Source organism: Eleutherodactylus coqui, chromosome 3 (assembly GCF_035609145.1).
Source record: "Eleutherodactylus coqui strain aEleCoq1 chromosome 3, aEleCoq1.hap1, whole genome shotgun sequence".
NCBI lineage: Eukaryota > Metazoa > Chordata > Amphibia > Anura > Eleutherodactylidae > Eleutherodactylus > Eleutherodactylus coqui.
The window spans coordinates 86691010-87712460 of NC_089839.1; the positions used below are offsets into that span (position 1 = coordinate 86691010).

Consider the following 1021451-nt stretch of genomic DNA (forward strand, 5'->3'; position numbering starts at 1 on the left):
AGCAACGGAGCAGGTAAGTGAATAACTTCTGTATGGCTCATATTTAATGCACGATGTATATTACAAAGTGCATTAATATGTCCATACAGAAGTACTTAACCCCACTTGCTTTCGCGAGACAACCCCTTTAAGGCCTACACTGCCCTTTGGCCACTTGACTGCTTCTGCGCTGTGAATTCCACTAGCTCAGTCCTACGCACGTACGTCTCACTACAGGCGTGCGCAAAATTGTTTCCTGGCTCTGCTGTGCCCATTACATCACCGCCGTCATAGCGCCAGAAGCCCACCTGCATTTAATCTGACGTTAGCTTTGCTGTCCAGGGCACTGCAATGGGATATATTTATGTACCGCCGGTGGCTTCCTGGGACCCACCCATGCTGTCGGTCCACACGGAGTTGTAACTGCATGTGTCTACTTATAAAGAACCCCAGTCTGACTGGGGCATGCAGTGTGGGCCGAAGCCCACCTGCATTAAACCTCACGTTACCTCAGCTGTGCTGGGCACTGCAATGGGATTTATTTATGTACCGCCGGTGGGTTCCAGGGAGCCACCCATGCTTTGGGTCCACAGGGACTTCACATTAGGGATTTGTACCTGCCAGTGTCTATGTATTAAAAACCCCGGTCAGACTGGGGCATGCAGTGTGGGCCGAAGACCACCTGCATTTAATCAGACGTTACCTCAGCTGTGATGGGCAATGCAATGGGATATATTTATGTACCGCCGGTGGCTTCCTGGGACCCACCCATGCTGTCGGTCCACACGGAGTTGTAACTGCATGTGTCTACTTATAAAGAACCCCAGTCTGACTGGGGCATGCAGTGTGGGCCGAAGCCCACCTGCATTTAATCTGACGTTAGCTCTGCTGTCCAGGGCACTGCAATGGGATACATTTATGTACAGCCAGTGGGTTCCAGGGAGCCACCCATGCTGTGGGTGCACACGGAATTCCCATTGCGGAGTTGTACCTGCCTGTGCCTATTTATAAAAAACCCCGGTCTGACTGGGGCATGCAGACCCCTTGACAGAATGAATAGTGTGTGGCACATGGGTTCCCTATTGCTATGCCCACGTGTGCAGCTCCTGATGGAAGTGGCACAGGATTGGATTTCTCATTGCTTCTGTACAGCATTGTGGGCTATCGCCCTGCACCTTTTGAAGAGGGTCGCTGCCTGGCCCTGCCAACCCTCTGCAGTGTGTGCCTCCGGGTCCTCCTCATGGCAGACGCACTTATAAATAGACATGAGGGTGGTGTGGCTATGAGGCCAGCGTGTGGCATGAGGGCAGCTGAAGGCTGCGCAGGGACACTTTGGTGTGCGCTGTGGACACTGGGTCGTGCGGGGGGAGGGGGGGTTGGGCAGCATGTTACCCAGGAGAAGTGGCAGCGGAGTGTCATGCAGGCAGTGACTGTGCTTTGTTGGAGGTAGTGTGGTGCTTAGCTAAGGTATGCCTTGCTAATGAGGGTTTTTCAGGAGTAAAAATTGTTGGGGGGGCACTCTTGCCGCTATTGTGGCTTAATAGTGGGACCTGGGAACCTGAAATGCAGCCCAACATGTAGCCCCTCGCCTGCCCTATCCGTTTTTGTGTCGTTTCCATCACTTTCTTGGGTTTTGCAGATTTTCACAAATGAAAACCTTAGCGAGCATCGGCGTTATGCAAAAATGCTCGGGTCGTCCATTGACTTCAATGGGGTTCGTTACTCGAAACGAACCCTCGAGCATCGCGAAAAGTTCGTCTCGAGTAACGAGCACCCGAGCATTTTGGTGCTCGCTCATCTCTAGTGCTAACATGTTTATAGGTCGCAATATAAACTAATATAATCTCATTGCCAAAATTTATTTTGTGCTGTAAAAGGATTATATTTTAAGTCATAATTACCTGCACCTGTAGCCTCGAAAAATCACAGACACATCTATTTTTGTTCATGGACACTGAAAAAAGTTATCTATTTTTACGGACTGTCCAGGAATTTCTGAACGATTTGCCACCCTTCCTATGGGGGAAGCACCTATCTTGAATTCTGTCTTTTACCACCACCAACCTTTCTGTATATGGTGGTTGGGGGTGGTCAGGATGATGGTTAAGAGCTGAGCAGACTTTGCTACACTGTTTGTGTAACTCCCATAGAAGTCAACAGGACAGAGTTTTTATCTAAGGAGTGATGGCTGCTTATTGCATAGTGCTAAAACAGGAGGGATGAGAGAAAATGCACAAAGCACCAGTGTAGTAGCTGTTACTAGAAGCAGGCATTACCTGACAACAGGCAGTGGATTGCAAGTTAGAAGAAAGGGAGACCCTTAGTTGCCAGCCCTTTGGATCTAGTTTTCAAAAAGAAAACATCATTTTTGGTAATTAAAGTGAATTGCAATTTTACTGTTTATCACATTGACTATCATATGGCACAAGTTAGTTGAAACAACGGTGACAATTTAAAAATATTCTATTGATTTATCTACAGGTCTCCAGGGTTATAAACTACAAATAAACCATGTGCAGGGGCATAGCTATAGGGGGTGCAAAGATAGCAGTTGCTACCAGGCCCTAAAGCCTTACAGGGGCCAAAGGCCCCTCCATCACATAAGAAGATACCAGTATTATAAATAACACATGGTAGGGTGGTCCTGTTGCAGATTTTGCATTGGGGCCAAACAGCTTTGAGTTATGCCTCCTACCCTGAGTAGTCTGATTCTGCATTACACTGCTTTATATCTCACACCTTACTTCTCACAAATATACATTCGTTAGGATGGTAAGTAGTATGGGGCAATAGATGGGTCAGATCAGACTACACAAGGTTTATTTGTAGTCTGTAACCCTGGAGACAGATCGATCTTTATAGGAGCTATATACATAAGCCTATAGGATATTTTTAATAAAGAGTATTTGCAAAGTTGCTTAATTTTTTATTATAGATGCATTGAAATAAGAAAAGAAATTGGTTGTAAAAGTGTACATATACTTGGTTATTCTTAGATTATATCATATTCTTGCACTAACATTGACATGGAAATTTCTTCCCCACAGGATAAGTGACTGCTAAAAAGGGGAAAGAGTCCAAACTTTGGCTCTTCACCTGTTGAGAAAATGTGAACCTGCCTAAGGGCTCCTGCACATGGACTGATTTGATTTGCGGAATCCAAGGCCTGCGGCTGCCCCTGGATTCCACAGCAAATATTGCCTATAGCCTCCTTTGGAGAACTGCTGCTTCCTGCACACGAATAGAAATTCTTGCTTGCGGCAGAAAAATCGCGGCATGCTCCATTCTGTGCAGTTTTCCGCCTGGCCAGCTTCCATTGAAGTCAATGGAAGCCATCCATCCCACAGCCATTCTGCAATCATCATTGCGGAAAGGTCATGGGATCCACGTCATTGCCTGGTAACGGCATGGCATACTCTGTACTGCACATGCACGACGCCCAATGCTTCCGCAGTACAGATAAAGAAGATTCCGGACAGGTAAGCGGGGTCACCGTCTGGGCACAGGGTCGGGTCCCACTACGGGATCCCGCATGCCGGATCCGACCCTGCCGTGTGCAGTAGGTCTAACCCCCATTCACCTGTTAAATGAGAGGAACAGCCTCTGGCTCTTCACTTATTGGGAGGATGAGAGTCCCCTGTTTCCCATTCTCCAATGCAAGGCAGCCTAAAGCAATTACTTGTTTCACTTGTTTTAATGGAAAGTTAACACTGTACACATCTCTTTACATTGCAGTCTACAGAGTTAGGGAAATTGCTAAGGCAAACAGCACTTGGCTCTTTTTAAAATCCCCAAAGTCCTGAATGAGGGAGCAGCATGCAAGGTGGGTCACTTCTCCAATGACGCTGTTGCATCAGGCATCGTGTTTCCAGTAGGTGGGGATACCAGAAGTGGGACCCCAACCTAACAGGCACTTTTGGGCATGTCCTGTGAATACATCATAAATGCTTGACATGAGAAAACGCCTTTAATTGATAATCCCAGAGCCACAGTATGTTTCATGTGATCCATCATTTGATATTCAGTATTGCCTTTGTTGCAGAATATCTATACTAACTGCGGATTTGATGTAGAATTGCTGGCAGAATTCCACAGCACAATCCAGACGTTAGGAGTGCAGATTTTGGGGCTAAATATTCTGCAGAATGCATATTCCGCAACACTGTTGGGGAATATTCTGTCTTTTGTGAAAGGTCCCAAAGGGAATGTGAATTCTTTACCTTACAGACTCTATAAAGAGGTATGTCTTTTCCTACAAGAAATCCACAGGTTTATTCCTCTGGACTAGTCTCCGTTAGCAGCAGTTGACGTTTGGATGCACAAGATACACCAATATTAAAAAAATAATTCACGTTTTTCCATGTTATTCTACACTCAATACCCCATAAGGACAAAGTGATAACAGAATGTTAGAAATCTTTGTAATTTTTTTTTTTTATGAAAAACTAACAATTTGCATTGACATAACTATTCACACCCTTTGGTATGACACTTGAAATTTAGCCCTGGGGGCCTCATATTTCTCTTGATCATCTCTGAGGTGTTTCTATACCTTGATTGGAGTCCACCTTTGGTAAATTCAGTTGATTGGACATAATCCTTGAATAGAAGAAGTTTGGAACAATCAGGACTCTTCCTAGAGCTGTCTGACCCACCAAACTAAGTAATCAAGGGAGAAGGGCCTAGCTAAGAGAACTGAACAAGAACCCAATGGTCACCCTGGCTGAGATCCAAAGATTCTGTGTGCAGATAGGAGAAACTTCCAGAAGGTCAATCATCAGTGCAGCAATCTACCAATCTGGGCTTTGTGGCAGAGTGGTCGGAAAGAAGCCTCTCTCCAGTAAAACACACATGAAAGCCCACTTGGATTTTACCAAAAAGCATCTAAAGGACTCTTAGACTTTGAGAAACCAGTTTCTCTGGTCAATGAAATCAGTCACTATTCATCACCTGCCCAATACCATCCCTACAGTGATGCCTGGTGGTGGCAGCATCCTACTGTGGGGGTGTTTTTACTGGGACAGGAAGACTGGTGATGGTTGATGGAAACTGAAAGGAGTAAAGTACAGAGATAATCTTAATGAAAACCTGATCCAGAGCACAAAGGACCTCAGACCGGGCAGAAGGTTCACCTTCCAACACGACAATGATCCAAAGTACGTAGCCAAGACAACACAAGGGCAAGTCTGTGAATGTCCTTGGGTGGCCCAGCCAGAGCCTTGACTTGAACCTAATCGAACATCTTTGGAGAGATTTGAAAATGGCTCTCAATAGACAGCCCACATCCAACCTTAGAAACAAAAAAGAAAAAAGTCAGCACTTCCCAAATATAAATCTATAGGTGAACATTAAACAGTGGCCACAATTAACTGTACAAGCAGAAACACAAGGCAACAGCACTAGAGATGAGCGAACGTGCTCGGCCACGCCCCTTTTTCGCCTGAATACCGCGATTTCCGAGTACTTCCGTACTCGGGCGAAAAAATTCGGGGGGCGCCGTGGCAGCACGGGGGGTAGCAGTGGGGAGTGGGGGGGGATAGGGAGAGAGAGAGGGCTCCCCCCTGTTCCCCGCTGCTACCTCCCGCACCGCCACGCCTCTCCCCGCCCCCCGGCGCCCCCCCGAATCTTTTCACCCGAGTACTGAAGTACTCGAAAATGGCGGTACTCGGGTGCGTAAGTACTCGAAACGAGTACGTTCGCTCATCTCTAAACAGCACTCAAAATATATTTTTTAACTATAATGCATATACTACTGCCCATCTACCTCCTGCCCTTTAACTGGACCATATAAATTGGTATCCTACTTTCCTTGCTTTTATTTGTAGGCTCAGGCCCAAGAGAAATGTATGCTAAAAGGTAGGAACCCATCTTTCCCAGGTTATAATTAAAAACACCTGGTATTAGTGTTAGGACCCATCCAAAAGCATGGTTATGTGGAGGTTGGTGGATGGGCCAATATACTTTGGATGTATCACACAGATCACAGCAGCACCACGTAAACAATAGTACACTCCAATTGGAGTACTCGCCTTGCAAGCCCCAATCCGGACCTGGACACCGATCCACTTATCTGAAGCAAAATCATCCACCAGGAGAGGCAGCAAGTAGACGGGATCTTCATCCAGGAAACACGAGGAATCGGGTTAAAACAACCTCCCAAGTTTTATTGAATAAAAAACTGGCATTTCCAACAGCGATGTTTCGGCCAAGATTTCTATGGCCTTTGTCAAGCTGACAAAGGGCCATAGAATTGTCAAGGGCCAATATACTTTGATCAAACTATATACTAAAAACCTTTCATTTTTAATGTGGCTAGTATATGCATTATAGTTATGTGTTTTTCTGATTAAAAAATTTATTTTGAGTGCTTTTGTCATGTGTTTCGGGCTCCATCCAACCTGAGAGCCTGAGAAGATCTGCAGTGGAGAATGGCATAAAATCCCCAAATCCAGGTGTGCAAACCTTGTGGCATCATACGCTGGAAGGACTGGAGGTTGTAATCACTGCCAAAGTTGCTTCAACTAAGCACTGAGTGCAAGGTGTGAATACTTATGTCATTGCAAGAAGTTAGTTTTTAATTTTTTTCTTAATTTACAACAATTTCTAACATTCTCTTTTCATGTTGTCATTATGGGGTACTGAGTGATACAGAATGATGGGGAAAAACTTAAAGGGGTTGTCCCGCGCCGAAACGGGTTTTTTTTTTTTTCAACCCCCCCCGTTCGGCGCGAGACAACCCCGATGCAGGGACGTAAAAAAAAAAAACCGCTCAGCGCTTACCTTAATCCCCGCGCTCCGGTGACTTCTATACTTACCGGTGAAGATGGCCGCCGGGATCCTCTTCCTCCGTGGACCGCAGCCTCCTGATTGGCTGGAATCGGCACGTGACGGGGCGGAGCTACACGGAGCCCCATTGAAGAAAGCAGAAGACCCGGACTGCGCAAGCGCGTCTAATTTGGCCATTCGACCATTTTAGACGGCGAAAATTAGGCGGGCTCCATGGAGACGAGGACGCCAGCAGCGGAGCAGGTAAGTGAAAAACTTTTTATAACTTCTGTATGGCTCATAATTAATGCACAATGTACATTAGAAAGTGCATTAATATGGCCATACAGAAGTGTATAGACCCACTTGCTGCCGCGGGACAACCCCTTTAATATTTTTTACGTTCACACAAGGCCACAACATAACAAAATCTAAAAAAGTGAAAGGGTCTGAATACTTTCCGAATACAGTGTGTAACACCTGGGGTGGCATTGGCAGAGGCTGGACTTTGGCTTATTCTGCCCTTTGGGGGGTTTGGAGTTAGCGTGTATGCACAGCACTGTAGACCAAAGAGGTAGACAATGGTTGCAGGCAGGTTGGCCCGAAACCAAGGAGAGGTAATGAACAGAAGCAGGATGCCGGAAAGGGAAAATAGTCTCAGGAGACAGGTAGACAGGATGCCAAGCTGAGATAGGATAAGGCATGATACTGTGTGAGTAACTTAGCATTTCTATACTGCTTGTCCCATAACAGCTAGTAAAAAATAGGCTTTTGTTGTAAAGTGATCCTGCCCCCAACCCCCTTCCAATCCTGGATTTATCCCTTTTTTGCATTTTAGCCAATGAACACTTGACCTTTACTTTGGCAGTCAATATCCTTTAGTAAGTAAATATTCCAGACCTATTGCTGAGAATACTTTCAAGAATTTCAGTCTTGTGATGTTTTAAAGATGTTTTTTCCTAATTCTTGTGGAGGTTGCTCAGGCTGATAAATACTGAAGAAATCTCCAAACAAGGAGACTGCACAAACAGGAAAAACAATTCTCCTTTTTTGCATATAAGTAAACAGTGATTCTTTGTTAGAGACTCCACATGCAGTGCTATGGCAACACCCAATGCATGAGGAATTATACTGACAGAGCTGAAACAAAGGAAACATGCACATGCCAGAAAATTACTTAATTATGCCTACATTTACATAGTATTTTAATCACTGCATACTCACAATAATGGTATAACTAACATTTAATCTAAATATGCAATGCTTGTCAGCAGAGGACCCTATATACAATAGAGAAAAAACGTCCAAATTGGCCATTTTCGGCAGGAACAGCTGGCAGTCTGATGTCTTTGCAGACTTCCTGACTCTTCCCTGACAGATGATTTCAGGCAAAAGGAGGATTGGCATGTTGAATCTTAAAGGAGTTGTCCAGTTTGTATCCCCACCAGTCGTCAGCCCTGTGTGCGTGTGCAGTGAGACGATTTCTGCAAGTAGCAGTAAACTCTTTTCCCACTGCAGTAGCCTGGCTTGATATTGCAGGCTAAGATCCAATTCACTTCAATGGGAACTTGAACTGCAACTCTCACCTATTGTGAATGGTGGATCCTGTGTTATCTATAAATGGATGTTACCTCCTATGGGAGCCAATGGTAACTGCCGGATAAGGGAGAAGGGAGGTGGGAGGGAGTATAGCACCCCTTTCCCTCCTTTTCTGCATGTCAGCTGTTTGCAATGGGAGGGGGCGGGACAGGAGCTAGTTGCTAAGCTCCCACCCCATCCCATTGCTGGCAGCCGACAAGGGCCGGAGAGGGGGTGGGAGCGTAGCACACTAGCTCCAAACCCATACCCTTCCCTTGCAGAGAGCTGGCAGAAAGGGGGAGGCAGTTTAGCAGAGTCCAAGGTCATTGGGTCCAAGCCCCCTGCTCAACACAGGATTCACTAAATAATCCCCATGAACATTAGATAGCTGTACTGGGCTATCTTTGGCAGTCAAATAGAGTTTGAACATAGTGGTAATGTTCATGCTCCGGTACCACAATAGTCAAATGAGGGACACGGGGTCTCTGTTCTCATGACTGGTGGAAGTCCCAGCAATTGGATCCCCACCAATCAGACACTTGTCATCATGCTTTTCTCCTTAGGGAGAGCACCTAAAGGTGAGGGAAGATACTTCTAAGGTCATTCATGCTCCTCTGGGTAATATGCAACTAAGGGAGATGGACCAATACCTCTGCAGCGCCACCTTTTGGAAGGCAGCATTCCTGCATGTCAATGTTAGGCTCTTTATACAAACTTTGTAACAATGACTGGGAATTAAAAGCTAGTCATTCCCAGTCATTGTTACAAGGCTTGTATAAAGAGTCTAACATTGACTTGCAGGAATGTTACCTTTCAATAGGTGGCACTGCAGAGGTATCGTTCCATCTTCCTTATTTCTCTTGGATAAGTGATAGATTGTAGTCTTGGGAATACCCTTTTAAACCTTTCCTGCCCCACGACATAAATGTAAATCCTGTCTGAGAAGGGGTTTCCACAAATGGACGTAATTTATGTCCTATGGAAAACATCGGCTCAAAAGCTGGAGCCGGCTATGAGTGACAGTGGGAATACCAAACCCCACTGTTAACCCCTTGCATACTGCAATAAATATTGACTGCAACCTGTAAAGGGTTCACAGAAGGAGCCCTTGCTATGTAATAACAGAGGGTTGATGGTTTGTTTTAGCAACCGGACGATCGTTTTTCATTAGAGATAATGCATTGCAGTACAGACGTACTGCAATGTATTATCATAGCTAACATAGGTCCACAGCTTCAAGTCGCCTACAGGGACCTACAAATGTAAAGAAAAAAAAATTAAATAGTAAAACAAACACAAAAAATATTAATAGAGAAAAATGTTTTTGTGCACTTCCCTCTTCATTTAATAAAAATAAAAAAATAAAAAACTCACTTGGTATTGTCGCATTTGTAACGACTTGTACAATAAATTGAACACACTTTTAATCCTGCATGGAAAACACTATAAAAATGGAGCTTAAATGCTTTTTTGTTCATTCAACCTCACAAAAAATATAATAAAAGTGATCAGAAAAGCCATATGCACCCCTAAATGCTACCAATAAAATCTACAGCTTGTCACATAAAAAAGATGCCCTCAGAGAGGTCCATTGAAGGAAAAATAAAGAAGTTATGGGACTTCTAATGCTGCAACACCAAAAAAGGGGTTTTATTGTGGAAAAGTGGAAAATCCTAAAAAGCAATATATAATTTTGGTATTGTCGTAATCGTACCAACACGCGGAAAAAATGTATTATGTCATTTATGCTGCCTTGTAAAAAAAAGCCCAAAATACAGTAGTAGAATTGATGTTTTTTCCCCTGCCCTTGAAACTAAATCCATAAAAGTTATGCAATACAGTATGTGTACCCAAAAAACGGAACCAATAAAAACTGTACCTTGTCACGCAAAAAACAAGCCCTCCTATTGCCATTTTGAAGAAAAAAAAATGTAAAAAGTTATGGTTTTTGAAAAGTGGAGGGGAAATTCTCCCCCAAATTGTTGCATCCTTACGGCCAAAATAGGCCGTATCATAAACATTATGATGCATACTCTTCACTGTTACAACCCATAGCTTTTCAGACATTATAAGTCTGACTGAACCAGTATGAGAAATATAGCAGACATGAGGAATCTCTCCTTTCTAAATGGAGAGCCCCAGAAAATAGTATCTTCATATCCACATTATAATTTATTGTATCTCTATCGTGAAGAAAAGCCTGCTCCACCTTCTACTTGTCATGCATGTGCTGGAAGTTACAGCAGAACAAAGTTTAAAAATACCAAACTCATCACGTAAATTATAACCTTTGAGGCAACACTGTGCCATTATAGCTTTTTATAGACTTACTATGATTCAATTATAAGCTTATACTTGGGATCATGAATGTGTGTTTAACATAATAAAAAGTGGTCACATTGCAAAGCATACCAAAAGCAAAAATGAAAGTTGGTAATCATTTTCACTAACACGTGTGGTCACATTTCTCACACATCTCTTACAACTCCAATTCCAAAAAGTTGGCACACTGTGTGAAATGTAAATAAATGGGCCACGAACCGTGGGTTGCCAGAGGAGCCTCCACTCTCCAGCTGCATTCTTAGCCACTGCAGTAAGTATTGATCACAGCATTTAAGCTGTTGAACGGTTTGCAACTGGAGCTAGCTCTAACCAAAACCATTGCCTTGTCCCTTGTGCACACACATTTCTCCAGTTTCTCTGAATCTTTTGATGGTGTTATGTACTGTAGACGGTGAGATATTCAAAGTCTTTCAAAATAATCTTCTTCAATGTAAAATTACAAATTGTTCCAATGATGTTTAGATGCTGTTTTTCATGGACTGGTGAACCTCTGACCATCTTTACTTCTAAGAGACTCTGCCTCTCTAACATGCTCTTTTTCTACACAGTCATGTGACTTAGCAGAAAATTGACTCCCAGCTGTTTTTCATTAGTACCACTTGCTTTTCAGCTTTTTGTTAACACCCTGTCCCAACTTTTGTGAGATCTTGTAACGACCAGTGATAGTGGACCCACTGTGCCAACTAACTGGTTCAGCTTTGAGCTAAACCTGAAGATTTTATCCTGGCGGGTCCCCAGTATTCATCCTTTAACCCCTGTACAGGGATCTGGCCTCCACTGCGGGGAACCATCCAGGCCGCTACCTCTTGGAGTAGTCCCGATGTACTTGGCAGCTGACCCATGGGGGTTGACAACACTGAACCAATGTTGAGGCCGACGGCGTTCAAACAATCAGGGCAGGCAGATTTCAGGCAAATCCAAATAACAAATGCATGGGTTGGCGCATGGGAATCAATCACAGGATACCTTCCCTGGGAGCAAGACATAATTGAACACCAAAGCTCAGGCAAGCCGGAGCATCTTTGGCCCAGTTAAATAGGAGTGCAATGGCTCAGTAGTTTGCAGCTGGGTTAGGAGCACTGGGGAGGATTAACTCCCACAGTGCTGAAGGAAAGTGCAAGTAAGGCCACATAATACACGAAGAACAAGGCGACACCTAACAGATGTGTTGCCGCCAACAATTTCTAAATGAGTTAATTTTTTAGAAGGAAAAACGTCTCACTTTCACGTTTTTATTTGTGTTCTGTAATACTGTACATAAAAAAATATGGTTAAAGGGGTTGTCTCGTGGCAAACATCAACATTTTACATTACCCCATTCCCCCTGTCACCCCCCTGGCATAAAATAGCAATTTAAAGCGGTTTTTAAACCGCTTGCTACTCACCGATCCGATGAAATATGGAGTTATAAAAATCTTCTCCCTAAGATGGCCGCCGGTCCTTTCCCAGGGATGCACTGCGGTTTTCTCCCATGGTGCACTGCGGGGTCTTCTCCCATGGTGCACCATGGGTTCTGTGCGTTCCATTGCCGATTCCAGCCTCCTGATTGGCTGGAATCGGCACACGTGACGGGGCAGAGCTACGATGACGACGCGGTGACCAGCTCTCCGGCACGAGCGGCCCCATTCACCAGCCAGAAGCACGGACTGCGCAAGCGCGTCTAAAAACGCCAGAAGACATCAGAATTAGACGGATCCATGACGACGGGGACGCTAGCAACGGAGCAGGTAAGTGAATAACTTCTGTATGGCTCATATTTAATGCACGATGTACATTACAAAGTGCATTAATATGGCCATACAGAAGTGTATAACCCCACTTGCTGCCGCGAGACAACCCCTTTAAGATGAGATTTCCAAATCATTGCATTCTTTTTTCTTAGGCTGGATTCATACACAGTGCTTTTTAGCAGTTTTCCGCTATTTTTCATTTGCAATTTTTTTTGCAAAAAGATGCTACTTTAAAGTCTACAATAAATTATAAAAAGCAATACATATAAAGGGATTTTATTTTAGGCATTTTTTGTGGCATTTTAACCCCTTAAGAACTAGCCACTTTTTGGTTTTTCATTCTCACTTTTTCACAATAACTTTCAATGACTCTGAGCTTTATTTTTCTATCACCAGAGCTGTTTAAGGGCTCATTTTTTTGCATGAAAAGTTGTATTTTCTAATGGGGTAATTTGATCTTCCATATGATATATTGAAAAATTTTTAAAAATGTTAAACGTGGAGTAAAATGGAAAAAAACCTCATTTGTGCCATAGTCTTTAAGGGCTGTTCTTTCGCTTATGCAATTCGTAATGTTAATTGTATTCTGCCAGTCAGTGCAATTACAGCAATACCAAATGTATATGATTTTTATTATGCTTTATGACTCTTAGAAACTATAACGTTTAAAAAAAATGATCCCAATAACTTTTTCATTTTTACGTCAATAAAGCTTTGTGAGGGCTTACTCTTTGAGCACTTCAAGCTGTAGTTTTTATTAGTAGCATTATGGGGTGCATATAACTTTTAGATTAGTTTTCAGAAAATTATTTTGAGTGGCATGATGACAAATAAACCCTGCAGTTCTATCATTGCATATCGTTTTTACAGATTTCCTAGTGTATGCCAAATAAGTCAATGTTTTGGACTTTTATGGATGGGGTGGATGGGGATTTTTTTTCAATGTAAAACATTTTAAAATTTTTTTAATTAAAATTATTTCATTTAATGGGCTTCCATCTACAGTAGTCTTGTAAACGTTCACTAGGCCCCAGGCTGCCCTGGCAATCCACCAGCACCCTGTGATCACATTGGGCCGCCACCCATGGGGGCGCCAGAAGAGACTCCACTTTCCGGCTGTTTAGCCACTGTAGTAAGTATTGATTGCATCATTTAAGCTGTTAAACGCTTGTGACTGAAGCTAGCTTCAACCAAAACCATTGCCGGCAGATGTCACCTGTCGAAAATGGCTATTAGCCGCCGAGTATTAAGCATGCTTGGCTCATGAGCCCACTTCATACCTTCCCTTCTGAGCCGTGACAAATATATCCATCATGGGTTGCTAAGGGTGTTAATGATACTCTGCCAGCTCGTATAAACCCCATAAACTAAGTTTATCAACTCACAGGAGCAGATGCACTGTCTCACATACTTAGCTTACTCAACATTCACCTGCTGCTGTAGTGTCCCAGAGTTAGTGGGGCCCCTCCATGTTATATGTCTGTCTCATGCCATTGTCTTATCAGTGTCTTATGTGTAGTTTGCATCAGTTATGTATACTGCAGCACTGCAGGATTGAATGGGTTAATGTCTGAGTTATGTCTGGAAAATGTATCATTTGTAAGTCATGTGACTATGCGGAAGAAGAGAGAAGAAAAAGAGAGAGAGAATAGAGGAGTACTTTTGACAAGTTAGCAAATGAGAGAAGTTCTCTAGGTCCATGTGAAGAGAGCATGGAGGAAGCCGAGCAATTCACTTCTGCTTGGTCTGGCCCAGTGTACCCAGTATATGCCGGTGCTACCACTAAGCACTGAGAAAGAGAAAAACCACTGCATGGTGAGACAAGGGCACAAGTAACGTGAGTGTGGACCGGTAGAGAGTGAGAGTTGCCAGGAGTGGAATCACACAGATAACTTGGACTGTGGATTTATCAGAATATTCCGAGAAATCCTCCCTGTCAAACCACTTTATCTTGTTGTATCTGTGCTAGCACTGTTGATGTACTTTTAACATTGCCAAGCTACAGTAAACAGACATTACCGTCTGTTTGCGGCTTTGTTCAAAAAGTTTCCCCTGTGTGTGGACTACTTTATTCCATTGTCAAGTTTTACCACAGGGGCCGGAACAGTGGCGTCACGTGTGACAAATGGACAACAGGTAATCTCTGGTAACTTTTCCCTGTGATCTTCCCCAACAGTAACTTGGTCAGGTCCCGAGCTACCCCTAGTGGAGGAGATTGCCGCGCACTATGAAAAGGTCTTCATCTACCACGCTATCTCCTCTGCTGTGGGCCTGTTCCTCGGATGCTGCACTCACTGCTACATGCATCCCGTAAACTATATGTAAGCACACGCATGTAATGAGAGAACTGTCCCGTTCTTTTATGCATGCACCCGCGTAGTCTGCGGAATCCATGCAGCGTCTGTGTGATGCTTTGCAAGCAGACAGCGGGAGATCAATGAGAAAGGTAGGTATGTGAGTCACATGCCTGGATTCAGCGCTTCTGCTCATACAATATGGGCTAATAACATTAGTTAATGGGGCTCCTAGGAGCTCTTTAAGGGCGGCTTCAGATGACCGTATTTTTGCATGGCGAGGACTTGCCCTATCTTTCTTCCACATAGTTTTTATATGTGCGGGAAAGATAGGGCAGGAGCTATCTTTCTGCTTTTTCTTCAAACTGGCGCACAATAGCGTGAAGTTTGAATAGTCCAGAAAACTCAGTTCATGCGCTAATATGCTCCATAGCGGCGGGCATATTATTGCAATAATATGCCCGCCTCTATGGAGCATATTAGCGCATGTGCTCATCTGTATTTGCCCTCGGAACTGAGCTCCATATAGACTACTGTTAACCTATGAGGGGTAAGTGTGTAACAATGTCATATTTATTGCAATCTGAAGTTGTGAACACATAAACCAGCACGTACACATGCAATGTCATGCTCACCCCACACAGAGTAGCAATAGCGGAAATCTGCTACAATCACACGCAACAATTTTTGCTTTACAGACCAAATCTTATAAAGATAATGATAGCAAAATATGTTTTATCTGTGGTTTTCCATAGAACTGTTGGAGTTATATTAACCCAACTAGTTAGCCATAAAAGAAACACTTAGCTGACAAATTCAGCTCTGCTACATCTGTATCTGAAAATTCTTGCACAGTGAAAATTTTGCATCATATTTTGAAAACATGAATAATTCTTCATCATCTAAAGGCAGTGCAAGTAAAATAAATAGACATCCGCTAGTCTTCATCCTTCTGATTCACATCTCCAAGTGCAAGTCTGAGAAAAGAGAACGATGACCAGCCTGAACACAAGCATTGCACAGCTGCTTGTAATGGAAATGAGCTTCAGGCTAGTGACACAGGCGCCTTCTACAACGTGATGCTCTATGTTAACCCAAAGTACCAGATGCCCAGCCGCCAGTTCTTTGCCCAAAAGGCTGTCCTTGCCCTGCACGACCATGTGAGAGATAACATGTCGCTTATGCTGCAGAACATTGATACGTGGTCCAGCAAGCATGGCCAAGGGCGCTACAGATCCTTAACAATATACTGGGTCAATGTCCTGCAAGTGGGGAATGAAGCCGAAAAGGGTGATCTATGATTCATAGTAAAACTTGTGAGACGTTCACCTGTGTCTGTCATCTCCTAACCCCCTTTTCCTTCTCTTCCTTCACCTCTTCATACCACCTTTCAACACTCTCCACATTGGCACAGAGGTCTGTATGTGACAAAACCTGTTCCATACAGCGCTGCATGCCGTAAACGCCAACATGCTATCCTAAAACTCATATGTCTAGGGGAGCGCAGCCAAATGGCTAAACAGATGTTGATGGCGCTGCAGGTCAAGGCTGACCCCGCCTGGCCCATGTGATGAACCTGGAAGTCTAGTGCTTCCTAAAGAATTACTCAGGTTTATATCCACTGCTGGAAAAAGCCAAAGCTAAAGGCTCAGAGGCCAGGATGCAAAAGTTCAGCATGAGCTCCCCATCTTTCCTCTGCATCGTTGGGTCTCTTAAGAATGTCATCGATACAACACTAGCATTGACTAGAATCTTATAAGATTAGGCAGAGGCTAAATGTAATGCACTCCAGGATCTATAACATGCCCCCCAGCCACCAATGTACCATTTATAATACTGGTGCTCTCTTATATGATAGATAGGCTGTTTGGCCCCCTAAGGCTTCAGGGCCTGGTAGTGACTGCTACCTATGCACTCCCTATAGCTACGCCCCTACCTCTGGCAGAGGTGCAGTGACAGTTCGGTCTACTATCCAATCGCCTCATCTGTGATATGCCTACACGGAAGAATTCCATCTTGCAAATGTTGCAAGTACTAAGTCAACACCAGAGAGCTATCAGGGAGAATCGTATGGTGGATGTCATTAGCAGTTGCTGTATGGAGGTCAGTCACTTGACGCCTGTGGAGTAGCTGCAAATCAAACATGTTTGTGCCGTTTTAGCTTGCTTTAAGAAAGCAACCAAAATAATCAGTCGTGATGACGCACTCATTACTATGACCCTCCCTGTTTTCTGCCAACTGGAAGAGACACTACAGGGCCTTAGGGACAATGATGTGTTTTTGTCACAGGAAGAGGAGAAGAAGGGGATAACAATTTTCCAAGTGTCTGGTCAGTCCGTCAAAACTCAATACCACAGGGATGGTGGCTTTAGGCAAGAAAGAGGGCATTTCCTGGAACTCATTTCTACATCCATGGGAGTATAGAGGAGGAAGAGAAGAAGGAGGAAGAAGAGGTGGAGATTAATATAGTTCCAGAGGCATAGGTGGGGGCTACGCAATGTTCCTTCCATCCACTGCTAACCCCAGCTATTCTACGTGGATGCGGGACCAGCTGGAGGACACTCGTAGGTCGAAAAAAATAGGACACCACCCTTAGGCACTTTGAGGCATATGAGTATTTTTATGCTGCAATCCTTGCAGAAGGGCTGTTGCATAGCCCACATCAAAACATCAGATCATTACTGAGTGGGAACCCTCCTCAATCCCCACAAGGCCAAAATGACAAATCTCATTCCATCAGTGGAGAGGAACCTCAAAATGCAGCACTACCAGGACAGACTGTAAGCAGCTTGAGCACAACATTCCCCCATAGCAGCAGTGATGGGTCATGGAGGATGAATAGAAAACAGCTAAAACAGGACTACTACTAGTGGCAGAGGAAGTCTAACAGAGGCATAGCACAGTTTTTTTTAGCCTGTTGCACCCTAACAGTCACAGGCAGCACTTGTCCACGATGGACCAAGCGTATGTCAGCTCCCACGTGGATGTACTCAGGCATGGCGTTGGTCCCTTTGACTTCTGGATGGTTAAGCTAGATGAGTGGCCGGAGCTTGCACAACACACTTTATAGGTTCTTGCCTGTCCCGCTGCCAGTGTGCAATCAGAAAGGGTGCTCAGCACAGCTGGGGATGTGATAACTGACAGACGCGTTCGTCTGTCCATAGACAATGTGGATCGCGTGACGTTTATAAAAATGAACCAGGTATGGATTTCACTTGACTTCTGCACCCCCATGGCAGATTCCACTAATTAGTTAGCACGCTGGCAATTTTTAATCATATATGACTGAGAATAGATTTATATCTAAGACCACACTGTACCCTCAAGATGGTATACTGATGGTGGAATTACTACTGCTGTCCTTCTACTGCTTCTGCCATGTTTCCCTGCTCCTACTTCCCCCAAAAATGAAAAAATATGTTACTATGGAAATATGGAGATACAGCTAACATCTTTCATGAGAAGCACACTCTGCCTTCAAGGTGCTGTTGCTGGTGGTGGCGGTGAAACTGCTGCTACTATCCTTCTCCCATCTCTTCCAAAATGAACATTTTCTAAAGCACAAGGTACAGCAGTAGCTCTACAGATTTTCCTTGGAAGGTTCTGTTCATTGGGTAGAATCTGTCCTCTGCAAAATTTATGAGATTGCTTTTAAAACAAGCACCACACCTGCTACCTCCCTTGGGGTAATTTTTGGTAACTCCACTGCTTTTCCTTAGAGGGGGAGGAGGAGTAGAAGGCCCTTGCTTGGTTGTTCTGTTCAACTGGTAGAATTTGTCGTAGGGAAATTTATGATACTGCTTTTAGGCAGCTTCCACACAGGCGACAATAATATAGCCGCGAGAAAATCGCAGCGATATCACATCTGTGTTCTGTACAATATTGCTGCATTTTCTCATGGCACTATTACAATTTTGTGGGGATTTTTGGGCGGTGGAAATGGTGGGGCTTAAAAATATAAGCCTTACCCTAACAATAAGCCCTAGCTGCAGTAAAAAAATTAAATAAAATAATACATCACCTAAGAAGCACTGTCATCTCCGGAGCAGGTCTCCTCTTCACCTCTGACACTCGTCTTTAGTCTTCTGCCAGCACTTCTTGAATTGGAGGATCAAAATTCCTGCCTCCAGGAAGGGCTGGCTGTAATTGATTCTTGAGAGCCGTGGCTCAGCCAATCAGAGCCGGCGCTCAATGCACCAATCACAGCCACTCATTCATTCATTGGAGGTGAAGGGGAGACCCGCTCTGGAGATGACAGCGCCTTTTAGGTCATGTATTATTATTATTTTTTTTTTTTACTGCAGCTAGGGGCTTAGTTTAGGAATTTTACAGTAGGAATTCCTACTGTAAAGGTTGCACTGCACTGCACGAAAACTGCATTTTAGGGAAACATGGGCTACAAAAAAATTGCAAGACACAGCTGCAGTCTTGCAATGTCGCAGGCTTCAAAACATCGCTCGTGTGGAAGAACCCATAGAAAAGCATGGGCTCTACATACATTGAATTGTAGCACAAAATTGTGTGATAAAGTCGCCAGTGTGGAAGCAGCCTTGAAACAAGCAGCACACTTGCTTTCTCCCTTGGTGTAATTTTTGGTAGTTCTACAGCCATTCCTTGCCGTAGGCCCATGCTTGAGCGTTCTGTTCGCCTGGTGGAATTTGTGTATGACATTACTTTTAAAATAAGCAGCCCACCTGCTGTCTTGCGTGGGATAATTTTTAGTAGCTCTACAGCTGTTCTTTGGAGAAGGTCCGCGCTTGAGTGTTGTGTTCATCTTGTAGAATTCGTCCTTTGACATTGCTTAAAACAAGGAGCACACGGGCTGTCTTGCATAGCATAATTCGTGACCTAGGATACCCTATGTTGGTCTTCTTTTGTTCTCAGTAAAACGCCTGTTCTATGATTGAGTCTTACACCACCATACACTATTTTTACTAATTGTTAACAGCACAGTATTTCCCAGATGTATGACTGTATTCCCATGCAATTTGGGGGGCTTTGGCTGAATTGGGGACCTTCTGCAGGGCAAATTAGTGAACCTGATTTTTACTCCCATTGACTTTACTTGGAGTCAGAATCGACTGTCCTGACTCACAATGATTTTGGTGAAATTGGTCAGATTGCGACACAAACAGATTATTGTTAATGATTAATGAGGGATTTCTTGTTCAGTACCGTGTTGGTCAAAATCGCTCTTTTACAAGTGCTGCAGCAGTCACATGGGTTGTTTACCCATCAATGACCACGGAAAACCCCTTTAACCTAAATGTTACAGCAATCTACCCTGGATACGCCTGCCCGGGTTGCCCTGGATCTTACCCGCAACCCCTTTCTCTGCCTACTTGCCTCCACTCCTGGCTAACACCAGGCAGGCAACTGGGCGGTGGTCCCCACGCTATCTAGGGACCGAGAAGGAGCGTTGGCATACCTAGATGAAATGGGTAGACTACCGACAGGACAGGCAGATGAAAAAAAACAAGACAAAACAATACAAATAGTACCGAGGCATATGGTAACGAAATAGCAGACAAGCTGACAGAGGCAGGAGACCTACAGATGCAGACTAGCTAGCAACCTGAGGGAAACTAATAACTGGCAGTGATTGCAGTCACTGCCAGACTTTTAAACAGAAGCCTCGGGAGGAGCCGGCTCTGCATGGTAACACTAAATTGTGGAAGAAAACAGGTATACTCAAAAAAACAAAGGGAAAACATACAAAATTTGTGTACATGTTACTGGATTTAAAGCTAGGATCCAGTAAGAACCACACATAGATCTTAATAGAGCATTTTGCTGGGTTTTTTGCGTATGCAAAATATGGGCACAAAGAAGAATGGTGAGAATGAACCCATTGAAAACAAGGGGTTCTATTCTCTGCACAATGCACGCGCAAAACAGTGCACAAATATGGTCATTTGAAGCCACCCTAACTCAGCAAAGACAGAACTCAGAACTATTAAGATCAATGGGCAATGCAGATAAGCAATTTTTTTGCAACATCCACTGCCCACACTGCTCAGACAGCACACAGATGACACAGGTCCCTATGATGCTCCAAATTAAAGTCAGTAACCCCCGCTAGAGCCAATAGAAGGCCCGACGGGGATGTCACATATCATATCCTGTAAACCTGCCCAGGGCTCCTACATTAGAAGCCCACGTGACAGGTTTATGGGACATCAACAAGCCTTCTGCCTTCTGAGCGCAGCGTTTTTGTATAATGAACAAGTTTTTTTGTGCGCATATTGGCGTATTTTACTGTACTTTTTTTGCACGCAAGACATGTGCAAAAAAATATGTACCAATTGTAATGGCTAATTAATCTAATGAGTTCCAAATGTGTTCTTTTTCTTTTGAAATTACGCAGTGTTTCACGCATCTCCATTCTCCAAGTGTATTTTGTGAGCTTTTGCGCATCCCTATTAACTTCTATGGGGACTTTGGTGTGCAAGTGCACAGGAAAAAAGGACACGCTGCATTGTTTTGCACAACCAAAATGCACAGGACAAATACTCGCATGTGAATGAATCCATTGAAATCAATGGGTTCTATTCTCTGCGTATTGCGTGTGCAAATATGCCCTTGTGATGCTGGACATGTTTTATTCCTAGAACAATGACAAGCGGTGTGTAATATCAGGGTGTTAAACTGAAATATTTATCTGCAAATTGAAATTTCATGATTTTGTGCTTCTTCACGTTTAGGGTCCATTTACACAGCTGTAGGAGTTTTACGTGCGCCCCTTTGCGCAGTAAAAACACCTGAACAGCAAAGGGCTCGGCGCATATACGCTGATGCCGCGGTGCTGTGGGGCCTAAGGAGACATTCCCCCTTCCGTCCCCCACGCTGGCTCACCTCCTCTCTCCTCCCCTCCGGCCGTTTGCAATGGGAAGGGGTGGGAGGAGGGCGGAGCTAAGCTTCCACCCTTTCCCAGCAGCCAGCAATGGGACGGGGCAGAGCAGGCGGAGCTTAGCTCCGCCCCTCCAATTGCAAACAGTGGCAAGGGGTGGAGAGGAGAAGAGAAGGGGAAGGGATTTTAGCAGTCACGCTACTTAACTCCCTCACTTCTCCGGCAGCTAGCATAGGCTCCCACAGCGTGAAAGCTCCAGGTCGGGCGCTGTTACAACCCGGATATACGCCCCTGTGCACTGATGCATTGTAAGCCAATACATCCGAGGGGCAGCGTATATCAGCCTGGCGTGAAAACCTGACCAATATACGCCCGTGGGAATAAGCCCTTAACATGTTAACATATTGACCCTTTATGTAGCTCCTGACCGTCAGTCAAAGCTGAATGTGGCTCCCAAAATACAGGGTTGGAGGACTCCGAGTTACCGCTCATGCACCTTAACTTCGGCAGTTCCATTTGGAACCTCCTTTGCTAATTTCCACTATAAAACAGAGCAAAAAAGTATTGCATGCTGCGCTATTTTGTCCTGTGAAATGCCAGTTGGAAACCAAGCAGACTCCATCATAGTCAGTGGGATCCATTAAGTGTTGTTCGGTTCCGTCATTAGGTGGATCTGTTCGGCCAGGGGGTGCTGTTCTTCTAGTTCCCAAACGGCGGAGGAGGACAGAAACTTGTATTGCTGATGTTAACAAGACCTAATTCTGTCCATCATAACAGAAAATAGTAACCACAAAGAACAAGCTTTAGGCCGGCTTCACACGGGTTTATTATGCACGTAATATGCAATGAGTAAAACCAATTCATTTCAATGGGTTTTTTCACATGTGCATATTTTGCACGTGCTTTTCGTTTGTGTGAAAAAATATCCAGCATGTTCTATTTTCGTGCATAATATGCAGGAAAATAGCCTATAAAAAAACGTATTAAACTTAATTATCTAGTGAAATTAATGGGAGCACACTTGTGTTTTTTCTTGAGCAGGCAAATACACAGTGCATGTGTGTGCAAAAAAAGTGCATAAACACGCAATGCCAAGCATGCAAAAAAATGCCCAAAGACGCAATGCCAACTGCGCAAAACGCTGCACAAATGCGCATGTAAATGTGCTAGCACCTGTGTAAATGAGCCCTTATAACAATCATGACAAATGCATTTTTAGGGCCTATTTACATGAGCGTATATCGGCCAGGCGTTAAAACGTCCAGCTGATATACGCTACTGCGTGATGCACGTGGCGGCGTATACGCCGTCGGGCAGTGGGAGACCTAAGCTGTCTTCCCCTTCCCTCCCCCTTGCTGTGGAGGAGGCAGGATGGGGCGGGAGCTAGTGTGCTGGGTTCCCGCCCCTCGCTGATGTTTGCAATAAGAGGGATGGGACAGGGCGGGGCTTAGATCCACCCCCATACCACCCCTCCCATTGCAAACAGCAGCAAGGGACAGAGAGGAGAAGAGAAGGGGGACGGAGTTTAGCAGTCACGCTGCTAAACTCCCTCCCACCTCCCTTCTCCTGCAGCTGTCATTGGCTGCCATAGGAGTCAATGCAGCTGAGGCCGCCAATGTAAGGACGCTTTTACGCTGCAGAGATTTGTCCCTGTGCACTGATGCATTGTAAACCAATGCATCAGAAGGGCAGCGTATATCGGTCATGGCGTGAAAACACGGCCGATATACGCCCATGTGAAGAAGCCCTTGAGCTGCTTCACATGGGCATATGTGCAAAACTGTATGCGGTAGCGCAACGCATTTGTGTTGTGATCGAATCTGTTTTTGTGCATGTTGCTGTATTACTTGTGCTGGCTGGGCCACTTCACTGTAGCGCGGTACACAGCCACGCTGCAAGTTAAATGGCTATTTAGTCTAATTAGTTCCCAATGTGTTCTTTTCCCCACGGAATTGCGCAGCTTATTGCACAATTGCGCGGATGTCAGGTGAGCATTTGCAAACCCCTATGAAACCATTGAAATAAATGGGTTTTAGGGCGCCTTCAGACGACCATATATCGGCGGGGGGAGGAGGCTGGAAGGGCCGGGAGCAGTGCTCTGAGCTCCCGCCCCCTCTCCATTCCCCTGCACTATTTTCAATAAGGAGAGGCAGGATAGGGCGGAGCTAATTCTGAAATGTAGCCCCGCCCCACCCCTCCTCCTCTCATTGCAAATAGTGCAGAGGGGCGGAGAGGGGGTGGAGAGGAGGCAGAGAGGGTGCGGGAGCTCAGAGCACTGCTCCCGGCTCTTCCAGCCTCCTTCCCCCGCAGAGCAGGACGTCGTATATCGGCCGGCGTGAATACACGGCGATATATGGTCGTCTGAATGTGCCCTTACTCTGCGTATTGCATGCGCAAACACACTCGTGTGAGTCTGCCTTTAGGCTGGATTCACACAAGTATAAGTGCATTTATGTGTGCATTTGCGCTGTTTATGCGCAGTTCGCGTTATATTTTTAGGGCTCTTTCACACGGGCGTATTTTTCATCAGTATCTTGTGAGCCAAAACCCAACATGGAACATACAGAGATAAAGTATAATTGAAAGATTTGCATTTTTTCCATATTTTGCACCCACTCCTGGTTTTGGCCCCCAAAATACTGATGAAAAATACGCCCGTGTAAATAAGGCCGTATGCTCATGTGTGTGTGCTTGGACAAACGAACATGTTTTCGGTAACAATGGGTGTGCAAATCATACCTGCAAAATGTGACAAAACGAGGCCATTGATTAAAAAACAAAACAGGCCTTGTATTATCTTTCTGGGTTTTTTTTTCCGTGCCCAATAGTGATACAAAATAAAGACTTTTGACTGGTTTGTCCGCAAATCTGCTCCACAGCAGTGAGCGAATTGTGCATGCGCTTGTCTGTCGAAGCCCTTTTACTGTATTTTTTGCCGACACATGCCCTACGTATTTGCACTTGCAAAAAACATGCAAGCGTGCTCCCATCGATTTCAATGGGCAATTAAGTTTCATATTGGCTAATTGGTGTGTAATATGCCCCAAAATAGGTCAGGCTGCAGTTTTTTACTAGTTTGAAACCCGCTACATAGATGCATACATGTGAACAAACCCATAGAAATGAATGGGCTTTATTCATAGCGTATTATGTGCCTAAAAATATATGTATAAGCGTAATACACTGCGTAGGTACGCAAATGTGTAGAAGTGAATCAGTATACAGAATAATTCAACCATCCTCTTTACTTTGCAAATAATAACTGTTTATCATCTCTTCTGATTTATAAACAATATGCAAAATTAGCTTTTTTTAGTCCAAAATCTGTTTCCCTGGCATTGCAGCACTGAGTGGGTTGTATGAGCCATCTATGATCACAAACCTCTAGAAGCATGAAGTTAAAGAGCAGTCAATTAGCAGAAGGTCTGCCCTCTCCTCTGGTGACTCCTCCTCCTCCCTTCACCCTGCCAAGCAGTGCCTACAGCAGGCACCCCACCCATACCAGCAGCCCATTACCTGCCCCCTCACATCAGACACCAACAGAACCTCACAAAACTGCTGTCTGCAACTGCAACCTGATACAAAGAAGCCTTCCACCTCCCTGCACATCCTCCAACTGCAGTGTGCCTTTTTTGCTTCCCCTCCCTTTGACAGTAGGCACACGTCCTGACAGGAGTCATCTGGAAGGCGGCTTGGGAGGTGACTGCAGAAGAGCTGTCACAGGTGGAGAGATGCTGCTGCTGTGTCTGGTGCTCGTGTAGAGAAGGGAGGTGTCTGCAAGGAGCAGCTGCCCCTTCCTCCAGCTCCTCCACACTAGCGGAGAATCACTGCTTCCTCTGCTGCACTTGGATACATTGTATGACCCACATATCCTCATTGGAAGGAGATCCTAGCTGCGCTGAGGGGCAGACAGACCCCCATGTGCTGAGCAAGAACCAGCAGGAGGGCGAAGCCATCCCCAGACATCGCCCAGAGCTATGTAAGTAGAGAATGGCATCTATGCTGGGAATATATGCGGCTCCCTCCCTGCAGACAAGAAGCGCAGCTTGGTCAGGACTGCATGGATACTGATAGAAGCCACATCTGCTCTTACCCTGCCTATTGATTTGGGCACCATAAATCTCATTGTAATGTGATGGTTCTCTGCTGTGATTTACTTGTGAATATCTTCATTACTGATCATGATGTCTGTCTGTCTGTATCTCTCATATCTATCTATCTATCTATCTATCTATCTATCTATCTATCTATCTATCTATCTATCTATCTATCTATCTATCTATCTATCTATCTATCTATCTATCTATCTATCCACCCATCCATCCTACATATGTAGATTATTACTTAGTGCTTTAGGATATAATATAAGCTGAAGACTAAGAGAACTGGGCTCTTATGGTTGCATTTATATGGAAAATGCAAAAAGAAACCATTGAGGACTTGAATATATATATATATATATATATATATATATATATATATATATATATATATATATATATATATATATATATATATATATCACTGTCCTCTCTTTACAGCAGTTTAGCTATTACTGATGTAAGCAATTGGTGATTTTGACCTGCCAAGCAGTATACTAAACAGTCAGGCTTGTCCCCAATTTTTTGCTCAGTACCAAAATGAGGGGATATCTGAAGTATTTTAATGTTGCCATTTAATACTAATAGCCATAGTGAAACATATTTGGCACTGACTACTCCTGAATGACATTTCATTATGAGGCACACTGAGCATACTGCTCCTGGATTGTCAGTAAAGAAGCATGTATCAATTTATTGGAATCGTTACAATTATAGCATGTTTTTTTGGACTGCTTCATTTAAGAAAGAATACTATATATATATATATATATATATATATATATATATATATATATATATATATATATGTGTGTGTGTTTAATAGCAGCTATAATACAGTATATTGCAATAGTCGCCCTCTTTGGTTAAAGAATTTATTTTCCACCAGATGACTTTTGTGTTTTTAGCTACTTTGCTAGCATGGTTTGGCACACAGAGCTGAGATGACACTGGCATTCATGTATTGCAGATGTTGTAACGACTGTAATTAAAGTGTCTATGCAGAATGAGAAAAAAGGCAAGGGATCAAATTTTAGCAAGGCTTATCTACATGCTGCATTGAGCACATGTCTGACAGGCTCTAACCGTCCAGATCTGGTGATATAGTAGTTCTGTTTTTCTTAGCAAGCTACAGCATTTTGAGCATTCAAGTGAAAACAACAAGCGATAAAATACAGCAGAGTAAAATAATCCAGTTGTGAATAATGCTGATCTTTGCCATAATTATGCTGCAGTGGAAAAGCAAAGGATGTAGTCTGCTGACTACATAACTGGCAATGTATGACATACTGCAATGCGTTGTGCCTTGCACAGCTCAGAATACAACTATGTCGTCTACATCTAATCTATGCCACACTGCATTTTATAAGAAGCTGTCATTGTCTGTAGACTCTGTCATTGGCATACGCAGCACAACTTCAATTACCTAATATATATATTTTAGGATTTGCTATATAAATATTGACTATGAAAGTGCGTGTTATGTAAATCTTATTCTTGTTTTACTATGTGTTTAGCCTCTTATTAGTTTGTTATGTGTTAAGCTTCTTCTTAGTTGTGATAATGCTAGTAATGTCATCAAATGTTACGAATACATTAGTAAGGGTTGTGTAAATTAGATACATCCCTAACTATTGTATTGACATTTTATGGCATTACTAGCAATATCATAACTAACTGAACACATAATAGTAAAGCAAGAACTAATATAATTTAAAGGTTGTTTTCTCAAGTAAAGCTTGTGTTGTGAAATTCATAAAAAGTTGTGAATTGCTAAATATATGATCAATGAACAAAGAGGAGATAATTATCTGATCTCTAGGTGATGGCACATTAATAATCCTCGCTTTCAATCATATTATTCAGCTAGGTCAGTGGGACATAAATGACATCAGACAATTCTAGGACCCATGTGCTCTCTGCTTGTGAAATTTACTAGGTCACTTTATTGGAGAATGATCAGTAAGCATCATGTTTTGGATCTATACTCCAACTTCCAACTGGATAGATATTAAAGGAAAATTAATGAAAGAGAATTTGCACTTAAAATATTTTTATATAGAGATGCTAGCAGCATGGTGTTAGACGCCATCTTGTAGACTTTTATATAAGTAGAGTGGACTGTTGAACCAGTGGGTAGTTGTCATGTTCATTTTGTCCAATGCAGCACAAAACACTCGAGATGGGGAGGTGGCGTTAAGATTTCATGGGGAATTAATAGCCAGATGATGGAAACCAGGCACTACAAAGAAAAGTGTCATGGGAGGGAATCAAGATCTTTCTCAAAATTGTCCCTAACTGACAATGCATGAAAGTAGGGATACAGCCCTGAAAAGAGCAACCCCACGTTGAGAACATAAGTGGATTCCCTGAAGTCCCTAGATGTTGGTAGGATGGGGAGTAACAGAAGAGAAGAAAGACCAGATGAGGCCCAAACGGAAGTGGAGAATATGGAGGAGGGGGCTCACACAGTAAGGGGTTGAAACAGGGCAGGACAAATAATGCAGAAGAAGTAGCAAAAATTTGTCAAGATAAAGACTAACATATTGACACTGAAAAATTAGGGGCAAAATTAGAAACGATCCAAGCAAGGCAAAAGGTAAGAGCAGGCTTTTCCCAACTGCGACCTAGCCCAAGGTACAGGAAGTATTACCAGCATCCGTTGCACAGAGGCAACAGATTAAATACCCCACAGGACTCATTCATAGGCTGACTGAGACAATTGAATGCACAGCCTGCCTATCAGCAACATAACAGAAGGTAGATGTGACCCCAACGGTGCCCAGTGAAAAATGACAATACGAATTTACCGGGAGCTGCGTCACTTGGTCCAGCACTAACATCGTAACAAAACCCAAAAGAGGACAACGTGGACAGTGCTGTAAAAGTAGCATTTTGTGGTGTCCACAGGTTGCATTGTAAGGCCTCATACACATGGCCATGTTGCAATTCTGTACATTCCTGGTTGTACAGGGCCATAATGCAACACCTATAGGCTGATGCGGGGCTATACTCTGTTTGTGTATGCCTGCTTTTTGTATGTACAATGGCATACAGAAGAGTAGCCACTTCTCTGTAGGGACATCTTATGCCCCTATACAGGCTGTGTGCACAACTGTCCTGGATGACTATAGCACATGTCAATGTAGTAGTATGTAAAATGCATATATTCATAGTACATTCCATGGTACCATGATTGTCACTGCACTTCAGGATGGAATGGTTCTTTGACCAACATATATTATTACCCTTTATTGTTAAAGTTCTCCATGCTTTCAGTAACTGATATAATAAAAATTCTCTTTGCTGTGCTTCAGTATGTCAAGACTCAATAAACGCTTTAGTAACCCTCTATTCACAAGCACCGGTCATATACATAGCAATGAAATGTAACACCCTAGTAATCTCGGACTTTAGTTGCTCATATACAACCAACAACTGTTGGATGACCGATTGTTCGTCTGACAGCGGTTTCACTCTGCTGCTTCATACATATAAATATTTGACTCAGCCGAACGTTCATGTGTTTAAGGAGGTAAGCCGCAGCTAGACAGATCTTGCGCTGGCTGATTTCCTGCGGAACGAAACGATTGGACATTGAAATTCAGTAACCCCGATTCGCCTTTCCCCAATATCATCTGTTGAAGAAAGTTGAGCCACCCTCACACACATCACAGAATCATCTGGCCTTGCAGATATTGGCGGGTTTGGACAACTAAAGTCTAAAATATATGGGGACTCTAAACTGAAATGCAGAAACAACTCTCACCTCCATATTGTTATTTCATAGTGACAGTTGGCAGTCTGTCTTTTATCATTAGGGTGGTGACTTCATGGTGACTACTATAAACATGTTAATGTGATTGCACATGCCATTGTTGTGGTAAGAGGGAGGGGTAGGTGTGTTGCTTGTTTGCTGCTGGAAAGTAGAAGGGTGGAAAGTAGAAGATATGTTGTGTATTTTAATAAATGTTCATTAGCATGGTAATCCTCATTGTCTGCCTATTTGCAGTTCGTGATATGTGACCTAAGGAATGTTTCAACAATGTAAAGTCACGTGCACATTATGTCTTTCTCTTGCATCATTTCTTTCAAGAGATGAAGTCCAGGCATTGAAAAATGATGCCATATTTAATCCTACCAATTGATTTAGTTATAGGGGTTTTCCAGGATCACATTACTGATGGCCTATCCAACGATCAGCTATTTGAAGGTGCAGTGGCACCCTTCATACAAGAGTTGGACCCACCGATCTGAAATTGACGGCCTATCCTGAGGTTAGGCCATCTACAGTGGATATAAAAAGTCTACACACCCCCTATTAAAATGCCAGGCTTTTGTCATGTTAAAAACTCCAACAAAGATGAATCATTTCAGATTCATTTCACCTTCAATGTGACCCGTAATCTGTACAATTCCGTGGGAAAACAGACTGAAATCTTTTAGGGTGAAAAGATTTAAAAAGAAACCTAAAATAATGTGGTTGCATAAATATACACACTCTTCTTGGGTAGATGTCTATCAGCATGGCACATCTTCACTTGGCTATCTTTGCCTGCTCTTCCTTGCAAAAATGCTCCAAATCTGTCAGACTGCGTGGGCATCTCATGTGTAGCGCCCTCTTCAGGACAACCTACAGATTTCCAATGGGATTTAGGTCTGAGCTCTGGCTAGGCCATTCCAAAACTGTGATCTGCTTCTGGTGAAACCCTTCTCTTGGTGATCTGCTTTGGGTCGTTGTCGTGCTGAAAGGTAAAATTCCTCTTCATTTTCAGCTTTTTAGCCGAAGCCTGAAGGTTTTGTGCCAAAATGGACTGATATTTGGAAGTGTTCATAATTCCCTCCACCTTGACTGAAGCCCCAGTTCCAACAGCAGAAAAACAGTCCCAAAGCATAATGCTGCCTCTACCATCTTCCCTGCGGGTCTGGTGGTCTTCTGGTGATGCACAGTGTTGGCTTTGCACCACAGAATACCTTTTGGAATTATGGCCAAAAAGTTCCCCTTTGATCCTATCAGAGCATAACACGTTCACTTGATGTAGATTTTGGCAAAACATAGCTGGGCTTGGATATTTTTATTTGTCAGAAAAGACTTCCGTCTTGCTCCCCTCCCCCACAGCCCAGACATATGAAGAATACGGGAGATGGTTGTCACATCCAGTACTTGCCAGATGTTCCTGCAGCTCCTTTAATGTTGCTTTCAGCAGTCCAATGGACCAATTATCTTCCTGCCTTTTTATCAATTTTTGAGGAATGTCCAATTCTTGGTAATTTCACTGTTCTGCAAAATTGAATCCACTTCTTGATGAACATCTTCACTTTATGACATTGTATATATAATACCTTGGAAATTTTTCTTCTCCTGACTGACACCTTTCTACAATCTGATCCCTTTGATGTGCTGTAAGCTCTTTAGGAACCAATTGAGAAAATGTCAGGAAATTCTCCCAGAAGAGCTGAACGTTATATGGGGTAAATCAGAATCCCTGTAAATAACAGCAGCGGAGTACTGACTACTATTTATCATGACTTTAAATGTGATTGGCTAATTCTGAACACAACCACATCTCCAAATATAAGAGGGTGTTCACACTTATGTAACCACATTATTTTAGTTTTGTTATTTTTCTTTTTTCACTCTAAGTGATTTCAGTTTGTTTTCCAATGGAATTGTACAGATTACGGGTCACATTGAAGGTGGAAATAAATTTGAAACATTTCATCTTTGCGGGATTTTTTAACATGACGAAAGCCTGGCATTTTAACAGGGGTGTAGACTTTTTATATCCACTGTATATAGTAAACCTGGAAAACTCCTGAAAACAAGGTGACTAGGAGTACAAAAACAGCTAAGCACGACAGGACTCCCATTTATGACATATTCTGTGGACATGGCGTAAAAGTTACAGATGAAACACAGCTCCCATTGAATTTAATCAGACCCCAGTCTGCAATTACAAATGCCGGCCACTGCATATGGGTCGGAGAAGCAGCTTCTGCTCTGACCCCTGTGTATCCTGACACTGACAGCAGGCACACGATCTGCTGGAGTCCCGAGCAGTGAACCCCAGCCAATTAACTATTGAGGACCTTATTCACACAACTCTATATGTATGCAGATATTTTGCCTCATCAGAAAATCACGCAACAATCGTGACGATCTGAAGCATTGGAAGTATTTATTCAGATGAATGATTTTTGGGTGCATAAAAAAATAACACATACACAACTGTTTTCAGTCGCTGATTTTATACGTCATGTCAAAAGATAGGCCTTGCCCTATCTTTTGCCAAGATATGAAGGAAGCTCCCATAGACTTCAATGGAAAAAAAGGAAGGGAGCTACTCGGCATACAACGCTGTGAAAAGAAACACACAACTGGCCCGATTCAAGCATTATTGGTAATTCCGAGTAATTAATAATGATCAATGGTTTTTCGCGCTCTGCATATTGTTTGGCTGATACGCAGCAGTGGCCCCTGAGAATGGCAAAAAATATACAACTAAAGTTTGGCATTCGATCGCGGCAATTTTTCATTTATGCTATTTTATGAACGTAAGAACTCATATGGTCGCGTGAAAGAGCCCTTAAGAATAGGTCATTAATAGCATTTTGCATTGAAACGCTCTTTTAATATACTCCATATACAATCATTATGTTCACAGGCAAGTGTCATTTAATAATAAGCCTATGTACTGCAGCATGTGCTTTATCTGTTGGGCCACCATGTACTGGCTGCTATAAAGGCCTTAGTTTGTTGTTGGATTCCATAAAGAGAATCCTTAATTAATTCAATTCCGTCTTGTAATGGGGTAACTTTGATAACGGGTTGAAGACTTGCGCTTTAAACAACAGGTAGCCGTGACATGAGCGAGTTTCAGCTAAGAACAAAATTGTAGACAGTTACAATTCTGCAGTTCAGCGCTATTGTGCGCACGGTCTATGGAATGGGGTGACATTGTTTTTGAGTAAACACGGAGCTTTGTGAACATAACACGGGATTTCCTGATGGATGTTGTTTAGTTTAAACAACATCCTGGAGGAATGCTGTGAATGGGAAGTGAAGCTGAAGTCTCCGAGCACGCTGCTGACAATGGACTCATATCCTTCCTGATATTACATGTATCACACAAGACCAGATCTTACTATGTGCTTCCAGAAATTGTACTATGGCGGCTGGTATTTCATTGACAAATGAGCTTCCTATAAAGTCTAAGGCTAAGGCCTCCTTCCACGAGGATATGAGCGGAAAAAAAAAGTATAGTTCGTTCTGCAGAAATGCTACACTCAAGCGCGTGCAAATACGCATATGCTCACGTGAAGGGAGTTTTTGCAAGACATGGCAAGGCATATTCATATGCGTGTGGAAAACAAAGATGCCCCGATTGAAATGGCTAATTAGTCTTAAAGAGTTCCAGATGTTCCAGATTGACTTCTATGGGGAAAATAGAGCATACTGCTTTGTTTTCTGCGCGGTCGAAATGCACAGGAATAATACGCGCATGTAAACGACCCATTAAAATCAATGGTTTCCATTTTCAGCGTATTTTGCGCATAAATTTTGCATGCAAAAATATGTCTGTGTGAATCTAGACTTAGGGGAAAAACGTCCGTACCGCAGGCGTCCGTGTTTGACGGAAAAAGAATGTATGGGTGGCAATGGAGCTGGTAATGCGGATTTTCGTCCGTATGAGGTGCGGGCATTATGCGGGAAATATGCGCAGATCGTCAGCCGTGTGACTGAGCCCCAAAGCCTTCACAGGACCGTATGCGGATTTGTGTGTGCACGAGAGTAGCATTTCTGTGGAATGAACAATACGTTTTTACATACGCATCAACTTATTTTACTGTACTTTTTGCACCCCGCCAGACATGTTCATTTGCACTCGGCAAACAAAAGACACAACAATTGAAATGGCTAATTAATCTTAATAGTTTATCAGAAATTATATTTTTTCCGAAATGCATGTGCAAAAAATGGAAATGTGAATGAGCCCAATTAAATCAATGGGTTCTATTTCCTGCATATTGCATGCAAATATGCCCATGTGAAGCTGGCATTAGACGGTCTCTTCTCACTGATTTTTTTGCGCATGGAAAATATGTGCGCACAGTCCATAGAGAATAGACCCGCTTTGACCTCTCTATTTTGAATGCGCATTTAAATCGTGCAAGTGAAAAAAAAAAGCAGTATGGTCTATTTTTGTGCACATTTGCACACCCATAGAAGTCTATGAGAGATACGCAAGTGTCTATGTGAACTGCTACTGCAAGCGCAAAAAGAACAGTAATATGTGCCATATTTCTATTACAGTAGAAGGGGTTGTTTATGACTTGAAAAGAGGTTTAGTTTCCCAAATTTTTTGAAATCTGCCCATGATACTGGGTTTGTAAAATTGAATTATCTGTTCCTTTGCTGCTCCTGTTCTGACAGTGCCTAATTCCCGTCTGTTCTCTATTTCCTGTCTCAGCAATGATGACATCCTGATAGTAGTACATATGACCACTGTAACTAATCACCAGCTGAAGTGAACCAATGATTGGCTGTAGTGGTCATATGTCCCTTGTGTCAGTGATGTCATCACTGCAGTAGGAAACAGCAGTGGGGATTGGGCATCATTGGAACAGGAGCTCCTGGGGATTCGATGAGTTATGACTTTTTTTAACGTTTTCCCACCACCTTAGCAGGGTTCAAAAAATCTTTTGGGGCTGAACAACCACTTTAACATTGATAGCTTGTCCTTTGTTCGACCTCTGTAATCCTTGCTGATTGGCACAGTGAAGGGACCATGGTACTTCTGCGAGCCTTTCCTCTACTAGATTGTTAACACAGGCACGTCCTTCAACAGTGAACGTGTCTAAAACCGCAGCTTATCCAATTCAATTCTGCTCAAGCTAATGGAATAAGCTACAGTACCAAGTAGAAAGTAGTTTGTATGGACGAGCCTAAATAAACAATGAGTTGGATATGATGGTCAGATTCCCACTGATCAAATATTGATGCCTTATCCAATGCATTACCATAACCCATTAAGGACCAAGCACTTCACTTGTAGATTTACGCCGCTTGGTCCTGGGATTTAATCCCGGCTGATAGTAAAAATACAGTGCAGGATTAAAGCTTCTGGTCCCGCAATGTAGCAGGAACAGGTCGGGGTCCTTGACTGTCAGTGACAGCCGAGGACCCGGAGGAGAAGACAGAAGCGTTTTTTAACCACTTCTGCCTTCTCTCTTGCACGCTACAAAGCTCGCAAAGAGTGCTATGTAGTGAATAGAGAAAGTGGAAGTGTCACTTCTGCTATTCGACCCGGTGATCATGTGATTGCTAAGTGCCCTCTGCCACAGCAGAGCTGCAGGGTCTTAGCAGACCCAGAACAGCTCTGTTAGTCACTACTGTCACTGCAGTGGAATGTTTACCCCTGTAACTGGGGCTTCTATGGATGCTTGTTTCATGTGGGTTCATGTACATTGTTAAAACTGAGTTTGCCTGCTTTACAAAATGCAGATATCAATTTACTGTTGTTATATGAATATGTCAACAGCAGGCAAGTTGCTTCTTATAGTGACCAGTGTCCTGTCTAAGGCTGGGTTCACACAGGGCAGATTTGCCGCGGTTTTGCAGCGGCTTTTCCGTTGTGGTTTTGCCGCAGAAGAACTGCTTCTGCGGCAAAACCGCTTCAAAGGTTAATTTGGGCTTGCGGATTTTGCTGCGGATTTTCGTGCGGAAAAATCCGCAAGCGTTTTTTTCCACAGCGCTTTTTTACTTTTTGTCGCGTATTTGGTGCGGTTTTGGCTGCGTCCATAGAGGTCTATGGACAAAAAATGAAGACCAAAGAATGAACATGCTGCATCTTTTAAAACCGCGACGCAGTTGCATTTCCGCACTGCGACTGTGCGGAAAAAATCCGTCCTGTGAGAACAGCTTTTTGGCAAATCTCATTTGTGCTGCATTGCACTGCAAACGCAGCGGTTTTGCAGCAGTGCGGATTAGCCAGCCATGTGGACGAGATTTCTCAGAAACCTTGTCCACACGGGACGGCCAATCCGCTGTGGTAAATCCGTCTGAAACCGCGGCTACGGCCGCCGCGGTTTCAAAAGATGCAGCATGTCTATTTGCTTTTTTTTTTGTTTATTTTCGTCGCGGCCGCGCTCTCCTCTATGGGAGCGCCGGCGCAACCGAAAAGCAAGCGACCTGGCCGCTTAAACCGCGGCAGTTCTCCCGACGGAAATCTCGTGGTTTTTGCTGCGGCCAAACCGTGAGATTTCTGACGGGAATCCGCCCTGTGTGAACCCAGCCTAAGGCCTCCCTCACACAGCGTTTGCAGAAACACAGTGTTTTTCAACACTGCGTTTATTGCTGTTTCAGCCCGATTTCAGCAACTAAGGATGCTGAAAAAATCAATACTCACCTAGCTGATGCTGTCTGGTCCCTGCCGCTGCCCCCCAGAGCTCCCGATACTTGTCAAGCCGACAGAGGACCTTTTGCTAGTGTCGGGTATTGAAATCCCCCGCCTCCAGTGAGAGATTGCTCTGATTGGCTGAGCGCCGCTGAGTGTCAGCTGGCTCCACCAATCACAGCCAGCGCTGGATGCACCAATCACAGCTATGCATCCAGCGTAGGCTGTGATTGGCAGAGCTAGCTGACACTAGCCTTACTAGAAAGCAGGGGGGACAGTAAATTACTGTTTAGCTTTGGCTTATAGACTTGTAAATCCAACAATAGATGTATGAGGAAGATCTTGTGTATCTGCTGGTGAACCTACTTTTCAGTCCCTCCCTATTCTGTACATACAGGAGCACATTTATTTCTGGGGCCATGCCAGAATTCTGGAATAAATTGCGCCTCCTTTTTGGTGCAAATCATTTTAGACAAATTTACTGCTGATTCGTGCCAAAAAGAACAGATGTTCCGCCTCTCACTCTACTTTAGAAAAGTGTCTAGAAAAGTGTGCGTGGCTCGCTGCTGAAATGTGTTGCAATTTCACTATAGTAGCTGGGTGGTATACAAAGTGACTTGCGATCTCTCGTCATATTATATATGTGACAAATTTAGCGACATCATGTGATATTTGATAAAATTGTTGCACTTTAAAGGGGTTGTCCCGCGGCAGCAAGTGGGTCTATACACTTCTGTATGGCCATAATAATGCACTTTGTAATGTACATTGTGCATTAATTATGAGCCATACAGAAGTTATAAAAAGTTTTATACTTACCTGCTCCGTTGCTGGCGTCCTCGTCTCTATGGTGCCGACTAATTTTCGGCCTCCGATGGCCAAATTAGCCGCGCTTGCGCAGTCCGGGTCTTCTGCTTTCTTCTATGGAGCCTCTCGTGCAGAATGCCGGCTCCGTGTAGCTCCGCCCCGTCACGTGCCGATTCCAGCCAATCAGGAGGCTAGAATCGGCAATGGACCGCACAGAAGAGCTGCGGTCCACGGAGGAAGAGGATCCCGGCGCCATCTTCACCGGTAAGTATAGAAGTCACCGGAGCGCGGGGATTAAGGTAAGCGCTCCGGTAAGCTTTCTTTAGGTCCCTGCATCGGGGTTGTCTCGCGCCGAACGGGGGGGGGGGGGTGAAAAAAAAAAAAAACCGTTTCGGCGCGGGACAACCCCTTTAAGCCCTTAAAGGAGATGTCTCGAGGAAGCAGTTAATTTTTTTTTTTGCCCAGTCCCCCCCATTAAACATACATTACAAAGCCCCCCTGTAAATGACATTTCTAGCTGGTTCGTACTTACCGTTCCAGCGTTTCAGCAACTTATAAAAGTTTCCTCAAGATGGCCGCCGGCTCTTTCCCCGTCGCTCGCTGCAGCCCGACGTGCGCGCTCCCGAGACGCCGCCAGCTGTGTCTCCATGGCAACCGGACGCATCGCAGCCGCCGACCAGACGCCCCGCAGCCGCCGACCAGACAGCAGGTAACCGGCGCTAGCCCCCGGCTCCCCAGCGCTAGACCCTCAGCCCAGGTGAAGGCCCCGGAGCCCAGCGCTAGGTTCCGGAGCCCAGCGCTAGTTCCCCCGGCCTAGCGGCAGCCCCCCCCGGCGCAGCCCGGCGCAGCCCGGCGCAGCGGCAGCCCCCCCCGGCCTAGCGACAGCCCCCCATCACAGCGGCAGCCCCCCCCGGCCTAGCGACAGCCCCCCCGGCCTAGCGACAGCCCCCCCGGCGCAGCGGCAGCCCCCCCCGGCCTAGCGACAGCCCCCCCGGCCTAGCGACAGCCCCCCCGGCGCAGCGGCAGCCCCCCCCGGCCTAGCGACAGCCCCCCCGGCCTAGCGACAGCCCCCCCGGCGCAGCGGCAGCCCCCCCCGGCCTAGCGACAGCCCCCCCATCACAGCGGCAGCCCCCCCGGCGCAGCGGCAGCCCCCCCCGGCGCAGCGACAGCCCCCCCGGCGCAGCGACAGCCCCCCCCGGCGCAGCCCGGCGCAGCGACAGCCCCCCCCGGCGCAGCCCGGCGCAGCGGCAGCCCCCCCCCGACCCATCACTTACCTGGGAGGCTTCTCGGGGCTGCTGGGCTGGGCTGGGCTTCTCCGCTGGGCAGCTCCAGTTTCTGCACCTTCCTCTAACAGAGGATGGTGCAGAATGGCCGCTTCAGCGCGCTCCCGAGCAGTGACAGCTCGTCTGCGCATGCGCAGAAGAGCTGTAGCGGGGAGCACACTGAAGCAGCTCGTGCTGAATGGAGAAGACCGGACTGCGCAAGCGCGTCTAAAAAAGCAAGCTGCCGGCGAATTTAGACGGAACCATGGAGACGAGGACGCTAGCAACGGAGCAGGTAAGTGGAATAACTTCTGTATGGCTCATATTTAATGCACGATGTATATTACAAAGTGCATTAATATGGCCATACGGAAGTGTATAACCCCACTTGGTTTCGCGAGACCACCCCTTTAAGGACCAGGGTGTTTTGATCCAAAAGGACCAGACACTTTTTAGGAATTTTACCCATGTGGTGATTTTACTGCCCTATTTTTTTTTTCAGTTACCAAAAAATTTTTTCCTGCATTTTTTTTCTGTGACATATAGAAATATTGATTTATAGTTTTTTTCCATAAATTTTTGTTCCGTTTTGTAGTTTTATTAGAAATAAAAAGCTGAAAAATGTTGTTTTTTATTTATAGCTGTTTAGTTTTAAAATTAGTATAAATACCCTAAAAAATGGATTTTATTTCGAATGTTTTGATATATAATTTGTATAGTCTCGCATGTGGCGACGGTTTTGGTCGTTTTCTTTATGATATATTTTTTTATTTTATTCGTTTTTTTTAATTTTATCTATTTTTATAACTATTTTTTTAACATCTACAATGCCATATAAGACTTCTAAGGGTCATTGACGTGGTCTTTTTAAAAAAAAAATTCACATTTTTCCACTGTGGGGGCTCAGTCACACGGGCGCATCGGCGCCCGTGTTACTGCAGGTAGCAGACGGCCGTACCTGAAGCGCTGGAGGAAAGAACATGTGACCGGCTTCATTGCCGGTCATGTGTTCTTTCATCAGCGCTGCAGAGAGACGTCCGTCTTCAGGTATGGCCGTCTTCTAACGGTCAGTCACACAGGTGCATCGGCGCTGGTTTACGGGTGCCGATGCGCCCGTGTGACTGAGCCCTAAGGGCTTTCACCCACTAGGGGTTTTTTTAACGCTGCGCTATTGCTGCTTTTTTTTTTACTGCAAATGTCAATGGGACTTTCTAATGTTAAAATTGCATCACACAAAAATCGCAAGTTTGCACTTCTTCGACTTTTGTGTGAGGTGATTTTAACATTAGAAAGTCCCATTGACATTTGCAGTAAAAAAAAAATGCAGCGCTAGCGCATCTATAAAAAACGCTAATCGGTAAAAGCCCTAACTGGGGTATCCATGGGAGCAGCATCCATGGGAGCCCCAGTTACAGGAAAAAAACATTCCCCAGTAGTGACAGTAGTCACTGGCAGATCTGATCTGGGTCTGCTGGGACCCTGCAGCTCTGTTGTGGCAGAGAACATCCAGCGGACACGCAATCTCCTGGTTGAATAGCAGAAGTGGCACTTACGCTTTCTCTATTCACTACATAACATTCATTGAACGTTATGTAGTCTGCAAGAGAGAAGGCAGAAGCAGTTAAAAACCACTTGTGCCTTCTCCTCTGGGTCCTCAGCTGTGCTGGCAGCCAAGTACACGACCTGCTCCTGCTACATTACAGGAGCTTTAATCCCCTGTCATATTAAAGCCCAGGACCAAGCGCTGTAGATTTACAGTGCTTGGTCCTTTTTAGGTTAAACTAAAGGAAACAGAGCTGCGAGAAAAGTGACATCCACACTACATTGGTGTTTTTTCTCATGGGATGGAATATTCCGCAACCTCGTTGCATGAATGCGATCCAGGAATTCTGCACGTCTAACTGCGGATTTTGATCTGGAATTGCTATCAGAATTCTGCCATTTTCTATTCCGATAAAAATCCGGATTTAAGTGCTGAATATTCCGCAGGACGGCATATTCCGAAATGCTGCTGCGGAAAATTCCATTCTGTGTGAAAGTACCCTTAAGGATAAATTTCTCCAGGTTTGAACAATGTTGTAAGGTAAAAACTTGTTCTACCTATTGATGTCATTATTGTATGGAAATCTGCCAACCTGGGCCTTAAACTTTGAGTTTTACTTATATAGGGGCAACACCTGGTATTTGTTAATGTTACAAAGCCCATGAGTGAAGGGTCTCGGTAAATCATTCCATGTAAAGCTACTATATAAGGGAATTTCACTGGCCATGCTTCAGCTATAACACGGTATAACATATCTTGGCTGTGTTCTATTGGACATGTTACATTTTGTGTTTGGAACCTTGCTTGCTTATCATAAATCACATCTGAGTTTCATTATTCCTTTTTGGAGTGGGGAAATAATGGACTTAATAGTTAATATTCATCTTATAGAACATTATTAATATTCCAGAAGTCCTTTCTATTTTTCTGACAGGATACATCAATTATAAGTCTACATTTTTTTATTCTCTTGATTTGCTACATTTGGATGGCTGAAGCGGAGGTATGTGTGATTGGCGTTGAATAAACTATAGCACTTCATTGGCTAATCATACCTTCAATGGATTTGACATGGCTGCATTTGGTTTATGCACCAGCTAACATTCATTTAGAATTTGATCATAGTTTATGGCGTAGAACGTTTTTATAAAGTGGTCTACCACTGTGTACAAAAGGATTTATTACCCTAAAAATAAATGTAGTTTTCCTACAACACTTCTAAAAATTGGAAAAATAAATTCTACTTGAGGCAGGGTGGAACATTTAGACTCTGTGTCTAAAAATATGAATAAGTGCTCAGCCATACACATGTGAGAGAGGAAAAGTAGGATTTTGCAGTTCATCTATATTGAAGGAACAGTCATGAGTATCAAAACAGGGGTGCAACTGTAAGATTTGCAGGTGCATTCTGAGATGTCCAAAGTCCCTTTGTTCCATAAAAGTACTAAAAATGATAACATAACAGTCCTCCCTTTAAGAACATTCTCTTTAAGAACAAGTACCTGCAATAGTAGGTGATCCTCCTCATGTGATAATCGTCAATATAACGTACAGCGTGGCCAGGAGTAGTAACACCAAATTCGTTTTGTAGCTGTATGCAGCACGGTTTAGGTATGGGTATGGGTACAGGTACAGATGAAGGGGGAAGGGGGGGGTCTCAAGCTGAACTTTTGCACCTCGGCCCAGAGGCATAACGTGAAGCTTCTGGGCCCTAATGCAAAACCTTTTTTTATCCCCGAGAAGAACTGTCTGACTGATACATAAAACTTAGCATTTATTAAATAATTATATAAAATATATGGACGAATACAAACACGAAGTATTTAAAATCATAATTGCATAACCCTAGGGAAATGGGAATGGGCGTGTTTTGTTGAGAACTTAAAAGTCTCAACTATCTCCTTAGAGACAAAGTATGTCCAGAGTCGTGGGTATAAACACTTTCCCACTTGATAAAGTGGGTACCAATGCAATTGCTGCAGACAGATTGCTGCCTCTGTCTATGTAGCTGCTCATGCTACAAGTTGTGCCCTTAACCTATGGGCTGCTGCACTTAAACTAGCCCACAATATCCACCACTATACTAAGTGGAGTATTGGGCTTACGATATCAGATTGACTTGAAAAGTTACATCTACTTTAGAAGTTAGGTCAGAAATTACTTAAGGCTTGTAGGATATTCATTAAAGTCTCAGCCTTGCACTACCTCTATCAATCCTGATGAAACAACAGGCACACTCACCTGTTGCGGAAACGCGTTGATTGATTAGATTAATCATTAGAAGGATAGATTTATTGATACACTGGGTGCAGTGATATGAATGTGTGCACTTGACGCAGCAGGATCAGTCTGTATAGTGTTACACTAGTGCAGATATTTAGGGTTGGCGGAGTAAAAACTATACACAATGTGGATATATCACATATAGGAACACCGATTGAGACCTATATCTGTGAAAACCCCAGAGGAGTTGTGAATTATATCTTTTCCACTCCTTGAAATCTCATACCATCCAGTTGTGATGGACTATAAGGGTTAAATGATGATTCAAATCCACTTATCATCTTTTTGAGTATTCGTCATCCAATAAGACCACATCATTATTCATCAATTGTGGACTTTGGAGGTGACGTAAACTCTAGCTTCACCCTCTAACAGTGAAATCCGGCATATCTCCTTTTATTAAAGGGATAATGGAGAAGGCATAATTGGAGATTTATAGCCTCCAATAAGATTGAACAATTTAATCTCCTATACATTTGAAATATATGTCTGGAGTAAAACGTGGAACGATCGTATTGGTACCCACTTTATCAAGTGGGAAAGTGTTTATACCCACGACTCTGGACATACTTTGTCTCTAAGGAGATAGTTGAGACTTTTAAGTTCTCAACAAAACACGCCCATTCCCATTTCCCTAGGGTTATGCAATTATGATTTTAAATACTTCGTGTTTGTATTCGTCCATATATTTTATATAATTACTAGCGTACCCGTCGCGCGTTGCTGCGAAGACAGACATACATACATACATTCGTTTTTATATATCTAGATGACGGCAGCAGCGACCACTGAGATTTTGTAGGCCGCTGCTTCCCCCTTGCAGGCTGAATAAAATAGCCGTTGTGTGGAACATCCAATTTATCCGGCTGCTGTGGCTTCTTGGGAAGATAGCCTAGTACATGTTTGCCCACTTCCAACTCCAATGGAGACTGACTGTAAATGGCTGGCGTGCTCTAGTATTTATGGTTCCAAGCTGTACGTGTCATTGCATACAGTCTGTCTATCTATCTATCTATCTATCTATCTATCTATCTATCTATCTATCTATCTGGGTTATTGCATACAGTCTATCTATCTATCTATCTATCTATCTATCTATCTATGACATCAGGAAATGAGAGAATTAGATTCCGTACGTAAAATTTGAACGCTAATTCTTTGGCGCTTTGAATTGAATAATCGAGTTGGGACCCATTAACTTTTCCTATTTATGACATAATCAATGCTCGAGCCAAATTTCAAGTTTCTATGACATTGGGAAATGAGAGAATTAAATTCCGTACATAAAATTTGGACGCTAATTCTTTTGCGCTTAGAATTGAATAATCGAGTTGGGATGAGACATAAGGCCTTGCCCATAAACATTCCCCAACCTCCAAGAACTGAACCTACCTACCTGAATGAGATTTTGTAGGCCGCTGCTTCCCCCTTGCGGGCTGAATAAAATAGCCGTTGGGTGGAACATACAATTTATCCGGCTGCTGTGGCTTCTTAGGAAGATATCCTAGTACTTGTTTACCCACTTCCAACTCCAATGGTAATTGGCTGGCGTGCTCTAGTGGTTCCAAGCTGTACGTGTCATAATAGAGCCTTAATGACATCACAATGCAGCTTATGAGAACATGTTGGGGCATGTTCGCGCGTTGCTGCGAAGACAGACATACATACATACTACGTTTTTATATATCTAGATGACGGCAGCAGCGACCACTGAGGTTTACCGCTGGGGTATGTCACTCTTATTACTAATGGGGGGAGTGTCACTATTATTACTGCTGTGGGATGTCACTATTATCGCTGGGGTGAAGGTGTCACTATTACCGCTGGGGTATGTGTACATGTGGCAGAAATGGGCAGGGCTCTTTCAGAATAGACCGGGTGCAGATTTTGACTGCTTTTTAGATGCGGAAATGCTGCAGAATTTTCCACAGAAATCTCCGCTGAGCACATTCTGCAGTATTTCCGCGTCCAAAAAGCAGTCAGAATCTGCACCCGGTCTATTCTGAAACAGCCTTGTCCTTTTTAGAACGACGGGGGTAAAATCATACGTTGTGATAAGCCCCGCCCCCTGACGTGTTGGCACTTTGCGATACATAAGTGGGTTTTGGGTTGTAGTTTGGGCACTCGGTCCCTAAAAGGTTCGCCATCACTGGCCTAGTACATGTTTGCCCACTTCCAACTTCAATGGAGACTGACTGTAAATGGCTGGCGTGCTCTAGTATTTATGGTTTCAAGCTGTACGTGTCATTGCATACAGTCTATCTATCTATCTATCTATCTATCTATCTATCTATCTATCTATCTATCTATCTATCTATCTATCTATCTATCTATCTATCTATCTATCTGGGTTATTGCATACAGTCTATCTATCTATCTATCTATCTATCTATCTATCTATCTATCTATCTATCTATCTATCTATCTATCTATCTATCTATCTATCTATGACATCAGGAAATGAGAGAATTAGATTTTGTAGGCCGCTGCTTCCCCCTTGCGGGCTGAATAAAATAGCCGTTGGGTGGAACATACAATTTATCCGGCTGCTGTGGCTTCTTAGGAAGATATCCTAGTACTTGTTTACCCACTTCCAACTCCAATGGTAATTGGCTGGCGTGCTCTAGTGGTTCCAAGCTGTACGTGTCATAATAGAGCCTTAATGACATCACAATGCAGCTTTATAGAACATGTTGGGGCATGTTCAAGGGCGTCCGATGTTGATGACATCAGTGATGACATCACAATAGCAGGTGGCTTACTTATTCGATCTACGTGGGGGGGGGGCGTAACTTTCGACGACGCTCGCGCGCCATTTATCGTAGGATATTTGTACTATGCCTATAATCTTCCCAGGAGTGTACTCAACAACTTCCCAAAGTTTCATGGCGATCGGATGAATGGTGTAGTAGCGCATAAAGGACAAACACGCACGCAGACACGCACGCACGCACGCAGACAGACATACATTCAATTTTATATATATAGATTTAATAAACGCTAAGTTTTATGTATCAGTCAGACAGTTCTTCTCGGGGATAAAAAGCAAGCATCCTATTCACTCACTACTAGTGTAGAGCAAAAACCTTCGTTTAGAACAGGGGTCCCCAACCGCCGGGCCGCGGCCCGGAGCCGGGCCGTTGGGTGCTTAGCGCCGGTCCGCGGCACCGCCGGGAACTTTTACTCTAAACACAAGGCCCGCGGGCCGAATCCGGCCCGCTGCCTTGTGCTATGTGGCCCGCGGCGTGCCGACGCCGCTGACCACCGAAGCGATTACCAGCGAGGGCGCCGCAGCTCCCCGCTGGTAATCGCGCTGATCCCGGCGCACACTGACGTCTGTGCAGCCAGGATACTCTTCCCCGAGTCCCCTGCTCATTAGTTCCGCAGGAGAGGACTCGGGGAGGAAGCGTTCCGGGCTGACGTTAGGGCAAGCAGACAGAGAGCGACAGCAGGGAGGAGGTAAGTCTATGGGTTGGGGGGCTACTTATTACAGGGGAAGGGGCTGCCAATTACTGGGAGGGCTGGTTATTACTGGGGGCTACTTATTACAGGGGAAGGGGCTGGTTATTACAGGGGAAGGGGCTGCCTATTACTGGGGGGGCTGGTTATTACTGGGGGCTACTTATTACAGGGGAAGGGGCTGCCTATTACTGGGGGGGGGGGGGGGCTGGTTATTACAGGGGAAGGGGCTGCCTATTACTGGGGGGGCTGGTTATTACTGGGGGCTACTTATTACAGGGGAAGGGGCTGCCTATTACTGGGGGGCTGGTTATTACTGGGGGGTGGGGGCTACTTATTACAGGGGAAGGGGCTGCCTATTACTGGGGGGGCTACTTACTACTGGGGGACCTGCTTATTACAGGGGGGACCTGCTTATTACTGGGGGGTTGCTTACTGGGGAGGGGGGAGGGGGTGTGCTTATTACTGGGGGGAGGGCTACTTATTACAGGGGAAGGGGCTGCTTATTACTGGGGGGGGGGTGGTTATTACTGGGGGGGAGGGGCTACTTATTACAGGGGAAGGGGCTGCCTATTACTGGGGGGCTGCCTATTACGGGGGGGCTGCCTATTACTGGGGGGGGGGACCTGCTTATTACTGGAGGGGTTGCTTACTGGGGGGGCTGCTTATTACTGGGGGGGGGGTGGTTATTACTGGGGGGGAGGGGCTACTTATTACAGGGGAAGGGGCTGCCTATTACTGGGGGGCTGCCTATTACGGGGGGGCTGCCTATTACGGGGGGGCTGCCTATTACTGGGGGGGGGGGGACCTGCTTATTACTGGAGGGGTTGCTTACTGGGGGGGCTGCTTATTACTGGGGGGGGGCTACTTATTACAGGGGAAGGGGCTGCCTATTACTGGGGGGGGGGGGGCCTGCTTATTACTGGGGGGAACCTGCTTATTACTGGGGGGGGGGGGTGTTCTTATTACAGGGGAATGGGGTTGCTTATTACTGTGGGGGCTGGTTATTACTGGGGGGGGACCTGCGTATTACTGGGGGGGGATTGCTTACTGGGGGGGGCTGCTTATTACTGGGGTGGGGACTACTTATTACAGGGGAAGGGGCTGCCTATTACTGGGGAGGCTGCCTATTACTTGGGGGGGGGCGCTGCCTATTACTTGGGGGGGGCGCTGCCTATTACTGGGGGTGGGGCGCTGCCTATTACTGGGGGGGGACCTGCTTATTACTGGGAGGGGACCTGCTTATTACTGGGGGGGGGACCTGCTTATTACAGGGGGAGGGGCTGCTAATTACTGAGAGGTGGGGGCTGTCTATTACTGAGGGATGGGGGCTGTCTATTACTGGGGGGGGGGGGAGATAAATTATATGCTGCCCTATGTGTGTTCTGGGGGGGGGGGATTATACACTACCCTATGTGTGTACTGCCAGGACATTCTAATGTCATAACTAAATAAGAATGCACTAAACTCCAACCCCCTTCATAACCCCGCCCCCTATAACCAAAGCCCCGCCCATGTCCCGCCCAACCCTGCCGGGCCTTGTAAAAATGGTCTTGCTTGAAGCCGGTCCCTGGTGCCAAAAAGGTTGGGGACCACTGGTTTAGAACACTTCTGGATCTGAGCTAGACATAAAGCATATAGACCCTTGAAGTGTCCCTCGGGTTTTGAAGCAAAATTCTATTTCAAGATAGGAAGGGGTAAGTATATTACTCACAGTTGTTCTTTTCTGCCCCACTCCGATCCACTAGTTTTGGACCCTGTTTTCGGTCGTCCAAGATAGCTGCAGCAATTTTCTAACTACCTAAATGCACACTGTGCACTGCTCTCTGATTGGCCAGTGCTGATCATCTGAGCAGCTCTGGACAATCAGGGAGCAGGTATAGTGCATAAGTAGCCTAACACTACTGAGGAATCGTGGGGCTTAGGAAGACTAAAGATTGTTCCAGCCATATAGTATGGCCAAAAACAGAATCGGTGGATCGGAGGGACAACAGAGAAGGACAACTGCAGGTAATATACACCTTCAGTCCCAGGACATAATTTTGTCCCATAACTGGAGGGTTACTGAAAACAAAGATCTGGTACCGTGTTAGCCAGTAGAGCAAAATGTGATTGTTCTCAGTAGGATTACTGGAGGGTTACTTTAATTCCTTTACTAATGAATTACTAAAATATCATTGTGAAATTATGTAAATTATTTTTTAATACTCTTTATTCATTAATATTTCATTATATTCCTTGCGCCTAGTGGGAATCACAATCTAATCTCCCTATCACTTATTTAGGCAGATACATTATAGACAATTTTATGAGATGTCATTGAATCCATTTGCATATTTTTGGCCCATATGTTATTTTGTAACACAGCAAACCATTAATATATAACAATAGCTGTACCTCAATTCAGGTAAATCAAATATCTTCTTGACTGCTCTAAATTGTTAGTTTTAAAGGGACATTGTCCCTGTCCCATTCATATCTATAGGAGGTGTACACGCAGAAAAAGTTAAGCTGCTGGCATGTGCCAACTTCACAGAGATACAGCACTGGAACGGGGGAGTATGAAACGCGGCTCCCTTTGGGGCTCAACGGTGATGACAGTGTCCCTTTAAACAACAAAACCTTCCTTAAAAAATACATACAGAAAGAGTTAGGCTGCTTTGACATCTGTGTTACGGTTTTCCCATTAATTTCAATTGGGTTTCCAAAAAATGGAAAGCAAACGAAAAGGCTTCAATTTATAATTAAAAAAAAATATTAAAGGGGTTTTCCCACGACTCCCATTCTCTTCTTCCTGGTTGCTGCTGACCAGGACATGTGACTGCTGTAGCCAATAGCAGTGATTGGCTGCAGTAGTCACATGCCATGATCAGCATCAACAGTAAGGACAGAGTATTTGTGAAGCAATAGGGCTTATCAACCACATATACAGTAACTTTAAAATATCTGATTGGACTATTTAACACTTGACAGATAGGGACAAATCAATTACTGTACTAATATTCACAAAGCTACATCATAAAAATTGTTAAAGATACTTATTAAAAAAGGTTTTAAAGACATTGAAATCTGCTATGTCCGTTTCCAAACTACTGTCTTGTTTTATTCCACAGCTCTAGTAATTTCTGTGTAATAAAGGTGTCTGTTTTTGATGGCTCGAATACTTCCACTGGGAACTCCTCGACAAACAGGAAACTGACTCTATATAAATATCTTCATATCATGCAAGATTTAAAGCCTTGAGTGGAGTACGTGATGGGATGCAGCATATGAGTGCTTAGCTAGTGGAAATGGACCCTGTAGAGTACAACTGGCTGCTGACCTGCTGATAAAGTACATATGCTCAAAGTATTATGCTATGAGATACAAGTACAATTCACAGCTTGAGAGGCTATAAGCAGTCAAGTAATATTCTATTTTACAAGTGAACATGACAAAACTTCAAACAGATGCAAGTCATCTAGTCCTCTCTTATAATAATAGAGTTCTATTAAATTAATAAAATGTGTTGGCCATGTCATAGGGTGGAAGCTAAGGGTGATAGATCAGACTCATGACTCTTGGCAGCAAATTCTTTAACTTTCATAATGTTACAATGTGCTTAGTTTTTAGATGATGGAAACAAACCCTTTTGCTTAAGGACAAGTAATTAAAATGTTTGAGATTTATTGAGGAAGGCACACATCCAGTTACCATCTTGATGAAAACAAAGAGAATGGGACTGAAACGTCACTAAGCAAAGATGATTACTGCTGGCCGTAGATGTATAGATTCATACTTTATCAATGAGCATTCAGGTATTTCTTGGTGATGCTCATCATCAGAGAGAGGGGCAATTCATCTATATTGCTACATTGTTTTCCCTTTTTTCTTTCGTTTCCCTGATGAAGTGTCTTATGCAAAGAAGAGGGGAAAATTTGTTGGGATACATTTAAGGTTTACCACCTAGGGTGTGATAGTTGTACGTAGTCGACAACCATCTGTTGAGCAGGGATGCCCTTATCAGGGCAAGTGCACCGCAGCTGGGTAGGTTCAAAGTCAGGGGTATCATAGGGAAAGTTTGTTTCTATAGCCGCTGGACCTACTGCTTACTGAATATTGTTGGAGTCACTTTACCTGTGAAACCCTTTGAATTAAGAGTAAAATCCTTGAGGGGCTGTTAACATCATAGAATTGTAGATTTGGAAGGCACCTCCAGGGTCATCCCTACTAAATGCAGGACTGACTAAATCATTCAAAACAGAATGACTTCTATTGAAGGAGAACTCACCTCCTCCTGTGGTAACCTGTTCCACTCATTGATCACCCTCACTGTCTAATATCTAATCTGTGTCTCTTTAATACACTGTATCTTAATAAAGTATTTATTTTTATGGGGTCTATTTATGCATTTTAGCCCTATTTATAAATATTAGCCCTTGAGCAAAAAAATGGGGAGGCAGATTGCAGGGAGAAGCACATGACTGCCGGATCAAACACATACGGCATAGCTGCCGTTTACCCAAACGGTAAGATTTATCTAATTACAACTGTTTGCAAAGTTGTCTTATCCAACAGCAGATTAGTGAACTTTCACTTTTAAACAGACTGATAAAAGAATTTGATTACTATGACATAACTCTTCTCTTTTCTGCGATGGTCTGCAGCTCTGGTTCACTTTCATTTCCATGTATCTGGAATATTTCAGTGTGTTTATCACCGCCTTCCTACTCTACACAGATATAGTGAAAATAACATCTGTGTTAAATGCAGATATCAAATGTTTACTTGTTTTCTTTTCATAGGTTCTGTTCACTTCATGTTAAAGGGATCCTGTCAAGTACTTAATGTTGTGTTCAGTAAGGGCAGCACATTATAGTGACAGACATGCTGATTCTAGCAGTGTGTTACCTATAGGGTCATGTGCAGGGATTTTGGAGAATTTACAGCTTGTTTCTGTATGTTTCTGCAACTCCCAGTAAGAGCTGAGTCCAGTTTATTTATGAGGACTTAGTAACCCCGCCTGCCCTTTATGATTGGTACTTTTCTAAATATGCAGTGTAATAGCTAGAAGACCGTCAATCAGGGTGGATTGGGGGGTTACTAGGTACTTATGAATAATCCAGACTCAACTCTTCCTGACAGCTGAAGAAATTTCTCAATCCCAGAAAAGTTGGAACGCTGTGTAAAATGTAAATAAGTGTAAAGGAAAAAAATGCAATCATTTGTAGATCTCATCTAACCATATTTTATTCACAATAGAACACATATCAGAAGGTGAAAGCAAAACATTTTTCCATTTCATTTTTTTTTAATTAACTCATTTAGAAGTTGATGGCTGCAACACACCTCACAAAAGGTGAGCCATGTCTACTATCGTGTAGTCTCCCCTCTTTTTTTTTTACAAGAGTCTGTAAATGTCTGGGAAGTGAGGAGACCAATTACCGGAGTTTTAGAAGAGGAATGTTGTTCCATTCTTCTCTGATGTCTAGCTGCTCAACAGTCCTGGGTCTTCTTTACTGGATTATTTTTTTCATAATGCGCCAAATGTTTTCTATTGGTGAAAGCTCGCGAAAGCTCCTGATGTATATAAAGAAGACCTGTGATGGATGACATACAGCGGCATCAATCGCCCATTAGCCTCCATGTTAAAAATGTATACCGTGAGGTATACATTTATTTACTGGATATCATTATATGGAGTAATATAGTGTGCTGCATTATTCAATACTTTTTTTTTTGCAATATACCAATGTATATTGATCCAGCTGAGGCCAAAAGGATAACAAGGCCCTATGGATATTCGTAGCATGTATGCCAGGAGTTTTCTCCCAGCACACACGCTAGGTGGACATTACAAAATTTGTGATATGAACATAACTTAAAGGGATTGTCCTACGTATAGCAGGTTTTTTTTTTTACAGGAAACAGCTCCATACATTATGCTGTCGCCTAAGTTGGTACTGTTGGTCCTATTTAAGTGAATAGGACTCGGACTGCATTACCAATATACACAGCTGCCTGCTTCCTGCAACAAAACAGCTAGAAGTAGGACAACCGCTTTAAGAAGAACTACAAGTAGCCACTTGAAACTCTTGATCAAAGGCGTTCTTCCGCAGTCTCTATTAATACTATATTAAAGGGGTTGTCTCGCGGCAGCAAGTGGGGTTATACACTTCTGTATGGCCATATTAATGCACTTTGTAATGTACATCGTGCATTAAATATGAGCCATACAGAAGTTATTCACTTACCTGCTCCGTTGCTAGCGTTCCCGTCTCCATGGCTCCGTCTAATTTTGCTGTCTTCTTGCTTTTTTAGACGCGCTTGCGCTGTGCGGTCTTCTCCCCTTCTGCTCGGTCCGGCACGAGCGGCGTTCTGGCTCCGCCCACTTCTACGCGTCATCGCGTATCTCCGCCCCGTCACGTGTGCCGATTCCAGCCGATCAGGAGGCTGGAATCGGCAATGGACCGCACAGAGCCCACGGTGCACCATGGGAAAGGACCCGCGGTGCATCGTGGGTGAAGATCCCGGCGGCCATCTTGGTGAAGGAAGAAGAAGGAAGACGTCGCAGAGCGGGGATTCGGGTATGTAATATGTTTGTTTTTTTTAACACATCCCTTGGGGTTGTCCTGCGCCGAACGGGGGGCCTATGGAAAAAAAAAAAACCCGTTTCGGCGCGAGACAACCCCTTTAATGGAGAACTCACGCAGCGTAAATCTGCGGAAAATAGAACATGCCGCAATTTATTTCCCGATGCGGAAATCCGTGGTAAAATTCCGCGTGTTGGCATTGACAGGCAGAAAAGCTATTAGGTTCAATAGAACCTAATAACTGCGGAATTCCGCCGCAGGAACCGCGGTACAAATCTGTTCGTGGGCATTTGGCCTAAATGTGATAAATGCGTCTTTTTCATACTATTGTTTATGTAGAAAATGCTTTGGCTTTCGTACCCAGCTGTAAAATGTAAGTTTTGGTCTGGTGTTATTGTTTAGTTGTGTGTTCCACAGCTTTGTCCTGCCAAGTTTACAAAGAATTATGGGGGAGTTATGCCACGGATTATATTGGTTATCGAAACTAAGCTGTAAATTATACTTCCTTTGCTCAGCCTTGCAAGTGGTGCTCTTTTTCTTATGGAAACATAAATGCCGTATGTTATTTCTAATCTTGTTATAAACTCCTAAGTCTTTAAGGAGGATTGAATCGTTACTGTTCTCTTTCAGATACTTCATGCCACATTTATCTGTACTGTTGTGTCTACTGTCTGAATGGTTACATTTTCTTATGGTGGAAATATAGCAGACAGCAAGGATCAGTACAGTAGTTGTTAGTCAAGTGGAGTTGACCTTTATTAAGGTGAACTTCAGAATTTATAGCTGTAGTCCTCAGACTACAGACATCAAGAGTCCCGTGACTATTACGTCTTCAGATTGTTTGCTCACGTTTCTTTCATTATAATGGCGTCTTTTTCATACTGCAAACTGGGTGGCAACTACTGTGATCAGGCAGAACATATGTGGTTTTTAATATTGGAAGAACATCTCTCTACAACCACATCATTTTGTCAAAAAACTAAACTTGGGTGAAGATCTGGAAGCAATTATATATATAATTTTAGACATTCGAAACACAGTTGAAAATTGATTGTGCCTACAGAAATAACGTGAGTTGTCCTTTTATAAACTGTTTCTTGGTTGCCTTAGCCTTCTGAGGGCGGTTGGCTCATCAAACATTGCTGGCATGTTACGAGAATATGCCACCAATGTCTCATCGGCGGGGCTTCAACAACCGTGACCTCCACTGAACAATAGAACTAAGTGTCCGTTAAAAACTGAGCAGAATCGGTTAGAAACTAAGTGGCACAGAGATTTCCTAGTACCACTCTCATTTTGTTCTAGTGTTCATCAAGGTCACCGCCATATAAGCTGCGATACGCGTGGAGTCTCAATTCCACATGACCCTACAGGGACAGGACTTCCTGGTATATGTTTAGTTTTTCTTCCCTTATGTATTAGTTTGCAGTGTTATGTTATGTATACAATACAGGCATTGCGATGTTATTGAGGGATTACACATTTTGTCTGTCCTTGCTTCTGTACTGTATGCGGGAGACCTTTAGACTTTATTAGAGGTCAGTGGTTTGTTTGTATACTTTTTATGTGGTTTTAAATCTTTTTTAACAAGTGTTTGTGTAAGCATGTGATATTTCAAGCTGTTTTTGGAGTAAAGCTATTTGCGGATTATACAGAGGTGCAGTTCTGTGTGTTCTCTACATAAGTTTCAATTTGGTGTTTTGATATTTGCTGACTTCCACTCCGTGGCTCTATTTATGGTGCCCACCAATTTATTGAGCAATCAGTGGATGTAACTATAAGCAGTGCTGTGGTTACATATGCACCTGGAGCCTGGGGTGGCCCAGAAAATCCCTTTGACTCATACGGGGATCAAGACTATAAAACACGTGATAGTTAGGTTTTAATTTGAGGCCCAAGAGTATGAAATTACACCACTGGGTAAGTCAATGGATAACTTGCTGATCATACATTGGTGCCATATTGTATGAATAAGGAAGATGGAACAATACTTCTGCAGCAGCACCTATTGGATGGCATCATTCCTTTAAATCAATGTACGTCTCTTTAACAAGTCTGTAAAACAATGATTAGGAATAGGAATCCACGCCAGAAAACCATACATAGACAGTTGTTTGGGGGTGTTTTCCACTCATCAGTGTGCAGTAGGTTTTTGGCTTGGCTGGGGAGAAGTCTGTGACATAGGTCTAGAGAGGTTTCGTCTTTCCTTAAGGAGAGCACCCAAAAAATATGTCTCCCCAAAGAGTACACCCAGAAGGGGTGGGAGAAGACACCTGAGAGATGAGTGAGGAGACTTATAAGGCCATGCATGCTTTTCTGGATAATTTATGTAAATAAGGAAGATGGAACAATACCTCTGCAGCGCCACCTATTGGATGGCAGCATTCCTTCAAATCAATGTACAACTCTTTAAGAAGTCTGTAAAACAATGATTGGGAATAGGAAACTAAACCAGAAAACCATGCACAGACAACTGTTTTGGGGTGTTTGCCCTCTCGTCAGTGTGCAGTAGTTTTCTGGCATATGATAGTAATGTTTCACCAATGTATGTGATGAGACAAGGCTTTAATGGGAGTTATTACATACCCATTGTCAAACAGATTTTCCACGAACCCTGAATAACTTATAAAGCTTCATATTATAGATTTGTTAAAGTGGGTGACAACCCCAATTTGCACTAAAATGCCAATGTTAGTAGTTGTAGCCAAACATCTGCTACTCATGTAGGAGGCCGGTTAAATAGAAGATTAAAATAGTTATGCAGGAGGATTAAATCATTACATCCGGATATTGAGCTCTAAACTGCACTCTTACATTAGACTCTCATAAATTCATACAATTTGGAAGAGGAAAAACGATGACTCAGAGAACGTGTCATGGTCAGTGGAGCACTGGTCATCATGAAACACATCCTTGACTTTAAGAGGAAGTCATTCTATTGCTAATTTTGTGATGTAATGACTGTACACGAGTGTTATGTGCACTGGTCACTTTTATACAGAACTATTTGTCATTTCCTGGCTTCTCAGCAAAATGTATAGTGAGGCGTTGACCGAGGGAAAGTCACTAATTGCTTGATCATTAAACCCTTGAGGAAGTTTGACAACTTTTGTAGATACAATCATATCCTGAAAGAATTGCTTCCGTTACTTTTTATAGCAAATACCTGTAAGAACTTCCAGTCTTCATAACCAGAGTTAGTAACATGCACATTTTGTTTCCAGGAGTAGTACCATATCCTAAGGACAAAGCATTTGTGGGAGACTAATCCGTGGGACCCTAAAAATAGCCTACCAATTAATTTTCCTGGATAACTCATTTAAAGCAGAACTTTGGTTTTGAGACAAAATTCTGTTCTAGTACAGAAGGGGGGGTATATGATCAGCGTTTATTTACCTTCCCTGCCATCATCCGATCTATCTGTTCCAGGCCCCATTTTCGGCCATCCAAAATAGCCACATAGTTTTCTAACTATCTAATGCACACTGTGCATTGCTCTTGGGTTTTCCAGTGTTGATCACGTGAACAGCTCTGACTAATCAGAGAGCAGGTATAGTGCGTTGGTAGTCTAACACCACCTGTTAGTCCGTAATAATAATGGTTGCATAATGGGGCGAAACAAAACCATTGATTTCAATGATTTCGTTTTCATTAGCTCTATTCTCACCTGTTAATAGTATGGGTGAGAAAAGATAGTATTTGCCCTCTCTTTTCCGCATGCAGTATTAACTGCATGCGGGAAAGATAGGGCAGGATCTATCTTCCTGCAGTTTTTTTTTTTAAACTTGTGCGCACTAGTGCAGAGTTTGAAAAGTCTGAGAAGAAAAAAAAGATGTTCATGTGCAACATATGTTGCACATACGACTATGTGTTTTTACTCGAGCTCACACAATTATATGGTCACGGTATACTGTGCATGCAGGTTTTGCGTGTGTAATACACTGTACTAATTTCCCATAGGTTCGTAATGTTGCCGCTCACACGAATTGCGGGAACTACACATACAAAAAAAATCACAGCATGTTCTATCTTGGCACATATTATCCACACATACACTCCAAGATAGTGAATGGTGATTGGCGGTACGACGCAAGTACGCATGTCATTGCATACTTGCTGCGTGCTCATGCATGTTTCTTGCCAGTTGAACCCAGCCTCACACATGAGCGTTGCATTTTTGCAGAATGAACGATACTCTTTTTTGATGTTTGTCAGTGTATTTTACAAGACTTTTTCTGATCCGGAAAAAAAACCCACACCAATTAAAATAGCTAATTAGTCTAATGCGTTACAGATGTGTTTGTTTTCCTGCATCACGCATCTTCTAACATATTTTGCGTTGACTTCTACGGGGACTTTTGGTGCGCAAATGCGCAGGAAAATACAGAATGCTGCAGGTTTTTTTTTGTGCAGCCAAAATATGCATGAAAAATAAGCGCATATGAACTAACCCAGTGAAATCAACGGGTTTTATTCTCTGCATGTTGCATGTGTAAATTTTGTTTGTGCAAATACACCCGTGTGACAACAGCCTTACTTATAATCCTTTCCAATCCACTGTCTGATGTCTAAAGACATTATGATTTAAGGCCGTACAGCTCCGATGTTGAAAGACCCCCGTCTGGGTTCTCTTACTATATATTGTCTGAGCCTATCCAACGTGTCACCTCATGCAGTACTGGCTTTAGCCAGCATACAGCGCTGTTGTATAAAAGGAGAAAAAGAGTAAGCCCCCTAGGAAAACCAGGTTACAAATTGGATTGGAAAGGGTTAAAGCCCTTTGGTTTTAGTGAGCCTGAGAGCCAATTATAAATAATACCGTAATCTTGGGAAACGCCTTTATATTGGCCAACACATGAGATTATTGTCATCAGGTCTGGAGTGATGGAACAACCTCATGTCTCTGTAGAGACATTTGACCCTAAAAATTGGACATAAAGAATTTTTACTCCCTTTATTTTAAGAAAATAATCTGCAATATGGATATATTAACAAGGGAATCGGCGCAGATAGCTGTAATCAGGGTGCCCTAATAGAGCATTCAGTCTTTAATGTTAATATGAATTAGAAGTGTGGAAACTAGAATATGACTCACTTCCTTGTAGTATAGAAAAGAAAGCAGCAACTGAAGTTCTGTTTGTCCACATGCCAGAAATTACAGTCATTGTTATTCCGCAGACATTGGGAACTTGTGCCAAGTCAAGTTATTAAAACATTTTTATTATTTGAATCACTGGCCGTACATCTGCAGCATCATAATTAACCATATAAAGGGTAGTTTGCTGCATTTTTGGAACTAACACACCAATTAATAGGGTACATTGCATGTCAAAAACTATATTTAATTAGAAGTTTGCTGGAAGTTCTGATAATTCCAGACATTTATAACTTAAGGGGAGATTTCTGAAGTTGGCAAATACTTAAAGTTTTATTTGTGTGTTGGCAAAAGAGATCGCTGCAGTATATGTACCATATAAAAATATTGCAGACATAAACAGCCATCAATCAACCTTAACATTAAAACCAGTGACAGGTGAAGTAAGTAACACTTATTTTTTAATGGACTGTTAGGCAGTGATTAAACAGTCAGTTCTTGATATGGATGTGTTGGAACTGGAAAAAGGGTTACATGTAAGGATCTGTGCAACTTTTGATTAGGGCTCTTTCACTCGGGCGTGAAGATTTTCGGCTGGCTGGGTCACAGCCAAAGTGCGGGCAACAATCGCGCAAACGACAGGCAGCCGTGACCAAGTCATGGCTGCAACTCCCGTTTAAACGCCCATTCAGATGGCTATGCTGTGGCGCATATACACCACAGCCTCAGAATACTGTCGGTAGGGGGGAGTTTAGCTTATGGCAAGGGGAGGGGTTGGGAGCTTAGCAGAACTAGTCCCTACCCCTCTCTGCTCCAGCCTATGGGAGCTGCCTGCTAGGAGGAGGGGTGGGACTTTAGCACACTAGCTCTTGCCCCCTCCCATTGCAGATAGCCGGTAAAAGGGGGGATAGGGTGTTTAGCAGTCATGCTGCTAAACTCTCTCCCATCTCCCCTCTCTGGCAGCTATCATAGGCTCCCATAGGAGTCTATGGCAGTGACTGTATTCCAGCTGGCCGGCCAAGTGCTTTTACGCAGCGGAAAAATACTCATCTGAACTGAGGCATTGGAAACCAATGCCTCAGATGGGTAGTGTATATTGGCTGACCGTGAAAACGGGGCCGATATAAGCTCATGTGAATGAAACCTAAGAGCCAGGTTATGATGTCTAGTTATCCACAAGATAGATAATAAATCTGTCATTGCCGCACCTCTAACGGATTTATTTAACCAGTCCCTTCTAAGAAGCGATGACTAGAGAATGTTTTTTTTAACGTGTTTTAGTCTCAAAGGCTTTTATTCAAGTAGCAAGATCTGGTATATATTACTATTATGCAACAATTATTGCATAATCGCAGTCATAAATGCTGACACTGCTACATTTTTATTATGAGACCTATTTTGTAATATCCAACCATTTTATCAAAAGCAATGAAATAGGTAACTTTTACCCTAAAATTTGAACTTAAAGAAACGAAACAGAACAAAGCTAATTTTGCTTCTAATTAGTTATGTATTTCCAATGGTCTTGTGTAAAGATATTACAGTTAAAGGTGTTGTCCCTTGCCGAAACGGGTTTTTTTTTTTCAATAGCCCCCCCGTTTGGCGCGAGACAAACCCGATGCAGGGGTTTAAAAAAAAAAACGGATAGTACTTACCCGAATCCCCGCGCTCCGGTGACTTCTTACTTACCTTGCGAAGATGGCCGCCGGGATCTTCACCCACGGTGGACCGCAGGTCTTCTCCCATGGTGCACCGTGGGCTCTGTGCGTTCCATTGCCGATTCCAGCCTCCTGATTGGCTGGAATCGGCACACGTGACGGGGCGGAGCTACGAGGAGCAGCTCTCCGGCACGAGCGGCCCCATTCAGAAGGGAGAAGACCGGACTGCGCAAGCGCGTCTAATCGGGAGATTAGACGCTGAAATTAGACAGCACCATGGAGACGAGGACGCTAGCAACGGAGCAGGTAAGTGAATAACTTCTGTATGGCTCATAATTAATGCACAATGTACATTACAAAGTGCATTAATATGGCCATACAGAAGTGTATAGACCCACTTGCTTTCGCGGGACAACCCCTTTAAATAGATAGACAACAAGATAGTTCTAAGTAGAAAGAAGATTATGTCGAAGTCCTCGAACATCCATCAAATCAATCCAGGGCCCCCACACGGCACCGTACCCCTCCAATGTATCTGACCTAATAGCGTGGATTTTTTAACATGTTTTTTTACACTATTTTTACTTCTTTTTATGTCTCTGTAGGGGACTTCAACCATAAAAGCTACGATAGCTATGATAATGCATTGCAGTACTAACTTACATTATTTTACCCATTATTAAAGAACTGATAGATTATGCTTTTAACATAATGTACGTTCTTCTACTTTTTAATGAATATCTATTAAATAATTAATAGATTTTTATATGTATTTTTATATTCTTTACCTTATCTTGTTAAGTTTATTTCTATTTTAGCAAACTCTAGTTTTTATTATTAGGAAGGGCGCCCATGTTTCTGCAGTCAGCAGACGGCCGTACCTGAAGACGGACGTCTCTCTGCAGCGCCGGGAGGAAGAACATGTGACCGGCTCCATTGCCGGTCATATGTTCTTTTATCAGCGCTGGTGAGAGACTTCCGTCTTCAGGTACGGCCGTCTTCTAACTGTCAGGCCTTAGTCAGACGGGCGTTTTTTCGCGCGCTTTGCGCATGCGATTCGCACATGCGATTCGCACATATATAGAACCAATGGTTCGCTATGGTATCGGTCACATGTCCGCTTTTTATGCGGATATGCGATAAATTATAGGACACGACGATTCGCAGATCGCGCCTATCTGCGTTCGGCGTTTTATGTGCGCACCAAAATCATTTTTTTCGCCGGCCAGTCTAAGTTTCATGCGCATTTTGATGCGCACGGCGATTTTTCTCCGGTCAGACGGGCGTTTTGCTGCCATGATTAACGCGGCTAGGTGCAGATTTTTCCCGCGATTTTTCGCCTCCGGTCACGCGATTTGCACATGCGACATGCAATGCGCAAATCGCGCGAAAAAACGTCCGTCTGACTAAGGCCTCAGTCACACGGGCGCATCGGCGCCAGTGTACGGGTGCCGATGCGCCCGTGTGACTGAGCCCGAGGCATAACCTGCACACACACGATGAATTTCACTTTACAATACAAATATAATGGATTGGTTTTTTAGGTATATCAGCCATTCATCATTTATTTAACCATATACGTGTTTTTATGCAGATATACAATGTATGGCCATCATGCATTATTTGTTATTTACTATTTATTTAATTAATTTGTTATATATCTATTTATTTGTTTGTCTTAATATTCTAATTTTTCTCTTCACATCTATTCTTTACGTGCATTTCTATTTGATATTAATTACGCAGTCACCATGCCATAATCTGTAATCCCTCCCATTTGTCTATCCTTTCTCTCAATTTGACACTGTACCACCCATTTCACGCATAGTGTATTCCCAGATAAGTACTGAGGAAGGTGAGCCACAGCGCTGAAATGCCTTTATGTATGCTGGTCTGAAATAAAAAACGAGGAATCAAGCTAAACAGAAAGTTTTGTGCTTCTCTGAAAAAAGTTGCGCCTACTTATATATCTTCCTTTAAAGGTGTGATGGTTTTCAGTCTGCTGCACTTTTTTATGCCTCATTTAAACGAGCGTGAAAATCACACCAAAGTTACCCGTTCAAAAAAAATTGCGGCTAATTGCGTGGAAAGTAGCGGGAATGGACGATTTCCCGTAATCAAGTCCCGAGCTTAATTGGTGATGAAATTGCTCATTCACACAATCGGGAGCTGCGTTTGCAGGAAAAATGTGCTGCTGTTCGGAATTCCCTTGGTCAGTAGAAACCCTCCAAATGACTTCCAATGTCTAAACTACAGACACCAGACTTCTTTTCCGAGTGCTGAACGCAGCTAAACTCCATTTTTCACGCAGCAGGGAATTTCAGTTGCATGATTTCAGTCACGCATGACTTTTATTTTTAGGTGCGATTTTTTTTTTCTTTTAAAGCCCTTAAAATTCTTTTGTCTGAACATTCCCATATGAATCCATTGGTTCTAATACTCGTGATTTTTTTTCTGCATGTAACTTAGCTGCGTGAACACACTCATGTGAAAGAGGCCTTAATTAGAAAAAAAAACAAAAAGTTTACACGATCAAAATTACACAAAAAATGAAGGAAAACTCTAATGAGGACATTTGTTCATAGACTTTAGCCCCAGGTAGTGCCCCACCTCTTCTTTTTCTCACATTTTCAAAACTTTTCTTCTTTCCTTGTCTGCTGAACACTTGAATCTGTACTTTCTGTATCTTCCAATAGACAAACAAGCTGTGAAATACCCTCTATTTACCATCAATTCACACTAAATATCCATTCATCTTGTCATTTGTAATCCTAGTTAATCACCACTGCCCAGAGATATTCCCTCATGTTATCTTGATCTGTGCAGATAGTCAGCAGTTGTTACAGAACCCTCTTTATATACTGCAGTAAACAGCTGCTTCAGAGACATTCTTCAATCATGTCATTATCTATGCAGGAAGGCAGCAGTTGTCACTGTATATTTATAGGGAATTGATTCACTGAGATCTTTGTATCCCTGTGGTGGAAGGAAGAAAAGTAGAATAATACTGATGTGTAATAAACAATGACTTGACTGTATAGTTTGACCTAAACTTTTGGTCATAAAGTATTACAACCGCGAACCTCCCCAGGCTAAACTCAACAGATACATCTTCTCTGACCTCTCCGGTTACCCAATCGGAGATTCAGAAATTAATATCATCCTGCCCGCCGAATAAAAGCCCTGGCCCGGATGGATTTACCATTCACTATTATAAGACCTTCCAAACCATCCTAATACCTAAACTTACAGACCTTTTCAACGACTTGTTGAAGGGATCTCCCCTCCCTAAACAGTCCCTTGAGGCCCACATTACCCTGATCCCTAAAGAGAACAAAGACCTGGAATCGTGCGGTAGCTACCGCCCGATATCCTTGATCAATCTGGACATGAAGCTCTGGGCAAAGCTCCTCGCCGAAAGGATGGGCGGCTTTATGGCCAGCCTGATCGATGGGGAGCAGGCAGGCTTTATGAGGGGAAGGGAGGGGAGGGACAACTGCCTCAGACTCCTACACGCAGCACGGTACGCACAGTCACATAAAATACCCTTGGCACTAGTAGGCACGGACGCCGAAAAGGCCTTTGATAGGGTTGACTGGAGATACATGGAAGGGGTACTGCGCCATTTTAATTTTCCGGGAGAATTTATCGCTGCGATATTTTCCCTCTATACCCAACCGTATGCACGTCTCAGGATAAATGAGGTACTCTCCCCTCCCTTCGACATCAAGAACGGCACGCGTCAAGGTTGCCCCCTGTCGCCGTCCCTCTTCATACTGGCCCTTGAACCCTTCCTACGGAGAATCAGGCAGGACCCGGCGATAACTGGCTTAAAGGTCGGGAATAAACGTCTTGATACGGCAGCATATGCCGATGATATAGTGTTCCTGGTCACAAACCCAGAAGAGGGCTTGACAAGGCTCGCGGAACAATTAGAGGAGTTTGGTCACATATCTAATTTTAAGGTCAATTTCTCGAAATCGGTAATTCTGAACGTCTCCATTCCCTCGGCCCGTTATGACACCTTGAGAGCAAATTCCCCCTTTTCATGGTCCAATACCTCAATTGACTATTTGGGTGTGAAGCTCACTAAAAAAGCAGAGGACCTTTACAGAGCTAACTTCGCTCCCCTGTTAGTTCAGGTGAAGAATCTGCTAGGATCTTATGACGTTCCACTGACCTCATGGTTTGGCAGGAAGAATATAATAAAATCGTACATCTTGCCATTAATATTATATAAGATACGTATGTTACCTATCTTCCTACCGAGATCCTTTTTTAAGTGCCTTAATTCTGCCTTCTCGGGATTTGTGTGGAGGGGGAGGAGACCACGGCTGGCCGGCAGTTTACTGATGAGGAGAGGCGCGGAAGGAGGGATCGGTCTCCCTAACCTTCATGATTTTTATCAGGCGTCTCAACTGGGATACTGGGTAACTCTGGCCCACCCTCATAAAGATGATCTACCCCAGATCCTTGCCGGGGGCTGTGCGGACGAACCCCTGATGGGGGATCTCTGGTTGCCAGCGAGGTCACGCATCGGTAGTCGCAGCTTTAACCCCCTCCTGAGGGGCCCATGTGCAATGTGGGACAAACTGAGACACTCGCTGGCGCCGGACCCATCTCCCAGCCTGCCACTCCGATTGATCGGCAGACTAATGAGATACCCGTCAGACTCTTGCTCCGAGTCGATATGGAGGAGATCAGGTTCATTGACAATCGCCAATCTATATTCCCTAGCTCACCTCTCCCCTGAATCTAGGGTTCAATCATTGGGTTTCACCGAAAACCTCTCCTTCTTACACAGAGCTCAGATCAAAAATACCATAGAAGAGTTCCTCAAGCTACACCAGACACTCAGACCGACTTTGCTTTTTGAACAAACGTTGGCTGGAAACGGGGTCGGACTGAAAAAGATCGCCTTTCTCCGCAGGGCCTTCATCACCCCGCCGGTTGAATATAAGCCGGCCTTCCTTTCCTCATGGGAGAGGGAGTTGAACATTACTCTCACATCTGAGGAGTCTAATTTGATTCTTAAAACCTCCTTTGGCCTATCGCCTTGTATTCTAGCTCAAGAATCTCATTACAAATTGCTAGCCAGGTGGTATAGGACGCCTCAGTGGCTATTCGACCACCATCTGACCCCGCAGAACCTATGCTGGAGATGCGGGGGGGACGTTGGCTCCTACCTCCACATTTGGTGGACATGCCCGATCCTGGCGCCCTTCTGGAGGGGGGTGGAGGAGACCCTGCGGAGACTTTCCCCCACATTCATTCTTACCCCGGACATTATCTTTTTGTGGAGACCCTCTGGCTCTTTTCACCCACTAAAGAATAAACTCCTAGCGGCACTAATAGACTCAGCCAAGGCCCTAATTCCCCCCTTATGGCAACAAAACACACCGCCTACACTGAGACAGTGGAAGGAGAGGGTGGACCTCCTCTACAATCTGGAGGAAATGCACAGCTGGACCAGAAACACATATGACAAATTCTTACAGATATGGTTCCCATGGAGGGCCATTAGCGACTCTGACATATGGACCTGGTGAGCGGAGGCCCCTCCCCCCCCCCCCCCACCATCCTGGCACCCGGCCGGTAAGTGACTTCTACATATGCTACTTCCTTTGGTTTTTCTGTTCCTCGTCTATCTCTCTGTTTGGCGCCTTCGTTGCCTGACAACGATTAACTATGCGACTTTTTGTGACACTCACAAACTCCCCCCCCCTCTCCCCCCCCCCCCCCCCACCACTGCTTCCCTCACCCACTTTCCTCAATTGTTCCCACCTATCCCTTACCCCCCCCCCTTTTGTACTTGCTCTTTGGCATATCTTGCCGTTGCAATGAGCTATGGATTAAGACCTAGGTCTTCTTGAGGTGTAGATATTAGCACAATCTTGAGATATTGTGTGCACTCTCAGCGAAATAACTAGGTTCTCTCAGCACTATTGTTAGCGATCTTGGCTATATTCTATATTTTAACAAGTTGTTGATACAGACTCAGAGGCTAATGATTGTTAGACATTTTTCTCGATGTAATCATATGGCTTCTACTGTATGTTTATGTTCATTTATTGTTAAAAACCTGAATAAAATTTGATTTATAAATAAAGTATTACAACCATTACTATTTTATTACATAAGTTTAAGGGTGCCTGCACACGAGCAGAATTTCAAGCGCATGATTTTGGGCACATAATCCGCCCCAGACCGCAGCCAATATACTCCTATGAGGATCCGCAGTTGTCCCCAGACGGACGGATGTGTTTCGCGTTTTTTCACGCGAGTGAAAAAATCTGCGACCTGTTCTAATTTTGGTCGGATCATGCGCGTGAAGCCTCCAATACAAGTGAATGGGTGCGTTTTTTCACGCAGTACATCCGGAGTGCAGCTGCGGATGGAGTCACTGGTTGCTATGACTACAGGAAGTAGGCATGGTAGGAGGCGTCCCAGCACACAGCACAGAGCTTCACAGGCACATTTCAACTGCAGATCTGTCCTTTCAGTCCCCTCATCTACCAGAGAGCAGCCAGCAGACACCAGCCAGGGTGCACCCAGTACCTCCTTTTTTTCCTGGGGGGCTCTTCCTCCTCCGTTACCGCAGTACGTCCGACAAAAGTTACATGGATCAACCATGCCCACAAAGACATCTGCTCACCGGGTGAAAGCATGTTGCCAGAATAATTTAACAGTGCTCACACAAGCAAGAGGGACAGAACGGAGTCTGGGTGTTGGTTTTTAAGCTGTTTTCCAGGGAATGGGCAGTTCTCTAGGGGTTGGGTTTACAATAAGGGTGTCTTCCGGATTTTTCTGCGCGTTTTTTTCCGCAACACATCCGCGTATATCCGCGCGTGATTTTTCACGCATCCGCACCTATCCGCAAGCACATTTAGGTACCATACGCGCGTGAAAATCCGCGAGTGGAATCCGGAACGCTCGTGTGCAGGCGGCCTATCGCTGATTAACTTAAGGGCTTAGTCACACGGGCGCCGATGCGCCATGTGACTGAGCCCTTACTGCAGGAAACAGACGGCCGCACTTCAGGACGGACGACTCCCCGCAGCGCAGAAGAAAGAACACATGACCGGCAATGAAGCCAGTCACATGTTCTTTCTTCCAGCGCTGCAGAGAGACGTCCGTCCTGAAGTGCAGCCGTCTTCTTCCTGCAGTAATACGGGCGCCGTTGCGCCTGTGTGACTAAGCCCTAATACTGTATTGATCTGATAATGCATAAATGGTTTAGTGCTCCTCTTCACTATCTATATACATGGACATACCATGATTTCGCAGGACTTAAGTTTGGAATTTGTTAAATCAAGACTTTACCACTTTGTGAAACTGTCATCATGGAACCTCAGCAGATGATTGATGAAAAAGTGCATATTGTACGATGTAGGCTTGTGTGTTTGATTGAGCGGCGTAGCTTCATGCCACTTATTTGGATGCAGACGATGTGAGGCATGAAGTTTGTTGTAGAAGCTATTGGGAGTGAGTGCTCTGTCACATGGCCATGTTTGCACAGGTATTTGCGCACACAAAATCTGCGTGTGCTAAACATAGAGAATAGATCCCATTGATTTCAATGGGTTCGTTCCTATAAGCGTGTATTACACGCACACGAAAAAACACTCTATTTTACTGTGTTTTTAAAGTGCCATAGAAAACTATGAAAGGTGTACAAATACGCAAGGGTAAGGATGAGACAATGCGCCTAACACGGGGTAAATAAGACATCTGGACCTTATTAAGGCTTTAATTAGCCCAGAAGTCCACAGAAAGGTATGTCTAGCCATTAAATTTCATTTTAAGGGTGTGTCACTCGCGCATGTGAACTGGCCTTGCATGTGCAAGAATTACAGTAATATGTATAGATAGACACGCAGCACACAGATTATGCATGCACAAATACCCGGTACAGGAGCGAGTGTTTTTCCGCATATGCTCATGTGACTCTGTCCTGAGTGTGAGACATAGCGGGTAGTTACATAATGCCACACACAAACTCATAAGGGCAGGGTTGTTTTTATAACAAACCGCACCATATCAAGCTAATATGTGTTTATAGGGTTTTTCAAAATGAAGGAGCAGATTTAATTACAAACCAAGGTACACAATCCTCACATCACTGAAAAAGGAAGGTTCAAAAATGTTTATGATATACCAGTAAGTTCCATTTTCTGCCACACCGCAGCGCTCTTTCTTGTTGCTTCCATTTTTTTTAAAATGGCGACTCCCAAGGAGAAAACCCTTTGTGTGCTTGAGTTTGCCAAATGTAAATCCATTGTGCGAGTGAATTCTGGAGTTGATTCCAAAAACAGCCGCATAGTCACAAGCACATTTACGAGTGTTTGTCGTGCAACACATGGTGCCCATGTTGAAAGCATATCACTCCACACACCTCAGGAACCATAAAACTGTAAACGAGACCCCAAACGCTGCAATGAGGCAGAGAATGGAACTTACTGGTATATCATAAAAAACCTTGAACCTTCCTCTTTTCAGTAATATGTGGATTGTGTACCCAACTTTTGTTGGTATTTTGTAACTTAATCCCCAAATTAGCTTTTTCTCTTTGAATAACCCTGTATATTAGATGGAGCTATATAGCAGCTCAATTACCCTTTAGTGCTAAGAACTTTTTTAACCCCAGTATAGTGGTTCAGTGCTTAGCACTGTTGCCTTGCAATGCTGTGGTCTTGGGTTCAAATCATACGTTAAACAGATGCCTATGAGTGAAATATGCTACCATAAGGCATATGTACAGCCTCCATTTAGCATATACATCGGAGCTTTTTCCAGCATATAAATTAAACGGACACCAAAAATGCAATGTGAATTTAACATAAAGATTCACTAGCAAAAACCTGTTTTTCCATCTCTGCACACCTCACCTGATAGTCTGTAACACACTGGACATCTCCTGTTGTATATTGCAGTCACTTCCATGTGGTGCAGCCATCAGACACCATCTTGATGTTTAGATTTCTCCCTGCTTTCTCTTTCTGTATGCCGTGCTATATCAATACCATGATGCATCAACACATCATCACATGACCAGCTAGAGCTAGTACCATCTCTGCCTGCTGGGAGGACAGTGTAATGATCATTACTTTCCGTATTCACCTGTATAAGCTAAAGACCATAGGTATAGATAAGGAGGATGAACTACCATCTCCTTCATTATAACTGTGTGACAGGAGCTGTGCTAGGAGTTTCTATGTCACCCTCTAAAGAGCTAGTGTGTTAGGGTCTATCACACAGGTATTATACTGACTAAAAACTGACGAATTTGAAAGAAACATAAATCCAAGTAAAGGCCCATTTACACTAGCTGATGATGGCTAAAAAAATCGCTAAACGGCGATCGTTTTAGTGATAATCGGTGCGTGTAAATGTGCACCCATCGTCCGCTTTTCGGGCACTGCTGGCTGATCTTTAAATTCAGTCCAACCTAAAAATCATCCATTTCTTTTATCAGTAGTTCTCCATGAGAGAAGTGCTGATAGCATTGTTTCCCCATGGAGAACAAAGGATCTGAGCACAGATAATAGACTCAGACTATTAACTGCATTCAGTGAAGTCTTCATTTGCATACCTAATTGGTATTTAAGTAGCTGAGTAGCTACTTAAATACCAATGATTGCATACCAATTATTTATGCAAAATGATCGCTCAAAACTGTCACTCAAACTGTAGTTTGAGCGATCTTTGAGCGATCATCTGCCCGTGTAAACCAGCCTTAAATGTCAGCTAGTCAGACTTGAGATCACAAGACCCACCTTAGGAATAGTGACTCCAGGAGTTTCAGATGAAAAGGAATAACTAAACAAAGCAATACTAGCCAACTAATATGTACTGGGGGTGTGTTATGTAAGGAATGAAAAAAACAGTTTAGAAACACATAAAGACAGACATTGTTGTGGGCAATGTCTTCTTAAATCTGAAAAATCAGTAGGTCCTACATTAGGCTCCCAGAATCCACTTTTTTTGATGATTTAGCACTTGCAGGACTGCAATAAATCTTCAGCATCATTTCATAGTCTCTTTCCTCCCATTTTTCAGAGCTGTTTTCAAACCAGCAAAATAATTACTTTGGAGAGCAACATAGCAAAAATTTTCAGCCATCAGCATTTCTCTTAATCTTTTTATTTCTGCAAGAACAAATCATTATGTAATAGCTTTAGGTCCCATAAATACATTAACAGCGCCTAGAATTCAGTTATGAGGCTATAGGGTAAAACTAAAGTGAATTTCTAAAGTTGTTTAGTACTCCAACAAAACATTTATAGAATGTAGACATACATTGTTGCTAGATTATCATTGTAATAGAACATTAAAATTTCACATACTCCTGTGGATGGAGCCTGTACAGAAGTGCGTAGAGGCAGCATGACTCCGTAATGAGCTGTACTGTTCTTATGCACTGCTGTAAAGAGTATGGTGGCCTCTCAATGTATGAAGACATTCACCTCTAGTAGCGATGCTCCACACAAAACAGGGCCAATTACTGTATGTGCACAAGACCTTAATCAGAAAGATACTCCTTCTCCCACCTTAATATTTATATTAAATCATGCCTAAAATTTCAGACAAATTTTCAGAATAACCTGATATGGCTATGTACATTATTTCTGATCATAATCTGACATATGTCCTGCAATTTCAAGCAGTTTAAGAATTTGCAGGCTGCAAACTAATTTTTAGTTTTCCCGAGTTAGTGGATGGTGACTAGTTGCTGTGAATCCTCGCATATTGCACACAGAGAGAAGCAGATATCCCACTCTTCTATCACTGTTTTTTATTGCAGAGAAGCAGCATGAAAAACATTATAGAGGAGTACCGAGCAGTGTAGATGTAAAATAATGTAATTCTATCTAGTAGACGTGACGCATTAAAACAATAACCATTACTGCAGCGACATCACTGTGTCTTTCTGCTTCTCTAATACATTGTCTGGTCCCTTCTACCCCCTCCCCTCTCAAAAGACTCCTATTAGCTGCACGTATCTGAACTGTCTTTGAGTTTTCAGTCCAGTTTGTCAACCATGGATGGATTTTAGTACTTTTTCAGAGTGAGTGAATTGTTCTGGAGGATAAGTGAAGAGAGAAGCATATTTCTCTGATAAGATACATTACAAAATTTCTTATATCTGCCTGCAATGTGGTTGGTGGGAATGGAGCTTACAATTCTTCTATTAGGCGGCAGCTGGACATTGGCACTTTAATTGATAATTTGCCATTAAAAGCATTTTAAGCTTGTTGAACCACTGCGACAGAGGTGATTCCACTTTTTAATCTTCTCTTTATGCAATATTTCATAAATGAAAAGAAAACATCTGTGTTGTTAAATGTCATCGAAAGAAGAAAGCACTAGAATTGTCCTATTTGAAGACTAAGTTATGTTTCTGCCTTTATATAGTAAAGTGTTAGATCAAGCTGGCAGTGAGGAGCTCATTGACATGTTAGATTTAGTGCTTGTTACTTTATAAGCTCTCTAAGGCCGCTTTTACTTCAGTGCTGGAACTTCAATTCGGAGGTTCGGTTGCAAATCCGGCACAAAATGCCAGAAGAAAATATCCTGCATGCATGGCTTTTTTGTTTAGTAAAATGCCAGCCAACTCAACGGAAACTCAACTAATCTGATTATAGTCCATTCGGTGCTGTTTGGTTCTGTCATAAAATGAATCCATTCGGCTGGGGGATCCTCTTTCCTGTTCCCGTAATGGAGCAGGAAAATTAAGCTCTGATGCAGATGTGAAAGCAGGCTAATTCAGGGTTGGTTTTTGACTGGTGACCTTTGGAGACTATTATATAAAGTTGTCACCGCCAGTATCTGTACACCATTCAAGTAGATTTCAGATTAATCTTTAATTGGGATCTTTATTGATGTAAAGGAGGCAGGAATAATCAACCTTGCTGCTCTCTGAGACCTAGTGCAATGAAGTCTCAATTATACGTTTTCTTATTGTTCATAGAGCAGAGCTGGTCAGGGTGCACATGTAGTCTGCGATGTCATTGTATGTGGCACCCAGCCACCTCTAGCATCCCCATATTTCGGGCTCTTCTCTGGTCAGTACTCCATAGAGGAAGAGTTGGTTGTCCATGAAAGTAGCTATCTCCATCACTTTTTATGGGGGACGTAAAATGCTTGGCTGTTTCCATAACTTTCATTAGCTATAATGAAGATAGCCATGCTTATGCATGGGCTCCTTGACTCCTTTGCTATGGTATGTCAAATGGGGGAGCAGGAGACCCAATTCTCTGAATTGGAACCTCTACTTATCAGATATTAACCCTTTCCAATCCACTGTCTGACGTCTAAAGACATTATGATTTAAGGCTGTACAGCTCCGATGTTGCACGACGCCCGTCGGGATTCTCTTACTGTGTATAGCCAGCCTCTCTGCTGTTGGAGGTTATCCAACATGTCACCTCATGCAGTACTGGCTTTAGCCAGCAGATAGCGCCATTGTATAACAGCAGAAAAAGAGTAAGCCTCCTAGGAAAACCAGGATACAAATTGGATTGGATAGGGTTAATGGCATATACTGTCAGTATGTCTCATATGGGAATACCCCTTTAGGTTTTATTGCAGTGCTTGAGAGTGGTACAATCTGACAATCTGGTCACCAAACTAAAAAGGTTTGTGCATCCCTGGTATAGAGGTACCTATGATATAATATGGATACATGTGACAGTTGCAACTAGTTTTTTTTCCACTTTGGGCAAAGATTTAGTTTGCTGCCGTAGTCTTGTATCTAAATAGACTGATCACTTAAAGTGTCTTGTTGATGAGTCCCTGGCACACAGCACCTGGAGCACATGCTCCATCAACTCAACCCCTTGCAATTTCACTGCAATATGGCTCTATTTAGTACCACTATGCATCTCACTATGCCAAAATGTTCTCTACTGATTTTTATAAGGAACAGCCTCCATTTGTCTTCATCTGTAAATCATGCGAGGAACCTGGAGATTCACCAGGGGTTTAGGATGATCAAAATGTCAATCCTGGATATACTCCTGAGCATAAGGGCTCTTTCAGCCGAGCGTAGTTTTCAGCGTCGCTGCACGCGCATGTCCTATCTTTGTTAGGGGCGCGCAGTTTTGCACTCCTAACAATCATCCATGTGAACGCTTCTATAAAAACCTACGGGTTCCTTATAGAAGCATGTTCCATGTGCTGCTAGCAGCGCAGAAACTACGTTAGTCTGCATAAGCCCTAAAGCTGCATTCAAATATGCCATTTTGTTGCAGTTTTTAATTGTGCTTCTTCCGCTATTAAAAACCACATTGAAAACCGCATGTACTGTTAAAAGTGTAAGTTTTTTTATGCGGCTTTTAATAGAGGAAGAACTGCAATTAAAAAACACAACAAAAATGGCATATGTGAAGACACCTTACAGCCCCATTTACACGCGTCCACAAGTCATGCTTATTTGTATGCGGCAAATAAATACGTACCAATTGAAATGGCTAATTAGTCTAATGAGTTCCAGATGTGTTCTTTTTTTCTGCGCAATTATCCAGTGTTTCATGCATCTCCTAGCATATTTTGCACACATTTGCACATCCCCATTGACTTCCATGGAGACTTTTGGTGTGCGAATACACAGGAAAATAGAGCATGCTGTGTTTTTTGCACAACCAAAATGCACAGGAGGATACACACATTGGAATGAACCCCTTAAAATCAATGGGTTCTATTTTTTCCATATGTCGCACACAAATTTTGCGTGCACAAATACACCCATGTGAAGGGGGCCTAAGGTGTACTATTGCAGGTCTGTCTTACAAACTACTCTGTAAAAGATAAAGGTTTGCAAGTTTAGGCCGCCTGCAGACGAGCGGGTCGGATCCGGCAGCGAGAAATCTCGCCGCGCGATCCGACCCCAGAGCCTGCAGGGACGAGCGCGTACTCACCCGCGCCTGGCGGCCCCGGCTCTTTGATGTGCCGGCTGCCGCGCAGCCGGCGCATGCGCAGACCGGAGCCGGCGGCCAGGTGAGTGCGTGCCCCGCAGAAAATTAGAACATGCCGCGGTTTGTTTGCCGCGCGAGATTTCGCGCGGCCAAACCGCGGCCGTCTGCATAGGAGTGCGTATTGTAATGCACTCCTATGCAGACTTTCAGCGGCGGAAATCCCACGGGAAATCCCGCGGCGGGATTTCCGCTCGTCTGCAGGCAGCCTTAGGGGGATCTCTGCACAGTCTGGGACTTAAAATATCTTGTGGTTTGGGTTTCAGATGTTGGGGCTATGCAGTATGTTTGGAACTCAGAATATTTTTGCAAGTTTTTCAATAAACACCTGTGGATGATATAAGATGCATGCAGCATTCAATTGACATATATTGTTTTGTGAAATTGTTTATAATGTGTTCATTTTTAAAGTGTCCAACTACAAAGAGAGTGAAATAGGGAACTGGGTATTTATGGTTCGTAAAAACGAAATCCTCAAAAACAGATACTAAAAAAATGGCCTTGGGGAGAAGGGAAAATTGTTAACTAAAATAGTAGTTAAACCATGAAAAGGCTAACATGACCTTGCTGTGCCATTTTCTTTCATGTGGCTTAGTGAAGGAAATCCACTTTAGAAACTAAAGTTGCAGAGTGGAACCATCAGACCTTTCTCTAATTGATGTGTTGAAAGAAAATGAATGACCTGTGCAAAATGTGTTATTGATGCATTGTTTTCTCTGTTTTGTAGGCTCCTTTAATTCGGGGAAAGAAACACTCCTCACACTCATATTGTTGGCAGTTGTATCCAGAAGACCTCAAGCTTGTCCAAAAGATTTATCAGAATTTCAACTTGAGAATGTTGCTAAGATTATCTACTAAAGCAGTAGAGCCAAGAATGTGACTTTTCCACAGAAACATAAACTCTAAGTTGGTTCACTTTATTCTGCATTGTTACCTTAGACCTTATCAAGATGCCTGCTAAGACACCTATTTATCTAAAGGCTGGAAATAGCAAGAAAGGTAAAAAATTTAAACTAAGGGATGTATTGTCTTCAGACTTGATCAGCCCACCACTAGGTGATTTTCGGCACACTATACACATTGGCAAAGATGGACAACATGATGTCTTTGGTGATATCTCTTTTCTTCAAGGGAACTATGAACTTTTGCCCGGAAATCAAGGAAGACCAAGAAACGGTCATTTGAATGGACACAATGAATTTTTGAGAGCAAACAGCACTTGTGAGGCAATGTTTTCTGACACTTCGTCACCTGTTCTTAAAAATGCAATCTCTTTACCAACAATTGGCGGTTCACAAGCATTGGTCTTGCCCTTGTTATCCGCTGTGACTTTTAACTCTAAAAGGGACTCTTATAGCCCTTCTAAGTCACCCAGACTTAGCTGTGAGCCTGTGTTAGAGGAAAAGTTGATGGAAAAGTGTGAGCCTTATGAAAGTGAGCATCAATTTGACCGTCGGAGCTCATGGAAGGTCAGTGGCTCTGCATCATGCTCCACAAATGGAAGGTCAAGCCATTCATCTAGTATCTCTGAACAGTATAGCGATTGGCAAGGGCTTGACTTGTTTGAAGACAGACATAGTCCTTGTGAAATTGAGAACACTGATTTAAAACAAGAGGAATCTCTTTCTGACTTGGCAGGATCTCTCCTCACCCTGCAGCTGGACTTGGGCCCTTCTCTTTTAGATGAGGTGCTACATGTAATGGACAAGAATAAGCCATGACGCAGTCAACTTGCTGCATTCATCAGACACATGGTACATATACAATATCCATCAAACAGCAAGGCTTCAATTTTGGTCTACAATTTTTGGATATATTTTCATGGGGCATGCTTTTCATGATTAGTAGCAATACTGGAGTGAAAGATTCTGTTTCCGTTCTTAATATGAAACTGATGTAAATATGAAGGTCAACCTTTCCATTTTAATGTATTGATTGAACGTTTTCGGACATAATATGAATTATATATGTGGATTATGGCTGTAAAGTTTCATATCCACCGGCCTGGGATATTTCTGTAGGGCTTCAATTATCAGTGAATGATAGCATTTTCCTATTCTAGTTTTTAGCGTGAGAGCTCTAAATGTCATCCATCCCTAAATACTTTGGACTATACTATTGAAAGGACATTTATGGGTTTTAACAACATATTCCCTAGGTTTGTACAACCACATTTTTACAAACATGCTACACGGCTTGGAAAAGCTGAATATCTGCATACAGATGCAGATGCTTCATTTGACTTAATTTGTATTTTTCTATTCATGTCAATGAATGTTGCATTTTCTTATATCTTTTAAATGCCAATTCAGCTTCAGCAATAAGTGTCATTAACTTTCCATTTGCATAACGGTTTTATGATGCAAAGCTTTAAGCTACATGAACTTTTGCAATGACCATAAGTTATTTCTGTTTAAATATCCTTTTATGTGCCTTTGTATTTTTACTTCAAAGTTTGTATTTTTTAGATATCGCATCACCATTTGTATTGCTTGCAGATTTTTCATTGCAAGGTTTCTTGTATATTTTTTGTGCGTGTTCAATGAAATGTGCATCCTTTTTTTATTATCTTAGTCCTACAAATCATTAGGGCTTCAATGTTACATTTGTAAATGAAGCATTAGTTTAACACATTGACAAAGTACCTACGATAAATAGTTAACAGCTTGGTTGGAAGTCAGTATTTATAGATTTTAGCTCGTAAAAGGGAAACTTAACGCTAATTTATAGTTGGACAAGAAAGGAATACATTATTTTGTATTGAATACGTTTCACTCTTTGGTTTGGTAGCACATCTGCAAACAATTGCAATCTAACATTTTTTTTTTACTCTTTATGCATCTAACTTAATTAGGTGTCTTATGAGGTCCATTTCTATTAATGTTCAGTTTCCCTTTATGAATACAGCCAATATTATGTACAATAGCTCATCTGCAATACCGTTAACAGTGTTTGTTGGATTTACCCTGCCACTTTATGAACACAAATAAAAAGCACTTGTAATTATGTTTGCATTAAAGTTTTAAATACATTTCTTATGTTTTAGGAAATGTTAAATATTTAAAGTAAATAAATTTACTTTACATAAAAGCAAAACAAATGTGCTAATTTTATAAGGTAGTATTTTATAGACCTGCAACCAAATTTAATGCAGCTAAAGACATAGGGGCTTGTTTACTTAGGCCAGGTTCACCTCCTTTCCGAGTTACAGCACAAGATACTGCAGCGTTTTTTCTTCTGGTAAAATGCCAGGTATCTGAGCAGAAACTGAGCGGACCCCATCATAGTCAATGGTATCTGTTCGGCGCTGTTCGTTTCCCTTATAAGACGTATCTTTTGAAATGCGGGATTCCCCTTCCCTGAAACAGAGCAAGAGAACTGAACCCCAACGCAGATGTGAAAGCAGCCTTCGGCCTCATGTTCACAGGGACAGATCCGCAGCGGGTCACCCGCACGCGTGATCCGTGCCCCTTAGGCCTCATGTCCACGGGGAAAATCAGGCCCGCTACGGATTCGACATGGAGAATCTGCAGCGGGTCCCTCCTGCCCCGCGAACATGGGCGCTGAAAATAGGAATTTAAAAGAATTTACCCATCCGGAGCGGGCGGGGAAGGTCTTCTCTTCCTCACGGCCGGATCTTCTTTTTCGGCCGGCGGATGAACTCGTCACGCTGGCGGCACGTCGCCGACGGGCCGCGCACATGCGCCGGGCACATCCGCTGAGCCGAAGCAAGAAAGATCCGGCCGTGAGGAAGAGAAGACCTTCCCGGTCCGCTCCGGATGGGTAAATTCTTTTAAATTCCTATTTTAGGTCTCCCGCGGATCCGGACGGCTTCCATAGGCTTCAATAGAAGCCCGCGGGAGCCGTCCCCGCGGGAGACCCGCACGAAAATGGAGCATGGTCCAGATTTTTTCATGCTCCATTTTTTTTAAAATCACTTTTATTGACCATCCGCGGGTATTTATCTACCCGCGGGTGGTCAATGCATCCCTATGGGGTGCGGATCCGCGCGCGGGAGAAGAGTTAAAATCCGCTGCGGATTTTAATTCTTCTTTTGCCCGTTGACATGAGCCCTTAGGGATGCATTGGACACACGCAGGTAATTAAATATCTGCGGATGTCATTTTCCCTTGAGGCGCGGATTGCGTGTGTGGGAAAACACCCACAGCATGCTCCATTTTACTGCGGGTCTCCCGCGGGGACGGCTCCTGCAGGCATCTATTGAAGCCTATGGAAGCCGTCCGGATCCGCGGGACACCCGCAGCTGAATTCCTGCTCTCCGGCACGGAAACGCAGGAGAGCAGGAGTTTAAAAAAAAAAAAAGATTGTACGACGCATGCGTGCGGCCGGCGTGCCGAGCACATCCGCCGGGCCAAAGAAAGAAGATCCAGCCGCGACGGAGGGCAGATCCGCAGTGTCCGGACAGGTAAGTAATGCATATTTTTAGGCCTCATGTCCGCGGGAAAGGAGAGGCCAGCTGCGGCATTCTGCATGAAGAATCCGCGGCGGGCCTGGTTTTCCCTGTGGACATGAGGCCTTAGGCCAGCGTTTCACACGACGATCGAAGTAAGCCCTGCGCCCAGCTAAAAGTGACAAAATTAAGAGGGCTAATCATACAGCATTTGTCTCATCCAGTGGTACTCCTGTTCAGGTCACATTCTACAGTTATCGTATTACCACTTTCAAAAAGTCCCAACTTTTTTATTTTTCAGGTGACCTATAAATGAGGGCTTGATTTTTGCAGGACAAGTTTTAATTTTCAGTGGAACTGTTTAATGTACCATATAATTTATTAGAAGACTTTTAGATATCTCCAATTGGGGCGAAGTGGGAAAAAAAGTACAACTGTACCATTATGGGGAAGTGAGAGTATTTATAGGGCATTCATAGTGTAGTAAAAATGACATGTTTTCTAAATTCTGTGGGTCAGTACAAGTACAGCAATACCAAATTTATATAGAAGAAAGAACTTAGAATTGCTTTCTATCACCATCTTTTGACCCCCAGACCTTTTCAATAAACCGTCACAGTGCTGAGTGAGGGCTTGTTTTTTCTGGGGTGACCTGTAGTTTGCATTGCTACCATTTTGGGGAACATAGAACTTCTTGATTGCTATTTTTCAGTTTTTCTTAGAGTTGGAGTCACCAACAAAGCACAATTCTGCCATTATATTTTTTGTGCAGCGCATTCTACTGTACTTTTTGCACATACATAGGGCAAGGGGGGTTTTGCCTAATGAGTCGCAGGTGTGCTCTTTTCTCCAGCGGAATCATGCAGCATATTCCGTATCTCTGCATGTGTTGGGGCACTTCACATAGACTTCTATGGGGATCCGCAATGCGCAAATGTGCACAAAAATTGAGCAGGTTCTATTTTTTGTGCGCACAGAATTGGGAAATGTGCACGAATCCATTGACATCAATGGGTTCTTTTCCCTATGTATTGCATCTGCAAATACAGCCTGTGTTTGGGAAGACGTCACACTTTTCTCTAGTGCCCACCACCTTGTAGTCCCAGTAGGGTACAATTTTATGGTTTGCTGACACCATGGAGCTCATGGGCTCTAATCATTTGCCTCTATGAGGTCCAGATATTTTTTGATAAACATATCTATCCAATTATATATCACATATTTAATTTACAGCTTGCTTTGGTTGTGCTGTATCTGCAATATACTGTATCAAGTTAGCTAAATGCTTGACCTTTAGTTCCGACTGTGAAGTTTGTGCCATTTGCAGTCTTTTCATGTCTAAGATAACTATGTGCCGTTCCCCATGGCATAACATTCATCTGAACTGTCGGGACTAGATCCTAGCCAGCTTCCTTCAATTATGTGGAACAGGTGTGAACAAAGAGGCCATCAGGAGAAACGCAGCATAATTGACCCTTGTCAATTGACCTATCATTTTCTTTCATGTAATGCTATATCGTGCTCAGAAGGTGTAGACATCATTTTATGAGCCAACACTAATCGCATAGTTTGTAAAATAGTTAAAATATTTCCTACTCATTGCTGACTTTCCGGTTAGGACCCCCAAGCATTGGTGAGTCCTTCAGACTATTGGAGAGAACAAAAGGCACATGATACGCTCCATCCTTGAGAAGCTAAAGTCACCGGGGCAAAGAAGTCTGAAAATTAATAGAAAGCCTTTCACAGAAAATACGACTTCTAAAAACAATTTTTATTGATATAGAAATAAAATGTTGGCTATAAAACTGACAACACATAAACATACAAGGGTGTAACTTGCAATACCCAATAATGTAACTGGTAGAAGACAATATCAATGTCTGGCTACAGGTTTAGCTTAAGACAGGACAAATTCTACACCAGTCATTGGGTTTATTACTGTTATTACTCATCAGAGGACCAGATTGTACTTGCTCCACATCCTGGACTGTCTTAACACTAATAGGGCCAAAGCAGCAAGAGGCAGAACAAACTGTTAGAGGCGCAACCCATATACTGATACTAGCTGATATACCCGGCTTCGCCCGAGTTAATTTGGTACTGGTGTTTATCTGGTGTTCACACGGAAAATCTTATGAAGTCGTGGTTACTTTAGAGATACTGAGGAAAAACATATGTTCACCATTTTGCATAGTTCTCTGCGTTACCCAGGAAACACCACGTGAAGGTAACCATGCGACGTATCCTTCATATAAAATGACATCAGGAAGTGAGAGAATTAGATTACGTACATAAAATTTGGACACTAATTCTTTTGCGCATAGAATTGAATAATGGAGTTGGGACCCATTAGCTTTCCCTATTTATGACATAATCAATGCTGGTGCCAAATTTTCCGTTTCTATGACACCGGAAAGTGAGAAAATTACATTCCGCACGTAAAATTTGGACGCTAATTCTTTTGCGCATAGAATTGAATAATGGAGTTGGGACCCATTAGCTTTTCCTATTTATGACATAATCAATGCTCGTGCCAAATTTCCCGTTTCTATGACACCGGAAAGTGAGAAAATTAGATTCCGTACGTAAAACTTGGACGCTAATTCTTTTGCGCATATAATTAAAATAATCGAGTTGGAACCCATTAGCTTTTACTATTTATGACATAATCAATGCTCGTGCCTATGACACCGGAAAGTGAAAAATTACATTCCGTATGTAAAATTTGGACGCTAATTCTTTTGCGCATAGAATTGAATAATGGAGTTGGGACCCATTAGCTTTTCCTATTTCTGACATAATCAATGCTCGTGCCAAATTTCCCGTTTGTATGACACCGGAAAGTGAAAAAATTAGATTCCGTACGTAAAATTTGGACGCTAATTCTTTTGCGCATAGAATTGAATAATGGAGTTGGGACCCATTAGCTTTTCCTATTTCTGACATAATCAATGCTCGTGCCAAATTTCCTGTTTCTATGACACCGGAAAGTGAAAAAATTACATTCCGCACGTAAAATTTCGACGCCAATTCTTTTGCGCTAGAATTATATAATGGAATTGGGACCTATTAACTTTTCCTATTTATGACATAATCAATGCTCGTGCCAAATTTCCAATTTCTATGACACCGGAAAGTGAGAAAATTAGATTCCGCACGTAAAATTTTGACGCTAATTCTTTTGCGCATAGAATTGAATAATGGAGTTGGGACCCATTAGCGTTTCCTATTTATGACATAATCAATGCTCGTGCCAATTTTCCAATTTCTATGACACCGGAAAGTGAGAAAATTACATTCCGCACGTAAAATTTCGACGACAATTCTTTTGTGCTAGAATTGAATAATCGAGTTGGGACCCATTCGCTTTTCCTATTTATGACATAATCAATGCTCATGCCAAATTTCCCGTTTCTATGACACCGGCAAGTGAGAAAATTACATTCCGCACGTAAAATTTGGACGCTAATTCTTTTGCGCATAGAATTGAATAATCGAGTTGGGACCCATTAGCTTTTCCTATTTATGACATAATCAATGCTCGTGCCAAATTTCCCGTTTCTATGACACCGGAATGTGAGAAAATTAAATTCCGTACGTAAAATTTCGACGCCAATTCTTTTGCGCTAGAATTGAATAATGGAGTTGGGACCTATTAACTTTTCCTATTTATGACATAATCAATGCTCGTGCCAAATTTCATGTTTCTATGGCCGCCTGCAGACGAGCGGGTCGGATCCAGCAGCGAGAATTCTCGCCGCGCGATCTGACCCGAGCGCCTGCAGGGACGAGCGCGTACTCACCCGCGCCTGGCGGCCCCGGCTCTTTCATGTGCCGGCTGCCGCGCAGCCGGCGCATGCGCAGACCGGAGTCGGCGGCCGGGTGAGTGTGTGCCCCGCAGAAAATTAGGACATGGCACGGTTTGTTTGTCGCACGAGATTTCGCGCGGCCAAACCGCGGCCGTCTGCATAGGAGTGCGTATTTTAATGCACTCCTATGCAAACTTTCAGCGGCGGAAATCCCGCGGGAAATCCCGCGGCGGGATTTCCGCTCGTGTGCAGGCGGCCTATGACACCAGAAAGTGAGAAAATTAGATTCCGTACGTAAAATTTGGACGCTAATTCTTTTACGCATAGAATTGAATAATCGAGTTGGGACCCATTCGCTTTTACTATTTATGACATAATCAATGCTCGTGCCAAATTTCCCGTTTCTATGACACCGGAAAGTGAGAAAATTACATTCCGCACGTAAAATTTGGACGCTAATTCTTTTGCGCATAGAATTGAATAATCGAGTTGGGACCCATTAGCTTTTCCTTTTTATGACATAATCAATGCTCCAGCCAAATTTCACGTTTCTATGACATTGGGAAGTGAGTGATTTAGATTATGTACGTTAAATTTCGACGCCAATTCTTTTGCGCTAGAATTGAATAATCGAGTTGGGACCCAATTTCTTTTCCTATTTTGGAGATAATCTATGCTTGCGCCAAATTTCATGTTTCTACGACAACGGGAAGTTGGAGAACTTTTGGCGAGTCAGTGAGTCAGTCAGTCAGTCAGTCAGTCAGTGAGGGCTTTCAGCTTTAAATATATAGATACAGGATGGGATGTAAGGTCAGATCAGCCAGTCTCCCAGGGTATACACCCTCAAAGAGTTTGACGCCTAAAGGAGCGCAGCGGATCCAACAACAGCATCCACACCCAGAAAGCCGATATTCCCTAAAGGGTGCGCATCTACAGGATTACAGGGTGTGCAAAAAATGGGACAGAAAGGTCACTAAGCTCACTAAGAAACGTGCAGAGTCAGATGTCTAAAACTCACTATTTGTAGGAAAAAGTGCATTTATAGCAATAGAGCTCAGTTGTGGATTTAGAGCTCAATCAGAAGTATGATTATTGACAAAAACTTCAGGTTGGCTACAAAGATCGACTGAAAATTCAGAGTTTTATAATGCATATGATAACAGATGGATTCTGTTCAATTTGATTGGGTTCAAAGCTTGACTGAAAAGTCAGAGCTTTTTAATTCAAGTAGGCAGGCTGCAATACCAGATGCCGAAGGTTAAGAGAGATGCTGTTTCTGAAAAAAACAAAATATACATGTTTTACTAATCCCTTTAAACATTCACAAACTATTGTTACAGAACACATTTATGGGAATGCTGATCCTCTGAAATCAGGAAATACCACAGGACAGCAGTATGTCTTCAGTTTAATACATTTCTGAAATGTTTGGCAGATGAAAAATAATTAGAGATGAGCGAGCACCAAAATGCTCGGGTGCTCGTTACTCGAGACAAATTTTTCACGATGCTCGAGGGTTTGTTTCGAGTAACGAACCCCATTGAAGTCAATGGGCGACTCGAGCATTTTTGTATATCGCCGATGCTCGCTAAGGTTTTCATTTGTGAAAATCGGGGCAATTCAAGAAAGTGATGGGAACGACACAGAAACGGATAGGGCAGGCGAGGGGCTACATGTTGGGCTGCATCTCAAGTTCCCAGGTCCCACTATTAAGCCACAATAGCGGCAAGAGTGGGCCCCCCCTCCCAACAATTTTTACTTCTGAAAAGCCCTCATTAGCAATGCATACCTTAGCTAAGCACCACACTACCTCCAACAAAGCACAATCACTGCCTGCATGACACTCCGCTGCCACTTCTCCTGGGTTACATGCTGCCAATTCCCCCCCCACGACCCAGTGTCCACAGCGCACACCAAACTGTCCCTGCCCAGCCTTCAGCTGCCCTCATGCCACGCCACCCTCATGTCCATGTATAAGGGCGTCTGCCACAGGAAAAGCAGGCACACACTGCAGAGGGTTGGCACGGCTAGGCAGCGACCCTCTTTAAAAGAGGCGGGACGATAGCCCACAATGCTGTACAGAAGCAATGAGAAATCCAATCCTGTGCCACCTCCATCTGGAGCTGCACACGTGGGCATAGCAATGGGGAACCTATGTGCCACACACTATTCATTCTGTCAAGGTGTCTGCACGCCCCAGTCAGACCGCGGTTTTTTATAAATAGTTACAGGCAGGTATAACTCCGCAATGGGAATTCCGTGTGCACCCACAGCATGGGTGGCTCCCTGGAACCCACCCGCTGTACATAAATGTATCCCATTGCAGTGCCCATCACAGCTCAGGTAGTAATGTCGTGCTTAATGCAGGTTGGCTTCAGCCCACACTGCATGCCTCAGTCAGACTGGGGTTCTTTAGAAGTGGAAACAGATGCATTTACAACTCCCTGTGGACCGACAGCATGGGTGGGTGCCAGGAAGCCACCGGCGGTACATAAAAATATCCCATTGCAGTGCCCATCACAGCTGAGGTAGTAATGTCATGTTTAATGCAGGTGGGCTTTGGCCCACACTGCATGCCCCAGTCAGATTGGGGTTCTTTAGAAGTGGAAACAGATGCATTTACAACTCCCTGTGGACCGACAGCATGGGTGGCTCCCTGGAACCCCCTGGCGGTACATAAAAATATCCCATTGCATTGCCCAACACAGCTGAGGTAGTAATGTCGTGCTTAATGCAGGTGGGCTTCGGCCCACACTGCATGCCCCAGTCAGACTGGGGTTCTTTAGAAGTGGAAACAGATGCATTTACAACTCCCTGTGGACCGACAGCATGGGTGGGTGCCAGGAAGCCACCGGCGGTACATAAAAATATCCCATTGCAGTGCCCATCACAGCTGAGGTAGTAATGTCATGTTTAATGCAGGTGGGCTTTGGCCCACACTGCATGCCCTAGTCAGACTGGGGTTCTTTAGAAGTGGAAACAGATGCATTTACAACTCCCTGTGGACCGACAGCATGGGTGGCTCCCTGGAACCCCCTGGCAGTACATAAAAATATCCCATTGCATTGCCCAACACAGCTGAGGTAGTAATGTCGTGCTTAATGCAGGTGGGCTTCGGCCCACACTGCATGCCCCAGTCAGACTGGGGTTCTTTAGAAGTGGAAACAGATGCATTTACAACTCCCTGTGGACCGACAGCATGGGTGGGTGCCAGGAAGCCACCGGCGGTACATAAAAATATCCCATTGCATTGCCCAACACAGCGGATGTTACGTCAGCTGTAATGCAGGTGGACTAAAAATTCATTTGATTACACTGTAGGCGAGGGCCCACAAAAATTGCTGTATCAACAGTACTAATGTACATCAGAAAAATTGGCCATGGCCAACCAAGAGGGCAGGTGAAACCCATTAATCGCTTTGGTTAATGTGGCTTAAGTGGTAACTAGGCCAGGAGGCAGCCCAGTTAAAATAAAAATTGTTGGAGGTGTAAGTTTCAACGCTTTAATGAGCATTGAAACGTATAAAAATTGTTTAGAAAAATTATATGACTGAGCCTTGTGGGCCTAAGAAAAATTTTCCGTTCGGCGTGATTATGTGAGGTTTCAGGAGGAGGAGCAGGAGGAGGAGGAGGAATATTATACACAGATTGATGAAGCGAAAAGGTCCCCGTTTTTGATGGGGATACAGAACGATGCTTCCATCCGTGGGTGCAGCCTACGTATTGCTTAGGTATCGCTGCTGTCCGCTGGTGGAGAAGAGAAGTCTGGGGAAATCCAGGCTTTGTTCATCTTGATGAGTGTTAGCCTGTCGGCACTGTCGGTTGACAGGCGGGTACGCTTATCTGTGATGATTCCCCCAGCCGCACTAAACACCCTCTCTGACAAGACGCTAGCCACAGGACAAGCAAGCACCTCCAGGGCATACAGCGCGAGTTCAGGCCACGTGTCCAGCTTCGACACCCAGTAGTTGTAGGGGGCAGAGGCGTCACGGAGGACGGTCGTGCGATCGGCTACGTACTCCCTCACCATCCTTTTACAGTGCTCCCACCGACTCAGCCGTGACTGGGGAGCGGTGACACAGTCTTGCTGGGGAGCCATAAAGCTGTCAAGGGCCTTAAAGAGTGTTGGCCTGCCTGTGCTGTACATCCTGCTTGATCTCCGCGCCTCCCCTGCTACCTGGCCCTCGGAACTGCGCCTTCGGCCACTACCGCTGTCGTATGGGAATTTTACCATCAGTTTGTCCGCCAGGGTCCTGTGGTATAGCAACACTCTCGAACCCCTTTCCTCTTCAGGTATGAGAGTGGAAAGGTTCTCCTTATACCGTGGGTCGAGCAGTGTGTACACCCAGTAATCCGTAGTGGCCAGAATGCGTGTAACACGAGGGTCACGAGAAAGGCATCCTAACATGAAGTCAGCCATGTGTGCCAGGGTACCTGTACGGAACACATGGCTGTCCTCACTAGGAAGATCACTTTCAGGATCCTCCTCCTCCTCAGGCCATACACGCTGAAAGGATGACAGGCCAGCAGCATGTCTACCCTCAGCAGTGGGCCAAGCTGCTTCTCCCCCCTCCTCCTCATCTTCCTCCTCCTCCTCCTCCTCCTCCTCCTCCTCACCGCGCTGAGATATAGACAGGAGGGTGCTCTGACTATCCAGTGACATACTGTCTTCCCCCGGCTCTGTTTCCGAGTGCAAAGCGTCTGCCTTTATGCTTTGCAGGGAACTTCTCAAGAGGCATAGCAGAGGAATGGTGACGCTAATGATTGCAGCATCGCCGCTCACCACCTGGGTAGACTCCTCAAAGTTTCCAAGGACCTGGCAGATGTCTGCCAACCAGGCCCACTCTTCTGAAAATAATTAAGGAGGCTGACTCCCACTGCGCCGTCCATGTTGGAGTTGGTATTCCACTATAGCTCTACGCTGCTCATAGAGCCTGGCCAACATGTGGTGCATAGAGTTCCACCGTGTGGGCACGTCGCACAGCAGTCGGTGCACTGGCAGATTAAACCGATGTTGCAGGGTGCGCAGGGTGGCAGCGTCCGTGTGGGACTTGCGGAAATGTGCGCAGAGCCGGCGCACCTTTCCGAGCAGGTCTGACAAGCGAGGGTAGCTTTTCAGAAAGCGCTGAACCACCAAATTAAAGACGTGGGCCAGGCATGGCACGTGCGTGAGGCTGCCGAGCTGCAGAGCCGCCACCAGGTTACGGCCGTTGTCACACACGACCATGCCCGGTTGGAGGCTCAGCGGCGCAAGCCAGCGGTCGGTCTGCTCTGTCAGACCCTGCAGCAGTTCGTGGGCCGTGTGCCTCTTATCTCCTAAGCTGAGTAGTTTCAGCACGGCCTGCTGACGCTTGCCCACCGCCGTGCTGCCACGCCGCGCGACACCGACTGCTGGCGACGTGCTGCTGCTGACACATCTTGATTGCGAGACAGAGGTTGCGGAGGAGGAGGAGGGTGGCTTAGTGGAGGAAGCATACACCGCCGCAGATACCACCACCGAGCTGTGGCCCGCAATTCTGGGGGTGGGTAGGACGTGAGCGGTCCCAGGCTCTGACTCTGTCCCAGCCTCCACTAAATTCACCCAATGTGCCGTCAGGGAGATATAGTGGCCCTGCCCGCCTGTGCTTGTCCACGTGTCCGTTGTTAAGTGGACCTTGGCAGTAACCGCGTTGGTGAGGGCGCGTACAATGTTGCGGGAGACGTGGTCGTGCAGGGCTGGGACGGCACATCGGGAAAAGTAGTGGCGACTGGGAACTGAGTAGCGCGGGGCCGCCGCCGCCATCATACTTTTGAAGGACTCCGTTTCCACAACCCTATACGGCAGCATCTCCAGGCTGATAAATTTTGCTATGTGCACGTTTAACGCTTGAGCGTGCGGGTGCGTGGCGGCGTACTTGCGCTTGCGCTCAAACACTTGCGCTAGCGACGGCTGGACTGTGCGCTGAGAGACATTGGTGGATGGGGCCGAGGACAGCGGAGGTGAGGGTGTGGGTGCAGGCCAGGAGACGGTAGTGCCTGTGTCCTCAGAGCGGGGTTGGATCTCAGTGGCAGGTTGGGGCACAGGGGGAGAGGCAGCGGTGAAAACCGGAGGCGGTGAACGGCCTTCGTCCCACCTTGTGGGGTGCTTGGCCATCATATGTCTGCGCATGCTGGTGGTGGTGAGGCTGCTGGTGGTGGCTCCCCGGCTGATCTTGGCGCGACAAAGGTTGCACACCACTGTTCGTCGGTCGTCTGCACTCTCAGTGAAAAACTGCCAGATCTTTGAGCACCTCGGCCTCTGCAGGGTGGCATGGCGCGAGGGGTCGCTTTGGGAAACGGTGGATTATTCGGTCTGGCCCTGCCTCTACCCCTGGCCACCGCACTGCCTCTTCCAACTTGCCCTGCTGTTGCCCTTGCCTCCCCCTCTGAAGACCTGTCCTCAGTAGGCGTAGCACACCAGGTGGGGTCAGTCACCTCATCGTCCTGCTGCTCTTCCTCAGAATCCTCGGTGCGCTCCTCCCTCGGACTTAATGCCCTTACTACTACCTCACTGATAGACAACTGTGTCTCATCGTCATCGGCCTCCTCACCCACTGAAAGGTCTTGAGACAGTTGCCGGAAGTCCCCAGCCTCATCCCCCGAACCCTGGGAACTTTGCAATGGTTGGGCATCAGTCACGATAAACTCCTCTGGTGGGAGAGGAACCACTGCTGCCCAATCTGAGCAGGGGCCCGAGAACAGTTCCTGGGAGTCTGCCCGCTCCTCAGAATGTCTCATTTTCATGGAGTGAGGAGGCTGGGAGGAAGGAGGAGCAGCAGCCAGAGGATTCTGAGTTGCAGCAGTGGACGGCGCAGAACTCTGGGTGGACGATAGGTTGCTGGAAGCACTTTCTGCCATCCACGACAGGACCTGCTCACACTGCTCATTTTCTAATAAGGGTCTACCGCGTGGACCCATTAAATGTGCTATGAATGTGGGGACGCCAGAAACGTGCCTCTCTCCTAATCCCGCAGCAGTCGGCTGCGATACACCTGGATCAGGAGCTCGCCCTGTGCCCACACCCGGACTAGGGCCTCCGCGTCCTCGGCCGCGCCCACGTCCTCTAGGCCTACCCCTACCCCTCAGCATGCTGTATTACCAAGAATGCAGAAACACAACACTGTAATTAAATGTGCCGCTTATTGGCCTGTGGTTGTAGGCTGAGTTCGCTTACGGAACGCCAGGAAATAATTTTGCGCAAGCCTGCTGTAACACTTAGCTGGCTGCGTATTTATTTTGAGAACTACAACCCGCAGCAGACACAGACCCAGAACAGTGAGCAGAGTGACAGGCAGGCCAAATATTTTTTTCAAAAGGACCACTGCGTATATTCAATCTATATATGTCTTCTGGCCCTGCCTACACAATTCTGTCCCTAATGTGTGTGTCACGGAACTGCAGTGTTGCACTGTTATTAAGTGCAACAGAGCGGTGATTTCAGAGCCAGGAAATAATTTTGCGCAAGCCTGCTGTAACACTTAGCTGGCTGCGTATTTATTTTGAGAACTACAACCCGCAGCAGACACAGACCCAGAACACTGAGCAGAGTGACAGGCAGGCCAAATATTTTTTTTTCAAATATTTTTTTCAACAGGACCACTGCGTGTATTCAATCTATATATGTCTTCTGGCCCTGCCTACACAATTCTATCCCTGTAGTATTACTGCAGGGCGCAATGCTCTGCACGGCCGATATACCAAAAAAAAAAAAATGTGCAACACTGCTAAAAGCAGCCTCCACACTACTGCACACTGTTAGATGTGGCCCTAAGAAGGACCGTTGGGGTTCTTGAAGCCTACACTAACTCCTAACGCTCTCCCTACAGCAGCTCCAACACTATAGCACTGTCCCTCAACTATCTCACAACGCATCTGAGGCGAGCCGCGGGAGGGGCCGATTTTTATATTCGGGTGACACCTGATCTCGCCAGCCACTCACTGCAGGGGGGTGGTATAGGGCTGGAACATCACAGGAGGAAGTTGTAATGCCTTCCCTGTCTTTCAATTGGCCAGAAAAGCGCGCTAACGTCTCAGAGATGAAAGTGAAAGTAACTCGAACATCGCGTGGTACTCGTTACGAGTAACGAGCATCTCGAACACGCTAATACTCGAACGAGTATCAAGCTCGGACGAGTACGTTCGCTCATCTCTAAAAATAATGTATTATGCTTTGATGCATTTTATTAAGAAAAGAAAATTAGTTTTATCAAACTCTGAATTGCAAGCCTGACACAGTGGATATACCATGTTTAAAGTATACTTAACTTTTCAGATAACTTTTCGGAGTAAGCTGCCATGTGTACATAAGGAATAACACTATTTCTGGCCATTACATGATTTGTATTCTGTATTTTTCCGACTCTGCAGGTTGTACATAGTTTTTCTTAGTAATTTCAGGATTAGCGGGAGGAGTATGTTACTGTGCTGTATACTGCAGATTCTGGTATTTACATGTATATGACATAAAGACATAACATCATCATGGAGGATAATATAGCAGTACTGAGGAGTGGAGATGTAATTTAAGTAGCCACAACACAATAAACAATCAGTATTAGTTGTAGGCAGTGTCAGTTTCTCCTTTCCTTTTGCAATCTATTGACGTCAATGAGCAAGATAAGTCATCCTCCTCCTCCACTTCCTATCCATCCTCTTGTCTCCAATGACACACTTGATGAAAAATAATAGAAAAAATAATAGTAGACAGTGGACAGCATGTTAGGAGAAAGGGAGATCCCTTGTGGCCAGCACAAGTTGTTTGAAAAGTTAATGACCATTTAAGCATTACATTTTAATACTGTGTTTTTAATTGCTGTGAGTTATATTGCACCATCATATTCAGGAGCACTTTGCAATTGAGAAGCACTAAATGTCTTACTAATAAAACTCAATAAACATCAGGAAACAACAAAATACAAGTGTTAAGATCCGCAGTCGCCATCTTGATTCACATTGGTCATAGTGGGTGCTCTCCCCATGTCCACGACAAATGCCCAGGTCTGGATTTCTTTTGCCCATCTCTGTTGAAGGGTGCACACACATGCCTGCAGTCTTGAAGGGCCAGCACACACTTTCCTATTCTGTTCCCTGACAGTCATGAAGCACCTTGAATTATATCAGGCACATTCCCCCTAAGGAAGGTGGCTCAGCTTTTGGCTTTCTTTTCCAGCTGAAGGTGCTATTTGTTTTTTCTGATCCTGGCTATACCTGACTTCTTTGCATTCTCTACTCTTGACCTCACTTGCTTTTTTGACCATTTTTCTGTCTGCTGCCTGCCCCGACTCCTGACCTATTTGTACCATGATGCTTCCACACACTCAGGTACTATACCCTGATCTTTGGTAGTGTCACTTGCTGAATAACTGAGACCACTGAGGCCTTAGTCACACGGGCGTTTTTTCACGCGATTTGCGGATCGCATGACGGATGCACATCCCCAAATCGCGTGACCGGTGCGCGCAAGTCGCCCGCAAATCGCCCGAAAATCTGCTCCTAGCCGCGTTTCATTAGAAACGGGCCGGAGCTGTCCAGCGCATTGCATTCAATGGAGACGGCAATAGAGCCGGCTCCATTTAAAGCAATGCGCTGCGGGCGAGCCCGGGATGAATTGTCGGGAAGGGCTTAAATATATAAGCCCTTCCCTGCAATTCATCCTAAAATGTGTAAAAATAAAAAATATATATATACTCACCTTCTCCCGGCAGCCGGAGCTCCGCGCGGCCGTCCTGCAGTGGGTGTGAAGGGGGTGTGAGTCAGACCTGCCCCCTGATTGGCTCAGCGCTGAGAGGCAGCAGTCACTCACCCATTCATGAATTCATGAATGGGTGTGTGAGTGAAACCTGCCTCTGATTGGTCAGGGCTGTGACCAATCAGAGGCAGATCATTCAGCAGGCGGGGATTTTAAAGCCCCGCCGGCTGAATAGTGCCAAGAAGCAGTTCAGGAGAACTGACAGCGGCCGCGGCTGGACTCCAGCTGCAGCGGAAAGGTGAGTATACAATTTTTTTTTATTTTAACACATTTTAGGATGAATTGCAGGGAAGGGCTTATATATTTAAGCCCTTCCCGACAATTCACCCCGCGCACGCCGGCAGCCCATTGCTTTCAATGGAGCGGCTGTATTGCCGGCTCCATTGAATTCAATGGGCAAACATCGTTCTTCTCTGTCACAGCTGTTACAGCTGTGGCAGAGAAGAATGATTTGTCTTCTATATGTTCTCAATGGGGTCGGCGCTGCTGCCGCCGGCCCCATTGAGCGCATATAGAGAAGAGAACAGGAATCGCAGATCGCAGATAGGTGCGATCTGCGATTTCTGTTCTATAATTTATCGGACGAGCGCATAAAAAGCGCTCATGTGTCCGATACCATTGCAAAGCAATGGTTTTATAAAATCGCTGGACGCATGCGCATGCGCAAATCGCGGCTAAAAACGCTCGTCTGACTAAGGTCTTACAGTGTAACAAACCTGGAAACCTGTAGCGAAGCCCAGATCTAGAGTAGTGGGCTGAAAGGGTGAAGACCGGGGTTCCTCAGGTGTCACCTCTGGATTTGGCCCAAAGTCAAACCAGTGAGTTTGTATCAGGTGATTCTAATAAAAAAAGAGAGAGAACAAGAGGACACCATGAGAGCTGACAATCCAAATGACTTTGGAGTAAGACATTGGATCAGATTTACTACTGAAAATGACATGTCATGCAAGTAGGAAAACAAAATCCCTGCAGATAAATTGTCCATTCTATGATGGAATCAAATGTCACAGCATGGACCCTATTGACTACAATGGGAACTGTCCAGTTTCTGTCATAACCTCCTGCAATATCACATATGTAATAGCTCAGTCTCTGACGTAGAGCCTTAGGGCAGCTTCACATAAGTGCTTTTGCATACATTATTTATTACAATGGGTTCGGAAACATTTCCATATTTTGCGTGCTCTATTTTTTGTGCACATTTGCTCACCAATGGTCCCCACAGAAGTCTATGGAGGGGTGCACGAACGCATGCGCAATATGCAAAGGGATGTGTGAAACACTGCAATTCTGCTGGGAAAAGAACATCTGGAACTCATTAGACTAAATAGCCATTTAAATGGGGGCACACTTGTGTCCCATGTGCAAATGAACATGCCTTGTGGGCAGAAAAAGTGCAGTAAAATACGCCGATATGCACGCAACAAAACCGCATTGCACTAAGGCACATGAAATTGTGCATATGCTCGTGTGAAGCTGCCCTTACACTGGAGTTGTCCTAAAAACTTATCTCTTCTGTTCTTTCCCACAGGAATGCAAGCCATTCAGTGAATGGAGGCGAACCATGTGGAGATTTTTTTGGGCTGCCCTCCTTAATTCACTGTGAACAGACAGTGATTTAAGGATGAACGACTGCCTGATTACACTGAACTCGCCCACTTGTCACTTCTTTTCCTAAGCTGCAATGAAGCAATTAGCAACTACTTAGCGACTTCTTGTAGAACCCATTGATGTCACACGAATGTATATGCAAATGTGCATGCCTCAGCGCAACGCATGTGCGCTAAATACATTGTAGCTTTGCATGCATATTGGGACATTTTAATATGCCTCTTGCACACACAGGGCAGGGGTTTTACGCACGGGGCACTACTATGCCCTGAATTAAATGGCTATTCAGCTTATTGAGGTACAGATGTGTTCTTTTCCCTGCTGTTTTGCGCAGTATTTGTGCTTCCCCTTGCGGATTCCATGCACATTTTGCGCATCCTCCTATAGACTTCTATGGGGCCATTTGCTGCTCAAATATGCACAAAATAGAGCATGTTTTATTTTTTTGCACACACAAAAAAATAAGAAATGCATGCGCAAAGAGAAATAACCCATTGACATCAATTGATTCTTTTCTCTTCGTACTGTGCATGCAAATTGTGCGTGCGCAGATTTGCTTGCATGAAGCCGGCCTTGCTCGATTTTTGAAACAAGTGCAAATGGTTATCTGTACAATATGAATTACTATCAAAGGATTATGTTAATGTGCATAAAAATATTAGTCTCCCAAAGGACTGTTGGTGAACAACTTGTAGCACTCCAGCTGTTACAAAACTACATCTCCCAGCATGCACTGCCAACCTGCTGCTGTCAGGGCATTCCAGGGGTGTAGTTCAACAACAGCTAAAGATCTAGCTGACGGTATGCTTGGATTTGAAGATTGGGTTGTAGACTGCTGGTTTAGAGCCTCTTCAGACAACCATATATGCAAATAATCTCGATTCAGCGCAATGTATCTGCACAGTGAGTGAAGTTGATTTGTGCGCATATTGGTGCATAGTACTGTTCATTTTGTGCATGCAGGGCCTGTTATTAGGCACCCGCAAACCACTCCTGCCCTGATTTAGAAAGGCTATTTAGCCTAATGAGGTCCAGATGTGTTCTTTTTTTCATGGAATTGCGCACTTCCTATAGACATATATGGGGTTCTTTGCTACGCAATATGAAGAAAGATAGAGTAGGTCCTATATTTTGCACACACACAAAATGCAAAACATGTTCATGGGGTCAAAAGATGGCGACAAAAAGCAAAAATGTTATCTTTTTTTAAGTTGTACTACATTAAAAAAACTGTAGGAATTTTGTATTGCCGTAATCATTGTAATCCATAGAATAAAGACAACATGTCATTTTTACTACATCTTCAATATCATAAAAGCAAACGCCATCCAAAAATTGTGCAGTTGCATTTTTTTTCCATGTCTCCCCAATGTTTAAGGACTCATGTCCACGGGGAAAATCAGGCCTGCCGCGGATTCTTCATGCAGAATCGCATAGCGGGTCTCTCCTTTCCCACGGACATGAGGCTAAAAAGAAGAATTACTTACCTGTCCGGACGCTACGAATCTGCCCTCCGTCGCAGGCGGATCTTCTTTCTTCGGCCCGGCGGATGTGCTCGGCACACCAGCAGCGTGCCGTGCACATGCCCCATGCACTCTTTTTTTTTTTGAACTCCTGTTCTCCCGCGCCGGAGAGCGGGAATTCAGCTGCGGGTGTGCCACGGATAGGGACGGCTTCCATAGGCTTCAATAGAAGCCTGTGGGAGACCTGCACTAAAATGGAGCATGCTGCGGGTTTTTCCCGCACACACAATCCGCGCCTCAAGGGAAAATGACATCCGCAGGTATTTAAGGCGGGTGTCCAATGCATCCCTATGGGGCCCGGATCATGCATGTGGGTGACCCGCTGCGGATTTGTCCCCGTGGACATGAGGTCTAAGAGTATTCCAGTACATTATAAGGTATCTTAAAGGGTAGCACTGAAAAATATAGCTTGTCCCATAAAAAAACAAGCCTTCATGTAGCTATTTAACTGGAAAAATAGAAAAGTTGTCTTTTTTTGAAAAAGGGCTGCAGCAGGAAGGGGTTAAAGGGGTATTCCCATCTCAGTGTTTCATAATTGAGATGGGAAACTGGATGGTTCCTGACCACCTTGCTGGGTGCTTCCGAAACAGGTGTTAGTTTTCACTGTTTCCACAACTCCCATTGAAATAAATGGGAGTTATAGAAACATTGTAGCACAGCACGTGGACTGTTTCTGTAACGCCAATTCACTTCAGTGAAATTTACAGAAACAAAGCAAGGCTGCCAACTGTTTCCGGCGAGGCGGTCCGGAAACACTCAAAGTTGCCCATCTCGGCTATGAAATACCCCCTTAATTAGGGGCAGAGGTGAGACAAGGACGGGCAGCTCACCAGGGATTTGGAATCTCTTGGGCACTTGCTTCAGGCTGCAGTAAGGCCCAATGTCCACAGGGGGATTTTATTAATCAAATCTGTGCGTGGCCCCCGCACGGGAGATCTGTGCGTCTTGCTGCCCATAGGGATGCATTAGCATCCGTAGGGCAGCTAAAAGCATGTGGATGGGATTTCTTCCCGGCGTGTGGGTCACACGCATGGAAAGAAATTGCAGCATGCTCTATTTTCCTGCCGCATGGACAGCTCCCATGGTTTCCATTGAAGCCTATGGAAGCCGTCCGTATCCGCGGCACACCCGCAGCTGAATTTCTGCTCTGCCGCGGAACCGCAGGAAAACAGGAATTCAAAAAAGGAAAAAATGTGCACGGCGCATGCACGCGGCACGCTGCCGACGTGCTGAGCACAGCCGCCGGGCCGAAGAAAGAAGATCCGGCTGCGACGTAGGGGAGATCCGCAGTGTCTGGACAGGTAAGTATTAAGGATTTTCTGGCCTCATGTCTGCGAGAAAGGAAGGAACTGCGGCGGGATTCTGCATGGAGAATCTGCGCGTGCCCGAATTTTCTCGTGGACATTAAAGGGGTTGTCCCGAGGCAGCAAGTGGGTCTATACACTTCTGTATGGCCATAATAATGCACTTTGTAATATACATTGTGCATTAATTATGAGCCATACAGAAGTTATAAAAAGTTTTTTACTTACCTGCTCCGTTGCTAGCGTCCTCGTCTCCATGGTGCCGACTAATTTTTGGCCTCCGATGGCCAAATTAGCCGCGCTTGCGCAGTCCGGGTCTTCAGCAGTCTTCTATGGAGCCGCTCGTGCCAGAGAGCGGCTCCGTGTAGCTCCGCCCCGTCACGTGCCGATTCCAGCCAATCAGGAGGCTGGAATCGGCAGTGGACCGCACAGAAGAGCTGCGGTCCACGAAGACAGAGGATCCCGGCGGCCATCTTCAGCGGTAAGTATTGAAGTCACCGGAGCGCGGGGATTAAGGTAAGCGCTCCGGTAAACTTTCTTTACTTCCCTGCATCGGGGTTGTCTCGCGCCGAACGGGGGGGGGGTTGAAAAAAAAAAAAAACCGTTTCGGCGCGGGACAACCCCTTTAAGCCTAAGTGTTTCTCCTTTTGACACGGAGAGCACCAAAATGCAAAATCAAAATCACCCAAAGGGCAAGAAACACTCCGATTGAAGATCCTCATTAAAATCCAACTTTTATTGAACTAAATTAAAATACTAAGAGGCGTAGGAATTAAAAATACAACCCCCTGCGTAGGAAACCTGGGAGCGCTGAGCCACCTATGATATATATCATTCAATGATGCTGCAATATGCTGAATACTGGGATATATAGAGCTCTGCTAAATAGCTGGTAGCTACATAAGATATCAAACAGGTCAATGGCTCTGCCTAAGGGCTCCTGCACACTTGCGCTTTTCTTGCGCCTTTTTTTTCACACAATATCGCTGCGTTTTTTTTCACGCGATTGTCAATGGGACTTTCTAAGATTAAAAACGCATCGCACAAAAATAGCAAAGCACCAACTTGCAAGGCGTTTTTAACATTAGAAAGTCCCATTGACAATTGCGTGAAAAAAATGCAGCGATATTGCATGAAAAAAAGGCGCAAGAAAAACGCAAGTGTGCAGGAGCCCTAGGGGTGAATGCACACAGGCGGATTTAAATTGCGGAATCTAGAGCCGGCATCCGTCTCCGGATTCCGCAGCAAATACCGCCCATAGCATGCAATGCACAAATGATTCTTCATGCACAGGAGCGGAAACCAACTGCAATTTCCGCTCACGGATGAAAAATTGCAGCATACTCCATTTTCCTGTGATTCTGCATGCATGGCTTCTATTGAAGTCAATGGAAGCCACAAGGAGAGACATGTGACACTAATGCATATATTTTTTTCCAAATGTCAGCACACACCCACCAACATATACCTATGCCTAAAAATGATGTTAATATGTACCAACGGCACTGTAGGTGATATAGACCCTAACGCAGCAATTTCTGAGGGTATTCTGTAGTATACTGCATCTTCCAATCTTATCTGTTATGCATGCAGAACAATTCAATGTAGCTTAAAGGGGTCATCCAGGCAGCGTCCCCGAGATACACCAAGATCGGCGCAGAAGCACTTTTCCAACCCCTGTGCAGTGGCTGGAGCTTGTAATTGCGAGAGCAGCTCTCATTGAAAGCAATTGCAGAGCTGCGCCTGCAATTGCAAGTGGAACTCCCATTGATTGCATACGCTGCTGCAGCCAACAACAGACTTCAGCACTTGAAAAATAAGGCCTTTGATTGGCTGCAGCAGCCTGTGATGCACCATAAATGCGCTAACTGCAGCCTATCAACGCATCATAGGGGAAAACAGAATCATGAAATTAGAGCTGCAGGGGGTGGCAGAAGAGGCAAATATAGGATGATTTATTATTTTCAGGCATTGAGAGCAGGAATTCAGTGTGGCACAGAGTGCTAAAGCAGCATAAATGCAGTCCTAAACTCTCACTTTCAACTTGAATGTTGCAAGTTCAATCCACACATGGATCAGGTAGCCAGCTCAAGGTTGACTCATCCTTCTGAGGTTGGTAAAATGAGTACCCAGGTTGGTGGTGGGTAATAAATAAATTACTTGAAAGTGCTGCGGAATAATATAACCAAATACCCCTTTAATTGGTGTCAACTTCACCTTTAACTTTCCAACTTCATTCATTTCTCTCACACATTAACCATATTTTTGTTAACACTAATCATACTTTGCACCTAATATGTCTTCCTCCAGTATTTTTACAGTATGATGATCAACCCACGACTCAGTAACTATGACCTGAGATGAAAGCATTATAATTGGTTACAGCCATTAGAAGAACTCGAAAGGGTGCTATTAGATGAGCTGCGCTTGCAATTACGAGTGCCGGCCACTACACAGGGGTCAGAGCAGCGCTTCCGCTCCGATTCCAGTGTATCCCGAGCCGACACTGTCCGGATAACCCTTTTAAGTCTGTGGGAAAATTCTGATGTTTCCCACAGGCACCTGGATGAGTTCCCATAATTAGGACAATGTAATCTATAATTTTGAATGTTTTCTACTCCAAGCATACATTTCATTACTAGTTCATAGGCAATGCGTCTATTTATATTAAGCTACTTCTAAGACATACCAGTATGTACTGTGACCTCCTGTCACCAGGCTTTTGGGCAATTTTGGTGTTAATTATTGTTAATAGGCCCCATGTACACCCTGAGGGACTTTTTGTGTACTTTATGCTGTGGGTACAGGCACAGAGAGTCACTTTAATTATCTGAAGGGGATATATACAACCAAAGACCATACATAGTATTGTTAGCTGAGTAAAATAAAAATATTAGATGGCAATTCAAGTTATAAAAGATTTATTACCTGCCACCATAATTATCTTAATTCAAGTCAGACTGGAGAGCAGGAAAAGGAGATCCATCTTCAGCGCTATCTTGAGTTCCACTTTAGTTTACAGTAAAGTAAATTCCAGGCCTTGACCGTTCCCGGGGACCGGACATACTTAAATTGTCTGTGGCTCATTTATTTTCCCCGCGAATGGTCATGCTGGGGAGTATAGGAACGGTGGCGTCACACGTGACAAATTCCTTTACACCTATTACCCTGTTTATTGGGCATCCCCATGCTGGGGGTGTCTTGAAGAGGCCCAGTGCTGCCCTGGCCTTGGCTAGATGTGCCCCTCCGGGAGGGAGCCTGGTGAGTGCTGCCGTGACAAGCCAACACTTTACCCTACCAGCTCCATAGCGTATGCCATGTGCCTGGGGTAACCCTAAAGGATGCTGCAGTAGCAAAATGTATTCCATTGGGTCTGTTTCTCCCCCTTGTTCCTCTGTTTTCATTTGCCCCCATATTAATAACCATTATGCAGATGGGTTAAAAAAAGTGTATGCATTGCTTAAAGGTTCCATACACATTAGACAAAAGTCATTGGAACCCACCGATTCAACAGTTTTTTCAAACTCAAGTCCAATAGCTCTATGTACTAAGAAGTGAAAGTGGTCCCCCCTGTTACAGCAGAGCTGCAGGGTCTTAGCAGCACTGTTAGTAACTGCTGTCACTACAGGGGGATGTTTTTCCCTGGAACTGGGGCTCTTATGGGTGCCCAAGCTACAGTGGAAAAATGTGTAATAAAAAAAGGCCATGTGAATGACCCCCAGAGGTCTTATATGACATCATGGGGGCCATAGATAGTAAAAAAAATTGTTACAAAAAGAAGTAAGAAAAATTTACAGAATAAAATAAAAAATTATACATAAAAAAGAAAATGACCTAAAGCTGACGCAAACCAAAACCGTCACCAGGGGCGCTGTAATCCAAAACCATACATATTATATCAAAACATCTGAAAAAATAGCCATATATGGCACAGAAAGAAAAACACAGCAAAAATAATTTTGGCTGCTGAACGAAAAAAAAAGGGAGTAAAATCACCGCAAGGGTCTGGTCAAGTACAAAACAGCCTGGTACTTGAGAGGTTAAACAAATGCCCATGACTGATGCCATACAGTATCATCCATCACACATAGGCACCCAGGATTTAGTTTAAAAAAAGTTTACGACATGGTACACATATTTTTGATGGATGCCTCTGTGTGGAATAACGTATTCTGCTGCATTATTACATGCAGTAAGAGAAACTGTATCTCCAACCAATACCATCTGACAGAGGCCAAAAGAACTTTCTGTTAGCTGCCATGAATATAATGGGAGCCCATGGCTGCATTTAACATATGCACCGGGAACAAGGAAAACACAGCGTAAAAGATGCCTTTGCTTTAGAGATGAGCGAGCACCAAAATGCTCGAGTGCTCGTTACTCGAGTCGAACTTCCCGCGATGCTCGAGGGTTCGTTTCGAGTAACGAACCCCATTAAAATCAATGGGCGACTCGAGCATTTTTGTATATTGCCAATGCTCGCTAAGGTTTTCATTTGTGAAAATCTGGGAAATTCACGAAAGTGATGGGAACGACACAGAAACGGATAGGGCAGGCGAGGGGCTACATGTTGGGCTGCATCTCAAGTTCCCAGGTCCCACTATTAAGCCACAATAGCGGCAAGAGTGCCCCCCCCCCCGCACTGTCAGCATAAAGATCGTTCTCCTCTGCCACAGCTGTAACAGCTGTGGCAGAGAAGAACGATGTTAGCCCATTGAATTCAATGGAGTCGGCAATACAGCCGGCTCCATTGAAAGCAATGGGCTGCCGGCGAGCGCGGGATGAATTTTCGGGAAGGGCTTAAAAATATAAGCCTTTACCTGAAAATCATCCTAAAATGTGTAAAAATAAAAAAAAATGTATACTCACCTTTCCGCTGAAGCCGGAGTTCAGCCGCGTCTGGCCGGCAGTTTTCCTGAACTGCTCTGAGTAGTATTCAGCAGCCGGGGATTTAAAATCCCCGCCTGCTGAATGAGCTGCCTCTGATTGGTCACAGCCTCACCAATCAGAGGCAGCTCTCACTCACACCCATTTATGAATTCATGAATGGGTGAGTGAGTGCTGCCTCTGATTGACAGCTGAATGCAGCCCCTAATTGGTGCCTGCGCTGAGCCAATCAGAGGTAGCACTCACCCATTCATGAATTCATGAATGGGTGTGAGTGAGAGCTGCCTCTGATTGGCTGAGCACCTCAGCCAATCACATTCAGCTCTTTCAGCAGGCAGGGATTTTAAATCCCCGGCTGGTGATAGATCAGCAGTTCACCACAGTGCAGGGGACAGCAGGAGAAGACGCGGCTGTGCCCCGACAGCTGAAGGGAGGTGAGTATCTATTTTTTTGTTTTTTAAATCACTTTTAATTTATTTCCAGGGAATGGCTTATATGTAAAGCCCTTCGCTGAAAAAGAATTCAGGTGTGCCAGCAGACCATTGTCTTCAATGGAGCCGCCGGCAGCAGCAGCGGCTCCATTGAAGAGAATGCCTGCATTTTTATTCTTTTTTACACTAAAATCTTTCTTTTTCAGGGAAGGGCTTATATGTAAAGTCCTTCCCTGAAAAGGAATGCAGGGAGCCAGCAGGCCATTGTCTTCAATGGAGCCGCCGGCAGCAGCCGCGGCTCCATTGAAAACAATGCGTGCATTCCCTATGGTGCACGCATGTCCTATCTTTGCAGGCACGCACCTGCAAAGTACGGACATGTGCACACACCATAGGGAATGCAGTGTTGTAAATACAAGCGTGTTTTTGTGCGTGCGTATGCACGCACCAAAGACGCTCGTCTGAACGCACCCTTAGGATGATTTTCAGGTAAGGGCTTATATTTTTAAGCCCTTCCCGAAAATTCATCCTGAGATCGCCGGCAGCCCATTGCTTTCAATGGAGCCGGCTGTATTGCCGACTCCATTGAATTCAATGGTCAATGCTCGTTTAATCGAGACGACTACCGCGTGGTGTTCGTCTCGAGTAACGAGCATCTCGAGCACCCTAGTACTCGAACGAGCATCAAGCTCGGACGAGTATGCTCGCTCATCTCTACTTTGCTTCCATTAGTCTGTGAATTCCCATTATACATGACAGCTGTTCTTCAAGGTCTCATTGATAATCTTCCTATAATTCCGACATATTCCCTATATGCCTGTAGTACAGTTGTTATATGCAGTGATCCAATCATATAAAGCATAAGATTTACAAAAAGCCCCCACAACCTCACCCATAAATCACTCATATATTCCCTAGCTGTTTCTTTTCAAACCCTTTTAATCATTTTAATTTAAAGGGAGTGTCCAAGTTACAGATGCAGCAAATGTTACCTTGACGCTTAACGCTTTATGATAACTACAACGTACCACAATGTTGTAAATTGAGTTATCACAACGCATCAGTCATGTTAATGATTGCTACATCTGTACTTTTTTTTCTAGATTGCTCCTGCCCATATATGGGATTTCACAGACTGCTGCAGCCAATCACAAGCCTCGGCATTTGAACGCTAAATCTGTGATTGGCTGCAGCAGCCTGTGATGCAGCATCACAGAGGAAAACAGAGTCATGATGCTGGAGTTGCGAGGGATGAAGGAGAGGGAAATGTAGGATGATTCGTTATTTTTAGGCATGGAGAGCAGGAATTTAAAAAAATATATGCATAACAGACAACCCCTTCAATTGTAATCGGCTTCACCTTTAACTTTCCAACTTCATTCATTTCTCTCTCACACATTAATCAAATTTGTGTTAACACCAATCATACTTTGCACCTAATATATCTTCCTCCAGTATTTTCACAGTACGATGATCAACCCCCGACTCAGTAACTACCACCTGAGATGAAAGCATAATTTCTTAATTATGATGTGTTGCAGCCATTAGAAGAACTCGAGGGGGGCGATTATATGAGCGCTAGTGGTCATTGCTAACACTTGCGATGTACCATTAATTGCCACACTGCAGCTAGCCTTCAAACTTCAGTCTAGTAATTATCGGTAAATGGTGTGAGAGCACTCATCTTAGAGGGAAAACTTTGCTCTAAACATTTCTTTGCCATATACTTTTCGTTAAAAGAGTAATCCGGGCTTTTAAAAGTCATGGGCTTTCCTTTAGATAGAATAGCACTATCCGATTGGTGGAGGTCCAACACCTGGCACCCCGCCGATCAGCTGTTTGAGGGGGTCGCAGTGCTCCCATGGGAGAGCCGCAACCTCTTCAATGCTTGCATCAGGTTGCAGGATGGTCCTTACGTATAACGCTTTACTTTTCATAGCAGCTTTGTTCCATTGAAGTGCAACACTGCAATATTCAGAACAGTTACTACAAAATGTACCGTTATACGACCAAAATATATAATTTTCTATCATTTGATATGGTGTCATCTAAACCTTCAGGGCCTCATTTTTCTCTCCTCTCTCTTCTTCTTCCTTTTCGTCTTAAATTATGTAGGCGCATTTCCCCTCCAACCACATAATTACATGACTGCTTTTATAGATTTGCTTCAGGGTTCATTGCTTCAGTACTCATTACATAACAGTAGCCTAAAGACGTATTTCACTCTTATACTCCACAGCCTTTCTCACCATGGCTTGCTATTCCTTCTTGCCTTCTCACTTGTTCTTAAACACGCCTATCTGTGCGTCCTGCGGACTAATTCCGGCCCATATGAAAGCACCCTAATAATAATACATTTGGTTAGGTAAATGGAGAGTGCAAACACAGCCCCCCAACAGACAGCCCCTGCTTCAGTCTCTGACTTCTGTGGTCTAATACAAAATGCACAGCCTCATAAACTTGGTTTCTTCTCCCTTCTTTCTCTTTATCTGTCTATGACTGTGCTGCAATAGAATGGCGGCTCGTGTTACGCATATGCAAGTCATGATGCACTTTTACAGCGCAGGAGGAAAAGGGTTAAAGTTTTATACATTCTGATTTTTCCTATCAAGGCTTTTGTGTTGATTTACCCCACAGCATTAAAGCGACCCTTCAGGCATGGAGAAACAAAGGTGACCGAACCTCTTCTTTGACGTAAACTTTTCATAGTATACATCGGTAGTCTAAGGTCAAGAAGGGAATTGTTTCTCCTTAAAGAAAGCATCTAGAAGTTGTGAGAAGACTCAAAGGGCCATCCATACTCCTCTGGGAAATATGCAAATGAGAAGATACCACCTATTGGAAGGCATATTCTTACAAGTCAGTGTCAGACTTTTTAAACACGTCTTATAACAATAACTTGGAATTGTGAGCCAAAGCCAGAATAACAATGCACAGGCCGCTCTTGCATGTTGTTCTGTCCGGCCAATGCTGCTCATATGGGCAGGACTCGCTAATCAAAGAAGGTGTAGTGTCTTAGGGTGCGTTCACACGAGCGCATAAACGGCGCGTTTTTGCGCCCAATTGTATAAACGTGACCATCTGAGGCATTGGTTTCCAATTTATTCGTTCGCAGGGGCGATTTTACGGCGCGTAAAAACGGCAACCCGAAAAAAAAAAGAACATATGCGACCGAAATACGCGCCAACGCATATTCGATGGCCGAAAAGATAGTTTGCAAAGTAGGAACAAACGATAATACGCTTTCTAGCTCTGGTCATGATCGTCGAAAAACGTTCTTTCCGGCGATTAAACGCTGCGCACGTGCGAATGTAAAAATACGCCTACGCTCGTGTGTCCGCGCCCTTAGACTAATGATGCATACTAATACACAGTGTGCGTCAGGTAGTCAGGAAAGCTAGTGTGGCCATTGTTATTCTCCACACCCGGACGGTTGCTTTAATACTTCAATTCGGTGATTTTTCTTTTCTTTTTTTTATCCAGAAACAGGGATGGACTATTCAATTTTTGAAGCCGTTTTTCTTTTCTGATAGTAAAGACTTATTTTATCTTAATCTTAATTTTCTATAATCTTAATTTTTTAATTAACTTTTGGTTTACATTTCAGGGGCTTTGGAACCAATTAGCAGTTTTCTGTAAAGTTATGGTTTCAACATGCAGTAGTACATTGTCATGTAATTAACAGTACTTTACAATAAATAATTATTTTTAACATCCAATTGCCGTGTCACAACCAATTAATATTGTATTCCCAAAGGTCACTCTGTTAATCAGCTTGACTACAAGTTCCATTCATCACAATTCAAATAGGAAGAATAACGCACCCATTAAACGGCAGCTAACTGGTAGTTTCCAGATATCTGTAGTTAGATAAAAAACCAACAGTTGACAAAAGACAAAATTGAAAAATATTGTCAAGCACTCTTTAAAAGGAAGCTGGAATAGATTTGTTAACTAAACAGTCGATCTTGTTGAAGTTCACTTAAATAGTCATTGATTTTTCAAACAACTTGTGCTTATGTGATAACTAGAGATGAGCGAACACCAAAATGTTCGGGTGTTCGTTATTCGGAACGAACTTCCCGCGATGTTCGAGGGTTCGTTTCGAATAACGAACCCCATTGAAGTCAATGGGCGACCAGAACATTTTTGTATTTCGCCGATGCTCGCTAAGGTTTTCATGTGTGAAAATCTGGGCAATTCAAGAAAGTGATGGGAACGACACAGCAACGGATAGGGCAGGCGAGGGGCTACATGTTGGGCTGCATCTCAAGTTCACAGGTCCCACTATTAAGCCACAATACCGGCAAGAGTGGGCCCCCCCCCCCTCCCAACAACTTTTACTTCTGAAAAGCCATCATTAGCATGGCATACCTTTGCTAAGCACCACACTACCTCCAACAAAGCACAATCACCGCCTGCATGACACTCCACTGCCACTTCTACTGGGTTACATGCTGCCCAACCGCCCCCCCTCCCCCCCACAGCGCACACCAAAGTGTCCCTGCGCAGCCTTCAGCTGCCCTCATGCCACACCACCCTCATGTCTATTTAGAAGTGCGTCTGCCATGACGAGGGACCGCAGGCACACACTGCACAGGGTTGGCACGGCTAGGCAGCGACCCTCTTTAAAAGGGACGGGGCGATAGCCCACAATGCTGTACAGAAGCAATGAGAAATAGAATCCTGTGCCACCGCCATCAGGAGCTGCACACGTGGGCATAGCAATGGGGAACCTATGTGCCACACACTATTCATTCTGTCAAGGTGTCTGCATGCCCCAGTTAGACCGGGCTTTTTAATTCATAGACACAGGCAGGTACAATTCCCTATTGTGAAGTCCCTGTCGACCGACAGCATGGGTGGCTCCCTGGAACCCACCGGCGGTACACAAAAATATCCCATTGCATTGCCCAACACAGCTGAGGTAGTAATGTCGTGCGTAATACAGGTGGGCTTCGGCCCACACTGCATGCCCCAGTCTGACTGGGGTTCTTTAGAAGTGGACACATGTAGGTTAAACTCCCTGTGGACCCACTGCCTGGGTGGGTGCCAGGAAGCCACCGGCGGTACATAGAAATATCCCATTGCATTGCCCAACACAGCTGAGGTAACGTCAGCTGGAATGCAGGTGGGCTAAAAATTAATTTGATTACACTGTAGGCGAGGGCCCACAAAAATTGCTGAATCAACAGTACTAATGTACATCCCAAAAATTGGCCATGGCCAGCCAAGAGGGCAGGTGAAACCCATTAATCGCTTTGGTTAATGTGGCTTAAGTGGTAACTAGGCCTGGAGGCAGCCCAGTTTAACGAAAAATTGGTTCAAGTTACAGTTCCAACGCTTTTAAGCGCATTGAAACTTATAAAAATTGTTCAGAAAAATTATTTGAGTGAGCCTTGTGGCCCTAAGAAAAATTGCCCGTTCAGCGTGATTACGTGAGGTTTCAGGAGGAGGAGCAGGAGGAGGAGGAGGAATATTAGACACAGATTGATGAAGCAGAAATGTCCCCGTTTTGGATGGTGAGAGAGAACGTAGCTTCCATCTGCGGGTGCAGCCTACGTATTGCTTACGCATCGCTGCTGTCCGCTGGTGGAGAACAGAAGTCTGGGGAAATCCAGCCTTTGTTCATCTTGATGAGTGTTAGCCTGTCGGCACTGTCGGTTGACAAGCGGCTACGCTTATCTGTGATGATTCCCCCAGCCGCACTAAACACCCTCTCCGACAAGACGCTAGCCGCAGGACAAGCAAGCACCTCCAGGGCATACAGCGCTAGTTCAGGCCACGTGTCCAGCTTCGACACCCAGTAGTTGTAGGGGGCAGAGGCGTCACCGAGGATGGTCGTGCGATCGGCTACGTACTCCCTCACCATCCTTTTACAGTGCTCCCGCCGACTCAGCCTTGACTGGGGAGCGGTGACACAGTCTTGGTGGGGAGCCATAAAGCTGTCCAGGCCCTTAAAGACTGTTGCACTGCCTGGGATGTACATGCTGCTCGATCTCCGCACCTCCCCTGCTACCTTGCCATCGGTACTGCGCCTTCTGCCACTAGCGCTGTCGGCTGGGAATTTTACCATCAGCTTGTCCGCAAGGGTCCTGTGGTATAGCAACACTCTCGAACCCCTTTCCTCTTCGGGAATGAGAGTGGGCAGGTTCTCCTTATAGCGTGGGTCGAGCAGTGTGTACACCCAGTAATCCGTTGTGGCCAGAATGCGTGCAACGCGAGGGTCACGAGAAAGGCATCCTAACATGAAGTCAGCCATGTGTGCCAGGGTACCAGTACGCAACACATGGCTGTCTTCACTAGGAAGATCACTTTCAGGATCCTCCTCCTCCTCCTCCTCCTCAGGCCATACACGCTGAAAGGATGACAGGCAATCAGCCGGTGTACCGTCAGCAGCGGGCCAAGCTGTCTCTTCCCCCTCCTCCTCATCCTCCTCATGCTCCTCCTCCTCCTCCTCTACGCTCTGAGAAATAGACAGGAGGGTGCCCTGACTATCCAGCGGCATACTGTCTTCCCCCGCCCCCGTTTCCGAGCGCAAAGCAGCTGCCTTTATGGTTTGCAGGGAATTTCTCAAGATGCATAGAAGAGGAATGGTGATGCTAATGATTGTAGCATCGCCGCTCACCACCTGGGTAGACTCCTCAAAATTACCAAGGACATGGCAGATGTCTGCCAACCAGGCCCACTCTTCTGAAAGGAATTGAGGAGGCTGACTCCCACTGCGCCGCCCATGTTGGAGTTGGTATTCGACTATAGCTCTACGTTGTTCATAGAGCCTGGCCAACATGTGGAGCGTAGAGTTCCACCGTGTGGGCACGTCGCACAGCAGTCGGTGCACTGGCAGCTTAAAGTGATGTTGCAGGGTGCGCAGGGTGGCAGCGTCCGTGTGGGACTTGCGGAAATGTGCGCAGAGCCGGCGCGCCTTTACGAGCAGGTCTGACAAGCGTGGGTAGCTTTTCAGAAAGCGCTAAACCACCAAATTAAAGACGTGGGCCAGGCATGGCACGTGCGTGAGGCTGCCGAGCTGCAGAGCCGCCACCAGGTTACGGCCGTTGTCACACACGACCATGCCCGGTTGGAGGCTCAGCGGCGCAAGCCAGCGGTCGGTCTGCTGTGTCAGACCCTGCAGCAGTTCGTGGGCCGTGTGCCTCTTATCGCCTAAGCTGAGTAGTTTCAGCACGGCCTGCTGACGCTTGCCCACCGCTGTGCTGCCACACCGCGCGACACCGACTGCTGGCGACATGCTGCTGCTAACACATCTTGATTGCGAGACAGAGGAGGGGGAGGAGGAGGAGGGTGCTTTAGTGGAGGAAACATACACCTCCGCAGATACCACCACCGAGCTGGGGCCCGCAATTCTGGGGGTGGGTAGGACGTGAGCTGTCCCAGGCTCTGACTCTGTCCCAGCCTCCACTAAATTCACCCAATGTGCCGTCAGGGAGATGTAGTGGCCCTGCCCGCCTGTGCTTGTCCACGTGTCCGTTGTTAAGTGGACCGTGGCAGTAACCGCGTTGGTGAGGGCGCGTACAATGTTGCGGGAGACGTGGTCGTGCAGGGCTGGGACGGCACATCGGGAAAAGTAGTGGCGACTGGGAACTGAGTAGCGCGGGGCCGCCGCCTCCATGATACTTTTGAAGGACTCCGTTTCCACAACCCTATACGGCAGCATCTCAAGGCTGATGAATTTTGCTATGCGGACGGTTAACGTTTGAGCGTGCGGGTGCGTGGCGGCGTACTTGCGCTTGCGCTCCAACAGTTGCGCAAGCGACGGCTGGACGGTGCGCTGAACTACACTGCTGGATGGGGCCGAGGACAGTGGAGATGAGGGTGTGGGTGCAGGCCAAGAGGCGGTAGTGCCTGTGTCCTGAGAGGGGGGTTGCATCTCAGTGGCAGGTTGGGGCACAGGGGGAGAGGCAGGGGTGCAAACCGGAGGCGCTGAACGGCCTTCGTCCCACCTTGTGGGGTGCTTGGCCATCATATGTCTGCGCATGGTGGTGGTGGTGAGGCTGTTGGTGTTGGCTCCCCGGCTGAGCTTTGCGCGACAAAGGTTGCACACCACTGTTCGTCGGTCGTCAGGCGTCTCTGTGAAAAACTGCCAGACCTTAGAGCACCTCGGCCTCTGCAGGGTGGCATGGCGCGAGGGGGCGCTTTGGGAAACAGTTGGTGGATTATTCGGTCTGGCCCTGCCTCTACCCCTGGCCACCGCACTGCCTCTTGCAACCTGCCCTGCTGATGCCCTTGACTCCCCCTCTGAAGACCTGTCCTCCTGAATAAGCGTTGCACACCAGGTGGGGTCAGTCACCTCATCGTCCTGCTGCTCTTCCTCCGAATCCTCTGTGCGCTGCTCCCTCGGACTTACTGCCCTTACTACTACCTCACTGCAAGACAACTGTGTCTGATCGTCATCGTCCTCCTCACCCACAGAAAGTTGTTGAGACAGTTGGCGGAAGTCCCCAGCCTCTTCCCCCGGACCCCGGGAACTTTCGAATGGTTGGGCATCAGTGACGATAAACTCCTCTGGTGGGAGAGGAACCGCTGCTGCCCAATCTAAGCAGGGGCCCGAGAACAGTTCCTGGGAGTGTTCCCGCTCCTGAGCAGGTGTCATTGTAGTGGAGTGAGGAGGCTGGGAGGAAGGAGGAGCAGCAGACAGAGGATTCGGATTTGCAGCAGTGGACGGCGCAGAACTGCGTGTTGACGATAGGTTGCTCGAAGCACTTTCTGCCATCCAGGACAGGACCTGCTCACACTGCTCATTTTCTAATAACCGTCTCCCGCGTGGACCCATTAATTGGGCGATGAATGTGGGGACGCCAGAAACGTGCCTCTCTCCTAATCGCGCAGCAGTCGGCTGCGACACACCTGGATCAGGAGCTCGGCCTGTGCCCACACCCTGACTTGGCCCTCCGCGTCCTCGGCCGCGACCACGTCCTCTAGGCCTAACCCTACCCCTCAGCATGCTGTATTACCAGTGATTTGATTTCACAGGCAGGAAATAAATTGGCGCAAGACTGCAGCCAAATATAATTTTTTCCGTTTTTTGAAAACGAAAGGCCCCACTGCCTCTAGTGAATGAATAATCAAAGTTTAATAACTGTGCTGTGTCCCTGCTAATGTGTCACAGAACGTGAGGGTAGCAGAGTTATTAACTCTGGCAGAGCAGGTATTTTTTTTCCCAATTAAGGAAAGCAAATGGCGAAGCCAGGAGTAAAACGTAGCTGGGTGCGTCTGATTTTTAAACGTTGCACACGCAGCCGACACGTGTCCACCGCCCTTAGGACGGACAGAGGCAGGACAAATAGAATTATTTTCAGTTTTTTTTCCACCAAAAGGCAGCACTGCGTATATTCAATGAACATGAGAAGTTTAATAACTGTGCTGTGTCCCTGCTAATGTGTCACAGAACGTGAGGGTAGCAGAGTTATTAACTCTGGCAGAGCAGGTATTTTTTTTCCCAATTAAGGAAAGCAAATGGCGAAGCCAGGAGTAAAACGTAGCTGGGTGCGTCTGATTTTTAAACGTTGCACACGCAGCCGACACGTGTCCACCGCCCTTAGGACGGACAGAGGCAGGACAAATAGAATTATTTTCAGGTTTTTTTCCACCAAAAGGCAGCACTGCGTATATTCAATGAACATGAGAAGTTTAATAACTGTGCTGTGTCCCTGCTAATGTGTCACAGAACGTGAGGGTAGCAGAGTTATTAACTCTGGCAGAGCAGGTATTTTTTTTCCCAATTAAGGAAAGCAAATGGCGAAGCCAGGAGTAAAACGTAGCTGGGTGCGTATGATTTTTAAACGTTGCACACGCAGCCGACACATGTCCACCGCCCTTAGGACGGACAGAGGCAGGACAAATAGAATTATTTTCAGTTTTTTTCCACCAAAAGGCAGCACTGCGTATATTCAATGAATAATAACTGTGTTGTGGCCCTGCCTACACAATTCTTTCCCTGCAGTATCAATGGAGGGTGCAATGCTCTGCAGAGGCGATTTTGAGAAGAAAAAAAAAATGCAGCACAGCTAACAGCAGCCAGCACAGTACTGCACACGGTTAAATATGGCCCTAGAAAGGACCGTTGAGGTTCTTGAAGGCTACACTCACTCCTAACACTCTCCCTGCCTATGCAGCACTTCTGTCCCTAATGCCGGGTGCAACGCTCTGCAGAGGCGATTTTGAGAAAAAAAATAATTGCCACTGCTAACAGCAGCCAACACACAGCTATCAGTGGCCCTAATAAGGACCTTTGGGGGGTCTTGAAGCCTACACTAACTACCAATTCTTTCCCTACAGCAGCTCCGGTACAAACAGCACTGTCCCTCATCTAACTCACACGGCATCTGAGGCGAGCCGCGGGAGGGGCCGACTTTTATATTCGGCGGACACCTGATCACCCCAGCCACTCACAGCAGGGGGGTGGTATAGGGCTGGAACAACACAGGGGGAAGTTGTAATGCCTTCCCTGTCTTTCAATTGGCCAGAAAAGCGCGCTAACGTCTCAGGGAAGGAAGTGAAAGTAACCCGAACACCGCATGGTGTTCGTTACGAATAACGAACATCCCGAACACCCTAATATTCGCACGAATATCAAGCTCGGACGAACACGTTCGCTCATCTCTAGTGATAACCAATGTGATAACCAGCAAAGGTGCAAATCACTTTATTTACCTAAATGATATTTGGTGCTGAGAAATTGCTCTAAAGTACCAGCCACTAAGGGTCTCACTTCCTTTTAATTACTGTCCACTGCCTGTTGTCAAGTGATGACTATTATTAATATCTGAGACAACAAGGCAGAGAACAGGAAGCGGAGGAGGGTGATGACTAGAGATGAGCGAACACCAAAATGTTCGGGTGTTCGTTATTCGTAACGAACTTCCCGTGATGCTCGAGGGTTCGTTTCGAACAACGAACCCCATTGAAGTCAATGGGCGACCAGAACATTTTTGTATTTCGCCGATGCTCGCTAAGGTTTTCATGTGTGAAAATCTGGGCAATTCAGGAAAGTGATGGGAATGACACAGTGACGGATAGGGCAGGCGAGGGGCTACATGTTGGGCTGCATCTCAAGTTCCCAGGTCCCACTATTAAGCCACAATACCGGCAAGAGTGGGCCCCCCCCCTCCCAACAACTTTTACTTCTGAAAAGCCCTCATTAGCATGGCATACCTTTGCTAAGCACCACACTACCTCCAACAAAGCACAATCACTGCCTGCATGACACTCCACTGACACTTCTCCTGGGTTACATGCTGCCCAACCGCCCCCCCTCCCCCCCACAGCGCACACCAAAGTGTCCCTGCGCAGCCTTCAGCTGCCCTCATGCCACACCACGCTCATGTCTATTTAGAATTGCGTCTGCCATGACGAGGGACCGCAGGCACACACTGCAGAGGTTGGCACGGCTAGGCAGCGACCCTCTTTAAAAGGGGCGGGGCGATAGCCCACAATGCTGTACAGAAGCAATGAGAAATAGAATCCTGTGCCACCGCCATCAGGAGCTGCACACGTGGGCATAGCAATGGGGAACCTATGTGCCACACACTATTCATTCTGTCAAGGTGTCTGCATGCCCCAGTCAGACCGGGCTTTTTAATTCATAGACACAGGCAGGTACAACTCCCTATTGTGAAGTCTCTGTCGACCCACAGCATGGGTGGCTCCCTGGAACCCACCGGCGGTACACAGAAATATCCCATTGCATTGCCCAACACAGCTGAGGTAGTAATGTCGTGCTTAATGCAGGTGGGCTTCGGCCCACACTGCATGCCCCAGTCTGACTGGGGTTCTTTATAAGTGTACAGATGTAGTAAAAACTCCGTGTGCACCTACAGCATGGGTGGGTGCCAGGAAGCCACCGGCGGTACATAGAAATATCCCATTGCATTGCCCAACACAGCTGAGGTAGTAATGTTGTGCTTAACCCTTTCCAATCCAATTTGTATATGGTTTTCCTAGGGGGCTTACTCTTTTTCTGCCGTTATACAACGGCGCTATATGCTGGCTAAAGCCAGTACTGCATGAGCTGACACGTAGGATAGGCTCCGACAGCAGAGAGGCTGGCAATATACAGTAAGAGAACCCCGACGGACGTCTACCAACAACGGAGCTGTACAGCCTTAAACCCTAATGTCTTCACAGGTCACACAGTGGACTGGAAAGGGTTAATGCAGGTGGGTTTCGGCCCACACTGCATGCCCCAGTCAGACTGGGGTTCTTTACAAGTGGACACATGTAGGTTTAACTCCCTGTGGACCCACTGCCTGGGTGGGTGCCAGGAAGCCACCGGCGGTACATAGAAATATCCCATTGCATTGCCCAACACAGCTGAGGTAGTAATGTCGTGCGTAATACAGGTGGGCTTCGGCCCACACTGCATGCCCCAGTCAGACGGGTTCTTTAGAAGTGTACAGATGTATTAAAAACTCAGTGTGCACCTACAGCATGGGTGGCTCCCTGGAACCCACCGGCGGTACACAAAAATATCCCATTGCATTGCCCAACACAGCTGAGGTAGTAATGTCGTGCGTAATACAGGTGGGCTTCGGCCCACACTGCATGCCCCAGTCAGACTGGGGTTCTTTACAAGTGGACACATGTAGGTTTAACTCCCTGTGGACCCACTGCCTGGGTGGGTGCCAGGAAGCCACCGGCGGTACATAGAAATATCCCATTGCATTGCCCAACACAGCTGAGGTAACGTCAGCTGTAATGCAGGTGGGCTAAAAATTAATTTGATTACACTGTAGGCGAGGGCCCACAAAAATTGCTGTATCAACAGTACTAATGTACATCCCAAAAATTGGCCATGGCCAGCCAAGAGGGCAGGTGAAACCCATTAATCGCTTTGGTTAATGTGGCTTAAGTGGTAACTAGGCCTGGAGGCAGCCCAGTGTAACGAAAAATTGGTTCAAGTTAAAGTTCCAATGCTTTTAAGCGCATTGAAACTTATAAAAATTGTTCTGAAAAATTATTTGAGCGAGCCTTGTGGCCCTAAGAAAAATTGCCCGTTCAGCGTGATTACGTGAGGTTTCAGGAGGAGGAGCAGGAGGAGGAGGAGGAGGAATATTAGACACAGATTGATGAAGCAGAAATGTCCCCGTTTTGGATGGTGAGAGAGAACGTAGCTTCCATCCGCGGGTGCAGCCTACGTATTGCTTACGTATCGCTGCTGTCCGCTGGTGGAGAACAGAAGTCTGGGGAAATCCAGCCTTTGTTCATCTTGATGAGTGTTAGCCTGTCGGCACTGTCGGTTGACAAGCGGCTACGCTTATCTGTGATGATTCCCCCAGCCGCACTAAACACCCTCTCCGACAACACGCTAGCCGCAGGACAAGCAAGCACCTCAAGGGCATACAGGGCTAGTTCAGGCCACGTGTCCAGCTTCGACACCCAGTAGTTGTAGGGGGCAGAGGCGTCACCAAGGATGGTCGTGCGATCCGCTACGTACTCCCTCACCATCCTTTTGCAGTGCTCCCGCCGACTCAGCCGTGACTGGGGAGCGGTGACACAGTCTTGGTGGGGAGCCATAAAGCTGGCCAGGCCCTTAAAGACTGTTGCACTGCCTGGGATGTACATGCTGCTCGATCTACGCACATCCCCTGCAACATGGCCCTCGGAACTGCGCCTTCTGCCACTAGCGCTGTCGGCTGGGAATTTTACCATCAGCTTGTCCGCAAGGGTCCTGTGGTATAGCAACACTCTCGAACCCCTTTCCTCTTCGGGAATCAGAGTGGGCAGGTTCTCCTTATACCGTGGATCGAGCAGTGTGTACACCCAGTAATCCGTAGTAGCCAGAATGCGTGCAACGCGAGGGTCACGAGAAAGGCATCCTAACATGAAGTCAGCCATGTGTGCCAGGGTACCTGTACGCAACACATGGCTGTCTTCACTAGGAAGATCACTTTCAGGATCCTCCTCCTCCTCCTCCTCCTCCTCCTCCTCCTCAGGCCATACACGCTGAAAGGATGACAGGCAATCAGCCGGTGTACCGTCAGCAGCGGCCCAAGCTGTCTCTTCCCCCTCCTCCTCATCCTCCTCATGCTCCTCCTCCTCCTCCTGTACGCGCTGAGAAATAGACAGGAGGGTGCCCTGACTATCCAGCGGCATACTGTCTTCCCCCGCCCCCGTTTCCGAGCGCAAAGCAGCTGCCTTTATGGTTTGCAGGGAATTTCTCAAGATGCATAGCAGAGGAATGGTGACGCTAATGATTGTAGCATCGCCGCTCACCACCTGGGTAGACTCCTCAAAATTACCAAGGACATGGCAGATGTCTGCCAACCAGGCCCACTCTTCTGAAAGGAATTGAGGAGGCTGACTCCCACTGCGCCGCCCATGTTGGAGTTGGTATTCGACTATAGCTCTACGCTGTTCATAGAGCCTGGCCAACATGTGGAGCGTAGAGTTCCACCGTGTGGGCACGTCGCACAGCAGTCGGTGCACTGGCAGCTTAAAGTGATGTTGCAGGGTGCGCAGGGTGGCAGCGTCCGTGTGGGACTTGCGGAAATGTGCGCAGAGCCGGCGCGCCTTTACGAGCAGGTCTGACAAGCGTGGGTAGCTTTTCAGAAAGCGCTGAACCACCAAATTAAAGACGTGGGCCAGGCATGGCACGTGCGTGAGGCTGCCGAGCTGCAGAGCCGCCACCAGGTTACGGCCGTTGTCACACACGACCATGCCCGGTTGGAGGCTCAGCGGCGCAAGCCAGCGGTCGGTCTGCTGTGTCAGACCCTGCAGCAGTTCGTGGGCCGTGTGCCTCTTATCGCCTAAGCTGAGTAGTTTCAGCACGGCCTGCTGACGCTTGCCCACCGCTGTGCTGCCACACCGCGCGACACCGACTGCTGGCGACATGCTGCTGCTAACACATCTTGATTGTGAGACAGAGGAGGAGGAGGAGGAGGAGGGTGCTTTAGTGGAGGAAGCATACACCTCCGCAGATACCAGCACCGAGCTGGGGCCCGCAATTCTGGGGGTGGGTAGGACGTGAGCGGTCCCAGGCTCTGACTCTGTCCCAGCCTCCACTAAATTCACCCAATGTGCCGTCAGGGAGATGTAGTGGCCCTGCCCGCCTGTGCTTGTCCACGTGTCCGTAGTTAAGTGGACCGTGGCAGTAACCGCGTTGGTGAGGGCGCGCACAATGTTGCGGGAGACGTGGTCGTGCAGGGCTGGGACGGCACATCGGGAAAAGTAGTGGCGACTGGGAACTGAGTAGCGCGGGGCCGCCGCCTCCATGATACTTTTGAAGGACTCCGTTTCCACAACCCTATACGGCAGCATCTCAAGGCTGATGAATTTTGCGATGCGGACGGTTAACGTTTGAGCGTGCGGGTGCGTGGCGGCGTACTTGCGCTTGCGCTCGAACACTTGCGCAAGCGACGGCTGAACGGTGCGCTGAACTACACTGCTGGATGGGGCCGAGGACAGCGGAGATGAGGGTGTGGGTGCAGGCCATGAGGCGGTAGTGCCTGTGTCCTGAGAGGGGGGTTGCATCTCAGTGGCAGGTTGGGGCACAGGGGGAGAGGCAGGGGTGCAAACCGGAGGCGCTGAACGGCCTTTGTCCCACCTTGCGGGGTGCTTGGCCATCATATGTCTGCGCATGGTGGTGGTGGTGAGGCTGTTGGTGTTGGCTCCCCGGCTGAGCTTTGCACGACAAAGGTTGCACACCACTGTTCGTCGGTCGTCAGGCGTCTCTGTGAAAAACTGCCAGACCTTAGAGCACCTCGGCCTCCGCAGGGTGGCATGGCGCGAGGGGGCGCTTTGGGAAACACTTGGTGGATTATTCGGTCTGGCCCTGCCTCTACCCCTGGCCCTGGACACCGCACTGCCTCTTGCAACCTGCCCTGCTGATGCCCTTGACTCCCCCTCTGAAGACCTGTCCTCCTGAGTAAGCGTTGCACACCAGGTGGGGTCAGTCACCTCATCGTCCTGCTGCTCTTCCTCCGAATCCTCTGTGCGCTGCTCCCTGGGACTTACTGCCCTTACTACTACCTCACTGCAAGACAACTGTGTCTGATCGTCATCGTCCTCCTGACCCACAGAAAGTTGTTGAGACAGTTGGCGGAAGTCCCCAGCCTCTTCCCCCGGACCCCGGGAACTTTCGAATGGTTGGGCATCAGTGACGATAAACTCCTCTGGTGGGAGAGGAACCGCTGCTGCCCAATCTAAGCAGGGGCCCGAGAACAGTTCCTGGGAGTGCTCCCGCTCCTGAGCAGGTGTTATTGTAGTGGAGTGAGGAGGCTGGGAGGAAGGAGGAGCAGCAGACAGAGGATTCGGATTGGCAGCAGTGGACGGCGCAGAACTGCGGGTAGACGATAGGTTGCTCGAAGCACTTTCTGCCATCCAGGACAGGACCTGCTCACACTGCTCATTTTCTAATAACCGTCTCCCGCGTGGACCCATTAATTGGGCGATGAATGTGGGGACGCCAGAAACGTGCCTCTCTCCTAATCGCGCAGTAGTCGGCTGCGACACACCTGGATCAGGAGCTTGGCCTGTGCCCACACCCTGACTTGGCCCTCCGCGTCCTCGGCCGCGTCCACGTCCTCTAGGCCTACCCCTACCCCTCAGCATGCTGTATTACCAGTGATTTGATTTCACAGGCAGGAAATAAATTGGCGCAAGACTGCAGGCCAAATATAATTTTTGCCCTTTTTGGAAAACGAAAGGCCCCACTGCCTCTAGTGAATGAATTATCTAAGTTTAATAACTGTGCTGTGTCCCTGCTTATGTGTCACAGAACGTGAGGGTAGCAGAGTTATTATAACTCTGGCAGAGCAGGTATTTTTTTCCCAATTAAGGAAAGCAAATGGCGAAGCCAGCAGTAAAGCGTAGCTGGGTGCGTATGATTTAGCAATGTTTTTCACGCAGCTCACACGTCTCCACAGGCGTAAGGACGGACAGAGGCTGGACAAATAGATTTGTTTTCAGTTTTTTCCCACCAACAGGCAGCACTGCGTATATTCAATGAACATGAGAAGTTTAATAACTGTGCTGTGTCCCTGCTTATGTGTCACAGAACGTGAGGGTAGCAGAGTTATTATAACTCTGGCAGAGCAGGTATTTTTTTCCCAATTAAGGAAAGCAAATGGCGAAGCCAGCAGTAAAGCGTAGCTGGGTGCGTATGATTTAGCAATGTTTTTCACGCAGCTCACACGTCTCCACAGGCGTAAGGACGGACAGAGGCTGGACAAATAGATTTGTTTTCAGTTTTTTCCCACCAACAGGCAGCACTGCGTATATTCAATGAACATGAGAAGTTTAATAACTGTGCTGTGTCCCTGCTTATGTGTCACAGAACGTGAGGGTAGCAGAGTTATTATAACTCTGGCAGAGCAGGTATTTTTTTCCCAATTAAGGAAAGCAAATGGCGAAGCCAGCAGTAAAGCGTAGCTGGGTGCGTATGATTTAGCAATGTTTTTCACGCAGCTCACACGTCTCCACAGGCGTAAGGACGGACAGAGGCTGGACAAATAGATTTGTTTTCAGTTTTTTCCCACCAACAGGCAGCACTGCGTATATTCAATGAACATGAGAAGTTTAATAACTGTGCTGTGTCCCTGCTTATGTGTCACAGAACGTGAGGGTAGCAGAGTTATTATAACTCTGACAGAGCAGGTATTTTTTTCCCAATTAAGGAAAGCAAATGGCGAAGCCAGCAGTAAAGCGTAGCTGGGTGCGTATGATTTAGCAATGTTTTTCACGCAGCTCACACGTGTCCACAGGCGTTAGGACGGACAGAGGCTGGACAAATAGATTTGTTTTCAGTTTTTTCCCACCAACAGGCAGCACTGCGTATATTCAATGAACATGAGAAGTTTAATAACTGTGCTGTGTCCCTGCTTATGTGTCACAGAACGTGAGGGTAGCAGAGTTATTATAACTCTGGCAGAGCAGGTATTTTTTTCCCAATTAAGGAAAGCAAATGGCGAAGCCAGCAGTAAAGCGTAGCTGGGTGCGTATGATTTAGCAATGTTTTTCACGCAGCTCACACGTGTCCACAGGCGTTAGGACGGACAGAGGCTGGACAAATAGATTTGTTTTCAGTTTTTTCCCACCAACAGGCAGCACTGCGTATATTCTATGAATAATAACTGTGTTGTGGCCCTACCTATACAATTCTTTCCCTGCAGTATCAATGGAGGGTGGAATGCTCTGCAGAGGCGATTTTGAGAAGCCCAAAAAAAATGCAGCACAGCTAACAGCAGCCTGGACAGTACTGCACACGGATAAATATGGCCCTAGAAAGGACCGTTGAGGTTCTTGAAGGCTACACTCACTCCTAACACTCTCCCTGCCTATGCAGCACTTCTGTCCCTAATGCCAGGTGCAACGGTCTGCAGAGGCGATTTTGAGGAAAAAAAAAATCCCACTGCTAACAGCAGCCAACACACAGCTATCAGTGGCCCTAATAAGGACCTTTGGGGGGTCTTGAAGCCTACACTAACTACCAATTCTTTCCCTACAGCAGCTCCGGTATAAACAGCACTGTCCCTCATCTAACTTACACCGCATCTGAGGCGAGCCGCGGGAGGGGCCGACTTTTATATTAGGCGAACACCTGATCTCGCCAGCCACTCACAGCAGGGGGGTGGTATAGGGCTTAAACGTTGCAGGGGGAAGTTGTAATGCCTTCCCTGTCTTTCAATTGGCCAGAAAAGCGCGCTAACGTCTCAGGGAAGGAAGTGAAAGTAACCAGAACACCGCATGGTGTTCGTTACGAATAACGAACATCCCGAACACCCTAATATTCGCACGAATATCAAGCTCGGACGAACGCGTTCGCTCATCTCTAGTGATGACACATCCTGTTCATAGAAGCCTATGGAAAAAAGAGCGGGAAAGGAGGAGATGGAAAGACACAACCACAGATATGCCTGCAAATAACCAGGGAGTGATTTACAACTACCCAAATGCTCAGTAATGTTGTACAGTGTCATTTATGATAATGTCATTTCTCTTTGGCTGTGTTCACACATGGTGTTTTTGTTGCAGTTTTGAATTGCTATTCTTTTGCTATTAAAACTTCATTTAAAAAAACAGTTCTTTTAAGCAGTTTTTAATTGTGAAGGAATCGCAATTAATAACTGCAACAAAAACACCATGTGTGAACGCAACCTTTGTGTGCTACAGTCAGGGAGCAGAATTTGATGTTTTTTCTGTGCACAGTGTACAGTATAGTACAAAGCAGAATAGCAGGCTCTTCCCACCAGTTCTGAGAGAACTGAAAATTACAGATAGAGCCTGCCTAGGGAAAACCTAGCTATAAATACAGGATACAAGTTATATAATAATATATAATCATATAAAGATATAGGGAGGCATTTATCACTAGCGCAACATGCGGAGCAGAGGTGTGCTTGCGCATCACCAAATAAATCTGTCTTGTCGCGCTCCCCAGAGAACTTTATACATTTTTGGGATAAAGTATAGCCTATGTCCTTCCTCAAGATGCAAACTACCTCTATGTCAAATTTCATCAAAATTGCTTCAGCAGTTTAGCTGTGAAAAAGTAACAGACAGAGTTACTTTCGCATTTATATAAGTATGGATATATACATATATAGTATTATTATATATTTATAATAAACATATGCATAATATACATATGTATATTATATATGTATATTACAGTATGCAGGGGAGAGCTTGGACATGGGAGTTCTCCTTCGTATACTGTAATGTACAAATACAGAAGAGAACTCCGATGTCCGAGCTCTCCTCTGTACTGTGTTAGAAGTATGTGTTGAACCTCACCCCATATGGGAGCTGCGCAGGGAAATATCAATGTTTGACACTGGATTGGAGAGGGTTAAACTTGAGAAGGGAAGGAAAGCCTCCTGTACACCGGCATCAAAAATTTGCTTGATGATAAATTCCCTGTAGTGCTATTCCTCATGCATGACATGGCAGCTTATACTGAAAAGCCATCTGAAAAGTCAAGAAAGTTTTAACATTACAAGCACTAATGATATACAAATGTGCTCATAACACAATATAGTCTATGTATAGTAGCAAGTATGAAGTCACCAAACAGCAGTAGTATAGGTATCTGACTGCAGTATTATATCCTGACATCATGGAAAAGTTTCTGCAAGCACCTCAGCTCTAACGATCTGTTCCCAGTATTTACATTTATGGAGCAAACTGTGTATACACTGAGAGATTACACTGTTGGAGTTTCTGTATACCCCAATGTCTCCAGATATACATGCTGCCAGTCTGTCCTCGTGTTTTAAGTTATAAAGTACAATGACACTTTTTTCAGCCTTGTAAAGTAATCGAGGGTGGTAGAACTTTTACTTTGATATAAAAAGTAGTGCACATTCTATTTTATATTTCCCTCTGCATTATAAGCGCACTAGAGACATTTTTCTTAACATGTTTGATTTAGGCTGGTTTCACATCTGTGTTGGGGGTTCCTTTTTCTGCTGCATTCAGGATGCAGTAAGGGGGAAATCCCCTGGCCCAACGGGTCCGTCTTATGATGGAACCGAAAAGTGCCGAATGGGCCCCATTGACTACAGGAAGAAAAAGGGCTGCATGCATATATAAAAAAACACCTCCCTGCTGTATGCTGCTCCCTTGCCTCCAGCTCCGGTCCTCCGCACCCCAGTCTTCTATTTACATCAGCTGTAATGGTCTCGTGGGTTGTTTACCCATGTGGCCGCTGCAGCCAATTAAAGTCCAACAGGAATGTCACTGATAAAGTCCTGTAAACCTGCAAGGACCTTCTAATGTAGCCCACGTGTCGTGTTTAGGAGACATCAACGGGCCTTCTGCTAGGGCATAGTTTCAAAAAACCTTTACTGTCTCACATGGTTCTCCTCCTGCTTCCACATAGCCCCAAATACTCTTCACTTCCCGTTTTTTTTTTTTAAAGGTAGCTCCCATAGTAACACACATTAAAAATGCATCAACTCGCATGCAAATTCTGATGTGATGCACTTTTTGGATGTCCCGTAGAAAAAAAAGAGTGAGGATTTGCAGAAAATTGCTCTAAATTAGGACATGCAACAATTTTTCAATCTTAGCCCATCAGGCCAAGAGAAGAATTGCTCATGCGGATTGATACATTGAAAGTAGAGATGAGCGAACATACTCGTCCGAGCTTGATGCTCGCTCGAGTATTAGGGTGCTCGAGATGCGCGTTACTAGAGACGAGCACCACGAGTTACTCGAGCCAATTCCATTTCCTTCCCTGCATGTTTAGCGCCATTTTCTGGCCAATAGACATGCAGGGAAGGTATTACAACTTCCTCCTGTGACTTGCCAGCCCTATCCCACCCCCCTGCAGTGAGTGGCTGGTGAGATCAAGTGGCTACTGAGTACTTAAAGCGGTCTCGCCCGCGGCTCGCCCCCCCACACGCTGCCAGAGATTAGGGAAGGTGCTGTTGCTCATTCAGGCATAGTGTTAGCGTCTTGAAGAACCCCAACAGTCCTTCTTGGGGCCACATTTGATCGTGTGCATTACTGTTGTGGCTGCTGGGAGAAGTTTTGCACCATTTTTTTTTTCCATCTCGGGCTGTGCAGGCTATAGCGTTCTCAATCTGCAGTCAATTATACAGAGTATAGGGGCAGTACTGGTGAGACAGGGACAGTGGTAGTGTAGAATCCTGTCTACAAGAACCCCAAAGGTCCTTATTAGGCCACATCCGACCATGTGCATTACTGTTGTGGCTGCTGGGAGCAGTTTTGCAACAAAATTTTTTTTTTTCATCTCGGGCTCTGCAGGCTATTACAGCTATAGCGTTCTCAGTCTGCAGTCAATTATACAGAGTATAGGGGCAGTACTTGTGAGGCAGGGACAGTGGTAGTGTAGAATCCTGTCTACAAGAACCCCCCAAAAAGCTCCTTCTTAGGGCTTCCTGTGACTGTGTGCATTTTACTGCCTGGCTTCTGGGAGTTGTAGTGCCCCACTATTACCCAGCTAGGCCTTTCTGCAGCCTTTCGTATAATTTTTTTCTGACTGCAGTTTGCGTTACATAACCGCTGTCAGCCTCCAACTGGACGCCAATAATTCCATAACTTTTTACACCACTCTGTGTGTGCCGTCAACTTCACGCACAGCGCCTGATAGAGGAAAAGTCATATACACGCTATATAGCCTGTATTGTTTTTCAAAAAAATTTAAATAAAAATTCCTTCGTTGGGCTACCTGTAACCGTGTGCATTTTACTACCTGGCTGCTGGGAGTTTTAATGAATCACTATTGCATGGCTAGGCCTGTTTACAGCCTTCCTTATTCTTTGTTTCTGCCTGGAGTTACAGTTACATAACCGCTGTCAGCGTGAAAGTGTACGCCAATAATTTCATAATTATTCACACCGCTCTGTGTCTGCCGTCAGCTTCACGCACAGTGTACGGCGACAGCCACTAATAGAGGGAAAGTCATATACACACTATATAGCCTGTATTCTTCTTCAAAAACATTTTTTAAAAACTCCTTTGTTGGGCTGCCTGTGACCGTGTGCATTTTACTGCTTGGCTGCTGGGAGTTGTAGTGAATCACTACTGCACGGCTAGGCCTGTTTGCAGCCTTCCTTATTCTTTGTTTCTGCCTGGAGTTAGTGTTACATAACTGCTGTCAGCGTGAAAGTGTACACCAATAATTCCATAATTATTCAAACCGCTCTGTGTCTGCCGTCAACTTCACGCACAGTGTACGGCGACAGCCACTGATAGAGGGAAAGTCATGTACATGCTATATAGCCTGTATACTTCTTCAAAAACATTTTTTTAAAAACTCCTTCATTGGGCTACCTGTGACCGTGTGCATTTTACTGCTTGCTGCTGGGAGTTGTCGGGAATCACTAGTGGTTCCTCTCTCACCTGAGGAGTTTGTCGTGACCGATGCCCAACCTTTGGAAAGTTCCCGGGGTCCGGGTGATGAGGCTGGGGACTTTCGGCAACTGTCTCAAAAGGAGAGGATGAGGATGATGATGAGACACAGTTGTCTATCAGTGAGGTAGTAGTAAGGGCAGTAAGTCCAAGGGAGGAGCGCACAGAGGATTCGGAGGAAGAACCGCTGGACGATGAGGTGACTGATCCTACCTGGTTCGCTAAGCCAACTGAGGACAGGCCTTCAGAGGGGGAGGCAAGTGCAGCAGCAGGACAGGTTGGAGGAGGCAGTGGGGTGGCCAGGGGTAGAGGCAGGGCCAGAGTGAAGACTCCCCCAACTGTTTCCCAAAGCACCCCCTCGCGGCAAGCCACCCTGCAGAGGCCTAGGTCTTCAAAGATGTGGATGTTTTTCAGTGAGAGCGCAGACGACCAACGAACAGTGGTGTGCAACCTTTGTCGCGCCAAGATCAACCGGGGAGCCGCCAGTACCAGCCTCACCACCACCAGCATGCGCAGACATATGATGGACAAGCACCCCACAAGGTGGGACGAAGGCCTTCACCGCCTCCGGGTCGCACCACTGCCTCTCCCCCTGTGCCCCAACCTGCCACTGAGATCCAACCCCCCTCTCAGGACACAGGCACGAGCGCCTCCCGGCCTGCACCCACACCCTCACCTCCGCTGTCCTCGGCCCCATCCAGCAATGTCTCTTAGCGCAGCATCCAGCTGTCGCTAGCGCAAGCGTTGGAGCACAAACGCAAATATGCCGCCATGCAGCTGCACGCTCAAACTTTAAACGTGCACATTGCAAAATTGATCAGCCTGATCATGCTGCCGTACAGGCTTGTGGAAACGGAGGCTTTCAAAAACATGATGGCGGCGGAGGTCCAACGCTACTCGGTCCCCAGTCACCACTATTTTTCATGGTGTGCCGTCCCAGCCCTACACCAGCACGTCTCCCGCAACATCAATCGTGCCCTCACCAATGCGGTTACTGGGAAGGTCGACCTAACCACGGACACATTGAAAAGTTCTGGTGGGCAGGGCCACTATATCTCCCTGACGGCACATTGGGTGAATTTGGTGGAGGCTGGGACCGAGTCAGAGCCTTGGACCACACACGTCCTACCCACACCCAGAATTGCGGGTCCTTCCTCGGTTCTGGTATCTGTGGTGGTCTATGCCACCTACTCTAAACCCTCCCCCTCCTCCTCCTCCTACGCAACCTCTACCTCTCAATTAGGAAATGTGAGCAACACGTCGCCAGCAGTCGGTGTGGCGCGGCGGCACAGCGGTGGGCAAGCGTCAGCAGACCGTGCTGAAACTACTCAGCCTAGGTGACAAGAGGCACACGGCCCCCGAGCTGTTGCAGGGTCTAACTGAGCAGACCAACCTCTGGCTTTCACCGCTGAGCCTCCAACCGGGCATGGTCGTGTGTGACAACGGTCGTAACCTGGTATCAATTCTCAACAGCATTGCGGGCTATCGCCCCCATCCCCTTCTAAGAGGGTCGTTGCCTGGACCTGCCAACCCTCTGCAGTGTGTGCCTCCGGTTCCTCCTCATAGCAGACGCACTTATAAATAGACATGAGGGTGGTGTGGCTATGAGGCCAGCGTGTGGCATGAGGGCAGCTGAAGGCTGCACAGGGACACTTTTGTGTGCGCTGCAGACGCAGGGTCGTGCGGGGCGGTTGGGCAGCATGTAACCCAGGAGAAGAGGCAGCAGTATGTCCCGCAGGCAGTGCTTGTGCTTAGTTGGAGGTAGTGTGTGCTTAGCTAAGGTGTGCCTTGCTAATGAGGGTTTGTCCGAAGTAAATAGCACTCTTGCCGCTATTGTGGCTTAATAGTGAGACCTGGGAACCTGAGATCCAGCCCTGCATGTTGCCCCTCGCCTGCCCTATCCGTTTCTGTGTCATTTCCATCAATTTCGTAGGTTTTGCAAATTTTCACAAATGAAAACCTTAGCGAGCATTGGTCATATACAAAAATGCTCGAGTTGCCCATTGACTTCAATGGGGTTCGTTACTCGAAACGAACTCTTGAGCATCGTGGAAAGCTCAACTCGAGCATTTTGGTGCTCGCTCATCTCTAATTGAAAGTAATGGGTTTTTTTTTCATGCACGATATCTGACTGTCGCAATCAGACAGAACTCGTGCCACCCCGAATACACCCTAAACAAGGTCAGAAATCTGATCATTCAGTTGTGGCTTTTTGCAGAAGGGTGTGTATTTCTCTTATGTAGTTCATCTATTGTCTGTGTTTGAGGACAAGCTATGGAGATTACAAAACCACTCAACTGATGAGGGCTGCATTCCTCTCGAATCTAACCACAGGTCTGGTACCAGCACAACATTCCAAACATTTCATACAGATGATTGAATACCAAATCCCCTAGGTAACAGAAGGCTTTTCCCCCTTTCACAATATCCAAATTCCTTGCAAAAACTGTGGTATATAACATTGTCTCAATGTGATTGTTCTCAGCAAGAGAAACCAAGTAATCTTGTAGATGTGATACCTTTTAATGGCTAACAAAAAGACATGATGTTATAGCAGCTTTCAAACCTATTTAGGGTGCTTCTTCCGGCCTAAGCGATAAATGGAAATTGTATGGCTTAAGCCTGAAGAAGAATCCTAAGTAAGTTTGAAAGCTGCTGTAACATCATGTATTTTTGTTAGCCATTAAAAGGTATCACATCTACAAGATTACTTGGTTTCACTTGCTGAGCTCAATCACATTTTGCTTTACTGGCTAACACCGTACCAAACATTTTTCTTTTTACATGGTCTCAAATCACATACAATTATGTAATACAACTCAGATGACTAAGTGGACAACTGCAATTTCCATTTATTGCAAAACAGACTATATACTGTGTGTGTGTATATATATCCAAGATTTAAAGAAGCTTTATTGGTGGACTAATTAGATATCAGCATTGCCAAAGCAATTAGAGAATAGTGATTGGTGGATTGGCCCATCAGCATTCAAATACCATAATTCTCTTTAAGGCCTCATTTACACGACTATATGCGTTTTTATGTTCACGTGTATGCGCCGTAAAATCACACAAATGAAGAATTTCTGTTGTCAAGTACCGATCTTAATTAACGTATTTACGGCCATTTACATGGGCAGCTGCTTATCGGCAAAAGAATATGCCGGAAATACATCGCTGGGGAGAAATCCTGGGAATGACTACTAATGCTTAAATAGGGCCAGCTGTCTTTTTCTCCCACTGTTGTATGCAGGAAAACTCCCTCGTCTCCCTTTTTTTCAGCTTCCATTGAAGTCTATAGGAACTTCCAGCGTATTTCGGCAAAAGATAGGACAAGACCTAGCTGTTGGCGTAGCATATAAAATCGGAAAATGGTTGCCAATGTCCTATTTTTCCAATAAAATTTTTTACAAGCCCAAAAATCGTTCATTTGAATTAATACATTGGAATCCAATGCTTCACATTGTTGCGATTCTTGGCCAACTTTTTAAGAGGGCTAATTAGTGGCGTATATACGGTCATGTGAATAAGGCCTAAATCCACCAACTGGGCACGTATCTAAACGGAATGGCCAGTGACTAGAAGATCCATCTTCTTCCAATGTCTGCTGCACTGGTCTACCCATCTCAACACATCTTCACGGAGCTCCCATGCTTGTCACCATAATGTATTCATAACCATGCATCAGATTCTTTTTAGTACCTACCCTTTCTGCACCTACTATGGCGCTACATGCTCCCACCAACCCGACAACAGGTCTGCAGCAAAAAACAAGCACACGCAAAATATCTCTTATGCCAGATACATCCTGTGACTCTCTAAGAGCTCTTTCAGATCAGCGTATGAGCAAATACGCTTGCCTCAGTACAATGTATTTCCACAGTGAACTAAGTTGATTTGCTCGCGTATCAACATATTGCACTGTACTTTTTCCGTATACAGGGCCTGTTCATATGCATGCATTACACCCCCTGACTTGATTTAGAAGTCCATTTAGCTTAGTGAGATGTATAGTTTTCTCAGTGGGTTTGCAGAGCGTATTACCCATCCCGTTGTGTATTGTATGTGCATTTGCACACCTCCCATAGACTTTTATGGGGCTCTTTAATGTGCAAATACACAGGAAAATAGAGAAGTTCTTATGTTTTTGGGCATAAGTGAAATGCACAAAAAAAAATTGGTAATGTGAATGAACCCCTCAACAGCAAGGGATTCTGTTCACTGCGTTTTGTACAGACTAATTCTGCCAGCAATGTGCGGCGCAAATACGGTCGTCTGAAGGAGCCCTAATAAACCTCTAGATATCCTCCATCCAAAAACTTACACATCTCTTCAATTCTTTGTTCTCTATTTTAGGCTGGAATATGGATGGGGCTGTGGACCGGAAGACCCTCAGACGGCCGGATTAGTATTAATATCTATTACTCGAGGATGTGCAAAGACTTTGAAATGCAATAATAGGATTGAACACCAAAGGATATTTATATTTTGAGATATGCACCTGCTTGTCATTGTATGTCTATGTTAATCCCTGTTGGAAAATAATACGCTGCAGTACACAGAGTATGAATCTGGTCCACAGGATTGGGGAAGGAGTGATTGCAGGCAGTGCCGGGCTCCTTGTTGTTGGGTTAGTGGGAGCCTATAGTAACATAGTAAGTGCATAAAGATTGAGGTACTGAGTAAATCAAGGTGACAAAGAAGGGAGCTTCTTGATGATGTAATGCGATGTGCAGGCATGCACGGGAGATAGATTGGAAACGACGTAAGAATGTGAATCTTCTAGTAACTAGCCTCCATTTGGATATACGTCCGGTTGTGGATTTCTGGAGAATTATGGAATTTGAATGCTAAGAGGCTTGTGTACAGCAGTTTTTAAATTATATTTAATGTATAAATCAGTGATTGGTGCATGACTAGAACTATTCGGGAGCAGATTGCGTATATATAGATGAAGTTAGGGATATTTTGTTATGCTTGATAAAAGCTCTTATGAAATGTTGCACTTCTTGTATACGTGTTCATGGAACAATAAAGGTATCAGAAGGAGATGCTGACATCCTAGTAATTCTTTTATGTGGAGTGCACGAAGGGGTCTCTCTCTCTCCCATTGATTGTGTATATACATGGACAGCTTTGACTTGGCATCTAAAAAGTTAAATGCCTCGATCAGAGCAAACTGTGATTGCGGTTGCTACCAGTAGCTGTCAGACATTGCTAATAGCCACCAGATATGGCTCTTAAATCCACTCCATTCACGACCAGCCGATGTACATTTCCTGAGGGTAGTCATGAAAGGGTTAATTTGCCAACAGAGTTGTAACAAAGCACTTGAGCCCTGATGCAAAATCTGTAACATTGCAATACAATTTTCTAAAAATTATTGAGAATTGGGATGGCTGATTTTGACTCCCATTGAAATCAATGACAGTAAATATTAGCTTCAAGTGTGAGTTTTCTATGAATGTGGCTCAGCTGCTACCACTATTGCTTTTTACTCATGGGGTCCTAGGTTTATATCCCAACAAGAATACCATTTGCATGGACTTTGAAAAACTTCAACTTCTTTCACTTGATCAGTAGAGTTCATCTGTGCATCTGACTGGAAGTGAAGTCAGACACCAGAAGCGAGCCGGGAGCAGGGCAGAAGGGGACATGGGAGCGGCACAGGAGCTGTTGCCAGGAGACCGAGGGAGCTGCTGGAGGATTGCCCTCTGAAGGATCTGTCCAATAGGCAGAAGCAGCAAAGCGGGTCTCGGAGCGGCAGAAGGCCAGAGAGTGTGGCCGCAGGCAGAGAGTTCCCGATGCTGAGTCTTAGGGTAACGTCATCGGCTGCTGAAGAGGACTCTGCTGCTGCTGCAAAGGGCTGATAAGTATATTCTGTGTGTGTGTCTGTGTGTGAGCACCCGTGTGTGAGTGCCCATGTGTGAGCGTCCGGGTGCGAGTGCGGTGTAAGTGAAGCAGAATTGGGTGACTGAGTGAGAGAAAACAGTAAGTGTGTGAGTATTTTTTTTTTAAATTGTGTGAGTGGTTGCGAATGGGTGGAGGTGTGTTTCGAGTCTGATCTAGTCTATCTTCACTACTTCCAGAAGTAAACTGTAGATCCCCATTAGGATGAGCTTCATGCCTGACAATGCCGTCCAGTGTGCTACTTGTGCAATGTATGCGATCCTTGGTCAGCCGATCGAGGGTGCATACTGTTGCGCAAGATGCATGCTTGTGGCACATTTGGAATCCCAAATCGTCGATCTAAATGAGCAACACTGAGAGCCATTGACAATATGTCCATAAATCGATCCGCAGCAGCATATACGAGTGCCAAACAGATGTAGAAAAAAACTCCTTTATTCCTCCATAGATATACAGTGGGGGAAAAAGTATTTAGTCAGATACCAATTGTACAAGTTCTCCCACTTAAAAAGATGAGAGAGGCCTGTAATTGACATCATAGATAGACCTCAACTATGAGAAACAACATAAGAAAAACACATCTAGAAAACCACATTCTCTGATCTTTAACAAATTTATTTGCAAATTATGGTGGAAAATAAGTATTTGGTCACCTACAAACAAGCAAGATTTCTGGGTCTCACAGACCTGTAACTTCTTCTTTAAGAGGCTCCTCTGTCCTCCACTCATTACCTGTAGTAATGGAACCTGTTTGAACTTGTTAGCAGTATAAAAGACACCTGTCCACAACTTCAAGCAGTCACACTCCAAACTCCACGATGGTGAAGACCAAAGAGCTGTCGAAGGACACCAGAAACAAAATTGTAGCCCTGCACCAGACTGGGAAGGCTGAATCTGCAATAGGCAAGCAGCTTGGTGTGAAGAAATCAACTGTGGGAGCAATAATTAAAAAATGGAAGAGATACAAGACCACTGATAATCTCCCTTGATCTGGGGCTCCACGCAAGATGTCACCCTGTGGGGTCAAAATGACCACAGGAACGGTGAGCAAAAATCCCCGAACAACACGGGGGAACCTAGTGAATGACATGCAGAGAGCTGGGAACAACGTAACAAAGGCTACCATCAGTAACACACTACGCCGCCAGGAACTCAGATCCTGCAGTACCAGACGTGTCCCCCTGCTTAAGCCAGTACATGTCCAGGGAGGACTGAAGTTTGCTAGAGAGCATTTGGATGATCCAGAAAAGTATTGGGAGAATGTTATATGGTCAGATAAAGCCAAAGTAGAACTGATTGGCAGAAACACAACTCATCGTATTTGGAGGAGAAAGAATGCTGAGTTGCATCCAAAGAACACCATACCTACTGTGAAGCATGGGGGTAGCAACATCATGCTTTGGGCCTGTTACTCTCCAAGGGACCAGAACGACTGATCCGTATACATGAAAGAATGAATGGGGCCATGTATTGTGAGATTTTAAGTGCAAACCTCCTTCCATCAGCAAGGGCACTGAAGATGAAATGTGGCTGGGTCTTTCAGCATGACAATGATCCCAAGCACACCACCAGGGCAACGAAGGAGTGGCTTCGTAAGAAGCATTTCAAGGTCCTGGAGTGACCTAGCCAGTCTCCAGATCTCAACCATATAGAAAACCTTTGGAGGGAGTTGAAAGTCCGTGTTGCCCAGCGACAGCCCCAAAACATCAGTGCTCTTGAGGAGATCTGCATGGAGGAATGGGCCAACATACCAGTAACAGTGTGTGCCAACCTTGTGAGGACTTACAGAAAGCGTTTCACCTCTGTCATTGCCAATAAAGGATATGTAAGAAAGTATTGAGATGAACTTTTGTTATTGACCAAATACCTATTTTCCACCATAATTTGAAAATAAATTCATTAAAAATCAGACAATGTGATTTCCTGGATGTGTTTTCTCATGTTGTCTCTCATAGTTGAGGTCTATCTATGATGTCAATTACAGGCCTCTCTCATCTTTTTAAGTGGGAGAGCTTGTACAAGTGGTATCTGACTAAATACTTTTTTTCCCCACTGTATATAGCAGCGACGTTTCGATCACACCATGTGATCTTTCTCAAGCCATTGAAAACATGGAAAGGAGTTTGCTGCTCACTGAGCAGGCACTCACTGGGGTAGAGACGGGGGTGGATGGTAGTACGGAAGAGCAGGGGGAGCAGGAAACTAGCTGGGTGACAGTTAGAAGGGGTAAAGGGAAGAGAATCAGGGAAGCTAGTCCTGAACTGGTGCAACCCAACAAGTTTGCAAATTTGGCAGATGAGGGGAATGCCATTACAGAGCTAGCACCATTGCAGCACGACATGCCCTCTGAACACCAGGGAGATGACTGCTCCAGTGATAAGGAGACAGGGAGCGCAGGGCAGGCTAGACAGGTCCTAGTGGTGGGGGACTCAATTATAAGGGGGATAGATGGGGCAATCTACCACAAAGACCTGGATCATCGAGTGGTGCGTTGTCTTCCTGGTCTTCGAGTTCGACACATTGCAGATCTGGTTGACAGATTACTGGGGGGGGGTGGCTGGTGAGGATCCAGCAGTCATGGTGCACATTAGCACCAATGAACAAATTAGAGGTTGATGGAGGGCCCTCAAAAACGATTTCAGGGATCTAGGATCCAAGCCTATGGTGAGAACCTCCAAGGTGGTTTTCTCGGAAATACTACCTGCACAACATGCCACACTAGAAAGCCAGCAGTATTTTAGGTAGGTAAACAAGTGGCTCCAGAGTTGGTGTAAGAAGGAGGCGTTCGGGTTCTTAGAGAACTGGGCTGACTTTGCTGTCGGCTACAGGCTCTACAGTAGGGATGGGCTGCATCTTAATGGGGAGGGTGCAGATGTGCTTGGGGAGAAGATGGCTAGTAGGCTGTGGGAGTGTTTAAACTAGGGACTGGGGGAGGGCAAAAAGAGAAACAGAGGAGTAGACAGTGTAGATAGTGACCTGGGACTAAGTAATGGGAATGGGGGTCGAGTGGGGTTAGTACAGTTAGAACTGACAGAATAGCTAATAGTACCATTAGCAGCAAAATGAATATAAAGAACAACAACAACTGTATAAATTATATGGCAACGAATGCAAGAAGTCTGATTGGTAAAGTGGGTGAGCTTGAAGGGAGAATGACTGATGAAAATTATGAGATAGTGGGTATAACGGAAATATGGCTGGATGATAAGTGCGATTGGGCGGAGAATTTACAGGGGTACAATCTCTTCAGACGAGACCATGGGGAACAGAAAGGCGGAGGGGTGTGTCCGTACGTTAAATCCTACCTACGAGAAGATATGGGTGCAGGAGATAAAAGTGTGAAATCTCTGTGGGTAGAAATACAGGGAGAAAAAAACCACAATCCTGACAAGGGTTTTCTATAGGCCACCAAAAGCAACAGAAGAAACGGAAATCTTATTATTAAGGCAAATAGAAGTGGTGTCAAACCGCAATGAAGTAATTATAATGGGGGACTTTAATTACCCAGATATAATATGAGAAGACGAAACCTGCAAATCTCACAAGGGTGATAAGTTCTTGAAAACAATTAAAGACAACTACCTTTCCCAACTTATGCAGGAGCCAATTAGAGGGAGGTCTAGTCTGTACTTTTTATAAACTAACAAACCAGACCGAATAATGGGGCTGTCGGTTGAGAGACACTTGGGAAATAGGGACCACAATATAATTAATTTCCAGCTGTCATTCAATAGGAAACCTTATCAGGGAGTGACAAAAAAACAAAAACTTTAGTAAAGCAAAATTTGATCAGTTCAGAACTACTATCGATAACATTAATTGGGACAACATCCTCATAAATAACAGTACAGCCGACAAATGGGAGAAGTTTAAAAACATCCCAATTACCTAAATTGAGCAGTTCATACCCTTTAAAAATAAAAGAACTACAAGTAGAAGGAAACCAATGTGGCTCGACAAGACAGTATGAGGAGCAATAAACGAAAAAAAACTAAGCGTTTAAACTACCAAAACAAGAGGGCAGCGTAGAAGTGCTAAAATCATACAGGGAAAAAAAACAAAACATGTAAAGAAAAGATCAAAATTGCTAAGGAGGAGGCAGAAAGATTGATTGCCAAAGAGAGCAAAAATAAGCTAAAACTATTCTTCAGTTATATAAACAGTAAAAGGATTTGCACTGAAAGCAGTGGCCCTCTAACAAATAATGCAGGAGAAACTATAGAAGACGATAGGCGGAAGGCAAATCTATTAAATAGTATTGTTACCATGCACCGATGCTGGTCTTCCCAGGGCGGCGGTGTGCGGGGTCCTGCGGTCGGAGTGCATCCCCCCGGCTTGTTTTCCAGCTGCCAGGGGCACGGGTGCCTGGCCGACGTGGTGCTGGTGGTGCGCGGCACCATGTGCGCACGCATCTGTGAGTGCAGCTGCCGTGCATGAGCTCCCTTTTATGATGTTCTGTTGGGAGTTGGCTGTCTCCCTCTCTCCGTCCCTGGGTGGAGGCTTTTGTTAAATGGTCAGGCAGAGACTGGCAATCACTGCCAGTTATTGATTTCCCTCAGTGTGCTAGCTAGTCTGCCTCGGTTAGTCTCCTGCTTCTGTCATCTTGTCTGCTTTACTTTGCTATTATCCACCAGATTTTTCCATCTGCCTCTGTTCTGCTTAGTATTGCTTGTGTTGGTTATTTACATCTGCCTTTTCTGTCAGTATTCTACCTTTTCCATCCAGGTACGCCAGTGTCCCTTTTTCGGTTCCTAGTGAGAGTAGGGATCGCCGCCCAGTTGCCCGCCTAGGGTTAGCCAGAATTGGAGGCAAGTAGGCTGGGACAGGGGTTGTGGGTGAGATCTAGGGCACCCGGGCTGGTGTATCAAGGGTAGTATACCGTAACAAGTATCTTTTCAAGTGTATTCACGAATGAGAATGAAATATCACACGAGATGCAAGGGAATAAAATGAACCCCCCGCTAAATATTGCATGCCTAACACAGGAGGAAGTGCAAAATCGGTTAAAGAGGATTAAAATCGATAAATCGCTGGGCCCAGATGGAATACACCCAATGGTTCTAAGGGAACTAATTGACATGATAGCTAGACCGCTTTTTAAAAATATTTATGGACACTATAGAGACCGGAGTTGTACCACTGGATTGGTGCATTGCCAATGTGCTTCCAATATACAAAAAGGGGGCCAAAAGAGAGCCTGGTAACTGCAGGCCGGTAAGTCTTACTTCAATAAGTGGAAAAATATTTGAGGGGTTTATGAGAGATGCCATCCTAGAACACCTCAAGGAAAACAACGGAATAACTAATCATCAGCATGGGTTCACGAGGGCTCGATCATGTCAGACCAATTTGATCAGCTTCTACAATGAAGTAAGTTCTAGACTGGACCTGGGAGAGTCTATTGATCTCGTATATATCTGTATTTCTTTAAAGCATTTAACACCGTGCCGCATAATAGATAGAAAACAGAGGGTGGTAATAAATGATTCGTACTCTGATTGGGCAACCGTTGCTAGTGGGGTGCCACAGGGCTCAGTATTAGGCCGTATTCTGTTCAATATATTTATCAATGACCAGATAGAGGGACTGCACAGTAAAATATCAATATTTGCAGATGATACAAAATTATATAAGACAAATAATACGATAGAGGAAAATGTGCGGCTACAAAAAGACCTAGATAAACTGGGGACTTGGGTAGAAAAATGACAAATGAAGTTCAATATTGATAAATTTAAAGGGGTTGTCCCGCGGCAGCAAGTGGGTCTATACACTTCTGTATGGCCATAATAATGCACTTTGTAATGTACATTGTGCATTAATTATGAGCCATACAGAAGTTATAAAAAGTTTTTCACTTACCTGCTCCGTTGCTAGCGTCCTCGTCTCCATGGTTGCCATCTTATTTTCGCCGTCTAATGGCCAAATTAGACGCGCTTGCGCAGTCCGGGTCTTCTTCTCTTCTCAATGGGGCTCCGTGTAGCTCCGTGTAGCTCCGCCCCGTCACGTGCCGATTCCAGCCAATCAGGAGGCTGGAATCGGCAATGGACCGCACAGAAGAGCTGCGGTCCACGGAGGAAGAAGATCCCGGCGGCCATCTTCAACCGGTAAGTATAGAAGTCACCGGAGCGCGGGGATTCAGGTAAGCGCTGTGCTGTTTTTTTTTTTAAGTCTCTGCATCGGGGTTGTCTCGCGCCGAACGGGGGGGGGGGGGTTGAAAAAAAAAAACCCGTTTCGGCGCGGGACAACCCCTTTAAGGCTATGCACATGGGCAGGAGAAAAGGATGTCACCAATGCACACTAAATGGGGTACTGTAGGGAAAAGTGATATGGAAAAAGACCTGGGAGACTAGTGGACTGTAGATTTAACTGGAGCAATCAATGCCAGTCAGCTGCTGCAAAAGAAAATAAAGTCTTGGGGGGCATTAAAATTAAAATAGGGGCGAGAGACGACAACATTATTCTATTACTACATAAGGCACTTGTCAGCCCCCACATAGAATACTGTGTACAGTTCTGGACACCAGTGTGCAGGAAAGATGTTGCAGTGCTTGAGGGGGTTCAAAAAGGGCGACTAAATTAATAAACGGAGTGAGAGCACTAGAATACCCAGAGAGGCTATCAAAGTTGGGATTTTTTAACCTTGAAAAAAGACGGTTAAGGAGCAATTAAATAACTATGTATAAATACATCAGGGGACAATACAAGGATCTCTCCCATGATCTGTTTATACCCAGGACTGTGTCAGTAACAAGAGAGCATCCTCTACTAAAAGAAAGCAGGTTTCATCACTAGCACAGAAGGGGGTTCTTTACTGTAAGAGTGGTGAGACTGTGGAATTCTCTGCCTGAGGACGTGGTGATGGCAAAATCCATAGAGGAATTTAAGAGGCAACTAGATGTCTTTCTAGAACGCTATGATATTACAGGATATATACATTAGGTGACCAGTGGGGTTGATGATCTTAAATGTTGACCCAGGGATTACTCTGGCTGCCATTCTGGAGCCAGGAAGGATTCTTTCCCCTCCAAATGAGCTAAATGGCTGGACCAACAAGGAGGGGGGGTGAAACAGGCTGAACTAAATGAACATTAGTCTTTATTCAGCCTAACATACTATGTTACTATGTAGAGATGAGCGAGCACCAAAATGCTCGGGTGCTCGTTACTCGGGCCGAAAATTTCGCGATGCTCGAGGGTTCGTTTCGAATAACGAACCCCATTGAAGTCAATGGGCGACCCGAGCATTTTTGTATATCGCCGATGCTCGCTAAGGTTTCCGTTTGTGAAAATCTGGGCAATTCAAGAAAGTGATGGGAACAACACAGCAACGGATAGGGCAGGCGAGGGGCTACATGTTGGGCTGCATCTCAAGTTCCCAGGTCCCACTATTAAGCCACAATAGCGGCAAGAGTGGGCCCCCCCCTCCACACAATTTTTACTTCTAAAAAGCCTTCATTAGCAATGCATACCTTAGCTAAGCACCACACTACCTCCAACAAAGCACAATTACTGCCTGCATGACACTCCGCTGCCACTTCTCCTGGGTTACATGCTGCCCAACCCCCCCCCCCCCCACGACCCAGTGTCCACAGCACACACCAAAGTGTCCCTGCGCAGCCTTCAGCTGCCCTCATGCCACACCACCCTCATGTCTATTTATAAGTGCGTCTGCCATGAGGAGGAACCGCAGGCACACACTGCAGAGGGTTGGCACGGCTAGGCAGCGACCCTCTTTAAAAGGGGCGGTGCGATAGCCCACAATGCTGTACAGAAGCAATGAGAAATCCAATCCTGTGCCACCTCCATCAGGAGCTGCACATAGCAATGGGGAACCTATGTGCCACACACTATTCATTCTGTCAAGGTGTCTTCATGCCCCAGTCAGACCGCGTTTTTTTATAAATAGTCACAGGCAGGTACAACTCCGCAATGGGAATTCCATGTGCACCCACAGCATGGTTGGCTCCCTGGAACCCACCGGTGGTACATAAATATATCCCATTGCATTGCCCATCACAGCTGAGGTAATGTCATGTTTAATGCAGGTGGGCTTCAGCCCACACTGCATGCCCCAGTCAGACTGGGGTTCTTTAGAAGTGGACACATGCAGTTACAACTCTGTGTGGACCGACAGCATGGGTGGGTGCCAGGAAGCCACCGGCGGTATATAAATATATCCCATTGCATTGCCCTGCACAGCTGAGGTAACATCAGATAAAATATAGGTGGGCTTCGGCCCACACTGCATGCCCCAGTCAGACTGGGGTTCTTTAGAAGTGGACACATGCAGGTACAACTCCGTGTGGACCAACAGCATGGGTGGGTGCCAGGAAGCCACCGGCGGTACATAAATATATCCCATTGCATTGCCCTGCACAGCTGAGGTAACGTCAGATAAAATACAGGTGGGCTTCGGCCCACACTGCATGCCCCAGTCAGACTGGGGTTCTTTAGAAGTGGACACATGCAGTTACAACACCGTGTGGACCGACAGCATGGGTGGGTGCCAGGAAGCCACCGGCGATACATAAATATAACCCATTGCATTGCCCTGCACAGCTGAGGTAACGTCAGATAAAATACAGGTGGGCTTCGGCCCACACTGCATGCCCCAGTCAGACTGGGGTTCTTTAGAAGTGGACACATGCAGTTACAACTCCGTGTGGACCGACAGCATGGGTGGGAGCCAGGAAGCCACCGGCGGTACATAAATATATCCCATTGCATTGCCCTGCATAGCTGAGGTAACGTCAGATAAAATACAGGTGGGCTTCGGCCCACACTGCATGCCCCAGTCAGACCGGGGTTTTTAATACATAGACACAGGCAGGTACAACTCCCTAATGTGAGGTCCGTGTGGACCGACAGCATGGGTGGCTCCCTGGAACCCACTGGCCGTACAAAAATATATCACATTGCAGTGCCCTGGACAGCAGAGCTAACGTCTGATTAAACACAGGTGGGCTTCGGCCCAAACTGCATGCCCCAGTCAGGCTCGAGATTTTTATAAGTATACACAGGCACGTACATCTCCCTAATGGGAAGTCCATGTGGACCGACTGCATGGGTGGGTCCCAGGAAGCCACTGGCGGTACATAAATATATCCCATTGCTGTGCCCAGCACAGCTGATGTAACGTCAGCTTTAATGCAGGTGGGCAAAAAATTAATTGGATTACACTGTAGGCGAGGGCCCAAAAAAATTGGTGTACCAACAGTACTAATGTACCTCAGAAAAATTGCCCATGCCCAACCAAGAGGGCAGGTGAAACCCATTAATCGCTTTGGTTAATGTGGCTTAATTTGTAACTAGGCCTGGAGGTGCAGCCTACGTATTGTTTAGGTATCGCTGCTGTCCGCTGGTGGAGAAGAGAAGTCTGGGGAAATCCAGGCTTTGTTCATCTTGATGAGTGTAAGCCTGTCGGCACTGTCGGTTGACAGGCGGGTATGCTTATCCGTGATGATTCCCCCAGCCGCACTAAACACCCTCTCTGACAAGACGCTAGCCGCAGGACAAGCAAGCACCTCCAGGGCATACAGCGCGAGTTCAGGCCACGTGTCCAGCTTCGACACCCAGTAGTTGTAGGGGGCAGAGGCATCACGGAGGACGGTCGTGCGATCGACTACGTACTCCCTCACCATCCTTTTACAGTGCTCCCGCCGACTCAGCCTTGACTGGGGAGCGGTGACACACTCTTGCTGGGGAGCCAGAAAGCTGTCAAAGGCCTTAGAGAGTGTTCCCCTGCCTGTGCTGTACATGCTGCCTGATCTCCGCGCCTCCCCTGCTACCTGGCCCTCGGAACTGCGCCTTCGGCCACTAGCGCTGTCGGATGGGAATTTTACCATCAGTTTGTCCGCCAGGGTCCTGTGGTATAGCATCACTCTCGAACCCCTTTCCTCTTCGGGTATGAGAGTGGAAAGGTTCTCCTTATACCGTGGGTCGAGCAGAGTGTACACCCAGTAATCCGTAGTGGCCAGAATGCGTGTAACGCGAGGGTCACGAGAAAGGCATCCTAACATGAAGTCAGCCATGTGTGCCAGGGTACCTGTACGCAACACATGGCTGTCCTCACTAGGAAGATCACTTTCAGGATCCTCCTCCTCCTCCTCCTCCTCAGGCCATACACGCAGAAAGGATGACAGGCAAGCAGCATGGGTACCCTCAGCAGTGGGCCAAGCTGTCTCTTCCCCCTCCTCCTCATCCTCCTAATGCTCCTCCTCCTCAACGCGCTGAGATATAGACAGGAGGGTGCTCTGACTATCCAGCGACATACTGTCTTCTCCCGCCTCGGTTTCCGAGCGCAAAGCGTCTGCCTTTATGCTTTGCAGGGAACTTCTCAAGAGGCATAGCAGAGGAATGGTGACGCTAATGATTGCAACATCGCCGCTCACCATCTGGGTAGACTCCTCAAAGTTTCCAAGGACCTGGCAGATGTCTGCCAACCAGACCCACTCTTCTGTAAAGAATTGAGGAGGCTGACTCCCACTGCGCCGCCCATGTTGGAGTTGGTATTCCACTATTGCTCTACGCTGCTCATAGAGCCTGGCCAACATGTGCAGCGTAGAATTCCCCCGTGTGGGCACGTCGCACAGCAGTCGGTGCACTGGCAGATTAAACCGATGTTGCAGGGTTCGCAGGGTGGCAGCGTCCGTGTGGGACTTGTGGAAATGTGCGCAGAGCCGGCGCACCTTTCCGAGCAGGTCTGACAAGCGTGGGTAGCTTTTCAGAAAGCGCTGAACCACCAAATTAAAGACGTGGGCCAGGCATGCCACGTGCGTGAGGCTGCCGAGCTGCAGAGCCGCCACCAGGTTACGGCCGTTGTCACACACGACCATGCCCAGTTGGAGGCTCAGCGGCGCAAGCCAGCGGTCGGTCTGCTCTGTCAGACCCTGCAGCAGTTTGTGGGACGTGTGCCTCTTCTCTCCTAAGCTGAGTAGTTTCAGCACGGCCTGCTGACGCTTGCCCACCGCTGTGCTGCGAGACACCGACTGCTGGCGACGTGCTGCTGACACATCTTGATTGCGAGACAGAGGTTGCGTAGGAGGAGGAGGAGGAGGAGGGTGGTTTAGTGGAGGAAGCATACACTGCCGCAGATACCACCACCGAGCTGGGGCCCGTATTTCTGGGGGTGGGTAGGACGTGAGCGGTCCCAGGCTCTGACTCGGTCCCAGCCTCCACTAAATTCACCCAATGTGCTGTCAGGGAGATATAGTGGCCCTGCCCGCCTGTGCTTGTCCACTAGTACGTTGTTAAGTGGACCTTGGTAGTAACTGCATTGGTGAGGGCGCGTACAATGTTGCAGGAGACATGGTCGTGCAGGGCTGGGACGGCACATCGGGAAAAGTAGTGGCGACTGGGAACTGAGTAGCGCGGGGCCGCCGCCGCCATCATACCTTTGAAAGCCTCCGTTTCCACAAGCCTATACGGCAGCATCTCCAGGCTGATAAATTTGGCTATGTGCAAGTTTAACGCTTGAGCGTGCGGGTGCGTGGCAGCGTACTTGCGCTTGCGCTCCAACACTTGTGCTAGCAACGGCTGGACGGTGCGCTGAGAGACATTGGTGGATGGGGCCGAGGACAGCGAAGGTGAGGGTGTGGGTGCAGGCCAGGAGACGGTAGTGCCTGTGTCCTGAGAGGGGGGTTGGATCACAGTGGCAGGTTGGGGCACAGGGGGAGAGGCAGTGGTGCAAACCGGAGGCGGTGAACGGCCTTCGTCCCACCTTGTGGGGTGCTTGGCCATCATATGTCTGCGCATGCTGGTGGTGGTGAGGCTGGTGGTGGTGGCTCCCCGGCTGATCTTGGCGTGACAAATGTTGCACACCACTGTTCGTCGGTCGTCTGCACTCTTAGTGAAAAACTGCCAGACCTTTGAGCACCTCGGCCTCTGCAGGGTGGCATGGCGCGAGGGGGCGCTTTGGGAAACAGTTGGTGGATTATTCGGTCTGGCCCTGCCTATACCCCTGGCCACCGCACTGCCTCTTCCAACCTGCCCTGCTGCTGCACTTGCCTCCCCCTCTGAAGACCTGTCCTCAGTAGGCGTAGCAAACCAGGTGGGGTCAGTCACCTCATCGTCCTGCTGCTTTTCCTCTGAATCCTCTGTGCGCTCCTCCCTCGGACTTACTCCAATTACTACTACCTGAGTGATAGACAACTGTGTCTCATCGTCATCGTCCTCCTCACCCACTGAAAGCTCTTGAGACAGTTGCCGGAAGTCCCCAGCCTCATCCCCCGGACCCCGGGAACTTTCCAAAGGTTGGGCATCGGTCACGACAAACTCCTCCAGTGGGAGAGGATTCGGAACCATTGCTGCCCATTCTGGGCAGGGGCCCGAGAACAGTTCCTGGGAGTCTGCCTGCTCCTCAGAATGTGTCATTGTAATGGAGTGAGAAGGCTGGGAGGAAGGAGGAGCAGCAGCCAGAGGATTCAGAGTTGCAGCAGTGGACGGCGCAGAACTCTGGGTGGTCGATAGATTGCTGGATGCACTTTCTGCCATCCACGACAGGACCTGCTCACGCTGCTCATTTTCTAATAAAGGTCTACCGCGTGGACCCATTAATTGTGAGATGAATGTGGGGACGCCAGAAACGTGCCTCTCTCCTAATCCCGCAGCAGTCGGCTGCGATACACCTGGATCAGGAGCTCGGCCTGTGCCCACACCCTGACTTGGGCCTCCGCGTCCTCGCCCGCGTCCACGTCCACGTCCTCTAGGCCTACCCCTAGCCCTCAGCATGGTGTATTACCAGTAGTGCAGAAACAGAACGCTGTAATTAAATGTGCCGCTTATTGGCCTGTGGTTGGAGGCTGACTTCGCTTATGGAATGCACAGCAGAGCCAGGAAAGAATTTTGCGCAAGCCTGCTGTAACACTTAGCTGGCTGCGTATTAATTAGGACTACTACCCCCAGCACAGACGCAGTACACTGAGGACGGTCACAGGCAGCCCAAATAGAAAGTTTTTTCCCAAATTTTTTTGGAAAAGCCCACTGCCTGTATAGACAGTATATCTCTTTCACTGTCCCTGCCTCACCACTACTGGCCCTGGATTATGTAAAATTACTGCAGACTGTTTCCCTCTGGACAGGATGACAGCGGTGATGTAACGGCCAACGCAGAGCCAGGAAAGAATTTTGCGCAAGCCTGCTGTAACACTTAGCTGGCTGCGTATTAATTAGGACTACTACCCCCAGCAGAGACACAGTTCACTCAGGACGGTCACAGGCAGCCCAAATAGAATGTTTTTTCCCAAATTTTTTTGGAAAAGCCCACTGCCTGTATAGACAGTATACGTCTTTCACCTTTTTCACTGTCCCTGCCTCAGCACTACTGGCCCTATACTATGTAAAATTACTGCAGACTGTTTCCCTCTGGACAGGATGACAGCGGTGATGTAACGGCCAACGCAGAGCCAGGAAAGAATTTTGCGCAAGCCTGCTGAAACACTTAGCTGGCTGCGTATTAATTAGGACTACTACCCCCAGCAGAGATGCAGTACACTCAGGACGGTCACAGGCAGCCCAAATAGAATGTTTTTTCCCAAATTTTTTTGGAAAAGCCCACTGCCTATATAGACAGTATATGTCTTTCACCTTTTTTACTGTCCCTGCCTCAGCACTACTGGCCCTATTCTATGTAAAATTACTGCAGACTGAAGACGCAATGCTCTGCACGGCCTATATACAAAAAAAAAAAAAAAATGTGCAACACTGCAAAAAGCAGCCTCAACAGCACTGCACACGGTCAGATGTGGCCCTAAGAAGGACCGTTGGGGTTCTTGAAGCCTAAAATAACTCCTAACACTCTCCCTATAGCAACTCCATTAAGACAGCACTTTCCCTGAACTATGTCAGAATGCATCTGTGGCGAGCCGCGGGATGGGCCGATTTATATACTCGGGTGACACCTGATCTCGCCAGCCACTCACTGCAGGGGGGTGGTATAGGGCTTGAACGTCGCAGGGGGAAGTTGTAATGCCTTCCCTGTCTTTCTATTGGCCAGAAAAGCGCGCTAACGTCTCAGAGATGAAAGTGACTCGAACATCGCGTGGTGCTCGCCTCTAGTAACGAGCATCTCAAACACGCTAATACTCGAACGAGTATCAAGCTTGGACGAGTATGTTCGCTCATCCCTATTACTATGTAGATGTTGCCCTTGGTTGTATTTGAACCTTCAACTCCAGCACTTCAAAGCAGCAGTGATAACAACTGTGCCACCACACTTGTTCCATCTTGCTCTGGACAAGAAGGATACCAACATAAATAAACAGAAAGAACTCATCCAGAAGTTGCCCTTGGTCATATTTGAACCTCCAACACTAGCACTGCAAAGCATCAATGCTTACAACTTAGCCACCACACTTGTCTGTTCTGCTCTGTACAAGAACAACAATAAACACAAAGAGCACATTAAAAAAATCACCCCGATGTTGCCCTTCGTCAAATTTGAACCTACAACTCCAGCACTGCAAGACAGCAGTGTTAATAACTGAGTCACCACCTCTTTGCTTTTTGTGCCAGAGGAGGAGAAGAGGAAGATGAAACACATAGAGAGCATAAAAACACAATCGAAATGTTGCAATTGGACAGTTTTGAACCAAGAACTCCAGCAAGGCCATAATACAAATAACTGAGATACCTTGCCTCCCCCTCCCCCTCACAAGAAGAAGAACAACAACAAAGAGAGGGAGTCAGTCGGAGGAGGAGGAGTAGAAGTAGAAAAGGAAGAAGAAGAGAAAGGAGAAGATCTTCTACTTTTCCTTACCCTTCTTTTGATTTTCCTTCCCCTACTCTGGAAAAGAAAAAGCAAGAGGAGGAAGAACGAAGAAGCTTTGTGACTCAGCGGCTAGCAGTGTTAAATCTCATTTGTCACTTTTCTGCCATGGGCCCCATGCATATGACAGGGTCACATCCGGAATGCAGGATCACGTAGCGGGGTCCAACCCTGTGCCAAGCCGATGACCCCGCTTACCTGTTCGGATTCGTCTTTATCTGTACTACGGAAGCGGTGGCCGTCACGCTCATGCGCATGCGCAGCACAGAATATGCCCCTACAACTTAAAAAGAGCCACTAAATATTATTTCACCACTTAAGAACATGGCTTTTTTTGGCCTTAAGGAAACAATGATTTTTTTGAGGATTTTTATCTCTACTTTTCAAAAGCTATAACTTTTTAACCTTTTTTTTTTACTGTCAACATGGCTATATGGGGGCTTGTTTATTGCGTGACAAGCTATCATTTTTAGTTACCATTTTTGGATACATATTATGTATTTTAAAACCCCAACATGGCTATATGGGGGCTTGTTTATTGCGTGACAAGCTATCATTTTTAGTTACCATTTTTGGATACATATTATGTATTTTAAAACTTCTAAAAAAATAGTTTGAAGGGTAGGGGGAGAAAACAAATCAATTTTGCCAGTGTTTATTTTTTTTTCTACAGCATTAATCAATATAAATAAAATATATTTAATATAAAATAAATAAGACAAAGGCCGCCTGCAGACGAGCGGGTCGGATCCGGTGGCGAGAATTCTCGCCGCGGGACCCGACCCGAGCGCCTGCAGCGATGAGCGCGTACTCACCAGCACCTGGCGGCCCTGGCTCTTTCATGTGCCGGCTGCCGGGCAGCCGGCGCATGCGCAGACCGGAGCCGCCGGCTGCGTGAGTGACGTTTCTGTGCGAGGCTCTGCGAGCCCCGCACAAAAATAGGACATGCCGCGGTTTGTTTGCCGCGCGAGATTTCGCGCGGCCAAACCGCGGCTGTCTGCATAGGATTGCGTTTGTTAACGCAATCCTATGCAGGCTTTGAGCGGCGGAAATCCCGCGGGAAATCCCGCCGCGGGATTTCCGCTCGTCTGCAGGCGGCCAAAATCTATTTTTTTCTGCGGGTTAGCATGATTATGATCATACCATATCTTTCTTTTGGGTTTGGGCTGGACGGAGCTCTGTGAAGGCTTGTTTTGTTGCCGGTTGAGCTGTAGTTTTTATTGGTAGCATTTTTGGGTACATATGGATTTTTTGATCACTCTTATTGTGTTTTTTTGGCAGTCAAAATGAACAAAATAAGCATTTTGCCTCCATTTGTAGGCATTTTTTTTTTTTTTTTGCTGTGCAGGATTAATAGTGTGTTCAATTTATTGTACAAGTCTTTGCAGATACGATGATACCAAATATGTAGTATTTTTAAATATTTTTAATTTTTTTATACAAACGGGAAGGTGCACAAAAAAAAAAATATTTTGCTTACTTTTTATCTTTTACATTATTTTTATTTTGACATTTTTTATGGGGGGTCTTAAATCATAAAAGCTATGATCGCTTTTATATCGCTTACAATAGCGATCATAGGCCATGGCATTCCAGCACCCCAGTGTATGGTGTTCCGTTGCCTTAGCAAGCCATCATCCCTCTATGTGTATTAGCCCTTTATATATCACGATGTACATTGATCGCGGCATGTAGGGGGTTAACAGTGAAGATCGCTGTTCTCATTGATTCCCGCTGTTGTAGCAGGAGGCCGGCTGTCAGTCACAGCTGACTTCTTATCCCACACCACCCACAGGATGTAAACTTATGTCCTGTAGGGTAAGGCGTTAAATAGAAACTTCCCAGTGATGCACATGGTCTTCGAGAAAATGTATTAATGCAATTTATGAAAACATTTAAAAATATAATTTTGCCAACATAAAGTCAAAGCAATCAGCAGTTGTGCTGCGGACATTTTCCGCTCAGTGTGATTTCTTTCAGACTACATAGTGTCTGCCCTGTGCTGCACACAAAGAAGTAGTATTACTGCTCACCGAAGTGAATTTGGAAAGCAGAATCTTTATACATTTTCATTAATCTTTCCATGTTTCAACTTTTTTCACCTGAAATACTCTTCCGTTCTACAAGCTGTAAGAGAATAACAATCAGTTCATTGTTTTCAAAGCAATACATTTAACTTCGAAGACAAGAGCCATGATGTACCCTGCAGTGCTGGAACTGAATCATACATTTCAAGACTTACCAGCAATGCTCAAGGGGCCACTAGACAAATAATTTAAATTTAAGATGGAATCATTCTGTTCTTGGTCTTACATTTATATTCGTATTTGGCTCAAACTCTTCTTTAAAATGCGACTGATAAATAACAACATACTAAAGAACGTTACATAGCGCATTACCCGATTCCTCTCGCATTCCTGAAGGTTAACCCAAGTAAAGATGAAATGCAGAGAAATAAGAAACTATAGACTTTATCATATAATCTTAACCTCAATACCATTTTATTGTGGGCCAAAATTAATATTACAGCAGTTCACTTCCAAGCTCCTAAGAAATATCAGCACTGATAAGTATGGATTTCAAAAGAATGTGATTTGTTTATAGCTGGAAAGCATTCGCTGAAGACCATAATAATTTCCCTACTTTAGTTGTTTAATTAGACTTTCCAAAGTTTACAAATGACTTAAAAGAGGAATTTTGTGCTTGCAGTTATCAGTAATTAGTGACCATAACATGTAATGATCCAGGGATTTTTCTGATTGTCAGATTGGAGTCAGGAAGGAATTTGTTTCCCTCAGGGTGCATTCACACGAATGTATATCGGCTCGGTTTTCACGCCGAGCCGATATACGTTGTCCTTGGGTGCAGAGGGGGGAGGATGGAAGAGCCAGGGCCAGGAACTGAGGCTCCCGCCCCCTCTCTGCCTCCTCTCCGCCCCTCTGCACTATTTGCAATAGGGAGAGGCGGGACGGGGGCGGGGCCAATTCCGGGACTTTAGCCCCGCCCCCGTCCCGCCTCCTCTTATTGCAAATAGTGCAGAGGGGCGGAGAGGAGGCAGAGAGGGGGCGGGAGCCTCAGTTCCTGGCCCTGGCTCTTCCATCCTCCCCCCTCTGCACCCGAGGACAACGTATATCGGCTCGGCGTGAAAACCGAGCCGATATACGTTCGTGTGAATGCACCCTCAAATGGGGAAAATTGGCTTCTACCTCGTTTTTTTTTGCCTTTCTCTGGATCTACATTAGGGAGTATTACCTGTGTTTCCTTGAAAATAAGTCGTATACTGAAAATAAGCCCTAGCTTGATTTTTCAGAATTTTCAGGGAGGCTTGAAATATAAGCCCTTTCCCAAAAATAAGGAATACGTTACCTATCAGGCCAGGCAGGTCCCTCCTGCTGCTTTGCACAGCTCCGGTGCAGTTCATGCAGTCCTCAGACGCTCATACAACATCACTTCCTGGTTACGAGATTCATAAATTCTGCCTCCAGGAAGCAATGGCTGTGATTGGTTCTTTGACCACTGCTCAGAAACCCAATGCGGCGCTCAATGAACCAATTACAGCCATCATATTGGTTCATTGGGTGCTGCATTGATTGGCTGAGCAGCAGTCCAAGAACCAATCAACAGCCATCATGTTGTGGAGGAAGGATTTATGAGTGAGGAAAAGCCACCGCCGACCCTTCGCCTGTTCATGTGCCAGCAGTGTAGGAAGGGCTGCGGCTCAGCCAATTCATAAATTTCACCTCCACAACGCAATGGCTGTTGATTGGTTCTTCGACCGCTGCTTAGCCAATCAATGCAGCGCTCAATGAAACAATGTGATGGCTATAATTGGTTCATTGAATGCTGCACTGATTGGCTGAGCAGCGGTTGAAGAATTAATCACAGCCATCTCTTACTGTAGGCGGGATTTATGAATCCCGTAACCAGGAAGTAATGTTGTATGAGTGTCTGAAGACTGCGGGAACTGCACCTAGCTCTGGTTAGGGAGGGATCTAGCCGAGCCTCTTAGGTAGGTACAATAAGACCTCCCTGAAAATAAGACCTACTGCCTCTTTGGGGGCAAAAATTAGTGTAAAACAAAGTCTTATTTGCAGGGGAAACATGGTAGGCAGAACTGGATGGACATATGTCTTTTTTTGGACTTACATACTATGTTCCTAGCTCAGGGTAGCCGAGCTGTCACTTCCCTGCTATTTTAGGGCGGCCTCAACAGTTGATGTACAGTTTGACAATGGCTGCAGTGGAGAAAGCCACAGACAGAGGCTTATATTACTTATTTGTATTACTGTATATGCCTTTTTTTCTGCACTGGTTCATCATGTTACAGAGTAGATAAAGTAACACCAATCAGTCATAATTGATGTCTTGTATGACTAGAGTTGTTTGCTTTCCTGTTTCTTCTCCATCCAGCCCAGACCTTCATGTAAACTTCTTCTAACTCCCCTCTATTGTATTCACTGTACAAACGTCTTTGGTGCATTACATTTTCAGTAGTGTGTCTGCTCCGCTGCTTCCAAAATATAGAGCCCTATACAAGATTGCACCATAAGAGCTTCATATAAAACTGTACGATGTTTAGCGAGTCATAAATATCCCATATACAGTTCTGCAATTAGTTTGTGCCAAATAATTATTGCTCGATTAAAAATGTGCCATATCACCACGGCCCATTAGCTGCATGACTGCTGCAAGTGGAGCTTCAATGCAGCACAGTTGAACATGTGTGCTGCCACTTCATTCATGCTTTAGGACACATGTGTCAAACACAAGGCCCGCGGGCCGAATCCGGCCCGCTGCCTTGTGTTATGTGGCCCGCGGCGTGCCGAGTATTGATTACCAGCTGGGGTGCCGCAGCTCCCCGCTGGTAATCACACTGACAGCGCTGATCCCTTCTCCCCTGAGTCCCCTGCTCTTCAGTTCCGCAGGAGAGGACTCAGGGAGGAAGCGTGCCGTGCTGCTCACTGATGTCAGTGCACACCCGGACGCATATGAACTTTTTCCACAAGACTTCTGCACTTGTCAGCAATTCCAGCAATCTGATTGGGGAATCAGCCAACCCAGAGAACCAAACAACCAATCAGGTTGCTGGAATTGCTCAATAGTGCAGAAGTCTTGTGGGAAAAGTTCATATGCCACCCGGGCTCAGCAGGATCTGAGGAGGAACGGTGCTGACAGCAAGGAGGAGGTAAGCATATGGCTGGGGAAGGGGGAAGTTAATATTGCTGCTGGGGGGTGGGGGGTTAATATTGTTGTTGCTGGGAGAAGGTTAATAATGCTGATTGCTGCCGGGGCTGAGGGAGTTAATATTGCTGGTGTGTTGGGGGGGGGGGGTTAAATTGTTGCTGGCAGGGGGTTAATATTGCTGCGGGGGTCGGGTGGAGTGGTAATATTGCTGGTGGGGGTTAATATTGCTGCTGGGAGGGAGGGGGTTAATATTGTTGCTGGCAGGGGGTTAATATTGCTGCCGGGTTGGGAAGGGGAGGGGGGGGGTGTTAATATTGCTGCTGGGTGGGTGGGGGTTAATACTGTTGCTGGGAGGGGGTTAATATTGGTGCAGGGGGGAGGGGTTAATATTGCTGGTGGGGGTTAATGTTGCTGTGTGGGGGGGTTAATACTGTTGCTGGGAGTGGGTAATATTGCTGCTGGGAGGGGGTAATATTACTGTAGGGGTCGCTATTACTACTGGGGCCACTGTGGGGATCGCTATTACTAACTGGTCTACTGTGGGGGTCAATATTTTTACTAGAGCAACTATGAGAGTCACTATTATTACTGCGACCACTATAGGGGTCACTATTTTTACTGAGGCCACTATCAGAGTCACTATTACTACTGCGACCACTATGGGGGTCACTATTAGGGCTCGTTCACACGGGCGTAATTGCATTTCGGTCGCACAAATACGCTACGTATTTGCGCAATCGAAAAATCGCTTATGCCTGCGTACTTCGGCACGCAGAAAAGAACGCAGATGGGCGCCTGAGATGGTGCGCAAATATGCATTGAATACATAGGCTTCCTGCGCATTCACCACGTATTTGCACGGCCCATTCACTTCAATGGCCTATCGGGGTGCGTAGTTTGAAACAATATAGGTCATGCTGTGTGAGAATATACATCATGTGAATGAAATCATTGACATCAATGGCTTCTATTCACTGCATATTATGTACGCAAATACGCTTGTGTGAACGAGCCCTTACTGTACTGTCTTACAATCGGCCCTTTGAAGTTCACCAAAAACCTGATGTGGCCCCCGGTGAAAATGAGTTTGACACCCCTGCTTTAGGACAATGGTGAGAACAGCAAGGTCCGGTGCTTGGGTTTCTCAGTCACTCCAATAGAGTTTGAATGACAGAGTGCCTGCCCACCAGCTGTTCCATTCAAATTCATCTAGCAGCTGGTGGTGGTCTCAAGTGGATAGGTGATTGATATGTGTGGCCTAAAAAACCCTTTTAAGCATGCAGGACTAGTTTATGGCTGTGAGATACAATGGCTCAAATTTATATAATAGCATATTTTGTGGCAATTTATTAAAGGATGAATGTTTTTTAATAAATCATCATCTGGAATTGTCTGACTGCTTGAAATTCTTTTTTATACCTGCTATGAGCAGCTGGATATTTGTGGCACTAATTTGCAGCTTTTTAACCTTTGCCATGGATAAACAAGTCTAAGGCCGGGCTGACATGAGAATAAGGGCATGGGGGTGCCCAATAAACATTAGTATAGGTGCGGAGTTTGTCACGGGTGATGCCACCGTTCCATAACCCACCGGCATGAACATCAGCGGGGAAATAATCGAGCCACAGACCGTGATAGAGTACCTCAGGTCCCCGTGAATGGTCAGGGCCTGGAACAACTTTACTTGAATGCACACTTCACAATACAAGGCAAAATAGGCAGTGTTCCAAGTGCAGGTATTATTGTAGATATATACAGACAGACTTGAAGATTAGTACCTCCACACAGTGATCCCAGACTTGAGGACGCCAGTATGTGTGACAATTGAAGATGCGCACCTCCACCCAGCAGTTCCAGACTTCAGGACGCTTGAGTGTGGACATTTGAAAGAAGAAAAGTACTTCTGCACTGGGCCTTGTGTAGGAAAAACTTAGGACTGGCTCACGCTCTCTCTCTGGGGGCTCACTTACTGATCATGCTGATCTTTGCATTCAGGAAATCTCTCCTCATCTTCCATCCTCAACACATGAGGGCTGAAGGTGCCCCCATGTGTCTCTGTGCTTTTCTCTCTCAGATGGAAGCTGATGGAAGACACAACAACCTTCCCCACTCTCAAGCACTCATATTTATAGCCTCACTCATACCACGTGACAGGATAGATTGTTACATTTACAGACAGTCAGCTTACACTTTGCAAACATTAACCTCTCATTTGCTGCAGTTGTGCAATACACATAACAGAATGACAAGACAATTTTGCACAGTGCATCAAGACAAGACATGACATGTACTTTATTATTTGAATACTTGTTATAGAGATGACTGGGCTGTTTTTTGTGGCCAACAATTTACACCGATTTGGGGACATACATATTTGGCGGATGCAATCTGTCAAATGCACCTTGTTTGAGGCATGCTCATCCCCCAGCACCCCGGACAAGTATTTTGAAGGCTTGGACCACTGGCATGTAATCCGCCGTAAAAGACCAACCCGTTCATTTCAAGCCACTCCTCAACTACTCACACAACACCCAGCCTACAGCCAGCACAGATATTTGGGTTTTGTAGTGGGTACTCTGTTCCATATTCTGAATAGTACTACAGCCCATATTGCAGGCATGAAATGCGACCTGCACAACAGCAGAGGCCACAAACATGACCGCCATCCACAGAGCCTGAATAACAACTAGTCATCAGTGGACTGGCCACTCGATATCCTACTATTAAGCAATTTAGGGGAGAATCAGCACCCTATTGCTAAATGGATTTGTAAATTTTTGTGCCATATATAAACATTTCAGTCAAATTGACAGTGATTTATGTTTTTATGATGTTATTGTTCTTCTTACTTTTTCTAAAGTAAAATTATTTTTGCAAGCAAAAGTTTCTTATTTCTAAGAAGTGCCATTTTTATGACTTCATTCAACACATGACAGTCATTCAAAGGCCTACAGTGTAAACTATTACTCATGTTTGAATAATACTTTATTCTTTAAAAACAGCAGGCATCAGGCTTACAGATTAATCTATAAGCCTGTTGCCTGCTGTTATTAAAGAATAAAGTATTTTGCACAAGTTAGGGCCGACACTTGGTTTCACTGCTTGCTCAGAAATACTGGACGGACTGCCCGCATGTCTAGAACTCCGTGTGTTTTTACGCTGGTGAATCTGGTTTCTCCGTTGAAGAGGAAAAAAGATCCCCGCGCTCCGGAGTCTCCCATAAAGCAGTCGTATCTCCATATCACATAAATTTTAAAAGTATTTAATGCAACACGCTTCAGCAATCTTCATTTGCCTTTCTCAAGCATACAACACACAATATACAGGTTACATCTACATATACATAACTCAACAGGAACTTCCAGTGGAATAGTTGCAAGTTGAGCATTTTCAGCATTCCAAACCATGCCATTGGCCCAGAAAAAGTTGTGCAGAACCACACAAGCACGAATTACTGCACAAATCTTCTCAGGAGACATCCCAAGTGCCCTCTAAAAAACTCTCCACTTGCTGATAAGAATTCCAAAAGCACAATCAAAGAATTGCCAGTAATTAGAAATATGCCTCCTGGTGTCCATGTCCCTGCCAGTAAAGGGATGCAGGACATGAATAGTCAAGTCAAAGCCCCCATACACCATTCTGGAAGCAGAGCTTCCATGGGCCCAATATCAACAATTATAAACTAATAGTTTCTATCAGCGAGATCCAACAGTGCTTGTGAGAAATACAGTTTATAATAGTAATATTGGGACCCTGAGTGCATCGGCTTCTACACACAAATTTGTATGCAGATCAACACCCCAAGGCAGTTAGGAAACTGTGGGGCAGCCTTAAATCCCTTGACGATGTTCAACCATTCTTCAGAGGACAGATACATTACCGATGTCTTCAGCCACTGCCAAATAACATTGCAGGTCTTCCCGATAATTCCTGTAATTGTTGAAATTAGTTAGTTAGTTAGTTATCTTGCTTCGACGACGAGGGTCCGTAGCGCCGATCTAGAATGACCAAGATTGAGAGCATTGTTCCATTCAATGTAGATGTCGGAGGAGGTACCTTTGCTTATCTGTTGCACCCATAAGCGCCGCAGACGACCAGGAGGCCTCCGCCATCTGGCAGGGGGTCATCTCTCGATTTTCCTAGCAATTACTGTGGTTAGAGCACTGTGAGTCAGGACAGCTTCTGACAAGCATACAACATGACCAAAAAGTGCGAGTCCTCTCCTTGGTATTGTTTCTGTGATTGACTCAAGGCCCATGCAAGCCTGTATATCGCTGTTTCTGATGAAGTTGAACCAACGGACAAGGAGCATCTGGCGTCGGCATTGCATGTGAAAGGACTCCAGACGCTCAGTGGTTTGTGACAGCAAGGTCCAAGTCTCCGAGCCGTACAATAATATTGACATTACACAGGTCTGGTAGAATCGAATCTTGGTCCTGATTGTTATGCAGGGACCTCATTGCCGAGGCTGCCAGAGCTATTCTCCACAGGATGTCTGGTAGTGCCGTCCCATCTGTGCGCTGAATGCTTCTGAGGTACACAAACTCACTGACAGTGTTGACTCTCTGGCTGTTTATGTCTAGGTCCGAAAGGAATTGTGCTGGTTCCTAAATTGTGCAGCTTGGTTTATTGCCAGAAGATGTGGCGCCCAAGACAGGACGCCTCAGAATCAAACTGTTCCAATGAGTGTCTCAGATTATTAGATGCGACGTCCAGGAGTGCAACATCGTCAGCGTAGTCCCGGTCGGTGAAGTGGTACTCCAGGATAGTGACCTCATTACATTGGACAATACGCTGTAGGAGAGTGCGGGAGCCAAGACACAACCTTGTCGAGCACCAGGCGAGGTCTCAAAACTAGCAGGGCTTAAACCGTTGATAGGGACTTTGGCAGATGTGCTCTGATGCATGTATTTTAGTAGGTTTAGAAGGGATGTGTGGATGCCAATGTCACGCAAGGCCTTTTAGAGGACTTCTCTGTCGATCAAGTTGAATGCCGCCTTGAGATTGACATACGTGACAAGGAGTGGTCTGTTAAATTTTCTGTGTATCTCTGAGAGAAGCCTAAGAGCAAGTATGGCATCCATGGTGGAGCGGCCTGCCGTGAAGCCTGACTGCTGAAGTCTCCGCTTGGAGGTCAGGAGTAGTTGTATGCTTGAGAGTAGAAAGTACATGAAGACCTTGCGAGTAATCAAAGGAAGGGTTATCGGTCTGTAGCTAGAGCATGCAGTTTTTGGGCCCTTCCCCTTGTACAGGGTGAGGATGATGCTCTCCTTCTATTTGATGGGGACTTTCCCATAGGACCATGCCGGCTACTGTGACATTATATCTAGCCAGTTCGTTGATGAATACCACCTGGAAGCCAGTCCCGTTCAGGGTAAGGACATTCCATGTGGCGAAACAGGTGACTGGATGCAGGTGAGTTCTCGGGACCCAGTGATCCACCTTCATTCAGAAAGGGACGTCCCGAATTGGGCTTTTGGCTCTTTTCTTCATGTGTGCACTGTAAGGTGCTGGTTGGCAATGGGAACTTGGGTTGCCAGGGGCTCTAACCCTGGTGCTTGAAGTGCTAGCCATTGTTGTTTGATCGAGAGTCCCTAAATACTTAGTCGCCTTGGGATGGGGGGCAACGGGAAGCGCAGTAATTAGGTAATGATATGCTCATGAGGAAATTAAAATGAAGAGATGAAAAAAAAATTCCTGTGGCGAGGAACCTAAAAACCAAAACAAAAAAAAAAAGTATGCCTACACAATTATCTCTACCTCAGCAATATTAGAAAAAACACATCATTGTTGAGAAAAAGAATAAAGGAAAGATTACAGCAATTATAAAACACAGTAATATTATTAAAAACACAAAAAAATTACTTACCGCAGGGTAACCAGAATCCTTTCCTCTGCAGAAATAGACCGCCACATGTTCATGTCAGTATAGGAGAGACCAAATCAAACATCCTCAAGAACCAATCAGATAAGGCGACCATTAGGTGATAAAATACGGTGAACTTGTCCAGATGTCGGCGCACGTCACCATAAAGTCTATAAAATTGTCCCTTTCGTCCGTGATGCAACAGCATTGGGGGAACCCAAAAACGCCTCTTCTCCCTTTTTGGTTAATAATCCTGGTTCCACATGGCTCTCCAAAACGATGAGACAGTAGACATGCCGACAACACTGCCTTTTCGTTAGAAGACATGACAAAGAAATCTCTCACAACAATACAAAATGCACCACAAATACCACAAAACAGAGTCTGGACAATCATGTGACCTTTTTAGGGGTGAACTCTGTGGGTTGCAACACTTCTGTCATAATTTTAGGTCTGTTGTTTTTTTTATTAGCATAAATACACACATTAAAAAATGCATTTGCAGCAAAAACACTGCAGAAAACTTTAGACACAGTCCGTAAATATGCTGCATATTTACACAACTTAATATACATACGCCTATGTGAGAGAGCCCTGGAGCCGGACTCACACGAGCCTATGCATATTTGTGGACGCATTTACAGCATGCGCAAATATGTCCATGTGAATCTGTCCTCAATGTGTAATTTTTCAGAAAACTGCATAAAGTTAGTGTCTTGCTAAATAGATTCATCACGTAGGCTGGATTCACATTTGCGCTGCGTTTTTGCTATCGGGAGTAGCATACCTATATGCGCAGCTGCGTTTTTTAATGTACTTTTTGCACATGAAAAAAAATAGCTAACGATGCTCTCTGCCATTGAAATGGCCAATTAGTTTCATGACTTCAAAATGTTTTCTTTCCCTGCACAAATGCGCAGGAAAATAGGACATGCTGTGTATTTTTTTGCGCAACAGATTTGCACACACAACTTACACTATTGTGAACAAATCCATTGAATATACGGTCGTGTGAATCTGGCCTTAGACCTCATGTCCACGGGGAAATTATATCTATCAAATCTGCGTGGTTCTCCCACGTCTAAAATCTGCATACCCGCATCCCAGAGGAAAGCATTGACCATCTGCGGTTAATTAAATAGCTGCGGATGGTATTTTAAGTGATTTGCGGATTTCATGCATGGGAAAAAAAACCGCAACATACTCCATTTTAACGTGGATCACACGTGGGTGGGCTCAATTGTCCTCTATCTCAACGGATCTCCTGTATGTAAAAAAAAAGACAATTTAAAGTGCATCTGCTGCATAAATCTGTAGCAGAAATCCGTGCGGGTCATATTTTTCCTGTGGACATGAGGCCTTAATCTAGGGTTAAAATACTCTGAATTACATTAACAGATATTGCCATGACATAGCATTATACAAAAGAGTAAAGACGAAGACTGGTAAAGACAAGCTAATAGATCTGGAAGACCGTTTACTTCCAAACAATTCCAGACAGTTAGATGTGTTTATAGTACTTGGCAGGTGATACATTTGTTACTGTACACTGTGAAAATACATTGTTAATAAACGTTCTCGATTTTGGGTCATCCAGATGAAGAAAAAACAGCACATAACCAACGTTTCAGAATTTTAACTAATGGCTGTCTGCACCGTAAATTATTCCCATTTCCCAAAAAGGACATTGTTTGCAAAACTTAACAATTAGCCATGGGGAACTGGAATTTCACTTACAAATCATTCTTTGACAGGATATTTCTCTAGCCAGTGGAGGTAAAGAATTTTCTTATTAGACATTTCCAAAAAAGGATGTTTGAGAAGTATAAGCAACGGGGATGTTGAATAACTGTTAGTATTAGCTAAATGTTTTAGTAGATTTGGCTGCACTGTTCGTACACCTGGGATACAATACATAGAAGAGTAACAATAATACTCAACACATGTACAATGATGCTCAAGCATGTGGTGTGCATGGATGTTACATAGTTACATAACTGAAAAGGTTAAAGAAGACACAGGCCCATTAAATACAACTTAGATATATCAGGAAAAGACAGGTTAAAAAATACTCTGTGCTCCAAGTGTCTAAGCAGGTGATCGCTGGAATATATATATATACACTACCGTTCAAAAGTTTGGGGTCACATTGAAATGTCCTTATTTTTGAAGGAAAAGCACTGTACTTTTCAATGAAGATAACTTTAAACTAGTCCTAACTTTAAACAAATGCACTCTATACATTGCTAATGTGGTAAATGACTATTCTAGCTGCAAATGTCTGTTTTTTTGTGCAATATCTACAAAGGTGTATAGAGGCCCATTTCCAGCAACTATCACTCCAGTGTTCTAATGGTACAATGTGTTTGCTCATTGGCTCAGAAGGCTAATTGATGATTAGAAAACCCTTGTGCAATCATGTTCACACATCTGAAAACAGTCTAGCTCGTTACAGAAGCTACAAAACTGACCTTCCTGTGAGCAGATTGAGTTTCTGGAGCATCACATTTGTGGGGTCAATAAAACGCTCAAAATGGCCAGAAAAAGAGAACTTTTATCTGAAACTCGACAGTCTATTCTTGTTCTTAGAAATGAAGGCTATTCCATGCGAGAAATTGCTAAGAAATTGAAGATTTCCTACAACGGTGTGTACTACTCCCTTCAGAGGACAGCACAAACAGGCTCTAACCAGAGTAGAAAAAGAAGTGGGAGGCCGCGTTGCACAACTAAGCAAGAAGATAAGCACATTAGAGTCTCTAGTTTGAGAAACAGACGCCTCACAGGTACCCAACTGGCATCTTCATTAAATAGTACCCGCAAAACACCAGTGTCAACATCTACAGTGAAGAGGCGGCTGCGGGATTTTGGGCTTCAGGGCAGAGTGGCAAAGAAAAAGCCATATCTGAGACTGGCCAATAAAAGAAAAAGATTAGGATGGGCAAAAGAACACAGACATTGGACAGAGGAAGACTGGAAAAAAGTGTTGTGGACGGATGAATCCAAGTTTGAGGTGTTTGGATCACAAAGAAGAACGTTTGTGAGACGCAGAACAAATGCAAAGATGCTGGAAGAATGCCTGACGCCATCTGTTAAGCATGGTGGAGGTAATGTGATGGTCTGGGGTTGCTTTGGTGCTGGTAAGGTGGGAGATTTGTACAGGGTAAAAGGGATTCTGAATAAGGAAGGCTATCACTCCATTTTGCAACGCCATGCCATACCCAGTGGACAGCGCTTGATTGGAACCAATTTCATCCTACAACAGGACAATGACCCTAAACACACCTCCAAATTGTGCAAGAACTATTTACAGCAGAAGCAGGCAGCTGGTATTCTATCGGTAATGTGGTGGCCAGCGCAGTCACCAGATCTGAACCCCATTGAGCTGTTGTGGGAGCAGCTTGACCATATGGTACGCCAGAAGTGCCCATCCAACCAATCCAACTTGTGGGAGATGCTTCTAGAAGCGTGGGGTGCAATTTCTCAAGCTTACCTCAACAAATTAACAGCTAGAATGTCAAAGGTGTGCAATGCTGTAATTGCTGCAAAAGGAGGATTCTTTGACGAAAGCAAAGTTTGATGTAAAAACAATGTTATTTCAAATACAAATCATTATTTCTAACCTTGTCAATGTCTTGACTCTATTTTCTATTCATTTCACAACGCATGGTGGTGAATAAGTGTGACTTTTCATGGAAAACACAAAATTGTTTGGGTGACCCCAAACTTTTGAACGGTAGTGTATATATATATATATATATATATATATATATATATATACATATATATTCCTCAAAAATCTGGGTTGGCCTTTACGTTTTCACACATTATCCAGGTTTCATTGGAGAGTAGATAGTCCTTTGATGTTTATTCCATAAATACAATTTGTACTATATGGAGAATACAACGCGTTTTGGGGGCTTACTGCCAAATTTTGGTTCCCTTCTCAAGCATATGACATAGCCATTTTTCCTGATTTGCACCTAAGGTACTGCTATACATTGGACTTCTCTCAGACACTCTCCTGGTCCATGTGGACCACTACAGGGGCGTAGTGGCGGAGCAGGCAAGTGCTATATTATATGGACGGCGATCCAGGACTAGCCGTGTAGTGGCCTGTCTGTGACGGGCTCTCCACAACAGGTGAGTCCAAACCTTTTATAATTCTATTGTTTTAATACATTCACATTCTTGGGGTGCTGTTCTAAACTCATTTATGTAACCTACAGATGTGTCCACCTTTAAATTAGCTTGAATTTCCTCAAGTTATAACATTTATTATGATACAGATTCAATGCAGTCTTAGGCCATCCAGTAAAAAATGCATACAATAAATATATAGGGCTTTTTTTTAACATAGAAGCCTATGTGTGATGCATGGCCGAATGATAGTATCTATCAAATCCGTGGAGTAAAAAACTTATATGTCAAACATATACTTTTTGTAAAACAGGTGTGTGACAGATGTTTGACAGATGGCATCTGTAAAACATACACATTTTTTACATGTTTGTTTAACCCTTTCCAATCCACTGTCTGACGTCTGAAGACATTCTGATTGAAGGCTGTACAGCTCCGATGTCGAAAGACGTCTGGCAGGGTATTCTTACTGTATATTACTGGCCGCTCTGTTGTCGGGGGCCTCTCCAGCATGTCCCATACCACAGTACTGGCTTTACCCAGCAGATGGTGCCATTGTATAATTGCAGAAAGAGAAAGCCCCCTAGGAAACCCTGAATTCAAAATTGGATTGCAAAGGGTTAACATCTTGCACCATGCATCTCAAGATATGTTGGGTTTAGAGACATGTTAAAGAAAGGCACAACCATATAATCCTACCATGCTGATCCTGAAGAAGACAAAAAACCCCAAGAGGAGAATGCTATTACTTTCAAGAACAACATTCTCTGCATCTCTTGAACTTGTTTAATGAACCAACCATCATAATATCTAGTGGCAGAGAGTTCCATAGTCTCATTGCTTTTACAGCAAAGAATCCTTATCTATAATGCTGGTGAAACTTTCTATCCTCTAGACAACGGGTGCACAACTCTAGTCCTCAAGAGCCTCAGTTAGCCATGTTTTCAGGATATCCTATAGTAAGAACACCTGTGGCAACGTCTGAGGCACTGAAAATAATTACATCACCTGTGCAACACTGAGGAAATCCTGAAAATATAACCTGTTGGGGTGCCTTGAGGACTGGAATTGAGCACCCTTGCCCTAGACGCAGAGAATGCCTCCTTGTCATGGTTACAGATGTAGATATAAAAAGAACATTAGAAAGATCTCTGCACTTTTCTAGTAAATAAGGCTAGTTTGATTGAAGTATCCTTAAATGAAAGAAAATGTTAAAATAGAAGCACGTTATAGTTAATTAACAAGGATTACTACTGGATTATTGAGAAAAGGAGATCCCTGAATATTTCTTACCTTGGAGACTGTGTTCTAGGTCTGTCAACTACTAAAAATTGTCTTATTTCATAATGTAGTCTTGAAAAGACTAAATTATATAGGCGAGGGGGGCGGGCTGTAAGGGCCCTCAGGATTCTAGGGCGCTCTGGCAGGAGGAGTCATGGGGGACCTACTGGCAAGGGAGCCAGTTGCTGGAACTAGATTCATTACAGAGGAAGCATCTCCTTGATTGGACATATCATTGTTTTACTTTTTTCCTCTACTTCAGGCTTAGGATCCTCTTGCCTCCAGTGAAACGCCTAATCTCAGGGCTATAGGTAAGCAGACACAACAAATTACATTACAATGTACAACCCGCATTCACTGATAGGGCTAGAAATCCGCGGCAGATTGAAGTCATGCTGCAGGTATTTAAATCCATAGCATGTTTTTTTGTGGAAAATTGCAGGATTTTCACAATGGATTTTATTCCTTGCAATGTAAAGAGTGAAATTTAGGGTCAAAATCTGCAACAAAGTCATATGTGGATTTTATTTCAGATTTTCTTGTAAAAAATGTCAGTGATGTGCACATACCTTAAGCCTTTCTAGTTAGTGAGTGAAGAAGTTAGAAATTGGGCAATCTGAAATTTTGCCCAACTAGCTATTACCCTCTAGCAGTGTCCAGGGAAATAGCATATACATTGGCCAAATGAAGTGTACTCCAGCTCACCTGTAAGAGAGATGTGCGGATGAGTTTAATGTAAGCAACATGGAGAACTAGAGAAGAAAGTCCAGCATTCATAATATTACAGCTTTATTGAGTTCTAAAAGTTGTGCCTCATCTTGTCTTTCCTGACAGAAATGTACTGATTTGAAATAGAGCTATAATTTTTTCGACGCTGGACTTATTTCTCTATTTCTCCATACATCAACAAAATAACTGATAAAGGTAACATCTACTGAAGAAAAAATTTGCATAAGGCATTTACCCACATGAGTAATAGGCAGAGGGTCACAAAACAAGGTTTAAGCCAACAGAGGAGGATATGAGTACACAAGGCGCAAAGTCATCAGTAAGCAATACTGTTTTGAAGGTTCTTCATTGTTGTAAGGGTTTGGGGAGGATTGGGCAATTTGATTCACAACATGTTAGCCCTCTAACAAGACCAGGCCTTGTGCAGCTGTGTAGGTTTATTCTATTTTAAAGGGGGTGTCTCATGACAGGTTTTACCTGCTATGCAGACACCTGAGTCCAAAGCGAATGGTAGCAGGTGGTGGTGCATGCAATCTACTGCTCTATTCATTTCATTGAGGCTGCTGGACATAGCCAACTCAGCTGTTTGTGTGACTAGCCACTGCTATTCACTTTCAGATGAGCCTTACTGTTGGGGTGCCTGCATGACAGGTAAAACCTGTTGTGAGACAACCCCTTTAAGCTCTGTGGCTCTGCTGTACAGTTTAGGCTTGTGTTATGTTCATTCAAGGTGAAAGCACAGCACTCCTCATAGACATCACCAATAGATCAGGCTAAGAAGTCACACAATGGACCAATAAAGACATATATTATATCATAAAAACATGAGGAACACAAAATAGGCAGTTAACGGTAACAGAAATATGGGGATGGGAATGCTAAGCCTAAGCAACTTTGGTGTGGCAGACCCTGCCTAGAAGCAGTAAGTGACCCCACGTTTGGAACCTAGGGGGTCTAGTCTGTCACTAGATGGAAGGTAGGGAGATGGAAAGAGCAATGTATATAATATAGTATTTGGCAGAAAAGAAGCCCTACACAGAATAAATAGCCACAGGTATTAGCTGACAGCAGTCCATTACCTCACCAAAGACCTCAGACAGGACAATAACTGGTGCCCATGTAAAGGCAGGACCAGAATATATGCACTCACAATCGACACCCTATGCACCTCCCTAAAAAATAGGAATGTAACATGTCCTTTATGGAGATACACATAGGGTATTGAATACTGTATTGCTACCCTTTTGTTGAACTAATTGTCTTGGTCCCCTGATGATCTCTCTCGGTGATTGGAAAGATGCAAAAATCTATAATGCTTGGACAGATCAGTGGCAAAAGAAGACCTGGCCACCAAAGGACATGATGGCTGATACTGTCAGAGCTGATACTGGCATGGATATCACACAACTGAAAGAAGCAGTGCAAAACCGAAAAACATGAAGGGAGCTCTCCTTTAGGGTTACCGAGGGTCGTGAGCGACTAAACGGCTAACAATAACAACAACAAATGCCTTAGACATTTTTTTGCATTGTTTAATCATTAATCTTGACATTATAGAGTTTGACAGGTTAATAATAGTGGACAGCCATCATTGAGAGGGACTGTCCTCTACAGTCAAGCTGGTACACTACCAAGGTCTTTGAAGGGACATTATTACTGGAACCTCTTACAGCAAATGACGTGACTGGAACACTATATATAAGACTTGAAATATATGCAAACTGTAAGCAATACCCATTGGGTTTTGTCTTCTATTTTTGTCTGCTTTTGTACTCTCCTCTGTGAAAATATTGACTTATATTTTATGCATTAGTGTCGTGTGCATAATACTTGTGCATTGTGCATAGCAAGAAGTACATGTGCAAAAAACAGGCATTGTAGTGCTGGACATGCAGCTTGGTTATAATTAACCTATACAATGTTTTACGGAGAGAGAAGTATCACACACTCTGTAGACTTCGAATTGTTGATTTTGTGGGGGATGCCACACCATATAGCCTTTGGCATAGGAACAATAAAACAGAAAGCCTCCGTAACATCACTTGAGTGTCTCTCATTGTAATCTTCTCCGATGCATCAAATAATTATTAGTCATACCGGATTGATATCCCTTGGGTATCACCTAAATTGAGTGATTTCTTTAACATTAGTAACCTTCCCTATTTATGTTTTTCAACCATCATTGCATTTGTAATTGGTTAGTTGAGTTTTTAAATTATATTTAATAAACTGTTCTTTTATGGTGGTATTTTTTTCTGCAGTGATTGCCATCCTGTCAAAGACAGCTGACACCTAAATTGTATAGAGCGGGATCAATTCCTGACCTTGCTCCATACAAACCCCAAAGCTCCATAATGTAACTGTATATCATGGAGCAAGTGGGGTTAAACACAGAAAACCCATCTCACAAAGTGTACAGGAGAGGAAGCAACTCTGTGGAGGAAACCTCTAGGGATCTATTGCTGAAGGATTGATAACTGAATGTCCAAATCAGGAACCTTCTCCTTTAATGAAAATCAATTTAATTTTTAAAGCTCTCTTTTCGCTTTTTTTACATAGTGCTGATTGCTTTGCCCCTATGCAACATAGAGGTACAAATCCCTCATTAAATATTCGCTGTAACTTGCTGAATAATACTGAGAAGTTTCCTTTCTCTGCTTCCTTCTGTTTATGGTTCTGAGAAATAATGATCTCCTTTAGGAAGTAATACATTACACCAATGTTAGACCCTTCTATTGTGGACGCCAGCTTGCAGTGCTGTTCTATATTACAATAGTTTTTTTTTTATCACCACCTCATCAGAAAGATGATGTCAAGAACTATATGTGACTTCACTTTCTGGCAATAAAGAGAACGTAAATAATGGATTTTAAATGCTTTCTCCAAATAGTTACTGTTCCGAGAATGCCATGGGGATGCAGTTCTTACACCATTATGGTTCACTAAATCTTAGACAGTAACAAGCTAGGCTTGCATCCTATGATTCATTTAGCTGTCCTTCACCTGGTAAGTGATACATACAAATCATAGTGTACTGACTTAAATACGTGGATTTCTAGCTCAGTGGTAAATTCTTGCCCTATTGCTGGGGCGGTGATCCTACTTCCTTCCAACTTGCAAAGTAACTCTACTGCTAAAGTAGTATGTAGAGACTACTATCGCTCGTCTTGATTGGTCAAACGTTAAAATCATCCAATTTTAGCAAAAGCCGAATTGGGTTAGTCCGAACTAATTTTTGGCGAAAATTGCTGGAAAATCAAATTTGCCATAATGCCTGCTGCAGAGGTCAGCATGCAACCAATCAGCAGCCATGGCGCCTTGTTGATGTCATTAAATGCGTCCTCCATCTTCCATATGGGTAGTAGTTTCATTAGATGCCTGCATCGCATGATAGCCATATATAACATAGACACAGTGGAACCAGCGGCCATTATGCAGTTGAGCACAGGACAGAGAAGCTGCATCACATTTATATGCCTATATAACACAAAGTTTGGTGTAAGGGACAGATATTTTACAGAGGATATATTGCTGTTCATGTGAAAGCTTGTATACCAGCAGAGAACTGAAATGGGGTTCAATTGAAAGGTCCTGCATCACGTTCATATGTCCATATGAAACGTGGTCTTTACATTGGGAAAGGATATATATTGGCTATTGCCAACGCATATAGCAGCCAAGCATACCAACAATCTACGCTTTGGCATGGGAAATATATATTGCAGTTATCTGTTTGTGGCCTCAGACGTCATTCAAAATTACCAGTACGGCCACTATGAATTATCTGCAGACCTTACACAGCTAGCAGTGGGGGTTGATGAATTAACCCCTTAACGACCGCCCCATCGGGAAACTACGTCCTGCTGTTGCAGGACGTGTATGGAGGGAGGTAGCGGCGCTATCTCCCTCCATACAGCGCGGGCATCAGCTGTTTGTTACAGCTGACACCCGCGGGCAATAGCTGCGCTCGGCCGTTCGGCCGATCGCGGCTATTAACCTTTTAAATGCCGCTGTCAATTCTGACAGCGGCATTTAAATCCCCCGAACGCTGTTCGTGGGTCCCGCACGGCCCCCCCGCGGTGAGATCGGGGGATCCGTGCAGGTGTCATGGCAGCCGGGGGCTTAATGAATGGCGCCAGGGCTGCCTTAGCAGACTGCCTATCAAGCCATCCACACAGGGTGGCTTGAAAGACTGCCTGTAAAAAAGCAGTATGACGTAATGCTATAGCATTACGTCATACTGCAGAAGCGATCAAAGCATCGCATGTTAAAGCCCCCCAGGGGGACTTCAAAGTAAAGTAAAAAAAATAATCAATAAAGTTTTTTTAATTGTTAAAAAAAAAAAAAAAAAGTTATAAAAGTTTAAATCACCCCCCTTTTGCCATATCCATTATTAAAAAATCAAAATCATAAAATAAAAATATGTATTTGATATCGCCGCGTCCGTAAAAGTCCGATCTATCAAAGTAGTGCATTATTTTTCCCACACGGTGCACGTCGTCTGAAAAAAAAAATAAAGAACGCCAGAAATACACTTTTTTAGTTACCCTGTCTCCCAGAAAAAACGAAATAAAAAGTGATCAAAAAGTCGTATGTATTCCAAATTGATACTATCGGAAACTTCAGGACATCCCGCAAAAAATGAGCCCTTGCTCAACTACATCGACAAAAAAATAAAAAAGGTATTGCGCGCACAAAATGACTGCAGAAAATAATTGAAAAAAATTAAATATCTTAAAAAAAAAATAAAAGTACTACAGCAAAAAAAATACTATACAAGTTTGGTATCGTAGTAATCGTACTGACCCATAGAATAAAAATATCAGGTCATTTTTGTTGCAATTTGTGTGCTGTAGAAACAGGACGCACCGAAAGATGGTAGAATGTCGGTTTTTTTTCCATTTCTCTCCGCTAAGAATTTTTAAAAAGTTTTTCAGTAAATTATATGGTACAATAAATAGTGCCATTGAAAAATAAAACTCGTCCCGCAAAAAACAAGCCCTCATACAGCGACGTCGATGGATAAATTAAGGAGCTACGATTTTTTAAAAGGGAGTAGGAAAAAACAAAAATGGAAAAAAGCAAAAAAGCTCCGTCACTAAGGGGTTAAATTATGCTGCGCCAAACAGGGACAGTGCACATAAATACAAGCTATACTCTGTGGCCTTCTATTCTCACGTATTGTGCCTCCCAGGGATTGTGGCAATACGAGTATATACAAATGTACACACATGAAAAGACACCGACATAGTGCAAATTAGTCTCGCTATGTCGGTGCCTTTTTATGTGTGTACATTTGTATATACTAGTATATATGCCCCATCCAGATCTGTTTCGTTATGCCTGAGGAAGAATCTTGAGAGGACCGAAAGCTTGCAATAACATCATGTATTTTTGTTAGCCATTAAAAGGTATGATATCTACAAGATTACTTGGTTTCTCTTACTGAGAACAATCACCAACTGTTGTAAAACACTCACTGTCTGCTAATGGGTTTACATAGAATTGATTAACATGACCCTTCGGGCCTGGACGAACAAAGATGGCCGCACCACTTCTCTCACTACCTAATCAACACTGTGCATTAGTATGCATTGGTAGTCTAAGTCACTACATGCTGCTGTTATTGGCCAGTGCTGCTCACATGCCAAGCTGCATGTAGCGTCTTTCATTAATGATGCATAAGGGCTTAGTCAGACGGGCGTTTTTTCGCGCGATTTGCGCATGCGCATGCGTCCGGCGATTTTATAAAACCATTGCTTTGCAATGGTATCAGACACATGAGCACTTTTTATGCGCTCGTCCGATAAATTATAGAACAGAAATCGCAGATCGCACCTATGTGCGATCTGCGATTCCTGTTCTCTTCTCTATATGCGCTCAATGGGGCCGGCGGCAGCAGCGACGACCCCATTGAGAACATATAGTAGACAAATCATTCTCCTCTGCCACAGCTGTAACAGCAGGCAATACAACCGACTCCATTGAAAGCAATGGGCTGCCGGAGAGCGCGGGATGAATTGTCGGGAAGGGCTTAAATATATAAGCCCTTCCCTGCAATTCATCCAGAAATGTGTAAAAATAAAAAAAATATATATACTCACCTTGTCCCGGCAGACGGAGTTCAGCGCGGCCGGCCGGCAGTGGGTGTGAGTGGGTGTGAGTGAGAGCTGCCCCTGATTGGTCCCTGCGCTGAGCCAATCAGAGGCAGCTCTCACTCACACCCATTCATGTTTTTTTGCGCAGTGAGAGCTGCCTCTGATTGGTCAGGCTGTGACCAATCAAAGGCAGCTCATTCTCTGAGCAGTTCAGGAGAACTGCCAGCCGGCCGCGCTGATCTCCGTCTACCGGGACCAGGTGAGTATATATATTTTTTATTTTTACACATTTTTGGATGAATTGCAGGGAAGGGCTTATATATTTAAGCCCTTCCCGACAATTCATCGTGAGATCGCCCGCAGCGCATTGCTTTCAATGGAGCTGGCTGTATTGCCGCTCCATTGAATTCAATGCGCTGGACAGCTCCGGCCCGTTTCTATTGAAACGCGGCTTGGAGCAGTTTTTTCGGGCAATTTTTCAGCCCCGGTCACGGGATTTGCGGATGCGCATCCGTCATGCGATCCGCAAATCACGGCAAAAAACGCCTGTGCGACTAAGGCCTAATAGTGCATTTTGCATCAGCTAGCCAGGGAAGCAGTGTAGCCATCTTTGTTTGTCCAGGACGCAAGGGTCACTTTAAACTTTTTCATGACTTCCTTGCTTATTTAGCTTCATCAGTTCTGATAATGATTCCTATTATAGGCAAATATTAAGGAATTGTTATTTATACAGCTCCCTAATATACATTGTTAGTGAAGGTTAATTAAAGTTAACCTAAATGGTGTACAATGAAAGTTATATTGTACATGCCTATGTATAAATGCAGAAAATAATTAGGTTTAGTTGGTTCATCTAATTTTTCTTCATAAACTGCTCAGATTTCCAGCCTACAATACAAGACTGCCAGTTCTTTGGAGATTACTGTCCTAATTAATTATCAAGACTTTAAATGCAATTTTTTTGTAGTGTGGGACTGCCTCTTAGTGATCTCGTTTTAGCATTTTACTGCATGACAAAATGGGCTAATAAATGAGATACAAGTGAACCATTAAGAGAACTCAAAATTAAATGTTTCATAGCCTTGTTTTTTTTCTTCACAATACTTAAGAGCTTCAGCCGGACTTAATTTCGTCCCGTTTTGCAGCCGCGAAGAACAATGGTTTCGTTTTTGCTAGCGGGATTCTTGCATGTTAATACTATGCATGAGAAAAGATAGGGATTGTCCTCGTTTTTCTACATGTGAGGAAGATAGGGCAGTGTCATGTCCATGTAGCACACAAGCACCACACTCAGCACGGAAGCAGTTGAATACTACTATGCACTGTAGAATTGTGCGCACCTTGCCATGCTGAACAGTAACACCCCTCCAGGGAGAAAGAAGTCTGACCCTAACCTAGCAGGGGGTGAAGGGTCCCAGCCTAGAAGCGGAGTAATTGCCTCGATAGATGCGTTTTGAGTGCACATTTACGCACCTCCCATAGACTTCTCTGGAGACCTTTGATGTGCAAATGCACACAAAAGTAAAGCATACTGCATTTTTTTTCTGTGCGTGCAAATTGCGTGTGCAAAAAGGAAAGTGAGAATGAACCCATTGCTAATAAGTCCATCTGAAGGGGCCCTCAATGTAAGTACTCTTTAACATGGCTATGGACTATGATGGTGTTTCTCCAGTTCCATCTCTTTAGAAACGAGCTTCCCACCTTGGGGGTGGCTAGGGTGCCCAGGTAGGGCTGTCAGAGCTGAGCTACCACCTGTGAGTGGCTGAACAGAGAGGTGTGGAGCTCAGAATCCAAGATGGCACCCGTTCCTTGTGCTGGCGCTGCCCCCACTGGCAAGTGCTGCGTCCTCTGGGGTGAGTGAAGAGTCGGTCCTTCTGCGTCCAGACCTGGTCGCGGGCCACATAAAATTATATGGTAGGTCAAATTCGGCCCACAGGCCTTGAGTCTGACACATGTGCTCTAAACTCTAAAAAAAATTGCTGTAGTTTAACAAAATGACAATACTTACGAGACTGAGAAATATGCTGAATAGAGATGAGCGAGCACCAAAATGCTCGGTGCTCGTTACTCGGGACGAATTTATCGCGATGCTCGAGGGTTCGTTTTGAGAAACGAACCCCATTGAAGTCAATGGGCGACCCGAGCATTTTTGTATTTCGCCGATGCTCGCTAAGGTTTTCATGTGTGAAGATCTAGGCAATTCAAGAAAGTGATGGGAACGACACAGAAACGGATAGGGCAGGCGAGGGGCTACATGTTGGGCTGCATCTCAAGTTCACAGGTCCCACTATTAAGCCACAATAGCGGCAAGAGTGGGGCCCCCCCCCTCCCAACAACTTTTACTTCTGAAAAGCCCTCATTAGCATGGCATACCTTAGCTAAGCACCACACTAGCTACAACAAAGCACAATCACTGCCTGCATGACACTCCGCTGCCACTTCTCCTGGGTTACATGCTGCCCAACCCCCCTCCCCCCTGCACGACACAGTGTCCACAGCGCACACCAAACTGTCCCTGCGCAGCCTTCAGCTGCCCTCATGCCACACCACCCTCATGTCTATTTATAAGTGCGTCTGCCATGAGGAGGAACTGCAGGCACACACTGCAGAGGGTTGGCACGGCTAGGCAGCGACCCTCTTTAAAAGTGGCGGGGCGATAGCCCACAATGCTGTACAGAAGCAATGAGAAATCCAATCCTGTGCCACCTCCATCAGGAGCTGCACACGTGGGCATAGCAATGGGGAACCTATGTGCCACACACTATTCATTCTGTCAAGGTGTCTGTATGCCCCAGTCAGACTGGTAATATGTACCTTAACAGTAACCGCGTTGGTGATAATGTGGTGGTGACTGCGGACCTAGTAGCACGGTTGTATTTTGTTGGTTTTCGGAATGTGGCCAGGATTAAGTGGGCCGTGGCGGGGGGATGGTGGGGGGGCTCTCTTGTTGTGTTGGTAAAGGTGAAATTCTTGGACTGCCACCAGACGAACCAATGCAAAGGCATTTGCCAAGAATGTTTTCATTGTTGGAGGAGGAGGGGGATGTTTTTGAGGCACTACGTGTCCTCTCCACGTGTCCGTGGTTATATGCACCTTAACAGTAACCGCGTTGGTGGTAATGTGGTGGTGACTGCGGACCTAGTAGCACGGTTGTATTTTGTTGGTTTTCGGAATGTGGCCAGGATTAAGTGGGCCGTGGTGGGGGGATGGTGGGGGGGCTCTCTTGTTGTGTCGGTAAAGGTGAAATTCTTGGACTGCCACCAGATGAACCAATGCAAAGGCATTTGCCAAGAATGTTTTCATTGTTGGAGGAGGAGGGGGATGTTTTGGAGGCACTACGTGTCCTCTCCACGTGTCCGTGGTTATATGCACCTTAACAGTAACCGCGTTGGTGGGAAATGGCCTCGCCGCCATCATGTCTTTGGGAAGCCTCTGTTTCCACACCCCAGAGACATACCATTAGCAGCGGTATAGGCAGAGCCCAGAATTCGTAACATTTCAGCCGTAGCATTAGGACAGGCCCCACTAACATATCACTAGCAGCATTATAGGGGGAGCACAGTATTAGTTCCATTTCAGTAATAGTAGCACTCAAGACAGGCCCCAGTAACAATTCCGAAGCAGCAGTATAGGAGGAGCATAGTCTAAGTTCCATTTAAGTATTAGTAGCAGCCTACACAGGCCCCAGGAACAATTCCGAAGCAGCAGTATAGTGGGAGTGCAGTCTTAGTTCCATTTCAGTAGCTGCAGTATAGCCAAGGCCCAAGTTACATTTATGTAGCTAAAGTGTAGGCCAACCCCACACACCTTTCTGTACCATGAGTGCAGGCGAAGAACATAGAAATTGCTATGATTACACTGTAGGTGAGGGCCCCAAAAAATTGGTGTACCAACAGTACTAATGTACCTCAGTAAAAATTGGCCATGCCCAACCAAGATGGCAGGTGAAACCCATTAATCGCTTTGGTTAATGTGGCTTAAGTGGTAACTAGGCCTGGAGGCAGCCCAGTTTAACGAAAAATTGGTTCAAGTTAAAGTTCCAACGCTTTTAAGAACATTGAAACGTATAAACATTTTTTAGAAAAATTATATGAGTGAGCCTTGTGGCCCTAAGAAAAATTGCCCATTCAGCGTGATTACGTGAGGTTTCAGGAGGAGGAGCAGGAGGAGGAGGAGGAATATTATACACAGATTGATGAAGCAGAAATGTCCCCGTTTTGGATGGTGAGAGAGAACTATGCTTCCATCCGCGGGTGCAGCCTACGTATTGCTTAGGTATCGCTGCTGTCCGCTGGTGGAGAAGAGAAGTCTGGGGAAATCCAGGCTTTGTTCATCTTGATGAGTGTTAGCCTGTCGGCACTGTCGGTTGACAGGCGGGTACGCTTATCTGTGATGATTCCCCCAGCCGCACTAAACACCCTCTCCGACAAGACGCTAGCCGCAGGACAAGCAAGCACCTCCAGGGCATACAGCGCTAGTTCAGGCCACATGTCCAGCTTCGACACCCAGTAGTTGTAGGTGGCAGAGGCGTCACAGAGGACGGTCGTGCGATCGGCTACGTACTCCCTCACCATCCTTTTACAGTGCTCCCGCCGACTCAGCCTTGACTGGGGAGCGGTGACACAGTCTTGCTGGGGAGCCATAAAGCTGTCCAGGCCCTTAAAGACTGTTGCACTGCCTGGGCTGTACATGCTGCTCGATCTCCGCACCTCCCCTGCTACCTGGCCCTCGGAACTGCGCCTTCTGCCACTAGCGCTGTCGGATGGGAATTTTACCATCAGCTTGTCCGCCAGGGTCCTGTGGTATAGCAACACTCTCGAACCCCTTTCCTCTTCGGGAATGAGAGTGGGAAGGTTCTCCTATAGCGTGGGTCGAGCAGTGTGTACACCCAATAATCCGTAGTGGCCAGAATGCGTGTAACGCGAGGGTCATGAGAAAGGCATCCTAACATGAAGTCAGCCATGTGTGCCAGGGTACCTGTACGCAACACATGGCTGTCCGCACTAGGAAGATCACTTTCAGGATCCTCCTCCTCCTCCTCCTCCTCAGGCCATACACGCTGAAATGATGACAGGCAAGCAGCATGGGTACCGTCAGCAGTGGGCCAAGCTGTCTCTTCCCCCTCCTCCTCATCCTCCTCATGCTCCTCCTCCTCCTCCTGAACGCGCTGAGATATAGACAGGAGGGTGCTCTGACTATCCAGCGACATACTGTCTTCCCCCGGCTCTGTTTCCGAGCGCAAAGCGGCTGCCTTTATGGTTTGCAGGGAACTTCTCAAGATGCATAGCAGAGGAATGGTGACGCTAATGATTGCAGCATCGCCGCTCACCACCTGGGTAGACTGCTCAAAGTTTCGAAGGACCTGGCAGATGTCTGCCAACCAGGCCCACTCTTCTGAAAAGAATTGCGGAGGCTGACTCCCACTGCGCCGCCCATGTTGGAGTTGGTATTCCACTATAGCTCTACGCTGCTCATAGAGCCTAGCCAACATGTGGAGCGTAGAGTTCCACCGTGTGGGCACGTCGCACAGCAGTCGGTGCACTGGCAGATTAAACCGATGTTGCAGGGTGCGCAGGGTGGCAGCGTCCGTGTGGGACTTGCGGAAATGTGCGCAGAGCCGGCGCACCTTTCCGAGCAGGTCTGACAAGCGTGGGTAGCTTTTCAGAAAGCGCTGAACCACACAATTAAAGATGTGGGCCAGGCATGGCACGTGCGTGAGGCTGCCGAGCTGCAGAGCCGCCACCAGGTTACGGCCGTTGTCACACACGACCATGCCCGGTTGGAGGCTCAGCGGCGCAAGCCAATGGTCGGTCTGCTCTGTCAGACCCTGCAGCAGTTCGTGCGCCGTGTGCCTCCTATCTCCTAAGCTGAGTAGTTTCAGCACGGCCTGCTGACGCTTGCCCACCGCTGTGCTGCCACGCCGCGCGACACCGACTGCTGGCGACGTCCTGCTGCTGCTGACACATCTAGATTGCGAGACAGAGGTTGAGGAGGAGGAGGAGGAGGAGGGTGCTTTAGTGGAGGAAGCATACACCGCCGAACATACCACCACCGAGCTGGGGCCCGCAATTCTGGGGGTGGGTAGGACGTGAGCGGTCCCAGGCTCTGACTCTGTCCCAGCCTCCACTAAATTCACCCAATGTGCCGTCAGGGAGATGTAGTGGCCCTGCCCGCCTGTGCTTGTCCACGTGTCCGTAGTTAAGTGGACCTTGCCACTAACCGCATTGGTGAGGGCGCGTACAATGTTGCGGGAGACGTGGTCGTGCAGGGCTGGGACGGCACATCGGGAAAGTAGTGGCGACTGGGAACTGAGTAGCGCGGGGCCGCCGCAGCCATCATAGCTTTGAAAGCCTCCGTTTCCACAACCCTATACGGCAGCATCTGAAGGCTGATAAATTTGGCTATGTGGACGGTTAACGATTGAGCGTGCGGGTGCGTGGCGGCGTACTTGCGCTTGCGCTCCAACACTTGCGCTAGCGACGGCTGGACTGTGCGGTGCGAGACATTGCTGGATGGGGCCGAGGACAGCGGAGGTGAGGGTGTGGGTGCAGGCCAGGAGACGGTAGTGCCTGTGTCCTGAGAGGGGGGTTGGATCACAGGGGGAGAGGCAGCGGTGCAAACCGGAGGCGGTGAACGGCCTTCGTCCCACCTTGTGGGGTGCTTGGCCATCATATGTCTGCGCATGCTGGTGGTGGTGAGGCTGTTGGTGGTGGCTCCCCGGCTGATCTTGGCGCGACAAAGGTTGCACACCACTGTTCGTCGGTCGTCAGGCATCTCTGTGAAAAACTGCCAGACCTTAGAGCACCTCGGCCTCTGCAGGGTGGCATGGCGCGAGGGTGCGCTTTGGGAAACAGTTGGTGGATTATTCGGTCTGGCCCTGCCTCCACCCCTGGCCACCGCACTGCCTCTTGCAACCTGCCCTGCTGATGCCCTTGCCTGCCCCTCTGAAGACCTGTCCTGAGTAGGCGTTGCACACCAGGTGGGGTCAGTCACCTCATCGTCCTGCTGCTCTTCCTCCGAATCCTCTGTGCGCTCCTCCCTCGGACTTACTGCCCTTACTACTACCTCACTGCAAGACAACTGTGTCTCATCGTCATCATCCTCCTCACCCACTGAAAGGTCTTGAGACAGTTGCCGGAAGTCCCCAGCCTCATCCCCCGGACCCCGGGAACTTTCCAATGGTTGTGCATCAGTGACGATAAACTCCTCTGGTGGGAGAGGAACCACTGCTGCCCAATCTGAGCAGGGGCCCGAGAACAGTTCCTGGGAGTCTTCCCGCTCCTGAGCATGTGTCATAGTAGTGGAGTGAGGAGGCTGGGAGGAAGGAGGAGCAGCAGACAGAGGATTCGGATTTGCAGCACTGGACGGCGCAGAACTCTGGGTGGATGATAGCTTGCTCGAAGCACTTTCTGCCATCCACGACAGGACCTGCTCACACTGCTCATTTTCTAATAAAGGTCTCCCGCGTGGACCCATTAATTGGGCGATGAATGTGGGGACGCCAGAAACGTGCCTCTCTCCTAATCGCGCAGCAGTCGGCTGCAACACACCAGGATCAAGAGCTCGGCCTGTGCCCACACCCTCACTTGGGCCTACGCGTCCTCGGCCGCGTCCACGTCCTCTAGGCCTACCCCTACCCCTCAGCATGCTGTATTACCAGTGATTTCCAAGCCAGGAAAGAAATTGGCGCAAGCCTGCAGCCAAAATAGAATTTTTTCCCTTGTTTTTCAAAGGACAAGCCACACTGCGTGTATTCAATGAATACTACTAAGTTTAATAACTGTGTTGTGGCCCTGCAAATGTGTCACAGAACTGCAGTGATGCAAAGTTATTCGCTACAGCAGATCAGGGATTTCCCATGCAGGAAAAAAATTGGCGCAAGCCTGCAGTAAAACGTAGCTGGCTGCGTCTGATTTTTTTTAACGTTCTGCACGCAGCACACACGTACCCAGAGCCCTGAGGACTGTCAGAGGCAGGCGAAATAGAATTTTTTCCCTTGTTTTTCAAAGGAAAAGCCACACTGCGTGTATTCAATGAATACTACTAAGTTTAATAACTGTGTTGTGGCCCTGCAAATGTGTCACAGAACTGCAGTGATGCAAAGTTATTCGCTACAGCAGATCAGGGATTTCCCATGCAGGAAAATAATTGGCGCAAGCCTGCAGTAAAACGTAGCTGGCTGCGTCTGATTTTTTTTAACGTTCTGCACGCAGCACACACGTACCCAGAGCCCTGAGGACTGTCAGAGGCAGGCGAAATAGAATTTTTTCCCTTGTTTTTCAAAGGAAAAGCCACACTGCGTGTATTCAATGAATACTACTAAGTTTAATAACTGTGTTGTGGCCCTGCAAATGTGTCACAGAACTGCAGTGATGCAAAGTTATTCGCTACAGCAGATCAGGGATTTCCCATGCAGGAAAAAAATTGGCGCAAGCCTGCAGTAAAACGTAGCTGGCTGCGTCTGATTTTTTTTAACGTTCTGCACGCAGCACACACGTACCCAGAGCCCTGAGGACTGTCAGAGGCAGGCGAAATAGAATTTTTTCCCTTGTTTTTCAAAGGACAAGCCACACTGCGTGTATTCAATGAATACTACTAAGTTTAATAACTGTGTTGTGGCCCTGCAAATGTGTCACAGAACTGCAGTGATGCAAAGTTATTCGCTACAGCAGATCAGGGATTTCCCATGCAGGAAAAAAATTGGCGCAAGCCTGCAGTAAAACGTAGCTGGCTGCGTCTGATTTTTTTTAACGTTCTGCACGCAGCACACACGTACCCAGAGCCCTGAGGACTGTCAGAGGCAGGCGAAATAGAATTTTTTCCCTTGTTTTTCAAAGGAAAAGCCACACTGCGTGTATTCAATGAATACTACTAAGTTTAATAACTGTGTTGTGGCCCTGCAAATGTGTCACAGAACTGCAGTGATGCAAAGTTATTCGCTACAGCAGATCAGGGATTTCCCATGCAGGAAAAAAATTGGCGCAAGCCTGCAGTAAAACGTAGCTGGCTGCGTCTGATTTTTTTTAACGTTCTGCACGCAGCACACACGTACCCAGAGCCCTGAGGACTGTCAGAGGCAGGCGAAATAGAATTTTTTCCCTTGTTTTTCAAAGGAAAAGCCACACTGCGTGTATTCAATGAATACTACTAAGTTTAATAACTGTGTTGTGGCCCTGCAAATGTGTCACAGAACTGCAGTGATGCAAAGTTATTCGCTACAGCAGATCAGGGATTTCCCATGCAGGAAAAAAATTGGCGCAAGCCTGCAGTAAAACGTAGCTGGCTGCGTCTGATTTTTTTTAACATTCTGCACGCAGCACACACGTACCCAGAGCCCTGAGGATTGTCAGAGGCAGGCGAAATAGAATTTTTTCCCTTGTTTTTCAAAGGAAAAGCCACACTGCGTCTATTCAATGAATAATGTATGTCTTCTGGCCCTGCCTACACAATTCTATCCCTGTAGTATTAATGCCGGGTGCAATGGTCTGCACAGCCGGTTTTGAGAAAAAATAAATAAATATGCAACACTGCTAACAGCAGCCTGGAAAGTACTGCACACGGATAGATGTGGCCCTAGAAAGGACCGTTGGGGTTCTTGAAGCCTACACTCACTGCTAACACTCTCCCTGCCTAACCACCACTTCTGTCCCTATTGCAGGGCGCAATGCTCTGCAGATCCAATTTTGAAAAAAAAATAAAAAATACAGTGCTAACACAGTACTGAGAAGGACCGTTGGGGTTCTTGAAGCCTACACTAACTCCTAACGCTCTCCCTACAGCAGCTCCAGCACGATACCACTTTCCCTCAGCTAACTCACAAGGCATCTGAGCCGAGCCGCGGGAGGGGCCGATTTTTATACTCGGGTGACATCAGATCTCCCCAGCCACTCACAGCAGGGGGGTGGTATAGGGCTTGAACGTCACAGAGGGAAGTTGTAATGCCTTCCCTGTCTTTCAATTGGCCAGAAAAGCGCGCTAACGTCTCAGAGAGGAAACTGAAAGTAACCGGAACACCGCGTGGTACTCGTTACGAGTAACGAGCATCCCGAACACCCTAATATTCGCACGAATATCAAGCTTGGACGAGTACATTCGCTCATCTCTAATGCTGAAGCATTGTGACAGCATCCTATTTTAGAAGTCCTGAAAAAATAAATATCTTTAAAATTTACATCAATATTATTTTTTTTTAGCTATATATAAAGAATTTTATCCCAGTCAATTTGTTTTATAGCTCCTTAATTAGCATCTGACTTGACAGATTTTATAATTTTGCCTTATCATTTAAAAAAATTCTCGTTACTAAAAATCATAATCTGATGATTATCATAAATTTGAGTGTGCAGACGGAGAACTATCAGGAATTTTGTTAATCCAACCCTTAAAAAAATGGGTATGACTTTGTGGAAATATTTAACGTTGTTTAGATGATCCGAAATGTTTCAATAATTGCATTCGTTAAATCCGGCAAAGTGATTGGCCTAACAAATTATCATTGACTTTACCTCCTACAGAGATCAATTTAATCTTGGAGTATTTCAACAGCGAAAAACCCTATAAATAAGAGGATCACTGATGCCCTTCATTTCCTTTAAAGGTCTGTAGACTCAGTGGTCTTAATCTGGAAGAGATTGAGTTAAACTGTTAGAAGAAATCAACAGACTGTGAATGTAGCCCTTAAGGGTAAATTCCTCATTAAATTGACATATTACTTCTTTTTTCCAGCCAGAAGGGGACATTAGGTTCAACTCCTTTGTACTAACAAAAGGTAATCACTGCCCGAGGAAAGATATTACAATCACCACATTTTCTAAAGTCAAAAAATATCCTGTAAAATATTTTTTAAAAGGAAATTCCTTAACCCTGGTGCCAGTTAATTACTTAAGGATATAAATTTACTCCCTTAACAATGTTCAAGTTCATCTACAATTGAGGTACACAGATTCTTTATGACCACATACAGGAAAAATTGACACAAAGAACATATTCTTACTTAGCACAGTTACAGGTTAAAAAATACATTAAAGGATTATTCCCGTCAGACAAAGTGGTGGCCTGCCATGAATTTATGATTGGTGGGGTCCAAGTGGGGGGAGCCCTGCTGATCCAGAATACAAGGGTCACAGTTCTGGTTTAGAGTTCTAAAAGGAAGAAGGGCAGGCAGCACCAGGGAATCAGTAGATCACTCAAGTAGAAGTTGAAGAAAATCCCATATTTTATTGTCAAATGTCAGACATGTTCACAAGCGACGTTTTGACCATCCTACTATTGTCTTTATCAAGCTTATACAAACAGATAAAAACACCCTTTAAATAGTATCAGAACACCCATTACATCACATTAAATAACACTCACATGTCTATCCATGGAGAGCTGAGAGGAGGTGCTTTCCCTGCACATGCGCAAATACAATTACTAAATGCTTTTACACCAGGATGGGAGCCATTTTACCGAAGCCTCTCCATGGATACACATGTGAGTGTTATTTAATGTGATGTAATGAGTGTTCTGATAGTATTTAAAGGGTGTTTTTATCTGTTTGTATAAGCTTGATAAAGACCATAGTAAGATGGTCAAAACGTCACTTGTGAACATGTCTGACATTTGACAATATAATATTCTACTTGAGTGATCTACTGATTCCCTGTTGCTCCCTGCCCTTCTTCTTTTTGGACTGTACTATTGGGATCCTTGTGGTGTAGGGATCCTGGACGAGGTGCACACAAGTTAAGTACTCCCACACTTGAACAGTGTTTGCCATTTTGTGCTGCTGAATGTATTTGTTTTGTGGACTGGTTTAGAGTTCTGTCCACTTGCATATTTTTCTCTGTATGATTGTGCTCCTGAACACTCTCTGCCAAGGGGACTTGGATGGAACTTCCTGGCATGGCCAGTGGCCAAGAACAGTTTATCATCCTGGGTCCCTCCTGTCCCGCGGACATGATGCTAAAAAAATCTGAATAAACTCCCCTGCAGCGGTCCGTGCGTGTCTTCCTCCATCGCGGCCGGATCTTCTTTCTTCGGCCCGGCGGATGTGCTCAGCACGTCGGCTGCGTGCGGCGTGCATGCGCCAGGCACATCCGCCGGACCGAAGAAAGACATTTCTGGCCGCGAAGGAAGACCTGCATCGCCCGGAGCAGGTGAGTTTAATTAAGGCACGGGTCTCCCGCGGATCCGGACGGCTTCAAAAGGCTTCAATAGAAGCCTGCGGGAGCCGTCCCCGTGGGAGACCCGCGTCTGAATGGAGCATGTCCGGATTTTTTCCTGCACACGGGACACTCGCCTGCAGGGAAAAATGACATCCGCAGGTATTTAACTACCTGTGGGTGTCTAATACATCCCTATGGGGCGCGGATCCCCGTGCAGGAAAAACGCTGTGGATTTTAAATCCGAATTTGCCAGTGGACATGAGGCCTAAATGTTTATCAACACTGATCATAACTATGCCCAGTCTTACTTATGTTATTTGTTTTACTTATTTTCCTTAATTTTGCTACCCAAAGTATTTTATTGTATTTCACAAATATATACCTATGTTTACAAAAATATATACACATGTAAATCATATGTAACTTGTTACTTTAAAAATTTTTCATTAAAAAAAGTTAAAAAAAAAACAATATTATAAATGGCACATGGAAAATTAAGGGGCCATGTTGCAGATTTTGCTTTGGGGCGCCCTACAGTTAGCCTCTGCTTAATCTTTGACGATCCTAGCAATGCCTCCGTGCCTCCGCATGCTAGTATTGTGTCAATGGGCTTCTTAAGACACCCAACGATACAGAGGAAAGTTGTGGAAGGGTCCCCATGCTGAACTTTTGCTCACGAGCCTTTAGCTATGCCTCTGACCCGAATATATCATAAAAGAAAAATACAAATATGTGCAAATTATAATCGCATTATCACTCCCTGTATTGTTTATTGGTCAAATACTCCTGCAGAGATGGCTGATGGATACTACCATGGTATCTTCTGAAATCATCTGCGGAAGTGCATCTGATTTCAATTCAAAATCCACAACAATGGTGTAAAAAATTGATTTCGGGGTCCCACATGGAAATTCTGCAGAAAATGCGCCCCGTGTCGATGCAACTAAAAGGGGTTCTCTAGGTAGTGCCCACGAGGATACATCAGGCTTGGAGCGGAAACACTGCTCCGATCCCTGTGTAGTGGCCGGCACTCATAACTGCAGGCACAGTTCTCATGGAAATCAATGGGAGTTGTGCTTGTAATTGCAGGCTGAGGTCCTATTGCTTTCAATTACGAGCGGTGGACGCTACACAGGGGTTACACTGGTGCATCCCAGCAGGCGCTGCCTGGTATACCCATTTAATGCTGGATTTTTTTGACAATGAGTGTGTCAGTCTGGGAGCTGCGGTACCCCTGATGGGTTTTTTACTAGAAAAGTGTATTTCATACGCCATGAACATTCAGTGGAAAACATCTGTGCAGAATATGCAGTATGCTCCATAATTTGCACAGAAAAGTTGCGGACTGGACTCATTGAATGATAATGAGGTTAAGCTATGTATAGATCCGCAGACACATCTGCGACAGAAATCTAAGTATCCACCTTGGATTTCTGTTATGGTTTCTTTGTAAAATACACAGCAGAATTAGCCATAAGCAAGTCTGGAATGTGTAAACAGAGCCTTACAGTTTTATCTTGCTACAAAATCCATTTTCAGTCACGCTTCAAGTTTTGGCTCCGACTTTCTATATCAGAGCTGTATATTAGAATATCATGATGTTATTTCATATGTGCATCGTATAAAAGCTGTGCAATGCGCTTATCTTACCATTTTTACTTTCGCTCCAAGTTCTCTATGAAATACTCATTCTTTTTCAAATCTGAATAAATTAGTTATTTTTATGTTCTTTTAACCTTTGGGATCTCAGAGGTATAAAGACCTGAACAGGGACAGGATTAGACACAGATGGCGGTGTGTTTGCAATGGCTCCACTTGCCAGCACTTATTAGCAGCTGCTGTGAGAATTAACGAATAAGGTATCTGAAAGGTGAAACAAAGGTTAAAAAGCACAAAGGGGACGTATATAGTAGTGAATATACAAACACAAGTGAACATTAAGAGAACATACGTAACCTATGGCCTGTTAAGAAAACTTCATTTTGCACCATAGAGGCAATGATATAATGAGTCAGTAGTTGTGTTGAGTGTACTGAAACAGTCGAACCCTGTTTGGGGTCAAACTTTGCTAGAAGTTCAGTTTGGCGCAAAACTACTAAAATTATTTCTTCTTCCTCTCCTTCTTAATAAATGTATGCACTAGATTAAGAGAGTCCAATACTTACGGTACTTCATTCAGAGACCCCTAGATACAGGACTTTTAGAGAATGATGTGAGGAATATGACCTGCCCACGTCCCATTTCCTACCATTCGCCCAAGTACGATTTTTTTTATGGGAAAGGCTAATTGATATATCCAAAGAATTGGTACTTTACCCTATTGATATTTTGGTTAAAAATCTCTCATGTAAACAGTCTATTTCACACCTGTATACCAGACTTAGAGAGGGGTGGATGCAGGAAAGCAGTTCTGGGCTATTCAAAAAATGGGCACGAGATCTTCAAGATCCAGATATACCTGAGGGAATACTCAAAAGTTGGAACTCGTTGAGACAAGCGGTATCAAATGAACGTTGGTGAGAAACATACTTTAAGCTAATTCATGGGGCAATATATTGTTTTGACAAACCTCAGAACCCCGATGGTCAATCTAAGCTATAGGCTTGTTCCATACGCTCCCAACCCAATTCTTATTTCCTACATGGCATCTGGCATTGTCCTAAGATTAAAAACTACTGGGTGGAAACCCAAAAATTGATACAAGATGTGGGAGATCAGAACCTACAGTTGACTCTGCAAACTTTTGTACTTCACCAATTGCCAGATCAGGTGGGAAAAGCCAAAATGACCCACATTATCCTATTGATTAGCAAGAGATGTCTTTTGAACAATTGGTTGCTAGCCAAACCCCCGGGTTAAATGATATTATTTAACAGTTAAAACGTCTTTTAAAAATGAAGAGAAAAGAGATTGAGAAATGTGTGGAGACCCAAGGCCTGACATTTTTCAAAAAAGAAGGGAATTTATGGAAAAATTTCTTGATCCTAAAGAAATCAAGGAGTGTATGATTCAGTTTATTAACACAACATGGTATTATACACAAAATGACACGAACCAGCTGGGAATCCTAAAAATTACATGACAAATCATGAAGAAGAGGTGATCGCTGGAAGGTTGCACTGCGGGTTAGTTCAGTTCAGTTTAGTTAGACAGTTATTATCTATGCAAAATATTTCTGTTTTTATAGCAAGATACAACATTTTTGGATGTTATGGTGAGGGGGAGGGGAAGAGGGGTTAAGAGAACAAATAAAAAAATGGAAGATGTGTTTGGCTTTGTTACACAGGAATTACTAAGGTGGATAACCAATGTTGCTTGATAAAGGCGGAAACGCCTCTGTAATAGAAATGTGTGTTATGTGGTCATAATTCTATGTAACATTTCAGTATATCTTCCTTGAAATGCCAATAAAAAGAGTTTTTAAAAAAATGTATGCGCTAGATAAAAAGGTTATTATGAAGAGGAAGAAACCTGCATATACATAGGGAGAACTCCAACCAGATGATGTGCTTAGTCAGATTTGAACCTAGGACCCCAAAATTGCAAGGCAACAGTGCTAACCACTGAGTCATCATGATTCTTCTTCTGGAAAAGGAGGAAAGGAAAGAAGGAGACGTATAAGGGTCGACACTCACTGGCGATATTTTCTTTCTTGCGCTGCGAAAGCACAAGAAAGACGCGTGTGAGCGGCGGAGAGGTGAGTAATTTTTTTACCACTTATTGATGATTTTCAGGGAAGGGCTTATATTTCAAGCCCTTTCCCGAAAATCATGCTGCAGGGTTTGCCACAAACCACTGCTTTCAATGGGACCGGCGGCAGCGCCGATCCAATTAAAAGAAATGGGATAGCATGCTGCACTTCTGCAAAAGTCCATGGTATACTCCATATCTTTTCAATGGGGCTAGCGCTGCTGCCACTGGAGCCATTGAAAAGATTGGCGATATTCCGGTCTTATTTCGGCGTCTTTCTTGCGCTGCGAGGAGAGAGTTTTCACGTGCTCTCACAGCACAAGAAAGAAAATATCGCCAGTGGGTGTCAGCCCTGATTGTAACATTGATATAAGTAAGTGATTAAAATATCAAAGCAAAAGGAGAATTTATTGTGCAAAACTGACCCCTTGAAGGGAGGCTCTAGTACCCTGTTGTACCACCTGTAGCTTGGATACAAGATGTGATACAGGCAGGCATTGAGGCTCCAGTACCCTGTTGTAACGCCTTTAGCTTAGAAACAAGATGTGATATGGGTGGACATGGAGGCTCTAGTACCCTGTTGTACCACCTCTAGCTTGCATACAGGATGTGATACAGATGGGCATGGAGGATCTAGTGCCCTGCTCTACCACCTCTAGCTTAGATACAAGATGTGATACAGGCAGGCATGGAGGCTCTAGTGCCCTTTTGTACTGCCTCTAGCTTGTATGCAAGGAGCCACATAGAGGGTACCAATAGTACGATACTCACAGGTTTAAAAATGCTTAATCTTTATTAAATGCCCACATGCCCATAAGCTTCACAACGTTTCGGCTGTCACTCGCAGCCTTTGTCCAGTGACTGGACAAAAGCTGCAAGGGACAGCCAAAACATTGTGGTGATGGGAAAATAAACTACAAATCCTATTGCATCCTGACATGCTGCCAATCTATTTTTCTATTATTGGACTTTCTTTGGAGTCAAAGGTTTGAGGCTCTTTAACTGGCGATTGCATACAGTGGCCTGACCCAAGGTGGGATGGAACATTTATGCTGTTGATGCAATCTATATGTTTTACTCTTGTATTACAGATTGCTTGCTCACTGTCCGTGCAGGCAATCTGTGGTACAACACAGGCATTGTAAGGCATGTATTTTTGTTTTATCATTCACACTCAGGGATACGAATTGCATATTCCGTGAGTAGAAGAAAAATCACAGCATGCTCTATTTTACCGCGGAATCCGCATTGATGGCTTCCATTGATGTCAATGAAGACTTGCGACCCGCAGCCCAAACGCAATTAATATTACGGATGGGCTGTAGGTGCCCACGCCGTCGCTTTACAAAAAAAAAAAATTTAACTAGTACTGCGCATGACCTCCTGAGAGCCTCCACGGTCATGCACAATACAATTACTTGCCAAAGCAGGGTCATCGGCCGGGTCCACAGCTAAAATGGTTTCACACCTGCACCCAGGGTTCTGCTTTCCTGAACCGTTCGGGGAGCAGGAAAGGGAAATGCCTGCGGCCCAACCGCTCTGTCTCTGTATGGAACTGAACAGTGCCAAACGAACCTCATTGACTATAATGGGGTCCATTTGGTTTCCACTCAGCTGCCCGGCTTTTGGACTAAGTATTTTGAGCCTGATCTGCGATGGAACCTTCAATTGGAGGTTCCAACACAGATGTGAAACCAGCCTTAGGGCTTAGTCAGACGGGCGTTTTTTGCCGCGATTTGCGGATCGCATGACGGATGCGCATCCGCAAATCGCGTGACCGGTGCGCGCAAGTCGCCCGCAAATCGCCCGAAAATCTGCTCCTAGCCGCGTTTCATTAGAAACGGGCCGGAGCTGTCCAGCGCATTGCATTCAATGGAGACGGCAATACAGCCGTCTCCATTGAAAGCAATGCGCTGCGGGCGAGCCCGGGATGAATTGTCGGTAAGGGCTTAAATATATAAGCCCTTACCTGCAATCCATCCTAAAATGTGTTAAAATAAAAAAAATTGCATTCTCACCTTCTGCCTGCAGCTCCGGGCAGCCGTCCTGCAGTGGGTGTGAAGGGGGTGTGAGTCAGACCTGCCCCCTGATTGGCTCAGCGCTGAGAGGCAGCAGTCACTCACCCATTCATGAATTCATGAATGGGTGTGTGAGTGAAACCGGCCTCTGATTGGTCAGGCTGTGACCAATCAGAGCAGATCATTCAGCAGGCGGGGATTTTAAAGCCCCGCCGGCTGAATAGTGCCGAGAAGCAGTTCAGGAGAACTGACAGCGGCCGCGGCTGGACTCCGGCTGCAGCGGAAAGGTGAGTATACAATTTTTTTTTATTTTAACACATTTTAGCATGAATTGCAGGGAAGGGTTTATATATTTAACCCCTTCCCGACAATTAACCCCGCGCACGCCGGCAGCCCATTGCTTTCAATGGAGCGGCTGTATTGCCGCTCCATTGAATTCAATGGGCAAACATCGTTCTTCTCTGCCACAGCTGTTACAGCTGTGGCAGAGAAGAATGATTTGTCTTCTATATGTTCTCAATGGGGTCGGCGCTGCTGCCGCCGGCCCCATTGAGCGCATATACAGAAGCGAACAGGAATCGCAGATCGCAGATAGGTGCGATCTGCGATTTTTTGTTCTATAATTTTTCGGACGAGCGCATAAAAAGCGCTCATGTGTCCGATACCATTGCGAAGCAATGGTTTTAAAAAATCGCCGGACGCATGCGCATGCGCAAATCGCGGCAAAAAACGCCCGTCTGACTAAGGCCTTACACAGTCAGCAGTCCTAATCAATTTGAAAATTATGTAATACCAAAGTTTTTGAACAGTCCTAAAAGTATTCTGGATAAAACTATAAAAATAAGGTATGAAGGAAATGAAACTGAATATACATAGGTACATTTTATGTAAATGCGATTTACACTGTGCTGGAAATGTTTTGCCTTGTGGTTTTTATTAAAATGTATAACATTCCTGGATGCTCTGAAAATATTGTTGGCTCCAAGATGAAAATCCATTCTGTCTCATAAAAATGTGTGTACTTGTTGATAAGGTAAACAGATCATTACCAAGTCAATAATCTGCAACCACTTATACAAAGCAAATTCCGCTCCTCCTTGCAATTAAAATGCGTTTGCGTGTAAAATATATTCGGCCCAATAAACCATTGTAGATCCTTAAAAGAATCCAAATACATCCTGAGGAATGTGCTGAACACCACATAATGCTATGTGAAAGCAATAAAGACAATACATCCCATGTTCCATATGTCTACAGTTGGAGGTTACTAGACAGCACAGTGGAAAACTGAAACTATACTTGTAATCACTTGTATTAGCAGCCTTATTTATTTAAGGCGGCAGGAAAATGCCAGGAATTCCACATTTTTGTAGTGCAACAGAGATGCCAGATTGTGTCTTGTATCATTTTTTTGCTTGTTTCAGTAGGATGATTGAGGAGAAGACATCTTGTAATGACAATGCCTGGATCAAATTCTTCATGACCTCTGTGTGTTTTTTTTTTCAGACCTTCGTTAACATTTGGAAAAATTAGTGGAATTTTTTTGGGATTTATTGCTTTATTGTGGTTTAGGGTCTGTATGTTAAAATAAATCAGTGTGAAATATAAAACAGATATGCAGTAACTGGAAGAAATACTTCTGGTGTATGCTGTGATAAATCTTAAAGGGGTTGTCCCGCGAAACAAAGTGGGGTTATACACTTCTGTATGGCCATATTAATGCACTTTGTAATGTACATTGTGCATTAATTATGAGCCATACAGAAGTTATTCACTTACCTGTTCCGTTGCTAGCGTCCTCGTCTCCATGGTGCCGTCTAATCTGCGCCCGATTAGACGCGCTTGCGCAGTCCGGTCTTCTCCCTTCTGAATGGGGCCGCTCGTGCCAGAGAGCGGCTCCTCGTAGCTCCGCCCCGTCACGTGTGCCGATTCCAGCCAATCAGGAGGCTGGAATCGGCAATGGACCGCACAGAAGACCTGCGGTCCACCGAGGGTGAAGATCCCGGCGGCCATCTTCACAAGGTAAGTAAGAAGTCACCGGAGCGCGGGGATTCGGGTAAGTACTACCCGTTTTTTTTTTTTTTTATCCCTGCATCGGGTTTGTCTCGCGCCGAACGGGGGGGCTATTGAAAAAAAAAAAAAAACGTTTCGGCGCGAGACAACCCCTTTAAGTTCTGAAAAATATTACCAAGAAACAAAATGTGTAGATAAACGTTTTTGACATAGAATACGTCTATAGTCTCGGAACCATACTCGGGCTGGTGAGCGTTACAAAAACATGAAGTTTTAAAATTAAAATAATTTCTAGACAACATGGATGACATCAGTGTTAAATATTTTATTATAAGAAGGAAGTACCAATGTACCTAGCAAAAAGAGTCTGAACTTGGTATGAGATTATCGGGTGATGATGGCGATAGCACTGCCATCTTGTGGTACTAAAATCACTCTTGACTGTGGCATGCTATCATGTCATGTGAAGTGTTGTTTGATTTGTCTCAGTGAATTCTACAAGTTTACGGGGAAAAAAAGCAAATAGTGAACAGTTGAGACAATGATGGTGCAAGGAAGTGCAAAAAAGTAATCTCTGTCGCAAAATGTCACAATATATGGCCAATAAATGGCTTCAAAATGATCAAAAACGCATTCCAAAGAATAGAGTGGTTCATGAGAATTACAAAAAGTCTAAAATCACTAATGCCAATGTTAAAAGGCTTATCAGGAGTGTCTCAAAGTTAGGGCAGCCAAGTGTCATGAGATGAGTTATGCGCTACTAAAGCCCCAGCCAAGCACATCTAGCGTCCCGGTGATGTGGCTGGAGCTGGAAAATGATTTGGAACTCATGGATGTGGATTCTAATCACCCTAGTGATGATGAAGAGGCTCAGGCGCAATTATCACAAACATATAAGAAAAGCGGCAGGATTTGGTGATCGTTGACTACACATTTTAATACAATGTTCTACTATAATGAATTTGGACATCCTTGCCACATTTGTCACTGACTGGGGTTTGAGAAGGATATGAAGCAGGCCACGGGCAAAGTGATTTCACAGGTCCGCCAATAGTTTCCTAAATGCAAGTCCATCAAATGTTTCCAATTGTACAGTTATTGTCCAAGTAATTTGTTCATGAAAACACATTTTAATCTAGATTATCTGTCTATCGAATCTCCCATGGCTCTAGGTGGTACAAATATAAGTTTAACCTTTACCCGTAATATTGATGTTGATCTCCTACTATACGTAAGTTACTTCTCATATAACAGACGCATTGGATATCTACTTTGTTTGGAAAATGTGGAAATTTGTTTAGAATTAAGAAATGAAATTTCAAAAATAAAATTTGAAACCTCTACTGACTAGATAGTTTATTTCGACAATACCTATCACACGGTTTGTATTCTACACCCCTAAAGACTTGCAGCTGTGACCCGGACACGGACCCGTTATTACATCCACACGGCACAGGAGCACCATGCCTCTGCATGGAAATAGAGAGGCGTCCTAATAAAGCCGCAACAACACTCATAGTGTATGCTAGGAAAGATTACACCACTCCAGGCAAAAAAAAAAGAGAAACCTGTCCCTTACTAATTAGGTCAACGGGGAAACCCTGCCTAAAAGCGGTAGCCCCACTGTCTTCTCGTAGGACATGACTATCTCTGACTATGTACCTAGAGAGATGCACAAAACACCGGAAAGGCCACTGTTCACACCTATACACACAACAGGACTGTTCACACCTCATGTCCTAAAACTTGCACAGACACACAGAACACATTCCAGTTCACACCGATAACACAGAACAGAAACCCCACTCAGTACTGTTATGCATACAGATATCAAACAATAGCTAGCATAAGTGTCCTCACACCAAGGGGAAAGAGTCAGACACTGAACTGACATAAAGGGAACAGTGTCAGGCATCACCCACCAGAACACACACAAGACATCAGACGTCTGGAGGCCGCACCTGTCAAAGGGAAGGGCTGAGGGGGTCTGCATAAGATTCAGACAGGGAATACAGGTGTCCCGACCGTCCTCAGGGAAGGTGAGAGAAACACTTCAGACTAACATGCAGAACACCGAGCTCAGAATGGGAAAAGACAGAATGAATAAAATGACCAGCATCCTCTAGCCAGAGGAGCTGGTATTTATGTGCAGCAGACCAGTGGGGACTGGCTGGCTGGAGAACTCCACACCCAGCCAGATCAATTATTGCACACCTGTGAAGCTGTGCTGCTGGAAACCCATATATAACAACAGATCCCAGGGGCACAACCTGAAACCCATATTTTTTGTTTGTCTTGCATCATGTCAACAGATCTAGAATAAAGAAAACATTAATGGTTGTTACCTGATAAAATATTGTGGACCGTATAGTGCTCCGATACCGGTTCCACATAGGTTGGCTAAGTATTAATGTATCTCATTGTAGAACATGCAAGAAAATACAGTATTCAGTTGATGCGGGAAGAATACACAATAGTTTATTCCAACAATTCGCTGTTGACACTTTCTTTAATTATAGTTGTTCTCTTCATGCTTCTTCTCTATCCATTCTAGACCTCCATGAAGGCATGATTAACATCTGCAGAATTTGCTGCCTATTCATCTTTGGGCCTTCAACTTCCTACACACAACAGGACAACAAAATCACTAATGGTTTCTCCTGTACATCCTCAGCTGTGGTGTACATGATACGGTGTACAAGGTGTGCTGAAGGAATATATATTGGAGAAACAAAGCAGAAACTACGGTCACGGATGAATTTGCACAGACATACAATAATAAAGAATCTGGATACACCTGTCAGAAACCATTTTTCTGGATCGGACCACAGTTTAATGAATCTAAAAGTCTTAATCAAATGTCATTTTAAAAAAAAGAAACATTTTGGGAATTCAAACTGATAAAAACTTTCCAGGCAATTTTAACACATGGGTTTATATAACTCATTATATGGAACCTTCAATTCAAATTCTATCTGTTCAATCATGTCCAACTCTTGGAAATTCTGTAGGCCAGTCCTCTCCATGCTTCTCTATTCTCTACAGCTGCTTTCAATTTCCCTTGTCCTTCTTAAAGGTGTCCAGCCAACGTGTCTTTTGTCTTCCCTGTTTCCTTTTACCACTGACGAATCCAAGTAGCATCTCTTTTTCCAGAGAATTTGCCCGCATCATATGTCCAAAGTAAGTAAGTCAGTCTGTCTCGTAAACTTGACTTTCAGGGACACCACTGGGTTGATATGGTCCAGTTTTGTTGGTGACCCTAGCTGTCCAGAGGATTTGTAGAAGTTTTCTCCAATATTACAGCTGAAAAGCGTCAATTTTCTTGTCTGCTATCCTCAATGTCCATGTCTCACAGCCATATGTTGCAGTTGGGAAGATGATAGCTGTGTACAACCTTTGTTTGATGGTAACTGAGACATCCTTGCACTTCTATATTGGGTCCATGCTTACCATGACCACACGCCCCAGTGCTATTCAATGCTTTATCTCACCTGTCGAGCTGCCACTATGATCAATGAGGGACCAAGGAATACAAAACTATGAACTACTTTGATTTCCCGGTTGTTGACCTTTATGTGGACTTCCTTGTTGGCAGCGGTCATGATCTTTGTCTTCTTGATATTCCGGTGAAGTCCCATCTTCTCACTTTCTTCTTTTAGCTTCAGGATCAGCATCTTCAGATGCATTGCTGTCTCTGCTACCAGGGTCATATCATCTGCGTATCTTCACACCCATCAAAGCAGCCTGATCTGTGACTTCCTAACCATCACATGTTCCCATTTTATCCTTGTCAACAAAGGTATCGCCTCTATAATACTTTTGTCTATTCTGTACAAGAGTATTTAACATTACATAGGTCCCCCACTTATGAAACACACCCCATCTCTATACTATGATGTACCACAATTTCCAGGCACATGAAGAGGACACAACTGTAAGGTGTTTATATATTTCCAATCCCTCAATCTTGCATTTGTTGCATGATTGAGCATGAATCATAATCACACCAGGAGTAACAAAATGGAGCGTGGACACGCAGAGTTGTGGATCAGAGTTAGGAGGACTGGACTGGAGCATGTTAATGTGGATGTGGAATAACCACTGGTAACAGAAAAGCAGAACCTCAAAAATACCAAGAGAATCAGAGTAAAGTACTATATATCCGTTTCTTGAAAAGATGTCTATACCTATTCTGGTAGTTGTGGGTTATCTGTCACCACTTTTTAAATTAATTTCACAAATATTTTACCAATGCATATACGTAAAAATAAAACACTATTTATTTCTTAAACTCTTTTTATTTCTCCAAACATAAATATTTATAATATTATTCAGGTGGTATAAACGCGACAATAGCCTGCAAGATAGTGTTGAATGGTATATACTAAAAAAGTGGTGATAGATAACCCACAAGTATGCGCTGCGGAATAAGTTGGCGCTATACAAATAAAGATTTATTATTATTATTATTACTACAAGTACCCCTATTCTTAATTGCTTGATAAGATGTTTCAATAGTGAACTGCTCTCATCATCAGGTCATAAAAGTAGTGTCACGTTGGGCTCCTTCGACCTGTAGTTCTGGGAGCACACTTCCACAGCTGTGGGATAATTGAGCTGGCTTGGTATGTATTGCTCCAGACAGCCAATCACCACCAGTCTTCTGCACTTAAATACCAGTCCCACTTACTAAAGAGTGCTGGTCGTTTATCCATGATCTCATTCCCTCTCAGAACTATGGTGCTTGGAGTCATGCATGTCCTGCTTTAGTGTAAGTTGTATGCATGGGGTTCTGAGTTGGATTCCCTTGTCTGTTTGTTGGTGTGAACAGTGACATGTTTAGTGTCTATTTGTAGCTGTTCAGACATTAGGTATGAACTGTCTTGTTCAGTGTCTGTGTTGTTTTTTCCTTGTCTTGTTTTCCTGCCTGTTACCAAGTCAGGCCCCTAGATTCCAGCATGGGGCCGTCCCTATTGGGAAGATTGTCCCACTTGTAGGCAGGACTCCCTTTTGGGTTTTAATTGTTTTGTTAGAGTATGGACTCACACGACAACGAGGACTTTTGATGTGGGCTTGTGAGCTTGAGTATTCTGGCCAAAACACAACCTATACCTTGCATGTACTAACTTACTAGATATTTCCATCTGTTTGGGTGTTGTGGTACATGGGTAAGTATTTTGGTGTCTGTTGCCTGTAGTTGTTGGTTGTATGCACATTCTGGTTTATGCTTGATGTTGGCATCCGTTAGTGTGAACACAACCATATGTTCATCCTGGGTGTGGTGCACCTTACACTCAGGGCATGCATAACAATTATCATGACAATCACTTATTTTATACAAAAGGGCACAATCAAAAAAAGGCATGATGGCCTGCTGCATGACATCCTCAAAATTAAAAAAAATCACATATCATATGTCAATGAAAAGGAATAAGAATACAGTTATATAAATAAGCCAGTAATATACCCTATATCAAAAGTTCCCTCAGAATGAAGTGTGGTCAGATGCAGCTGTCGGTCATAGCCAAGAGGATCAGCCTGGAAAGGGGTCAGATAGAGCTGTGACACCAAGCCAGGAGTAGGAACCAGGAGACCACAGTCCAGGAGGAGCCCAGGAGTCAGAAACAGGAACACAGTAACCAGCGAGTGAAACAAACGCACAATTCAGGAACAGGCTGGATCAAAACCAGGGATATGTCAACCAGGGAATGAGATGAAGGCAGAGTCCAGGAGCAGTCTGGGTTGGAACCAGAAGAACAGTGAAACATTACAGCCCAGGATACAAAAGGAAAGAAAAAAACAAAGACCAGGAGCAAGAAACCAGAAACAAGGTGGTTTGAGGCAGAGGCACAGGAACAGGGGTTTGGAAAAGACCACAACAGTGACTATGCTGTGCAATGTTGACACTCAGGTAATAAGTCAACATCTGGCTGAGTTACATAGCAAACCTTAAATGAGCTCATCAAAAGCAGCTCATAAGCAATCATCATATAGCATGTAGCAACAGGGCCAAGAACCAGGAAGAAAAAAACACTGCTTTGCTGCAGAAGGAAGGGGCAAAAGAGACAGAATAACATAGGATCCAGGGGTGATATTTAGTATATGCAAAGGTGGTTGCTGACTCAGCTCGGGCACTAGGGTCCCGTTCAGCCTCTGCACCCTCTATAACTATACGCCTCAGAATCCAATATATTTTTGATTACTCTACATCTTGTCCAGCTCTTATTTTCACCTTGGGATATGTGGCAGCTTGTACATTTTTGTGTCTGTTTCCTTTTTATGTTTGTGTTTCTGAAACTGAAGAAGTAGTCATCATAATCATTCAGGAAGCACTTCCGTATTTTGTTTGATCTTTTTACAGGCGGTGATTATCTAGGGTGTGGCTGGGAATTACTGTAAATGAAATGTGTTTAAATGATTCACCGAGAAAAGATGTTCTCATGGTTTTTGTATAAAAGAGTATATTCAAAGTGCCCACGTTAAGCATTGCCAGGTTCCCAGGGGATCTGCCAATCATGCGCATTGCGATTACTGCTGGGAATACAGTCACACTGCTTGGCAATCTATGAATATACCTTTCATTGCAGGTATTCATTTTATTCTTTTGTGGTAAGACCTTATGGTGCTTTTTGCAAATGTCTTATTGATAGAATACACAATAATTTTGCTTAGCCATCATATCAGATTTCTTCCATACTGTATTTTAAAATCAAGTCACACTTCTGATCAAAACTGGATTTGCAGTGGATGTCAATCTATATTTGCAAAACTATGGAAAGTTATGAACACAAGAGAGGACTAAATGTGATTGCAAACGGATTTGGATATGTTGGGCCAGAAAAGTGACAAATGAGGTTTATCACTGATAAAGGAAACATTATGCACATGGTTAGAGGAAATACATGTCACCATTACACACTAAGGGCTTAGTCAGACGAGCATTTTTTTTTGCGCACCTATGTGTGCAAAGAATAAAGCGCGCCCCGCATTAGCAAAATGCGCGTGACCATAGCTCCGTGCCCATTGCTTTCAAAGGGGCCAGCGCTGCTGCCGCTGGCTCCATTGAAAGCAATGGAATGCAGGCAACCCCCGCAGTGATTATCGGGGAAGGGCTTTAGATATAAGCCCTTCCCTGAAAATCATTCCTAGGTGTAGAAAATAAAAAAGATTACTCACCTAGCAGCTCTGTCGGGGCTCAGGCAATGAATTCAATGAATGGCTGAGCACTGCCTGTGATTGGCTGAGTGCTCAGTTAATCAGACCAGCACTTTCAAAGGTCATACACGAATATTTACAAGAGAAAAAACCCCTGGTGCTCCAGTTATTTGGTATATAGAAGGAAGGAAGACGAAATGTAACTTACTTCGTAGGGGTGTCAATGCCTGTGACACCCCTAAAATCCAGGTTTGCGTATAGGATTATGGATGGAGTACGTGCTCATGAAGTTCCAGAATAAAGAAGTTTTTTTTAAAGACATGCAACGCGTTTCGGCTACTACAAATAGCCTTTATCAAGCATACAAAGAATTACAGCAATAGGTCATATTTATATATAAAAGGAAATGCCTTAAGATGTATAATCGGCTTGTCAGAAGGACCTGTGTGTGTAGGACGGACCCTTTTGGGTCACGTGTTCAGTGTCACATGTTCCGTCAGGGGAGGGAGGAAAGGGGGGGGGGGGTTGGGGAGGAAAAAGTAATTTAGATGGAAGTACTGCATTAAATATATTGGCAATGATCAAGCAAATAGTATAAGTAAACAGAATGTTGTTCGGGTGTTCCAAGAATAAAAAAGTTAAAGAGATCCTGTGTAATTACATAGAGATACGGGGACATAGTGACAAGGTCACATGACCGGTCACATGGGGTATCAGATGGGAGAGGGGGATGAGTGAAGCATGATGACGTGGAGCGTCATGACGTGGCATAAACAGTATGGTTAGTCACGTGAGTGCTAAGGAGAATGAGGGGCCGCTGAGGTTATAGCGTCATGACGTAGCGGCGTCGCAACGTAATGACGTAGTGTCATGACGTTGTATAGCGGATCACGTGAGTGCTAAGTAGAAGGAACAGACACTGGAAATGTAGCGTCATGACGTAGGGACGTAATGATGTTCTGATCTATGAAAGCATGCTTCAATAGAATAGATGAGTTGGGAATGTGACGTTATAACGTAAAAACGTGGAAGCGTGTTGACGTTATGTTGTTGAAAGTTTGTGACTAGCGTCACATGGCTGGTCACATGAGTCTCGTTATATGCAAATAACGTGTATGGCTGATCTGTGAAGGATATTTGATGAAGTCACTGGAAGGTGACTGGATAATACAGATGATGGTAATAAATTCATATGTAAGTATGGTGACTACTGGATTCATAAGGGGACGAATATGTAGAATGAACAATAAAAAGCAATAAAGTTATTATTTGCAATAAAGTGCATGGAAATGAATATAGTTAAGTTCATATGAAAACTAGCATCTCGAAAAATCAATATATGTAAATATAAATAAAAATAAAAATATATATAGAAATAGTAATTTCTAGGTTCATAAAGAAATGAACATGCACCTAGGGGGCAATAGAGATGCAGAAAAATTGCAATGGAAACGAAGTGCATATAGATATGGATAGAAATATATATATGTATATATAAATAAATATAGCTGAATTCATAAAAGGACAAACGTGCAAGAGAAACAAGAGTTAAAAAATTACAATGAAGATAAAATATACATTGCTATAGATAAAATGCATGTGAGTCAATATTACTAAGTTCATATGTGCAGGTATGGCATGAGCACGTACTCCATCCATAATCCTATACGCAAACCTGGATTTTAGGGGTGTCACAGGCATTGACACCCCTACGAAGTAAGTTACATTTCGTCTTCCTTCTATATACCAAATAACTGGAGCGCCAGGGGTTTTTTCTTTTGTAAATATTCGTGTATCCCGCTTTCTCTGGTATACATTATACCTAGAGCCACCCCGTGATGCTCTCCCTCCTTGGGATGTCTGCCTGACCAGTTCTTTGGACCCTGCATTTTACACCATCTGCTTTCCTGGATAATTTGGACGAAACTGTTACCCCACATCCAGGGTACGGTCACGTTTTGGGGTAAGTCGTTTCACTTATTCCGTTTCAAAATTAAGCGCTTTTCTTTCTCCACCTCACATTGGAGCGCCACTAATCTCATGCTTTACTTTACTTTCAAAAGGCAGGGATTTTTAAATCCCTGTATCTTAAAAGTACTTTACATCAGTGCCGGGATTGCAGAGAGAACACGTGCCTGAGCCCCAACAGCGCTGCTAGGTGAGTAATGTTTTTTTTCTTTTTACTACATCTAGGGATATATTTAAAGCCCTTCCCCGAAAATCACTGCGGGGGTTGCCTGCATCCCATTGCTTTCAATGGGGCTGGCGGCAGCAGCAGGAGAACATCGCGTTCCTTTGCCACAGCTCTTCCCTTCGTCCCCGCGGGAAGTCCCTTCGTCACTGAACACTGTGACAGTGCTGTCACAGTGTTCAGTGATGAGTGGACTTCCTGCAGGGATTTTTTATGCGCAGCATGGATGTCCTATCTTTTGCAGGTGCGAGTATTTTTCACCTGTAAATGACATGTGAATACATCATAGGAAACCAATGGTTCTATCAGACACGCTTTTTTGTGCTCATAGGCATGCGCAAAAAACGCTCGTCTGACTTCGCCCTAAATGGAAAACCACAGGGAAACACTTACATAGAAAAGGACTTGGGGATTTTAGTTAACTGTAAGCTTAACTGGAGCAACCAGTGTCGGGCAGCTGCCAAGGCAAATAGGATCATGGGGTGCATCAAAAGAGGTCTGGGGGCACATGACGAGAATATTGTTCCTCCTCTTCACAAGTCACTGGTCAGGCCACACATGGAATATTGTGTACAGTTTTGGGCTCCGGTACTCAGGAAGGATATATCAGAGCTTGAGTGGGTTCAAAGGCGGGCAACTAAAGTAATAAATGGAATGGGCGAACTGCAATACCCAGAGAGGTTATCAGAATTAGGGTTTTTTAGTTTAGAAAAAAGACCGCTGAAGGCCACCTAATAACTATGTATAAATATATCATGGGAGAATACAGAGATCTCTCCCATCATCTATTTAGACCCAAGACTGTGACTGTTAGGGCTCAGTCAGACAGGCGTTTTCATGTGCGTATGTTACCTGCATTTACGATCTGCATCTATATAAAACCAATGCTTTTCAATGGCAGCGGTCACATGCCCGATATTTACCTGCTCACAAAAATGTGCAGTGCTAAATATAGGGCAGCGGATTTTAAAACGCAGGTAACTGCAGCATCCGTCTTTTTTGTATGTGAAACCCCTGGATGCTGTCGCATCCAGGCGTTTCACCTTGTGCTCAATGGGGCCAGCAGCAGCAAAGCCGACCCCATTGAGAACATACAGTGAAGATCGCGAACCTCTGGCACAACTGTGACAGGTATGGCAGAGGAGTGCGATGTTCTCCCATTTAATTCAATGGAGCTGGTGCTACAGACGGCTTCATTGAAAGCAATGGGCTGCCGGCAAGCCCTGCAGTGATTTTCAGGGAAGGGCTTTAAATATAAGCCCTTCCCTGAAAAATCATCCCTAAGATGTGTAAAAGAAATCAAAAAATATATATACTCACCTCTTTGCAGCTGCTGGGGCTCAGGCGTGTCTAGCTGGGTCTTCTCCTAAACTGCTATGAAGAGCTTTCAGCAGGCGGGGATTTAAAATCCCCACTTGCTGAAAGGGCTGCCTCTGATTGACTGAGCAATCAGAGGCAGCACTCAGCTATTGAATGACAGCTGAGAGCATTTGTGCTCCAAGAGTCCCCATAGAAGTCAATGGTGGGTGCGCAAATGTGCTATACGCAAGGAACTGTGTGATACACTGGAAAAAGAACACATCTGAAACTTATTACACTAAATTAGCCATTTAAGCCAGTGTGTCTTTGTTTACTGTGTGCAACTGAACATGCCCTGTGGGCAGGAAAAATACAGTAAAATACGTGATACAAGTGCAAAACCCCTCATCCAGCACTCAAATAAATTGCACTGAAGCATGCACAAATGTGCATATGCCCGTGTAAAGCCATCTTAAACTGAGTATCTGTGTTGCCAAACAGAGTGATCTCAGTGACCCTATATAGTACCAATCACAAATGTCAAATGCAGAACCAGCCACAATGCCCATGTATAGTAATAGCCAGTGATCAAAATGGTGGTATCTAAAGTTCCTCAATGCCACCTAAAAAATGCAATAAAATATACATTGTCACATGGTGTCAATTAGGGTCCCCCAAAGTTCCACTCAAAGTGCTTCTAAAACAGACCCATAACCCATCCAAAACAGTGACATCACCACTAGCTCGTTCGCTCTTGTACAGCCTATTCAGACAGGCAGATTCTACGTTGACTCAACAACGAGAATCATTCACTATAGTTCAGTCTTTCGCATAATGAACGGGAACCACTGAATGATTGCTGTTTAACCAAATTGAGAAGTGAACGAATCAATGCTGATCTACATGTCTGCATAAAATGAACGATGCGCAAGAAGCCAATGATTCTCATTCGCCGTTCAGTCGTTGGCTTCCGTTTAGATCATTCACTTTCACTCATTTGAATGACTTTTTTTGAACGAATCCATCTAAAAGCACCCTTTGTACTAAATGGCTAAGAGTAATGAGCTCTGCCGACAGTACTAAGCCAGCTGGTTTCCAGGTAGTAAGAAAATCTAAGTAAAAACGGAGAATAAAAGGTAATGAAGACGACATGGCCAACATTAATCAAAGGCTTACCGACTATATTTCTCGGTGCTGTATGTACTTGGGCACTTTAAGGGATTGTAAAGTAGTGGGGAAATGAAGCATAGGAATTATGTAGTCATGAAAATCACTCCATTGCAGCTATAAATGAGTAATTACATCGGTAATGCCGTTGCACGGAGTTGGTGTGAATGGTATAAAATAAAGCTCTCATAATTCCAATGATACAGAATTCACCCAAGAGCTGTAAAGCTGCTGCCAGGAAATGTATGTATTTTAAATGTATTTCCTTTTTATACTGCTAACGTTAAACCCTAAAATGTGTTAGTAAGTATAATAAGTTGGAATAAGGAAATAGGATTCAGATAACTTAACCCCTTAATGACCGGCCCTATTTTTTGATTTAAGGACCAAACGACTGCCATCGTTGCATTGCAAGAGACATAACTTGTTGACATAACTGGATGAGGGCTTGTTTTTTTTGGGGAAAAAATTCCATATTTTAATGGCACAACTCTAGGGTACATGTATTGTATTGTTACATTTTTTTCTTTTTTGGGGTGGAGGGAGATGGAAAAACCTCTCAGAAATTCTGCCATTGTTTTGGGGTTTTGTTTTTGTAGCGTTCACCACTTAGTAAAAATAGCAGAACTTTCTTATCTCATCAGCACGATTACTGGGATACTGGTTTACATAGATTTTTATATTTTATACAGCTTTTGCTTTAAAAACACATTTTAAAAGAAAAACATTTAAATCTGTATTGCCCCATTGTAAGATTGATAGCATCATTATTTTTCTGGTAGCAGAGCTTTGTGAGGTTTTGGTTTTTTGCAGGACGTGCTATAGTTTTTATTGGTACTGGTTTGAGGTACATGTGACTTTTGGGTTGCATTTTATGACGTTTTTGGGGGAGGCAAACAAAATAAAATAAGAATTCTGTAGTTAGTTTTTAAATTTATGTTTTAAGGCATTCACTCTGTGAGATAAAAAAACTAAATATTTTCATTGTCTGGGTGATTATGAACACGGTAATACCTATATGTGTTGCTTTTTTAAATTCTTTTTGGTATTTTATATATTTAAAAAGGGCTTTTGTGGGACAAAATGCATATTTTTTGAAACTGTATTTTTTTCTTTAAATTAAACTTCATTAAACTTTTTTGATGCTATTTTTTAGTCCCTCAATGGGACTTGAAGATGCAATAGTTTCATCACTGGGATAGTACACTGCATTATTTATGTATTGCATTCTACTAAGCCTATGACAGCAGCCTTTCAGACTTTGCCAAAGGCAGGATCTAATAGGCTGAGTTACATGGCAGACATGGAGGCCTTTGTCAGGCTTCCGGCTTCCATGGAAATCCATTGGTATGTTTCAATCACACTGCGGGATGACAAAAGGATCCTCCTCCTTCTATCATCTGCTTACGTGCTGCAGTTGCTATTGATTGTTGCAGGAAAGGGGTTAAGCTACCAGGATCTGAGGTTTCTCCAAATCTAGCTGTTAGAGTAGGTTCCTGGCTGTCAATGGTCAGCTAAGACACTGCCTTAAAAAGATGTATGCAGGTTAAAAACCCATTAGTTATGTAGGTCAGTAAAAAGTTGTATCATAATTATTGGCCTAGGGATGGTCATCGTATGGTTAATAGTCATGGTTAATAGTCGTATGAAAATTGCAATAATTTATGAGGTACTTCTAAAGAAAACAATATTTTATCCAGGAAAATTAAGAAGGAAGTAGGTAACATGGGCAAAAACCTGGCAACAGAAAGCTTCAATTCTTTTCTATGATTATACAGCATATGATGAATCCATCACACTTCATGTTCATAGAGAACCTGGGTATACTTCCACTAAACATTCCAAACCACCTGATGTCTATTTCTCTACAAATACCTACAAGAAATGTCCGACTCTCTGGAGTATTACAGCATACAGTGATTATTTAGGAGTTTGTGACTATAAAAAGAAATAAGTGATTTAACAGAAACTTACTTTTGTGAGAGTTCCTGATTTAAAAGGTGTTGTGTCAGCGTGGTGTAGCTGTATGAATGTATTCATTTTTCTCTGGCATTATAATGTTCGATTTGCGCCATTAAAATATGTATGCATTACATCATCAAGAGGAGAAGGTAAGAACGGAACAGTCTTTATTATTAGACATTAGTTTTATATATCTGGGTGGATGAATCAACAACGGCTTCCCTAATAGGCCCTCTTCACACTGTTTGCAGGGAACATTAGAGGTGTATATGAGGTATATATATTTTTTCCACCCTGCTTACAAAATATCATAATCTTTTTGTTTTTTTCAATGAACAGTGCAGGCAAGCAACAAACCGAGGTCAGGATAGGGGAACTCAGTAAAGCTGGGTGAACAGGCACAAAATCGACAGTCAATCAGAAACTTGTATCACCTTAATAGAAGCAACAGAACTTATTGCTCAGGCACCCTCCAGTGAGGGGGGAGGGTGCTTTAACTCTTTGACACTATTGGACGTAAGTTTACTTCCTGGCAGGGTGGTACTTAATGCAACAGAATGTAAACTTACGTTCTGTGGATGGCGCAAGAGCAGAAGTAAGCCTGTGTCATCCGCAGCTGGCCTCTCGCTGCAACAGTGGGGATCAATGAGAGCACTGATCCTGTGATAGACATGATGATTAGTCAGTGTAAAATGTCTATCGATTTGTACTAAACTAGACGTATTATGTGTGTTTTGTGACTTCAGCCTAATGTGGAACTCTGCTGCATAAAGAAAGAGTTAAATCACAGTGTTATATGTTATTGCTTATATTCAATACTGAGTGTTTCCCCAGTCCTTTACCATCCCCCACACAGAAACTTCTCCATACTAACTTCTGCAACAAAGAGATGCATGCGGTCAAAAACTGAAAGTAATAGAACAAAGGACAAATGAGAAACACAGTGGACTTCGGAGAGGGGTGGGGGATTCTATATGATCCGACAAATGAGAATCCTATATGTTACTGATGTAATCTGTTGCACGCCCATTAAAGGGCAGGTGTTATGTCTTGCAATAAAAGGGGCTGTCTGGGTGTTTCTCTCCAGAGCCATTTTGGATATGAGACTGATAGCTTGTGTCTGATCTGGTCGATGATGTGTGCACACTATACAATTTGGAAGCTACAAAATACCCCGAAACCTGCTGGAGAAAACCATAATCCAGATCAATCCCAGCTCTTAACCCCTTATATACCGCAATCAATGTATATCGTGGAATGTAAATGATTCACAGAGGGAGCACACTGCAATGCATTATCGTAGTGATAAGAGATTTTATGGGTTCCCCTACAGCGATATAAAAATTGTAAAGAAGAAAAAAATAAAAATAGTGTAAAAAAACGCAAAACAATGCAAAAAAAACTTTTTTGTGCACTATACCGTTTGTATAAAAAACTTTTTTTTTTCAAAACCCACATATTTGGTATAATCATATTCGTAACAACCTGTAGAATAAATTGAACTGTCAGGGTAAAATTCTTGCGTACAGCACCAATCAGGCCCACCCCACTTGCCCCGCTGCCGGCGGTAAAGAAGAAAATACCACACGGAGGTCTGGTATAGTTCCTCACACGGGGACATGACTGCGCTGCGCGCTTTATTACAGATTACATGAGATCTTATACCCTTTGGTCTCATCACTAGAAATGAGTAATAGTCTCATTGGCTCAAATCCACTGCATAACCATATATGGGAAGTCCGGATTTCCGGCCTGAGACAGTGAAAGTTATGTACGTAGTTGAACAGTCGTTATCTTGCTACGGCGCCTCTGGAAAAACAGCCAAGTACACGCGGCCTTGTCCGATTCTTCTTTGCTGTGTTTAAAATACATTTTGTCTTCGCCTGGCAAGGCCTTTGGAATATCTGGTGTAAGGCGAAGTATTAAGTTTTTCATAGAGTTAGTACATATGAGAATAAAGTTAGTATACATATAAAAAGAAAGGCACATAACTATATCTATATAAATGTATATATTCCAGTGTTTTCTTTTCTACCTACAAGGATATATATGTATCCTTCTCAGAACATACTGTTTATCCTGCACAGAAAAAAAACATTTAACCTATTAAAAACCAGGCACAGGAAATTTACGGCGCCTGGTCCTGGGCTTAAAGCACCACCGATAGTAAAATTACGGTGTCGCTTTAAGCCTCTGCTTCTGCAATCACTCAGAGACAGGAACGGTTATCAGCTGTTAGCAACAGCTGATAACCCGGAGAAGAAAGCAGGAGGAGTTTTTAACCCTTTCTGCTTTCTGCTTCCCTGAGTACACAGTGCTCAATGAGCGCTGTGTACTGAAAGTGAAAGTACATTGTAACTTTCACTCCGGGAGGCATATATTTATATTCCACAACACTTCTGCTCGATTCAACCCTAACAACCAATCACTGTGAATCAACCAACCCAAACAACCAATCACTGTGAATCAGCCAAACCAAACAATCAATCACTGTGAATCAGCCAACCCAAACAACCAATCAGGTTGTGAATCGAGCAGAAGTGTTGTGGAATACAGATATATGTCTCCGGGAGCTCGGGGAGTCATGTGACCGCTGGGGTTCCCTGCTACAGCAGAGCTGGAGGGTCATACTACACCCTGGCCAGCTCTGCCAGTGACTTATGTCACTACAGAGGTTGCTTTCCCCTGTAACTGGGGCTCCTATTGATGCCCCGGCTACAGCGGGAAAGTGTCAAATAAAAAAAAAAAAGAATGTCTCCCAGAGGTCTTATATGACATCATGGGGGACATAGATGATAAAAAACACGATGACATACATCAGTAAAACAAAATAACAGAATAAAACAGCAGTACATACATAAGAAAGAAAATAACACAATGCCAACAAAAACTGTCGCCATATGCGCCCTGTAAACCGAAACTATATATGCTATATATCAAAGCATCCAAAACAAATAGAGGAACCCATTCCCATACTTTATTTTAGCATAAATATACTAAATTTAAAAAAGTAACTATAAAAAATTTTTAAAAAATCATTTTTTTAGCATTTTACCCCCAATAAAACTAAAAAACGGGAAAAAGTCAGTGAAAAAGATATTTTAAAAATCGCCCCATATGTCACGGGAAAAAAATGCAGTAAAATTAATTTTGGTAGCTAAAGGAAAGAAAATAGGGCAGTAAAACCACCACATGGGTAAAATCCCAAAAAAGTGTCTGGTCCTTAAGGTACAAAACAGCTTGGTCTTTAAGGGGTTAAAAAACCATAAAAATGGAGACAAAATGCATATTTGTTTGCTTTGCCTCGTCATGCAAAAAACAAGTCCTCACACAGCTCCGTCCATGAAAAAATAAAAAAGTTATAGGACTTTGATCACAACGATGTAAATAAAACAATATTTTTAAAAAAGGGTTTTATAGTGCAAAAGGGGAAAAGCCTAAAAAAAAAACATAAAAACTTTGGTATTGTTGTAATTGTACCAGCCTGCAGAAAAAAAATGTATCATGTAATTTATGCTGCATGATCAACGCTATGGAAAAAAAAACAATGGCAGAATTGATGTGTTTTCTCTCTCTGCCCTCCAAAAAAAAAAATAACAAAAGTTTAAAATACACTACAGCTTGCAACGCAAAAAACAAGCCTGCATATAACCATGTTAACAATAAAATAAAAAACATATACGGCTTTTGAAAAGTGGAGATGAAAATCCCCCCAAAATTGTTGAGTCCTTATAGCCAAAATAGCGCATGTCCTTAATGGGTTAAATAAACTGGGAACCATTGGGATTGGTTGGGGATGGAAAAGCTAAGTGAGCATGCACCCTACGAGCAGTAAGAACAGCCAGGAGCAGAGTGGGAAAAACTACCAGCAGTAGATAGCAACATAACTTTTAGAGGCTGTCACTGTTGCCAAAGGTTGTGCAACCAAGAACCAGGGAAGTACCAGGGCAGGTGCCCCTAATCCTGTCTGGGTTGTATCTTATGTCTGTTCTCTATTTGTCTTCAGAAATAATTGTATACATGGTGACAGGGAAACTTTCTTGTTGAATCTATTTGTACATCATATTTAAATATTCTAATGAATCAAAGACCTTACATGGCCACTTATTTCTGAAGATATTGTCTTTGGCTGCATTTCCACGAAGGCATTTAATGTGTGAGTTTTTTTGCATTTTGAAATTGAACCCATTTCTTTCAATAGGTCTATTTATATGGCCGCATGCACATTGCATGGGTTGGATTTCGCATGCGAAATCCAGCTCTGGCAGCAGTGGCATCCATGCGTACCAGCCTTTCTGTTTCTTTATCTGTACTTCGAATGGTCTGCACGGCTCACCGTCGGACATGCGCAGAACAGATTTTTTTTTTCAAACTCCTGCTTTTCCCGTGGAATCCACAGCTGTCCACAATGTCAATTGCAGACAGGCCACGGTTCAGATATGCCCTTCAAGCTTCTTTCATTCTATTAACTTTGTTAATTGGGTGAAATCTCTTCAATTACATCATAGAGGCATCTAGTGGTCAACAAGCTCTACACAAGCGGAAAAAAGGTCACTACACCCAAGTAGCCTCTGAGAGCCTTTTTACGGGACAAGGGTGGAACCACTTTTAGAGCCTCAGGTGACAAGACCGTTCATCTAATTACCCCACAACTCTCATCATTTTTATATCTGCCTGAGATGTTACTGCATGCCAAGTTTTGCAGCAAAACAACAACTCATTCTAGGTGCTTGTTTTTGGGTTTTTTTTACAAATAGTGTAGATCATGGGAGAGATCTCTGTATCGATCCCAATATATTTATACGTATTTTTCTGAACTAAATAATCCCAATTTTAAAAAATATATTTTTATTTCTTTTCATATAAAGAAAGCAAAACAGTCACATATCTATTGTCAGCTTCACGTATATATAAACAAATGTCAGCCACACTCACAAGTTATCCAACCTTGGATGGAGTGGAGTAGATGCCCGCTTAATTGGGATGAGATCCAGATCCTATAGTAATCCACAGGTTTCAATAGAAGAGCAGTATCAGTGGTGTATACAGATATAGGAATTCACCATATATTTCTTCATAATAACAGCATTATTTATTCTTCCATGGTCATAAACAGCAACAGCCGTTTCGATCCGTCACATGGATATTTATCAAGCTGATATGAAGAAATATATGGTGAATGCCTATATCTATCTATATACACCACTGATGCTGCTTTTCTATTGAAACATATCTATTGTCAGACATAGGTGAAGTACAAATCCAAAGATACAGATATCACAATCCTCAAAGTTCAAGGATTGAAGCATAACATTTACACAACAAAAGGATCCCTCTCTCACAAGTGTAAAACATGTTGAACTTTATGTATTCCTTTCTTCTGCCAGTACTTAAAAAACTGTTCTCATATCCCCACTAAAATTCTGGGTACCCCAAAGAAAAAGATACTTAGAAATATTTCACAATGGCCCTCCAAGCTGAAATGGTGTCATATAGGATTAAACTGTATTTAACCTGTGGGAGAAGTCTGTTAAGAATGGTATGAAGTAATGCTGCCAAAGGCCAGGCCAGGGGGACGCCAAATTTGACTCCAGATTCCAGTTGGAGTAAAAATTAGAGCCCTGTACCAATCTATCCCATAGAGTAAAGACTCGAAGGATTATATCGCTGCAGGTCAGGGAAATTCAATCTATCCTTATTCACCGGTAGCTTTTGCTTTTTAAGAGAAATTCTTGGTTGTTTATTGGACCAAATAAATGTTGGAAAGGCAGCTAGCAGCTTAATTATATCCTGATGTAGCAGCGAGAGAATTGTTTGCTACGGATAAAGTAGTTTAGGAAAACTCATCATTTTAATTAGATGACATTTACTGACAAATGAGAGTGGCAATCCACTCCATTGTCTAAGCTCAGAACAGATTTTATATACAAGGGGAGGGTAGTTGGGGTGATACAAGGATTCGGGAGTATTACCTATCCGAATACTCAGGTATTTTATCTACTGTTTAGCTACAGTAACCATCGATAATAAAGCTGTGCTCACATTCCCAGAAGACCTTGGAGACAGATTGAGCAGCTAACATTTAGTCAAATTTACACTGAATCCAGACTGAGATCCAAAAGCAGTAAGAAGTAGGAAAAAAACAACTTAAAGTTTCTTACTGGATTAGCCAGGAAAAGAAGGACATTGTCCGTGAATGGAGCTATGTTGACGTAGGTTTTTCTTACCCGTATTCTCTCTCTGGTCTCATCTCTCTCCCTAAAGCTGTAAGCAGAGTTTCCAAACAAAAGATTGAATGACAAAGGCGACAGGGGCATCCATGTCGGGTACCTTTAGTTCGCAAAAGTGACGAGGATAAGAAACCCGGTGTTTACACTCTAGCGGAGAGAGATCTGCCTAGAGCTTGAATAAACACATGGAAAGCACCATTAATTTTCAATGCATCCAGAACCATGCCCAATTAATTCCATGTTATCAAAAACTTTTTCAGCATCTATAGATATGATTGCCGTGGATTGATGTGCATGGGAACAAATTTTCACATCGTCCAGAACTATCAAAACCTCTCAAAGATTGACTACCGCAGGTCAACTTTAAACAAAACCCGTTTGATTACAGGTAAGTATCCGAGGCAGAATTGTTGTCAGTCTGTCAACTAAAATTTTAGATAACAGCTTGAGGTGGAGGTTAATTAAGGTAATTGGTTGATAGGTAGATGGTAAAGTTAAGTCCGTATCTGGTTTTGGCAAAACTTTTATATATGCAACACTCAACACGTTGGGTATTTGGTTATCTTGCAAATACTTATTTTACAGAGTAAGAAGATAAAGGGATATATAGTCATTTGAGATTTTATAATACTCCCCCAAAAATCGATCTGGCTCCAGAGCCTTGTGTGCTTTCAGGTTAGAAATGGCCATGTTTAATTCCTATAAGCTAATCGGTGCATCAAGAAGAGCTCTCTCCTGGTCTGTTAATATTGGAAAGGGTATATGGTCTAGGAGAAGGGATGAGCTGAAGCTACTGGATTTGGAGAGGAGTACAAATATTTATATTAACCTTTCAAAATATTATTTATTTTGTGGGTGTATCATGAATTTGCCTCACACTAAATTTGGCAACAGGCAACTTGCCTTGTTGCCAAAATGAAACAATCTTGCATCATCATAGTATGTTTTCCAATTTCTTTCCTAACAATCTTACCATAACTCATATGTGTCTTTTGTAGTCTCCCACTGCTGTTTAGTTTGTGATTATGGTTATACCTTGAATATAGAGTAAGCATCTCTTAATTTCTGACTGAATTCCTGTAATTTCTGTTTCACCTCCTTTTTTACTTTCAACATATTAGATATCAAATTGCCTGTCATTACCACTTTGAAAGTGTCCCAAAATAATTGTGGATCACCATGGTGCCTCCTATTCATGGTTTTGAACTCCAAACACAAGCCTCTTAATTGTAGCTGAAATGTCTCATCCACGTATAGGTACATAGGGAGTCTCCATAACATATCCGAACCTCTTGGCTGGTGATCTTGGAGGCCGAGCACAATAGGTGCATGGTCGAGATGATCAAATTCTCTACTGCTGTTATTTTAATCCTTGGTAGAGATGAGTGGGCGTGGGTCAGCGGTGAGTTGCGGGAGTGAGCAGGGGGGAGCGGAGGGAAGGGAGGGAGAGATCTCCCCTCCGTTCTCCCCGCCCCCCGCCGGCACCCGAATCTTTTCTTTATTTCCTGCCTGGGAAATCAAATCACTGGTAATACAGCATGCTGAGGGGTAGGGGTAAGCCTAGAGGACGTGGACGTGGCCGAGGACGCGTAGGCCCAAGTGAGGGTGTGGGCACAGGCCGAGCTCCTGATCCAGGTGTGTCGCAGCCGACTGCTGCGCGATTAGGAGAGAGGCACGTTTCTGGCGTCCCCACATTCATCGCCCAATTAATGGGTCCACGCGGGAGACCTTTATTAGAAAATGAGCAGTGTGAGCAGGTCCTGTCCTGGATGGCAGAAAGTGCTTCGAGCAACCTATCGTCCAGCCACAGTTCTGCGCCGTCCACTGCTGCAAATCCGAATCCTCTGTCTGCTGCTCCTCCTTCCTCCCAGCCTCCTCACTCCACTACAATGACACATGCTCAGGAGCGGGAATACTCACAGGAACTGTTCTCGGGCCCCTGCTTAGATTGGGCAGGAGTGGTTCCTCTCCCACCAGAGGAGTTTATCGTCACTGATGCCCAACCATTCGAAAGTTCCCGGGGTCCGGGGGAAGAGGCTGGGGACTTCCGCCAACTGTCTCAAGAACTTTCTGTGGGTGAGGAGGACGATGATGATGAGACATAGTTGTCTTGCAGTGAGGTAGTAGTAAGGGCAGTATGTCCAAGGGAGCAGCGCACAGAGGATTCGGAGGAAGAGCAGCAGGACGATGAGGTGACTGACCCCACCTGGTGTGCAACGCCTACTCAGGACAGGTCTTCAGAGGGGGAGGCAAGGGCATCAGCAGGGCAGGTTGCAAGAGGCAGTGCGGTGGCCAGGGGTAGAGGCAGGGCCAGACCGAATAATCCACCAAGTGTTTCCCAAAGCACACCCTCGCGCCATGCCACCCTGCAGAGGCCGAGGTGCTCTAAGGTCTGGCAGTTTTTCACAGAGACGCCTGACGACCGACGAACAGTGGTGTGCAACCTTTGTCGCGCCAAGATCAGCCGGGGAGCCACCACCAACAGCCTCACCACCACCAGCATGCGCAGACATATGATGGCCAAGCACCCCACAAGGTGGGACGAAGGCCGTTCACCGCCTCCGGTTTGCACCGCTGCCTCTCCCCCTGTGCCCCAACCTGCCACTGAGATCCAACCTCCCTCTAAGGACACAGGCACAACCGTCTCATGGCCTGCACCCACACCCTCACCTCCGCTGTCCTCGGCCCCATCCAGCAATGTCTCGCACCGCACAGTCCAGCCGTCGCTAGCGCAAGTGTTGGAGCGCAAGCTCAAGTACACCACCACGCACCCGCACGCTCAATCGTTAACCGTCCACATAGCCAAATTTATCAGCCTTGAGATGCTGCCGTATAGGGTTGTGGAAACGGAGTCCTTCAAAGCTATGATGGCGGCGGCGGCCCCGCGCTACTCAGTTCCCAGTCGCCACTACTTTTCCCGATGTGCCGTCCCAGCCCTGCACGACCACGTCTCCCGCAACATTGTACGCACCCTCACCAATGCGGTTAGTGGCAAGGTCCACTTAACTACGGACACGTGGACAAGCACAGGCGGGCAGGGCCACTACATCTCCCTGACGGCACATTGGGTGAATTTAGTGGAGGCTGGGACAGAGTCAGAGCCTGGGACCGCTCACGTCCTACCCACCCCCAGAATTGCGGGCCACAGCTCGGTGGTGGTATCTGCGGCGGTGTATGCTTCTTCCACTAAAGCACCCTCCTCCTCCTCCTCCTCCTCAACCTCTGTCTCGCAATCAAGATGTGTCAGCAGCAGCAGGACGTCGCCAGCAGTCGGTGTCGCGCGGCGTGGCAGCACAGCGGTGGGCAAGCGTCAGCAGGCCGTGCTGAAACTACTCAGCTTAGGAGATAGGAGGCACACGGCCCACGAATTGCTGCAGGGTCTGACAGAGCAGACGGACCGTTGGCTTGCGCCGCTGAGCCTCCAACCGGGCATGGTCGTGTGTGACAACGGCCGTAACCTGGTGGCGGCTCTGCAGCTCGGCAGCCTCACGCACGTGCCATGCCTGGCCCACGTCTTTAATTTGGTGGTTCAGCGCTTTCTGAAAAGCTACCCATGCTTGTCAGACCTGCTCGTAAAGGTGCGCCGGCTCTGCGCACATTTCCGCAAGTCCCACACGGACGCTGCCACCCTGCGCACCCTGCAACATCGCTTTAATCTGCCAGTGCACCGACTGCTGTGCGACGTGCCCACACGGTGGAACTCTACGCTCCACATGTTGGCTAGGCTCTATGAGCAGCGTAGAGCTATAGTGGAATACCAACTCCAACATGGGCGGCGCAGTGGGAGTCAGCCTCCTCAATTCTTTTCAGAAGAGTGGCCCTGGTTGGCAGACATCTGCCAGGTTCTTCGAAACTTTGATCAGTCTACCCAGGTGGTGAGCGGCGATGCTGCAATCATTAGCGTCACCATTCCTCTGCTATGCATCTTGAGAACTTCCCTGCAAACCATAAAGGCAGCCGCTTTGCGCTCGGAAACAGAGCCGGGGGAAGACAGTATGTCGCTGGATAGTCAGAGCACCCTCCTGTCTATATCTCAGCGCGTTCAGGAGGAGGAGGAGGAGGAGGAGGAGGAGGGGGAATAGACAGCTTGGCCCACTGCTGACGGTACCCATGCTGCTTGCCTGTCATCATTTCAGCGTGTATGGCCTGAGGAGGAGGAGGAGGAGGATCCTGAAAGTGATCTTCCTAGTGCGGACAGCCATGTGTTGCGTACAGGTACCCTGGCACACATGGCTGACTTTATGTTAGGATGCCTTTCTCGTGACCCTCGCATTCAACGCATTCTGGCCACTACGGATTACTGGGTGTACACACTGCTCGACCCACGCTATAAGGAGAACCTTCCCAGTCTCATTCCCGAAGAGGAAAGGGGTTCGAGAGTGTTGCTATACCACAGGACCCTGGCGGACAAGCTGATGGTAAAATTCCCATCCGACAGCGCTAGTGGCAGAAGGCGCAGTTCCGAGGGCCAGGTAGCAGGGGAGGTGCGTAGATCGAGCAGCATGTACAGCCCAGACAGTGCAACAGTCTTTAAGGGCCTGGCCAGCTTTATGGCTCCCCAGCAAGACTGTGTCACCGCTCCCCAGTCAAGGCTGAGTCGGCGGGAGCACTGTAAAAGGATGGTGAGGGAGTACGTAGCCGATCGCACGACCATCCTCGGTGACGCCTCTGCCCCCTACAACTACTGGGTGTCGAAGCTGGACACGTGGCCTGAACTAGCGCTGTATGCCCTGGAGGTGCTTGCTTGTCCTGCGGCTAGCGTCTTGTCGGAGAGGGTGTTTAGTGCGGCTGGGGGAATCAGCACAGATAAGCGTACCCGCCCGTCAACCGACAGTGCCGACAGGCTAACACTCATCAAGATGAACAAAGCCTGGATTTCCCCAGACTTCTCTTCTCCACCAGCGGACAGCAGCGATACGTAAGCAATACGTATTATGCACCCGCGGATGGAAGCTACGTTCTCTCTCACCATCCAAAACGGGGACATTTCTGCTTCATCAATCTGTGTCTAATATTCCTCCTCCTCCTGCTCCTCCTCCTGAAACCTCAGGTAATCACGCTGAACGGGCAATTTTTCTTAGGGCCACAAGGCTCACTCATCTAATTTTTCGAAACAATTTTTATATGTTTCAATGCTCTTAAAAGCGTTGAAACTTTAACTTGAACCAATTTTTCGTTAAACTGGGCTGCCTCCAGGCCTACTTACCACTTAAGCCACATTAACCAAAGCGATTAATGGGTTTCACCTGCCATCTTGGTTGGGCATGGCCAATTTTTACTGAGGTACATTAGTACTGTTGGTACACCAATTTTTTGGGGCCCTCACCTACAGTGTAATCATAGCAATTTGTATGTTCTTCACCTGCACTCATGGTACAGAAGTGTGTGTGGGGTTGGCCTACACTTTAGCTACATAAATGTAACTTGGGCCTTGGCTATACTGCAGCTACTGAAATGGAACTAAGACTGCGCTCCCACTATACTGCTGCTTCGGAATTGTTACTGGGGCCTGTCTTGAGTGCTACTATTGCTGACATGGAACGAAGACTGCGCTCCCGCTATAATGCTGCTAGTGATATGTTAGTGGGGCCTGTCTTGAGTGCTACTATTGCTGACATGGAACGAAGACTGCGCTCCCGCTATAATGCTGCTAGTGATATGTTAGTGGGGCCTGTCTTGAGTGCTACTATTGCTGACATGGAACGAAGACTGCGCTCCCGCTATAATGCTGCTAGTGATATGTTAGTGGGGCCTGTCTTGAGTGCTACTATTGCTGACATGGAACGAAGACTGCGCTCCCGCTATAATGCTGCTAGTGATATGTTAGTGGGGCCTGTCTTGAGTGCTACTATTGCTGACATGGAACGAAGACTGCGCTCCCGCTATAATGCTGCTAGTGATATGTTAGTGGGGCCTGTCTAGAGTGCTACTATTGCTGACATGGAATGAAGACTGCGCTCCCGCTATAATGCTGCTAGTGATATGTTAGTGGGGCCTGTCCTAATGCTACGGCTGAAATGTTACGAATTCTGGGCTCTGCCTATACCGCTGCTAATGGTATGTCTCTGGGGTGTGGAAATAGAGGCTTCCCAAAGACATGATGGCGGCGAGGCCATTTCCCACCAACGCGGTTACTGTAAAGGTGCATATAACCACGGACACGTGTAGAGGACACGTAGTGCCTCAAAAACATCCCCCTCCTCCTCCAACAGGGAAAACAAACATTCTTGGCAAATGCCTTTGCATTGGTTCGTCTGGTGGCAGTCCAAGAATTTCACCTTTACCGACACTACAAGAGAGACCCCCCACCATCCCCCCGCCACGGCCCACTTAATCCTGGCCACATTCCGAAAACCAAGAAAATAAAACCGCGCTACTAGGTCCGCAGTCACCATCACATTACCACCAACGCGGTTACTGTTAAGGTACATATTACCAGTCTGACTGGGGCATGCAGAGACACCTTGACAGAATGAATAGTGTGTGACACATAGGTTCCCCATTGCTATGCCCACGTGTGCAGCTCCTGATGGCGGTGGCACAGGATTCTATTTCTCATTGCTTCTGTACAGCATTGTGGGCTATCGCCCCGCCACTTTTAAAGAGGGTCGCTGCCTAGCCGTGCCAACCTCTGCAGTGTGTGCCTGCGGTTCCTCCTCATGGCAGACGCACTTCTAAATAGACATGAGGGTGGTGAGGCATTAGGGCAGCTGAAGGCTGCGCAGGGACACTTTGGTGTGCGCTGTGGGGGGGAGGGGGGGCGGTTGGGCAGCATGTAACCCAGGAGAAGTGGCAGTGGAGTGTCATGCAGGCAGTGATTGTGCTTTGTTGGAGGTAGTGTGGTGCTTAGCTAAGGTATGCCATGCTAATGAGGGCTTTTCAGAAGTAAAAGTTTTTGGGAGGGGGGGGGGGCCCACTCTTGCCGCTATTGTGGCTTAATAGTGGGACCTGTGAACTTGAGATGCAGCCCAACATGTAGCCCCTCGCCTGCCCTATCCGTTGCTGTGTCGTTCCCATCACTTTCTTGAATTGCCCAGATTTTCACACAAGGAAACCTTAGCGAGCATCGGCGAAATACAAAAATGCTCGGGTCGCCCATTGACTTCAATGGGGTTCGTTACTCGAAACGAACCCTCGAGCATCGCGAAAAGTTCGTCCCGAGTAACGAGCACCCGAGCATTTTAGTGCTCACTCATCTCTAATCACCACACATCACAAAGCCCATTTGGGCAATAATCGCCCCATGTAAAGGTACCTTCAGTCTGACATATGAAATGAATATCTTTAACATTTACTGCCAAGTAAACCTAAATAATTCAAGTTTTTCCCCATCATTTGTGGAAGAAAAATCGCAGCTGCTCTATTTTGCCATAGCTCAGTCAATTCATAAATCCCACTCTATTAAGCAATGACTGTGACTAGTTCTTCAAGGGCCATGGATCAGCCCATCAATGCAGCACTCGAAGAACCAATCACAGCCATGGCTTCGTAGAGGCGAGATTTATGAATCCCATTACCAGGAAGTGATCCTGTGTGGGTGGCCTAGAACTGCAGGAACCATGCTGGGGGTCTGGAGAGCAGTGGGGAGGACCTGGACTGAGCCTGCTGGGTAAGTAAAATAAGACATCCCCTGAAAATAAGCCCTAGCACATTTTTTTTTGGGGGGGGGGGTACTAATATAAGACACTCACTTATTTTTGGGGAAACACGGTGGCCACACAAGGTTTGTGTTACGCCACGACAAATTGATATAAAATTTTATCCATATCGTTAAAGAAATGTTGTGATAGTTCAATAGGGAAAGTGAAAAATAGATATAGTAATTTTGGCAACAAAAGCATTTTAAAAGAAGCTATTAATCCCACCCACGAAATCTCGAATTTAGGCAATCTGTGGGATTCTTCAAGCAATATTTTTAGAATAGGTTTGAATTTATATTGATAGAGCTTTTTGTGTAAAGCAGATCTAGTTATACCCAAGATTTTATACCTCTGTGTTGCCAATCAAAGGAGGTGCTTGTTTTGTAGATAATGTACTAATGACATTAGAGATATTCATAGGCAAGATTTGGAATTTCCTTCATTGAGCAGGGGGTTAGACCTGATGACCCTAGAGATCCCTTCCAATTCTACAATTAAATAAAAGAGATTTCTATGTGTTTATCATGTAATAAGAGTTTTGTTCAAACTCATTTATTACCTCCAGAGTGTTTTCTAGAAACGATACGGGGTCTATTTGTGTCAAAGTAATATAATCTGCATATAGCGATATTAAATGAGATTCCTTTGATTTCTATATTCCTTTGATTAAGGTGCTTTTAGAAGGAAACATTTTTCAAATGAGTGAAAGTGAACAATAATTGTTTGGTCTAAACACAAGCCAACAACTGAACGAACGAAATCATTCACTTTTCGTTCATTTATTTTGTGGGGGCATAAAAATCATCATTGGCTCATTCACTTCTCGTTCAGTATAAACAGCAATCGTTCAGTCTCTCAGTCTGCGCGAGAGCGAATAAGCTAGTTATGATATCACTGGTTCATTCGCTCATTCAAATGAGATTCAGCTCATCTAAAATAACTATTAAGGCTCCTTCACATGGGCGTATATGTGCAAACTGCAGACAATACAACCCAATCAATGGGTTCACTCCCATTACTTGTTTTTGCGTTCGTATTTTCGTCGGGTGAAAAAATACGCCACATGCTCTATTTTTGTTCCCATTTGCACACCAAAGGGCCCCATAGGTGTCTATGTAAGTGTACTTACACATGAGCAGGCATGAAAAATGCAGTAATTGCGCAGCCACCTGTCAGGACGCTATAAGGTTTGCAGCAAATTGTTGGGAAGGCACGTCAGCAATTTTGGAGATTGGTTAGGATCATTTCATTTTGGAAGCATGCTCAGCTGAGTTGAGATGGAGATGCTCATCAATCTACTTCAACAGAGGCCGGCACTCTGGGACACCAGAGGATGAACCCAGAACCGCCAAAGCCTCCTTCCAGGAACATTGTTCGCCATCTCACATGACTGCCCAAATCTGCGCGACAGCAACCAGGGCAAAAGAACATCCTCATCATCAAAAGACATGTCTCCAACCTGAGCTACTCTCTCATAAACCCAGAAAATACAAGAAGCACCGCAGGATAGCGGCACACCACACATGTTGACTATTTATAGGTGATTACAGTGGGCTTGGTCAGTGATGACAGCATGATGTATTATTATGTGCAGCTGTTTTGAACGAAAAAAAACAGAAAAATATGCACCATTACTCGAGCCAAAAAGTTTAATTCACTGCGCAAACAGGTTGCGTGGGAGCGAGCGCATTTGCACTTACGCTCATCTGCAAGAGCTTGTTTCCCAAAGGCCTTCACCAATGGTTCAAGGCCAATATAAAGATCAACTGGGACAGTGGGCAATTTTGCCTGCTTCTAATTGCAATATTGAATTCATCTAATAGGCCCCATTCATAAATACTCACGCCGACGGGTCTGAATATAGTACAGATATAGCTTTGAGGAAGTAGCCACCAAATCCCATTTTAACTAATGCAGTAAAAGCATTTGGCCAATTTATCCGGTCAAATGCCTTTTCAGCGTCCAGAGGAAGGAAAATAGCAGGGGCTTTTGTAGATTCTACATAATGAGCGAGATTTAACAGTCTTCTAGTGTTAAGGCCTATTTAGACCCAACAATTCTTGTTCAAAAATCAATCAAAGCCGCCTTTTGAGCGAGAATCATTGGACGCAACTGCACAGACATCGTTCATTTTTAGTTAACGAGTCGTTCAACGTTGTCTTTCAGCAAGCTGAAGCAAAAACTATGAGCCTTATCAGTGGCACACGCTGAGTTCTCGGCAAGATACCTCTGATACTATTGTTTCAGCTTGTATCCCGCTCGGAGAACACAGCAGGAGTATAAAGAAGACAGCGCTCCAGCTGTGTTCTGGATACCCGGTTCCGAGAAGGCAACAGCTGTATGCAGAAAATAGCGCTCCTGCTTGTTTTCTGCATACAGCGTGAGCCTTCATTTACACACTTATGCAAAGTGAATGCTCAAAACTGTCACTCAGACTGCTGTTTGAGCGAATTTTGAGCGATCATCTTGCCGTGTAAATGCACACAACGATTATCGCTGAAAAGATGTCTTTTGAGCGAGAATCATTGTATCTAAATGGGCCATTATCCGGGATGGACTGTAAACGGTCTTTAGTAGGTAGGGAGATATTTAAATTCCATTGTCGCGAAGGATAATCCTGTCAATGTTTTAACCATGAAAGTAGTGTTGCTGTAGATCATCAGAAAACATAAAGGAAGCCCCACTTTTATGTGATTTTATTGTCGGCATTTTGCTTTGTAGTGACAGGAAGCAGCTGTTGTCTCTGAGCCAGAGTCGCTGCAGATAACGCCAGGCTCATGCGGGCAGATTCTAATTGCAGAATCCGCAGCAAAACGCAGATATTGTAAAGCATGTAAAATCGCTTTTTTGCTCACACTCATGGGTATGATTTGCCTATTCTACGAGCAGAGGAAGAAGCGCTAAGTAACGGCATTGGAAATACAAATATTGAAAGAAAAAACCTGTAGTACTGCGCATGACGGATTGCAAGTAACCATGGTCATCCGCAATTGAAGAAAAGGTACGCAGGGTCGCCGGTCAGGCACTCAGCCAGAATCCGCTGCGGGCCTCCTGCATGCGGAATCTTGTCCGCCAATGTGAGCCTGGCCTATGTCTGTTAAAAGAGACAACACTTGGTATGGCGTCAGTAGTGGGCCAAGTTTCCTGACCACTTCCAGAAGCTGCTCTTTAACATGGAAAAAGAGGATTTGCGCCGAAATATCCAAGGCACATGGTCGGCCAAGTGTTTAGGATAGGGAAGTCTGTGTGCCATATTTATAATTAAGTCATGTAATAGACTCTCCGGCAGCAGAGTTTTCATCAGATTTTGTAAATATTTCATCAGCTCAGCAGCAGACACAATAATGCTAAGTTCAGGGATCCCCTGGAACGTAACATTATTGTGATGAGACCTGTCCTCTAAGTCCTCATCTTGTTTTAAGTTGATCAAGTTCTGATTTCAAGGTATTATGTGCATGTATAAGGTTGTTGTGTGACAATGTAAATTCTTCGATTTTAGTCTCTACATGAGTAATTTGGCTCTTTGCCTCAGATATAGCTGAGTTAGGGGTTGGATGAGTTGGGCAAAGTTGGACTGTAGATAAATTTGTAGTTTTTTCAGCATAGAGGTGTCAATGATAAGAATTGTTAACAGGAATGTTATTAATCTTCTGGGGAGTCTTTACAGGAACTCCCAGCTGTACCATTTTGGGCTGGCGCCAGGGACTGAGAAAGGTAGACGTTAATGAACTTCTCTGGTTCGCCCGATGAGCGCTTCCCCCTCTGCGGCATCCTGAACACTTAAGCAGGAGGTGAGACCCGTTTGGCTGCGGTTTTACCGCTTTGGAGTCACATTAGAACCCTGGTGAATCTGGAGCTCTGCAGTCAGGCAGCTATTCACTTATGAACTTTTTTAGGTCTCAAAAGTCATTCCTTCTTCAAGTGTTCCTCCTTTGGGGGATTGTCTCTTTTTCTGAGCTACATCTTTCTGCTCCTTTTTGCTTTGGAAATGTTCCTCTTTTTTCCCAAGAATATATTTCCCTCTTCGACCATCCAAAAAGTTGGGATGTATGCAAAAACTGTACCATGTTTTGTTAAATGGAGCTCTAGGTTTTCTGTTACAGAGCTCAAATCCTCTGTTTCCTTTCACACAGCCACCACAAAAGAGGCTCACCATATAAAGAATGAATAAGCTCCCATTGAACCAAAAAAGAAATCTATATTCTGTTACTGTAACTCCTTATAATGGCAGCTGCAGACAGACAGAACTTTATAACTATGTTAAGTAGTGGAAGACACCCCTGAGGCATGATTATCATGTTCTACTGTTGCTGTTAATGTGCCTCCTGCTCACTTTTTATTTGTTACAGGAAAGAACTTTATTTGGACTGTTTATTCCCTATGCTTCATTTAGCTGTATTCTCCAATGTTATTGTGCTGTTTATTGTTTTCTATTTATTTCACTGTGTTATAGTATTATATATTGGTATTTGTGGTGTGTTAGTCTGATGGTGTTCCACTGGGAAAACCGGCCAAGTTTCAAGTGGCAACCTTCAAAACTCTCTGCTAGAGAGGGGCCCATAACGTATACAAGGAATGTAGCATGCAGTTTATATAAAAGAGTAGTATTTGGTGCACTGATTGCAGTTATGGTCTAAGCTCTCTTGTTGCTGATAGTTTAGATGGTGCCGGTGACTTGGTGAAGCTCGGAGGCCTAACAGATAATGAGAGTGCATGGAATTAGGTTCTGGAGAACAGCAGGTGTGAGCATGACTTTCTATGTCATGACAGTCTCTACAGTAAAGAGGAGTCTCCATGTACAGTGGGTTGAGGACGAAGTTTCCTCATAATGAAAGTGAATCTAATAGATATATTTGTGCCCTTGCCAGACAATCGTTAATTATGAGTATTTGCTGTTCGGCAAACAGGGTAAAGTACAACCATCACCACAGTATTAAGTTGCTTAAGTAAGGATAGGGTCAGAATATATACACTTATGTAATGGCTGATTGGCCAACCAAGGGAAACGACAACCAGACAACCAATCTGACGACACACCACAAGAGCAGTAGAAGCAGAGAAAAGAAAAGCTCACTGAGGAATTTCCAACATATGACATCCAAGTAAGCTTTTTGCAGTGACAGGAAGCCCTTAAGGTTCTTTTAGATGGAACAATTCATTTAAAGAATAACCCAAACAAGCAAAACTGAATGATAATTATCGTTCAGTCTAGACACAAGCCAACAACTGAACGAGTAACGAGATTGGTTCATTTTTCACTTGTTCACTTTATGCAGGCTTAAAACTATTGTTGGCTCATTTGCTTATCGTTCAGTTGAAACAGCGCTCATTCAGTCCCTCTCATTCACTTATACAGGGACTGAACTTTTCTGAACAGTTCTCATTTGAACTAACCAATGTTGTATCTACCTGTATAAACCGGCTGCATGAGAATGAATGAGTTAGTGGTGACATAACTTGCTTGTTCGAGTGAGAATCGTCTAACAAGCGGACCAATCACATGTGCACCTAAGACACACCTAAAGATGCAGCTCACTCTACTGCTGCAGATTTCTGCTCCATAACCCGCAGATTTGGAGCAGAACTTTTTTGCATCTTGCAGTAATATTTAACATATGTGAAAAGTCCCCAAGGGATTATTGACAGATGAACACTAAACTTTCTGTAGTGAAATGATTGTGGTCGGCAAACTGCAACTTTGTGATTGTGTGATGAGGTTGTAGAATTTCCAGTGTTAGGCTTCTTTCCTACGAGCGTATATTGGCCGCCATTTTCACAGCCGGCCGATATGCGCTACCATCTGTGGCATACAAGCTCGTGAAAGGGTGCAGAAATCTAACATTTTTGCGCCCGTTCAGACTGCATGGGCCTCGGCGCATATATATGCCGAGGCTGCGATGCCGTAGCCCCTCCCTCCCCACCCCCACTCGTCGGCTCACCTCCTCTCTTTCCTTCCCTCCGGCTGATTGCAATGGGAGGGGGCAGGATGGGGGGTGGAGCTAGGCGCCACCCCGTACCACCTCCTCCCAATGCTGGCTGTGAACAAGGGGTGGGGAGGAGGCGGAGCAAGCAGCCGGAGGGGAGGAGAGAAGAGAGAGGGAGTTTAGCAGTCACACTGCTTAACTCCCTCCCACCTCCCTTCTCCGGCCACTGTCATTGGCTCCCATAGGAGCCCATGCAGCGGACGACGTATTCCGGCCCAAAAGATAGTTCCAGGACTATCTTTTGGACCCGACGTAAAAGCGCCTGGCACTATATTGGCCTGCCTGGGTGTTTTTACGTCATGGGAATACGGCCATGTGATCTGATGCACTGGAATCCATTGCATCCGTGAAAATGGCGGGCCAATATATGCTTGTGGGAAAGAAGCCTTAATCCTCAAATGGATGATGTCAGCTCTGGCGTAGTTGTGGCATAGAAGACAACAGCTCAAAATTTCCAGAATAGTGCTGTTCAGGCAAATTAAACTTTGAAAGCAAATAAAAGCATATGGGTATGCTCACATACTGGGGAATTCTCTGCAGAAGAAAATACACAGCGACTCTGCAGCGGATTTTGGGGGACCCATCACATTGAACATAGTATAATCTGCAGGCACCATGGTACTGAGGAGCCATCTTTTGAGCGAGAATCATTGGATGTAACTGCATGGACATTGTTCATTTTAATTTAACGAGTCGTTTAACGTTGTCTTTCAGCAAGCTGAAAGAGAACGATGAGCCTTATCAGTGCCGCACGCTGAGTTCTCGGCAGGATACCTCTGACACTATTGTTTCAGCTTGTATCCCGCTCGGAGAACACAGCAGGAGTATGAAGAAGACAGCGCTCCAGCTGTGTTCTGCATACCCCATTCAGAGCACTCAGCTGTATACCAGCTGAGTGCTCCAAGAAGGCAGCAGCTGTATGCAGAAAATAGCGTGAGCCTTCATTGACACGCTGCTTAACGCCCTCCCACCTCCCTTCTCCGGCCGCTGTCATTGGCTCCCCTAGGAGCCCATGCAGCGGACGACGTATTGTGGCCCAAAAGATAGTTCCAGGACTATCTTTTGGACCCGACGTAAAAGCGCCTCGCACTATATTGGCCTGCCTGGGTGCTTTTACGTCATGGGAATACGGCCATGTGATCTGATGCACTGGAATCCATTGCATTCGTGAAAATGGCGGGCCAATATATGCTTGTGGGAAAGAAGCCTTAATCCTCAAATGGATGATGTCAGCTCTGGCGTAGTTGTGGCATAGAAGACAACAGCTCAAAATTTCCAGAATAGTGCTGTTCAGGCAAATTAAACTTTGAAAGCAAATAAAAGCATATGGGTATGCTCACATACTGGGGAATTCTCTGCAGAAGAAAATACACAGCGACTCTGCAGCGGATTTTGGGGGACCCATCACATTGAACATAGTATAATCTGCAGGCACCATGGTACTGAGGAGCCATCTTTTGAGCGAGAATCATTGGATGTAACTGCATGGACATTGTTCATTTTAATTTAACGAGTCGTTTAACGTTGTCTTTCAGCAAGCTGAAAGAGAACGATGAGCCTTATCAGTGCCGCACGCTGAGTTCTCGGCAGGATACCTCTGACACTATTGTTTCAGCTTGTATCCCGCTTGGAGAACACAGCAGGAGTATGAAGAAGACAGCGCTCCAGCTGTGTTCTGCATACCCCATTCAGAGCACTCAGCTGTATACCAGCTGAGTGCTCCAAGAAGGCAGCAGCTGTATGCAGAAAATAGCGTGAGCCTTCATTGACACGCTGATTAACGCCCTCCCACCTCACTTCTCCGGCCGCTGTCATTGGCTCCCATAGGAGACCATGCAGCGGACGACGTATTGTGGCCCAAAAGATAGTTCCAGGACTATCTTTTGGACCCGACGTAAAAGCGCCTGGCACTATATTGGCCTGCCTGGGTGCTTTTACGTCATCGACATACGGCCATGTGATCTGATGCACTGGAATCCATTGCATCTGTGAAAATGGCGGGCCGATATACGCTTGTGGGAAAGAAGCCTTAATCCTCAAATGGATGATATCAGTTCTGGCATAGTTGTGGCATAGAAGACAACAGCTCACAATTTCCAGAATAGTGCTGTTCAGGCGAATTAAACTTTGAAAGCAAATAAAAGCATATGGGTATGCTCACATACTGGGGAATTCTCTGCAGAAGAAAATACACAGCGACTCTGCAGCGGATTTTGGGGGACCCATCACATTGAACATAGTATAATCTGCAGGCACCATGGTACTGAGGAGAACTTGTGGAGCAGAATGATACACTATGTTGACAAAAGTGTTGGGACACACATAAATGTTGGGGGAGGCTGGTTGGAAGGCGCAAAGATGAGAAGGTCAGTTTTAGAGAGGTTAAGTTTGAGAAAAAGGGAGGACATAGTATTTGAGACAGCGGACAGACAGTCGGTGATATTTTGGAGGAATGGTTCAGAGATCTCACGGGAAGAGGTGTATAGTTGGGGATCATCAGCGTAGAAATGGTATTGGAGGCTGAATTTGAGGATGGTTTGTCCAATTGGGGCTGTGTAGATAGAGAAGAGAAGGGGGACCAAGGACCTAGCTCTGGGGTACCCCGACTGCGAGAGGAAGTGGAGAGGAGATAGAACCAGCAATGGAAACGCTGAAAGAGCGGTCAGAGGGGTAGCTGGAGAACCAGGAGAGAGCAGTGTCCTTTAGGCCAATAGAGCAGAGCATAGTGAGAAGGCGGTCATGGTGGACAATGTCAAATGCAGAAGAAAGGTCAAGGAGGATTAGTAGGAAGTAGTCACCTCTCGACTTTGCCGTCATCAGCTCATTTAATACTTTTGTGAGGGCGGTTTCGGTCGAGTGTAGAGAGCGAAAACCAGACTGGAGGGGTCGAGGAGAGAGTTGTCAGAGGGAAAGCGTGTGAGGTGGGAGTAGACCAGGCATTCTAGTAATTTGGAGATGAAAGGAAGGTTTGAGACGGGTCGGTAGTTGGCGGCATTGGGGGGATCAGAGAGGATATGATGGCGTGTTTAAATGAGGGGGGGAAGATGCCAGAGGTTAGAGAGAGGTTGCAGATGGTGGTGAGATGAGTGATGAGAGCTGGGAAAAGGGACCGGAGGAGTTAAGAGGGGAGAGGATCGCTAGCGCTAGGTGGTAGGGCGAGCAGTGAAAAGCAGCCTGGAGACTTCTTTCTCTGTCATTGGTTCTAACATAGAAAGTGAGTGGGTGTTGGATGCAGTGCTGAGAAGTTCGGGATCAGGACTAGCCATGCAGTTATTAGAGATTTCTTTTCGGATGTTGCCAATTTTTTTCTTTGAAATAGGCGGCTAATTCTCCAGAACTGAGATCCATCACAAGGGCTTGTTCTTTGGGGCTGAGGAGGGAGTGGAAGGTGTTGAAGAACTGTTTGCCATTGTGGGATAGTGAGGAGACAAGTCAGGTAAAATAAACCTTGTAACAATGACTGGGAATTATGAGACATTCTAATTAGAGATGAGCGAGCACACCCGGATAAGGCAATTACTCGAGCAAGCATCGCTCTTCTCAAGTAACTGCATTCTCGTCCAAGCAGGCTCGGGGGGTGGGGGAGTGAGAGAGATATAATGGATTTTGATTATTAGACGTACAGATAAACAATGGGTCTTTTCTCGGGTAATATGGACATTGATCATGATTCTTATCATGGCAAATAATTTAGCTGAGATCTCACAATATATTGTGAAATGAAATCCTTATGTTTAGAATATAACTTGCATTCATAGACTATTATTTTTCAATATTTATGACTAGCATGATAGTTATTTGATGAAACAGCAAATTTCAGATGGATATTGTCACATTTATTTTGACAAACTCCTTTGTGAAGACCAGTCTTTTATCTTGTACTCTTGGAACCAAAGCCTCATGACACTGAGCACAAGCCACTGGAATGTGGTGTTGATACAGCCTGACAGCTCTTATATAGCCAGAACGACTGAGTGAGATTGTCAGCCAGCATGTTAGAGAAACTGTGATATATAGTGTACAAGTTATTGAATGAAAAAGAATGACTTCAATATCACAGTTCCATGTAACATGCAAAATCCAACTCAAAGAATGGCCAGGATATGGCTATACTCATGCATACTAAAGCTGCGGTAATTTTCCACTGTACAGCTGGATCACATTTAAAGCATACTTCACATTTACTCCTGTCTTGTTCATGTCGGCAGCTGTTCTGGATCAGTATCCTATCTGGCTCAAATTGCTCAAGCATTATAATTCATGTCAAGCACTGATTGCTGAAAATTAAACTTAAGATAAATGAAGCCAAATTAACACTTCAGATCAAGTTGCTTACACTACAAGAGAGGCTTAGACCATGAAACCTGTGAAATGCGGAGACTAACACTTTAAGTGGGCCATAATCAGGTCTGAAGTAATATATCCATGTGAGGTCTAGGATATAGTGCGTTGCAACGTAGTATTTCCATAATTGCTTAGATCAATGCTTTGCAGATTCTCATTTAACAGAAGAAAACTTTTTAGGTTTTTTTTTGCCTGTTTCATATATGTTTATACTGTGGCAAAGTCAAATCTGTCAAAGTAAGACTGCACCCTCATCCACTAACGGCTTGCTGGCCGTATCGGAGGATTGGGACCAGGGAGATTTCATAGCGACACCCTCACCCTTTGTGGTGCTCACATTGGTGCATGCTCATTTTGGTACTGGACACCAAGCGGGACAATTCTCTGCTAGTATGTGTATAGACTAGTCAACTGGGAGGTGTGCATCCCAGCTTGCCAATCATCTTCAGTTTGCACACATTTATTCCAGCTCCTCCTCTCAGAGGATGCAAGTTATATTTTTACTCTGTAGTTTTTTATGGTTAAGTCAATGGCTTATGGGTCAGTCCCGTGTCCCAGTTCAGACAAAGGTGCTCTTACACAGAATGATTATCGTTTGAATTCCCGTAATCCAGCAAGAATCTTAACAATTATCGTTCAGTGTAAATTTCTGCACCTACTAAAATACAAATGAGAGGTCATTCACTTCTCATTTATTTTTCAGTTTCTGCATGTAGAAAACTGAATGACGTATCGTTCCGTATAAATAGGCAGTTGCACACTTACGAATGACTGCCTGCTTACTGTGAATAGAGGTGGGTGGGCCAGAACAATCCCTGGCCACTCCACCTCCATTGAGTCTGGGATGCTCATTCCTGTGTAAAAGCACAGGAACGTTTATCACTGAAAAAACCTGTTGGGCATCTGTTGCCTGACAGATCATCCCTTGTAAAGGCACCCTTAGTCTTTCTGGAGACAAAAACAGAGAGGAACAGAGGCCATTATCTGAAGACCTGATACCTCACGAGAGGTGTGCCGTCTTCCAGGTGCACAAATCAAAGATGTGTCTGATAGGCTGTCAAGAATCTTCAGTCCTACAGAACACCACCCATTCCTACTAATACATGTAGGAACAAATGACACTGCAAAAAAGGACATTGCAACTATCTGCAGAGACTTCAGAAAGAAGGTGAAGAAACTAGGAGCACAGGTAGTCTTCTCATCCATCCTCCGAGTGGATGGCCATGGAATAAGAAGATGGAACTGGATTCTAGAGGTGAACATCTGGCTAGCTCGATGGTGCCGTCAGCAAAGATTTGGATTTCTAGGCCATGGAGTGAATTACCTATATGATGGACTGCTTGTTAGAAATGGGTTATACCTTGCAAAAACAGGCAAGTATATATTTGGCAGTCGCCTTGCTACACTCATCAGGAGAGCTTTAAATGAGAACAATATGGAAAGGGAAGTGAAAGGCCAGGAAAAAATATACAGATAAGGAATACATTTGAGAACCTTACTATTAGAAGTGGAAAGGAAGAACAAAGACAACAAATTCAGAAGGCAAGTAGAGGAGAAAGAGACACTGATCACAAACTAAAATGTTTTCACACAAATGCACAGAGCATGGGAAACAAACAAGGAGAATTGGAGCTCCTAACGCATGAAGAGAAATATGATGTCATAGGCATCACAGAAACTTAGTGGGATGATACACAAGATTGGAATACAAGGCTTGAAGAATACAACTTATTTATAAGAAACAGACCTAAAAAAAGAAGAGGAGGTGTAACTTAGGAAAACATATATCTTCACAGAGATTCAAGATTCAGAGAATGGGAGTTCTGTAGAAACTGAGTAGGAATTCAAGAAGAAAACAACAAAAGCAACACCATTATAGGCATTTACTGTAGGCTGCCTGGACAAGCAGAAGATATGGATGAACTCTTTAATACATAGATGGCCAAGCTCTCAAAAAAGCATGACATAGTGATCATGGGAGATTTTAACTATCCAGACATTTGTTGGGAATCTCTCACAGGCAAATGTCATGGGTCCAACAAATTCTTATCCGCTCTTGCTCACAACTTTATCTTCCAAAAGATAGAAGAGAAAACAAGGGGATCTGCAATCTTGGACCTAATTCTAACCAACAGCGAGGAAATGGTTGATGAACTAAGGGTGGCTGGGACTTTAGTAAACATTTCACAAAGTATCTCTTACAATACTTATTGAAAAAATGACTAAATATTGGATTGACAAGGCAACTGTTAAGTTGATTCACCAGTGGCTGAGTAATTGTACTCAAACAGGGGTCATAAATGGCTCCACATCCAAGTGGAAGAATGTTGTTCAACATTTTTATAAATGATCTAGAAGAGGGAATTGAGGGGAAACTGATCAAATCTGCTGACCATACAAAGCTAGGAGGGATAGCTAACACAAGAGAAGAAAGAGGATTCAAAAAGATCTAGAAAAGCTTGAACAGTGGGTGGTGACCAACAGAATGGTATTTAACCCCTTCCCCCTATATGAGGTACATTTATGTCATGCAGGTGCAGGGTACATATGAAGAGAGATCGCGACAGCTATTTATTACAGCATTTAAATCCCCCCAACGATGTGTGGGGGTCCCGTATGCCCCCCCTTCCCCCGCATGAGATTGCAGGGGTCATGGCAGCCAGGGTCCTTCTGAAAGGCCCCAGGGGTGCCTTACCAGACTGCCTATCAAGCCGCCCCATGGGGTGGCTTGATAGACTGCCTGTCAAATTGCAGTATTATGTAATGCTATAACATTACATTATACTGCAGGAGCAATCAAAGCATCGCTAGTTGTGGTTCCCCAGGGGAACTAAAAAAAAAGTAAAAATAAGATCAATAAAGTTTTATTAATTTTAAAAAAGGGATAAATGTTTAAATCACCCCCCTTTTGCCATATCTATAATAAAAAAAATCTAAATCATGAAACAAAAATACATATTTAGCATCACCGTGTCCGTAAAAGTCTGATCTATCAAAGTAGTCCAAAAAAAAAAGAAAAGAAAAACGTCAGAAATGCACTTTTTCAGTCACCCTCTTTCCCAGAAAACATGCAAGAAAAAGCGATCAAAAAGTTATATGTATACTGAAATGGTACCAATCTAAACTACAGGAGATCTTGCAAAAAATGAGCCCTTGCATAACTACGTCAACAGAAAAATAAAAAAGTTATTGTGCACAGAAGATGGCGGCAGAAAATAATAAAAAAAATTAAATGTCTTTGAAAAAAAATAAAAGTAGTACAGCAAAAAAAAGCTAAACAAGTTTGGTCTCGTAGTAATCGTACTGACCCTTAGAATAAAGTTATCATGTTATTTTTGTTGCAGTTTGTGCGCCGAAGAAACAAGACACACTGAACGATGGCGGAATGTGGTTTTTTTTAAATTTTACTCCATTTTTAACGTTTTTCAGTACATTAAATGGTACATTAAATAGCACCATTAAAAATACAACTTGTCCTGCAAATAAAACAAGCCCCTAGACAGCAACATCAATGGATAAATAAAGGAGTTACCATTTTTTAAAAGGGGAGAGGATAAAAAGAAAATGGAGGGAAAAAAGGGCCGCATCATTGAGGCGTTAAAAAGGAGAAATGCAAGATCCTACATCTGGGCAAGAAAAATTAAAAAAGCACATACAGAATGGGAGGAATTGAGCTAAGCAGCAGCATGTGTGAAAAAGACTTGGGTATACTAATAGATCACAGACTAAATATGAGTCAACAGTGTGATGCAGAAGCAAAAAGGCAAACAAAATTCTGGGATGTATTAAGAGAGTCATAGAGTCTATATTATGTGAGGTAATTATCCCCCTCTACTCTTCCTTAGGCTGTCTGCAAACGGCCGGGTCGGATCCTGCTGCGAGAATTCTCACAGCGGGATGCGGACCCGTGCCCCTGCAGGGCCTATGTCTCACCTGCTCCCGGCATCCTCTGTCTGTGCTTTGCGCTGGCTGCCGGCCAGCCGTCACATGCGCAGAGTGGAGCTGGCCCGTCACTACTGACATTTCTGTGCGGGCTTCTGCAAGATCCGCACGGAAATAGAACATCCTGTGATTTATTTTCCACACGTGTTTTCACGCAGACAAATCGCGGCTGTGTGCATAGGATTGCATTTTGCAATGCAATCCTATGCAGGAGGGCACAGGCGGAAATTCTGCAGGAAATCCCGCTGCAGAATTTCTGTCCGTGTGCAGGGGCCTTAGTCAGATCTCATTTGGAATACTGTGTCCAGTTCTGGACCCCCTGATTCAAAAATGACATAGAAAAATTAGAGCAAGTTCAGAGAAGAGCTACCAGGATGGTGAGCGGTCTGCAAATCATGTCCTATGAGGAATGGTTAAAGTGTCTGGGAATGTTTAGCTTGCAAAAAAGAAGGCTGAGAGGAGACTCAATAGCGGTCTACAAATATCTGAAGGGCTGTCACAGTGCAGAATGATTACTTCTATTCTCATTTGCACAAGGAAAGACTAGAAGCAATGGGATGAAACTGAAATGGAGGAGACACAGATTAGATATTGGAAAAAACTTTCTAACAGTGAGGGTGATGAAGGAGTGGAACAGGTTACCATAGTAGGTGGTGAGTTCTGCTTCAATGGAAGTCTTCAAACAGAGGCTGAATAGACATCTGTCTGGGATTATTTAGTGAATCCTGCATTGAGCAGGGTGTTGGACCCAATGACCCCGGAGGTCCCTTCCAACTCTACCATTCTATGGGATTTACCTTATGTAGGGTGTTCTTACATCTTATCTTCTGTACATTGTGACTCATATACTTGTGTAACATGGAACTGCATTCAAAACACTGAGGTACTCACGGTAAAAAGCGCATGTGTGAGAGTAGACTTATTCCTCCTGAATCTCAGCTGAGTGTTCATTTGTTTTACATAAGTATAATGTAGAATGTCAAAACCAAACAGCTTTAGTAGCGGGTTATCTCAAGGGCAACCGAAACGATAGGCCTTGAAATTCAATATACCCCATCCTTCTTTCCCACAACATCATCTATTCGCGGAAAATGAGAAGGCTCCCATACACATTCAACTGTTGACCAGTTCCATCAAAACTGGCAGGTTGGGATGACTGTTGTCTAATAGTAGCATTCTACTCTGGGGGCACCCCCTTTTTAGTGAATTAAAAAGAGATTGTCCTACAATTAAATATCACATTTCTCTGCTTGACCATACCCGACAAATTCTTCAATTGAAATATTAAAGTGTAGCTATTAGAGATGAGCGAACGTACTCGTCCGAGCTTGATACTCGTTCGAGTATTAGCGTGTTCGAGATGCTCGTTACTAGAGGCGAGTACCACGCGATGTTCGAGTTACTTTCACTTTCATCTCTGAGACGTTAGCGCGCTTTTCTGGCCAATAGAAAGAAAGGGAAGGCATTACAACTTCCCCCTGCGACGTTCAAGCCCTATACCACCCCCCTGCAGTGAGTGGCTGGCGAGATCAGGTGTCACCCGAGTATATAAATCGGTCCCTCCCGCGGCTCGCCACAGATGCATTCTGACCGAGATCAGGGAAAGTGCTGCTGGTGCCGGAGCTGCTGTAGGGAGAGCGTTAGGAGTTATTTTAGGCTTCAAGAACCCCAACGGTCCTTCTTAGGGCCACATCTGACCATGTGCAGTACTGTTGAGGCTGCTTTTAGCAGTGTTGCACAATTTTTTTTTTTTTTGTATATCGGCCGTGCAGAGCATTGCGTCCGCAGTCTGCAGTCATTGTACAGAGTATAGGGCCAGTACTGGTGAGGCAGGGAAAGAGATATTCAGGCTATATAGGCAATGGGCTTTTTCCAAAAAATTGATCGCCGTCATCCCGCCAGAGGGAAACAGTATACATAATATTATACGCTGCCTACAGTATCTATCTGCTGGGGGTAGTAGTCGTAATTAATACCAGCTAAGCGTTACAGCAGGCTTGCGCAAAATTGTTTCCTGGATCTACTGTCTCTGTTACATGATCGCCGTCATCCCGCCAGAGGGAAAGAGTATACATAATATTATACGCTGCCTACAGTATCTATCTGCTGGGGGTAGTAGTCGTAATTAATACGCAGCTAAGCGTTACAGCAGGCTTGCACAAAATTGTTTCCTGAATCTGCTGTCTCTGTTACATGATCGCCGTCATCCTGCCAGAGGGAAAGAGTATACATAATATTATACGCTGCCTACAGTATCTATCTGCTGAGGGTAGTAGTCGTAATTAATACGCAGCTAAGCGTTACAGCAGGCTTGCGCAAAATTGTTTCCTGGATCTGCTGTCTCTGTTACATGATCGCCGTCATCCCGCCAGAGGGAAAGAGTATACATAATATTATACGCTGCCTACAGTATCTATCTGCTGGGGGTAGTAGTCGTAATTAATACGCATCTAAGCGTTACAGCAGGCTTGCGCAAAATTGTTTCCTGGATCTCCTGTCTCTGTTACATGATCACCGTCATCCCGCCACAGGGAAACAGTATACATAATATTATACGCTGCCTACAGTATCTATCTGCTGGGGGTAGTAGTCGTAATTAATACGCAGCTAAGCGTTACAGCAGGCTTGCGCAAAATTGTTTCCTGGATCTGCTGTCTCTGTTACATGATCGCCGTCATCCCGCCAGAGGGAAACAGTATACATAATATTATACGCTGCCTACAGTATCTATCTGCTGGGGGTAGTAGTCGTAATTAATACGCAGCTAAGCATTACAGCAGGCTTGCGCAAAATTGTTTCCTGGATCTGCTGTCTCTGTTACATGATCGCCGTCATCCCGCCAGAGGGAAACAGTATACATAATATTATACGCTGCCTACAGTATCTATCTGCTGGGGGTAGTAGTCGTAATTAATACGCAGCTAAGCATTACAGCAGGCTTGCGCAAAACTGTTTCCTGGATCTGCTGTCTCTGTTACATGATCGCCGTCATCCCGCCAGAGGGAAAGAGTATACATAATATTATACGCTGCCTACAGTATCTATCTGCTGGGGGTAGTAGTCGTAATTAATACGCATCTAAGCGTTACAGCAGGCTTGCGCAAAATTGTTTCCTGGATCTCCTGTCTCTGTTACATGATCACCGTCATCCCGCCACAGGGAAACAGTATACATAATATTATACGCTGCCTACAGTATCTATCTGCTGGGGGTAGTAGTCGTAATTAATACGCAGCTAAGCGTTACAGCAGGCTTGCGCAAAATTGTTTCCTGGATCTGCTGTCTCTGTTACATGATCGCCGTCATCCCGCCAGAGGGAAACAGTATACATAATATTATACGCTGCCTACAGTATCTATCTGCTGGGGGTAGTAGTCGTAATTAATACGCAGCTAAGCATTACAGCAGGCTTGCGCAAAATTGTTTCCTGGATCTGCTGTCTCTGTTACATGATCGCCGTCATCCCGCCAGAGGGAAACAGTATACATAATATTATACGCTGCCTACACTATCTGTCTGCTGTATCAGCTCAGCATTTTAAAAAAAATAGAAGCAAAATACTTCAGGCCTACTATTGGCCTTTGGCCACTTGACTGCTTCTGCGCTGTGAATTCCACTAGCTCAGTCATACGCACCTACGTCTCACTACAGGCGTGCGCAAAATTGTTTCCTGGCTCTGCTGTGCGTTCCGTAAGGGAAGTCAGCCTCCAACCACAGGCCAATAAGCGGCACATTTAATTACAGCGTTCTGTTTCTGCACTACTGGTAATACAGCATGCTGAGGGGTAGGGGTAGGCCTAGAGGACGTGGACGCGGGCGAGGACGCGGAGGCGCAAGTCAGGGTGTGGGCACAGCCCGAGCTCCTGATCCAGGTGTATCGCAGTCGACTGCTGCGGGATTAGGAGAGAGGCACGTTTCTGGCGTCCCCACATACATCTCACAATTAATGGGTCCACGCGGTAGACCTTTATTAGAAAATGAGCAGTGTGAGCAGGTCCTGTCGTGGATGGCAGAAAGTGCATCCAGCAATCTATCGACCACCCAGAGTTCTGCGCCGTCCACTGCTGCAACTCTGAATCCTCTGGCTGCTGCTCCTCCTTCCTCCCAGCCTCCTCACTCCATTACAATGACACATTCTGAGGAGCAGGCAGACTCCCAGGAACTGTTCTCGGGCCCCTGCCCAGAATGGCCAGCAATGGTTCCTCTCCCACCGGAGGAGTTTGTCGTGACCGATGCCCAACCTTTGGAAAGTTCCCGGGGTCCGGGGGGATGAGGCTGGGGACTTCCGGCAACTGTCTCAAGAGCTTTCAGTGGGTGAGGAGGACGATGACGATGAGACACAGTTGTCTATCACTCAGGTAGTAGTAATTGGAGTAAGTCCGAGGGAGGAGCGCACAGAGGATTCGGAGGAAGAGCAGCAGGACGATGAGGTGACTGACCCCACCTGGTTTGCTACGCCTACTGAGGACAGGTCTTCAGAGGGGGAGGCAAGTGCAGCAGCAGGGCAGGTTGGAAGAGGCAGTGCGGTGGCCAGGGGTAGAGGCAGGGCCAGACCGAATAATCCACCAACTGTTTCCCAAAGCGCCCCCTCGCGCCATGCCACCCTGCAGAGGCCGAGGTGCTCAAAGGTCTGGCAGTTTTTCACTGAGAGTGCAGACGACCGATGAACAGTGGTGTGCAACCTTTGTCGCGCCAAGATCAGCCGGGGAGCCACCACCGCCAGCCTCACTACCACCAGCATGCGCAGACATATGATGGCCAAGCACCCCACAAGGCGGGACGAAGGCCGTTCACCGCCTCCGGTTTGCACTGCTGCCTCTCCCCCTGTGCCCCAACCTGCCACTGAGATCCAACCCCCCTCTCAGGACACAGGCACTACCGTCTCCTGGCCTGCACCCACACCCTCACCTCCGCTGTGCTCGGCCCCATCCACCAATGTCTCTCAGCACACCGTCCAGCCGTCGCTAGCGCAAGTGTTGGAGCGCAAGTGCAAGTACGCCGCCACGCACCCACACGCTCAAGCGTTAAACGTGCACATAGCCAAATTTATCAGCCTGGAGATGCTGCCGTATAGGGTTGTGGAAACGGAGGCTTTCAAAGGTATGATGGCGGCGGCGGCGGCCCCGCGCTACTCAGTTTCCAGTCGCCACTACTTTTCCCGATGTGCCGTCCCAGCCCTGCACGACCACGTCTCCCGCAACATTGTACGCGCCCTCACCAACGCGGTTACTGCCAAGGTCCACTTAACAACGGACACGTGGACAAGCACAGGCGGGCAGGGCCACTATATCTCCCTGACGGCACATTGGGTGAATTTAGTGGAGGCTGGGACAGAGTCAGAGCCTGGGTCCGCTCACGTCCTACCCACCCCCAGAATTGCGGGCCCCAGCTCGGTGGTGGTATCTGCGGCGGTGTATGCTTCCTCCACTAAACCACCCTCCTCCTCCTACGTAATCTCTGTCTCGCAATCAAGATGTGTCAGCAGCAGCACGTCGCCAGCAGTCGGTGTCGCGCGGCGTGGCAGCACAGCGGTGGGCAAGCGTCAGCAGGCCATGCTGAAACTACTCAGCTTAGGAGAGAAGAGGCACACGGCCCACGAACTGCTGCAGGGTCTGACAGAGCAGACCGACCGCTGGCTTGCGCCGCTGAGCCTCCAACGGCCGTAACCTGGTGGCGGCTCTGCAGCTCGGCAGCCTCACGCACGTGCCATGCCTGGCCCACGTCTTTAATTTGGTGGTTCAGCGCTTTCTGAAAAGCTACCCACGCTTGTCAGACCTGCTCGGAAAGGTGCGCCGGCTCTGCGCACATTTCCGCAAGTCCCACACGGATGCTGCCACCCTGCGCACCCTGCAACATCGGTTTAATCTGCCAGTGCACCGACTGCTGTGCGACGTGCCCACACGGTGGAACTCTACGCTCCACATGTTGGCCAGGCTCTATGAGCAGCGTACAGCTATAGTGGAATACCAACTCCAACATGGGCGGCGCAGTGGGAGTCAGCCTCCTCAATTCTTTACAGAAGAGTGGGCCCGGTTGGCAGACATCTGCCAGGTCCTTGGAAACTTTGAGGAGTCTACCCAGATGGTGAGTGGCGATGCTGCAATCATTAGCGTCACCATTCCTCTGCTATGCCTCTTGAGAAGTTCCCTGCAAAGCATAAAGGCAGACGCTTTGCGCTCGGAAACAGAGGCGGGGGAAGACAGTATGTCGCTGGATAGTCAGAGCACCCTCCTGTCTATATCTCAGCGCGTTGAGGAGGAGGAGCATGAGGAGGATGAGGAGGAGGGGGAAGAGACAGCTTGGCCCAATGCTGAGGGTACCCATGCTGCTTGCCTGTCATCCTTTCAGCGTGTATGGCCTGAGGAGGAGGATCCTGAAAGTGATCTTCCAAGTGCGGACAGCCATGTGTTGCGTACAGGTACCCTGGCACACATGGCTGACTTCATGTTAGGATGCCTTTCTCATGACCCTCGCGTTACACGCATTCTGGCCACTACGGATTACTGGGTGTACACACTGCTCGACCCACGGTATAAGGAGAACCTTTCCACTCTCATACCTGAAGAGGAAAGGGGTTCGAGAGTGATGCTATACCACAGGACCCTGGCGGACAAACTGATGGTAAAATTCCCATCCGACAGCGCTAGTGGCCGAAGGCGCAGTTCCGAGGGCCAGGTAGCAGGGGAGGCGCAGAGATCAGGCAGCATGTACAGCACAGGCAGGGGAACACTCTCTAAGGCCTTTGACAGCTTTCTGGCTTCCCAGCAAGACTGTGTCACCGCTCCCCGGTCAAGGCTGAGTCGGCGGGAGCACTGTAAAAGGATGGTGAGGGAGTACGTAGCCGATCGCACGACCGTCCTCCGTGATGCCTCTGCCCCCTACAACTACTGGGTGTCGAAGCTGGACACGTGGCCTGAACTCGCGCTGTATGCCCTGGAGGTGCTTGCTTGTCCTGCGGCTAGCGTCTTGTCAGAGAGGGTGTTTCGTGCGGCTGGGGGAATCATCACAGATAAGCGTACCCGCCTGTCAACCGACAGTGCCGACAGGCTGACACTCATCAAGATGAACAAAGCCTGGATTTCCCCAGACTTCTCTTCTCCACCAGTGGACAGCAGCGATACCTAAACAATACGTAGGCTGCACCCGCGGATGGAGGCATTGTTCTCTATCACCATCAAAAATGTGGACCTTTTAGCTTCATCAATCTGTGTATAATATTCATCCTCCTCCTCCTGCTCCTCCTCCTGAAACATGACGTAATCACGCCGAACGGGCAATTTTTCTTAGGCCCACAAGGCTCAGTCATATAATTTTTGTAAACAATTTTTATACGTTTCAATGCTCATTAAAGCGTTGAAACTTGCACCTGAACCAATTTTTATTTTAACTGGGCTGCCTCCAGGCCTAGTTACAAATTAAGCCACATTAACCAAAGCGATTAATGGGTTTCACCTGCCCTCTTGGTTGGGCATGGGCAATTTTTCTGACGTACATTAGTACTGTTGGTACACCAATTTTTTGGGGCCCTCGCATACAGTGTAATCCAATTAATTTTTTGCCCACCTGCATTAAAGGGGTTGTCCCGAGGCAGCAAGTGGGTCTATACACTTCTGTATGGCCATAATAATGCACTTTGTAATATACATTGTGCATTAATTATGAGCCATACAGAAGTTATAAAAAGTTTTTTACTTACCTGCTCCGTTGCTAGCGTCCTCGTCTCCATGGTGCCGACTAATTTTTGGCCTCCGATGGCCAAATTAGCCGCGCTTGCGCAGTCCGGGTCTTCAGCAGTCTTCTATGGAGCCGCTCGTGCCAGAGAGCGGCTCCGTGTAGCTCCGCCCCGTCACGTGCCGATTCCAGCCAATCAGGAGGCTGGAATCGGCAGTGGACCGCACAGAAGAGCTGCGGTCCACGAAGACAGAGGATCCCGGCGGCCATCTTCAGCGGTAAGTATTGAAGTCACCGGAGCGCGGGGATTAAGGTAAGCGCTCCGGTAAACTTTCTTTACTTCCCTGCATCGGGGTTGTCTCGCGCCGAACGGGGGGGGGGTTGAAAAAAAAAAAACCCGTTTCGGCGCGGGACAACCCCTTTAAAGCTGACGTTACATCAGCTGTGCTGGGCACTGCAATGGGATATATTTATGTACCGCCGGTGGGTTCCAGGGAGCCACCCATGCTGTGGGTCCACAGGGAGTTGTAACTGCATGTGTCTACTTCTAAAGAACCCCAGTCTGACTGGGGCATGCAGTGTGGGCCGAAGCCCACCTGCATTTAACATGACATTACCTCAGCTGTGATGGGCAATGCAATGGGATATATTTATGTACCGCCGGTGGGTTCCAGAGAGCCACCCATGCTGTCGGTCCACACGGAGTTGTAACTGCATGTGTCCACTTCTAAAGAACCCCAGTCTGACTGGGGCATGCAGTGTGGGCTGAAGCCCACCTGCATTTAACATGACATTACCTCAGCTGTGATGGGCAATGCAATGGGATATATTTATGTACTGCCAGTGGGTTCCAGGGAGCCACCTATGCTGTGGGTGCACATGGAATTCCCATTGCGGAGTTGTACCTGCCTGTGACTATTTATAAAAAAACGCGGTCTGACTGGGGCATGAAGACACCTTGACAGAATGAATAGTGTGTGGCACATAGGTTCCCCATTGCTATGCCCACGTGTGCAGCTCCTGATGGTGGTGGCACAGGATTATATTTCTCATTGCTTCTGTACAGCATTGTGGGCTATCGCCCCGCCCCTTTTAAAGAGGGTCGCTGCCTAGCCGTGCCAACCCTCTGCAGTGTGTGCCTGCGGTTCCTCCTCATGGCAGATGCACTTATAAGTAGACATGAGGGTGGTGTGGCATGAGGGCAGCTGAAGGCTGCGCAGGGACACTTTGGTGTGCGCTGTGGACACTGCGTCGTGCGGGGGGGGGGGGGGGGGGTTGGCAGCATGTAACCCAGGAGAAGTGGCAGCGGAGTGTCATGCAGGCAGTGATTGTGCTTTGTTGGAGGTAGTGTGGTGCTTTGCTAAGGTATGCATTGCTAATGAGGGCTTTTCAGAAGTAAAAGTTGTTGGGAGGGGGGGGGCCCACTCTTGCCGCTATTGTGGCTTAATAGTGGGACCTGGTAACTTGAGATGCAGCCCAACATGTAGCCCCTCGCCTGCCCTATCCGTTGCTGTGTCGTTCCCATCACTTTCTTGAATTGCCCAGATTTTCACAAATGGAAACCGAAACCTTAGCGAGCATCGGCGATATACAAAAATGCTCGAGTCGCCCATTGACTTCAATGGGGTTCGTTATTCGAAACGAACCCTCGAGCATTGCGATAATTTCGTCCTGAGTAACGAGCACCCGAGCATTTTGGTGCTCGCTCATCTCTAGTAGCTATGTAACCAGAGGCACCATAACAGGTCTGTAACAGCAATATAACTGTAATAGACTTCCCTTCAGTGTACTGGGCTTCACAATAGAGCACCAAGATGGCCACTGCAAACTAAACTGAGCATGTTCCCTGGGAGCTTTTTATTGAATGCCGCGAGCTAACTAAGGATGCGGCACATGACTGGGAACAGGTACAGCAGGGGTTAAGTAGAGCGAGCAAAAGGGGGGTGGAGTTTAGACAGGAAGAGAAAGGGTGGGGGGGAGCGGAAGGAGCTCAGTCGTGAGACAGGAAGAGACGGGAGAAGACTGGAGAAGAGACAGCAGCAGAAAGAAGATTGCAAAGGGCGAAAAGCGTTTCCAGAAGAGAGGAGAAGAAGTGCGGAAAAGGGAAGGAGTATCCAGCAGAAGAGGAGAAGCGGCGAAGAAATACCTGCAAGCGGCGTGGAAGAGGAGAAGGCAACCGCGTCCGGCGATCCAGAAGTCCCAAGATCGGATGATGGAGGAGCTGCGAGCCCAGATTCGGGAGGCGATCCAGACGGACGGCGCGGAATGGCTGGAGGAGATCCTCGCAAGCTGCAGATCGGGGTCGGAGTCCGGAAGGCCAGTCGGGCCGGCAGCAGCGTTACCGGCGGCTGCCGAGGGAGCGGAACAGATGGGGGATGCCGGGCGAGGCCGCCCGAAGAGAAGACGGAACCCCCCTGCGAGGCTCAGTCCGAGCCCCGCCGCCAAGAGGGTCGGCCGCAGGAGCGGCCGCAGCGGAGAGATGTTGCAGGGCGCGGGACGCGCCACGAGGGCGGAGGCGCGAAATTCGAATCGCGCGGCGGTTGGAGCGACCGCGGAGGAGCAGCGGGAACAGCCGGGCGGCAGTCCGCAAAACAGCAGAGGGGCACCGGCAGCATCAAGCAGGGGCTCCGGGTCCAGGAGCCAGCGCGCAGTCGGGCGCACGGCAGCAGGAGACACCGGCAGCATGGAGCAGCAAGGGAGGCACGTGCCACGTGCAGACGCATGGCGGGAAGGCAGGCAAGATGGCGGCAGAGCAAGGCAGCAGCGCCAGGTACCGGGGAGGAGGGGGGGAGGAGCGTCCTCAGAGGGCCAGGTGGCCAGGCACTTAAATCCATTACTCGGGAAGTATAACCCTGGGGGGGGGAGGGATAGGGGATACAGCCCGGCCACCAGCTCTACCGGCAGTGCAGCCACCAGGGCAGGGAGCGCTCAAGGAGTTAGGGAAAGTGGGGAGATTATAGGAGAAGCGGGGATCCCATTTGTTTCCCTTGTCCCGGAGGGCCCATCGGCCGGGTCTTATGCGAGTCACCCTATACATGAGCAACGACATAGCCGGTATGTAAATTACATCCCGCCCGCTGGCACCGGGTACATAGTCAGCACCCAGACCCGTGAGCATAGCGGTCGCGCGGCTCACAGATATCACCTTCCACAGCAGCAAGCGATAGCGCCCCCTAGCTCACAGAGACTTTGTTATGTCAACCCACGTTTCGTGGTGGCAACATCGTCAGGTGGGGGGGATTCCTCACAGGGCTACGCCAGTCGCGCAAGCGGCAACAGGCAAGGTTGGGGTGCCAAGCGTAGGCAACGCGAGAGAGCTAGGAGGGCAAGGTATCAGCAAAGGCGTGAGAATGAGCTTGCGAGAGTAGGAGCGCAAGCAAGCGAGAGCATAAGGAGGCCGAGCGGAGAGTCTCTGGGCGACGGATCCAGGAGTCCAGGTGTGCGGCACCACCAGGATACTTACCGCCATGCGGAACCTCCGCCAACACCTTCAACAAACAGGCACAACATACGCCACAGGAGGCGGGATACACCCCCGGGACGGCCAGAGCGGGGCCACCTTATGATAGCGGGAGGATATGCGACAAACGACGCTCCGCATGTGAGTTCGCGGCAGCCATCGAGCAGCAGAGGCAGGAGCCCTGGGAGAAGGACGGCAGGGACCTCGCCCTTGGCGATGCCGGAGGACGGTCGTGCCGGTGAGTCAGAATGTTTAAATGCTTGGAAAAATGTAATGGATCCCGCCAAGGTGGCGGAGAAAAACGATTTGGTTTTAGTATTAAAATCGGTTTTGAGTAAAATGGATAAAAAAGAGGTTTTATCGGTGTCCTGTGGATCCCCGGGGGGCGCGGGCCCACCCGTGGGGCAGGAGGGTGGCTTAACAGCCGGAGGTGAAGTGGACCCGATGGAAGGGTTGAGATACGCAGACTCGTTGTTCTGCGGGGTTGCCCCCTTGGGGGTCGGTGTGTCGGATGATCTTCTCGATAAGATCCGGAAAGGTGTTTATGTGGACATTTGGTCTCTGTTGTCTCCGGACCATGTGACGGTGGATAAAGAGAGGGTGTCGGATCGTGTGGATAAAAAATCGAAGGTCGCTAAGACTTTCTGTAATTGGGTTCAAGCGTTTACGGTTTTGGCGTACGTTACATGCCAACAGTACCCTAAGAAAGGTCCCGAGATGTTGGTCTATCTTAACACCATTTTCAGTGCATATAAGTTGCACGGAGGCACCGCGTGGTGGCGCTACGACGAGGACTTTCGTCGGCGCGTGTCGGGTACGGCCGTGAGTTGGGCGACAAAAGCGACCGATGTATGGTTGCAACTCATTTTAGCCCAACGCCCGCAAAAACCTACCTTTCAAGGGGGGGCCGCGGGGGGCGGGCAACAGCCCCCTGCGGCCTCTCCGCGGCAAAACGGGTCATGCTGGCTCTATAATGAGGGCCACTGTCGGTTTTTCGCGACGTGCAAGTTTAGGCACGAATGTTCGGTCTGCGGAGGACAACACTCCGCGGTGCGCTGCTTCAAAAAACAGAGACTGCCAGTCACCGGGGGCGGTGCCAGTGGAGCACCGAACCCCGGTGAAAAGCAAGTACCTCTTCCAGTGGCTCGACAGATACCACAGGAGGGAGGAAGCAAGAATCCTTAGGCAAGGTTTTACCGACGGTTTTTTAATCCCCTTTTCATTTCAACCTTCTTCCACCTTGTGCGCAAATTTAAAGTCGGCCCTGGATAATATAGTATTGGTAAGAGAAAAGGTCAACAAAGAGGTGTCGGCGGGCCGCATGGCGGGCCCCTTCGACGAACCACCGTTCGCGAACTTGCGGGTCTCACCGTTGGGGCTAGTCCCTAAGAAAGAGGCGGGCAAGTTCCGATTGATCCATCATCTATCCTTCCCAAAAGGGGAGTCGGTAAATGATGGCATTACAAAGGAACAAGCATCGGTGGTTTATGCGTCATTTGATCAGGCGGTCGCTTTGGTCAGAGCAGCGGGTAAGCGGGCACAGTTAGCGAAAGCCGACATTGAGTCGGCTTTTCGGCTACTTCCAATTCACCCTGAGTGTTTCCACTTGTTGGGTTGCAAGGTAGATAATCAGTTCTTTTATGATATGTGTCTGCCGATGGGCTGCTCGATTTCGTGCTATTACTTCGAGCTTTTCAGTTCATTCCTGGAATGGATGCTCAGGTTCGAAACGGGCATCACATCGGTGACGCACTACCTTGACGATTTTCTGTTTGTCGGTACGGAGGCATCGGGCACCTGCGAGTTTTTGTTACGCACATTTCGGTCATTGATGCAGGAGGCGGGGGTCCCGTTGTCTGAGGAAAAGACCATGGGCCCGGTGACAAGGTTAACGTTCCTAGGAATCGAGATCGACACCGAGGAAATGGTTTTTAGATTACCGATCGAAAAAATTGCCCGCCTCCGGCAGACGGTTAACGATGTCGTACGGTGTAAAAAAGTTACGCTGCGCCAAATACAGGTCCTTTTGGGTTTATTGAACTTTGCGTGCAAAGTGATACCCATGGGTCGCGTTTTTTCACGGAGGCTGTCGCTAGCGACGGTGGGTGTAAAGGAGCCGCATCATTTTATTAGAGTCACGCCCGGGATTCGAGGGGATTTACACACATGGAAAATCTTCTTGGAAGCGTTCAATGGGCACGTGGTGTGCCCTAAGGAAGAGTGGTCGGGTACAGGTCTTAGCCTGTCCGCGGACGCTGCAGGGTCTACCGGATTTGGGGTTATTTTCCGGAACCACTGGTGCAGGGAACCATGGCCAGTATCCTGGATAACTAAGCGGTGGAATCAAAACATTACTTTATTGGAGTTTTTCCCGTTGGTGGTGGCTGTGGAACTATGGGGTGAGGAGTTACAAGATCACAAAGTGTGTTTTTGGTCTGATAATGCTGCGGTGGTGCACATTATTAATCGGCAGTCTTCATCTTCCCCACCGGTGTTGGCACTCGTGAGACATGTGGTCTTGAGATGTTTACAGCGTAATATATATTTACGGTCAAAGCATGTGCCGGGATATAAAAATGTGGCAGCTGACGCGCTCTCTCGTTCGCAGATGGAGCGGTTCAGAGAGCGGCACCCTCAGGCGGATGCGTTGGGAGTACGCTGCCCGCTTTTCTTGTGGGATCTGGCAGAACAGAGCTGCTGAAGCTTGTCGAGTCATCCGTGACAGTGGGAACCTGGAAAAACTATAATGCGGTGTGGAAAAAATGGTTGTGTTGTACGGATGGCAGGGTAGCTGGGGGCGAGAGGGCCCGGTCAGCTACCCTGGATATGTTAGCGTCCCTACGGGCGGGACGGGCGTCGGTGGATGCGGCGAAAAAGCATCTTGCGGGCGTCGCCTTTTTGCTAAAGTTGCACGGGTTCAGAGACGTGACAAAAGAGTTCGTTTTTCGCCAGATAGTGCGCGGGTGGAAGAAAGAAAAGGCCGGCTCGGATGCCCGCCGCCCGATTACTTACCGGTTGTTGTGCAAGTTATTGGACACTTTGGAGGTCACGTGCTCCAACGGGTACGAGGTTTTACTGTTTAGGACGGCGTTCTTGCTGGCATTTTTTGCGGCGCTCAGGATCGGCGAGTTAGTCCCGAAGAGCAAGTTTATGCCGGGAGGTCTTATGTTTGACGATGTGGTAACGGTAGACGACGGGATACGGGTCAGGATTAAAAAATCAAAAACCGACGTTTTCGGTAGAGGTGAGTGGGTGCCGATCTCGCGGCTAGGCGCCGTTTGGTGCCCAGTAGATACGGTAGCCAGTTACATGGCAACAAGGCCGGCGGGGGAGCAGTTTTTGGTTCACGCATCCGGCCTCCCCCTCACCAGGTTTCAGGTAACGGCGGGGTTAAAATCGGCTTTGAGGTCTGTGGGCCTCGATCCGAAGGAATTCGGAACCCACTCCTTCAGAATCGGTGCGGCCACGTCGGCAGATGCGGGTGGAATGAACGAAGACGGGGTAAAACGGCTTGGGAGATGGAAGTCCCAGGCATATAAGTCTTATGTGCGACCCGATCTGGCGGTGCGAGATTTAAGTTAGGGTCAAAAGGCCCCTCGTTTTTCTTTAAATGTGAGGCAGTGTCCTTCAAGTTGGTTGCCCTTGTTTTGTTTTTTCTTGTTTTTTATTTGCAGCAGCAGAACCGTGGAAGGTACACATAGTCGGGCATTCCTATATTCACTGGGCACAAAGGAGGGCAGCAGTACGCCCGTTGGGATCGGAGCTAGGCCTACCCGGAACATCCGTAACCTGGCACGGAGTCCGGGGGCTAAGATGGCCCGACATGCGGAAGCTTGTGGTGGACATAGCCAGAAGTACCCCCCGGAAAGTGGTGTTGGTGGTTCACGCCGGGGGGAATGATCTCGGGAAAGCAAAGACACGAGACCTGCTGGTCATCATGAAACAGGACTTACTGCGTTTTCGGGAATGTTTTAATGGATGCATCATCGTGTGGTCTGACATTGTCGCGAGGAGGCTCTGGAATGGAGCAAGGAGCCTGGAAGCGGTGGACAGAGCCAGGAGGCTGATCAACATGCGGATGTCGCAGTTTGTTCACTCTATCGGAGGGGTGGCGGTGCGCCATTGGGAGCTGGAAGAGAAGGAAAAGGGGGCATTGAGGAGGGACGGTGTTCACCTCAATGAGGTAGGGTTGGATACGTTCCTATCCGGCTTGCAGGATGGGGTCGAGAAAGCTTTAGCTCGGGTTGGTGGGGTGGGGACGGAATGAGCCGTAGTAACGCGGCACATCCCGTGTGGCCCGGATTTTTTGTCCATGCTGTGAGGAAGTAGAGGAGGGTTTGCAAGCCGAAGGAACGGGGCTTACAAACGTCCTCAGTGGACTGTTTATGGACTTTAAAGTTTTAGCATACGGACAGCATGGACGGTTTTTTCTATAAAGTTTTTCAATAAAGTTTTTTGATATTCGTTAATAAATAAAAGCTGTGGCCTACCCCACAATTGGCAGAAACAAGAAGTTGTAAGTATTGGTTATTTAGTAGATAAGTGAGCGGGTAAAGGATTGTGAGTGTTCCCAGTCTTGAATGCCGCGAGCTAACTAAGGATGCGGCACATGACTGGGAACAGGTACAGCAGGGGTTAAGTAGAGCGAGCAAAAGGGGGGTGGAGTTTAGACAGGAAGAGAAAGGGTGGGGGGGGAGCGGAAGGAGCTCAGTCGTGAGACAGGAAGAGACGGGAGAAGACTGGAGAAGAGACACCCGCCCACCCGCCCTGGAGGGATAGGGGAGAGGTGGGATGGTTATGAAGGACTATCGTTGGAAGTTGTCACAGCTGTTTTTGGCCCGGATTTTTTGTCCATGCTGTGAGGAAGTAGAGGAGGGTTTGCAAGCCGAAGGAACGGGGCTTACAAACGTCCTCAGTGGACTGTTTATGGACTTTAAAGTTTTAGCATACGGACAGCATGGACGGTTTTTTCTATAAAGTTTTTCAATAAAGTTTTTTGATATTCGTTAATAAATAAAAGCTGTGGCCTACCCCACAATTGGCAGAAACAAGAAGTTGTAAGTATTGGTTATTTAGTAGATAAGTGAGCGGGTAAAGGATTGTGAGTGTTCCCAGTCTTAGGATGATGTCAGCATTATAAAAGAACAGTTTTTGCTGCCCCACAGGAGAAGCACACTGACTGTTACAGGGAACAGTAAGCGCTGTGGGAGTACCATCAGTTAAAGATGCAACAATCTGCAGAGAAGCTGCTGCTGTCTGAAAGAAAAGGGCAGCAGGAGCTGGAACTCCTGATTGAGAGAGATTGTCTGGGAAGAAGCGGGCACTGAACTGAGGAACTGCAACCTGTCTGCTGCCTGGAAACTAGAGGGAGAGATTAGGATTACACTGCCAAATCATGGATACAGAAAGAGGAGGACATCAAGGAGCTCACTGGCAAAAAAATCGTAAGTGAGGTCAGTCTCAATAAAAACATCTAGGTGTGCACATCATTAGGGATGATGCGTTAGAAGATCTCCTATAGTTAGAAACCTGAATCCAGGTTATGGAATGGGATATTTAAAGAGAAGCTGAAGTTGGACATGGGAACTATTTTTTCTAAAGGTCTGCGTTGGGGTGGGTAGCACTGAACTGAGTTGTACATTGTATTCAGCTATATAGCCTTGTTAACTATCAAGTGTACTTGACGTTTCTCATCAAGTTCTGCTGGTAATACATATTGTGCATAAAGTATTATAGTTCCTTTTTGTAAATAGAGTATGAAAAATCCTAGGATTTAGTTAACCGTAGCTAGTGATAGGTGAATCTATGGCAACGGTTTAAATGCTTATTTGATGTTATAATATTAAACATTTTAATTCATTTGTTCATATAATAAGTATTGTGCATTGTTGTAACTCCATCTGCTGCATTGTATGCAGAAACTGCATCGCAATACCATCACCTGCGACATTTCACCAATGTCTAGGCGTAAGAGGATTTTTAATTACAATTCCAATCTTAAAACTGCTATGTTTTGCATCAACAGACACATTTTAAGCAAAGGGCAACTTCTTTTTGTACTGAATGCTTCCACGCTAAATTAAGGGTCCGTTTAGATTTGCTGATTTGTCGTTTGAAAACGTTAACAATATCAGACTTCAATCATTCACTCTCGAGCAGCCTGTTTATACAGGCAGATACATTGATGGCTCGTTCAACCAAGAAATCGTTCAGTCATTCACACTTATAAGGGCTTAAACAGACGGGTGCATGTGCTAATAACAAAGCATATTAGCCCATGAACCAGTGGGGTTTTTTTTTTGACTATTCAAACTCTGGGGTACTTCGTGCAAGTTTGAAAAAAATTGTGGGAATGTAGGTCCTGCCCTATCTTTCTCATATGTAGAAAAACTACATGCGAGAAAGATAGGGCAAGTCCTATCTTTGCTCGTATGTAGTAGTAATATGTGAGAATTTCGCTAGTAAAAACGAGCCATTGAAGTCAATGGTTTCTTTTCGTTCCATTTTGTGATTTTAATGGCCTTAAAATGGGACAAAATCACAGTCATCTGAAGCTGGGCGAGTGCGATATTGGGCCGTGAAACTTGGGCTGATATCACAGTCGCCAACATGCAATTTCACTGCGGATGAAAGGTGTTTTTGTATCAAAACCGTCTCACATCACTTTGTGGAAGTAAGGGTCGTAGAGTTTTTCCCATTGTTTTTAATGGGACACCTCTTGTCGGACTTGTGTGCATCCAACACGTGGTGCGATACTGCCAGCAGCCCCATTGAAATTAATGGGAGATGCAATGTGAGGGCATGCCCAAAGATAGGACTTGCCGCAATTTTTGTTTCCTGCATCGCATTGCAAGGTGCGATGCAGGAAAACAGCGCTCATGTGTATGACCCCATTCAAAAAAATGGGTTTCATATTCATACAAGATTTGTGCATCTCGCAACATCCAAATCTTGCACAATATTCTTGATTGTGTGAATGAAAATGAATGATCTGTATTTAAACCAAACGATTAGCGGATGAGTCAATGATGATTTTGATGCCTACATGAGGGCGACTTCAGTTGAGTGCATGCACAAATACACAAGTTTCAGAATGTTTGCGCAGTAAATGAGGTTGATTTGCACATTTATTGGCACATTAACTGTGCTTTTTTGCGCACGCAGGGCCTGTTATTACGCACGCACAACACATCATTGCCCTGATTTAAAAGGCTATTTAGCCTAATGAGGTCCAGAATTATTCTTTTTTTTTCAAGGAATTGCGAAGCGTTTTGCACATCTCATTGCGTTATACGTGTGAAAGAAATGCGCATGCAAAAAAAGAAATGAGATAATAAAGGGGTTCTATTCTCTGCATATTGCGTGCAAAAACACACGCAAATACAGCCATCTGAAGAAGCCCTAAAATGAATGATGAATGCAAATAATGGGCTACGTTTACATTGAACGTCATTCATTTTTGCTCATTTAAACGATCATCTGAACATTAATCATTCTGTATAAAAGGGCTTTTAGGGCCGCCTTCACATGCGTCCAATTGCATGGGATCCTACTGCGCGCTGTTGAGGGGCGAAAACCCCCAAACAGCTGTCTGTTTATGGATTTTGGCTTGGTTTCCAATTCCAAATTATTGTTACAAAGACCTGTATAAACGGTCAGACATTGATTTGCAGGAATGCTGACATCCAATAGGTGGTGCTGCAGAAGTATTGTTCCATCTTCCTTATTTGCATAGATTTCCCAGAGGAGCATGCATGGCCTTATAAGTCTCCTCACCTTAAGAAGAGATGATACCCCTCCCAACCAATGATTGATAAAGAAGAACGCCCATTCATTCTTTTGTTCTTTGGTTCCTAACATGAAGCTACCTAGTTCTGCTGAGATGTAGTGTATTCTAGCGCTATACGTGTACGTTAATTCACCATCTGCTGTTGTGGTTTATGAACGTTCTGGAACGACACATTATTTCTGCACACAATTTATACGTATTCAGGAAAGGCACTTAAATTTATGGCAATATTTATGCAACACTGCGGTAAAGAACGGGCTGTTTCACTGCTCGCTGGTAAATCACTCAGTATTTTCACAGCTCATTTTTACAACATGGAAGCTATTTACGGACGTGTGAAGATGATTTTTTTTTTCTTCCTGTTACAAGACAAAAATATTTAAGAGAAAGAAAAATGTAGAACTTCGCCTTCTAAAAGCTGTTTTTCTTTTCCCTAGCAGGTTGAGAATATAATGAGGCGATTTCTACATGGACTTTTTTGTCTCATTGGGATTTATTCATAAAATGTTTCATAATATTCGCAGAGTACTGTATATATAGAAGACCGCCTCCTCGTTGCTTTAATTTTGTGTTTTTGGAAACATTTTGAAATATATTTTGTGTGTCTTACGCAGTACGGCTCCTTGCACACGAGCGTATTCGTATTTGCGCATGTCTAAGTGTAGTGTATTTATGGAATGAACTATGGTTTTTTTGCATGCACATTGGCGTATTTTACTATACTTCTCGCCCCGGCAAGGCGCTCAGCAAACAAAGATGCACTAATTGAAATGGCTAATTAGTTCCAGGTGTGCTTTTTTCCCGCACAATTACGCAGTGTTTCATACACCTCCTTGCATATTGCCACATATTTGCGCACCCCCACTGACCTCTACGGGGACCCTTGATGAGCAAGTGCTCAAGAAAATAGAGCATGTTCTATTTTTTTTTTTTTGCCCGACTGAAATCCGCACGCCTAATACAGAAATGGAAAGAAACCCAATGATATCAATCGGTTCTATTCTCTGCGTAAAAAATATTCGCACAAATACGGCCATGTGAAACCAGCCTTGGAGCGGCTGCAGATGGACATATTTGCGCACATTTTTGAGCGCACTGAAATTGCATATCCAAAACACAGAGAATAGAACCGATTGATTTCAATGCAAAGTTTCCGCGTAAAGACAATTCTTCAAATTCATCTTTATCCATTTTATTTTAGTTTGGGTGGAAAGTGTGAAAATGCCAACAATGGGAAGACAGGCAGAAAGTAATTCCTTCAGGTTAGTAATGTGAGCGACTCATTTCCCACTGGTGTTTAGTATGCGGTAGACCATGTGATTAGCCATCTATGGCATATCTGCAGCTTATCCTCTGATACTATGGAGAATGTCTGCAGAACTGAATGCATTCCCTCTACTGTTAGGTGTTTGTCTGAACGGATAAAAGCCCATGACTGCCATCTTCTGGTTTTCTGATTCCCTACCACGCTGTGCACGATGCGCTGTATCTAACTGGATCTCAGCGCCATTTTACCGTTTACAAAGGGGTTTGCAGGATTTGTTTTGTTAATGACCTAAAGTGTACAGCAGGCCAGAATGATCCCGCCAACTCCCAAATAAGTGCGGCGGACATACCCAGCAGTACTATTTTACAGTTTCACACAGTTATAAGCGTATTTACGTTTGCATTCTCACTCCATATATATGCGCGATAGGCATTGTGTTTTTGTGTGCATGTCTCCGTAATTTACTGTTATTTTTGCACGCAAATGCCCTGCATATTTGTGCCCACACAAAAAACACGCAATCATACGCCCATTACGTTTAATGAGCAATTACGTTTAATATGTGCGATTTTTGTGCACAATATGCACGAAAATAGAACATGCGGCATAGTTTTTCTTTTTTTGCACTAATAAAATGCGTGCGCAAAATATGCTCATGTGAATGAATCCTTTGAAATCAGTGGGTTCTATTCACTGCAGATTGTGTGCACAAATTTTGCATATGTAATATGCAGCACAATTTCACTTCTATGAATATGCCCTTAGGCCTCTTTCACACGACCGTATGCGTTTTACGCTCAGCCGTACGTGGTGAAAAATCGTAGAGAAAGAAGAATAGCCACGATCAAGTCCCGATCTCAATTAGTGTATTATCGGACATATTGCTCTCCACAATGGCACGAGGTTTAAACGGTAAAGAAAAAAAGGCTTTGGACGGGTTCATGCGCAAATAAACTCCACAGCGGCGAGTGTATTTGTGCATGCGCCCACCAGAAGAAGCCCTAACAGATGCAGTTCTGGGCATATTTGCGTGGTCAATACCCAGTGAATAAAACTACACAATATTTGTTTATGCATGTGCATTTCTGTTGGGGGAAAAAAAAACGTGACATGCTCTAGTTTTGGTTCCCTTAGGAGTCTATGGAGGTGCACAAATGTGCATGAACATGCGTGAAAAATGGTATAATTGCGCAGCCACCTGTCAGGGTGTCATATAGTCTGCAGCTAATTGCACGGAAGGCATGGCAGATATTTTAGAGATTGTTTAGGATCATCTAATCTTGAAAGCATGTTGAGACGGAGATGCTCATGAATTTTAAGTTGAGCAGAGGCTGGCGCTCTTGGACGCCAGAGAAAGAACCCAGAACCACTGACTGCTCCTTCTAGGAACAACCTCCGCCATCTCACACAACTGCCTCGTCATCAGAAGACATCTCCAACCTCAGCTATTCTCTCAGAGACCCAGAAAGTGCCAGAAGCCCCGCAGGATAGCGTCTTGCCACACATGCTGAATATTTATGTGCGATTACAGGAGGCGGGGTCAATGGTGACAGCATGACCTATCGCTAGCGTGTTTTTATGTGCGAGTAAATGAGCCGCTATTGTGAACAGAAAAAAAATGCTATTACACATGCACAAAAGACTCTTTGCGTGCACAAAAAAATGCAAAATATATGCTGCGCAAATGTGCATACGCTCATATAAAGCTGGCCAAAGATAAGGTTATGTCACATGAGTGTATGCGCAAATATGCCCGGCGCAGTGCATCGTATTTGTGCATGAACGAGATTTGAAGAGGACTATAATCAGGGTATTGCACACGTCTGTGAATTTTATTGTAATTTTTGCTCACGCAGGGCCAGTTCACACAGATACATAATACAGCCTTTCCGTGGAATTTAATGAGGTCCAGCTGTCTTGTTTTTCTGATTTTTGCGCAGTGTCACACCCTTCTGCTTGCATATTTGTGAGAAAGATAGGGCAAGTCCTATCTTTACTTGCGCATTGTATTAAGGAGCTTTAATCCCAATAGTTAAAGCAAAACCATAGAAACAATGGTTTTCTTTTGTCCAGTTTTGCAGGTGTGATTTTCATGGTCGCAAAATGGGACAAAAACACGCCCATGCGTTTAAACCAAGGCTGTATTGATACAAGTGTTTATTTTTTGCTCTCAAAATAATTTCTTTGCAGTAAGCGGCAGTACAAGAGTATCATCTTGGTTCTTTCTTACATATGTGTAGTCTCCAAGCGCCCTCTAGTGGCATTGTGTGAAAGTGTTTGTAAAGAACAGATTGGATATCTGAAGTTTGAACACTTTACCTCGAAAAAAGGTAACTTTTAGTAATTGACACAAAACTATTTGTAGCCATGTTAAAAAGTGAATCTATTTAAAATTCACTTGCAGTCGTATATATATATATATTTACTGCATCTTAGTTTTCAAGGTTTCTTGGGAAACATTTAAGCTTCGTTCATACAAATTTTTCTTTTACTGTTTTTTTTCTTATAAAACAGACATGATTTTCAAATACCTCTATTGCATTTTTGGTGGGTTTTCAAGTTATATAGAGAAAACCGACAAGAAAACAAAATACTGAAATTATGCGCGTTTGTTAGGGCGCGTTTGTCTGCCTTGCGCAAATGAACCTGCCCTGCGTGTGCAAAATGTACAGTAAGATACATGAATGCGGTAAAGCTTACAACCACTTGTATACTGTTTTGCAGCAGTCCCTCCTCTGCAGTTGTGTAGTGTCTTGGGGATGCACCTCAAGAAAAAACTTTAACGCACTGTAGCTTTAGCAAGGTAGACTCTGAATGAGGCATGTGTGAATGTAACAACTTGCTGTCAGGACTGGCGGCTCTCCGTGCCCGGACCACCGGTCCTAGTTTCCGAGCTGTGGGGTTGAGGCGCAGGAGAGCCCCGGTTTTAGTGACATCCCCTGGAGGCCGTAATGCAGGGCACCGGCTCCAGGCACGTGCTCCCGTGAGCAGGGGGCGTGTGCCTAGTCAGCCAGGTCCTGGGAACATGGCGGGTTATCGCCCCGCGCCTCGTTCCTGTTACCATGACACCCTGGCATGCCTGCTTTGTATTCGGTGTTTGTCTGGATCTCTGATCTGCACTCGCTGCTCTATGTCTGGATCCTTGCTCTGGACTCTCTGGTAGATGTCTGGGCCTCTGCCTGTCATTTTCAGGCACTGGGGGCTGTTCTCCCACCGCCCTGTGATTGGCTCCTGTTGTTATCAGCCTTCCCGCCCCAATCAGCTGCTGGGGTGGGAGTTCTGACAGCATTAAAACGTTCCGTGTTCCGTTCCCCAGTGCCAGTGTATGTTTGGTCTTCCTGCTGCACCCACGTAGCCTGTATTTGATGCTCTGTTTTTTGACTACTGCTTGAACCTGACATCTCTTTCGCCTGACCCCTTGTACTGCGTTCTCTCCAGTTGCCGACCTGGATTGCCTGACCTGTTTTGTGTCTGTTTGTTTCCTTGTTGTCCTTTAGTCTGACTCCTGCCCCACATCCTTAGTGAGTGTAGGGACCCTTGCCCAGTTGTTGCCCTGGGGTATAGCTCAGGTGGGCAAGTAGGTAGGGACAGGGGTTGCGGGCAATTTCTCAGGGACTTCCCGTATCCGGACCCCAGTACTTGACACTTGTGGAAACATTATCAGGCTTGGCTCTCACAATTTTTATGCAGTTTTAAGGCATTTCAATTGTTTTAGCTTCCTGTCTGGGCTAAAAAAAGTATACAAATAATGTGGCACATAATTAACTTCAGTCTAGAGTTATTGATGCAGCAAGGAGATTATTATAAGCTTGCAAAATTCTCAATCCTGGGAGTTCTGTAGTTCTGGAGACTACAGTACAAGAATGAGCTCAAGATCAATCCAATATAATTTATACAAGGTCTCTGAGTGTTATGATCAGTTCTATATGTAAACTGTAAAACTGGGCTCAGTGCTGACCATACGGAAGACTGGAGGAAGAAATGCTGTTAATGATATTTAACTAGCTGCCTCTGAGTTATTGCGTGAGAACTCTGGGCACAGCAAATGAAGAATAAGAGCAACTGGATTTGTTCCAAGGATTTGCTTTTGAGAATGAGAATGCTCTTTGTTTCAGATTAATTTCTTACTTTCTTGTAAACCTTCTTTCCACTCTGAAAATGGTCAAACTAGAACTCCTCTAAGTTAATTTTACCAAACTAGCTTATTGTTCAATTCATTCTTTACATACTTTATTTCACTATTATTTTGCATTTGTGCCATTTTCATACAGACCCCAAATATCTATCTATCTATCTATCTATCTATCTATCTATCTATCTATCTATCTATCTATCTATCTATCTATCTATCTATCTATCTATCTATCTATCTATCTTATATCATATACATGATACAGGTATGTGGGGGTTAGCTGTATATTACAACTTCCTAATGCACTTGGAGCTCACCTGGTGTATAAGCTGGATTGCTTTGACTGGCAGGGTTCCTTTAAGGGCTTATTCCAATGTGCATATATCCGTTGGGTTTTCACGCCCGGCTGATATACGCTGTCTCTCTCTGCAGGGGGGAGGAGGCGGGAAAGGCCAGGAGCTAGTGCACCGAGTTCCCCCTCTCCGCCCCTTGCCACTGTTTGCAACTGGAGGGGCGGGATGGGGGCAGAGCTATGTTCTGCCCTGTCCTGTTCCCTCCCATTGCAAATAGTGGCGAGGGGCGCAGAGGGGGCGGGAGCTCAGTGCACTAGCTTCCGGCCTGTCCCGCCTCCTCCCCCTGCAGAGAGAGACAGCGTATATCAGCCGGGCGTGAAAACCCGGCCGATATATTCACATCGGAATAAGCCCTACAGGTCTATCTCAAAATAAAAATGTGATTGGTGAGGGTCTTAGCCCCATCAGTCCTGATAATAGGGATCCCATGTCCCACTCATCTGCTCACTAAGGGTTTACTTCACCCCTTGCGGTTTGAGTGGAGCTGTGGCAGAGCATGCGTGTTGCTGCTACATTTATTTCATTGGGGCTGATGGAAACAGCCAAGAACAAACGCTTGGCTGTCTTACTCCCATTAAAGGTGACTACAGAAATACTGCACATGCCTCCCTAGGGCCCTTTTACACAGAACAATTCTGGTTTCACTAGATCGTGGGAATCTAAATGATAATCGTTCTGTGTAAATGAACAGCAAATTATAATTGTTTCAGATTCTGCTAAAATAAAAAAAGACTATTGCCTTGTGTAAATAAGCTGCCCTTCATCTATGAATGGCCGCCTGTTTACTGTGAATGGAGGCAAGTGGCCAGATCTCTGGACCACTCAGCCTGCATTCTCTGAGCAATTCTCACTCATATGAAAGCATAGAAATGATCATTGCTTTCATTTGACTGTGACTTGGCCCATCCAGATCTATTGGCAAGTGCCAGTTTCAACTGGATTTGTGCCCCCAGGAGTCAATTAAAAGTTAAGGTGGTGCAAAACCACTGGTTACTTACTCTTGGTCAAGAGCACAGAGATGTTATAATTTCAGATCGAGCAACACAATAACATAACTGCAGCCCACCGCCAGCAGACATCAGGAAGAGGACCAGCTGCTCATCATAGGAAAAGGATTCCAAGAGTTTTAGCTTTTTTTTTTTCATTTTATTTATTGTATAGGGGCACAACATTACAAACGTATTGGGCTGCATAGGGGATATTATTGCTGTAAGGGGCATAAAGATAGCTCTATTACTGTGTGTGGCACAAAACAGTGGTACTATAATTATTTGGCATGCCAAGGCATTATTCCCATCTGAGGCACTATTGATGGTTAGTTTTTATGTAGGTTGGGAAAAGTTGGGTATGTGCTAGAAAAGTCAGGAGCCAAAGATGTCTGTGTATTAAATTCTGCAGAGACAAGATGGGGCTTGAAGAAGTTGTCATGGTGGTCTTGACTGGATGGAAAAGAAAAGAGAAAGTCAAAGACTCTAATCAGAGATGACATCAAGAGGGGAACTGCTTAGATGGAAGCGTATATTGGACAGCCGTGAAAACGCCGGCCGATATACGCTCGTGTAAATAAGCTCTTACTCTGCACCACTTAGATATCCCTACAACACACCTGCCAGCAATATGCGACTACTCTAAGGACCACAACCTGGGAAGCCAACCATGAAAATCTGCACCTTCTTACAAGGCTTCTAGGGTAAAGAGTGGAGAGATTCTTCAGATTCTCCGGCTCAATTTTGCCAGATTCATATCAACAATTGTCAGAAATCAACTTCTCCAGGAAGAACCGTAACATATATTGTTGTTAAGTCTTTGTGATTTTTTCTTAGAACACTGCTGATCCACAAGTGGTAAATGCAGTGAATTTGAAGTGCTGATATCAGAAGTGAGTAGAGATGAGCGAGTATACTTGCTAAGGGCAATTGCTCGATCGAGCATTGCCCTTAGCGAGTACCTGCCCGCTCGGGAGCAAAGATTCGGCTGCCGGCGGCGGGGAGCTGCGGGAGAGAGCGGGGAGGAATGGAGAGGAAATCTCCCTCTCCCTCTCCCTGCTGACTGCTGCAACTCACCTGTCATCTGTGCCGGCAGCCGAACCTTTTCTCCCGAGCGGGGAGATACTCGCTAAGGACAATGCTCGATCGAGCAATTGTCCTTAGCGAGTATGCTCGCTCATCTCTAGAAGTGAGTAGTTTGCGTAGTGCTTTAATTAGATACTACACGGGCTGTTATACTGGAGTCCAACAGTTTGCTGGCAGCTTTCTCTCTAGCTTTTGAAGATACTCACTGCATAAGATATTAACTTTCTGGATAGATCATATGAAGCTAATTGTAACACCAGTGCCACTGCTAAAAAAAACTGCAGCAAAAAAACTTGCTAATAAATTCAATTTTGTTCACAAAGTTAAGTGGGTATCCAGGCAGCGCCCGCTGGGATACACTGGGATACACTGTGTAGCGGCCAACACTTGTAATTGCAGGTGCACCACTCAATGAGACCCAGCCTGCAATAATAAGCTGCTGTCATGGACTATGCAGAAAAGTGTGGAATTCCCTATGCTTAAACATGGTGACAACTGGGGAATGCTATACAACCAGTCACTATGCTGGGCAGAGCTTGTACATGTATGAGCAAATCAGAGTTCATGCTGAGTGATGAGGAGTGAAGTAGAAAACATGGGGTATGGCATTCACGTTGAGGAATTGTGTTTTCACCATCAGGTGTCATGACTGCAGAGCTGATGTATGTTGTCATTACAGAGAAGTGCACAAGGAAGAGTGAATAGGTAGAGCAGAGTTGGAAGCAGTTTCGTGCAAGCTGAGCAAGAGTCTCTGGAGCCTCCTGTTTGAAGTGGTGTGCCGGACAGTTGACCATTGATGCTGAGAAAGCTTTAGTCATTTACCACCACATTGCGATAGAGTGCGTAAACTACCGACCTTAAGGACTGTAAGGGCTCCTGTCCACAGACGATAGTGCATTGCATTATTTATAGCGATAATCCGGCTGCGAGTAACGCAGTGCATGAAAGCTCAGCCCCCTGTCCACGAGCGGAGAATCATAGCGAACTCAAATTGCGGCATGCTGGATAGGCTCACCGCAGAGAACTGTCAGTACTCTCTGCTGCTCCCCGGCGGCGGAATATTGCTAGCGATATTCCACCTCACCTGTGGACAGGCAGCCTAAGTCTAAAATACACTGAGTGTCATGCTGAGAGCTCATGGAGCCAAGGAGGCCTGATAGCTATCTAGAAAATATGTATTTTAAGGAGACCTGATGGCTATACAGAGACTGTATATATTTTAAAGCGGCTTGTAATGTAACTAAGTAAGTTGTATTCTTGAGAAGTGAAACAAATTGCAACAGATTTGTGTTATGTTAAAGTCTGTAATACAATTGCTAGAGAGTTCTGGACTGCGTTGCAACATTCTAAATCATTTGCTGAGGTAATCATAGAATGGTAGAGGAAGGGACCTTCAGGGTCATCGGGTCCAACTCCCTGCTCAATGCAGGATCACTAAATCATCCCAGACAGATATTCGTCCAGTATCTGTTTGAACACTTCCATTGAAGGAGTAGCTCTTCTCTGAACTTGCTCCTGTTTGTCGAAGTCTTTTTAAAATTGGGGTGCCCAGAACTGGACACAGTATTCCAGATCAAGTTTAACTAAGGAAGAGTAGAGGGGAAACAATGACCTCACATGATCTAGACTCTATGCTTCTCTTAATATACCCTAGAATTGTGTTTGCCTTTTTGGCTGCTGCATCAGGGCTTAGTAACACGAGCGTATCGGCGCCCGTGTTACTGCACGAAAAAGACGGCTGCACTTCAGAACGGATGTCTCTCCGCAACGCTGGAAGAAAGAACACATGACCGGCAATGGAGCTGGTCACATGTTCGTTCTTCCGGCGCTGCGGAGATTCGTTCGCATCTGCAGTGTGGCCGTCTTGTAGTACAGGAACACGGGCGCCGATGTGCCTGTGTGACTAAGCCCTCACGTTGTTGACTCATGTTCAGTCTATGATCTATTAGTATACCCAAGTCTTTTTCACATGTGTTGCTGCTTAGCTCAATTCCTCCTATTCTGTGTGTGCTGTATTCATTTTTGTTGCCCAGATGTAGGACTTTGTATTTCTCCTTGTTAAATACCATTCTGGTAGTCGCCTCCCGCTGTTTAAGCTTCTCTAAAGTCCGTTAAAGTGACTGAACGGTTATTCAGCTACCAAGTAAAGTTTATTATTGCCTTTCAGGTCCCATGCTCCATGTTATTCCACCTGTATGTGGGAGTACTCCATATGCAAATGTATTATTTTAAAGGCAATATACGACTGGAGCTGCCACAACACTACTGGATTGTTACCTGCAAGCATATCCATATTATACAAAGATGGTAAAAGGGCATCCTATAATTTGAAGTCTAGAAAACATCATGTTCATTTCATGTACCAAATGCTTTTTGTCGACAATGATCCTCTCTAAGCAGTTAATCTCAATAAAGTTTGATGCTTGTGTCTCGCCACCATGTTTGCATGCAAACAGTGGAGCACAAATAAGATAATGAGCTCTTTGCGTGCTAGAATAGTTTTAGCAAGTAGAACTGATCAGAGAATACTTGTCACATGTCCAACAAAATATGATTTAAGAGAACTGTCACCTCCTGTTAGGCAGGTTAGTCGAAAACCGAGCCAAGTTCCCTTTTTAAGAATTTTAATTAGCAATAAGTAGAACAAAGTCCATAAGCTTCTCAAAGTTTACATGTGCTACTGTTTGGGATTTACTCTTTAGCCCAGTTAGTTCAGGCTCCCCTCCAAAGCGAGGATTAGCCGTCCAATGCAATGTTATCTACAAACCTTGCAGTCATACCCATAATCCTATCAACAAACTCCTTGGGAATATTAAGAACACATTTATGCTGAATATGGGAACTGCTCCAAATTATATTTAACTACTGTAAAAATGTATCGATCTATGATGACTTTTATTCTAGTGATTTATACATAATATGGCATAGACTAAGATTTGTTTAACAGTGTGTTCCTACATATTAATGGTCACTATAACTTGTAATATTGTGCCGTCACTCTTTCCCACCACTTTGCACACCATGGGTCATCCACTCTCTTACACAGCTTATAGTTGTGGTGGTACCACATAAAGTGGCCTATAACTGCTCATTACTATTTTTCAATGCTCTCTTTCTGCTCCCCTGAAGAGATGAATTCTGGGAAGGAAAGTTAATCAGAAAAAAAGTGAATAGAATAATAGGAAAAGGTGGAGCAACCCAAGCATAAAAAAGGAGATGTGAGGACTATGGGAGTTCTTTGGTAACAAACATGTGCTTCAGCACTCAAACAAATGCATAATGATTTTTTGTGCTTACCGCAAAAAATTGCAAGGTTCTTTGAGCACAATTTGATCAAATCTGTGTATGCCCATCTGCTTCGTCAAGGCGAACCTTAATGAATGGGTACTAGAGATGAGCGAGCACCAAAATGCTCGAGTGCTCGTTACTCGAGTCGAACTTTCAGTGATGCTTGAGAGTTTGTTTCGAGTAACGAACCCCATTGAAGTCAATGGGCGACTCGAGCATTTTTGTATATGACTGGTGCTCCGCTAAGGTTTTCATTTGTGAAAATCTTAGCAAATCACCAAAGTCATGTAAAAAACACAGAAATGGATAGGGCAGGCGAGGAGCAACATGCAGGGCTGCATTTCGGGCTTCGAGGTCTCACTATTAAGCCACAATAGTGGCAAGAGTGAGACCCCTCCCCCCCGCACTGTCAGCATAATGATCGTTCTCCTCTGCCACAGCTGTAACAGCTGTGGCAGAGCAGAACAATGTTAGCCTATTGAATTCAATGGAGCCGGCAATACAGCCGGCTCCATTGAAAGCAATGGGCTGCCGGCGAGCGCGGGATGAATTTTCGGGAAGGGCTTAAAAATATAAGCCCTTACCTGAAAATCATCCTAAAATGTGTAAAAAGTAAAAAAAATATATATACTCACCTTGTCCTGGCAGAACGATGTTAGCCCATTGAATTCAATGGAGCCGGCAATACAGCCGGCTCCATTGAAAGCAATGGGCTGCCGGCGATTGCACAATGAATTTTCGGGAAGGGCTTAAATATATAAGCCCTTCCCTGCAATTCATCCAGAAATGTGTAAAAATAAAAAAATATATATACTCACCTGGTCCCGGCAGACGGAGTTCAGCTGTGGCCAGCTGGCAGTTCTCCTGAACTGTTCTCTGTAGTATTCAGCAGCCGGGGATTTAAAATCCCCGCCTGCTGAATGAGCTGCCTCTGATTGGTCACAGCCTGACCAATCAGAGGCAGCTCTCACTCACACCCATTCATGAATTCATGAATGGGTGAGTGAGTGCTGCCACTGATTGGCTCAGCTCAGCTGTCATTCAGTACAAAAAATCATTATGCATTTGTTTGCAGATATTAAGTGTGGAATTTCTTGCAGGCATGGCTTATTATGCACCTACGCACTTAATTTTTTTGTTGGATGTGCAGACTTTTGCTTTCTATATGGGGGGTCTTTGAACCTTTGGTCGAAGGATCCGCCACAGATAAGGCTCAAAAGCTGGACAGCTGAATGTAAAGTGAATATGGGGTCTGTTTGGCGGTGTTCGGTTCTGTCCTGAGACAAAGCCATTCAGGCATGGGGATTCCCCTTTGCTGCTCGCCGAATGGAGCAGGAAAGTGGAACCCCAGGCACAGGTGTGAAACCACCCTATGTCCTTTATGGAAATGTGTGGATTGAAGCCTTTCATTTGCAAAAGATATGGGGGTCCTTTTTTCATTTTTACATATGATAGGTGTGGCTGGTCCCGAGTACCGTCACACCATCCTGGGTGGATATATGGATGACAGATGCCAGAAAGGTTTTTTAAAAAATTGGGTATAAGGTGTGACCTGGATATGTATAAATGATTGCACAAAAAGGATATTGCCAAACTTCTCTGTTTATTTATCAAACCAGCTTATATACATGTTTTGAGGTCAGATGACCTCTTCTTCAGTATTTGCTGGGAAATTACACTTTGTTTTAGCGATAAATTGATGTCCTGTCACTTAACAATCCACTCCAGCGGCCATGATCCCGTGTCTCACTGCCCGTATGAACGTACACACACCAGTTGGAGAAAAGAGTGATGGGGCGACGTCTATACAATCAACGAGGCATCAGGCCTTTGCCCCTGAGGTGGATTGTAATGCCACAGGACATCAATTTATCGCTTAAACCAAGCGTAAGTCCCCAGTAAATGCTGAGGAAGAGGTCGTCTGACCTTAAAACGCATATATAAGCTAGTTTTATAATTAACGGAGATGTTCGGCAATATGCACTTTGTGCAATCATACACATATGTATTATATATCCAGGATGTGCCTTACACCCAATTTTTTTAAACCTTTCTGACATTTATAATAAGAAAAAAAGTGGCTTGGGAGGAGAGCTAATCAACAGTAGTAGTAGTCACAAAGGACAATAAGAGGTAAAACTCTGTAGTCTGGAGTTTTCACGAAGTATTCCTCAATTAGGTTGCAGCAGCTGCTGACACAGTCCCTCAATTCAATTAAATTTGCTAATTATAAAAGGGAAAGGGGCTCCCACTATTTTTTTTTTGCTGATGCCGCTAAATTGGCCCTGCAGTTTTGTAGGATTGAAATAAATGAAATTAATTTAAACAGGGTTGAAATACTGAAAATGTATCTACCGTATATACCGGCGTATACGGCGACGGGACGTATAAGACGACCCCCCAACTTTCACCTTATACGCCGGTATTACAATGGAGAAAAAAAAAATCAGTACTCACCTCCCCCGGTGTTCTGTCGCGCTCCGGCAGGATGTCGCTCGCTACTCGTCCCCGCCGCAGCATTGCTTTCTGAATGCGGGGCTTGAAATCCCCACCTCCAGAAAGCTAATACACACGCCGTCAGCCAGTTACATCCATTCAATGACATCATTGAATGGCTGTGATTGGCTAAAACACACGTGGCTTCAGCCAATCACACTATTCAATGACATCATTGAATGGGTGTGATTGCTAACACACGTGCGCCTTCAGCCAATCACAGCCATTCAATGATGTCATTGAATAGTGTGATTGGCTGAAGCCACGTGTGTTTTAGCCAATCACAGCCATTCAATGATGTCATTGAATGGCTGTAACTGGCTGACGGCGTGTGTATTAGCTTTCTGGAAGCGGGGATTTCAAGCCCCGCATTCAGAAAGCAATGCTGCGCCGGGGACGAGGAGCGAGCGACATCCTGCCGGAGCGCGACAGAACGCCGGGGGAGGTGAGTAATGATTTTTGTTTTTTACACTTTTTTTTTTTTGTATTACCGGCGCATAAGACGACCCCCGACTTCAGAGCAGATTTTTCGGGGTTCAAAAGTCGTCTTATACGCCAGTATATACGGTATTCCATATTTTGAGGTCCTGGAATTTGGTTTAAAGGATAAATAATTTGTTGGTTGACACAGCCAAATAATTTATTATCATAGTTCACTCATTTATTATTTTTGTCCTTTTAGGTCAATGGAGACTACAAATAAATGATGCCTCCTATTTTGATTCAAGTTTACATCCATAATTCTTACCTGCAATATGGGTAGGGGATTATTCACATGGACGTATATCAGCAGGGTTTTCACGCCCGGCCGATATACGCTGTCTGCTGATGCATTGGCTTACAATGCATCAGTGCACAAGGGTGTATTCTGTTGCGTGAAAGCGCCCGACTGGGCGCTTCCACGCTGGCATCGGCAGATTCTTATGGGAGCCTATGCTAGCTGCTGGAGAAGGGAGGTGGGAGGGAGTTTAGCAGCGTGACTGCTAAACTCCCCCCTCCTCTTCTTCTATCCACCTCTTGCAGCTGTTTGCAATGGGAGTGGGTGGGACGGGGGTGGAGCCAAACTACGCCTCCTCCTATTGCTGGCTGTGGACAGGGGGCGGGAGCTTAGCTCCACCCCACCTCACCCCCTCCCATTGCAAACGGCCAGAGGAGAGAGGAGGTGAGCTGGAAAGGAAGGGATGAATGTCTTCCCAGGCCCCATGGCATTGCGGCCTTGGCCCTTTGACATTCAGGCATTTTACGGGACCGGCAGGTGCACATAGAACACCTATGGCTATGTAGGTAGGCCCTAAGGTTGTGATGCAGGATGATCAAAACCAGCGATATTGGTATGATTTTCTTCTTTTTTTTAACAGCATTCGCGATATGAAATACACAGCATAATAAGTTTATAGTACCGATTGTTATGAATGTGTGAATACCAAATTTGTGTGGGTTTTTTATTTGCATTTTTCCAATAATAGTGTTTTATTGGGAAAACGGCACTTTCTGGGTTTATTTTTCTAGCAATCTGAATAATTCTAATTACTTGTGGTTCTTTTAATTTGCTAATATAAGGTTATTTCTTATTCTAAAATTACGTTTTTTTAAAGCCTTTATGAGAGTTAAGATGACAATGCGGTAATATTCAAGTGACTGCGGCTTTTAGTGTGAGATGCGGCTACTTTGTTTTTCTTCACCTGCATTACCCTTTCTGTTCCTACCTCCATCACTTACCGAACCGTCTATATGTTCTCCTTCTATCTATATCATACAGCCCATGTGGCTTTCTTTGTAAGTTTTAGTTTTGTCTGAACCATTCTCTAACTTCTACAGCCAGCAATATTAGTGAAATACATTACAAATGTAATGCAGTAGCGCCACCTGCTGGTAGAGTTTGATTTCAATTTGATAAACTGATTTTGTTAAAATGTATTTCTAGCTAATTATATTACATTATATTATATTACAAGCTTGCGATTTGCATAGAAAAAATTGTTGATCATAACTGTGACCATCTGAAGCATTAGATTCCAATGCATTTATTCAGATGGGTGATGTTTAGCCACGCGAAAACGGGACGGACGAAAAAAATACCACATCCGTGTCCGAATTTGGCAGCTGATTTTACACACAGGCGAAATAGATAGGTCTTGCCCTATCTTTTGACCGAAACATGCTGGCGGCTCCATAGACTCCTATGGGAGTCTATGGGAGCCGTCAGAAAAGGGAGGGGGAGGGAGTTTAGCAGGCTTAAAAAGCATACAATCAAAGGTGCTTTTCAATACAGCTGTCTTAAAAAACACCCCGGTTAACTGTATGAGTGGATTATAAAATAGAGAATACTTTGTGGGAAATACTAACAGTCTTTACTTGGCAGGTGAATTATCTTACAGTTAGTTTAACTGGAATCAGCGATATATTCATTTTAACTTGGTAGTTTCAATACACTATGTTCTGTTTAGACCTGACGATTTCTCGTTTGAATGAGCGAATGATGTCAGAGTTCGCTCATTCACTCGTTCACTCGTGCAGCCTGTTTATACAGACAGATACATCGCTGGCTCGTTCAAATGAGAAATTGTTCACATTGACTGTATAAGTGAATGAGTACGACTGACAATCAGTATTTAAACCGAACAGTTAGCAAAGGAGTTAATGATGATTTTAATGCCTGAATGATAATTGTTCACGTTTGTCGTCCTGTATAAACTTTTCTATACAAAGATTTGTATCTGAATCACTCTCTTAGGCTGCTTTCACACAAGTGTTTATGTTCAGTTTTTTGTGAGCCAAAACCGGCAGTGGGTCCAAAATACGGAAGAGATGCAAATCTTTCCATAATACTTTCTCTCCACTCCTGGCTTTGGCTCACAAAAAACTGAACATAAAAACTGTCGTGTGAAAGTGCCCTAAACTAGACATTAGCGTGTTACATCAGGTCCGTAAACAAACTAGAGAACCTGGCCCATACAGGGATCAAACTCGTGACCTTGGTGCTAATAATACCCAGGTCGCGGGTTTGATCCCTGTACAGGCCAGGCTCTCAAGCATTTGAAGGGCCATCAAGCTATCTTAAAGGCCTCGTTCACACAGGTGTCAAAGTCGCGCGATTTTGTTGCGTTGCTACAATGCACCAAGTCGCATGAATGTGAAGCCCATGCTTTCCTTTGCGTTACTTCACACATGCAATATTTTGTAGCATGAAACAACCCGACACAAAAAACTCGCGGGTCCGGCAATATGCCTGCGACTCCTGAGGTCCCGGCACTGCTTCTCTTCATCATCTTCTGGCCGCAGATTGGAAAATCTCTGCCTCCTGGAAGCGCTAGGTGTGATTGGCTGATGCTTAACCAATCACAGCCATTCATCGAGTGCCAGGGACCCGGGGAGAATCTGCAGCAGAGCCACAGACAGCGCTTCTAGGTGATGTATACTTTAAAAAAAAAATGTTTTCCTTAGCTACGGCTTATTTTCGGGGTATGGTTTATATTTCAAGCCCCCCCCCCCCAAAAAAAAATCCTCACATGTGGTGCTGCAAAGTCGCGCAACCTTATAGCACCACATGTAACTTTGTAGCATTACAAAGTCATTGTTTCACCACGAGAAACCGCAGTGATATCGCACAGACCAGCAATGCGATATCACTGCGATTTTCTCAGGGCGATGCCGTGACGACTGTGTGAACGAGACCTAACGAGGGATTAATCTGATTGTCAGACTTTCAGTCCGGAAGGAGTTTTTTCCCTTAATGGCAAAGTCAGACAAGCGTTGTTTTGCGCACACCTATGTGCGCAAAAAAAAAGCATGTCTGATAAAACCACTGGTTTTCTATGCGGTGTTTACATGTCTGTTTTTTACAGGCGCAAAATCTTTGCACCTGCAAAAGATAGGACATGCGTACACCAGCAAGGTCCGTGCTGCGCGTATTAAATCCCTGCAGGGAGTCCACTCATCACTGAACACTGTGACAGCACATTCAATGAATAGCTGAGCCCTGCCTCTAATTGGCTGAGCGCTTTAACCAATTACAGGCAGTACTCAGCTGTCATTCAATTAATGGCTGTGCGCTGCTTGTGATTGGCACAGAGGTGCGCAAAAAAAAAAAATGCTCGTCTGACTGAGCCATAAATGAGGAAATTTGGCTCCTACCTCATTGGGTTTTTTTGCCTTCCCCTAGATCAACACTGAGGGGTATAATAGGCTGAATATGTCATTTTTCAGCCTTAAATACTATGTTACTATGTAACTTCTAGCATGTATATCACTTTATGGACTGTGCTGAATTAACCCTTTCGACTCCCTTTACATTCCATAAGTGAAACTTTTCTTTTCATTACAGTCAATGGCAAACGTATGCAACTCTTTAGGCAAACTGTTTCATAGGTCTGGCTATACATTCACATAAACAGCAAATGCAGGCAACTTATCCAGCTAAGAGTACTTGTGAAGCTCACCAATGGACATTTCACTAGGTCAGTTCCTGCATTGATGCCAGCAAGAGGTCAAATTAAAGAAACGTCACAAAAAATAGAATAACTGCAATTTTTCTAAACAAATAATTTGTATTTAATAAATTCCACAAAGGAATACAGAGGGTTAAACTCATACACTTAAAATACACATAAAAGAATGATCACATTAAAATTACTTAACGTAACACCCACCTCCAAATTCCATAGAATTCATCTCAAAATGTTAAAAAATTCCAGTGTTGCTTAACACAGTAATGGGCTTGGTCCTTGTGGGTATAAACTTCTGAATCATAGCTTATTTCCTTTATTATCAACTAGGAAAAAGTGTCGAAGTGCTTCGTGTTCTCTGTGAATCAATTTTATGTTCTTCATGTTACCAAGGTCAATATTGTCAAGTTCCCAGTTATTCAGCTTCAATGAAGATAAACATGGTAGCAATTGCACTATGGAGCACAGAGCCTGCACAACATCGCCAATTGGAGAGAATGTTTCCTCTGTGCTAAGATCAAAGTGCTTCAAGTTTTTGAGGTTTTGAAGGGCTTGAATTAGACATAGCCAGCCATCACTACCTATACCATTATATGAAAGATTCAGAAACGAAAGCTCTGCAAAATAGCTTGTAAAATGGGCAGCTGTAAAGAAAAGCAGCAAGTTCAAAATGATGTTTCCAAGATTTTATCTACGATTGAGATATATATATGTATAACATTTTATAGTACAACAAAACTTTACCAGAGTGTATCATTCTGTTATATAGTTGATATTATGCTTAAGGTCAGATTCACATGAGTGTATGCGTATTGTCGCTGCTTTTTGCGCATTGAGCACAAAAAACAGCTTTTCTTACTGAACTTTTTGCGTACTCAAAAAATATGCAATGATGCTGTCAGCTATTAAAATAGCCAATTAGTGTAATGAGTTCAATAAGAAATGTGCACTAAAAAAGGGTGTGCTACATAGCTTTTTGTGCTACCGAATTGTGCACGCCAATTACGCACAGGTGAACAAACCCATTGAAATCAATGGGTTCTATTTTCTGCATATTGTGTGCACAAATTTTTTTTGTGTGCAAATACACTTGTTTGAATCTGGCCTAAAGGGCTTGTGCCAAGAAGACAACCGCTGTTCATATACCCTATTACCTCTCCCTTCTATGACTTAGAGTAAAAAGATGTGCTATAAGAGCAGCTCCTATTCTGGCGGTCCATGTACCATCCTTGTATAACAGGATGGACATTCATGTGATTGGCCATCCTGTAGTACTACATTTCCCCTGTAGCAGCTGCTCCAGATGAATTAGGTGGCTAGCCGTGGATTCCCATGACAAAATCAGCTGTTTTACAAGAGTGATACCCATGGAGATCAGCTGTTTGCATTTTGACACAACTCTTTTAGGTTTTTCATGCACACAGGTCTACTGTGTGGTACCCTATTACAGATAGATAAAATGCTTCTGTGAAAGAAACAGCTCAACAGATTTCACATTTGGCTCATACAGTTCAGATAATTGTTTCTTAAAACAATTATACTTTGTAGGAGTGCAGTACACAGAATGGCCCGCAAAGGGTGGTAGATGGACATTCAAGCTGCAGAAACGAGGTAATACCTGTGAGTGTGGCACGAAGCAACATAAAAGTGTCATTTCCTGCCACACAGAGGGGGAAGTTGACAATGCAGAAGAGCTGAAAGGGCTGCAAGCCTGAGATCCAGTGTGGCCTCGAGTCTGAGAGGGAGGATGACCCTAAACTCATACCTTGGTGGCGTACAAAGGAACTTTGTGATATACTGTAGACATTTTTGCTGTATTGTGGAAATTAAAGGCTGGCAAATTAAGATATTTTCTAAAGATATGGTCTCGAGGTGATGTTCTTGAGGTATTGCCAACCATCTTGTAGAGAAAGACTAGTTCAGCCTGTTTCAAATCACTTGTTGATCCAGAACAAGGCAAAAAAAAACAAGAGGCAGAAGCCAATTAGCCCATTTGGGGGAAAAATTCCTTCCCAACTCCATAATGGCAGTCAGAATAATCCCTAGATCACCCTTTGATAGTTACTATCTGAATGTATGACCCAGATAAACAACCCTACTGGTCACCTAATGTCTATATCCTGTAATATTATAGCGCTCTAGAAAGAAGTTTAGTCCCCTCTTAAACTCCGCAATGGATTTTGCCATCACCACGTCCTCAGGCAGAGAGTTCCACAGTCTCACGGCTCTTACGGTAAAGAACCCTCTTCTATGTTGGTGATGAAACCTGCTATCTTCTAGACGTAGAGGATGCCCTCTTGTTACCGTCGCAGTCCTGGGTATTGTCATAAAGATTAGAGATGAGCGAGCACACTCGTCCGAGCTTGATGCTCGAGATGCTTGTTACTCGAGACGAGCACCACACGGTACTCGAGTCAATTCCATTTCCTTCCCCGCTTGTTTAGCACCATTTTCTAGCCAATAGACATGCAGGGAAGGCATTACTACTTTCTCCTGTGACGTGCCAGCCCTATCCCACCCCCCTGCAGTGAGTGGCTGGTGAGATCAAGTGACCGCTGAGTACTAAAAGCGGTCCCGCCCGCGGCTTGCCTCAGGCACATGCTGGCAGAGATTAGGGAAAGTGCTGCTGCTGATACAGGGAAAGTGTTAGTGTAGGATCCTGTCTTCAAGAACCCCGACGGTCCTTCTCAGGGCTACATCTGACCGTGTGCATTACTGTTGTGGCTGGCTGGGAGCAGTAGTGCACAATTTATTTTTTTTTCATCTCGGGCTGTGCAGGCCATTACAACTATAGGTTTCTCAGTCTGCAGTGTATTATACAGAGTATAGGGAAAGTGCTGCTGAGAAAGGGAAAGTGTTAGTGTAGGATCCTGTCTTCAAGAAGCCCAACTGTCCTTCTTAGGGCTACATCTGACCTTGTGCATTTTACTTGGGGCCTGCTGGGAGTAGTAGTACTAGTAGTGCTTCCATTTTTGTATAACGCAGCTAGGCCTGTTTGCAACCTTTCAGTAATACTTTTTTCTGGCTGCAGTGTCGCACAATACCGCTCTTATTGTGAAAGTGCACTCCAATTATTCCTAGCCTGCTGCGAACTACCTCATTTATACCGTTCTCTGTCTGCAGTGAATTAGACGCAGACTGTTGGGGCACAGCCACTTCTATAGGGAAAGAAATATACACTAAACAGTTCGTATCCTCCGTGCAAAACCCCAAAGCTCCTTCTTAGGGCTACATCTGACCATGTGTATTTTACTTGGGGCCTGCTGGGAGTTTTAGTGCTTCAATCTTTTAGTATAACGCAGCTAGGCCTGTTTGCAGCCTTTCAGTGATACTTTTTTTCTGGCTGCAGTGCCATACTATACCGCTCTCACTGTGAAAGTGCACTCCAATTATTCCTAGGCTAGCCTGCTGCGAACTACCTCATTTATACCGTTCTCTGTCGGCAGTGAATTAGACGCAGTGTTTGGGGCAACAGCCACTTCTAAAGGGAAAGTTATATACACTATACAGTCTGTATCCTCCGTGCAAAAACCCCAAAGCTCCTTCTTAGGGCTACATCTGACCGTGTGCATTTTACTTGGGGCCTGCTGCGAGTAGTAGTAGTGCTTCCATTTTGTATAATGCAGCTAGGCCTGTTTGCAGCCTTTCAGTTAGACATTTTTCAGTCTGCAGTGCCGTACTATACCGCTCTCACCAGGAAAGTGCACTCAAATAATTCTAGCCTGCTCCGAACTACCTCATTTATACGGTTCTCGGTCTGCAGTGAATTAGACAGCGGTCTCACCGCTAAACAGTACTGTAATATTACCGGGGCCACTGCAAAGTATTTCAGCTCAGCCACTGTGCAGAGCGTCTCACAATACCATTTCCGTTGGTGGGGTTGAGATAGCCACAGTTACCAGCACTATCCACTGGCTTTAGAGTCTTCTCCCACTCCACACAGCCTCTATTATCTACAAGTCTCTGCGAGCAGTAAATTACCCCTAGGTATCAGCGCAAGACAGCGGGTTACTTTTTTCAAGTCACAGCATAGAGCCTCCGCTATCTACAAGTCTCTTTGTACGGTGAATTAAGGCCCAGTTGTCAGTGCTGTACAGTGGGGTAATTTATTTGGGCTCTGCTCTATTCTTAATCCGCCATGATGAAGAGTAGGGGTAAGGGTCGAGGACGTGGACACGGACGTCCAAGTGAAGGTGTGGGCACAGGCCGAGTTCCTGGTCCATGTGAATCACAGCCAGCTGCTGTGGGATTAGGAGAGAGGCAAGTTTCTGGGGTCCCCAGCTTCATATCACAATTTATGGGTCCACGTGGTAGACCTTTATTACAAACAGAGCAGTGTGAGCAGGTCCTTTCGTGGATGGCAGAAAATGCATCCAGCAATGTATCGGCCACCCAGTCTTCTACACAGTCCACTACTCCCAGCTTAGGGACTGCAACTCTGAATCCTCTGCTGCTACTCCTCCTTCCTCCCAGCCTCCTCACTCCATGAAAATGACATATTCTGATGAGCAGGCAGACTCCCAGGAACTGTTCTCGGGTCCCTGTCATGAGTGGGAAAAACTGGTTCCTCTCTCACCTGACGAGTTTGTCGTGACCTATGCCCAACCTTTGGAAAGTTCCCGGAGTCCGGTGATGAGGCTGGGGACTTCCGGCAACTGTCTCAAGAGCTTTCAGTGGGTGAGCAGGATGATGATACTGAGACACAGTTGTCTGTCAGTGAGGTAGTAGTAAGGGCAGTAAGTCCGAGGGAGGAGCACAAAGAGGATTCGGAGGAAGAGCAGCTGGATGATGGGGTAACTGACCCCACCTGGTTTGCTAAGCCTACTGAGGACAGGGCTTCAGAGGGGGGAGGCAAGTGCAGCAGCAGGACAGGTTGGAAGAGGCAGTAGAATGGCCAGGGGTAGAGGCAGGGCCAGAGCGAAAAATCCCCCAACTGTTTCCCAAAGCACCTTCTCGCGGCAAGCCTCCGTGCAGAGGGCTAGGTGTCAAAGGTGTGGATGTTTTTCAGTGAGAGCGCGGACGACCAACGAACAGTGGTGTGCAACCTGTGTTGCACCAAGATCAGCCGGGGAGCCACCACTACCAGCCTCACCACCACCAGCATGCGCAGGCATACGATGGCCAAGCACCCCACAAGGTGGGGCGAAGGCCGTTCACCGCCTCCGGGACACACCACTGCCTCTTCCCCTGTGCCCCAACCTGCCACACAGATCCAATCCCCCTCTCAGGACACAGGCACGAGCGCCTCCCGGCCTGCACCCACACCCTCACCTCCACTGTCCTCTACTCCATCCAGCAATGTCTTTCAGCGCAGCGTTTAGCTGTCGCTAACACAAGCGATGGAGCGAAAGCGCAAATACGCCGCCACGCACCCGCACGCACAAGCTTTAAACATGCACATTGCCAAATTAATCAGCCTGGAGATGCTGCCGTACAGGCTTGTGGAAACAGAGGCTTTCAAAAACATGATGGCGGCGGGGGTCCCCCGCTACTCGGTTCCCAGTCGCCACTATTTTCCCGGTGTGCCGTCCCAGCCCTACACCAGCACGTCTCCCGCAACATTATACGCGCCTTCACCAACGCGGTAACTTGGAAGGTCCACTTAACCACGGACACGTGGACAAGTACTGGTGGGCAGGGCCACTATATCTTTCTGATGGCACATTGGGTGAATTTGGTGGAGGCTGGGACCGAGTCAGAGCCTGGGACCGCTCACGTCCTACCAACATCCAGAATACTGGGTCCTACCTTGGTGCTGGTATCTGCGGCGGTCTATGCCACCTCCTCTAAACCCAACCCCCCTCCTCCTCCTCCTACGCAACCTCTACCTCGCAATTAAGAAGTGTGAGCAGCACATCGCAGCAGTCGGTATCACGCGGCGCGGCAGCACAGCGGTGGGCAAGCGTCAGCAGGCCGTGTTGAAACTAATCAGCTTAGGTGACAAGAGGCACACGGCCCCCGAACTGTTGCAGGGTCTGGCAGAGCAGAGCGACCTCTGACTTTCGCCGCTGAGCCTCCAACCGGGCATGGTAGTGTGTGACAACGGCCACAACCTGGTGGCGGCTCTGCAGCTCGGCAGCCTCACATACGTGCCATGCCTGGCCCACATCTTCAATTTGGGGGTTCAGCGGTTTCTGAAAAACTACCCATACTAGTCTGACCTGCTCGGCAAGGTGCACCGCGTCTGTGCACATTTCCGCAAGTCCACCACAGACACTGCCACCCTGAGGACCCTGCAACATCGGTTTAATCTGCTAGAGCACTGACTGCTGTGCGACGTGCCCACACGGGGGAATTCTACGCTGCACATGTTGGCCAGGCTCTATGAGCAGCGTAGAGCAATAGTGGAATACCAACTCCAACATGGGCGGCGTAGTGGGAGTCAGCCTCCCCAATTCTTTACCGAGGAGTGGGCCTGGATGGCAGACATCTGCCAGGTCCTTGGAAACTTTGAGGAGTCTACCCAGATGGTGATCGGCGATGCTGCAATCATTAGCGTTACCATCCCGCTGCTATGCCTGCTGAGAAGTTTGCTGCAAAGCATAAAGGCTGACGCTTTGCAGTTGGAACAGGAGACGGGGGATGACAGTATGTCGCTTGATAGCCAGACTACCCTCATGTCTATATCTCAGCGCGTTTTGGAGGAGCAGGAGGAGGAGGAGGGGGAAGAGACAGCTGGGCACACTGCAGAGGGTATCCATGCTGCTTGCCTCTCATCTGTGCAGCGTGTATGAGCTGTGGAGGAGGAGGAGGAGGAGGATCCTGAAAGTCATCTTCCTAGTGAGGACAGCCATGTCTTGCATACTGGTACCCTGGCACACATGGCTGACTTCATGTTAGGCTGCCTTTCTCGTGACCCTCGCGTTAGACGCATTCTGGCCAACACGGATTACTGGGTGTACACCCTTCTCGACCCACGGTATAAGGAGCACCTTTGCACTCTCATTCCCGAAGAGGAAAGAGGTATGAGAGTGATGCAATACCACAGGGCCCTGGTGGAAAAAGTGATGCTAAACTTCCCATCTGACAGCGCTAGTGGCAGAAGGTGCAGTTTCAAGGGCCACGTAGCAGGGGAGGCGCGGAGATCAGGCAGCATGTCCAGCGCAGGCAGGGGAACACTCTCCAAGGCCTTTGACAGCTTTATGGCTCCCCAGCAAGACTATGTCACCACTCCCCAGTCAAGGCTGAGTTGGAGGGAGCACTGTAAAAAGATGGTGAGGGAGTACATAGCCAATCGTACCACCCTCCTCCGTGATGCCTCTGCTCCATACATCTATTGGGTTTCAAAGCTGGACACGTGCCACGAACTTGCACTGTACGCCCTGCAGGTACTGGCTTGCCCTGCCGCTAGAATCTTGTCAGAGAGGGTGTTTAGTGCAGCTGGGGGAATCATCACGGATAAGTGTACCCGCCTGTCAACTCCCAGTGCCGACATGCTTACACTCATAAAGAGGAACAAAGCCTGGATTTCCCCAGACTTCTCTTCTCCTCCGGCGGAGAGCAGCGGAACCTGAAGATTCTTTTCGCTGCAACCGGAGAAAAAAGCATTCTCTATCACCGGAAAAAAGGGGGAATTAGCTTTATCAATCTCTCTGATATTAGTCCTCCACCTCCTATTCCTCCTCCTGAAACATCATGTCATCACGCTGAACTGCCAATTTTTCTGCGGCCCAAAAGGCTCTGCTTAACATTTTTTTTCAATTTTTCAAAGTTTCAAAAGTATTGATACTTTAACAGAAACCAATTTTTTCCACTGGGCTGCCTCCAGGCTCTATTACAAATTAAGCAACAGCGAGCTGTATCTTTAAAAAACATTTATGGGTTTCACCTGCCCTCTCGGTTGAGCAATTTTTCAGGGGTACACTTGTACTCTTGGTACACTAATTTTTCTGGCTCTCGCCTTAACTGTTATCTAACTAATTTTTCCGGCCTTCGCCTACACTCATGGTACACCAATGTTTCAGGGGTTCGCCTATACTCTTGCTACAGAAATTTTACTGGGGTCTGACTATACTTCTGCTACAGAAATGTTACAGGGGTCTGCCTATACTGTTACTACAGAAATGTTACTGGGGTCTGTCTATACTTTTACTACAGAAATGTTACTGGGGTCTGCCTATACTTATACTTTTACTACAGAAATGTTACAGGGGTCTGCCTATACTTTTACTACAGAAATGTTACTGGGGTCTGCCTATACTTCTGCTACAGAAATGTTACTGGGGTCCACCTATACTTCTGCTACAGAAATGTTACTGGGGTTCGCCTATACCTTTGCTACTGAAATGTTACTGGTGTTTGTTTGCCTATACTTCTGCTACAGAAATGTTACAGGGGTCTGTCTATACTGTTACTACAGAAATGTTACTGGGGTCTGCCTATACTTCTGCTACAGATATGTTACTGGGGTCTGCCTATAATTTTACTACAGAAATGTTACTGGGATCTGTCTATACGTTTACTACAGAAATGTTACAGGGGTCTGCCTATACCTTTGCTACAGAAATGTTACTGGGGTCTGCCTATACTTCTGCTACAGAAATGTTACAGGGGTCTGCCTATACTTTTACTACAGAAATGTTACAGGGGTCTGCCTATACTTTTACTACAGAAATGTTACGGGGGTCTGCCTATACTTCTGCTACAGAAATGTAACTGGGGTCTGCCTATACTTTTACTACAGAAATGTTACTAGGGTCTGTCAATACTGTTACTAGAGAAATGTTACTGGGGTCTGCCTATACTTTTGCTACAGAAATGTTACTGAGGTCTGCCTATACTTTTACTACAGAAATGTTACTGGGGTCGGTCTATACATTTACTACAGAAATGTTACTGGGGTCTGCCTATACCTTTGGTACAGAAATGTTACTGGGGTCTGCCTATACTTCTGCTACAGAAATGTTACAGAGGTCTGCCTATACTTTTACTACAAATGTTGATGAAGTAGTGGAAACAGCAGATCAAGGTGTAAAGCAATGAAGTTTCTTTATTTCTTTCCTCCCAGACAGAAAAACACGTTTCAACTACAAGAGTCTTTGTCAAGTATGGACAACAAGTGAACAACATACAAATATATAGTGTGTCTAGTATCACATTAAACCAATCACAGTAGATCACATGATAAAATTCACCTGCATTCATTGATGTCATTATGGCACACACATGCGCGCGCGTGTGCCATAATGACATCAATGAATGCAGGTGAATTTTATCATGTGATCTACTGTGATTGGTTTAATGTGATACTAGACACACTATATATTTGTATGTTGTTCACTTGTTGTCCATACTTGGCAAAGACTCTTGTAGTTGAAACGTTGTGTTTTTCTGTCTGGGAGGAAAGAAATAAAGAAACTTCATTGCTTTGCACCTTGATCTGCTGTTTCCACTACTTCATCAACATTTGTACTAAAGAGCGGCTTGGCTTGGATCCCAAACCCAGTGGGCGTGCAGGATACCTGTTCAAACCATATGGTACTCATATTGTGCTGCTGACAACTTTTTTGCCTTTGGATATACTTTTACTACAGAAATGTAACTGGGGTCTGCCTATACTTTTACTACAGAAATGTTACTAGGGTCTGTCTATACTGTTACTACAGAAATGTTACTGGGGTCTGCCTATACTTTTGCTACAGAAATGTTACAGGGGTCTGTCTATACTTTTACTAAAGAAATGTTACTGGGGTCTATTTATACCTTTGCTACTGGAATGTTACAGGGGTCTGTCTATACTATGGGTGCACTAAGTTTTCCCATCGCGGTGTTTTACCTATCTGGCACAAATACACTGACTCACTAGGGCAGAAATGTGGGCCGAGGCCAAGGTCGTTGGCGGGGTGAAACTGTCCCATGGTTGGGCACTCTGATTTCTTCCTGTGTAATACCATCTTTGTGCACTGACAGCATAGGCGAGCCCAAAGAACTCAAGACTTTCCCTTGCAGTGTTGAGCTATCTGTGTCGGGACACATGGATTTCCCATTGCTATGTCATTCAGGGCACACAAGGGGGAGGCTGGGACCGGGCCTAACCCTGTGCCCGCTCACGTACTTCCCACACAGACTATAGCAGGTCCTGGTCATTGTTTCTTGGCCTTGTAATGCCACCTCCTCCTCCAGCTTGGGGTCATGGGATCAGCACTGGGCAACATGTATTTTCTCTTGTGTTACCACAGTTATCCGCGGCACTGGTTTGGGCCAAACAAGAGGAGTGTTACTACATTAATGAGACGTTCACAGCTGTACTAGCATCAGAGTCCGCTTTATGCCCACCATAGCTGAGGGTGTGTGCAGAGGCCGATGTCCTGAGGGAAATGCAACTGCGCCAGGTTGGGCCCGTGGAACTTGTTCCTGGTTAATCCAGTCTTTGTAGCGGTGAAAGCAACTGCAACTAATTAAATGAGACATTCAATGCTGTACTAGCATCAGAGTCTGCTTTATGCCCAAGATTGCTGAGGGTGTGTGCAGAGGCCGAGGTCCTCGGCGGAGTGAAAGTCTGTCATGTTTGGGCGCTGTAATTGCTTCATGTTTAATACTTCCCTTGGGTTCCTTTGGCTCGCCTATGCTGTGAGTGCGCAAAGACTTCACATAGCGGTGTTTTACCTGTCTGACACTAATACACTGACTGACTAGGGCAGAAAAGTAGGCCAAGGCCCTTCGCAGGGTGAATCTCTGCCATGTTTGGGCACTCTGATTTCCTCATGTGTAATACCATGCTTGAGTTTCTTGGGCTAGCCTATGCTGTGAGTGCACAATGACTTCCCATTGCGTTGCTTTACCTGTCTGGCACAAATACACTGACTGATTAGGGTAGAAATGTGGGCCGAGGTCCTTGGCGGGGTAAAACTCTACCATGTTTGGGTGCGCTAATTTCTTCTTGCGTAATACCATCTTTGTGCACTGACAGCATAGGCAAGACCAAGAAACTCAAAGACTTTCCATTGCGGTGTTGAGCTATCTAACACCTACACAGAATGAATTGTGTGTGGACACATGGATTTCCCATTGCTATGTAACTCGCGGCACCTTGGGTCACAGAAGATGGAGGCTAGGACCGAGCCTGACCCTGGGCCCGCTCACGTGCTTCCCACACAGAGTATTGCTGCATTGTGGAGATGTGTAGAAGTGCTGGCACCTGAGTCCGCTTTATGCCCACGTTTGCGGCTCCTGACAATTTTGCAACGGAGGTGCCATGGGATTGGAATGATGATCATACGTCAATTTATCATCGATTCTCAACAGCATTGTGGGCTATCGCCACCCCTTTCAAAGAGGGTCACTGCCTGGCCCTGCCAACCCTCTGCAGTGTGTGCCTCCGGTTCCTCCTCATCGCAGACACACTTAGAAATAGACATGAGGGTGGTGTAGCTATGAAGCGAGCGTGTGGCATAAGGGCAGCTGAAGGCTGCGCAGGGAAACTTTTGTGTGTGCTGTGGACGCAGGGTCATGCGGGGGGTTGGGCGGCATGTAACCCAGAAGAAGAGGCAGCGGTGTCACCCGCAGGCATTGATTGTCCTTGGTTGCAGGTAGTGTGGTGCTTAGCTAAAGTGTGCCTTGCTAATAAGGGTTTGTCCAAAGTAAAAATTGTTAGGGGGGGTGACCCTAGACTCTTGCCCCCATTGTGGCTTAATAGTGGGACCTGGGACCCTCAGATGCAGCCATGCATGCTGCCCCTGCCCTTCCCTATCCATTTCTGTGGTGTTTCCATGACTTTCGGATGTTTTTTGGTGTTTTGATGCAAAGCATCGGTCCCATACAAAAATGGTCGAGTCGCCCATTGACTTCAATGGGGTTCGTTACTCGAAACGAGCTCTCGAGCATTGTGAAAAGTTTGACTCGAGCAACGAGCACCCGAGCATTTTGGTGCTCGCTCATCTCTAATAAAGATGTGTACTTGGTCTGCAACTTTACTTAGGTAGATGTTATGTGTCAAATTAACATCTGCACAAATGTCAGGACCTAAAGTCCTGACATTTGTGCAAAAAAAAGACAAATATGTATCAAGTTCAGCCTGTTTCCAACCCCCCCACCCCAAATGTATATCTTGAGGAAGGCAAACAAAACCCCAATGAGGTAGAAGGCAATTTACACCATTTTGGGAGAAAAAAATTCCTTCCCAACTCTAAAGTGGCAGTTAGAATAATCCCTGGATCAACACTCTGCAGAGAAAAGTTCCTCCCAGACTACAAGTCTGCCAGTGAGAAGATGCCTGGATCAACAACCCTTCTGACTATTTAATGTCTATATCCTGTAATGTCATAGTGCTCTAAAAAGGCGTCTAGTCCACTCTTAAACCCCTCTATAAATTTTAGTATCACCACGTCCACAGTCTCACTGCTCTTACAGTAAAGAACCCCCTTCTGTGTTGGTGATGAAACTTTCTTTTATTGTTACTGTCGCAGCCCTGGGAATAAACAGATTATGGGAGAGATCCTTATATTGTCCCCTAATGTATTTATACAAACTGTAGGAGTGCAGTGTACAGAATGGCCAGCAGAGGGTGTTAGACAGCCATTCCTATACCTGATAGAAAGAGAACACCTGTGGGTGTGACAGGAAATAGATAAAAATAGATAAAAAGATCAGTTCCTACCACACTCAGGTGGAAGGAAGCTGGCTACTATGTAGAGAGACTGTAGAAGCAGCCATCAGCACTGGGAGCCTCGGGTCCGGCACAGACCAGTTTGGGCCCGTCACATATCTGATAGAGGAGGACACCCTCTAGATGTCACAGGCGGGGTTAGTGACGGAGACCCTGAGGGTTATGAACCCTGGACATTGTGTCCTGTATACATTTGCTTTGCTATGACATTAAATAAATGTTGGCAGGCACCAGATTTAAATAAATTCCTGTCTCGGGAGCCTGTATGAACATGGCGTCCGTTCCTGCCGAATGGCGAAAACAGCGATCCTGCAGGTAAGTAACCCTGGCTTGCCAAAATAGTTATTTGTTTGCCCCTTAACCGTCTTTTTTTAGGGTGATTAATCCAAATTTTGATAGCTTCTCTAGATATTCTAGTCTTCCCATTCTGTTTATTAATTCAGCTGCCCTTCTTTGAACCCCCTCAAGCACTGCAATGTCTTTCCTAAGTACAAGTGTCCAGAGCTGTACACAGTATTCCATGTGAGGCCTGACAAGTGCCTTATATAGTGGAAGAATAATATCCTCACCCCTATACCTCTTTTAATACACCCCAATACTTGATTTGCTTTTGCATCAGCTGACTGGCATTGATTGCTCCAGTTAAGTCTACAGTCAACTAGTACCCCCAGGTCTCTTTCCATATCACTTTTCCCTTGTAGTACCCCATTTAATGTATGTTGGTGGCATCCATTTCTCCTGCCCATGTGCATAACCTTACATTTATCAACGTTGAACTTCATTTGCCATTTTTCTACCCAAGCCCCACGTTTATCTAGGTCAGTTTGTAGCCACACATTGTCCTCCATTGTATTTATTTTCTTGTATAATTTCGTATCATCTGCAAATATCGATATTTTATTGTGCAGTCCCTCTATCAGGTCATTGATAAATATATTGAACAGAATGGGGCCTAATACTGAGCCCTATGGCATCCCACTAGCAATGGTGGGCCAATCAGAGTATGAACCATTAATTACCACCCTCTGCTTTCTACAGATACGGTATCTCTTCTGTGGGATTGGACCAGATGAACTAGCCTTTGCTTCCCACATGCATCAATGAGCCTGTTGCTGATTCATTGTTTGTCCTTCCACAGACTACTTTTGGTACTAACCACTGCATTCTGGGAGCTCTCAAGACCTGCTAGTTTGGAGATTGTCTCACCCAGTCATCTAGCCATTGTAATTTGGCCCTTGTCAAGGTTCCTCCAATCCTTACACTTGCATATTTTTCCTGTTTCTAACACATCACCTTCAAGAACATGTGTTCACTTGGTGCCCAAAAAGTTTCAACCTTTGACAGGTGTTATTGTAACAAAGTAATCAATGTTATTCACTTCATCTGTCAGTGGATACGCTTTATGTAATATGTTATGGTATGGTCCAGCATGTGGCCAAAACCCTTGAACATTATTGAATTAGCATTTGGTAAGTACATTGAATAGTCATAATAGTTATAAGTCAACATATTTTAACTCTTTCCAATCCACTGTCTGACGTCTGAAGACATTATGATTTAAGGCTATACAGCTCCGATGTTGGAAGACATCCGTCAGGGTTCTCTTAGTGTATACTGCCAGCCTCTCTGTTGTCGGAGCCTATACAATGTGTCACCTCATGCAGTACTGGCTTTAGCTAGCACATAGCGCCGTTGTATAACGGTAGAAAAAGAGTAAGCCCCCTAGGAAAACCAGGATACAAATTGGATTGGAAAGGGTTAACTTTTTATCAATTGAGGGCTGCTTGATAAATAATAAAATGTTATCATTACTACCAAAATTCACTTTAGAGAAACGGGGAAATATAACATTGCTGATATACTCACCTAACTTAACCGCATCATCATCTGTCATGTTCCACCTTTTGAAAGAAAGTTTTGACAGTTTTGGAAGTCTTTTAAGGTGATACATCAGTGTATCTAGGCCACACTTTACATTTGTGCCTCCGGGTAATAACGAGTTGTTAGTGATGGCAGATGAGTCAAGGTTTGACCTGGAAGATGATTTTTAAAGTTTAGCATATTTGTTTGTTATTATTTCTAACAGCAACACACCTGAGTACTTACCAAAAACTTCCATTGATAGCTTTCCATCATCTTTCAAAAAGTTATCAGACAAGTCAAGTACTTCAAGGTTTGGGAACATTTTTAGAATGCTTACTGTATAAATAACAATAGGGAGAAAGTGAAATAATAATATTTATTGAATACATTGCACGTAGTCCTTCAATCATTACATGCACCAATTGACAGGAAGACTGGTAATGAACAAACAACACAGTGTCATTAAACTGTTTTCCCTATATTTGGATCTATATGTGATACATTTCCATAATAGCAAGAGCATAGCTATTTAGGGTGTAGAGGTAGCAGTCAATCCTGGGCCCTGGTGCCTGAGAGTGCCAAAAACCATCTCCCCATAGAAGTCAATGAGGATGTAATGCGCATGGAGATGCATAAACACTATGTAATTACATTGGAAAAAGAACACATCTGGAACTCATTAGACTAATTAGCCATTTGCATCAGTGCATATTATTTTGCCACACGCAAAGGAATATGCATGACAAAAGTACAGTAAAATATGCCGCTGCGTGCGCAAAAAACATCATTCAATCCACAAATACACAGCTCTCAGGCCGGTTTTACTATACTTTTTCCATGGGTAAGGCATGTTTGTTTGTGCGTGAATCAAAAATATGCATCGATCAACTTGACTAATTAGTCTAATGAGTTCCAGATGTGTTCTTTGTACTTCACAATCACACAGTCTTTTACGCATCTCCTAGCATATTGTACGCAAATTTGCGCCCCCCCCCCCCCCCCCTCCATTGCCTTCTGTGGGGACTTTTGGTGCGCAAACAAGCAGGAAAGAAAACACAATACCTATTTTTTTGCCAAAATGAGCAGGAAAATACGCACAGGTAAACAAGCCTATTGAAACCAAATGTTGCACTCGTGAATCATGCTCAATTTTGATTAAAAAATGCCACTAACCCAAAAAATGCACCAAAAGTAAGGGAAAAATATTTAAAAAATGCCACAGTGTTGATAGTACACTTTGTTTTTTAGTATTGGTTTCAAATGGGTTTTCCAGGGCTTTACTATTTGTGGCCTCTCCTCAGTATAGGTCATCATTGGTCGATTAACAGGCATCCGCCACTCAGTGTCCCCACAAATCTGTTGTTTGCCAGGCCACTATCAGTGTGGACAGAGCCAGACAGCTCTGTTAACATTGCAGCTGCCCGTGTTGGTACTGCAGCCATAGCTCCCATTGAATTTAATGGGAGCTGTGCCTGCAATACCAACCTGGGCTGATGAAATGTCGACAAAGTAAGGTAGTTTCACATGTGGCATTTTTTTTTAAACTTTGCAATTTTAATGGCATTTCTCATGGAGTTTTTAACATCACTTCAGGTGAAGTAGCGATTGGTCGCGCCAAAGTATTGGCAAGTGTTTCCTATTGTTTTCAACGAGCAACCTCACATCACAATCGTGTGCATATCACACACTGTGCGATGTGTTTTCCTATCCCATTGAAAACAATGACCGATGCATTCCAAAGAACATGAAAAATTGCTCATGTACATGACTCCATTCAAAAGAACGAGGTTCATATTTGTGCATCTCGCAACACACAAATTTTGCGTGATTTTCTCAGCCGTGTGAAAGTAGGCTAAGGAAGACAGGCTCAGGTCAAAAACACATGCCCCAGATCAGCAGTGGATGAGACCCATCTGAAGATACCCTCAGGGCCTGTTGACACTTCTTTTTAGACTACACTGCTGAGTTCTGGCACAAGTTTCCATCTAGATCCCCGAAAACAACAGAGTCCAGTGGAAATCTGGATAGAACCACAGACTTCTATTACTGATAGTTGCTCAAACAGACCAATAACTTGGTCAACCAGATTATTCTTTTCAACTCATAATGCTAATAATGAATGAAAAGCTACTGGAATTGAGAACTATTGGTCTATTGCTCTCCATTTCAGCAGACCTATTGGTCTCTGCCTGAACAACGGACACCTATGGTTCTGCCCAGGTTTCTGTCTGGATGCCTTTTTGGCAATCCAGGTGAAAACGTGATGAAACCCAACAGCATAGACAGAATGAATTGTTAACAAGCCTTTTTAGATAGACTAAAGTATATGTTATCTATTCAAAACCTGTCAGAATCCTAGACACGTGTTAGAAGGGATATAAAGAATCATTTGCAGTACTTACAAAGAATAATCAGTGTTTTTGAAGTCAAACAGCAGTTAATAAGATGAAGTTCTTTTATTTTTTCACTGTGGGAAATTGATTTTACTACATGTTCCATGGAACTTCTAATGTTTTGTAAAACGGACAACTTCAAGACTTATAATGTCTTTAAATGTGAAATACCATTTGCGGCAAATAAGCTTAGAAAAAGATATTAACCTCTTAGTGACCAGCCCATTGCCTTTTTACGTCCTGCCCAAGTGGGCTTTATTCCCTAAGGACATGAAAAAGTGTGTCCTGCAGGTAATAAAGCCACGTAGGCACTAAACATGACAGCTCCATGCTGTCAGTGCCCGCAGGTAGCCGACAGCATGGAGCTGTCATCCTGGGTTGCGGGACCCTCCCCCCCAGTAACGCGATCGCCGGTATCTGCATGTGCAGAAGAGCGGATCGGCGCGGGAGATTTAAAATTTCCTGTCACCAGAGTGATTTGTCCCTGCTGACATGGGTGGCTGTGATACACCGATCACAGCCATCCATGTCATATGTTTTGTAAATATGGCACACGGTTAGTCAGGCATATCTCTCTCCTGTGACTGAGAGAGATTTGTGACAGGAGAAAGATAGCTAAGAAAAATCGTGTGACATAAAGAGAGTCAAAAAAAGAAAAAAAAAACTGTTATTACCCGTCATCACCCCGCCATCATCGTCCCTCATACCCTAATTACGCCATTATATCCCTATGCGCTATTTTGGGGGCTATTATTTTTTTGTCTACCTCCACTAAAAATTTTTTAAATAAAATGGAGCGTAGGCGCCACAGCGCTGAGCAAGCATTCGCGCTGCTCTTCACTTCAAGCTCTGGTAGTGATGCTGCGTGGAGTTTCGCAAGTTTATTTTCGCCCCGCATCCCAGAATTTACAGCAACTCCGGGCGTCAATCTGGACGTCGCAAATTTTACCCCGTTTAATTTTTTTAATTTATTCATTACTGACGGTGTCCTGGAGTTAATTGTCCAGCAAACTAATAACTATGCTGGACAATACATTACCGCGCACCCCACGTCGGTTTATTCAGCAATGTGGACCGCCATTGATGTCCCCGAGTTGAAAAAATGTTTGGGACTTGTTTTGCTAATGGGACTTGTAAAAAAGTCATCAATACGGTCCTATTGGTCCATGAGCACCGTTCATGCGACGCCGTATTTGTATCAATAATGCCCAGACGCAGATATGAAAATATTATGCGTTTTTTTCATTTCGCCAATAATGCCCAAATCCCCCCCCAGAAATGACCCGGCATATGATAGACTGTGCAAATTAAGTCCCCTTATATCTACTAAAAGATGCCTTTAAAAACATTTATACCCCAAAAAAATTTGGCCGTTGCCGAGTCACTCATGAGTTTTAAAGGACGTTTATCATTTTGCCAATTCATTCCCTCGAAATGCGCTAGTATGACATAAAGCTATATAAAATCTGTGAGAGCGTGACAGCTTATACGTGCGATTTTTTTTATTTATGAGGGCAGGGATTGACAATTAAATCCCCCCAATTGTCCTGAAAATATTGGCATTAACGGAAAAATTGTGTGGGAGCTCGTGGGCCCATTTTTAAATAAAGCATTACACGCCGCAGATACAGGGGCCTGCGGAACTGTCCGCGAAAATAGGGTAGGGTTCCCACAACCCCTGGTTTTCAGGCACGTAGACAAAGGAGCGTCTTACGCACTGGCCTATGACCCCTTGCTTGCTGTAAAATGGCGTGACAAAAGGACGTTTTTATGCTGTCCACTGGGCACGCAGACACCTCCGTTGCAGTAAGGGAGAGGGGGGCTGCCGGGGAGAAAACTAAACCGGTCTGCGTTACAGACTATAATAAATTTATGGGGGATGTCGATTTGTCCGACCAGCCTCTACAGCCATATCTCGTCAAGCGCAAAACGAGAGCCTGGTATAAGAAGGTAGCGATCTACCTAATACAGATCACAACGTATAACGCGCACGTCATTTTTAAATCATCGGAGGGCACGCTGAGCTTCCTCCAGTTTCAGGAGGAGCTTGTAGAGCACATTTTATTTGAGACCGCTGCACCTCAGGATGCATTGCAATCCGAAGAGGTGCGAAGGCTCACAGCGCCATTTTCTGCATCCCATCCCTGAGACTGCGGGCAAAAAATACCCCCAAAAAGTGTTGCATCTGCACCAAACATGGGAGAAGAAGGGATACACGATTTTATTGCCCCATGTGTCCATCCCACCCAGGCCTTTGTAATTACCCCTGCTTTGAAACATACCATACCGTTTTACATTATTAATTTTATTTCATATATAAGAAACGCCAAAAGGGGGTGTGGGTTCTTTTTAGCGAGTCAATTTTATCTTTATTAGTGCATCTCACCAGTTTTTTCTGCTTGAAACAAAGAGAATGGTCCTAAAAGTCACAAATTTGGTGAAAAAAATGAAATTGCATTTATATTTCACTCGCATTATAATTATAAAAAAAATTTAAATGTGGCGTCAGAATGCGCAGTACACCCCTAGATAAATTAGCTAAGGGGTCTTGATTTAAAAATGGGGTCACTTGTGAGGGGCATTTTATTATTTTGGTAGTTTATTGTCTCCACTAGTGTGCAATGGGGCCTGGAATTTATTCAGTTGCGCCCTGAAATCAAACGGGTGCTCCCTCCATTATAGGCCTAGCCATGCGTCCTCTAAGAAGATTGGGGCTACAATAGGTATGTTTCTGAACAGAGTAAAAACAGGGGTACCCATTTTGGGGTGCAAGTCTTTATTCATATATGTGCTGTACAAAAAAACCTGCTTTTAAAATCACAGAATTACCAAAAAAATTAAAATCGTAATTTTTTCCTTCTGCTTGGCTTAGATTCATTCAAAAACTGTAAAGTCAAAAAAGTCATAATACCCCTAGATAAATTCGGTAAGGGATCTAGTTTTTAAAATGGGGTCACTTGTGGGGACTCTCCATCGTTTTGGTCACTCAAGGGCTCTACAAGTGTGCAATAGGGCCTAAATCTCCTTCAAGCAAAATATTTAGCTTGAAGGCATTTTAGGTCCATTGCCCACTAGTAGAGCCCTTGATCGGCCAAAACAATAAGAACACCCACAAATCACCCCATTCTGAAAACTAGATTCCTTAATGAATTCCTGTAGTGGTGTACTGCATATTTTGACCTGACAGTTTTTGAATTAATTTAATCAAAACAGAAGGAAAAAATTGTGATTTACATTTTTTTGCAAGTTGTGTCATTTTAATAACAGGTTTTTTTTGTACAGCACACACATGGATGAAGACTTGCACCACAAAATGGATACTCCTGTTTGTCCTGTGTTCAGAAACATACCCATTGTGGCACTTATATAATGTCTCTATGCACAACGGGGCCCAAACCGAAAGGAGCAGCCAGTGGGTTTCAGAACAGAAATTTTCCTTGAAGGTGATTTAAGCCCCATTGCACCCTTGTAGAACCCTCAAGTGGCCAAAACGATAAAGAACCCTCACAAATGACCCCATTTAAAAAACTATACGCTTTAATAAATTCATGTAGGGGTGTTCTATGTATTTTTACCTCACAGTTTTTAAATAAATCTAAGCAAAGCAGTAGGAAAAATTACGATTTTCATTTTTTGGCAATTTTGTCATTTTAAAAAGTTTTTTTTGTACAGCAAACGTAGGAATGAAGACTTTCACCCCAAAATGGACCCTGCTGTTTGTCCTGTGTTCAGAAACATACCCATTACGGGCCTAATCCACTAAAAGAACACATGGCTAGGCCTGTAATGGAGGGAACATCAGTTGGATTTCAGGGCACAACTGAATAAATTCCAGGCCCTATTGCTCACTTGTGCAGAAAAGAAATTGACTCCCTAAAAACAATCCCACCCCCTGCCCTCCTTTTTGGCATTCCCTAAATCTTAGATAAAAGTAATAATGTAAACTGTATCGTTTGTCCAAAGACGGGGAAATTACAGAGGCTGGTTGGGATGGGCATGTGGGGCAATTAAACCAGGTATCTCGCCTCCACCCCTGCTTTTTGGGGGGTATTTCATGTTCTCAGCAGCAGGGATGGGGTATAAAAATTGATGCTCTGTGAGGCTTTGTTATCTTGCTGAGGTGCGGCTGTTTCACACAGAAAGCGCTCAAAAAGCTGATCCTGGAACTGCATGAAGGCAAGCGTTCCCATAGCTTCTTGTAAATTACGTATTACAGGCAGCGATCTGAATAACACCCGGGCTCTGAGGGTCAGATGTGGAATCCACTCGTGGAGGCCGGCAGCCGATACCAGCTGTGAGCCCGGTCGTGGCACTGCGCACAGCCGCGTAATGTACTGCGCATAACTGCGTACTCACTCACACGGTCATGCACAGTCTACAGTTTTTGTTTGTATTTCCTGCGCTGTCGCTTAGTGATGACACGGGTACCTGCAGCCCGTACACAATGTAATTACGTATCAGTTGTGGGTATATCTGATTGTGCACAATTACCCAAGGCAGCCAGAATCCTGTCAACAGTTCCTGAACAGGGGCCTTATTTGCATACTGCAGAAGTGAAGGATTCTGGCTGGTTGTGCACAAGTTCTCATTTTGCCTCTTTTCCGGGTGGTCTCCCTAGGCTAAGAGAGCACTGCAGCGGTGGTGGCAGGAGCTGAGGAACCCCTTGCCCATTATGCTCTGGTTTCTCTTCAGAACGTATAAATCTTTCGCCTTTTACTAAAGATTTCCGTGGAGAGGAGCAACACTGAGTTTTGTAGCAATTTTTGCATGCTCCAGTTTTGCTGGGGCTTCCTTATTCTGGTGAAAAAAGAGAGAGTGCTGTTTCCGAATGTGTTAACTGATCCTGAATGGGGGTCCTCATTTGCATGTTGCAGAAGCAAAGCATCCTGGGAAAGATGTGATCCTGGCTGATTGTGCACAATTACCCAAGGCAGCCAGAATCCTGTCAACAGTTCCTGAACAGGGGCCTTATTTGCATACTGCAGAAGTGAAGGATTCTGGCTGGTTGTGCACAATTTCTCATTTTGCCTCTTTTCCGGGTGGTCTCCCTAGGCTAAGAGAGCACTGCAGCGGTGGTGGCAGGAGCTGAGGAACCCCTTGCCCATTATGCTCTGGTTTCTCTTCAGAACGTATAAATCTTTTGCCTTTTACTAAAGATTTCCGTGGAGAGGAGCAACACTGAGTTTTGTAGCAATTTTTGCATGCTCCAGTTTTGCTGGGGCTTCCTTATTCTGGTGAAAAAAGAGAGAGTGCTGTTTCCGAATGTGTTAACTGATCCTGAATGGGGGTCCTCATTTGCATGTTGCAGAAGCAAAGCATCCTGGGAAAGATGTGATCATGGCTGATTGTGCACAATTACCCAAGCCAGCCAGAATCCTGTCAGCAGTTCCTGAACAGGGGCCTTATTTGCATACTGCAGAAGTGAAGGATTCTGGCTGGTTGTGCACAATTTCTCATTTTGCCTCTTTTCCGGGTGGTCTCCCTAGGCTAAGAGAGCACTGCAGCGGTGGTGGCAGGAGCTGAGGAACCCCTTGCCCATTATGCTCTGGTTTCTCTTCAGAACGTATAAATCTTTCGCCTTTTACTAAAGATTTCCGTGGAGAGGAGCAACACTGAGTTTTGTAGCAATTTTTGCATGCTCCAGTTTTGCTGGGGCTTCCTTATTCTGGTGAAAAAAGAGAGAGTGCTGTTTCCGAATGTGTTAACTGATCCTGAATGGGGGTCCTCATTTGCATGTTGCAGAAGCAAAGCATCCTGGGAAAGATGTGATCCTGGCTGATTGTGCACAATTACCCAAGGCAGCCAGAATCCTGTCAACAGTTCCTGAACAGGGGCCTTATTTGCATACTGCAGAAGTGAAGGATTCTGGCTGGTTGTGCACAATTTCTCATTTTGCCTCTTTTCCGGGTGGTCTCCCTAGGCTAAGAGAGCACTGCAGCGGTGGTGGCAGGAGCTGAGGAACCCCTTGCCCATTATGCTCTGGTTTCTCTTCAGAATGTATAAATCTTTCGCCTTTTACTAAAGATTTCCGTGGAGAGGAGCAACACTGAGTTTTGTAGCAATTTTTGCATGCTCCAGTTTTGCTGGGGCTTCCTTATTCTGGTGAAAAAAGAGAGAGTGCTGTTTCCGAATGTGTTAACTGATCCTGAATGGGGGTCCTCATTTGCATGTTGCAGAAGCAAAGCATCCTGGGAAAGATGTGATCCTGGCTGATTGTGCACAATTACCCAAGGCAGCCAGAATCCTGTCAACAGTTCCTGAACAGGGGCCTTATTTGCATACTGCAGAAGTGAAGGATTCTGGCTGGTTGTGCACAATTTCTCATTTTGCCTCTTTTCCGGGTGGTCTCCCTAGGCTAAGAGAGCACTGCAGCGGTGGTGGCAGGAGCTGAGGAACCCCTTGCCCATTATGCTCTGGTTTCTCTTCAGAACGTATAAATCTTTCGCCTTTTACTAAAGATTTCCGTGGAGAGGAGCAACACTGAGTTTTGTAGCAATTTTTGCATGCTCCAGTTTTGCTGGGGCTTCCTTATTCTGGTGAAAAAAGAGAGCGTGCTGTTTCTGAATGTGTTAACTGATCCTGAATGGGGGTCCTCATTTGCATGTAGCAGAAGCAAAGCATCCTGGGAAAGATGTGATCCTGGCTGATTGTGCACAATTACCCAAGGCAGCCAGAATCCTGTCAACAGTTCCTGAACAGGGGCCTTATTTGCATACTGCAGAAGTGAAGGATTCTGGCTGGTTGTGCACAATTTCTCATTTTGCCTCTTTTCCGGGTGGTCTCCCTAGGCTAAGAGAGCACTGCAGCGGTGGTGGCAGGAGCTGAGGAACCCCTTGCCCATTATGCTCTGGTTTCTCTTCAGAACGTATAAATCTTTCGCCTTTTACTAAAGATTTCCGTGGAGAGGAGCAACACTGAGTTTTGTAGCAATTTTTGCATGCTCCAGTTTTGCTGGGGCTTCCTTATTCTGGTGAAAAAAGAGAGAGTGCTGTTTCCGAATGTGTTAACTGATCCTGAATGGGGGTCCTCATTTGCATGTTGCAGAAGCAAAGCATCCTGGGAAAGATGTGATCCTGGCTGATTGTGCACAATTACCCAAGGCAGCCAGAATCCTGTCAACAGTTCCTGAACAGGGGCCTTATTTGCATACTGCAGAAGTGAAGGATTCTGGCTGGTTGTGCACAATTTCTCATTTTGCCTCTTTTCCGGGTGGTCTCCCTAGGCTAAGAGAGCACTGCAGCGGTGGTGGCAGGAGCTGAGGAACCCCTTGCCCATTATGCTCTGGTTTCTCTTCAGAATGTATAAATCTTTCGCCTTTTACTAAAGATTTCCGTGGAGAGGAGCAACACTGAGTTTTGTAGCAATTTTTGCATGCTCCAGTTTTGCTGGGGCTTCCTTATTCTGGTGAAAAAAGAGAGAGTGCTGTTTCCGAATGTGTTAACTGATCCTGAATGGGGGTCCTCATTTGCATGTTGCAGAAGCAAAGCATCCTGGGAAAGATGTGATCCTGGCTGATTGTGCACAATTACCCAAGGCAGCCAGAATCCTGTCAACAGTTCCTGAACAGGGGCCTTATTTGCATACTGCAGAAGTGAAGGATTCTGGCTGGTTGTGCACAATTTCTCATTTTGCCTCTTTTCCGGGTGGTCTCCCTAGGCTAAGAGAGCACTGCAGCGGTGGTGGCAGGAGCTGAGGAACCCCTTGCCCATTATGCTCTGGTTTCTCTTCAGAACGTATAAATCTTTCGCCTTTTACTAAAGATTTCCGTGGAGAGGAGCAACACTGAGTTTTGTAGCAATTTTTGCATGCTCCAGTTTTGCTGGGGCTTCCTTATTCTGGTGAAAAAAGAGAGCGTGCTGTTTCTGAATGTGTTAACTGATCCTGAATGGGGGTCCTCATTTGCATGTAGCAGAAGCAAAGCATCCTGGGAAAGATGTGATCCTGGCTGATTGTGCACAATTACCCAAGGCAGCCAGAATCCTGTCAACAGTTCCTGAACAGGGGCCTTATTTGCATACTGCAGAAGTGAAGGATTCTGGCTGGTTGTGCACAATTTCTCATTTTGCCTCTTTTCCGGGTGGTCTCCCTAGGCTAAGAGAGCACTGCAGCGGTGGTGGCAGGAACCCCTTGCCCATTATGCTCTGGTTTGTCTTCAGAACGTATAAATCTTTCGCCTTTTACTAAAGATTTCCGTGGAGAGGAGCAACACTGAGTTTTGTAGCAATTTTTGCATGCTCCAGTTTTGCTGGGGCTTCCTTATTCTGGTGAAAAAAGAGAGAGTGCTGTTTCCGAATGTGTTAACTGATCCTGAATGGGGGTCCTCATTTGCATGTTGCAGAAGCAAAGCATCCTGGGAAAGATGTGATCCTGGCTGATTGTGCACAATTACCCAAGGCAGCCAGAATCCTGTCAACAGTTCCTGAACAGGGACCTTATTTGCATACTGCAGAAGTGAAGGATTCTGGCTGGTTGTGCACAATTTCTCATTTTGCCTCTTTTCCGGGTGGTCTCCCCAGGCTAAGAGAGCACTGCAGCGGTGGTGGCAGGAGCTGAGGAACCCCTTGCCCATTATGCTCTGGTTTCTCTTCAGAACGTATAAATCTTTCGCCTTTTACTAAAGATTTCCGTGGAGAGGAGCAACACTGAGTTTTGTAGCAATTTTTGCATGCTCCAGTTTTGCTGGGGCTTCCTTATTCTGGTGAAAAAGAGAGAGTGCTGTTTCCGAATGTGTTAACTGATCCTGAATGGGGGTCCTCATTTGCATGTTGCAGAAGCAAAGCATCCTGGGAAAGATGTGATCCTGGCTGATTGTGCACAATTACCCAAGGCAGCCAGAATCCTGTCAACAGTTCCTGAACAGGGGCCTTATTTGCATACTGCAGAAGTGAAGGATTCTGGCTGGTTGTGCACAATTTCTCATTTTGCCTCTTTTCCGGGTGGTCTCCCTAGGCTAAGAGAGCACTGCAGCGGTGGTGGCAGGAGCTGAGGAACCCCTTGCCCATTATGCTCTGGTTTCTCTCCAGAACGTATAAATCTTTCGCCTTTTACTAAAGATTTCCGTGGAGAGGAGCAACACTGAGTTTTGTAGCAATTTTTGCATGCTCCAGTTTTGCTGGGGCTTCCTTATTCTGGTGAAAAAAGAGAGAGAGTGCTGTTTCCGAATGTGTTAACTGATCCTGAATGGGGGTCCTCATTTGCATGTTGCAGAAGCAAAGCATCCTGGGAAAGATGTGATCCTGGCTGATTGTGCACAATTACCCAAGGCAGCCAGAATCCTGTCAACAGTTCCTGAACAGGGGCCTTATTTGCATACTGCAGAAGTGAAGGATTCTGGCTGGTTGTGCACAATTTCTCATTTTGCCTCTTTTCCGGGTGGTCTCCCTAGGCTAAGAGAGCACTGCAGCGGTGGTGGCAGGAGCTGAGGAACCCCTTGCCCATTATGCTCTGGTTTCTCTTCAGAACGTATAAATCTTTCGCCTTTTACTAAAGATTTCCGTGGAGAGGAGCAACACTGAGTTTTGTAGCAATTTTTGCATGCTCCAGTTTTGCTGGGGCTTCCTTATTCTGGTGAAAAAAGAGAGAGTGCTGTTTCCGAATGTGTTAACTGATCCTGAATGGGGGTCCTCATTTGCATGTTGCAGAAGCAAAGCATCCTGGGAAAGATGTGATCCTGGCTGATTGTGCACAATTACCCAAGGCAGCCAGAATCCTGTCAACAGTTCCTGAACAGGGGCCTTATTTGCATACTGCAGAAGTGAAGGATTCTGGCTGGTTGTGCACAATTTCTCATTTTGCCTCTTTTCCGGGTGGTCTCCCTAGGCTAAGAGAGCACTGCAGCGGTGGTGGCAGGAGCTGAGGAACCCCTTGCCCATTATGCTCTGGTTTCTCTTCAGAACGTATAAATCTTTCGCCTTTTACTAAAGATTTCCGTGGAGAGGAGCAACACTGAGTTTTGTAGCAATTTTTGCATGCTCCAGTTTTGCTGGGGCTTCCTTATTCTGGTGAAAAAAGAGAGAGTGCTGTTTCCGAATGTGTTAACTGATCCTGAATGGGGGTCCTCATTTGCATGTTGCAGAAGCAAAGCATCCTGGGAAAGATGTGATCCTGGCTGATTGTGCACAATTACCCAAGGCAGCCAGAATCCTGTCAACAGTTCCTGAACAGGGGCCTTATTTGCATACTGCAGAAGTGAAGGATTCTGGCTGGTTGTGCACAATTTCTCATTTTGCCTCTTTTCCGGGTGGTCTCCCTAGGCTAAGAGAGCACTGCAGCGGTGGTGGCAGGAGCTGAGGAACCCCTTGCCCATTATGCTCTGGTTTCTCTTCAGAACGTATAAATCTTTCGCCTTTTACTAAAGATTTCCATGGAGAGGAGCAACACTGAGTTTTGTAGCAATTTTTGCATGCTCCAGTTTTGCTGGGGCTTCCTTATTCTGGTGAAAAAAGAGAGAGTGCTGTTTCCGAATGTGTTAACTGATCCTGAATGGGGGTCCTCATTTGCATGTTGCAGAAGCAAAGCATCCTGGGAAAGATGTGATCCTGGCTGATTGTGCACAATTACCCAAGGCAGCCAGAATCCTGTCAACAGTTCCTGAACAGGGGCCTTATTTGCATACTGCAGAAGTGAAGGATTCTGGCTGGTTGTGCACAATTTCTCATTTTGCCTCTTTTCTGGGTGGTCTCCCTAGGCTAAGAGAGCACTGCAGCGGTGGTGGCAGGAGCTGAGGAACCCCTTGCCCATTTTCTCTGGTTTCTCTTCAGAACGTATAAATCTTTCGCCTTTTACTAAAGATTTCCGTGGAGAGGAGCAACACTGAGTTTTGTAGCAATTTTTGCATGCTCCAGTTTTGCTGGGGCTTCCTTATTCTGGTGAAAAAAGAGAGCGTGCTGTTTCCGAATGTGTTAACTGATCCTGAATGGGGGTCCTCATTTGCATGTTGCAGAAGCAAAGCATCCTGGGAAAGATGTGATCCTGGCTGATTGTGCACAATTACCCAAGGCAGCCAGAATCCTGTCAACAGTTCCTGAACAGGGGCCTTATTTGCATAGTGCAGAAGTGAAGGATTCTGGCTGGTTGTGCACAATTTCTCATTTTGCCTCTTTTCCGGGTGGTCTCCCTAGGCTAAGAGAGCACTGCAGCGGTGGTGGCAGGAGCTGAGGAACCCCTTGCCCATTATGCTCTGGTTTCTCTTCAGAACGTATAAATCTTTCGCCTTTTACTAAAGATTTCCGTGGAGAGGAGCAACACTGAGTTTTGTAGCAATTTTTGCATGCTCCAGTTTTGCTGGGGCTTCCTTATTCTGGTGAAAAAAGAGAGAGTGCTGTTTCCGAATGTGTTAACTGATCCTGAATGGGGGTCCTCATTTGCATGTTGCAGAAGCAAAGCATCCTGGGAAAGATGTGATCCTGGCTGATTGTGCACAATTACCCAAGGCAGCCAGAATCCTGTCAACAGTTCCTGAACAGGGGCCTTATTTGCATACTGCAGAAGTGAAGGATTCTGGCTGGTTGTGCACAATTTCTCATTTTGCCTCTTTTCCGGGTGGTCTCCCTAGGCTAAGAGAGCACTGCAGCGGTGGTGGCAGGAACCCCTTGCCCATTATGCTCTGGTTTCTCTTCAGAACGTATAAATCTTTCGCCTTTTACTAAAGATTTCCGTGGAGAGGAGCAACACTGAGTTTTGTAGCAATTTTTGCATGCTCCAGTTTTGCTGGGGCTTCCTTATTCTGGTGAAAAAAGAGAGAGTGCTGTTTCCGAATGTGTTAACTGATCCTGAATGGGGGTCCTCATTTGCATGTTGCAGAAGCAAAGCATCCTGGGAAAGATGTGATCCTGGCTGATTGTGCACAATTACCCAAGGCAGCCAGAATCCTGTCAACAGTTCCTGAACAGGGGCCTTATTTGCATACTGCAGAAGTGAAGGATTCTGGCTGGTTGTGCACAATTTCTCATTTTGCCTCTTTTCCGGGTGGTCTCCCTAGGCTAAGAGAGCACTGCAGCGGTGGTGGCAGGAGCTGAGGAACCCCTTGCCCATTATGCTCTGGTTTCTCTTCAGAACGTATAAATCTTTCGCCTTTTACTAAAGATTTCCGTGGAGAGGAGCAACACTGAGTTTTGTAGCAATTTTTGCATGCTCCAGTTTTGCTGGGGCTTCCTTATTCTGGTGAAAAAAGAGAGCGTGCTGTTTCCGAATGTGTTAACTGATCCTGAATGGGGGTCCTCATTTGCATGTAGCAGAAGCAAAGCATCCTGGGAAAGATGTGATCCTGGCTGATTGTGCACAATTACCCAAGGCAGCCAGAATCCTGTCAACAGTTCCTGAACAGGGGCCTTATTTGCATACTGCAGAAGTGAAGGATTCTGGCTGGTTGTGCACAATTTCTCATTTTGCCTCTTTTCCGGGTGGTCTCCCTAGGCTAAGAGAGCACTGCAGCGGTGGTGGCAGGAGCTGAGGAACCCCTTGCCCATTATGCTCTGGTTTGTCTTCAGAACGTATAAATCTTTCGCCTTTTACTAAAGATTTCCGTGGAGAGGAGCAACACTGAGTTTTGTAGCAATATTTGCATGCTCCAGTTTTGCTGGGGCTTCCTTATTCTGGTGAAAAAAGAGAGAGTGCTGTTTCCGAATGTGTTAACTGATCCTGAATGGGGGTCCTCATTTGCATGTTGCAGAAGCAAAGCATCCTGGGAAAGATGTGATCCTGGCTGATTGTGCACAATTACCCAAGGCAGCCAGAATCCTGTCAACAGTTCCTGAACAGGGGCCTTATTTGCATACTGCAGAAGTGAAGGATTCTGGCTGGTTGTGCACAATTTCTCATTTTGCCTCTTTTCCGGGTGGTCTCCCTAGGCTAAGAGAGCACTGCAGCGGTGGTGGCAGGAGCTGAGGAACCCCTTGCCCATTATGCTCTGGTTTCTCTTCAGAACGTATAAATCTTTCGCCTTTTACTAAAGATTTCCGTGGAGAGGAGCAACACTGAGTTTTGTAGCAATTTTTGAATCCTCCAGTTTTGCTGGGGCTTCCTTATTCTGGTGAAAAAAGAGAGTGCTGTTTCCGAATGTGTTAACTGATCCTGAATGGGGGTCCTCATTTGCATGTTGCAGAAGCAAAGCTTCCTGGGAAAGATGTGATCCTGGCTGATTGTGCACAATTACCCAAGGCAGCCAGAATCCTGTCAACAGTTCCTGAACAGGGGCCTTATTTGCATACTGCAGAAGTGAAGGATTCTGGCTGGTTGTGCACAATTTCTCATTTTGCCTCTTTTCCGGGTGGTCTCCCTAGGCTAAGAGAGCACTGCAGCGGTGGTGGCAGGAGCTGAGGAACCCCTTGCCCATTTTCTCTGGTTTCTCTTCAGAACGTATAAATTTTTCGCCTTTTACTAAAGATTTCCGTGGAGAGGAGCAACACTGAGTTTTGTAGCAATTTTTGCATGCTCCAGTTTTGCTGGGGCTTCCTTATTCTGGTGAAAAAAGAGAGCGTGCTGTTTCCGAATGTGTTAACTGATCCTGAATGGGGGTCCTCATTTGCATGTTGCAGAAGCAAAGCATCCTGGGAAAGATGTGATCCTGGCTGATTGTGCACAATTACCCAAGGCAGCCAGAATCCTGTCAACAGTTCCTGAACAGGGGCCTTATTTGCATACTGCAGAAGTGAAGGATTCTGGCTGGTTGTGCACAATTTCTCATTTTGCCTCTTTTCCGGGTGGTCTCCCTAGGCTAAGAGAGCACTGCAGCGGTGGTGGCAGGAGCTGAGGAACCCCTTGCCCATTATGCTCTGGTTTCTCTTCAGAACGTATGAATCTTTCGCCTTTTACTAAAGATTTCCGTGGAGAGGAGCAACACTGAGTTTTGTAGCAATTTTTGCATGCTCCAGTTTTGCTGGGGCTTCCTTATTCTGGTGAAAAAAGAGAGAGTGCTGTTTCCGAATGTGTTAACTGATCCTGAATGGGGGTCCTCATTTGCATGTTGCAGAAGCAAAGCATCCTGGGAAAGATGTGATCCTGGCTGATTGTGCACAATTACCCAAGGCAGCCAGAATCCTGTCAACAGTTCCTGAACAGGGGCCTTATTTGCATACTGCAGAAGTGAAGGATTCTGGCTGGTTGTGCACAATTTCTCATTTTGCCTCTTTTCCGGGTGGTCTCCCTAGGCTAAGAGAGCACTGCAGCGGTGGTGGCAGGAGCTGAGGAACCCCTTGCCCATTATGCTCTGGTTTCTCTTCAGAACGTATAAATCTTTCGCCTTTTACTAAAGATTTCCGTGGAGAGGAGCAACACTGAGTTTTGTAGCAATTTTTGCATGCTCCAGTTTTGCTGGGGCTTCCTTATTCTGGTGAAAAAAGAGAGAGTGCTGTTTCCGAATGTGTTAACTGATCCTGAATGGGGGTCCTCATTTGCATGTTGCAGAAGCAAAGCATCCTGGGAAAGATGTGATCCTGGCTGATTGTGCACAATTACCCAAGGCAGCCAGAATCCTGTCAACAGTTCCTGAACAGGGGCCTTATTTGCATACTGCAGAAGTGAAGGATTCTGGCTGGTTGTGCACAATTTCTCATTTTGCCTCTTTTCCGGGTGGTCTCCCTAGGCTAAGAGAGCACTGCAGCGGTGGTGGCAGGAGCTGAGGAACCCCTTGCCCATTATGCTCTGGTTTCTCTTCAGAACGTATAAATCTTTCGCCTTTTACTAAAGATTTCCGTGGAGAGGAGCAACACTGAGTTTTGTAGCAATTTTTGCATGCTCCAGTTTTGCTGGGGCTTCCTTATTCTGGTGAAAAAAGAGAGAGTGCTGTTTCCGAATGTGTTAACTGATCCTGAATGGGGGTCCTCATTTGCATGTTGCAGAAGCAAAGCATCCTGGGAAAGATGTGATCCTGGCTGATTGTGCACAATTACCCAAGGCAGCCAGAATCCTGTCAACAGTTCCTGAACAGGGGCCTTATTTGCATACTGCAGAAGTGAAGGATTCTGGCTGGTTGTGCACAATTTCTCATTTTGCCTCTTTTCCGGGTGGTCTCCCTAGGCTAAGAGAGCACTGCAGCGGTGGTGGCAGGAGCTGAGGAACCCCTTGCCCATTATGCTCTGGTTTCTCTTCAGAACGTATAAATCTTTCGCCTTTTACTAAAGATTTCCGTGGAGAGGAGCAACACTGAGTTTTGTAGCAATTTTTGCATGCTCCAGTTTTGCTGGGGCTTCCTTATTCTGGTGAAAAAAGAGAGCGTGCTGTTTCCGAATGTGTTAACTGATCCTGAATGGGGGTCCTCATTTGCATGTTGCAGAAGCAAAGCATCCTGGGAAAGATGTGATCCTGGCTGATTGTGCACAATTACCCAAGGCAGCCAGAATCCTGTCAACAGTTCCTGAACAGGGGCCTTATTTGCATACTGCAGAAGTGAAGGATTCTGGCTGGTTGTGCACAATTTCTCATTTTGCCTCTTTTCCGGGTGGTCTCCCTAGGCTAAGAGAGCACTGCAGCGGTGGTGGCAGGAGCTGAGGAACCCCTTGCCCATTATGCTCTGGTTTCTCTTCAGAACGTATAAATCTTTCGCCTTTTACTAAAGATTTCCGTGGAGAGGAGCAACACTGAGTTTTGTAGCAATTTTTGCATGCTCCAGTTTTGCTGGGGCTTCCTTATTCTGGTGAAAAAAGAGAGAGTGCTGTTTCCGAATGTGTTAACTGATCCTGAATGGGGGTCCTCATTTGCATGTTGCAGAAGCAAAGCATCCTGGGAAAGATGTGATCCTGGCTGATTGTGCACAATTACCCAAGGCAGCCAGAATCCTGTCAACAGTTCCTGAACAGGGGCCTTATTTGCATACTGCAGAAGTGAAGGATTCTGGCTGGTTGTGCACAATTTCTCATTTTGCCTCTTTTCCGGGTGGTCTCCCTAGGCTAAGAGAGCACTGCAGCGGTGGTGGCAGGAGCTGAGGAACCCCTTGCCCATTATGCTCTGGTTTCTCTTCAGAACGTATACATCTTTCGCCTTTTACTAAAGATTTCCGTGGAGAGGAGCAACACTGAGTTTTGTAGCAATTTTTGCATGCTCCAGTTTTGCTGGGGCTTCCTTATTCTGGTGAAAAAAGAGAGAGTGCTGTTTCCGAATGTGTTAACTGATCCTGAATGGGGGTCCTCATTTGCATGTTGCAGAAGCAAAGCATCCTGGGAAAGATGTGATCCTGGCTGATTGTGCACAATTACCCAAGGCAGCCAGAATCCTGTCAACAGTTCCTGAACAGGGGCCTTATTTGCATACTGCAGAAGTGAAGGATTCTGGCTGGTTGTGCACAATTTCTCATTTTGCCTCTTTTCCGGGTGGTCTCCCCAGGCTAAGAGAGCACTGCAGCTGTGGTGGCAGGAGCTGAGGAACCCCTTGCCCATTATGCTCTGGTTTCTCTTCAGAACGTATAAATCTTTCGCCTTTTACTAAAGATTTCCGTGGAGAGGAGCAACACTGAGTTTTGTAGCAATTTTTGCATGCTCCAGTTTTGCTGGGGCTTCCTTATTCTGGTGAAAAAGAGAGAGTGCTGTTTCCGAATGTGTTAACTGATCCTGAATGGGGGTCCTCATTTGCATGTTGCAGAAGCAAAGCATCCTGGGAAAGATGTGATCCTGGCTGATTGTGCACAATTACCCAAGGCAGCCAGAATCCTGTCAACAGTTCCTGAACAGGGGCCTTATTTGCATACTGCAGAAGTGAAGGATTCTGGCTGGTTGTGCACAATTTCTCATTTTGCCTCTTTTCCGGGTGGTCTCCCTAGGCTAAGAGAGCACTGCAGCGGTGGTGGCAGGAGCTGAGGAACCCCTTGCCCATTATGCTCTGGTTTCTGTTCAGAACGTATAAATCTTTCGCCTTTTACTAAAGATTTCCGTGGAGAGGAGCAACACTGAGTTTTGTAGCAATTTTTGCATGCTCCAGTTTTGCTGGGGCTTCCTTATTCTGGTGAAAAAAGAGAGAGTGCTGTTTCCGAATGTGTTAACTGATCCTGAATGGGGGTCCTCATTTGCATGTTGCAGAAGCAAAGCATCCTGGGAAAGATGTGATCCTGGCTGATTGTGCACAATTACCCAAGGCAGCCAGAATCCTGTCAACAGTTCCTGAACAGGGGCCTTATTTGCATACTGCAGAAGTGAAGGATTCTGGCTGGTTGTGCACAATTTCTCATTTTGCCTCTTTTCCGGGTGGTCTCCCTAGGCTAAGAGAGCACTGCAGCGGTGGTGGCAGGAGCTGAGGAACCCCTTGCCCATTATGCTCTGGTTTCTCTTCAGAACGTATAAATCTTTCGCCTTTTACTAAAGATTTCCGTGGAGAGGAGCAACACTGAGTTTTGTAGCAATTTTTGCATGCTCCAGTTTTGCTGGGACTTCCTTATTCTGGTGAAAAAAGAGAGAGTGCTGTTTCCGAATGTGTTAACTGATCCTGAATGGGGGTCCTCATTTGCATGTTGCAGAAGCAAAGCATCCTGGGAAAGATGTGATCCTGGCTGATTGTGCACAATTACCCAAGGCAGCCAGAATCCTGTCAACAGTTCCTGAACAGGGGCCTTATTTGCATACTGCAGAAGTGAAGGATTCTGGCTGGTTGTGCACAATTTCTCATTTTGCCTCTTTTCCGGGTGGTCTCCCTAGGCTAAGAGAGCACTGCAGCGGTGGTGGCAGGAGCTGAGGAACCCCTTGCCCATTATGCTCTGGTTTGTCTTCAGAACGTATAAATCTTTCGCCTTTTACTAAAGATTTCCGTGGAGAGGAGCAACACTGAGTTTTGTAGCAATTTTTGCATGCTCCAGTTTTGCTGGGGCTTCCTTATTCTGGTGAAAAAAGAGAGAGTGCTGTTTCCGAATGTGTTAACTGATCCTGAATGGGGGTCCTCATTTGCATGTTGCAGAAGCAAAGCATCCTGGGAAAGATGTGATCCTGGCTGATTGTGCACAATTACCCAAGGCAGCCAGAATCCTGTCAACAGTTCCTGAACAGGGGCCTTATTTGCATACTGCAGAAGTGAAGGATTCTGGCTGGTTGTGCACAATTTCTCATTTTGCCTCTTTTCCGGGTGGTCTCCCTAGGCTAAGAGAGCACTGCAGCGGTGGTGGCAGGAGCTGAGGAACCCCTTGCCCATTATGCTCTGGTTTCTCTTCAGAACGTATAAATCTTTCGCCTTTTACTAAAGATTTCCGTGGAGAGGAGCAACACTGAGTTTTGTAGCAATTTTTGCATGCTCCAGTTTTGCTGGGGCTTCCTTATTCTGGTGAAAAAAGAGAGAGTGCTGTTTCCGAATGTGTTAACTGATCCTGAATGGGGGTCCTCATTTGCATGTTGCAGAAGCAAAGCATCCTGGGAAAGATGTGATCCTGGCTGATTGTGCACAATTACCCAAGGCAGCCAGAATCCTGTCAACAGTTCCTGAACAGGGGCCTTATTTGCATACTGCAGAAGTGAAGGATTCTGGCTGGTTGTGCACAATTTCTCATTTTGCCTCTTTTCCGGGTGGTCTCCCTAGGCTAAGAGAGCACTGCAGCGGTGGTGGCAGGAGCTGAGGAACCCCTTGCCCATTATGCTCTGGTTTCTCTTCAGAACGTATAAATCTTTCGCCTTTTACTAAAGATTTCCGTGGAGAGGAGCAACACTGAGTTTTGTAGCAATTTTTGCATGCTCCAGTTTTGCTGGGGCTTCCTTATTCTGGTGAAAAAAGAGAGCGTGCTGTTTCCGAATGTGTTAACTGATCCTGAATGGGGGTCCTCATTTGCATGTTGCAGAAGCAAAGCATCCTGGGAAAGATGTGATCCTGGCTGATTGTGCACAATTACCCAAGGCAGCCAGAATCCTGTCAACAGTTCCTGAACAGGGGCCTTATTTGCATACTGCAGAAGTGAAGGATTCTGGCTGGTTGTGCACAATTTCTCATTTTGCCTCTTTTCCGGGTGGTCTCCCCAGGCTAAGAGAGCACTGCAGCGGTGGTGGCAGGAGCTGAGGAACCCCTTGCCCATTATGCTCTGGTTTCTCTTCAGAACGTATAAATCTTTCGCCTTTTACTAAAGATTTCCGTGGAGAGGAGCAGCACTGAGTTTTGTAGCAATTTTTGCATGCTCCAGTTTTGCTGGGGCTTCCTTATTCTGGTGAAAAAAGAGAGCGTGCTGTTTCCGAATGTGTTAACTGATCCTGAATGGGGGTCCTCATTTGCATGTTGCAGAAGCAAAGCATCCTGGGAAAGATGTGATCCTGGCTGATTGTGCACAATTACCCAAGGCAGCCAGAATCCTGTCAACAGTTCCTGAACAGGGGCCTTATTTGCATACTGCAGAAGTGAAGGATTCTGGCTGGTTGTGCACAATTTCTCATTTTGCCTCTTTTCCGGGTGGTCTCCCCAGGCTAAGAGAGCACTGCAGCGGTGGTGGCAGGAGCTGAGGAACCCCTTGCCCATTATGCTCTGGTTTCTCTTCAGAACGTATAAATCTTTCGCCTTTTACTAAAGATTTCCGTGGAGAGGAGCAACACTGAGTTTTGTAGCAATTTTTGCATGCTCCAGTTTTGCTGGGGCTTCCTTATTCTGGTGAAAAAAGAGAGAGTGCTGTTTCCGAATGTGTTAACTGATCCTGAATGGGGGTCCTCATTTGCATGTTGCAGAAGCAAAGCATCCTGGGAAAGATGTGATCCTGGCTGATTGTGCACAATTACCCAAGGCAGCCAGAATCCTGTCAACAGTTCCTGAACAGGGGCCTTATTTGCATACTGCAGAAGTGAAGGATTCTGGCTGGTTGTGCACAATTTCTCATTTTGCCTCTTTTCCGGGTGGTCTCCCTAGGCTAAGAGAGCACTGCAGCGGTGGTGGCAGGAGCTGAGGAACCCCTTGCCCATTATGCTCTGGTTTCTCTTCAGAACGTATAAATCTTTCGCCTTTTACTAAAGATTTCCGTGGAGAGGAGCAACACTGAGTTTTGTAGCAATTTTTGCATGCTCTAGTTTTGCTGGGGCTTCCTTATTCTGGTGAAAAAAGAGAGCGTGCTGTTTCCGAATGTGTTAACTGTTCCTGAATGGGGGTCCTCATTTGCATGTTGCAGAAGCAAAGCATCCTGGGAAAGATGTGATCCTGGCTGATTGTGCACAATTACCCAAGGCAGCCAGAATCCTGTCAACAGTTCCTGAACAGGGGCCTTATTTGCATACTGCAGAAGTGAAGGATTCTGGCTGGTTGTGCACAATTTCTCATTTTGCCTCTTTTCCGGGTGGTCTCCCTAGGCTAAGAGAGCACTGCAGCGGTGGTGGCAGGAGCTGAGGAACCCCTTGCCCATTATGCTCTGGTTTCTCTTCAGAACGTATAAATCTTTCACCTTTTACTAAAGATTTCCGTGGAGAGGAGCAACACTGAGTTTTGTAGCAATTTTTGCATGCTCCAGTTTTGCTGGGGCTTCCTTATTCTGGTGAAAAAAGAGAGAGTGCTGTTTCCGAATGTGTTAACTGATCCTGAATGGGGGTCCTCATTTGCATGTTGCAGAAGCAAAGCATCCTGGGAAAGATGTGATCCTGGCTGATTGTGCACAATTACCCAAGGCAGCCAGAATCCTGTCAACAGTTCCTGAACAGGGGCCTTATTTGCATACTGCAGAAGTGAAGGATTCTGGCTGGTTGTGCACAATTTCTCATTTTGCCTCTTTTCCGGGTGGTCTCCCTAGGCTAAGAGAGCACTGCAGCGGTGGTGGCAGGAGCTGAGGAACCCCTTGCCCATTATGCTCTGGTTTCTCTTCAGAACGTATAAATCTTTCGCCTTTTACTAAAGATTTCCGTGGAGAGGAGCAACACTGAGTTTTGTAGCAATTTTTGCATGCTCCAGTTTTGCTGGGGCTTCCTTATTCTGGTGAAAAAAGAGAGAGTGCTGTTTCCGAATGTGTTAACTGATCCTGAATGGGGGTCCTCATTTGCATGTTGCAGAAGCAAAGCATCCTGGGAAAGATGTGATCCTGGCTGATTGTGCACAATTACCCAAGGCAGCCAGAATCCTGTCAACAGTTCCTGAACAGGGGCCTTATTTGCATACTGCAGAAGTGAAGGATTCTGGCTGGTTGTGCACAATTTCTCATTTTGCCTCTTTTCCGGGTGGTCTCCCCAGGCTAAGAGAGCACTGCAGCTGTGGTGGCAGGAGCTGAGGAACCCCTTGCCCATTATGCTCTGGTTTCTCTTCAGAACGTATAAATCTTTCGCCTTTTACTAAAGATTTCCGTGGAGAGGAGCAACACTGAGTTTTGTAGCAATTTTTGCATGCTCCAGTTTTGCTGGGGCTTCCTTATTCTGGTGAAAAAGAGAGAGTGCTGTTTCCGAATGTGTTAACTGATCCTGAATGGGGGTCCTCATTTGCATGTTGCAGAAGCAAAGCATCCTGGGAAAGATGTGATCCTGGCTGATTGTGCACAATTACCCAAGGCAGCCAGAATCCTGTCAACAGTTCCTGAACAGGGGCCTTATTTGCATACTGCAGAAGTGAAGGATTCTGGCTGGTTGTGCACAATTTCTCATTTTGCCTCTTTTCCGGGTGGTCTCCCTAGGCTAAGAGAGCACTGCAGCGGTGGTGGCAGGAGCTGAGGAACCCCTTGCCCATTATGCTCTGGTTTCTGTTCAGAACGTATAAATCTTTCGCCTTTTACTAAAGATTTCCGTGGAGAGGAGCAACACTGAGTTTTGTAGCAATTTTTGCATGCTCCAGTTTTGCTGGGGCTTCCTTATTCTGGTGAAAAAAGAGAGAGTGCTGTTTCCGAATGTGTTAACTGATCCTGAATGGGGGTCCTCATTTGCATGTTGCAGAAGCAAAGCATCCTGGGAAAGATGTGATCCTGGCTGATTGTGCACAATTACCCAAGGCAGCCAGAATCCTGTCAACAGTTCCTGAACAGGGGCCTTATTTGCATACTGCAGAAGTGAAGGATTCTGGCTGGTTGTGCACAATTTCTCATTTTGCCTCTTTTCCGGGTGGTCTCCCTAGGCTAAGAGAGCACTGCAGCGGTGGTGGCAGGAGCTGAGGAACCCCTTGCCCATTATGCTCTGGTTTCTCTTCAGAACGTATAAATCTTTCGCCTTTTACTAAAGATTTCCGTGGAGAGGAGCAACACTGAGTTTTGTAGCAATTTTTGCATGCTCCAGTTTTGCTGGGACTTCCTTATTCTGGTGAAAAAAGAGAGAGTGCTGTTTCCGAATGTGTTAACTGATCCTGAATGGGGGTCCTCATTTGCATGTTGCAGAAGCAAAGCATCCTGGGAAAGATGTGATCCTGGCTGATTGTGCACAATTACCCAAGGCAGCCAGAATCCTGTCAACAGTTCCTGAACAGGGGCCTTATTTGCATACTGCAGAAGTGAAGGATTCTGGCTGGTTGTGCACAATTTCTCATTTTGCCTCTTTTCCGGGTGGTCTCCCTAGGCTAAGAGAGCACTGCAGCGGTGGTGGCAGGAGCTGAGGAACCCCTTGCCCATTATGCTCTGGTTTGTCTTCAGAACGTATAAATCTTTCGCCTTTTACTAAAGATTTCCGTGGAGAGGAGCAACACTGAGTTTTGTAGCAATTTTTGCATGCTCCAGTTTTGCTGGGGCTTCCTTATTCTGGTGAAAAAAGAGAGAGTGCTGTTTCCGAATGTGTTAACTGATCCTGAATGGGGGTCCTCATTTGCATGTTGCAGAAGCAAAGCATCCTGGGAAAGATGTGATCCTGGCTGATTGTGCACAATTACCCAAGGCAGCCAGAATCCTGTCAACAGTTCCTGAACAGGGGCCTTATTTGCATACTGCAGAAGTGAAGGATTCTGGCTGGTTGTGCACAATTTCTCATTTTGCCTCTTTTCCGGGTGGTCTCCCTAGGCTAAGAGAGCACTGCAGCGGTGGTGGCAGGAGCTGAGGAACCCCTTGCCCATTATGCTCTGGTTTCTCTTCAGAACGTATAAATCTTTCGCCTTTTACTAAAGATTTCCGTGGAGAGGAGCAACACTGAGTTTTGTAGCAATTTTTGCATGCTCCAGTTTTGCTGGGGCTTCCTTATTCTGGTGAAAAAAGAGAGAGTGCTGTTTCCGAATGTGTTAACTGATCCTGAATGGGGGTCCTCATTTGCATGTTGCAGAAGCAAAGCATCCTGGGAAAGATGTGATCCTGGCTGATTGTGCACAATTACCCAAGGCAGCCAGAATCCTGTCAACAGTTCCTGAACAGGGGCCTTATTTGCATACTGCAGAAGTGAAGGATTCTGGCTGGTTGTGCACAATTTCTCATTTTGCCTCTTTTCCGGGTGGTCTCCCTAGGCTAAGAGAGCACTGCAGCGGTGGTGGCAGGAGCTGAGGAACCCCTTGCCCATTATGCTCTGGTTTCTCTTCAGAACGTATAAATCTTTCGCCTTTTACTAAAGATTTCCGTGGAGAGGAGCAACACTGAGTTTTGTAGCAATTTTTGCATGCTCCAGTTTTGCTGGGGCTTCCTTATTCTGGTGAAAAAAGAGAGCGTGCTGTTTCCGAATGTGTTAACTGATCCTGAATGGGGGTCCTCATTTGCATGTTGCAGAAGCAAAGCATCCTGGGAAAGATGTGATCCTGGCTGATTGTGCACAATTACCCAAGGCAGCCAGAATCCTGTCAACAGTTCCTGAACAGGGGCCTTATTTGCATACTGCAGAAGTGAAGGATTCTGGCTGGTTGTGCACAATTTCTCATTTTGCCTCTTTTCCGGGTGGTCTCCCCAGGCTAAGAGAGCACTGCAGCGGTGGTGGCAGGAGCTGAGGAACCCCTTGCCCATTATGCTCTGGTTTCTCTTCAGAACGTATAAATCTTTCGCCTTTTACTAAAGATTTCCGTGGAGAGGAGCAGCACTGAGTTTTGTAGCAATTTTTGCATGCTCCAGTTTTGCTGGGGCTTCCTTATTCTGGTGAAAAAAGAGAGCGTGCTGTTTCCGAATGTGTTAACTGATCCTGAATGGGGGTCCTCATTTGCATGTTGCAGAAGCAAAGCATCCTGGGAAAGATGTGATCCTGGCTGATTGTGCACAATTACCCAAGGCAGCCAGAATCCTGTCAACAGTTCCTGAACAGGGGCCTTATTTGCATACTGCAGAAGTGAAGGATTCTGGCTGGTTGTGCACAATTTCTCATTTTGCCTCTTTTCCGGGTGGTCTCCCCAGGCTAAGAGAGCACTGCAGCGGTGGTGGCAGGAGCTGAGGAACCCCTTGCCCATTATGCTCTGGTTTCTCTTCAGAACGTATAAATCTTTCGCCTTTTACTAAAGATTTCCGTGGAGAGGAGCAACACTGAGTTTTGTAGCAATTTTTGCATGCTCCAGTTTTGCTGGGGCTTCCTTATTCTGGTGAAAAAAGAGAGAGTGCTGTTTCCGAATGTGTTAACTGATCCTGAATGGGGGTCCTCATTTGCATGTTGCAGAAGCAAAGCATCCTGGGAAAGATGTGATCCTGGCTGATTGTGCACAATTACCCAAGGCAGCCAGAATCCTGTCAACAGTTCCTGAACAGGGGCCTTATTTGCATACTGCAGAAGTGAAGGATTCTGGCTGGTTGTGCACAATTTCTCATTTTGCCTCTTTTCCGGGTGGTCTCCCTAGGCTAAGAGAGCACTGCAGCGGTGGTGGCAGGAGCTGAGGAACCCCTTGCCCATTATGCTCTGGTTTCTCTTCAGAACGTATAAATCTTTCGCCTTTTACTAAAGATTTCCGTGGAGAGGAGTAACACTGAGTTTTGTAGCAATTTTTGCATGCTCTAGTTTTGCTGGGGCTTCCTTATTCTGGTGAAAAAAGAGAGCGTGCTGTTTCCGAATGTGTTAACTGTTCCTGAATGGGGGTCCTCATTTGCATGTTGCAGAAGCAAAGCATCCTGGGAAAGATGTGATCCTGGCTGATTGTGCACAATTACCCAAGGCAGCCAGAATCCTGTCAACAGTTCCTGAACAGGGGCCTTATTTGCATACTGCAGAAGTGAAGGATTCTGGCTGGTTGTGCACAATTTCTCATTTTGCCTCTTTTCCGGGTGGTCTCCCTAGGCTAAGAGAGCACTGCAGCGGTGGTGGCAGGAGCTGAGGAACCCCTTGCCCATTATGCTCTGGTTTCTCTTCAGAACGTATAAATCTTTCACCTTTTACTAAAGATTTCCGTGGAGAGGAGCAACACTGAGTTTTGTAGCAATTTTTGCATGCTCCAGTTTTGCTGGGGCTTCCTTATTCTGGTGAAAAAAGAGAGAGTGCTGTTTCCGAATGTGTTAACTGATCCTGAATGGGGGTCCTCATTTGCATGTTGCAGAAGCAAAGCATCCTGGGAAAGATGTGATCCTGGCTGATTGTGCACAATTACCCAAGGCAGCCAGAATCCTGTCAACAGTTCCTGAACAGGGGCCTTATTTGCATACTGCAGAAGTGAAGGATTCTGGCTGGTTGTGCACAATTTCTCATTTTGCCTCTTTTCCGGGTGGTCTCCCTAGGCTAAGAGAGCACTGCAGCGGTGGTGGCAGGAGCTGAGGAACCCCTTGCCCATTATGCTCTGGTTTCTCTTCAGAACGTATAAATCTTTCGCCTTTTACTAAAGATTTCCGTGGAGAGGAGCAACACTGAGTTTTGTAGCTATTTTTGCATGCTCCAGTTTTGCTGGGGCTTCCTTATTCTGGTGAAAAAAGAGAGCGTGCTGTTTCCGAATGTGTTAACTGATCCTGAACGGGGGTCCTCATTTGCATGTTGCAGAAGCAAAGCATCCTGGGAAAGATGTGATCCTGGCTGATTGTGCACAATTACCCAAGGCAGCCAGAATCCTGTCAACAGTTCCTGAACAGGGGCCTTATTTGCATACTGCAGAAGTGAAGGATTCTGGCTGGTTGTGCACAAGTTCTCATTTTGCCTCTTTTCCGGGTGGTCTCCCTAGGCTAAGAGAGCACTGCAGCGGTGGTGGCAGGAGCTGAGGAACCCCTTGCCCATTATGCTCTGGTTTCTCTTCAGAACGTATAAATCTTTCGCCTTTTACTAAAGATTTCCGTGGAGAGGAGCAACACTGAGTTTTGTAGCAATTTTTGCATGCTCCAGTTTTGCTGGGGCTTCCTTATTCTGGTGAAAAAAGAGAGCGTGCTGTTTCCGAATGTGTTAACTGATCCTGAATGGGGGTCCTCATTTGCATGTTGCAGAAGCAAAGCATCCTGGGAAAGATGTGATCCTGGCTGATTGTGCACAATTACCCAAGGCAGCCAGAATCCTGTCAACAGTTCCTGAACAGGGGCCTTATTTGCATACTGCAGAAGTGAAGGATTCTGGCTGGTTGTGCACAATTTCTCATTTTGCCTCTTTTCCGGGTGGTCTCCCCAGGCTAAGAGAGCACTGCAGCGGTGGTGGCAGGAGCTGAGGAACCCCTTGCCCATTATACTCTGGTTTGTCTTCAGAACGTATAAATCTTTCGCCTTTTACTAAAGATTTCCGTGGAGAGGAGCAACACTGAGTTTTGTAGCAATTTTTGCATGCTCCAGTTTTGCTGGGGCTTCCTTATTCTGGTGAAAAAAGAGAGCGTGCTGTTTCCGAATGTGTTAACTGATCCTGAATGGGGGTCCTCATTTGCATGTTGCAGAAGCAAAGCATCCTGGGAAAGATGTGATCCTGGCTGATTGTGCACAATTACCCAAGGCAGCCAGAATCCTGTCAACAGTTCCTGAACAGGGGCCTTATTTGCATACTGCAGAAGTGAAGGATTCTGGCTGGTTGTGCACAATTTCTCATTTTGCCTCTTTTCCGGGTGGTCTCCCTAGGCTAAGAGAGCACTGCAGCGGTGGTGGCAGGAGCTGAGGAACCCCTTGCCCATTATGCTCTGGTTTCTCTTCAGAACGTATAAATCTTTCGCCTTTTACTAAAGATTTCCGTGGAGAGGAGCAACACTGAGTTTTGTAGCTATTTTTGCATGCTCCAGTTTTGCTGGGGCTTCCTTATTCTGGTGAAAAAAGAGAGAGTGCTGTTTCCGAATGTGTTAACTGATCCTGAATGGGGGTCCTCATTTGCATGTTGCAGAAGCAAAGCATCCTGGGAAAGATGTGATCCTGGCTGATTGTGCACAATTACCCAAGGCAGCCAGAATCCTGTCAACAGTTCCTGAACAGGGGCCTTATTTGCATACTGCAGAAGTGAAGGATTCTGGCTGGTTGTGCACAATTTCTCATTTTGCCTCTTTTCCGGGTGGTCTCCCTAGGCTAAGAGAGCACTGCAGCGGTGGTGGCAGGAGCTGAGGAACCCCTTGCCCATTATGCTCTGGTTTCTCTTCAGAACGTATAAATCTTTCGCCTTTTACTAAAGATTTCCGTGGAGAGGAGCAACACTGAGTTTTGTAGCTATTTTTGCATGCTCCAGTTTTGCTGGGGCTTCCTTATTCTGGTGAAAAAAGAGAGCGTGCTGTTTCCGAATGTGTTAACTGATCCTGAACGGGGGTCCTCATTTGCATGTTGCAGAAGCAAAGCATCCTGGGAAAGATGTGATCCTGGCTGATTGTGCACAATTACCCAAGGCAGCCAGAATCCTGTCAACAGTTCCTGAACAGGGGCCTTATTTGCATACTGCAGAAGTGAAGGATTCTGGCTGGTTGTGCACAATTTCTCATTTTGCCTCTTTTCCGGGTGGTCTCCCTAGGCTAAGAGAGCACTGCAGCGGTGGTGGCAGGAGCTGAGGAACCCCTTGCCCATTTTCTCTGGTTTCTCTTCAGAACGTATAAATCTTTCGCCTTTTACTAAAGATTTCCGTGGAGAGGAGCAACACTGAGTTTTGTAGCAATTTTTGCATGCCCTAGTTTTGCTGGGGCTTCCTTATTCTGGTGAAAAAAGAGAGCGTGCTGTTTCCGAATGTGTTAACTGATCCTGAATGGGGGTCCTCATTTGCATGTTGCAGAAGCAAAGCATCCTGGGAAAGATGTGATCCTGGCTGATTGTGCACAATTACCCAAGGCAGCCAGAATCCTGTCAACAGTTCCTGAACAGGGGCCTTATTTGCATACTGCAGAAGTGAAGGATTCTGGCTGGTTGTGCACAATTTCTCATTTTGCCTCTTTTCCGGGTGGTCTCCCTAGGCTAAGAGAGCACTGCAGTGGTGGTGGCAGGAGCTGAGGAACCCCTTGCCCATTATGCTCTGGTTTCTCTTCAGAACGTATAAATCTTTCGCCTTTTACTAAAGATTTCCGTGGAGAGGAGCAACACTGAGTTTTGTAGCAATTTTTGCATGCTCCAGTTTTGCTGGGGCTTCCTTATTCTGGTGAAAAAAGAGAGCGTGCTGTTTCCGAATGTGTTAACTGATCCTGAATGGGGGTCCTCATTTGCATGTTGCAGAAGCAAAGCATCCTGGGAAAGATGTGATCCTGGCTGATTGTGCACAATTACCCAAGGCAGCCAGAATCCTGTCAACAGTTCCTGAACAGGGGCCTTATTTGCATACTGCAGAAGTGAAGGATTCTGGCTGGTTGTGCACAATTTCTCATTTTGCCTCTTTTCCGGGTGGTCTCCCTAGGCTAAGAGAGCACTGCAGCGGTGGTGGCAGGAGCTGAGGAACCCCTTGCCCATTATGCTCTGGTTTCTCTTCAGAACGTATAAATCTTTCGCCTTTTACTAAAGATTTCCGTGGAGAGGAGCAACACTGAGTTTTGTAGCAATTTTTGCATGCTCCAGTTTTGCTGGGGCTTCCTTATTCTGGTGAAAAAAGAGAGCGTGCTGTTTCCGAATGTGTTAACTGTTCCTGAATGGGGGTCCTCATTTGCATGTTGCAGAAGCAAAGCATCCTGGGAAAGATGTGATCCTGGCTGATTGTGCACAATTACCCAAGGCAGCCAGAATCCTGTCAACAGTTCCTGAACAGGGGCCTTATTTGCATACTGCAGAAGTGAAGGATTCTGGCTGGTTGTGCACAATTTCTCATTTTGCCTCTTTTCCGGGTGGTCTCCCTAGGCTAAGAGAGCACTGCAGCGGTGGTGGCAGGAGCTGAGGAACCCCTTGCCCATTATGCTCTGGTTTCTCTTCAGAACGTATAAATCTTTCACCTTTTACTAAAGATTTCCGTGGAGAGGAGCAACACTGAGTTTTGTAGCAATTTTTGCATGCTCCAGTTTTGCTGGGGCTTCCTTATTCTGGTGAAAAAAGAGAGAGTGCTGTTTCCGAATGTGTTAACTGATCCTGAATGGGGGTCCTCATTTGCATGTTGCAGAAGCAAAGCATCCTGGGAAAGATGTGATCCTGGCTGATTGTGCACAATTACCCAAGGCAGCCAGAATCCTGTCAACAGTTCCTGAACAGGGGCCTTATTTGCATACTGCAGAAGTGAAGGATTCTGGCTGGTTGTGCACAATTTCTCATTTTGCCTCTTTTCCGGGTGGTCTCCCTAGGCTAAGAGAGCACTGCAGCGGTGGTGGCAGGAGCTGAGGAACCCCTTGCCCATTATGCTCTGGTTTCTCTTCAGAACGTATAAATCTTTCGCCTTTTACTAAAGATTTCCGTGGAGAGGAGCAACACTGAGTTTTGTAGCTATTTTTGCATGCTCCAGTTTTGCTGGGGCTTCCTTATTCTGGTGAAAAAAGAGAGAGTGCTGTTTCCGAATGTGTTAACTGATCCTGAACGGGGGTCCTCATTTGCATGTTGCAGAAGCAAAGCATCCTGGGAAAGATGTGATCCTGGCTGATTGTGCACAATTACCCAAGGCAGCCAGAATCCTGTCAACAGTTCCTGAACAGGGGCCTTATTTGCATACTGCAGAAGTGAAGGATTCTGGCTGGTTGTGCACAAGTTCTCATTTTGCCTCTTTTCCGGGTGGTCTCCCTAGGCTAAGAGAGCACTGCAGCGGTGGTGGCAGGAGCTGAGGAACCCCTTGCCCATTATGCTCTGGTTTCTCTTCAGAACGTATAAATCTTTCGCCTTTTACTAAAGATTTCCGTGGAGAGGAGCAACACTGAGTTTTGTAGCAATTTTTGCATGCTCCAGTTTTGCTGGGGCTTCCTTATTCTGGTGAAAAAAGAGAGCGTGCTGTTTCCGAATGTGTTAACTGATCCTGAATGGGGGTCCTCATTTGCATGTTGCAGAAGCAAAGCATCCTGGGAAAGATGTGATCCTGGCTGATTGTGCACAATTACCCAAGGCAGCCAGAATCCTGTCAACAGTTCCTGAACAGGGGCCTTATTTGCATACTGCAGAAGTGAAGGATTCTGGCTGGTTGTGCACAATTTCTCATTTTGCCTCTTTTCCGGGTGGTCTCCCCAGGCTAAGAGAGCACTGCAGCGGTGGTGGCAGGAGCTGAGGAACCCCTTGCCCATTATACTCTGGTTTGTCTTCAGAACGTATAAATCTTTCGCCTTTTACTAAAGATTTCCGTGGAGAGGAGCAACACTGAGTTTTGTAGCAATTTTTGCATGCTCCAGTTTTGCTGGGGCTTCCTTATTCTGGTGAAAAAAGAGAGCGTGCTGTTTCCGAATGTGTTAACTGATCCTGAATGGGGGTCCTCATTTGCATGTTGCAGAAGCAAAGCATCCTGGGAAAGATGTGATCCTGGCTGATTGTGCACAATTACCCAAGGCAGCCAGAATCCTGTCAACAGTTCCTGAACAGGGGCCTTATTTGCATACTGCAGAAGTGAAGGATTCTGGCTGGTTGTGCACAATTTCTCATTTTGCCTCTTTTCCGGGTGGTCTCCCTAGGCTAAGAGAGCACTGCAGCGGTGGTGGCAGGAGCTGAGGAACCCCTTGCCCATTATGCTCTGGTTTCTCTTCAGAACGTATAAATCTTTCGCCTTTTACTAAAGATTTCCGTGGAGAGGAGCAACACTGAGTTTTGTAGCTATTTTTGCATGCTCCAGTTTTGCTGGGGCTTCCTTATTCTGGTGAAAAAAGAGAGAGTGCTGTTTCCGAATGTGTTAACTGATCCTGAATGGGGGTCCTCATTTGCATGTTGCAGAAGCAAAGCATCCTGGGAAAGATGTGATCCTGGCTGATTGTGCACAATTACCCAAGGCAGCCAGAATCCTGTCAACAGTTCCTGAACAGGGGCCTTATTTGCATACTGCAGAAGTGAAGGATTCTGGCTGGTTGTGCACAATTTCTCATTTTGCCTCTTTTCCGGGTGGTCTCCCTAGGCTAAGAGAGCACTGCAGCGGTGGTGGCAGGAGCTGAGGAACCCCTTGCCCATTATGCTCTGGTTTCTCTTCAGAACGTATAAATCTTTCGCCTTTTACTAAAGATTTCCGTGGAGAGGAGCAACACTGAGTTTTGTAGCTATTTTTGCATGCTCCAGTTTTGCTGGGGCTTCCTTATTCTGGTGAAAAAAGAGAGCGTGCTGTTTCCGAATGTGTTAACTGATCCTGAACGGGGGTCCTCATTTGCATGTTGCAGAAGCAAAGCATCCTGGGAAAGATGTGATCCTGGCTGATTGTGCACAATTACCCAAGGCAGCCAGAATCCTGTCAACAGTTCCTGAACAGGGGCCTTATTTGCATACTGCAGAAGTGAAGGATTCTGGCTGGTTGTGCACAATTTCTCATTTTGCCTCTTTTCCGGGTGGTCTCCCTAGGCTAAGAGAGCACTGCAGCGGTGGTGGCAGGAGCTGAGGAACCCCTTGCCCATTTTCTCTGGTTTCTCTTCAGAACGTATAAATCTTTCGCCTTTTACTAAAGATTTCCGTGGAGAGGAGCAACACTGAGTTTTGTAGCAATTTTTGCATGCTCTAGTTTTGCTGGGGCTTCCTTATTCTGGTGAAAAAAGAGAGCGTGCTGTTTCCGAATGTGTTAACTGATCCTGAATGGGGGTCCTCATTTGCATGTTGCAGAAGCAAAGCATCCTGGGAAAGATGTGATCCTGGCTGATTGTGCACAATTACCCAAGGCAGCCAGAATCCTGTCAACAGTTCCTGAACAGGGGCCTTATTTGCATACTGCAGAAGTGAAGGATTCTGGCTGGTTGTGCACAATTTCTCATTTTGCCTCTTTTCCGGGTGGTCTCCCTAGGCTAAGAGAGCACTGCAGTGGTGGTGGCAGGAGCTGAGGAACCCCTTGCCCATTATGCTCTGGTTTCTCTTCAGAACGTATAAATCTTTCGCCTTTTACTAAAGATTTCCGTGGAGAGGAGCAACACTGAGTTTTGTAGCAATTTTTGCATGCTCCAGTTTTGCTGGGGCTTCCTTATTCTGGTGAAAAAAGAGAGCGTGCTGTTTCCGAATGTGTTAACTGATCCTGAATGGGGGTCCTCATTTGCATGTTGCAGAAGCAAAGCATCCTGGGAAAGATGTGATCCTGGCTGATTGTGCACAATTACCCAAGGCAGCCAGAATCCTGTCAACAGTTCCTGAACAGGGGCCTTATTTGCATACTGCAGAAGTGAAGGATTCTGGCTGGTTGTGCACAATTTCTCATTTTGCCTCTTTTCCGGGTGGTCTCCCTAGGCTAAGAGAGCACTGCAGCGGTGGTGGCAGGAGCTGAGGAACCCCTTGCCCATTATGCTCTGGTTTCTCTTCAGAACGTATAAATCTTTCGCCTTTTACTAAAGATTTCCGTGGAGAGGAGCAACACTGAGTTTTGTAGCAATTTTTGCATGCTCCAGTTTTGCTGGGGCTTCCTTATTCTGGTGAAAAAAGAGAGAGTGCTGTTTCCGAATGTGTTAACTGATCCTGAATGGGGGTCCTCATTTGCATGTTGCAGAAGCAAAGCATCCTGGAAAGATGTGATCCTGGCTGATTGTGCACAATTACCCAAGGCAGCCAGAATCCTGTCAACAGTTCCTGAACAGGGGCCTTATTTGCATACTGCAGAAGTGAAGGATTCTGGCTGGTTGTGCACAATTTCTCATTTTGCCTCTTTTCCGGGTGGTCTCCCTAGGCTAAGAGAGCACTGCAGCGGTGGTGGCAGGAGCTGAGGAACCCCTTGCCCATTATGCTCTGGTTTCTCTTCAGAACGTATAAATCTTTCGCCTTTTACTAAAGATTTCCGTGGAGAGGAGCAACACTGAGTTTTGTAGCAATTTTTGCATGCTCCAGTTTTGCTGGGGCTTCCTTATTCTGGTGAAAAAAGAGAGAGTGCTGTTTCCGAATGTGTTAACTGATCCTGAATGGGGGTCCTCATTTGCATGTTGCAGAAGCAAAGCATCCTGGGAAAGATGTGATCCTGGCTGATTGTGCACAATTACCCAAGGCAGCCAGAATCCTGTCAACAGTTCCTGAACAGGGGCCTTATTTGCATACTGCAGAAGTGAAGGATTCTGGCTGGTTGTGCACAATTTCTCATTTTGCCTCTTTTCCGGGTGGTCTCCCTAGGCTAAGAGAGCACTGCAGCGGTGGTGGCAGGAGCTGAGGAACCCCTTGCCCATTATGCTCTGGTTTCTCTTCAGAACGTATAAATCTTTCGCCTTTTACTAAAGATTTCCGTGGAGAGGAGCAACACTGAGTTTTGTAGCAATTTTTGCATGCTCCAGTTTTGCTGGGGCTTCCTTATTCTGGTGAAAAAAGAGAGAGTGCTGTTTCCGAATGTGTTAACTGATCCTGAATGGGGGTCCTCATTTGCATGTTGCAGAAGCAAAGCATCCTGGGAAAGATGTGATCCTGGCTGATTGTGCACAATTACCCAAGGCAGCCAGAATCCTGTCAACAGTTCCTGAACAGGGGCCTTATTTGCATACTGCAGAAGTGAAGGATTCTGGCTGGTTGTGCACAATTTCTCATTTTGCCTCTTTTCCGGGTGGTCTCCCTAGGCTAAGAGAGCACTGCAGCGGTGGTGGCAGGAGCTGAGGAACCCCTTGCCCATTATGCTCTGGTTTCTCTTCAGAACGTATAAATCTTTCGCCTTTTACTAAAGATTTCCGTGGAGAGGAGCAACACTGAGTTTTGTAGCTATTTTTGCATGCTCCAGTTTTGCTGGGGCTTCCTTATTCTGGTGAAAAAAGAGAGCGTGCTGTTTCCGAATGTGTTAACTGATCCTGAACGGGGGTCCTCATTTGCATGTTGCAGAAGCAAAGCATCCTGGGAAAGATGTGATCCTGGCTGATTGTGCACAATTACCCAAGGCAGCCAGAATCCTGTCAACAGTTCCTGAACAGGGGCCTTATTTGCATACTGCAGAAGTGAAGGATTCTGGCTGGTTGTGCACAATTTCTCATTTTGCCTCTTTTCCGGGTGGTCTCCCTAGGCTAAGAGAGCACTGCAGCGGTGGTGGCAGGAGCTGAGGAACCCCTTGCCCATTTTCTCTGGTTTCTCTTCAGAACGTATAAATCTTTCGCCTTTTACTAAAGATTTCCGTGGAGAGGAGCAACACTGAGTTTTGTAGCAATTTTTGCATGCTCTAGTTTTGCTGGGGCTTCCTTATTCTGGTGAAAAAAGAGAGCGTGCTGTTTCCGAATGTGTTAACTGATCCTGAATGGGGGTCCTCATTTGCATGTTGCAGAAGCAAAGCATCCTGGGAAAGATGTGATCCTGGCTGATTGTGCACAATTACCCAAGGCAGCCAGAATCCTGTCAACAGTTCCTGAACAGGGGCCTTATTTGCATACTGCAGAAGTGAAGGATTCTGGCTGGTTGTGCACAATTTCTCATTTTGCCTCTTTTCCGGGTGGTCTCCCTAGGCTAAGAGAGCACTGCAGTGGTGGTGGCAGGAGCTGAGGAACCCCTTGCCCATTATGCTCTGGTTTCTCTTCAGAACGTATAAATCTTTCGCCTTTTACTAAAGATTTCCGTGGAGAGGAGCAACACTGAGTTTTGTAGCAATTTTTGCATGCTCCAGTTTTGCTGGGGCTTCCTTATTCTGGTGAAAAAAGAGAGCGTGCTGTTTCCGAATGTGTTAACTGATCCTGAATGGGGGTCCTCATTTGCATGTTGCAGAAGCAAAGCATCCTGGGAAAGATGTGATCCTGGCTGATTGTGCACAATTACCCAAGGCAGCCAGAATCCTGTCAACAGTTCCTGAACAGGGGCCTTATTTGCATACTGCAGAAGTGAAGGATTCTGGCTGGTTGTGCACAATTTCTCATTTTGCCTCTTTTCCGGGTGGTCTCCCTAGGCTAAGAGAGCACTGCAGCGGTGGTGGCAGGAGCTGAGGAACCCCTTGCCCATTATGCTCTGGTTTCTCTTCAGAACGTATAAATCTTTCGCCTTTTACTAAAGATTTCCGTGGAGAGGAGCAACACTGAGTTTTGTAGCAATTTTTGCATGCTCCAGTTTTGCTGGGGCTTCCTTATTCTGGTGAAAAAAGAGAGAGTGCTGTTTCCGAATGTGTTAACTGATCCTGAATGGGGGTCCTCATTTGCATGTTGCAGAAGCAAAGCATCCTGGGAAAGATGTGATCCTGGCTGATTGTGCACAATTACCCAAGGCAGCCAGAATCCTGTCAACAGTTCCTGAACAGGGGCCTTATTTGCATACTGCAGAAGTGAAGGATTCTGGCTGGTTGTGCACAATTTCTCATTTTGCCTCTTTTCCGGGTGGTCTCCCTAGGCTAAGAGAGCACTGCAGCGGTGGTGGCAGGAGCTGAGGAACCCCTTGCCCATTATGCTCTGGTTTCTCTTCAGAACGTATAAATCTTTCGCCTTTTACTAAAGATTTCCGTGGAGAGGAGCAACACTGAGTTTTGTAGCAATTTTTGCATGCTCCAGTTTTGCTGGGGCTTCCTTATTCTGGTGAAAAAAGAGAGAGTGCTGTTTCCGAATGTGTTAACTGATCCTGAATGGGGGTCCTCATTTGCATGTTGCAGAAGCAAAGCATCCTGGGAAAGATGTGATCCTGGCTGATTGTGCACAATTACCCAAGGCAGCCAGAATCCTGTCAACAGTTCCTGAACAGGGGCCTTATTTGCATACTGCAGAAGTGAAGGATTCTGGCTGGTTGTGCACAATTTCTCATTTTGCCTCTTTTCCGGGTGGTCTCCCTAGGCTAAGAGAGCACTGCAGCGGTGGTGGCAGGAGCTGAGGAACCCCTTGCCCATTATGCTCTGGTTTCTCTTCAGAACGTATAAATCTTTCGCCTTTTACTAAAGATTTCCGTGGAGAGGAGCAACACTGAGTTTTGTAGCAATTTTTGCATGCTCCAGTTTTGCTGGGGCTTCCTTATTCTGGTGAAAAAAGAGAGAGTGCTGTTTCCGAATGTGTTAACTGATCCTGAATGGGGGTCCTCATTTGCATGTTGCAGAAGCAAAGCATCCTGGGAAAGATGTGATCCTGGCTGATTGTGCACAATTACCCAAGGCAGCCAGAATCCTGTCAACAGTTCCTGAACAGGGGCCTTATTTGCATACTGCAGAAGTGAAGGATTCTGGCTGGTTGTGCACAATTTCTCATTTTGCCTCTTTTCCGGGTGGTCTCCCTAGGCTAAGAGAGCACTGCAGCGGTGGTGGCAGGAGCTGAGGAACCCCTTGCCCATTGTGCTCTGGTTTCTCTTCAGAACGTATAAATCTTTCGCCTTTTACTAAAGATTTCCGTGGAGAGGAGCAACACTGAGTTTTGTAGCAATTTTTGCATGCTCCAGTTTTGCTGGGGCTTCCTTATTCTGGTGAAAAAAGAGAGCGTGCTGTTTCCGAATGTGTTAACTGTTCCTGAATGGGGGTCCTCATTTGCATGTTGCAGAAGCAAAGCATCCTGGGAAAGATGTGATCCTGGCTGATTGTGCACAATTACCCAAGGCAGCCAGAATCCTGTCAACAGTTCCTGAACAGGGGCCTTATTTGCATACTGCAGAAGTGAAGGATTCTGGCTGGTTGTGCACAATTTCTCATTTTGCCTCTTTTCCGGGTGGTCTCCCTAGGCTAAGAGAGCACTGCAGCGGTGGTGGCAGGAGCTGAGGAACCCCTTGCCCATTATGCTCTGGTTTCTCTTCAGAACGTATAAATCTTTCACCTTTTACTAAAGATTTCCGTGGAGAGGAGCAACACTGAGTTTTGTAGCAATTTTTGCATGCTCCAGTTTTGCTGGGGCTTCCTTATTCTGGTGAAAAAAGAGAGAGTGCTGTTTCCGAATGTGTTAACTGATCCTGAATGGGGGTCCTCATTTGCATGTTGCAGAAGCAAAGCATCCTGGGAAAGATGTGATCCTGGCTGATTGTGCACAATTACCCAAGGCAGCCAGAATCCTGTCAACAGTTCCTGAACAGGGGCCTTATTTGCATACTGCAGAAGTGAAGGATTCTGGCTGGTTGTGCACAATTTCTCATTTTGCCTCTTTTCCGGGTGGTCTCCCTAGGCTAAGAGAGCACTGCAGCGGTGGTGGCAGGAGCTGAGGAACCCCTTGCCCATTATGCTCTGGTTTCTCTTCAGAACGTATAAATCTTTCGCCTTTTACTAAAGATTTCCGTGGAGAGGAGCAACACTGAGTTTTGTAGCTATTTTTGCATGCTCCAGTTTTGCTGGGGCTTCCTTATTCTGGTGAAAAAAGAGAGCGTGCTGTTTCCGAATGTGTTAACTGATCCTGAACGGGGGTCCTCATTTGCATGTTGCAGAAGCAAAGCATCCTGGGAAAGATGTGATCCTGGCTGATTGTGCACAATTACCCAAGGCAGCCAGAATCCTGTCAACAGTTCCTGAACAGGGGCCTTATTTGCATACTGCAGAAGTGAAGGATTCTGGCTGGTTGTGCACAAGTTCTCATTTTGCCTCTTTTCCGGGTGGTCTCCCTAGGCTAAGAGAGCACTGCAGCGGTGGTGGCAGGAGCTGAGGAACCCCTTGCCCATTATGCTCTGGTTTCTCTTCAGAACGTATAAATCTTTCGCCTTTTACTAAAGATTTCCGTGGAGAGGAGCAACACTGAGTTTTGTAGCAATTTTTGCATGCTCCAGTTTTGCTGGGGCTTCCTTATTCTGGTGAAAAAAGAGAGCGTGCTGTTTCCGAATGTGTTAACTGATCCTGAATGGGGGTCCTCATTTGCATGTTGCAGAAGCAAAGCATCCTGGGAAAGATGTGATCCTGGCTGATTGTGCACAATTACCCAAGGCAGCCAGAATCCTGTCAACAGTTCCTGAACAGGGGCCTTATTTGCATACTGCAGAAGTGAAGGATTCTGGCTGGTTGTGCACAATTTCTCATTTTGCCTCTTTTCCGGGTGGTCTCCCCAGGCTAAGAGAGCACTGCAGCGGTGGTGGCAGGAGCTGAGGAACCCCTTGCCCATTATACTCTGGTTTGTCTTCAGAACGTATAAATCTTTCGCCTTTTACTAAAGATTTCCGTGGAGAGGAGCAACACTGAGTTTTGTAGCAATTTTTGCATGCTCCAGTTTTGCTGGGGCTTCCTTATTCTGGTGAAAAAAGAGAGCGTGCTGTTTCCGAATGTGTTAACTGATCCTGAATGGGGGTCCTCATTTGCATGTTGCAGAAGCAAAGCATCCTGGGAAAGATGTGATCCTGGCTGATTGTGCACAATTACCCAAGGCAGCCAGAATCCTGTCAACAGTTCCTGAACAGGGGCCTTATTTGCATACTGCAGAAGTGAAGGATTCTGGCTGGTTGTGCACAATTTCTCATTTTGCCTCTTTTCCGGGTGGTCTCCCTAGGCTAAGAGAGCACTGCAGCGGTGGTGGCAGGAGCTGAGGAACCCCTTGCCCATTATGCTCTGGTTTCTCTTCAGAACGTATAAATCTTTCGCCTTTTACTAAAGATTTCCGTGGAGAGGAGCAACACTGAGTTTTGTAGCTATTTTTGCATGCTCCAGTTTTGCTGGGGCTTCCTTATTCTGGTGAAAAAAGAGAGAGTGCTGTTTCCGAATGTGTTAACTGATCCTGAATGGGGGTCCTCATTTGCATGTTGCAGAAGCAAAGCATCCTGGGAAAGATGTGATCCTGGCTGATTGTGCACAATTACCCAAGGCAGCCAGAATCCTGTCAACAGTTCCTGAACAGGGGCCTTATTTGCATACTGCAGAAGTGAAGGATTCTGGCTGGTTGTGCACAATTTCTCATTTTGCCTCTTTTCCGGGTGGTCTCCCTAGGCTAAGAGAGCACTGCAGCGGTGGTGGCAGGAGCTGAGGAACCCCTTGCCCATTATGCTCTGGTTTCTCTTCAGAACGTATAAATCTTTCGCCTTTTACTAAAGATTTCCGTGGAGAGGAGCAACACTGAGTTTTGTAGCTATTTTTGCATGCTCCAGTTTTGCTGGGGCTTCCTTATTCTGGTGAAAAAAGAGAGCGTGCTGTTTCCGAATGTGTTAACTGATCCTGAACGGGGGTCCTCATTTGCATGTTGCAGAAGCAAAGCATCCTGGGAAAGATGTGATCCTGGCTGATTGTGCACAATTACCCAAGGCAGCCAGAATCCTGTCAACAGTTCCTGAACAGGGGCCTTATTTGCATACTGCAGAAGTGAAGGATTCTGGCTGGTTGTGCACAATTTCTCATTTTGCCTCTTTTCCGGGTGGTCTCCCTAGGCTAAGAGAGCACTGCAGCGGTGGTGGCAGGAGCTGAGGAACCCCTTGCCCATTTTCTCTGGTTTCTCTTCAGAACGTATAAATCTTTCGCCTTTTACTAAAGATTTCCGTGGAGAGGAGCAACACTGAGTTTTGTAGCAATTTTTGCATGCCCTAGTTTTGCTGGGGCTTCCTTATTCTGGTGAAAAAAGAGAGCGTGCTGTTTCCGAATGTGTTAACTGATCCTGAATGGGGGTCCTCATTTGCATGTTGCAGAAGCAAAGCATCCTGGGAAAGATGTGATCCTGGCTGATTGTGCACAATTACCCAAGGCAGCCAGAATCCTGTCAACAGTTCCTGAACAGGGGCCTTATTTGCATACTGCAGAAGTGAAGGATTCTGGCTGGTTGTGCACAATTTCTCATTTTGCCTCTTTTCCGGGTGGTCTCCCTAGGCTAAGAGAGCACTGCAGTGGTGGTGGCAGGAGCTGAGGAACCCCTTGCCCATTATGCTCTGGTTTCTCTTCAGAACGTATAAATCTTTCGCCTTTTACTAAAGATTTCCGTGGAGAGGAGCAACACTGAGTTTTGTAGCAATTTTTGCATGCTCCAGTTTTGCTGGGGCTTCCTTATTCTGGTGAAAAAAGAGAGCGTGCTGTTTCCGAATGTGTTAACTGATCCTGAATGGGGGTCCTCATTTGCATGTTGCAGAAGCAAAGCATCCTGGGAAAGATGTGATCCTGGCTGATTGTGCACAATTACCCAAGGCAGCCAGAATCCTGTCAACAGTTCCTGAACAGGGGCCTTATTTGCATACTGCAGAAGTGAAGGATTCTGGCTGGTTGTGCACAATTTCTCATTTTGCCTCTTTTCCGGGTGGTCTCCCTAGGCTAAGAGAGCACTGCAGCGGTGGTGGCAGGAGCTGAGGAACCCCTTGCCCATTATGCTCTGGTTTCTCTTCAGAACGTATAAATCTTTCGCCTTTTACTAAAGATTTCCGTGGAGAGGAGCAACACTGAGTTTTGTAGCAATTTTTGCATGCTCCAGTTTTGCTGGGGCTTCCTTATTCTGGTGAAAAAAGAGAGCGTGCTGTTTCCGAATGTGTTAACTGTTCCTGAATGGGGGTCCTCATTTGCATGTTGCAGAAGCAAAGCATCCTGGGAAAGATGTGATCCTGGCTGATTGTGCACAATTACCCAAGGCAGCCAGAATCCTGTCAACAGTTCCTGAACAGGGGCCTTATTTGCATACTGCAGAAGTGAAGGATTCTGGCTGGTTGTGCACAATTTCTCATTTTGCCTCTTTTCCGGGTGGTCTCCCTAGGCTAAGAGAGCACTGCAGCGGTGGTGGCAGGAGCTGAGGAACCCCTTGCCCATTATGCTCTGGTTTCTCTTCAGAACGTATAAATCTTTCACCTTTTACTAAAGATTTCCGTGGAGAGGAGCAACACTGAGTTTTGTAGCAATTTTTGCATGCTCCAGTTTTGCTGGGGCTTCCTTATTCTGGTGAAAAAAGAGAGAGTGCTGTTTCCGAATGTGTTAACTGATCCTGAATGGGGGTCCTCATTTGCATGTTGCAGAAGCAAAGCATCCTGGGAAAGATGTGATCCTGGCTGATTGTGCACAATTACCCAAGGCAGCCAGAATCCTGTCAACAGTTCCTGAACAGGGGCCTTATTTGCATACTGCAGAAGTGAAGGATTCTGGCTGGTTGTGCACAATTTCTCATTTTGCCTCTTTTCCGGGTGGTCTCCCTAGGCTAAGAGAGCACTGCAGCGGTGGTGGCAGGAGCTGAGGAACCCCTTGCCCATTATGCTCTGGTTTCTCTTCAGAACGTATAAATCTTTCGCCTTTTACTAAAGATTTCCGTGGAGAGGAGCAACACTGAGTTTTGTAGCTATTTTTGCATGCTCCAGTTTTGCTGGGGCTTCCTTATTCTGGTGAAAAAAGAGAGAGTGCTGTTTCCGAATGTGTTAACTGATCCTGAACGGGGGTCCTCATTTGCATGTTGCAGAAGCAAAGCATCCTGGGAAAGATGTGATCCTGGCTGATTGTGCACAATTACCCAAGGCAGCCAGAATCCTGTCAACAGTTCCTGAACAGGGGCCTTATTTGCATACTGCAGAAGTGAAGGATTCTGGCTGGTTGTGCACAAGTTCTCATTTTGCCTCTTTTCCGGGTGGTCTCCCTAGGCTAAGAGAGCACTGCAGCGGTGGTGGCAGGAGCTGAGGAACCCCTTGCCCATTATGCTCTGGTTTCTCTTCAGAACGTATAAATCTTTCGCCTTTTACTAAAGATTTCCGTGGAGAGGAGCAACACTGAGTTTTGTAGCAATTTTTGCATGCTCCAGTTTTGCTGGGGCTTCCTTATTCTGGTGAAAAAAGAGAGCGTGCTGTTTCCGAATGTGTTAACTGATCCTGAATGGGGGTCCTCATTTGCATGTTGCAGAAGCAAAGCATCCTGGGAAAGATGTGATCCTGGCTGATTGTGCACAATTACCCAAGGCAGCCAGAATCCTGTCAACAGTTCCTGAACAGGGGCCTTATTTGCATACTGCAGAAGTGAAGGATTCTGGCTGGTTGTGCACAATTTCTCATTTTGCCTCTTTTCCGGGTGGTCTCCCCAGGCTAAGAGAGCACTGCAGCGGTGGTGGCAGGAGCTGAGGAACCCCTTGCCCATTATACTCTGGTTTGTCTTCAGAACGTATAAATCTTTCGCCTTTTACTAAAGATTTCCGTGGAGAGGAGCAACACTGAGTTTTGTAGCAATTTTTGCATGCTCCAGTTTTGCTGGGGCTTCCTTATTCTGGTGAAAAAAGAGAGCGTGCTGTTTCCGAATGTGTTAACTGATCCTGAATGGGGGTCCTCATTTGCATGTTGCAGAAGCAAAGCATCCTGGGAAAGATGTGATCCTGGCTGATTGTGCACAATTACCCAAGGCAGCCAGAATCCTGTCAACAGTTCCTGAACAGGGGCCTTATTTGCATACTGCAGAAGTGAAGGATTCTGGCTGGTTGTGCACAATTTCTCATTTTGCCTCTTTTCCGGGTGGTCTCCCTAGGCTAAGAGAGCACTGCAGCGGTGGTGGCAGGAGCTGAGGAACCCCTTGCCCATTATGCTCTGGTTTCTCTTCAGAACGTATAAATCTTTCGCCTTTTACTAAAGATTTCCGTGGAGAGGAGCAACACTGAGTTTTGTAGCTATTTTTGCATGCTCCAGTTTTGCTGGGGCTTCCTTATTCTGGTGAAAAAAGAGAGAGTGCTGTTTCCGAATGTGTTAACTGATCCTGAATGGGGGTCCTCATTTGCATGTTGCAGAAGCAAAGCATCCTGGGAAAGATGTGATCCTGGCTGATTGTGCACAATTACCCAAGGCAGCCAGAATCCTGTCAACAGTTCCTGAACAGGGGCCTTATTTGCATACTGCAGAAGTGAAGGATTCTGGCTGGTTGTGCACAATTTCTCATTTTGCCTCTTTTCCGGGTGGTCTCCCTAGGCTAAGAGAGCACTGCAGCGGTGGTGGCAGGAGCTGAGGAACCCCTTGCCCATTATGCTCTGGTTTCTCTTCAGAACGTATAAATCTTTCGCCTTTTACTAAAGATTTCCGTGGAGAGGAGCAACACTGAGTTTTGTAGCTATTTTTGCATGCTCCAGTTTTGCTGGGGCTTCCTTATTCTGGTGAAAAAAGAGAGCGTGCTGTTTCCGAATGTGTTAACTGATCCTGAACGGGGGTCCTCATTTGCATGTTGCAGAAGCAAAGCATCCTGGGAAAGATGTGATCCTGGCTGATTGTGCACAATTACCCAAGGCAGCCAGAATCCTGTCAACAGTTCCTGAACAGGGGCCTTATTTGCATACTGCAGAAGTGAAGGATTCTGGCTGGTTGTGCACAATTTCTCATTTTGCCTCTTTTCCGGGTGGTCTCCCTAGGCTAAGAGAGCACTGCAGCGGTGGTGGCAGGAGCTGAGGAACCCCTTGCCCATTTTCTCTGGTTTCTCTTCAGAACGTATAAATCTTTCGCCTTTTACTAAAGATTTCCGTGGAGAGGAGCAACACTGAGTTTTGTAGCAATTTTTGCATGCTCTAGTTTTGCTGGGGCTTCCTTATTCTGGTGAAAAAAGAGAGCGTGCTGTTTCCGAATGTGTTAACTGATCCTGAATGGGGGTCCTCATTTGCATGTTGCAGAAGCAAAGCATCCTGGGAAAGATGTGATCCTGGCTGATTGTGCACAATTACCCAAGGCAGCCAGAATCCTGTCAACAGTTCCTGAACAGGGGCCTTATTTGCATACTGCAGAAGTGAAGGATTCTGGCTGGTTGTGCACAATTTCTCATTTTGCCTCTTTTCCGGGTGGTCTCCCTAGGCTAAGAGAGCACTGCAGTGGTGGTGGCAGGAGCTGAGGAACCCCTTGCCCATTATGCTCTGGTTTCTCTTCAGAACGTATAAATCTTTCGCCTTTTACTAAAGATTTCCGTGGAGAGGAGCAACACTGAGTTTTGTAGCAATTTTTGCATGCTCCAGTTTTGCTGGGGCTTCCTTATTCTGGTGAAAAAAGAGAGCGTGCTGTTTCCGAATGTGTTAACTGATCCTGAATGGGGGTCCTCATTTGCATGTTGCAGAAGCAAAGCATCCTGGGAAAGATGTGATCCTGGCTGATTGTGCACAATTACCCAAGGCAGCCAGAATCCTGTCAACAGTTCCTGAACAGGGGCCTTATTTGCATACTGCAGAAGTGAAGGATTCTGGCTGGTTGTGCACAATTTCTCATTTTGCCTCTTTTCCGGGTGGTCTCCCTAGGCTAAGAGAGCACTGCAGCGGTGGTGGCAGGAGCTGAGGAACCCCTTGCCCATTATGCTCTGGTTTCTCTTCAGAACGTATAAATCTTTCGCCTTTTACTAAAGATTTCCGTGGAGAGGAGCAACACTGAGTTTTGTAGCAATTTTTGCATGCTCCAGTTTTGCTGGGGCTTCCTTATTCTGGTGAAAAAAGAGAGAGTGCTGTTTCCGAATGTGTTAACTGATCCTGAATGGGGGTCCTCATTTGCATGTTGCAGAAGCAAAGCATCCTGGAAAGATGTGATCCTGGCTGATTGTGCACAATTACCCAAGGCAGCCAGAATCCTGTCAACAGTTCCTGAACAGGGGCCTTATTTGCATACTGCAGAAGTGAAGGATTCTGGCTGGTTGTGCACAATTTCTCATTTTGCCTCTTTTCCGGGTGGTCTCCCTAGGCTAAGAGAGCACTGCAGCGGTGGTGGCAGGAGCTGAGGAACCCCTTGCCCATTATGCTCTGGTTTCTCTTCAGAACGTATAAATCTTTCGCCTTTTACTAAAGATTTCCGTGGAGAGGAGCAACACTGAGTTTTGTAGCAATTTTTGCATGCTCCAGTTTTGCTGGGGCTTCCTTATTCTGGTGAAAAAAGAGAGAGTGCTGTTTCCGAATGTGTTAACTGATCCTGAATGGGGGTCCTCATTTGCATGTTGCAGAAGCAAAGCATCCTGGGAAAGATGTGATCCTGGCTGATTGTGCACAATTACCCAAGGCAGCCAGAATCCTGTCAACAGTTCCTGAACAGGGGCCTTATTTGCATACTGCAGAAGTGAAGGATTCTGGCTGGTTGTGCACAATTTCTCATTTTGCCTCTTTTCCGGGTGGTCTCCCTAGGCTAAGAGAGCACTGCAGCGGTGGTGGCAGGAGCTGAGGAACCCCTTGCCCATTATGCTCTGGTTTCTCTTCAGAACGTATAAATCTTTCGCCTTTTACTAAAGATTTCCGTGGAGAGGAGCAACACTGAGTTTTGTAGCTATTTTTGCATGCTCCAGTTTTGCTGGGGCTTCCTTATTCTGGTGAAAAAAGAGAGCGTGCTGTTTCCGAATGTGTTAACTGATCCTGAACGGGGGTCCTCATTTGCATGTTGCAGAAGCAAAGCATCCTGGGAAAGATGTGATCCTGGCTGATTGTGCACAATTACCCAAGGCAGCCAGAATCCTGTCAACAGTTCCTGAACAGGGGCCTTATTTGCATACTGCAGAAGTGAAGGATTCTGGCTGGTTGTGCACAATTTCTCATTTTGCCTCTTTTCCGGGTGGTCTCCCTAGGCTAAGAGAGCACTGCAGCGGTGGTGGCAGGAGCTGAGGAACCCCTTGCCCATTTTCTCTGGTTTCTCTTCAGAACGTATAAATCTTTCGCCTTTTACTAAAGATTTCCGTGGAGAGGAGCAACACTGAGTTTTGTAGCAATTTTTGCATGCTCTAGTTTTGCTGGGGCTTCCTTATTCTGGTGAAAAAAGAGAGCGTGCTGTTTCCGAATGTGTTAACTGATCCTGAATGGGGGTCCTCATTTGCATGTTGCAGAAGCAAAGCATCCTGGGAAAGATGTGATCCTGGCTGATTGTGCACAATTACCCAAGGCAGCCAGAATCCTGTCAACAGTTCCTGAACAGGGGCCTTATTTGCATACTGCAGAAGTGAAGGATTCTGGCTGGTTGTGCACAATTTCTCATTTTGCCTCTTTTCCGGGTGGTCTCCCTAGGCTAAGAGAGCACTGCAGTGGTGGTGGCAGGAGCTGAGGAACCCCTTGCCCATTATGCTCTGGTTTCTCTTCAGAACGTATAAATCTTTCGCCTTTTACTAAAGATTTCCGTGGAGAGGAGCAACACTGAGTTTTGTAGCAATTTTTGCATGCTCCAGTTTTGCTGGGGCTTCCTTATTCTGGTGAAAAAAGAGAGCGTGCTGTTTCCGAATGTGTTAACTGATCCTGAATGGGGGTCCTCATTTGCATGTTGCAGAAGCAAAGCATCCTGGGAAAGATGTGATCCTGGCTGATTGTGCACAATTACCCAAGGCAGCCAGAATCCTGTCAACAGTTCCTGAACAGGGGCCTTATTTGCATACTGCAGAAGTGAAGGATTCTGGCTGGTTGTGCACAATTTCTCATTTTGCCTCTTTTCCGGGTGGTCTCCCTAGGCTAAGAGAGCACTGCAGCGGTGGTGGCAGGAGCTGAGGAACCCCTTGCCCATTATGCTCTGGTTTCTCTTCAGAACGTATAAATCTTTCGCCTTTTACTAAAGATTTCCGTGGAGAGGAGCAACACTGAGTTTTGTAGCAATTTTTGCATGCTCCAGTTTTGCTGGGGCTTCCTTATTCTGGTGAAAAAAGAGAGAGTGCTGTTTCCGAATGTGTTAACTGATCCTGAATGGGGGTCCTCATTTGCATGTTGCAGAAGCAAAGCATCCTGGGAAAGATGTGATCCTGGCTGATTGTGCACAATTACCCAAGGCAGCCAGAATCCTGTCAACAGTTCCTGAACAGGGGCCTTATTTGCATACTGCAGAAGTGAAGGATTCTGGCTGGTTGTGCACAATTTCTCATTTTGCCTCTTTTCCGGGTGGTCTCCCTAGGCTAAGAGAGCACTGCAGCGGTGGTGGCAGGAGCTGAGGAACCCCTTGCCCATTATGCTCTGGTTTCTCTTCAGAACGTATAAATCTTTCGCCTTTTACTAAAGATTTCCGTGGAGAGGAGCAACACTGAGTTTTGTAGCAATTTTTGCATGCTCCAGTTTTGCTGGGGCTTCCTTATTCTGGTGAAAAAAGAGAGAGTGCTGTTTCCGAATGTGTTAACTGATCCTGAATGGGGGTCCTCATTTGCATGTTGCAGAAGCAAAGCATCCTGGGAAAGATGTGATCCTGGCTGATTGTGCACAATTACCCAAGGCAGCCAGAATCCTGTCAACAGTTCCTGAACAGGGGCCTTATTTGCATACTGCAGAAGTGAAGGATTCTGGCTGGTTGTGCACAATTTCTCATTTTGCCTCTTTTCCGGGTGGTCTCCCTAGGCTAAGAGAGCACTGCAGCGGTGGTGGCAGGAGCTGAGGAACCCCTTGCCCATTATGCTCTGGTTTCTCTTCAGAACGTATAAATCTTTCGCCTTTTACTAAAGATTTCCGTGGAGAGGAGCAACACTGAGTTTTGTAGCAATTTTTGCATGCTCCAGTTTTGCTGGGGCTTCCTTATTCTGGTGAAAAAAGAGAGAGTGCTGTTTCCGAATGTGTTAACTGATCCTGAATGGGGGTCCTCATTTGCATGTTGCAGAAGCAAAGCATCCTGGGAAAGATGTGATCCTGGCTGATTGTGCACAATTACCCAAGGCAGCCAGAATCCTGTCAACAGTTCCTGAACAGGGGCCTTATTTGCATACTGCAGAAGTGAAGGATTCTGGCTGGTTGTGCACAATTTCTCATTTTGCCTCTTTTCCGGGTGGTCTCCCTAGGCTAAGAGAGCACTGCAGCGGTGGTGGCAGGAGCTGAGGAACCCCTTGCCCATTGTGCTCTGGTTTCTCTTCAGAACGTATAAATCTTTCGCCTTTTACTAAAGATTTCCGTGGAGAGGAGCAACACTGAGTTTTGTAGCAATTTTTGAATGCTCCAGTTTTGCTGGGGCTTCCTTATTCTGGTGAAAAAAGAGAGCGTGCTGTTTCCGAATGTGTTAACTGATCCTGAATGGGGGTCCTCATTTGCATGTTGCAGAAGCAAAGCATCCTGGGAAAGATGTGATCCTGGCTGATTGTGCACAATTACCCAAGGCAGCCAGAATCCTGTCAACAGTTCCTGAACAGGGGCCTTATTTGCATACTGCAGAAGTGAAGGATTCTGGCTGGTTGTGCACAATTTCTCATTTTGCCTCTTTTCCGGGTGGTCTCCCTAGGCTAAGAGAGCACTGCAGTGGTGGTGGCAGGAGCTGAGGAACCCCTTGCCCATTATGCTCTGGTTTCTCTTCAGAACGTATAAATCTTTCGCCTTTTACTAAAGATTTCCGTGGAGAGGAGCAACACTGAGTTTTGTAGCAATTTTTGCATGCTCCAGTTTTGCTGGGGCTTCCTTATTCTGGTGAAAAAAGAGAGCGTGCTGTTTCCGAATGTGTTAACTGATCCTGAATGGGGGTCCTCATTTGCATGTTGCAGAAGCAAAGCATCCTGGGAAAGATGTGATCCTGGCTGATTGTGCACAATTACCCAAGGCAGCCAGAATCCTGTCAACAGTTCCTGAACAGGGGCCTTATTTGCATACTGCAGAAGTGAAGGATTCTGGCTGGTTGTGCACAATTTCTCATTTTGCCTCTTTTCCGGGTGGTCTCCCTAGGCTAAGAGAGCACTGCAGTGGTGGTGGCAGGAGCTGAGGAACCCCTTGCCCATTATGCTCTGGTTTCTCTTCAGAACGTATAAATCTTTCGCCTTTTACTAAAGATTTCCGTGGAGAGGAGCAACACTGAGTTTTGTAGCAATTTTTGCATGCTCCAGTTTTGCTGGGGCTTCCTTATTCTGGTGAAAAAAGAGAGCGTGCTGTTTCCGAATGTGTTAACTGATCCTGAATGGGGGTCCTCATTTGCATGTTGCAGAAGCAAAGCATCCTGGGAAAGATGTGATCCTGGCTGATTGTGCACAATTACCCAAGGCAGCCAGAATCCTGTCAACAGTTCCTGAACAGGGGCCTTATTTGCATACTGCAGAAGTGAAGGATTCTGGCTGGTTGTGCACAATTTCTCATTTTGCCTCTTTTCCGGGTGGTCTCCCTAGGCTAAGAGAGCACTGCAGCGGTGGTGGCAGGAGCTGAGGAACCCCTTGCCCATTATGCTCTGGTTTCTCTTCAGAACGTATAAATCTTTCGCCTTTTACTAAAGATTTCCGTGGAGAGGAGCAACACTGAGTTTTGTAGCAATTTTTGCATGCTCCAGTTTTGCTGGGGCTTCCTTATTCTGGTGAAAAAAGAGAGAGTGCTGTTTCCGAATGTGTTAACTGATCCTGAATGGGGGTCCTCATTTGCATGTTGCAGAAGCAAAGCATCCTGGGAAAGATGTGATCCTGGCTGATTGTGCACAATTACCCAAGGCAGCCAGAATCCTGTCAACAGTTCCTGAACAGGGGCCTTATTTGCATACTGCAGAAGTGAAGGATTCTGGCTGGTTGTGCACAATTTCTCATTTTGCCTCTTTTCCGGGTGGTCTCCCTAGGCTAAGAGAGCACTGCAGCGGTGGTGGCAGGAGCTGAGGAACCCCTTGCCCATTATGCTCTGGTTTCTCTTCAGAACGTATAAATCTTTCGCCTTTTACTAAAGATTTCCGTGGAGAGGAGCAACACTGAGTTTTGTAGCAATTTTTGCATGCTCCAGTTTTGCTGGGGCTTCCTTATTCTGGTGAAAAAAGAGAGAGTGCTGTTTCCGAATGTGTTAACTGATCCTGAATGGGGGTCCTCATTTGCATGTTGCAGAAGCAAAGCATCCTGGGAAAGATGTGATCCTGGCTGATTGTGCACAATTACCCAAGGCAGCCAGAATCCTGTCAACAGTTCCTGAACAGGGGCCTTATTTGCATACTGCAGAAGTGAAGGATTCTGGCTGGTTGTGCACAATTTCTCATTTTGCCTCTTTTCCGGGTGGTCTCCCTAGGCTAAGAGAGCACTGCAGCGGTGGTGGCAGGAGCTGAGGAACCCCTTGCCCATTATGCTCTGGTTTCTCTTCAGAACGTATAAATCTTTCGCCTTTTACTAAAGATTTCCGTGGAGAGGAGCAACACTGAGTTTTGTAGCAATTTTTGCATGCTCCAGTTTTGCTGGGGCTTCCTTATTCTGGTGAAAAAAGAGAGAGTGCTGTTTCCGAATGTGTTAACTGATCCTGAATGGGGGTCCTCATTTGCATGTTGCAGAAGCAAAGCATCCTGGGAAAGATGTGATCCTGGCTGATTGTGCACAATTACCCAAGGCAGCCAGAATCCTGTCAACAGTTCCTGAACAGGGGCCTTATTTGCATACTGCAGAAGTGAAGGATTCTGGCTGGTTGTGCACAATTTCTCATTTTGCCTCTTTTCCGGGTGGTCTCCCTAGGCTAAGAGAGCACTGCAGCGGTGGTGGCAGGAGCTGAGGAACCCCTTGCCCATTGTGCTCTGGTTTCTCTTCAGAACGTATAAATCTTTCGCCTTTTACTAAAGATTTCCGTGGAGAGGAGCAACACTGAGTTTTGTAGCAATTTTTGAATGCTCCAGTTTTGCTGGGGCTTCCTTATTCTGGTGAAAAAAGAGAGTGCTGTTTCCGAATGTGTTAACTGATCCTGAATGGGGGTCCTCATTTGCATGTTGCAGAAGCAAAGCTTCCTGGGAAAGATGTGATCCTGGCTGATTGTGCACAATTACCCAAGGCAGCCAGAATCCTGTCAACAGTTCCTGAACAGGGGCCTTATTTGCATACTGCAGAAGTGAAGGATTCTGGCTGGTTGTGCACAAGTTCTCATTTTGCCTCTTTTCCGGGTGGTCTCCCTAGGCTAAGAGAGCACTGCAGCGGTGGTGGCAGGAGCTGAGGAACCCCTTGCCCATTATGCTCTGGTTTCTCTTCAGAACGTATAAATCTTTCGCCTTTTACTAAAGATTTCCGTGGAGAGGAGCAACACTGAGTTTTGTAGCAATTTTTGCATGCTCCAGTTTTGCTGGGGCTTCCTTATTCTGGTGAAAAAAGAGAGCGTGCTGTTTCCGAATGTGTTAACTGATCCTGAATGGGGGTCCTCATTTGCATGTTGCAGAAGCAAAGCATCCTGGGAAAGATGTGATCCTGGCTGATTGTGCACAATTACCCAAGGCAGCCAGAATCCTGTCAACAGTTCCTGAACAGGGGCCTTATTTGCATACTGCAGAAGTGAAGGATTCTGGCTGGTTGTGCACAATTTCTCATTTTGCCTCTTTTCCGGGTGGTCTCCCCAGGCTAAGAGAGCACTGCAGCGGTGGTGGCAGGAGCTGAGGAACCCCTTGCCCATTATACTCTGGTTTGTCTTCAGAACGTATAAATCTTTCGCCTTTTACTAAAGATTTCCGTGGAGAGGAGCAACACTGAGTTTTGTAGCAATTTTTGCATGCTCCAGTTTTGCTGGGGCTTCCTTATTCTGGTGAAAAAAGAGAGCGTGCTGTTTCCGAATGTGTTAACTGATCCTGAATGGGGGTCCTCATTTGCATGTTGCAGAAGCAAAGCATCCTGGGAAAGATGTGATCCTGGCTGATTGTGCACAATTACCCAAGGCAGCCAGAATCCTGTCAACAGTTCCTGAACAGGGGCCTTATTTGCATACTGCAGAAGTGAAGGATTCTGGCTGGTTGTGCACAATTTCTCATTTTGCCTCTTTTCCGGGTGGTCTCCCTAGGCTAAGAGAGCACTGCAGCGGTGGTGGCAGGAGCTGAGGAACCCCTTGCCCATTATGCTCTGGTTTCTCTTCAGAACGTATAAATCTTTCGCCTTTTACTAAAGATTTCCGTGGAGAGGAGCAACACTGAGTTTTGTAGCAATTTTTGCATGCTCCAGTTTTGCTGGGGCTTCCTTATTCTGGTGAAAAAAGAGAGAGTGCTGTTTCCGAATGTGTTAACTGATCCTGAATGGGGGTCCTCATTTGCATGTTGCAGAAGCAAAGCATCCTGGGAAAGATGTGATCCTGGCTGATTGTGCACAATTACCCAAGGCAGCCAGAATCCTGTCAACAGTTCCTGAACAGGGGCCTTATTTGCATACTGCAGAAGTGAAGGATTCTGGCTGGTTGTGCACAATTTCTCATTTTGCCTCTTTTCCGGGTGGTCTCCCTAGGCTAAGAGAGCACTGCAGCGGTGGTGGCAGGAGCTGAGGAACCCCTTGCCCATTATGCTCTGGTTTCTCTTCAGAACGTATAAATCTTTCACCTTTTACTAAAGATTTCCGTGGAGAGGAGCAACACTGAGTTTTGTAGCAATTTTTGCATGCTCCAGTTTTGCTGGGGCTTCCTTATTCTGGTGAAAAAAGAGAGAGTGCTGTTTCCGAATGTGTTAACTGATCCTGAATGGGGGTCCTCATTTGCATGTTGCAGAAGCAAAGCATCCTGGGAAAGATGTGATCCTGGCTGATTGTGCACAATTACCCAAGGCAGCCAGAATCCTGTCAACAGTTCCTGAACAGGGGCCTTATTTGCATACTGCAGAAGTGAAGGATTCTGGCTGGTTGTGCACAATTTCTCATTTTGCCTCTTTTCCGGGTGGTCTCCCTAGGCTAAGAGAGCACTGCAGCGGTGGTGGCAGGAGCTGAGGAACCCCTTGCCCATTATGCTCTGGTTTCTCTTCAGAACGTATAAATCTTTCGCCTTTTACTAAAGATTTCCGTGGAGAGGAGCAACACTGAGTTTTGTAGCTATTTTTGCATGCTCCAGTTTTGCTGGGGCTTCCTTATTCTGGTGAAAAAAGAGAGTGCTGTTTCCGAATGTGTTAACTGATCCTGAATGGGGGTCCTCATTTGCATGTTGCAGAAGCAAAGCATCCTGGGAAAGATGTGATCCTGGCTGATTGTGCACAATTACCCAAGGCAGCCAGAATCCTGTCAACAGTTCCTGAACAGGGGCCTTATTTGCATACTGCAGAAGTGAAGGATTCTGGCTGGTTGTGCACAATTTCTCATTTGGCCTCTTTTCCGGGTGGTCTCCCTAGGCTAAGAGAGCACTGCAGCGGTGGTGGCAGGAGCTGAGGAACCCCTTGCCCATTATGCTCTGGTTTCTCTTCAGAACGTATAAATCTTTCGCCTTTTACTACAGATTTCCGTGGAGAGGAGCAACACTGAGTTTTGTAGCAATTTTTGCATGCTCCAGTTTTGCTGGGGCTTCCTTATTCTGGTGAAAAAAGAGAGAGTGCTGTTTCCGAATGTGTTAACTGATCCTGAATGGGGGTCCTCATTTGCATGTTGCAGAAGCAAAGCATCCTGGGAAAGATGTGATCCTGGCTGATTGTGCACAATTACCCAAGGCAGCCAGAATCCTGTCAACAGTTCCTGAACAGGGGCCTTATTTGCATACTGCAGAAGTGAAGGATTCTGGCTGGTTGTGCACAATTTCTCATTTTGCCTCTTTTCCGGGTGGTCTCCCTAGGCTAAGAGAGCACTGCAGCGGTGGTGGCAGGAGCTGAGGAACCCCTTGCCCATTATGCTCTGGTTTCTCTTCAGAACGTATAAATCTTTCGCCTTTTACTAAAGATTTCCGTGGAGAGGAGCAACACTGAGTTTTGTAGCAATTTTTGCATGCTCCAGTTTTGCTGGGGCTTCCTTATTCTGGTGAAAAAAGAGAGAGTGCTGTTTCCGAATGTGTTAACTGATCCTGAATGGGGGTCCTCATTTGCATGTTGCAGAAGCAAAGCATCCTGGGAAAGATGTGATCCTGGCTGATTGTGCACAATTACCCAAGGCAGCCAGAATCCTGTCAACAGTTCCTGAACAGGGGCCTTATTTGCATACTGCAGAAGTGAAGGATTCTGGCTGGTTGTGCACAATTTCTCATTTTGCCTCTTTTCCGGGTGGTCTCCCTAGGCTAAGAGAGCACTGCAGCGGTGGTGGCAGGAGCTGAGGAACCCCTTGCCCATTATGCTCTGGTTTCTCTTCAGAACGTATAAATCTTTCGCCTTTTACTAAAGATTTCCGTGGAGAGGAGCAACACTGAGTTTTGTAGCAATTTTTGAATGCTCCAGTTTTGCTGGGGCTTCCTTATTCTGGTGAAAAAAGAGAGTGCTGTTTCCGAATGTGTTAACTGATCCTGAATGGGGGTCCTCATTTGCATGTTGCAGAAGCAAAGCTTCCTGGGAAAGATGTGATCCTGGCTGATTGTGCACAATTACCCAAGGCAGCCAGAATCCTGTCAACAGTTCCTGAACAGGGGCCTTATTTGCATACTGCAGAAGTGAAGGATTCTGGCTGGTTGTGCACAATTTCTCATTTTGCCTCTTTTCCGGGTGGTCTCCCTAGGCTAAGAGAGCACTGCAGCGGTGGTGGCAGGAGCTGAGGAACCCCTTGCCCATTATGCTCTGGTTTGTCTTCAGAACGTATAAATCTTTCGCCTTTTACTAAAGATTTCCGTGGAGAGGAGCAACACTGAGTTTTGTAGCAATTTTTGCATGCTCCAGTTTTGCTGGGGCTTCCTTATTCTGGTGAAAAAAGAGAGAGTGCTGTTTCCGAATGTGTTAACTGATCCTGAATGGGGGTCCTCATTTGCATGTTGCAGAAGCAAAGCATCCTGGCTGATTGTGCACAATTACCCAAGGCAGCCAGAATCCTGTCAACAGTTCCTGAACAGGGGCCTTATTTGCATACTGCAGAAGTGAAGGATTCTGGCTGGTTGTGCACAATTTCTCATTTTGCCTCTTTTCCGGGTGGTCTCCCTAGGCTAAGAGAGCACTGCAGCGGTGGTGGCAGGAGCTGAGGAACCCCTTGCCCATTATGCTCTGGTTTCTCTTCAGAACGTATAAATCTTTCGCCTTTTACTAAAGATTTCCGTGGAGAGGAGCAACACTGAGTTTTGTAGCAATTTTTGCATGCTCCAGTTTTGCTGGGGCTTCCTTATTCTGGTGAAAAAAGAGAGAGTGCTGTTTCCGAATGTGTTAACTGATCCTGAATGGGGGTCCTCATTTGCATGTTGCAGAAGCAAAGCATCCTGGGAAAGATGTGATCCTGGCTGATTGTGCACAATTACCCAAGGCAGCCAGAATCCTGTCAACAGTTCCTGAACAGGGGCCTTATTTGCATACTGCAGAAGTGAAGGATTCTGGCTGGTTGTGCACAATTTCTCATTTTGCCTCTTTTCCGGGTGGTCTCCCTAGGCTAAGAGAGCACTGCAGCGGTGGTGGCAGGAGCTGAGGAACCCCTTGCCCATTATGCTCTGGTTTCTCTTCAGAACGTATAAATCTTTTGCCTTTTACTAAAGATTTCCGTGGAGAGGAGCAACACTGAGTTTTGTAGCAATTTTTGCATGCTCCAGTTTTGCTGGGGCTTCCTTATTCTGGTGAAAAAAGAGAGAGTGCTGTTTCCGAATGTGTTAACTGATCCTGAATGGGGGTCCTCATTTGCATGTTGCAGAAGCAAAGCATCCTGGGAAAGATGTGATCATGGCTGATTGTGCACAATTACCCAAGCCAGCCAGAATCCTGTCAGCAGTTCCTGAACAGGGGCCTTATTTGCATACTGCAGAAGTGAAGGATTCTGGCTGGTTGTGCACAATTTCTCATTTTGCCTCTTTTCCGGGTGGTCTCCCTAGGCTAAGAGAGCACTGCAGCGGTGGTGGCAGGAGCTGAGGAACCCCTTGCCCATTATGCTCTGGTTTCTCTTCAGAACGTATAAATCTTTCGCCTTTTACTAAAGATTTCCGTGGAGAGGAGCAACACTGAGTTTTGTAGCAATTTTTGCATGCTCCAGTTTTGCTGGGGCTTCCTTATTCTGGTGAAAAAAGAGAGAGTGCTGTTTCCGAATGTGTTAACTGATCCTGAATGGGGGTCCTCATTTGCATGTTGCAGAAGCAAAGCATCCTGGGAAAGATGTGATCCTGGCTGATTGTGCACAATTACCCAAGGCAGCCAGAATCCTGTCAACAGTTCCTGAACAGGGGCCTTATTTGCATACTGCAGAAGTGAAGGATTCTGGCTGGTTGTGCACAATTTCTCATTTTGCCTCTTTTCCGGGTGGTCTCCCTAGGCTAAGAGAGCACTGCAGCGGTGGTGGCAGGAGCTGAGGAACCCCTTGCCCATTATGCTCTGGTTTCTCTTCAGAATGTATAAATCTTTCGCCTTTTACTAAAGATTTCCGTGGAGAGGAGCAACACTGAGTTTTGTAGCAATTTTTGCATGCTCCAGTTTTGCTGGGGCTTCCTTATTCTGGTGAAAAAAGAGAGAGTGCTGTTTCCGAATGTGTTAACTGATCCTGAATGGGGGTCCTCATTTGCATGTTGCAGAAGCAAAGCATCCTGGGAAAGATGTGATCCTGGCTGATTGTGCACAATTACCCAAGGCAGCCAGAATCCTGTCAACAGTTCCTGAACAGGGGCCTTATTTGCATACTGCAGAAGTGAAGGATTCTGGCTGGTTGTGCACAATTTCTCATTTTGCCTCTTTTCCGGGTGGTCTCCCTAGGCTAAGAGAGCACTGCAGCGGTGGTGGCAGGAGCTGAGGAACCCCTTGCCCATTATGCTCTGGTTTCTCTTCAGAACGTATAAATCTTTCGCCTTTTACTAAAGATTTCCGTGGAGAGGAGCAACACTGAGTTTTGTAGCAATTTTTGCATGCTCCAGTTTTGCTGGGGCTTCCTTATTCTGGTGAAAAAAGAGAGCGTGCTGTTTCTGAATGTGTTAACTGATCCTGAATGGGGGTCCTCATTTGCATGTAGCAGAAGCAAAGCATCCTGGGAAAGATGTGATCCTGGCTGATTGTGCACAATTACCCAAGGCAGCCAGAATCCTGTCAACAGTTCCTGAACAGGGGCCTTATTTGCATACTGCAGAAGTGAAGGATTCTGGCTGGTTGTGCACAATTTCTCATTTTGCCTCTTTTCCGGGTGGTCTCCCTAGGCTAAGAGAGCACTGCAGCGGTGGTGGCAGGAGCTGAGGAACCCCTTGCCCATTATGCTCTGGTTTCTCTTCAGAACGTATAAATCTTTCGCCTTTTACTAAAGATTTCCGTGGAGAGGAGCAACACTGAGTTTTGTAGCAATTTTTGCATGCTCCAGTTTTGCTGGGGCTTCCTTATTCTGGTGAAAAAAGAGAGCGTGCTGTTTCCGAATGTGTTAACTGATCCTGAATGGGGGTCCTCATTTGCATGTAGCAGAAGCAAAGCATCCTGGGAAAGATGTGATCCTGGCTGATTGTGCACAATTACCCAAGGCAGCCAGAATCCTGTCAACAGTTCCTGAACAGGGGCCTTATTTGCATACTGCAGAAGTGAAGGATTCTGGCTGGTTGTGCACAATTTCTCATTTTGCCTCTTTTCCGGGTGGTCTCCCTAGGCTAAGAGAGCACTGCAGCGGTGGTGGCAGGAACCCCTTGCCCATTATGCTCTGGTTTGTCTTCAGAACGTATAAATCTTTCGCCTTTTACTAAAGATTTCCGTGGAGAGGAGCAACACTGAGTTTTGTAGCAATTTTTGCATGCTCCAGTTTTGCTGGGGCTTCCTTATTCTGGTGAAAAAAGAGAGAGTGCTGTTTCCGAATGTGTTAACTGATCCTGAATGGGGGTCCTCATTTGCATGTTGCAGAAGCAAAGCATCCTGGGAAAGATGTGATCCTGGCTGATTGTGCACAATTACCCAAGGCAGCCAGAATCCTGTCAACAGTTCCTGAACAGGGGCCTTATTTGCATACTGCAGAAGTGAAGGATTCTGGCTGGTTGTGCACAATTTCTCATTTTGCCTCTTTTCCGGGTGGTCTCCCTAGGCTAAGAGAGCACTGCAGCGGTGGTGGCAGGAGCTGAGGAACCCCTTGCCCATTTTCTCTGGTTTCTCTTCAGAACGTATAAATCTTTCGCCTTTTACTAAAGATTTCCGTGGAGAGGAGCAACACTGAGTTTTGTAGCAATTTTTGCATGCTCTAGTTTTGCTGGGGCTTCCTTATTCTGGTGAAAAAAGAGAGCGTGCTGTTTCCGAATGTGTTAACTGATCCTGAATGGGGGTCCTCATTTGCATGTTGCAGAAGCAAAGCATCCTGGGAAAGATGTGATCCTGGCTGATTGTGCACAATTACCCAAGGCAGCCAGAATCCTGTCAACAGTTCCTGAACAGGGGCCTTATTTGCATACTGCAGAAGTGAAGGATTCTGGCTGGTTGTGCACAATTTCTCATTTTGCCTCTTTTCCGGGTGGTCTCCCTAGGCTAAGAGAGCACTGCAGTGGTGGTGGCAGGAGCTGAGGAACCCCTTGCCCATTATGCTCTGGTTTCTCTTCAGAACGTATAAATCTTTCGCCTTTTACTAAAGATTTCCGTGGAGAGGAGCAACACTGAGTTTTGTAGCAATTTTTGCATGCTCCAGTTTTGCTGGGGCTTCCTTATTCTGGTGAAAAAAGAGAGCGTGCTGTTTCCGAATGTGTTAACTGATCCTGAATGGGGGTCCTCATTTGCATGTTGCAGAAGCAAAGCATCCTGGGAAAGATGTGATCCTGGCTGATTGTGCACAATTACCCAAGGCAGCCAGAATCCTGTCAACAGTTCCTGAACAGGGGCCTTATTTGCATACTGCAGAAGTGAAGGATTCTGGCTGGTTGTGCACAATTTCTCATTTTGCCTCTTTTCCGGGTGGTCTCCCTAGGCTAAGAGAGCACTGCAGCGGTGGTGGCAGGAGCTGAGGAACCCCTTGCCCATTATGCTCTGGTTTCTCTTCAGAACGTATAAATCTTTCGCCTTTTACTAAAGATTTCCGTGGAGAGGAGCAACACTGAGTTTTGTAGCAATTTTTGCATGCTCCAGTTTTGCTGGGGCTTCCTTATTCTGGTGAAAAAAGAGAGAGTGCTGTTTCCGAATGTGTTAACTGATCCTGAATGGGGGTCCTCATTTGCATGTTGCAGAAGCAAAGCATCCTGGAAAGATGTGATCCTGGCTGATTGTGCACAATTACCCAAGGCAGCCAGAATCCTGTCAACAGTTCCTGAACAGGGGCCTTATTTGCATACTGCAGAAGTGAAGGATTCTGGCTGGTTGTGCACAATTTCTCATTTTGCCTCTTTTCCGGGTGGTCTCCCTAGGCTAAGAGAGCACTGCAGCGGTGGTGGCAGGAGCTGAGGAACCCCTTGCCCATTATGCTCTGGTTTCTCTTCAGAACGTATAAATCTTTCGCCTTTTACTAAAGATTTCCGTGGAGAGGAGCAACACTGAGTTTTGTAGCAATTTTTGCATGCTCCAGTTTTGCTGGGGCTTCCTTATTCTGGTGAAAAAAGAGAGAGTGCTGTTTCCGAATGTGTTAACTGATCCTGAATGGGGGTCCTCATTTGCATGTTGCAGAAGCAAAGCATCCTGGGAAAGATGTGATCCTGGCTGATTGTGCACAATTACCCAAGGCAGCCAGAATCCTGTCAACAGTTCCTGAACAGGGGCCTTATTTGCATACTGCAGAAGTGAAGGATTCTGGCTGGTTGTGCACAATTTCTCATTTTGCCTCTTTTCCGGGTGGTCTCCCTAGGCTAAGAGAGCACTGCAGCGGTGGTGGCAGGAGCTGAGGAACCCCTTGCCCATTATGCTCTGGTTTCTCTTCAGAACGTATAAATCTTTCGCCTTTTACTAAAGATTTCCGTGGAGAGGAGCAACACTGAGTTTTGTAGCAATTTTTGCATGCTCCAGTTTTGCTGGGGCTTCCTTATTCTGGTGAAAAAAGAGAGAGTGCTGTTTCCGAATGTGTTAACTGATCCTGAATGGGGGTCCTCATTTGCATGTTGCAGAAGCAAAGCATCCTGGGAAAGATGTGATCCTGGCTGATTGTGCACAATTACCCAAGGCAGCCAGAATCCTGTCAACAGTTCCTGAACAGGGGCCTTATTTGCATACTGCAGAAGTGAAGGATTCTGGCTGGTTGTGCACAATTTCTCATTTTGCCTCTTTTCCGGGTGGTCTCCCTAGGCTAAGAGAGCACTGCAGCGGTGGTGGCAGGAGCTGAGGAACCCCTTGCCCATTATGCTCTGGTTTCTCTTCAGAACGTATAAATCTTTCGCCTTTTACTAAAGATTTCCGTGGAGAGGAGCAACACTGAGTTTTGTAGCTATTTTTGCATGCTCCAGTTTTGCTGGGGCTTCCTTATTCTGGTGAAAAAAGAGAGCGTGCTGTTTCCGAATGTGTTAACTGATCCTGAACGGGGGTCCTCATTTGCATGTTGCAGAAGCAAAGCATCCTGGGAAAGATGTGATCCTGGCTGATTGTGCACAATTACCCAAGGCAGCCAGAATCCTGTCAACAGTTCCTGAACAGGGGCCTTATTTGCATACTGCAGAAGTGAAGGATTCTGGCTGGTTGTGCACAATTTCTCATTTTGCCTCTTTTCCGGGTGGTCTCCCTAGGCTAAGAGAGCACTGCAGCGGTGGTGGCAGGAGCTGAGGAACCCCTTGCCCATTTTCTCTGGTTTCTCTTCAGAACGTATAAATCTTTCGCCTTTTACTAAAGATTTCCGTGGAGAGGAGCAACACTGAGTTTTGTAGCAATTTTTGCATGCTCTAGTTTTGCTGGGGCTTCCTTATTCTGGTGAAAAAAGAGAGCGTGCTGTTTCCGAATGTGTTAACTGATCCTGAATGGGGGTCCTCATTTGCATGTTGCAGAAGCAAAGCATCCTGGGAAAGATGTGATCCTGGCTGATTGTGCACAATTACCCAAGGCAGCCAGAATCCTGTCAACAGTTCCTGAACAGGGGCCTTATTTGCATACTGCAGAAGTGAAGGATTCTGGCTGGTTGTGCACAATTTCTCATTTTGCCTCTTTTCCGGGTGGTCTCCCTAGGCTAAGAGAGCACTGCAGTGGTGGTGGCAGGAGCTGAGGAACCCCTTGCCCATTATGCTCTGGTTTCTCTTCAGAACGTATAAATCTTTCGCCTTTTACTAAAGATTTCCGTGGAGAGGAGCAACACTGAGTTTTGTAGCAATTTTTGCATGCTCCAGTTTTGCTGGGGCTTCCTTATTCTGGTGAAAAAAGAGAGCGTGCTGTTTCCGAATGTGTTAACTGATCCTGAATGGGGGTCCTCATTTGCATGTTGCAGAAGCAAAGCATCCTGGGAAAGATGTGATCCTGGCTGATTGTGCACAATTACCCAAGGCAGCCAGAATCCTGTCAACAGTTCCTGAACAGGGGCCTTATTTGCATACTGCAGAAGTGAAGGATTCTGGCTGGTTGTGCACAATTTCTCATTTTGCCTCTTTTCCGGGTGGTCTCCCTAGGCTAAGAGAGCACTGCAGCGGTGGTGGCAGGAGCTGAGGAACCCCTTGCCCATTATGCTCTGGTTTCTCTTCAGAACGTATAAATCTTTCGCCTTTTACTAAAGATTTCCGTGGAGAGGAGCAACACTGAGTTTTGTAGCAATTTTTGCATGCTCCAGTTTTGCTGGGGCTTCCTTATTCTGGTGAAAAAAGAGAGAGTGCTGTTTCCGAATGTGTTAACTGATCCTGAATGGGGGTCCTCATTTGCATGTTGCAGAAGCAAAGCATCCTGGGAAAGATGTGATCCTGGCTGATTGTGCACAATTACCCAAGGCAGCCAGAATCCTGTCAACAGTTCCTGAACAGGGGCCTTATTTGCATACTGCAGAAGTGAAGGATTCTGGCTGGTTGTGCACAATTTCTCATTTTGCCTCTTTTCCGGGTGGTCTCCCTAGGCTAAGAGAGCACTGCAGCGGTGGTGGCAGGAGCTGAGGAACCCCTTGCCCATTATGCTCTGGTTTCTCTTCAGAACGTATAAATCTTTCGCCTTTTACTAAAGATTTCCGTGGAGAGGAGCAACACTGAGTTTTGTAGCAATTTTTGCATGCTCCAGTTTTGCTGGGGCTTCCTTATTCTGGTGAAAAAAGAGAGAGTGCTGTTTCCGAATGTGTTAACTGATCCTGAATGGGGGTCCTCATTTGCATGTTGCAGAAGCAAAGCATCCTGGGAAAGATGTGATCCTGGCTGATTGTGCACAATTACCCAAGGCAGCCAGAATCCTGTCAACAGTTCCTGAACAGGGGCCTTATTTGCATACTGCAGAAGTGAAGGATTCTGGCTGGTTGTGCACAATTTCTCATTTTGCCTCTTTTCCGGGTGGTCTCCCTAGGCTAAGAGAGCACTGCAGCGGTGGTGGCAGGAGCTGAGGAACCCCTTGCCCATTATGCTCTGGTTTCTCTTCAGAACGTATAAATCTTTCGCCTTTTACTAAAGATTTCCGTGGAGAGGAGCAACACTGAGTTTTGTAGCAATTTTTGCATGCTCCAGTTTTGCTGGGGCTTCCTTATTCTGGTGAAAAAAGAGAGAGTGCTGTTTCCGAATGTGTTAACTGATCCTGAATGGGGGTCCTCATTTGCATGTTGCAGAAGCAAAGCATCCTGGGAAAGATGTGATCCTGGCTGATTGTGCACAATTACCCAAGGCAGCCAGAATCCTGTCAACAGTTCCTGAACAGGGGCCTTATTTGCATACTGCAGAAGTGAAGGATTCTGGCTGGTTGTGCACAATTTCTCATTTTGCCTCTTTTCCGGGTGGTCTCCCTAGGCTAAGAGAGCACTGCAGCGGTGGTGGCAGGAGCTGAGGAACCCCTTGCCCATTGTGCTCTGGTTTCTCTTCAGAACGTATAAATCTTTCGCCTTTTACTAAAGATTTCCGTGGAGAGGAGCAACACTGAGTTTTGTAGCAATTTTTGAATGCTCCAGTTTTGCTGGGGCTTCCTTATTCTGGTGAAAAAAGAGAGTGCTGTTTCCGAATGTGTTAACTGATCCTGAATGGGGGTCCTCATTTGCATGTTGCAGAAGCAAAGCTTCCTGGGAAAGATGTGATCCTGGCTGATTGTGCACAATTACCCAAGGCAGCCAGAATCCTGTCAACAGTTCCTGAACAGGGGCCTTATTTGCATACTGCAGAAGTGAAGGATTCTGGCTGGTTGTGCACAAGTTCTCATTTTGCCTCTTTTCCGGGTGGTCTCCCTAGGCTAAGAGAGCACTGCAGCGGTGGTGGCAGGAGCTGAGGAACCCCTTGCCCATTATGCTCTGGTTTCTCTTCAGAACGTATAAATCTTTCGCCTTTTACTAAAGATTTCCGTGGAGAGGAGCAACACTGAGTTTTGTAGCAATTTTTGCATGCTCCAGTTTTGCTGGGGCTTCCTTATTCTGGTGAAAAAAGAGAGCGTGCTGTTTCCGAATGTGTTAACTGATCCTGAATGGGGGTCCTCATTTGCATGTTGCAGAAGCAAAGCATCCTGGGAAAGATGTGATCCTGGCTGATTGTGCACAATTACCCAAGGCAGCCAGAATCCTGTCAACAGTTCCTGAACAGGGGCCTTATTTGCATACTGCAGAAGTGAAGGATTCTGGCTGGTTGTGCACAATTTCTCATTTTGCCTCTTTTCCGGGTGGTCTCCCCAGGCTAAGAGAGCACTGCAGCGGTGGTGGCAGGAGCTGAGGAACCCCTTGCCCATTATACTCTGGTTTGTCTTCAGAACGTATAAATCTTTCGCCTTTTACTAAAGATTTCCGTGGAGAGGAGCAACACTGAGTTTTGTAGCAATTTTTGCATGCTCCAGTTTTGCTGGGGCTTCCTTATTCTGGTGAAAAAAGAGAGCGTGCTGTTTCCGAATGTGTTAACTGATCCTGAATGGGGGTCCTCATTTGCATGTTGCAGAAGCAAAGCATCCTGGGAAAGATGTGATCCTGGCTGATTGTGCACAATTACCCAAGGCAGCCAGAATCCTGTCAACAGTTCCTGAACAGGGGCCTTATTTGCATACTGCAGAAGTGAAGGATTCTGGCTGGTTGTGCACAATTTCTCATTTTGCCTCTTTTCCGGGTGGTCTCCCTAGGCTAAGAGAGCACTGCAGCGGTGGTGGCAGGAGCTGAGGAACCCCTTGCCCATTATGCTCTGGTTTCTCTTCAGAACGTATAAATCTTTCGCCTTTTACTAAAGATTTCCGTGGAGAGGAGCAACACTGAGTTTTGTAGCAATTTTTGCATGCTCCAGTTTTGCTGGGGCTTCCTTATTCTGGTGAAAAAAGAGAGAGTGCTGTTTCCGAATGTGTTAACTGATCCTGAATGGGGGTCCTCATTTGCATGTTGCAGAAGCAAAGCATCCTGGGAAAGATGTGATCCTGGCTGATTGTGCACAATTACCCAAGGCAGCCAGAATCCTGTCAACAGTTCCTGAACAGGGGCCTTATTTGCATACTGCAGAAGTGAAGGATTCTGGCTGGTTGTGCACAATTTCTCATTTTGCCTCTTTTCCGGGTGGTCTCCCTAGGCTAAGAGAGCACTGCAGCGGTGGTGGCAGGAGCTGAGGAACCCCTTGCCCATTATGCTCTGGTTTCTCTTCAGAACGTATAAATCTTTCACCTTTTACTAAAGATTTCCGTGGAGAGGAGCAACACTGAGTTTTGTAGCAATTTTTGCATGCTCCAGTTTTGCTGGGGCTTCCTTATTCTGGTGAAAAAAGAGAGAGTGCTGTTTCCGAATGTGTTAACTGATCCTGAATGGGGGTCCTCATTTGCATGTTGCAGAAGCAAAGCATCCTGGGAAAGATGTGATCCTGGCTGATTGTGCACAATTACCCAAGGCAGCCAGAATCCTGTCAACAGTTCCTGAACAGGGGCCTTATTTGCATACTGCAGAAGTGAAGGATTCTGGCTGGTTGTGCACAATTTCTCATTTTGCCTCTTTTCCGGGTGGTCTCCCTAGGCTAAGAGAGCACTGCAGCGGTGGTGGCAGGAGCTGAGGAACCCCTTGCCCATTATGCTCTGGTTTCTCTTCAGAACGTATAAATCTTTCGCCTTTTACTAAAGATTTCCGTGGAGAGGAGCAACACTGAGTTTTGTAGCTATTTTTGCATGCTCCAGTTTTGCTGGGGCTTCCTTATTCTGGTGAAAAAAGAGAGTGCTGTTTCCGAATGTGTTAACTGATCCTGAATGGGGGTCCTCATTTGCATGTTGCAGAAGCAAAGCATCCTGGGAAAGATGTGATCCTGGCTGATTGTGCACAATTACCCAAGGCAGCCAGAATCCTGTCAACAGTTCCTGAACAGGGGCCTTATTTGCATACTGCAGAAGTGAAGGATTCTGGCTGGTTGTGCACAATTTCTCATTTGGCCTCTTTTCCGGGTGGTCTCCCTAGGCTAAGAGAGCACTGCAGCGGTGGTGGCAGGAGCTGAGGAACCCCTTGCCCATTATGCTCTGGTTTCTCTTCAGAACGTATAAATCTTTCGCCTTTTACTACAGATTTCCGTGGAGAGGAGCAACACTGAGTTTTGTAGCAATTTTTGCATGCTCCAGTTTTGCTGGGGCTTCCTTATTCTGGTGAAAAAAGAGAGAGTGCTGTTTCCGAATGTGTTAACTGATCCTGAATGGGGGTCCTCATTTGCATGTTGCAGAAGCAAAGCATCCTGGGAAAGATGTGATCCTGGCTGATTGTGCACAATTACCCAAGGCAGCCAGAATCCTGTCAACAGTTCCTGAACAGGGGCCTTATTTGCATACTGCAGAAGTGAAGGATTCTGGCTGGTTGTGCACAATTTCTCATTTTGCCTCTTTTCCGGGTGGTCTCCCTAGGCTAAGAGAGCACTGCAGCGGTGGTGGCAGGAGCTGAGGAACCCCTTGCCCATTATGCTCTGGTTTCTCTTCAGAACGTATAAATCTTTCGCCTTTTACTAAAGATTTCCGTGGAGAGGAGCAACACTGAGTTTTGTAGCAATTTTTGCATGCTCCAGTTTTGCTGGGGCTTCCTTATTCTGGTGAAAAAAGAGAGAGTGCTGTTTCCGAATGTGTTAACTGATCCTGAATGGGGGTCCTCATTTGCATGTTGCAGAAGCAAAGCATCCTGGGAAAGATGTGATCCTGGCTGATTGTGCACAATTACCCAAGGCAGCCAGAATCCTGTCAACAGTTCCTGAACAGGGGCCTTATTTGCATACTGCAGAAGTGAAGGATTCTGGCTGGTTGTGCACAATTTCTCATTTTGCCTCTTTTCCGGGTGGTCTCCCTAGGCTAAGAGAGCACTGCAGCGGTGGTGGCAGGAGCTGAGGAACCCCTTGCCCATTATGCTCTGGTTTCTCTTCAGAACGTATAAATCTTTTGCCTTTTACTAAAGATTTCCGTGGAGAGGAGCAACACTGAGTTTTGTAGCAATTTTTGCATGCTCCAGTTTTGCTGGGGCTTCCTTATTCTGGTGAAAAAAGAGAGAGTGCTGTTTCCGAATGTGTTAACTGATCCTGAATGGGGGTCCTCATTTGCATGTTGCAGAAGCAAAGCATCCTGGGAAAGATGTGATCATGGCTGATTGTGCACAATTACCCAAGCCAGCCAGAATCCTGTCAGCAGTTCCTGAACAGGGGCCTTATTTGCATACTGCAGAAGTGAAGGATTCTGGCTGGTTGTGCACAATTTCTCATTTTGCCTCTTTTCCGGGTGGTCTCCCTAGGCTAAGAGAGCACTGCAGCGGTGGTGGCAGGAGCTGAGGAACCCCTTGCCCATTATGCTCTGGTTTCTCTTCAGAACGTATAAATCTTTCGCCTTTTACTAAAGATTTCCGTGGAGAGGAGCAACACTGAGTTTTGTAGCAATTTTTGCATGCTCCAGTTTTGCTGGGGCTTCCTTATTCTGGTGAAAAAAGAGAGAGTGCTGTTTCCGAATGTGTTAACTGATCCTGAATGGGGGTCCTCATTTGCATGTTGCAGAAGCAAAGCATCCTGGGAAAGATGTGATCCTGGCTGATTGTGCACAATTACCCAAGGCAGCCAGAATCCTGTCAACAGTTCCTGAACAGGGGCCTTATTTGCATACTGCAGAAGTGAAGGATTCTGGCTGGTTGTGCACAATTTCTCATTTTGCCTCTTTTCCGGGTGGTCTCCCTAGGCTAAGAGAGCACTGCAGCGGTGGTGGCAGGAGCTGAGGAACCCCTTGCCCATTATGCTCTGGTTTCTCTTCAGAATGTATAAATCTTTCGCCTTTTACTAAAGATTTCCGTGGAGAGGAGCAACACTGAGTTTTGTAGCAATTTTTGCATGCTCCAGTTTTGCTGGGGCTTCCTTATTCTGGTGAAAAAAGAGAGAGTGCTGTTTCCGAATGTGTTAACTGATCCTGAATGGGGGTCCTCATTTGCATGTTGCAGAAGCAAAGCATCCTGGGAAAGATGTGATCCTGGCTGATTGTGCACAATTACCCAAGGCAGCCAGAATCCTGTCAACAGTTCCTGAACAGGGGCCTTATTTGCATACTGCAGAAGTGAAGGATTCTGGCTGGTTGTGCACAATTTCTCATTTTGCCTCTTTTCCGGGTGGTCTCCCTAGGCTAAGAGAGCACTGCAGCGGTGGTGGCAGGAGCTGAGGAACCCCTTGCCCATTATGCTCTGGTTTCTCTTCAGAACGTATAAATCTTTCGCCTTTTACTAAAGATTTCCGTGGAGAGGAGCAACACTGAGTTTTGTAGCAATTTTTGCATGCTCCAGTTTTGCTGGGGCTTCCTTATTCTGGTGAAAAAAGAGAGCGTGCTGTTTCTGAATGTGTTAACTGATCCTGAATGGGGGTCCTCATTTGCATGTAGCAGAAGCAAAGCATCCTGGGAAAGATGTGATCCTGGCTGATTGTGCACAATTACCCAAGGCAGCCAGAATCCTGTCAACAGTTCCTGAACAGGGGCCTTATTTGCATACTGCAGAAGTGAAGGATTCTGGCTGGTTGTGCACAATTTCTCATTTTGCCTCTTTTCCGGGTGGTCTCCCTAGGCTAAGAGAGCACTGCAGCGGTGGTGGCAGGAGCTGAGGAACCCCTTGCCCATTATGCTCTGGTTTCTCTTCAGAACGTATAAATCTTTCGCCTTTTACTAAAGATTTCCGTGGAGAGGAGCAACACTGAGTTTTGTAGCAATTTTTGCATGCTCCAGTTTTGCTGGGGCTTCCTTATTCTGGTGAAAAAAGAGAGCGTGCTGTTTCCGAATGTGTTAACTGATCCTGAATGGGGGTCCTCATTTGCATGTAGCAGAAGCAAAGCATCCTGGGAAAGATGTGATCCTGGCTGATTGTGCACAATTACCCAAGGCAGCCAGAATCCTGTCAACAGTTCCTGAACAGGGGCCTTATTTGCATACTGCAGAAGTGAAGGATTCTGGCTGGTTGTGCACAATTTCTCATTTTGCCTCTTTTCCGGGTGGTCTCCCTAGGCTAAGAGAGCACTGCAGCGGTGGTGGCAGGAACCCCTTGCCCATTATGCTCTGGTTTGTCTTCAGAACGTATAAATCTTTCGCCTTTTACTAAAGATTTCCGTGGAGAGGAGCAACACTGAGTTTTGTAGCAATTTTTGCATGCTCCAGTTTTGCTGGGGCTTCCTTATTCTGGTGAAAAAAGAGAGAGTGCTGTTTCCGAATGTGTTAACTGATCCTGAATGGGGGTCCTCATTTGCATGTTGCAGAAGCAAAGCATCCTGGGAAAGATGTGATCCTGGCTGATTGTGCACAATTACCCAAGGCAGCCAGAATCCTGTCAACAGTTCCTGAACAGGGGCCTTATTTGCATACTGCAGAAGTGAAGGATTCTGGCTGGTTGTGCACAATTTCTCATTTTGCCTCTTTTCCGGGTGGTCTCCCTAGGCTAAGAGAGCACTGCAGCGGTGGTGGCAGGAGCTGAGGAACCCCTTGCCCATTTTCTCTGGTTTCTCTTCAGAACGTATAAATCTTTCGCCTTTTACTAAAGATTTCCGTGGAGAGGAGCAACACTGAGTTTTGTAGCAATTTTTGCATGCTCTAGTTTTGCTGGGGCTTCCTTATTCTGGTGAAAAAAGAGAGCGTGCTGTTTCCGAATGTGTTAACTGATCCTGAATGGGGGTCCTCATTTGCATGTTGCAGAAGCAAAGCATCCTGGGAAAGATGTGATCCTGGCTGATTGTGCACAATTACCCAAGGCAGCCAGAATCCTGTCAACAGTTCCTGAACAGGGGCCTTATTTGCATACTGCAGAAGTGAAGGATTCTGGCTGGTTGTGCACAATTTCTCATTTTGCCTCTTTTCCGGGTGGTCTCCCTAGGCTAAGAGAGCACTGCAGTGGTGGTGGCAGGAGCTGAGGAACCCCTTGCCCATTATGCTCTGGTTTCTCTTCAGAACGTATAAATCTTTCGCCTTTTACTAAAGATTTCCGTGGAGAGGAGCAACACTGAGTTTTGTAGCAATTTTTGCATGCTCCAGTTTTGCTGGGGCTTCCTTATTCTGGTGAAAAAAGAGAGCGTGCTGTTTCCGAATGTGTTAACTGATCCTGAATGGGGGTCCTCATTTGCATGTTGCAGAAGCAAAGCATCCTGGGAAAGATGTGATCCTGGCTGATTGTGCACAATTACCCAAGGCAGCCAGAATCCTGTCAACAGTTCCTGAACAGGGGCCTTATTTGCATACTGCAGAAGTGAAGGATTCTGGCTGGTTGTGCACAATTTCTCATTTTGCCTCTTTTCCGGGTGGTCTCCCTAGGCTAAGAGAGCACTGCAGCGGTGGTGGCAGGAGCTGAGGAACCCCTTGCCCATTATGCTCTGGTTTCTCTTCAGAACGTATAAATCTTTCGCCTTTTACTAAAGATTTCCGTGGAGAGGAGCAACACTGAGTTTTGTAGCAATTTTTGCATGCTCCAGTTTTGCTGGGGCTTCCTTATTCTGGTGAAAAAAGAGAGAGTGCTGTTTCCGAATGTGTTAACTGATCCTGAATGGGGGTCCTCATTTGCATGTTGCAGAAGCAAAGCATCCTGGAAAGATGTGATCCTGGCTGATTGTGCACAATTACCCAAGGCAGCCAGAATCCTGTCAACAGTTCCTGAACAGGGGCCTTATTTGCATACTGCAGAAGTGAAGGATTCTGGCTGGTTGTGCACAATTTCTCATTTTGCCTCTTTTCCGGGTGGTCTCCCTAGGCTAAGAGAGCACTGCAGCGGTGGTGGCAGGAGCTGAGGAACCCCTTGCCCATTATGCTCTGGTTTCTCTTCAGAACGTATAAATCTTTCGCCTTTTACTAAAGATTTCCGTGGAGAGGAGCAACACTGAGTTTTGTAGCAATTTTTGCATGCTCCAGTTTTGCTGGGGCTTCCTTATTCTGGTGAAAAAAGAGAGAGTGCTGTTTCCGAATGTGTTAACTGATCCTGAATGGGGGTCCTCATTTGCATGTTGCAGAAGCAAAGCATCCTGGGAAAGATGTGATCCTGGCTGATTGTGCACAATTACCCAAGGCAGCCAGAATCCTGTCAACAGTTCCTGAACAGGGGCCTTATTTGCATACTGCAGAAGTGAAGGATTCTGGCTGGTTGTGCACAATTTCTCATTTTGCCTCTTTTCCGGGTGGTCTCCCTAGGCTAAGAGAGCACTGCAGCGGTGGTGGCAGGAGCTGAGGAACCCCTTGCCCATTATGCTCTGGTTTCTCTTCAGAACGTATAAATCTTTCGCCTTTTACTAAAGATTTCCGTGGAGAGGAGCAACACTGAGTTTTGTAGCAATTTTTGCATGCTCCAGTTTTGCTGGGGCTTCCTTATTCTGGTGAAAAAAGAGAGAGTGCTGTTTCCGAATGTGTTAACTGATCCTGAATGGGGGTCCTCATTTGCATGTTGCAGAAGCAAAGCATCCTGGGAAAGATGTGATCCTGGCTGATTGTGCACAATTACCCAAGGCAGCCAGAATCCTGTCAACAGTTCCTGAACAGGGGCCTTATTTGCATACTGCAGAAGTGAAGGATTCTGGCTGGTTGTGCACAATTTCTCATTTTGCCTCTTTTCCGGGTGGTCTCCCTAGGCTAAGAGAGCACTGCAGCGGTGGTGGCAGGAGCTGAGGAACCCCTTGCCCATTATGCTCTGGTTTCTCTTCAGAACGTATAAATCTTTCGCCTTTTACTAAAGATTTCCGTGGAGAGGAGCAACACTGAGTTTTGTAGCTATTTTTGCATGCTCCAGTTTTGCTGGGGCTTCCTTATTCTGGTGAAAAAAGAGAGCGTGCTGTTTCCGAATGTGTTAACTGATCCTGAACGGGGGTCCTCATTTGCATGTTGCAGAAGCAAAGCATCCTGGGAAAGATGTGATCCTGGCTGATTGTGCACAATTACCCAAGGCAGCCAGAATCCTGTCAACAGTTCCTGAACAGGGGCCTTATTTGCATACTGCAGAAGTGAAGGATTCTGGCTGGTTGTGCACAATTTCTCATTTTGCCTCTTTTCCGGGTGGTCTCCCTAGGCTAAGAGAGCACTGCAGCGGTGGTGGCAGGAGCTGAGGAACCCCTTGCCCATTTTCTCTGGTTTCTCTTCAGAACGTATAAATCTTTCGCCTTTTACTAAAGATTTCCGTGGAGAGGAGCAACACTGAGTTTTGTAGCAATTTTTGCATGCTCTAGTTTTGCTGGGGCTTCCTTATTCTGGTGAAAAAAGAGAGCGTGCTGTTTCCGAATGTGTTAACTGATCCTGAATGGGGGTCCTCATTTGCATGTTGCAGAAGCAAAGCATCCTGGGAAAGATGTGATCCTGGCTGATTGTGCACAATTACCCAAGGCAGCCAGAATCCTGTCAACAGTTCCTGAACAGGGGCCTTATTTGCATACTGCAGAAGTGAAGGATTCTGGCTGGTTGTGCACAATTTCTCATTTTGCCTCTTTTCCGGGTGGTCTCCCTAGGCTAAGAGAGCACTGCAGTGGTGGTGGCAGGAGCTGAGGAACCCCTTGCCCATTATGCTCTGGTTTCTCTTCAGAACGTATAAATCTTTCGCCTTTTACTAAAGATTTCCGTGGAGAGGAGCAACACTGAGTTTTGTAGCAATTTTTGCATGCTCCAGTTTTGCTGGGGCTTCCTTATTCTGGTGAAAAAAGAGAGCGTGCTGTTTCCGAATGTGTTAACTGATCCTGAATGGGGGTCCTCATTTGCATGTTGCAGAAGCAAAGCATCCTGGGAAAGATGTGATCCTGGCTGATTGTGCACAATTACCCAAGGCAGCCAGAATCCTGTCAACAGTTCCTGAACAGGGGCCTTATTTGCATACTGCAGAAGTGAAGGATTCTGGCTGGTTGTGCACAATTTCTCATTTTGCCTCTTTTCCGGGTGGTCTCCCTAGGCTAAGAGAGCACTGCAGCGGTGGTGGCAGGAGCTGAGGAACCCCTTGCCCATTATGCTCTGGTTTCTCTTCAGAACGTATAAATCTTTCGCCTTTTACTAAAGATTTCCGTGGAGAGGAGCAACACTGAGTTTTGTAGCAATTTTTGCATGCTCCAGTTTTGCTGGGGCTTCCTTATTCTGGTGAAAAAAGAGAGAGTGCTGTTTCCGAATGTGTTAACTGATCCTGAATGGGGGTCCTCATTTGCATGTTGCAGAAGCAAAGCATCCTGGGAAAGATGTGATCCTGGCTGATTGTGCACAATTACCCAAGGCAGCCAGAATCCTGTCAACAGTTCCTGAACAGGGGCCTTATTTGCATACTGCAGAAGTGAAGGATTCTGGCTGGTTGTGCACAATTTCTCATTTTGCCTCTTTTCCGGGTGGTCTCCCTAGGCTAAGAGAGCACTGCAGCGGTGGTGGCAGGAGCTGAGGAACCCCTTGCCCATTATGCTCTGGTTTCTCTTCAGAACGTATAAATCTTTCGCCTTTTACTAAAGATTTCCGTGGAGAGGAGCAACACTGAGTTTTGTAGCAATTTTTGCATGCTCCAGTTTTGCTGGGGCTTCCTTATTCTGGTGAAAAAAGAGAGAGTGCTGTTTCCGAATGTGTTAACTGATCCTGAATGGGGGTCCTCATTTGCATGTTGCAGAAGCAAAGCATCCTGGGAAAGATGTGATCCTGGCTGATTGTGCACAATTACCCAAGGCAGCCAGAATCCTGTCAACAGTTCCTGAACAGGGGCCTTATTTGCATACTGCAGAAGTGAAGGATTCTGGCTGGTTGTGCACAATTTCTCATTTTGCCTCTTTTCCGGGTGGTCTCCCTAGGCTAAGAGAGCACTGCAGCGGTGGTGGCAGGAGCTGAGGAACCCCTTGCCCATTATGCTCTGGTTTCTCTTCAGAACGTATAAATCTTTCGCCTTTTACTAAAGATTTCCGTGGAGAGGAGCAACACTGAGTTTTGTAGCAATTTTTGCATGCTCCAGTTTTGCTGGGGCTTCCTTATTCTGGTGAAAAAAGAGAGAGTGCTGTTTCCGAATGTGTTAACTGATCCTGAATGGGGGTCCTCATTTGCATGTTGCAGAAGCAAAGCATCCTGGGAAAGATGTGATCCTGGCTGATTGTGCACAATTACCCAAGGCAGCCAGAATCCTGTCAACAGTTCCTGAACAGGGGCCTTATTTGCATACTGCAGAAGTGAAGGATTCTGGCTGGTTGTGCACAATTTCTCATTTTGCCTCTTTTCCGGGTGGTCTCCCTAGGCTAAGAGAGCACTGCAGCGGTGGTGGCAGGAGCTGAGGAACCCCTTGCCCATTGTGCTCTGGTTTCTCTTCAGAACGTATAAATCTTTCGCCTTTTACTAAAGATTTCCGTGGAGAGGAGCAACACTGAGTTTTGTAGCAATTTTTGAATGCTCCAGTTTTGCTGGGGCTTCCTTATTCTGGTGAAAAAAGAGAGCGTGCTGTTTCCGAATGTGTTAACTGATCCTGAATGGGGGTCCTCATTTGCATGTTGCAGAAGCAAAGCATCCTGGGAAAGAAGTGATCCTGGCTGATTGTGCACAATTACCCAAGGCAGCCAGAATCCTGTCAACAGTTCCTGAACAGGGGCCTTATTTACATACTGCAGAAGTGAAGGATTCTGGCTGGTTGTGCACAATTTCTCATTTTGCCTCTTTTCCAGGTGGTCTCCCTAGGCTAAGAGAGCACTGCAGCGGTGGTGGCAGGAGCTGAGGAACCCCTTGCCCATTGTGCTCTGGTTTCTCTTCAGAACGTATAAATCTTTCGCCTTTTACTAAAGATTTCCGTGGAGAGGAGCAACACTGAGTTTTGTAGCAATTTTTGAATGCTCCAGTTTTGCTGGGGCTTCCTTATTCTGGTGAAAAAAGAGAGCGTGCTGTTTCCGAATGTGTTAACTGATCCTGAACGGGGGTCCTCATTTGCATGTTGCAGAAGCAAAGCATCCTGGGAAAGATGTGATCCTGGCTGATTGTGCACAATTACCCAAGGCAGCCAGAATCCTGTCAACAGTTCCTGAACAGGGGCCTTATTTGCATACTGCAGAAGTGAAGGATTCTGGCTGGTTGTGCACAATTTCTCATTTTGCCTCTTTTCCGGGTGGTCTCCCTAGGCTAAGAGAGCACTGCAGCGGTGGTGGCAGGAGCTGAGGAACCCCTTGCCCATTTTCTCTGGTTTCTCTTCAGAACGTATAAATCTTTCGCCTTTTACTAAAGATTTCCGTGGAGAGGAGCAACACTGAGTTTTGTAGCAATTTTTGCATGCTCTAGTTTTGCTGGGGCTTCCTTATTCTGGTGAAAAAAGAGAGCGTGCTGTTTCCGAATGTGTTAACTGATCCTGAATGGGGGTCCTCATTTGCATGTTGCAGAAGCAAAGCATCCTGGGAAAGATGTGATCCTGGCTGATTGTGCACAATTACCCAAGGCAGCCAGAATCCTGTCAACAGTTCCTGAACAGGGGCCTTATTTGCATACTGCAGAAGTGAAGGATTCTGGCTGGTTGTGCACAATTTCTCATTTTGCCTCTTTTCCGGGTGGTCTCCCTAGGCTAAGAGAGCACTGCAGTGGTGGTGGCAGGAGCTGAGGAACCCCTTGCCCATTATGCTCTGGTTTCTCTTCAGAACGTATAAATCTTTCGCCTTTTACTAAAGATTTCCGTGGAGAGGAGCAACACTGAGTTTTGTAGCAATTTTTGCATGCTCCAGTTTTGCTGGGGCTTCCTTATTCTGGTGAAAAAAGAGAGCGTGCTGTTTCCGAATGTGTTAACTGATCCTGAATGGGGGTCCTCATTTGCATGTTGCAGAAGCAAAGCATCCTGGGAAAGATGTGATCCTGGCTGATTGTGCACAATTACCCAAGGCAGCCAGAATCCTGTCAACAGTTCCTGAACAGGGGCCTTATTTGCATACTGCAGAAGTGAAGGATTCTGGCTGGTTGTGCACAATTTCTCATTTTGCCTCTTTTCCGGGTGGTCTCCCTAGGCTAAGAGAGCACTGCAGCGGTGGTGGCAGGAGCTGAGGAACCCCTTGCCCATTATGCTCTGGTTTCTCTTCAGAACGTATAAATCTTTCGCCTTTTACTAAAGATTTCCGTGGAGAGGAGCAACACTGAGTTTTGTAGCAATTTTTGCATGCTCCAGTTTTGCTGGGGCTTCCTTATTCTGGTGAAAAAAGAGAGAGTGCTGTTTCCGAATGTGTTAACTGATCCTGAATGGGGGTCCTCATTTGCATGTTGCAGAAGCAAAGCATCCTGGGAAAGATGTGATCCTGGCTGATTGTGCACAATTACCCAAGGCAGCCAGAATCCTGTCAACAGTTCCTGAACAGGGGCCTTATTTGCATACTGCAGAAGTGAAGGATTCTGGCTGGTTGTGCACAATTTCTCATTTTGCCTCTTTTCCGGGTGGTCTCCCTAGGCTAAGAGAGCACTGCAGCGGTGGTGGCAGGAGCTGAGGAACCCCTTGCCCATTATGCTCTGGTTTCTCTTCAGAACGTATAAATCTTTCGCCTTTTACTAAAGATTTCCGTGGAGAGGAGCAACACTGAGTTTTGTAGCAATTTTTGCATGCTCCAGTTTTGCTGGGGCTTCCTTATTCTGGTGAAAAAAGAGAGAGTGCTGTTTCCGAATGTGTTAACTGATCCTGAATGGGGGTCCTCATTTGCATGTTGCAGAAGCAAAGCATCCTGGGAAAGATGTGATCCTGGCTGATTGTGCACAATTACCCAAGGCAGCCAGAATCCTGTCAACAGTTCCTGAACAGGGGCCTTATTTGCATACTGCAGAAGTGAAGGATTCTGGCTGGTTGTGCACAATTTCTCATTTTGCCTCTTTTCCGGGTGGTCTCCCTAGGCTAAGAGAGCACTGCAGCGGTGGTGGCAGGAGCTGAGGAACCCCTTGCCCATTATGCTCTGGTTTCTCTTCAGAACGTATAAATCTTTCGCCTTTTACTAAAGATTTCCGTGGAGAGGAGCAACACTGAGTTTTGTAGCAATTTTTGCATGCTCCAGTTTTGCTGGGGCTTCCTTATTCTGGTGAAAAAAGAGAGAGTGCTGTTTCCGAATGTGTTAACTGATCCTGAATGGGGGTCCTCATTTGCATGTTGCAGAAGCAAAGCATCCTGGGAAAGATGTGATCCTGGCTGATTGTGCACAATTACCCAAGGCAGCCAGAATCCTGTCAACAGTTCCTGAACAGGGGCCTTATTTGCATACTGCAGAAGTGAAGGATTCTGGCTGGTTGTGCACAATTTCTCATTTTGCCTCTTTTCCGGGTGGTCTCCCTAGGCTAAGAGAGCACTGCAGCGGTGGTGGCAGGAGCTGAGGAACCCCTTGCCCATTGTGCTCTGGTTTCTCTTCAGAACGTATAAATCTTTCGCCTTTTACTAAAGATTTCCGTGGAGAGGAGCAACACTGAGTTTTGTAGCAATTTTTGAATGCTCCAGTTTTGCTGGGGCTTCCTTATTCTGGTGAAAAAAGAGAGTGCTGTTTCCGAATGTGTTAACTGATCCTGAATGGGGGTCCTCATTTGCATGTTGCAGAAGCAAAGCTTCCTGGGAAAGATGTGATCCTGGCTGATTGTGCACAATTACCCAAGGCAGCCAGAATCCTGTCAACAGTTCCTGAACAGGGGCCTTATTTGCATACTGCAGAAGTGAAGGATTCTGGCTGGTTGTGCACAAGTTCTCATTTTGCCTCTTTTCCGGGTGGTCTCCCTAGGCTAAGAGAGCACTGCAGCGGTGGTGGCAGGAGCTGAGGAACCCCTTGCCCATTATGCTCTGGTTTCTCTTCAGAACGTATAAATCTTTCGCCTTTTACTAAAGATTTCCGTGGAGAGGAGCAACACTGAGTTTTGTAGCAATTTTTGCATGCTCCAGTTTTGCTGGGGCTTCCTTATTCTGGTGAAAAAAGAGAGCGTGCTGTTTCCGAATGTGTTAACTGATCCTGAATGGGGGTCCTCATTTGCATGTTGCAGAAGCAAAGCATCCTGGGAAAGATGTGATCCTGGCTGATTGTGCACAATTACCCAAGGCAGCCAGAATCCTGTCAACAGTTCCTGAACAGGGGCCTTATTTGCATACTGCAGAAGTGAAGGATTCTGGCTGGTTGTGCACAATTTCTCATTTTGCCTCTTTTCCGGGTGGTCTCCCCAGGCTAAGAGAGCACTGCAGCGGTGGTGGCAGGAGCTGAGGAACCCCTTGCCCATTATACTCTGGTTTGTCTTCAGAACGTATAAATCTTTCGCCTTTTACTAAAGATTTCCGTGGAGAGGAGCAACACTGAGTTTTGTAGCAATTTTTGCATGCTCCAGTTTTGCTGGGGCTTCCTTATTCTGGTGAAAAAAGAGAGCGTGCTGTTTCCGAATGTGTTAACTGATCCTGAATGGGGGTCCTCATTTGCATGTTGCAGAAGCAAAGCATCCTGGGAAAGATGTGATCCTGGCTGATTGTGCACAATTACCCAAGGCAGCCAGAATCCTGTCAACAGTTCCTGAACAGGGGCCTTATTTGCATACTGCAGAAGTGAAGGATTCTGGCTGGTTGTGCACAATTTCTCATTTTGCCTCTTTTCCGGGTGGTCTCCCTAGGCTAAGAGAGCACTGCAGCGGTGGTGGCAGGAGCTGAGGAACCCCTTGCCCATTATGCTCTGGTTTCTCTTCAGAACGTATAAATCTTTCGCCTTTTACTAAAGATTTCCGTGGAGAGGAGCAACACTGAGTTTTGTAGCAATTTTTGCATGCTCCAGTTTTGCTGGGGCTTCCTTATTCTGGTGAAAAAAGAGAGAGTGCTGTTTCCGAATGTGTTAACTGATCCTGAATGGGGGTCCTCATTTGCATGTTGCAGAAGCAAAGCATCCTGGGAAAGATGTGATCCTGGCTGATTGTGCACAATTACCCAAGGCAGCCAGAATCCTGTCAACAGTTCCTGAACAGGGGCCTTATTTGCATACTGCAGAAGTGAAGGATTCTGGCTGGTTGTGCACAATTTCTCATTTTGCCTCTTTTCCGGGTGGTCTCCCTAGGCTAAGAGAGCACTGCAGCGGTGGTGGCAGGAGCTGAGGAACCCCTTGCCCATTATGCTCTGGTTTCTCTTCAGAACGTATAAATCTTTCACCTTTTACTAAAGATTTCCGTGGAGAGGAGCAACACTGAGTTTTGTAGCAATTTTTGCATGCTCCAGTTTTGCTGGGGCTTCCTTATTCTGGTGAAAAAAGAGAGAGTGCTGTTTCCGAATGTGTTAACTGATCCTGAATGGGGGTCCTCATTTGCATGTTGCAGAAGCAAAGCATCCTGGGAAAGATGTGATCCTGGCTGATTGTGCACAATTACCCAAGGCAGCCAGAATCCTGTCAACAGTTCCTGAACAGGGGCCTTATTTGCATACTGCAGAAGTGAAGGATTCTGGCTGGTTGTGCACAATTTCTCATTTTGCCTCTTTTCCGGGTGGTCTCCCTAGGCTAAGAGAGCACTGCAGCGGTGGTGGCAGGAGCTGAGGAACCCCTTGCCCATTATGCTCTGGTTTCTCTTCAGAACGTATAAATCTTTCGCCTTTTACTAAAGATTTCCGTGGAGAGGAGCAACACTGAGTTTTGTAGCTATTTTTGCATGCTCCAGTTTTGCTGGGGCTTCCTTATTCTGGTGAAAAAAGAGAGTGCTGTTTCCGAATGTGTTAACTGATCCTGAATGGGGGTCCTCATTTGCATGTTGCAGAAGCAAAGCATCCTGGGAAAGATGTGATCCTGGCTGATTGTGCACAATTACCCAAGGCAGCCAGAATCCTGTCAACAGTTCCTGAACAGGGGCCTTATTTGCATACTGCAGAAGTGAAGGATTCTGGCTGGTTGTGCACAATTTCTCATTTGGCCTCTTTTCCGGGTGGTCTCCCTAGGCTAAGAGAGCACTGCAGCGGTGGTGGCAGGAGCTGAGGAACCCCTTGCCCATTATGCTCTGGTTTCTCTTCAGAACGTATAAATCTTTCGCCTTTTACTACAGATTTCCGTGGAGAGGAGCAACACTGAGTTTTGTAGCAATTTTTGCATGCTCCAGTTTTGCTGGGGCTTCCTTATTCTGGTGAAAAAAGAGAGAGTGCTGTTTCCGAATGTGTTAACTGATCCTGAATGGGGGTCCTCATTTGCATGTTGCAGAAGCAAAGCATCCTGGGAAAGATGTGATCCTGGCTGATTGTGCACAATTACCCAAGGCAGCCAGAATCCTGTCAACAGTTCCTGAACAGGGGCCTTATTTGCATACTGCAGAAGTGAAGGATTCTGGCTGGTTGTGCACAATTTCTCATTTTGCCTCTTTTCCGGGTGGTCTCCCTAGGCTAAGAGAGCACTGCAGCGGTGGTGGCAGGAGCTGAGGAACCCCTTGCCCATTATGCTCTGGTTTCTCTTCAGAACGTATAAATCTTTCGCCTTTTACTAAAGATTTCCGTGGAGAGGAGCAACACTGAGTTTTGTAGCAATTTTTGCATGCTCCAGTTTTGCTGGGGCTTCCTTATTCTGGTGAAAAAAGAGAGAGTGCTGTTTCCGAATGTGTTAACTGATCCTGAATGGGGGTCCTCATTTGCATGTTGCAGAAGCAAAGCATCCTGGGAAAGATGTGATCCTGGCTGATTGTGCACAATTACCCAAGGCAGCCAGAATCCTGTCAACAGTTCCTGAACAGGGGCCTTATTTGCATACTGCAGAAGTGAAGGATTCTGGCTGGTTGTGCACAATTTCTCATTTTGCCTCTTTTCCGGGTGGTCTCCCTAGGCTAAGAGAGCACTGCAGCGGTGGTGGCAGGAGCTGAGGAACCCCTTGCCCATTATGCTCTGGTTTCTCTTCAGAACGTATAAATCTTTCGCCTTTTACTAAAGATTTCCGTGGAGAGGAGCAACACTGAGTTTTGTAGCAATTTTTGAATGCTCCAGTTTTGCTGGGGCTTCCTTATTCTGGTGAAAAAAGAGAGTGCTGTTTCCGAATGTGTTAACTGATCCTGAATGGGGGTCCTCATTTGCATGTTGCAGAAGCAAAGCTTCCTGGGAAAGATGTGATCCTGGCTGATTGTGCACAATTACCCAAGGCAGCCAGAATCCTGTCAACAGTTCCTGAACAGGGGCCTTATTTGCATACTGCAGAAGTGAAGGATTCTGGCTGGTTGTGCACAATTTCTCATTTTGCCTCTTTTCCGGGTGGTCTCCCTAGGCTAAGAGAGCACTGCAGCGGTGGTGGCAGGAGCTGAGGAACCCCTTGCCCATTATGCTCTGGTTTGTCTTCAGAACGTATAAATCTTTCGCCTTTTACTAAAGATTTCCGTGGAGAGGAGCAACACTGAGTTTTGTAGCAATTTTTGCATGCTCCAGTTTTGCTGGGGCTTCCTTATTCTGGTGAAAAAAGAGAGAGTGCTGTTTCCGAATGTGTTAACTGATCCTGAATGGGGGTCCTCATTTGCATGTTGCAGAAGCAAAGCATCCTGGCTGATTGTGCACAATTACCCAAGGCAGCCAGAATCCTGTCAACAGTTCCTGAACAGGGGCCTTATTTGCATACTGCAGAAGTGAAGGATTCTGGCTGGTTGTGCACAATTTCTCATTTTGCCTCTTTTCCGGGTGGTCTCCCTAGGCTAAGAGAGCACTGCAGCGGTGGTGGCAGGAGCTGAGGAACCCCTTGCCCATTATGCTCTGGTTTCTCTTCAGAACGTATAAATCTTTCGCCTTTTACTAAAGATTTCCGTGGAGAGGAGCAACACTGAGTTTTGTAGCAATTTTTGCATGCTCCAGTTTTGCTGGGGCTTCCTTATTCTGGTGAAAAAAGAGAGAGTGCTGTTTCCGAATGTGTTAACTGATCCTGAATGGGGGTCCTCATTTGCATGTTGCAGAAGCAAAGCATCCTGGGAAAGATGTGATCCTGGCTGATTGTGCACAATTACCCAAGGCAGCCAGAATCCTGTCAACAGTTCCTGAACAGGGGCCTTATTTGCATACTGCAGAAGTGAAGGATTCTGGCTGGTTGTGCACAATTTCTCATTTTGCCTCTTTTCCGGGTGGTCTCCCTAGGCTAAGAGAGCACTGCAGCGGTGGTGGCAGGAGCTGAGGAACCCCTTGCCCATTATGCTCTGGTTTCTCTTCAGAACGTATAAATCTTTTGCCTTTTACTAAAGATTTCCGTGGAGAGGAGCAACACTGAGTTTTGTAGCAATTTTTGCATGCTCCAGTTTTGCTGGGGCTTCCTTATTCTGGTGAAAAAAGAGAGAGTGCTGTTTCCGAATGTGTTAACTGATCCTGAATGGGGGTCCTCATTTGCATGTTGCAGAAGCAAAGCATCCTGGGAAAGATGTGATCATGGCTGATTGTGCACAATTACCCAAGCCAGCCAGAATCCTGTCAGCAGTTCCTGAACAGGGGCCTTATTTGCATACTGCAGAAGTGAAGGATTCTGGCTGGTTGTGCACAATTTCTCATTTTGCCTCTTTTCCGGGTGGTCTCCCTAGGCTAAGAGAGCACTGCAGCGGTGGTGGCAGGAGCTGAGGAACCCCTTGCCCATTATGCTCTGGTTTCTCTTCAGAACGTATAAATCTTTCGCCTTTTACTAAAGATTTCCGTGGAGAGGAGCAACACTGAGTTTTGTAGCAATTTTTGCATGCTCCAGTTTTGCTGGGGCTTCCTTATTCTGGTGAAAAAAGAGAGAGTGCTGTTTCCGAATGTGTTAACTGATCCTGAATGGGGGTCCTCATTTGCATGTTGCAGAAGCAAAGCATCCTGGGAAAGATGTGATCCTGGCTGATTGTGCACAATTACCCAAGGCAGCCAGAATCCTGTCAACAGTTCCTGAACAGGGGCCTTATTTGCATACTGCAGAAGTGAAGGATTCTGGCTGGTTGTGCACAATTTCTCATTTTGCCTCTTTTCCGGGTGGTCTCCCTAGGCTAAGAGAGCACTGCAGCGGTGGTGGCAGGAGCTGAGGAACCCCTTGCCCATTATGCTCTGGTTTCTCTTCAGAATGTATAAATCTTTCGCCTTTTACTAAAGATTTCCGTGGAGAGGAGCAACACTGAGTTTTGTAGCAATTTTTGCATGCTCCAGTTTTGCTGGGGCTTCCTTATTCTGGTGAAAAAAGAGAGAGTGCTGTTTCCGAATGTGTTAACTGATCCTGAATGGGGGTCCTCATTTGCATGTTGCAGAAGCAAAGCATCCTGGGAAAGATGTGATCCTGGCTGATTGTGCACAATTACCCAAGGCAGCCAGAATCCTGTCAACAGTTCCTGAACAGGGGCCTTATTTGCATACTGCAGAAGTGAAGGATTCTGGCTGGTTGTGCACAATTTCTCATTTTGCCTCTTTTCCGGGTGGTCTCCCTAGGCTAAGAGAGCACTGCAGCGGTGGTGGCAGGAGCTGAGGAACCCCTTGCCCATTATGCTCTGGTTTCTCTTCAGAACGTATAAATCTTTCGCCTTTTACTAAAGATTTCCGTGGAGAGGAGCAACACTGAGTTTTGTAGCAATTTTTGCATGCTCCAGTTTTGCTGGGGCTTCCTTATTCTGGTGAAAAAAGAGAGCGTGCTGTTTCTGAATGTGTTAACTGATCCTGAATGGGGGTCCTCATTTGCATGTAGCAGAAGCAAAGCATCCTGGGAAAGATGTGATCCTGGCTGATTGTGCACAATTACCCAAGGCAGCCAGAATCCTGTCAACAGTTCCTGAACAGGGGCCTTATTTGCATACTGCAGAAGTGAAGGATTCTGGCTGGTTGTGCACAATTTCTCATTTTGCCTCTTTTCCGGGTGGTCTCCCTAGGCTAAGAGAGCACTGCAGCGGTGGTGGCAGGAGCTGAGGAACCCCTTGCCCATTATGCTCTGGTTTCTCTTCAGAACGTATAAATCTTTCGCCTTTTACTAAAGATTTCCGTGGAGAGGAGCAACACTGAGTTTTGTAGCAATTTTTGCATGCTCCAGTTTTGCTGGGGCTTCCTTATTCTGGTGAAAAAAGAGAGCGTGCTGTTTCCGAATGTGTTAACTGATCCTGAATGGGGGTCCTCATTTGCATGTAGCAGAAGCAAAGCATCCTGGGAAAGATGTGATCCTGGCTGATTGTGCACAATTACCCAAGGCAGCCAGAATCCTGTCAACAGTTCCTGAACAGGGGCCTTATTTGCATACTGCAGAAGTGAAGGATTCTGGCTGGTTGTGCACAATTTCTCATTTTGCCTCTTTTCCGGGTGGTCTCCCTAGGCTAAGAGAGCACTGCAGCGGTGGTGGCAGGAACCCCTTGCCCATTATGCTCTGGTTTGTCTTCAGAACGTATAAATCTTTCGCCTTTTACTAAAGATTTCCGTGGAGAGGAGCAACACTGAGTTTTGTAGCAATTTTTGCATGCTCCAGTTTTGCTGGGGCTTCCTTATTCTGGTGAAAAAAGAGAGAGTGCTGTTTCCGAATGTGTTAACTGATCCTGAATGGGGGTCCTCATTTGCATGTTGCAGAAGCAAAGCATCCTGGGAAAGATGTGATCCTGGCTGATTGTGCACAATTACCCAAGGCAGCCAGAATCCTGTCAACAGTTCCTGAACAGGGACCTTATTTGCATACTGCAGAAGTGAAGGATTCTGGCTGGTTGTGCACAATTTCTCATTTTGCCTCTTTTCCGGGTGGTCTCCCCAGGCTAAGAGAGCACTGCAGCGGTGGTGGCAGGAGCTGAGGAACCCCTTGCCCATTATGCTCTGGTTTCTCTTCAGAACGTATAAATCTTTCGCCTTTTACTAAAGATTTCCGTGGAGAGGAGCAACACTGAGTTTTGTAGCAATTTTTGCATGCTCCAGTTTTGCTGGGGCTTCCTTATTCTGGTGAAAAAGAGAGAGTGCTGTTTCCGAATGTGTTAACTGATCCTGAATGGGGGTCCTCATTTGCATGTTGCAGAAGCAAAGCATCCTGGGAAAGATGTGATCCTGGCTGATTGTGCACAATTACCCAAGGCAGCCAGAATCCTGTCAACAGTTCCTGAACAGGGGCCTTATTTGCATACTGCAGAAGTGAAGGATTCTGGCTGGTTGTGCACAATTTCTCATTTTGCCTCTTTTCCGGGTGGTCTCCCTAGGCTAAGAGAGCACTGCAGCGGTGGTGGCAGGAGCTGAGGAACCCCTTGCCCATTATGCTCTGGTTTCTCTCCAGAACGTATAAATCTTTCGCCTTTTACTAAAGATTTCCGTGGAGAGGAGCAACACTGAGTTTTGTAGCAATTTTTGCATGCTCCAGTTTTGCTGGGGCTTCCTTATTCTGGTGAAAAAAGAGAGAGAGTGCTGTTTCCGAATGTGTTAACTGATCCTGAATGGGGGTCCTCATTTGCATGTTGCAGAAGCAAAGCATCCTGGGAAAGATGTGATCCTGGCTGATTGTGCACAATTACCCAAGGCAGCCAGAATCCTGTCAACAGTTCCTGAACAGGGGCCTTATTTGCATACTGCAGAAGTGAAGGATTCTGGCTGGTTGTGCACAATTTCTCATTTTGCCTCTTTTCCGGGTGGTCTCCCTAGGCTAAGAGAGCACTGCAGCGGTGGTGGCAGGAGCTGAGGAACCCCTTGCCCATTATGCTCTGGTTTCTCTTCAGAACGTATAAATCTTTCGCCTTTTACTAAAGATTTCCGTGGAGAGGAGCAACACTGAGTTTTGTAGCAATTTTTGCATGCTCCAGTTTTGCTGGGGCTTCCTTATTCTGGTGAAAAAAGAGAGAGTGCTGTTTCCGAATGTGTTAACTGATCCTGAATGGGGGTCCTCATTTGCATGTTGCAGAAGCAAAGCATCCTGGGAAAGATGTGATCCTGGCTGATTGTGCACAATTACCCAAGGCAGCCAGAATCCTGTCAACAGTTCCTGAACAGGGGCCTTATTTGCATACTGCAGAAGTGAAGGATTCTGGCTGGTTGTGCACAATTTCTCATTTTGCCTCTTTTCCGGGTGGTCTCCCTAGGCTAAGAGAGCACTGCAGCGGTGGTGGCAGGAGCTGAGGAACCCCTTGCCCATTATGCTCTGGTTTCTCTTCAGAACGTATAAATCTTTCGCCTTTTACTAAAGATTTCCGTGGAGAGGAGCAACACTGAGTTTTGTAGCAATTTTTGCATGCTCCAGTTTTGCTGGGGCTTCCTTATTCTGGTGAAAAAAGAGAGAGTGCTGTTTCCGAATGTGTTAACTGATCCTGAATGGGGGTCCTCATTTGCATGTTGCAGAAGCAAAGCATCCTGGGAAAGATGTGATCCTGGCTGATTGTGCACAATTACCCAAGGCAGCCAGAATCCTGTCAACAGTTCCTGAACAGGGGCCTTATTTGCATACTGCAGAAGTGAAGGATTCTGGCTGGTTGTGCACAATTTCTCATTTTGCCTCTTTTCCGGGTGGTCTCCCTAGGCTAAGAGAGCACTGCAGCGGTGGTGGCAGGAGCTGAGGAACCCCTTGCCCATTATGCTCTGGTTTCTCTTCAGAACGTATAAATCTTTCGCCTTTTACTAAAGATTTCCATGGAGAGGAGCAACACTGAGTTTTGTAGCAATTTTTGCATGCTCCAGTTTTGCTGGGGCTTCCTTATTCTGGTGAAAAAAGAGAGAGTGCTGTTTCCGAATGTGTTAACTGATCCTGAATGGGGGTCCTCATTTGCATGTTGCAGAAGCAAAGCATCCTGGGAAAGATGTGATCCTGGCTGATTGTGCACAATTACCCAAGGCAGCCAGAATCCTGTCAACAGTTCCTGAACAGGGGCCTTATTTGCATACTGCAGAAGTGAAGGATTCTGGCTGGTTGTGCACAATTTCTCATTTTGCCTCTTTTCTGGGTGGTCTCCCTAGGCTAAGAGAGCACTGCAGCGGTGGTGGCAGGAGCTGAGGAACCCCTTGCCCATTTTCTCTGGTTTCTCTTCAGAACGTATAAATCTTTCGCCTTTTACTAAAGATTTCCGTGGAGAGGAGCAACACTGAGTTTTGTAGCAATTTTTGCATGCTCCAGTTTTGCTGGGGCTTCCTTATTCTGGTGAAAAAAGAGAGCGTGCTGTTTCCGAATGTGTTAACTGATCCTGAATGGGGGTCCTCATTTGCATGTTGCAGAAGCAAAGCATCCTGGGAAAGATGTGATCCTGGCTGATTGTGCACAATTACCCAAGGCAGCCAGAATCCTGTCAACAGTTCCTGAACAGGGGCCTTATTTGCATAGTGCAGAAGTGAAGGATTCTGGCTGGTTGTGCACAATTTCTCATTTTGCCTCTTTTCCGGGTGGTCTCCCTAGGCTAAGAGAGCACTGCAGCGGTGGTGGCAGGAGCTGAGGAACCCCTTGCCCATTATGCTCTGGTTTGTCTTCAGAATGTATAAATCTTTCGCCTTTTACTAAAGATTTCCGTGGAGAGGAGCAACACTGAGTTTTGTAGCAATTTTTGCATGCTCCAGTTTTGCTGGGGCTTCCTTATTCTGGTGAAAAAAGAGAGAGTGCTGTTTCCGAATGTGTTAACTGATCCTGAATGGGGGTCCTCATTTGCATGTTGCAGAAGCAAAGCATCCTGGGAAAGATGTGATCCTGGCTGATTGTGCACAATTACCCAAGGCAGCCAGAATCCTGTCAACAGTTCCTGAACAGGGGCCTTATTTGCATACTGCAGAAGTGAAGGATTCTGGCTGGTTGTGCACAATTTCTCATTTTGCCTCTTTTCCGGGTGGTCTCCCTAGGCTAAGAGAGCACTGCAGCGGTGGTGGCAGGAACCCCTTGCCCATTATGCTCTGGTTTCTCTTCAGAACGTATAAATCTTTCGCCTTTTACTAAAGATTTCCGTGGAGAGGAGCAACACTGAGTTTTGTAGCAATTTTTGCATGCTCCAGTTTTGCTGGGGCTTCCTTATTCTGGTGAAAAAAGAGAGAGTGCTGTTTCCGAATGTGTTAACTGATCCTGAATGGGGGTCCTCATTTGCATGTTGCAGAAGCAAAGCATCCTGGGAAAGATGTGATCCTGGCTGATTGTGCACAATTACCCAAGGCAGCCAGAATCCTGTCAACAGTTCCTGAACAGGGGCCTTATTTGCATACTGCAGAAGTGAAGGATTCTGGCTGGTTGTGCACAATTTCTCATTTTGCCTCTTTTCCGGGTGGTCTCCCTAGGCTAAGAGAGCACTGCAGCGGTGGTGGCAGGAGCTGAGGAACCCCTTGCCCATTATGCTCTGGTTTCTCTTCAGAACGTATAAATCTTTCGCCTTTTACTAAAGATTTCCGTGGAGAGGAGCAACACTGAGTTTTGTAGCAATTTTTGCATGCTCCAGTTTTGCTGGGGCTTCCTTATTCTGGTGAAAAAAGAGAGCGTGCTGTTTCCGAATGTGTTAACTGATCCTGAATGGGGGTCCTCATTTGCATGTAGCAGAAGCAAAGCATCCTGGGAAAGATGTGATCCTGGCTGATTGTGCACAATTACCCAAGGCAGCCAGAATCCTGTCAACAGTTCCTGAACAGGGGCCTTATTTGCATACTGCAGAAGTGAAGGATTCTGGCTGGTTGTGCACAATTTCTCATTTTGCCTCTTTTCCGGGTGGTCTCCCTAGGCTAAGAGAGCACTGCAGCGGTGGTGGCAGGAGCTGAGGAACCCCTTGCCCATTATGCTCTGGTTTGTCTTCAGAACGTATAAATCTTTCGCCTTTTACTAAAGATTTCCGTGGAGAGGAGCAACACTGAGTTTTGTAGCAATATTTGCATGCTCCAGTTTTGCTGGGGCTTCCTTATTCTGGTGAAAAAAGAGAGAGTGCTGTTTCCGAATGTGTTAACTGATCCTGAATGGGGGTCCTCATTTGCATGTTGCAGAAGCAAAGCATCCTGGGAAAGATGTGATCCTGGCTGATTGTGCACAATTACCCAAGGCAGCCAGAATCCTGTCAACAGTTCCTGAACAGGGGCCTTATTTGCATACTGCAGAAGTGAAGGATTCTGGCTGGTTGTGCACAATTTCTCATTTTGCCTCTTTTCCGGGTGGTCTCCCTAGGCTAAGAGAGCACTGCAGCGGTGGTGGCAGGAGCTGAGGAACCCCTTGCCCATTATGCTCTGGTTTCTCTTCAGAACGTATAAATCTTTCGCCTTTTACTAAAGATTTCCGTGGAGAGGAGCAACACTGAGTTTTGTAGCAATTTTTGAATCCTCCAGTTTTGCTGGGGCTTCCTTATTCTGGTGAAAAAAGAGAGTGCTGTTTCCGAATGTGTTAACTGATCCTGAATGGGGGTCCTCATTTGCATGTTGCAGAAGCAAAGCTTCCTGGGAAAGATGTGATCCTGGCTGATTGTGCACAATTACCCAAGGCAGCCAGAATCCTGTCAACAGTTCCTGAACAGGGGCCTTATTTGCATACTGCAGAAGTGAAGGATTCTGGCTGGTTGTGCACAATTTCTCATTTTGCCTCTTTTCCGGGTGGTCTCCCTAGGCTAAGAGAGCACTGCAGCGGTGGTGGCAGGAGCTGAGGAACCCCTTGCCCATTTTCTCTGGTTTCTCTTCAGAACGTATAAATTTTTCGCCTTTTACTAAAGATTTCCGTGGAGAGGAGCAACACTGAGTTTTGTAGCAATTTTTGCATGCTCCAGTTTTGCTGGGGCTTCCTTATTCTGGTGAAAAAAGAGAGCGTGCTGTTTCCGAATGTGTTAACTGATCCTGAATGGGGGTCCTCATTTGCATGTTGCAGAAGCAAAGCATCCTGGGAAAGATGTGATCCTGGCTGATTGTGCACAATTACCCAAGGCAGCCAGAATCCTGTCAACAGTTCCTGAACAGGGGCCTTATTTGCATACTGCAGAAGTGAAGGATTCTGGCTGGTTGTGCACAATTTCTCATTTTGCCTCTTTTCCGGGTGGTCTCCCTAGGCTAAGAGAGCACTGCAGCGGTGGTGGCAGGAGCTGAGGAACCCCTTGCCCATTATGCTCTGGTTTCTCTTCAGAACGTATGAATCTTTCGCCTTTTACTAAAGATTTCCGTGGAGAGGAGCAACACTGAGTTTTGTAGCAATTTTTGCATGCTCCAGTTTTGCTGGGGCTTCCTTATTCTGGTGAAAAAAGAGAGAGTGCTGTTTCCGAATGTGTTAACTGATCCTGAATGGGGGTCCTCATTTGCATGTTGCAGAAGCAAAGCATCCTGGGAAAGATGTGATCCTGGCTGATTGTGCACAATTACCCAAGGCAGCCAGAATCCTGTCAACAGTTCCTGAACAGGGGCCTTATTTGCATACTGCAGAAGTGAAGGATTCTGGCTGGTTGTGCACAATTTCTCATTTTGCCTCTTTTCCGGGTGGTCTCCCTAGGCTAAGAGAGCACTGCAGCGGTGGTGGCAGGAGCTGAGGAACCCCTTGCCCATTATGCTCTGGTTTCTCTTCAGAACGTATAAATCTTTCGCCTTTTACTAAAGATTTCCGTGGAGAGGAGCAACACTGAGTTTTGTAGCAATTTTTGCATGCTCCAGTTTTGCTGGGGCTTCCTTATTCTGGTGAAAAAAGAGAGAGTGCTGTTTCCGAATGTGTTAACTGATCCTGAATGGGGGTCCTCATTTGCATGTTGCAGAAGCAAAGCATCCTGGGAAAGATGTGATCCTGGCTGATTGTGCACAATTACCCAAGGCAGCCAGAATCCTGTCAACAGTTCCTGAACAGGGGCCTTATTTGCATACTGCAGAAGTGAAGGATTCTGGCTGGTTGTGCACAATTTCTCATTTTGCCTCTTTTCCGGGTGGTCTCCCTAGGCTAAGAGAGCACTGCAGCGGTGGTGGCAGGAGCTGAGGAACCCCTTGCCCATTATGCTCTGGTTTCTCTTCAGAACGTATAAATCTTTCGCCTTTTACTAAAGATTTCCGTGGAGAGGAGCAACACTGAGTTTTGTAGCAATTTTTGCATGCTCCAGTTTTGCTGGGGCTTCCTTATTCTGGTGAAAAAAGAGAGAGTGCTGTTTCCGAATGTGTTAACTGATCCTGAATGGGGGTCCTCATTTGCATGTTGCAGAAGCAAAGCATCCTGGGAAAGATGTGATCCTGGCTGATTGTGCACAATTACCCAAGGCAGCCAGAATCCTGTCAACAGTTCCTGAACAGGGGCCTTATTTGCATACTGCAGAAGTGAAGGATTCTGGCTGGTTGTGCACAATTTCTCATTTTGCCTCTTTTCCGGGTGGTCTCCCTAGGCTAAGAGAGCACTGCAGCGGTGGTGGCAGGAGCTGAGGAACCCCTTGCCCATTATGCTCTGGTTTCTCTTCAGAACGTATAAATCTTTCGCCTTTTACTAAAGATTTCCGTGGAGAGGAGCAACACTGAGTTTTGTAGCAATTTTTGCATGCTCCAGTTTTGCTGGGGCTTCCTTATTCTGGTGAAAAAAGAGAGAGTGCTGTTTCCGAATGTGTTAACTGATCCTGAATGGGGGTCCTCATTTGCATGTTGCAGAAGCAAAGCATCCTGGGAAAGATGTGATCCTGGCTGATTGTGCACAATTACCCAAGGCAGCCAGAATCCTGTCAACAGTTCCTGAACAGGGGCCTTATTTGCATACTGCAGAAGTGAAGGATTCTGGCTGGTTGTGCACAATTTCTCATTTTGCCTCTTTTCCGGGTGGTCTCCCTAGGCTAAGAGAGCACTGCAGCGGTGGTGGCAGGAGCTGAGGAACCCCTTGCCCATTATGCTCTGGTTTCTCTTCAGAACGTATAAATCTTTCGCCTTTTACTAAAGATTTCCGTGGAGAGGAGCAACACTGAGTTTTGTAGCAATTTTTGCATGCTCCAGTTTTGCTGGGGCTTCCTTATTCTGGTGAAAAAAGAGAGAGTGCTGTTTCCGAATGTGTTAACTGATCCTGAATGGGGGTCCTCATTTGCATGTTGCAGAAGCAAAGCATCCTGGGAAAGATGTGATCCTGGCTGATTGTGCACAATTACCCAAGGCAGCCAGAATCCTGTCAACAGTTCCTGAACAGGGGCCTTATTTGCATACTGCAGAAGTGAAGGATTCTGGCTGGTTGTGCACAATTTCTCATTTTGCCTCTTTTCCGGGTGGTCTCCCTAGGCTAAGAGAGCACTGCAGCGGTGGTGGCAGGAGCTGAGGAACCCCTTGCCCATTATGCTCTGGTTTCTCTTCAGAACGTATAAATCTTTCGCCTTTTACTAAAGATTTCCGTGGAGAGGAGCAACACTGAGTTTTGTAGCAATTTTTGCATGCTCCAGTTTTGCTGGGGCTTCCTTATTCTGGTGAAAAAAGAGAGCGTGCTGTTTCCGAATGTGTTAACTGATCCTGAACGGGGGTCCTCATTTGCATGTTGCAGAAGCAAAGCATCCTGGGAAAGATGTGATCCTGGCTGATTGTGCACAATTACCCAAGGCAGCCAGAATCCTGTCAACAGTTCCTGAACAGGGGCCTTATTTGCATACTGCAGAAGTGAAGGATTCTGGCTGGTTGTGCACAATTTCTCATTTTGCCTCTTTTCCGGGTGGTCTCCCTAGGCTAAGAGAGCACTGCAGCGGTGGTGGCAGGAGCTGAGGAACCCCTTGCCCATTATGCTCTGGTTTCTCTTCAGAACGTATAAATCTTTCGCCTTTTACTAAAGATTTCCGTGGAGAGGAGCAACACTGAGTTTTGTAGCAATTTTTGCATGCTCCAGTTTTGCTGGGGCTTCCTTATTCTGGTGAAAAAAGAGAGAGTGCTGTTTCCGAATGTGTTAACTGATCCTGAATGGGGGTCCTCATTTGCATGTTGCAGAAGCAAAGCATCCTGGGAAAGATGTGATCCTGGCTGATTGTGCACAATTACCCAAGGCAGCCAGAATCCTGTCAACAGTTCCTGAACAGGGGCCTTATTTGCATACTGCAGAAGTGAAGGATTCTGGCTGGTTGTGCACAATTTCTCATTTTGCCTCTTTTCCGGGTGGTCTCCCTAGGCTAAGAGAGCACTGCAGCGGTGGTGGCAGGAGCTGAGGAACCCCTTGCCCATTATGCTCTGGTTTCTCTTCAGAACGTATACATCTTTCGCCTTTTACTAAAGATTTCCGTGGAGAGGAGCAACACTGAGTTTTGTAGCAATTTTTGCATGCTCCAGTTTTGCTGGGGCTTCCTTATTCTGGTGAAAAAAGAGAGAGTGCTGTTTCCGAATGTGTTAACTGATCCTGAATGGGGGTCCTCATTTGCATGTTGCAGAAGCAAAGCATCCTGGGAAAGATGTGATCCTGGCTGATTGTGCACAATTACCCAAGGCAGCCAGAATCCTGTCAACAGTTCCTGAACAGGGGCCTTATTTGCATACTGCAGAAGTGAAGGATTCTGGCTGGTTGTGCACAATTTCTCATTTTGCCTCTTTTCCGGGTGGTCTCCCTAGGCTAAGAGAGCACTGCAGCGGTGGTGGCAGGAACCCCTTGCCCATTATGCTCTGGTTTCTCTTCAGAACGTATAAATCTTTCGCCTTTTACTAAAGATTTCCGTGGAGAGGAGCAACACTGAGTTTTGTAGCAATTTTTGCATGCTCCAGTTTTGCTGGGGCTTCCTTATTCTGGTGAAAAAAGAGAGAGTGCTGTTTCCGAATGTGTTAACTGATCCTGAATGGGGGTCCTCATTTGCATGTTGCAGAAGCAAAGCATCCTGGGAAAGATGTGATCCTGGCTGATTGTGCACAATTACCCAAGGCAGCCAGAATCCTGTCAACAGTTCCTGAACAGGGGCCTTATTTGCATACTGCAGAAGTGAAGGATTCTGGCTGGTTGTGCACAATTTCTCATTTTGCCTCTTTTCCGGGTGGTCTCCCTAGGCTAAGAGAGCACTGCAGCGGTGGTGGCAGGAGCTGAGGAACCCCTTGCCCATTATGCTCTGGTTTCTCTTCAGAACGTATAAATCTTTCGCCTTTTACTAAAGATTTCCGTGGAGAGGAGCAACACTGAGTTTTGTAGCAATTTTTGCATGCTCCAGTTTTGCTGGGACTTCCTTATTCTGGTGAAAAAAGAGAGAGTGCTGTTTCCGAATGTGTTAACTGATCCTGAATGGGGGTCCTCATTTGCATGTTGCAGAAGCAAAGCATCCTGGGAAAGATGTGATCCTGGCTGATTGTGCACAATTACCCAAGGCAGCCAGAATCCTGTCAACAGTTCCTGAACAGGGGCCTTATTTGCATACTGCAGAAGTGAAGGATTCTGGCTGGTTGTGCACAATTTCTCATTTTGCCTCTTTTCCGGGTGGTCTCCCTAGGCTAAGAGAGCACTGCAGCGGTGGTGGCAGGAGCTGAGGAACCCCTTGCCCATTATGCTCTGGTTTGTCTTCAGAACGTATAAATCTTTCGCCTTTTACTAAAGATTTCCGTGGAGAGGAGCAACACTGAGTTTTGTAGCAATTTTTGCATGCTCCAGTTTTGCTGGGGCTTCCTTATTCTGGTGAAAAAAGAGAGAGTGCTGTTTCCGAATGTGTTAACTGATCCTGAATGGGGGTCCTCATTTGCATGTTGCAGAAGCAAAGCATCCTGGGAAAGATGTGATCCTGGCTGATTGTGCACAATTACCCAAGGCAGCCAGAATCCTGTCAACAGTTCCTGAACAGGGGCCTTATTTGCATACTGCAGAAGTGAAGGATTCTGGCTGGTTGTGCACAATTTCTCATTTTGCCTCTTTTCCGGGTGGTCTCCCTAGGCTAAGAGAGCACTGCAGCGGTGGTGGCAGGAGCTGAGGAACCCCTTGCCCATTATGCTCTGGTTTCTCTTCAGAACGTATAAATCTTTCGCCTTTTACTAAAGATTTCCGTGGAGAGGAGCAACACTGAGTTTTGTAGCAATTTTTGAATGCTCCAGTTTTGCTGGGGCTTCCTTATTCTGGTGAAAAAAGAGAGTGCTGTTTCCGAATGTGTTAACTGATCCTGAATGGGGGTCCTCATTTGCATGTTGCAGAAGCAAAGCTTCCTGGGAAAGATGTGATCCTGGCTGATTGTGCACAATTACCCAAGGCAGCCAGAATCCTGTCAACAGTTCCTGAACAGGGGCCTTATTTGCATACTGCAGAAGTGAAGGATTCTGGCTGGTTGTGCACAAGTTCTCATTTTGCCTCTTTTCCGGGTGGTCTCCCTAGGCTAAGAGAGCACTGCAGCGGTGGTGGCAGGAGCTGAGGAACCCCTTGCCCATTATGCTCTGGTTTGTCTTCAGAACGTATAAATCTTTCGCCTTTTACTAAAGATTTCCGTGGAGAGGAGCAACACTGAGTTTTGTAGCAATTTTTGCATGCTCCAGTTTTGCTGGGGCTTCCTTATTCTGGTGAAAAAAGAGAGCGTGCTGTTTCCGAATGTGTTAACTGATCCTGAATGGGGGTCCTCATTTGCATGTTGCAGAAGCAAAGCATCCTGGGAAAGATGTGATCCTGGCTGATTGTGCACAATTACCCAAGGCAGCCAGAATCCTGTCAACAGTTCCTGAACAAAGGCCTTATTTGCATACTGCAGAAGTGAAGGATTCTGGCTGGTTGTGCACAATTTCTCATTTTGCCTCTTTTCCGGGTGGTCTCCCCAGGCTAAGAGAGCACTGCAGCGGTGGTGGCAGGAGCTGAGGAACCCCTTGCCCATTATGCTCTGGTTTCTCTTCAGAACGTATAAATCTTTCGCCTTTTACTAAAGATTTCCGTGGAGAGGAGCAACACTGAGTTTTGTAGCAATTTTTGCATGCTCCAGTTTTGCTGGGGCTTCCTTATTCTGGTGAAAAAGAGAGAGTGCTGTTTCCGAATGTGTTAACTGATCCTGAATGGGGGTCCTCATTTGCATGTTGCAGAAGCAAAGCATCCTGGGAAAGATGTGATCCTGGCTGATTGTGCACAATTACCCAAGGCAGCCAGAATCCTGTCAACAGTTCCTGAACAGGGGCCTTATTTGCATACTGCAGAAGTGAAGGATTCTGGCTGGTTGTGCACAATTTCTCATTTTGCCTCTTTTCCGGGTGGTCTCCCTAGGCTAAGAGAGCACTGCAGCGGTGGTGGCAGGAGCTGAGGAACCCCTTGCCCATTATGCTCTGGTTTCTGTTCAGAACGTATAAATCTTTCGCCTTTTACTAAAGATTTCCGTGGAGAGGAGCAACACTGAGTTTTGTAGCAATTTTTGAATGCTCCAGTTTTGCTGGGGCTTCCTTATTCTGGTGAAAAAAGAGAGTGCTGTTTCCGAATGTGTTAACTGATCCTGAATGGGGGTCCTCATTTGCATGTTGCAGAAGCAAAGCTTCCTGGGAAAGATGTGATCCTGGCTGATTGTGCACAATTACCCAAGGCAGCCAGAATCCTGTCAACAGTTCCTGAACAGGGGCCTTATTTGCATACTGCAGAAGTGAAGGATTCTGGCTGGTTGTGCACAAGTTCTCATTTTGCCTCTTTTCCGGGTGGTCTCCCTAGGCTAAGAGAGCACTGCAGCGGTGGTGGCAGGAGCTGAGGAACCCCTTGCCCATTATGCTCTGGTTTCTCTTCAGAACGTATAAATCTTTCGCCTTTTACTAAAGATTTCCGTGGAGAGGAGCAACACTGAGTTTTGTAGCAATTTTTGCATGCTCCAGTTTTGCTGGGGCTTCCTTATTCTGGTGAAAAAAGAGAGCGTGCTGTTTCCGAATGTGTTAACTGATCCTGAATGGGGGTCCTCATTTGCATGTTGCAGAAGCAAAGCATCCTGGGAAAGATGTGATCCTGGCTGATTGTGCACAATTACCCAAGGCAGCCAGAATCCTGTCAACAGTTCCTGAACAGGGGCCTTATTTGCATACTGCAGAAGTGAAGGATTCTGGCTGGTTGTGCACAATTTCTCATTTTGCCTCTTTTCCGGGTGGTCTCCCCAGGCTAAGAGAGCACTGCAGCGGTGGTGGCAGGAGCTGAGGAACCCCTTGCCCATTATGCTCTGGTTTCTCTTCAGAACGTATAAATCTTTCGCCTTTTACTAAAGATTTCCGTGGAGAGGAGCAGCACTGAGTTTTGTAGCAATTTTTGCATGCTCCAGTTTTGCTGGGGCTTCCTTATTCTGGTGAAAAAAGAGAGCGTGCTGTTTCCGAATGTGTTAACTGATCCTGAATGGGGGTCCTCATTTGCATGTTGCAGAAGCAAAGCATCCTGGGAAAGATGTGATCCTGGCTGATTGTGCACAATTACCCAAGGCAGCCAGAATCCTGTCAACAGTTCCTGAACAGGGGCCTTATTTGCATACTGCAGAAGTGAAGGATTCTGGCTGGTTGTGCACAATTTCTCATTTTGCCTCTTTTCCGGGTGGTCTCCCCAGGCTAAGAGAGCACTGCAGCGGTGGTGGCAGGAGCTGAGGAACCCCTTGCCCATTATGCTCTGGTTTCTCTTCAGAACGTATAAATCTTTCGCCTTTTACTAAAGATTTCCGTGGAGAGGAGCAACACTGAGTTTTGTAGCAATTTTTGCATGCTCCAGTTTTGCTGGGGCTTCCTTATTCTGGTGAAAAAAGAGAGAGTGCTGTTTCCGAATGTGTTAACTGATCCTGAATGGGGGTCCTCATTTGCATGTTTCAGAAGCAAAGCATCCTGGGAAAGATGTGATCCTGGCTGATTGTGCACAATTACCCAAGGCAGCCAGAATCCTGTCAACAGTTCCTGAACAGGGGCCTTATTTGCATACTGCAGAAGTGAAGGATTCTGGCTGGTTGTGCACAATTTCTCATTTTGCCTCTTTTCCGGGTGGTCTCCCTAGGCTAAGAGAGCACTGCAGCGGTGGTGGCAGGAGCTGAGGAACCCCTTGCCCATTATGCTCTGGTTTCTCTTCAGAACGTATAAATCTTTCGCCTTTTACTAAAGATTTCCGTGGAGAGGAGCAACACTGAGTTTTGTAGCAATTTTTGCATGCTCCAGTTTTGCTGGGGCTTCCTTATTCTGGTGAAAAAAGAGAGAGTGCTGTTTCCGAATGTGTTAACTGATCCTGAATGGGGGTCCTCATTTGCATGTTGCAGAAGCAAAGCATCCTGGGAAAGATGTGATCCTGGCTGATTGTGCACAATTACCCAAGGCAGCCAGAATCCTGTCAACAGTTCCTGAACAGGGGCCTTATTTGCATACTGCAGAAGTGAAGGATTCTGGCTGGTTGTGCACAATTTCTCATTTTGCCTCTTTTCCGGGTGGTCTCCCTAGGCTAAGAGAGCACTGCAGTGGTGGTGGCAGGAGCTGAGGAACCCCTTGCCCATTATGCTCTGGTTTCTCTTCAGAACGTATAAATCTTTCGCCTTTTACTAAAGATTTCCGTGGAGAGGAGCAACACTGAGTTTTGTAGCAATTTTTGCATGCTCCAGTTTTGCTGGGGCTTCCTTATTCTGGTGAAAAAAGAGAGAGTGCTGTTTCCGAATGTGTTAACTGATCCTGAATGGGGGTCCTCATTTGCATGTTGCAGAAGCAAAGCATCCTGGGAAAGATGTGATCCTGGCTGATTGTGCACAATTACCCAAGGCAGCCAGAATCCTGTCAACAGTTCCTGAACAGGGGCCTTATTTGCATACTGCAGAAGTGAAGGATTCTGGCTGGTTGTGCACAATTTCTCATTTTGCCTCTTTTCCGGGTGGTCTCCCTAGGCTAAGAGAGCACTGCAGCGGTGGTGGCAGGAGCTGAGGAACCCCTTGCCCATTGTGCTCTGGTTTCTCTTCAGAACGTATAAATCTTTCGCCTTTTACTAAAGATTTCCGTGGAGAGGAGCAACACTGAGTTTTGTAGCAATTTTTGAATGCTCCAGTTTTGCTGGGGCTTCCTTATTCTGGTGAAAAAAGAGAGTGCTGTTTCCGAATGTGTTAACTGATCCTGAATGGGGGTCCTCATTTGCATGTTGCAGAAGCAAAGCTTCCTGGGAAAGATGTGATCCTGGCTGATTGTGCACAATTACCCAAGGCAGCCAGAATCCTGTCAACAGTTCCTGAACAGGGGCCTTATTTGCATACTGCAGAAGTGAAGGATTCTGGCTGGTTGTGCACAAGTTCTCATTTTGCCTCTTTTCCGGGTGGTCTCCCTAGGCTAAGAGAGCACTGCAGCGGTGGTGGCAGGAGCTGAGGAACCCCTTGCCCATTATGCTCTGGTTTCTCTTCAGAACGTATAAATCTTTCGCCTTTTACTAAAGATTTCCGTGGAGAGGAGCAACACTGAGTTTTGTAGCAATTTTTGCATGCTCCAGTTTTGCTGGGGCTTCCTTATTCTGGTGAAAAAAGAGAGCGTGCTGTTTCCGAATGTGTTAACTGATCCTGAATGGGGGTCCTCATTTGCATGTTGCAGAAGCAAAGCATCCTGGGAAAGATGTGATCCTGGCTGATTGTGCACAATTACCCAAGGCAGCCAGAATCCTGTCAACAGTTCCTGAACAGGGGCCTTATTTGCATACTGCAGAAGTGAAGGATTCTGGCTGGTTGTGCACAATTTCTCATTTTGCCTCTTTTCCGGGTGGTCTCCCCAGGCTAAGAGAGCACTGCAGCGGTGGTGGCAGGAGCTGAGGAACCCCTTGCCCATTATACTCTGGTTTGTCTTCAGAACGTATAAATCTTTCGTCTTTTACTAAAGATTTCCGTGGAGAGGAGCAACACTGAGTTTTGTAGCAATTTTTGCATGCTCCAGTTTTGCTGGGGCTTCCTTATTCTGGTGAAAAAAGAGAGCGTGCTGTTTCCGAATGTGTTAACTGATCCTGAATGGGGGTCCTCATTTGCATGTTGCAGAAGCAAAGCATCCTGGGAAAGATGTGATCCTGGCTGATTGTGCACAATTACCCAAGGCAGCCAGAATCCTGTCAACAGTTCCTGAACAGGGGCCTTATTTGCATACTGCAGAAGTGAAGGATTCTGGCTGGTTGTGCACAATTTCTCATTTTGCCTCTTTTCCGGGTGGTCTCCCTAGGCTAAGAGAGCACTGCAGCGGTGGTGGCAGGAGCTGAGGAACCCCTTGCCCATTATGCTCTGGTTTCTCTTCAGAACGTATAAATCTTTCGCCTTTTACTAAAGATTTCCGTGGAGAGGAGCAACACTGAGTTTTGTAGCTATTTTTGCATGCTCCAGTTTTGCTGGGGCTTCCTTATTCTGGTGAAAAAAGAGAGAGTGCTGTTTCCGAATGTGTTAACTGATCCTGAATGGGGGTCCTCATTTGCATGTTGCAGAAGCAAAGCATCCTGGGAAAGATGTGATCCTGGCTGATTGTGCACAATTACCCAAGGCAGCCAGAATCCTGTCAACAGTTCCTGAACAGGGGCCTTATTTGCATACTGCAGAAGTGAAGGATTCTGGCTGGTTGTGCACAATTTCTCATTTTGCCTCTTTTCCGGGTGGTCTCCCTAGGCTAAGAGAGCACTGCAGCGGTGGTGGCAGGAGCTGAGGAACCCCTTGCCCATTATGCTCTGGTTTCTCTTCAGAACGTATAAATCTTTCGCCTTTTACTAAAGATTTCCGTGGAGAGGAGCAACACTGAGTTTTGTAGCTATTTTTGCATGCTCCAGTTTTGCTGGGGCTTCCTTATTCTGGTGAAAAAAGAGAGCGTGCTGTTTCCGAATGTGTTAACTGATCCTGAACGGGGGTCCTCATTTGCATGTTGCAGAAGCAAAGCATCCTGGGAAAGATGTGATCCTGGCTGATTGTGCACAATTACCCAAGGCAGCCAGAATCCTGTCAACAGTTCCTGAACAGGGGCCTTATTTGCATACTGCAGAAGTGAAGGATTCTGGCTGGTTGTGCACAATTTCTCATTTTGCCTCTTTTCCGGGTGGTCTCCCTAGGCTAAGAGAGCACTGCAGCGGTGGTGGCAGGAGCTGAGGAACCCCTTGCCCATTTTCTCTGGTTTCTCTTCAGAACGTATAAATCTTTCGCCTTTTACTAAAGATTTCCGTGGAGAGGAGCAACACTGAGTTTTGTAGCAATTTTTGCATGCTCTAGTTTTGCTGGGGCTTCCTTATTCTGGTGAAAAAAGAGAGCGTGCTGTTTCCGAATGTGTTAACTGATCCTGAATGGGGGTCCTCATTTGCATGTTGCAGAAGCAAAGCATCCTGGGAAAGATGTGATCCTGGCTGATTGTGCACAATTACCCAAGGCAGCCAGAATCCTGTCAACAGTTCCTGAACAGGGGCCTTATTTGCATACTGCAGAAGTGAAGGATTCTGGCTGGTTGTGCACAATTTCTCATTTTGCCTCTTTTCCGGGTGGTCTCCCTAGGCTAAGAGAGCACTGCAGTGGTGGTGGCAGGAGCTGAGGAACCCCTTGCCCATTATGCTCTGGTTTCTCTTCAGAACGTATAAATCTTTCGCCTTTTACTAAAGATTTCCGTGGAGAGGAGCAACACTGAGTTTTGTAGCAATTTTTGCATGCTCCAGTTTTGCTGGGGCTTCCTTATTCTGGTGAAAAAAGAGAGCGTGCTGTTTCCGAATGTGTTAACTGATCCTGAATGGGGGTCCTCATTTGCATGTTGCAGAAGCAAAGCATCCTGGGAAAGATGTGATCCTGGCTGATTGTGCACAATTACCCAAGGCAGCCAGAATCCTGTCAACAGTTCCTGAACAGGGGCCTTATTTGCATACTGCAGAAGTGAAGGATTCTGGCTGGTTGTGCACAATTTCTCATTTTGCCTCTTTTCCGGGTGGTCTCCCTAGGCTAAGAGAGCACTGCAGCGGTGGTGGCAGGAGCTGAGGAACCCCTTGCCCATTATGCTCTGGTTTCTCTTCAGAACGTATAAATCTTTCGCCTTTTACTAAAGATTTCCGTGGAGAGGAGCAACACTGAGTTTTGTAGCAATTTTTGCATGCTCCAGTTTTGCTGGGGCTTCCTTATTCTGGTGAAAAAAGAGAGAGTGCTGTTTCCGAATGTGTTAACTGATCCTGAATGGGGGTCCTCATTTGCATGTTGCAGAAGCAAAGCATCCTGGAAAGATGTGATCCTGGCTGATTGTGCACAATTACCCAAGGCAGCCAGAATCCTGTCAACAGTTCCTGAACAGGGGCCTTATTTGCATACTGCAGAAGTGAAGGATTCTGGCTGGTTGTGCACAATTTCTCATTTTGCCTCTTTTCCGGGTGGTCTCCCTAGGCTAAGAGAGCACTGCAGCGGTGGTGGCAGGAGCTGAGGAACCCCTTGCCCATTATGCTCTGGTTTCTCTTCAGAACGTATAAATCTTTCGCCTTTTACTAAAGATTTCCGTGGAGAGGAGCAACACTGAGTTTTGTAGCAATTTTTGCATGCTCCAGTTTTGCTGGGGCTTCCTTATTCTGGTGAAAAAAGAGAGAGTGCTGTTTCCGAATGTGTTAACTGATCCTGAATGGGGGTCCTCATTTGCATGTTGCAGAAGCAAAGCATCCTGGGAAAGATGTGATCCTGGCTGATTGTGCACAATTACCCAAGGCAGCCAGAATCCTGTCAACAGTTCCTGAACAGGGGCCTTATTTGCATACTGCAGAAGTGAAGGATTCTGGCTGGTTGTGCACAATTTCTCATTTTGCCTCTTTTCCGGGTGGTCTCCCTAGGCTAAGAGAGCACTGCAGCGGTGGTGGCAGGAGCTGAGGAACCCCTTGCCCATTATGCTCTGGTTTCTCTTCAGAACGTATAAATCTTTCGCCTTTTACTAAAGATTTCCGTGGAGAGGAGCAACACTGAGTTTTGTAGCAATTTTTGCATGCTCCAGTTTTGCTGGGGCTTCCTTATTCTGGTGAAAAAAGAGAGAGTGCTGTTTCCGAATGTGTTAACTGATCCTGAATGGGGGTCCTCATTTGCATGTTGCAGAAGCAAAGCATCCTGGGAAAGATGTGATCCTGGCTGATTGTGCACAATTACCCAAGGCAGCCAGAATCCTGTCAACAGTTCCTGAACAGGGGCCTTATTTGCATACTGCAGAAGTGAAGGATTCTGGCTGGTTGTGCACAATTTCTCATTTTGCCTCTTTTCCGGGTGGTCTCCCTAGGCTAAGAGAGCACTGCAGCGGTGGTGGCAGGAGCTGAGGAACCCCTTGCCCATTATGCTCTGGTTTCTCTTCAGAACGTATAAATCTTTCGCCTTTTACTAAAGATTTCCGTGGAGAGGAGCAACACTGAGTTTTGTAGCTATTTTTGCATGCTCCAGTTTTGCTGGGGCTTCCTTATTCTGGTGAAAAAAGAGAGCGTGCTGTTTCCGAATGTGTTAACTGATCCTGAACGGGGGTCCTCATTTGCATGTTGCAGAAGCAAAGCATCCTGGGAAAGATGTGATCCTGGCTGATTGTGCACAATTACCCAAGGCAGCCAGAATCCTGTCAACAGTTCCTGAACAGGGGCCTTATTTGCATACTGCAGAAGTGAAGGATTCTGGCTGGTTGTGCACAATTTCTCATTTTGCCTCTTTTCCGGGTGGTCTCCCTAGGCTAAGAGAGCACTGCAGCGGTGGTGGCAGGAGCTGAGGAACCCCTTGCCCATTTTCTCTGGTTTCTCTTCAGAACGTATAAATCTTTCGCCTTTTACTAAAGATTTCCGTGGAGAGGAGCAACACTGAGTTTTGTAGCAATTTTTGCATGCTCTAGTTTTGCTGGGGCTTCCTTATTCTGGTGAAAAAAGAGAGCGTGCTGTTTCCGAATGTGTTAACTGATCCTGAATGGGGGTCCTCATTTGCATGTTGCAGAAGCAAAGCATCCTGGGAAAGATGTGATCCTGGCTGATTGTGCACAATTACCCAAGGCAGCCAGAATCCTGTCAACAGTTCCTGAACAGGGGCCTTATTTGCATACTGCAGAAGTGAAGGATTCTGGCTGGTTGTGCACAATTTCTCATTTTGCCTCTTTTCCGGGTGGTCTCCCTAGGCTAAGAGAGCACTGCAGTGGTGGTGGCAGGAGCTGAGGAACCCCTTGCCCATTATGCTCTGGTTTCTCTTCAGAACGTATAAATCTTTCGCCTTTTACTAAAGATTTCCGTGGAGAGGAGCAACACTGAGTTTTGTAGCAATTTTTGCATGCTCCAGTTTTGCTGGGGCTTCCTTATTCTGGTGAAAAAAGAGAGCGTGCTGTTTCCGAATGTGTTAACTGATCCTGAATGGGGGTCCTCATTTGCATGTTGCAGAAGCAAAGCATCCTGGGAAAGATGTGATCCTGGCTGATTGTGCACAATTACCCAAGGCAGCCAGAATCCTGTCAACAGTTCCTGAACAGGGGCCTTATTTGCATACTGCAGAAGTGAAGGATTCTGGCTGGTTGTGCACAATTTCTCATTTTGCCTCTTTTCCGGGTGGTCTCCCTAGGCTAAGAGAGCACTGCAGCGGTGGTGGCAGGAGCTGAGGAACCCCTTGCCCATTATGCTCTGGTTTCTCTTCAGAACGTATAAATCTTTCGCCTTTTACTAAAGATTTCCGTGGAGAGGAGCAACACTGAGTTTTGTAGCAATTTTTGCATGCTCCAGTTTTGCTGGGGCTTCCTTATTCTGGTGAAAAAAGAGAGAGTGCTGTTTCCGAATGTGTTAACTGATCCTGAATGGGGGTCCTCATTTGCATGTTGCAGAAGCAAAGCATCCTGGGAAAGATGTGATCCTGGCTGATTGTGCACAATTACCCAAGGCAGCCAGAATCCTGTCAACAGTTCCTGAACAGGGGCCTTATTTGCATACTGCAGAAGTGAAGGATTCTGGCTGGTTGTGCACAATTTCTCATTTTGCCTCTTTTCCGGGTGGTCTCCCTAGGCTAAGAGAGCACTGCAGCGGTGGTGGCAGGAGCTGAGGAACCCCTTGCCCATTATGCTCTGGTTTCTCTTCAGAACGTATAAATCTTTCGCCTTTTACTAAAGATTTCCGTGGAGAGGAGCAACACTGAGTTTTGTAGCAATTTTTGCATGCTCCAGTTTTGCTGGGGCTTCCTTATTCTGGTGAAAAAAGAGAGAGTGCTGTTTCCGAATGTGTTAACTGATCCTGAATGGGGGTCCTCATTTGCATGTTGCAGAAGCAAAGCATCCTGGGAAAGATGTGATCCTGGCTGATTGTGCACAATTACCCAAGGCAGCCAGAATCCTGTCAACAGTTCCTGAACAGGGGCCTTATTTGCATACTGCAGAAGTGAAGGATTCTGGCTGGTTGTGCACAATTTCTCATTTTGCCTCTTTTCCGGGTGGTCTCCCTAGGCTAAGAGAGCACTGCAGCGGTGGTGGCAGGAGCTGAGGAACCCCTTGCCCATTGTGCTCTGGTTTCTCTTCAGAACGTATAAATCTTTCGCCTTTTACTAAAGATTTCCGTGGAGAGGAGCAACACTGAGTTTTGTAGCAATTTTTGAATGCTCCAGTTTTGCTGGGGCTTCCTTATTCTGGTGAAAAAAGAGAGTGCTGTTTCCGAATGTGTTAACTGATCCTGAATGGGGGTCCTCATTTGCATGTTGCAGAAGCAAAGCTTCCTGGGAAAGATGTGATCCTGGCTGATTGTGCACAATTACCCAAGGCAGCCAGAATCCTGTCAACAGTTCCTGAACAGGGGCCTTATTTGCATACTGCAGAAGTGAAGGATTCTGGCTGGTTGTGCACAAGTTCTCATTTTGCCTCTTTTCCGGGTGGTCTCCCTAGGCTAAGAGAGCACTGCAGCGGTGGTGGCAGGAGCTGAGGAACCCCTTGCCCATTATGCTCTGGTTTCTCTTCAGAACGTATAAATCTTTCGCCTTTTACTAAAGATTTCCGTGGAGAGGAGCAACACTGAGTTTTGTAGCAATTTTTGCATGCTCCAGTTTTGCTGGGGCTTCCTTATTCTGGTGAAAAAAGAGAGCGTGCTGTTTCCGAATGTGTTAACTGATCCTGAATGGGGGTCCTCATTTGCATGTTGCAGAAGCAAAGCATCCTGGGAAAGATGTGATCCTGGCTGATTGTGCACAATTACCCAAGGCAGCCAGAATCCTGTCAACAGTTCCTGAACAGGGGCCTTATTTGCATACTGCAGAAGTGAAGGATTCTGGCTGGTTGTGCACAATTTCTCATTTTGCCTCTTTTCCGGGTGGTCTCCCCAGGCTAAGAGAGCACTGCAGCGGTGGTGGCAGGAGCTGAGGAACCCCTTGCCCATTATACTCTGGTTTGTCTTCAGAACGTATAAATCTTTCGCCTTTTACTAAAGATTTCCGTGGAGAGGAGCAACACTGAGTTTTGTAGCAATTTTTGCATGCTCCAGTTTTGCTGGGGCTTCCTTATTCTGGTGAAAAAAGAGAGCGTGCTGTTTCCGAATGTGTTAACTGATCCTGAATGGGGGTCCTCATTTGCATGTTGCAGAAGCAAAGCATCCTGGGAAAGATGTGATCCTGGCTGATTGTGCACAATTACCCAAGGCAGCCAGAATCCTGTCAACAGTTCCTGAACAGGGGCCTTATTTGCATACTGCAGAAGTGAAGGATTCTGGCTGGTTGTGCACAATTTCTCATTTTGCCTCTTTTCCGGGTGGTCTCCCTAGGCTAAGAGAGCACTGCAGCGGTGGTGGCAGGAGCTGAGGAACCCCTTGCCCATTATGCTCTGGTTTCTCTTCAGAACGTATAAATCTTTCGCCTTTTACTAAAGATTTCCGTGGAGAGGAGCAACACTGAGTTTTGTAGCAATTTTTGCATGCTCCAGTTTTGCTGGGGCTTCCTTATTCTGGTGAAAAAAGAGAGAGTGCTGTTTCCGAATGTGTTAACTGATCCTGAATGGGGGTCCTCATTTGCATGTTGCAGAAGCAAAGCATCCTGGGAAAGATGTGATCCTGGCTGATTGTGCACAATTACCCAAGGCAGCCAGAATCCTGTCAACAGTTCCTGAACAGGGGCCTTATTTGCATACTGCAGAAGTGAAGGATTCTGGCTGGTTGTGCACAATTTCTCATTTTGCCTCTTTTCCGGGTGGTCTCCCTAGGCTAAGAGAGCACTGCAGCGGTGGTGGCAGGAGCTGAGGAACCCCTTGCCCATTATGCTCTGGTTTCTCTTCAGAACGTATAAATCTTTCACCTTTTACTAAAGATTTCCGTGGAGAGGAGCAACACTGAGTTTTGTAGCAATTTTTGCATGCTCCAGTTTTGCTGGGGCTTCCTTATTCTGGTGAAAAAAGAGAGAGTGCTGTTTCCGAATGTGTTAACTGATCCTGAATGGGGGTCCTCATTTGCATGTTGCAGAAGCAAAGCATCCTGGGAAAGATGTGATCCTGGCTGATTGTGCACAATTACCCAAGGCAGCCAGAATCCTGTCAACAGTTCCTGAACAGGGGCCTTATTTGCATACTGCAGAAGTGAAGGATTCTGGCTGGTTGTGCACAATTTCTCATTTTGCCTCTTTTCCGGGTGGTCTCCCTAGGCTAAGAGAGCACTGCAGCGGTGGTGGCAGGAGCTGAGGAACCCCTTGCCCATTATGCTCTGGTTTCTCTTCAGAACGTATAAATCTTTCGCCTTTTACTAAAGATTTCCGTGGAGAGGAGCAACACTGAGTTTTGTAGCTATTTTTGCATGCTCCAGTTTTGCTGGGGCTTCCTTATTCTGGTGAAAAAAGAGAGTGCTGTTTCCGAATGTGTTAACTGATCCTGAATGGGGGTCCTCATTTGCATGTTGCAGAAGCAAAGCATCCTGGGAAAGATGTGATCCTGGCTGATTGTGCACAATTACCCAAGGCAGCCAGAATCCTGTCAACAGTTCCTGAACAGGGGCCTTATTTGCATACTGCAGAAGTGAAGGATTCTGGCTGGTTGTGCACAATTTCTCATTTGGCCTCTTTTCCGGGTGGTCTCCCTAGGCTAAGAGAGCACTGCAGCGGTGGTGGCAGGAGCTGAGGAACCCCTTGCCCATTATGCTCTGGTTTCTCTTCAGAACGTATAAATCTTTCGCCTTTTACTACAGATTTCCGTGGAGAGGAGCAACACTGAGTTTTGTAGCAATTTTTGCATGCTCCAGTTTTGCTGGGGCTTCCTTATTCTGGTGAAAAAAGAGAGAGTGCTGTTTCCGAATGTGTTAACTGATCCTGAATGGGGGTCCTCATTTGCATGTTGCAGAAGCAAAGCATCCTGGGAAAGATGTGATCCTGGCTGATTGTGCACAATTACCCAAGGCAGCCAGAATCCTGTCAACAGTTCCTGAACAGGGGCCTTATTTGCATACTGCAGAAGTGAAGGATTCTGGCTGGTTGTGCACAATTTCTCATTTTGCCTCTTTTCCGGGTGGTCTCCCTAGGCTAAGAGAGCACTGCAGCGGTGGTGGCAGGAGCTGAGGAACCCCTTGCCCATTATGCTCTGGTTTCTCTTCAGAACGTATAAATCTTTCGCCTTTTACTAAAGATTTCCGTGGAGAGGAGCAACACTGAGTTTTGTAGCAATTTTTGCATGCTCCAGTTTTGCTGGGGCTTCCTTATTCTGGTGAAAAAAGAGAGAGTGCTGTTTCCGAATGTGTTAACTGATCCTGAATGGGGGTCCTCATTTGCATGTTGCAGAAGCAAAGCATCCTGGGAAAGATGTGATCCTGGCTGATTGTGCACAATTACCCAAGGCAGCCAGAATCCTGTCAACAGTTCCTGAACAGGGGCCTTATTTGCATACTGCAGAAGTGAAGGATTCTGGCTGGTTGTGCACAATTTCTCATTTTGCCTCTTTTCCGGGTGGTCTCCCTAGGCTAAGAGAGCACTGCAGCGGTGGTGGCAGGAGCTGAGGAACCCCTTGCCCATTATGCTCTGGTTTCTCTTCAGAACGTATAAATCTTTCGCCTTTTACTAAAGATTTCCGTGGAGAGGAGCAACACTGAGTTTTGTAGCAATTCTTGCATGCTCCAGTTTTGCTGGGGCTTCCTTATTCTGGTGAAAAAAGAGAGAGTGCTGTTTCCGAATGTGTTAACTGATCCTGAATGGGGGTCCTCATTTGCATGTTGCAGAAGCAAAGCATCCTGGGAAAGATGTGATCCTGGCTGATTGTGCACAATTACCCAAGGCAGCCAGAATCCTGTCAACAGTTCCTGAACAGGGGCCTTATTTGCATACTGCAGAAGTGAAGGATTCTGGCTGGTTGTGCACAATTTCTCATTTGGCCTCTTTTCCGGGTGGTCTCCCTAGGCTAAGAGAGCACTGCAGCGGTGGTGGCAGGAGCTGAGGAACCCCTTGCCCATTATGCTCTGGTTTCTCTTCAGAACGTATAAATCTTTCGCCTTTTACTAAAGATTTCCGTGGAGAGGAGCAACACTGAGTTTTGTAGCAATTTTTGCATGCTCCAGTTTTGCTGGGGCTTCCTTATTCTGGTGAAAAAAGAGAGAGTGCTGTTTCCGAATGTGTTAACTGATCCTGAATGGGGGTCCTCATTTGCATGTTGCAGAAGCAAAGCATCCTGGGAAAGATGTGATCCTGGCTGATTGTGCACAATTACCCAAGGCAGCCAGAATCCTGTCAACAGTTCCTGAACAGGGGCCTTATTTGCATACTGCAGAAGTGAAGGATTCTGGCTGGTTGTGCACAATTTCTCATTTTGCCTCTTTTCCGGGTGGTCTCCCTAGGCTAAGAGAGCACTGCAGCGGTGGTGGCAGGAGCTGAGGAACCCCTTGCCCATTATGCTCTGGTTTCTCTTCAGAACGTATAAATCTTTCGCCTTTTACTAAAGATTTCCGTGGAGAGGAGCAACACTGAGTTTTGTAGCAATTTTTGCATGCTCCAGTTTTGCTGGGGCTTCCTTATTCTGGTGAAAAAAGAGAGAGTGCTGTTTCCGAATGTGTTAACTGATCCTGAATGGGGGTCCTCATTTGCATGTTGCAGAAGCAAAGCATCCTGGGAGAGATGTGATCCTGGCTGATTGTGCACAATTACCCAAGGCAGCCAGAATCCTGTCAACAGTTCCTGAACAGGGGCCTTATTTGCATACTGCAGAAGTGAAGGATTCTGGCTGGTTGTGCACAATTTCTCATTTTGCCTCTTTTCCGGGTGGTCTCCCTAGGCTAAGAGAGCACTGCAGCGGTGGTGGCAGGAGCTGAGGAACCCCTTGCCCATTGTGCTCTGGTTTCTCTTCAGAACGTATAAATCTTTCGCCTTTTACTAAAGATTTCCGTGGAGAGGAGCAACACTGAGTTTTGTAGCAATTTTTGAATGCTCCAGTTTTGCTGGGGCTTCCTTATTCTGGTGAAAAAAGAGAGTGCTGTTTCCGAATGTGTTAACTGATCCTGAATGGGGGTCCTCATTTGCATGTTGCAGAAGCAAAGCTTCCTGGGAAAGATGTGATCCTGGCTGATTGTGCACAATTACCCAAGGCAGCCAGAATCCTGTCAACAGTTCCTGAACAGGGGCCTTATTTGCATACTGCAGAAGTGAAGGATTCTGGCTGGTTGTGCACAATTTCTCATTTTGCCTCTTTTCCGGGTGGTCTCCCTAGGCTAAGAGAGCACTGCAGCGGTGGTGGCAGGAACCCCTTGCCCATTATGCTCTGGTTTCTCTTCAGAACGTATAAATCTTTCGCCTTTTACTAAAGATTTCCGTGGAGAGGAGCAACACTGAGTTTTGTAGCAATTTTTGCATGCTCCAGTTTTGCTGGGGCTTCCTTATTCTGGTGAAAAAAGAGAGAGTGCTGTTTCCGAATGTGTTAACTGATCCTGAATGGGGGTCCTCATTTGCATGTTGCAGAAGCAAAGCATCCTGGGAAAGATGTGATCCTGGCTGATTGTGCACAATTACCCAAGGCAGCCAGAATCCTGTCAACAGTTCCTGAACAGGGGCCTTATTTGCATACTGCAGAAGTGAAGGATTCTGGCTGGTTGTGCACAATTTCTCATTTTGCCTCTTTTCCGGGTGGTCTCCCTAGGCTAAGAGAGCACTGCAGCGGTGGTGGCAGGAGCTGAGGAACCCCTTGCCCATTATGCTCTGGTTTGTCTTCAGAACGTATAAATCTTTCGCCTTTTACTAAAGATTTCCGTGGAGAGGAGCAACACTGAGTTTTGTAGCAATTTTTGCATGCTCCAGTTTTGCTGGGGCTTCCTTATTCTGGTGAAAAAAGAGAGAGTGCTGTTTCCGAATGTGTTAACTGATCCTGAATGGGGGTCCTCATTTGCATGTTGCAGAAGCAAAGCATCCTGGGAAAGATGTGATCCTGGCTGATTGTGCACAATTACCCAAGGCAGCCAGAATCCTGTCAACAGTTCCTGAACAGGGGCCTTATTTGCATACTGCAGAAGTGAAGGATTCTGGCTGGTTGTGCACAATTTCTCATTTTGCCTCTTTTCCGGGTGGTCTCCCTAGGCTAAGAGAGCACTGCAGCGGTGGTGGCAGGAGCTGAGGAACCCCTTGCCCATTATGCTCTGGTTTCTCTTCAGAACGTATAAATCTTTCGCCTTTTACTAAAGATTTCCGTGGAGAGGAGCAACACTGAGTTTTGTAGCAATTTTTGCATGCTCCAGTTTTGCTGGGGCTTCCTTATTCTGGTGAAAAAAGAGAGAGTGCTGTTTCCGAATGTGTTAACTGATCCTGAATGGGGGTCCTCATTTGCATGTTGCAGAAGCAAAGCATCCTGGGAAAGATGTGATCCTGGCTGATTGTGCACAATTACCCAAGGCAGCCAGAATCCTGTCAACAGTTCCTGAACAGGGGCCTTATTTGCATACTGCAGAAGTGAAGGATTCTGGCTGGTTGTGCACAATTTCTCATTTTGCCTCTTTTCCGGGTGGTCTCCCTAGGCTAAGAGAGCACTGCAGCGGTGGTGGCAGGAGCTGAGGAACCCCTTGCCCATTGTGCTCTGGTTTCTCTTCAGAACGTATAAATCTTTCGCCTTTTACTAAAGATTTCCGTGGAGAGGAGCAACACTGAGTTTTGTAGCAATTTTTGAATGCTCCAGTTTTGCTGGGGCTTCCTTATTCTGGTGAAAAAAGAGAGTGCTGTTTCCGAATGTGTTAACTGATCCTGAATGGGGGTCCTCATTTGCATGTTGCAGAAGCAAAGCTTCCTGGGAAAGATGTGATCCTGGCTGATTGTGCACAATTACCCAAGGCAGCCAGAATCCTGTCAACAGTTCCTGAACAGGGGCCTTATTTGCATACTGCAGAAGTGAAGGATTCTGGCTGGTTGTGCACAAGTTCTCATTTTGCCTCTTTTCCGGGTGGTCTCCCTAGGCTAAGAGAGCACTGCAGCGGTGGTGGCAGGAGCTGAGGAACCCCTTGCCCATTATGCTCTGGTTTCTCTTCAGAACGTATAAATCTTTCGCCTTTTACTAAAGATTTCCGTGGAGAGGAGCAACACTGAGTTTTGTAGCAATTTTTGCATGCTCCAGTTTTGCTGGGGCTTCCTTATTCTGGTGAAAAAAGAGAGCGTGCTGTTTCCGAATGTGTTAACTGATCCTGAATGGGGGTCCTCATTTGCATGTTGCAGAAGCAAAGCATCCTGGGAAAGATGTGATCCTGGCTGATTGTGCACAATTACCCAAGGCAGCCAGAATCCTGTCAACAGTTCCTGAACAGGGGCCTTATTTGCATACTGCAGAAGTGAAGGATTCTGGCTGGTTGTGCACAATTTCTCATTTTGCCTCTTTTCCGGGTGGTCTCCCCAGGCTAAGAGAGCACTGCAGCGGTGGTGGCAGGAGCTGAGGAACCCCTTGCCCATTATACTCTGGTTTGTCTTCAGAACGTATAAATCTTTCGCCTTTTACTAAAGATTTCCGTGGAGAGGAGCAACACTGAGTTTTGTAGCAATTTTTGCATGCTCCAGTTTTGCTGGGGCTTCCTTATTCTGGTGAAAAAAGAGAGCGTGCTGTTTCCGAATGTGTTAACTGATCCTGAATGGGGGTCCTCATTTGCATGTTGCAGAAGCAAAGCATCCTGGGAAAGATGTGATCCTGGCTGATTGTGCACAATTACCCAAGGCAGCCAGAATCCTGTCAACAGTTCCTGAACAGGGGCCTTATTTGCATACTGCAGAAGTGAAGGATTCTGGCTGGTTGTGCACAATTTCTCATTTTGCCTCTTTTCCGGGTGGTCTCCCTAGGCTAAGAGAGCACTGCAGCGGTGGTGGCAGGAGCTGAGGAACCCCTTGCCCATTATGCTCTGGTTTCTCTTCAGAACGTATAAATCTTTCGCCTTTTACTAAAGATTTCCGTGGAGAGGAGCAACACTGAGTTTTGTAGCAATTTTTGCATGCTCCAGTTTTGCTGGGGCTTCCTTATTCTGGTGAAAAAAGAGAGAGTGCTGTTTCCGAATGTGTTAACTGATCCTGAATGGGGGTCCTCATTTGCATGTTGCAGAAGCAAAGCATCCTGGGAAAGATGTGATCCTGGCTGATTGTGCACAATTACCCAAGGCAGCCAGAATCCTGTCAACAGTTCCTGAACAGGGGCCTTATTTGCATACTGCAGAAGTGAAGGATTCTGGCTGGTTGTGCACAATTTCTCATTTTGCCTCTTTTCCGGGTGGTCTCCCTAGGCTAAGAGAGCACTGCAGCGGTGGTGGCAGGAGCTGAGGAACCCCTTGCCCATTATGCTCTGGTTTCTCTTCAGAACGTATAAATCTTTCACCTTTTACTAAAGATTTCCGTGGAGAGGAGCAACACTGAGTTTTGTAGCAATTTTTGCATGCTCCAGTTTTGCTGGGGCTTCCTTATTCTGGTGAAAAAAGAGAGAGTGCTGTTTCCGAATGTGTTAACTGATCCTGAATGGGGGTCCTCATTTGCATGTTGCAGAAGCAAAGCATCCTGGGAAAGATGTGATCCTGGCTGATTGTGCACAATTACCCAAGGCAGCCAGAATCCTGTCAACAGTTCCTGAACAGGGGCCTTATTTGCATACTGCAGAAGTGAAGGATTCTGGCTGGTTGTGCACAATTTCTCATTTTGCCTCTTTTCCGGGTGGTCTCCCTAGGCTAAGAGAGCACTGCAGCGGTGGTGGCAGGAGCTGAGGAACCCCTTGCCCATTATGCTCTGGTTTCTCTTCAGAACGTATAAATCTTTCGCCTTTTACTAAAGATTTCCGTGGAGAGGAGCAACACTGAGTTTTGTAGCTATTTTTGCATGCTCCAGTTTTGCTGGGGCTTCCTTATTCTGGTGAAAAAAGAGAGTGCTGTTTCCGAATGTGTTAACTGATCCTGAATGGGGGTCCTCATTTGCATGTTGCAGAAGCAAAGCATCCTGGGAAAGATGTGATCCTGGCTGATTGTGCACAATTACCCAAGGCAGCCAGAATCCTGTCAACAGTTCCTGAACAGGGGCCTTATTTGCATACTGCAGAAGTGAAGGATTCTGGCTGGTTGTGCACAATTTCTCATTTGGCCTCTTTTCCGGGTGGTCTCCCTAGGCTAAGAGAGCACTGCAGCGGTGGTGGCAGGAGCTGAGGAACCCCTTGCCCATTATGCTCTGGTTTCTCTTCAGAACGTATAAATCTTTCGCCTTTTACTACAGATTTCCGTGGAGAGGAGCAACACTGAGTTTTGTAGCAATTTTTGCATGCTCCAGTTTTGCTGGGGCTTCCTTATTCTGGTGAAAAAAGAGAGAGTGCTGTTTCCGAATGTGTTAACTGATCCTGAATGGGGGTCCTCATTTGCATGTTGCAGAAGCAAAGCATCCTGGGAAAGATGTGATCCTGGCTGATTGTGCACAATTACCCAAGGCAGCCAGAATCCTGTCAACAGTTCCTGAACAGGGGCCTTATTTGCATACTGCAGAAGTGAAGGATTCTGGCTGGTTGTGCACAATTTCTCATTTTGCCTCTTTTCCGGGTGGTCTCCCTAGGCTAAGAGAGCACTGCAGCGGTGGTGGCAGGAGCTGAGGAACCCCTTGCCCATTATGCTCTGGTTTCTCTTCAGAACGTATAAATCTTTCGCCTTTTACTAAAGATTTCCGTGGAGAGGAGCAACACTGAGTTTTGTAGCAATTTTTGCATGCTCCAGTTTTGCTGGGGCTTCCTTATTCTGGTGAAAAAAGAGAGAGTGCTGTTTCCGAATGTGTTAACTGATCCTGAATGGGGGTCCTCATTTGCATGTTGCAGAAGCAAAGCATCCTGGGAAAGATGTGATCCTGGCTGATTGTGCACAATTACCCAAGGCAGCCAGAATCCTGTCAACAGTTCCTGAACAGGGGCCTTATTTGCATACTGCAGAAGTGAAGGATTCTGGCTGGTTGTGCACAATTTCTCATTTTGCCTCTTTTCCGGGTGGTCTCCCTAGGCTAAGAGAGCACTGCAGCGGTGGTGGCAGGAGCTGAGGAACCCCTTGCCCATTATGCTCTGGTTTCTCTTCAGAACGTATAAATCTTTCGCCTTTTACTAAAGATTTCCGTGGAGAGGAGCAACACTGAGTTTTGTAGCAATTCTTGCATGCTCCAGTTTTGCTGGGGCTTCCTTATTCTGGTGAAAAAAGAGAGAGTGCTGTTTCCGAATGTGTTAACTGATCCTGAATGGGGGTCCTCATTTGCATGTTGCAGAAGCAAAGCATCCTGGGAAAGATGTGATCCTGGCTGATTGTGCACAATTACCCAAGGCAGCCAGAATCCTGTCAACAGTTCCTGAACAGGGGCCTTATTTGCATACTGCAGAAGTGAAGGATTCTGGCTGGTTGTGCACAATTTCTCATTTGGCCTCTTTTCCGGGTGGTCTCCCTAGGCTAAGAGAGCACTGCAGCGGTGGTGGCAGGAGCTGAGGAACCCCTTGCCCATTATGCTCTGGTTTCTCTTCAGAACGTATAAATCTTTCGCCTTTTACTAAAGATTTCCGTGGAGAGGAGCAACACTGAGTTTTGTAGCAATTTTTGCATGCTCCAGTTTTGCTGGGGCTTCCTTATTCTGGTGAAAAAAGAGAGAGTGCTGTTTCCGAATGTGTTAACTGATCCTGAATGGGGGTCCTCATTTGCATGTTGCAGAAGCAAAGCATCCTGGGAAAGATGTGATCCTGGCTGATTGTGCACAATTACCCAAGGCAGCCAGAATCCTGTCAACAGTTCCTGAACAGGGGCCTTATTTGCATACTGCAGAAGTGAAGGATTCTGGCTGGTTGTGCACAATTTCTCATTTTGCCTCTTTTCCGGGTGGTCTCCCTAGGCTAAGAGAGCACTGCAGCGGTGGTGGCAGGAGCTGAGGAACCCCTTGCCCATTATGCTCTGGTTTCTCTTCAGAACGTATAAATCTTTCGCCTTTTACTAAAGATTTCCGTGGAGAGGAGCAACACTGAGTTTTGTAGCAATTTTTGCATGCTCCAGTTTTGCTGGGGCTTCCTTATTCTGGTGAAAAAAGAGAGAGTGCTGTTTCCGAATGTGTTAACTGATCCTGAATGGGGGTCCTCATTTGCATGTTGCAGAAGCAAAGCATCCTGGGAGAGATGTGATCCTGGCTGATTGTGCACAATTACCCAAGGCAGCCAGAATCCTGTCAACAGTTCCTGAACAGGGGCCTTATTTGCATACTGCAGAAGTGAAGGATTCTGGCTGGTTGTGCACAATTTCTCATTTTGCCTCTTTTCCGGGTGGTCTCCCTAGGCTAAGAGAGCACTGCAGCGGTGGTGGCAGGAGCTGAGGAACCCCTTGCCCATTGTGCTCTGGTTTCTCTTCAGAACGTATAAATCTTTCGCCTTTTACTAAAGATTTCCGTGGAGAGGAGCAACACTGAGTTTTGTAGCAATTTTTGAATGCTCCAGTTTTGCTGGGGCTTCCTTATTCTGGTGAAAAAAGAGAGTGCTGTTTCCGAATGTGTTAACTGATCCTGAATGGGGGTCCTCATTTGCATGTTGCAGAAGCAAAGCTTCCTGGGAAAGATGTGATCCTGGCTGATTGTGCACAATTACCCAAGGCAGCCAGAATCCTGTCAACAGTTCCTGAACAGGGGCCTTATTTGCATACTGCAGAAGTGAAGGATTCTGGCTGGTTGTGCACAAGTTCTCATTTTGCCTCTTTTCCGGGTGGTCTCCCTAGGCTAAGAGAGCACTGCAGCGGTGGTGGCAGGAGCTGAGGAACCCCTTGCCCATTATGCTCTGGTTTCTCTTCAGAACGTATAAATCTTTCGCCTTTTACTAAAGATTTCCGTGGAGAGGAGCAACACTGAGTTTTGTAGCAATTTTTGCATGCTCCAGTTTTGCTGGGGCTTCCTTATTCTGGTGAAAAAAGAGAGCGTGCTGTTTCCGAATGTGTTAACTGATCCTGAATGGGGGTCCTCATTTGCATGTTGCAGAAGCAAAGCATCCTGGGAAAGATGTGATCCTGGCTGATTGTGCACAATTACCCAAGGCAGCCAGAATCCTGTCAACAGTTCCTGAACAGGGGCCTTATTTGCATACTGCAGAAGTGAAGGATTCTGGCTGGTTGTGCACAATTTCTCATTTTGCCTCTTTTCCGGGTGGTCTCCCCAGGCTAAGAGAGCACTGCAGCGGTGGTGGCAGGAGCTGAGGAACCCCTTGCCCATTATACTCTGGTTTGTCTTCAGAACGTATAAATCTTTCGCCTTTTACTAAAGATTTCCGTGGAGAGGAGCAACACTGAGTTTTGTAGCAATTTTTGCATGCTCCAGTTTTGCTGGGGCTTCCTTATTCTGGTGAAAAAAGAGAGCGTGCTGTTTCCGAATGTGTTAACTGATCCTGAATGGGGGTCCTCATTTGCATGTTGCAGAAGCAAAGCATCCTGGGAAAGATGTGATCCTGGCTGATTGTGCACAATTACCCAAGGCAGCCAGAATCCTGTCAACAGTTCCTGAACAGGGGCCTTATTTGCATACTGCAGAAGTGAAGGATTCTGGCTGGTTGTGCACAATTTCTCATTTTGCCTCTTTTCCGGGTGGTCTCCCTAGGCTAAGAGAGCACTGCAGCGGTGGTGGCAGGAGCTGAGGAACCCCTTGCCCATTATGCTCTGGTTTCTCTTCAGAACGTATAAATCTTTCGCCTTTTACTAAAGATTTCCGTGGAGAGGAGCAACACTGAGTTTTGTAGCAATTTTTGCATGCTCCAGTTTTGCTGGGGCTTCCTTATTCTGGTGAAAAAAGAGAGAGTGCTGTTTCCGAATGTGTTAACTGATCCTGAATGGGGGTCCTCATTTGCATGTTGCAGAAGCAAAGCATCCTGGGAAAGATGTGATCCTGGCTGATTGTGCACAATTACCCAAGGCAGCCAGAATCCTGTCAACAGTTCCTGAACAGGGGCCTTATTTGCATACTGCAGAAGTGAAGGATTCTGGCTGGTTGTGCACAATTTCTCATTTTGCCTCTTTTCCGGGTGGTCTCCCTAGGCTAAGAGAGCACTGCAGCGGTGGTGGCAGGAGCTGAGGAACCCCTTGCCCATTATGCTCTGGTTTCTCTTCAGAACGTATAAATCTTTCGCCTTTTACTAAAGATTTCCGTGGAGAGGAGCAACACTGAGTTTTGTAGCAATTTTTGCATGCTCCAGTTTTGCTGGGGCTTCCTTATTCTGGTGAAAAAAGAGAGAGTGCTGTTTCCGAATGTGTTAACTGATCCTGAATGGGGGTCCTCATTTGCATGTTGCAGAAGCAAAGCATCCTGGGAAAGATGTGATCCTGGCTGATTGTGCACAATTACCCAAGGCAGCCAGAATCCTGTCAACAGTTCCTGAACAGGGGCCTTATTTGCATACTGCAGAAGTGAAGGATTCTGGCTGGTTGTGCACAATTTCTCATTTTGCCTCTTTTCCGGGTGGTCTCCCTAGGCTAAGAGAGCACTGCAGCGGTGGTGGCAGGAGCTGAGGAACCCCTTGCCCATTATGCTCTGGTTTCTCTTCAGAACGTATAAATCTTTCGCCTTTTACTAAAGATTTCCGTGGAGAGGAGCAACACTGAGTTTTGTAGCTATTTTTGCATGCTCCAGTTTTGCTGGGGCTTCCTTATTCTGGTGAAAAAAGAGAGTGCTGTTTCCGAATGTGTTAACTGATCCTGAATGGGGGTCCTCATTTGCATGTTGCAGAAGCAAAGCATCCTGGGAAAGATGTGATCCTGGCTGATTGTGCACAATTACCCAAGGCAGCCAGAATCCTGTCAACAGTTCCTGAACAGGGGCCTTATTTGCATACTGCAGAAGTGAAGGATTCTGGCTGGTTGTGCACAATTTCTCATTTGGCCTCTTTTCCGGGTGGTCTCCCTAGGCTAAGAGAGCACTGCAGCGGTGGTGGCAGGAGCTGAGGAACCCCTTGCCCATTATGCTCTGGTTTCTCTTCAGAACGTATAAATCTTTCGCCTTTTACTACAGATTTCCGTGGAGAGGAGCAACACTGAGTTTTGTAGCAATTTTTGCATGCTCCAGTTTTGCTGGGGCTTCCTTATTCTGGTGAAAAAAGAGAGAGTGCTGTTTCCGAATGTGTTAACTGATCCTGAATGGGGGTCCTCATTTGCATGTTGCAGAAGCAAAGCATCCTGGGAAAGATGTGATCCTGGCTGATTGTGCACAATTACCCAAGGCAGCCAGAATCCTGTCAACAGTTCCTGAACAGGGGCCTTATTTGCATACTGCAGAAGTGAAGGATTCTGGCTGGTTGTGCACAATTTCTCATTTTGCCTCTTTTCCGGGTGGTCTCCCTAGGCTAAGAGAGCACTGCAGCGGTGGTGGCAGGAGCTGAGGAACCCCTTGCCCATTATGCTCTGGTTTCTCTTCAGAACGTATAAATCTTTCGCCTTTTACTAAAGATTTCCGTGGAGAGGAGCAACACTGAGTTTTGTAGCAATTTTTGCATGCTCCAGTTTTGCTGGGGCTTCCTTATTCTGGTGAAAAAAGAGAGAGTGCTGTTTCCGAATGTGTTAACTGATCCTGAATGGGGGTCCTCATTTGCATGTTGCAGAAGCAAAGCATCCTGGGAAAGATGTGATCCTGGCTGATTGTGCACAATTACCCAAGGCAGCCAGAATCCTGTCAACAGTTCCTGAACAGGGGCCTTATTTGCATACTGCAGAAGTGAAGGATTCTGGCTGGTTGTGCACAATTTCTCATTTTGCCTCTTTTCCGGGTGGTCTCCCTAGGCTAAGAGAGCACTGCAGCGGTGGTGGCAGGAGCTGAGGAACCCCTTGCCCATTATGCTCTGGTTTCTCTTCAGAACGTATAAATCTTTCGCCTTTTACTAAAGATTTCCGTGGAGAGGAGCAACACTGAGTTTTGTAGCAATTCTTGCATGCTCCAGTTTTGCTGGGGCTTCCTTATTCTGGTGAAAAAAGAGAGAGTGCTGTTTCCGAATGTGTTAACTGATCCTGAATGGGGGTCCTCATTTGCATGTTGCAGAAGCAAAGCATCCTGGGAAAGATGTGATCCTGGCTGATTGTGCACAATTACCCAAGGCAGCCAGAATCCTGTCAACAGTTCCTGAACAGGGGCCTTATTTGCATACTGCAGAAGTGAAGGATTCTGGCTGGTTGTGCACAATTTCTCATTTGGCCTCTTTTCCGGGTGGTCTCCCTAGGCTAAGAGAGCACTGCAGCGGTGGTGGCAGGAGCTGAGGAACCCCTTGCCCATTATGCTCTGGTTTCTCTTCAGAACGTATAAATCTTTCGCCTTTTACTAAAGATTTCCGTGGAGAGGAGCAACACTGAGTTTTGTAGCAATTTTTGCATGCTCCAGTTTTGCTGGGGCTTCCTTATTCTGGTGAAAAAAGAGAGAGTGCTGTTTCCGAATGTGTTAACTGATCCTGAATGGGGGTCCTCATTTGCATGTTGCAGAAGCAAAGCATCCTGGGAAAGATGTGATCCTGGCTGATTGTGCACAATTACCCAAGGCAGCCAGAATCCTGTCAACAGTTCCTGAACAGGGGCCTTATTTGCATACTGCAGAAGTGAAGGATTCTGGCTGGTTGTGCACAATTTCTCATTTTGCCTCTTTTCCGGGTGGTCTCCCTAGGCTAAGAGAGCACTGCAGCGGTGGTGGCAGGAGCTGAGGAACCCCTTGCCCATTATGCTCTGGTTTCTCTTCAGAACGTATAAATCTTTCGCCTTTTACTAAAGATTTCCGTGGAGAGGAGCAACACTGAGTTTTGTAGCAATTTTTGCATGCTCCAGTTTTGCTGGGGCTTCCTTATTCTGGTGAAAAAAGAGAGAGTGCTGTTTCCGAATGTGTTAACTGATCCTGAATGGGGGTCCTCATTTGCATGTTGCAGAAGCAAAGCATCCTGGGAGAGATGTGATCCTGGCTGATTGTGCACAATTACCCAAGGCAGCCAGAATCCTGTCAACAGTTCCTGAACAGGGGCCTTATTTGCATACTGCAGAAGTGAAGGATTCTGGCTGGTTGTGCACAATTTCTCATTTGGCCTCTTTTCCGGGTGGTCTCCCTAGGCTAAGAGAGCACTGCAGCGGTGGTGGCAGGAACCCCTTGCCCATTATGCTCTGGTTTCTCTCCAGAACGTATAAATCTTTCGCCTTTTACTAAAGATTTCCGTGGAGAGGAGCAACACTGAGTTTTGTAGCAATTTTTGCATGCTCCAGTTTTGCTGGGGCTTCCTTATTCTGGTGAAAAAAGAGAGCGTGCTGTTTCCGAATGTGTTTACTGATCCTGAATGGGGGTCCTCATTTGCATGTTGCAGAAGCAAAGCATCCTGGGAAAGATGTGATCCTGGCTGATTGTGCACAATTACCCAAGGCAGCCAGAATCCTGTCAACAGTTCCTGAACAGGGGCCTTATTTGCATACTGCAGAAGTGAAGGATTCTGGCTGGTTGTGCACAATTTCTCATTTTGCCTCTTTTCCGGGTGGTCTCCCTAGGCTAAGAGAGCACTGCAGCGGTGGTGGCAGGAGCTGAGGAACCCCTTGCCCATTATGCTCTGGTTTGTCTTCAGAACGTATAAATCTTTCGCCTTTTACTAAAGATTTCCGTGGAGAGGAGCAACACTGAGTTTTGTAGCAATTTTTGCATGCTCCAGTTTTGCTGGGGCTTCCTTATTCTGGTGAAAAAAGAGAGAGTGCTGTTTCCGAATGTGTTAACTGATCCTGAATGGGGGTCCTCATTTGCATGTTTCAGAAGCAAAGCATCCTGGGAAAGATGTGATCCTGGCTGATTGTGCACAATTACCCAAGGCAGCCAGAATCCTGTCAACAGTTCCTGAACAGGGGCCTTATTTGCATACTGCAGAAGTGAAGGATTCTGGCTGGTTGTGCACAATTTCTCATTTTGCCTCTTTTCCGGGTGGTCTCCCTAGGCTAAGAGAGCACTGCAGCGGTGGTGGCAGGAGCTGAGGAACCCCTTGCCCATTATGCTCTGGTTTCTCTTCAGAACGTATAAATCTTTCGCCTTTTACTAAAGATTTCCGTGGAGAGGAGCAACACTGAGTTTTGTAGCAATTTTTGCATGCTCCAGTTTTGCTGGGGCTTCCTTATTCTGGTGAAAAAAGAGAGAGTGCTGTTTCCGAATGTGTTAACTGATCCTGAATGGGGGTCCTCATTTGCATGTTGCAGAAGCAAAGCATCCTGGGAAAGATGTGATCCTGGCTGATTGTGCACAATTACCCAAGGCAGCCAGAATCCTGTCAACAGTTCCTGAACAGGGGCCTTATTTGCATACTGCAGAAGTGAAGGATTCTGGCTGGTTGTGCACAATTTCTCATTTTGCCTCTTTTCCGGGTGGTCTCCCTAGGCTAAGAGAGCACTGCAGCGGTGGTGGCAGGAGCTGAGGAACCCCTTGCCCATTATGCTCTGGTTTCTCTTCAGAATGTATAAATCTTTCGCCTTTTACTAAAGATTTCCGTGGAGAGGAGCAACACTGAGTTTTGTAGCAATTTTTGCATGCTCCAGTTTTGCTGGGGCTTCCTTATTCTGGTGAAAAAAGAGAGAGTGCTGTTTCCGAATGTGTTAACTGATCCTGAATGGGGGTCCTCATTTGCATGTTGCAGAAGCAAAGCATCCTGGGAAAGATGTGATCCTGGCTGATTGTGCACAATAACCCAAGGCAGCCAGAATCCTGTCAACAGTTCCTGAACAGGGGCCTTATTTGCATACTGCAGAAGTGAAGGATTCTGGCTGGTTGTGCACAATTTCTCATTTTGCCTCTTTTCCGGGTGGTCTCCCTAGGCTAAGAGAGCACTGCAGCGGTGGTGGCAGGAGCTGAGGAACCCCTTGCCCATTATGCTCTGGTTTCTCTTCAGAACGTATAAATCTTTCGCCTTTTACTAAAGATTTCCGTGGAGAGGAGCAACACTGAGTTTTGTAGCAATTTTTGCATGCTCCAGTTTTGCTGGGGCTTCCTTATTCTGGTGAAAAAAGAGAGAGTGCTGTTTCCGAATGTGTTAACTGATCCTGAATGGGGGTCCTCATTTGCATGTTGCAGAAGCAAAGCATCCTGGGAAAGATGTGATCCTGGCTGATTGTGCACAATTACCCAAGGCAGCCAGAATCCTGTCAACAGTTCCTGAACAGGGGCCTTATTTGCATACTGCAGAAGTGAAGGATTCTGGCTGGTTGTGCACAATTTCTCATTTTGCCTCTTTTCCGGGTGGTCTCCCTAGGCTAAGAGAGCACTGCAGCGGTGGTGGCAGGAGCTGAGGAACCCCTTGCCCATTATGCTCTGGTTTCTCTTCAGAATGTATAAATCTTTCGCCTTTTACTAAAGATTTCCGTGGAGAGGAGCAACACTGAGTTTTGTAGCAATTTTTGCATGCTCCAGTTTTGCTGGGGCTTCCTTATTCTGGTGAAAAAAGAGAGAGTGCTGTTTCCGAATGTGTTAACTGATCCTGAATGGGGGTCCTCATTTGCATGTTGCAGAAGCAAAGCATCCTGGGAAAGATGTGATCCTGGCTGATTGTGCACAATAACCCAAGGCAGCCAGAATCCTGTCAACAGTTCCTGAACAGGGGCCTTATTTGCATACTGCAGAAGTGAAGGATTCTGGCTGGTTGTGCACAATTTCTCATTTTGCCTCTTTTCCGGATGGTCTCCCTAGGCTAAGAGAGCACTGCAGCGGTGGTGGCAGGAGCTGAGGAACCCCTTGCCCATTATGCTCTGGTTTCTCTTCAGAACGTATAAATCTTTCGCCTTTTACTAAAGATTTCCGTGGAGAGGAGCAACACTGAGTTTTGTAGCAATTTTTGCATGCTCCAGTTTTGCTGGGGCTTCCTTATTCTGGTGAAAAAAGAGAGAGTGCTGTTTCCGAATGTGTTAACTGATCCTGAATGGGGGTCCTCATTTGCATGTTGCAGAAGCAAAGCATCCTGGGAAAGATGTGATCCTGGCTGATTGTGCACAATTACCCAAGGCAGCCAGAATCCTGTCAACAGTTCCTGAACAGGGGCCTTATTTGCATACTGCAGAAGTGAAGGATTCTGGCTGGTTGTGCACAATTTCTCATTTTGCCTCTTTTCCGGGTGGTCTCCCTAGGCTAAGAGAGCACTGCAGCGGTGGTGGCAGGAGCTGAGGAACCCCTTGCCCATTATGCTCTGGTTTCTCTTCAGAACGTATAAATCTTTCGCCTTTTACTAAAGATTTCCGTGGAGAGGAGCAACACTGAGTTTTGTAGCAATTTTTGCATGCTCCAGTTTTGCTGGGGCTTCCTTATTCTGGTGAAAAAAGAGAGCGTGCTGTTTCCGAATGTGTTAACTGATCCTGAATGGGGGTCCTCATTTGCATGTTGCAGAAGCAAAGCATCCTGGGAAAGATGTGATCCTGGCTGATTGTGCACAATTACCCAAGGCAGCCAGAATCCTGTCAACAGTTCCTGAACAGGGGCCTTATTTGCATACTGCAGAAGTGAAGGATTCTGGCTGGTTGTGCACAATTTCTCATTTTGCCTCTTTTCCGGGTGGTCTCCCCAGGCTAAGAGAGCACTGCAGCGGTGGTGGCAGGAGCTGAGGAACCCCTTGCCCATTATGCTCTGGTTTCTCTTCAGAACGTATAAATCTTTCGCCTTTTACTAAAGATTTCCGTGGAGAGGAGCAACACTGAGTTTTGTAGCAATTTTTGCATGCTCCAGTTTTGCTGGGGCTTCCTTATTCTGGTGAAAAAAGAGAGAGTGCTGTTTCCGAATGTGTTAACTGATCCTGAATGGGGGTCCTCATTTGCATGTTGCAGAAGCAAAGCATCCTGGGAAAGATGTGATCCTGGCTGATTGTGCACAATTACCCAAGGCAGCCAGAATCCTGTCAACAGTTCCTGAACAGGGGCCTTATTTGCATACTGCAGAAGTGAAGGATTCTGGCTGGTTGTGCACAATTTCTCATTTTGCCTCTTTTCCGGGTGGTCTCCCTAGGCTAAGAGAGCACTGCAGCGGTGGTGGCAGGAACCCCTTGCCCATTATGCTCTGGTTTCTCTTCAGAACGTATAAATCTTTCGCCTTTTACTAAAGATTTCCGTGGAGAGGAGCAACACTGAGTTTTGTAGCAATTTTTGCATGCTCCAGTTTTGCTGGGGCTTCCTTATTCTGGTGAAAAAAGAGAGCGTGCTGTTTCTGAATGTGTTAACTGATCCTGAATGGGGGTCCTCATTTGCATGTTGCAGAAGCAAAGCATCCTGGGAAAGATGTGATCCTGGCTGATTGTGCACAATTACCCAAGGCAGCCAGAATCCTGTCAACAGTTCCTGAACAGGGGCCTTATTTGCATACTGCAGAAGTGAAGGATTCTGGCTGGTTGTGCACAATTTCTCATTTTGCCTCTTTTCCGGGTGGTCTCCCTAGGCTAAGAGAGCACTGCAGCGGTGGTGGCAGGAGCTGAGGAACCCCTTGCCCATTATGCTCTGGTTTCTCTTCAGAACGTATAAATCTTTCGCCTTTTACTAAAGATTTCCGTGGAGAGGAGCAACACTGAGTTTTGTAGCAATTTTTGCATGCTCCAGTTTTGCTGGGGCTTCCTTATTCTGGTGAAAAAAGAGAGCGTGCTGTTTCTGAATGTGTTAACTGATCCTGAATGGGGGTCCTCATTTGCATGTTGCAGAAGCAAAGCATCCTGGGAAAGATGTGATCCTGGCTGATTGTGCACAATTACCCAAGGCAGCCAGAATCCTGTCAACAGTTCCTGAACAGGGGCCTTATTTGCATACTGCAGAAGTGAAGGATTCTGGCTGGTTGTGCACAATTTCTCATTTTGCCTCTTTTCCGGGTGGTCTCCCTAGGCTAAGAGAGCACTGCAGCGGTGGTGGCAGGAGCTGAGGAACCCCTTGCCCATTATGCTCTGGTTTCTCTTCAGAACGTATAAATCTTTCGCCTTTTACTAAAGATTTCCGTGGAGAGGAGCAACACTGAGTTTTGTAGCAATTTTTGCATGCTCCAGTTTTGCTGGGGCTTCCTTATTCTGGTGAAAAAAGAGAGAGTGCTGTTTCCGAATGTGTTAACTGATCCTGAATGGGGGTCCTCATTTGCATGTTGCAGAAGCAAAGCATCCTGGCTGATTGTGCACAATTACCCAAGGCAGCCAGAATCCTGTCAACAGTTCCTGAACAGGGGCCTTATTTGCATACTGCAGAAGTGAAGGATTCTGGCTGGTTGTGCACAATTTCTCATTTTGCCTCTTTTCCGGGTGGTCTCCCTAGGCTAAGAGAGCACTGCAGCGGTGGTGGCAGGAGCTGAGGAACCCCTTGCCCATTATGCTCTGGTTTCTCTTCAGAACGTATAAATCTTTCGCCTTTTACTAAAGATTTCCGTGGAGAGGAGCAACACTGAGTTTTGTAGCAATTTTTGCATGCTCCAGTTTTGCTGGGGCTTCCTTATTCTGGTGAAAAAAGAGAGAGTGCTGTTTCCGAATGTGTTAACTGATCCTGAATGGGGGTCCTCATTTGCATGTTGCAGAAGCAAAGCATCCTGGGAAAGATGTGATCCTGGCTGATTGTGCACAATTACCCAAGGCAGCCAGAATCCTGTCAACAGTTCCTGAACAGGGGCCTTATTTGCATACTGCAGAAGTGAAGGATTCTGGCTGGTTGTGCACAATTTCTCATTTTGCCTCTTTTCCGGGTGGTCTCCCTAGGCTAAGAGAGCACTGCAGCGGTGGTGGCAGGAGCTGAGGAACCCCTTGCCCATTATGCTCTGGTTTGTCTTCAGAACGTATAAATCTTTCGCCTTTTACTAAAGATTTCCGTGGAGAGGAGCAACACTGAGTTTTGTAGCAATTTTTGCATGCTCCAGTTTTGCTGGGGCTTCCTTATTCTGGTGAAAAAAGAGAGAGTGCTGTTTCCGAATGTGTTAACTGATCCTGAATGGGGGTCCTCATTTGCATGTTGCAGAAGCAAAGCATCCTGGGAAAGATGTGATCCTGGCTGATTGTGCACAATTACCCAAGGCAGCCAGAATCCTGTCAACAGTTCCTGAACAGGGGCCTTATTTGCATACTGCAGAAGTGAAGGATTCTGGCTGGTTGTGCACAATTTCTCATTTTGCCTCTTTTCCGGGTGGTCTCCCTAGGCTAAGAGAGCACTGCAGCGGTGGTGGCAGGAGCTGAGGAACCCCTTGCCCATTATGCTCTGGTTTCTCTTCAGAACGTATAAATCTTTCGCCTTTTACTAAAGATTTCCGTGGAGAGGAGCAACACTGAGTTTTGTAGCAATTTTTGAATGCTCCAGTTTTGCTGGGGCTTCCTTATTCTGGTGAAAAAAGAGAGTGCTGTTTCCGAATGTGTTAACTGATCCTGAATGGGGGTCCTCATTTGCATGTTGCAGAAGCAAAGCTTCCTGGGAAAGATGTGATCCTGGCTGATTGTGCACAATTACCCAAGGCAGCCAGAATCCTGTCAACAGTTCCTGAACAGGGGCCTTATTTGCATACTGCAGAAGTGAAGGATTCTGGCTGGTTGTGCACAATTTCTCATTTTGCCTCTTTTCCGGGTGGTCTCCCTAGGCTAAGAGAGCACTGCAGCGGTGGTGGCAGGAGCTGAGGAACCCCTTGCCCATTATGCTCTGGTTTGTCTTCAGAACGTATAAATCTTTCGCCTTTTACTAAAGATTTCCGTGGAGAGGAGCAACACTGAGTTTTGTAGCAATTTTTGCATGCTCCAGTTTTGCTGGGGCTTCCTTATTCTGGTGAAAAAAGAGAGAGTGCTGTTTCCGAATGTGTTAACTGATCCTGAATGGGGGTCCTCATTTGCATGTTGCAGAAGCAAAGCATCCTGGCTGATTGTGCACAATTACCCAAGGCAGCCAGAATCCTGTCAACAGTTCCTGAACAGGGGCCTTATTTGCATACTGCAGAAGTGAAGGATTCTGGCTGGTTGTGCACAATTTCTCATTTTGCCTCTTTTCCGGGTGGTCTCCCTAGGCTAAGAGAGCACTGCAGCGGTGGTGGCAGGAGCTGAGGAACCCCTTGCCCATTATGCTCTGGTTTGTCTTCAGAACGTATAAATCTTTCGCCTTTTACTAAAGATTTCCGTGGAGAGGAGCAACACTGAGTTTTGTAGCAATTTTTGCATGCTCCAGTTTTGCTGGGGCTTCCTTATTCTGGTGAAAAAAGAGAGAGTGCTGTTTCCGAATGTGTTAACTGATCCTGAATGGGGGTCCTCATTTGCATGTTGCAGAAGCAAAGCATCCTGGGAAAGATGTGATCCTGGCTGATTGTGCACAATTACCCAAGGCAGCCAGAATCCTGTCAACAGTTCCTGAACAGGGGCCTTATTTGCATACTGCAGAAGTGAAGGATTCTGGCTGGTTGTGCACAATTTCTCATTTTGCCTCTTTTCCGGGTGGTCTCCCTAGGCTAAGAGAGCACTGCAGCGGTGGTGGCAGGAGCTGAGGAACCCCTTGCCCATTATGCTCTGGTTTCTCTTCAGAACGTATAAATCTTTCGCCTTTTACTAAAGATTTCCGTGGAGAGGAGCAACACTGAGTTTTGTAGCAATTTTTGCATGCTCCTGTTTTGCTGGGGCTTCCTTATTCTGGTGAAAAAAGAGAGAGTGCTGTTTCCGAATGTGTTAACTGATCCTGAATGGGGGTCCTCATTTGCATGTTGCAGAAGCAAAGCATCCTGGGAAAGATGTGATCCTGGCTGATTGTGCACAATTACCCAAGGCAGCCAGAATCCTGTCAACAGTTCCTGAACAGGGGCCTTATTTGCATACTGCAGAAGTGAAGGATTCTGGCTGGTTGTGCACAATTTCTCATTTTGCCTCTTTTCCGGGTGGTCTCCCTAGGCTAAGAGAGCACTGCAGCGGTGGTGGCAGGAGCTGAGGAACCCCTTGCCCATTATGCTCTGGTTTCTCTTCAGAACGTATAAATCTTTCGCCTTTTACTAAAGATTTCCGTGGAGAGGAGCAACACTGAATTTTGTAGCAATTTTTGCATGCTCCAGTTTTGCTGGGGCTTCCTTATTCTGGTGAAAAAAGAGAGAGTGCTGTTTCCGAATGTGTTAACTGATCCTGAATGGGGGTCCTCATTTGCATGTTGCAGAAGCAAAGCATCCTGGGAAAGATGTGATCCTGGCTGATTGTGCACAATTACCCAAGGCAGCCAGAATCCTGTCAACAGTTCCTGAACAGGGGCCTTATTTGCATACTGCAGAAGTGAAGGATTCTGGCTGGTTGTGCACAATTTCTCATTTTGCCTCTTTTCCGGGTGGTCTCCCTAGGCTAAGAGAGCACTGCAGCGGTGGTGGCAGGAACCCCTTGCCCATTATGCTCTGGTTTCTCTTCAGAACGTATAAATCTTTCGCCTTTTACTAAAGATTTCCGTGGAGAGGAGCAACACTGAGTTTTGTAGCAATTTTTGCATGCTCCAGTTTTGCTGGGGCTTCCTTATTCTGGTGAAAAAAGAGAGAGTGCTGTTTCCGAATGTGTTAACTGATCCTGAATGGGGGTCCTCATTTGCATGTTGCAGAAGCAAAGCATCCTGGGAAAGATGTGATCCTGGCTGATTGTGCACAATTACCCAAGGCAGCCAGAATCCTGTCAACAGTTCCTGAACAGGGGCCTTATTTGCATACTGCAGAAGTGAAGGATTCTGGCTGGTTGTGCACAATTTCTCATTTTGCCTCTTTTCCGGGTGGTCTCCCTAGGCTAAGAGAGCACTGCAGCGGTGGTGGCAGGAGCTGAGGAACCCCTTGCCCATTATGCTCTGGTTTCTCTTCAGAACGTATAAATCTTTCGCCTTTTACTAAAGATTTCCGTGGAGAGGAGCAACACTGAGTTTTGTAGCAATTTTTGCATGCTCCAGTTTTGCTGGGGCTTCCTTATTCTGGTGAAAAAAGAGAGAGTGCTGTTTCCGAATGTGTTAACTGATCCTGAATGGGGGTCCTCATTTGCATGTTGCAGAAGCAAAGCATCCTGGGAAAGATGTGATCCTGGCTGATTGTGCACAATTACCCAAGGCAGCCAGAATCCTGTCAACAGTTCCTGAACAGGGGCCTTATTTGCATACTGCAGAAGTGAAGGATTCTGGCTGGTTGTGCACAATTTCTCATTTTGCCTCTTTTCCGGGTGGTCTCCCTAGGCTAAGAGAGCACTGCAGCGGTGGTGGCAGGAGCTGAGGAACCCCTTGCCCATTGTGCTCTGGTTTCTCTTCAGAACGTATAAATCTTTCGCCTTTTACTAAAGATTTCCGTGGAGAGGAGCAACACTGAGTTTTGTAGCAATTTTTGAATGCTCCAGTTTTGCTGGGGCTTCCTTATTCTGGTGAAAAAAGAGAGTGCTGTTTCCGAATGTGTTAACTGATCCTGAATGGGGGTCCTCATTTGCATGTTGCAGAAGCAAAGCTTCCTGGGAAAGATGTGATCCTGGCTGATTGTGCACAATTACCCAAGGCAGCCAGAATCCTGTCAACAGTTCCTGAACAGGGGCCTTATTTGCATACTGCAGAAGTGAAGGATTCTGGCTGGTTGTGCACAAGTTCTCATTTTGCCTCTTTTCCGGGTGGTCTCCCTAGGCTAAGAGAGCACTGCAGCGGTGGTGGCAGGAGCTGAGGAACCCCTTGCCCATTATGCTCTGGTTTCTCTTCAGAACGTATAAATCTTTCGCCTTTTACTAAAGATTTCCGTGGAGAGGAGCAACACTGAGTTTTGTAGCAATTTTTGCATGCTCCAGTTTTGCTGGGGCTTCCTTATTCTGGTGAAAAAAGAGAGCGTGCTGTTTCCGAATGTGTTAACTGATCCTGAATGGGGGTCCTCATTTGCATGTTGCAGAAGCAAAGCATCCTGGGAAAGATGTGATCCTGGCTGATTGTGCACAATTACCCAAGGCAGCCAGAATCCTGTCAACAGTTCCTGAACAGGGGCCTTATTTGCATACTGCAGAAGTGAAGGATTCTGGCTGGTTGTGCACAATTTCTCATTTTGCCTCTTTTCCGGGTGGTCTCCCCAGGCTAAGAGAGCACTGCAGCGGTGGTGGCAGGAGCTGAGGAACCCCTTGCCCATTATACTCTGGTTTGTCTTCAGAACGTATAAATCTTTCGCCTTTTACTAAAGATTTCCGTGGAGAGGAGCAACACTGAGTTTTGTAGCAATTTTTGCATGCTCCAGTTTTGCTGGGGCTTCCTTATTCTGGTGAAAAAAGAGAGCGTGCTGTTTCCGAATGTGTTAACTGATCCTGAATGGGGGTCCTCATTTGCATGTTGCAGAAGCAAAGCATCCTGGGAAAGATGTGATCCTGGCTGATTGTGCACAATTACCCAAGGCAGCCAGAATCCTGTCAACAGTTCCTGAACAGGGGCCTTATTTGCATACTGCAGAAGTGAAGGATTCTGGCTGGTTGTGCACAATTTCTCATTTTGCCTCTTTTCCGGGTGGTCTCCCTAGGCTAAGAGAGCACTGCAGCGGTGGTGGCAGGAGCTGAGGAACCCCTTGCCCATTATGCTCTGGTTTCTCTTCAGAACGTATAAATCTTTCGCCTTTTACTAAAGATTTCCGTGGAGAGGAGCAACACTGAGTTTTGTAGCAATTTTTGCATGCTCCAGTTTTGCTGGGGCTTCCTTATTCTGGTGAAAAAAGAGAGAGTGCTGTTTCCGAATGTGTTAACTGATCCTGAATGGGGGTCCTCATTTGCATGTTGCAGAAGCAAAGCATCCTGGGAAAGATGTGATCCTGGCTGATTGTGCACAATTACCCAAGGCAGCCAGAATCCTGTCAACAGTTCCTGAACAGGGGCCTTATTTGCATACTGCAGAAGTGAAGGATTCTGGCTGGTTGTGCACAATTTCTCATTTTGCCTCTTTTCCGGGTGGTCTCCCTAGGCTAAGAGAGCACTGCAGCGGTGGTGGCAGGAGCTGAGGAACCCCTTGCCCATTATGCTCTGGTTTCTCTTCAGAACGTATAAATCTTTCACCTTTTACTAAAGATTTCCGTGGAGAGGAGCAACACTGAGTTTTGTAGCAATTTTTGCATGCTCCAGTTTTGCTGGGGCTTCCTTATTCTGGTGAAAAAAGAGAGAGTGCTGTTTCCGAATGTGTTAACTGATCCTGAATGGGGGTCCTCATTTGCATGTTGCAGAAGCAAAGCATCCTGGGAAAGATGTGATCCTGGCTGATTGTGCACAATTACCCAAGGCAGCCAGAATCCTGTCAACAGTTCCTGAACAGGGGCCTTATTTGCATACTGCAGAAGTGAAGGATTCTGGCTGGTTGTGCACAATTTCTCATTTTGCCTCTTTTCCGGGTGGTCTCCCTAGGCTAAGAGAGCACTGCAGCGGTGGTGGCAGGAGCTGAGGAACCCCTTGCCCATTATGCTCTGGTTTCTCTTCAGAACGTATAAATCTTTCGCCTTTTACTAAAGATTTCCGTGGAGAGGAGCAACACTGAGTTTTGTAGCTATTTTTGCATGCTCCAGTTTTGCTGGGGCTTCCTTATTCTGGTGAAAAAAGAGAGTGCTGTTTCCGAATGTGTTAACTGATCCTGAATGGGGGTCCTCATTTGCATGTTGCAGAAGCAAAGCATCCTGGGAAAGATGTGATCCTGGCTGATTGTGCACAATTACCCAAGGCAGCCAGAATCCTGTCAACAGTTCCTGAACAGGGGCCTTATTTGCATACTGCAGAAGTGAAGGATTCTGGCTGGTTGTGCACAATTTCTCATTTGGCCTCTTTTCCGGGTGGTCTCCCTAGGCTAAGAGAGCACTGCAGCGGTGGTGGCAGGAGCTGAGGAACCCCTTGCCCATTATGCTCTGGTTTCTCTTCAGAACGTATAAATCTTTCGCCTTTTACTACAGATTTCCGTGGAGAGGAGCAACACTGAGTTTTGTAGCAATTTTTGCATGCTCCAGTTTTGCTGGGGCTTCCTTATTCTGGTGAAAAAAGAGAGAGTGCTGTTTCCGAATGTGTTAACTGATCCTGAATGGGGGTCCTCATTTGCATGTTGCAGAAGCAAAGCATCCTGGGAAAGATGTGATCCTGGCTGATTGTGCACAATTACCCAAGGCAGCCAGAATCCTGTCAACAGTTCCTGAACAGGGGCCTTATTTGCATACTGCAGAAGTGAAGGATTCTGGCTGGTTGTGCACAATTTCTCATTTTGCCTCTTTTCCGGGTGGTCTCCCTAGGCTAAGAGAGCACTGCAGCGGTGGTGGCAGGAGCTGAGGAACCCCTTGCCCATTATGCTCTGGTTTCTCTTCAGAACGTATAAATCTTTCGCCTTTTACTAAAGATTTCCGTGGAGAGGAGCAACACTGAGTTTTGTAGCAATTTTTGCATGCTCCAGTTTTGCTGGGGCTTCCTTATTCTGGTGAAAAAAGAGAGAGTGCTGTTTCCGAATGTGTTAACTGATCCTGAATGGGGGTCCTCATTTGCATGTTGCAGAAGCAAAGCATCCTGGGAAAGATGTGATCCTGGCTGATTGTGCACAATTACCCAAGGCAGCCAGAATCCTGTCAACAGTTCCTGAACAGGGGCCTTATTTGCATACTGCAGAAGTGAAGGATTCTGGCTGGTTGTGCACAATTTCTCATTTTGCCTCTTTTCCGGGTGGTCTCCCTAGGCTAAGAGAGCACTGCAGCGGTGGTGGCAGGAGCTGAGGAACCCCTTGCCCATTATGCTCTGGTTTCTCTTCAGAACGTATAAATCTTTCGCCTTTTACTAAAGATTTCCGTGGAGAGGAGCAACACTGAGTTTTGTAGCAATTCTTGCATGCTCCAGTTTTGCTGGGGCTTCCTTATTCTGGTGAAAAAAGAGAGAGTGCTGTTTCCGAATGTGTTAACTGATCCTGAATGGGGGTCCTCATTTGCATGTTGCAGAAGCAAAGCATCCTGGGAAAGATGTGATCCTGGCTGATTGTGCACAATTACCCAAGGCAGCCAGAATCCTGTCAACAGTTCCTGAACAGGGGCCTTATTTGCATACTGCAGAAGTGAAGGATTCTGGCTGGTTGTGCACAATTTCTCATTTGGCCTCTTTTCCGGGTGGTCTCCCTAGGCTAAGAGAGCACTGCAGCGGTGGTGGCAGGAGCTGAGGAACCCCTTGCCCATTATGCTCTGGTTTCTCTTCAGAACGTATAAATCTTTCGCCTTTTACTAAAGATTTCCGTGGAGAGGAGCAACACTGAGTTTTGTAGCAATTTTTGCATGCTCCAGTTTTGCTGGGGCTTCCTTATTCTGGTGAAAAAAGAGAGAGTGCTGTTTCCGAATGTGTTAACTGATCCTGAATGGGGGTCCTCATTTGCATGTTGCAGAAGCAAAGCATCCTGGGAAAGATGTGATCCTGGCTGATTGTGCACAATTACCCAAGGCAGCCAGAATCCTGTCAACAGTTCCTGAACAGGGGCCTTATTTGCATACTGCAGAAGTGAAGGATTCTGGCTGGTTGTGCACAATTTCTCATTTTGCCTCTTTTCCGGGTGGTCTCCCTAGGCTAAGAGAGCACTGCAGCGGTGGTGGCAGGAGCTGAGGAACCCCTTGCCCATTATGCTCTGGTTTCTCTTCAGAACGTATAAATCTTTCGCCTTTTACTAAAGATTTCCGTGGAGAGGAGCAACACTGAGTTTTGTAGCAATTTTTGCATGCTCCAGTTTTGCTGGGGCTTCCTTATTCTGGTGAAAAAAGAGAGAGTGCTGTTTCCGAATGTGTTAACTGATCCTGAATGGGGGTCCTCATTTGCATGTTGCAGAAGCAAAGCATCCTGGGAGAGATGTGATCCTGGCTGATTGTGCACAATTACCCAAGGCAGCCAGAATCCTGTCAACAGTTCCTGAACAGGGGCCTTATTTGCATACTGCAGAAGTGAAGGATTCTGGCTGGTTGTGCACAATTTCTCATTTTGCCTCTTTTCCGGGTGGTCTCCCTAGGCTAAGAGAGCACTGCAGCGGTGGTGGCAGGAGCTGAGGAACCCCTTGCCCATTGTGCTCTGGTTTCTCTTCAGAACGTATAAATCTTTCGCCTTTTACTAAAGATTTCCGTGGAGAGGAGCAACACTGAGTTTTGTAGCAATTTTTGAATGCTCCAGTTTTGCTGGGGCTTCCTTATTCTGGTGAAAAAAGAGAGTGCTGTTTCCGAATGTGTTAACTGATCCTGAATGGGGGTCCTCATTTGCATGTTGCAGAAGCAAAGCTTCCTGGGAAAGATGTGATCCTGGCTGATTGTGCACAATTACCCAAGGCAGCCAGAATCCTGTCAACAGTTCCTGAACAGGGGCCTTATTTGCATACTGCAGAAGTGAAGGATTCTGGCTGGTTGTGCACAAGTTCTCATTTTGCCTCTTTTCCGGGTGGTCTCCCTAGGCTAAGAGAGCACTGCAGCGGTGGTGGCAGGAGCTGAGGAACCCCTTGCCCATTATGCTCTGGTTTCTCTTCAGAACGTATAAATCTTTCGCCTTTTACTAAAGATTTCCGTGGAGAGGAGCAACACTGAGTTTTGTAGCAATTTTTGCATGCTCCAGTTTTGCTGGGGCTTCCTTATTCTGGTGAAAAAAGAGAGCGTGCTGTTTCCGAATGTGTTAACTGATCCTGAATGGGGGTCCTCATTTGCATGTTGCAGAAGCAAAGCATCCTGGGAAAGATGTGATCCTGGCTGATTGTGCACAATTACCCAAGGCAGCCAGAATCCTGTCAACAGTTCCTGAACAGGGGCCTTATTTGCATACTGCAGAAGTGAAGGATTCTGGCTGGTTGTGCACAATTTCTCATTTTGCCTCTTTTCCGGGTGGTCTCCCCAGGCTAAGAGAGCACTGCAGCGGTGGTGGCAGGAGCTGAGGAACCCCTTGCCCATTATACTCTGGTTTGTCTTCAGAACGTATAAATCTTTCGCCTTTTACTAAAGATTTCCGTGGAGAGGAGCAACACTGAGTTTTGTAGCAATTTTTGCATGCTCCAGTTTTGCTGGGGCTTCCTTATTCTGGTGAAAAAAGAGAGCGTGCTGTTTCCGAATGTGTTAACTGATCCTGAATGGGGGTCCTCATTTGCATGTTGCAGAAGCAAAGCATCCTGGGAAAGATGTGATCCTGGCTGATTGTGCACAATTACCCAAGGCAGCCAGAATCCTGTCAACAGTTCCTGAACAGGGGCCTTATTTGCATACTGCAGAAGTGAAGGATTCTGGCTGGTTGTGCACAATTTCTCATTTTGCCTCTTTTCCGGGTGGTCTCCCTAGGCTAAGAGAGCACTGCAGCGGTGGTGGCAGGAGCTGAGGAACCCCTTGCCCATTATGCTCTGGTTTCTCTTCAGAACGTATAAATCTTTCGCCTTTTACTAAAGATTTCCGTGGAGAGGAGCAACACTGAGTTTTGTAGCAATTTTTGCATGCTCCAGTTTTGCTGGGGCTTCCTTATTCTGGTGAAAAAAGAGAGAGTGCTGTTTCCGAATGTGTTAACTGATCCTGAATGGGGGTCCTCATTTGCATGTTGCAGAAGCAAAGCATCCTGGGAAAGATGTGATCCTGGCTGATTGTGCACAATTACCCAAGGCAGCCAGAATCCTGTCAACAGTTCCTGAACAGGGGCCTTATTTGCATACTGCAGAAGTGAAGGATTCTGGCTGGTTGTGCACAATTTCTCATTTTGCCTCTTTTCCGGGTGGTCTCCCTAGGCTAAGAGAGCACTGCAGCGGTGGTGGCAGGAGCTGAGGAACCCCTTGCCCATTATGCTCTGGTTTCTCTTCAGAACGTATAAATCTTTCGCCTTTTACTAAAGATTTCCGTGGAGAGGAGCAACACTGAGTTTTGTAGCAATTTTTGCATGCTCCAGTTTTGCTGGGGCTTCCTTATTCTGGTGAAAAAAGAGAGAGTGCTGTTTCCGAATGTGTTAACTGATCCTGAATGGGGGTCCTCATTTGCATGTTGCAGAAGCAAAGCATCCTGGGAAAGATGTGATCCTGGCTGATTGTGCACAATTACCCAAGGCAGCCAGAATCCTGTCAACAGTTCCTGAACAGGGGCCTTATTTGCATACTGCAGAAGTGAAGGATTCTGGCTGGTTGTGCACAATTTCTCATTTTGCCTCTTTTCCGGGTGGTCTCCCTAGGCTAAGAGAGCACTGCAGCGGTGGTGGCAGGAGCTGAGGAACCCCTTGCCCATTATGCTCTGGTTTCTCTTCAGAACGTATAAATCTTTCGCCTTTTACTAAAGATTTCCGTGGAGAGGAGCAACACTGAGTTTTGTAGCTATTTTTGCATGCTCCAGTTTTGCTGGGGCTTCCTTATTCTGGTGAAAAAAGAGAGTGCTGTTTCCGAATGTGTTAACTGATCCTGAATGGGGGTCCTCATTTGCATGTTGCAGAAGCAAAGCATCCTGGGAAAGATGTGATCCTGGCTGATTGTGCACAATTACCCAAGGCAGCCAGAATCCTGTCAACAGTTCCTGAACAGGGGCCTTATTTGCATACTGCAGAAGTGAAGGATTCTGGCTGGTTGTGCACAATTTCTCATTTGGCCTCTTTTCCGGGTGGTCTCCCTAGGCTAAGAGAGCACTGCAGCGGTGGTGGCAGGAGCTGAGGAACCCCTTGCCCATTATGCTCTGGTTTCTCTTCAGAACGTATAAATCTTTCGCCTTTTACTACAGATTTCCGTGGAGAGGAGCAACACTGAGTTTTGTAGCAATTTTTGCATGCTCCAGTTTTGCTGGGGCTTCCTTATTCTGGTGAAAAAAGAGAGAGTGCTGTTTCCGAATGTGTTAACTGATCCTGAATGGGGGTCCTCATTTGCATGTTGCAGAAGCAAAGCATCCTGGGAAAGATGTGATCCTGGCTGATTGTGCACAATTACCCAAGGCAGCCAGAATCCTGTCAACAGTTCCTGAACAGGGGCCTTATTTGCATACTGCAGAAGTGAAGGATTCTGGCTGGTTGTGCACAATTTCTCATTTTGCCTCTTTTCCGGGTGGTCTCCCTAGGCTAAGAGAGCACTGCAGCGGTGGTGGCAGGAGCTGAGGAACCCCTTGCCCATTATGCTCTGGTTTCTCTTCAGAACGTATAAATCTTTCGCCTTTTACTAAAGATTTCCGTGGAGAGGAGCAACACTGAGTTTTGTAGCAATTTTTGCATGCTCCAGTTTTGCTGGGGCTTCCTTATTCTGGTGAAAAAAGAGAGAGTGCTGTTTCCGAATGTGTTAACTGATCCTGAATGGGGGTCCTCATTTGCATGTTGCAGAAGCAAAGCATCCTGGGAAAGATGTGATCCTGGCTGATTGTGCACAATTACCCAAGGCAGCCAGAATCCTGTCAACAGTTCCTGAACAGGGGCCTTATTTGCATACTGCAGAAGTGAAGGATTCTGGCTGGTTGTGCACAATTTCTCATTTTGCCTCTTTTCCGGGTGGTCTCCCTAGGCTAAGAGAGCACTGCAGCGGTGGTGGCAGGAGCTGAGGAACCCCTTGCCCATTATGCTCTGGTTTCTCTTCAGAACGTATAAATCTTTCGCCTTTTACTAAAGATTTCCGTGGAGAGGAGCAACACTGAGTTTTGTAGCAATTCTTGCATGCTCCAGTTTTGCTGGGGCTTCCTTATTCTGGTGAAAAAAGAGAGAGTGCTGTTTCCGAATGTGTTAACTGATCCTGAATGGGGGTCCTCATTTGCATGTTGCAGAAGCAAAGCATCCTGGGAAAGATGTGATCCTGGCTGATTGTGCACAATTACCCAAGGCAGCCAGAATCCTGTCAACAGTTCCTGAACAGGGGCCTTATTTGCATACTGCAGAAGTGAAGGATTCTGGCTGGTTGTGCACAATTTCTCATTTGGCCTCTTTTCCGGGTGGTCTCCCTAGGCTAAGAGAGCACTGCAGCGGTGGTGGCAGGAGCTGAGGAACCCCTTGCCCATTATGCTCTGGTTTCTCTTCAGAACGTATAAATCTTTCGCCTTTTACTAAAGATTTCCGTGGAGAGGAGCAACACTGAGTTTTGTAGCAATTTTTGCATGCTCCAGTTTTGCTGGGGCTTCCTTATTCTGGTGAAAAAAGAGAGAGTGCTGTTTCCGAATGTGTTAACTGATCCTGAATGGGGGTCCTCATTTGCATGTTGCAGAAGCAAAGCATCCTGGGAAAGATGTGATCCTGGCTGATTGTGCACAATTACCCAAGGCAGCCAGAATCCTGTCAACAGTTCCTGAACAGGGGCCTTATTTGCATACTGCAGAAGTGAAGGATTCTGGCTGGTTGTGCACAATTTCTCATTTTGCCTCTTTTCCGGGTGGTCTCCCTAGGCTAAGAGAGCACTGCAGCGGTGGTGGCAGGAGCTGAGGAACCCCTTGCCCATTATGCTCTGGTTTCTCTTCAGAACGTATAAATCTTTCGCCTTTTACTAAAGATTTCCGTGGAGAGGAGCAACACTGAGTTTTGTAGCAATTTTTGCATGCTCCAGTTTTGCTGGGGCTTCCTTATTCTGGTGAAAAAAGAGAGAGTGCTGTTTCCGAATGTGTTAACTGATCCTGAATGGGGGTCCTCATTTGCATGTTGCAGAAGCAAAGCATCCTGGGAGAGATGTGATCCTGGCTGATTGTGCACAATTACCCAAGGCAGCCAGAATCCTGTCAACAGTTCCTGAACAGGGGCCTTATTTGCATACTGCAGAAGTGAAGGATTCTGGCTGGTTGTGCACAATTTCTCATTTGGCCTCTTTTCCGGGTGGTCTCCCTAGGCTAAGAGAGCACTGCAGCGGTGGTGGCAGGAACCCCTTGCCCATTATGCTCTGGTTTCTCTCCAGAACGTATAAATCTTTCGCCTTTTACTAAAGATTTCCGTGGAGAGGAGCAACACTGAGTTTTGTAGCAATTTTTGCATGCTCCAGTTTTGCTGGGGCTTCCTTATTCTGGTGAAAAAAGAGAGCGTGCTGTTTCCGAATGTGTTTACTGATCCTGAATGGGGGTCCTCATTTGCATGTTGCAGAAGCAAAGCATCCTGGGAAAGATGTGATCCTGGCTGATTGTGCACAATTACCCAAGGCAGCCAGAATCCTGTCAACAGTTCCTGAACAGGGGCCTTATTTGCATACTGCAGAAGTGAAGGATTCTGGCTGGTTGTGCACAATTTCTCATTTTGCCTCTTTTCCGGGTGGTCTCCCTAGGCTAAGAGAGCACTGCAGCGGTGGTGGCAGGAGCTGAGGAACCCCTTGCCCATTATGCTCTGGTTTGTCTTCAGAACGTATAAATCTTTCGCCTTTTACTAAAGATTTCCGTGGAGAGGAGCAACACTGAGTTTTGTAGCAATTTTTGCATGCTCCAGTTTTGCTGGGGCTTCCTTATTCTGGTGAAAAAAGAGAGAGTGCTGTTTCCGAATGTGTTAACTGATCCTGAATGGGGGTCCTCATTTGCATGTTTCAGAAGCAAAGCATCCTGGGAAAGATGTGATCCTGGCTGATTGTGCACAATTACCCAAGGCAGCCAGAATCCTGTCAACAGTTCCTGAACAGGGGCCTTATTTGCATACTGCAGAAGTGAAGGATTCTGGCTGGTTGTGCACAATTTCTCATTTTGCCTCTTTTCCGGGTGGTCTCCCTAGGCTAAGAGAGCACTGCAGCGGTGGTGGCAGGAGCTGAGGAACCCCTTGCCCATTATGCTCTGGTTTCTCTTCAGAACGTATAAATCTTTCGCCTTTTACTAAAGATTTCCGTGGAGAGGAGCAACACTGAGTTTTGTAGCAATTTTTGCATGCTCCAGTTTTGCTGGGGCTTCCTTATTCTGGTGAAAAAAGAGAGAGTGCTGTTTCCGAATGTGTTAACTGATCCTGAATGGGGGTCCTCATTTGCATGTTGCAGAAGCAAAGCATCCTGGGAAAGATGTGATCCTGGCTGATTGTGCACAATTACCCAAGGCAGCCAGAATCCTGTCAACAGTTCCTGAACAGGGGCCTTATTTGCATACTGCAGAAGTGAAGGATTCTGGCTGGTTGTGCACAATTTCTCATTTTGCCTCTTTTCCGGGTGGTCTCCCTAGGCTAAGAGAGCACTGCAGCGGTGGTGGCAGGAGCTGAGGAACCCCTTGCCCATTATGCTCTGGTTTCTCTTCAGAATGTATAAATCTTTCGCCTTTTACTAAAGATTTCCGTGGAGAGGAGCAACACTGAGTTTTGTAGCAATTTTTGCATGCTCCAGTTTTGCTGGGGCTTCCTTATTCTGGTGAAAAAAGAGAGAGTGCTGTTTCCGAATGTGTTAACTGATCCTGAATGGGGGTCCTCATTTGCATGTTGCAGAAGCAAAGCATCCTGGGAAAGATGTGATCCTGGCTGATTGTGCACAATAACCCAAGGCAGCCAGAATCCTGTCAACAGTTCCTGAACAGGGGCCTTATTTGCATACTGCAGAAGTGAAGGATTCTGGCTGGTTGTGCACAATTTCTCATTTTGCCTCTTTTCCGGGTGGTCTCCCTAGGCTAAGAGAGCACTGCAGCGGTGGTGGCAGGAGCTGAGGAACCCCTTGCCCATTATGCTCTGGTTTCTCTTCAGAACGTATAAATCTTTCGCCTTTTACTAAAGATTTCCGTGGAGAGGAGCAACACTGAGTTTTGTAGCAATTTTTGCATGCTCCAGTTTTGCTGGGGCTTCCTTATTCTGGTGAAAAAAGAGAGAGTGCTGTTTCCGAATGTGTTAACTGATCCTGAATGGGGGTCCTCATTTGCATGTTGCAGAAGCAAAGCATCCTGGGAAAGATGTGATCCTGGCTGATTGTGCACAATTACCCAAGGCAGCCAGAATCCTGTCAACAGTTCCTGAACAGGGGCCTTATTTGCATACTGCAGAAGTGAAGGATTCTGGCTGGTTGTGCACAATTTCTCATTTTGCCTCTTTTCCGGGTGGTCTCCCTAGGCTAAGAGAGCACTGCAGCGGTGGTGGCAGGAGCTGAGGAACCCCTTGCCCATTATGCTCTGGTTTCTCTTCAGAATGTATAAATCTTTCGCCTTTTACTAAAGATTTCCGTGGAGAGGAGCAACACTGAGTTTTGTAGCAATTTTTGCATGCTCCAGTTTTGCTGGGGCTTCCTTATTCTGGTGAAAAAAGAGAGAGTGCTGTTTCCGAATGTGTTAACTGATCCTGAATGGGGGTCCTCATTTGCATGTTGCAGAAGCAAAGCATCCTGGGAAAGATGTGATCCTGGCTGATTGTGCACAATAACCCAAGGCAGCCAGAATCCTGTCAACAGTTCCTGAACAGGGGCCTTATTTGCATACTGCAGAAGTGAAGGATTCTGGCTGGTTGTGCACAATTTCTCATTTTGCCTCTTTTCCGGATGGTCTCCCTAGGCTAAGAGAGCACTGCAGCGGTGGTGGCAGGAGCTGAGGAACCCCTTGCCCATTATGCTCTGGTTTCTCTTCAGAACGTATAAATCTTTCGCCTTTTACTAAAGATTTCCGTGGAGAGGAGCAACACTGAGTTTTGTAGCAATTTTTGCATGCTCCAGTTTTGCTGGGGCTTCCTTATTCTGGTGAAAAAAGAGAGAGTGCTGTTTCCGAATGTGTTAACTGATCCTGAATGGGGGTCCTCATTTGCATGTTGCAGAAGCAAAGCATCCTGGGAAAGATGTGATCCTGGCTGATTGTGCACAATTACCCAAGGCAGCCAGAATCCTGTCAACAGTTCCTGAACAGGGGCCTTATTTGCATACTGCAGAAGTGAAGGATTCTGGCTGGTTGTGCACAATTTCTCATTTTGCCTCTTTTCCGGGTGGTCTCCCTAGGCTAAGAGAGCACTGCAGCGGTGGTGGCAGGAGCTGAGGAACCCCTTGCCCATTATGCTCTGGTTTCTCTTCAGAACGTATAAATCTTTCGCCTTTTACTAAAGATTTCCGTGGAGAGGAGCAACACTGAGTTTTGTAGCAATTTTTGCATGCTCCAGTTTTGCTGGGGCTTCCTTATTCTGGTGAAAAAAGAGAGCGTGCTGTTTCCGAATGTGTTAACTGATCCTGAATGGGGGTCCTCATTTGCATGTTGCAGAAGCAAAGCATCCTGGGAAAGATGTGATCCTGGCTGATTGTGCACAATTACCCAAGGCAGCCAGAATCCTGTCAACAGTTCCTGAACAGGGGCCTTATTTGCATACTGCAGAAGTGAAGGATTCTGGCTGGTTGTGCACAATTTCTCATTTTGCCTCTTTTCCGGGTGGTCTCCCCAGGCTAAGAGAGCACTGCAGCGGTGGTGGCAGGAGCTGAGGAACCCCTTGCCCATTATGCTCTGGTTTCTCTTCAGAACGTATAAATCTTTCGCCTTTTACTAAAGATTTCCGTGGAGAGGAGCAACACTGAGTTTTGTAGCAATTTTTGCATGCTCCAGTTTTGCTGGGGCTTCCTTATTCTGGTGAAAAAAGAGAGAGTGCTGTTTCCGAATGTGTTAACTGATCCTGAATGGGGGTCCTCATTTGCATGTTGCAGAAGCAAAGCATCCTGGGAAAGATGTGATCCTGGCTGATTGTGCACAATTACCCAAGGCAGCCAGAATCCTGTCAACAGTTCCTGAACAGGGGCCTTATTTGCATACTGCAGAAGTGAAGGATTCTGGCTGGTTGTGCACAATTTCTCATTTTGCCTCTTTTCCGGGTGGTCTCCCTAGGCTAAGAGAGCACTGCAGCGGTGGTGGCAGGAACCCCTTGCCCATTATGCTCTGGTTTCTCTTCAGAACGTATAAATCTTTCGCCTTTTACTAAAGATTTCCGTGGAGAGGAGCAACACTGAGTTTTGTAGCAATTTTTGCATGCTCCAGTTTTGCTGGGGCTTCCTTATTCTGGTGAAAAAAGAGAGCGTGCTGTTTCTGAATGTGTTAACTGATCCTGAATGGGGGTCCTCATTTGCATGTTGCAGAAGCAAAGCATCCTGGGAAAGATGTGATCCTGGCTGATTGTGCACAATTACCCAAGGCAGCCAGAATCCTGTCAACAGTTCCTGAACAGGGGCCTTATTTGCATACTGCAGAAGTGAAGGATTCTGGCTGGTTGTGCACAATTTCTCATTTTGCCTCTTTTCCGGGTGGTCTCCCTAGGCTAAGAGAGCACTGCAGCGGTGGTGGCAGGAGCTGAGGAACCCCTTGCCCATTATGCTCTGGTTTCTCTTCAGAACGTATAAATCTTTCGCCTTTTACTAAAGATTTCCGTGGAGAGGAGCAACACTGAGTTTTGTAGCAATTTTTGCATGCTCCAGTTTTGCTGGGGCTTCCTTATTCTGGTGAAAAAAGAGAGCGTGCTGTTTCTGAATGTGTTAACTGATCCTGAATGGGGGTCCTCATTTGCATGTTGCAGAAGCAAAGCATCCTGGGAAAGATGTGATCCTGGCTGATTGTGCACAATTACCCAAGGCAGCCAGAATCCTGTCAACAGTTCCTGAACAGGGGCCTTATTTGCATACTGCAGAAGTGAAGGATTCTGGCTGGTTGTGCACAATTTCTCATTTTGCCTCTTTTCCGGGTGGTCTCCCTAGGCTAAGAGAGCACTGCAGCGGTGGTGGCAGGAGCTGAGGAACCCCTTGCCCATTATGCTCTGGTTTCTCTTCAGAACGTATAAATCTTTCGCCTTTTACTAAAGATTTCCGTGGAGAGGAGCAACACTGAGTTTTGTAGCAATTTTTGCATGCTCCAGTTTTGCTGGGGCTTCCTTATTCTGGTGAAAAAAGAGAGAGTGCTGTTTCCGAATGTGTTAACTGATCCTGAATGGGGGTCCTCATTTGCATGTTGCAGAAGCAAAGCATCCTGGCTGATTGTGCACAATTACCCAAGGCAGCCAGAATCCTGTCAACAGTTCCTGAACAGGGGCCTTATTTGCATACTGCAGAAGTGAAGGATTCTGGCTGGTTGTGCACAATTTCTCATTTTGCCTCTTTTCCGGGTGGTCTCCCTAGGCTAAGAGAGCACTGCAGCGGTGGTGGCAGGAGCTGAGGAACCCCTTGCCCATTATGCTCTGGTTTCTCTTCAGAACGTATAAATCTTTCGCCTTTTACTAAAGATTTCCGTGGAGAGGAGCAACACTGAGTTTTGTAGCAATTTTTGCATGCTCCAGTTTTGCTGGGGCTTCCTTATTCTGGTGAAAAAAGAGAGAGTGCTGTTTCCGAATGTGTTAACTGATCCTGAATGGGGGTCCTCATTTGCATGTTGCAGAAGCAAAGCATCCTGGGAAAGATGTGATCCTGGCTGATTGTGCACAATTACCCAAGGCAGCCAGAATCCTGTCAACAGTTCCTGAACAGGGGCCTTATTTGCATACTGCAGAAGTGAAGGATTCTGGCTGGTTGTGCACAATTTCTCATTTTGCCTCTTTTCCGGGTGGTCTCCCTAGGCTAAGAGAGCACTGCAGCGGTGGTGGCAGGAGCTGAGGAACCCCTTGCCCATTATGCTCTGGTTTGTCTTCAGAACGTATAAATCTTTCGCCTTTTACTAAAGATTTCCGTGGAGAGGAGCAACACTGAGTTTTGTAGCAATTTTTGCATGCTCCAGTTTTGCTGGGGCTTCCTTATTCTGGTGAAAAAAGAGAGAGTGCTGTTTCCGAATGTGTTAACTGATCCTGAATGGGGGTCCTCATTTGCATGTTGCAGAAGCAAAGCATCCTGGGAAAGATGTGATCCTGGCTGATTGTGCACAATTACCCAAGGCAGCCAGAATCCTGTCAACAGTTCCTGAACAGGGGCCTTATTTGCATACTGCAGAAGTGAAGGATTCTGGCTGGTTGTGCACAATTTCTCATTTTGCCTCTTTTCCGGGTGGTCTCCCTAGGCTAAGAGAGCACTGCAGCGGTGGTGGCAGGAGCTGAGGAACCCCTTGCCCATTATGCTCTGGTTTCTCTTCAGAACGTATAAATCTTTCGCCTTTTACTAAAGATTTCCGTGGAGAGGAGCAACACTGAGTTTTGTAGCAATTTTTGAATGCTCCAGTTTTGCTGGGGCTTCCTTATTCTGGTGAAAAAAGAGAGTGCTGTTTCCGAATGTGTTAACTGATCCTGAATGGGGGTCCTCATTTGCATGTTGCAGAAGCAAAGCTTCCTGGGAAAGATGTGATCCTGGCTGATTGTGCACAATTACCCAAGGCAGCCAGAATCCTGTCAACAGTTCCTGAACAGGGGCCTTATTTGCATACTGCAGAAGTGAAGGATTCTGGCTGGTTGTGCACAATTTCTCATTTTGCCTCTTTTCCGGGTGGTCTCCCTAGGCTAAGAGAGCACTGCAGCGGTGGTGGCAGGAGCTGAGGAACCCCTTGCCCATTATGCTCTGGTTTGTCTTCAGAACGTATAAATCTTTCGCCTTTTACTAAAGATTTCCGTGGAGAGGAGCAACACTGAGTTTTGTAGCAATTTTTGCATGCTCCAGTTTTGCTGGGGCTTCCTTATTCTGGTGAAAAAAGAGAGAGTGCTGTTTCCGAATGTGTTAACTGATCCTGAATGGGGGTCCTCATTTGCATGTTGCAGAAGCAAAGCATCCTGGCTGATTGTGCACAATTACCCAAGGCAGCCAGAATCCTGTCAACAGTTCCTGAACAGGGGCCTTATTTGCATACTGCAGAAGTGAAGGATTCTGGCTGGTTGTGCACAATTTCTCATTTTGCCTCTTTTCCGGGTGGTCTCCCTAGGCTAAGAGAGCACTGCAGCGGTGGTGGCAGGAGCTGAGGAACCCCTTGCCCATTATGCTCTGGTTTGTCTTCAGAACGTATAAATCTTTCGCCTTTTACTAAAGATTTCCGTGGAGAGGAGCAACACTGAGTTTTGTAGCAATTTTTGCATGCTCCAGTTTTGCTGGGGCTTCCTTATTCTGGTGAAAAAAGAGAGAGTGCTGTTTCCGAATGTGTTAACTGATCCTGAATGGGGGTCCTCATTTGCATGTTGCAGAAGCAAAGCATCCTGGGAAAGATGTGATCCTGGCTGATTGTGCACAATTACCCAAGGCAGCCAGAATCCTGTCAACAGTTCCTGAACAGGGGCCTTATTTGCATACTGCAGAAGTGAAGGATTCTGGCTGGTTGTGCACAATTTCTCATTTTGCCTCTTTTCCGGGTGGTCTCCCTAGGCTAAGAGAGCACTGCAGCGGTGGTGGCAGGAGCTGAGGAACCCCTTGCCCATTATGCTCTGGTTTCTCTTCAGAACGTATAAATCTTTCGCCTTTTACTAAAGATTTCCGTGGAGAGGAGCAACACTGAGTTTTGTAGCAATTTTTGCATGCTCCTGTTTTGCTGGGGCTTCCTTATTCTGGTGAAAAAAGAGAGAGTGCTGTTTCCGAATGTGTTAACTGATCCTGAATGGGGGTCCTCATTTGCATGTTGCAGAAGCAAAGCATCCTGGGAAAGATGTGATCCTGGCTGATTGTGCACAATTACCCAAGGCAGCCAGAATCCTGTCAACAGTTCCTGAACAGGGGCCTTATTTGCATACTGCAGAAGTGAAGGATTCTGGCTGGTTGTGCACAATTTCTCATTTTGCCTCTTTTCCGGGTGGTCTCCCTAGGCTAAGAGAGCACTGCAGCGGTGGTGGCAGGAGCTGAGGAACCCCTTGCCCATTATGCTCTGGTTTCTCTTCAGAACGTATAAATCTTTCGCCTTTTACTAAAGATTTCCGTGGAGAGGAGCAACACTGAATTTTGTAGCAATTTTTGCATGCTCCAGTTTTGCTGGGGCTTCCTTATTCTGGTGAAAAAAGAGAGAGTGCTGTTTCCGAATGTGTTAACTGATCCTGAATGGGGGTCCTCATTTGCATGTTGCAGAAGCAAAGCATCCTGGGAAAGATGTGATCCTGGCTGATTGTGCACAATTACCCAAGGCAGCCAGAATCCTGTCAACAGTTCCTGAACAGGGGCCTTATTTGCATACTGCAGAAGTGAAGGATTCTGGCTGGTTGTGCACAATTTCTCATTTTGCCTCTTTTCCGGGTGGTCTCCCTAGGCTAAGAGAGCACTGCAGCGGTGGTGGCAGGAACCCCTTGCCCATTATGCTCTGGTTTCTCTTCAGAACGTATAAATCTTTCGCCTTTTACTAAAGATTTCCGTGGAGAGGAGCAACACTGAGTTTTGTAGCAATTTTTGCATGCTCCAGTTTTGCTGGGGCTTCCTTATTCTGGTGAAAAAAGAGAGAGTGCTGTTTCCGAATGTGTTAACTGATCCTGAATGGGGGTCCTCATTTGCATGTTGCAGAAGCAAAGCATCCTGGGAAAGATGTGATCCTGGCTGATTGTGCACAATTACCCAAGGCAGCCAGAATCCTGTCAACAGTTCCTGAACAGGGGCCTTATTTGCATACTGCAGAAGTGAAGGATTCTGGCTGGTTGTGCACAATTTCTCATTTTGCCTCTTTTCCGGGTGGTCTCCCTAGGCTAAGAGAGCACTGCAGCGGTGGTGGCAGGAGCTGAGGAACCCCTTGCCCATTATGCTCTGGTTTCTCTTCAGAACGTATAAATCTTTCGCCTTTTACTAAAGATTTCCGTGGAGAGGAGCAACACTGAGTTTTGTAGCAATTTTTGCATGCTCCAGTTTTGCTGGGGCTTCCTTATTCTGGTGAAAAAAGAGAGAGTGCTGTTTCCGAATGTGTTAACTGATCCTGAATGGGGGTCCTCATTTGCATGTTGCAGAAGCAAAGCATCCTGGGAAAGATGTGATCCTGGCTGATTGTGCACAATTACCCAAGGCAGCCAGAATCCTGTCAACAGTTCCTGAACAGGGGCCTTATTTGCATACTGCAGAAGTGAAGGATTCTGGCTGGTTGTGCACAATTTCTCATTTTGCCTCTTTTCCGGGTGGTCTCCCTAGGCTAAGAGAGCACTGCAGCGGTGGTGGCAGGAGCTGAGGAACCCCTTGCCCATTATGCTCTGGTTTCTCTTCAGAACGTATAAATCTTTCGCCTTTTACTAAAGATTTCCGTGGAGAGGAGCAACACTGAGTTTTGTAGCAATTTTTGCATGCTCCAGTTTTGCTGGGGCTTCCTTATTCTGGTGAAAAAAGAGAGCGTGCTGTTTCCGAATGTGTTAACTGATCCTGAATGGGGGTCCTCATTTGCATGTAGCAGAAGCAAAGCATCCTGGGAAAGATGTGATCCTGGCTGATTGTGCACAATTACCCAAGGCAGCCAGAATCCTGTCAACAGTTCCTGAACAGGGGCCTTATTTGCATACTGCAGAAGTGAAGGATTCTGGCTGGTTGTGCACAATTTCTCATTTTGCCTCTTTTCCGGGTGGTCTCCCTAGGCTAAGAGAGCACTGCAGCGGTGGTGGCAGGAGCTGAGGAACCCCTTGCCCATTATGCTCTGGTTTGTCTTCAGAACGTATAAATCTTTCGCCTTTTACTAAAGATTTCCGTGGAGAGGAGCAACACTGAGTTTTGTAGCAATTTTTGCATGCTCCAGTTTTGCTGGGGCTTCCTTATTCTGGTGAAAAAAGAGAGAGTGCTGTTTCCGAATGTGTTAACTGATCCTGAATGGGGGTCCTCATTTGCATGTTGCAGAAGCAAAGCATCCTGGGAAAGATGTGATCCTGGCTGATTGTGCACAATTACCCAAGGCAGCCAGAATCCTGTCAACAGTTCCTGAACAGGGGCCTTATTTGCATACTGCAGAAGTGAAGGATTCTGGCTGGTTGTGCACAATTTCTCATTTTGCCTCTTTTCCGGGTGGTCTCCCTAGGCTAAGAGAGCACTGCAGCGGTGGTGGCAGGAGCTGAGGAACCCCTTGCCCATTATGCTCTGGTTTCTCTTCAGAACGTATGAATCTTTCGCCTTTTACTAAAGATTTCCGTGGAGAGGAGCAACACTGAGTTTTGTAGCAATTTTTGCATGCTCCAGTTTTGCTGGGGCTTCCTTATTCTGGTGAAAAAAGAGAGAGTGCTGTTTCCGAATGTGTTAACTGATCCTGAATGGGGGTCCTCATTTGCATGTTGCAGAAGCAAAGCATCCTGGGAAAGATGTGATCCTGGCTGATTGTGCACAATTACCCAAGGCAGCCAGAATCCTGTCAACAGTTCCTGAACAGGGGCCTTATTTGCATACTGCAGAAGTGAAGGATTCTGGCTGGTTGTGCACAATTTCTCATTTTGCCTCTTTTCCGGGTGGTCTCCCTAGGCTAAGAGAGCACTGCAGCGGTGGTGGCAGGAGCTGAGGAACCCCTTGCCCATTATGCTCTGGTTTCTCTTCAGAACGTATAAATCTTTCGCCTTTTACTAAAGATTTCCGTGGAGAGGAGCAACACTGAGTTTTGTAGCAATTTTTGCATGCTCCAGTTTTGCTGGGGCTTCCTTATTCTGGTGAAAAAAGAGAGAGTGCTGTTTCCGAATGTGTTAACTGATCCTGAATGGGGGTCCTCATTTGCATGTTGCAGAAGCAAAGCATCCTGGGAAAGATGTGATCCTGGCTGATTGTGCACAATTACCCAAGGCAGCCAGAATCCTGTCAACAGTTCCTGAACAGGGGCCTTATTTGCATACTGCAGAAGTGAAGGATTCTGGCTGGTTGTGCACAATTTCTCATTTTGCCTCTTTTCCGGGTGGTCTCCCTAGGCTAAGAGAGCACTGCAGCGGTGGTGGCAGGAGCTGAGGAACCCCTTGCCCATTATGCTCTGGTTTCTCTTCAGAACGTATAAATCTTTCGCCTTTTACTAAAGATTTCCGTGGAGAGGAGCAACACTGAGTTTTGTAGCAATTTTTGCATGCTCCAGTTTTGCTGGGGCTTCCTTATTCTGGTGAAAAAAGAGAGAGTGCTGTTTCCGAATGTGTTAACTGATCCTGAATGGGGGTCCTCATTTGCATGTTGCAGAAGCAAAGCATCCTGGGAAAGATGTGATCCTGGCTGATTGTGCACAATTACCCAAGGCAGCCAGAATCCTGTCAACAGTTCCTGAACAGGGGCCTTATTTGCATACTGCAGAAGTGAAGGATTCTGGCTGGTTGTGCACAATTTCTCATTTTGCCTCTTTTCTGGGTGGTCTCCCTAGGCTAAGAGAGCACTGCAGCGGTGGTGGCAGGAGCTGAGGAACCCCTTGCCCATTTTCTCTGGTTTCTCTTCAGAACGTATAAATCTTTCGCCTTTTACTAAAGATTTCCGTGGAGAGGAGCAACACTGAGTTTTGTAGCAATTTTTGCATGCTCCAGTTTTGCTGGGGCTTCCTTATTCTGGTGAAAAAAGAGAGCGTGCTGTTTCCGAATGTGTTAACTGATCCTGAATGGGGGTCCTCATTTGCATGTTGCAGAAGCAAAGCATCCTGGGAAAGATGTGATCCTGGCTGATTGTGCACAATTACCCAAGGCAGCCAGAATCCTGTCAACAGTTCCTGAACAGGGGCCTTATTTGCATAGTGCAGAAGTGAAGGATTCTGGCTGGTTGTGCACAATTTCTCATTTTGCCTCTTTTCCGGGTGGTCTCCCTAGGCTAAGAGAGCACTGCAGCGGTGGTGGCAGGAGCTGAGGAACCCCTTGCCCATTATGCTCTGGTTTCTCTTCAGAACGTATAAATCTTTCGCCTTTTACTAAAGATTTCCGTGGAGAGGAGCAACACTGAGTTTTGTAGCAATTTTTGCATGCTCCAGTTTTGCTGGGGCTTCCTTATTCTGGTGAAAAAAGAGAGAGTGCTGTTTCCGAATGTGTTAACTGATCCTGAATGGGGGTCCTCATTTGCATGTTGCAGAAGCAAAGCATCCTGGGAAAGATGTGATCCTGGCTGATTGTGCACAATTACCCAAGGCAGCCAGAATCCTGTCAACAGTTCCTGAACAGGGGCCTTATTTGCATACTGCAGAAGTGAAGGATTCTGGCTGGTTGTGCACAATTTCTCATTTTGCCTCTTTTCCGGGTGGTCTCCCTAGGCTAAGAGAGCACTGCAGCGGTGGTGGCAGGAACCCCTTGCCCATTATGCTCTGGTTTCTCTTCAGAACGTATAAATCTTTCGCCTTTTACTAAAGATTTCCGTGGAGAGGAGCAACACTGAGTTTTGTAGCAATTTTTGCATGCTCCAGTTTTGCTGGGGCTTCCTTATTCTGGTGAAAAAAGAGAGAGTGCTGTTTCCGAATGTGTTAACTGATCCTGAATGGGGGTCCTCATTTGCATGTTGCAGAAGCAAAGCATCCTGGGAAAGATGTGATCCTGGCTGATTGTGCACAATTACCCAAGGCAGCCAGAATCCTGTCAACAGTTCCTGAACAGGGGCCTTATTTGCATACTGCAGAAGTGAAGGATTCTGGCTGGTTGTGCACAATTTCTCATTTTGCCTCTTTTCCGGGTGGTCTCCCTAGGCTAAGAGAGCACTGCAGCGGTGGTGGCAGGAGCTGAGGAACCCCTTGCCCATTATGCTCTGGTTTCTCTTCAGAACGTATAAATCTTTCGCCTTTTACTAAAGATTTCCGTGGAGAGGAGCAACACTGAGTTTTGTAGCAATTTTTGCATGCTCCAGTTTTGCTGGGGCTTCCTTATTCTGGTGAAAAAAGAGAGCGTGCTGTTTCCGAATGTGTTAACTGATCCTGAATGGGGGTCCTCATTTGCATGTAGCAGAAGCAAAGCATCCTGGGAAAGATGTGATCCTGGCTGATTGTGCACAATTACCCAAGGCAGCCAGAATCCTGTCAACAGTTCCTGAACAGGGGCCTTATTTGCATACTGCAGAAGTGAAGGATTCTGGCTGGTTGTGCACAATTTCTCATTTTGCCTCTTTTCCGGGTGGTCTCCCTAGGCTAAGAGAGCACTGCAGCGGTGGTGGCAGGAGCTGAGGAACCCCTTGCCCATTATGCTCTGGTTTCTCTTCAGAACGTATAAATCTTTCGCCTTTTACTAAAGATTTCCGTGGAGAGGAGCAACACTGAGTTTTGTAGCAATTTTTGCATGCTCCAGTTTTGCTGGGGCTTCCTTATTCTGGTGAAAAAAGAGAGAGTGCTGTTTCCGAATGTGTTAACTGATCCTGAATGGGGGTCCTCATTTGCATGTTGCAGAAGCAAAGCATCCTGGGAAAGATGTGATCCTGGCTGATTGTGCACAATTACCCAAGGCAGCCAGAATCCTGTCAACAGTTCCTGAACAGGGGCCTTATTTGCATACTGCAGAAGTGAAGGATTCTGGCTGGTTGTGCACAATTTCTCATTTTGCCTCTTTTCCGGGTGGTCTCCCTAGGCTAAGAGAGCACTGCAGCGGTGGTGGCAGGAGCTGAGGAACCCCTTGCCCATTATGCTCTGGTTTCTCTTCAGAACGTATAAATCTTTCGCCTTTTACTAAAGATTTCCTTGGAGAGGAGCAACACTGAGTTTTGTAGCAATTTTTGCATGCTCCAGTTTTGCTGGGGCTTCCTTATTCTGGTGAAAAAAGAGAGAGTGCTGTTTCCGAATGTGTTAACTGATCCTGAATGGGGGTCCTCATTTGCATGTTGCAGAAGCAAAGCATCCTGGGAAAGATGTGATCCTGGCTGATTGTGCACAATTACCCAAGGCAGCCAGAATCCTGTCAACAGTTCCTGAACAGGGGCCTTATTTGCATACTGCAGAAGTGAAGGATTCTGGCTGGTTGTGCACAATTTCTCATTTTGCCTCTTTTCCGGGTGGTCTCCCTAGGCTAAGAGAGCACTGCAGCGGTGGTGGCAGGAACCCCTTGCCCATTATGCTCTGGTTTCTCTTCAGAACGTATAAATCTTTCGCCTTTTACTAAAGATTTCCGTGGAGAGGAGCAACACTGAGTTTTGTAGCAATTTTTGCATGCTCCAGTTTTGCTGGGGCTTCCTTATTCTGGTGAAAAAAGAGAGAGTGCTGTTTCCGAATGTGTTAACTGATCCTGAATGGGGGTCCTCATTTGCATGTTGCAGAAGCAAAGCATCCTGGGAAAGATGTGATCCTGGCTGATTGTGCACAATTACCCAAGGCAGCCAGAATCCTGTCAACAGTTCCTGAACAGGGGCCTTATTTGCATACTGCAGAAGTGAAGGATTCTGGCTGGTTGTGCACAATTTCTCATTTTGCCTCTTTTCCGGGTGGTCTCCCTAGGCTAAGAGAGCACTGCAGCGGTGGTGGCAGGAGCTGAGGAACCCCTTGCCCATTATGCTCTGGTTTGTCTTCAGAACGTATAAATCTTTCGCCTTTTACTAAAGATTTCCGTGGAGAGGAGCAACACTGAGTTTTGTAGCAATTTTTGCATGCTCCAGTTTTGCTGGGGCTTCCTTATTCTGGTGAAAAAAGAGAGAGTGCTGTTTCCGAATGTGTTAACTGATCCTGAATGGGGGTCCTCATTTGCATGTTGCAGAAGCAAAGCATCCTGGGAAAGATGTGATCCTGGCTGATTGTGCACAATTACCCAAGGCAGCCAGAATCCTGTCAACAGTTCCTGAACAGGGGCCTTATTTGCATACTGCAGAAGTGAAGGATTCTGGCTGGTTGTGCACAATTTCTCAGTTTGCCTCTTTTCCGGGTGGTCTCCCTAGGCTAAGAGAGCACTGCAGCGGTGGTGGCAGGAGCTGAGGAACCCCTTGCCCATTATGCTCTGGTTTCTCTTCAGAACGTATAAATCTTTCGCCTTTTACTAAAGATTTCCGTGGAGAGGAGCAACACTGAGTTTTGTAGCAATTTTTGCATGCTCCAGTTTTGCTGGGGCTTCCTTATTCTGGTGAAAAAAGAGAGCGTGCTGTTTCTGAATGTGTTAACTGATCCTGAATGGGGGTCCTCATTTGCATGTTGCAGAAGCAAAGCATCCTGGGAAAGATGTGATCCTGGCTGATTGTGCACAATTACCCAAGGCAGCCAGAATCCTGTCAACAGTTCCTGAACAGGGGCCTTATTTGCATACTGCAGAAGTGAAGGATTCTGGCTGGTTGTGCACAATTTCTCATTTTGCCTCTTTTCCGGGTGGTCTCCCTAGGCTAAGAGAGCACTGCAGCGGTGGTGGCAGGAGCTGAGGAACCCCTTGCCCATTATGCTCTGGTTTGTCTTCAGAACGTATAAATCTTTCGCCTTTTACTAAAGATTTCCGTGGAGAGGAGCAACACTGAGTTTTGTAGCAATTTTTGCATGCTCCAGTTTTGCTGGGGCTTCCTTATTCTGGTGAAAAAAGAGAGAGTGCTGTTTCCGAATGTGTTAACTGATCCTGAATGGGGGTCCTCATTTGCATGTTGCAGAAGCAAAGCATCCTGGGAAAGATGTGATCCTGGCTGATTGTGCACAATTACCCAAGGCAGCCAGAATCCTGTCAACAGTTCCTGAACAGGGGCCTTATTTGCATACTGCAGAAGTGAAGGATTCTGGCTGGTTGTGCACAATTTCTCATTTTGCCTCTTTTCCGGGTGGTCTCCCTAGGCTAAGAGAGCACTGCAGCGGTGGTGGCAGGAGCTGAGGAACCCCTTGCCCATTATGCTCTGGTTTGTCTTCAGAACGTATAAATCTTTCGCCTTTTACTAAAGATTTCCGTGGAGAGGAGCAACACTGAGTTTTGTAGCAATTTTTGCATGCTCCAGTTTTGCTGGGGCTTCCTTATTCTGGTGAAAAAAGAGAGAGTGCTGTTTCCGAATGTGTTAACTGATCCTGAATGGGGGTCCTCATTTGCATGTTGCAGAAGCAAAGCATCCTGGGAAAGATGTGATCCTGGCTGATTGTGCACAATTACCCAAGGCAGCCAGAATCCTGTCAACAGTTCCTGAACAGGGGCCTTATTTGCATACTGCAGAAGTGAAGGATTCTGGCTGGTTGTGCACAATTTCTCATTTTGCCTCTTTTCCGGGTGGTCTCCCTAGGCTAAGAGAGCACTGCAGCGGTGGTGGCAGGAGCTGAGGAACCCCTTGCCCATTATGCTCTGGTTTCTCTTCAGAACGTATAAATCTTTCGCCTTTTACTAAAGATTTCCGTGGAGAGGAGCAACACTGAGTTTTGTAGCAATTTTTGCATGCTCCAGTTTTGCTGGGGCTTCCTTATTCTGGTGAAAAAAGAGAGAGTGCTGTTTCCGAATGTGTTAACTGATCCTGAATGGGGGTCCTCATTTGCATGTTGCAGAAGCAAAGCATCCTGGGAAAGATGTGATCCTGGCTGATTGTGCACAATTACCCAAGGCAGCCAGAATCCTGTCAACAGTTCCTGAACAGGGGCCTTATTTGCATACTGCAGAAGTGAAGGATTCTGGCTGGTTGTGCACAATTTCTCATTTTGCCTCTTTTCCGGGTGGTCTCCCTAGGCTAAGAGAGCACTGCAGCGGTGGTGGCAGGAGCTGAGGAACCCCTTGCCCATTATGCTCTGGTTTCTCTTCAGAACGTATAAATCTTTCGCCTTTTACTAAAGATTTCCGTGGAGAGGAGCAACACTGAGTTTTGTAGCAATTTTTGAATGCTCCAGTTTTGCTGGGGCTTCCTTATTCTGGTGAAAAAAGAGAGCGTGCTGTTTCCGAATGTGTTAACTGATCCTGAATGGGGGTCCTCATTTGCATGTTGCAGAAGCAAAGCATCCTGGGAAAGATGTGATCCTGGCTGATTGTGCACAATTACCCAAGGCAGCCAGAATCCTGTCAACAGTTCCTGAACAGGGGCCTTATTTGCATACTGCAGAAGTGAAGGATTCTGGCTGGTTGTGCACAATTTCTCATTTTGCCTCTTTTCCGGGTGGTCTCCCCAGGCTAAGAGAGCACTGCAGCGGTGGTGGCAGGAGCTGAGGAACCCCTTGCCCATTATGCTCTGGTTTCTCTTCAGAACGTATAAATCTTTCGCCTTTTACTAAAGATTTCCGTGGAGAGGAGCAACACTGAGTTTTGTAGCAATTTTTGCATGCTCCAGTTTTGCTGGGGCTTCCTTATTCTGGTGAAAAAGAGAGAGTGCTGTTTCCGAATGTGTTAACTGATCCTGAATGGGGGTCCTCATTTGCATGTTGCAGAAGCAAAGCTTCCTGGGAAAGATGTGATCCTGGCTGATTGTGCACAATTACCCAAGGCAGCCAGAATCCTGTCAACAGTTCCTGAACAGGGGCCTTATTTGCATACTGCAGAAGTGAAGGATTCTGGCTGGTTGTGCACAAGTTCTCATTTTGCCTCTTTTCCGGGTGGTCTCCCTAGGCTAACAGAGCACTGCAGCGGTGGTGGCAGGAGCTGAGGAACCCCTTGCCCATTATGCTCTGGTTTCTCTTCAGAACGTATAAATCTTTCGCCTTTTACTAAAGATTTCCGTGGAGAGGAGCAGCACTGAGTTTTGTAGCAATTTTTGCATGCTCCAGTTTTGCTGGGGCTTCCTTATTCTGGTGAAAAAAGAGAGCGTGCTGTTTCCGAATGTGTTAACTGATCCTGAATGGGGGTCCTCATTTGCATGTTGCAGAAGCAAAGCATCCTGGGAAAGATGTGATCCTGGCTGATTGTGCACAATTACCCAAGGCAGCCAGAATCCTGTCAACAGTTCCTGAACAGGGGCCTTATTTGCATACTGCAGAAGTGAAGGATTCTGGCTGGTTGTGCACAATTTCTCATTTTGCCTCTTTTCCGGGTGGTCTCCCCAGGCTAAGAGAGCACTGCAGCGGTGGTGGCAGGAGCTGAGGAACCCCTTGCCCATTATGCTCTGGTTTCTCTTCAGAACGTATAAATCTTTCGCCTTTTACTAAAGATTTCCGTGGAGAGGAGCAACACTGAGTTTTGTAGCAATTTTTGCATGCTCCAGTTTTGCTGGGGCTTCCTTATTCTGGTGAAAAAAGAGAGAGTGCTGTTTCCGAATGTGTTAACTGATCCTGAATGGGGGTCCTCATTTGCATGTTGCAGAAGCAAAGCATCCTGGGAAAGATGTGATCCTGGCTGATTGTGCACAATTACCCAAGGCAGCCAGAATCCTGTCAACAGTTCCTGAACAGGGGCCTTATTTGCATACTGCAGAAGTGAAGGATTCTGGCTGGTTGTGCACAATTTCTCATTTTGCCTCTTTTCCGGGTGGTCTCCCTAGGCTAAGAGAGCACTGCAGCGGTGGTGGCAGGAGCTGAGGAACCCCTTGCCCATTATGCTCTGGTTTCTCTTCAGAACGTATAAATCTTTCGCCTTTTACTAAAGATTTCCGTGGAGAGGAGCAACACTGAGTTTTGTAGCAATTTTTGCATGCTCCAGTTTTGCTGGGGCTTCCTTATTCTGGTGAAAAAAGAGAGAGTGCTGTTTCCGAATGTGTTAACTGATCCTGAATGGGGGTCCTCATTTGCATGTTGCAGAAGCAAAGCATCCTGGGAAAGATGTGATCCTGGCTGATTGTGCACAATTACCCAAGGCAGCCAGAATCCTGTCAACAGTTCCTGAACAGGGGCCTTATTTGCATACTGCAGAAGTGAAGGATTCTGGCTGGTTGTGCACAATTTCTCATTTTGCCTCTTTTCCGGGTGGTCTCCCTAGGCTAAGAGAGCACTGCAGCGGTGGTGGCAGGAGCTGAGGAACCCCTTGCCCATTATGCTCTGGTTTGTCTTCAGAACGTATAAATCTTTCGCCTTTTACTAAAGATTTCCGTGGAGAGGAGCAACACTGAGTTTTGTAGCAATTTTTGCATGCTCCAGTTTTGCTGGGGCTTCCTTATTCTGGTGAAAAAAGAGAGAGTGCTGTTTCCGAATGTGTTAACTGATCCTGAATGGGGGTCCTCATTTGCATGTTGCAGAAGCAAAGCATCCTGGGAAAGATGTGATCCTGGCTGATTGTGCACAATTACCCAAGGCAGCCAGAATCCTGTCAACAGTTCCTGAACAGGGGCCTTATTTGCATACTGCAGAAGTGAAGGATTCTGGCTGGTTGTGCACAATTTCTCATTTTGCCTCTTTTCCGGGTGGTCTCCCTAGGCTAAGAGAGCACTGCAGCGGTGGTGGCAGGAGCTGAGGAACCCCTTGCCCATTATGCTCTGGTTTCTCTTCAGAACGTATAAATCTTTCGCCTTTTACTAAAGATTTCCGTGGAGAGGAGCAACACTGAGTTTTGTAGCAATTTTTGCATGCTCCAGTTTTGCTGGGGCTTCCTTATTCTGGTGAAAAAAGAGAGAGTGCTGTTTCCGAATGTGTTAACTGATCCTGAATGGGGGTCCTCATTTGCATGTTGCAGAAGCAAAGCATCCTGGGAAAGATGTGATCCTGGCTGATTGTGCACAATTACCCAAGGCAGCCAGAATCCTGTCAACAGTTCCTGAACAGGGGCCTTATTTGCATACTGCAGAAGTGAAGGATTCTGGCTGGTTGTGCACAATTTCTCATTTTGCCTCTTTTCCGGGTGGTCTCCCTAGGCTAAGAGAGCACTGCAGCGGTGGTGGCAGGAGCTGAGGAACCCCTTGCCCATTATGCTCTGGTTTCTCTTCAGAACGTATAAATCTTTCGCCTTTTACTAAAGATTTCCGTGGAGAGGAGCAACACTGAGTTTTGTAGCAATTTTTGCATGCTCCAGTTTTGCTGGGGCTTCCTTATTCTGGTGAAAAAAGAGAGAGTGCTGTTTCCGAATGTGTTAACTGATCCTGAATGGGGGTCCTCATTTGCATGTTGCAGAAGCAAAGCATCCTGGGAAAGATGTGATCCTGGCTGATTGTGCACAATTACCCAAGGCAGCCAGAATCCTGTCAACAGTTCCTGAACAGGGGCCTTATTTGCATACTGCAGAAGTGAAGGATTCTGGCTGGTTGTGCACAATTTCTCATTTTGCCTCTTTTCCGGGTGGTCTCCCTAGGCTAAGAGAGCACTGCAGCGGTGGTGGCAGGAGCTGAGGAACCCCTTGCCCATTATGCTCTGGTTTGTCTTCAGAACGTATAAATCTTTCGCCTTTTACTAAAGATTTCCGTGGAGAGGAGCAACACTGAGTTTTGTAGCAATTTTTGCATGCTCCAGTTTTGCTGGGGCTTCCTTATTCTGGTGAAAAAAGAGAGAGTGCTGTTTCCGAATGTGTTAACTGATCCTGAATGGGGGTCCTCATTTGCATGTTGCAGAAGCAAAGCATCCTGGGAAAGATGTGATCCTGGCTGATTGTGCACAATTACCCAAGGCAGCCAGAATCCTGTCAACAGTTCCTGAACAGGGGCCTTATTTGCATACTGCAGAAGTGAAGGATTCTGGCTGGTTGTGCACAATTTCTCATTTTGCCTCTTTTCCGGGTGGTCTCCCTAGGCTAAGAGAGCACTGCAGCGGTGGTGGCAGGAGCTGAGGAACCCCTTGCCCATTATGCTCTGGTTTCTCTTCAGAACGTATAAATCTTTCGCCTTTTACTAAAGATTTCCGTGGAGAGGAGCAACACTGAGTTTTGTAGCAATTTTTGCATGCTCCAGTTTTGCTGGGGCTTCCTTATTCTGGTGAAAAAAGAGAGCGTGCTGTTTCTGAATGTGTTAACTGATCCTGAATGGGGGTCCTCATTTGCATGTTGCAGAAGCAAAGCATCCTGGGAAAGATGTGATCCTGGCTGATTGTGCACAATTACCCAAGGCAGCCAGAATCCTGTCAACAGTTCCTGAACAGGGGCCTTATTTGCATACTGCAGAAGTGAAGGATTCTGGCTGGTTGTGCACAATTTCTCATTTTGCCTCTTTTCCGGGTGGTCTCCCTAGGCTAAGAGAGCACTGCAGCGGTGGTGGCAGGAGCTGAGGAACCCCTTGCCCATTATGCTCTGGTTTGTCTTCAGAACGTATAAATCTTTCGCCTTTTACTAAAGATTTCCGTGGAGAGGAGCAACACTGAGTTTTGTAGCAATTTTTGCATGCTCCAGTTTTGCTGGGGCTTCCTTATTCTGGTGAAAAAAGAGAGAGTGCTGTTTCCGAATGTGTTAACTGATCCTGAATGGGGGTCCTCATTTGCATGTTGCAGAAGCAAAGCATCCTGGGAAAGATGTGATCCTGGCTGATTGTGCACAATTACCCAAGGCAGCCAGAATCCTGTCAACAGTTCCTGAACAGGGGCCTTATTTGCATACTGCAGAAGTGAAGGATTCTGGCTGGTTGTGCACAATTTCTCATTTTGCCTCTTTTCCGGGTGGTCTCCCTAGGCTAAGAGAGCACTGCAGCGGTGGTGGCAGGAGCTGAGGAACCCCTTGCCCATTATGCTCTGGTTTCTCTTCAGAACGTATAAATCTTTCGCCTTTTACTAAAGATTTCCGTGGAGAGGAGCAACACTGAGTTTTGTAGCAATTTTTGCATGCTCCAGTTTTGCTGGGGCTTCCTTATTCTGGTGAAAAAAGAGAGAGTGCTGTTTCCGAATGTGTTAACTGATCCTGAATGGGGGTCCTCATTTGCATGTTGCAGAAGCAAAGCATCCTGGGAAAGATGTGATCCTGGCTGATTGTGCACAATTACCCAAGGCAGCCAGAATCCTGTCAACAGTTCCTGAACAGGGGCCTTATTTGCATACTGCAGAAGTGAAGGATTCTGGCTGGTTGCGCACAATTTCTCATTTTGCCTCTTTTCCGGGTGGTCTCCCTAGGCTAAGAGAGCACTGCAGCGGTGGTGGCAGGAGCTGAGGAACCCCTTGCCCATTATGCTCTGGTTTCTCTTCAGAACGTATAAATCTTTCGCCTTTTACTAAAGATTTCCGTGGAGAGGAGCAACACTGAGTTTTGTAGCAATTTTTGAATGCTCCAGTTTTGCTGGGGCTTCCTTATTCTGGTGAAAAAAGAGAGCGTGCTGTTTCCGAATGTGTTAACTGATCCTGAATGGGGGTCCTCATTTGCATGTTGCAGAAGCAAAGCATCCTGGGAAAGATGTGATCCTGGCTGATTGTGCACAATTACCCAAGGCAGCCAGAATCCTGTCAACAGTTCCTGAACAGGGGCCTTATTTGCATACTGCAGAAGTGAAGGATTCTGGCTGGTTGTGCACAATTTCTCATTTTGCCTCTTTTCCGGGTGGTCTCCCCAGGCTAAGAGAGCACTGCAGCGGTGGTGGCAGGAGCTGAGGAACCCCTTGCCCATTATGCTCTGGTTTCTCTTCAGAACGTATAAATCTTTCGCCTTTTACTAAAGATTTCCGTGGAGAGGAGCAACACTGAGTTTTGTAGCAATTTTTGCATGCTCCAGTTTTGCTGGGGCTTCCTTATTCTGGTGAAAAAGAGAGAGTGCTGTTTCCGAATGTGTTAACTGATCCTGAATGGGGGTCCTCATTTGCATGTTGCAGAAGCAAAGCTTCCTGGGAAAGATGTGATCCTGGCTGATTGTGCACAATTACCCAAGGCAGCCAGAATCCTGTCAACAGTTCCTGAACAGGGGCCTTATTTGCATACTGCAGAAGTGAAGGATTCTGGCTGGTTGTGCACAAGTTCTCATTTTGCCTCTTTTCCGGGTGGTCTCCCTAGGCTAACAGAGCACTGCAGCGGTGGTGGCAGGAGCTGAGGAACCCCTTGCCCATTATGCTCTGGTTTCTCTTCAGAACGTATAAATCTTTCGCCTTTTACTAAAGATTTCCGTGGAGAGGAGCAGCACTGAGTTTTGTAGCAATTTTTGCATGCTCCAGTTTTGCTGGGGCTTCCTTATTCTGGTGAAAAAAGAGAGAGTGCTGTTTCCGAATGTGTTAACTGATCCTGAATGGGGGTCCTCATTTGCATGTTGCAGAAGCAAAGCATCCTGGGAAAGATGTGATCCTGGCTGATTGTGCACAATTACCCAAGGCAGCCAGAATCCTGTCAACAGTTCCTGAACAGGGGCCTTATTTGCATACTGCAGAAGTGAAGGATTCTGGCTGGTTGTGCACAATTTCTCATTTTGCCTCTTTTCCGGGTGGTCTCCCTAGGCTAAGAGAGCACTGCAGCGGTGGTGGCAGGAGCTGAGGAACCCCTTGCCCATTATGCTCTGGTTTCTCTTCAGAACGTATAAATCTTTCGCCTTTTACTAAAGATTTCCGTGGAGAGGAGCAACACTGAGTTTTGTAGCAATTTTTGCATGCTCCAGTTTTGCTGGGGCTTCCTTATTCTGGTGAAAAAAGAGAGAGTGCTGTTTCCGAATGTGTTAACTGATCCTGAATGGGGGTCCTCATTTGCATGTTGCAGAAGCAAAGCATCCTGGGAAAGATGTGATCCTGGCTGATTGTGCACAATTACCCAAGGCAGCCAGAATCCTGTCAACAGTTCCTGAACAGGGGCCTTATTTGCATACTGCAGAAGTGAAGGATTCTGGCTGGTTGCGCACAATTTCTCATTTTGCCTCTTTTCCGGGTGGTCTCCCTAGGCTAAGAGAGCACTGCAGCGGTGGTGGCAGGAGCTGAGGAACCCCTTGCCCATTATGCTCTGGTTTCTCTTCAGAACGTATAAATCTTTCGCCTTTTACTAAAGATTTCCGTGGAGAGGAGCAACACTGAGTTTTGTAGCAATTTTTGAATGCTCCAGTTTTGCTGGGGCTTCCTTATTCTGGTGAAAAAAGAGAGCGTGCTGTTTCCGAATGTGTTAACTGATCCTGAATGGGGGTCCTCATTTGCATGTTGCAGAAGCAAAGCATCCTGGGAAAGATGTGATCCTGGCTGATTGTGCACAATTACCCAAGGCAGCCAGAATCCTGTCAACAGTTCCTGAACAGGGGCCTTATTTGCATACTGCAGAAGTGAAGGATTCTGGCTGGTTGTGCACAATTTCTCATTTTGCCTCTTTTCCGGGTGGTCTCCCCAGGCTAAGAGAGCACTGCAGCGGTGGTGGCAGGAGCTGAGGAACCCCTTGCCCATTATGCTCTGGTTTCTCTTCAGAACGTATAAATCTTTCGCCTTTTACTAAAGATTTCCGTGGAGAGGAGCAACACTGAGTTTTGTAGCAATTTTTGCATGCTCCAGTTTTGCTGGGGCTTCCTTATTCTGGTGAAAAAGAGAGAGTGCTGTTTCCGAATGTGTTAACTGATCCTGAATGGGGGTCCTCATTTGCATGTTGCAGAAGCAAAGCTTCCTGGGAAAGATGTGATCCTGGCTGATTGTGCACAATTACCCAAGGCAGCCAGAATCCTGTCAACAGTTCCTGAACAGGGGCCTTATTTGCATACTGCAGAAGTGAAGGATTCTGGCTGGTTGTGCACAAGTTCTCATTTTGCCTCTTTTCCGGGTGGTCTCCCTAGGCTAACAGAGCACTGCAGCGGTGGTGGCAGGAGCTGAGGAACCCCTTGCCCATTATGCTCTGGTTTCTCTTCAGAACGTATAAATCTTTCGCCTTTTACTAAAGATTTCCGTGGAGAGGAGCAGCACTGAGTTTTGTAGCAATTTTTGCATGCTCCAGTTTTGCTGGGGCTTCCTTATTCTGGTGAAAAAAGAGAGCGTGCTGTTTCCGAATGTGTTAACTGATCCTGAATGGGGGTCCTCATTTGCATGTTGCAGAAGCAAAGCATCCTGGGAAAGATGTGATCCTGGCTGATTGTGCACAATTACCCAAGGCAGCCAGAATCCTGTCAACAGTTCCTGAACAGGGGCCTTATTTGCATACTGCAGAAGTGAAGGATTCTGGCTGGTTGTGCACAATTTCTCATTTTGCCTCTTTTCCGGGTGGTCTCCCCAGGCTAAGAGAGCACTGCAGCGGTGGTGGCAGGAGCTGAGGAACCCCTTGCCCATTATGCTCTGGTTTCTCTTCAGAACGTATAAATCTTTCGCCTTTTACTAAAGATTTCCGTGGAGAGGAGCAACACTGAGTTTTGTAGCAATTTTTGCATGCTCCAGTTTTGCTGGGGCTTCCTTATTCTGGTGAAAAAAGAGAGAGTGCTGTTTCCGAATGTGTTAACTGATCCTGAATGGGGGTCCTCATTTGCATGTTGCAGAAGCAAAGCATCCTGGGAAAGATGTGATCCTGGCTGATTGTGCACAATTACCCAAGGCAGCCAGAATCCTGTCAACAGTTCCTGAACAGGGGCCTTATTTGCATACTGCAGAAGTGAAGGATTCTGGCTGGTTGTGCACAATTTCTCATTTTGCCTCTTTTCCGGGTGGTCTCCCTAGGCTAAGAGAGCACTGCAGCGGTGGTGGCAGGAGCTGAGGAACCCCTTGCCCATTATGCTCTGGTTTCTCTTCAGAACGTATAAATCTTTCGCCTTTTACTAAAGATTTCCGTGGAGAGGAGCAACACTGAGTTTTGTAGCAATTTTTGCATGCTCCAGTTTTGCTGGGGCTTCCTTATTCTGGTGAAAAAAGAGAGAGTGCTGTTTCCGAATGTGTTAACTGATCCTGAATGGGGGTCCTCATTTGCATGTTGCAGAAGCAAAGCATCCTGGGAAAGATGTGATCCTGGCTGATTGTGCACAATTACCCAAGGCAGCCAGAATCCTGTCAACAGTTCCTGAACAGGGGCCTTATTTGCATACTGCAGAAGTGAAGGATTCTGGCTGGTTGTGCACAATTTCTCATTTTGCCTCTTTTCCGGGTGGTCTCCCTAGGCTAAGAGAGCACTGCAGCGGTGGTGGCAGGAGCTGAGGAACCCCTTGCCCATTATGCTCTGGTTTCTCTTCAGAACGTATAAATCTTTCGCCTTTTACTAAAGATTTCCGTGGAGAGGAGCAACACTGAGTTTTGTAGCTATTTTTGCATGCTCCAGTTTTGCTGGGGCTTCCTTATTCTGGTGAAAAAAGAGAGCGTGCTGTTTCCGAATGTGTTAACTGATCCTGAACGGGGGTCCTCATTTGCATGTTGCAGAAGCAAAGCATCCTGGGAAAGATGTGATCCTGGCTGATTGTGCACAATTACCCAAGGCAGCCAGAATCCTGTCAACAGTTCCTGAACAGGGGCCTTATTTGCATACTGCAGAAGTGAAGGATTCTGGCTGGTTGTGCACAATTTCTCATTTTGCCTCTTTTCCGGGTGGTCTCCCTAGGCTAAGAGAGCACTGCAGCGGTGGTGGCAGGAGCTGAGGAACCCCTTGCCCATTTTCTCTGGTTTCTCTTCAGAACGTATAAATCTTTCGCCTTTTACTAAAGATTTCCGTGGAGAGGAGCAACACTGAGTTTTGTAGCAATTTTTGCATGCTCTAGTTTTGCTGGGGCTTCCTTATTCTGGTGAAAAAAGAGAGCGTGCTGTTTCCGAATGTGTTAACTGATCCTGAATGGGGGTCCTCATTTGCATGTTGCAGAAGCAAAGCATCCTGGGAAAGATGTGATCCTGGCTGATTGTGCACAATTACCCAAGGCAGCCAGAATCCTGTCAACAGTTCCTGAACAGGGGCCTTATTTGCATACTGCAGAAGTGAAGGATTCTGGCTGGTTGTGCACAATTTCTCATTTTGCCTCTTTTCCGGGTGGTCTCCCTAGGCTAAGAGAGCACTGCAGTGGTGGTGGCAGGAGCTGAGGAACCCCTTGCCCATTATGCTCTGGTTTCTCTTCAGAACGTATAAATCTTTCGCCTTTTACTAAAGATTTCCGTGGAGAGGAGCAACACTGAGTTTTGTAGCAATTTTTGCATGCTCCAGTTTTGCTGGGGCTTCCTTATTCTGGTGAAAAAAGAGAGAGTGCTGTTTCCGAATGTGTTAACTGATCCTGAATGGGGGTCCTCATTTGCATGTTGCAGAAGCAAAGCATCCTGGGAAAGATGTGATCCTGGCTGATTGTGCACAATTACCCAAGGCAGCCAGAATCCTGTCAACAGTTCCTGAACAGGGGCCTTATTTGCATACTGCAGAAGTGAAGGATTCTGGCTGGTTGTGCACAATTTCTCATTTTGCCTCTTTTCCGGGTGGTCTCCCTAGGCTAAGAGAGCACTGCAGCGGTGGTGGCAGGAGCTGAGGAACCCCTTGCCCATTATGCTCTGGTTTCTCTTCAGAACGTATAAATCTTTCGCCTTTTACTAAAGATTTCCGTGGAGAGGAGCAACACTGAGTTTTGTAGCAATTTTTGCATGCTCCAGTTTTGCTGGGGCTTCCTTATTCTGGTGAAAAAAGAGAGAGTGCTGTTTCCGAATGTGTTAACTGATCCTGAATGGGGGTCCTCATTTGCATGTTGCAGAAGCAAAGCATCCTGGGAAAGATGTGATCCTGGCTGATTGTGCACAATTACCCAAGGCAGCCAGAATCCTGTCAACAGTTCCTGAACAGGGGCCTTATTTGCATACTGCAGAAGTGAAGGATTCTGGCTGGTTGTGCACAATTTCTCATTTTGCCTCTTTTCCGGGTGGTCTCCCTAGGCTAAGAGAGCACTGCAGCGGTGGTGGCAGGAGCTGAGGAACCCCTTGCCCATTATGCTCTGGTTTCTCTTCAGAACGTATAAATCTTTCGCCTTTTACTAAAGATTTCCGTGGAGAGGAGCAACACTGAGTTTTGTAGCAATTTTTGAATGCTCCAGTTTTGCTGGGGCTTCCTTATTCTGGTGAAAAAAGAGAGTGCTGTTTCCGAATGTGTTAACTGATCCTGAATGGGGGTCCTCATTTGCATGTTGCAGAAGCAAAGCTTCCTGGGAAAGATGTGATCCTGGCTGATTGTGCACAATTACCCAAGGCAGCCAGAATCCTGTCAACAGTTCCTGAACAGGGGCCTTATTTGCATACTGCAGAAGTGAAGGATTCTGGCTGGTTGTGCACAAGTTCTCATTTTGCCTCTTTTCCGGGTGGTCTCCCTAGGCTAAGAGAGCACTGCAGCGGTGGTGGCAGGAGCTGAGGAACCCCTTGCCCATTATGCTCTGGTTTCTCTTCAGAACGTATAAATCTTTCGCCTTTTACTAAAGATTTCCGTGGAGAGGAGCAACACTGAGTTTTGTAGCAATTTTTGCGTGCTCCAGTTTTGCTGGGGCTTCCTTATTCTGGTGAAAAAAGAGAGCGTGCTGTTTCCGAATGTGTTAACTGATCCTGAATGGGGGTCCTCATTTGCATGTTGCAGAAGCAAAGCATCCTGGGAAAGATGTGATCCTGGCTGATTGTGCACAATTACCCAAGGCAGCCAGAATCCTGTCAACAGTTCCTGAACAGGGGCCTTATTTGCATACTGCAGAAGTGAAGGATTCTGGCTGGTTGTGCACAATTTCTCATTTTGCCTCTTTTCCGGGTGGTCTCCCTAGGCTAAGAGAGCACTGCAGCGGTGGTGGCAGGAACCCCTTGCCCATTATGCTCTGGTTTCTCTTCAGAACGTATAAATCTTTCGCCTTTTACTAAAGATTTCCGTGGAGAGGAGCAACACTGAGTTTTGTAGCAATTTTTGCATGCTCCAGTTTTGCTGGGGCTTCCTTATTCTGGTGAAAAAAGAGAGAGTGCTGTTTCCGAATGTGTTAACTGATCCTGAATGGGGGTCCTCATTTGCATGTTGCAGAAGCAAAGCATCCTGGGAAAGATGTGATCCTGGCTGATTGTGCACAATTACCCAAGGCAGCCAGAATCCTGTCAACAGTTCCTGAACAGGGGCCTTATTTGCATACTGCAGAAGTGAAGGATTCTGGCTGGTTGTGCACAATTTCTCATTTTGCCTCTTTTCCGGGTGGTCTCCCTAGGCTAAGAGAGCACTGCAGCGGTGGTGGCAGGAGCTGAGGAACCCCTTGCCCATTATGCTCTGGTTTGTCTTCAGAACGTATAAATCTTTCGCCTTTTACTAAAGATTTCCGTGGAGAGGAGCAACACTGAGTTTTGTAGCAATTTTTGCATGCTCCAGTTTTGCTGGGGCTTCCTTATTCTGGTGAAAAAAGAGAGAGTGCTGTTTCCGAATGTGTTAACTGATCCTGAATGGGGGTCCTCATTTGCATGTTGCAGAAGCAAAGCATCCTGGGAAAGATGTGATCCTGGCTGATTGTGCACAATTACCCAAGGCAGCCAGAATCCTGTCAACAGTTCCTGAACAGGGGCCTTATTTGCATACTGCAGAAGTGAAGGATTCTGGCTGGTTGTGCACAATTTCTCATTTTGCCTCTTTTCCGGGTGGTCTCCCTAGGCTAAGAGAGCACTGCAGCGGTGGTGGCAGGAGCTGAGGAACCCCTTGCCCATTATGCTCTGGTTTCTCTTCAGAACGTATAAATCTTTCGCCTTTTACTAAAGATTTCCGTGGAGAGGAGCAACACTGAGTTTTGTAGCAATTTTTGCATGCTCCAGTTTTGCTGGGGCTTCCTTATTCTGGTGAAAAAAGAGAGCGTGCTGTTTCTGAATGTGTTAACTGATCCTGAATGGGGGTCCTCATTTGCATGTTGCAGAAGCAAAGCATCCTGGGAAAGATGTGATCCTGGCTGATTGTGCACAATTACCCAAGGCAGCCAGAATCCTGTCAACAGTTCCTGAACAGGGGCCTTATTTGCATACTGCAGAAGTGAAGGATTCTGGCTGGTTGTGCACAATTTCTCATTTTGCCTCTTTTCCGGGTGGTCTCCCTAGGCTAAGAGAGCACTGCAGCGGTGGTGGCAGGAGCTGAGGAACCCCTTGCCCATTATGCTCTGGTTTGTCTTCAGAACGTATAAATCTTTCGCCTTTTACTAAAGATTTCCGTGGAGAGGAGCAACACTGAGTTTTGTAGCAATTTTTGCATGCTCCAGTTTTGCTGGGGCTTCCTTATTCTGGTGAAAAAAGAGAGAGTGCTGTTTCCGAATGTGTTAACTGATCCTGAATGGGGGTCCTCATTTGCATGTTGCAGAAGCAAAGCATCCTGGGAAAGATGTGATCCTGGCTGATTGTGCACAATTACCCAAGGCAGCCAGAATCCTGTCAACAGTTCCTGAACAGGGGCCTTATTTGCATACTGCAGAAGTGAAGGATTCTGGCTGGTTGTGCACAATTTCTCATTTTGCCTCTTTTCCGGGTGGTCTCCCTAGGCTAAGAGAGCACTGCAGCGGTGGTGGCAGGAGCTGAGGAACCCCTTGCCCATTATGCTCTGGTTTGTCTTCAGAACGTATAAATCTTTCGCCTTTTACTAAAGATTTCCGTGGAGAGGAGCAACACTGAGTTTTGTAGCAATTTTTGCATGCTCCAGTTTTGCTGGGGCTTCCTTATTCTGGTGAAAAAAGAGAGAGTGCTGTTTCCGAATGTGTTAACTGATCCTGAATGGGGGTCCTCATTTGCATGTTGCAGAAGCAAAGCATCCTGGGAAAGATGTGATCCTGGCTGATTGTGCACAATTACCCAAGGCAGCCAGAATCCTGTCAACAGTTCCTGAACAGGGGCCTTATTTGCATACTGCAGAAGTGAAGGATTCTGGCTGGTTGTGCACAATTTCTCATTTTGCCTCTTTTCCGGCTAAGAGAGCACTGCAGCGGTGGTGGCAGGAGCTGAGGAACCCCTTGCCCATTATGCTCTGGTTTCTCTTCAGAACGTATAAATCTTTCGCCTTTTACTAAAGATTTCCGTGGAGAGGAGCAACACTGAGTTTTGTAGCAATTTTTGCATGCTCCAGTTTTGCTGGGGCTTCCTTATTCTGGTGAAAAAAGAGAGAGTGCTGTTTCCGAATGTGTTAACTGATCCTGAATGGGGGTCCTCATTTGCATGTTGCAGAAGCAAAGCATCCTGGGAAAGATGTGATCCTGGCTGATTGTGCACAATTACCCAAGGCAGCCAGAATCCTGTCAACAGTTCCTGAACAGGGGCCTTATTTGCATACTGCAGAAGTGAAGGATTCTGGCTGGTTGTGCACAATTTCTCATTTTGCCTCTTTTCCGGGTGGTCTCCCTAGGCTAAGAGAGCACTGCAGCGGTGGTGGCAGGAGCTGAGGAACCCCTTGCCCATTATGCTCTGGTTTCTCTTCAGAACGTATAAATCTTTCGCCTTTTACTAAAGATTTCCGTGGAGAGGAGCAACACTGAGTTTTGTAGCAATTTTTGAATGCTCCAGTTTTGCTGGGGCTTCCTTATTCTGGTGAAAAAAGAGAGCGTGCTGTTTCCGAATGTGTTAACTGATCCTGAATGGGGGTCCTCATTTGCATGTTGCAGAAGCAAAGCATCCTGGGAAAGATGTGATCCTGGCTGATTGTGCACAATTACCCAAGGCAGCCAGAATCCTGTCAACAGTTCCTGAACAGGGGCCTTATTTGCATACTGCAGAAGTGAAGGATTCTGGCTGGTTGTGCACAATTTCTCATTTTGCCTCTTTTCCGGGTGGTCTCCCCAGGCTAAGAGAGCACTGCAGCGGTGGTGGCAGGAGCTGAGGAACCCCTTGCCCATTATGCTCTGGTTTCTCTTCAGAACGTATAAATCTTTCGCCTTTTACTAAAGATTTCCGTGGAGAGGAGCAACACTGAGTTTTGTAGCAATTTTTGCATGCTCCAGTTTTGCTGGGGCTTCCTTATTCTGGTGAAAAAGAGAGAGTGCTGTTTCCGAATGTGTTAACTGATCCTGAATGGGGGTCCTCATTTGCATGTTGCAGAAGCAAAGCTTCCTGGGAAAGATGTGATCCTGGCTGATTGTGCACAATTACCCAAGGCAGCCAGAATCCTGTCAACAGTTCCTGAACAGGGGCCTTATTTGCATACTGCAGAAGTGAAGGATTCTGGCTGGTTGTGCACAAGTTCTCATTTTGCCTCTTTTCCGGGTGGTCTCCCTAGGCTAACAGAGCACTGCAGCGGTGGTGGCAGGAGCTGAGGAACCCCTTGCCCATTATGCTCTGGTTTCTCTTCAGAACGTATAAATCTTTCGCCTTTTACTAAAGATTTCCGTGGAGAGGAGCAGCACTGAGTTTTGTAGCAATTTTTGCATGCTCCAGTTTTGCTGGGGCTTCCTTATTCTGGTGAAAAAAGAGAGCGTGCTGTTTCCGAATGTGTTAACTGATCCTGAATGGGGGTCCTCATTTGCATGTTGCAGAAGCAAAGCATCCTGGGAAAGATGTGATCCTGGCTGATTGTGCACAATTACCCAAGGCAGCCAGAATCCTGTCAACAGTTCCTGAACAGGGGCCTTATTTGCATACTGCAGAAGTGAAGGATTCTGGCTGGTTGTGCACAATTTCTCATTTTGCCTCTTTTCCGGGTGGTCTCCCCAGGCTAAGAGAGCACTGCAGCGGTGGTGGCAGGAGCTGAGGAACCCCTTGCCCATTATGCTCTGGTTTCTCTTCAGAACGTATAAATCTTTCGCCTTTTACTAAAGATTTCCGTGGAGAGGAGCAACACTGAGTTTTGTAGCAATTTTTGCATGCTCCAGTTTTGCTGGGGCTTCCTTATTCTGGTGAAAAAAGAGAGAGTGCTGTTTCCGAATGTGTTAACTGATCCTGAATGGGGGTCCTCATTTGCATGTTGCAGAAGCAAAGCATCCTGGGAAAGATGTGATCCTGGCTGATTGTGCACAATTACCCAAGGCAGCCAGAATCCTGTCAACAGTTCCTGAACAGGGGCCTTATTTGCATACTGCAGAAGTGAAGGATTCTGGCTGGTTGTGCACAATTTCTCATTTTGCCTCTTTTCCGGGTGGTCTCCCTAGGCTAAGAGAGCACTGCAGCGGTGGTGGCAGGAGCTGAGGAACCCCTTGCCCATTATGCTCTGGTTTCTCTTCAGAACGTATAAATCTTTCGCCTTTTACTAAAGATTTCCGTGGAGAGGAGCAACACTGAGTTTTGTAGCAATTTTTGCATGCTCCAGTTTTGCTGGGGCTTCCTTATTCTGGTGAAAAAAGAGAGAGTGCTGTTTCCGAATGTGTTAACTGATCCTGAATGGGGGTCCTCATTTGCATGTTGCAGAAGCAAAGCATCCTGGGAAAGATGTGATCCTGGCTGATTGTGCACAATTACCCAAGGCAGCCAGAATCCTGTCAACAGTTCCTGAACAGGGGCCTTATTTGCATACTGCAGAAGTGAAGGATTCTGGCTGGTTGTGCACAATTTCTCATTTTGCCTCTTTTCCGGGTGGTCTCCCTAGGCTAAGAGAGCACTGCAGCGGTGGTGGCAGGAGCTGAGGAACCCCTTGCCCATTATGCTCTGGTTTCTCTTCAGAACGTATAAATCTTTCGCCTTTTACTAAAGATTTCCGTGGAGAGGAGCAACACTGAGTTTTGTAGCTATTTTTGCATGCTCCAGTTTTGCTGGGGCTTCCTTATTCTGGTGAAAAAAGAGAGCGTGCTGTTTCCGAATGTGTTAACTGATCCTGAACGGGGGTCCTCATTTGCATGTTGCAGAAGCAAAGCATCCTGGGAAAGATGTGATCCTGGCTGATTGTGCACAATTACCCAAGGCAGCCAGAATCCTGTCAACAGTTCCTGAACAGGGGCCTTATTTGCATACTGCAGAAGTGAAGGATTCTGGCTGGTTGTGCACAATTTCTCATTTTGCCTCTTTTCCGGGTGGTCTCCCTAGGCTAAGAGAGCACTGCAGCGGTGGTGGCAGGAGCTGAGGAACCCCTTGCCCATTTTCTCTGGTTTCTCTTCAGAACGTATAAATCTTTCGCCTTTTACTAAAGATTTCCGTGGAGAGGAGCAACACTGAGTTTTGTAGCAATTTTTGCATGCTGTAGTTTTGCTGGGGCTTCCTTATTCTGGTGAAAAAAGAGAGCGTGCTGTTTCCGAATGTGTTAACTGATCCTGAATGGGGGTCCTCATTTGCATGTTGCAGAAGCAAAGCATCCTGGGAAAGATGTGATCCTGGCTGATTGTGCACAATTACCCAAGGCAGCCAGAATCCTGTCAACAGTTCCTGAACAGGGGCCTTATTTGCATACTGCAGAAGTGAAGGATTCTGGCTGGTTGTGCACAATTTCTCATTTTGCCTCTTTTCCGGGTGGTCTCCCTAGGCTAAGAGAGCACTGCAGTGGTGGTGGCAGGAGCTGAGGAACCCCTTGCCCATTATGCTCTGGTTTCTCTTCAGAACGTATAAATCTTTCGCCTTTTACTAAAGATTTCCGTGGAGAGGAGCAACACTGAGTTTTGTAGCAATTTTTGCATGCTCCAGTTTTGCTGGGGCTTCCTTATTCTGGTGAAAAAAGAGAGAGTGCTGTTTCCGAATGTGTTAACTGATCCTGAATGGGGGTCCTCATTTGCATGTTGCAGAAGCAAAGCATCCTGGGAAAGATGTGATCCTGGCTGATTGTGCACAATTACCCAAGGCAGCCAGAATCCTGTCAACAGTTCCTGAACAGGGGCCTTATTTGCATACTGCAGAAGTGAAGGATTCTGGCTGGTTGTGCACAATTTCTCATTTTGCCTCTTTTCCGGGTGGTCTCCCTAGGCTAAGAGAGCACTGCAGCGGTGGTGGCAGGAGCTGAGGAACCCCTTGCCCATTATGCTCTGGTTTCTCTTCAGAACGTATAAATCTTTCGCCTTTTACTAAAGATTTCCGTGGAGAGGAGCAACACTGAGTTTTGTAGCAATTTTTGCATGCTCCAGTTTTGCTGGGGCTTCCTTATTCTGGTGAAAAAAGAGAGAGTGCTGTTTCCGAATGTGTTAACTGATCCTGAATGGGGGTCCTCATTTGCATGTTGCAGAAGCAAAGCATCCTGGGAAAGATGTGATCCTGGCTGATTGTGCACAATTACCCAAGGCAGCCAGAATCCTGTCAACAGTTCCTGAACAGGGGCCTTATTTGCATACTGCAGAAGTGAAGGATTCTGGCTGGTTGTGCACAATTTCTCATTTTGCCTCTTTTCCGGGTGGTCTCCCTAGGCTAAGAGAGCACTGCAGCGGTGGTGGCAGGAGCTGAGGAACCCCTTGCCCATTATGCTCTGGTTTCTCTTCAGAACGTATAAATCTTTCGCCTTTTACTAAAGATTTCCGTGGAGAGGAGCAACACTGAGTTTTGTAGCAATTTTTGAATGCTCCAGTTTTGCTGGGGCTTCCTTATTCTGGTGAAAAAAGAGAGTGCTGTTTCCGAATGTGTTAACTGATCCTGAATGGGGGTCCTCATTTGCATGTTGCAGAAGCAAAGCTTCCTGGGAAAGATGTGATCCTGGCTGATTGTGCACAATTACCCAAGGCAGCCAGAATCCTGTCAACAGTTCCTGAACAGGGGCCTTATTTGCATACTGCAGAAGTGAAGGATTCTGGCTGGTTGTGCACAAGTTCTCATTTTGCCTCTTTTCCGGGTGGTCTCCCTAGGCTAAGAGAGCACTGCAGCGGTGGTGGCAGGAGCTGAGGAACCCCTTGCCCATTATGCTCTGGTTTCTCTTCAGAACGTATAAATCTTTCGCCTTTTACTAAAGATTTCCGTGGAGAGGAGCAACACTGAGTTTTGTAGCAATTTTTGCGTGCTCCAGTTTTGCTGGGGCTTCCTTATTCTGGTGAAAAAAGAGAGCGTGCTGTTTCCGAATGTGTTAACTGATCCTGAATGGGGGTCCTCATTTGCATGTTGCAGAAGCAAAGCATCCTGGGAAAGATGTGATCCTGGCTGATTGTGCACAATTACCCAAGGCAGCCAGAATCCTGTCAACAGTTCCTGAACAGGGGCCTTATTTGCATACTGCAGAAGTGAAGGATTCTGGCTGGTTGTGCACAATTTCTCATTTTGCCTCTTTTCCGGGTGGTCTCCCTAGGCTAAGAGAGCACTGCAGCGGTGGTGGCAGGAGCTGAGGAACCCCTTGCCCATTATGCTCTGGTTTCTCTTCAGAACGTATAAATCTTTCGCCTTTTACTAAAGATTTCCGTGGAGAGGAGCAACACTGAGTTTTGCTGGGGCTTCCTTATTCTGGTGAAAAAAGAGAGCGTGCTGTTTCCGAATGTGTTAACTGATCCTGAACGGGGGTCCTCATTTGCATGTTGCAGAAGCAAAGCATCCTGGGAAAGATGTGATCCTGGCTGATTGTGCACAATTACCCAAGGCAGCCAGAATCCTGTCAACAGTTCCTGAACAGGGGCCTTATTTGCATACTGCAGAAGTGAAGGATTCTGGCTGGTTGTGCACAATTTCTCATTTTGCCTCTTTTCCGGGTGGTCTCCCTAGGCTAAGAGAGCACTGCAGCGGTGGTGGCAGGAGCTGAGGAACCCCTTGCCCATTTTCTCTGGTTTCTCTTCAGAACGTATAAATCTTTCGCCTTTTACTAAAGATTTCCGTGGAGAGGAGCAACACTGAGTTTTGTAGCAATTTTTGCATGCTCTAGTTTTGCTGGGGCTTCCTTATTCTGGTGAAAAAAGAGAGCGTGCTGTTTCCGAATGTGTTAACTGATCCTGAATGGGGGTCCTCATTTGCATGTTGCAGAAGCAAAGCATCCTGGGAAAGATGTGATCCTGGCTGATTGTGCACAATTACCCAAGGCAGCCAGAATCCTGTCAACAGTTCCTGAACAGGGGCCTTATTTGCATACTGCAGAAGTGAAGGATTCTGGCTGGTTGTGCACAATTTCTCATTTTGCCTCTTTTCCGGGTGGTCTCCCTAGGCTAAGAGAGCACTGCAGTGGTGGTGGCAGGAGCTGAGGAACCCCTTGCCCATTATGCTCTGGTTTCTCTTCAGAACGTATAAATCTTTCGCCTTTTACTAAAGATTTCCGTGGAGAGGAGCAACACTGAGTTTTGTAGCAATTTTTGCATGCTCCAGTTTTGCTGGGGCTTCCTTATTCTGGTGAAAAAAGAGAGCGTGCTGTTTCCGAATGTGTTAACTGATCCTGAATGGGGGTCCTCATTTGCATGTTGCAGAAGCAAAGCATCCTGGGAAAGATGTGATCCTGGCTGATTGTGCACAATTACCCAAGGCAGCCAGAATCCTGTCAACAGTTCCTGAACAGGGGCCTTATTTGCATACTGCAGAAGTGAAGGATTCTGGCTGGTTGTGCACAATTTCTCATTTTGCCTCTTTTCCGGGTGGTCTCCCTAGGCTAAGAGAGCACTGCAGCGGTGGTGGCAGGAGCTGAGGAACCCCTTGCCCATTATGCTCTGGTTTCTCTTCAGAACGTATAAATCTTTCGCCTTTTACTAAAGATTTCCGTGGAGAGGAGCAACACTGAGTTTTGTAGCAATTTTTGCATGCTCCAGTTTTGCTGGGGCTTCCTTATTCTGGTGAAAAAAGAGAGAGTGCTGTTTCCGAATGTGTTAACTGATCCTGAATGGGGGTCCTCATTTGCATGTTGCAGAAGCAAAGCATCCTGGGAAAGATGTGATCCTGGCTGATTGTGCACAATTACCCAAGGCAGCCAGAATCCTGTCAACAGTTCCTGAACAGGGGCCTTATTTGCATACTGCAGAAGTGAAGGATTCTGGCTGGTTGTGCACAATTTCTCATTTTGCCTCTTTTCCGGGTGGTCTCCCTAGGCTAAGAGAGCACTGCAGCGGTGGTGGCAGGAGCTGAGGAACCCCTTGCCCATTATGCTCTGGTTTCTCTTCAGAACGTATAAATCTTTCGCCTTTTACTAAAGATTTCCGTGGAGAGGAGCAACACTGAGTTTTGTAGCAATTTTTGCATGCTCCAGTTTTGCTGGGGCTTCCTTATTCTGGTGAAAAAAGAGAGAGTGCTGTTTCCGAATGTGTTAACTGATCCTGAATGGGGGTCCTCATTTGCATGTTGCAGAAGCAAAGCATCCTGGGAAAGATGTGATCCTGGCTGATTGTGCACAATTACCCAAGGCAGCCAGAATCCTGTCAACAGTTCCTGAACAGGGGCCTTATTTGCATACTGCAGAAGTGAAGGATTCTGGCTGGTTGTGCACAATTTCTCATTTTGCCTCTTTTCCGGGTGGTCTCCCTAGGCTAAGAGAGCACTGCAGCGGTGGTGGCAGGAGCTGAGGAACCCCTTGCCCATTATGCTCTGGTTTCTCTTCAGAACGTATAAATCTTTCGCCTTTTACTAAAGATTTCCGTGGAGAGGAGCAACACTGAGTTTTGTAGCAATTTTTGAATCCTCCAGTTTTGCTGGGGCTTCCTTATTCTGGTGAAAAAAGAGAGTGCTGTTTCCGAATGTGTTAACTGATCCTGAATGGGGGTCCTCATTTGCATGTTGCAGAAGCAAAGCTTCCTGGGAAAGATGTGATCCTGGCTGATTGTGCACAATTACCCAAGGCAGCCAGAATCCTGTCAACAGTTCCTGAACAGGGGCCTTATTTGCATACTGCAGAAGTGAAGGATTCTGGCTGGTTGTGCACAATTTCTCATTTTGCCTCTTTTCCGGGTGGTCTCCCCAGGCTAAGAGAGCACTGCAGCGGTGGTGGCAGGAGCTGAGGAACCCCTTGCCCATTATACTCTGGTTTGTCTTCAGAACGTATAAATCTTTCGCCTTTTACTAAAGATTTCCGTGGAGAGGAGCAACACTGAGTTTTGTAGCAATTTTTGCATGCTCCAGTTTTGCTGGGGCTTCCTTATTCTGGTGAAAAAAGAGAGCGTGCTGTTTCCGAATGTGTTAACTGATCCTGAATGGGGGTCCTCATTTGCATGTTGCAGAAGCAAAGCATCCTGGGAAAGATGTGATCCTGGCTGATTGTGCACAATTACCCAAGGCAGCCAGAATCCTGTCAACAGTTCCTGAACAGGGGCCTTATTTGCATACTGCAGAAGTGAAGGATTCTGGCTGGTTGTGCACAATTTCTCATTTTGCCTCTTTTCCGGGTGGTCTCCCCAGGCTAAGAGAGCACTGCAGCGGTGGTGGCAGGAGCTGAGGAACCCCTTGCCCATTATGCTCTGGTTTCTCTTCAGAACGTATAAATCTTTCGCCTTTTACTAAAGATTTCCGTGGAGAGGAGCAACACTGAGTTTTGTAGCAATTTTTGCATGCTCCAGTTTTGCTGGGGCTTCCTTATTCTGGTGAAAAAAGAGAGAGTGCTGTTTCCGAATGTGTTAACTGATCCTGAATGGGGGTCCTCATTTGCATGTTGCAGAAGCAAAGCATCCTGGGAAAGATGTGATCCTGGCTGATTGTGCACAATTACCCAAGGCAGCCAGAATCCTGTCAACAGTTCCTGAACAGGGGCCTTATTTGCATACTGCAGAAGTGAAGGATTCTGGCTGGTTGTGCACAATTTCTCATTTGGCCTCTTTTCCGGGTGGTCTCCCTAGGCTAAGAGAGCACTGCAGCGGTGGTGGCAGGAGCTGAGGAACCCCTTGCCCATTATGCTCTGGTTTCTCTTCAGAACGTATAAATCTTTCGCCTTTTACTAAAGATTTCCGTGGAGAGGAGCAACACTGAGTTTTGTAGCAATTTTTGCATGCTCCAGTTTTGCTGGGGCTTCCTTATTCTGGTGAAAAAAGAGAGAGTGCTGTTTCCGAATGTGTTAACTGATCCTGAATGGGGGTCCTCATTTGCATGTTGCAGAAGCAAAGCATCCTGGCTGATTGTGCACAATTACCCAAGGCAGCCAGAATCCTGTCAACAGTTCCTGAACAGGGGCCTTATTTGCATACTGCAGAAGTGAAGGATTCTGGCTGGTTGTGCACAATTTCTCATTTTGCCTCTTTTCCGGGTGGTCTCCCTAGGCTAAGAGAGCACTGCAGCGGTGGTGGCAGGAGCTGAGGAACCCCTTGCCCATTATGCTCTGGTTTCTCTTCAGAACGTATAAATCTTTCGCCTTTTACTAAAGATTTCCGTGGAGAGGAGCAACACTGAGTTTTGTAGCAATTTTTGCATGCTCCAGTTTTGCTGGGGCTTCCTTATTCTGGTGAAAAAAGAGAGAGTGCTGTTTCGGAATGTGTTAACTGATCCTGAATGGGGGTCCTCATTTGCATGTTGCAGAAGCAAAGCATCCTGGGAAAGATGTGATCCTGGCTGATTGTGCACAATTACCCAAGGCAGCCAGAATCCTGTCAACAGTTCCTGAACAGGGGCCTTATTTGCATACTGCAGAAGTGAAGGATTCTGGCTGGTTGTGCACAATTTCTCATTTTGCCTCTTTTCCGGGTGGTCTCCCTAGGCTAAGAGAGCACTGCAGCGGTGGTGGCAGGAGCTGAGGAACCCCTTGCCCATTATGCTCTGGTTTCTCTTCAGAATGTATAAATCTTTCGCCTTTTACTAAAGATTTCCGTGGAGAGGAGCAACACTGAGTTTTGTAGCAATTTTTGCATGCTCCAGTTTTGCTGGGGCTTCCTTATTCTGGTGAAAAAAGAGAGAGTGCTGTTTCCGAATGTGTTAACTGATCCTGAATGGGGGTCCTCATTTGCATGTTGCAGAAGCAAAGCATCCTGGGAAAGATGTGATCCTGGCTGATTGTGCACAATTACCCAAGGCAGCCAGAATCCTGTCAACAGTTCCTGAACAGGGGCCTTATTTGCATACTGCAGAAGTGAAGGATTCTGGCTGGTTGTGCACAATTTCTCATTTTGCCTCTTTTCCGGGTGGTCTCCCTAGGCTAAGAGAGCACTGCAGCGGTGGTGGCAGGAGCTGAGGAACCCCTTGCCCATTATGCTCTGGTTTCTCTTCAGAACGTATAAATCTTTCGCCTTTTACTAAAGATTTCCGTGGAGAGGAGCAACACTGAGTTTTGTAGCAATTTTTGCATGCTCCAGTTTTGCTGGGGCTTCCTTATTCTGGTGAAAAAAGAGAGAGTGCTGTTTCCGAATGTGTTAACTGATCCTGAATGGGGGTCCTCATTTGCATGTTGCAGAAGCAAAGCATCCTGGGAAAGATGTGATCCTGGCTGATTGTGCACAATTACCCAAGGCAGCCAGAATCCTGTCAACAGTTCCTGAACAGGGGCCTTATTTGCATACTGCAGAAGTGAAGGATTCTGGCTGGTTGTGCACAATTTCTCATTTTGCCTCTTTTCCGGGTGGTCTCCCTAGGCTAAGAGAGCACTGCAGCGGTGGTGGCAGGAGCTGAGGAACCCCTTGCCCATTATGCTCTGGTTTCTCTTCAGAACGTATAAATCTTTCGCCTTTTACTAAAGATTTCCGTGGAGAGGAGCAACACTGAGTTTTGTAGCAATTTTTGCATGCTCCAGTTTTGCTGGGGCTTCCTTATTCTGGTGAAAAAAGAGAGAGTGCTGTTTCCGAATGTGTTAACTGATCCTGAATGGGGGTCCTCATTTGCATGTTGCAGAAGCAAAGCATCCTGGGAAAGATGTGATCCTGGCTGATTGTGCACAATTACCCAAGGCAGCCAGAATCCTGTCAACAGTTCCTGAACAGGGGCCTTATTTGCATACTGCAGAAGTGAAGGATTCTGGCTGGTTGTGCACAATTTCTCATTTGGCCTCTTTTCCGGGTGGTCTCCCTAGGCTAAGAGAGCACTGCAGCGGTGGTGGCAGGAGCTGAGGAACCCCTTGCCCATTATGCTCTGGTTTCTCTTCAGAACGTATAAATCTTTCGCCTTTTACTAAAGATTTCCGTGGAGAGGAGCAACACTGAGTTTTGCTGGGGCTTCCTTATTCTGGTGAAAAAAGAGAGAGTGCTGTTTCCGAATGTGTTAACTGATCCTGAATGGGGGTCCTCATTTGCATGTTGCAGAAGCAAAGCATCCTGGGAAAGATGTGATCCTGGCTGATTGTGCACAATTACCCAAGGCAGCCAGAATCCTGTCAACAGTTCCTGAACAGGGGCCTTATTTGCATACTGCAGAAGTGAAGGATTCTGGCTGGTTGTGCACAATTTCTCATTTTGCCTCTTTTCCGGGTGGTCTCCCTAGGCTAAGAGAGCACTGCAGCGGTGGTGGCAGGAGCTGAGGAACCCCTTGCCCATTATGCTCTGGTTTCTCTTCAGAACATATAAATCTTTTTGCCTTTTACTAAAGATTTCTGTGGAGAGGAGCAACACTGAGTTTTGTAGCAATTTTTGCATGCTCCAGTTTTGCTGGGGCTTCCTTATTCTGGTGAAAAAAGAGAGAGTGCTGTTTCCGAATGTGTTAACTGATCCTGAATGGGGGTCCTCATTTGCATGTTGCAGAAGCAAAGCATCCTGGGAAAGATGTGATCCTGGCTGATTGTGCACAATTACCCAAGGCAGCCAGAATCCTGTCAACAGTTCCTGAACAGGGGCCTTATTTGCATACTGCAGAAGTGAAGGATTCTGGCTGGTTGTGCACAATTTCTCATTTTGCCTCTTTTCCGGGTGGTCTCCCTAGGCTAAGAGAGCACTGCAGCGGTGGTGGCAGGAGCTGAGGAACCCCTTGCCCATTATGCTCTGGTTTGTCTTCAGAACGTATAAATCTTTCGCCTTTTACTAAAGATTTCCGTGGAGAGGAGCAACACTGAGTTTTGTAGCAATTTTTGCATGCTCCAGTTTTGCTGGGGCTTCCTTATTCTGGTGAAAAAAGAGAGAGTGCTGTTTCCGAATGTGTTAACTGATCCTGAATGGGGGTCCTCATTTGCATGTTGCAGAAGCAAAGCATCCTGGGAAAGATGTGATCCTGGCTGATTGTGCACAATTACCCAAGGCAGCCAGAATCCTGTCAACAGTTCCTGAACAGGGGCCTTATTTGCATACTGCAGAAGTGAAGGATTCTGGCTGGTTGTGCACAATTTCTCATTTTGCCTCTTTTCCGGGTGGTCTCCCTAGGCTAAGAGAGCACTGCAGCGGTGGTGGCAGGAGCTGAGGAACCCCTTGCCCATTATGCTCTGGTTTCTCTTCAGAACGTATAAATCTTTCGCCTTTTACTAAAGATTTCCGTGGAGAGGAGCAACACTGAGTTTTGTAGCAATTTTTGCATGCTCCAGTTTTGCTGGGGCTTCCTTATTCTGGTGAAAAAAGAGAGAGTGCTGTTTCCGAATGAGTTAACTGATCCTGAATGGGGGTCCTCATTTGCATGTTGCAGAAGCAAAGCATCCTGGGAAAGATGTGATCCTGGCTGATTGTGCACAATTACCCAAGGCAGCCAGAATCCTGTCAACAGTTCCTGAACAGGGGCCTTATTTGCATACTGCAGAAGTGAAGGATTCTGGCTGGTTGTGCACAATTTCTCATTTTGCCTCTTTTCCGGGTGGTCTCCCTAGGCTAAGAGAGCACTGCAGCGGTGGTGGCAGGAGCTGAGGAACCCCTTGCCCATTATGCTCTGGTTTCTCTTCAGAACGTATAAATCTTTCGCCTTTTACTAAAGATTTCCGTGGAGAGGAGCAACACTGAGTTTTGTAGCAATTTTTGCATGCTCCAGTTTTGCTGGGGCTTCCTTATTCTGGTGAAAAAAGAGAGAGTGCTGTTTCCGAATGTGTTAACTGATCCTGAATGGGGGTCCTCATTTGCATGTTGCAGAAGCAAAGCATCCTGGGAAAGATGTGATCCTGGCTGATTGTGCACAATTACCCAAGGCAGCCAGAATCCTGTCAACAGTTCCTGAACAGGGGCCTTATTTGCATACTGCAGAAGTGAAGGATTCTGGCTGGTTGTGCACAATTTCTCATTTGGCCTCTTTTCCGGGTGGTCTCCCTAGGCTAAGAGAGCACTGCAGCGGTGGTGGCAGGAGCTGAGGAACCCCTTGCCCATTATGCTCTGGTTTCTCTTCAGAACGTATAAATCTTTCGCCTTTTACTAAAGATTTCCGTGGAGAGGAGCAACACGTGAGTTTTGTAGCAATTTTTGCATGCTCCAGTTTTGCTGGGGCTTCCTTATTCTGGTGAAAAAAGAGAGAGTGCTGTTTCCGAATGTGTTAACTGATCCTGAATGGGGGTCCTCATTTGCATGTTGCAGAAGCAAAGCATCCTGGGAAAGATGTGATCCTGGCTGATTGTGCACAATTACCCAAGGCAGCCAGAATCCTGTCAACAGTTCCTGAACAGGGGCCTTATTTGCATACTGCAGAAGTGAAGGATTCTGGCTGGTTGTGCACAATTTCTCATTTTGCCTCTTTTCCGGGTGGTCTCCCTAGGCTAAGAGAGCACTGCAGCGGTGGTGGCAGGAGCTGAGGAACCCCTTGCCCATTATGCTCTGGTTTCTCTTCAGAACGTATAAATCTTTCGCCTTTTACTAAAGATTTCCGTGGAGAGGAGCAACACTGAGTTTTGTAGCAATTTTTGCATGCTCCAGTTTTGCTGGGGCTTCCTTATTCTGGTGAAAAAAGAGAGAGTGCTGTTTCCGAATGTGTTAACTGATCCTGAATGGGGGTCCTCATTTGCATGTTGCAGAAGCAAAGCATCCTGGGAAAGATGTGATCCTGGCTGATTGTGCACAATTACCCAAGGCAGCCAGAATCCTGTCAACAGTTCCTGAACAGGGGCCTTATTTGCATACTGCAGAAGTGAAGGATTCTGGCTGGTTGTGCACAATTTCTCATTTGGCCTCTTTTCCGGGTGGTCTCCCTAGGCTAAGAGAGCACTGCAGCGGTGGTGGCAGGAACCCCTTGCCCATTATGCTCTGGTTTCTCTCCAGAACGTATAAATCTTTCGCCTTTTACTAAAGATTTCCGTGGAGAGGAGCAACACTGAGTTTTGTAGCAATTTTTGCATGCTCCAGTTTTGCTGGGGCTTCCTTATTCTGGTGAAAAAAGAGAGCGTGCTGTTTCCGAATGTGTTTACTGATCCTGAATGGGGGTCCTCATTTGCATGTTGCAGAAGCAAAGCATCCTGGGAAAGATGTGATCCTGGCTGATTGTGCACAATTACCCAAGGCAGCCAGAATCCTGTCAACAGTTCCTGAACAGGGGCCTTATTTGCATACTGCAGAAGTGAAGGATTCTGGCTGGTTGTGCACAATTTCTCATTTTGCCTCTTTTCCGGGTGGTCTCCCTAGGCTAAGAGAGCACTGCAGCGGTGGTGGCAGGAGCTGAGGAACCCCTTGCCCATTATGCTCTGGTTTGTCTTCAGAACGTATAAATCTTTCGCCTTTTACTAAAGATTTCCGTGGAGAGGAGCAACACTGAGTTTTGTAGCAATTTTTGCATGCTCCAGTTTTGCTGGGGCTTCCTTATTCTGGTGAAAAAAGAGAGAGTGCTGTTTCCGAATGTGTTAACTGATCCTGAATGGGGGTCCTCATTTGCATGTTGCAGAAGCAAAGCATCCTGGGAAAGATGTGATCCTGGCTGATTGTGCACAATTACCCAAGGCAGCCAGAATCCTGTCAACAGTTCCTGAACAGGGGCCTTATTTGCATACTGCAGAAGTGAAGGATTCTGGCTGGTTGTGCACAATTTCTCATTTTGCCTCTTTTCCGGGTGGTCTCCCTAGGCTAAGAGAGCACTGCAGCGGTGGTGGCAGGAGCTGAGGAACCCCTTGCCCATTATGCTCTGGTTTCTCTTCAGAACGTATAAATCTTTCGCCTTTTATTAAAGATTTCCGTGGAGAGGAGCAACACTGAGTTTTGTAGCAATTTTTGAATGCTCCAGTTTTGCTGGGGCTTCCTTATTCTGGTGAAAAAAGAGAGTGCTGTTTCCGAATGTGTTAACTGATCCTGAATGGGGGTCCTCATTTGCATGTTGCAGAAGCAAAGCTTCCTGGGAAAGATGTGATCCTGGCTGATTGTGCACAATTACCCAAGGCAGCCAGAATCCTGTCAACAGTTCCTGAACAGGGGCCTTATTTGCATACTGCAGAAGTGAAGGATTCTGGCTGGTTGTGCACAAGTTCTCATTTTGCCTCTTTTCCGGGTGGTCTCCCTAGGCTAAGAGAGCACTGCAGCGGTGGTGGCAGGAGCTGAGGAACCCCTTGCCCATTATGCTCTGGTTTCTCTTCAGAATGTATAAATCTTTCGCCTTTTACTAAAGATTTCCGTGGAGAGGAGCAACACTGAGTTTTGTAGCAATTTTTGCATGCTCCAGTTTTGCTGGGGCTTCCTTATTCTGGTGAAAAAAGAGAGCGTGCTGTTTCCGAATGTGTTAACTGATCCTGAATGGGGGTCCTCATTTGCATGTTGCAGAAGCAAAGCATCCTGGGAAAGATGTGATCCTGGCTGATTGTGCACAATTACCCAAGGCAGCCAGAATCCTGTCAACAGTTCCTGAACAGGGGCCTTATTTGCATACTGCAGAAGTGAAGGATTCTGGCTGGTTGTGCACAATTTCTCATTTTGCCTCTTTTCCGGGTGGTCTCCCTAGGCTAAGAGAGCACTGCAGCGGTGGTGGCAGGAGCTGAGGAACCCCTTGCCCATTATGCTCTGGTTTCTCTTCAGAACGTATAAATCTTTCGCCTTTTACTAAAGATTTCCGTGGAGAGGAGCAACACTGAGTTTTGTAGCAATTTTTGCATGCTCCAGTTTTGCTGGGGCTTCCTTATTCTGGTGAAAAAAGAGAGAGTGCTGTTTCCGAATGTGTTAACTGATCCTGAATGGGGGTCCTCATTTGCATGTTGCAGAAGCAAAGCATCCTGGGAAAGATGTGATCCTGGCTGATTGTGCACAATTACCCAAGGCAGCCAGAATCCTGTCAACAGTTCCTGAACAGGGGCCTTATTTGCATACTGCAGAAGTGAAGGATTCTGGCTGGTTGTGCACAATTTCTCATTTTGCCTCTTTTCCGGATGGTCTCCCTAGGCTAAGAGAGCACTGCAGCGGTGGTGGCAGGAGCTGAGGAACCCCTTGCCCATTATGCTCTGGTTTCTCTTCAGAACGTATAAATCTTTCGCCTTTTACTAAAGATTTCCGTGGAGAGGAGCAACACTGAGTTTTGTAGCAATTTTTGCATGCTCCAGTTTTGCTGGGGCTTCCTTATTCTGGTGAAAAAAGAGAGAGTGCTGTTTCCGAATGTGTTAACTGATCCTGAATGGGGGTCCTCATTTGCATGTTGCAGAAGCAAAGCATCCTGGGAAAGATGTGATCCTGGCTGATTGTGCACAATTACCCAAGGCAGCCAGAATCCTGTCAACAGTTCCTGAACAGGGGCCTTATTTGCATACTGCAGAAGTGAAGGATTCTGGCTGGTTGTGCACAATTTCTCATTTTGCCTCTTTTCCGGGTGGTCTCCCTAGGCTAAGAGAGCACTGCAGCGGTGGTGGAGCTGAGGAACCCCTTGCCCATTATGCTCTGGTTTCTCTTCAGAACGTATAAATCTTTCGCCTTTTACTAAAGATTTCCGTGGAGAGGAGCAACACTGAGTTTTGTAGCAATTTTTGCATGCTCCAGTTTTGCTGGGGCTTCCTTATTCTGGTGAAAAAAGAGAGCGTGCTGTTTCCGAATGTGTTAACTGATCCTGAATGGGGGTCCTCATTTGCATGTTGCAGAAGCAAAGCATCCTGGGAAAGATGTGATCCTGGCTGATTGTGCACAATTACCCAAGGCAGCCAGAATCCTGTCAACAGTTCCTGAACAGGGGCCTTATTTGCATACTGCAGAAGTGAAGGATTCTGGCTGGTTGTGCACAATTTCTCATTTTGCCTCTTTTCCGGGTGGTCTCCCCAGGCTAAGAGAGCACTGCAGCGGTGGTGGCAGGAGCTGAGGAACCCCTTGCCCATTATGCTCTGGTTTCTCTTCAGAACGTATAAATCTTTCGCCTTTTACTAAAGATTTCCGTGGAGAGGAGCAACACTGAGTTTTGTAGCAATTTTTGCATGCTCCAGTTTTGCTGGGGCTTCCTTATTCTGGTGAAAAAAGAGAGAGTGCTGTTTCCGAATGTGTTAACTGATCCTGAATGGGGGTCCTCATTTGCATGTTGCAGAAGCAAAGCATCCTGGGAAAGATGTGATCCTGGCTGATTGTGCACAATTACCCAAGGCAGCCAGAATCCTGTCAACAGTTCCTGAACAGGGGCCTTATTTGCATACTGCAGAAGTGAAGGATTCTGGCTGGTTGTGCACAATTTCTCATTTTGCCTCTTTTCCGGGTGGTCTCCCTAGGCTAAGAGAGCACTGCAGCGGTGGTGGCAGGAACCCCTTGCCCATTATGCTCTGGTTTCTCTTCAGAACGTATAAATCTTTCGCCTTTTACTAAAGATTTCCGTGGAGAGGAGCAACACTGAGTTTTGTAGCAATTTTTGCATGCTCCAGTTTTGCTGGGGCTTCCTTATTCTGGTGAAAAAAGAGAGAGTGCTGTTTCCGAATGTGTTAACTGATCCTGAATGGGGGTCCTCATTTGCATGTTGCAGAAGCAAAGCATCCTGGGAAAGATGTGATCCTGGCTGATTGTGCACAATTACCCAAGGCAGCCAGAATCCTGTCAACAGTTCCTGAACAGGGGCCTTATTTGCATACTGCAGAAGTGAAGGATTCTGGCTGGTTGTGCACAATTTCTCATTTTGCCTCTTTTCCGGGTGGTCTCCCTAGGCTAAGAGAGCACTGCAGCGGTGGTGGCAGGAACCCCTTGCCCATTATGCTCTGGTTTCTCTTCAGAACGTATAAATCTTTCGCCTTTTACTAAAGATTTCCGTGGAGAGGAGCAACACTGAGTTTTGTAGCAATTTTTGCATGCTCCAGTTTTGCTGGGGCTTCCTTATTCTGGTGAAAAAAGAGAGCGTGCTGTTTCTGAATGTGTTAACTGATCCTGAATGGGGGTCCTCATTTGCATGTTGCAGAAGCAAAGCATCCTGGGAAAGATGTGATCCTGGCTGATTGTGCACAATTACCCAAGGCAGCCAGAATCCTGTCAACAGTTCCTGAACAGGGGCCTTATTTGCATACTGCAGAAGTGAAGGATTCTGGCTGGTTGTGCACAATTTCTCATTTTGCCTCTTTTCCGGGTGGTCTCCCTAGGCTAAGAGAGCACTGCAGCGGTGGTGGCAGGAGCTGAGGAACCCCTTGCCCATTATGCTCTGGTTTGTCTTCAGAACGTATAAATCTTTCGCCTTTTACTAAAGATTTCCGTGGAGAGGAGCAACACTGAGTTTTGTAGCAATTTTTGCATGCTCCAGTTTTGCTGGGGCTTCCTTATTCTGGTGAAAAAAGAGAGAGTGCTGTTTCCGAATGTGTTAACTGATCCTGAATGGGGGTCCTCATTTGCATGTTGCAGAAGCAAAGCATCCTGGGAAAGATGTGATCCTGGCTGATTGTGCACAATTACCCAAGGCAGCCAGAATCCTGTCAACAGTTCCTGAACAGGGGCCTTATTTGCATACTGCAGAAGTGAAGGATTCTGGCTGGTTGTGCACAATTTCTCATTTTGCCTCTTTTCCGGGTGGTCTCCCTAGGCTAAGAGAGCACTGCAGCGGTGGTGGCAGGAACCCCTTGCCCATTATGCTCTGGTTTCTCTTCAGAACGTATAAATCTTTCGCCTTTTACTAAAGATTTCCGTGGAGAGGAGCAACACTGAGTTTTGTAGCAATTTTTGCATGCTCCAGTTTTGCTGGGGCTTCCTTATTCTGGTGAAAAAAGAGAGCGTGCTGTTTCTGAATGTGTTAACTGATCCTGAATGGGGGTCCTCATTTGCATGTTGCAGAAGCAAAGCATCCTGGGAAAGATGTGATCCTGGCTGATTGTGCACAATTACCCAAGGCAGCCAGAATCCTGTCAACAGTTCCTGAACAGGGGCCTTATTTGCATACTGCAGAAGTGAAGGATTCTGGCTGGTTGTGCACAATTTCTCATTTTGCCTCTTTTCCGGGTGGTCTCCCTAGGCTAAGAGAGCACTGCAGCGGTGGTGGCAGGAGCTGAGGAACCCCTTGCCCATTATGCTCTGGTTTCTCTTCAGAATGTATAAATCTTTCGCCTTTTACTAAAGATTTCCGTGGAGAGGAGCAACACTGAGTTTTGTAGCAATTTTTGAATGCTCCAGTTTTGCTGGGGCTTCCTTATTCTGGTGAAAAAAGAGAGTGCTGTTTCCGAATGTGTTAACTGATCCTGAATGGGGGTCCTCATTTGCATGTTGCAGAAGCAAAGCTTCCTGGGAAAGATGTGATCCTGGCTGATTGTGCACAATTACCCAAGGCAGCCAGAATCCTGTCAACAGTTCCTGAACAGGGGCCTTATTTGCATACTGCAGAAGTGAAGGATTCTGGCTGGTTGTGCACAATTTCTCATTTTGCCTCTTTTCCGGGTGGTCTCCCTAGGCTAAGAGAGCACTGCAGCGGTGGTGGCAGGAGCTGAGGAACCCCTTGCCCATTATGCTCTGGTTTCTCTTCAGAACGTATAAATCTTTCGCCTTTTACTAAAGATTTCCGTGGAGAGGAGCAACACTGAGTTTTGTAGCAATTTTTGCATGCTCCAGTTTTGCTGGGGCTTCCTTATTCTGGTGAAAAAAGAGAGCGTGCTGTTTCCGAATGTGTTAACTGATCCTGAATGGGGGTCCTCATTTGCATGTTGCAGAAGCAAAGCATCCTGGGAAAGAAGTGATCCTGGCTGATTGTGCACAATTACCCAAGGCAGCCAGAATCCTGTCAACAGTTCCTGAACAGGGGCCTTATTTACATACTGCAGAAGTGAAGGATTCTGGCTGGTTGTGCACAATTTCTCATTTTGCCTCTTTTCCAGGTGGTCTCCCCAGGCTAAGAGAGCACTGCAGCGGTGGTGGCAGGAGCTGAGGAACCCCTTGCCCATTATGCTCTGGTTTCTCTTCAGAACGTATAAATCTTTCGCCTTTTACTAAAGATTTCCGTGGAGAGGAGCAACACTGAGTTTTGTAGCAATTTTTGCATGCTCCAGTTTTGCTGGGGCTTCCTTATTCTGGTGAAAAAAGAGAGAGTGCTGTTTCCGAATGTGTTAACTGATCCTGAATGGGGGTCCTCATTTGCATGTTGCAGAAGCAAAGCATCCTGGGAAAGATGTGATCCTGGCTGATTGTGCACAATTACCCAAGGCAGCCAGAATCCTATCAACAGTTCCTGAACAGGGGCCTTATTTGCATACTGCAGAAGTGAAGGATTCTGGCTGGTTGTGCACAATTTCTCATTTTGCCTCTTTTCCGGGTGGTCTCCCTAGGCTAAGAGAGCACTGCAGCGGTGGTGGCAGGAACCCCTTGCCCATTATGCTCTGGTTTCTCTTCAGAACGTATAAATCTTTCGCCTTTTACTAAAGATTTCCGTGGAGAGGAGCAACACTGAGTTTTGTAGCAATTTTTGCATGCTCCAGTTTTGCTGGGGCTTCCTTATTCTGGTGAAAAAAGAGAGCGTGCTGTTTCTGAATGTGTTAACTGATCCTGAATGGGGGTCCTCATTTGCATGTTGCAGAAGCAAAGCATCCTGGGAAAGATGTGATCCTGGCTGATTGTGCACAATTACCCAAGGCAGCCAGAATCCTGTCAACAGTTCCTGAACAGGGGCCTTATTTGCATACTGCAGAAGTGAAGGATTCTGGCTGGTTGTGCACAATTTCTCATTTTGCCTCTTTTCCGGGTGGTCTCCCTAGGCTAAGAGAGCACTGCAGCGGTGGTGGCAGGAGCTGAGGAACCCCTTGCCCATTATGCTCTGGTTTGTCTTCAGAACGTATAAATCTTTCGCCTTTTACTAAAGATTTCCGTGGAGAGGAGCAACACTGAGTTTTGTAGCAATTTTTGCATGCTCCAGTTTTGCTGGGGCTTCCTTATTCTGGTGAAAAAAGAGAGAGTGCTGTTTCCGAATGTGTTAACTGATCCTGAATGGGGGTCCTCATTTGCATGTTGCAGAAGCAAAGCATCCTGGGAAAGATGTGATCCTGGCTGATTGTGCACAATTACCCAAGGCAGCCAGAATCCTGTCAACAGTTCCTGAACAGGGGCCTTATTTGCATACTGCAGAAGTGAAGGATTCTGGCTGGTTGTGCACAATTTCTCATTTTGCCTCTTTTCCGGGTGGTCTCCCTAGGCTAAGAGAGCACTGCAGCGGTGGTGGCAGGAGCTGAGGAACCCCTTGCCCATTATGCTCTGGTTTCTCTTCAGAACGTATAAATCTTTCGCCTTTTACTAAAGATTTCCGTGGAGAGGAGCAACACTGAGTTTTGTAGCAATTTTTGAATGCTCCAGTTTTGCTGGGGCTTCCTTATTCTGGTGAAAAAAGAGAGTGCTGTTTCCGAATGTGTTAACTGATCCTGAATGGGGGTCCTCATTTGCATGTTGCAGAAGCAAAGCTTCCTGGGAAAGATGTGATCCTGGCTGATTGTGCACAATTACCCAAGGCAGCCAGAATCCTGTCAACAGTTCCTGAACAGGGGCCTTATTTGCATACTGCAGAAGTGAAGGATTCTGGCTGGTTGTGCACAAGTTCTCATTTTGCCTCTTTTCCGGGTGGTCTCCCTAGGCTAAGAGAGCACTGCAGCGGTGGTGGCAGGAGCTGAGGAACCCCTTGCCCATTATGCTCTGGTTTCTCTTCAGAACGTATAAATCTTTCGCCTTTTACTAAAGATTTCCGTGGAGAGGAGCAACACTGAGTTTTGTAGCAATTTTTGCATGCTCCAGTTTTGCTGGGGCTTCCTTATTCTGGTGAAAAAAGAGAGCGTGCTGTTTCCGAATGTGTTAACTGATCCTGAATGGGGGTCCTCATTTGCATGTTGCAGAAGCAAAGCATCCTGGGAAAGATGTGATCCTGGCTGATTGTGCACAATTACCCAAGGCAGCCAGAATCCTGTCAACAGTTCCTGAACAGGGGCCTTATTTGCATACTGCAGAAGTGAAGGATTCTGGCTGGTTGTGCACAATTTCTCATTTTGCCTCTTTTCCGGGTGGTCTCCCTAGGCTAAGAGAGCACTGCAGCGGTGGTGGCAGGAGCTGAGGAACCCCTTGCCCATTATGCTCTGGTTTCTCTTCAGAACGTATAAATCTTTCGCCTTTTACTAAAGATTTCCGTGGAGAGGAGCAACACTGAGTTTTGTAGCAATTTTTGCATGCTCCAGTTTTGCTGGGGCTTCCTTATTCTGGTGAAAAAAGAGAGAGTGCTGTTTCCGAATGTGTTAACTGATCCTGAATGGGGGTCCTCATTTGCATGTTGCAGAAGCAAAGCATCCTGGGAAAGATGTGATCCTGGCTGATTGTGCACAATTACCCAAGGCAGCCAGAATCCTGTCAACAGTTCCTGAACAGGGGCCTTATTTGCATACTGCAGAAGTGAAGGATTCTGGCTGGTTGTGCACAATTTCTCATTTTGCCTCTTTTCCGGGTGGTCTCCCTAGGCTAAGAGAGCACTGCAGCGGTGGTGGCAGGAGCTGAGGAACCCCTTGCCCATTATGCTCTGGTTTCTCTTCAGAACGTATAAATCTTTCGCCTTTTACTAAAGATTTCCGTGTAGAGGAGCAACACTGAGTTTTGTAGCAATTTTTGCATGCTCCAGTTTTGCTGGGGCTTCCTTATTCTGGTGAAAAAAGAGAGAGTGCTGTTTCCGAATGTGTTAACTGATCCTGAATGGGGGTCCTCATTTGCATGTTGCAGAAGCAAAGCATCCTGGGAAAGATGTGATCCTGGCTGATTGTGCACAATTACCCAAGGCAGCCAGAATCCTGTCAACAGTTCCTGAACAGGGGCCTTATTTGCATACTGCAGAAGTGAAGGATTCTGGCTGGTTGTGCACAATTTCTCATTTTGCCTCTTTTCCGGATGGTCTCCCTAGGCTAAGAGAGCACTGCAGCGGTGGTGGCAGGAGCTGAGGAACCCCTTGCCCATTATGCTCTGGTTTCTCTTCAGAACGTATAAATCTTTCGCCTTTTACTAAAGATTTCCGTGGAGAGGAGCAACACTGAGTTTTGTAGCAATTTTTGCATGCTCCAGTTTTGCTGGGGCTTCCTTATTCTGGTGAAAAAAGAGAGAGTGCTGTTTCCGAATGTGTTAACTGATCCTGAATGGGGGTCCTCATTTGCATGTTGCAGAAGCAAAGCATCCTGGGAAAGATGTGATCCTGGCTGATTGTGCACAATTACCCAAGGCAGCCAGAATCCTGTCAACAGTTCCTGAACAGGGGCCTTATTTGCATACTGCAGAAGTGAAGGATTCTGGCTGGTTGTGCACAATTTCTCATTTTGCCTCTTTTCCGGGTGGTCTCCCTAGGCTAAGAGAGCACTGCAGCGGTGGTGGAGCTGAGGAACCCCTTGCCCATTATGCTCTGGTTTCTCTTCAGAACGTATAAATCTTTCGCCTTTTACTAAAGATTTCCGTGGAGAGGAGCAACACTGAGTTTTGTAGCAATTTTTGCATGCTCCAGTTTTGCTGGGGCTTCCTTATTCTGGTGAAAAAAGAGAGCGTGCTGTTTCCGAATGTGTTAACTGATCCTGAATGGGGGTCCTCATTTGCATGTTGCAGAAGCAAAGCATCCTGGGAAAGATGTGATCCTGGCTGATTGTGCACAATTACCCAAGGCAGCCAGAATCCTGTCAACAGTTCCTGAACAGGGGCCTTATTTACATACTGCAGAAGTGAAGGATTCTGGCTGGTTGTGCACAATTTCTCATTTTGCCTCTTTTCCAGGTGGTCTCCCCAGGCTAAGAGAGCACTGCAGCGGTGGTGGCAGGAGCTGAGGAACCCCTTGCCCATTATGCTCTGGTTTCTCTTCAGAACGTATAAATCTTTCGCCTTTTACTAAAGATTTCCGTGGAGAGGAGCAACACTGAGTTTTGTAGCAATTTTTGCATGCTCCAGTTTTGCTGGGGCTTCCTTATTCTGGTGAAAAAAGAGAGAGTGCTGTTTCCGAATGTGTTAACTGATCCTGAATGGGGGTCCTCATTTGCATGTTGCAGAAGCAAAGCATCCTGGGAAAGATGTGATCCTGGCTGATTGTGCACAATTACCCAAGGCAGCCAGAATCCTGTCAACAGTTCCTGAACAGGGGCCTTATTTGCATACTGCAGAAGTGAAGGATTCTGGCTGGTTGTGCACAATTTCTCATTTTGCCTCTTTTCCGGGTGGTCTCCCTAGGCTAAGAGAGCACTGCAGCGGTGGTGGCAGGAACCCCTTGCCCATTATGCTCTGGTTTCTCTTCAGAACGTATAAATCTTTCGCCTTTTACTAAAGATTTCCGTGGAGAGGAGCAACACTGAGTTTTGTAGCAATTTTTGCATGCTCCAGTTTTGCTGGGGCTTCCTTATTCTGGTGAAAAAAGAGAGCGTGCTGTTTCTGAATGTGTTAACTGATCCTGAATGGGGGTCCTCATTTGCATGTTGCAGAAGCAAAGCATCCTGGGAAAGATGTGATCCTGGCTGATTGTGCACAATTACCCAAGGCAGCCAGAATCCTGTCAACAGTTCCTGAACAGGGGCCTTATTTGCATACTGCAGAAGTGAAGGATTCTGGCTGGTTGTGCACAATTTCTCATTTTGCCTCTTTTCCGGGTGGTCTCCCTAGGCTAAGAGAGCACTGCAGCGGTGGTGGCAGGAGCTGAGGAACCCCTTGCCCATTATGCTCTGGTTTGTCTTCAGAACGTATAAATCTTTCGCCTTTTACTAAAGATTTCCGTGGAGAGGAGCAACACTGAGTTTTGTAGCAATTTTTGCATGCTCCAGTTTTGCTGGGGCTTCCTTATTCTGGTGAAAAAAGAGAGAGTGCTGTTTCCGAATGTGTTAACTGATCCTGAATGGGGGTCCTCATTTGCATGTTGCAGAAGCAAAGCATCCTGGGAAAGATGTGATCCTGGCTGATTGTGCACAATTACCCAAGGCAGCCAGAATCCTGTCAACAGTTCCTGAACAGGGGCCTTATTTGCATACTGCAGAAGTGAAGGATTCTGGCTGGTTGTGCACAATTTCTCATTTTGCCTCTTTTCCGGGTGGTCTCCCTAGGCTAAGAGAGCACTGCAGCGGTGGTGGCAGGAGCTGAGGAACCCCTTGCCCATTATGCTCTGGTTTCTCTTCAGAACGTATAAATCTTTCGCCTTTTACTAAAGATTTCCGTGGAGAGGAGCAACACTGAGTTTTGTAGCAATTTTTGAATGCTCCAGTTTTGCTGGGGCTTCCTTATTCTGGTGAAAAAAGAGAGTGCTGTTTCCGAATGTGTTAACTGATCCTGAATGGGGGTCCTCATTTGCATGTTGCAGAAGCAAAGCTTCCTGGGAAAGATGTGATCCTGGCTGATTGTGCACAATTACCCAAGGCAGCCAGAATCCTGTCAACAGTTCCTGAACAGGGGCCTTATTTGCATACTGCAGAAGTGAAGGATTCTGGCTGGTTGTGCACAAGTTCTCATTTTGCCTCTTTTCCGGGTGGTCTCCCTAGGCTAAGAGAGCACTGCAGCGGTGGTGGCAGGAGCTGAGGAACCCCTTGCCCATTATGCTCTGGTTTCTCTTCAGAACGTATAAATCTTTCGCCTTTTACTAAAGATTTCCGTGTAGAGGAGCAACACTGAGTTTTGTAGCAATTTTTGCATGCTCCAGTTTTGCTGGGGCTTCCTTATTCTGGTGAAAAAAGAGAGCGTGCTGTTTCCGAATGTGTTAACTGATCCTGAATGGGGGTCCTCATTTGCATGTTGCAGAAGCAAAGCATCCTGGGAAAGATGTGATCCTGGCTGATTGTGCACAATTACCCAAGGCAGCCAGAATCCTGTCAACAGTTCCTGAACAGGGGCCTTATTTGCATACTGCAGAAGTGAAGGATTCTGGCTGGTTGTGCACAATTTCTCATTTTGCCTCTTTTCCGGGTGGTCTCCCTAGGCTAAGAGAGCACTGCAGCGGTGGTGGCAGGAGCTGAGGAACCCCTTGCCCATTATGCTCTGGTTTCTCTTCAGAACGTATAAATCTTTCGCCTTTTACTAAAGATTTCCGTGGAGAGGAGCAACACTGAGTTTTGTAGCAATTTTTGCATGCTCCAGTTTTGCTGGGGCTTCCTTATTCTGGTGAAAAAAGAGAGAGTGCTGTTTCCGAATGTGTTAACTGATCCTGAATGGGGGTCCTCATTTGCATGTTGCAGAAGCAAAGCATCCTGGGAAAGATGTGATCCTGGCTGATTGTGCACAATTACCCAAGGCAGCCAGAATCCTGTCAACAGTTCCTGAACAGGGGCCTTATTTGCATACTGCAGAAGTGAAGGATTCTGGCTGGTTGTGCACAATTTCTCATTTTGCCTCTTTTCCGGGTGGTCTCCCTAGGCTAAGAGAGCACTGCAGCGGTGGTGGCAGGAGCTGAGGAACCCCTTGCCCATTATGCTCTGGTTTCTCTTCAGAACGTATAAATCTTTCGCCTTTTACTAAAGATTTCCGTGGAGAGGAGCAACACTGAGTTTTGTAGCAATTTTTGCATGCTCCAGTTTTGCTGGGGCTTCCTTATTCTGGTGAAAAAAGAGAGAGTGCTGTTTCCGAATGTGTTAACTGATCCTGAATGGGGGTCCTCATTTGCATGTTGCAGAAGCAAAGCATCCTGGGAAAGATGTGATCCTGGCTGATTGTGCACAATTACCCAAGGCAGCCAGAATCCTGTCAACAGTTCCTGAACAGGGGCCTTATTTGCATACTGCAGAAGTGAAGGATTCTGGCTGGTTGTGCACAATTTCTCATTTTGCCTCTTTTCCGGGTGGTCTCCCTAGGCTAAGAGAGCACTGCAGCGGTGGTGGCAGGAGCTGAGGAACCCCTTGCCCATTATGCTCTGGTTTCTCTTCAGAACGTATAAATCTTTCGCCTTTTATTAAAGATTTCCGTGGAGAGGAGCAACACTGAGTTTTGTAGCAATTTTTGAATGCTCCAGTTTTGCTGGGGCTTCCTTATTCTGGTGAAAAAAGAGAGTGCTGTTTCCGAATGTGTTAACTGATCCTGAATGGGGGTCCTCATTTGCATGTTGCAGAAGCAAAGCTTCCTGGGAAAGATGTGATCCTGGCTGATTGTGCACAATTACCCAAGGCAGCCAGAATCCTGTCAACAGTTCCTGAACAGGGGCCTTATTTGCATACTGCAGAAGTGAAGGATTCTGGCTGGTTGTGCACAAGTTCTCATTTTGCCTCTTTTCCGGGTGGTCTCCCTAGGCTAAGAGAGCACTGCAGCGGTGGTGGCAGGAGCTGAGGAACCCCTTGCCCATTATGCTCTGGTTTCTCTTCAGAATGTATAAATCTTTCGCCTTTTACTAAAGATTTCCGTGGAGAGGAGCAACACTGAGTTTTGTAGCAATTTTTGCATGCTCCAGTTTTGCTGGGGCTTCCTTATTCTGGTGAAAAAAGAGAGCGTGCTGTTTCCGAATGTGTTAACTGATCCTGAATGGGGGTCCTCATTTGCATGTTGCAGAAGCAAAGCATCCTGGGAAAGATGTGATCCTGGCTGATTGTGCACAATTACCCAAGGCAGCCAGAATCCTGTCAACAGTTCCTGAACAGGGGCCTTATTTGCATACTGCAGAAGTGAAGGATTCTGGCTGGTTGTGCACAATTTCTCATTTTGCCTCTTTTCCGGGTGGTCTCCCTAGGCTAAGAGAGCACTGCAGCGGTGGTGGCAGGAGCTGAGGAACCCCTTGCCCATTATGCTCTGGTTTCTCTTCAGAACGTATAAATCTTTCGCCTTTTACTAAAGATTTCCGTGGAGAGGAGCAACACTGAGTTTTGTAGCAATTTTTGCATGCTCCAGTTTTGCTGGGGCTTCCTTATTCTGGTGAAAAAAGAGAGAGTGCTGTTTCCGAATGTGTTAACTGATCCTGAATGGGGGTCCTCATTTGCATGTTGCAGAAGCAAAGCATCCTGGGAAAGATGTGATCCTGGCTGATTGTGCACAATTACCCAAGGCAGCCAGAATCCTGTCAACAGTTCCTGAACAGGGGCCTTATTTGCATACTGCAGAAGTGAAGGATTCTGGCTGGTTGTGCACAATTTCTCATTTTGCCTCTTTTCCGGATGGTCTCCCTAGGCTAAGAGAGCACTGCAGCGGTGGTGGCAGGAGCTGAGGAACCCCTTGCCCATTATGCTCTGGTTTCTCTTCAGAACGTATAAATCTTTCGCCTTTTACTAAAGATTTCCGTGGAGAGGAGCAACACTGAGTTTTGTAGCAATTTTTGCATGCTCCAGTTTTGCTGGGGCTTCCTTATTCTGGTGAAAAAAGAGAGAGTGCTGTTTCCGAATGTGTTAACTGATCCTGAATGGGGGTCCTCATTTGCATGTTGCAGAAGCAAAGCATCCTGGGAAAGATGTGATCCTGGCTGATTGTGCACAATTACCCAAGGCAGCCAGAATCCTGTCAACAGTTCCTGAACAGGGGCCTTATTTGCATACTGCAGAAGTGAAGGATTCTGGCTGGTTGTGCACAATTTCTCATTTTGCCTCTTTTCCGGATGGTCTCCCTAGGCTAAGAGAGCACTGCAGCGGTGGTGGCAGGAGCTGAGGAACCCCTTGCCCATTATGCTCTGGTTTCTCTTCAGAACGTATAAATCTTTCGCCTTTTACTAAAGATTTCCGTGGAGAGGAGCAACACTGAGTTTTGTAGCAATTTTTGCATGCTCCAGTTTTGCTGGGGCTTCCTTATTCTGGTGAAAAAAGAGAGAGTGCTGTTTCCGAATGTGTTAACTGATCCTGAATGGGGGTCCTCATTTGCATGTTGCAGAAGCAAAGCATCCTGGGAAAGATGTGATCCTGGCTGATTGTGCACAATTACCCAAGGCAGCCAGAATCCTGTCAACAGTTCCTGAACAGGGGCCTTATTTGCATACTGCAGAAGTGAAGGATTCTGGCTGGTTGTGCACAATTTCTCATTTTGCCTCTTTTCCGGGTGGTCTCCCTAGGCTAAGAGAGCACTGCAGCGGTGGTGGCAGGAACCCCTTGCCCATTATGCTCTGGTTTCTCTTCAGAACGTATAAATCTTTCGCCTTTTACTAAAGATTTCCGTGGAGAGGAGCAACACTGAGTTTTGTAGCAATTTTTGCATGCTCCAGTTTTGCTGGGGCTTCCTTATTCTGGTGAAAAAAGAGAGAGTGCTGTTTCCGAATGTGTTAACTGATCCTGAATGGGGGTCCTCATTTGCATGTTGCAGAAGCAAAGCATCCTGGGAAAGATGTGATCCTGGCTGATTGTGCACAATTACCCAAGGCAGCCAGAATCCTGTCAACAGTTCCTGAACAGGGGCCTTATTTGCATACTGCAGAAGTGAAGGATTCTGGCTGGTTGTGCACAATTTCTCATTTTGCCTCTTTTCCGGGTGGTCTCCCTAGGCTAAGAGAGCACTGCAGCGGTGGTGGCAGGAACCCCTTGCCCATTATGCTCTGGTTTCTCTTCAGAACGTATAAATCTTTCGCCTTTTACTAAAGATTTCCGTGGAGAGGAGCAACACTGAGTTTTGTAGCAATTTTTGCATGCTCCAGTTTTGCTGGGGCTTCCTTATTCTGGTGAAAAAAGAGAGCGTGCTGTTTCTGAATGTGTTAACTGATCCTGAATGGGGGTCCTCATTTGCATGTTGCAGAAGCAAAGCATCCTGGGAAAGATGTGATCCTGGCTGATTGTGCACAATTACCCAAGGCAGCCAGAATCCTGTCAACAGTTCCTGAACAGGGGCCTTATTTGCATACTGCAGAAGTGAAGGATTCTGGCTGGTTGTGCACAATTTCTCATTTTGCCTCTTTTCCGGGTGGTCTCCCTAGGCTAAGAGAGCACTGCAGCGGTGGTGGCAGGAGCTGAGGAACCCCTTGCCCATTATGCTCTGGTTTGTCTTCAGAACGTATAAATCTTTCGCCTTTTACTAAAGATTTCCGTGGAGAGGAGCAACACTGAGTTTTGTAGCAATTTTTGCATGCTCCAGTTTTGCTGGGGCTTCCTTATTCTGGTGAAAAAAGAGAGAGTGCTGTTTCCGAATGTGTTAACTGATCCTGAATGGGGGTCCTCATTTGCATGTTGCAGAAGCAAAGCATCCTGGGAAAGATGTGATCCTGGCTGATTGTGCACAATTACCCAAGGCAGCCAGAATCCTGTCAACAGTTCCTGAACAGGGGCCTTATTTGCATACTGCAGAAGTGAAGGATTCTGGCTGGTTGTGCACAATTTCTCATTTTGCCTCTTTTCCGGATGGTCTCCCTAGGCTAAGAGAGCACTGCAGCGGTGGTGGCAGGAGCTGAGGAACCCCTTGCCCATTATGCTCTGGTTTCTCTTCAGAACGTATAAATCTTTCGCCTTTTACTAAAGATTTCCGTGGAGAGGAGCAACACTGAGTTTTGTAGCAATTTTTGCATGCTCCAGTTTTGCTGGGGCTTCCTTATTCTGGTGAAAAAAGAGAGAGTGCTGTTTCCGAATGTGTTAACTGATCCTGAATGGGGGTCCTCATTTGCATGTTGCAGAAGCAAAGCATCCTGGGAAAGATGTGATCCTGAAGATGTGATCCTGGCTGATTGTGCACAATTACCCAAGGCAGCCAGAATCCTGTCAACAGTTCCTGAACAGGGGCCTTATTTGCATACTGCAGAAGTGAAGGATTCTGGCTGGTTGTGCACAATTTCTCATTTTGCCTCTTTTCCGGGTGGTCTCCCTAGGCTAAGAGAGCACTGCAGCGGTGGTGGAGCTGAGGAACCCCTTGCCCATTATGCTCTGGTTTCTCTTCAGAACGTATAAATCTTTCGCCTTTTACTAAAGATTTCCGTGGAGAGGAGCAACACTGAGTTTTGTAGCAATTTTTGCATGCTCCAGTTTTGCTGGGGCTTCCTTATTCTGGTGAAAAAAGAGAGCGTGCTGTTTCCGAATGTGTTAACTGATCCTGAATGGGGGTCCTCATTTGCATGTTGCAGAAGCAAAGCATCCTGGGAAAGATGTGATCCTGGCTGATTGTGCACAATTACCCAAGGCAGCCAGAATCCTGTCAACAGTTCCTGAACAGGGGCCTTATTTACATACTGCAGAAGTGAAGGATTCTGGCTGGTTGTGCACAATTTCTCATTTTGCCTCTTTTCCAGGTGGTCTCCCCAGGCTAAGAGAGCACTGCAGCGGTGGTGGCAGGAGCTGAGGAACCCCTTGCCCATTATGCTCTGGTTTCTCTTCAGAACGTATAAATCTTTCGCCTTTTACTAAAGATTTCCGTGGAGAGGAGCAACACTGAGTTTTGTAGCAATTTTTGCATGCTCCAGTTTTGCTGGGGCTTCCTTATTCTGGTGAAAAAAGAGAGAGTGCTGTTTCCGAATGTGTTAACTGATCCTGAATGGGGGTCCTCATTTGCATGTTGCAGAAGCAAAGCATCCTGGGAAAGATGTGATCCTGGCTGATTGTGCACAATTACCCAAGGCAGCCAGAATCCTGTCAACAGTTCCTGAACAGGGGCCTTATTTGCATACTGCAGAAGTGAAGGATTCTGGCTGGTTGTGCACAATTTCTCATTTTGCCTCTTTTCCGGGTGGTCTCCCTAGGCTAAGAGAGCACTGCAGCGGTGGTGGCAGGAACCCCTTGCCCATTATGCTCTGGTTTCTCTTCAGAACGTATAAATCTTTCGCCTTTTACTAAAGATTTCCGTGGAGAGGAGCAACACTGAGTTTTGTAGCAATTTTTGCATGCTCCAGTTTTGCTGGGGCTTCCTTATTCTGGTGAAAAAAGAGAGCGTGCTGTTTCTGAATGTGTTAACTGATCCTGAATGGGGGTCCTCATTTGCATGTTGCAGAAGCAAAGCATCCTGGGAAAGATGTGATCCTGGCTGATTGTGCACAATTACCCAAGGCAGCCAGAATCCTGTCAACAGTTCCTGAACAGGGGCCTTATTTGCATACTGCAGAAGTGAAGGATTCTGGCTGGTTGTGCACAATTTCTCATTTTGCCTCTTTTCCGGGTGGTCTCCCTAGGCTAAGAGAGCACTGCAGCGGTGGTGGCAGGAGCTGAGGAACCCCTTGCCCATTATGCTCTGGTTTGTCTTCAGAACGTATAAATCTTTCGCCTTTTACTAAAGATTTCCGTGGAGAGGAGCAACACTGAGTTTTGTAGCAATTTTTGCATGCTCCAGTTTTGCTGGGGCTTCCTTATTCTGGTGAAAAAAGAGAGAGTGCTGTTTCCGAATGTGTTAACTGATCCTGAATGGGGGTCCTCATTTGCATGTTGCAGAAGCAAAGCATCCTGGGAAAGATGTGATCCTGGCTGATTGTGCACAATTACCCAAGGCAGCCAGAATCCTGTCAACAGTTCCTGAACAGGGGCCTTATTTGCATACTGCAGAAGTGAAGGATTCTGGCTGGTTGTGCACAATTTCTCATTTTGCCTCTTTTCCGGGTGGTCTCCCTAGGCTAAGAGAGCACTGCAGCGGTGGTGGCAGGAGCTGAGGAACCCCTTGCCCATTATGCTCTGGTTTCTCTTCAGAACGTATAAATCTTTCGCCTTTTACTAAAGATTTCCGTGGAGAGGAGCAACACTGAGTTTTGTAGCAATTTTTGAATGCTCCAGTTTTGCTGGGGCTTCCTTATTCTGGTGAAAAAAGAGAGTGCTGTTTCCGAATGTGTTAACTGATCCTGAATGGGGGTCCTCATTTGCATGTTGCAGAAGCAAAGCTTCCTGGGAAAGATGTGATCCTGGCTGATTGTGCACAATTACCCAAGGCAGCCAGAATCCTGTCAACAGTTCCTGAACAGGGGCCTTATTTGCATACTGCAGAAGTGAAGGATTCTGGCTGGTTGTGCACAAGTTCTCATTTTGCCTCTTTTCCGGGTGGTCTCCCTAGGCTAAGAGAGCACTGCAGCGGTGGTGGCAGGAGCTGAGGAACCCCTTGCCCATTATGCTCTGGTTTCTCTTCAGAACGTATAAATCTTTCGCCTTTTACTAAAGATTTCCGTGTAGAGGAGCAACACTGAGTTTTGTAGCAATTTTTGCATGCTCCAGTTTTGCTGGGGCTTCCTTATTCTGGTGAAAAAAGAGAGCGTGCTGTTTCCGAATGTGTTAACTGATCCTGAATGGGGGTCCTCATTTGCATGTTGCAGAAGCAAAGCATCCTGGGAAAGATGTGATCCTGGCTGATTGTGCACAATTACCCAAGGCAGCCAGAATCCTGTCAACAGTTCCTGAACAGGGGCCTTATTTGCATACTGCAGAAGTGAAGGATTCTGGCTGGTTGTGCACAATTTCTCATTTTGCCTCTTTTCCGGGTGGTCTCCCTAGGCTAAGAGAGCACTGCAGCGGTGGTGGCAGGAGCTGAGGAACCCCTTGCCCATTATGCTCTGGTTTCTCTTCAGAACGTATAAATCTTTCGCCTTTTACTAAAGATTTCCGTGGAGAGGAGCAACACTGAGTTTTGTAGCAATTTTTGCATGCTCCAGTTTTGCTGGGGCTTCCTTATTCTGGTGAAAAAAGAGAGAGTGCTGTTTCCGAATGTGTTAACTGATCCTGAATGGGGGTCCTCATTTGCATGTTGCAGAAGCAAAGCATCCTGGGAAAGATGTGATCCTGGCTGATTGTGCACAATTACCCAAGGCAGCCAGAATCCTGTCAACAGTTCCTGAACAGGGGCCTTATTTGCATACTGCAGAAGTGAAGGATTCTGGCTGGTTGTGCACAATTTCTCATTTTGCCTCTTTTCCGGGTGGTCTCCCTAGGCTAAGAGAGCACTGCAGCGGTGGTGGCAGGAGCTGAGGAACCCCTTGCCCATTATGCTCTGGTTTCTCTTCAGAACGTATAAATCTTTCGCCTTTTACTAAAGATTTCCGTGGAGAGGAGCAACACTGAGTTTTGTAGCAATTTTTGCATGCTCCAGTTTTGCTGGGGCTTCCTTATTCTGGTGAAAAAAGAGAGAGTGCTGTTTCCGAATGTGTTAACTGATCCTGAATGGGGGTCCTCATTTGCATGTTGCAGAAGCAAAGCATCCTGGGAAAGATGTGATCCTGGCTGATTGTGCACAATTACCCAAGGCAGCCAGAATCCTGTCAACAGTTCCTGAACAGGGGCCTTATTTGCATACTGCAGAAGTGAAGGATTCTGGCTGGTTGTGCACAATTTCTCATTTTGCCTCTTTTCCGGGTGGTCTCCCTAGGCTAAGAGAGCACTGCAGCGGTGGTGGCAGGAGCTGAGGAACCCCTTGCCCATTATGCTCTGGTTTCTCTTCAGAACGTATAAATCTTTCGCCTTTTATTAAAGATTTCCGTGGAGAGGAGCAACACTGAGTTTTGTAGCAATTTTTGAATGCTCCAGTTTTGCTGGGGCTTCCTTATTCTGGTGAAAAAAGAGAGTGCTGTTTCCGAATGTGTTAACTGATCCTGAATGGGGGTCCTCATTTGCATGTTGCAGAAGCAAAGCTTCCTGGGAAAGATGTGATCCTGGCTGATTGTGCACAATTACCCAAGGCAGCCAGAATCCTGTCAACAGTTCCTGAACAGGGGCCTTATTTGCATACTGCAGAAGTGAAGGATTCTGGCTGGTTGTGCACAAGTTCTCATTTTGCCTCTTTTCCGGGTGGTCTCCCTAGGCTAAGAGAGCACTGCAGCGGTGGTGGCAGGAGCTGAGGAACCCCTTGCCCATTATGCTCTGGTTTCTCTTCAGAATGTATAAATCTTTCGCCTTTTACTAAAGATTTCCGTGGAGAGGAGCAACACTGAGTTTTGTAGCAATTTTTGCATGCTCCAGTTTTGCTGGGGCTTCCTTATTCTGGTGAAAAAAGAGAGCGTGCTGTTTCCGAATGTGTTAACTGATCCTGAATGGGGGTCCTCATTTGCATGTTGCAGAAGCAAAGCATCCTGGGAAAGATGTGATCCTGGCTGATTGTGCACAATTACCCAAGGCAGCCAGAATCCTGTCAACAGTTCCTGAACAGGGGCCTTATTTGCATACTGCAGAAGTGAAGGATTCTGGCTGGTTGTGCACAATTTCTCATTTTGCCTCTTTTCCGGGTGGTCTCCCTAGGCTAAGAGAGCACTGCAGCGGTGGTGGCAGGAGCTGAGGAACCCCTTGCCCATTATGCTCTGGTTTCTCTTCAGAACGTATAAATCTTTCGCCTTTTACTAAAGATTTCCGTGGAGAGGAGCAACACTGAGTTTTGTAGCAATTTTTGCATGCTCCAGTTTTGCTGGGGCTTCCTTATTCTGGTGAAAAAAGAGAGAGTGCTGTTTCCGAATGTGTTAACTGATCCTGAATGGGGGTCCTCATTTGCATGTTGCAGAAGCAAAGCATCCTGGGAAAGATGTGATCCTGGCTGATTGTGCACAATTACCCAAGGCAGCCAGAATCCTGTCAACAGTTCCTGAACAGGGGCCTTATTTGCATACTGCAGAAGTGAAGGATTCTGGCTGGTTGTGCACAATTTCTCATTTTGCCTCTTTTCCGGATGGTCTCCCTAGGCTAAGAGAGCACTGCAGCGGTGGTGGCAGGAGCTGAGGAACCCCTTGCCCATTATGCTCTGGTTTCTCTTCAGAACGTATAAATCTTTCGCCTTTTACTAAAGATTTCCGTGGAGAGGAGCAACACTGAGTTTTGTAGCAATTTTTGCATGCTCCAGTTTTGCTGGGGCTTCCTTATTCTGGTGAAAAAAGAGAGAGTGCTGTTTCCGAATGTGTTAACTGATCCTGAATGGGGGTCCTCATTTGCATGTTGCAGAAGCAAAGCATCCTGGGAAAGATGTGATCCTGGCTGATTGTGCACAATTACCCAAGGCAGCCAGAATCCTGTCAACAGTTCCTGAACAGGGGCCTTATTTGCATACTGCAGAAGTGAAGGATTCTGGCTGGTTGTGCACAATTTCTCATTTTGCCTCTTTTCCGGGTGGTCTCCCTAGGCTAAGAGAGCACTGCAGCGGTGGTGGCAGGAACCCCTTGCCCATTATGCTCTGGTTTCTCTTCAGAACGTATAAATCTTTCGCCTTTTACTAAAGATTTCCGTGGAGAGGAGCAACACTGAGTTTTGTAGCAATTTTTGCATGCTCCAGTTTTGCTGGGGCTTCCTTATTCTGGTGAAAAAAGAGAGAGTGCTGTTTCCGAATGTGTTAACTGATCCTGAATGGGGGTCCTCATTTGCATGTTGCAGAAGCAAAGCATCCTGGGAAAGATGTGATCCTGGCTGATTGTGCACAATTACCCAAGGCAGCCAGAATCCTGTCAACAGTTCCTGAACAGGGGCCTTATTTGCATACTGCAGAAGTGAAGGATTCTGGCTGGTTGTGCACAATTTCTCATTTTGCCTCTTTTCCGGGTGGTCTCCCTAGGCTAAGAGAGCACTGCAGCGGTGGTGGCAGGAACCCCTTGCCCATTATGCTCTGGTTTCTCTTCAGAACGTATAAATCTTTCGCCTTTTACTAAAGATTTCCGTGGAGAGGAGCAACACTGAGTTTTGTAGCAATTTTTGCATGCTCCAGTTTTGCTGGGGCTTCCTTATTCTGGTGAAAAAAGAGAGCGTGCTGTTTCTGAATGTGTTAACTGATCCTGAATGGGGGTCCTCATTTGCATGTTGCAGAAGCAAAGCATCCTGGGAAAGATGTGATCCTGGCTGATTGTGCACAATTACCCAAGGCAGCCAGAATCCTGTCAACAGTTCCTGAACAGGGGCCTTATTTGCATACTGCAGAAGTGAAGGATTCTGGCTGGTTGTGCACAATTTCTCATTTTGCCTCTTTTCCGGGTGGTCTCCCTAGGCTAAGAGAGCACTGCAGCGGTGGTGGCAGGAGCTGAGGAACCCCTTGCCCATTATGCTCTGGTTTGTCTTCAGAACGTATAAATCTTTCGCCTTTTACTAAAGATTTCCGTGGAGAGGAGCAACACTGAGTTTTGTAGCAATTTTTGCATGCTCCAGTTTTGCTGGGGCTTCCTTATTCTGGTGAAAAAAGAGAGAGTGCTGTTTCCGAATGTGTTAACTGATCCTGAATGGGGGTCCTCATTTGCATGTTGCAGAAGCAAAGCATCCTGGGAAAGATGTGATCCTGGCTGATTGTGCACAATTACCCAAGGCAGCCAGAATCCTGTCAACAGTTCCTGAACAGGGGCCTTATTTGCATACTGCAGAAGTGAAGGATTCTGGCTGGTTGTGCACAATTTCTCATTTTGCCTCTTTTCCGGGTGGTCTCCCCAGGCTAAGAGAGCACTGCAGCGGTGGTGGCAGGAGCTGAGGAACCCCTTGCCCATTATGCTCTGGTTTCTCTTCAGAACGTATAAATCTTTCGCCTTTTACTAAAGATTTCCGTGGAGAGGAGCAACACTGAGTTTTGTAGCAATTTTTGCATGCTCCAGTTTTGCTGGGGCTTCCTTATTCTGGTGAAAAAAGAGAGAGTGCTGTTTCCGAATGTGTTAACTGATCCTGAATGGGGGTCCTCATTTGCATGTTGCAGAAGCAAAGCATCCTGGGAAAGATGTGATCCTGGCTGATTGTGCACAATTACCCAAGGCAGCCAGAATCCTGTCAACAGTTCCTGAACAGGGGCCTTATTTGCATACTGCAGAAGTGAAGGATTCTGGCTGGTTGTGCACAATTTCTCATTTTGCCTCTTTTCCGGGTGGTCTCCCTAGGCTAAGAGAGCACTGCAGCGGTGGTGGCAGGAACCCCTTGCCCATTATGCTCTGGTTTCTCTTCAGAACGTATAAATCTTTCGCCTTTTACTAAAGATTTCCGTGGAGAGGAGCAACACTGAGTTTTGTAGCAATTTTTGCATGCTCCAGTTTTGCTGGGGCTTCCTTATTCTGGTGAAAAAAGAGAGCGTGCTGTTTCTGAATGTGTTAACTGATCCTGAATGGGGGTCCTCATTTGCATGTTGCAGAAGCAAAGCATCCTGGGAAAGATGTGATCCTGGCTGATTGTGCACAATTACCCAAGGCAGCCAGAATCCTGTCAACAGTTCCTGAACAGGGGCCTTATTTGCATACTGCAGAAGTGAAGGATTCTGGCTGGTTGTGCACAATTTCTCATTTTGCCTCTTTTCCGGGTGGTCTCCCTAGGCTAAGAGAGCACTGCAGCGGTGGTGGCAGGAGCTGAGGAACCCCTTGCCCATTATGCTCTGGTTTCTCTTCAGAATGTATAAATCTTTCGCCTTTTACTAAAGATTTCCGTGGAGAGGAGCAACACTGAGTTTTGTAGCAATTTTTGCATGCTCCAGTTTTGCTGGGGCTTCCTTATTCTGGTGAAAAAAGAGAGCGTGCTGTTTCCGAATGTGTTAACTGATCCTGAATGGGGGTCCTCATTTGCATGTTGCAGAAGCAAAGCATCCTGGGAAAGATGTGATCCTGGCTGATTGTGCACAATTACCCAAGGCAGCCAGAATCCTGTCAACAGTTCCTGAACAGGGGCCTTATTTGCATACTGCAGAAGTGAAGGATTCTGGCTGGTTGTGCACAATTTCTCATTTTGCCTCTTTTCCGGGTGGTCTCCCTAGGCTAAGAGAGCACTGCAGCGGTGGTGGCAGGAGCTGAGGAACCCCTTGCCCATTATGCTCTGGTTTCTCTTCAGAACGTATAAATCTTTCGCCTTTTACTAAAGATTTCCGTGGAGAGGAGCAACACTGAGTTTTGTAGCAATTTTTGCATGCTCCAGTTTTGCTGGGGCTTCCTTATTCTGGTGAAAAAAGAGAGAGTGCTGTTTCCGAATGTGTTAACTGATCCTGAATGGGGGTCCTCATTTGCATGTTGCAGAAGCAAAGCATCCTGGGAAAGATGTGATCCTGGCTGATTGTGCACAATTACCCAAGGCAGCCAGAATCCTGTCAACAGTTCCTGAACAGGGGCCTTATTTGCATACTGCAGAAGTGAAGGATTCTGGCTGGTTGTGCACAATTTCTCATTTTGCCTCTTTTCCGGGTGGTCTCCCTAGGCTAAGAGAGCACTGCAGCGGTGGTGGCAGGAACCCCTTGCCCATTATGCTCTGGTTTCTCTTCAGAACGTATAAATCTTTCGCCTTTTACTAAAGATTTCCGTGGAGAGGAGCAACACTGAGTTTTGTAGCAATTTTTGCATGCTCCAGTTTTGCTGGGGCTTCCTTATTCTGGTGAAAAAAGAGAGCGTGCTGTTTCTGAATGTGTTAACTGATCCTGAATGGGGGTCCTCATTTGCATGTTGCAGAAGCAAAGCATCCTGGGAAAGATGTGATCCTGGCTGATTGTGCACAATTACCCAAGGCAGCCAGAATCCTGTCAACAGTTCCTGAACAGGGGCCTTATTTGCATACTGCAGAAGTGAAGGATTCTGGCTGGTTGTGCACAATTTCTCATTTTGCCTCTTTTCCGGGTGGTCTCCCTAGGCTAAGAGAGCACTGCAGCGGTGGTGGCAGGAGCTGAGGAACCCCTTGCCCATTATGCTCTGGTTTGTCTTCAGAACGTATAAATCTTTCGCCTTTTACTAAAGATTTCCGTGGAGAGGAGCAACACTGAGTTTTGTAGCAATTTTTGCATGCTCCAGTTTTGCTGGGGCTTCCTTATTCTGGTGAAAAAAGAGAGAGTGCTGTTTCCGAATGTGTTAACTGATCCTGAATGGGGGTCCTCATTTGCATGTTGCAGAAGCAAAGCATCCTGGGAAAGATGTGATCCTGGCTGATTGTGCACAATTACCCAAGGCAGCCAGAATCCTGTCAACAGTTCCTGAACAGGGGCCTTATTTGCATACTGCAGAAGTGAAGGATTCTGGCTGGTTGTGCACAATTTCTCATTTTGCCTCTTTTCCGGGTGGTCTCCCTAGGCTAAGAGAGCACTGCAGCGGTGGTGGCAGGAGCTGAGGAACCCCTTGCCCATTATGCTCTGGTTTCTCTTCAGAACGTATAAATCTTTCGCCTTTTACTAAAGATTTCCGTGGAGAGGAGCAACACTGAGTTTTGTAGCAATTTTTGCATGCTCCTGTTTTGCTGGGGCTTCCTTATTCTGGTGAAAAAAGAGAGAGTGCTGTTTCCGAATGTGTTAACTGATCCTGAATGGGGGTCCTCATTTGCATGTTGCAGAAGCAAAGCATCCTGGGAAAGATGTGATCCTGGCTGATTGTGCACAATTACCCAAGGCAGCCAGAATCCTGTCAACAGTTCCTGAACAGGGGCCTTATTTGCATACTGCAGAAGTGAAGGATTCTGGCTGGTTGTGCACAATTTCTCATTTTGCCTCTTTTCCGGGTGGTCTCCCTAGGCTAAGAGAGCACTGCAGCGGTGGTGGCAGGAGCTGAGGAACCCCTTGCCCATTATGCTCTGGTTTCTCTTCAGAACGTATAAATCTTTCGCCTTTTACTAAAGATTTCCGTGGAGAGGAGCAACACTGAATTTTGTAGCAATTTTTGCATGCTCCAGTTTTGCTGGGGCTTCCTTATTCTGGTGAAAAAAGAGAGAGTGCTGTTTCCGAATGTGTTAACTGATCCTGAATGGGGGTCCTCATTTGCATGTTGCAGAAGCAAAGCATCCTGGGAAAGATGTGATCCTGGCTGATTGTGCACAATTACCCAAGGCAGCCAGAATCCTGTCAACAGTTCCTGAACAGGGGCCTTATTTGCATACTGCAGAAGTGAAGGATTCTGGCTGGTTGTGCACAATTTCTCATTTTGCCTCTTTTCCGGGTGGTCTCCCTAGGCTAAGAGAGCACTGCAGCGGTGGTGGCAGGAACCCCTTGCCCATTATGCTCTGGTTTCTCTTCAGAACGTATAAATCTTTCGCCTTTTACTAAAGATTTCCGTGGAGAGGAGCAACACTGAGTTTTGTAGCAATTTTTGCATGCTCCAGTTTTGCTGGGGCTTCCTTATTCTGGTGAAAAAAGAGAGAGTGCTGTTTCCGAATGTGTTAACTGATCCTGAATGGGGGTCCTCATTTGCATGTTGCAGAAGCAAAGCATCCTGGGAAAGATGTGATCCTGGCTGATTGTGCACAATTACCCAAGGCAGCCAGAATCCTGTCAACAGTTCCTGAACAGGGGCCTTATTTGCATACTGCAGAAGTGAAGGATTCTGGCTGGTTGTGCACAATTTCTCATTTTGCCTCTTTTCCGGGTGGTCTCCCCAGGCTAAGAGAGCACTGCAGCGGTGGTGGCAGGAGCTGAGGAACCCCTTGCCCATTATGCTCTGGTTTCTCTTCAGAACGTATAAATCTTTCGCCTTTTACTAAAGATTTCCGTGGAGAGGAGCAACACTGAGTTTTGTAGCAATTTTTGCATGCTCCAGTTTTGCTGGGGCTTCCTTATTCTGGTGAAAAAAGAGAGAGTGCTGTTTCCGAATGTGTTAACTGATCCTGAATGGGGGTCCTCATTTGCATGTTGCAGAAGCAAAGCATCCTGGGAAAGATGTGATCCTGGCTGATTGTGCACAATTACCCAAGGCAGCCAGAATCCTGTCAACAGTTCCTGAACAGGGGCCTTATTTGCATACTGCAGAAGTGAAGGATTCTGGCTGGTTGTGCACAATTTCTCATTTTGCCTCTTTTCCGGGTGGTCTCCCTAGGCTAAGAGAGCACTGCAGCGGTGGTGGCAGGAGCTGAGGAACCCCTTGCCCATTATGCTCTGGTTTCTCTTCAGAACGTATAAATCTTTCGCCTTTTACTAAAGATTTCCGTGGAGAGGAGCAACACTGAGTTTTGTAGCAATTTTTGCATGCTCCAGTTTTGCTGGGGCTTCCTTATTCTGGTGAAAAAAGAGAGCGTGCTGTTTCCGAATGTGTTAACTGATCCTGAATGGGGGTCCTCATTTGCATGTAGCAGAAGCAAAGCATCCTGGGAAAGATGTGATCCTGGCTGATTGTGCACAATTACCCAAGGCAGCCAGAATCCTGTCAACAGTTCCTGAACAGGGGCCTTATTTGCATACTGCAGAAGTGAAGGATTCTGGCTGGTTGTGCACAATTTCTCATTTTGCCTCTTTTCCGGGTGGTCTCCCTAGGCTAAGAGAGCACTGCAGCGGTGGTGGCAGGAGCTGAGGAACCCCTTGCCCATTATGCTCTGGTTTGTCTTCAGAACGTATAAATCTTTCGCCTTTTACTAAAGATTTCCGTGGAGAGGAGCAACACTGAGTTTTGTAGCAATTTTTGCATGCTCCAGTTTTGCTGGGGCTTCCTTATTCTGGTGAAAAAAGAGAGAGTGCTGTTTCCGAATGTGTTAACTGATCCTGAATGGGGGTCCTCATTTGCATGTTGCAGAAGCAAAGCATCCTGGGAAAGATGTGATCCTGGCTGATTGTGCACAATTACCCAAGGCAGCCAGAATCCTGTCAACAGTTCCTGAACAGGGGCCTTATTTGCATACTGCAGAAGTGAAGGATTCTGGCTGGTTGTGCACAATTTCTCATTTTGCCTCTTTTCCGGGTGGTCTCCCTAGGCTAAGAGAGCACTGCAGCGGTGGTGGCAGGAGCTGAGGAACCCCTTGCCCATTATGCTCTGGTTTCTCTTCAGAACGTATGAATCTTTCGCCTTTTACTAAAGATTTCCGTGGAGAGGAGCAACACTGAGTTTTGTAGCAATTTTTGCATGCTCCAGTTTTGCTGGGGCTTCCTTATTCTGGTGAAAAAAGAGAGAGTGCTGTTTCCGAATGTGTTAACTGATCCTGAATGGGGGTCCTCATTTGCATGTTGCAGAAGCAAAGCATCCTGGGAAAGATGTGATCCTGGCTGATTGTGCACAATTACCCAAGGCAGCCAGAATCCTGTCAACAGTTCCTGAACAGGGGCCTTATTTGCATACTGCAGAAGTGAAGGATTCTGGCTGGTTGTGCACAATTTCTCATTTTGCCTCTTTTCCGGGTGGTCTCCCTAGGCTAAGAGAGCACTGCAGCGGTGGTGGCAGGAGCTGAGGAACCCCTTGCCCATTATGCTCTGGTTTCTCTTCAGAACGTATAAATCTTTCGCCTTTTACTAAAGATTTCCGTGGAGAGGAGCAACACTGAGTTTTGTAGCAATTTTTGCATGCTCCAGTTCCTTATTCTGGTGAAAAAAGAGAGAGTGCTGTTTCCGAATGTGTTAACTGATCCTGAATGGGGGTCCTCATTTGCATGTTGCAGAAGCAAAGCATCCTGGGAAAGATGTGATCCTGGCTGATTGTGCACAATTACCCAAGGCAGCCAGAATCCTGTCAACAGTTCCTGAACAGGGGCCTTATTTGCATACTGCAGAAGTGAAGGATTCTGGCTGGTTGTGCACAATTTCTCATTTTGCCTCTTTTCCGGGTGGTCTCCCTAGGCTAAGAGAGCACTGCAGCGGTGGTGGCAGGAGCTGAGGAACCCCTTGCCCATTATGCTCTGGTTTCTCTTCAGAACGTATAAATCTTTCGCCTTTTACTAAAGATTTCCGTGGAGAGGAGCAACACTGAGTTTTGTAGCAATTTTTGCATGCTCCAGTTTTGCTGGGGCTTCCTTATTCTGGTGAAAAAAGAGAGAGTGCTGTTTCCGAATGTGTTAACTGATCCTGAATGGGGGTCCTCATTTGCATGTTGCAGAAGCAAAGCATCCTGGGAAAGATGTGATCCTGGCTGATTGTGCACAATTACCCAAGGCAGCCAGAATCCTGTCAACAGTTCCTGAACAGGGGCCTTATTTGCATACTGCAGAAGTGAAGGATTCTGGCTGGTTGTGCACAATTTCTCATTTTGCCTCTTTTCTGGGTGGTCTCCCTAGGCTAAGAGAGCACTGCAGCGGTGGTGGCAGGAGCTGAGGAACCCCTTGCCCATTTTCTCTGGTTTCTCTTCAGAACGTATAAATCTTTCGCCTTTTACTAAAGATTTCCGTGGAGAGGAGCAACACTGAGTTTTGTAGCAATTTTTGCATGCTCCAGTTTTGCTGGGGCTTCCTTATTCTGGTGAAAAAAGAGAGCGTGCTGTTTCCGAATGTGTTAACTGATCCTGAATGGGGGTCCTCATTTGCATGTTGCAGAAGCAAAGCATCCTGGGAAAGATGTGATCCTGGCTGATTGTGCACAATTACCCAAGGCAGCCAGAATCCTGTCAACAGTTCCTGAACAGGGGCCTTATTTGCATAGTGCAGAAGTGAAGGATTCTGGCTGGTTGTGCACAATTTCTCATTTTGCCTCTTTTCCGGGTGGTCTCCCTAGGCTAAGAGAGCACTGCAGCGGTGGTGGCAGGAGCTGAGGAACCCCTTGCCCATTATGCTCTGGTTTCTCTTCAGAACGTATAAATCTTTCGCCTTTTACTAAAGATTTCCGTGGAGAGGAGCAACACTGAGTTTTGTAGCAATTTTTGCATGCTCCAGTTTTGCTGGGGCTTCCTTATTCTGGTGAAAAAAGAGAGAGTGCTGTTTCCGAATGTGTTAACTGATCCTGAATGGGGGTCCTCATTTGCATGTTGCAGAAGCAAAGCATCCTGGGAAAGATGTGATCCTGGCTGATTGTGCACAATTACCCAAGGCAGCCAGAATCCTGTCAACAGTTCCTGAACAGGGGCCTTATTTGCATACTGCAGAAGTGAAGGATTCTGGCTGGTTGTGCACAATTTCTCATTTTGCCTCTTTTCCGGGTGGTCTCCCTAGGCTAAGAGAGCACTGCAGCGGTGGTGGCAGGAACCCCTTGCCCATTATGCTCTGGTTTCTCTTCAGAACGTATAAATCTTTCGCCTTTTACTAAAGATTTCCGTGGAGAGGAGCAACACTGAGTTTTGTAGCAATTTTTGCATGCTCCAGTTTTGCTGGGGCTTCCTTATTCTGGTGAAAAAAGAGAGAGTGCTGTTTCCGAATGTGTTAACTGATCCTGAATGGGGGTCCTCATTTGCATGTTGCAGAAGCAAAGCATCCTGGGAAAGATGTGATCCTGGCTGATTGTGCACAATTACCCAAGGCAGCCAGAATCCTGTCAACAGTTCCTGAACAGGGGCCTTATTTGCATACTGCAGAAGTGAAGGATTCTGGCTGGTTGTGCACAATTTCTCATTTTGCCTCTTTTCCGGGTGGTCTCCCTAGGCTAAGAGAGCACTGCAGCGGTGGTGGCAGGAGCTGAGGAACCCCTTGCCCATTATGCTCTGGTTTCTCTTCAGAACGTATAAATCTTTCGCCTTTTACTAAAGATTTCCGTGGAGAGGAGCAACACTGAGTTTTGTAGCAATTTTTGCATGCTCCAGTTTTGCTGGGGCTTCCTTATTCTGGTGAAAAAAGAGAGCGTGCTGTTTCCGAATGTGTTAACTGATCCTGAATGGGGGTCCTCATTTGCATGTAGCAGAAGCAAAGCATCCTGGGAAAGATGTGATCCTGGCTGATTGTGCACAATTACCCAAGGCAGCCAGAATCCTGTCAACAGTTCCTGAACAGGGGCCTTATTTGCATACTGCAGAAGTGAAGGATTCTGGCTGGTTGTGCACAATTTCTCATTTTGCCTCTTTTCCGGGTGGTCTCCCTAGGCTAAGAGAGCACTGCAGCGGTGGTGGCAGGAGCTGAGGAACCCCTTGCCCATTATGCTCTGGTTTCTCTTCAGAACGTATAAATCTTTCGCCTTTTACTAAAGATTTCCGTGGAGAGGAGCAACACTGAGTTTTGTAGCAATTTTTGCATGCTCCAGTTTTGCTGGGGCTTCCTTATTCTGGTGAAAAAAGAGAGAGTGCTGTTTCCGAATGTGTTAACTGATCCTGAATGGGGGTCCTCATTTGCATGTTGCAGAAGCAAAGCATCCTGGGAAAGATGTGATCCTGGCTGATTGTGCACAATTACCCAAGGCAGCCAGAATCCTGTCAACAGTTCCTGAACAGGGGCCTTATTTGCATACTGCAGAAGTGAAGGATTCTGGCTGGTTGTGCACAATTTCTCATTTTGCCTCTTTTCCGGGTGGTCTCCCTAGGCTAAGAGAGCACTGCAGCGGTGGTGGCAGGAGCTGAGGAACCCCTTGCCCATTATGCTCTGGTTTCTCTTCAGAACGTATAAATCTTTCGCCTTTTACTAAAGATTTCCTTGGAGAGGAGCAACACTGAGTTTTGTAGCAATTTTTGCATGCTCCAGTTTTGCTGGGGCTTCCTTATTCTGGTGAAAAAAGAGAGAGTGCTGTTTCCGAATGTGTTAACTGATCCTGAATGGGGGTCCTCATTTGCATGTTGCAGAAGCAAAGCATCCTGGGAAAGATGTGATCCTGGCTGATTGTGCACAATTACCCAAGGCAGCCAGAATCCTGTCAACAGTTCCTGAACAGGGGCCTTATTTGCATACTGCAGAAGTGAAGGATTCTGGCTGGTTGTGCACAATTTCTCATTTTGCCTCTTTTCCGGGTGGTCTCCCTAGGCTAAGAGAGCACTGCAGCGGTGGTGGCAGGAACCCCTTGCCCATTATGCTCTGGTTTCTCTTCAGAACGTATAAATCTTTCGCCTTTTACTAAAGATTTCCGTGGAGAGGAGCAACACTGAGTTTTGTAGCAATTTTTGCATGCTCCAGTTTTGCTGGGGCTTCCTTATTCTGGTGAAAAAAGAGAGAGTGCTGTTTCCGAATGTGTTAACTGATCCTGAATGGGGGTCCTCATTTGCATGTTGCAGAAGCAAAGCATCCTGGGAAAGATGTGATCCTGGCTGATTGTGCACAATTACCCAAGGCAGCCAGAATCCTGTCAACAGTTCCTGAACAGGGGCCTTATTTGCATACTGCAGAAGTGAAGGATTCTGGCTGGTTGTGCACAATTTCTCATTTTGCCTCTTTTCCGGGTGGTCTCCCTAGGCTAAGAGAGCACTGCAGCGGTGGTGGCAGGAGCTGAGGAACCCCTTGCCCATTATGCTCTGGTTTGTCTTCAGAACGTATAAATCTTTCGCCTTTTACTAAAGATTTCCGTGGAGAGGAGCAACACTGAGTTTTGTAGCAATTTTTGCATGCTCCAGTTTTGCTGGGGCTTCCTTATTCTGGTGAAAAAAGAGAGAGTGCTGTTTCCGAATGTGTTAACTGATCCTGAATGGGGGTCCTCATTTGCATGTTGCAGAAGCAAAGCATCCTGGGAAAGATGTGATCCTGGCTGATTGTGCACAATTACCCAAGGCAGCCAGAATCCTGTCAACAGTTCCTGAACAGGGGCCTTATTTGCATACTGCAGAAGTGAAGGATTCTGGCTGGTTGTGCACAATTTCTCATTTTGCCTCTTTTCCGGGTGGTCTCCCTAGGCTAAGAGAGCACTGCAGCGGTGGTGGCAGGAGCTGAGGAACCCCTTGCCCATTATGCTCTGGTTTCTCTTCAGAACGTATAAATCTTTCGCCTTTTACTAAAGATTTCCGTGGAGAGGAGCAACACTGAGTTTTGTAGCAATTTTTGCATGCTCCAGTTTTGCTGGGGCTTCCTTATTCTGGTGAAAAAAGAGAGCGTGCTGTTTCTGAATGTGTTAACTGATCCTGAATGGGGGTCCTCATTTGCATGTTGCAGAAGCAAAGCATCCTGGGAAAGATGTGATCCTGGCTGATTGTGCACAATTACCCAAGGCAGCCAGAATCCTGTCAACAGTTCCTGAACAGGGGCCTTATTTGCATACTGCAGAAGTGAAGGATTCTGGCTGGTTGTGCACAATTTCTCATTTTGCCTCTTTTCCGGGTGGTCTCCCTAGGCTAAGAGAGCACTGCAGCGGTGGTGGCAGGAGCTGAGGAACCCCTTGCCCATTATGCTCTGGTTTCTCTTCAGAACGTATAAATCTTTCGCCTTTTACTAAAGATTTCCGTGGAGAGGAGCAACACTGAGTTTTGTAGCAATTTTTGAATGCTCCAGTTTTGCTGGGGCTTCCTTATTCTGGTGAAAAAAGAGAGCGTGCTGTTTCCGAATGTGTTAACTGATCCTGAATGGGGGTCCTCATTTGCATGTTGCAGAAGCAAAGCATCCTGGGAAAGATGTGATCCTGGCTGATTGTGCACAATTACCCAAGGCAGCCAGAATCCTGTCAACAGTTCCTGAACAGGGGCCTTATTTGCATACTGCAGAAGTGAAGGATTCTGGCTGGTTGTGCACAATTTCTCATTTTGCCTCTTTTCCGGGTGGTCTCCCCAGGCTAAGAGAGCACTGCAGCGGTGGTGGCAGGAGCTGAGGAACCCCTTGCCCATTATGCTCTGGTTTCTCTTCAGAACGTATAAATCTTTCGCCTTTTACTAAAGATTTCCGTGGAGAGGAGCAACACTGAGTTTTGTAGCAATTTTTGCATGCTCCAGTTTTGCTGGGGCTTCCTTATTCTGGTGAAAAAGAGAGAGTGCTGTTTCCGAATGTGTTAACTGATCCTGAATGGGGGTCCTCATTTGCATGTTGCAGAAGCAAAGCTTCCTGGGAAAGATGTGATCCTGGCTGATTGTGCACAATTACCCAAGGCAGCCAGAATCCTGTCAACAGTTCCTGAACAGGGGCCTTATTTGCATACTGCAGAAGTGAAGGATTCTGGCTGGTTGTGCACAAGTTCTCATTTTGCCTCTTTTCCGGGTGGTCTCCCTAGGCTAACAGAGCACTGCAGCGGTGGTGGCAGGAGCTGAGGAACCCCTTGCCCATTATGCTCTGGTTTCTCTTCAGAACGTATAAATCTTTCGCCTTTTACTAAAGATTTCCGTGGAGAGGAGCAGCACTGAGTTTTGTAGCAATTTTTGCATGCTCCAGTTTTGCTGGGGCTTCCTTATTCTGGTGAAAAAAGAGAGCGTGCTGTTTCCGAATGTGTTAACTGATCCTGAATGGGGGTCCTCATTTGCATGTTGCAGAAGCAAAGCATCCTGGGAAAGATGTGATCCTGGCTGATTGTGCACAATTACCCAAGGCAGCCAGAATCCTGTCAACAGTTCCTGAACAGGGGCCTTATTTGCATACTGCAGAAGTGAAGGATTCTGGCTGGTTGTGCACAATTTCTCATTTTGCCTCTTTTCCGGGTGGTCTCCCCAGGCTAAGAGAGCACTGCAGCGGTGGTGGCAGGAGCTGAGGAACCCCTTGCCCATTATGCTCTGGTTTCTCTTCAGAACGTATAAATCTTTCGCCTTTTACTAAAGATTTCCGTGGAGAGGAGCAACACTGAGTTTTGTAGCAATTTTTGCATGCTCCAGTTTTGCTGGGGCTTCCTTATTCTGGTGAAAAAAGAGAGAGTGCTGTTTCCGAATGTGTTAACTGATCCTGAATGGGGGTCCTCATTTGCATGTTGCAGAAGCAAAGCATCCTGGGAAAGATGTGATCCTGGCTGATTGTGCACAATTACCCAAGGCAGCCAGAATCCTGTCAACAGTTCCTGAACAGGGGCCTTATTTGCATACTGCAGAAGTGAAGGATTCTGGCTGGTTGTGCACAATTTCTCATTTTGCCTCTTTTCCGGGTGGTCTCCCTAGGCTAAGAGAGCACTGCAGCGGTGGTGGCAGGAGCTGAGGAACCCCTTGCCCATTATGCTCTGGTTTCTCTTCAGAACGTATAAATCTTTCGCCTTTTACTAAAGATTTCCGTGGAGAGGAGCAACACTGAGTTTTGTAGCAATTTTTGCATGCTCCAGTTTTGCTGGGGCTTCCTTATTCTGGTGAAAAAAGAGAGAGTGCTGTTTCCGAATGTGTTAACTGATCCTGAATGGGGGTCCTCATTTGCATGTTGCAGAAGCAAAGCATCCTGGGAAAGATGTGATCCTGGCTGATTGTGCACAATTACCCAAGGCAGCCAGAATCCTGTCAACAGTTCCTGAACAGGGGCCTTATTTGCATACTGCAGAAGTGAAGGATTCTGGCTGGTTGTGCACAATTTCTCATTTTGCCTCTTTTCCGGGTGGTCTCCCTAGGCTAAGAGAGCACTGCAGCGGTGGTGGCAGGAGCTGAGGAACCCCTTGCCCATTATGCTCTGGTTTCTCTTCAGAACGTATAAATCTTTCGCCTTTTACTAAAGATTTCCGTGGAGAGGAGCAACACTGAGTTTTGTAGCTATTTTTGCATGCTCCAGTTTTGCTGGGGCTTCCTTATTCTGGTGAAAAAAGAGAGCGTGCTGTTTCCGAATGTGTTAACTGATCCTGAACGGGGGTCCTCATTTGCATGTTGCAGAAGCAAAGCATCCTGGGAAAGATGTGATCCTGGCTGATTGTGCACAATTACCCAAGGCAGCCAGAATCCTGTCAACAGTTCCTGAACAGGGGCCTTATTTGCATACTGCAGAAGTGAAGGATTCTGGCTGGTTGTGCACAATTTCTCATTTTGCCTCTTTTCCGGGTGGTCTCCCTAGGCTAAGAGAGCACTGCAGCGGTGGTGGCAGGAGCTGAGGAACCCCTTGCCCATTTTCTCTGGTTTCTCTTCAGAACGTATAAATCTTTCGCCTTTTACTAAAGATTTCCGTGGAGAGGAGCAACACTGAGTTTTGTAGCAATTTTTGCATGCTCTAGTTTTGCTGGGGCTTCCTTATTCTGGTGAAAAAAGAGAGCGTGCTGTTTCCGAATGTGTTAACTGATCCTGAATGGGGGTCCTCATTTGCATGTTGCAGAAGCAAAGCATCCTGGGAAAGATGTGATCCTGGCTGATTGTGCACAATTACCCAAGGCAGCCAGAATCCTGTCAACAGTTCCTGAACAGGGGCCTTATTTGCATACTGCAGAAGTGAAGGATTCTGGCTGGTTGTGCACAATTTCTCATTTTGCCTCTTTTCCGGGTGGTCTCCCTAGGCTAAGAGAGCACTGCAGTGGTGGTGGCAGGAGCTGAGGAACCCCTTGCCCATTATGCTCTGGTTTCTCTTCAGAACGTATAAATCTTTCGCCTTTTACTAAAGATTTCCGTGGAGAGGAGCAACACTGAGTTTTGTAGCAATTTTTGCATGCTCCAGTTTTGCTGGGGCTTCCTTATTCTGGTGAAAAAAGAGAGAGTGCTGTTTCCGAATGTGTTAACTGATCCTGAATGGGGGTCCTCATTTGCATGTTGCAGAAGCAAAGCATCCTGGGAAAGATGTGATCCTGGCTGATTGTGCACAATTACCCAAGGCAGCCAGAATCCTGTCAACAGTTCCTGAACAGGGGCCTTATTTGCATACTGCAGAAGTGAAGGATTCTGGCTGGTTGTGCACAATTTCTCATTTTGCCTCTTTTCCGGGTGGTCTCCCTAGGCTAAGAGAGCACTGCAGCGGTGGTGGCAGGAGCTGAGGAACCCCTTGCCCATTATGCTCTGGTTTCTCTTCAGAACGTATAAATCTTTCGCCTTTTACTAAAGATTTCCGTGGAGAGGAGCAACACTGAGTTTTGTAGCAATTTTTGCATGCTCCAGTTTTGCTGGGGCTTCCTTATTCTGGTGAAAAAAGAGAGAGTGCTGTTTCCGAATGTGTTAACTGATCCTGAATGGGGGTCCTCATTTGCATGTTGCAGAAGCAAAGCATCCTGGGAAAGATGTGATCCTGGCTGATTGTGCACAATTACCCAAGGCAGCCAGAATCCTGTCAACAGTTCCTGAACAGGGGCCTTATTTGCATACTGCAGAAGTGAAGGATTCTGGCTGGTTGTGCACAATTTCTCATTTTGCCTCTTTTCCGGGTGGTCTCCCTAGGCTAAGAGAGCACTGCAGCGGTGGTGGCAGGAGCTGAGGAACCCCTTGCCCATTATGCTCTGGTTTCTCTTCAGAACGTATAAATCTTTCGCCTTTTACTAAAGATTTCCGTGGAGAGGAGCAACACTGAGTTTTGTAGCAATTTTTGAATGCTCCAGTTTTGCTGGGGCTTCCTTATTCTGGTGAAAAAAGAGAGTGCTGTTTCCGAATGTGTTAACTGATCCTGAATGGGGGTCCTCATTTGCATGTTGCAGAAGCAAAGCTTCCTGGGAAAGATGTGATCCTGGCTGATTGTGCACAATTACCCAAGGCAGCCAGAATCCTGTCAACAGTTCCTGAACAGGGGCCTTATTTGCATACTGCAGAAGTGAAGGATTCTGGCTGGTTGTGCACAAGTTCTCATTTTGCCTCTTTTCCGGGTGGTCTCCCTAGGCTAAGAGAGCACTGCAGCGGTGGTGGCAGGAGCTGAGGAACCCCTTGCCCATTATGCTCTGGTTTCTCTTCAGAACGTATAAATCTTTCGCCTTTTACTAAAGATTTCCGTGGAGAGGAGCAACACTGAGTTTTGTAGCAATTTTTGCGTGCTCCAGTTTTGCTGGGGCTTCCTTATTCTGGTGAAAAAAGAGAGCGTGCTGTTTCCGAATGTGTTAACTGATCCTGAATGGGGGTCCTCATTTGCATGTTGCAGAAGCAAAGCATCCTGGGAAAGATGTGATCCTGGCTGATTGTGCACAATTACCCAAGGCAGCCAGAATCCTGTCAACAGTTCCTGAACAGGGGCCTTATTTGCATACTGCAGAAGTGAAGGATTCTGGCTGGTTGTGCACAATTTCTCATTTTGCCTCTTTTCCGGGTGGTCTCCCTAGGCTAAGAGAGCACTGCAGCGGTGGTGGCAGGAACCCCTTGCCCATTATGCTCTGGTTTCTCTTCAGAACGTATAAATCTTTCGCCTTTTACTAAAGATTTCCGTGGAGAGGAGCAACACTGAGTTTTGTAGCAATTTTTGCATGCTCCAGTTTTGCTGGGGCTTCCTTATTCTGGTGAAAAAAGAGAGAGTGCTGTTTCCGAATGTGTTAACTGATCCTGAATGGGGGTCCTCATTTGCATGTTGCAGAAGCAAAGCATCCTGGGAAAGATGTGATCCTGGCTGATTGTGCACAATTACCCAAGGCAGCCAGAATCCTGTCAACAGTTCCTGAACAGGGGCCTTATTTGCATACTGCAGAAGTGAAGGATTCTGGCTGGTTGTGCACAATTTCTCATTTTGCCTCTTTTCCGGGTGGTCTCCCTAGGCTAAGAGAGCACTGCAGCGGTGGTGGCAGGAGCTGAGGAACCCCTTGCCCATTATGCTCTGGTTTGTCTTCAGAACGTATAAATCTTTCGCCTTTTACTAAAGATTTCCGTGGAGAGGAGCAACACTGAGTTTTGTAGCAATTTTTGCATGCTCCAGTTTTGCTGGGGCTTCCTTATTCTGGTGAAAAAAGAGAGAGTGCTGTTTCCGAATGTGTTAACTGATCCTGAATGGGGGTCCTCATTTGCATGTTGCAGAAGCAAAGCATCCTGGGAAAGATGTGATCCTGGCTGATTGTGCACAATTACCCAAGGCAGCCAGAATCCTGTCAACAGTTCCTGAACAGGGGCCTTATTTGCATACTGCAGAAGTGAAGGATTCTGGCTGGTTGTGCACAATTTCTCATTTTGCCTCTTTTCCGGGTGGTCTCCCTAGGCTAAGAGAGCACTGCAGCGGTGGTGGCAGGAGCTGAGGAACCCCTTGCCCATTATGCTCTGGTTTCTCTTCAGAACGTATAAATCTTTCGCCTTTTACTAAAGATTTCCGTGGAGAGGAGCAACACTGAGTTTTGTAGCAATTTTTGCATGCTCCAGTTTTGCTGGGGCTTCCTTATTCTGGTGAAAAAAGAGAGCGTGCTGTTTCTGAATGTGTTAACTGATCCTGAATGGGGGTCCTCATTTGCATGTTGCAGAAGCAAAGCATCCTGGGAAAGATGTGATCCTGGCTGATTGTGCACAATTACCCAAGGCAGCCAGAATCCTGTCAACAGTTCCTGAACAGGGGCCTTATTTGCATACTGCAGAAGTGAAGGATTCTGGCTGGTTGTGCACAATTTCTCATTTTGCCTCTTTTCCGGGTGGTCTCCCTAGGCTAAGAGAGCACTGCAGCGGTGGTGGCAGGAGCTGAGGAACCCCTTGCCCATTATGCTCTGGTTTGTCTTCAGAACGTATAAATCTTTCGCCTTTTACTAAAGATTTCCGTGGAGAGGAGCAACACTGAGTTTTGTAGCAATTTTTGCATGCTCCAGTTTTGCTGGGGCTTCCTTATTCTGGTGAAAAAAGAGAGAGTGCTGTTTCCGAATGTGTTAACTGATCCTGAATGGGGGTCCTCATTTGCATGTTGCAGAAGCAAAGCATCCTGGGAAAGATGTGATCCTGGCTGATTGTGCACAATTACCCAAGGCAGCCAGAATCCTGTCAACAGTTCCTGAACAGGGGCCTTATTTGCATACTGCAGAAGTGAAGGATTCTGGCTGGTTGTGCACAATTTCTCATTTTGCCTCTTTTCCGGGTGGTCTCCCTAGGCTAAGAGAGCACTGCAGCGGTGGTGGCAGGAGCTGAGGAACCCCTTGCCCATTATGCTCTGGTTTGTCTTCAGAACGTATAAATCTTTCGCCTTTTACTAAAGATTTCCGTGGAGAGGAGCAACACTGAGTTTTGTAGCAATTTTTGCATGCTCCAGTTTTGCTGGGGCTTCCTTATTCTGGTGAAAAAAGAGAGAGTGCTGTTTCCGAATGTGTTAACTGATCCTGAATGGGGGTCCTCATTTGCATGTTGCAGAAGCAAAGCATCCTGGGAAAGATGTGATCCTGGCTGATTGTGCACAATTACCCAAGGCAGCCAGAATCCTGTCAACAGTTCCTGAACAGGGGCCTTATTTGCATACTGCAGAAGTGAAGGATTCTGGCTGGTTGTGCACAATTTCTCATTTTGCCTCTTTTCCGGGTGGTCTCCCTAGGCTAAGAGAGCACTGCAGCGGTGGTGGCAGGAGCTGAGGAACCCCTTGCCCATTATGCTCTGGTTTCTCTTCAGAACGTATAAATCTTTCGCCTTTTACTAAAGATTTCCGTGGAGAGGAGCAACACTGAGTTTTGTAGCAATTTTTGCATGCTCCAGTTTTGCTGGGGCTTCCTTATTCTGGTGAAAAAAGAGAGAGTGCTGTTTCCGAATGTGTTAACTGATCCTGAATGGGGGTCCTCATTTGCATGTTGCAGAAGCAAAGCATCCTGGGAAAGATGTGATCCTGGCTGATTGTGCACAATTACCCAAGGCAGCCAGAATCCTGTCAACAGTTCCTGAACAGGGGCCTTATTTGCATACTGCAGAAGTGAAGGATTCTGGCTGGTTGTGCACAATTTCTCATTTTGCCTCTTTTCCGGGTGGTCTCCCTAGGCTAAGAGAGCACTGCAGCGGTGGTGGCAGGAGCTGAGGAACCCCTTGCCCATTATGCTCTGGTTTCTCTTCAGAACGTATAAATCTTTCGCCTTTTACTAAAGATTTCCGTGGAGAGGAGCAACACTGAGTTTTGTAGCAATTTTTGAATGCTCCAGTTTTGCTGGGGCTTCCTTATTCTGGTGAAAAAAGAGAGCGTGCTGTTTCCGAATGTGTTAACTGATCCTGAATGGGGGTCCTCATTTGCATGTTGCAGAAGCAAAGCATCCTGGGAAAGATGTGATCCTGGCTGATTGTGCACAATTACCCAAGGCAGCCAGAATCCTGTCAACAGTTCCTGAACAGGGGCCTTATTTGCATACTGCAGAAGTGAAGGATTCTGGCTGGTTGTGCACAATTTCTCATTTTGCCTCTTTTCCGGGTGGTCTCCCCAGGCTAAGAGAGCACTGCAGCGGTGGTGGCAGGAGCTGAGGAACCCCTTGCCCATTATGCTCTGGTTTCTCTTCAGAACGTATAAATCTTTCGCCTTTTACTAAAGATTTCCGTGGAGAGGAGCAACACTGAGTTTTGTAGCAATTTTTGCATGCTCCAGTTTTGCTGGGGCTTCCTTATTCTGGTGAAAAAGAGAGAGTGCTGTTTCCGAATGTGTTAACTGATCCTGAATGGGGGTCCTCATTTGCATGTTGCAGAAGCAAAGCTTCCTGGGAAAGATGTGATCCTGGCTGATTGTGCACAATTACCCAAGGCAGCCAGAATCCTGTCAACAGTTCCTGAACAGGGGCCTTATTTGCATACTGCAGAAGTGAAGGATTCTGGCTGGTTGTGCACAAGTTCTCATTTTGCCTCTTTTCCGGGTGGTCTCCCTAGGCTAACAGAGCACTGCAGCGGTGGTGGCAGGAGCTGAGGAACCCCTTGCCCATTATGCTCTGGTTTCTCTTCAGAACGTATAAATCTTTCGCCTTTTACTAAAGATTTCCGTGGAGAGGAGCAGCACTGAGTTTTGTAGCAATTTTTGCATGCTCCAGTTTTGCTGGGGCTTCCTTATTCTGGTGAAAAAAGAGAGCGTGCTGTTTCCGAATGTGTTAACTGATCCTGAATGGGGGTCCTCATTTGCATGTTGCAGAAGCAAAGCATCCTGGGAAAGATGTGATCCTGGCTGATTGTGCACAATTACCCAAGGCAGCCAGAATCCTGTCAACAGTTCCTGAACAGGGGCCTTATTTGCATACTGCAGAAGTGAAGGATTCTGGCTGGTTGTGCACAATTTCTCATTTTGCCTCTTTTCCGGGTGGTCTCCCCAGGCTAAGAGAGCACTGCAGCGGTGGTGGCAGGAGCTGAGGAACCCCTTGCCCATTATGCTCTGGTTTCTCTTCAGAACGTATAAATCTTTCGCCTTTTACTAAAGATTTCCGTGGAGAGGAGCAACACTGAGTTTTGTAGCAATTTTTGCATGCTCCAGTTTTGCTGGGGCTTCCTTATTCTGGTGAAAAAAGAGAGAGTGCTGTTTCCGAATGTGTTAACTGATCCTGAATGGGGGTCCTCATTTGCATGTTGCAGAAGCAAAGCATCCTGGGAAAGATGTGATCCTGGCTGATTGTGCACAATTACCCAAGGCAGCCAGAATCCTGTCAACAGTTCCTGAACAGGGGCCTTATTTGCATACTGCAGAAGTGAAGGATTCTGGCTGGTTGTGCACAATTTCTCATTTTGCCTCTTTTCCGGGTGGTCTCCCTAGGCTAAGAGAGCACTGCAGCGGTGGTGGCAGGAGCTGAGGAACCCCTTGCCCATTATGCTCTGGTTTCTCTTCAGAACGTATAAATCTTTCGCCTTTTACTAAAGATTTCCGTGGAGAGGAGCAACACTGAGTTTTGTAGCAATTTTTGCATGCTCCAGTTTTGCTGGGGCTTCCTTATTCTGGTGAAAAAAGAGAGAGTGCTGTTTCCGAATGTGTTAACTGATCCTGAATGGGGGTCCTCATTTGCATGTTGCAGAAGCAAAGCATCCTGGGAAAGATGTGATCCTGGCTGATTGTGCACAATTACCCAAGGCAGCCAGAATCCTGTCAACAGTTCCTGAACAGGGGCCTTATTTGCATACTGCAGAAGTGAAGGATTCTGGCTGGTTGTGCACAATTTCTCATTTTGCCTCTTTTCCGGGTGGTCTCCCTAGGCTAAGAGAGCACTGCAGCGGTGGTGGCAGGAGCTGAGGAACCCCTTGCCCATTATGCTCTGGTTTCTCTTCAGAACGTATAAATCTTTCGCCTTTTACTAAAGATTTCCGTGGAGAGGAGCAACACTGAGTTTTGTAGCTATTTTTGCATGCTCCAGTTTTGCTGGGGCTTCCTTATTCTGGTGAAAAAAGAGAGCGTGCTGTTTCCGAATGTGTTAACTGATCCTGAACGGGGGTCCTCATTTGCATGTTGCAGAAGCAAAGCATCCTGGGAAAGATGTGATCCTGGCTGATTGTGCACAATTACCCAAGGCAGCCAGAATCCTGTCAACAGTTCCTGAACAGGGGCCTTATTTGCATACTGCAGAAGTGAAGGATTCTGGCTGGTTGTGCACAATTTCTCATTTTGCCTCTTTTCCGGGTGGTCTCCCTAGGCTAAGAGAGCACTGCAGCGGTGGTGGCAGGAGCTGAGGAACCCCTTGCCCATTTTCTCTGGTTTCTCTTCAGAACGTATAAATCTTTCGCCTTTTACTAAAGATTTCCGTGGAGAGGAGCAACACTGAGTTTTGTAGCAATTTTTGCATGCTCTAGTTTTGCTGGGGCTTCCTTATTCTGGTGAAAAAAGAGAGCGTGCTGTTTCCGAATGTGTTAACTGATCCTGAATGGGGGTCCTCATTTGCATGTTGCAGAAGCAAAGCATCCTGGGAAAGATGTGATCCTGGCTGATTGTGCACAATTACCCAAGGCAGCCAGAATCCTGTCAACAGTTCCTGAACAGGGGCCTTATTTGCATACTGCAGAAGTGAAGGATTCTGGCTGGTTGTGCACAATTTCTCATTTTGCCTCTTTTCCGGGTGGTCTCCCTAGGCTAAGAGAGCACTGCAGTGGTGGTGGCAGGAGCTGAGGAACCCCTTGCCCATTATGCTCTGGTTTCTCTTCAGAACGTATAAATCTTTCGCCTTTTACTAAAGATTTCCGTGGAGAGGAGCAACACTGAGTTTTGTAGCAATTTTTGCATGCTCCAGTTTTGCTGGGGCTTCCTTATTCTGGTGAAAAAAGAGAGAGTGCTGTTTCCGAATGTGTTAACTGATCCTGAATGGGGGTCCTCATTTGCATGTTGCAGAAGCAAAGCATCCTGGGAAAGATGTGATCCTGGCTGATTGTGCACAATTACCCAAGGCAGCCAGAATCCTGTCAACAGTTCCTGAACAGGGGCCTTATTTGCATACTGCAGAAGTGAAGGATTCTGGCTGGTTGTGCACAATTTCTCATTTTGCCTCTTTTCCGGGTGGTCTCCCTAGGCTAAGAGAGCACTGCAGCGGTGGTGGCAGGAGCTGAGGAACCCCTTGCCCATTATGCTCTGGTTTCTCTTCAGAACGTATAAATCTTTCGCCTTTTACTAAAGATTTCCGTGGAGAGGAGCAACACTGAGTTTTGTAGCAATTTTTGCATGCTCCAGTTTTGCTGGGGCTTCCTTATTCTGGTGAAAAAAGAGAGAGTGCTGTTTCCGAATGTGTTAACTGATCCTGAATGGGGGTCCTCATTTGCATGTTGCAGAAGCAAAGCATCCTGGGAAAGATGTGATCCTGGCTGATTGTGCACAATTACCCAAGGCAGCCAGAATCCTGTCAACAGTTCCTGAACAGGGGCCTTATTTGCATACTGCAGAAGTGAAGGATTCTGGCTGGTTGTGCACAATTTCTCATTTTGCCTCTTTTCCGGGTGGTCTCCCTAGGCTAAGAGAGCACTGCAGCGGTGGTGGCAGGAGCTGAGGAACCCCTTGCCCATTATGCTCTGGTTTCTCTTCAGAACGTATAAATCTTTCGCCTTTTACTAAAGATTTCCGTGGAGAGGAGCAACACTGAGTTTTGTAGCAATTTTTGAATGCTCCAGTTTTGCTGGGGCTTCCTTATTCTGGTGAAAAAAGAGAGTGCTGTTTCCGAATGTGTTAACTGATCCTGAATGGGGGTCCTCATTTGCATGTTGCAGAAGCAAAGCTTCCTGGGAAAGATGTGATCCTGGCTGATTGTGCACAATTACCCAAGGCAGCCAGAATCCTGTCAACAGTTCCTGAACAGGGGCCTTATTTGCATACTGCAGAAGTGAAGGATTCTGGCTGGTTGTGCACAAGTTCTCATTTTGCCTCTTTTCCGGGTGGTCTCCCTAGGCTAAGAGAGCACTGCAGCGGTGGTGGCAGGAGCTGAGGAACCCCTTGCCCATTATGCTCTGGTTTCTCTTCAGAACGTATAAATCTTTCGCCTTTTACTAAAGATTTCCGTGGAGAGGAGCAACACTGAGTTTTGTAGCAATTTTTGCGTGCTCCAGTTTTGCTGGGGCTTCCTTATTCTGGTGAAAAAAGAGAGCGTGCTGTTTCCGAATGTGTTAACTGATCCTGAATGGGGGTCCTCATTTGCATGTTGCAGAAGCAAAGCATCCTGGGAAAGATGTGATCCTGGCTGATTGTGCACAATTACCCAAGGCAGCCAGAATCCTGTCAACAGTTCCTGAACAGGGGCCTTATTTGCATACTGCAGAAGTGAAGGATTCTGGCTGGTTGTGCACAATTTCTCATTTTGCCTCTTTTCCGGGTGGTCTCCCTAGGCTAAGAGAGCACTGCAGCGGTGGTGGCAGGAGCTGAGGAACCCCTTGCCCATTATGCTCTGGTTTCTCTTCAGAACGTATAAATCTTTCGCCTTTTACTAAAGATTTCCGTGGAGAGGAGCAACACTGAGTTTTGTAGCTATTTTTGCATGCTCCAGTTTTGCTGGGGCTTCCTTATTCTGGTGAAAAAAGAGAGCGTGCTGTTTCCGAATGTGTTAACTGATCCTGAACGGGGGTCCTCATTTGCATGTTGCAGAAGCAAAGCATCCTGGGAAAGATGTGATCCTGGCTGATTGTGCACAATTACCCAAGGCAGCCAGAATCCTGTCAACAGTTCCTGAACAGGGGCCTTATTTGCATACTGCAGAAGTGAAGGATTCTGGCTGGTTGTGCACAATTTCTCATTTTGCCTCTTTTCCGGGTGGTCTCCCTAGGCTAAGAGAGCACTGCAGCGGTGGTGGCAGGAGCTGAGGAACCCCTTGCCCATTTTCTCTGGTTTCTCTTCAGAACGTATAAATCTTTCGCCTTTTACTAAAGATTTCCGTGGAGAGGAGCAACACTGAGTTTTGTAGCAATTTTTGCATGCTCTAGTTTTGCTGGGGCTTCCTTATTCTGGTGAAAAAAGAGAGAGTGCTGTTTCCGAATGTGTTAACTGATCCTGAATGGGGGTCCTCATTTGCATGTTGCAGAAGCAAAGCATCCTGGGAAAGATGTGATCCTGGCTGATTGTGCACAATTACCCAAGGCAGCCAGAATCCTGTCAACAGTTCCTGAACAGGGGCCTTATTTGCATACTGCAGAAGTGAAGGATTCTGGCTGGTTGTGCACAATTTCTCATTTTGCCTCTTTTCCGGGTGGTCTCCCTAGGCTAAGAGAGCACTGCAGCGGTGGTGGCAGGAGCTGAGGAACCCCTTGCCCATTATGCTCTGGTTTCTCTTCAGAACGTATAAATCTTTCGCCTTTTACTAAAGATTTCCGTGGAGAGGAGCAACACTGAGTTTTGTAGCAATTTTTGAATCCTCCAGTTTTGCTGGGGCTTCCTTATTAAAAAAGAGAGTGCTGTTTCCGAATGTGTTAACTGATCCTGAATGGGGGTCCTCATTTGCATGTTGCAGAAGCAAAGCTTCCTGGGAAAGATGTGATCCTGGCTGATTGTGCACAATTACCCAAGGCAGCCAGAATCCTGTCAACAGTTCCTGAACAGGGGCCTTATTTGCATACTGCAGAAGTGAAGGATTCTGGCTGGTTGTGCACAATTTCTCATTTTGCCTCTTTTCCGGGTGGTCTCCCCAGGCTAAGAGAGCACTGCAGCGGTGGTGGCAGGAGCTGAGGAACCCCTTGCCCATTATACTCTGGTTTGTCTTCAGAACGTATAAATCTTTCGCCTTTTACTAAAGATTTCCGTGGAGAGGAGCAACACTGAGTTTTGTAGCAATTTTTGAATGCTCCAGTTTTGCTGGGGCTTCCTTATTCTGGTGAAAAAAGAGAGTGCTGTTTCCGAATGTGTTAACTGATCCTGAATGGGGGTCCTCATTTGCATGTTGCAGAAGCAAAGCTTCCTGGGAAAGATGTGATCCTGGCTGATTGTGCACAATTACCCAAGGCAGCCAGAATCCTGTCAACAGTTCCTGAACAGGGGCCTTATTTGCATACTGCAGAAGTGAAGGATTCTGGCTGGTTGTGCACAAGTTCTCATTTTGCCTCTTTTCCGGGTGGTCTCCCTAGGCTAAGAGAGCACTGCAGCGGTGGTGGCAGGAGCTGAGGAACCCCTTGCCCATTATGCTCTGGTTTCTCTTCAGAACGTATAAATCTTTCGCCTTTTACTAAAGATTTCCGTGGAGAGGAGCAACACTGAGTTTTGTAGCAATTTTTGCATGCTCCAGTTTTGCTGGGGCTTCCTTATTCTGGTGAAAAAAGAGAGCGTGCTGTTTCCGAATGTGTTAACTGATCCTGAATGGGGGTCCTCATTTGCATGTTGCAGAAGCAAAGCATCCTGGGAAAGATGTGATCCTGGCTGATTGTGCACAATTACCCAAGGCAGCCAGAATCCTGTCAACAGTTCCTGAACAGGGGCCTTATTTGCATACTGCAGAAGTGAAGGATTCTGGCTGGTTGTGCACAATTTCTCATTTTGCCTCTTTTCCGGGTGGTCTCCCCAGGCTAAGAGAGCACTGCAGCGGTGGTGGCAGGAGCTGAGGAACCCCTTGCCCATTATGCTCTGGTTTCTCTTCAGAACGTATAAATCTTTCGCCTTTTACTAAAGATTTCCGTGGAGAGGAGCAACACTGAGTTTTGTAGCAATTTTTGCATGCTCCAGTTTTGCTGGGGCTTCCTTATTCTGGTGAAAAAAGAGAGAGTGCTGTTTCCGAATGTGTTAACTGATCCTGAATGGGGGTCCTCATTTGCATGTTGCAGAAGCAAAGCATCCTGGGAAAGATGTGATCCTGGCTGATTGTGCACAATTACCCAAGGCAGCCAGAATCCTGTCAACAGTTCCTGAACAGGGGCCTTATTTGCATACTGCAGAAGTGAAGGATTCTGGCTGGTTGTGCACAATTTCTCATTTGGCCTCTTTTCCGGGTGGTCTCCCTAGGCTAAGAGAGCACTGCAGCGGTGGTGGCAGGAGCTGAGGAACCCCTTGCCCATTATGCTCTGGTTTCTCTTCAGAACGTATAAATCTTTCGCCTTTTACTAAAGATTTCCGTGGAGAGGAGCAACACTGAGTTTTGTAGCAATTTTTGCATGCTCCAGTTTTGCTGGGGCTTCCTTATTCTGGTGAAAAAAGAGAGAGTGCTGTTTCCGAATGTGTTAACTGATCCTGAATGGGGGTCCTCATTTGCATGTTGCAGAAGCAAAGCATCCTGGCTGATTGTGCACAATTACCCAAGGCAGCCAGAATCCTGTCAACAGTTCCTGAACAGGGGCCTTATTTGCATACTGCAGAAGTGAAGGATTCTGGCTGGTTGTGCACAATTTCTCATTTTGCCTCTTTTCCGGGTGGTCTCCCTAGGCTAAGAGAGCACTGCAGCGGTGGTGGCAGGAGCTGAGGAACCCCTTGCCCATTATGCTCTGGTTTCTCTTCAGAACGTATAAATCTTTCGCCTTTTACTAAAGATTTCCGTGGAGAGGAGCAACACTGAGTTTTGTAGCAATTTTTGCATGCTCCAGTTTTGCTGGGGCTTCCTTATTCTGGTGAAAAAAGAGAGAGTGCTGTTTCGGAATGTGTTAACTGATCCTGAATGGGGGTCCTCATTTGCATGTTGCAGAAGCAAAGCATCCTGGGAAAGATGTGATCCTGGCTGATTGTGCACAATTACCCAAGGCAGCCAGAATCCTGTCAACAGTTCCTGAACAGGGGCCTTATTTGCATACTGCAGAAGTGAAGGATTCTGGCTGGTTGTGCACAATTTCTCATTTTGCCTCTTTTCCGGGTGGTCTCCCTAGGCTAAGAGAGCACTGCAGCGGTGGTGGCAGGAGCTGAGGAACCCCTTGCCCATTATGCTCTGGTTTCTCTTCAGAATGTATAAATCTTTCGCCTTTTACTAAAGATTTCCGTGGAGAGGAGCAACACTGAGTTTTGTAGCAATTTTTGCATGCTCCAGTTTTGCTGGGGCTTCCTTATTCTGGTGAAAAAAGAGAGAGTGCTGTTTCCGAATGTGTTAACTGATCCTGAATGGGGGTCCTCATTTGCATGTTGCAGAAGCAAAGCATCCTGGGAAAGATGTGATCCTGGCTGATTGTGCACAATTACCCAAGGCAGCCAGAATCCTGTCAACAGTTCCTGAACAGGGGCCTTATTTGCATACTGCAGAAGTGAAGGATTCTGGCTGGTTGTGCACAATTTCTCATTTTGCCTCTTTTCCGGGTGGTCTCCCTAGGCTAAGAGAGCACTGCAGCGGTGGTGGCAGGAGCTGAGGAACCCCTTGCCCATTATGCTCTGGTTTCTCTTCAGAACGTATAAATCTTTCGCCTTTTACTAAAGATTTCCGTGGAGAGGAGCAACACTGAGTTTTGTAGCAATTTTTGCATGCTCCAGTTTTGCTGGGGCTTCCTTATTCTGGTGAAAAAAGAGAGAGTGCTGTTTCCGAATGTGTTAACTGATCCTGAATGGGGGTCCTCATTTGCATGTTGCAGAAGCAAAGCATCCTGGGAAAGATGTGATCCTGGCTGATTGTGCACAATTACCCAAGGCAGCCAGAATCCTGTCAACAGTTCCTGAACAGGGGCCTTATTTGCATACTGCAGAAGTGAAGGATTCTGGCTGGTTGTGCACAATTTCTCATTTTGCCTCTTTTCCGGGTGGTCTCCCTAGGCTAAGAGAGCACTGCAGCGGTGGTGGCAGGAGCTGAGGAACCCCTTGCCCATTATGCTCTGGTTTCTCTTCAGAACGTATAAATCTTTCGCCTTTTACTAAAGATTTCCGTGGAGAGGAGCAACACTGAGTTTTGTAGCAATTTTTGCATGCTCCAGTTTTGCTGGGGCTTCCTTATTCTGGTGAAAAAAGAGAGAGTGCTGTTTCCGAATGTGTTAACTGATCCTGAATGGGGGTCCTCATTTGCATGTTGCAGAAGCAAAGCATCCTGGGAAAGATGTGATCCTGGCTGATTGTGCACAATTACCCAAGGCAGCCAGAATCCTGTCAACAGTTCCTGAACAGGGGCCTTATTTGCATACTGCAGAAGTGAAGGATTCTGGCTGGTTGTGCACAATTTCTCATTTGGCCTCTTTTCCGGGTGGTCTCCCTAGGCTAAGAGAGCACTGCAGCGGTGGTGGCAGGAGCTGAGGAACCCCTTGCCCATTATGCTCTGGTTTCTCTTCAGAACGTATAAATCTTTCGCCTTTTACTAAAGATTTCCGTGGAGAGGAGCAACACTGAGTTTTGCTGGGGCTTCCTTATTCTGGTGAAAAAAGAGAGAGTGCTGTTTCCGAATGTGTTAACTGATCCTGAATGGGGGTCCTCATTTGCATGTTGCAGAAGCAAAGCATCCTGGGAAAGATGTGATCCTGGCTGATTGTGCACAATTACCCAAGGCAGCCAGAATCCTGTCAACAGTTCCTGAACAGGGGCCTTATTTGCATACTGCAGAAGTGAAGGATTCTGGCTGGTTGTGCACAATTTCTCATTTTGCCTCTTTTCCGGGTGGTCTCCCTAGGCTAAGAGAGCACTGCAGCGGTGGTGGCAGGAGCTGAGGAACCCCTTGCCCATTATGCTCTGGTTTCTCTTCAGAACATATAAATCTTTTTGCCTTTTACTAAAGATTTCTGTGGAGAGGAGCAACACTGAGTTTTGTAGCAATTTTTGCATGCTCCAGTTTTGCTGGGGCTTCCTTATTCTGGTGAAAAAAGAGAGAGTGCTGTTTCCGAATGTGTTAACTGATCCTGAATGGGGGTCCTCATTTGCATGTTGCAGAAGCAAAGCATCCTGGGAAAGATGTGATCCTGGCTGATTGTGCACAATTACCCAAGGCAGCCAGAATCCTGTCAACAGTTCCTGAACAGGGGCCTTATTTGCATACTGCAGAAGTGAAGGATTCTGGCTGGTTGTGCACAATTTCTCATTTTGCCTCTTTTCCGGGTGGTCTCCCTAGGCTAAGAGAGCACTGCAGCGGTGGTGGCAGGAGCTGAGGAACCCCTTGCCCATTATGCTCTGGTTTCTCTTCAGAACGTATAAATCTTTCGCCTTTTACTAAAGATTTCCGTGGAGAGGAGCAACACTGAGTTTTGTAGCAATTTTTGCATGCTCCAGTTTTGCTGGGGCTTCCTTATTCTGGTGAAAAAAGAGAGAGTGCTGTTTCCGAATGTGTTAACTGATCCTGAATGGGGGTCCTCATTTGCATGTTGCAGAAGCAAAGCATCCTGGGAAAGATGTGATCCTGGCTGATTGTGCACAATTACCCAAGGCAGCCAGAATCCTGTCAACAGTTCCTGAACAGGGGCCTTATTTGCATACTGCAGAAGTGAAGGATTCTGGCTGGTTGTGCACAATTTCTCATTTGGCCTCTTTTCCGGGTGGTCTCCCTAGGCTAAGAGAGCACTGCAGCGGTGGTGGCAGGAGCTGAGGAACCCCTTGCCCATTATGCTCTGGTTTCTCTTCAGAACGTATAAATCTTTCGCCTTTTACTAAAGATTTCCGTGGAGAGGAGCAACACTGAGTTTTGTAGCAATTTTTGCATGCTCCAGTTTTGCTGGGGCTTCCTTATTCTGGTGAAAAAAGAGAGAGTGCTGTTTCCGAATGTGTTAACTGATCCTGAATGGGGGTCCTCATTTGCATGTTGCAGAAGCAAAGCATCCTGGGAAAGATGTGATCCTGGCTGATTGTGCACAATTACCCAAGGCAGCCAGAATCCTGTCAACAGTTCCTGAACAGGGGCCTTATTTGCATACTGCAGAAGTGAAGGATTCTGGCTGGTTGTGCACAATTTCTCATTTTGCCTCTTTTCCGGGTGGTCTCCCTAGGCTAAGAGAGCACTGCAGCGGTGGTGGCAGGAGCTGAGGAACCCCTTGCCCATTATGCTCTGGTTTCTCTTCAGAACGTATAAATCTTTCGCCTTTTACTAAAGATTTCCGTGGAGAGGAGCAACACTGAGTTTTGTAGCAATTTTTGCATGCTCCAGTTTTGCTGGGGCTTCCTTATTCTGGTGAAAAAAGAGAGCGTGCTGTTTCCGAATGTGTTAACTGATCCTGAATGGGGGTCCTCATTTGCATGTTGCAGAAGCAAAGCATCCTGGGAAAGATGTGATCCTGGCTGATTGTGCACAATTACCCAAGGCAGCCAGAATCCTGTCAACAGTTCCTGAACAGGGGCCTTATTTGCATACTGCAGAAGTGAAGGATTCTGGCTGGTTGTGCACAATTTCTCATTTTGCCTCTTTTCCGGGTGGTCTCCCCAGGCTAAGAGAGCACTGCAGCGGTGGTGGCAGGAGCTGAGGAACCCCTTGCCCATTATGCTCTGGTTTCTCTTCAGAACGTATAAATCTTTCGCCTTTTACTAAAGATTTCCGTGGAGAGGAGCAACACTGAGTTTTGTAGCAATTTTTGCATGCTCCAGTTTTGCTGGGGCTTCCTTATTCTGGTGAAAAAAGAGAGAGTGCTGTTTCCGAATGTGTTAACTGATCCTGAATGGGGGTCCTCATTTGCATGTTGCAGAAGCAAAGCATCCTGGGAAAGATGTGATCCTGGCTGATTGTGCACAATTACCCAAGGCAGCCAGAATCCTGTCAACAGTTCCTGAACAGGGGCCTTATTTGCATACTGCAGAAGTGAAGGATTCTGGCTGGTTGTGCACAATTTCTCATTTTGCCTCTTTTCCGGGTGGTCTCCCTAGGCTAAGAGAGCACTGCAGCGGTGGTGGCAGGAACCCCTTGCCCATTATGCTCTGGTTTCTCTTCAGAACGTATAAATCTTTCGCCTTTTACTAAAGATTTCCGTGGAGAGGAGCAACACTGAGTTTTGTAGCAATTTTTGCATGCTCCAGTTTTGCTGGGGCTTCCTTATTCTGGTGAAAAAAGAGAGCGTGCTGTTTCTGAATGTGTTAACTGATCCTGAATGGGGGTCCTCATTTGCATGTTGCAGAAGCAAAGCATCCTGGGAAAGATGTGATCCTGGCTGATTGTGCACAATTACCCAAGGCAGCCAGAATCCTGTCAACAGTTCCTGAACAGGGGCCTTATTTGCATACTGCAGAAGTGAAGGATTCTGGCTGGTTGTGCACAATTTCTCATTTTGCCTCTTTTCCGGGTGGTCTCCCTAGGCTAAGAGAGCACTGCAGCGGTGGTGGCAGGAGCTGAGGAACCCCTTGCCCATTATGCTCTGGTTGCTCTTCAGAACGTATAAATCTTTCGCCTTTTACTAAAGATTAACGTGGAGAGGAGCAACACTGAGTTTTGTAGCAATTTTTGCATGCTCCAGTTTTGCTGGGGCTTCCTTATTCTGGTGAAAAAAGAGAGCGTGCTGTTTCCGAATGTGTTAACTGATCCTGAATGGGGGTCCTCATTTGCATGTTGCAGAAGCAAAGCATCCTGGGAAAGATGTGATCCTGGCTGATTGTGCACAATTACCCAAGGCAGCCAGAATCCTGTCAACAGTTCCTGAACAGGGGCCTTATTTGCATACTGCAGAAGTGAAGGATTCTGGCTGGTTGTGCACAATTTCTCATTTTGCCTCTTTTCCGGGTGGTCTCCCTAGGCTAAGAGAGCACTGCAGCGGTGGTGGCAGGAGCTGAGGAACCCCTTGCCCATTATGCTCTGGTTTCTCTTCAGAACGTATAAATCTTTCGCCTTTTACTAAAGATTTCCGTGGAGAGGAGCAACACTGAGTTTTGTAGCAATTTTTGAACGCTCCAGTTTTGCTGGGGCTTCCTTATTCTGGTGAAAAAAGAGAGTGCTGTTTCCGAATGTGTTAACTGATCCTGAATGGGGGTCCTCATTTGCATGTTGCAGAAGCAAAGCTTCCTGGGAAAGATGTGATCCTGGCTGATTGTGCACAATTACCCAAGGCAGCCAGAATCCTGTCAACAGTTCCTGAACAGGGGCCTTATTTGCATACTGCAGAAGTGAAGGATTCTGGCTGGTTGTGCACAATTTCTCATTTTGCCTCTTTTCCGGGTGGTCTCCCTAGGCTAAGAGAGCACTGCAGCGGTGGTGGCAGGAGCTGAGGAACCCCTTGCCCATTATGCTCTGGTTTGTCTTCAGAACGTATAAATCTTTCGCCTTTTACTAAAGATTTCCGTGGAGAGGAGCAACACTGAGTTTTGTAGCAATTTTTGCATGCTCCAGTTTTGCTGGGGCTTCCTTATTCTGGTGAAAAAAGAGAGAGTGCTGTTTCCGAATGTGTTAACTGATCCTGAATGGGGGTCCTCATTTGCATGTTGCAGAGGCAAAGCATCCTGGCTGATTGTGCACAATTACCCAAGGCAGCCAGAATCCTGTCAACAGTTCCTGAACAGGGGCCTTATTTGCATACTGCAGAAGTGAAGGATTCTGGCTGGTTGTGCACAATTTCTCATTTTGCCTCTTTTCCGGGTGGTCTCCCTAGGCTAAGAGAGCACTGCAGCGGTGGTGGCAGGAGCTGAGGAACCCCTTGCCCATTATGCTCTGGTTTCTCTTCAGAACGTATAAATCTTTCGCCTTTTACTAAAGATTTCCGTGGAGAGGAGCAACACTGAGTTTTGTAGCAATTTTTGCATGCTCCAGTTTTGCTGGGGCTTCCTTATTCTGGTGAAAAAAGAGAGAGTGCTGTTTCCGAATGTGTTAACTGATCCTGAATGGGGGTCCTCATTTGCATGTTGCAGAAGCAAAGCATCCTGGGAAAGATGTGATCCTGGCTGATTGTGCACAATTACCCAAGGCAGCCAGAATCCTGTCAACAGTTCCTGAACAGGGGCCTTATTTGCATACTGCAGAAGTGAAGGATTCTGGCTGGTTGTGCACAATTTCTCATTTTGCCTCTTTTCCGGGTGGTCTCCCTAGGCTAAGAGAGCACTGCAGCGGTGGTGGCAGGAGCTGAGGAACCCCTTGCCCATTATGCTCTGGTTTCTCTTCAGAACGTATAAATCTTTCGCCTTTTACTAAAGATTTCCGTGGAGAGGAGCAACACTGAGTTTTGTAGCAATTTTTGCATGCTCCAGTTTTGCTGGGGCTTCCTTATTCTGGTGAAAAAAGAGAGAGTGCTGTTTCCGAATGTGTTAACTGATCCTGAATGGGGGTCCTCATTTGCATGTTGCAGAAGCAAAGCATCCTGGGAAAGATGTGATCCTGGCTGATTGTGCACAATTACCCAAGGCAGCCAGAATCCTGTCAACAGTTCCTGAACAGGGGCCTTATTTGCATACTGCAGAAGTGAAGGATTCTGGCTGGTTGTGCACAATTTCTCATTTTGCCTCTTTTCCGGGTGGTCTCCCTAGGCTAAGAGAGCACTGCAGCGGTGGTGGCAGGAGCTGAGGAACCCCTTGCCCATTATGCTCTGGTTTCTCTTCAGAACGTATAAATCTTTCGCCTTTTACTAAAGATTTCCGTGGAGAGGAGCAACACTGAGTTTTGTAGCAATTTTTGCATGCTCCAGTTTTGCTGGGGCTTCCTTATTCTGGTGAAAAAAGAGAGAGTGCTGTTTCCGAATGTGTTAACTGATCCTGAATGGGGGTCCTCATTTGCATGTTGCAGAAGCAAAGCATCCTGGGAAAGATGTGATCCTGGCGGATTGTGCACAATTACCCAAGGCAGCCAGAATCCTGTCAACAGTTCCTGAACAGGGGCCTTATTTGCATACTGCAGAAGTGAAGGATTCTGGCTGGTTGTGCACAATTTCTCATTTGGCCTCTTTTCCGGGTGGTCTCCCTAGGCTAAGAGAGCACTGCAGCGGTGGTGGCAGGAGCTGAGGAACCCCTTGCCCATTATGCTCTGGTTTCTCTTCAGAACGTATAAATCTTTCGCCTTTTACTAAAGATTTCCGTGGAGAGGAGCAACACTGAGTTTTGTAGCAATTTTTGCATGCTCCAGTTTTGCTGGGGCTTCCTTATTCTGGTGAAAAAAGAGAGAGTGCTGTTTCCGAATGAGTTAACTGATCCTGAATGGGGGTCCTCATTTGCATGTTGCAGAAGCAAAGCATCCTGGGAAAGATGTGATCCTGGCTGATTGTGCACAATTACCCAAGGCAGCCAGAATCCTGTCAACAGTTCCTGAACAGGGGCCTTATTTGCATACTGCAGAAGTGAAGGATTCTGGCTGGTTGTGCACAATTTCTCATTTTGCCTCTTTTCCGGGTGGTCTCCCTAGGCTAAGAGAGCACTGCAGCGGTGGTGGCAGGAGCTGAGGAACCCCTTGCCCATTATGCTCTGGTTTCTCTTCAGAACGTATAAATCTTTCGCCTTTTACTAAAGATTTCCGTGGAGAGGAGCAACACTGAGTTTTGTAGCAATTTTTGCATGCTCCAGTTTTGCTGGGGCTTCCTTATTCTGGTGAAAAAAGAGAGAGTGCTGTTTCCGAATGTGTTAACTGATCCTGAATGGGGGTCCTCATTTGCATGTTGCAGAAGCAAAGCATCCTGGGAAAGATGTGATCCTGGCTGATTGTGCACAATTACCCAAGGCAGCCAGAATCCTGTCAACAGTTCCTGAACAGGGGCCTTATTTGCATACTGCAGAAGTGAAGGATTCTGGCTGGTTGTGCACAATTTCTCATTTGGCCTCTTTTCCGGGTGGTCTCCCTAGGCTAAGAGAGCACTGCAGCGGTGGTGGCAGGAGCTGAGGAACCCCTTGCCCATTATGCTCTGGTTTCTCTTCAGAACGTATAAATCTTTCGCCTTTTACTAAAGATTTCCGTGGAGAGGAGCAACACGTGAGTTTTGTAGCAATTTTTGCATGCTCCAGTTTTGCTGGGGCTTCCTTATTCTGGTGAAAAAAGAGAGAGTGCTGTTTCCGAATGTGTTAACTGATCCTGAATGGGGGTCCTCATTTGCATGTTGCAGAAGCAAAGCATCCTGGGAAAGATGTGATCCTGGCTGATTGTGCACAATTACCCAAGGCAGCCAGAATCCTGTCAACAGTTCCTGAACAGGGGCCTTATTTGCATACTGCAGAAGTGAAGGATTCTGGCTGGTTGTGCACAATTTCTCATTTTGCCTCTTTTCCGGGTGGTCTCCCTAGGCTAAGAGAGCACTGCAGCGGTGGTGGCAGGAGCTGAGGAACCCCTTGCCCATTATGCTCTGGTTTCTCTTCAGAACGTATAAATCTTTCGCCTTTTACTAAAGATTTCCGTGGAGAGGAGCAACACTGAGTTTTGTAGCAATTTTTGCATGCTCCAGTTTTGCTGGGGCTTCCTTATTCTGGTGAAAAAAGAGAGAGTGCTGTTTCCGAATGTGTTAACTGATCCTGAATGGGGGTCCTCATTTGCATGTTGCAGAAGCAAAGCATCCTGGGAAAGATGTGATCCTGGCTGATTGTGCACAATTACCCAAGGCAGCCAGAATCCTGTCAACAGTTCCTGAACAGGGGCCTTATTTGCATACTGCAGAAGTGAAGGATTCTGGCTGGTTGTGCACAATTTCTCATTTGGCCTCTTTTCCGGGTGGTCTCCCTAGGCTAAGAGAGCACTGCAGCGGTGGTGGCAGGAACCCCTTGCCCATTATGCTCTGGTTTCTCTCCAGAACGTATAAATCTTTCGCCTTTTACTAAAGATTTCCGTGGAGAGGAGCAACACTGAGTTTTGTAGCAATTTTTGCATGCTCCAGTTTTGCTGGGGCTTCCTTATTCTGGTGAAAAAAGAGAGCGTGCTGTTTCCGAATGTGTTTACTGATCCTGAATGGGGGTCCTCATTTGCATGTTGCAGAAGCAAAGCATCCTGGGAAAGATGTGATCCTGGCTGATTGTGCACAATTACCCAAGGCAGCCAGAATCCTGTCAACAGTTCCTGAACAGGGGCCTTATTTGCATACTGCAGAAGTGAAGGATTCTGGCTGGTTGTGCACAATTTCTCATTTTGCCTCTTTTCCGGGTGGTCTCCCTAGGCTAAGAGAGCACTGCAGCGGTGGTGGCAGGAGCTGAGGAACCCCTTGCCCATTATGCTCTGGTTTGTCTTCAGAACGTATAAATCTTTCGCCTTTTACTAAAGATTTCCGTGGAGAGGAGCAACACTGAGTTTTGTAGCAATTTTTGCATGCTCCAGTTTTGCTGGGGCTTCCTTATTCTGGTGAAAAAAGAGAGAGTGCTGTTTCCGAATGTGTTAACTGATCCTGAATGGGGGTCCTCATTTGCATGTTGCAGAAGCAAAGCATCCTGGGAAAGATGTGATCCTGGCTGATTGTGCACAATTACCCAAGGCAGCCAGAATCCTGTCAACAGTTCCTGAACAGGGGCCTTATTTGCATACTGCAGAAGTGAAGGATTCTGGCTGGTTGTGCACAATTTCTCATTTTGCCTCTTTTCCGGGTGGTCTCCCTAGGCTAAGAGAGCACTGCAGCGGTGGTGGCAGGAGCTGAGGAACCCCTTGCCCATTATGCTCTGGTTTCTCTTCAGAACGTATAAATCTTTCGCCTTTTATTAAAGATTTCCGTGGAGAGGAGCAACACTGAGTTTTGTAGCAATTTTTGAATGCTCCAGTTTTGCTGGGGCTTCCTTATTCTGGTGAAAAAAGAGAGTGCTGTTTCCGAATGTGTTAACTGATCCTGAATGGGGGTCCTCATTTGCATGTTGCAGAAGCAAAGCTTCCTGGGAAAGATGTGATCCTGGCTGATTGTGCACAATTACCCAAGGCAGCCAGAATCCTGTCAACAGTTCCTGAACAGGGGCCTTATTTGCATACTGCAGAAGTGAAGGATTCTGGCTGGTTGTGCACAAGTTCTCATTTTGCCTCTTTTCCGGGTGGTCTCCCTAGGCTAAGAGAGCACTGCAGCGGTGGTGGCAGGAGCTGAGGAACCCCTTGCCCATTATGCTCTGGTTTCTCTTCAGAATGTATAAATCTTTCGCCTTTTACTAAAGATTTCCGTGGAGAGGAGCAACACTGAGTTTTGTAGCAATTTTTGCATGCTCCAGTTTTGCTGGGGCTTCCTTATTCTGGTGAAAAAAGAGAGCGTGCTGTTTCCGAATGTGTTAACTGATCCTGAATGGGGGTCCTCATTTGCATGTTGCAGAAGCAAAGCATCCTGGGAAAGATGTGATCCTGGCTGATTGTGCACAATTACCCAAGGCAGCCAGAATCCTGTCAACAGTTCCTGAACAGGGGCCTTATTTGCATACTGCAGAAGTGAAGGATTCTGGCTGGTTGTGCACAATTTCTCATTTTGCCTCTTTTCCGGGTGGTCTCCCTAGGCTAAGAGAGCACTGCAGCGGTGGTGGCAGGAGCTGAGGAACCCCTTGCCCATTATGCTCTGGTTTCTCTTCAGAACGTATAAATCTTTCGCCTTTTACTAAAGATTTCCGTGGAGAGGAGCAACACTGAGTTTTGTAGCAATTTTTGCATGCTCCAGTTTTGCTGGGGCTTCCTTATTCTGGTGAAAAAAGAGAGAGTGCTGTTTCCGAATGTGTTAACTGATCCTGAATGGGGGTCCTCATTTGCATGTTGCAGAAGCAAAGCATCCTGGGAAAGATGTGATCCTGGCTGATTGTGCACAATTACCCAAGGCAGCCAGAATCCTGTCAACAGTTCCTGAACAGGGGCCTTATTTGCATACTGCAGAAGTGAAGGATTCTGGCTGGTTGTGCACAATTTCTCATTTTGCCTCTTTTCCGGATGGTCTCCCTAGGCTAAGAGAGCACTGCAGCGGTGGTGGCAGGAGCTGAGGAACCCCTTGCCCATTATGCTCTGGTTTCTCTTCAGAACGTATAAATCTTTCGCCTTTTACTAAAGATTTCCGTGGAGAGGAGCAACACTGAGTTTTGTAGCAATTTTTGCATGCTCCAGTTTTGCTGGGGCTTCCTTATTCTGGTGAAAAAAGAGAGAGTGCTGTTTCCGAATGTGTTAACTGATCCTGAATGGGGGTCCTCATTTGCATGTTGCAGAAGCAAAGCATCCTGGGAAAGATGTGATCCTGGCTGATTGTGCACAATTACCCAAGGCAGCCAGAATCCTGTCAACAGTTCCTGAACAGGGGCCTTATTTGCATACTGCAGAAGTGAAGGATTCTGGCTGGTTGTGCACAATTTCTCATTTTGCCTCTTTTCCGGGTGGTCTCCCTAGGCTAAGAGAGCACTGCAGCGGTGGTGGAGCTGAGGAACCCCTTGCCCATTATGCTCTGGTTTCTCTTCAGAACGTATAAATCTTTCGCCTTTTACTAAAGATTTCCGTGGAGAGGAGCAACACTGAGTTTTGTAGCAATTTTTGCATGCTCCAGTTTTGCTGGGGCTTCCTTATTCTGGTGAAAAAAGAGAGCGTGCTGTTTCCGAATGTGTTAACTGATCCTGAATGGGGGTCCTCATTTGCATGTTGCAGAAGCAAAGCATCCTGGGAAAGATGTGATCCTGGCTGATTGTGCACAATTACCCAAGGCAGCCAGAATCCTGTCAACAGTTCCTGAACAGGGGCCTTATTTGCATACTGCAGAAGTGAAGGATTCTGGCTGGTTGTGCACAATTTCTCATTTTGCCTCTTTTCCGGGTGGTCTCCCCAGGCTAAGAGAGCACTGCAGCGGTGGTGGCAGGAGCTGAGGAACCCCTTGCCCATTATGCTCTGGTTTCTCTTCAGAACGTATAAATCTTTCGCCTTTTACTAAAGATTTCCGTGGAGAGGAGCAACACTGAGTTTTGTAGCAATTTTTGCATGCTCCAGTTTTGCTGGGGCTTCCTTATTCTGGTGAAAAAAGAGAGAGTGCTGTTTCCGAATGTGTTAACTGATCCTGAATGGGGGTCCTCATTTGCATGTTGCAGAAGCAAAGCATCCTGGGAAAGATGTGATCCTGGCTGATTGTGCACAATTACCCAAGGCAGCCAGAATCCTGTCAACAGTTCCTGAACAGGGGCCTTATTTGCATACTGCAGAAGTGAAGGATTCTGGCTGGTTGTGCACAATTTCTCATTTTGCCTCTTTTCCGGGTGGTCTCCCTAGGCTAAGAGAGCACTGCAGCGGTGGTGGCAGGAACCCCTTGCCCATTATGCTCTGGTTTCTCTTCAGAACGTATAAATCTTTCGCCTTTTACTAAAGATTTCCGTGGAGAGGAGCAACACTGAGTTTTGTAGCAATTTTTGCATGCTCCAGTTTTGCTGGGGCTTCCTTATTCTGGTGAAAAAAGAGAGAGTGCTGTTTCCGAATGTGTTAACTGATCCTGAATGGGGGTCCTCATTTGCATGTTGCAGAAGCAAAGCATCCTGGGAAAGATGTGATCCTGGCTGATTGTGCACAATTACCCAAGGCAGCCAGAATCCTGTCAACAGTTCCTGAACAGGGGCCTTATTTGCATACTGCAGAAGTGAAGGATTCTGGCTGGTTGTGCACAATTTCTCATTTTGCCTCTTTTCCGGGTGGTCTCCCTAGGCTAAGAGAGCACTGCAGCGGTGGTGGCAGGAACCCCTTGCCCATTATGCTCTGGTTTCTCTTCAGAACGTATAAATCTTTCGCCTTTTACTAAAGATTTCCGTGGAGAGGAGCAACACTGAGTTTTGTAGCAATTTTTGCATGCTCCAGTTTTGCTGGGGCTTCCTTATTCTGGTGAAAAAAGAGAGCGTGCTGTTTCTGAATGTGTTAACTGATCCTGAATGGGGGTCCTCATTTGCATGTTGCAGAAGCAAAGCATCCTGGGAAAGATGTGATCCTGGCTGATTGTGCACAATTACCCAAGGCAGCCAGAATCCTGTCAACAGTTCCTGAACAGGGGCCTTATTTGCATACTGCAGAAGTGAAGGATTCTGGCTGGTTGTGCACAATTTCTCATTTTGCCTCTTTTCCGGGTGGTCTCCCTAGGCTAAGAGAGCACTGCAGCGGTGGTGGCAGGAGCTGAGGAACCCCTTGCCCATTATGCTCTGGTTTGTCTTCAGAACGTATAAATCTTTCGCCTTTTACTAAAGATTTCCGTGGAGAGGAGCAACACTGAGTTTTGTAGCAATTTTTGCATGCTCCAGTTTTGCTGGGGCTTCCTTATTCTGGTGAAAAAAGAGAGAGTGCTGTTTCCGAATGTGTTAACTGATCCTGAATGGGGGTCCTCATTTGCATGTTGCAGAAGCAAAGCATCCTGGGAAAGATGTGATCCTGGCTGATTGTGCACAATTACCCAAGGCAGCCAGAATCCTGTCAACAGTTCCTGAACAGGGGCCTTATTTGCATACTGCAGAAGTGAAGGATTCTGGCTGGTTGTGCACAATTTCTCATTTTGCCTCTTTTCCGGGTGGTCTCCCCAGGCTAAGAGAGCACTGCAGCGGTGGTGGCAGGAGCTGAGGAACCCCTTGCCCATTATGCTCTGGTTTCTCTTCAGAACGTATAAATCTTTCGCCTTTTACTAAAGATTTCCGTGGAGAGGAGCAACACTGAGTTTTGTAGCAATTTTTGCATGCTCCAGTTTTGCTGGGGCTTCCTTATTCTGGTGAAAAAAGAGAGAGTGCTGTTTCCGAATGTGTTAACTGATCCTGAATGGGGGTCCTCATTTGCATGTTGCAGAAGCAAAGCATCCTGGGAAAGATGTGATCCTGGCTGATTGTGCACAATTACCCAAGGCAGCCAGAATCCTGTCAACAGTTCCTGAACAGGGGCCTTATTTGCATACTGCAGAAGTGAAGGATTCTGGCTGGTTGTGCACAATTTCTCATTTTGCCTCTTTTCCGGGTGGTCTCCCTAGGCTAAGAGAGCACTGCAGCGGTGGTGGCAGGAACCCCTTGCCCATTATGCTCTGGTTTCTCTTCAGAACGTATAAATCTTTCGCCTTTTACTAAAGATTTCCGTGGAGAGGAGCAACACTGAGTTTTGTAGCAATTTTTGCATGCTCCAGTTTTGCTGGGGCTTCCTTATTCTGGTGAAAAAAGAGAGCGTGCTGTTTCTGAATGTGTTAACTGATCCTGAATGGGGGTCCTCATTTGCATGTTGCAGAAGCAAAGCATCCTGGGAAAGATGTGATCCTGGCTGATTGTGCACAATTACCCAAGGCAGCCAGAATCCTGTCAACAGTTCCTGAACAGGGGCCTTATTTGCATACTGCAGAAGTGAAGGATTCTGGCTGGTTGTGCACAATTTCTCATTTTGCCTCTTTTCCGGGTGGTCTCCCTAGGCTAAGAGAGCACTGCAGCGGTGGTGGCAGGAGCTGAGGAACCCCTTGCCCATTATGCTCTGGTTTCTCTTCAGAACGTATAAATCTTTCGCCTTTTACTAAAGATTTCCGTGGAGAGGAGCAACACTGAGTTTTGTAGCAATTTTTGCATGCTCCAGTTTTGCTGGGGCTTCCTTATTCTGGTGAAAAAAGAGAGCGTGCTGTTTCCGAATGTGTTAACTGATCCTGAATGGGGGTCCTCATTTGCATGTTGCAGAAGCAAAGCATCCTGGGAAAGATGTGATCCTGGCTGATTGTGCACAATTACCCAAGGCAGCCAGAATCCTGTCAACAGTTCCTGAACAGGGGCCTTATTTACATACTGCAGAAGTGAAGGATTCTGGCTGGTTGTGCACAATTTCTCATTTTGCCTCTTTTCCAGGTGGTCTCCCCAGGCTAAGAGAGCACTGCAGCGGTGGTGGCAGGAGCTGAGGAACCCCTTGCCCATTATGCTCTGGTTTCTCTTCAGAACGTATAAATCTTTCGCCTTTTACTAAAGATTTCCGTGGAGAGGAGCAACACTGAGTTTTGTAGCAATTTTTGCATGCTCCAGTTTTGCTGGGGCTTCCTTATTCTGGTGAAAAAAGAGAGAGTGCTGTTTCCGAATGTGTTAACTGATCCTGAATGGGGGTCCTCATTTGCATGTTGCAGAAGCAAAGCATCCTGGGAAAGATGTGATCCTGGCTGATTGTGCACAATTACCCAAGGCAGCCAGAATCCTGTCAACAGTTCCTGAACAGGGGCCTTATTTGCATACTGCAGAAGTGAAGGATTCTGGCTGGTTGTGCACAATTTCTCATTTTGCCTCTTTTCCGGGTGGTCTCCCTAGGCTAAGAGAGCACTGCAGCGGTGGTGGCAGGAACCCCTTGCCCATTATGCTCTGGTTTCTCTTCAGAACGTATAAATCTTTCGCCTTTTACTAAAGATTTCCGTGGAGAGGAGCAACACTGAGTTTTGTAGCAATTTTTGCATGCTCCAGTTTTGCTGGGGCTTCCTTATTCTGGTGAAAAAAGAGAGCGTGCTGTTTCTGAATGTGTTAACTGATCCTGAATGGGGGTCCTCATTTGCATGTTGCAGAAGCAAAGCATCCTGGGAAAGATGTGATCCTGGCTGATTGTGCACAATTACCCAAGGCAGCCAGAATCCTGTCAACAGTTCCTGAACAGGGGCCTTATTTGCATACTGCAGAAGTGAAGGATTCTGGCTGGTTGTGCACAATTTCTCATTTTGCCTCTTTTCCGGGTGGTCTCCCTAGGCTAAGAGAGCACTGCAGCGGTGGTGGCAGGAGCTGAGGAACCCCTTGCCCATTATGCTCTGGTTTGTCTTCAGAACGTATAAATCTTTCGCCTTTTACTAAAGATTTCCGTGGAGAGGAACAACACTGAGTTTTGTAGCAATTTTTGCATGCTCCAGTTTTGCTGGGGCTTCCTTATTCTGGTGAAAAAAGAGAGAGTGCTGTTTCCGAATGTGTTAACTGATCCTGAATGGGGGTCCTCATTTGCATGTTGCAGAAGCAAAGCATCCTGGGAAAGATGTGATCCTGGCTGATTGTGCACAATTACCCAAGGCAGCCAGAATCCTGTCAACAGTTCCTGAACAGGGGCCTTATTTGCATACTGCAGAAGTGAAGGATTCTGGCTGGTTGTGCACAATTTCTCATTTTGCCTCTTTTCCGGGTGGTCTCCCTAGGCTAAGAGAGCACTGCAGCGGTGGTGGCAGGAGCTGAGGAACCCCTTGCCCATTATGCTCTGGTTTCTCTTCAGAACGTATAAATCTTTCGCCTTTTACTAAAGATTTCCGTGGAGAGGAGCAACACTGAGTTTTGTAGCAATTTTTGAATGCTCCAGTTTTGCTGGGGCTTCCTTATTCTGGTGAAAAAAGAGAGTGCTGTTTCCGAATGTGTTAACTGATCCTGAATGGGGGTCCTCATTTGCATGTTGCAGAAGCAAAGCTTCCTGGGAAAGATGTGATCCTGGCTGATTGTGCACAATTACCCAAGGCAGCCAGAATCCTGTCAACAGTTCCTGAACAGGGGCCTTATTTGCATACTGCAGAAGTGAAGGATTCTGGCTGGTTGTGCACAAGTTCTCATTTTGCCTCTTTTCCGGGTGGTCTCCCTAGGCTAAGAGAGCACTGCAGCGGTGGTGGCAGGAGCTGAGGAACCCCTTGCCCATTATGCTCTGGTTTCTCTTCAGAACGTATAAATCTTTCGCCTTTTACTAAAGATTTCCGTGGAGAGGAGCAACACTGAGTTTTGTAGCAATTTTTGCATGCTCCAGTTTTGCTGGGGCTTCCTTATTCTGGTGAAAAAAGAGAGCGTGCTGTTTCCGAATGTGTTAACTGATCCTGAATGGGGGTCCTCATTTGCATGTTGCAGAAGCAAAGCATCCTGGGAAAGATGTGATCCTGGCTGATTGTGCACAATTACCCAAGGCAGCCAGAATCCTGTCAACAGTTCCTGAACAGGGGCCTTATTTGCATACTGCAGAAGTGAAGGATTCTGGCTGGTTGTGCACAATTTCTCATTTTGCCTCTTTTCCGGGTGGTCTCCCTAGGCTAAGAGAGCACTGCAGCGGTGGTGGCAGGAGCTGAGGAACCCCTTGCCCATTATGCTCTGGTTTCTCTTCAGAACGTATAAATCTTTCGCCTTTTACTAAAGATTTCCGTGGAGAGGAGCAACACTGAGTTTTGTAGCAATTTTTGCATGCTCCAGTTTTGCTGGGGCTTCCTTATTCTGGTGAAAAAAGAGAGAGTGCTGTTTCCGAATGTGTTAACTGATCCTGAATGGGGGTCCTCATTTGCATGTTGCAGAAGCAAAGCATCCTGGGAAAGATGTGATCCTGGCTGATTGTGCACAATTACCCAAGGCAGCCAGAATCCTGTCAACAGTTCCTGAACAGGGGCCTTATTTGCATACTGCAGAAGTGAAGGATTCTGGCTGGTTGTGCACAATTTCTCATTTTGCCTCTTTTCCGGGTGGTCTCCCTAGGCTAAGAGAGCACTGCAGCGGTGGTGGCAGGAGCTGAGGAACCCCTTGCCCATTATGCTCTGGTTTCTCTTCAGAACGTATAAATCTTTCGCCTTTTACTAAAGATTTCCGTGGAGAGGAGCAACACTGAGTTTTGTAGCAATTTTTGCATGCTCCAGTTTTGCTGGGGCTTCCTTATTCTGGTGAAAAAAGAGAGAGTGCTGTTTCCGAATGTGTTAACTGATCCTGAATGGGGGTCCTCATTTGCATGTTGCAGAAGCAAAGCATCCTGGGAAAGATGTGATCCTGGCTGATTGTGCACAATTACCCAAGGCAGCCAGAATCCTGTCAACAGTTCCTGAACAGGGGCCTTATTTGCATACTGCAGAAGTGAAGGATTCTGGCTGGTTGTGCACAATTTCTCATTTTGCCTCTTTTCCGGATGGTCTCCCTAGGCTAAGAGAGCACTGCAGCGGTGGTGGCAGGAGCTGAGGAACCCCTTGCCCATTATGCTCTGGTTTCTCTTCAGAACGTATAAATCTTTCGCCTTTTACTAAAGATTTCCGTGGAGAGGAGCAACACTGAGTTTTGTAGCAATTTTTGCATGCTCCAGTTTTGCTGGGGCTTCCTTATTCTGGTGAAAAAAGAGAGAGTGCTGTTTCCGAATGTGTTAACTGATCCTGAATGGGGGTCCTCATTTGCATGTTGCAGAAGCAAAGCATCCTGGGAAAGATGTGATCCTGGCTGATTGTGCACAATTACCCAAGGCAGCCAGAATCCTGTCAACAGTTCCTGAACAGGGGCCTTATTTGCATACTGCAGAAGTGAAGGATTCTGGCTGGTTGTGCACAATTTCTCATTTTGCCTCTTTTCCGGGTGGTCTCCCTAGGCTAAGAGAGCACTGCAGCGGTGGTGGAGCTGAGGAACCCCTTGCCCATTATGCTCTGGTTTCTCTTCAGAACGTATAAATCTTTCGCCTTTTACTAAAGATTTCCGTGGAGAGGAGCAACACTGAGTTTTGTAGCAATTTTTGCATGCTCCAGTTTTGCTGGGGCTTCCTTATTCTGGTGAAAAAAGAGAGCGTGCTGTTTCCGAATGTGTTAACTGATCCTGAATGGGGGTCCTCATTTGCATGTTGCAGAAGCAAAGCATCCTGGGAAAGATGTGATCCTGGCTGATTGTGCACAATTACCCAAGGCAGCCAGAATCCTGTCAACAGTTCCTGAACAGGGGCCTTATTTACATACTGCAGAAGTGAAGGATTCTGGCTGGTTGTGCACAATTTCTCATTTTGCCTCTTTTCCAGGTGGTCTCCCCAGGCTAAGAGAGCACTGCAGCGGTGGTGGCAGGAGCTGAGGAACCCCTTGCCCATTATGCTCTGGTTTCTCTTCAGAACGTATAAATCTTTCGCCTTTTACTAAAGATTTCCGTGGAGAGGAGCAACACTGAGTTTTGTAGCAATTTTTGCATGCTCCAGTTTTGCTGGGGCTTCCTTATTCTGGTGAAAAAAGAGAGAGTGCTGTTTCCGAATGTGTTAACTGATCCTGAATGGGGGTCCTCATTTGCATGTTGCAGAAGCAAAGCATCCTGGGAAAGATGTGATCCTGGCTGATTGTGCACAATTACCCAAGGCAGCCAGAATCCTGTCAACAGTTCCTGAACAGGGGCCTTATTTGCATACTGCAGAAGTGAAGGATTCTGGCTGGTTGTGCACAATTTCTCATTTTGCCTCTTTTCCGGGTGGTCTCCCTAGGCTAAGAGAGCACTGCAGCGGTGGTGGCAGGAACCCCTTGCCCATTATGCTCTGGTTTCTCTTCAGAACGTATAAATCTTTCGCCTTTTACTAAAGATTTCCGTGGAGAGGAGCAACACTGAGTTTTGTAGCAATTTTTGCATGCTCCAGTTTTGCTGGGGCTTCCTTATTCTGGTGAAAAAAGAGAGCGTGCTGTTTCTGAATGTGTTAACTGATCCTGAATGGGGGTCCTCATTTGCATGTTGCAGAAGCAAAGCATCCTGGGAAAGATGTGATCCTGGCTGATTGTGCACAATTACCCAAGGCAGCCAGAATCCTGTCAACAGTTCCTGAACAGGGGCCTTATTTGCATACTGCAGAAGTGAAGGATTCTGGCTGGTTGTGCACAATTTCTCATTTTGCCTCTTTTCCGGGTGGTCTCCCTAGGCTAAGAGAGCACTGCAGCGGTGGTGGCAGGAGCTGAGGAACCCCTTGCCCATTATGCTCTGGTTTGTCTTCAGAACGTATAAATCTTTCGCCTTTTACTAAAGATTTCCGTGGAGAGGAGCAACACTGAGTTTTGTAGCAATTTTTGCATGCTCCAGTTTTGCTGGGGCTTCCTTATTCTGGTGAAAAAAGAGAGAGTGCTGTTTCCGAATGTGTTAACTGATCCTGAATGGGGGTCCTCATTTGCATGTTGCAGAAGCAAAGCATCCTGGGAAAGATGTGATCCTGGCTGATTGTGCACAATTACCCAAGGCAGCCAGAATCCTGTCAACAGTTCCTGAACAGGGGCCTTATTTGCATACTGCAGAAGTGAAGGATTCTGGCTGGTTGTGCACAATTTCTCATTTTGCCTCTTTTCCGGGTGGTCTCCCTAGGCTAAGAGAGCACTGCAGCGGTGGTGGCAGGAGCTGAGGAACCCCTTGCCCATTATGCTCTGGTTTCTCTTCAGAACGTATAAATCTTTCGCCTTTTACTAAAGATTTCCGTGGAGAGGAGCAACACTGAGTTTTGTAGCAATTTTTGAATGCTCCAGTTTTGCTGGGGCTTCCTTATTCTGGTGAAAAAAGAGAGTGCTGTTTCCGAATGTGTTAACTGATCCTGAATGGGGGTCCTCATTTGCATGTTGCAGAAGCAAAGCTTCCTGGGAAAGATGTGATCCTGGCTGATTGTGCACAATTACCCAAGGCAGCCAGAATCCTGTCAACAGTTCCTGAACAGGGGCCTTATTTGCATACTGCAGAAGTGAAGGATTCTGGCTGGTTGTGCACAAGTTCTCATTTTGCCTCTTTTCCGGGTGGTCTCCCTAGGCTAAGAGAGCACTGCAGCGGTGGTGGCAGGAGCTGAGGAACCCCTTGCCCATTATGCTCTGGTTTCTCTTCAGAACGTATAAATCTTTCGCCTTTTACTAAAGATTTCCGTGTAGAGGAGCAACACTGAGTTTTGTAGCAATTTTTGCATGCTCCAGTTTTGCTGGGGCTTCCTTATTCTGGTGAAAAAAGAGAGCGTGCTGTTTCCGAATGTGTTAACTGATCCTGAATGGGGGTCCTCATTTGCATGTTGCAGAAGCAAAGCATCCTGGGAAAGATGTGATCCTGGCTGATTGTGCACAATTACCCAAGGCAGCCAGAATCCTGTCAACAGTTCCTGAACAGGGGCCTTATTTGCATACTGCAGAAGTGAAGGATTCTGGCTGGTTGTGCACAATTTCTCATTTTGCCTCTTTTCCGGGTGGTCTCCCTAGGCTAAGAGAGCACTGCAGCGGTGGTGGCAGGAGCTGAGGAACCCCTTGCCCATTATGCTCTGGTTTCTCTTCAGAACGTATAAATCTTTCGCCTTTTACTAAAGATTTCCGTGGAGAGGAGCAACACTGAGTTTTGTAGCAATTTTTGCATGCTCCAGTTTTGCTGGGGCTTCCTTATTCTGGTGAAAAAAGAGAGAGTGCTGTTTCCGAATGTGTTAACTGATCCTGAATGGGGGTCCTCATTTGCATGTTGCAGAAGCAAAGCATCCTGGGAAAGATGTGATCCTGGCTGATTGTGCACAATTACCCAAGGCAGCCAGAATCCTGTCAACAGTTCCTGAACAGGGGCCTTATTTGCATACTGCAGAAGTGAAGGATTCTGGCTGGTTGTGCACAATTTCTCATTTTGCCTCTTTTCCGGGTGGTCTCCCTAGGCTAAGAGAGCACTGCAGCGGTGGTGGCAGGAGCTGAGGAACCCCTTGCCCATTATGCTCTGGTTTCTCTTCAGAACGTATAAATCTTTCGCCTTTTACTAAAGATTTCCGTGGAGAGGAGCAACACTGAGTTTTGTAGCAATTTTTGCATGCTCCAGTTTTGCTGGGGCTTCCTTATTCTGGTGAAAAAAGAGAGAGTGCTGTTTCCGAATGTGTTAACTGATCCTGAATGGGGGTCCTCATTTGCATGTTGCAGAAGCAAAGCATCCTGGGAAAGATGTGATCCTGGCTGATTGTGCACAATTACCCAAGGCAGCCAGAATCCTGTCAACAGTTCCTGAACAGGGGCCTTATTTGCATACTGCAGAAGTGAAGGATTCTGGCTGGTTGTGCACAATTTCTCATTTTGCCTCTTTTCCGGGTGGTCTCCCTAGGCTAAGAGAGCACTGCAGCGGTGGTGGCAGGAGCTGAGGAACCCCTTGCCCATTATGCTCTGGTTTCTCTTCAGAACGTATAAATCTTTCGCCTTTTATTAAAGATTTCCGTGGAGAGGAGCAACACTGAGTTTTGTAGCAATTTTTGAATGCTCCAGTTTTGCTGGGGCTTCCTTATTCTGGTGAAAAAAGAGAGTGCTGTTTCCGAATGTGTTAACTGATCCTGAATGGGGGTCCTCATTTGCATGTTGCAGAAGCAAAGCTTCCTGGGAAAGATGTGATCCTGGCTGATTGTGCACAATTACCCAAGGCAGCCAGAATCCTGTCAACAGTTCCTGAACAGGGGCCTTATTTGCATACTGCAGAAGTGAAGGATTCTGGCTGGTTGTGCACAAGTTCTCATTTTGCCTCTTTTCCGGGTGGTCTCCCTAGGCTAAGAGAGCACTGCAGCGGTGGTGGCAGGAGCTGAGGAACCCCTTGCCCATTATGCTCTGGTTTCTCTTCAGAATGTATAAATCTTTCGCCTTTTACTAAAGATTTCCGTGGAGAGGAGCAACACTGAGTTTTGTAGCAATTTTTGCATGCTCCAGTTTTGCTGGGGCTTCCTTATTCTGGTGAAAAAAGAGAGCGTGCTGTTTCCGAATGTGTTAACTGATCCTGAATGGGGGTCCTCATTTGCATGTTGCAGAAGCAAAGCATCCTGGGAAAGATGTGATCCTGGCTGATTGTGCACAATTACCCAAGGCAGCCAGAATCCTGTCAACAGTTCCTGAACAGGGGCCTTATTTGCATACTGCAGAAGTGAAGGATTCTGGCTGGTTGTGCACAATTTCTCATTTTGCCTCTTTTCCGGGTGGTCTCCCTAGGCTAAGAGAGCACTGCAGCGGTGGTGGCAGGAGCTGAGGAACCCCTTGCCCATTATGCTCTGGTTTCTCTTCAGAACGTATAAATCTTTCGCCTTTTACTAAAGATTTCCGTGGAGAGGAGCAACACTGAGTTTTGTAGCAATTTTTGCATGCTCCAGTTTTGCTGGGGCTTCCTTATTCTGGTGAAAAAAGAGAGAGTGCTGTTTCCGAATGTGTTAACTGATCCTGAATGGGGGTCCTCATTTGCATGTTGCAGAAGCAAAGCATCCTGGGAAAGATGTGATCCTGGCTGATTGTGCACAATTACCCAAGGCAGCCAGAATCCTGTCAACAGTTCCTGAACAGGGGCCTTATTTGCATACTGCAGAAGTGAAGGATTCTGGCTGGTTGTGCACAATTTCTCATTTTGCCTCTTTTCCGGATGGTCTCCCTAGGCTAAGAGAGCACTGCAGCGGTGGTGGCAGGAGCTGAGGAACCCCTTGCCCATTATGCTCTGGTTTCTCTTCAGAACGTATAAATCTTTCGCCTTTTACTAAAGATTTCCGTGGAGAGGAGCAACACTGAGTTTTGTAGCAATTTTTGCATGCTCCAGTTTTGCTGGGGCTTCCTTATTCTGGTGAAAAAAGAGAGAGTGCTGTTTCCGAATGTGTTAACTGATCCTGAATGGGGGTCCTCATTTGCATGTTGCAGAAGCAAAGCATCCTGGGAAAGATGTGATCCTGGCTGATTGTGCACAATTACCCAAGGCAGCCAGAATCCTGTCAACAGTTCCTGAACAGGGGCCTTATTTGCATACTGCAGAAGTGAAGGATTCTGGCTGGTTGTGCACAATTTCTCATTTTGCCTCTTTTCCGGGTGGTCTCCCTAGGCTAAGAGAGCACTGCAGCGGTGGTGGCAGGAACCCCTTGCCCATTATGCTCTGGTTTCTCTTCAGAACGTATAAATCTTTCGCCTTTTACTAAAGATTTCCGTGGAGAGGAGCAACACTGAGTTTTGTAGCAATTTTTGCATGCTCCAGTTTTGCTGGGGCTTCCTTATTCTGGTGAAAAAAGAGAGAGTGCTGTTTCCGAATGTGTTAACTGATCCTGAATGGGGGTCCTCATTTGCATGTTGCAGAAGCAAAGCATCCTGGGAAAGATGTGATCCTGGCTGATTGTGCACAATTACCCAAGGCAGCCAGAATCCTGTCAACAGTTCCTGAACAGGGGCCTTATTTGCATACTGCAGAAGTGAAGGATTCTGGCTGGTTGTGCACAATTTCTCATTTTGCCTCTTTTCCGGGTGGTCTCCCTAGGCTAAGAGAGCACTGCAGCGGTGGTGGCAGGAACCCCTTGCCCATTATGCTCTGGTTTCTCTTCAGAACGTATAAATCTTTCGCCTTTTACTAAAGATTTCCGTGGAGAGGAGCAACACTGAGTTTTGTAGCAATTTTTGCATGCTCCAGTTTTGCTGGGGCTTCCTTATTCTGGTGAAAAAAGAGAGCGTGCTGTTTCTGAATGTGTTAACTGATCCTGAATGGGGGTCCTCATTTGCATGTTGCAGAAGCAAAGCATCCTGGGAAAGATGTGATCCTGGCTGATTGTGCACAATTACCCAAGGCAGCCAGAATCCTGTCAACAGTTCCTGAACAGGGGCCTTATTTGCATACTGCAGAAGTGAAGGATTCTGGCTGGTTGTGCACAATTTCTCATTTTGCCTCTTTTCCGGGTGGTCTCCCTAGGCTAAGAGAGCACTGCAGCGGTGGTGGCAGGAGCTGAGGAACCCCTTGCCCATTATGCTCTGGTTTGTCTTCAGAACGTATAAATCTTTCGCCTTTTACTAAAGATTTCCGTGGAGAGGAGCAACACTGAGTTTTGTAGCAATTTTTGCATGCTCCAGTTTTGCTGGGGCTTCCTTATTCTGGTGAAAAAAGAGAGAGTGCTGTTTCCGAATGTGTTAACTGATCCTGAATGGGGGTCCTCATTTGCATGTTGCAGAAGCAAAGCATCCTGGGAAAGATGTGATCCTGGCTGATTGTGCACAATTACCCAAGGCAGCCAGAATCCTGTCAACAGTTCCTGAACAGGGGCCTTATTTGCATACTGCAGAAGTGAAGGATTCTGGCTGGTTGTGCACAATTTCTCATTTTGCCTCTTTTCCGGATGGTCTCCCTAGGCTAAGAGAGCACTGCAGCGGTGGTGGCAGGAGCTGAGGAACCCCTTGCCCATTATGCTCTGGTTTCTCTTCAGAACGTATAAATCTTTCGCCTTTTACTAAAGATTTCCGTGGAGAGGAGCAACACTGAGTTTTGTAGCAATTTTTGCATGCTCCAGTTTTGCTGGGGCTTCCTTATTCTGGTGAAAAAAGAGAGAGTGCTGTTTCCGAATGTGTTAACTGATCCTGAATGGGGGTCCTCATTTGCATGTTGCAGAAGCAAAGCATCCTGGGAAAGATGTGATCCTGGCTGATTGTGCACAATTACCCAAGGCAGCCAGAATCCTGTCAACAGTTCCTGAACAGGGGCCTTATTTGCATACTGCAGAAGTGAAGGATTCTGGCTGGTTGTGCACAATTTCTCATTTTGCCTCTTTTCCGGGTGGTCTCCCTAGGCTAAGAGAGCACTGCAGCGGTGGTGGAGCTGAGGAACCCCTTGCCCATTATGCTCTGGTTTCTCTTCAGAACGTATAAATCTTTCGCCTTTTACTAAAGATTTCCGTGGAGAGGAGCAACACTGAGTTTTGTAGCAATTTTTGCATGCTCCAGTTTTGCTGGGGCTTCCTTATTCTGGTGAAAAAAGAGAGCGTGCTGTTTCCGAATGTGTTAACTGATCCTGAATGGGGGTCCTCATTTGCATGTTGCAGAAGCAAAGCATCCTGGGAAAGATGTGATCCTGGCTGATTGTGCACAATTACCCAAGGCAGCCAGAATCCTGTCAACAGTTCCTGAACAGGGGCCTTATTTACATACTGCAGAAGTGAAGGATTCTGGCTGGTTGTGCACAATTTCTCATTTTGCCTCTTTTCCAGGTGGTCTCCCCAGGCTAAGAGAGCACTGCAGCGGTGGTGGCAGGAGCTGAGGAACCCCTTGCCCATTATGCTCTGGTTTCTCTTCAGAACGTATAAATCTTTCGCCTTTTACTAAAGATTTCCGTGGAGAGGAGCAACACTGAGTTTTGTAGCAATTTTTGCATGCTCCAGTTTTGCTGGGGCTTCCTTATTCTGGTGAAAAAAGAGAGAGTGCTGTTTCCGAATGTGTTAACTGATCCTGAATGGGGGTCCTCATTTGCATGTTGCAGAAGCAAAGCATCCTGGGAAAGATGTGATCCTGGCTGATTGTGCACAATTACCCAAGGCAGCCAGAATCCTGTCAACAGTTCCTGAACAGGGGCCTTATTTGCATACTGCAGAAGTGAAGGATTCTGGCTGGTTGTGCACAATTTCTCATTTTGCCTCTTTTCCGGGTGGTCTCCCTAGGCTAAGAGAGCACTGCAGCGGTGGTGGCAGGAACCCCTTGCCCATTATGCTCTGGTTTCTCTTCAGAACGTATAAATCTTTCGCCTTTTACTAAAGATTTCCGTGGAGAGGAGCAACACTGAGTTTTGTAGCAATTTTTGCATGCTCCAGTTTTGCTGGGGCTTCCTTATTCTGGTGAAAAAAGAGAGCGTGCTGTTTCTGAATGTGTTAACTGATCCTGAATGGGGGTCCTCATTTGCATGTTGCAGAAGCAAAGCATCCTGGGAAAGATGTGATCCTGGCTGATTGTGCACAATTACCCAAGGCAGCCAGAATCCTGTCAACAGTTCCTGAACAGGGGCCTTATTTGCATACTGCAGAAGTGAAGGATTCTGGCTGGTTGTGCACAATTTCTCATTTTGCCTCTTTTCCGGGTGGTCTCCCTAGGCTAAGAGAGCACTGCAGCGGTGGTGGCAGGAGCTGAGGAACCCCTTGCCCATTATGCTCTGGTTTGTCTTCAGAACGTATAAATCTTTCGCCTTTTACTAAAGATTTCCGTGGAGAGGAGCAACACTGAGTTTTGTAGCAATTTTTGCATGCTCCAGTTTTGCTGGGGCTTCCTTATTCTGGTGAAAAAAGAGAGAGTGCTGTTTCCGAATGTGTTAACTGATCCTGAATGGGGGTCCTCATTTGCATGTTGCAGAAGCAAAGCATCCTGGGAAAGATGTGATCCTGGCTGATTGTGCACAATTACCCAAGGCAGCCAGAATCCTGTCAACAGTTCCTGAACAGGGGCCTTATTTGCATACTGCAGAAGTGAAGGATTCTGGCTGGTTGTGCACAATTTCTCATTTTGCCTCTTTTCCGGGTGGTCTCCCTAGGCTAAGAGAGCACTGCAGCGGTGGTGGCAGGAGCTGAGGAACCCCTTGCCCATTATGCTCTGGTTTCTCTTCAGAACGTATAAATCTTTCGCCTTTTACTAAAGATTTCCGTGGAGAGGAGCAACACTGAGTTTTGTAGCAATTTTTGAATGCTCCAGTTTTGCTGGGGCTTCCTTATTCTGGTGAAAAAAGAGAGTGCTGTTTCCGAATGTGTTAACTGATCCTGAATGGGGGTCCTCATTTGCATGTTGCAGAAGCAAAGCTTCCTGGGAAAGATGTGATCCTGGCTGATTGTGCACAATTACCCAAGGCAGCCAGAATCCTGTCAACAGTTCCTGAACAGGGGCCTTATTTGCATACTGCAGAAGTGAAGGATTCTGGCTGGTTGTGCACAAGTTCTCATTTTGCCTCTTTTCCGGGTGGTCTCCCTAGGCTAAGAGAGCACTGCAGCGGTGGTGGCAGGAGCTGAGGAACCCCTTGCCCATTATGCTCTGGTTTCTCTTCAGAACGTATAAATCTTTCGCCTTTTACTAAAGATTTCCGTGTAGAGGAGCAACACTGAGTTTTGTAGCAATTTTTGCATGCTCCAGTTTTGCTGGGGCTTCCTTATTCTGGTGAAAAAAGAGAGCGTGCTGTTTCCGAATGTGTTAACTGATCCTGAATGGGGGTCCTCATTTGCATGTTGCAGAAGCAAAGCATCCTGGGAAAGATGTGATCCTGGCTGATTGTGCACAATTACCCAAGGCAGCCAGAATCCTGTCAACAGTTCCTGAACAGGGGCCTTATTTGCATACTGCAGAAGTGAAGGATTCTGGCTGGTTGTGCACAATTTCTCATTTTGCCTCTTTTCCGGGTGGTCTCCCTAGGCTAAGAGAGCACTGCAGCGGTGGTGGCAGGAGCTGAGGAACTCCTTGCCCATTATGCTCTGGTTTCTCTTCAGAACGTATAAATCTTTCGCCTTTTACTAAAGATTTCCGTGGAGAGGAGCAACACTGAGTTTTGTAGCAATTTTTGCATGCTCCAGTTTTGCTGGGGCTTCCTTATTCTGGTGAAAAAAGAGAGAGTGCTGTTTCCGAATGTGTTAACTGATCCTGAATGGGGGTCCTCATTTGCATGTTGCAGAAGCAAAGCATCCTGGGAAAGATGTGATCCTGGCTGATTGTGCACAATTACCCAAGGCAGCCAGAATCCTGTCAACAGTTCCTGAACAGGGGCCTTATTTGCATACTGCAGAAGTGAAGGATTCTGGCTGGTTGTGCACAATTTCTCATTTTGCCTCTTTTCCGGGTGGTCTCCCTAGGCTAAGAGAGCACTGCAGCGGTGGTGGCAGGAGCTGAGGAACCCCTTGCCCATTATGCTCTGGTTTCTCTTCAGAACGTATAAATCTTTCGCCTTTTACTAAAGATTTCCGTGGAGAGGAGCAACACTGAGTTTTGTAGCAATTTTTGCATGCTCCAGTTTTGCTGGGGCTTCCTTATTCTGGTGAAAAAAGAGAGAGTGCTGTTTCCGAATGTGTTAACTGATCCTGAATGGGGGTCCTCATTTGCATGTTGCAGAAGCAAAGCATCCTGGGAAAGATGTGATCCTGGCTGATTGTGCACAATTACCCAAGGCAGCCAGAATCCTGTCAACAGTTCCTGAACAGGGGCCTTATTTGCATACTGCAGAAGTGAAGGATTCTGGCTGGTTGTGCACAATTTCTCATTTTGCCTCTTTTCCGGGTGGTCTCCCTAGGCTAAGAGAGCACTGCAGCGGTGGTGGCAGGAGCTGAGGAACCCCTTGCCCATTATGCTCTGGTTTCTCTTCAGAACGTATAAATCTTTCGCCTTTTACTAAAGATTTCCGTGGAGAGGAGCAACACGTGAGTTTTGTAGCAATTTTTGCATGCTCCAGTTTTGCTGGGGCTTCCTTATTCTGGTGAAAAAAGAGAGAGTGCTGTTTCCGAATGTGTTAACTGATCCTGAATGGGGGTCCTCATTTGCATGTTGCAGAAGCAAAGCATCCTGGGAAAGATGTGATCCTGGCTGATTGTGCACAATTACCCAAGGCAGCCAGAATCCTGTCAACAGTTCCTGAACAGGGGCCTTATTTGCATACTGCAGAAGTGAAGGATTCTGGCTGGTTGTGCACAATTTCTCATTTTGCCTCTTTTCCGGGTGGTCTCCCTAGGCTAAGAGAGCACTGCAGCGGTGGTGGCAGGAGCTGAGGAACCCCTTGCCCATTATGCTCTGGTTTCTCTTCAGAACGTATAAATCTTTCGCCTTTTACTAAAGATTTCCGTGGAGAGGAGCAACACTGAGTTTTGTAGCAATTTTTGCATGCTCCAGTTTTGCTGGGGCTTCCTTATTCTGGTGAAAAAAGAGAGAGTGCTGTTTCCGAATGTGTTAACTGATCCTGAATGGGGGTCCTCATTTGCATGTTGCAGAAGCAAAGCATCCTGGGAAAGATGTGATCCTGGCTGATTGTGCACAATTACCCAAGGCAGCCAGAATCCTGTCAACAGTTCCTGAACAGGGGCCTTATTTGCATACTGCAGAAGTGAAGGATTCTGGCTGGTTGTGCACAATTTCTCATTTGGCCTCTTTTCCGGGTGGTCTCCCTAGGCTAAGAGAGCACTGCAGCGGTGGTGGCAGGAACCCCTTGCCCATTATGCTCTGGTTTCTCTCCAGAACGTATAAATCTTTCGCCTTTTACTAAAGATTTCCGTGGAGAGGAGCAACACTGAGTTTTGTAGCAATTTTTGCATGCTCCAGTTTTGCTGGGGCTTCCTTATTCTGGTGAAAAAAGAGAGCGTGCTGTTTCCGAATGTGTTTACTGATCCTGAATGGGGGTCCTCATTTGCATGTTGCAGAAGCAAAGCATCCTGGGAAAGATGTGATCCTGGCTGATTGTGCACAATTACCCAAGGCAGCCAGAATCCTGTCAACAGTTCCTGAACAGGGGCCTTATTTGCATACTGCAGAAGTGAAGGATTCTGGCTGGTTGTGCACAATTTCTCATTTTGCCTCTTTTCCGGGTGGTCTCCCTAGGCTAAGAGAGCACTGCAGCGGTGGTGGCAGGAGCTGAGGAACCCCTTGCCCATTATGCTCTGGTTTGTCTTCAGAACGTATAAATCTTTCGCCTTTTACTAAAGATTTCCGTGGAGAGGAGCAACACTGAGTTTTGTAGCAATTTTTGCATGCTCCAGTTTTGCTGGGGCTTCCTTATTCTGGTGAAAAAAGAGAGAGTGCTGTTTCCGAATGTGTTAACTGATCCTGAATGGGGGTCCTCATTTGCATGTTGCAGAAGCAAAGCATCCTGGGAAAGATGTGATCCTGGCTGATTGTGCACAATTACCCAAGGCAGCCAGAATCCTGTCAACAGTTCCTGAACAGGGGCCTTATTTGCATACTGCAGAAGTGAAGGATTCTGGCTGGTTGTGCACAATTTCTCATTTTGCCTCTTTTCCGGGTGGTCTCCCTAGGCTAAGAGAGCACTGCAGCGGTGGTGGCAGGAGCTGAGGAACCCCTTGCCCATTATGCTCTGGTTTCTCTTCAGAACGTATAAATCTTTCGCCTTTTATTAAAGATTTCCGTGGAGAGGAGCAACACTGAGTTTTGTAGCAATTTTTGAATGCTCCAGTTTTGCTGGGGCTTCCTTATTCTGGTGAAAAAAGAGAGTGCTGTTTCCGAATGTGTTAACTGATCCTGAATGGGGGTCCTCATTTGCATGTTGCAGAAGCAAAGCTTCCTGGGAAAGATGTGATCCTGGCTGATTGTGCACAATTACCCAAGGCAGCCAGAATCCTGTCAACAGTTCCTGAACAGGGGCCTTATTTGCATACTGCAGAAGTGAAGGATTCTGGCTGGTTGTGCACAAGTTCTCATTTTGCCTCTTTTCCGGGTGGTCTCCCTAGGCTAAGAGAGCACTGCAGCGGTGGTGGCAGGAGCTGAGGAACCCCTTGCCCATTATGCTCTGGTTTCTCTTCAGAATGTATAAATCTTTCGCCTTTTACTAAAGATTTCCGTGGAGAGGAGCAACACTGAGTTTTGTAGCAATTTTTGCATGCTCCAGTTTTGCTGGGGCTTCCTTATTCTGGTGAAAAAAGAGAGCGTGCTGTTTCCGAATGTGTTAACTGATCCTGAATGGGGGTCCTCATTTGCATGTTGCAGAAGCAAAGCATCCTGGGAAAGATGTGATCCTGGCTGATTGTGCACAATTACCCAAGGCAGCCAGAATCCTGTCAACAGTTCCTGAACAGGGGCCTTATTTGCATACTGCAGAAGTGAAGGATTCTGGCTGGTTGTGCACAATTTCTCATTTTGCCTCTTTTCCGGGTGGTCTCCCTAGGCTAAGAGAGCACTGCAGCGGTGGTGGCAGGAGCTGAGGAACCCCTTGCCCATTATGCTCTGGTTTCTCTTCAGAACGTATAAATCTTTCGCCTTTTACTAAAGATTTCCGTGGAGAGGAGCAACACTGAGTTTTGTAGCAATTTTTGCATGCTCCAGTTTTGCTGGGGCTTCCTTATTCTGGTGAAAAAAGAGAGAGTGCTGTTTCCGAATGTGTTAACTGATCCTGAATGGGGGTCCTCATTTGCATGTTGCAGAAGCAAAGCATCCTGGGAAAGATGTGATCCTGGCTGATTGTGCACAATTACCCAAGGCAGCCAGAATCCTGTCAACAGTTCCTGAACAGGGGCCTTATTTGCATACTGCAGAAGTGAAGGATTCTGGCTGGTTGTGCACAATTTCTCATTTTGCCTCTTTTCCGGATGGTCTCCCTAGGCTAAGAGAGCACTGCAGCGGTGGTGGCAGGAGCTGAGGAACCCCTTGCCCATTATGCTCTGGTTTCTCTTCAGAACGTATAAATCTTTCGCCTTTTACTAAAGATTTCCGTGGAGAGGAGCAACACTGAGTTTTGTAGCAATTTTTGCATGCTCCAGTTTTGCTGGGGCTTCCTTATTCTGGTGAAAAAAGAGAGAGTGCTGTTTCCGAATGTGTTAACTGATCCTGAATGGGGGTCCTCATTTGCATGTTGCAGAAGCAAAGCATCCTGGGAAAGATGTGATCCTGGCTGATTGTGCACAATTACCCAAGGCAGCCAGAATCCTGTCAACAGTTCCTGAACAGGGGCCTTATTTGCATACTGCAGAAGTGAAGGATTCTGGCTGGTTGTGCACAATTTCTCATTTTGCCTCTTTTCCGGGTGGTCTCCCTAGGCTAAGAGAGCACTGCAGCGGTGGTGGAGCTGAGGAACCCCTTGCCCATTATGCTCTGGTTTCTCTTCAGAACGTATAAATCTTTCGCCTTTTACTAAAGATTTCCGTGGAGAGGAGCAACACTGAGTTTTGTAGCAATTTTTGCATGCTCCAGTTTTGCTGGGGCTTCCTTATTCTGGTGAAAAAAGAGAGCGTGCTGTTTCCGAATGTGTTAACTGATCCTGAATGGGGGTCCTCATTTGCATGTTGCAGAAGCAAAGCATCCTGGGAAAGATGTGATCCTGGCTGATTGTGCACAATTACCCAAGGCAGCCAGAATCCTGTCAACAGTTCCTGAACAGGGGCCTTATTTGCATACTGCAGAAGTGAAGGATTCTGGCTGGTTGTGCACAATTTCTCATTTTGCCTCTTTTCCGGGTGGTCTCCCCAGGCTAAGAGAGCACTGCAGCGGTGGTGGCAGGAGCTGAGGAACCCCTTGCCCATTATGCTCTGGTTTCTCTTCAGAACGTATAAATCTTTCGCCTTTTACTAAAGATTTCCGTGGAGAGGAGCAACACTGAGTTTTGTAGCAATTTTTGCATGCTCCAGTTTTGCTGGGGCTTCCTTATTCTGGTGAAAAAAGAGAGAGTGCTGTTTCCGAATGTGTTAACTGATCCTGAATGGGGGTCCTCATTTGCATGTTGCAGAAGCAAAGCATCCTGGGAAAGATGTGATCCTGGCTGATTGTGCACAATTACCCAAGGCAGCCAGAATCCTGTCAACAGTTCCTGAACAGGGGCCTTATTTGCATACTGCAGAAGTGAAGGATTCTGGCTGGTTGTGCACAATTTCTCATTTTGCCTCTTTTCCGGGTGGTCTCCCTAGGCTAAGAGAGCACTGCAGCGGTGGTGGCAGGAACCCCTTGCCCATTATGCTCTGGTTTCTCTTCAGAACGTATAAATCTTTCGCCTTTTACTAAAGATTTCCGTGGAGAGGAGCAACACTGAGTTTTGTAGCAATTTTTGCATGCTCCAGTTTTGCTGGGGCTTCCTTATTCTGGTGAAAAAAGAGAGAGTGCTGTTTCCGAATGTGTTAACTGATCCTGAATGGGGGTCCTCATTTGCATGTTGCAGAAGCAAAGCATCCTGGGAAAGATGTGATCCTGGCTGATTGTGCACAATTACCCAAGGCAGCCAGAATCCTGTCAACAGTTCCTGAACAGGGGCCTTATTTGCATACTGCAGAAGTGAAGGATTCTGGCTGGTTGTGCACAATTTCTCATTTTGCCTCTTTTCCGGGTGGTCTCCCTAGGCTAAGAGAGCACTGCAGCGGTGGTGGCAGGAACCCCTTGCCCATTATGCTCTGGTTTCTCTTCAGAACGTATAAATCTTTCGCCTTTTACTAAAGATTTCCGTGGAGAGGAGCAACACTGAGTTTTGTAGCAATTTTTGCATGCTCCAGTTTTGCTGGGGCTTCCTTATTCTGGTGAAAAAAGAGAGCGTGCTGTTTCTGAATGTGTTAACTGATCCTGAATGGGGGTCCTCATTTGCATGTTGCAGAAGCAAAGCATCCTGGGAAAGATGTGATCCTGGCTGATTGTGCACAATTACCCAAGGCAGCCAGAATCCTGTCAACAGTTCCTGAACAGGGGCCTTATTTGCATACTGCAGAAGTGAAGGATTCTGGCTGGTTGTGCACAATTTCTCATTTTGCCTCTTTTCCGGGTGGTCTCCCTAGGCTAAGAGAGCACTGCAGCGGTGGTGGCAGGAGCTGAGGAACCCCTTGCCCATTATGCTCTGGTTTGTCTTCAGAACGTATAAATCTTTCGCCTTTTACTAAAGATTTCCGTGGAGAGGAGCAACACTGAGTTTTGTAGCAATTTTTGCATGCTCCAGTTTTGCTGGGGCTTCCTTATTCTGGTGAAAAAAGAGAGAGTGCTGTTTCCGAATGTGTTAACTGATCCTGAATGGGGGTCCTCATTTGCATGTTGCAGAAGCAAAGCATCCTGGGAAAGATGTGATCCTGGCTGATTGTGCACAATTACCCAAGGCAGCCAGAATCCTGTCAACAGTTCCTGAACAGGGGCCTTATTTGCATACTGCAGAAGTGAAGGATTCTGGCTGGTTGTGCACAATTTCTCATTTTGCCTCTTTTCCGGGTGGTCTCCCCAGGCTAAGAGAGCACTGCAGCGGTGGTGGCAGGAGCTGAGGAACCCCTTGCCCATTATGCTCTGGTTTCTCTTCAGAACGTATAAATCTTTCGCCTTTTACTAAAGATTTCCGTGGAGAGGAGCAACACTGAGTTTTGTAGCAATTTTTGCATGCTCCAGTTTTGCTGGGGCTTCCTTATTCTGGTGAAAAAAGAGAGAGTGCTGTTTCCGAATGTGTTAACTGATCCTGAATGGGGGTCCTCATTTGCATGTTGCAGAAGCAAAGCATCCTGGGAAAGATGTGATCCTGGCTGATTGTGCACAATTACCCAAGGCAGCCAGAATCCTGTCAACAGTTCCTGAACAGGGGCCTTATTTGCATACTGCAGAAGTGAAGGATTCTGGCTGGTTGTGCACAATTTCTCATTTTGCCTCTTTTCCGGGTGGTCTCCCTAGGCTAAGAGAGCACTGCAGCGGTGGTGGCAGGAACCCCTTGCCCATTATGCTCTGGTTTCTCTTCAGAACGTATAAATCTTTCGCCTTTTACTAAAGATTTCCGTGGAGAGGAGCAACACTGAGTTTTGTAGCAATTTTTGCATGCTCCAGTTTTGCTGGGGCTTCCTTATTCTGGTGAAAAAAGAGAGCGTGCTGTTTCTGAATGTGTTAACTGATCCTGAATGGGGGTCCTCATTTGCATGTTGCAGAAGCAAAGCATCCTGGGAAAGATGTGATCCTGGCTGATTGTGCACAATTACCCAAGGCAGCCAGAATCCTGTCAACAGTTCCTGAACAGGGGCCTTATTTGCATACTGCAGAAGTGAAGGATTCTGGCTGGTTGTGCACAATTTCTCATTTTGCCTCTTTTCCGGGTGGTCTCCCTAGGCTAAGAGAGCACTGCAGCGGTGGTGGCAGGAGCTGAGGAACCCCTTGCCCATTATGCTCTGGTTTCTCTTCAGAATGTATAAATCTTTCGCCTTTTACTAAAGATTTCCGTGGAGAGGAGCAACACTGAGTTTTGTAGCAATTTTTGAATGCTCCAGTTTTGCTGGGGCTTCCTTATTCTGGTGAAAAAAGAGAGTGCTGTTTCCGAATGTGTTAACTGATCCTGAATGGGGGTCCTCATTTGCATGTTGCAGAAGCAAAGCTTCCTGGGAAAGATGTGATCCTGGCTGATTGTGCACAATTACCCAAGGCAGCCAGAATCCTGTCAACAGTTCCTGAACAGGGGCCTTATTTGCATACTGCAGAAGTGAAGGATTCTGGCTGGTTGTGCACAATTTCTCATTTTGCCTCTTTTCCGGGTGGTCTCCCTAGGCTAAGAGAGCACTGCAGCGGTGGTGGCAGGAGCTGAGGAACCCCTTGCCCATTATGCTCTGGTTTCTCTTCAGAACGTATAAATCTTTCGCCTTTTACTAAAGATTTCCGTGGAGAGGAGCAACACTGAGTTTTGTAGCAATTTTTGCATGCTCCAGTTTTGCTGGGGCTTCCTTATTCTGGTGAAAAAAGAGAGCGTGCTGTTTCCGAATGTGTTAACTGATCCTGAATGGGGGTCCTCATTTGCATGTTGCAGAAGCAAAGCATCCTGGGAAAGAAGTGATCCTGGCTGATTGTGCACAATTACCCAAGGCAGCCAGAATCCTGTCAACAGTTCCTGAACAGGGGCCTTATTTACATACTGCAGAAGTGAAGGATTCTGGCTGGTTGTGCACAATTTCTCATTTTGCCTCTTTTCCAGGTGGTCTCCCCAGGCTAAGAGAGCACTGCAGCGGTGGTGGCAGGAGCTGAGGAACCCCTTGCCCATTATGCTCTGGTTTCTCTTCAGAACGTATAAATCTTTCGCCTTTTACTAAAGATTTCCGTGGAGAGGAGCAACACTGAGTTTTGTAGCAATTTTTGCATGCTCCAGTTTTGCTGGGGCTTCCTTATTCTGGTGAAAAAAGAGAGAGTGCTGTTTCCGAATGTGTTAACTGATCCTGAATGGGGGTCCTCATTTGCATGTTGCAGAAGCAAAGCATCCTGGGAAAGATGTGATCCTGGCTGATTGTGCACAATTACCCAAGGCAGCCAGAATCCTGTCAACAGTTCCTGAACAGGGGCCTTATTTGCATACTGCAGAAGTGAAGGATTCTGGCTGGTTGTGCACAATTTCTCATTTTGCCTCTTTTCCGGGTGGTCTCCCTAGGCTAAGAGAGCACTGCAGCGGTGGTGGCAGGAACCCCTTGCCCATTATGCTCTGGTTTCTCTTCAGAACGTATAAATCTTTCGCCTTTTACTAAAGATTTCCGTGGAGAGGAGCAACACTGAGTTTTGTAGCAATTTTTGCATGCTCCAGTTTTGCTGGGGCTTCCTTATTCTGGTGAAAAAAGAGAGCGTGCTGTTTCTGAATGTGTTAACTGATCCTGAATGGGGGTCCTCATTTGCATGTTGCAGAAGCAAAGCATCCTGGGAAAGATGTGATCCTGGCTGATTGTGCACAATTACCCAAGGCAGCCAGAATCCTGTCAACAGTTCCTGAACAGGGGCCTTATTTGCATACTGCAGAAGTGAAGGATTCTGGCTGGTTGTGCACAATTTCTCATTTTGCCTCTTTTCCGGGTGGTCTCCCTAGGCTAAGAGAGCACTGCAGCGGTGGTGGCAGGAGCTGAGGAACCCCTTGCCCATTATGCTCTGGTTTGTCTTCAGAACGTATAAATCTTTCGCCTTTTACTAAAGATTTCCGTGGAGAGGAGCAACACTGAGTTTTGTAGCAATTTTTGCATGCTCCAGTTTTGCTGGGGCTTCCTTATTCTGGTGAAAAAAGAGAGAGTGCTGTTTCCGAATGTGTTAACTGATCCTGAATGGGGGTCCTCATTTGCATGTTGCAGAAGCAAAGCATCCTGGGAAAGATGTGATCCTGGCTGATTGTGCACAATTACCCAAGGCAGCCAGAATCCTGTCAACAGTTCCTGAACAGGGGCCTTATTTGCATACTGCAGAAGTGAAGGATTCTGGCTGGTTGTGCACAATTTCTCATTTTGCCTCTTTTCCGGGTGGTCTCCCTAGGCTAAGAGAGCACTGCAGCGGTGGTGGCAGGAGCTGAGGAACCCCTTGCCCATTATGCTCTGGTTTCTCTTCAGAACGTATAAATCTTTCGCCTTTTACTAAAGATTTCCGTGGAGAGGAGCAACACTGAGTTTTGTAGCAATTTTTGAATGCTCCAGTTTTGCTGGGGCTTCCTTATTCTGGTGAAAAAAGAGAGTGCTGTTTCCGAATGTGTTAACTGATCCTGAATGGGGGTCCTCATTTGCATGTTGCAGAAGCAAAGCTTCCTGGGAAAGATGTGATCCTGGCTGATTGTGCACAATTACCCAAGGCAGCCAGAATCCTGTCAACAGTTCCTGAACAGGGGCCTTATTTGCATACTGCAGAAGTGAAGGATTCTGGCTGGTTGTGCACAAGTTCTCATTTTGCCTCTTTTCCGGGTGGTCTCCCTAGGCTAAGAGAGCACTGCAGCGGTGGTGGCAGGAGCTGAGGAACCCCTTGCCCATTATGCTCTGGTTTCTCTTCAGAACGTATAAATCTTTCGCCTTTTACTAAAGATTTCCGTGGAGAGGAGCAACACTGAGTTTTGTAGCAATTTTTGCATGCTCCAGTTTTGCTGGGGCTTCCTTATTCTGGTGAAAAAAGAGAGCGTGCTGTTTCCGAATGTGTTAACTGATCCTGAATGGGGGTCCTCATTTGCATGTTGCAGAAGCAAAGCATCCTGGGAAAGATGTGATCCTGGCTGATTGTGCACAATTACCCAAGGCAGCCAGAATCCTGTCAACAGTTCCTGAACAGGGGCCTTATTTGCATACTGCAGAAGTGAAGGATTCTGGCTGGTTGTGCACAATTTCTCATTTTGCCTCTTTTCCGGGTGGTCTCCCTAGGCTAAGAGAGCACTGCAGCGGTGGTGGCAGGAGCTGAGGAACCCCTTGCCCATTATGCTCTGGTTTCTCTTCAGAACGTATAAATCTTTCGCCTTTTACTAAAGATTTCCGTGGAGAGGAGCAACACTGAGTTTTGTAGCAATTTTTGCATGCTCCAGTTTTGCTGGGGCTTCCTTATTCTGGTGAAAAAAGAGAGAGTGCTGTTTCCGAATGTGTTAACTGATCCTGAATGGGGGTCCTCATTTGCATGTTGCAGAAGCAAAGCATCCTGGGAAAGATGTGATCCTGGCTGATTGTGCACAATTACCCAAGGCAGCCAGAATCCTGTCAACAGTTCCTGAACAGGGGCCTTATTTGCATACTGCAGAAGTGAAGGATTCTGGCTGGTTGTGCACAATTTCTCATTTTGCCTCTTTTCCGGGTGGTCTCCCTAGGCTAAGAGAGCACTGCAGCGGTGGTGGCAGGAGCTGAGGAACCCCTTGCCCATTATGCTCTGGTTTCTCTTCAGAACGTATAAATCTTTCGCCTTTTACTAAAGATTTCCGTGGAGAGGAGCAACACTGAGTTTTGTAGCAATTTTTGCATGCTCCAGTTTTGCTGGGGCTTCCTTATTCTGGTGAAAAAAGAGAGAGTGCTGTTTCCGAATGTGTTAACTGATCCTGAATGGGGGTCCTCATTTGCATGTTGCAGAAGCAAAGCATCCTGGGAAAGATGTGATCCTGGCTGATTGTGCACAATTACCCAAGGCAGCCAGAATCCTGTCAACAGTTCCTGAACAGGGGCCTTATTTGCATACTGCAGAAGTGAAGGATTCTGGCTGGTTGTGCACAATTTCTCATTTTGCCTCTTTTCCGGATGGTCTCCCTAGGCTAAGAGAGCACTGCAGCGGTGGTGGCAGGAGCTGAGGAACCCCTTGCCCATTATGCTCTGGTTTCTCTTCAGAACGTATAAATCTTTCGCCTTTTACTAAAGATTTCCGTGGAGAGGAGCAACACTGAGTTTTGTAGCAATTTTTGCATGCTCCAGTTTTGCTGGGGCTTCCTTATTCTGGTGAAAAAAGAGAGAGTGCTGTTTCCGAATGTGTTAACTGATCCTGAATGGGGGTCCTCATTTGCATGTTGCAGAAGCAAAGCATCCTGGGAAAGATGTGATCCTGGCTGATTGTGCACAATTACCCAAGGCAGCCAGAATCCTGTCAACAGTTCCTGAACAGGGGCCTTATTTGCATACTGCAGAAGTGAAGGATTCTGGCTGGTTGTGCACAATTTCTCATTTTGCCTCTTTTCCGGGTGGTCTCCCTAGGCTAAGAGAGCACTGCAGCGGTGGTGGAGCTGAGGAACCCCTTGCCCATTATGCTCTGGTTTCTCTTCAGAACGTATAAATCTTTCGCCTTTTACTAAAGATTTCCGTGGAGAGGAGCAACACTGAGTTTTGTAGCAATTTTTGCATGCTCCAGTTTTGCTGGGGCTTCCTTATTCTGGTGAAAAAAGAGAGCGTGCTGTTTCCGAATGTGTTAACTGATCCTGAATGGGGGTCCTCATTTGCATGTTGCAGAAGCAAAGCATCCTGGGAAAGATGTGATCCTGGCTGATTGTGCACAATTACCCAAGGCAGCCAGAATCCTGTCAACAGTTCCTGAACAGGGGCCTTATTTACATACTGCAGAAGTGAAGGATTCTGGCTGGTTGTGCACAATTTCTCATTTTGCCTCTTTTCCAGGTGGTCTCCCCAGGCTAAGAGAGCACTGCAGCGGTGGTGGCAGGAGCTGAGGAACCCCTTGCCCATTATGCTCTGGTTTCTCTTCAGAACGTATAAATCTTTCGCCTTTTACTAAAGATTTCCGTGGAGAGGAGCAACACTGAGTTTTGTAGCAATTTTTGCATGCTCCAGTTTTGCTGGGGCTTCCTTATTCTGGTGAAAAAAGAGAGAGTGCTGTTTCCGAATGTGTTAACTGATCCTGAATGGGGGTCCTCATTTGCATGTTGCAGAAGCAAAGCATCCTGGGAAAGATGTGATCCTGGCTGATTGTGCACAATTACCCAAGGCAGCCAGAATCCTGTCAACAGTTCCTGAACAGGGGCCTTATTTGCATACTGCAGAAGTGAAGGATTCTGGCTGGTTGTGCACAATTTCTCATTTTGCCTCTTTTCCGGGTGGTCTCCCTAGGCTAAGAGAGCACTGCAGCGGTGGTGGCAGGAACCCCTTGCCCATTATGCTCTGGTTTCTCTTCAGAACGTATAAATCTTTCGCCTTTTACTAAAGATTTCCGTGGAGAGGAGCAACACTGAGTTTTGTAGCAATTTTTGCATGCTCCAGTTTTGCTGGGGCTTCCTTATTCTGGTGAAAAAAGAGAGCGTGCTGTTTCTGAATGTGTTAACTGATCCTGAATGGGGGTCCTCATTTGCATGTTGCAGAAGCAAAGCATCCTGGGAAAGATGTGATCCTGGCTGATTGTGCACAATTACCCAAGGCAGCCAGAATCCTGTCAACAGTTCCTGAACAGGGGCCTTATTTGCATACTGCAGAAGTGAAGGATTCTGGCTGGTTGTGCACAATTTCTCATTTTGCCTCTTTTCCGGGTGGTCTCCCTAGGCTAAGAGAGCACTGCAGCGGTGGTGGCAGGAGCTGAGGAACCCCTTGCCCATTATGCTCTGGTTTGTCTTCAGAACGTATAAATCTTTCGCCTTTTACTAAAGATTTCCGTGGAGAGGAGCAACACTGAGTTTTGTAGCAATTTTTGCATGCTCCAGTTTTGCTGGGGCTTCCTTATTCTGGTGAAAAAAGAGAGAGTGCTGTTTCCGAATGTGTTAACTGATCCTGAATGGGGGTCCTCATTTGCATGTTGCAGAAGCAAAGCATCCTGGGAAAGATGTGATCCTGGCTGATTGTGCACAATTACCCAAGGCAGCCAGAATCCTGTCAACAGTTCCTGAACAGGGGCCTTATTTGCATACTGCAGAAGTGAAGGATTCTGGCTGGTTGTGCACAATTTCTCATTTTGCCTCTTTTCCGGGTGGTCTCCCTAGGCTAAGAGAGCACTGCAGCGGTGGTGGCAGGAGCTGAGGAACCCCTTGCCCATTATGCTCTGGTTTCTCTTCAGAACGTATAAATCTTTCGCCTTTTACTAAAGATTTCCGTGGAGAGGAGCAACACTGAGTTTTGTAGCAATTTTTGAATGCTCCAGTTTTGCTGGGGCTTCCTTATTCTGGTGAAAAAAGAGAGTGCTGTTTCCGAATGTGTTAACTGATCCTGAATGGGGGTCCTCATTTGCATGTTGCAGAAGCAAAGCTTCCTGGGAAAGATGTGATCCTGGCTGATTGTGCACAATTACCCAAGGCAGCCAGAATCCTGTCAACAGTTCCTGAACAGGGGCCTTATTTGCATACTGCAGAAGTGAAGGATTCTGGCTGGTTGTGCACAAGTTCTCATTTTGCCTCTTTTCCGGGTGGTCTCCCTAGGCTAAGAGAGCACTGCAGCGGTGGTGGCAGGAGCTGAGGAACCCCTTGCCCATTATGCTCTGGTTTCTCTTCAGAACGTATAAATCTTTCGCCTTTTACTAAAGATTTCCGTGTAGAGGAGCAACACTGAGTTTTGTAGCAATTTTTGCATGCTCCAGTTTTGCTGGGGCTTCCTTATTCTGGTGAAAAAAGAGAGCGTGCTGTTTCCGAATGTGTTAACTGATCCTGAATGGGGGTCCTCATTTGCATGTTGCAGAAGCAAAGCATCCTGGGAAAGATGTGATCCTGGCTGATTGTGCACAATTACCCAAGGCAGCCAGAATCCTGTCAACAGTTCCTGAACAGGGGCCTTATTTGCATACTGCAGAAGTGAAGGATTCTGGCTGGTTGTGCACAATTTCTCATTTTGCCTCTTTTCCGGGTGGTCTCCCTAGGCTAAGAGAGCACTGCAGCGGTGGTGGCAGGAGCTGAGGAACCCCTTGCCCATTATGCTCTGGTTTCTCTTCAGAACGTATAAATCTTTCGCCTTTTACTAAAGATTTCCGTGGAGAGGAGCAACACTGAGTTTTGTAGCAATTTTTGCATGCTCCAGTTTTGCTGGGGCTTCCTTATTCTGGTGAAAAAAGAGAGAGTGCTGTTTCCGAATGTGTTAACTGATCCTGAATGGGGGTCCTCATTTGCATGTTGCAGAAGCAAAGCATCCTGGGAAAGATGTGATCCTGGCTGATTGTGCACAATTACCCAAGGCAGCCAGAATCCTGTCAACAGTTCCTGAACAGGGGCCTTATTTGCATACTGCAGAAGTGAAGGATTCTGGCTGGTTGTGCACAATTTCTCATTTTGCCTCTTTTCCGGGTGGTCTCCCTAGGCTAAGAGAGCACTGCAGCGGTGGTGGCAGGAGCTGAGGAACCCCTTGCCCATTATGCTCTGGTTTCTCTTCAGAACGTATAAATCTTTCGCCTTTTACTAAAGATTTCCGTGGAGAGGAGCAACACTGAGTTTTGTAGCAATTTTTGCATGCTCCAGTTTTGCTGGGGCTTCCTTATTCTGGTGAAAAAAGAGAGAGTGCTGTTTCCGAATGTGTTAACTGATCCTGAATGGGGGTCCTCATTTGCATGTTGCAGAAGCAAAGCATCCTGGGAAAGATGTGATCCTGGCTGATTGTGCACAATTACCCAAGGCAGCCAGAATCCTGTCAACAGTTCCTGAACAGGGGCCTTATTTGCATACTGCAGAAGTGAAGGATTCTGGCTGGTTGTGCACAATTTCTCATTTTGCCTCTTTTCCGGGTGGTCTCCCTAGGCTAAGAGAGCACTGCAGCGGTGGTGGCAGGAGCTGAGGAACCCCTTGCCCATTATGCTCTGGTTTCTCTTCAGAACGTATAAATCTTTCGCCTTTTATTAAAGATTTCCGTGGAGAGGAGCAACACTGAGTTTTGTAGCAATTTTTGCATGCTCCAGTTTTGCTGGGGCTTCCTTATTCTGGTGAAAAAAGAGAGTGCTGTTTCCGAATGTGTTAACTGATCCTGAATGGGGGTCCTCATTTGCATGTTGCAGAAGCAAAGCTTCCTGGGAAAGATGTGATCCTGGCTGATTGTGCACAATTACCCAAGGCAGCCAGAATCCTGTCAACAGTTCCTGAACAGGGGCCTTATTTGCATACTGCAGAAGTGAAGGATTCTGGCTGGTTGTGCACAAGTTCTCATTTTGCCTCTTTTCCGGGTGGTCTCCCTAGGCTAAGAGAGCACTGCAGCGGTGGTGGCAGGAGCTGAGGAACCCCTTGCCCATTATGCTCTGGTTTCTCTTCAGAATGTATAAATCTTTCGCCTTTTACTAAAGATTTCCGTGGAGAGGAGCAACACTGAGTTTTGTAGCAATTTTTGCATGCTCCAGTTTTGCTGGGGCTTCCTTATTCTGGTGAAAAAAGAGAGCGTGCTGTTTCCGAATGTGTTAACTGATCCTGAATGGGGGTCCTCATTTGCATGTTGCAGAAGCAAAGCATCCTGGGAAAGATGTGATCCTGGCTGATTGTGCACAATTACCCAAGGCAGCCAGAATCCTGTCAACAGTTCCTGAACAGGGGCCTTATTTGCATACTGCAGAAGTGAAGGATTCTGGCTGGTTGTGCACAATTTCTCATTTTGCCTCTTTTCCGGGTGGTCTCCCTAGGCTAAGAGAGCACTGCAGCGGTGGTGGCAGGAGCTGAGGAACCCCTTGCCCATTATGCTCTGGTTTCTCTTCAGAACGTATAAATCTTTCGCCTTTTACTAAAGATTTCCGTGGAGAGGAGCAACACTGAGTTTTGTAGCAATTTTTGCATGCTCCAGTTTTGCTGGGGCTTCCTTATTCTGGTGAAAAAAGAGAGAGTGCTGTTTCCGAATGTGTTAACTGATCCTGAATGGGGGTCCTCATTTGCATGTTGCAGAAGCAAAGCATCCTGGGAAAGATGTGATCCTGGCTGATTGTGCACAATTACCCAAGGCAGCCAGAATCCTGTCAACAGTTCCTGAACAGGGGCCTTATTTGCATACTGCAGAAGTGAAGGATTCTGGCTGGTTGTGCACAATTTCTCATTTTGCCTCTTTTCCGGATGGTCTCCCTAGGCTAAGAGAGCACTGCAGCGGTGGTGGCAGGAGCTGAGGAACCCCTTGCCCATTATGCTCTGGTTTCTCTTCAGAACGTATAAATCTTTCGCCTTTTACTAAAGATTTCCGTGGAGAGGAGCAACACTGAGTTTTGTAGCAATTTTTGCATGCTCCAGTTTTGCTGGGGCTTCCTTATTCTGGTGAAAAAAGAGAGAGTGCTGTTTCCGAATGTGTTAACTGATCCTGAATGGGGGTCCTCATTTGCATGTTGCAGAAGCAAAGCATCCTGGGAAAGATGTGATCCTGGCTGATTGTGCACAATTACCCAAGGCAGCCAGAATCCTGTCAACAGTTCCTGAACAGGGGCCTTATTTGCATACTGCAGAAGTGAAGGATTCTGGCTGGTTGTGCACAATTTCTCATTTTGCCTCTTTTCCGGATGGTCTCCCTAGGCTAAGAGAGCACTGCAGCGGTGGTGGCAGGAGCTGAGGAACCCCTTGCCCATTATGCTCTGGTTTCTCTTCAGAACGTATAAATCTTTCGCCTTTTACTAAAGATTTCCGTGGAGAGGAGCAACACTGAGTTTTGTAGCAATTTTTGCATGCTCCAGTTTTGCTGGGGCTTCCTTATTCTGGTGAAAAAAGAGAGAGTGCTGTTTCCGAATGTGTTAACTGATCCTGAATGGGGGTCCTCATTTGCATGTTGCAGAAGCAAAGCATCCTGGGAAAGATGTGATCCTGGCTGATTGTGCACAATTACCCAAGGCAGCCAGAATCCTGTCAACAGTTCCTGAACAGGGGCCTTATTTGCATACTGCAGAAGTGAAGGATTCTGGCTGGTTGTGCACAATTTCTCATTTTGCCTCTTTTCCGGGTGGTCTCCCTAGGCTAAGAGAGCACTGCAGCGGTGGTGGCAGGAACCCCTTGCCCATTATGCTCTGGTTTCTCTTCAGAACGTATAAATCTTTCGCCTTTTACTAAAGATTTCCGTGGAGAGGAGCAACACTGAGTTTTGTAGCAATTTTTGCATGCTCCAGTTTTGCTGGGGCTTCCTTATTCTGGTGAAAAAAGAGAGAGTGCTGTTTCCGAATGTGTTAACTGATCCTGAATGGGGGTCCTCATTTGCATGTTGCAGAAGCAAAGCATCCTGGGAAAGATGTGATCCTGGCTGATTGTGCACAATTACCCAAGGCAGCCAGAATCCTGTCAACAGTTCCTGAACAGGGGCCTTATTTGCATACTGCAGAAGTGAAGGATTCTGGCTGGTTGTGCACAATTTCTCATTTTGCCTCTTTTCCGGGTGGTCTCCCTAGGCTAAGAGAGCACTGCAGCGGTGGTGGCAGGAACCCCTTGCCCATTATGCTCTGGTTTCTCTTCAGAACGTATAAATCTTTCGCCTTTTACTAAAGATTTCCGTGGAGAGGAGCAACACTGAGTTTTGTAGCAATTTTTGCATGCTCCAGTTTTGCTGGGGCTTCCTTATTCTGGTGAAAAAAGAGAGCGTGCTGTTTCTGAATGTGTTAACTGATCCTGAATGGGGGTCCTCATTTGCATGTTGCAGAAGCAAAGCATCCTGGGAAAGATGTGATCCTGGCTGATTGTGCACAATTACCCAAGGCAGCCAGAATCCTGTCAACAGTTCCTGAACAGGGGCCTTATTTGCATACTGCAGAAGTGAAGGATTCTGGCTGGTTGTGCACAATTTCTCATTTTGCCTCTTTTCCGGGTGGTCTCCCTAGGCTAAGAGAGCACTGCAGCGGTGGTGGCAGGAGCTGAGGAACCCCTTGCCCATTATGCTCTGGTTTGTCTTCAGAACGTATAAATCTTTCGCCTTTTACTAAAGATTTCCGTGGAGAGGAGCAACACTGAGTTTTGTAGCAATTTTTGCATGCTCCAGTTTTGCTGGGGCTTCCTTATTCTGGTGAAAAAAGAGAGAGTGCTGTTTCCGAATGTGTTAACTGATCCTGAATGGGGGTCCTCATTTGCATGTTGCAGAAGCAAAGCATCCTGGGAAAGATGTGATCCTGGCTGATTGTGCACAATTACCCAAGGCAGCCAGAATCCTGTCAACAGTTCCTGAACAGGGGCCTTATTTGCATACTGCAGAAGTGAAGGATTCTGGCTGGTTGTGCACAATTTCTCATTTTGCCTCTTTTCCGGATGGTCTCCCTAGGCTAAGAGAGCACTGCAGCGGTGGTGGCAGGAGCTGAGGAACCCCTTGCCCATTATGCTCTGGTTTCTCTTCAGAACGTATAAATCTTTCGCCTTTTACTAAAGATTTCCGTGGAGAGGAGCAACACTGAGTTTTGTAGCAATTTTTGCATGCTCCAGTTTTGCTGGGGCTTCCTTATTCTGGTGAAAAAAGAGAGAGTGCTGTTTCCGAATGTGTTAACTGATCCTGAATGGGGGTCCTCATTTGCATGTTGCAGAAGCAAAGCATCCTGGGAAAGATGTGATCCTGGCTGATTGTGCACAATTACCCAAGGCAGCCAGAATCCTGTCAACAGTTCCTGAACAGGGGCCTTATTTGCATACTGCAGAAGTGAAGGATTCTGGCTGGTTGTGCACAATTTCTCATTTTGCCTCTTTTCCGGGTGGTCTCCCTAGGCTAAGAGAGCACTGCAGCGGTGGTGGAGCTGAGGAACCCCTTGCCCATTATGCTCTGGTTTCTCTTCAGAACGTATAAATCTTTCGCCTTTTACTAAAGATTTCCGTGGAGAGGAGCAACACTGAGTTTTGTAGCAATTTTTGCATGCTCCAGTTTTGCTGGGGCTTCCTTATTCTGGTGAAAAAAGAGAGCGTGCTGTTTCCGAATGTGTTAACTGATCCTGAATGGGGGTCCTCATTTGCATGTTGCAGAAGCAAAGCATCCTGGGAAAGATGTGATCCTGGCTGATTGTGCACAATTACCCAAGGCAGCCAGAATCCTGTCAACAGTTCCTGAACAGGGGCCTTATTTACATACTGCAGAAGTGAAGGATTCTGGCTGGTTGTGCACAATTTCTCATTTTGCCTCTTTTCCAGGTGGTCTCCCCAGGCTAAGAGAGCACTGCAGCGGTGGTGGCAGGAGCTGAGGAACCCCTTGCCCATTATGCTCTGGTTTCTCTTCAGAACGTATAAATCTTTCGCCTTTTACTAAAGATTTCCGTGGAGAGGAGCAACACTGAGTTTTGTAGCAATTTTTGCATGCTCCAGTTTTGCTGGGGCTTCCTTATTCTGGTGAAAAAAGAGAGAGTGCTGTTTCCGAATGTGTTAACTGATCCTGAATGGGGGTCCTCATTTGCATGTTGCAGAAGCAAAGCATCCTGGGAAAGATGTGATCCTGGCTGATTGTGCACAATTACCCAAGGCAGCCAGAATCCTGTCAACAGTTCCTGAACAGGGGCCTTATTTGCATACTGCAGAAGTGAAGGATTCTGGCTGGTTGTGCACAATTTCTCATTTTGCCTCTTTTCCGGGTGGTCTCCCTAGGCTAAGAGAGCACTGCAGCGGTGGTGGCAGGAACCCCTTGCCCATTATGCTCTGGTTTCTCTTCAGAACGTATAAATCTTTCGCCTTTTACTAAAGATTTCCGTGGAGAGGAGCAACACTGAGTTTTGTAGCAATTTTTGCATGCTCCAGTTTTGCTGGGGCTTCCTTATTCTGGTGAAAAAAGAGAGCGTGCTGTTTCTGAATGTGTTAACTGATCCTGAATGGGGGTCCTCATTTGCATGTTGCAGAAGCAAAGCATCCTGGGAAAGATGTGATCCTGGCTGATTGTGCACAATTACCCAAGGCAGCCAGAATCCTGTCAACAGTTCCTGAACAGGGGCCTTATTTGCATACTGCAGAAGTGAAGGATTCTGGCTGGTTGTGCACAATTTCTCATTTTGCCTCTTTTCCGGGTGGTCTCCCTAGGCTAAGAGAGCACTGCAGCGGTGGTGGCAGGAGCTGAGGAACCCCTTGCCCATTATGCTCTGGTTTGTCTTCAGAACGTATAAATCTTTCGCCTTTTACTAAAGATTTCCGTGGAGAGGAGCAACACTGAGTTTTGTAGCAATTTTTGCATGCTCCAGTTTTGCTGGGGCTTCCTTATTCTGGTGAAAAAAGAGAGAGTGCTGTTTCCGAATGTGTTAACTGATCCTGAATGGGGGTCCTCATTTGCATGTTGCAGAAGCAAAGCATCCTGGGAAAGATGTGATCCTGGCTGATTGTGCACAATTACCCAAGGCAGCCAGAATCCTGTCAACAGTTCCTGAACAGGGGCCTTATTTGCATACTGCAGAAGTGAAGGATTCTGGCTGGTTGTGCACAATTTCTCATTTTGCCTCTTTTCCGGGTGGTCTCCCTAGGCTAAGAGAGCACTGCAGCGGTGGTGGCAGGAGCTGAGGAACCCCTTGCCCATTATGCTCTGGTTTCTCTTCAGAACGTATAAATCTTTCGCCTTTTACTAAAGATTTCCGTGGAGAGGAGCAACACTGAGTTTTGTAGCAATTTTTGAATGCTCCAGTTTTGCTGGGGCTTCCTTATTCTGGTGAAAAAAGAGAGTGCTGTTTCCGAATGTGTTAACTGATCCTGAATGGGGGTCCTCATTTGCATGTTGCAGAAGCAAAGCTTCCTGGGAAAGATGTGATCCTGGCTGATTGTGCACAATTACCCAAGGCAGCCAGAATCCTGTCAACAGTTCCTGAACAGGGGCCTTATTTGCATACTGCAGAAGTGAAGGATTCTGGCTGGTTGTGCACAAGTTCTCATTTTGCCTCTTTTCCGGGTGGTCTCCCTAGGCTAAGAGAGCACTGCAGCGGTGGTGGCAGGAGCTGAGGAACCCCTTGCCCATTATGCTCTGGTTTCTCTTCAGAACGTATAAATCTTTCGCCTTTTACTAAAGATTTCCGTGGAGAGGAGCAACACTGAGTTTTGTAGCAATTTTTGCATGCTCCAGTTTTGCTGGGGCTTCCTTATTCTGGTGAAAAAAGAGAGCGTGCTGTTTCCGAATGTGTTAACTGATCCTGAATGGGGGTCCTCATTTGCATGTTGCAGAAGCAAAGCATCCTGGGAAAGATGTGATCCTGGCTGATTGTGCACAATTACCCAAGGCAGCCAGAATCCTGTCAACAGTTCCTGAACAGGGGCCTTATTTGCATACTGCAGAAGTGAAGGATTCTGGCTGGTTGTGCACAATTTCTCATTTTGCCTCTTTTCCGGGTGGTCTCCCTAGGCTAAGAGAGCACTGCAGCGGTGGTGGCAGGAGCTGAGGAACCCCTTGCCCATTATGCTCTGGTTTCTCTTCAGAACGTATAAATCTTTCGCCTTTTACTAAAGATTTCCGTGGAGAGGAGCAACACTGAGTTTTGTAGCAATTTTTGCATGCTCCAGTTTTGCTGGGGCTTCCTTATTCTGGTGAAAAAAGAGAGAGTGCTGTTTCCGAATGTGTTAACTGATCCTGAATGGGGGTCCTCATTTGCATGTTGCAGAAGCAAAGCATCCTGGGAAAGATGTGATCCTGGCTGATTGTGCACAATTACCCAAGGCAGCCAGAATCCTGTCAACAGTTCCTGAACAGGGGCCTTATTTGCATACTGCAGAAGTGAAGGATTCTGGCTGGTTGTGCACAATTTCTCATTTTGCCTCTTTTCCGGGTGGTCTCCCTAGGCTAAGAGAGCACTGCAGCGGTGGTGGCAGGAGCTGAGGAACCCCTTGCCCATTATGCTCTGGTTTCTCTTCAGAACGTATAAATCTTTCGCCTTTTACTAAAGATTTCCGTGGAGAGGAGCAACACTGAGTTTTGTAGCAATTTTTGCATGCTCCAGTTTTGCTGGGGCTTCCTTATTCTGGTGAAAAAAGAGAGAGTGCTGTTTCCGAATGTGTTAACTGATCCTGAATGGGGGTCCTCATTTGCATGTTGCAGAAGCAAAGCATCCTGGGAAAGATGTGATCCTGGCTGATTGTGCACAATTACCCAAGGCAGCCAGAATCCTGTCAACAGTTCCTGAACAGGGGCCTTATTTGCATACTGCAGAAGTGAAGGATTCTGGCTGGTTGTGCACAATTTCTCATTTTGCCTCTTTTCCGGGTGGTCTCCCTAGGCTAAGAGAGCACTGCAGCGGTGGTGGCAGGAGCTGAGGAACCCCTTGCCCATTATGCTCTGGTTTCTCTTCAGAACGTATAAATCTTTCGCCTTTTATTAAAGATTTCCGTGGAGAGGAGCAACACTGAGTTTTGTAGCAATTTTTGAATGCTCCAGTTTTGCTGGGGCTTCCTTATTCTGGTGAAAAAAGAGAGTGCTGTTTCCGAATGTGTTAACTGATCCTGAATGGGGGTCCTCATTTGCATGTTGCAGAAGCAAAGCTTCCTGGGAAAGATGTGATCCTGGCTGATTGTGCACAATTACCCAAGGCAGCCAGAATCCTGTCAACAGTTCCTGAACAGGGGCCTTATTTGCATACTGCAGAAGTGAAGGATTCTGGCTGGTTGTGCACAAGTTCTCATTTTGCCTCTTTTCCGGGTGGTCTCCCTAGGCTAAGAGAGCACTGCAGCGGTGGTGGCAGGAGCTGAGGAACCCCTTGCCCATTATGCTCTGGTTTCTCTTCAGAATGTATAAATCTTTCGCCTTTTACTAAAGATTTCCGTGGAGAGGAGCAACACTGAGTTTTGTAGCAATTTTTGCATGCTCCAGTTTTGCTGGGGCTTCCTTATTCTGGTGAAAAAAGAGAGCGTGCTGTTTCCGAATGTGTTAACTGATCCTGAATGGGGGTCCTCATTTGCATGTTGCAGAAGCAAAGCATCCTGGGAAAGATGTGATCCTGGCTGATTGTGCACAATTACCCAAGGCAGCCAGAATCCTGTCAACAGTTCCTGAACAGGGGCCTTATTTGCATACTGCAGAAGTGAAGGATTCTGGCTGGTTGTGCACAATTTCTCATTTTGCCTCTTTTCCGGGTGGTCTCCCTAGGCTAAGAGAGCACTGCAGCGGTGGTGGCAGGAGCTGAGGAACCCCTTGCCCATTATGCTCTGGTTTCTCTTCAGAACGTATAAATCTTTCGCCTTTTACTAAAGATTTCCGTGGAGAGGAGCAACACTGAGTTTTGTAGCAATTTTTGCATGCTCCAGTTTTGCTGGGGCTTCCTTATTCTGGTGAAAAAAGAGAGAGTGCTGTTTCCGAATGTGTTAACTGATCCTGAATGGGGGTCCTCATTTGCATGTTGCAGAAGCAAAGCATCCTGGGAAAGATGTGATCCTGGCTGATTGTGCACAATTACCCAAGGCAGCCAGAATCCTGTCAACAGTTCCTGAACAGGGGCCTTATTTGCATACTGCAGAAGTGAAGGATTCTGGCTGGTTGTGCACAATTTCTCATTTTGCCTCTTTTCCGGATGGTCTCCCTAGGCTAAGAGAGCACTGCAGCGGTGGTGGCAGGAGCTGAGGAACCCCTTGCCCATTATGCTCTGGTTTCTCTTCAGAACGTATAAATCTTTCGCCTTTTACTAAAGATTTCCGTGGAGAGGAGCAACACTGAGTTTTGTAGCAATTTTTGCATGCTCCAGTTTTGCTGGGGCTTCCTTATTCTGGTGAAAAAAGAGAGAGTGCTGTTTCCGAATGTGTTAACTGATCCTGAATGGGGGTCCTCATTTGCATGTTGCAGAAGCAAAGCATCCTGGGAAAGATGTGATCCTGGCTGATTGTGCACAATTACCCAAGGCAGCCAGAATCCTGTCAACAGTTCCTGAACAGGGGCCTTATTTGCATACTGCAGAAGTGAAGGATTCTGGCTGGTTGTGCACAATTTCTCATTTTGCCTCTTTTCCGGGTGGTCTCCCTAGGCTAAGAGAGCACTGCAGCGGTGGTGGCAGGAACCCCTTGCCCATTATGCTCTGGTTTCTCTTCAGAACGTATAAATCTTTCGCCTTTTACTAAAGATTTCCGTGGAGAGGAGCAACACTGAGTTTTGTAGCAATTTTTGCATGCTCCAGTTTTGCTGGGGCTTCCTTATTCTGGTGAAAAAAGAGAGAGTGCTGTTTCCGAATGTGTTAACTGATCCTGAATGGGGGTCCTCATTTGCATGTTGCAGAAGCAAAGCATCCTGGGAAAGATGTGATCCTGGCTGATTGTGCACAATTACCCAAGGCAGCCAGAATCCTGTCAACAGTTCCTGAACAGGGGCCTTATTTGCATACTGCAGAAGTGAAGGATTCTGGCTGGTTGTGCACAATTTCTCATTTTGCCTCTTTTCCGGGTGGTCTCCCTAGGCTAAGAGAGCACTGCAGCGGTGGTGGCAGGAACCCCTTGCCCATTATGCTCTGGTTTCTCTTCAGAACGTATAAATCTTTCGCCTTTTACTAAAGATTTCCGTGGAGAGGAGCAACACTGAGTTTTGTAGCAATTTTTGCATGCTCCAGTTTTGCTGGGGCTTCCTTATTCTGGTGAAAAAAGAGAGCGTGCTGTTTCTGAATGTGTTAACTGATCCTGAATGGGGGTCCTCATTTGCATGTTGCAGAAGCAAAGCATCCTGGGAAAGATGTGATCCTGGCTGATTGTGCACAATTACCCAAGGCAGCCAGAATCCTGTCAACAGTTCCTGAACAGGGGCCTTATTTGCATACTGCAGAAGTGAAGGATTCTGGCTGGTTGTGCACAATTTCTCATTTTGCCTCTTTTCCGGGTGGTCTCCCTAGGCTAAGAGAGCACTGCAGCGGTGGTGGCAGGAGCTGAGGAACCCCTTGCCCATTATGCTCTGGTTTGTCTTCAGAACGTATAAATCTTTCGCCTTTTACTAAAGATTTCCGTGGAGAGGAGCAACACTGAGTTTTGTAGCAATTTTTGCATGCTCCAGTTTTGCTGGGGCTTCCTTATTCTGGTGAAAAAAGAGAGAGTGCTGTTTCCGAATGTGTTAACTGATCCTGAATGGGGGTCCTCATTTGCATGTTGCAGAAGCAAAGCATCCTGGGAAAGATGTGATCCTGGCTGATTGTGCACAATTACCCAAGGCAGCCAGAATCCTGTCAACAGTTCCTGAACAGGGGCCTTATTTGCATACTGCAGAAGTGAAGGATTCTGGCTGGTTGTGCACAATTTCTCATTTTGCCTCTTTTCCGGGTGGTCTCCCCAGGCTAAGAGAGCACTGCAGCGGTGGTGGCAGGAGCTGAGGAACCCCTTGCCCATTATGCTCTGGTTTCTCTTCAGAACGTATAAATCTTTCGCCTTTTACTAAAGATTTCCGTGGAGAGGAGCAACACTGAGTTTTGTAGCAATTTTTGCATGCTCCAGTTTTGCTGGGGCTTCCTTATTCTGGTGAAAAAAGAGAGAGTGCTGTTTCCGAATGTGTTAACTGATCCTGAATGGGGGTCCTCATTTGCATGTTGCAGAAGCAAAGCATCCTGGGAAAGATGTGATCCTGGCTGATTGTGCACAATTACCCAAGGCAGCCAGAATCCTGTCAACAGTTCCTGAACAGGGGCCTTATTTGCATACTGCAGAAGTGAAGGATTCTGGCTGGTTGTGCACAATTTCTCATTTTGCCTCTTTTCCGGGTGGTCTCCCTAGGCTAAGAGAGCACTGCAGCGGTGGTGGCAGGAACCCCTTGCCCATTATGCTCTGGTTTCTCTTCAGAACGTATAAATCTTTCGCCTTTTACTAAAGATTTCCGTGGAGAGGAGCAACACTGAGTTTTGTAGCAATTTTTGCATGCTCCAGTTTTGCTGGGGCTTCCTTATTCTGGTGAAAAAAGAGAGCGTGCTGTTTCTGAATGTGTTAACTGATCCTGAATGGGGGTCCTCATTTGCATGTTGCAGAAGCAAAGCATCCTGGGAAAGATGTGATCCTGGCTGATTGTGCACAATTACCCAAGGCAGCCAGAATCCTGTCAACAGTTCCTGAACAGGGGCCTTATTTGCATACTGCAGAAGTGAAGGATTCTGGCTGGTTGTGCACAATTTCTCATTTTGCCTCTTTTCCGGGTGGTCTCCCTAGGCTAAGAGAGCACTGCAGCGGTGGTGGCAGGAGCTGAGGAACCCCTTGCCCATTATGCTCTGGTTTCTCTTCAGAATGTATAAATCTTTCGCCTTTTACTAAAGATTTCCGTGGAGAGGAGCAACACTGAGTTTTGTAGCAATTTTTGCATGCTCCAGTTTTGCTGGGGCTTCCTTATTCTGGTGAAAAAAGAGAGCGTGCTGTTTCCGAATGTGTTAACTGATCCTGAATGGGGGTCCTCATTTGCATGTTGCAGAAGCAAAGCATCCTGGGAAAGATGTGATCCTGGCTGATTGTGCACAATTACCCAAGGCAGCCAGAATCCTGTCAACAGTTCCTGAACAGGGGCCTTATTTGCATACTGCAGAAGTGAAGGATTCTGGCTGGTTGTGCACAATTTCTCATTTTGCCTCTTTTCCGGGTGGTCTCCCTAGGCTAAGAGAGCACTGCAGCGGTGGTGGCAGGAGCTGAGGAACCCCTTGCCCATTATGCTCTGGTTTCTCTTCAGAACGTATAAATCTTTCGCCTTTTACTAAAGATTTCCGTGGAGAGGAGCAACACTGAGTTTTGTAGCAATTTTTGCATGCTCCAGTTTTGCTGGGGCTTCCTTATTCTGGTGAAAAAAGAGAGAGTGCTGTTTCCGAATGTGTTAACTGATCCTGAATGGGGGTCCTCATTTGCATGTTGCAGAAGCAAAGCATCCTGGGAAAGATGTGATCCTGGCTGATTGTGCACAATTACCCAAGGCAGCCAGAATCCTGTCAACAGTTCCTGAACAGGGGCCTTATTTGCATACTGCAGAAGTGAAGGATTCTGGCTGGTTGTGCACAATTTCTCATTTTGCCTCTTTTCCGGATGGTCTCCCTAGGCTAAGAGAGCACTGCAGCGGTGGTGGCAGGAGCTGAGGAACCCCTTGCCCATTATGCTCTGGTTTCTCTTCAGAACGTATAAATCTTTCGCCTTTTACTAAAGATTTCCGTGGAGAGGAGCAACACTGAGTTTTGTAGCAATTTTTGCATGCTCCAGTTTTGCTGGGGCTTCCTTATTCTGGTGAAAAAAGAGAGAGTGCTGTTTCCGAATGTGTTAACTGATCCTGAATGGGGGTCCTCATTTGCATGTTGCAGAAGCAAAGCATCCTGGGAAAGATGTGATCCTGGCTGATTGTGCACAATTACCCAAGGCAGCCAGAATCCTGTCAACAGTTCCTGAACAGGGGCCTTATTTGCATACTGCAGAAGTGAAGGATTCTGGCTGGTTGTGCACAATTTCTCATTTTGCCTCTTTTCCGGGTGGTCTCCCTAGGCTAAGAGAGCACTGCAGCGGTGGTGGCAGGAACCCCTTGCCCATTATGCTCTGGTTTCTCTTCAGAACGTATAAATCTTTCGCCTTTTACTAAAGATTTCCGTGGAGAGGAGCAACACTGAGTTTTGTAGCAATTTTTGCATGCTCCAGTTTTGCTGGGGCTTCCTTATTCTGGTGAAAAAAGAGAGAGTGCTGTTTCCGAATGTGTTAACTGATCCTGAATGGGGGTCCTCATTTGCATGTTGCAGAAGCAAAGCATCCTGGGAAAGATGTGATCCTGGCTGATTGTGCACAATTACCCAAGGCAGCCAGAATCCTGTCAACAGTTCCTGAACAGGGGCCTTATTTGCATACTGCAGAAGTGAAGGATTCTGGCTGGTTGTGCACAATTTCTCATTTTGCCTCTTTTCCGGGTGGTCTCCCTAGGCTAAGAGAGCACTGCAGCGGTGGTGGCAGGAACCCCTTGCCCATTATGCTCTGGTTTCTCTTCAGAACGTATAAATCTTTCGCCTTTTACTAAAGATTTCCGTGGAGAGGAGCAACACTGAGTTTTGTAGCAATTTTTGCATGCTCCAGTTTTGCTGGGGCTTCCTTATTCTGGTGAAAAAAGAGAGCGTGCTGTTTCTGAATGTGTTAACTGATCCTGAATGGGGGTCCTCATTTGCATGTTGCAGAAGCAAAGCATCCTGGGAAAGATGTGATCCTGGCTGATTGTGCACAATTACCCAAGGCAGCCAGAATCCTGTCAACAGTTCCTGAACAGGGGCCTTATTTGCATACTGCAGAAGTGAAGGATTCTGGCTGGTTGTGCACAATTTCTCATTTTGCCTCTTTTCCGGGTGGTCTCCCTAGGCTAAGAGAGCACTGCAGCGGTGGTGGCAGGAGCTGAGGAACCCCTTGCCCATTATGCTCTGGTTTGTCTTCAGAACGTATAAATCTTTCGCCTTTTACTAAAGATTTCCGTGGAGAGGAGCAACACTGAGTTTTGTAGCAATTTTTGCATGCTCCAGTTTTGCTGGGGCTTCCTTATTCTGGTGAAAAAAGAGAGAGTGCTGTTTCCGAATGTGTTAACTGATCCTGAATGGGGGTCCTCATTTGCATGTTGCAGAAGCAAAGCATCCTGGGAAAGATGTGATCCTGGCTGATTGTGCACAATTACCCAAGGCAGCCAGAATCCTGTCAACAGTTCCTGAACAGGGGCCTTATTTGCATACTGCAGAAGTGAAGGATTCTGGCTGGTTGTGCACAATTTCTCATTTTGCCTCTTTTCCGGGTGGTCTCCCCAGGCTAAGAGAGCACTGCAGCGGTGGTGGCAGGAGCTGAGGAACCCCTTGCCCATTATGCTCTGGTTTCTCTTCAGAACGTATAAATCTTTCGCCTTTTACTAAAGATTTCCGTGGAGAGGAGCAACACTGAGTTTTGTAGCAATTTTTGCATGCTCCAGTTTTGCTGGGGCTTCCTTATTCTGGTGAAAAAAGAGAGAGTGCTGTTTCCGAATGTGTTAACTGATCCTGAATGGGGGTCCTCATTTGCATGTTGCAGAAGCAAAGCATCCTGGGAAAGATGTGATCCTGGCTGATTGTGCACAATTACCCAAGGCAGCCAGAATCCTGTCAACAGTTCCTGAACAGGGGCCTTATTTGCATACTGCAGAAGTGAAGGATTCTGGCTGGTTGTGCACAATTTCTCATTTTGCCTCTTTTCCGGGTGGTCTCCCTAGGCTAAGAGAGCACTGCAGCGGTGGTGGCAGGAACCCCTTGCCCATTATGCTCTGGTTTCTCTTCAGAACGTATAAATCTTTCGCCTTTTACTAAAGATTTCCGTGGAGAGGAGCAACACTGAGTTTTGTAGCAATTTTTGCATGCTCCAGTTTTGCTGGGGCTTCCTTATTCTGGTGAAAAAAGAGAGCGTGCTGTTTCTGAATGTGTTAACTGATCCTGAATGGGGGTCCTCATTTGCATGTTGCAGAAGCAAAGCATCCTGGGAAAGATGTGATCCTGGCTGATTGTGCACAATTACCCAAGGCAGCCAGAATCCTGTCAACAGTTCCTGAACAGGGGCCTTATTTGCATACTGCAGAAGTGAAGGATTCTGGCTGGTTGTGCACAATTTCTCATTTTGCCTCTTTTCCGGGTGGTCTCCCTAGGCTAAGAGAGCACTGCAGCGGTGGTGGCAGGAGCTGAGGAACCCCTTGCCCATTATGCTCTGGTTTGTCTTCAGAACGTATAAATCTTTCGCCTTTTACTAAAGATTTCCGTGGAGAGGAGCAACACTGAGTTTTGTAGCAATTTTTGCATGCTCCAGTTTTGCTGGGGCTTCCTTATTCTGGTGAAAAAAGAGAGAGTGCTGTTTCCGAATGTGTTAACTGATCCTGAATGGGGGTCCTCATTTGCATGTTGCAGAAGCAAAGCATCCTGGGAAAGATGTGATCCTGGCTGATTGTGCACAATTACCCAAGGCAGCCAGAATCCTGTCAACAGTTCCTGAACAGGGGCCTTATTTGCATACTGCAGAAGTGAAGGATTCTGGCTGGTTGTGCACAATTTCTCATTTTGCCTCTTTTCCGGGTGGTCTCCCTAGGCTAAGAGAGCACTGCAGCGGTGGTGGCAGGAGCTGAGGAACCCCTTGCCCATTATGCTCTGGTTTCTCTTCAGAACGTATAAATCTTTCGCCTTTTACTAAAGATTTCCGTGGAGAGGAGCAACACTGAGTTTTGTAGCAATTTTTGCATGCTCCTGTTTTGCTGGGGCTTCCTTATTCTGGTGAAAAAAGAGAGAGTGCTGTTTCCGAATGTGTTAACTGATCCTGAATGGGGGTCCTCATTTGCATGTTGCAGAAGCAAAGCATCCTGGGAAAGATGTGATCCTGGCTGATTGTGCACAATTACCCAAGGCAGCCAGAATCCTGTCAACAGTTCCTGAACAGGGGCCTTATTTGCATACTGCAGAAGTGAAGGATTCTGGCTGGTTGTGCACAATTTCTCATTTTGCCTCTTTTCCGGGTGGTCTCCCTAGGCTAAGAGAGCACTGCAGCGGTGGTGGCAGGAGCTGAGGAACCCCTTGCCCATTATGCTCTGGTTTCTCTTCAGAACGTATAAATCTTTCGCCTTTTACTAAAGATTTCCGTGGAGAGGAGCAACACTGAATTTTGTAGCAATTTTTGCATGCTCCAGTTTTGCTGGGGCTTCCTTATTCTGGTGAAAAAAGAGAGAGTGCTGTTTCCGAATGTGTTAACTGATCCTGAATGGGGGTCCTCATTTGCATGTTGCAGAAGCAAAGCATCCTGGGAAAGATGTGATCCTGGCTGATTGTGCACAATTACCCAAGGCAGCCAGAATCCTGTCAACAGTTCCTGAACAGGGGCCTTATTTGCATACTGCAGAAGTGAAGGATTCTGGCTGGTTGTGCACAATTTCTCATTTTGCCTCTTTTCCGGGTGGTCTCCCTAGGCTAAGAGAGCACTGCAGCGGTGGTGGCAGGAACCCCTTGCCCATTATGCTCTGGTTTCTCTTCAGAACGTATAAATCTTTCGCCTTTTACTAAAGATTTCCGTGGAGAGGAGCAACACTGAGTTTTGTAGCAATTTTTGCATGCTCCAGTTTTGCTGGGGCTTCCTTATTCTGGTGAAAAAAGAGAGAGTGCTGTTTCCGAATGTGTTAACTGATCCTGAATGGGGGTCCTCATTTGCATGTTGCAGAAGCAAAGCATCCTGGGAAAGATGTGATCCTGGCTGATTGTGCACAATTACCCAAGGCAGCCAGAATCCTGTCAACAGTTCCTGAACAGGGGCCTTATTTGCATACTGCAGAAGTGAAGGATTCTGGCTGGTTGTGCACAATTTCTCATTTTGCCTCTTTTCCGGGTGGTCTCCCCAGGCTAAGAGAGCACTGCAGCGGTGGTGGCAGGAGCTGAGGAACCCCTTGCCCATTATGCTCTGGTTTCTCTTCAGAACGTATAAATCTTTCGCCTTTTACTAAAGATTTCCGTGGAGAGGAGCAACACTGAGTTTTGTAGCAATTTTTGCATGCTCCAGTTTTGCTGGGGCTTCCTTATTCTGGTGAAAAAAGAGAGAGTGCTGTTTCCGAATGTGTTAACTGATCCTGAATGGGGGTCCTCATTTGCATGTTGCAGAAGCAAAGCATCCTGGGAAAGATGTGATCCTGGCTGATTGTGCACAATTACCCAAGGCAGCCAGAATCCTGTCAACAGTTCCTGAACAGGGGCCTTATTTGCATACTGCAGAAGTGAAGGATTCTGGCTGGTTGTGCACAATTTCTCATTTTGCCTCTTTTCCGGGTGGTCTCCCTAGGCTAAGAGAGCACTGCAGCGGTGGTGGCAGGAGCTGAGGAACCCCTTGCCCATTATGCTCTGGTTTCTCTTCAGAACGTATAAATCTTTCGCCTTTTACTAAAGATTTCCGTGGAGAGGAGCAACACTGAGTTTTGTAGCAATTTTTGCATGCTCCAGTTTTGCTGGGGCTTCCTTATTCTGGTGAAAAAAGAGAGCGTGCTGTTTCCGAATGTGTTAACTGATCCTGAATGGGGGTCCTCATTTGCATGTAGCAGAAGCAAAGCATCCTGGGAAAGATGTGATCCTGGCTGATTGTGCACAATTACCCAAGGCAGCCAGAATCCTGTCAACAGTTCCTGAACAGGGGCCTTATTTGCATACTGCAGAAGTGAAGGATTCTGGCTGGTTGTGCACAATTTCTCATTTTGCCTCTTTTCCGGGTGGTCTCCCTAGGCTAAGAGAGCACTGCAGCGGTGGTGGCAGGAGCTGAGGAACCCCTTGCCCATTATGCTCTGGTTTGTCTTCAGAACGTATAAATCTTTCGCCTTTTACTAAAGATTTCCGTGGAGAGGAGCAACACTGAGTTTTGTAGCAATTTTTGCATGCTCCAGTTTTGCTGGGGCTTCCTTATTCTGGTGAAAAAAGAGAGAGTGCTGTTTCCGAATGTGTTAACTGATCCTGAATGGGGGTCCTCATTTGCATGTTGCAGAAGCAAAGCATCCTGGGAAAGATGTGATCCTGGCTGATTGTGCACAATTACCCAAGGCAGCCAGAATCCTGTCAACAGTTCCTGAACAGGGGCCTTATTTGCATACTGCAGAAGTGAAGGATTCTGGCTGGTTGTGCACAATTTCTCATTTTGCCTCTTTTCCGGGTGGTCTCCCTAGGCTAAGAGAGCACTGCAGCGGTGGTGGCAGGAGCTGAGGAACCCCTTGCCCATTATGCTCTGGTTTCTCTTCAGAACGTATGAATCTTTCGCCTTTTACTAAAGATTTCCGTGGAGAGGAGCAACACTGAGTTTTGTAGCAATTTTTGCATGCTCCAGTTTTGCTGGGGCTTCCTTATTCTGGTGAAAAAAGAGAGAGTGCTGTTTCCGAATGTGTTAACTGATCCTGAATGGGGGTCCTCATTTGCATGTTGCAGAAGCAAAGCATCCTGGGAAAGATGTGATCCTGGCTGATTGTGCACAATTACCCAAGGCAGCCAGAATCCTGTCAACAGTTCCTGAACAGGGGCCTTATTTGCATACTGCAGAAGTGAAGGATTCTGGCTGGTTGTGCACAATTTCTCATTTTGCCTCTTTTCCGGGTGGTCTCCCTAGGCTAAGAGAGCACTGCAGCGGTGGTGGCAGGAGCTGAGGAACCCCTTGCCCATTATGCTCTGGTTTCTCTTCAGAACGTATAAATCTTTCGCCTTTTACTAAAGATTTCCGTGGAGAGGAGCAACACTGAGTTTTGTAGCAATTTTTGCATGCTCCAGTTCCTTATTCTGGTGAAAAAAGAGAGAGTGCTGTTTCCGAATGTGTTAACTGATCCTGAATGGGGGTCCTCATTTGCATGTTGCAGAAGCAAAGCATCCTGGGAAAGATGTGATCCTGGCTGATTGTGCACAATTACCCAAGGCAGCCAGAATCCTGTCAACAGTTCCTGAACAGGGGCCTTATTTGCATACTGCAGAAGTGAAGGATTCTGGCTGGTTGTGCACAATTTCTCATTTTGCCTCTTTTCCGGGTGGTCTCCCTAGGCTAAGAGAGCACTGCAGCGGTGGTGGCAGGAGCTGAGGAACCCCTTGCCCATTATGCTCTGGTTTCTCTTCAGAACGTATAAATCTTTCGCCTTTTACTAAAGATTTCCGTGGAGAGGAGCAACACTGAGTTTTGTAGCAATTTTTGCATGCTCCAGTTTTGCTGGGGCTTCCTTATTCTGGTGAAAAAAGAGAGAGTGCTGTTTCCGAATGTGTTAACTGATCCTGAATGGGGGTCCTCATTTGCATGTTGCAGAAGCAAAGCATCCTGGGAAAGATGTGATCCTGGCTGATTGTGCACAATTACCCAAGGCAGCCAGAATCCTGTCAACAGTTCCTGAACAGGGGCCTTATTTGCATACTGCAGAAGTGAAGGATTCTGGCTGGTTGTGCACAATTTCTCATTTTGCCTCTTTTCTGGGTGGTCTCCCTAGGCTAAGAGAGCACTGCAGCGGTGGTGGCAGGAGCTGAGGAACCCCTTGCCCATTTTCTCTGGTTTCTCTTCAGAACGTATAAATCTTTCGCCTTTTACTAAAGATTTCCGTGGAGAGGAGCAACACTGAGTTTTGTAGCAATTTTTGCATGCTCCAGTTTTGCTGGGGCTTCCTTATTCTGGTGAAAAAAGAGAGCGTGCTGTTTCCGAATGTGTTAACTGATCCTGAATGGGGGTCCTCATTTGCATGTTGCAGAAGCAAAGCATCCTGGGAAAGATGTGATCCTGGCTGATTGTGCACAATTACCCAAGGCAGCCAGAATCCTGTCAACAGTTCCTGAACAGGGGCCTTATTTGCATAGTGCAGAAGTGAAGGATTCTGGCTGGTTGTGCACAATTTCTCATTTTGCCTCTTTTCCGGGTGGTCTCCCTAGGCTAAGAGAGCACTGCAGCGGTGGTGGCAGGAGCTGAGGAACCCCTTGCCCATTATGCTCTGGTTTCTCTTCAGAACGTATAAATCTTTCGCCTTTTACTAAAGATTTCCGTGGAGAGGAGCAACACTGAGTTTTGTAGCAATTTTTGCATGCTCCAGTTTTGCTGGGGCTTCCTTATTCTGGTGAAAAAAGAGAGAGTGCTGTTTCCGAATGTGTTAACTGATCCTGAATGGGGGTCCTCATTTGCATGTTGCAGAAGCAAAGCATCCTGGGAAAGATGTGATCCTGGCTGATTGTGCACAATTACCCAAGGCAGCCAGAATCCTGTCAACAGTTCCTGAACAGGGGCCTTATTTGCATACTGCAGAAGTGAAGGATTCTGGCTGGTTGTGCACAATTTCTCATTTTGCCTCTTTTCCGGGTGGTCTCCCTAGGCTAAGAGAGCACTGCAGCGGTGGTGGCAGGAACCCCTTGCCCATTATGCTCTGGTTTCTCTTCAGAACGTATAAATCTTTCGCCTTTTACTAAAGATTTCCGTGGAGAGGAGCAACACTGAGTTTTGTAGCAATTTTTGCATGCTCCAGTTTTGCTGGGGCTTCCTTATTCTGGTGAAAAAAGAGAGAGTGCTGTTTCCGAATGTGTTAACTGATCCTGAATGGGGGTCCTCATTTGCATGTTGCAGAAGCAAAGCATCCTGGGAAAGATGTGATCCTGGCTGATTGTGCACAATTACCCAAGGCAGCCAGAATCCTGTCAACAGTTCCTGAACAGGGGCCTTATTTGCATACTGCAGAAGTGAAGGATTCTGGCTGGTTGTGCACAATTTCTCATTTTGCCTCTTTTCCGGGTGGTCTCCCTAGGCTAAGAGAGCACTGCAGCGGTGGTGGCAGGAGCTGAGGAACCCCTTGCCCATTATGCTCTGGTTTCTCTTCAGAACGTATAAATCTTTCGCCTTTTACTAAAGATTTCCGTGGAGAGGAGCAACACTGAGTTTTGTAGCAATTTTTGCATGCTCCAGTTTTGCTGGGGCTTCCTTATTCTGGTGAAAAAAGAGAGCGTGCTGTTTCCGAATGTGTTAACTGATCCTGAATGGGGGTCCTCATTTGCATGTAGCAGAAGCAAAGCATCCTGGGAAAGATGTGATCCTGGCTGATTGTGCACAATTACCCAAGGCAGCCAGAATCCTGTCAACAGTTCCTGAACAGGGGCCTTATTTGCATACTGCAGAAGTGAAGGATTCTGGCTGGTTGTGCACAATTTCTCATTTTGCCTCTTTTCCGGGTGGTCTCCCTAGGCTAAGAGAGCACTGCAGCGGTGGTGGCAGGAGCTGAGGAACCCCTTGCCCATTATGCTCTGGTTTCTCTTCAGAACGTATAAATCTTTCGCCTTTTACTAAAGATTTCCGTGGAGAGGAGCAACACTGAGTTTTGTAGCAATTTTTGCATGCTCCAGTTTTGCTGGGGCTTCCTTATTCTGGTGAAAAAAGAGAGAGTGCTGTTTCCGAATGTGTTAACTGATCCTGAATGGGGGTCCTCATTTGCATGTTGCAGAAGCAAAGCATCCTGGGAAAGATGTGATCCTGGCTGATTGTGCACAATTACCCAAGGCAGCCAGAATCCTGTCAACAGTTCCTGAACAGGGGCCTTATTTGCATACTGCAGAAGTGAAGGATTCTGGCTGGTTGTGCACAATTTCTCATTTTGCCTCTTTTCCGGGTGGTCTCCCTAGGCTAAGAGAGCACTGCAGCGGTGGTGGCAGGAGCTGAGGAACCCCTTGCCCATTATGCTCTGGTTTCTCTTCAGAACGTATAAATCTTTCGCCTTTTACTAAAGATTTCCTTGGAGAGGAGCAACACTGAGTTTTGTAGCAATTTTTGCATGCTCCAGTTTTGCTGGGGCTTCCTTATTCTGGTGAAAAAAGAGAGAGTGCTGTTTCCGAATGTGTTAACTGATCCTGAATGGGGGTCCTCATTTGCATGTTGCAGAAGCAAAGCATCCTGGGAAAGATGTGATCCTGGCTGATTGTGCACAATTACCCAAGGCAGCCAGAATCCTGTCAACAGTTCCTGAACAGGGGCCTTATTTGCATACTGCAGAAGTGAAGGATTCTGGCTGGTTGTGCACAATTTCTCATTTTGCCTCTTTTCCGGGTGGTCTCCCTAGGCTAAGAGAGCACTGCAGCGGTGGTGGCAGGAACCCCTTGCCCATTATGCTCTGGTTTCTCTTCAGAACGTATAAATCTTTCGCCTTTTACTAAAGATTTCCGTGGAGAGGAGCAACACTGAGTTTTGTAGCAATTTTTGCATGCTCCAGTTTTGCTGGGGCTTCCTTATTCTGGTGAAAAAAGAGAGAGTGCTGTTTCCGAATGTGTTAACTGATCCTGAATGGGGGTCCTCATTTGCATGTTGCAGAAGCAAAGCATCCTGGGAAAGATGTGATCCTGGCTGATTGTGCACAATTACCCAAGGCAGCCAGAATCCTGTCAACAGTTCCTGAACAGGGGCCTTATTTGCATACTGCAGAAGTGAAGGATTCTGGCTGGTTGTGCACAATTTCTCATTTTGCCTCTTTTCCGGGTGGTCTCCCTAGGCTAAGAGAGCACTGCAGCGGTGGTGGCAGGAGCTGAGGAACCCCTTGCCCATTATGCTCTGGTTTGTCTTCAGAACGTATAAATCTTTCGCCTTTTACTAAAGATTTCCGTGGAGAGGAGCAACACTGAGTTTTGTAGCAATTTTTGCATGCTCCAGTTTTGCTGGGGCTTCCTTATTCTGGTGAAAAAAGAGAGAGTGCTGTTTCCGAATGTGTTAACTGATCCTGAATGGGGGTCCTCATTTGCATGTTGCAGAAGCAAAGCATCCTGGGAAAGATGTGATCCTGGCTGATTGTGCACAATTACCCAAGGCAGCCAGAATCCTGTCAACAGTTCCTGAACAGGGGCCTTATTTGCATACTGCAGAAGTGAAGGATTCTGGCTGGTTGTGCACAATTTCTCATTTTGCCTCTTTTCCGGGTGGTCTCCCTAGGCTAAGAGAGCACTGCAGCGGTGGTGGCAGGAGCTGAGGAACCCCTTGCCCATTATGCTCTGGTTTCTCTTCAGAACGTATAAATCTTTCGCCTTTTACTAAAGATTTCCGTGGAGAGGAGCAACACTGAGTTTTGTAGCAATTTTTGCATGCTCCAGTTTTGCTGGGGCTTCCTTATTCTGGTGAAAAAAGAGAGCGTGCTGTTTCTGAATGTGTTAACTGATCCTGAATGGGGGTCCTCATTTGCATGTTGCAGAAGCAAAGCATCCTGGGAAAGATGTGATCCTGGCTGATTGTGCACAATTACCCAAGGCAGCCAGAATCCTGTCAACAGTTCCTGAACAGGGGCCTTATTTGCATACTGCAGAAGTGAAGGATTCTGGCTGGTTGTGCACAATTTCTCATTTTGCCTCTTTTCCGGGTGGTCTCCCTAGGCTAAGAGAGCACTGCAGCGGTGGTGGCAGGAGCTGAGGAACCCCTTGCCCATTATGCTCTGGTTTGTCTTCAGAACGTATAAATCTTTCGCCTTTTACTAAAGATTTCCGTGGAGAGGAGCAACACTGAGTTTTGTAGCAATTTTTGCATGCTCCAGTTTTGCTGGGGCTTCCTTATTCTGGTGAAAAAAGAGAGAGTGCTGTTTCCGAATGTGTTAACTGATCCTGAATGGGGGTCCTCATTTGCATGTTGCAGAAGCAAAGCATCCTGGGAAAGATGTGATCCTGGCTGATTGTGCACAATTACCCAAGGCAGCCAGAATCCTGTCAACAGTTCCTGAACAGGGGCCTTATTTGCATACTGCAGAAGTGAAGGATTCTGGCTGGTTGTGCACAATTTCTCATTTTGCCTCTTTTCCGGGTGGTCTCCCTAGGCTAAGAGAGCACTGCAGCGGTGGTGGCAGGAGCTGAGGAACCCCTTGCCCATTATGCTCTGGTTTGTCTTCAGAACGTATAAATCTTTCGCCTTTTACTAAAGATTTCCGTGGAGAGGAGCAACACTGAGTTTTGTAGCAATTTTTGCATGCTCCAGTTTTGCTGGGGCTTCCTTATTCTGGTGAAAAAAGAGAGAGTGCTGTTTCCGAATGTGTTAACTGATCCTGAATGGGGGTCCTCATTTGCATGTTGCAGAAGCAAAGCATCCTGGGAAAGATGTGATCCTGGCTGATTGTGCACAATTACCCAAGGCAGCCAGAATCCTGTCAACAGTTCCTGAACAGGGGCCTTATTTGCATACTGCAGAAGTGAAGGATTCTGGCTGGTTGTGCACAATTTCTCATTTTGCCTCTTTTCCGGGTGGTCTCCCTAGGCTAAGAGAGCACTGCAGCGGTGGTGGCAGGAGCTGAGGAACCCCTTGCCCATTATGCTCTGGTTTCTCTTCAGAACGTATAAATCTTTCGCCTTTTACTAAAGATTTCCGTGGAGAGGAGCAACACTGAGTTTTGTAGCAATTTTTGCATGCTCCAGTTTTGCTGGGGCTTCCTTATTCTGGTGAAAAAAGAGAGAGTGCTGTTTCCGAATGTGTTAACTGATCCTGAATGGGGGTCCTCATTTGCATGTTGCAGAAGCAAAGCATCCTGGGAAAGATGTGATCCTGGCTGATTGTGCACAATTACCCAAGGCAGCCAGAATCCTGTCAACAGTTCCTGAACAGGGGCCTTATTTGCATACTGCAGAAGTGAAGGATTCTGGCTGGTTGTGCACAATTTCTCATTTTGCCTCTTTTCCGGGTGGTCTCCCTAGGCTAAGAGAGCACTGCAGCGGTGGTGGCAGGAGCTGAGGAACCCCTTGCCCATTATGCTCTGGTTTCTCTTCAGAACGTATAAATCTTTCGCCTTTTACTAAAGATTTCCGTGGAGAGGAGCAACACTGAGTTTTGTAGCAATTTTTGAATGCTCCAGTTTTGCTGGGGCTTCCTTATTCTGGTGAAAAAAGAGAGCGTGCTGTTTCCGAATGTGTTAACTGATCCTGAATGGGGGTCCTCATTTGCATGTTGCAGAAGCAAAGCATCCTGGGAAAGATGTGATCCTGGCTGATTGTGCACAATTACCCAAGGCAGCCAGAATCCTGTCAACAGTTCCTGAACAGGGGCCTTATTTGCATACTGCAGAAGTGAAGGATTCTGGCTGGTTGTGCACAATTTCTCATTTTGCCTCTTTTCCGGGTGGTCTCCCCAGGCTAAGAGAGCACTGCAGCGGTGGTGGCAGGAGCTGAGGAACCCCTTGCCCATTATGCTCTGGTTTCTCTTCAGAACGTATAAATCTTTCGCCTTTTACTAAAGATTTCCGTGGAGAGGAGCAACACTGAGTTTTGTAGCAATTTTTGCATGCTCCAGTTTTGCTGGGGCTTCCTTATTCTGGTGAAAAAGAGAGAGTGCTGTTTCCGAATGTGTTAACTGATCCTGAATGGGGGTCCTCATTTGCATGTTGCAGAAGCAAAGCTTCCTGGGAAAGATGTGATCCTGGCTGATTGTGCACAATTACCCAAGGCAGCCAGAATCCTGTCAACAGTTCCTGAACAGGGGCCTTATTTGCATACTGCAGAAGTGAAGGATTCTGGCTGGTTGTGCACAAGTTCTCATTTTGCCTCTTTTCCGGGTGGTCTCCCTAGGCTAACAGAGCACTGCAGCGGTGGTGGCAGGAGCTGAGGAACCCCTTGCCCATTATGCTCTGGTTTCTCTTCAGAACGTATAAATCTTTCGCCTTTTACTAAAGATTTCCGTGGAGAGGAGCAGCACTGAGTTTTGTAGCAATTTTTGCATGCTCCAGTTTTGCTGGGGCTTCCTTATTCTGGTGAAAAAAGAGAGCGTGCTGTTTCCGAATGTGTTAACTGATCCTGAATGGGGGTCCTCATTTGCATGTTGCAGAAGCAAAGCATCCTGGGAAAGATGTGATCCTGGCTGATTGTGCACAATTACCCAAGGCAGCCAGAATCCTGTCAACAGTTCCTGAACAGGGGCCTTATTTGCATACTGCAGAAGTGAAGGATTCTGGCTGGTTGTGCACAATTTCTCATTTTGCCTCTTTTCCGGGTGGTCTCCCCAGGCTAAGAGAGCACTGCAGCGGTGGTGGCAGGAGCTGAGGAACCCCTTGCCCATTATGCTCTGGTTTCTCTTCAGAACGTATAAATCTTTCGCCTTTTACTAAAGATTTCCGTGGAGAGGAGCAACACTGAGTTTTGTAGCAATTTTTGCATGCTCCAGTTTTGCTGGGGCTTCCTTATTCTGGTGAAAAAAGAGAGAGTGCTGTTTCCGAATGTGTTAACTGATCCTGAATGGGGGTCCTCATTTGCATGTTGCAGAAGCAAAGCATCCTGGGAAAGATGTGATCCTGGCTGATTGTGCACAATTACCCAAGGCAGCCAGAATCCTGTCAACAGTTCCTGAACAGGGGCCTTATTTGCATACTGCAGAAGTGAAGGATTCTGGCTGGTTGTGCACAATTTCTCATTTTGCCTCTTTTCCGGGTGGTCTCCCTAGGCTAAGAGAGCACTGCAGCGGTGGTGGCAGGAGCTGAGGAACCCCTTGCCCATTATGCTCTGGTTTCTCTTCAGAACGTATAAATCTTTCGCCTTTTACTAAAGATTTCCGTGGAGAGGAGCAACACTGAGTTTTGTAGCAATTTTTGCATGCTCCAGTTTTGCTGGGGCTTCCTTATTCTGGTGAAAAAAGAGAGAGTGCTGTTTCCGAATGTGTTAACTGATCCTGAATGGGGGTCCTCATTTGCATGTTGCAGAAGCAAAGCATCCTGGGAAAGATGTGATCCTGGCTGATTGTGCACAATTACCCAAGGCAGCCAGAATCCTGTCAACAGTTCCTGAACAGGGGCCTTATTTGCATACTGCAGAAGTGAAGGATTCTGGCTGGTTGTGCACAATTTCTCATTTTGCCTCTTTTCCGGGTGGTCTCCCTAGGCTAAGAGAGCACTGCAGCGGTGGTGGCAGGAGCTGAGGAACCCCTTGCCCATTATGCTCTGGTTTCTCTTCAGAACGTATAAATCTTTCGCCTTTTACTAAAGATTTCCGTGGAGAGGAGCAACACTGAGTTTTGTAGCTATTTTTGCATGCTCCAGTTTTGCTGGGGCTTCCTTATTCTGGTGAAAAAAGAGAGCGTGCTGTTTCCGAATGTGTTAACTGATCCTGAACGGGGGTCCTCATTTGCATGTTGCAGAAGCAAAGCATCCTGGGAAAGATGTGATCCTGGCTGATTGTGCACAATTACCCAAGGCAGCCAGAATCCTGTCAACAGTTCCTGAACAGGGGCCTTATTTGCATACTGCAGAAGTGAAGGATTCTGGCTGGTTGTGCACAATTTCTCATTTTGCCTCTTTTCCGGGTGGTCTCCCTAGGCTAAGAGAGCACTGCAGCGGTGGTGGCAGGAGCTGAGGAACCCCTTGCCCATTTTCTCTGGTTTCTCTTCAGAACGTATAAATCTTTCGCCTTTTACTAAAGATTTCCGTGGAGAGGAGCAACACTGAGTTTTGTAGCAATTTTTGCATGCTCTAGTTTTGCTGGGGCTTCCTTATTCTGGTGAAAAAAGAGAGCGTGCTGTTTCCGAATGTGTTAACTGATCCTGAATGGGGGTCCTCATTTGCATGTTGCAGAAGCAAAGCATCCTGGGAAAGATGTGATCCTGGCTGATTGTGCACAATTACCCAAGGCAGCCAGAATCCTGTCAACAGTTCCTGAACAGGGGCCTTATTTGCATACTGCAGAAGTGAAGGATTCTGGCTGGTTGTGCACAATTTCTCATTTTGCCTCTTTTCCGGGTGGTCTCCCTAGGCTAAGAGAGCACTGCAGTGGTGGTGGCAGGAGCTGAGGAACCCCTTGCCCATTATGCTCTGGTTTCTCTTCAGAACGTATAAATCTTTCGCCTTTTACTAAAGATTTCCGTGGAGAGGAGCAACACTGAGTTTTGTAGCAATTTTTGCATGCTCCAGTTTTGCTGGGGCTTCCTTATTCTGGTGAAAAAAGAGAGAGTGCTGTTTCCGAATGTGTTAACTGATCCTGAATGGGGGTCCTCATTTGCATGTTGCAGAAGCAAAGCATCCTGGGAAAGATGTGATCCTGGCTGATTGTGCACAATTACCCAAGGCAGCCAGAATCCTGTCAACAGTTCCTGAACAGGGGCCTTATTTGCATACTGCAGAAGTGAAGGATTCTGGCTGGTTGTGCACAATTTCTCATTTTGCCTCTTTTCCGGGTGGTCTCCCTAGGCTAAGAGAGCACTGCAGCGGTGGTGGCAGGAGCTGAGGAACCCCTTGCCCATTATGCTCTGGTTTCTCTTCAGAACGTATAAATCTTTCGCCTTTTACTAAAGATTTCCGTGGAGAGGAGCAACACTGAGTTTTGTAGCAATTTTTGCATGCTCCAGTTTTGCTGGGGCTTCCTTATTCTGGTGAAAAAAGAGAGAGTGCTGTTTCCGAATGTGTTAACTGATCCTGAATGGGGGTCCTCATTTGCATGTTGCAGAAGCAAAGCATCCTGGGAAAGATGTGATCCTGGCTGATTGTGCACAATTACCCAAGGCAGCCAGAATCCTGTCAACAGTTCCTGAACAGGGGCCTTATTTGCATACTGCAGAAGTGAAGGATTCTGGCTGGTTGTGCACAATTTCTCATTTTGCCTCTTTTCCGGGTGGTCTCCCTAGGCTAAGAGAGCACTGCAGCGGTGGTGGCAGGAGCTGAGGAACCCCTTGCCCATTATGCTCTGGTTTCTCTTCAGAACGTATAAATCTTTCGCCTTTTACTAAAGATTTCCGTGGAGAGGAGCAACACTGAGTTTTGTAGCAATTTTTGAATGCTCCAGTTTTGCTGGGGCTTCCTTATTCTGGTGAAAAAAGAGAGTGCTGTTTCCGAATGTGTTAACTGATCCTGAATGGGGGTCCTCATTTGCATGTTGCAGAAGCAAAGCTTCCTGGGAAAGATGTGATCCTGGCTGATTGTGCACAATTACCCAAGGCAGCCAGAATCCTGTCAACAGTTCCTGAACAGGGGCCTTATTTGCATACTGCAGAAGTGAAGGATTCTGGCTGGTTGTGCACAAGTTCTCATTTTGCCTCTTTTCCGGGTGGTCTCCCTAGGCTAAGAGAGCACTGCAGCGGTGGTGGCAGGAGCTGAGGAACCCCTTGCCCATTATGCTCTGGTTTCTCTTCAGAACGTATAAATCTTTCGCCTTTTACTAAAGATTTCCGTGGAGAGGAGCAACACTGAGTTTTGTAGCAATTTTTGCGTGCTCCAGTTTTGCTGGGGCTTCCTTATTCTGGTGAAAAAAGAGAGCGTGCTGTTTCCGAATGTGTTAACTGATCCTGAATGGGGGTCCTCATTTGCATGTTGCAGAAGCAAAGCATCCTGGGAAAGATGTGATCCTGGCTGATTGTGCACAATTACCCAAGGCAGCCAGAATCCTGTCAACAGTTCCTGAACAGGGGCCTTATTTGCATACTGCAGAAGTGAAGGATTCTGGCTGGTTGTGCACAATTTCTCATTTTGCCTCTTTTCCGGGTGGTCTCCCTAGGCTAAGAGAGCACTGCAGCGGTGGTGGCAGGAACCCCTTGCCCATTATGCTCTGGTTTCTCTTCAGAACGTATAAATCTTTCGCCTTTTACTAAAGATTTCCGTGGAGAGGAGCAACACTGAGTTTTGTAGCAATTTTTGCATGCTCCAGTTTTGCTGGGGCTTCCTTATTCTGGTGAAAAAAGAGAGAGTGCTGTTTCCGAATGTGTTAACTGATCCTGAATGGGGGTCCTCATTTGCATGTTGCAGAAGCAAAGCATCCTGGGAAAGATGTGATCCTGGCTGATTGTGCACAATTACCCAAGGCAGCCAGAATCCTGTCAACAGTTCCTGAACAGGGGCCTTATTTGCATACTGCAGAAGTGAAGGATTCTGGCTGGTTGTGCACAATTTCTCATTTTGCCTCTTTTCCGGGTGGTCTCCCTAGGCTAAGAGAGCACTGCAGCGGTGGTGGCAGGAGCTGAGGAACCCCTTGCCCATTATGCTCTGGTTTGTCTTCAGAACGTATAAATCTTTCGCCTTTTACTAAAGATTTCCGTGGAGAGGAGCAACACTGAGTTTTGTAGCAATTTTTGCATGCTCCAGTTTTGCTGGGGCTTCCTTATTCTGGTGAAAAAAGAGAGAGTGCTGTTTCCGAATGTGTTAACTGATCCTGAATGGGGGTCCTCATTTGCATGTTGCAGAAGCAAAGCATCCTGGGAAAGATGTGATCCTGGCTGATTGTGCACAATTACCCAAGGCAGCCAGAATCCTGTCAACAGTTCCTGAACAGGGGCCTTATTTGCATACTGCAGAAGTGAAGGATTCTGGCTGGTTGTGCACAATTTCTCATTTTGCCTCTTTTCCGGGTGGTCTCCCTAGGCTAAGAGAGCACTGCAGCGGTGGTGGCAGGAGCTGAGGAACCCCTTGCCCATTATGCTCTGGTTTCTCTTCAGAACGTATAAATCTTTCGCCTTTTACTAAAGATTTCCGTGGAGAGGAGCAACACTGAGTTTTGTAGCAATTTTTGCATGCTCCAGTTTTGCTGGGGCTTCCTTATTCTGGTGAAAAAAGAGAGCGTGCTGTTTCTGAATGTGTTAACTGATCCTGAATGGGGGTCCTCATTTGCATGTTGCAGAAGCAAAGCATCCTGGGAAAGATGTGATCCTGGCTGATTGTGCACAATTACCCAAGGCAGCCAGAATCCTGTCAACAGTTCCTGAACAGGGGCCTTATTTGCATACTGCAGAAGTGAAGGATTCTGGCTGGTTGTGCACAATTTCTCATTTTGCCTCTTTTCCGGGTGGTCTCCCTAGGCTAAGAGAGCACTGCAGCGGTGGTGGCAGGAGCTGAGGAACCCCTTGCCCATTATGCTCTGGTTTGTCTTCAGAACGTATAAATCTTTCGCCTTTTACTAAAGATTTCCGTGGAGAGGAGCAACACTGAGTTTTGTAGCAATTTTTGCATGCTCCAGTTTTGCTGGGGCTTCCTTATTCTGGTGAAAAAAGAGAGAGTGCTGTTTCCGAATGTGTTAACTGATCCTGAATGGGGGTCCTCATTTGCATGTTGCAGAAGCAAAGCATCCTGGGAAAGATGTGATCCTGGCTGATTGTGCACAATTACCCAAGGCAGCCAGAATCCTGTCAACAGTTCCTGAACAGGGGCCTTATTTGCATACTGCAGAAGTGAAGGATTCTGGCTGGTTGTGCACAATTTCTCATTTTGCCTCTTTTCCGGGTGGTCTCCCTAGGCTAAGAGAGCACTGCAGCGGTGGTGGCAGGAGCTGAGGAACCCCTTGCCCATTATGCTCTGGTTTGTCTTCAGAACGTATAAATCTTTCGCCTTTTACTAAAGATTTCCGTGGAGAGGAGCAACACTGAGTTTTGTAGCAATTTTTGCATGCTCCAGTTTTGCTGGGGCTTCCTTATTCTGGTGAAAAAAGAGAGAGTGCTGTTTCCGAATGTGTTAACTGATCCTGAATGGGGGTCCTCATTTGCATGTTGCAGAAGCAAAGCATCCTGGGAAAGATGTGATCCTGGCTGATTGTGCACAATTACCCAAGGCAGCCAGAATCCTGTCAACAGTTCCTGAACAGGGGCCTTATTTGCATACTGCAGAAGTGAAGGATTCTGGCTGGTTGTGCACAATTTCTCATTTTGCCTCTTTTCCGGGTGGTCTCCCTAGGCTAAGAGAGCACTGCAGCGGTGGTGGCAGGAGCTGAGGAACCCCTTGCCCATTATGCTCTGGTTTCTCTTCAGAACGTATAAATCTTTCGCCTTTTACTAAAGATTTCCGTGGAGAGGAGCAACACTGAGTTTTGTAGCTATTTTTGCATGCTCCAGTTTTGCTGGGGCTTCCTTATTCTGGTGAAAAAAGAGAGCGTGCTGTTTCCGAATGTGTTAACTGATCCTGAACGGGGGTCCTCATTTGCATGTTGCAGAAGCAAAGCATCCTGGGAAAGATGTGATCCTGGCTGATTGTGCACAATTACCCAAGGCAGCCAGAATCCTGTCAACAGTTCCTGAACAGGGGCCTTATTTGCATACTGCAGAAGTGAAGGATTCTGGCTGGTTGTGCACAATTTCTCATTTTGCCTCTTTTCCGGGTGGTCTCCCTAGGCTAAGAGAGCACTGCAGCGGTGGTGGCAGGAGCTGAGGAACCCCTTGCCCATTTTCTCTGGTTTCTCTTCAGAACGTATAAATCTTTCGCCTTTTACTAAAGATTTCCGTGGAGAGGAGCAACACTGAGTTTTGTAGCAATTTTTGCATGCTCTAGTTTTGCTGGGGCTTCCTTATTCTGGTGAAAAAAGAGAGCGTGCTGTTTCCGAATGTGTTAACTGATCCTGAATGGGGGTCCTCATTTGCATGTTGCAGAAGCAAAGCATCCTGGGAAAGATGTGATCCTGGCTGATTGTGCACAATTACCCAAGGCAGCCAGAATCCTGTCAACAGTTCCTGAACAGGGGCCTTATTTGCATACTGCAGAAGTGAAGGATTCTGGCTGGTTGTGCACAATTTCTCATTTTGCCTCTTTTCCGGGTGGTCTCCCTAGGCTAAGAGAGCACTGCAGTGGTGGTGGCAGGAGCTGAGGAACCCCTTGCCCATTATGCTCTGGTTTCTCTTCAGAACGTATAAATCTTTCGCCTTTTACTAAAGATTTCCGTGGAGAGGAGCAACACTGAGTTTTGTAGCAATTTTTGCATGCTCCAGTTTTGCTGGGGCTTCCTTATTCTGGTGAAAAAAGAGAGAGTGCTGTTTCCGAATGTGTTAACTGATCCTGAATGGGGGTCCTCATTTGCATGTTGCAGAAGCAAAGCATCCTGGGAAAGATGTGATCCTGGCTGATTGTGCACAATTACCCAAGGCAGCCAGAATCCTGTCAACAGTTCCTGAACAGGGGCCTTATTTGCATACTGCAGAAGTGAAGGATTCTGGCTGGTTGTGCACAATTTCTCATTTTGCCTCTTTTCCGGGTGGTCTCCCTAGGCTAAGAGAGCACTGCAGCGGTGGTGGCAGGAGCTGAGGAACCCCTTGCCCATTATGCTCTGGTTTCTCTTCAGAACGTATAAATCTTTCGCCTTTTACTAAAGATTTCCGTGGAGAGGAGCAACACTGAGTTTTGTAGCAATTTTTGCATGCTCCAGTTTTGCTGGGGCTTCCTTATTCTGGTGAAAAAAGAGAGAGTGCTGTTTCCGAATGTGTTAACTGATCCTGAATGGGGGTCCTCATTTGCATGTTGCAGAAGCAAAGCATCCTGGGAAAGATGTGATCCTGGCTGATTGTGCACAATTACCCAAGGCAGCCAGAATCCTGTCAACAGTTCCTGAACAGGGGCCTTATTTGCATACTGCAGAAGTGAAGGATTCTGGCTGGTTGTGCACAATTTCTCATTTTGCCTCTTTTCCGGGTGGTCTCCCTAGGCTAAGAGAGCACTGCAGCGGTGGTGGCAGGAGCTGAGGAACCCCTTGCCCATTATGCTCTGGTTTCTCTTCAGAACGTATAAATCTTTCGCCTTTTACTAAAGATTTCCGTGGAGAGGAGCAACACTGAGTTTTGTAGCAATTTTTGAATGCTCCAGTTTTGCTGGGGCTTCCTTATTCTGGTGAAAAAAGAGAGTGCTGTTTCCGAATGTGTTAACTGATCCTGAATGGGGGTCCTCATTTGCATGTTGCAGAAGCAAAGCTTCCTGGGAAAGATGTGATCCTGGCTGATTGTGCACAATTACCCAAGGCAGCCAGAATCCTGTCAACAGTTCCTGAACAGGGGCCTTATTTGCATACTGCAGAAGTGAAGGATTCTGGCTGGTTGTGCACAAGTTCTCATTTTGCCTCTTTTCCGGGTGGTCTCCCTAGGCTAAGAGAGCACTGCAGCGGTGGTGGCAGGAGCTGAGGAACCCCTTGCCCATTATGCTCTGGTTTCTCTTCAGAACGTATAAATCTTTCGCCTTTTACTAAAGATTTCCGTGGAGAGGAGCAACACTGAGTTTTGTAGCAATTTTTGCGTGCTCCAGTTTTGCTGGGGCTTCCTTATTCTGGTGAAAAAAGAGAGCGTGCTGTTTCCGAATGTGTTAACTGATCCTGAATGGGGGTCCTCATTTGCATGTTGCAGAAGCAAAGCATCCTGGGAAAGATGTGATCCTGGCTGATTGTGCACAATTACCCAAGGCAGCCAGAATCCTGTCAACAGTTCCTGAACAGGGGCCTTATTTGCATACTGCAGAAGTGAAGGATTCTGGCTGGTTGTGCACAATTTCTCATTTTGCCTCTTTTCCGGGTGGTCTCCCTAGGCTAAGAGAGCACTGCAGCGGTGGTGGCAGGAGCTGAGGAACCCCTTGCCCATTATGCTCTGGTTTCTCTTCAGAACGTATAAATCTTTCGCCTTTTACTAAAGATTTCCGTGGAGAGGAGCAACACTGAGTTTTGTAGCTATTTTTGCATGCTCCAGTTTTGCTGGGGCTTCCTTATTCTGGTGAAAAAAGAGAGCGTGCTGTTTCCGAATGTGTTAACTGATCCTGAACGGGGGTCCTCATTTGCATGTTGCAGAAGCAAAGCATCCTGGGAAAGATGTGATCCTGGCTGATTGTGCACAATTACCCAAGGCAGCCAGAATCCTGTCAACAGTTCCTGAACAGGGGCCTTATTTGCATACTGCAGAAGTGAAGGATTCTGGCTGGTTGTGCACAATTTCTCATTTTGCCTCTTTTCCGGGTGGTCTCCCTAGGCTAAGAGAGCACTGCAGCGGTGGTGGCAGGAGCTGAGGAACCCCTTGCCCATTTTCTCTGGTTTCTCTTCAGAACGTATAAATCTTTCGCCTTTTACTAAAGATTTCCGTGGAGAGGAGCAACACTGAGTTTTGTAGCAATTTTTGCATGCTCTAGTTTTGCTGGGGCTTCCTTATTCTGGTGAAAAAAGAGAGCGTGCTGTTTCCGAATGTGTTAACTGATCCTGAATGGGGGTCCTCATTTGCATGTTGCAGAAGCAAAGCATCCTGGGAAAGATGTGATCCTGGCTGATTGTGCACAATTACCCAAGGCAGCCAGAATCCTGTCAACAGTTCCTGAACAGGGGCCTTATTTGCATACTGCAGAAGTGAAGGATTCTGGCTGGTTGTGCACAATTTCTCATTTTGCCTCTTTTCCGGGTGGTCTCCCTAGGCTAAGAGAGCACTGCAGTGGTGGTGGCAGGAGCTGAGGAACCCCTTGCCCATTATGCTCTGGTTTCTCTTCAGAACGTATAAATCTTTCGCCTTTTACTAAAGATTTCCGTGGAGAGGAGCAACACTGAGTTTTGTAGCAATTTTTGCATGCTCCAGTTTTGCTGGGGCTTCCTTATTCTGGTGAAAAAAGAGAGCGTGCTGTTTCCGAATGTGTTAACTGATCCTGAATGGGGGTCCTCATTTGCATGTTGCAGAAGCAAAGCATCCTGGGAAAGATGTGATCCTGGCTGATTGTGCACAATTACCCAAGGCAGCCAGAATCCTGTCAACAGTTCCTGAACAGGGGCCTTATTTGCATACTGCAGAAGTGAAGGATTCTGGCTGGTTGTGCACAATTTCTCATTTTGCCTCTTTTCCGGGTGGTCTCCCTAGGCTAAGAGAGCACTGCAGCGGTGGTGGCAGGAGCTGAGGAACCCCTTGCCCATTATGCTCTGGTTTCTCTTCAGAACGTATAAATCTTTTGCCTTTTACTAAAGATTTCCGTGGAGAGGAGCAACACTGAGTTTTGTAGCAATTTTTGCATGCTCCAGTTTTGCTGGGGCTTCCTTATTCTGGTGAAAAAAGAGAGAGTGCTGTTTCCGAATGTGTTAACTGATCCTGAATGGGGGTCCTCATTTGCATGTTGCAGAAGCAAAGCATCCTGGGAAAGATGTGATCCTGGCTGATTGTGCACAATTACCCAAGGCAGCCAGAATCCTGTCAACAGTTCCTGAACAGGGGCCTTATTTGCATACTGCAGAAGTGAAGGATTCTGGCTGGTTGTGCACAATTTCTCATTTTGCCTCTTTTCCGGGTGGTCTCCCTAGGCTAAGAGAGCACTGCAGCGGTGGTGGCAGGAGCTGAGGAACCCCTTGCCCATTATGCTCTGGTTTCTCTTCAGAACGTATAAATCTTTCGCCTTTTACTAAAGATTTCCGTGGAGAGGAGCAACACTGAGTTTTGTAGCAATTTTTGCATGCTCCAGTTTTGCTGGGGCTTCCTTATTCTGGTGAAAAAAGAGAGAGTGCTGTTTCCGAATGTGTTAACTGATCCTGAATGGGGGTCCTCATTTGCATGTTGCAGAAGCAAAGCATCCTGGGAAAGATGTGATCCTGGCTGATTGTGCACAATTACCCAAGGCAGCCAGAATCCTGTCAACAGTTCCTGAACAGGGGCCTTATTTGCATACTGCAGAAGTGAAGGATTCTGGCTGGTTGTGCACAATTTCTCATTTTGCCTCTTTTCCGGGTGGTCTCCCTAGGCTAAGAGAGCACTGCAGCGGTGGTGGCAGGAGCTGAGGAACCCCTTGCCCATTATGCTCTGGTTTCTCTTCAGAACGTATAAATCTTTCGCCTTTTACTAAAGATTTCCGTGGAGAGGAGCAACACTGAGTTTTGTAGCAATTTTTGAATCCTCCAGTTTTGCTGGGGCTTCCTTATTCTGGTGAAAAAAGAGAGTGCTGTTTCCGAATGTGTTAACTGATCCTGAATGGGGGTCCTCATTTGCATGTTGCAGAAGCAAAGCTTCCTGGGAAAGATGTGATCCTGGCTGATTGTGCACAATTACCCAAGGCAGCCAGAATCCTGTCAACAGTTCCTGAACAGGGGCCTTATTTGCATACTGCAGAAGTGAAGGATTCTGGCTGGTTGTGCACAATTTCTCATTTTGCCTCTTTTCCGGGTGGTCTCCCCAGGCTAAGAGAGCACTGCAGCGGTGGTGGCAGGAGCTGAGGAACCCCTTGCCCATTATACTCTGGTTTGTCTTCAGAACGTATAAATCTTTCGCCTTTTACTAAAGATTTCCGTGGAGAGGAGCAACACTGAGTTTTGTAGCAATTTTTGAATGCTCCAGTTTTGCTGGGGCTTCCTTATTCTGGTGAAAAAAGAGAGTGCTGTTTCCGAATGTGTTAACTGATCCTGAATGGGGGTCCTCATTTGCATGTTGCAGAAGCAAAGCTTCCTGGGAAAGATGTGATCCTGGCTGATTGTGCACAATTACCCAAGGCAGCCAGAATCCTGTCAACAGTTCCTGAACAGGGGCCTTATTTGCATACTGCAGAAGTGAAGGATTCTGGCTGGTTGTGCACAAGTTCTCATTTTGCCTCTTTTCCGGGTGGTCTCCCTAGGCTAAGAGAGCACTGCAGCGGTGGTGGCAGGAGCTGAGGAACCCCTTGCCCATTATGCTCTGGTTTCTCTTCAGAACGTATAAATCTTTCGCCTTTTACTAAAGATTTCCGTGGAGAGGAGCAACACTGAGTTTTGTAGCAATTTTTGCATGCTCCAGTTTTGCAGGGGCTTCCTTATTCTGGTGAAAAAAGAGAGCGTGCTGTTTCCGAATGTGTTAACTGATCCTGAATGGGGGTCCTCATTTGCATGTTGCAGAAGCAAAGCATCCTGGGAAAGATGTGATCCTGGCTGATTGTGCACAATTACCCAAGGCAGCCAGAATCCTGTCAACAGTTCCTGAACAGGGGCCTTATTTGCATACTGCAGAAGTGAAGGATTCTGGCTGGTTGTGCACAATTTCTCATTTTGCCTCTTTTCCGGGTGGTCTCCCCAGGCTAAGAGAGCACTGCAGCGGTGGTGGCAGGAGCTGAGGAACCCCTTGCCCATTATGCTCTGGTTTCTCTTCAGAACGTATAAATCTTTCGCCTTTTACTAAAGATTTCCGTGGAGAGGAGCAACACTGAGTTTTGTAGCAATTTTTGCATGCTCCAGTTTTGCTGGGGCTTCCTTATTCTGGTGAAAAAAGAGAGAGTGCTGTTTCCGAATGTGTTAACTGATCCTGAATGGGGGTCCTCATTTGCATGTTGCAGAAGCAAAGCATCCTGGGAAAGATGTGATCCTGGCTGATTGTGCACAATTACCCAAGGCAGCCAGAATCCTGTCAACAGTTCCTGAACAGGGGCCTTATTTGCATACTGCAGAAGTGAAGGATTCTGGCTGGTTGTGCACAATTTCTCATTTGGCCTCTTTTCCGGGTGGTCTCCCTAGGCTAAGAGAGCACTGCAGCGGTGGTGGCAGGAGCTGAGGAACCCCTTGCCCATTATGCTCTGGTTTCTCTTCAGAACGTATAAATCTTTCGCCTTTTACTAAAGATTTCCGTGGAGAGGAGCAACACTGAGTTTTGTAGCAATTTTTGCATGCTCCAGTTTTGCTGGGGCTTCCTTATTCTGGTGAAAAAAGAGAGAGTGCTGTTTCCGAATGTGTTAACTGATCCTGAATGGGGGTCCTCATTTGCATGTTGCAGAAGCAAAGCATCCTGGCTGATTGTGCACAATTACCCAAGGCAGCCAGAATCCTGTCAACAGTTCCTGAACAGGGGCCTTATTTGCATACTGCAGAAGTGAAGGATTCTGGCTGGTTGTGCACAATTTCTCATTTTGCCTCTTTTCCGGGTGGTCTCCCTAGGCTAAGAGAGCACTGCAGCGGTGGTGGCAGGAGCTGAGGAACCCCTTGCCCATTATGCTCTGGTTTCTCTTCAGAACGTATAAATCTTTCGCCTTTTACTAAAGATTTCCGTGGAGAGGAGCAACACTGAGTTTTGTAGCAATTTTTGCATGCTCCAGTTTTGCTGGGGCTTCCTTATTCTGGTGAAAAAAGAGAGAGTGCTGTTTCCGAATGTGTTAACTGATCCTGAATGGGGGTCCTCATTTGCATGTTGCAGAAGCAAAGCATCCTGGGAAAGATGTGATCCTGGCTGATTGTGCACAATTACCCAAGGCAGCCAGAATCCTGTCAACAGTTCCTGAACAGGGGCCTTATTTGCATACTGCAGAAGTGAAGGATTCTGGCTGGTTGTGCACAATTTCTCATTTTGCCTCTTTTCCGGGTGGTCTCCCTAGGCTAAGAGAGCACTGCAGCGGTGGTGGCAGGAGCTGAGGAACCCCTTGCCCATTATGCTCTGGTTTCTCTTCAGAATGTATAAATCTTTCGCCTTTTACTAAAGATTTCCGTGGAGAGGAGCAACACTGAGTTTTGTAGCAATTTTTGCATGCTCCAGTTTTGCTGGGGCTTCCTTATTCTGGTGAAAAAAGAGAGAGTGCTGTTTCCGAATGTGTTAACTGATCCTGAATGGGGGTCCTCATTTGCATGTTGCAGAAGCAAAGCATCCTGGGAAAGATGTGATCCTGGCTGATTGTGCACAATTACCCAAGGCAGCCAGAATCCTGTCAACAGTTCCTGAACAGGGGCCTTATTTGCATACTGCAGAAGTGAAGGATTCTGGCTGGTTGTGCACAATTTCTCATTTTGCCTCTTTTCCGGGTGGTCTCCCTAGGCTAAGAGAGCACTGCAGCGGTGGTGGCAGGAGCTGAGGAACCCCTTGCCCATTATGCTCTGGTTTCTCTTCAGAACGTATAAATCTTTCGCCTTTTACTAAAGATTTCCGTGGAGAGGAGCAACACTGAGTTTTGTAGCAATTTTTGCATGCTCCAGTTTTGCTGGGGCTTCCTTATTCTGGTGAAAAAAGAGAGAGTGCTGTTTCCGAATGTGTTAACTGATCCTGAATGGGGGTCCTCATTTGCATGTTGCAGAAGCAAAGCATCCTGGGAAAGATGTGATCCTGGCTGATTGTGCACAATTACCCAAGGCAGCCAGAATCCTGTCAACAGTTCCTGAACAGGGGCCTTATTTGCATACTGCAGAAGTGAAGGATTCTGGCTGGTTGTGCACAATTTCTCATTTTGCCTCTTTTCCGGGTGGTCTCCCTAGGCTAAGAGAGCACTGCAGCGGTGGTGGCAGGAGCTGAGGAACCCCTTGCCCATTATGCTCTGGTTTCTCTTCAGAACGTATAAATCTTTCGCCTTTTACTAAAGATTTCCGTGGAGAGGAGCAACACTGAGTTTTGTAGCAATTTTTGCATGCTCCAGTTTTGCTGGGGCTTCCTTATTCTGGTGAAAAAAGAGAGAGTGCTGTTTCCGAATGTGTTAACTGATCCTGAATGGGGGTCCTCATTTGCATGTTGCAGAAGCAAAGCATCCTGGGAAAGATGTGATCCTGGCTGATTGTGCACAATTACCCAAGGCAGCCAGAATCCTGTCAACAGTTCCTGAACAGGGGCCTTATTTGCATACTGCAGAAGTGAAGGATTCTGGCTGGTTGTGCACAATTTCTCATTTGGCCTCTTTTCCGGGTGGTCTCCCTAGGCTAAGAGAGCACTGCAGCGGTGGTGGCAGGAGCTGAGGAACCCCTTGCCCATTATGCTCTGGTTTCTCTTCAGAACGTATAAATCTTTCGCCTTTTACTAAAGATTTCCGTGGAGAGGAGCAACACTGAGTTTTGCTGGGGCTTCCTTATTCTGGTGAAAAAAGAGAGAGTGCTGTTTCCGAATGTGTTAACTGATCCTGAATGGGGGTCCTCATTTGCATGTTGCAGAAGCAAAGCATCCTGGGAAAGATGTGATCCTGGCTGATTGTGCACAATTACCCAAGGCAGCCAGAATCCTGTCAACAGTTCCTGAACAGGGGCCTTATTTGCATACTGCAGAAGTGAAGGATTCTGGCTGGTTGTGCACAATTTCTCATTTTGCCTCTTTTCCGGGTGGTCTCCCTAGGCTAAGAGAGCACTGCAGCGGTGGTGGCAGGAGCTGAGGAACCCCTTGCCCATTATGCTCTGGTTTCTCTTCAGAACATATAAATCTTTTTGCCTTTTACTAAAGATTTCTGTGGAGAGGAGCAACACTGAGTTTTGTAGCAATTTTTGCATGCTCCAGTTTTGCTGGGGCTTCCTTATTCTGGTGAAAAAAGAGAGAGTGCTGTTTCCGAATGTGTTAACTGATCCTGAATGGGGGTCCTCATTTGCATGTTGCAGAAGCAAAGCATCCTGGGAAAGATGTGATCCTGGCTGATTGTGCACAATTACCCAAGGCAGCCAGAATCCTGTCAACAGTTCCTGAACAGGGGCCTTATTTGCATACTGCAGAAGTGAAGGATTCTGGCTGGTTGTGCACAATTTCTCATTTTGCCTCTTTTCCGGGTGGTCTCCCTAGGCTAAGAGAGCACTGCAGCGGTGGTGGCAGGAGCTGAGGAACCCCTTGCCCATTATGCTCTGGTTTCTCTTCAGAACGTATAAATCTTTCGCCTTTTACTAAAGATTTCCGTGGAGAGGAGCAACACTGAGTTTTGTAGCAATTTTTGCATGCTCCAGTTTTGCTGGGGCTTCCTTATTCTGGTGAAAAAAGAGAGAGTGCTGTTTCCGAATGTGTTAACTGATCCTGAATGGGGGTCCTCATTTGCATGTTGCAGAAGCAAAGCATCCTGGGAAAGATGTGATCCTGGCTGATTGTGCACAATTACCCAAGGCAGCCAGAATCCTGTCAACAGTTCCTGAACAGGGGCCTTATTTGCATACTGCAGAAGTGAAGGATTCTGGCTGGTTGTGCACAATTTCTCATTTGGCCTCTTTTCCGGGTGGTCTCCCTAGGCTAAGAGAGCACTGCAGCGGTGGTGGCAGGAGCTGAGGAACCCCTTGCCCATTATGCTCTGGTTTCTCTTCAGAACGTATAAATCTTTCGCCTTTTACTAAAGATTTCCGTGGAGAGGAGCAACACTGAGTTTTGTAGCAATTTTTGCATGCTCCAGTTTTGCTGGGGCTTCCTTATTCTGGTGAAAAAAGAGAGAGTGCTGTTTCCGAATGTGTTAACTGATCCTGAATGGGGGTCCTCATTTGCATGTTGCAGAAGCAAAGCATCCTGGGAAAGATGTGATCCTGGCTGATTGTGCACAATTACCCAAGGCAGCCAGAATCCTGTCAACAGTTCCTGAACAGGGGCCTTATTTGCATACTGCAGAAGTGAAGGATTCTGGCTGGTTGTGCACAATTTCTCATTTTGCCTCTTTTCCGGGTGGTCTCCCTAGGCTAAGAGAGCACTGCAGCGGTGGTGGCAGGAGCTGAGGAACCCCTTGCCCATTATGCTCTGGTTTCTCTTCAGAACGTATAAATCTTTCGCCTTTTACTAAAGATTTCCGTGGAGAGGAGCAACACTGAGTTTTGTAGCAATTTTTGCATGCTCCAGTTTTGCTGGGGCTTCCTTATTCTGGTGAAAAAAGAGAGCGTGCTGTTTCCGAATGTGTTAACTGATCCTGAATGGGGGTCCTCATTTGCATGTTGCAGAAGCAAAGCATCCTGGGAAAGATGTGATCCTGGCTGATTGTGCACAATTACCCAAGGCAGCCAGAATCCTGTCAACAGTTCCTGAACAGGGGCCTTATTTGCATACTGCAGAAGTGAAGGATTCTGGCTGGTTGTGCACAATTTCTCATTTTGCCTCTTTTCCGGGTGGTCTCCCCAGGCTAAGAGAGCACTGCAGCGGTGGTGGCAGGAGCTGAGGAACCCCTTGCCCATTATGCTCTGGTTTCTCTTCAGAACGTATAAATCTTTCGCCTTTTACTAAAGATTTCCGTGGAGAGGAGCAACACTGAGTTTTGTAGCAATTTTTGCATGCTCCAGTTTTGCTGGGGCTTCCTTATTCTGGTGAAAAAAGAGAGAGTGCTGTTTCCGAATGTGTTAACTGATCCTGAATGGGGGTCCTCATTTGCATGTTGCAGAAGCAAAGCATCCTGGGAAAGATGTGATCCTGGCTGATTGTGCACAATTACCCAAGGCAGCCAGAATCCTGTCAACAGTTCCTGAACAGGGGCCTTATTTGCATACTGCAGAAGTGAAGGATTCTGGCTGGTTGTGCACAATTTCTCATTTTGCCTCTTTTCCGGGTGGTCTCCCTAGGCTAAGAGAGCACTGCAGCGGTGGTGGCAGGAACCCCTTGCCCATTATGCTCTGGTTTCTCTTCAGAACGTATAAATCTTTCGCCTTTTACTAAAGATTTCCGTGGAGAGGAGCAACACTGAGTTTTGTAGCAATTTTTGCATGCTCCAGTTTTGCTGGGGCTTCCTTATTCTGGTGAAAAAAGAGAGCGTGCTGTTTCTGAATGTGTTAACTGATCCTGAATGGGGGTCCTCATTTGCATGTTGCAGAAGCAAAGCATCCTGGGAAAGATGTGATCCTGGCTGATTGTGCACAATTACCCAAGGCAGCCAGAATCCTGTCAACAGTTCCTGAACAGGGGCCTTATTTGCATACTGCAGAAGTGAAGGATTCTGGCTGGTTGTGCACAATTTCTCATTTTGCCTCTTTTCCGGGTGGTCTCCCTAGGCTAAGAGAGCACTGCAGCGGTGGTGGCAGGAGCTGAGGAACCCCTTGCCCATTATGCTCTGGTTGCTCTTCAGAACGTATAAATCTTTCGCCTTTTACTAAAGATTATCGTGGAGAGGAGCAACACTGAGTTTTGTAGCAATTTTTGCATGCTCCAGTTTTGCTGGGGCTTCCTTATTCTGGTGAAAAAAGAGAGCGTGCTGTTTCCGAATGTGTTAACTGATCCTGAATGGGGGTCCTCATTTGCATGTTGCAGAAGCAAAGCATCCTGGGAAAGATGTGATCCTGGCTGATTGTGCACAATTACCCAAGGCAGCCAGAATCCTGTCAACAGTTCCTGAACAGGGGCCTTATTTGCATACTGCAGAAGTGAAGGATTCTGGCTGGTTGTGCACAATTTCTCATTTTGCCTCTTTTCCGGGTGGTCTCCCTAGGCTAAGAGAGCACTGCAGCGGTGGTGGCAGGAGCTGAGGAACCCCTTGCCCATTATGCTCTGGTTTCTCTTCAGAACGTATAAATCTTTCGCCTTTTACTAAAGATTTCCGTGGAGAGGAGCAACACTGAGTTTTGTAGCAATTTTTGAACGCTCCAGTTTTGCTGGGGCTTCCTTATTCTGGTGAAAAAAGAGAGTGCTGTTTCCGAATGTGTTAACTGATCCTGAATGGGGGTCCTCATTTGCATGTTGCAGAAGCAAAGCTTCCTGGGAAAGATGTGATCCTGGCTGATTGTGCACAATTACCCAAGGCAGCCAGAATCCTGTCAACAGTTCCTGAACAGGGGCCTTATTTGCATACTGCAGAAGTGAAGGATTCTGGCTGGTTGTGCACAATTTCTCATTTTGCCTCTTTTCCGGGTGGTCTCCCTAGGCTAAGAGAGCACTGCAGCGGTGGTGGCAGGAGCTGAGGAACCCCTTGCCCATTATGCTCTGGTTTGTCTTCAGAACGTATAAATCTTTCGCCTTTTACTAAAGATTTCCGTGGAGAGGAGCAACACTGAGTTTTGTAGCAATTTTTGCATGCTCCAGTTTTGCTGGGGCTTCCTTATTCTGGTGAAAAAAGAGAGAGTGCTGTTTCCGAATGTGTTAACTGATCCTGAATGGGGGTCCTCATTTGCATGTTGCAGAGGCAAAGCATCCTGGCTGATTGTGCACAATTACCCAAGGCAGCCAGAATCCTGTCAACAGTTCCTGAACAGGGGCCTTATTTGCATACTGCAGAAGTGAAGGATTCTGGCTGGTTGTGCACAATTTCTCATTTTGCCTCTTTTCCGGGTGGTCTCCCTAGGCTAAGAGAGCACTGCAGCGGTGGTGGCAGGAGCTGAGGAACCCCTTGCCCATTATGCTCTGGTTTCTCTTCAGAACGTATAAATCTTTCGCCTTTTACTAAAGATTTCCGTGGAGAGGAGCAACACTGAGTTTTGTAGCAATTTTTGCATGCTCCAGTTTTGCTGGGGCTTCCTTATTCTGGTGAAAAAAGAGAGAGTGCTGTTTCCGAATGTGTTAACTGATCCTGAATGGGGGTCCTCATTTGCATGTTGCAGAAGCAAAGCATCCTGGGAAAGATGTGATCCTGGCTGATTGTGCACAATTACCCAAGGCAGCCAGAATCCTGTCAACAGTTCCTGAACAGGGGCCTTATTTGCATACTGCAGAAGTGAAGGATTCTGGCTGGTTGTGCACAATTTCTCATTTTGCCTCTTTTCCGGGTGGTCTCCCTAGGCTAAGAGAGCACTGCAGCGGTGGTGGCAGGAGCTGAGGAACCCCTTGCCCATTATGCTCTGGTTTCTCTTCAGAACGTATAAATCTTTCGCCTTTTACTAAAGATTTCCGTGGAGAGGAGCAACACTGAGTTTTGTAGCAATTTTTGCATGCTCCAGTTTTGCTGGGGCTTCCTTATTCTGGTGAAAAAAGAGAGAGTGCTGTTTCCGAATGTGTTAACTGATCCTGAATGGGGGTCCTCATTTGCATGTTGCAGAAGCAAAGCATCCTGGGAAAGATGTGATCCTGGCTGATTGTGCACAATTACCCAAGGCAGCCAGAATCCTGTCAACAGTTCCTGAACAGGGGCCTTATTTGCATACTGCAGAAGTGAAGGATTCTGGCTGGTTGTGCACAATTTCTCATTTTGCCTCTTTTCCGGGTGGTCTCCCTAGGCTAAGAGAGCACTGCAGCGGTGGTGGCAGGAGCTGAGGAACCCCTTGCCCATTATGCTCTGGTTTCTCTTCAGAACGTATAAATCTTTCGCCTTTTACTAAAGATTTCCGTGGAGAGGAGCAACACTGAGTTTTGTAGCAATTTTTGCATGCTCCAGTTTTGCTGGGGCTTCCTTATTCTGGTGAAAAAAGAGAGAGTGCTGTTTCCGAATGTGTTAACTGATCCTGAATGGGGGTCCTCATTTGCATGTTGCAGAAGCAAAGCATCCTGGGAAAGATGTGATCCTGGCGGATTGTGCACAATTACCCAAGGCAGCCAGAATCCTGTCAACAGTTCCTGAACAGGGGCCTTATTTGCATACTGCAGAAGTGAAGGATTCTGGCTGGTTGTGCACAATTTCTCATTTGGCCTCTTTTCCGGGTGGTCTCCCTAGGCTAAGAGAGCACTGCAGCGGTGGTGGCAGGAGCTGAGGAACCCCTTGCCCATTATGCTCTGGTTTCTCTTCAGAACGTATAAATCTTTCGCCTTTTACTAAAGATTTCCGTGGAGAGGAGCAACACTGAGTTTTGTAGCAATTTTTGCATGCTCCAGTTTTGCTGGGGCTTCCTTATTCTGGTGAAAAAAGAGAGAGTGCTGTTTCCGAATGAGTTAACTGATCCTGAATGGGGGTCCTCATTTGCATGTTGCAGAAGCAAAGCATCCTGGGAAAGATGTGATCCTGGCTGATTGTGCACAATTACCCAAGGCAGCCAGAATCCTGTCAACAGTTCCTGAACAGGGGCCTTATTTGCATACTGCAGAAGTGAAGGATTCTGGCTGGTTGTGCACAATTTCTCATTTTGCCTCTTTTCCGGGTGGTCTCCCTAGGCTAAGAGAGCACTGCAGCGGTGGTGGCAGGAGCTGAGGAACCCCTTGCCCATTATGCTCTGGTTTCTCTTCAGAACGTATAAATCTTTCGCCTTTTACTAAAGATTTCCGTGGAGAGGAGCAACACTGAGTTTTGTAGCAATTTTTGCATGCTCCAGTTTTGCTGGGGCTTCCTTATTCTGGTGAAAAAAGAGAGAGTGCTGTTTCCGAATGTGTTAACTGATCCTGAATGGGGGTCCTCATTTGCATGTTGCAGAAGCAAAGCATCCTGGGAAAGATGTGATCCTGGCTGATTGTGCACAATTACCCAAGGCAGCCAGAATCCTGTCAACAGTTCCTGAACAGGGGCCTTATTTGCATACTGCAGAAGTGAAGGATTCTGGCTGGTTGTGCACAATTTCTCATTTGGCCTCTTTTCCGGGTGGTCTCCCTAGGCTAAGAGAGCACTGCAGCGGTGGTGGCAGGAGCTGAGGAACCCCTTGCCCATTATGCTCTGGTTTCTCTTCAGAACGTATAAATCTTTCGCCTTTTACTAAAGATTTCCGTGGAGAGGAGCAACACGTGAGTTTTGTAGCAATTTTTGCATGCTCCAGTTTTGCTGGGGCTTCCTTATTCTGGTGAAAAAAGAGAGAGTGCTGTTTCCGAATGTGTTAACTGATCCTGAATGGGGGTCCTCATTTGCATGTTGCAGAAGCAAAGCATCCTGGGAAAGATGTGATCCTGGCTGATTGTGCACAATTACCCAAGGCAGCCAGAATCCTGTCAACAGTTCCTGAACAGGGGCCTTATTTGCATACTGCAGAAGTGAAGGATTCTGGCTGGTTGTGCACAATTTCTCATTTTGCCTCTTTTCCGGGTGGTCTCCCTAGGCTAAGAGAGCACTGCAGCGGTGGTGGCAGGAGCTGAGGAACCCCTTGCCCATTATGCTCTGGTTTCTCTTCAGAACGTATAAATCTTTCGCCTTTTACTAAAGATTTCCGTGGAGAGGAGCAACACTGAGTTTTGTAGCAATTTTTGCATGCTCCAGTTTTGCTGGGGCTTCCTTATTCTGGTGAAAAAAGAGAGAGTGCTGTTTCCGAATGTGTTAACTGATCCTGAATGGGGGTCCTCATTTGCATGTTGCAGAAGCAAAGCATCCTGGGAAAGATGTGATCCTGGCTGATTGTGCACAATTACCCAAGGCAGCCAGAATCCTGTCAACAGTTCCTGAACAGGGGCCTTATTTGCATACTGCAGAAGTGAAGGATTCTGGCTGGTTGTGCACAATTTCTCATTTGGCCTCTTTTCCGGGTGGTCTCCCTAGGCTAAGAGAGCACTGCAGCGGTGGTGGCAGGAACCCCTTGCCCATTATGCTCTGGTTTCTCTCCAGAACGTATAAATCTTTCGCCTTTTACTAAAGATTTCCGTGGAGAGGAGCAACACTGAGTTTTGTAGCAATTTTTGCATGCTCCAGTTTTGCTGGGGCTTCCTTATTCTGGTGAAAAAAGAGAGCGTGCTGTTTCCGAATGTGTTTACTGATCCTGAATGGGGGTCCTCATTTGCATGTTGCAGAAGCAAAGCATCCTGGGAAAGATGTGATCCTGGCTGATTGTGCACAATTACCCAAGGCAGCCAGAATCCTGTCAACAGTTCCTGAACAGGGGCCTTATTTGCATACTGCAGAAGTGAAGGATTCTGGCTGGTTGTGCACAATTTCTCATTTTGCCTCTTTTCCGGGTGGTCTCCCTAGGCTAAGAGAGCACTGCAGCGGTGGTGGCAGGAGCTGAGGAACCCCTTGCCCATTATGCTCTGGTTTGTCTTCAGAACGTATAAATCTTTCGCCTTTTACTAAAGATTTCCGTGGAGAGGAGCAACACTGAGTTTTGTAGCAATTTTTGCATGCTCCAGTTTTGCTGGGGCTTCCTTATTCTGGTGAAAAAAGAGAGAGTGCTGTTTCCGAATGTGTTAACTGATCCTGAATGGGGGTCCTCATTTGCATGTTGCAGAAGCAAAGCATCCTGGGAAAGATGTGATCCTGGCTGATTGTGCACAATTACCCAAGGCAGCCAGAATCCTGTCAACAGTTCCTGAACAGGGGCCTTATTTGCATACTGCAGAAGTGAAGGATTCTGGCTGGTTGTGCACAATTTCTCATTTTGCCTCTTTTCCGGGTGGTCTCCCTAGGCTAAGAGAGCACTGCAGCGGTGGTGGCAGGAGCTGAGGAACCCCTTGCCCATTATGCTCTGGTTTCTCTTCAGAACGTATAAATCTTTCGCCTTTTATTAAAGATTTCCGTGGAGAGGAGCAACACTGAGTTTTGTAGCAATTTTTGAATGCTCCAGTTTTGCTGGGGCTTCCTTATTCTGGTGAAAAAAGAGAGTGCTGTTTCCGAATGTGTTAACTGATCCTGAATGGGGGTCCTCATTTGCATGTTGCAGAAGCAAAGCTTCCTGGGAAAGATGTGATCCTGGCTGATTGTGCACAATTACCCAAGGCAGCCAGAATCCTGTCAACAGTTCCTGAACAGGGGCCTTATTTGCATACTGCAGAAGTGAAGGATTCTGGCTGGTTGTGCACAAGTTCTCATTTTGCCTCTTTTCCGGGTGGTCTCCCTAGGCTAAGAGAGCACTGCAGCGGTGGTGGCAGGAGCTGAGGAACCCCTTGCCCATTATGCTCTGGTTTCTCTTCAGAATGTATAAATCTTTCGCCTTTTACTAAAGATTTCCGTGGAGAGGAGCAACACTGAGTTTTGTAGCAATTTTTGCATGCTCCAGTTTTGCTGGGGCTTCCTTATTCTGGTGAAAAAAGAGAGCGTGCTGTTTCCGAATGTGTTAACTGATCCTGAATGGGGGTCCTCATTTGCATGTTGCAGAAGCAAAGCATCCTGGGAAAGATGTGATCCTGGCTGATTGTGCACAATTACCCAAGGCAGCCAGAATCCTGTCAACAGTTCCTGAACAGGGGCCTTATTTGCATACTGCAGAAGTGAAGGATTCTGGCTGGTTGTGCACAATTTCTCATTTTGCCTCTTTTCCGGGTGGTCTCCCTAGGCTAAGAGAGCACTGCAGCGGTGGTGGCAGGAGCTGAGGAACCCCTTGCCCATTATGCTCTGGTTTCTCTTCAGAACGTATAAATCTTTCGCCTTTTACTAAAGATTTCCGTGGAGAGGAGCAACACTGAGTTTTGTAGCAATTTTTGCATGCTCCAGTTTTGCTGGGGCTTCCTTATTCTGGTGAAAAAAGAGAGAGTGCTGTTTCCGAATGTGTTAACTGATCCTGAATGGGGGTCCTCATTTGCATGTTGCAGAAGCAAAGCATCCTGGGAAAGATGTGATCCTGGCTGATTGTGCACAATTACCCAAGGCAGCCAGAATCCTGTCAACAGTTCCTGAACAGGGGCCTTATTTGCATACTGCAGAAGTGAAGGATTCTGGCTGGTTGTGCACAATTTCTCATTTTGCCTCTTTTCCGGATGGTCTCCCTAGGCTAAGAGAGCACTGCAGCGGTGGTGGCAGGAGCTGAGGAACCCCTTGCCCATTATGCTCTGGTTTCTCTTCAGAACGTATAAATCTTTCGCCTTTTACTAAAGATTTCCGTGGAGAGGAGCAACACTGAGTTTTGTAGCAATTTTTGCATGCTCCAGTTTTGCTGGGGCTTCCTTATTCTGGTGAAAAAAGAGAGAGTGCTGTTTCCGAATGTGTTAACTGATCCTGAATGGGGGTCCTCATTTGCATGTTGCAGAAGCAAAGCATCCTGGGAAAGATGTGATCCTGGCTGATTGTGCACAATTACCCAAGGCAGCCAGAATCCTGTCAACAGTTCCTGAACAGGGGCCTTATTTGCATACTGCAGAAGTGAAGGATTCTGGCTGGTTGTGCACAATTTCTCATTTTGCCTCTTTTCCGGGTGGTCTCCCTAGGCTAAGAGAGCACTGCAGCGGTGGTGGAGCTGAGGAACCCCTTGCCCATTATGCTCTGGTTTCTCTTCAGAACGTATAAATCTTTCGCCTTTTACTAAAGATTTCCGTGGAGAGGAGCAACACTGAGTTTTGTAGCAATTTTTGCATGCTCCAGTTTTGCTGGGGCTTCCTTATTCTGGTGAAAAAAGAGAGCGTGCTGTTTCCGAATGTGTTAACTGATCCTGAATGGGGGTCCTCATTTGCATGTTGCAGAAGCAAAGCATCCTGGGAAAGATGTGATCCTGGCTGATTGTGCACAATTACCCAAGGCAGCCAGAATCCTGTCAACAGTTCCTGAACAGGGGCCTTATTTGCATACTGCAGAAGTGAAGGATTCTGGCTGGTTGTGCACAATTTCTCATTTTGCCTCTTTTCCGGGTGGTCTCCCCAGGCTAAGAGAGCACTGCAGCGGTGGTGGCAGGAGCTGAGGAACCCCTTGCCCATTATGCTCTGGTTTCTCTTCAGAACGTATAAATCTTTCGCCTTTTACTAAAGATTTCCGTGGAGAGGAGCAACACTGAGTTTTGTAGCAATTTTTGCATGCTCCAGTTTTGCTGGGGCTTCCTTATTCTGGTGAAAAAAGAGAGAGTGCTGTTTCCGAATGTGTTAACTGATCCTGAATGGGGGTCCTCATTTGCATGTTGCAGAAGCAAAGCATCCTGGGAAAGATGTGATCCTGGCTGATTGTGCACAATTACCCAAGGCAGCCAGAATCCTGTCAACAGTTCCTGAACAGGGGCCTTATTTGCATACTGCAGAAGTGAAGGATTCTGGCTGGTTGTGCACAATTTCTCATTTTGCCTCTTTTCCGGGTGGTCTCCCTAGGCTAAGAGAGCACTGCAGCGGTGGTGGCAGGAACCCCTTGCCCATTATGCTCTGGTTTCTCTTCAGAACGTATAAATCTTTCGCCTTTTACTAAAGATTTCCGTGGAGAGGAGCAACACTGAGTTTTGTAGCAATTTTTGCATGCTCCAGTTTTGCTGGGGCTTCCTTATTCTGGTGAAAAAAGAGAGAGTGCTGTTTCCGAATGTGTTAACTGATCCTGAATGGGGGTCCTCATTTGCATGTTGCAGAAGCAAAGCATCCTGGGAAAGATGTGATCCTGGCTGATTGTGCACAATTACCCAAGGCAGCCAGAATCCTGTCAACAGTTCCTGAACAGGGGCCTTATTTGCATACTGCAGAAGTGAAGGATTCTGGCTGGTTGTGCACAATTTCTCATTTTGCCTCTTTTCCGGGTGGTCTCCCTAGGCTAAGAGAGCACTGCAGCGGTGGTGGCAGGAACCCCTTGCCCATTATGCTCTGGTTTCTCTTCAGAACGTATAAATCTTTCGCCTTTTACTAAAGATTTCCGTGGAGAGGAGCAACACTGAGTTTTGTAGCAATTTTTGCATGCTCCAGTTTTGCTGGGGCTTCCTTATTCTGGTGAAAAAAGAGAGCGTGCTGTTTCTGAATGTGTTAACTGATCCTGAATGGGGGTCCTCATTTGCATGTTGCAGAAGCAAAGCATCCTGGGAAAGATGTGATCCTGGCTGATTGTGCACAATTACCCAAGGCAGCCAGAATCCTGTCAACAGTTCCTGAACAGGGGCCTTATTTGCATACTGCAGAAGTGAAGGATTCTGGCTGGTTGTGCACAATTTCTCATTTTGCCTCTTTTCCGGGTGGTCTCCCTAGGCTAAGAGAGCACTGCAGCGGTGGTGGCAGGAGCTGAGGAACCCCTTGCCCATTATGCTCTGGTTTGTCTTCAGAACGTATAAATCTTTCGCCTTTTACTAAAGATTTCCGTGGAGAGGAGCAACACTGAGTTTTGTAGCAATTTTTGCATGCTCCAGTTTTGCTGGGGCTTCCTTATTCTGGTGAAAAAAGAGAGAGTGCTGTTTCCGAATGTGTTAACTGATCCTGAATGGGGGTCCTCATTTGCATGTTGCAGAAGCAAAGCATCCTGGGAAAGATGTGATCCTGGCTGATTGTGCACAATTACCCAAGGCAGCCAGAATCCTGTCAACAGTTCCTGAACAGGGGCCTTATTTGCATACTGCAGAAGTGAAGGATTCTGGCTGGTTGTGCACAATTTCTCATTTTGCCTCTTTTCCGGGTGGTCTCCCCAGGCTAAGAGAGCACTGCAGCGGTGGTGGCAGGAGCTGAGGAACCCCTTGCCCATTATGCTCTGGTTTCTCTTCAGAACGTATAAATCTTTCGCCTTTTACTAAAGATTTCCGTGGAGAGGAGCAACACTGAGTTTTGTAGCAATTTTTGCATGCTCCAGTTTTGCTGGGGCTTCCTTATTCTGGTGAAAAAAGAGAGAGTGCTGTTTCCGAATGTGTTAACTGATCCTGAATGGGGGTCCTCATTTGCATGTTGCAGAAGCAAAGCATCCTGGGAAAGATGTGATCCTGGCTGATTGTGCACAATTACCCAAGGCAGCCAGAATCCTGTCAACAGTTCCTGAACAGGGGCCTTATTTGCATACTGCAGAAGTGAAGGATTCTGGCTGGTTGTGCACAATTTCTCATTTTGCCTCTTTTCCGGGTGGTCTCCCTAGGCTAAGAGAGCACTGCAGCGGTGGTGGCAGGAACCCCTTGCCCATTATGCTCTGGTTTCTCTTCAGAACGTATAAATCTTTCGCCTTTTACTAAAGATTTCCGTGGAGAGGAGCAACACTGAGTTTTGTAGCAATTTTTGCATGCTCCAGTTTTGCTGGGGCTTCCTTATTCTGGTGAAAAAAGAGAGCGTGCTGTTTCTGAATGTGTTAACTGATCCTGAATGGGGGTCCTCATTTGCATGTTGCAGAAGCAAAGCATCCTGGGAAAGATGTGATCCTGGCTGATTGTGCACAATTACCCAAGGCAGCCAGAATCCTGTCAACAGTTCCTGAACAGGGGCCTTATTTGCATACTGCAGAAGTGAAGGATTCTGGCTGGTTGTGCACAATTTCTCATTTTGCCTCTTTTCCGGGTGGTCTCCCTAGGCTAAGAGAGCACTGCAGCGGTGGTGGCAGGAGCTGAGGAACCCCTTGCCCATTATGCTCTGGTTTCTCTTCAGAATGTATAAATCTTTCGCCTTTTACTAAAGATTTCCGTGGAGAGGAGCAACACTGAGTTTTGTAGCAATTTTTGAATGCTCCAGTTTTGCTGGGGCTTCCTTATTCTGGTGAAAAAAGAGAGTGCTGTTTCCGAATGTGTTAACTGATCCTGAATGGGGGTCCTCATTTGCATGTTGCAGAAGCAAAGCTTCCTGGGAAAGATGTGATCCTGGCTGATTGTGCACAATTACCCAAGGCAGCCAGAATCCTGTCAACAGTTCCTGAACAGGGGCCTTATTTGCATACTGCAGAAGTGAAGGATTCTGGCTGGTTGTGCACAATTTCTCATTTTGCCTCTTTTCCGGGTGGTCTCCCTAGGCTAAGAGAGCACTGCAGCGGTGGTGGCAGGAGCTGAGGAACCCCTTGCCCATTATGCTCTGGTTTCTCTTCAGAACGTATAAATCTTTCGCCTTTTACTAAAGATTTCCGTGGAGAGGAGCAACACTGAGTTTTGTAGCAATTTTTGCATGCTCCAGTTTTGCTGGGGCTTCCTTATTCTGGTGAAAAAAGAGAGCGTGCTGTTTCCGAATGTGTTAACTGATCCTGAATGGGGGTCCTCATTTGCATGTTGCAGAAGCAAAGCATCCTGGGAAAGATGTGATCCTGGCTGATTGTGCACAATTACCCAAGGCAGCCAGAATCCTGTCAACAGTTCCTGAACAGGGGCCTTATTTACATACTGCAGAAGTGAAGGATTCTGGCTGGTTGTGCACAATTTCTCATTTTGCCTCTTTTCCAGGTGGTCTCCCCAGGCTAAGAGAGCACTGCAGCGGTGGTGGCAGGAGCTGAGGAACCCCTTGCCCATTATGCTCTGGTTTCTCTTCAGAACGTATAAATCTTTCGCCTTTTACTAAAGATTTCCGTGGAGAGGAGCAACACTGAGTTTTGTAGCAATTTTTGCATGCTCCAGTTTTGCTGGGGCTTCCTTATTCTGGTGAAAAAAGAGAGAGTGCTGTTTCCGAATGTGTTAACTGATCCTGAATGGGGGTCCTCATTTGCATGTTGCAGAAGCAAAGCATCCTGGGAAAGATGTGATCCTGGCTGATTGTGCACAATTACCCAAGGCAGCCAGAATCCTGTCAACAGTTCCTGAACAGGGGCCTTATTTGCATACTGCAGAAGTGAAGGATTCTGGCTGGTTGTGCACAATTTCTCATTTTGCCTCTTTTCCGGGTGGTCTCCCTAGGCTAAGAGAGCACTGCAGCGGTGGTGGCAGGAACCCCTTGCCCATTATGCTCTGGTTTCTCTTCAGAACGTATAAATCTTTCGCCTTTTACTAAAGATTTCCGTGGAGAGGAGCAACACTGAGTTTTGTAGCAATTTTTGCATGCTCCAGTTTTGCTGGGGCTTCCTTATTCTGGTGAAAAAAGAGAGCGTGCTGTTTCTGAATGTGTTAACTGATCCTGAATGGGGGTCCTCATTTGCATGTTGCAGAAGCAAAGCATCCTGGGAAAGATGTGATCCTGGCTGATTGTGCACAATTACCCAAGGCAGCCAGAATCCTGTCAACAGTTCCTGAACAGGGGCCTTATTTGCATACTGCAGAAGTGAAGGATTCTGGCTGGTTGTGCACAATTTCTCATTTTGCCTCTTTTCCGGGTGGTCTCCCTAGGCTAAGAGAGCACTGCAGCGGTGGTGGCAGGAGCTGAGGAACCCCTTGCCCATTATGCTCTGGTTTGTCTTCAGAACGTATAAATCTTTCGCCTTTTACTAAAGATTTCCGTGGAGAGGAGCAACACTGAGTTTTGTAGCAATTTTTGCATGCTCCAGTTTTGCTGGGGCTTCCTTATTCTGGTGAAAAAAGAGAGAGTGCTGTTTCCGAATGTGTTAACTGATCCTGAATGGGGGTCCTCATTTGCATGTTGCAGAAGCAAAGCATCCTGGGAAAGATGTGATCCTGGCTGATTGTGCACAATTACCCAAGGCAGCCAGAATCCTGTCAACAGTTCCTGAACAGGGGCCTTATTTGCATACTGCAGAAGTGAAGGATTCTGGCTGGTTGTGCACAATTTCTCATTTTGCCTCTTTTCCGGGTGGTCTCCCTAGGCTAAGAGAGCACTGCAGCGGTGGTGGCAGGAGCTGAGGAACCCCTTGCCCATTATGCTCTGGTTTCTCTTCAGAACGTATAAATCTTTCGCCTTTTACTAAAGATTTCCGTGGAGAGGAGCAACACTGAGTTTTGTAGCAATTTTTGAATGCTCCAGTTTTGCTGGGGCTTCCTTATTCTGGTGAAAAAAGAGAGTGCTGTTTCCGAATGTGTTAACTGATCCTGAATGGGGGTCCTCATTTGCATGTTGCAGAAGCAAAGCTTCCTGGGAAAGATGTGATCCTGGCTGATTGTGCACAATTACCCAAGGCAGCCAGAATCCTGTCAACAGTTCCTGAACAGGGGCCTTATTTGCATACTGCAGAAGTGAAGGATTCTGGCTGGTTGTGCACAAGTTCTCATTTTGCCTCTTTTCCGGGTGGTCTCCCTAGGCTAAGAGAGCACTGCAGCGGTGGTGGCAGGAGCTGAGGAACCCCTTGCCCATTATGCTCTGGTTTCTCTTCAGAACGTATAAATCTTTCGCCTTTTACTAAAGATTTCCGTGGAGAGGAGCAACACTGAGTTTTGTAGCAATTTTTGCATGCTCCAGTTTTGCTGGGGCTTCCTTATTCTGGTGAAAAAAGAGAGCGTGCTGTTTCCGAATGTGTTAACTGATCCTGAATGGGGGTCCTCATTTGCATGTTGCAGAAGCAAAGCATCCTGGGAAAGATGTGATCCTGGCTGATTGTGCACAATTACCCAAGGCAGCCAGAATCCTGTCAACAGTTCCTGAACAGGGGCCTTATTTGCATACTGCAGAAGTGAAGGATTCTGGCTGGTTGTGCACAATTTCTCATTTTGCCTCTTTTCCGGGTGGTCTCCCTAGGCTAAGAGAGCACTGCAGCGGTGGTGGCAGGAGCTGAGGAACCCCTTGCCCATTATGCTCTGGTTTCTCTTCAGAACGTATAAATCTTTCGCCTTTTACTAAAGATTTCCGTGGAGAGGAGCAACACTGAGTTTTGTAGCAATTTTTGCATGCTCCAGTTTTGCTGGGGCTTCCTTATTCTGGTGAAAAAAGAGAGAGTGCTGTTTCCGAATGTGTTAACTGATCCTGAATGGGGGTCCTCATTTGCATGTTGCAGAAGCAAAGCATCCTGGGAAAGATGTGATCCTGGCTGATTGTGCACAATTACCCAAGGCAGCCAGAATCCTGTCAACAGTTCCTGAACAGGGGCCTTATTTGCATACTGCAGAAGTGAAGGATTCTGGCTGGTTGTGCACAATTTCTCATTTTGCCTCTTTTCCGGGTGGTCTCCCTAGGCTAAGAGAGCACTGCAGCGGTGGTGGCAGGAGCTGAGGAACCCCTTGCCCATTATGCTCTGGTTTCTCTTCAGAACGTATAAATCTTTCGCCTTTTACTAAAGATTTCCGTGGAGAGGAGCAACACTGAGTTTTGTAGCAATTTTTGCATGCTCCAGTTTTGCTGGGGCTTCCTTATTCTGGTGAAAAAAGAGAGAGTGCTGTTTCCGAATGTGTTAACTGATCCTGAATGGGGGTCCTCATTTGCATGTTGCAGAAGCAAAGCATCCTGGGAAAGATGTGATCCTGGCTGATTGTGCACAATTACCCAAGGCAGCCAGAATCCTGTCAACAGTTCCTGAACAGGGGCCTTATTTGCATACTGCAGAAGTGAAGGATTCTGGCTGGTTGTGCACAATTTCTCATTTTGCCTCTTTTCCGGATGGTCTCCCTAGGCTAAGAGAGCACTGCAGCGGTGGTGGCAGGAGCTGAGGAACCCCTTGCCCATTATGCTCTGGTTTCTCTTCAGAACGTATAAATCTTTCGCCTTTTACTAAAGATTTCCGTGGAGAGGAGCAACACTGAGTTTTGTAGCAATTTTTGCATGCTCCAGTTTTGCTGGGGCTTCCTTATTCTGGTGAAAAAAGAGAGAGTGCTGTTTCCGAATGTGTTAACTGATCCTGAATGGGGGTCCTCATTTGCATGTTGCAGAAGCAAAGCATCCTGGGAAAGATGTGATCCTGGCTGATTGTGCACAATTACCCAAGGCAGCCAGAATCCTGTCAACAGTTCCTGAACAGGGGCCTTATTTGCATACTGCAGAAGTGAAGGATTCTGGCTGGTTGTGCACAATTTCTCATTTTGCCTCTTTTCCGGGTGGTCTCCCTAGGCTAAGAGAGCACTGCAGCGGTGGTGGAGCTGAGGAACCCCTTGCCCATTATGCTCTGGTTTCTCTTCAGAACGTATAAATCTTTCGCCTTTTACTAAAGATTTCCGTGGAGAGGAGCAACACTGAGTTTTGTAGCAATTTTTGCATGCTCCAGTTTTGCTGGGGCTTCCTTATTCTGGTGAAAAAAGAGAGCGTGCTGTTTCCGAATGTGTTAACTGATCCTGAATGGGGGTCCTCATTTGCATGTTGCAGAAGCAAAGCATCCTGGGAAAGATGTGATCCTGGCTGATTGTGCACAATTACCCAAGGCAGCCAGAATCCTGTCAACAGTTCCTGAACAGGGGCCTTATTTACATACTGCAGAAGTGAAGGATTCTGGCTGGTTGTGCACAATTTCTCATTTTGCCTCTTTTCCAGGTGGTCTCCCCAGGCTAAGAGAGCACTGCAGCGGTGGTGGCAGGAGCTGAGGAACCCCTTGCCCATTATGCTCTGGTTTCTCTTCAGAACGTATAAATCTTTCGCCTTTTACTAAAGATTTCCGTGGAGAGGAGCAACACTGAGTTTTGTAGCAATTTTTGCATGCTCCAGTTTTGCTGGGGCTTCCTTATTCTGGTGAAAAAAGAGAGAGTGCTGTTTCCGAATGTGTTAACTGATCCTGAATGGGGGTCCTCATTTGCATGTTGCAGAAGCAAAGCATCCTGGGAAAGATGTGATCCTGGCTGATTGTGCACAATTACCCAAGGCAGCCAGAATCCTGTCAACAGTTCCTGAACAGGGGCCTTATTTGCATACTGCAGAAGTGAAGGATTCTGGCTGGTTGTGCACAATTTCTCATTTTGCCTCTTTTCCGGGTGGTCTCCCTAGGCTAAGAGAGCACTGCAGCGGTGGTGGCAGGAACCCCTTGCCCATTATGCTCTGGTTTCTCTTCAGAACGTATAAATCTTTCGCCTTTTACTAAAGATTTCCGTGGAGAGGAGCAACACTGAGTTTTGTAGCAATTTTTGCATGCTCCAGTTTTGCTGGGGCTTCCTTATTCTGGTGAAAAAAGAGAGCGTGCTGTTTCTGAATGTGTTAACTGATCCTGAATGGGGGTCCTCATTTGCATGTTGCAGAAGCAAAGCATCCTGGGAAAGATGTGATCCTGGCTGATTGTGCACAATTACCCAAGGCAGCCAGAATCCTGTCAACAGTTCCTGAACAGGGGCCTTATTTGCATACTGCAGAAGTGAAGGATTCTGGCTGGTTGTGCACAATTTCTCATTTTGCCTCTTTTCCGGGTGGTCTCCCTAGGCTAAGAGAGCACTGCAGCGGTGGTGGCAGGAGCTGAGGAACCCCTTGCCCATTATGCTCTGGTTTGTCTTCAGAACGTATAAATCTTTCGCCTTTTACTAAAGATTTCCGTGGAGAGGAGCAACACTGAGTTTTGTAGCAATTTTTGCATGCTCCAGTTTTGCTGGGGCTTCCTTATTCTGGTGAAAAAAGAGAGAGTGCTGTTTCCGAATGTGTTAACTGATCCTGAATGGGGGTCCTCATTTGCATGTTGCAGAAGCAAAGCATCCTGGGAAAGATGTGATCCTGGCTGATTGTGCACAATTACCCAAGGCAGCCAGAATCCTGTCAACAGTTCCTGAACAGGGGCCTTATTTGCATACTGCAGAAGTGAAGGATTCTGGCTGGTTGTGCACAATTTCTCATTTTGCCTCTTTTCCGGGTGGTCTCCCTAGGCTAAGAGAGCACTGCAGCGGTGGTGGCAGGAGCTGAGGAACCCCTTGCCCATTATGCTCTGGTTTCTCTTCAGAACGTATAAATCTTTCGCCTTTTACTAAAGATTTCCGTGGAGAGGAGCAACACTGAGTTTTGTAGCAATTTTTGAATGCTCCAGTTTTGCTGGGGCTTCCTTATTCTGGTGAAAAAAGAGAGTGCTGTTTCCGAATGTGTTAACTGATCCTGAATGGGGGTCCTCATTTGCATGTTGCAGAAGCAAAGCTTCCTGGGAAAGATGTGATCCTGGCTGATTGTGCACAATTACCCAAGGCAGCCAGAATCCTGTCAACAGTTCCTGAACAGGGGCCTTATTTGCATACTGCAGAAGTGAAGGATTCTGGCTGGTTGTGCACAAGTTCTCATTTTGCCTCTTTTCCGGGTGGTCTCCCTAGGCTAAGAGAGCACTGCAGCGGTGGTGGCAGGAGCTGAGGAACCCCTTGCCCATTATGCTCTGGTTTCTCTTCAGAACGTATAAATCTTTCGCCTTTTACTAAAGATTTCCGTGTAGAGGAGCAACACTGAGTTTTGTAGCAATTTTTGCATGCTCCAGTTTTGCTGGGGCTTCCTTATTCTGGTGAAAAAAGAGAGCGTGCTGTTTCCGAATGTGTTAACTGATCCTGAATGGGGGTCCTCATTTGCATGTTGCAGAAGCAAAGCATCCTGGGAAAGATGTGATCCTGGCTGATTGTGCACAATTACCCAAGGCAGCCAGAATCCTGTCAACAGTTCCTGAACAGGGGCCTTATTTGCATACTGCAGAAGTGAAGGATTCTGGCTGGTTGTGCACAATTTCTCATTTTGCCTCTTTTCCGGGTGGTCTCCCTAGGCTAAGAGAGCACTGCAGCGGTGGTGGCAGGAGCTGAGGAACCCCTTGCCCATTATGCTCTGGTTTCTCTTCAGAACGTATAAATCTTTCGCCTTTTACTAAAGATTTCCGTGGAGAGGAGCAACACTGAGTTTTGTAGCAATTTTTGCATGCTCCAGTTTTGCTGGGGCTTCCTTATTCTGGTGAAAAAAGAGAGAGTGCTGTTTCCGAATGTGTTAACTGATCCTGAATGGGGGTCCTCATTTGCATGTTGCAGAAGCAAAGCATCCTGGGAAAGATGTGATCCTGGCTGATTGTGCACAATTACCCAAGGCAGCCAGAATCCTGTCAACAGTTCCTGAACAGGGGCCTTATTTGCATACTGCAGAAGTGAAGGATTCTGGCTGGTTGTGCACAATTTCTCATTTTGCCTCTTTTCCGGGTGGTCTCCCTAGGCTAAGAGAGCACTGCAGCGGTGGTGGCAGGAGCTGAGGAACCCCTTGCCCATTATGCTCTGGTTTCTCTTCAGAACGTATAAATCTTTCGCCTTTTACTAAAGATTTCCGTGGAGAGGAGCAACACTGAGTTTTGTAGCAATTTTTGCATGCTCCAGTTTTGCTGGGGCTTCCTTATTCTGGTGAAAAAAGAGAGAGTGCTGTTTCCGAATGTGTTAACTGATCCTGAATGGGGGTCCTCATTTGCATGTTGCAGAAGCAAAGCATCCTGGGAAAGATGTGATCCTGGCTGATTGTGCACAATTACCCAAGGCAGCCAGAATCCTGTCAACAGTTCCTGAACAGGGGCCTTATTTGCATACTGCAGAAGTGAAGGATTCTGGCTGGTTGTGCACAATTTCTCATTTTGCCTCTTTTCCGGGTGGTCTCCCTAGGCTAAGAGAGCACTGCAGCGGTGGTGGCAGGAGCTGAGGAACCCCTTGCCCATTATGCTCTGGTTTCTCTTCAGAACGTATAAATCTTTCGCCTTTTATTAAAGATTTCCGTGGAGAGGAGCAACACTGAGTTTTGTAGCAATTTTTGAATGCTCCAGTTTTGCTGGGGCTTCCTTATTCTGGTGAAAAAAGAGAGTGCTGTTTCCGAATGTGTTAACTGATCCTGAATGGGGGTCCTCATTTGCATGTTGCAGAAGCAAAGCTTCCTGGGAAAGATGTGATCCTGGCTGATTGTGCACAATTACCCAAGGCAGCCAGAATCCTGTCAACAGTTCCTGAACAGGGGCCTTATTTGCATACTGCAGAAGTGAAGGATTCTGGCTGGTTGTGCACAAGTTCTCATTTTGCCTCTTTTCCGGGTGGTCTCCCTAGGCTAAGAGAGCACTGCAGCGGTGGTGGCAGGAGCTGAGGAACCCCTTGCCCATTATGCTCTGGTTTCTCTTCAGAATGTATAAATCTTTCGCCTTTTACTAAAGATTTCCGTGGAGAGGAGCAACACTGAGTTTTGTAGCAATTTTTGCATGCTCCAGTTTTGCTGGGGCTTCCTTATTCTGGTGAAAAAAGAGAGCGTGCTGTTTCCGAATGTGTTAACTGATCCTGAATGGGGGTCCTCATTTGCATGTTGCAGAAGCAAAGCATCCTGGGAAAGATGTGATCCTGGCTGATTGTGCACAATTACCCAAGGCAGCCAGAATCCTGTCAACAGTTCCTGAACAGGGGCCTTATTTGCATACTGCAGAAGTGAAGGATTCTGGCTGGTTGTGCACAATTTCTCATTTTGCCTCTTTTCCGGGTGGTCTCCCTAGGCTAAGAGAGCACTGCAGCGGTGGTGGCAGGAGCTGAGGAACCCCTTGCCCATTATGCTCTGGTTTCTCTTCAGAACGTATAAATCTTTCGCCTTTTACTAAAGATTTCCGTGGAGAGGAGCAACACTGAGTTTTGTAGCAATTTTTGCATGCTCCAGTTTTGCTGGGGCTTCCTTATTCTGGTGAAAAAAGAGAGAGTGCTGTTTCCGAATGTGTTAACTGATCCTGAATGGGGGTCCTCATTTGCATGTTGCAGAAGCAAAGCATCCTGGGAAAGATGTGATCCTGGCTGATTGTGCACAATTACCCAAGGCAGCCAGAATCCTGTCAACAGTTCCTGAACAGGGGCCTTATTTGCATACTGCAGAAGTGAAGGATTCTGGCTGGTTGTGCACAATTTCTCATTTTGCCTCTTTTCCGGATGGTCTCCCTAGGCTAAGAGAGCACTGCAGCGGTGGTGGCAGGAGCTGAGGAACCCCTTGCCCATTATGCTCTGGTTTCTCTTCAGAACGTATAAATCTTTCGCCTTTTACTAAAGATTTCCGTGGAGAGGAGCAACACTGAGTTTTGTAGCAATTTTTGCATGCTCCAGTTTTGCTGGGGCTTCCTTATTCTGGTGAAAAAAGAGAGAGTGCTGTTTCCGAATGTGTTAACTGATCCTGAATGGGGGTCCTCATTTGCATGTTGCAGAAGCAAAGCATCCTGGGAAAGATGTGATCCTGGCTGATTGTGCACAATTACCCAAGGCAGCCAGAATCCTGTCAACAGTTCCTGAACAGGGGCCTTATTTGCATACTGCAGAAGTGAAGGATTCTGGCTGGTTGTGCACAATTTCTCATTTTGCCTCTTTTCCGGGTGGTCTCCCTAGGCTAAGAGAGCACTGCAGCGGTGGTGGCAGGAACCCCTTGCCCATTATGCTCTGGTTTCTCTTCAGAACGTATAAATCTTTCGCCTTTTACTAAAGATTTCCGTGGAGAGGAGCAACACTGAGTTTTGTAGCAATTTTTGCATGCTCCAGTTTTGCTGGGGCTTCCTTATTCTGGTGAAAAAAGAGAGAGTGCTGTTTCCGAATGTGTTAACTGATCCTGAATGGGGGTCCTCATTTGCATGTTGCAGAAGCAAAGCATCCTGGGAAAGATGTGATCCTGGCTGATTGTGCACAATTACCCAAGGCAGCCAGAATCCTGTCAACAGTTCCTGAACAGGGGCCTTATTTGCATACTGCAGAAGTGAAGGATTCTGGCTGGTTGTGCACAATTTCTCATTTTGCCTCTTTTCCGGGTGGTCTCCCTAGGCTAAGAGAGCACTGCAGCGGTGGTGGCAGGAACCCCTTGCCCATTATGCTCTGGTTTCTCTTCAGAACGTATAAATCTTTCGCCTTTTACTAAAGATTTCCGTGGAGAGGAGCAACACTGAGTTTTGTAGCAATTTTTGCATGCTCCAGTTTTGCTGGGGCTTCCTTATTCTGGTGAAAAAAGAGAGCGTGCTGTTTCTGAATGTGTTAACTGATCCTGAATGGGGGTCCTCATTTGCATGTTGCAGAAGCAAAGCATCCTGGGAAAGATGTGATCCTGGCTGATTGTGCACAATTACCCAAGGCAGCCAGAATCCTGTCAACAGTTCCTGAACAGGGGCCTTATTTGCATACTGCAGAAGTGAAGGATTCTGGCTGGTTGTGCACAATTTCTCATTTTGCCTCTTTTCCGGGTGGTCTCCCTAGGCTAAGAGAGCACTGCAGCGGTGGTGGCAGGAGCTGAGGAACCCCTTGCCCATTATGCTCTGGTTTGTCTTCAGAACGTATAAATCTTTCGCCTTTTACTAAAGATTTCCGTGGAGAGGAGCAACACTGAGTTTTGTAGCAATTTTTGCATGCTCCAGTTTTGCTGGGGCTTCCTTATTCTGGTGAAAAAAGAGAGAGTGCTGTTTCCGAATGTGTTAACTGATCCTGAATGGGGGTCCTCATTTGCATGTTGCAGAAGCAAAGCATCCTGGGAAAGATGTGATCCTGGCTGATTGTGCACAATTACCCAAGGCAGCCAGAATCCTGTCAACAGTTCCTGAACAGGGGCCTTATTTGCATACTGCAGAAGTGAAGGATTCTGGCTGGTTGTGCACAATTTCTCATTTTGCCTCTTTTCCGGATGGTCTCCCTAGGCTAAGAGAGCACTGCAGCGGTGGTGGCAGGAGCTGAGGAACCCCTTGCCCATTATGCTCTGGTTTCTCTTCAGAACGTATAAATCTTTCGCCTTTTACTAAAGATTTCCGTGGAGAGGAGCAACACTGAGTTTTGTAGCAATTTTTGCATGCTCCAGTTTTGCTGGGGCTTCCTTATTCTGGTGAAAAAAGAGAGAGTGCTGTTTCCGAATGTGTTAACTGATCCTGAATGGGGGTCCTCATTTGCATGTTGCAGAAGCAAAGCATCCTGGGAAAGATGTGATCCTGGCTGATTGTGCACAATTACCCAAGGCAGCCAGAATCCTGTCAACAGTTCCTGAACAGGGGCCTTATTTGCATACTGCAGAAGTGAAGGATTCTGGCTGGTTGTGCACAATTTCTCATTTTGCCTCTTTTCCGGGTGGTCTCCCTAGGCTAAGAGAGCACTGCAGCGGTGGTGGAGCTGAGGAACCCCTTGCCCATTATGCTCTGGTTTCTCTTCAGAACGTATAAATCTTTCGCCTTTTACTAAAGATTTCCGTGGAGAGGAGCAACACTGAGTTTTGTAGCAATTTTTGCATGCTCCAGTTTTGCTGGGGCTTCCTTATTCTGGTGAAAAAAGAGAGCGTGCTGTTTCCGAATGTGTTAACTGATCCTGAATGGGGGTCCTCATTTGCATGTTGCAGAAGCAAAGCATCCTGGGAAAGATGTGATCCTGGCTGATTGTGCACAATTACCCAAGGCAGCCAGAATCCTGTCAACAGTTCCTGAACAGGGGCCTTATTTACATACTGCAGAAGTGAAGGATTCTGGCTGGTTGTGCACAATTTCTCATTTTGCCTCTTTTCCAGGTGGTCTCCCCAGGCTAAGAGAGCACTGCAGCGGTGGTGGCAGGAGCTGAGGAACCCCTTGCCCATTATGCTCTGGTTTCTCTTCAGAACGTATAAATCTTTCGCCTTTTACTAAAGATTTCCGTGGAGAGGAGCAACACTGAGTTTTGTAGCAATTTTTGCATGCTCCAGTTTTGCTGGGGCTTCCTTATTCTGGTGAAAAAAGAGAGAGTGCTGTTTCCGAATGTGTTAACTGATCCTGAATGGGGGTCCTCATTTGCATGTTGCAGAAGCAAAGCATCCTGGGAAAGATGTGATCCTGGCTGATTGTGCACAATTACCCAAGGCAGCCAGAATCCTGTCAACAGTTCCTGAACAGGGGCCTTATTTGCATACTGCAGAAGTGAAGGATTCTGGCTGGTTGTGCACAATTTCTCATTTTGCCTCTTTTCCGGGTGGTCTCCCTAGGCTAAGAGAGCACTGCAGCGGTGGTGGCAGGAACCCCTTGCCCATTATGCTCTGGTTTCTCTTCAGAACGTATAAATCTTTCGCCTTTTACTAAAGATTTCCGTGGAGAGGAGCAACACTGAGTTTTGTAGCAATTTTTGCATGCTCCAGTTTTGCTGGGGCTTCCTTATTCTGGTGAAAAAAGAGAGCGTGCTGTTTCTGAATGTGTTAACTGATCCTGAATGGGGGTCCTCATTTGCATGTTGCAGAAGCAAAGCATCCTGGGAAAGATGTGATCCTGGCTGATTGTGCACAATTACCCAAGGCAGCCAGAATCCTGTCAACAGTTCCTGAACAGGGGCCTTATTTGCATACTGCAGAAGTGAAGGATTCTGGCTGGTTGTGCACAATTTCTCATTTTGCCTCTTTTCCGGGTGGTCTCCCTAGGCTAAGAGAGCACTGCAGCGGTGGTGGCAGGAGCTGAGGAACCCCTTGCCCATTATGCTCTGGTTTGTCTTCAGAACGTATAAATCTTTCGCCTTTTACTAAAGATTTCCGTGGAGAGGAGCAACACTGAGTTTTGTAGCAATTTTTGCATGCTCCAGTTTTGCTGGGGCTTCCTTATTCTGGTGAAAAAAGAGAGAGTGCTGTTTCCGAATGTGTTAACTGATCCTGAATGGGGGTCCTCATTTGCATGTTGCAGAAGCAAAGCATCCTGGGAAAGATGTGATCCTGGCTGATTGTGCACAATTACCCAAGGCAGCCAGAATCCTGTCAACAGTTCCTGAACAGGGGCCTTATTTGCATACTGCAGAAGTGAAGGATTCTGGCTGGTTGTGCACAATTTCTCATTTTGCCTCTTTTCCGGGTGGTCTCCCTAGGCTAAGAGAGCACTGCAGCGGTGGTGGCAGGAGCTGAGGAACCCCTTGCCCATTATGCTCTGGTTTCTCTTCAGAACGTATAAATCTTTCGCCTTTTACTAAAGATTTCCGTGGAGAGGAGCAACACTGAGTTTTGTAGCAATTTTTGAATGCTCCAGTTTTGCTGGGGCTTCCTTATTCTGGTGAAAAAAGAGAGTGCTGTTTCCGAATGTGTTAACTGATCCTGAATGGGGGTCCTCATTTGCATGTTGCAGAAGCAAAGCTTCCTGGGAAAGATGTGATCCTGGCTGATTGTGCACAATTACCCAAGGCAGCCAGAATCCTGTCAACAGTTCCTGAACAGGGGCCTTATTTGCATACTGCAGAAGTGAAGGATTCTGGCTGGTTGTGCACAAGTTCTCATTTTGCCTCTTTTCCGGGTGGTCTCCCTAGGCTAAGAGAGCACTGCAGCGGTGGTGGCAGGAGCTGAGGAACCCCTTGCCCATTATGCTCTGGTTTCTCTTCAGAACGTATAAATCTTTCGCCTTTTACTAAAGATTTCCGTGTAGAGGAGCAACACTGAGTTTTGTAGCAATTTTTGCATGCTCCAGTTTTGCTGGGGCTTCCTTATTCTGGTGAAAAAAGAGAGCGTGCTGTTTCCGAATGTGTTAACTGATCCTGAATGGGGGTCCTCATTTGCATGTTGCAGAAGCAAAGCATCCTGGGAAAGATGTGATCCTGGCTGATTGTGCACAATTACCCAAGGCAGCCAGAATCCTGTCAACAGTTCCTGAACAGGGGCCTTATTTGCATACTGCAGAAGTGAAGGATTCTGGCTGGTTGTGCACAATTTCTCATTTTGCCTCTTTTCCGGGTGGTCTCCCTAGGCTAAGAGAGCACTGCAGCGGTGGTGGCAGGAGCTGAGGAACTCCTTGCCCATTATGCTCTGGTTTCTCTTCAGAACGTATAAATCTTTCGCCTTTTACTAAAGATTTCCGTGGAGAGGAGCAACACTGAGTTTTGTAGCAATTTTTGCATGCTCCAGTTTTGCTGGGGCTTCCTTATTCTGGTGAAAAAAGAGAGAGTGCTGTTTCCGAATGTGTTAACTGATCCTGAATGGGGGTCCTCATTTGCATGTTGCAGAAGCAAAGCATCCTGGGAAAGATGTGATCCTGGCTGATTGTGCACAATTACCCAAGGCAGCCAGAATCCTGTCAACAGTTCCTGAACAGGGGCCTTATTTGCATACTGCAGAAGTGAAGGATTCTGGCTGGTTGTGCACAATTTCTCATTTTGCCTCTTTTCCGGGTGGTCTCCCTAGGCTAAGAGAGCACTGCAGCGGTGGTGGCAGGAGCTGAGGAACCCCTTGCCCATTATGCTCTGGTTTCTCTTCAGAACGTATAAATCTTTCGCCTTTTACTAAAGATTTCCGTGGAGAGGAGCAACACTGAGTTTTGTAGCAATTTTTGCATGCTCCAGTTTTGCTGGGGCTTCCTTATTCTGGTGAAAAAAGAGAGAGTGCTGTTTCCGAATGTGTTAACTGATCCTGAATGGGGGTCCTCATTTGCATGTTGCAGAAGCAAAGCATCCTGGGAAAGATGTGATCCTGGCTGATTGTGCACAATTACCCAAGGCAGCCAGAATCCTGTCAACAGTTCCTGAACAGGGGCCTTATTTGCATACTGCAGAAGTGAAGGATTCTGGCTGGTTGTGCACAATTTCTCATTTTGCCTCTTTTCCGGGTGGTCTCCCTAGGCTAAGAGAGCACTGCAGCGGTGGTGGCAGGAGCTGAGGAACCCCTTGCCCATTATGCTCTGGTTTCTCTTCAGAACGTATAAATCTTTCGCCTTTTATTAAAGATTTCCGTGGAGAGGAGCAACACTGAGTTTTGTAGCAATTTTTGAATGCTCCAGTTTTGCTGGGGCTTCCTTATTCTGGTGAAAAAAGAGAGTGCTGTTTCCGAATGTGTTAACTGATCCTGAATGGGGGTCCTCATTTGCATGTTGCAGAAGCAAAGCTTCCTGGGAAAGATGTGATCCTGGCTGATTGTGCACAATTACCCAAGGCAGCCAGAATCCTGTCAACAGTTCCTGAACAGGGGCCTTATTTGCATACTGCAGAAGTGAAGGATTCTGGCTGGTTGTGCACAAGTTCTCATTTTGCCTCTTTTCCGGGTGGTCTCCCTAGGCTAAGAGAGCACTGCAGCGGTGGTGGCAGGAGCTGAGGAACCCCTTGCCCATTATGCTCTGGTTTCTCTTCAGAATGTATAAATCTTTCGCCTTTTACTAAAGATTTCCGTGGAGAGGAGCAACACTGAGTTTTGTAGCAATTTTTGCATGCTCCAGTTTTGCTGGGGCTTCCTTATTCTGGTGAAAAAAGAGAGCGTGCTGTTTCCGAATGTGTTAACTGATCCTGAATGGGGGTCCTCATTTGCATGTTGCAGAAGCAAAGCATCCTGGGAAAGATGTGATCCTGGCTGATTGTGCACAATTACCCAAGGCAGCCAGAATCCTGTCAACAGTTCCTGAACAGGGGCCTTATTTGCATACTGCAGAAGTGAAGGATTCTGGCTGGTTGTGCACAATTTCTCATTTTGCCTCTTTTCCGGGTGGTCTCCCTAGGCTAAGAGAGCACTGCAGCGGTGGTGGCAGGAGCTGAGGAACCCCTTGCCCATTATGCTCTGGTTTCTCTTCAGAACGTATAAATCTTTCGCCTTTTACTAAAGATTTCCGTGGAGAGGAGCAACACTGAGTTTTGTAGCAATTTTTGCATGCTCCAGTTTTGCTGGGGCTTCCTTATTCTGGTGAAAAAAGAGAGAGTGCTGTTTCCGAATGTGTTAACTGATCCTGAATGGGGGTCCTCATTTGCATGTTGCAGAAGCAAAGCATCCTGGGAAAGATGTGATCCTGGCTGATTGTGCACAATTACCCAAGGCAGCCAGAATCCTGTCAACAGTTCCTGAACAGGGGCCTTATTTGCATACTGCAGAAGTGAAGGATTCTGGCTGGTTGTGCACAATTTCTCATTTTGCCTCTTTTCCGGATGGTCTCCCTAGGCTAAGAGAGCACTGCAGCGGTGGTGGCAGGAGCTGAGGAACCCCTTGCCCATTATGCTCTGGTTTCTCTTCAGAACGTATAAATCTTTCGCCTTTTACTAAAGATTTCCGTGGAGAGGAGCAACACTGAGTTTTGTAGCAATTTTTGCATGCTCCAGTTTTGCTGGGGCTTCCTTATTCTGGTGAAAAAAGAGAGAGTGCTGTTTCCGAATGTGTTAACTGATCCTGAATGGGGGTCCTCATTTGCATGTTGCAGAAGCAAAGCATCCTGGGAAAGATGTGATCCTGGCTGATTGTGCACAATTACCCAAGGCAGCCAGAATCCTGTCAACAGTTCCTGAACAGGGGCCTTATTTGCATACTGCAGAAGTGAAGGATTCTGGCTGGTTGTGCACAATTTCTCATTTTGCCTCTTTTCCGGGTGGTCTCCCTAGGCTAAGAGAGCACTGCAGCGGTGGTGGCAGGAACCCCTTGCCCATTATGCTCTGGTTTCTCTTCAGAACGTATAAATCTTTCGCCTTTTACTAAAGATTTCCGTGGAGAGGAGCAACACTGAGTTTTGTAGCAATTTTTGCATGCTCCAGTTTTGCTGGGGCTTCCTTATTCTGGTGAAAAAAGAGAGAGTGCTGTTTCCGAATGTGTTAACTGATCCTGAATGGGGGTCCTCATTTGCATGTTGCAGAAGCAAAGCATCCTGGGAAAGATGTGATCCTGGCTGATTGTGCACAATTACCCAAGGCAGCCAGAATCCTGTCAACAGTTCCTGAACAGGGGCCTTATTTGCATACTGCAGAAGTGAAGGATTCTGGCTGGTTGTGCACAATTTCTCATTTTGCCTCTTTTCCGGGTGGTCTCCCTAGGCTAAGAGAGCACTGCAGCGGTGGTGGCAGGAACCCCTTGCCCATTATGCTCTGGTTTCTCTTCAGAACGTATAAATCTTTCGCCTTTTACTAAAGATTTCCGTGGAGAGGAGCAACACTGAGTTTTGTAGCAATTTTTGCATGCTCCAGTTTTGCTGGGGCTTCCTTATTCTGGTGAAAAAAGAGAGCGTGCTGTTTCTGAATGTGTTAACTGATCCTGAATGGGGGTCCTCATTTGCATGTTGCAGAAGCAAAGCATCCTGGGAAAGATGTGATCCTGGCTGATTGTGCACAATTACCCAAGGCAGCCAGAATCCTGTCAACAGTTCCTGAACAGGGGCCTTATTTGCATACTGCAGAAGTGAAGGATTCTGGCTGGTTGTGCACAATTTCTCATTTTGCCTCTTTTCCGGGTGGTCTCCCTAGGCTAAGAGAGCACTGCAGCGGTGGTGGCAGGAGCTGAGGAACCCCTTGCCCATTATGCTCTGGTTTGTCTTCAGAACGTATAAATCTTTCGCCTTTTACTAAAGATTTCCGTGGAGAGGAGCAACACTGAGTTTTGTAGCAATTTTTGCATGCTCCAGTTTTGCTGGGGCTTCCTTATTCTGGTGAAAAAAGAGAGAGTGCTGTTTCCGAATGTGTTAACTGATCCTGAATGGGGGTCCTCATTTGCATGTTGCAGAAGCAAAGCATCCTGGGAAAGATGTGATCCTGGCTGATTGTGCACAATTACCCAAGGCAGCCAGAATCCTGTCAACAGTTCCTGAACAGGGGCCTTATTTGCATACTGCAGAAGTGAAGGATTCTGGCTGGTTGTGCACAATTTCTCATTTTGCCTCTTTTCCGGGTGGTCTCCCCAGGCTAAGAGAGCACTGCAGCGGTGGTGGCAGGAGCTGAGGAACCCCTTGCCCATTATGCTCTGGTTTCTCTTCAGAACGTATAAATCTTTCGCCTTTTACTAAAGATTTCCGTGGAGAGGAGCAACACTGAGTTTTGTAGCAATTTTTGCATGCTCCAGTTTTGCTGGGGCTTCCTTATTCTGGTGAAAAAAGAGAGAGTGCTGTTTCCGAATGTGTTAACTGATCCTGAATGGGGGTCCTCATTTGCATGTTGCAGAAGCAAAGCATCCTGGGAAAGATGTGATCCTGGCTGATTGTGCACAATTACCCAAGGCAGCCAGAATCCTGTCAACAGTTCCTGAACAGGGGCCTTATTTGCATACTGCAGAAGTGAAGGATTCTGGCTGGTTGTGCACAATTTCTCATTTTGCCTCTTTTCCGGGTGGTCTCCCTAGGCTAAGAGAGCACTGCAGCGGTGGTGGCAGGAACCCCTTGCCCATTATGCTCTGGTTTCTCTTCAGAACGTATAAATCTTTCGCCTTTTACTAAAGATTTCCGTGGAGAGGAGCAACACTGAGTTTTGTAGCAATTTTTGCATGCTCCAGTTTTGCTGGGGCTTCCTTATTCTGGTGAAAAAAGAGAGCGTGCTGTTTCTGAATGTGTTAACTGATCCTGAATGGGGGTCCTCATTTGCATGTTGCAGAAGCAAAGCATCCTGGGAAAGATGTGATCCTGGCTGATTGTGCACAATTACCCAAGGCAGCCAGAATCCTGTCAACAGTTCCTGAACAGGGGCCTTATTTGCATACTGCAGAAGTGAAGGATTCTGGCTGGTTGTGCACAATTTCTCATTTTGCCTCTTTTCCGGGTGGTCTCCCTAGGCTAAGAGAGCACTGCAGCGGTGGTGGCAGGAGCTGAGGAACCCCTTGCCCATTATGCTCTGGTTTCTCTTCAGAATGTATAAATCTTTCGCCTTTTACTAAAGATTTCCGTGGAGAGGAGCAACACTGAGTTTTGTAGCAATTTTTGCATGCTCCAGTTTTGCTGGGGCTTCCTTATTCTGGTGAAAAAAGAGAGCGTGCTGTTTCCGAATGTGTTAACTGATCCTGAATGGGGGTCCTCATTTGCATGTTGCAGAAGCAAAGCATCCTGGGAAAGATGTGATCCTGGCTGATTGTGCACAATTACCCAAGGCAGCCAGAATCCTGTCAACAGTTCCTGAACAGGGGCCTTATTTGCATACTGCAGAAGTGAAGGATTCTGGCTGGTTGTGCACAATTTCTCATTTTGCCTCTTTTCCGGGTGGTCTCCCTAGGCTAAGAGAGCACTGCAGCGGTGGTGGCAGGAGCTGAGGAACCCCTTGCCCATTATGCTCTGGTTTCTCTTCAGAACGTATAAATCTTTCGCCTTTTACTAAAGATTTCCGTGGAGAGGAGCAACACTGAGTTTTGTAGCAATTTTTGCATGCTCCAGTTTTGCTGGGGCTTCCTTATTCTGGTGAAAAAAGAGAGAGTGCTGTTTCCGAATGTGTTAACTGATCCTGAATGGGGGTCCTCATTTGCATGTTGCAGAAGCAAAGCATCCTGGGAAAGATGTGATCCTGGCTGATTGTGCACAATTACCCAAGGCAGCCAGAATCCTGTCAACAGTTCCTGAACAGGGGCCTTATTTGCATACTGCAGAAGTGAAGGATTCTGGCTGGTTGTGCACAATTTCTCATTTTGCCTCTTTTCCGGATGGTCTCCCTAGGCTAAGAGAGCACTGCAGCGGTGGTGGCAGGAGCTGAGGAACCCCTTGCCCATTATGCTCTGGTTTCTCTTCAGAACGTATAAATCTTTCGCCTTTTACTAAAGATTTCCGTGGAGAGGAGCAACACTGAGTTTTGTAGCAATTTTTGCATGCTCCAGTTTTGCTGGGGCTTCCTTATTCTGGTGAAAAAAGAGAGAGTGCTGTTTCCGAATGTGTTAACTGATCCTGAATGGGGGTCCTCATTTGCATGTTGCAGAAGCAAAGCATCCTGGGAAAGATGTGATCCTGGCTGATTGTGCACAATTACCCAAGGCAGCCAGAATCCTGTCAACAGTTCCTGAACAGGGGCCTTATTTGCATACTGCAGAAGTGAAGGATTCTGGCTGGTTGTGCACAATTTCTCATTTTGCCTCTTTTCCGGGTGGTCTCCCTAGGCTAAGAGAGCACTGCAGCGGTGGTGGCAGGAACCCCTTGCCCATTATGCTCTGGTTTCTCTTCAGAACGTATAAATCTTTCGCCTTTTACTAAAGATTTCCGTGGAGAGGAGCAACACTGAGTTTTGTAGCAATTTTTGCATGCTCCAGTTTTGCTGGGGCTTCCTTATTCTGGTGAAAAAAGAGAGAGTGCTGTTTCCGAATGTGTTAACTGATCCTGAATGGGGGTCCTCATTTGCATGTTGCAGAAGCAAAGCATCCTGGGAAAGATGTGATCCTGGCTGATTGTGCACAATTACCCAAGGCAGCCAGAATCCTGTCAACAGTTCCTGAACAGGGGCCTTATTTGCATACTGCAGAAGTGAAGGATTCTGGCTGGTTGTGCACAATTTCTCATTTTGCCTCTTTTCCGGGTGGTCTCCCTAGGCTAAGAGAGCACTGCAGCGGTGGTGGCAGGAACCCCTTGCCCATTATGCTCTGGTTTCTCTTCAGAACGTATAAATCTTTCGCCTTTTACTAAAGATTTCCGTGGAGAGGAGCAACACTGAGTTTTGTAGCAATTTTTGCATGCTCCAGTTTTGCTGGGGCTTCCTTATTCTGGTGAAAAAAGAGAGCGTGCTGTTTCTGAATGTGTTAACTGATCCTGAATGGGGGTCCTCATTTGCATGTTGCAGAAGCAAAGCATCCTGGGAAAGATGTGATCCTGGCTGATTGTGCACAATTACCCAAGGCAGCCAGAATCCTGTCAACAGTTCCTGAACAGGGGCCTTATTTGCATACTGCAGAAGTGAAGGATTCTGGCTGGTTGTGCACAATTTCTCATTTTGCCTCTTTTCCGGGTGGTCTCCCTAGGCTAAGAGAGCACTGCAGCGGTGGTGGCAGGAGCTGAGGAACCCCTTGCCCATTATGCTCTGGTTTGTCTTCAGAACGTATAAATCTTTCGCCTTTTACTAAAGATTTCCGTGGAGAGGAGCAACACTGAGTTTTGTAGCAATTTTTGCATGCTCCAGTTTTGCTGGGGCTTCCTTATTCTGGTGAAAAAAGAGAGAGTGCTGTTTCCGAATGTGTTAACTGATCCTGAATGGGGGTCCTCATTTGCATGTTGCAGAAGCAAAGCATCCTGGGAAAGATGTGATCCTGGCTGATTGTGCACAATTACCCAAGGCAGCCAGAATCCTGTCAACAGTTCCTGAACAGGGGCCTTATTTGCATACTGCAGAAGTGAAGGATTCTGGCTGGTTGTGCACAATTTCTCATTTTGCCTCTTTTCCGGGTGGTCTCCCCAGGCTAAGAGAGCACTGCAGCGGTGGTGGCAGGAGCTGAGGAACCCCTTGCCCATTATGCTCTGGTTTCTCTTCAGAACGTATAAATCTTTCGCCTTTTACTAAAGATTTCCGTGGAGAGGAGCAACACTGAGTTTTGTAGCAATTTTTGCATGCTCCAGTTTTGCTGGGGCTTCCTTATTCTGGTGAAAAAAGAGAGAGTGCTGTTTCCGAATGTGTTAACTGATCCTGAATGGGGGTCCTCATTTGCATGTTGCAGAAGCAAAGCATCCTGGGAAAGATGTGATCCTGGCTGATTGTGCACAATTACCCAAGGCAGCCAGAATCCTGTCAACAGTTCCTGAACAGGGGCCTTATTTGCATACTGCAGAAGTGAAGGATTCTGGCTGGTTGTGCACAATTTCTCATTTTGCCTCTTTTCCGGGTGGTCTCCCTAGGCTAAGAGAGCACTGCAGCGGTGGTGGCAGGAACCCCTTGCCCATTATGCTCTGGTTTCTCTTCAGAACGTATAAATCTTTCGCCTTTTACTAAAGATTTCCGTGGAGAGGAGCAACACTGAGTTTTGTAGCAATTTTTGCATGCTCCAGTTTTGCTGGGGCTTCCTTATTCTGGTGAAAAAAGAGAGCGTGCTGTTTCTGAATGTGTTAACTGATCCTGAATGGGGGTCCTCATTTGCATGTTGCAGAAGCAAAGCATCCTGGGAATGATGTGATCCTGGCTGATTGTGCACAATTACCCAAGGCAGCCAGAATCCTGTCAACAGTTCCTGAACAGGGGCCTTATTTGCATACTGCAGAAGTGAAGGATTCTGGCTGGTTGTGCACAATTTCTCATTTTGCCTCTTTTCCGGGTGGTCTCCCTAGGCTAAGAGAGCACTGCAGCGGTGGTGGCAGGAGCTGAGGAACCCCTTGCCCATTATGCTCTGGTTTCTCTTCAGAATGTATAAATCTTTCGCCTTTTACTAAAGATTTCCGTGGAGAGGAGCAACACTGAGTTTTGTAGCAATTTTTGAATGCTCCAGTTTTGCTGGGGCTTCCTTATTCTGGTGAAAAAAGAGAGTGCTGTTTCCGAATGTGTTAACTGATCCTGAATGGGGGTCCTCATTTGCATGTTGCAGAAGCAAAGCTTCCTGGGAAAGATGTGATCCTGGCTGATTGTGCACAATTACCCAAGGCAGCCAGAATCCTGTCAACAGTTCCTGAACAGGGGCCTTATTTGCATACTGCAGAAGTGAAGGATTCTGGCTGGTTGTGCACAATTTCTCATTTTGCCTCTTTTCCGGGTGGTCTCCCTAGGCTAAGAGAGCACTGCAGCGGTGGTGGCAGGAGCTGAGGAACCCCTTGCCCATTATGCTCTGGTTTCTCTTCAGAACGTATAAATCTTTCGCCTTTTACTAAAGATTTCCGTGGAGAGGAGCAACACTGAGTTTTGTAGCAATTTTTGCATGCTCCAGTTTTGCTGGGGCTTCCTTATTCTGGTGAAAAAAGAGAGCGTGCTGTTTCCGAATGTGTTAACTGATCCTGAATGGGGGTCCTCATTTGCATGTTGCAGAAGCAAAGCATCCTGGGAAAGATGTGATCCTGGCTGATTGTGCACAATTACCCAAGGCAGCCAGAATCCTGTCAACAGTTCCTGAACAGGGGCCTTATTTACATACTGCAGAAGTGAAGGATTCTGGCTGGTTGTGCACAATTTCTCATTTTGCCTCTTTTCCAGGTGGTCTCCCCAGGCTAAGAGAGCACTGCAGCGGTGGTGGCAGGAGCTGAGGAACCCCTTGCCCATTATGCTCTGGTTTCTCTTCAGAACGTATAAATCTTTCGCCTTTTACTAAAGATTTCCGTGGAGAGGAGCAACACTGAGTTTTGTAGCAATTTTTGCATGCTCCAGTTTTGCTGGGGCTTCCTTATTCTGGTGAAAAAAGAGAGAGTGCTGTTTCCGAATGTGTTAACTGATCCTGAATGGGGGTCCTCATTTGCATGTTGCAGAAGCAAAGCATCCTGGGAAAGATGTGATCCTGGCTGATTGTGCACAATTACCCAAGGCAGCCAGAATCCTGTCAACAGTTCCTGAACAGGGGCCTTATTTGCATACTGCAGAAGTGAAGGATTCTGGCTGGTTGTGCACAATTTCTCATTTTGCCTCTTTTCCGGGTGGTCTCCCTAGGCTAAGAGAGCACTGCAGCGGTGGTGGCAGGAACCCCTTGCCCATTATGCTCTGGTTTCTCTTCAGAACGTATAAATCTTTCGCCTTTTACTAAAGATTTCCGTGGAGAGGAGCAACACTGAGTTTTGTAGCAATTTTTGCATGCTCCAGTTTTGCTGGGGCTTCCTTATTCTGGTGAAAAAAGAGAGCGTGCTGTTTCCGAATGTGTTAACTGATCCTGAATGGGGGTCCTCATTTGCATGTTGCAGAAGCAAAGCATCCTGGGAAAGATGTGATCCTGGCTGATTGTGCACAATTACCCAAGGCAGCCAGAATCCTGTCAACAGTTCCTGAACAAGGGCCTTATTTGCATACTGCAGAAGTGAAGGATTCTGGCTGGTTGTGCACAATTTCTCATTTTGCCTCTTTTCCGGGTGGTCTCCCTAGGCTAAGAGAGCACTGCAGCGGTGGTGGCAGGAGCTGAGGAACCCCTTGCCCATTATGCTCTGGTTTCTCTTCAGAACGTATAAATCTTTCGCCTTTTACTAAAGATTTCCGTGGAGAGGAGCAACACTGAGTTTTGTAGCAATTTTTGAATGCTCCAGTTTTGCTGGGGCTTCCTTATTCTGGTGAAAAAAGAGAGTGCTGTTTCCGAATGTGTTAACTGATCCTGAATGGGGGTCCTCATTTGCATGTTGCAGAAGCAAAGCTTCCTGGGAAAGATGTGATCCTGGCTGATTGTGCACAATTACCCAAGGCAGCCAGAATCCTGTCAACAGTTCCTGAACAGGGGCCTTATTTGCATACTGCAGAAGTGAAGGATTCTGGCTGGTTGTGCACAAGTTCTCATTTTGCCTCTTTTCCGGGTGGTCTCCCTAGGCTAAGAGAGCACTGCAGCGGTGGTGGCAGGAGCTGAGGAACCCCTTGCCCATTATGCTCTGGTTTCTCTTCAGAACGTATAAATCTTTCGCCTTTTACTAAAGATTTCCGTGGAGAGGAGCAACACTGAGTTTTGTAGCAATTTTTGCATGCTCCAGTTTTGCTGGGGCTTCCTTATTCTGGTGAAAAAAGAGAGCGTGCTGTTTCCGAATGTGTTAACTGATCCTGAATGGGGGTCCTCATTTGCATGTTGCAGAAGCAAAGCATCCTGGGAAAGATGTGATCCTGGCTGATTGTGCACAATTACCCAAGGCAGCCAGAATCCTGTCAACAGTTCCTGAACAGGGGCCTTATTTGCATACTGCAGAAGTGAAGGATTCTGGCTGGTTGTGCACAATTTCTCATTTTGCCTCTTTTCCGGGTGGTCTCCCTAGGCTAAGAGAGCACTGCAGCGGTGGTGGCAGGAGCTGAGGAACCCCTTGCCCATTATGCTCTGGTTTCTCTTCAGAACGTATAAATCTTTCGCCTTTTACTAAAGATTTCCGTGGAGAGGAGCAACACTGAGTTTTGTAGCAATTTTTGCATGCTCCAGTTTTGCTGGGGCTTCCTTATTCTGGTGAAAAAAGAGAGAGTGCTGTTTCCGAATGTGTTAACTGATCCTGAATGGGGGTCCTCATTTGCATGTTGCAGAAGCAAAGCATCCTGGGAAAGATGTGATCCTGGCTGATTGTGCACAATTACCCAAGGCAGCCAGAATCCTGTCAACAGTTCCTGAACAGGGGCCTTATTTGCATACTGCAGAAGTGAAGGATTCTGGCTGGTTGTGCACAATTTCTCATTTTGCCTCTTTTCCGGATGGTCTCCCTAGGCTAAGAGAGCACTGCAGCGGTGGTGGCAGGAGCTGAGGAACCCCTTGCCCATTATGCTCTGGTTTCTCTTCAGAACGTATAAATCTTTCGCCTTTTACTAAAGATTTCCGTGGAGAGGAGCAACACTGAGTTTTGTAGCAATTTTTGCATGCTCCAGTTTTGCTGGGGCTTCCTTATTCTGGTGAAAAAAGAGAGAGTGCTGTTTCCGAATGTGTTAACTGATCCTGAATGGGGGTCCTCATTTGCATGTTGCAGAAGCAAAGCATCCTGGGAAAGATGTGATCCTGGCTGATTGTGCACAATTACCCAAGGCAGCCAGAATCCTGTCAACAGTTCCTGAACAAGGGCCTTATTTGCATACTGCAGAAGTGAAGGATTCTGGCTGGTTGTGCACAATTTCTCATTTTGCCTCTTTTCCGGGTGGTCTCCCTAGGCTAAGAGAGCACTGCAGCGGTGGTGGCAGGAGCTGAGGAACCCCTTGCCCATTATGCTCTGGTTTCTCTTCAGAACGTATAAATCTTTCGCCTTTTACTAAAGATTTCCGTGGAGAGGAGCAACACTGAGTTTTGTAGCAATTTTTGCATGCTCCAGTTTTGCTGGGGCTTCCTTATTCTGGTGAAAAAAGAGAGCGTGCTGTTTCCGAATGTGTTAACTGATCCTGAATGGGGGTCCTCATTTGCATGTTGCAGAAGCAAAGCATCCTGGGAAAGATGTGATCCTGGCTGATTGTGCACAATTACCCAAGGCAGCCAGAATCCTGTCAACAGTTCCTGAACAGGGGCCTTATTTGCATACTGCAGAAGTGAAGGATTCTGGCTGGTTGTGCACAATTTCTCATTTTGCCTCTTTTCCGGGTGGTCTCCCCAGGCTAAGAGAGCACTGCAGCGGTGGTGGCAGGAGCTGAGGAACCCCTTGCCCATTATGCTCTGGTTTCTCTTCAGAACGTATAAATCTTTCGCCTTTTACTAAAGATTTCCGTGGAGAGGAGCAACACTGAGTTTTGTAGCAATTTTTGCATGCTCCAGTTTTGCTGGGGCTTCCTTATTCTGGTGAAAAAAGAGAGAGTGCTGTTTCCGAATGTGTTAACTGATCCTGAATGGGGGTCCTCATTTGCATGTTGCAGAAGCAAAGCATCCTGGGAAAGATGTGATCCTGGCTGATTGTGCACAATTACCCAAGGCAGCCAGAATCCTGTCAACAGTTCCTGAACAGGGGCCTTATTTGCATACTGCAGAAGTGAAGGATTCTGGCTGGTTGTGCACAATTTCTCATTTTGCCTCTTTTCCGGGTGGTCTCCCTAGGCTAAGAGAGCACTGCAGCGGTGGTGGCAGGAACCCCTTGCCCATTATGCTCTGGTTTCTCTTCAGAACGTATAAATCTTTCGCCTTTTACTAAAGATTTCCGTGGAGAGGAGCAACACTGAGTTTTGTAGCAATTTTTGCATGCTCCAGTTTTGCTGGGGCTTCCTTATTCTGGTGAAAAAAGAGAGAGTGCTGTTTCCGAATGTGTTAACTGATCCTGAATGGGGGTCCTCATTTGCATGTTGCAGAAGCAAAGCATCCTGGGAAAGATGTGATCCTGGCTGATTGTGCACAATTACCCAAGGCAGCCAGAATCCTGTCAACAGTTCCTGAACAGGGGCCTTATTTGCATACTGCAGAAGTGAAGGATTCTGGCTGGTTGTGCACAATTTCTCATTTTGCCTCTTTTCCGGGTGGTCTCCCTAGGCTAAGAGAGCACTGCAGCGGTGGTGGCAGGAACCCCTTGCCCATTATGCTCTGGTTTCTCTTCAGAACGTATAAATCTTTCGCCTTTTACTAAAGATTTCCGTGGAGAGGAGCAACACTGAGTTTTGTAGCAATTTTTGCATGCTCCAGTTTTGCTGGGGCTTCCTTATTCTGGTGAAAAAAGAGAGCGTGCTGTTTCTGAATGTGTTAACTGATCCTGAATGGGGGTCCTCATTTGCATGTTGCAGAAGCAAAGCATCCTGGGAAAGATGTGATCCTGGCTGATTGTGCACAATTACCCAAGGCAGCCAGAATCCTGTCAACAGTTCCTGAACAGGGGCCTTATTTGCATACTGCAGAAGTGAAGGATTCTGGCTGGTTGTGCACAATTTCTCATTTTGCCTCTTTTCCGGGTGGTCTCCCTAGGCTAAGAGAGCACTGCAGCGGTGGTGGCAGGAGCTGAGGAACCCCTTGCCCATTATGCTCTGGTTTGTCTTCAGAACGTATAAATCTTTCGCCTTTTACTAAAGATTTCCGTGGAGAGGAGCAACACTGAGTTTTGTAGCAATTTTTGCATGCTCCAGTTTTGCTGGGGCTTCCTTATTCTGGTGAAAAAAGAGAGAGTGCTGTTTCCGAATGTGTTAACTGATCCTGAATGGGGGTCCTCATTTGCATGTTGCAGAAGCAAAGCATCCTGGGAAAGATGTGATCCTGGCTGATTGTGCACAATTACCCAAGGCAGCCAGAATCCTGTCAACAGTTCCTGAACAGGGGCCTTATTTGCATACTGCAGAAGTGAAGGATTCTGGCTGGTTGTGCACAATTTCTCATTTTGACTCTTTTCCGGGTGGTCTCTCCAGGCTAAGAGAGCACTGCAGCGGTGGTGGCAGGAGCTGAGGAACCCCTTGCCCATTATGCTCTGGTTTCTCTTCAGAACGTATAAATCTTTCGCCTTTTACTAAAGATTTCCGTGGAGAGGAGCAACACTGAGTTTTGTAGCAATTTTTGCATGCTCCAGTTTTGCTGGGGCTTCCTTATTCTGGTGAAAAAAGAGAGCGTGCTGTTTCTGAATGTGTTAACTGATCCTGAATGGGGGTCCTCATTTGCATGTTGCAGAAGCAAAGCATCCTGGGAAAGATGTGATCCTGGCTGATTGTGCACAATTACCCAAGGCAGCCAGAATCCTGTCAACAGTTCCTGAACAGGGGCCTTATTTGCATACTGCAGAAGTGAAGGATTCTGGCTGGTTGTGCACAATTTCTCATTTTGCCTCTTTTCCGGGTGGTCTCCCTAGGCTAAGAGAGCACTGCAGCGGAGCTGAGGAACCCCTTGCCCATTATGCTCTGGTTTCTCTTCAGAACGTATAAATCTTTCGCCTTTTACTAAAGATTTCCGTGGAGAGGAGCAACACTGAGTTTTGTAGCAATTTTTGCATGCTCCAGTTTTGCTGGGGCTTCCTTATTCTGGTGAAAAAAGAGAGAGTGCTGTTTCCGAATGTGTTAACTGATCCTGAATGGGGGTCCTCATTTGCATGTTGCAGAAGCAAAGCATCCTGGGAAAGATGTGATCCTGGCTGATTGTGCACAATTACCCAAGGCAGCCAGAATCCTGTCAACAGTTCCTGAACAGGGGCCTTATTTGCATACTGCAGAAGTGAAGGATTCTGGCTGGTTGTGCACAATTTCTCATTTTGCCTCTTTTCCGGGTGGTCTCCCCAGGCTAAGAGAGCCTGAACAGGGGCCTTATTTGCATACTGCAGAAGTGAAGGATTCTGGCTGGTTGTGCACAATTTCTCATTTTGCCTCTTTTCCGGGTGGTCTCCCTAGGCTAAGAGAGCACTGCAGCGGTGGTGGCAGGAGCTGAGGAACCCCTTGCCCATTATGCTCTGGTTTCTCTTCAGAACGTATAAATCTTTCGCCTTTTACTAAAGATTTCCGTGGAGAGGAGCAACACTGAGTTTTGTAGCAATTTTTGCATGCTCCAGTTTTGCTGGGGCTTCCTTATTCTGGTGAAAAAAGAGAGAGTGCTGTTTCCGAATGTGTTAACTGATCCTGAATGGGGGTCCTCATTTGCATGTTGCAGAAGCAAAGCATCCTGGGAAAGATGTGATCCTGGCTGATTGTGCACAATTACCCAAGGCAGCCAGAATCCTGTCAACAGTTCCTGAACAGGGGCCTTATTTGCATACTGCAGAAGTGAAGGATTCTGGCTGGTTGTGCACAATTTCTCATTTTGCCTCTTTTCCGGGTGGTCTCCCCAGGCTAAGAGAGCACTGCAGCGGTGGTGGCAGGAGCTGAGGAACCCCTTGCCCATTATGCTCTGGTTTCTCTTCAGAACGTATAAATCTTTCGCCTTTTACTAAAGATTTCCGTGGAGAGGAGCAACACTGAGTTTTGTAGCAATTTTTGCATGCTCCAGTTTTGCTGGGGCTTCCTTATTCTGGTGAAAAAAGAGAGAGTGCTGTTTCCGAATGTGTTAACTGATCCTGAATGGGGGTCCTCATTTGCATGTTGCAGAAGCAAAGCATCCTGGGAAAGATGTGATCCTGGCTGATTGTGCACAATTACCCAAGGCAGCCAGAATCCTGTCAACAGTTCCTGAACAGGGGCCTTATTTGCATACTGCAGAAGTGAAGGATTCTGGCTGGTTGTGCACAATTTCTCATTTTGCCTCTTTTCCGGGTGGTCTCCCTAGGCTAAGAGAGCACTGCAGCGGTGGTGGCAGGAGCTGAGGAACCCCTTGCCCATTATGCTCTGGTTTCTCTTCAGAACATATAAATCTTTCGCCTTTTACTAAAGATTTCCGTGGAGAGGAGCAACACTGAGTTTTGTAGCAATTTTTGCATGCTCCAGTTTTGCTGGGGCTTCCTTATTCTGGTGAAAAAAGAGAGAGTGCTGTTTCCGAATGTGTTAACTGATCCTGAATGGGGGTCCTCATTTGCATGTTGCAGAAGCAAAGCATCCTGGGAAAGATGTGATCCTGGCTGATTGTGCACAATTACCCAAGGCAGCCAGAATCCTGTCAACAGTTCCTGAACAGGGGCCTTATTTGCATACTGCAGAAGTGAAGGATTCTGGCTGGTTGTGCACAATTTCTCATTTTGCCTCTTTTCTGGGTGGTCTCCCTAGGCTAAGAGAGCACTGCAGCGGTGGTGGCAGGAGCTGAGGAACCCCTTGCCCATTACGCTCTGGTTTCTCTTCAGAACGTATAAATCTTTCGCCTTTTACTAAAGATTTCCGTGGAGAGGAGCAACACTGAGTTTTGTAGCAATTTTTGCATGCTCCAGTTTTGCTGGGGCTTCCTTATTCTGGTGAAAAAAGAGAGAGTGCTGTTTCCGAATGTGTTAACTGATCCTGAATGGGGGTCCTCATTTGCATGTTGCAGAAGCAAAGCATCCTGGGAAAGATGTGATCCTGGCTGATTGTGCACAATTACCCAAGGCAGCCAGAATCCTGTCAACAGTTCCTGAACAGGGGCCTTATTTGCATACTGCAGAAGTGAAGGATTCTGGCTGGTTGTGCACAATTTCTCATTTTGCCTCTTTTCCGGGTGGTCTCCCTAGGCTAAGAGAGCACTGCAGCGGTGGTGGCAGGAGCTGAGGAACCCCTTGCCCATTATGCTCTGGTTTCTCTTCAGAACGTATAAATCTTTCGCCTTTTACTAAAGATTTCCGTGGAGAGGAGCAACACTGAGTTTTGTAGCAATTTTTGCATGCTCCAGTTTTGCTGGGGCTTCCTTATTCTGGTGAAAAAAGAGAGCGTGCTGTTTCTGAATGTGTTAACTGATCCTGAATGGGGGTCCTCATTTGCATGTTGCAGAAGCAAAGCATCCTGGGAAAGATGTGATCCTGGCTGATTGTGCACAATTACCCAAGGCAGCCAGAATCCTGTCAACAGTTCCTGAACAGGGGCCTTATTTGCATACTGCAGAAGTGAAGGATTCCTGCTGGTTGTGCACAATTTCTCATTTTGCCTCTTTTCCGGGTGGTCTCCCTAGGCTAAGAGAGCACTGCAGCGGTGGTGGCAGGAGCTGAGGAACCCCTTGCCCATTATGCTCTGGTTTCTCTTCAGAACGTATAAATCTTTCGCCTTTTACTAAAGATTTCCGTGGAGAGGAGCAACACTTGAGTTTTGTAGCAATTTTTGCATGCTCCAGTTTTGCTGGGGCTTCCTTATTCTGGTGAAAAAAGAGAGAGTGCTGTTTCCGAATGTGTTAACTGATCCTGAATGGGGGTCCTCATTTGCATGTTGCAGAAGCAAAGCATCCTGGGAAAGATGTGATCCTGGCTGATTGTGCACAATTACCCAAGCCAGCCAGAATCCTGTCAACAGTTCCTGAACAGGGGCCTTATTTGCATACTGCAGAAGTGAAGGATTCCTGCTGGTTGTGCACAATTTCTCATTTTGCCTCTTTTCCGGGTGGTCTCCCTAGGCTAAGAGAGCACTGCAGCGGTGGTGGCAGGAGCTGAGGAACCCCTTGCCCATTATGCTCTGGTTTCTCTTCAGAATGTATAAATCTTTCGCCTTTTACTAAAGATTTCCGTGGAGAGGGGCAACACTGAGTTTTGTAGCAATTTTTGCATGCTCCAGTTTTGCTGGGGCTTCCTTATTCTGGTGAAAAAAGAGAGAGTGCTGTTTCCGAATGTGTTAACTGATCCTGAATGGGGGTCCTCATTTGCATGTTGCAGAAGCAAAGCATCCTGGGAAAGATGTGATCCTGGCTGATTGTGCACAATTACCCAAGGCAGCCAGAATCCTGTCAACAGTTCCTGAACAGGGGCCTTATTTGCATACTGCAGAAGTGAAGGATTCTGGCTGGTTGTGCACAATTTCTCATTTTGCCTCTTTGTCTCCCTAGGCTAAGAGAGCACTGCAACGGTGGTGGCAGGAGCTGAGGAACCCCTTGCCCATTATGCTCTGGTTTCTCTTCAGAACGTATAAATCTTTCGCCTTTTACTAAAGATTTCCGTGGAGAGGAGCAACACTGAGTTTTGTAGCAATTTTTGCATGCTCCAGTTTTGCTGGGGCTTCCTTATTCTGGTGAAAAAAGAGAGAGTGCTGTTTCCGAATGTGTTAACTGATCCTGAATGGGGGTCCTCATTTGCATGTTGCAGAAGCAAAGCATCCTGGGAAAGATTTGATCCTGGCTGATTGTGCACAATTACCCAAGGCAGCCAGAATCCTGTCAACAGTTCCTGAACAGGGGCCTTATTTGCATACTGCAGAAGTGAAGGATTCTGGCTGGTTGTGCACAATTTCTCATTTTGCCTCTTTTCCGGGTGGTCTCCCTAGGCTAAGAGAGCACTGCAGCGGTGGTGGCAGGAGCTGAGGAACCCCTTGCCCATTATGCTCTGGTTTCTCTTCAGAACGTATAAATCTTTCGCCTTTTACTAAAGATTTCCGTGGAGAGGGGCAACACTGAGTTTTGTAGCAATTTTTGCATGCTCCAGTTTTGCTGGGGCTTCCTTATTCTGGTGAAAAAAGAGAGTGCTGTTTCCGAATGTGTTAACTGATCCTGAATGGGGCTCCTCATTTGCATGTTGCAGAAGCAAAGCATCCTGGGAAAGATGTGATCCTGGCTGATTGTGCACAATTACCCAAGGCAGCCAGAATCCTGTCAACAGTTCCTGAACAGGGGCCTTATTTGCATACTGCAGAAGTGAAGGATTCTGGCTGGTTGTGCACAATTTCTCATTTTGCCTCTTTTCCGGGTGGTCTCCCTAGGCTAAGAGAGCATTGCAGCGGTGGTGGCAGGAGCTGAGGAACCCCTTGCCCATTATGCTCTGGTTTCTCTTCAGAACGTATAAATCTTTCGCCTTTTACTAAAGATTTCCGTGGAGAGGAGCAACACTGAGTTTTGTAGCAATTTTTGCATGCTCCAGTTTTGCTGGGGCTTCCTTATTCTGGTGAAAAAAGAGAGCGTGCTGTTTCCGAATGTGTTAACTGATCCTGAATGGGGGTCCTCATTTGCATGTTGCAGAAGCAAAGCATCCTGGGAAAGATGTGATCCTGGCTGATTGTGCACAATTACCCAAGGCAGCCAGAATCCTGTCAACAGTTCCTGAACAGGGGCCTTATTTGCATACTGCAGAAGTGAAGGATTCTGGCTGGTTGTGCACAATTTCTCATTTTGCCTCTTTTCCGGGTGGTCTCCCTAGGCTAAGAGAGCACTGCAGCGGTGGTGGCAGGAGCTGAGGAACCCCTTGCCCATTATGCTCTGGTTTCTCTTCAGAACGTATAAATCTTTCGCCTTTTACTAAAGATTTCCGTGGAGAGGAGCAACACTGAGTTTTGTAGCAATTTTTGCATGCTCCAGTTTTGCTGGGGCTTCCTTATTCTGGTGAAAAAAGAGAGAGTGCTGTTTCCGAATGTGTTAACTGATCCTGAATGGGGGTCCTCATTTGCATGTTGCAGAAGCAAAGCATCCTGGGAAAGATTTGATCCTGGCTGATTGTGCACAATTACCCAAGGCAGCCAGAATCCTGTCAACAGTTCCTGAACAGGGGCCTTATTTGCATACTGCAGAAGTGAAGGATTCTGGCTGGTTGTGCACAATTTCTCATTTTGCCTCTTTTCCGGGTGGTCTCCCTAGGCTAAGAGAGCACTGCAGCGGTGGTGGCAGGAGCTGAGGAACCCCTTGCCCATTATGCTCTGGTTTCTCTTCAGAACGTATAAATCTTTCGCCTTTTACTAAGGATTTCCGTGGAGAGGAGCAACACTGAGTTTTGTAGCAATTTTTGCATGCTCCAGTTTTGCTGGGGCTTCCTTATTCTGGTGAAAAAAGAGAGCGTGCTGTTTCCGAATGTGTTAACTGATCCTGAATGGGGGTCCTCATTTGCATGTTGCAGAAGCAAAGCATCCTGGGAAAGATGTGATCCTGGCTGATTGTGCACAATTACCCAAGGCAGCCAGAATCCTGTCAACAGTTCCTGAACAGGGGCCTTATTTGCATACTGCAGAAGTGAAGGATTCTGGCTGGTTGTGCACAATTTCTCATTTTGCCTCTTTTCCGGGTGGTCTCCCTAGGCTAAGAGAGCACTGCAGCGGTGGTGGCAGGAGCTGAGGAACCCCTTGCCCATTACGCTCTGGTTTCTCTTCAGAACGTATAAATCTTTCGCCTTTTACTAAAGATTTCCGTGGAGAGGAGCAACACTGAGTTTTGTAGCAATTTTTGCATGCTCCAGTTTTGCTGGGGCTTCCTTATTCTGGTGAAAAAAGAGAGAGTGCTGTTTCCGAATGTGTTAACTGATCCTGAATGGGGGTCCTCATTTGCATGTTGCAGAAGCAAAGCATCCTGGGAAAGATGTGATCCTGGCTGATTGTGCACAATTACCCAAGGCAGCCAGAATCCTGTCAACAGTTCCTGAACAGGGGCCTTATTTGCATACTGCAGAAGTGAAGGATTCTGGCTGGTTGTGCACAATTTCTCATTTTGCCTCTTTTCCGGGTGGTCTCCCTAGGCTAAGAGAGCACTGCAGCGGTGGTGGCAGGAGCTGAGGAACCCCTTGCCCATTATGCTCTGGTTTCTCTTCAGAACGTATAAATCTTTCGCCTTTTACTAAAGATTTCCGTGGAGAGGAGCAACACTGAGTTTTGTAGCAATTTTTGCATGCTCCAGTTTTGCTGGGGCTTCCTTATTCTGGTGAAAAAAGAGAGAGTGCTGTTTCCGAATGTGTTAACTGATCCTGAATGGGGGTCCTCATTTGCATGTTGCAGAAGCAAAGCATCCTGGGAAAGATGTGATCCTGGCTGATTGTGCACAATTACCCAAGGCAGCCAGAATCCTGTCAACAGTTCCTGAACAGGGGCCTTATTTGCATACTGCAGAAGTGAAGGATTCTGGCTGGTTGTGCACAATTTCTCATTTTGCCTCTTTTCCGGGTGGTCTCCCTAGGCTAAGAGAGCACTGCAGCGGTGGTGGCAGGAGCTGAGGAACCCCTTGCCCATTATGCTCTGGTTTCTCTTCAGAACGTATAAATCTTTCGCCTTTTACTAAAGATTTCCGTGGAGAGGAGCAACACTGAGTTTTGTAGCAATTTTTGCATGCTCCAGTTTTGCTGGGGCTTCCTTATTCTGGTGAAAAAAGAGAGTGTGCTGTTTCTGAATGTGTTAACTGATCCTGAATGGGGGTCCTCATTTGCATGTTGCAGAAGCAAAGCATCCTGGGAAAGATGTGATCCTGGCTGATTGTGCACAATTACCCAAGGCAGCCAGAATCCTGTCAACAGTTCCTGAACAGGGGCCTTATTTGCATACTGCAGAAGTGAAGGATTCTGGCTGGTTGTGCACAATTTCTCATTTTGCCTCTTTTCCGGGTGGTCTCCCTAGGCTAAGAGAGCACTGCAGCGGTGGTGGCAGGAGCTGAGGAACCCCTTGCCCATTATGCTCTGGTTTCTCTTCAGAACGTATAAATCTTTCGCCTTTTACTAAAGATTTCCGTGGAGAGGAGCAACACTGAGTTTTGTAGCAATTTTTGCATGCTCCAGTTTTGCTGGGGCTTCCTTATTCTGGTGAAAAAAGAGAGTGTGCTGTTTCCGAATGTGTTAACTGATCCTGAATGGGGGTCCTCATTTGCATGTTGCAGAAGCAAAGCATCCTGGGAAAGATGTGATCCTGGCTGATTGTGCACAATTACCCAAGGCAGCCAGAATCCTGTCAACAGTTCCTGAACAGGGGCCTTATTTGCATACTGCAGAAGTGAAGGATTCTGGCTGGTTGTGCACAATTTCTCATTTTGCCTCTTTTCCGGGTGGTCTCCCTAGGCTAAGAGAGCACTGCAGCGGTGGTGGCAGGAGCTGAGGAACCCCTTGCACATTACGCTCTGGTTTCTCTTCAGAACGTATAAATCTTTCGCCTTTTACTAAAGATTTCCGTGGAGAGGAGCAACACTGAGTTTTGTAGCAATTTTTGCATGCTCCAGTTTTGCTGGGGCTTCCTTATTCTGGTGAAAAAAGAGAGAGTGCTGTTTCTGAATGTGTTAACTGATCCTGAATGGGGGTCCTCATTTGCATGTTGCAGAAGCAAAGCATCCTGGGAAAGATGTGATCCTGGCTGATTGTGCACAATTACCCAAGGCAGCCAGAATCCTGTCAACAGTTCCTGAACAGGGGCCTTATTTGCATACTGCAGAAGTGAAGGATTCTGGCTGGTTGTGCACAATTTCTCATTTTGCCTCTTTTCCGGGTGGTCTCCCTAGGCTAAGAGAGCACTGCAGCGGTGGTGGCAGGAGCTGAGGAACCCCTTGCCCATTATGCTCTGGTTTCTCTTCAGAACGTATAAATCTTTCGCCTTTTACTAAAGATTTCCGTGGAGAGGAGCAACACTGAGTTTTGTAGCAATTTTTGCATGCTCCAGTTTTGCTGGGGCTTCCTTATTCTGGTGAAAAAAGAGAGTGTGCTGTTTCCGAATGTGTTAACTGATCCTGAATGGGGGTCCTCATTTGCATGTTGCAGAAGCAAAGCATCCTGGGAAAGATGTGATCCTGGCTGATTGTGCACAATTACCCAAGGCAGCCAGAATCCTGTCAACAGTTCCTGAACAGGGGCCTTATTTGCATACTGCAGAAGTGAAGGATTCTGGCTGGTTGTGCACAATTTCTCATTTTGCCTCTTTTCCGGGTGGTCTCCCTAGGCTAAGAGAGCACTGCAGCGGTGGTGGCAGGAGCTGAGGAACCCCTTGCCCATTATGCTCTGGTTTCTCTTCAGAACGTATAAATCTTTCGCCTTTTACTAAAGATTTCCGTGGAGAGGGGCAACACTGAGTTTTGTAGCAATTTTTGCATGCTCCAGTTTTGCTGGGGCTTCCTTATTCTGGTGAAAAAAGAGAGAGTGCTGTTTCCGAATGTGTTAACTGATCCTGAATGGGGGTCCTCATTTGCATGTTGCAGAAGCAAAGCATCCTGGGAAAGATGTGATCCTGGCTGATTGTGCACAATTACCCAAGGCAGCCAGAATCCTGTCAACAGTTCCTGAACAGGGGCCTTATTTGCATACTGCAGAAGTGAAGGATTCTGGCTGGTTGTGCACAATTTCTCATTTTGCCTCTTTTCCGGGTGGTCTCCCTAGGCTAAGAGAGCACTGCAGCGGTGGTGGCAGGAGCTGAGGAACCCCTTGCCCATTACGCTCTGGTTTCTCTTCAGAACGTATAAATCTTTCGCCTTTTACTAAAGCTTTCCGTGGAGAGGAGCAACACTGAGTTTTGTAGCAATTTTTGCATGCTCCAGTTTTGCTGGGGCTTCCTTATTCTGGTGAAAAAAGAGAGAGTGCTGTTTCCGAATGTGTTAACTGATCCTGAATGGGGGTCCTCATTTGCATGTTGCAGAAGCAAAGCATCCTGGGAAAGATGTGATCCTGGCTGATTGTGCACAATTACCCAAGGCAGCCAGAATCCTGTCAACAGTTCCTGAACAGGGGCCTTATTTGCATACTGCAGAAGTGAAGGATTCTGGCTGGTTGTGCACAATTTCTCATTTTGCCTCTTTTCCGGGTGGTCTCCCTAGGCTAAGAGAGCACTGCAGCGGTGGTGGCAGGAGCTGAGGAACCCCTTGCCCATTATGCTCTGGTTTCTCTTCAGAACGTATAAATCTTTCGCCTTTTACTAAAGATTTCCGTGGAGAGGAGCAACACTGAGTTTTGTAGCAATTTTTGCATGCTCCAGTTTTGCTGGGGCTTCCTTATTCTGGTGAAAAAAGAGAGAGTGCTGTTTCCGAATGTGTTAACTGATCCTGAATGGGGGTCCTCATTTGCATGTTGCAGAAGCAAAGCATCCTGGGAAAGATGTGATCCTGGCTGATTGTACACAATTACCCAAGGCAGCCAGAATCCTGTCAACAGTTCCTGAACAGGGGCCTTATTTGCATACTGCAGAAGTGAAGGATTCTGGCTGGTTGTGCACAATTTCTCATTTTGCCTCTTTTCCGGGTGGTCTCCCTAGGCTAAGAGAGCACTGCAGCGGTGGTGGCAGGAGCTGAGGAACCCCTTGCCCATTATGCTCTGGTTTCTCTTCAGAACGTATAAATCTTTCGCCTTTTACTAAAGATTTCCGTGGAGAGGGGCAACACTGAGTTTTGTAGCAATTTTTGCATGCTCCAGTTTTGCTGGGGCTTCCTTATTCTGGTGAAAAAAGAGAGAGTGCTGTTTCCGAATGTGTTAACTGATCCTGAATGGGGGTCCTCATTTGCATGTTGCAGAAGCAAAGCATCCTGGGAAAGATGTGATCCTGGCTGATTGTGCACAATTACCCAAGGCAGCCAGAATCCTGTCAACAGTTCCTGAACAGGGGCCTTATTTGCATACTGCAGAAGTGAAGGATTCTGGCTGGTTGTGCACAATTTCTCATTTTGCCTCTTTGTCTCCCTAGGCTAAGAGAGCACTGCAACGGTGGTGGCAGGAGCTGAGGAACCCCTTGCCCTTTATGCTCTGGTTTCTCTTCAGAACGTATAAATCTTTCGCCTTTTACTAAAGATTTCCGTGGAGAGGAGCAACACTGAGTTTTGTAGCAATTTTTGCATGCTCCAGTTTTGCTGGGGCTTCCTTATTCTGGTGAAAAAAGAGAGAGTGCTGTTTCCGAATGTGTTAACTGATCCTGAATGGGGGTCCTCATTTGCATGTTGCAGAAGCAAAGCATCCTGGGAAAGATGTGATCCTGGCTGATTGTGCACAATTACCCAAGGCAGCCAGAATCCTGTCAACAGTTCCTGAACAGGGGCCTTATTTGCATACTGCAGAAGTGAAGGATTCTGGCTGGTTGTGCACAATTTCTCATTTTGCCTCTTTTCCGGGTGGTCTCCCTAGGCTAAGAGAGCACTGCAGCGGTGGTGGCAGGAGCTGAGGAACCCCTTGCCCATTATGCTCTGGTTTCTCTTCAGAACGTATAAATCTTTCGCCTTTTACTAAAGATTTCCGTGGAGAGGAGCAACACTGAGTTTTGTAGCAATTTTTGCATGCTCCAGTTTTGCTGGGGCTTCCTTATTCTGGTGAAAAAAGAGAGAGTGCTGTTTCCGAATGTGTTAACTGATCCTGAATGGGGGTCCTCATTTGCATGTTGCAGAAGCAAAGCATCCTGGGAAAGATGTGATCCTGGCTGATTGTGCACAATTACCCAAGGCAGCCAGAATCCTGTCAACAGTTCCTGAACAGGGGCCTTATTTGCATACTGCAGAAGTGAAGGATTCTGGCTGGTTGTGCACAATTTCTCATTTTGCCTCTTTTCCGGGTGGTCTCCCTAGGCTAACAGAGCACTGCAGCGGTGGTGGCAGGAGCTGAGGAACCCCTTGCCCATTATGCTCTGGTTTCTCTTCAGAACGTATAAATCTTTCGCCTTTTACTAAAGATTTCCGTGGAGAGGAGCAACACTGAGTTTTGTAGCAATTTTTGCATGCTCCAGTTTTGCTGGGGCTTCCTTATTCTGGTGAAAAAAGAGAGAGTGCTGTTTCCGAATGTGTTAACTGATCCTGAATGGGGGTCCTCATTTGCATGTTGCAGAAGCAAAGCATCCTGGGAAAGATGTGATCCTGGCTGATTGTGCACAATTACCCAAGGCAGCCAGAATCCTGTCAACAGTTCCTGAACAGGGGCCTTATTTGCATACTGCAGAAGTGAAGGATTCTGGCTGGTTGTGCACAATTTCTCATTTTGCCTCTTTTCCGGGTGGTCTCCCTAGGCTAAGAGAGCATTGCAGCGGTGGTGGCAGGAGCTGAGGAACCCCTTGCCCATTATGCTCTGGTTTCTCTTCAGAACGTATAAATCTTTCGCCTTTTACTAAAGATTTCCGTGGAGAGGAGCAACACTGAGTTTTGTAGCAATTTTTGCATGCTCCAGTTTTGCTGGGGCTTCCTTATTCTGGTGAAAAAAGAGAGAGTGCTGTTTCCGAATGTGTTAACTGATCCTGAATGGGGGTCCTCATTTGCATGTTGCAGAAGCAAAGCATCCTGGGAAAGATGTGATCCTGGCTGATTGTGCACAATTACCCAAGGCAGCCAGAATCCTGTCAACAGTTCCTGAACAGGGGCCTTATTTGCATACTGCAGAAGTGAAGGATTCTGGCTGGTTGTGCACAATTTCTCATTTTGCCTCTTTTCCGGGTGGTCTCCCTAGGCTAAGAGAGCATTGCAGCGGTGGTGGCAGGAGCTGAGGAACCCCTTGCCCATTATGCTCTGGTTTCTCTTCAGAACGTATAAATCTTTCGCCTTTTACTAAAGATTTCCGTGGAGAGGAGCAACACTGAGTTTTGTAGCAATTTTTGCATGCTCCAGTTTTGCTGGGGCTTCCTTATTCTGGTGAAAAAAGAGAGCGTGCTGTTTCCGAATGTGTTAACTGATCCTGAATGGGGGTCCTCATTTGCATGTTGCAGAAGCAAAGCATCCTGGGAAAGATGTGATCCTGGCTGATTGTGCACAATTACCCAAGGCAGCCAGAATCCTGTCAACAGTTCCTGAACAGGGGCCTTATTTGCATACTGCAGAAGTGAAGGATTCTGGCTGGTTGTGCACAATTTCTCATTTTGCCTCTTTTCCGGGTGGTCTCCCTAGGCTAAGAGAGCACTGCAGCGGTGGTGGCAGGAGCTGAGGAACCCCTTGCCCATTATGCTCTGGTTTCTCTTCAGAACGTATAAATCTTTAGCCTTTTACTAAAGATTTCCGTGGAGAGGAGCAACACTGAGTTTTGTAGCAATTTTTGCATGCTCCAGTTTTGCTGGGGCTTCCTTATTCTGGTGAAAAAAGAGAGAGTGCTGTTTCCGAATGTGTTAACTGATCCTGAATGGGGGTCCTCATTTGCATGTTGCAGAAGCAAAGCATCCTGGGAAAGATTTGATCCTGGCTGATTGTGCACAATTACCCAAGGCAGCCAGAATCCTGTCAACAGTTCCTGAACAGGGGCCTTATTTGCATACTGCAGAAGTGAAGGATTCTGGCTGGTTGTGCACAATTTCTCATTTTGCCTCTTTTCCGGGTGGTCTCCCTAGGCTAAGAGAGCACTGCAGCGGTGGTGGCAGGAGCTGAGGAACCCCTTGCCCATTATGCTCTGGTTTCTCTTCAGAACTTATAAATCTTTCGCCTTTTACTAAAGATTTCCGTGGAGAGGAGCAACACTGAGTTTTGTAGCAATTTTTGCATGCTCCAGTTTTGCTGGGGCTTCCTTATTCTGGTGAAAAAAGAGAGAGTGCTGTTTCCGAATGTGTTAACTGATCCTGAATGGGGGTCCTCATTTGCATGTTGCAGAAGCAAAGCATCCTGGGAAAGATGTGATCCTGGCTGATTGTGCACAATTACCCAAGGCAGCCAGAATCCTGTCAACAGTTCCTGAACAGGGGCCTTATTTGCATACTGCAGAAGTGAAGGATTCTGGCTGGTTGTGCACAATTTCTCATTTTGCCTCTTTTCCGGGTGGTCTCCCTAGGCTAAGAGAGCACTGCAGCGGTGGTGGCAGGAGCTGAGGAACCCCTTGCCCATTATGCTCTGGTTTCTCTTCAGAACGTATAAATCTTTCGCCTTTTACTAAAGATTTCCGTGGAGAGGAGCAACACTGAGTTTTGTAGCAATTTTTGCATGCTCCAGTTTTGCTGGGGCTTCCTTATTCTGGTGAAAAAAGAGAGAGTGCTGTTTCCGAATGTGTTAACTGATCCTGAATGGGGGTCCTCATTTGCATGTTGCAGAAGCAAAGCATCCTGGGAAAGATGTGATCCTGGCTGATTGTGCACAATTACCCAAGGCAGCCAGAATCCTGTCAACAGTTCCTGAACAGGGGCCTTATTTGCATACTGCAGAAGTGAAGGATTCTGGCTGGTTGTGCACAATTTCTCATTTTGCCTCTTTTCCGGGTGGTCTCCCTAGGCTAAGAGAGCACTGCAGCGGTGGTGGCAGGAGCTGAGGAACCCCTTGCCCATTATGCTCTGGTTTCTCTTCAGAACGTATAAATCTTTCGCCTTTTACTAAAGATTTCCGTGGAGAGGAGCAACACTGAGTTTTGCTGGGGCTTCCTTATTCTGGTGAAAAAAGAGAGTGTGCTGTTTCCGAATGTGTTAACTGATCCTGAATGGGGGTCCTCATTTGCATGTTGCAGAAGCAAAGCATCCTGGGAAAGATGTGATCCTGGCTGATTGTGCACAATTACCCAAGGCAGCCAGAATCCTGTCAACAGTTCCTGAACAGGGGCCTTATTTGCATACTGCAGAAGTGAAGGATTCTGGCTGGTTGTGCACAATTTCTCATTTTGCCTCTTTTCCGGGTGGTCTCCCTAGGCTAAGAGAGCACTGCAGCGGTGGTGGCAGGAGCTGAGGAACCCCTTGCCCATTATGCTCTGGTTTCTCTTCAGAACGTATAAATCTTTCGCCTTTTACTAAAGATTTCTGTGGAGAGGAGCAACACTGAGTTTTGCTGGGGCTTCCTTATACTGGTGAAAAAAGAGAGAGTGCTGTTTCCGAATGTGTTAACTGATCCTGAATGGGGGTCCTCATTTGCATGTTGCAGAAGCAAAGCATCCTGGGAAAGATGTGATCCTGGCTGATTGTGCACAATTACCCAAGGCAGCCAGAATCCTGTCAACAGTTCCTGAACAGGGGCCTTATTTGCATACTGCAGAAGTGAAGGATTCTGGCTGGTTGTGCACAATTTCTCATTTTGCCTCTTTTCCGGGTGGTCTCCCCAGGCTAAGAGAGCACTGCAGCGGTGGTGGCAGGAGCTGAGGAACCCCTTGCCCATTATGCTCTGGTTTCTCTTCAGAACGTATAAATCTTTCGCCTTTTACTAAAGATTTCCGTGGAGAGGAGCAACACTGAGTTTTGTAGCAATTTTTGCATGCTCCAGTTTTGCTGGGGCTTCCTTATTCTGGTGAAAAAAGAGAGAGTGCTGTTTCCGAATGTGTTAACTGATCCTGAATGGGGGTCCTCATTTGCATGTTGCAGAAGCAAAGCATCCTGGGAAAGATGTGATCCTGGCTGATTGTGCACAATTACCCAAGGCAGCCAGAATCCTGTCAACAGTTCCTGAACAGGGGCCTTATTTGCATACTGCAGAAGTGAAGGATTCTGGCTGGTTGTGCACAATTTCTCATTTTGACTCTTTTCCGGGTGGTCTCCCCAGGCTAAGAGAGCACTGCAGCGGTGGTGGCAGGAGCTGAGGAACCCCTTGCCCATTATGCTCTGGTTTCTCTTCAGAACGTATAAATCTTTCGCCTTTTACTAAAGATTTCCGTGGAGAGGAGCAACACTGAGTTTTGTAGCAATTTTTGCATGCTCCAGTTTTGCTGGGGCTTCCTTATTCTGGTGAAAAAAGAGAGCGTGCTGTTTCTGAATGTGTTAACTGATCCTGAATGGGGGTCCTCATTTGCATGTTGCAGAAGCAAAGCATCCTGGGAAAGATGTGATCCTGGCTGATTGTGCACAATTACCCAAGGCAGCCAGAATCCTGTCAACAGTTCCTGAACAGGGGCCTTATTTGCATACTGCAGAAGTGAAGGATTCTGGCTGGTTGTGCACAATTTCTCATTTTGCCTCTTTTCCGGGTGGTCTCCCTAGGCTAAGAGAGCACTGCAGCGGAGCTGAGGAACCCCTTGCCCATTATGCTCTGGTTTCTCTTCAGAACGTATAAATCTTTCGCCTTTTACTAAAGATTTCCGTGGAGAGGAGCAACACTGAGTTTTGTAGCAATTTTTGCATGCTCCAGTTTTGCTGGGGCTTCCTTATTCTGGTGAAAAAAGAGAGAGTGCTGTTTCCGAATGTGTTAACTGATCCTGAATGGGGGTCCTCATTTGCATGTTGCAGAAGCAAAGCATCCTGGGAAAGATGTGATCCTGGCTGATTGTGCACAATTACCCAAGGCAGCCAGAATCCTGTCAACAGTTCCTGAACAGGGGCCTTATTTGCATACTGCAGAAGTGAAGGATTCTGGCTGGTTGTGCACAATTTCTCATTTTGCCTCTTTTCCGGGTGGTCTCCCCAGGCTAAGAGAGCCTGAACAGGGGCCTTATTTGCATACTGCAGAAGTGAAGGATTCTGGCTGGTTGTGCACAATTTCTCATTTTGCCTCTTTTCCGGGTGGTCTCCCTAGGCTAAGAGAGCACTGCAGCGGTGGTGGCAGGAGCTGAGGAACCCCTTGCCCATTATGCTCTGGTTTCTCTTCAGAACGTATAAATCTTTCGCCTTTTACTAAAGATTTCCGTGGAGAGGAGCAACACTGAGTTTTGTAGCAATTTTTGCATGCTCCAGTTTTGCTGGGGCTTCCTTATTCTGGTGAAAAAAGAGAGAGTGCTGTTTCCGAATGTGTTAACTGATCCTGAATGGGGGTCCTCATTTGCATGTTGCAGAAGCAAAGCATCCTGGGAAAGATGTGATCCTGGCTGATTGTGCACAATTACCCAAGGCAGCCAGAATCCTGTCAACAGTTCCTGAACAGGGGCCTTATTTGCATACTGCAGAAGTGAAGGATTCTGGCTGGTTGTGCACAATTTCTCATTTTGCCTCTTTTCCGGGTGGTCTCCCCAGGCTAAGAGAGCACTGCAGCGGTGGTGGCAGGAGCTGAGGAACCCCTTGCCCATTATGCTCTGGTTTCTCTTCAGAACGTATAAATCTTTCGCCTTTTACTAAAGATTTCCGTGGAGAGGAGCAACACTGAGTTTTGTAGCAATTTTTGCATGCTCCAGTTTTGCTGGGGCTTCCTTATTCTGGTGAAAAAAGAGAGAGTGCTGTTTCCGAATGTGTTAACTGATCCTGAATGGGGGTCCTCATTTGCATGTTGCAGAAGCAAAGCATCCTGGGAAAGATGTGATCCTGGCTGATTGTGCACAATTACCCAAGGCAGCCAGAATCCTGTCAACAGTTCCTGAACAGGGGCCTTATTTGCATACTGCAGAAGTGAAGGATTCTGGCTGGTTGTGCACAATTTCTCATTTTGCCTCTTTTCCGGGTGGTCTCCCTAGGCTAAGAGAGCACTGCAGCGGTGGTGGCAGGAGCTGAGGAACCCCTTGCCCATTATGCTCTGGTTTCTCTTCAGAACATATAAATCTTTCGCCTTTTACTAAAGATTTCCGTGGAGAGGAGCAACACTGAGTTTTGTAGCAATTTTTGCATGCTCCAGTTTTGCTGGGGCTTCCTTATTCTGGTGAAAAAAGAGAGAGTGCTGTTTCCGAATGTGTTAACTGATCCTGAATGGGGGTCCTCATTTGCATGTTGCAGAAGCAAAGCATCCTGGGAAAGATGTGATCCTGGCTGATTGTGCACAATTACCCAAGGCAGCCAGAATCCTGTCAACAGTTCCTGAACAGGGGCCTTATTTGCATACTGCAGAAGTGAAGGATTCTGGCTGGTTGTGCACAATTTCTCATTTTGCCTCTTTTCTGGGTGGTCTCCCTAGGCTAAGAGAGCACTGCAGCGGTGGTGGCAGGAGCTGAGGAACCCCTTGCCCATTACGCTCTGGTTTCTCTTCAGAACGTATAAATCTTTCGCCTTTTACTAAAGATTTCCGTGGAGAGGAGCAACACTGAGTTTTGTAGCAATTTTTGCATGCTCCAGTTTTGCTGGGGCTTCCTTATTCTGGTGAAAAAAGAGAGAGTGCTGTTTCCGAATGTGTTAACTGATCCTGAATGGGGGTCCTCATTTGCATGTTGCAGAAGCAAAGCATCCTGGGAAAGATGTGATCCTGGCTGATTGTGCACAATTACCCAAGGCAGCCAGAATCCTGTCAACAGTTCCTGAACAGGGGCCTTATTTGCATACTGCAGAAGTGAAGGATTCTGGCTGGTTGTGCACAATTTCTCATTTTGCCTCTTTTCCGGGTGGTCTCCCTAGGCTAAGAGAGCACTGCAGCGGTGGTGGCAGGAGCTGAGGAACCCCTTGCCCATTATGCTCTGGTTTCTCTTCAGAACGTATAAATCTTTCGCCTTTTACTAAAGATTTCCGTGGAGAGGAGCAACACTGAGTTTTGTAGCAATTTTTGCATGCTCCAGTTTTGCTGGGGCTTCCTTATTCTGGTGAAAAAAGAGAGCGTGCTGTTTCTGAATGTGTTAACTGATCCTGAATGGGGGTCCTCATTTGCATGTTGCAGAAGCAAAGCATCCTGGGAAAGATGTGATCCTGGCTGATTGTGCACAATTACCCAAGGCAGCCAGAATCCTGTCAACAGTTCCTGAACAGGGGCCTTATTTGCATACTGCAGAAGTGAAGGATTCCTGCTGGTTGTGCACAATTTCTCATTTTGCCTCTTTTCCGGGTGGTCTCCCTAGGCTAAGAGAGCACTGCAGCGGTGGTGGCAGGAGCTGAGGAACCCCTTGCCCATTATGCTCTGGTTTCTCTTCAGAACGTATAAATCTTTCGCCTTTTACTAAAGATTTCCGTGGAGAGGAGCAACACTGAGTTTTGTAGCAATTTTTGCATGCTCCAGTTTTGCTGGGGCTTCCTTATTCTGGTGAAAAAAGAGAGAGTGCTGTTTCCGAATGTGTTAACTGATCCTGAATGGGGGTCCTCATTTGCATGTTGCAGAAGCAAAGCATCCTGGGAAAGATGTGATCCTGGCTGATTGTGCACAATTACCCAAGCCAGCCAGAATCCTGTCAACAGTTCCTGAACAGGGGCCTTATTTGCATACTGCAGAAGTGAAGGATTCCTGCTGGTTGTGCACAATTTCTCATTTTGCCTCTTTTCCGGGTGGTCTCCCTAGGCTAAGAGAGCACTGCAGCGGTGGTGGCAGGAGCTGAGGAACCCCTTGCCCATTATGCTCTGGTTTCTCTTCAGAATGTATAAATCTTTCGCCTTTTACTAAAGATTTCCGTGGAGAGGGGCAACACTGAGTTTTGTAGCAATTTTTGCATGCTCCAGTTTTGCTGGGGCTTCCTTATTCTGGTGAAAAAAGAGAGAGTGCTGTTTCCGAATGTGTTAACTGATCCTGAATGGGGGTCCTCATTTGCATGTTGCAGAAGCAAAGCATCCTGGGAAAGATGTGATCCTGGCTGATTGTGCACAATTACCCAAGGCAGCCAGAATCCTGTCAACAGTTCCTGAACAGGGGCCTTATTTGCATACTGCAGAAGTGAAGGATTCTGGCTGGTTGTGCACAATTTCTCATTTTGCCTCTTTGTCTCCCTAGGCTAAGAGAGCACTGCAACGGTGGTGGCAGGAGCTGAGGAACCCCTTGCCCATTATGCTCTGGTTTCTCTTCAGAACGTATAAATCTTTCGCCTTTTACTAAAGATTTCCGTGGAGAGGAGCAACACTGAGTTTTGTAGCAATTTTTGCATGCTCCAGTTTTGCTGGGGCTTCCTTATTCTGGTGAAAAAAGAGAGAGTGCTGTTTCCGAATGTGTTAACTGATCCTGAATGGGGGTCCTCATTTGCATGTTGCAGAAGCAAAGCATCCTGGGAAAGATTTGATCCTGGCTGATTGTGCACAATTACCCAAGGCAGCCAGAATCCTGTCAACAGTTCCTGAACAGGGGCCTTATTTGCATACTGCAGAAGTGAAGGATTCTGGCTGGTTGTGCACAATTTCTCATTTTGCCTCTTTTCCGGGTGGTCTCCCTAGGCTAAGAGAGCACTGCAGCGGTGGTGGCAGGAGCTGAGGAACCCCTTGCCCATTATGCTCTGGTTTCTCTTCAGAACGTATAAATCTTTCGCCTTTTACTAAAGATTTCCGTGGAGAGGGGCAACACTGAGTTTTGTAGCAATTTTTGCATGCTCCAGTTTTGCTGGGGCTTCCTTATTCTGGTGAAAAAAGAGAGAGTGCTGTTTCCGAATGTGTTAACTGATCCTGAATGGGGGTCCTCATTTGCATGTTGCAGAAGCAAAGCATCCTGGGAAAGATGTGATCCTGGCTGATTGTGCACAATTACCCAAGGCAGCCAGAATCCTGTCAACAGTTCCTGAACAGGGGCCTTATTTGCATACTGCAGAAGTGAAGGATTCTGGCTGGTTGTGCACAATTTCTCATTTTGCCTCTTTTCCGGGTGGTCTCCCTAGGCTAAGAGAGCATTGCAGCGGTGGTGGCAGGAGCTGAGGAACCCCTTGCCCATTATGCTCTGGTTTCTCTTCAGAACGTATAAATCTTTCGCCTTTTACTAAAGATTTCCGTGGAGAGGAGCAACACTGAGTTTTGTAGCAATTTTTGCATGCTCCAGTTTTGCTGGGGCTTCCTTATTCTGGTGAAAAAAGAGAGCGTGCTGTTTCCGAATGTGTTAACTGATCCTGAATGGGGGTCCTCATTTGCATGTTGCAGAAGCAAAGCATCCTGGGAAAGATGTGATCCTGGCTGATTGTGCACAATTACCCAAGGCAGCCAGAATCCTGTCAACAGTTCCTGAACAGGGGCCTTATTTGCATACTGCAGAAGTGAAGGATTCTGGCTGGTTGTGCACAATTTCTCATTTTGCCTCTTTTCCGGGTGGTCTCCCTAGGCTAAGAGAGCACTGCAGCGGTGGTGGCAGGAGCTGAGGAACCCCTTGCCCATTATGCTCTGGTTTCTCTTCAGAACGTATAAATCTTTCGCCTTTTACTAAAGATTTCCGTGGAGAGGAGCAACACTGAGTTTTGTAGCAATTTTTGCATGCTCCAGTTTTGCTGGGGCTTCCTTATTCTGGTGAAAAAAGAGAGAGTGCTGTTTCCGAATGTGTTAACTGATCCTGAATGGGGGTCCTCATTTGCATGTTGCAGAAGCAAAGCATCCTGGGAAAGATTTGATCCTGGCTGATTGTGCACAATTACCCAAGGCAGCCAGAATCCTGTCAACAGTTCCTGAACAGGGGCCTTATTTGCATACTGCAGAAGTGAAGGATTCTGGCTGGTTGTGCACAATTTCTCATTTTGCCTCTTTTCCGGGTGGTCTCCCTAGGCTAAGAGAGCATTGCAGCGGTGGTGGCAGGAGCTGAGGAACCCCTTGCCCATTATGCTCTGGTTTCTCTTCAGAACGTATAAATCTTTCGCCTTTTACTAAAGATTTCCGTGGAGAGGAGCAACACTGAGTTTTGTAGCAATTTTTGCATGCTCCAGTTTTGCTGGGGCTTCCTTATTCTGGTGAAAAAAGAGAGCGTGCTGTTTCCGAATGTGTTAACTGATCCTGAATGGGGGTCCTCATTTGCATGTTGCAGAAGCAAAGCATCCTGGGAAAGATGTGATCCTGGCTGATTGTGCACAATTACCCAAGGCAGCCAGAATCCTGTCAACAGTTCCTGAACAGGGGCCTTATTTGCATACTGCAGAAGTGAAGGATTCTGGCTGGTTGTGCACAATTTCTCATTTTGCCTCTTTTCCGGGTGGTCTCCCTAGGCTAAGAGAGCACTGCAGCGGTGGTGGCAGGAGCTGAGGAACCCCTTGCCCATTATGCTCTGGTTTCTCTTCAGAACGTATAAATCTTTCGCCTTTTACTAAAGATTTCCGTGGAGAGGAGCAACACTGAGTTTTGTAGCAATTTTTGCATGCTCCAGTTTTGCTGGGGCTTCCTTATTCTGGTGAAAAAAGAGAGAGTGCTGTTTCCGAATGTGTTAACTGATCCTGAATGGGGGTCCTCATTTGCATGTTGCAGAAGCAAAGCATCCTGGGAAAGATTTGATCCTGGCTGATTGTGCACAATTACCCAAGGCAGCCAGAATCCTGTCAACAGTTCCTGAACAGGGGCCTTATTTGCATACTGCAGAAGTGAAGGATTCTGGCTGGTTGTGCACAATTTCTCATTTTGCCTCTTTTCCGGGTGGTCTCCCTAGGCTAAGAGAGCACTGCAGCGGTGGTGGCAGGAGCTGAGGAACCCCTTGCCCATTATGCTCTGGTTTCTCTTCAGAACGTATAAATTTTTCGCCTTTTACTAAGGATTTCCGTGGAGAGGAGCAACACTGAGTTTTGTAGCAATTTTTGCATGCTCCAGTTTTGCTGGGGCTTCCTTATTCTGGTGAAAAAAGAGAGCGTGCTGTTTCCGAATGTGTTAACTGATCCTGAATGGGGGTCCTCATTTGCATGTTGCAGAAGCAAAGCATCCTGGGAAAGATGTGATCCTGGCTGATTGTGCACAATTACCCAAGGCAGCCAGAATCCTGTCAACAGTTCCTGAACAGGGGCCTTATTTGCATACTGCAGAAGTGAAGGATTCTGGCTGGTTGTGCACAATTTCTCATTTTGCCTCTTTTCCGGGTGGTCTCCCTAGGCTAAGAGAGCACTGCAGCGGTGGTGGCAGGAGCTGAGGAACCCCTTGCCCATTACGCTCTGGTTTCTCTTCAGAACGTATAAATCTTTCGCCTTTTACTAAAGATTTCCGTGGAGAGGAGCAACACTGAGTTTTGTAGCAATTTTTGCATGCTCCAGTTTTGCTGGGGCTTCCTTATTCTGGTGAAAAAAGAGAGAGTGCTGTTTCCGAATGTGTTAACTGATCCTGAATGGGGGTCCTCATTTGCATGTTGCAGAAGCAAAGCATCCTGGGAAAGATGTGATCCTGGCTGATTGTGCACAATTACCCAAGGCAGCCAGAATCCTGTCAACAGTTCCTGAACAGGGGCCTTATTTGCATACTGCAGAAGTGAAGGATTCTGGCTGGTTGTGCACAATTTCTCATTTTGCCTCTTTTCCGGGTGGTCTCCCTAGGCTAAGAGAGCACTGCAGCGGTGGTGGCAGGAGCTGAGGAACCCCTTGCCCATTATGCTCTGGTTTCTCTTCAGAACGTATAAATCTTTCGCCTTTTACTAAAGATTTCCGTGGAGAGGAGCAACACTGAGTTTTGTAGCAATTTTTGCATGCTCCAGTTTTGCTGGGGCTTCCTTATTCTGGTGAAAAAAGAGAGAGTGCTGTTTCCGAATGTGTTAACTGATCCTGAATGGGGGTCCTCATTTGCATGTTGCAGAAGCAAAGCATCCTGGGAAAGATGTGATCCTGGCTGATTGTGCACAATTACCCAAGGCAGCCAGAATCCTGTCAACAGTTCCTGAACAGGGGCCTTATTTGCATACTGCAGAAGTGAAGGATTCTGGCTGGTTGTGCACAATTTCTCATTTTGCCTCTTTTCCGGGTGGTCTCCCTAGGCTAAGAGAGCACTGCAGCGGTGGTGGCAGGAGCTGAGGAACCCCTTGCCCATTATGCTCTGGTTTCTCTTCAGAACGTATAAATCTTTCGCCTTTTACTAAAGATTTCCGTGGAGAGGAGCAACACTGAGTTTTGTAGCAATTTTTGCATGCTCCAGTTTTGCTGGGGCTTCCTTATTCTGGTGAAAAAAGAGAGTGTGCTGTTTCTGAATGTGTTAACTGATCCTGAATGGGGGTCCTCATTTGCATGTTGCAGAAGCAAAGCATCCTGGGAAAGATGTGATCCTGGCTGATTGTGCACAATTACCCAAGGCAGCCAGAATCCTGTCAACAGTTCCTGAACAGGGGCCTTATTTGCATACTGCAGAAGTGAAGGATTCTGGCTGGTTGTGCACAATTTCTCATTTTGCCTCTTTTCCGGGTGGTCTCCCTAGGCTAAGAGAGCACTGCAGCGGTGGTGGCAGGAGCTGAGGAACCCCTTGCCCATTATGCTCTGGTTTCTCTTCAGAACGTATAAATCTTTCGCCTTTTACTAAAGATTTCCGTGGAGAGGAGCAACACTGAGTTTTGTAGCAATTTTTGCATGCTCCAGTTTTGCTGGGGCTTCCTTATTCTGGTGAAAAAAGAGAGTGTGCTGTTTCCGAATGTGTTAACTGATCCTGAATGGGGGTCCTCATTTGCATGTTGCAGAAGCAAAGCATCCTGGGAAAGATGTGATCCTGGCTGATTGTGCACAATTACCCAAGGCAGCCAGAATCCTGTCAACAGTTCCTGAACAGGGGCCTTATTTGCATACTGCAGAAGTGAAGGATTCTGGCTGGTTGTGCACAATTTCTCATTTTGCCTCTTTTCCGGGTGGTCTCCCTAGGCTAAGAGAGCACTGCAGCGGTGGTGGCAGGAGCTGAGGAACCCCTTGCACATTACGCTCTGGTTTCTCTTCAGAACGTATAAATCTTTCGCCTTTTACTAAAGATTTCCGTGGAGAGGAGCAACACTGAGTTTTGTAGCAATTTTTGCATGCTCCAGTTTTGCTGGGGCTTCCTTATTCTGGTGAAAAAAGAGAGAGTGCTGTTTCTGAATGTGTTAACTGATCCTGAATGGGGGTCCTCATTTGCATGTTGCAGAAGCAAAGCATCCTGGGAAAGATGTGATCCTGGCTGATTGTGCACAATTACCCAAGGCAGCCAGAATCCTGTCAACAGTTCCTGAACAGGGGCCTTATTTGCATACTGCAGAAGTGAAGGATTCTGGCTGGTTGTGCACAATTTCTCATTTTGCCTCTTTTCCGGGTGGTCTCCCTAGGCTAAGAGAGCACTGCAGCGGTGGTGGCAGGAGCTGAGGAACCCCTTGCCCATTATGCTCTGGTTTCTCTTCAGAACGTATAAATCTTTCGCCTTTTACTAAAGATTTCCGTGGAGAGGAGCAACACTGAGTTTTGTAGCAATTTTTGCATGCTCCAGTTTTGCTGGGGCTTCCTTATTCTGGTGAAAAAAGAGAGTGTGCTGTTTCCGAATGTGTTAACTGATCCTGAATGGGGGTCCTCATTTGCATGTTGCAGAAGCAAAGCATCCTGGGAAAGATGTGATCCTGGCTGATTGTGCACAATTACCCAAGGCAGCCAGAATCCTGTCAACAGTTCCTGAACAGGGGCCTTATTTGCATACTGCAGAAGTGAAGGATTCTGGCTGGTTGTGCACAATTTCTCATTTTGCCTCTTTTCCGGGTGGTCTCCCTAGGCTAAGAGAGCACTGCAGCGGTGGTGGCAGGAGCTGAGGAACCCCTTGCCCATTATGCTCTGGTTTCTCTTCAGAACGTATAAATCTTTCGCCTTTTACTAAAGCTTTCCGTGGAGAGGAGCAACACTGAGTTTTGTAGCAATTTTTGCATGCTCCAGTTTTGCTGGGGCTTCCTTATTCTGGTGAAAAAAGAGAGTGTGCTGTTTCCGAATGTGTTAACTGATCCTGAATGGGGGTCCTCATTTGCATGTTGCAGAAGCAAAGCATCCTGGGAAAGATGTGATCCTGGCTGATTGTGCACAATTACCCAAGGCAGCCAGAATCCTGTCAACAGTTCCTGAACAGGGGCCTTATTTGCATACTGCAGAAGTGAAGGATTCTGGCTGGTTGTGCACAATTTCTCATTTTGCCTCTTTTCCGGGTGGTCTCCCTAGGCTAAGAGAGCACTGCAGCGGTGGTGGCAGGAGCTGAGGAACCCCTTGCACATTACGCTCTGGTTTCTCTTCAGAACGTATAAATCTTTCGCCTTTTACTAAAGATTTCCGTGGAGAGGAGCAACACTGAGTTTTGTAGCAATTTTTGCATGCTCCAGTTTTGCTGGGGCTTCCTTATTCTGGTGAAAAAAGAGAGAGTGCTGTTTCTGAATGTGTTAACTGATCCTGAATGGGGGTCCTCATTTGCATGTTGCAGAAGCAAAGCATCCTGGGAAAGATGTGATCCTGGCTGATTGTGCACAATTACCCAAGGCAGCCAGAATCCTGTCAACAGTTCCTGAACAGGGGCCTTATTTGCATACTGCAGAAGTGAAGGATTCTGGCTGGTTGTGCACAATTTCTCATTTTGCCTCTTTTCCGGGTGGTCTCCCTAGGCTAAGAGAGCACTGCAGCGGTGGTGGCAGGAGCTGAGGAACCCCTTGCCCATTATGCTCTGGTTTCTCTTCAGAACGTATAAATCTTTCGCCTTTTACTAAAGATTTCCGTGGAGAGGAGCAACACTGAGTTTTGTAGCAATTTTTGCATGCTCCAGTTTTGCTGGGGCTTCCTTATTCTGGTGAAAAAAGAGAGTGTGCTGTTTCCGAATGTGTTAACTGATCCTGAATGGGGGTCCTCATTTGCATGTTGCAGAAGCAAAGCATCCTGGGAAAGATGTGATCCTGGCTGATTGTGCACAATTACCCAAGGCAGCCAGAATCCTGTCAACAGTTCCTGAACAGGGGCCTTATTTGCATACTGCAGAAGTGAAGGATTCTGGCTGGTTGTGCACAATTTCTCATTTTGCCTCTTTTCCGGGTGGTCTCCCTAGGCTAAGAGAGCACTGCAGCGGTGGTGGCAGGAGCTGAGGAACCCCTTGCCCATTATGCTCTGGTTTCTCTTCAGAACGTATAAATCTTTCGCCTTTTACTAAAGATTTCCGTGGAGAGGGGCAACACTGAGTTTTGTAGCAATTTTTGCATGCTCCAGTTTTGCTGGGGCTTCCTTATTCTGGTGAAAAAAGAGAGAGTGCTGTTTCCGAATGTGTTAACTGATCCTGAATGGGGGTCCTCATTTGCATGTTGCAGAAGCAAAGCATCCTGGGAAAGATGTGATCCTGGCTGATTGTGCACAATTACCCAAGGCAGCCAGAATCCTGTCAACAGTTCCTGAACAGGGGCCTTATTTGCATACTGCAGAAGTGAAGGATTCTGGCTGGTTGTGCACAATTTCTCATTTTGCCTCTTTTCCGGGTGGTCTCCCTAGGCTAAGAGAGCACTGCAGCGGTGGTGGCAGGAGCTGAGGAACCCCTTGCCCATTACGCTCTGGTTTCTCTTCAGAACGTATAAATCTTTCGCCTTTTACTAAAGCTTTCCGTGGAGAGGAGCAACACTGAGTTTTGTAGCAATTTTTGCATGCTCCAGTTTTGCTGGGGCTTCCTTATTCTGGTGAAAAAAGAGAGAGTGCTGTTTCCGAATGTGTTAACTGATCCTGAATGGGGGTCCTCATTTGCATGTTGCAGAAGCAAAGCATCCTGGGAAAGATGTGATCCTGGCTGATTGTGCACAATTACCCAAGGCAGCCAGAATCCTGTCAACAGTTCCTGAACAGGGGCCTTATTTGCATACTGCAGAAGTGAAGGATTCTGGCTGGTTGTGCACAATTTCTCATTTTGCCTCTTTTCCGGGTGGTCTCCCTAGGCTAAGAGAGCACTGCAGCGGTGGTGGCAGGAGCTGAGGAACCCCTTGCCCATTATGCTCTGGTTTCTCTTCAGAACGTATAAATCTTTCGCCTTTTACTAAAGATTTCCGTGGAGAGGAGCAACACTGAGTTTTGTAGCAATTTTTGCATGCTCCAGTTTTGCTGGGGCTTCCTTATTCTGGTGAAAAAAGAGAGAGTGCTGTTTCCGAATGTGTTAACTGATCCTGAATGGGGGTCCTCATTTGCATGTTGCAGAAGCAAAGCATCCTGGGAAAGATGTGATCCTGGCTGATTGTACACAATTACCCAAGGCAGCCAGAATCCTGTCAACAGTTCCTGAACAGGGGCCTTATTTGCATACTGCAGAAGTGAAGGATTCTGGCTGGTTGTGCACAATTTCTCATTTTGCCTCTTTTCCGGGTGGTCTCCCTAGGCTAAGAGAGCACTGCAGCGGTGGTGGCAGGAGCTGAGGAACCCCTTGCCCATTATGCTCTGGTTTCTCTTCAGAACGTATAAATCTTTCGCCTTTTACTAAAGATTTCCGTGGAGAGGGGCAACACTGAGTTTTGTAGCAATTTTTGCATGCTCCAGTTTTGCTGGGGCTTCCTTATTCTGGTGAAAAAAGAGAGAGTGCTGTTTCCGAATGTGTTAACTGATCCTGAATGGGGGTCCTCATTTGCATGTTGCAGAAGCAAAGCATCCTGGGAAAGATGTGATCCTGGCTGATTGTGCACAATTACCCAAGGCAGCCAGAATCCTGTCAACAGTTCCTGAACAGGGGCCTTATTTGCATACTGCAGAAGTGAAGGATTCTGGCTGGTTGTGCACAATTTCTCATTTTGCCTCTTTGTCTCCCTAGGCTAAGAGAGCACTGCAACGGTGGTGGCAGGAGCTGAGGAACCCCTTGCCCTTTATGCTCTGGTTTCTCTTCAGAACGTATAAATCTTTCGCCTTTTACTAAAGATTTCCGTGGAGAGGAGCAACACTGAGTTTTGTAGCAATTTTTGCATGCTCCAGTTTTGCTGGGGCTTCCTTATTCTGGTGAAAAAAGAGAGAGTGCTGTTTCCGAATGTGTTAACTGATCCTGAATGGGGGTCCTCATTTGCATGTTGCAGAAGCAAAGCATCCTGGGAAAGATGTGATCCTGGCTGATTGTGCACAATTACCCAAGGCAGCCAGAATCCTGTCAACAGTTCCTGAACAGGGGCCTTATTTGCATACTGCAGAAGTGAAGGATTCTGGCTGGTTGTGCACAATTTCTCATTTTGCCTCTTTTCCGGGTGGTCTCCCTAGGCTAAGAGAGCACTGCAGCGGTGGTGGCAGGAGCTGAGGAACCCCTTGCCCATTATGCTCTGGTTTCTCTTCAGAACGTATAAATCTTTCGCCTTTTACTAAAGATTTCCGTGGAGAGGAGCAACACTGAGTTTTGTAGCAATTTTTGCATGCTCCAGTTTTGCTGGGGCTTCCTTATTCTGGTGAAAAAAGAGAGAGTGCTGTTTCCGAATGTGTTAACTGATCCTGAATGGGGGTCCTCATTTGCATGTTGCAGAAGCAAAGCATCCTGGGAAAGATGTGATCCTGGCTGATTGTGCACAATTACCCAAGGCAGCCAGAATCCTGTCAACAGTTCCTGAACAGGGGCCTTATTTGCATACTGCAGAAGTGAAGGATTCTGGCTGGTTGTGCACAATTTCTCATTTTGCCTCTTTTCCGGGTGGTCTCCCTAGGCTAAGAGAGCACTGCAGCGGTGGTGGCAGGAGCTGAGGAACCCCTTGCCCATTATGCTCTGGTTTCTCTTCAGAACGTATAAATCTTTCGCCTTTTACTAAAGATTTCCGTGGAGAGGAGCAACACTGAGTTTTGTAGCAATTTTTGCATGCTCCAGTTTTGCTGGGGCTTCCTTATTCTGGTGAAAAAAGAGAGAGTGCTGTTTCCGAATGTGTTAACTGATCCTGAATGGGGGTCCTCATTTGCATGTTGCAGAAGCAAAGCATCCTGGGAAAGATGTGATCCTGGCTGATTGTGCACAATTACCCAAGGCAGCCAGAATCCTGTCAACAGTTCCTGAACAGGGGCCTTATTTGCATACTGCAGAAGTGAAGGATTCTGGCTGGTTGTGCACAATTTCTCATTTTGCCTCTTTTCCGGGTGGTCTCCCTAGGCTAAGAGAGCACTGCAGCGGTGGTGGCAGGAGCTGAGGAACCCCTTGCCCATTATGCTCTGGTTTCTCTTCAGAACTTATAAATCTTTCGCCTTTTACTAAAGATTTCCGTGGAGAGGAGCAACACTGAGTTTTGTAGCAATTTTTGCATGCTCCAGTTTTGCTGGGGCTTCCTTATTCTGGTGAAAAAAGAGAGAGTGCTGTTTCCGAATGTGTTAACTGATCCTGAATGGGGGTCCTCATTTGCATGTTGCAGAAGCAAAGCATCCTGGGAAAGATGTGATCCTGGCTGATTGTGCACAATTACCCAAGGCAGCCAGAATCCTGTCAACAGTTCCTGAACAGGGGCCTTATTTGCATACTGCAGAAGTGAAGGATTCTGGCTGGTTGTGCACAATTTCTCATTTTGCCTCTTTTCCGGGTGGTCTCCCTAGGCTAAGAGAGCACTGCAGCGGTGGTGGCAGGAGCTGAGGAACCCCTTGCCCATTATGCTCTGGTTTCTCTTCAGAACGTATAAATCTTTCGCCTTTTACTAAAGATTTCCGTGGAGAGGAGCAACACTGAGTTTTGTAGCAATTTTTGCATGCTCCAGTTTTGCTGGGGCTTCCTTATTCTGGTGAAAAAAGAGAGAGTGCTGTTTCCGAATGTGTTAACTGATCCTGAATGGGGGTCCTCATTTGCATGTTGCAGAAGCAAAGCATCCTGGGAAAGATGTGATCCTAGCTGATTGTGCACAATTACCCAAGGCAGCCAGAATCCTGTCAACAGTTCCTGAACAGGGGCCTTATTTGCATACTGCAGAAGTGAAGGATTCTGGCTGGTTGTGCACAATTTCTCATTTTGCCTCTTTTCCGGGTGGTCTCCCTAGGCTAAGAGAGCACTGCAGCGGTGGTGGCAGGAGCTGAGGAACCCCTTGCCCATTATGCTCTGGTTTCTCTTCAGAACGTATAAATCTTTCGCCTTTTACTAAAGATTTCCATGGAGAGGAGCAACACTGAGTTTTGCTGGGGCTTCCTTATTCTGGTGAAAAAAGAGAGTGTGCTGTTTCCGAATGTGTTAACTGATCCTGAATGGGGGTCCTCATTTGCATGTTGCAGAAGCAAAGCATCCTGGGAAAGATGTGATCCTGGCTGATTGTGCACAATTACCCAAGGCAGCCAGAATCCTGTCAACAGTTCCTGAACAGGGGCCTTATTTGCATACTGCAGAAGTGAAGGATTCTGGCTGGTTGTGCACAATTTCTCATTTTGCCTCTTTTCCGGGTGGTCTCCCTAGGCTAAGAGAGCACTGCAGCGGTGGTGGCAGGAGCTGAGGAACCCCTTGCCCATTATGCTCTGGTTTCTCTTCAGAACGTATAAATCTTTCGCCTTTTACTAAAGATTTCTGTGGAGAGGAGCAACACTGAGTTTTGCTGGGGCTTCCTTATACTGGTGAAAAAAGAGAGAGTGCTGTTTCCGAATGTGTTAACTGATCCTGAATGGGGGTCCTCATTTGCATGTTGCAGAAGCAAAGCATCCTGGGAAAGATGTGATCCTGGCTGATTGTGCACAATTACCCAAGGCAGCCAGAATCCTGTCAACAGTTCCTGAACAGGGGCCTTATTTGCATACTGCAGAAGTGAAGGATTCTGGCTGGTTGTGCACAATTTCTCATTTTGCCTCTTTTCCGGGTGGTCTCCCTAGGCTAAGAGAGCACTGCAGCGGTGGTGGCAGGAGCTGAGGAACCCCTTGCCCATTATGCTCTGGTTTCTCTTCAGAACGTATAAATCTTTCGCCTTTTACTAAAGATTTCCGTGGAGAGGAGCAACACTGAGTTTTGTAGCAATTTTTGCATGCTCCAGTTTTGCTGGGGCTTCCTTATTCTGGTGAAAAAAGAGAGAGTGCTGTTTCCGAATGTGTTAACTGATCCTGAATGGGGGTCCTCATTTGCATGTTGCAGAAGCAAAGCATCCTGGGAAAGATGTGATCCTGGCTGATTGTACACAATTACCCAAGGCAGCCAGAATCCTGTCAACAGTTCCTGAACAGGGGCCTTATTTGCATACTGCAGAAGTGAAGGATTCTGGCTGGTTGTGCACAATTTCTCATTTTGCCTCTTTTCCGGGTGGTCTCCCTAGGCTAAGAGAGCACTGCAGCGGTGGTGGCAGGAGCTGAGGAACCCCTTGCCCATTATGCTCTGGTTTCTCTTCAGAACGTATAAATCTTTCGCCTTTTACTAAAGATTTCCGTGGAGAGGGGCAACACTGAGTTTTGTAGCAATTTTTGCATGCTCCAGTTTTGCTGGGGCTTCCTTATTCTGGTGAAAAAAGAGAGAGTGCTGTTTCCGAATGTGTTAACTGATCCTGAATGGGGGTCCTCATTTGCATGTTGCAGAAGCAAAGCATCCTGGGAAAGATGTGATCCTGGCTGATTGTGCACAATTACCCAAGGCAGCCAGAATCCTGTCAACAGTTCCTGAACAGGGGCCTTATTTGCATACTGCAGAAGTGAAGGATTCTGGCTGGTTGTGCACAATTTCTCATTTTGCCTCTTTGTCTCCCTAGGCTAAGAGAGCACTGCAACGGTGGTGGCAGGAGCTGAGGAACCCCTTGCCCTTTATGCTCTGGTTTCTCTTCAGAACGTATAAATCTTTCGCCTTTTACTAAAGATTTCCGTGGAGAGGAGCAACACTGAGTTTTGTAGCAATTTTTGCATGCTCCAGTTTTGCTGGGGCTTCCTTATTCTGGTGAAAAAAGAGAGAGTGCTGTTTCCGAATGTGTTAACTGATCCTGAATGGGGGTCCTCATTTGCATGTTGCAGAAGCAAAGCATCCTGGGAAAGATGTGATCCTGGCTGATTGTGCACAATTACCCAAGGCAGCCAGAATCCTGTCAACAGTTCCTGAACAGGGGCCTTATTTGCATACTGCAGAAGTGAAGGATTCTGGCTGGTTGTGCACAATTTCTCATTTTGCCTCTTTTCCGGGTGGTCTCCCTAGGCTAAGAGAGCACTGCAGCGGTGGTGGCAGGAGCTGAGGAACCCCTTGCCCATTATGCTCTGGTTTCTCTTCAGAACGTATAAATCTTTCGCCTTTTACTAAAGATTTCCGTGGAGAGGAGCAACACTGAGTTTTGTAGCAATTTTTGCATGCTCCAGTTTTGCTGGGGCTTCCTTATTCTGGTGAAAAAAGAGAGAGTGCTGTTTCCGAATGTGTTAACTGATCCTGAATGGGGGTCCTCATTTGCATGTTGCAGAAGCAAAGCATCCTGGGAAAGATGTGATCCTGGCTGATTGTGCACAATTACCCAAGGCAGCCAGAATCCTGTCAACAGTTCCTGAACAGGGGCCTTATTTGCATACTGCAGAAGTGAAGGATTCTGGCTGGTTGTGCACAATTTCTCATTTTGCCTCTTTTCCGGGTGGTCTCCCTAGGCTAAGAGAGCACTGCAGCGGTGGTGGCAGGAGCTGAGGAACCCCTTGCCCATTATGTTCTGGTTTCTCTTCAGAACGTATAAATCTTTCGCCTTTTACTAAAGATTTCCGTGGAGAGGAGCAACACTGAGTTTTGTAGCAATTTTTGCATGCTCCAGTTTTGCTGGGGCTTCCTTATTCTGGTGAAAAAAGAGAGAGTGCTGTTTCCGAATGTGTTAACTGATCCTGAATGGGGGTCCTCATTTGCATGTTGCAGAAGCAAAGCATCCTGGGAAAGATGTGATCCTGGCTGATTGTGCACAATTACCCAAGGCAGCCAGAATCCTGTCAACAGTTCCTGAACAGGGGCCTTATTTGCATACTGCAGAAGTGAAGGATTCTGGCTGGTTGTGCACAATTTCTCATTTTGCCTCTTTTCCGGGTGGTCTCCCTAGGCTAAGAGAGCATTGCAGCGGTGGTGGCAGGAGCTGAGGAACCCCTTGCCCATTATGCTCTGGTTTCTCTTCAGAACGTATAAATCTTTCGCCTTTTACTAAAGATTTCCGTGGAGAGGAGCAACACTGAGTTTTGTAGCAATTTTTGCATGCTCCAGTTTTGCTGGGGCTTCCTTATTCTGGTGAAAAAAGAGAGAGTGCTGTTTCCGAATGTGTTAACTGATCCTGAATGGGGGTCCTCATTTGCATGTTGCAGAAGCAAAGCATCCTGGGAAAGATGTGATCCTGGCTGATTGTGCACAATTACCCAAGGCAGCCAGAATCCTGTCAACAGTTCCTGAACAGGGGCCTTATTTGCATACTGCAGAAGTGAAGGATTCTGGCTGGTTGTGCACAATTTCTCATTTTGCCTCTTTTCCGGGTGGTCTCCCTAGGCTAAGAGAGCATTGCAGCGGTGGTGGCAGGAGCTGAGGAACCCCTTGCCCATTATGCTCTGGTTTCTCTTCAGAACGTATAAATCTTTCGCCTTTTACTAAAGATTTCCGTGGAGAGGAGCAACACTGAGTTTTGTAGCAATTTTTGCATGCTCCAGTTTTGCTGGGGCTTCCTTATTCTGGTGAAAAAAGAGAGCGTGCTGTTTCCGAATGTGTTAACTGATCCTGAATGGGGGTCCTCATTTGCATGTTGCAGAAGCAAAGCATCCTGGGAAAGATGTGATCCTGGCTGATTGTGCACAATTACCCAAGGCAGCCAGAATCCTGTCAACAGTTCCTGAACAGGGGCCTTATTTGCATACTGCAGAAGTGAAGGATTCTGGCTGGTTGTGCACAATTTCTCATTTTGCCTCTTTTCCGGGTGGTCTCCCTAGGCTAAGAGAGCACTGCAGCGGTGGTGGCAGGAGCTGAGGAACCCCTTGCCCATTACGCTCTGGTTTCTCTTCAGAACGTATAAATCTTTCGCCTTTTACTAAAGATTTCCGTGGAGAGGAGCAACACTGAGTTTTGTAGCAATTTTTGCATGCTCCAGTTTTGCTGGGGCTTCCTTATTCTGGTGAAAAAAGAGAGAGTGCTGTTTCCGAATGTGTTAACTGATCCTGAATGGGGGTCCTCATTTGCATGTTGCAGAAGCAAAGCATCCTGGGAAAGATTTGATCCTGGCTGATTGTGCACAATTACCCAAGGCAGCCAGAATCCTGTCAACAGTTCCTGAACAGGGGCCTTATTTGCATACTGCAGAAGTGAAGGATTCTGGCTGGTTGTGCACAATTTCTCATTTTGCCTCTTTTCCGGGTGGTCTCCCTAGGCTAAGAGAGCACTGCAGCGGTGGTGGCAGGAGCTGAGGAACCCCTTGCCCATTATGCTCTGGTTTCTCTTCAGAACTTATAAATCTTTCGCCTTTTACTAAAGATTTCCGTGGAGAGGAGCAACACTGAGTTTTGTAGCAATTTTTGCATGCTCCAGTTTTGCTGGGGCTTCCTTATTCTGGTGAAAAAAGAGAGAGTGCTGTTTCCGAATGTGTTAACTGATCCTGAATGGGGGTCCTCATTTGCATGTTGCAGAAGCAAAGCATCCTGGGAAAGATGTGATCCTGGCTGATTGTGCACAATTACCCAAGGCAGCCAGAATCCTGTCAACAGTTCCTGAACAGGGGCCTTATTTGCATACTGCAGAAGTGAAGGATTCTGGCTGGTTGTGCACAATTTCTCATTTTGCCTCTTTTCCGGGTGGTCTCCCTAGGCTAAGAGAGCACTGCAGCGGTGGTGGCAGGAGCTGAGGAACCCCTTGCCCATTATGCTCTGGTTTCTCTTCAGAACGTATAAATCTTTCGCCTTTTACTAAAGATTTCCGTGGAGAGGAGCAACACTGAGTTTTGTAGCAATTTTTGCATGCTCCAGTTTTGCTGGGGCTTCCTTATTCTGGTGAAAAAAGAGAGAGTGCTGTTTCCGAATGTGTTAACTGATCCTGAATGGGGGTCCTCATTTGCATGTTGCAGAAGCAAAGCATCCTGGGAAAGATGTGATCCTAGCTGATTGTGCACAATTACCCAAGGCAGCCAGAATCCTGTCAACAGTTCCTGAACAGGGGCCTTATTTGCATACTGCAGAAGTGAAGGATTCTGGCTGGTTGTGCACAATTTCTCATTTTGCCTCTTTTCCGGGTGGTCTCCCTAGGCTAAGAGAGCACTGCAGCGGTGGTGGCAGGAGCTGAGGAACCCCTTGCCCATTATGCTCTGGTTTCTCTTCAGAACGTATAAATCTTTCGCCTTTTACTAAAGATTTCCGTGGAGAGGAGCAACACTGAGTTTTGCTGGGGCTTCCTTATTCTGGTGAAAAAAGAGAGTGTGCTGTTTCCGAATGTGTTAACTGATCCTGAATGGGGGTCCTCATTTGCATGTTGCAGAAGCAAAGCATCCTGGGAAAGATGTGATCCTGGCTGATTGTGCACAATTACCCAAGGCAGCCAGAATCCTGTCAACAGTTCCTGAACAGGGGCCTTATTTGCATACTGCAGAAGTGAAGGATTCTGGCTGGTTGTGCACAATTTCTCATTTTGCCTCTTTTCCGGGTGGTCTCCCTAGGCTAAGAGAGCACTGCAGCGGTGGTGGCAGGAGCTGAGGAACCCCTTGCCCATTATGCTCTGGTTTCTCTTCAGAACGTATAAATCTTTCGCCTTTTACTAAAGATTTCTGTGGAGAGGAGCAACACTGAGTTTTGCTGGGGCTTCCTTATACTGGTGAAAAAAGAGAGAGTGCTGTTTCCGAATGTGTTAACTGATCCTGAATGGGGGTCCTCATTTGCATGTTGCAGAAGCAAAGCATCCTGGGAAAGATGTGATCCTGGCTGATTGTGCACAATTACCCAAGGCAGCCAGAATCCTGTCAACAGTTCCTGAACAGGGGCCTTATTTGCATACTGCAGAAGTGAAGGATTCTGGCTGGTTGTGCACAATTTCTCATTTTGCCTCTTTTCCGGGTGGTCTCCCTAGGCTAAGAGAGCACTGCAGCGGTGGTGGCAGGAGCTGAGGAACCCCTTGCCCATTATGCTCTGGTTTCTCTTCAGAACGTATAAATCTTTCGCCTTTTACTAAAGATTTCCGTGGAGAGGGGCAACACTGAGTTTTGTAGCAATTTTTGCATGCTCCAGTTTTGCTGGGGCTTCCTTATTCTGGTGAAAAAAGAGAGAGTGCTGTTTCCGAATGTGTTAACTGATCCTGAATGGGGGTCCTCATTTGCATGTTGCAGAAGCAAAGCATCCTGGGAAAGATGTGATCCTGGCTGATTGTGCACAATTACCCAAGGCAGCCAGAATCCTGTCAACAGTTCCTGAACAGGGGCCTTATTTGCATACTGCAGAAGTGAAGGATTCTGGCTGGTTGTGCACAATTTCTCATTTTGCCTCTTTTCCGGGTGGTCTCCCTAGGCTAAGAGAGCACTGCAGCGGTGGTGGCAGGAGCTGAGGAACCCCTTGCCCATTACGCTCTGGTTTCTCTTCAGAACGTATAAATCTTTCGCCTTTTACTAAAGATTTCCGTGGAGAGGAGCAACACTGAGTTTTGTAGCAATTTTTGCATGCTCCAGTTTTGCTGGGGCTTCCTTATTCTGGTGAAAAAAGAGAGAGTGCTGTTTCCGAATGTGTTAACTGATCCTGAATGGGGGTCCTCATTTGCATGTTGCAGAAGCAAAGCATCCTGGGAAAGATGTGATCCTGGCTGATTGTGCACAATTACCCAAGGCAGCCAGAATCCTGTCAACAGTTCCTGAACAGGGGCCTTATTTGCATACTGCAGAAGTGAAGGATTCTGGCTGGTTGTGCACAATTTCTCATTTTGCCTCTTTTCCGGGTGGTCTCCCTAGGCTAAGAGAGCACTGCAGCGGTGGTGGCAGGAGCTGAGGAACCCCTTGCCCATTACGCTCTGGTTTCTCTTCAGAACGTATAAATCTTTCGCCTTTTACTAAAGATTTCCGTGGAGAGGAGCAACACTGAGTTTTGTAGCAATTTTTGCATGCTCCAGTTTTGCTGGGGCTTCCTTATTCTGGTGAAAAAAGAGAGAGTGCTGTTTCCGAATGTGTTAACTGATCCTGAATGGGGGTCCTCATTTGCATGTTGCAGAAGCAAAGCATCCTGGGAAAGATGTGATCCTGGCTGATTGTGCACAATTACCCAAGGCAGCCAGAATCCTGTCAACAGTTCCTGAACAGGGGCCTTATTTGCATACTGCAGAAGTGAAGGATTCTGGCTGGTTGTGCACAATTTCTCATTTTGCCTCTTTTCCGGGTGGTCTCCCTAGGCTAAGAGAGCACTGCAGCGGTGGTGGCAGGAGCTGAGGAACCCCTTGCCCATTATGCTCTGGTTTCTCTTCAGAACGTATAAATCTTTCGCCTTTTACTAAAGATTTCCGTGGAGAGGAGCAACACTGAGTTTTGTAGCAATTTTTGCATGCTCCAGTTTTGCTGGGGCTTCCTTATTCTGGTGAAAAAAGAGAGCGTGCTGTTTCCGAATGTGTTAACTGATCCTGAATGGGGGTCCTCATTTGCATGTTGCAGAAGCAAAGCATCCTGGGAAAGATGTGATCCTGGCTGATTGTGCACAATTACCCAAGGCAGCCAGAATCCTGTCAACAGTTCCTGAACAGGGGCCTTATTTGCATACTGCAGAAGTGAAGGATTCTGGCTGGTTGTGCACAATTTCTCATTTTGCCTCTTTTCCGGGTGGTCTCCCTAGGCTAAGAGAGCACTGCAGCGGTGGTGGCAGGAGCTGAGGAACCCCTTGCCCATTATGCTCTGGTTTCTCTTCAGAACGTATAAATCTTTCGCCTTTTACTAAAGATTTCCGTGGAGAGGAGCAACACTGAGTTTTGTAGCAATTTTTGCATGCTCCAGTTTTGCTGGGGCTTCCTTATTCTGGTGAAAAAGAGAGCGTGCTGTTTCCGAATGTGTTAACTGATCCTGAATGGGGGTCCTCATTTGCATGTTGCAGAAGCAAAGCATCCTGGGAAAGATGTGATCCTGGCTGATTGTGCACAATTACCCAAGGCAGCCAGAATCCTGTCAACAGTTCCTGAACAGGGGCCTTATTTGCATACTGCAGAAGTGAAGGATTCTGGCTGGTTGTGCACAATTTCTCATTTTGCCTCTTTTCCGGGTGGTCTCCCTAGGCTAAGATAGCACTGCAGCGGTGGTGGCAGGAGCTGAGGAACCCCTTGCCCATTATGCTCTGGTTTCTCTTCAGAACGTATAAATCTTTCGCCTTTTACTAAAGATTTCCGTGGAGAGGAGCAACACTGAGTTTTGTAGCAATTTTTGCATGCTCCAGTTTTGCTGGGGCTTCCTTATTCTGGTGAAAAAAGAGAGAGTGCTGTTTCCGAATGTGTTAACTGATCCTGAATGGGGGTCCTCATTTGCATGTTGCAGAAGCAAAGCATCCTGGGAAAGATGTGATCCTGGCTGATTGTGCACAATTACCCAAGGCAGCCAGAATCCTGTCAACAGTTCCTGAACAGGGGCCTTATTTGCATACTGCAGAAGTGAAGGATTCTGGCTGGTTGTGCACAATTTCTCATTTTGCCTCTTTTCCGGGTGGTCTCCCTAGGCTAAGAGAGCACTGCAGCGGTGGTGGCAGGAGCTGAGGAACCCCTTGCCCATTATGCTCTGGTTTCTCTTCAGAACGTATAAATCTTTCGCCTTTTACTAAAGATTTCCGTGGAGAGGAGCAACACTGAGTTTTGTAGCAATTTTTGCATGCTCCAGTTTTGCTGGGGCTTCCTTATTCTGGTGAAAAAAGAGAGAGTGCTGTTTCCGAATGTGTTAACTGATCCTGAATGGGGGTCCTCATTTGCATGTTGCAGAAGCAAAGCATCCTGGGAAAGATGTGATCCTGGCTGATTGTGCACAATTACCCAAGGCAGCCAGAATCCTGTCAACAGTTCCTGAACAGGGGCCTTATTTGCATACTGCAGAAGTGAAGGATTCTGGCTGGTTGTGCACAATTTCTCATTTTGCCTCTTTTCCGGGTGGTCTCCCTAGGCTAAGAGAGCACTGCAGCGGTGGTGGCAGGAGCTGAGGAACCCCTTGCCCATTATGCTCTGGTTTCTCTTCAGAACGTATAAATCTTTCGCCTTTTACTAAAGATTTCCGTGGAGAGGAGCAACACTGAGTTTTGTAGCAATTTTTGCATGCTCCAGTTTTGCTGGGGCTTCCTTATTCTGGTGAAAAAAGAGAGAGTGCTGTTTCCGAATGTGTTAACTGATCCTGAATGGGGGTCCTCATTTGCATGTTGCAGAAGCAAAGCATCCTGGGAAAGATGTGATCCTGGCTGATTGTGCACAATTACCCAAGGCAGCCAGAATCCTGTCAACAGTTCCTGAACAGGGGCCTTATTTGCATACTGCAGAAGTGAAGGATTCTGGCTGGTTGTGCACAATTTCTCATTTTGCCTCTTTTCCGGGTGGTCTCCCTAGGCTAAGAGAGCACTGCAGCGGTGGTGGCAGGAGCTGAGGAACCCCTTGCCCATTATGCTCTGGTTTCTCTTCAGAACGTATAAATCTTTCGCCTTTTACTAAAGATTTCCGTGGAGAGGAGCAACACTGAGTTTTGTAGCAATTTTTGCATGCTCCAGTTTTGCTGGGGCTTCCTTATTCTGGTGAAAAAAGAGAGTGCTGTTTCTGAATGTGTTAACTGATCCTGAATGGGGGTCCTCATTTGCATGTTGCAGAAGCAAAGCATCCTGGGAAAGATGTGATCCTGGCTGATTGTGCACAATTACCCAAGGCAGCCAGAATCCTGTCAACAGTTCCTGAACAGGGGCCTTATTTGCATACTGCAGAAGTGAAGGATTCTGGCTGGTTGTGCACAATTTCTCATTTTGCCTCTTTTCCGGGTGGTCTCCCTAGGCTAAGAGAGCACTGCAGCGGTGGTGGCAGGAGCTGAGGAACCCCTTGCCCATTATGCTCTGGTTTCTCTTCAGAACGTATAAATCTTTCGCCTTTTACTAAAGATTTCCGTGGAGAGGAGCAACACTGAGTTTTGTAGCAATTTTTGCATGCTCCAGTTTTGCTGGGGCTTCCTTATACTGGTGAAAAAAGAGAGAGTGCTGTTTCCGAATGTGTTAACTGATCCTGAATGGGGGTCCTCATTTGCATGTTGCAGAAGCAAAGCATCCTGGGAAAGATGTGATCCTGGCTGATTGTGCACAATTACCCAAGGCAGCCAGAATCCTGTCAACAGTTCCTGAACAGGGGCCTTATTTGCATACTGCAGAAGTGAAGGATTCTGGCTGGTTGTGCACAATTTCTCATTTTGCCTCTTTTCCGGGTGGTCTCCCTAGGCTAAGAGAGCACTGCAGCGGTGGTGGCAGGAGCTGAGGAACCCCTTGCCCATTATGCTCTGGTTTCTCTTCAGAACGTATAAATCTTTCGCCTTTTACTAAAGATTTCCGTGGAGAGGGGCAACACTGAGTTTTGTAGCAATTTTTGCATGCTCTAGTTTTGCTGGGGCTTCCTTATTCTGGTGAAAAAAGAGAGAGTGCTGTTTCCGAATGTGTTAACTGATCCTGAATGGGGGTCCTCATTTGCATGTTGCAGAAGCAAAGCATCCTGGGAAAGATGTGATCCTGGCTGATTGTGCACAATTACCCAAGGCAGCCAGAATCCTGTCAACAGTTCCTGAACAGGGGCCTTATTTGCATACTGCAGAAGTGAAGGATTCTGGCTGGTTGTGCACAATTTCTCATTTTGCCTCTTTTCCGGGTGGTCTCCCTAGGCTAAGAGAGCACTGCAGCGGTGGTGGCAGGAGCTGAGGAACCCCTTGCCCATTACGCTCTGGTTTCTCTTCAGAACGTATAAATCTTTCGCCTTTTACTAAAGATTTCCGTGGAGAGGAGCAACACTGAGTTTTGTAGCAATTTTTGCATGCTCCAGTTTTGCTGGGGCTTCCTTATTCTGGTGAAAAAAGAGAGAGTGCTGTTTCCGAATGTGTTAACTGATCCTGAATGGGGGTCCTCATTTGCATGTTGCAGAAGCAAAGCATCCTGGGAAAGATGTGATCCTGGCTGATTGTGCACAATTACCCAAGGCAGCCAGAATCCTGTCAACAGTTCCTGAACAGGGGCCTTATTTGCATACTGCAGAAGTGAAGGATTCTGGCTGGTTGTGCACAATTTCTCATTTTGCCTCTTTTCCGGGTGGTCTCCCTAGGCTAAGAGAGCACTGCAGCGGTGGTGGCAGGAGCTGAGGAACCCCTTGCCCATTATGCTCTGGTTTCTCTTCAGAACGTATAAATCTTTCGCCTTTTACTAAAGATTTCCGTGGAGAGGAGCAACACTGAGTTTTGTAGCAATTTTTGCATGCTCCAGTTTTGCTGGGGCTTCCTTATTCTGGTGAAAAAAGAGAGAGTGCTGTTTCCGAATGTGTTAACTGATCCTGAATGGGGGTCCTCATTTGCATGTTGCAGAAGCAAAGCATCCTGGGAAAGATGTGATCCTGGCTGATTGTGCACAATTACCCAAGGCAGCCAGAATCCTGTCAACAGTTCCTGAACAGGGGCCTTATTTGCATACTGCAGAAGTGAAGGATTCTGGCTGGTTGTGCACAATTTCTCATTTTGCCTCTTTGTCTCCCTAGGCTAAGAGAGCACTGCAACGGTGGTGGCAGGAGCTGAGGAACCCCTTGCCCATTATGCTCTGGTTTCTCTTCAGAACGTATAAATCTTTCGCCTTTTACTAAAGATTTCCGTGGAGAGGAGCAACACTGAGTTTTGTAGCAATTTTTGCATGCTCCAGTTTTGCTGGGGCTTCCTTATTCTGGTGAAAAAAGAGAGAGTGCTGTTTCCGAATGTGTTAACTGATCCTGAATGGGGGTCCTCATTTGCATGTTGCAGAAGCAAAGCATCCTGGGAAAGATGTGATCCTGGCTGATTGTGCACAATTACCCAAGGCAGCCAGAATCCTGTCAACAGTTCCTGAACAGGGGCCTTATTTGCATACTGCAGAAGTGAAGGATTCTGGCTGGTTGTGCACAATTTCTCATTTTGCCTCTTTTCCGGGTGGTCTCCCTAGGCTAAGAGAGCACTGCAGCGGTGGTGGCAGGAGCTGAGGAACCCCTTGCCCATTACGCTCTGGTTTTTCTTCAGAACGTATAAATCTTTCGCCTTTTACTAAAGATTTCCGTGGAGAGGAGCAACACTGAGTTTTGTAGCAATTTTTGCATGCTCCAGTTTTGCTGGGGCTTCCTTATTCTGGTGAAAAAAGAGAGAGTGCTGTTTCCGAATGTGTTAACTGATCCTGAATGGGGGTCCTCATTTGCATGTTGCAGAAGCAAAGCATCCTGGGAAAGATGTGATCCTGGCTGATTGTGCACAATTACCCAAGGCAGCCAGAATCCTGTCAACAGTTCCTGAACAGGGGCCTTATTTGCATACTGCAGAAGTGAAGGATTCTGGCTGGTTGTGCACAATTTCTCATTTTGCCTCTTTTCCGGGTGGTCTCCCTAGGCTAAGAGAGCACTGCAGCGGTGGTGGCAGGAGCTGAGGAACCCCTTGCCCATTATGCTCTGGTTTCTCTTCAGAACGTATAAATCTTTCGCCTTTTACTAAAGATTTCCGTGGAGAGGAGCAACACTGAGTTTTGTAGCAATTTTTGCATGCTCCAGTTTTGCTGGGGCTTCCTTATTCTGGTGAAAAAAGAGAGCGTGCTGTTTCCGAATGTGTTAACTGATCCTGAATGGGGGTCCTCATTTGCATGTTGCAGAAGCAAAGCATCCTGGGAAAGATGTGATCCTGGCTGATTGTGCACAATTACCCAAGGCAGCCAGAATCCTGTCAACAGTTCCTGAACAGGGGCCTTATTTGCATACTGCAGAAGTGAAGGATTCTGGCTGGTTGTGCACAATTTCTCATTTTGCCTCTTTTCCGGGTGGTCTCCCTAGGCTAAGAGAGCACTGCAGCGGTGGTGGCAGGAGCTGAGGAACCCCTTGCCCATTACGCTCTGGTTTCTCTTCAGAACGTATAAATCTTTCGCCTTTTACTAAAGATTTCCGTGGAGAGGAGCAACACTGAGTTTTGTAGCAATTTTTGCATGCTCCAGTTTTGCTGGGGCTTCCTTATTCTGGTGAAAAAAGAGAGAGTGCTGTTTCCGAATGTGTTAACTGATCCTGAATGGGGGTCCTCATTTGCATGTTGCAGAAGCAAAGCATCCTGGGAAAGATTTGATCCTGGCTGATTGTGCACAATTACCCAAGGCAGCCAGAATCCTGTCAACAGTTCCTGAACAGGGGCCTTATTTGCATACTGCAGAAGTGAAGGATTCTGGCTGGTTGTGCACAATTTCTCATTTTGCCTCTTTTCCGGGTGGTCTCCCTAGGCTAAGAGAGCACTGCAGCGGTGGTGGCAGGAGCTGAGGAACCCCTTGCCCATTATGCTCTGGTTTCTCTTCAGAACTTATAAATCTTTCGCCTTTTACTAAAGATTTCCGTGGAGAGGAGCAACACTGAGTTTTGTAGCAATTTTTGCATGCTCCAGTTTTGCTGGGGCTTCCTTATTCTGGTGAAAAAAGAGAGAGTGCTGTTTCCGAATGTGTTAACTGATCCTGAATGGGGGTCCTCATTTGCATGTTGCAGAAGCAAAGCATCCTGGGAAAGATGTGATCCTGGCTGATTGTGCACAATTACCCAAGGCAGCCAGAATCCTGTCAACAGTTCCTGAACAGGGGCCTTATTTGCATACTGCAGAAGTGAAGGATTCTGGCTGGTTGTGCACAATTTCTCATTTTGCCTCTTTTCCGGGTGGTCTCCCTAGGCTAAGAGAGCACTGCAGCGGTGGTGGCAGGAGCTGAGGAACCCCTTGCCCATTATGCTCTGGTTTCTCTTCAGAACGTATAAATCTTTCGCCTTTTACTAAAGATTTCCGTGGAGAGGAGCAACACTGAGTTTTGTAGCAATTTTTGCATGCTCCAGTTTTGCTGGGGCTTCCTTATTCTGGTGAAAAAAGAGAGAGTGCTGTTTCCGAATGTGTTAACTGATCCTGAATGGGGGTCCTCATTTGCATGTTGCAGAAGCAAAGCATCCTGGGAAAGATGTGATCCTAGCTGATTGTGCACAATTACCCAAGGCAGCCAGAATCCTGTCAACAGTTCCTGAACAGGGGCCTTATTTGCATACTGCAGAAGTGAAGGATTCTGGCTGGTTGTGCACAATTTCTCATTTTGCCTCTTTTCCGGGTGGTCTCCCTAGGCTAAGAGAGCACTGCAGCGGTGGTGGCAGGAGCTGAGGAACCCCTTGCCCATTATGCTCTGGTTTCTCTTCAGAACGTATAAATCTTTCGCCTTTTACTAAAGATTTCCGTGGAGAGGAGCAACACTGAGTTTTGCTGGGGCTTCCTTATTCTGGTGAAAAAAGAGAGTGTGCTGTTTCCGAATGTGTTAACTGATCCTGAATGGGGGTCCTCATTTGCATGTTGCAGAAGCAAAGCATCCTGGGAAAGATGTGATCCTGGCTGATTGTGCACAATTACCCAAGGCAGCCAGAATCCTGTCAACAGTTCCTGAACAGGGGCCTTATTTGCATACTGCAGAAGTGAAGGATTCTGGCTGGTTGTGCACAATTTCTCATTTTGCCTCTTTTCCGGGTGGTCTCCCTAGGCTAAGAGAGCACTGCAGCGGTGGTGGCAGGAGCTGAGGAACCCCTTGCCCATTATGCTCTGGTTTCTCTTCAGAACGTATAAATCTTTCGCCTTTTACTAAAGATTTCTGTGGAGAGGAGCAACACTGAGTTTTGCTGGGGCTTCCTTATACTGGTGAAAAAAGAGAGAGTGCTGTTTCCGAATGTGTTAACTGATCCTGAATGGGGGTCCTCATTTGCATGTTGCAGAAGCAAAGCATCCTGGGAAAGATGTGATCCTGGCTGATTGTGCACAATTACCCAAGGCAGCCAGAATCCTGTCAACAGTTCCTGAACAGGGGCCTTATTTGCATACTGCAGAAGTGAAGGATTCTGGCTGGTTGTGCACAATTTCTCATTTTGCCTCTTTTCCGGGTGGTCTCCCTAGGCTAAGAGAGCACTGCAGCGGTGGTGGCAGGAGCTGAGGAACCCCTTGCCCATTATGCTCTGGTTTCTCTTCAGAACGTATAAATCTTTCGCCTTTTACTAAAGATTTCCGTGGAGAGGGGCAACACTGAGTTTTGTAGCAATTTTTGCATGCTCCAGTTTTGCTGGGGCTTCCTTATTCTGGTGAAAAAAGAGAGAGTGCTGTTTCCGAATGTGTTAACTGATCCTGAATGGGGGTCCTCATTTGCATGTTGCAGAAGCAAAGCATCCTGGGAAAGATGTGATCCTGGCTGATTGTGCACAATTACCCAAGGCAGCCAGAATCCTGTCAACAGTTCCTGAACAGGGGCCTTATTTGCATACTGCAGAAGTGAAGGATTCTGGCTGGTTGTGCACAATTTCTCATTTTGCCTCTTTTCCGGGTGGTCTCCCTAGGCTAAGAGAGCACTGCAGCGGTGGTGGCAGGAGCTGAGGAACCCCTTGCCCATTACGCTCTGGTTTCTCTTCAGAACGTATAAATCTTTCGCCTTTTACTAAAGATTTCCGTGGAGAGGAGCAACACTGAGTTTTGTAGCAATTTTTGCATGCTCCAGTTTTGCTGGGGCTTCCTTATTCTGGTGAAAAAAGAGAGAGTGCTGTTTCCGAATGTGTTAACTGATCCTGAATGGGGGTCCTCATTTGCATGTTGCAGAAGCAAAGCATCCTGGGAAAGATGTGATCCTGGCTGATTGTACACAATTACCCAAGGCAGCCAGAATCCTGTCAACAGTTCCTGAACAGGGGCCTTATTTGCATACTGCAGAAGTGAAGGATTCTGGCTGGTTGTGCACAATTTCTCATTTTGCCTCTTTTCCGGGTGGTCTCCCTAGGCTAAGAGAGCACTGCAGCGGTGGTGGCAGGAGCTGAGGAACCCCTTGCCCATTATGCTCTGGTTTCTCTTCAGAACGTATAAATCTTTCGCCTTTTACTAAAGATTTCCGTGGAGAGGGGCAACACTGAGTTTTGTAGCAATTTTTGCATGCTCCAGTTTTGCTGGGGCTTCCTTATTCTGGTGAAAAAAGAGAGAGTGCTGTTTCCGAATGTGTTAACTGATCCTGAATGGGGGTCCTCATTTGCATGTTGCAGAAGCAAAGCATCCTGGGAAAGATGTGATCCTGGCTGATTGTGCACAATTACCCAAGGCAGCCAGAATCCTGTCAACAGTTCCTGAACAGGGGCCTTATTTGCATACTGCAGAAGTGAAGGATTCTGGCTGGTTGTGCACAATTTCTCATTTTGCCTCTTTTCCGGGTGGTCTCCCTAGGCTAAGAGAGCACTGCAGCGGTGGTGGCAGGAGCTGAGGAACCCCTTGCCCATTATGCTCTGGTTTCTCTTCAGAACGTATAAATCTTTCGCCTTTTACTAAAGATTTCCGTGGAGAGGAGCAACACTGAGTTTTGTAGCAATTTTTGCATGCTCCAGTTTTGCTGGGGCTTCCTTATTCTGGTGAAAAAAGAGAGCGTGCTGTTTCCGAATGTGTTAACTGATCCTGAATGGGGGTCCTCATTTGCATGTTGCAGAAGCAAAGCATCCTGGGAAAGATGTGATCCTGGCTGATTGTGCACAATTACCCAAGGCAGCCAGAATCCTGTCAACAGTTCCTGAACAGGGGCCTTATTTGCATACTGCAGAAGTGAAGGATTCTGGCTGGTTGTGCACAATTTCTCATTTTGCCTCTTTTCCGGGTGGTCTCCCTAGGCTAAGAGAGCACTGCAGCGGTGGTGGCAGGAGCTGAGGAACCCCTTGCCCATTATGCTCTGGTTTCTCTTCAGAACGTATAAATCTTTCGCCTTTTACTAAAGATTTCCGTGGAGAGGAGCAACACTGAGTTTTGTAGCAATTTTTGCATGCTCCAGTTTTGCTGGGGCTTCCTTATTCTGGTGAAAAAAGAGAGAGTGCTGTTTCCGAATGTGTTAACTGATCCTGAATGGGGGTCCTCATTTGCATGTTGCAGAAGCAAAGCATCCTGGGAAAGATGTGATCCTGGCTGATTGTGCACAATTACCCAAGGCAGCCAGAATCCTGTCAACAGTTCCTGAACAGGGGCCTTATTTGCATACTGCAGAAGTGAAGGATTCTGGCTGGTTGTGCACAATTTCTCATTTTGCCTCTTTTCCGGGTGGTCTCCCTAGGCTAAGAGAGCACTGCAGCGGTGGTGGCAGGAGCTGAGGAACCCCTTGCCCATTATGCTCTGGTTTCTCTTCAGAACGTATAAATCTTTCGCCTTTTACTAAAGATTTCCGTGGAGAGGAGCAACACTGAGTTTTGTAGCAATTTTTGCATGCTCCAGTTTTGCTGGGGCTTCCTTATTCTGGTGAAAAAAGAGAGAGTGCTGTTTCCGAATGTGTTAACTGATCCTGAATGGGGGTCCTCATTTGCATGTTGCAGAAGCAAAGCATCCTGGGAAAGATGTGATCCTGGCTGATTGTGCACAATTACCCAAGGCAGCCAGAATCCTGTCAACAGTTCCTGAACAGGGGCCTTATTTGCATACTGCAGAAGTGAAGGATTCTGGCTGGTTGTGCACAATTTCTCATTTTGCCTCTTTTCCGGGTGGTCTCCCTAGGCTAAGAGAGCACTGCAGCGGTGGTGGCAGGAGCTGAGGAACCCCTTGCCCATTATGCTCTGGTTTCTCTTCAGAACGTATAAATCTTTCGCCTTTTACTAAAGATTTCCGTGGAGAGGAGCAACACTGAGTTTTGTAGCAATTTTTGCATGCTCCAGTTTTGCTGGGGCTTCCTTATTCTGGTGAAAAAAGAGAGAGTGCTGTTTCCGAATGTGTTAACTGATCCTGAATGGGGGTCCTCATTTGCATGTTGCAGAAGCAAAGCATCCTGGGAAAGATGTGATCCTGGCTGATTGTGCACAATTACCCAAGGCAGCCAGAATCCTGTCAACAGTTCCTGAACAGGGGCCTTATTTGCATACTGCAGAAGTGAAGGATTCTGGCTGGTTGTGCACAATTTCTCATTTTGCCTCTTTTCCGGGTGGTCTCCCTAGGCTAAGAGAGCACTGCAGCGGTGGTGGCAGGAGCTGAGGAACCCCTTGCCCATTATGCTCTGGTTTCTCTTCAGAACGTATAAATCTTTCGCCTTTTACTAAAGATTTCCGTGGAGAGGAGCAACACTGAGTTTTGTAGCAATTTTTGCATGCTCCAGTTTTGCTGGGGCTTCCTTATTCTGGTGAAAAAAGAGAGAGTGCTGTTTCCGAATGTGTTAACTGATCCTGAATGGGGGTCCTCATTTGCATGTTGCAGAAGCAAAGCATCCTGGGAAAGATGTGATCCTGGCTGATTGTGCACAATTACCCAAGGCAGCCAGAATCCTGTCAACAGTTCCTGAACAGGGGCCTTATTTGCATACTGCAGAAGTGAAGGATTCTGGCTGGTTGTGCACAATTTCTCATTTTGCCTCTTTTCCGGGTGGTCTCCCTAGGCTAAGAGAGCACTGCAGCGGTGGTGGCAGGAGCTGAGGAACCCCTTGCCCATTATGCTCTGGTTTCTCTTCAGAACATATAAATCTTTCGCCTTTTACTAAAGATTTCCGTGGAGAGGAGCAACACTGAGTTTTGTAGCAATTTTTGCATGCTCCAGTTTTGCTGGGGCTTCCTTATTCTGGTGAAAAAAGAGAGAGTGCTGTTTCCGAATGTGTTAACTGATCCTGAATGGGGGTCCTCATTTGCATGTTGCAGAAGCAAAGCATCCTGGGAAAGATGTGATCCTGGCTGATTGTGCACAATTACCCAAGGCAGCCAGAATCCTGTCAACAGTTCCTGAACAGGGGCCTTATTTGCATACTGCAGAAGTGAAGGATTCTGGCTGGTTGTGCACAATTTCTCATTTTGCCTCTTTTCCGGGTGGTCTCCCTAGGCTAAGAGAGCATTGCAGCGGTGGTGGCAGGAGCTGAGGAACCCCTTGCCCATTATGCTCTGGTTTCTCTTCAGAATGTATAAATCTTTCGCCTTTTACTAAAGATTTCCGTGGAGAGGAGCAACACTGAGTTTTGTAGCAATTTTTGCATGCTCCAGTTTTGCTGGGGCTTCCTTATTCTGGTGAAAAAAGAGAGCGTGCTGTTTCCGAATGTGTTAACTGATCCTGAATGGGGGTCCTCATTTGCATGTTGCAGAAGCAAAGCATCCTGGGAAAGATGTGATCCTGGCTGATTGTGCACAATTACCCAAGGCAGCCAGAATCCTGTCAACAGTTCCTGAACAGGGGCCTTATTTGCATACTGCAGAAGTGAAGGATTCTGGCTGGTTGTGCACAATTTCTCATTTTGCCTCTTTTCCGGGTGGTCTCCCTAGGCTAAGAGAGCACTGCAGCGGTGGTGGCAGGAGCTGAGGAACCCCTTGCCCATTATGCTCTGGTTTCTCTTCAGAACGTATAAATCTTTCGCCTTTTACTAAAGATTTCCGTGGAGAGGGGCAACACTGAGTTTTGTAGCAATTTTTGCATGCTCCAGTTTTGCTGGGGCTTCCTTATTCTGGTGAAAAAAGAGAGAGTGCTGTTTCCGAATGTGTTAACTGATCCTGAATGGGGGTCCTCATTTGCATGTTGCAGAAGCAAAGCATCCTGGGAAAGATTTGATCCTGGCTGATTGTGCACAATTACCCAAGGCAGCCAGAATCCTGTCAACAGTTCCTGAACAGGGGCCTTATTTGCATACTGCAGAAGTGAAGGATTCTGGCTGGTTGTGCACAATTTCTCATTTTGCCTCTTTTCCGGGTGGTCTCCCTAGGCTAAGAGAGCACTGCAGCGGTGGTGGCAGGAGCTGAGGAACCCCTTGCCCATTATGCTCTGGTTTCTCTTCAGAACGTATAAATCTTTCGCCTTTTACTAAAGATTTCCGTGGAGAGGAGCAACACTGAGTTTTGTAGCAATTTTTGCATGCTCCAGTTTTGCTGGGGCTTCCTTATTCTGGTGAAAAAAGAGAGAGTGCTGTTTCCGAATGTGTTAACTGATCCTGAATGGGGGTCCTCATTTGCATGTTGCAGAAGCAAAGCATCCTGGGAAAGATGTGATCCTGGCTGATTGTGCACAATTACCCAAGGCAGCCAGAATCCTGTCAACAGTTCCTGAACAGGGGCCTTATTTGCATACTGCAGAAGTGAAGGATTCTGGCTGGTTGTGCACAATTTCTCATTTTGCCTCTTTTCCGGGTGGTCTCCCTAGGCTAAGAGAGCATTGCAGCGGTGGTGGCAGGAGCTGAGGAACCCCTTGCCCATTATGCTCTGGTTTCTCTTCAGAATGTATAAATCTTTCGCCTTTTACTAAAGAATTCCGTGGAGAGGAGCAACACTGAGTTTTGTAGCAATTTTTGCATGCTCCAGTTTTGCTGGGGCTTCCTTATTCTGGTGAAAAAAGAGAGCGTGCTGTTTCCGAATGTGTTAACTGATCCTGAATGGGGGTCCTCATTTGCATGTTGCAGAAGCAAAGCATCCTGGGAAAGATGTGATCCTGGCTGATTGTGCACAATTACCCAAGGCAGCCAGAATCCTGTCAACAGTTCCTGAACAGGGGCCTTATTTGCATACTGCAGAAGTGAAGGATTCTGGCTGGTTGTGCACAATTTCTCATTTTGCCTCTTTTCCGGGTGGTCTCCCTAGGCTAAGAGAGCACTGCAGCGGTGGTGGCAGGAGCTGAGGAACCCCTTGCCCATTATGCTCTGGTTTCTCTTCAGAACGTATAAATCTTTCGCCTTTTACTAAAGATTTCCGTGGAGAGGGGCAACACTGAGTTTTGTAGCAATTTTTGCATGCTCCAGTTTTGCTGGGGCTTCCTTATTCTGGTGAAAAAAGAGAGAGTGCTGTTTCCGAATGTGTTAACTGATCCTGAATGGGGGTCCTCATTTGCATGTTGCAGAAGCAAAGCATCCTGGGAAAGATGTGATCCTGGCTGATTGTGCACAATTACCCAAGGCAGCCAGAATCCTGTCAACAGTTCCTGAACAGGGGCCTTATTTGCATACTGCAGAAGTGAAGGATTCTGGCTGGTTGTGCACAATTTCTCATTTTGCCTCTTTTCCGGGTGGTCTCCCTAGGCTAAGAGAGCACTGCAGCGGTGGTGGCAGGAGCTGAGGAACCCCTTGCCCATTATGCTCTGGTTTCTCTTCAGAACGTATAAATCTTTCGCCTTTTACTAAAGATTTCCGTGGAGAGGAGCAACACTGAGTTTTGTAGCAATTTTTGCATGCTCCAGTTTTGCTGGGGCTTCCTTATTCTGGTGAAAAAAGAGAGAGTGCTGTTTCCGAATGTGTTAACTGATCCTGAATGGGGGTCCTCATTTGCATGTTGCAGAAGCAAAGCATCCTGGGAAAGATGTGATCCTGGCTGATTGTGCACAATTACCCAAGGCAGCCAGAATCCTGTCAACAGTTCCTGAACAGGGGCCTTATTTGCATACTGCAGAAGTGAAGGATTCTGGCTGGTTGTGCACAATTTCTCATTTTGCCTCTTTTCCGGGTGGTCTCCCTAGGCTAAGAGAGCACTGCAGCGGTGGTGGCAGGAGCTGAGGAACCCCTTGCCCATTATGCTCTGGTTTCTCTTCAGAACGTATAAATCTTTCGCTTTTTATTAAAGACTTCCGTGGAGAGGAGCAACACTGAGTTTTGTAGCAATTTTTGCATGCTCCAGTTTTGCTGGGGCTTCCTTATTCTGGTGAAAAAAGAGAGAGTGCTGTTTCCGAATGTGTTAACTGATCCTGAATGGGGGTCCTCATTTGCATGTTGCAGAAGCAAAGCATCCTGGGAAAGATGTGATCCTGGCTGATTGTGCACAATTACCCAAGGCAGCCAGAATCCTGTCAACAGTTCCTGAACAGGGGCCTTATTTGCATACTGCAGAAGTGAAGGATTCTGGCTGGTTGTGCACAATTTCTCATTTTGCCTCTTTTCCGGGTGGTCTCCCTAGGCTAAGAGAGCACTGCAGCGGTGGTGGCAGGAGCTGAGGAACCCCTTGCCCATTATGCTCTGGTTTCTCTTCAGAACGTATAAATCTTTCGCCTTTTACTAAAGATTTCCGTGGAGAGGAGCAACACTGAGTTTTGTAGCAATTTTTGCATGCTCCAGTTTTGCTGGGGCTTCCTTATTCTGGTGAAAAAAGAGAGAGTGCTGTTTCCGAATGTGTTAACTGATCCTGAATGGGGGTCCTCATTTGCATGTTGCAGAAGCAAAGCATCCTGGGAAAGATGTGATCCTGGCTGATTGTGCACAATTACCCAAGGCAGCCAGAATCCTGTCAACAGTTCCTGAACAGGGGCCTTATTTGCATACTGCAGAAGTGAAGGATTCTGGCTGGTTGTGCACAATTTCTCATTTTGCCTCTTTGTCTCCCTAGGCTAAGAGAGCACTGCAGCGGTGGTGGCAGGAGCTGAGGAACCCCTTGCCCATTATGCTCTGGTTTCTCTTCAGAACGTATAAATCTTTCGCCTTTTACTAAAGATTTCCGTGGAGAGGAGCAACACTGAGTTTTGTAGCAATTTTTGCATGCTCCAGTTTTGCTGGGGCTTCCTTATTCTGGTGAAAAAAGAGAGAGTGCTGTTTCCGAATGTGTTAACTGATCCTGAATGGGGGTCCTCATTTGCATGTTGCAGAAGCAAAGCATCCTGGGAAAGATGTGATCCTGGCTGATTGTGCACAATTACCCAAGGCAGCCAGAATCCTGTCAACAGTTCCTGAACAGGGGCCTTATTTGCATACTGCAGAAGTGAAGGATTCTGGCTGGTTGTGCACAATTTCTCATTTTGCCTCTTTTCCGGGTGGTCTCCCTAGGCTAAGAGAGCACTGCAGCGGTGGTGGCAGGAGCTGAGGAACCCCTTGCCCATTATGCTCTGGTTTCTCTTCAGAACGTATAAATCTTTCGCCTTTTACTAAAGATTTCCGTGGAGAGGAGCAACACTGAGTTTTGTAGCAATTTTTGCATGCTCCAGTTTTGCTGGGGCTTCCTTATTCTGGTGAAAAAAGAGAGAGTGCTGTTTCCGAATGTGTTAACTGATCCTGAATGGGGGTCCTCATTTGCATGTTGCAGAAGCAAAGCATCCTGGGAAAGATGTGATCCTGGCTGATTGTGCACAATTACCCAAGGCAGCCAGAATCCTGTCAACAGTTCCTGAACAGGGGCCTTATTTGCATACTGCAGAAGTGAAGGATTCTGGCTGGTTGTGCACAATTTCTCATTTTGCCTCTTTTCCGGGTGGTCTCCCTAGGCTAAGAGAGCACTGCAGCGGTGGTGGCAGGAGCTGAGGAACCCCTTGCCCATTATGCTCTGGTTTCTCTTCAGAACGTATAAATCTTTCGCCTTTTACTAAAGATTTCCGTGGAGAGGAGCAACACTGAGTTTTGTAGCAATTTTTGCATGCTCCAGTTTTGCTGGGGCTTCCTTATTCTGGTGAAAAAAGAGAGAGTGCTGTTTCCGAATGTGTTAACTGATCCTGAATGGGGGTCCTCATTTGCATGTTGCAGAAGCAAAGCATCCTGGGAAAGATGTGATCCTGGCTGATTGTGCACAATTACCCAAGGCAGCCAGAATCCTGTCAACAGTTCCTGAACAGGGGCCTTATTTGCATACTGCAGAAGTGAAGGATTCTGGCTGGTTGTGCACAATTTCTCATTTTGCCTCTTTTCCGGGTGGTCTCCCTAGGCTAAGAGAGCACTGCAGCGGTGGTGGCAGGAGCTGAGGAACCCCTTGCCCATTATGCTCTGGTTTCTCTTCAGAACGTATAAATCTTTCGCCTTTTACTAAAGATTTCCGTGGAGAGGAGCAACACTGAGTTTTGTAGCAATTTTTGCATGCTCCAGTTTTGCTGGGGCTTCCTTATTCTGGTGAAAAAAGAGAGAGTGCTGTTTCCGAATGTGTTAACTGATCCTGAATGGGGGTCCTCATTTGCATGTTGCAGAAGCAAAGCATCCTGGGAAAGATGTGATCCTGGCTGATTGTGCACAATTACCCAAGGCAGCCAGAATCCTGTCAACAGTTCCTGAACAGGGGCCTTATTTGCATACTGCAGAAGTGAAGGATTCTGGCTGGTTGTGCACAATTTCTCATTTTGCCTCTTTTCCGGGTGGTCTCCCTAGGCTAAGAGAGCACTGCAGCAGTGGTGGCAGGAGCTGAGGAACCCCTTGCCCATTATGCTCTGGTTTCTCTTCAGAACGTATAAATCTTTCGCCTTTTACTAAAGATTTCCGTGGAGAGGAGTAACACTGAGTTTTGTAGCAATTTTTGCATGCTCCAGTTTTGCTGGGGCTTCCTTATTCTGGTGAAAAAAGAGAGAGTGCTGTTTCCGAATGTGTTAACTGATCCTGAATGGGGGTCCTCATTTGCATGTTGCAGAAGCAAAGCATCCTGGGAAAGATGTGATCCTGGCTGATTGTGCACAATTACCCAAGGCAGCCAGAATCCTGTCAACAGTTCCTGAACAGGGGCCTTATTTGCATACTGCAGAAGTGAAGGATTCTGGCTGGTTGTGCACAATTTCTCATTTTGCCTCTTTTCCGGGTGGTCTCCCTAGGCTAAGAGAGCACTGCAGCGGTGGTGGCAGGAGCTGAGGAACCCCTTGCCCATTATGCTCTGGTTTCTCTTCAGAACGTATAAATCTTTCGCCTTTTACTAAAGATTTCCGTGGAGAGGAGCAACACTGAGTTTTGTAGCAATTTTTGCATGCTCCAGTTTTGCTGGGGCTTCCTTATTCTGGTGAAGAAAAGAGAGAGTGCTGTTTCCGAATGTGTTAACTGATCCTGAATGGGGGTCCTCATTTGCATGTTGCAGAAGCAAAGCATCCTGGGAAAGATGTGATCCTGGCTGATTGTGCACAATTACCCAAGGCAGCCAGAATCCTGTCAACAGTTCCTGAACAGGGGCCTTATTTGCATACTGCAGAAGTGAAGGATTCTGGCTGGTTGTGCACAATTTCTCATTTTGCCTCTTTTCCGGGTGGTCTCCCTAGGCTAAGAGAGCACTGCAGCGGTGGTGGCAGGAGCTGAGGAACCCCTTGCCCATTATGCTCTGGTTTCTCTTCAGAACGTATAAATCTTTCGCCTTTTACTAAAGATTTCCGTGGAGAGGAGCAACACTGAGTTTTGTAGCAATTTTTGCATGCTCCAGTTTTGCTGGGGCTTCCTTATTCTGGTGAAAAAAGAGAGTGTGCTGTTTCCGAATGTGTTAACTGATCCTGAATGGGGGTCCTCATTTGCATGTTGCAGAAGCAAAGCATCCTGGGAAAGATGTGATCCTGGCTGATTGTGCACAATTACCCAAGGCAGCCAGAATCCTGTCAACAGTTCCTGAACAGGGGCCTTATTTGCATACTGCAGAAGTGAAGGATTCTGGCTGGTTGTGCACAATTTCTCATTTTGCCTCTTTTCCGGGTGGTCTCCCTAGGCTAAGAGAGCACTGCAGCGGTGGTGGCAGGAGCTGAGGAACCCCTTGCCCATTATGCTCTGGTTTCTCTTCAGAACGTATAAATCTTTCGCCTTTTACTAAAGATTTCCGTGGAGAGGAGCAACACTGAGTTTTGTAGCAATTTTTGCATGCTCCAGTTTTGCTGGGGCTTCCTTATTCTGGTGAAAAAAGAGAGAGTGCTGTTTCCGAATGTGTTAACTGATCCTGAATGGGGGTCCTCATTTGCATGTTGCAGAAGCAAAGCATCCTGGGAAAGATGTGATCCTGGCTGATTGTGCACAATTACCCAAGGCAGCCAGAATCCTGTCAACAGTTCCTGAACAGGGGCCTTATTTGCATACTGCAGAAGTGAAGGATTCTGGCTGGTTGTGCACAATTTCTCATTTTGCCTCTTTTCCGGGTGGTCTCCCTAGGCTAAGAGAGCACTGCAGCGGTGGTGGCAGGAGCTGAGGAACCCCTTGCCCATTATGCTCTGGTTTCTCTTCAGAACGTATAAATCTTTCGCCTTTTACTAAAGATTTCCGTGGAGAGGAGCAACACTGAGTTTTGTAGCAATTTTTGCATGCTCCAGTTTTGCTGGGGCTTCCTTATTCTGGTGAAAAAAGAGAGAGTGCTGTTTCCGAATGTGTTAACTGATCCTGAATGGGGGTCCTCATTTGCATGTTGCAGAAGCAAAGCATCCTGGGAAAGATGTGATCCTGGCTGATTGTGCACAATTACCCAAGGCAGCCAGAATCCTGTCAACAGTTCCTGAACAGGGGCCTTATTTGCATACTGCAGAAGTGAAGGATTCTGGCTGGTTGTGCACAATTTCTCATTTTGCCTCTTTTCCGGGTGGTCTCCCTAGGCTAAGAGAGCACTGCAGCGGTGGTGGCAGGAGCTGAGGAACCCCTTGCCCATTATGCTCTGGTTTCTCTTCAGAACGTATAAATCTTTCGCCTTTTACTAAAGATTTCCGTGGAGAGGAGCAACACTGAGTTTTGTAGCAATTTTTGCATGCTCCAGTTTTGCTGGGGCTTCCTTATTCTGGTGAAAAAAGAGAGAGTGCTGTTTCCGAATGTGTTAACTGATCCTGAATGGGGGTCCTCATTTGCATGTTGCAGAAGCAAAGCATCCTGGGAAAGATGTGATCCTGGCTGATTGTGCACAATTACCCAAGGCAGCCAGAATCCTGTCAACAGTTCCTGAACAGGGGCCTTATTTGCATACTGCAGAAGTGAAGGATTCTGGCTGGTTGTGCACAATTTCTCATTTTGCCTCTTTTCCGGGTGGTCTCCCTAGGCTAAGAGAGCACTGCAGCGGTGGTGGCAGGAGCTGAGGAACCCCTTGCCCATTATGCTCTGGTTTCTCTTCAGAACGTATAAATCTTTCGCCTTTTACTAAAGATTTCCGTGGAGAGGAGCAACACTGAGTTTTGTAGCAATTTTTGCATGCTCCAGTTTTGCTGGGGCTTCCTTATTCTGGTGAAAAAAGAGAGAGTGCTGTTTCCGAATGTGTTAACTGATCCTGAATGGGGGTCCTCATTTGCATGTTGCAGAAGCAAAGCATCCTGGGAAAGATGTGATCCTGGCTGATTGTGCACAATTACCCAAGGCAGCCAGAATCCTGTCAACAGTTCCTGAACAGGGGCCTTATTTGCATACTGCAGAAGTGAAGGATTCTGGCTGGTTGTGCACAATTTCTCATTTTGCCTCTTTTCCGGGTGGTCTCCCTAGGCTAAGAGAGCACTGCAGCGGTGGTGGCAGGAGCTGAGGAACCCCTTGCCCATTATGCTCTGGTTTCTCTTCAGAACGTATAAATCTTTCGCCTTTTACTAAAGATTTCCGTGGAGAGGAGCAACACTGAGTTTTGTAGCAATTTTTGCATGCTCCAGTTTTGCTGGGGCTTCCTTATTCTGGTGAAAAAAGAGAGTGTGCTGTTTCTGAATGTGTTAACTGATCCTGAATGGGGGTCCTCATTTGCATGTTGCAGAAGCAAAGCATCCTGGGAAAGATGTGATCCTGGCTGATTGTGCACAATTACCCAAGGCAGCCAGAATCCTGTCAACAGTTCCTGAACAGGGGCCTTATTTGCATACTGCAGAAGTGAAGGATTCTGGCTGGTTGTGCACAATTTCTCATTTTGCCTCTTTTCCGGGTGGTCTCCCTAGGCTAAGAGAGCACTGCAGCAGTGGTGGCAGGAGCTGAGGAACCCCTTGCCCATTATGCTCTGGTTTCTCTTCAGAACGTATAAATCTTTCGCCTTTTACTAAAGATTTCCGTGGAGAGGAGCAACACTGAGTTTTGTAGCAATTTTTGCATGCTCCAGTTTTGCTGGGGCTTCCTTATTCTGGTGAAAAAAGAGAGAGTGCTGTTTCCGAATGTGTTAACTGATCCTGAATGGGGGTCCTCATTTGCATGTTGCAGAAGCAAAGCATCCTGGGAAAGATGTGATCCTGGCTGATTGTGCACAATTACCCAAGGCAGCCAGAATCCTGTCAACAGTTCCTGAACAGGGGCCTTATTTGCATACTGCAGAAGTGAAGGATTCTGGCTGGTTGTGCACAATTTCTCATTTTGCCTCTTTGTCTCCCTAGGCTAAGAGAGCACTGCAGCGGTGGTGGCAGGAGCTGAGGAACCCCTTGCCCATTATGCTCTGGTTTCTCTTCAGAACGTATAAATCTTTCGCCTTTTACTAAAGATTTCCGTGGAGAGGAGCAACACTGAGTTTTGTAGCAATTTTTGCATGCTCCAGTTTTGCTGGGGCTTCCTTATTCTGGTGAAAAAAGAGAGAGTGCTGTTTCCGAATGTGTTAACTGATCCTGAATGGGGGTCCTCATTTGCATGTTGCAGAAGCAAAGCATCCTGGGAAAGATGTGATCCTGGCTGATTGTGCACAATTACCCAAGGCAGCCAGAATCCTGTCAACAGTTCCTGAACAGGGGCCTTATTTGCATACTGCAGAAGTGAAGGATTCTGGCTGGTTGTGCACAATTTCTCATTTTGCCTCTTTTCCGGGTGGTCTCCCTAGGCTAAGAGAGCACTGCAGCGGTGGTGGCAGGAGCTGAGGAACCCCTTGCCCATTATGCTCTGGTTTCTCTTCAGAACGTATAAATCTTTCGCCTTTTACTAAAGATTTCCGTGGAGAGGAGTAACACTGAGTTTTGTAGCAATTTTTGCATGCTCCAGTTTTGCTGGGGCTTCCTTATTCTGGTGAAAAAAGAGAGAGTGCTGTTTCCGAATGTGTTAACTGATCCTGAATGGGGGTCCTCATTTGCATGTTGCAGAAGCAAAGCATCCTGGGAAAGATGTGATCCTGGCTGATTGTGCACAATTACCCAAGGCAGCCAGAATCCTGTCAACAGTTCCTGAACAGGGGCCTTATTTGCATACTGCAGAAGTGAAGGATTCTGGCTGGTTGTGCACAATTTCTCATTTTGCCTCTTTTCCGGGTGGTCTCCCTAGGCTAAGAGAGCACTGCAGCGGTGGTGGCAGGAGCTGAGGAACCCCTTGCCCATTATGCTCTGGTTTCTCTTCAGAACGTATAAATCTTTCGCCTTTTACTAAAGATTTCCGTGGAGAGGAGCAACACTGAGTTTTGTAGCAATTTTTGCATGCTCCAGTTTTGCTGGGGCTTCCTTATTCTGGTGAAGAAAAGAGAGAGTGCTGTTTCCGAATGTGTTAACTGATCCTGAATGGGGGTCCTCATTTGCATGTTGCAGAAGCAAAGCATCCTGGGAAAGATGTGATCCTGGCTGATTGTGCACAATTACCCAAGGCAGCCAGAATCCTGTCAACAGTTCCTGAACAGGGGCCTTATTTGCATACTGCAGAAGTGAAGGATTCTGGCTGGTTGTGCACAATTTCTCATTTTGCCTCTTTTCCGGGTGGTCTCCCTAGGCTAAGAGAGCACTGCAGCGGTGGTGGCAGGAGCTGAGGAACCCCTTGCCCATTATGCTCTGGTTTCTCTTCAGAACGTATAAATCTTTCGCCTTTTACTAAAGATTTCCGTGGAGAGGAGCAACACTGAGTTTTGTAGCAATTTTTGCATGCTCCAGTTTTGCTGGGGCTTCCTTATTCTGGTGAAAAAAGAGAGAGTGCTGTTTCCGAATGTGTTAACTGATCCTGAATGGGGGTCCTCATTTGCATGTTGCAGAAGCAAAGCATCCTGGGAAAGATGTGATCCTGGCTGATTGTGCACAATTACCCAAGGCAGCCAGAATCCTGTCAACAGTTCCTGAACAGGGGCCTTATTTGCATACTGCAGAAGTGAAGGATTCTGGCTGGTTGTGCACAATTTCTCATTTTGCCTCTTTTCCGGGTGGTCTCCCTAGGCTAAGAGAGCACTGCAGCGGTGGTGGCAGGAGCTGAGGAACCCCTTGCCCATTATGCTCTGGTTTCTCTTCAGAACGTATAAATCTTTCGCCTTTTACTAAAGATTTCCGTGGAGAGGAGCAACACTGAGTTTTGTAGCAATTTTTGCATGCTCCAGTTTTGCTGGGGCTTCCTTATTCTGGTGAAAAAAGAGAGAGTGCTGTTTCCGAATGTGTTAACTGATCCTGAATGGGGGTCCTCATTTGCATGTTGCAGAAGCAAAGCATCCTGGGAAAGATGTGATCCTGGCTGATTGTGCACAATTACCCAAGGCAGCCAGAATCCTGTCAACAGTTCCTGAACAGGGGCCTTATTTGCATACTGCAGAAGTGAAGGATTCTGGCTGGTTGTGCACAATTTCTCATTTTGCCTCTTTTCCGGGTGGTCTCCCTAGGCTAAGAGAGCACTGCAGCGGTGGTGGCAGGAGCTGAGGAACCCCTTGCCCATTATGCTCTGGTTTCTCTTCAGAACGTATAAATCTTTCGCCTTTTACTAAAGATTTCCGTGGAGAGGAGCAACACTGAGTTTTGTAGCAATTTTTGCATGCTCCAGTTTTGCTGGGGCTTCCTTATTCTGGTGAAAAAAGAGAGAGTGCTGTTTCCGAATGTGTTAACTGATCCTGAATGGGGGTCCTCATTTGCATGTTGCAGAAGCAAAGCATCCTGGGAAAGATGTGATCCTGGCTGATTGTGCACAATTACCCAAGGCAGCCAGAATCCTGTCAACAGTTCCTGAACAGGGGCCTTATTTGCATACTGCAGAAGTGAAGGATTCTGGCTGGTTGTGCACAATTTCTCATTTTGCCTCTTTTCCGGGTGGTCTCCCTAGGCTAAGAGAGCACTGCAGCGGTGGTGGCAGGAGCTGAGGAACCCCTTGCCCATTATGCTCTGGTTTCTCTTCAGAACGTATAAATCTTTCGCCTTTTACTAAAGATTTCCGTGGAGAGGAGCAACACTGAGTTTTGTAGCAATTTTTGCATGCTCCAGTTTTGCTGGGGCTTCCTTATTCTGGTGAAAAAAGAGAGAGTGCTGTTTCCGAATGTGTTAACTGATCCTGAATGGGGGTCCTCATTTGCATGTTGCAGAAGCAAAGCATCCTGGGAAAGATGTGATCCTGGCTGATTGTGCACAATTACCCAAGGCAGCCAGAATCCTGTCAACAGTTCCTGAACAGGGGCCTTATTTGCATACTGCAGAAGTGAAGGATTCTGGCTGGTTGTGCACAATTTCTCATTTTGCCTCTTTTCCGGGTGGTCTCCCTAGGCTAAGAGAGCACTGCAGCGGTGGTGGCAGGAGCTGAGGAACCCCTTGCCCATTATGCTCTGGTTTCTCTTCAGAACGTATAAATCTTTCGCCTTTTACTAAAGATTTCCGTGGAGAGGAGCAACACTGAGTTTTGTAGCAATTTTTGCATGCTCCAGTTTTGCTGGGGCTTCCTTATTCTGGTGAAAAAAGAGAGAGTGCTGTTTCCGAATGTGTTAACTGATCCTGAATGGGGGTCCTCATTTGCATGTTGCAGAAGCAAAGCATCCTGGGAAAGATGTGATCCTGGCTGATTGTGCACAATTACCCAAGGCAGCCAGAATCCTGTCAACAGTTCCTGAACAGGGGCCTTATTTGCATACTGCAGAAGTGAAGGATTCTGGCTGGTTGTGCACAATTTCTCATTTTGCCTCTTTTCCGGGTGGTCTCCCTAGGCTAAGAGAGCACTGCAGCGGTGGTGGCAGGAGCTGAGGAACCCCTTGCCCATTATGCTCTGGTTTCTCTTCAGAACGTATAAATCTTTCGCCTTTTACTAAAGATTTCCGTGGAGAGGAGCAACACTGAGTTTTGTAGCAATTTTTGCATGCTCCAGTTTTGCTGGGGCTTCCTTATTCTGGTGAAAAAAGAGAGTGTGCTGTTTCTGAATGTGTTAACTGATCCTGAATGGGGGTCCTCATTTGCATGTTGCAGAAGCAAAGCATCCTGGGAAAGATGTGATCCTGGCTGATTGTGCACAATTACCCAAGGCAGCCAGAATCCTGTCAACAGTTCCTGAACAGGGGCCTTATTTGCATACTGCAGAAGTGAAGGATTCTGGCTGGTTGTGCACAATTTCTCATTTTGCCTCTTTTCCGGGTGGTCTCCCTAGGCTAAGAGAGCACTGCAGCGGTGGTGGCAGGAGCTGAGGAACCCCTTGCCCATTATGCTCTGGTTTCTCTTCAGAACGTATAAATCTTTCGCCTTTTACTAAAGATTTCCGTGGAGAGGAGCAACACTGAGTTTTGTAGCAATTTTTGCATGCTCCAGTTTTGCTGGGGCTTCCTTATTCTGGTGAAAAAAGAGAGAGTGCTGTTTCCGAATGTGTTAACTGATCCTGAATGGGGGTCCTCATTTGCATGTTGCAGAAGCAAAGCATCCTGGGAAAGATGTGATCCTGGCTGATTGTGCACAATTACCCAAGGCAGCCAGAATCCTGTCAACAGTTCCTGAACAGGGGCCTTATTTGCATACTGCAGAAGTGAAGGATTCTGGCTGGTTGTGCACAATTTCTCATTTTGCCTCTTTTCCGGGTGGTCTCCCTAGGCTAAGAGAGCACTGCAGCGGTGGTGGCAGGAGCTGAGGAACCCCTTGCCCATTATGCTCTGGTTTCTCTTCAGAACGTATAAATCTTTCGCCTTTTACTAAAGATTTCCGTGGAGAGGAGCAACACTGAGTTTTGTAGCAATTTTTGCATGCTCCAGTTTTGCTGGGGCTTCCTTATTCTGGTGAAAAAAGAGAGTGTGCTGTTTCTGAATGTGTTAACTGATCCTGAATGGGGGTCCTCATTTGCATGTTGCAGAAGCAAAGCATCCTGGGAAAGATGTGATCCTGGCTGATTGTGCACAATTACCCAAGGCAGCCAGAATCCTGTCAACAGTTCCTGAACAGGGGCCTTATTTGCATACTGCAGAAGTGAAGGATTCTGGCTGGTTGTGCACAATTTCTCATTTTGCCTCTTTTCCGGGTGGTCTCCCTAGGCTAAGAGAGCACTGCAGCAGTGGTGGCAGGAGCTGAGGAACCCCTTGCCCATTATGCTCTGGTTTCTCTTCAGAACGTATAAATCTTTCGCCTTTTACTAAAGATTTCCGTGGAGAGGAGCAACACTGAGTTTTGTAGCAATTTTTGCATGCTCCAGTTTTGCTGGGGCTTCCTTATTCTGGTGAAAAAAGAGAGAGTGCTGTTTCCGAATGTGTTAACTGATCCTGAATGGGGGTCCTCATTTGCATGTTGCAGAAGCAAAGCATCCTGGGAAAGATGTGATCCTGGCTGATTGTGCACAATTACCCAAGGCAGCCAGAATCCTGTCAACAGTTCCTGAACAGGGGCCTTATTTGCATACTGCAGAAGTGAAGGATTCTGGCTGGTTGTGCACAATTTCTCATTTTGCCTCTTTGTCTCCCTAGGCTAAGAGAGCACTGCAGCGGTGGTGGCAGGAGCTGAGGAACCCCTTGCCCATTATGCTCTGGTTTCTCTTCAGAACGTATAAATCTTTCGCCTTTTACTAAAGATTTCCGTGGAGAGGAGCAACACTGAGTTTTGTAGCAATTTTTGCATGCTCCAGTTTTGCTGGGGCTTCCTTATTCTGGTGAAAAAAGAGAGAGTGCTGTTTCCGAATGTGTTAACTGATCCTGAATGGGGGTCCTCATTTGCATGTTGCAGAAGCAAAGCATCCTGGGAAAGATGTGATCCTGGCTGATTGTGCACAATTACCCAAGGCAGCCAGAATCCTGTCAACAGTTCCTGAACAGGGGCCTTATTTGCATACTGCAGAAGTGAAGGATTCTGGCTGGTTGTGCACAATTTCTCATTTTGCCTCTTTTCCGGGTGGTCTCCCTAGGCTAAGAGAGCACTGCAGCGGTGGTGGCAGGAGCTGAGGAACCCCTTGCCCATTATGCTCTGGTTTCTCTTCAGAACGTATAAATCTTTCGCCTTTTACTAAAGATTTCCGTGGAGAGGAGTAACACTGAGTTTTGTAGCAATTTTTGCATGCTCCAGTTTTGCTGGGGCTTCCTTATTCTGGTGAAAAAAGAGAGAGTGCTGTTTCCGAATGTGTTAACTGATCCTGAATGGGGGTCCTCATTTGCATGTTGCAGAAGCAAAGCATCCTGGGAAAGATGTGATCCTGGCTGATTGTGCACAATTACCCAAGGCAGCCAGAATCCTGTCAACAGTTCCTGAACAGGGGCCTTATTTGCATACTGCAGAAGTGAAGGATTCTGGCTGGTTGTGCACAATTTCTCATTTTGCCTCTTTTCCGGGTGGTCTCCCTAGGCTAAGAGAGCACTGCAGCGGTGGTGGCAGGAGCTGAGGAACCCCTTGCCCATTATGCTCTGGTTTCTCTTCAGAACGTATAAATCTTTCGCCTTTTACTAAAGATTTCCGTGGAGAGGAGCAACACTGAGTTTTGTAGCAATTTTTGCATGCTCCAGTTTTGCTGGGGCTTCCTTATTCTGGTGAAGAAAAGAGAGAGTGCTGTTTCCGAATGTGTTAACTGATCCTGAATGGGGGTCCTCATTTGCATGTTGCAGAAGCAAAGCATCCTGGGAAAGATGTGATCCTGGCTGATTGTGCACAATTACCCAAGGCAGCCAGAATCCTGTCAACAGTTCCTGAACAGGGGCCTTATTTGCATACTGCAGAAGTGAAGGATTCTGGCTGGTTGTGCACAATTTCTCATTTTGCCTCTTTTCCGGGTGGTCTCCCTAGGCTAAGAGAGCACTGCAGCGGTGGTGGCAGGAGCTGAGGAACCCCTTGCCCATTATGCTCTGGTTTCTCTTCAGAACGTATAAATCTTTCGCCTTTTACTAAAGATTTCCGTGGAGAGGAGCAACACTGAGTTTTGTAGCAATTTTTGCATGCTCCAGTTTTGCTGGGGCTTCCTTATTCTGGTGAAAAAAGAGAGAGTGCTGTTTCCGAATGTGTTAACTGATCCTGAATGGGGGTCCTCATTTGCATGTTGCAGAAGCAAAGCATCCTGGGAAAGATGTGATCCTGGCTGATTGTGCACAATTACCCAAGGCAGCCAGAATCCTGTCAACAGTTCCTGAACAGGGGCCTTATTTGCATACTGCAGAAGTGAAGGATTCTGGCTGGTTGTGCACAATTTCTCATTTTGCCTCTTTTCCGGGTGGTCTCCCTAGGCTAAGAGAGCACTGCAGCGGTGGTGGCAGGAGCTGAGGAACCCCTTGCCCATTATGCTCTGGTTTCTCTTCAGAACGTATAAATCTTTCGCCTTTTACTAAAGATTTCCGTGGAGAGGAGCAACACTGAGTTTTGTAGCAATTTTTGCATGCTCCAGTTTTGCTGGGGCTTCCTTATTCTGGTGAAAAAAGAGAGAGTGCTGTTTCCGAATGTGTTAACTGATCCTGAATGGGGGTCCTCATTTGCATGTTGCAGAAGCAAAGCATCCTGGGAAAGATGTGATCCTGGCTGATTGTGCACAATTACCCAAGGCAGCCAGAATCCTGTCAACAGTTCCTGAACAGGGGCCTTATTTGCATACTGCAGAAGTGAAGGATTCTGGCTGGTTGTGCACAATTTCTCATTTTGCCTCTTTTCCGGGTGGTCTCCCTAGGCTAAGAGAGCACTGCAGCGGTGGTGGCAGGAGCTGAGGAACCCCTTGCCCATTATGCTCTGGTTTCTCTTCAGAACGTATAAATCTTTCGCCTTTTACTAAAGATTTCCGTGGAGAGGAGCAACACTGAGTTTTGTAGCAATTTTTGCATGCTCCAGTTTTGCTGGGGCTTCCTTATTCTGGTGAAAAAAGAGAGAGTGCTGTTTCCGAATGTGTTAACTGATCCTGAATGGGGGTCCTCATTTGCATGTTGCAGAAGCAAAGCATCCTGGGAAAGATGTGATCCTGGCTGATTGTGCACAATTACCCAAGGCAGCCAGAATCCTGTCAACAGTTCCTGAACAGGGGCCTTATTTGCATACTGCAGAAGTGAAGGATTCTGGCTGGTTGTGCACAATTTCTCATTTTGCCTCTTTTCCGGGTGGTCTCCCTAGGCTAAGAGAGCACTGCAGCGGTGGTGGCAGGAGCTGAGGAACCCCTTGCCCATTATGCTCTGGTTTCTCTTCAGAACGTATAAATCTTTCGCCTTTTACTAAAGATTTCCGTGGAGAGGAGCAACACTGAGTTTTGTAGCAATTTTTGCATGCTCCAGTTTTGCTGGGGCTTCCTTATTCTGGTGAAAAAAGAGAGAGTGCTGTTTCCGAATGTGTTAACTGATCCTGAATGGGGGTCCTCATTTGCATGTTGCAGAAGCAAAGCATCCTGGGAAAGATGTGATCCTGGCTGATTGTGCACAATTACCCAAGGCAGCCAGAATCCTGTCAACAGTTCCTGAACAGGGGCCTTATTTGCATACTGCAGAAGTGAAGGATTCTGGCTGGTTGTGCACAATTTCTCATTTTGCCTCTTTTCCGGGTGGTCTCCCTAGGCTAAGAGAGCACTGCAGCGGTGGTGGCAGGAGCTGAGGAACCCCTTGCCCATTATGCTCTGGTTTCTCTTCAGAACGTATAAATCTTTCGCCTTTTACTAAAGATTTCCGTGGAGAGGAGCAACACTGAGTTTTGTAGCAATTTTTGCATGCTCCAGTTTTGCTGGGGCTTCCTTATTCTGGTGAAAAAAGAGAGAGTGCTGTTTCCGAATGTGTTAACTGATCCTGAATGGGGGTCCTCATTTGCATGTTGCAGAAGCAAAGCATCCTGGGAAAGATGTGATCCTGGCTGATTGTGCACAATTACCCAAGGCAGCCAGAATCCTGTCAACAGTTCCTGAACAGGGGCCTTATTTGCATACTGCAGAAGTGAAGGATTCTGGCTGGTTGTGCACAATTTCTCATTTTGCCTCTTTTCCGGGTGGTCTCCCTAGGCTAAGAGAGCACTGCAGCGGTGGTGGCAGGAGCTGAGGAACCCCTTGCCCATTATGCTCTGGTTTCTCTTCAGAACGTATAAATCTTTCGCCTTTTACTAAAGATTTCCGTGGAGAGGAGCAACACTGAGTTTTGTAGCAATTTTTGCATGCTCCAGTTTTGCTGGGGCTTCCTTATTCTGGTGAAAAAAGAGAGTGTGCTGTTTCTGAATGTGTTAACTGATCCTGAATGGGGGTCCTCATTTGCATGTTGCAGAAGCAAAGCATCCTGGGAAAGATGTGATCCTGGCTGATTGTGCACAATTACCCAAGGCAGCCAGAATCCTGTCAACAGTTCCTGAACAGGGGCCTTATTTGCATACTGCAGAAGTGAAGGATTCTGGCTGGTTGTGCACAATTTCTCATTTTGCCTCTTTTCCGGGTGGTCTCCCTAGGCTAAGAGAGCACTGCAGCGGTGGTGGCAGGAGCTGAGGAACCCCTTGCCCATTATGCTCTGGTTTCTCTTCAGAACGTATAAATCTTTCGCCTTTTACTAAAGATTTCCGTGGAGAGGAGCAACACTGAGTTTTGTAGCAATTTTTGCATGCTCCAGTTTTGCTGGGGCTTCCTTATTCTGGTGAAAAAAGAGAGAGTGCTGTTTCCGAATGTGTTAACTGATCCTGAATGGGGGTCCTCATTTGCATGTTGCAGAAGCAAAGCATCCTGGGAAAGATGTGATCCTGGCTGATTGTGCACAATTACCCAAGGCAGCCAGAATCCTGTCAACAGTTCCTGAACAGGGGCCTTATTTGCATACTGCAGAAGTGAAGGATTCTGGCTGGTTGTGCACAATTTCTCATTTTGCCTCTTTTCCGGGTGGTCTCCCTAGGCTAAGAGAGCACTGCAGCGGTGGTGGCAGGAGCTGAGGAACCCCTTGCCCATTATGCTCTGGTTTCTCTTCAGAACGTATAAATCTTTCGCCTTTTACTAAAGATTTCCGTGGAGAGGAGCAACACTGAGTTTTGTAGCAATTTTTGCATGCTCCAGTTTTGCTGGGGCTTCCTTATTCTGGTGAAAAAAGAGAGAGTGCTGTTTCCGAATGTGTTAACTGATCCTGAATGGGTGTCCTCATTTGCATGTTGCAGAAGCAAAGCATCCTGGGAAAGATGTGATCCTGGCTGATTGTGCACAATTACCCAAGGCAGCCAGAATCCTGTCAACAGTTCCTGAACAGGGGCCTTATTTGCATACTGCAGAAGTGAAGGATTCTGGCTGGTTGTGCACAATTTCTCATTTTGCCTCTTTTCCGGGTGGTCTCCCTAGGCTAAGAGAGCACTGCAGCGGTGGTGGCAGGAGCTGAGGAACCCCTTGCCCATTATGCTCTGGTTTCTCTTCAGAACGTATAAATCTTTCGCCTTTTACTAAAGATTTCCGTGGAGAGGAGCAACACTGAGTTTTGTAGCAATTTTTGCATGCTCCAGTTTTGCTGGGGCTTCCTTATTCTGGTGAAAAAAGAGAGAGTGCTGTTTCCGAATGTGTTAACTGATCCTGAATGGGGGTCCTCATTTGCATGTTGCAGAAGCAAAGCATCCTGGGAAAGATGTGATCCTGGCTGATTGTGCACAATTACCCAAGGCAGCCAGAATCCTGTCAACAGTTCCTGAACAGGGGCCTTATTTGCATACTGCAGAAGTGAAGGATTCTGGCTGGTTGTGCACAATTTCTCATTTTGCCTCTTTTCCGGGTGGTCTCCCTAGGCTAAGAGAGCACTGCAGCGGTGGTGGCAGGAGCTGAGGAACCCCTTGCCCATTATGCTCTGGTTTCTCTTCAGAACGTATAAATCTTTCGCCTTTTACTAAAGATTTCCGTGGAGAGGAGCAACACTGAGTTTTGTAGCAATTTTTGCATGCTCCAGTTTTGCTGGGGCTTCCTTATTCTGGTGAAAAAAGAGAGAGTGCTGTTTCCGAATGTGTTAACTGATCCTGAATGGGGGTCCTCATTTGCATGTTGCAGAAGCAAAGCATCCTGGGAAAGATGTGATCCTGGCTGATTGTGCACAATTACCCAAGGCAGCCAGAATCCTGTCAACAGTTCCTGAACAGGGGCCTTATTTGCATACTGCAGAAGTGAAGGATTCTGGCTGGTTGTGCACAATTTCTCATTTTGCCTCTTTTCCGGGTGGTCTCCCTAGGCTAAGAGAGCACTGCAGCGGTGGTGGCAGGAGCTGAGGAACCCCTTGCCCATTATGCTCTGGTTTCTCTTCAGAACGTATAAATCTTTCGCCTTTTACTAAAGATTTCTGTGGAGAGGAGCAACACTGAGTTTTGTAGCAATTTTTGCATGCTCCAGTTTTGCTGGGGCTTCCTTATTCTGGTGAAAAAAGAGAGAGTGCTGTTTCCGAATGTGTTAACTGATCCTGAATGGGGGTCCTCATTTGCATGTTGCAGAAGCAAAGCATCCTGGGAAAGATGTGATCCTGGCTGATTGTGCACAATTACCCAAGGCAGCCAGAATCCTGTCAACAGTTCCTGAACAGGGGCCTTATTTGCATACTGCAGAAGTGAAGGATTCTGGCTGGTTGTGCACTATTTCTTGTCTTTCCGGGTGGAGCACTGCAATCGTAGAGCATTCTGGGACATGGGTTTCTCCAGTTCTGCTACTATGGCTGCATTGCTTTTTTAGGAAAAGGCTCATAATTTGCAAAATTTTATTTTTTGTGAAGAGAATGCAAAGTATATAGGGTAAGGGGATTTTCCCATCCTGGCATTCTCTGTGCATTGCTTGGTAAGCCTTAGGAGACCACTTATAAAAGAGGAAAGTCTAGAACCAGTGAAGATGACATCTTTTCTAGGATCTGCACTTTCTGCAAAATTTTTTACTCATCTCAGTATACATGTACTGTGAATCTAGTACCGTACTCTGGCAACCTCTAATCTCTGAGCTGCTGGTGAAGTGATTCTACTTCTGCATCAACTGACCCACAGCTCACTGCTCCCTGGAAGTTGGATGTCGTACTTTCATCCTTCCAATTGGAGTGCTGTGTCATTCTGCATGTGTTTTTACAAGAATAAGGCTAAAACCTAGAGATGAGTGAGCATATTTGCTAAGGACAAATACTCGAGCGAGTCTTGTCCTTTTCAAGCACCTGCTCGCTCGTGAGAACAGATTCCTGTGCCAGCGGGGGTGAGTGGTGTGTTGTGGGAGGAGAGAGATCTCCCCCCCGCCGCCCTTGAATCTTTTCTCATGAGCGGGCAGGTACTCGAAAAGGACAATAATCGCTCGAGTATTTGTCTTTAGCGAGTATGCTTGCTCATCTCTAGGATTTACCCTTCTTCTTGTGCTACTCCAATCCACTTGTTTGATGTTCTTATTCCGATAGGCAACACTTCTGCATAAGGGTGACTACCCACTACAGTTCTTTTTCACTGCGAAATTCGCAGGGTTTTTTTTTCTCATGGGGTCTATGGGACTTGTTAATGTTAAAATCGTGATCGCGCAAAATCGCAACTTACCGTGTAATTTCGATTTTGCGCGATCGCGATTCTAACATTAGCAAGTCCCATAGACCCCTGGAGAAATAAAACGGTGCGAATTTCACAGTGAAAAAGAACTGTAGTGAGTAGTGACTCTTACACATTATTCCTTAAAACAGGGGTCCCCAACCACCGGGCCGCAGCACCGCGGGGAACTTTTGCTCTAAACACTAGGCCCGCGGGCCGAATCCGGCCCGCTGCCTTGTGTTATGTGGCTCGCGGCGTGCCGACGCCACTCACCACTGAAGCGATTACCAGCGGGGGCGCCGCAGCGGGGGACCTGCTTATTACTGGTGGGGGACTACTTATTACAGGGGAAGGGGCTGCTTATTACTGGGGGGGCTGGTTATTACTGGGGGGGCTACTTATTACAGGGGAAGGGGCTGCCTATTACTGTGGGGGGGGGGCTCTCTACTACTGTGGGGGGGACCTGCTTATTACTGGGGGGATGCTTACTGGGGGGGCTGCTTATTACTGGGGGGATGGGGGCTACTTATTACAGGGGAAGGGGCTGCCTATTACTGGGGGGGGGGGCTGCTTATTACTGGGGGGGTGCCTATTTCTGGGGGGAGGCTGCTTATTACTGGAGGGGACCTGCTTATTACTGGGGGGATTGTTTATTGGGGGGGCTGCTTATTACTGGGTACTGGGGGGGTACATATTACAGGGGAAGGGGGTGCCTATTACTGGAGGGTGCTGTCTATTACTGGGGGGGGGGGGACCTGCTTATTACGGGTGGGGGAAGGGGACCTGCTTATTATTGGGGGTCTTGCTTATTACTGGGGGGGGACCTGCTTATTACTGGGGGTGGTGGCTACATATTACAGGGGGAGGGGCTGCTAATTACTGAGAGGTGGGGGCTATCTATTACTGGGGGGGGATAAATTATATGCTGCCCTATGTGTGTGCTGGGGAGGGGGGGATAGATTATACACTGCCTATGTTTGTGCTGCCAAGCGGGGGATATATTATACCGCCCTATGTGTGTACTGCCAGGACATTCTAAATGTCACAATTAAATAAGAATGCACTAAACTCCAACCCCCTTCATAGCCCCGCCCCATATAACCAAAGCCCCGCCCAACCCTTCCGGGCCTTGTAAAAATGGTCTTGCTTGAAGCCGGTCCCTGGTGCCAAAAAGGTTGGGGACCACTGCCTTAAAAGACATTTTGCCTACAAATCTCACTATTAAATTTTAGGCCTGACAAGCCTATTTCTGTGTGTATTTGCACCTTGTCCGCATACAAACGTGCAGGTGTATTACTGTGCCAATGTGAACAGGCCCGGCCGTGCATAGAAGCACAGTAGAATGAGCGGATACATGTGAAAATGCACATGATAACACTCTATTTAAAGCGCAATCACGTCATGCGAATATATGTGCATATGCTCATGTACAGGAGGCCTTGTACCCTTTTTCTGACTGCATACTTATCATGGCTGTATGTTGGATTTGTTTTTGTTGGGCAAGTTGTATTTTTTATAATTTAATATATAATATAATTTTTTGAAAAACACTGAATTGAAAATAAAACACAATTGCCCTTTCTTTCTTGTCTTGTTTTTAAATTCTTCACGGTATGTTAAAAATGATATTCACGAAATTCTGCAGATCATACAAATACTAGAATAGAAAATACAATATATGCATACCATATAATTTAGGTTTTAGTCCTTTTATAATAAAAATTGCTTTCTATTCTATCTTTAGACCTGTATTTTGTTCCATCAAAGTGCTTGTAAAAGGTCGCATTTTTTACTAGGGTGACCAGTCGTTTCTCATCACAGTGATAGGGTGCGCTAAAAAACACTTCAGAACGTCGTAATGTGTTCTAAAACACTGGGCAAAACTGTGGTAAAAGCCACGGTTTCACGTGGCATTTTCTGGCATTCTACACACAGGAAAGTGCAATATCGCACTTGCCAATTCATTGGTCATTTCCATGCGCAATATCTCACCATATTTCTAGCGGTCAAATATTGCGTGTGAAAAAAAAACAGCCGTGTGAATGCGCCCTAAGGGCTTTTACCCACTAGCAGATTTTTTAACGTTGCAATATTTCTGCGATTTTTTTCAATAGGACTTTCTAATGTTAAAATCGCATCGCACAAAAAGCGCAAGTGTGTGTGATGCGATTTTTGTGCAATGTGATTTCAACATTAGAAAGTCCCATTGACATTTGCATTAAAAAAAAACGCTGCCATATCGCAGCGTTAAAAAAACGCTAGTGTGTAAAAGCCCTAAAGCAGCAGCAGGATTAAGCTTACAAGGCCTACTGATTTAAAAAGAAAGTCATCTAACCAAAACTGGAGCCAGCTCAATAAACTACAGAATCTGTGGATGTAACACGTGCGCCTTTTTGGCTGTATCCAGAGCAAAAGTGTTTGGGGTTTTTCTTTAAAGAAAAAAAAACACGTCTCCAATGTCAAATTATTTATTACAGAATACAAAAACAATTACTGTATAAATAGTATATATCATGTAGACAACATTTGAAAAGCCGGGAAAAAAATAAAATGGATCCGAAAAACCATCACATGAGTTTTAAAAAAATGTTATTAAAAATCGCTAAAAAGTGTTTGGCTGTTTAGGATGAAAACACTGTGGCCTTTAAGGTGTTAACAGTACCTTCATACAGGGCCTATCTGCTGCAGCAAAAAAAAAAGCTGCAAATCTGCAGTGTCCAACTGAGCATCGTAGCCCAGCTGACAAACCCTGCTTGAACTGTATTGCGTATGACCGCGGTGGCTCACCAGCGGTCATGCGCAGTCATTTTTTTTTCTAGGTTTGTATTTCCCGCTAAGCAATGTTGCGGGTACCTGCAGCCCATACATAATGTTAATTGCGTATGGGCTGTGGGTCAGACGCCTCCATTTGCTTCAATGGAGGCTATCTGCGACAAAATAGAGCATCCTGCGATTCTTCTTCTGCGGAATATGCAATTGGCATCCGTGAGTGTGAAGGAAAAATCAAGACATCACCCCCAACCCCCACATCGCTCGGACATCCCCCCCAACCCCAGACATCCCCTAATGCTCATTAGACCCTAAAAAATAAACTAAATCCCCCTAAACAACCCTTCCACACACAGCTCACTATGCATCGCGGTGCACGCCTGCTAACTGTTTAATACGGATGAAGTTAAACTGCTGCTTCTCTTCCCGGACTGATTAGCTGCAGCATGTCTACACACTACAGACCTTCTTCAGCTCTGGGCTCAGGAAACCATGGTCACGTGTCCAGAAAGTCACATGACACCACCACCTCGCAGGAGAGAATACATTCTAGCCGCTCCCAACCTCTCCGTGTTGTCCTCCTTCTCAAAACTATTTGGTACAAACTAAACTATTTATACATTGTGAGGAGAAACCGGAGTATTGTCTTCCTTCCTCCGCACCATGTAACACATATCATTCCCCTTATTCCCACTCTTCCTCCGCACAGAGTGAGTTCATTACTCTCTAGAGCCCCGCCCCCTACGTGACGTCACGCTGCCACGGTGACGCTGTAGTAAGCCGTCACAGGTCGGGCTGGTAGAGATGGCGGAGGACAGTACGTCACGTGGTCTCCGTCCTCACGGTTATTCGTTCTTCTGTACGGCGGGCCGCGGAATGGAGCGTTTCGTTATGGACGAGTTATCATCCAAGCTGTCGGCTGACCAAGTAAGTGTATAATGCACGGTCACACCGCGGTGTTCTCTCCCGCTGCTGCAGGTAAGGGCTTGTTCACACCGGCGTATTTGCACGCACAAACTTGGTGTGCGTTATATGCTGTGAACCAAACCCATCGATTTACATGGGATCGTTCGCAGGAGAGTGTTGTTTAACTCAATGTATAACGCTGCTGAACCTACCTTTGTGTGCATTAGTGCACCGCAAGAGCTGACTAAAACCCATCGGCGTGTGTAAATACGTGCATGTATGTGTACAAAGTCAATGGGATTTTGTGTGTGTGCACACAAATACACACTTCAGCAGCACCATCTGCGAGTGTGAGCGCTTGTAGTTGCGCGGCCGAGATGTGTGTACGCCCGTGTGAACGAGCCCTGAGGACTTCAGATGAGCACTGCAGCGCAGCGTATTTCCGCTATGAAGCAGGTTGATTTGCGCCTTGTACTGTACGTTTTGCGCACACAGGTCCTGTTGATGCATGCGGCAGCGCCCCCGCCCTCATTTACATGGCCATTTGGGTCCACATGTCGTCTTTGTTCATTGAATTGCGCTGTGTAACGCACACTTGTTTGAATTGCGTGCGCATTTGCTCACCTCCCATAGACTTCTTTAGGGACCTTTGGTGCGCAAATGCGGGCAAAATAAAGTAGGTCCTATATATTTTTTTTGCACCTGAATACTCTGTATTTGTGTGCGCAAAAAACCCTGAAATTCCCTTGTTTTCAGGGCGGTTTCACACAACCGTATGCGCCACTACGCTCACCGCCACAGAGCATAGTTTCACGTGAACGGTGCCCTTCTCCAGATCAGCAGATTGTGAAGACAGGTGCCACCCGATCTTCCCACACATGTAGTGAGGGGCTGCGGGGCGTGAGGTGAGCGGAGCCGCCGGCTGACATCTGCTGCATCTGATTTTGATTGAATATCTGCACCAATGGGGGGATTTTGACTCCGTTATTGATGCAGAAATGCTGTGGGTTTCGCAGTGGAATTTTCTGCTGCATTCCAACTATGTGTCCTTAAAGGGTATTTGCACAGGATATGCCATAAATATCTAAAATGTGGGGCCTATGTCTTGGACCCCGCCCCTCCTCAGAGCAGGTTTGTCGCGACTAGCAGGCGGCGAATAAACATAGATGTGGCGGATTTTTCCTTCCAGTTTTCTGTCTAAAAAAAATTCTGTACCAAATTCAGCTAAAAACAAAAACACAGAATTTTACATAGTCATACAAGCGTTTTTTTTTTTGTTTAGTTTTTTAATCAGATGAGCAGTCTGCGCCCCCCAAAAAAATTGTAGCATGTGGCGAGAAAAGCACTCATTTTTCGTGCGATGCGAGAGTGAATGAGAACACATGATTATGAAACCAATGCACTTCAATGGTTTCATTCTCATCTGTGATGTTTTCACTCCAGCGATTCTGCTGCCGCCCCATTGAAAGCAACGGTATGGAGGGAACCCTGCAGGGATGCGAGGCTGTTTACAGATGAAAACACCTCGCATCCAGGGGTTTCCCAAAGCGATATCGGGCTGTGAATCACGGCCTAATATCGCTCTGCCAGCGTGCCGGAGGCCATACTGTTTTTATATATGTGCATTTTTTTAGCAAACCTATTTACATTTTTTTTTCACATGTGCAAAAAAAACTGCAAGGAGGCCCAATCGATTTCACGTTTTCTTTTTAACCACTGCCAACATGCGTCATAATCCAGTGAATACATCTACTGCTGCATGTTTGCTGCGTTTATTCCTGACCCCATAGACTTTAATGGGAAATTTCGGTCCATTATTATGTACAAAAATAGGACATGCAACAATTTTTTTTTCACGCAACCAAAAGTCGTGTGAAAAATTCACACTGAATGCATCAATACAAATCAATACGGTTTGTTCTGTCCGTGTTGTGCACATAGTATGAAACAGACATATGCCGGTGTTAATGAGCCCTAATCCTGATTTTCATTACTTGGAACCTTTGTGTCATGTGGACTCCGCTGTGTACACTTCTGCAGTGAAGCTGCCGATATGCACCCTTCCCTTTACTTCTGCTCACCCCAAATATCACATAGTAATGGCATTTGTTAAGTCATTTTTGGTAAAATCCCCTTATCTCCTATCCACGGGATAGGTGATTAAAGTCTGATCTATGGGGGGTCCCCTGTTCTTGGGATCGGTGAGACTTTTATTACCTCTTCTAAGGATAGATGGTAAAAGTAGTTTTTTTGTACAACCTCTTTAATGCTGGTCAAAAAAGGCAAATGTCAGGTTAATCAGACAATGTTGATCAGAAATGGTATCAGTACCGTTTTATCTGTATTAAAGGGGATGTCCAGGACTTTGGGCATTTTTTTTATTGATGACGTATACTCAGTACAGGTCATCAATAGATAATTGACTGTGATGGTATTAGTGTATCTTGATGCCACCGAAATCTGGGGGTTTGACAGGAGAAACGCTCCTCTCACACCCCTAGCTCCCGATTGAGTCAAGACGTAAAGGTCCTGCAAGGACCTAAACTGCAGCACAGTGGGAAGCGTTGTTTTAAGGCGTCGGTGTACGTTTGTCGGCGCTCTGCTGCAGCGCTGTTTCCGTAGGTCACCGGCCTTTTCCGCCACTCTCCCAGCTGTCCTCCTCCTGATGCTGTCTGTGGCCTGTCCCCCAAACTCCCAGCTGTGTGTGCCCTGTGGTTGTAACTCGCATTCCCCCTGCCGATGCTGGCTCCATGCTTTTCAAACGCTGTGTGCAGGGGACCCTTCTGTCAAGCTGTAGCACACCGCTGTTCTGCTGCTTTGGAACAACTGCGTCTGCCATGTAGTGGAACGCCGTCGCTGTGGCCTCCCTGCAGCGAAGCGCAATGTTATACATATCTGTGGGATGGGGCAGTAACAGCACTGTGCGCTCCCTCATGGCCACCCCGCTGTACTCTTCTACATAGAGCGCGGTGCCTCCTTCTAGCCCGGCAGATGGGAAAGGGGCTTTCAGATTCTGCAGGGGCGGCGAACCAACTGCAGTGCAGGCCGGCCTGGATTGCTGCCGCAACATTTAGTTAGTGGGCTGCCAGGACCTGCACGCAACACATATCTGCAGCCAATCATGTTCAGGGGGGCATTACCCCCCTGTCAATCTTGACTCCAACAGGACTTCTTGGTGGCGTCAAGATACACTAATACCGGCTGGGGTCTACCACTGGAGACCCCTACCCTTCAGCTGATTCTCAGAGCCTCTGTCTTTCTGGGCAGTGCTGAAAGCAGATAGAGCTGAAAATATTGCAGCAGCCCAGTTTGATATTGCCAGCACAGCTCTTATTAAAGTCAACAAGAGCTGTAGCTGCAGTGCCAACATGGGCGTCTGCACTATGGACAGTGAAATCTGCTTACTGTGCTCACAGCGGCACCAGAAATGAACTGATGGAAAGGGAACACCTGCTTATCATCTTTTGATGACCTATCTTAACTCCTTCATGACGCGGCCCCCTTTTTTTTCCGTTTACGTCCCCCCCCCCTTTAAAAAAATCGTAACTCCTTTTATTTATCCATCGACGTCGCTGTATGAGGGCTTGTTTTTTGCGGGACGAGTTGTATTTTTCAATGGTGCTATTTATTGTACCATATAATGTACTGAAAAATGTTTAAAAAATTCTAAGTGAAGTAAAATGAAAAAAAAAACGACATTCCGCCATCTTTCAGTGCATCTTGTTTCTACGGCGCACAAACTGCAACAAAAACGACATGATCACTTTATTCTATGGGTTGGTACGATTGCTACGCTACCAAACTTGTATAGTTTTTTTTTTTTTTTTTACTGTACTACTTTTTTTTTTTTTTCAAAGACATTTAATTTTTTGCAATTATTTTCTGCGGTCATCTTGTGCGTGCAATAGCTTTTTATTTTTCCGTCGAAGTAGTTCAGCAATGGCTCATTTTTTTGCGGGACGTGCTGTAGTTTCCGTTAGTACTAATTCGGAATACATAAGACTTTTTGATCGCTTTTTATTGCGTTTTTTCTGGGAGACAGGGTGACTGAAAAACTGCATTTCTGGTGTTCTTTCTTTTTTTTTCGGACAACGTTCACTGTGTGGGGTAAATAATGTGCTACTTTGATAGATCGGATTTTTACGGACGCGTCTATACCAAATATGTATTTTTATTTTATGATTTAGACTTTTTAATTATAGATATGGCAAACCGGGGGTGATTTAAACTTTTATTACTTTTTTTTTACAATTAAAACTTTATTGCTCTTTTTTTTCTTTACTTTTAAGTCCCCCTGGGGGACTACAATATGCGATACCTTGATCGCTCCTGCAGTATGACGTAATGCTATAGCATTACGTCATACTGTATTCTGACAGGCAGCCTATCAAGCCACCCCACGGGGATGGCTTGATAGGCAGTCTCTCAAGGCAGCCCTGGGGCCTTTCAGGAGGCCCCCGGCAGCAATGACACCTGCACTGCTCTCCTGATCTCACCGCGGGAGGGTCAGAATTGACAGCGGCATTTAAAGGGTTAATAGCCGCGATCGGACGATCACTGCTATTGCCCGCTGGTGTCAGCTGTAGTAAACAGCTGATGCCCGCGCTATATGCAGAGAAGTCTCCCTGCGACCCCTTTGCATACATACCCCGAGGCTCCAGGACGTAAATGTACGTCCTAGAGCAGGAAGGGGTTAAGGATGGGTCATCAATAGAAAAAACACACAAAGTCCCAAACAACCTTTTAATGAAAGCACAAATATAACAAAAAAATTTTTGGGATGCTTTAGGAAATTGTACTACATAGAAATTATATTTTGTTTGAGGATTGCCACTAAGGTACTGCAATGGAGGCGAGTGTGGCCCCAACGTTTGTTAATCTCTTCATGGCAGAGTTGGAGTTGTCGTCTGTGTACAGTAGTCGGCTATTTTTCACAATTTTGTGTAGCGTGGCTATAATACATAAACATAGTCTTTGTTGTTTGGTCTGGAGATCTATCCTAAGTTAAAGGAGTTGTTGAGCTTTACACTATTGATGATATATCCTCAGGCCATCAATAGTACATTGTTGAGAGTCTGCTGCTCGGAACCACTAGTTATCTGCTACTCACTGGGCCAGTGCACTACTATACTGAGCTACTGTGTTGCCGAAACCATGCATCTCTGCTGCTGTGGCTTGGGATGGTACTGCAGGCAATGCTCCCATTAAATTCAATCCCTGTAAACATTGATTAGCTGGATATTGATGATTCCAAAGAGCCACCCCATAACTATAAGGCAAAACTTACATGGCATAGTTTTGTGAGGGCAGATTTGCTTGGTAAAGGACTGGCACAAGATTTGCTATTTCAGCTGAAATACAGGATGTTTTTCTGGCCTTTTATGATGTAATAGTATAATACACAATACTACATTTTAATGTTTTCTCTCAGTAAAAAGATTGTGTAAGGCCGACTTCACACGGGCATAAGCATATTTATGCACACATTTGCGCTACGTATTTGCACAATGGGTGCTGTCTTTTTGCGCATGCCTGTGTGTGTGGTACTGGTTCTTTTGCACTTGCAAGTCCTGTGCATTTGCACATGCCCAAAAAACACGCATGGTTCTATTGATTATAATGGACAGTTAATTTAATTAATTTAATGTGTCCCGTTTTTGTGTGTAGATGCACAGAAATATAAAACATAATTCGTATTTTTACTTTTTTTTGCACGCACAAAATAGACTTTTATGAACGACCCTATTGAAATCAATGGGTTCTATTCACTGCATATTGCAAGTGCAAAATACTACGCAGATAGGCTGGTGTCACACGGGCGTAACTGAAGTAAACAGATTAAGCAAAAAACAGATAGTGTCAGACATTCGTTATTAAATTTTAACAGATTGGTTTTCTTGTGTGACATGTAGCTCTATTCTCTAATTGCACATGCACAATTGCATTAAATGGATCCGATAAGCAGAATATAAATGGAATAGTTTGTTTCTTTTCGTCACCCATAGAATATCATGTTAGAAAAAAAAGTTAGTTAAATCCAGTTTTCGTTTTTTTTATTTTTTAGGGGAAAAATCCCATAGATCAGTCTATTGTCTCCAGAAACAGAAACTAGACCGAACTGTCAGGGTAATCATTCAGTACAGCCTCAATCAAAGCCCACCCTCAAATGTCCCGTTGTCGACGGTAAAGGAAAAACCCCACACACAGGTCTGGTATGCTTCCCTGTATGGGAGTAATGGCGAATGACTTTACTAGCTTACACAGGGTTTTATACCCTCCTGTTGCAACACAAAGCATCTCATTGGTCCAGATATATAGCATCATCATATATGTCCATAATACTGTCAATAGCAAAAATTAATCAGACAGGTAGCTGTATCAATCACATGTTCCTTATTCGCAGCCGACACTTCTCTTTTTTCCTCCTCAGTCCTCGAACAAGATGTTGCAAGTTCCTTAAACTGCCAAGCTAATCGCCGCTGTATCTTGTTCCTCTTTGTAATTTTCCAAGACACAATCTTCTCCGCCCTGCAGAAGCTCTTTGTCGTATCTGATATGATTTTTTAAGAATGCATATTACGTATTTGATTATTAAGTTTTTTGTCACAAAGCATTACATAGAATTTGCACACAGGTATAAAAACATATAGCAATATATACACGTGCCCTCACAGAACGGAAGCAAACTAAAACAAAATAGGTTCCATCGAAATCAATGTGGATTTTATTAGATCAGTTTTTTTCTTGTTTTTCCGCTTTTAGGACAGAACAGAAAAATGGCAAAACAAAATGCTAATTTGCCATCTACTTAATAATTCACTGATCAACAAATTTAAACGTTTTGTTTGCTTCAGAAAGGAAATATGCCAATTTTTAATGATTTTGCCATGCTGAGTTGGACAATGACAATGAAAGCCTTGGATTAGCTCAGGGTTATAAAATATATCAACTACTATTAAAATCAAACTGCAGACATACATATGATGTAATAAGGCTACCTGCAGCACAGGGACTCTCAAGGTATCCCTCCAACTATGAAAAGCACAATGTACCTGCTAAACTCAATTGCACAATGAATACTGGACCTTAGTTGTATGTCCAATGTTTCTTTACTGCCCTCTTGTATGAATCCACGGGTGATCCGCAAACTTACAATCAAAGTATAGTTTGCAGGCGGCTCTCACAAGTGGAGTGATATTTCGCTTTTGTGATGCAGATGTAAATTATCAACATTATTCACACACTTTTGAGCCATTGTGTCTTATGCCTCCTTCACATGGGTGACACAATATCGCTGTGAGAAAAATCGCAGCAATGTTACATCTGTGGTCCGTGCGATATCGCTGCGTTTTCTCGCGGAAATATTGCGACTTTGTAGCACCACTTGTGAGGGTTGTCGCCCGTGTGAAGGAGGCCTAAGATACCCTGACTTACTGATTAAACTGGAGAAAACAATACGAGTAAGGCCTCATGTCCACGGGCTTAAAATCCGCAGCGTTTCTCCCGCACGCGGATCCGCGCCCCATAGGGATGCATTGGACACCCACAGGTAGTTAAATACCCGCGGATGTCATTTTACCCGTTAGGCGCGGATCCGCGTGCGGGGAAAAAAATGGACATGCTCCATTTTCATGCGGGTCTCCGCGGAGACCCGTACCAGAATGAAGCTCACCTGCTCCGGACGATGAGGTTCTTCCCTTCTTCGCGGCCAGATCTTGTATCTTCGGCCCGGCGGATGTGCCCGGCACGGCACATGCGCGCGGCACGCCGCCTTCGTGCCGAGCACATCCGCCGGGCCGCAGAAAGAAGATCCGGCTGCGAAGGAAGGGAGATCCGCATCGTCCGGAGCAGGTTAGTTTATTCTGATTTTTAGGCCTCATGTCCGCGGGGCAGGAGGGACCCGCTACGGATTCTACGTGAAACATCCGCGGCGGGCCTGATTTTCCCCGTGGACATAAGGCCTAAACCTTTCACGTGTCTATAATGTCAGATTTCAGAAAGGGAACTGACGCGACTTCCGCAGGATGTAATCTCCGATTGCTATTGCAGTCTTCTGGCGGCTGCTGCTGGGAATAGAAGAGGCTGGTAGGAGAATTCCTTGACTGACCCAATGACTTATGAATAGGAGCAGAAAGGAAAGCATAATAAGTGTCAGATATATCCTAAATATTTAAAAAATAAAGTAAAATACAACCAGAATTCTATGTAGATAGAGAACATTTATTTCTGAACTTTTGAAAACTAGAGCCAAATTGCAATTTTTATTGTGAGATTCTTGTTCAGCTCCGTAGAATTAGTAATATTCGGTGACTTTTGTTTCTGAAGCTATTTAGCCTGTAGACCAGTGTAACGTGCCCATGGCCTAAATGATGTATTTGAGACTACTTAGCCAGCCAAAATCGGATTACTCTACATAAATCTTCCATTATATTGTGTACGGTGGAGATCTGTCTATGAAGCTGGGCTGATGGCTAATGGCTCTTTTACATGGGCCAACAGTCATTTAAACGACTGCACGAGTGCTGATGTCACCGCTAAGGAGGGATGGCCGAAATCAAAACACGAACATACGCAATGTAATTGTATATGTACAGCATATTTTACACACTCATAGGTAAAAATAGAACTCTATCGCACCCAATAAGAGGCAAAATAGACGATGCTGAGGGTTTTCTTTGCTCACGTATTATACGCAATGAAAAACCGCTGGTGTGAGTGGAACAGGGTAGATCAATGTATTTGAATTGCCACAAAGTAATGTGTATTATATGTGCACACTCACATGCATAAAACGCATTTCAAATACGCTCATATCAGCTCAGCCTGAGACCGCAGTGACGGAGTTCGTATTGAGACTTACACTGCGGTGTCTATATACAGTGATAAGTAGAAGCCGCAGAAGGCAAATGGGACAAAGCTTTTGATGAAGCCCTATTCAAAAATGATGGTCAGCCCAAAAAACATGCATTCAAGTGAAAAAAAATGGCTCCCCAAAAGCGTCTGTAGACTTTAAGGAGATATCCCATGAAATGTTTCTCACACATCCACTGCTCTTCACTGTTTCCATCAATCCTATAGAGCTTAAATGGCGCAACAGCGCTGATGTTTGACTACTGCGCCATTCAGATTCCTTCTCATCGCAGTCGTGTTATGAGGAGGAACTGGGGGCTTGAAACTCCCCATTCCAGCAATTGTTAGGTGCTGTGGATAGGTGTTGAATATATTCCATGAGATCCTCTTTAAGCTACAGATCATATGTGAGACAAACATTTGTGACTTGCTGTCAGCGTTATCATGGTGACATCTGATATGGATGGAGATTTGGATCCACGCTGGGTTCATATGAGATTATGTTCACAAGTAGCAGATTTGTTGCAGCCACCTCTGTCACAGTAAATACAATGGATCTGGGTGATTTTGTATCTGCAGTATGTTTATGGATTTCTACAAGCCCCATTCAGAATAAAAAGACTGTCACAGAAATTTCTGCACCAAGTCTGTCACATATGATTATCTGCTCACATATCAGTCCACTAGGCAAGACAGTTTATGTATACTCTCTTCACATCTGTATTTTTGGAAAAGTTAGGCTGCCTTCACATCTGTGTTGGAACCTCAGTTCGAAGGCTCCGTTGCAGATCCGGCACAAAATACCGGAAATAATAGCACTGCACGCAGCAATTTTTCTTCTGGTAAAATTCTGGGTGGCTACATGGAAACCGAACGGACCACATTGTAGCCAATGGGGTATGTTCAGCTCCATCATAAGAGGATTCCCCTTTTCTGCTTCCCAAACGGAGCAGGAAAACAAACCCCCAATGCAGATGTGACAGCAGCCCAGTCCTAAGTTACTTTGGTGGTCCAAATATAGTAATCTTCTACATTATTTCACCTGAGTAGAAAAACTAATAGATCCTAGTCCAGTCAGGAAAATCTGTTGGAATCCATTGTGCTTCTATCCGTTGAAAATGGATCTGTCAGAAGAGGAAGCCGAGATCCTTATTTGAAGGGGTGAAAATCTGCAGCATATTTAACATGTACCACAGGTTAAAGGGGTTGTCCCGCCCCTAAACGGGTTTTTTTTTTTTTCAACAGCCCCCTCCGTTCGGCGCGAGACAAACCCGATGCAGGGACCTAAAAAAAAATCCGCACAGCGCTTACCTGAATCCCCGCGCTCCGGTGACTTCTTACTTACCGGCTGAAGATGGCCGCCGGGATCTTCTCCCTCGGTGGACCGCAGGGCTTCTGTGCGGTCCATTGCCGATTCCAGCCTCCTGATTGGCTGGAATCGGCACGTGACGGGGCGGAGCTACACGGAGCCGCTCTCCGGCACGAGCGGCCCCATTGAGAAAAGAAGAAGACCGGACTGCGCAAGCGCGTCTAATCCGGCGATTAGACGCTGAAAATTAGACGGCACCATGGAGACGAGGACGCTAGCAACGGAACAGGTAAGTGAATAACTTCTGTATGGTTCAAAATTAATGCACGATGTACATTACAAAGTGCATTAATATGGCCATACAGAAGTGTATAGACCCACTTGCTTTCGCGGGACAACCCCTTTAATTTATGCTACAATTTTTCCCCCACAGCATGTGGATGAGATTTCTTGAAAATACTTAACACATCATCCACTTTGCTGTTACTCTAATACGTTGTATATTTCTCCACACAGAAATTCACAGTGGAAAATGTGCAGTGTATATGCTGTGTGAACATACTCTAAGTCCGCCCTGCACATGACAGGGTCAGATTCTGCATGTGAGATCCTGCAGCGGAATCCAACCCTGTGCCCGGTCGGTAACCTCGTGTACCTGTCTGGATCCTTCTTATTCTGTACTGTGGAGGTGCCAACCGGCGCACATGTGCAGTACAGATTTTGCCACGCTGTCGCTAGCCGAAGCCGTTCACACGGAATCCGTCTGAAAATAGAGCATGCTGCAATTTTTCCTCTGAGCAGAAAATCACAATTAATTTCCACTCATGTGCAGGAAAAATCGCTTTTCCATTGCATGCTATGGGCGTTATTTGCTGCGGAATCCAGAAGTGGACACCTGCACCGGATTCCGCAATGCAAATTCGCCCGTGTGCAGGTGACCTTACAATGCCTAACTTGGTAGCGGAATGTGTTTTTAACATTCTTCAAATACACTAGACTTACGTAGAATATGTGGAAATTCTCTTTAAAGCATACCTAACTTTTTATATGACTTTTCAGAATCAGCTGCCATGTGTGTGCATGAGGAATAACACTAAATCTGGCCATTATATGACTTGTATTCTGCATTTAAAAATGTCTATGTCTTTAAAAAAGACATAGACAAACTGTAGCAAGTTCAGAGAAGAGTTACCAAGATGGTGAGCGGTCTGCTAATCATGTCCTATGAGGAACGGTTAAAGGATCTGGGAATGTTTAGCTTGCAAAAATGAAGGGGTTGTCTCGCGGCAGCAAGTGGGGTTATACACTTCTGTATGGCCATATTAATGCACTTTGTAATATACATCGTGCATTAAATATGAGCCATACAGAAGTTATTCACTTACCTGCTCCGTTGCTAGCGTCCTCGTCTCCATGGTTCCGTCTAAATTCGCTGGCGGCTTGCTTTTTTAGACGCGCTTGCGCAGTCCGGTCTTCTGCTCTGAGCACAAGCCGCTTCAGTGTGCTCGCCGCTACAGCTCTTCTGCGCATGCGCAGACGAGCTGTATCTTCTCAGGAGCGCGCTGGAGCGGCCATTCTGCTACCATCCTCTCTTAGAGGAAGGTGCAGAGCCGCCCAGCCATGCCGAGAAGCCGCCCAGCCCAGCCCAGCCGCCCAGGTAAGTGATGGGTGACGGACTGACGGGGGTGACGCGTGACTGACTACCGCTGTGGCGCCGGGGGCGTAGCGCTGTGGCGCCGGGGGCGTAGCGCTGTGGCGCCGGGGGCGTAGCGCTGTGGCGCCGGGGGCGTAGCGCTGTGGCGCCGGGGGCGTAGCGCCGGTTACCTGCTGCCTGGCGGTGGGTGACTGGTCGGCCGCGTTCAATCCCGGGGTCCGGTCGGCGGCTGCGGGGCGTCTGGTTGTCAGGGAGACACAGCTGGTAGCGTCTCGGGAGCGCGCACGTCGGGCTACAGCAAGCGACGGGAAAGGAGCTGGCGGCCATCTTGGGGAAACTTTTTATAAGTTGCTAAAACACTGGAACTGTAAGTACAAACCAGCTAGAAAAGTCATTTACAGGGGGGCTTAGTAATGTATGCTTAATTAGGGGGACTGGGCAAAAAAAAATGTCACTGCTTCCTCGAGACAACCCCTTTAATAGCTGTCTACAAATATCTGCAGGGCTGTCACAGTGCAGAGGGATCAGCCCTATTCTCATCTCCACAAGGAAAGACTAGAAGCAATGGGATGAAACTGAAAGGGAGGAGACACAGATTAGATATTAGAAAAAAACTTTCTGACAGTGAGGGTGATCAATGAGTGGAACAGGTGGTGAGTTCTCCTTCAATGAAAATGTTCAAACCAAGGCTGTCTGGGATGATTTAGTGAATCCTGCAGTGAGCAGGAGGTTGGACCCGATGACCCTGGAGGTCCCTTCCAACTCTACCATTCTATGATTTATCACCAGTTTTCCCCTCGGCAAGCTCCATCTCTAATTCTCTGACAACTGGGGGGGGGGGGGGGGGGGGGGAGAGCCTGCTGTCATGATGCCTTCTATACACTGTGCACAGAGACAACTTGCAGGTTCTGTTCTACAACTCTCAGAAGCACACACACTAAAGTAATGAATAGGATAAATATTATTTCAGTAAGTATAACACAATGAACAATTGCTTTCTATTAGCTGCGGGCAGCATCTGTGTGAGAATTTCTTCAATCAGTTGTACTCTCATGTATTTCAATGAGTATAATAACCCGTCCCTTCCCCCACTTCCTTGTCTGTCGTTGGGCCATCTCCAGTCACGGGGGTAGGAAGGGTATCGTTCTTTTATCTAGGAGGTGTGCAAGGCGACTTATTGGGCCATCCATGCTCCTCTGGGTTATATGCAAATAGGGAAGATAGAACAATACCTCTGCAGCACCAACTATTGGAAGGCAGAATTCCTGCAAGTGAATGTCAGACTTCTTAAACAAGCCCTGTAATAATGACTGGAAATTGTAAGCCAAAGCCAGAATAACCATGCACAGACAGCTGATTCAGGGTGATAGCCCCTCCTCAGTGTGCAGCAGGTTTTTGGCTTGGCTAATGAGAGGCCAACAGACATGGGTTGGGAGAGGCATCGTTTCTCGTTAAGGAGAGAAGCTATAGCGGGATCCTCGTTTGACAGCAGGCAGCAGATGGCAATTTAGGAAGAAGGGAGACCTCTAGTGGCTGGCACTTTAGAGGGATTTTTCAGCACAAAAATGTCACTTTAGCACAAGTGTTTGAAATGTCAGTGACCATTTAAATCTTTTTGAGATTGACTGTAACTATTCTTTTCTTTCTCTAGATTGAATGTATGCCAGGAAAAGTTTTCTTCCAAGGAAATTATGACTTGTGCTCTTTAAGAAAAATGAAGTCCGCTGAGAGAATATTTTTACTGCTTCGCAAAGGGCCTCCTCTTACTGAGTATAAAGGTGAGTTTTAATTAATAAGTACTATTTGTTGTAGTGTAAATGTCTAATCGGTGAGCTATACAACTAAGGTTTCAAAATTAAGCTTTAAGTACCAGTAAATCCTATCCCCTTTTGAGTTCCAACAGTCATAACTTTTTAATGTTTTTGTCAGTGTAGCTATATGACACCTTGTATTTTGCGGCTCCCCCGCGCCAGTCCCCTCGCTACAGATGTAGGCCCCGGCGCCCAGCGGCAGTCCCCTCGCTACAGATGTAGGCCCCGGGGCCCAGCGGCAGTCCCCTCGCTACAGATGTAGGCCCCGGGGCCCAGCGGCAGTCCCCTCGCTACAGATGTAGGCCCCGGGGCCCAGCGGCAGTCCCCTCGCTACAGATGTAGGCCCCGGGGCCCAGCGGCAGTCCCCTCGCTACAGATGTAGCAGAATGGCCGCTCCAGCGCGCTCCCGAGAAGTTACAGCTCGTCTGCGCTGAAGCGGCTCGTGCTCAGAGCAGAAGAACGGACTGCGCAAGCGCGTCTAAAAAAGCAAGCCGCCAGCGAAATTAGACGGAGCTATGGAGACGTAGACGCTAGCAACGGAGCAGGTAAGTGAATAACTTCTGTATGGCTCATAATTAATGCACGATGTACATTACAAAGTGCATTAATATGGCCATAAAGAAATGTGTATAACCCCACTTGCTGCCGCGAGACAACCCCTTTAAGTTCTAGTTTTTTAAAATAAGATTTGGGTAAAATGCATTTAATAATTTAAAAAAAATTATTTTGCTGGGGGGGGGGGGGGGGCGGCGGCGGCACGATGGGGGAAAAAAAGCTATTTCATCATTGGGTTTTGCTATTTTTATGGCTTTCAAAGTGTGGTATAAATATTACCTTTATTCTACATGTCATTACAATTATAACCGGACCAAAGATAGAGGTTTTACTACTTTTGCACAATACAAAGCCTCTTTTTTTTTTTTTTTTTTTTTTTTTTTTAAGCTTTGTGTGTGGCGTCAAAATGTAGGACCAGATTATTTTTATCAGTCAACGTAGCTTGATTTTGTTGTGGGACAACCTATAGTTTTTATTGGTACCATATTGAAGTATATACATCTTTGTGATATTATTTTATCCCTATTTTGGGGAAAAGAGAGGATCTGAAAACAACCAATTTGGCTCTATTGTTTTGCTTTTACGGAATTTATTGGGCCAGATAAATAATGTAATATTTTATAGTACCAGTTTTTAGGGATGTGGCAATACCAATTATGTGTAGAGTGTTTGTTTATTTTTTTGTTTGTTTTTTTTAAGGGGAGAAAGATCTTTTTATTTTTTACATTTATTTTTAAAACTGTTTAGATGCTATGGTCAGTAATGATTGCAGCATCTGCAAGGTTAAACAATGCAGAGGAGTGATTAGATAAGCAAGTCCTCATCATTTCACTCCTTTTCTGGAGAAAACCCCATGTGTGACAATCCGAGACCAAATATGCTCTGAGTAATATGGGAGTGATAACATGAACAACAGTTTGTCACCCCCTACCCTGGAACAGGAAGATATACAGGAGAATCACTGATCTTCTCTGGTTTGGCTGGTTTTCCCCCTTACTCACTCTCTCTCTACACACTGAGTTAAACTCACAGCTGTAAAACCAGTTTTACCAACTAACCCATAGGCTATGGACATATTTTTGTTGATCACAGCATGTAAGCTCTTAAGTCATCAGAGGGCAGAATTGCATACCTGGAAGCTATTGTGAGATATCCAGTTGCCATGGCAACCCATTGGACCTCCGCAAATGAATAGCGGAGGGTCGATGGGTTGCCGTGGCAACACAGACCCTTGCCAATAGCATCTGGGTCTGTAATCCTGCCATCTTGAGTGTTTACTCAGAAGTTGAAAAATGATCTATACAAAACGGGAAGTTTTAGCAACTTGTAGGGTCTCAGTGCAAAAACTTTCACGCTTCATGTTTTTTTTTTTTTTATTTTAATAAAGATAATGACATTGAAAGTTATAAAATATAAATATTTTCATATTGGAGCCCTTGCTCAACGCTGCTGATCCACATTTCCCCTACATTAATCACTGCCAGAAAAAATTAAGTCCGTAAGAGTGGCAGCTGCTTTTACACATTCGCTCTGTAGCTTATAGAATGGGCCCTGAGTGGGGGACGCCTCTCTGATGTTCATGTGCCCTAGTAGGGTAGTTGGATGCCGCCGATCTTCATACTTGGGTTTCATACATCGGATAAATATTATGTTGTGTAACTCGCCTGAACATCCGCTATGAAGTCTGCGTTTGCTACATGCAGCTTTTGGGGCAGATATTACATATGATTTCACTCCTTGGATTGCAATGAATCAAATCTGCGTTGACATTTCATGGCATTTCCGCATCAGATAAGGTATGCTGTGGATTTGAAAATTTGCACATGCCTATTTATGGGAATAGCCCATCAATTTTTAAAGCCTGGATAACCCTTTAAAGTGTTGCTATCCTCTAAAGCAGGAGCGTCAAACTCATTTTTACGGAGGGTCACATCAGTATTATGACTGCTTTCAAAAGGTTGATTGTAAGTGCTCATTCTCACGGATATATTTGCTGTCCTTATTCCGAGCAGATTTTTTATACGCATAATACAGACAGCTTAAACACCATTGATTTGCACTGAGATATTCTGACATACGTTTTTCACCCGTGTATTTTATGTGCTTGGAAAAAAAAACCCGTGTATCGTATTTTGGTTCATGTTACAGACCTTAATTGCCCATTAAGTCAATGGGATTGCGTAAATACACAGTGGATACACATGATAAATGCATATTCACTGCGTATTTACGCATGAAGGCAGGAGAAATCTTCAAGACTTTCATGCATCTTCATTTTTTGGGGGGCACAGAAAAACGCGGCGAATGCATGTGCACCAAAAAAAATACAAGGAGGTCTAGATACGCAGTGAATACGCATAATTTTGCTACATATTTCACGGCCCAAATCTGCATACGCCAGTGTGAATGAGACATAAATGATAACTGTAACTACTCTTTAACATGGCTATGGAGCTCTGTGCACTATGATGGGGTTTCTCCCTTTACACCTCTTTAGCACTGAGCTTCCTACCTTGGTGGGTGGCTAGGGTGCCCGGGTAGGGCTGTTGGAACTGAGCCACCACCTGGGAGTTGTTGAACAGAGCCGTGTGTTCCAGAGCTCAGAATCCAAGCTGGCACTCGCTCCACGTTCTGGTGGTGCCCCCTTTGCTAAGTGCTGGCTATGCCCTCCGGTAAAAGTGGAGAGTCGGTCCTTATGGTTGCAGACCTCATCGCTGGCCACATAAAATGACACAGAGGGCCAGATTCGGCCCACAAGCCTTGAGTTTGACATGTGCTCTAAAGAAATGAGTATATATTGTTGCTACTATTGCTGTTTATTATTATTTACAATTCTATAATATTTACTCACAATTATATTTTAAAGGAAATGCATTGTTTTCTTTACGAAAATTTGTCATTGGGGATTCTCACTTGTGGCTGGATACATTACAGATCTGGAAACAATTTCAGGAGCCCTCAGCTCAGCGGGGAATTTCCCACAGACAAGAAAAGAGTTTGAAGAGAAAACTGGATGATAATTCTTCAACAGAGTCAAAAACATGTAAAAAAGAGACTATAGTGAATGAAGCACCCTTATACAGTGAAGAGCAGGCACCTATGGAGGCCAACACCCAGTTGCTACCTCCAAAACCATCCGTCAGAGATGCAGAAGATACAGGACATCCACTATTTGAACATGACATTTCCGAACCTGTCGCTTTTAGAGTTTCTTGTCGATGTTCTGGTGTGCTCACAAAGAAAATGACTGCACAGGTAATATTTTCCATAGTATTTTGTGCCCAGAACATGGCATTTGTAGAGTTGAGCGAACGTACTCTGCCGAGCTTGATGCTCGTTCGAGTATTAGCATACTCGATGGTGCTCGTTACTCGAACGAGCATCACGCCATGTTTGACACCCCCCCCCCCTCCCCCCAGTTTTTGGCTCCTCACCGCTGTGACGTGCCTGTTTCGGCCCCTCCCCGCCACGACGTGACATTTTAGACCTTTTAAAGGGGTTTTCACATTACCTAAAATTGCTCCACAGCCCCTCTGTACTTCTTGGTTTCTGCTGATCGGGACCTGTGACTGTGAAAGCAGTGACCTTCTGTAGTCAGTGACTGGCTGCAGCACTCACATATCCTGGTCACCAGAAACCAGGAAGTGGTTGTGGAGTAATTTTACATAATGGGAAGACCCCTTTAATGACACAGGTTTTTTTTGTTTGTTTGTTTTTGTTTTTTCATTGTTGCATTCCAAGAGCCATATTTTTTTCCCTGAACATAACTATGAAAATTTATTTTATGCAGGGCAAGTTGTGATTTTTTTTTTTTTTTTAATTGGCACCGTGATAACCAAATTTATAAAGTTTAACTTTTGCACACAAAAAAAAAAAAAGATGTTTTTGTATCATCTCATTCCTAGTCCCAAACTATATTTTTTTTGTTGGTGGTGGTGCTGTGTTAGATACAAATTGTGTATTCTGCGAGCGGAAGAAAAATCGTGGCATGCTATATTTTGTCACGGACAGCCTCATTGCAGTCAATGGAGGCGTCCAACCCACAACCCATACGCAATTAACATTGTGTATGGGCTGTATGGGCTTGCAGGTACCTACGTCACCGCTAAGCAACGGTGTGGGGAATACAAAAAAAAAAGTCTGTACTGCGAGTGTAGGCGCCAAGCGCAATACAGGTTAGTGCTGTACGCAGGGTCACCAATAGGGCTCACAGCCAGAATCCATAGTGGGCCTCCCACATGCGGAATCCAATTCAGTCTTGTGTGCCTGGCCTAAGGTGGTTTCACATCTGCGTTGGAGCCTCCGGTTGGCTGTTCCGTCGCATATCTCAAAATACCGGAAGAAAAAAGCGGGCAGCTGAGCAGAAATACCATTATAGTCAATAGGATTCATCCGGCGTTGTTTGTTTCCATCCTAAGACAAAGCTGTTTCGCTGCAGGGATTCCGCTTCCCAAACAGAGCGGGAAAGTGGAACCCCGAGCGCAAATGTGAAACCACCCTAACACGATAACTTTATTCTGTATTGCTACAATTCCAGTGGTACCAAATGAGTCTGTTTTTAAGTTTTGCGTAATAAAAATCTTGATATATATAATTTTTTTAAAATTTTTTTTATCTTGATTTGCATTTCTGCATTCAAAGAACCCTAATTTGTTTATTTTTCCACCAAAGGAGCTGTGAGGCCGCGGTCACATAGGACTGGAATTCCGCGGAAGTCTCGCAGAATGACCGCACGGAAATACCACGAGATTTTTGTGGCAGAGATGTAGCTTTAAAACTAGCGCCTCTCGGCATGGGTTTTGAAGCGGCTTCGCCGCCTGTATTCCCCTGCGGCGATCTCTTTTTAATACTTTTTTTTTATTACAGGCAACTGAACAAAACCTCATTATTTTTGCATCTCTTTGTTTATATTACTGTATTTACTGTGTGAGAAATATTTGGATAATTCTATAGGTCAGATCTTTAAGAATGCAGCAATATTAACTATGTAGGTTTATTTTTCCTTTTTCACACAAAAAAAACTTTATTGTAGAAAAATGTGGGTTTTTTTGGTTGTTGGTAAATTTTTTAGTATAATTTATTTTTCACTTGTTAGTCCCAAGAAAACTTGGAAATGCAATCATTCATTTGTATAATACGCTACACTACTTTCATAGTACATGTTGCAGAGGAGCCTGAGGAGGTACAAAGGAAGGCCCCTCCCTCTGCACCTCTGAGATGCAGCCGTTGCTATTTACGGCGTGATCTAAGGGATTACACTGATATATCAAAGGTTTCTTAGATTCCAGACGTTAAAGCATGAGCCCACCTATGAGCAGACAACCAAGCTTTGGCTCTTTTCTGCATGGGACACCCATGAAAACCTTAGACTAGGCCCCATAAAAAGATAGCTGCCTAGGCTAAGGACCTTTCAGTGACCGCTGTAAAAAACATATAATGGCAGTCACTAAGGCCTCATGTCCACGGGGAAAATCAGATCCGCTGCAGATTCTCCATGGAGAATCTGCAGCGGGTCCCTCCTGCCCCGCGGACATGAGCGCTGAAAATAAGAATAAATCAGAATTAACTTACCTCCCGCACGCTCCGGATTCTTCCTTCGCTGCCGCGTCATGTTCTCGGCGTTGCGGCCGGATCTTCTTTCTTCGGCTCGGCGGATGCGCAGGATGACGTCGGTGACGTGCCCCGCGCATGCGCCGTCCCGAAGCAAAATGATCCGGCCGCGACTGAGAAAAGATGGCGCCGCGGCGAAGAGAAGAAACAGAGCGGGTGAGTAAAATCTGATTTTTGTCTCCCGCGGATCCGGACGGCTTCCATAGGCTTCAATAGAAGCCCGCGGGAGCCGTCCCCGCGGGAGACCCGCACGAAAATGGAACATGGTCCAGATTTTTTCATGCTCCATTTTTTTTTTATTCACTTTTATTGACCATCCGCGGGTATTTATCTACCCGCGGGTGGTCAATGCATCCCTATGGGGTGCGGATCCGCGGGCAGGAGAAGAGTTAAAATCCGCTGCGGATTTTAATTCTTATTTTGCCCGTGGACATGAGCCCTAAGGGGTAAAAAATGTACAACCTGTGGATTCTTGTAATTGTCTCAATTTTAGACCATACTAAACCAACTGGCAAATAATATATAAATGAAGGACATTTGAATCTCAGAACAATTTTTTTTTCTTTTATACTTGCATTTATACTTCACTTTACTAAGTCACTTTGCACTCATGTAAATGGCACTTTAACTTCAAAATTTGTTTTCTAGGATATTGGTCGCATTATTGGAGTAGCACTTTCGCAACAGTTTGGTTGGAAACCTGATCTGCGGCGACCTATGCTCGAGGTAGTTACTTTTATTTTATTCTTTTGTTTTTGCGTACAAAAACTTTTTTAATTCTAAAAAGAATCATACTATTAAGGGTGCCTTCACACTGACCAATCAGAGGCAGCGTTTAGCTGTCATTCAATGAATGGCTGAGTGCTGCCTGTGATTGGCTGAGTGCTCAGCCATTCAGATACAGCCCTTTCAGTAGGCAGGGATTTTAAATCCCTGCCTGCTGTAAGAGATTCAGAGCAGTGCAGGGAGAAGACAGGCTGGACGCGCCGTAGCCCCGACAGCTGAGGAGAGGTGAGTTTATATTTTCTTTATTTTTAACACATTCTAGGGTTGATTTTCAGAGAGGGGCTATTATTTAAGGCCCTCCTCGAAAATCCCTTCAGGGCTTCCCGGCAGCCCATTGCTTTCAATGTGGCTGCAGAAGCGCCGGTCCCATTTAAAGCAATGGGAGAACATCGCGATCCTCTGCCACAGCTGTGACAGCTGGGGATTCTTTACTCCCTGCGGGGAGTTCCCTTGTCACTGAACACTGTGACAGTGCTGTCACAGTCTTCAGTGACAAGGGGACTTCCCGCTGAATGACAGCTGAGAGCTGCCCCCTGTCTTTGCGCTGAGCCAATCAGAGGCAGCACTCACTCACCCATTCATGAATTCATGAATGGGTAAGTGAGAGCTGCCTCTGATTGGTGAGGCTGTGACCAATCAAAGGCAGCTCATTCAGCAGGCGGGGATTTTAAATCCCCGGCTGCTGAATACTACTCAGAGCAGTTCAGGAGAACGGCCGGCCGGCCGCGGCTGAACTCCGTCTGCCGGGACCAGGTGAGTATATTTTTTTGTTTTGTTTTGTTTTTACACATTTGTGGATGAATTTCAGGGAAGGGCTTATATTTTTAAGCCCTTCCCGAAAATTCATCGTGAGATCGCCCGCAGCCCATTGCTTTCAATGGAGCCGGCTGTATTGCCAGCTCCATTGAATGCAATGCGCTGGACAGCTCCGGCCCGTTTCTAATGAAACGCGGCTAGGAGCAGTTTTCTCAGGCGATTTTTTTTTTTTTTTTTTTTTTTTTTTTTTTTTTCTTTAGCCCCGGTCACGCGATTTGCGGATGCGCATCCGTCATGCGATCCGCAAATCGTGGGAAAAAACGCCCGTGTGACTAAGGCCTAAAGATAAAATCTCATTTATGTGGAACTACAATTCCCTCCCCCAAAAAGTTATGCCCTGATGTACTCCACACAGCAAACATGCCCTTTCATTATAAATTCCAGTACAACCCCAAACAACTACTCCTTTATACCCCGAGATTATTATCCTAAGAATGCAGTTTCGAAAATGGGTTCATATCTCTGCAATTTCTTCTTTACTGGTACTTTGAATGCTCTGCAAATGCATTGTGGCCCACGAAATCCAATTCATGCTCCAAAAGGCAAATGGTCATTCTCACCTTCTGAGCCCTGCACCGTACTCAAACAGTTTTATTTTAGCATATATATGTCATTGCTGTATCTCGGTCAGCCCACTTAATTTAATTTTCTCTAAGTGACTCTAGTTTGCCACTGAAATGGCGTCTCCTAAAGAATTGCAGTTTTTACTTTGTTCCATTCGATGTGTATTATCTTCTAAAAAAAAAAAAAACCCTGCAGCATCAAAATGCCCAAATAAAATTCTTGTTAAATTCTTGAAGAGGATGTATTTTTCAAAATTCGGTCACTTCTTGGGGGTATCAAAAATTTTTTTTTTTAAATTAGAGCCTCCAGTTGTTGGCGAATGCTATGCGAATAACAAAATCTGGCCTCAAATATACAGTGTTCTTTCATTCCTGAGCCTATTCCAGGCTGAAGATTTGTGCCACTTCTAGGGTACCTATTTTTTTACTTCTGTAGACCCTTTATTAACATTCTTGAGAGTGGTAGGCACCAAGACTATAGTGTGCAGTGCTTATAGTTGATTACAGGTTCCTTTTTAGACCATATTTAATTTTTAGCCCATACCACACTCTTTAATTATATTCTTGTTTGTTATTAATGTGTTTTTTTTCCCCTTTTTAAATGTTTTAGGTTTTTGTGCATCTGAATGATATGTATTCTGTGGTGGGATTCCCAATTTTAAGGTAAATAAGGTCATATTTATAATATCTGATTTTTTTTATTACTAGTTAAGGCCTCGTTTACACGAGACTTGTTTTGCACCCATATATGTGTGTGCAAAACAGCACTGCACAGATGTGCCAAAAAAGCGTGTGAGCAAAGCCTTGTGCCCATTGCTTTCAATGGGGCCGCCGCTGCTGCCGGCGGCCCCATTGAAAGCAATGGGATCCCCGCAACCCCTGCAGTGATTTTCAGGGAAGGTCTTTTAAATATAAGCCCTTCCCTGAAAATCATCCCTGGCTTGTGTAAAAAAAAAAAAAAAAATCACCTCTCCGCTCAGCCAATCACAGGTAGCACTTAGCCATTCATTGAGTTCAATGAGTGGTCAAGCGCTACCTGTGATTAGCTGAATGCTGTGACCAATCGCAGGCAGCGTTTAGCTGTCATTCAATGAATGGCTGAGTGCTGACTGTGGTTGGCTGAGCGCTCAGCCAATCAGACGCAACCCTTTCAGGAGGCAGGGATTTAAAATCCCCGCCTACTAAAACAGTTTTAGTACAGTGCCAACAAGCTAGATGCGCAGAGTCCCGATAGCGGCGGCGAAGTGAGTATATATTTTTTTACACAAGCTAGGGATGATTATCAGGGAAGGGCTTCTATTTAAAGCCCTTCCCCGAGAATCATTGCAAGGGTTGCCGGCATCCCATTGCTTTCAATGGCAGCCCCATTGAAAGCAATGGGCGAACATTCCGGTCCTCTGCCACAGCTGTGGCAGGGATTCTTTACCCTGCGTGGGGAGTCCACTTGAATTGATCACTGTGACAGTGCTGTTGCAGTGTTCAATGATTAAGGGACTCCCTGCGGGGAATATTCACGTGCAGCATGAACCTATGTGGTGCATACATGTCCTATCTTCTGAAGGAGCACGAATTTGCACACCTGTAAACATAGACATGTGAACACACCATAGGAAAACAATGGTTCTAATAGATATGCGGTTTTGTGCGCACATACGAGCGCACAAGTACATGCTCGTGTGAACGAAGCCTAACGGATTATTCACACAAGCAAGATGATCGCACAAGTTTTATGCAATGCACACAAAAACTCGCATGAAAATGAAATCCATTCTTTTGAATGGATTTATTCACACAAGCAATTTTTTTTACCTCGCTGCTTTGCTTGAAGGATTAAAAAAAAAATCTCAGCATGTTCTATATTTGGCCATTCTCTGGGAATGTTTTCAATGCGACCTTCAAAGACGTCACATGACACGTGTGAGTGCAATGCGTTTTTTTTTTTGTTTTTTTGTTTGTTTGTTTCCCCTATTGAAGACAATAAAAAGTCATCGGTATCTTTACACTCACGGTGACACAGACCTAAGACACAAACTTTCACTTAGCTCCGTCCCATCCTGCCCCCTCCCATTGCAAATAGTGCCGAAGGGCGGAGAGGGGGCGGGAGCTCAGTGCACTGCTCTCGGCTCTTCCAGCCTCCTCCCCCTGCAGAGAGGGACACCGTATATCGGCCCGGCGTGAAAACCCGACCGATATACGGTCATCTGAAGCTGCCCTAAGAAACAGACTAGCTATTAATTCCTAGAAAAATTATCCCTCTTATGGGGGTCTAAAAAGTATGCAGGAGTAAAATTATAAAAGTTATGATGCACAGAATCCGGGAAGGCAATATCTTGAAAAGTTCTTCACAACGTTCACTTTTAAAGGGGTTTCCCAGTTTCTAGAAATAAAGTTTAACGACAGTCTGGCGCCATCTTTTTGCACCCCTCTTTGAAGGCAACATAAGGTAGTGTCAGCCACACTGGTTACAGTTAAATGTCCGGATCTGTGCAGTAGTTTTTGAGAAACTTGCCTTTTATCAGTAGCAGCAAATGCATAGAGGACTACTTAAAATACTCCTGGATATTAATGAGCTGCAGGCTAGCTACACCCACTCTACCCTCCAGCCAATGATTGACATCTCTCTACTTATTCGTACATGGAGAGAGAGAGCTGCCAATCATTGTCTGGAGGGTGGGGTAGGTGTGGCTAGCCTTCAGCACATTAATATGCAGGACTAGTTATGTGGCTTCTACTAATTAAATGCAAGTTTCTCCAAAACTTGTCTGCTGTGTAGATCTGTGCAGTAGTTATGGAGAAATTTGCCATAAAGGTTCGATAGTTGAAGGTCCCACCTCTGGAATCCGCACGTATCTTGAGTTTTAGTCCCAGCTCGGCTGTATGCAGTGGTCAGCAATTAGGGAAATTCTGGAGTACACTGCCCTGTGCCATTTTTGTAACTCCCATAGAAGCGATTAGGAGTTATGTGAACTATGCAGGGACAGCGTAGCACAAGTCTATGGAACTGCCTGGAGAATGGAAAAATGAAAAAAAAATAGCGTGCCGGATCAGACAAATGGCAGAAACCATTTACTTACAATGATAAACCATTGGTTTATTGTTTAACAAAGTTCATTTTGTTTGCTTTTGTGTATGCTGTAGACACTTATTTTGCTTTTATAATACATGATAGTCCTCTTTTTCTTTTATTATTAGGCAACCCTTGGCAAGTAGAGATTATATTCAGAGTACAGGATTGAGAGCTACAACAGCATGGGCAATGGCCTCACTTGCTGAAATTAGTGTAAGTAAAAATATATTCTCAGTTTACCAAGTTCTTAAGGTTTATATAACTAAATATTAAAAGGGACCTCTCAGTCTTGCCAAATGCACAATAGATACATTGACATTTTTGCAGGCTATTACCAATTCCAAGTCCTGATCAAGGTAATGGAGTCCTATATACATATTCCTTATCCTCGGTTGCACTGTATGTAAAGGTCTCTGTAGTAATGTAGAAATTGGCTGATTCATCAGTGTTTACTCAATATGAATATCTCATCAAATCTGCCTATTCCAACTCAGTATCACATCTGAAAAGTTAGTCCAGCTATGCTAAAATTCAGAACTTGGCTTTCCTAACTTCTACATGGCTTAAAAAGCCTTCTCTTCAACAACCCTCTCTCGCACTTCAAACATACGGTAGTAACAGTTAAATTGTTAAAACTTGAAAATAATTAAACCTGTTAGAAACAATTAAAACTCTATAACAGTTGTGCAGTTCCTTGAGTTGCCCTTAGCAAACAAAATTTATCAGATTCACATTTTGTATCACCTTAGTCGTGATAGAAATCTTATTTTTTACTACAGGTGTTTGTTACAAGATACATCACTTCTTGGCCGTGATTTATTTTTAATCAGATCATTTTTATTGAAGTTAGTTTCACGTCATTTCTATGCATTAGCCCCTTAGGCCACCTTTGCATAGCGAAATCCAGAGCAGGATTCCGCCTCCGGATTCTACAATAAATCCATCCCATAGCATGCTATAAGAACACTATTTCCTGCCCACAAGCGGAAATTGATTGTGATTAAAAACACAGTTTGCCACGCAAAAAAACAAGCCATTATACAGCCACGTCGACGGAATAATAAGAAAGTAATGAATTTTTAAAAGTAGAGATGAAAATCGCCCCCCCCCCCCCCCCAAAAAAAAAAATTGCGTCATCATGAACCGTGTCATTTAAGGGGTTATTATATACATAAGCATAAAACACTAAAGTCATATCCTATTACTCCACCCAAACAATGCATTGAGACATGATTATATTTAAACAGATCATACCCTCCCCCATCCGCAACAAAACCTACTTAAGCAGAAAAAAAACACTAACATTAAAGTCTAATGCCCCTTTTACACGAGCCGATTTGCATTCTAGGAGTTGTTGATCACCAGCGGGTCGCACCAGTATCCAAGGCTGTCATTCACTTCTTCATCACGTTGCCCAATGCATACTAAGCCAGTAGCACCTGCTCTACCTTACAGTCCACCTCTCTTAAATCCAGCACCCCACTGCACCACTTTAATGCTGTCACCCCACCGCCATTCTGAGGCGCTCTGCTCAGCATTTTCCTCTTCCTTCCACACTGAGTGACACACCCTATTTTCATACATTTGTAGGCGGAATAACAGAGGAACAGTACAAGAGAGAGTTGCTTAAGAAAAAAGTTGCTCATAATATAACAATTCTGGGTGAAATTAATTAAAACAGACGCATTCCTGAGAGGTGGATGGTCTACTTTAACTAAGCCAATGGATATGTATTTTTTTTTTTTTTTGTTTCTAAATGTTAATTTGGGGTTGTGGGTTTTTGTTGTCTTTTATCGCAGACCGCACAATATGTCCTTGATCCAATGTGCGGCGTTGGAACAATTTTGTTGGAGGCTGCAATGGAATGGCCGGTATGTAAATAAGCTGCCAGTATTGCAATCAGGATTTCTTGGATGTTATCTTCACATGTTGAGGCCCGTTTACACGCAATGATTATTATTAGAGATGAGCGAACCTACTCGGCCACGCCCCTTTTTCGCCCGAGCGCCGCGATATTCGAGTACTTCCGTACTCGGGCAAAAAGATTCGTGGGGTGCTGTGGGTGAGTGGGGGGGTTGCAGCGGGGAGTGGGGGGGGGAGAGAGAGAGGGCTCCCCCCTGTTCCCCGCTGCTACCCCTCATTCCGCCACGGCCCGCCCCCCGGCGCCCCCCGAATCTTTTCACCTGAGTACGGAAGTACTCGAAAATCGCGGTGCTCGATCGAGTAATTACTCGAAACGAGTACCTTCGCTCATCTCTAATTATTATCGCTCAAAATTGGTTCAAATGAGCAAAAGTGAGCGATAACCCTTACATGTAAATGTGAAGATATCGTGCACTATTTGTACCTGTGTCGTTTATCACTGAGTTTCAGTCTGCAGAAAAATAGTCATTAGTTTGTTTGATTTTCGCTTTGTTTAAATGGCATTCATTCAGTTATTTTAAAGACTAAACGACTTGAGGGGAGGGGTGATTGTTTGCCTTACTAACACAATTACTTGTTTACTCATGCTGGCAGAAGACAGTGGCTTTTTTCACACTTATTAAAAACCTGCCAGCCAGAGTTTCCTTGCATAAACACACACCCACCTGAGCAAACAACATATACAGTGTTTATTGATTTTGTTGTTAGTCGTTCACGACCCTCGGCGACCCTAAAGGCGAGCTGTCTCCATGTTTTTCGGTTTTGCACTGCTTCTTTCAGTTGTGTGATATCCATGGCAGTATCAGCCATCATGTCCTTTGGCGGCCAAGCCTTCTTTTGCCACTGATCTGTCCAAGTATTATAGATTTTTCTAGCGACTCGCCATTACATGGCCAAAATCCATGAGTCTGAGTCTGGTCATCTTTCCTTCTAGTGATGTATCCGGTTTATACAATTCAGGATTTCTCTGTTTGTTACTTTCTTCATCCAGGGTATACCACAGCAGCTTTCGCCAGCACCACGGCTCAAATGCACCAATCCTCCTCCTATCAGCTTTTATCACAGTCCAGCTTTACATACATAAATGGCTATGGGGAAAACAGTGGTTTGCACTATCCTGCATTTACTTTAGCTAATGAGGAAAATGGAGAGGATTTCAAACGATTATCTGTACATTTAAATGCCCAGCATTTCTAAGCAAAAAACTCATTAATTCGTTCCTTCAAACTAATCCTTGTATGTAAATGGAGTCAAAGGCCCTTTTATATGCTACAATTATCGCCTAAACAGCTGAACGATTTGCCGACATTTCTGCATAAATTACTTACACCTAATCATCTCTTAACCCTTTCCAGTCCACTGTTTGACGTCTAAAGACATTTTGATTGAAGCCTGTACAGCTCCGATATGGTAAGACGTCCGGCAGGGTGGTATTACTGTATATTACTGGCCCCTCTGTTGTCGGGGGCCTCCCCAGCATGTCCCATACCGCAGTACTGGCTCTAGCCAGCAGATGGCGCCATTGTATAATGGCAGAAAGAGAAAGCCCCCTAGGAAACCCTAAATCCAAAATTGGATTGCAAAGGGTTAATTTCCCTCATTAGCTTAAGCAACTGTTTGCTCAGCTGGGCGTGTGTTTACTCAATAATTATCTGGCTGGGAGTGAACGAATAGTGCACAACTGCCCTATGAATTATCACTTACTTTCGGCCGTTTGAATGAATTTTGAGTGATAATCGTTGCATGTAAAAGGGCCTTTACATAAACTATCAGACTTCTAGTATGCCAGACGTTTACTATAGCTCAATAGTCAGCAAATTGTGAATAATTTACATTAATAAATTGTTGCTTTTAGCATTTTCAGCTAGTGAAATAAACATTTATTCCCTTCTTTAGAGTATTATTATATCAAAGTTAATATAAAAAAGTGAAATGATGGTCATATACTTGTAAATGTCAAGTTATTTAATAGCATGATTGCTAAACATTAACCCTTTAGTACTTTCTGCCACATATTTAGGTCAGATAATGCAGCTGAGTGTTCGTTGGGCTTAGGAGCTGAGTTACCCTATTCACAGCAGTTGTCGGCTGTGTTATGCAACTGCTACCCTCCTTCATTGGAATCGAAGATAACTCTGATCCATGTAATTTAAGTCCTTAGATTCCATGGTGAATATCAACTGCTACACTCAGATGTTTAGATACGAAAGAGGGAGCTTCCTCTGTCAAACCAATCAATCCCACCCCCGTGAAACAATTGCGGGATACTAATGGGTTGCTGTGGCAGTCAGGTCCTGTCAGGTATGCCACCTTAATATTTCTCTTAGGCTTAATACACTGCAATGCAAAAATATTGCAGTGTATTATACAAATGGTCACAGGGTAAAAAAAAAATTCAAAATTAAAGCACACCCTTTTCTAAATTTGTGTAGGAAAAAAAATAAAAATAAATATATATACATACATATAAAAAAATAACTGGTATCGCTGTGGTCATCCACCAAGTGCAATTTATTAAAATAGTGCATTATTAAATCCTGCATGATGGATGTTGTAATGGAAGAGGAAAAAAATGGAATTGCCGTCTTTTGATCAACTGAACACTCTCAAAGAAAAATAGAATAAAAGGTGACCAAAAAGCCATATGCACCCCAAAATGTTACAAAATAGAATTACACTGACAATGCTGGTGATGACATGTATCATATAGCTCTGGGTTTGAAGGGAATGGAGCAGTCGTGGACAGAGAAAATCAAATATTGAAGCATGTTTGTTTAAAGCCAAGTACATACTTTGTAGATCAAGCAAATCCTTCACTAAGTGGAAACTTCACATGGAAACTTCACCAAGGATGGAAAGATTTCATGGACCCTAGTATTTTGTAATTGAGGATTGGGAATAAAGAAGTGAAGGATTGGAGAATTTCCCTGAGACAAAGCTGGCACCTAAGTACTGACCATGTTTACCAAGATGCCATGAATAAAGTGTTCCTTCTGAAGTAGTACGGGATATGTGGAGTATTTGGTTATCCAGTCTTGGTGTATTCATGTGTTTGCAGGTATTTTGTTCTAGGAATAGTTAGCTTTGGAGACTTCTTGTTGAGTAATGGTGGTTTCACATCTGTGGTAGGTAGAGATGAGCGAGTATACTCGCTAAAGGCAATTGCTCGAGCGAGCATTGCCTTTAGCGAGTACCTGTCCGCTCGAGACTGAAGGTTCGGGTGCCGGCAGCGGGCAGGGAGCTGCGGGGGAGAGCGGGGAGGAACGGAGGGGAGATCTCTCTCTCTCTCTCTCTTCCCCCCCCCTCCCCTCCCCCGCGCCGGCACCTGAACCTTCAGTCTCGAGCGGGCAGGTACTCGCTAAAGACAATGCTCGCTCGAGCAATTGCCTTTGAGTATACTCACTCATCTCTAGTGGTAGGGAATCTGCTTTCTTGCTCCATCTCTGGACGGAACTAAATAAACTATCCAGGAGGCTGTTAGAGTACATGGATCGTCAGCTATTTTGCCAACTAAAAGCAACAAGTTCGGATACGGCTTTGGCTTTAAAGAAGGACAAGTGGGTAATACAACACAATTTATTAATAGAAACGAATAAACTATAATAATAAAACAAATTTACATAAAAGTAGGTTATATTGCTTAACATTTTGGTAAGCAATAGTTAAACAAGGGTTTCATCAATACTCTCATCACCAAGAGTTTTATGTATACTTATCTGCTTTGTACATCAACCGGAGAAGCAACAGTAAAAAGTTAGAAAAACAGGAGGGCGTCTTGGGAACGACACTGTGAGAGGGCATTCCCCATCACAGGTCCAAAATGCTTCTGCTCTGCATTACAATTTGTCTCCTATTTTATACACTATAACTACTTAGTCTTATGCCATATGCTCCAAGCTTTGAAACCAAGATGTTATCAATCAAAGACCCCCCCCCCTCACCATCTGAAGTAGCCAGCTTCATTGATGAAAAGTTCAGAATCAACAAGACTCAATTCCCTAGACAATGATGATAATATCACAGTATTAACAAGACTCAACAGATTCATGGTGATGCAATGCATATGGACAGAGAGTTTAGACAAACCTATACAAACGGAATTGTAGTTAATACAATTAACATTGTTCTGGTAATTGTAGTTGATTTAATTACATTGTATCTATAGTTAATACAATTAACATTGTTATGGATAACTAAGCCTATACCAAAAGTCCAAGCATTTTGTATTTAATATACAGAATGGAGGATAAAGGAACATAAGTAGCCATTTATATAGGCTTGCATTACAATAAGATACAAAATGGAGGGCTACAAATAGCCAATTATATTTGCACCACATCAGCTTACCAGTAGGTCCTTTTTTAGACAAATGATTGAGGGGGAAAAAAGCAATTTAAGTGGGTCAGGACACTTCTGTGTTTCATAGAACTGTTAATTCTTTCTACATTCCATGACAGATAGGGTAGAATCTTGGGAGGGGTGCGTGTAGCCAATGTGGGATGTATGAGGTACTCATCTTACTTCTGTGAAGGGAAGTTGCTTGACTGATCAAATATAAAGGAGGAATCCAGATATCCTGTCCTAGTGAGCATGGAAATCTGTTAGTTGACTGCAGGGCATTGGTTTGCATATCCTCAGGGTTGAAAATGGGAGAGGAGACAGTAATTTTTTAAAATAAAGATTTTCTTTTTTGTAAGAAAAAAACCTAAACAATTCTATAAATTTGATATAGCTGTAATCAGGAGTGTGCAACCTTGCAACTGCACACGTTGCATGACTCCAGTAGAATGAAGGGAACACTACCTGCCCGGCTCCTAAACCTCCCGCAGGTGGAAGGGGGTAAATTTAGCTAGGCATTTACACAGTGGCTGCCGGCTGATTCTCTGTGATATCTTGCATAGCTTAGCTTCCTAAACTCACTTCTCCATCTGTACGATTATCATTCAGTGTAAATGCATGCTACAACAAACGAGATTTTGTATGCTGTTCAGTTTCTGCATGCAGAAAACAATGACCGTTCCGTGTAAACAGGCAGTATCCCTTATGAATAACTGTCTGTTTATTGTGATTATAGGCAGGTGGGCCGGAACAATCCCTGACCTACTCCTCCTCCATTCACTGAGCGATGCTCGTTTCTGTGTAAAAGTGTAGAAAGTATTATCGCTGAGACGACCTGTCTGGCATCTGCACCCAACAGGTCGTTCCATGTAAGAGAATCCTGACTATGATGGGGAAAGGACATACGCCAAAAAATTCACACAGGACACCATCTAACCTAAGGCCGACCCTGGCTACAATTGTACCGACCCTCAGGATAACATTATCATGCCATTTTTATTACAAAGTGACGCTGTAAAAATAAAAAGCAAGAAACGGTCTAAAAAAAATTGTGCACTTGCTATTTTTTTTCCCAATCTATCCAGCAAAAACCTTAACTGCTTCTTTTAATACTTTAAATGGTGCCATTAAAAATACAGCTTGTTCTGAAAAAAAAATTCCCTCATACAGCTATATCGACAGAAAAATAGAGCTTGGAAGGCAGGGGAGAAAAAAAAGGTCTCTGCAAAGACTTTCTGTGGCATCAAGGGGTTAAAATGTACTTGCAGTAATGTAGTTATGCTGCTTTTTTGCCAAATAATTAGGTAATTAATCACTACTAATTTCTAGCACACTGCCAAATTCGCATATTTCCATATCAAATGGCAAACAGTGTGACTTTATTAGTTGTCACATGCAGGGTACCAGTTTAAATGCTTGAAAAGTAATATGTAAATCATAAGATTTTTCCATAGTCAATCTTCACACATCAAGATGTCTGTAATGGTCAGTTGCCAGACATCTGGTATCAGTAAAGAGGTTTTCCACGGAGAATCCTATTGATGACCTATCCTCAGGTTTAGTTGCACTTTAACGTATCTTCTCCAATGATACTTTGATACGTTCCCCACTAACCCCCTGCTCTTTATAGTACATTTGAGTAGAGATGAGCGAGTATACTCGCTAAGGTACATTACTCGAGCGAGTAGTGCCTTAGCCGAGTATCTCCCCACTCGTTTCTAAAGATTCGGGGCCCGGCGCCGGTGACAGGTGAGTTGCGTCGGGGAGCAGGGGGAAGCGGGGGGGAGAGAGGGAGAGAGAGATCTCCCCTCCGTTCCTCCCCGCCGGCCCCCGAATCTTTAGAGACGAGCGAGTAGATACTCGGCTAAGGCACTACTCGCTCGAGTAATGTGCCTTAGCGAGTATACTCGCTCATCTCTACATTTGAGGTGTTAGACTGGTGTTAAAGGGGTTGTCTCGCGAAAGCAAGTGGGGTTCAGCATTTCTGTATGGCCATATTAATGCACTTTGTAATATACATCGTGCATTAAATATGAGCCATACAGAAGTTATTCACTTACCTGCTCCGTTGCTGGCGTCCCCGTCTCCATGGCTCCGTCTAATTTCGGGGTCTTCTTGCTTTTTTAGACGCGCTTGCGCAGAAGGGTCTTCTCCCTTCTGGTCGGCCCGGGCACGAGCGGCGTTCTGGCTCCGCCCCCTTCTATGCGTTATCGCGTAGCTCCGCCCCGTCACGTGTGCCGATTCCAGCCAATCAGGAGGCTGGAATCGGCAATGGACCGCACAGAGCCCATGGTGCACCATGGGAGAAGACCCGCAGTGCATCGTGGGTGAAGATCCCGGCGGCTATCTTGGAGAAGGAAGAAGGAAGAAGTCGCAGAGCGGTAAGTATTATATATTTTTTTTTATTTTAACACATCCCTTGGGTTTGTCCTGCACCGAACGGGGGGCCTATGCAAAAAAAAAAAACCGTTTTGGCGCGAGACAACTCCTTTAAGAGGACAAAGAAAAATTGGTAAGATAAGTATTTTGAAAAGCTTATTTTCTCAACCACAGTTTTTACTAATTGTTTCTTTTTATGTTAATTAGCTGTGATATAATCCACCTGTAGATTAGTACTATAAATGAATGAGCATTCTTTTTTGCTTTGTAACAGCATGCTACTTTTCTTGGTATTGATAAAAGTGAATCACAACTGAAGCATGCACTCAACAATGTGAAGAAAGCAGGTGTGATGAACCGTGTAGCACTGTTACAAGGATCTGTGTTGGGTAAGACATCCTTTAAGAAACAAGCAATGAAATGTGCAAGCATACAATAAGGCTGGGTTCACACAGGGCAGATTTGCCGGGGGAAATTCCGTGCAGAATTTCATTGCGGCAAGTCCGCCTGCGGTCGCTAATCCCAGGATTAGCCAGCCATGTGGGCGAGATTTGTCAAAAATCTCATCCACACAGAACGGCCAATCAATCGCGGCAAAGCCCGAGCTGTGGCACAGATTCCCTAGCTGCAGCATGTCTATTTTTTTTCCCATTGCAGCCGCGCTGCTGTCTATGGGAGCACTGGCTGCAACGGAATAACACACGGCCAAGCCGCTCCAAAACCCGCAGCTAAGTGTCGTGGGTTTTGAAGCAGCGCTTTCCTGGCGGAAATCTCGGGCTTTTTCGCTGTGGCAAAACCGCAAGATTTCCAGCGGGATTCCGCCCTGTGAGAACCCAGCCTAATACATGCATGACATGGAGAATGTTAAATTAAGTTTTTTTTCCCAAATTCAGTTTTCCATCTGTATCTCAAGGTGTTTTGTAATAAAAATGTCATTGTTTTTGTTGGTAATAAGTTCCATACTTTCAGTTTAAGCACGCATTCAATTCACTACACTCAGTCAAAAAAAAAAAAATCCAGCACCTAGAAGTTGTTGTTTTGCTGCAAAACTCGGCATGCCGTTACATCTCAGGCAGATATGCAAATGCTTAGAGCTGAGGCATGATTAGATGAACAGTCTTGCAATCTGAAGTCCTAAGAGTAGTTCAAACATTGGCCTATAAAAAGGCTCTCAGAGACTACTTGTGAGAGATTTCGCCCGGTTAACAGTGTGAGAGGGGTTGCATTATTGGAATATAAGAAGCTGAATGGTCCTATCAACTAATTGCCACCTGGGCTGTTTTGACCAGACTGTTAGGTGTTGGGGCAAGCGGATGCGTGAGGATGCACACACAAGACGACCGGACTCAGGGTGCCCTTGATAGACCACCAGTAGAGGGAGTCATCGTCTATCGACAAGTACTTCTACCTGTTTAGTTGTCCAACATCCAGGGACAGGTGTCATCATTGTTACAGGTCTGTATGTGTCCGAACCATTAAGATGTGTTTGGCTGAAGGACATTTAGTCTCACGGCACCCTATATGTGTAATTCTTCCACTACATTGCCTCATTTCCATGGCCTATCCGGTCACCAGATTTATTCTCAAGGAATCGTATGGGATGCAAACTTTGACAGCCAAACAACAGTTTTCACTACCTGGAGGCTCAGTTACTGCAAATGTGGACTGACATGCCACAGGATATCATATAGAACCTGAATGCCTCCATGTCCGCCTGTATCACATCTTGTATCCAGGCTAGAGGCAGACCAACAGGGTATTAGAGCGTCCATGCCTGCCTGTATTGCATCCGAGCTAGAGGTGGTACTACAGGGTACTAGAGCCTCCATGCTTGTCCGTATGACAACTTGTATCCAAGCTAGAGGTGGCTCAACAGGGTACTAGAGCCTCCATGCCCACCCAAATGACTTCTTGTATCCAAGCTAGAGACGGCTCAACAGGGTACTAGAGCCTCTATGCCTGCCCATATCACATCCTGTATTCAGTTTAGAGGCAGTACAACAGGGTTTTAGAGCCTCCATGCCTGCCTGTATCACATCCTGTATCCAGGCTAGAGGCAGTACAACAGGGTTTTGGAGCCTCCATGACCGCCTGTATCACATCCTCCATCCAAGCTAGAGGCCGTACAACAGGGTACTAGAGCCTTCATGCCTGTCCATATCACATCTTGTATCCAAGCTAAATGCGGTACATCAGGGTACTAGAGCCTCCGTGCCGGCCTGTATCACATCTTGTATTCAAGCTAGAGGCGGTACAACAGGGTGCTAGAGCCTTCCTTCAACTGTTCAGTTTTCCACAATAAATTATCCTTCTGCTCTGATATTCTTATCACTTGCTTATATCAACGTTACAATCACCAGAGAAAGTTTTATTCTATTCCGACAATGGATGGATTTTTTTTGACAGTTAAGTGCATTTTGTCTGAATAAAATACAAATTAAAGGGGTTGTACCAGGATCACAAGTTATACCCAATTGACAGGACTAGGCAGAGGGGAACACGGGACCCCTATCCTCGGAATCAGAGGGGATTTCAGCGGTGAGATTCCCACTGATCAGCAAGTCCTGTGGACAGGGAATAATTTGTGATCCTGGTACAATCCCTTTAAAACCATACATTCATATGGTGGAACAATGACTATATCCCTTTATAAAGTTAGAAGAGTTCAGTCAATTTATGCTGAGGGTTCTTTTCTTCATAATATTTTGTTAGTTTTGATATATAATTTGAAATGTTGTATTATGTGGTAAAACTGGAACTTGTAGCGTATGTTTGTTTTGTTCATCTTATAGGTCTTCCAGTCCTCTCAGAAAGCATGGATGTTGTCATTTCAGATATACCGTTTGGGAAAAAGTTCACATGTTCCAAAGATATGAAAGAGCTTCTGCCTGACATCATTCAGCAAATGGAAAGGTAAAATCCAAACTAATTATAGGCTCAATTAAAAAAAACACAGAAAAAGTTAGAGAAAACATGAATTATTAAGAGTAGAATGTTATAAACTTGTAAAAAAAACTATCCTTCTGAGGGCTTATAGTGTAAGGTTCAGTTCACATTGTCATCATGCCTTCCCTTTATTAAGAAAGTTACAATGCTTTGCTGGACCCTTTCTTTATACAAGATATACCAGCAGTATATGACAAACCACATTACTAATGTGGTCTATTGGGGGATCTGTCATTTTAGCTAATATAACTCTGATTATTGTGTTATTCTTAACATAAAATGTGATGAAGTTGACAACGTACGAGGCTCCTCTTCTTTCTCTAAGCATCTGTCACTGATATGAACAGAGTAGACATCTGTACTTTGCTTTATAGCTATGGCTATGTACAGGTGAACATGAGGACTGTGGTTTCGGAGTCTTCACCTTATAAAGGCCAACCTTAGATCAGTGGTGCTCAACTGGAGACCTCCAGGATAATGCAAAATGATATGGTATACCTGCCATCCCCAGGACAATGAGAAAGCATAAAGTAAACTATTATTTTTTTAAAGTGTGCTGCAAGACCTAGAAATAACAACAAACATATGTCACCACACTTTTCTTGCCCCTATTAATTTTAAAGGTGAACGCCATAAAAAAGTGAAAAAAAAAATACTTACTTTTTTCTTTATGCATTGCCCCTTACTAAGATATTCATATCAATTAAATGCAACCATATACTGACCTGAATATGATGCCTAAAAATATGACTTGTCTTGTACAAATGAGGCATCAAATGGTTTTGTAGCATTAAAAAGATAGTTATGGCTGACTGAAAGAGAGGAGGCAAATAACGACTTTTTTTGGTCCTTAAAGGTTTAAAAAAAAGTATGAAGTGTGTAATGATTAGGTCCATGAATGTTTGGACCTTTTTTGTTTTCTGTGTTCCACATATACTTTGTCAAACATTTGTATTTTACAAAATACACTCATTGTAAAAAAATAAATAAATCTTTAAAAATTACCGAAGTACCTACAAGGAATTGACAGAATGGAATGAAACTTTCTCTGTGTGATTGTAACGTTGATATAAGTTAGTGATTACAATATCAGGGCAAAAGGATCGTTTATTGCGGAAAACTGTCCCCTTGAAGTAAGGCTCTAGTACAGTGTTGGGCCGCCTCTGGCTTGGATAGAAGATGTTATACGGGCGGGCATGGAGGCTCTAGTACCCTGTTGTATCACCTCTAGTTTGGTTGCAAGATGTGACACGAGCGAGCATGGAGGCATACAGGTTCTGTATGGTATCACGTGGCATATCGGTGCACATTTGCTGTAATTGAACCTCTAGGTGCAAACTCATAGGCTGTCGAAGTTGGGTTCCCAGATGGTCTCATACATGTTCTATTGGGGATTAATCTGGTGACCGGGCAGCCAGTGTGACTATGTTGTGGAGACATTCCTGTGATACCCTTGCCATTGAAATTAATGGAGCAGCACCGTTTCATTTATTTCAATGGGGCGGACAAATAGCCAAGCTGAGCACATTTCTTGGCTATCTGCCTGCAACATTGAGAGGAATGGAGGCGCTGCTGTGCATGTGCAACCAGCGACTCCATTCCTTACTGTGCTACAGAAATGGGACAGTGTATTGGACCTGTGAAATAGAGTCCCCTTTCCTGAGATCAGTGGTGGTTCCAGTGGATGGACCCCCACCAATTTATCAGTTTTCACCCATCTAGTAGATGGGTGAAAACTGAAAAAGTGTTTCATCGCCAGAATACCTCTAAGTGATGATAAATGGTCATGGCCACCCTGGCTGTTAATCTCCTGCTTTTGTCCTCACATTGCAGAGCAAAGTCCAGGGAGAGAAGAAGACTGCCAGTTCTTTGTGACCAAACCCATTGCGAGCTGTACATGGATTTTGTTGTTTTTTTTTAACCCTTTCCAATCCAATTTGTATCCTGGTTTTCCTTGGGACTTACTCTTTTTCTGCCATTATACAACGGCACTATCTGCTGGCTAAAGCCAGTACTGCATGAGGTGACACATTGGATAGGCTCCAACAGCAGAGAGGCTGGCAACATACAGTAAGAGAACCCCGACGGACGTCTTCCAACATCGGAGCTGTACAGCCTTAAGTCATAATGTCTTCAGACGTCAGACAGTGGATTGGAAAGGGTTAATAATTGTCATTATGACTTCATCAAAAATACAAAGCAAAGCATAACTTTGAACTAGTAGTAGCACTATTGCTAACACCTTATGGTAGTAATGAATGTGCTAATTTTAAGCACAATTGGTGCAATACTTAATATGGAAAAATAAATAAGTGTTCTGGCTTTTAAACTAATAAACTGCAAAATGTGTGAATTGAGACATACCTGCATTAGAAGTAATAGTGTTCTTTCTTCTATTTACAGAGTTCTGCGTATTGGAGGAGTTCTTGTATTATTACTTAGCCAAAAGCTTCACTATCACCTGAAAACAAATTTTAATTTCAAGTCTAATGAAAATAAAACCCTGCAGATTGATGGATTGGACTCTTCATGTCAATGCAGTAGTAAAGACTCAAAGGCCAAAGAACAGATTGCAATGAAACATTTAGACTTTACATCTTTGACTTATATTGAGTCTCATTCAATAAGCCTTGGGGTCACAGAAGCTGTATTCTTTAAGTGTAAGAAGACATCCTAGTCCAGTTTCTTCTAAGACCCTTTATTTCTCTTTATTTTACTGCTTTTTAAATAAATTTCAGTTTTGTTACTTTATCATTACAGGTCTGAATGTGTTCTTTAAAAAGAAGTTCATCATATAATATGTAGTTTACACTATAGTCATGTAAGTGACAACTCTTCTGTACAGGTGTACGTTTGTGTATGTATATCTTATATAATAAAACATGGCAAAGTGGGCAAAGCCTTCCAAGTGAAGGTGTGCCAGGCTGATAGACACCTACCCAAAAAGACTGCATGCTGTAATGAAGTCAAAGGGTGCAACAACAAAGTATTAGTTTTAGAGTGTGTATATTTATGCAACCACAATTTTTTTTTTCAATTTTATTTTTCCACCCTAAATGTTTTCAGTTTGGAATTGTACAGATAACGGGTCACATTGAAGGTGAAAATAATTCTAAAATGATTAATCTTTCTTGAATTTTTTAACATGATAAAAACATGACATTTTAATACCGGTGTGTGGGCTTTTTTTTTCTTATATCCATGGGCCCAGATGGATGCAAAAGCAAATAAAATCTTAGGGTGCATTAACCCCTTGAGTGGCACGCCCAGAAATTTTCCGGGACGAGCTCCACTGCCGATAGTGATATAGCCCGGAAGATTTCCAGGCTATGTATCACTATGGGAGCTGCAGAGCACAGTGCCACAAGCTGTGGCATTGTGCTCAGCCTGCACAGTCCCACAGAACAAAGCAGGGGCTTTGAACAACAGAAGCAGAAGATATTGCCGATATGCCGGCAATCTCCTGCTTCTAAGTCTCCTGCTTTGTTTACAGGTTGCCATAGAGACCATCGGCTTGTCAGAAGCAAGCCGACGGTCTCTGTGCCAGGGAGAACTGGTGCTTGGCTGTCAGAGGACAAGCAGGCACCAGCTCTTACAGCAGAGATCAGAGAAAACCTCTGATCTCTGCTGTGTTAACCCTTTACATGCTGCAGTCTATGTGACTGCAGCATGTAAAGGGCTGTCACTGCAGCATGTAAAGGGCTATCACCATCAGACCCCCGGAAAGTGATCAGGGGGTCCTGATGGGTCCCTGTGGAAGTCCCCTAAAGGGACAAAAATTTAAAAAAAAGTTTAAAAAAAAAACAAAAGTAAAAAAATTATAAAAATAAAAACACTTGTCTCCCTTTACTTTGTAAAAAAATTAAAATAAGATTACACATGTGGAATCCCTGTGTCCTAATGACCCAGAGAAGGAAGTTGGTACATTATTTAACTCCTTAATGACATGGGGAAAAGAAAAAAAGGGGCCATTTCTTTTTTTCCTCCCTGAAACCTAAAAACTGTATAAACTCGTTATCGCTGGAATCGTGTGACTCAGAGAATAATGATATCACATTATTTATTCTGCATGTTGAACGCCGTAAAAATGAAATCCAAAAAACAAATGGCAGAATTTCTTTCCCCCCCCCCCCCCCCAATCTTCCTACAAATGTTTTTACAAAAGTTATGCAATACATTATATATACCCAAAAATGATGCCATCAAAAAGTACAACTTGTCCCGCAAAAAAGCAAGCCCTCATATCGCTGTGTCAATGGACAAATGAAAAAGTTATGGCTCTTGGAACGCAACTGCAAAATTAGTTGAAATTCAATGATTAGACCATTTTAAAAACCTGCCCTGGTGGGCACGACAGGGTCGCTCAAGGGGTTAAAATAGGTATAGGGGCGAGGGATGAGAACATTATTTTTCCGATATAGAAGGCACTTGTCAGGCCTCACATGGAATACTGTGTACAGTTCTGGACACCGGGGCTCAGGAAAGATGTTGCAGTGCTTGAACGAGGCCAAAGAAGGGCAACTAAATTAATAAACAGAATGAGAGGACTGGAATACCCAGAGAGGCTATCAAAATTGGGATTATTCACCCTGGAAAAAAGACGGTCAAGAGGCAACTAAATAACTATGTATAAATACATGAGGGGACAATACAAGGATCTTTCCTATGATCTGTTTATACTCAGGACTGCGATGGTAGCAAGAAGGCATCCGCTACGTCTAGAAGAATGCAGGTTTCATCAACAACACAGAAAGGGGTTCTTTACCGTAAGAGCAGTGAGACCATGGAACTCTCTGCCAGAGGACGTGGTGATGGCAAAATCGGTAGAGGAGTTTAAGAGGGGACTAGACATCTTTTTAGAACGCTATGATATTACAGGATATAGACATTAGGTGACCAGCGGGGTTGTTGATCCGGGTTTTGGAGTTAGGTAGAACTCAAACATTAATCCAGGGATTCTTCTGACTGCCATTATGGAGTCGGGAAGGATTTTTATCCTCCAAATGAGCTAAATTGGCTGCTGCCTTGTTGCGTTCTTTTTTGCCTTCCTCTGGATTAACAAGGGGAGAGGGGTAGAAACAGGCCGAACCACATGGACATTTACTTCATTCAGCCTAACATACTATGTTACTATTGTGTGTAATTTTATATATTCATATATATTCGTAAGCAAGCGGGGTTCACTTGCCCGCAGATCGCCCTCCTTTCAGATCGAAATGGCCACCACACATAGATAAACCGCTCAGGAGACTTGCCGTTCTTTAAACCTTGCGCCTGCCAGCATTTATTTCAGCATCACATCAACTCAAATATATTATATATATTTGAGTTGATGTCATGCTGAAATAAATGCTGGCAGGCACAAGGTTTAATGAACGGCAAGTCTCCCGAGCGATGTATATGTATGTGTGTATATGTATGTGTGTGTATATGTGTATATATACAGGTTAATCCACAGATTTTCATAGGGATTTAGGCCTGGACTATTCCAAAACTTTGACGTTCTTTTGGCAAAGCCATTCTTTTGTTGATCATCTTCAGCTTCTTAGCAGAGGCCTGAAGGTTTTGTGTCAAAATAGACTGATATTTGGAACTTTTCATAATTCCCTACACCTTGACTAAAACCCCATTTCCAGCAGCAGAAAAATAGCCCCACAGCATAATGCTGCCTCCACCATTTTCCCTGCGGGTATTGTGATCTTCTGGTGATGCGCAGTGTTGACTTTACATCAAACATACCTCATAGAATTTTGGCCCAAAAGTTCCACCTTGGTCTTATCAGGCCATAACCTGTTTCCCAAGTACATTGGGCACACATGATGTAGGTTTTGGCAAAACATAGGGGGTCTAGGATGTTTTTCTTTGTTAGAAAAGGCTTCCATCGTGTAACCCCCCCCTGCCCTTTTTTGGTCCCTAGTGAGAGTAGGGATCGCCGCCCAGTTGCCCGCCTGGGGTTAGCAAGGAGTGGAGGCAAGTGAATGAGCTGCCTCTGAATTCATGAATGGGTGTGAGTGAGAGCTGCCTCTGATTGGTCAGGCTGCGACCAATCAGAGGAAGCTCATTCAGCAGGCGGGGATTTTAAATCCCTGGCTGCTGAATACTAGAGAGCAGTTCAGGAGAACTGCCGCCGGCTGCGGCTGAACTCCGTCTGCCGGGACAAGGTGAGTATAAATTTTTTTTAAAATTATTTTTACACATTTCTGGATGAATTGCAGGGAAGGGCTTATATATTTAAGCCCTTCCCGACAATTCATCCCGCGATCGCCCGCAGCGCATTGCTTTCAATGGAGCCGGCTGTATTGCCAGCTCCATTGAATTCAATGCACTGGACAGCTCCGGCCCGTTTCTATTGAAATGCGGCTAGGAGCAGTATTTTCGGGCGATTTTTCGGCCCCGGTCACGCGATTTGCAGATGCGCATCCGTCATGCTTTCCGCAAATCGCAGGAAAAAACGCCCGTGTGACTAAGGCCTAAATGTGATTTTTCATGCTAATTCTAAATACAACCAACTCCCTAAATATAAAAGGGTGTTCACACTTATGTAACAACATTATTTGAGTTGTTTTTTTTTTATTTTCCACCCTAAAAGATTTGTTTGTTTTCCAATCAAATTGTACAGATAACGGGTCACATGAAAGGTGGAAATAAATCAGAAATTATTCATCTTTATCAGATTTTTTTAACATGACAAAAATATGGCATTTTAACAGGAGTATGTGGACTTGTATCTACACACACTATAGTCCAAATTTTCAGAACACCTCAATTTTTCCAGTTATTCTTGATTTTAAGGCCTCGGTCAGACGACCGGTTTTTACCGCGATTTGCGGATCGCATGTCGGATGCATATCTGCAAATCGCGTGACCGGGGCCGATGATTCGCCGAAAAATCTGCAGCACAGAATCTTCAAGCACAGCTTAATGTACTAAAAAAATAAACACATTTCCATTTCAACTGTGAAGAGAAGAGTACCAGTAAGAAATCCGCTGCTATGATTGCACAATAAGACTTGCCTGGTCCAAGCAGCACCTCCAGTAGACCACTGAAGAGTGGAAGAAGGCCTTATGGGCTGATGAATCAAAAGTTTACATCTTTGTTACATCATGCAGGGGTTTTGTACACCATCGAGTAGGTGAAAGAAAAAAAATAGGGGTTATAGGACGGTGGCAAAAAGCAATTCTTTTTTTCTTTTTGTAAATATATTTTATGTGTTAATATATTAAACTATAAATTTGGTATTCCTGTACTTATCCACGGAATAAAGACAACTTGTCATTTTTACTGCACCATGAATTTCATAAAGATAATCCCACCCAAAAAAAATAATGATACAATTGTGGGTTTTTTTTTGCCCCACTTAGAAATTTTTAAGTCTTCCAGTTCATTAGGTACGTTAAATTGTACCATTGAAAAGTACAACTCATCCCGAAAAAAGCAAGCCGTCATGTAGCTATGTCACCTGAAAAATAAAGTTATGATTTTTTTGAATGTGAGGATACCAGAATTGCAACATGTGACCTGTACTTTTGGTTGTGAAAGCATTAAACTAAATTTGAAGACAGATTTCTTGAGCTAACTTATGCTCCAACGAAGACACTTCTGGTTAAATGAGATAAAAGATAAATTCTAGTAATTTAACCACATGTAAAAATTGAATTTGAAAACCCACACTCTTGAACATTACTGCAATGTGAGAAATGCTGATTTCATAAAGCAGAAATCTTCTAACAGCTCTGTGCTTAACATAGCAGATTTGGTTTGAATGTTGTCTCATTTTGTGGTAACGCTGCAGTAACCTAATGCATAATGGGTAATTGAGTGAAGATAGAAGTCTATTATATAAGTGTAAAGTGGCCTCTAGGCAGAAGCTATGCCAATGGAAGCAATTCTGTTCAAAATTATGTTTGTTTTTAAAACGTGGTTAGTGGATACGTCTCTAATATTGTAACCTTCATGAGGAAACCATGAAAAGCTTCTAATAAAGAACCATAAATGCTCCAGTAATATTGTGAATCCAAAAATACATTGTTGTAGTGATAAGTGGTGGCCCCAGTGCAAGTTTTAAATCTGGACCCCTTCAATCCTGATCATTTATGGATTTGAACACAGGATATTATGAAAAACCTGTTATCAAAACTTAAACCCTTAGTGACGAAGCCTGTTTGCGCCTTAATGACCAGGCCAAATCTTGGAAATCTGACATGTGTCACTTTGACATAGAATAACTCTGTAAAGGTTTTGCATATCCCAGTAACTCTGACATTGTTTTTTCATCACATATTGTACTTCATTTAGGCGGTATAATAGGCCGATAGAATTTGTGTATACTTATTAAAAGTGCCAAAATTGGGAACATTTTGAAAAAATTGTAATTTTTTTTACATTTTCAACTGCAATATCTCAAAAATATGCAAACATACTGTACAAATTTTTTATAAGATATATATGCGTTTGTTTACTTTATTCTGGACACACATTGGAAAAACATCAGTTTTTTTTTAACCATTTAAGAGACGTACAAATTTAACATTGATTTTTAACATTTTGAGGAACACTTTGTTTTCCTATTCAAAACTAAGATTGCAAAGGCTTATAGGTGTCAGAATGATAGATACCCCCACAAATGACCCTATTTTAAAAACTACACCCCTTAATGTATTCACTGAGGGGGGTCGTGAGTATTTTTACCCCACAGTTCTTTTTCAGAAATTAATGCAATTTAGAGGAGAAAAAATAACATTTCAGATTTTTTAAAATATGCCTCTTAAAAGACAGGATTTTTTTCCTATAGTGAACATTAAAATGAGGATTTGCACCCAAAATGGATACCCATATTTGTCCTGTGTTCAGAGGTATACCCATTGTGGCCCTAATCTTGTGTCCGTATGCACAACGGGGCTTAAACCGAAGGGAGCAACTGGCGGCTTCCAGAACAGACATTTTGCTTCAAGGTGTTTTAGGCCCCATTGCCCAATTAGAGAGCTCTTGAGCAGCCAAAACGAAAGAGAACCCCCACAAATGACCCCATTTTGAAGACTAGACCCCTTAACGCATTCATCTAGGGGTTTCCTCCGCATTTTGACCCCACAGTTTTTGAATGAATCTAAGCAAAGCAGGAGGAAAGCAATTACGATTTTTATTTTTTGGCAATTATGTCACTTTTAAAACAGGGTTTTTTTGTACAGCGTACAAAGGAATGAGGACTTGTACCACAAAATGGATCCCCCTGTTTGTTCCGTGTTCAGAACCATACCCATTGTGGCCGTAATATGTCCTTGTGCACAACGGGGCCCAAAATGAAAGGAGCAGCCGGTGGTTTTTAGAACTAACATTTTGCTCGAAGGCATTTTAGGCCCCATTGCCCACTTGTAGAGCCCTTGAGCGGCCAATACGACAAAGACCCCCCACAAATGACTCCATTTTGAAAACTAGACCTCTTAACGCATTCATCTAGAGGTGTACTGCGTATTTTTACCACACAGTTTTTGAATGAATCTAAGCAAAGCAGGAGGAAAAAATTACGATTTTAAATTTTTTTGGTAATTGTGTCATTTTGAAAACTTTTTTTTGTACAGCACGTCTGAATAAAGACTTTCACCCCAAAATGGATCCCCCTTTTGTCCCATGTTAAAAAAACATACCCGTTGTGGCCCTAATACTATGTCCGTACACACAACAGGGCTCAAACCGAAAGGCGCATCAAACTTTAACTGTCTTAACTTTTACGTAATCGCCATTATCCATTGGATAACGGCGATCACATAACCAGGGACCGCTCACTGCGGCCCTCAGTAACTGCTCCAGGCTCTCGGCTACCTTTAGTAGCCAGGAGCAAGGAGACTTTAAATGTCCCTGGCCCTTCACAGATTCTGCTATTTTGCTGATGGGCACATGTGCCAAAGTTGGGGAAAGGTCCGCGGATAAAGATCCCATTGGGGGACATCGCCAGAGGCTTTAGGTAAGTAATTTCACCTCTCCTCACAGGTCGGATCTGTGATTGGAGGTGAAACTTTTTTTACTTTTATATGATTAACGTTTTCTATTAGAAAACGGCAATGACGTGAACAGGGGCCGCAAACTGCAGGCCCCGTGAAATCTCCAGGCTCTTGGCTATGTTTGGTATTCAGGTGGGGGGAGATTTTAAATTACCCTGGCAATCTGCGGCTCTTGCACATTAGTCCGCCATCTTGGCGGCAGGCACGTGCGCAGAAGCCGTGGTGAGATCCAAGGATAAATCCGGGGCCTTAGGTACGTAATTTCATCTCCCCTTAGGGATATGATCTGTGAGGGGAGATGAAACTTAAGGTTTTTTTCTTTTTTTTAAACTTTTTTAAAACTTTTATTTTTACTTTACATGATCGCTGTTATCCATTGGATAGCAGCAATCATGTGACTGGGAACCGCATACAGTGGCTTCCGGTGACATCTCTCTGCTCACGGCTACACAAAGCAGCCGGGAGCCAGAGAGTTTGACGCCTCGCTCGCATGCGCCGAAGGCGCCGTCGGGACCCGGGAGGCCAGAACAGCCGGGACATCGCGGAGAAGGAGGGTGAGTACATTCAGCTGCTATTTAACTTTTTTTTTACTTTTTGCTAATTTTTATATGATCGATGGCATTCGGTAAATGCCAGCGATCATGTGACTGGGGGAGGGGTCCCGCAGCCCGGAATGGCAGCCCCAGGTTGCCGGCTACCTCCGGGAGCAAGCAGCATGAAGCTGTCATGTCCTAAGCTTGCAGGGCCTTGATTCCTGCAGGAAACATGTTTCTACGTCCTCAGTGATTAAGGCCCAGCAAGCTGGGATGTAAAAAGGCAATGGGCTGGTCACTAAGGGATTGAAGGGGTTGTCTGGATAAGGACAGTATTTTTTTTAAGCATTGGTGCAGTGGTGTGAAAACAATAAAAGCAGCTATGCTCACCTTTTCATTCCTCCAGCAATCCAGCACTGCTCTCCCGTGGTTCTACTGGTCCTTATTTATGAACGGTTATCACCTAACCACTGCAGCCAATCGGAGGCAGCATTGGTCAAGTGTCATTCTCCTGGCATCGCAGAGTAGATGCTGCGAGCAGTGATGCCGGGAGAATGGCATGTGGCCACTGGATTGGCTACAACCATTAGGTGATTAAAGTTTATAAACAAAGACCGAAAGGACCACGGGGGCATTCATGTTTGAAAAATCGCCTGCACCCCTTTCTTGCACACTTTCGCCTGTTTGTATAGAATTTTTTTTTTTTTTTTTTATGTCACCTATTAAGTGTCATTTAGGGATTTCTGAGCACTTCTAATATTGCTGGCAGTGGGGGAGGTATAAGATATTAAAAAAAAAATACTCCCCTCCTACTGCTTGATGCTCCCATGCCGCTGTTTGTTAACCCAGATGATCACTGCAGCCAATAGGAGCCTGGGCGTCCCAAAAATGTGCTTTGGGGCTTCTAATGTCGAAGCCAAATATGACGGGTTTATGGTACGCCACTAGGCAGCTGTCAGATCCTGTGGTGCCAGGCTGCCACAGTGAGTACATTGATTTTATATAGTTTTATGCACGAAGACCCAATGGTGTATAAAATTAATAAGTATGAAAACCCTTTTAAATAATACCAACATAAGGATTCCATTGAAAACATGGAATGGTAAATGTACATTTCCTTTATAACTGTACTAAATGAGTTGGAGCTGTGGTGTGTGCTCTGACTGATAAGATACATGCAATTTATATTTCGAATAATCAAAACGGAACTTTTACTGAAATGAAATATTAATTTAACATGTAGATAAAAAATATAAAAATATAAATTTTTTTATACCGCACATTCATTTTAAATGATAGACCAAAAAAGTAATTTTATTTTGACCAGAGCAAGAACAATTTTAAGTCTCCACCGTTTTTTTTTAACGTTTGTTTTTTTTTTACTTACCTGTCTGCTGAATCAAAGAAAACCTCTACAGGAGCGCACAGCGGAATCCGACCCTGCCCGTGGCCGAGGACACTGCAGGACGCCTACTTACCCATGCAGCTCTACTCTTTTCTTCACTGCAGATCAGTTTGCGGAAGCGCTGCCGCACATGTGCAGTGGAGTTTGTTTTTTTTAAACTCCTGCTTTCCTGCGGAGTCCGCAATTCAATTGGGGATGAGCCACAGATTAGACGGCTTCCATTACCTTCAATGAATGCTGTCCGTGTGGGATCCACAGTGAAATGTATCACTATCGGCAGCTTGATTTGCGGATCTTACGCACAGGTGACCTGCGCGGATTCCACAAATCAGATCCGCCGTGGACATTGGGCCTAAATGTCTAGAAAAGGAACTTACAACATGTGACAAAATGAATGAAAAGACAGTTTTATAAACAAAGTCATTTATTAACCAAGTGAGCCTACTGTGCAGTTTTATAATGCAGGAAGTCCATTGTGCCATTCACACAGACTGGAATCCATAAAGGTCCCCGAGTCCATGTAGTGCTTTATAATATTCCAACAAATCACACACTAGCCATATAAACTCATCTGTTCAGCACTGGAATTACAGGTTTGTTTTAGCTGAAAGTGTTGTTTTAGACTTCTTTATAATCTGTGATTGGATAGATTGGGTTGTTTTGTTCACCTAATTGGAAATAGGGGGCCTTAGAATATATTCAAGTGCCGTGGATTTGCCTCAAATTCTGCACAGAAAATGTGCAGCAAATTACAGTACAACACAGATTTTAGGCCATACTGCAGATTTGTAGAGGCACAGCATTCCCTATGCAGTATGCTAGGTCTTTGGCACTTTCGGAACATATCCACAGCCCCCAAAAATGTATCATATGGAATCTTTCAATGTAATGTTCTTGTATAAATCAAGAAGGGTATCATCTCTCCTTAAGGAGAACACTTAAAAGGTGTGTGAGGAGACTTATAAGGCCATCCATGCTCCTCTGGGAAATATACAAATAATCAAGATGGAACAATAACTCTGCAGCGCCACCTATTGGAAGGCAGCATTTCTGCAAATCAATGTCAGACCCTTTATACAAGTCTTTAGAACAATGATTGGGAATTGAATACCAAGCCAGACTACCATACACATACCGCTGTTTCAGGGTTTTTGCCCCTCATCAGTGAGCAGTAGGTTTCTGGCTTGGCTAGTGAGAAGCCTATACATGGGTCAGGAAGGGTATCATCTCTCTTTAAGGACAGCAGCTAGAAGGTGAGGAGAGCACAGATGGTCTTATAAATCTCCCCACTCATCTCCTAGATGTCTTCTCACACACCTTAAGAGATGATACCCTTCCCGACACATATCGTAGGCTTCTCACTAGCCAAACCAGAATCCTACTGCACACTGATGAGGGGCAAAAACCCTGAAACAGCTGTCTGTGTATGGTTATTCTGGCTTGGTTTTCAATTCCCAATCATTGTTCTAAAGACCTGTATTTGACCGGCAGAACACTGACGATCCAGATTCCGCATGCAGGAGCCCACAGTGGAATCCGTATCTGTCCCTGGCCGGTGACCCTGCGTACCTGTCATTTTCTGTATTGTGCATGACCGTGGACACTTGCCATCGGTCATGCACAGTGCAGATTTTTTTTTTATGTTTGTGGATAGGCCGCAGGTACCTGCGTCATTGTCTGGCGGGAAAAACAATGTCAATTGCCGATGGGCCGCGGGTCGGACAGCTTCCATTGACGTCAATGGAAGCTGTCCGCGTGGAGTTCGCAGCAAAATAGAACAAGCTGTGATTTCTCTTCCATTCGTGGAAATCACAATTTGTTGCCGCAAGTGTGCTGGAAAAAGCGATTTTTACATACCTTCAATGCATGACTTTTGCTGCGGATCCCCTGTGTGTATGCAGGCTGCGGATCCCACAATGCAAATCTGCCCGTGTGCCACCAGCCTAAAGGGTCAGACATTGATTTGGAGAAATGCTGCCTTCCAATAGGTGGCGCTGCAGAGGTATTGTTCCATCTTCCTTATTTGTATAAATCAAATAACAACAAACAAAAACACTTTTGGAAGTTGCTGAGTGACAGAATGGCCAACAGTTAATGTATGCACAGGTCTTAATTCATTTAGTCCACTGTATTTTATAATGCAGTTTTATATGGCACAACAAGATTGACATAGTTTAAGAAATCATATTTAGGGATGAGATACAATACGTCAGAAGAAATGGATTTAAAACAGTTTGCGTATTGTATCAAGCATATCTTTTGATCTAGAAGTTTGTTTTAGCAGGTCTGATTTCTATCCTGTATAAATGAAAAGGTAAAAATCTGGAAACTAAAACAGAATCATGAATGTCATACTGTGCAATGTTGTCTCTGTGACGAATGTCACTTTTGGAAGTAAATCTGCTGCATAAATAAGACTCATAAAGAACCTGATTGCAACTATTTCCGTGCTTTTCCTGTTTTTTTTCCCTATGAATTGTAATTGTATTTCATTTAATTCCATCTCAATTTTAACATAATTGCTTGAAATTTCGAAAATCGGTCATGTAGAGGTTATCAAGCAGGTCTAAGGGCAAGATCCAACAGTGGGATAATGGAAGGTATCTTGGGTCGTCATACATATGCATTTCACATAACAAGACACTACCTTTATTTTTGTAATCTTTTAAGGATAAGAAACTTGTGCTTTAAACAAGATATTCTTTTATTCTATAGATACGTGCAAATCACGCTTAGCCAGTTTGTAGTGCACACAATGTCTTGTAGATGGAAATAAAGTCATAAACCTTGCAGGTCTCACAGTCATACACAAGAGTCTCTGGCAAACTTCAGATGCAAAATCTTGGTCCTGCTGATAAACGGATAGGCAGTGCAGAGGCACCCAGCTGCTACTATCAAGCCCAAACTGCACCACGCACAAAACAAAGACCAGCTGTATCCATGTTCCACATCACTTGGAAGCCCATAAATGAATTTTGGCAGGCGGTTTAGATCATAAGCGACACTTGCTGCATATGTACACAAAGAAATTGTACAAAAGATTCCTGAAAACAAATGAAATAAACATTAAAAAATGGTAAATTATTCAAAAGGTTTTATGCCTGTCTTAAATAAATGTATCATACTGATTGTTCTTAAGTTGTATAGCTTATAAAAGAAACATTGCTTTAAGGGTACTAACGTTTCAGACAACTTATGCTCATGTAATAACCCGTGTGTGTCTCATCAGTCTTGTGATAAACATGACTAATTCAAAATTGCATTGTTTTACCACTGTAAATCAAATTTGAAGTAGTTGCCACTAGGGATCTTCCTTCTAGCCCCTCTGCAATCCACTGCCTGTTAGGTATTGAGCTTCTGTAGTAACAAGGATGCTAAGATTTGGGTAAAGGGCAGACTAATCTGCAGACACAGTGGGCCTCATTTATCAAAACTGTCTAAATGAAAATCTCTGTTGCCCAATCAGAGAGTGACTTTCATTTTACCACAGCAGGTTCAGCAATGAAAGCTGAGCTGTAGTTGGTTGCTATGTGGGCAACAAGGACAGATTTTCATTTTAATAATTTTGATAAATGAGGCCTAGTGTCTGCATTCTTCCCAATCTCTGCCTCTCCTGCTCTTACAGCACATGTGAGTGTGAGGGAAAGTAAGTGTACACATTATATTGGGTTTACTAATAGAGATGGGCGAGCATACTCGCCTTATGCGAGTACCTGCCCGCTCGTCTCTAAAGATTCGGCAGGGAAGAGCGGTGAGGTGCGGGAGTAAGCAGGGAGGAGCGGGGGGGGGGGGGGGGGGGGAAGAGTGAGAGAGAGATCTCCCCCTGTTCCTTCCCGCTCTCCCCCGCCAGCTCCGGAATCTTTAGAGACGAGCGGGCAGGTACTCCCATAAGGCACTACTCGCTCAAATAGTTTGCCTTAGCGAGTATGCTATTTCCTCATCTCTATTTCCTATCCATTTGGCCAGAATGTCTCTGAATATCTGAATAATCCTGGGAAAGCAGAGGCATGGGCATTCAGATACTGCCTCCCTGCTGATTGAACCAGACACAGAGCAATAAGGCATGAAAGTTCAGGACAGTAATTACTGGCAGAATGCTAGGCTTGCTACACACCCCCTGGCTGAAAGTGGATTGCAAACAGCAGGGCAACAGAAAAATGGGGAAGACCACCTGAAAATTAGAACTTACAGACATGGAACACAGTGCAAACAACAGTAAATGAAAGGGTAAGGAGAGCCTGTTATATTTTAGAAAACTTGTTCCCAATTCATGTACACTTTAAAGGTACCATCAGGGTGTTAGATGACTTTTTACCAATGGGTCTAAATCACTGCATACCAAGCAGAGTGCTGTACATTGTACGGAGCCTGGTATAGCAGCTCAGTACCATTCACATGTGACCAATGAAAGTGATGTCACACACCTGAGAAGAGGCCACAAATCAGATATTAATAACCTATCCCAAGGACGGGTCAACAATATTACAGGTCCAGAAAACCCCTTAAAGATCGGTGTACAAAACATCATTCTTAATACATCAGGTCCATGATTTGGTTTTTCATTGCACATTGTAGTAATAGCTTATAATATACGTTTTGGTATTGTGATATAAGCTTATAATGCCAAAAGCCATGGGATAGCAGTATGTAAATTGATTATTAAGGGTGTTACTTCATGTGACAGCTTGGGAACGCCCACACCTGTATAAGTTGTGAGATGTTATCTCGTGAATGAGGTTGAACACTAATCAGCATGTTTATGGCAAGGTGACATGAATCGGAGTTAGGACAAGGCATGCTTGGTGGTGCCAGAAAGATGGGACATTCCATTTATGAATTTGTGCGGGCATTTAACATTCCTCTAGCCACATTTCCATGTGCATTTTGGAAATATGTCATAGAAGGCATTACCACCCACTCTGGACACACAGTGGCCGCCCACAGGTGCTTAATGATCGTTACCAGCACTATCTGGCTAGAATTGTCAGTGTGAACGGACAAGTGACTCTGGCAGAATTCACATCCACAATCAATGCAGGAAGCCCCATACGCATATCCCACAGGTCAATGCAGTTTTCTTTAGCTTTCATGGAATATGGGAGCAGAAGACCCACCAGAGTACATCTGTTAGCACCAAAACACCAGACACAGTGCCTCACCTGGGCTTGTGAGGCTGATAACTGGACCTTAGAGGGCTGGCAACACGTGTCGTGGTCCAATAAGTCCGATTGTTTTGGGCAGATGGTAGGGTTTTTTCATGATGCAGACCCCATGAAACGATGGACCCAAGTTGTCAATAAGGCACCATACAGTTTACGTGTGGTTCCATACTGGTGTGGGGTGTGTTCTCATGGCATGGGTTGGGTCTACTGATCCACCTAAACATGCCATTGACTGATGCCTGCAACATTTTACTGCTTAAGATAAGGCACCGTGCCATCAGGCCCAAGTTCTCCAGAATTGACTCAAGCAACATTCTGGAGAGTTCTCACAAATGGTGTGGCTTGCACATTTGCCCAACATGAGCTCAATTAAGCATTTAGAGGATGTAGTGGAGAGATACATTTTCTTGCGAAATCTGGCAACTACAAATACCAGGGAATTGTGGTTGGCTATCCAGATGGCATGGCTCAATATATCTCTCTAGATGTCGTTTATTCACTAGTGCAATCGATACAATGTTGAGTTGCTGAGCTTTGCCAGGCTATAGGACATCCTACATGCCATTGTATAGTCATGATAGCAGGCAGAGACAGACATTAAAAAACAGTCATTCTGGTACTTTTCTTATAAAATAACAAAAAATGTAATCATGTATTCCTGAAAGCTACTATATGTGCTTTTAAAATACTGCAATGAAATAAACTTTAGTTTTTTCTTTAGCAAAGATACAGGGAAAATCCCCTTAGTCCATGCACCTCATTGGTTACTAGCCCAGACTCCAGTTGAGCGCATGCTGCCCTGCTTCTTTTGAATATTAACCATCTAGAATAAATATTTTTTTAATTAAAGGTAACCTGCCATCACCTATCAGCACCATAAACTGCTCATAGCGCAGGTCCCGAGGAGTCTGAGGATTAATTTTTTGCTCTTACGCGGCTCATAGTGGACTCATCTCTGCAGGTTGTTTGTACACACTCCCATTGATAAAGGCTGTTTTCTTAAAGCCGAAACACGTTGCATGCTATTAAATAAATTATTAAACTTTGGAAACATTGAGAAGACACCTCTTTCATCTGTCCATACTACATGCTACTTGGACTGAGGGGTGCCGCGGACTAGGCACCCCACGAAAGTAAATCAAAATTCTTTTCATATCCATACCACTGGAGCATCAGGAGTTTTTTTTCTCGCTTGCCTAGTATTGCTTTCTTGCCCTTTGGTATTATATACCTAGAGCCACCCCGTGACGCTCTCCTTCAGGGATGCCATCAAGACCAGTGTGAATGGACCTCTACCTTGGATATAACCATTGAACATACCTATTCTGCTAAACTAGGATTTGTTGATGTATCAGAATTAGAGATGAGCGAACGTACTCGTCCGAGCTTGATATTCGTGCGAATATTAGGGTGTTCGGGATGCTCGTAACGAGTACCACGCGGTGTTCTGGTTACTTTCAGTTTCCTCTCTGAGACGTTAGCACACTTTTCTGGCCAATTGAAAGACAGGGAAGGCATTACAACTTCCCCCTGTGACGTTCAAGCCCTATACCACCCCCCTGCTGTGAGTGGCTGGGGCGATCAGATGTCACCCGAGTATAAAAGTCGGCCCCTCCCGCGGCTCGGCTCAGATGCCGTGTGAGTTAGTGAGGGAAAGTGCTGTTCTATTGGAGTTGCTGTAGGGAGAGTGTTTGTAGTGAGTGTAGGCTTCAAGAACCCCAACGGTCCTTCTTAGGGCCACATCTACGTGTGTGCAGGCTGCTGTTAGCAGTGGAAATTTTTTTTTTTTTCTCAAAATCGGCAGTGCAGAGCATTGCACCCGGTATTAGGGACAGAAGTGGTGCTTAGGCAGGGAGAGTGTTAGGAGTGAGTGTAGCCTTCAAGAACCTCAACGGTCCTTTCTAGGGCCAAATTTAACCGTGTGCAGTACTGTGCTGGCTGCTGTTAGCAGTGTTGCATATTTTTTTTTTTTCAAAAAATCGTCTGTGCAGAGCATTGCACCCTCCATTGATACTACAGGGACAGAATTGTGCAGGCAGGGCCACAACACAGTTATTGTTCATTGAATATCCGCAGTGGGGCCCTCCCTTTGCAAATTTGCGAAAAAATTATATTTGGCCTGCCTGTGTCAGTCCTAAGGTCTCCGTGTACGTGTGTGCTGCGTGGAGAACGTACAAAAATCAAACGCAACCAGCTACGGTTTACTGCAGGCTTGCGCCATTGTCTTTCCTGACTGGCAAATACCTGCTCTGCCAGAGTTAATAACTCTGCTACACTAAAGTTGTGTGACACTTTTTCAGGGCCACACCACAGTTATTAAACGTATTGTTCATTGAATATCCGCAGTGGGGCCCTCCCTTTGCAAATTTGCGAAAAAATTATATTTGGCCTGCCTGTGTCAGTCCTAAGGTCTCCGTGTACGTGTGTGCTGCGTGGAGAACGTACAAAAATCAAACGCAACCAGCTACGGTTTACTGCAGGCTTGCGCCATTGTCTTTCCTGACTGGCAAATACCTGCTCTGCCAGAGTTAATAACTCTGCTACACTAAAGTTGTGTGACACTTTTTCAGGGCCACACCACAGTTATTAAACGTATTGTTCATTGAATATCCGCAGTGGGGCCCTCCCTTTGCAAATTTGCGAAAAAATTATATTTGGCCTGCCTGTGTCAGTCCTAAGGTCTCCGTGTACGTGTGTGCTGCGTGGAGAACGTACAAAAATCAAACGCAACCAGCTACGGTTTACTGCAGGCTTGCGCCATTGTCTTTCCTGACTGGCAAATACCTGCTCTGCCAGAGTTAATAACTCTGCTACACTAAAGTTGTGTGACACTTTTTCAGGGCCACACCACAGTTATTAAACGTATTGTTCATTGAATATCCGCAGTGGGGCCCTCCCTTTGGAAATTTGCGAAAAAATTATATTTGGCCTGCCTGTGTCATTCCTAAGGTCTCCGTGTACGTGTGTGCTGCGTGGAGAACGTACAAAAATCAAACGCAACCAGCTACGGTTTACTGCAGGCTTGCGCCATTGTCTTTCCTGACTGGCAAATACCTGCTCTGCCAGAGTTAATAACTCTGCTACACTAAAGTTGTGTGACACTTTTTCAGGGCCACACCACAGTTATTAAACGTATTGTTCATTGAATATCCGCAGTGGGGCCCTCCCTTTGCAAATTTGCGAAAAAATTATATTTGGCCTGCCTGTGTCAGTCCTAAGGTCTCCGTGTACGTGTGTGCTGCGTGGAGAACGTACAAAAATCAAACGCAACCAGCTACGGTTTACTGCAGGCTTGCGCCATTGTCTTTCCTGACTGGCAAATACCTGCTCTGCCAGAGTTAATAACTCTGCTACACTAAAGTTGTGTGACACTTTTTCAGGGCCACACCACAGTTATTAAACGTATTGTTCATTGAATATCCGCAGTGGGGCCCTCCCTTTGCAAATTTGCGAAAAAATTATATTTGGCCTGCCTGTGTCAGTCCTAAGGTCTCCGTGTACGTGTGTGCTGCGTGGAGAACGTACAAAAATCAAACGCAACCAGCTACGGTTTACTGCAGACTTGCGCCATTGTCTTTCCTGACTGGCAAATACCTGCTCTGCCAGAGTTAATAACTCTGCTACACTAAAGTTGTGTGACACTTTTTCAGGGCCACACCACAGTTATTAAACGTATTGTTCATTGAATATCCGCAGTGGGGCCCTCCCTTTGCAAATTTGCGAAAAAATTATTTTTGGCCTGCCTGTGTCAGTCCTAAGGTCTCCGTGTACGTGTGTGCTGCGTGGAGAACGTACAAAAATCAAACGCAACCAGCTACGGTTTACAGCAGGCTTGCGCCATTGTCTTTCCTGACTGGCAAATACCTGCTCTGCCAGAGTTAATAACTCTGCTACACTAAAGTTGTGTGACACTTTTTCAGGGCCACACCACAGTTATTAAACGTATTGTTCATTGAATATCCGCAGTGGGGCCTTCCCTTTGCAAAAAAGCGAAAAATTATATTTGGCCTGCAGGCTTGCGCCAATTTATTTCCTGCCTGGGAAATCAAATCACTGGTAATACAGCATGCTGAGGGGTAGGCCTAGAGGACGTGGACGCGGCCGAGGACGCGGAGGGCCAAGTGAGGGTGTGGGCACAGGCCGAGCTCCTGATCCAGGTGTGTCGCAGCCGACTGCTGCGCGATTAGGAGAGAGGCACGTTGCTGGCGTCCCCACATTCATCGCCCAATTAATGGGTCCACGCGGGAGACCTTTATTAGAAAATGAGCAGTGTGAGCAGGTCCTGTCCTGGATGGCAGAAAGTGCTTCGAGCAAGCTATCATCCACCCAGAGTTCTGCGCCGTCCAGTGCTGCAAATCCGAATCCTCTGTCTGCTGCTCCTCCTTCCTCCCAGCCTCCTCACTCCACTACAATGACACATGCTCAGGAGCGGGAACACTCCCAGGAACTTTTCTCGGGCCCCTGCTCAGATTGGGCAGCAGTGGTTCCTCTACCACCAGAGGAGTTTATCGTCACTGATGCCCAACCATTGGAAAGTTCCCGGGGTCCGGGGGATGAGGCTGGGGACCTCCGGCAACTGTCTCAAGACCTTTCAGTGGGTGAGGAGGACGATGACGATGAGACACAGTTGTCTTGCAGTGAGGTAGTAGTAAGGGCAGTAAGTCCGAGGGAGCAGCGCACAGAGGATTCGGAGGAAGAGCAGCAGGACGATGAGGTGACTGACCCCACCTGGTGTGCAACGCCTACACAGGACAGGTCTTCAGAGGGGGAGGCACGGGCAGCAGCAGGGCAGGTTGCAAGAGGCAGTGCGGTGGCCAGGGGTAGAGGCAGGGCCAGACCGAATAATCCACCAATTGTTTCCCAAAGCGCCCCCTCGCGCCATGCCACCCTGCAGAGGCCGAGGTGCTCTAAGGTCTGGCAGTTTTTCACAGAGACGCCTGACGACCGACGAACAGTGGTGTGCAACCTTTGTCGCGCCAAGATCAGCCGGGGAGCCACCACCAACAGCCTGACCACCACCAGCATGCGCAGACATATGATGGCCAAGCACCCCACAAGGTGGGACGAAGGCCGTTCACCGCCTCCGGTTTGCACCGCTGCCTCTCCCCCTGTGCCCCAACCTGCCACTGAGATCCAACCCCCCTCTCAGGACACAGGCACGACCGTCTCATGGCCTGCACCCACACCCTCACCTCCGCTGTCCTCGGCCCAATCCAGCAATGTCTCGCACCGCACCGTCCAGCCATCGCTAGCGCAACTGTTGGAGCGCAAGCGCAAGTACGCCGCCACGCACCCGCACGCTCAATCGTTAACCGTCCACATAGCCAAATTTATCAGCCTTGAGATGCTGCCGTATAGGGTTGTGGAAACGGAGTCCTTCAAAGCTATGATGGCGGCGGCGGCCCCGCGCTACTCAGTTCCCAGTTGCCACTACTTTTCCCGATGTGCCGTCCCAGCCCTGCACGACCACGTCTCCCGCAACATTGTATGCGCCCTCACCAATGCGGTTAGTGGCAAGGTCCACTTAACTACGGACACGTGGACAAGCACAGGCGGGCAGGGCCACTACATCTCCCTGACGGCACATTGAGTGAATTTAGTGGAGGCTGGGACAGAGTCAGAGCCTGGGACCGCTCACGTCCTACCCACCCCCAGAATTGCAGGCCCCAGCTCGGTGGTGGTATGTTCGGCGGTGTATGCTTCTTCCACTAAAGCACCCTCCTCCTCCTCCTCCTCAACCTCTGTCTCGCAATCTAGATGTGTCAGCAGCAGCAGGACGTCGCCAGCAGTCGGTGTCGCGCGGCATGGCAGCACAGCGGTGGGCCGTGCTGAAACTACTCAGGTTAGGAGATAGGAGGCACACGGCCCACGAACTGCTGCAGGGTCTGATAGAGCAGACCGACCGTTGGCTTGCGCCGCTGAGCCTCCAACCGGGCATGGTCGTGTGTGACAACGGCCGTAACCTGGTGGCGGCTCTGCAGCTCGGCAGCCTCACGCACGTGCCATGCCTGGCCCACGTCTTTAATTTGGTGGTTCAGCACTTTCTGAAAAGCTACCCACGCTTGTCAGACCTGCTCGTAAAGGTGCGCCGGCTCTGCGCACATTTCCGCAAGTCCCACACGGACGCTGCCACCCTGCACACCCTGCAACATCGCTTTAATCTGCCAGTGCACCGACTGCTGTGCGACGTGCCCACACGGTGGAACTCTATGCTCCACATGTTGGCTAGGCTCTATGAGCAGCATAGAGCTATAGTGGAATACCAACTCCAACATGGGCGGCGCAGTGGGAGTCAGCCTCCTCAATTCTTTTCAGAAGAGTGGGCCTGGTTGGCAGACATCTGCCAGGTCCTTCGAAACTTTGAGCAGTCTACCCAGGTGGTGAGCGGCGATGCTGCAATCATTAGCGTCACCATTCCTCTGCTATGCATCTTGAGAACTTCCCTGCAAACCATAAAGGCAGCCGCTTTGCGCTCGGAAACCGAGCCGGGGGAAGACAGTATGTCGCTGGATAGTCAGAGCACCCTCCTGTCTATATCTCAGCGCGTTCAGGAGGAGGAGGAGGAGCATGAGGAGGATGAGGAGGAGGGGGAAGAGACAGCTTGGCCCACTGCTGACCGTACCCATGCTGCTTGCCTGTCATCATTTCAGCGTGTATGGCCTGAGGAGGAGGAGGATCCTGAAAGTGATCTTCCTAGTGCGGACAGCCATGTGTTGCGTACAGGTACCCTGGCACACATGGCTGACTTCATGTTAGGATGCCTTTCTCGTGACCCTCGCATTCAACGCATTCTGGCCACTACGGATTACTGGGTGTACACACTGCTCGACCCACGCTATAAGGAGAACCTTCCCACTCTCATTCCCGAAGAGGAAAGGGGTTCGAGAGTGTTGCTATACCACAGGACCCTGGCGGACAAGCTGATGGTAAAATTCCCATCCGACAGCGGTAGTGGCAGAAGGCGCAGTTCTGAGGGCCAGGTAGCAGGGGAGGTGCGTAGATCGAGCAGCATGTACAGCCCAGGCAGTGCAACAGTCTTTAAGGGCCTGGCCAGCTTTATGGCTCCCCAGCAAGACTGTGTCACCGCTCCCCAGTCAAGGCTGAGTCGGCGGGAGCACTGTAAAAGGATGGTGAGGGAGTACGTAGCCAATCGCACGACCATCCTCGGTGACGCCTCTGCCCCCTACAACTACTGGGTGTCGAAGCTGGACACGTGGCCTGAACTAGCGCTGTATGCCCTGGAGGTGCTTGCTTGTCCTGCGGCTAGCGTCTTGTCGGAGAGGGTGTTTAGTGCGGTTGGGGGAATCATCACAGATAAGCGTACCCGCCTGTCAACCGACAGTGCCGACAGGCTAACACTCATCAAGATGAACAAAGCCTGGATTTCCCCAGACTTCTCTTCTCCACCAGCGGACAGCAGCGATACGTAAGCAATACGTAGGCTGCACCCGCAGATGGAAGCTACGTTCTCTCTCACCATCCAAAACGGGGACATTTCTGCTTCATCAATCTGTGTCTAATATTCCTCCTCCTCCTCCTGCTCCTCCTCCTGAAACCTCACGTAATCACGCTGAACGGGCAATTTTTCTTAGGGCCACAAGGCTCACTCATCTAATTTTTCGAAACAATTTTTATATGTTTCAATGCTCTTAAAAGTGTTGAAACTTTAACTTGAACCAATTTTTCGTTAAACTGGGCTGCCTCCAGGCCTAGTTACCACTTAAGCCACATTAACCAAAGCGATTAATGGGTTTCACCTGCCATCTTGGTTGGGCATGGCCAATTTTTACTGAGGTACATTAGTACTGTTGGTACACCAATTTTTTGGGGCCCTCACCTACAGTGTAATCATAGCAATTTGTATGTTCTTCGCCTGCACTCATGGTACAGAAGTGTGTGTGGGGTTGGCCTACACTTTAGCTACATAAATGTAACTTGGGCCTTGGCTATACTGCAGCTACTGAAATGGAACTAAGACTGCGCTCCCACTATACTGCTGCTTCGGAATTGTTACTGGGGCCTGTCTTGAGTGCTACTATTGCTGACATGGAACGAAGACTGCGCTCCCGCTATACTGCTGCTTCGGAATTGTTACTGGGGCCTGTCTTGAGTGCTACTATTGCTGACATGGAACGAAGACTGCGCTCCCGCTATACTGCTGCTTCGGAATTGTTACTGGGGCCTGTCTTGAGTGCTACTATTGCTGACATGGAACGAAGACTGCGCTCCCGCTATACTGCTGCTTCGGAATTGTTACTGGGGCCTGTCTTGAGTGCTACTATTGCTGACATGGAACGAAGACTGCGCTCCCGCTATACTGCTGCTTCGGAATTGTTACTGGGGCCTGTCTTGAGTGCTACTATTGCTGACATGGAACGAAGACTGCGCTCCCGCTATACTGCTGCTTCGGAATTGTTACTGGGGCCTGTCTTGAGTGCTACTATTGCTGACATGGAACGAAGACTGCGCTCCCGCTATACTGCTGCTTCGGAATTGTTACTGGGGCCTGTCTTGAGTGCTACTATTGCTGACATGGAACGAAGACTGCGCTCCCGCTATAATGCTGCTTCGGAATTGTTACTGGGGCCTGTCTTGAGTGCTACTATTGCTGACATGGAACGAAGACTGCGCTCCCGCTATAATGCTGCTAGTGATATGTTAGTGGGGCCTGTCCTAATGCTACGGCTGAAATGTTACGAATTATGGGCTCTGCCTATACCGCTGCTAATGGTATGTCTCTGGGGTGTGGAAACAGAGACTTCCCAAAGAAATGATGGCGGCGAGGCCATTTCCCACCAACGCGGTTACTGTTAAGGTGCATATAACCACGGACACGTGGAGAGGACACGTAGTGCCTCAAAAACATCCCCCTCCTCCTCCAACAGGGAAAACATTCTTGGCAAATGCCTTTGCTTTGGTTCGTCTGGTGGCAGTCCAAGAATTTCACCTTTACCGACACTACAAGAGAGCCCCCCCACCATCCCCCCGCCACGGCCCACTTAATCCTGGCCACATTCCGAAAACCAACAAAATAAAACCGCGCTACTAGGTCCGCAGTCACCACCACATTACCACCAACGCGGTTACTGTTAAGGTGCATATAACCACGGACACGTGGAGAGGACACGTAGTGCCTCAAAAACATCCCCCCGCCACGGCCCACTTAATCCTGGCCACATTCCGAAAACCAACAAAATAAAACCGCGCTACTAGGTCCGCAGTCACCACCACATTACCACCAACGCGGTTACTGTTAAGGTACATATTACCAGTCTGACTGGGGCATGCAGACACCTTGACAGAATGAATAGTGTGTGGCACATAGGTTCCCCATTGCTATGCCCACGTGTGCAGCTCCTGATGGCGGTGGCACAGGATTCTATTTCTCATTGCTTCTGTACAGCATTGTGGGCTATCGCCCCGCCCCTTTTAAAGAGGGTCGCTGCCTAGCCGTGCCAACCCCTCTGCAGTGTGTGCCTGCGGTTCCTCCTCATGGCAGACGCACTTCTAAATAGACATGAGGGTGGTGTGGCATGAGGGCAGCTGAAGGCTGCGCAGGGACACTTTGGTGTGCGCTGTGGGGGGGAGGGGGGGGCGGTTGGTCAGCATGTAACCCAGGAGAAGTGGCAGCGGAGTGTCATCCAGGCAGTGATTGTGCTTTGTTGTAGCTAGTGTGGTGCTTAGCAAAGGTATGCCATGCTAATGAGGGCTTTTCAGAAGTAAAAGTTTTTGGGAGGGGGGGGGGGCCCCACTCTTGCCGCTATTGTGGCTTAATAGTGGGACCTGTGAACTTGAGATGCAGCCCAACACGTAGCCCCTCGCCTGCCCTATCCGTTGCTGTGTCGTTCCCATCACTTTCTTGAATTGCCCAGATTTTCACACATGAAAACCTTAGCGAGCATCGGCGAAATACAAAAATGCTCGGGTCGCCCATTGACTTCAATGGGGTTCGTTATTAGAAACGAACCCTCGAGCATCGCGAAAAGTTCGTTCCGAGTAACGAGCACCCGAGCATTTTGGTGCTCGCTCATCTCTAATAAGCAGATGAAATTGAAGAGTACGTTGTCCAACATAACTTATCCTCACACAGTGCAAAATATATTTATTGTACTGATGGAAAAATTAGATTTATGGAAAAATCCAAATCTTGCATTAGAAGATTCTCAAGATTTTTCTACTTTGCAAAAAGATGAAGTTTTATTTTCAAATATATGTATTCTTATATGAAGATATCGATTGCCCTATTAGTATAGGGAGTAGATAATAAAATCCTTACTTCAGTGATGGGGCAAAAATCAGTGTTGTGTACAATAATCACGATTCCATTCCATATTTTTATTGCTGTGACTTCACCAAAATTTTTTGCATTTAAATAGAAATCAAATTGCACTAATGTCTCATAAATGTATGGGTGTAAATTCTTCTAGTCTGATAAAGGATTTTGTTCAAAACATCTACTACTGAGCTGAAGAATTTGTCTTTGAAATTGACTTTTGACTTGGAAATTGCTATATCATAGAGTCAAGTCTGCCAAATCAAATTTAATCTGTGTGACATACCTGTCATGAGAAAAAGCAGTCCAGCCACATGCTGTGTAAGGCTCTCTTCCCAAAAGAAACTCACTGCTGCCACTATACATCCACATAGGAGGACAGCAGCGGCCATGCCCAAAAATCCAGCCGTAATTCTTCTTAAATCTATTCACGCACAGACAGAAAAAGAAAGGAAGAAGATTATCTTCTCTTCCTCAGCTGCAATATAAGAGGTTGGCAAGAGTTCAGGATTCCTAGGACATTTCACTTTGGAACATAAATTAAAAATAACAACAAAGTGCTTTAATCCCTTCTGCGCATTACAACTTCAAAAACCTAAGGAAAACAATGGATACTATTTGCATTACTGGCTGTTCCACTTTATTAAGCCAGATTAATTTTTAAATGACTTAAAAATGTATTTTCTCGCTTCATTAAAATCAACATTAAAACAGTCAGTATTACATAACATTGAAAAAAGAACTAACTTCAAGAAAATGAAATACAAAGTGAACAATTTAATGCATTAGATAGGTGGCCCCAGACGCCTGAGGACGCCACTATGTTAACAAAACATGTTGGGGGGTGGGGTGGTTATGTTTCTTTTAGTTCAAACACACATACCTGGCGACATTATTTAGGCAGAGTCATTAGTCTGCAGCAGTGACCTTCTTGATATCTTATGTAGCTAACAGCTATTTAGTAGAAATATATAAAGCCAAGTATACAGCAGGTTGCGGCAGCATTGAATGATATATATCAAAGGTGGCTCAGCACTCCCAGGTTTGCTAGGTAGGGGTTTGTATTTTTAATTCCTACGCCTCTTAGTATTTTAATTTACTTCAATAAATGTTAGATTTTAATGTGGATCTCTAACCGGGGTGTTTCTTTCCCTTTGGACAATTTTGGTGTTAATTAGATAGGTGGAAGACATAATATTTAGCATGTACAATAATGTAAACTAGAACATTTTCACTCAATCTTTAAATTTGTAATATATTTAGTGTTCACTAGGGGTCTGGTTCTTAGTCTACATGATGGAGCGGAGGTATCAATAGACAATGGGTATAAAATCTATCACAGTGCTAATGGAGTAAATCAACCAGGTATCAGATATTCGTTGTGACATATACTTTACCTAATTAAAGGGGTTCTGACATCAAAAAAAAAAAATTGTACTCACCTTGCCCAGCCTGGCCCGATCGCCAGGCATGTCCCCTCCAACCGGCACCTTCTTCTGTGCCTTTAAAGCAGAGCAGGAGCGGTCAAAAAGACCGCTTCCTGCTCTGGTCCGTCCGTCAGGCACTTCCAAGGTCAACGGACGGACCGCCACAGCAAGCACGTCACAAGCAGTGCTTGCTGTGGGCGGCCCGTCCGTCCGGCTGAACTCCGGAGTGCTGCGCATGCGCAGTGGAGACGCAGCCCGTCCTGACTCCTGTCAGAGGGCACCTCTCCACTGCGCATGCGCACGATCCCGGAGCAGCGCGGCTCGTGCAGACAGAAGAAGAGGAGCAGCGCCTGCCGGGAGATGACCCCCCAATGTCAACAACAACAGAAGACAAGGTAAGTATTATCTTTTTATGCTTTCGCAGCCATTAAACCATGGGTTCCCTGGGTCCATTAGGCACACCAGGGAACAATGGCTGCTAAAGCATAAAAACATTATTCATGTCAGAACCCCTTTAAACAAAACTTAAAGTACATGTCCATTTGTTACTATCAAATTGTGATTTATCTTAACCCTTTCCAATCCATTTTTTCCTCCATCTATTCTCCCCAGCTCCAATTTATTTGAATGCCCATTCAGCATTCTCCCTTCATCCTTCTGATCTTTGACAGCCAAGATCAGGAGGGTCATGACGGCGGTCACATGATTTCTGGGTGAAAAAGCGGAAGTAATACTTCTGCATTCTCTCTTCACCCTCCTGATCTCGACTGTGACTGATAGCCGAGATCAGGAGGGTGCCAGCGGTCACATGATTGCTGAGCGGAATGCGGAAGTGTTACTTCCACATTCTCTCTGCATTACACAGCACTAATTGAGCGCTATGTAATATGTAAAGGAGAAGGCAGAAGGGATTAAAAACCCTTTCTGCCTTCTCCTCGGGGGTCCTCGATGAGGACCAGTGCAGGAGTGCATCTACACCCGATGTGTCTGACAAGCAGGTGCAGATGCACTCCTGCACTGCAGTTGCGAATCTGCTCAGACATCGGAGCTATAGAGGAAGCTTATGAAGTCGGAACAGGTCAGGCATTGGAGTGGAAAGGGTTAATTTATAACTGTTAGTGCTCCATTTTGCCTACAGTGCTCCAAAGTCTTTGTCTAGACATTAATTTAAAAAATAATATGCTGACTGACTGCAGCCGCCATGAGAGGGTACTTACTATATACTGTCTTATCGCTGAGTACAATGTTATATGTGTTGTAAACTTCCTCTAGTGTGGGCTACACGGAGCCAGAATTTCATCTTTTAAAGTCATCCGCAATAATTTTGATTGATGGGAGTCTGACCACTGGGACCCCCTCTTATTACGAGAACAGGGACCCCGTGTTTTCTCATATGAGTAAAGCAGCTGTCATGATTGCGCACTGACATTCCATTTATCTTTATTGGGCTGCTAGAGATTGTTAAGCATTTCTACTTGTCTATCTTTGTCAGTCCCCGAGAGATAAATGGAGTAGTAGTGTGCAAGTGTGACTGCTGTCCCATTCATATGGGAAGCCTCTATATGCAGAGGATATGGAGCTCTGCCACTATAAATATATTAAGGTAACCTTTCAGTTTTTACATTAACGATTTCTAATTTTCTTGCAGCACTCTGTTAAGGCTAATTTAAAAAAGAGGGAACTAACTTTCTTAGTGGTCTCCATTTACCTTCAACAAGCTCTGCCTGTTAGAAACTACCCTAAAATGTGAGAGGACCTTTAAATATCTGTAGTGTCGAAGAAAATAGAGTAGAAAGGCTTGAGGAAGGCTTTAAGAGAGAGAGCGAGCCAAAATGTTGACTTGGCACTGATGGGTGAATAAGACTCAATTTTACTATCATCATATATTTGTGTTTTATTACTGAAGTGACCTATCTAAGGTCAGGGTCCTGGGCTTTGCACCTTCACTGCATATTCAGACAGTCCTGCTGGTTTTTATAGCGTAGAAGTGCAATAATAACTTCTTTAAAAGTTACTTTAGTTTGAGCCTATAATCTTGTTTTTCCTCTTCTCCTTCACAACTGCAGTTGGGTGTTCTTTAATGCTTTGTACTTACGTAGAAGGTGCCACTCATCTTGCTGAATAGCCCTGGTCAGATTGAATGGAATATTCCTCAGGCGAATCGGTTGAGAGAAGTGATACTTGATGGCTGTGCATTTCTGAGCAATTCCTTCAAAGAAAAAGTAAAGCAATTTAGCACAGCATTGCATGTGTAAAAAAGGAGAATTTATCTAAAGAAGCAGCTCAATCTTGATATTCAGACATCATTCATTCTCAACAAGGTCTGCAGTTTAGAATAGTGGATTGACACTGTTTAATTAATACTTCATAGATTTTAGCAAAGCAAATGACAAGGTTGAATAAATCAATATGAATTATTTATTAATTCGACTTCTTAGCAACCAGAAAAAGATGAACAGCCCCAAGCAATTAGGCCTGAAATTAGGCTTGAAACTTTTATATAAAGTTCTGTACCGTCTTTGCTTTTCCTGATACAATGTACTGCCACTTCTGAGGACCCCAATGTATTGGATGCTCAATTTCAGACCCCAGATCCCTGACTTTCTTGGCAACTCAGGGATTCAATGTAATACCAAAGGGCTCAGAAGGAGGGGCTTTAAAAAAAAAATTTCAGATGACTATTGCCCACATTGTTACCAAGACAAACCTTTATGCCCAGAATTTTATCAACGAAAACCCCAACTCCAGTTATGGAAGACCTAATAAATAGATCCCTGTGGATGCATTAGAAAAAATCATTTGGGGGGTCTTGTATTAAGTATGGGGCTAGTAAAGAAGCCAATCATCAGGGCGTACTGGAGTAGAGATATAATATAGTACACCCCAATGTTCTGCATGACGCTGTCAAGAACGCATTTTGAAACTGTTCTAAAATTCCTACACTATAATGATAACACGCAGTGCCCCCAGTGATCATCCCAACTGTGATTGCTTATATAAAATCAGGCCAGTAATAGAACATTTTAATTCCAAATTTGCCCAGGCATAGACCCCAAAGAAAAATATTTCTATAGACGAGTCCCTGGTACACTTTAAAGAGAGGCTTAAATTCTGCCAGTACCTGCCCAGTAAGAGGTCACGGTATGGCATGAAAATGTACAAGCTGTGTGAGAGAACACCGGGGTACACCTACAAGTTCCGCATTAAATAGGGGAAGGACACCAAAATTGAGCCCCCAGAATGCCCCCCCCCCCATGCTGGGAGTAACAGGAATAATTGTGTGGGAACTAGTGCACCCACTGCTAGACCAGGGTTACCATCTGTACCTGGATAACTTTTACATCAGTGTTCCCTTATTTCAGAGCCTCGCTTCCCGAAGAACAATAGCATGTGCCACTGTTTGAAAAAAACAGAAAGCCTCCCTCAGACGCTGCTTGTGCAAATGCTCAAAAGGGGTGAGAGCCAGGCACAATGCAGCAACAAAATATTGTGTGTCAAGTATAGCGACAAGAGGGATGTTATTATACTGAGCACAATACATGGCCACAGCAGTACCTCATGCCCAGTACGAGGTACCAGTACAGAGACCCCTAAGCCAGACTGCATCCTTGATTACAATAAGTACATGGGAGGGTTTGACCTGTCAGACCAAGTACTTGAGCCGTACAATGCCAGGCGGAAAATACGGGTGTGTTATAAAAAACTGGCCGTGCACCTCATACAGATGGTACTGTATGCCTACATGCTGTATTGCAGGCCAGAGGGGCTCCTTCCTTGAATTTCAGAAGGAAGTCATCAAGGCCCTAATATTTTGGGACCAAGAGGTGGGGGAGCAGCCCAGTACTTCTGGAAGCAAGGACATGCAGATTTTACCAGGGCAACACTTTCCTAGTGAAATGTCCTCCACTAGGAAGAAGGGAAGGACCCCCAAAAAAGCGCAAAGTCTACTATAAGCGAGGGATAAGGGAGAACACCATATATCATTGCTAAGCTCCACCCCCTCCCATTGCTGGCTGCAGATAAGGGGCGGGAGCTTAGCTCCACCCCGTCCCCTCCCATTGCAAATAGCCAGAGGGGAGGAGAGAGGAGGTGAGCCAGCGAGGGGAGGGAAAGGGGAGACAGCTTAGCAGAGCTAAGCTATCTCCCCCCTGCTCGATGGGATATATGCCGAGCCCATGCATCACATGGTAGCATATATCGGCTGACCAATATATGCTCATGTGAACAAACCCTTAGAAAGAGAAAAATGGAGTTCCAATTGCTATAAAGATATATTACAAAACTAAACATCACATTGTTCAATAAAAGTTTTTAAATATCTACAAAAAAGTTTTTGAAATATTGACATTCACTTTAACCCTTCCCAATCTAATTTGTATCCTGGTTTTCCTAGGGGGCTTACTCTTTTTCTGCTATTATACAACAGCGCTATATGCTGGCTAAAGCCTGTATTGCATGAGGTGATACATTGGATAGGCTCCGACAGCAGACAGGCTGGCAATATACAGTAAAAGAAACCCTGACGGACGTCTTCCAACATCGGAGCTGTACTGTCTTAAATCATAATGTCTTTAGAGGTCAGATAGTGGATTGGAAAGGGTTAAGGCTTGTTCCAGACAGTAATAATGGCCCTTCACAGTTTAGACAAAAGTTAAAATCAATTTCTTTTATTAGATATCTTTAAAAACATAATAGACAAAAACAGGGCACTACAGAGAACCCTCTAGATTACCAGAGGTATGCAAGTCTTAGTCAAAGACTAGTGACTAGCTACTTGATTGATTTTATGATAACGAACAGTCCCTCCCTTTATTCAGAGAAGGCAACATGTGATATTAGTTCGTAAGACAAGATAAGGTAGCTGTCACTATAATAGAACTCGGGTATAGGTGAAATCAAATTTATTTCTTACGCCTCTCTTCCTGTGTTTTGTTCTATCTTATTATAAAGAGTAGTCACTGTTATTGGACTTAGATGTCAGAGCACATATCCTCTATTTTATATTCTCATTGGACGTAAGGGTTTGATTTATACGTCCAATATTTTAGAAAGGGAAGATTTGCGAATACAAAGAGTATGAGCCCTTTATCTTGGTAATACATAAATATAAGTCTTATTCCAGGTTGGGTTTCCAACTGCCTTGGGACTCATAAATTCTTTGTATCAAGTTATGTAGTGTCATACAGTCTCATTGGTAACAAACCTAGTTTCTTTCAAGTGACTGTTGATTGACTGTATGAGCACACCTTAACTCAATAAATGATGTTTACTAGTCTTTCTGGTCTCAATTAGAGCGTTCATAGGCTCAGATTGTTGTACTTTCTAATCTCGCCGCGTTTCGCCGCTAGTACAAGCGGGTCATCAGGAGATTAATTGAGTATTATTGTAAAGTTGATTACAATTTGATGCCTATTCCAGAGTTTTGTTTATTTAGTTTCAAATGATGCGTTACTCTGTCAATAGTCATGTAGGCAGTAAGATATGGTTTTTTCCATATACAAGATTTGTATATTTTCAGAAGAGAGCGACCTTTAATGTATAGGTAGTCTCTCTGTATAGAACAAATCTGAGGTCTATATATTTTAAAGAGATAGTCTGTGATAAGCAGACAACTTCTCTATATAATATAGAACTAGTAGTTGGAGAAGTATGCAATCAGTTACTGCTTAGTAGAGAGATAACAGGCAAAGACCGGGAGCTCCCATAGTCAGATGAATGCCTGGCACTCAAAATCTAATGCAAAGTTGATTGCTATTATTCTTTTTGATAATACTGCCTACTTCTAGTATGCATTTTTCTGATCTAGAGTAAGAGAGGTAGCGCCTCTGGCCTTGGTGGTAGGTCAGGGCTATCTCAGACAGTAATAATGGGAATGCATTTTAGTGGCTGTATTCAGAATGCAATTTGCAAACTATTTCATAGGACTAAGTATTTGGAGTTTAACAATGACAATCAAAACTGAACTATTGAATACCAGGGGTCACATGACATCTTTGGTGGGTCAGATGACTGATGTTCATTACCATGGACAGACCAGTCCATGGGCTGCAGCATTACACTGTGCAAATATGGGTCGCTACATGGATAAAGGAAAAATAGGTGAATAGAATTTTAAATAAATGTTTATAAGAAAATTACAGGATATCCTATTGTATAACTAAATAGATAAAATGGTAAAAAACAGTAAACAACCCCTTTAACTTCTTACCAAAACCAGAGATTTTTCTTTTTTTTTAAATTTCGTTTTTCGTTTTCACCTTTAACCCCTTCATGACATGGCCTATTTTGGCGTTGAGGACCAAGCGATTTTTTGGTATTTTTCCATCTCCATTTTTGAAAAGCCATAACTTTTTTATTTTTCCGTGGACGCGGCCGTATAAGGGCTTGTTTTTTGCGTGGCGAACTGTAGTTTTTATCGATGCCAATTTTGGGTACATAGACTATATTATAAAATTTTTTATTTTTTTTTAATGATAGCAGAGAGAGAAAACGCATCAATTCTGCCATAGATTTTTTTATTTTTTTTTTACACCGTATATCATGCAGCATAAATGAGACTTTCCATTTTTTCTGCAGACCGGTACGGTTACAACGATACCAAAATTCTAACATTTTTTTTAGGTTTTCCCACTTTTCTGCAATAAAAACCCTTTTTTTTGGAAATCTTTTTTCTATTCTAAATTGCTGCATTCAAAGTCACGTAACTTTTTTATTTTTTGATGTACAGAGCTCTATGAGGGCTTATTTTTTGCTAGACGAGCTGTAAATTTTATTGGTACCATTTTGGCGTACATACGACTTTTTTAATCACTTTTATTGCGTTTTTAGTGAGGCAAAATGCTAAAAATGAGCATTTTGCCTCAGTTTTGTAGCTTTTTTTTAGCGTTTTTTTTGGTGCACAGTCAAAAGCATGTGCAACTTATTGTACGCATCGTTACGGACGCGACAATACCAAATATGTGGGGTTTTATTTTTTTTTTACCTTTTTTTATGCTAATCTGAGAAAAAGCATAAAAAATGGGTTTTTTTACTCTTTTTTTTTTACATTTTTTTTATTCATTTTTTAAATCTTTCTTTTTTTTACACTGTTTGTGTCCCTCTGAGGGACTTTAATCACTGCCCTGATGATCGCTGTCATAAGGCATGGCAGAGCTACTGCTCTCCCATGCCTTATCGCTCATACAGCGATCTCAGGCATAGGCAATACAGGACGCCAGTGTCTGGCGTCCTGTTGCCATGGTGACAGGCCGGGCTCTCGCGATGACATCGCGAGTTCCGGCCGGAGACACAGAGGGAGCCGCGCTCCCGCTGTGAACTCTTTCCCTGCCGCGATCTACTTAGATCGCGGCAGGGAAGGGGTTAACAGTGGCGGGCGCATCTCTGATGTCCCCCCGCTGCTGCAGCGAGACGCCGGCTGTGACTGACAGCCGGCTCCCGCTGCGGGATAGCGCTGGATCACATATGATCCAGCGCTATCTCCAGGACGTAAGTTTACGCCCTGTTGCGGGAAGTACCCCGCTCCCAGGACGTAAACTTACGCCCTGCAGCGGGAATGGGTTAAAGAGCAGTAACTTTTTAAATTGTCCATTGACATAGCCGCTTGAGGGCTTGTTTTTGTGGGATGAATTGCATTTTTAATGGTACCATTTAATATACCATATAATGTACCGAAAAACTTTTAACATTTTTTTGAGTAGGGTGAAATAAACAAATATGCAATTGTGCCATGTCTTGATGGGTTTAGTTTTTGCGGTGTTCAAGGTACAGTAAAAATTACATATGCACTTTATTCTGTACGTTACTACGATTTTTCCGATACCAAATTTATATACCATATATACTCGAGTATAAACCGAGTTTTTCAGCACATTTTTTGTGCTGAAAAAGCCCCCCCCTCAGCTTATACTCGAGTCAGGGGAAGGGTTAAAAAAACCCCTCCATACTCACCTCCCAGCTGGCGTCTGTGTTTCCGGTGGCAGTGCGGAAAGCTGCTTTAGTTTCTGTGTTTCCGGCGGCGGTGCGGTGAGCTGCTGGAATTCTCCCCGCTGTCATCCCCCGCCTTCCTCTCTGCTCAGCTCTGTCATCCCCTGCCATCAGACTGTGATTGGCTGTGAATGATCGATCGCTGGCTGTGATTGGCCGGCGCCCGATCCAATTACAGTGCTTACTTACATAGCGCTGACAGCGGGGGATTTTAAAGTGAAGCAGGGAGATGACAATGGGGAGAATTCTAAAGCAGCTTGCGATCCAATCACAGCGCTTATGGCGGAGAATGACAGAGCCGAGTAGAGAGGACGGCGGGGGATGACAGCGAGGAGAATTCAAACAGCTTGCCGCACTGCCGCCGGGAACACAGAAATGGAAGCAGCTTTCCGCACTCCTGCCGGGGACACAGATGCCAGCTGGGAGGTGAGTATGGAGGGTTTTTTATTTACCCAGTATATACTCGAGTATAGCTCAGCTCATACTCGAGTTAATAAGTATTACCGTTTTTTGTGGTAAACTTATTGACTTGGCTTATACTAGGGGCTGCTGATAAGTCTTTGGCTTTACCAAGAAAGAAACGAGATAGGAAGATGAAACTTTACATTTATTCCACATACTCTCCAATGATATCAACACACTTCTTACATCAGTATTCCAAGTTCTGTAAGCCTTGCAAAAAGAAGGATTTCAGTTGTGCCTCAAACCAGTCATCCGTAGTAGCCATTGCATCATACATGGTGTGAAATTTGGTGCCCTTGAGGTGTTTCTTCAGTTTTGGAAACAAATGATAATTGGACGGAGCTAGATCTGGTGAATAAGGTCAGTGGTCAACCAGCTGGAAGCCTAGCTCTACCAGTTTTGCCATGGTCGTTTGTGCAGTGTGAGCGGAGGCATTGTCTTGCAGGAACAAGTTTCCTTTGGACATCTTGGCGTGCCTTTTGGCCTTCAGAGCTGCCTTCAATTGGTCCAAAAGGTCAATGTAAGACCTTGCATTGATGATGAAACCATTTTGAAGGTAGTCTACCAGCAGCACGCTCTCCTTATCCCAAAACACAGACGCCATCACCTTAGTGGCTGATTTTTGCACCCTGAACTTCTTTGGGCGAGGAGAACCACTGTGCCTTCACTCTTTTGACTGCTCCTTGGTTTCAGGGTCATACAAATAAATCCAGCTCTCATAGTGACCAGTCGATCCAGGAAATTCTTATCAGTCCAGAAACGCTGACAAATGGACAGAGAAGTTTTCACTCGCATGCTTTTCTGATCTGTTGTCAAACATTTGGGGACCCACTTTGCAGATAGCTTCTTCATGTTTAAATGTTCATGGATAATGACACAAACACGTTCACGAGAAATCCCCATGATGTCTGCTATTCCTTTAGCTGAAATTCACAGATTCTCCAGTAAGAGGTTGTGCACAGCATCGACGATCTCTGGAACAACAAGCTTTCTTGGTCGTTCAGGACATTCCTCATCATTGGTGCTGAAGTAGCCCGTTTTAAATTTGGCAACCAAGTTCTTAACTGTAGAATATGAAGGGCATTGATCCCCCAATGTCTGCGACATATCACCATGAATATCCTTTGAGGACTTTTCTTGCAGAAACAAGAATTTTTTCACTCCTCTGCTCTCATTTGCTGTGAATATTGCCTTAGACTCTGCCATTTTGTTTTCCCACATGCCTAGATCACTGTTGCCGTAAGCTACAAACACAAAATTTTGAAAACGTATATTAGACACCTAAGGCTTTCATGTGATGTAACATTCGTAACATTCGTATGGTATGGTAACATACCATAGAAACCAAAAAAGAACACAAAGCCAAAGACTTATCAGCACCCCCTCATACTTGGGTTGGCTAATACTCGAATATATACAGTAGTTTTTTCTGTTTTACTACTTTTGAAAAATAAAGAAGCTTTTTAAACAAAAATAGCTTTTTGTCACTATATTCTAAGAGCCATAACTTTTTAATGTTTTTGTCAATTTGCCTGTGTGAGAGCTTGTTTTTCGTGGGATGAGCTTTACTAATACAATTTTGGTTAGCATTAGAGATGAGCGAGCACCAAAATGCTCGGGTGCTCGTTACTCGAGTCGAACTTCCCGCGATGCTCGAGGGTTTGTTTCGAGTAACGAACCCCATTGAAGTCAATGGGCGACCCGAGCATTTTTGTATGGGACCTATGCTCCGCTAAGGTTTTCATTTGTGAAAATCTGGGAAATTCAAGAAAGTGATGGGAACGACACAGAAACGGATAGGGCAGGCGAGGGGCTACATGTTGGGCTGCATCTCAAGTTCCCAGGTCCCACTATTAAGCCACAATAGCGGCAATAGTGCCCCCCCAACAACAATTTTTACTTCTGAAAAACCCTCATTAGCAAGGCATACCTTAGCTAAGCACCACACTACCTCCAACAATGCACAATCACTACCTGCATGACACTCCGCTGCCACTTCTCCTGGGTAACATGCTGCCCAACCGCCCATTTCAGTAATAGTAGCAGTCAAGACAGGCCCCAGTAACAATTCCAGAGCAGCAGTATAGGGGGAGCACAGTATTAGTTCCATTTCAGTAGTAGTAGCAGTCTAGACAGGCCCCAGTAACATATCACTAGCAGCAGTATAGGGGGAGCACAGTATTAGTTCCATTTCAGTAGTAGTAGCAGTCTAGACAGGCCCCAGTAACATATCACTAGCAGCAGTATAGGGGGAGCACAGTATAGGGGGATCATGTAACGGACACAGCAGAGCCAGGAAACAATTATGCGCAAGCCTGTAGTCAGACCTAGGGGTGCGTATGACTGACCTACTGGAATTCACAGGGCAGAACCAGTCAAGTGGCCAAAGGCCAGTGGTAGGCCTTAAGTATTTTGCTTCAATTTTTTAAAATGGTGAGGTGAAAAACCAGACAGACACCGTATGCAGCGTATATCTGTATACTCTTTCCCTCTGGCGGGATGACAGCGATCATGTAAACGGACACAGCAGAGCCAGGAAACAATTATGCGCAAGCCTGCTGTAACGCTTAGCTGGGTAATAATGAGCGACTACTACCCCAAGCAGACACGCAGTAAACTGTACACGGTCACAGGCTTGGCTGGGTAATAATGAGCGACTACTACCCCCAGCAGACACGCAGTAAACTGAAGACGGCCACAGGCAGCCCAAATATAGTATTTTTTTCCAATTTTTGGGAAAAAGCCCACTGCCTATATAGCCTGTATATGGATTTCCCTGTTGGAGGATGACTGTGGTTATTGAAAGCACAGTGCAGCCAGAAAAAAATATGTGCAAGGCTGGGTAATAATGAGAGACTACTACCCCCAGCAGACACACAGTAAACTGTACACGGTCACAGGCTTAGCTGGGTAATAATGAGCGACTACTACCCCCAGCACACACGCAGTAAACTGAAGACGGTCACAGGCAGCCCAAATATAGTATTTTTTCCAATTTTTGGGAAAAAGCCCACTGCCTATATAGCCTGTACCGATGGTCCCCGACTTGCAAACAGGTCCCGTTCCAGGAACCTGTTCGCAAGTCGATTTGTTCGCAAGTTGAACAAATGCTTGTATGGAGCGGGATAACGGGTGGAACCCGCTCCATACAACATCGGGTGCATGCTGTTCTTACAGCGGGCACCCGGCGGCAGCAGTTTCGACGAGCTGCGCCGCTCGTCTGAATGGTTAACACTTTAAATACCGCTCTGAGATCGTGGGATGCTGTGCGGTTGCTAGGCAGCCGGGGACCTCCTGAAAGGCCCCAGGGCTACCTATGCAGAGTGCCCATCAAGCGCACGGCTTGATAGGTGCTCTGCATAGACAGCCCTAGGGCCTTTCAGGAGGTCCCCGGCTGCCTAGCAACCGCGATCTGACCGGACAGGCTTCTATCAGGCTTGATAGAAGCCTGTCTGGTCCCTGCACAGTATGATGTAATGCCATAGCATTACATCATACTGTGCAGGACAGATAGTTCGTATCTTGCGAAATTCGTAAGTCGAATGTTCGCAAGTAGGGGACTATCTGTATATGGATTTCCCTGTTGGAGGATGACTGTGGTTATTGAAAGCACAGTGCAGCCAGAAAAAATTATGCGCAAGGCTGCAGTAACATCTAGCTGGGTAATAGTGAGCGACTACTACCCCCAGCAGACATGCAGTAAACTGAACACGGTCACAGGCAGCCCAAAGATTTTTTTTCCAATTTTTTTGAAAAAGCCCACTGCCTATATAGCCAGTATATCTCTTTCCCTGTACCACTGTCCCTGCCTCACCAGTACTGCCCCTATACTCAGTAAAATGACCGCAGACTGAGGACGCTATGGTGTGCACGCCCAATATACAAAAAAAAAAAAATGTGCAAAACTGCTAAAAGCAGCCTCAACAGTACTGCACACGGTCAGATGTGGCCCTAAGAAGGACCGTTGGGGTTCTTGAAGACGAAGATAACAGCCTAACACTCTCCCTATAGCAGCTACAGCAGGACGGCACTTTCCCTAATGTCTCTCAGCGTGCATCTGTGGCGAGCCGCGGCCGGCCCCAGTTTATATACTCGGGTGTCACCTGATCTCCCCAGACACTCACTGCAGGGGGGTGGGATAGGGCTGGAACTTCACAGGAGGAAGTTGTAATGCCTTCGCTGTGTTTCTATTGGCCAGAAAACGGCGCAAACTTTTCTGGGAAGAAAATGGAAGTGACTCGAACACCGCGTGGTGCTTGTCTCGAGTAACGAGCATCTCGAGTACCCTAATACTCGAACGAGCATCAAGCTCGGACGAGTACGCTCGCTCATCTCTAGTTAGCATACATCTTTTTGTTCACTTTTTATTAAATTTTTGGGGGAGCTGGGAAAACAAAAAAATTCTGACATTTTGTACTTTTTTGTGGGAAAAATAGTGTGATGTTTTAATAGTTTGAACTGTGGTTTTTTTATTGTTTAGATTTTTTATGGGAAAAGTTTTTTTTAACTTTTGAAGTGTTAATTTTTTTACCTAAAGAAAATGTAAAACCTTTTTTTCTACATTTTTTTAGTGCCTATAGGGATTGCAGTATATAGTAGTTTTTAGAGTTTATTTTCCATGCATGGCAGCCCCACTTCAGACTATTATGCTAACCCATTGGCACCCCACAATTGCTTTTTGGAGGAGTATTGGGGTGTTAGAGAGGGCTCTTTCTGTTCCTGCTGGGTGCTTAGATGTGCAATCAGTTTTGATGGCAGCATATTAATGGTTAACTGCCACAATTGGAGCTAAGGCCTCGTTCACACAAGCGCGATTTTAGCGCAGAACAGGCGCGTGAAAAGATAGCGCCTAATACAACCAATGGTTTCCTATGGAAACATTCAGATGAAGGAATTTTAGACGCACAAAAAACTCGCACCTAAAAAAGATAGAATATGCGTGTACAAAGCTCACATCTAAGGTCCGTGCTGTGAGAAAAGATAGGACCTGACCTATCTTTGGTGCGTGCTGCGCAGGAGTCCCCATAGACTCCTATGGGAGCTGGATGACACACAGCTCTCGATCGTGTGAACGGGCATTTTCACTGCTAATTAAGCTCGAGACTTAATAGCTGGAAATCGCCTGTTCACGCTATTTTTGTGCAGTATAGCCATGATCTTCTCACACGCCTATACTGCGCTAAAACCACACTCGTGTGAACGAGGCCTAACTCTGATGGCAGCAGATGCTGGTGGTTGTCAGCTGTAAAAAACAGCTAATAGCTGCCAGGTATGGAGCAGAGTTGGCTCTCAAGCTCACTCTGTACACCTCTGGTGACCTCATAGCATACAGTACTGTGCAAAAGTTTTAGACAGGTATGGAAAAAATTCTGCAATATAAGAATGCTGTAAAAAATAGAAGTGTTAATAGCTTTTTTTTGGTCAATTAACAAAATGCTAAGTGAATGAACAAAAGAGAAATCTAAATCACATCAATATTTGGTGTGAGCAGCCTTTGGCTTCATACAACATCAGTTCTTCTAGGTGCACTTGCACAAAGTCAGGAATTTTTTATGATTGACCAATTATACCAAAGAGGTGATAATGATCATCCTTTTCATATGTATATTGAAACACAGTCATTAACTGAAATAGAAATATCTGTGCAGTAGGCTAAAAACTGCTACAAAGGTGAGGTTCTGGAAGACAGTTTCATGACACAGGTCATACACCATGGCAAGTCTGAGCACAGCAGCAAGACACAATGTAGTTATACTGCATCAGCAAGGTCTCTCACAGATTAAGATTTCAAAGCAGACTGAGGTTCCAAGATGTGCTATTCAAGTTCTTTTAAAGAATGACAAAGAAACAGGCAAAATTGCAAACTGTAGATGCAGTGGTTGGCCAAGGAAACTTAGTGCAGCAGATTAAAGACACATCATGCTTAGTTCCCTTCAAAATTGGAAGTTGTCCAGCAGTACTATCAGCTTAGAACTGGCAGAAACCACTGGGAACCAGGTACACGCATATAGTTTTCCGGCTTGAGGAGATCTTCATGGAAGAATTGAGGCCAAAAAGCCATACCTTTGACATGGAAACAAGGCCAAGAAATTCAATTCTGCACAAAAACATAGGAACCTGGGGAAGGGGGGGGGGGGGGGCAAAAAAATGGCAGCAGGTTCTCTCGAATGATGAATCAAAATTTGAAATATCTGTCTGTAACAGAAGGCAGTTTGTTCACTGAAGGGCTGGAGAGTGGAACAATAATGAGCATCTGCGGGCAGCGGTGAGCATGATGGAGGTTCTTTGCAAGTTTCAGGCTGAATTTCAGCAAATGGAGTTGGGATTTGGTCTGGATTAATGGTACGTTCAATGCTGAGAGATTGAGGCAGATACTTATCCATCATGTAATACCAGCAGGGAAGTGTTTGATTGTTTCCAAATGTATTCTGCAGCAGGACAACGACCCCAAACACACAGCTAATGTCATTATGTATCTTCAGCGTAAAGAATGACAAGAAGTCCTGTAAGTGATGAAATGGTCCACACTGAGCTCCGATCTCAACATCATCAACGCTGTCTGGGATTACAGAAGGATTTGAGTAAGTTTACATCTACATAAGATCTGGGCTTAGTTCTCCAAGATGTTTGGAACAACTTCCTTGCCAGGTTCCTTCAAAAACTGTGTGGAAGTGTACCTAAAATAATTGATGCTGTTTTGAAGACAAAGGGCGGTCACACCAAATATTGATTTGATTTAGATTTCTCTTTCGTTCATTCACTAATTGACAAAAAATAAACTTTTAACAATTACTGAACGCATTCTTACTTTGCAGCATTTTTCACCTCCTGTCTAAAACTTTTGCACAGTACTGGATATTTACGTGTTGCGGTCAGGAAGTCTTTAAAGCTTCATAAAAATACTTCACTTGACATACTACATTAAGACATCTTGACAATATGTTGATTGTATTTTAATCCTATGTGCTACCTGCACTTCAGCCACTAGAGGTCCATATAACCATTACATTTCTTTTTGTACTACATTCAATTAAAATGTTTTACTTATTTATATGTAAGTAATGCAAAACTCATAAAACACAGGCACACAAATTTTCTGCTTCATTCAATAGAAACAAATTATTTTTGATAACCAAGTAGAACAGTTTAGCATGTCATGCTTGTCTACTTCTTAAAATGCAAATCAAGGAGAAAGCAGATGCAATGTATGTAGCAACTTTATCTTCACCCTCAAATACTATGACAACATGCATGATGGTGTAGGTCCTCACATGAAGTGCTAGCTCATCTTTCCCCTAAACAAGTGTGCCTCTTGTAATCAATGCCATTCAACGTTCTCATTAAGTTAGAGTGGTGTTCTTCCTCAGCCTCTAACACTACATTATGTCAGTCATCTCCTCCCCATGTTAAGCAATCGGTAGATGTCATTGTTCTTTCAGTCCCTCGAGCTCCGTAGCTCATCATGGATAGTCTGGAGTCAATGAAGGAGAGGAGCTCCAATGTCACTGCGATGTGCCGCAGTACACCTACTGTATGTATTTAATGAATGGCTATAAGTAAAGCTATGTCAGTACTTCTCAGGAACCAACAAGCTTGGTTCACCAAGAGCAACATGGTACAGAGTCAGAATAAGCATGCTGCATATTCATGTCTCATCAATGCATCTACTCATGGAAAGAACAATCAGTAGGATGACTAATCCATGACATACGTGAAGGGGTTGTCCAGTAATGCTATAAAATTACTGCTATCAGTACTGCCTGTGGAAAGCAATCCTAGAATTGGAAACTGCATCTATGGAGGGGAAAAAGAGTGGGGCTACAGGGAGTGAGCAGAGCTACACTAGTTGATCCTGTTAGGCCAATTGGTAAGCCGTCTAGGAACAAACAATGTAGTATTCTGCCGTCCATCCCTAGTCTCTTTTCCATCTGGTCTACAAATACATCCTCCTGTCCTAGGATGGGTTTTCACAGGCTGCACAAATGCCAGCTATTTTGTGGCATTCTTGGACAACGTCTTTGATAGCGTTTTCTTTACTCACTAATTCTATCACATCTTTATTTCCTATTGCTTATATACACCAATGTATTTTGCAGCGCTATTGTCACGGTGCTGGATGCAGAGTGAGGAGGGGGTTCGAGTTGATGTTATGCCATCAGCCGCTTCCGACATAGTCCTCATGCCGGTCTTACTTGCTGTCTGATCTCTCTATTGAAAACCTATCTGACTGTTCTCTGACTTCTGTTTGTATCCTGGATGACTCTTGTATGATTCCTGTCTGAAAACCCTATGACTGAAATGGTTTGTGGTTCAGTGGGTGGTTCCTGATTCTTAACAGTATACTTATCCAGATAAATTTGTCTGGCGATTACTTTATCTGGGGGGGTACATATATCCTTTCCCTGTACTTCTGCGGTTTATGTATTTTTACTCCATGTAACCTTTGCCACATTCCCTGTTACCATGTAAGGAAAGTCAGGGTCACCCCAGGTTCCTGACGTGAGCACCCTCATCAGGACGATCACCCTGCTTTTGTCAAGGCTCACTTCCATCAGTAGGCTAAGGCCACATTTTCCCCACTTTTGGTTTTGTTATGCATATATTTTGTGTTACACACCTTAGCATATTGCACGTATTTCCATCTAGTTAGGATATTATGTTTACACCCCTGTAGGCCAAGTAGGATAAACCCTACATGAAAGTAACAGTTGTACAGAGATTATCACCTCCTTTATTGTAAACTATTGATGGCTTAACTGGAGAATAGGCCATAAATAGTAGATCAATGGGGATATGCCAGCCAGGATCCCTACTGATTAGCTGTTCACTTGGCTGATGCATTCCTTCACTGAGCTGATGTCAATAGGAAGCAGACAGCTCTGTTCTCACTGCAGTGGCCAGGTTTAGTGTTACACGCAAGGGTCTCATTCACTTCAATCGGAATTTTATGATTAATGCCAATTCTGGCCACTGCAGTGAGAACAGAGCTGTCTGTTTCCTGCAGAACTCAGCTCAATACACAAGCACGCTGAACCACAAAACAACTGATTGGTGGGAATCCCAGGCAGCAGACCCCCAGTGATCTATTGGACAGGCCAACAATAGTTTGCAACTGGAAAACCCCTTTAACTGCTTGTATAGAAAGTCATTGAGATATATGTAATTTATATAGTGAACATACCTGTTAAAATAAAGCAATCGGTTGAAGACTATAGAATCTGTTTATTAATTGGGATGCACGAGTTTCCCTCACATTTCCCTGCTGGATGATTTTTCTGAACGGCTGTTTTTTCCCTATTTATTGTAAATTGAAATACAGGGAAGCCTTTTTGAGATAGTCACTTAAAATTCCACTGAAAAGAAGTCCCCCAGAAAGGTAGTCCTCTCAAAGATGTTGAGAACTGTGCACCTAGAAAGAGTTATCATTTTGCTGCAAAAGTCAACATGCAGTTGCACCTCAAGCAGATATGCAAATGATGAGAGTTGTGGTGTGATTAGATGAACAGTCTTGCCACCTGAGGCCCTAAAAGTGGTTCCACCTGAGGCCTATAAAAGGCTCTCAGAGTGTACTTGTGTGTACTGGACCTCTTTTTCCACTTGTGTAGAGCTTGTTGGCCACTAGACACCTCTACGATGCACATTACTACATAGCAAGAAGCTGGATGGTTGTATCAACAGCTGAATTGTTCTGACTGGACTGTTAGAAGGTGTTGGGACAGTGGATGCGTGAGAGCACAAGAAGAAAAAGAGTTACAGCAGCATTCCAAGGGTTCAGTCACACCACTGGTGCAAGGTACTATGCAGTAGCCCAGTTAGGGTCCCGACTCCCCGGGTCCACTGTTGGTCATCAATGCAGAAAAGAAGAACCAGGCAGCATTCATTAAAATCCTCTTCTTTATTAGAACAACATGAGGAAGCAAGCAGCCACGTATCGACCCTGTGCTCGGGTCTTTATCAAGCCGAGAGCACACAAGGCGACAGGGCTGAAAAACACCCTTAACAGACCACCAGCAAAGATGATGGTCTGATTGTTCCACAAGCATGAGCAGCTCCAACTGTTTCATTGCCCGCCACCCAGAGACAGGTGGTTCCATTGTTACAGGCCCCTTTTGGTAGCATTTCCATGTGCTTGGCTGAAAGACATTTAGTCTCACAGCACCATTACATGTACTGCCTCACGAACCGTCACCTCCATTTGCAGTAGTGTTGTGAACGACAAAACCGGACTACTAAAGAGTGTATACGGGTTGTCTTCAGCAATTAAATCAAGTTGAGTTTGTGCACTAACAACGGCCATGTTCTTGTTTAGAGACTTAGGGGTGAGCGTCTCAATCCTGTCTTTGCTGTAGAGCGGCACACTGCCCCTACTGCTGGTGTGATGGTCTGGAGGGTCCAATACATACGACAGTCATGACCCCTTATAGTGGTACGAGGGTCAATGACAGCTCAGCGTTTTGTTCAGGTCATCCTGCAGCCACATATGTTGCCTCTCATGGCTACTTCCAAGAGGCATTTTCCACCAGGATAATGCTCAGCCGCATACACAAGGGTGTCGGAGCAATGCCTCCACAACATTATCACACTTCTACGGCCTGCTTGGTCACCATATTTATCACCAGTAGAATATGTATGGTACCATCTGGGATGCCAACTTTGACAACCTATAAGTTTTTCTAAGATCTAGAGGCTCAGTTACAGCCAATGTGTAGTGATATACCACAGGATACCATACAGAACCTGTATGCCTTCATGCCTGCCCATATCATATCTTGGATCCAAGCTAAAAGGGGCCCAACAGGGTACTAGGCCTCCATACTAGCCCATATCATATCTTGTATCCAAGCTAGAGGTGGCCCAACAGAGTACTAGATCCTCCATGCCTGACCATATCATATCCTGTATCCAAGCTAGAGGTGGTCTAACAGCTTGCTTACTTTTTATTTTGACCATGTATTAATAAAGCTTTTTGCATCTTTTTTTTTATCAAGAAATCGATTGTATCCAAGCTAGAGGTGGCCCAACAGGGCACTTCTTCATGCCAGCCTATATCACATCTTGTATCCAAGCTAGAGGTGGCCCAACAGAGTACTAGAATCTCCATGCACACGCGGATCACATCTTGTATCCAAGCTAGAGGTGGCCCAACAGGGTACTAGGGCCTCCCTACAAGGTGTCAGTTATCCACAATAAATGATGCTTTTGCATCTGATGTTGTATACACACATTGTATATGGAGAATCTGACAATCTGTCACAGGAAACCTGGCTTCAATAAGGGATGGTCTTCTCAAAGATATGGTCTTTTGAAGAGGTTTCGCTGTTTAACTATATTTTGTGCATATGTTGCATTTATAAAGTCACATTAAACTAAACAATGAGTTGTTTATTGTATCTAAAGGAAGTATTTTAATGTAGCAGCTATATATAATAGAAATTTTATTTCTCCTTTTATAATTACAAGTATTAGCTTACTTCCCCCTGATGTATTCACTGATTAATAGACAATGTAATTCTAGACTTCTTTATAAACCTTTGTTATCAGCACTCAGAAACCTATTTTATAGCTAATCAATATTTTTAATAAAGTTAACATCACCAGTACTGATTATGGGCTTACTGAGAAGACATTCAATACAAAAAACAGCCATTTGGCTGTTCTAGTACCATTACCGGATTCATTAGGTTTTGCTTCGGCTTTAAAGTAGCAAATCCAGTCACATAAAATTGCAGCTCATCAGAAGATAGCTGGCTGTTCAGCAATATAAACTTGCTTATTGGTAGTGAAAGAAATATAGTTCAAATGAAACTCAACATAAAGAGATATATTCTCTAAATAAGATCAATTGACAACATTATTAACATGTATATTATGGGCTATTGTGAAAGGAATAAAGGATAAAAGAGATTTGTAACTAGAAACTAAATTTTATGTTCAAAGGGCTCAACAGGGCGATGTTAGTGCAGCTGCTGCAAGTTAGAAAACTCAAAGAGAGGAGTTTGGATTAATGCCGTGTTTGCATTAGGCCAATGTCACATGGGCATATGCGCTTTTACAGGTGCATTTGTGCAATGGGTGTTGCGTATTTGCACGTGCATGTGTGTGTTTTACTGTACCTTTGCGCACACGAAAATCATGCGCAAAAAACACACAACCATGCTCCCATTCATTGAAATGGGCAATTATAATTATAATTATATGGGCAGTATAATTAGTACAATATGTGCTCTTTCACTGTGCAAATCCACAGGAAAATAGAGCATGCTGTGTTTTTTTTTTTTGCACATGTGTGATATTGCAGCGCGAACAATCGCCCAGCAGGAAAACAGCACATACACTGCAAATTCTCAACGTAAAAGATAGGTCGGGATTAGAGATGAGCGAGCGTACTCGCTAAGGCAAACTACTCGAGCGAGTAGTGCCTTATGCGAGTACCTGCCCGCTCGTCTCTAAAGATTTGGCAGGGGAGAGCGGTGAGTTGCGGGAGTGAGCAGGGAGGAGTGGGGGGGAGAGAGTGAGAGAGAGAGATCTCCCCCCCCCCCCCCCCCCCGTTCCTCCCCGCTCCTCCCTGCCCCCCGCCGGCACCCGAATCTTTAGAAACGAGCGGACAGGTACTCACATAAGGCACTACTCGCTCGAGTAGTTTGCTTTAGTAAGTACGCTCACTCATCTCTAGTTGGGATCTATCTTTCGACTGATATACACTGGCAACTCCCATAGACTCCTATGGGAGCTGGAAAAAATAGGGAGGGAGGCAGTTTAGCAGCGTCCAATGCAGGGAAAAGCTTACAAGTGTCTCTATTTAGGCATTTGAAGTCATTCTGAGGATTTATGCCGGGTGAGGGATTTTGGTGTATTTTTTCGCTAATACTTCGCAGCCGGTCGTGTGAATGGACGATAAAACGCTAATTAGGCTTGGGACATGATCGTGTCATTTCTTTATTCACGTGATTTAACGGTGCATGGGGACAATCACAAAAACACATACGCTTGTATGAAGGAGCCCTTAGTCTCATGAATTCTGTTCCTAATTGAGCCACACCTGCTATGCCCGATCCATTATTTACCCCTTAACGACACAACCATTTATTTTCCTCATTTATAGTTTTTCCTCCCCACTTCCAAAAAATCATAACTTTTATTTTTCTGTCAACGTAGCTGTCTGAGGGCTTATTTTTGTAGAACACGTTGTATTTTTCAATGGTACTATTTAATGTACCATGCAAGGTACCATACAACGTTTTAAACTGCAACCAGGTCATTATCATGCACTAGTCACCCATCTGGTCATCTCTTGTCACAACAGGGAGAGAGACTCCTCCCACACACTAGTGCTCTGTTTGACTGCCTGATTGTCAGCAGCAATACTTCTGTTCATTGTGGTAACTGTTCTGCGGGGCCCTCTTTGCCTTCTTGAGCCCTCTAGTCTAGGACCCACTGACCAGGCTTTTTGTTGGCCCATTGTTGTCACTAGTGGGCCTCCAACCACTCCTAGACATTTCCCAATTGCTTTAATTCTTTTGCCTTGCTACCCGTCTTCCAGTCCTCTTCATCATCATGACCCTCTCCACACTCGCAGCTGGCCTCTTACCCTTTTAAATCCTCCTGTTCAGCACATGGAGGGGGCCAATCACATTCCCAGCAAGGGTATGAGGCTGCCCAAGTGACATATACCATATCCTGCATCCCAAATGGCACCGACCCAGAACCATTAAACACCCCCTCTCTGCTGCTGTCACTGGTGACACGCTGTTATGGCACTAGAGGGCGGCATATACTTCCCTATTGGGACCCATTCTTTACTGCCAGTAACATATTAAATGCATCACCATTATTTACAGAGAGCTCCTCCACTACCTTACAACTATATTCAATTTGAATCCGGAATATCTAGTCATCTTAGTCTCTCAACATCCAGAATGAAAGATCTTTAAAAAAAAATTAGAAGGAACAAAAATGCAATAATAATATGTAATACACTAACGCAGTGTGCAGAAATAAAGTAGAAAACTGATTTGACATTTTCGCTAACATTGAAGTAATAAATAGATAAGAAAGAATTGTAGGAGGTAGCACCACATATAGAGACAAGCTTCCCGATAACAAAAAATACTTAATTCAATAATGTTATCAGTAAATGCTTTGAACACAACATAAATATGCTTTATACAATGCAGTTTGTGTAGATATTGTGTAAACATGCCATAATAAGCCATCTCAGAACATACAACGCATCAATGATTTAATCTTATAATATGCAAAACATGAACTGCACAGTATGAAAAGACAAACTCAAATAGAAATAAATGTAGCGTTTAAAAAGTTCTGAAAATCAGAATGTGTTTATTCTTTAAATTACATTGATCCCTCTATATCAGGGGTGTCAGACTTATTTTCACCAAGGGCCACATCAGGCTTAGGGTTCAGTCAGACGATTGGTCTTTTTTTGCGTACCTATGTGCGCAAAAAAATGCACTCCATGCGTGTTGAAAATGCGAGTGACCAAAGCTCAGTGCCCATTGCATTCACTCTCTTGGCTGGAGGTTTAAAAATCCCCGCCACCTGAAAGAGCTGGTTCTGATTGCATGAGCTCTCAGCCAATCACAGGCAGCGCTCAGCCATTCATTGAATGACAGCTGAGCGCTGTCTGTGATTGGTCACAGTGCTCAGCTAATCAAGGGCAGCGCTCAGCCATTAACTGAATTCATTGAATGGCTGAGCGCTGCCTCTGATTGGCGCGTCATCTCACTGACTACCCCGCACTGTTCTGAAGCATTTTCTCCTGGCCGGGGATTTAAAAATCCCTGCTTGCTGAAAGAGCTGGGTCTGATTGGATGAGCGCTCAGCCAATCACAGGCAGCGCTCTGCCATTTATTGAATGACAGCTGAGCGGTGCCTGTGATTGGTCACAGTGCTCAGCTAATCAGAGTCAGCGCTCAGCCATTCATTGAATTCATTGAGAAAGAGATTCAGAACAGTGCCGGGTAGTCAGTGAGAAGACGCGCCGGAACTGCACAGTGGTGGCGAGGTGATGTATATATATTTTTTATTTTTTACAGCAGCTAGGGATGACTTTCAGGGTAGGGTTTATATTTCAAGCCCTTCCCTGAAAATTATTGCATGGGTTGCCTGCATCCCATTGCTTTCAATGGAGCCACTGCAGCATTAGCCTCATTGAAAGCAATGGGAGAACATTGTGATCCTCTGCCACAGCTGTGACAACTGTGGCAGGGGATTCTTTCGTCTCTGTGGGGAGTCCTATCATCACTGAACACTGTAACACTGCTGTCACAGTGTTCAGTCAAGAGGGGACTAGCCAAGGAGAATCTTTATGCACAGCAAGGAGCTTGCCAGTGCACGTATGTCCTATCTTTTGCAGGTGCAAAGATTTAGCGCCTGTAAAAAATGGACATGTGAACACTACATAGAAAACCAATGGTTCTAATAGAGTAGCTTTTTTTGCGCACAAAGCCGTGCGCAAAAAAACATTCATCTGACTTCGCTCTTATGGTTGCCTTCAAAGGGCCAATTGTAAGACTGTATAGTAATAGTGCCCCATAGTAGCCCTTGTAGTAATAGTGACCCCCATAGTGGCCCCAGTAGTAATAAGGTGCTACATAGTGTCTCCACTATTAATAGTGACCCCATAGTGGCCCTAGTGGTAATAGTGCTCCCTTAGTGGCCCCAGAGGTAATAGCGTTTTTTTTTAAGTGACCCCAGTTACATTAGCGACCCCTATAGTGACCACAGTAATGATAGTGACCCCCATAGTAGTCTCAGTAGTAATAGGGTCTTCCAAAGTGACCCCAGTAACAATTGTGACCCCCATAGTGAACCTAGTAACAATAATGACCCCCATAGTTACCCTAGTAATAATAGTGACCCCATAGTGGCCCCGGTAGTAATAGGGTCCCGCATAGTGACTCCAGTAGTAATAGAGTCCTCTATATTGACCCCAACAATAATAAGTGACCCCCCTATAGCAGTCCCAGTAGTAATAGCGACCCCCCTATTGGCCTATGGTCGGGCAGCATCTTACACGCATTCCACTCACCCAGCCTGCAGCTCTGATCCAACGACAGCGAAAGCCACTGTTGAGTCTGTGAGGGCTGACCTCTAACCTCGGCATCTGCAGTGCGTACAGAATGACACATGCAGACAATGGGGAGGCAAGAGGTCAGCAATCACAGACTCTGCACTGGACTGGAGCTGCAGGCTGGGTGAGTATAATGCCTGTAAAGCCGCTGCACGGCCAGTGTGCCACATATAAAATGAGGTGGCGGGCCAGATTCAGCCCATGAGCCTTATGTTTGACATGTCAAATGAAGAAATGTGCCAACAGCACATTATAAAACAACATTCAGCTGGACAGGTATTTGCACAGCCACCATATCCACCTGATCCAACAAAGACCCCAGCCGTAGTGCAAATGTAGAAAGTGGAGATGGCAGCAATTGTGATCCAGATAAAAAAAAGTCCTTTATTCCTCCAAATGATAAGAACAACATTTTTACTCTGTCAAGTCTTTTTCAAGTACTATCTCCCTGCTATGGCGAAATCCACCATAGCTCCACTCTATCTCCCTGCTATGGGGAAATCCCAAGAGATATCCCCATAGCGCAGAGAGAGTGGGTAGGGCTATAGGGATTATCACAGAGATGCGCTATAGCAAACCATAGAGGGGCAGAGCTAGGAGTGTACCCCTCTAGCCCCGACTCTCCTCCCACACTCTTAGGGAAAGCCCTTGGGGGAAGCTTTGTAACTCCGCCCCACTCTCTCTCCCTGCTATAGGGAATTCCTTAGGGAGAGAGGGGGAGGGAATCCCCTATTGCCACCACTGCTGGGCAATTGCCGAGCAGCGGGGGCATTTAAAAGGTGCTGCCCCAAAAGCACTTTTTAAATGTCCTGTTGTAAATTCCTGTGAGTCCCCGCAGGGATTAACTGAACCCTCGGGGAGTCCCCTCATCCACCCGGGAATAACAGGAATTTACAGTGGGACATTTAAAATGTGCTTTCTGTGCAGCAAATTGTAAATGCCCTGCTGTAAGCAGCGGGGAATCTATTCCCAGAGCAGGAGTTTCCATTAACTCCTGCTCCCATAGGAGTCAATGGAAACTCCTGCACAGCGCGCAGCATGGACCTGTGTTTTGGCATTGTAGCCATGCATGTCCTATCTTTGTTATGTGCGCTCTGTTTACAGCACCTAGATTCTCTGATGTAAGCACTGGGTTCCTGGTTCTTTTAGAATTGCTCTTTTTGCGAACACATAAAACACGCTCATCTGACCGAGCCCTGAGGAATTTTTTTTTTAAGATGTGAAAGCAAGTAAAATAGTGTTTTATTTAATATTAAAAAATATAATAAGTAATAAAAGTTTTAAAAAAACAACTTTTTCCAGAAATAAAAAAAATAAAAATTTGGTATTGATGTTTTGACGAAAGTCTAGATTATGGAAATATCACATTTTAAATCCTACACAGTGAAAACAGTCAGAAAAAAATATATACAGAATACCAGAATTAAGTTTTTTTGGTAAAATGTTATCCAAAAAAAATTGCATAAAAAGTTATCCTGAAGTCGTATGTACCCCTAAATGGTATTAATAAAAACTACAGGTGAGGCCTTAGTCAGACGGGCGTTTTTTCGCGCGATTTGCGGATCGCATGACGGATGCGCATCCGCAAATCGCGTGACCAGTGCGCGCAAGTAGCCCGCAAATCGCCCGAAAATCTGCTCCTAGCCGCGTTTCATTAGAAACGGGCCGGAGCTGTCCAGCGCATTGCATTCAATGGAGACGGCAATAGAGCCGTCTCCATTTAAAGCAATGCGCTGCGGGCGACCCAGGGATGAATTGTCGGTAAGGGCTTAAATATATAAGCCCTTCCCTGCAATTAATCCTAAAATGTGTTAAAATAAAAAAAAATTGTATACTCACCTTCTGCCGGGAGCCGGAGCTCCGAGTGGCCGTCCTGCAGTGGGTGTGAAGAGGGTGTGAGTCAGACCTGCCCCCTGATTGGCTCAGCGCTGAGCCAATCAGAGGCATGCCTCACTCACACCCATTCATGAATTCATGAATGGGTGTGTGAGTGTTTTCAGCCTCTGATTGGTCAGGGCTGTGACCAATCAGAGGCAGATCATTCAGCAGGCGGGGATTTTAAAGCCCCGCCGGCTGAATAGTGACGAGAAGCAGTTCAGGAGAACTGACAGCGGCCGCGGCTGGACTCCGGCTGCAGCGGAAAGGTGAGTATAGAATTTTTTTTTATTTTAACACATTTTAGGATCAATTGCAGGGAAGGGTTTATATATTTAACCCCTTCCCGACAATTCACCCCGCGCACGCCGGCAGCCCATTGCTTTCAATGGAGCGGCTGTATTGCCGCTCCATTGAATTCAATGGGCAAACATCGTTCTTCTCTGCCACAGCTGTTACAGCTGTGACAGAGAAGAATGATTTGTCTTCTATATGTTCTCAATGGGGTCGGCGCTGCTGCCGCCGGCCCCATTGAGCGCATATACAGAAGAGAACAGGAATCGCAGATCGCACATAGGTGCGATCTGCGATTTTTTTGTTCTATAATTTATTGGACGAGCGCATAAAAAGCGCTCATGTGTCCGATACCATTGCAAAGCAATGGTTTTATAAAATCGCCGGACGCATGCGCATGCACAAATCGCGCGAAAAAACGCCCGTCTGACTAAGGCCTCACCCTGCAAAAAAAATGAGCCCTTGCACAACCTGATTGACAAATTTTTTTTAAAGTTATAGGGTCAAAAATACGTCAGAAAGCACATTTCTTCTAAAAGATAGTGTAAAAGCAAACATTCGCTAAAAATTGCGCAGTTGCATTTTTTTTCCATTTCTCCCTATTAAGAAATTGTTTTCCAATACATTATACAGCACGATACACGGTACTTTTAAAAAATATAACTCCTTCATCAAAAAACAAGCTCTCATTAGCTACATAACCAAACAAATAAAGTTATGATTCTTTGAAAGTGGAGAGGAAAAAAAGAAAATGAAAAATGGCTGCAGTGGGAAGGAGTTAATAAGTATTGATAGACATAATCTTTGCTGGATCGCTGTTGGATCTTGATACTGCTATTTACCTAACAGAACAAATGATTCTTAATATGATCTTTTATCGTCATAAATATTGCATTTGTCGGCAAGCATTTGATTAACATTTTCTCCCATTCTCCGGTTGAACTTTATAGATACCATATATACTCGAGTATAAGCTGAGTTTTTCAGCACATTTTTTTATGCTGAAAAAGCCCCCCCCCCGGCTTATACTAGAGTGAGGTAAAAAAAAAAAAACAACAAAAAACCCTGCAATACTTATCTATCAGCCGGCGTCTGTGTTCCGGGCATGATGGTCTCCCCGGCAGTGCAGCAAGCTGCTTGAGAATTCTCCCCGCTGTCATCTCCCTGCTTGGCTTTGAATTCCCCTGCCATCAGCGCTGTGATTGGATCGAGCACCAGCCAATCACAGACGGCGCTCGATAAACCAATCAAAGCCATTCAGTGATGTGATTTACTGAATGGCTGTGAATGATCGAGCGCCGACTGTGATTGGCTGGCGCTCAATCCAATCACAGCGCTTACTTACATAGCACTGACGGCGGGGAAATTCAAAGCTGAGCAGGGAGATAACAGCGGGGAGAATTCTCAAACAGCTTGCCGCACCACTGGGGAGACCATCACATCGGGGCACAGACACCGGCTGGGAGGTAAGTATTGTGGTTTATTTTTTACCTAGTATATACTCAAGTCTTTTTTCAACCAGATTATGTAGTTTATCATCAAATTAAAAAAATGTTTGTATTCCTTAGTTACCTGTTCTATAGGGCACCCAACACCTATGTACACTGGATTGCTTGGGAATCTCTCCTCTGCTCCTCTTGAAAAACCACATATTGATAAATCTACCCCATTATCAAGTTACTTGAATCACTAGCATACGGGTTCTAAGATTTAATAAGACTTGGCATCTTCGCAGTAAAGAATGCCAATTGCCTGCATTGTCTATGTCCATGACAACCATCTCTTGAATTAACATAAGATAGATAAAATAACTCAATACTGTACACACATATGCACATCTGTATGTATCGGAATCTCTATGCTTGTCTATAATGTACTTTATTTCCACTGTGAAAATTAATAAAATATTTGTTTAAAAAAAAAAAGAAAAAAAAAAGATAGATAAAATAACATAGTTAAAGGGGTTGTCTCGCGGCAGCAAGTGGGGTAATACACTTCTGTATGGCCATATTAATGCACTTTGTAATATACATCGTGCATTAAATATGAGCCATACAGAAGTTATTCACTTACCTGCTCCGTTGCTAGCGTCCCCGTCGCCATGGATCCGTCTAATTCTGATGTCTTCTTGCTTTTTTAGACGCGCTTGCGCTGTGCGGTCTTCTTCCTGGTGAATGGGGCCGCTCGTGCCGGAGAGCTGGTCCTCGTAGCTCTGCCCCGTCACGTGTGCCGATTCCAGCCAATCAGGCGGCTGGAATCGGCAATGGACCGCACAGAGCCCACGGTGCACCATGGGAGAAGACCCGCGGTGCATCGTGGGTGAAGATCCCGGCGGCCATCTTGGTGAAGGAAAGAAGAAGGAAGACGTCGCAGAGCGGGGATTCGGGTAAGTAATAAATTTTTTTTTTTTTAACACATCCTTTGGGGTTGTCCTGCGCCAAACGGGGGGCCTATGGAAAAAAAAAAACCGTTTCGGCGCGAGACAACCCCTTTAAATTAAATCCTAATTAATTTCTAAGAAAAAGGCATAATTTAATTCAAACAAGAGTTCAATGTTTAAAAGAAATATGATTTTTGAATAATGTAGCAAAACACCACAAGGCAAGATTATTGATGACAGCTTGATCAACTGTTGCTACAAAATTAAAAATTGATCCTTTTAAGGCAGTGAGATAAATGTCTAATTTTACTTTGTTCTTGCACTTTAGCTAAACTTCTATGTAAAAATATGTTTTATGATATGCTGTTATTTCCAAAGGGGATAGATGAAGTATAATGTAAAAGTCCAGACTTTCCGTCAGCAACAGTTACAAAGGGAAACATATATTATAAAACTACAAGTTTCCTGCAAAGACCTTGAAGACCTCATTGTGAAATTAAATAAGATTGCCATTGCCAGACCAAACCAATGTTAGCTCACCATGAATGGTCCAAAGCTCTACAGCATCCATATCAAAATACCATAATACAACTTTATACCATCTAAAAATTAAATAAAGAAATGTGAAAGAGACGATTTTTGTTATTTTCGCTAAAACTCAAAAAACATAAAAGTACCGTATTTAGAAAAAATGTTTAAAAATAAAACCATGTGGATAATGGAAAAAAAACACAAAAATGAAATGTATAACCAAACAAAATCAAAATGTATAACACATAAACCAACATGCATTAAAAGTTCTTAAATGTATTTAGTCAATGAGGGAAAAATATCCCAATACCCCGAGCGACAAATAAATATTTACTTCTGTAGACCTTGACTTAAATCAATTTATATATATATATACACACACACACATATAAATATATCAGCATGCTGTGGTGCGTTTTGTTATCACAGCAACCAATCAAAGCACAGCTTTCATTTCTTATACTGCTTGCCCCAGCAGTATTAAAGCTGTGCTGTGATTGGTTGCTATGGGCAATAAAGATGTTCTTTTAGATAGCTTTCATAAGAGTGTAGTGCCGGACTACTTCTGTGGTCCACCGTGTACAACTAACTTCATAACCACTGCCAAAGGTGCTTCAACTACATACTGAGTATAGGGTCTGAATACATGTGTTAATGCAAAATGTAAGTTTTCCATTTCTTAAAAATTTACAAAGATTTCTAACATTCTGTTTTCACTTTGTCATTATGCGGTATTTGCACATGGCTGCAACATAACAAAATGTAAAAAAAATGAAAGGGTCTGAAGACTTTCCACTGTACCTGGCCTGAGTGAGGAAGAAGTACTAGTAATTAGTCTAACAATATGAAACTAGTAGATTTACTCACCCTTTACAGGTATAGACTAAAACTAAATGCTGGTCTCACGGTCTTAAAGGGGTTGTCCCGCGGCAGCAAGTGGGGTTAAGCACTTCTGTATGGCCATATTAATGCACTTTGTAATATACATCGTGCATTAAATATGAGCCATACAGAAGTTATACACTTACCCCCTCCGGTGTTGGCGTCCCGTCTCCATGGCGCCGACTAAAGCTGCCTTCTCCTTCCATTAGACACACTTGCACTGTGCGGTCTTCTGCTCTGTTGAATGGGGCCGCTCCGGCGTGCTCGCGCCGCACATGTCTTCTGCGCATGCGCAGACCAGCTCTCCGGCGCGAGCACGCCGGAGTGGCCCCATTCAACAGAGCAGAAGACCGGACAGCGCAAGCGCGTCTAATGGAAGGAGAAGGCAGCTTTAGTCGGCGCCATGGAGACGGGGACGCCAGCACCGGAGGGGGTAAGTGTATAACTTCTGTATGGCTCATATTTAATGCACGATGTATATTACAAAGTGCATTAATATGGCTATACAGAAGTGTATAACCCCACTTGCTGCCGTGGGACAACCCCTTTAAGCATAAGAATACTATAGAGACCTCACTTAATTCATATCTCATTGTATATGCTTGGGATGTGAGCGACTGATGGTCCCTCTTACTTTATAGACCGTGAGATCAGCACTGTCTATCTATTTCTTCTTGTCGTCATTTATGTTTGTTGGTTTGTTAGTCCAGGATTTTACTATATAATCAATAAAGTATTTTGTTTTAGTCTATACTTGTGAAGGGCTAGTTTGTTAGTTGCATAGACTTCGCCTACCACTGTGAATTCATTCTTTTTTTAGTAGAATTACACATTTTTACATGTCTCTCGTATCAGCCAATTTCATCTGAGAAAGCTGGGTGGATTGGAACAAATGTTTAAGTGTGCATCCTAACAAGCAAAGCATCAATATTCACACCTTTCAGGGGGTCTTTGAGCTCATCTGCGTATTTTAGGATCAACCAAGAAGCCTTTGTTCTATGTTGCAATATAATTATTATCTTCACTATTGTAGTCTGTGATCAAATATTATGATATGAAGAGGAATATATATATATATATACAGTGGGGGGAAAAGTATTTAGTCAAATACCAATTGTACAAGTTCTCACACCTAAAAAGATGAGAGAGGCCTGTAATTGACATCATAGGTAGACCTCAACTATGAGAGACAACATGAGAAAACACATCCAGAAAACCACATTTATGATTTTTAACTAATTTATTTGCAAATTATGGTGGAAAAGAAGTATTTAGTCACCTACAAACAAGCAAGATTTCTGGGTCTCACAGACCTGTAACTTCTTCTTTAAGAGGCTCCTCTGTCCTCCACTCATTACCTATAGTAATGGCACCTGTTTGAACTTGTTAGCAGTATAAAAGACACCTGTCCACAACCTCAAGCAGTCACACTCCAAACTCCACGATGGTGAAGACCAAAGAGCTGTCGAAGGACACCAGAAACAAAATTGTAGCCCTGCACCAGACTGGGAAGACTGAATCTGCAATAGGCAAGTAGCTTGGGGTGAAGAAATCAACTGTGGGAGCAATAATTAGAAAATGGAAGAGATACAAGACCACTGATGATCTCCCACGATCTGGGGCTCTAGGCAAGATCTCACTCTGTGGGGTCAAAATGATCACAAGAACGGTGAGCAAAAATCCCAGAACTACACTGGGGAACCTGGTGAATGACCTGCAGAGAGCTGGGACCAACATAACAAAGGCTACCATCAGTAACACACTACGCCGCCAGGAACTCAGATCCTGCAGTGCCAGACGTGTCCCCCTGCTTAAGCTAGTACATGTCCAGGGCCGACTGAAGTTTGCTAGAGAGCATTTGGATGATCCAGAAGAGTATTGGGAGAATGTCATATGGTCAGATGAAACCAAAGTAGAACTGTTTGGCAGAAATACAACTCATCGTATTTGGAGGAGAAAGAATGCTGAGTTGCATCCAAAGAACACCATACCTACTGTGAAGCATGGGGGTGGCAACATCATGCTTTGGGGCTGTTTCTCTGCAAAGGGATCAGGACGACTGATCCGTATACATGAAAGAATGAATGGGGCCATGTATTGTGAGATTTTGAGTGCAAACCTCCTTTCATCAGCAAGGGTACTGAAGATGAAATGTGGCTGGGTATTTCAGCATGACAATGATCCCAAGCACACTGCCAGGGCAACGAAGGAGTGGCTTCGTAGGAAGCATTTCAAGGTCCTGAAGTGGCCTAGCCAGTCCCCAGATCTCAACCCTATAGAAAACCTTTGGAGGGAGTTGAAAGTCTGTGCTGCCCAGCGACAGCCCCAAAACATCACTGCTCTTGAGGAGATCTGCATGGAGGAATGGCCAACATACCAGCAACAGTGTGTGCCAACCTTGTGATGACTTACAGAAAACGTTTGACCTCTGTCATTGCCAATAAAGGATATATAACAAAGTATTGAGATGAACTTTTGTTATTGACCAAATACTTCTTTTCCACCATAATTTGCAAATAAATTAGTTAAAAATCAGACAATGTGATTTTCTGGATGTGTTTTCTCATGTTGTCTCTCATAGTTGAGCTCTACCTATGATGTCAATTACAGGCCTCTCTCATCTTTTTAAGTGGGAGAACTTGTACAATTGGTATCTGACTAAATACTCCCCCCCCCCCCACTGTATATATATATATATATATATATATATATATATATATATATATATACACACACATATGCCTGGTTTACTGAAGGCTCATTAAAGCATACTTGACTTTCTAGATGACATCTCAAAATAAGCTGTTGTGCATACATGGGGATTGATACTGTTTCTGACCGTTATATTACTTGTAGCCTGCATTTTCACCAGTTTTCTCCCTTCTGCAGACTGTATATTTAATTTTTAGCTCTCTCTGAACTGGTGCGAGGAGTCTTCTGTTATCCTGTTCTGTATACAATGTAGCTGATTCTGCTTCCTAACTGTCTGTAACACACACAAAAATATAATTATCACTAAAGACAGTATATAGAAATAATGAGCAGTGTAGATGTGATTTCAGCAGCTGTTACAGACTAAATTATTCAATGTTAGCTAATGCAACATCTGCGAGTCTCTGCTCTGTCTTCCTTTTTATTCCCCCTTGACCCTCTCTCCACAGACCTCTATGGTTAGCATGACTTATCACCCTTCACCACTTTCTCTATTCCATGTTGTTATCCGTGTTTCTAGAGACAGGCATCCCTTGAGAACAAGCAGTAGGCAGCAAATTAGAAGGAAGGAGGACCCATGGCTTGCACTTTAGAGTGATTGTTCTACACAAAATGTCATATTAGGTAAATAAAATAATTTGTACTTTTGCTAGTCATCACACTGGCTATAATATTAACATAAGTTGTTTAAAGTCAATGACTGCTTAAATAATAAAATGGTGATAAGAACACACTGCTGATGTACTGAATTAAAAGATTTACAAGGTTGTAAGACAGAAGTACTGAGTTTGCTACTTGCATTCCAGACAAGTCATCAATAAGGCTATAAATTATTATCTCTATATTAGGTCTTTGCCAGTGGCAATAAATCATATAGGAAATTGTAAATATTGGATCTTCACAGCAAAGTTGCAACAGAGTTGTTGATAAAAACAAGTACTGTATAAACAGCTTTATAGGCCTTTATGTTACAGAGCTGAGCGTGAAATTATATTTTTCAAAGACCGTTTTCAGTGGAATGGCAGAATGCCTACTCAGACAGTGCTCTACACAATTTATATCACTCTTTCCCCCACTGACAAATTGGTTGGGAGAAACGGGGTTCCCTGTTCTAGCAATTAGTAAAGGTCCTTGTGGTCAGGCGTAGGCCGATTCTTTTAGCCACAAGTTTAAGACCAAACATAGGTTTAATGTATTACACAGGACTTGTATAACACTGATGTGAAAATGGCAAGAATGGCTAGAATGTAACAGCAGGTTAGTAATTAGCAGGTTAATATTCTGTAAACATGGAAGGTCATCACTTTTTTGTTGCAGTTAAAAATTGCAGGAATGCAAAAAAAACACATTTATTATATGTTTTCGTGATATTACTATTTATCTTCATTCGTTAAGTCAGGACCTGACATGCAGTTCTGTTTTGTACCACTTCTTTCAGTTCGATCCTTTGCATGTTGGTGACGACTTTGATAGTATCAAGTCAGCATGTTCTTTGGCAGCCAAGTCTTTTACCACTGACCACTCCAAGCATTAGTGATGCTTCTAATGAATTAGTTCGCATTACGTGGCTGAAGTATGAAAGACTCCTTTTGTAATTTCGCCTTCCAATGAAAACTTTGGTTCGATGGTGTCTAGGACTGTTTTGTTCGTGGTTTTGGCTGTCCAAGAAATTTGTAAGAGTTTCCTCCAGCACTAAAGTTTGAAGGCATCAATCTTCCTCCGGTCCATTTTCTTCGGTGTCTAACTTTCGCAGCTGTGAGTTGTGATTGGAAAGATGATTGTGTTGACTATCCGGCATTTTATTGCAATGCTTATGCCTTTTTTTTCCAGATCTTATCCATACTTAACATTGTGCTGTGACCTAGTATGATTTAGCATTTTATTTTGGGTCCCGATTCTCCATTGAGGTCAATTTTTCGATCTGAGAAAGATGAAGTCTAGTTATCTTGATATTCAAGTATAGGCCTACTTTTTCACTTTCTTCTTTAACTTTTAGTATCAGTTATTCAAGATCTTCCTGACATTCTGCCAGCAAGGTTGTACTTCACCAAAACATCTTGCATCGGAAAGTATTTTAATAGGTGTACTTATGTTTGGTATTTGTGTAGTAGGTCAAAGAAGCAGTTCAGTGTTTAGTTCTACTATTAGTTGTAGCAATTACCTAGGCCTAGTCACTTTTTTGAACTTTTCAATCTGAATAAAGCCAGAGGACACTTTTATTAATTTTGAAATTATTTATTGAAAATGACAATAAAATAATTTGATTGTGTCTGTTACTTTTTAGGCCTCATGTCCACGGGGAAAATCAGGCCCGCTACAGATTCTCCATGGAGAATTCGCAGCGGGTCCCTCCTGCCCCGCGGACATGAAGGCTGAAAATAGAATATACTCACCTGCTGCGGGGCGCGCGCGTCTTCCCTTCTTCCCGGCCGGATCTTCTTTCTGCAGCCCGGCGGATGTGCTCGGCACGCCGGCTGCGTGCCGCGCACATGCGCTGGGCACATCCGCCAGGCCGAAGCAAGATGATGCAGCCGGGAAGAAGGGAAGACATGCACGGCCCGCAGCAGGTGAGTATATTCTGATTTTAGGTCTCCCGCGGATCCGGACGGCTTCCGTAGGCTTCAATAGAAGCCTGCGGGAGCCGTCCGCGTGGGAGACCTGCACCAAATGGAGCATGGTCCGGATTTTTTCCTGCACGCAGATCCGCGTCTGCAGGGAAAAATGACATCCGCAGGTATTTAACTACCTGCGGGTGTCTAATGCATCCCTATGGGGCGCGGATCCGTATGCAGAAAAAACGCTCTGGATTTTAAATCAGAATTTACAAGTGGACATGAGGCCTTAGAGGAGATGGACAATTTATTAAGTGATTTGTGCTGGTTTTGTGGCATAAAATGGGTTACAAATATTAGTGCACACCATCCTTGCACTAAAATGTGGAGTACTTCACAAGCTTGCGTTGGTGAGAAAAGTCAATGTGCTTAGCGGGGATGTTGGGTGGCTAGGACCTTCCTAACTGGTTTACTGCTCCTAAATGGCCCAAATTTTAGCACAAATCTATGACTGCTGAAACACAGATTTCGTTCTCAGCCTTTAGAATAGCTCAGGTTGTACCAAATTTATTAAGAGGTGTGTGCTTTTCAATATACTTGGTGCAAATTAAACTAACGTACTTTTTGTTTAAGAATGGCATATGCATTCACACGGGCAAGTACGATATCGGTCCGAGAGACTCTGACTGATATCGTACTCTTAAACATGCGATTCTGGATGCAAGCACAGTGCATTTTTGCTTAAAAAATGCATCTCATCTATGTACATGCAATTTTCATGCACATGGAAAAAAAAAAAAAATAATAAAATCGCAAGTGCTTTCAATATTTTCTATGTAAAAATTTAATTGCACTTTCATGCAAATCGCACGGCATACAAGTACGATACTTTTCAAAGATCCCATAGGAAATAATGGGCAATTCCCTGCGAGGAAACTCTGCCCAATATCATGCTTACCAACATGCAATTTCGATTTTTGCAGAGATGCGAACCGTTTTTAATTAAAAATTGCACCATTCCTGTGAAATTGAGGTCGTCACGCAAGTGAAACTTGATTTTAATGGGAAAAAATCACACTCGCATGTATATGACGCGGGTGCCATGTGATGTCTTTCAAGGCCCCATTAAAAATAATTGGCGAGGCATTCCGAGGCAACAGCCGATGATATAACATGCTGCAATTTTTTTTCCTCAAATGAATAAATCACAGCATTGTTCATGTGACTGAATCCATTCAAAAGAATGAATTTCATATTCATGCGAGTTTTGTGCGTATCGCACAAAACTCGCGTGAGAAGATCGCCCCTGTGAATGCATCCTTAGTTCGTAAGATGGAAAGCTGCAAATAAAGTTTTGTAAGACTATATAAACCAACCTCACGCAGAATATTCTGCGCACTAAAAAAAAAGACATGGCCTTGCAGACTATTAATAGGGCTGAACACCTTCAGGGAGTAAATCTGCACACCTTTCAGCTCACACAGCATGAAGCATTTTCAAAATCCAGAGATGCCTAGGAGTAAAAAGCTGTCACCTATGATCTTTTAATTTAATTTTTTTGTCCAAAACATGTTTTGAAAATGATTATCTAGCTTTATAAAAAGAAGAAGACAAAAAATCCATAAGCTGATTCACAAGCATTATGAAGAATGAGCAAAAATTCACTTCCAGGGTATATGCTTTGATGAAAACTGAAGATCTTTTGCCAAAATCAATTACTAAATGTTCAATAAAGACACCTCAAATTTTAAAATGCTTGTTAGTAAAAATATATATCAGTTGAAATTGTTTGTTAATATTGTGTGATCAGATATGGTTTAAGTTGTGCAATACCTAAATCATGATGCTACACTTGTTTAATAGAGATGAGCGAGCGTACTCGGAAAAGCACTACTCTGCCGAGTAATGTGCTTTATCCGAGTATCGCTGTGCTCGGGTCTGAAAATTCGGGTGTCGCTGCGGCTGACAGGTGAATCTTACCTCCGTTCCTCCCCGCTCTCCCCTGCAGCTCCCCGCTCCGTGCCGGCACCCGAATCTTCAGGGACGAGCACAGCGATACTCGGATAAAGCAAATTACTCGAGCGAGTAGTGCTTTTCCGAGTACGCTCGCTCATCTCTATTGCTTAACTATATTATCTCCCAGGGCTTTGGAACTGGGGCCAAGAATTGTCAACTCCGATTGTGCTTGTCGATACGTTGTTTTTTTTATATATGGAGATTTGGGTCTGTTAATTGGGCACTCTAACTTCTCAGTTTAGAACATAGTTCCGACTGGTGGGTGGAAACACATTGCTTGTGGACAAAACCAGGAAGTTGATCGTATGCAGACTCCTACAAAGTCCATTGTACAACGGCCTAGTCAGACGAACCAGAGAGAAGTCTATGAGCTGATGGGGGTTGGAGTTCCACTACCTGAGAATGTGGACTATGTTCACATGGTCAGGGGCGTAGCTAAAGGCTCATGGGCCCGGGTGTGAAAGTTTATTTTGGGGCCCCCCAACTTCTCTTAACCTTTTAACGCAGAGGCATAACTTGAAGCGCCTGGGCCCCAATGCAAAACCTGTAACAGGGCCCCCAACCATAATGCTTTATTCATAGTACTGGGCTCCCTATATGGAGTAGAGAGTCCTTATGGGCCCCCCTAAGAATCCTGGGCTATAGTTACGCCAGTGCACATGGTCCTACATCAGTGTGTTCTGAAGAGCTTTAGTGCTGCAAGACACGTCCAAGGTGAGACCATCCTAAGGACTGATAACAGGGTGCAGCATGGACTTGGAAAATCTGATGGACTCAGTGTCAAACATGTTTTGCAGGATGTGTCTATTGCAAAAATATATACTGAAAATGACACAAAGGAAAATCTCATAATATCAATGCAAAATCATGTGAATTGCATAATATGTTTTCTTTGCAACACGGTGCCGTGTAATAGGCATGGTTTGAATTGGCTTTTTAGAAAAGTGAGAATAGGGTATAAGTGGAGAGTAGCTCAAATGCATTCTGCCCCGTTAAAATCAATACCGTTTGTAATTTTAAAAAAACCCGCTTACCTCCTTCCTTCGATGTTCAGAGTTCTATAGTGCAAAGTATGGTACATGGACAATGTGAATTGGAATTGACAAGGCAATATGAGGTTGCCATGAAGAATGTGGAAAGTCAAAATCTTATAGGAGGTGTTTGTAAATTGACAAGTTACAAGTTGACCAGTGAAGACTTGATGGATGAGATAAAGGTAACTTTCAAAGGGCTGAGACGGAAACCCCTGAGTGGAGGGGAAGCCTGAAAGTCACAAAGAGAAGAAAAAGGGCAGAAGAGCTCAGAATGTGTTCCAGTAACTGTAGAGTAGCTAGTGCTCAGAACAAGGGAAGTGTCAAAGTCTTCCAGACAATGCAGGTAAAGACAGACAACTGAAAAAGTAAGCCCCTTAATACAGTTGCATTTTTAGAGCTGAGAATACCCCAGGCTAGGAGATTTGACCCTGGGGATTGAGTACTATGATAAGCCCTATGGTATTTATCTCAAGGATGGATATGTAGGAGTGCAGTACCAGAAGTGGTAAACAGAGTGCATGTGAGTAGGAAATATATTGCTGACAAAGGGTTGGTTTAACCTGTTAATCAGCAGACGCAGGTACAATACAGAAGCATGAGTTGCTGAATTTAGTGTCCATTTGCTGTTCCATAGTGATGAGCTACAGACTGGGAGACAGATGCTGGGACCTAGTTTGAGAACCACTAATCTGATAGGGAAGGATGCCCCCTAGATTGACTCTCTAAAAAAAGGGTATGAGGCGATGGACAATTTGATTTTATGTGTTTAGGCACTAGGCCTGTATGGTAGACAGGATTAAAGAGCCCGTGTTATTTAGTTGCTACATGGCCAGGGTCTTGTTTGTGCCACGTACACTCTGACGATTAACAACAGTGTGAAGATTCTATTATTACTGCTCATTTACCACAATTAAAGGGTTGACTTACCCAGCTTTTACTAAACTTCTGGTCTGGACATGGTTTTCTAATGTGCTGCCACCCATTTGGTGGAAGAAAGATGGCGGTGCCATCAGATAACAACCCCCAAGTTGTCACAGCTGTTTAACAGCAAGTAACAAATGTAACATAAAACTTACCACGTACGAAAGTCTAGACCCCTTTCCAAATGTTACTATAGTGAGATTTTTTTGTAAGGCCTAAAAAGTTAGGTCTTAGTCCAAGTCAAGTATAAATAATCCTAGTACATAGATAAATTATGTAATTATGTATAAAGAAATGAATAAAAGAAAGATTTGTACTTTTTAAATTCAATCCTGGTATTGGCTGAAGAACGTCCTTCCAGAATTGTGTGCACAAGACATGAATATGCTCTAGTTCTACTAACTGAACAGCCATGGGCTACTATGAATATCTGATTGAGGATCTGAAAATAAGGATAATTGGCTTTCACAAAGTAAGAGAAGATTTATGTCCATGGAGACAGGAAGTTCGTATTGTTATGTCCAAAAGCTGCTTTCCAGCTTGCATAGTGTGTTCACCTTTCCAGATGCAATGCAACCACTACATATTGGCTATAAGTAGTCCGAACACGCAAAACGTTGCTGGAACACCTGTCAAGCCCTCCAGCCCCCACTGAATCGCGCATCATTCAACGCCATTTCCTAATGTCTTACTATAACTATAAATTTCTGTCACTTGCCTAAAACTCACAAAAATGTCCAGCTATTACAATAAGCTTCGACTTTTTTTTTGCAAACTGGATGTTCATCAATAAAAAGGGATACATAGATCTTTCCCAGAATGTGAACTATTTTTCTAATCGAATTTAACCCCTTAATGACCAAGCTGTTTTGTACCTAAAGGACCAAACATTTTTTTACAGATTTTACCCATATAGTAGTTTAACTGCCCTAATTTTTTGCTGCATTTTTTTCAGTGACATATAGGGCTTTATTTTTATATCTTTCTTCGCTGACTTTTTTTTCTGTTCTTTAGTTTCATTGGGGGTAAAAAAGTAAAAAATGATTTTTTTTAAACATTTATATTTCTTTTTTTTTTAAATTAGTAAATTTACACTAAAATAAAGTATGGGATCGGGTTCCTCATTTTGTTTTGGACATTTTGATATATAATATGTATCGTTTTGGATTATAGGGCGCATACGGCGATGGTTTTGGTTTGCGCCGGCTTTGGGTCTTTTTCTTTTTTATGTATATACTAGTACCAGTGTTCCTTAGGGCGCAATGCATAACTTACTAATATAATATAGTGAAAGGGATTGAAGTTGGTCAAAATATTTCTGTGCGCCGCACGTGATTTACGAACTTCAGTAGCTCGCTGAGGAGACATGTTGGCTCAGTTGCTGTCGCATATGAGCTGCATGTTATTCACAAACGTCAACTGCTCACTCAGGAGACATATATTACAAACTTCAGCAGCTTGCTGAGGAGACATGTTAGCTTGTTGTTTTCGCATATGAGCTGCACATGATTTACGAACTTCAGCAGCTCGCCGAGGAGACATGTTTGCTCGTTGCTTTCGCATTTGAGCTGAACGTGATTCACAAACTTCAACTGCTCGCTGAGGAGACAACCAGCTACAAATTGCCAGACTGAGTACTGCCGTATCCATAACAACTGAAGCCGCAGGGTTTGTGGGGGATATAATCCACCCATAATCCCTCATTCAATGTACAGTGCATGTAACTCACACAGTCACTCATCACTCACAGACAGGTGGTCGTTAGTATTTTGATCCATTCCTCATCAAGCCACTTTTTCACTTGCGCCCATTATAATTGTTCAGCCCTGTTCTTATCTTTCCCACAATCCATACATCCATTAACCCCTTCTGGACAGCCATATGGCTATATACGACTTAACTGCATATGTGACCCACATCAAAAAGATAACATGTCCTTTTTATTGCACCATGATTGCCGTAAAAGCGAAATTTTTCAATTGTGTTTTTTTCCCATTTAGCCCCACTTGAAAATTTTTTTCAAGTTACCTTAAGTGGTACAATAGAAAAATACAACTAATCCCACAAAAAAACAAGCCCTTATTTAGATATGTCACTGGAAAAATTTAGAAAGTCAGGATTTTTTGATAGTTGGAATATTAGACCTGGATCCAGCACCACTCTGACTTTATTGTTAAAAACTATTATTAGGGAACAGTTTTCAACGATTATGGAATACACTAAATGGTGTAAATTAAAATCCTAAAAAAATTATGTCAGAATAGCTGATTTTTTTTTCTGTCTGCCCAAAAATAGTGAATAAAGGCAATCAGAAATTGATATGCACTCCAAACCAGTAAATTGAAAAATACAACTCAGTCTGAAACAAAGTACGTTTTTCATGCATCTATATGGATCTCTAAGTAAGGGCTTATTTACACGACCGTATATCGGTCGGCGTTTTCACGATATACGCTTCCATCTGTGCAGTCCCCCCCTTCACCGGCTCTCTGCTTCTCTCCTCCCCTCCGAGCGGTTTGCAATGGGAGTGGGCGGGATGGGGGTGGAGCTAAGCTCTTGCTACTTGTCCATAGCCAGCAATGGGAGTGGGCGGGACAGAGCTTAGCTTAGCTCCGCCACCTCCCATTGCAAACAGCCAGAGGGGAGGAGAGAGGCAGAGAGCCGGTGAGGGGGAGGGAAGGGGGGAACTGCTTAGATGGAAGTATATATTGGCCGGCCGTGAAAACGCTGACGATATACGCTAGTGTAAATAGTCCTAAGACCGCGGTCAGACGAGCAATTTATTTTGCGTGCCTATGTGCGCCAAAAAAAAATTGCATCTCTTAGAACCATTGGTTTTCTATGCAGTTTTCACATGTCTGTTTTTTAGAGGCACAAAATACTCGCACCTGCAAAAGATAGGACATGCTAGCCTATATTGCGCGCCGGTAACGTCCGTGCTGCGCCTAAACATTGTGTGCTGTTACAGAGGTAAAAGGGGATGAGGGGACTCCAAGAGGGTTCCCTTAATCCCCGTGGGGTGTCCCCTCATCACTGAACATTGTGACAGCCCTGATGAGGGGTCTGCAGTGGTTACAAAAGAAACTCCTGCCACAGCTGTCACAGAGGACTGCGATGCTATCCCATGGGATGCAGGCAAGCCCTACAGTGATGATTTTCAGGGAGGGGTTGCCTTTATCCTATTGCTCTCAATGGCGCGGCAGCAGCGCCGGCCCCATTGAAAGCAATGTGATAGCCCTGCAGTCCTCTGCCACAGCTGTGAGAAGCTGTGGCAGGGGATTCTTTAATCTCCGCGGGGTAGCCCCATCATCACTGAACACTGTGACAGTGTGGTTACAGTGTTCAGTGATGAGGGGACCTTCGTGGAGCAGCTACGCTTCTACAAGCACAGCTGCTCTAGTAAACGGGCATCTGAAACTTTGCCCGTTGAAGGACTGACCACACTATTTTTCGCACATGTAAAAAAAAGTGCAGAGCTTCGCTCATGTGCATTTTGCACATCCGTAGAGCGCATTTTTTTCGGCACATAAACAAATTTACTCATCTGACTGAGCCCTAAGACTGGATTCACATGAACATATTTGCCCACATTACACAGCAAATAGTACCCATTGATTTCAATGGGTTCATTCACATGCACGTATTTAGCATGCGCAATTCTATTGGGCAAAAAAATATGCAGCACTCTCTATTTTGACCATTTACGAAGGGAAAGAACTAGAGATGAGCGAGCACCAAAATGCTCGAGTGCTCGTTACTCGAGTCGAACTTTCAGTGATGCTCGAGAGTTCGTTTCGAGTAACGAACCCCATTGAAGTCAATGGGCGACTCGAGCATTTTTGTATATGACTGGTGCTCCGCTAAGGTTTTCATTTGTGAAAATCCTAGCAAAATCACCAAAGTCATGTAAAAAAACACAGAAATGGATAGGGCAGGCGAGGACCAACATGCAGGGCTGCATTTCGGGCTCCAAGGTCTCACTATTAAGCCACAATAGTGGCAAGAGTGAGACCTCCCCCCCCCCCCCCCGCACTGTCAGCATAAAGATCATTCTCCTCTGCCACAGCTGTAACAGCTGTGGCAGAGCAGAATGATTTTAGCCCATTGAATTCAATGGAGCCGGCAATACAGCCGGCTCCATTGAAAGCAATGGGCTGCCGGCGAGCGCGGGATGAATTTTCGGGAAGGGCTTAAAAATATAAGCCCTTACCTGAAAAAGAAAGATTTTAGTGTAAAAAAGAATAAAAATGCAGGCATTCTCTTCAATGGAGCCGCTGCTGCTGCCGGCGACTCCATTGAAGACAATGGTCCACTGGCACACCTGAATTCTTTTTCAGGGAAGGGCTTTACATATAAGCCATTTCCTGGAAATTAATTAAAAGTGATTTAAAAAACAAAAAAATAGATACTCACCTCCCTTCAGCTGCCGGGGCACAGCCGGGTCTTCTCCTGCTGTCCCCTGCACTGTGGTGCTGAACTGCTGTCATTCAGCTGAGAGCTGCACTGAGCCAATCAGAGGCAGCATTCACTCACCCATTCATGAATTCATGAATGGGTGTGAGTGAGATCTGCCTCTGATTGGTCAGGCTGTGACCAATCAGAGGCAGCTCATTCAGCAGGCGGGGATTTTAAATCCCCGGCTGCTGAATACTACTCACAGCTGTTCAGAGCAGTTCAGGAGAACTGCCAGCTGGCCGCAGCTGAACTCCGTCTGCCGGGACCAGGTGAGTATATATATATATTTTTTATTTTTACACATTTCTGGATGAATTGCAGGGAAGGGCTTATATATTTAAGCCCTTCCCAAAAATTCATTGTGCGATCGCCGGCAGCCCATTGCTTTCAATGGAGCCGGCTGTATTGCCGGCTCCATTGAATTCAATGGGCTAACATCGTTCTGCCGGGACAAGGTGAGTATATTTTTTTTTTACTTTTTACACATTTTAGGATGATTTTCAGGTAAGGGCTTATATTTTTAAGCCCTTCCCGAAAATTCATCCCGCGTTAGCCGGCAGCCCATTGCTTTCAATGGAGCCTGCTGTATTGCCGGCTCCATTTAATTCAATGGTCAGTGCTCGTTTAATCAAGACGAGCACCGCGGGGTGCTCATCTCGAGTAACGAGCATCTCGAGCACCCTAATACTCGAACGAACATCAAGCTCGGATGAGTATGCTCGCTCATCTCTAGAAAGAACACATTTTGAACTAACTAAACTAACTGGCCATTTCAATGGCTGAGAGCATCAGTATGTGTCTTTTTGAATGTGCAATTGCACTTGTGCGTGCAAAAAGTACTGTAAAAAACGTTGTTGCACACAGAAATATGCAGCATCCCAATGCGCAAAACAAGAGGCAAATATGTATACGCTCGTGTAAATCCAGCCTAAGCCTACCGTGTGTAAAATTTAGAAACATACAATTACTAACACATAAAACTATATATATTTGTAATAGCTATACATACAATAACCCATAGAAGAATGTTGCAATTTTAACTATTTTGAACAGCAAAAAAGAATCATTCCAAAACATGACTGAATTGCAGTTTGTGTTTTATTTTTTGTGAATTGTAATCTTTTTGTATACATTTGAGAGAGTTCCAAATCTAAATATGAAAATGCATAGCCAATGTGGTGCCGATATTCAAAAAGGGGTCAAAAAGTGAACCTGGAAACTACAGGCTGGTAAGTCTTACTTCTATTGGGGGTAAAATGTTTGAGGTTTCTAAGAGATGCTATCCTGGAGTGCATCAAGGAAAATAGCTGGATAAGTCAATATTAGCATGGGTTTATGAGGGGACACTCCTGTCAAACCAATCTGATCAGCTTCTATGAGGAGGTAAGTCCTAGACTGGACTGGGGAGAATCATTAGATCTTGTGTATCTTGATTTTTTCAAAGTGTTTAATAATATGTCGCATAAAAAGTTGGTATATAAAATGAGAATGCTGGGTTACCATTACTAGTGGGGTACCACAGGAGTAGTATTGGGACCTATTTTTTTAAATATATTTATTAACAACCTGGTAGAAGGATTGCAAAGTAAACTATCAATTTGCAGATTATGTAAAACTATCTAAAAAAGTAATAAACACAAGAGAGGATAGAATATGCTTACAAATGGATCTGGATAAGTTGGGGGCTCGGGCAAAAAAGTGGCAAATGAGGTCTAACACTAAGGGCTCAGTCACACGGGCGCATCGGCACCCGTACACGAGCGCCGATGCGCCCGTGTGACTGACAGTTAGAAGACGGCCATACCTGAAGACGGACGTCTCTCTGCAGCGCTGATGAAAGAACACATGACTGGCAATGAAGCCGGTCACATGTTCTTTCCTCCAGCGCTGCAGAGAGACGTCCGTCTTCAGGTACGGCCGTCTGCTACCTGCAGTAACACGGGCGCCGATGCGCCCATGTGACTGAGCCCTAATAAATGTAAGGTTAAGCACATGGGTAGGGGAAATACATTTCACCATGACACACTAAATGGGATACACTGACATGGAAAAGGACTTGGGGGTTTTAGTTAACTGTAAGCTTAACTGGAGCAACTAGTGTCAGGCAGCTGCTGCCCAGGCGAATAGGAACATGGGGTGCATCAAAAGAGGTCTAGGAACACATGACAAGAACTTTGTTCTAAGTCACTGGTCACACTACATATGGAATACTGTATACAATTTTGGGCACCGGTACTCAAGAACAACATATCAGAGCTTGAGTGGATTCATAGGTGGGCAACTAAAGTAATAAATACGGACTAGAATATTCAGAGATGTTATCAAAATTGGGGTTATTTAGTTAAAAAAAAAAAGATGGCTAAGCGCTGATCTAATAACTATGTATAAATATATCAGATGACAATACGGAGATCTCTCCCATCATCTATCTATACCCAGAACTGTGACTGTAACAAGGGGGCACCCTTTATGTCTAGAGGAAAGAAGGTTTCCACACCGACATAGAAAAGGGTTCATTACTGTAAGAGCAGTGAGACTATGGAACTCTACCTGAAGACGTGGTGATGGGGAACGCGCTAAATGAGTACAAGAGGGGGCTGGACGCCTTTCTTGAGCTTTACAATATTACATATTATAGTCACCGATTATTTCAGAAGGGTGGGTGATCCGTGGTTTCATCTTTTAGGATGCAACTAGAGATGAGCGAGCTTACTCGGAAAAGCACTACTCGCTCGAGTAATTTGCTTTATCCGAGTATCGCTGTGCTCGTCCCTGAAGATTCGGGTGCCGCTGCGGCTGACAGGTGAGTCGCAGCGGAGAGCAGGGGAGAGCGGGCGGAAGAGAGGGAGAGAAAGATCTTACCTCCGTTCCTCCCTGCTCTCCCCTGCAGCTCCCCGCTCCGTGCCGGCACCCGAATCTTCAGGGACGAGCACAGTGATACTCGGATAAAGCAAATTACTCGAGCGAGTAGTGCTTTTCCGAGTACGCTCGCTCATTTCTAGATGCAACCAATAAATCTGCATCGACCATAACATATACTGCCATGCTACCGTACTACAGATACTCTGGTCCTTCCCAGACAAGCAGTGCAGAAAGCTATTCTTACATGTTGCTCCACAGTGAACAGAGGTTCAAGAGCTGGCTGTGGGGAGAGTGACTGAGCATGTGTGTCCTCCAGCACTCAGCTCATTAGGTGGAGGTGCACATTGCTGTATACTTTAAGCTTCAGGTGGTGCCATACATGTAAAGGTCAAATACTGTTCACTTTTTATGATCTATATAATGAATGTGATATTTATAGATGTAACAAACCATTTAGGTCCAGACGCAAAGAGTAATGATATAGCAATGCTAGATATTTAAGGAGACTTATGGAAGAATTGTTTATTTATTCAATTATTTATTTCTTACAGTTTTTATTGGAAAACAATAAACTATTAATACAAAAAGTCCTGCGCAGGACTTTTTGTATTAATAGTTTATTGTTTTTCATCCTTGAGGTCTCTTCTTGTAAGAGAACCCCCTTTTTTTTACTCTGCAGCTCTCCCTGCACCAAGGGGATTGGAGATTGGTGGTATAAGAAGTACAAAACGGACCTTGTGGCGCACATTCCATTCCTTTCTTCTAGTTTTTATTGGAGTATTAGATGAAATCTAATTTTAAGGGAAGGAGTCTATTATGTGAGTATTTGCTTTTATTTTTTTGTATATTTTTACATTTATGTCTACCTCTGTACTCATTAAAATGCAAACAAACACAAATAAATTACAATACTGCTGTATTTACTATACCTGTAAATGTGAGGTTGTAAGCACACATTTTGATCTACATGCACCTGCACAATTATTTCATTTTGTAATCTGCTGACTAGCTTTGATGGGTTTTTTTTGCGTTATACTCAAAGTAATTGAAGTGTTTCTAATGATAGCATGCCCATAGCACGTGTTTAATTAAGAAGTGCTGTTGATGATTACTGTATTTTATATGACAGAATTCAAGAAGAGTCTATTATACAGTCTTACATAATTTGTTCCCTACGTTGTCACAAAACAAAGTATATAAATCATATATGTAGAGGTAAGGACAATATAGTCAAACTTCTAGTTTTGTTAGTAATCCGGCTGTTCACACAAGCGTTTTCATCCGTGTGTCGCCCATTGAAATTAATGGGCAGCAGTTTCATAGGCAGGGACAGCTGTAAGGTGGATGCTGTGGACCTCCAGCAGAGCATCTTGCTAGTGACTGGGATTAAAATCCCCCACCTACAGCAAGAGATTGGCTAAGTGACAGCCCACTCAGCCAATCACAGCCAGCGCTGAATGCTCCAATCACAGCCATTCATCCATGAATGGCTGTGATTGGAGCAATCCATGGATGGCTGTGATGTTAGTAGTGAGGTCAGGTGGGCCAGCTGCCGCCGTTGAAACGAAAAGCAAACGATGAAAGAAGAGGCAAGATTCCAGGCTGAAGAATCGGCGAAACTGGAAACCAGAGACAGAAGAAGGCGACAGAAGTAGAGGTATGACTGTATAACTTAAAGCTTTTATATTAATAGGTGATACATTCTAATGAGTTTAGAATAAACAGGAGGTGGACAAAAATATGGAAACACCATTTGAAATGCAAGCTTTAAAATCGGTCTCTATGTGTCTTATTAAAGGAAATATGATTTAGAATCCCATGTAACTTAAGTAAATAATATGACACACATGCTGCTGGGCAGGAGTGAACATCTGGCCAGGCAATAAGGTTCCATTGGTCAGGGGTTTGAGCCACTTAACTGCTGTTACCAGCTGGCTCCCAAAACCACCCAGAGCAAGAACAGAGGTGAGATGAACACAAATTTGGTGGGAAAGCTCTCAGCCAAGCAGGAGTCAAAAGGGCAGCTCAGTGCTAATGATTAACATCCCATGTATTTCGTACCACTTTTTCCATATTTTTGTCCACCCCTTGAATTTCCCAGTTTGCAAAATATCTTTAATATTTATTTCACACAAGAATATCCACTTGGCCTTTATTTTAATAATCCTTTCTTCTATATGGCTTACACACCTAATGGTCAGTACAAGCAGGGAGACACAGAGAAGCAGGGGGCTCTTGTGCAGGAACAGTATATGGGTCTATGTTCTAAATAACTCAGCATAAACAACTCCATTATGTGCCTTATATGCTGCTTTGAAAGGTGAAAATAAAGTATTCATGCACCTAAGTAACAGCCATTTATTAACCCCTTAACACTACAGGACGAAAGTTCACATAATAGCTGGGGGGCACTTAACGCAACAGGATATAAGCTTACATCCTGTGGATGACTTGGTTTCAGAAGTGAGCCTGTGCTATCCCTCAGTGGTAACAAACTGTGACTGATACCCGGATTCCCACTGCAACAGTGGGGATAGATGAGAACATCGATTCCCACTCTTAACCCCTTACATGCCGCAATCAATGTACATAGCAGCATGTAATTGGTTCACAGAGGGAGCAAACTCTTTCTGTGATGTCATCGACAACCAGATACCATACACTACTGTGCAGGCCTGCCATGGCCTTTGAACGCTATTGTGAGCGATATTGCATTGTAGTACAGAAGTACTGCAATACATTATCATAGCAATTAGAGCTTTTATGGTTCAAGTTCTCTACAGGGAAATTAAAAAAAAGTGTAAAAAATAAAAAAAAAAGAAAACAAAATAACAAAAAACCTTTTTTCCATATTTTCCCCTGTTTGTTTAAAAAAACAAATTTTTTTTTAAAGAAAACCCACAGATTTGGTGTCATTGTATCCGTAATAACCTGTACAATAAATTGAATACCCTATTTATCCTGAAGGGCAAAAATGGTTAAAAAGAAACCTAAAAAAACTGAGCAAAATGCTTATTTGGTCATTTTGCCTCACTAAAAATGCAATAAGGCCTCGGTCAGATGAGTGTTGTTTACATGCTGTTACAACAGCATGTAAACCACGCTTCTAAAGCAAACAATTGGTTGCTATGGAAGCGCTCACACTGAGCTTCTTTAAAAAGATAGACAGCAAGTACCAACTCGCCTGTCAACTCTGTGCTGTCCATGGTGCTGACCATTGGCTCCTATGGGAGCCATGGCAGCACTCTGCTCGCAGTACGGACATGTGAATGGGCTGCTCTGTGGAGCACAGAGCAGCTCATTCCCCGCAGATTTCCTAATCATGCTGCTGTGGCAGCATGGAAACCACACTCGTCTGAACGATGCCTAAGGGTTTATTCACACAGACAAGAATCTCGCGTGAGTTTTGTGCATTGTGAGACATACAAAACTTGCATGAATGTGAACTCCATTCTTTTGAAAGGAATTATTCACATGGGTGAAGAAGAATCACAGCATTCCCTCGGAACACCACAGCACACAGAATTCCCTCGGAAACACCTCACCCATTGTTTTCAATGGGATCTTAAAAAACATCACATGGCACTCGCATTCCATGCGATGTGCATGCGAGTGCGATGTGATGTTTCCCCTTGAAATCAATTGTGAAACACTTGCAATCCTCTGATATGTGGGAAACACATGTCTGAGGATCACAATTTAACAGAAGCAATGCAAGGCATTTTTTTAATGAAAAATGCCTCACAGCAGTGTGAAAAATACACTTTGGCAAGTGTGATATCTGGCCGAGTTACTCCCATGTGAATTTAGCCTTAAAGTGATGAAAAAAAGCTGTATCTACCCCAAAACAGTGCCAATAAAAACTACAGCTCATAACGCTTTTTTGCCCTCACAAAGCTCCATCCATGGAAAAATAGAAAACTTGTGCACAGAAAAAAATGTGCTCCATCGATGTGCAAAATGCGAGAGAGCGAATCTCTGTGCTTTTTCTTACATGTGTGCAAACTAATGTGTTCAGGCCTTAAACGGGCAAAGTTTCATATGCCCGTTCACTGGAGCAGCTGTGCTTCTAGAAGTGCAGCTGCTCCACGAAGGTCCCCTCATCACTGAACACTGTGACAGCAGTGGTGATGGGAATCCCCGCGGGGATAAAGGAATTCCCTGCCAAAGGACTGCAATGCTATCCCATTGCTTTCAATTGGGTCGGCGCTGCTGTAACCCATTGAAAGCAATGGGATGGAGGCAACCCCTGCAGCGATGATTTTTTTTGGGGGGTGGGCTTGAAAATTAAGCTCACCCCAAAAATCATCCCTAGCTGTAGGAAAAAAAACAAAAAAACTTATGTTACCTAGAAGCGCTGTCCGGCTCTTTTTTCTGTCCCCAGCAGTCTTCTTCTGTATTCTGGTGGCCAGGGATTGAAATATTCCCATCTCCAGAAAGCACTGCCTCTGATCGGCTGAGCGCTGTGACCAATCACAGGCAGCACTAGCTTCACTCCCATTGAAAGTAATGGGAGCTGAAGCCGACTATTACACTTCCAGCACTTTTGCCTTCAATACCAGGATTGGATGCAGAAGTGTAATAGCCACTTTTGCTCCTGTTAATTTCAATGGGAGTGAAGCCAGCTAGAGCACTTCCACTGTTGTACCCTATGACAACGTCCAACCCCCGCTGCCCTAATAACCAGTCAGGTGATCAGTTCATCGCTGGGGATTCCGAGTGGTGGGTCAGTAGCAATTAATTATTGATGACCTATCCTGAGAATAGGTCATCAATAGTTTTTGCCTAGAAAACCCCTTTAATTATCTTACACAACTTTTAACAACTAGAAAGACCCATTAGTATAGTCCTAAAATTGCCATGCATCAGTTGCATATAGTGATTGGTACCAGAAACCTTATTAGATGGTATTAACAGCTACCACTATGTATGTGGCCCACTGTACAATTAATAAGTTCAAGTGCCTTTATGTGTATTAAAATACAAGTAGTGGGAACTCTAGATGCAATGCCTTATGTCATATCACAAGCAAAGAAAATACAAAAAAAAAATCTAAACATGAATAAATATCAACCTCAATCCCAAATAACTGATCTGAAATGCATCACAGGAAAAAACAGAGACTGCATGCTAATTATGGTGCCTCCCTGCTTAATTGGCTGAAAGGCACCATGTGATCAAAGCCACCAAAACTGTGACAGAATGACTTAAAACTTTGTTGTACAAGTTAAATATGTACTAGCTGCTTTCTTAGAAGAAACTCATTAGCTTATCATCAATTTCTCCAATAGTCTGAAACAACAGAATTAAAAACTACAGAAAGGTAATGACTGGCATGGCACTGGAAATGCTCCCTATTACTACAAAAAATGTCTTTGAAATCTAAAACATTCATCATAATTTAGCTATTATAGAGACATCTCATCCCTTTAGGTACAGCTTTTGTAACCAAACATATTTATAGCTACAGGGCTCCTCCAAATCCACTGCATACTTCTAACTAGTACATTCATTTATGGTTTATGTGCACTGGTGGTACAGAAGTTGTGCAGTCCTAACACTGTTGTGTCTAAACCCGTTAGAGACAGCAATAATCCTTTTTACTGACCTTATTAATGGGTTTAAAACCGGAACATACATCTTATTAAAGTAGTGGCTTGTCTTCCTACTGACAGCCAGGCTCCTGCTCTAACAACCAGTAGCAAATAAACCTCAGACCCTGGCAGTTTAACCCCTTACATGGCACAATCAATAGCAACTGGAAGCATGTAAGCAGATGACAGGGGAAGGGGCTCCTTCTGTCACTCATCGGCACCCTGCAATGCGATTGCAAAGTACCCTGTGTTCCAATGACAAAGGCCTCCATGTTTGCCATGCAACTCAGCCTACTGGGTTCCGCCTCCTGCGACGTCCAATAGGTGGCTGTCATAGGCCTAGCAGAATGCACTACATAAGTAATGCAGTGTACTATTCTAGCGATCACAACTTCCAATTCCCTTCAGGGACTAAAAAATTGCATAAAAAATGCAATAAAGTTTTTAATTTAAAGAATGAAAAATACAGTTAAAAAATATGCATTTTTTCCGACAAAAAAAAGGTTTTAAATGGATAAATAGTTTTTTTTAAGAGCAACACATAATGGGTATTAGCGCATTTGTAATGAGAAAAATGAAAAATATTTTGTTATTTATATCGATTGTTGAATGCCGTAGAAATATTTGAAAAAATTATTGCCTGAATTGTTATTTTTCTTTTGTTTGCCTCCCAAAAATACAATATAGAGCAATCCAAAAGTTACATGTACCTCAAACTGGTACCAATAAAAACCACAACTCTTCATGCAAAAAAACAAGCACCCACAGAGCTCCGTTACTGGAAAAAAAATGCTGCCTACCTTAGAATGCACAATGTAGATTGAATTGTTTTTCTTCAAAAAAGTGTTTTTATTGTGCAAAAGTAGTAATATATATAAAAAAATCTATAAAAACTTGGTATTGCAGTAATTGTGCTGATCCGGATAATAAAATTATCATGTTATTTTTACTGAATGGTGAACGCTGTAAAAATAAAAGCCCAAAACAATGGTGGAATTTCACCACATTTTCCTATCTCCTACCCCAAAAATATAATAAAAGTTCTACAACACATTATATGTACCCCCGAGTGATGTCATCACAAAATGCATCTCATCCCAAAAAAACATTCCCTCATATGACTATGTCAAATCTCTTGCAATGTGATAATGAAAATACTTGGTCTTTATGGCACCAAATAGGCTGGTCTCTAAGTGGTTAGGGTCCTTACACACATTAGACTACAGTCATTCAAACTGATTTTGGCTGGACCAGATGACTCTTGTATGTGTATAAGCGGCCTCTTGACTTTTTCCCAACAGATGATGTCAGGGCAAAGAAGGATTGGGGACGTTGAATTTCCATAACCCATCCTTTGTTCCCCCTAGAGATAAGCTAGGCTGTGGCTTTCTTCACTGTCCCCATGTAAACCAGATGAACGCTTGGCCGAACCAAGCGTTCGTGTATTTGGGGAAATCAGCTAAAATAGCCAACAGCTATTGAAGGTGAATGGGTACTTTTTATTAAGATTGTCTAGCGATTAACACAATGATGTCATCAACCTGAATTGAAAATTACATCATATTCTAGAAGGTTTACATAAATGGATGTTAGATTTAGTTTAATGTATCTACTTTTGTACTGTATCTGCCAAATGCTGTTAGTGTTTCACATTTGGTGTACTTATAAAGCAAAATTACATGGTGCTCTAAACTGATAGAAAACAGTTTTGAATATGATGGTCATGATCTCAGTCTTTTATGTTGTATGCTTTTCTTAGCTTTAACCCCTTCCCGCTCCAAAATGTACATTTCCATCCTGGAGTGTCGGGGTATGTATGCCACTATTAACCCTTTAAATGTCTCTGTTCGGGGGTCCCGTACGGCCCCCCGCAGTGAGATCGGGGGAGCCGTGCAGGTGTCATGGCTGCCGGGGGCCCTCTGAAAGGCCCCAGGGCTGCCTGGAGAGACTGCCTATCAAGCCATCCCCATACTGCAGGAGCGATCAAAGCATCGCATGTTGTAGTCCCGCATGGGGACTTAAAAGTAAAGTGAAAAAAAGAGCAATAAAGTTTTTTTAATTGTAAAAAAAAAAAAGTAAAAAGAGTTTAAATCACCCCCCTTTTGCCATTACTATAATTAAAAAGTCTAAATAATAAAATAAAAATACCTATTTGGTGTTGCCACATCTGTAAAAGTCTGATCTATCAAAGTAGTGCATTATTAACCCCGCAAAGTGAACGTCGTCCGAAAAAAAAATAAAGAACGCCAGAAATGGACTTTTTCAGTCACCCTGTCTCTTAGAAAAAATGCCATAAAAAGCGATAAAAAAGTCATACATATTCTGAATTAGTACTAACAGAATCTACAGGACATCCTGCAAAAAATGAGCCATCGCTGAACTACGTCGACGGAAAAATGAAAAAGTTATTGTGCGCACAAGATGACCGCAGAAAATAATTGTAAAAAATTAAATGTCTTTGAAAAAAAAAAGAGTAGTACAGTAAAAAAAAAACTATACAAGTTTGCTATCGTAGTAATCATACTGACCCATAGAATAAAGGTATCATGTCATTTTTGTTGCAGTTTGTGCACCGTAGAAACAAGACGCACTGAAAGATGGCGGAATGTCGTTTTTTTTTCATTTTACTCCACTTAGAATTTTTTAAAAGTTTTTCAGTACATTATATGGTACAATAAATAGCACCATTGAAAAATACAACTCGTCGCGCAAAAAAGAAGCCCTCATACAGCGAAGTCGATGGATAAATAAAGGAGTTATGATTTTTTTTAGGGGGGAGGAAAAAACGAAAATGCAAAAAAAAGGCAGCGTCATGAAGGAGTTAAAAAAATTGGTATCAAGTTTGATATTTGTTAAAATGACTACAATGATTTACTCACCATTTACTTTTCCTGCACATACAATTAATATTGGTTTACAATGCAAGAGCAATGACAAATCACAACATAAAAGTAGACAACGACTGGCTACAGGGGTTGCATCATTTAGGTCAACGTATCACTGCTATGGCCAGTGATTGACTTGCACAGTGATGACTTAAGACAAATCATCCAAAGACAGATGCAGGACCATGGATCCACTGGCACAGGGCTGGTGGAAGATTAGAAAGGTGAGTAAATCATTGTTATTTTAAGGCTTTGTTCACACAGCAGATATTTCCACACGAGTTTTGTGCGTTACGAGATGCAAAAAACTTGCACAAAAATAGAACCTACTATTTGCATGGCTGATTTTTTTCTTGCAGTGATGCGGTGTCCTGAGCAGAACACGAATGTAGTGTCTTTGTTCTGTGCAATGCAAGTCACGCCTGGCAATCTAGAGCTGGACTCGCTATCAGCCATGTAAATACAGCCTAACACATATCCATTCTAATGCGCATTTTGTTATCTATAAAATCCCTTAAGAAGACGAATTAACTTGGACACTGCCCATGGCCCCAAAAATCTATGCTTATTAACTACACTCTTTCTATGCTTTTAAATTCTATAATCAATGAAATGAAATGTCTTTATAAAAAAATAGAATTTTAGAAAATAATGTAATATACAATACCAGTACTACAGTACAATACAATAATGCAATCTCATTATTTAAATATGTGCCAGTGATGAAAAAGCAACATAATTGTATATATTTGGTGTCCACAGGGTTAACTTTGTTTCATCCTGTAAACATATTGAACTGGCCAAGAATATTGCAAGAACTACACTTTGGAGGTGAACATGGAGGGAGGGTTGTCTTTGGAGATGCCACCCTTGACACCTAAGCCTGGTTTGTACAGGCTTCAAAGGAAGGGCAGACAGACATCTGTTTATCTAACTCAGGAGCATTTGTGGGGGAAAATTAACTCTTAAGCATTCATGGTATTTGCCCCATTATTGACTCACTGTCCAGTCCTAAACAAAGAATTTACCTAATGAACTTGTAGGCAGTTCATGCTTTGGACAATAAAATGGGGTTCACATTTTGATGTGTTATCCAAGTCTGAAGTATGTTGTTCTTTCTACCCTCAAGGAAACAGAAAGTCTAAGCAATATGTTAGGTCTTCTGTTTTCCTCCCTTTTATTTTGCGAGTCACTGTTTTGCTTGTAATTGTTAGTCATTTTATTTTGCCTTTGTTTAGTTTTTGTAACCGCGGCATCTTTTAGAATTAAAGCTTAAAAATTTAATAAGCTAGTCCTTATATATGCTGGAGAGTAGTGTGTGATTCTATGTGGGATTCTTTGCCCATTTTATGAGCAGTAGTAGTGGTGTGTATCTAGGGGTGTATTGATTGTGTTGGAATTTGATTTATGCTTAATTTGCAGCCTGAGCAGAAGGTGAGCGTAATGTTGACTGAGTGAAAATAAAATAACTGCCTGCAGTTGTACCATGTCATGGACTGGGAAAGTGCATACATGACAGTGCATTTTAAATATCCTAACACATGCAAAGGGAAACGTCACAGGCATCTAACTCTTACACCATTAATATAACCACTTACCACACAACCATGAAATATGTTATATCATTAGAACACAAAGAAATGTGTAAAAGTAATAACATTATATGGAGGTTCATCAGTCAATGCTTTGTTTCATTAAAAGTAAAAACATTATAATTAAATAACATGTAATGATGGTTAATGTCTACTATTTAAATGATAAACGAGCATGTATGAGTGCTTGAATGTATGTCGTTAAAATGGAGTTTTGTAATTGATTCTGTAAGTTCTAACATAATTGACAATAATAGGAAAAGTGTTAACATTTCCATATAGCATGTGCAGTTAAGGGGTTATTCAAGGGAAATTTTTTTTCAAAGCTGCCCAGCCTGTGGTAAAAAGATAAAGCAAGCAACACTAACCTCTATTGCTCCAGTTTCACTAGTGCCTGGTCCCCGATTGCTCTCCACTTCCGGCTTCAGCGAGCCAATCATGATTCCAACAACACAAGGGACATGTAACTGCTGCAACCAATCACTGGCTTCTTTAGGCTGGAGATTAGCAGCAGTGGTCACATGTCCCATTGTTGGGATGTCATTACTGTTGCAATTTGAGGTAAATAGCAGTGAGGGACAAGCAGCAGTGGAATAAGAGTGGTGAGGAATTATCCCTTTAATGGAAAAACCAAGCAACCTTAAATAAGTATTGAACTTCAGGAAGTTTTTTACTAGAGATGAGCGAACGTACTCATCCGAGCTTGATACTCGTTCGAGTATTAGCGTGTTTGAGATGCTCGTTACTCGTGACGAGTACCACGCGATGTTCGAGTTACTTTCACTTTCATCTCTGAGACGTTAGCGCGCTTTTCGGGCCAATAGAAAGACAGGGAAGGCATTACAACTTCCCCCTGCGATGTTCAAGCCCTATACCACCCCCCTGCAGTGAGTGGCTGGCGAGATCAGGTGTCACCCGAGTATATAAATCGGCCCCTCCCGCGGCTCGCCACAGATGCATTCTGACAGAGATCAGGGACAGTGCTGCTGGTGCTGCTATAGGGAGAGCGTTAGGAGTTATTTTAGGCTGCAAGAACCCCAACGGTCCTTCTTAGGGACACATCTAACCATGTGCAGTAGTGTGGAGGCTGCTTTTTGCAGTGTTGCACATTTTTTTTTTTTTGTATATCGGCCGTGCAGAGCATTGCGTCCTGCAGTAATTTTACATTGTCCAGGGCCAGTAGTGGTAAGGCAGGGACAGAAGACATATTTAGTGTATATGGGCAGTGGGCCTTTCCAAAAACATTTGGGAAAAAAAATCTATTTGGGCTGCCTGTGACCGTCCTCAGTGTACTGGGTCTCTGCTGGGGGTAGTTGTCCTAATTCATACGCAGGAAGAGCCACAACTTGCGAGCACCCCAGGTACCAAGAAATAACATGAATTTCTTCCAGGATGAGGGCGTCCCTGGAGCCTCCACCTTCTTTTCCTATTCCGAGGCGGATACTGAAAGGGTGATGTCACTACCATCGGCTGAAGGTACCTTTTTGAGCACTCCTCCAATGTATTTGCTGATACGTAGATGGGAAGTCGAAAGTCGACGCATAATTACTCTGTCTCTACATTTAATCACCTTAAAAGAATACTTTAAGGTGAAAAGAATTCCACGAGGGCTTCGTCCCCACATAAGACCTACTTTGATGGAGGGCAATCAAGTTTATTGCAGTAAATTTGAAGCCATTATAAATAAGTTTGCTTTTGATGTCATCTTATTGAATATCCAATTTTTACACGAAGAATTAGAAAAAGCAAAGAGACATCTAGTGGCTACTGAGAATGAGATCTTAAATAAAATAACCCGTTTGGAGTGGGAGACCCAATATGAAAAACTGGAAACGTCATTGAAAACCTATAGGACAGAACTGGAGGATATAAAGCGGGCGAAATGGTTTAGAGATTTATACGATTACTCAAGTGGTATGGTCTTTAATTGGCATAAGCCACAAGTTGTCTCCACAGGTCCGGTAACAGGCAGTCACCGGGGACGCCCGCATAGACGCCAGCAACAACACAGACGCCGCTATGGTCCCTCTCCAGCAGGCTCCTGTTCCACGGATGAATCCGTTAGAGGCACTGGTAGACGGGATACCTCTTTTGGGAACAGATGAGGGAGCCAAGAACCAGACGAAAATCGGGAGAAGAATCCGGAAACGGAGAGGCGGCACCAAACACAGGAGATCCAAGAAGGGACGAAAGGATGATGACAACCAGATCAACCATGCGGCAGGGTCCCCCACTCCAGCACCGGAAACATTAGGTGAGAACTTGGTCATTAACATCTCTTCTCGGTCACTTACTGCATTAGAAGTTAAATTACTATCAAAGGGTTTGTCATTCTGCCCAGATAATAGTACGGACTGGTTCCAATTGGACCTAGATTTGGAGAAGTTTTATAGAAACCTGAGATTGAAACATCATTTTTCTGTACAAGATTCTCCTGAACGAGACAGTACTCAGTCAACATCCCAAATAAGATTTACTCTCAGTCAAACTGGTCTGAGAAATAGAAGTCACTTCCAACCCCCGGTTACTAACCATTGTGTCGAAACTTTCATAGATCTTGTGCGTAAGGACATTCAGAGACTAAGGGCTTGTTCCCAACGAAAAATCAGTATGAAAAGAAATAATTTGTCCAAAAAAGAATATACCACACTGAAAAATCTCATGAAAGACGACACAATTATTGTTAAACCTGCAGACAAGGGGGGAGCACTAGTCGTTTGGGATCGAGAAAAATATCTAGACAATTGAATGATGAAACTATATACGAGAAATTATCAGGTGATCCAACTCTTAAATTTCAGACCGAATTAAGGATAAGGATCAATGAAGCAGCGACAGATGGGATAATTGATGCAGGTCTGGCGAGATATCTGATAATTGAACATCCTAAGATCCCTAACTTCTATGTGCTCCCTAAGGTCCACAAAGATCTGACCAATCCACCGGGCTGCCCTATAGTGGCTAGTTGTGACTCTATTTTCTGTAACATATCCAGATTTTTGGACAAAACCATGAGAAATTTAGCGGAAGGAGCAAATTCATATCTGAAGGATACAGGTGACTTCCTTGACAAAATTGAGGGCCTAGAAATCAGTGAGTCAGCTTTTCTAGTAACTCTAGACGTAGTATCCCTCTACACCTCTATCAGTCATATGAAGGGGTTGGATGTGATCCACAGATTTTTACAAAAGACAGATTGGACCCCAGGATGCGTTTCATTTGCCCTGTCGCTGCTGGAGTACATCCTCTCAAATAACTATTTTTTGTTTGAGGGGGTGTACTACCGGCAGCGACAGGGTACCGCAATGGGCGCTAATGTTGCGCCAACCTACGCTAATGCGTATATGAGGTTTTTCGAGGAGGAACTACTATGCACACTGGACCTCTGGCCGTTAGCGAATAAGTGGTACAGGTACATCGATGACATCTTCCTAATATGGACTGGTGATGAAGAGCAGCTTAAGAAATTCTGTGAAGAAACCAATAATCTAGACCCCGATCTTAAATTTACGGTAAACTACTCACTCACCAACATCCAATTTTTGGACGTGATGGTGATTAAAAGAACAGGAAGAATATGCACCGATTTGTTCGTCAAGGCAACAGACAGGAACAACATTTTAAGGTATGAGAGCAATCACCCCAGAAGGACTCTTGAATCACTCCCTTGGAGTCAGGGTCTGAGGGTTCGTAAAGTAACCGACGACGAATTCGTTGACTCTCGATTAGAACAAATGGCAAAAAAATTCTTAGACCGTGGCTACCCTGGACCACTCATTAGGAGCACTGTGGAGAAGGTTAAATCTACCCCAAGGTCAGAAGTACGCAGAACTAAGATTCGTCAGGAAAATCATAGGATCCCTCTAGTTTCCACCTTCGGCCCTGATAGCGATAGAATCAGAAGAATAATTAAGAAACATTGGCCCATCCTAGAAACAGGATGTGATATTAGGGAGTTTGCATCTCTCCCAATCATGGCCTACCGCAGAGGCCGGAATCTGAGGGACTATCTGGTGAAACCTTTTGTTTCACAAAAAGAAAGTTTGAACCAACGAGTCTTGGCTCCAACCAAAAAAGGCAATTTTCCATGCCTATCATGTGCGTGCTGTAGTAATCTGATAAAAGGCGATGAGTTCTCACATCCCCTGACAGGGAAGAAATTTAAAATCAAAGGGAGATATTCCTGTCGTTCCACATTTGTGGTATACCTACTCACGTGCCCTTGTGGGTTGGGTTACGTGGGATACACCACGAGAGAAGTTCGTGAAAGAGTTAACGAACATAAAAGCACTATCCGGACTCAGAACAAGGAACTTCCAGTTCCCAAACATTTTCTCGAACAGAGACACTCAGTTAGCCAACTGAGATTCAGGGTCATTGACTCTGTCCCACTGCTTCAGAGAGGCGGTGACAGAACTCTTCTGTTACAGAGATGCGAATTGCGCTGGATCTTCACACTGGACACAATGTCACCAAGAGGACTAAATTTGGACTATGATTATATGCCACACATTTGATTTCTTTTCCGCCTCGTTCTTTAGGAATATGGGATAGTGGATACTTTTATTACATCTGCCACGTCACCATGTATTGTTTTTAATAATTTTTACTTATACTTATTTTATTTATTACAGATTCCATAGTGCAAAATGTCATGGCTCCCTTCATAGGTCTTGGATACAGACCGGGACATCTCCTCGACTCTCTCCATGTGTTTTATGACTCAACGAAGGAATTGAACCCTCGGCCCGATATAGGACCAAGTATAACTCTCCTAGTGAGGATGTGAAAGATATCCCCTTGCATATGGAACCGTTTTTGAGTAAATTCACAGATCCCCTTTAAGGTCCATTTTTTTCCCGATGCCTTTTTGCCTTTGCCCTTTTTGCATAGTGCAATATGTTTTTGACTCTATAATAAATGATATATGATATATAACATAAAGGATATCCTTGAATAAATTGAAGCATATAACGAAAACAGTATTGAGAATTTTTTTCTGCATGATGAGAACTCAAGGGTTAAATTCAAATAAGTTTGTTTTTCTATGGGGTAAGCTTCATATTCCTATAAAACTGTAACATGTTAAATTCACAACCTATGTCATGGGAGGGACATTCCCGGGATTGTGAGATGTACTCCATAAAATTTAGATAACTGTGACCCAAAGACCTGGAGCAGAGATCCTTAGCTCCGCCCATTTGCACGGGACTGCCCTGTAACTAGAGGCTTAGGAGTGCAGAGCCCCGTGAGTCTATTTGTCTGACACAGGGAGCTCTCGCGATATCTTAGGGTAAAGAATCGCGCAGAAGCACTACACTGAATGAATCCCGTCGCTCAGAGGGCATAAGGAGCGCTCGCGGGAACGGATATTTCCCACTCATGCGCAGTAGGTCGATGCAAACGCCGGTCACTAGTAGTGGATACTGCACATGGAGACAGCCGTGGAGACCATGTCCCACGTTATTGGTAATGGAAAACTACCTGACCGGGAGGTTGAGCCAGAAGGTAATTATTATTGCACACACATGAGAATCGGTAAGGCTGATTGGTGGTGGTATATGGATTGTTCTGTTATATAGTGTTGTTTTGTGAATGATATCCCTATGCTTGAGAAAGACCCCATGAGGGTCGAAACGTAGCATGTTTTTGGAGGAATAAAGTATTTATTTTTACATTACGCCCTGGATGCTGCCACGAACCTTTTTGTGAGACATTCTAATTCATACGCAGCCAGCTAAGTGTTACAGCAGGCTTGCGCAAAATTCTTTCTGCCTCTGTGTTGCCTCTTACATCACCGCTGTATTCCTGTCCACAAGTGTACTGGGTCTCTGCTGGGGGTAGTTGTCCTAATTCATACGCAGCCAGCTAAGTGTTACAGCAGGCTTGCGCAAAATTCTTTTCTGCCTCTGTGTTGCCTCTTACATCACCGCTGTATTCCTGTCCACAAGTGTACTGGGTCTCTGCTGGGGGTAGTTGTCCTAATTCATACGCAGCCAGCTAAGTGTTACAGCAGGCTTGCGCAAAATTCTTTTCTGCCTCTGTGTTGCCTCTTACATCACCGCTGTATTCCTGTCCACAAGTGTACTGGGTCTCTGCTGGGGGTAGTTGTCCTAATTCATACGCAGCCAGCTAAGTGTTACAGCAGGCTTGCGCAAAATTCTTTTCTGCCTCTGTGTTGCCTCTTACATCACCGCTGTATTCCTGTCCACAAGTGTACTGGGTCTCTGCTGGGGGTAGTTGTCCTAATTCATACGCAGCCAGCTAAGTGTTACAGCAGGCTTGCGGAAAATTCTTTCCTGCCTCTGCTGTGCATTCCGTAAGCGAAGTCAGCCTTCAACCACAGGCCAATAAGCGGCACATTTAATTACAGCGTTCTGTTTCTGCACTACTGGTAACACAGCATGCTGAGGGGTAGGCCTAGAGGACGTGGACGCGAGCGAGGACGCGGAGGCCCAAGTCAGGGTGTGGGCACAGGCCGAGCCAGTGCGGTGGCTAGGGGTAGAGGCAGGGCCAGACCGAATAATCCACCAACTGTTTCCCAAAGCGCCCCCTCGCGCCATGCCACCCTGCAGAGGCCAAGGTGCTCTAAGGTGTGGCAGTTTTTCACAGAGACGCCTGACGAACGACGAACAGTGGTGTGCAACCTTTGTCGCGCCAAGATCAGCTGGGGAGCCACCACCACCAGCATGCACAGGCATATGATGGCCAAGCACCCCACAAGGTGGGACGAAGGCCGTTCACCGCCTCCGGTTTGCACCACTGCCTCTCCCCCTGTGCCCCAACCTGCCACTGAGATCCAACCCCCCTCTGAGGACACAGGCACGAGTGCCTACCGGCCTGCACCCACACCCTCACCTCCGCTGTTCTCGGCCCCATCCAGCAATGTCTCTCAGCGCAGCGTCCAGACGTCGCTAGCGCAACTGAGCGCAAGCGCAAGTGCGCCGCCACGCACCCGCACGCTCAAGCGTTAAACGTGCACATAGCCAAATTGATCAACCTGGAGATGCTGCCGTATAGGCTTGTGGAAACGGAGGCTTTCAAAAGCATGATGGCGGCGGCGGCCCCGCGCTACTCGGTTCCCAGTCGCCACTACTTTTCCCGATGTGCCGTCCCAGGCCTGCACGACCACGTCTCCCTCAACATTGTACGCGCCCTCACCAACGCGGTTACTGGCAAGGTCCACTTAACAACGGACACGTGGACAAGCACAGGCGGGCAGGGCCACTATATCTCCCTGACGGCACATTGGGTGAATTTAGTGGAGGCTGGGACAGTCAGAGCCTGGGACCGCTCACGTCCTACCCACCCCCAGAATTGTGGGCCCCAGCTCGGTGTTGGTATCTGCGGCAGTGTATGCTTCCTCCACTAAACCACCCTCCTCCTCCTCCAACGCAACCTCTGTCTCGCAATCAAGATGTGTCAGCAGCAGCACGTCGCCAAAAGTTGGTGTCGCGCGGCACGGCAGCACAGCGGTGGGCAAGCGTCAGCAGGCCGTGCTGAAACTACTCAGCTTAGGAGAGAAGAGGCACACGGCCCGCGAACTGCTGCAGGGTCTGACAGAGCAGACCGACCGCTGGCTTTCGCCGCTGAGCCTCCAACCGGGCATGGTCGTGTGTGACAACGGCCGTAACCTGGTGGCGGCTCTGCAGCTCGGCAGCCTCACGCACGTGCCATGCCTGGCCCATGTCTTTCATTTGGTGGTTCAGCGCTTTCTGAAAAGCTACCCACACATGTCATACCTGCTCGGAAAGGTGCGCCGGGTCAGCGCACATTTCCGCAAGTCCAAGACGGATGCTGCCACCCTGCGGACCCTGCAACATCGGTTTAATCTGCCAGTGCACCGACTGCTGTGCGACGTGCCCACACAGTGGAACTCTACGCTCCACATGTTGGCCAGACTCTATGAGCAGCGTAGAGCTATAGTGGAATACCAACTCCAACATGGGCGGCCTGGTTGGCAGCCATCTGCCAGGTCCTTGGAAACTTTGAGGAGTCTACCCAGATGGTGAGCGGGGATGCTGCAATCATTAGCGTCACCATTCCTCTGCTATGCCTCTTGAGAAGTTCCCTGCAAAGGATAAAGGCAGACGCTTTGCGCTTGGAAACGGAGGCGGGGGAAGACAGTATGTCGCTGGATAGTCAGAGCACCCTCATGTCTATATCTCAGCGCGTTGAGGAGGAGGGGGAGGAGCATGAGGAGGAGGGGGAAGAGACAGCTTGGCCCACTGCTGAGGGTACCCATGCTGCTTGCCTATCATCCTTTCAGCGTGTATGGCCGGAGGAGGAGAAGGAGGAGGATCCTGAAAGTGATCTTCCTAGTGAGGACAGCCATGTGTTGCATACAGGTACCCTGGCACACATGGCTGACTTCATGTTAGGATGCCTTTCTCGAGACCCTCACGTTACACGCATTCTGGCCACTACGGATTACTGGGTGTACACACTGCTCGACCCACAGTATAAGGAGAACCTTTCCACTCTCATATATCCCATTGCAAAGCCCACCTGCATTAAACATGACATTACCTCAGCTGTGATGGGCAATGCAATGGGGTATATTTATGTACCGCCGGTGGCTTCCTGGCACCCACCCATGCCGTCGGTCCACACGGAGTTGTAACTCCATGTGTCCACTTCTAAAGAACCCCAGTCTGACTGGGGCATGCAGTGTTGGCCGAAGCCCACCTGCATTTAATTGGACGTTACCTCAGCTGTGATGGGCACTGCAATGGGATACATTTATGTACAGCCGGTGGGTTCCAGGGAGCCACCCATGCTGTGGGTCCACACGGAATTCCCATTGCAGAGTTGTACCTGCCTGTGACTATTTATAAAAAACCGCGGTCTGACTGGGGCATGCAGACACCATGACAGAATGAATAGTGTGTGGCACATAGGTTCCCCATTGCTATGCCCACGTGTGCAGCTCCTGATGGCGGTGGCACAGGATTATATTTCTCATTGCTTCTGTACAGCATTGTGGGCTATCGCCCCGCCCCTTTTAAAGAGGGTCGCTGCCTAGCCGTGCCAACCCTCTGCAGTGTGTGCTTGCGGTTCCTCTGGCAGACGCACTTATAAATAGACATGAGGGTGGTGTGGCATGAGTGCAGCTGAAGGCTGCGCAGGGACACTTTGGGGTGCGCTGTGGACACTGCGTCGTGCGGGGGGGGGGGGGTTGGGCAGCATGTGACCCAGGAGAAGTGGCAGCGGAGTGTCATGCAGGCAGTGATTGTGCTTTGTTGGAGGTAGTGTGGTGCTTAGCTAAGGTATGCATTGCTAATGAGGGCTTTTCAGAAGTAAAAGTTGTTGGGAGGGGGGGGCCCACTCTTGCCGCTATTGTGGCCTAATAGTGGGACCTGGGAACTTGAGATGCAGCCCAACATGTAGCCCCTCGCCTGCCCTATCCGTTGCTGTGTTGTTTCCATCACTTTCTTGAATTGCCCCGATTTTCACAAATGGAAACCTTAGCGAGCATCGGCGATATACAAAAATGCTCGAGTCGCCCATTGACTTCAATGGGGTTCGTTACTCGAAACGAACCCTCGAGCATCGCGAAAATGTCGTCCTGAGTAACGAGCACCCGAGCATTTTGGTGCTCGCTCATCTCTATTTTTTACATATTCTATTAACTCACCAGTAATATTCTAGCAGTATAATTTCTATCATCGCAGCTCAGTTACATCCATACTGTCACGTCTGTCTCCTGAGATCTGTTGTACGACAGGTTCAGGAGACAGACGTGACACATACATTTTGAACGCTTTCATTATAAGTAGTTAGAATGGCGCTTAAAAGTTTGTGGAACCTTCAAAATTTTCCAAATTTTACTTATATTTACTCCAAATTTTACTCATATTTATAAAGCTACATCAGATTTCCACACAAGTCCTAAAGGTAGAGAAGGAGAACAAGATCAAATAAACGAGTCAAAAATATTGGAGGAAAATGATTCAATATCACATGTCTGTGAGTGGCAAAAGTATATGAGCCTTTATGATTAGCAGATAATTTGAAGGTGAAATTAAAATCAGGTGTTTACAATCAATGGGATGTCAATCAGATGTTAGTAGTTGACTAGTTCAGATTAAAGTCTGATCCTCACAACACATTTGTGGAAGTGTACACCACTGGAGAAATCTAACAAAAAAGATTTCTGAGGACCTCCGAAGAAGCGTTTTTGATGCTCAACAGTCTGGAAAAGGTTACAAAACCATTTCTAAAATGTTTGAACTCCACCAAACCACAGTCAGACAGATTGTGTACAAATGGAGGAAATTCAAAACCATTATCATCCTCCCAGGAATGGTCGACCAACAAGGATCACATCAAGACAATGCATATAATAGTCCATGAGGTCACAAAGGAATCCAAGGTAACCTGTAAGCAATTAAAGGCCTTTCCCATAATAGCTAATGTTCATGGGTCCACCATCAGGAGGATTTTTTCACTTAATTGTTTTCCATTTTTAGTTTTATTAGGGATAAAAAGCACAAAATATTTTCTAAATTTATAGTTTATCTTTAAAATTAGCATATTTACACTAAATTAAAAAACAGGAATGCGTTCCTCCTTTTGTTTCAGATGTTTTGATATATAATTTGAACAGGGAGCATATGGTGACGGTTTAGGATGGCATAAGGTGCTGAGTAGTTTTATTTTATTCTGTAATTTTTTAAAATTATTTTTGTAACTATTTTTTTAACCTCTATGTCCCTCATAACATCATATAAGACCTCTGGGGTCATTCACATTGTTCTTTTTTTTAACTTCACACTTGTCCACTGTAGCGGGGCATCAATAGGAGCCCAGTTACAGGGAAAACATCCCCCTATAGTGATAATAGTTACTAATAGAGCTGATCTGGGTCTGCTAGGACCCTACAGCTTTGCCGCGGCAAGGGGCACCTGGCGATCACGTGATTGCCGGGTCAAATATCGGAAGTGACATTTCTGCTTTCTCTATTCATTACACAGCGCTCATTGAGCATTATATAGCCTGCAAGACAGAAGACAGAAGCAGTTAAAAAACACTTCTGCCTTCTCCGAGTCTTTGGCTGTGGCTAAAAGCTGAGGACCCGACTTGTTCCTGCTAGATTGCAGAAGGAGCCTTAATCCCGCACTGCATTTTTACCATTGATCGTGATTAAAGGCTAGGACAAAGCCCTGTAAATTTACTGTGCTTGGTCCTTAAGGAGTTAAATGAGAGGCATTATGTTTGGAGAACGAAAAACATTACATTACAGCATAAAAACCTTATACCATCTGTGGAACACAATGTTGCTAGTATCACAGTTTGGGCGTGTTTTGCTGCATTTGGGCCAGGAAGGCTAGCCATCATAGATGGAACAATGAATTCTGAATGATAGCAGCAAATTCTAAAGACAAATGTTAGGACATCTGCCCGTGAGCTGAATCTCAAGAGAACATTAGTCATGCAGGAAGACAACAACCCAAAGTTGTTTTACAAAAAAATGGTTAAAGAAGAACAATAAAGTAAAAGTTTTGGAATGCACAAGTCAAAGTCCTAAACTTAATCCTATAGAGATGTTGTGGAAGGATCTCAAGTGAGCAGTTCATTGGAGGAAAGCCACCAACACAACAGAGTTGAACTTGTTTTGTACAGAGGAATGGGCTAAAATTCCTCGAAGCCGATGTGCAGGACTAATCAATGCCGGAAATGTTTAGATGCAATTACTGCTGCACAAGAGGGGTTACACCAGATACTGAAAGCAAAGGTTCACATACTTTAGCCACTCACAGATATGTGATATTGGATTATTTTCCTCAATAAATAAATAACCACATCTAATGCTTTTGACTCATTTTTTTTAATTTTGTTTTCTTTAAATACTTTTAGAACTTGTGTGAAAATCTGATAAAGTTTTAGATCAAATGTAAACAGAAATATGGAAAATTCTGAAAGGTTCACAAACTTTCAAGCACCACTGTATGTCACGTGATCACCAGTCTGACTACAGTCCAGAGTTTGCACTACTGTATACACAGCTATCAGTCTCGCCTGTGTCACTGAGGTCGGCTTCACAAGACTGTGTTTACCTATGGGCCACACGAGCACGCAATGACATGCATACTTGCTGAGTGCTGCCAATCCTCATACACTACCCCGGTGTGTATGTGCACGTAATATGTGTTATGATAGAAAATGCAGCAACTTGTTTTGGGTGAGTAATATGCGCGTGAAAAATCACAAGTAGGAGTTGCCTAATAGAAATCAATGGGCTATTGGCAACGCATGTTGTGCTCGAAAATCGCAAGTGCGACGCGCAATGACAATATGCCCATGTGAGACCGGACTGACTTGAGTGACCTCCTGTGAACTGTAGGATTACATCAGTGTAGTGGCCGAATGGAGGACCATCAACTTTGGTCCTGTCACGCCTGTCTATGCACTTCCCTTAGGCATAGAAGGTGCTGCGTGTCAGAGAAACCCTGTTTCTCCTCTTCCTAAGCTCAGAGCTTACTGTTGGCAAATAGTTGGTTACCTATTGGCTGTCTGTCACGCCTCCACTGATTGGTGAGTGAGTCCAGGGTGGAAAACCGTAACATGAGTCCCTATGCAGAGTGGGTGGAGAGGAAAAAAGTGTGCGAAGGGAGAGAGGAAGTGCAGGAGGAGTCAGAGCAGAGAGAGGAGATGGAGAAGAGGAGTTGGAGGAGAAGGAGTGTGCAGCAAGACGTGGTTGGAGAGGAGGAGGGTTAGTAGCCTAACCATGTGAGCAGTATCTTCAACAAGTCAGCAAGGGTAGTGAGGTCTCTTTCCGCTCCCTTGTCAAGTCTGCAGTGAGGAGACCAGAGTTGGAGGCCAGCATTCCACAAAACAGTGAGTTTAACTCCCTGGTAAATTCAAAGCCAGGATTAGTTCAGTGGCCATATTTCAACATATCATCCAACACCAGCATCATACACTTCCAGTAAGCCCACCAGCAAACCCATACTGGGTAACCTCTATGAGAATAGAGAGAGAGAGCATTGAAGTATCGTGTTGTGTCAAGTGTCAATCTACTGTTTCAACAGGTTTAATCACTGCATCATTGTCGGCTCTGCTACATCTCTTAATGCTGCAAAGTTCAATTGTATTTCATTTGTTATATTACAAGAAAAAACTTCAGTAAATCTCTGTGCTCCCAGTTTACTAATACAAGCTACAGAACTCATCTCAAGTTATTCCGCCACTATTAGACTTATGAGTTCAGGTTGAAGTACTGGCGTCACCCGTGACAAAACAACTGTTCGTTCCAAAAGTATCCTCATACGTTATTCTTGTCACTATGCAACAGATGAGCAGGGCACCGTTATCGCCACTGCCGGGAGGGATTACAGAGCCACTCGTGACAACCACTTTACAATCCCCGTGGTCTCACCCACCTCGGCACTCAGCTCGGCCGTTGCATCAGCATCTATCAAATTTCTCCTGGAAGCTCTCTCCCTGTCCATTTCCCAAACTCCAGTCCTCAGAGACCCACACGGGTCACGCTTTCTGGATTTTCTCAGTATTGCACAGGTGATGTAATTATTGTCAGTGCCTCAGACATTGCCACAGGTGTTCTTACTATAGAATATCCTGAAACCATGAGTTGTGGGGGGTCTATGAGGACTGGAGTTTGGAAACACTGATCTTTACTTTCCTTATTTCTCTGTATGTCTCTACATACAGAGAGGGCTGATTGTGAAGTAATGAGACTGCTTGTATCTCTTTTCCAGGTGGTAGATCTAGCAACACTACACAGTTGTTTGGGAACATTATGCATCACCATGTCTGAACCTGCAGTTGGACAGCCCAATTCTTTAGCAGTCCGTTACAGCGAGTGAAAGCACTTCATATATGCCATCTCGTCAGATGAAGTAGACAATTTTCTAAAACTGAACTTTGTGTTAAGCTTTTCGAAACATTTTAAGAGTTTCATTACTGCTTTTCCCAAGCTTAACACGAAATTGCATGTCTGCCGTACTTTTAGAAAAATGTTTACTTTATCTGCCATAATGGCGTTGTCTTACTTGGGCCAATAATTGGCCAAAGAAATAGCTGTGGCAGCGGCAAAACTAAAGGCGATGCAGAGGATGCGGTTTCACCCGGGCCCAGGAGCCTTAGGGGGCCTATAAGGCCTTCCTTCTCCATATAGTGAAAAGGATGTGAAAAGAACTGGTATGGAGGCGCAACACTCTAAGCTACTAGAAGATGTAGATCAAAGTCCAATGTGTGATGGTGAAAGCACTTCTTTTTTATTATTTTTTCAGAAATTAAAAACCAGCAATGGAATACGCGTTTCGGGGAAGAACCCCTTCGTCAGTTCGGCTGGATAGGACAACAGGATGCCTAGGGGTGACACGATTCCAAAGATGTATAGAATGTGTCGGAGGTCCTGTGTGCAGGAGGACAGGGGAGAAAAAAAATGCTTTAACCTTTTTCTCCCCTGTCCTCCTGCACACAGGACCTCCGACACATTCTATACATCTTTGGAATCGTGTCACCCCTAGGCATCCTGTTGTCCTATCCAGCCGAACTGACGAAGGGGTTCTTCCCCGAAACGCGTATTCCATTGCTGGTTTTTAATTTCTGAAAAAATAATAAAAAAGAAGTGCTTTCACCATCACACATTGGACTTTGATCTACATCTTCTAGTAGCTTAGAGTGTTGCGCCTCCATACCAGTTCTTTTCACATCCTTTTCGCTACACTTACGCCCACACTGGTGGAGCGTCATCTGGTTGGCAGCACCTCCACCATTCAAAATACTCAATCATTGAAAACTCTTTGTACTCCATAAATATTCCACTACCCTCACTGGGTCTTGCTCCACCCTCCTTTTTCATTTCTTTTTCTCCATATAGTGAGCCCAGTACTATGAATAAAACATTATATTTGGGGGCTCTGTTACAAATTTTGCATTGGGGCCCAGAAGCTTCAAGTTATGCCTCTTGGTTTGTGGGAATGCTTCTTCCTTATCACTGCCCCCTGTAAAAATTCCCAGCGATCAGCCAGCAGCAAATGCTCATTCCTCATTTCTAGGCAGCACATCTCATATAAACCTGGTATGTGCTGCTGACAAAATGCAAACTGTATAGAAAGTTGACCAGAGAAAAAAAATCTAAGTGCATAGTATTGATTAGTGCATGGTATTATGTAAGAACATAAAACGCATCATACCCACCTCACTGGATCACTTTCTGATCCTGTTCTTATGGCGACAGTCCCACACGACTCTTTACTTTCTGCAGCAATGACATCTTGACACAGGGATGTGTGATCGCTGCAGCTAATCACCAACCAAAGTAAGCTGGTAATTGGCTACACCAGTCACCTATCCCTGTGTCAAGACATCTTCATGGCTGCAGCAGGAAATGGAGTGCGGTGGGGGACAGGCACCGTGAGAACAGGATTGGGGGGTCAAGTGAGGTGAGTATGCCTTTTTTGAAGTTTAAGAAATAATTTCTTTCTCCAACTTTCTTAGCAATTGTTCGTCCACATACAGTTTGATGATTGCAGCATGTGAATGGAAGTTTAACAAGCGCCAATCAGCATACTACATCATCAAATGATGTTCATTACAGGCAGATAAATCTGCCTATGTTAAGAAGGCCCTTGTTGTACTTCACTGACTCACACTGTCTGTCTGTACCATCTGTTTGTGCTCTGCTAAATCTCCAGCATAGTTCTATAAAATGTAACTTCACACTGCTCTCACTTGCCTCCTGCATGTAATTGCTGACAGGGTGAAAATTACTGTATTACCAGCAGGAAGTAAGGCTGAGAGGCTAAAACAGCATCACAAACAGTAGAGTAGGAACTCTGCAGTAGGGAGCAAAAGTTCTATGTCACTGATTTGTCACCATTATATAGGACTTAAAAGAGCAAGTGCAGTGTGATGAGATTCTGTCCCTCTGTCTCTGCAGAACTAGGCGCATAATGGAAATGTGGGTTTCATTGTGGAAACCATATTAGAGGGAAAAGGAACCACGATGGTAGACAACCTAATAATGGTGCATCAACTAAATCAGGTATATACAAGGAATACACAAAAGCCTCTATATTATTCTTTAGCAATGGCTCATGCTGCAGCGCATAACAAAACAAAATTCAGAGACTGCTTTAGGGCTCAGTTCAGGGTTTCCATCTCTACTCCATTTTTCGGAGGAGAGAAAGTGATATAAAGTAGAACCCCCCCCCCCAAAACACCCATTGATTTAAATGGGGTTTTAAAAAAATGGAAATGCTTCTTTCTGCTTCTATCCCATCCGGTTTCCATTTGTTTTGGACATAAAAGCAACGCTGCAGACTGTGCTATCCTCCCATCCAAAAAGAAAGAACGAAAACCTGAAGCAGTGGAAGCCTTACCGTTTGCTTTCAGTTTTTTTTTAACTCTTAACTTTTTTTTAACCTTTTCTGGTTTATTTCAGTTTCTCCCCTCAAAAAACAGGGCAGATAGACAGAAACTCTGAACTGAGTCCTAACACAGGTGGGAAAGCAGTCAGACTGTTTCTTTAATTAATGAGAAAATGAACACTATACAGTCCCCCAATCATTATAGAACTCTCAAAATCAGAAGTAATTCTTTTTTCCAGCTGTTGTATAGTTAGCACAGGAAATAGAGTGCATAGTCATTTCAGAGATTGCTCCGCTCACAGATTTTCTTGGCAACATTTTAATCTCTCAGTCAAAGATGTCACTTACAAGGAGAGGAATGTCCTTCCATAAAGAATATGGCTGAACTTCTTACTCTTCATATTAAATCATTTAAAAGTTTTCTCATGGCAATTCAACATATTTCTCCTGAATTGAAACAGAAGTTTCAAGAGGTCCAGTGCCAGAGTCTGCGCAAAAACCAATCGCGTATAACACAAATATGGATATTGGAGCATTGCAAGTGGTATAAACAACCTAATAGGAAAGGCCAAAGTGATAGAAACTTTATTTAACAATCAAATGTAGCACTAGTGTTTAGTAATGCATTGTACTATTATCCTTTCTTACATGCTCCAGCTAACACAAAGGAACACAATGTATCTGTGAAAATGCTGATTATGAAGTTATCCAAGTGGAATCAATAGTGATGGCCATAAAATCTAGCAGTACAAGTCATAAAATGCATGTATCAATACGAAAATGATTTATGGGTCCTACAATATTAATCAGTTTTTTCTTCGTTCGGGTATAGAGTAATAATTAACTACAAAATCCATCCGAATTCTTTGATCACTAAATTATCTGTTTATAGTACAATAACAAGCTGTTAACTTACCAGAATAGCGGCATATAAACCAGTGGGTTTTACCCTGGCATAAGGGCCGCTTCACATAACCCTACTGAAGTCAAAGGGGGTGGGTGGGTGTGTGCAATATGCAAGGAGATGCGTAGTATGCTGCCAAGTTCTGCTGGAAAAAGTACATATCTAGAACTAAATACCAATTTCAAGCGGTGTCTCTTGTTTGCCACACACAAATGAACATGCACTGTGAGGGCTCAGTCACACGGACATTTTAATGTGCAATTTTTTTGTGCACAGTACGCAAACGCACAAAAATTTGCATGACCGAAGCAGGCGGCATGCAGAAAAACCGCACTTGGCCGCATTTTTCCGTACATAAAGTGCGCTGCCTGCTATCCCCTGCTGCGTCTGACACAGCTGCAGCAGGGGATTCCTTGGATGTAAAACCCCTGGATGCTGTCACATCCTGGGGTTTCACCTTTAGTCTATGGGGCCAATGGCAGCAGCAGTGGCCCCATTGACATACAGAGAACAACGCAATCCTCTGCCACAGCTGTCACAGGAATCTTCTTCAACCTACAGTGTCCAATTTCCAGAAAATTTTGCTAATAAAAACTCAATATTATCAGTAAAATCTTCTGGGCAGGATTTACAGCAGTGTGGTAATCTACCCTAAAAGGCAAAACGTTGTCAGGTACATAAATGCCAAATAGTTAATAATGCCCACAATTTATCTCTGATAAAGGCAAATCTGCCCTGTGTGAACCCAGCCTTAGGCCTCATATCCACAAGCAAAAGAACAATTAAAATCCGCAGCAGATCACCCGCACGCGGATCCGTACCTCATAGGGATGCATTGACCACCCGCGGGTAGATAAATACCCGCGGATGGTCAATAAAAGTGAATTTAAAAAATTCTGGAGCATGAAAAAAAATGGACATGCTCCATTTAGGTGCGGGTCTCCCGCGGGGACGGCTCCCGCAGGCTTCTATTGAGGCCTATGGAAGCCGTCCGGATCCGCAGGAGACCCGCGCCGGAATTAAACTCACCTGCTCCGGGCGATGCAGATCTTCCTTCCTTCGCAGCAGGATCTTCTTTCTGCGGCCCGGCGGATGTGCCCGGCACATGCGCGCGGCACGCAGCCGGCGTGCCGAGCACATCCGCCCGGCCGAAGAAAGAAGATCCGGCCGCGAAGAAGGGAAGACACGCACAGCCCGCAGCAGGTAAGTTTATTCTTATTTTCAGCCCTCATGTCCGCGGGGCAGGAGGGACCGCTGCGGATTCTTCATGGAGAATCCGTAGCGGGCCTGATATTCCCCGTGGACATGAGGCCTTAAAGTCTGAAATTAGGCTAAGGTTGAGTGCAACAACCACAAAATTCGTAAACTTATTTATTCAGTCTACGCACAACATATTTATTCCATTTGTGTACAAAACTGTTTACAAGTTGCCTAAGATGTTTTTAGTAGAGATGAGCGAGCACCAAAATGCTCGGGTGCTCGTTACTCGGGACAAACTTTTCGCGATGCTCGAGGGTTCGTTTCGAGTAACGAACCCCATTGAAGTCAATGGGCGACCCGAGCATTTTTGTATATCGCCGATGCTCGCTAAGGTTTTCATTTGTGAAAATCTGGGCAATTCAAGAAAGTGATGGGAACGACACAACAACGGATAGGGCAGGCGAGGGGCTACATGTTGGGCTGCATCTCAAGTTCACAGGTCCCACTATTAAGCCACAATAGCGGCAAGAGTGGGCCCCCCCCCACTGTCAGCGTAAAGATCGTTCTCCTCTGCCATAGCTGTAACAGCTGTGGCAGAGAAGAATGATGTTTGCCCATTGAATTCAATGGAGCCAGCAATACAGCAGGTTCCACTGAAAGCAATGGGCTGCCGGCGATCACGGGATGAATTGTCGGGAAGGGCTTAAATATATAAGCCCTTCCCTGCAATTCATCCAGAAATGTGTTACAATAAAAATATATACCGGCGTATAAGGTGACCTTACTGTCACCTTATACGCCGGGAATACAGCGGAGCAAAGAATAAAAATCATTACTCCTCCTGGTGTTCTGCGGCGCTGCTGCAGGCTGTCGCTCCCTCCTGGTCCCCAGCAGAGCATTGCTTTCTGGACGCAGTGGTTGAAATCCCCGCCTCCAGAAACACACGTGTCTTCAGCCAATCACAGCCATTCAATGACATCATTGTCATTGGCTGTGATTGGCTGAAGGCATGTGTGTTTCTGGAGGCGGGGATTTAAAGCCCTTCGTAGAGAAAGCAATGCTCTGCCGGGAACCAGGAGGGAGCGACAGCCTGCAGCAGCGGCGCAGAACGCCAGGAGAAGTGAGTAATGATTTTTATTCTTTGCTCCTCTGTATTCCCGGCGTATAAGGTGACAGTTGGGGGGTCGTCTTATACGCCCCGTCGCCTTATACGCCGGTATATATTTTTACTGTAACACATTTCTGGATGAATTGCAGGGAAGGGCTTATATATTTAAGCCCTTCCCGACAATTCATCCCGCGATCGCCGGCAGCCCATTGCTTTCAGTGGAACCTGCTGTATTGCCGGCTCCATTGAATTCAATGGGCAAACATCGTTCTTCTCTGCCACAGCTGTTACAGCTGTGGCAGAGAAGAATGATTTGTCTTCTATATGTTCTCAATGGGGTCGGCGCTGCTGCCGCCGGCCCCATTGAGCGCATATAGAGAAGGGCAGATTTTAATACTCGGGAGACACCTAATCTCGCCAGCCACTCACTGCAGGGGGGTGGTATAGGGCTTGAACGTTGCAGGGGGAAGTTGTAATGCCTTCCCTGTCTTTCTATTGGCCAGAAAAGCGCGCAAATTTCTCAGGGAAGAAAATGAAAGTAACCCGAACACCGCGTGGTACTCGTTACGAGTAACGAGCATCTCGAACACCCTAATACTCGAACGAGTATCAAGCTCGGACGAGTATGCTCGCTCATCTCTAGTTTTTAGACATAACCATTTGTTCAAAATATCGTGCCAATGACTGCAGCAGTCACGTGTCCTGGTCAGCAGCAACCAGGAGGGACAGAGTGGTTGCAAAGAAATTTTAAATAATGGGAAAACCCTTTTAAGATTTCGAATGGAAAGCGAAAGATGTAAAATGTAAGTAACAAAATATTTGTTAAAATATGCTACCTAGTAAATTAACTTTTCCCTTTCTTCTGCCATGCATGTGGAATTCTTAACATTATACGGCAAATTACTAAAGCTTAGCATGAAATTAAACTTTTGTCTGCATAATTTTTTTTTATCTTATAGATGCACTGAATAAAAAAATAGGTTTTTTGGTATGTTCATACATAATGGATTTTCTGCAGCTGAGAAATTTGACCCAAAAATCCACATCAAGATCTGCCCTATTTGATACGGATTTTGTTGTGGATCTGCAGCAGATTTCACCTCTTCAATTCGAATTCAATTGAAAGAGTGATATCTGCTGCAGATCCACAGCCGAATCCTCACCCAATAATTCAGATTTTAGTGTGGATTTCCTGTGAATTTTTTCAGCTGCAGAAAATCCACAGCAAATCAGCTACATGTGAACGAACTCTTTTACCACATTGACCTGAAAAGGAGCAATGTAGTATTGAAGGCTTACAAAGTATACTGCAGGCATGAATATTGAATATTTGTATCGATCCAAAAACATTATACCGTTGGCAGCACCACTCTAGATCTAACTGTAATTACAATGACATACGCTCCAAATGTATCTTTATTTAGGTAGTACAATACTAATTTTTCTAGGAAGCATACCAATTTTCAGACTTGGTCTGATGAGGAAGAATGAGACCCCTGTTAAAGGGAATGTATCACCTGCATTTTGTTACTAATAAAAACCAGATAGTGAAATATATTACATTTTTCTAATCTGTTTTTATTTTTTGATTGTAGATTTTTTGTGTCTATACATACCTATGAGGATTGTTATCTTGCCTTTGCTGCAATTTACAACATGTATAGATGTTTTACAGCAAAAATCGCAGGTCATAAACGCAATGGGCAGGTGGTAAACCTGTTACTTCAAGGGGAGACTGTTCTAGGCATGCTCTGTGACCTGTACAGAAGTCATTGTGCAAAGAGGAGTAGTAGATAAACTGTGATTATACTCTATTGTGAATGGTGAACATCTACAGAATTTTTCCTTTTCTTACTGTGGATACAGTGTCCCAGATGAATGGTAAATATATGTAGCATCAAAGAAGAATCACATAAGTTAATAATTAAAGGGATTCTGTCACCAGCAGTATGCATTTTACACTTGCCCTATAGTGCTCCCTGCCATATTACACGAAATCAACACATATGTTTATAAGAGCAATCATGCATTGTATTTTATAAAAACTCACTTCTAATAGCTCCTGCTGTGTATGCAAATTGGCCAACCTCAGTGACACTGGGAGTCACAGAGATGGGCCACCCTAGCCCTGAGTCATGCAATCAGGCCTTTCAGCATTCCGGCAAACCCCTTAGCCAATAACATCATTGGCAAGAAGAGTTGCCGGAATGCTGAACGGGCGTAATGAAACGGCAGTAAGAGGGGGTGCTAGAAAATAATATAATAGGGTATAAATAGGTGCAGAATGCCAATATATAACAATAATGTAGATCATACCTAATGGTGTGTGAGCTTACAGGGATAAGGAACCAGGCATGAGGCTTAACACTTCCTATAGGAAATGTATAAAATCTCCATTTTGCCAGATTACATAATGGTACTAAATGAGGACCATGAAAGAAGCATTTATACATGGCATTATTAATACATGGATGTTAGTTACATAAATTAATACATTTGGGCTAATCTTGCTGTTTAAAGGCAATATAAAAAATGATCAATTATTCAAGTCTTAGGTTAAACATGTTTTTGTTAATTTAGTGGCATTTTATCCACATTTTTCCATGTCAGTATATATGTATTCACTAAGCCAATTTCTTGTTTTGTAAAGATCAATCCTGCAAACTGCCGTTTAAAATTTGGCAGGCATGCAATTCCCAGACAAGATGGCTACCCACTTTGCACTGCTACATCGAGGCATATTAATGTTACAGAATGCTTATTGCTGACATTGTGAAGAAAACACCTGCATTCATCTATAACAACTGTCAATACAGGGCAGGAAGTATGGTGCCGCAGATGAACCAAGGCAGCTGAGCTCAGAGATCGGTCAGTGTATTGATTAACTTAAAGTATGATAATCCTCAATGGAAACAGGTGGTCATTTTTCTGAAGTTGGTCGATTCTGGTCCAAAATTTGCTTATTATTTCTTAAATTAAATTGCTCAAATGAAATTCAAACTGGGATCAGCATGGTAAAATTTGCCTTAAATTTTAACTTAAAATATTTACATGTGATTTGTAGCAACTAGAGATGAGCAAGCACGCTCAGTTAAGGCGCTCCCCCCGCCGCCCTCCCGAATTTTCTCTGACGAGTATGCAGTTACTCGAAAAGAGCGATGCTCGCTCGAGTAACTGCGTTAACCGACCGCGCTTGCTCATCTCTAGTAGCAACATATTTTCATTACGTTTCTATTTTCTTGCATCTTTTCATTTTTATTTTACTTAGTATAGTACGAAAATAATCTGTTGCTAATTGGAAGCCATTAACAAGTGCTCTATTTGCTGCTGACATTTTTTATTATGAATTTATTTTTCTTCTAAGATCCTTTAAACCTTATCTTGCAGCTTAGCATTTTACCACATCCGCGTATTACAACATGTAATATATTAATGCATATTAGTAAATATTTGTATTTGGCACTCGTGTTGAAAAAGACAATTGCAGGCTATTATGGTCTCTGCTAATCTCAACTAAAGCCCATTTATCCAGCTGACAATTGTGTACTGAAAGCTTTAAAGGGAGATACATGTTAATAAAAAAAGATGGCAACAGCAGCTTACTAGTGTTTTCAAATATTTTTACACTATGTAGTGTGATATTGAATATTCTTGTATAAAAAAGACAAAAGTATTAAAAAGGTGATACCTTTCTTGGCTAGCAAGGAAAATTATATTTGCCAGCTTTCAGAGAACACAGGCCTTTTTATTGGGTAGATAACAAATGAAGCACAAAGAAAAAGCACAGCATTTAAGGTGGTTGTACCAGGATCACAAGTTATCCCCCAACTTGCTGATTTGTGGGTTTCTCACTGCCAACACCCCCAGCAATCCCAATAACAGGGGTCCTGTGCCCCCCATTCTCCTCACTGTACACTTACTGCATCACCCGTATTGAAGAGATTGAATGGAGCAGCAGTCGTTAAGTGCACTATTGCTCTATTCACTTTCAATGGGACTGCTTGAGATAACCAATTGGCAAGCACTCAACTATTACCATTAGCCCTTTGAAATAAATGGAGTGGCAACTCGGCACTCAATTAATTTTGACATCACTGCGGGGGGAGAAGTGACTCCACAATGACAGGCAGAGGGACGCATGGGACCCCATTCTCGAGATCAGCTGGGGTCTCAGCCATGAGACCCCCACCAATCAGCAAGTTAGGGGATAACTTGTGATCTTGGTGCAGCCTGATCCTGATCCTTGTGATCCTGGTACAACCATCCCCAAGAAAAATTGCACTATACAGAAAAACTAAACAAAAGTAAACTGCCCCAAAAAAGGCAAGAAGATGTACAAGCCCAATTCCAAAAAAGTTGGGATGCTGTGTAAAATGTAATTAAATATTATGAAACAAAGAATGCAATGATTTGGAAATCTCAAAAGTCCAGCAATTGGTTTCCTTACTTTCCAGAAGTTTGCAGAGTTATATAAAAAGAAGAGTGGATGCTACACAATGGTAGACATAGCCTCGTCCTAACTTTTTTGAGATGTGTTGCTGCCATCAACAAAATGAGTTAATTTTTAAATATGAAATTGAAAAATGTCCCCCTTTCACCTTCTGATGTGTGTTCTATGTTCTATTGTGGATAAAATAGTAACATGAGATTTCCAAATTATTTACATTTATTTACATTTTACACAACTACCCACATTTTTAAAGTTGGGGTTGTACAATTTTCAGCTTTTTTTACAGCTGAAATCTTCTAAAATTCTGTACTGGTTTAGTGTCTGGCCTACACAGAGCTTGTCCTGTATATTTAAGATAAGGTATAGCCTTAAGCCTGGCACTGTACAATAAAAAATAACCATCCCACCACATAGTAGGAGCTCAGGAAATTTGGTAGCTATTAAACAGGCCTGTTGTTGTCTGTTTACAATGTCAAACAGCAGAACTGTGAATGCAGCTTCGGATAATAGTGCATATCAGGATCAATATAAGATATGTGAGGCCATTTACAAAGTGACTGAACTTTTTAATTTAAATTGAATACATGTAAAGTTAAAGCAGGACTTCTCAACTTTTTATCACAGGGGTCAAAATGCTATTGTCTTGACCTAAAAATGATTGAACTATTAATACAAGCGCACATGGAATAAAATATGTTGCTAAACCAGAGATTTCTGCAGCCAAAGAAAGGCAAAAGCATATGATTGCTAATGTGAAAATTGCCTCTCCACTTGCGCCTCACCAACAGCTATGGTACGCCTCATCAATGAGGCCCACCTCATAGTTAAAGAAGCAATGTGTTGAACGGTGTTCAATGGTAGCTGCACTTTTAACCAAATACTTTAACTGCAAAATATTACATCTTAATAAAATATTCTCTAGTTTCCTGTGCAGATTATATAAGAGATCAAAACAGACAGCTATTCAACACTATAATAGTTTTCAAAGGAACATACAAAGAGATGAGGAGCCGCCATAGCAAAGGTTAAAATGAGGCCCTCTTTCCTATAGAAAAAGTAAAACCAGCTCCCCCACACCGGATACTATCCTGGAATCTAAGTAGCATAGTGCCGGGAAGAAAGCAGCCTCAGCCATGGATGGATCCAATGCCAAAACACAAGCTTTCTTCCAGCTCTCATTTGAAGGTAAAAACCAAACATTTATTGGTTTTTTTTACCAATAAATCATCCTTAAAAACATCCTCATATACGCAGACAGAAAAAAGGGGAACAGTTTTAACATGTTTCAAGCCTCCACAAATCCTACCAAACCCCTAACCACTTTGCAAGATTTGTGGAGAGCAGGATCCCTATGGAAATCCTCACCAATCTTTAAAATAAGACAACTTGTGAATATTTCAAAGAGATAGATAGAAAGAAGATAGAGATATGAGACAAAGAGAGATGAGATAAATAGAGATATGAGATAGATATGACATAGATAGAAAGATAGATAGATATGACATAGATAGATACTATCCAAATATATGGCCCTATCCACTGAATGTACTTGTGAACAGGGGAGATGTAAATATTGGTCACATTTTACTATTCTTCAGCATCAGACAGCAGTGATATATATTGTGGAAGAATTTTTAAAGAAGTGCACGTAAATCAGGTAAAATAGATATAATAGTCACAAGTGACTTAGCCATTAAACAAGAACTCAGTACAAAGACCTGAATCAAGTTAATGGCAGTGGGGTTCTGATAGTCAGGCACCCGACACCACACTTTTATTGTCAATACATAGTAGGTGTGATCAACATACAGATATGGGAAGGATTATTTAAATGTCACATATACATGGTATAAAATTATATAGTTCTTGGCTAAAAAATGAAGTTCCCAGATATTCAGTCTCGAATTTGGCGTAAACACCTTGGAATTCGCAGATGTGGTATAAATGTCATAATAACTTCACAATCAGAGGACAACTCCCCCACGGGTCAGTACTTCTTGCAACATCCTTACACCATTTCCAAGATATTTCGGCCAACAATTATTTCAACCCTTCTGGGAAAGTACGTAAGTTTTGGAGCCTGTACATGGTTCATGTACTGGGTATTGTGTTCTTTTCTGAAGGCCTTAAAGGCATCCTCAGACTGAACCAAACTTCATGAACCAAACTACATTTTCTTTCACAATATAATCTTGGATTCCTAATTATTTTGTATTATGTATACTCATACACAAAATGTCATTATTTTTATGAATCAGTTTAATATATATTCATTTCTTATGTTTGCTTAAGCAGAAAGCCAGTAGCTGTAGCTCTTCAGCAGCCAGAAATCAGCAATCTGCTCACAGACTTACAAAAATTTCCTCCTACATTAATTATTCTACTTGCATTAGATGTAGAAAAGATAATTATTTCTTGTGAGCACACATGACAGCAGAGCAGACGATTCTATCTTGGTTGTTTTCCTAAATATTGGACAGCACCCAAGGCTGTACATTAACTATACAAGAAGTATTTACATTATAATCGTGCTACAGCAAATCTGTATTACACTGCACACCCAGACAAACATCTCCATGTAGTCCCTATACCATTACCAGTCTCTACTGGCTGCCTCTATCCAGTGTGTTGTGTAGTGTATTCAATGCATCCTGAGGCTATGACAGACTGTAGGACGGTCAATGCCAAAGGAAGTCTAAACAGTAGGGTAATCGCTATGAAAAGAGGTAGCTAATGGGCCTTTGCTTAAAGTCTAACAGTACAAACGAGATCAAACCAAGCAACTTTACAAAAGGACAAGTTCTTTGTACATAAACTGTAAAAATTTCAACAAATTAGTGTTCACAAGATTGATGATTTTTAGAAGCAATTAACCATTTTAGAGGATTAAGGCAAATAGTCTTGTATGCAAATCCTACAGAGGAAATTTGTTGTAATTACCTCCAGCAACCAATTAGATCACTGCTACCTAACATACATGTAAGGCCGCTTCTACTGGAACCTGGGAGGTTCCTTTGCAGATCCGGCACAAAATACTGGAAGAAAAAGCGATGCATGCAGTAATTTTTCATCTGGTAAAATGACGGACAGCTGAGTGGAAACCAGACGGACCCCATTATAGTGTATGTGTACTGTTTGCTTTGGTCAGAAGATGGAACCTGTTTGGTCAGGGGATTCCCCTTTCCTGTTCCCCGAATGGAGCAGGAAAATGAATCCCTGACGCAGATGTGAAAGCGGCCTATTGATGCTAAGTTAAATGAGTATTCACTTTGGGCAACACCTAAATTCTTTGTATAACTTGTTTTTATACATAGTTTACTAAGTATTTAAAAAGCATCTATTACATCCTTGGATCAGCAAACAGACTGCATAGCTTTAGGCCAGCTTCACATGCATATAAGCATAGCATTTTTGCAGAACGAACAACACTTTTTTGCGTGTACATCAGTGTATTTTACTGTATTTTTTTGGACTGGCAGGGCATGTTCATTTGCGCGAAGCCAACTGAAATGCTCCGCTTTAAATGTCTAATTAGGCTAATGAGTTCCGGATGTGTTCTTTTTCCAGCATACCTAGTATATTGCACACCCTCCGATAACTTCTATGAGGACCTTTGGTGCGCAAATGTGCAGAAAAATAGAGCATGCTGTGTTACTTTTGCATGACCGACATGCACCAGAAAATATACAAATGTGAACGAACGCATTAAAATCAATCGATTCTACTCTCTGCATATTTTGCACGCAAATATGCCCGTGTGAAAGAGGCCTTATAGCTGCTGTACCAAAAACTTCTTTGCCATTTTATTTTTCTCATATGCCCCCCCCCCACCCACCCCATTCGCCAGAACCAGCCTAATACTATCTTAAAAATAGTTCCCCGTTTAGTTGGTAGTTCTCAGTGCTCAGTGTCAATGGGTGATGTTATGTTGGATTGGCACTGAGAGTGGAGGCCGTCCACTTCACAGAAGGCGAGTTCCGGGCTCCAAATGTAACGGGAGCCTAGTGTGAGCAAACAGGCAGTGTGGGGCTCAAAGAAAAATAACAGTGAAGGAGTCATGGACAGCCACTGTAAAAAGCTGTACAGTTTGTCCTGCTGATAAGAGGATGTGACGCATTATCTTTGGGGGTTTAACCACTTTGGATTACCAGTTCACATTCAACAACCGTCCCAGAAACCAGATTACTACATTTTATGATGGGGATTTTTTCATAAATTCTTAGCAGAAAACTAAAATAGAAGAACCCAAAATAAAGCTAGAATGTCTAATTCATCTGGATGTGAACAGAAACTGTGCTGGCTGTGAAATATTTGTCCGAAAATTACTTGGCCCAATATAAACATGCAAATTTTTGCCTAAAACAATAGTCTAGCTTAAAAAAAAATCTCTTCTGCAATCATAGTTGTTTATTGTGGTTTTTAGTATGCAAATACAATCTAAAGACTAATTTGTTCTATAGGAAAAAGTTATATATGTTAACCCATAAATGCTAAAAACACGTTTGTAGTCATTTATTACACAAAGCCTGGGGCTTCATCCATTAATATTCACAGCATTCTGCACCCTGGCTTGCCTCGCCTGCTACAAATGTGTTATGGACCGTGTAACTATGAAAATTCATTACTTTTATATTGAAATTTTATCACATGCGTGCATTTCTTTGGGCAATCAACTTGACATCTTTCTTGTTTCCAGCTCTCCTCACATTAATTATTAGGCATGAAATGCAAGTAAGCCTTTGTGCTTCAGAGATAAAGGCTCTTTCTTGTATAAATATAAGCCATTTTTGATCTCAAAGAAAAAAAGAATTATGAGACAATGTAGCCCATAATTTCAATCCAGGAAAAACTGTAAACATTGTTACAAGTCAGCTGAGTTTAATATATATTACTCCTATCACATAAATGTCCTTAAAGGGGTTTTGTCACAATAAAACATCACTAACTGTCTGTCAGCTGTCTCTAACACCATGTCCTGCCTTTTTCTCAAACTAAACTTGTCAAAAACTGACCTCCTTGTCTTTCCACCCTCAAACAGCCAACCTCCCCCCAACATCTCCATATTAGTATCTGGCACCATCATAGCCCCCAGACAGCAGGCCAGCTGCCTTGAGGTCACACTGGACTCTGACCTCTCCTTTACCCCCCACTTCCAATCTCTGGCCCATACATGCTACCTACATCTCAGGAATATTGCTAAAATCCGACTGTTCCTCACTACGGACACGCTAAAGACATTCGTTGTCACCCTCATCCATTCCCGACTTGACTACTGCAACTCACTGCTCATTGGCCTTCTCTGCCCCGAATTCTCCCCTCTCCAACCCATACTAGATGCGGCAGCTAGACCTCCTATCTAGATGCTTCTCAGGCGCCTCTGCACTATGCCAGTCACTGCACTGGCTACCCATCCACTACACAACTCAATTCAAACCCATCACCCTCACATACAAAGCTCTCCATTGTGCTGCGCCACCCACCTGTCCATACAATACCCACCCCGCACGCTCCACTCTGCTAAGACTCTCACACTAAACACCTCTCTAATATGAACTGCACATGCTCGCCATCAGGACTTCTCTAGAGCAGCACCAATCCTCTGGAATGGTCTACTCCAAAATATCTGGACAATCCCCGACGTGCGGAACTTCAGACGTGCCTTGAAGATGCATCTCTAATAGAAGCATACCAAACCTCCAGATCTAGTCCCCCACCCCCACAATATGCCCCATGCCCTTAACTATGGCTTTCCACTTTTGCCTATCATGTTGACCCGCACCTCCTGCTCTAACCCCACCCTGTTTGTGTCCTAAAAAATTGTATATCGCATGTTATCATAGCATTGCTGTGTTGCCCCTTGCTCTGGGCCTGTCCCTGTACCTTCTGTATCACCCTACCCTCTTTGTTTCCAAATAATGGAATACCACATGTCACTTTTGTCATTTCTGTAATTTTCATATTGTTTTCCTCATGTGCCTTGAAAGCGCTGCTGAATAAGTTGACGCTATACAAATAAGGATTATTATTATTAAACCACTTTTTGTATACTTACCTCTCCCTCCCCACTGAGTTTTGCTGGTCTCACACGACTGGATTTGAATGTGGATTCCACGATCGGCATCCGCGGTAAAACACGGACATTTAAAGGCATGTATTTTTGATTTTTCCTTTACACTCGTGGGTGCAAATTATGTATTCTGGAAGCAGAAGAAAAATCGCAGCATCCTCTATTTTACTATGGAACCCGCATGGACGGACTCCATTGATGTCAATGGAGCGTACGACCTGCAGCCCATACGCAATTAACACTTTATCGCTAAGCGATGGCGTGGGTAATACAAACAAACAAAAAAAAAACTGTACTGTGCCTGACCGCCTGTAAGCCTAGGTGACCATACACAATACAGGTTAGTACCATACACAGGGTTACCAGTGTTCATTCCCTGGCCCAGAAATGCTGAATCCTCGGCAGTGTCACAAACACTGGACATGTGCGGAATCGTGCCGTGAGTGCGCGTGCGCAATAACCCTATATCTAGTGTTTGCGGATTTGCTTCCAAGAATATCCTGTGAATCTACAGCACAGGAGGGGGAAATGTAATACACGACGGCTGATAAGATTGTAGCATGACGTTGTTGTCAGCAGAATACATTTCTGTGAGACAATTAAAAAAATTTCCTTTCTTTTATAATGCAGCAGACATAGATACAGTGGCTCAACTGCAGTATACCTCCTTAATGTACTAATGTACTAAAATACTGTCTCTACACATTGATAGTGACTACTGTGCAGGTACCTCTAGTGATCACAGATGATGTTGTCTTGTTTTGGAGTTGTCCACATTCAGGCCTAGAGAACCAGCGAGACTTCTACATATGACTCGCCTTTGCACACTATCCCCATCCTTCTGCTGTAACCCCTATTTAACTTTTTAATGCCCTCTCACAATAATAATGTGTCCACTGTGACCCCCTCAATGATTCAGCTTATTAATAGGACCCCCTGTGTCCCCCTACTTAGTAATAGGACCCCCTATTTGCCCAATTAAGAATAAGATCCCATGTATAGCTCCAATTAAAGGCACTGTCCCATGATAGACTTTTATTACCTATCCATAGGAATAGGTGCTGAAAGTCTGATCTGTATGGGTCATTTGATAAGGGGGATCCTAACCCCCTCCTCCCCCCGATCCTGAGAATGTGGGTCTCTTGTCTCCCTCTTTTTGTCACTACGGGATTGCTGAACCAACCTGGAGTGATTTCACATTTAAATTAGCAGTGGCCGCACATGCGCTGCTGCTTCATTCATTTCAATGCAGCTGACGGAAATAGCCAACCATCAGCCCTACTGAAAAGAATGGAGCCATGGACGGCATGTATGGTCATGGCTCTATTAAATGTGATGTCACTTTGGGTCGGTTCAGCGATCCCGCAGTGACAATAAGAGGGTGACAAAGGACCCCCATAGTCCTGGCACACAAGTCCCACCAGAGCTCCCACCCAAGTTGTGCTGGAGGCCAATCTCAGAGAAGTGTATTGCTTGTAACATGGACGAGTATCCTAGCTTGACTGCAGGTCGACAGACCAAAGATCACAGTATCATGAGGATCAGTAGACCTGTAGACGGGCGGGGACACTCATCTGTATTACAGGAGCATACATGCCCTGTAATAGGCTCTTTTACTGTAGGAGCCAGATAGGAGCCCAAGAGTGAGGATGGTAAGTAATATCTGCTGTATGTGTTGGCTTAATTCAATAGATCAGGGTTTCTCAGACATTATCTATGTGGGTCACACCATCCAATGTTCTTCTCATGGTTATAAGACCTTATCAGGAAGCAAATACTACCATGTAGTGTCAAATGCCACCATGTAGCACACATATTACCCCAGCAGAGCCAAACAAATGTCACCATGCAGTGCACATAATACTAGCCCCCAGCTGTATCGAATAGCACAGTGCAGGAGAAAATATCACCCTACCAGCACCAAATACCAAAGTGCAGCACAACCACACGAGTAGTGCCAAACAACTACAACAGTGCAGCACTGTAGTTGCCCAGAGATAGCGGGGCCCCTCCATATTCTTATATATCTGTCTCATGCAATTGTCTCGTCAGTGTCCTTTGTGTGGTGTGCATTTGCTATGTGTATTGCACCACTGCAGCACTGACTGGGTTAATGTCTGGTTTATGTCTGGAAATGTATCATGTTGTGCGTCATGTGACTGTCATATATATGTGTTTGCTAGGTGTATGCAAGAGAATCTGGCTAAGTTTGTCTGAGTCTACGAGAGGAGTTTAGCAAATTCTTCTGACAAGTTGGCAAGTGAGAGAAAGTCAGTGAGTGAGACACACAAACACTGATCAGTCTGTGTAGGGGGAGAATGGAGGAAGCTGAACGATTCCCTTCTGCGTGGCCTGGGACCAGTCTACCTAGGATATGCCAGTACTACCACTGAGTGCTACGTGGGAGAAGGACCATTGCTTGGCCAGGAGAAAGGCACAAGAAGCGTTGAGTGTGGACGGGTAGAGGGTAAGAGAGAGTCACTGGAAGCGGGATCACACAGATAACTACCGAAAGACTATGGATTGTTTAGATTGCCCCGAGAATGCTCCCTGTCACACCACCTTGACTTGCTGTACCCGTGCCAAGCTGTTGTATGTTGGAATTACTGAAGGTACAGTAAACGGACACTACCGAGCGTTCCTGGTTTGTCCAGAAAGTTTCCCTGTGTGTGGACTAATTTCACCATCCAGATTCACTACAGAGGATGGAACAGTGGCGTCACGAGTGACAAAGGATTTTAAGGTAACTCCGGGGTAACTTTTTCCCTGTGACTTCCCCCAGCAGTAACTTGGTCGGGTCTTGAGCTACTCTCAGGGGAGGAGATGGTAGAGCCACCCGTGACAAAGTTTTTGTCTACCCTGCCAGCTCCTCGGACGCTGCAGCACAAACTATCATGTCACCAGCGCCAAGCAACTACAACAGTGAATCACAAAATATCAACCCAATAGCAAGAAATACCACAGTGCAGCAAAGAAAATCACCCTAACAGTGCCAAACAACTACCACAATGTAGCTCGCCCCCCAAAAAATTTGTCCTGAGACTTTGTCAGTTTTTGCATAATTAATTAACTTGCACTAGCCATATCAAACTAAGGATTACTTATATATGTTGCATAGGATTACTGCGTAGCATTTTTTTCTGCTGGTTTATTCAAATTTCTGTAGACTTACATTACTGAAGATTTAAAGGGAATCTGTTAGCTGAAACATGCTGTCCAAATGGTGAGTGTCATGTTAGGAGGAGTTAATTAGACATTTTAAGTGGTGCGCCTTCGTTTGCCGCGCGCAAGTACAGTAAAATACGCCAATACGCATGCAAATAAACCTCATTCAGTGCGCAAAAGAGTTAAGCTGAGGCGCACACATGTGCTCGTGCAAAGGAGCCCTAGGAGATTCTCTGATGCAGCTGTGAATGTGGTATAATGTAACTGCTGCTGAGCTGCTTTTCTCCTCTACTGTCAGCACAGAACCAATCTATTTTTAGGCCAGAGTCACACGGGCGTAAAAATTTGCACCCGCAATACGCAGAGATTTCAAATGCACTTAGTTTCCTGTGCTTTTCGGTTGCGTAAAAACAAAAAAAGCAGCATGTTCTATTTTTCTGCACTTTTGCATACCCAAAGTCTTCATACCAGTAAAAGTCAATGCACTCGCGCAATATGCTATGATATGCATGAAATACTGCTTGATTGCGCAGGTAAAAGAACACATCTGGAACTCATTAAGACTAACTAACTAACTAATTCAATCGATGCATCTTTGTTTGCTGCGCACAAATGAACATATTTTGCGGGTGCAAAAAGTACAGTAAAATACGCCAATGCATGCACAAAAAAATCATTGTTCATTCTGCAAATATGTAGCACTCAAACACGTGCAAATACGTATACGCTCATGTGAAGGTGGCCTCCGAGCACTAAAATCTTTCAACTAAGGCAGCATATTAGCCAGTGAAAGAAATTCTCTGATGGCTACTTTGTTCATGATGAATGAAAGCAGCTGTTGCGACGTGCTGGCCGTAATCAGAAAATGGAGGCAGTGTGGCATCATGACTTCAGCCCCAGATTATGTGACCATGTCTTTGGCACATGCACCCTGTCATTCAGCGCTGGGTGCCAGTGAGTGCCTCCTTACTGTCACCGGAGACGGTCCCTGAGTTGTCATCTGTTGGAAGACCCTGAATGGTTTCAGTGTATAATGTTCCCTTCTAGGCACTGTCTGCCACACCAAAGTTGGATAGGGACAGCGTTCCTATCCCCGTATTTCTGTAACTGTTATTTACCCTATTTTGTGTTCCCCGCACTTTTGTGATATATTAGTAATTATTAGAAAATTATAGTACCAGTGTTTCTGGTGGCCAATGCGCCAGACAGCTCTGCTACATGCACGTCACACACACAGCTCTACGACGTTGTTTTCGCATATAAGTTGCACGTGATTTACAAACTTCAGCTGTTGACTGAGGTGATATTGTGGCTTGTCGCTGTGTCATGTAAGCTGCATTAGCTTCACGGCTGCATTGAACCATTTATGGTGACATGTTTGCACGACAGCAATGGTTTGTTTTAACACTGGACAACGGTTGAAGATTAGATGAAGGCTGGACTGGTATTGGCCACTATGTATGTGGACATTTCTGAGGTGTCATTAATTGGAGTCTCCACTCAGGTGTCCAGCTGTCTCAGAACATAAAACTTCCAGACTGAGTACTGCTGTATCCATAGCAACTGAGGCCATGGGGGTTTGTAGGGGATGTAGTCCGCCCATAATCCCTCATTCAGCTCAGAGACCATGTTACTGATCACATCACAGGTTCTATCAGCACACGAGCTATGTATGTGTAAATTTGTGAGGTGTCATTTATTGGAGTCTCCACACAGGTTTGCGGCCGTCTCACAACCAGGTACAAACTGCCAGACTGAGTAATGCTATATCCATAGCAACTGAGGCCGCAAGGGTTTGTAGTCCGCACATAATCCTTCATTCACTGCACAAGGAGGACCTGTCATGACGTCACCATCATGTGACCAGGAGGTGGTGCTAGGAGCCAGTTACTGACATCACACAACACACACGGAATGACGAACTAGTGGTCGTTAGCACTTTGATGTCAATTAAGGACAATATTATGCCTTGGTTTGTCATGTTGGTGACTTCCGCGAAGGGCATCATATTTGAGCATTGCACAAACATAACGGCAGCCACTCCCAGTGCTGTAGAATGTGTTGGACAATAATGATCAGATCAGTAAGTATGAAATAGTCTTACTGACTAATCATCTAAAAATCTGTAAAGTTAGGAAACAGTAAACAAATTCTCACTCTAATGCATCATTACGTGCTCTTACACATATCACATCTACGGTCCCCTTAGAAACTGATCTGAGAAAAAATACAAATGTGTGAGAACAAGAAACAAAACACTTTTTGATGTGCATAGTATTTCAAGCCAAAAGCATTTAATTAGTGTAGAAACATTAATATCACACTTTTCAAGTCGCATTATTGTACTAGACACCTTCTGGCACTGGAAGAAGTCTTCTAACGCAACATGTTTAAGTGCCTCACTGGAGCTGGAAGGTATATCATTAATTAGTTTGTCTTAATAAGTAAATAAAATTAAAATAAAATAATGTCACTGTGCTCTGTCACTGAATCGCACTTGATTCTTTGGGGAATAGCATGCCAAAGCATTACATTTGTAAAACTGAGATTGTGTCACATCGTAAATGGTAAAAATAATGTGGACAATAATGACTCTTTTTTTCTATTACTTTTCTCAAAATCCAATTTTAAGACTTTTCAAAATAAAGAGCTACATTTTCTCATTCTGTGGAGAATAAAGAATTGTCAATTTGGATTAGACACATACTGCACATTAAAGGGAATGTATTAAAAACTTTATGCCACTTTTATAAAAAAAAGTAACATTTTTGCACACACCATATTTGCGCTAAAATTTGCAGCTTTTTAAGCCTCTAGTCACTTTTCAGAAGTGGCAAGTTAAGGGGGGCAGAGTTCATAAGACGGGTTGTGCCTATGCAGCCAGACAGATTTCGGCTAGCGTATGAAGATTTGCATGTACATGAGATCAGAGTTTTTGCAGAATGAGCTATGCCTGTTTGCACGTGCTTCGGCGTATTTTACTGTACTTTTTCCGCATGTGCTTTTGTGCTATTTTTGACGTAATAGCAACCAACGTTGTGCCAAGTTTATTCCAATGGACTTTCCATTAAGACAGGTGTAGGAAACTCCAATCTTAAAGATTTATTCCCATCCTGGATTTTTATAGCCAAGATGGGGAAATCCGATGCTCTGTGCCGATCAACTGTCAGAAAGAGCCAAATGTTTCAGCCATGCGCTGTTTCCATTGGTCTCATTGAAGTAAATGGGCAGCGCTTAGTACAGACCAAGGGGTTTGAAACAAACAAAAAAAAAAAAACACTGTGCATATCTGTGACATCCTATTCCCCGGCATGCCCAAAGCCTATCACAGCCCATATACGATCTCTGCCGGCCCTTCTGCCGGCAGAGTGTATGGGCTGCGATGAGTACAACGCTGCGAGCCTCATACGGCCGTGTGAATGAGCCCTTAATGAGAGCTACGGAAACAGCACTGAGCTAACTGTTAGGCTCATTCCATGGGGTCCAGTCAGGTGAGCAGTAACCATGGCAGCGGTTACTCATCTTGGCTATGAAAAGCCAAGACAGGAATACCCTTTTAATAGCTTTTCCGTAAAATGTTTTCATTCATTTCCCTGTCGCCTCCTTTAAAGCGTAGATCCACCTGTGAACCTCATTTTACCGTTTATGTATTTAATTAATCTATATAAAATGTCAAGTAATTTTGTAAGATGTAACTTTGTAACATGACATGAATTATATTATACTGAGGGTGAATTCACAATCTTGTCAGATCCAAATCTGAAATTTCCCAACATTCCCTGCTGGTTCAATGGTTGCACAATGTTTTGTTATTTGGAGAGATATCTGCCAAAGCAGTCAATTGTTTCCAATGATGGCCAGCAGAACTGCATATGTAGGCCTGGGATATTATACGTATCTTGCAATGATCTTCAGTTAAAGTCTGTAATATACTGGAGGAGATTTACTAATCCAAGTTCGCCAGAATTTTGTCTCAAATTTACTCAAAAAGCTGTGTTTTAGACACCTTTTGTGCCTTAGCTTGGCACAGTGGCTTAGAGGGAAGGGGCATAAAGTAAATGTGATGACGTGCCAAAATTTCGCCATGAACTAAGCCAACCAATAGGTGGTATAAATTTAGACAATGGTATCAAAGGATGTACCAAATTTATCAGAGAATTTGAGTTGCTTTAGACTTTCTAGTCTAATCTGCAAGTGAGTCACACAGCATTTTAAATAAGGGAGATGGAATAATACTGTTATCGGACCACACCGGTACCGATCTGATGACCTCGTTGCCAGGTGCCAAATTGGTAGATATGGAAGCCCGTGATGAGGAGATTTTGCTAGCATTATCTATCAATAGCATGAAATCACTCTATGTTATGTCAAGACACCTCCATGAGAATCAATGAATTCCACTTTATTATGAACATTGCCAACTCTTATACAGAAAGACGAGGGTGTATCCAAATGTTGCTTGGTACAAAGATTAGTGTTACGTAGCTTACTGTTACAAAGGTGAAAATACTTATTGATCACAAGACTTATTGACATCTACCAAATAGTCTCAAAGCTCTCAGACATAGAAATGACCTAAGTCAGGATATTGCTGTTGCATTAGACAACATTCCTGCAAAAGCTGTGTGTCTTCTCTGTTAACATAGCTCAGCCTTATTTAATTTGTCTGTTGACTTCTTATCTTAAAATCCTAGTTCCTGGCACTACAAAGCATAGGTTTTAGTCTTCTATTTAAGGGTCAATAGTCCAATACAAGGTAAGAAACATACACTTATTGCATTCTGAAACTTAACACTTTATATTCCATGATAATACCTCCACAGTGCCACCATTGGCAATTCCCAGTCATTGTTACAAGGTTTGTATAAAGAGTCTAACTTTGGCTTGAAGGAATGCTGCCTTCCAATGGGTGGCACTGTGTAGGTATTATTTCATCTCCCTTACTTGCATATTACCCAGAGGAGCATAAATGGCCTTTTGATTCTCCTCACTCACTATCTAGGTGCTCTCCCTAAGGAAAAAAGATAGCATTTCTGTCATAGCGTTTACCACTGTGGAGCTGGCAGTGACCCGGCCTGTTGCCTTGTATGGCAGCAATATTGTACTGTGCATGATAGCGTATCTCACGCATGCACAGTCTTCCTTTTTTTGTTTAAATTTTCCACGCTTTTGCTTTGTAACGGAACGTATATAAAATGTACTTGCGTATGGGCAGTGTTTATTTCACGCCCATAAAGAACAATGGGCTCTCTTGTGCTTAATACGTGGCAAAATAGTACATGTTCTTTTTTGTGCTCGCGTATGACACAATTTCTACACGCAAATGAGAACAAAACTGTGCAAAGCAATGTATTTGATTGCCAACAAATTACCATGTATCACAGTCGTGTACATATGCGGTAATTTACATTTGTGTGAGCCAGGCCTTAGTTGCATATGGCTAATGCAAGTTAGTTAATGTAAAAACTGGCAAAGTCTTGGCACAAAATTGTTTTTGGGTAAGCTGCATGCTTCAGTATGGCCCCCTGTCCATGGCAGTGATTTAGCTGGCGGTAAATCGCCGGCGGATCACGTCGGCTGAAGCTTTCCATAGCATTGCTATGGAAAGCACCGGCCCAGTGTTCACGAGCGGAGCATCATTGCGATTCTCTGCTATCTGTCAGATAGGCTGACCTGCAGAGAACTGTCTGCCGGATCCTTCTTCCGCGGCTGAGATTCGCCACTGAATACCACAGCACCCGTGGACAGGGGGCCTATGTATCAGCACAACTACATATTCACTAAGGTGCAAGTGAATCTCAAGTAATTTGCTACTATTTGAATATAAATGTATATATTTGTATATAAATGGGTGAGTGGTGAGTGCTGCCTCTGATTGGCTGAGCGGAGGGACCAATCACAGGCAGCTCTCAGCTGTCATTCAATAGCTGAGAGCTGCCTCTGATTGGTCACAGTGCTCAGCCAATCAGATGCAGCCCATTCAGCAGGTAGGGATTTTAAATCCCCGCCTGCTGAATACTTCGCAGAGCAGTGCAGAAGAAGAAAGGTGAGTATTTTTTTTTATTTCTATCACCATTTTTTCTTGTTTTTCAGGTAAGGTCTTATATTTTAAGCCCTTCCCTGAAAAACAATCACAGGATGCCGGCAGCTGGATCTCCTACCGCAGCTGTCATCAGTGACAGCTGTGGTAGGGAATTCTGTATTCCCCACAGGGATTAATTCCTTTTCTGCATCTGTCACAGATGTGGCAGGTGCAGCAGGAAATTCTTTTTCCTCGTATGCGGCAGATGTGTTCTTCATCCCTGCGGGGGCACGGCAGCAGCGGACAGGTAAGTATTTTTATTTATTTATTTACACTAAAATTCTTGATTTTCAGGGAAGGGCTTATATGGGAAGCCCTTCCCTGAAAAACAAATTCAGGGGTGCCGGCAGACCATTGCCTTCAATGGAGCCACCGGTAGCAGCCGCGGCTCCATTGAAGGCAATGCATGGACCTCCATACACGCGTATTTTTGTGCGTACATAGGTTCGGACCTATGTATGCACCTATGTACGCACAAAAACACACTCGTTTGAAGCCACCCTTACACTGCAAGCCACATGGACTAGATTTAGGAAATCTTGTCCACAAGGAGTGCAAAGTTTCCACACAGAATCCTTAGCATTCTCAAAATATGCTGCAGATTCTATAAATTCACAGCATGCTAATTTATGCCATTGATTTGACAGCGGATTTCAACCTTGGAAATCCAAAAGTTGGAACCTGCTGTAAATCTGCAATGAAGTCTGCTGCAAAATCCACCCTATTTAGGTGCAGTTTTGGCCACTGCGGATCTGCTGCGTAGTCAATGCTAACTTGCCTCAGAATGTCGTCAGCGAATACAGCCTGTGTGACGATGCCCCTTACACTAAGGACGGAATATTCTGCAGCAGTGTAGTGGAACATGCACTCCTGCGGAATATTCAGCACCAAAATATACCCTACTAACAGATTTTGGTGAGGAATTGAGTATAGCAGAATCCTGCCAGCAATTGCGCATCAAAATTCGCAGTTAACTGTGCAGATTTTGGTGCGGAATTCTGGGACAGCGTATTATTCAACGCGGGTGAGGAATATTTCATCCTCTTGAAAGGTTCCTCAGAGAAGCTTCTTTAGCCCATGCCCACAGATCTAAAAGCTTTGGTCAGAGTACTGAGGTGGTAGACACACTGCATGATTTTATCATTAACCTTTGTAGTATCTTAAGCTAAATAGGGAAGTCTACAGTACATACATCAATGGTAGAATAAAAATGTAATTTTGCCATACACAGAAGGAACACTAATGAATGGGGAACATGAATCAATGTTATTATTCATAGCTGCAGCTGTATGAGTCTGTTCTCCTATTTCTGAAGAATAGCAAACAATGATTGTACTGACTGTGATTATAGGCCAATAAAGACTTTGATACTATCTTTTTAACATTTACTTATTTCACTAGACCAATTTTATGGGGTCAACTACATTCAGTAGAACAGCTGCTGTGGCTAAATTGTAATTAAGTGTATGTACTGATATATGTAAGTATATATATATATATATATATATATTAATAATACACACACGCACGCTATACGTATCATAGAGGTCTGATATTGTAATTAGTTTTTTGATGAACAAGAGACACTAATTGGGTCATAAAAATGTGGGTATTGTTTGCCAATGGTATGCTTTGTTTGCCGGTATTAGTGTTTCTTGACGCCACCGGAAGCTAGGGGTTTGAGAGGTGGAATGCCCCTCTCACACCCCCAGCTCCCGATAGGTTGAAGAATCAAAGGTCCTGGAATTCACTAAACTGCACTGCGATGCTCCGTAGTCAGTGAGTGAGGACGCCTCCGACTCTGTAACGGTCCGCTCATCTGCAGCGCAGTTCAATCACCAAAGTGGGTGTACGCCGTCCTCCTGCTTCTGGTGTCTGTGGGCTGCTGCCTATGAATCCCTTAGTGCTGTAGGCTGGCTCTGTCGCCCTCCGCTGCTGATTTTCCGCTGTAATGCAGCTGTCGGTCGACTGGACACCGCTGTGTCCTGCATTATGGCGAGCGGGGCTAAGGAAAGGGAGCGCCTTCAGTGCCGCCACTGGCAAACGCACTTCACGGCCCTTAGGATTCCCTCATGTCCATCCCAGTCAGCACAACAACCCACAAAGCGGGGTTGTTGTGTCCTGCCGGTGGAGCGTTGTTATCTGCCGCCGGAGAGGGGATTTAACCGCTGACACTGAGCACCTCCTGCAGGGGCTCGGAAGGCAGGTAGGTGGAGCCCTCGATGGTTTGCAGTGCAGTGCCTTATTGTGTGTGGCTGGCGGGGAGGGCTTTTCAGCTGGGCTACATTGCAACACGGATAGGGTGTTTAAGCTGGGCGACAGCGCAGCTCGGGAAGGAACGAAGGAAAAAGGCACCCTAAATGGAAGCTACAGCCTCTGCTTACTGGCCTGCCAGGACCTGCAGCACAGCCAGCTATTCCAGCCAATCAGGTACAGGGGGTGTCACCCCCTGTCAATCTTGACTCCACCAGTTCATGCTAGTGGCGTTAAAGGGGTTGTCTCGCGGCAGCAAGTGGGGTTATACACTTCTGTATGGCCATATTAATGCACTTTGTAATGTACATCGTGCATTAAATATGAGCCATACAGAAGTTATTCACTTACCTGCTCCGTTGCTAGCGTCCACGTCTCCATGGCTCCATCTAATTTTGCTGGCTTCTTGCTTTTTTAGACGCGCTTGCACTGTGCGGTCTTCTGCCTGGTGAATGGGGCCGCTCGTGCCGGAGAGCTGGTCACTGCGTTGTCATCGTAGCTCCGCCCCGTCACGTGTGCCGATTCCAGCCAATCAGGAGGCTGGAATCGGCAATGGAACGCACAGAGCCCATGGTGCACCATGGGAGAAGACCCGCGGTGCACCATGGGAGAAAACCGCAGTGCATCCCTGGGAAAGGACCGGCGGCCATCTTAGGCAGAAGATTTTTAAAACTTCACATTTCAGCACATCGGTGAGTAGCAAGCGGCTTAAAAACCGCTTTAAATTGCTATTTTATGCCAGAGGGGTGACAGGGGGAATGGGGTAAAGTAAAATTTTGATGTTTGCCGCGAGACAACCCCTTTAAGAAACACTAATACCTTGTTTGCCTGCTAAATCTCGTGCTACACTGTTTTTGATACTAAATGTCTTGATTTGTAAAGTGCAGCGGAATATGTTGGCGCTATAGAAATAGAGATGGGAATGGATATTTGTAAAGCATCCTGGCTACAAACTCAATCTGTCACCATCTAAAGTTCCACTTTTCCTGAAGAAATATTTTCAATGCTTCTACCTCCAGTCTAATAGAAGAAAATGACTGCATGAACAGTATACCAACAAGACCACCAAGTGTTTAAGTAGATGACACTGTACATGAGTGTGTTTCTAGAAGTGGGCATATGGAAAAATAGACATGCTGTAAGTCAATACTATATGACGCTGTTGATCAGTTGAGTCAGGCCAGTTTCACATTCGCACTTGAATCTTCAATCAGAAGTTCCATCGCAGATCTGGCACAAAATGCCAAAAGAAAAAGTTCTACATGCAATGCTTTTTCTTCTGTCCAAAAGCTAGGCACCTGAGTAGAAACTGAACAAACCCAATTTTTTCCTACAAGTCAATAGTATAAGCAAAGATAGTAAAGTTTGTAATATGTCTTGCTAAAGAAAAATGCCTATTCTCCCATGCCCGACTATTGCACATCTGTTCCTGTTCAGAATCCCTGCTCTAACTGACAAACATCAAATATGAGGCATCAAAATGTCCTCTAGCTTTCAGTCTCACTGAGGAATTATATTACAAAGAGCATAGCTGCAAATCAGAGAGCAGGTATAGTGCACTGGTAGACTAGCAGTAGCTGGGCACTATGGGGATTAAGTAGTCTGAAGATTGTGTTGGCCATCTTGGATTCCCAAAATCAGGACCTGGAACCAGTGGAAAATAATAAGTGCAAGGAATCTACTCCCCTGGCTCCTCCTATCCCAGGACAGAACTTTGTCCAGAAATCTGAAGGTTACTTTAACTGTATATCTGTAAAGGGGGTTTGAAGCTCCACATCAAAAAAATTGAGCTTGGACTACTACAATGGTAGATTGGGAAATCAATTGACACAGAATGCTTGAAGTATTTGGATAAAAACATTTTTTTTAAACTTGTTTAATTGAAGAATAACATATTCCACTAATATAAACAAATGAACTTATAATGTTTTAGATTTCCAATTAGTATAATAGGTGAAACAATTTCAAAATTGTAAAGTATAATATTACATTTATTACAAATTATAACCATAAAAAATTTTGGTGTTAATACCGATAAATCCTAGGAGGGAAAGAAAGAGAAACGGGGGAAATCAAGGGTCTGGAAAACACATCTAATGATGATAGTATACTTAATCTAATTAATAGTTTACTAATAATATCCATAATTTTGCATATAGTTCAGGTTATATTATTTGACCCTACTCTGAGGTTGCTGGTTGATCTAGTAAATAACAAAGACCATTTTGTGTAAAATCAGTAATTAAAGAATTACACCATATATCCCATATTTTTTCAGGACATTTCCTAATTTCAAAAACAAATTTTCCTAAGAAATTATCATATTAACCATGTTATGCCATTGGGCTACAATTGGGGGTTGCCTGTCCATCCATTTCAGCGCCATTGTCTTACGGGCTATAAAGAGTGTTTCACATAGTAAGATATGTGTATGGTAACAATTTTCAACATCTAGAAGGCCCAATAAACAAACTTCTGGAAATTTCGTAACATGAAGTTCGATTAATTGGCTAAATGTGTGTGTGGGGGGGGGGCTTTTAGACGGAACGCTTTTTGCTCGTTCACTTTCTGGAGGCATAAAAATAATCATTGGCTCATTCACTTATTGTTTCGTTAAAATAGTGCTTATTCAGTCCTTCTCATTCACTTACATAATAAATATAAGTGACCAAATGATTCTGAATGATTTCTTGAATGAGCCAATTATGTATCTGACTGTCTAAACTGGCTGCACGAGCAAACGAACTAGCGAGATACCGACAGATGTGATTCCATAGCATTAGCACAGCAAAGCATAGGGTCTATTCTAATCTGGTCTGGCTCCCATCTAATAGAATTATTGAAAAAAACTGATCAAATATGGGATCTACAACAGTTAGGTGGATTCACAACAGGCTGAGTGATTATACTTAGGGAATGGTCATAAATGGCTGCATGTCCAACTGGAAGAGTATCTCCAGTGAGGTACCACAAGGCTCTGTACTGGGCCAAGTGTTCAACATTTTTATAAATTATCTGGAAGAAGGAATTGAGGGGAAACTGCTTAATTTACCACAAAGCTAGGAGGGATAGCTAACACTAGAGAAGAGAGAGATAGAGAATTCAAAAAGATCTAGACAAGCTTGAAAATTGGGTGGTGACTAACAGAATAGTATTTAACAATAAGAAATGCAAAGTACCACATCTGGGCAGGAAAAATGAAAAAAGCACACACAGAATAGAAGGAATTGAGCTACGCAGCAGCACATGTGAAAAAGACTTGTATATACTAATAGATCACAGACTGAACATGAGTCAACAGTGTGATGCAGCAGTAAAAAAAGGCAAACACAGTTCTGGGATGTATTAAGAGAAGCATAGAGTCTAGATCACGTGAGGTAATTATCCGCCTCTACTCTTCCTTAGTAAGACTTCATCTGGAATACTGTGTCCAGTTCTGCGGACCCTAATTTAAAAAAATATAGAAGATCTACCAGGATGGTGAGCTGTCTGCAAATCATGTCCTATGAGGAATGGTTAAATGATCTGGGAATGTTTGGCTTACAAAAAAGAAAGCTGAGGGGAGACTTAATAGCTGTGTGCAAATATCTGAAGGGCTGTCACAGTGCAGAGGGATCAGCCCTATTCTCATTTGCACAAGGAAAGACTAGAAGCAATGGGATGAAACTGAAAGGGAGGAGACAGATTAGATATTAGAATAAACTTTCTGACAGTGAGGGTGATCATTGAGTGGAATAGGGTGCCACAGGAGGTGGTAAGTTCTCCTTTAATGGAAGTGTTCAAACAGAAGCTACACAAATATCTGTCTGGGATGATTTAGTGATCCTGCACTGAGCAGGGGGTTGGACCCGATGATCCTGGAGGTCCCTGCCAACTCTACCATTCTATGATTTTAAGAAGAATATTTTACGGTATCACAATAATTTCATAGTTATGTTTTCATCCCATTATTTGATGCAGATCATTAGAAAGTGTGGTATCAATTCAGATTCCATTTTAGGTCTGTAAATATATGCTAGATGGATAGATAATATGTACATGATCAATTCTATTTCATATCATGACCTTGACAGTATCATAAAATGTCAAAATGTTCTAAAATATTAATTCGTTTTGCTTATTATCAAAAGCCATAATTAATGTTTAATGCGGCAAATATCTAAATACAGTTTGCTTATTTCCAATCATACTTTCAATCCAATCTTATTGCTACTATGTGAACCCCAGTGGTTACTAAGTGACTTGCCTAGCAATGCCTATAAGCACATTCCCATGACATTCTGTAATTTATTCTAGCATGCTGTATATTCAACATTCTACATGCACAATTTTCTGGCATTATGTTGCTGTATTTATAATGTTAACATCTGGATAGACTCTGTAGATTAAAAGTATAGAAGTCTTGTCAGGGAGCACAGGCTGATTACATTTTTATGAAGTCGTATCACTCTAATGTGCATTTTTATAACTACTGACATTTATTTTGGTGTTGCATGCATTCACATGAGAGTATTATATTGAGAAAAACTCTGAATGCAGCAATGCAAGGGAATCAAACCATTGCAAACGTATGTCAGCAAAGTATTCTTGCTAGCTTATGGGTATCTAGCGGACTGTATAGTGTAGGGGCATAAAGGAGAACTTTTATTTTATGTAATAAAAAGTAAGAATAGAGTAAATACTAATACTATAAAGTGAATTATATATCAAAATCATTGCAGTAAGAACCTGAACAGCATTGTAGCCACGGCAGATAAAGTACTGTATAATCAGGGAGAGAAATATAGGAGGGTGAAATGGGGTAAAAATTGATCCTATGTTCAAACATATATTTAAAGGAGAGATTGCAAGAAAATATATATGCCTATTAACCCTTTCCAAACCACTGTCTGACGTCTAAAGACATTTTCATTGAAGGGTGTACAGCTCCGATGTCGGAAGACATCCGGCAGGGTATTCTTACTGTAGATTATTGGCCACTCTGTTGTCGGGGGCCTCTCTAGCATGTCCCATACCGCAGTAGTGGCTCTAGCCAGCAGATGGTGCCATTGTATAATGGCAGAAAGAGAAAGCCCCCCTTGGAAACCCTGAATCCAAAATTGGATTGCAAAGGGTTAAGTCATACAATTATCAAAGAGCTCAGGACCCACTCTGTGACTCTAAACAGAGAGGGCTCCTTCACACAGGCATACGCACCTTTGTGCGTGCCTAAGCGCAACGCATTTGTGCCATGACCAAGGCACATTTTACTGTACTTTTTTCGCATGCAGGGCATATGCACATGGGCGCGGGACATTTAGCCTAATGAGGTCCAGATGTATTCCTGTCCCTGCGGTTTTGCGCTGTATTTCGCACATCTTGTTGCATATTGTGTGAAGATTTTCACCCCCCTCATTTACTTCTAGGGGCCCTTTGGTGTGCAAAGATGCACACAAAATTCAACATATTCCATTTTTCTTCATGCACAGGAAATGCGCACATGCGCGTAGAATTGTTCAAAATGATGCTTTTTTGCGTATGAATCCACATATTTTACTGTACTTTTTTGCTCCCACAAGGCATGTTCATTTGTGCATGGCAAAAAAATATGCACCGATTGAAATGGCTAATTAGTCTAATGAGTTCCAGATGTGTAAAACACTGCTTAATTGCGCAGGAGAAAGTACACACCTTCTACACAGTACACAGTATTTGCGCATCCCCATTGATGTTTATAGGGACTTTTGGCATGCAAATGTGCAGGAAAATAGAGCATGCTTTTTAATGTGAAATGCACAGGAAAATTCTCTATTCTCTGCGCATTGCGTGCACAAATATTTCCGTGTGATGCCAGTCTAAGTGGACTTTGAACTGTCCTTGCATTACAATGATGGCCATTCATCTGATTGGCTTTATGTAATATAACATTTCCAAATGCCTGGCTGGCTGTAATTTTTCCTGAAAAAACAGCTGTTTGTCAGTGGTGTCAGGAGTGGGACATGTGGTGATCAATGGTACGCCCCAGGGGCCACATTCTGAAAAGGGTTCTCTCTGATGTGACAAGCCCTTTAATGTAAAAACACATTGGGTCTTAAGAAGTATTCTGAAGTGTGGAAGAAAAAGATATAGACCGCATGTACACAGGCCTGTCCACGTGGGTAAATAATGCAGTGCACATTACAGAACTACAGTATATTTCAGACTAGATTGCATCCCACTTGGCTGGTTGGTAAGAGATCACTTTAAGTATTGTTCCCATTTTAGATATTCATGGGTGTGCGGGAAAATAAGGTTTCTCCTTGTGGAGAGTGCCAAGTTGGTTTTGGAAGTTGTATATAGGCCATGCTATGCTCCCTGGGTAAAAGTTATGCAAATAGGGGATGGAAAAGTACCTCCACAGCACTACCTATTGGAAATTGACTGGAAACAGGCCTTGCAACATGGCTAAGGATATAAGCCATACACCCACAAGATATTCCAGAAATGTTTGCCTGTGGGGGTTCCAACTTTGTGCTCTGCATCTGCCTCCAGAATGGAGGTACCAACTCTGGAATCTGTATCTATCTTCAGAATTGGGGTCCCCAGACCCTCGCCTGTCTGTTTATGCCTAAAATGGCAATAACCCTTTAAGGGAAAGCGTCACACTTTTATCCCTCTTATCACAATTTTTGTACGAGAAATTTTTGTCAAGGGTATTGGAATATGATTTTACCTATGTCACCACCATCAAATATTTATATTCCTTGATAACACTTAAGTAAATAGACCCCATCAACTTAAAGTATAAAACCAATGTCCTAAGAAAAACAAGCTCAAACCAGTGTAAACCCACTGAGCCCCAAGAATATTCACTTGGCTTAGTACACAGGGTGCCATGGATGTGACCACATGATTCTGCCCAACTTATCAGCCCAGTAGGATGTACAATTAATAAAGGCATGATTTCTTGCAGTCTCCAGTAGACATTAAGAGGGGAAGGGGAGGCGGTCTTTCTACAATATTAGTACTTTATAATATTATATTAGTACTATATTAAAAGTATTATTTTAATTTCCTACACTATTCAGTAAGCTGGCAAGTTAAGCAAACCTACGTGCTGCCAAGCTGAAGAGAAGAAAGTATATAAACAAAGGAAGAAACTAGACTGGAAAATACTGTATAAACCACTTGTCTATTAGGGCTCCTTCAGACAACCATACTTGCACAAGCAAAATTTGCCTGTGCAATATGCAGAGAATAGACCCCATTGAATTCAATGGGTTTGTGCTCACTTCTGTATTTTGAAATAATAGGACCTGCTTTATTTTTATGCACATTTGCGCACCAAGGTCCCTATAGAAATCTATGGGAGGTGCACAAATGGGCACTCAATATGCCCGCAAATGTGCAATACACTGTGCAATTACGTGAAAAAGAGAACACTTTTGGACCTCATTAGGCTAAATAGCCTTTTAAATCAAAGAGGGAGTGTGGTCACACCCGCATGTAAACTGGCCCTGCGTGCACAAAAAGTACAGTACTATGCTTCGCTATGTGTGCAAATCTACCTCATCAAACCTCGTTCATGGCGCAAATATACTGAGGTGTGCACAATTGCACATATAGTCGTCTGAAGCCGCCCTTATGAAGGTTATATACCTAATATCAAGGTAGCTGGTTCCTTGTGGATTAGTTCTTTCATATGCTAAAGACATCCTCCTCCACTTCTAGGACTGTTCATATGTAGTTGGTTCATCCCATTTTTATCCATTAGAATGGAGATATAGTTACCATGGATGGAATTAAAGAACATAAAACTGTCTATCTTTTATGAAGCTTCTCAGAGTCTTAACTAGGTAGATAATGTAATGTGAACCTGTTCTGGACCCAATTGGAGAAATCTGCCATATGTTATAGTTTCCATTACTCTTGTCAGTTTACTTACAGTACCCTACTGTATAGGTCTATGCTCCATGCTTTTTTCTTACTATATTGCCCTACTACAAAAAATGAGCCTAAGGGCTCAGTCACACGGGCGTTTATTGCCGCGATTTGCGCATGCGCATGCGTCCGGCGATTTTTTAAAACCATTGCTTTGCAATGGTATCGGACACATGAGCGCTTTTTATGCGCTCGTCCGATAAATTAGAGAACAGAAATCGCAGATCGCACCTATCTGCGATCTGCGATTCCTGTTCTCTTCTCTATATGCGCTCAATGGGGCCGGCGGTAGCAGCGCCGACCCCATTGAGAACATATAGAAGACAAATCATTCTTCTCTGCCACAGCTGTTCCAGCTGTGGCAGAGAAGAACGATGTTTGCCCATTGAATTCAATGGAGACGGCAATACAGCCGACTCCATTGAAAGCAATGGGCTGCCGGCGTGCGCGGGATGAATTGTCGGGAAGGGGTTAAATATATAACCCCTTCCCTGCAATGCATCCTGAAAAGTGAAAAAATAGAAAAAAAGGATGTACTCACCTGCTCCCGGCAGCCTGAGATGCCCGCGGCCGTCCTGCAGTGGGTGTGAAGGGGGTGTGACTCAGGCTTGCCCCTGATTGGCTCAGCCTGAGCCAATCAGAGGCTGATCTCAGTCACACCCATTCATGAATTCATGAATGGGTGTGACTGAGACTTGCCTCTGATTGGCTCAGCGCTGAGCCAATCAGGGGCAAGCTTGAGTCACACCCCCTTCACACCCACTGCAGGACGGCTGCGGGGATCTCAGGCTGCCGGGAGCAGGTAAGTACATACATTTTTTTTATTTTTTCACTTTTCAGGATACATTGCAGGGAAGGGGTTATATATTTAAGCCCTTCCCGACAATTCATCCCACACTCGCCCGCAGCGCTTGCATTCAATGGAGCCGGCTGTATTGCCGGCTCCATTGAATGCAATGCGCTGGACAGCTTCGGCCCGTTTCTAATGAAACGCGGCTAGGAGCAGATTTTCGGCCGATTTTTCGGCGGCGGTCACGCGATTTGCGCATGCGCATCCGTCATGCGATGCGCAAATCGCGTGAAAAAACGCCCGTGTGACTAAGGCCTAAGTGTATTAACACGCACCTTAGCGTAGAGTTTTTGTGCAACGAACTATGCTTTTTTGTGCACACATTGGTGTATTCTATTGTACTTTTTGTGCCCACAAGCCATGTTCATTTGCGCGTGGAAAACAAAGACGCACCAATTGAAATGGCTAATTAGTCTTAATGCGTTCTAGATGTGTTCTTTTTCCTGTGCAATTACGCAGTGCTTCACACATCACCTGGAATATTTTGCATACATTTGTGCCTCACCATTGACTTCTACAGGGACCTTTGGTATGCATATATGCCGAAAAATAGAACATGTTCTATTTTTTATTTTGCGTGACCAATATGGAAATGTTAACGAATTCATTGAAATCAATAGGTTCTATTCTCTGTATATTGTACACGTAAATAAGTTTGTGTGAAGCCAGCCTAATTACTGTGCAGTGTGAAATGAGATTCATCTGACAGAACCACTGACTTTTAGTCTTGGAGTATCCAAGTACTTGGGGAAGGCAATGGCAAACCACCCTGCAAAAACAGTCTGCCAAGAAAACGTCATGATGTGACGTCACCCTAGGAGTCAGTCATGACTCGGTGCTTGCACCAGGGGACTTTACCTATTCAAGTACTACTAAGACAGTAATTATTGCCTCCTTTGGTATTCCACAGGTCACTAATTCCCAGGTTACATTACATTTAATTAACATAGTAACACAGTATGTAAAGCCATAAAAAGTCATATGTCCCCCAACCATGTTGATCCAGAGAAAGGCAAGAAAAACCCAATGAGGTAGAAGGCAATTTTCCACATTTAAGGGGAAAAAAATCCCTGGAATAATCCCTGCATAACGAGCCTTGTGAGTAATCAGTGACAATAGCATGTAATTTAGTATCACTCAAGAAAGGTGTCCAGGCCCTTCCTGAACTCTTTTATCAAGTTGACCAACATCACGTCCTCAGCAGAGAGTTCCATAGTCTCACCGCTTTTACAGTAAAGAACCCCCTTCTGTGTTGGTGTAGAAAACTTCTTTCCTCTAGACGTAGAGGATGCCAACCTGTTACAGTCACAGTCCTGGGTATAAATAGATCATAAGAGAGATTTTTGTATTGTTCCCTGATATATTTATACATAGTTATTAGGTTGCCCCTCAACCATCTATTTTCTAAACTAATTAATCCCGATTTCTGAGTATATTTTATTTATAAAAAGAAGATCCTGCAACTGATTCACTTGTTTTTCCTCTCTGGTTGTGATAATGGTGCAGCTCTGTTAAGAGCCTCTTGGATGTACGCCTAGGAAATGCTACAACTGTAAACGGCATAGCACAATGGCAATATGATAAATGAGCAATGTTGTCATGGGCCAGTGATGATTTTTATAGGAAATTCTCTAACTGCCACTATTGGCGACCACAGATATTGCGCCTAGTACATGAACAGAGAGCGTGCTCAACGACTGAGGCAGTCATTAACAACTTTGGAGAAGGACGTAGCAGAACATGCACAAGGAAAGAATACAATGGAGAGCACAAAGCAGCATGAAACAAGATATTTTTGCTTTGGAGACATGTCAAAAGTTGTGATCAATAGTGAGTCCAAGCGCTGAGACCCCAGTGCTATAATAACAAATGGGCTACTGCACTCTGCTGAGCAACATGCCCCTTCAGCTATATGTGAGCGATATAGGCAGCACTTCACCCAATCATTGCTCTTCGAAGAGAGTCAAAGGTCTATGACACTTTGCTGTATTGGTCAATCAGGGTCTCAGCACCCAAAATGAAAGCGTTCTGTCTCATTCTCTGGCCTACAATATCAAGCCTCTTAAAAAAGGCAAATTGTTTTGCTACTGTTGGAGCATCATCCGCTATTTAGGCAAAACTGATGCTTCTAGTGTAGTATAAGTAACTACAATGATATTAATACAGTATCGATTAATAACGCATTACATATGATATGCCCAAATTATTTACCAGTATAAAGTGAAATAATGATCTTCGTGTAAACAACATAATACTATTAAAATGTATGGGAATGGGTAGGCATGATGGTGAGCTTGTTTTTCTATGTACTTTAAGCAATTTGCTGGACTTTTTATGTGCATTAAAATAAATATATGCTCTGCTTCCAAAAAGGGTCTGTTTGCTAGACTCTAGTTGGAAAATTATTACAAAAGCATGCCAAGTTGCAAACTGCTGACAATATTTATGCAGTTTCTGCATTTTTGGAGGGCATTAAGCAATTATGTTGATACATCCCATATACATCTGTTCAGCAAGCACATCAAATTTGAGCGCCAAAAACCTGTCCATGGATTACAATGTCAGATAATAAGGCTATATATTCAGATATTGTAGTTTCTTTTATCGTAATTGTATTTCAATTGGTCTAGAAATTGTATCTATGTACTCAATTACAGTGTATCATTTTACTTTGCAGTTGGTTTTCCCATTAAAATTATGAAATGTATTTTATGGTTTATGTCCTATTATTTATGTGTATCGGAAATGAGGTTCAAACCCAATTGCTGGTATCGACATTGTAACAACCTCTAGAACTGCTGAATGCTATTTATTCCTGAGCAGTTTTCTTATGTGCTTGTATGGAAGATGCGGACCTAGCTGTGGGCATTAAAAATGAAGATGCAGAAATGTACCCTAATTAATTTAAGCCCAGACTGTAAAGGTTTCAGCTAATGCTACCACTGCAAAAGGGTTAAAGAGTTCTGCATATCATTATCATGACTTATACCATTCATTACATACATTAATGAGGAGTAGATTGGATTGATGTGACACAGTTCAGGTATAATTGCGTAAAGAGGTTTATAGGTCAATTCTTGCCTTGCAATGCATCGCTTTTAGCAACTTCACTAAACAAATTGTTTCGGGGATAATTACTCGAATTCAAACACATTTACTAACAAACAAGTGTCATTCATCTTCCTTTTGGAAGAGAAGAAATACAATGTCTTGGTTCCCTCCAGTTTATTTCAATTCTCATAATGATCTGCTCTATTTCCTAAGGGTGCCAGCTGCAGTTTACAGTAGCGTGCCGAGCATAGTCCATTAACTCATGTTCTAGGGTGTCAAAGATGCATTCTGTGTGAATACACTTACAATGAGTATTTATTGGCATCAACACTTTCTAGGCACTAGCATTACATAAATTGCAGATGGCTGGTAAATAAATCTTTGATGTGTAGCTAGGCAACAATTATACATTACAATCTGCTGGGGTTTTGAATAGTTTTATGAGACTAATTATAACAAATAGTCATGTGCTAATCGTTCGTTATACACTAGAGTCATGTGGTAGAACGGCACATGAGATTTTGTTTCTATCTAGATTTGACCATTGTGACTTAGCATTTCTTTTAGGCTATAGGTTATTTTTGAAAACTATTTTTTAAAGCTACATCATAGATATAATTATGAGCAGGCGAGATACAGCAATCTGGATAAGAATTATTAACACTTCAGTCCAGTTTTACTGATTAGGTTAAATAATGGTAATTCAATGTAATTAAAAAAGTATTGAGTTTTTATCTCGTGTATTCAGAGAAGGACACAATACCAGGAGAATACAATAGACATAAAATAGATATGCAAATGATATACACATAATTATTGATATCTATGGGCCACAAAATAAGCAGCCTGGGTATATTAGGACTAGTCGTAGGGGTCTTGTGTACGTCTAGATATTTAGTGCACAATATGCTTATATAATTCATACGAAGATACTAGAGCAAGCAGGAATCGGCTGTTCATAAGAAGATGGGCTAGGAATTGGGAATATAAAATTAATATAACTATTCCAAAGTAAAAAAAAAGTGGTTATATATGTAACACTATCACAAGTTAGCAGCTTGCATTTAACTCCTTCCCGTATTTTCTTACCTCATCTGGCTGAGTTTGTGGATGACTGTTAGGGCTGAGATCACACAAAGCTCATTCTTGTGCTTAGCTTCAGTTATATATACTTTTCGGATATACAGCAATTTGACAATGTCATCCTAGTATTATGGCTTAAGGCCAGCTTCACACAGGCGTAAGCGCATTTGTGCTGCATATTTGTGTGATGGGCGTTGAATTTATGCACGCCCCTGTACATGTTTAATTTTTCGTGCGCATGTCGTGCGTATTTGCGCGTGCAAATAGCAACCGAGCATGCTCCCATTGATTTCAATGGACAATGAAGTAAAATTAGTTTAACATGTACTATGTTCATGTGCAATACACATGAAAATAGAATATGCTGCGTATTATTTTGCGTGCGCAAAAAACGCTCATATGAAAAACCGATTGAAATCAATGGGTTCCATTCACGGTGTATTGCGTGCAAAAAATGTGCGTGCGCAGTACGCTGCGCAAATGTGCTTGTGTGAATAAGCCCTTAAACAAGTCTATAGCTAAGGTAGATATACACATACCAACTTCAACCCCAATCAGACTGGCATTCTGATAATTGTCTACAGATATTTACTACAATGGGAACTATTTTTTTTTTGCTACCTCCATTTACATAATGCAATCATAATAAACAACACTCATCCTTCGAACAAGTCAAGGAAATTGTTCAGGAAGGAGACCATCATTTTACCTGTTTCCATACACTATTATCCCTAACATCACATATTTTGGATTGTTTTATGCAAATATACTCTAACCAATAGATTTCAATGCAGTCTATTTTCATTAGCACCAAATGATTGATCTAGTTATATAAATAATATCTACTACTGTAACTACCATATAAATGTCATAAAAGTATGGACACAGTTCCCTATTCCTCAATTACTCACTACTTTTAACGTTTTAACGTTGTTAAATTACATGTTGAAGAAACTGTGATTCTGATGTATAAAACAAACTTTTGACATAATGAAGACCCCCACATAGCTAGTTGACTACAAACTAACACACCAAAGCAATATTGTGCACATGGTACCTACAGCAGTCCCCCAGCAAGATAATTCCACCTTGTGAAACCATGCCCACCTTTCAGGATCAGATTGTCAATGTCCTTGTCGATTCCCATAATGTAGCATTTCCTCCACAGCCCAGAGTACGTAGAGAAGAGGGGTCGTCCACAGTCTGACTCTAGAACCCCAAGTCCCAACAGCGACCTCCAGTTTTCCAGCAGATCCTCCGGTTCTCTTACCCCACCAGCTGGGGCTGGTGATAGAAGACCCATCTTGCGGTTCTTGGAAGAGTCTCCACGAAAGGGCAGTTGATAGAGGGGCATGAGTCTATTCTTTTGGTCTGTAGGGTCTGAGTTGCCCTGGCTCTCACATATCTCCTTGTGTTTGCGAGTATCTGTCTCATACCAGTGGTCTGTGAAAATAGCTGTCACCAGCAGAATCAGGGAGAGAAGGCTCAGAGCCAGGCTAACAGCAGTGACCAAGCCCCGTGTCTCCATGTCTCTTTGTGCAGCAACAGCATCACACCAAGGCGACACTGGCTGGCATGATGCTTGGATTCAGGAAACACACTCCCTTCCTCTCACCCCTCTTTGTGCCTTTACAACCATTAAGCCACCCCTTCTGTGATCTGCAACCTCCAAAACATTCAAGATGCCTCCTCTCCATATCCTAGACCATCATGTCATCTCACCTACTTCTTCAGGCTACCTTCAGCTTGCAAGATTTTGGGAGTTGAGCACAACCTGGATTCAACTCAGCCTATTGTGTCTTGCAGTCTCATAGCCTGCCCAGGAACAGACTGCAGGCAGCAGTTTTCTTACTCAGTCAAGCAGTGCATCTTCCCTCCTCACTCCCTCCTTCCCTAGAATATTTCTTCCCTACATTGCCCCACCTTCCTCTCTGGCCATACTACACTTATTCTCTCACTGTCCTATCATTTCTCTCTCCCCCTCTCTCATCCCTGGTTCTCTTCTGTCTTCTCTTACTTATCTTTCTGCCTCTTCTCTCTCTCTCTCTTTTATGTATCTTACATTCCCAACATTCTCTTTTTAACTATTCACCTCTCAGCTCTTTATTTGTCCCTCTCTCCTCTCTCGTCTATCTTTCTCTTCAATGCAGCATGGCTACAAATCTCTAAATCAAGTGGTAGAGAGATATTTATACCTGCTAAGTGAATGAATAATGTACAGTCTAATCAATCACAATAATGATCTACTCCCCACAGCATGTGCCCTTCCCAGATCCAAGCAGGGTATGACAAGGTCACAAAAGACAAATCGGTAACAATGCAGTATAGAGGAAATAAAAGCTAGCATCAAGACAGTGATATAATAACTCTTGTACAGTCCGTAAGTATTGGAATACTAATGATAAGGAGATTTTATAAATAAAAATCCTATATAATCATTTTCCCTTTAAGCTGGCAGTGATGCAGGAGAAATATTTTGTAATTACTTTGCCTAATCATTATTTATTAGGGGAATCAATATTATTATATAAAATTGTATTATTATTGAAGCTAGCTAGTATTGTAAAATCTGTAATCATGATTTATAACTTCCATCTTCTTGAAATAATACTGTCTGGTAGGAAAACATATATACTCTCCAGAGCTTGTGTATCAATCAAACTATGGATTGTAAACTATATGCCTCCCTCCGCCTCCATGTATGTGTGCCATATTTGGTAGTCAGGAAAGGTATTGTTTCTTCTTAATGAAAGCACCAAGAAGGTGTGAAGAGACTTATAAGGACATCCATGCTCCTCTGGGAAATATGCAAATGGATAGATGGAACACTATCTCTACAGCAGAGTCTGACATTGACTTGTAGAAATGAGGCTATCCAGTAGGTGGTGCTGTAAAAGTATTGTTACAACTTCCCATTTGCATACTTCCTGGATGAGCATGGATGGCCTGATAAGCCTCCTCACACCTTCTAGGTGCTCTCCCTATGGAGAAATGAGACACTTCTTGACCCACATCTATAGGCGTCTCACCAGCCAAGCCAGAAACCTGCAGCGCACTGATGAGGAGCAATCACCATGAAACTGTTACCTGTGAATGGTTATATTCTGCTTTTGAAGAAGATTCTGACTTTGGCTCATATTCCCAGACATGGCTTGTTAAAAAGTCTGACATTGACTTGCAGGAATGCTGCCTTCCAATAGATAGCGTTGTAGAGGCATTGTTCCATCGTTCCATTTACATATTTGTTAGTGTATTATGTAATTTCATCTCCAATTCCAATGCCTGTAACAAAGAGGTGTTACATCAAATTTCTAGAAAAATATTTTGAACTAACAACACATTTAACACGTGTTCTTTTGTATGATATGTGTTGCAGCAAATCAATCTTGACAGCTCAGCAAGGTTTTTCAAAACATTCTCATATTATTCTATGGACAAACTCAGGATTTGGTTTCGCATTAAGTGTATATATTTAGCATGTTACAAACATTGCCATGGTAATGCCACACATTGTGATGAGTAGTATAATTATAGTAGTAATTATAATACAATAATACAGCACACCTCAGCTTGTCACAGTGCTATAACCTGTCCTTTAAGGTATACGGTGAACTTTGAGGGAGGAGAGAAGGTCAATGTGGAAGCAGGTGATATAACGCACCCATCTCATAGCCTTTTTTTTTTGCAGTTCTGCAATTACAGTTTTCAGTAGAACTGAAGAGTCTCTTTTGTTTTAGTTCCAATAAGGACTGACTTTTCTTAAAATGGTCAGCGGTTTGTCACAGGTCCTACTAAAACTGAAGCTGCAGACAGGTACATATTTCTCCTTGAATACTATGTCAAGTGTAGTAGGGCCGAATTATAAAGGGCAGATTGGGGCATGTCCCCGGAATCTCCACTGCCCACCTTCCTTGATAGTTAGAGGCATAGCTAGGTGGGGTACTGGAAGGCATGTGTTGACCACACCTTCAGGGAGAAATCCTGGTAGGCCAGTTGGGTCAAAGAGGATATGTGTAATAACAAAAAAAAACATTCTTACTTCCTGTGTTGCTCCCAAGCTGTTAGTAGTTGGTGACGCTCTGTTCTACACTGACTTCCACACAATGCGATCATGTAACACATACACATGATCACTGCGGAGTCTGCAGACATTGCTTTGCCCTCATTGTTAGTGAGACTAGGGACTGACTGCAGTGATCGTGTGTGTTACATGATCGCATAACATGGAAGTCAGCAAAAAACAGAGTGGCACCGACTACTTGTGGCCGAGGAGTGACACAGGAGATGAGTATAGCCATTTTTTTTTTTTTTGCATATTAAGAGGGAAAGGTAAAATTAAATATAAAAATGGGCAAAAGATGGCAAAATATATATAACAGGGTAAAATTGGCATTATCAAACTACTAACGACCACTTGTCTGTGAGTGTGTGTGTGAGTCTTATGCTCCACCAACGGTGATGTCTTCGCTCCACCCCCTGGTGACATCATTGAAGGTCTTACAACATATATACAACACAGAGTCTGACCGACAGAAGCACAACACAGTTAGGGCTCTTGAAAAGGGGAGGACAAAAATAACAAAATGAGAATACAAGTAAGCCGTTATTATGTCAGACACAATTCAGCGGTCCTGACAGAACACACTGACCCACTGCTACCACAGAGATCTGGTGGGCTGAAGGACCTGTGGTGATGTCACTGCTGTGGGAGAAGCCAAGCTATGCTTGTCTTGTGTGGTAATCAATCTGTTTTGTGTGTGTGATGTGCCACCAGAAACACTGGTACTATAATTTCCTAATAATTACTAGTATATAACAGAAGGCCTAATGGTAACATAACAAGGGGCATTATATATAATGGGGCTGATTTCATGCAGGTAATCCTGAAGCAGAATCCCACCCTGCCTGTGGCCGAGGACATTATTTTACCTGTTCTGGGTCTGCGCTTGTCTTCATTTCTACAGTATCAGCTATGGGTGTGCCGTGGATCGAACTGCTTCCATTGACTTCAATGGAAGCCGTCAGTGCAGGATCCGCAGAAAAATGGAGCATGCTGCGATTTGCTTTCCGGACCAAAAGGTCTGCAAAACAAATCTGGCTACCTGATACATACACAAAAAGACACTTAAATAGCTAGACACTTATAAAATTGAGACCCAAGCTGCAAGCTTTGGTCTCTGTTAGGCCTTAGTCAGACGGGCGTTTTTAGCCGCGATTTGCGCATGCGCATGCGTCAGGCGATTTTATAAAGCCATTGCTTTGCAATGGTATCAGACACATGAGCGCTTTTTATGCGCTCGTCCGATAAATTATAGAACAAAAAAAAAAAAAAAAAAAAATCGCAGATCGCACCTTTCTGCGATCTGCGATTCCTGTTCTCTTCTCTATATTCGCTCAATGGGGCCGGCGGCAGCAGCGCCCACCCCATTGAGAACATATAGAAGACAAATAATTCTTCTCTGCCACAGCTCTAACAGCTGTGGCAGAGAAGAACGATGTTTGCCCATTGAATTCAATGGAGCCGGCAATACAGCCCTTCCCTGCAATTCATCCTAAAATGTGTTAAAATAAAAAAAAATTGTATACTCACCTTTCTGCTGCAGCCGGAGTCCAGCCGCGGCCGCTGTCAGTTCTCCTGAACTGCTTCTCGGCACTATTTAGCCGGCGAGGCTTTAAAATCCCCGCCTGCTGAATGATTTGCCTCTGATTGGTCACAGCCCTGACCAATCAGAGGCCGGTTTCACTCACACACCCATTCATGAATTCATGAATGGGTGAGTGACTGCTGCCTCTCAGCGCTGAGCCAATCAGGGGCAGGTCTGACTCACATCCATTCATGAATTCATGAATGGGTGTGAGTGAGACATGCCTCTGATTGGCTCAGCGCTGAGCCAATCAGGGGGCAGGTCTGACTCACACCCCCTTCACACCCACTGCAGGACGGCCGCGCGGAGCTCCGGCTGCCGGGAGAAGGTGAGTATACAAATATTTTTTATTTTTACACATTTTAGGATGAATTGCAGGGAAGGGCTTATATATTTAAGCCCTTGCCGACAATTCATCCCGGGCTCACCCGCAGCACATTGCTTTAAATGGAGTCGGCTGTATTGCCGTCTCCATTGAATGCAATGCGCTGGACAGCTCCGGCCCGTTTCTAATGAAACGCGGCTAGGAGCAGATTTTCGGGCGATTTGCGGGCGACTTGCGCACACCGGTCACGCGATTTGCGGATGCGCATCCGTCATGCGATCTGCAAATCGCGCGAAAAAACGCCCGTCTGACTAAGGCCTAACAGTGGATTTTAACGGCCAAATTATGCACCACATATTTTTAAACTATTAAGTAACCATACCGTTTCTAAATAAAGACCAGTGCAATGATCAGTATTACCAATAATAGGACTATATGAAGGAGAAATAATACTCCCAGACTGTGACCACATAATACCACCATACTGTTACTAAATTCTATAGTTTTATATTTGGACTTGATTGTTGAGTCTTGGGGCTCAGACTCTTATTAGTGGCTGGCATTTTTTTTTTACCTCTCCCTTTTGGGAATACACATTGAGTGCTGCTGAGAACTTCTTTACTTTGAAGTAACTGAGACTTTACACCAGAAGACATTTAATCAGCCAGCAACTATTTTTGGGGCAAGTTGAAACAAAACAATTTATCACTTATCATCTTATTGGATTCCATGTTTACACTGAACGACTATAGTTTGAATTTGCTTTTTTGAGACGATGGCTATCCTTTGTAAAGGAACCTTTACTGATATGAAAAATTAAAGTAAAGAAAAACACACCATATTTAAAGCAGATCGCTCCAACCCCTGCATAATGTCCAATGCTGGTAATTGCAGGTGCAGCTCCCATTAAAATGAATGAGTGCTGTGCCTGCAATTAAAAGCACTGGTCACTACACAGGTTGGAGCTTTATTTTTCTGTAGTGATCTGGACTGGCACTACAGAATAGAAATACTTTACCTGCAAATTAAGAGCAACTTAACAAAGGGTAGTTATGCTGGACTTCATTTAATAAGAAGCCTGGATAGGAACTAAAGAGTTAAAGTTGTTTAGCCCAATCATAAATCAAGTAGGAGCAGAGCTGTCAGGCCTTTGCAGTGAGGATACAAGTAGGGTGTTTCCAGCTCATTTCATGTTGCGCAGTTAGAAATGATAAGTCTTGGGAGATGGAAGTCAAGGGGGAGTTCAGGGTGAGTCGGGGATGAGATCAGTCGCAGTGGAGAGAGATGGAGAGCAAGAAGCAGGGGAGAGGAATGATAGCCATGCTGCCCTCTCCTCTTTCCTGCTGTAATTAGAGACATGTTATGTAAATGTTTAAGAAATACTGTGTGCAGCATCTAATATATCACCCTGAACGCTGAGAGAAACTGTTTGTTTTTCCAAAAGTAATGTCCGGTCAAGCCAGCTCTGCTTTCTACCGAACAGCAAGACAGATACAAAGCTTTATACAAGCAGTAGAGAATCTTCATAGGAATTTCGTGAGTACTAGAAAAAACTTGAGCACAGTATTTCATGGTGGGCAATTTACTGTTAGTTGGAAGAAAGGGGTATTTTCTTGTCAGTTCTTTCTCTATAGCTCTCCCTTAGCTCGGGTACTGCCTCCTCAAAGTTTGTTTATCCAAAGTGTTAAACTGTATATATGCAAGTTGTAAATGCAATTTCTGGTGCTTAATATTAATGCAGACAACCATGTGCCTGAAAGTAAATGGTGTGCCTGTCATTTACCTACATACATATGTTAATCTTATTTCGCTACCAAGTGCTTTTAATCCTGGCGTCACGATCACCTACTTCAATGGTGCGCAAGATTACAGAGAGCGCGCTGCACTCATCCCCACCATGACACAGCTCCTCAGCCACTTCTTGGAAACTGCTCAGAGACTGCTGGCCTCTTCCCGCGTGTCACACGTTGCATTTCCACTTCACACCCTGTATTTTTGGGGGCACAATAGGCACCTGAACAGCTGACCAAAGAGGCAGACCCCAGCTGATCAACAATAAATAAAGCCTGGAAAACCCCTTTCAATGTGGTTAAGGGGTCAAATGGGGTGTGGCACCTCGTCCCCCCGAACCTGGGTTGCTGTTTGCAGTGGCTTTCTATTCTGGGTATAATAGCATACCCAGCACACTATTGTATGCAAAAAACCTTGAAAACATTTCTTGATAAAACATAGACTGACTGTGTTATTGTAGAAAAATTGGTTATCAGGAAATTACTTTAACTAACAAAATAATCGCTGTACACTACCAACGGATAAACCATTTGGTTTTTACACAGCCAGTATTCTGTTAGCCAGGGAAACAAAATTCACCAGTAACTTCTTGCCGCCCTCTACATCAATTCAAAACTCACAAGTAGGGTCCTATAGATTTATTATTGAGTATCCAACGCACTGGAATCCAAATGTTAAAGAGGTTCAGAGATTTATCCAAACAGAACCATGTATCACCTATCCACAAGATAAGTAATGAATGCCTGATCGCTGGAGGTCCAACCCCGGGGACCCTCAGTAATCATGAGATCAGTGCACCCTAAGTCCTCCTTAGTGAATGAAGCAGTGGTGAGCAATCATTACCACCACTCCATTCAATTCTATGGAACTGAAGGAGAATACCGAGCATGTTCAGTATATCAGTGAATATTAATGTAGTCATATGAGGGCTTGATTTTTGAAGGAAAATATATATATTTTATTGCTGTGCATGGTACTTAGTGATAAATATTTGGGGCAGAGGCATAACTAGAAGCTATTGGGCCCCAATGCAAAATCTGTAACAGGGCCCTTAACCTACCATGTGCTATTTATAATACTGGTGTCTTCTTTTGTAATGGAGGGGCCTTTGGGCCCCCTAAAGCTTCAGGGCCTGATAGCGGCTGCTACCCTTGCACTTCCTATAGCTATACCACTTATTCAGGGGGTAAAAAAGTTATTCTACTGTTGTCTTTTGTGTTTTTCATTAGGTCATTCACTTTGTGGTTTGAATAATCTATTAACTTTATTATATGGGTCATCATGCATTTTAACACTTTTACAAAATAAAACAACTTTTTACAGTAAAATGGTTTCATTAATTTATTTTCTATGTTCCTTTTTTTCAAATAAACTTTATTAACATTTATTTCATTATTTATTTAGTCTCACTAAGGAACATTACAAGGCTTGAAGGATACAACTTATTTATAAGACACAGACCTAAAAAAAGGGGAGGAGGTGTTGCGTTGTATGTTAGGAAAACATTCATCTCCACAGAAATTCAAGCTTCAGAGCATGGTAGTTCTGTAGAAAATGTTTGGGTAAGAATACAAGGAGAGAACAACTGAAAGGACCCGCTTGTAGGCATGTACTATAGGCCACCTGGACAAGCAGAAGATATTGATGAATTCTTTCTACATCAGATGGGCAAGCTCTCAAAAAAGCATGACATAGTGATCATGGGATATTTTAACTATCCAGACATCTGTTGGGAATCTCTCTCACGTAAAAGTAATGGATCCAACAAATTCTTATCCGCTCTTGCTGACAACTTTATCTTCCAAAAGGTAGAAGAGAAAACAAGGGGATCTGCTACCTTGGACCTAATTCTTACCAACAGGGAGGAAATGGTTGAGGAAGTAGCTGGGACCTTAGGAGGCAGTGATCATTCTATCCTTGAATTTTGGATAACAAAAAGAGGGAGGGGGGAGACCTGAGAAAAATCAGACCTAAAAACAGAAATGTGCAAGAAGGTTGGGAAATATTGCAACATGAGATTCTCAAAGTACAATCATTAACAATCCCTAAATGAAGGAAGAATGGAAAGCATTTAAAGAGACCAGGATGGATGAACACAGAACTTGCACACATGTTAAAAAGGAAGAAAAGTATGTTTATCAAATGGAAAGAGAGGGGAATATCTAAAGAAGAATATAAAGCAGTCTGCAGAAACTGTAGGGCAAGTGTCAGAAAAGCTAAAGCTAATATTGATTTAAGGCTTGCAACAAAGGCCAAAAGCAATAAAAAAGGATTTTGGGGGTATGTCAAAAGCAAAAGAAAAGTCAAAGATGCTATTGGATGCTCACAAGATGAAAATTGTGAATTGGTTTGGAATGATGTTGAGAAGGTCGAGCTTTTAAATTTCTATTTTGTATCTGTTTTCTCTCAGAAACTAGATGGAACATCAGCTAATCTTCCATGTGCTATTGGGGGAATAAAAAAATACAGGCTATCTATAAGCAGAGAGATGGTGAGGGAACCCTATAGCTAACCTAAATGAATTCAAGTCTCAAGGTCCAGATGAATTACATCCTAGGATACTAAAGGAAGCAGCGGAGGTAATTGCTGAATCACTAGCCATAATCTTTGAAAATTCCTGGAGAACATGGGAAGTCCCAGAAGATTAGAAAAGGGTAAATGTTGTCCCTATCTTCAAAAAAGTGAAGAAGGTGGATCCAGGAAACTACAGGCCTGTGAGCCTGACTTTTATACCGGGAAAGATCTTTGAACAAATTATTAAACAATATGTATGCAAGTACTTGGATAACAATGGAGTAATTACCAGAGCCAGCATGGGTTTGTAAAAATAAGTCATGCCAGATGAATCTAATTTTCTTCTATGACAGAATCACCAAATTGATTGATCAGGGAAATGCGGTGGATATAGAATATCTCAACTTTAGTAAAGCATTTGACAAAGTATCTCATACTATACTTATTGAAAAAAATGACCAAATATAGGATTGACAAGGCAACTGTTAGGTGGATTCACAACTGGCTGAGTGATCGTACTCAAAATGGCTGCACATCCAAGTGGAAGAATGTATCAAGTGGGGAACCACAAGGCTCTGTCCTAGACCCAGTGTTGTTCCACATTTTTATAAATGATCTGAAGGAGGAAATTGATGGGAAACAGATCAAATTTGCCAATGACACAAAGCTAGGAGGGATAGCTAACATTACGGAAGAGAGAGAAAGTATTCAAAAAGATCTAGAAAAGCTTGAACAATGGACAGCAACTAACAGAATAGTACTTAACAAGGAGAAATGCAAAGTCCTACAACTGGGCAAGAAAAATGAAAAAAGCACATACAGAATGGAAGGAATTGGGCTAAGCAGCAGCACATGTGAAAAAGACTTGGGTATACTAATAGATGATAGACTGAACATGAGTCAACAATGTGATGCAGCAGCCTAAAAGGCAAACACAATTCTGGGATGTATTAAGAGAAGCATAGAGTCTAGATCACGTGAGGTAATTATCCCCCTCTACTCTTCTTTAGTCAGACCTCATCCGGAATATTGTGTCCAGTTCTGGGCACCCCACTTTAAAAAAAACATAGAAAAACTAGAGTAAGTTCAGAGAAGAGTTACCAAGATGGTGAGCAGTCTGCAAATCGTGTCCCAAGAGGAACTGTTAAAGGATCTGGAAATGTTCAGCTTTCAAAAAAAAAAAGGCTGAGAGGAGACAATAGCTGTGCACAAATATCTGAAGGTCTGTCACAGTGCAGAGGGATCAGCCCTTTTTGCATTTGCACAAGGAAAGACTAGAAGTAATGGGATGAAACTGAAAGGGAGGAGACAAAAATTAGATACTAGAAAAAACTTTCTGACAGTGAGAGTGATCAATGAGTGGAACAGGTCACCACGGGAGGTGGTGAGTTCTCCTTTGTCTGGGAGGAGTTAGTGAATCCTGCACTGAGCAGGGGGTTGGACCCGATGACTCTTCCAACTCTACCATTCTATGATTCTATGATTCAATGTGATAGTTTGCCCGATTTTATAATGCTCTGGTATATTCAGTATAGGAGTTTTAAAGTGACCCTTTGGTCCTGAGGCAAAATCCCAGAAGAGGGAAGTAATATTACTTAGCATTCTTCTTTCGTGCCATTCTTCTTCAGTCGCAATGATTCCCAGGCCCCTCCTTGGTTTTCAAAAATGGCTGCAGTGCTCTTCTGACTACCCTGTGCACACTGTGCATCAGTAGTCTTAGACCAGCCTCACAATGGCGTATTTGCATATGTAAAATATTCGTGCATAATAGGCAGAGAATAGAATCCATTGATTTCAACGGGTTCATTCACATGCACATATTTTCCTGGACATTTGCACAGCAGAAGTGCCCATAGACGTTAATTGGGATGATCAAGTTTATGCAAAATATGCTAGGAGATGTGTAAAACACTGTGTAATTGTGCAAAAAAAGAACACATCTGGAACTCATTAGTCAATTCAATTGGTGCAGCTTTTCTTTGCCACGCGCAAATGCACATGCGTGTGGAAAAAGTAAAAGTAAAATACACTGATGCATGCACACAAAAAGCATAGTTCATTCTGTAAAACCACTACGCTCATGCGTGTGCAAATATGCATATGCTCGTGTGATGCCAGCCTTAGATACTACAAGCAGCTTTCTGATTGTGAGCACTCATCATCTGAGCTGCAGTGGCTAATCAGAGAGCAGTATGTAGCGTCTTAGATTGCGCTAGGTAGTTAGAGTAGCTGTGTGGCCATTTTGGAAACTGAAGAATAGTTTGGGGTTTGGCGGACCTGAGATGAAATGGCAAAATAAGTAGAGTGTCACACAATATTTCTCAACTCCCTTTGTCCTTGGGATCGGAGGGACACTTTAATGGACTAACATTTTGATTTGCTAAATTAAACCTCACATTTCAGGCGCTACATTTACTTAGTTCTATTGGAATTTAATTAATTTATTTTAACATTTTACTTGAAACTGGTAGATAATGACCAATTGATGGTAGAGTTATTTCTTATTTCATTATGCATTATACCACTTGACAGATGCTTTATTTTCATGATCGTATTAGTCCTTTTGCAATCCTGCAGATCATAAATTTCTCCACAGCTCTGCTGCCCGCTTCTGTCCTGCATTATTTAGTTTGCTCAGTGGAATGGACTTCGCATTATCTATGTTACTATATTTTGAGGGCCACATAGCAGAACATATGTGTACATTATTAATCTGCTATTATAGGATGTAAAACTTTCCTAAATATACAGAATGCTTCCCACTGCGTGAAATGTTTAATATTTATTGTATTGCTGACAAGTAAAATTATTGCGGTGACCTTAATGAATAAATAAAGCAAACGTTAAATCAATTTTCTTTAGATTTGTTTGTGTTGTAAATAAAATCTACAGAATTATCTAGTGCCAAAACTAAATTATTCATTCCATCAGATATAAACTAGCATTGTCAGAGGTTGACTGACAGATTTTCACCTGGGGGGACAAGCACACAGCACTGATTCATGAGGAGTAGCCCATTCTTAACCTGTTCACCTTCGCCTATTGTATAAAGGTGCTAGAGATCATACCACTACGTGAAATGAGGATAAATAACCCCCAGTACGAATCTATACTGTGACATCAAGGGGTGTAGCTATAGGAGGTGCATGAGTAACAGATGCTACCAGGCCCTGAAGCCTTAGGGGGCCCAAAGGTCACTCTATCACGTAGGAGGGCACCAGAAGTATAAATAGCACATTGTACGGTGCCCAAGGGCTTCTAGTTACACCTATGATGACATCCCTGGATGTGGTGGACTGCTCCTTTATCCATAGTTATGGAAGTTATGCGTGTGAATGCATGCTTACTGATGACAAGATTGTATATGATGTTTGAGCATCTTTTACAATGTGCAGTGCCCTCGAAACCAATAGTGTAAAACAAATAGTGCCCCATATTGTACCGCAGACAGTAGTTGTGCTGCAGTTGGTAACAGTGAACCTCACATTAGAGGGCTATCTTTGGTATCCCACACAGTAAAATGAGCTCCTTTTGTGCTTCACAAAGTAATAGCACTATCTTTTGTACCCCACAAAGTAGTAGTGCTCCACACACAGTGATATTGTTACAAGGGTTACACAGACTGCCCTTATGATCCCCTTTCTCATATACTTGCCTCCAGCTCTCACTGCTCCCCATACCCCCTCTTTTACACAGGCTGCTCCCCATGCCCTCTCTTTTACACAAACTGCTTCCTATACCCTCTCTTTTGCACAGACTGCTCTCATGCCCTCCCTTTTACACAGACTGCTCCCCATGACTTCTCTTTTACACAGACTGCTCCCCATACTTCCTATTTTATGCAGACTACTCTCCATGCCTACATCTTGAGCATTTTGGATTTGCAGAGGTGTTAAAGCGCTTCCAGAGATGTCTGGCAGTATCTTAGTCCCCTTTCCTCACTGAAAAACTTCTGCAAGCTTGGCCGAACATGCATGTATTTTGGGAATCTGGAGGAACAGCTGTTGGCCAACAGCTATTCTAAGTGTATGGAGGGCTTAAATTAGTTGTTCTCTCTGACAAGTCATATCTCTGGTCAGTCTGAGCACACAATTTATTTTATTGTAGCAGAGGATTATTGTATTTAAAGGGTTTTTCCAAATTTCAAAAACTGATGACCTCTCATCAGTATAGATCGTGTTTAGCTGATCAGTGGGGGACTGCCGCTTGGAAGCCCATTGATCAGCTGTTTGCCAAGTCACTGCTTTAGTGTATGGAGGCAAAATAAAGACAGTTCTGTAAGTTTTGCAGTGGCTTGTAGTCATATCGCAGGTACAGCTCCCATTGAAGTCAATGGGCGCTGTACCTGTATTATCATGCCAGGCAACTGTACAATGTACAGCACTGTCTGCTTCAGCCTCTATACACTACAGCTACAGTGCCATGGGTTGTCAAGTTTGGGGCATTTACTGGCCCTTTTGATTGAAGGTTGAGGATGAATTAAGTAAAATACAACAAAACAATGGTATATGCGCCAATATAGAGTGAGCAATAAACCCTTGATGATGCTAACAGACCAATGACATCTACCAAGCCATTACAGATGACCATTAATTAGTGTACACCAAGAACAGACCTATGAAACAGAATGGGTCCAAGCCAACAGGTTGCTCCAAGAACATAAATACCCAAATCATATAATGCTTGCAAGTGTACAGTGGAAGTTTTGTCAAATAAATCAATCAAAAATTATATGATTTAACTTGAATAACACTTACATTGTATAGTGTCTTTCACAAGCACGGTAATAGCAGGAGTAGTGGGGCAGACAGCATGCGCTAATGTCTTGCGCAGGTGAAAGCCTTGCAGTGTATTGATAATACATCCACGAAAATATGTGACTAGGCAGGAGAGATATAGACTAGAAGCTCAGAGAGTGGGCATAAAATACTGAGAACACTCCAGCCGGTAGCGTACTGTCACATCCGAGCTCCACATAGCTTACCTGGCAACATCAACCAGCAGCTATAAAGGTCGCCAATAGCTAAAAAAAACTACGTGTTTTGGACTAGGATTAGAGATGAGCGAACACCAAAATGTTCGGGTGTTCGTTATTCGAAACGAACTTCCCGCGATGTTCGAGGGTTCGTTTCGAATAACGAACCCCATTGAAGTCAATGGGCGACCAGAACATTTTTGTATTTCGCCGATGCTCGCTAAGGTTTTCATGTGTGAAAATCTGGGCAATTCAAGAAAGTGATGGGAACGACACAGCAACGGATAGGGCAGGCGAGGGGCTACATGTTGGGCTGCATCTCAAGTTCACAGGTCCCACTATTAAGCCAGAATACCGGCAAGAGTGGGCCCCCCCCCCCTCCCAACAACTTTTACTTCTGAAAAGCCATCATTAGCATGGCATACCTTAGCTAAGCACCACACTACCTCCAACAAAGCACAATCACTGCCTGCATGACACTCCGCTGCCACTTCTCCTGGGTTACATGCTGCCCAACCGCCCCCCCTCCCCCCCACAGCGCACACCAAAGTGTCCCTGCGCAGCCTTCAGCTGCCCTCATGCCACACCACCCTCATGTCTATTTAGAAGTGCGTCTGCCATGACGAGGGACCGCAGGCACACACTGCACAGGGTTGGCACGGCTAGGCAGCGACCCTCTTTAAAAGGGGCGGGGCGATAGCCCACAATGCTGTACAGAAGCAATGAGAAATAGAATCCTGTGCCACCGCCATCAGGAGCTGCACACGTGGGCATAGCAATGGGGAACCTATGTGCCACACACTATTCATTCTGTCAAGGTGTCTGCATGCCCCAGTTAGACCGGGCTTTTTAATTCATAGACACAGGCAGGTACAACTCCCTATTGTGAAGTCCCTGTCGACCGACAGCATGGGTGGCTCCCTGGAACCCACCGGCGGTACACAAAAATATCCCATTGCATTGCCCAACACAGCTGAGGTAGTAATGTCGTGCGTAATACAGGTGGGCTTCGGCCCACACTGCATGCCCCAGTCTGACTGGGGTTCTTTAGAAGTGGACACATGTAGGTTAAACTCCCTGTGGACCCACAGCCTGGGTGGGTGCCAGGAAGCCACCGGCGGTACATAGAAATATCCCATTGCATTGCCCAACACAGCTGAGTTAACGTCAGCTGGAATGCAGGTGGGCTAAAAATTAATTTGATTACACTGTAGGCGAGGGCCCACAAAAATTGCTGTATCAACAGTACTAATGTACATCCCAAAAATTGGCCATGGCCAGCCAAGAGGGCAGGTGAAACCCATTAATCGCTTTGGTTAATGTGGCTTAAGTTGTAACTAGGCCTGGAGGCAGCCCAGTGTAACGAAAAATTGGTTCAAGTTACAGTTCCAACGCTTTTAAGCACATTGAAACTTATAAAAATTGTTCAGAAAAATTATTTGAGTGAGCCTTGTGGCCCTAAGAAAAATTGCCCGTTCAGCGTGATTACGTGAGATTTCAGGAGGAGGAGCAGGAGGAGGAGGAGGAATATTAGACACAGATTGATGAAGCAGAAATGTCCCCGTTTTGGATGGTGAGAGAGAACGTAGCTTCCATCCGCGGGTGCAGCCTACGTATTGCTTACGTATCGCTGCTGTCCGCTGGTGGAGAACAGAAGTCTGGGGAAATCCAGCCTTTGTTCATCTTGATGAGTGTTAGCCTGTCGGCACTGTCGGTTGACAAGCGGCTACGCTTATCTGTGATGATTCCCCCAGCCGCACTAAACACCCTCTCCGACAAGACGCTAGCCGCAGGACAAGCAAGCACCTCCAGGGCATACAGCGCTAGTTCAGGCCACGTGTCCAGCTTCGACACCCAGTAGTTGTAGGAGGCAGAGGCGTCACCGAGGATGGTCGTGCGATCGGCTACGTACTCCCTCACCATCCTTTTACAGTGCTCCCGCCGACTCAGCCTTGACTGGGGAGCGGTGACACAGTCTTGGTGGGGAGCCATAAAGCTGGCCAGGCCCTTAAAGACTGTTGCACTGCCTGGGATGTACATGCTGCTCGATCTCCGCACCTCCCCTGCTACCTTGCCCTCGGAACTGCGCCTTCTGCCACTAGCGCTGTCGGCTGGGAATTTTACCATCAGCTTGTCCGCAAGGGTCCTGTGGTATAGCAACACTCTCGAACCCCTTTCCTCTTCGGGAATCAGAGTGGGCAGGTTCTCCTTATAGCGTGGGTCGAGCAGTGTGTACACCCAGTAATCCGTCGTGGCCAGAATGCGTGCAACGCGAGGGTCACGAGAAAGGCATCCTAACATGAAGTCAGCCATGTGTGCCAGGGTACCAGTACGCAACACATGGCTGTCTTCACTAGGAAGATCACTTTCAGGATCCTCCTCCTCCTCCTCCTCCTCAGGCCATACACGCTGAAAGGATGACAGGCAATCAGCCGGTGTACCGTCAGCAGCGGGCCAAGCTGTCTCTTCCCCCTCCTCCTCATCCTCCTCATGCTCCTCCTCCTCCTCCTGTACGCGCTGAGAAATAGACAGGAGGGTGCCCTGACTATCCAGCGGCATACTGTCTTCCCCCGCCCCCGTTTCCGAGCGCAAAGCAGCTGCCTTTATGGTTTGCAGGGAATTTCTCAAGATGCATAGCAGAGGAATGGTGACGCTAATGATTGTAGCATCGCCGCTCACCACCTGGGTAGACTCCTCAAAATTACCAAGGACATGGCAGATGTCTGCCAACCAGGCCCACTCTTCTGAAAGGAATTGAGGAGGCTGACTCCCACTGCGCCGCCCATGTTGGAGTTGGTATTCGACTATAGCTCTACGTTGTTCATAGAGCCTGGCCAACATGTGGAGCGTAGAGTTCCACCGTGTGGGCACGTCGCACAGCAGTCGGTGCACTGGCAGCTTAAAGTGATGTTGCAGGGTGCGCAGGGTGGCAGCGTCCGTGTGGGACTTGCGGAAATGTGCGCAGAGCTGGCGCGCCTTTACGAGCAGGTCTGACAAGCGTGGGTAGCTTTTCAGAAAGCGCTGAACCACCAAATTAAAGACGTGGGCCAGGCATGGCACGTGCGTGAGGCTGCCGAGCTGCAGAGCCGCCACCAGGTTACGGCCGTTGTCACACACGACCATGCCTGGTTGGAGGCTCAGCGGCGCAAGCCAGCGGTCGGTCTGCTGTGTCAGACCCTGCAGCAGTTCGTGGGCCGTGTGCCTCTTATCGCCTAAGCTGAGTAGTTTCAGCACGGCCTGCTGACGCTTGCCCACCGCTGTGCTGCCACACCGCGCGACACCGACTGCTGGCGACATGCTGCTGCTAACACATCTTGATTGCGAGACAGAGGAGGAGGAGGAGGGTGCTTTAGTGGAGGAAGCATACACCTCCGCAGATACAACCACCGAGCTGGGGCCCGCAATTCTGGGGGTGGGTAGGACGTGAGCGGTCCCAGGCTCTGACTCTGTCCCAGCCTCCACTAAATTCACCCAATGTGCCGTCAGGGAGATGTAGTGGCCCTGCCCGCCTGTGCTTGTCCACGTGTCCGTTGTTAAGTGGACCGTGGCAGTAACCGCGTTGGTGAGGGGCGCGTACAATGTTGCGGGAGACGTGGTCGTGCAGGGCTGGGACGGCACATCGGGAAAAGTAGTGGCGACTGGGAACTGAGTAGCGCGGGGCCGCCGCCTCCATGATACTTTTGAAGGACTCCGTTTCCACAACCCTATACGGCAGCATCTCAAGGCTGATGAATTTTGCTATGCGGACGGTTAACGTTTGAGCGTGCGGGTGCGTGGCGGCGTACTTGCGCTTGCGCTCCAACAGTTGCGCAAGCGACGGCTGGACGGTGCGCTGAACTACACTGCTGGATGGGGCCGAGGACAGCGGAGATGAGGGTGTGGGTGCAGGCCATGAGGCGGTAGTGCCTGTGTCCTGAGAGGGGGGTTGCATCTCAGTGGCAGGTTGGGGCACAGGGGGAGAGGCAGGGGTGCAAACCGGAGGCGCTGAACGGCCTTCGTCCCACCTTGTGGGGTGCTTGGCCATCATATGTCTGCGCATGGTGGTGGTGGTGAGGCTGTTGGTGTTGGCTCCCCGGCTGAGCTTTGCGCGACAAAGGTTGCACACCACTGTTCGTCGGTTGTCAGGCGTCTCTGTGAAAAACTGCCTGACCTTAGAGCACCTCAGCCTCTGCAGGGTGGCATGGCGCGAGGGGGCGCTTTGGGAAACAGTTGGTGGATTATTCGGTCTGGCCCTGCCTCTACCCCTGGCCACCGCACTGCCTCTTGCAACCTGCCCTGCTGATGCCCTTGACTCCCCCTCTGAAGACCTGTCCTCCTGAGTAAGCGTTGCACACCAGGTGGGGTCAGTCACCTCATCGTCCTGCTGCTCTTCCTCCGAATCCTCTGTGCGCTGCTCCCTCGGACTTACTGCCCTTACTACTACCTCACTGCAAGACAACTGTGTCTGATCGTCATCGTCCTCCTCACCCACAGAAAGTTGTTGAGACAGTTGGCGGAAGTCCCCAGCCTCTTCCCTCAGACCCCGGGAACTTTCGAATGGTTGGGCATCAGTGACGATAAACTCCTCTGGTGGGAGAGGAACCGCTGCTGCCCAATCTAAGCAGGGGCCCGAGAACAGTTCCTGGGAGTGTTCCCGCTCCTGAGCAGGTGTCATTGTAGTGGAGTGAGGAGGCTGGGAGGAAGGAGGAGCAGCAGACAGAGGATTCGGATTTGCAGCAGTGGACGGCGCAGAACTGCGTGTTGACGATAGGTTGCTCGAAGCACTTTCTGCCATCCAGGACAGGACCTGCTCACACTGCTCATTTTCTAATAACCGTCTCCCGCGTGGACCCATTAATTGGGCGATGAATGTGGGGACGCCAGAAACGTGCCTCTCTCCTAATCGCGCAGCAGTCGGCTGCGACACACCTGGATCAGGAGCTCGGCCTGTGCCCACACCCTGACTTGGCCCTCCGCGTCCTCGGCCGCGTCCACGTCCTCTAGGCCTACCCCTACCCCTCAGCATGCTGTATTACCAGTGATTTGATTTCACAGGCAGGAAATAAATTGGCGCAAGACTGCAGCCAAATATAATTTTTTCCGTTTTTTGAAAACGAAAGGCCCCACTGCCTCTAGTGAATGAATAATCTAAGTTTAATAACTGTGCTGTGTCCCTGCTAATGTGTCACAGAACGTGAGGGTAGCAGAGTTATTAACTCTGGCAGAGCAGGTATTTTTTTTCCCAATTAAGGAAAGCAAATGGCGAAGCCAGGAGTAAAACGTAGCTGGGTGCGTCTGATTTTTAAACGTTGCACACGCAGCCGACACGTGTCCACCGCCCTTAGGACGGACAGAGGCAGGACAAATACAATTATTTTCAGTTTTTTTCCACCAAAAGGCAGCACTGCGTATATTCAATGAACATGAGAAGTTTAATAACTGTGCTGTGGCCCTGCTAATGTGGCACAGAACGTGAGGGTAGCAGAGTTATTAACTCTGGCAGAGCAGGTATTTTTTTTCCCAATTAAGGAAAGCAAATGGCGAAGCCAGGAGTAAAACGTAGCTGGGTGCGTCTGATTTTTAAACGTTGCACACGCAGCCGACACGTGTCCACCGCCCTTAGGACGGACAGAGGCAGGACAAATAGAATTATTTTCAGTTTTTTTCCACCAAAAGGCAGCACTGCGTATATTCAATGAACATGAGAAGTTTAATAACTGTGCTGTGGCCCTGCTAATGTGGCACAGAACGTGAGGGTAGCAGAGTTATTAACTCTGGCAGAGCAGGTATTTTTTTTCCCAATTAAGGAAAGCAAATGGCGAAGCCAGGAGTAAAACGTAGCTGGGTGCGTCTGATTTTTAAACGTTGCACACGCAGCCGACACGTGTCCACCGCCCTTAGGACGGACAGAGGCAGGACAAATAGAATTATTTTCAGTTTTTTTCCACCAAAAGGCAGCACTGCGTATATTCAATGAACATGAGAAGTTTAATAACTGTGCTGTGGCCCTGCTAATGTGGCACAGAACGTGAGGGTAGCAGAGTTATTAACTCTGGCAGAGCAGGTATTTTTTTTCCCAATTAAGGAAAGCAAATGGCGAAGCCAGGAGTAAAACGTAGCTGGGTGCGTCTGATTTTTAAACGTTGCACACGCAGCCGACACGTGTCCACCGCCCTTAGGACGGACAGAGGCAGGACAAATACAATTATTTTCAGTTTTTTTCCACCAAAAGGCAGCACTGCGTATATTCAATGAACATGAGAAGTTTAATAACTGTGCTGTGGCCCTGCTAATGTGGCACAGAACGTGAGGGTAGCAGAGTTATTAACTCTGGCAGAGCAGGTATTTTTTTTCCCAATTAAGGAAAGCAAATGGCGAAGCCAGGAGTAAAACGTAGCTGGGTGCGTCTGATTTTTAAACGTTGCACACGCAGCCGACACGTGTCCACCGCCCTTAGGACGGACAGAGGCAGGACAAATACAATTATTTTCAGTTTTTTTCCACCAAAAGGCAGCACTGCGTATATTCAATGAATAATAACTGTGTTGTGGCCCTGCCTACACAATTCTTTCCCTGCAGTATCAATGGAGGGTGCAATGCAGAGGCGATTTTGAGAAGAAAAAAAAAATGCAGCACAGCTAACAGCAGCCAGCACAGTACTGCACACGGTTAAATATGGCCCTAGAAAGGACCGTTGAGGTTCTTGAAGGCTACACTCACTCCTAACACTCTCCCTCCCTATGCAGCACTTCTGTCCCTAATGCCGGGTGCAACGCTCTGCAGAGGCGATTTTGAGAAAAAAAATAATTGCCACTGCTAACAGCAGCCAACACACAGCTATCAGTGGCCCTAATAAGGACCTTTGGGGGTCTTGAAGCCTACACTAACTACCAATTCTTTTCCTACAGCAGCTCCGGTACAAACAGCACTGTCCCTCATCTAACTCACACGGCATCTGAGGCGAGCCGCGGGAGGGGCCGACTTTTATATTCGGCGGACACCTGATCACCCCAGCCACTCACAGCAGGGGGGTGGTATAGGGCTGGAACAACACAGGGGGAAGTTGTAATGCCTTCCCTGTCTTTCAATTGGCCAGAAAAGCGCGCTAACGTCTCAGGGAAGGAAGTGAAAGTAACCCAAACACCGCATGGTGTTCGTTACGAATAACGAACATCCCGAACACCCTAATATTCGCACGAATATCAAGCTCGGACGAACACGTTCGCTCATCTCTAACTAGGATCCCTGAGGAAGGAGTACGTTCATTCTGAAATGCACTATTTCCCCCCAAATCTTGGACCTCTGAGTGAAGAGCACAGAGGATACTTCAAACAGTACATTAAGACCATGGAACACAGATATCAAGGAACACGGAACAGAAACATGATGGCAGACTACTGCTGGTGTTTGCAGGATGACCACCCTGATTATATCTATTCCAGAAAATGTAAAAAAAAATTGAAACTTTGTGCAAAACAATTATTTACAAAACTATTCATCTTTTCTCTCATTTAGGGCTTATTCACACGTCCTTTCTGCAGGGGGAGGAAGCGGGTTGGGCCGGGAACAGTGCACTGAGCTCCCGCCCCCTCTCTGCCCCTCCCCACTGTTTGCAATGGGAGGACGGGATGGGGCAGAGCTAAGTTCCGCCCCCTGCCATTGCAAATAGTGTCGAGGGGCAGAGAGGGTCCGGGAGATCAGTGCACTGCTCCCAGCCCAGCCCGCCTCCTCCCCCTGCAGAAAGGGACACCGTATATTGGCCGGGTGTGAAAACCCGCCCGATATATGGACGTGGTAATAAGCCCGTACAAACATATTTTTGTATTAGACAATATTATGTCTTATCATGTTGTCTACAAGTTTGGTAATTCCTCAATTTAAACTTAACAATGTATAGATGAACATTTCACATTTGTAAAAAATGTTTACCTGATGTATCATTTTGGACTTCACAGCACCTTCAAGTTGTATAGGATCAGTACAACTATGTCAGCACAAAGAATGTTCATATGTAGACCAGTGTTATCACTGAACCGAATTTATTTATTGCGTTTTTATCATTAACATATTTGTAGACATAATTTATGTTATTGAAAACACAATTTGGGGGGAAGGAGTCACAATAACATTACCAAATCTAGTGTTACTTAGCTCAGATTACCTGACATAATACTGTGATAGACATGATGATTATTTATAAAATGTCTATCGATTAATATAACCCAAATGTATTTTGCTGTTGTAATGACTCTAAGCTCTGTGGAGTCTAAAGGACACACACAATCTAATCATGGTATTTGCTAGCCAATGGATGGGTGATGTATTTGCTCTAAGTACATAGAAGTTGCTCAACCAGTTTCTAAGAGTTAAAGGGCCATAGTGTCGTGTATATCCTGTGTTTAATACTGAGTGTTTACCTAGCCCCCTTCCACTCCTCATCCTGAAGCTAGGTAAACAATGATTCATCACTACAGGGAGATGACTTCAGCTAGGACAAAAGTCCATACCACCTCAACACTTGGAAGGGGGTGGGCAGAGAGGTGGGGGATTCTATATGATCCGACAAATGAGAATCTTATATGTTACTGATGTAATCTGTTGCACGCCCATTAAAGGGCGGTTGTCATGTGTTATAATAAAAGGCCTGAGCCTCTACACATTGTAGAGACTCTCCCGGTTTTAGACAAGCATTTGTGTCTGATTCTGGTCGACGAAGTGTGCACACAATATATAATTAGGAAAGCGACAAAATACCCCAAAAGCCTGCTGGAGAAAATCATAATCCAGATCAATACAACCAAGGTTTTATGTGATTTATTCATATCTCTGGCATTGACAACCCATTAATGACAGCTTACTAAAGTCATTACAATAACTTTTGCTTAGCAATCATAGCATTAAATGTCTTACTTTTGCTTGAAGACTTCCGAAATAATGAATCTGAAAACTATATATATATATATATATATACACTCACAGTATATGCATGTGTGTATGCAGCTGCAAGAAAAGTAGATAAACTCTTTAGAATTACCTGGATTTCTAAGGATCGCTTTAGATGAGCTGAATCTTGTCCGAATGAGCGCACAGGCGAGTGATGCCACTGTTAACTCGATCACACTCGTGCAGCCTGTTTAGACAGGCAGATACATCATTGGCTCGTTCAAATGAGAATTATTCAGAATCGTTCAGTCCCTCTATTAGTCACTGAGAGGGACTGAACAATTGCTGTTTAAACCAAACAATAAGCAAACGAGCCAACAATGAATTTTATGCCTGCAAAGACTCAACAGTGGACGAGAAGCAAACTATTCTCATTCACCGTTCAGTTGTTGGCTTGCTTTTAGACGGAACGATTATTGTCAACTTTTTTGAATAATTTTTTGAATGATAATCATCCTGGCCAAACGCAGCATTACATTCATAAAATGTTGTCTAATTGTTATCTAAGTAACAGTTATAGACAAACACAGTCTAACTAAACTAATAACAATCAGTTGTACCATTCATTTCATTTATTGAGCACATTGAGTAAAAACATCCACAGTGCAGGGAGAAAAAGTAATTGAACACTTAAAGGGGTTGTCCGGCCACACAGGGTAAAAATTTTTATAATGCTGCTGCTTTCCTTTCAGTAAGGATAGTAACAGACAGCATACAGGGGCTCAAACCGGCCAGCAGATCAGCTGCAATGTCAGTTTCTTACCTTAGATTCTGATCTTCACTGCAGCTTTCAAAGATGGCGCCTCTCTGCGCTCTCCCTCTTCTGTGTGCGCGCTCCCGATGGTAGTAAGAGACATGAAAAGGCAGGATTTCATGGCCTCCCAAAGCTCATGTCCTAGCCCCGCCCAGGCCCCGCCCCCTGCTGCATACTATAATCAGAGGGGGTGTGGCCAGGGGAGACTGCGTTATACACTCATGTCAGGATAAAATCCTGGCATGACTGTAAACACTAGCACTGTGTATAGTGAATGGAGAGGGGCTGGGGAGAGCCCAGAGAGAACTCTCCTGCAGCCCCCCACTGCAAGGCTACCTACTGCCCCCCCACCCTGCTAAAGTGAAACAAAACATTTCCCCACACACACATGCCCTCATAGTCCCCCTCCCACAGCGACCCCCCCTCACAATGACCCCCCCCCACAGTGCACTCTCCCACAGTGCCCCCCTAATGATCCCCCACAGTGCCACAAACAGTGCCCTCTACAGTACCCCCTACACCTGCCCCCCAGTGTCACCCCTACAGTGCCCTCCAAAGTAGCCCCCCTCATTCCCCCCAACCACAGCATTCTCCACAGTCCCCCCTCAACAGTGCCCCCCCCAGTATTCCCCCCCCCACAGTGCCCTCCGCAGTACCCCCTCTACACATGCCACCCCCCCCAGAGTCCCTCCCACTGCACTCCAAAGTAGCCCCCCTCCACATGCCCCCCATCCACAGCATCCCTATACAGTGCCCCCCCTGTGACCTCCCCCACAGATTCCCCCTTTACAGTGCCCACACACAAGTACACTAACAGCACCCCCCCTCCCCCCTCCCCCCGGGACTTCTGACAGCCGGGTCTCCTGGACATTGCACACACACACATCACTGCCCCCCCCCCCCCCCCCCGGGACTTCTGACAGCCACTTGCACACACACATCCATCCGTCCATCCTCCCCCCTCCCTCCCTCCTCCCCCCCCACGAGAGCCCGCCCCTCCTCTCATTCTTACCTTGGAGTTGAAGAGCCAGCAGACACGCCTCCCCTGCAGGCAGCTTCCCAGGCTGAAGTTCTTCTGCACATGCGCAGAGCTGTGCTGGAGAGGCGCGTCCCCGGTCGTCCCGACAAGAAGAGGAGAAGAGACTTATCGGAACCAGGAACCATGGCAACCGAGGAGCAACACAGGGGGGGGGGGGCAGCCAAGAGGTAAGTGAATAACTTCTGTTTGCCTAATTTACAATGCACAATGTATATTACAAAGTGCATTGTATTGGGCAAACAGAAGTAATGAGACCTAATGTTTATGGCCGGACAACCCCTTTAACTTTTAAGGAGTATTCTCATCCCAGCTCTAGTACCCACAGCTATCTCTAGTCCTGGCTTCCACCACTGCCCACTGATTGAATGTGGTGACCAAAGGCAGCTGTAATTTAGGAAACAGCCGATCGGGCTTCACTACCCTGTTTCAAAGATTTCTGCAAATTGATGGTTTTCGTCATATAAGCGTATTTTTTTGCCGAAATGCAGCAGCCAGCCATGTAATTGGAATGAGATATATTAATTAAGATTGGGACTTGATCATGGTAAATCTTCATTCATGTGATTATACGGTGCATACGGTGAATTTATAAACACATGAGGTTGTGTGAAGAAGGCCTGACTGTTCTCTGCACTATCTGCAAGCTTCTCCGTGGCTATTTCTCTTTTTCCAGCTGTAAACCATACTTAGGACTATATCTGTGACATTGCAGTACACGACGAGAGACTCCTGCTTCAACCTCTGTCCAGCTCCAACCGTCTTTCTCAACTACTTCCTGTTTCTTCTTCCTACTCAGCTTTGTTCTTCCATTCTTAACGCCACAATTCTATAACACAGTAAGACTTCACAAAAACAATAAAACAGTTAGAGCAAGTATTTCCCCTTACATATCCTTAAGACATGCTGTAAATATCTGATAGATGCAGGTAACAGAGGTGAGACTCCTATCTACTGTATGAGTCATTTATGACATATCCACAGGATATAATAAGATGAGAATACCCCTTTAAAAAATTACCATTTCTTAGCATTTTACTTGTAGTAATGTGAGAAGAGCAGTTAAAGTATGTATAAAAAGGGATAGTTTATTTCAAAATGTTTAGTTGCAATCATTGCTTTTCTTTGGTGATAGACTAGTTTTATCGTTGTTGCCACTTGACGTTTTTTATCAATAATTGATGACGACTTTGAAACAATAGCTGCCACTTCCCTCCTTTCATGTATTATATTTCTTGTTGTCTGAACTAAACATTGATTTAAGCAGATTTAATGTTTCATGAGTTGTTAAAGACTGAGATCAAATGAACTTTGTAACGACATGAGCAAAGATAGATAGATAAATATGAGATAGATAGATAAATATGAGATAGATAGATAGATAGATAGATAGATAGATAGATAGATAGATAGATAGATAGATAGTAGAGATGAGCAAGCATGCTCTTCCGAGCTTGCTACTAGTTCGAGTATTAGGGTACTCGAGATGCTCGTTACTCGAGACGAACACCATGCGGTACTCGAGTCAATTGCATTTCCTTCCCCGCATGTTTAGCGCCATTTTCTAGCCAATAAACATGCGGGGAAGGCATTACCACTTCCTGCTTTGAGATAGGGAAAGTTTTACAGTCGGGATCCTTTCTACAAGAACCCCAATGGTCATTCTTAGGGCTACTCCTCACCGTGTGCATTATAGTTGTGGTTGGCTGGGTGGGATCACCCTTTGTTTTTTAAAGCATCTAGCGCTGTGCAGAGCCTTTCAGTTATACCGTTCTGAGTCTGCAGTGTATTAGACAGAGGTCTCACCGTGAAACAGTACTCTAATATTTCCTAGGCCACTGCAAAGTATTTCAGCTCTGCCACTGTGCAGAGCGTCTCACAATACCCTTTCCTTGGGGGAGGTTGAGATAGCTGCAGTTACCAGCACTATCCACTGGCTTTAGAGTCTTCTCCCACTCCATACAGACTCTCTTATCTACAAGTCTCTAAGAGCGGTAAATCACCCCTAGGTATCAGTGCAAGACAGCGGTTAAATTTTTTCCAGTCACAGCATAGAGCCTCCGCTATCTACAAGTTTCTGTGTGCGGTGAATTAGCCACAGTTGTCAGCGCTGTTCAGTGGAGTAATTTATTTGGGCCCTGCTCTATCCTTAATCCGCCATAATGAGGAGTAGGGGTAAGGGTCGAGGACGTGGATGCGGGCGTCCAAGTGAGGGTGTAGGCAAAGGCCGAGTTCCTGGGCGGGGTGAATCACAGCTGGCTGCTGAGCGATTAGGAGAGAGCCACGTTTCTGGGCTCCCCAGATTCATATCACAATTTGCGGGTCCGCGTGGTAGACCTTTGTTACAAAGAGAGCAGTGCGAGCAGGTCCTGTCATGGATTGGACGTGGATTGCATCCAGCAATGTATCGACCACCCAGTCTTCTACGCAGTCCACTACTCCCGGCCTAGGGACTGCACCTTTGAATCCTCTGGCTGCTACTCCTTCCTCCAAGCCTCCTCACTCCATGAAAATGACATATTCTAAGCAGGCAGACTCCCAGGAACTGTTCTCAGGTCCCTGCCCTGAGTGGGAAAAAATGGTTCCTCTCTCACCTGAGGAGTTTGTCGTGACCGATGCCCAACCTTTGGAAAGTTACCGGAGTCCAGGTGATGAGGCTGGGGACTTACGGCAACTGTCTCAAGAGCTTTTTGTGGATGAGGATGATGAGACACAGTTGTCTGTCAGTGAGGCAGTAGTAAGGGCAGTAAGTCCGAGGAAGGAGCGCACATAGGATTCGGAGTAAGAGCTGCTGGATGATGAGGTAACTGACCCAACCTGGCTTGCTAAGCCTACTGAGGACAGGGCTTCAGAGAGGGAGGCAAGTGCAGCAGCAGGACAGGTTGGAAGAGGCAGTGGAGTGGCCAGGGGTAGAGACAGGGCCAAGGTGAAGAATCCCCCAACTGTTTCCCAAAGCACCCCCTTGTGGCAAGCCTCCGTGCAGAGGGCTAGGTGTTCAAAGGTGTGGATGTTTTTTAGTGAGAGCGCGGACGACCAACGAACAGTGGTGTGCAACCTGTGTTGCACCAAGATCAGCCGGGGAGCCACCACTACTAGCCTCACCACCACCAGCATGGGCAGGCATATGATAGCCAAGCACCCCACAGGGTGGGACGAAGGCCATTCACCGCCTCCCGGTCACACCACTGCCTCTTACCCTGTGCCACAACCTGCCATACAGATCCAATCCCCCTCCCAGGACTCAGGCACATGCGCCTCCTGGCCTGCACCCACACCCTCACCTCCATGGTCCTCCACTCCATCCAGCAATGTCTCTCAGAGCAGTGTTCAGCTGTCGCTAACACAAGCGTTGCAGCGAAAGAAGAAATATGCCGCCATCCACCCGCATGCACAAGCTTTAAACGTGCACATTGCCAAATTAATCAGCCTGGAGATGCAGCCGTAGAGACTTATGGAAATGGAGGCTTTTAAAAACATGATGGCGGCGGCGGTCCCGCGCTACTTGGTCCCCAGTTGCCACTATTTTTCCCGGTGTGCCATCCCCGCCCTACACCAGCACATCTCCCGCAACATCAGTCGTGCCCTCACTAACGCTGTTACTGGGAAGGTCCACTTAACGACGGACACATAGACAAGTACTGGCGGGCAGGGCCACTATATCTCCCTGACAGCACATTGGGTGAAGCTGGTGGAGGCTGGGACCGAGTCAGAGCCTGGGACTGCTTACGTCCTACCCACACCCACAATAGCGGGTCCTACCTCGGTGCTGGTAGCTGCGGCGTATTATGTCACCTCCTCCAAAGCCCCCCTCCTCTTCCACCACCTCCACTTCTCAATTAAGAAGTGTGAGCACGTCGCCAGCAGTCAGAAGCACGTGGCGCAGCAGCACAGTGGTGGGCAAGCATCAGCAAGCCATGCTGAAACTAATCCGCTTACGTGACAAGAGGCACATGGCCCCCGAGCTGTTGCAGGGTCTGACAGAGCAGACCGACCTCTGGCTTTTGCCGCTGAGCCTCCAACCGGGCATGGTCGTATGTGACAATGGCCGTAACCTGGTGGTGGCTCTGCAGCCTCACACGTGCCATGCCTGGCCCATGTCTTCAATCTGGTGGTTCAGCAGTTTCTGAAAAACTACCCCCACTTGTCTGACCTGCTCGGCAAGGTGCGCTGCATCTATGCACATTTCTGCAAGTCCAGCATGAATGCTGCCACCCTGAGCACCCTGCAATGTCAGTTTCAGCTGCCAAAGCACCGACTGCTGTGCGACGTGCTCACACGCTGAAATTCTACGCTGCACATGTTGGCCAGGCTGTACGAGCAGCGGTTAGAACAGGAGACGTGGGATGACAGTATGTCGCTTGATAGCCAGACCACCCTCATGTCTATATCTCAGCGCGTTTTGGAGGAGGAGGGGGAGGGGGAGGAGGAGGAGGAGGAGGAGGGGGAAGAGACTGCTGGCCACACTGCAGAGGGTACCCATGCTGCTTCCCTCTCATCTGTTCAGCGTGTATAGAATGAACAGGAGGAGTATCCTGAAACTCATCCTTATAGTGAGGACAGTGATGTGTTGCGTACTGGGACCCTGGCACACATGGCTGACTTCATGTTAGGCTGCCTTTCCCATGACCTTCGCGTTAGATGCATTCTGGCCAACACGGATTACTGGGTGTACACCTTTCTAGACCCACGATATAAGGAGAACCTTTCCACTCTCATTCCCGAAGAGGAAAGGGGTACGATAGTGATGCCATACCACAGGGTGCTGGTGCGAAAAGTGATGCTAAAGTTCCTATCTGACAGCGCTAGCGGCAGAAGACGCAGTTTCAAGGGGCCAACGAGCAGGGGAGGCGCGGGGATCAGGCAGCATGTCCAGCTCAGGCAGGGGAACACTCTCCAAGGCCTTTGCCAGTTTTATGGCTCTCCAGCAAGACTGTGTCACCACTCCTCAGTCAAGGCTGAGTCGGAGGGAGCACTGTAAAAAGATGACGAGGGAGTACATAGCCGATCATACCACCATCCTGCGTGATGCCTCTGCTCCATACAACTATTGGGTGTCAAAGCTGGACACGTGGCACGAACTTGCGCTGTACGCCCTGGAGGTGCTGACCAGCCCTGCCGCTAGCGTCTTGTCAGAGAGGGTGTTTAGTGCAGCTGGGGGGATCATCACAGATAAGTGTACCCGTCTGTCAACTGACAGCGCCAACATGCTTACACTCATAAAGATGAACAAAGGCTGGATTTCCCCAGACTTCTCTTCTCCACCAGCGGAAAACAGCGGAACCTAATGATTCTTTTTACTGCAACAGCAGAAAAATATCACCACAAGAAAAGGGGGAATTAGCTTGGTCAATCCCTCTCGGATACTATTACTCCTCCTCCTACTCCTCCTCCTAAAACAGCATGTCTTCACACTGAACTGCCAATTTATCTGCGGCCCAAAAAGCTCTGTTTAAAAGTTTTACCATTTTTAAAAGTTTCAAAAGTTTTTATACTTTAACTGAAACCAATTTTTTCGGAGGGCTGCCTCCAGGTTCTGTTACAAATTAAGCAATAACGAGCTGTATCTTTAAAAAATGTTTATGGGTTTCACCTGCCCTCGCGGTTCAGAAATTTTTCAGGGGTATATTTGTACTCTCGGTACACCAATTTTTCAGGCCCTTGCCTATACTGTTATCTAACTAATTTTTCCGGCCTTCGTCTACACTCTTGGTAAACAAAATTTTTCAGGTGTTCGCCTATACTCTTGGTACACCAACGCTTCAGGGGTTCGCTTACACTCTTGCTACAGAAATATTACAGGGGGCCTCCTATACACTTGCTACTGAAAGGTTTGAGGGGTTTGCCTATACTCTTGCTACAGAATTGTTACAGGGGTCCTCCTATACACTTGCTACATAAATGTTACAGAGGTCTGCCTATGCACTTGCTACTGAAAGGTTTGAGTGGTTCGCCTATACTCTTGCTACAGAAATGTTACAGGGGTCCGCCTATACACTTGCTACTGAAAGGTTTGAGGGGTTCGCCTTTACTCTTGCTACATAAATGTTACTGGGGTCCGCCTATACTTTTGCTACATAAATGTTACTGGGGTCCGCCTATACTCTTGCTACTGAAAGGTTTGAGGGGTTCGCCTATACTCTTGCTACTGAAAGGTTTAAGGGGTTAACCTATACTCTTGCTACTGAAAGGTTTGAGGGGTTCGCCTATACTCTTGCTCCATTAATGTTACATGGGTCTGCCTATACACTTGCTACTGAAAGATTTGAGGGGTTCGCCTATACTCTTGCCACAGAAGTGTTACAGAGGTCTGCCTATACTATTGCTACAGAAATGTTACAGGGGTCCGCCTATACACTTGCTACTGAAAGGTTTGAGGGGTTCACCTATACTCTTGCTACATAAATGTCACTGGGGTCCACCTATACTCTTGCTACATCAATGTTGCTGGGGTCCGCCTATACTCTTGCTACATTAATGTTATAGGGGTCCGCCTATACACTTGCTACTGAAAGGTTTGAGGGGTTCACCTATACTCTTGCTACATAAATGTCACTGGGGTCCACCTATACTCTTGCTACATCAATGTTGCTGGGGTCCGCCTATACTCTTGCTACATTAATGTTATAGGGGTCCGCCTATACACTTGCTACTGAAAGGTTTGAGGGGTTTGCCTATACTCTTGCTACAGAAATGTTACAGGGGTCTGCCTATACTCTTGCTACAGAAATGTTACAGGGGTCTGCCTATACACTTGCGACTAAAAGGTTTCAGGGATTCGCCTATACACTTGCTACTAAAAGGTTTAAGGGGTCCGCCTATACTGTGGGTGCACAAAGGTTTAAGTGTACAGCTGTCTGACACATACACAGAATGAAGCGTGTGAGGACACATGGATTTCCCATAGCTATGTAACTCATGGCACCTTGGGTCACACAAGGTGGAGTCTGGGACCTAGCCTGACCCAGGGTCCACTCACGTCCTTCCCACACAGAGTATTGCGGGTCCTACCTCGGTCATCGTTTCTCAGCCTTATTATGCCACCTCCTGCTTGGGGTCTGGGGATCAGTGCTGGGCAACATATATTTGCTCTCGTAGTACTACAGTTATCTGAGACACTGGTTTGGACCAAACAAAAGAAGCGTTACTGAAGTTACTGAAGACGTTCACAGCTGTACTAGGATCCGAGTCCGCTTTAGGCCCACGATTACAGAGGGTGTGGGCAGAGGCCGAGGTTCTGGGGGGGAAGAATTAACTGTGCCAGGTTTGGACTGTAAAACTTCTTTGTGGTTCATCCAGTCTTTGGAGCGATGAAAGCAACTGTTACTGATTTAATGAGACGTTCACAGCTGTTCTAGCATCCGAGTCCGCTTTATGCCCACAATTACTGAGGGTGTGGGCTGAGGCCGAGGTCCTTGGCGGGGTGAAACTCTGCCATGTTTGGGCACTCTGATTTCTTTATGTATAATACTGTCTTAGAGTTTCATGGGCTCGCCTATGCTGTGGGTGCACAAAGAATTCCCATTGCGGTGTTTTACCTATCTGGCACAAATACACTGAATGACTAGGGCAGAAGTGTAGGCTGAGGTCCTTGGCAGGGTGAAACTCTGCCATGTTTGGGCACTCTGATTTCTTTATGTGTAATACTGTCCCTGAGTTTCATGGGCTCGCCTATGCTGTGGGTGCACAAAGACATCCCATTGCGGTGTTTTAGCTATCTGGCACAAATACACTGAATGACTAGGGCAGAAGTGTGGGCCGAGGTCCTGGGTGGGGTAAAGCTCTGCAATGTTTGGGCACTCTCTTTTCTTCCTGTTTAATACTGTCTCTGGGTTGCAGTGGCTTGCCTATGCTGTGGGTGCACAAAGACTTCCCATTGCGGTGTTTTACCTATCTGGCACAAATACAATGAATGACTTGGGTTGGGCGCAGAAGGCTTCCCTCATTGCGGTGTTCTACTAACTGACACCTACACAGAATGAAGTGTGTGGGGACACATGGATTTCCCATAGCTATTTAACTCACGGCACCTTGGGTCATACAAGGTGGAGGCTGGGACCAAGCCTGACCCTGGGCCCGCTAACGTGCTTCCCACACAGAGTATTGTACGTCCGACCTCGGTCATGGTTTCTCAGGCTTATTATGCCACGTCCTCCTCCTGCTTGGGGTCTGGGGATCAGCTCTGGGCGACATGTATTATCTCTCGTGCTACAAATTACCACAGTTATCCGAGATACTGGATTGGAGCGTTCACAGGAAGCAAAATGGATTTCAGGAGACTTTCACAGGGTCACTGTACACCTGTGGTGGCTACTTTTGTGACACCTCTGGCTTCAAGCCAATCTTTGGTGTTAGTATGCGTTGCTACATTGCGGAGATGTGTAGAAGTGCTAGCACCTGAGTCCCCTTTATTCCCACGTTTGCGGCTCCTGACAATTTTGTAACAGAGGTGGCATGGAATTGGAATGATGATCGTACGTCAATTTATCATCAATTCTCATCAGCATTGTGGGCTATCGCCCACACTTTCAAAGTGGGTCGCTGCCTGGCCCTGCCAACCCTCTGCACTGTGTGTCTCTGGTTCCTCCTCATCGCAAATGCACTTATAAATCGACATGAGGGTGGTGTGGCTATGAAGCGAGCATGTGGCATGAGGCCAGCTGAACGCTGCGCAGGGAAAATTTTGTGCGTGCTCTGGACGTAGGGTCGTGCGGGGGGGGGGGGGGGGGGGGGATTGGACAGCCATGCCAGCATGAAACCCAGAAGAAGAGGCAGTGGTGTCACTCGCAGGTGGTGATTGTCCTTTTTTGCAGCTAGTGTGGTGCTTAGCTAAGATGTGCCAGCGCGTGTGCCTTGCTGCTTATAGTCTGTCCCAAGTAAATTGTTAGGGGGGGTGACCGCCAGGCTCTTGCCCCCATTTTGGCTTAATAGTGGGATCTGGGAGCCTCAGATGCAGCCATGCATGCTGCCCCTGCCATTCCCTATCCGTTTCTGTGGTGTTTCCATGGCTTTCTGATGTTTTCAGGTGTTTCACAAATCATCCCCAATCAGGAGCATTGGTCCTATACAAAAAATGCTCGAGTCCCCCATTGACTTCAATGGGGTTCATTACTCGAAACGAGCTCTCGAGCATTACAAAAAAAGTTTGACTCAAGTACCAAGCACCCGAGCATTTTGGTTCTCACTAGAGATGAGCTAAGGATAATTACTCGAGCGAGTATTTTCCTTAGCAAGTACCTGCCCGCTCGGAAGAAAAGATTCGGGTGATGGCGCGGGTGAGCGGTGAGTTGCAGGAGTGAGCAGGGGGGGAGAGGGAGAGAGAGATCTCCCCTCATTCCCCCCTGCTCTCCCCCGCCGGCACCCGAATCTTTTCTTCCGAGCGGGCAGGTACTTGCTAAGGACAATGCTTGCTTGAGTAATTGTCCTTAGCAAGTATGCTCACTCATCTCTAATAGATAGATAGATAGATAGATAGATAGATAGATAGATAGATAGATAGATAGATAGATAGATAGATAGATAGATAGATATGAGATAGATAAAAGACAGATGGATAGATAGCCAAAAATATATCCCCATCCACTGAATGGAAAGATATGTACCCTTAAATGGTAACAACAAAAATTTAAGCTTAAGCCATAAAACATGCCCTCACATGGCTCTGCCCACTAAAAATTAAAAAGCTATGGCTTTCTGAACATGGCAACACAGAAACATGGTTTTATTTTTTAAAAAGTGTTTTTTTTTTGTGTAAAGGTAATAAAACCAAAAATACAGAACATAAATGTAATAGAGCTGTAATCATACTTACCAACTGTATAAAGTTAATATATTGATATATGTGAGGGAAATGAACATATGAAGTCTCTATGAGTAGAGATACAAGGAGGGGAAATCAATAATAGAATCCTCATAGGGTTTTCTATAAGTCACCAAATTTATCATAATCCACTGAAAATCTATTACTGAGGCAAATAGATGAAGAGAAGAACCAAATCTCAATGAGGTAATTGTTTGGGGGGACTTTAACTATCCAGATATAAATTGGGAAACTAAAACCTACGGATCTTTTAAAGGTAAAAAGTTTCTGTCAATAACTAAAGATAATTATCTTACCCGAATGTTGACAGGACCCAACTAGAGCAACAGCCATTTTGGATTTAACATTAATCAATAGACCTGACAGAATAATAGAGGTCGGGGGGCACATGGGAAATAGCCATCATAATGTAATATAATATATTTCCACTTGTCTTTCATTAGGAATTTTGTTGGAGGGTCACAAAAATACTAAGCTTCAGTGAGGCAAAGTTTGATCAGCTTAGAAATGCTAAAAACCGTATTGACTGGGACAATGTCTTCACAAATAAGAGTACAGATAATAAATGAGAAATGCTTAAAAACATCTTAAATACTCACAATGAGCGGTTCATACCTTACAGGAATAAAAGGGTTAGGAATAGAAAAAACCAATGTGGCTCAATAAAAATGTAAAAGAGGCAATAAACAACAGAAAGCATTTAAACTACTAAAACAAGAAGTGAAGAACCCGTAAGAAAAAAAATTATGTAAAAAGAAGATAAAAGCAGCAAGGATGGAGACAGAAAGACTAGTTGCCAATGAGAGCAAAACTAACCCCAAACTGTTCTTCAACTATATAAATTGTTACGGCACTCTGCCCCCCCGAGCGCCAGGTGGGGTGCCCTGAACTTCCCGCACCCCACTGTCCCTGCCTACTTGCCTCGGCCCTGGCTAACCCCAGGCGGACAACTGGGCGGCGGTCTCTGCTCTGGCTAGGGACCTGGCGACTACCTAGATGGAACTAACGGGGGACAGAGTGCCGACAGAAGAGGCAGGTGGAACAGACCAACAGAACAAAGACTGAGCAAAGACAGGCTGGAGGAAGCTGACTAGCAAACTAGGAGCTGCTGAGACTAGCTGCAGACAGACTAACAAGTGGCTAACAGAACCAATAACTGGCAGTGAGCTCAGGTCACTGCCAGCCTTTTAACTTCAAGCCTCCGCCCAGGGGCAGGGAGTGGGAGGAGCCGACTCTCCCACTGTTGCATAAAGAAGGTGGGGGAGAGCAGGGATCACCGAAGGGACAAAAGGTTTCAATAACGACTTATGGAACACCCTGTGAACCCTCCATGTGGCTGGCAACCCCAGCTCGTAGGCGAGGTGGGTTCACCACACGTGTGATGGCAAACGGCCCCACGTAACCTGGCGCCAGCTTCAAGGACGGGACCCGCAATTTGAGATTTTTAGAAGACAGGTATACCTTCTGTCCCACCCTGTAAGGTTCAGACACAGACAGACTCTTCTCACTACGCAACTGCATACGGGTCCCCGCTGCCTCCAAGTTTCTCTGTACCTCTTTCCATACTCCCTGAAGCGTATCTGTGGCGACATCAGCTGCAGGACAGACTGACGGAGTAGGGATTGCTGTAAGGAAGCGAGGATGCTGACCGTATACACAAAAAAATGGAGACACCCCAGTGGAAGAACAAAGGCGGTTGTTTAGTGCAAACTCTGCCAATGGCAGGAACTCTGCCCACTGATGAGCCTTTTCGCTAGCAAACAACCGTAAATATTGCACTAAATCTTGGTTCTTCCGCTCAGTCTGACCACTAGTCTGCGGGTGGAACGCTGAAGAGAAGGAAAGCGATGTTCCCAGGTTTCTGCAAAAGGCACGCCAAAACTGCGACACAAACTGAACCCCGCGATCAGATACAATATTTTGGGGAACCCCATGTAGGCGAATTATTTCTTTTCCAAAAATCGTGGCAAATTCTTTTGCCGAGGGTAGCTTTTTTAACGCCACAAAATGTGCCATCTTTGAGAACTGGTCGACCACCACTAAGATAGTGGTGCACTTCTGGGATTCTGGTAGGTCAGTGATGAAATCTACCGATAAGTGCGACCATGGACTGGAAGGAACCGGTAGCAGTCTCAGAGGACCCTCCGGAGGACGCCGCCGACTCTTATTGTGAGCACAGACCGAGAAACCCCTCACAAAGTTGCGTATCTCCTGAGACATGCCTGGCCACCAGAAGTGTCTGCTACAAAGCTCCAGGGTCCCCTGGAACCCTGGATGCCCTGCGAGAACCGACGAGTGAGATTCATCCATGACTCTAGGACGTAGGGTCTCTGGCACAAACCATCTGCCCTCCGTCACCCCCGAAGGAGCGTCCTGCTGAGCATCCTGTAGTTGAGGGACGAAGTTAGACTCTACCGCTGCCACCACCACGCCAGGGGCTAAGATATTCTCGGGAGTCATGGTCTCACTATCCGGTACCCCGAAACTCCGTGACAGGGCGTCCGCCTTCACGTTCTTCTCTCCTGGGATATATGTCACGACGAAATTAAACCTGGCGAAGAACAACGCCCACCTGGCTTGACGAGCTGTGAGTCTTTTCGCATTGGCGAGATATACCAGATTCTTGTGATCTGCATATACGGTAATTGGGTGTCGCCACTCTTCCAGAGCCCATTTGATAGTGAATAATTTACGGTTACCCACATCGTAGTTGCGCTCTGCTGAATTGAGCTTCTGCGAAAAGAACGCACATGGGCTATACCCAGATCTCCCACTGACTTCCTGCGACAATATTGCTCCTGTCCTCACTTCAGACGCATCTACCTCAATGAAAAAGGGTAGTCGTGCGTCCGGCTGTATTAGCACCGGGGCAGTCGTAAATGCCCTTTTTAGATGGCTAAAGGCCTCAAGGGCTGCCGGCGACCACTTTACCAAGTCGGCCCCCTTCTTAGTCAGGTCGGTCAGAGGTTGAGAAATAACTGAGTAATTCATAATGAATTTGCGGTAAAAATTTGCAAAACCTAAGAACCGCTGGAGAGCCTTGAGGTTGTCTGGTCTGACCCATTGGGAGATTGCTGCTACTTTATCAGACTCCATCTGAATCTCTGTGGGTGAGATTATATAACCAAGGAAGGACACTTGTTTAGAACCAAATGTGCATTTCTCTAACTTGACAAAAAGTTGATACTCGCGCAAACGGGTCAGGACCAACCTCAGGTGCCGCACATGTGAGTCCCAGTCAGGCGAGTACACCAGAATGTCGTCAAGATAGATGACCAGAAATACCCCCAGGAAGTCGTGAAAGACCGCATTCATAAAACCCTGAAACACAGCGGGGGCGTTACAGAGTCCAAAAGGCATGACCAGACATTCAAAATGTCCAAACGGGGTGTTGAACGCCGTCTTCCATTCATCTCCTTCTATAATGCAAATTAGATTGTAAGCCCCCCGCAAGTCCAGTTTGGAGAACCAGTGGGCCCCTACCACCTGATTTAACAAGTCAGGAATCAGGGGCAAGGAGCACTGGTTCTTCACTGTGATTTTATTCAAGGCCCAATAATCCACACAAGGCCTTAGCGAACCGTCCTTCTTCTCTACAAAGAAGAGACCTGCCCCGGTCGGTGACCTGAACGGCCGGATATGACGGTTGGCCAGAGCCTCCGAGATATAGGACTTGAGGGCCTCGTGCTCGCGGCCTGACAAATTAAAAATGGCTGCCTTAGGGATGGGACTGTCGGGAATCAGGTCAATACCACAATCCCACTCCCTATGCAGAGGCAGAGCCTCAGACAGTTTTTTGGAGAACACATCCTGAAAGTCTGACAAATACTCCGGAATGAGCACACTATCTGCGGAGCACATGGCTATAGTAGACAGGTGACTATGACAGGATGATCCCCAATGAGTCAACTCCCAAGTGGACCAATCAAATTGGGGATTGTGCAGTGCCAACCAGGGCATACCAAGCACCACATCAACCGACATTTTTTCCATAACCAGGAAAGACAGTTCTTCCGAGTGGAGAATCCCCACCGTGAACTGCAATCCTGGGGTCCTCCATCGCACCAGGCCTGTAGAGAGAGGGGTAGCATCAATGCTGGTAAAGTGAATTGGCGTCTTCAGCGCCACAAATTCCGCCATCAGGGAACGGACAAAACCCAGACTTATCAAGTTAGCGGCTGCTCCGGAATCAATAAACGCCCGCCCTGATCGGGAAAAATCCCAGAATTTAACATGACACGGTACCAAAAGTTTAGGAAGTACCTGAAGTCCTAGGCGATCCTCCCTACAATCGCCTAGGACTCGGAGTTTTCCGCCGATTCCGGCTGCGAGCGTGGAGACCTCAGGGGGCAGGTTATTAACCGGTGTCCAGCTTTCCCGCAGTAGAGGCAGAGACGATGCAACAAACGGATCCGGCGTGGCTCTTTGGGGTTTTAGCGGATCCACCTCCATTGGCTCGGGAACAGAGACTGGTAAGGAGGAAGAGGGACCAGGGCAACTGACCTACCTGACTCTACGGGTCTGCCTGTCCTGCTTCCTAGACCTGAGCCTCCTATCTGCCTTCACCGCTAGCTCCATAGCCTCCCTTAAAGACCCAAGAAAGGGATGGGAAATTAACAGGTCTTTAACTGCGTCCGAGAGGCCCTGCAGGAAAACGTCTTTCAGAGCGCTATCGTTCCATGCCGTATCCCCCACATAGCGTCTGAAGTTGGAGCAATAATCCTCCACACTAGACGACCCCTGCTGCAGCGCCAACAACTGCGAAACCGCCAACCCTGCTCGGTCCGGTTCGTCGAAGATACCCCTGAGTTCCTGGAAAAAGGAGTCCACGGACTGCAGGCAGGAGGAACCCTCGGGGATGGAAAAAGCCCAGGTCTGGGCAGAGCCCCGCAGCAGGGACATTATCAGCCCGACCCTCTGAGCCTCCGACCCGGAAGAACAGGGACGCATCCGAAAAAACAGGCGGCACGCCTGTCGGAAAACAGAAAACTTGTTCCTCTCCCCAGAAAACACCTCGGGAAGAGGGCACTTGGGTTCTGGGCTGGTTGAGGCGTCTAGCCCCTGCGACACCCCCCGCTGCTCCTGGGCCACCATGCGGGCGGATAAATCCTGGAACACAGGCACCAGGGCCTGCAGCTGGTTCGCGAGGGAACTGATCGTCTCCATGACAAAACAGTTTTTAAGGGCCAGTTATTATGTTACGGCACTCTGCCCCCCGAGCGCCAGGTGGGGTGCCCTGAACTTCCCGCACCCCACTGTCCCTGCCTACTTGCCTCGGCCCTGGCTAACCCCAGGCGGATAACTGGGCGGCGGTCTCTGCTCTGGCTAGGGACCTGGCGACTACCTAGATGGAACTAACTAACGGGGACAGAGTGCCGACAGAAGAGGCAGGTGGAACAGACCAACAGAACAAAGACTGAGCAAAGACAGGCTGGAGGAAGCTGACTAGCAAACTAGGAGCTGCTGAGACTAGCTGCAGACAGACTAACTAGTGGCTAACAGAACCAATAACTGGCAGTGAGCTCAGGTCACTGCCAGCCTTTTAACTTCAAGCCTCCGCCCAGGGGCAGGGAGTGGGAGGAGCCGACTCTCCCACTGTTGCATAAAGAAGGTGGGGGAGAGTGGGCGGCACCCTACAGGTGGACACGCCCACGCCGCCGCACGCTGGCTGCCCCATGCCGCCGGGAGAGCCCCGACTGCAGAGCTCCGGGACACCGGAGCCGACACTGGAGCGCCGCCCTGCATGGTAACATAAATAGTAAAAAGATTAATACTGTAAGTGTTGGCCCTTTAAAAAATAATGTAGGAAAAATCTATCAAGCAGTTTTTCTCTAGTGTATTCACAGAGGAAAATGGAATGTCAGGTGAAATGCAGAGTGTGCATGCCTATAATGTGAAATGTGCACATATATAGTAGGTCTATAATGGGGTAAATTTAATTTACTGAATGTAGGTAGGTGGGTATGTAACACTGGTCAACAAATTTTTACAAAAGTCATGTTACTGAAATAAAATTAGTCATTACTTATCAATTTTTATGTGCTCAACACGAATATGACAGTCAAATTGCAAAATTGGCTCTATTTTTTTTGGAATCTGCAATAATTTTTTACATCACGAAATGCATGCCAATAGTAATAGGCGTATGGTTAATATCTGAAAAAAATGAAGCTACAGACTACGTCTTAGATCTCTTTGCCTGTCTCTTGTACAGCTGACCTGGAGCATCTCTGTCAAGTGTCCAGCAGTAGTCAGCCAGCAAAAAAACCATACACACCTAGCAGCCGGCGTTCGCCTCCTTCGCGCTGGAGTGTGGCACTGCTGCAGTCCCCCAAGCCCCGCTTCCAGGAAGAACTGCTCTGTTGACGTGAAGGAGGACACGACAGCCTGCAGCAGCGACAGAGGCCAGCATGAGGAACCGAACATCAGCTGGTAGGTAAGTATTATTAGACACCCCCCGAAAATAAGACACTGTGCCTCTTTTGAGGCAAAGATTATTATAAGATAGTGTCTTATTTTCCAGGAAACACATAGTTCCTTGTAGTTTTCTGCCCTAACATTCCAGAGAAAGTTTGTAGACACTAGGCGAAAAGCATTTCAAGCTTGTTTCGCATCACCCTGCAGCAAGTTGTTCAACTGGTCATCTCTGAAGAACACTCGAATCTGAGGACCCACAAAAACTCCCTCTTTAATCTTTAAAATGTTAGAATCTTGTTAAAGTCCTACTGGATAAATTTTACACGGTGAAACACAGAAAATGAACTAAATGAAACATCTCCAAAACAAAAGCCAATAAAAAATTTTCATGGTCATATTCGTGTTCAGCACACCAAGATACTACAGATTAAGACCTTTTAACCCTTTAAGCACCATGCTGTTTTGTACCTTAAGGACCAGACACTTTTTAAGGATTTTAACCATGTGGTAGTTTTTACTGCTCTATTTTTTTCCTTCAGCTACAAAAATTATTTTTGCTCCTTTTTTTTCTGTGATATGTAGGGCAATTTTTTAAATATATGTTTTTCACTGACTTTTTTCCCGTTTTTCAGTTTTATTGGGGGTAAATGATTTTTTTTACATTTATAGTTATTTTTTTCAATTGGTATTTTTATGCTAAAATAGAGTATAGGAATGGGTTCCTCTATTTGTTTTGGACGTTTTGATATATAATATGTATAATTTTGGATTACAGGGCGCTTATAGCGTCGGTTTTGGGTCATTTTCTTTCTTATGTATATATTATTGTTTTATTCTGTAATTTTGTTTTATTTGTGTATGTAATTATGTTTTTTACTATCTATGTCCCCCATGACGTCATGTAAGACCTCTGGGGGACATTCACTTTTTTTTTATTTGACACTTTCCCACTGTAGCTGGAGCATCCATAGGAGCCCAAGTAACAGGGAAAAGTAACCCCTGTAGTGACATTAGTTACAGGCAGAGCTGAGCGGGGTCTAGTATGACCCCCGGGGTCCTGTAGTGAAAGGTACACTTCCACTTTCACTTTTGAGTACACAGTGCCCCTCCAGCCTTCTCCTCCAGGTTATCAGCTGTTACTAATAGCTGACAACCACTCCTGTCTCTGATTGATTGCAGAGACAGGAGGTTTAAATCATTGCCATAATTTTACTATCGGCGGGGCTTTAAGCCTAGGACCAGGCACAGTAAATTTACGGGTTAATGGGTTAAGTCAGTAACAATTTCAGAGTTGACCAGTGTATCTGCAAGTAATTAATGCGCTGCAGATTTTTTACAGCATGTAAACCTGGATTTTTTAAATTCATATATACTATAAGGCTCAATTCACACAAACATATTTGCGCAACGTATTATGCATGAAAAATTTGTGTGCGCAAATTTGTATGCAGTGAATAGAACCCATTGATTTCAATGGGTTTGTTCACATAAGTGTATTTTGCATGCACATATTCTATTTTCTTGTACATTTGAGAAGTCAAAAAGCACATATTGAACTAATTACACTAATAGTCCATTTCATTGAACTACCCATTCAGTGGCAACCCATCTGTACCCTGTGATTACCACAAAGGGAGCCCCCCTGCTTCTAGATAATCCGCTAGGTGCCATGTTTGTCATTGATACAGATCTCTAAATTCACTATTTACACACTACGTAAATTTTATAATCCCGGATACCTAAAGCCATCATTAGGGCTCACTCACATGGGCATATGTGGGCTGCGTATTATGTGCATATTTCTCACATGCATAAAAACTATGGGGCCCCTAAGCTTTCCACTTGTGGTAAATAGACCCATTTTTAATCTTGTACAACCCAACCTGGAATAACAAATATATATATATATATATTAGTAAATCGTAAATCACAAGTACAGATTATGAATTTATAAATCTAAATTCGGTAATTATGTTTTGTTTGCTTTAGACCTATTGCTATTTTCTATTGCAGTTTTGTTGCATCTTCTGTTTGATTGAAACATACATCTATATTGGTTGTCAACTTTGAAGTAATTTCAAAGAAACTGATAGTACAACTATTACATTTTTATTTGTAGTTACCATCAATTGTGGAGAATCTAATTAAAAGCTGACAACCAATATGGCTGTACTTCTTGCAAAAAGCCAGTATGTCTGAAAGCAAAACAAACTTCATAGCCAAACTGCTAATTGCTCTAACTTTTGATTGTCTAGTATGTGGTCATTTCTACTTGTTCGGTTGAAATTAGAGATGAGCGAGCACCAAAATGCTCGGGTGCTCGTTACTCGAGCTGAGCTTCTTGTAATGCCCGAGCTCGTTTCGAGTAACGAACCTAAATTGAAGTCAATGGGAGACTCGAGCATTTTTCAAGGTGACCCATGCTCTGCATTGTTATCAATGGAGCCGCGGCTGCTGCCGGCGGCTCCATTGAAAACAATGGTCTGCCGGCATAACTGAATTGTTTTTCAGGGAAGGGCCCTTCCCCGAAAAGGGAATAAGCCCTTCCCTGAAAAACAATAATTTTAGTGTAAAAAAATTAATTAATAAATAAACTTACCTCTCCGCCGCTGACGTGTCCCCCGCAGGGATGAAGAACACATCTGCTGCATGCAGCAGATGTTTCCTTCATCCCCGCTAGTAAAAAGAATTCCCTGCTGTGACAGATGCAGCAGAGGAATTCTTCAATTCCCTACTGCAGCTGTCATACATGACAGCTGCGGTAGAGGATCCTGCTGCCAGCACCCTGTCATTGGTTTTCAGGGAAGGCTTTAAACATAAGCCCTTCCTGAAAAAGAATAATTTTAGTGTAAAGAAAAAAAAAAACATACCTGTCTGCCGCTGCCATGTCCCCGCGGGGATGAAGAACACACCTGCCGCATGTGGCAGATGTTTCCTTCATCCCCGAAGGAAAAAGAATTCCCTGCTGCACCTGCCACATCTGTGACAGGCTGGACGCAACTGAGCCCCGGCAGCTGAAGAAAGGTGAGTATTCTTTATTTTTTTAACTTTAGTCACCATTTATTCTTGTTTTTTAGGGAAGGGCATATATTTAAAGCCCTTCCCTGAAAAACAATTTTAGGATGCCGGCAACTGGATCCCCTACCGCAGCTGTCATCTGTGACAGCTGTGGTAGGGAATTCTTTATTCCCCGCAGGGATGAAGAATTCCTTTGCTGCATCTGTCACAGATGTGGCAGGTGCAGCAAGGAATTCTTTTTCCTTGTAAGGGATGAAGGAAACATCTGCTGCATGCGGCAGATGTGTTCTTCATCCCCGCGGGGACATGGCAGCCACGGACAGGTACGTTTTTTTTTCTTTACACTAAAATTATTCTTTTTCAGGGAAGGGCTTATGTTTAAAGCCCTTCCCTGAAAAACAATTACTGGGTGCCGGCAGCAGGATCCTCTACCGCAGCAGTGATGTGTGAGAGCTGGGGTAGGGAATTGAAGAATTCCTCTGCTGCATCTGTCACAAATGTGACAGATGTAGCAGCAGGAAATTCTTTTTACTAGCGGGGATGAAGGAAACCTCTGCCGCATGCGGAAGATCTGTTCTTTAGCCCCGCGGAGGACATGGCAGCAGCGGAGAGGTAAGTTTATTTATTTATTTTTTTGACTAAAATGATTGTTTTTCAGGGAAGAGCTTATGTTTAAAGCCCTTCCATGAAAAAACAATTCAGGGCTGCCGGCAGACCATAGTTTTCAATGGAGTCGCGGCTCCTTTGAAAACATGTGGGGAGGAGAACGTGAAATTTTGTCGAGCGCCGCGTGGTGCTCAGCTCGAGTAAAGAGTACATTGAGCAGGCTAATGCTCAGACGAGCATGCTCACTCATCTCTAGTTGAAATCTAATTAGTATTTTCAGTTAGTCTTACTATTATTGCTCTTTCCAATATGTCATTGTCAGCCATATAGCACAAAAGGAATACTGCCACAGGGCTTTTCACTAGGCTGAGGAAATCCATCTGGGGGTTACATCACAGGTGCAGACAACCCCCAAAGTGAAATGAATGGTGAAAACCCTCAAATGAAGATGAATGAAACCATTCACTGTTACCACTTTGGTGTCCTTTGACAGGGCGTCCATTCATTTCTGTTATATTTGGAGTGAAGAATAGTGTAGCTGACTAAGTTTTTCTATACCCCAAAAGTATAAGGTAAACACGTGGAAGCCTTTCAAATGAACACCAAAGTGTTGTTCATTTCACTAATGACGGTGGAGAGTTTTCTTCATTTCCATTCATCAGTTCTGTCGCAGTGATATTTTCACCAGCCGTGATGGAACCCCCAGATGGAATCCCACAGCATAGTGAAAAACTTTGCAGAAACGCTCCCTAAGGGCGCCCACCCACTGGCGATTTTTTTCCCTGCGAAATTCGCAGCATTTTTTTCTCTGCAGGGGTCTATGGGACTTGTAATGTTAAAATCGCGATCGCGCAAAATCGCAATTTACCGCGAAATCGCGATTTTAACATTACAAGTCCCATAGACCCCTGCAGAGAAAAAAATGCTGCGAATTTCGCACGGAAAAAAAATCGCCAGTGGGTGGGCGCCCTAAGGCCTCGGTCACGCGGGTGTTTTTTCCCGTGTTTTGCGCATGCGATCCGCATAGATATAGACCAAATGCTTCGCAATGGGATCGGTCACATGTCCACTTTTTATGCAACTGTGCGATACATTATAGGACACAACGATTCGCAGAACGCGCCTATCTGCATTCTGCGATTCGTTGTGTTCTATATATGCGCTTAATGGGGCCGGCGGCAGCAGCGCTGACCCCATTGAGAACATATACTAAAGATCCTTCTCCTCTGCCACAGCTGTAACAGCTGTGGAAGGGAAGAACGATGTTCGCCCATTGAATTCAATGGAGCCGGCAATACAGCAATAAAGCAATAGGCTGTCGACGAGCGTGGGATGAATTTTTGGGAAGGGCTTAAAAATATAAGCCCTTCCCAGAAAACCATCCTAAAATGTGTAAAAAAAAAAAAAAGTATACTCACCTTTTTCCTGCAGCCGGAGTTCAGCCGCGTCCGGCCGGCAGTTCTCCTGAACTGCTCTGTGTAGTATTCACAGCCACAGCCCTCACCAATCAGAGGCAGCTCTCAGCACAGGGACCAATTAGAGGCAGCTCTCAGCTATTGAATGACAGCTGAGAGCTGCCTCTGATTGGTCCCTGCGCTCAGCCAATCAGAGGCAGCACTCACTCACCCATTCATGAATTCATGAATGGGTGAGTGAGAGCTGCCTCTGATTGGTGAGGGCTCCTGAATACTACACAGAGCAGTTCAGGAGAACTGCCGGCCGGACGCGGCTGAACTCCAGCTGCAGGAAAAAGGTGAGTATACTTTTTTTTTTTTTACACATTTTAGGATAGTTTTCAGGGAAGGACTTATATTTTTAAGCCCTTCCCGAAAATTCATTCCGCGCTCACCGGCATCCCATTGCTTTCAATGGACGAACATCGTTCTCCTCTGCCACAGCTGGATAGCGGGCAGCGCTGCGCCGTTTCGCCGAAAATGCTGCTAGCTGCAGATCTTTCTGCAAATCGTCAGCCCCATCACGCGATTTGCGGATGTGCATCCGTCATGCGATCCGCAAATCGTGCGAAAAAACGCCCGTGTGACCGAGGCCTAAGACATAAAATTGCAATTGAAGTTTGTAATCACATTGTATCCTTATATTCTCTAAACTCTGGAGTCTCTTATTATTCATGTGGAGAGTGTAAGAAAGAGAATGAGTGGCGCTACCCCTAGAGAGTAGGCGCACGTCCTCAATGGCCAGACAAAGGTGGATATAGAAACATCTATGGAAGTGCTGCCAATCCAGAAAATACACCACATCAAATACGGGAGGGTGTAATAAGTTAATAGAACTATAATGTTAAAAATCTGGTATCAACACAAATTTCCAATATAAAACTCAAGACACTGGATGGATAAGTCCGACTTCTCTATTTATTAACACAGACGTATTTTGGGGTTAAACCCCTTTGTTAACTATGCTGCAGGAGGTATTGCTCCAATGATGAATTTGTAGTTTAGCAATACTCCCATATAAAGACCTGTCTTATAGGAGAAGTCAGACTTATCTATCCTGTCTTTTGAGTTTTATATCGGACATTTGTCCCATTACCAGATTTTTACCAACATATTTGCATTTATTTTTCATGTGGACACTTGAACACAAAATATAATTGTGATTAGTGTTTAGTAGAAAAGAGAAGCTATGTAAAAGTTTACAGTCTATATGACATATGAAACATATGATGGTTAGATTTCTGATCACGTAGATTTTTCGGGTCTCTGTAGGACTATGAAAGCATCCTACTGAGAAGCAGAGATGTTAAACTGTTTCATTGTTTGCCTGAGCAAGAAAATTGGTATATAGCCCTCTGAAAGAGGTGACTATTCAGTTAGAATGGGAACAGTCAGATGCTAGGGGATTGCCTGCTGGAGTTAAAATAGATGATAAAGAATAGATCTGTGTGAGAAAAGTTTTTAGTTCAGAGTTATAAAATAAGTTTTAAATGGAGATGTGCAGAGAGATGTAAGTAAATCAGAGTAGGGCCTCTGGGATAATTGGGGTGGACTTAGCTGCATTCTCTGTGTTGTACCCCCATGCTCCCAGGCACCTCTGCATGACATTTTTCCTTAAAAATAACTATATTCTACTAGTCAATAAAGACAATCCAAAATTTCCTTTGACGCTAGGCATATTTGCTGAAGCACACTAACTGCTACCCAGTAGGCACAGGTACAAGGAATATGTTTAATGATAAGCCTTGGTAAAACTGTTATAACGTGGCTGGGAGCTAATTTTACCCACATTTACAGCATAGTACATGGCCATAAAATAGCACAGACATAGTGCAATTACAGCAAACAACAAAACTTCACTGCTGGGCACAATGGTATATCGCAATAAGCATGTCTACTCAGCGGAAGAGGCATAGTCTCTTAAATACTGCAAGAATTCACTTGCAGATGTCTCTGCTGGCAATGTGGCAATGGTGGTATCTACTCAGTGATGCACCAAATATATTCAGTTCTGATGTTATTATGATGCAAGGGCATTGGTAGGCAGTTAAAACTAGCATATCCTCTTTAAGACCTGAAATATGGTGGATATTCAATGGCTGTTAGATATGTAATAGTGAAAATTGCAATTTTGCCACAGATATTCAATGTTCAATATATTGTGCCAGCGGAGGCATACATCCCTTAAATGGTTAAGCGGGTTCTCCCGGGTGTAACAATGCCTTATATGTGGACATGAACTGCTGTTTAGGCACACTGTGGAATCAGAAGGGTAGAATTGCCATTTGGCTTCTGAAGCCCAGATTTTGGATTGTTTTTCAGGTGCCATGTCACATTTGCAAAGGCTCTGAAGTATCAGTATGGTGGAAACCCATGAGATTTGACTTTATTTTGGAAACTACACCCCTTAGACTTTTCATCTAGGGGTATGAGAAGTAGTAGTTTTGCTTGGGGTTTTACTTGTATATCAATTTATAATATGGAGGCGTATGTAAATTGTGTATGGGCATGATGATTTTTTTTTTGGGGGGTGGGGTCTTTTTACAGAATTCTTCTTACAGTATAAATAACATAATAACATAGTGTGTAATGCTGAAAAAAGCCATATGTCCATCCAGACTCCGCAGACTCTCTGGCAGATAATTATTGGCAGGAAGGCTTAAACTATAAACACGCCGCATCGCAGGCGCATGAGTGTAACTCAGTAAAGTACCTCTGTGCGGTGATCCTAACTTTGGATGGCAACACAGGAAAAGTCTGTAGTATGAACTGATACCTGTTCAAAACATTTGTAGGGCTCTCTCTCTCTCTGATGGTGGGACTCACTCCACTTACATCCACACTCCAAACACAACAGGATATCGCTCCTCTTCCTCCATTTTCACCTACATTGAAGCTGAAGGTGCTTCCATGTGGCTCTGTATTAGCACTCTTTCCTACTGAAGATGGACTCCTTTCCCGCTCTCAATCACTCCTATTTATACCTTCACTTATACCACATGACATGACAAACTGATACATTAACATGCAGGCAATGATTGTATTACTGTTAACCTCTCAATTGCCACAGCTGTGCAACACACATACTAGATATGACAGGACAAGCTTTGCACAGTCCATCCACATAGGACAAAATATGTAATACATTTATGGAGGGGACCAGGATTGTGTTCTGGGCTACTCTATATGTGAGCATTGCTAAGCCCCAGATTCATCAGTGGAGCAGAATAGTTGAGGAAGGGGTTTAACCCCAAAACACATCTGTGTCAATAAATAGAGATGTCAAACTTATCTATGCTGTCTTTTGAGTTTTATATTGGAAATTTGTGCTGACACCAGATTTTTACCATCATAGTTCTATTAACTTATTACACCCTCCCGTAGTTGATGTGGTGTATTTCCTAGATTGGCAGCACTTCCATGGATGTTTCTATATCCAGCTTTGTCTGGCCATTGAGGACATGTGCGCCTACTCTCTAGGGGTAATGCCACTCATTCTCTCTCCACATGAAAAATAAGGGACTCCAGAGCTTAGAGAAAAAATAGGTAATAATTAGAGATGAGCGAGCACCAAAATGCTCGGGTGCTCGTTACTCGAGACGAACTTTTCGCGATGCTCGAGGGTTCGTTTCGAATAACGAACCCCATTGAAGTCAATGGGCAACCCGAGCATTTTTGTATATCGCCGATGCTCGCTAAGGTTTTCATTTGTGAAAATCTGGGCAATTCAAGAAAGTGATGGGAACGACACAGCAACGGATAGGGCAGGCGAGGGGCAACATGTTGGGCTGCATCTCAAGTTCACAGGTCCCACTATTAAGCCACAATAGCGGCAAGAGTGGGCCCCCCCCCCCCAACAACTTTTACTTCTGAAAAGCCCTCATTAGCAATGGATACCTTAGCTAAGCACCACACTACCTCCAGCAAAGCACAATCACTGCCTGCATGACACTCCGCTGCCACTTCTCCTGCGTTACATGCTGACCAACCACCCCCCCCACGACCCAGTGTCCACAGCGCACACCAAACTGTCCCTGCCCAGCCTTCAGCTGCCCTCATGCCACGCCACCCTCATGTCTATTTATAAGTGCGTCTGCCATGAGGAGGAACCGCAGGCACACACTGCAGAGGGTTGGCATGGCTAGGCAGCGACCCTCTTTAAAAGGGGCGGGGCGATAGCCCACAATGCTGTACAGAAGCAATGAGAAATCCAATCCTGTGCCACCTCCATCTGGAGCTGCATACATGGGAATAGCAATGGGGAACCTATGTGCCACACACTATTCATTCTGTCAAGGTGTCTGCATTCCCCAGTCAGACCGCGGTTTTTTATAAATAGTCACAACTCCGCAATGGGAATTCCGTGTGCACCCACAGCATGGGTGGCTCCCTGGAACCCACCGGCGGTACATAAAAATATCCCATTGCATTGCCCATTACAGCTGAGGTAATAACGTCATGTTTAATGCAGGTGGGCTTCGGCCCACACTGCATGCCCCAGTCAGACTGGGGTTCTTTAGAAGTAGACACAGATGCATTTAGAACTCCCTGTGGACCCACAGCATTGGTGGGCGCCAGGAAGCCACCGGCAGTACATAAATACATCCCATTGCAGTGCCCAACACAGCTGATGTAATGTCAGTTGTAATGCAGGTGGGCTAAAAATTAATTTGATTACACTGTAGGCGAGGGCCCCCCAAAATTGGTGTATCGACAGTACTAATGTACCTCTGAAAAATTGGCCATGGCCAACCAAGAGGGCAGGTGAAACCCATTAATCGCTTTAGTTAATGTGGCTTAATTGGTAACTAGGCCAGGATGCAGCCCAGTTAAAATAAAAATTGGTTGAGGTGAAAGTTTCAACGCTTTAATGAGCATTGAAACGTATAAAAATTGTTTAGAAAAATTATATGACTGAGCCTTGTGGGCCTAAGAAAAATTGCCCGCTCGGCGTGATTATGTGAGGTTTCAGGAGCAGGAGCAGGAGGAGGAGGAATATTATACACAGATTGATGAAGCGAAAAGGTCCCCGTTTTTGATGGGGATACAGAACGATGCTTCCATCCGCAGGTGCAGCCTACGTATTGCTTAGGTATCGCTGCTGTCCGCTGGTGGAGAAGAGAAGTCTGGGGAAATCCAGGCTTTGTTCATCTTGATGAGTGTTAGCCTGTCGGCACTGTCGGTTGACAGGCGGGTACGCTTATCTGTGATGATTCTCCCAGCCGCACTAAACACCCTCTCTGACAAGACGCAAGCCGCAGGACAAGCAAGCACCTCCAGGGCATACAGCACGAGTTCAGGCCACGTGTCCAGCTTCGACACCCAGTAGTTGTAGGGGGCAGAGGCGTCACGGAGGATGGTCGTGCGATCGGCTACGTACTCCCTCACCATCCTTTTACAGTGCTCCTGCCGACTCAGCCGTGACTGGGGAGCGGTGATACAGTCTTGCTGGGGAGCCATAAAGCAGTCAAGGGCCTTAAAGAGTGTTGCCCTGCCTGTGCTGTACATGCTGCCTGATCTCCGCGCCTCCCCTGCTACCTGGCCCTCGGAACTGCGCCTTCGGCCACTAGTGCTGTCGTATGGGAATTTTACCATCAGTTTGTCCGCCAGGGTCCTGTGGTATAGCAACACTCTCGAACCCCTTTCCTCTTCGGGTATGAGAGTGGAAAGGTTCTCCTTATACCGTGGGTCGAGCAGTGTGTACACCCAGTAATCCGTAGTGGCCTGAATGCGTGTAACGCGAGGGTCACGAGAAAGGCATCCTAACATGAAGTCAGCCATGTGTGCCAGGGTACCTGTACGCAACACATGACTGTCCTCACTAGGAAGATCACTTTCAGGATCCTCCTCCTCCTCCTCCTCAGGCCATACACGCTGAAAGGATGACAGGCCAGCAGCATGTGTACCCTCACCAGTGGGCCAAGCTGTCTCTTCCCCCTCCTCCTCATCTTCCTCCTCCTCCTCCTCCTCACCGCGCTGAGATATAGACAGGAGGGTGCTCTGACTATCCAGCGACATACTGTCTTCCCCCGCCTCTGTTTCCGAGCGCAAAGCGTCTGCCTTTATGCTTTGCAGGGAACTTCTCAAGAGGCATAGCAGAGGAATGGTGACGCTAATGATTGCAGCATCGCCGCTCACCACCTGGGTAGACTCCTCAAACTTTCCAAGGACCTGGCAGATGTCTGCCCACCAGGCCCACTCTTCTGAAAATAATTGAGGAGGCTGACTCCCACTGCGCCGCCCATGTTGGAGTTGGTATTCCACTATAGCTCTACGCTGCTCATAGAGCCTGGCCAACATGTGGAGCGTAGAGTTCCACCGTGTGGGCACGTCGCACAGCAGTCGGTGCACTGGCAGATGAAACCGATGTTGCAGGGTGCGCAGGGTGGCAGCGTCCGTGTGGGACTTGCAGAAATGTGCGCAGAGCCGGCGCACCTTTCCGAGCAGGTCTGACAAGCGTGGGTAGCTTTTCAGAAAGCGCTGAACCACCAAATTAAAGACGTGGGCCAGGCATGGCACGTGCGTGAGGCTGCCGAGCTGCAGAGCCGCCACCAGGTTACGGCCGTTGTCACACACGACCATGCCCGGTTGGAGGCTCAGTGGCGCAAGCCAGCGGTCGGTCTGCTCTGTCAGACCCTGCAGCAGTTCGTGGGCCGTGGGCCTCTTCTCTCCTAAGCTGAGTAGTTTCAGCACGGCCTGCTGATGCTTGCCCACCGCTGTGCTGCCACGCCGCGCGACACCGACTGCTGGCGACGTGCTGCTGCTGACGCATCTTGATTGCGAGACAGAGGTAGCGTTGGAGGAGGAGGAGGAGGAGGGTGGTTTAGTGGAGGAAGCATACACCGCCGCAGATACCACCACCGAGCTGTGGCCCGCAATTCTGGGGGTGGGTAGGACGTGAGCGGTCCCAGGCTCTGACTCTGTCCCAGCCTCCACTAAATTCACCCAATGTGCCGTCAGGGAGATATAGTGGCCCTGCCCGCCTGTGCTTGTCCACGTGTCCATTGTTAAGTGGACCTTGGCAGTAACCGCGTTGGTGAGGGCGCGTACAATGTTGCGGGAGACGTGGTCGTGCAGGGCTGGGACAGCACATCGGGAAAAATAGTGGCGACTGGGAACTGAGTAGAGCGGGGCCGCCGCCGCCATCATACTTTTGAAGGACTCCGTTTCCACAACCCTATACGGCAGCATCTCCAGGCTGATAAATTTGGCTACGTGCACGTTTAACGCTTGAGCGTGCGGGTGCGTGGCGGCGTACTTGCGCTTGCGCTCAAACACTTGCGCTAGCGACGGCTGGACGGTGCGCTGAGAAACATTGGTGGATGGAGCCCGAGGACAGCGGAGGTGAGGGTGTGGGTTCAGGCCAGGAGACGGTAGTGCCTGTGTCCTCAGAGCGGGGTTGGATCTCAGTGGCAGGTTGGGGCACAGGGGGAGAGGCAGCGGTGCAAAACGGAGGCGGTGAACGGCCTTCGTCCCACCTTGTGGGGTGCTTGGCCATTATATGTCTGCGCATGCTGGTGGTGGTGAGGCTGGTGGTGGTGGCTCCCCGGCTGATCTTGGCGCGACAAAGGTTGCACACCACTGTTCGTCGGTCGTCTGCACTCTCAGTGAAAAACTGCCAGACCTTTGAGCACCTCGGCCTCTGCAGGGTGGCATGGCGCGAGGGGGCGCTTTGGGAAACAGTTGGTGGATTATTCGGTCTGGCCCTGCCTCTACCCCTGGACACCGCACTGCCTCTTGCAACCTGCCCTGCTGCTGCCCTTGCCTCCCCCTCTGAAGACCTGTCCTCAGTAGGCGTAGCAAACCAGGTGGGGTCAGTCACCTCATTGTCCTGCTGCTCTTCCTCAGAATCCTCGGTGCGCTCCTCCCTCGGACTTAATGCCCTTACTACTACCTCACTGATAGACAACTGTGTCTCATCGTCATCGGCCTCCTCACCCACTGAAAGGTCTTGAGACAGTTGCCGGAAGTCCCCAGCCTCATCCCCCGGACCCCGGGAACTTTGCAATGGTTGGGCACCAGTCACGATAAACTCCTCTGGTGGGAGTGGAACTACTGCTGCCCAATCTGAGCAGGGGCCCGAGAACAGTTCCTGGGAGTCTGCCCGCTCCTCAGAATGTCTCATTTTCATGGAGTGAGGAGGCTGGGAGGAAGGAGGAGTAGCAGCCAGAGGATTCAGAGTTGCAGCAGTGGACGGCGCAGAACTGTGGGTGGACGATAGGTTGCTGGAAGCACTTTCTGCCACAGGACCTGCTCACACTGCTCATTTTCTAATAAAGGTCTACCGCGTGGACCCATTAAATGTGCTATGAATGTGGGGACGCCAGAAACGTGCCTCTCTCCTAATCCCGCAGCAGTCGGCTGCGATACACCTGGATCAGGAGCTCGGCCTGTGCCCACACCTGGACTAGGGCCTCCGCGTCCTCGGCCGCGCCCATGTCCTCTAGGCCTACCCCTACCCCTCAGCATGCTGTATTACCAGTAATGCAGAAACAGAACGCTGTAATTAAATGTGCCGCTTATTGGCCTGTGGTTGGAGGCTGAGTTCGCTTACGGAACGCCAGGAAATAATTTTGCGCAAGCCTGCTGTAACACTTAGCTGGCTGCGTATGATTTTGTAGAACTACTACACCCAGCACACACGGACCCAGAACACTGAGCACAGTGACAGGCAGGCCAAATAGATTTTTTGCCCAATATTTTTTAGAAAAGGCCCACTGCGTATATTCAATCAATAATATATGTCTTCTGTCCCTGCCTCCACACTTCTGTCCCTGGAGTATTACTGCAGGGCGCAATGCTCTGCACGGCCGATATACCAAAAAAAAAAAAATGGGCAACACTGCAAAAAGCAGCCTCCACACTACTGCACACGGTTAGATGTGGCCCTAAGAAGGACCGTTGGGGTTCTTGAAGCCTACAATAACTCCTAACGCTCTCCCTGCGTAAGCACTTCTGTCCCTGGAGTATTACTGCAGGGCGCAATGCTCTGCACGGCCGATATACCAAAAAAAAAAGTTCAACACTGCAAAAAGCAGCCTCCACACTACTGCACACGGTTAGATGTGGCCCTAAGAAGGACCGTTGGGGTTCTTGAAGCCTACAATAACTGCTAACACTCTCCCTACAGCAGCTCCAACACGATAGCACTTTCCCTCAGCTATGTCACAACGCATCTGTGGCGAGCCGCGGGAGGGGCCGATTTTTATACTCGGGTGACACCTGATCTCGCCAGCCACTCACTGCAGGGGGGTGGTATAGGGCTTGAACGTCGCAGGGGGAAGTTGTAATGCCTTCCCTGTCTTTCAATTGGCCAGAAAAGCGCGCTAACGTCTCAGAGATGAAAGTGAAAGTAACCCGAACATCGCGTGGTGCTCGTTACGAGTAACGAGCATCTCGAACACGCTAATACTCGAACGAGTATCAAGCTCGGACGAGTACGTTCGCTCATCTCTAGTAATAATGGATGTGTTTATAGTAAATTCTAGCACATATAAGGATACAATGTGATTACAAGCTTCAATTGCAATTTTATGTCTTAGGGAGCGTTTCCACAAAGTTTTTCACTATGCTGTGGGATTCTTTCTGGGGGTTCTATCACGGCTGGCAAAACTATCACTGTGACAGAACTGACTAATGGAAATGAAGAAAACTCTTCACTGGCATTAGTGAAATGAAGAACACTTTGGTGTCCATTTGAAAGGCTTCCATATGTTTTCCTTATATTTGGGGTATAGAAGAACGTAGTCAGCTACACTATTCTACTTTCCGAATAACAGAAATAAATGGACGCCCTGTCAAAAGGACACCAAAGTGGTATCCGTTTCACTGATAACAGTGAATGGTTCAGTCTGCCTTCATTAGAGGCCTCCGTGCTATTCCTTTACATTTTGGGTTTTTCGGTACCTGTGATGTTACCCCCAGATGGAATTCCACAGCCTAGTGTAAAACTCTGCTGGAACGCTCCTTTAGTGGTCCCCAATGCTGAACTTTGTGCTATGTGTTGGAAAATGCAATAATGTCAAGTCTAACTGAAAACTCTGATTAGAGTTGAACGGAACATGTGTAAATGACCGCATACTAGACAATCCAAAGTTAGAGCAATTAGCAGTTTGGCTTTAAAGTTTGTTTTGCTTTCAGACATACAGTTTTTTTTATATTTAGTTGAAGTGGACATAGAAAATAAAACTTACAAGAAGTACAGCCTTATCGGTTGTCAGCTTTGAATTAGATTCTCAGCAGCAGATGGTAAACTACAAATAACAATGTCATAGTTTTACTATCAGTTTCTTTCAAATTACTTCAAAGTTGACAACCAATATAGGTGTACATGTCAATCAAACGGATAATGCAAGAAAACTGCTAAGAAAAATAGCAATAGCTCTAAAGTAAACCAAACATAATTACCAAACGGAGACTTCTAATCTAACTTCTGATTTACTAATATATGACCTTTTTTCTTATTTTAGGTCGGGTTGTATGAGATTACAATTGTGTCTTTTTTCTACAAGTGGAAAGTTTAGGAGCTTACTACCTACTTTTTACACATTAAACTGAAACATATAACTATATGTAGTTAGCTCTTTAGTCAGCATTTGAAGCTCGCTTATACGGTTGTATAGGGGCTGTGTATTACGCATGTATTCTTCATAAGTGTAATATGCAGTACACAGTTAAATACATATATAACATATATTGACTGCATATTTCAAACCTCTATAACCTATGTTGTGGAATAAGTGGGCGCTATACAAATAAAGATTATTATTATAGTGGGCCTGTTACGGACCAAAATAGGACATGCTGCTTCTCAATGGCCCAATGTAAATGAATGGGCTTTTAGAACTACTTATTACACATGTGAAAAATATGCACCTAATATGCAGCCCACATATGCCCATGTGAGTGAGCGCTTAATGATGGCTTCAGGTTCCAGGATTATAAAATTTACATTGTGTAGTGTACTTACAGATCTGTATTGATAGTAGCTAAAATTAAAAAAAAAAACTATACAGGTAGCAGTGTAAATTCAAAGTGCAAAAAAGTAGTGGCAAAATTTTTTTTTTTTCTGCCCCCTACGCCCCAAAAAATATAAAAGCTGATATAAATTAATCTGGAAGTTATATATGGCACAAAAAAATGCACCTTTTCAAAAAAATACAAGTTATTCCCCCCAAAAAACAAACCTTCATATAGCTATGTTAATGTAAAAATAAGAGTTCTGGGTCTTGGAATGAGGCAATGAAAAGACAATAAGAAATACTTTGTCCTGAAGCTTCCAAATAGGAGAATGAGTTCACTACATTTTTATCATCTGTGTTCACAAAAGGATCAGGCTTGTGGGGATCTGTAGACTAGCACTGCTAATGACATCATCATTACTGACTTGTCCCGACTGAACTAAATAATAGTCCAAAATTGTATAGAAATTTTTTTGTCAAAACAGCTTCTGCCTGATGGTTTACATCCATGTGTTCTTAGAGAACTTAGCTTGATGATTGCAAAACCATAAATTGTTGTATTTAACAGTTGCCTACATACAGATAAGGTGGGCTGGCAAGAAGCTATGGCTAGCCATGTATTCCAAAGCTAAATTCACTATAGACTGGCAAATCCAATATCTGTAGATGGAAAGTAACTTTAAAATGATGATAATGGACAGTGTTATAGACAATGAAACAAGGATTGCTTTGTGAAAGAGAGGACTTGTCAAACCAATTTACTTGCTTTTTATAACATAATAAGCAGGAGTCTGGAAAGAGGGCTACCAATAGATACTTATATTTTTCTAAAGCATTTGATACGGTTCCTTATATATATAAAATTGTGGTCCATTGGTTTCTAATGTATATGTATACTTTAGTTTAATAAATGACTATAAAATGACTATATGCAAAAAGTAGTCCATAGATGGATCAAATGGGTCTAACATTATAAGTACAGTACTCCAGGCACCTTGTTAGGACCATTTCTGCTTAAAGAACAGCTTTCATTTGAATTTTTGGTCATAAATCACAAGTACAAGAATAGATAAGAAACTTTAAAGTTTATCTTATTATAGAAAAAATGCATCTTTTCCTACTTATCAGCCTTTTATCACTAACCTTGCCTCGCACACTGATCACTCATTCTCGATTTACTGGTAAAATCAGTCTTTAGTGAAACAGTGATGGAATGAGATTATCAACTTCACCAAGAGGTCAGGTTACAGCTGCTGACAATAAAATTCTATTGAGAGGGGAGGGTGAGGAGGAGGACAGAGCAGCTGCAGAGAGAAAAACAGAGGCAGTAGAGATTCACCTAGTTTTTCTGCTGCCTAAGGGCTTATTCACATGAGCGTATATCAGCCGCCATTTTAACGGCCAGCGTAAAAGCACCCGGCCCGCAAATATAGTGCTGGGCGCTTTTATGCTGGGCAGCAAAAATAGTCCTGGAACTTTTTTTTTGCCCGTAAAACGTCGGCCGTTGCATAAGCTTCCAAGGGAGCCAATGACAGCGGACGGAGAAGGGAGGTGGGAGGGAGTTTAGCAGCATGACTGCTAAACTCTATCCCCCTTCTCCCCTCTTCTTTCCTCCTCTCCGGCTGTTTGCAATGGGAGGGGATGTGGTGGGGCGGGGCAAATATCCACCCCGCCCCGCCGTCTCCCATTGCTGGGTGCCGACAAGAGTTATGCCCAATATAACTCTTATATTTGGGCCTCCCTCACACAGGCGTTGCTGTGGCGTTGCTAAAAGGGTCGCAATTTACTCTCGTTTTTGGCCGCAGCGATGTGCCGAGATCTACTCTTGTCTTCGGCCGAAGTGATGCGCTGCAATTTCCTGTCCGTTTGGCCGCAGCGAAGTGCCGAGGTTTACTCAAGTTTTTGGCCACACTGATGTACCACAATTTACTCTCCTTTTCGGCCGCAGCGATGCCCCGTGATTTACTCTCGTTTTTGGCTGCAGCATCGCCGGCATTCAGCACTCCTCATCATTAATGAGGAGCGTTAAACGCCCAGAAATAGAACACATACCGCTTGAAAATCATGGCGCTGAAAAGCGCCGCGATCGAGCACCTGTCTGAGTGGTCCCATTGATAACAATGGGAGCGTTGTACCATGATTAGTGCGGTACTGAAAGTGCTGGGCTAATCGCGGTAAAAAGCGTCTGTGTGAATAAGGCCTTAGACATTGTGTAACTCTATTTAGGCTGGTATCACATAGATATAAGCACATTTGCGCTGCATATTTGCGCAATGCTCGTTTTTTCTCTGGTAGTTTTGGAGACAATAAATATTCAAATTCCTGACTACACAATTGTGTTGTCAAAAACAAGTGGAAACAAGTTCGAACAGAGACCAAAGTGTTTTGACTCATTAAAGTCTATGGTTTTGTCCAGGGTTCCATCCAGATGCCCTATTTTGTGGTTCAAATAGCATATTGTTTCGGAAAAGCTGAAAAGACACTGAAACATTAAAATATGGCTCATGGGTGAAAGACTTTTTGGCTATGTTTCCACGTGGGTTTTACTTGACATTTTACAGTATTTTAACTGCGTTTCTTAAACATCAAAAACGCTGCTGAAGTCCACATTTTAATGTAAAACACTACAGTTTTGCAGTGTGGTTTTCAGCTGATCAGCTTCTGCAGGTAAAGCCAGGTTCACATCTGCGCTTGAACCTTGGAGGTTCCGTCGCAGACCCGACACAAAAAGCTGGAAGAAATAGCACTGCATACAGCGCTTTTACTTCTGCTTTAATGCCGGGCAGCTGAGTGCAAACCGAATGGACCATAATATAGTCAATAAGGTCCATTCGGTGCTGTTTTGTTCCTTCATAAAACGGACCCTTTCCCCGAATGGAGCAGAAAAACGGAACCCCTGCCGTAGATGTGAAAGGTGCCTGGAGCATAATACTTCAGTGTGATTTTGACAATATTATAACAGAACACAGCATGGAATTATCACAATAGTTCATACCTGATAAATATTTTTTTAATTACACTAAGGCCACTCTCACAGGGGCGTATTGTCATCACACGTCACGCATGCAGATTTTCCTGCATACAGCACACGATGCCAATAGCCCATTGATTTCTATTGGGCCATTCACACAAGCGGTTTATAATCACGTGTATTACTCGTGCAGAAATAGAAAAAAACTAATAAGCTTTATTTATATAGCGTCAACTTATTCTGCACCATGCACTATCCTGGCACATATTATGTGTACATACACGGCAAGATAGTGCATGGGAATTGGTGGTACACAGCAACTATGCATGTCATTGCGTTCTTACTGCTTGCCAGCTTACACGGTCATGTGAGCCTGGCCTAACAACCAAAATCTGCCCACAGTGTTTTGACTTACAAAAAAAGGCTATAAAATGTTACTAATACCAGATCGAGTCCACTGAGTCCAACCTAAAAGTGGTTTTTATGCAATTAAAGGGGGTTTTCCAAGGTTTTGTAACATTTGCGACAGAGAAAATAAGGGTATAAAATGAAGGGAAAAAAACATATTCTCCTGTCCCAGCAGCCATGTATGGATGATATGAGATTATACCTTTAATAATAATGATAGTTTTTTTTTTACATAAAATAAAAGTTCCAAGTCAACTAGATGCCTTTTCAGCAATGAGAACTCTAATTTACAACATCTCACGCCTTCCGTGTGATAGACTGTGTTCGGTCTGTAGCATCAATGCATTTTAATTAGCGAAGAATTATAGTACATGTTATTTTCAGAGAAGAAGAAAATTACATTGTTCTACAGAATCAGCACATCAGCCTTGATTAACAATTTACATTTACATTTTTTTTCGCAGAGACAGGTGTATAATATAATATTCTGACTTGATGTCTGGTGACAAGTTGAAAAATTCATGATCAAGGCAAAACAAAAGCCTAGGATATATTGTCTGTGGCTTCAGTTAAAAGAGGATTTCTGGTTTTATATAAATTACACTTATTCCTTCTATAACACACGTCAAACACAAGGCCTGCCGCCTCATTTTATGTGGTTCGCGAACCTGTGGCTTGTGTGCCGACGGCTGCTCACCACTGTAGTGATTACCGACTGGGGTGCCACAGCTACCCGCCAGTAATCGCACAGCAGCACTAAGCCCGGTGCACACTCTGACATCAGTGTGCACCTGAGATCCTCCTCCCCTGAGTCCTCTCCTCCTTAGTCCTGCAGGAAATGACAAGGGAGGAAGCATTCCAGGCTCACACACTGATGTCAGAGTGCACCCGGGATCAGCGCTGAGCAGAGGAAGAGTGGCACTGACTGCAAGGAGAAGGTAAGTATATGGGTTGGGGGGCTATTATTACTGTGGCTATTGTGGGGTTAATAGTACTGAGAGGGTTAATGTCACTATTGGGGCCACTGTGGGAGTCGCTAGGAGAGGAGATTTCAGAGGCCCCACCAAGTAGCAGGTTGTCAAGCAAAACAAGCATTGAGGTGCCTCAGTTCCCTGAAAGAAGCATAGGTAATAATACAGTACATTTATTTTCCATTTCGAAACCTTGTGACTGTCTTCCTCTTTCCTTCTGATACTGTCAACTCCCAGCATACCCTTACAGCTGCAGATCTTGTACTTTTCCTTCCTTTAACCCTTTCCAATCCACTGTCTGACGTCTAAAGATATTACGATTTAAGGCTGTACAGCTCTGATGTTGGAATAGCTGCTCCTTTGTTCCATCTCCTTATCCTCAGGAAAAATGGAATAAAAGCCAGTCAATACATTTATGCCAAAATCATGCTCATAGAGACTAAAACTCATTCAGAGCAAACAAGCTCTCATATGGCCACATCAGCGGAAAAATACAAAGTTGTGACCCTTGTACTGCAGTGAGGCAACAAAGACTTTCTTAAAGTGTTTTCACAGTGCAAAAGTTGTAAAACTTGAAATAAATTATACATATTTGGTATCACTGCAATCATAATCACCCTGAAGAATAAAGTTTTAATGTTGTTTATACCTCACAGTGTAGGCCGTTAAAATAAGCTCTATAAACCAAAGCAGATTTACTATTTTGTTTTCCGATCCCTCCCTCCAAAAAAAATAATTATAAAAGTAAATCAATAAATGTTATGTATCCCCAGATGGTATCATTGAAAAAAGCAAACCCTCATATGACTACTTCTACAGCAAAATAAAAAGTGTTACGCCTAGTATTATTGGTTTAGTTAGTGTTATGCAAGCTGGCCGCAAAACACCTCACATGGCTTGTACATAATTTGTTATTCTAGAAGGACAGATATGTATACAATATACTAGTACAGAGAACACAATATATTTATAACACAACCATCAAAAGGGGGGATTGGAAATCTGACCCTAACCTACTAACGCAATGAGACCCTACCTAAAAGTGGAGCACTTGTCCTGATGAGGGCCACCCCATGTCGGGGCCGAGGCAATCCTGAATCTCCCAAGTTGGAAACAGGGATAATGTTTGCTAAATAACAACATATGGGACTGGACTGGCAGTGACCAAGGCAGCTGCGCTGGACCGAGTGGCCATTTAACCCCTTGAGTGGCACCCCCAGTAATTTTCCGGGACAAACTCCACTGCCCATAGTAATATAGCCTGGAAGATTTCCGGGCTATGTTTCACTATGGGGCTGTGCAGGGTACTGCTGTATTATGTCGCCACTAGAAGTAAGGGGTGGCGACATAATACAGCTGTCAATTAAACTACTCACGCCCCCAGCTTCTGATCGGCTGGGGCCATGTTTAATCCCTCCCAAAGCCCGTTCATACATACCTGGAGGACAGCGCCGAACCTGCGATCATTGCCCAGCCAGAGTAGGACCCAGATGGCAGGAGCAGAGCAGCACAGGGGCCAGTGGAGCGGAGAGTCTGGGAACAGCAGCAGCAGAGGAAGCCATGATCACTACAGTGAGTGACCTGCCCGCCGGGATGGAGCAGACTGCAGTGCAACAAAGTGCCCGCACGGACCCCGCAGGGACCGCTGCAGTGTGTGTGGACTAAATGAGAGGTGGTAGGGGCAGGGTGTCAGGCTGAGTGGGAAGGAGGACTGAGCCATGTCAGGGGGGCAGCAATGGTGTGTTAAGGGGGGGCGTGGGGTGGCAGCAATGGTGTGTCAGGTGGGGTGGGGAGGCAGCAATGGTGTGTCAGGGTGCGGGGCAGCAACGGTGTGTCGGGGGTGGGGGGGTGGGGCAGCAATGGTGTGTCAGGGTGGGGGTGGGGGGCAGCAATGGTGTGTCAGGGTGGGGGGCAGCAATGGCGTGTCGGGGGTGGGGGTGGGGGGCAGCAATGGTGTGTTGGGGGGGCAGCTACTCAGCATAGCAGAGTATTAGAAGAATTTTTAAAAAAGTATTATGCAAGTTCAAAAAAAGGGACAAAAAATTTAAAGAAGTAAAAAAAAAAAAAACGCCCAAACCCCACCTTTCTCACTTTACTTTGTAAAAAATTAAAAACAAAATTACACATGGGGTATATTTGCGTTTGTAATGACCGTGAGAAGGAAGTTAGTTCATTATTTAACTCAATGACGCAGCCCCCCTTTTTTTCCATTTTCGTTTTTTCCTCCCCCCTTTTAAAAAATCGTAACTCCTTTATTTATTCGATGACGTCGCTGTATGAAGGCTTGTTTTTTGCAGAACGAGTTGTACTTTTTTAGTGGTTCTACTTAATCTACCATATAATGTACTGAAAAACTTTTAAAAAATTCTTAGTGGAGTAAAATGAAAAAGAAAAAACAAATGGCAGAATTTCTTTTTTTCCCCAATCTCCCTACAAATTGTTTTACAAAAGTTATGCAATACATTGTATATACCCAAAAATGATGCCATCAAAAAATACAACTTGTCCTGCAAAAAACAAGCCCTCGTATGGCCGTGTCAATGGAAAAATGAAAAAGTTATGGCTCTTAGAACGCGACTGAGAAATTAGTGGAAATTAAATCATTGGCCCATTTGAAAAACCTGCCCTGGGGGGCACGACAGGGTGATAAGAAACCCGACACTCAACGGGTTAAGAGGCAAGAACTACTTATATTTTTATTTTACGCCATTCCCTGTCTATGCAATTCTTGTTTATCCTTTTAAAACCACATTAGTGTGCTTATGCAGGGAATAATTGTCGTTCAAAAAATCGTTCAAATGAGTGAAAATGAATAATCGTTTTGTCTAAACACAAGCAAATGATCAAACAACAATTGCTTTTCGCTTGTCATTCATGTTATGCTGGCATAACGATCATCATTGGCTCGTTCACTTTGGCCAGCTTCACATAAGTGTAAGCGCAATTGCGAGTGACTTAGCGCAAGGTTTTTGCGCTATGAACAAGGCTCTTTTGCATGCGTATTAGCGTATTTTACTCTACTTTTCTGCCCGCAGACAGGCAAACAAAACCATCGATTGAAATGGCTAATTAGTTCCAGATGTGTTCCTTTTCCAGCGCAATTATGTAGTGTTTCATGCATCTCCTTGCATATTGCCCGCCCATCTGCGCATGCCCATTAACTTCTATGGGGACCTTTGGTGCACAAATACATAGGAAAATAGAGCATCTTCTATCTTCTTTTGCAAAGCCAAAATGTGCACACAAACTATGGTAACATGTATGAACCAATTGATATCAATGGGTTCTATTTTCTGTATACTGCGGGTGCAAATACGCACACAAATGTGTACATGTGAAGCTGGCCTTATCGTCGGGTTCAGTCCTTCTCATTCACTTATACAGCGAATCTGAAAGATTGAATGATTCTAAAAAATTTCACATTTGAACGAGCCAACGATTTATCTGCCTGTATAAACAGAATGCACGATCACGTTGTTCACTCATTCAAACGATTAATCGTCTCGTCTAAAAGGGGCCCATAAACATATATTTACAAAGATGAGTTCTCACAGTGCTTAGATGTGACTACTGGAGAGTAATCCTAATAGACAGCGTTTGGGACACAGCCTTCCCATAAAAATACATTACCTGCATTCAGAACTGACTGCACCACTAATAAGATGAAAGAAGGACCCAATGGTCGCATTTTGGGCACATATACATATGATCAGTGGAAATACGGTAGCAATGAATGTCAGTGTGGTCAGAAAGAAAGATGATGGCTATATAATTGCATTGCAGACTCAGGATATTGAAAATAGACTCACCTAGAAATCTCAAGGATGTTCACCATGAGATATTATTGAAATGTCAATGCACTGCAGCAGAGACAACAGGCCAATTGCTTACCAATGTATATAGTTTACCGAGCAATGGATGCATTCATTGGATCACAGCTACTAGGGATTGCAAGTGGCGAATCTCTGAGTAACATAAAATTCCTTATACATAATCCATTGGTACAAAGTCATCAAATTGAGCATAAACATATGGTAAAAAGGGAGCTCTCCTAATTACAATGACTTATGGCTAACTTGACAAAAACTCACAATCATTGCCACAGGTCACCAGAAATGCCGGAAATGTATTATCTTTATCAAGGAATTTGCAAACACAGCTGAGAAACAAAAACATTTACTAATTAGTCTTAGAACAGGAAATTGGTTTCACAAGTAGACTATGTGTCTGTCTACATGCTGACATATGAATCTAATTCTATCTGTTCAGTCGTGTCCGACCCTTGGTGTCTACATGCTGACATATGAATCTAATTCTATCTGTTCAGTCGTGTCCGACCCTTGGGTACTCTGTAGGCCAGTCCTCCCCACATTTCTCTTTTCTTTACAGCTGCTTTCAATTGCCTGATGTTCATTCCCGTGTCCCTCTTGATGGTGTCCAGCCAATGTGTATTTTATCTTCCCTGTTTCTTTTTATCATTGACCATTCCAAGTAGCATATCTCTTTTTCCAGCAAATTCACTCGTGTCATGTGTCCAAAGTACGTCAGCCTCCGTCTGGTGATCTTGCCTTTTAAGGACACCTCTGGGTTGATATGGTCCAGCACAGTTTTATTGGTGGCCCTAGCGGTCCAGGGGATTCGTAGATGTTTTCCCCAATCTCACAGCTTGACAATTTTTCTTCTGTCCACTATCCTCAATGTCCATCTTTCACAGCCAGGTGCTTCAGTTGTCCCAGTGTTGATTGCTCCTGTGCTCTTACACAGGAGCGATGATCGCTCAATGAATGGAGTCGGAGTAGTCTAGAGATCTTTTTAGCCTGTCTGCCTCCATTCAGAATAAACAGGACGTCGTGCGTATATGAATGACTACCTGTTTACACAGATGCAGTGGCATGCCAAGGATGATTTTATGGTCTGCATGAAAGATCAGCGATTTATTGCTGATCGTTCTTTCACTGTATGTGTTTACACTGCACTATTATTATGCAAACTGCTAGATCTAACGAGCAGTTTGCATGATAATTGTCCCATGTAAAGATCCAGGCTGATACTGCAGGCTGAGTTCCATTCATTTTAGAATGTGCAATGTATGGAGCTGTCATATAGACTGTATAACTTAAGGCCCATTTACATGCAACGATTATTGCTCAAAATCTGTATAAACGATGGCATATGAGCGATAATTGGTGCGTGTAAATGCTGCCATTGTTCAATCTTTGGCTGAATAATGATTTTAAGGTGAGCTTAAAATCCATCCTTTAGCCGGAGAGAGATAACAGGGACCGCACGCTGTGTTCTGCACGGAAGTCAGAGATTGCATTGTATTTTTCTGACAGCCCATGCGAGAACAATGCAGCTGTGTGCCAAGCTCAGATCACATGCTGTGCTCTGCAAACAGTTCATGGAGGCTCATTTACACGCAAATGAAGCTGATAAAGTGTCAACGGACATTAGTGTCCATTAACACTGTATGCAAAATGATCACTAAAACTGTCAATCTTTCAATCGTTTGAAACATTGTCTATGCCTGTAAATGAGCCTTTAGAATTAAAGCTTTTGTCACTGCACAGTGGGGATGGAAAAAGAAGGGCCTGTTATTTTATGAAAAAAAGCAAGATTTCCAGCACTTCACATAAGAAATACAATTTCACCTTTATTACATGATGATTTAAATCAACAACAAAAAGGTAGGCAAAAGGGAAAAACGATGGAACCCTTGTGATGCATTTCGAAGACTACAGAGCTTGGTTCTTCTTGTTGCATGCCACAAGTAGTCACCACAGACATGTTATTAGAAATTTGCCTGTTGATGAGTTTGTTAGAGCACAACGTATATGCAATGATGACAAAGATTTTATGGATGAATGTTTGCAAGTGTCCAGATGATTGAAATGCATATTCTTTGGCTTCGCTACAGGGAGGTATGAATATTGCCATTCAAAGAGATAGACATGATACACAGCTTCATAAATCGACTAGGTGTTTGCTAGTTCACAATTCTAGACTTACTTTTGCCACACAGTATTCAACCAACTATAAAGAAATTATTCCAGTTGTTTAGAAATACTAGATTGACTCGATGTTCACGATGCGAAAATAAAATGTTTAAAAAGTGGTGGTCGTGAACTTCTAAATCTGCTTGGTTAAGTGATTATTTAGAGTGTCACTTTGTATTTGGAGCAGATATCTAATATAAAAAAAGTCTCTCTCTGTCTCTCTATCACTCTCTCTCCCTGTCTTTCTCTCTATCGCTCTCTTTACATCTGTCTCTCTATTGCTCTTTCTGTCTCTCTATCATTCTTTATCTGTCTGTCTGTCTATCACTGCCTCTGTCTGTTTCTGTATTGCTCTCTCGGTCTGTCCTATCTATCTCTTTATTGCTGTCTCTGTCTCTATCGCTTTCTCTCTGTTTGTCTCTCTATCGCTATCTCTTTCAATCGCTCTTTCTTTCTTTGTCTATCACTCTCTCTGTCTTGTGCTCTCTCTCTGTCTGTCTCTCTATCACTCTCTCTGTCTCTATCACTCTCTCTCTGTCTTTCTATTGCTCTCTCTCTCTCTGTCTCTTTATCGCTATCTCTCTCGATCATTCTCTCTCTAGAGAGAGATAGAGAGAGAGAGCCCGAGAGAGAGTGACTGAGGAGCTCCCCTGCAAAAAATAGAGGTCCCGGACTGCCAGCTAGGAAGTGTCCATGTGACCGGCGGGCAGGGCCACGGACACCCTGGTGGTTGGACAGTGTATGGTGCTGTGGTATAAGGACATAGAAAAATGTATATACATTAACTGCTATTGCCTCTCTGTTTCCAGCCAGAAAGCTGAAGTATATTGTAGTCTTCTTTGCTCACAATGTTGTAATTGGACACCAAGATAGCCCAACTTACACCCCCCCCCCCCCCCCCATCCTCCTCTCTTGTAGATAAATTCTTCCTCCCTGAAGTTCTTCCTGTATGTGTTAACCAATAGATATGACACTGCATAAAGTTATGTGAACATCTTTGCATAGGCACTCTCGTCTTGGGATGTTAATCCACCAGTGTCTGTACGCACATAAAATTACACCATTCCCTGAGGAGATCCCGGGTGTCCTGTCAAATGTTGTATACCAGTGCAGCTTAGCAGTGTATCCTGCCTTGCTTAGCAACGCTTCACTCATTCCAGCGCATGCCTGAAGCAGAGCAGTACTGCCCATAGACTTAACACTGTAACTTTCAACCCGCCTGACAGGTCACTGAATGTATTAAACTTACATATGATGATTTTAGGCACCGATGAGCTTGTGTGCCATCCAATGACACCAACATCATACACCAAAGTTACAGCAAAGTGTGGTGCAAGAAAAAGCATGTAGGCTTATTTATATTAGATTTACCAATATTGTATTGTAATGCTAAACTCAGATTGATTTTGGTAGGAGGCTGTAGATTTTCATCTAGGAGAGGTCAAATGATGGGTCAGCTGATTTCTCCATCTGTTATTACCCATGATGTTAAACGTACTGCTACATAGTAACATACACCGCAACATAGTATGTTAGGCTGAAAAAAGACAAATGTCTAAATGTCCATCCAGTTCAACCTGTTGACCCCACTTGTTGATTCAGAGGAAGGCAAAAATCCCCAATGATGGGTGAACATGACTGGCTCATACAAATGCAGCTTATGGCCCCCTCCATGCGGGTGGAAATTCTGTGGTGGGATTTCCCGCAGAATTTCCGCTCGTGCCTGCCTGCATAGGATTGTATTACGAAACGCAATCCTATGCAAACAGCATGTTCTATTTCTGTTTCTGTGCAGGTTTCACAGAGGCCCGCACAGAAATTTCACTCCCGGCGCGCCGACTCCGCTCTGCACAAGCGCCGAGTAGGGGCGGCAGCCGGCACATCAGAGTGCCGGAGCCGTGTGAGCAGGTGAGAGCCGCACTAGTCCCTGCAGGGACACGGGTCGGATCCCGCTGTGAGAATTCTCGCAGGGAATCTGACCCGGCCATCTGCAGGCGGCCTATCTCTCTGTAGATGTTGTGGTTTCACATCTGGAATGTCTGGTCTGCATACAGTGCTTTTCCTTCCAGCTAAAACCTGGGCAGTGGAGCAGAAAGAGAACAGACCTCATTATAGGCAATGGGATCCATTCGGTTTCATCATAAGGTGGAGTCATTCAGCCCGGGGATACCCCTTTCCTACTCTCCGAACAGAACAGGAAACTAGAACCTCCAATGCAAGTGTGAAACCACCATAACAAGAAGTCTTTTGGTTCACATTTTACAGGAAGACCTTATGACATAGCCTCTCTCATTAAGTGTTCGGTAATATATTGTCTGCCTTGTTTCATGCACGGAATGCAAGTTGCAGTACGTGGGTTCAATCATTAGGCAGTTGTGGAAATGCATTCATTCTCAGGTTTTAGTCAGGCATAATAGCAGTTTCTGGTATATATATCACTAAGTTATGCCAAGTACTGCCAATTCCCCTCAGTCATACGGATTTGGAGGACAGTTTGGCCCTCCTGCATGCCAAATAAAGGGGGGTTTCTACTTTACTCATTTATGGAGTATCCCAGAAGTGGAAACAATCCTGTGCCAACTCCATTTAGGTTTGTGTGATATATTGAGCTGCATTCTATATTGAAACACCTTTCCAAAACTGTGTTCCAAGTTTGCGAATCTAAAATAAGTAAGCACTATGTCACTGTTCCCTGGTTGTCAAACACATTCTCAAAGAGGACCATATCAGCCTTATGGTTGCCTTCGAAGGGCCAATTGCACATGTATAGTAAGAGCTTGTTAACATGAGCGTATTTGCACACATAATTGAGTTCAATGGGTTCGTTCACAAGCATATTTTTTCACGTAATATGCAATTACGTAAAAAAATACACAGCATCACCTATTTTGGTGCATATTACACACTGCAATAGGACATTGAAGTGGATTGGCGGGCGCAAATGCACAGTGAATATGCAGGAAACCTGCATTTTTTTTTACTGCGCATTGGCGCACCATTTCAATGAGCCTGTCTGCTTTTTTATTTGTGTGCGCAAATGCACAGTATATTCGTGCTCTTAAAAACATTCCGGAGCAGCTGAAAAAATGTGGGTGTTGGAGATTTTTTGTTATACAGATACGCAGTGTATTTGCATGAGAGAAATGCACTTACGTAATAGCACTATTACTACAGGGACTACTATGGGGATCACTATTGTTACTAGGACCATTATGGTGGTTACTATTACTACTGGGGGTCACTACTACGACTGGGCCTTAATAGTGACTCCCATAGTGGCCCAATAATAATAGTGACCCCCATAGTGGCCACAGTAGTAACAGTACCTCCAGTAGTGATAGTGACTTAGTAACAATAGTGAACCCCATAGCGGTCCCTGTAGTAATAGTGAGCCCCATAGTGACCACAGTAGTAACAGTACCCCCCATAGTAGTTCTAACTCCCCTATTGGCCTCTCGCTAGGTGGCATCCCAACAGGCTTTACAATCACCCTACCTGTAGCTTAGATACGGCGGCAACCACTGCTGAGTCTGTGACCGCTGACCTCTCACCTCAACGCAGGAGAGGGCAGTGGTCAGACTCTGCATTGTGCTGCCAGACCGAAGCTGCAGATTGTGTGAGTAGAATTTCTTTAAAGGGCTCATCCAGGCAGCGCCCACCAGGATACACTGGGGTCAGAGCAGAAGCCGCTGTTCCAACCTCTGTGTAGTGGCCAGTGTTCATAATTGCAGGCTGGCGTGCCATTGATTTTGATGAGAGCTGCAGTTGCAATTAGCAATGCCGGCCACTACACAGAAATCGGAGCAGTTCCCTGGTGTATCCTGGCGGGCACTGGTTTAATGCACAGCAAACGGGTAACATAAAATGAGGCATGTGTTTAACACGTGTGCTCCAAGTTGTGTGCTCTGGAAGTGATAGAACAAAAAAATACCTTACCTGCAGACAACTTACCCATAATTGAGCTTGTTGACAACTCAGTTATTTCAACTCTCTTCTTAACTCCTTAGGGACCAAGAGCGGTAAATATATAGCGCTTGGTCCTGGGCTTTAATTCCCACTGATAGCAGATGTATGGCATGGAATTAAAGCCTCTGCGTATACAATCCAGCAGGAACAGGTAAGGTCCCCCGCCGCCCACCCGAGGACGCTCGGACCAGTAAGCAGTTACTCAAGAAGAGCGATACTCGCTCGAGTAACTGCTTTATCCGAGCGTGCTCACTTATCACTCACTCATCCCTAAAAAGTAGTCTGCTCCTTAGGGCTTATTCACACGAGCGTATATTGGCCGCCGTTTTCACCATGCCACCCCCTCTCATTGCAAACAGCTGGAGGGGAGGAGAGAGGCAGAGAGTCGGTGATGGTGGAGGGAGGGAGGATGAAAGGTCAGATGGTAGCATATATTGGCCGACCGTTAAAATTGTGGTCGATATATGCTCCTGTGAATAAACCCTTAAGGGATTAAAAATATTCCAATTTAGAGACAACACGGCGCTATTTCCCTGACAGAGCTTAGAGTACATGTATTCTATCTAAACAATATAAGTTGTCTCTGCTTTTGACAACATGCTGTCCTATACACAAGCAGAAGAAGGCATATTATATTTATTCTCTTATAATAAATGAACTGGATTCATCCAGCTTATTTTTCTTTTTAGAACAATACAGAAAATATCTAAGTAGCTGTAGTTTAGTAAGCCATTTTCTGGACAGCTCTCTGACCAATTTAACCGCAATGCTCTGCAGGTCTCTGGCAACATATTCTTATTATTTACAGATCATGGAGTCCCTGCAGAGCGGTGTGACTGCTCCATACTACTGACACAGTTTGCTGCCAAGATTTCATTGTAAAAGATCCTACAAATAAAATGAGTAAAATACTAGAGAAAGTAAGTTGTTGTTCATTGCTGCTTTCAACCTTAATGGCTTTCAGAGTGAACTCTGTAGTTTACCATACTTCCAGTATCCTTCAGGTCAAACACTAGTTTATTCTTTTCAGGCACTCAGTAACTCTTTAAATTGCTTGCAGAGATTCAACTACCACTATAAACTCAACAAAAACTATTTTAATGATATCATTCTCTAAGCCCCTTGAGATAACATCTTAATGTTGATTTTAAATTATCAGTATTTTTTAAATTCAAAATAATAAACATATTTTACATTGAATAAACTGAGAAAGAGCACATACTTAACAGGAACCTATTACGTTGTTCATGGAGTCCTATCTGTCAGCAGCAGGAAGATCTGAATAGGTTGGTATACACTGAACAATTACTGCATTAGGAACACCTACTCAATAACGGGTTGGTCCACCTTTATGGGCAATCAGGGCTTTCAAACATACGGGAACAGATTCCACAAGGTGTCAAATATCCTCTATATTCAACTTGACCCATGTGTGGAGTAGATCTCGCAGCCCTTTCAAGCATATCCCATACATGTTTAGTTGGGTTACAGTCTGATGAGTTTGGGGGCCAATGCAGTTCAGAGAATTCATTGCCATGCTCCCGCAACCACTCCCTAGTGATCCGAGCTCGATAATATGGAGCATAGTCCTGTTGAAGTATGGCACTATGGTGGGAGAAAATTTCCTGAAGATAAGGGTGCAGATGGTCAGCTAAGTGGTCCTTGTACCGTTCACCATTCAAGAATTGTGGTATGATGAGCAATGGTCCTGGACCATGCCAGGAAAACGCTCTCAAAACCATGACACCGCTACCACAGGCCTGTTGAATCACAAAGGGCCCCAATGAGATATGGCTTCATTCTGTTTATACCATATTCATATGGTTTATCCGTATGACTCCAGACGACCTTCCACCATGTTTCCAAACTTATACATTTTAAATAGTAATATTTTAATATGATTGGTTAATAAAGAATTAGGCTAGTGGGTGGAGCTCAGGTTATATGATACCAAGCACATGGTTTGATTGTGTTGAATTCAGATGTAGATGCAGTTTGTAGCTGGCTAAAGGTTTGGTTGATTCACTTCAGGAAAGTATATAAAATAGGAAAAAAAGGTCACAGAAAAAATGTTGCCCACCCAATAAGGTTCAAGGTAAGAAATTCATTAGAATGTACAAGACAGCAAAGACCGATACACAAAAATAAAAAGACTAGACATCAAGATAGGAATGCTGTGCTATGCTGTTTCCATAACTCCTATTGACTTCAAAGGGAGATTAGGAAACAACATTAGGCTGCCATATTGGCTGTTTCCGCAATATCTCACAAGGTGGTCTCAAAATAACTCCAGGTTTCTCATCTCAACCATGGAACACTGAGATGGGACAACGTCTTTAATAGAATATAACTAGGACACACCTACAATATGAGATTGGTGTGAGTCTAATCACTAGAAATGGGAAGATGGAACTACCTCTGCAGCGCCTCCTATTGAAAGGCAACATTCCTGCAAGTCAATATCAGACTTTTTAAACAAGTCTTGTAACAATGACTGCGAATTGTGAGCCATAGCTAGAATAACCATACACAGACAGCTGTTTTGGGGTGATTGCCCCTCATCAGTGTGCAACGGGTTTCTGGCTTGTCTAGTGAGAGGCCTATAGATGTGGGTCAGGAAAAGTATCGTTTCTCCCTAGGGGAAGCACCTAAAAGGCAGCATTAGGTGGCGCTGCAGAGGTTTTGTGCCATCTCTCCATTTGCATATTTCCCAGAGGAGCGTGGATATCCCTATAAGTCTCCTCACATCTTCTAGGTGCTCTCCTTAAGGAGAAATGATGCCCTTCCTAACTCTAATTGCTGGAACTCTCTCTGCGGCCTCTTTGACATTCACCAGATACAAATCCACCTTCTGTGCTCTGTGTCTGGCATTACTCATCCCAAGCTCTGTAATAGATGTATAAATATAGCAGAAGAGTGAGCCAAAGTTTACTCTTTCGAACCCCCCCCCCCCCCTCCCTGGTCACATGATCGCCGGCATTTATCAAATGCAGGCAATCATATGAAAAGTAAATAAAAGATAAAGATTCAGCTTCCCAGATTGATTGGATCCATCAGGACAGCTGAAAGTACTCACCCCTGTCCTCTGCGATGTCCTGCGGCATTTTGGCCTCCCACTCCCGACGGCACCTTCTGCGTCGGGCACGTACACAGAAGGGCGCACAGCCCAGTAAATTAAAAATCTCTCTGGCTCCCGGCTAACATGTATAGCCCAGAGCAGAAAGATATCACCAGAAGTGGCAGTGTGCGGTTCCCGGTCACATGATCGCTGCTATCCAAGGGATTGAAAAAAAGTTTTAAAAAGGTTGAAAAAAATACTCTGTTTCATCTCCCCTCATGGATCCATGAGGGGAAATGAAATTATACATCTAAGGCTCCCGGATTTATACACAGACCTCACCACGGCTACTGCACACCCGCCCACCGCCAAAATGGTCGACACGTGCAAAAGCTGCAGTTTGCCAGGGTAATTTAAAATCTCCCTGCTCTAACAAAAGTAGCCAAGAGCCTGGAAATTTCACGGTAGGCCGCGGGATGTGATTCCTGGTCATGTGATTTCTATTGGAAAACGTCGACCCCGTAAAAGTTAAAAAAAGTTAAAGTTTCACTTTCCATCACAGATCCAATCCGTGAGAGGAGGTGAAATTACTTACCTAAGGCCTCCGGCGATGTCCCCGATGGGATGTTTATCCACGGACATATCCCCAACTTTGGCGCATGCGCCCATCTGCAAAATGGCGGACGCAAGCCAGAAGCTGGGGAGGACCGGGGAAATTTAAAGTCTCCTTGCTCCTAGGTACTACAGGTAGCCGAGAGCCTGGAATACTGACTGTGGGCCGCAGTGAGCGGTCCCCAGTCATGTGATTGCCTTTATCCGATGCATAATGGCGATTACGTAAAAGTTAAAACACAGTTAAAGTTTAATGCTCCTTTCGGTTTGGCCCCCATTGTGCATAAGGACATAAGATTAGGGCCACAATGGGTATGTTTCTGAACACAGGACAAACAGGGGTATCTATTTTGGGGTGAAAGTCTTTATTTACTTGTGTGCTGTACAATAAAAAAAACTGTTTTAAAGATGACACAATTGCCAAAAAAATGAAAGTCATAATTTTTTCCTTCTGCTTTGCTCAAATCCATTCAAAAACTGTGCGGTAAAAATACACAGTACACCCCTTAATGAATGCATTAAGGGGTCTAGTTTTCAGAGTGGGGTCATTTGTGGGGGTCCTCTATTGTTTTGGCCGCTCATGGGTTCTACAAGTGGGCAATGGGGCCTAAATCACCTTCGAGCAAAATGTTGGTCCTGAAAGCCACCGGCTGCTCCTTTCGGTTTGGGCCCCGTTGTGCATAATCACATAAGATTAGGGCCACAATCTGTATGTTTCTAAACACAGGACAAACAGGGGTATCCATTTTGTGTACAAATCCTCATTTCATGTGCACTATAGAAGAAAATCCTATCTTTTAAATGACATATTTGCAAAAATATGAAATTTTATTTTTTCTCCTCTAATTTGCAGTAATTACTGAAAAGAAACTGTGGGGTCAAAATACTCCTGACACTTCTCAGTAAATATATTCAAATGTGTACTCTTTTAAATGGGGTCATTTGTGGGGGTATCTAACATTCTGACACCTATAAGGGCGCTTTCACACAACAGTTTTTATGTTCAGTTTTTTGTGAGCCAAAACCAGAAGTGGGTCCAAAATTCGGAAGAACTGCAAATATTTCCATAATACTTCCTCTCCACTCCTGGTTGTGGCTTACAAAAAACTGAACACAAAAACTGTAATGTGAAAGCACCCTAATTAGGGCGCCCACCCACTGGCGTTTGCGTTTTCCGCGGGAAAAAAACGTGTTTTTCGCGTTTCCCGCGATTTTTCCGCGCGTCTTTCGCGGCGTTTTTCGCGGCGTTTTCGCGGCTTTTCCGTTAATTTCCATTGACATTCATGGGTGCATTAGGAGAAAAATAAGGACACATATGCAACTGACAGTTCCTATGTTAAAAATGCAAACGCAACGCAAAAAAACCGCCAGTGGACAGGAACACATGTTATCTTTATGCCTGTGCAGGAAAAACGCAAAACGCAGGTAAAAAAACGCCAGTGGGTGGGCGCCCTAAGGCTGATGTTACACATAGTTTGGGGTTTTTTTTGTTTTAAAGAAAGCCTAGCAGTGTTTTTTGTGACAAAAATCATACATCCAGATGTTTGCTGTAGATTGGTGTAGATTTAGGAAATACACAACAAACATTTGGGGCCACATTTGTGATTTTTTTTTTAGTGGTGTTTTTCTCACTTTTAGCGCTCATATGATCAAATAATATTACCAAAAGACACCTGCAAAAAAAAAAATCACATCAAAAATCACATTCACTTTTTCTGGCTTTTTTTTTGGGGGGGGGGGGGGAGCATGAAAAAAACTGAGGATTCCTTAGGAGATTCTCTGAGCTTTCTATGTTGTCCCTGACTCTGCTGACACTGCTATATTTTTCTCTGAAATTAATTTTTGGAAATTACTACCCTCTTGGGTACCATTGGTAAGTTTTGCATTGCATCTTGACTCCACTGTCATCATCGGAATAAATTTGGCTGTAAATTCTAGTTCTAGAATTTGATGACTTCTAGTTTATCGGTAAGTTCTAAAAGACGGTGATTAAGAAAGTGTCTGCAATGTAATGTTCAGCATAAACCTTGACAAGATAATGTGTGCAAGTAATGTGAACATGGTGTGAGAGATGTTATTAGGCATATTGGCACTACTATCTGCAGGGAAAAGCAAAATAGGCAAATTGTATTAAGCTGTAATGGAAACAGTGGCCTGACTATTTAACCTCTTAGTGACCAATAGAATTGAGCAAACCTACTCTGTCGAGCTTGATGCTTGTTCGAGTATTAGCATACTCGATGGTGCTTGGTACTCGAACGAGCATCAAGCCGTGTTCGACCCTGCCCTAGTTTTTGGCTCCTCCCCTCTGTGATGTGCCTGTTTTGTAATCATACTGACCCGCAGAAAAAAATGTATTGTCATTTATCCTGCATAATTAATTCCTTAAAAAAAATCTATGGCAAAATGTATGCGTTTTCTCTCCCTGAGGTCATAAAAAAAATTATAAAAGTTTTACAATATAGTCAATGTACCCAAAAATGGCACCAATGAAAACTACAGTTCGCTACACAAAAAACAAGCCCTTATACGGCCTCGTCGACGAAAAAACAAAAAGGTTATGGCTTTTGAAAAATGGAGATGAAAATCTGCCAAAAATAGTTGCATCCTTAAGCCCAAAATAGGCCATGTCCTTAAGGGGTTAATAAATATACACAAATTATATCTGTCTATTTTTACCACCTAAATGAAGTACAATATGTGGCAAAAACTATGTCAGAATCACTTGGATATGCAAAACCATTATGGTGCTTTCACACAACAGTTTTTGTGTTCAGTTTTTTGTGAGCCAAAACCAGGAGTGGAGAGGAAGTATAATGGAAAGATTTGCATGTCTTCTGACTTTGGCTTACAAAAAGCCGAACATAAAAACTGTTGTGTGACAGCGCCCCTTCAAGGAGTTTTCCTGTGATTTAAAATCCACTGACCACAGCGATGACCTATTATATAGCAAGTGATTGGTTGCAGCAGTCACACGTCCTGGTCAGCAGCAACTAGCAAGCACAGAGTGCTCATGAAGCAATTTTAAGAAATGGAAAAACTCCATTAAAGCAACTGTTATGTTCGTGAGGGCAAATGTCAGGACAGTGTCCGGGATATGGGGGTCCCTGAGATATCCCGCAACCCCTGTCCCTGCCTACTTGCCCCCCTGGGCTAACCCCCAGGGCGACAACTGGGCGACGGTCCCTACCCTCACTAGGGAAGCGGGACACGGGAGACAAACAGACACTGAGACAAGCAACGGTAGAATGGTCAGACAATCCGGGTCGGCAACAAGAGGGTACGCAGTACGGAGGGGTCAGGCAAAAACGTAGTCAAGTCCAAAAGCAGGTGTCAGAAAAGCCGAGGTCACAAGAGCAGTCAGGATAAACGCGGGTGCAGCTGGAGAACCAAACTAACACTGGCGAGGCCTGAGAGGAAAACACACCTATTTAAATGCTGTCAGCGCTCCCGCCCCAGAAGCTGATTGGGGCGGGGAGCCTGACAGCAGCAGGGCTAATCAGGGCGGTGCTGGGGACACGCCCCCAGTCTAGCTGCACAGACAGTTACTAGGGAAGCCAGCCTGGTAGTCAGGACACTAGAAGCACCAGCTGCCTCCCTAGTAACCCGGCGGCGACCAGTCTTACAGCGGCCCGGGGAGATCACAAGAACCGGGGTACCTCTGCGCCGCGCTCCCGCACCCCGGGTGGCCGGACCGGTGGTGCGGGCACGGCGGCCCCGAGAGTTGCCGGTTCTGACAGTACCCCCCCTTCTACGGGGGTACACCGGACCCCCATGGCCAGGTGCGGGCTTAAGCGGGAAAGCCCTGTGGAATGCCTGGACTAGGCGTGGCGCATGAACGTCCCTGGCAGGGACCCACGTCCTATCCTCAGGGCCAAATCCTCTCCAGTGGACCAGGTACTGCAGCCCACCTCTAACCCGTCGGGCATCCACAAGCCTTTCTACTTCATACTCCAGTTCCCCCTGTACCAGAGAGGGAGGAGGCGGGTTCTGGGTGGGGAGAACTGGAGTCACATACTTCTTAAGCAAGTTCTTGTGAAAAACCTTGTGGACCTTCCAGGGGTCCGGAAGTGCCAACTTATATGACACCGGGTTGATAACCTGAGAAACCGTAAATGGGCCAATGAACCGAGGAGCAAGTTTCAGGGAGGGAACCTTAAGTCTCAGATTCTTAGATGATAATAAAACCTGCTCCCCGACCACAAAAGGTGCAGAGATAGTACGTCTTTTATTTGCGTATTTACGCAGTTTCTCTTGGGAACCCTGAAGGTTCTTACGAACCTGGGCCCAAACTGTGCACAGTTCTTCGGCGGATATGTCGGCGGCCGGATTGTTCGAGACCAAAGGAGTAGAAAGCGAGAACCGGGGATGGAACCCATAGTTACAAAAAAAAGGTGACAGTTGGGTCGACGAGTTACCATGGTTGTTAATAGCAAATTCGGCGAGAGGTAAGTAGTTGGCCCACTGATGCTGGTTATCAGAGACAAACAGTCGCAGATACTGGATAAGTTCTTGGTTCATCCGTTCCGTTTGTCCGTTACTCTCGGGATGGAAGGCAGAGGAAAAGGACAAATTAACGTTTAGATTTTTACAGAAGGCTCGCCAGAAGCGAGCGACGAACTGAACCCCTCTATCAGACACAATATCCTCGGGGATCCCATGTAACCGAACAATCTCCTTGATGAACATCTCAGACAAAAGCTTGGCGTTAGGCAACTTGCCAAGTGGAACAAAATGAGACATTTTGGAGAAACGGTCAACTATTACCCAAATGACCGTATTCCCCAGCGAGGATGGCAGATCAGTAATAAAATCCATGGACAACTGGGACCATGGCCTGGACGGAATGGGCAAGGGCAGAAGAGGCCCCTCAGGACGTCTCCTGAGGTTCTTCCCCCTTGCGCAAACCGGGCACGCGGACACAAATACCCGTACATCCTTGGCCATGTGCGGCCACCAATAGAGTCTGGCCGCTAACTCCAGAGTACCCCTGATACCGGGGTGTCCAGCTAGGACTGAAGCATGTGTCTCCTCTAACACTTTCAATCTCAGTGACAACGGGACAAATAATTTGCCTTCCGGAAGGGCTTCAGGAGCAGATTGTTGAGCGGCGTGAATGAGAGGTGAAAGGTCGGAGGAGACAGCAGCGAGGACCACCCCAGGGGAGAGAATGCTCTCAGGCTCCGGCTCGGAAGGTTCCGGAGAACCAAAACTCCTAGACAGGGCATCAGCCTTGACATTCTTAGAACCGGGTCTATAGGTAACAACAAAATTGAACCGAGAGAAAAACAAGGCCCAGCGGGCTTGCCGAGCATTTAACCTCTTAGCGGAATCTAGATAAGTGAGGTTTTTATGGTCAGTGAGTACCGTAATCTGGTGATGGGCTCCTTCCAAAAAATGCCTCCACTCTTCAAAAGCCCACTTAATCGCCAGCAATTCCCGGTTGCCTATATCATAGTTCCGTTCGGTGGACGAAAACTTCCTAGAAAAATAGGCACACGGTCTAAGGTTGGTGAGAGTGGAGGGACCTTGGGACAGTACCGCTCCCACACCAAACTCAGAGGCATCTACCTCCACCACAAAAGGACTGGACAGATCCGGTTGTACTAGGACGGGTGCAGACGAGAACGCCGCCTTTAGGGTATTGAAGGCCCTCAGAGCCTCAGAAGACCAGGTCCTCACATCTGCCCCCTTTCTGGTGAGGTCCGTTAGAGGTTTAGCCACCACGGAGAAGTCTTTAATGAATTTGCGATAGTAGTTGGCGAAGCCGAGGAAGCGTTGAAGGGCTTTCAACGACCCTGGCTGGGCCCACTCCGTGATGGCCTTCACCTTTTCAGGATCCATCTGGAAGTCGCATGGCGTGATGATATACCCCAAAAATGATATCCTTTGTACCCCGAAAACACATTTCTCGAGTTTAGCAAACAGCTTGTTATGTCTGAGTCGAGCTAGCACAGTCTGAACGTGAGTATGGTGACTCGGCAAGTCGGAGGAAAAAATCAAAATGTCGTCTAGATATACAACCACGAACACCCCCATGATATCCTGAAACACTGAGTTCATGTACCCCTGGAAAATGGCGGGGGCGTTACACAATCCAAAAGGCATAACTAGGTATTCAAAATGCCCGAGGGGCGTATTGAAGGCGGTTTTCCACTCATCCCCCTCCCGAATGCGGATGAGGTTGTATGCTCCCCTGAGATCAAGTTTGGAAAACCATCGGGCACCAGCGACCTGGTTGAGGAGGTCAGGAATGAGTGGAAGAGCATACTGGTTTCGGACTGTGATTTTATTTAGCTCTCTATAGTCAATACAGGGCCGGAGACCCCCATCCTTCTTCTCAACGAAGAAAAACCCGGCACCCACCGGGGATTCTGAGGGCCGGATGTGCCCCTTGGCCAGGCTGTCCTGGATGTAGTCCCTCATGGATTCTCTCTCTGGAACCGTAACGTTATAAATGCGGCCCTTAGGAAGTTTGGCCCCAGGAATCAAGTCTATTTTACAGTCCCATTCCCTATGAGGGGGCAGAGCTTCAGATAATTGTTTGGAGAACACGTCAGAAAACTCGGAGAGGTATTCTGGTAGGGGGCTCCCCTCGCAGGTGGAGATTCCCACCTTCACCGCACGAAGGTGGTTGGCACAGCGGGGACCCCACTTTACCAGTTCCAACGTGTCCCAATTTACTACCGGGTTGTGCTCCCGGAGCCAGGGGAGGCCTAGGACGACGTCCACAGACAAATCTCTCATCACTAGAAAGGTGCAGGTCTCCACGTGTAAGGCTCCTATAGTAAACCTTACTTCAGGGGTCACCAGATTAACCACCCCTGCTTGCAAAGGAGTGGAGTCCACTCCTGAAACCAGAATCGGAGTTTCTAAACGTAACAAAACCCCGGACAGTTGAGCAACGAAATTGAAGTTAACGAAATTAGCCGCAGCCCCCGAATCGACAAAGGCTTGCCCAGTACGGTGGAAAGCATGAAATTCTAGGGTGCAAGGCACTAACATTTTGGACAACACAGGGAGTACCTTGGCTCCTAGACAGTCCCCCCGACAACTGCCTAGGAGCGGGAGTTCTTCCTGCCGTGGCTTCTTAGCGCAGGTAGCAATGCGGTGACCCGGCTCCCCACAGTAGAAGCAGAGGTTCTTCTTCAGGCGGTGTTCCCGTCGTTGCTCGGGGTTCACGGCTCCCAGCTCCATGGCCTCGGTGGTGGGAGGGTAACAGGTCGGGTCAGTCGAAGAAGTAGACGTGGGGAGTGGGGTGGTCCGAGCGGCGTGTCTGGCCCTCAAACGTCGGTCGGCTCGAATAGCCAGCGACATGGCTTGCTCCAGGGTTTTAGGCTCTGGGTGGGCCACAAGTAGGTCCTTGAGACCCTCAGACAGACCGGTCAAAAATAAGTCTTTTAGGGCGGCATCGTTCCACCGGGATTCCGTACAATGTTGACGGAATTGGGAACAGTAGTCCTCCGCCATCTTACAACCCTGGCGCAGGGCCAGAAGTTTGGAGACTGCGTAGCCCGCCCGGTCGGGTTCGTCATAAATTTGACCCAGGGCGGAAAAAAAAGCGTCAAGGGATAGTCGGGCTGGAGAGCCAGCTGGTAGCGAGAAAGCCCAATTTTGGGGCTCTCCCCTCAGGCGGGTAATTACGATTCCCACTTTCTGGTATTCAGTACCAGAGGAGTGGGGGCGGAGATCAAAGTAGAGCTTGCAGCTCTCTCTAAATGCAAAAAACTGATCTCTCTCTCCGGAGAAGCAATCCGGAAGCGTGGCTCGAGGTTCTGACATCGTTCCTGGAGCGGACGAGGGCTGCAAGGGACCTGCAGCTGCCACTTGTTCCCGTGGCTGCAAGCGGGCTGTTAGGTCCTGGGCAAGGGTCGTAAGGACCTGGACCTGGTTCGCTACAGCCGCCACGGCCTCCATCGAGGGGCTCAAAGTTGCCGGGCGGATGCAAGGGTCTGACCTTAGTTCGGCCAGTGTTACTGTCAGGACAGTGTCCGGGATATGGGGGTCCCTGAGATATCCCGCAACCCCTGTCCCTGCCTACTTGCCCCCCTGGGCTAACCCCCAGGGCGACAACTGGGCGACGGTCCCTACCCTCACTAGGGAAGCGGGACACGGGAGACAAACAGACACTGAGACAAGCAACGGTAGAATGGTCAGACAATCCGGGTCGGCAACAAGAGGGTACGCAGTACGGAGGGGTCAGGCAAAAACGTAGTCAAGTCCAAAAGCAGGTGTCAGAAAAGCCGAGGTCACAAGAGCAGTCAGGATAAACGCGGGTGCAGCTGGAGAACCAAACTAACACTGGCGAGGCCTGAGAGGAAAACACACCTATTTAAATGCTGTCAGCGCTCCCGCCCCAGAAGCTGATTGGGGCGGGGAGCCTGACAGCAGCAGGGCTAATCAGGGCGGTGCTGGGGACACGCCCCCAGTCTAGCTGCACAGACAGTTACTAGGGAAGCCAGCCTGGTAGTCAGGACACTAGAAGCACCAGCTGCCTCCCTAGTAACCCGGCGGCGACCAGTCTTACAGCGGCCCGGGGAGATCACAAGAACCGGGGTACCTCTGCGCCGCGCTCCCGCACCCCGGGTGGCCGGACCGGTGGTGCGGGCACGGCGGCCCCGAGAGTTGCCGGTTCTGACAGCAAATAAGCAACGGGCCCACATGAACGTGCCCAAAAGACTGGGATATCACAAACGAGAGAACCTAAAAAGGAATTCAGACTGGACATGGTGACGGAAGCACCAACTGGACAGAGAACTGCATACTGCAGACTGGACGGATGGACAGACATAACATAGGGACTGACAAATGACCACAACTCTTGCCATGCATACCTGTACACATAAGCAGATCATATAGCTATAAAAGTATGAGGTATTGGTTCGTACATTGGCCAATGAACTTAAGCTGCAAGGCCACGGCAAGGCTCCTCGTGTCTTGCAGTCCCTAAACTAGCAAGATACATCTACTAGTGGACCCTAAGGGCCACCCTAGCGCAGAAATAGCAAACAAACTCAGCAGAACAAACTGACACAAAACTGGCAGAAAATAAACGTACAAACGGACATGAACCAACAAACTCACAGCAAGCTGCAATGGACAAGGATACATGACTGCTTACTCTGGACACCAAACAGACACTGACAGGAGCTGGGTTTATATGTGAGCAAAGACCCAGGGGATTGGCTAGCAGGAGACCACCACACCCAGCCAGCACAGTTATGCCACACCTATGGGCTTGTGCTGCTAGAAACCCTAGTACTACAGGTCCCAGCAGCACAACCTTACAGCAACCCTCTGGTTTCATGACAAAATTATGTCCCTGGGTTGAAAGGGGAGGTGATATATTACCTGTAGTTGATCTCTGCTGTCCCTCCATTCTGCCAATTCCAGGTCTTGTTTTCAGCCACGATCTTTAGACTACCTAGTCACCCATAATGCATTGGTAGTATTAAACTACCATTGCACTATACCTGCTCTCTGGTTGGCTAAAGCTGCTCACATGATCAGCACTGGCCAATCACAGAGCAGTGTATAGTGTGCATTAGGTAGTTATTAGAGATGAGCGAACATACTCGGTAAGGGCGATTTCGCAATCGAGCACCGCGATTTTCGAATACTTCACTACTCGGGTGAAAAGTACTCGGTGCGCTGTGGGGAGGGGGGTTGCAGAGGGGAGTGGGGGGTAGCAGCGGGGAACAGGGGGGAGCCCTCTCTCCCTCTCCCCCCCACTCCCCGCTGCAACCCCCCGCTCACCCACAGCGCACCCGAGTACTTTTCACCCGAGTAGTGAAGTACTCGAAAATCGCGGTGCTCGATTGCGAAATCGCCATTACCGAGTACGTTCGCTCAGCTCTAGTAGTTATAAAATGGTGGCAAATATTGGTACTGTTATGAGACAAGCATCCCCTAGGTTTAATGGGGTCCTCTTTAGGGTGAGACTTTTCAGGGATGATAAATGCAGCCAGATGGTAGGGAAAATAAATCTTTAATCCAAGCAGAAAACTTGACAAAGGAAAACTCTAAATCATCAACAAGAATAATGCAGGAACTATGAACAGGACTTGAACAGGCAAGACAGCTTGGGTCAGAAACAGAACAGAGATCAAGACAGAGGAACATGACATTGAACAACAGGCACAGAGTATGGGAGCAGACAGGGTTATATAGCAAACAGGTAAGTGGTGGAGTCTAAAGCAGGAGGACTGGTGACCGATATAGCAATGTCGGGGAACAGGGAACAGCTGTAGCAGAACCAGCTGGTACGAACACCACAAAGATGGCAGAGTTCATGACAACTTGTCTGTTCGCATGGACCATTCTAGCCAGATGCCACTGGTCATAATCATTTAGCACTTGTTGGCCACTACCATGCTGTCCACTGTGGGTGACAATGCTTTGCTGGTACCCATGTGACACTGTGGGCCAAGAAACGTTGAATGCCCATCAATCTGGCACCCACTATCACTGCCTCGTTCAAACTCTGATAAATTACGTTGCCTCGCCATGAGCCAGTGTTCAACCTCACTCACAATATGACACTTCACAACTTACAAAGGTGTGAACGTTTCCAAGCCATCACCTGAGATAAAGCTACTTCATAATCGATTTACACCCCGCTAACCCATGGCTTTTGACACGTCAATGTATTTTGCTGTATTCTGTAAAATTGTCATGATGAGACTCCCCTCTCTACAGACTCTAATTTCCCAGTAGGTTTGGCAAGTGAAACAGGACTTTAAACAGGTTTTCACTACCTACACCCATCTAGCCTTTTAGGGCTCATGCCCACTAGCGTAGCGAAATACGCCCATAGATTTACACCGCAGGAGTACTACATTTCAAAATAAAAAGTACCTGCTAGTGATCGCAGATTTCCGCGGTTTCCATTAATGCTATATTAATGGAGACCTCCCGCTGCATAAATCCGCAGCAAATACAAATGCCGCGATTTATTTCACGCTGCGAAAAGCCACAGTAGAATTTCACATGTGAGCATTAGCAGGCAGAAAAGCTATTAGATTAAATAGAACTTAACAGCTGCAGAATTCATGCACGGATTTCCGCTGTGGGAAACGCGGTAGAAATCTATCTGTTGGCATTCACCCTTAGAAAGGCAACAACATTCAGAAAAATGGTATAGTTAAATACAGATTAACTAGAGATGAGCGAACGTACTCGTCCGAGCTTGATACTCGTTCGAGTATTAGCGTGTTCGAGATGCTCGTTACTCGTAACGAGTACCACGCGATGTTCGGGTTACTTTCACTTTCATCTCTGAGACGTTAGCGCGCTTTTCTGGCCAATTGAAAGACAGGGAAGGCATTACAACTTCCCCCTGCGACGTTCAAGCCCTATACCACCCCCCTGCAGTGAGTGGCTGGCGAGATCAGGTGTCACTCGAGTATAAAAATCGGCCCCTCCCGTGGCTCGCCACAGATGCATTCTGACAGAGATCAGGGACAGTGCTATCTTGTTGGAGCTGCTATAGGGAGAGCGTTAGGAGTATTTTAGGCTTCAAGAACCCCAACGGTCCTTCTTAGGGCCACATCTAACCGTGTGCAGTAGTGTGGAGGCTGCTTTTTGCAGTGTTGCACTTTTTTTTTTTTTTGGTATATCGGCCGTGCAAAGCATTGCGCCCTGCAGTAATACTCCAGGGCCAGAAGTGCTTAGGCAGGGACAGAAGACATATTATTGATTGAATATAGGCAGTGGGCCTTTGCAAAAATTGTGGGAAAATTTGTGGGAAAAAATCTATTTGGGCTGCCTGTGAGTGTCCTCAGTGTTCTGGGTCTGTGCTGGGTGTAGTAGTTCTCCAAATTCATACGCAGCCAGCTAAGTGTTACAGCAGGCTTGCACAAAATAATTTCCTGGCTCTGTCTGGGCTCTGAAATCACCGCTGTGTTGCAGTTCACAGTGCAACACTCTGCAGTTCTGTGACATACCCTAGGGCCAGAAGTGCTTAGGCAGGGACAGAAGACATATTATTGATTGAATATAGGCAGTGGGCCTTTGCAAAAAGATTTGTGGGAAAAAATCTATTTGGGCTGCCTGTGAGTGTCCTCAGTGTTCTGGGTCTGTGCTGGGTGTAGTAGTTCTCCAAATTCATACGCAGCCAGCTAAGTGTTACAGCAGGCTTGCGCAAAATAATTTCCTGGCTCTGTCTGGGCTCTGAAATCACCGCTGTGTTGCAGTTCACAGTGCAACACTCTGCAGTTCTGTGACATACCCTAGGGCCAGAAGTGCTTAGGCAGGGACAGAAGACATATTGATTGAATATAGGCAGTGGGCCTTTGCAAAAAAATTTGTGGGAAAAAATCTATTTGGGCTGCCTGTGAGTGTCCTCAGTGTTCTGGGTCTGTGCTGGGTGTAGTAGTTCTCCAAATTCATACGCAGCCAGCTAAGTGTTACAGCAGGCTTGCGCAAAATTATTTCCTGGCGTTCCGTAAGCGAAGTCAGCCTCCAACCACAGGCCAATAAGCGGCACATTTAATTACAGCGTTCTGTTTCTGCACTACTGGTAATATAGCATGCTGAGGGGTAGGGGTAGGCCTAGAGGACGTAGACGCGGGCGAGGACGCGGAGGCCCAAGTCAGGGTGTGGGCACAGGCCGAGCCAGTGCGGTGGCCAGGGGTAGAGGCAGGGCCAGACCGAATAATCCACCAACTGTTTCCCAAAGCGCCCCCTCGCGCCATGCCACCCTGCAGAGGTCAAGGTGCTCTACGGTGTGGCAGTTTTTCACAGAGACGCCTGATGACTGATGAACAGTGGTGTGCAACCTTTGTCGTGCCAAGATCAGCTGGGGAGGCACCACCACCAGCATGCGCAGGCATATGATGGCCAAGCACCCCACAAGGTGGGACGAAGGCCGTTCACCGCCTCCGGTTTGCACCACAGCCTCTCCCCCTGTGCCCCAACCTGCCACTGAGATCCAACCCCCCTCTGAGGACACAGGCACTACCGTCTCCTGGCCTGCACCCACACCCTCACCTCCGCTGTCCTCGGCCCCATCCAGCAATGTCTCTCAGCGCAGCGTCCAGACGTCGCTAGCGCCACTGTTTGAGCGCGAGCGCAAGTACGCCGCCACGCACCCGCACGCTAAAGCGTTAAACGTGCACATTGCCAAATTGATCAGCCTGGAGATGCTGCCGTATAGGCTTGGGGAAACGGAGGCTTTCAAAAGCATGATGGCGGCGGCGGCCCGCGCTACTCGGTTACCAGTCGCCACTACTTTTCATGATGTGCCGTCCCAGCCCTGCACGACCACGTCTCCCGCAACATTGTACGCGCCCTCACCAACGCGGTTACTGCCAAGGTCCACTTAACAACAGACACGTGGACAAGCACAGGCGGGCAGGGCTACTATATCTCCCTGACGGCACATTGGGTGAATTTAGTGCAGGCTGGGACAGAGTCAGAGCCTGGGACCGCTCACGTCCTACCCACCCCCCGAATTGCGTGCCCCAGCTCGGTGGTGGTATCTGCGGCGGTGTATGCTTCCTCCACTAAACCACCCTCCTCCTACGCAACGTCTGTCTCGCAATCAAGATGTGTCAGCAGCAGCACGTCGCCAGCAGTCGCTGTCGAGCGGCATGGCAGCACAGCGGTGGGCAAGCATCAGCAGGCCGTGCTGAAACTACTCAGCTTAGGAGAGAAGAGTCAGACGGCCCATGAACTGCTGCAGGGTCTGACAGAGCAGACCGACCGCTGGCTTGCGCCGCTGAGCCTCCAACCGGGCATGGTCGTGTGTGACAACGGCCGTAACCTGGTGGCGGCTCTGCAGCTCGGCAGCCTCACGCACGTGCCATGCCTGGCCCATGTCTTTAATTTGGTGGTTCAGCGCTTTCTGAAAAGCTACCCACACTTGTCATACCTGCTCGGAAAGGTGCGCCAGCTCTGCGCACATTTCCGCAACTCCAAGACGGACGCTGCCACCCTGCGGACCCTGCAACATCGGTTTCATCTGCCAGTGCACCGATTGCTGTGCGACGTGCCCACACAGTGGAACTCTACGCTCCACATGTTGGCCAGGCTCTATGAGCAGCGTACAGCTATTGCGGAATACCAACTCCAACATGGGCGGCATAGTGGGAGTCAGCCTCCTCAATTATTTACAGAAGAGTGGGCCTGGTTGGCAGCCATCTGCCAGGTCCTTGGAAACTTTGAGGAGTCTACCCAGATGCTGAGCGGGGATGCTGCAATCATTAGCGTCACCATTCCTCTGCTATGCCTCTTGAGAAGTTCCCTGCAAAGCATAAAGGCAGACGCTTTGCAATCGGAAACGGAGGCGGGGGAAGACAGTAGGTCGCTGGATAGTCAGAGCACCCTCATGTCTATATCTCAGCGCGGTGAGGAGGAGGGGGAGGAGCATGAGGAGGAGGGGGAAGAGACAGCTTGGCCCAGTGCTGAGGGTACAGATGCTGCTTGCCTGTCATCCTTTCAGCGTGTATGGCCAGAGGAGGAGGAGGAGGGGGAGGAGCATGAGGAGGAGGGGGAAGAGACAGCTTGGCCCACTGCTGAGGGTACAGATGCAGCTTGCCTGTCATCCTTTCAGCGTGTATGGCCAGAGGAGGAGGAGGAGGAGGAGGATCCTGAAAGTGATCTTCCGAGTGAGGACAGCCATGTGTTGCGTACAGGTACCCTGGCACACATGGCTGACTTCATGTTAGGATGCCTTTCTCGTGACCCTCGCGTTACACGCATTCTGGCCACTACGGATTACTGGGTGTACACAATGCTCGACCCACGGTATAAGGAGAGCCTTTCCACTCTCATTCCCGAAGAGGAAAGGGGTTCGAGAATGATGCTATACCACAGGGCGCTGGTGGACAAACTGATGGTAAACTTCCCATCCGACAGCGCTAGTGGCTGAAGGCGCATCTCCGCGGCCCAGGTAGCAGGGGAGGCGCAGAGATCAGGCAGCATGTACAGCGCAGGCAGGGGAACATTATCCAAGGCCTTTGCCAGCTTTATGGCTCCCCAGCAAGACTGTGTCACTGGTCCCCAGTCAAGGCTGAGTTGGCGGGAGCACTGTAAAAGGATGGTGGGGGAGTACGTAGCCAATCGCACGACCGTCCTCCCTGACGCCTCTGCCCCCTACAACTACTGGGTGTCGAAGCTGGACACGTGGCCTGAACTTGCGCTGTATGCCCTGGAGGTGCTTGCTTGTCCTGCGGCTAGCGTCTTGTCAGAGAGTGTGTTTAGTGTGGCTGGGGGAATCATCACGGATAAGCGTACCCACCTGTCAACCGACAGTGCCGATAGGCTTACACTCATCAAGATGAACAAAGCCTGGATTTCCCCAGACTTCTCTTCTCCACCAGCGGACAGCAGCGATACCTAAACAATACGTAGGCTGCACCCGCAGATGGAAGCATCGTTCTCTATCACCATCCAAAACGGGGACCTTTTTGCTTCATCAATCTGTGTACAACTATTCCTCCTCCTCCTCCTCCTCCTGCTCCTCTTCCTGAAACCTCACATAATCACGCCGAACGGGCAATTTTTCTTAGGCCCACAAGGCTCAGTCATATAATTTTTCTAAACAATTTTTATACGTTTCAATGCTCATTAAAGCGTTGAAACTTTCACCTCAACCAAGTTTTATTTTTACTGGGCTGCCTCCAGGCCTAGTTACCAATTAAGCCACATTAACCAAAGCGATTAATGGGTTTCACCTGCCCTCTTGGTTGGGCATGGGCAATTTTTCTCAGGTACATTAGTACTGTTGGTACACCAATTTTTGGGGGCCCTCGCCTACAGTGTAATCAAATTAATTTTTAGCCCACCTGCATTAAAGCTGACGTTACATCAGCTGTGTTGGGCACTGCAATGGGATATATTTATGTACCGCCGGTGGCTTCCTGGCACCCACCCATGCTGTGGGTCCACAGGGAGTTGTAACTGCATGTGTCCACTTCTAAAGAACCCCAGTCTGACTGGGGCATGCAGTGTGGGCCGAAGCCCACCTGCATTAAACATGACATTATTACCTCAGCTGTGATGGGCAATGCAATGGGAAATATTTATGTACCGCCGGTGGGTTCCAGGAAGAGCCACCCATGCTGTGGGTCCACAGGGAGTTGTAACTGCATGTGTCCACTTCTAAAGAACCCCAGTCTGACTGGGGCATGCAGTGTGGGCCGAAGCCCACCTGCATTAAACATGACATTATTACCTCAGCTGTGATGGGCAATGCAATGGGATATATTTATGTACCGCCGGTGGATTCCTGGCACCCACCCATGCTGTGGGTCCACAGGGAGTTGTAACTGCATGTGTCCACTTCTAAAGAACCCCAGTCTGACTGGGGCATGCAGTGTGGGCCGAAGCCCACCTGCATTAAACATGACATTATTACCTCAGCTGTGATGGGCAATGCAATGGGATATATTTATGTACCGCCGGTGGGTTCCAGGGAGCCACCCATGCTGTGGGTCCACAGGGAGTTGTAACTGCATCTGTCCACTTCTAAAGAACCCCAGTCTGACTGAGGCATGCAGTGTGGGCCGAAGCCCACCTGCATTAAACATGACATTATTACCTCAGCTGTGATAGGCAATGCAATGGGATATATTTATGTACCGCCGGTGGCTTCCTGGCACCCACCCATGCTGTGGGTCCACAGGGAGTTGTAACTGCATGTGTCCACTTCTAAAGAACCCCAGTCTGACTGGGGCATGCAGTGTGGGCCGAAGCCCACCTGCATTAAACATGACATTATTACCTCAGCTGTGATGGGCAATGCAATGGGATATATTTATGTACCGCTGGTGGGTTCCAGGGAGCCACCCATGCTGTGGGTCCACAGGGAGTTGTAACTGCATCTGTCCACTTCTAAAGAACTGAAGCCCACCTGCATTTAATCTGACGTTAGCTCTGCTGTCCAGGGCACTGCAATGCGATACATTTATGTACAGCCGGTGGGTTCCAGGGAGCCACCCATGCTGTGGGTGCACACGGAATTCCCATTGCGGAGTTGTACCTGCCTGTGACTATTTATAAAAAACCGCGGTCTGACTGGGGCATGCAGACACCTTGACAGAATGAATAGTGTGTGTCACATAGGTTCCCCATTGCTATGCCCACGTGTGCAGCTCCAGATGGAGGTGGCACAGGATTGGATTTCTCATTGCTTATGTACAGCATTGTGGACTATCGCCCCGCCCCTTTTAAAGAGGGTCGCTGCCTAGCCGTGCCAACCCTCTGCAGTGTGTGCCTGCGGTTCCTCTGGCAGACGCACTTCTAAATAGACATGAGGGTGGCGTGGCATGAGGGCAGCTGAAGGCTGGGCAGGGACAGTTTGGTGTGCGCTGTGGACACTGGGTAGTGTGGGGGCGGTGGTCAGCATGTAACCCAGGAGAAGTGGCAGTGGAGTGTCATGCAGGCAGTGATTGTGCTTTGTTGGAGGTAGTGTGGTGCTTAGCTATGGTATACATTGCTAATGAGGGCTTTTCAGAAGTAAAAATTGTTGGGAGGGGGGGGGCCCACTCTTGCCGCTATTGTGGCTTAATAGTGGGACCTGGGAACTTGAGATGCAGCCCAACATGTAGCTCCTCGCCTGCCCTATCTGTTGCTGTGTCGTTCCCATCACTTTCTTGAATTGCCCAGATTTTCAGAAACGAAAACCTTAGCGAGCATCGGCGATATACAAAAATGCTCAGGTCGCCCATTGACTTCAATGGGGTTCGTTATTCGAAACGAACCCTCGAGCATCGCGAAAAGTTCGTCTCGAGTAACGAGCACCCGAGCATTTTGGTGCTCGCTCATCTCTAAGATTAACCCAAACTCACCGTGGAAGCTTGCTTCAACATATTATACCCCATGGCTACTTTGGGTACCCTAGTGGGCAGAAGCTGTGCAAAGGTCCACTCTCCATAGGTTCTACAATGTAAGCGAACAAGGTTGTAGGGAATTAATCCAAGAATCTTGGAAAATAAAAGGGGCAACCAAACACAGTCTTAAAGCAAAGTCTAGTGTTAAACAGCACTAGCAGACATCGTGATCTTGGTTCTAGAGTCCCTTCTCCTCTATGTGCACCATAAGTTTGAAAATATAAAGTTACATAGCAACATAGTATGTAAGGCTGAAAATAGACATATGTCTATCTAGTTCAGCTTATTAGCTGGCAATGTTAATCCCGAGAAGGCCAAAACAAACATGAGGTAGAAGCCCATTTTCCTTGAAAAAAAAAAAAATTCCTGAATCCAAATCTGGCAATCAGAATAATCCCTGGATCAACAATTCATCTAAAGTAAGCTAGCGCCCATAGCATGTAATATTGGTACATTCAAGAAAGGCGTCCAGGCTCCTCCTGAACGCTTTTGTCTAATTCACTACCACCACATCCTCAGACAGAGAGTTCCATAGTCTCACTGCTCTTACAGTAAAGAACCCCCTTTTAGGTTGGTGTAGAAACCTTCTTTCCTCTAGATGTAAAGGGCACCCCCTGGTTACACTCATAGTCCTGGATATAAATCAACGATGGAAAAGATCTCTGTATTGCCCCCTGACATAGTTATACATAGTTATTTGGTCGCCCCTCAGCCATCTTTTTTCTAAACAAAACAACCCCAATTTTGATAACCACTCTGGGTATTGTAGTCTGTCCATTCTATTTATTACTTTAGTTGCCAGCCTTTGTACCTGCTCAAGCTATGATTTGTCAATTGTCATCCTTGAGTACTGATGCCCAAAACTGTATACAATATTCTGTGTGGTCTGACTAGTGATTTTTAAAAAGAAAGAACAATGATGTCATCATATACACCTATTTCTCTCTTACTGTATCCCATGATCCTATTTGCCTCGGCAGCAGCTGCCTGACACTGGTTGCTCCAGGTTAAGTTTACAGTTAACTAAAATCCCCTTTTCCATGTCAGTGTTACCCAGTAGTTTCCCATTTAGTGTTTAATGGTGACATGTATTTTCCTGCCCATGTGCATAACCTTACATTTTTCAGTGTTGAACCTCATTTGCCACTTTTCTGCCCCAGCCCACTGCTTATCCATAACCAATTGCAACTGTTTACTAACCTCTGAATGTTCACATATTGATATATTACTGCAATCCCTCTATGATGTTGTTAATAATTATGTTAAAAAGAATAGGACGCAATACTGACCCCTTGTCACATCTGTCTCCTGAGATCTGTTATACTGCAGGGTCTCTGGAGCTTTCCTGGTCAGGTGGTGGGGATTGTGCTGGCTGGGCGTGTGTGTGCCTTCAGTCAGCTAATTACTCTAGGTCAGTACACATAAGAGCTGTCTTCCCAGGTGTGGGTTTGTTCGGCTTTCTCTGTTCTCATTTTTCTCTCTGTGTTGTTTTAGCAGGTTCTATGTCTGGTGGAAGCAAGAAAGGTTTGTGTCTTGTGGTTTTGTTTGGTTATGTTGCTGGACTCCTGGTTAGTGTAGGGACTAGTGGTATTGCCGGGAGCCATTACGTGGCCCTCTAGTTTCCAGATTTTGGCCAAAATGTAAACAGATACCTGGCATTTATAGCATTAACATCTGCTACTAGTGTTTGTGTATTGGCTACTGTATGGTGTGATTATGGCTCTGTGTGTCCTCTTATCCTGTCCAAATGTCCCTGTCTGTGGTGGCATGTGTATGTCTCCTAGTCTTGGTGCGTGGGTTCCTAGGGGCAGCAAGGGCACAGATCTGAAGACTGTTGGGCCACCATTTATTGGGGCGATGTCCCTGCTCAGGTAGGACCTTGGTCATCTTCCTTTGTAGAAATAGGAAGAGGTGTTAATCGGTAGTTGTTTCACTTGGTGTTCCCAGTGCTCACTTGCCCACATGAACATAACACCCTTGTTGTTGTTGTTAGCCATTTAGTCGTTTAGTCGTTTACGACCCTCGGAAACCCAAAATGCGAGCTAGCTCCATGTTTTTCAATTCTGCACTGCTTCTTTCAGTTGTCTGATATACATGCCAGTATCAACTTTGAGAGTATCAAACCATCATGTTCTTTGGAGCTAGGTCTTCTTTTGCTACTGAGCTGTCCAAGTATTATAGATTTTTCTAGTGACTCTACTTGCATTACATGGCCAAAATCTGTTAGTCTGAGCTTGGTCATCTTGCCCTCCAGTAATATGATTCAGGACTTTTCTGTTTGTTACTCTTGCTGTCCAGGGTATACACGGCAGCTTTCGCCAACACCATCGCTCAAGCCCATCAATCCTCCTTCTATTGCCTTTTTTTGCAGTCCAGCTTTCACATCCATATATGGCTATGGGGAATATGATGGTTTGCACAATCCTGTGTTTAGTTGCTATGCCGGTATCTTTACTTTTCCAGATTTTGTCTATGTTTAGCATTGCGCTTTGCCCCATTGCTATCATACATTTTATCATTGGCATTGATTCTCCATCCTGCTCAATTTTTGAACCAAGGAAGATGAAGTATCGCATGCTGTAATGAATGTGGACGTGGATCCACTGCGTCAACCTACCGGATATGTGATGACCCAATCCAGGAAGGTCGACAGCTGATCCTATAGCATGTGAAGGCTGGATACCCGAAGGCTGTAATCCAGTCCAGAGGTGAGAACTAGGGAATGCACCTAGCCCTGGACCAGTATGAGGGAGAGGGGAGGCCCTGACTATAGGTAGAGATGACGTCCTAATAAGAATGACCCCACGGTCTTCTTCTAGGCACTAGCTTACCCTGCAAGGGCAGAAAGCCTATACCACAAAAGACAGAACAAGACTGGGAGGAATAAAGAGACAGAAGGAGAGACAGGTTTACAAGGAATCACAGAGGAACAGATGAAGACTATAGACAGGGGGATGCAAGTATGGACAGAAAGACAAAGTGCAGGACACAATGCAAACAGGTTACCTTAAACAAACATGAGCTAAGCTGGGAGCCAGAGAGCAGGACAAAAGACAACAACTCTGTAGCACAGAGGTGAAGTCCCAACTGAGCTATATAGGAAGGAGATTAGCAAAGAGGCCATTAACCCTAGAAGTACTGGAAGAAGATAGGTATGAGCTCAGTTTACACAGAGAGCAATGAACCTAACACTCATATTCTATGGCCTCGTTGTCAGTCATAGAATGTGTGCAAGACTTCATCTTCCTTGGTTTGTACCCCATTACTAATGGTGGCCCAATCAGAGTCTGTACCATTAATAACCACCCTATGCTTTCTATCATTAAGCTAGTTATTTATCCATATAAACACATTTACCACAGATCAAGCATTCTCATTTTATATACCAACCTTTTATGTGGCACTGTATCAAACTCTTTGGACAAATCACTATATATGAGATCCAATGCCTCTTCATGGTCCAGTATGGAACTTATCTCTTTATATTGGCACCACATTTGCTATGTACTAATTTAGTGAAACAGACTTCTGCCACATAATGGAGAGTTTACTTTATCACTTTGTATTTTACCTGACATTTCATTTTTCTGAGTAAATACACTGGGAAAAGACTATTAATAGATTTGCTTTCTCCTCATAACCCTTTACAATTATTCCCTCATTATTTTTTAACCCCTTAATGACATGGCCTATTTTGGCGTTGAGGACCAAGCGATTTTTGGTATTTTTCCATCTCCATTTTTCAAAAGCCATAATTTTTTTATTTTTCCGTCGACGCGGCCGTATAAGGGCTTGTTTTTTTGCGTGGCGAGCTGTAGTTTTTATCGGTGCCACTTTTGGGTACATAGACAATATCGTAAAACTTTTATTATTTTTTTTATGATAACAGGGAGAGAAAACGCATCAATTCTGACATAGATTTTTTTTTTTTACAGCGTTAATCATGCAGCATACATGACACACTAAATTTTTCCTGCGGGTCGGTACGGTTACAACGATACCAAAATTCTTATATTTTTTTTAGGTTTTTACACTTTTTTGCAATAAAAAGCCTTTTTTTGGAAATCTTTTTTTTTTCTCTATAGCTGCATTCAAAGTCCTGTAACTTTTTTATTTTTCTATGTACGGAGCTCTATAAGGGCTTATTTTTTTGTGAGACAAGCTGTAGTTTTTATTGGTACCATTTTGGGGAATGTAAGGCTTTTTTGATCACTTTTATTGCATTTTTTGTTGTACAAAATAAAAAGCATGTTCAACTTTTTGTACACATCATTATGGACGCGTCAATACCCAATATTAATTTTTTTAAACCTTTTTTTATGCTAATATTTGAAAAAGCATAAAAAAGGGGGTTTTTTACATTTTTCTTTTTTTTACATTTTTATTTTCTTTTTTTTTTACACAATTTGAGTCCCTCTGAGGGACTTGCAGTACTGTGCCTATGATCGCTGTCCAGGGGCGTACCTAAAGACTCAGGGGCCCGGGTGCAAAAGTTCAGCTCGGGCCCCCCCCCCCCCCCCCAGGCCCTTTTCCCCCTCGCCCCGTAGCTATGCCTGAGGGCCAATGTCCACGTGCGGATTTTGTTTATAAAATCCGCATGTGGACCCGCACGGGAGATCCGTGCATCTTGCTGCCCATAGGGATGCATTAGCATCAGTAGGGCAGCTAAAAGCATGCAGATGGGATTCCTTCCCGGCGTGCCGGTCATAGGCACAGGAAGAAATCGCAGCATGCTCTATTTTCTTGCGGATCTGCCACACGGACGGCTCCCACGGCTTCCATTGAAGCCTATGGAAGCTGTTCGTATCTGCGGCACAGCCGCAGCTGTTTTTGTGCTCTGCTGCAGATATGCGGGAGAACAGGAGATTTTTTAAAATATTGGTGCACGTGCACGCGGCACGCTGCTGGTGTGCCGAGCACGCCCGACGACCGGAAGAAAGAAGATCAGGCCTGCACAGAGGGGAGCCCCGCAGCATCCGGAGAGGTGAGTATAATGTATTTTCCCTCTCCATGTCCGCGGGCATGCACGAATTTCACGGGATTCAGCAGTGAAATCTGTGCGTGCAAGTGGGCATGCGGCCTAGGAGTGAGAGATAGATATGAGATAGATAGATAGATGTCAGATAGATATCAGATAGATAGATAGATAGATAGATAGAGATAGATATATAGATGGGAGAGAGATAGATAGATAGATAGATAGATAGATAGATAGATAGATAGATAGATAGATAGATAGATAGATAGATAGATAGATAGATAGATAGATAGATAGATAGATAGATATGAGATAGATAGATAGGAGAGAGATAGATATATAGATGGGAAAGAGATAGAGAGATAGATAGATAGATAGATAGATAGATAGATAGATAGATAGATATGAGATAGATAGATAGATAGATATCAGATAGATAGATAGATATGAGATAGATAGATAGATAGATAGATAGATAGATAGATAGATATGAGATAGATAGATAGATAGATATGAGATAGATAGATAGATATGAGATAGATAGATAGATAGATAGATAGATATGAGATAGATAGATATGAGATAGATAGATAGATAGATATGAGATAGATAGATAGATAGATAGATATGAGATAGATAGATAGATAGATAGATAGATAGATATGAGATAGATAGATATGAGATAGATAGATAGATAGATAGATATGAGATAGATAGATAGATATGAGATAGATAGATAGATAGATAGATATGACATAGATAGATATGACATAGATAGATAGATAGATAGATAGATAGATAGATAGATAGATAGATAGATATGAGATAGATAGATAGATATGAGATAGATAGATAGATAGATATGAGATAGATAGATAGATAGATAGGAGATAGATAGATAGGAGATAGATATGAGATAGGAGATAGATAGATAGGAGATAGATAGATAGATAGATAGATAGATAGATAGATAGATAGATAGGAGATAGATAGATAAATAGATAGATAGGAGATAGATAGATAGATAAGAGAGCGCGCTCCCTCTGTGAACTCTTTCCCTGCCGCGATCTACTTAGATCGCGGCAGGGAAGGGGTTAACAGCGGGGGACGCATCTCCGATGCCCCCCCATTGTTGCAGCGGGACAGCGCGAGGTCAGTCATGATCTCGCACTATCCCGATGACGTACCGGTACGTCATTTTGCACGAAGTACCAGGCTCCCATTACGTACCGGTACGTCATGGAGCGGGAAGGTGTTAAAGGGCCCACCCTTTTAGGTTCAATCTTTTTACTATTTATATGGTTAAAGAACATTTTAGGGTTAGTTTTACTTTCTTTGACAACTAATCTCTCTCTCCATCTTGGCTGATTTTATCTGCTTTTTATATCATTTCTTTCTTTCTTTATAGGTTTTTAGTGCTTCCTTGCTGCCTTTTTGTTTAAGTAGTTTAAATGCTAATGAGCTGGCTGCCATGAAGAATGTGAGTAAAGGTATCTGTATAAATGTCTGTGAGGAGTTTGTATTTGTTTATGCTTGATAAAGTCGCCGATGAGCGACGAAATGCGTTACATTGTATATTAAATGGAAGTTTATCTACATATGACGAAGGCTACCTAGATGTTTTTTCCTAAGGAGCGCAGAAAGTTTTTTATTTTTCTACATTGGAATACTTTACATTGTGCCTATTTGAGCAAGTGGGCATAGATCGATCTGCAGCTCTGCTGGTGCTACAGGCTATGGAAGACTACAAGGGGAGCCTCTTTACATTGTTATAAGCCTCCCAGGATTTGGAGGTGCTAGTGGAGTTTCCCAGGAAGGAACCCCACTAAACACCCGGTAAGTCCCCTGAATTTATGATTGTTGGTCTATATAACCTTTTTTAAAATGTTTTTTTTCCATAAGTGCAGAATCGCTGTCCTAAATTTTTTATCCTTGATTTCATTATAAGATAATGACAACAGATAATTTATTTCATGATTACAAGAAAATACTGTAAAGACAGTAAAATCATTAAACAATGCACTTAATTGAACTACTTAGAGCTCATAAAATATAAAGACTGAATCATCATTCGCTATTACACATGATCAGATGTGCGATGTGCTCAAAATAGATTAGTGGTAATTAATGAATAAAATATGATCATTTAATGATACAATATTTACACCTTATAATTTTAGAATATGATTGTAGGAGGCAGTTTAACAGTGAACACTAGTTTAAGAAAGACAAACTTTAAACACTACTTATATAGCATAAATGTCAAAGTGCAAAGCAGGTACCTAGAACAATGCATGCACCACTGACTCCCATTTTATGTAAATGCATTAAAATAAGCAAAAACACCAAATATGCAGAAGTACAAATATTCTATGACATTTACTTAGCTCCAATCATTTTGTGAATCGTAGCATTATTTAGGTTGCCATGATTTACTTGAAGCAAGCAGACAAGACATAGGCAACTACTGGGACAGTCAAAGACATCTGAGGGCCAATGTGCAAGAATAGTCTAGAATAGTCTCTATAGCCTCAATAGTCTCAATAGTCTCAAAGAAGCAATTGACATAACAGTATTACAAGTCGCACTAGCAGTTGACCACCTTGAATAGTACAATGATTAATATCGAATAGCTATGTGGTCTAGACTCTAGAGTGATTAAAGATTAATAATCATTTCTATTAGCAGGTCATTTATTGTCATCAATATCTGTGAAGATTAATGCAAATATCCCAAGTGATCTTGTGCAGTGAAGGAGTTAATGATGAAAACCCCAGTAGTTTACACTGATAAAAGAGTTGGGGTTTACATTAATTAATGCTTAGTGATTAGAGATGAGCGAACGTGTTCTTCCGAGCTTGATATTCGTGCGAATATTAGGGTGTTCGTGATGTTCGTTATTCGTAACGAACACCATGCGGTGTTCGGGTTACTTTCACTTCCTTCCCTGAGACGTTAGCGCGCTTTTCTGGCCAATTGAAAGACAGGGAAGGCATTACAACTTCCCCCTGTGACGTTCAAGCCCTATACCACCCCCCTGCAGTGAGTGGCTGGGAAGATCAGGTGTCCGCCGAATATAAAAGTCGGCCCCTCCCGCGGCTCGCCTCAGATGCCGTGTGAGTTAGATGAGGGACAGTGCTGTTTGTACCGAAGCTGCTGTAGGGAAAGAATTGGTAGTTAGTGTAGGCTTCAAGACCCCCCAAAGGTCCTTATTAGGGCCACTGATAGCTGTGTGTTGGCTGCTGTTAGCAGTGGCAATTTTTTTTTTCTCAAAATCGCCTCGGCAGAGCGTTGCACCCGGCATTAGGGACAGAAGTGCTGCATAGGCAGGGAGAGTGTTAGGAGTGAGTGTAGCCTTCAAGAACCTCAACGGTCCTTTCTAGGGCCATATTTAACCGTGTGCAGTACTGTGCTGGCTGCTGTTAGCTGTGCTGCATTTTTTTTTACTTCTCAAAATCGCCTCTGCAGAGCATTGCACCCTCCATTGATACTGCAGGGAAAGAATTGTGTAGGCAGGGCCACAACACAGTTATTATTCATTGAATATACGCAGTGCTGCCTTTTTGTGCAAAAAAACGGAAAATAATTCTATTTGTCCTGCCTCTGTCCGTCCTAAGGGCGGTGGACACGTGTCAGCTGCGTGTGCAACCTTTAAAAATCAGACGCACCCAGCTACGGTTTACTGCTGGCTTCGCCATTTGCTTTCCTTAATTGGGAAAAAAAATACCTGCTCTGCCACAGTTAATAACTCTGCTACCCTCACGTTCTGTGACACATAAGCAGGAAAACAGCACAGTTATTAAACTTCTCATGTTCATTGAATATACGCAGTGCTGCCTTTTGGTGCAAAAAAACGGAAAATAATTCTATTTGTCCTGCCTCTGTCCGTCCTAAGGGCGGTGGACACGTGTCGGCTGCGTGTGCAACCTTTAAAAATCAGACGCACCCAGCTACGGTTTACTGCTGGCTTCGCCATTTGCTTTCCTTAATTGGGAAAAAAAATACCTGCTCTGCCACAGTTAATAACTCTGCTACCCTCACGTTCTGTGACACATTAGCAGGAAAACAGCACAGTTATTAAACTTCTCATGTTCATTGAATATACGCAGTGCTGCCTTTTGGTGCAAAAAACGGAAAATAATTCTATTTGTCCTGCCTCTGTCCGTCCTAAGGGCGGTGGACACGTGTCGGCTGCGTGTGCAACCTTTAAAAATCAGACGCACCCAGCTACGGTTTACTGCTGGCTTCGCCATTTGCTTTCCTTAATTGGGAAAAAAAATACCTGCTCTGCCACAGTTAATAACTCTGCTACCCTCACGTTCTGTGACACATTAGCAGGAAAACAGCACAGTTATTAAACTTCTCATGTTCATTGAATATACGCAGTGCTGCCTTTTGGTGCAAAAAAAACGGAAAATAATTCTATTTGTCCTGCCTCTGTCCGTCCTAAGGGCGGTGGACACGTGTCGGCTGCGTGTGCAACCTTTAAAAATCAGACGCACCCAGCTACGGTTTACTGCTGGCTTCGCCATTTGCTTTCCTTAATTGGGAAAAAAAATACCTGCTCTGCCACAGTTAATAACTCTGCTACCCTCACGTTCTGTGACACATTAGCAGGAAAACAGCACAGTTATTAAACTTCTCATGTTCATTGAATATACGCAGTGCTGCCTTTTGGTGCAAAAAAAACGGAAAATAATTCTATTTGTCCTGCCTCTGTCCGTCCTAAGGGCGGTGGACACGTGTCGGCTGCGTGTGCAACCTTTAAAAATCAGACGCACCCAGCTACGGTTTACTGCTGGCTTCGCCATTTGCTTTCCTTAATTGGGAAAAAAAATACCTGCTCTGCCACAGTTAATAACTCTGCTACCCTCACGTTCTGTGACACATTAGCAGGAAAACAGCACAGTTATTAAACTTCTCATGTTCATTGAATATACGCAGTGCTGCCTTTTGGTGCAAAAAAACGGAAAATAATTCTATTTGTCCTGCCTCTGTCCGTCCTAAGGGCGGTGGACACGTGTCGGCTGCGTGTGCAACCTTTAAAAATCAGACGCACCCAGCTACGGTTTACTGCTGGCTTCGCCATTTGCTTTCCTTAATTGGGAAAAAAAATACCTGCTCTGCCACAGTTAATAACTCTGCTACCCTCACGTTCTGTGACACATTAGCAGGAAAACAGCATAGTTATTAAACTTAGATTATACATTCACTAGAGGCAGTGGGGCCTTTCGTTTTCAAAAAAGGGAAAAAAATTATATTTGGCCTGCAGTCTTGCGCCAATTTATTAGCTGCCTGTGAAATCAAATCACTGGTAATACAGCATGCTGAGGGGGAGGGGTAGGCCTAGAGGACGTGGACGCGGCCGAGGACGCGGAGGGCCAAGTCAGGGTGTGGGCACAGGCCGAGCTCCTGATCCAGGTGTGTCGCAGCCGACTGCTGCGCGATTAGGAGAGAGGCACGTTTCTGGCGTCCCCACATTCATCGCCCAATTAATGGGTCCACGCGGGAGACGGTTATTAGAAAATGAGCAGTGTGAGCAGGTCCTGTCCTGGATGGCAGAAAGTGCTTCGAGCAACCTATCGTCAACCCGCAGTTCTGCGCCGTCCACTGCTGCAATCCTCTGTCTGCTGCTCCTCCTTCCTCCCAGCCTCCTCACTCCACTACAATGACACCTGCTCAGGAGCGGGAACACTCCCAGGAACTGTTCTCGGGCCCCTGCTTAGATTGGGCAGCAGCGGTTCCTCTCCCACCAGAGGAGTTTATCGTCACTGATGCCCAACCATTCGAAAGTTCCCGGGGTCCGGGGGAAGAGGCTGGGGACTTCCGCCAACTGTCTCAACAACTTTCTGTGGGTGAGGAGGACGATGACGATCAGACACAGTTGTCTTGCAGTGAGGTAGTAGTAAGGGCAGTAAGTCCGAGGGAGCAGCGCACAGAGGATTCGGAGGAAGAGCAGCAGGACGATGAGGTGACTGACCCCACCTGGTGTGCAACGCTTACTCAGGAGGACAGGTCTTCAGAGGGGGAGTCAAGGGCATCAGCAGGGCAGGTTGCAAGAGGCAGTGCGGTGGCCAGGGGTAGAGGCAGGGCCAGACCGAATAATCCACCAACTGTTTCCCAAAGCGCCCCCTCGCGCCATGCCACCCTGCAGAGGCCGAGGTGCTCTAAGGTCTGGCAGTTTTTCACAGAGACGCCTGACGACCGACGAACACTGGTGTGCAACCTTTGTCGCGCAAAGCTCAGCCGGGGAGCCAACACCAACAGCCTCACCACCACCACCATGCGCAGACATATGATGGCCAAGCACCCCACAAGGTGGGACGAAGGCCGTTCAGCGCCTCCGGTTTGCACCACAGCCTCTCCCCCTGTGCCCCAACCTGCCACTGAGATGCAACCCCCCTCTCAGGACACAGGCACTACCGTCTCCTGGCCTGCACCCACACCCTCACCTCCGCTGTCCTCGGCCCCATCCAGCAGTGTAGTTCAGCGCACCGTCCAGCCGTCGCTTGCGCAAATGTTGGAGCGCAAGCGCAAGTACGCCGCCACGCACCCGCTCGCTCAAACGTTAACCGTCCGCATAGCAAAATTCATCAGCCTTGTGATGCTGCCGTATAGGGTTGTGGAAACGGAGTCCTTCAAAAGTATCATGGAGGCGGCGGCCCCGCGCTACTCAGTTCCCAGTCGCCACTACTTTTCCCGATGTGCTGTCCCAGCCCTGCACGACCACGTCTCCCGCAACATTGTACGCGCCCTCACCAACGCTGTTACTGCCACGGTCCACTTAACTACGGACACGTGGACAAGCACAGGCGGGCAGGGCCACTACATCTCCCTGACGGCACATTGGGTGAATTTAGTGGAGGCTGGGACAGAGTCAGAGCCCGGGACCGCTCACGTCCTACCCACCCCCAGAATTGCGGGCCCCAGCTCGGTGGTGGTATCTGCGGAGGTGTATGCTTCCTCCACTAAAGCACCCTCCTCCTCCTCCTCTGTCTCGCAATCAAGATGTGTTAGCAGCAGCATGTCGCCAGCAGTTGGTGTCGCGCGGTGTGGCAGCACAGCGGTGGGCAAGCGTCAGCAGGCCGTGCTGAAACTACTCAGCTTAGGCGATAAGAGGCACACGGCCCACGAACTGCTGCAGGGTCTGACACAGCAGACCGACCGCTGGCTTGCGCCGCTGAGCCTCCAACCGGGCATGGTCGTGTGTGACAACGGCCGTAACCTGGTGGCGGCTCTGCAGCTCGGCAGCCTCACGCACGTGCCATGCCTGGCCCACGTCTTTAATTTGGTGGTTCAGCGCTTTCTGAAAAGCTACCCACGCTTGTCAGACCTGCTCGTAAAGGCGCGCCGGCTCTGCGCACATTTCCGCAAGTCCCACACGGACGCTGCCACCCTGCGCACCCTGCAACATCACTTTAAGCTGCCAGTGCACCGACTGCTGTGCGACGTGCCCACACGGTGGAACTCTACGCTCCACATGTTGGCCAGGCTCTATGAACAGCGTAGAGCTATAGTCGAATACCAACTCCAACATGGGCGGCGCAGTGGGAGTCAGCCTCCTCAATTCCTTTCAGAAGAGTGGGCCTGGTTGGCAGACATCTGCCATGTCCTTGGTAATTTTGAGGAGTCTACCCAGGTGGTGAGCGGCGATGCTACAATCATTAGCGTCACCATTCCTCTGCTATGCATCTTGAGAAATTCCCTGCAAACCATAAAGGCAGCTGCTTTGCGCTCGGAAACGGGGGCGGGGGAAGACAGTATGCCGCTGGATAGTCAGGGCACCCTCCTGTCTATTTCTCAGCGCGTACAGGAGGAGGAGGAGGAGCATGAGGAGGATGAGGAGGAGGGGGAAGAGACAGCTTGGCCCGCTGCTGACGGTACACCGGCTGATTGCCTGTCATCCTTTCAGCGTGTATGGCCTGAGGAGGAGGAGGAGGATCCTGAAAGTGATCTTCCTAGTGAAGACAGCCATGTGTTGCGTACAGGTACCCTGGCACACATGGCTGACTTCATGTTAGGATGCCTTTCTCGTGACCCTCGCGTTGCACGCATTCTGGCCACGACGGATTACTGGGTGTACACACTGCTCGATCCACGGTATAAGGAGAACCTGCCCACTCTGATTCCCGAAGAGGAAAGGGGTTCGAGAGTGTTGCTATACCACAGGACCCTTGCGGACAAGCTGATGGTAAAATTCCCAGCCGACAGCGCTAGTGGCAGAAGGCGCAGTACCGAGGGCAAGGTAGCAGGGGATGTGCGTAGATCGAGCAGCATGTACATCCCAGGCAGTGCAACAGTCTTTAAGGGCCTGGCCAGCTTTATGGCTCCCCACCAAGACTGTGTCACCGCTCCCCAGTCAGGGCTGAGTCGGCGGGAGCACTGTAAAAGGATGGTGAGGGAGTACGTAGCGGATCGCACGACCATCCTCGGTGACGCCTCTGCCCCCACTCATCAAGATGAACAAAGGCTGGATTTCCCCAGACTTCTGTTCTCCACCAGCGGACAGCAGCGATACGTAAGCAATACGTAGGCTGCACCCGCGGATGGAAGCTACGTTCTCTCTCACCATCCAAAACGGGGACATTTCTGCTTCATCAATCTGTGTCAAATAACCCTCCTCCTCCTCCTCCTGCTCCTACTCCTGAAACCTCACGTAATCACGCTGAACGGGCAATTTTTCTTAGGGCCACAAGGCTCACTCAAATAATTTTTCTGAACAATTTTTATAAGTTTCAATGCGCTTAAAAGCGTTGGAACTTTAACTTGAACCAATTTTTCGTTACACTGGGCTGCCTCCAGGCCTAGTTACCACTTAAGCCACATTAACCAAAGCGATTCACCTGCCATCTTGGTTGGGCATGGCCAATTTTTACTGAGGTACATTAGTACTGTTGGTACACCAAATTTTTGGGGCCCTCACCTACAGTGTAATCATAGCAATTTGTATGTTCTTCGCCTGCACTCATGGTACAGAAAGGTGTGTGGGGTTGGCCTACACTTTAGCTACATAAATGTAACTTGGGCCTTGGCTATACTAAGGCTACTGAAATGGAACTAAGACTGCGCTCCCGCTATACTGCTGCTTCGGAATTGTTACTGGGGCCTGTCTTGAGTGCTACTATTGCTGACATGGAACGAAGACTGCGCTCCCGCTATACTGCTGCTTCGGAATTGTTACTGGGGCCTGTCTTGAGTGCTACTATTGCTGACATGGAACGAAGACTGCGCTCCTCCTATAATGCTGCTAGTGATATGTTAGTGGGGCCTGTCCTAATGCTACGGCTGAAATGTTACGAATTCTGGCCTCTGCCTATACCGCTGCTAATGGTATGTCTCTGGGGTGTGGAAACAGAGGCTTCCCAAAGACATGATGGCGGCGAGGCCATTTCCCACCAACGCGGTTACTGTAAAGGTGCATATAACCACGGACACGTGGAGAGGACACGTAGTGCCTCAAAAACATCCCCCTCCTCCTCCAACAGGGAAAACATTCTTGGCAAATGTCTTTGCATTGGTTCGTCTGGTGGCAGTCCAAGAATTTCACCTTTACCGACACAACGAGAGCCCCCACACCATCCCCCCGCCACGGCCCACTTAATCCTGGCCGCATTCCGAAAACCAACAAAATACAACCGTGCTACTAGGTCCGCAGTCACCACCACATTACCACCAACGCGGTTACTGTAAAGGTGCATATAACCACGGACACGTGGAGAGGACACATAGTGCCTCAAAAACATCCCCCTCCTCCTCCAACAGGGAAAACATTCTTGGCAAATGTCTTTGCATTGGTTCGTCTGGTGGCAGTCCAAGAATTTCACCTTTACCGACACAACGAGAGCCCCCACACCATCCCCCCGCCACGGCCCACTTAATCCTGGCCGCATTCCGAAAACCAACAAAATACAACCGTGCTACTAGGTCCGCAGTCACCACCACATTACCACCAACGCGGTTACTGTAAAGGTGCATATAACCACGGACACGTGGAGAGGACACGTAGTGCCTCAAAAACATCCCCCTCCTCCTCCAACAGGGAAAACATTCTTGGCAAATGTCTTTGCATTGGTTCGTCTGGTGGCAGTCCAAGAATTTCACCTTTACCGACACAACGAGAGCCCCCACACCATCCCCCCGCCACGGCCCACTTAATCCTGGCCGCATTCCGAAAACCAACAAAATACAACCGTGCTACTAGGTCCGCAGTCACCACCACATTACCACCAACGCGGTTACTGTTAAGGTACATATTACCAGTCTGACTGGGGCATGCAGACACCTTGACAGAATGAATAGTGTGTGGCACATAGGTTCCCCATTGCTATGCCCACGTGTGCAGCTCCTGATGGCGGTGGCACAGGATTCTATTTCTCATTGCTTCTGTACAGCATTGTGGGCTATCGCCCCGCCCCTTTTAAAGAGGGCCGCTGCCTAGCCATGCCAACCCTCTGCAGTGTGTGCCTGCGGTTCCTCCTCATGGCAGACGCACTTCTAAATAGACATGAGTGTGGCGTGGCATGAGGGCAGCTGAAGGCTGCGCAGGGACACTTTGGTGTGCACTGTGGGGGGGAGGGGGGGCGGTTGGTCAGCATGTAACCCAGGAGAAGTGGCAGCGGAGTGTCATCCAGGCAGTGATTGTGCTTTGTTGTAGCTAGTGTGGTGCTTAGCAAAGGTATGCCATGCTAATGAGGGCTTTTCAGAAGTAAAAGTTGGGAGGGGGGGGGCCCACTCTTGCCGGTATTGTGGCTTAATAGTGGGACCTGGGAACTTGAGATGCAGCCCAACATGTAGCCCCTCGCCTGCCCTATCCGTTTCTGTGTCATTCCCATCACTTTCTTGAATTGCCCAGATTTTCACACATGAAAACCTTAGCGAGCATCGGCGAAATACAAAAATGCTCTGGTCGCCCATTGACTTCAATGGGGTTCATTGTTCGAAACGAACCCTCGAACATCGCGGGAAGTTCGTTCCGAATAACGAACACCCGAACATTTTGGTGTTCGCTCATCTCTATTAGTGATTTATTACACTCTTGCCCTAAGCAATATCAATAGATTCAATCCCTTTAAAATATAACTTTTATTAAATTGCTTAACAAAAAGATTGCACCTGGAAATAAAAATGTTTTAAAAACCCAGTATATAGTGCAGACATATATATTTTTGTATATATGCCCGCAGTCTAATATTGATTTAAAAGGTAGAGCAGAATTCTCCCAACATGTTTCACCACCAAAGTGGCATCTTCAGGGGTTAATAGGTGAAACATGTTGGGGGAGCTCTGTTCTACCTTTTAAATCAATATTAGACTGCAGGCATGGATATCCCTCGCTATTAACCCTTTGGGTTACCGTTATTACTAGAGCTAGACAGTCATACAGCTTCCCTCCATATGAAATGTTGGAGGATGGTGTGGCAGGCTCTGACGATCAGACTATTTAGTCAGATTCAATAGGCAGTGCTCTGGAGGCTCCACTGCACCTCCAGTTAGGAGGACCTATTTGGTGTTACTGGTCTTTATGGGGAACACGTACAATTTTTGATCATTCATCATTCTCTCCAGTACTGACCTGTTGAATAATAAATGCAAGCATAACTATAGTTATAGACTGACAGCTATCTAATTATGGGATAACATTGACACTGTGGATGACAATAAACTACAATACAAAAATATATACGTTTGTACTATATACTGGGTTTTTAAAAATATGTTAGTTTCCGTGTGCAATCTTTTTGTTAAGCAATTAAATAAAAGTTATATTAATAAAAGTTATATTTTAAAGGGATCCAATTCATAATTATTGCTTATGGCAAGAGCATTTTTAACTTTGATAATAATAGGACTAGATTAGATTTTGAGCCTATGTCCTTTTTTCTGTCTAGTGATTGGTTACTGCTTTATTATGGTAATAAATAGTGCGGTTCTAATCAAAACTCAAGATCTCAAGATAATTTACTAGATCTTGCATTCCGAGACTCTTTGGAGTCATGAGGAATATAGGAAGGGATGCAGAGGATGCCAATAGGATGAAACCTAAAGTGAATGTCAAATGGGAAAGTTGGCCAAATTACAAAGCAGTATAAGGCTTTTTTATTTAATTTAAAAGGCACCCATAATTGGAACTTTTATTTGTGGGTGGGGCAATTGAAGTTTTGGTACTGCTTTTGTCAGGGGTAAACATGTATATCAGGCAATAATCCAGAGAAGGTGGTAGTTCTGTGTCTTTTTGAACCTTCCAACGTGGTGATCACCTCCTTTCAATACCACTGTGGAAATAGATGACCTTACAGCTAAGTATCATGTTGTTTATCTATTGATTTAGCTGAATGCAAATATGATTATTAAAGGAGCACAGCACGTTATTGTTGTACTGTGCAGTTTACAGGAATGCTATTATATTATTATAGCCTGGATTGCTTGTGATGAAGGTTCCGTAATGATAATGAACCATAAACCCATAATGTGTAGGAAAAAAGCATTTCCTATTTGCTTTGGTCCAGTGATATTTTTCATATATTGATGTGTTATCCAGGGATTTACAGTTATGTTATCAGACTGATTGATTGACTGACCTTAAGGGTGAAGTCACACGAATGTATATCGGCTCGGTTTTTACGCCGAGCCGATATACGTTGTCCTCCTGTGCAGGGGGGGAGGATGGAAGAGCCAGGTGCAGGAACTGAGCTCCCGCCCCCTCTCTGCCTCCTCTCCGCCCCTCTTCACTATTTGCAATGGGAAGAGGCAGGGCGGGGGCGGGGCTAAGTGGCGAGAATTATCCCCGCCCCCGTCCCACCTCTCCCCATTGCAAATAGTGCAGAGGGGCGGAGAGGACGCAGAGAGGGGGGCGGGAGCTCAGTTCCTGCTCCTGGCTCTTTCAGCCTCCCCCCCTGCACACGAGGACAACGTATATCGGCTCAGCGTGAAAACCGAACCGATATACGTTCGTGTGACTTCACCCTTAATCTGTGTGGGTCTTTCTCTACCTCTGACCTAAATATCTCTCAACCTGTCTATCTAGGTGTAGGGTCTGGTAAGGAGAGGCGGGAGAGCAAGGTTACCCTTTTCAGAGCAGCTATCTTGATTAGGTTGCAGTATAAGAGGGTATTTTTGATAGGGTTACTTTTGGGATCTTTTAATACTATTATTAAAAATTAAAGTTATCTTGTCAAACAGGTGCCTTTTTTTAAGAAACGTTTGTAACACTGTTTACAGTTTCTTTGGTTTATCTGATAGATACAAACGCCGATCGCCAGTTTATGTAATGTAAATCTGGGCTATTGAATTTTTTAATAAAAATGATAGATAGGATTAGATGATAAGGTGTTGTGGTGGTTCAGGGATTGGTTCCTTCCTAGTATTCTGGTACAGGTTTTGTATGTGCTTCCCTATCTTCTGGCTCTAGCGGAAGTGGTGTTACATGAGAATTGGTTGGTCACAGCTGTGGGTAATTTGTCAGGACTATTTAACCTGGCCTTGTGATTTGCTCAGCGCTGTTTAATTTTCAGTCTTCCTCTGACTGTGATAGAAGTCAGAGCTAGGTGCTAGATCTCCTAATTGCCTGAGACTTCTCAAAGTTAAGTCCTGCAGTTATTATCCTTTTCATCTTGCTTTCTGTGGTCTTCTCCTTTCCCACGTTGGGTCAGCTAGTGGCCCAGGTATGTGGTCAGGTTCGCTCTTGTTGTGGCAGTTTATCTGCGCATAGGCAGGTCTCTTCTCTGGGTAAGGGTCTTAAGGGACAGTGTTTTCATTGTGGTTGTGTTCTTTATTGTTTACCACAGCTTGGTGTGCCATTCCATAGTATTTCAGGTTTACGGATCTAGAGTGTCCTGCTTGGACTGACCTATTATGGGCCTTAAAGCCCATGAAATGTTTTTTCATTTGTTTTTGCATTTTAAGAGCCGTAACATTTTCATAGATTTTTTTGGAACTATTTATACATTCAAATGCACCAATTTTAGATACCTATAATATATTTATTTAACTTTTTTAGTTAGAGGGAATGCAAGAAACCTGACATTCCACCATTGTTTTTTGTTTGTCTTTTTTTTCTGTTTAACCTACAATTAAAACTGAGAAAACCAATAAATAAAAGTCAGAAAGAGCTGCTGAAAGTGGGAAATCACTTTTCTATTCTGGGAACATGAGCTACTTCATGGTCCTGTACAGTACACAGTGTACCAGAAACATAACATGGAGCCACCCCCCACCTACTATCCAAAGGAACAGCACAGGTAAAGCAACATACCATACTGAACATAGACGCTACTAGACAGCTAATCGATGCATGCGGTATTACAGGAGTTTACCAGTGAAATTCCCATGCTGAATGGCTGCATCTTTAAGCCAATCACATGCACCACACATTGGCAGTATTTGTTGTACGTTAAATATAGGCGAGGAAAAATCATTTTATGTCAAGACTATTGTAACTTGAGATGATAGCAACTTGAGGAACCAATATGGTTTATTCTATCTTTTAGAACTTTTGAACCATAAAAAAATGGAGACAAAAATCATTTTGTTTCATCACTTCTTAGGAGACAAAACTTTTTAATTTTTCCTTTGATGTTGCTCTTTGATTTTGCATCTGGGTTTAATTGACTACATTTTACAATTTTTAGAGGAGAAAAATGGGAAAAAAACTTCAAATCTGCCATTTTTATGAAATGTGCCATGCATTATAAATAATAAGTTAACTTAATTTTTTGGATGACCTTGCTGTAAAACATCTATTTAACATATGCAGTAACCTAACAAACCATATTAATTGTATTAATGACATATAGTACATTCTTCATGATGAGCTCTGATTTAGTGCAACATTCACATGATACACTCAGCCGAAAAAACAGACAGGGTCTCCAACGAAGAGCAACTTCCACCTCCACATCTAGGTGCCATACCTCTTGTCAGATATTACTTTACAATGTTAGTATCCCTTCTTCACTGTATAATCAAAGGAATGAAAGTGCAATAACGTCTAATGACATAGAGGAGTAAAAAATAGGTCCTTTTATTCTACTCAATAAGATAACATAAATGCAGTAGCAGAACCAAGAACAGTACATAAATCAATTGAAAACTCAGGTTAATCCCTGTCATATAAATTTGTGCTTTGTGAAACTACAGCTCTCAGGGGGATCTCAAAGGGATTGTTCACTTCTTGGGGAAAAAAATCTATAAATGTTATAAAATAACAAAAAGCATAGTTCTCCCCTCTCCTGGCCCCATCAATCCAACACACACTCTAAAGTTGTTCCACACCAGTTGTTGTTTACATGCTGCCAGCAGTGCTCAGCAGTGATGCCAGCACTAAAGCCACCGATTGGCTGCAGCTGTCACATGCCTGACCACTGGTGGCTTGTAAAGAAATGCAGTGTGCAGTTTTATGCCTAGATGTCATCTGCTACTTACTTTTGCAGCACATCCCCACTCTATTCTCTCTAAATACTATAGCTGTGGCACTGGTTAAAACTTGAAAACAAATGCCTCAAAATGTACTTCTTAATTAAAATTATGGCCCACACTGTTCCCCCTCCATAAAAAATGACCCATAAAACCCTAGTAAGGGCCTACTGACTATCTGACCAGTTTGATCTCTTCTGGCCAGGCTTCTGCAGAGCATAGGTGGCGTTATGATGTAATCACACTGCCTGCATCACAGAGAAAGGTACAGATACATTGGAGCAGGGAGCCAAGAGGGGCTCCCTTGCACCCCGCAGTGCTAGAAATATCCAGCGAAAGGGAATCAAATCAACATATTGCTTCTCCCTGGTTCTGTGAATGGGGTATTAAATTTAATAACTGGTTACGGTGAACTGATCACATCTTAAACTGCCCTGGATCTTGTCTATCATGTCTACTAGAATGTATACTCAAGGACTCCCAGAATGACTAAAGGGAAGCTGTCAGATCCTTAATGCTGGTCTCACTGTGGGCAATATAAAGTAATGCTAGACTTTCAACAGTTTGACACTTATGAGTTAACCTTATCTGTTTTTTAAGAACTTACATGTTGTCCCTGCAGCACCCAGTAAGAGAGAAGTCCAGCTTATACATGAGATGCCTCTAACCCCCACCCCACCCCCACCCATTGTAATTGAAAGTTGTCTAACTAAGCTCTGTATTAATTAGAAAACTGTCAATCACAATGAATGGGAAAGGTTAATGACACTTTATGAATGAGCAGAACTCCTCTCTCGCCAGGCACTGAAGGAACTACCTGTTATTTCTTTAAAATAACAGTTCTGAAATTACATTAGGGTTTTTGTCATAAAAAAAATAAATAATAAACTCACCTATTTCTTCCCCCGTCAGTCTCCTTACCACATCTTCTCCTAGCTGAGCTTCTACAGTGCCTTGGGTCAACTCGCTGCAAGCTGGCTGACCTGTTATGAAGCTGGCATTCCTCACATTCCTTCTGGCCTGGTCAGTTAAGGTCACGTCCCTGTGCTATAGCATTCACTGGCTAGGAAGGAATGCTAATCTATTTCAGAGACCACTCGCATGAGCTGTCAATAAAGTAGATCGGAACTCCCCCTGCTGGCCTGTGAACTGTGACATAACGTACATAGGCTGGCAGGAAGAAGACTGGTGGTAATGTACGTAACTTCACAGAAAGCAGAAGAATCAGCCAGCTGGAGGTGAAGTGACCCCCTTCGCCTCTAGACTGCAGGAGAAGATAGGAAAGGTGGAGATCTGGTAAGTAGACTGACAGAGGAAGAATAGGTAAGTAAAGATTTTTTCTTTTTTTTTTAATGACAGAACCCCTTCAAATGACAGAACACTGAGATTGGAATATCTGACACTACTTTATGCTGCCCTCAATGGTCTAACACCAAGGGGTAACCTAAGATGTTTTTTTTCGCAAGATTACACTACATTATTGTAGCATAGTATGTAAGGCCGAAAAAAAGACATATGTCCATCCAGTACAGCCTATTGATGCAGAGAAAACAAAAAAAACAATGAGGTAGAAGCCAATTTTCCTCATTTAAGGAAAAAGTTCCTTCCTGACTCCAATCTCACATTTGGAATAATCCCTAGATCAACAGCCCTTTTGAAGTTATTAATGATTATAACATATAATATTGTATCGCTCAAGAAAGTCATCCAGGCCCCTCTTGTACTCTTTTATCAAATCTGCCATCACAATGTCCTCAGGCAGAGAATTCCATAAGCTCACTGCTCTTACAGTAAAGAACCCCATTCTATGTTGGTGTAGAAACCTTTTTTTCCTCTAGACATAGAGGGTGGTCCCTTGTTACTGTTGCAGTCCTGGGTACAAATAGATCATGGGAGAGATCTCTGTATTGACCCCTAATATATTCATACAAAGTTATTATGAACAACAGGAAGACAGAGCATTTACTCTGGACGCAAAATAAAGAGGAGGGATGCAGGAGCAAATTTTATTATTATACACAAGACATTTTTGAAACTGTAAAAACAATGTGATACATGCTGACACAATAAAAATCATTATGTAAAGTTCAGCTGTTTTTTAAATTTGTTTTTGTTTTTTTAAACCAAATAGTTTATTTGTAAGTCAACAAGGAGGATAACAACTAGAGATGAGCGAACGTACTCGTCCGAGCTTGATACTCGTTCGAGTATTAGAGTGTTTGAGATGCTCGTTACTCGAGGCGAGTACCACGCGATGTTCGAGTTACTTTCACTTTCATCTCTGAGACGTTAGCGCGCTTTTCTGGCCAATAGAAAGACAGGGAAGGCATTACAACTTCCCCCTGCGACGTTCAAGCCCTATACCACCCCCCCTGCAGTGAGTGGCTGGCGAGATCAGGTGTCACCTGAGTATTTAAATCGGCCCCTCCCGCGGCTCGTCACAGATGCATTCTGACATAGATCAGGGAAAGTGCTGCTGATGCTGGAGCTGCTATAGGGAGAGTGTTAGGAGTTATTTTAGGCTTCAAGAACCCCAACGGTCCTTCTTAGGGCCACATCTGACGGTGTGCAGTACTGTTGAGGCTGCTTTTAGCAGTGCTGCACATTTTTTTTTTTTTGTATATCGGCCGTGCAGAGCATTGCGTTCTCAGTCTGCAGTAATTTTACATAGTATAGGGCCAGTAGTGGTGAGGCAGGGACAGTGGGAAAGGTGAAAGAGATATACTGTCTATATAGGCAGTGGGCTTTTTCAAAAAAATTTGGGAAAAAAAAAATTTTTGGGCTGCCTGTGACCGTCCTCAGTGTACTGCGTCTCTGGTCTCTGCTGGGGGTAGTAGTCCTAATTAATACGCAGCTAAGTGTTACAGCAGGCTTGCGCAAAAGTGTTTCCTGGCTCTGAGTTGCCCGTTACATCACCGCCGTCATCCCGTCCAGAGGGAAACAGTCTGCAGTAATTTTACATAGTATAGGGCCAGTAGTGGTGAGGCAGGGACAGTGGGAAAGGTGAAAGAGATATACTGTCTATATAGGCAGTGGGCTTTTTCAAAAAAATTTGGGAATAAAAAATATATTTGGGCTGCCTGTGACCGTCCTCAGTGTACTGCGTCTCTGCTGGGGGTAGTAGTCCTAATTAATACGCAGCTAAGTGTTACAGCAGGCTTGCGCAAAAGTGTTTCCTGGCTCTGAGTTGCCCGTTACATCACCGCCGTCATCCCGTCCAGAGGGAAACAGTCTGCAGTAATTTTACATAGTATAGGGCCAGTAGTGGTGAGGCAGGGACAGTGGGAAAGGTGAAAGAGATATACTGTCTATATAGGCAGTGGGCTTTTTCAAAAAAATTTGGGAATAAAAAATATATTTGGGCTGCCTGTGACCGTCCTCAGTGTACTGCGTCTCTGCTGGGGGTAGTAGTCCTAATTAATACGCAGCTAAGTGTTACAGCAGGCTTGCGCAAAAGTGTTTCCTGGCTCTGCGTTGCCCGTTACATCACCGCCGTCATCCCGTCCAGAGGGAAACAGTCTGCAGTAATTTTACATAGTATAGGGCCAGTAGTGGTGAGGCAGGGACAGTGGGAAAGGTGAAAGAGATATACTGTCTATATAGGCAGTGGGCTTTATTCAAAAAAATTTGGGAAAAATACTATCTTTGGGCTGCCTGTGACCGTCCTCAGTGTACTGCGTCTCTGCTGGGGGTAGTACACAATAGAAAATGACTGGCAGCATAAACAGGATTGCAAATGTGAAAAAAGGCTTCTTTATTCCCCCATTACATAGGTAGCGACGTTTCGGCCTATGTGGCCTTCCTCATGCTCAACGTCGCTACCTATGTAATGGGGGAATAAAGAAGCCTTTTTTCACATTTGCAATCCTGTTTATGCTGCCAGTCATTGTCTATTGTGGATTACAACGTGGACCTTTGGTTCTTTTTTGGTCCGGATCTGGCTATGCATCATCTGACCTGACCCGAAGAAAGGGTTGGAGTGTGCTGTTGGTGTATCATATTTTGTACCGTCTGCTGGGGGTAGTAGTCCTAATTAATACGCAGCTAAGTGTTAGAGCAGGCTTGCGCAAAAGTGTTTCCTGGCTCTGCGTTGCCCGTTACATCACCGCCGTCATCCCGTCCAGAGGGAAACAGTATACATATATACGCTGCCTAAAGTATCTGTCTGCTGTCTCAGCTCAGCCTTTAAAAAAATAGAAGCAAAACACTTAAGGCCTACTAGTGGCCTTTGGACACTTGACTGCTTCTGCACTGTGAATTCCACTAGCTCAGTCATACGCACCTACGTCTCACTACAGGCTTGTGCAAAATTCTTTCCTGGCTCTGCTGTGTGTTCCGTAAGCGAAGTCAGCCTCCAACCACAGGCCAATAAGAGGCACATTTAATTACAGCATTCTGTTTCTGCACTGCTGGTAATACACCATGCTGAGGGGTAGGGGTAGGCCTAGAGGACGTGGACGCGGGCGAGGACGCGGAGGCCCAAGTCATGGTGTGGGCACAGGCCGAGCTCCTGATCCAGGTGTATCGCAGCCGACTGCTGCGGGATTTGGAGAGAGGCACGTTTCTGGCGTCCCAAGATTAATCTCACAATTAATGGGTCCACGCGGTAGACCTTTATTAGAAAATGAGCAGTGTGAGCAGGTCCTGTCGTGGATGGCAGAAAGTGCATCCAGCAATCTATCGACCACCCAGAGTTCTGCGCCGTCCACTGCTGCAACTCTGAATCCTCTGGCTGCTGCTCCTCCTTCCTCCCAGCCTCCACACTCCATTACAATGACACATTCTGAGGAGCAGGCAGACTCCCAGGAACTGTTCTCGGGCCCCTGCCCAGAATGGGCAGCAATGGTTCCTCTCCCACCGGAGGAGTTTGTCGTGACCGATGCCCAACCTTTGGAAAGTTGCCGGGGTCCGGGGGATGAGGCTTGGGACTTCCGGCAACTGTCTCAAGAGCTTTCAGTGGGTGAGGAGGATGACGACGATGAGACACAGTTGTCTATCACTCAGGTAGTAGTAATTGCAATAAGTCCGAGGGAGGAGCGCACAGAGGATTCGGAGGAAGAGCAGAAGGACGATGAGGTGACTGACCCCACCTGGTTTGCTAAGCCTACTGAGGACAGGTCTTCAGAGGGGGAGGCAAGTGCAGCAGCAGGGCAGGTTGGAAGAGGCAGTGCGGTGGCCAGGGGTAGAGGCAGGGCCAGACCAAATAATCCACCAACTGTTTCCCAAAGCGCCCCATCGCGCCATGCCACCCTGCAGAGGCAGGGGTGCTCAAAAGTCTGGCAGTTTTTCACTGAGAGTGCAGACGACCGACGAACAGTGATGTGCAACATTTGTCGCGCCAAGATCAGCCGGGGAGCCACCACCACCAGCCTCACCACCACCAGCATGTATAGCAGAAAAGGTGGCAGCATATAGTGATGCACAAAAAAAACTCCTTGTCTAAAGGAACATGCTTTATTGTTTCATAGTTTAAAAATTAGGCGACGTTTCGACCTGTAAAGGTCTTTTTCAAGCCAAAAAACAGATGAAACAAGGTATGGAGTCCACCACCAGCATGCGCAGACATATGATGGCCAAGCACCCCACAAGGTGGGACGAAGGCCGTTCAGCGCCTCCGGTTTGCACCACTGCCTCTCCCCCTGTGCCCCAATCTGCCACTGAGATCCAACCCCCCTCTCAGGACACAGGCACTACCGGCTCCTGGCCTGCACCCACACCCTCACCTCCGCTGTCCTCGGCCCCATCCACCAATGTCTCTCAGCGCACCGTCCAGCCATCGCTAGCGCAAGTGTTTGAGCGCAAGCGCAAGTACGCCGCCACGCACCCGCACGCTCAAGCGTTAAACGTGCACATAGCCAAATTGATCAGCCTGGAGATGCTGCCGTATAGGCTTGTGGAAATGGAGGCTTGCAAAAGCATGATGGCGGCGGCGGCCCCGCGCTACTCGGTTCCCAGTCGGCACTACTTTTCCCGATGTGCCGTCCCAGCCCTGCACGACCACGTCTCCCGCAACATTGTACACGCCCTCACCAACGCGGTTACTGCCAAGGTCCACTTAACAACGGACACGTGGACAAGCACAGGCGGGCAGGGCCACTATATCTCCCTGACGGCACATTGGGTGAATTTAGTGGAGGCTGGGACCGAGTCAGAGCCTGGGACCGCTCACGTCCTACCCACCCCCAGAATTGCGGGCCCCAGCTCGGTGGTGGTATCTGCGGCGGTGTATGCTTCCTCCACTAAACCACCACCCTCCTCCTCCTCCTACGCAACCTCTGTCTCGCAATCAAGATGTGTCAGCAGCAGCACGTTGCCAGCAGTCGGTGTCGCGCGGCGTGGCAGCACATCGGTTGGCAAGTGTCAGCAGGCCGTGCTGAAACTACTCAGCTTAGGAGAGAAGAGGCACACGGCCCACGAACTGCTGCAGGGTCTGACAGAGCAGACCGACCGCTGGCTTGCGCCGCTGAGCCTCCAACCGGGCATGGTCGTGTGTGACAACGGCCGTAACCTGGTGGCGGCTCTGCAGCTCGGCAGCCTCACGCACGTGCCATGCCTGGCCCACGTCTTTAATTTGGTGGTTCAGCACTTTCTGAAAAGCTACCCACGCTTGTCAGACCTGCTCGGAAAGGTGCGCCAGCTCAGCGCACATTTCCGCAAGTCCCACACGGACGCTGCCACCCTGCGCACCCTGCAACATCTGCCAGTGCACCGACTGCTGTGCGACGTGCCCACACGGTGGAACTCTACGCTCCACATGTTGGCCAGGCTCTATGAGCAGCGTAGAGCTATAGTGGAATACCAACTCCAACATGGGCGGCGTAGTGGGAGTCAGCCTCCTCAATTCTTTACAGAAGAGTGGGCCTGGTTGGCAGACATCTGCCAGGTCCTTGGAAACTTTGAGGAGTCTACCCAGATGGTGAGCGGCGATGCTGCACTCATTAGCATCACCATTCCTCTGCTATGCCTCTTGAGAAGTTCCCTGCAAAGCATAAAGGCAGACTTTTTGCGCTCGGAAACAGAGGCGGGGGAAGACAGTATGTCACTGGATAGTCAGAGCACCCTCCTGTCTATATCTCAGCGCGTTGAGGAGGAGGAGGTGGAGGAGCATGAGGAGGAGGGGGAAGAGACAGCTTGGCCCACTGCTGAGGGTACCCATGCTGCTTGCCTGTCATCCTTTCAGCGTGTATGGCCTGAGGAGGAGGAGGAGGATCCTGAAAGTGATCTTCCTAGTGAGGACAGCCATGTGTTGCGTACAGGTACCCTGGCACACATGGCTGACTTCATGTTAGGATGCCTTTCTCGTGACCCTTGCGTTACACGCATTCTGACCACTACGGATTACTGGGTGTACACACTGCTCGACCCACGGTATAAGGAGAACCTTTCCACTCTCATACCCGAAGAGGAAAGGGGTTCGAGAGTGATGCTATACCACAGGACCCTGGTGGACAAACTGATGGTAAAATTCCCATCCGACAGCGCTAGTGGCAGAAGGCGCAGTTCCGAGGGCCAGGTAGCAGGGGAGGCGCAGAGATCAGGCAGCATGTACAGCGCAGGCAGGGGAACACTCTCCAAGGCCTTTGACAGCTTTATGGCTCCCCAGCAAGACTGTGTCACCACTCCCCAGTCAAGGCTGAGTCGGCAGGAGCACTGTAAAAGGATGGTGAGGGAGTACGTAGCCGATCGCACGACCGTCCTCCGTGACGCCTCTGCCCCCTACAACTACTGGGTGTCGAAGCTGGACACGTGGCCTGAACTCGCGCTATATGCCCTGGAGGTGCTTGCTTGTCCTGCGGCTAGCGACTTGTCAGAGAGGGTGTTTAGTGCGGCTGGGGGAATCATCACGGATAAGCGTACCCGCCTGTCAACCGACAGTGCAGACAGGCTTACACTCATCAAGATGAACAAAGCCTGGATTTCCCCAGACTTCTCTTCTCCACCAGTGGACAGCAGCGGTACCTAAACAATACGTAGGCTGCACCCGCAGATGGAAGAATCGTTCTCTATCACCAAAAAAAACGGGAACCTTTTAGCTTCATCAATCTGTGTATTATATTCATCCTCCTCCTCCTCCTGCTCCTCCTCCTGAAACCTCACGTAATCACGCCGAACGGGCAATTTTTCTTAGGCCCACAAGGCTCAGTCATATAATTTTTGTAAACAATTTTTATACGTTTCAATGCTCGTTAAAGCGTTGAAACTTGCACCTGAACCAATTTTTATTTTAACTGGGCTGCCTCCAGGCCTAGTTACAAATTAAGCCACATTAACCAAAGCGATTAATGGGTTTCACCTGCCCTCTTGGTTGGGCATGGGCAATTTTTCTGAGGTACATTAGTACTGTTGGTACACCAATTTTTGGGGGCCCTCGCCTACAGTGTAATCCAATTATTTTTTTGCCCACCTGCATTAAACCTGACGTTAGCTTTGCTGTCCAGGGCACTGCAATGGGATATTTTTATGTACCGCCGGTGGCTTCCTGGCACCCACCCATGCTGTGGGTCCACACAGACTTCACAATAGGGAGTTGTACCTGCCTGTGTCTATGAATTAAAAACCCTGGTCAGGTTGGGGCATGCAGTGTGGGCCGAAGCCCACCTGCATTTAATCTGACGTTAGCTCTGCTGTCCAGGGCACTGCAATGGGATACATTTATGTACAGCTGGTGGGTTCCAGGGAGCCACCCATGCTGTGGGTGCTCACGGAATTCCCATTGCGGAGTTGTACCTGCCTGTGACTATTTATAAAAAAACGCGGTCTGACTGGGGCATGCAGACACCTTGACAGAATGAATAGTGTGTGGCACATAGGTTCCCCATTGCTATGCCCACGTGTGCAGCTCCTGATGGCGGTGGCACAGGATTATATTTCTCATTGCTTCTGTACAGCATTGTGGGCTATCGCCCCGCCCCTTTTAAAGAGGGTCGCTGCCTAGCCATGCCAACCCTCTGCAGTGTATGCCTGCGGTTCCTCCTCATGGCAGACGCGCTTATAAATAGACATGAGGGTGGTGTGGCATGAGGGCAGCTGAAGGCTGCGCAGGGACAATTTGGTGTGTGCTGTGGACACTGGGTCGTGCGGGGGGGTTGGGCAGCATGTAACCCAGGAGAAGTGGCAGCGGAGTGTCATGCAGGCAGTGATTGTGCTTTGTTGGAGGTAGTGTGGTGCTTAGCTAAGGTATGCATTGCTAATGAGGGCTTTTCAGAAGTAAAAGTTGTTGGGGGGGGGGGCCACTCTTGCCGCTATTGTGGCTTAATAGTGGGACCTGGGAACTTGAGATGCAGCCCAACATGTAGCCCCTCGCCTGCCCTATCCGTTGCTGTGTCGTTCCCGTCACTTTCTTGAATTGCCCAGATTTTCACAAGTAGAAACCTTAGCGAGCATCGGCGAAATACAGAAATGCTCGAGTCGCCCATTGACTTCAATGGGGTTCGTTACTCGAAACGAACCCTCGAGCTTCGCGAAATTTTCATCCCGAGTAACGAGCACCCGAGCATTTTGGTGCTCGCTTATCTCTTATAACAACCAAATGCAGTCTAGTATCGATGCTTCATATAAAAAAATAAAAGTATATTCCAGGCCACTGGAGCTTCTATAGTGGCAACATTTTACACATTCATATGAGATGCTGGGACAGCAATTATATTTTCTGCGATAAGAACCTGTTTGGATTGTCTGTAGTCTGGTACGGTTGCTCTATTGACGACCTCCTAATTGTGCAGCCTGGCAGACCTCAGAAAACATTTTAATGACAATTAATTTGGCATAATATTTTTTTTTTCTTTTGACAATGACCAAATTCCGTTCCTGCATCTATTTTTTCAGGTAACACCCGGTCACACAAGGTGAAAACTGTCAGCTACCATAAGGAAACCACTGGAAATCCAATTCTCAATACAACCTTTTGTCATTTTTTGGGTACAGTGAAAAGCATACCAGTAGGGTAATTACTCTGTATTAAATGTAATTGTTCTTCTTCCCAAACTTTTTGGATAGAGAGCAAAAAACTATAGCTAAAGGTACCTTTACATAGGGCAATTATCGCCTGAATTATCACTAAAAACAGCAAATTAGGGCCATAATTGTCCCCTGTACAGGTGGCCGCCAACAGGGCACTAAGTAACAAATCCCTCACTTGTTAGAGACGCTTTGATTTTAGCAAAGCTTGAAACCAAGCAACTGCTGGGCCATCTTAACAGGAGCTGCTAAATTTTTGAGCAATTCCCGTTTACTGTGAATGGAGGTGGGCGGGCCGAAGTGATCTTCGGCTACTCAGCCTCCATTCACTTGAGCAACTATCACTCCTGTGCAAAGTGACCGACAGTTGTACCTTGTAAAGGTACGTTTACATTGCTAAATATAAACAAATCTGTAAAGTTAGGGTCCTTTTTAGATGAGCTGATTCTCATTTGAACAAGGGAACAAGCCAGTGACATCATCACCAACTCATTCATACTTATGCAGCCTGTTTAGACAAATGCATCATCGGCTCATTGAAATTAGAATGGTTCAGAATCGTTCAGTCCCTGTATAAGTGAATGAGAGGGACTGAACAATCGCTGTTTAAACAGAACGATAAGCAAACGAGCCAACGGTGGTTTTTATGCCAGCATAAAATGAATGATGAATGAAAAGCAAACAGTTCTCATTCGTTCTTTAGTCATTGGCTGCATTTAGCCTAGTGAACAATTATTGTTCATTTTCGCTCATTGGGGCAATTTTTTGAATGATAATCGCTCTGTTTAAAAGCACTCTTAGGCCCCCTGCAGACGAGCGGGTCGGATCCGGTGGCGAGAATTCTCGCCGCGGGACCCGACCCGAGCGCCTGCAGAGACAAGCGCGTACTCACCCACGCCCGGCGGCCCCGACTCTTTCATGTGCCGGCTGACGGGCAGCCGGCACATGCGCAGACCGGAGCCGGCGGCCGGGTGAGTGACGTTTCTGTGCAAGGCTCTGCGAGCCCCGCACAAAAATAGGACATGCCGCGGTTTGTTTGCCGCACGACATTTCGCGCGGCCAAACCGCAGCCGTCTGCATAGGAGTACGTATTGTAATGCACTCCTATGCAGGCTTTGAGCGGCGGAAATCCCGCGGGAAATCCCGCCGCGGGATTTCCGCCTGTGTGCAGGCGGCCTTATTCATAAATTTTTTCCTATCATTTATCAGGACCCTTTCTTTGCACAAGTATTAGATAAAAGACACATATATATCACTAAAAGCCCCTACCATTAGGCAATTATTGTGCCCAATCTATTCACCGATTGACAAATAATAACCCTGGTGTGGTTACATCATATTGTAACTTAGAAATGTGGTCACAGCAGATGTATCTACTGTTTTGTCTCCTTCTAGACAGATTTTTGTTCCAGTTTAGATGATAATAGAAATGATATCAAATAATAAATCAATAGTAATGCACAATTCATTGTATAAGTAATTACATTCACAATTTGTCGGCTCCAATATGTTGGTTGTGCATCTTGCAGCCTTAAAACTATGATCAAAAGACATTTTTCTGACATTGGTAAACATGATCAAAAAATGTTTCAGCGGTTTCACTGCATTTTTCTTCTGTACGTAATGGATATTTCTCCCTTTTAAAACGAAAAAAGTTTGTTACTGTGTTAGCCAGTAGAGTAAAATGTGATTGTTCCCAGCAAGAGAAGCCAAGTAATCTTGTAGATATGATACTTTTTAGTAGCGAACAAAAATACATGATATTATAGCAAGCTTTCGAACCTACACCGGGTTTTTCCATCAGATACAAGTGGATCTGCTCTAAACCAACAGACAAAGAGGAACATCTACATGATCTTAAAAAGACATTTTTAAATCCAGGCTACCATCCCACCTTAATTGATGACCAAATCACCCTAGCCACCAGGATACCTAGGAATCAACTACATCAAAACACTGACCAATACAAGAAAAAACAGACATGTGCCTTTAGTAGTGACCTACAATTCACAGCTAGAGGTTCTAAGGAAAACTGCAAAGAAACTCCATCATACCCTACACAAGGATGACAGTCTGAAAACCATATTCCCGGACCCTCTCCTCTTATTACAGGCAATCCCCAAATTTGAAGAACTTTATAATCAGGAGTGCATTACCCTCTGACACACAAAAAGGAACTTATCCCTGTAAGGTAAGGAGCTGCAAGACCTGCTCACGTGTACTGACTGCGGACAGGATACAAATCTGCAACATACAACATGACTACAAGATCCCAGGGACATTCACATGTTCCACGTCCGATGTTGTGTACCTAATCCTGTGCAGTAAATGTCCTGTTGGGAGACTTTATGTTGGGGAAAAAGGACAAAAACATAAAGCAAGAATGAGGTATCACCTGTCCACAATAAAAGAGAGAAAGACAGAATTACCTGTGGCTGAACATTTCTCTAGTTACAGACACAGCATAGAACACATGAAAGTTACCATATTTCAAATCTCTACGTCACAGTAGAGTTTGGGAGTACAAATTTATTACTACTTTTGGCACTGCCAGGACCAGAATGAATATCAGAGCGGGCTAGCTACACCAGTGGAGAAAATGAAAATCTGTAGCAGAGATAACACACTGGTGCCCCCCTAACACAAATATAGAGACCATAAAACTTTCACATCCCTTATCAGCAGACTATTTATGTATTTACTCCTCTACCCATCTTGTACTGGCATTATTTTAAGTGCAAATTAATCACTTCATGTGTGTGCTTTTTCATCTTGTTATGGCATTGATTTGAGTGTAAATTAATCACACCAGGTCTGTGCCTGTTCTTGTTTTTTCAGATCTACCATATAAGGCTTCTTTCACATGAGCGCATATCGCTGGCCGTTTTCACTGCCAGCTGATATTCGCTGTGACCTAATGCATTGGATTCCAATGCATCAGATCACATGGGTGTATTTCTGAGACATAAAAACAGCCAGCCAAGCCAATATAGCGTGGGGCGTTTTTACGTCAGGCCCAAAAGATAGTCATGGAACTATCTTTTGGGCCGGAATACATCAGACGCTGCATGGGCTTCAATGGGAGCCCATGGCAGCGGCCCTAGATGGAAGGGAGTTTAGCAGCATGGTTGCTAAACTCCCTCTCTCTGTTCTCCTCCCCCCCGTGCAGGCTCACCTCTCATTCCTCCCTGCTCGTTCTGTACAATGGTAGGGTGTGGGAGGGTGCAGAGCTAAGCACCACCCCGCCTTCTTCCATTGATGGCTATGGACAAGAGCGGGATGTGGGCGGAGCTAAGCACCGTCCCTCTCTCCGCCTTTTGTCTATAGCCATCAATGGGAGGAGGCGGGGTGGACCGGAGCTTAGCTCCACCTCCGTCCCACTCCCTCCCATTGCACAGAACGAGTGCAGAGGAATGAGAGGTGAGCCTGCGCTGGGGAGGGAGGGGAAATGGGCGATGGCCTGGTGAGCTTGGCGCATTTCCGCCGGCCTCACCAGGCCATATGAACGAGCGCACAAATGCTTGATTTGTGCGCCCATTCACCATATTTTTCACTCCCAATGTAGCGTATATTAATCAGCTGTGAAAAGGTCCTGCCAATGTGCGCTCGTGTAAAAGAAGGCTAAGCCTGAGGAAAAACCATGTGTAGGTTTGAAAGCTCGCTATAACATCATATATTTTTGTTAGCCATTAAAAGGTATCATATCTACAAGATGACTTGGTTTCTCTTGCTGAGAACAATCACATTTTTCCCTTTTAAAAATCACAGGTATAGAAAGAGTTAATCACCCATTTAGTGGAAGGGATCACTACATTATGCTCTAAAATTGAGATATTTATTGGAACTTCCTGCTGAAAACTTGTGTTCCATCAGGTTTAAATCGGCGGCACAATTTGATTGTACATTATTAAATTAATAGTAGAGAGGATATAAATCATTTATATGATATTTCATCTCTGGGGATTGAAGTGGCTTTTCTAACATCTATAGAATATTTTAGATATGATTGGTAATTTGTACCTTTTTAAAAATTTTCTATGCATTTGTCTGTATCCTATGATTATGTGGGCACTTGTGACTGAAATGCGTAAGCAGGGATTCGTGATGTCTATCTACCGGATTTTATAGTATCTCAATAGAGCCTGCAATTTTTTTTGCATACATGCTGCACTTGTTTCTCTTTAACTTATCATTAAGTACAATTTTAGGAAATAGAAAATATATGTCCAAAACAGCACGGATGCACATACAGATATCATCTCACAGACTTTCTTGTTATCCAAATATCCAAGTGCATCACTTTCTACATATAACTGTGCTAGGTGTGGCAGCTATAGATATCCAGTTTGTTAATATCTGGATCTTGTTAAAACCTTCAAATCTATGAAGACAGACTTTATTTTCAAGTCTGGTCTTGCAATAAAGAGGGTATATTCTGGGCTTTTTCGACTGAATATCAGACGTGGATATCAATAGTTAATAGATAGGGATCTGCTGCTTTGAACCTCTGTTCATCAGATGATCATCTGGTCTGCTGTCAGTGTAACGAGATGGACGTTGTCATCAGTGGTTATGGTAGGAAGTGGGAGTGCCGGCTTCACTCCCATTGAAATCAACCGTGCTTCTGTTACACTTCCTCCTTCTCTTATGATCAGGACAGGACGTGACTTCCTGACTATAAGAGAAGCAGGAAGTGTAAGAGAACTGCAGTGCTCCCATTAATTTCAATGTGAGTCAGAAACGCTATCTTATTTCCTTAGCAGTGAGGAGACTAAAAAAGCCATTCTCCTCTGGATAATATGCAAATAAGGGAGATGGAACAATACCTCTGCAGCATCGCCTATTGGAAGGCAACGTTCCTTCAAATCAGTGTTAGACTGTTTATACAAGCCTTGTAACAATGACTAGGAATTGAAAGCAAAGCCAGATTCCATGCACAGACAGCTGTTTCAGGGTGTTGTCTCTTCCTCAGTATGCAGTAGGTTTCTGGCTTTGCTAGTGAGAGGCCTGTGACATGGGTCAGAAATGCTCCTCTGGGTAATATGCAAATAAGGAAGATGGAACAATTCCTCCGCATCTCCCTTATTTTCAATGTGAGTGAAACAGGTGTTCCCACTTCCTGCCATGACCACTGATGATAACGTCCTGCACTAACGGAGATCCTGAGTGGTGGATGTGACTGGTTACATCCCTGTGGGGCCCCCGTTGGCTACAGCAGTTGCGTGTGTAAACGACCACAAGACTGCTGCAGCCGAAGTGAACAGATAACCAGAGTGGTGGCAGGGCAGTATGCCACCAATGTTTTTTAGATTTGAAAGCACCTTTAATTGCAAAGCCCAAATTATTACTTATACATAGCCATCAATGGGAGGAGCTGGGGTGGACCTGAGCTTAGCTCCACCCCCGCCCCACTCCCTCCCATTGCACAGAATGAGTGCAGAGGAATGAGAGGTGAGCCTGTGCTGGGGAGGGAGGGGAAATGGGCGATGGCCTGGTGAGCTTCGCACATTTGCGCCGGCCTCACCAGGCCATATGAACGGGCGCACAAACGTTTGATTTGTGCGCCCATTCACCATATTTTTCACTCCCAGTGTAGCGTATATCGGCCAGCTGTGAAAAGGTCCTGCCAATGTGCGCTCGTGTAAAAGAAGGCTAAGCCTGAGGAAAAAACATGTGTAGGTTTGAAAGCTCGCTATAACATCATATATTTTTGTTAGCCATTAAAAGGTATCATATCTACAAGATTACTTGGTTTCGCTTGCTGAGAACAATCACATTTTTCCCTTTTAAAAATCACAGGTATAGAAAGAGTTAATCACCTATTTAGTGGAGGGCATAGGCGTAGCGTCAGGGGGTGCTGGGGTCGCCATGGCGACCTGGCCCCTGCGCTCAGGGGGCCCCGGGGCTGCCCTCCGCCATACCCACATGCAAATTCAGTGCATTAATGGCTGGCGTTCTATCCCCCGCATGATGCGGCAGCCTGAACAGCCAGCCTGAAAGGAAAAGCAGGGAGGTACTCACATGGGCCGGCAGGGGAGGAGGGAGGAGGTCACATGGGCCGGCAGGGCGCAATGATCATGTGATCATGTGCTGCCCCCTGCTTCCTGTTGCACAGAAGCCTCTGAGTTTACCTCTCCTGCTGCTGCTGTCACATGGAGAAGTGCACCGAGCCCTGGGGTAAGTGCATATATGTGTGTGTATCTGTCTATCTATCTATCTATCTATCTATCTCCTATCTGTGTCCTGTCCTCTCTATCTATCTCATCTATCTATCTCATCTATCTATCTATCTATCTATCTCCTATCTATCTATCTATCTATATCATATCTATCTATATCATATCTATCTATCTATCTATTTCTCATATCTATCTATCTCATATCTATCTATCTATCTATCTATCTATATCATATCTATCTATATCATATCTATCTATCTATCTCATATCTATCTATCTATTTCTCATATCTATCTATCTATCTCATATCTATCTATCTATCTCATATCTATCTATCTATCTATCTATCTCATATCTATTTATCTATCTATCTATCTATTTCTCCTATCTATCTATCTATCTATCTATCCATCTATCTATTTCTCCTATCTATCTATCTCATATCTATCTATCTATCTATCTATCTATCTATCTATCTATCTATCTATCTATCTATCTATCTATCTATCTCCTATCTATCTATTTCTCCTATCTATCTATCTATCTATCTATCTATCTATCTATCTATCTATCTATCTATTCTATCTCCTATCTGTCTACTGTCCTATCTATCTATCTATCTATCTATCTATCTATCTATCTATCTATCTATCTATTTATCTATCTATCTATCTCATATATCTATCTATCTCATATATCTATCTATCTATCTATCTATCTATCTATCATCTATCTATCTATATCATATCTATCTATCTCATATCTATCTATCTATCTATCTATTTCTCATATCTATCTATCTATCTATCTCATATCTATCTCATATCTATCTATCTATCTATCTATTTCTCATATCTATCTATCTATCTATCTATCTCATATCTATCTCATATCTATTTATCTATCTAGCTATTTATATCATATCTATCTATATCATATCTATCTATATCATATCTATCTATATCATATCTATCTATCTCATATCTATCTATCTATCTATTTCTCATATCTATCTATCTATCTATCTATCTATCTATCTATCTCATATCTATTTATCTCATATCTATTTATCTATCTATCTATCTATCTCATATCTATCTATCTATCTATCTATTTCTCATATCTATCTATCTATCTATCTATCTATCTATCTATCTATCTATCTATCTATCTATCTATCTCCTATCTATCTATTTCTCCTATCTATCTATCTATCTATTCTATCTCCTATCTGTCTCCTGTCCTATCTATCTATCTATCTATCTATCTATCTATCTCATATATCTATCTATCTCATATCTATCTATCTCATATCTAATATCTATCTATCTCATCTATCTTCTTATCTATCTCCTTATCTATCTCCTTATCTATCTCCTTATCTGTCTCTTTATCTGTCTCCTTATCTGTCTCCTGTCCTATCTATCTATCTATCTATCTATCTATCTATCTATCTATCTATCTCATATCTATCTATCTCATATCTAATATCTATCTATCTCCTTATCTGTCTCCTTGTCTGTCTCCTTGTCTGTCTCCTTGTCTGTCTCCCTGTCTGTCTGTCTCCCTGTCTGTCTGTCTGTCTGTCTGTCTCCATGCCTGTCTGTCTGTCTGTCTCCATGTCTGTCTGTCTGTCTGTCTGTCTGTCTCCATGCCTGTCTGTCTGTCTGTCTGTCTCCATGCCTGTCTGTCTGTCTGTCTCCCTGTCTGTCTGTCTCCCTGTCTGTCTGTCTGTCTGTCTGTCTCCATGTCTGTCTCCATGTCTGTCTGTCTGTCTCCATGTCTGTCTGTCTGTCTGTCTGTCTGTCTCCATGTCTGTCTGTCTGTCTGTCTGTCTCCATGTCTGTCTCCCTGTCTGTCTGTCTCCATGTCTGTCACCCTGTCTGTCTGTCTCCATGTCTGTCTCCCTGTCTGTCTGTCTCCCTGTCTGTCTGTCTCCCTGTCGGTCTGTCTCTCTGTCTCCATGTCTGTCTCCATGTCTGTCTCCATGTCTGTCTGTCTCCATGTCTGTCTGTCTCCCTGTCTGTCTGTCTGTCTCCATGTCTGTCTGTCTCCATGCCTGTCTGTCTGTCTGTCTCCATGTCTGTCTCCATGTCTGTCTGTCTGTCTCCATGTCTGTCTGTCTGTCTGTCTGTCTCCCTGTCTGTCTGACTGTCTCCCTGTCTCCATGTCTGTATGTCTCCCTGTCT

General features: G+C 45.7%; 4 protein-coding genes, 958 non-coding genes and 12 pseudogenes across 964 annotated transcripts; 973 read left to right on the forward strand and 1 right to left on the reverse strand.

Annotated features, from left to right (window-relative positions):
* Window positions 1–25031: 25031 nt before the first annotated feature.
* CDC42EP3 (CDC42 effector protein 3) lies at window positions 25032–75694 on the forward strand. The gene is made up of 2 exons (XM_066595831.1): window positions 25032–25518; window positions 73416–75694. Exon 2 carries the CDS (start codon window positions 73639–73641, stop codon window positions 74407–74409), a length of 771 nt encoding a protein of 256 aa, XP_066451928.1. The 5' UTR covers window positions 25032–25518; window positions 73416–73638; the 3' UTR covers window positions 74410–75694.
* A 164297-nt stretch (window positions 75695–239991) lies between these two features.
* On the forward strand, window positions 239992–243963 carry LOC136620829 (uncharacterized). The gene is made up of 2 exons (XM_066595832.1): window positions 239992–240387; window positions 242758–243963. Exons 1-2 carry the CDS (start codon window positions 240252–240254, stop codon window positions 243729–243731), a joined length of 1110 nt encoding a protein of 369 aa, XP_066451929.1. The 5' UTR covers window positions 239992–240251; the 3' UTR covers window positions 243732–243963.
* Window positions 243964–287523: 43560 nt separating this feature from the next.
* Window positions 287524–287640, forward strand: LOC136622340 (U5 spliceosomal RNA). Its single transcript, XR_010791560.1, has one exon. It is a non-coding gene; the product is annotated as a U5 spliceosomal RNA (small nuclear RNA).
* Window positions 287641–287957: 317 nt separating this feature from the next.
* On the forward strand, window positions 287958–288074 carry LOC136622208 (U5 spliceosomal RNA). The gene has a single exon (XR_010791432.1). It is a non-coding gene; the product is annotated as a U5 spliceosomal RNA (small nuclear RNA).
* A 317-nt stretch (window positions 288075–288391) lies between these two features.
* On the forward strand, window positions 288392–288508 carry LOC136622353 (U5 spliceosomal RNA). Its single transcript, XR_010791571.1, has one exon. It is a non-coding gene; the product is annotated as a U5 spliceosomal RNA (small nuclear RNA).
* Window positions 288509–288825: 317 nt separating this feature from the next.
* On the forward strand, window positions 288826–288942 carry LOC136622308 (U5 spliceosomal RNA). Its single transcript, XR_010791529.1, has one exon. It is a non-coding gene; the product is annotated as a U5 spliceosomal RNA (small nuclear RNA).
* Window positions 288943–289259: 317 nt separating this feature from the next.
* Window positions 289260–289376, forward strand: LOC136622364 (U5 spliceosomal RNA). Its single transcript, XR_010791582.1, has one exon. It is a non-coding gene; the product is annotated as a U5 spliceosomal RNA (small nuclear RNA).
* A 317-nt stretch (window positions 289377–289693) lies between these two features.
* LOC136622375 (U5 spliceosomal RNA) lies at window positions 289694–289810 on the forward strand. The gene has a single exon (XR_010791594.1). It is a non-coding gene; the product is annotated as a U5 spliceosomal RNA (small nuclear RNA).
* Window positions 289811–290127: 317 nt separating this feature from the next.
* Window positions 290128–290244, forward strand: LOC136622309 (U5 spliceosomal RNA). Its single transcript, XR_010791530.1, has one exon. It is a non-coding gene; the product is annotated as a U5 spliceosomal RNA (small nuclear RNA).
* A 317-nt stretch (window positions 290245–290561) lies between these two features.
* Window positions 290562–290678, forward strand: LOC136622387 (U5 spliceosomal RNA). The gene has a single exon (XR_010791605.1). It is a non-coding gene; the product is annotated as a U5 spliceosomal RNA (small nuclear RNA).
* A 309-nt stretch (window positions 290679–290987) lies between these two features.
* On the forward strand, window positions 290988–291104 carry LOC136622512 (U5 spliceosomal RNA). Its single transcript, XR_010791725.1, has one exon. It is a non-coding gene; the product is annotated as a U5 spliceosomal RNA (small nuclear RNA).
* Window positions 291105–291421: 317 nt separating this feature from the next.
* Window positions 291422–291538, forward strand: LOC136622399 (U5 spliceosomal RNA). Its single transcript, XR_010791616.1, has one exon. It is a non-coding gene; the product is annotated as a U5 spliceosomal RNA (small nuclear RNA).
* Window positions 291539–291854: 316 nt separating this feature from the next.
* On the forward strand, window positions 291855–291971 carry LOC136622961 (U5 spliceosomal RNA). Its single transcript, XR_010792136.1, has one exon. It is a non-coding gene; the product is annotated as a U5 spliceosomal RNA (small nuclear RNA).
* A 319-nt stretch (window positions 291972–292290) lies between these two features.
* Window positions 292291–292407, forward strand: LOC136622410 (U5 spliceosomal RNA). Its single transcript, XR_010791627.1, has one exon. It is a non-coding gene; the product is annotated as a U5 spliceosomal RNA (small nuclear RNA).
* Window positions 292408–292724: 317 nt separating this feature from the next.
* LOC136622421 (U5 spliceosomal RNA) lies at window positions 292725–292841 on the forward strand. The gene has a single exon (XR_010791638.1). It is a non-coding gene; the product is annotated as a U5 spliceosomal RNA (small nuclear RNA).
* A 317-nt stretch (window positions 292842–293158) lies between these two features.
* LOC136622454 (U5 spliceosomal RNA) lies at window positions 293159–293275 on the forward strand. Its single transcript, XR_010791670.1, has one exon. It is a non-coding gene; the product is annotated as a U5 spliceosomal RNA (small nuclear RNA).
* A 316-nt stretch (window positions 293276–293591) lies between these two features.
* LOC136622244 (U5 spliceosomal RNA) lies at window positions 293592–293708 on the forward strand. Its single transcript, XR_010791468.1, has one exon. It is a non-coding gene; the product is annotated as a U5 spliceosomal RNA (small nuclear RNA).
* Window positions 293709–294025: 317 nt separating this feature from the next.
* On the forward strand, window positions 294026–294142 carry LOC136622432 (U5 spliceosomal RNA). Its single transcript, XR_010791649.1, has one exon. It is a non-coding gene; the product is annotated as a U5 spliceosomal RNA (small nuclear RNA).
* Window positions 294143–294451: 309 nt separating this feature from the next.
* On the forward strand, window positions 294452–294568 carry LOC136622445 (U5 spliceosomal RNA). Its single transcript, XR_010791661.1, has one exon. It is a non-coding gene; the product is annotated as a U5 spliceosomal RNA (small nuclear RNA).
* A 317-nt stretch (window positions 294569–294885) lies between these two features.
* On the forward strand, window positions 294886–295002 carry LOC136622458 (U5 spliceosomal RNA). Its single transcript, XR_010791673.1, has one exon. It is a non-coding gene; the product is annotated as a U5 spliceosomal RNA (small nuclear RNA).
* A 317-nt stretch (window positions 295003–295319) lies between these two features.
* LOC136622618 (U5 spliceosomal RNA) lies at window positions 295320–295436 on the forward strand. The gene has a single exon (XR_010791825.1). It is a non-coding gene; the product is annotated as a U5 spliceosomal RNA (small nuclear RNA).
* Window positions 295437–295753: 317 nt separating this feature from the next.
* On the forward strand, window positions 295754–295870 carry LOC136622426 (U5 spliceosomal RNA). The gene has a single exon (XR_010791643.1). It is a non-coding gene; the product is annotated as a U5 spliceosomal RNA (small nuclear RNA).
* Window positions 295871–296184: 314 nt separating this feature from the next.
* On the forward strand, window positions 296185–296301 carry LOC136622419 (U5 spliceosomal RNA). The gene has a single exon (XR_010791636.1). It is a non-coding gene; the product is annotated as a U5 spliceosomal RNA (small nuclear RNA).
* A 317-nt stretch (window positions 296302–296618) lies between these two features.
* LOC136622414 (U5 spliceosomal RNA) lies at window positions 296619–296735 on the forward strand. The gene has a single exon (XR_010791631.1). It is a non-coding gene; the product is annotated as a U5 spliceosomal RNA (small nuclear RNA).
* Window positions 296736–297052: 317 nt separating this feature from the next.
* On the forward strand, window positions 297053–297169 carry LOC136622470 (U5 spliceosomal RNA). The gene has a single exon (XR_010791685.1). It is a non-coding gene; the product is annotated as a U5 spliceosomal RNA (small nuclear RNA).
* Window positions 297170–297486: 317 nt separating this feature from the next.
* On the forward strand, window positions 297487–297603 carry LOC136622482 (U5 spliceosomal RNA). Its single transcript, XR_010791696.1, has one exon. It is a non-coding gene; the product is annotated as a U5 spliceosomal RNA (small nuclear RNA).
* A 317-nt stretch (window positions 297604–297920) lies between these two features.
* On the forward strand, window positions 297921–298037 carry LOC136622493 (U5 spliceosomal RNA). Its single transcript, XR_010791707.1, has one exon. It is a non-coding gene; the product is annotated as a U5 spliceosomal RNA (small nuclear RNA).
* Window positions 298038–298354: 317 nt separating this feature from the next.
* On the forward strand, window positions 298355–298471 carry LOC136622504 (U5 spliceosomal RNA). The gene has a single exon (XR_010791718.1). It is a non-coding gene; the product is annotated as a U5 spliceosomal RNA (small nuclear RNA).
* Window positions 298472–298788: 317 nt separating this feature from the next.
* LOC136622507 (U5 spliceosomal RNA) lies at window positions 298789–298905 on the forward strand. The gene has a single exon (XR_010791721.1). It is a non-coding gene; the product is annotated as a U5 spliceosomal RNA (small nuclear RNA).
* Window positions 298906–299222: 317 nt separating this feature from the next.
* On the forward strand, window positions 299223–299339 carry LOC136622516 (U5 spliceosomal RNA). The gene has a single exon (XR_010791729.1). It is a non-coding gene; the product is annotated as a U5 spliceosomal RNA (small nuclear RNA).
* A 316-nt stretch (window positions 299340–299655) lies between these two features.
* LOC136622447 (U5 spliceosomal RNA) lies at window positions 299656–299772 on the forward strand. Its single transcript, XR_010791662.1, has one exon. It is a non-coding gene; the product is annotated as a U5 spliceosomal RNA (small nuclear RNA).
* A 317-nt stretch (window positions 299773–300089) lies between these two features.
* Window positions 300090–300206, forward strand: LOC136622304 (U5 spliceosomal RNA). Its single transcript, XR_010791525.1, has one exon. It is a non-coding gene; the product is annotated as a U5 spliceosomal RNA (small nuclear RNA).
* Window positions 300207–300523: 317 nt separating this feature from the next.
* Window positions 300524–300640, forward strand: LOC136622513 (U5 spliceosomal RNA). The gene has a single exon (XR_010791726.1). It is a non-coding gene; the product is annotated as a U5 spliceosomal RNA (small nuclear RNA).
* Window positions 300641–300957: 317 nt separating this feature from the next.
* Window positions 300958–301074, forward strand: LOC136622528 (U5 spliceosomal RNA). Its single transcript, XR_010791740.1, has one exon. It is a non-coding gene; the product is annotated as a U5 spliceosomal RNA (small nuclear RNA).
* A 317-nt stretch (window positions 301075–301391) lies between these two features.
* LOC136622539 (U5 spliceosomal RNA) lies at window positions 301392–301508 on the forward strand. Its single transcript, XR_010791751.1, has one exon. It is a non-coding gene; the product is annotated as a U5 spliceosomal RNA (small nuclear RNA).
* A 317-nt stretch (window positions 301509–301825) lies between these two features.
* On the forward strand, window positions 301826–301942 carry LOC136622253 (U5 spliceosomal RNA). Its single transcript, XR_010791476.1, has one exon. It is a non-coding gene; the product is annotated as a U5 spliceosomal RNA (small nuclear RNA).
* A 317-nt stretch (window positions 301943–302259) lies between these two features.
* LOC136622551 (U5 spliceosomal RNA) lies at window positions 302260–302376 on the forward strand. The gene has a single exon (XR_010791762.1). It is a non-coding gene; the product is annotated as a U5 spliceosomal RNA (small nuclear RNA).
* A 317-nt stretch (window positions 302377–302693) lies between these two features.
* On the forward strand, window positions 302694–302810 carry LOC136622251 (U5 spliceosomal RNA). Its single transcript, XR_010791475.1, has one exon. It is a non-coding gene; the product is annotated as a U5 spliceosomal RNA (small nuclear RNA).
* Window positions 302811–303127: 317 nt separating this feature from the next.
* Window positions 303128–303244, forward strand: LOC136622485 (U5 spliceosomal RNA). Its single transcript, XR_010791699.1, has one exon. It is a non-coding gene; the product is annotated as a U5 spliceosomal RNA (small nuclear RNA).
* A 317-nt stretch (window positions 303245–303561) lies between these two features.
* Window positions 303562–303678, forward strand: LOC136622562 (U5 spliceosomal RNA). The gene has a single exon (XR_010791773.1). It is a non-coding gene; the product is annotated as a U5 spliceosomal RNA (small nuclear RNA).
* A 317-nt stretch (window positions 303679–303995) lies between these two features.
* LOC136622573 (U5 spliceosomal RNA) lies at window positions 303996–304112 on the forward strand. Its single transcript, XR_010791784.1, has one exon. It is a non-coding gene; the product is annotated as a U5 spliceosomal RNA (small nuclear RNA).
* Window positions 304113–304428: 316 nt separating this feature from the next.
* Window positions 304429–304545, forward strand: LOC136622448 (U5 spliceosomal RNA). Its single transcript, XR_010791663.1, has one exon. It is a non-coding gene; the product is annotated as a U5 spliceosomal RNA (small nuclear RNA).
* A 317-nt stretch (window positions 304546–304862) lies between these two features.
* LOC136622305 (U5 spliceosomal RNA) lies at window positions 304863–304979 on the forward strand. The gene has a single exon (XR_010791526.1). It is a non-coding gene; the product is annotated as a U5 spliceosomal RNA (small nuclear RNA).
* A 317-nt stretch (window positions 304980–305296) lies between these two features.
* LOC136622514 (U5 spliceosomal RNA) lies at window positions 305297–305413 on the forward strand. The gene has a single exon (XR_010791727.1). It is a non-coding gene; the product is annotated as a U5 spliceosomal RNA (small nuclear RNA).
* A 317-nt stretch (window positions 305414–305730) lies between these two features.
* On the forward strand, window positions 305731–305847 carry LOC136622586 (U5 spliceosomal RNA). Its single transcript, XR_010791796.1, has one exon. It is a non-coding gene; the product is annotated as a U5 spliceosomal RNA (small nuclear RNA).
* A 317-nt stretch (window positions 305848–306164) lies between these two features.
* On the forward strand, window positions 306165–306281 carry LOC136622599 (U5 spliceosomal RNA). The gene has a single exon (XR_010791807.1). It is a non-coding gene; the product is annotated as a U5 spliceosomal RNA (small nuclear RNA).
* A 317-nt stretch (window positions 306282–306598) lies between these two features.
* Window positions 306599–306715, forward strand: LOC136622254 (U5 spliceosomal RNA). Its single transcript, XR_010791477.1, has one exon. It is a non-coding gene; the product is annotated as a U5 spliceosomal RNA (small nuclear RNA).
* A 317-nt stretch (window positions 306716–307032) lies between these two features.
* Window positions 307033–307149, forward strand: LOC136622611 (U5 spliceosomal RNA). The gene has a single exon (XR_010791818.1). It is a non-coding gene; the product is annotated as a U5 spliceosomal RNA (small nuclear RNA).
* A 317-nt stretch (window positions 307150–307466) lies between these two features.
* LOC136622444 (U5 spliceosomal RNA) lies at window positions 307467–307583 on the forward strand. Its single transcript, XR_010791660.1, has one exon. It is a non-coding gene; the product is annotated as a U5 spliceosomal RNA (small nuclear RNA).
* A 317-nt stretch (window positions 307584–307900) lies between these two features.
* On the forward strand, window positions 307901–308017 carry LOC136622486 (U5 spliceosomal RNA). The gene has a single exon (XR_010791700.1). It is a non-coding gene; the product is annotated as a U5 spliceosomal RNA (small nuclear RNA).
* Window positions 308018–308334: 317 nt separating this feature from the next.
* LOC136622368 (U5 spliceosomal RNA) lies at window positions 308335–308451 on the forward strand. Its single transcript, XR_010791587.1, has one exon. It is a non-coding gene; the product is annotated as a U5 spliceosomal RNA (small nuclear RNA).
* Window positions 308452–308768: 317 nt separating this feature from the next.
* On the forward strand, window positions 308769–308885 carry LOC136622622 (U5 spliceosomal RNA). The gene has a single exon (XR_010791829.1). It is a non-coding gene; the product is annotated as a U5 spliceosomal RNA (small nuclear RNA).
* Window positions 308886–309202: 317 nt separating this feature from the next.
* On the forward strand, window positions 309203–309319 carry LOC136622456 (U5 spliceosomal RNA). Its single transcript, XR_010791672.1, has one exon. It is a non-coding gene; the product is annotated as a U5 spliceosomal RNA (small nuclear RNA).
* A 317-nt stretch (window positions 309320–309636) lies between these two features.
* On the forward strand, window positions 309637–309753 carry LOC136622369 (U5 spliceosomal RNA). Its single transcript, XR_010791588.1, has one exon. It is a non-coding gene; the product is annotated as a U5 spliceosomal RNA (small nuclear RNA).
* A 317-nt stretch (window positions 309754–310070) lies between these two features.
* Window positions 310071–310187, forward strand: LOC136622370 (U5 spliceosomal RNA). Its single transcript, XR_010791589.1, has one exon. It is a non-coding gene; the product is annotated as a U5 spliceosomal RNA (small nuclear RNA).
* Window positions 310188–310503: 316 nt separating this feature from the next.
* LOC136622228 (U5 spliceosomal RNA) lies at window positions 310504–310620 on the forward strand. The gene has a single exon (XR_010791452.1). It is a non-coding gene; the product is annotated as a U5 spliceosomal RNA (small nuclear RNA).
* A 317-nt stretch (window positions 310621–310937) lies between these two features.
* On the forward strand, window positions 310938–311054 carry LOC136622634 (U5 spliceosomal RNA). Its single transcript, XR_010791837.1, has one exon. It is a non-coding gene; the product is annotated as a U5 spliceosomal RNA (small nuclear RNA).
* Window positions 311055–311371: 317 nt separating this feature from the next.
* Window positions 311372–311488, forward strand: LOC136622645 (U5 spliceosomal RNA). Its single transcript, XR_010791838.1, has one exon. It is a non-coding gene; the product is annotated as a U5 spliceosomal RNA (small nuclear RNA).
* Window positions 311489–311805: 317 nt separating this feature from the next.
* Window positions 311806–311922, forward strand: LOC136622487 (U5 spliceosomal RNA). The gene has a single exon (XR_010791701.1). It is a non-coding gene; the product is annotated as a U5 spliceosomal RNA (small nuclear RNA).
* Window positions 311923–312239: 317 nt separating this feature from the next.
* Window positions 312240–312356, forward strand: LOC136622371 (U5 spliceosomal RNA). The gene has a single exon (XR_010791590.1). It is a non-coding gene; the product is annotated as a U5 spliceosomal RNA (small nuclear RNA).
* A 317-nt stretch (window positions 312357–312673) lies between these two features.
* On the forward strand, window positions 312674–312790 carry LOC136622656 (U5 spliceosomal RNA). The gene has a single exon (XR_010791849.1). It is a non-coding gene; the product is annotated as a U5 spliceosomal RNA (small nuclear RNA).
* A 317-nt stretch (window positions 312791–313107) lies between these two features.
* Window positions 313108–313224, forward strand: LOC136622459 (U5 spliceosomal RNA). The gene has a single exon (XR_010791674.1). It is a non-coding gene; the product is annotated as a U5 spliceosomal RNA (small nuclear RNA).
* A 317-nt stretch (window positions 313225–313541) lies between these two features.
* LOC136622372 (U5 spliceosomal RNA) lies at window positions 313542–313658 on the forward strand. Its single transcript, XR_010791591.1, has one exon. It is a non-coding gene; the product is annotated as a U5 spliceosomal RNA (small nuclear RNA).
* Window positions 313659–313975: 317 nt separating this feature from the next.
* On the forward strand, window positions 313976–314092 carry LOC136622373 (U5 spliceosomal RNA). Its single transcript, XR_010791592.1, has one exon. It is a non-coding gene; the product is annotated as a U5 spliceosomal RNA (small nuclear RNA).
* Window positions 314093–314408: 316 nt separating this feature from the next.
* Window positions 314409–314525, forward strand: LOC136622342 (U5 spliceosomal RNA). Its single transcript, XR_010791562.1, has one exon. It is a non-coding gene; the product is annotated as a U5 spliceosomal RNA (small nuclear RNA).
* Window positions 314526–314842: 317 nt separating this feature from the next.
* On the forward strand, window positions 314843–314959 carry LOC136622667 (U5 spliceosomal RNA). The gene has a single exon (XR_010791860.1). It is a non-coding gene; the product is annotated as a U5 spliceosomal RNA (small nuclear RNA).
* Window positions 314960–315276: 317 nt separating this feature from the next.
* On the forward strand, window positions 315277–315393 carry LOC136622679 (U5 spliceosomal RNA). Its single transcript, XR_010791871.1, has one exon. It is a non-coding gene; the product is annotated as a U5 spliceosomal RNA (small nuclear RNA).
* Window positions 315394–315709: 316 nt separating this feature from the next.
* LOC136622691 (U5 spliceosomal RNA) lies at window positions 315710–315826 on the forward strand. Its single transcript, XR_010791882.1, has one exon. It is a non-coding gene; the product is annotated as a U5 spliceosomal RNA (small nuclear RNA).
* Window positions 315827–316143: 317 nt separating this feature from the next.
* Window positions 316144–316260, forward strand: LOC136622698 (U5 spliceosomal RNA). Its single transcript, XR_010791889.1, has one exon. It is a non-coding gene; the product is annotated as a U5 spliceosomal RNA (small nuclear RNA).
* Window positions 316261–316577: 317 nt separating this feature from the next.
* On the forward strand, window positions 316578–316694 carry LOC136622374 (U5 spliceosomal RNA). Its single transcript, XR_010791593.1, has one exon. It is a non-coding gene; the product is annotated as a U5 spliceosomal RNA (small nuclear RNA).
* Window positions 316695–317010: 316 nt separating this feature from the next.
* LOC136622343 (U5 spliceosomal RNA) lies at window positions 317011–317127 on the forward strand. Its single transcript, XR_010791563.1, has one exon. It is a non-coding gene; the product is annotated as a U5 spliceosomal RNA (small nuclear RNA).
* A 317-nt stretch (window positions 317128–317444) lies between these two features.
* Window positions 317445–317561, forward strand: LOC136622699 (U5 spliceosomal RNA). Its single transcript, XR_010791890.1, has one exon. It is a non-coding gene; the product is annotated as a U5 spliceosomal RNA (small nuclear RNA).
* A 317-nt stretch (window positions 317562–317878) lies between these two features.
* On the forward strand, window positions 317879–317995 carry LOC136622700 (U5 spliceosomal RNA). Its single transcript, XR_010791891.1, has one exon. It is a non-coding gene; the product is annotated as a U5 spliceosomal RNA (small nuclear RNA).
* A 317-nt stretch (window positions 317996–318312) lies between these two features.
* LOC136622701 (U5 spliceosomal RNA) lies at window positions 318313–318429 on the forward strand. Its single transcript, XR_010791892.1, has one exon. It is a non-coding gene; the product is annotated as a U5 spliceosomal RNA (small nuclear RNA).
* Window positions 318430–318746: 317 nt separating this feature from the next.
* Window positions 318747–318863, forward strand: LOC136622702 (U5 spliceosomal RNA). The gene has a single exon (XR_010791893.1). It is a non-coding gene; the product is annotated as a U5 spliceosomal RNA (small nuclear RNA).
* Window positions 318864–319180: 317 nt separating this feature from the next.
* Window positions 319181–319297, forward strand: LOC136622250 (U5 spliceosomal RNA). The gene has a single exon (XR_010791474.1). It is a non-coding gene; the product is annotated as a U5 spliceosomal RNA (small nuclear RNA).
* A 317-nt stretch (window positions 319298–319614) lies between these two features.
* Window positions 319615–319731, forward strand: LOC136622488 (U5 spliceosomal RNA). Its single transcript, XR_010791702.1, has one exon. It is a non-coding gene; the product is annotated as a U5 spliceosomal RNA (small nuclear RNA).
* Window positions 319732–320048: 317 nt separating this feature from the next.
* LOC136622376 (U5 spliceosomal RNA) lies at window positions 320049–320165 on the forward strand. The gene has a single exon (XR_010791595.1). It is a non-coding gene; the product is annotated as a U5 spliceosomal RNA (small nuclear RNA).
* A 317-nt stretch (window positions 320166–320482) lies between these two features.
* LOC136622703 (U5 spliceosomal RNA) lies at window positions 320483–320599 on the forward strand. The gene has a single exon (XR_010791894.1). It is a non-coding gene; the product is annotated as a U5 spliceosomal RNA (small nuclear RNA).
* A 317-nt stretch (window positions 320600–320916) lies between these two features.
* On the forward strand, window positions 320917–321033 carry LOC136622460 (U5 spliceosomal RNA). The gene has a single exon (XR_010791675.1). It is a non-coding gene; the product is annotated as a U5 spliceosomal RNA (small nuclear RNA).
* Window positions 321034–321350: 317 nt separating this feature from the next.
* On the forward strand, window positions 321351–321467 carry LOC136622377 (U5 spliceosomal RNA). The gene has a single exon (XR_010791596.1). It is a non-coding gene; the product is annotated as a U5 spliceosomal RNA (small nuclear RNA).
* Window positions 321468–321784: 317 nt separating this feature from the next.
* LOC136622378 (U5 spliceosomal RNA) lies at window positions 321785–321901 on the forward strand. Its single transcript, XR_010791597.1, has one exon. It is a non-coding gene; the product is annotated as a U5 spliceosomal RNA (small nuclear RNA).
* A 316-nt stretch (window positions 321902–322217) lies between these two features.
* LOC136622229 (U5 spliceosomal RNA) lies at window positions 322218–322334 on the forward strand. Its single transcript, XR_010791453.1, has one exon. It is a non-coding gene; the product is annotated as a U5 spliceosomal RNA (small nuclear RNA).
* Window positions 322335–322651: 317 nt separating this feature from the next.
* LOC136622705 (U5 spliceosomal RNA) lies at window positions 322652–322768 on the forward strand. The gene has a single exon (XR_010791895.1). It is a non-coding gene; the product is annotated as a U5 spliceosomal RNA (small nuclear RNA).
* A 317-nt stretch (window positions 322769–323085) lies between these two features.
* On the forward strand, window positions 323086–323202 carry LOC136622706 (U5 spliceosomal RNA). The gene has a single exon (XR_010791896.1). It is a non-coding gene; the product is annotated as a U5 spliceosomal RNA (small nuclear RNA).
* Window positions 323203–323519: 317 nt separating this feature from the next.
* Window positions 323520–323636, forward strand: LOC136622489 (U5 spliceosomal RNA). Its single transcript, XR_010791703.1, has one exon. It is a non-coding gene; the product is annotated as a U5 spliceosomal RNA (small nuclear RNA).
* A 317-nt stretch (window positions 323637–323953) lies between these two features.
* Window positions 323954–324070, forward strand: LOC136622379 (U5 spliceosomal RNA). Its single transcript, XR_010791598.1, has one exon. It is a non-coding gene; the product is annotated as a U5 spliceosomal RNA (small nuclear RNA).
* A 317-nt stretch (window positions 324071–324387) lies between these two features.
* Window positions 324388–324504, forward strand: LOC136622707 (U5 spliceosomal RNA). Its single transcript, XR_010791897.1, has one exon. It is a non-coding gene; the product is annotated as a U5 spliceosomal RNA (small nuclear RNA).
* A 317-nt stretch (window positions 324505–324821) lies between these two features.
* Window positions 324822–324938, forward strand: LOC136622461 (U5 spliceosomal RNA). The gene has a single exon (XR_010791676.1). It is a non-coding gene; the product is annotated as a U5 spliceosomal RNA (small nuclear RNA).
* Window positions 324939–325255: 317 nt separating this feature from the next.
* LOC136622380 (U5 spliceosomal RNA) lies at window positions 325256–325372 on the forward strand. Its single transcript, XR_010791599.1, has one exon. It is a non-coding gene; the product is annotated as a U5 spliceosomal RNA (small nuclear RNA).
* A 317-nt stretch (window positions 325373–325689) lies between these two features.
* On the forward strand, window positions 325690–325806 carry LOC136622381 (U5 spliceosomal RNA). Its single transcript, XR_010791600.1, has one exon. It is a non-coding gene; the product is annotated as a U5 spliceosomal RNA (small nuclear RNA).
* Window positions 325807–326122: 316 nt separating this feature from the next.
* Window positions 326123–326239, forward strand: LOC136622344 (U5 spliceosomal RNA). The gene has a single exon (XR_010791564.1). It is a non-coding gene; the product is annotated as a U5 spliceosomal RNA (small nuclear RNA).
* Window positions 326240–326556: 317 nt separating this feature from the next.
* On the forward strand, window positions 326557–326673 carry LOC136622708 (U5 spliceosomal RNA). Its single transcript, XR_010791898.1, has one exon. It is a non-coding gene; the product is annotated as a U5 spliceosomal RNA (small nuclear RNA).
* A 317-nt stretch (window positions 326674–326990) lies between these two features.
* On the forward strand, window positions 326991–327107 carry LOC136622710 (U5 spliceosomal RNA). Its single transcript, XR_010791899.1, has one exon. It is a non-coding gene; the product is annotated as a U5 spliceosomal RNA (small nuclear RNA).
* Window positions 327108–327423: 316 nt separating this feature from the next.
* Window positions 327424–327540, forward strand: LOC136622711 (U5 spliceosomal RNA). Its single transcript, XR_010791900.1, has one exon. It is a non-coding gene; the product is annotated as a U5 spliceosomal RNA (small nuclear RNA).
* Window positions 327541–327857: 317 nt separating this feature from the next.
* Window positions 327858–327974, forward strand: LOC136622383 (U5 spliceosomal RNA). The gene has a single exon (XR_010791601.1). It is a non-coding gene; the product is annotated as a U5 spliceosomal RNA (small nuclear RNA).
* Window positions 327975–328290: 316 nt separating this feature from the next.
* On the forward strand, window positions 328291–328407 carry LOC136622345 (U5 spliceosomal RNA). Its single transcript, XR_010791565.1, has one exon. It is a non-coding gene; the product is annotated as a U5 spliceosomal RNA (small nuclear RNA).
* A 317-nt stretch (window positions 328408–328724) lies between these two features.
* On the forward strand, window positions 328725–328841 carry LOC136622712 (U5 spliceosomal RNA). Its single transcript, XR_010791901.1, has one exon. It is a non-coding gene; the product is annotated as a U5 spliceosomal RNA (small nuclear RNA).
* Window positions 328842–329158: 317 nt separating this feature from the next.
* LOC136622713 (U5 spliceosomal RNA) lies at window positions 329159–329275 on the forward strand. The gene has a single exon (XR_010791902.1). It is a non-coding gene; the product is annotated as a U5 spliceosomal RNA (small nuclear RNA).
* Window positions 329276–329592: 317 nt separating this feature from the next.
* Window positions 329593–329709, forward strand: LOC136622714 (U5 spliceosomal RNA). Its single transcript, XR_010791903.1, has one exon. It is a non-coding gene; the product is annotated as a U5 spliceosomal RNA (small nuclear RNA).
* A 317-nt stretch (window positions 329710–330026) lies between these two features.
* Window positions 330027–330143, forward strand: LOC136622715 (U5 spliceosomal RNA). Its single transcript, XR_010791904.1, has one exon. It is a non-coding gene; the product is annotated as a U5 spliceosomal RNA (small nuclear RNA).
* Window positions 330144–330460: 317 nt separating this feature from the next.
* LOC136622230 (U5 spliceosomal RNA) lies at window positions 330461–330577 on the forward strand. Its single transcript, XR_010791454.1, has one exon. It is a non-coding gene; the product is annotated as a U5 spliceosomal RNA (small nuclear RNA).
* A 317-nt stretch (window positions 330578–330894) lies between these two features.
* LOC136622716 (U5 spliceosomal RNA) lies at window positions 330895–331011 on the forward strand. Its single transcript, XR_010791905.1, has one exon. It is a non-coding gene; the product is annotated as a U5 spliceosomal RNA (small nuclear RNA).
* Window positions 331012–331328: 317 nt separating this feature from the next.
* Window positions 331329–331445, forward strand: LOC136622717 (U5 spliceosomal RNA). The gene has a single exon (XR_010791906.1). It is a non-coding gene; the product is annotated as a U5 spliceosomal RNA (small nuclear RNA).
* A 317-nt stretch (window positions 331446–331762) lies between these two features.
* LOC136622718 (U5 spliceosomal RNA) lies at window positions 331763–331879 on the forward strand. The gene has a single exon (XR_010791907.1). It is a non-coding gene; the product is annotated as a U5 spliceosomal RNA (small nuclear RNA).
* A 317-nt stretch (window positions 331880–332196) lies between these two features.
* LOC136622719 (U5 spliceosomal RNA) lies at window positions 332197–332313 on the forward strand. The gene has a single exon (XR_010791908.1). It is a non-coding gene; the product is annotated as a U5 spliceosomal RNA (small nuclear RNA).
* Window positions 332314–332630: 317 nt separating this feature from the next.
* Window positions 332631–332747, forward strand: LOC136622721 (U5 spliceosomal RNA). The gene has a single exon (XR_010791909.1). It is a non-coding gene; the product is annotated as a U5 spliceosomal RNA (small nuclear RNA).
* A 317-nt stretch (window positions 332748–333064) lies between these two features.
* On the forward strand, window positions 333065–333181 carry LOC136622231 (U5 spliceosomal RNA). The gene has a single exon (XR_010791455.1). It is a non-coding gene; the product is annotated as a U5 spliceosomal RNA (small nuclear RNA).
* A 315-nt stretch (window positions 333182–333496) lies between these two features.
* Window positions 333497–333613, forward strand: LOC136622722 (U5 spliceosomal RNA). The gene has a single exon (XR_010791910.1). It is a non-coding gene; the product is annotated as a U5 spliceosomal RNA (small nuclear RNA).
* Window positions 333614–333930: 317 nt separating this feature from the next.
* LOC136622462 (U5 spliceosomal RNA) lies at window positions 333931–334047 on the forward strand. The gene has a single exon (XR_010791677.1). It is a non-coding gene; the product is annotated as a U5 spliceosomal RNA (small nuclear RNA).
* Window positions 334048–334364: 317 nt separating this feature from the next.
* On the forward strand, window positions 334365–334481 carry LOC136622723 (U5 spliceosomal RNA). The gene has a single exon (XR_010791911.1). It is a non-coding gene; the product is annotated as a U5 spliceosomal RNA (small nuclear RNA).
* A 317-nt stretch (window positions 334482–334798) lies between these two features.
* Window positions 334799–334915, forward strand: LOC136622490 (U5 spliceosomal RNA). Its single transcript, XR_010791704.1, has one exon. It is a non-coding gene; the product is annotated as a U5 spliceosomal RNA (small nuclear RNA).
* A 317-nt stretch (window positions 334916–335232) lies between these two features.
* LOC136622384 (U5 spliceosomal RNA) lies at window positions 335233–335349 on the forward strand. Its single transcript, XR_010791602.1, has one exon. It is a non-coding gene; the product is annotated as a U5 spliceosomal RNA (small nuclear RNA).
* A 315-nt stretch (window positions 335350–335664) lies between these two features.
* LOC136622604 (U5 spliceosomal RNA) lies at window positions 335665–335781 on the forward strand. Its single transcript, XR_010791812.1, has one exon. It is a non-coding gene; the product is annotated as a U5 spliceosomal RNA (small nuclear RNA).
* A 317-nt stretch (window positions 335782–336098) lies between these two features.
* LOC136622724 (U5 spliceosomal RNA) lies at window positions 336099–336215 on the forward strand. Its single transcript, XR_010791912.1, has one exon. It is a non-coding gene; the product is annotated as a U5 spliceosomal RNA (small nuclear RNA).
* Window positions 336216–336532: 317 nt separating this feature from the next.
* Window positions 336533–336649, forward strand: LOC136623052 (U5 spliceosomal RNA). The gene has a single exon (XR_010792224.1). It is a non-coding gene; the product is annotated as a U5 spliceosomal RNA (small nuclear RNA).
* Window positions 336650–336964: 315 nt separating this feature from the next.
* LOC136622515 (U5 spliceosomal RNA) lies at window positions 336965–337081 on the forward strand. Its single transcript, XR_010791728.1, has one exon. It is a non-coding gene; the product is annotated as a U5 spliceosomal RNA (small nuclear RNA).
* A 300-nt stretch (window positions 337082–337381) lies between these two features.
* LOC136622725 (U5 spliceosomal RNA) lies at window positions 337382–337498 on the forward strand. Its single transcript, XR_010791913.1, has one exon. It is a non-coding gene; the product is annotated as a U5 spliceosomal RNA (small nuclear RNA).
* Window positions 337499–337815: 317 nt separating this feature from the next.
* Window positions 337816–337932, forward strand: LOC136622209 (U5 spliceosomal RNA). The gene has a single exon (XR_010791433.1). It is a non-coding gene; the product is annotated as a U5 spliceosomal RNA (small nuclear RNA).
* A 317-nt stretch (window positions 337933–338249) lies between these two features.
* On the forward strand, window positions 338250–338366 carry LOC136622726 (U5 spliceosomal RNA). The gene has a single exon (XR_010791914.1). It is a non-coding gene; the product is annotated as a U5 spliceosomal RNA (small nuclear RNA).
* Window positions 338367–338683: 317 nt separating this feature from the next.
* On the forward strand, window positions 338684–338800 carry LOC136622310 (U5 spliceosomal RNA). The gene has a single exon (XR_010791531.1). It is a non-coding gene; the product is annotated as a U5 spliceosomal RNA (small nuclear RNA).
* Window positions 338801–339117: 317 nt separating this feature from the next.
* LOC136622727 (U5 spliceosomal RNA) lies at window positions 339118–339234 on the forward strand. Its single transcript, XR_010791915.1, has one exon. It is a non-coding gene; the product is annotated as a U5 spliceosomal RNA (small nuclear RNA).
* Window positions 339235–339551: 317 nt separating this feature from the next.
* LOC136622728 (U5 spliceosomal RNA) lies at window positions 339552–339668 on the forward strand. The gene has a single exon (XR_010791916.1). It is a non-coding gene; the product is annotated as a U5 spliceosomal RNA (small nuclear RNA).
* Window positions 339669–339977: 309 nt separating this feature from the next.
* Window positions 339978–340094, forward strand: LOC136622517 (U5 spliceosomal RNA). Its single transcript, XR_010791730.1, has one exon. It is a non-coding gene; the product is annotated as a U5 spliceosomal RNA (small nuclear RNA).
* A 316-nt stretch (window positions 340095–340410) lies between these two features.
* Window positions 340411–340527, forward strand: LOC136622347 (U5 spliceosomal RNA). Its single transcript, XR_010791566.1, has one exon. It is a non-coding gene; the product is annotated as a U5 spliceosomal RNA (small nuclear RNA).
* Window positions 340528–340844: 317 nt separating this feature from the next.
* On the forward strand, window positions 340845–340961 carry LOC136622729 (U5 spliceosomal RNA). Its single transcript, XR_010791917.1, has one exon. It is a non-coding gene; the product is annotated as a U5 spliceosomal RNA (small nuclear RNA).
* A 317-nt stretch (window positions 340962–341278) lies between these two features.
* On the forward strand, window positions 341279–341395 carry LOC136622730 (U5 spliceosomal RNA). Its single transcript, XR_010791918.1, has one exon. It is a non-coding gene; the product is annotated as a U5 spliceosomal RNA (small nuclear RNA).
* Window positions 341396–341711: 316 nt separating this feature from the next.
* Window positions 341712–341828, forward strand: LOC136622732 (U5 spliceosomal RNA). The gene has a single exon (XR_010791919.1). It is a non-coding gene; the product is annotated as a U5 spliceosomal RNA (small nuclear RNA).
* A 317-nt stretch (window positions 341829–342145) lies between these two features.
* Window positions 342146–342262, forward strand: LOC136622733 (U5 spliceosomal RNA). The gene has a single exon (XR_010791920.1). It is a non-coding gene; the product is annotated as a U5 spliceosomal RNA (small nuclear RNA).
* Window positions 342263–342579: 317 nt separating this feature from the next.
* On the forward strand, window positions 342580–342696 carry LOC136622385 (U5 spliceosomal RNA). The gene has a single exon (XR_010791603.1). It is a non-coding gene; the product is annotated as a U5 spliceosomal RNA (small nuclear RNA).
* Window positions 342697–343012: 316 nt separating this feature from the next.
* LOC136622348 (U5 spliceosomal RNA) lies at window positions 343013–343129 on the forward strand. The gene has a single exon (XR_010791567.1). It is a non-coding gene; the product is annotated as a U5 spliceosomal RNA (small nuclear RNA).
* Window positions 343130–343446: 317 nt separating this feature from the next.
* LOC136622734 (U5 spliceosomal RNA) lies at window positions 343447–343563 on the forward strand. Its single transcript, XR_010791921.1, has one exon. It is a non-coding gene; the product is annotated as a U5 spliceosomal RNA (small nuclear RNA).
* Window positions 343564–343880: 317 nt separating this feature from the next.
* LOC136622735 (U5 spliceosomal RNA) lies at window positions 343881–343997 on the forward strand. The gene has a single exon (XR_010791922.1). It is a non-coding gene; the product is annotated as a U5 spliceosomal RNA (small nuclear RNA).
* Window positions 343998–344314: 317 nt separating this feature from the next.
* Window positions 344315–344431, forward strand: LOC136622736 (U5 spliceosomal RNA). The gene has a single exon (XR_010791923.1). It is a non-coding gene; the product is annotated as a U5 spliceosomal RNA (small nuclear RNA).
* Window positions 344432–344748: 317 nt separating this feature from the next.
* LOC136622737 (U5 spliceosomal RNA) lies at window positions 344749–344865 on the forward strand. Its single transcript, XR_010791924.1, has one exon. It is a non-coding gene; the product is annotated as a U5 spliceosomal RNA (small nuclear RNA).
* Window positions 344866–345182: 317 nt separating this feature from the next.
* Window positions 345183–345299, forward strand: LOC136622232 (U5 spliceosomal RNA). Its single transcript, XR_010791456.1, has one exon. It is a non-coding gene; the product is annotated as a U5 spliceosomal RNA (small nuclear RNA).
* A 315-nt stretch (window positions 345300–345614) lies between these two features.
* Window positions 345615–345731, forward strand: LOC136622738 (U5 spliceosomal RNA). Its single transcript, XR_010791925.1, has one exon. It is a non-coding gene; the product is annotated as a U5 spliceosomal RNA (small nuclear RNA).
* A 317-nt stretch (window positions 345732–346048) lies between these two features.
* LOC136622463 (U5 spliceosomal RNA) lies at window positions 346049–346165 on the forward strand. The gene has a single exon (XR_010791678.1). It is a non-coding gene; the product is annotated as a U5 spliceosomal RNA (small nuclear RNA).
* A 317-nt stretch (window positions 346166–346482) lies between these two features.
* LOC136622739 (U5 spliceosomal RNA) lies at window positions 346483–346599 on the forward strand. The gene has a single exon (XR_010791926.1). It is a non-coding gene; the product is annotated as a U5 spliceosomal RNA (small nuclear RNA).
* Window positions 346600–346916: 317 nt separating this feature from the next.
* On the forward strand, window positions 346917–347033 carry LOC136622491 (U5 spliceosomal RNA). The gene has a single exon (XR_010791705.1). It is a non-coding gene; the product is annotated as a U5 spliceosomal RNA (small nuclear RNA).
* A 317-nt stretch (window positions 347034–347350) lies between these two features.
* On the forward strand, window positions 347351–347467 carry LOC136622386 (U5 spliceosomal RNA). The gene has a single exon (XR_010791604.1). It is a non-coding gene; the product is annotated as a U5 spliceosomal RNA (small nuclear RNA).
* Window positions 347468–347782: 315 nt separating this feature from the next.
* On the forward strand, window positions 347783–347899 carry LOC136622605 (U5 spliceosomal RNA). Its single transcript, XR_010791813.1, has one exon. It is a non-coding gene; the product is annotated as a U5 spliceosomal RNA (small nuclear RNA).
* A 317-nt stretch (window positions 347900–348216) lies between these two features.
* LOC136622740 (U5 spliceosomal RNA) lies at window positions 348217–348333 on the forward strand. Its single transcript, XR_010791927.1, has one exon. It is a non-coding gene; the product is annotated as a U5 spliceosomal RNA (small nuclear RNA).
* Window positions 348334–348650: 317 nt separating this feature from the next.
* LOC136622210 (U5 spliceosomal RNA) lies at window positions 348651–348767 on the forward strand. Its single transcript, XR_010791434.1, has one exon. It is a non-coding gene; the product is annotated as a U5 spliceosomal RNA (small nuclear RNA).
* Window positions 348768–349084: 317 nt separating this feature from the next.
* LOC136622741 (U5 spliceosomal RNA) lies at window positions 349085–349201 on the forward strand. The gene has a single exon (XR_010791928.1). It is a non-coding gene; the product is annotated as a U5 spliceosomal RNA (small nuclear RNA).
* Window positions 349202–349518: 317 nt separating this feature from the next.
* On the forward strand, window positions 349519–349635 carry LOC136622311 (U5 spliceosomal RNA). The gene has a single exon (XR_010791532.1). It is a non-coding gene; the product is annotated as a U5 spliceosomal RNA (small nuclear RNA).
* A 317-nt stretch (window positions 349636–349952) lies between these two features.
* On the forward strand, window positions 349953–350069 carry LOC136622743 (U5 spliceosomal RNA). Its single transcript, XR_010791929.1, has one exon. It is a non-coding gene; the product is annotated as a U5 spliceosomal RNA (small nuclear RNA).
* A 317-nt stretch (window positions 350070–350386) lies between these two features.
* LOC136622744 (U5 spliceosomal RNA) lies at window positions 350387–350503 on the forward strand. The gene has a single exon (XR_010791930.1). It is a non-coding gene; the product is annotated as a U5 spliceosomal RNA (small nuclear RNA).
* Window positions 350504–350812: 309 nt separating this feature from the next.
* On the forward strand, window positions 350813–350929 carry LOC136622518 (U5 spliceosomal RNA). Its single transcript, XR_010791731.1, has one exon. It is a non-coding gene; the product is annotated as a U5 spliceosomal RNA (small nuclear RNA).
* A 316-nt stretch (window positions 350930–351245) lies between these two features.
* Window positions 351246–351362, forward strand: LOC136622349 (U5 spliceosomal RNA). The gene has a single exon (XR_010791568.1). It is a non-coding gene; the product is annotated as a U5 spliceosomal RNA (small nuclear RNA).
* A 317-nt stretch (window positions 351363–351679) lies between these two features.
* LOC136622745 (U5 spliceosomal RNA) lies at window positions 351680–351796 on the forward strand. The gene has a single exon (XR_010791931.1). It is a non-coding gene; the product is annotated as a U5 spliceosomal RNA (small nuclear RNA).
* A 317-nt stretch (window positions 351797–352113) lies between these two features.
* On the forward strand, window positions 352114–352230 carry LOC136622746 (U5 spliceosomal RNA). The gene has a single exon (XR_010791932.1). It is a non-coding gene; the product is annotated as a U5 spliceosomal RNA (small nuclear RNA).
* Window positions 352231–352546: 316 nt separating this feature from the next.
* On the forward strand, window positions 352547–352663 carry LOC136622747 (U5 spliceosomal RNA). Its single transcript, XR_010791933.1, has one exon. It is a non-coding gene; the product is annotated as a U5 spliceosomal RNA (small nuclear RNA).
* A 317-nt stretch (window positions 352664–352980) lies between these two features.
* Window positions 352981–353097, forward strand: LOC136622748 (U5 spliceosomal RNA). The gene has a single exon (XR_010791934.1). It is a non-coding gene; the product is annotated as a U5 spliceosomal RNA (small nuclear RNA).
* A 317-nt stretch (window positions 353098–353414) lies between these two features.
* LOC136622388 (U5 spliceosomal RNA) lies at window positions 353415–353531 on the forward strand. The gene has a single exon (XR_010791606.1). It is a non-coding gene; the product is annotated as a U5 spliceosomal RNA (small nuclear RNA).
* Window positions 353532–353847: 316 nt separating this feature from the next.
* LOC136622350 (U5 spliceosomal RNA) lies at window positions 353848–353964 on the forward strand. The gene has a single exon (XR_010791569.1). It is a non-coding gene; the product is annotated as a U5 spliceosomal RNA (small nuclear RNA).
* A 317-nt stretch (window positions 353965–354281) lies between these two features.
* On the forward strand, window positions 354282–354398 carry LOC136622749 (U5 spliceosomal RNA). The gene has a single exon (XR_010791935.1). It is a non-coding gene; the product is annotated as a U5 spliceosomal RNA (small nuclear RNA).
* Window positions 354399–354715: 317 nt separating this feature from the next.
* Window positions 354716–354832, forward strand: LOC136622752 (U5 spliceosomal RNA). The gene has a single exon (XR_010791936.1). It is a non-coding gene; the product is annotated as a U5 spliceosomal RNA (small nuclear RNA).
* Window positions 354833–355149: 317 nt separating this feature from the next.
* On the forward strand, window positions 355150–355266 carry LOC136622753 (U5 spliceosomal RNA). Its single transcript, XR_010791937.1, has one exon. It is a non-coding gene; the product is annotated as a U5 spliceosomal RNA (small nuclear RNA).
* Window positions 355267–355583: 317 nt separating this feature from the next.
* Window positions 355584–355700, forward strand: LOC136622754 (U5 spliceosomal RNA). Its single transcript, XR_010791938.1, has one exon. It is a non-coding gene; the product is annotated as a U5 spliceosomal RNA (small nuclear RNA).
* Window positions 355701–356017: 317 nt separating this feature from the next.
* On the forward strand, window positions 356018–356134 carry LOC136622233 (U5 spliceosomal RNA). Its single transcript, XR_010791457.1, has one exon. It is a non-coding gene; the product is annotated as a U5 spliceosomal RNA (small nuclear RNA).
* A 317-nt stretch (window positions 356135–356451) lies between these two features.
* Window positions 356452–356568, forward strand: LOC136622234 (U5 spliceosomal RNA). The gene has a single exon (XR_010791458.1). It is a non-coding gene; the product is annotated as a U5 spliceosomal RNA (small nuclear RNA).
* A 316-nt stretch (window positions 356569–356884) lies between these two features.
* LOC136622352 (U5 spliceosomal RNA) lies at window positions 356885–357001 on the forward strand. The gene has a single exon (XR_010791570.1). It is a non-coding gene; the product is annotated as a U5 spliceosomal RNA (small nuclear RNA).
* Window positions 357002–357318: 317 nt separating this feature from the next.
* On the forward strand, window positions 357319–357435 carry LOC136622756 (U5 spliceosomal RNA). Its single transcript, XR_010791939.1, has one exon. It is a non-coding gene; the product is annotated as a U5 spliceosomal RNA (small nuclear RNA).
* Window positions 357436–357752: 317 nt separating this feature from the next.
* On the forward strand, window positions 357753–357869 carry LOC136622757 (U5 spliceosomal RNA). Its single transcript, XR_010791940.1, has one exon. It is a non-coding gene; the product is annotated as a U5 spliceosomal RNA (small nuclear RNA).
* Window positions 357870–358186: 317 nt separating this feature from the next.
* On the forward strand, window positions 358187–358303 carry LOC136622758 (U5 spliceosomal RNA). Its single transcript, XR_010791941.1, has one exon. It is a non-coding gene; the product is annotated as a U5 spliceosomal RNA (small nuclear RNA).
* Window positions 358304–358620: 317 nt separating this feature from the next.
* LOC136622759 (U5 spliceosomal RNA) lies at window positions 358621–358737 on the forward strand. Its single transcript, XR_010791942.1, has one exon. It is a non-coding gene; the product is annotated as a U5 spliceosomal RNA (small nuclear RNA).
* Window positions 358738–359054: 317 nt separating this feature from the next.
* LOC136622235 (U5 spliceosomal RNA) lies at window positions 359055–359171 on the forward strand. Its single transcript, XR_010791459.1, has one exon. It is a non-coding gene; the product is annotated as a U5 spliceosomal RNA (small nuclear RNA).
* A 315-nt stretch (window positions 359172–359486) lies between these two features.
* Window positions 359487–359603, forward strand: LOC136622760 (U5 spliceosomal RNA). The gene has a single exon (XR_010791943.1). It is a non-coding gene; the product is annotated as a U5 spliceosomal RNA (small nuclear RNA).
* Window positions 359604–359920: 317 nt separating this feature from the next.
* LOC136622465 (U5 spliceosomal RNA) lies at window positions 359921–360037 on the forward strand. The gene has a single exon (XR_010791680.1). It is a non-coding gene; the product is annotated as a U5 spliceosomal RNA (small nuclear RNA).
* A 317-nt stretch (window positions 360038–360354) lies between these two features.
* LOC136622761 (U5 spliceosomal RNA) lies at window positions 360355–360471 on the forward strand. Its single transcript, XR_010791944.1, has one exon. It is a non-coding gene; the product is annotated as a U5 spliceosomal RNA (small nuclear RNA).
* Window positions 360472–360788: 317 nt separating this feature from the next.
* On the forward strand, window positions 360789–360905 carry LOC136622492 (U5 spliceosomal RNA). Its single transcript, XR_010791706.1, has one exon. It is a non-coding gene; the product is annotated as a U5 spliceosomal RNA (small nuclear RNA).
* Window positions 360906–361222: 317 nt separating this feature from the next.
* LOC136622389 (U5 spliceosomal RNA) lies at window positions 361223–361339 on the forward strand. Its single transcript, XR_010791607.1, has one exon. It is a non-coding gene; the product is annotated as a U5 spliceosomal RNA (small nuclear RNA).
* Window positions 361340–361654: 315 nt separating this feature from the next.
* On the forward strand, window positions 361655–361771 carry LOC136622606 (U5 spliceosomal RNA). The gene has a single exon (XR_010791814.1). It is a non-coding gene; the product is annotated as a U5 spliceosomal RNA (small nuclear RNA).
* A 317-nt stretch (window positions 361772–362088) lies between these two features.
* Window positions 362089–362205, forward strand: LOC136622762 (U5 spliceosomal RNA). Its single transcript, XR_010791945.1, has one exon. It is a non-coding gene; the product is annotated as a U5 spliceosomal RNA (small nuclear RNA).
* A 317-nt stretch (window positions 362206–362522) lies between these two features.
* Window positions 362523–362639, forward strand: LOC136623066 (U5 spliceosomal RNA). The gene has a single exon (XR_010792236.1). It is a non-coding gene; the product is annotated as a U5 spliceosomal RNA (small nuclear RNA).
* A 315-nt stretch (window positions 362640–362954) lies between these two features.
* Window positions 362955–363071, forward strand: LOC136622519 (U5 spliceosomal RNA). The gene has a single exon (XR_010791732.1). It is a non-coding gene; the product is annotated as a U5 spliceosomal RNA (small nuclear RNA).
* Window positions 363072–363371: 300 nt separating this feature from the next.
* Window positions 363372–363488, forward strand: LOC136622763 (U5 spliceosomal RNA). The gene has a single exon (XR_010791946.1). It is a non-coding gene; the product is annotated as a U5 spliceosomal RNA (small nuclear RNA).
* Window positions 363489–363805: 317 nt separating this feature from the next.
* On the forward strand, window positions 363806–363922 carry LOC136622211 (U5 spliceosomal RNA). Its single transcript, XR_010791435.1, has one exon. It is a non-coding gene; the product is annotated as a U5 spliceosomal RNA (small nuclear RNA).
* Window positions 363923–364239: 317 nt separating this feature from the next.
* On the forward strand, window positions 364240–364356 carry LOC136622764 (U5 spliceosomal RNA). Its single transcript, XR_010791947.1, has one exon. It is a non-coding gene; the product is annotated as a U5 spliceosomal RNA (small nuclear RNA).
* A 317-nt stretch (window positions 364357–364673) lies between these two features.
* Window positions 364674–364790, forward strand: LOC136622312 (U5 spliceosomal RNA). The gene has a single exon (XR_010791533.1). It is a non-coding gene; the product is annotated as a U5 spliceosomal RNA (small nuclear RNA).
* Window positions 364791–365107: 317 nt separating this feature from the next.
* Window positions 365108–365224, forward strand: LOC136622765 (U5 spliceosomal RNA). The gene has a single exon (XR_010791948.1). It is a non-coding gene; the product is annotated as a U5 spliceosomal RNA (small nuclear RNA).
* A 317-nt stretch (window positions 365225–365541) lies between these two features.
* LOC136622768 (U5 spliceosomal RNA) lies at window positions 365542–365658 on the forward strand. Its single transcript, XR_010791950.1, has one exon. It is a non-coding gene; the product is annotated as a U5 spliceosomal RNA (small nuclear RNA).
* A 309-nt stretch (window positions 365659–365967) lies between these two features.
* On the forward strand, window positions 365968–366084 carry LOC136622520 (U5 spliceosomal RNA). Its single transcript, XR_010791733.1, has one exon. It is a non-coding gene; the product is annotated as a U5 spliceosomal RNA (small nuclear RNA).
* Window positions 366085–366401: 317 nt separating this feature from the next.
* On the forward strand, window positions 366402–366518 carry LOC136622769 (U5 spliceosomal RNA). Its single transcript, XR_010791951.1, has one exon. It is a non-coding gene; the product is annotated as a U5 spliceosomal RNA (small nuclear RNA).
* Window positions 366519–366834: 316 nt separating this feature from the next.
* On the forward strand, window positions 366835–366951 carry LOC136622973 (U5 spliceosomal RNA). The gene has a single exon (XR_010792147.1). It is a non-coding gene; the product is annotated as a U5 spliceosomal RNA (small nuclear RNA).
* A 319-nt stretch (window positions 366952–367270) lies between these two features.
* Window positions 367271–367387, forward strand: LOC136622770 (U5 spliceosomal RNA). The gene has a single exon (XR_010791952.1). It is a non-coding gene; the product is annotated as a U5 spliceosomal RNA (small nuclear RNA).
* A 317-nt stretch (window positions 367388–367704) lies between these two features.
* On the forward strand, window positions 367705–367821 carry LOC136622771 (U5 spliceosomal RNA). The gene has a single exon (XR_010791953.1). It is a non-coding gene; the product is annotated as a U5 spliceosomal RNA (small nuclear RNA).
* Window positions 367822–368138: 317 nt separating this feature from the next.
* LOC136622455 (U5 spliceosomal RNA) lies at window positions 368139–368255 on the forward strand. The gene has a single exon (XR_010791671.1). It is a non-coding gene; the product is annotated as a U5 spliceosomal RNA (small nuclear RNA).
* Window positions 368256–368571: 316 nt separating this feature from the next.
* On the forward strand, window positions 368572–368688 carry LOC136622245 (U5 spliceosomal RNA). Its single transcript, XR_010791469.1, has one exon. It is a non-coding gene; the product is annotated as a U5 spliceosomal RNA (small nuclear RNA).
* A 317-nt stretch (window positions 368689–369005) lies between these two features.
* On the forward strand, window positions 369006–369122 carry LOC136622617 (U5 spliceosomal RNA). The gene has a single exon (XR_010791824.1). It is a non-coding gene; the product is annotated as a U5 spliceosomal RNA (small nuclear RNA).
* Window positions 369123–369431: 309 nt separating this feature from the next.
* LOC136622772 (U5 spliceosomal RNA) lies at window positions 369432–369548 on the forward strand. The gene has a single exon (XR_010791954.1). It is a non-coding gene; the product is annotated as a U5 spliceosomal RNA (small nuclear RNA).
* Window positions 369549–369865: 317 nt separating this feature from the next.
* On the forward strand, window positions 369866–369982 carry LOC136622773 (U5 spliceosomal RNA). The gene has a single exon (XR_010791955.1). It is a non-coding gene; the product is annotated as a U5 spliceosomal RNA (small nuclear RNA).
* Window positions 369983–370299: 317 nt separating this feature from the next.
* Window positions 370300–370416, forward strand: LOC136622619 (U5 spliceosomal RNA). Its single transcript, XR_010791826.1, has one exon. It is a non-coding gene; the product is annotated as a U5 spliceosomal RNA (small nuclear RNA).
* Window positions 370417–370733: 317 nt separating this feature from the next.
* Window positions 370734–370850, forward strand: LOC136622427 (U5 spliceosomal RNA). Its single transcript, XR_010791644.1, has one exon. It is a non-coding gene; the product is annotated as a U5 spliceosomal RNA (small nuclear RNA).
* A 314-nt stretch (window positions 370851–371164) lies between these two features.
* Window positions 371165–371281, forward strand: LOC136622420 (U5 spliceosomal RNA). Its single transcript, XR_010791637.1, has one exon. It is a non-coding gene; the product is annotated as a U5 spliceosomal RNA (small nuclear RNA).
* Window positions 371282–371598: 317 nt separating this feature from the next.
* Window positions 371599–371715, forward strand: LOC136622415 (U5 spliceosomal RNA). The gene has a single exon (XR_010791632.1). It is a non-coding gene; the product is annotated as a U5 spliceosomal RNA (small nuclear RNA).
* Window positions 371716–372032: 317 nt separating this feature from the next.
* LOC136622774 (U5 spliceosomal RNA) lies at window positions 372033–372149 on the forward strand. Its single transcript, XR_010791956.1, has one exon. It is a non-coding gene; the product is annotated as a U5 spliceosomal RNA (small nuclear RNA).
* A 317-nt stretch (window positions 372150–372466) lies between these two features.
* Window positions 372467–372583, forward strand: LOC136622775 (U5 spliceosomal RNA). Its single transcript, XR_010791957.1, has one exon. It is a non-coding gene; the product is annotated as a U5 spliceosomal RNA (small nuclear RNA).
* Window positions 372584–372900: 317 nt separating this feature from the next.
* LOC136622776 (U5 spliceosomal RNA) lies at window positions 372901–373017 on the forward strand. Its single transcript, XR_010791958.1, has one exon. It is a non-coding gene; the product is annotated as a U5 spliceosomal RNA (small nuclear RNA).
* Window positions 373018–373334: 317 nt separating this feature from the next.
* On the forward strand, window positions 373335–373451 carry LOC136622777 (U5 spliceosomal RNA). The gene has a single exon (XR_010791959.1). It is a non-coding gene; the product is annotated as a U5 spliceosomal RNA (small nuclear RNA).
* A 317-nt stretch (window positions 373452–373768) lies between these two features.
* On the forward strand, window positions 373769–373885 carry LOC136622779 (U5 spliceosomal RNA). Its single transcript, XR_010791961.1, has one exon. It is a non-coding gene; the product is annotated as a U5 spliceosomal RNA (small nuclear RNA).
* A 317-nt stretch (window positions 373886–374202) lies between these two features.
* LOC136622780 (U5 spliceosomal RNA) lies at window positions 374203–374319 on the forward strand. The gene has a single exon (XR_010791962.1). It is a non-coding gene; the product is annotated as a U5 spliceosomal RNA (small nuclear RNA).
* Window positions 374320–374636: 317 nt separating this feature from the next.
* Window positions 374637–374753, forward strand: LOC136622508 (U5 spliceosomal RNA). Its single transcript, XR_010791722.1, has one exon. It is a non-coding gene; the product is annotated as a U5 spliceosomal RNA (small nuclear RNA).
* Window positions 374754–375062: 309 nt separating this feature from the next.
* LOC136622781 (U5 spliceosomal RNA) lies at window positions 375063–375179 on the forward strand. Its single transcript, XR_010791963.1, has one exon. It is a non-coding gene; the product is annotated as a U5 spliceosomal RNA (small nuclear RNA).
* Window positions 375180–375496: 317 nt separating this feature from the next.
* Window positions 375497–375613, forward strand: LOC136622307 (U5 spliceosomal RNA). Its single transcript, XR_010791528.1, has one exon. It is a non-coding gene; the product is annotated as a U5 spliceosomal RNA (small nuclear RNA).
* A 317-nt stretch (window positions 375614–375930) lies between these two features.
* LOC136622521 (U5 spliceosomal RNA) lies at window positions 375931–376047 on the forward strand. Its single transcript, XR_010791734.1, has one exon. It is a non-coding gene; the product is annotated as a U5 spliceosomal RNA (small nuclear RNA).
* A 317-nt stretch (window positions 376048–376364) lies between these two features.
* On the forward strand, window positions 376365–376481 carry LOC136623078 (U5 spliceosomal RNA). Its single transcript, XR_010792248.1, has one exon. It is a non-coding gene; the product is annotated as a U5 spliceosomal RNA (small nuclear RNA).
* A 315-nt stretch (window positions 376482–376796) lies between these two features.
* On the forward strand, window positions 376797–376913 carry LOC136622522 (U5 spliceosomal RNA). Its single transcript, XR_010791735.1, has one exon. It is a non-coding gene; the product is annotated as a U5 spliceosomal RNA (small nuclear RNA).
* Window positions 376914–377230: 317 nt separating this feature from the next.
* On the forward strand, window positions 377231–377347 carry LOC136622782 (U5 spliceosomal RNA). The gene has a single exon (XR_010791964.1). It is a non-coding gene; the product is annotated as a U5 spliceosomal RNA (small nuclear RNA).
* A 316-nt stretch (window positions 377348–377663) lies between these two features.
* Window positions 377664–377780, forward strand: LOC136622439 (U5 spliceosomal RNA). The gene has a single exon (XR_010791654.1). It is a non-coding gene; the product is annotated as a U5 spliceosomal RNA (small nuclear RNA).
* A 315-nt stretch (window positions 377781–378095) lies between these two features.
* On the forward strand, window positions 378096–378212 carry LOC136622783 (U5 spliceosomal RNA). The gene has a single exon (XR_010791965.1). It is a non-coding gene; the product is annotated as a U5 spliceosomal RNA (small nuclear RNA).
* Window positions 378213–378529: 317 nt separating this feature from the next.
* On the forward strand, window positions 378530–378646 carry LOC136622255 (U5 spliceosomal RNA). Its single transcript, XR_010791478.1, has one exon. It is a non-coding gene; the product is annotated as a U5 spliceosomal RNA (small nuclear RNA).
* Window positions 378647–378963: 317 nt separating this feature from the next.
* On the forward strand, window positions 378964–379080 carry LOC136622784 (U5 spliceosomal RNA). Its single transcript, XR_010791966.1, has one exon. It is a non-coding gene; the product is annotated as a U5 spliceosomal RNA (small nuclear RNA).
* A 317-nt stretch (window positions 379081–379397) lies between these two features.
* LOC136622785 (U5 spliceosomal RNA) lies at window positions 379398–379514 on the forward strand. The gene has a single exon (XR_010791967.1). It is a non-coding gene; the product is annotated as a U5 spliceosomal RNA (small nuclear RNA).
* Window positions 379515–379831: 317 nt separating this feature from the next.
* LOC136622786 (U5 spliceosomal RNA) lies at window positions 379832–379948 on the forward strand. The gene has a single exon (XR_010791968.1). It is a non-coding gene; the product is annotated as a U5 spliceosomal RNA (small nuclear RNA).
* A 317-nt stretch (window positions 379949–380265) lies between these two features.
* LOC136622236 (U5 spliceosomal RNA) lies at window positions 380266–380382 on the forward strand. The gene has a single exon (XR_010791460.1). It is a non-coding gene; the product is annotated as a U5 spliceosomal RNA (small nuclear RNA).
* A 315-nt stretch (window positions 380383–380697) lies between these two features.
* On the forward strand, window positions 380698–380814 carry LOC136622787 (U5 spliceosomal RNA). The gene has a single exon (XR_010791969.1). It is a non-coding gene; the product is annotated as a U5 spliceosomal RNA (small nuclear RNA).
* Window positions 380815–381131: 317 nt separating this feature from the next.
* On the forward strand, window positions 381132–381248 carry LOC136622615 (U5 spliceosomal RNA). The gene has a single exon (XR_010791822.1). It is a non-coding gene; the product is annotated as a U5 spliceosomal RNA (small nuclear RNA).
* A 317-nt stretch (window positions 381249–381565) lies between these two features.
* LOC136622390 (U5 spliceosomal RNA) lies at window positions 381566–381682 on the forward strand. The gene has a single exon (XR_010791608.1). It is a non-coding gene; the product is annotated as a U5 spliceosomal RNA (small nuclear RNA).
* A 317-nt stretch (window positions 381683–381999) lies between these two features.
* On the forward strand, window positions 382000–382116 carry LOC136622391 (U5 spliceosomal RNA). Its single transcript, XR_010791609.1, has one exon. It is a non-coding gene; the product is annotated as a U5 spliceosomal RNA (small nuclear RNA).
* Window positions 382117–382432: 316 nt separating this feature from the next.
* LOC136622354 (U5 spliceosomal RNA) lies at window positions 382433–382549 on the forward strand. Its single transcript, XR_010791572.1, has one exon. It is a non-coding gene; the product is annotated as a U5 spliceosomal RNA (small nuclear RNA).
* Window positions 382550–382866: 317 nt separating this feature from the next.
* On the forward strand, window positions 382867–382983 carry LOC136622788 (U5 spliceosomal RNA). The gene has a single exon (XR_010791970.1). It is a non-coding gene; the product is annotated as a U5 spliceosomal RNA (small nuclear RNA).
* Window positions 382984–383300: 317 nt separating this feature from the next.
* On the forward strand, window positions 383301–383417 carry LOC136622790 (U5 spliceosomal RNA). The gene has a single exon (XR_010791972.1). It is a non-coding gene; the product is annotated as a U5 spliceosomal RNA (small nuclear RNA).
* Window positions 383418–383733: 316 nt separating this feature from the next.
* Window positions 383734–383850, forward strand: LOC136622791 (U5 spliceosomal RNA). Its single transcript, XR_010791973.1, has one exon. It is a non-coding gene; the product is annotated as a U5 spliceosomal RNA (small nuclear RNA).
* Window positions 383851–384167: 317 nt separating this feature from the next.
* LOC136622792 (U5 spliceosomal RNA) lies at window positions 384168–384284 on the forward strand. Its single transcript, XR_010791974.1, has one exon. It is a non-coding gene; the product is annotated as a U5 spliceosomal RNA (small nuclear RNA).
* A 317-nt stretch (window positions 384285–384601) lies between these two features.
* On the forward strand, window positions 384602–384718 carry LOC136622392 (U5 spliceosomal RNA). Its single transcript, XR_010791610.1, has one exon. It is a non-coding gene; the product is annotated as a U5 spliceosomal RNA (small nuclear RNA).
* Window positions 384719–385034: 316 nt separating this feature from the next.
* On the forward strand, window positions 385035–385151 carry LOC136622355 (U5 spliceosomal RNA). The gene has a single exon (XR_010791573.1). It is a non-coding gene; the product is annotated as a U5 spliceosomal RNA (small nuclear RNA).
* A 317-nt stretch (window positions 385152–385468) lies between these two features.
* On the forward strand, window positions 385469–385585 carry LOC136622794 (U5 spliceosomal RNA). The gene has a single exon (XR_010791975.1). It is a non-coding gene; the product is annotated as a U5 spliceosomal RNA (small nuclear RNA).
* Window positions 385586–385902: 317 nt separating this feature from the next.
* LOC136622795 (U5 spliceosomal RNA) lies at window positions 385903–386019 on the forward strand. Its single transcript, XR_010791976.1, has one exon. It is a non-coding gene; the product is annotated as a U5 spliceosomal RNA (small nuclear RNA).
* A 317-nt stretch (window positions 386020–386336) lies between these two features.
* On the forward strand, window positions 386337–386453 carry LOC136622796 (U5 spliceosomal RNA). The gene has a single exon (XR_010791977.1). It is a non-coding gene; the product is annotated as a U5 spliceosomal RNA (small nuclear RNA).
* A 317-nt stretch (window positions 386454–386770) lies between these two features.
* Window positions 386771–386887, forward strand: LOC136622238 (U5 spliceosomal RNA). The gene has a single exon (XR_010791462.1). It is a non-coding gene; the product is annotated as a U5 spliceosomal RNA (small nuclear RNA).
* A 315-nt stretch (window positions 386888–387202) lies between these two features.
* Window positions 387203–387319, forward strand: LOC136622797 (U5 spliceosomal RNA). The gene has a single exon (XR_010791978.1). It is a non-coding gene; the product is annotated as a U5 spliceosomal RNA (small nuclear RNA).
* A 317-nt stretch (window positions 387320–387636) lies between these two features.
* On the forward strand, window positions 387637–387753 carry LOC136622466 (U5 spliceosomal RNA). Its single transcript, XR_010791681.1, has one exon. It is a non-coding gene; the product is annotated as a U5 spliceosomal RNA (small nuclear RNA).
* A 317-nt stretch (window positions 387754–388070) lies between these two features.
* On the forward strand, window positions 388071–388187 carry LOC136622798 (U5 spliceosomal RNA). The gene has a single exon (XR_010791979.1). It is a non-coding gene; the product is annotated as a U5 spliceosomal RNA (small nuclear RNA).
* Window positions 388188–388504: 317 nt separating this feature from the next.
* Window positions 388505–388621, forward strand: LOC136622494 (U5 spliceosomal RNA). The gene has a single exon (XR_010791708.1). It is a non-coding gene; the product is annotated as a U5 spliceosomal RNA (small nuclear RNA).
* A 317-nt stretch (window positions 388622–388938) lies between these two features.
* LOC136622393 (U5 spliceosomal RNA) lies at window positions 388939–389055 on the forward strand. The gene has a single exon (XR_010791611.1). It is a non-coding gene; the product is annotated as a U5 spliceosomal RNA (small nuclear RNA).
* Window positions 389056–389370: 315 nt separating this feature from the next.
* LOC136622607 (U5 spliceosomal RNA) lies at window positions 389371–389487 on the forward strand. Its single transcript, XR_010791815.1, has one exon. It is a non-coding gene; the product is annotated as a U5 spliceosomal RNA (small nuclear RNA).
* Window positions 389488–389804: 317 nt separating this feature from the next.
* LOC136622799 (U5 spliceosomal RNA) lies at window positions 389805–389921 on the forward strand. The gene has a single exon (XR_010791980.1). It is a non-coding gene; the product is annotated as a U5 spliceosomal RNA (small nuclear RNA).
* A 317-nt stretch (window positions 389922–390238) lies between these two features.
* LOC136622431 (U5 spliceosomal RNA) lies at window positions 390239–390355 on the forward strand. The gene has a single exon (XR_010791648.1). It is a non-coding gene; the product is annotated as a U5 spliceosomal RNA (small nuclear RNA).
* Window positions 390356–390672: 317 nt separating this feature from the next.
* Window positions 390673–390789, forward strand: LOC136622800 (U5 spliceosomal RNA). The gene has a single exon (XR_010791981.1). It is a non-coding gene; the product is annotated as a U5 spliceosomal RNA (small nuclear RNA).
* A 317-nt stretch (window positions 390790–391106) lies between these two features.
* LOC136622802 (U5 spliceosomal RNA) lies at window positions 391107–391223 on the forward strand. Its single transcript, XR_010791983.1, has one exon. It is a non-coding gene; the product is annotated as a U5 spliceosomal RNA (small nuclear RNA).
* A 317-nt stretch (window positions 391224–391540) lies between these two features.
* Window positions 391541–391657, forward strand: LOC136622239 (U5 spliceosomal RNA). Its single transcript, XR_010791463.1, has one exon. It is a non-coding gene; the product is annotated as a U5 spliceosomal RNA (small nuclear RNA).
* Window positions 391658–391964: 307 nt separating this feature from the next.
* Window positions 391965–392081, forward strand: LOC136622803 (U5 spliceosomal RNA). The gene has a single exon (XR_010791984.1). It is a non-coding gene; the product is annotated as a U5 spliceosomal RNA (small nuclear RNA).
* A 317-nt stretch (window positions 392082–392398) lies between these two features.
* LOC136622523 (U5 spliceosomal RNA) lies at window positions 392399–392515 on the forward strand. The gene has a single exon (XR_010791736.1). It is a non-coding gene; the product is annotated as a U5 spliceosomal RNA (small nuclear RNA).
* Window positions 392516–392832: 317 nt separating this feature from the next.
* Window positions 392833–392949, forward strand: LOC136622804 (U5 spliceosomal RNA). Its single transcript, XR_010791985.1, has one exon. It is a non-coding gene; the product is annotated as a U5 spliceosomal RNA (small nuclear RNA).
* Window positions 392950–393266: 317 nt separating this feature from the next.
* On the forward strand, window positions 393267–393383 carry LOC136622240 (U5 spliceosomal RNA). The gene has a single exon (XR_010791464.1). It is a non-coding gene; the product is annotated as a U5 spliceosomal RNA (small nuclear RNA).
* A 315-nt stretch (window positions 393384–393698) lies between these two features.
* LOC136622805 (U5 spliceosomal RNA) lies at window positions 393699–393815 on the forward strand. Its single transcript, XR_010791986.1, has one exon. It is a non-coding gene; the product is annotated as a U5 spliceosomal RNA (small nuclear RNA).
* Window positions 393816–394132: 317 nt separating this feature from the next.
* On the forward strand, window positions 394133–394249 carry LOC136622467 (U5 spliceosomal RNA). The gene has a single exon (XR_010791682.1). It is a non-coding gene; the product is annotated as a U5 spliceosomal RNA (small nuclear RNA).
* A 317-nt stretch (window positions 394250–394566) lies between these two features.
* Window positions 394567–394683, forward strand: LOC136622806 (U5 spliceosomal RNA). The gene has a single exon (XR_010791987.1). It is a non-coding gene; the product is annotated as a U5 spliceosomal RNA (small nuclear RNA).
* Window positions 394684–395000: 317 nt separating this feature from the next.
* Window positions 395001–395117, forward strand: LOC136622495 (U5 spliceosomal RNA). The gene has a single exon (XR_010791709.1). It is a non-coding gene; the product is annotated as a U5 spliceosomal RNA (small nuclear RNA).
* A 317-nt stretch (window positions 395118–395434) lies between these two features.
* On the forward strand, window positions 395435–395551 carry LOC136622394 (U5 spliceosomal RNA). Its single transcript, XR_010791612.1, has one exon. It is a non-coding gene; the product is annotated as a U5 spliceosomal RNA (small nuclear RNA).
* A 315-nt stretch (window positions 395552–395866) lies between these two features.
* LOC136622608 (U5 spliceosomal RNA) lies at window positions 395867–395983 on the forward strand. The gene has a single exon (XR_010791816.1). It is a non-coding gene; the product is annotated as a U5 spliceosomal RNA (small nuclear RNA).
* Window positions 395984–396300: 317 nt separating this feature from the next.
* Window positions 396301–396417, forward strand: LOC136622807 (U5 spliceosomal RNA). Its single transcript, XR_010791988.1, has one exon. It is a non-coding gene; the product is annotated as a U5 spliceosomal RNA (small nuclear RNA).
* A 317-nt stretch (window positions 396418–396734) lies between these two features.
* LOC136622433 (U5 spliceosomal RNA) lies at window positions 396735–396851 on the forward strand. Its single transcript, XR_010791650.1, has one exon. It is a non-coding gene; the product is annotated as a U5 spliceosomal RNA (small nuclear RNA).
* Window positions 396852–397168: 317 nt separating this feature from the next.
* On the forward strand, window positions 397169–397285 carry LOC136622808 (U5 spliceosomal RNA). Its single transcript, XR_010791989.1, has one exon. It is a non-coding gene; the product is annotated as a U5 spliceosomal RNA (small nuclear RNA).
* Window positions 397286–397602: 317 nt separating this feature from the next.
* Window positions 397603–397719, forward strand: LOC136622810 (U5 spliceosomal RNA). Its single transcript, XR_010791990.1, has one exon. It is a non-coding gene; the product is annotated as a U5 spliceosomal RNA (small nuclear RNA).
* A 317-nt stretch (window positions 397720–398036) lies between these two features.
* Window positions 398037–398153, forward strand: LOC136622241 (U5 spliceosomal RNA). The gene has a single exon (XR_010791465.1). It is a non-coding gene; the product is annotated as a U5 spliceosomal RNA (small nuclear RNA).
* A 315-nt stretch (window positions 398154–398468) lies between these two features.
* LOC136622811 (U5 spliceosomal RNA) lies at window positions 398469–398585 on the forward strand. Its single transcript, XR_010791991.1, has one exon. It is a non-coding gene; the product is annotated as a U5 spliceosomal RNA (small nuclear RNA).
* Window positions 398586–398902: 317 nt separating this feature from the next.
* On the forward strand, window positions 398903–399019 carry LOC136622468 (U5 spliceosomal RNA). Its single transcript, XR_010791683.1, has one exon. It is a non-coding gene; the product is annotated as a U5 spliceosomal RNA (small nuclear RNA).
* Window positions 399020–399336: 317 nt separating this feature from the next.
* LOC136622812 (U5 spliceosomal RNA) lies at window positions 399337–399453 on the forward strand. The gene has a single exon (XR_010791992.1). It is a non-coding gene; the product is annotated as a U5 spliceosomal RNA (small nuclear RNA).
* Window positions 399454–399770: 317 nt separating this feature from the next.
* LOC136622814 (U5 spliceosomal RNA) lies at window positions 399771–399887 on the forward strand. Its single transcript, XR_010791994.1, has one exon. It is a non-coding gene; the product is annotated as a U5 spliceosomal RNA (small nuclear RNA).
* A 317-nt stretch (window positions 399888–400204) lies between these two features.
* LOC136622395 (U5 spliceosomal RNA) lies at window positions 400205–400321 on the forward strand. The gene has a single exon (XR_010791613.1). It is a non-coding gene; the product is annotated as a U5 spliceosomal RNA (small nuclear RNA).
* Window positions 400322–400636: 315 nt separating this feature from the next.
* On the forward strand, window positions 400637–400753 carry LOC136622609 (U5 spliceosomal RNA). Its single transcript, XR_010791817.1, has one exon. It is a non-coding gene; the product is annotated as a U5 spliceosomal RNA (small nuclear RNA).
* A 317-nt stretch (window positions 400754–401070) lies between these two features.
* LOC136622815 (U5 spliceosomal RNA) lies at window positions 401071–401187 on the forward strand. Its single transcript, XR_010791995.1, has one exon. It is a non-coding gene; the product is annotated as a U5 spliceosomal RNA (small nuclear RNA).
* Window positions 401188–401504: 317 nt separating this feature from the next.
* LOC136622436 (U5 spliceosomal RNA) lies at window positions 401505–401621 on the forward strand. The gene has a single exon (XR_010791651.1). It is a non-coding gene; the product is annotated as a U5 spliceosomal RNA (small nuclear RNA).
* A 317-nt stretch (window positions 401622–401938) lies between these two features.
* Window positions 401939–402055, forward strand: LOC136622816 (U5 spliceosomal RNA). The gene has a single exon (XR_010791996.1). It is a non-coding gene; the product is annotated as a U5 spliceosomal RNA (small nuclear RNA).
* Window positions 402056–402372: 317 nt separating this feature from the next.
* LOC136622817 (U5 spliceosomal RNA) lies at window positions 402373–402489 on the forward strand. Its single transcript, XR_010791997.1, has one exon. It is a non-coding gene; the product is annotated as a U5 spliceosomal RNA (small nuclear RNA).
* Window positions 402490–402798: 309 nt separating this feature from the next.
* LOC136622984 (U5 spliceosomal RNA) lies at window positions 402799–402915 on the forward strand. Its single transcript, XR_010792158.1, has one exon. It is a non-coding gene; the product is annotated as a U5 spliceosomal RNA (small nuclear RNA).
* Window positions 402916–403232: 317 nt separating this feature from the next.
* Window positions 403233–403349, forward strand: LOC136622524 (U5 spliceosomal RNA). The gene has a single exon (XR_010791737.1). It is a non-coding gene; the product is annotated as a U5 spliceosomal RNA (small nuclear RNA).
* A 317-nt stretch (window positions 403350–403666) lies between these two features.
* Window positions 403667–403783, forward strand: LOC136622818 (U5 spliceosomal RNA). The gene has a single exon (XR_010791998.1). It is a non-coding gene; the product is annotated as a U5 spliceosomal RNA (small nuclear RNA).
* Window positions 403784–404100: 317 nt separating this feature from the next.
* LOC136622313 (U5 spliceosomal RNA) lies at window positions 404101–404217 on the forward strand. The gene has a single exon (XR_010791534.1). It is a non-coding gene; the product is annotated as a U5 spliceosomal RNA (small nuclear RNA).
* Window positions 404218–404534: 317 nt separating this feature from the next.
* On the forward strand, window positions 404535–404651 carry LOC136622819 (U5 spliceosomal RNA). The gene has a single exon (XR_010791999.1). It is a non-coding gene; the product is annotated as a U5 spliceosomal RNA (small nuclear RNA).
* A 317-nt stretch (window positions 404652–404968) lies between these two features.
* Window positions 404969–405085, forward strand: LOC136622314 (U5 spliceosomal RNA). The gene has a single exon (XR_010791535.1). It is a non-coding gene; the product is annotated as a U5 spliceosomal RNA (small nuclear RNA).
* A 317-nt stretch (window positions 405086–405402) lies between these two features.
* On the forward strand, window positions 405403–405519 carry LOC136622820 (U5 spliceosomal RNA). The gene has a single exon (XR_010792000.1). It is a non-coding gene; the product is annotated as a U5 spliceosomal RNA (small nuclear RNA).
* A 317-nt stretch (window positions 405520–405836) lies between these two features.
* On the forward strand, window positions 405837–405953 carry LOC136622821 (U5 spliceosomal RNA). The gene has a single exon (XR_010792001.1). It is a non-coding gene; the product is annotated as a U5 spliceosomal RNA (small nuclear RNA).
* Window positions 405954–406270: 317 nt separating this feature from the next.
* On the forward strand, window positions 406271–406387 carry LOC136622822 (U5 spliceosomal RNA). Its single transcript, XR_010792002.1, has one exon. It is a non-coding gene; the product is annotated as a U5 spliceosomal RNA (small nuclear RNA).
* A 309-nt stretch (window positions 406388–406696) lies between these two features.
* Window positions 406697–406813, forward strand: LOC136622823 (U5 spliceosomal RNA). The gene has a single exon (XR_010792003.1). It is a non-coding gene; the product is annotated as a U5 spliceosomal RNA (small nuclear RNA).
* Window positions 406814–407130: 317 nt separating this feature from the next.
* LOC136622825 (U5 spliceosomal RNA) lies at window positions 407131–407247 on the forward strand. Its single transcript, XR_010792005.1, has one exon. It is a non-coding gene; the product is annotated as a U5 spliceosomal RNA (small nuclear RNA).
* Window positions 407248–407564: 317 nt separating this feature from the next.
* LOC136622826 (U5 spliceosomal RNA) lies at window positions 407565–407681 on the forward strand. The gene has a single exon (XR_010792006.1). It is a non-coding gene; the product is annotated as a U5 spliceosomal RNA (small nuclear RNA).
* A 300-nt stretch (window positions 407682–407981) lies between these two features.
* Window positions 407982–408098, forward strand: LOC136622827 (U5 spliceosomal RNA). Its single transcript, XR_010792007.1, has one exon. It is a non-coding gene; the product is annotated as a U5 spliceosomal RNA (small nuclear RNA).
* Window positions 408099–408415: 317 nt separating this feature from the next.
* Window positions 408416–408532, forward strand: LOC136622526 (U5 spliceosomal RNA). The gene has a single exon (XR_010791738.1). It is a non-coding gene; the product is annotated as a U5 spliceosomal RNA (small nuclear RNA).
* Window positions 408533–408849: 317 nt separating this feature from the next.
* On the forward strand, window positions 408850–408966 carry LOC136623089 (U5 spliceosomal RNA). Its single transcript, XR_010792259.1, has one exon. It is a non-coding gene; the product is annotated as a U5 spliceosomal RNA (small nuclear RNA).
* Window positions 408967–409281: 315 nt separating this feature from the next.
* LOC136622527 (U5 spliceosomal RNA) lies at window positions 409282–409398 on the forward strand. The gene has a single exon (XR_010791739.1). It is a non-coding gene; the product is annotated as a U5 spliceosomal RNA (small nuclear RNA).
* Window positions 409399–409698: 300 nt separating this feature from the next.
* Window positions 409699–409815, forward strand: LOC136622529 (U5 spliceosomal RNA). Its single transcript, XR_010791741.1, has one exon. It is a non-coding gene; the product is annotated as a U5 spliceosomal RNA (small nuclear RNA).
* Window positions 409816–410132: 317 nt separating this feature from the next.
* Window positions 410133–410249, forward strand: LOC136622288 (U5 spliceosomal RNA). Its single transcript, XR_010791510.1, has one exon. It is a non-coding gene; the product is annotated as a U5 spliceosomal RNA (small nuclear RNA).
* Window positions 410250–410566: 317 nt separating this feature from the next.
* On the forward strand, window positions 410567–410683 carry LOC136622497 (U5 spliceosomal RNA). Its single transcript, XR_010791711.1, has one exon. It is a non-coding gene; the product is annotated as a U5 spliceosomal RNA (small nuclear RNA).
* A 309-nt stretch (window positions 410684–410992) lies between these two features.
* LOC136622828 (U5 spliceosomal RNA) lies at window positions 410993–411109 on the forward strand. The gene has a single exon (XR_010792008.1). It is a non-coding gene; the product is annotated as a U5 spliceosomal RNA (small nuclear RNA).
* A 317-nt stretch (window positions 411110–411426) lies between these two features.
* On the forward strand, window positions 411427–411543 carry LOC136622829 (U5 spliceosomal RNA). The gene has a single exon (XR_010792009.1). It is a non-coding gene; the product is annotated as a U5 spliceosomal RNA (small nuclear RNA).
* A 317-nt stretch (window positions 411544–411860) lies between these two features.
* On the forward strand, window positions 411861–411977 carry LOC136622242 (U5 spliceosomal RNA). The gene has a single exon (XR_010791466.1). It is a non-coding gene; the product is annotated as a U5 spliceosomal RNA (small nuclear RNA).
* A 315-nt stretch (window positions 411978–412292) lies between these two features.
* LOC136622830 (U5 spliceosomal RNA) lies at window positions 412293–412409 on the forward strand. Its single transcript, XR_010792010.1, has one exon. It is a non-coding gene; the product is annotated as a U5 spliceosomal RNA (small nuclear RNA).
* Window positions 412410–412726: 317 nt separating this feature from the next.
* On the forward strand, window positions 412727–412843 carry LOC136622469 (U5 spliceosomal RNA). The gene has a single exon (XR_010791684.1). It is a non-coding gene; the product is annotated as a U5 spliceosomal RNA (small nuclear RNA).
* A 317-nt stretch (window positions 412844–413160) lies between these two features.
* On the forward strand, window positions 413161–413277 carry LOC136622831 (U5 spliceosomal RNA). Its single transcript, XR_010792011.1, has one exon. It is a non-coding gene; the product is annotated as a U5 spliceosomal RNA (small nuclear RNA).
* A 317-nt stretch (window positions 413278–413594) lies between these two features.
* Window positions 413595–413711, forward strand: LOC136622496 (U5 spliceosomal RNA). Its single transcript, XR_010791710.1, has one exon. It is a non-coding gene; the product is annotated as a U5 spliceosomal RNA (small nuclear RNA).
* Window positions 413712–414028: 317 nt separating this feature from the next.
* LOC136622396 (U5 spliceosomal RNA) lies at window positions 414029–414145 on the forward strand. The gene has a single exon (XR_010791614.1). It is a non-coding gene; the product is annotated as a U5 spliceosomal RNA (small nuclear RNA).
* Window positions 414146–414460: 315 nt separating this feature from the next.
* Window positions 414461–414577, forward strand: LOC136622612 (U5 spliceosomal RNA). The gene has a single exon (XR_010791819.1). It is a non-coding gene; the product is annotated as a U5 spliceosomal RNA (small nuclear RNA).
* Window positions 414578–414894: 317 nt separating this feature from the next.
* LOC136622832 (U5 spliceosomal RNA) lies at window positions 414895–415011 on the forward strand. The gene has a single exon (XR_010792012.1). It is a non-coding gene; the product is annotated as a U5 spliceosomal RNA (small nuclear RNA).
* A 317-nt stretch (window positions 415012–415328) lies between these two features.
* LOC136622437 (U5 spliceosomal RNA) lies at window positions 415329–415445 on the forward strand. Its single transcript, XR_010791652.1, has one exon. It is a non-coding gene; the product is annotated as a U5 spliceosomal RNA (small nuclear RNA).
* A 317-nt stretch (window positions 415446–415762) lies between these two features.
* On the forward strand, window positions 415763–415879 carry LOC136622833 (U5 spliceosomal RNA). The gene has a single exon (XR_010792013.1). It is a non-coding gene; the product is annotated as a U5 spliceosomal RNA (small nuclear RNA).
* A 317-nt stretch (window positions 415880–416196) lies between these two features.
* On the forward strand, window positions 416197–416313 carry LOC136622834 (U5 spliceosomal RNA). The gene has a single exon (XR_010792014.1). It is a non-coding gene; the product is annotated as a U5 spliceosomal RNA (small nuclear RNA).
* Window positions 416314–416630: 317 nt separating this feature from the next.
* Window positions 416631–416747, forward strand: LOC136622243 (U5 spliceosomal RNA). Its single transcript, XR_010791467.1, has one exon. It is a non-coding gene; the product is annotated as a U5 spliceosomal RNA (small nuclear RNA).
* A 315-nt stretch (window positions 416748–417062) lies between these two features.
* Window positions 417063–417179, forward strand: LOC136622836 (U5 spliceosomal RNA). The gene has a single exon (XR_010792016.1). It is a non-coding gene; the product is annotated as a U5 spliceosomal RNA (small nuclear RNA).
* Window positions 417180–417496: 317 nt separating this feature from the next.
* On the forward strand, window positions 417497–417613 carry LOC136622471 (U5 spliceosomal RNA). The gene has a single exon (XR_010791686.1). It is a non-coding gene; the product is annotated as a U5 spliceosomal RNA (small nuclear RNA).
* Window positions 417614–417930: 317 nt separating this feature from the next.
* LOC136622837 (U5 spliceosomal RNA) lies at window positions 417931–418047 on the forward strand. The gene has a single exon (XR_010792017.1). It is a non-coding gene; the product is annotated as a U5 spliceosomal RNA (small nuclear RNA).
* A 317-nt stretch (window positions 418048–418364) lies between these two features.
* On the forward strand, window positions 418365–418481 carry LOC136622838 (U5 spliceosomal RNA). Its single transcript, XR_010792018.1, has one exon. It is a non-coding gene; the product is annotated as a U5 spliceosomal RNA (small nuclear RNA).
* A 317-nt stretch (window positions 418482–418798) lies between these two features.
* On the forward strand, window positions 418799–418915 carry LOC136622397 (U5 spliceosomal RNA). The gene has a single exon (XR_010791615.1). It is a non-coding gene; the product is annotated as a U5 spliceosomal RNA (small nuclear RNA).
* A 315-nt stretch (window positions 418916–419230) lies between these two features.
* Window positions 419231–419347, forward strand: LOC136622613 (U5 spliceosomal RNA). Its single transcript, XR_010791820.1, has one exon. It is a non-coding gene; the product is annotated as a U5 spliceosomal RNA (small nuclear RNA).
* A 317-nt stretch (window positions 419348–419664) lies between these two features.
* Window positions 419665–419781, forward strand: LOC136622839 (U5 spliceosomal RNA). Its single transcript, XR_010792019.1, has one exon. It is a non-coding gene; the product is annotated as a U5 spliceosomal RNA (small nuclear RNA).
* A 317-nt stretch (window positions 419782–420098) lies between these two features.
* LOC136622438 (U5 spliceosomal RNA) lies at window positions 420099–420215 on the forward strand. The gene has a single exon (XR_010791653.1). It is a non-coding gene; the product is annotated as a U5 spliceosomal RNA (small nuclear RNA).
* Window positions 420216–420532: 317 nt separating this feature from the next.
* LOC136622840 (U5 spliceosomal RNA) lies at window positions 420533–420649 on the forward strand. Its single transcript, XR_010792020.1, has one exon. It is a non-coding gene; the product is annotated as a U5 spliceosomal RNA (small nuclear RNA).
* A 317-nt stretch (window positions 420650–420966) lies between these two features.
* Window positions 420967–421083, forward strand: LOC136622841 (U5 spliceosomal RNA). The gene has a single exon (XR_010792021.1). It is a non-coding gene; the product is annotated as a U5 spliceosomal RNA (small nuclear RNA).
* A 309-nt stretch (window positions 421084–421392) lies between these two features.
* Window positions 421393–421509, forward strand: LOC136622995 (U5 spliceosomal RNA). The gene has a single exon (XR_010792169.1). It is a non-coding gene; the product is annotated as a U5 spliceosomal RNA (small nuclear RNA).
* A 317-nt stretch (window positions 421510–421826) lies between these two features.
* Window positions 421827–421943, forward strand: LOC136622530 (U5 spliceosomal RNA). Its single transcript, XR_010791742.1, has one exon. It is a non-coding gene; the product is annotated as a U5 spliceosomal RNA (small nuclear RNA).
* A 317-nt stretch (window positions 421944–422260) lies between these two features.
* On the forward strand, window positions 422261–422377 carry LOC136622842 (U5 spliceosomal RNA). The gene has a single exon (XR_010792022.1). It is a non-coding gene; the product is annotated as a U5 spliceosomal RNA (small nuclear RNA).
* A 317-nt stretch (window positions 422378–422694) lies between these two features.
* LOC136622315 (U5 spliceosomal RNA) lies at window positions 422695–422811 on the forward strand. Its single transcript, XR_010791536.1, has one exon. It is a non-coding gene; the product is annotated as a U5 spliceosomal RNA (small nuclear RNA).
* Window positions 422812–423128: 317 nt separating this feature from the next.
* Window positions 423129–423245, forward strand: LOC136622843 (U5 spliceosomal RNA). The gene has a single exon (XR_010792023.1). It is a non-coding gene; the product is annotated as a U5 spliceosomal RNA (small nuclear RNA).
* A 317-nt stretch (window positions 423246–423562) lies between these two features.
* Window positions 423563–423679, forward strand: LOC136622316 (U5 spliceosomal RNA). The gene has a single exon (XR_010791537.1). It is a non-coding gene; the product is annotated as a U5 spliceosomal RNA (small nuclear RNA).
* A 317-nt stretch (window positions 423680–423996) lies between these two features.
* LOC136622844 (U5 spliceosomal RNA) lies at window positions 423997–424113 on the forward strand. Its single transcript, XR_010792024.1, has one exon. It is a non-coding gene; the product is annotated as a U5 spliceosomal RNA (small nuclear RNA).
* A 317-nt stretch (window positions 424114–424430) lies between these two features.
* LOC136622845 (U5 spliceosomal RNA) lies at window positions 424431–424547 on the forward strand. The gene has a single exon (XR_010792025.1). It is a non-coding gene; the product is annotated as a U5 spliceosomal RNA (small nuclear RNA).
* A 317-nt stretch (window positions 424548–424864) lies between these two features.
* LOC136622847 (U5 spliceosomal RNA) lies at window positions 424865–424981 on the forward strand. Its single transcript, XR_010792027.1, has one exon. It is a non-coding gene; the product is annotated as a U5 spliceosomal RNA (small nuclear RNA).
* A 309-nt stretch (window positions 424982–425290) lies between these two features.
* On the forward strand, window positions 425291–425407 carry LOC136622848 (U5 spliceosomal RNA). The gene has a single exon (XR_010792028.1). It is a non-coding gene; the product is annotated as a U5 spliceosomal RNA (small nuclear RNA).
* Window positions 425408–425724: 317 nt separating this feature from the next.
* Window positions 425725–425841, forward strand: LOC136622849 (U5 spliceosomal RNA). Its single transcript, XR_010792029.1, has one exon. It is a non-coding gene; the product is annotated as a U5 spliceosomal RNA (small nuclear RNA).
* Window positions 425842–426158: 317 nt separating this feature from the next.
* On the forward strand, window positions 426159–426275 carry LOC136622850 (U5 spliceosomal RNA). The gene has a single exon (XR_010792030.1). It is a non-coding gene; the product is annotated as a U5 spliceosomal RNA (small nuclear RNA).
* Window positions 426276–426575: 300 nt separating this feature from the next.
* On the forward strand, window positions 426576–426692 carry LOC136622851 (U5 spliceosomal RNA). Its single transcript, XR_010792031.1, has one exon. It is a non-coding gene; the product is annotated as a U5 spliceosomal RNA (small nuclear RNA).
* A 317-nt stretch (window positions 426693–427009) lies between these two features.
* LOC136622531 (U5 spliceosomal RNA) lies at window positions 427010–427126 on the forward strand. Its single transcript, XR_010791743.1, has one exon. It is a non-coding gene; the product is annotated as a U5 spliceosomal RNA (small nuclear RNA).
* A 317-nt stretch (window positions 427127–427443) lies between these two features.
* On the forward strand, window positions 427444–427560 carry LOC136623101 (U5 spliceosomal RNA). The gene has a single exon (XR_010792270.1). It is a non-coding gene; the product is annotated as a U5 spliceosomal RNA (small nuclear RNA).
* Window positions 427561–427875: 315 nt separating this feature from the next.
* LOC136622532 (U5 spliceosomal RNA) lies at window positions 427876–427992 on the forward strand. Its single transcript, XR_010791744.1, has one exon. It is a non-coding gene; the product is annotated as a U5 spliceosomal RNA (small nuclear RNA).
* Window positions 427993–428292: 300 nt separating this feature from the next.
* On the forward strand, window positions 428293–428409 carry LOC136622533 (U5 spliceosomal RNA). Its single transcript, XR_010791745.1, has one exon. It is a non-coding gene; the product is annotated as a U5 spliceosomal RNA (small nuclear RNA).
* Window positions 428410–428726: 317 nt separating this feature from the next.
* On the forward strand, window positions 428727–428843 carry LOC136622290 (U5 spliceosomal RNA). The gene has a single exon (XR_010791511.1). It is a non-coding gene; the product is annotated as a U5 spliceosomal RNA (small nuclear RNA).
* A 317-nt stretch (window positions 428844–429160) lies between these two features.
* On the forward strand, window positions 429161–429277 carry LOC136622498 (U5 spliceosomal RNA). Its single transcript, XR_010791712.1, has one exon. It is a non-coding gene; the product is annotated as a U5 spliceosomal RNA (small nuclear RNA).
* A 309-nt stretch (window positions 429278–429586) lies between these two features.
* Window positions 429587–429703, forward strand: LOC136622852 (U5 spliceosomal RNA). Its single transcript, XR_010792032.1, has one exon. It is a non-coding gene; the product is annotated as a U5 spliceosomal RNA (small nuclear RNA).
* Window positions 429704–430020: 317 nt separating this feature from the next.
* On the forward strand, window positions 430021–430137 carry LOC136622853 (U5 spliceosomal RNA). Its single transcript, XR_010792033.1, has one exon. It is a non-coding gene; the product is annotated as a U5 spliceosomal RNA (small nuclear RNA).
* A 317-nt stretch (window positions 430138–430454) lies between these two features.
* Window positions 430455–430571, forward strand: LOC136622854 (U5 spliceosomal RNA). Its single transcript, XR_010792034.1, has one exon. It is a non-coding gene; the product is annotated as a U5 spliceosomal RNA (small nuclear RNA).
* A 317-nt stretch (window positions 430572–430888) lies between these two features.
* On the forward strand, window positions 430889–431005 carry LOC136622534 (U5 spliceosomal RNA). The gene has a single exon (XR_010791746.1). It is a non-coding gene; the product is annotated as a U5 spliceosomal RNA (small nuclear RNA).
* Window positions 431006–431322: 317 nt separating this feature from the next.
* On the forward strand, window positions 431323–431439 carry LOC136622416 (U5 spliceosomal RNA). Its single transcript, XR_010791633.1, has one exon. It is a non-coding gene; the product is annotated as a U5 spliceosomal RNA (small nuclear RNA).
* Window positions 431440–431756: 317 nt separating this feature from the next.
* LOC136622855 (U5 spliceosomal RNA) lies at window positions 431757–431873 on the forward strand. Its single transcript, XR_010792035.1, has one exon. It is a non-coding gene; the product is annotated as a U5 spliceosomal RNA (small nuclear RNA).
* Window positions 431874–432190: 317 nt separating this feature from the next.
* LOC136622856 (U5 spliceosomal RNA) lies at window positions 432191–432307 on the forward strand. The gene has a single exon (XR_010792036.1). It is a non-coding gene; the product is annotated as a U5 spliceosomal RNA (small nuclear RNA).
* Window positions 432308–432623: 316 nt separating this feature from the next.
* LOC136622246 (U5 spliceosomal RNA) lies at window positions 432624–432740 on the forward strand. Its single transcript, XR_010791470.1, has one exon. It is a non-coding gene; the product is annotated as a U5 spliceosomal RNA (small nuclear RNA).
* Window positions 432741–433057: 317 nt separating this feature from the next.
* Window positions 433058–433174, forward strand: LOC136622858 (U5 spliceosomal RNA). Its single transcript, XR_010792038.1, has one exon. It is a non-coding gene; the product is annotated as a U5 spliceosomal RNA (small nuclear RNA).
* A 309-nt stretch (window positions 433175–433483) lies between these two features.
* LOC136622859 (U5 spliceosomal RNA) lies at window positions 433484–433600 on the forward strand. The gene has a single exon (XR_010792039.1). It is a non-coding gene; the product is annotated as a U5 spliceosomal RNA (small nuclear RNA).
* Window positions 433601–433917: 317 nt separating this feature from the next.
* On the forward strand, window positions 433918–434034 carry LOC136622860 (U5 spliceosomal RNA). The gene has a single exon (XR_010792040.1). It is a non-coding gene; the product is annotated as a U5 spliceosomal RNA (small nuclear RNA).
* A 317-nt stretch (window positions 434035–434351) lies between these two features.
* Window positions 434352–434468, forward strand: LOC136622861 (U5 spliceosomal RNA). Its single transcript, XR_010792041.1, has one exon. It is a non-coding gene; the product is annotated as a U5 spliceosomal RNA (small nuclear RNA).
* Window positions 434469–434785: 317 nt separating this feature from the next.
* On the forward strand, window positions 434786–434902 carry LOC136622503 (U5 spliceosomal RNA). Its single transcript, XR_010791717.1, has one exon. It is a non-coding gene; the product is annotated as a U5 spliceosomal RNA (small nuclear RNA).
* A 309-nt stretch (window positions 434903–435211) lies between these two features.
* LOC136622862 (U5 spliceosomal RNA) lies at window positions 435212–435328 on the forward strand. The gene has a single exon (XR_010792042.1). It is a non-coding gene; the product is annotated as a U5 spliceosomal RNA (small nuclear RNA).
* A 317-nt stretch (window positions 435329–435645) lies between these two features.
* Window positions 435646–435762, forward strand: LOC136622535 (U5 spliceosomal RNA). The gene has a single exon (XR_010791747.1). It is a non-coding gene; the product is annotated as a U5 spliceosomal RNA (small nuclear RNA).
* Window positions 435763–436079: 317 nt separating this feature from the next.
* Window positions 436080–436196, forward strand: LOC136622863 (U5 spliceosomal RNA). Its single transcript, XR_010792043.1, has one exon. It is a non-coding gene; the product is annotated as a U5 spliceosomal RNA (small nuclear RNA).
* Window positions 436197–436513: 317 nt separating this feature from the next.
* LOC136622536 (U5 spliceosomal RNA) lies at window positions 436514–436630 on the forward strand. The gene has a single exon (XR_010791748.1). It is a non-coding gene; the product is annotated as a U5 spliceosomal RNA (small nuclear RNA).
* Window positions 436631–436947: 317 nt separating this feature from the next.
* On the forward strand, window positions 436948–437064 carry LOC136622537 (U5 spliceosomal RNA). The gene has a single exon (XR_010791749.1). It is a non-coding gene; the product is annotated as a U5 spliceosomal RNA (small nuclear RNA).
* Window positions 437065–437381: 317 nt separating this feature from the next.
* LOC136622864 (U5 spliceosomal RNA) lies at window positions 437382–437498 on the forward strand. Its single transcript, XR_010792044.1, has one exon. It is a non-coding gene; the product is annotated as a U5 spliceosomal RNA (small nuclear RNA).
* Window positions 437499–437815: 317 nt separating this feature from the next.
* Window positions 437816–437932, forward strand: LOC136623113 (U5 spliceosomal RNA). The gene has a single exon (XR_010792281.1). It is a non-coding gene; the product is annotated as a U5 spliceosomal RNA (small nuclear RNA).
* Window positions 437933–438249: 317 nt separating this feature from the next.
* LOC136622865 (U5 spliceosomal RNA) lies at window positions 438250–438366 on the forward strand. Its single transcript, XR_010792045.1, has one exon. It is a non-coding gene; the product is annotated as a U5 spliceosomal RNA (small nuclear RNA).
* Window positions 438367–438682: 316 nt separating this feature from the next.
* On the forward strand, window positions 438683–438799 carry LOC136622256 (U5 spliceosomal RNA). The gene has a single exon (XR_010791479.1). It is a non-coding gene; the product is annotated as a U5 spliceosomal RNA (small nuclear RNA).
* Window positions 438800–439116: 317 nt separating this feature from the next.
* LOC136622866 (U5 spliceosomal RNA) lies at window positions 439117–439233 on the forward strand. Its single transcript, XR_010792046.1, has one exon. It is a non-coding gene; the product is annotated as a U5 spliceosomal RNA (small nuclear RNA).
* Window positions 439234–439550: 317 nt separating this feature from the next.
* On the forward strand, window positions 439551–439667 carry LOC136622867 (U5 spliceosomal RNA). Its single transcript, XR_010792047.1, has one exon. It is a non-coding gene; the product is annotated as a U5 spliceosomal RNA (small nuclear RNA).
* A 317-nt stretch (window positions 439668–439984) lies between these two features.
* Window positions 439985–440101, forward strand: LOC136622538 (U5 spliceosomal RNA). Its single transcript, XR_010791750.1, has one exon. It is a non-coding gene; the product is annotated as a U5 spliceosomal RNA (small nuclear RNA).
* Window positions 440102–440418: 317 nt separating this feature from the next.
* Window positions 440419–440535, forward strand: LOC136622869 (U5 spliceosomal RNA). The gene has a single exon (XR_010792049.1). It is a non-coding gene; the product is annotated as a U5 spliceosomal RNA (small nuclear RNA).
* Window positions 440536–440852: 317 nt separating this feature from the next.
* On the forward strand, window positions 440853–440969 carry LOC136622870 (U5 spliceosomal RNA). The gene has a single exon (XR_010792050.1). It is a non-coding gene; the product is annotated as a U5 spliceosomal RNA (small nuclear RNA).
* A 317-nt stretch (window positions 440970–441286) lies between these two features.
* Window positions 441287–441403, forward strand: LOC136622540 (U5 spliceosomal RNA). The gene has a single exon (XR_010791752.1). It is a non-coding gene; the product is annotated as a U5 spliceosomal RNA (small nuclear RNA).
* Window positions 441404–441720: 317 nt separating this feature from the next.
* LOC136622871 (U5 spliceosomal RNA) lies at window positions 441721–441837 on the forward strand. Its single transcript, XR_010792051.1, has one exon. It is a non-coding gene; the product is annotated as a U5 spliceosomal RNA (small nuclear RNA).
* Window positions 441838–442154: 317 nt separating this feature from the next.
* On the forward strand, window positions 442155–442271 carry LOC136622542 (U5 spliceosomal RNA). Its single transcript, XR_010791753.1, has one exon. It is a non-coding gene; the product is annotated as a U5 spliceosomal RNA (small nuclear RNA).
* A 317-nt stretch (window positions 442272–442588) lies between these two features.
* LOC136622872 (U5 spliceosomal RNA) lies at window positions 442589–442705 on the forward strand. The gene has a single exon (XR_010792052.1). It is a non-coding gene; the product is annotated as a U5 spliceosomal RNA (small nuclear RNA).
* A 317-nt stretch (window positions 442706–443022) lies between these two features.
* On the forward strand, window positions 443023–443139 carry LOC136623125 (U5 spliceosomal RNA). Its single transcript, XR_010792292.1, has one exon. It is a non-coding gene; the product is annotated as a U5 spliceosomal RNA (small nuclear RNA).
* Window positions 443140–443456: 317 nt separating this feature from the next.
* On the forward strand, window positions 443457–443573 carry LOC136622873 (U5 spliceosomal RNA). The gene has a single exon (XR_010792053.1). It is a non-coding gene; the product is annotated as a U5 spliceosomal RNA (small nuclear RNA).
* A 316-nt stretch (window positions 443574–443889) lies between these two features.
* Window positions 443890–444006, forward strand: LOC136622257 (U5 spliceosomal RNA). The gene has a single exon (XR_010791480.1). It is a non-coding gene; the product is annotated as a U5 spliceosomal RNA (small nuclear RNA).
* Window positions 444007–444323: 317 nt separating this feature from the next.
* On the forward strand, window positions 444324–444440 carry LOC136622874 (U5 spliceosomal RNA). The gene has a single exon (XR_010792054.1). It is a non-coding gene; the product is annotated as a U5 spliceosomal RNA (small nuclear RNA).
* A 317-nt stretch (window positions 444441–444757) lies between these two features.
* LOC136623136 (U5 spliceosomal RNA) lies at window positions 444758–444874 on the forward strand. Its single transcript, XR_010792303.1, has one exon. It is a non-coding gene; the product is annotated as a U5 spliceosomal RNA (small nuclear RNA).
* A 317-nt stretch (window positions 444875–445191) lies between these two features.
* On the forward strand, window positions 445192–445308 carry LOC136622875 (U5 spliceosomal RNA). Its single transcript, XR_010792055.1, has one exon. It is a non-coding gene; the product is annotated as a U5 spliceosomal RNA (small nuclear RNA).
* Window positions 445309–445624: 316 nt separating this feature from the next.
* LOC136622258 (U5 spliceosomal RNA) lies at window positions 445625–445741 on the forward strand. Its single transcript, XR_010791481.1, has one exon. It is a non-coding gene; the product is annotated as a U5 spliceosomal RNA (small nuclear RNA).
* A 317-nt stretch (window positions 445742–446058) lies between these two features.
* Window positions 446059–446175, forward strand: LOC136622876 (U5 spliceosomal RNA). Its single transcript, XR_010792056.1, has one exon. It is a non-coding gene; the product is annotated as a U5 spliceosomal RNA (small nuclear RNA).
* Window positions 446176–446492: 317 nt separating this feature from the next.
* Window positions 446493–446609, forward strand: LOC136622877 (U5 spliceosomal RNA). The gene has a single exon (XR_010792057.1). It is a non-coding gene; the product is annotated as a U5 spliceosomal RNA (small nuclear RNA).
* Window positions 446610–446926: 317 nt separating this feature from the next.
* LOC136622400 (U5 spliceosomal RNA) lies at window positions 446927–447043 on the forward strand. Its single transcript, XR_010791617.1, has one exon. It is a non-coding gene; the product is annotated as a U5 spliceosomal RNA (small nuclear RNA).
* A 316-nt stretch (window positions 447044–447359) lies between these two features.
* Window positions 447360–447476, forward strand: LOC136622356 (U5 spliceosomal RNA). Its single transcript, XR_010791574.1, has one exon. It is a non-coding gene; the product is annotated as a U5 spliceosomal RNA (small nuclear RNA).
* Window positions 447477–447793: 317 nt separating this feature from the next.
* On the forward strand, window positions 447794–447910 carry LOC136622878 (U5 spliceosomal RNA). The gene has a single exon (XR_010792058.1). It is a non-coding gene; the product is annotated as a U5 spliceosomal RNA (small nuclear RNA).
* A 317-nt stretch (window positions 447911–448227) lies between these two features.
* LOC136622880 (U5 spliceosomal RNA) lies at window positions 448228–448344 on the forward strand. The gene has a single exon (XR_010792060.1). It is a non-coding gene; the product is annotated as a U5 spliceosomal RNA (small nuclear RNA).
* Window positions 448345–448661: 317 nt separating this feature from the next.
* LOC136623148 (U5 spliceosomal RNA) lies at window positions 448662–448778 on the forward strand. The gene has a single exon (XR_010792314.1). It is a non-coding gene; the product is annotated as a U5 spliceosomal RNA (small nuclear RNA).
* A 315-nt stretch (window positions 448779–449093) lies between these two features.
* On the forward strand, window positions 449094–449210 carry LOC136622293 (U5 spliceosomal RNA). Its single transcript, XR_010791514.1, has one exon. It is a non-coding gene; the product is annotated as a U5 spliceosomal RNA (small nuclear RNA).
* A 309-nt stretch (window positions 449211–449519) lies between these two features.
* Window positions 449520–449636, forward strand: LOC136622881 (U5 spliceosomal RNA). Its single transcript, XR_010792061.1, has one exon. It is a non-coding gene; the product is annotated as a U5 spliceosomal RNA (small nuclear RNA).
* A 317-nt stretch (window positions 449637–449953) lies between these two features.
* LOC136622543 (U5 spliceosomal RNA) lies at window positions 449954–450070 on the forward strand. The gene has a single exon (XR_010791754.1). It is a non-coding gene; the product is annotated as a U5 spliceosomal RNA (small nuclear RNA).
* A 317-nt stretch (window positions 450071–450387) lies between these two features.
* Window positions 450388–450504, forward strand: LOC136622882 (U5 spliceosomal RNA). Its single transcript, XR_010792062.1, has one exon. It is a non-coding gene; the product is annotated as a U5 spliceosomal RNA (small nuclear RNA).
* A 317-nt stretch (window positions 450505–450821) lies between these two features.
* On the forward strand, window positions 450822–450938 carry LOC136622544 (U5 spliceosomal RNA). The gene has a single exon (XR_010791755.1). It is a non-coding gene; the product is annotated as a U5 spliceosomal RNA (small nuclear RNA).
* Window positions 450939–451255: 317 nt separating this feature from the next.
* LOC136622545 (U5 spliceosomal RNA) lies at window positions 451256–451372 on the forward strand. Its single transcript, XR_010791756.1, has one exon. It is a non-coding gene; the product is annotated as a U5 spliceosomal RNA (small nuclear RNA).
* Window positions 451373–451675: 303 nt separating this feature from the next.
* Window positions 451676–451792, forward strand: LOC136622883 (U5 spliceosomal RNA). The gene has a single exon (XR_010792063.1). It is a non-coding gene; the product is annotated as a U5 spliceosomal RNA (small nuclear RNA).
* A 317-nt stretch (window positions 451793–452109) lies between these two features.
* LOC136622066 (U5 spliceosomal RNA) lies at window positions 452110–452226 on the forward strand. Its single transcript, XR_010791294.1, has one exon. It is a non-coding gene; the product is annotated as a U5 spliceosomal RNA (small nuclear RNA).
* A 317-nt stretch (window positions 452227–452543) lies between these two features.
* On the forward strand, window positions 452544–452660 carry LOC136622884 (U5 spliceosomal RNA). The gene has a single exon (XR_010792064.1). It is a non-coding gene; the product is annotated as a U5 spliceosomal RNA (small nuclear RNA).
* A 316-nt stretch (window positions 452661–452976) lies between these two features.
* LOC136622259 (U5 spliceosomal RNA) lies at window positions 452977–453093 on the forward strand. The gene has a single exon (XR_010791482.1). It is a non-coding gene; the product is annotated as a U5 spliceosomal RNA (small nuclear RNA).
* Window positions 453094–453410: 317 nt separating this feature from the next.
* On the forward strand, window positions 453411–453527 carry LOC136622885 (U5 spliceosomal RNA). The gene has a single exon (XR_010792065.1). It is a non-coding gene; the product is annotated as a U5 spliceosomal RNA (small nuclear RNA).
* A 317-nt stretch (window positions 453528–453844) lies between these two features.
* On the forward strand, window positions 453845–453961 carry LOC136622886 (U5 spliceosomal RNA). The gene has a single exon (XR_010792066.1). It is a non-coding gene; the product is annotated as a U5 spliceosomal RNA (small nuclear RNA).
* Window positions 453962–454278: 317 nt separating this feature from the next.
* Window positions 454279–454395, forward strand: LOC136622401 (U5 spliceosomal RNA). Its single transcript, XR_010791618.1, has one exon. It is a non-coding gene; the product is annotated as a U5 spliceosomal RNA (small nuclear RNA).
* A 316-nt stretch (window positions 454396–454711) lies between these two features.
* On the forward strand, window positions 454712–454828 carry LOC136622603 (U5 spliceosomal RNA). Its single transcript, XR_010791811.1, has one exon. It is a non-coding gene; the product is annotated as a U5 spliceosomal RNA (small nuclear RNA).
* A 317-nt stretch (window positions 454829–455145) lies between these two features.
* LOC136622887 (U5 spliceosomal RNA) lies at window positions 455146–455262 on the forward strand. Its single transcript, XR_010792067.1, has one exon. It is a non-coding gene; the product is annotated as a U5 spliceosomal RNA (small nuclear RNA).
* A 317-nt stretch (window positions 455263–455579) lies between these two features.
* Window positions 455580–455696, forward strand: LOC136622888 (U5 spliceosomal RNA). Its single transcript, XR_010792068.1, has one exon. It is a non-coding gene; the product is annotated as a U5 spliceosomal RNA (small nuclear RNA).
* A 317-nt stretch (window positions 455697–456013) lies between these two features.
* Window positions 456014–456130, forward strand: LOC136622077 (U5 spliceosomal RNA). Its single transcript, XR_010791305.1, has one exon. It is a non-coding gene; the product is annotated as a U5 spliceosomal RNA (small nuclear RNA).
* Window positions 456131–456445: 315 nt separating this feature from the next.
* On the forward strand, window positions 456446–456562 carry LOC136622294 (U5 spliceosomal RNA). The gene has a single exon (XR_010791515.1). It is a non-coding gene; the product is annotated as a U5 spliceosomal RNA (small nuclear RNA).
* A 317-nt stretch (window positions 456563–456879) lies between these two features.
* On the forward strand, window positions 456880–456987 carry LOC136622638 (U5 spliceosomal RNA; annotated as a pseudogene).
* A 298-nt stretch (window positions 456988–457285) lies between these two features.
* LOC136622357 (U5 spliceosomal RNA) lies at window positions 457286–457402 on the forward strand. The gene has a single exon (XR_010791575.1). It is a non-coding gene; the product is annotated as a U5 spliceosomal RNA (small nuclear RNA).
* Window positions 457403–457719: 317 nt separating this feature from the next.
* Window positions 457720–457836, forward strand: LOC136622889 (U5 spliceosomal RNA). Its single transcript, XR_010792069.1, has one exon. It is a non-coding gene; the product is annotated as a U5 spliceosomal RNA (small nuclear RNA).
* A 317-nt stretch (window positions 457837–458153) lies between these two features.
* LOC136622891 (U5 spliceosomal RNA) lies at window positions 458154–458270 on the forward strand. The gene has a single exon (XR_010792071.1). It is a non-coding gene; the product is annotated as a U5 spliceosomal RNA (small nuclear RNA).
* Window positions 458271–458587: 317 nt separating this feature from the next.
* On the forward strand, window positions 458588–458704 carry LOC136622892 (U5 spliceosomal RNA). Its single transcript, XR_010792072.1, has one exon. It is a non-coding gene; the product is annotated as a U5 spliceosomal RNA (small nuclear RNA).
* Window positions 458705–459021: 317 nt separating this feature from the next.
* LOC136622428 (U5 spliceosomal RNA) lies at window positions 459022–459138 on the forward strand. Its single transcript, XR_010791645.1, has one exon. It is a non-coding gene; the product is annotated as a U5 spliceosomal RNA (small nuclear RNA).
* Window positions 459139–459453: 315 nt separating this feature from the next.
* LOC136622472 (U5 spliceosomal RNA) lies at window positions 459454–459570 on the forward strand. Its single transcript, XR_010791687.1, has one exon. It is a non-coding gene; the product is annotated as a U5 spliceosomal RNA (small nuclear RNA).
* A 317-nt stretch (window positions 459571–459887) lies between these two features.
* On the forward strand, window positions 459888–460004 carry LOC136622893 (U5 spliceosomal RNA). The gene has a single exon (XR_010792073.1). It is a non-coding gene; the product is annotated as a U5 spliceosomal RNA (small nuclear RNA).
* Window positions 460005–460321: 317 nt separating this feature from the next.
* On the forward strand, window positions 460322–460438 carry LOC136622894 (U5 spliceosomal RNA). The gene has a single exon (XR_010792074.1). It is a non-coding gene; the product is annotated as a U5 spliceosomal RNA (small nuclear RNA).
* A 300-nt stretch (window positions 460439–460738) lies between these two features.
* Window positions 460739–460855, forward strand: LOC136622895 (U5 spliceosomal RNA). The gene has a single exon (XR_010792075.1). It is a non-coding gene; the product is annotated as a U5 spliceosomal RNA (small nuclear RNA).
* Window positions 460856–461172: 317 nt separating this feature from the next.
* Window positions 461173–461289, forward strand: LOC136622318 (U5 spliceosomal RNA). The gene has a single exon (XR_010791539.1). It is a non-coding gene; the product is annotated as a U5 spliceosomal RNA (small nuclear RNA).
* Window positions 461290–461606: 317 nt separating this feature from the next.
* LOC136622896 (U5 spliceosomal RNA) lies at window positions 461607–461723 on the forward strand. The gene has a single exon (XR_010792076.1). It is a non-coding gene; the product is annotated as a U5 spliceosomal RNA (small nuclear RNA).
* Window positions 461724–462040: 317 nt separating this feature from the next.
* On the forward strand, window positions 462041–462157 carry LOC136622897 (U5 spliceosomal RNA). The gene has a single exon (XR_010792077.1). It is a non-coding gene; the product is annotated as a U5 spliceosomal RNA (small nuclear RNA).
* Window positions 462158–462474: 317 nt separating this feature from the next.
* Window positions 462475–462582, forward strand: LOC136622631 (U5 spliceosomal RNA; annotated as a pseudogene).
* A 299-nt stretch (window positions 462583–462881) lies between these two features.
* LOC136622627 (U5 spliceosomal RNA) lies at window positions 462882–462999 on the forward strand. Its single transcript, XR_010791833.1, has one exon. It is a non-coding gene; the product is annotated as a U5 spliceosomal RNA (small nuclear RNA).
* Window positions 463000–463316: 317 nt separating this feature from the next.
* Window positions 463317–463433, forward strand: LOC136622546 (U5 spliceosomal RNA). Its single transcript, XR_010791757.1, has one exon. It is a non-coding gene; the product is annotated as a U5 spliceosomal RNA (small nuclear RNA).
* A 317-nt stretch (window positions 463434–463750) lies between these two features.
* On the forward strand, window positions 463751–463867 carry LOC136622898 (U5 spliceosomal RNA). Its single transcript, XR_010792078.1, has one exon. It is a non-coding gene; the product is annotated as a U5 spliceosomal RNA (small nuclear RNA).
* A 317-nt stretch (window positions 463868–464184) lies between these two features.
* LOC136622899 (U5 spliceosomal RNA) lies at window positions 464185–464301 on the forward strand. Its single transcript, XR_010792079.1, has one exon. It is a non-coding gene; the product is annotated as a U5 spliceosomal RNA (small nuclear RNA).
* A 317-nt stretch (window positions 464302–464618) lies between these two features.
* On the forward strand, window positions 464619–464736 carry LOC136622409 (U5 spliceosomal RNA). Its single transcript, XR_010791626.1, has one exon. It is a non-coding gene; the product is annotated as a U5 spliceosomal RNA (small nuclear RNA).
* A 317-nt stretch (window positions 464737–465053) lies between these two features.
* Window positions 465054–465170, forward strand: LOC136622900 (U5 spliceosomal RNA). Its single transcript, XR_010792080.1, has one exon. It is a non-coding gene; the product is annotated as a U5 spliceosomal RNA (small nuclear RNA).
* Window positions 465171–465479: 309 nt separating this feature from the next.
* Window positions 465480–465596, forward strand: LOC136623007 (U5 spliceosomal RNA). The gene has a single exon (XR_010792180.1). It is a non-coding gene; the product is annotated as a U5 spliceosomal RNA (small nuclear RNA).
* Window positions 465597–465913: 317 nt separating this feature from the next.
* LOC136622547 (U5 spliceosomal RNA) lies at window positions 465914–466030 on the forward strand. The gene has a single exon (XR_010791758.1). It is a non-coding gene; the product is annotated as a U5 spliceosomal RNA (small nuclear RNA).
* Window positions 466031–466347: 317 nt separating this feature from the next.
* Window positions 466348–466464, forward strand: LOC136622474 (U5 spliceosomal RNA). Its single transcript, XR_010791688.1, has one exon. It is a non-coding gene; the product is annotated as a U5 spliceosomal RNA (small nuclear RNA).
* Window positions 466465–466779: 315 nt separating this feature from the next.
* Window positions 466780–466896, forward strand: LOC136622319 (U5 spliceosomal RNA). Its single transcript, XR_010791540.1, has one exon. It is a non-coding gene; the product is annotated as a U5 spliceosomal RNA (small nuclear RNA).
* A 317-nt stretch (window positions 466897–467213) lies between these two features.
* On the forward strand, window positions 467214–467330 carry LOC136622902 (U5 spliceosomal RNA). The gene has a single exon (XR_010792082.1). It is a non-coding gene; the product is annotated as a U5 spliceosomal RNA (small nuclear RNA).
* A 317-nt stretch (window positions 467331–467647) lies between these two features.
* On the forward strand, window positions 467648–467764 carry LOC136622903 (U5 spliceosomal RNA). Its single transcript, XR_010792083.1, has one exon. It is a non-coding gene; the product is annotated as a U5 spliceosomal RNA (small nuclear RNA).
* A 313-nt stretch (window positions 467765–468077) lies between these two features.
* On the forward strand, window positions 468078–468194 carry LOC136622904 (U5 spliceosomal RNA). Its single transcript, XR_010792084.1, has one exon. It is a non-coding gene; the product is annotated as a U5 spliceosomal RNA (small nuclear RNA).
* Window positions 468195–468511: 317 nt separating this feature from the next.
* Window positions 468512–468628, forward strand: LOC136622908 (U5 spliceosomal RNA). The gene has a single exon (XR_010792085.1). It is a non-coding gene; the product is annotated as a U5 spliceosomal RNA (small nuclear RNA).
* Window positions 468629–468937: 309 nt separating this feature from the next.
* On the forward strand, window positions 468938–469054 carry LOC136622909 (U5 spliceosomal RNA). The gene has a single exon (XR_010792086.1). It is a non-coding gene; the product is annotated as a U5 spliceosomal RNA (small nuclear RNA).
* A 309-nt stretch (window positions 469055–469363) lies between these two features.
* On the forward strand, window positions 469364–469480 carry LOC136622910 (U5 spliceosomal RNA). Its single transcript, XR_010792087.1, has one exon. It is a non-coding gene; the product is annotated as a U5 spliceosomal RNA (small nuclear RNA).
* Window positions 469481–469797: 317 nt separating this feature from the next.
* On the forward strand, window positions 469798–469914 carry LOC136622548 (U5 spliceosomal RNA). The gene has a single exon (XR_010791759.1). It is a non-coding gene; the product is annotated as a U5 spliceosomal RNA (small nuclear RNA).
* Window positions 469915–470223: 309 nt separating this feature from the next.
* LOC136622911 (U5 spliceosomal RNA) lies at window positions 470224–470340 on the forward strand. Its single transcript, XR_010792088.1, has one exon. It is a non-coding gene; the product is annotated as a U5 spliceosomal RNA (small nuclear RNA).
* Window positions 470341–470657: 317 nt separating this feature from the next.
* On the forward strand, window positions 470658–470774 carry LOC136622300 (U5 spliceosomal RNA). Its single transcript, XR_010791521.1, has one exon. It is a non-coding gene; the product is annotated as a U5 spliceosomal RNA (small nuclear RNA).
* Window positions 470775–471089: 315 nt separating this feature from the next.
* Window positions 471090–471206, forward strand: LOC136622912 (U5 spliceosomal RNA). The gene has a single exon (XR_010792089.1). It is a non-coding gene; the product is annotated as a U5 spliceosomal RNA (small nuclear RNA).
* Window positions 471207–471523: 317 nt separating this feature from the next.
* Window positions 471524–471640, forward strand: LOC136622913 (U5 spliceosomal RNA). Its single transcript, XR_010792090.1, has one exon. It is a non-coding gene; the product is annotated as a U5 spliceosomal RNA (small nuclear RNA).
* A 309-nt stretch (window positions 471641–471949) lies between these two features.
* Window positions 471950–472066, forward strand: LOC136622914 (U5 spliceosomal RNA). Its single transcript, XR_010792091.1, has one exon. It is a non-coding gene; the product is annotated as a U5 spliceosomal RNA (small nuclear RNA).
* Window positions 472067–472383: 317 nt separating this feature from the next.
* On the forward strand, window positions 472384–472500 carry LOC136622549 (U5 spliceosomal RNA). The gene has a single exon (XR_010791760.1). It is a non-coding gene; the product is annotated as a U5 spliceosomal RNA (small nuclear RNA).
* A 317-nt stretch (window positions 472501–472817) lies between these two features.
* Window positions 472818–472934, forward strand: LOC136622089 (U5 spliceosomal RNA). Its single transcript, XR_010791316.1, has one exon. It is a non-coding gene; the product is annotated as a U5 spliceosomal RNA (small nuclear RNA).
* A 315-nt stretch (window positions 472935–473249) lies between these two features.
* LOC136622916 (U5 spliceosomal RNA) lies at window positions 473250–473366 on the forward strand. Its single transcript, XR_010792093.1, has one exon. It is a non-coding gene; the product is annotated as a U5 spliceosomal RNA (small nuclear RNA).
* Window positions 473367–473683: 317 nt separating this feature from the next.
* On the forward strand, window positions 473684–473800 carry LOC136622917 (U5 spliceosomal RNA). The gene has a single exon (XR_010792094.1). It is a non-coding gene; the product is annotated as a U5 spliceosomal RNA (small nuclear RNA).
* A 317-nt stretch (window positions 473801–474117) lies between these two features.
* Window positions 474118–474234, forward strand: LOC136622277 (U5 spliceosomal RNA). Its single transcript, XR_010791500.1, has one exon. It is a non-coding gene; the product is annotated as a U5 spliceosomal RNA (small nuclear RNA).
* Window positions 474235–474551: 317 nt separating this feature from the next.
* Window positions 474552–474668, forward strand: LOC136622918 (U5 spliceosomal RNA). The gene has a single exon (XR_010792095.1). It is a non-coding gene; the product is annotated as a U5 spliceosomal RNA (small nuclear RNA).
* A 313-nt stretch (window positions 474669–474981) lies between these two features.
* LOC136622919 (U5 spliceosomal RNA) lies at window positions 474982–475098 on the forward strand. The gene has a single exon (XR_010792096.1). It is a non-coding gene; the product is annotated as a U5 spliceosomal RNA (small nuclear RNA).
* A 317-nt stretch (window positions 475099–475415) lies between these two features.
* LOC136622920 (U5 spliceosomal RNA) lies at window positions 475416–475532 on the forward strand. The gene has a single exon (XR_010792097.1). It is a non-coding gene; the product is annotated as a U5 spliceosomal RNA (small nuclear RNA).
* A 309-nt stretch (window positions 475533–475841) lies between these two features.
* On the forward strand, window positions 475842–475958 carry LOC136622921 (U5 spliceosomal RNA). The gene has a single exon (XR_010792098.1). It is a non-coding gene; the product is annotated as a U5 spliceosomal RNA (small nuclear RNA).
* Window positions 475959–476275: 317 nt separating this feature from the next.
* On the forward strand, window positions 476276–476392 carry LOC136622550 (U5 spliceosomal RNA). Its single transcript, XR_010791761.1, has one exon. It is a non-coding gene; the product is annotated as a U5 spliceosomal RNA (small nuclear RNA).
* Window positions 476393–476709: 317 nt separating this feature from the next.
* LOC136622100 (U5 spliceosomal RNA) lies at window positions 476710–476826 on the forward strand. Its single transcript, XR_010791327.1, has one exon. It is a non-coding gene; the product is annotated as a U5 spliceosomal RNA (small nuclear RNA).
* A 315-nt stretch (window positions 476827–477141) lies between these two features.
* Window positions 477142–477258, forward strand: LOC136622279 (U5 spliceosomal RNA). Its single transcript, XR_010791501.1, has one exon. It is a non-coding gene; the product is annotated as a U5 spliceosomal RNA (small nuclear RNA).
* Window positions 477259–477575: 317 nt separating this feature from the next.
* Window positions 477576–477692, forward strand: LOC136622922 (U5 spliceosomal RNA). The gene has a single exon (XR_010792099.1). It is a non-coding gene; the product is annotated as a U5 spliceosomal RNA (small nuclear RNA).
* Window positions 477693–478009: 317 nt separating this feature from the next.
* Window positions 478010–478126, forward strand: LOC136622923 (U5 spliceosomal RNA). Its single transcript, XR_010792100.1, has one exon. It is a non-coding gene; the product is annotated as a U5 spliceosomal RNA (small nuclear RNA).
* Window positions 478127–478443: 317 nt separating this feature from the next.
* LOC136622475 (U5 spliceosomal RNA) lies at window positions 478444–478560 on the forward strand. Its single transcript, XR_010791689.1, has one exon. It is a non-coding gene; the product is annotated as a U5 spliceosomal RNA (small nuclear RNA).
* Window positions 478561–478875: 315 nt separating this feature from the next.
* LOC136622320 (U5 spliceosomal RNA) lies at window positions 478876–478992 on the forward strand. Its single transcript, XR_010791541.1, has one exon. It is a non-coding gene; the product is annotated as a U5 spliceosomal RNA (small nuclear RNA).
* Window positions 478993–479309: 317 nt separating this feature from the next.
* LOC136622924 (U5 spliceosomal RNA) lies at window positions 479310–479426 on the forward strand. The gene has a single exon (XR_010792101.1). It is a non-coding gene; the product is annotated as a U5 spliceosomal RNA (small nuclear RNA).
* A 317-nt stretch (window positions 479427–479743) lies between these two features.
* LOC136622925 (U5 spliceosomal RNA) lies at window positions 479744–479860 on the forward strand. Its single transcript, XR_010792102.1, has one exon. It is a non-coding gene; the product is annotated as a U5 spliceosomal RNA (small nuclear RNA).
* A 317-nt stretch (window positions 479861–480177) lies between these two features.
* On the forward strand, window positions 480178–480294 carry LOC136622927 (U5 spliceosomal RNA). The gene has a single exon (XR_010792104.1). It is a non-coding gene; the product is annotated as a U5 spliceosomal RNA (small nuclear RNA).
* Window positions 480295–480603: 309 nt separating this feature from the next.
* Window positions 480604–480720, forward strand: LOC136622928 (U5 spliceosomal RNA). The gene has a single exon (XR_010792105.1). It is a non-coding gene; the product is annotated as a U5 spliceosomal RNA (small nuclear RNA).
* Window positions 480721–481029: 309 nt separating this feature from the next.
* On the forward strand, window positions 481030–481146 carry LOC136622929 (U5 spliceosomal RNA). Its single transcript, XR_010792106.1, has one exon. It is a non-coding gene; the product is annotated as a U5 spliceosomal RNA (small nuclear RNA).
* A 317-nt stretch (window positions 481147–481463) lies between these two features.
* On the forward strand, window positions 481464–481580 carry LOC136622552 (U5 spliceosomal RNA). Its single transcript, XR_010791763.1, has one exon. It is a non-coding gene; the product is annotated as a U5 spliceosomal RNA (small nuclear RNA).
* Window positions 481581–481897: 317 nt separating this feature from the next.
* Window positions 481898–482014, forward strand: LOC136622930 (U5 spliceosomal RNA). Its single transcript, XR_010792107.1, has one exon. It is a non-coding gene; the product is annotated as a U5 spliceosomal RNA (small nuclear RNA).
* A 327-nt stretch (window positions 482015–482341) lies between these two features.
* Window positions 482342–482458, forward strand: LOC136622931 (U5 spliceosomal RNA). The gene has a single exon (XR_010792108.1). It is a non-coding gene; the product is annotated as a U5 spliceosomal RNA (small nuclear RNA).
* A 317-nt stretch (window positions 482459–482775) lies between these two features.
* Window positions 482776–482892, forward strand: LOC136622932 (U5 spliceosomal RNA). Its single transcript, XR_010792109.1, has one exon. It is a non-coding gene; the product is annotated as a U5 spliceosomal RNA (small nuclear RNA).
* Window positions 482893–483201: 309 nt separating this feature from the next.
* LOC136622934 (U5 spliceosomal RNA) lies at window positions 483202–483318 on the forward strand. The gene has a single exon (XR_010792110.1). It is a non-coding gene; the product is annotated as a U5 spliceosomal RNA (small nuclear RNA).
* A 317-nt stretch (window positions 483319–483635) lies between these two features.
* LOC136622553 (U5 spliceosomal RNA) lies at window positions 483636–483752 on the forward strand. The gene has a single exon (XR_010791764.1). It is a non-coding gene; the product is annotated as a U5 spliceosomal RNA (small nuclear RNA).
* Window positions 483753–484069: 317 nt separating this feature from the next.
* LOC136622112 (U5 spliceosomal RNA) lies at window positions 484070–484186 on the forward strand. The gene has a single exon (XR_010791339.1). It is a non-coding gene; the product is annotated as a U5 spliceosomal RNA (small nuclear RNA).
* A 315-nt stretch (window positions 484187–484501) lies between these two features.
* On the forward strand, window positions 484502–484618 carry LOC136622280 (U5 spliceosomal RNA). Its single transcript, XR_010791502.1, has one exon. It is a non-coding gene; the product is annotated as a U5 spliceosomal RNA (small nuclear RNA).
* A 317-nt stretch (window positions 484619–484935) lies between these two features.
* Window positions 484936–485052, forward strand: LOC136622935 (U5 spliceosomal RNA). Its single transcript, XR_010792111.1, has one exon. It is a non-coding gene; the product is annotated as a U5 spliceosomal RNA (small nuclear RNA).
* A 317-nt stretch (window positions 485053–485369) lies between these two features.
* Window positions 485370–485486, forward strand: LOC136622936 (U5 spliceosomal RNA). The gene has a single exon (XR_010792112.1). It is a non-coding gene; the product is annotated as a U5 spliceosomal RNA (small nuclear RNA).
* Window positions 485487–485803: 317 nt separating this feature from the next.
* On the forward strand, window positions 485804–485920 carry LOC136622476 (U5 spliceosomal RNA). The gene has a single exon (XR_010791690.1). It is a non-coding gene; the product is annotated as a U5 spliceosomal RNA (small nuclear RNA).
* A 315-nt stretch (window positions 485921–486235) lies between these two features.
* Window positions 486236–486352, forward strand: LOC136622321 (U5 spliceosomal RNA). The gene has a single exon (XR_010791542.1). It is a non-coding gene; the product is annotated as a U5 spliceosomal RNA (small nuclear RNA).
* Window positions 486353–486669: 317 nt separating this feature from the next.
* Window positions 486670–486786, forward strand: LOC136622937 (U5 spliceosomal RNA). Its single transcript, XR_010792113.1, has one exon. It is a non-coding gene; the product is annotated as a U5 spliceosomal RNA (small nuclear RNA).
* A 317-nt stretch (window positions 486787–487103) lies between these two features.
* On the forward strand, window positions 487104–487220 carry LOC136622939 (U5 spliceosomal RNA). The gene has a single exon (XR_010792115.1). It is a non-coding gene; the product is annotated as a U5 spliceosomal RNA (small nuclear RNA).
* A 309-nt stretch (window positions 487221–487529) lies between these two features.
* Window positions 487530–487646, forward strand: LOC136622940 (U5 spliceosomal RNA). Its single transcript, XR_010792116.1, has one exon. It is a non-coding gene; the product is annotated as a U5 spliceosomal RNA (small nuclear RNA).
* A 309-nt stretch (window positions 487647–487955) lies between these two features.
* On the forward strand, window positions 487956–488072 carry LOC136622941 (U5 spliceosomal RNA). The gene has a single exon (XR_010792117.1). It is a non-coding gene; the product is annotated as a U5 spliceosomal RNA (small nuclear RNA).
* Window positions 488073–488389: 317 nt separating this feature from the next.
* Window positions 488390–488506, forward strand: LOC136622554 (U5 spliceosomal RNA). Its single transcript, XR_010791765.1, has one exon. It is a non-coding gene; the product is annotated as a U5 spliceosomal RNA (small nuclear RNA).
* A 317-nt stretch (window positions 488507–488823) lies between these two features.
* On the forward strand, window positions 488824–488940 carry LOC136622942 (U5 spliceosomal RNA). The gene has a single exon (XR_010792118.1). It is a non-coding gene; the product is annotated as a U5 spliceosomal RNA (small nuclear RNA).
* Window positions 488941–489249: 309 nt separating this feature from the next.
* LOC136622943 (U5 spliceosomal RNA) lies at window positions 489250–489366 on the forward strand. Its single transcript, XR_010792119.1, has one exon. It is a non-coding gene; the product is annotated as a U5 spliceosomal RNA (small nuclear RNA).
* A 317-nt stretch (window positions 489367–489683) lies between these two features.
* Window positions 489684–489800, forward strand: LOC136622322 (U5 spliceosomal RNA). Its single transcript, XR_010791543.1, has one exon. It is a non-coding gene; the product is annotated as a U5 spliceosomal RNA (small nuclear RNA).
* Window positions 489801–490117: 317 nt separating this feature from the next.
* On the forward strand, window positions 490118–490234 carry LOC136622944 (U5 spliceosomal RNA). The gene has a single exon (XR_010792120.1). It is a non-coding gene; the product is annotated as a U5 spliceosomal RNA (small nuclear RNA).
* A 309-nt stretch (window positions 490235–490543) lies between these two features.
* Window positions 490544–490660, forward strand: LOC136622945 (U5 spliceosomal RNA). Its single transcript, XR_010792121.1, has one exon. It is a non-coding gene; the product is annotated as a U5 spliceosomal RNA (small nuclear RNA).
* A 317-nt stretch (window positions 490661–490977) lies between these two features.
* On the forward strand, window positions 490978–491094 carry LOC136622555 (U5 spliceosomal RNA). Its single transcript, XR_010791766.1, has one exon. It is a non-coding gene; the product is annotated as a U5 spliceosomal RNA (small nuclear RNA).
* Window positions 491095–491411: 317 nt separating this feature from the next.
* LOC136622291 (U5 spliceosomal RNA) lies at window positions 491412–491528 on the forward strand. The gene has a single exon (XR_010791512.1). It is a non-coding gene; the product is annotated as a U5 spliceosomal RNA (small nuclear RNA).
* Window positions 491529–491845: 317 nt separating this feature from the next.
* LOC136622499 (U5 spliceosomal RNA) lies at window positions 491846–491962 on the forward strand. Its single transcript, XR_010791713.1, has one exon. It is a non-coding gene; the product is annotated as a U5 spliceosomal RNA (small nuclear RNA).
* Window positions 491963–492271: 309 nt separating this feature from the next.
* On the forward strand, window positions 492272–492388 carry LOC136622946 (U5 spliceosomal RNA). Its single transcript, XR_010792122.1, has one exon. It is a non-coding gene; the product is annotated as a U5 spliceosomal RNA (small nuclear RNA).
* A 317-nt stretch (window positions 492389–492705) lies between these two features.
* Window positions 492706–492822, forward strand: LOC136622947 (U5 spliceosomal RNA). The gene has a single exon (XR_010792123.1). It is a non-coding gene; the product is annotated as a U5 spliceosomal RNA (small nuclear RNA).
* A 317-nt stretch (window positions 492823–493139) lies between these two features.
* On the forward strand, window positions 493140–493256 carry LOC136622948 (U5 spliceosomal RNA). Its single transcript, XR_010792124.1, has one exon. It is a non-coding gene; the product is annotated as a U5 spliceosomal RNA (small nuclear RNA).
* A 317-nt stretch (window positions 493257–493573) lies between these two features.
* LOC136622556 (U5 spliceosomal RNA) lies at window positions 493574–493690 on the forward strand. The gene has a single exon (XR_010791767.1). It is a non-coding gene; the product is annotated as a U5 spliceosomal RNA (small nuclear RNA).
* Window positions 493691–494007: 317 nt separating this feature from the next.
* Window positions 494008–494124, forward strand: LOC136622417 (U5 spliceosomal RNA). The gene has a single exon (XR_010791634.1). It is a non-coding gene; the product is annotated as a U5 spliceosomal RNA (small nuclear RNA).
* A 317-nt stretch (window positions 494125–494441) lies between these two features.
* LOC136622620 (U5 spliceosomal RNA) lies at window positions 494442–494561 on the forward strand. The gene has a single exon (XR_010791827.1). It is a non-coding gene; the product is annotated as a U5 spliceosomal RNA (small nuclear RNA).
* A 302-nt stretch (window positions 494562–494863) lies between these two features.
* LOC136622951 (U5 spliceosomal RNA) lies at window positions 494864–494980 on the forward strand. Its single transcript, XR_010792126.1, has one exon. It is a non-coding gene; the product is annotated as a U5 spliceosomal RNA (small nuclear RNA).
* Window positions 494981–495296: 316 nt separating this feature from the next.
* Window positions 495297–495413, forward strand: LOC136622247 (U5 spliceosomal RNA). Its single transcript, XR_010791471.1, has one exon. It is a non-coding gene; the product is annotated as a U5 spliceosomal RNA (small nuclear RNA).
* A 317-nt stretch (window positions 495414–495730) lies between these two features.
* Window positions 495731–495847, forward strand: LOC136622952 (U5 spliceosomal RNA). Its single transcript, XR_010792127.1, has one exon. It is a non-coding gene; the product is annotated as a U5 spliceosomal RNA (small nuclear RNA).
* Window positions 495848–496156: 309 nt separating this feature from the next.
* LOC136622953 (U5 spliceosomal RNA) lies at window positions 496157–496273 on the forward strand. The gene has a single exon (XR_010792128.1). It is a non-coding gene; the product is annotated as a U5 spliceosomal RNA (small nuclear RNA).
* Window positions 496274–496590: 317 nt separating this feature from the next.
* On the forward strand, window positions 496591–496707 carry LOC136622954 (U5 spliceosomal RNA). Its single transcript, XR_010792129.1, has one exon. It is a non-coding gene; the product is annotated as a U5 spliceosomal RNA (small nuclear RNA).
* Window positions 496708–497024: 317 nt separating this feature from the next.
* Window positions 497025–497141, forward strand: LOC136622955 (U5 spliceosomal RNA). Its single transcript, XR_010792130.1, has one exon. It is a non-coding gene; the product is annotated as a U5 spliceosomal RNA (small nuclear RNA).
* A 317-nt stretch (window positions 497142–497458) lies between these two features.
* LOC136622505 (U5 spliceosomal RNA) lies at window positions 497459–497575 on the forward strand. The gene has a single exon (XR_010791719.1). It is a non-coding gene; the product is annotated as a U5 spliceosomal RNA (small nuclear RNA).
* Window positions 497576–497884: 309 nt separating this feature from the next.
* Window positions 497885–498001, forward strand: LOC136622956 (U5 spliceosomal RNA). The gene has a single exon (XR_010792131.1). It is a non-coding gene; the product is annotated as a U5 spliceosomal RNA (small nuclear RNA).
* A 317-nt stretch (window positions 498002–498318) lies between these two features.
* On the forward strand, window positions 498319–498435 carry LOC136622557 (U5 spliceosomal RNA). Its single transcript, XR_010791768.1, has one exon. It is a non-coding gene; the product is annotated as a U5 spliceosomal RNA (small nuclear RNA).
* A 317-nt stretch (window positions 498436–498752) lies between these two features.
* LOC136622957 (U5 spliceosomal RNA) lies at window positions 498753–498869 on the forward strand. Its single transcript, XR_010792132.1, has one exon. It is a non-coding gene; the product is annotated as a U5 spliceosomal RNA (small nuclear RNA).
* Window positions 498870–499186: 317 nt separating this feature from the next.
* LOC136622125 (U5 spliceosomal RNA) lies at window positions 499187–499303 on the forward strand. Its single transcript, XR_010791351.1, has one exon. It is a non-coding gene; the product is annotated as a U5 spliceosomal RNA (small nuclear RNA).
* A 317-nt stretch (window positions 499304–499620) lies between these two features.
* On the forward strand, window positions 499621–499737 carry LOC136622958 (U5 spliceosomal RNA). Its single transcript, XR_010792133.1, has one exon. It is a non-coding gene; the product is annotated as a U5 spliceosomal RNA (small nuclear RNA).
* Window positions 499738–500053: 316 nt separating this feature from the next.
* On the forward strand, window positions 500054–500170 carry LOC136622261 (U5 spliceosomal RNA). Its single transcript, XR_010791484.1, has one exon. It is a non-coding gene; the product is annotated as a U5 spliceosomal RNA (small nuclear RNA).
* Window positions 500171–500487: 317 nt separating this feature from the next.
* LOC136622959 (U5 spliceosomal RNA) lies at window positions 500488–500604 on the forward strand. Its single transcript, XR_010792134.1, has one exon. It is a non-coding gene; the product is annotated as a U5 spliceosomal RNA (small nuclear RNA).
* Window positions 500605–500921: 317 nt separating this feature from the next.
* Window positions 500922–501038, forward strand: LOC136622960 (U5 spliceosomal RNA). The gene has a single exon (XR_010792135.1). It is a non-coding gene; the product is annotated as a U5 spliceosomal RNA (small nuclear RNA).
* A 317-nt stretch (window positions 501039–501355) lies between these two features.
* LOC136622402 (U5 spliceosomal RNA) lies at window positions 501356–501472 on the forward strand. Its single transcript, XR_010791619.1, has one exon. It is a non-coding gene; the product is annotated as a U5 spliceosomal RNA (small nuclear RNA).
* A 316-nt stretch (window positions 501473–501788) lies between these two features.
* On the forward strand, window positions 501789–501905 carry LOC136622358 (U5 spliceosomal RNA). The gene has a single exon (XR_010791576.1). It is a non-coding gene; the product is annotated as a U5 spliceosomal RNA (small nuclear RNA).
* Window positions 501906–502222: 317 nt separating this feature from the next.
* On the forward strand, window positions 502223–502339 carry LOC136622962 (U5 spliceosomal RNA). The gene has a single exon (XR_010792137.1). It is a non-coding gene; the product is annotated as a U5 spliceosomal RNA (small nuclear RNA).
* Window positions 502340–502656: 317 nt separating this feature from the next.
* Window positions 502657–502773, forward strand: LOC136622963 (U5 spliceosomal RNA). Its single transcript, XR_010792138.1, has one exon. It is a non-coding gene; the product is annotated as a U5 spliceosomal RNA (small nuclear RNA).
* A 317-nt stretch (window positions 502774–503090) lies between these two features.
* On the forward strand, window positions 503091–503207 carry LOC136622136 (U5 spliceosomal RNA). The gene has a single exon (XR_010791362.1). It is a non-coding gene; the product is annotated as a U5 spliceosomal RNA (small nuclear RNA).
* Window positions 503208–503522: 315 nt separating this feature from the next.
* Window positions 503523–503639, forward strand: LOC136622296 (U5 spliceosomal RNA). The gene has a single exon (XR_010791517.1). It is a non-coding gene; the product is annotated as a U5 spliceosomal RNA (small nuclear RNA).
* Window positions 503640–503948: 309 nt separating this feature from the next.
* On the forward strand, window positions 503949–504065 carry LOC136622964 (U5 spliceosomal RNA). The gene has a single exon (XR_010792139.1). It is a non-coding gene; the product is annotated as a U5 spliceosomal RNA (small nuclear RNA).
* A 317-nt stretch (window positions 504066–504382) lies between these two features.
* On the forward strand, window positions 504383–504499 carry LOC136622558 (U5 spliceosomal RNA). Its single transcript, XR_010791769.1, has one exon. It is a non-coding gene; the product is annotated as a U5 spliceosomal RNA (small nuclear RNA).
* Window positions 504500–504816: 317 nt separating this feature from the next.
* Window positions 504817–504933, forward strand: LOC136622966 (U5 spliceosomal RNA). The gene has a single exon (XR_010792140.1). It is a non-coding gene; the product is annotated as a U5 spliceosomal RNA (small nuclear RNA).
* A 317-nt stretch (window positions 504934–505250) lies between these two features.
* LOC136622559 (U5 spliceosomal RNA) lies at window positions 505251–505367 on the forward strand. The gene has a single exon (XR_010791770.1). It is a non-coding gene; the product is annotated as a U5 spliceosomal RNA (small nuclear RNA).
* A 317-nt stretch (window positions 505368–505684) lies between these two features.
* LOC136622560 (U5 spliceosomal RNA) lies at window positions 505685–505801 on the forward strand. Its single transcript, XR_010791771.1, has one exon. It is a non-coding gene; the product is annotated as a U5 spliceosomal RNA (small nuclear RNA).
* Window positions 505802–506118: 317 nt separating this feature from the next.
* On the forward strand, window positions 506119–506235 carry LOC136622967 (U5 spliceosomal RNA). The gene has a single exon (XR_010792141.1). It is a non-coding gene; the product is annotated as a U5 spliceosomal RNA (small nuclear RNA).
* Window positions 506236–506552: 317 nt separating this feature from the next.
* On the forward strand, window positions 506553–506669 carry LOC136622147 (U5 spliceosomal RNA). The gene has a single exon (XR_010791373.1). It is a non-coding gene; the product is annotated as a U5 spliceosomal RNA (small nuclear RNA).
* A 317-nt stretch (window positions 506670–506986) lies between these two features.
* On the forward strand, window positions 506987–507103 carry LOC136622968 (U5 spliceosomal RNA). The gene has a single exon (XR_010792142.1). It is a non-coding gene; the product is annotated as a U5 spliceosomal RNA (small nuclear RNA).
* A 316-nt stretch (window positions 507104–507419) lies between these two features.
* LOC136622262 (U5 spliceosomal RNA) lies at window positions 507420–507536 on the forward strand. Its single transcript, XR_010791485.1, has one exon. It is a non-coding gene; the product is annotated as a U5 spliceosomal RNA (small nuclear RNA).
* Window positions 507537–507853: 317 nt separating this feature from the next.
* On the forward strand, window positions 507854–507970 carry LOC136622969 (U5 spliceosomal RNA). The gene has a single exon (XR_010792143.1). It is a non-coding gene; the product is annotated as a U5 spliceosomal RNA (small nuclear RNA).
* Window positions 507971–508287: 317 nt separating this feature from the next.
* LOC136622970 (U5 spliceosomal RNA) lies at window positions 508288–508404 on the forward strand. Its single transcript, XR_010792144.1, has one exon. It is a non-coding gene; the product is annotated as a U5 spliceosomal RNA (small nuclear RNA).
* A 317-nt stretch (window positions 508405–508721) lies between these two features.
* On the forward strand, window positions 508722–508838 carry LOC136622403 (U5 spliceosomal RNA). The gene has a single exon (XR_010791620.1). It is a non-coding gene; the product is annotated as a U5 spliceosomal RNA (small nuclear RNA).
* Window positions 508839–509154: 316 nt separating this feature from the next.
* Window positions 509155–509271, forward strand: LOC136622359 (U5 spliceosomal RNA). Its single transcript, XR_010791577.1, has one exon. It is a non-coding gene; the product is annotated as a U5 spliceosomal RNA (small nuclear RNA).
* A 317-nt stretch (window positions 509272–509588) lies between these two features.
* On the forward strand, window positions 509589–509705 carry LOC136622971 (U5 spliceosomal RNA). The gene has a single exon (XR_010792145.1). It is a non-coding gene; the product is annotated as a U5 spliceosomal RNA (small nuclear RNA).
* A 317-nt stretch (window positions 509706–510022) lies between these two features.
* On the forward strand, window positions 510023–510139 carry LOC136622972 (U5 spliceosomal RNA). Its single transcript, XR_010792146.1, has one exon. It is a non-coding gene; the product is annotated as a U5 spliceosomal RNA (small nuclear RNA).
* Window positions 510140–510456: 317 nt separating this feature from the next.
* LOC136622158 (U5 spliceosomal RNA) lies at window positions 510457–510573 on the forward strand. Its single transcript, XR_010791384.1, has one exon. It is a non-coding gene; the product is annotated as a U5 spliceosomal RNA (small nuclear RNA).
* A 315-nt stretch (window positions 510574–510888) lies between these two features.
* On the forward strand, window positions 510889–511005 carry LOC136622297 (U5 spliceosomal RNA). Its single transcript, XR_010791518.1, has one exon. It is a non-coding gene; the product is annotated as a U5 spliceosomal RNA (small nuclear RNA).
* Window positions 511006–511322: 317 nt separating this feature from the next.
* On the forward strand, window positions 511323–511439 carry LOC136622404 (U5 spliceosomal RNA). Its single transcript, XR_010791621.1, has one exon. It is a non-coding gene; the product is annotated as a U5 spliceosomal RNA (small nuclear RNA).
* A 316-nt stretch (window positions 511440–511755) lies between these two features.
* Window positions 511756–511872, forward strand: LOC136622360 (U5 spliceosomal RNA). The gene has a single exon (XR_010791578.1). It is a non-coding gene; the product is annotated as a U5 spliceosomal RNA (small nuclear RNA).
* A 317-nt stretch (window positions 511873–512189) lies between these two features.
* LOC136622429 (U5 spliceosomal RNA) lies at window positions 512190–512306 on the forward strand. The gene has a single exon (XR_010791646.1). It is a non-coding gene; the product is annotated as a U5 spliceosomal RNA (small nuclear RNA).
* Window positions 512307–512615: 309 nt separating this feature from the next.
* LOC136622452 (U5 spliceosomal RNA) lies at window positions 512616–512732 on the forward strand. Its single transcript, XR_010791668.1, has one exon. It is a non-coding gene; the product is annotated as a U5 spliceosomal RNA (small nuclear RNA).
* A 315-nt stretch (window positions 512733–513047) lies between these two features.
* Window positions 513048–513164, forward strand: LOC136622974 (U5 spliceosomal RNA). Its single transcript, XR_010792148.1, has one exon. It is a non-coding gene; the product is annotated as a U5 spliceosomal RNA (small nuclear RNA).
* Window positions 513165–513481: 317 nt separating this feature from the next.
* Window positions 513482–513598, forward strand: LOC136622975 (U5 spliceosomal RNA). The gene has a single exon (XR_010792149.1). It is a non-coding gene; the product is annotated as a U5 spliceosomal RNA (small nuclear RNA).
* Window positions 513599–513915: 317 nt separating this feature from the next.
* On the forward strand, window positions 513916–514032 carry LOC136622976 (U5 spliceosomal RNA). The gene has a single exon (XR_010792150.1). It is a non-coding gene; the product is annotated as a U5 spliceosomal RNA (small nuclear RNA).
* A 300-nt stretch (window positions 514033–514332) lies between these two features.
* LOC136622977 (U5 spliceosomal RNA) lies at window positions 514333–514449 on the forward strand. Its single transcript, XR_010792151.1, has one exon. It is a non-coding gene; the product is annotated as a U5 spliceosomal RNA (small nuclear RNA).
* Window positions 514450–514766: 317 nt separating this feature from the next.
* Window positions 514767–514883, forward strand: LOC136622323 (U5 spliceosomal RNA). Its single transcript, XR_010791544.1, has one exon. It is a non-coding gene; the product is annotated as a U5 spliceosomal RNA (small nuclear RNA).
* Window positions 514884–515200: 317 nt separating this feature from the next.
* Window positions 515201–515317, forward strand: LOC136622978 (U5 spliceosomal RNA). Its single transcript, XR_010792152.1, has one exon. It is a non-coding gene; the product is annotated as a U5 spliceosomal RNA (small nuclear RNA).
* A 317-nt stretch (window positions 515318–515634) lies between these two features.
* Window positions 515635–515751, forward strand: LOC136622979 (U5 spliceosomal RNA). The gene has a single exon (XR_010792153.1). It is a non-coding gene; the product is annotated as a U5 spliceosomal RNA (small nuclear RNA).
* A 317-nt stretch (window positions 515752–516068) lies between these two features.
* Window positions 516069–516176, forward strand: LOC136622632 (U5 spliceosomal RNA; annotated as a pseudogene).
* A 299-nt stretch (window positions 516177–516475) lies between these two features.
* On the forward strand, window positions 516476–516593 carry LOC136622628 (U5 spliceosomal RNA). Its single transcript, XR_010791834.1, has one exon. It is a non-coding gene; the product is annotated as a U5 spliceosomal RNA (small nuclear RNA).
* Window positions 516594–516910: 317 nt separating this feature from the next.
* On the forward strand, window positions 516911–517027 carry LOC136622980 (U5 spliceosomal RNA). The gene has a single exon (XR_010792154.1). It is a non-coding gene; the product is annotated as a U5 spliceosomal RNA (small nuclear RNA).
* Window positions 517028–517344: 317 nt separating this feature from the next.
* On the forward strand, window positions 517345–517461 carry LOC136622981 (U5 spliceosomal RNA). Its single transcript, XR_010792155.1, has one exon. It is a non-coding gene; the product is annotated as a U5 spliceosomal RNA (small nuclear RNA).
* Window positions 517462–517778: 317 nt separating this feature from the next.
* Window positions 517779–517895, forward strand: LOC136622982 (U5 spliceosomal RNA). The gene has a single exon (XR_010792156.1). It is a non-coding gene; the product is annotated as a U5 spliceosomal RNA (small nuclear RNA).
* Window positions 517896–518212: 317 nt separating this feature from the next.
* LOC136622983 (U5 spliceosomal RNA) lies at window positions 518213–518329 on the forward strand. The gene has a single exon (XR_010792157.1). It is a non-coding gene; the product is annotated as a U5 spliceosomal RNA (small nuclear RNA).
* Window positions 518330–518638: 309 nt separating this feature from the next.
* On the forward strand, window positions 518639–518755 carry LOC136622985 (U5 spliceosomal RNA). Its single transcript, XR_010792159.1, has one exon. It is a non-coding gene; the product is annotated as a U5 spliceosomal RNA (small nuclear RNA).
* A 317-nt stretch (window positions 518756–519072) lies between these two features.
* On the forward strand, window positions 519073–519189 carry LOC136622624 (U5 spliceosomal RNA). The gene has a single exon (XR_010791831.1). It is a non-coding gene; the product is annotated as a U5 spliceosomal RNA (small nuclear RNA).
* A 317-nt stretch (window positions 519190–519506) lies between these two features.
* LOC136622317 (U5 spliceosomal RNA) lies at window positions 519507–519623 on the forward strand. Its single transcript, XR_010791538.1, has one exon. It is a non-coding gene; the product is annotated as a U5 spliceosomal RNA (small nuclear RNA).
* A 315-nt stretch (window positions 519624–519938) lies between these two features.
* On the forward strand, window positions 519939–520055 carry LOC136622561 (U5 spliceosomal RNA). The gene has a single exon (XR_010791772.1). It is a non-coding gene; the product is annotated as a U5 spliceosomal RNA (small nuclear RNA).
* Window positions 520056–520355: 300 nt separating this feature from the next.
* On the forward strand, window positions 520356–520472 carry LOC136622986 (U5 spliceosomal RNA). The gene has a single exon (XR_010792160.1). It is a non-coding gene; the product is annotated as a U5 spliceosomal RNA (small nuclear RNA).
* A 317-nt stretch (window positions 520473–520789) lies between these two features.
* LOC136622987 (U5 spliceosomal RNA) lies at window positions 520790–520906 on the forward strand. Its single transcript, XR_010792161.1, has one exon. It is a non-coding gene; the product is annotated as a U5 spliceosomal RNA (small nuclear RNA).
* Window positions 520907–521223: 317 nt separating this feature from the next.
* LOC136622988 (U5 spliceosomal RNA) lies at window positions 521224–521340 on the forward strand. Its single transcript, XR_010792162.1, has one exon. It is a non-coding gene; the product is annotated as a U5 spliceosomal RNA (small nuclear RNA).
* A 317-nt stretch (window positions 521341–521657) lies between these two features.
* Window positions 521658–521774, forward strand: LOC136622989 (U5 spliceosomal RNA). The gene has a single exon (XR_010792163.1). It is a non-coding gene; the product is annotated as a U5 spliceosomal RNA (small nuclear RNA).
* A 317-nt stretch (window positions 521775–522091) lies between these two features.
* Window positions 522092–522208, forward strand: LOC136622990 (U5 spliceosomal RNA). The gene has a single exon (XR_010792164.1). It is a non-coding gene; the product is annotated as a U5 spliceosomal RNA (small nuclear RNA).
* A 317-nt stretch (window positions 522209–522525) lies between these two features.
* On the forward strand, window positions 522526–522643 carry LOC136622411 (U5 spliceosomal RNA). The gene has a single exon (XR_010791628.1). It is a non-coding gene; the product is annotated as a U5 spliceosomal RNA (small nuclear RNA).
* Window positions 522644–522960: 317 nt separating this feature from the next.
* LOC136622991 (U5 spliceosomal RNA) lies at window positions 522961–523077 on the forward strand. The gene has a single exon (XR_010792165.1). It is a non-coding gene; the product is annotated as a U5 spliceosomal RNA (small nuclear RNA).
* Window positions 523078–523386: 309 nt separating this feature from the next.
* Window positions 523387–523503, forward strand: LOC136623019 (U5 spliceosomal RNA). The gene has a single exon (XR_010792191.1). It is a non-coding gene; the product is annotated as a U5 spliceosomal RNA (small nuclear RNA).
* Window positions 523504–523820: 317 nt separating this feature from the next.
* On the forward strand, window positions 523821–523937 carry LOC136622563 (U5 spliceosomal RNA). The gene has a single exon (XR_010791774.1). It is a non-coding gene; the product is annotated as a U5 spliceosomal RNA (small nuclear RNA).
* Window positions 523938–524254: 317 nt separating this feature from the next.
* Window positions 524255–524371, forward strand: LOC136622477 (U5 spliceosomal RNA). Its single transcript, XR_010791691.1, has one exon. It is a non-coding gene; the product is annotated as a U5 spliceosomal RNA (small nuclear RNA).
* A 315-nt stretch (window positions 524372–524686) lies between these two features.
* On the forward strand, window positions 524687–524803 carry LOC136622324 (U5 spliceosomal RNA). Its single transcript, XR_010791545.1, has one exon. It is a non-coding gene; the product is annotated as a U5 spliceosomal RNA (small nuclear RNA).
* A 317-nt stretch (window positions 524804–525120) lies between these two features.
* Window positions 525121–525237, forward strand: LOC136622992 (U5 spliceosomal RNA). The gene has a single exon (XR_010792166.1). It is a non-coding gene; the product is annotated as a U5 spliceosomal RNA (small nuclear RNA).
* Window positions 525238–525554: 317 nt separating this feature from the next.
* On the forward strand, window positions 525555–525671 carry LOC136622993 (U5 spliceosomal RNA). Its single transcript, XR_010792167.1, has one exon. It is a non-coding gene; the product is annotated as a U5 spliceosomal RNA (small nuclear RNA).
* A 313-nt stretch (window positions 525672–525984) lies between these two features.
* LOC136622994 (U5 spliceosomal RNA) lies at window positions 525985–526101 on the forward strand. Its single transcript, XR_010792168.1, has one exon. It is a non-coding gene; the product is annotated as a U5 spliceosomal RNA (small nuclear RNA).
* A 317-nt stretch (window positions 526102–526418) lies between these two features.
* On the forward strand, window positions 526419–526535 carry LOC136622996 (U5 spliceosomal RNA). The gene has a single exon (XR_010792170.1). It is a non-coding gene; the product is annotated as a U5 spliceosomal RNA (small nuclear RNA).
* Window positions 526536–526844: 309 nt separating this feature from the next.
* Window positions 526845–526961, forward strand: LOC136622997 (U5 spliceosomal RNA). Its single transcript, XR_010792171.1, has one exon. It is a non-coding gene; the product is annotated as a U5 spliceosomal RNA (small nuclear RNA).
* Window positions 526962–527270: 309 nt separating this feature from the next.
* LOC136622998 (U5 spliceosomal RNA) lies at window positions 527271–527387 on the forward strand. Its single transcript, XR_010792172.1, has one exon. It is a non-coding gene; the product is annotated as a U5 spliceosomal RNA (small nuclear RNA).
* Window positions 527388–527704: 317 nt separating this feature from the next.
* LOC136622564 (U5 spliceosomal RNA) lies at window positions 527705–527821 on the forward strand. The gene has a single exon (XR_010791775.1). It is a non-coding gene; the product is annotated as a U5 spliceosomal RNA (small nuclear RNA).
* A 317-nt stretch (window positions 527822–528138) lies between these two features.
* LOC136622999 (U5 spliceosomal RNA) lies at window positions 528139–528255 on the forward strand. The gene has a single exon (XR_010792173.1). It is a non-coding gene; the product is annotated as a U5 spliceosomal RNA (small nuclear RNA).
* Window positions 528256–528564: 309 nt separating this feature from the next.
* On the forward strand, window positions 528565–528681 carry LOC136623000 (U5 spliceosomal RNA). Its single transcript, XR_010792174.1, has one exon. It is a non-coding gene; the product is annotated as a U5 spliceosomal RNA (small nuclear RNA).
* A 317-nt stretch (window positions 528682–528998) lies between these two features.
* Window positions 528999–529115, forward strand: LOC136623002 (U5 spliceosomal RNA). The gene has a single exon (XR_010792175.1). It is a non-coding gene; the product is annotated as a U5 spliceosomal RNA (small nuclear RNA).
* A 317-nt stretch (window positions 529116–529432) lies between these two features.
* On the forward strand, window positions 529433–529549 carry LOC136623003 (U5 spliceosomal RNA). Its single transcript, XR_010792176.1, has one exon. It is a non-coding gene; the product is annotated as a U5 spliceosomal RNA (small nuclear RNA).
* Window positions 529550–529858: 309 nt separating this feature from the next.
* LOC136623004 (U5 spliceosomal RNA) lies at window positions 529859–529975 on the forward strand. Its single transcript, XR_010792177.1, has one exon. It is a non-coding gene; the product is annotated as a U5 spliceosomal RNA (small nuclear RNA).
* Window positions 529976–530292: 317 nt separating this feature from the next.
* LOC136622501 (U5 spliceosomal RNA) lies at window positions 530293–530409 on the forward strand. Its single transcript, XR_010791715.1, has one exon. It is a non-coding gene; the product is annotated as a U5 spliceosomal RNA (small nuclear RNA).
* Window positions 530410–530726: 317 nt separating this feature from the next.
* Window positions 530727–530843, forward strand: LOC136622169 (U5 spliceosomal RNA). Its single transcript, XR_010791395.1, has one exon. It is a non-coding gene; the product is annotated as a U5 spliceosomal RNA (small nuclear RNA).
* Window positions 530844–531158: 315 nt separating this feature from the next.
* Window positions 531159–531275, forward strand: LOC136623005 (U5 spliceosomal RNA). Its single transcript, XR_010792178.1, has one exon. It is a non-coding gene; the product is annotated as a U5 spliceosomal RNA (small nuclear RNA).
* A 317-nt stretch (window positions 531276–531592) lies between these two features.
* LOC136623006 (U5 spliceosomal RNA) lies at window positions 531593–531709 on the forward strand. Its single transcript, XR_010792179.1, has one exon. It is a non-coding gene; the product is annotated as a U5 spliceosomal RNA (small nuclear RNA).
* A 317-nt stretch (window positions 531710–532026) lies between these two features.
* On the forward strand, window positions 532027–532143 carry LOC136623008 (U5 spliceosomal RNA). The gene has a single exon (XR_010792181.1). It is a non-coding gene; the product is annotated as a U5 spliceosomal RNA (small nuclear RNA).
* A 317-nt stretch (window positions 532144–532460) lies between these two features.
* LOC136623009 (U5 spliceosomal RNA) lies at window positions 532461–532577 on the forward strand. Its single transcript, XR_010792182.1, has one exon. It is a non-coding gene; the product is annotated as a U5 spliceosomal RNA (small nuclear RNA).
* A 313-nt stretch (window positions 532578–532890) lies between these two features.
* Window positions 532891–533007, forward strand: LOC136623010 (U5 spliceosomal RNA). The gene has a single exon (XR_010792183.1). It is a non-coding gene; the product is annotated as a U5 spliceosomal RNA (small nuclear RNA).
* Window positions 533008–533324: 317 nt separating this feature from the next.
* Window positions 533325–533441, forward strand: LOC136623011 (U5 spliceosomal RNA). The gene has a single exon (XR_010792184.1). It is a non-coding gene; the product is annotated as a U5 spliceosomal RNA (small nuclear RNA).
* A 309-nt stretch (window positions 533442–533750) lies between these two features.
* LOC136623012 (U5 spliceosomal RNA) lies at window positions 533751–533867 on the forward strand. The gene has a single exon (XR_010792185.1). It is a non-coding gene; the product is annotated as a U5 spliceosomal RNA (small nuclear RNA).
* Window positions 533868–534184: 317 nt separating this feature from the next.
* On the forward strand, window positions 534185–534301 carry LOC136622565 (U5 spliceosomal RNA). Its single transcript, XR_010791776.1, has one exon. It is a non-coding gene; the product is annotated as a U5 spliceosomal RNA (small nuclear RNA).
* Window positions 534302–534618: 317 nt separating this feature from the next.
* On the forward strand, window positions 534619–534735 carry LOC136622181 (U5 spliceosomal RNA). The gene has a single exon (XR_010791406.1). It is a non-coding gene; the product is annotated as a U5 spliceosomal RNA (small nuclear RNA).
* Window positions 534736–535050: 315 nt separating this feature from the next.
* On the forward strand, window positions 535051–535167 carry LOC136622281 (U5 spliceosomal RNA). Its single transcript, XR_010791503.1, has one exon. It is a non-coding gene; the product is annotated as a U5 spliceosomal RNA (small nuclear RNA).
* A 317-nt stretch (window positions 535168–535484) lies between these two features.
* Window positions 535485–535601, forward strand: LOC136623013 (U5 spliceosomal RNA). The gene has a single exon (XR_010792186.1). It is a non-coding gene; the product is annotated as a U5 spliceosomal RNA (small nuclear RNA).
* A 317-nt stretch (window positions 535602–535918) lies between these two features.
* On the forward strand, window positions 535919–536035 carry LOC136623014 (U5 spliceosomal RNA). The gene has a single exon (XR_010792187.1). It is a non-coding gene; the product is annotated as a U5 spliceosomal RNA (small nuclear RNA).
* Window positions 536036–536352: 317 nt separating this feature from the next.
* Window positions 536353–536469, forward strand: LOC136622478 (U5 spliceosomal RNA). Its single transcript, XR_010791692.1, has one exon. It is a non-coding gene; the product is annotated as a U5 spliceosomal RNA (small nuclear RNA).
* A 315-nt stretch (window positions 536470–536784) lies between these two features.
* On the forward strand, window positions 536785–536901 carry LOC136622326 (U5 spliceosomal RNA). The gene has a single exon (XR_010791546.1). It is a non-coding gene; the product is annotated as a U5 spliceosomal RNA (small nuclear RNA).
* Window positions 536902–537218: 317 nt separating this feature from the next.
* Window positions 537219–537335, forward strand: LOC136623015 (U5 spliceosomal RNA). The gene has a single exon (XR_010792188.1). It is a non-coding gene; the product is annotated as a U5 spliceosomal RNA (small nuclear RNA).
* Window positions 537336–537652: 317 nt separating this feature from the next.
* Window positions 537653–537769, forward strand: LOC136623016 (U5 spliceosomal RNA). Its single transcript, XR_010792189.1, has one exon. It is a non-coding gene; the product is annotated as a U5 spliceosomal RNA (small nuclear RNA).
* Window positions 537770–538078: 309 nt separating this feature from the next.
* On the forward strand, window positions 538079–538195 carry LOC136623018 (U5 spliceosomal RNA). Its single transcript, XR_010792190.1, has one exon. It is a non-coding gene; the product is annotated as a U5 spliceosomal RNA (small nuclear RNA).
* A 309-nt stretch (window positions 538196–538504) lies between these two features.
* On the forward strand, window positions 538505–538621 carry LOC136623020 (U5 spliceosomal RNA). The gene has a single exon (XR_010792192.1). It is a non-coding gene; the product is annotated as a U5 spliceosomal RNA (small nuclear RNA).
* A 317-nt stretch (window positions 538622–538938) lies between these two features.
* Window positions 538939–539055, forward strand: LOC136622566 (U5 spliceosomal RNA). Its single transcript, XR_010791777.1, has one exon. It is a non-coding gene; the product is annotated as a U5 spliceosomal RNA (small nuclear RNA).
* A 317-nt stretch (window positions 539056–539372) lies between these two features.
* LOC136623021 (U5 spliceosomal RNA) lies at window positions 539373–539489 on the forward strand. The gene has a single exon (XR_010792193.1). It is a non-coding gene; the product is annotated as a U5 spliceosomal RNA (small nuclear RNA).
* A 313-nt stretch (window positions 539490–539802) lies between these two features.
* On the forward strand, window positions 539803–539919 carry LOC136623022 (U5 spliceosomal RNA). Its single transcript, XR_010792194.1, has one exon. It is a non-coding gene; the product is annotated as a U5 spliceosomal RNA (small nuclear RNA).
* A 317-nt stretch (window positions 539920–540236) lies between these two features.
* Window positions 540237–540353, forward strand: LOC136623023 (U5 spliceosomal RNA). Its single transcript, XR_010792195.1, has one exon. It is a non-coding gene; the product is annotated as a U5 spliceosomal RNA (small nuclear RNA).
* A 309-nt stretch (window positions 540354–540662) lies between these two features.
* On the forward strand, window positions 540663–540779 carry LOC136623024 (U5 spliceosomal RNA). Its single transcript, XR_010792196.1, has one exon. It is a non-coding gene; the product is annotated as a U5 spliceosomal RNA (small nuclear RNA).
* Window positions 540780–541096: 317 nt separating this feature from the next.
* On the forward strand, window positions 541097–541213 carry LOC136622567 (U5 spliceosomal RNA). The gene has a single exon (XR_010791778.1). It is a non-coding gene; the product is annotated as a U5 spliceosomal RNA (small nuclear RNA).
* Window positions 541214–541530: 317 nt separating this feature from the next.
* Window positions 541531–541647, forward strand: LOC136622193 (U5 spliceosomal RNA). The gene has a single exon (XR_010791417.1). It is a non-coding gene; the product is annotated as a U5 spliceosomal RNA (small nuclear RNA).
* Window positions 541648–541962: 315 nt separating this feature from the next.
* LOC136622282 (U5 spliceosomal RNA) lies at window positions 541963–542079 on the forward strand. Its single transcript, XR_010791504.1, has one exon. It is a non-coding gene; the product is annotated as a U5 spliceosomal RNA (small nuclear RNA).
* A 317-nt stretch (window positions 542080–542396) lies between these two features.
* LOC136623025 (U5 spliceosomal RNA) lies at window positions 542397–542513 on the forward strand. Its single transcript, XR_010792197.1, has one exon. It is a non-coding gene; the product is annotated as a U5 spliceosomal RNA (small nuclear RNA).
* A 317-nt stretch (window positions 542514–542830) lies between these two features.
* Window positions 542831–542947, forward strand: LOC136623026 (U5 spliceosomal RNA). The gene has a single exon (XR_010792198.1). It is a non-coding gene; the product is annotated as a U5 spliceosomal RNA (small nuclear RNA).
* A 317-nt stretch (window positions 542948–543264) lies between these two features.
* On the forward strand, window positions 543265–543382 carry LOC136622412 (U5 spliceosomal RNA). Its single transcript, XR_010791629.1, has one exon. It is a non-coding gene; the product is annotated as a U5 spliceosomal RNA (small nuclear RNA).
* A 317-nt stretch (window positions 543383–543699) lies between these two features.
* Window positions 543700–543816, forward strand: LOC136623027 (U5 spliceosomal RNA). The gene has a single exon (XR_010792199.1). It is a non-coding gene; the product is annotated as a U5 spliceosomal RNA (small nuclear RNA).
* Window positions 543817–544125: 309 nt separating this feature from the next.
* LOC136623030 (U5 spliceosomal RNA) lies at window positions 544126–544242 on the forward strand. The gene has a single exon (XR_010792202.1). It is a non-coding gene; the product is annotated as a U5 spliceosomal RNA (small nuclear RNA).
* Window positions 544243–544559: 317 nt separating this feature from the next.
* Window positions 544560–544676, forward strand: LOC136622568 (U5 spliceosomal RNA). Its single transcript, XR_010791779.1, has one exon. It is a non-coding gene; the product is annotated as a U5 spliceosomal RNA (small nuclear RNA).
* Window positions 544677–544993: 317 nt separating this feature from the next.
* On the forward strand, window positions 544994–545110 carry LOC136622479 (U5 spliceosomal RNA). The gene has a single exon (XR_010791693.1). It is a non-coding gene; the product is annotated as a U5 spliceosomal RNA (small nuclear RNA).
* A 315-nt stretch (window positions 545111–545425) lies between these two features.
* LOC136622327 (U5 spliceosomal RNA) lies at window positions 545426–545542 on the forward strand. Its single transcript, XR_010791547.1, has one exon. It is a non-coding gene; the product is annotated as a U5 spliceosomal RNA (small nuclear RNA).
* Window positions 545543–545859: 317 nt separating this feature from the next.
* Window positions 545860–545976, forward strand: LOC136623028 (U5 spliceosomal RNA). The gene has a single exon (XR_010792200.1). It is a non-coding gene; the product is annotated as a U5 spliceosomal RNA (small nuclear RNA).
* Window positions 545977–546293: 317 nt separating this feature from the next.
* On the forward strand, window positions 546294–546410 carry LOC136623029 (U5 spliceosomal RNA). The gene has a single exon (XR_010792201.1). It is a non-coding gene; the product is annotated as a U5 spliceosomal RNA (small nuclear RNA).
* A 313-nt stretch (window positions 546411–546723) lies between these two features.
* On the forward strand, window positions 546724–546840 carry LOC136623031 (U5 spliceosomal RNA). Its single transcript, XR_010792203.1, has one exon. It is a non-coding gene; the product is annotated as a U5 spliceosomal RNA (small nuclear RNA).
* A 317-nt stretch (window positions 546841–547157) lies between these two features.
* LOC136623032 (U5 spliceosomal RNA) lies at window positions 547158–547274 on the forward strand. The gene has a single exon (XR_010792204.1). It is a non-coding gene; the product is annotated as a U5 spliceosomal RNA (small nuclear RNA).
* A 309-nt stretch (window positions 547275–547583) lies between these two features.
* Window positions 547584–547700, forward strand: LOC136623033 (U5 spliceosomal RNA). The gene has a single exon (XR_010792205.1). It is a non-coding gene; the product is annotated as a U5 spliceosomal RNA (small nuclear RNA).
* Window positions 547701–548009: 309 nt separating this feature from the next.
* Window positions 548010–548126, forward strand: LOC136623034 (U5 spliceosomal RNA). The gene has a single exon (XR_010792206.1). It is a non-coding gene; the product is annotated as a U5 spliceosomal RNA (small nuclear RNA).
* A 317-nt stretch (window positions 548127–548443) lies between these two features.
* LOC136622569 (U5 spliceosomal RNA) lies at window positions 548444–548560 on the forward strand. The gene has a single exon (XR_010791780.1). It is a non-coding gene; the product is annotated as a U5 spliceosomal RNA (small nuclear RNA).
* A 317-nt stretch (window positions 548561–548877) lies between these two features.
* LOC136623035 (U5 spliceosomal RNA) lies at window positions 548878–548994 on the forward strand. Its single transcript, XR_010792207.1, has one exon. It is a non-coding gene; the product is annotated as a U5 spliceosomal RNA (small nuclear RNA).
* A 309-nt stretch (window positions 548995–549303) lies between these two features.
* On the forward strand, window positions 549304–549420 carry LOC136623036 (U5 spliceosomal RNA). Its single transcript, XR_010792208.1, has one exon. It is a non-coding gene; the product is annotated as a U5 spliceosomal RNA (small nuclear RNA).
* Window positions 549421–549737: 317 nt separating this feature from the next.
* LOC136622301 (U5 spliceosomal RNA) lies at window positions 549738–549854 on the forward strand. The gene has a single exon (XR_010791522.1). It is a non-coding gene; the product is annotated as a U5 spliceosomal RNA (small nuclear RNA).
* A 315-nt stretch (window positions 549855–550169) lies between these two features.
* On the forward strand, window positions 550170–550286 carry LOC136623037 (U5 spliceosomal RNA). The gene has a single exon (XR_010792209.1). It is a non-coding gene; the product is annotated as a U5 spliceosomal RNA (small nuclear RNA).
* A 317-nt stretch (window positions 550287–550603) lies between these two features.
* On the forward strand, window positions 550604–550720 carry LOC136623038 (U5 spliceosomal RNA). The gene has a single exon (XR_010792210.1). It is a non-coding gene; the product is annotated as a U5 spliceosomal RNA (small nuclear RNA).
* Window positions 550721–551029: 309 nt separating this feature from the next.
* Window positions 551030–551146, forward strand: LOC136623039 (U5 spliceosomal RNA). The gene has a single exon (XR_010792211.1). It is a non-coding gene; the product is annotated as a U5 spliceosomal RNA (small nuclear RNA).
* Window positions 551147–551463: 317 nt separating this feature from the next.
* LOC136622570 (U5 spliceosomal RNA) lies at window positions 551464–551580 on the forward strand. The gene has a single exon (XR_010791781.1). It is a non-coding gene; the product is annotated as a U5 spliceosomal RNA (small nuclear RNA).
* A 317-nt stretch (window positions 551581–551897) lies between these two features.
* Window positions 551898–552014, forward strand: LOC136622204 (U5 spliceosomal RNA). The gene has a single exon (XR_010791428.1). It is a non-coding gene; the product is annotated as a U5 spliceosomal RNA (small nuclear RNA).
* A 315-nt stretch (window positions 552015–552329) lies between these two features.
* LOC136623040 (U5 spliceosomal RNA) lies at window positions 552330–552446 on the forward strand. Its single transcript, XR_010792212.1, has one exon. It is a non-coding gene; the product is annotated as a U5 spliceosomal RNA (small nuclear RNA).
* A 317-nt stretch (window positions 552447–552763) lies between these two features.
* Window positions 552764–552880, forward strand: LOC136623042 (U5 spliceosomal RNA). The gene has a single exon (XR_010792214.1). It is a non-coding gene; the product is annotated as a U5 spliceosomal RNA (small nuclear RNA).
* A 317-nt stretch (window positions 552881–553197) lies between these two features.
* On the forward strand, window positions 553198–553314 carry LOC136623043 (U5 spliceosomal RNA). The gene has a single exon (XR_010792215.1). It is a non-coding gene; the product is annotated as a U5 spliceosomal RNA (small nuclear RNA).
* A 317-nt stretch (window positions 553315–553631) lies between these two features.
* On the forward strand, window positions 553632–553748 carry LOC136623044 (U5 spliceosomal RNA). Its single transcript, XR_010792216.1, has one exon. It is a non-coding gene; the product is annotated as a U5 spliceosomal RNA (small nuclear RNA).
* Window positions 553749–554061: 313 nt separating this feature from the next.
* On the forward strand, window positions 554062–554178 carry LOC136623045 (U5 spliceosomal RNA). Its single transcript, XR_010792217.1, has one exon. It is a non-coding gene; the product is annotated as a U5 spliceosomal RNA (small nuclear RNA).
* A 317-nt stretch (window positions 554179–554495) lies between these two features.
* LOC136623046 (U5 spliceosomal RNA) lies at window positions 554496–554612 on the forward strand. The gene has a single exon (XR_010792218.1). It is a non-coding gene; the product is annotated as a U5 spliceosomal RNA (small nuclear RNA).
* A 309-nt stretch (window positions 554613–554921) lies between these two features.
* Window positions 554922–555038, forward strand: LOC136623047 (U5 spliceosomal RNA). Its single transcript, XR_010792219.1, has one exon. It is a non-coding gene; the product is annotated as a U5 spliceosomal RNA (small nuclear RNA).
* Window positions 555039–555355: 317 nt separating this feature from the next.
* LOC136622571 (U5 spliceosomal RNA) lies at window positions 555356–555472 on the forward strand. The gene has a single exon (XR_010791782.1). It is a non-coding gene; the product is annotated as a U5 spliceosomal RNA (small nuclear RNA).
* A 317-nt stretch (window positions 555473–555789) lies between these two features.
* On the forward strand, window positions 555790–555906 carry LOC136622215 (U5 spliceosomal RNA). Its single transcript, XR_010791439.1, has one exon. It is a non-coding gene; the product is annotated as a U5 spliceosomal RNA (small nuclear RNA).
* Window positions 555907–556221: 315 nt separating this feature from the next.
* Window positions 556222–556338, forward strand: LOC136622284 (U5 spliceosomal RNA). Its single transcript, XR_010791506.1, has one exon. It is a non-coding gene; the product is annotated as a U5 spliceosomal RNA (small nuclear RNA).
* Window positions 556339–556655: 317 nt separating this feature from the next.
* Window positions 556656–556772, forward strand: LOC136623048 (U5 spliceosomal RNA). The gene has a single exon (XR_010792220.1). It is a non-coding gene; the product is annotated as a U5 spliceosomal RNA (small nuclear RNA).
* Window positions 556773–557089: 317 nt separating this feature from the next.
* LOC136623049 (U5 spliceosomal RNA) lies at window positions 557090–557206 on the forward strand. The gene has a single exon (XR_010792221.1). It is a non-coding gene; the product is annotated as a U5 spliceosomal RNA (small nuclear RNA).
* Window positions 557207–557523: 317 nt separating this feature from the next.
* On the forward strand, window positions 557524–557640 carry LOC136622502 (U5 spliceosomal RNA). Its single transcript, XR_010791716.1, has one exon. It is a non-coding gene; the product is annotated as a U5 spliceosomal RNA (small nuclear RNA).
* Window positions 557641–557955: 315 nt separating this feature from the next.
* LOC136622328 (U5 spliceosomal RNA) lies at window positions 557956–558072 on the forward strand. The gene has a single exon (XR_010791548.1). It is a non-coding gene; the product is annotated as a U5 spliceosomal RNA (small nuclear RNA).
* Window positions 558073–558389: 317 nt separating this feature from the next.
* On the forward strand, window positions 558390–558506 carry LOC136623050 (U5 spliceosomal RNA). The gene has a single exon (XR_010792222.1). It is a non-coding gene; the product is annotated as a U5 spliceosomal RNA (small nuclear RNA).
* A 317-nt stretch (window positions 558507–558823) lies between these two features.
* On the forward strand, window positions 558824–558940 carry LOC136623051 (U5 spliceosomal RNA). Its single transcript, XR_010792223.1, has one exon. It is a non-coding gene; the product is annotated as a U5 spliceosomal RNA (small nuclear RNA).
* Window positions 558941–559257: 317 nt separating this feature from the next.
* Window positions 559258–559374, forward strand: LOC136623054 (U5 spliceosomal RNA). The gene has a single exon (XR_010792225.1). It is a non-coding gene; the product is annotated as a U5 spliceosomal RNA (small nuclear RNA).
* A 309-nt stretch (window positions 559375–559683) lies between these two features.
* On the forward strand, window positions 559684–559800 carry LOC136623055 (U5 spliceosomal RNA). Its single transcript, XR_010792226.1, has one exon. It is a non-coding gene; the product is annotated as a U5 spliceosomal RNA (small nuclear RNA).
* Window positions 559801–560109: 309 nt separating this feature from the next.
* LOC136623056 (U5 spliceosomal RNA) lies at window positions 560110–560226 on the forward strand. Its single transcript, XR_010792227.1, has one exon. It is a non-coding gene; the product is annotated as a U5 spliceosomal RNA (small nuclear RNA).
* A 317-nt stretch (window positions 560227–560543) lies between these two features.
* Window positions 560544–560660, forward strand: LOC136622572 (U5 spliceosomal RNA). The gene has a single exon (XR_010791783.1). It is a non-coding gene; the product is annotated as a U5 spliceosomal RNA (small nuclear RNA).
* Window positions 560661–560977: 317 nt separating this feature from the next.
* On the forward strand, window positions 560978–561094 carry LOC136623057 (U5 spliceosomal RNA). Its single transcript, XR_010792228.1, has one exon. It is a non-coding gene; the product is annotated as a U5 spliceosomal RNA (small nuclear RNA).
* Window positions 561095–561407: 313 nt separating this feature from the next.
* On the forward strand, window positions 561408–561524 carry LOC136623058 (U5 spliceosomal RNA). The gene has a single exon (XR_010792229.1). It is a non-coding gene; the product is annotated as a U5 spliceosomal RNA (small nuclear RNA).
* Window positions 561525–561841: 317 nt separating this feature from the next.
* Window positions 561842–561958, forward strand: LOC136623059 (U5 spliceosomal RNA). The gene has a single exon (XR_010792231.1). It is a non-coding gene; the product is annotated as a U5 spliceosomal RNA (small nuclear RNA).
* A 309-nt stretch (window positions 561959–562267) lies between these two features.
* LOC136623060 (U5 spliceosomal RNA) lies at window positions 562268–562384 on the forward strand. The gene has a single exon (XR_010792232.1). It is a non-coding gene; the product is annotated as a U5 spliceosomal RNA (small nuclear RNA).
* Window positions 562385–562701: 317 nt separating this feature from the next.
* On the forward strand, window positions 562702–562818 carry LOC136622574 (U5 spliceosomal RNA). Its single transcript, XR_010791785.1, has one exon. It is a non-coding gene; the product is annotated as a U5 spliceosomal RNA (small nuclear RNA).
* Window positions 562819–563135: 317 nt separating this feature from the next.
* Window positions 563136–563252, forward strand: LOC136622226 (U5 spliceosomal RNA). Its single transcript, XR_010791450.1, has one exon. It is a non-coding gene; the product is annotated as a U5 spliceosomal RNA (small nuclear RNA).
* Window positions 563253–563567: 315 nt separating this feature from the next.
* Window positions 563568–563684, forward strand: LOC136623061 (U5 spliceosomal RNA). Its single transcript, XR_010792233.1, has one exon. It is a non-coding gene; the product is annotated as a U5 spliceosomal RNA (small nuclear RNA).
* A 317-nt stretch (window positions 563685–564001) lies between these two features.
* LOC136623062 (U5 spliceosomal RNA) lies at window positions 564002–564118 on the forward strand. The gene has a single exon (XR_010792234.1). It is a non-coding gene; the product is annotated as a U5 spliceosomal RNA (small nuclear RNA).
* Window positions 564119–564435: 317 nt separating this feature from the next.
* Window positions 564436–564552, forward strand: LOC136623063 (U5 spliceosomal RNA). The gene has a single exon (XR_010792235.1). It is a non-coding gene; the product is annotated as a U5 spliceosomal RNA (small nuclear RNA).
* A 317-nt stretch (window positions 564553–564869) lies between these two features.
* Window positions 564870–564986, forward strand: LOC136622480 (U5 spliceosomal RNA). The gene has a single exon (XR_010791694.1). It is a non-coding gene; the product is annotated as a U5 spliceosomal RNA (small nuclear RNA).
* A 315-nt stretch (window positions 564987–565301) lies between these two features.
* On the forward strand, window positions 565302–565418 carry LOC136622330 (U5 spliceosomal RNA). Its single transcript, XR_010791550.1, has one exon. It is a non-coding gene; the product is annotated as a U5 spliceosomal RNA (small nuclear RNA).
* A 317-nt stretch (window positions 565419–565735) lies between these two features.
* Window positions 565736–565852, forward strand: LOC136623067 (U5 spliceosomal RNA). Its single transcript, XR_010792237.1, has one exon. It is a non-coding gene; the product is annotated as a U5 spliceosomal RNA (small nuclear RNA).
* Window positions 565853–566169: 317 nt separating this feature from the next.
* Window positions 566170–566286, forward strand: LOC136623068 (U5 spliceosomal RNA). Its single transcript, XR_010792238.1, has one exon. It is a non-coding gene; the product is annotated as a U5 spliceosomal RNA (small nuclear RNA).
* A 309-nt stretch (window positions 566287–566595) lies between these two features.
* Window positions 566596–566712, forward strand: LOC136623069 (U5 spliceosomal RNA). Its single transcript, XR_010792239.1, has one exon. It is a non-coding gene; the product is annotated as a U5 spliceosomal RNA (small nuclear RNA).
* A 309-nt stretch (window positions 566713–567021) lies between these two features.
* On the forward strand, window positions 567022–567138 carry LOC136623070 (U5 spliceosomal RNA). The gene has a single exon (XR_010792240.1). It is a non-coding gene; the product is annotated as a U5 spliceosomal RNA (small nuclear RNA).
* Window positions 567139–567455: 317 nt separating this feature from the next.
* LOC136622575 (U5 spliceosomal RNA) lies at window positions 567456–567572 on the forward strand. Its single transcript, XR_010791786.1, has one exon. It is a non-coding gene; the product is annotated as a U5 spliceosomal RNA (small nuclear RNA).
* Window positions 567573–567889: 317 nt separating this feature from the next.
* On the forward strand, window positions 567890–568006 carry LOC136623071 (U5 spliceosomal RNA). Its single transcript, XR_010792242.1, has one exon. It is a non-coding gene; the product is annotated as a U5 spliceosomal RNA (small nuclear RNA).
* A 309-nt stretch (window positions 568007–568315) lies between these two features.
* On the forward strand, window positions 568316–568432 carry LOC136623072 (U5 spliceosomal RNA). The gene has a single exon (XR_010792243.1). It is a non-coding gene; the product is annotated as a U5 spliceosomal RNA (small nuclear RNA).
* Window positions 568433–568749: 317 nt separating this feature from the next.
* LOC136622331 (U5 spliceosomal RNA) lies at window positions 568750–568866 on the forward strand. The gene has a single exon (XR_010791551.1). It is a non-coding gene; the product is annotated as a U5 spliceosomal RNA (small nuclear RNA).
* A 317-nt stretch (window positions 568867–569183) lies between these two features.
* LOC136623073 (U5 spliceosomal RNA) lies at window positions 569184–569300 on the forward strand. The gene has a single exon (XR_010792244.1). It is a non-coding gene; the product is annotated as a U5 spliceosomal RNA (small nuclear RNA).
* Window positions 569301–569617: 317 nt separating this feature from the next.
* Window positions 569618–569734, forward strand: LOC136623074 (U5 spliceosomal RNA). Its single transcript, XR_010792245.1, has one exon. It is a non-coding gene; the product is annotated as a U5 spliceosomal RNA (small nuclear RNA).
* Window positions 569735–570043: 309 nt separating this feature from the next.
* On the forward strand, window positions 570044–570160 carry LOC136623075 (U5 spliceosomal RNA). The gene has a single exon (XR_010792246.1). It is a non-coding gene; the product is annotated as a U5 spliceosomal RNA (small nuclear RNA).
* Window positions 570161–570469: 309 nt separating this feature from the next.
* Window positions 570470–570586, forward strand: LOC136623077 (U5 spliceosomal RNA). Its single transcript, XR_010792247.1, has one exon. It is a non-coding gene; the product is annotated as a U5 spliceosomal RNA (small nuclear RNA).
* Window positions 570587–570903: 317 nt separating this feature from the next.
* On the forward strand, window positions 570904–571020 carry LOC136622576 (U5 spliceosomal RNA). Its single transcript, XR_010791787.1, has one exon. It is a non-coding gene; the product is annotated as a U5 spliceosomal RNA (small nuclear RNA).
* A 317-nt stretch (window positions 571021–571337) lies between these two features.
* Window positions 571338–571454, forward strand: LOC136623079 (U5 spliceosomal RNA). Its single transcript, XR_010792249.1, has one exon. It is a non-coding gene; the product is annotated as a U5 spliceosomal RNA (small nuclear RNA).
* A 309-nt stretch (window positions 571455–571763) lies between these two features.
* On the forward strand, window positions 571764–571880 carry LOC136623080 (U5 spliceosomal RNA). The gene has a single exon (XR_010792250.1). It is a non-coding gene; the product is annotated as a U5 spliceosomal RNA (small nuclear RNA).
* Window positions 571881–572197: 317 nt separating this feature from the next.
* Window positions 572198–572314, forward strand: LOC136622578 (U5 spliceosomal RNA). Its single transcript, XR_010791788.1, has one exon. It is a non-coding gene; the product is annotated as a U5 spliceosomal RNA (small nuclear RNA).
* Window positions 572315–572631: 317 nt separating this feature from the next.
* On the forward strand, window positions 572632–572748 carry LOC136622292 (U5 spliceosomal RNA). The gene has a single exon (XR_010791513.1). It is a non-coding gene; the product is annotated as a U5 spliceosomal RNA (small nuclear RNA).
* Window positions 572749–573065: 317 nt separating this feature from the next.
* Window positions 573066–573182, forward strand: LOC136622500 (U5 spliceosomal RNA). Its single transcript, XR_010791714.1, has one exon. It is a non-coding gene; the product is annotated as a U5 spliceosomal RNA (small nuclear RNA).
* Window positions 573183–573491: 309 nt separating this feature from the next.
* Window positions 573492–573608, forward strand: LOC136623081 (U5 spliceosomal RNA). The gene has a single exon (XR_010792251.1). It is a non-coding gene; the product is annotated as a U5 spliceosomal RNA (small nuclear RNA).
* Window positions 573609–573925: 317 nt separating this feature from the next.
* On the forward strand, window positions 573926–574042 carry LOC136623082 (U5 spliceosomal RNA). The gene has a single exon (XR_010792252.1). It is a non-coding gene; the product is annotated as a U5 spliceosomal RNA (small nuclear RNA).
* Window positions 574043–574359: 317 nt separating this feature from the next.
* Window positions 574360–574476, forward strand: LOC136623083 (U5 spliceosomal RNA). The gene has a single exon (XR_010792253.1). It is a non-coding gene; the product is annotated as a U5 spliceosomal RNA (small nuclear RNA).
* A 317-nt stretch (window positions 574477–574793) lies between these two features.
* On the forward strand, window positions 574794–574910 carry LOC136622579 (U5 spliceosomal RNA). Its single transcript, XR_010791789.1, has one exon. It is a non-coding gene; the product is annotated as a U5 spliceosomal RNA (small nuclear RNA).
* A 317-nt stretch (window positions 574911–575227) lies between these two features.
* On the forward strand, window positions 575228–575344 carry LOC136622418 (U5 spliceosomal RNA). Its single transcript, XR_010791635.1, has one exon. It is a non-coding gene; the product is annotated as a U5 spliceosomal RNA (small nuclear RNA).
* A 317-nt stretch (window positions 575345–575661) lies between these two features.
* On the forward strand, window positions 575662–575781 carry LOC136622621 (U5 spliceosomal RNA). The gene has a single exon (XR_010791828.1). It is a non-coding gene; the product is annotated as a U5 spliceosomal RNA (small nuclear RNA).
* A 302-nt stretch (window positions 575782–576083) lies between these two features.
* On the forward strand, window positions 576084–576200 carry LOC136623084 (U5 spliceosomal RNA). Its single transcript, XR_010792254.1, has one exon. It is a non-coding gene; the product is annotated as a U5 spliceosomal RNA (small nuclear RNA).
* Window positions 576201–576516: 316 nt separating this feature from the next.
* On the forward strand, window positions 576517–576633 carry LOC136622249 (U5 spliceosomal RNA). Its single transcript, XR_010791473.1, has one exon. It is a non-coding gene; the product is annotated as a U5 spliceosomal RNA (small nuclear RNA).
* A 317-nt stretch (window positions 576634–576950) lies between these two features.
* On the forward strand, window positions 576951–577067 carry LOC136623085 (U5 spliceosomal RNA). The gene has a single exon (XR_010792255.1). It is a non-coding gene; the product is annotated as a U5 spliceosomal RNA (small nuclear RNA).
* A 309-nt stretch (window positions 577068–577376) lies between these two features.
* Window positions 577377–577493, forward strand: LOC136623086 (U5 spliceosomal RNA). Its single transcript, XR_010792256.1, has one exon. It is a non-coding gene; the product is annotated as a U5 spliceosomal RNA (small nuclear RNA).
* A 317-nt stretch (window positions 577494–577810) lies between these two features.
* Window positions 577811–577927, forward strand: LOC136623087 (U5 spliceosomal RNA). Its single transcript, XR_010792257.1, has one exon. It is a non-coding gene; the product is annotated as a U5 spliceosomal RNA (small nuclear RNA).
* Window positions 577928–578244: 317 nt separating this feature from the next.
* On the forward strand, window positions 578245–578361 carry LOC136623088 (U5 spliceosomal RNA). Its single transcript, XR_010792258.1, has one exon. It is a non-coding gene; the product is annotated as a U5 spliceosomal RNA (small nuclear RNA).
* A 317-nt stretch (window positions 578362–578678) lies between these two features.
* On the forward strand, window positions 578679–578795 carry LOC136622506 (U5 spliceosomal RNA). Its single transcript, XR_010791720.1, has one exon. It is a non-coding gene; the product is annotated as a U5 spliceosomal RNA (small nuclear RNA).
* Window positions 578796–579104: 309 nt separating this feature from the next.
* LOC136623090 (U5 spliceosomal RNA) lies at window positions 579105–579221 on the forward strand. Its single transcript, XR_010792260.1, has one exon. It is a non-coding gene; the product is annotated as a U5 spliceosomal RNA (small nuclear RNA).
* A 317-nt stretch (window positions 579222–579538) lies between these two features.
* LOC136622581 (U5 spliceosomal RNA) lies at window positions 579539–579655 on the forward strand. Its single transcript, XR_010791791.1, has one exon. It is a non-coding gene; the product is annotated as a U5 spliceosomal RNA (small nuclear RNA).
* Window positions 579656–579972: 317 nt separating this feature from the next.
* Window positions 579973–580089, forward strand: LOC136623091 (U5 spliceosomal RNA). The gene has a single exon (XR_010792261.1). It is a non-coding gene; the product is annotated as a U5 spliceosomal RNA (small nuclear RNA).
* A 317-nt stretch (window positions 580090–580406) lies between these two features.
* Window positions 580407–580523, forward strand: LOC136622582 (U5 spliceosomal RNA). The gene has a single exon (XR_010791792.1). It is a non-coding gene; the product is annotated as a U5 spliceosomal RNA (small nuclear RNA).
* A 317-nt stretch (window positions 580524–580840) lies between these two features.
* Window positions 580841–580957, forward strand: LOC136622583 (U5 spliceosomal RNA). The gene has a single exon (XR_010791793.1). It is a non-coding gene; the product is annotated as a U5 spliceosomal RNA (small nuclear RNA).
* Window positions 580958–581274: 317 nt separating this feature from the next.
* On the forward strand, window positions 581275–581391 carry LOC136623093 (U5 spliceosomal RNA). Its single transcript, XR_010792262.1, has one exon. It is a non-coding gene; the product is annotated as a U5 spliceosomal RNA (small nuclear RNA).
* A 317-nt stretch (window positions 581392–581708) lies between these two features.
* LOC136622237 (U5 spliceosomal RNA) lies at window positions 581709–581825 on the forward strand. The gene has a single exon (XR_010791461.1). It is a non-coding gene; the product is annotated as a U5 spliceosomal RNA (small nuclear RNA).
* Window positions 581826–582142: 317 nt separating this feature from the next.
* On the forward strand, window positions 582143–582259 carry LOC136623094 (U5 spliceosomal RNA). The gene has a single exon (XR_010792263.1). It is a non-coding gene; the product is annotated as a U5 spliceosomal RNA (small nuclear RNA).
* A 316-nt stretch (window positions 582260–582575) lies between these two features.
* LOC136622263 (U5 spliceosomal RNA) lies at window positions 582576–582692 on the forward strand. Its single transcript, XR_010791486.1, has one exon. It is a non-coding gene; the product is annotated as a U5 spliceosomal RNA (small nuclear RNA).
* Window positions 582693–583009: 317 nt separating this feature from the next.
* On the forward strand, window positions 583010–583126 carry LOC136623095 (U5 spliceosomal RNA). Its single transcript, XR_010792264.1, has one exon. It is a non-coding gene; the product is annotated as a U5 spliceosomal RNA (small nuclear RNA).
* Window positions 583127–583443: 317 nt separating this feature from the next.
* On the forward strand, window positions 583444–583560 carry LOC136623096 (U5 spliceosomal RNA). Its single transcript, XR_010792265.1, has one exon. It is a non-coding gene; the product is annotated as a U5 spliceosomal RNA (small nuclear RNA).
* Window positions 583561–583877: 317 nt separating this feature from the next.
* On the forward strand, window positions 583878–583994 carry LOC136622405 (U5 spliceosomal RNA). The gene has a single exon (XR_010791622.1). It is a non-coding gene; the product is annotated as a U5 spliceosomal RNA (small nuclear RNA).
* Window positions 583995–584310: 316 nt separating this feature from the next.
* Window positions 584311–584427, forward strand: LOC136622361 (U5 spliceosomal RNA). Its single transcript, XR_010791579.1, has one exon. It is a non-coding gene; the product is annotated as a U5 spliceosomal RNA (small nuclear RNA).
* Window positions 584428–584744: 317 nt separating this feature from the next.
* On the forward strand, window positions 584745–584861 carry LOC136623097 (U5 spliceosomal RNA). Its single transcript, XR_010792266.1, has one exon. It is a non-coding gene; the product is annotated as a U5 spliceosomal RNA (small nuclear RNA).
* A 317-nt stretch (window positions 584862–585178) lies between these two features.
* LOC136623098 (U5 spliceosomal RNA) lies at window positions 585179–585295 on the forward strand. The gene has a single exon (XR_010792267.1). It is a non-coding gene; the product is annotated as a U5 spliceosomal RNA (small nuclear RNA).
* Window positions 585296–585612: 317 nt separating this feature from the next.
* Window positions 585613–585729, forward strand: LOC136622248 (U5 spliceosomal RNA). Its single transcript, XR_010791472.1, has one exon. It is a non-coding gene; the product is annotated as a U5 spliceosomal RNA (small nuclear RNA).
* Window positions 585730–586044: 315 nt separating this feature from the next.
* On the forward strand, window positions 586045–586161 carry LOC136622298 (U5 spliceosomal RNA). The gene has a single exon (XR_010791519.1). It is a non-coding gene; the product is annotated as a U5 spliceosomal RNA (small nuclear RNA).
* Window positions 586162–586470: 309 nt separating this feature from the next.
* Window positions 586471–586587, forward strand: LOC136623099 (U5 spliceosomal RNA). Its single transcript, XR_010792268.1, has one exon. It is a non-coding gene; the product is annotated as a U5 spliceosomal RNA (small nuclear RNA).
* Window positions 586588–586904: 317 nt separating this feature from the next.
* Window positions 586905–587021, forward strand: LOC136622584 (U5 spliceosomal RNA). Its single transcript, XR_010791794.1, has one exon. It is a non-coding gene; the product is annotated as a U5 spliceosomal RNA (small nuclear RNA).
* Window positions 587022–587338: 317 nt separating this feature from the next.
* On the forward strand, window positions 587339–587455 carry LOC136623100 (U5 spliceosomal RNA). The gene has a single exon (XR_010792269.1). It is a non-coding gene; the product is annotated as a U5 spliceosomal RNA (small nuclear RNA).
* Window positions 587456–587772: 317 nt separating this feature from the next.
* On the forward strand, window positions 587773–587889 carry LOC136622585 (U5 spliceosomal RNA). Its single transcript, XR_010791795.1, has one exon. It is a non-coding gene; the product is annotated as a U5 spliceosomal RNA (small nuclear RNA).
* Window positions 587890–588206: 317 nt separating this feature from the next.
* On the forward strand, window positions 588207–588323 carry LOC136622587 (U5 spliceosomal RNA). Its single transcript, XR_010791797.1, has one exon. It is a non-coding gene; the product is annotated as a U5 spliceosomal RNA (small nuclear RNA).
* A 317-nt stretch (window positions 588324–588640) lies between these two features.
* On the forward strand, window positions 588641–588757 carry LOC136622406 (U5 spliceosomal RNA). Its single transcript, XR_010791623.1, has one exon. It is a non-coding gene; the product is annotated as a U5 spliceosomal RNA (small nuclear RNA).
* A 316-nt stretch (window positions 588758–589073) lies between these two features.
* On the forward strand, window positions 589074–589190 carry LOC136622362 (U5 spliceosomal RNA). Its single transcript, XR_010791580.1, has one exon. It is a non-coding gene; the product is annotated as a U5 spliceosomal RNA (small nuclear RNA).
* Window positions 589191–589507: 317 nt separating this feature from the next.
* Window positions 589508–589624, forward strand: LOC136623102 (U5 spliceosomal RNA). Its single transcript, XR_010792271.1, has one exon. It is a non-coding gene; the product is annotated as a U5 spliceosomal RNA (small nuclear RNA).
* Window positions 589625–589941: 317 nt separating this feature from the next.
* Window positions 589942–590058, forward strand: LOC136623103 (U5 spliceosomal RNA). Its single transcript, XR_010792272.1, has one exon. It is a non-coding gene; the product is annotated as a U5 spliceosomal RNA (small nuclear RNA).
* A 317-nt stretch (window positions 590059–590375) lies between these two features.
* LOC136622260 (U5 spliceosomal RNA) lies at window positions 590376–590492 on the forward strand. Its single transcript, XR_010791483.1, has one exon. It is a non-coding gene; the product is annotated as a U5 spliceosomal RNA (small nuclear RNA).
* A 315-nt stretch (window positions 590493–590807) lies between these two features.
* On the forward strand, window positions 590808–590924 carry LOC136622299 (U5 spliceosomal RNA). The gene has a single exon (XR_010791520.1). It is a non-coding gene; the product is annotated as a U5 spliceosomal RNA (small nuclear RNA).
* A 317-nt stretch (window positions 590925–591241) lies between these two features.
* On the forward strand, window positions 591242–591358 carry LOC136622407 (U5 spliceosomal RNA). Its single transcript, XR_010791624.1, has one exon. It is a non-coding gene; the product is annotated as a U5 spliceosomal RNA (small nuclear RNA).
* Window positions 591359–591674: 316 nt separating this feature from the next.
* On the forward strand, window positions 591675–591791 carry LOC136622363 (U5 spliceosomal RNA). Its single transcript, XR_010791581.1, has one exon. It is a non-coding gene; the product is annotated as a U5 spliceosomal RNA (small nuclear RNA).
* Window positions 591792–592108: 317 nt separating this feature from the next.
* LOC136623104 (U5 spliceosomal RNA) lies at window positions 592109–592225 on the forward strand. Its single transcript, XR_010792273.1, has one exon. It is a non-coding gene; the product is annotated as a U5 spliceosomal RNA (small nuclear RNA).
* A 317-nt stretch (window positions 592226–592542) lies between these two features.
* LOC136622212 (U5 spliceosomal RNA) lies at window positions 592543–592659 on the forward strand. Its single transcript, XR_010791436.1, has one exon. It is a non-coding gene; the product is annotated as a U5 spliceosomal RNA (small nuclear RNA).
* Window positions 592660–592976: 317 nt separating this feature from the next.
* On the forward strand, window positions 592977–593093 carry LOC136623105 (U5 spliceosomal RNA). The gene has a single exon (XR_010792274.1). It is a non-coding gene; the product is annotated as a U5 spliceosomal RNA (small nuclear RNA).
* Window positions 593094–593410: 317 nt separating this feature from the next.
* LOC136622430 (U5 spliceosomal RNA) lies at window positions 593411–593527 on the forward strand. Its single transcript, XR_010791647.1, has one exon. It is a non-coding gene; the product is annotated as a U5 spliceosomal RNA (small nuclear RNA).
* Window positions 593528–593842: 315 nt separating this feature from the next.
* On the forward strand, window positions 593843–593959 carry LOC136622453 (U5 spliceosomal RNA). The gene has a single exon (XR_010791669.1). It is a non-coding gene; the product is annotated as a U5 spliceosomal RNA (small nuclear RNA).
* Window positions 593960–594274: 315 nt separating this feature from the next.
* Window positions 594275–594391, forward strand: LOC136622367 (U5 spliceosomal RNA). The gene has a single exon (XR_010791586.1). It is a non-coding gene; the product is annotated as a U5 spliceosomal RNA (small nuclear RNA).
* Window positions 594392–594708: 317 nt separating this feature from the next.
* LOC136623106 (U5 spliceosomal RNA) lies at window positions 594709–594825 on the forward strand. Its single transcript, XR_010792275.1, has one exon. It is a non-coding gene; the product is annotated as a U5 spliceosomal RNA (small nuclear RNA).
* Window positions 594826–595142: 317 nt separating this feature from the next.
* On the forward strand, window positions 595143–595259 carry LOC136623107 (U5 spliceosomal RNA). Its single transcript, XR_010792276.1, has one exon. It is a non-coding gene; the product is annotated as a U5 spliceosomal RNA (small nuclear RNA).
* A 300-nt stretch (window positions 595260–595559) lies between these two features.
* Window positions 595560–595676, forward strand: LOC136623109 (U5 spliceosomal RNA). The gene has a single exon (XR_010792277.1). It is a non-coding gene; the product is annotated as a U5 spliceosomal RNA (small nuclear RNA).
* A 317-nt stretch (window positions 595677–595993) lies between these two features.
* Window positions 595994–596110, forward strand: LOC136622332 (U5 spliceosomal RNA). The gene has a single exon (XR_010791552.1). It is a non-coding gene; the product is annotated as a U5 spliceosomal RNA (small nuclear RNA).
* A 317-nt stretch (window positions 596111–596427) lies between these two features.
* On the forward strand, window positions 596428–596544 carry LOC136623110 (U5 spliceosomal RNA). The gene has a single exon (XR_010792278.1). It is a non-coding gene; the product is annotated as a U5 spliceosomal RNA (small nuclear RNA).
* A 317-nt stretch (window positions 596545–596861) lies between these two features.
* Window positions 596862–596978, forward strand: LOC136623111 (U5 spliceosomal RNA). Its single transcript, XR_010792279.1, has one exon. It is a non-coding gene; the product is annotated as a U5 spliceosomal RNA (small nuclear RNA).
* A 317-nt stretch (window positions 596979–597295) lies between these two features.
* On the forward strand, window positions 597296–597403 carry LOC136622633 (U5 spliceosomal RNA; annotated as a pseudogene).
* Window positions 597404–597702: 299 nt separating this feature from the next.
* LOC136622629 (U5 spliceosomal RNA) lies at window positions 597703–597820 on the forward strand. The gene has a single exon (XR_010791835.1). It is a non-coding gene; the product is annotated as a U5 spliceosomal RNA (small nuclear RNA).
* Window positions 597821–598137: 317 nt separating this feature from the next.
* Window positions 598138–598254, forward strand: LOC136623112 (U5 spliceosomal RNA). The gene has a single exon (XR_010792280.1). It is a non-coding gene; the product is annotated as a U5 spliceosomal RNA (small nuclear RNA).
* A 317-nt stretch (window positions 598255–598571) lies between these two features.
* LOC136623114 (U5 spliceosomal RNA) lies at window positions 598572–598688 on the forward strand. Its single transcript, XR_010792282.1, has one exon. It is a non-coding gene; the product is annotated as a U5 spliceosomal RNA (small nuclear RNA).
* A 317-nt stretch (window positions 598689–599005) lies between these two features.
* Window positions 599006–599122, forward strand: LOC136623115 (U5 spliceosomal RNA). The gene has a single exon (XR_010792283.1). It is a non-coding gene; the product is annotated as a U5 spliceosomal RNA (small nuclear RNA).
* A 317-nt stretch (window positions 599123–599439) lies between these two features.
* Window positions 599440–599556, forward strand: LOC136623116 (U5 spliceosomal RNA). The gene has a single exon (XR_010792284.1). It is a non-coding gene; the product is annotated as a U5 spliceosomal RNA (small nuclear RNA).
* Window positions 599557–599865: 309 nt separating this feature from the next.
* LOC136623117 (U5 spliceosomal RNA) lies at window positions 599866–599982 on the forward strand. Its single transcript, XR_010792285.1, has one exon. It is a non-coding gene; the product is annotated as a U5 spliceosomal RNA (small nuclear RNA).
* Window positions 599983–600299: 317 nt separating this feature from the next.
* Window positions 600300–600416, forward strand: LOC136622623 (U5 spliceosomal RNA). Its single transcript, XR_010791830.1, has one exon. It is a non-coding gene; the product is annotated as a U5 spliceosomal RNA (small nuclear RNA).
* A 317-nt stretch (window positions 600417–600733) lies between these two features.
* On the forward strand, window positions 600734–600850 carry LOC136622329 (U5 spliceosomal RNA). The gene has a single exon (XR_010791549.1). It is a non-coding gene; the product is annotated as a U5 spliceosomal RNA (small nuclear RNA).
* Window positions 600851–601165: 315 nt separating this feature from the next.
* On the forward strand, window positions 601166–601282 carry LOC136622588 (U5 spliceosomal RNA). Its single transcript, XR_010791798.1, has one exon. It is a non-coding gene; the product is annotated as a U5 spliceosomal RNA (small nuclear RNA).
* Window positions 601283–601582: 300 nt separating this feature from the next.
* On the forward strand, window positions 601583–601699 carry LOC136623118 (U5 spliceosomal RNA). Its single transcript, XR_010792286.1, has one exon. It is a non-coding gene; the product is annotated as a U5 spliceosomal RNA (small nuclear RNA).
* Window positions 601700–602016: 317 nt separating this feature from the next.
* Window positions 602017–602133, forward strand: LOC136623119 (U5 spliceosomal RNA). The gene has a single exon (XR_010792287.1). It is a non-coding gene; the product is annotated as a U5 spliceosomal RNA (small nuclear RNA).
* A 317-nt stretch (window positions 602134–602450) lies between these two features.
* LOC136623120 (U5 spliceosomal RNA) lies at window positions 602451–602567 on the forward strand. Its single transcript, XR_010792288.1, has one exon. It is a non-coding gene; the product is annotated as a U5 spliceosomal RNA (small nuclear RNA).
* Window positions 602568–602884: 317 nt separating this feature from the next.
* On the forward strand, window positions 602885–603001 carry LOC136623121 (U5 spliceosomal RNA). The gene has a single exon (XR_010792289.1). It is a non-coding gene; the product is annotated as a U5 spliceosomal RNA (small nuclear RNA).
* A 317-nt stretch (window positions 603002–603318) lies between these two features.
* LOC136623122 (U5 spliceosomal RNA) lies at window positions 603319–603435 on the forward strand. The gene has a single exon (XR_010792290.1). It is a non-coding gene; the product is annotated as a U5 spliceosomal RNA (small nuclear RNA).
* Window positions 603436–603752: 317 nt separating this feature from the next.
* Window positions 603753–603870, forward strand: LOC136622413 (U5 spliceosomal RNA). The gene has a single exon (XR_010791630.1). It is a non-coding gene; the product is annotated as a U5 spliceosomal RNA (small nuclear RNA).
* A 317-nt stretch (window positions 603871–604187) lies between these two features.
* Window positions 604188–604304, forward strand: LOC136623123 (U5 spliceosomal RNA). Its single transcript, XR_010792291.1, has one exon. It is a non-coding gene; the product is annotated as a U5 spliceosomal RNA (small nuclear RNA).
* A 309-nt stretch (window positions 604305–604613) lies between these two features.
* On the forward strand, window positions 604614–604730 carry LOC136623041 (U5 spliceosomal RNA). The gene has a single exon (XR_010792213.1). It is a non-coding gene; the product is annotated as a U5 spliceosomal RNA (small nuclear RNA).
* Window positions 604731–605047: 317 nt separating this feature from the next.
* Window positions 605048–605164, forward strand: LOC136622589 (U5 spliceosomal RNA). Its single transcript, XR_010791799.1, has one exon. It is a non-coding gene; the product is annotated as a U5 spliceosomal RNA (small nuclear RNA).
* A 317-nt stretch (window positions 605165–605481) lies between these two features.
* On the forward strand, window positions 605482–605598 carry LOC136622481 (U5 spliceosomal RNA). Its single transcript, XR_010791695.1, has one exon. It is a non-coding gene; the product is annotated as a U5 spliceosomal RNA (small nuclear RNA).
* Window positions 605599–605913: 315 nt separating this feature from the next.
* LOC136622333 (U5 spliceosomal RNA) lies at window positions 605914–606030 on the forward strand. The gene has a single exon (XR_010791553.1). It is a non-coding gene; the product is annotated as a U5 spliceosomal RNA (small nuclear RNA).
* A 317-nt stretch (window positions 606031–606347) lies between these two features.
* Window positions 606348–606464, forward strand: LOC136623126 (U5 spliceosomal RNA). The gene has a single exon (XR_010792293.1). It is a non-coding gene; the product is annotated as a U5 spliceosomal RNA (small nuclear RNA).
* Window positions 606465–606781: 317 nt separating this feature from the next.
* On the forward strand, window positions 606782–606898 carry LOC136623127 (U5 spliceosomal RNA). Its single transcript, XR_010792294.1, has one exon. It is a non-coding gene; the product is annotated as a U5 spliceosomal RNA (small nuclear RNA).
* A 313-nt stretch (window positions 606899–607211) lies between these two features.
* Window positions 607212–607328, forward strand: LOC136623128 (U5 spliceosomal RNA). Its single transcript, XR_010792295.1, has one exon. It is a non-coding gene; the product is annotated as a U5 spliceosomal RNA (small nuclear RNA).
* Window positions 607329–607645: 317 nt separating this feature from the next.
* LOC136623129 (U5 spliceosomal RNA) lies at window positions 607646–607762 on the forward strand. Its single transcript, XR_010792296.1, has one exon. It is a non-coding gene; the product is annotated as a U5 spliceosomal RNA (small nuclear RNA).
* Window positions 607763–608071: 309 nt separating this feature from the next.
* On the forward strand, window positions 608072–608188 carry LOC136623130 (U5 spliceosomal RNA). Its single transcript, XR_010792297.1, has one exon. It is a non-coding gene; the product is annotated as a U5 spliceosomal RNA (small nuclear RNA).
* A 309-nt stretch (window positions 608189–608497) lies between these two features.
* Window positions 608498–608614, forward strand: LOC136623131 (U5 spliceosomal RNA). The gene has a single exon (XR_010792298.1). It is a non-coding gene; the product is annotated as a U5 spliceosomal RNA (small nuclear RNA).
* Window positions 608615–608931: 317 nt separating this feature from the next.
* Window positions 608932–609048, forward strand: LOC136622590 (U5 spliceosomal RNA). The gene has a single exon (XR_010791800.1). It is a non-coding gene; the product is annotated as a U5 spliceosomal RNA (small nuclear RNA).
* Window positions 609049–609365: 317 nt separating this feature from the next.
* Window positions 609366–609482, forward strand: LOC136623132 (U5 spliceosomal RNA). Its single transcript, XR_010792299.1, has one exon. It is a non-coding gene; the product is annotated as a U5 spliceosomal RNA (small nuclear RNA).
* A 309-nt stretch (window positions 609483–609791) lies between these two features.
* Window positions 609792–609908, forward strand: LOC136623133 (U5 spliceosomal RNA). The gene has a single exon (XR_010792300.1). It is a non-coding gene; the product is annotated as a U5 spliceosomal RNA (small nuclear RNA).
* Window positions 609909–610225: 317 nt separating this feature from the next.
* Window positions 610226–610342, forward strand: LOC136622302 (U5 spliceosomal RNA). The gene has a single exon (XR_010791523.1). It is a non-coding gene; the product is annotated as a U5 spliceosomal RNA (small nuclear RNA).
* A 315-nt stretch (window positions 610343–610657) lies between these two features.
* Window positions 610658–610774, forward strand: LOC136623134 (U5 spliceosomal RNA). The gene has a single exon (XR_010792301.1). It is a non-coding gene; the product is annotated as a U5 spliceosomal RNA (small nuclear RNA).
* Window positions 610775–611091: 317 nt separating this feature from the next.
* On the forward strand, window positions 611092–611208 carry LOC136623135 (U5 spliceosomal RNA). Its single transcript, XR_010792302.1, has one exon. It is a non-coding gene; the product is annotated as a U5 spliceosomal RNA (small nuclear RNA).
* A 309-nt stretch (window positions 611209–611517) lies between these two features.
* Window positions 611518–611634, forward strand: LOC136623137 (U5 spliceosomal RNA). The gene has a single exon (XR_010792304.1). It is a non-coding gene; the product is annotated as a U5 spliceosomal RNA (small nuclear RNA).
* Window positions 611635–611951: 317 nt separating this feature from the next.
* Window positions 611952–612068, forward strand: LOC136622591 (U5 spliceosomal RNA). The gene has a single exon (XR_010791801.1). It is a non-coding gene; the product is annotated as a U5 spliceosomal RNA (small nuclear RNA).
* Window positions 612069–612385: 317 nt separating this feature from the next.
* On the forward strand, window positions 612386–612502 carry LOC136622271 (U5 spliceosomal RNA). Its single transcript, XR_010791494.1, has one exon. It is a non-coding gene; the product is annotated as a U5 spliceosomal RNA (small nuclear RNA).
* Window positions 612503–612817: 315 nt separating this feature from the next.
* LOC136623138 (U5 spliceosomal RNA) lies at window positions 612818–612934 on the forward strand. Its single transcript, XR_010792305.1, has one exon. It is a non-coding gene; the product is annotated as a U5 spliceosomal RNA (small nuclear RNA).
* A 317-nt stretch (window positions 612935–613251) lies between these two features.
* LOC136623139 (U5 spliceosomal RNA) lies at window positions 613252–613368 on the forward strand. The gene has a single exon (XR_010792306.1). It is a non-coding gene; the product is annotated as a U5 spliceosomal RNA (small nuclear RNA).
* A 317-nt stretch (window positions 613369–613685) lies between these two features.
* LOC136623141 (U5 spliceosomal RNA) lies at window positions 613686–613802 on the forward strand. The gene has a single exon (XR_010792307.1). It is a non-coding gene; the product is annotated as a U5 spliceosomal RNA (small nuclear RNA).
* Window positions 613803–614119: 317 nt separating this feature from the next.
* Window positions 614120–614236, forward strand: LOC136623142 (U5 spliceosomal RNA). Its single transcript, XR_010792308.1, has one exon. It is a non-coding gene; the product is annotated as a U5 spliceosomal RNA (small nuclear RNA).
* Window positions 614237–614549: 313 nt separating this feature from the next.
* LOC136623143 (U5 spliceosomal RNA) lies at window positions 614550–614666 on the forward strand. The gene has a single exon (XR_010792309.1). It is a non-coding gene; the product is annotated as a U5 spliceosomal RNA (small nuclear RNA).
* A 317-nt stretch (window positions 614667–614983) lies between these two features.
* LOC136623144 (U5 spliceosomal RNA) lies at window positions 614984–615100 on the forward strand. The gene has a single exon (XR_010792310.1). It is a non-coding gene; the product is annotated as a U5 spliceosomal RNA (small nuclear RNA).
* A 309-nt stretch (window positions 615101–615409) lies between these two features.
* LOC136623145 (U5 spliceosomal RNA) lies at window positions 615410–615526 on the forward strand. Its single transcript, XR_010792311.1, has one exon. It is a non-coding gene; the product is annotated as a U5 spliceosomal RNA (small nuclear RNA).
* A 317-nt stretch (window positions 615527–615843) lies between these two features.
* Window positions 615844–615960, forward strand: LOC136622592 (U5 spliceosomal RNA). Its single transcript, XR_010791802.1, has one exon. It is a non-coding gene; the product is annotated as a U5 spliceosomal RNA (small nuclear RNA).
* A 317-nt stretch (window positions 615961–616277) lies between these two features.
* Window positions 616278–616394, forward strand: LOC136622283 (U5 spliceosomal RNA). Its single transcript, XR_010791505.1, has one exon. It is a non-coding gene; the product is annotated as a U5 spliceosomal RNA (small nuclear RNA).
* A 315-nt stretch (window positions 616395–616709) lies between these two features.
* Window positions 616710–616826, forward strand: LOC136622285 (U5 spliceosomal RNA). The gene has a single exon (XR_010791507.1). It is a non-coding gene; the product is annotated as a U5 spliceosomal RNA (small nuclear RNA).
* Window positions 616827–617143: 317 nt separating this feature from the next.
* LOC136623146 (U5 spliceosomal RNA) lies at window positions 617144–617260 on the forward strand. Its single transcript, XR_010792312.1, has one exon. It is a non-coding gene; the product is annotated as a U5 spliceosomal RNA (small nuclear RNA).
* Window positions 617261–617577: 317 nt separating this feature from the next.
* LOC136623147 (U5 spliceosomal RNA) lies at window positions 617578–617694 on the forward strand. Its single transcript, XR_010792313.1, has one exon. It is a non-coding gene; the product is annotated as a U5 spliceosomal RNA (small nuclear RNA).
* A 317-nt stretch (window positions 617695–618011) lies between these two features.
* On the forward strand, window positions 618012–618128 carry LOC136622483 (U5 spliceosomal RNA). The gene has a single exon (XR_010791697.1). It is a non-coding gene; the product is annotated as a U5 spliceosomal RNA (small nuclear RNA).
* Window positions 618129–618443: 315 nt separating this feature from the next.
* LOC136622334 (U5 spliceosomal RNA) lies at window positions 618444–618560 on the forward strand. The gene has a single exon (XR_010791554.1). It is a non-coding gene; the product is annotated as a U5 spliceosomal RNA (small nuclear RNA).
* Window positions 618561–618877: 317 nt separating this feature from the next.
* Window positions 618878–618994, forward strand: LOC136623149 (U5 spliceosomal RNA). The gene has a single exon (XR_010792315.1). It is a non-coding gene; the product is annotated as a U5 spliceosomal RNA (small nuclear RNA).
* A 317-nt stretch (window positions 618995–619311) lies between these two features.
* LOC136623150 (U5 spliceosomal RNA) lies at window positions 619312–619428 on the forward strand. The gene has a single exon (XR_010792316.1). It is a non-coding gene; the product is annotated as a U5 spliceosomal RNA (small nuclear RNA).
* Window positions 619429–619737: 309 nt separating this feature from the next.
* LOC136623151 (U5 spliceosomal RNA) lies at window positions 619738–619854 on the forward strand. The gene has a single exon (XR_010792317.1). It is a non-coding gene; the product is annotated as a U5 spliceosomal RNA (small nuclear RNA).
* Window positions 619855–620163: 309 nt separating this feature from the next.
* LOC136623152 (U5 spliceosomal RNA) lies at window positions 620164–620280 on the forward strand. Its single transcript, XR_010792318.1, has one exon. It is a non-coding gene; the product is annotated as a U5 spliceosomal RNA (small nuclear RNA).
* Window positions 620281–620597: 317 nt separating this feature from the next.
* Window positions 620598–620714, forward strand: LOC136622595 (U5 spliceosomal RNA). Its single transcript, XR_010791803.1, has one exon. It is a non-coding gene; the product is annotated as a U5 spliceosomal RNA (small nuclear RNA).
* A 317-nt stretch (window positions 620715–621031) lies between these two features.
* On the forward strand, window positions 621032–621148 carry LOC136623153 (U5 spliceosomal RNA). The gene has a single exon (XR_010792319.1). It is a non-coding gene; the product is annotated as a U5 spliceosomal RNA (small nuclear RNA).
* A 313-nt stretch (window positions 621149–621461) lies between these two features.
* On the forward strand, window positions 621462–621578 carry LOC136622061 (U5 spliceosomal RNA). Its single transcript, XR_010791289.1, has one exon. It is a non-coding gene; the product is annotated as a U5 spliceosomal RNA (small nuclear RNA).
* A 317-nt stretch (window positions 621579–621895) lies between these two features.
* On the forward strand, window positions 621896–622012 carry LOC136622062 (U5 spliceosomal RNA). Its single transcript, XR_010791290.1, has one exon. It is a non-coding gene; the product is annotated as a U5 spliceosomal RNA (small nuclear RNA).
* Window positions 622013–622321: 309 nt separating this feature from the next.
* LOC136622063 (U5 spliceosomal RNA) lies at window positions 622322–622438 on the forward strand. Its single transcript, XR_010791291.1, has one exon. It is a non-coding gene; the product is annotated as a U5 spliceosomal RNA (small nuclear RNA).
* A 317-nt stretch (window positions 622439–622755) lies between these two features.
* Window positions 622756–622872, forward strand: LOC136622596 (U5 spliceosomal RNA). The gene has a single exon (XR_010791804.1). It is a non-coding gene; the product is annotated as a U5 spliceosomal RNA (small nuclear RNA).
* A 317-nt stretch (window positions 622873–623189) lies between these two features.
* LOC136622295 (U5 spliceosomal RNA) lies at window positions 623190–623306 on the forward strand. Its single transcript, XR_010791516.1, has one exon. It is a non-coding gene; the product is annotated as a U5 spliceosomal RNA (small nuclear RNA).
* A 315-nt stretch (window positions 623307–623621) lies between these two features.
* On the forward strand, window positions 623622–623738 carry LOC136622286 (U5 spliceosomal RNA). The gene has a single exon (XR_010791508.1). It is a non-coding gene; the product is annotated as a U5 spliceosomal RNA (small nuclear RNA).
* Window positions 623739–624055: 317 nt separating this feature from the next.
* On the forward strand, window positions 624056–624172 carry LOC136622064 (U5 spliceosomal RNA). The gene has a single exon (XR_010791292.1). It is a non-coding gene; the product is annotated as a U5 spliceosomal RNA (small nuclear RNA).
* A 317-nt stretch (window positions 624173–624489) lies between these two features.
* Window positions 624490–624606, forward strand: LOC136622065 (U5 spliceosomal RNA). The gene has a single exon (XR_010791293.1). It is a non-coding gene; the product is annotated as a U5 spliceosomal RNA (small nuclear RNA).
* A 317-nt stretch (window positions 624607–624923) lies between these two features.
* Window positions 624924–625040, forward strand: LOC136622484 (U5 spliceosomal RNA). The gene has a single exon (XR_010791698.1). It is a non-coding gene; the product is annotated as a U5 spliceosomal RNA (small nuclear RNA).
* Window positions 625041–625355: 315 nt separating this feature from the next.
* Window positions 625356–625472, forward strand: LOC136622335 (U5 spliceosomal RNA). The gene has a single exon (XR_010791555.1). It is a non-coding gene; the product is annotated as a U5 spliceosomal RNA (small nuclear RNA).
* Window positions 625473–625789: 317 nt separating this feature from the next.
* Window positions 625790–625906, forward strand: LOC136622067 (U5 spliceosomal RNA). The gene has a single exon (XR_010791295.1). It is a non-coding gene; the product is annotated as a U5 spliceosomal RNA (small nuclear RNA).
* Window positions 625907–626223: 317 nt separating this feature from the next.
* Window positions 626224–626340, forward strand: LOC136622068 (U5 spliceosomal RNA). Its single transcript, XR_010791296.1, has one exon. It is a non-coding gene; the product is annotated as a U5 spliceosomal RNA (small nuclear RNA).
* A 309-nt stretch (window positions 626341–626649) lies between these two features.
* On the forward strand, window positions 626650–626766 carry LOC136622069 (U5 spliceosomal RNA). Its single transcript, XR_010791297.1, has one exon. It is a non-coding gene; the product is annotated as a U5 spliceosomal RNA (small nuclear RNA).
* A 309-nt stretch (window positions 626767–627075) lies between these two features.
* On the forward strand, window positions 627076–627192 carry LOC136622070 (U5 spliceosomal RNA). The gene has a single exon (XR_010791298.1). It is a non-coding gene; the product is annotated as a U5 spliceosomal RNA (small nuclear RNA).
* Window positions 627193–627509: 317 nt separating this feature from the next.
* On the forward strand, window positions 627510–627626 carry LOC136622597 (U5 spliceosomal RNA). The gene has a single exon (XR_010791805.1). It is a non-coding gene; the product is annotated as a U5 spliceosomal RNA (small nuclear RNA).
* Window positions 627627–627943: 317 nt separating this feature from the next.
* Window positions 627944–628060, forward strand: LOC136622071 (U5 spliceosomal RNA). The gene has a single exon (XR_010791299.1). It is a non-coding gene; the product is annotated as a U5 spliceosomal RNA (small nuclear RNA).
* Window positions 628061–628369: 309 nt separating this feature from the next.
* LOC136622072 (U5 spliceosomal RNA) lies at window positions 628370–628486 on the forward strand. The gene has a single exon (XR_010791300.1). It is a non-coding gene; the product is annotated as a U5 spliceosomal RNA (small nuclear RNA).
* Window positions 628487–628803: 317 nt separating this feature from the next.
* LOC136622336 (U5 spliceosomal RNA) lies at window positions 628804–628920 on the forward strand. The gene has a single exon (XR_010791556.1). It is a non-coding gene; the product is annotated as a U5 spliceosomal RNA (small nuclear RNA).
* A 317-nt stretch (window positions 628921–629237) lies between these two features.
* On the forward strand, window positions 629238–629354 carry LOC136622073 (U5 spliceosomal RNA). The gene has a single exon (XR_010791301.1). It is a non-coding gene; the product is annotated as a U5 spliceosomal RNA (small nuclear RNA).
* A 317-nt stretch (window positions 629355–629671) lies between these two features.
* Window positions 629672–629788, forward strand: LOC136622074 (U5 spliceosomal RNA). Its single transcript, XR_010791302.1, has one exon. It is a non-coding gene; the product is annotated as a U5 spliceosomal RNA (small nuclear RNA).
* A 309-nt stretch (window positions 629789–630097) lies between these two features.
* Window positions 630098–630214, forward strand: LOC136622075 (U5 spliceosomal RNA). The gene has a single exon (XR_010791303.1). It is a non-coding gene; the product is annotated as a U5 spliceosomal RNA (small nuclear RNA).
* Window positions 630215–630523: 309 nt separating this feature from the next.
* On the forward strand, window positions 630524–630640 carry LOC136622076 (U5 spliceosomal RNA). The gene has a single exon (XR_010791304.1). It is a non-coding gene; the product is annotated as a U5 spliceosomal RNA (small nuclear RNA).
* Window positions 630641–630957: 317 nt separating this feature from the next.
* Window positions 630958–631074, forward strand: LOC136622598 (U5 spliceosomal RNA). The gene has a single exon (XR_010791806.1). It is a non-coding gene; the product is annotated as a U5 spliceosomal RNA (small nuclear RNA).
* Window positions 631075–631391: 317 nt separating this feature from the next.
* Window positions 631392–631508, forward strand: LOC136622078 (U5 spliceosomal RNA). The gene has a single exon (XR_010791306.1). It is a non-coding gene; the product is annotated as a U5 spliceosomal RNA (small nuclear RNA).
* Window positions 631509–631817: 309 nt separating this feature from the next.
* Window positions 631818–631934, forward strand: LOC136622079 (U5 spliceosomal RNA). The gene has a single exon (XR_010791307.1). It is a non-coding gene; the product is annotated as a U5 spliceosomal RNA (small nuclear RNA).
* Window positions 631935–632251: 317 nt separating this feature from the next.
* On the forward strand, window positions 632252–632368 carry LOC136622303 (U5 spliceosomal RNA). Its single transcript, XR_010791524.1, has one exon. It is a non-coding gene; the product is annotated as a U5 spliceosomal RNA (small nuclear RNA).
* Window positions 632369–632683: 315 nt separating this feature from the next.
* On the forward strand, window positions 632684–632800 carry LOC136622080 (U5 spliceosomal RNA). Its single transcript, XR_010791308.1, has one exon. It is a non-coding gene; the product is annotated as a U5 spliceosomal RNA (small nuclear RNA).
* A 317-nt stretch (window positions 632801–633117) lies between these two features.
* LOC136622081 (U5 spliceosomal RNA) lies at window positions 633118–633234 on the forward strand. Its single transcript, XR_010791309.1, has one exon. It is a non-coding gene; the product is annotated as a U5 spliceosomal RNA (small nuclear RNA).
* A 309-nt stretch (window positions 633235–633543) lies between these two features.
* On the forward strand, window positions 633544–633660 carry LOC136622082 (U5 spliceosomal RNA). Its single transcript, XR_010791310.1, has one exon. It is a non-coding gene; the product is annotated as a U5 spliceosomal RNA (small nuclear RNA).
* A 317-nt stretch (window positions 633661–633977) lies between these two features.
* LOC136622306 (U5 spliceosomal RNA) lies at window positions 633978–634094 on the forward strand. Its single transcript, XR_010791527.1, has one exon. It is a non-coding gene; the product is annotated as a U5 spliceosomal RNA (small nuclear RNA).
* A 315-nt stretch (window positions 634095–634409) lies between these two features.
* LOC136622083 (U5 spliceosomal RNA) lies at window positions 634410–634526 on the forward strand. The gene has a single exon (XR_010791311.1). It is a non-coding gene; the product is annotated as a U5 spliceosomal RNA (small nuclear RNA).
* Window positions 634527–634843: 317 nt separating this feature from the next.
* On the forward strand, window positions 634844–634960 carry LOC136622084 (U5 spliceosomal RNA). Its single transcript, XR_010791312.1, has one exon. It is a non-coding gene; the product is annotated as a U5 spliceosomal RNA (small nuclear RNA).
* Window positions 634961–635277: 317 nt separating this feature from the next.
* LOC136622085 (U5 spliceosomal RNA) lies at window positions 635278–635394 on the forward strand. Its single transcript, XR_010791313.1, has one exon. It is a non-coding gene; the product is annotated as a U5 spliceosomal RNA (small nuclear RNA).
* A 317-nt stretch (window positions 635395–635711) lies between these two features.
* Window positions 635712–635828, forward strand: LOC136622087 (U5 spliceosomal RNA). The gene has a single exon (XR_010791314.1). It is a non-coding gene; the product is annotated as a U5 spliceosomal RNA (small nuclear RNA).
* Window positions 635829–636145: 317 nt separating this feature from the next.
* On the forward strand, window positions 636146–636262 carry LOC136622088 (U5 spliceosomal RNA). Its single transcript, XR_010791315.1, has one exon. It is a non-coding gene; the product is annotated as a U5 spliceosomal RNA (small nuclear RNA).
* A 309-nt stretch (window positions 636263–636571) lies between these two features.
* Window positions 636572–636688, forward strand: LOC136622090 (U5 spliceosomal RNA). The gene has a single exon (XR_010791317.1). It is a non-coding gene; the product is annotated as a U5 spliceosomal RNA (small nuclear RNA).
* Window positions 636689–636997: 309 nt separating this feature from the next.
* On the forward strand, window positions 636998–637114 carry LOC136622091 (U5 spliceosomal RNA). Its single transcript, XR_010791318.1, has one exon. It is a non-coding gene; the product is annotated as a U5 spliceosomal RNA (small nuclear RNA).
* A 317-nt stretch (window positions 637115–637431) lies between these two features.
* LOC136622600 (U5 spliceosomal RNA) lies at window positions 637432–637548 on the forward strand. Its single transcript, XR_010791808.1, has one exon. It is a non-coding gene; the product is annotated as a U5 spliceosomal RNA (small nuclear RNA).
* A 317-nt stretch (window positions 637549–637865) lies between these two features.
* On the forward strand, window positions 637866–637982 carry LOC136622092 (U5 spliceosomal RNA). The gene has a single exon (XR_010791319.1). It is a non-coding gene; the product is annotated as a U5 spliceosomal RNA (small nuclear RNA).
* Window positions 637983–638289: 307 nt separating this feature from the next.
* Window positions 638290–638406, forward strand: LOC136622093 (U5 spliceosomal RNA). The gene has a single exon (XR_010791320.1). It is a non-coding gene; the product is annotated as a U5 spliceosomal RNA (small nuclear RNA).
* A 425-nt stretch (window positions 638407–638831) lies between these two features.
* LOC136622094 (U5 spliceosomal RNA) lies at window positions 638832–638948 on the forward strand. Its single transcript, XR_010791321.1, has one exon. It is a non-coding gene; the product is annotated as a U5 spliceosomal RNA (small nuclear RNA).
* A 317-nt stretch (window positions 638949–639265) lies between these two features.
* LOC136622095 (U5 spliceosomal RNA) lies at window positions 639266–639382 on the forward strand. Its single transcript, XR_010791322.1, has one exon. It is a non-coding gene; the product is annotated as a U5 spliceosomal RNA (small nuclear RNA).
* A 317-nt stretch (window positions 639383–639699) lies between these two features.
* LOC136622423 (U5 spliceosomal RNA) lies at window positions 639700–639816 on the forward strand. Its single transcript, XR_010791640.1, has one exon. It is a non-coding gene; the product is annotated as a U5 spliceosomal RNA (small nuclear RNA).
* A 317-nt stretch (window positions 639817–640133) lies between these two features.
* Window positions 640134–640250, forward strand: LOC136622213 (U5 spliceosomal RNA). The gene has a single exon (XR_010791437.1). It is a non-coding gene; the product is annotated as a U5 spliceosomal RNA (small nuclear RNA).
* A 317-nt stretch (window positions 640251–640567) lies between these two features.
* LOC136622096 (U5 spliceosomal RNA) lies at window positions 640568–640684 on the forward strand. Its single transcript, XR_010791323.1, has one exon. It is a non-coding gene; the product is annotated as a U5 spliceosomal RNA (small nuclear RNA).
* Window positions 640685–641001: 317 nt separating this feature from the next.
* On the forward strand, window positions 641002–641119 carry LOC136622287 (U5 spliceosomal RNA). Its single transcript, XR_010791509.1, has one exon. It is a non-coding gene; the product is annotated as a U5 spliceosomal RNA (small nuclear RNA).
* A 317-nt stretch (window positions 641120–641436) lies between these two features.
* LOC136622449 (U5 spliceosomal RNA) lies at window positions 641437–641553 on the forward strand. Its single transcript, XR_010791664.1, has one exon. It is a non-coding gene; the product is annotated as a U5 spliceosomal RNA (small nuclear RNA).
* Window positions 641554–641862: 309 nt separating this feature from the next.
* LOC136622097 (U5 spliceosomal RNA) lies at window positions 641863–641979 on the forward strand. Its single transcript, XR_010791324.1, has one exon. It is a non-coding gene; the product is annotated as a U5 spliceosomal RNA (small nuclear RNA).
* A 317-nt stretch (window positions 641980–642296) lies between these two features.
* Window positions 642297–642413, forward strand: LOC136622264 (U5 spliceosomal RNA). The gene has a single exon (XR_010791487.1). It is a non-coding gene; the product is annotated as a U5 spliceosomal RNA (small nuclear RNA).
* Window positions 642414–642728: 315 nt separating this feature from the next.
* Window positions 642729–642845, forward strand: LOC136622098 (U5 spliceosomal RNA). Its single transcript, XR_010791325.1, has one exon. It is a non-coding gene; the product is annotated as a U5 spliceosomal RNA (small nuclear RNA).
* Window positions 642846–643162: 317 nt separating this feature from the next.
* On the forward strand, window positions 643163–643279 carry LOC136622099 (U5 spliceosomal RNA). Its single transcript, XR_010791326.1, has one exon. It is a non-coding gene; the product is annotated as a U5 spliceosomal RNA (small nuclear RNA).
* Window positions 643280–643596: 317 nt separating this feature from the next.
* On the forward strand, window positions 643597–643713 carry LOC136622511 (U5 spliceosomal RNA). Its single transcript, XR_010791724.1, has one exon. It is a non-coding gene; the product is annotated as a U5 spliceosomal RNA (small nuclear RNA).
* Window positions 643714–644030: 317 nt separating this feature from the next.
* Window positions 644031–644147, forward strand: LOC136622214 (U5 spliceosomal RNA). Its single transcript, XR_010791438.1, has one exon. It is a non-coding gene; the product is annotated as a U5 spliceosomal RNA (small nuclear RNA).
* A 317-nt stretch (window positions 644148–644464) lies between these two features.
* Window positions 644465–644581, forward strand: LOC136622101 (U5 spliceosomal RNA). Its single transcript, XR_010791328.1, has one exon. It is a non-coding gene; the product is annotated as a U5 spliceosomal RNA (small nuclear RNA).
* Window positions 644582–644898: 317 nt separating this feature from the next.
* LOC136622103 (U5 spliceosomal RNA) lies at window positions 644899–645015 on the forward strand. Its single transcript, XR_010791329.1, has one exon. It is a non-coding gene; the product is annotated as a U5 spliceosomal RNA (small nuclear RNA).
* A 317-nt stretch (window positions 645016–645332) lies between these two features.
* On the forward strand, window positions 645333–645449 carry LOC136622104 (U5 spliceosomal RNA). Its single transcript, XR_010791330.1, has one exon. It is a non-coding gene; the product is annotated as a U5 spliceosomal RNA (small nuclear RNA).
* Window positions 645450–645766: 317 nt separating this feature from the next.
* Window positions 645767–645883, forward strand: LOC136622216 (U5 spliceosomal RNA). The gene has a single exon (XR_010791440.1). It is a non-coding gene; the product is annotated as a U5 spliceosomal RNA (small nuclear RNA).
* Window positions 645884–646200: 317 nt separating this feature from the next.
* LOC136622105 (U5 spliceosomal RNA) lies at window positions 646201–646317 on the forward strand. The gene has a single exon (XR_010791331.1). It is a non-coding gene; the product is annotated as a U5 spliceosomal RNA (small nuclear RNA).
* A 317-nt stretch (window positions 646318–646634) lies between these two features.
* Window positions 646635–646751, forward strand: LOC136622265 (U5 spliceosomal RNA). Its single transcript, XR_010791488.1, has one exon. It is a non-coding gene; the product is annotated as a U5 spliceosomal RNA (small nuclear RNA).
* Window positions 646752–647068: 317 nt separating this feature from the next.
* LOC136622601 (U5 spliceosomal RNA) lies at window positions 647069–647185 on the forward strand. The gene has a single exon (XR_010791809.1). It is a non-coding gene; the product is annotated as a U5 spliceosomal RNA (small nuclear RNA).
* Window positions 647186–647502: 317 nt separating this feature from the next.
* Window positions 647503–647619, forward strand: LOC136622106 (U5 spliceosomal RNA). Its single transcript, XR_010791332.1, has one exon. It is a non-coding gene; the product is annotated as a U5 spliceosomal RNA (small nuclear RNA).
* A 317-nt stretch (window positions 647620–647936) lies between these two features.
* On the forward strand, window positions 647937–648053 carry LOC136622266 (U5 spliceosomal RNA). The gene has a single exon (XR_010791489.1). It is a non-coding gene; the product is annotated as a U5 spliceosomal RNA (small nuclear RNA).
* Window positions 648054–648362: 309 nt separating this feature from the next.
* LOC136622107 (U5 spliceosomal RNA) lies at window positions 648363–648479 on the forward strand. The gene has a single exon (XR_010791333.1). It is a non-coding gene; the product is annotated as a U5 spliceosomal RNA (small nuclear RNA).
* A 317-nt stretch (window positions 648480–648796) lies between these two features.
* Window positions 648797–648913, forward strand: LOC136622108 (U5 spliceosomal RNA). Its single transcript, XR_010791335.1, has one exon. It is a non-coding gene; the product is annotated as a U5 spliceosomal RNA (small nuclear RNA).
* Window positions 648914–649230: 317 nt separating this feature from the next.
* LOC136622109 (U5 spliceosomal RNA) lies at window positions 649231–649347 on the forward strand. Its single transcript, XR_010791336.1, has one exon. It is a non-coding gene; the product is annotated as a U5 spliceosomal RNA (small nuclear RNA).
* Window positions 649348–649664: 317 nt separating this feature from the next.
* LOC136622110 (U5 spliceosomal RNA) lies at window positions 649665–649781 on the forward strand. Its single transcript, XR_010791337.1, has one exon. It is a non-coding gene; the product is annotated as a U5 spliceosomal RNA (small nuclear RNA).
* A 317-nt stretch (window positions 649782–650098) lies between these two features.
* On the forward strand, window positions 650099–650215 carry LOC136622111 (U5 spliceosomal RNA). The gene has a single exon (XR_010791338.1). It is a non-coding gene; the product is annotated as a U5 spliceosomal RNA (small nuclear RNA).
* Window positions 650216–650532: 317 nt separating this feature from the next.
* LOC136622365 (U5 spliceosomal RNA) lies at window positions 650533–650649 on the forward strand. Its single transcript, XR_010791583.1, has one exon. It is a non-coding gene; the product is annotated as a U5 spliceosomal RNA (small nuclear RNA).
* Window positions 650650–650966: 317 nt separating this feature from the next.
* Window positions 650967–651083, forward strand: LOC136622440 (U5 spliceosomal RNA). The gene has a single exon (XR_010791655.1). It is a non-coding gene; the product is annotated as a U5 spliceosomal RNA (small nuclear RNA).
* Window positions 651084–651400: 317 nt separating this feature from the next.
* LOC136622114 (U5 spliceosomal RNA) lies at window positions 651401–651517 on the forward strand. Its single transcript, XR_010791340.1, has one exon. It is a non-coding gene; the product is annotated as a U5 spliceosomal RNA (small nuclear RNA).
* A 317-nt stretch (window positions 651518–651834) lies between these two features.
* LOC136622635 (U5 spliceosomal RNA) lies at window positions 651835–651942 on the forward strand (annotated as a pseudogene).
* A 299-nt stretch (window positions 651943–652241) lies between these two features.
* LOC136622640 (U5 spliceosomal RNA) lies at window positions 652242–652326 on the forward strand (annotated as a pseudogene).
* Window positions 652327–652648: 322 nt separating this feature from the next.
* LOC136622115 (U5 spliceosomal RNA) lies at window positions 652649–652765 on the forward strand. Its single transcript, XR_010791341.1, has one exon. It is a non-coding gene; the product is annotated as a U5 spliceosomal RNA (small nuclear RNA).
* A 317-nt stretch (window positions 652766–653082) lies between these two features.
* On the forward strand, window positions 653083–653199 carry LOC136622116 (U5 spliceosomal RNA). Its single transcript, XR_010791342.1, has one exon. It is a non-coding gene; the product is annotated as a U5 spliceosomal RNA (small nuclear RNA).
* Window positions 653200–653506: 307 nt separating this feature from the next.
* On the forward strand, window positions 653507–653623 carry LOC136622117 (U5 spliceosomal RNA). Its single transcript, XR_010791343.1, has one exon. It is a non-coding gene; the product is annotated as a U5 spliceosomal RNA (small nuclear RNA).
* A 425-nt stretch (window positions 653624–654048) lies between these two features.
* On the forward strand, window positions 654049–654165 carry LOC136622118 (U5 spliceosomal RNA). The gene has a single exon (XR_010791344.1). It is a non-coding gene; the product is annotated as a U5 spliceosomal RNA (small nuclear RNA).
* Window positions 654166–654482: 317 nt separating this feature from the next.
* LOC136622119 (U5 spliceosomal RNA) lies at window positions 654483–654599 on the forward strand. The gene has a single exon (XR_010791346.1). It is a non-coding gene; the product is annotated as a U5 spliceosomal RNA (small nuclear RNA).
* Window positions 654600–654916: 317 nt separating this feature from the next.
* Window positions 654917–655033, forward strand: LOC136622424 (U5 spliceosomal RNA). The gene has a single exon (XR_010791641.1). It is a non-coding gene; the product is annotated as a U5 spliceosomal RNA (small nuclear RNA).
* Window positions 655034–655350: 317 nt separating this feature from the next.
* On the forward strand, window positions 655351–655467 carry LOC136622217 (U5 spliceosomal RNA). Its single transcript, XR_010791441.1, has one exon. It is a non-coding gene; the product is annotated as a U5 spliceosomal RNA (small nuclear RNA).
* A 317-nt stretch (window positions 655468–655784) lies between these two features.
* LOC136622120 (U5 spliceosomal RNA) lies at window positions 655785–655901 on the forward strand. Its single transcript, XR_010791347.1, has one exon. It is a non-coding gene; the product is annotated as a U5 spliceosomal RNA (small nuclear RNA).
* A 317-nt stretch (window positions 655902–656218) lies between these two features.
* LOC136622121 (U5 spliceosomal RNA) lies at window positions 656219–656335 on the forward strand. Its single transcript, XR_010791348.1, has one exon. It is a non-coding gene; the product is annotated as a U5 spliceosomal RNA (small nuclear RNA).
* A 317-nt stretch (window positions 656336–656652) lies between these two features.
* Window positions 656653–656769, forward strand: LOC136622450 (U5 spliceosomal RNA). Its single transcript, XR_010791665.1, has one exon. It is a non-coding gene; the product is annotated as a U5 spliceosomal RNA (small nuclear RNA).
* Window positions 656770–657078: 309 nt separating this feature from the next.
* Window positions 657079–657195, forward strand: LOC136622122 (U5 spliceosomal RNA). Its single transcript, XR_010791349.1, has one exon. It is a non-coding gene; the product is annotated as a U5 spliceosomal RNA (small nuclear RNA).
* Window positions 657196–657512: 317 nt separating this feature from the next.
* Window positions 657513–657629, forward strand: LOC136622267 (U5 spliceosomal RNA). Its single transcript, XR_010791490.1, has one exon. It is a non-coding gene; the product is annotated as a U5 spliceosomal RNA (small nuclear RNA).
* Window positions 657630–657946: 317 nt separating this feature from the next.
* On the forward strand, window positions 657947–658063 carry LOC136622123 (U5 spliceosomal RNA). Its single transcript, XR_010791350.1, has one exon. It is a non-coding gene; the product is annotated as a U5 spliceosomal RNA (small nuclear RNA).
* A 317-nt stretch (window positions 658064–658380) lies between these two features.
* On the forward strand, window positions 658381–658497 carry LOC136622126 (U5 spliceosomal RNA). The gene has a single exon (XR_010791352.1). It is a non-coding gene; the product is annotated as a U5 spliceosomal RNA (small nuclear RNA).
* A 317-nt stretch (window positions 658498–658814) lies between these two features.
* On the forward strand, window positions 658815–658931 carry LOC136622127 (U5 spliceosomal RNA). The gene has a single exon (XR_010791353.1). It is a non-coding gene; the product is annotated as a U5 spliceosomal RNA (small nuclear RNA).
* A 317-nt stretch (window positions 658932–659248) lies between these two features.
* LOC136622128 (U5 spliceosomal RNA) lies at window positions 659249–659365 on the forward strand. The gene has a single exon (XR_010791354.1). It is a non-coding gene; the product is annotated as a U5 spliceosomal RNA (small nuclear RNA).
* Window positions 659366–659682: 317 nt separating this feature from the next.
* LOC136622616 (U5 spliceosomal RNA) lies at window positions 659683–659799 on the forward strand. Its single transcript, XR_010791823.1, has one exon. It is a non-coding gene; the product is annotated as a U5 spliceosomal RNA (small nuclear RNA).
* Window positions 659800–660116: 317 nt separating this feature from the next.
* Window positions 660117–660233, forward strand: LOC136622218 (U5 spliceosomal RNA). The gene has a single exon (XR_010791442.1). It is a non-coding gene; the product is annotated as a U5 spliceosomal RNA (small nuclear RNA).
* A 317-nt stretch (window positions 660234–660550) lies between these two features.
* LOC136622129 (U5 spliceosomal RNA) lies at window positions 660551–660667 on the forward strand. The gene has a single exon (XR_010791355.1). It is a non-coding gene; the product is annotated as a U5 spliceosomal RNA (small nuclear RNA).
* A 317-nt stretch (window positions 660668–660984) lies between these two features.
* LOC136622130 (U5 spliceosomal RNA) lies at window positions 660985–661101 on the forward strand. The gene has a single exon (XR_010791356.1). It is a non-coding gene; the product is annotated as a U5 spliceosomal RNA (small nuclear RNA).
* Window positions 661102–661418: 317 nt separating this feature from the next.
* On the forward strand, window positions 661419–661535 carry LOC136622131 (U5 spliceosomal RNA). The gene has a single exon (XR_010791357.1). It is a non-coding gene; the product is annotated as a U5 spliceosomal RNA (small nuclear RNA).
* Window positions 661536–661852: 317 nt separating this feature from the next.
* On the forward strand, window positions 661853–661969 carry LOC136622219 (U5 spliceosomal RNA). The gene has a single exon (XR_010791443.1). It is a non-coding gene; the product is annotated as a U5 spliceosomal RNA (small nuclear RNA).
* Window positions 661970–662286: 317 nt separating this feature from the next.
* Window positions 662287–662403, forward strand: LOC136622132 (U5 spliceosomal RNA). Its single transcript, XR_010791358.1, has one exon. It is a non-coding gene; the product is annotated as a U5 spliceosomal RNA (small nuclear RNA).
* A 317-nt stretch (window positions 662404–662720) lies between these two features.
* On the forward strand, window positions 662721–662837 carry LOC136622510 (U5 spliceosomal RNA). The gene has a single exon (XR_010791723.1). It is a non-coding gene; the product is annotated as a U5 spliceosomal RNA (small nuclear RNA).
* A 317-nt stretch (window positions 662838–663154) lies between these two features.
* Window positions 663155–663271, forward strand: LOC136622220 (U5 spliceosomal RNA). Its single transcript, XR_010791444.1, has one exon. It is a non-coding gene; the product is annotated as a U5 spliceosomal RNA (small nuclear RNA).
* Window positions 663272–663588: 317 nt separating this feature from the next.
* On the forward strand, window positions 663589–663705 carry LOC136622133 (U5 spliceosomal RNA). The gene has a single exon (XR_010791359.1). It is a non-coding gene; the product is annotated as a U5 spliceosomal RNA (small nuclear RNA).
* Window positions 663706–664022: 317 nt separating this feature from the next.
* LOC136622268 (U5 spliceosomal RNA) lies at window positions 664023–664139 on the forward strand. The gene has a single exon (XR_010791491.1). It is a non-coding gene; the product is annotated as a U5 spliceosomal RNA (small nuclear RNA).
* Window positions 664140–664456: 317 nt separating this feature from the next.
* LOC136622602 (U5 spliceosomal RNA) lies at window positions 664457–664573 on the forward strand. The gene has a single exon (XR_010791810.1). It is a non-coding gene; the product is annotated as a U5 spliceosomal RNA (small nuclear RNA).
* A 317-nt stretch (window positions 664574–664890) lies between these two features.
* On the forward strand, window positions 664891–665007 carry LOC136622134 (U5 spliceosomal RNA). The gene has a single exon (XR_010791360.1). It is a non-coding gene; the product is annotated as a U5 spliceosomal RNA (small nuclear RNA).
* Window positions 665008–665324: 317 nt separating this feature from the next.
* Window positions 665325–665441, forward strand: LOC136622269 (U5 spliceosomal RNA). Its single transcript, XR_010791492.1, has one exon. It is a non-coding gene; the product is annotated as a U5 spliceosomal RNA (small nuclear RNA).
* Window positions 665442–665750: 309 nt separating this feature from the next.
* LOC136622135 (U5 spliceosomal RNA) lies at window positions 665751–665867 on the forward strand. The gene has a single exon (XR_010791361.1). It is a non-coding gene; the product is annotated as a U5 spliceosomal RNA (small nuclear RNA).
* A 317-nt stretch (window positions 665868–666184) lies between these two features.
* LOC136622137 (U5 spliceosomal RNA) lies at window positions 666185–666301 on the forward strand. Its single transcript, XR_010791363.1, has one exon. It is a non-coding gene; the product is annotated as a U5 spliceosomal RNA (small nuclear RNA).
* Window positions 666302–666618: 317 nt separating this feature from the next.
* On the forward strand, window positions 666619–666735 carry LOC136622138 (U5 spliceosomal RNA). Its single transcript, XR_010791364.1, has one exon. It is a non-coding gene; the product is annotated as a U5 spliceosomal RNA (small nuclear RNA).
* A 317-nt stretch (window positions 666736–667052) lies between these two features.
* LOC136622441 (U5 spliceosomal RNA) lies at window positions 667053–667169 on the forward strand. Its single transcript, XR_010791657.1, has one exon. It is a non-coding gene; the product is annotated as a U5 spliceosomal RNA (small nuclear RNA).
* Window positions 667170–667486: 317 nt separating this feature from the next.
* LOC136622139 (U5 spliceosomal RNA) lies at window positions 667487–667603 on the forward strand. The gene has a single exon (XR_010791365.1). It is a non-coding gene; the product is annotated as a U5 spliceosomal RNA (small nuclear RNA).
* A 317-nt stretch (window positions 667604–667920) lies between these two features.
* Window positions 667921–668028, forward strand: LOC136622639 (U5 spliceosomal RNA; annotated as a pseudogene).
* Window positions 668029–668327: 299 nt separating this feature from the next.
* LOC136622641 (U5 spliceosomal RNA) lies at window positions 668328–668412 on the forward strand (annotated as a pseudogene).
* A 322-nt stretch (window positions 668413–668734) lies between these two features.
* On the forward strand, window positions 668735–668851 carry LOC136622140 (U5 spliceosomal RNA). The gene has a single exon (XR_010791366.1). It is a non-coding gene; the product is annotated as a U5 spliceosomal RNA (small nuclear RNA).
* Window positions 668852–669168: 317 nt separating this feature from the next.
* Window positions 669169–669285, forward strand: LOC136622270 (U5 spliceosomal RNA). Its single transcript, XR_010791493.1, has one exon. It is a non-coding gene; the product is annotated as a U5 spliceosomal RNA (small nuclear RNA).
* A 309-nt stretch (window positions 669286–669594) lies between these two features.
* LOC136622141 (U5 spliceosomal RNA) lies at window positions 669595–669711 on the forward strand. The gene has a single exon (XR_010791367.1). It is a non-coding gene; the product is annotated as a U5 spliceosomal RNA (small nuclear RNA).
* A 317-nt stretch (window positions 669712–670028) lies between these two features.
* LOC136622142 (U5 spliceosomal RNA) lies at window positions 670029–670145 on the forward strand. The gene has a single exon (XR_010791368.1). It is a non-coding gene; the product is annotated as a U5 spliceosomal RNA (small nuclear RNA).
* A 317-nt stretch (window positions 670146–670462) lies between these two features.
* On the forward strand, window positions 670463–670579 carry LOC136622366 (U5 spliceosomal RNA). Its single transcript, XR_010791584.1, has one exon. It is a non-coding gene; the product is annotated as a U5 spliceosomal RNA (small nuclear RNA).
* A 317-nt stretch (window positions 670580–670896) lies between these two features.
* On the forward strand, window positions 670897–671013 carry LOC136622143 (U5 spliceosomal RNA). The gene has a single exon (XR_010791369.1). It is a non-coding gene; the product is annotated as a U5 spliceosomal RNA (small nuclear RNA).
* A 317-nt stretch (window positions 671014–671330) lies between these two features.
* On the forward strand, window positions 671331–671447 carry LOC136622144 (U5 spliceosomal RNA). The gene has a single exon (XR_010791370.1). It is a non-coding gene; the product is annotated as a U5 spliceosomal RNA (small nuclear RNA).
* Window positions 671448–671764: 317 nt separating this feature from the next.
* LOC136622221 (U5 spliceosomal RNA) lies at window positions 671765–671881 on the forward strand. Its single transcript, XR_010791445.1, has one exon. It is a non-coding gene; the product is annotated as a U5 spliceosomal RNA (small nuclear RNA).
* A 317-nt stretch (window positions 671882–672198) lies between these two features.
* On the forward strand, window positions 672199–672315 carry LOC136622442 (U5 spliceosomal RNA). Its single transcript, XR_010791658.1, has one exon. It is a non-coding gene; the product is annotated as a U5 spliceosomal RNA (small nuclear RNA).
* Window positions 672316–672632: 317 nt separating this feature from the next.
* On the forward strand, window positions 672633–672749 carry LOC136622145 (U5 spliceosomal RNA). The gene has a single exon (XR_010791371.1). It is a non-coding gene; the product is annotated as a U5 spliceosomal RNA (small nuclear RNA).
* Window positions 672750–673066: 317 nt separating this feature from the next.
* On the forward strand, window positions 673067–673174 carry LOC136622636 (U5 spliceosomal RNA; annotated as a pseudogene).
* A 299-nt stretch (window positions 673175–673473) lies between these two features.
* On the forward strand, window positions 673474–673558 carry LOC136622642 (U5 spliceosomal RNA; annotated as a pseudogene).
* Window positions 673559–673880: 322 nt separating this feature from the next.
* LOC136622272 (U5 spliceosomal RNA) lies at window positions 673881–673997 on the forward strand. The gene has a single exon (XR_010791495.1). It is a non-coding gene; the product is annotated as a U5 spliceosomal RNA (small nuclear RNA).
* A 317-nt stretch (window positions 673998–674314) lies between these two features.
* Window positions 674315–674431, forward strand: LOC136622222 (U5 spliceosomal RNA). The gene has a single exon (XR_010791446.1). It is a non-coding gene; the product is annotated as a U5 spliceosomal RNA (small nuclear RNA).
* Window positions 674432–674748: 317 nt separating this feature from the next.
* Window positions 674749–674865, forward strand: LOC136622223 (U5 spliceosomal RNA). Its single transcript, XR_010791447.1, has one exon. It is a non-coding gene; the product is annotated as a U5 spliceosomal RNA (small nuclear RNA).
* Window positions 674866–675182: 317 nt separating this feature from the next.
* Window positions 675183–675299, forward strand: LOC136622146 (U5 spliceosomal RNA). The gene has a single exon (XR_010791372.1). It is a non-coding gene; the product is annotated as a U5 spliceosomal RNA (small nuclear RNA).
* Window positions 675300–675616: 317 nt separating this feature from the next.
* Window positions 675617–675733, forward strand: LOC136622148 (U5 spliceosomal RNA). The gene has a single exon (XR_010791374.1). It is a non-coding gene; the product is annotated as a U5 spliceosomal RNA (small nuclear RNA).
* A 316-nt stretch (window positions 675734–676049) lies between these two features.
* Window positions 676050–676166, forward strand: LOC136622149 (U5 spliceosomal RNA). Its single transcript, XR_010791375.1, has one exon. It is a non-coding gene; the product is annotated as a U5 spliceosomal RNA (small nuclear RNA).
* A 317-nt stretch (window positions 676167–676483) lies between these two features.
* LOC136622150 (U5 spliceosomal RNA) lies at window positions 676484–676600 on the forward strand. Its single transcript, XR_010791376.1, has one exon. It is a non-coding gene; the product is annotated as a U5 spliceosomal RNA (small nuclear RNA).
* Window positions 676601–676917: 317 nt separating this feature from the next.
* Window positions 676918–677034, forward strand: LOC136622151 (U5 spliceosomal RNA). Its single transcript, XR_010791377.1, has one exon. It is a non-coding gene; the product is annotated as a U5 spliceosomal RNA (small nuclear RNA).
* Window positions 677035–677351: 317 nt separating this feature from the next.
* On the forward strand, window positions 677352–677468 carry LOC136622152 (U5 spliceosomal RNA). Its single transcript, XR_010791378.1, has one exon. It is a non-coding gene; the product is annotated as a U5 spliceosomal RNA (small nuclear RNA).
* A 315-nt stretch (window positions 677469–677783) lies between these two features.
* On the forward strand, window positions 677784–677900 carry LOC136622153 (U5 spliceosomal RNA). Its single transcript, XR_010791379.1, has one exon. It is a non-coding gene; the product is annotated as a U5 spliceosomal RNA (small nuclear RNA).
* A 317-nt stretch (window positions 677901–678217) lies between these two features.
* LOC136622408 (U5 spliceosomal RNA) lies at window positions 678218–678334 on the forward strand. The gene has a single exon (XR_010791625.1). It is a non-coding gene; the product is annotated as a U5 spliceosomal RNA (small nuclear RNA).
* Window positions 678335–678651: 317 nt separating this feature from the next.
* Window positions 678652–678768, forward strand: LOC136622224 (U5 spliceosomal RNA). Its single transcript, XR_010791448.1, has one exon. It is a non-coding gene; the product is annotated as a U5 spliceosomal RNA (small nuclear RNA).
* A 317-nt stretch (window positions 678769–679085) lies between these two features.
* On the forward strand, window positions 679086–679202 carry LOC136622154 (U5 spliceosomal RNA). The gene has a single exon (XR_010791380.1). It is a non-coding gene; the product is annotated as a U5 spliceosomal RNA (small nuclear RNA).
* A 309-nt stretch (window positions 679203–679511) lies between these two features.
* Window positions 679512–679628, forward strand: LOC136622155 (U5 spliceosomal RNA). The gene has a single exon (XR_010791381.1). It is a non-coding gene; the product is annotated as a U5 spliceosomal RNA (small nuclear RNA).
* A 317-nt stretch (window positions 679629–679945) lies between these two features.
* On the forward strand, window positions 679946–680062 carry LOC136622422 (U5 spliceosomal RNA). Its single transcript, XR_010791639.1, has one exon. It is a non-coding gene; the product is annotated as a U5 spliceosomal RNA (small nuclear RNA).
* A 317-nt stretch (window positions 680063–680379) lies between these two features.
* Window positions 680380–680496, forward strand: LOC136622156 (U5 spliceosomal RNA). Its single transcript, XR_010791382.1, has one exon. It is a non-coding gene; the product is annotated as a U5 spliceosomal RNA (small nuclear RNA).
* A 317-nt stretch (window positions 680497–680813) lies between these two features.
* LOC136622225 (U5 spliceosomal RNA) lies at window positions 680814–680930 on the forward strand. The gene has a single exon (XR_010791449.1). It is a non-coding gene; the product is annotated as a U5 spliceosomal RNA (small nuclear RNA).
* Window positions 680931–681247: 317 nt separating this feature from the next.
* Window positions 681248–681364, forward strand: LOC136622443 (U5 spliceosomal RNA). Its single transcript, XR_010791659.1, has one exon. It is a non-coding gene; the product is annotated as a U5 spliceosomal RNA (small nuclear RNA).
* A 317-nt stretch (window positions 681365–681681) lies between these two features.
* Window positions 681682–681798, forward strand: LOC136622157 (U5 spliceosomal RNA). The gene has a single exon (XR_010791383.1). It is a non-coding gene; the product is annotated as a U5 spliceosomal RNA (small nuclear RNA).
* Window positions 681799–682115: 317 nt separating this feature from the next.
* On the forward strand, window positions 682116–682223 carry LOC136622637 (U5 spliceosomal RNA; annotated as a pseudogene).
* Window positions 682224–682522: 299 nt separating this feature from the next.
* Window positions 682523–682607, forward strand: LOC136622643 (U5 spliceosomal RNA; annotated as a pseudogene).
* A 322-nt stretch (window positions 682608–682929) lies between these two features.
* LOC136622273 (U5 spliceosomal RNA) lies at window positions 682930–683046 on the forward strand. Its single transcript, XR_010791496.1, has one exon. It is a non-coding gene; the product is annotated as a U5 spliceosomal RNA (small nuclear RNA).
* A 317-nt stretch (window positions 683047–683363) lies between these two features.
* LOC136622227 (U5 spliceosomal RNA) lies at window positions 683364–683480 on the forward strand. Its single transcript, XR_010791451.1, has one exon. It is a non-coding gene; the product is annotated as a U5 spliceosomal RNA (small nuclear RNA).
* A 317-nt stretch (window positions 683481–683797) lies between these two features.
* On the forward strand, window positions 683798–683914 carry LOC136622274 (U5 spliceosomal RNA). The gene has a single exon (XR_010791497.1). It is a non-coding gene; the product is annotated as a U5 spliceosomal RNA (small nuclear RNA).
* A 317-nt stretch (window positions 683915–684231) lies between these two features.
* LOC136622159 (U5 spliceosomal RNA) lies at window positions 684232–684348 on the forward strand. The gene has a single exon (XR_010791385.1). It is a non-coding gene; the product is annotated as a U5 spliceosomal RNA (small nuclear RNA).
* Window positions 684349–684665: 317 nt separating this feature from the next.
* LOC136622160 (U5 spliceosomal RNA) lies at window positions 684666–684782 on the forward strand. Its single transcript, XR_010791386.1, has one exon. It is a non-coding gene; the product is annotated as a U5 spliceosomal RNA (small nuclear RNA).
* Window positions 684783–685099: 317 nt separating this feature from the next.
* Window positions 685100–685216, forward strand: LOC136622161 (U5 spliceosomal RNA). The gene has a single exon (XR_010791387.1). It is a non-coding gene; the product is annotated as a U5 spliceosomal RNA (small nuclear RNA).
* A 317-nt stretch (window positions 685217–685533) lies between these two features.
* Window positions 685534–685650, forward strand: LOC136622162 (U5 spliceosomal RNA). The gene has a single exon (XR_010791388.1). It is a non-coding gene; the product is annotated as a U5 spliceosomal RNA (small nuclear RNA).
* Window positions 685651–685967: 317 nt separating this feature from the next.
* Window positions 685968–686084, forward strand: LOC136622163 (U5 spliceosomal RNA). The gene has a single exon (XR_010791389.1). It is a non-coding gene; the product is annotated as a U5 spliceosomal RNA (small nuclear RNA).
* Window positions 686085–686401: 317 nt separating this feature from the next.
* On the forward strand, window positions 686402–686518 carry LOC136622425 (U5 spliceosomal RNA). The gene has a single exon (XR_010791642.1). It is a non-coding gene; the product is annotated as a U5 spliceosomal RNA (small nuclear RNA).
* A 317-nt stretch (window positions 686519–686835) lies between these two features.
* Window positions 686836–686952, forward strand: LOC136622337 (U5 spliceosomal RNA). Its single transcript, XR_010791557.1, has one exon. It is a non-coding gene; the product is annotated as a U5 spliceosomal RNA (small nuclear RNA).
* Window positions 686953–687269: 317 nt separating this feature from the next.
* On the forward strand, window positions 687270–687386 carry LOC136622275 (U5 spliceosomal RNA). Its single transcript, XR_010791498.1, has one exon. It is a non-coding gene; the product is annotated as a U5 spliceosomal RNA (small nuclear RNA).
* Window positions 687387–687703: 317 nt separating this feature from the next.
* On the forward strand, window positions 687704–687820 carry LOC136622164 (U5 spliceosomal RNA). Its single transcript, XR_010791390.1, has one exon. It is a non-coding gene; the product is annotated as a U5 spliceosomal RNA (small nuclear RNA).
* A 317-nt stretch (window positions 687821–688137) lies between these two features.
* On the forward strand, window positions 688138–688254 carry LOC136622614 (U5 spliceosomal RNA). The gene has a single exon (XR_010791821.1). It is a non-coding gene; the product is annotated as a U5 spliceosomal RNA (small nuclear RNA).
* A 317-nt stretch (window positions 688255–688571) lies between these two features.
* On the forward strand, window positions 688572–688688 carry LOC136622276 (U5 spliceosomal RNA). Its single transcript, XR_010791499.1, has one exon. It is a non-coding gene; the product is annotated as a U5 spliceosomal RNA (small nuclear RNA).
* Window positions 688689–689005: 317 nt separating this feature from the next.
* LOC136622165 (U5 spliceosomal RNA) lies at window positions 689006–689122 on the forward strand. The gene has a single exon (XR_010791391.1). It is a non-coding gene; the product is annotated as a U5 spliceosomal RNA (small nuclear RNA).
* Window positions 689123–689439: 317 nt separating this feature from the next.
* LOC136622625 (U5 spliceosomal RNA) lies at window positions 689440–689556 on the forward strand. Its single transcript, XR_010791832.1, has one exon. It is a non-coding gene; the product is annotated as a U5 spliceosomal RNA (small nuclear RNA).
* Window positions 689557–689873: 317 nt separating this feature from the next.
* On the forward strand, window positions 689874–689990 carry LOC136622166 (U5 spliceosomal RNA). Its single transcript, XR_010791392.1, has one exon. It is a non-coding gene; the product is annotated as a U5 spliceosomal RNA (small nuclear RNA).
* Window positions 689991–690299: 309 nt separating this feature from the next.
* Window positions 690300–690416, forward strand: LOC136622167 (U5 spliceosomal RNA). Its single transcript, XR_010791393.1, has one exon. It is a non-coding gene; the product is annotated as a U5 spliceosomal RNA (small nuclear RNA).
* Window positions 690417–690733: 317 nt separating this feature from the next.
* Window positions 690734–690850, forward strand: LOC136622168 (U5 spliceosomal RNA). Its single transcript, XR_010791394.1, has one exon. It is a non-coding gene; the product is annotated as a U5 spliceosomal RNA (small nuclear RNA).
* A 317-nt stretch (window positions 690851–691167) lies between these two features.
* LOC136622171 (U5 spliceosomal RNA) lies at window positions 691168–691284 on the forward strand. Its single transcript, XR_010791396.1, has one exon. It is a non-coding gene; the product is annotated as a U5 spliceosomal RNA (small nuclear RNA).
* Window positions 691285–691601: 317 nt separating this feature from the next.
* Window positions 691602–691718, forward strand: LOC136622172 (U5 spliceosomal RNA). The gene has a single exon (XR_010791397.1). It is a non-coding gene; the product is annotated as a U5 spliceosomal RNA (small nuclear RNA).
* Window positions 691719–692035: 317 nt separating this feature from the next.
* Window positions 692036–692152, forward strand: LOC136622338 (U5 spliceosomal RNA). Its single transcript, XR_010791558.1, has one exon. It is a non-coding gene; the product is annotated as a U5 spliceosomal RNA (small nuclear RNA).
* A 317-nt stretch (window positions 692153–692469) lies between these two features.
* LOC136622173 (U5 spliceosomal RNA) lies at window positions 692470–692586 on the forward strand. Its single transcript, XR_010791398.1, has one exon. It is a non-coding gene; the product is annotated as a U5 spliceosomal RNA (small nuclear RNA).
* Window positions 692587–692904: 318 nt separating this feature from the next.
* Window positions 692905–693021, forward strand: LOC136622174 (U5 spliceosomal RNA). The gene has a single exon (XR_010791399.1). It is a non-coding gene; the product is annotated as a U5 spliceosomal RNA (small nuclear RNA).
* Window positions 693022–693338: 317 nt separating this feature from the next.
* On the forward strand, window positions 693339–693455 carry LOC136622175 (U5 spliceosomal RNA). Its single transcript, XR_010791400.1, has one exon. It is a non-coding gene; the product is annotated as a U5 spliceosomal RNA (small nuclear RNA).
* Window positions 693456–693772: 317 nt separating this feature from the next.
* Window positions 693773–693889, forward strand: LOC136622176 (U5 spliceosomal RNA). Its single transcript, XR_010791401.1, has one exon. It is a non-coding gene; the product is annotated as a U5 spliceosomal RNA (small nuclear RNA).
* A 317-nt stretch (window positions 693890–694206) lies between these two features.
* On the forward strand, window positions 694207–694323 carry LOC136622177 (U5 spliceosomal RNA). Its single transcript, XR_010791402.1, has one exon. It is a non-coding gene; the product is annotated as a U5 spliceosomal RNA (small nuclear RNA).
* Window positions 694324–694640: 317 nt separating this feature from the next.
* Window positions 694641–694757, forward strand: LOC136622178 (U5 spliceosomal RNA). The gene has a single exon (XR_010791403.1). It is a non-coding gene; the product is annotated as a U5 spliceosomal RNA (small nuclear RNA).
* A 317-nt stretch (window positions 694758–695074) lies between these two features.
* Window positions 695075–695191, forward strand: LOC136622179 (U5 spliceosomal RNA). The gene has a single exon (XR_010791404.1). It is a non-coding gene; the product is annotated as a U5 spliceosomal RNA (small nuclear RNA).
* Window positions 695192–695508: 317 nt separating this feature from the next.
* On the forward strand, window positions 695509–695625 carry LOC136622180 (U5 spliceosomal RNA). Its single transcript, XR_010791405.1, has one exon. It is a non-coding gene; the product is annotated as a U5 spliceosomal RNA (small nuclear RNA).
* Window positions 695626–695934: 309 nt separating this feature from the next.
* Window positions 695935–696051, forward strand: LOC136622182 (U5 spliceosomal RNA). The gene has a single exon (XR_010791407.1). It is a non-coding gene; the product is annotated as a U5 spliceosomal RNA (small nuclear RNA).
* Window positions 696052–696368: 317 nt separating this feature from the next.
* Window positions 696369–696485, forward strand: LOC136622339 (U5 spliceosomal RNA). The gene has a single exon (XR_010791559.1). It is a non-coding gene; the product is annotated as a U5 spliceosomal RNA (small nuclear RNA).
* A 317-nt stretch (window positions 696486–696802) lies between these two features.
* On the forward strand, window positions 696803–696919 carry LOC136622183 (U5 spliceosomal RNA). Its single transcript, XR_010791408.1, has one exon. It is a non-coding gene; the product is annotated as a U5 spliceosomal RNA (small nuclear RNA).
* A 318-nt stretch (window positions 696920–697237) lies between these two features.
* Window positions 697238–697354, forward strand: LOC136622184 (U5 spliceosomal RNA). Its single transcript, XR_010791409.1, has one exon. It is a non-coding gene; the product is annotated as a U5 spliceosomal RNA (small nuclear RNA).
* Window positions 697355–697671: 317 nt separating this feature from the next.
* LOC136622185 (U5 spliceosomal RNA) lies at window positions 697672–697788 on the forward strand. The gene has a single exon (XR_010791410.1). It is a non-coding gene; the product is annotated as a U5 spliceosomal RNA (small nuclear RNA).
* Window positions 697789–698105: 317 nt separating this feature from the next.
* LOC136622187 (U5 spliceosomal RNA) lies at window positions 698106–698222 on the forward strand. Its single transcript, XR_010791411.1, has one exon. It is a non-coding gene; the product is annotated as a U5 spliceosomal RNA (small nuclear RNA).
* A 317-nt stretch (window positions 698223–698539) lies between these two features.
* LOC136622188 (U5 spliceosomal RNA) lies at window positions 698540–698656 on the forward strand. The gene has a single exon (XR_010791412.1). It is a non-coding gene; the product is annotated as a U5 spliceosomal RNA (small nuclear RNA).
* Window positions 698657–698973: 317 nt separating this feature from the next.
* LOC136622189 (U5 spliceosomal RNA) lies at window positions 698974–699090 on the forward strand. The gene has a single exon (XR_010791413.1). It is a non-coding gene; the product is annotated as a U5 spliceosomal RNA (small nuclear RNA).
* Window positions 699091–699407: 317 nt separating this feature from the next.
* Window positions 699408–699524, forward strand: LOC136622190 (U5 spliceosomal RNA). Its single transcript, XR_010791414.1, has one exon. It is a non-coding gene; the product is annotated as a U5 spliceosomal RNA (small nuclear RNA).
* A 317-nt stretch (window positions 699525–699841) lies between these two features.
* Window positions 699842–699958, forward strand: LOC136622191 (U5 spliceosomal RNA). The gene has a single exon (XR_010791415.1). It is a non-coding gene; the product is annotated as a U5 spliceosomal RNA (small nuclear RNA).
* A 317-nt stretch (window positions 699959–700275) lies between these two features.
* Window positions 700276–700392, forward strand: LOC136622192 (U5 spliceosomal RNA). The gene has a single exon (XR_010791416.1). It is a non-coding gene; the product is annotated as a U5 spliceosomal RNA (small nuclear RNA).
* A 317-nt stretch (window positions 700393–700709) lies between these two features.
* On the forward strand, window positions 700710–700826 carry LOC136622194 (U5 spliceosomal RNA). The gene has a single exon (XR_010791418.1). It is a non-coding gene; the product is annotated as a U5 spliceosomal RNA (small nuclear RNA).
* A 309-nt stretch (window positions 700827–701135) lies between these two features.
* On the forward strand, window positions 701136–701252 carry LOC136622195 (U5 spliceosomal RNA). Its single transcript, XR_010791419.1, has one exon. It is a non-coding gene; the product is annotated as a U5 spliceosomal RNA (small nuclear RNA).
* A 317-nt stretch (window positions 701253–701569) lies between these two features.
* On the forward strand, window positions 701570–701686 carry LOC136622341 (U5 spliceosomal RNA). The gene has a single exon (XR_010791561.1). It is a non-coding gene; the product is annotated as a U5 spliceosomal RNA (small nuclear RNA).
* Window positions 701687–702003: 317 nt separating this feature from the next.
* Window positions 702004–702120, forward strand: LOC136622196 (U5 spliceosomal RNA). The gene has a single exon (XR_010791420.1). It is a non-coding gene; the product is annotated as a U5 spliceosomal RNA (small nuclear RNA).
* Window positions 702121–702438: 318 nt separating this feature from the next.
* On the forward strand, window positions 702439–702555 carry LOC136622197 (U5 spliceosomal RNA). Its single transcript, XR_010791421.1, has one exon. It is a non-coding gene; the product is annotated as a U5 spliceosomal RNA (small nuclear RNA).
* Window positions 702556–702872: 317 nt separating this feature from the next.
* LOC136622198 (U5 spliceosomal RNA) lies at window positions 702873–702989 on the forward strand. Its single transcript, XR_010791422.1, has one exon. It is a non-coding gene; the product is annotated as a U5 spliceosomal RNA (small nuclear RNA).
* Window positions 702990–703306: 317 nt separating this feature from the next.
* On the forward strand, window positions 703307–703423 carry LOC136622199 (U5 spliceosomal RNA). The gene has a single exon (XR_010791423.1). It is a non-coding gene; the product is annotated as a U5 spliceosomal RNA (small nuclear RNA).
* A 317-nt stretch (window positions 703424–703740) lies between these two features.
* LOC136622200 (U5 spliceosomal RNA) lies at window positions 703741–703857 on the forward strand. Its single transcript, XR_010791424.1, has one exon. It is a non-coding gene; the product is annotated as a U5 spliceosomal RNA (small nuclear RNA).
* Window positions 703858–704174: 317 nt separating this feature from the next.
* On the forward strand, window positions 704175–704291 carry LOC136622201 (U5 spliceosomal RNA). The gene has a single exon (XR_010791425.1). It is a non-coding gene; the product is annotated as a U5 spliceosomal RNA (small nuclear RNA).
* A 317-nt stretch (window positions 704292–704608) lies between these two features.
* Window positions 704609–704725, forward strand: LOC136622202 (U5 spliceosomal RNA). The gene has a single exon (XR_010791426.1). It is a non-coding gene; the product is annotated as a U5 spliceosomal RNA (small nuclear RNA).
* Window positions 704726–705042: 317 nt separating this feature from the next.
* LOC136622203 (U5 spliceosomal RNA) lies at window positions 705043–705159 on the forward strand. The gene has a single exon (XR_010791427.1). It is a non-coding gene; the product is annotated as a U5 spliceosomal RNA (small nuclear RNA).
* Window positions 705160–705476: 317 nt separating this feature from the next.
* LOC136622205 (U5 spliceosomal RNA) lies at window positions 705477–705593 on the forward strand. Its single transcript, XR_010791429.1, has one exon. It is a non-coding gene; the product is annotated as a U5 spliceosomal RNA (small nuclear RNA).
* A 317-nt stretch (window positions 705594–705910) lies between these two features.
* On the forward strand, window positions 705911–706027 carry LOC136622206 (U5 spliceosomal RNA). Its single transcript, XR_010791430.1, has one exon. It is a non-coding gene; the product is annotated as a U5 spliceosomal RNA (small nuclear RNA).
* Window positions 706028–706344: 317 nt separating this feature from the next.
* Window positions 706345–706461, forward strand: LOC136622207 (U5 spliceosomal RNA). Its single transcript, XR_010791431.1, has one exon. It is a non-coding gene; the product is annotated as a U5 spliceosomal RNA (small nuclear RNA).
* Window positions 706462–706778: 317 nt separating this feature from the next.
* LOC136622451 (U5 spliceosomal RNA) lies at window positions 706779–706895 on the forward strand. The gene has a single exon (XR_010791666.1). It is a non-coding gene; the product is annotated as a U5 spliceosomal RNA (small nuclear RNA).
* Window positions 706896–711361: 4466 nt separating this feature from the next.
* THUMPD2 (THUMP domain containing 2) lies at window positions 711362–751066 on the forward strand. Of its 3 annotated transcripts, none has more exons than XM_066595833.1 (10): window positions 711367–711729; window positions 725173–725299; window positions 728754–729142; window positions 732146–732223; window positions 734273–734325; window positions 736855–736942; window positions 738529–738600; window positions 745644–745758; window positions 748162–748282; window positions 750719–751066. In XM_066595833.1, the coding sequence occupies exons 1-10, from the start codon at window positions 711607–711609 to the stop codon at window positions 750990–750992; spliced, it is 1440 nt and encodes a 479-aa protein (XP_066451930.1). In that variant the 5' UTR covers window positions 711367–711606; the 3' UTR covers window positions 750993–751066. The 3 variants fall into 3 exon arrangements, with proteins under 3 accessions (XP_066451932.1, XP_066451930.1, XP_066451931.1); XM_066595834.1 differs by having other exon boundaries at window positions 711591–711780; XM_066595835.1 differs by lacking the exon at window positions 748162–748282 and having other exon boundaries at window positions 711362–711729; window positions 750719–750928.
* A 9595-nt stretch (window positions 751067–760661) lies between these two features.
* TMEM178A (transmembrane protein 178A) lies at window positions 760662–890529 on the reverse strand. The gene is made up of 4 exons (XM_066595836.1): window positions 889794–890529; window positions 779207–779320; window positions 775971–776108; window positions 760662–763293 (listed from the first exon to the last, which is right to left on the reverse strand). The coding sequence occupies exons 1-4, from the start codon at window positions 890212–890214 to the stop codon at window positions 763052–763054; spliced, it is 915 nt and encodes a 304-aa protein (XP_066451933.1). The 5' UTR covers window positions 890215–890529; the 3' UTR covers window positions 760662–763051.
* Between the last annotated feature and the right edge of the window lie 130922 nt (window positions 890530–1021451).

Excerpts from the sequence above, each read along its gene's own strand:
- CDC42EP3 (XM_066595831.1), top strand. The coding sequence starts at position 73,639 with ATGCCTGCTAAGACACCTATTTATCTAAAGGCTGGAAATAGCAAGAAA.
- LOC136620829 (XM_066595832.1), top strand. The coding sequence starts at position 240,252 with ATGATAGCGGGAGGATATGCGACAAACGACGCTCCGCATGTGAGTTCG. Across the intron at positions 240,388-242,757 it reads GCCGGAGGACGGTCGTGCCG|ATGGAGCGGTTCAGAGAGCG; the intron begins GTGAGTCAGAAT and ends TCTCGTTCGCAG.
- THUMPD2 (XM_066595833.1), top strand. The coding sequence starts at position 711,607 with ATGGCGGAGGACAGTACGTCACGTGGTCTCCGTCCTCACGGTTATTCG. Across the intron at positions 732,224-734,272 it reads TGCGGCGACCTATGCTCGAG|GTTTTTGTGCATCTGAATGA; the intron begins GTAGTTACTTTT and ends TAAATGTTTTAG. Across the intron at positions 734,326-736,854 it reads GTGGGATTCCCAATTTTAAG|GCAACCCTTGGCAAGTAGAG; the intron begins GTAAATAAGGTC and ends TTTTATTATTAG.
- TMEM178A (XM_066595836.1), bottom strand. The coding sequence starts at position 890,214 with ATGGAGACACGGGGCTTGGTCACTGCTGTTAGCCTGGCTCTGAGCCTT. Across the intron at positions 779,321-889,793 it reads TGACAATCTGATCCTGAAAG|GAATTGCTCAGAAATGCACA; the intron begins GTGGGCATGGTT and ends TTTTCTTTGAAG. Across the intron at positions 763,294-775,970 it reads ACTGCTTTTTCTCATGACAG|GAATCTTTTGTACAATTTCT; the intron begins GTATGTCACACA and ends ATTTGTTTTCAG.